The sequence below is a fragment of the Podarcis cretensis genome (assembly GCF_951804945.1).
Source record: "Podarcis cretensis genome assembly, chromosome: 10".
NCBI lineage: Eukaryota > Metazoa > Chordata > Lepidosauria > Squamata > Lacertidae > Podarcis > Podarcis cretensis.
Window position 1 is genome coordinate 12,962,906 of NC_137179.1, and position 1,043,657 is coordinate 14,006,562.

The 1,043,657-nt window shown below is 44.6% G+C and overlaps 1 protein-coding gene and 3 long non-coding RNA genes across 16 annotated transcripts; 2 read left to right on the forward strand and 2 right to left on the reverse strand.

Moving 5' to 3' along the window:
* Positions 1-20,570: 20,570 nt before the first annotated feature.
* On the reverse strand, positions 20,571-602,717 carry LOC307225418. The gene is made up of 2 exons (XR_013842991.1): positions 602,622-602,717; positions 20,571-20,755 (listed from the first exon to the last, which is right to left on the reverse strand). It is a non-coding gene; the product is annotated as an uncharacterized lncRNA (long non-coding RNA).
* Positions 174,839-597,729, forward strand: LOC307225335. 2 transcript variants are annotated; one of them, XR_013842901.1, is made up of 3 exons: positions 174,839-175,711; positions 175,947-183,005; positions 597,564-597,729. It is a non-coding gene; the product is annotated as an uncharacterized lncRNA (long non-coding RNA). The 2 variants fall into 2 exon arrangements; XR_013842902.1 differs by lacking the exon at positions 597,564-597,729 and adding an exon at positions 247,668-247,838.
* On the reverse strand, positions 186,021-961,049 carry SOX5 (SRY-box transcription factor 5). 12 transcript variants are annotated; one of them, XM_079992440.1, is made up of 17 exons: positions 960,790-961,049; positions 805,575-805,754; positions 760,828-760,901; positions 516,188-516,419; positions 476,530-476,740; positions 401,946-402,032; positions 379,942-380,114; positions 376,480-376,548; positions 310,554-310,677; positions 300,635-300,720; positions 266,256-266,402; positions 240,640-240,814; positions 230,776-230,948; positions 203,504-203,612; positions 202,009-202,182; positions 194,642-194,858; positions 186,021-186,790 (listed from the first exon to the last, which is right to left on the reverse strand). In XM_079992440.1, the coding sequence occupies exons 4-17, from the start codon at positions 516,416-516,418 to the stop codon at positions 186,484-186,486; spliced, it is 2,283 nt and encodes a 760-aa protein (XP_079848566.1). In that variant the 5' UTR covers position 516,419; positions 760,828-760,901; positions 805,575-805,754; positions 960,790-961,049; the 3' UTR covers positions 186,021-186,483. The 12 variants fall into 12 exon arrangements, with proteins under 12 accessions (XP_079848566.1, XP_079848564.1, XP_079848565.1 ...); XM_079992438.1 differs by having other exon boundaries at positions 760,828-760,907; XM_079992439.1 differs by lacking the exon at positions 960,790-961,049 and adding an exon at positions 936,876-936,892 and having other exon boundaries at positions 760,828-760,907.
* On the forward strand, positions 779,626-781,169 carry LOC307225430. The gene is made up of 2 exons (XR_013843003.1): positions 779,626-779,708; positions 780,987-781,169. It is a non-coding gene; the product is annotated as an uncharacterized lncRNA (long non-coding RNA).
* Positions 961,050-1,043,657: the final 82,608 nt, after the last annotated feature.

A 1,043,657-nucleotide genomic window follows, 5' to 3' on the forward strand; every position in this document is an offset into this window, starting at 1 on the left:
ATTTAAGTTCGTTAGATCACCATGCTTCCTGAAATAAAGAGATTAGTTCTTAGACAATGGTCTTTTTCTGTTTGTTAAAACAACAGCAAAAAGGTGCTCCTAGAGTCTCCCCCACACCCTCTCCTGCTCTTGATGGCTTTTTCATTTTTTCAGAAAATATATATATATTGGCAGGTGTTTTGGGGCATCTCTAGACCATTAATATTTTGAAGGAGAGATTCATGCATCTGCCAGGAAATTTAGGGTTGCACAATTAAAGTGGATTAAAATGTTCTGTTATCCTAGTACAACAAACACACTTTTAAAAAGTTTTTTTTTTTTTAGCAGAATATTTGCTGTTAGGAAAGTGACAGGGCAATTTGTTGAGAAGTGTGGAATGAATGAATGATTGACAGGAAGACAAATAAGCCCCACTCAAGCAAATCAGGATGCATTCCTTATCATACACCCAGGAAACAAATCAGCATGAATCCTCAGAAATGACTGGATGGAATCTAAGCTCCACGTGAACTTTGCTTAAGCAAATCAGGATAAATAACAGTGCAACAACAGCAGCAAGGATACTCGTTGCTAAGTATTGGAAAACTCAAGATTTGCCCACGCTGGAAGAATGGCAGATGCAACTGATGGACTACATGGAGCTTGCAGAAATGACCGGCAGAATCCGAGACCTGGGAGAGGAAGCCGTGGAGGAGGAGTGGAAGAAATTCAAGGACTATCTACAAAAATGTTGTAAACTGTATGAGTGCTAAGAAGGATGAGAGATTTGAAAACAACAGGGCCCATAAAGTTGGTAGATAAGATTATGAGAATGAGTGAATTTTATGAGAAAAACAAATTTTGAATGAACATTGTGTTAAAGTTGGGTATGTAAGACCTAGATAAAAGTATTCAAAGTTAGGGACAAAACATTGGAAATGTGCACAATAAGAATTGAAACAAGGTGATAAGTTGCTTGTTAAAGTTTTATAATTTGGAACGCAAGAGTGGGAGATGTGAGGAAGTCTAAAGGATGAAGAAAAGATGGGTATTATAAGATGTTAAATTTTATGTTTGTTCCTTTTTCTGTCTATTATCTGTTTATTCTGTCTTTTCTCTATTGTATTAACAAAACTTTTAATAAAAAAATTTATAAAAAAAAAATAACAGGTTGATAAATAGGTCAAGTAGAGGAGGATCGTTATCTGTATCTATCTGTCTATACACGTTGCTGTTATTACAACTTATTACCTGCCTTTCACTCCCACGTTCCAGGGCAAATTACATCAATTAAAGCACAACATTAAAAACTGTTTAAAACAATGGCCATCTGCCAGGGAGACTTTAGCTGTGACTCCTGCACTGCCGGGGGTTGGACTAGATGACCCCTGGGGTGCCTCCAAACTCTACAATTCTATGATCCTAACTTAAAATTACAGAAATAAGTTTGGAAGGATGAGGAGAACAATAAATTCTTTGCCTGGGGCTAGAAAAGATTTGGAGTCCATGGTGGTAGGTGAGGGTCTCTAGGAAAAGTGTGCGGAATGGTGGATCAGGAAAGGGCCTTCTCTGTGGCAGCCCCTAAATTGTGCTGTTCCCTCCTTACAGAATTGCCTCTAGCATCTTCCTCCCACAGCGCTCACCTTGTTACCTTGGCCTGTGACCGTTGAGGTACTACTGTATTTCGTTTTGTAGGACTTGCCTCCTTCGTTGAATTCATACTGTGCTTTCCCATTTGGAACAGTGTCGTGTGTTTTGTAATAGTTTTATTTGTTTCTGTAGTTGTATATTCTGTTGTTGCAACCTGCACTGGTGCCTTATGGTGAAGGGCGGGTAAGAAATCTTATGAATAATCGTTTTGCTACTCATAGTCCAGATCTGCCCTCAACTTTATAGCTTTAGGCAGTTGGTCAAGGCACATCTTTTTCAGAGGGTATTGGGAGGAAGAAATACCTTATTTCAGCTGTTGCTCATAGCAACTGTCATTTAGTGAACTGTTGTTGTTGTTTGTGTGTTGTTGTTTTTAATGAACTTTTTTTTAGTACTTAATTCTTTTTTTTATATTTTTAAATTTTTTTATTCAAAATTAAAACATATTATCCAGAAACATATCATCCTTATTCCCCCCCCCCATTTTTCCTCCCTCCCCTCCCTCCCCCCACAGAAACCCCCCCCCCGACTTCCCTCAGTTCCAGTCTTTGGTTTCTCTAAGAATGCTGTTTTCTGCATGTTACAAAGTTGTATAGATCCTCAAACTATTTAGCTGATTATTATCAATAAAAAGTTTGTGAATGTTTATTCAAAACCTGCCAAGGAGTCCAGTTCACTTTGTTGCGTCTTCAGATACTTTGTAAAGGGTTCCCATTCATTCTTAAATTAACAGTTATCCTTGTCCTGTAGCTTATATGTCAGTTTGGCCAGTTCTGCATAGTCCATCAATTTTTCTTCCCATGATTCTTTAGTTGGGGTTTCTTCAGTCTTCCATCCTTGTCCTACCAGAACTCTCGCAGCCGTTGTCGCATACATGAAGATGTTTTTCAATTTTTTGGGCAGGTCTTTCCCTACAATCCCCAACAAAAATGCCTCGGGTTTTTTTTAACAAATGTTAAATGGAACATTTTCTTCAACGTTTTTAATGAACTTTATGTACTGTCATTTACTTGTTTTTATTATTCTTAAAAACCACCCTTTGCAAAGGATGGCATATAAACCATCTAAATAAAATATTTGGATTTTGCAACAGGATTCTTGTGCATTTCAGAAGGTGAGGGGCCAGACTGGGATTTTAAGTGTGTATGAAATTAAGATGCTAGAGAGGAGACCCCCCCCGCCACACTCATGTGCTGTAAGATACTTTCTGTTTGTTAATTTACTTTGTGGTTTTTCATATGGAATCTGGCACAGCCTGACTGTGCAGATGCTATCGGTGGTTTAGATAAACAGCATCACCTCAGACACCAGATGTTCCGATCCATTCGAGATTCTTGCCAGGCGGTAATCCACATTCCATTAGGACTTGCAGCCTTCTATTGCCATTTAGGCCAATTGCATGTTTAATTTTCAAGTTCCTGCCCTCCCCAGGAACCATCCATTTCCAACTGCGTTCCTTCCTCCTAACTCACTGTGAGCCAGAATTCCCAAAGAATGCACCTCAGATCTTCAAAGTGTATTACCTTAATATTTACAGATCACATCCAGCTCATCTTCCTGGTTAAGGCGTGATGGGGAGGAGGCAGCAAGCACTGGCCAAGGAAACCCTCCAAGGTTTATGCTTACAGAAGCCAGGCAGCAGATGCGCTGGCCAAACATCAGCAAGCAATTAGTGGAGCCCATATCCAAAAGAAGCCAGCAGGTAGCTGTTGCTCTCTACAAATCCTCTGTCAGAACAGATACATTGCATAGCCTTCCCAGTCTGGTTGCCCTCCCGATGTCTTGGACTACCAACCAGTATTGGTTTGAGAGTGCTGATGTTCTTGTGTCCTGCTCCTGGGCTTCCTTAAGGATCTGACTGGCCCCTGTAGGAATCAGAATTCCAGAATATACCAGCCTCTGGTTTCACCCAACAGGGCTCTATGGATCTTCTTTTGCTCTTCTCTCCCCCCAATATTATTCTTTCTCTTTAGGTGTGATGGCCTTGGCGTGGAGCATTGTTGTTCTTTTCTTTATATCCCGGAAGCCCCTGCAAGCCTATTCATGCGGCGTACAAACTCAGACTTCGCAACGTAAATGTTGTGCGCTTATAACGGAGGCTTTTATTCAGAGGAGCCCCGGCGCTTCTTGCATACTGTGTTTTCATTACAGCCTTCTGATTGTCTTAAAGTGCATTTTTTTGAAATAAAGGAAAACGGGTACAATTGTGCATATCCCGCCTCCCTCTTGCGAGGACCGGCGACAAGTACAACTCCAAGGTCAGATGATTAAGAGAGAGAGAGAGAGTGTGCTGAGCAATCAGAACAATACAAATAGCACTAACAGTGAAGAATAACTCAAGAACTATGAAATGTTCAGCACTAACATCCCTACATAAGGGATGTAATGTGGTTTATTTTATTTGGATGTTTTCAATTTCGTAAGCCGCCCCAAATACCAAATTTTAAACATATCTTTAATAAATGAGGAAACAAGGATCTTTTGGAAAGCAATGGCAAAAATAGCTGCCTATGCTGTATGCTGAAGATTGCTGTAATTTTCTGAAACACCCTCGTAGCTTGACTTCTTTTTCCTTAATGGTATAGAATCTGTACTATATTATAGATTGTTTGGCTCTTTTACATAGAACACCCTCCAAAACTAACTTAGGAGTATGTGAATGCAAAAGACTACCATGGTTTGCAGTCTTTTCCTTCCCTGCCTGGTATGGAACCTGTGTGTTTCTCTTGAAGTTGCACAATATGGTTGTGGGTAACAGCCAGACTTTGTGTTGTTAAAAATGGGTGTCGGTTGTTGCTACTTTTCCTCAGAATTCTAGATATGTAACCTGACCATTACGAAGGGACGCGGGTGGCACTGTGGATTAAACCACAGAACCTAGGACTTCCCAGTCAGAAGGTCAGCAGTTCGAATCCCAGTGACGGGGTGAGCTCCCATTGTTCGGTCCCTGCTCCTGCCAACCTAGCAGTTCGAAAGCATGTCAAAGTGCAAGTAGATAAATAGGTACTGCTCTGGCAGGAAGGTAAACGGCATTTCTGTGTGCTGCTCTGGTTCGCCAGACCTGGAAGCTGTACGCCGGCTCCCTCGGCCAATAAAGTGAGATGAGCGCCGTAACCCCAGAGTCAGCCACGACTGGCCCCAATGGTCAGGGGTCCCTTTACCTTTAACCTGACCACTGCAGTATACAACAGAGACTAATTCAGTCTGCAGTCTTAGAACTGAGTCTAAAGGCTGACCTCATGGCTACAACAACATCCAGCCTAAAGAGGTGGGTCTTCAGCATATGTCGCAAACTATATAATGATGCGAAGAAGTACTTTATCTGCTTGCCCTAAATCTCCCAACATTCAGCTTCTGTATATGATCCCGGGTTCAAGTTTCATGGGAAAGGGAGAAAAAAACTTTTCCGTATTCACTCTTTAAAAATGTGGCATACTTTTACGAATAGTCCCAAAGCCTGGCTGCTGAGAGCAATTTGGGTGTGAAACACAAACACAAGGATATTGCATCTAGCTAACTGCCAGAGCTAATTGGCATTTTTCTGCTGGGCTCTTGACCATTTTGTTTATACTTTGTGTGATTTGTGTTTGTTGAGTTTCATGCAGGGAGAAGCAAGTCCGCGGAAGTATTTATGCACTGTAAAAAGTTGTTGCAGCCAAAGAGATGGGGGGGGGGTTACACTGCCTTCACAATGCTCTTTATATTTTATGCCAGTTGTCATCTAATGGAAAGAATGTCCTCAGGGAACCTGCTTCTTAAGGTTTTAGCTCACTTAAAGAGATGTGCAGCCGTTAGCAGTTCCTAAGGCCAAAGCCGCATCTAATGGACCAAAGTTGGAATAAAGGCAAACTGGCCTCCTTGTGGTCATTATCACTTCATTGTTGTTCTCAGATGCAAAAGAAAATAGATGTTCTACCTTATTTGCATTGGGTCTTTTACTATACATTCCTCAATCGGGGATTGAGAGTCTTTGGAGGTGCTAGAGAGAGAGAGAGAGAGAGAGAGAGAGAGTACATTAAACTGAATTAATACTCAGTGATGCAAATCTTTATGAGAATTCTGAGAGCAGGTTCAAGCAGAGATTTTGTAAAGTGCATTTGATGGGGTGTAGGGTTCGGATCGGAAGGTTGGTGGTTCGAATCGCCATGACGGGGTGAGCTCCTGTTGCTCGGTCCCAGCTCCTGCCAACCTAGCAGTTCAAAAGCACACGAGAAAAATGCAAGTAGATAAATAGGTACTGCTCCAGCGGGAAGGTAAACGGCGTTTCCGTGCGCTGCTCTGGTTTGCCAGAAGCGGCTTAGTCATGCTGGCCACATAACCCGGAAAAACTGTCTGCGGATAAACGCTGGCTCCCTCGGCCAGTAAAGCGAGATGAGCGCAGCAACCCCAGAGCTGTTCACGACTGGACTTAACTGTCAGGGGTCCCTTTACGTTTACCTTTAGGGTTCAGAAGCTGCATGGCCTGAACAAATTATTAACCCTCCTCAACTTCCCAACAACTGCAAATTCCACCCAAACGTTCTAAAATGTTGAATACTTCATTACAGTTTGCTGGCATTTCCCCATTTTTTTGCCACCCTTTTAGGGACTAGAAATGTGCTATTTCAAATGGAATGGGAACATATTGCATGGTTCTCTAGAATGCATTAGATCCTGGCCCCAAGAAGCCTTACTTTGGGATACTTTTATATTTGCTATAATGAAAATTAATAAAAATATTATTAAAAAAGAACTGTTCTACTTCCCTGTCATAGTGAATTTTCTTCCAGGAACTTTCTTTGCTTTTATTTAATCAAAAGCATACAATGACCAGTTTTAAGAAAGAAATAGATAATAACTCAATTGCATGAAAATGAAAACGAAATGCACACAAACAAACAAACAACGAAAGTATACACATTTTGGTTTTTACATACACAATCCCTGGGAATTATTATTATTTTTGTTGATCTTGTCAGGTAGTAACATATCCTGCTTCAATATATGTTTACAAAGACATAAGACATTTCCCCCCTGAAATATAAAAACTTATAATTTTTTTTTTTAAAAAAAAACAGCACAATGACATAAAGGATCTGGAAACCAAGCCTTATGAGGAACGGTTGAAGGAGCTGAGTGTGTTTAGCCAGGAGAAGACTGCTAAACCCAAACGTTCTAAAATGTTGAATACTTCATTACAGTTTGCTGGCATTTCCCCATTTTTTTGCCACCCTTTTAGGGACTAGAAATGTGCTATTTCAAATGGAATGGGAACATATTGCATGGTTCTCTAGAATGCATTAGATCCTGGCCCCAAGAAGCCTTACTTTGGGATACTTTTATATTTGCTATAATGAAAATTAATAAAAATATTATTAAAAAAGAACTGTTCTACTTCCCTGTCATAGTGAATTTTCTTCCAGGAACTTTCTTTGCTTTTATTTAATCAAAAGCATACAATGACCAGTTTTAAGAAAGAAATAGATAATAACTCAATTGCATGAAAATGAAAACGAAATGCACACAAACAAACAAACAACGAAAGTATACACATTTTGGTTTTTACATACACAATCCCTGGGAATTATTATTATTTTTGTTGATCTTGTCAGGTAGTAACATATCCTGCTTCAATATATGTTTACAAAGACATAAGACATTTCCCCCCTGAAATATAAAAACTTATAATTTTTTTTTTTAAAAAAAAACAGCACAATGACATAAAGGATCTGGAAACCAAGCCTTATGAGGAACGGTTGAAGGAGCTGAGTGTGTTTAGCCAGGAGAAGACTGCTATGCTGCCCTTCTGTTTGTTACAGTGAAAAAAGGTATTGAGGCATGCCTCCTTTTAGCCACAAAATGCTGCACATATATTTTATTAGTGGCCTCGTGGGAAGGCCTTTTATTCAAGAGAGTCACTTTCAACGTGTGCTTGAAAGCACAAAAGTCACTTAGAGCGGGGAGGTGTGCTATCAAGTGGCACCCGAATGCTTGTTTTGTCATGTGGGCGCACCACACACACTGCAAGCGCCAGTCTTCAGGCGCCTTTGAGCACAGGTGGGAGGTTATTAGCATTGCCATCCTCTTCAAGGATGGTGACAGCTGGGCTGCTCACTGGGCTGTGTACGGCTCCTTGAGCAGTCCCCTCGGCGCCACTTACGGCTGCACAGGAACTGGAGTCTCCGGCATCTAGTGAAGGAGAAAAGGCTCAAGACATAGTCAGAAGCATTTGAAGGGAGAAATGCTTTAGAAGCACATTCTGCTGTCCTGGATGAAGCTGCAGAGTTAGGGCTCAAGGAAATTGTGGATTTGGGCATTTCAGGCTGGAAGAATACAATCCAGTGCTGTTCACTGGGTGGTAGTGATCAGGTTGATGTGCAGGTGATTCTGCTGGTGGAGAAGAGTGCTGGCAATGGAAGTGCAATAATGGCTGCACCAGAAAGTTGGTACTTCCAGGTGGCTGGGGAAGAGACTTGCCATAGAATCATAGAATTGTAGGGTTGGAAGGGGCCCCGAAGGACATCTAGTCCAACCCCCTGCAGTGCTGGAGTCACAGTCCGGTTTACAGGTGGTCGAAGTCCTGGCGGACGTCAGGACTGGGGGCAAGATGGCGGGGTGGGAGCAGGAACGGGAGTGGAAACCATGAGTCTGGAAGCCAAGGGTCTGAGGGTCAGGAAACCAGGAGTCAAGAAGCCAAACACAGCAAGGCAAGAAGTGTGTTGCTGTGGCAAAGAGCCAAAGGGAAATGCTGACCTTATATCCCTTCCCGGCTCTTGCCACCAGGTGCTGTGAATTACCAACTGGCCTCACCTGTGCGGCCGCGCCTTGCCTCTTCAGAGCAAACTTGGGAAAGCCCCAGTCCTGCGAAACCCTACCAGTCACAGGGCCTGGCTCCTGCACACACTCCTGACAGCTGGGATCTCAGCTAAAGAACCCATGGCCATCCAAGCTCTGCTTAAAAAGCTCCCAAGGCAAGAGAGAGAGAGAGAGAGAGAGAGAGAGAGAGAGAGAGAGAGAGAGAGAGAGACTCTAGAAAATGTGCACAATTCCCTTTTCATGGACAGGCAATGTGCACATTATCCCGGCTTCCTCAACCTCAGCCCTCCAGATGTTTTGAGACTACAGTTCCCATCATCCCTGACCACTGGTCCTGCTAGCTAGGGATCATGGGGGTTGTAGGCCAAGAACACCTGGAGGGCCGAGATTGAGGAAGCCTGACATGATAAATGGTGAATGTTGCACAGTGTCTAGCTGTTATGCACATTAACTGCTCAACTTACATTACCCATAGCGAATCTATGGTGACATTATAAACCAGACTCTTGAGTACGGTATGTTGGCAAGGGCAGATCCAGCCTCTTGGGTTGCAGAAAGTAGACTGCATGGAAGAATGAAAGACTAAAGAAACAGCTTAACCTTTTAAATGCTGGCCCTTTTAATACCCAGTGTTTTATTATTATTATTTTTATTCCAATCCTGCTACAGAGACACCTTGGAATAGAAGAACAGACATGGCAGCTGCAGTAAATGAGGAACAGAGAAAATGTCAGCCAGACTGCTTTTATGAGGGACTGAAAATCCTCATTCTGGAGGGAGGAGGGGAATGATTGGAGTGGGATAAGAAAATGGCATGAGATTTGAATCTTGAGATAAGGCTGTGAGCAGGGAAATTTAAGTATAATGAAATGTCAGTAGTGGCAATGAATTAGTACAACACACATCTTGATTTCGGCCCAGGACAATTGGTTTTGGTGTTGGGTGAAAGGCCAGTGACTGGTCCAAGGTCACCCAGTGGGGAATCTGAACCCAGGTCTCCCAGGTCCCAGTCTGCCACTCTAACCACTGCACCACACTATAGTGTCTCAGCATTATATTTCTGTCGTGGCGACAGCCTTACAATCTTATAATATAAGACACACTTCATATGTTGTCTATGCTTTTATTTTGAAAGGTGCTTTGAGACCCAGTTGTGGTGATATAGATATGTACTATAAATAACTGAATGTATATAACTATATATAAATCCATATATACTTTTTTTTTAAAGCAACCCTACGTATAATACGAGACAATAATAAACTACAATGCAAAATAAAACAATAAAATCCCCACGGAAGCAAGAACACAGCAGCACGTAGCTTTATGGATTGAAACTAGCAATTTAGGTAGGAAGGAATATTTCTTCTGGAAACCGCTTTGACTCTGCAAATATCCACTTCTTTCAGTTATATTTGGCACCATGGTTCCCCTTGGCTGCTGTTGTTTTGGCGCCATTTTTTTCCCTGGGCTCCTGATTCTTCCTCTTTCCAGGATGAGTCACATGGATGATCCTGCCCAGTGGGAGGATGCCAATAGGATTTGGCTACTCATGCTTATGTTACTGAAGGCAGGAGAGGGTAATTTAGACTTAGGGCTGGGCCTTTAGTGTTCTGAGGGCAACAGCTTAATACCAAGAACTAGTCCCTGCCTACCCACCCAAGTCTAAGGGATTAACCATATTATCCACTGAGGAGGTAGTGCTGAATTAATTGAAATATTGGCAGGCTGGTTGTACAGTTCTCCGTCCAACCTCTGTGCTCCTCTCACCAAGTTAAAATATAATAATAATAATAATAATAATAATAATAATAATAATAATAGTTTATTATTTATACCCCGCCCATCTGGCTGAGTTTCCCTAGTCAGTCTGGGCGGCTTCCAATCAAGTGTTAAAAACAATACAGCATTAAATATTAAAAACTTCCCTAAACAGGGCTGTCTTCAGATGTCTTTTAAAGATAAGATAGCTGCTTATTTCCTTCACATCTGAAGGGAGGGCGTTCCACAGGGCGGGCACCACTACCAAGAAGGCTCTCTGTCTGGTTCCCTGTAACCTCACTTATTGCAGGGAGGGAACCGCCAGAAGGCCCTTGGTGCTGGATCTCAGTGTCCGGGCTGAACAATGGGGGTGGAGACGCTCCTTCAGGTATACAGGGACCGAGGCCATTTAGGGCTTTAAAGGTCAGCACCAACACTTTGAATTGTGCTCGGAAATCTCTCAGGACCAGTGTTATGTGGTCTCGGTGGCTGCTCCCAGTCACCAGTCTAGCTGCCGCATTCTGGATTAATTGCAGTTTCTGGGTCACCTTCAAAGGTAGCCCCACATAGAGCGCATTGCAGTAGTCCAAGCGGGAGATAACTAGAGCATGCACCACTTTGGCAAGACAGCAATATCATTTAAATTCTTGACTTAAAAGGAGGATCAGTATTGTATCTAACCCGGAACTCTTCCCATCCCCTGCAAATTGCATTTGAAATTTCCTAAATGCAGATTGCAAGATGGGACAATCAAACTTTCATAGCAACTTTTCCCAGCCAAAGCCATTTTTGTATTAAGCTTCGGTGCAGCATGCTAATAAAACTAGCTGTTTTGAGGAGGTGCCGAAATATTTCTCAGGTCAAATAATTCACATCATGCATAGATATCAGGAGGCACACACCCCCCCACTGGATGTAAAAACAATTCTCAGATTGAACAAGCTTGAATTTGATCTTGAAGTTTCAGTATTTTTATAGTCCAAATTTCATGGGTTGTTGTTGTTTAGTTGTTTAGTCGTGTCCGACTCTTCATGACCCCATGAGCACACCAGGCACTCCTGTCTTCCACTGCCTCCCGCAGTTGGGTCAAACTCATCCTTCGAGAACACTGTCCAACCATCTCGTCCTCTGTCGTCCCCTTCTCCTTGTGCCCTCCATCTTTCCCAGCACCAGGGTCTTTTCCAGGGAGTCTTCTCTTCTCATGAGGTGGCCAAAGTATTGGAGTCTCAGCTTCACAATCTGTCCTTCCAGTGAGCACTCAGGGCTGATTTCTTTAAGAATTGATAGGTTTGATAGGTTTTATGGGTTACCTGTGAGTTTTAGTCTTAATGAAACTTGTAACAAGGCTTTGCTAGAGATTTTAGGGCTGCATATTTCCTTCCTTTTCTATTGGGAGTTGCTGGAGAAGTGGACACAATAAACATGACCTCTCCCAAGCTGGCCAGGCCAGACTCTCTCTAAGCAGGACCTTGGACAGCTCATGGTGAGTGCTTCTGGCTGAGCTGTAAAGGATGTTGTTTCAGCAGAGTATTGGGGACCATGGAGCTGGATGTGCTGACAATGGGAGGAAAAATTCTCCAACCATTTATTGGGGAGACATCTTTTTCTTTCTCCACACACCCCTTCCCCCTCATGTCTTCTTCAAATGGCAGCAGCAACTATGGCGGCTGCCAGTTTGCATTCTCCACAATCCCCTTCAATTTTGCGTTCTCCAAATTGACCTGGACAAGGTGTGTGTGCAGGGAATTTCAGCTCACCTTAAATTCCAAGGGCTTCACATTTACCTCACTAATCTTTATTCCAGCCATAGAGACAGGCTGTGATGGCCTGGGAATCTGATTCAGAGGCTGAACCTGAGGAATCCCAGCCTGCACAGGAGTCCCCACCTCCAGGGCCGGCTGAGCCGGGGCAGGGGCTTGAATCTGAAGGGCCTGCACTTGTGCCGGATCCTCAGGAGCAGACACCAGCTGAATCCGCTCTGGCTCTGGAGGTGATCAAGGACCCATTGCCTGCAGGTCCTCCTCTCCCAGCCCTTTCAGGGGAAGGTGAGGTTGCCTCTGGGTCCTGTAACCCTCCAGCATCTCCTGAGCTGCAGAGGCTCAGGGGAGAGAGGCTGAGGGAACTAAGTTCTCTCAGGAGGAGTGCTCGCCTCCAGGCCAGGGGAGGTGAGGCACCTGTGGACCGGGGCCACCCTATGCCTCGGAGGAGATAAAGGCCAGCCCGCCCAGTCCCAGGTTGCGGGAGGAACATCGTTGGTAACCTGTTCCTGCCGGCACCCTGACCTGCTCTCCTGAGTTCCTGACCACGCCCAACTCCTCGCTTTGGACCTCGCTTCGCCCCTGACGGACAGCCTCCTTACCTTCGACCTAGGGCCGGACTTAGACCATGCCGCACGGTAACCCCCCCCAGGGGGGTTATCTTCTCCTTCTTGTGGATGGAGAGCTTGGGTTGAGCACAGTGGCTAGCCTGAGGCCACCTGGGGAGTTAATGGCTGAGGTACCTTTTCAACCGGGCTTTCCTCAGCTTACACTTTTAGCTACCAGACTACACCCTGTCTGCAGAAGAGCTTCTTTCTCCCATCTCACCTCTGTCATGGAGAAACTGAAGAAAAGTGTTTTTTAACTTTGGCTCCCCATTTCACACTGCGTAAAATATTTCACAGATGGCGCTGGGCCTTCAGCCAAGCTGGCTGTAGCTCGATTCCCTTTGGCGTTTGCTGGCAGGGTATTTCCAAGATGGCGTTCGCCTTCCCCCTTACGTTCTGTTCCTTTGCTCTCCACCTCAGATGTTTTTCTGGCTTAAGATGCCCAACATAATTAGCTGTGTTTGTTTCCTTCCGAAACCCGTACTTTCTCCTCCTCCTCCTCTCTCTCCCCCCCACCCCTTTCATAAGAACGCCTTCATTTTCACGTCTGTTTTGCCTCAGTCTTTTCTTCTGGCTAGTTCCATAGCCAAAAGAAAAACTGTACATCGCTGGATAATTAATGAGACATTTATTATCTTTGTAAGAGTATAAAGAAATCTTCAGCTGTCAGAAATGGGATATGTGTGTGCAAGTATATGTGTTATATACTGCTGGGAAATGCATGAGGGGAAAAAAATCCAGCAGAGTAGAAAGTCTGGTTTTACTAGCCGGATAAATAATTCTATGTGCTTTAGCTTTCAAGTTAAGTTCAGCCCTATAGATCTACTGCCGGTCAGTGTTGACAATATTGAGTTGGATGGATTGGTGATCTGGATTGGTGGTCTGTACAGCAGTTTCCAAGGGACGCGGGTGGCGCTGTGGGTTAAACCACAGAACCTAGGACTTGCCGATCAGAAGGTCAGCAGTTCAATCCCTGCAATGGGGTGAACTCCCGTTGCTCAGTCCCTGCTTCTGCCAACCTAGCAATTTGAAAGCACGTCAAAGTGCAAGTAGATAAATAGGTACCGCTCCGGTGGGAAGGTAAACGGCGTTTCCATGTGCTGTTCTGGTTCGCCAGAAGCGGCTTAGTCATGCTGGCCATATGACCCGGAAGCTGTACGTCTGCTCCCTCGGCCAATAAAGCGAGATGAGCGCTGCAACCCCAGAGTCGGTCATGACTGGACCTAATGGTCAGGGGTCCCTTTACCTTTGCCTTTTTACAGCAGTTTCCTATGCTGCAATGTTAGCAGGCAAGCAGCAGTCACAAACCCGACTTCTGCCTTCAAATATCTGTCATGTGCAAATCTGGGAGCAGCCTTGATTTCTGTTGATCCAGAGAGCTGGGTTAGAACTAATAGGTGGAACTTGTAAGGCAGCAGAGTTCAGCTGCCAATATTTCTAATGGGAAGGGCGGTTTGACTGTGGACTAGCCTGCCTTGGGAGGTGGTGGGATCTTTTATGCTGACAGCATTTAAGCAGAAACTGTGCAGAGAGCTGTCAGGAAAGCTGGAGTTGTAGATTCTGTGTTGTAGGTCCTGAGTGGAGCAGGGGTTGGGCTAGATGGTCTCCAGTGTACCCTGCAATGTGAAAATTCTGCGATTGCATTCCAGTTTTCCTAGTGTTTCATTGGAAAGGTTCTATGGCTGAATTGGCCAATAATGGCGACTTGTTCTTTAATTTAATTTAGGCTTGTTTGGTTTTCTGGTAACCAGCGTGGGAAATTTAGTGGTCGCAACTTGGGGGAAACAATCTGTTACTTAGGATATAAAATTAGGCACCATCTGCACCATGCATTTAAAGCAGGACCATACCACTTTAAACACTCATAGTTTCCCCAAAAGAATCCTGGGAAGTGTAGTTTGTTAAGGGGTCTGAGTGTCTTTGGAAGACACCTATTTCCTGGGCAGAACTGCAATTTCCTGAGTGGTTTAACAGTCAACCCTTCTTCCAAGGGAACTCTGGGAATTGTAGTTCTGTGAAGGTAATGGGATCTCCCTAACAACTCTCAGCACCCTTAGCAAACTACAGTTCCCATGCTTCTTTTGGGGAAGCCATGACTATTTAAAGCGGTATAATACTGCTTTATAGTGCAGGTGGGGCCTTAATTTGCTATTGAGCTCATGCGGCAATCAACAGCTCCTTAGTTTACCAGGCCCACTTATGCACACTGCACTTATTGCACAAAGTATTTTAAACCAGCATGAACAATCAGTGCCGCATCTAAACTTACCTGTGCTTTTCTTAAAGTCTGCATTCAAATCTTTCTAAATAAGACCTTATTTACCTGTTGATTATTTAGTTGAGTTAAGAGTTTTGGAAATCTGGCATGAGTTGATGGGTGCAGCTAATTTTCCTGCTGTGAATGCAATTAAAATAGTTTGCATATTCTGGTGTAGCATAGTAAGAAAGAGAGTAAACTGTAATCCAAAAAGCTGCCGTTTTAAATAGCTTTATTTTGTCAAGTGGTCACCAGGTAAGTCGGTTTCGCCATGCCTCCAATCCGCAGTGCGGAGGTAATAATAAAGGGCTGCCTTCTAGGGATGTTGTAATGATTGCAGAAAACAAACCTTGTGACTAGCAAGGAGAAAGCTTAAAGCAATAGTCCCAGTTCAAATGAGCCACTAAACCAGGAATCCCCAACCTGCGGCCCTCCAGATGTTTTGGCCTACAATTTCCATGATCCCTAGCTAACAGGACCAGTGGTTAGGGATGATGGGAATTGTTGGGAAACTGTGTACGTGCAGCTACTCACACAGAGTCAATGTGGTTTGGCAGACAGCCAGAATGCAATCTGAAGGAGTAAGTCTGCCTGATGATAACAGAGACATGGAGGCAGCTCCCTGATTGGTCAAGCTCTCTTAAGGGAGTGATAATTAATGGCCTACTAACTGGAATGTGTTAGTTCGTGAGTTCAGTGTTCAGGAGTTTGTTGTTCAGAGTTCTGTGTCAGTGTAGGAGTTGTGAGTTGTGTCAGAGAGAGCTAGCAAAAGATCCGTGTTCTGTTCCTGTAAATAATCCACTGTATATAATAAACACCTAACACAAGTTCCTGGTTCCTGCTTTGTCTAGCCTGTCTGCAGCCAAGTTGCCAATAGCTTCCGTGGATTCTGCGTTTACTCTGCTAGGTCTGGCTAAGGTCCTGCAACTAGTCGGAAAGTTGTGAAACACCAACAGGTTTTGCCAATAGGAATTGTAGTCCAAAACATCTTGGGGGCCGAAGGTTGGGAATGCCTGCACTAAACCAAGGTTTGAATTAGCTTAGTGCAGTGTGAAAAAGGCCCCTTCCACAACACCTTGAAGGATAAAGCAATTATGAATTGCATAAGTTGAAAATCCAAATGAAACTGAGTTGCACTTCCCTGGTTTCCTTGCTTCCAATCTTCCACCATTGTCTGTGCTCACTTTTTGAAGTTTGAATCTGCAGTCATGAGTCCTAGAAACTTGTAACCGCCTCAACTCTTCCGATTGCAACAGTGCCTGGATCCAACTTTTAGAATGACTTGTTTAATTGTTTTGTTTTCAGCACAGACAAGAGGAAACCTAGGCAGTAAAGCAAGCTGGCTTGAAGGTAAGGACAAATTATTTTAATTGAATTTACTTCTGAGTAATTGCTCTTTGGGAGGGGGAGAAAAAGGCAGGTATGCTAATATGCATTAGTGTACACATTAGTGTATGTATAGTCATCTGTCTTGTTTTGTTTTAATAAAAGGGGATGTTGTTGTTTTTTTAAAAAATACGAGGTATAATTTTGGTAATGTTCAGTAAACACCTGTGTTTGTCAGTAGAGAGAATTCCTAATAAGAACAGGCAAGGATATTTTTGGTTGTTGTGATCATGTTCCTGGATTTTAATTGCACTTTGTCTGAATGGCTGGCTATTTTAATGTGATCCTTTATGACTTTTGTGTCATATGCATTAAGTAAAAAAATAAATAAATGAGAAGGGGTTTCCTATCAGTGATAAGCTCAGTGGTATATGGAGGGAGATATTTCACCTGAAATCGTAGTATCGTGTATATGCCGCACCTTGATAAATATAGTTTAGGCTGGTACAGTGGAACCTTGGTTCCTAAGCTTAATCAGTTCTGGGAGTCTGTTTGATTCCTGAAATAGTTTGGGAACCAAGGCAAGGCTTCTGATTGGCTGCAGCAGCTTCCTGCAGCCAATCAGAAGCTGCGGAAGCTGCGCCGGGTGGTTGGCTTCCGAAGAACGTTTGAAAACCGGAACAATTCCTTCTGGTTTTCATTTTTTCGGGAGCCGGAATGTTTGGCTCCCAAGGCTTACAGGAGTCGAGGTTCCACTGTACAATGTTTCATGGGGCAGGAACAGATAAACTGGTTCAGTGAGAAAAGTTCTATCAAAGAGTAAAGTGAGTTTATTGCCTATAGGTGGCATCCAAGCTGGAAAATAAGTATATATACTAATAATGAGCTCAGGTTTCCCAAGTATAGATCCTTAAGTTACCAAAACTGCACCACCGGCACATAAGAGGCTGTTTCAGGTTTGCAGAAGTACAAAAGATCCCTGGAATCATGGTCCAATATGGCTGGGTGACTGGCTGGGATTCTGGACAGGAACATTCCCAACATGCTGCTTTTTGTTGCAGATCCCATCTACCGTATTTTTCGCTCCAGAAGACACACTTTTTTCCTCTTAAAATCTAAGGGGAAATGTCTGTGTGTCTTATGGAGTGAATGTGTGGTCCCTGGGGCTGGGGGGGGGGAACCTGGGCTTCCCCCGCCAGCCCCACAAGCTCCTGAGCAGCTCTGGGGTAGCCCGAGAAGCCTCCGCAGGGCAGCGGGGAGCCTTCATCCCGCTGACCTGAGGAGGCTTCGCGCGGCTATCCCTGGCTTTTGCGGGAGGTGGGGGAATGGACAGAGCAGGGCTCTCTCTCTTCCCCCACCTCCCGCAAAAGCCCCCAAGAGCCACATATTTTTTTCTTGAACCCCCCCCCCCAAAGTAGGTGTGCCTTATGGTCAGGTGCGCCTTATGGTGCGAAAAATACGGTAATCTCCTAAAATGACAGTGTTGTGAAGCCAGACACCTTCATACAGCCAGGCTGGATTTGATGATTACACCCACAAACACTGCTTGTATGTTTGTGGGTGGGTGGGTGTGTAATGATCATTGTGCAAAGTCATTGTGATGCCCGTCCTTCCCTTCTCTCAGCTTGTGTGTTTGTGTGTGCAGCCTCTTGATATTCCCCTGCTTAAGCAAATGGAACCACAATGCTTAGTGGGTTGAGCAGGGGAATTTTAAGAGAATCTGCCGCCTGAGGTGGCTACATCATGTTGCCTAATGGTAGGGCCGGTCCTGATCCAGCAGGACAGAAACACAAAGTTGCGAGCTGAGCAATAAAAGCAATGAACGTGGTGTGAACAACTTCCAACACAACTTTTCTTAAACACAATTTTTGTTTGTTGTTATGCACTGACTTCAAATACCCCGACTCCCCTTATATCTCCAGCCCCTCCTGCTGCCACAAAAAGGTCTGGCTGCATGCCCATGGCTGTTCTTCAAAAGTCTTGGATTCTCTGGACTGTTTTCTAGCCTAAGGATTGCCAGTTTGGTGTCCTCCAGATGTGGCTGGACTCCAACTCCCATCAGCCCCAAACAACATGGTGAGGAATGATGGGAGTTGTAGTCTAACAGCAGCTGGAGGACACCACATTTACTACCCCAGCTAAATTCTCTGGTTAGCAAGGTTGCCATATTTTGAAGAGCAAAAAAAGAGGACACATTTGCCGACTTCTACTTTTAACTATGGATCACTATGACGACTCTACTCGTGAAAAAGAGTACGTGTCCTGGAAAAGGAGGCCATATGGCAACCATGGATGGCTCCCGTGCTCCACTAATCCATTTGCCGAACTGGGAAAGCTCTGTTTTTAGTTTTAGTCAAAAAGATGAGAGCCGTACGGCAAAACTTTTTGGTTCTTAATTCACAGGCGTCAATAGAGCCAGAGAGAGACTGGAATGAAGGCTCCATTTAAGGAGTACCGACTTTAATTTCCACGTCAAACAACTCTTTTAATGATGTTCAGAGAGCTTTTGAAGCTATTTTCTTTTCCTTACAGGTCAACCGTTCAGTTTGCCCGGTGGTCAGCTTTCTGAACTGTTAACGATTCGCATTTCAATGCGAACATAAAGATCATTATGTTAAAATTGGCACACATCAGGGTTCTCCTGGTATTCTACCACCAGTTGAGATTTTAGGGGCTGGAGACATTCAGGGGGTTGAGAAGAAACCCAAAGAAATCATTATATTCTGCTGAAGGTAACTGATTTTCCTCCGCCACAGGAACTGTAAATGAAACGTATATATTTTGCATAATGAAACAGATGACAAACTGGGCCAACCTATCTATTAATGAGACTCCTGTAATGCTAGAATGCATGGACGTGGGGAGTGCGTGAAGAGCAGAGGAAATTATTGCTCTGATCATAATTTTTTTTATATAAAAAAACCTCCAATTTTAATCAAACCCTCCTCTGGGATCCTTGAATTCTCTGGTGCCTTCTAATGCCCAGTGTAATTTGAATTAAGAAAAAAGAAAGAGGGGGGAAAAGAGAGAGAGGACGGTGGGAATGGAAAGACATTCTAGGTTAAGATATAAAGGCTTGTTTTAAATCAACTCATTCAGACACGAAACATATTATTAAGTAGGGGGGAAACTTACCGGTAAGGTGTTGAAACAGGGTTTGACTTATGTATATTAACTTCCCACCCCCTGGGAGATGGCGCAGAGTGGAGTGTCCTGCCAGCTGGACTGATTGCACAGAACAGTTCTCAGGCTGCAATCCTATTCCCTTTTACCTGGGAGTAAGTCCCACTGAACTTGGAAGGGTTTTCTGCTGAGTAGATATGCATAGAACTGAGCTGTAAAACTCCCCATTTAGGTGTGAAGGGAGTTTGGCTGCATTCAGGTCAGTGGTCTGTTCTGCCTTACTACAGAAATGAAAATATGTCACCCACCACAATGTTGAAAATGATAGGAGGGGCAGTCAATTAAATTGGTACTAAACCTTTTAAGTGGCACAACAGCATGCGACAGCGACCGCACCTCGGGAACGGCTTCGACTGGCCGGCTAAACCAGGGGAGGGTAGACGATGGGTCTCAAATCCTTGGTGAGTTAGGGACTCTGGCAGATTGAGCAGATGGGACTAGAAGTGGGTCCAATAGTCAATAAGGCAGTTTCTGCGCATTCTGTGGGCAGACAGGGCTCATCTTCCTGGGACAGGAGCCCATCTAGGAAAAGGAAAACTGTAATACTAAACCTCCTCTGCCTCGTGGGAGATATTTAGGAGGAGACAAGGCTCAGGAGAAAACCCTACACAAATCCAGCGTGTGGTCCCTTAAGACAGTTGGATGGCACTTTGTCCGCCTCCTTCCAGCAACTCCTGTAGCCAAAAGGTAAAGGTAAATGTACCCCTGACCATTAGGTCCAGTCGAGGATGACTTTGGGGTTGTGGCGCTCATTTTGCTCTATAGGCCGAGGGAGCCGGCATTTGTCCATAGACAGCTTCCGGGTCATGTGGCCAGCATGACTAAGCCGCTTCTGGCGAAACCAGAGCAGCGCATGGAAACGCCATATACCTTCCCACTGGAGAGGTACCTATTTATCTACTTGCACTCTGACGTGATTTTGAACTGCTAGGTTGGCAGGAGCAGGGACTGAACAACAGGCGCTCACCCCGTCATGGGGATTTGAACCGCCGACCTTCTGATTGGCAAGCCCTAGGCTCCGTGGTTTAGATCACAGAGCCACCTGTGTCCCTACTCCTGCAGCCAAGCTGGTGCCAAATAGATTGCAGTACTTCCTTTGGATCACATCAGCGAGACTGAGATGGGGAGGTGTCTTGTTGTCTGGGCAGTCCAGAACCTCCATGCGCACTGCCCTGGCTTGCTTTTCTTTCCAGTTTTTGTGTTTGTGTGTCAGGTTTAAGGTGCTAGTTTTGACCTTTAAATCCCTATGCGGCCTAGGACCCACGTACCTACGGGACTGCCTCTCCTGGTATGCCCCACAGAGGACCTTAAGGTCCACAAATGACAACATTTTGGAGGTCCCAGGTCGCAAGGTGGTTAGATTGGTCTCAACTAGGGCCAGGGCCTTTTCAGTACTGGCCCCGACTTGGTGGAAGGCTCTGTCACAAGAGACTAGGGCCCTGCGGGACTTGACATCTTTCCGCAGGGCCCGCAAGACAGAGCTGTTCTGCCTGGCCTTTGGTATGGACTCAGTCTGACCCTTATGTTTCCCTCCCCTTATGGTTTTGATCTATGGGCTACTTTTAAAATGAGGCTGCATTTTAAATTGCATTTTAACCTGTATTTTAAATTGTCCCCCCCCCTTTATTATGTTTTTACTGTAATTTTACTGGTGTTAGCCGCCCTGAGCCCAGCTCTGGCCGGGGAGGTTTGGGTATAAATAAAGTTTATTATTATTATTATTATTATTATTATTATTATTATTATTATTATTACAAGCAAACACACACACAAACCTGTTGATACACATACATACACACACATACATGAAGCTCTAGTCCTCATCTGCCTGTCCCTCACAACTCCACATTTAATACTCCTTCTGGGCAATGCACCAACAGCAAATCCAGTTTTAACCGAGGTCATTTTGAGAATCCCTGCCAGTAAAGACCCATCCACTCTTCACGAAAGGAAAACGAAATAAAAAATCCCGTGCAAAGCAAAGACCATTGTGTTGTGCTTCCTGCCTCCCCTGTAGTGAATCTTATGTATGTAAACATTCAAACAGCCTAATTAGAGCCTTATTATTTTGAGAATGATTATGCAAGCAGGATCCCAAATCGGTCGGAGCCTCCAGCCTAGCTGCATTTTGAACGAAGCGCTTTCCCTCCCCTTCCTGGTGTGATAGTTGAATATATGACTTGCTTACTGTGCTCTGAACTTGAAGACCTCTTAGCCTCGCCTCAGAAAGGGTTTGCAGAGCTGGAAAAGGGCAACCAAAATTATCAAGGGGCGGAGCGACTCCCCTGTGAGAGAAGCTTGCAACATTCGGGGCTGTTAAGTTTAGAGAAAAGGTGACTAAAGGTGGGGAGACATGACAGGGGTAATCACTTCTCAGTACAAGGGTGTATCCAACATTTGTCAGAGTAGACCCACTGAAAAATAATGGACATGGCCTTTTCATGCATCTTCTCTGAGTAAAACCTAACTGGACACAACCCAAAGGACATAGTTGAACTGCAGATTCGCTCCCACACGCTGTAGTGATGACCACCATCTGGGGTGACTTTAAAAGATTGCAAATCCAGGTTAAGGCTGTCAGCTCATCATGATGGTTATCATGGTTATGATCTCAGAAGCACAATCCCTTGGAAGGGAAGTGGTGTTGCACTCGGGTCTTATAATTAGCTGGGTCCAGAAGTTGAGACATTTCTGTTGTGTGCCACCCCACATGGGAAGACTCTGTTGTAAACAAAAATTTCCCCTTTCCCCCTTATGGGGTATCCAAGAGCCCATATAGAGTCCTTACATAGGTTCCCTATTGGTAGGAGAAAATAGCAGAGGTCAACCAGAGAATATTGAGAAGCAAAGCAGCTAGTAAGCTTGATCTTTATTGATCTGTTGCAACAGGGTGCTCCCCTCACACACAGGAAAGGAGGAGGAACCCAGAACAAAGGTGTGTCCACCCTTATATAGACATTTTAAATTCCCTCCCTGGAGTCCAAGACCACCCCCAGAAACATCATACCTACATCACAGAACGGGCTGTCTACAGCAGAAATCTGAGTGCGTTGTTTACCTCCTGTCTGCCAGGTTACCTGTTTAATGGTCACTTGATTGGATTGCCTGGGGAGCCTGGCCAGTCTTTTGTAATGATAAATACTTAGTTCCTGAGCCAGGTCACAGGCTCACACCTTATTCATATCTTAAATGTGCCCTTAAGACAGGATTTGTGAGGAAAGAGACAATTGGGAGGCGTTTCCATTTTCCTTTGACCTTGCAGAGAAAACATTTGCTCAGTTTGGGAATCAAAAATGGTTTGAGGTCGGTCTTTCTGTGCTGATCTATGTACATGCTTGGTTGGTACATTTATGAACATTTATTATACATCTAAGACTTTAAAATTCTTATAACAACACCTTCCTGTTAAATTGAGGCAGGCATCTTCCCTGATCTTCACTTCATCTTTCAGTACCTCCCTAAGACTTACTTTTGCACCCAGAGCTTTGCTGGTGCTCCCTTCCAATATCTGATCTATTCATTTCCTTCTTGTTCTCTGCTTATTTTATTACATTCTGTTTTTTTATTAATGCATTACATGTTTAATTTTGCATACCACCTCAAGCCTGTTGTGAGTTAAGGTTGGGTAGATAGATAGTTGGCGGAATTCTTCGTGTGTAAACAGCCTCAGCCTTGTGCTCTCACAAAGGCAGAAGTCCTTCTCTTTGTCCAAAATATACTTACCGGCTCTTTCACCCCATGCATGCTAGACGGCACGTGTATGCAAGGACTAGAGGCAACGTTGTTGTTGTTGTTATTGTTGAGTTGTGCACAAATGAATGAATAAACCAGCAAGATGAAGCAGGAGGGGCATGACACAAGGTCTCCAAAGCCCTTGGACCTCAGAGCTAGCAATGCCTTTGAAGACTTTCTTCCATGTCTCTTTCATGATTCATTGCTCATGTGCTTGGTAGTTTTATTCCATGACCGGTGGTGGGTCCCTTGGGGATTGTGGAGATCTGAAAGTTATTGTTGTAAATATGGATATTGTCAGTATGGAGGAGTGGGGTGGTGGAGAGGAAGAGTTCTAAATAAAATACAGTGCCACGGCCCTTCAAGTTGTTGTTGTTTCTGTTGTTTGGAGAGACGCAAAACAAGAGCTGCTCATCCTTTTGTGTTGTGTTGTTTTACATTTTCTTTATTGTTTAGCCCTGTGAAATGAGATATCCCAGGGACATGAAACCATGTCATCAAAGAGCTCAGAAATCCATGTGTTGATAGAAACAAGTCCGCATATCAAAGGCATTTCATCCTGAGAGATAAGAGGCTTTGTCCTCCTCCTACCCAACTTGGCTTCAAAAGTCCCTCTGCCTCCTTCAATCAGAGGAAAGTCCAAAATTGAATTAAAATGTTTCTCACACAATGGCTAGCGTAGTTGAGCCATGCCAATTTCATGGACTGTCTTGCAAGAAAGAGCTGTAGGACATGTTGCATCCAAACACTTTTGATTTTTGCAGTCTAATGAGCCAGGTTGATTAAATGCTGTTATTTGGTGTTGTAGAGCCAGGACTCATCATCCTCCAGGAATAGAGGTAGGAGCCTCAATCACTTGGCCACCATATCCTCTATAAGAGAAAGGAGCAATTTTGTTAAATGGGGCTCTTGCAATAAAAACCTTTTAAATCTACTTTGTAAAATTAAATATTATTTAATCCACATATGGATATACATGCAACTTGCCTTCTTAGTAGAGTTGACACTGGGCACTGAATGTCCAAAGAACTGGGGTAGAATTGGAGCAGAATGCAAAAACTGAGCAACGTGATGATGTCAGGTTACAGAATAAGTTGCATGGGCTGTTTCACAGCAAGGAATGTGACAGAGAGCTGCTATTTTGTGCAACAGGCCTTTCTTTCTTATAATGTGTAATTTTACCTTGGGTGCTGGTGAAATTTATTGAGATTGCTGGTTACATGGAGCATGGAGCTCCAAAGTATGGTTGATTGGTTGTTGTTTTTTGGGGTAGGAGTAGAGCACGTGATTTCTATGCAGAAGGTCTAGAGTTCAATCTCCACCACCCCAAATCAAAAGATTCAGGTTGTGATATGGGCCCCTAGTTGATACCCAAGAAAAACACTACCAGCCAGACAATATCAACCTAGTTTTTGGGAAGTTAGGCATTTGCTGAATTGTTGCTCTCTGTGATATGTACCCTGCCCCAAGATCAATTGAGATCAATGGTTGTTCTGACATCTGTAGTCCAAAACATCTGTAGTGAAGCCTGCCCTATAGATTGAAAGTAAAGAGCTGCCATGATGTTGTCCGTGTAGAGCATTGTATGCTAAATTGTTCCTACGCAGGGGCAGTGATATCTGCCCCTCCTGCCATTCTGATCTCCACCACTTTTTTGACCCCAATTATCCATCGTAAACAAATGAAGAGGAAGTATGTGGATTCGGTATGATTCATTCAAAACAGAAGGCGACGAGCGCACTCGTATCAATGCATTCCAGGACTTGCTAGCGTAGCACAACTAAATTCAGCAGCGCTGTGATATTGATTTGATTAAAAATGGTTTAAGACTTGTAAATGTCACTGGAACTTAGCAAAATGAACGTTATTAAATCCTTCTGGTGATGGGGAAAACTAACAAAGGGATTTGCAGCGGTTTCTGTAATTAATTGCTCTGTCATGATTTATATTAACTTACAGTATGACTCCATTAGCGCGGACCTGTCATCTCTACTCAAGGAACCACCAAGTAATCACTACCACATTAAAGAATAAATTAGTTTTTGGCTGGGAGCCTAGTTGTGGAATGTTTCATTTGTGTCTGCCTTAGACATATGTACCTAATAAAAGTTGGGAAGAATGAGTTAAGGCACATATACATCAACGTCCTTCGACCATATTTTAGAGACAATATGATCGGCATTGTTCATTAGAGCTAATGAATCACTTTATGCCAATTGCATTGCCTCATTTTCTTCTTTTTCTCCTTTTTTTTGGTGAATGCCTTTAGGTGATCCATGAAGCAAAAGACGGATGAAACAATGAGTCTTCCCCTCCCCACCCGAGAGATTTCTTTCTCCTCCCATTTGTGTTTTGTGGCCTGTGGTTGTAATAATAACTTCATCTGGTTTTGGTTAACACTTCATTACCCTGGGCTTGGATAAATTATCCTCTTGGTCCTTTTCCACTTGCAGACACGTGGGGGAAGCCAAGGTCTTAGCTGCTACTTATTGCCGATTACGAGATTTGTAAGGTTCTATCAAGACATCAATGGCTTTGATAGTTGGGATATATTTTAAATGGTTTGCCCTGGGTTCTTCTTATTCTCTCCTCCCCCCTTTCTTTTGGTGCTCTGCCTATGCTAACAATTGTTTCCATACCCACACAGGCTCCTACGATCTTGAGAGTTCAGGTGTTAAAGCTTTAACTGCCTTTCATTTTCTGCTTGGGCGAGGGTAAATCGTTGGCCAAGGATATAAGGCAGCCTTCCCTAACTTGGACTGAAACTCCAATGGATGGGGCTGATCACAGTGACAGTCGAAAAAATATGGAGAGCACCAGGTTGGCAAATGAAGATATAAGGAGTTTCCTTGTCTAGAAGGAACTGTAAGAACTAGAAGGGGTACAGGTTGAAAAGATTCCAAATTGCATTTCTCTACCTTTCTTTATGGGACACAGGTGGCACTATGGGTTAAACCACAGAGCCTAGGACTTGCCGATCAGAAGGTCAGTGGTTCAAATCCCCGCAACGGGGTGAGCTCCCGTTGCTCGGTCCCAGCTCCTGCCAACCTAGCAGTCTGAAAGCAAGCTAGTGCAAGTAGATAAATAGGTACCGCTCTGGCGGGAAGGTAAACAGCTTTTCCATGCGCTGCTGTGGTTCGCCAGAAGCGGCTTAGTCATGCTGGCCACATGACCCGGAAGCTGTACGCTGGCTCCCTCGGCTAATAAAGTGAGATGAGTGCTGCAACCCCAGAGTCGGCCACAACTGGACCTAATGGTCAGGGGTCCCTTTACCTTTACCTTTCTTTATAATGTATAATTTGAAGAACAAGCACCTGTCCACTCCTCCTTCACATTAATGGGCATTGCAAGGGGGGGGGGAGAGGAGAAATGAACAACCCTTGAACAGTGGTGGACCCACATTTTGGGGGCCCTGAAGCTTGAACTGTTATGGGGGCCTCTTCACAGCCAGCAATGAAGACTGGGTAAGCTCCGTTATCTTCCTCAATGGGGTTGTTCCATAACAGAGCACCACAAATTTTCCACGAGTTTGCGTTTTTGGGTACTGCTTTTGTGATCTCATGGCTATTCCTCTAGGGCAGGCATGGCCAAACTCGGCCCTCCAGCTGTTTTGGGACTACAACTCCCATCACCCCTAGCTAACAGGACAAGTGGACAGGGGAATTGTAGACCCAAAACAGCTGGAGGGCCAAGTTTGCCTATGCCTGGTCTAGGGTCTTGGTCTCTGTTAGAAAGGGGAAAGAAATTACATTAGCCATAGCAGCAGAGCAGCCAACTTAATGCAACGCTCCACCTTCACAACATCTGTGCCACTGACTCTCAAACTTTGGGATTGTTGAAATATACACAACAAAAAAAACAATCAATTTGAGTCTTGCAACTCACATGGGGTCTATGAGACCCATTTTTTTTTAAAGCAATGTGGATTCAAGTTACCTCTGGGGTCCCTCTGAGATGAGGGACCCTGAAGCTTAAGCTTCATTCATTTCATAGTAGATTCACCCCTGCACTTGAATAAGGAAAGGCACATCTGGGAGTAGGAATGAGCAACACTGCTAATTTCAGTTTCTCTCGTTTTCTCATTTTTCCAGTCTAATCCACATTTTCCATATTTCTGCATTAGTTTGCAATCTTTATGGGCAGAGTTACAGTGATAGTGGTACCCACACAAATTCTATGTGAGAGAGTTTGGGCCACACAGCCAGGGATTACTTGCATGCAGGTGAAATTTAGGAAAAGCAGTGCCTCCTTATTAGAGATGGGCAAATTTGTCGAGCTTGGCACCTGGTTTTTCTAATCTTAAAGTCAGTTCTCCACATTTCTGCATCAGTTTGCTGGTTTTGTTTCTAAAGTTCTCATGAAAACCCATCAGCATTGCAGCACAAATTTCTTCTAATGCACACATTTTTGTATGAAGTTTTCTTTAAGACACTTTTTTTTTGCACAACAATTTCCCCTAATACAATGCATCTTTGTATGTTAGTTTTTGCTAATATATGCATTTATATGCACACTTTGGCCTAGCATACGCGTTTTGGTAGACATTGCTTGGCTGGAGAAATGTATTGCAAAATTCGAAGGAGTGTGAATTTTGGAGGGCGGCTGTATTTTCGCTTGCGAATTGTTTCGGAAAATGTGAATCGGGTAGGTTTGACTTTACATGCAAACTGAATCAAAACACCCCCCCCCCCCGGTCTGGGAGATTGTATTTACTATGTGCTTAGTTGAAGACAGAAAAGGTGGCACTTTAGGTGGCAAGTTGGTGGTACTGGCCAATGTATCAACCACTTGGTTTACCTTTGCAGCACCACTTCCCATTGCAAGCGACTTAACATACAAATGTAGTGCCAGTTTATAAAACCAGTTAGTCTGCGTCAGTCAGATCTTGAGTGCAGGCATCCAATTGCTCATTGCACTGTAAACTGATAATTGCCGACATAAATATGCCATCCTGCTTAACAGAAGTCTCCAGGAGCATATGTAAATATTCAGGTGAACAGAAAGAGATGATTTAAAAAGACGCTGCCCAACCCATTCACAGCCCATTGAGTTTGATTGGATTCTTCTGTATGCTTAGGGTTTCAGTTACACATTTCTGTATTTGCTTTTTTTTTTTTAAGAAAAAAGAAAAGCAAGGAAGTTCTAAACCATGGGTAGGCAAACTAAGGCCCGGGGGCCAGATCCAGCCCAATCACCTTCTAAATCTGGCCTGTGGACAGTCTGGGAATCAGCGTGTTTTTACATGAGTAGAATGTGTCCTTATATTTAAAATGCATCTCTGGGTTATTTGTGGGGCTTGCCAGGTGTTTTTACATGAGTAGAATGTGTGCTTTTATTTAAAATGCATCTCTGGGTTATTTGTGGGGCATAGGAATTCGTTCATTATTTTTTTTCAAAATATAGTCCAGCCATCCACAAGGTCTGAGGGACATTGGACTGGCCCCCTGCTGAAAAAGTTTGCTGACCCCTGTTCTGAACACTAGTCACTTTTGTCACAAAAAGCAGAGGGTAATGTTTTCTCACTGGAAACAACCCCCCTCACCAAGCCTTCATTTCCCCCCAAAGTAGGACAAAGAACAGCTCAAGGAGAGGGGGTTGAAAATGGGTGGGAAAATGGTCTGGAAAAGTGGCCATTCTTCTTGTTGCTGTAAGGCTTCAGTCAGTTGCAAGGTGGAAGGAAAGGGAAGATTTATTCTGCTTGTTGCTTGCAGTCAAAGTGCCATTTTCTGCAGCTATCCATGACTCCCCGATAGTGAGAACAGCCTCAGCTATACAGTGGTACCTCGGGTTAAGTACTTAATTTGTTCCAGAGGTCCGTTCTTAACCTGAAACTGTTCTTAACCTGAAGCACCACTTTAGCTAATGGGGCCTCCTGCTGCCGCTGCACGATTTCTGTTCTCATCCTGAAGCAAAGTTCTGAACCCAGGTACTATTTCTGGGTTAGTGGAGTCTGTAACCTGAAGCATATGTAACCCGAGGTACCACTGTACATACTGCAATTTGATGAGGGGTGTTTCATTTAGGGATGGATGGATCAGGCTATTTCTGATTCATTTCAGTTTCACATGTGCTCAGTCCTAAGTCTGTTACATTCCATTTCTTAAAAAAAAAATATACCAAAGATTTGCATTTAATTTGTACACATTCCACCGTAAAGCAAGCATTGCCGTATGCTTTTCGGTGCATCTCCCCAAATGTGCATTTTTAACACGAAATTTTGGAGCATTTGGGGGACAGAATTGCAACATGAAAGTCAGAGGGATGTGCACTCGCAATTTATCGCTGTGTTCTAGTCCACATGTAAGTGCAGAGTGGTGAACTTGTTCAGCCCACTGCAAAAAAAATGGGCTGAATTTGTCCTCTCCACAGCAACATGGGTGAGGAACCCTTTTTCAGCCTGGTGGCTGAATTTCTCTTCTGGGCTAATTTCTGGGGATTTACATGCCACTAGTGGGCCTAGCCAGAGGCAAAATTTTGTGGGTGGAGGAATGAAGGGGCTTTGAATCTGGCAGATGCAAAGCTTCCGTAGATCCATCCCAGAATGTCCTCCTTTTTGGCCTTAGCTCCTTTGGGAAACTGAGGTTGGATAAGCACAGTAGAGTGTTTGGAAGTCAGAGTGTGTTAAAATGTTTTACTGAATTACCCACTGTCAGGGTACTGCCATCGGAACAGGGCAAGGAAGCAGAGCGGCAGTTGGGTTACAGGGAACCTCTGAAAATCTTGCGAAGCACTTCCTCTTCCTGTGGTGAGGAAAGCTGCACCTCCAGTGGGGAAGGGGGGAAAGGACCAGAGGATGCTGCTGGGAGCCTCAGCACTGCTCCTGGCCAAGTCGGCCAGGAGGGAAGCACGTCCCTTCCATCGCCCACCCTGCGCAGAGGTTTAAAACGCAAAGATGGAAGGAAAAGGCTGGGGGTGATGAAACTCATATGTTGGGGGAGGAAAGAACCACTCCCGGATTCTGCTAGCGATTGAGGCAGACATGAAGTTGTGGCTCTGCACTGTAAATAGTTTTGCACCAAAGTAAAACCTGTAAAAGACAGGTCGGAGTCCTGACTGCTTACTCACAAACAACCACCATTGCCATCTGACACTCACTCATGTTGGGAGGAAGGTGGTTAAGGGCCGGTGTTTCTTGCAGCACGCAAAACGCTGAAGTGCCTTGCTCCAAACCATTTGGCAGGGATTAGTTATCCCGTTAACTCTATTCAACCATTCTACTGGACTCATGGGGGAAATTATACAGAGGGTAGATTACCCCCCTGCTCCCCTTGTGGAATTCATGTTTACGAACAGGTTAAGCACGGGACTGGGGAGTGGTACTCATTCCGAACCAAATTATTGCAGGTTGTGAGCTTGCGTATGTTTTGGAAACACAGAAAGACGCCTGTTTCAGCTCAGACGCCTTGTCTGCCTATCGTATTCTGTATGCTGACTGGCAACGGCTCTCCTGGGTCTATCAGGGGAAAAAGGAGGGTGTTTTCCATCACCTGCTGCGTGGTACTTTTTTCAAACTGGAGATGACAGGGATTGGATTGGGGCCTCCTGTAATGCAAAGCATCTGCTTTACCACTGCGCTATGGTCCTTCTCTGGGGTAAAAAGACTTTTAAGTAGCCCACAAGTTATATCGTGTAAGAGAATGATTTCCTTAGTAATCTGTAGCTTGTGATGGAGTCACTGCAGATAGAGATTGAGGTTATTCTATTTCCCACTGTGTATTGGCAATCTGGTTGGCTGTTTTGTGTGTGTGTGTGTGTGTGTGTGTATATATATATATATTCCCACATGTCTAGTGTTAGGGACATGGAAGCGTTGCAGAAAAAAATGAATCAGGCTGTGAGGGAACCTGGCACAGGACGCAATATGCAAATCTGCTGTATGCCATGCTATATAAAAGTATCTTGTCAGGAAACTTGGAGCAAGTCGTAGGGGGAATCTGGCACCCAGTCCTAGAATGGAAAGTATTCACAGGCTGCGAAAGAGAGTCTGGTTTGTTCTGCTCCAGGGGGAGCGACGGCTGGCAAGGGTACAGACGGCACACAAGGGAACTCCTGAGCTCTCCATTCGAGCGCTGTGCCATTGTGCTCGGAGAGGAGGAAGGAGAGGGCTGCCCAAGAAGAATGGCCAGCTTTCTTGCGGGGAGCGGAGGGTCACGAGAGCGAACCAGAGCCAAGTTAAGGAAAGTGCGCTATGGCAACAGGCTATCTGGTCCAAGGAATGTCCTGCAAAGTAGGAGGCGGGGAAGGGGAGATGGGATGTGGCGGTGAAGGGGAGAACTCGGTTCGAATGGGAACAATTCACCCTCCCAAAGGAGCTCTAAACAAGGAAGCAGCCATGTTAGGAAACAAACAGCCGTTCATAGGGAAACGGAGGGTAGGGTGGAATGAGTCGGCCTTCTTCACACTGGTGGGCGACGTGAAAAGTGGCCTTTGACAGAGTGCCCAGCATTGTCCCAGTGCCACCCCTTATACAAGATGGATGGGCAGCCTTTGTTCTGAAGTGTTTCCTCTTTTTCCAGAGCATCGCCAGAGCTAAGCCTGCATTGGCGCAGGGCAGCCTTCGCAAACCTGGTGCCCTCCAGATGTTGTTGTTGTTTAGTCGTTTAGTCGTGTCTGACTCTTCGTGACCCCCTGGACCAGAGCACGCCAGGCACTCCTGTCTTCCACTGCCTCCCGCAGTTTGGTCAAACTCATGCTGGTAGCTTCGAGAACACTATCCAGCCATCTCATCCTCTGTCATCCCCTTCTCCTTGTGCCCTCCATCTTTCCCAACATCAGGGTCTTTTCCAGGGAGTCTTCTCTTCGCATGAGGTGGCCAAAGTATTGGAGCCTCAGCTTCAGGATCTGTCCTTCCAGATGAAGCGGACTGCAACTCCCGTGACCCCCAGCCAACATGGGTGGCTCACGTGTCCAAGGCCAGGGTTCACAGGGGTGTCTTCAGCATTCGGCAGAAATGAAGGTGCCAGGCGGACCTCTGTGGGCAGAGAATTCTACACACCTAAACAGGTGTCTGTTCTGCGTTTGCTAAATTGCAGGTTTTTCTCCTTTACTGAATTTACTCACATGGTCTGTATATTGTGCAGTTGTATTTTCAGTGCTTTGCTTTTTGATGTTTTGAATGTGAGTTGCTTTGGGCACAGTTCTTTGTGGAAAAGCGGCATGCAAGTAAACCGAATTAGTCAATCAATCAATCAATCAATCAATCAATCAATCAATCAATGCTACTGTTCTGTGAGCCAGCCAGCCAGCCATACCTGCTTTCAAGACACTCCCTTTCCCAAGTTTTTTTTCCATACTCAACCCCCCAGAATGGACTCTCAACTGGAAATAAAACATAAAAATACCGTATTTGTCGCCCCATAGGACGCACTTTTCCCCCTCCAAAAATGAAGAGCGCCCCTCGCGCTGGGCAGACATCGGCCAGCCCCACAAGCTCTGGGGACAGCGGGGAGGCGCAGCGCCACCATCCCGCTGTTCCCCGACCTGGTTTTGGGGGAGAAATAAAGGAAAACATTTTTCCTTTATTTCCCCCCCAAAAAACTAGGTGCATCCTATGGGATGGAGCATCCTATGGGACAAAAAAAATTAAAACTGTTAAAAACATCCAAACAACACCTCCTACAAAACATTTTTAAAAATACCAGATATAAACAAATCATGTGTCTGGATAAGCAGAAAAGTTTTCAGCAGGCATCTAAAAGTGTCCAGTAATGGTTCCTTTCTAATGTCAGTAGATGGCAATTGTGTGGGTTATGGGAACTGTAGTCCCTCGGAATGGATGATGGGAATTGTAGTCCAACAATATACGGCGGTCACCACATTATCAACCTGTGTTAACATCATTTTGAAGGCTTATTTACAGCAGGGTGTGGGGACAAGTTGGGGTTAGGAGAAAAGCTTCATGGGGTATGTGGGTTTTAAGGAGGAAATCGAAGGAAGAGAGACAAAAATGAACCATGGAAAAGGTAGGCCGCATTAAAATGGTTTCACTTCACACTTCAGGTCTGACCAAATGTATGTGATTTCAAATAAACAAACAAACAAACTACACCTTAAAAAAGAAAAGAAAAAGAAGAGGCAAATTGGTGGCCGCAAACTCAGAACACCCAACTTTGTTACCCCATTGTGTTAACCATGCCCTCGCTTTAATTGCAAGACAGAGATTCAAATTCAATCCGTTTTTCCCATTTAGAGGTGGGGAAAAGTTCTCACCCCCCCCCCCATTTGTGAAAGAAATAGTTTTAAGTATGTGGTTTTGATTTATTTACATTTTTTTAATTAAAAGAAAATTAGAAATAAAAAAAAGATGCTGTAGCAACTGCCGTCCTACAAAAGCAAAGCATTGCTATGTAATTAAAAGGGCTCCTTGAATTATAATTAGATTTGAAATTTAATTATGACTGCAACACTTCATCTTTACATGTAACTGACACCTTGCTGCTACATAGCCCTTATTGTAATTTCCGTATATGTTTAACTCCAAGATCTTAAACAGCAGACTAAGTATCAGGGTATCTGCGGAAAATAAAGGCTTAGAAGGTGGGAGATGAAAGCAAACGTGGTCTTTGCCCCCTCTTAGCATGTTGGCTGCCTCACGCACACACTTGAATGGCTGTTCTCAGGAGAGACGTTGCTGTGTGTCGCAGATAACAATGTTCTTGCAAGAGGAAAAGGAACTGCATTGCTGTATAGCGGTTGCCTCGCCACCAGGTATCCTTCAGCAGTTGTCTAAGGCAGCGATGGGGAAGCTGTGGAGCTCCAGGGGGTGTTGGACTCCAATTCCCATCGGCCCCAGGCAGCATGGCCAGGGATGCTGGGAGTTGTAGTTCTCCAAATATCTGGACGGCCACAGATTCTTCTTGCCCTGGTAATAATAATGATTTATTATTTATACCCCCCCCATCTGGCTGGGTTTCCCCAGTCACTCTGGGTGGCTCCCAACAGAATATTAAAAACACGATAAAAGATCAAATATTACAAACTTCCCTAAACAGGGCTGCCTTCAGGTGTCTTCTAAAAGTTTATTTCCTTGACGTCTGATGGGAGGACGTTCCACAGGGCGGGTGCCACTACTGAGAAGGCCCTCTGCCTGGTTCCCTGTAACCTCACTTCTCACAGGGAGGGAACCGCCAGAAGGCCCTCAGAGCTGGACCTCAGTGTCCGGGCTGAACGATGGGGGTGGAGATGCTCTTTCAGGTATACTGAGCCGACGCCATTTAGGGCTTTAAAGATCAGCACCAACACATTGAATTGTGCTCGGAAACATACTGGGAGCCAATGTAGGTCTTTCAGGACCAGTGTTATATGGTCTTGGCGGCCGCTCCCAGTCACCAGTCTAGCTGCCGCATTCTGGATTAGTTGTAGTTTTTGGGTCACTTTCAAAGGTAGCCCCAAGTAGAATGCATTGTCAAGGAAATAAACAGCTATCGAACTGAAGGCAGTCCTGTTTAGGGAAGCTTTTAATATTTGACGAATTATTGTATTTTAATATTTTGCTGGAAGCCGCCCAGAGTGGCTGGGGAAACCCAGTCAGATGGGCGGGGTATAAATAATAAATAATTATTATTATTATTATTATTATTATTATTATTATTATTATTATTGGAAGGTTCAGAGCCTAGGGATTGGTGGTGGGACACTGAGGAGAGGTCAGAGGAAGAAGAGTGGGTTGGATTGGATTGCCCTTGTGGGTCACTTTCAACTCTACTATTCTATGAGTCTATGATTCCATGACATTGCCCAAATCTTGCCCCAAACATTCTGTTTGAGAACGAAAAAAATACTTGCCATTTAAAGGTAAAGGTAAAGGACCCCTGACAGTTAAGTTCAGTCACACATGACTCTGGGGTTGTGGCGCTCATCTCGCTTTCAGGCCAAGGGAGCCGGCATTTGTCTGCAGTTTCCCCGGATCATGTGGCCAGCATGAATAAGCCGCTTCTGACGCAATGGAAGACCAAAACTAGAGCAGGGCACAGAAATGCCGTTTACCTTCCCACCAGAGCAGTACCTATTTATCTACTTGCACTTTTTTGGCATGCTTTCGAACTGCTAGGCTGGCAGGAGCAGGGACTGAGCAACAGGAGCTCACCCCATTGCGGGGATTCGAACCACCAACCTTCCGATCAGCAAGCCCAAGAGGCTCAATAGTTTAGACCACAGCGTCACCCAAGTCCCCACGTGCCATTTAGAGAATGCTTATAACACTTGATGTTGCTGTTGCTTAGTCGTGTCCGACTCTTCGTGACCCCATGGGCCAGAGCACGCCAGGCACTCCTGTCTTCCACTGCCTCCCACAGTTTGGTCAAACTCATGTTCGTAGCTTCGAGAACACTGTCCAACCATCTCGTCCTCTGTCGTCCCCTTCTCCTTGTGCCCTCCATCTTTCCCAACATCAGGGTCTTTTCCAGGGAGTCTTCTCTTCTCATGAGGTGGCCAAAGTATTGGAGCCTTAGCTTCAGGATGTGTCCTTCTAGTGCGCACTCAGGGCTGATTTCCTTAAGAATGGAGAGGTTTGATCTTCTTGCAGTCCATGGGACTCTCAAGAGTCTCCTCCAGCACCATAATTCAAAAGCATCCATTCTTCAGCGATCAGCCTTCTTTATGGTCCAGCTCTCACTTCCATACATCACTACTGGGAAAACCATAGCTTTAACTATATATAATTCTCTAAACAGCCCTCTGTTAAGTTAATATCATTATGCCCATTTTGCAGATGTAGGTAGGTGACATTGAGGCCGAGAAGTAGAATGGCTTAGCAAATGCTTCCCAAGTAAGTTCACCAATAAATAGAGCTTAGAAAACAAAGACGCCCCAGTTCTTATTTTTAGCCACTATGCTACACCGGAATAGTTTTGCCCCATTTTTCTCACAGTAGGTGTCAGAGAATGCATAGTAATGTTTTTTTAAAAACACAAAAACATGCTGTAAATTAATATCTAGTCGCAACAGCAATTACATCAGAGTTTCCAAACAGGATTTGTTCATGCTGTTTTCTAGTTCTTTCTTTTCTTTTTCCTGAGCTCAGTGGTTATGTGTTGAGGGAACAAAGTTTAGTTCAGAGACTAAAAATGTTGGCTTGGCAGCAGAGCTGGTTGAAAAAGAGCAATGCCATTTTTATGACAATTTTGAGACTTTGTTTTGACACGGCCATCACTTCCGCGTCAATAGCGCTGAAACAAAACGTCAAATGTTGTAAGGGAGGAAAATCGAAATTTTGATATTTTCCATATTTTTGGATACTTTTGGCGAGGTTGCTGAAATGGCAAAGAAGTTTGTTGGGAGACGGGGGAGGGCAAATGTGTGTGTTCTCCAAGCAAAATCTTTCATCCAAAAAAACAAAAAAAGAAAGAAAGAGAAAGCACATTTAAAAGAGGAGTGCGGGAGAAAAAGAAATAAGATTGGTTTGTTGAGTTTAGTGACTTTTGCAGTTAAGTTCGTGGGTGCTTTTTTTACAGGTTTTGACTTGAAGAAATAAAAGAAAAAGATACCCAGGAGAGATATTATACCATTTAACTGAAATACTTTCTTTTGTTTTCAAAGCATGCCTTTTCATTGTTTATGTGCTCTTAAAATATGTACACTTTGAAAGTATTCTATTAATAATCACACATTTGGAGTGTGCATTGTATTTCACACACATTATCTCAGTAGCTTTCAAGTTAGGAAATTTTAAAATATGAAAAGTGCTATTAGTTATAAATGAAATGTTGAATATGTATAATCCCCGAAATCTGCCGTCATACTTCATTACAGTATATTTACAAATATTGTACATATGTGACTTTTATTAATGTAGCATTTTATTTTAAATAGCTAGCAGTTGAGATTAGTAACAGGTACATTCTTAACAGTAAATTGATATTAATTATTTAATCATTTGATTAATGATTTGATAACATCACAGTCTTTTTAAAATACATTTTAAAGGGCATAGGATTTCAATCAGCCATAGGCCTGGTTGAAGAGGAATGTTTTTGCCTGGAGCCTAAAGATATGTAATGGAGGCACCTTGGGGAGACCATTCCACAAACAGGGAGCCACTGCAGAAAAGGCCCCGTTCTCTTGTAGCCCCCATCCAGACCGCTCATGAAGGAGGCACATGAAGAAGGGCCTCAGAGGATGATCTCAGGGTCCAGGTAGGTTCATATGAAGAAAAGCAGTCCTGAGATGTTTAAGGTCCTGAACTTGCACCTTCTGTATTCAAAACAGATGATCCGCTACTGAGCTATGGACTCCCTTCTTTGCCAAGCCAGGCTGCTGTGTATTTGTAAACTGAACCCTCTTTAGGTTTGTAGAATCCTCTGCCCGCAGAAGTGAGTCATTTCTGTCGTATGCTGACGATGTCCCCCTTTACCCTGGCCTTTGACACGTGAGAGAGATGTTTCCCGGACTCGCCCTATTCCTGTGATTGTAATTTGTTATAACCTGTTTTTAATATTGAATCTTAACTCCTTGCAACCTGCCCTAGGACCTGATTGTGAAGGATGGGTAATAAATTGAAGAAGAGTTTGGATTTGATATCCCGCTTTATCACTACCCGAAGGAGTCTCAAAGCGGCTAACATTCTCCTTTCCCTTCCTCCCCCACAACAAACACTCTGTGAGGTGAGTGGGGCTGAGAGACTTCAAAGAAGTGTGACTGGCCCAAGGTCACCCAGCAGCTGCATGTGGAGGAGCGGAGAGACGCGAACCTGGTTCCCCAGATTACGAGACTACCACTCTTAACCACTACACCACACTGGCTCTGAAATAATAATAATAATTAATCCTTTTCATCTGCTGAGCATTTATTTTATTTTATTTTTGCAGAATCCATTTATATTGCTCGGCTTTGGAATTGTTGTTCACTATTACTTGTGTTATTTTGATGGTTGCAAGGTGGGGGGGAGAGAGAAAGTTAAGTCCAGGTGCTTTAAAGAAAATTTATTTCAGGCCTGGCACATTTCAGAACAATCCTTCCTTAGGGGCATGTCATGAACTGCTGTTTCCATCAAGCACATAGGCCACTGGCTGCAGTAACCCCTGTGGGCCTCTGAGAGCACTGCAAATGAATTAGAAAAGTAGGAATCCATAAATGGATTGAAGTATCTATAAAAAAATACTCAAATAAATGTATAATACCTCCAGACCCACACATTGCCTATTTGTGAGCTGCTGCAGGGGTTTTTTGTCCATCCAAATCTCTCAGGAACATAACAAGCTTTCCCTTCAGAAATAACGCACTGACCCTGTTTGCAGGGGTCTCTCCTGCATTTTTTCAAGGTAACCTTGGTGATAATAATGTCATCTCCATTCACTACAATGCTTTTAAAAAATAATAATTTCAGGAAGTGTTCATATTGATTTGACTCTGGCCTTTGATCCAACAATTCACACTGCGCACTATCTTTGTTTCTTTCTGTTTGGTGAGGTTTATCCATGGGAGAATGGTTCTTCAGCTACGTTAGCAAGGAAACAACAAGTGATTTTGCTTAATGGTGTTGAATCGGAGATGAAAATGTTCCCCGGGCGAGTTACCCCGGAAGCTAATTAGAGGGCTTTTACTTCTCCAGTTTTTATTAACGACTTGTTGGTGTTGTGGCTTCCGCGAAACAGTTCTATGTGTCCACATGCTGACGGTGTGACCCCATATGCAGTAAGAGCACTGTAAGGTTATCAGACCACGACTGTTTAGATGGGAGATTTATGGAGCCATATTCAGTATTTAAAGATATGGGCAACCACCTCCCCAACACCACCAGAAACAAATTGGTTTGCAGGCCAAGCTGAGGCTCAATAGGGCTGAGCAATATATCAATACATCGTCCAAAACTGGTTTGAAGTCCATATGATATTGGTTTCATAATTTTTGATCCAGCGATATATTGCGAATCAGGATGTATGTTAGAGCTGGGTAATATATCACCCAAAACTGGTTTGATATTGGTTCCATAGTCATGAATATCACACTTGTGATATTGGTTTCATAATTTTTGACCTGCCAATATGTCGTGAATCATGATGTGTGTGTGTTTTGCAAAAAAAAGCCACAATGTGGGAAAAATCATGAAGCCAGCCAGTGCTTCTCTTGATTCCTGCAGCCTCTGTTAACTCTGCCATCTCAGCAGTCTTGCAGGGAGCAGAGAAACTGTCAAAAATCACAATGCAGGAAAAGCCACAAAGCTGGCCAATGCCTCTACCTAGCCCCCAAATGCAGTGTGGGTATTTAAAGAGGATACCCAGGTAAAAAAGAGGCTTTGTGCTGGTTGAATTTTCAGGCATGGCCAAACTTGGCGCTCTAGCTGTTTTGGGACTACAACTCCCATCATCCCTAGCTAACAGGACCAGTGGTCAGGGATGATGGGAACTGTAGTCCCAAAACAGCTGGAGGGCCAAGTTTGGCCATGTCTTAGCTAGTAGGACGGTGTTGTCTTATTGTGGTTGGTTTTTCAGTGACAATCACACTACAATTTGCATGTATGAAGTGGACCGGACTGAATAAATGATAACAGAATAAATGATGTAAGGAGGGAAGTGCAGCCCAAGGTACAAAAATAGGTAGTAAGGGAACACCTAGCTACTTTAAATGAATTTAAATCTCCAGGGCCTGATGAGCTGCATCTAAGGGTACTAAAGGAGCTTGCGGATGTAATTTCAGAATCTTTGTCTATGATCTTTGAGAATTCTTGGAGAACAGGTGAATTCCCTACAGACTGGAGGCAGGCAAATGTTGTCCCTGGCTTCAAAAAAGGGGAAAAAGAAATACCCAAGGAACTACCAACCGGTGAACTTGACATCAGTACTAGGGGAGGTCCTAGTACTGATGTCAAGTTCACCGGTTGGTAGTTCCTTGGGTATTTCTTTTTCCCAACAGTTGGTCTGTGAGCATTTAGAAAAGGCTGCTGTGATTACCAAGACCCACCACGGGTTTCTCAAAAATAAGTCATGCCAGATCAATCTGATTTCCTACAGCCAAGAGGCAGAGATGAGCCAGGCTTGAAGAATTCTGGGAGTTTTTCCCCTCTTGCTGTGAGCAGCTCTTGTCTCTCCCCCCCCCCCCCGGTCTCCCAGAACATGCAGAGAAATGAAGAGGGCAGAGCGATGAGAGACAAGACGATGGAGCCTTAGGCTGCTTGGGAAGGATACAGCAGCAGAGGGGGCCAAGAGAATGGCCGGAAGGACCTTCTCACAACTGCATTATTGGGACAAGACCTATTGGGAAGGGTTGCAGTGACAAATCAGGACCTCCTTTAAAGAGGGCACGTATTGCGGTGAGACCTGGGTACGATTGGTCAGCCACAACACCCGATTGGTAGGTCCTTTGTAGCTGGGAGCAATTTGGCCAATGGGACGTGGTCCAAACGGTTCGAGGGACCTATTTATGCCCATGCACATGACCCAGAGCTTCCTCTTTCGGCGCGTGCATTCGGAACACCTGCCCACCTCTCCCTACTTTTAAGGCTTTGCGCTTGACCTTGCTATGCCATCATGTGTCGTCTGTCATTGGGACAGGGGCACGGCAGGAATTTTCCCCAATTGGCTGATTGGCTGTTGCCATTTGGGTTTCGCTTGCCACGTAGCAAATCGTCACAACTTGTAAGGTTGCGGATAGGCTCTGGTTCAGGTGATAGGATGGGAAAACGCTCTTGCCATCCCTATGTGAAGGGTATTCTGTTAAAGGAATCCAGGGACTCGATGGTTTGGTCAACCCCTGAGAGGGGGTTGTGCCAATGCCTGAGTCCAGGGGGGCATTTGGGTGGCGGAGATAGCCTGTTCTCAGCTTTCCGCTTATCCAGGTGTTCACCCTTGGCTGACCTATGCTGGAGCCCTGGGTCAGTGCTACCTGCATGGAAGGGAGCTAGTCGAACCTATTCTTCTGTAAACTTTCTGTAATCAATAAAGTTGTGGCCTAAATTCTGCCAAAAACCAAAACCAAAATTTGAGTCAAGTGCGAATTTACTTAGGGGGGAGGTTTCTGGGTCTGAATACGCAACTAGGAATGAGCTGTTTTGTTTCTTTGAATCAAGAGTTAACTTCACTGACATGTGCTTTATTGTTTCATTGCTGACTTACACTGACTCCAGCTCCTGATATTGTGCTTTTTGTGGGTTTCCACTTTAGATTCTGCCTCTCCCAAAAAATGTTTGTATCATTACAAACCTTGGGTTCCCCCAGCCTGCTGAGCCCTGTCTCTTGTCCATGGATGATGGTGTTTTGACCACTCACAGCCTAAGGATTGGAAATTCAGGAAATAATGGTGCTGGACTAAGGTTAGTCTGAGGCTAGTGCTTCCTGAACACATGCTTGCTTGCTTCCTACCCACTCAACCTGCATCTCTGAAAAATAAATAGTTGACCATAACAGGCGCCATAAATCTTCTGCTCTCTCTTTTTCAGATGCGGAGCCAATCGTATGCAGCTGCACTTGGAACGTGTGGAAACGGGAGAGTGTGGAAACAAAACTTGAAAGGCAGAATGTGACTTTTTTCAAGTACAGTTGAGAACAGTACTGATGGAGCAAATAAAGGGTCCGTGCACACAAAATAATCACCTCAGACCAGAAGAGCCCGGCACATTTTTATAAGTTACAGCAAACCCTTATAAGACTCCGCAGCCAATTAAATTGTTTTATACTCTTGCAGTACAAGGGTGGCCGAAGAGATTTCACGGGAAATGTATTGCGAAACTAAACCAAAAACCTCCTAATGCACCGAATAGTTTAGACGTGGGAGCAGACTTTAATGGCTGGATGATGGAGCGTTGCAAGCTTTCATAAAGGGGGTTCATAAAGAAAACAAAGCAGAGGAAAACGTCTGCCCATTTTCTTCATTTCTGACTTTCTCAAGGCAAAATTAACGCTTTTAGACCCAACTTCAACTTAACCATGGGCAGATCCACACTAAACATTTAAGGCACACCCACATGAAAAGCAAATGGCTTCCCTCAAAGAAACTTGGGAGCTGTAGTTTCTCCTCATGGCAATAAAATGCCCAGCATGCTTTAAAAAGCTGCTGTTCTCAGGAAAGTCATGTGCTTTAAATGGATAGGGTTGCCACCTTTGGTCTGGCAAAGTAAGGGACAGGTCAGGCAAAAAATGGGACAAGTTGATTAATATCCTACAGCCTTTGTGTCTGTGGGAAGGGGGTTATTGTTTTACTGTTTTGTTTTAATTATTTACTTGAGTTTCTCCTGTTTCTTATTCTGTGAATCACCATGATGAAGGGCGGTATATAAATCTTAATAACAAAACAACAACAACAGCAACAATTTGATTAGGCTGCAATAAAACTGCAGCTCGGTCCAGCAGAAGGACAGAACTTTCTTTATGTATGCAACAACAGCAGCAAGAATACTCATCGCGAAGTATTGGAAGACACAAGATCTACCCACCCGGGAAGAATGGCAGATGAAGGTGATGGAGTACATGGAACTGGCGGAAATGACTGGCAGAATCCGAGACCAGGGAGAAGAGTCGGTAGAAGAAGACTGGAAGAAATTTAAAGACTATCTAGAGAAACATTGTAAAATTAAGGAATGTTAGAAGGATGCTGGAATGAAGCTATGTGGTTTTAGCAGTAATGTTATAAAGGATTAAGTAAAAATGGATTGTTAACAGGTCAGAATGTAAAGTTACAATATATTAAGATAAATTAGTAAGAATAAAAACAAAGAAGGAAAGGATTTGCTGAAACTGTTAATTGAATTAGAATACAAAAAAGGGAGGTGTGAGGAGGTCAGGGAAACAAGTAAATGAAAGACAAGACATAGAAAGATTGAAATGCTTTTAATTGCTTTTATTTTTCTGTATCTTGTATTTTTCTTATTTTCTTTTTCTTTTTCATTTTTGTAATATTTATGAAACTTTAATAAATATTATTAAAAAATAAAAAAATAAAACTGCAGTTCACAGGAAAAACACCACCACCAAACCATGCTGATACCAATCAAAATGTTTCTCTGATATCCCTTTTAAAGAAAGTATCAATGAATCAAATGCTATTATGCAATCACAGAGCTGTTAACTTTAAAGAAAACAAAGGTTGCGTGCGTTGTTTTTTTAAATTGTCAGCACACGATAACTCTGCATGTGGGGGGGGGGGGGAATGGGTGAGGAAATCGTACATCAGTCATTGCCTGTGTTTAGCTACCTCGATGCAAGCTAGTTATTTTTTAACTAGATGAGAGGCTAGCTAAAAGCATATTCCTTCCTCTCTGCCTGTTTGCAGACCTCTTTGCTTTTTTCTTTGCTGGCAATAATGAAATATGCCTCTACGCTTCCCCCCACCCCATCCAACCTCGTCTATTCGGTTATCAGTAAGCCATTGTGCGGCTAACAATGGCCCCTCTTTTTTTGTCCCCCAGCAACGCTTTGTAGAATAATGCTATTCATCCCCACGGAATCCCTGGTTCATAAAAAGGTATTGATGAAAGGTGGGGTAGATTTGCTCAAGTTTTCAGCATAATAATCCTATTGTTCACCGCTCGGGCTTGCCTAGCGAATGGCCCTTAAATGTAAACAGCCAAGGCAGTATGCTTTGTGATTATATGTGGAGGGGTCTGTTTGAGGTGGGCATTCCTGCTTCCTTTGATATGACTCATTAAAGCCAAACCGGTGTGGGTAAGTTGTCGCTGCATTAGTTGGTGGCTGGCATCTGAATTCTTGTGTGTATACTCGGAGAGGTATTTTGTCTACACTTGAAAGAAAGGCCCACAGTGCAAAAGGCAGGCTTATGCTTTTCATTAGGTCCCACCTGTCAGGTAAGGGGTGCTTGTCGCAACAAGACAAAGGACCTTTGCTCTTTTCGGCCAGCTTTGCAGAAAGCAGAATGCAGAAAGCAAATGCTGAGATCCTTCTCCTTTCACGCCCTTTGCTTTCTATAGGGCTGCCTTGAAAATGGCCCCCAACCCCACCCCTGCCTACAGGGAGACAAACTCAGCACGATAAAATATCACACACACACACACACACATTATTGTATTAAAATTATACAATGGTACCTCAGGTTACAAACGCTTCGGGTTACAGACGCTTCAGTTTACAGACTCCGCTACCTGGAAGTAGTACCTTGGGTTAAGAACTTTACTTCAGGATAAGAACAGAAATCGTGCCGCAGCGGCATGGCAGCAGTGGGAGGCCCATTAGCTAAAGTGGTACCTCAGGTTAAGAACAGTTTCAGGTTAAGAACGGACCTCCAGAACGAATGAAGTTCTTAACCCGAGGTACCACTGTATCCTGCCCATGGGCATAGCTAGGGGGAGCGGGAGGCAGCTGCCTTGCCCCCCAAATCACCTAAATAAATAAAAATACTTAGCTAAAAGTATAAATTGTAGAAAGATTTGGACAGGTTTTTCTGAGCGCTTGGGGTCACAAGAAAGGAATTTATTTATTTATTTATTTATTTATTTTAATTTCATATTTATTAAGATTTTTGAATACAAATGCATAAATAAAAATTACTTATATCATAACATAATTTCGTCTCTTCTTTGGACTCCCTCTCATCTCCCGCTCCCACTTACATCGTTGCAAAAGATTTTTTCCAAGCAAATTACCCACTTGTTTACAATATTTATCACCGCTCATTTAGGTAAAATCTAACAATTCTCCAAAATAAATTTATATTTTCCTTATTTCTCACTTATCATCAAAATCAAATCTAATTCAATGGTAGGCAATTATTTATGATCTAGCATCCTTCTTAGCATTCAACCAAATTGCAGTATTTCTGTAAATAAGTCTTAAATTTCCCCCAGTCCTCCTCAACCCTCTCTTCTCCCAGGTCTCGAATCCTGCCAGTCATCTTGGCCAGTTGCATATAGTCCATTAGCTGCATCTGCCACTCTTCCAGTGTGGGTAGATCTTGAGTTTTCCAATTCTTAGCGATGAGTATCCTTGCTGCCGTTGTTGCATACAAGAAAGGAATTTAAAGCAATGGTTGTTGAGACATTTCATTCTGAATCTGCTAGACAGAAGATGGTGACGGGTGGGTGTCCTGCCTCCCCCAATATAAATCCTGGCTACGCCCAGGATCCTGCCCCACATCAAGTGTATTTGAATGCTTTAGGACGGGCTTCTCCAACCTGGTGCCCCCAGATGTTGTTGGAAGCCTGTTTCCACCAACCAAAGGCAACATGACCAATAGTCAGGAGTGATGGATGCAACAACATCTGGAGGACACCAAGTTGGAAATGGCTTATTTAGGAAGATGGGAGAGCAGGGTCTCTCCAGGGTCTTGGATGGGAGTCTTTCTCAGTTCTACCTGGAGCCGCTGGGACTGAACCCGGGTCCTTCGGCATGGAGAGCCTTTGGTCTTTTTCCTCCAATTCCATAAATCGAATTCCAAATACTTGGGGGAAACGTCACTCATTACACAGTGTCAAGCCTTGACTGGCCATCTCTGGCGTCTGTTCAGCAGGGAACTGCACCAATCACAGCTTCCTGGCCTGGCAAATATGTTCACTTTATTTATTTATTTCACAATACCTACACATCGTTTGATTGTAAAAAGAAACCCTCAGAGCATGTCTATGCATTTCACATTTTTCAGGTGTCTCCTTAAAGCAATCTGCATATTGCCTCTGTTCGGCTCTCGGGGATGGTTGTACGTTGGCTTGGGTTGCCTTGGGCAAGATGATAATAATAATAATAATAATAATAATAATAATAATAATAATAATAATATTTATATCCCGCTCTCCCCAGCCGAAGCCGGGCTCAGAGCGGCTAACATCAAATGTATAACACATTAACATAAAATCAGACAATCAATTAAAATACATCCTCAAATCAGATCAGGATCAGAATAAAATCCAATCAGATGGCAACCCGCAGATTAGGGTTGGGGACCTTCAATGCTCACCAGGCCCAACTATTTGTGCTGAACTTATATGGGCCTGTGAGAAAAACTGGGAGGCCACTTTCATGCAAGTTCTTATGAAAGGGGAGAGGGAGTCAGACTGAACCCCGACCAAAGGCCTGGCAGAACAGAAGATGAAGTGACTAACAAATTTAATAAGTAATAAGTAATAAGAAATAAGGGTGCTATCCTTAACCCTCCCCCATCCACCTCGATGGGCCTTTGCTACAGCTGAGCATGAAGTTAAATTGGGCAGCCCTTCCTCTACCTTCCCTGTAGTCTCTTGGTATTCTGAACTGGCTTTGGGGGAAATGAAATTGTCAATAGTTTATTGCATTGGAGACAGCTGCGATACATCGAACGCTCCAGCCTGTTCATAATTATCAGTGCCATTTCTCCTGGTTTCCTCCGTTCTGAACCTAATTGGATTCAGAAATCAAGGGGGGAGGCTCAGTAATTTCCCGCTCTCCCACTACAGTGCTGCGTGGAGCAGAGAAGTGTGCCACACCTATGTTTATTTAAATTATGTCTTGCCTCTGTATCTTGCCCCCCTTTTTTCCTTGGAGGTCAGGGTGGGCCTCCTCTGTGTCCATCTGCCCTCAGAAGTTAAGTGGGCCAGCTTAGAGTTTTTCAGGAACGTATGTAGGAACATACATTTTTTGGATGAAAAAAACCCTGCCTTGTGCAGAGTTGGAGCCCAAGAATTTCTCTTGGCTATCAGAACTGAATGGAACGCATAGGTCTTCTGCACGAAAACCCACTTCAGTCTACTCTTTTTAATCTGCAATTATTAAGTTTGCAGATGGCACCACTATAATGGGTGTTTAATAACAGGTGGAGACGAATCAGCATATAGAGGGGAGGTCCAAAAAGTATCTACATGGTGCCTAGGGAACAACTTGCACCTTAATATCAGCAAGACAAAGGAGATGGTGTTGGACTTTCAGAGGAAGAGAGGAGAACTAGCCCCGCTGTACATCGGGGAGGGCTGTGTGGAAAGAGTCTCTTCCTTTAAATTCCTAGGAGTTTATCTTAGTGAAGACCTTACTTGGAAAATCAATGCAACCCAGGTGGTTAAGAAAGCCCAACAGAGACTCCATCGCCTCAGAGTATTGCGGAAGAACGATGTCAATCAACATTTGATGATCTCCTTCTACCAGTCAACAATAGAAAGTGTCCTTTCATACTGCATCACAGTGTGGTACGCTGGTGTGACATCAACTGATAGGAAGTGCCTACAGAGGGTGGTGAATACAGCACAAGATATTATGGGCTGTCCCGTGAATTCGCTGGATGAAATAGCGGAAGAACGTTGCCTCAGGAGAGTGAGGAAAATTCTTAGGGATGATTCACACCCTGGCCGGCACTTTCTTGATCTCCTGCCCTCAGACAGAAGATATAGAAGCATGATTAGTCGCACCAACAGGGTAAAGAACAGCTTCTATCTGTGGGCTGTTAGGCTGCTGAATGAAAAGATAACAACAGGGAAACTGACTTTTGGGTTTGGTGGGTGTGCGTCAGTAAACGAGGGAAATTAAGACTAAGAGAGCTGAGTGGGGGGTGCTTGTGTAATCTCACTGTATACAAGTTGTACAAGTGACAGTAAAGTATTTCAATATTGTTGTTGTTGTATATTTCAATTTCTAAGCATTCTGAGTTTCAGAATTTAGAAAAGCACCAGAAGCTGCCTCCTGCCAGCTCAGATCATTGGTTCATCTTGCTCAGTTTTGTCTACACCGACTGCCAGGGTTTCAGGCAAGGAGCTTCCCAGCCCTACCTGGCGATGCTGAGCATTCGACCTGCGTGCAAATCATGCTCTGCCACTGAGCCTTTCCCCATTGATTGCACCCAGATTTTGGAATTCCCTTTCCTGAGGGGGGTCCATTTCCCACCAAGAAAGGAGTTGCTTCTCTGAGCAACTCCTGGCCTTCTGGCGTCATGTCAAAACTCTTCTGTTTCAAAGGACATTTCAGGCAGAGAGTTATTTTCTGACTGCTTTGTTATCAACCGGCTTTTATGTTTTCCTATTTTTATTGCAACTGTTGTTGGGCGGGACTTTGTTCCGCTTTTGGGTGGTTCTGGTCAGTTGAATGTTTTTATGGCATTTTACTATTTGATTTCATCTGCATTTTAATATTTTTGTGAGCCTCTATGCACATAGAGGGGACGCAGGTGGCGCTGTGGGTTAAAGCCTCAGCGCCTAGGACTTGCTGATCGAAAGGTCGGCGGTTCGAATCCCTGCGGCGGGGTGCGCTCCCGCTGCTCGGTCCCAGCGCCTGCCAACCTAGCAGTTCGAAAGCACCTCCGGGTGCAAGTAGATAAATAGGGACCGCTTACCAGCGGGAAGGTAAACGGCGTTTCCGTGTGCGGCTCTGGCTCGCCAGATGCAGCTTTGTCACGCTGGCCACGTGACCCGGAAGTGTCTCCGAACAGCGCTGGCCCCTGGCCTCTTAAGTGAGATGGGCGCACAACCCCAGAGTCTGTCAAGACTGGCCCGTACGGGCAGGGGTACCTTTACCTTTACCTTTATGCACATTTCCTTCTTTATTTTTTAAAATGGAAGAGCAAGATATAAGCATTTTAAAATAAACATGTTGTATCCTGGCGCTGTGATGTAAACCACAGAGCCTAGGGCTTGCCGATCAGAAGGTCAGCGGTTCGAATCCCCGAGACGGGGTGAGCTCCCGTTGCTCGGTCCCTGCTCCTGCTAACCTAGCAGTTTGAAAGCACATCAAAGTACAAGTAGATAAATAGGTACTGCTCCGGCGGGAAGGTAAACGGCATTTCTGTGTGCTGCTCTGGTTTTGCCCAAAGTGGCTTAGTCCTGCTGGCCATATGACCCGGAAAAACTGTTTGCAGACAAATGTTGGCTCCCTTGGCCAGTAAAGCGAGATGAGTGCCGCAACCCCAGAGTCATTCGTGACTGGACTTAACTGTCAGGGGTCCTTTACCTTTATCCTCATGAGAACTTTGCAAGGCAGATGAAGGCTGGAAAATACCAAGTGTCCCCAAAACACCTAGTTGACATTCTTGATGGATGAGATAATCCACACTTACTTTTCATCCTCTCTTTCCAGGCACGGTCTGTACTTTAAAGCTCTGCGTTCAAGCACACTGCCTCCTCCTCCTTTTTTGCTCCAGAGCATTCCCTGCAAAAACCTGCTTTTTAAACCTGAATCGGAGCAAATGAGAAACCTGAATATCCATTTGCTCCAATTCAGGTTTAAAGAGCGGGTTTTTGCGAGGAAAGCTCTGGAGCAATAAAAAATAAAAAAATAAAAAATAGGGTGCTTAGACACCTTTAGAGCACTGACCTGTGCCTAGAAAGAGCAAGGCAAAAGCAGGATACCCCCGGGTGGTTTATTTTTGTCCCGACACTTTGCCCAGGAAAGCCCACATTTTACTGCTGCATTGGAGCAATCTGCAGAAAACCCAATTGCCATTTGCACGAATTCAGTGGTTAAAAAAGTTTGAGAACCACTGGACTAGCTTGTACTGTGCCTTGGGAATGAGCATTTATGGGGGCAGGTAATTAGCACTGATGAAGGCTGGGCTTCTCCTTTCTAATCAATCAATAAAACAGGAAATGTGTTTTGTTATTTTCTGGGTAACTTTTAGCTATTGTATAAAACAGGTGTTGCTGACCTCCAAACTCCTGTCAACTCCAGCAAGCACGGCCAATGGCCGGGGGGTGATGACAGTTGCAGTTCAGCATCTGGAGGGCCAAAAAAACAATCTCCACAACTAGTGTCCCTCTGGCACATTGTTGTTGTTTAGTCGTTTAGTTGTGTCCAACTCTTCATGACTGCATGGACCAGAGCATGCCAGGCACTCCTGTCTTCCACTGCCTCCCGCAGTTTGGTCAAACTCATGTTAGTAGCTGCGAGAATACTGTCCAACCATTTCGTCCTCTGTCGTCCCCTTCTCCTTGTGCCCTCCATCTTTCCCAACATCAGGATCTTTTCCAGGGGGTCTTCTCTTCTCATGAGGTGGCCAAAGTATTGGAGCCTCAGCTTCAGGATCTGTCCTTTCAGTGAGCACTCAGGGCTGATTTCCTTCAGAATGGATAGGTTTGATCTTCTTGCAGTCTATGGGACTCTCAAGAGTCTCCTCCAGCACCAGAATTCAAAAGCATCAATTCTTTGATGATCAGCCTTCTTTATGGTCCAGCTCTCACTTCACTACTGGGAAAACCATAGCTTTTACTATACGGACCTTTGTTGGCAAGGTGATGTCTCTGCTTTTTAAGATGCTGTCTAAGTTTGTCATTGCTTTTCTCCCAAGAAGCAGGCGTCTTTTAATTTTGTGACTGCTGTCACCATCTGCAGTGATCATGGAGCCCAAGAAAGTAAAATCTCTCACTGCCTCCATTTCTTCCCCTTCTATTTGCCAGGAGGTGATGGGACCAGTGGCCATGATCTTACACTTTCCCAAACTAAATGAAAAATTGCCTCCCTATCCATTCTGAAACAAGCAAAGTTTCGCTCACACCTCTGTGTGCAACTGCCTCACTAACTTCTTCAGCTGTTTCACGCTTTATGTTGCAAGGCTCTGTTGAAACTTGAATGCATCCCTATAGTTCTAACCCAGACGAAATCCCCCCCCCGAAAGTGATCATATACCATAGATAGATAGAGATATAGCCTGCTTGTGTTCATAGCCAATCATAACCCTTCACTGACACTAATGAGAGGTGTGCATATAGAGATGGAGGGCGGGGGGAAGAGAGTTAATGGGGCCCTTAATATGTTTTAGTGAGCCAATGCAATGTTCTAAATATCCCAAAGCCCAGAGGAGGTGGGAAGGCTCTGCTTGGCACTGATGAGGCAGATTCATCGCCTCAGAGCGGGCTGCGTTTCTCCTCCTCCATTGGAAAGGGGATGCAAATGCACCGATCATTTACACTAACGAGGAAAAAGGAAGATGGATGTAAAACCGGGGAACCGCAAACGGGGGCGAAAGGGAGTAAACCACTTGGGCTGTCAACTTCGCCATGTATAAAGCTGTCCGGTTGAGAATGTACAGTGTTACCTCAGGATAAGTACTTAATTTGTTCCGGAAGTCCGCACTTAACCTGAAACTGTTCTTAACCTGAAGCACCACTTTAGCCTCCTGCTGCTGCCATGCCGCTGGAGCACGATTTCTATTCTCATCCTGAAGCAAAGTTCTTAACCTGAAGCACTATTTCTGGGTTAGCGGAGTCTGTAATCTGAAGCGTATGTAACCTGAAGCGTATGTAACCCGAGGTTCCACTGTACAAGGATTCTGTCCATGTCTGACTTTCATTATGGCTCTAGTCCCATGCCGGATTAATACTGTGTCTTGTTCAGATGGAAATAAGAATGCGATAATCTCCCGATAAGCCATTAATAACAACAACAACAATGCAAGCAACCAAGAGCACATTCGTATCGTAAGAAATATCAGGGCCATTTCCCTCCCGTCTCCTTTCCTGCCCCTGCTATTAATATGATTATTGTTTAACCTTGGCTGGGTTATAATGCCGAACATATGTATCCTTGGCCTTAATCACCTTGTCAAGTTAAACGATATATTCAACTTAATTTACATGACACACAATCTAATGCTGGAGAACAACAATGCTATTGTGGCGCGAATACGGACGTCTGAGCCAAGCGCCAGGAGAAACCAGCGGTCTGATTGCTGAAGGTCCTGGGGATGGGGGCTATTCCCTCACCTGCGCTTGGACCATAACGCCAACATTGTTACCAACATCTGGCTCTAATCAGCCAGAGGCCCTGATATGTTACTCCTGTGGCACATAAATTTAGCATTATATTCCTTTTTTTCTTTCTCGAGACTCTCCCCCGCCCCCACCTGCCCCCGTGACAGCCTGTTCGATCCCCTTTTCAGGTTTTTAAAGACAAGATAGATTCATGGCTCCACAGAGTCTAACAAAATGGGAGGAAAAAATCTCAAACAGGGTAAGTTACTGCCCGAGTTTCTAGCTGGTGCGTACCACTTAAATAATTTTACGATCAGCTCCGGGCTTTCAAAAGTCAGGTTGCTAGAGGTACCCCCCCCCCCCCAGTGAGACAGGGATGTCGACTCTTTATATAAAGTAAAGAAAGCAAAAACACTTGTAACAGGCGAATTTGAATATTGGCTTGCTGGCTATTTGTATATATGCTCTGCCAATTAGATGTATAGCGGAGTCAAAGATGGATCGGCTGCACGAAACAATGCACACACTTTTCTGTTTAAGAAATGCTTTTATTAGTTGTTTTAAAATGCCATTGGCAAGTCCTTGAGGAAGACCTTTGATAAAAAGATGAAGAAATATGTAATTACATAGTTATTGCTTTAGTGTAAAGGACTTGCCGATCGAAAGGTCGGCGGTTCGAATCCCTGCGGCGGGGTGCGCTCCCGCTGCTCGGTCCCAGCGCCTGCCAACCTAGCAGTTCGAAAGCACCTCCGGGTGCAAGTAGATAAATAGGGACCGATTACCAGCGGGAAGGTAAATGGCGTTTCCGTGTGCGGCTCTGGCTCGCCAGAGCAGCGATGTCACGCTGGCCACGTGACCCGGAAGTGTCTCCGGACAGCGCTGGCCCCTGGCCTCTTAAGTGAGATGGGCGCACAACCCCAGAGTCTGTCAAGACTGGCCCGTACGGGCAGGGGTACCTTTACCTTTACCTTTAAAGGTTCAGACAAATGCAAACAGGTATGAATGAGAGGTCACATTTTACTAAGTGCAGAAGTGGTGAGGTTTGACAATAAGGACATTGTGTAAAACAATTACGTTGTTATATCTAAGAAACAAACAGTATTTGGGGTTGATGGTGTGAATCTACTGCTTCTGAATCCAGAAATTCGGGGGGGGGGGATTCCAGATCTGTCATACTCATCATCTGATGAGTCAAGTATCATCATGAGAGGATTATCGTGTGTGTGAAAGAATTGCAAATATTTGTACAAAATCAGTCATGAATTGCAACAGTGGGTGAAATCAATTTGTGAAAGCCCTACCTTTTGAACACTCATAACATTTTAAACTTGTCGTCCTTGGTATATAATTCTTGCACATTAAAGTGCAATAATTGCATATATAGGAATGGCAAATGATTTATACAGCTGTAAGAATACAAAATCCATGTTGTGGTGCAACCGTAAGTGAAAGCCCAACTTGGTGTTCCTGTAATACTGCAGTTTTTTTCTATGCCAAATAATGTTCATTAGTGTAATGGTACACACATCTGCGGCAATGCCACACTGTTTCGGGGTCCTTTTAAAAAAAAAGCAAAGCACAAGTGAAACAACACCAGAAGCTTTCAAAATGAAACGAACAATTGGCACTCTCAAGGGGAGGGCAGTCCCAGTCGAACCAGTGGCGTAGCGTGGGGGGTGCAGGGGGGGCCGGCCGCACCGGGCGCAACATCTGGGGGTTATGGTTAGGGGGCGCAAATCCACGGGTTAGGGGGCGCAAATCCACGGGTTAGGGGGCGCAAATCCACGGGTTAGGGGCGCAAATTACTTGCCTTGCCCCGGATGCTGACAACCCACGCTACGCCACTGAGTCGAACTAGACCAAATCTGAACAGGTAGATGTAGTTTCTATACAAATCTGGTGCCTGGGGACTGGAAAGCATAAGTGAAATTTCCACCTGGAGCTCTGTACACGACTACTTAGCTCTCTATCCACTGTGCAATATGTAAACTACAGTGATTTTGATAAAGCACATGGTGATCCTCACGCTAACGCTATCTGTCAGTGTAGCTGGTATTTCTTTGCTTTTGTGGATTTCAGTTGAGGGGTGGGGAGAGGGAAATAATCTGGATAATCTCCACGATTTGTATCACCTTTACAACATGGGGTTTTGAGATGCAATCTACCTCCCATTGAAGCCAGTGACAAAACTCCCATTGGTTTTAATGGGCCTGGATTGCACCCTTTTGTCAGTTAATAAATGCTAAGTACTGTGATTGTTCCCTGCGACTTTTATTCCCGCACTACCATTTTGCAGAGATATTGTTATCTGAGTGGGAGATTGCTGGGACCCCAAATGATAATTTCTCTTTGTGGATTGCAGCCTTGGCTTGTGGCATTATGGAATCTCCCGCACAAATTACATGTTTTCAAACAGGAAGGTCGATTAAATGCGAAAAAAGGCCATTATGAAATTGAACCTACTGCCTATTGCCTTTTGCATTCATACCTAAATATAGACTTGCATTATGTATAAATAATGGCAAATCTATTCTATTGATAGAAAGAGAATAAAGCAAATGCTTCCTTATGATAATCATTTTTAAACATCTAGCCTGGCACACTTATGAGCTGGGGCTTTCTTTGTGATGGGTTTTTCAGCAAACATTGAATACCAGTACAGCGCTGCACAATGCTGACAATTTAACTTGTATCATCACTTTAATTACTACATTAAACAATGGAATACACTTATTCCAAAACCCGTGCGAAATCTCTCCCCAATTTTTGCAGCTTTCAATTGTATTTGAAAGCTGCAAAAAACAACAACAACAAATACCAAAAACAAAAACACACCCACTAACAAATGTTTGAGGAAATCCCTCTTTCGATTGGTAGCCTCTCATCTGAGCGCATTCTTACTTTGATTATCACAGGCAATTATCACTTTTTCTGAATTAGTGTCCCTAAGGGAGCCTCTTGTAGAAGGATACACTTATTTATACAGGGCTATCAATGCACAGCTGCCTTCAGCAACCTGGTTTCCACCAGATGTTTTGGACCACAACTCCCATCGGCACATGCTGCCTGGGGCTGATGGGAGTTGGAGTCCCAAACATCTGGAGGTTACCAGGTTGGCAAAAGCTGATGTACAGCATAACATCCACACAAACAAAGAGCAGCTGTCTGCCCCACAGATTTCACCACTGAAAGTTAGATGATGGAAAAGGCACTGGAAGTTGCATCACACCAGGTCAGATCTAGCGCATTATTGTCTACTCCAGCAGTAGTGAACATTGTGAAATCCAGATGTTACTGGCTACAACTCATTGGCCCCAGCCGTCATGGCCAATGGCAGGGGATGGAGTTCTGGAGGGTACCCTCTGGAGGGTACCATGTTGGTCACATCTGCACCATACATTTAAAACATGTTCGTTGAACATTTAAAAGCACTCTTACTTCCCTCTAAAGATTCCTGGGAGCTGCAGTTTACATCTCGCAGAGATCCAGTTGCCAGGACCCTTAACAAACCACAGCTCCCAGCAGTCTATACCCACAGTTTTCTCCAGGGATCCCTTTCCTTCCCCTTCTGTTAGTGCTGGATTTCTTGGCTGTGAGTCCTGGAAGACCTGTTTCCTGCCTTGCAGGCCATTTCCCACCAGACCTAGGACTGACTCCAGCTACAAAAGCTGAGGCTGTTGAACAGACTCTTGGGCTGGGGCATTGTTTAGTGGGGGTTGTTGCTGTTATTGATGTTGTATTTTTGTACCTTTCTAGTTAGCTCTTACTACGATTTATGATTTATGTGGAAATTTTTCAGTTTGGGCCTGTTTTGATGTGTTTTATTTATTGCAAATGACTACTTTTGTTATAAGCAGGGACGCAGGTGGCGCTGTGGGTTAAAGCTTCAGCGCCTAGGGCTTGCCGATCGAAAGGTTGGCGGTTCGAATCCCTGCGGCGGGGTGCGCTCCCGCTGCTCGGTCCCAGCGCCTGCCAACCTAGCAGTTCGAAAGCACCTCCGGGTGCAAGTAGATAAATAGGGACCGCTTACCAGCGGGAAGGTAAACGGCGTTTCCGTGTGCGGCTCTGGCTCTGGCTCTGGCCAGAGCAGCGATGTCACGCTGGCCATTTACCTTCCCGCCAGAGCGGTACCTATTTATCTACTTGCACTTCGTGCTTTTGAACTGCTAGGTAGGCAGGAGCAGGGACGAAGCAACGGGATCTCACCCCGTTGCGGGGATTCGAACCGCCGACCTTCTGATCAGCAAGTCCTAGGCTCTGTGGTTTAACCCACAGTGCCACCCGCATCCCTACTATGGCATGTTAGATAGGGCTTTATTTCATCTCCATTTTGTATTATTTGTTTGCGCTGGTTGTTTTGGTACTTAGCTCTTCTTGTCAGGGGCAGAGGAAGGGGGGTGCGGTAGGGGTGGTTCACCCTGGGTGTCACCACTGCGGGTGTGTGTGTGTGTGACAAAATGCCGGGCGGCACTCACCACGGGGCCTGCAGTGCCCAAGCCACGCGTCTCTCCTGGGAGAGACGTGGTGGCTTGGTCGCGAGCAAGCTCCCCGCTGCCCAAGCGGTTTGCCCGCCGCCGCCCCCCCCCCAGCTGTAGGGCGGCTGAGTTGGAGGAGGCAGGCAGACTCCTCGGAGGCCCTACAGAGCGTCCTGCCCTGGTTGGCCCCGCCCTCCCACAGGTCCTGTGCCCAATCGGCTTGCTCCGTCGATGCTTCTTGTCGTTGCTTACTCTGTGTTGGCTACTGTGGCGATCACACAGGGTCCCTGGACGTTTAACGGTCTATTGATCCCTGTGCCACCACTGTGCTTGCTTCCCCACTGCCACCAACCAGTTACTCTCTGGTAAAACACTGAGTCCAGTCAGTTATTAAAAGTGAACCCAAAAAACAAGTTTATTTTACAAACATTAACGAGTTTATGGTTTCTCAGATAATATTCCTGCCAGTATCTTAACTTTAGTTTCTTTACTGGCCTTTACCTTCCTAATACCTTCTGACTGATTATCTGAACTGTTTGACTGACCCCCTAACAATTCTCTCACTCTCTCCCACCAGACTAGCCCAATCCACAGACTTTTCTTATCTGTCTCTTCTAACTCCAGACTGTCTTCTCCACAACTCTAAAAAAGGTAAAGGTACCCCTGCCCGTACGGGCCAGTCTTGACAGACTCTGGGGTTGTGCGCCCATCTCACTTAAGAGGCCAGAGGCCAGCGCTGTCCGGAGACACTTCCGGGTCACGTGGCCAGCATGACATCGCTGCTCTGGCAAGCCAGAGCCGCACACGGAAACGCCGTTTACCTTCCCGCTGGTAAGCGGTCCCTATTTATCTACTTGCACCCGGAGGTGCTTTCGAACTGCTAGGTTGGCAGGTGCTGGGACCGAGCAGCGGGAGCGCACCCCGTCACAGGGATTCGAACCGCCGACCTTTCGATCGGCAAGTCCTAGGCGCTGAGGCTTTAACCCACAGCGCCACCTGCGTCCCACTCTCCACAACTCTAACGCTCTCCAAAAACCTCTGTGCTTCAACCTTTGTACACAGTTAACTCTGCCCCCTGGGTTCCCATTGGTTAGTCATTTAGTTAACCCTTTCCCTATGAACCCAGTACGATGTCACACACATATGAGGACAAACGCCGCAGTTACGTTGTCTGCAACGCTTTTGCTTAATTACTGAGCGCACTGAGCTCAAGTTGGACCTGTTGCTGTCTCTCAGCCTAACCTACCTCACAGGGCTGTTGTGGGGAGGGGTGGGGAAGCACATATGCCAAAACATTTGTCAGGGACTCAGCGGGAGCGCAGGGAGGAGAGGAGATGGAGAGCAAGGGGGAGCAATCCGAGGGCAGCGTAGGAGAATATGATAGCAGCCCGATAGATTCCATGAGCCTCTCCAGCGAATCGGAAGATTCACAGAAGGGGGCGCCGATGGGCAGGGCAAGGGGCGACCCAAGGGGGACACCCCAGAAGCAAGGGGCCAGCGGGGACTCCCAGAGCAGCAGTTGGAAATCAGGACCAGCTTCCCCACCAGAGCGCAGTGGGGGGGAGGAGTCCCAGGTGTCAGAGCCCACATATGCACCACCAGCGAGAGAAGATGAGTCAGGGTTGACCACGCCTCCATCAGAGAGCGAGTTAACGGTCAAGAGGAAAGTTGCAGGCTGGGCGTGCGCGCCAAGTTCAAAGGTACAGGCGAGCGGCACAGAAGGTAGCCCGGATAGGGAACCAGGTCCTAAAGCCCGCCGGAAGGAGGGGCAAGAATCGTCAGGGTCAGCGTCAGAGGAGTCCAGGAAGGATGAGACCCTAGCGGGCAGGAGGGCCCAGAGGAGAAAGGAACTTAGGAAGAGGTGGAGCAAGGCGAGAGTCTTAAACTGGTGTGGAAGGGGAGGAGACTCAGACGGGACTTCGCCGGTCTAAGGTCGAGACGTAGAGCTGCACGCTGCGGCTTTAAAATGGAAACTGAATCTCAATAAAGACTTTTGTATATAACTACAGCCTAGCGTTGGTCCTCTGTGAGCTGGGACCTGGAGGCAGCTCTGACAACATTCAACATAAATGTGGTAATACTACTAGTACTAATGATAATATAAGCAAAACATTGAAAAATTTAGCAGACAGAAATTTTCCTTGCCACCTCACCAACTGGAGTCCTGGCTGTTTTTGCCAGTAGATTCTGACTTTTGTAAGAGACCTTATATCACAACGAGAGCACAGAATAAAAAGTTTTCTGACATCTTCTTACAGGTAAAGATGGTGAGAGGAACTTTCACTACATTACAACGTATTTTTGGCTCGTCCTTTGGGGGAAGGAATGGGCTTTTCTGTTAGTTTTGTTTTCCTTTGCGTTATATGAATTACGCTGTGGATTTGCATGCTTGTGGCAGCAGGGGGCGGCTAATGAAGCTACTGAATGAAGGGGGGGGACTGGCATCTGTTTCCAATTTATTTGAGAGTCAGTTGGACAGATAATTAAATAAACATGTAGATGATCGGGACAAGGACAAGCCCTCCTATTATTCTTGCGACGGTCTTAATTCAATCACCAAGTCAGCAGGCAGCTGAAATCAGGACCCAGAGTTCCATTAATTGTTCATCTACCATCTCACTCACACGACACATGCTCATTTCATTGTTTTAATCCCCCCCACTCATTAGAACTAAAAACAAGGAGCAATTAAACACAGATGAAACATTTTTGCTCCTTTGTTCTTGTTGCTGCTGTTCGTTTTTGCAGAGCGGGAAAAGGGCATTAATTGAAAGGATGGATTTGAAGAGCACTGCTCTTCCACCTCTGTTCCATTCTTCGGAAGGAAGGACAAGGAAGAGTGAGGATAGGCCTTCTGCAGCCTGACCAATGGGGGAAGAGCAACACTGCCCCTTTAAAAGGTGTTCCCGCCTCCTCCTCCTCCTTCTGCAGTTGCCTACAGCTGTGACATCCTGTCAACCTTCCTTTGTAAGTGACAGTGCAGGCTTCGCACTGGTTGCCATTCAGAAATTGAGTAGGGATATGGTTACCCACCCCATTCTCAAGCAGAGAACTGGCTTTTCCTGTGGAGTCACAATCAGAGCAGGCTGCTGACTTAACAGGACACACATGGGAGAAAGAATGAGATTTTCTGCTCTCTATAGAAAATGGAGCCATAATGGGCTGAATCCTTGTGTTCAGGGGCTGAATGTGTGGGATAGCCAGCCTTATATAAACAGCATGCTTAAGTCCAGTTAACACATGAAAGGGTTAATACCATAGAGTAAGCTGACCTGCCAGGCTAAGCGAGGATACTTTGCCTTACCTTGGGCAGAAATGGGTTGTCAAGTCTATTGTTCAACCTCCAGCGTCCTTGAGAAGCTCAACATGTGAGGAGGTCTGAGCTAAGCGGGACTTTGAATCCAGGTCTTCATAGTCCTACTCTGACGCTCTAACCATTGCGCAGCACAGCCTCTCAGTAGATGCAGACTACCCTATATAAGGAAACCTCCTGTGCAGTGGGCCTGCCTATCCATTCCATCCTCAAGCAGAAAACAGATTTTTCTCATGAAGTCATAATCGTAGTGGGATGCTGACTTAACAGGACACATATGCATGCGTACTGGGAGCAAGAAAAAGGGCTGAAGTTCCCTGATCTATTTATATGCTTGAGTTCACTGCTAGATTTTGTAATGGGTGTAACGCTAACCGAGTTTCACTGTGGGGGAGAGAAGCCATGTTCCTTTTCCTCTGCCCAGCTGGTAATAGCCACAAGACGTCTGTAGTTATGTCTATGACTTTGGCAGGCGGTGCATTTGCGAGGGAATTAAATTTGTTCTTCAACTGTTCATTATTTTAACAACCTCCCTGGCTTTGTTTTTGTGGCTTCAGCACTAGTAAAAAAGTACTGTACGTTCCTTCTGCTGAACAGAAAACCGTAGACACCCTGTTAAAGGGATTACATCACTTGCGCCTGCCTCTTTGGCTGGCGAAGTGAGAAAACAATTGTCAAGTGTATAGCTACGATGTGAGGGGATTTTTCACATTTCTCATGTTAAATAATTAGGAAGTGAACATTTTCTTCCAAATGTTGTTCCTTTGGCAGGATGGTGCCAGAAATTGCGCGCGCGCGCGCGCGCGCGCGCGCACACACACACACACACACTTCATTTAGGATACTGAAACAAGAGAGGTTTCACCGTATTGACTGAGAAGTTAGAGGGAGCTCTTGACTTAATGGGACTGTGTGAAGTATTAAAATGGTGCCCCCATCAACAGCCTTCAGAGCTCCTGGTCATCTATTCTGCTCTGGATTCACTAAGTTGTGCTAGTTGAACCAGATCAATTAGTCCTGTTAATGTAGTGGGATTTCCCTCCCTCTTCTTCCTGTGCCCCCCACTTTCCCTACCCAAATCTGCTCTGGTCAGGGAGAGGAGAAGGGAGATTGTTCCATCTGGCAAGCAGAAAATTTCATGCTGATAGAACAACCGCCTTACCAAACAGTTGAATTCCGCTTTTTGTGTGGGTGCAGTTTATAGTCAGCTAGGTTTTAGTCAGAGTAGACCTACTGACATGATAGACCTAACTTAGTGACGTTCATTAATTTCAGTGACTTTGCTCCGAGGAAAGCTTAGTTGAATACTATCCAGTGTCTTTGGAATGTTAACTCTACCCCATTCAAAAACTGCACTCCATTTTGAGCCAGGCTGAAGGGGCTAGAGAGACCCTCTTGCCCTATGTGTGTCCATAACGATGGCTTCTCCCCCAGTTAGTTTGTGTGATGCATGACCCATTTAGTTGCCTGCAAGGTGCTTTTAGAAGAAAAGTCAAGCGGTCCACTTTCGACAGACCTTGTGGTTGGAAGTTGGAAGGTTGGAAGTTTCCTGGTGGTTGTAGAGTGGCTTTATGGTTGTGGAGTTCCTGGCATTGTTGAAAAGGCATTGTCCAGGAGAGAGTAGGTAGTGACAGAGAGTGACCACTGAACCTGCTAAATCTTGCTTTTTGAGGAACTAAGCCCCTCAAACCCTGAAGACTGACTACAAGGTTGGTGGCGGGGCGAGCCCCCCCCAAGGGGTGCCTTCTTGTCACCACCTCAAAGATGGCACCCGGGGCGATCTGCCCCCCACTTCCTCCACCACTGTACAAGGTGTTTCCTGTGAGGTCCATGTCTATGCTTAGTGTTGATTAGCAACTAGGTATTACCTGCTTAACGTTAGCATAGAATATCTATGATCATGTGTTCTTCACATGTAACGATGTATGGGGATTGTATAAATATGTGTCTTGCGTTCCACAGTTTCTTTGGGTGTTAACCTAATCTGTGCCTTCTGCCATGGCCGTATAAATTGTTTGACTTTCCACCCTGGTGTGTTCATTGGCTACACACACACCCTGGCTCAATGGGACATTTGTCCACAATAGGGCTCAATACTCTTCAATTCTGAGTCTGGCTCAAAACAGAATTTCTTCCTGGCCTCTCCAGCTTGCTCTTACTGCCAGTATCTTTGCCAACCCAAGCAAAAAGACCACCCTTTATTTTTGCGAGGGGGAAGGAGGTGAGGGCTACGTCGAGATAGGTGAGGACTAACCACAAAATGGCCTGTACTCTTTTCAAGGCTCTAGTAATGACCCAATGGTAACACTGTGCAAACTGACCCTAGGACCATGTTTCTCACATTTGGGTCTCCAGGGACTACAAGTCCCACCATCCCTAACCGATGGTGTTACGAGGTAGGAATGATGGGAGTTGAAGTCCAAAAACAGCTGGAGACCCACGTTTGAGAAACACTGCCTTACGACGTGGCCCAGAATCTTCTGCAACACATTGTGGTTCCTTAGCAAATCCAGAAAGGAATAGTTTCCTTAAATAAATCAAGCCTGAAAAGCCATATTTAAATTTTAATGATACCCAAGTCCTGTTTGTAAAAAATATATTATGATATTGGCTTTCTCCCCCCCACTTTTTTTCTGTTTCCTTCAGTCAGTCAGTCAGTCAGTCAGTCAGTCAGTCAGTCAGTCACCTGTGTTAATCACATCTATCCCTCAGCCCCAACCCTTGCTGAAATTCTCCTATGTAGGTCACTTGCATCTCTTCTAATTCCCAACCAACACCAACACCAAAGGCTTGAAGTTGGAAGGCACAATCTCTGTGATGCAGCGTGAATTGCTAATTTATTTATTTTTCTCCCCGCTGAAATCTATATGCAGCAACAAACTTGTAAGGAAGAAAGAGGGGAAAAAACACACAGACGCTTCTCTCTGCACTCCGACAAATTTGCTCACGCATGCAAAGAGCCGCAAAGCCTTCCGTCGTTAATAGAGCCCTGGGCATTTCTTAAGCCTTAGCCTTGAAAAACTAATTTGTTTTATTCTCTGACTCTCTCTTTCTGTTGTCATTTGGTAAACGCCAGAGTTTAGTTTCAGTGAAGTTCCTTGTGATCATTCGCCATGAAGGGCACCGCAGAAGTCTAACAAGCTAATGGAGTCAACTGATCGCATACAGGCCTCCGTGCTGGATTGCTGCGTTTGCTGGTGTTTGAAAAGGATGCTGGCGCGTGGCTCTACATAAAGCGTATTTAGATCTTCCTTTGCAGCTGCCGACGTTTCTCCCAAAGGGAAATATTTTGAGCAGATTAATAGGCAGTTCGGTCTTTGGGCCTTTTTCATACTTTTTATTCTGTTCCACAATAATTTCCTTCTGTTCTGTGATTAATTATCATAGAAGAGTGGGGAGTTATTATGGGAAAGAATAGAAGTAAGAGAAAAGGCCCGAAGACTCCAGTTGTCCTTTAACTATGGGATTAACAATGGGACTATGGCATTCCAGCCCGCAGGAGGTATTGGTGGTGAATTGCAAGTGAACCCCAAAATGGAGAGAAGGGGGTGGGTGGAGCGATGTGATTCATGACAGTTGGGAAGGAGGGGGCTTGCTAATTTACTGCATTTCTGTTCAAAATATGATAACAATTTTAAAAGCAGTTGATGTGGATGAAAAAACAGTGCTCTCTCTCTCTCACACACAGAATGTCACTGGAATGTAGTCTCTGTAGGAGTATATTGTATTTAATTGTGGGGTATCAGAGTTTTTAGGGGGTTAACCAGGCTGGGATAGCTGGGATAGCAGACTTGTTGGTTTTTGAATGTCTGATGTAGATTTTTTCAATTTCGTTGTTCTGTATGGGACAATGACAATAAAGATTATCGCATTGTAATGGAAACTATTGTATCGTATTGTAATGGACGCGGGTGGCGCTGTGGGTTAAACCACAGAGCCTAGGACTTGCCGATCAGAAGGTCGGCGGTTCGAATCCCCACGACGGGGTGAGCTCCTGTTGTTCGGTCCCTGCTCCTGCCAACCTAGCAGTTCGAAAGCACAACGTGCAAGTAGATAAATAGGTACTGCTCCGGCGGGAAGGTAAACAGCGTCTCCATGCCTTGCTCTGGTTCGCCAGAAGTGGCTTAGTCATGCTGGCCACATGACCCAGAAGCTATACGCCGGCTCCCTCGGAGTGTCGCAACCCCAGAGTCAGTCACGACTGGACCTAATGGTCAGGGGTCTCTTTACCTTTACCTTTAATGGAAACTAGAATAGCCACATCAACCTCCATTGGCAAAAGTATGTGCTGATGAGTGTAGTGAGTGGGCAGGCACACTAGGGAGAAGGCTTTTCTTCAAATACCGTCTTTAAAATCATTTAATGTAGGTGGGGGCAACTAACCTTAAGTCCTGCAGACGGGGTTGGACCTCAACTCCCAACACCCTGACTATTGGCCCTGTTGGCTGGGGCTGGAATCCAACAACATCTGGAAGGCCACAGGTTAGTCTGATTTAAGGTTATAAAGGAGATCACCTTCACGTTGATTTGTGTTTGGGAAGAGACTGGAAACCAACAAAGAATGATCAGCATTGGAATTGCATCCTTTGAAAAACAACAACACTGTCCTGCTTTCACCTGGTATTTCTTCCCTACACATTCTTTTCTGCATTTACATCAGTTGGCAAGTGTTGCTGGCCATCCCCTGCCTGATGTGTTTTTGGAAATATATGTATCATAGAGATTCAGCTCACCAGTGAACCAGGAATGGTTGCCACTCCCTATCAAGCGTACACACAGTGCCAAACCTGGGCTTGCTACCATGGCATGTGTGGAAAGGCTTCCAAAGGCAAACGTACGGAATTAGTGGAGAAAATTAGCAATGGCACCAGATGTTTCAATGTCAGAACTGTCATTATACCAGACTGACAGATTTAACTGGCAGATCAGCTTCCAGGAGCTTTGTCCATTGGGTGTGTCAAGAGTTACAGCCAATGTATTCTGACATTGCAAAGGCATGAGTCTTTGGCCATTATCTTCCTGCTTCTCTACATCATGTGACGGAAAAGATGTGACTGGGGGAAAGAGGAACTGGGTATCAGTATAACTCCAAGAAGGCATGGAGGGTATGATGAAGCCACTGTACGTTTGTCTCTCTTTAGGGAAAGGGTGGATGACATTTGTGGGGCTTTTGATGACTTCAGCCTGCCAGCTCTTAGAACATTAAAAAAACAACAACCCTTCTTTCCCTCTGGGCGATTGGAATCAGCAGTTGCTAGATGCCTTGCTGCTAAAAATATTAGGCTATTGTAATCTCATAGGCTGTGTTCAGATGTAAAATTAATTTTCCCTTGCTTTGTTCATGGGGCGTGGGTGTGTTCTGCCAGCCAGGAAGGGCGAGGCAAGTTCCTAGTTTGGCTGATTTCATTGCATCTGTGTATCGATTTTGCATGGCTCTTAAGTCTGGAAGGCTGCAATTCTACACCCTTTTCAGCCTTTCTTCGGTTTGCTGCTCCATAGTTGGTAAAGTGTTGTCTTTCGGATGTGCATGTGATTCCACCATATTTAGGATTGTTTAACAAACTTGAGTATATTCTGACCATGCAGATAGTCATCATCTTTGATGGGAGCATCAACAGATCAAAAACTATTGGCTAAAAGTGAATGGGAAGATTGAAATACTTTATTGTCACTTGTATAACTTGTATACAGTGAGATTACACAAGCACCCCCCACTCAGCTCTCTTAGTCTTAATTCCCCTCGTTTACTGACACACACACACCAAACACAAAAGTCAGTTGCCCTGTTGTTATCTTTTTATTCAGCAGCCTAACAGCCCACAGATAGAAGCTGTTCTTTACCCTGTTGGTGCGACTAATCATGCTTCTATATCTTCTGCCCGAGGGCAGGAGATCAAGAAAGTGCCAGCCAGGGTGTGAATCATCCCTGATAATTTTCCTCACTCTCCTGAGGCAACGTTCTTCCGCTAATTCATCCAGCGAATTCACGGGACAGCCCATAATATCTTGTGCTGTATTCACCACCGTCTGTAGGCACTTCCTATCAGTTGATGTCACACCAGCGTACCACACTGTGATGCAGTATGAAAGGACACTTTCTATTGTGGTAGAAGGAGATCATCAAATGTTGATTGACATCGTTCTTCCGCAATACTCCGAGGAGATGGAGTCTCTGTTGGGCTTTCTTAACCACCTGGGTTGTATTGATTTTCCAAGTAAGGTCTTCACTGAGATAAACTCCTAGGAATTTAAAGGAAGAGACGGGGCTAGTTCTCCTCTCTTCCTCCGAAAGTCCAACACATTCTCCTTTGTCTTGCTGATATTAAGGTGCAAGTTGTTCCCTAGGCACCATGTAGATATTTTTTTGGACCTCATGACAGGATTCAGGATGATATAATATTATTGAACTACTTATTTTTGATAGCAGCAAAAAAGTCATGTAGCCAGCCAATGAATAGCAACAGATGCTAAGTCAGGGTACAATCCAAATCCTGGCAACTTCAGGAAGAAGTTGCTCCTCATGGAGAATCTTAGGCAGAAGGGGTTGTAACAAACTTATTTCCCATAACCTTATTTCCCTGGGAGTGAAAACACAATAATAAATTAAATAAAATAACTCACAATTTGCTGCCCTTTCATGAAATGTCTAACAGTAGGGCTGGCCCTGTGGGAGACATTGGTGTAATATACAATCATGACTGATTTGTAATTTCTCTCTCTCTTAATATTACTAACAGAGAAAACAAAAAAGGCACAGTCGTTTTAATTTACCTCATGGTTATAAACTCTAATTTTCCACTACTTCTGCCAGAAATGCTTTATAGAAAAGGGCAATTTTTCAAACGAAGAAGTTACATATGGGTGGAGAAAGAAAAGAAAAGAAAATTTCCCACATTGGCAAGACACCAGTCATATGGCACATTTGAGTACAGCCAAATATGTACATGGATTTTACTGAAATGCCCAGAAGCTGAACAATGTAGGTGACAAAACTTGCACATCTTTAAAGGTGCAAATTGATCATTGGACATCCAGCCAATGAAGTTATTAATTGTACTCTGGAGGTGAAAATTGGCAGACTAACTACAGTTATCCTTAAGTTGTAACAGTAGAGAAACGCAGACTGAGACTAGGAACCAGCGAGTGACACTGAGTGATTTTCAATAGTTGATTTGAAGCCCTCATGGAAAAAAGTTTAGCATCTGTACAAAAATGCAGCTGCAAAATGGTGGCCACAAGATACCATCTTACAGCTTGGCTTTATGAGCCAACTAAACTGGAATTAGTCTGAGAGATCACAAGCAATGATATATTAGGAATGGGCAGTATCCAGCAAATGGGCTCCGTCAGCGCAAGGACGGATTTCTGCTTCTCCTCCCACTGTACACGCCCCATGCCTATCAAAATCTGCTCTGAAGGGTTGGGCGAATACCAATAACAGATTTAGGGGACATTGGGTGAGGGTTGTGTGTTCCTGTTGTACAATGATAAATCCTTGTGCTTATGGGATGCCATGCTTTGGAAGCATGTTGCAGGGATAGCGAGTATGTCTTGCCCTGTAGAGCAAATGGAATCTGGCTAGTCATATCACAACCTGATTATTACTGCCTTGTGGTGATGTGGAGGTAGGCTTTTTCACTGGTGTTGTGGGATACACTCCCTTTTGAAATACAATAAGGCTCCATTTGCCCTGGCCTTCCACTGGCTTTTGAAAGCACACTTGTTCATGCTGTAATTTCCTTGATCTTTTGACCAGAGTCTCCTGTTTTAATTGCTGTGCTCTTTTGATGGGATTGTTGTGTTCTAAATACACACACACACACACACACACACACACATATATACATATATATACACACACCAGACAGCGCCCGCGGGGTATCGAACTGCTGTTAAGCAATTGGTGAATCTGCAAAGATTGTTCCGAAGTAACCACTAGGCTAAGCTGGCCTGGTTGTGTTGTATATTTAAACAGGTGAGCTCCTGTTGCTCTGTCCCAGCTCCTGCCAACCTAGCAGTTCGAAAGCACCCCAGTGCAAGTCGATGAATAGTACGGCTGTGGCAGGAAGGTAAACAGCATTTCCGTGCGCTCTGGCTTCTGTCACGGTGTCCCATTGCACCAGAAGTGGTTTAGTCACACTGGCCACATAACCCAGAAAACTGTCTGTGGACAAACAGCAGCTCCCTTGGTCTGAAAGCGAGAGGAGCATGACAACCCCATAGTCGCCTTTGACTGGACTTAACCACCCAGGGGTCCTATACCTCTTTTTTTACCTTTATATTTAAATCACAAATGTTCATATTTTAATGTTTTAATGGGGTGGCTTTATTGTGTATTTAAACTATGGTGTTTTTTTTAAAAAAAATATTCAGCGTTTATCAGCTTGTCCACACATAGCTTCCCTTTGCTTTTTCCAGGCGTGATCCATGCTTAAAAGCTCTGTTTCTGAGCACCTTTCTTTTAAGCTGCAGAGCTTTCCCTGGGGAAAAAACCCATCCTTTAAAGCTCAGTCAGGGCAAATGCCAATCCATGGAAAACTTGAGTTGACATTTGCTCCGATTGAGCTTTAAAGAGCAGCTTTTCACAGGGAAAGCTCAGGACAAGCAAGCAAACAAGCAAACAAATAAAAAGGCACAGAAACGAAACTTTTACAGTAAGTGCAGACCTCTGCTTGGAAAGAGTGAGGCAAAATGTACAGTAAGAGTGGATAAGCCCAGGGCTTTTTTTCCAGGGGGAACTCACAGTAACTCAGTTCTGGCACCTCTCTGGTGGGTGCCATTGCCATTCTAAGAGAATGAGGGTGGTGTTCGTAGTGAGTTCCGGCACCTCTTTTTCTAGAAAAATAGCCCTGGATAAGCCCTGGGCTGTGCAGTTGGCTTTTATGTTTTGTAAACTGCTTGGAAGCCTTGTGGGCATTATGCAGCATATTAATTAATGAAATACAGTCATACCTCGGGATGAATATGTTTCAGGTTAAGCATTTTTGGGTTGCACTCCACGGTGACCCGGACGTAATGGAACGCGTTACTTCTGGGTTTTGCCGTTCGCGCTTGCGCAGACGCTCAAAATGATGTTCACACTCATGTGCGGAAGTGGTGAAACGTGACCCGCGCATGCGCAGTCATGCAGTCACGTGTTACGTTCGCTTCAGGGTGCGAACGGGGCTCCGGAACAGATCCCGTTCGCATCCAGAGGTACCACTGTAGTAGTAGCCATAGCAGAGTCACGCCTGGAATTTTCTCCTAAAGGCAGCAAGAGGAGCAAATCTGTGTAAGCACAGTACATAACCCCACCAGCACAATGCACTGCTGGAAATACGTCAGTTCTTGAAAACAGCAAACTACAGTGGTACCTCGGGTTACATACGCTTCAGGTTACAGACTCGGCTAACCCAGAAATAGTACCTCGAGTTAAGAACTTTGCTTCAGGATGAGAACAGAAATTGTGCTCCAGTGGCGCGGAAGCAGCAGGAGGCCCCATTAGCTAAAGTGGTGCTTCAGGTTAAGAACAGTTTCAGGTTAAGAACGGACCTCTGGAACAAATTAAGTACTTAACCCGAGGTACCACTGTATACATAATATAAAGATAGCTGCTTCTACTTAGGATGTTGGTGGCTGTCATATGTAAGGCAAGGATGGGTAGAATTCAGGCTTTCAGGATCTACCTTGTTTTTTAAATAGAACCTCAAGATCCCCTACCCCAGATGTCTCTTGCTTGTTTGGAGGGAGGATGGGGAGGGGGGCTTTGAAACGAGGTTACTGAACACAGGAAAAATCACATTCCACCAGCTTTTGCATGTAGCCCTCAGAATGTGACCTTCTGGCTCAAAAGGGTTCCCACTCTTCTGCGAACTGTATATATACATGCTCCATAAATCATGTTCCCCATCTCTAAGATCAATTTCAGTGAGTTAGCTCATGTAATCAGGCCATAAGATGGCATCTTGTGACCACCATTCTACCTGTCTGCATTTTTGCACATGTGCTAAATGCTTTATACGAATACAGTACTACAAGGCACCTAGTGAAAGCAACTCGGTGTCATTCAACGAAGCAGTTGGATAAAACTCAATAGTAATTGCTAGCTTAAGGAAAATCCAATACAGGTGCCAGAGAGTATTATTACAATATCATCACTTCCACCTCCTGTGAATATAGTCAACTGTGTGCTATTGACAACTATAACTTAAATTGCCATAGAGTTTCCAGCACAATCCCCGCGGCTCGGCACCTTAAAGCGTTTCTCGTTTCTTCAGTGAGAAAGAAGAATGGCTCTGCAGAAGTGATTCCTCTCCCCACCCTGAACATGATTATTTAAGGTGAACTACCTAGTGTATGGAAAGCTGTAGTGCTGTTTCCGTTCTGATGGTGTTGCTTTATGGGAGGAGCAGGGCGGCAGTAGGACAAAATATTGAGAAGGGCTGTAGCTCAGTGGTACAGCATCTGCCTTGGGTACAGAAGGTTCCACGTTTGATCCCTGGCATCTCCAGGTAGCACAGAGAGAGAGAGAGAGAGAGAGAGAGAGAGAGAGAGAGAGAGAGAGAGACTTCTGCCTGAAATCCTGGACAGCCTTTGCCAGTCAGTGTAGAGAATGGTTCCAGATGGAACCAATGGTCTAACAATTGTGTACGACTGCTTCCTGGGTTCCTGTGCTTCCCTTCCATTATGTACTGAGTTCAATAGGATTCAGAATGCAGCAGTCTGATTGGTCTGCAGGAGCCACCCAATCCAGCTCCGCAACCTGAAGCTAGGAATTAGCCAATCACGTGCAGCCCATTGTGTAAATAATGTATATAAAGCAGATATCTTGGGGGAACTTTCATTCCTCACTACTATGAGCTGAATAAAGAGCATGAAATCCACACTCAACTTCGAGTATATTTCACCTTCCTTTCCCCTTACCCAGGGTCTCAGACCACAAGTTACTCTTCTTTGCTGTCCCGTGGCACAAGCCCTGCTAAGGATGGAAGATGGAACCACTCCGTCTTGCATCAATCCCTTATGTTGATTCCACTGCACGGCTCTGTGTGTGTGTGTGTGGCTTGTGCCCTCAGTATCAGTAAATAAAACAGTTTGGCTTGATGCAAGCCTTGCTTCACAATAGATGCTCTGGTTTAAGAACTAAATTATGCATGTTGTGTTTCCTCAGAAGTTGAAACACATCTGAGGTAGTGAAGGGTGCAGCATCTTTTAAAGTTTAATCCCCCTTGTGTAATATTTCACAGAGGTAATAAATCTGTGTGTGTTATGTGCATTTTCAAAATGCTAAAACATTTAGCATTGTAGTAACAGTTAAGAAACACTGGTTTTTCTACCTACTTCAAACTCATATTGCCATCTGATTTTTTTTTTTAATGCAACAGTTTGATTGATTCCTTATTTGTTGAGGCATCCGGACTGAGACAACAAGGGTTGTAGACTTAGCACAGAGCCATTAAAATCAATAAATCTAGGTTGGTCATGGTTATTAACTTCATTGTGTCTATTCTGAACAGGACTAGCGTTGGCTAACATCCTATATTTTTACTGGGAGTCCAAAATTACATGGGTTGGGAGAAACTGCAGATTGGGGTGGGGAAGGAATCGGAAGTACACAACTGGCAACCTTGAAACACAGTATTAGAAAAAGAATAACAACATCAAACATGGCTTTGATCCTGTTCGTGAGCATTCAGTTATTGGTGCTCATTTTTCATACTGAAATCCTCACAACGAACTCAGCTAAAACTTCTTTGAGTCGACATGTAGCCTCTTAGAAGCCATTTTGGCATGTCTATGGTAAATACGTAAATAAATGATGGTGGTGTATTATTATTCTTTATTTAATTTATATACCGTCCTATACCCGGAGGTCTCAGGGCGGTTCACAGAACAAAATCAAAATATAAAACCACAAAATATATAATCAAAATAAATACAACAACCCAATAACCCCCCATCCCCCCAAAACCCACATTTTAAAAGGGCATAGGATGTCAATCAAATCAGCCCAAGGCCTGGTTAAAAAGGAACATTTTTGCCTGGCGCCTAAAGGTGTATAATGAAGGCATCAGGTGAACTTCCCTGGGGAGAGCATTCCACAGACAGGGAGCCACTGCAGGGAAGGCCCTGCTATTGTGTTACCACCTTCTGGACCTCTCATAGAGGAGGCCCATAAAGAAGGGCATCAGAAGATGATCTCAGGGGCCACGTAGGTTCATATGGAAAGAGGTGATCCTTGAGGTATTGCAGTCTTGGGCCATTTAAGGCTTTATATGTCAAAACCCTTCTTCATGGATCACTGCCTTGTTGTGGCAAAGGGGCTTGAATAACTCAGAGAAGCTATGAGCTATGCTGTGCAGGGCCACCCAAGATGGACAGGTCATAGTGGAGAGTTTTGACTAAACGTGATCCACCTGGAGCAGGAACTGGCAAGCCACTCCAGTATCCCTGCCAAGAAAACTCCGTGGACAAAGAAAATAGGCATATAGAAGTTATGACGCTGAAAGATGAGCCCCTCAGGTCAGAAGGCGTACAACCTGCTCCTGAGGAAGAGTGGAGGACAAGTACAAGTAGATTCAGAGCTGATGAAGCGGCTGGCCTAAAGCCGAAAGGTCACTCAGTTGCGGATATGCCTGGAAGCGAAAGTGTGCTGGTCCAGGGGGGAGGTTACCGTGGGGCGAGGTCCAGGACCTCAGTCGAGGGTCGGCAGACAGTCCTCCACGGGCGAAGTGGGGTCCACAGCGAGGAGCCGGGCAAGGACAGGAACTCTGGGGGAACCGGACTGGGTGCTGGCCGAAACAGCTCTTCAACGACGTTGCTCCCGCAACCTGGGACCGGGCTGACTGGCCTTTATCTTCTCTGAGGCCAGGGGCGGTCCCGGCCCCCAGGAGACCTGCCCCTCCTGGCCCCTCCTCCTGGGAGAAACCAGTTCCCTCCGCCTCTCTGCCCTGAGCCTCTGCAGTTCAGGAGAGGCTGAAGGGTTACGGGACCCAGGGGGAGACTCACCTGTAGGCACTGAGTCCTCAACCACCTCCGGAGCCAGAGTGGATTCACCTGGTGCCTGCTCCTGAGGATCTGGCACAGGTGTAGGCGCTTCAGAATCAAGGCCCTGCCCCAGTTCAGCTGGCCCTGGAGGCGGGGACTCCTGTGCAGGCTGGGATTCCTCCGGTTCAGCCTCTGAATCGGATTCCCAGGCCATCACAGAAAGGAAAGTCCAATGCTGTAAAGAAAAATATTGCATAGGAACCTGGAATGTAAGAACCATGAACCTTGGTTAGCTGGATGTGGTCAAAAATGAGATGGCAAGAATAAATACTGACATCCTGGGCATCAGTGAACTAAAATGGACGGGAATGGGCAAATTCAGTTTGGATGGCCATCCTATCTACTACTGTGGGCAAGAATCCCATAAAAGAAACGGAGTGGCCCTCATAGTCAACAAAAGAGTGGCGAGAGCTGTACTGGGATGCAATCTCAAAAATGATAGAATGATCTCGAATACGAATCCAAGGCAGACTTTTAACATCACAGTAATCCAAGTTTATGCACCAACTACTGGTGCTGAAGAAACTGAAATCGACCAAATCTATGAAGACTTACAACACCTTCTAGAAATGACACCAAAGAAGGATGTTCTTCTCATTATAGGGAGTTTGACCAAACTGCGGGAGGCAATGGAAGACAGGAGTGCCTGGTGTGCTCTGGTTCATTGGGTCACGAAGAGTTGGACACGACTAAACGACTAAACAACAGCAACAAGGTCAAAACCAGCACTTTGAATTGGGCCCAGAAACTAATTGGTAGCCAGTGCAGTCAGACCAGGATTGCTTTAATATGCTGAAGCCGTCTTGGGGGGGGAAGCAACAATGCTTCTGAACACAAGTTGCTGGAAACCAGGGAAGGGAAGAGGAGAAGAAGAAGAAGAAGAAGAAGAAGAAGAAGAAGAAGAAGAAGAAGAAGAAGAAGAAGAGTAGTAGTAGTAGTAGTAGTAGTAGTAGTTTGGATCTGATATCCTGCTTTATCACTACCCGAAGGAGTCTCAAAGCGGCTAACATTCACCTTTCCCTTCCTCCCCCACAACAAACACTGTGAGGTGAGTGAGGCTGAGAGACTTCAAAGAAGTGTGACTAGCCCAAGGTCACCCAGCAGCTGCATGTGGAAGAGCGGAGATGCGAACCCGGTTCACCAGATTACGAGTCCACCGCTCTTAACCACTACACCACACTGGCTCCCAGTCTCTTGGGCTCTGCTCTTCAGACATCTGAGAACAGGATGCTGGACTAGATGGGCCACTGGCCTGATCCAGTAGGCTCTTCTTAAGTTCTAATGCTTCTAGAGTATTTGTGCTATTTGAATTTGTACTGTTCCCTTCCCAGATCTCAAGCACTACAAAACTAATATATACCATTAGAACGGAGACTTATATACAGTGCTGTTTTGTACGAAAAGTGGAAAGCTGCTAAATGCACACTCATTATGTAACTGCGAAGTCCAATGGTTTGTTTGTTTTTAGGAACCCCTGCATACATAGCTAAACTGCTTTAAGAATGGTACAGTTACTTTCATATAGTTGAACATAGACTGAGAAAAAGCAAAAGGAAAAATAAAGGTCATAGAAATACTTGATTAAATTTGTGCCAATTGGCTGGTCTTAGATTTGGTTCTGATACTGTGGTTTCTCAGTTCAGTTAGAATTTTCTCTCTCTCTCTCTCCCAGCAACAGCTGTGGTGTAAAATATTCTGAGATAGAATTTTTTATCGTAATCAATAATAGATGAAAATTTCTGCGTTTTTGAAGTTCTAAACTCCATGCTGTTTGATTTATGGTGTCTTTATAGTTGCTTTTCTGGTAATTCCATGCTTCCCCCACCCAGCCCTACTGGGATACAGCCAGATGGGTGTTTTTTAAAAAATAAAGATTATATATATCACAGCAGAACCGGCACAGTGCTCTTTCCTTTCCTTCGGTGTGGCCTTTTCAGTTTTTGTAAATAAAGGGTGGTACCCAACCAAGTCATACTCATGGTAGACCCAATGAGATCAGTGGACTTTAGCTATCATGGTGAACTTTGTTGTTGTTTAGTCGTTTAGTCGCGTCTGACTCTTCGTGACCCTATGGACCAGAGCATTCCAGGCACTCCTGTCTTCCACTGCCTCCCGCAGTTTGGTCAAACTCATGCTGGTAGCTTCGAGAGCACTATCCAACCATCTCGTCCTTTGTTGTCCCCTTCTCCTTCTTGTGCCCTCCATCTTTCCCAACATCAGGGTCTTTTCCAGGGAGTCTTCTCTTCTCATGAGGTGGCCAAAGTCTTGGAGCCTCAGCTTCAGGATCTGTCCTTACAAGGAGCACTCAGGCCTGATTTCCTTCAGAATGGATAGGTTTGATCTTCTTGCAGTCCATGGGACTCTCAAGAATCTCCTCCAGCACCATAATTTATTAACTATTATATTGATCTCTTGCTGTTTTCCCAGGCAGGGACTCATGTTTCTCCCAGCCTTAATGCAACATACAGGGGATTGAACCAGGACCTTCTATACGCAAAGCAGATGTTCTACTACTAAGCTTCCTTCCTTCCTTCCTTCCTTCCTTCCTTCCTTCCTTCCTTCCTTCTGAAAAACTGGACCACGAAGAAGAAGAAGAAGAAGAAGAAGAAGAAGAAGAAGAAGAAGAGGAAGAGGAAGAGGAAGAGGAGGAGGAGTTTGGATTTGATATCCCACTTTATCACTACCCTAAGGAGTCTCAAAGTGGCTAACAATCTCCTTTTCCCTTTCTCCCCCACAGCAAACACTCTGTGAGGTGAGTGAGGCTGAGAGACTTCAAAGAAGTGTGACTGGCCCAAGGTCACCCAGCAGCTGCATGTGGAGGAGCGGGGAAACGAACCTGGTTCACCAGATTACGAGTCCACTGCTCTTAACCACTACACCACACTGGCTCTTGGCATGCCAATGTTGTTGTTGTTGTTTAGTCGTTTAGTCGTGTCCGACTCTTCGTGACCCCATGGACCAGAGAACGCCAGGCACTCCTGTCCTCCACTGCCCCCCGCAGCTTGGTCAGACTCATGCTGGTAACCTCGAAAACACTATCCAACCATCTCGTCCTCTGTCGCCCCCTTCTCCTTGTGCCCTCCATCTTTCCCAACATCAGGGTCTTCTCCAGGGAGTCTTCTCTTCTCATGAGGTGGCCAAAGTACTGGAGCCTCAGCTTCACAATCTGTCCTTCCAGTGAGCACTCAGGGCTGATTTCCTTCAGAATGGAGAGGTTTGATCTTCTTGCAGTCCATGGGACTCTCAAGAGTCTCCTCCAGCACCATAATTCAAAAGCATCAATTCTTCAGCGATCAGCCTTCTTTATGGTCCAGCTCTCACTTCCATACATCACTACTGGGAAAACCATAGTTTTAACTATACGGACCTTTGTTGGCAAGGTGATGTCTCTACTTCTCAAGATGCTGTCTAGGCCTGTCAGAAGAGGCAGAGGAACCAGAGACCAAATTGCAAACATGCGCTGGATTATGGAGAAAGCTAGAGAGTTCCAGAAAGACATTTACTTCTGCTTCATTGACTATGCAAAAGCCTTTGACTGTGTCGACCATGGCAAACTATGGCAAGTTCTTAAAGAAATGGGAGTGCCTGATCACCTCATCTGTCTCCTGAGAAATCTCTATGTGGGACAAGAAGCTACAGTTAGAACTGGATATGGAACAACTGACTGGTTCAAAATTGGGAAAGGAGTACGACAAGGCTGCATTTTGTCTCCCTGCTTATTTAACTTATATGCAGAATTCATCATGCGAAAGGCAGGGCTGGATGAATCCCTAGCCGGAATTAAGATTGCCGGAAGAAATATCAACAACCTCAGATATGCAGATGACACAACCTTGATGGCATGCCAATAAAGGCATGCAAATGAGGCCCTATCTTTCTTTGAGGGGCTACATTATGGCGTTAAGAAAAGCTGAGATGATAAATATTCCGCTTTGTGTGTGCACAGAGAGACACAAACCATCCTTTCCTCTCAGCTGCTATCCTTTGTTGGCTTTATGGAGCCTTTGTATATCTGCCTTTCTTTAATCTTCCCCAGTGTAATTGCTGGATATTTCGGGCAGGCCTTGTAGTTTACTCAGGGTTAATTTGCTTGAGCAACTTGGCATGCGTGTTAAAGTATCCACTTACCATTACTATGGCAAAACTCCGGAGAAGCAATGCTGTGAAGGAAAGGAAGAAGTTTGAGGCTAAATTGACTCACATCGTGTCTTCTGAGGTGCAGTTCTTTTGATCTGTGAAATGCTAATAGGCTTGTTTAACAATACTGTTCCTGATTCAGGAATATCTGCTCAGTTGTCTGTTCCGTTACACACACACACACACACCTTTGTTGTTCTGGAAGCTCTTTGAAGTTTGCTAACTTTGTAGCCTGTTTCATGCTCTGGGCCTATTTACCCTTTCCCTCTTCAATGTTTCCCCCAGTGTTTTGTGGGTTTTGTGCCTCTTCCTTGGGGCTATTTGGTGGCAATCCTTGTTTCTTACTGTGGATTTAGCTCTCCATATCACAAAGGCAGACCTTTCAAGTGTCCCTGTCTTCCAAGGACGGTCCTGGATTTATGGAAGCCATCCTGGTTTCTGATTTGATCCCAGAATGTTCCGCTTTTCCTTAGGACGTCTCTATTTTCATCAGGGAACTGTTGGATGGTATGGAGTAGGACGTCCCCAGGGCTTTTTTTCAGCCGGAACTCACTAGTACTCAATTCCAGCACCTCTCAGGTGGGCACCAAAGAGAATGAGGGAGGTGTTCATAGTGAGTTCCAGTACCTCTTTTTCTAGAAAAATATCACTGGATGCCCATATTTTCATTGGTGAAATGTTGTACAGTCATACCTCTTGTTATGTTTGCTTCATGTTATGTTTTTTCAGGTTGCGTCCCGCGGCGACCCAGAAATACCGGAAAGGGTTACTTCCAGGTTTCGACGCTTGCGCATGCGCAGACACACAAAATGATGTCATGTGCATGTGCAGAAGTGGCGAATAGCGACCTGCGCATGCACAGATGCGCAGGCGCGGGTTGAGTTCCTTTCATGTTGCGAACGGGGCTCCGGAACAGATCCCGTTCCCAACCAGAGATACCACTGTATCGCTGTTCTGTGCTACCCCGTAATATAAACTTCTCTGCGCAGTTTGCAATAAGCATGTAAACAGCAACAAAAACCAAAAGCCCCAAAGCATTTTCAATTAAAAAATAAATAAAATCAAAAATAAATATGACAGAAACAAAGATAATGCAAGTTATGGAGTCCTGAGCAAGATCACCAACAGAACAGATTCGGACATAATGCAATATGGCTAATGAAATCACATTGAGAAGAGCTAACATATCAATAAATTATTATTGGTCATCTTTTAGGTTTGCCATATTTCAAGCCAAGACTTTAAAGTTGTTGAGCTTCCCTCCCCCCTCAAAAAATGCCAAAAAAGCATGAGTTTTCGATTTGCTTTCCTAAGATCCAGGACAAAGCACCACCTTTCGGAAATTTCCCCCTTACGCTAATTCCGCCTTTGAAATCCCAGTAATGTCCAAGGAAATCCGGACGTATGGCAGCCCTGTTATATTTACATTTCTCTTAAGTCTTTTCCAAGTCATTCATCCAGCAAATTTGTCACAGTAGGGCTAAACTAAGGGAAATATCCCCCCCAATACTGCCATTTTATTCCTTTTGAAAGCAACATTTCTTCCTCTATCTTTTGGTCACTATTGTGGCCATCCTTATTCTTTTAAGCCCTTTTCTTCAGTCTACTGAAGAGACTTCAGTTGTGTCAGATGTCTTAATTTCTGCTGATTTAAATATATTTGCCGATTCCAACACTTGTTAATTATGAATGCAATTAAGCTTAGGGGGTCTAACAAGCAATAAAGAAAGTCTTCCTTTTCCTTCAGACAAAGGGGAGAAATGCTTTTTTTATTATTAGAAAGGAAGAGTGAATAATTGAGGGTGAGCTTTTCAAAACACGAGGAGACTGTTCTGAATGTGATTAAATTGTACTGTAACTGAGCTCACTCCAAAGGAGGAAGAAACATACGGAGCGGTGTGGCAGTATTTTTCATTTCCAGTGGAAGGGACAAATGGAAAGACTAGATGCTGAAATGTTAAAAAGTTGACTCAAAGTTAAGAACTTAAGAAGAGTCCTGCTAGATCAGGCGGTGGTCTAAAATGGCATTTTACCACTGTACTGTTGAGAGTGTATTAACTTATGGTCTCTGTGTGTGGTTTGGGAGCTGCACAGTCGGAGGGAAAACAATGTTGTCCAGGGTTGTAAAGACTGTGGAAAGAATAATTGGGTGCACTCTTCCCACCTTGGATCAAATCTATGCTTCCAGGTGCCATAAGAAAGCTGCAGAGATAGAGTAGGATAGTGCGCACCCCGGAAATGATCTCTTTCAGCTTCTGCCTTCTGGAAGAAGGTACAGGGTTATGAAGACTAGGGCAAGCTGCCTGAGAAACAGTTTTTATCCAAATGCGAATTTGGTTTTAAACGCAGTGTAAGGTAGTCTCTGTGGGAGTATATTGTATTTAATTATGGACGCAGGTGGCGCTGTGGGTTAAAGCCTCAGCGCCTAGGACTTGCCGATCGAAAGGTCGGCGGTTCGAATCCCTGCGTCGGGGTGCGCTCCCGCTGCTCGGTCCCAGCGCCTGCCAACCTAGCAGTTCGAAAGCACCTCCGGGTGCAAGTAGATAAAAAGGGACCGCTTACCAGCGGGAAGGTAAACGGCGTTTCCGTGTGCGGCTCTGGCTCGCCAGAGCAGCGATGTCATGCTGGCCACGTGACCCGGAAGTGTCTCCGGACAGCGCTGGCCCCTGGCCTCTTAAGTGAGATGGGCGCACAACCCCAGAGTCTGTCAAGACTGGCCCGTACGGGCAGGGGTACCTTTACCTTTACCTTTATCAGAGTTTTTAGGGGGTTAACCAGGCTGGGATAGCTGGGATAGCAGGCTTGTTGGTTTTTGAATGTCTGATGTAGATTTTTTCAGTTTCTTTGTTCTGTATGGGACAATGACAATAAAGATTATTTTATCGTATTGTATCATATTGGTCCATTTATCCCAGCACCCTGGTCTCAAGAGTGGCCAACCAGATGCCTATGGGAAACATGCAAGCTGGACTTGAGCACAAGAACAGCTCTCTCCTCCTGTGGTTTCCAGCGACTGCAATTCAGAAGAAGCATGGCTGACTCCAACCATGGAGGTAGACCTTTCTTTTTCTTTGGCGATCACTCATAGCCAAGTAAGATTATCTTCCATAACCATAACCATAACCATAAGTGACTGTGGAGGCTAATTCTGGAACCACACGTCCTTCCACAGTGGGGACATTGGTTTCTGGGTGGGAGTTGATCACGGTGTGGATTTGCCAAGCGTGTCTTCCTCCTAGCACGTATCTCCCTTGCGTCCTGAGTTGGAGTGTCTTCAAAGCCCATGACACCTTTGGTAAAGGCTGTTCCCCAACTGGAGCGCTCGCAGGCAATTGTTGGTGTTTATAGTACATTTTTTTAAAATTTGCCTTGAGACAGTCTTTAAACTTCTTTTGTTGTCCACCAGCATTACACTTTCCATTTTTAAGTTCAGAATAGAGTAGTTGCTTTGGAAGACAATAATCAGGTATCCGCACAACATGACCAGTCCAACAAAGCTGATGTTGAAGAATTGTTGCTTCAACACTGATGATTTTTGCTTCTTCCAGTACACTGGTATTAGTTCACCTGTCTTCCCAAGTGATGTGTAAAATCTTTCGGAGATACCATTGATGGAATCTTTTGAGAAGTTGGAGATGGCATTTATAAGTGGTTCATGTTTCACAAGCATACAGTAAGGTGGGTAGTATAATGGTTTTCTAAACAAGCATTTTGGTTTCCCTGCGAAAGTCCCGGTCCTCAAGTCTAACCATGGAGGTAGACCATAGCCATCATGGCTAGTGATCATTGATTGCTTTATCCTTCATGAATTTGTTCAATTCTCTTTTAAAACCATCCACGTTGGGTGTCATCACAGCCTCTTGTGGAAGCAAATTCCATAGTACAGCTATGCACTGTGTGAAGAAATATTATTTTCCCCCTGTCTCTCTTGAATCCTTGAACACTCAGCTTCATTGGACGTCTATGGATGTGTTATGACGGTGGTGAAAAAGGATGCCTAACAAGTGAGAAAATTGGCAAACATTTCAGCGGAGGGCTTTCTGATGGATGACCTCTTGAAGGCAGTGCTGCATAGCAGCTGCTATTCCTCCCCCCGAATGTATCTGATGTCCTGTCACTCCTGGATGTTGTTTCGGGAAAGGGCAGTCATAAGAGCTGGGACTGCCACCTCCCTCCCAAAATTCGCTGGATTGGTACTTCTTCCAGGAATTATGGAGAAGAATATGGGAGCCCCTGGCCATTAGGAGCAAATAGGACCTCTGAAAGTTGCACAAGCACACCCACCACCAAATACTTGACACTGTGGTCACCAGGAGTAGCCTGGATTGGTAAACATCTGCAATGGCCAAGTGGATGGCAACAGCAATGTACTGGCATATGGGAAGTGGTCACAACTGATTTCAGGCTCTGCACCTGTCATGGTGGACATTGCAAGACGGAATCTGGCTTGACATTGTGCAGATTTCTAGCTGCTGATTCGCCAGGTGCACCCCACCTGGGAGAAGGACACTGAAGACAGCAGCACCACTGGATATGGCTAAGCAGACAGAAAATGCACACCTGCATGGTGCTGCCCCAGTCAATTCTCTGCCAGCCCCTTACCGTAACATCCTGTACAGGAATAAATTTATTGCTGCTTAGCAGCAGTGACCTCTTTCTAGATCAAGAATGGAAAAGCTGTGATGCTTCAGATGTTCAGATGTTGTTGGTTTTCAACTTCCACCAGCGCCAGCTGGTGTAGCCAATGGTTGGGGGTTTATGGGAGCTGTCGTTCAACACTATCTGGAGGACTGCAAGTTTCCAGTTCCTGCTCTAGATGCGAGCCACAGCTGGCTACACAGGCTGGGAAGTTGCACATCACTCCAGCTGCTGATGTAATATATTGTCTGCATCCAATGTACAAACACGTACCTGGAGAGAGAAAAACAATGCAGGAGGAAGCCAGACTTCCAGAAGAAGTGACCTTGAAGAAGACATGGCGCTTCCGCAGAAGGTTATATGAATGTGTTGCACCATATGATTTGCAAAGAGAAAAGGAGGCCTCGAGGTCTCTCGCCTGTCTTCAAAGAAGGGGTAATGCATTTTCATCTTGCGGCATTAAAAAATTCTTTTGGCAGTCGGCAAAAGAGAGCAAATTGTCTCAGGAATCTGCTGCCGTGGGAGGTCAGGGAAGTCGAAGGAGAGGTCAGAGAGTCAAACGCTGCAGTGGGGCTTTAACAAAAGAAAAAGAATAATTCAATCACCATTAATTACATTTGTAGATATACAGATGCTTAAGCAGCAATAACGGCACTCCCCAAAAGACACAGGAAGGAGCTACAGATTAACCAGTGTTTTGCCTCGCACAGTCGGTCAGGTAGGCAGAGATGGGTAGGGTGGGTCTGAAGACCCATTCGCACAAACATTGTATAGTAGCAGCCCAAAATTCCTCTGCCACAGATCACACTGCCTGTGATAGTCAGGGGCAGCCACCTCCATGCTTGAGAGCCAGTGTGGTGTAGTGGTTAAGAGCGGTAGTCTCGTAATCTGGGGAACCGGGTTCGCGTCTCCGCTCCTCCACATGCAGCTGCTGGGTGACCTTGGGCCAGTCACACTTCTTTGAAGTCTCTCAGCCCCACTCACCCCACAGAGTGTTTGTTGTGGGGGAGGAAGGGAAAGGAGCATGTTAGCCCCTTTGAGACTCCTTAAAGGGAGTGAAAGGCGGGATATCAAATCCAAACTCTTCTTCTTCTTGAGGAGTTTGATTTCTGGGGATTCTGATATGAACCAACCTAGTCTCTGTCAGTGTTTGTAAAAAGCAAAAAAAAAAAAAAAAGCAAAAAAAAAAGAAGAAGAAGAAGAAGAAGGAAAGGGTTCTGACCTCCCTTTTGTCTCCTCACACCCTTGTTGGCACAAAAGAGTCCACGAGAATATCCTTTCAGAGTTTTATTCTTAAAAGTCTTTGAGCAAAAGTGACTGAACAACTATACACACCCACACCAACACCAACCAACCAACCAACCAACCAACCAACCAACCAACCAAACACCCCAAACACCAGCCTCAGCCAAACTAACATTTCTCACTCTATATATACAACTTGGTGCAGGCCGCTGAGTCATGCTGACCCAGCTTTATTCGCATTAAAGAAACAGCGGCCATTTTAGCCGTGACAGTCTCCAGCTCCCAGACTAACATGTCAACCAGAACACAGATTTTTCATGTTTCCAAATTTTGCAGTACAGAAATCACGGAAGAAACCATGTAAAAACGTGTATTTCAGGATAATGCATTTACAAATTTGTATGTTGAGAGAAAAAAATACATTTGGAAATGCAGGTTGTTGGTTTTTTTTGAGAAAAATATGTTTAACTATTTAAAGGCATATTTAAATACAAATGTTCATGCATATTTTATTTAAAGTTCAGATTGATGTGGGAATGGGACAAAGTGGACTTGTGAATGAATGCATGCAAAACTGAGATAAAACTAGAAATAGACCAGTCTGCTTTAGTCTACTACACACACTGTAGTGCAAACTCAGGGCATCAGGCCAAAGTTAAGCATATTTACATTCCAATGGAATCAGTGGCACATAATCAATGCACCTGTTTATGTAGGCATTCTGTTGCTTTCTTGACCTAGGTCACATCCACATCATGTATTTAAAGTACATCTAACATACCTAACGTACATCTAAAGTACATCTAACGTGCCTTAGTTCTCAAACGCCTTGGTACTCAAATGCGTTGGTTCCCAAATGCCAAAAACCCAGAACTGTCCTGGTTTTCAAACGTTTTTTGGAAGCAGAATGTCCAATGCGACTGCCAGCTATTGTTTCCGGGGCACCTGCACCAATCAGAAGCTGCGCCTTGGTTTTTGAACATTTCGGAAGACAAATGGACTTTCGGAACGGATTAAGTTTGGTGCTTTTGTTTTTGCTATGTATTTTGCGTTTTTGTTTTTGAGGCTTCTTTGGTTAATTTTTTTTTTTGGTGACTGTGTGGAACCCAGTTCAGCTACTGATTGATTGATTGTGTGACTGCGGAAATGGATAAAAGCCCCCAACCATCCAAACAATAACTATCATTAGTGCAGGTAAGAAAAGAAAATATTTTATATTTTTATCATCTGCGATACTGTCTTATTTATTTTATAATACAGTACATTGATTATTGCTTTCATTTTATGGATCAATGGTCTCAATGGATAGTAAAATTCATGTTAAATTGCTGTTTTAGGGGTTGTTTTTAAAAGTCTGAAAAGGATTAATCCTTTTTGCGTTACTTTCTATGGGAAGGTGTGCCTTGGTTTTGGAACGCTTTGGTTTTGGAACGGACTTCAGGAACGGATTAAGTTTGAGGACCAAGGTACCACTGTACATTTAAACCACATGGTTTTCCTCAAATAATGCCAGGAACTGTCGTTTACCCCTTACACGTCCCAGCACCTTGAGCAAACTACAGTTCTTTGTGGGGAGCCATGTGCTTTAAAAGGGACGTGGGTGGCGCTGTGGGTTAAACCACAGAGTCTAGGACCTGCCGATCAGAAGGTCGGCGGTTCAAATCCCCACGATGGGGTGAGCTCCCGTTGCTCGGTCCCTGCTCCTGCCAACCTAGCAGTTCGAAAGCACGTCAAAGTGCAAGTAGATAAATAGGTACTGCTAACCCTTGTGGGACGCAGGTGGCGCTGTGGGTTAAAGCCTCAGCGCCTAGGGCTTGCCGATCGAAAGGTCGGCGGTTCGAATCCCTGCGGCGGGGTGCGCTCCCGCTGCTCAGTCCCAGCGCCTGCCAACCTAGCAGTTCGAAAGCACCTCTGGGTGCAAGTAGATAAATAGGGACCGCTTACCAGCGGGAAGGTAAACGGCGTTTCCGTGTGCGGCTCTGGCTCGCCAGAGCAGCGATGTCACGCTGGCCACGTGACCCGGAAGTGTCTCCGGACAGCGCTGGCCCCTGGCCTCTTAAGTGAGATGGGCGCACAACCCCAGAGTCTGTCAAGACTGGCCCGTACGGGCAGGGGTACCTTTACCTTTACCTTTTATGTGCTTTAAATGTATGGTGTGAATGTGAACTCCTGTTTGAACTGCAATGTTGTCTCAATGGGGTTGTTCTATTGTGCATTTCAATTACGGGTGTTTATGCTTTAATGTTTGTGTATGGTTTTTATACTGTCCAGAAGCTTATTTTGGCATGAAGCAGCATATAGATTACTGTTACTGATACTAACAATGATAACAACTTGGACTGGATCGTGCCCGTGCTTTTCTTGCATGCAAAATGCTTCATCCTACTCACACCTGGCTGACTGAAGCCAGTTTTCCCAAAATGGAGGGACAGCTAAGTCAGCCCTGGAGTATTGTCCTCAGTTGGAAGCAATGAGAGGGAAATAGTAAAAAAGGAAAAGACAAAACCCAGAATGGGTGAGGGAAATGCTACTCTGCTCTCTGCAGTTCTCTGCTTGAGCAAAGTTTTGGGAAAGACACGTTTGTTCACCTATGGTATTCTATTCCTCCTGTTTTTTGGATTTCACCATTAAAGACTCAAAACACTTACAGTGCAGTATTCCAGTAATCTGTTCAATCCCAGCACCTTCTGGAAGGTTTAGGGAAAACATCCTGGATGCAAGGAGGGTGAGCTAGATGTACCAAGATTCTGTTATAAGGCAGCTAGCTTCTTATGTTTCTATTTAAACAGAGGATCTTCCTCTCCTCCTCCTCCTCCTCCTCCTCCTTCTTCTTCCCACACATAGCCGAGTAAGATTGTCTTCCATGAACACGGTTTTAACAGTGAGTCCGTAAGTGACTGTGGAGGCCAATTCTGGATCCACATGTCCTTCCACAGTGGGGACATAGGTTTCCGGGTGGGAGTTGATCATGGTGAGGGTTTGTCAAACATGCCTTCCTCTTAGCTCGGTTTTCTTTTCACCCAGAGTTTGTGACCAAATTATCCAGTTCGAGCACTTGCAGGCCAGTTATTAGTGCTTATACTACATTTTTAAAGATTTGCCTTGAGAAGCTCTTTAAACATCTTTTGTCGTCCACTGGTATTTCGCTTTCCATTCTTGAGTTGGGAGTAGAGTAGTTGCTTTGGAAGATGATAATCAGGCATCTGGACAACATGACCAGTCCAATGAAGTTGTTGTTAAACCATAGCTCGGTGACAGAGCATCAGTTTTGCATGTAGAAAGTCCACAGGCTCCATCCCTGGAATCACCGGGTAGATCTGGAAGAGGCTCTTGCTTAGAGTCCTGAAGAGCTGCTACCTTTCAGTGTAGACAACACTGGGCTGGAGAGCCTAATGGTCTGACTCAGTATATAGTGGATTCCTATGTTTCCATGTTCTTAGGTATTTGAGGGGAATAAAGGAGATGTATGGAAGTGAGAGCTGGACCATAAAGAAGGCTGATCACGGAAGAATTGATGCTTTTGAATTATGGTGCTGGAGGAGACTCTTGAGAGTCCCATGGACTGCAAGAAGATCAAAACTATCCATTCTGAAGGAAATCAGCCTTGAGTGTTCACTGGAAGGACAGATCATGAAGCTGAGGCTCCAATACTTTGGCCACCTCATGAGAAGAGAAGACTCCCTGGAAAAGACCCTGATGTTGGGAAAGATGGAGGGCACAAGGAGAAGGGGACGTCAGAGGACGAGATGGTTGGATAGTGTCTTCGAAGCTACGAACATGAGTTTGACCAAACTGTGGGAGGCAGTGGAGGACAGGAGTGCCTGGCGTGCTCTGGTCCATGGGGTCACGAAGAGTCGGACACGCCTAAACGACTAAACAACAACAAAGGAGATTAAGAGAATAATGGCTGCCTTGAGGTACCATGCTACCAAGACGGTTTCCCTGCCTCATCCTGCATAACTTTGGCATATTGCAATCCCTTTCTTTTTTTTAAAAAAACTCCACGTTTTCTTGGAAAGGTGCCTCCAGGAGCCAAAAGCGCTCTGTAATTGTTCAGCACACCTGTTTCCAAATACCTCTGGAAAAAAAAGTATAACTATTTGGCTTTCTCCTGCTAGAAGACTATAGTATGAGTTCTGTTAAGCCTTTGACACCCAGCCAAATAAAACATCATTTATATAAGCCTGAGCTCTATGGACTCTATTCACACACACACACACACAAATACACACACACAAAAGGGACAGGCATTTCTCACTTCTCTAGATGAATTTTAAATGGGAACTGGAGTATGTTAAAGACCATCCAGTTTGGCGATAACCATTGTGGCTTTGTTAAGGGGCCATTGGAGAAGAGAAGCACAGGCGAGTGGTTTCCAGTGAGCAAACAGAACATACAAAAATTCATTCAAAGGATAAGAGAAACTCCTCCTTAAAAAAATAAAGCAAATTTCCAATTATGATAATGGCTGGCTGTGTAGGGGCCAAGAGGAGAGCAAGGAGTTGTTTCTGATACCTGGTACCAAGGGAATTGGACCTGCAGGAGGTGCTCTTTCCCCAGAAATATTGCAACTTGAGGAATGTGTTGCATGGATGCAGGTAAGCCAGGCCTTAATCTGTGAACCTTGGGTGGAAAAGGTCTGGGGGACTTAGAACTTGTTTGAAATCAAAGGCTCAACAGCCAGTGAAATGCCCCACAGGCTTCTGGGGCCTGTGAACCTTCAAGAATATTGCGTGCATTGATAAAAGGTGTGTGTGTGTGTGTGTGTGTGTGTGTGTGTACTGGATCATATTGTCTGGAGAGAAATCACTTTGGTAAAGACCAGCATTTCTCCTTTGTTTCCAATGTGCAGCTCTCACTTCTACTCTAGGAGAGGAGAAAAAGCAGAACTAAACAATGGAGCTTTTCCGTTAGGGGCGATTAGTTACTTTCGCACCAGCTTCCATTGGCCCTCAATTGCCTGTCTTCTTGCTTGCATCCAGCCGAAGGAATGGTATCAGAGGCGGGTTTTAAGGAGTGCAACAGGGTGCCAACACTAGAGGGAGCTGCAGAGCTTCACAACTATAATTTAGTGAATTGAGCAGAACGGAAGGCGGAAGGCGGGTTGGGGGCAAATTTTGGCCCCACACAGGGTGCCACCAAAATGTTAAAGACCAAAGTCTGCCATTGGCGGCACTGGCTGTCACCTCCCTCAGTCCCAGGGCTGTCCCTGTAGCTCTCATCAGCAGGGAGGAGGAGGGCAAAACTAGAATTAGTGGCCCTGCCTGGCTCTGGCGCCCCCTACTGCTGGCCTCCATGTTTTCTGCCCTATCAGTCCCAATGGGCACCAACCACCAAAGGACCTAAAGCAAGCTTCCTCAGATTTGGCCCTCCAGATGTTTTGAGACTACAATTCCCATCATCCCTGACCACTGGTCCTGCTAGCTAGGGATCATGGGACTTGTAGGCCAAAAGCATCTGGAGGGCCGAGTTTGAGGAAGCCTGACCTAAAGGAACCAGGATGTTATTTAAGGCTTTAGCGGTGAGAACCAGCACTTTCAACTGGGCCCGGAAAACACCAGCAACCAGTGATCTAATAGAGGAGTTACAAGTGCTGACTGCCTTGCCCTCTGGTAGCCTCACTGCAGGTCAGGCGAACCCCCGCTGCCCCACCACACTGCTCACATATTAAGGGGAAGAGTAAAGAATAAGGATTCCATCTGCTATAAGCTTTGCTAGGACTCAGCCCTGGAATCTGCTTAGCATGTCAGCATTCAAGCCTGGAGCATGTGAAAGAAACCCTTCGTTGCGAGTAATCAGAATCCATGCCTGCGCTTCTGAGAGCATGCACAAGGCATTTCAGGTTGTGGGGTGACTTTGGCAGTATACCTTCTGGGCAAGAATGAACCCTAAACCTCACGTTTCGTTAATTAGCCACCGGTGAGAGGCAACAGCTCTAGGCCGTCCCGACGCAGCAAGAAGGATGTCAGCCAGAAGAATGCTCCAGCAGTGTAACCTGCTAACCAATTATACTGTTCGAGCTTTTCTGGTTTTATGCTTTGTTTTTAGTAAACAGCATACAAAGTAGTAATATTATTTCATTTTGGAAACTCCTCGTGTGATACGGAAAAAGAAACCAAACAACATCCAAGGAGTTTACTTTGGCAACTTCTCTGATTTTCGATGAGCTGAGTGCCCAGGGGTATTGTAGGGGTTAAGTACCAGTCTGCAGCTACCCCCTTCATCATCAGTTGGAGCGCTAGCTAATTAGCTACCCACATTGTTTAATTGCAGGAGTTATTAGTGGAGAATAAGCAGAGTCAGGTTCGCACCACGCGAAGAATGCGCTTCTTAGAAGACATGTATTTTCTTTTTGGCTGAATTGCTGGGCGTATGTGTTGCATATCTTACTGTTCCCCACAAGCTCATCTTCTTTCTTGCCCTTTGAACACCTGACATCACCCTAGGGTTTCCTCACCCACTTCTTTTCTCTCTGCAGCAATACTATTGATATCAAAATCTTTCTCCCGAAGGCACAAAAAGATATGTGAGAGATGGAATGGCTTAAGGCATGCCTTGTTGAACACCCAACGGCTCTCCTATGCTGTCCAGTTCACCCAAAATTTCAAGCATTTAGTGATGGAGTGAGCGTTTTAAACAGGGGTGTGAGCCCCCAGTGGCTGTTTGATGTGACCCAGGCTACTGGGAATGCTAAGGGGGGAAGCTCTAATATTTTGGGGGCTAGTCAGGGTCGGGGTGGGGAAATCTGTCAACTTTAGTTTCTCTCAGTATCTCATTTTGCAATCAGTTCTCCAAATGACCACATCTATTTCAAATTTTTTTAAATAAGAAATGTCCTCATAGAAATCCAGCCACAGTTTAGAGTGAATTTTTCCTAATCCATGGACGTTTGTATGCAAGTTTGCAGAACAGTTTACCCCAGTATATGCATTTTTGTATAAATTACTTGGAGGAACTGTTGCAAACTGTTCTGGAAATTGTAAACTGGGTAGGTTTGGCTTTAAATTGGATATATATATATATATATATATATATATATATATATGGGACGCGGGTGGCGCTGTGGGCAAAACCTCAGTGCCTAGGACTTACCGATCGTCAGGTCGGCGGTTCGAATCCCCGCGGCGGGGTGCGCTCCCGCTGCTCGGTCCCAGCGCCTGCCAACCTAGCAGTTCGAAAGCACCCCCAGGTGCAAGTAGATAAATAGGGACCGCTTACTAGTGGGAAGGTAAACGGCGTTTCCGTGTGCTGCGCTGGCTCGCCAGATGCAGCTTGTCACGCTGGCCACGTGACCCGGAAGTGACTTCAGACAGCGCTGGCCCCCGGCCTCTTAAGTGAGATGGGTGCACAACCCTAGAGTCTGACACGACTGGCCCGTACGGGCAGGGGTACCTTTACATACATATATATATATATATATATATATATATATATATATATATATAAAATTACATCCCATTTTTGCATACTTACCTGCATACCCTTTACCTCTTTGTTCATTTGGTTTATGACTCATTTTATTTATTTACGTTATGTCCAGTATTGCTCCGTAGAAGAGGAACAGCGGTTTACAAATCGATCAACAAAACAATTCATTAATCCAATAATATGGTGTTTCAAACAATTAAGAAAAACAACAACAGGTGGAACATAAAATAGGCACAATACAACTTAATTAAAATGCCTGCTGGGATAGAAAGGCCTTCACCAAGCACCTTAAGAGAGGTGAATATTGAATACTGAATGGAAAGATCCTGGTGGATTATGAGTCGTGCATCTGAACCACGGTAGACCACCAACAGAGATCTCAGTGATCATCCTAGAACATTTGTTTTGTTTTTCTTCCAGTTCTGGGCAAACCAACTTTCTCTTCGCTTTCTCTGAGCATCACATATATTCATTCTGATTGTTTCATTTATAATCCACCTTTTCTACAAGGAGAACCAAGACAGCAAAGACGTTTCTCCACAGCCCTATTTCATACTCGTAACAACTGTGTTTGCAAGGTTAGGTTGAGAGGCTGTGACTGGCCCAAGGTCACCCAGCACTCTTCCTAGCTGAGTAGGGATTTTACTTAAAAGCAAGAAACAAATATATTAGGAGCAACAGTGGAAAACATTGGGAGACGCAGCACTTCAAAAGGACTCATGGAAATTTTGGCATCTGGTTGCCCAAGGTACAAATGGGCTGGGCTACTCATTAGAAGCATCTGTCCAAGGAAAGGATTGGGTGACATATTTTACAGGAATATATGGCCCCCGTCCTGACTCACCCTCACAAGTTTACTATACTCAGTTATCAGAACTGCCAGAATGGCCAGACGTCATGCCCAATCAGATTAAGAGGCTAATCGTAAGCCAACTAGCCAGTAAAGCTCCAGGAGAAGACATGATCCCAATGGAGATTTATAAGATAAGACCTGATTTCGGCTCACCCATTTTTGCAAAACTGTTTTCATACATTAACAGCTCAGGTCGCATACCGGAAGGGTGGGAGCTGAGTATAATTGCCCCAATATCTAAAAAGGGTGATAAGAAAAACCCTGCCAATTATAGACCCATTAGTTTGTTAGATGTAGCCTCTAAACTATATGCCAGGCTCCTTCTTGGGAGACTGGAAGAATGGGCAGATAGAAATAAGGTGATATCTGAAGTCCAGGCAGGTTTCCAAAGAGGAAAATCCACATTGGACCAGTGCTTTGTGATGTGAGTAGGGATTTGAATCCTGGTCTCCCACGTCCTAGTCCGACACTCTAAACAGAACACCGCACATGTTCACAGCATAATCTCCCATTATGGTGGAGCCAGAAGCTTGCATTGCTGAGATTAGGTAAAGGTAAAGGAACCCCTGACCATTAGGTCCAATCATGACCGACTCTGGGGTTGTGGCGCTCATCTCGCTTTATTGGCTGAGGGAGCCAGCGTACAGCTTCTGGGTCATGTGGCCAGCATGACTAAGCCGCTTCTGGTGAACCAGAGCAGCACACGGAAACACCATTTACCTTCCTGCCAGTATTGTTCTACTTGCACTTTGACATGCTTTCAAACTGCTAGGTTGGCAGGAGCAGGGACCGAGCAATGGGAGCTCACCCCATTACGGGGATTCGAACTGCCGACCTTCTTATCGGCAAATCCTAGGCTCTGTGGTTTAACCCACAGCGCCACCTGCATCCCTCATGGCTGAGATTACCCCACCCAAATTGGAATCAAGTCTTAGGATGCCATTTCTCGTTACCAATGCTTAAAAGTTAACTTGTCGAGTTGTACTTGTTCCCATAATGCCAAGCTGAAATGCTTCTTCTTCCTTGATTCATGAACTGTGGTGTGTGCAGGTAGCCAGACAGAGCAACTTTCAGGCAGGGCAGCCACAGGAATGAATGGAGGAGTTTGTGCTGTTGTATATAGATGCAGAGGTTAAACCCAAACACATTGGGGGTGGGGGGGTAGAGGAGGGGGGGAAGTGACGCTGGAAGCACTTGGGAACAGCTGGGCCTGATGAATAACTCAATTGGATGCCATGAGGAACAAATTAAACAAGTGACTGGAGAGCGGGCTGCTCCTGTGACAGACACTTTAATCAGGAAGTCAAAGGCTGATTGACAAGATGAAAAGCTGGACGACATGAAAAATGGAAACAGAAGGAACAACACAAGAAAAGGGCACCCTGGGTCAGCATGCTGACAAAAATAATCAAGTACGACAGGCCATAATCCAATCTTTGAACGTTTGGCATGGGGCTAGTTATGAGAGTTTGCAGCCAAGAGGAAAAGAACTGTTATGAAGCACAAGGAAGGAGCTGCCGGTGTTGGACTTGCACGGACGCAAGCCAATCAGGCTCTCTCCTCCTTTCTGGAAGGGAAGGACCAGCAGCGCTAAAGGAGGCAAGCGAAACCAAATCTACGGTTGCATTTCAGAGGGTGAAGAATCACTTGCAAATGCAGGGTTCCTTTTTTGGGGGAATCATAACATTTTAAAAAATCCAGTTAATCAGATGACCATGTTGAAAAGGCATAAAAGTGTACATGGTTCAAGTGATATATTATTATTATTAAAAAATAAAATAAAAAATCTGACAGTTCTGCCTTCCAAGTTCTTGAATTCCCAATTCATTACAACAGAGTTATCATGCTGCAATTCACATCCTGTCTACCAAAGAGCTACCCTATAGACTTCAGTAAAACTGCACCACAGGAAAACTTAGAGATATGTGTGACTTAAGCATGGGGTCAAGATCTGGACTCCCTGTCAGGGAGGCTATTGATCCAACTGAACAGGCAAAAACAAAATTGAGGGACTTAACCCAGTGATACCAGCTTTTCAAAGCCTGGTAGTCATTTGCACTTCCAGTGCCCCTCCTGCTGCCACCCCTTGCCTCTCAGTGCCCCCCACCCCACTCCCTGGGGCCCTACCACTCACTTTGGGAACCATTGATACAACATTTCCCAGTCAATCTCCATACTTACCGTTATGATAACGCATTCTCATATTTATTTATCTCTGGGGCGACGCGATGAGATACAACGATGGTAGAGAAGAGAAATTATGAAGGTCCATCTAGTCTATGTATCCCTAAGTCAGGCATAGGCAAACTTGGCTCTCCAGATGTTTTGGGACTACAATTCCCATCATCCTGTTAGCTAGGGATGATGGGAGTTGTAGTCCAGAAACATATGGAGGGCGGACTTTGCCTATGCCTGCCCTAAAATGATAGCTCTGAAATGGCTGACAAATCACAGTCCTGCCTGCAGCTCTCTTAACCTGAAGAAACTTGGGATTATGCTGGTTTAGTTCTGTAGAATCTGCCTGTTGATATCACAGCCCATAGAGACAAAGCAAGAATGACTGGGTATAACTGTTGGCACAAGGCACCAACCGATGATGTGCATGCCTTCCTTGTTTAGATAAGTGCCAGCTTCCCCACAGCGCCCTACCAAAGTTCCTACCCATTGATGTGGAAGCATGCCATTCTCTAATCGAAGGAGTTTAGTCTCCATATGCGTTCATCGTTGTTCTTTTGATTGAGACTACCATCAAGAATGACAGTTGGTTTTTACGCCAACTGTGATGCAGACAATAGTTACTGAACTTTGAGAGGCAATTAATTTTTTAAAAAATAACAATAATTCACCAATGATTCATCAGATGGTTGTGAGGTTTTAAGCCAGTTCCATTAACCAGTGAACTACAGGTGCCGATCCAGGCAGCAGAAGATAAATCTGGGAGAGATGCCAAATGTGGCAATCTGGCAAAAACTGACCTTACTTCCTCCAGGCAACGGAAAATCTCAACATGGGCAACACCAGATGGAATTGTGGCCTTATGTGCCAGAATTGTGGTCCTTGACTCTCTCTCTCTCTCTTTCTTTCCCCCCAGAATTCAAAATATAGGGTCGGCCGACAGTAAAGAAACACAACATTACAACAGATTCATTTCGTTGCACAAGCTGCTTCCAGCTTCCCACCGGCGAATATGCAACTTTCTCTTGATATGGTGAATCCCAGTAATGGTAAGTCAAGATCAGTGGCTGTGTGTGCAAATTAGGGCACAGAACCAGATAAATATTGGCCTGGGATCCGGACATTTCTGAGTAAGAATGCCAGCTTTCAAAGCAGAAGCATTGTACGGATGGGAAATGCACGCTGCACGTCTTGCTCGTCCTTTTTCAGTTCCTTCTCCATAACCATCAGGGCCTTCTCCTTGATTTTGTTCCCATTATACCTGCACATCTAGAGACGCTCTTGAGCTGGTGTAATCCCCTCCCCACATTTTAACGGTAGCAAACTCAGTCGCGAAGCATGCTCGTGTTTCAGAATCAAATGCCTCAGTTTTGCTTCGTTTTAAGTGTGTGGGTGTGACATATTTGTATGTGCCATTAAATCTAATCTGTTGGAAGATACGAATTACAAGACGAACGCCTCGTAAGACGGAAAACCCGCTAGACGAAAGGGTTTTCCATTTTGGAGGCGCTTCGCAAAACGAATTTCCCTATGGGCTTGCTTCGCAAGACGAAAATGTCTTGCGAGTTCCTGCGGGTTTCCCCCCCTCCCCCCCTTTTCCTAAGCTGCTAAGCCGCTTATCAGCTGATCCGCTGATCCGCTGCTTATCAGCTGATCTGCTAAAAGCCGCTAAACCGCTAATAGCGCTAATCCGCTAAGCTGTCAATGGGCTTGCTTCGCAAGACGAAAAAACCGCTATACAAAGAGCCTCATGGAACGGATTAATTTCGTCTTGCGAGGCACCACTGTACTAGAAAATACATGAATGGTGGCAGAAGAAATGAAACTGAAAGTACTTGCTTGGATGCAGCCATGTTTACATATTTATGAACCTAAAATGTTATATCACCATACCCAATCGACCACTGCACTCTACAAGAGAGGGCCTCCTGCAAATGCCATCTTCTCAACAGATCTGTTCTGTACAATTTAAGAATCAGGCCTTTAATGCAAGAGTCGGCAAGGCTTACTGGGCATGGGCTGGATCACTCTCATGGAGATCCTCCGCAGGCCAGTGCAGCACGACGCAGGAAATTGTGTCTGCGCATGTCCGTGGCACCAGAAATCGCGCCTGTGCATGCCCAGATGCCGAAAATCACGCCTGTGCAGAAGCAATTTTTGGTGCCTGGGCATGCGCAGAAATGATTTCCGGCACTACAGACATGCGCAGATGCAATTTCTGGCATTTGGAAGAGTTTGGATTTGATATCCCACCTTTCACTGCCTTTAAGGAGTTTCAAAGTGGCTAACATTCTCCTTTCCCTTCCTCCCCCGCAACAAACACTCTGTGAGGTGAGTGGGGCTGAGAGTCTTCAAAGAAGTGTGACTGGCCCAAGGTGACCCAGCAGCTGCATGTGGAGGAGCGGGGATGCAAACCCAGTTCCCCAGATTATGAGACTACTGCTCTTAACCACTACACCACACTGGCTCTCGCAGGAGCAATTTCTGGACCTGCGGAAGAGAGACCCTGCGCTGCACTGTGCCGGTTTAGCGCAGTGCGCAGGGACTCGCTGAACGGGCAGCTCGGTTTGGGGGTGGCTCGTGTGCCAGTTAAACAGTCTTTGTGGGCCACAGGTTGGGGACCCCTGCTTTAATGTCATGGCTCCTCCTCTTTGGAACCCCTCCCATTATTAGATAGACACTTCCTGTGTTGTTTTCTCAGCACCTACTGAACGCCTTCTTTTTTCAACAAGCCACAGACTGCCTGCATCTCCTTTTCCCCTTCTCCTTGCCACTCAAACACCACCCCCTTATGACATAGCCTCCAACTTTCCTCAGATGAAAATAGGGACATTTCTCATTCCCCCACAACTGACGCTCCTCAACACCCCATTTTTCGTCCCCGCCCCCTCGCATTTCATGTCATAAAGATGAGTGCCGCCACCACGGCACCAATGGGACACAGCACACACGCCCTTCACCGTCCTGAGAAACCCCCTTAATTCTGATTTTAGTTTATTCTTGGGTAGATTTACAAAAAGAAAAACACACACCAATAAATATTTTTTTTTTACAAAGGGACAAGATTAGATGCAAATGCACAAAGCACTTTTTTAATTATAAAAAAATCAAGACTCCTGTTGGTGTGTCACACTCGGTGGCAGCAGCCTGCCTCCCCTCCTCTTTGCCCATTCTCCAACAGCTGCAATTAGCTGCCCAAAGGAGGAGGAGGTTGGCAGTTGCAGCCATGGAGAGGCAAAAGGATGCTGTCTTGCAGCTGCCACTGCCACAGCACCACCGTCATTGCTTGGGACAAACCTTTAGAGACTGAGCACGCTCTTATCAGCAGAGTGAATAAATCATCACAACAGAAGTAGCGGACAGAGGCAGATGTAAGTATATTTACAGGCGTTTATTCAGTATCAGGAACAAAGGAAAAACATGTCTGCTTCCCTTCGTGTCCAAGCAAAAAGCAGCATAACAAAAGCAATATACAAACGGAAGTTCCCAGCAAGCTGTGCTGGAATGTAAACAGGCATGTGACACACAACAGTCACGCCTGTTCCTTTTAAGGTGGAATGGAACTATATCCTAACAATGGGAGCCCCAGAACTCTCCGTGTAGAACTGACATGAGGCGATGCCTCAACCCACTCCAGCCAAATTCCAGGTTGACTTGAATCAACCCAAATCAAATTGGGACCCAGGATTCACCCTGAGCCCTCATAAATGGGTTGTGTCCAATGCTAGTCCTACTCAGAGTAGACCTGTTGAAGTTGCTGACCATGATTAACTTAAGTACGTTGATTTCGGTGGGTATGCTCTGAGCGTAATTTAGTGGGATATAACCCAACGAATGAACAAGCAAGCTAGCTGATAGCGTTTGCAGTCCGCTCCTTTGAATCAGATCCAGTCTTTTTGTGTGGTCATGTGAGAAGGAAAAGGCCTTCCGACCAGGTACAAGTCCACGGAACTTGAACTACAAGTTTTGCACCAAAGGGTTTCTTCCTTCCTTCTGAAATTCTGTTAGCCTCTTTCCTGCAAACACCTTCTTCTCCCCTGTCTTGCGGTGACATGGAATAACATCAAGAACAGACAGAACGGAACTCCTTTGTATGGCTCTTAATGGAAGCCTCCCTTGGGGAATCATCATCAGAGACATGTATTTGAAGCTTGCTGCTAATAGAATACTTCATCTTTAGGCATGGCCAAGTTCATTTCTTGCCGCCCCCCAGGAAATGGCCCTCCGTGTTGTCTGAGGGCACCTTATTCCCAAAGTGCCGTCATTCCAGCTTGAGAGAAGAGAGTTAGCCACACAGCGGGTTGAAAAAATAGGTATTATGTACAAACAATGGAGAAAAGCTCACATCTCTGCAGGCCCTTTCTCTATTCAAATATTTCAGATCTCAAATTAAAAAGTTATTTTTTCATGAGGTGGGGAAAAATTCCCATTCTCTTATTCCTCTCTCTCCCCCTCCCTCCCTCTCTCTTTCTAAAAGAGTGCCTCCTAGGTGGGTGTTAAATACTTTAAAAAGACCTCCTACAAAGTCAGGACAAAAGAATGATTTTATGAGATTGTCAGAGACAATCTCCTTAACAGAAGAGAAACACCATCGCACTGTTTGGGACGAACAAGGACCTGGTGAGTGTCAGTTTAACAAAGCTTGAGGCCTCCTGAGGGATGAAGGCCTGAGCCTCTCAATAGATCAGTCAACAACTTTCATCAATTCACACTCCTCGCTTCCCCTCGGATATCTTAAAATGGGTTCGACATAAATGGGGCCGAGGATCAAATATTCCTATGAGTTAAATTTGTCTTGTTGTTAAGCGTACATCAATGCCGTACAATATAATCACGTTTGAACTAAGGCCCCTTTCAGGTTTCACATTGACTGAAGAGAAAAGAAACAGATGTTTCTGCAGCGGGAAATCACAGTGGTGAGATAAATACGCCGAAGCCTGTGACATTTGATAGAAAGCCTCCCAAACAAAATCAGTGCTTTCGTTTAATATTGTGGGTGTTGAACATGTGAAATATAATTGCCCAGGTCGAAACGGGACTGTAACCCAGAGAGCTGGCTGGCTGTGCTTGCGCGACGACTTGCTCTGCCAAGATTTTTGAACCCCTCTGCAAAGTGCCATAAGACAAGTTGATGCTACCAGACCTCTCGATCAGTCTGCATCAGGGATAGGCAAGGAGGTGCCCCTCAGATGTTGTAGGACTGCAAATCCCATGAGTCCCAGCCAGCATGGTCGATAGTCAGGGATGATAGGTGGTGTGGTCAATGACACCTGGAGCCCCTCATGTTAGCTATCCTGGTCTAGCACAAGAATGCCAGGTGCCAATGACATACCCTCCAACATTTCTCTGATGAAAATAAAGGTAAAGGTAAAGGTACCCCTGCCCGTACGGGCCAGTCTTGACAGACTCTGGGGTTGTGTGCCCATCTCACTTAAGAGGCCAGGGGCCAGCGCTGTCCGGAGACACTTCCGGGTCACGTGGCCAGCGTGACATCGCTGCTCTGGCAAGCCAGAGCCACACACGGAAACGCCGTTTACCTTCCCGCTGGTAAGTGGTCCCTATTTATCTACTTGCACCCGGAGGTGCTTTCGAACTGCTAGGTTGGCAGGCGCTGGGACCGAGCAGCGGGAGCGCACCCCGCCGCAGGGATTTGAACCGCCGACCTTTCGATTGGCAAGTCCTAGGCGCTGAGGCTTTAACCCACAGTGCCACCTGCGTCCCCCTGATGAAAATAGGGATGTCCTATTCTACTGCTACTACTACTGCTACTACACTTCCCATCTGACTGGGTTGCCACAGCCACTCAGGGTGGCTTCCAACATATACTGTATATACACTGGTACCTCGGGTTACAAATGCTTCGGGTTACAAATGTTTCAGGTTACAGACTCTGCTAAGCCGAAAGTAGTACATCGGGTTAAGAAACTTACCTCAGGATGAGAACAGAAATTGCGTGGCGGCAGTGCAGCGGTAGCAGGAGGCCCCATTAGCTAAAGTGGTACCTCAGGTTAAGAACAGTTTCAGGTTAAGAACGGACCTCTGAAACGAATTAAGTTCTTAACCAGAGGTACCACTGTAATAGAACATTAAACATTTACAGGGCTGCCTTCAGATGTCTTCTAAAGGTTGTAACTTATCCCCTTGGCCTGGTTGGTCACATAACTCCATACCCTCCAACATTTCTCCATTGAAAACAGGGACATCCTAAGGAAAAGCAGGACATTCCAGAATCAAATCAGAAACCGGGATGGCTTCTGTAAATCCAGGACTGTCTCTGGGAAATAGGGAAACTTGGAGTGTCTTTATAGTATTGTGCCATTAGACTGATATTCTCTCTCTCTCTCTCTCTCTCTCTCTCTCTCTCTCACACACACACACACACACAGAGAGAGAGAGAGAGAGAGAGAGAGAGAGAGAGAGAGAGACTATCTCACACAATAACTCTCAGGCAACATATTTCAGAACTGTAGGACTGGCCTTCAAATAAGTTGTCATCAGATTACTAGGGTGACTCCTGAAATACTTCATTGGGAGAGCAAAGGGGTGGGAAATACCATCGCTAGGGAAGCAAGGGTTGAATATAGAGGTAAAGAACCTGTGACAGTCCAGATGTTGAATTTCAGGTCTCAGCAGTTCCAGCCAGAATAGCTAATGGTCTGGGAACATGGGAGTTGCAGTCCAGCAATGCCTGGAGGGACTTGGGTTCCTCAGCTCTGATTTAAGCCATACTATGTACTGGGGTAAAGTTTAACAAAATAAACCCGTTAGTGAAAATAATGTGCAAAATGTGTGATATTTTGGAAATCGCTTTGTACAAATGTGAATGTTAAGGGAAATGGCATACAGAAAAGTGTGTGTTGGGAGAAGTTCACACAAATATGCTGATGACTTTTCATGAGGGTTTTAAAACAAAAGAAAATGGCAAGCTGATATGGAAATGTGGAGAAATGAATTGTAAGATTCAAGAAACTGAAATCGACAGACTCACTCATCCCTTCAGCGCAGGTATTAATGTTGGCAACCTTACTCTCTCCAGAAGGCCGATCTTTTACAATTACTTGGAAATTAGTGTTTGCTTGTATAAAAAGCATAAATAAATCTAATGGGAGCAAAATGCAGCTTTAAAGAATAACGAGCTGTTTGATTCCTCTTTAAGCTTTAACAAATTAAACAGAGAATCTCGCTAAGCTGGGTGAAAAAAGAATGGGAAGAAAATAGAACTATTAAAACATTCCCTCTGGTATTTTTTCCTTTGTTTACTCATGAGACCAGACTTCAGTCCCTTTGAACCACGTTGAAACTATATTTGGAGAACTCTGTATTAGGTTTTGGGTATTTGCACTCAAACAAATTTTTGGATTCTAATTCATGCAGTTGGAACATGTTGCTTCCACTGAAACACGCGAAGTCAGAGGTGCACCCTATGTTGCAACATGTTTTCAAAAGTTTGGCCAACAAGGGCAGTACATGACATCTTCACAAACTGTGTTGAAATGACTTGAAACTTTGCAAGAAAGACTGCGCCTGCTGCGGTCTGAGACTCGCACTCATCTCAGTCGGTCGAGAACAAATATGGTTTTCAAAAATTGCACCTTTGGCCAATGGTTTGCATCCTGTGTTGGTTTTTATGGAGGTGCAGATGACAAGATCAGGGATGTCAAGCAGCAGTGGTAGAATCTGAGCTGATCCATCCGTGAAATGAAGCAGGGTGAGGCCATTGATTCAGGGCAGCAGGCTCTGGAGAACTGCGAAGGTCAGAAGATCCACCCCCCTGCCCAAATTTCGATCAGGTTGCAACTCACCTCACTCCATCCCACCCCAAGTGAAGAAGAAGAAGAAGAGGAGGAGGAGGAGGAAGAGGAGGAGGAGGAGGAGGAGGAGGAAGAAGAGGAGGAGTTTGGATTTGATATCCCGCTTTATCACTACCCTAAGGAGTCTCAAAGCGGCTAACATTCTCCTTTCCCTTCCTCCCCCACAACAAACACTCTGTGAGGTGAGTGGGGCTGAGAGACTTCAAGAAGTGTGACTGGCCCAAGGTCACCCAGCAGCTGCATGTGGAGTAGCGGGGACGCGAACCCGGTTCACCAGATTACAAGTCTACCGCTCTTAACCACTGCACCATAAAAGACTGGCTCCCTGTTTGCAACCAGTCAGAGAACCCTCAGAAGCCCCAATAAGCCCTTCACAATGACTTCTGGGTATTGTAGTCTCCTTGGGCAGGAGCCAGAAGGAGAAGTAACAGTAGCCTATGGAGCTGAGAACAACAGCTCCCACAATGCAGGGCAGCTGCCAGGACCCCATTTACTTGCCCAGGCAACTTTGGTGGTGCTCGCCATGACTTGGAGAAGCTGCTACAGGCTAGGAGTCCTGGGGGAGTGAGGCATCGGGGGGGGGGGGGAGTGAGGCAACTGGCAAGTTCCCTTCTTCTTCCCTCCATAGGAGCCCAATTATCTGCTCCAAAGAGGAAACAGTGGAGGTGATCTCCATAGATGATAGATAGATAGATAGATAGATAGATATAGATAGATGATAGATAGATAGATAGATAGATAGATAGATAGATAGATAGATAGATAGATGATAGATAGATAGATGATAGATAGATAGATAGATCCTTTAAGAAACTCTGATTCTTGGGTGGGCTCCCTTCAGGTGCCAGAATGTCTTGGGCTTGTCCTGGATAGAATCTATCTTCCTCCTTTGTCAAGATGTGTGTCTTTAACCCCTGAGAATCCCTGTCTTATTATGAGCCTTTGTATTCCAAGGTGTAGTTCTCACTGACAGCATAAACTGGCAGACCCTCCAAGTGTCCCTATTTTCCAGGTTACAGAAGCCGTTTCGGTTTCTGATTTGATCCCGGAATCTCCTACTTTTCCATAGGCTGTCCAAGAGAAATGTTGGAGGGTATGGTAGGATGTCCCTATATCTACTTGAGTCATCCAGAATTCCACCAGTAGATCCTTTTGCCCCCACCTCCCACCCTGTCTTAGACCTTTCCATGCGTCAGATGCTTTGTCCCAAGTGGAAAGCGTTCTCCATACTCTTCCAAGTACTAAATGACTACCCAATAATTTGCAGGGGGTTGTTACTCATAACGTTTTCCAAAACAGCCTTTTACTTAGGGATTGAAATAATTTTGAAAATAATAAGACTTGGCATTGGCATTATGCAAAATATTACTACTCATTTCCTAAGCAGCCCAAGAACTGATAGAAACATAAAGTGGGATAATTCTTCTGTTAATGTTATGGCATATTATAAATATTAATTTGATGGCATTAGTCATTAGTTCCATTATTGCTGAGCCACTGTTTTCTCCTCTTTAAATTGCTTGATGATTGCTTATGTTAATGAAAGAGCATATTAATGGGTAACATCAAGCAGACAATGCAACCCAGAATATATCTGGCGCTAAATTTGATTCTTATAGAAGCCAGTTAAGCAAAGTCTCGTATCCTGGTTACAGTTTGTGGCACAGTATTTCCCATGGTGAGAAAATGGGTATCTTTTAAAACCAAAGATCCACTACCTGCCATCTCTAACCTGGTGCCCTCCTGATGATGTTGGACCACAAATCCCATTATCCACTGCCAGGATGGTCAATCATCAAGTATGATGGGAGTTGTAGTCCTAAACATCTGAAGGACACCAAGCTGGGAAATACTGGGGGAACACGGGAAGCTGCCTTATTTATACTGAGTTAGACCCACCAGTCCATCTAGCTGAGTACAGTGGTACCTCGGGTTACATACGCTTCAGGTTACAGACCCCTCTAACCCAGAAATTGTGCTTCAAGTTAAGAACTTTGCTTCAGGATGAGAACAGAAATCATGCTCCGGTGGCGTGGCAGCAGCAGGAGGCCCCATTAGCTAAAGTGGTGCTTCAAGTTAAGAACAGTTTCAGGTTAAGTACAGACCTCCGGAACGAATTAAGTACTTAACCCGAGGTACCACTGTACTGTCTGCACTGACTGGCAGAGGGTTTCACTCCCAGCTGAGTGTTGAACCTTCTGCATGCAGAGCTGATTCTGTCCCACTGAGCTATGGCCTGCTCTGTAGGACTAGCTTCTGCAGTTTTCATAAGGCCAAGTTGATGGTGTTGTTTTAATAAATCTTTCTTTCTGTCAATTCCAGTCTTTTCAGATGAGCCATGCCAAGACAGGCTGGCACCGTTCCTGAGAGAGCTTGACATGGCATGGCTTGTGAAATGTTCCCCTCTTTTTTCCCTGAGACGATTTTGGTGGGAATGACGTTCAGCAAAAAATCCCAAGACCTGATGCCATAACGTAGCCTTTTAAAGCACAGAGCTGGGCCATGTGCTTTTTCTTCACTGCGGTTCTCAGACACAGACATTGGACTGATATCTGCAGATGGTGCCAATGTCATAAAGAACATGCCATCTATGTGCAAAAACATATTTTCCTTTGCATAGATGGTTATTTTCTTCCCACTGCTAGTGGGGGACTACATACACACAGAAATCTTAGCCCGGGTCTTCCGCATTCAGATATCCACTGAGCTATAGTTATCCCCTGGGGTTCTCTAGGGAGTAACTTGAATGCTACCCAGGACATCTTTGCTTGTTGGTTGGTGCTGAAGCAGACAGACTGCCACTGATGCTTTTCTGTAGCTATATTATTATTATTATTATTATTATTATTATTATTATTATTATTATTAATTTATTACAGTCATATCTCGGGTTGAGGTAGCTTCGGGTTGAGCATTTTCGGGTTGTGCTCTGCAGTGACCCGGAAGTAATGGAATGCGTTACTTCCGGGTTTCACCGCTCGCGCATGCGCAGACACTCAAAATTATGTCATGTGCATGCACAGAAGCGGTGAATCGCGACCCGCGCACGCACTGATGCGGGTTGCATTTGCTTCAGGATGCGAACAGGGCTCTGGAACGGATCCTGTTTGCATCCAGAGGTACGACTGTATTTATACCCCGCCCATCTGGCTGGGCTTCCCCAGCCACCCTGGGCCGCTTTCAACAAAATATTAAAATACATTAAAAGCTTCCCTAAACAGGGCTGCTTTCAGATGCCTTCAGATGTTAGAGGTAAAAGGAAAGAGAGAGAGAGAGAGAAGACACATCACTTCCAACATTTACTGCAGAAAACAGAGTGATGGGAGTTGAAGTAATAAAAACAACAACTGTAGAGTTGGAAGGGGCCCCCCAAAGGTCATCCAGTCCAGCCCCCCTGCAATGCAGGAATCTCAGTTGAAGAATTCCAGGCAGGTGGCCATCCAACCTCTGCTTAAAAACCAGTGAAGGCGAGTCTACCCCACTTGCTGAGGCAGTTTGTTCCATGGTTTCTTACCACAAACAGCTCTTACCACCAAACAACAGTACCTGGACATCACAGGCCTGCGCTTTGGGCACCGTTATTTATTTTGGGTGCCTGGTTAATTTATCGCATGTGTAGTCCCATGTGAACTTTTCTGAGCAACTTATAGCTGATGGCAGCAACAGAAGGAAAAGGCATTGGTGGGGCAATGCAGTGGCGTAGCATGGGTTGTCAGCAAGGCAAGTAATTTGCACCCCCTAGCCCATGGATTTGTGCCCCCTAACCCGTGGATTTGCGCCCCCTAACCCTACTCCTAACCCTAACTCCCAGATGTTGCGCCCGGTGCGGCCGGCCCCCCCTGCACCCCCCACGCTACGCCACTGGGGCAATGGCACAAAGCTGCTCCAAATAAGGCTGGCTTTGCCAGTGATTTGAACCCTTGCAGAAACAAACAATGCTTCCTTCCCCCCACCCCCAGGAAGAAATAGAACATCATGAAAATCTGGCGCAGCTTTCTGCGAAGGCCACTTTTGAATCACATTTGTTCTGCTTTCCTTCAGATGATTAAATCTCCTGGTGCATATTCCTTTAAAAGAAAAGACCACAGAAACATGTTTAGAATGTTTAAAAAGCACACAGGAATAAACCACTTAAGGGAAACAGTTTCTGGGTGATGCATGGGAAGTTACACCCAAGTCATTCATTAAAGTTAATAGGAGCAGTATGACCAACTCTGCCTTATGCAACGCCCTGAAAATCTGTCTCTTTGTCTCCCAGAATAAAAGAAATGAATGCTGTTGGTTCATGGATCCTTGCTGTGTGATCCTTTCCAAGTGGTGTAAACAAGTCACCCAAAGGGCTCATAGATATGCTTCCCTTATGGAGATTTCCTTTCCATCTTTTTTTTTTTTTTGCCAGCTATGTATGCAGTATTTGTATTATTTCCCCACAACCATCCTTCTGGTTTGCAGTAGACAGGAAGAGACTATGTCTCAATCAAAACTATTTTCAATGGGTTTTTTTGTGCATTTTCAGCTGCCCCTTTTCAATGGGTTTTTTTGTGCATTTTCAGCTGCCCCTTTTCGTGGCAGTTTTTGCAACTGTTTTGCCTTCCTTGGTACTCAACTCACAACTGCCTTTTCTTGCCTTCAGTGATGTCATCATGTAGTCAGTTCTGATTGGCTGCAAAGCAATGAGAGTATCTGGTGCAAATGTGTAGGAGGCAACCAGCATGGCTCTTCATATTATCTGTGTGGAGGTGGAGAAGATATATCAGTAGTGGGACAAAGCTCTGTGGCAAAGAAACCCTACTGTGCGTTCTGCACATGGCTAAATGACTCACCGGGACGCGGGTGGTGCTGTGGGTTAAACCACAGAGCCTAGGACTTTCCAATCAGAAGGTCGGCGGTTTGAATCCCAACGACGGGGTGAGCTCCCGTTGCTCGGACCCTGCTCCTGCCAACCTAGCAGTTCGAAAGCACATCAAAGTGCAAGTAGATAAATAGGTACTGCTCTGGTGGGAAGGTAAATGGCATTTCCGTGCGCTGCTCTGGTTCACCAGAAGCGGCTTAGTCCTGCTGGCCACATGACCCGGAAGCTGTATGCTGGCTCCCTCGGCCAATAAAGTAAGATGAGCGCCGCAACCCCAGAGTCGGCCACGACTAGACCTAATGGTCAGGGGTCCCTTTACCTTTTTAAATGACTCACAGTATGCATGAGTCCACAGAATGGAAGATGGCAGGATCCCCAAGAGAGCTGACTTCAGCCACCAGGCCTATTAGCAGGCCAGCTCTGCGTTACAAAGATGTCTTCAAACATTACATAAAGGTTGGCAACATTAACCTTGCCATGTGAAAATCCCTTGCAGATGATCCCAGCATCTGGAGACAACTGGATCATGTCAGACCACTGGTCCTGCTTGCGAGTGATGATGGGAATTGTAGACCAGCAACGGCTGGAGACCCAAGTTTGAGAAACCATGTTCTGAACTGACTGGCTGCAGTTTCTGCTCTTTTCACATTCGTAAAAGGGTGCCGTAGAGCAGACTTTCTGCTTGTAAGCTGTTCTGGCACCTCAGAGAGCAAGATACCTGGTTAACTGCTGAATTCCTTGGTTTGATCCCTGCTGGCACCTTACACGTGACTTTTAATTACCTTTGCAGTTATGGGTGTACATCTGCAAAGCATAATGTATGAAGAGACTCGGAGCCATAAGGGTAGAGGCAGGAGCGGCTGGCCCATGCCTGATTTAACCCACCAAGCCATTCTTGGTGGCTTGCCAGCTTTGACCTCAATTCCCAGTGGTGGTTTTGCAGGGGCTCCAGTGGCATCAGCTGTGAGGGCTGCAGAGTAAAAGCCAGAGGAAGAAGAAGAAGAAGAAGAAGAGTTTGGATTTGATATCCCGCTTTATCACTACCCTAAGGAGTCTCAAAGCGGCTAACAATCTCCTTTCCCTTCCTCCCCCACAACAAACACTCTGTTAGGTGAGTGAGGCTGAGAGACTTCAGAGAAGTGTGACTAGCCCAAGGTCACCCAGCAGCTGCATGTGGAGGAGTGGAGACGCAAACCCGGTGCACCAGATTACGAGACTACCGTTCTTAACCACTACACCACACTGGCTCCCCATCCCTGGCCAAGAGGATTGAAGAAACACATGACTGTGTTTCATCTAGCTATTGACTGGCAGTGGCTGTTCTGGGTTTCAGGCAAGAGTTTCTCCCAGCCCTACCTGGAGATGCTGGGGATTGAACCTGGGACCATGTAAGGCAGTTGCTCTACCACTCAGCTACTGCCCTTGCTTGTCAGAAGTCCTGGTCTAGGAACAGATCAACATGTACTTAGTGAACAAGGGCAGAATCCCGGGGTTTTCCTTAGAATCACAGAGTTGGAGGAGGGATCTCTGGTGGATGGCCACCCAATCTTTTGAGGTAGTCCATTCCACAGTCAAATGGCTCTTACTGCCAGAAAGTTCCTCCTCGTGTTTTGTTGTCATCTCCTTTCTTGTGATTTGAATCCATTGGTTTGGGTCCTATCCTGTGCAGCAGCAGAAAACAAGCTTGCTCCATCTTCCATGCGACAGGACTTTAGATATTTGTAGATGGCTGTCATATCACCTCTCTTCTCTAAGCTAAACATATCCAATTCCCTCAGCTATTCTGCTCTGTTCATTACCTTGCTTGCTTGAGCAAAGCATGATGTTTTAGACAATGGTAATTTGGATGGATGGGACGCAGGTGGCGCTGTGGGTTAAAGCCTCAGCACCTAGGGCTTGCCGATCGAAAGGTCGGCGGTTCGAATCCCTGCGGCGGGGTGCGCTCCTGCTGCTCGGTCCCAGCGCCTGCCAACCTAGCAGTTCGAAAGCACCTCCGGGTGCAAGTAGATAAATAGGGACCGCTTACCAGCGGGAAGGTAAACGGCGTTTCCGTGTGTGGCTCTGGCTCGCCAGAGCAGCGATGTCACGCTGGCCACGTGACCCGGAAGTGTCTCCGGACAGCGCTGGCCCCTGGCCTCTTAAGTGAGATGGGCGCACAACCCCAGAGTCTGTCAAGACTGGCCCGTACGGGCAGGGGTACCTTTACCTTTACCTTTAATTTGGATGGAGTTAGGTGAGAATCATATTGTGTGTGTGTGTGTGTGTGTGTGTGTGTGTACGTGTACACACACTTTCTCTACCACAAGAGTGTGCTGAAATGTCTAATTGCTGCGCTAAGCTGAATACACAATGACTAGCCATTATTTGGCCAAACCAAATAGTGAAATAAAGCGATGAATGGCAAATTAAGTCATGTTGGGGGGTGGAGGTAGGGGAAGAAGTGGGTAATTTATCACCCCAGGGTGTTAGTAATAAAAACCATGACCCAAAAGTTAGTCAGCCACATAACTTCACAAAACAAAACATATTAGCTAGCATTTCAATTTTCCTTTCATATTTTTTGTCCATAAATTTACTGGGTCCACCATAGAAACCTAGGAAGGAAATGACACAAACACACTGAGCGAGCACCTCTCCCTCCCTTCTCCCCTGCCCCCACCCAGTCAATGTGTTCATAGCCCACATGGCCAAGGAACAAAACCAACACCCCAGGCCTAAGTAAATAAGTCACAGTGATGGCATACAGAGTGGCATGCACTGGTGTTAAAAAATCTGCAATGCATTGTGGGTAGAGCAGCTGGGATAGAACTGTCCTGCAAGGTAACGTGTTGGGATTTACTAGCATACACTGGATGTGAAAGGAATTCTCCCCACCACCCCATTGTGTCCTTTGAAATAAGCAGATGTTGCCTGTCTCTGCGACACTGTGCTGCCCTCCCCATGTGAAATTTAGTAGGGCTTTCAGAAGGCCCACAGCTCAGTGGTTGAACATCTGCTTTGCATGCAGAAGGACACTGCGATGGATATGGCTGCCATGATGTTGAAATGCTACCTTCAGGATCACAAGGGCTGTAGCTCAGTGGCAGGGCATCAGTCTTTAATGCAGAAGGTCCCCTGTTGTCCCCTGCAATGTCTCAAGGAAGGACTCACTGTCCGAACCCTGGAGTGCTACTGCTAGTCAGTGTAGACAATCATCAACTAGATGGACCAATGGTCTGAAGAAGAAGAAGAAGAAGAAGAAGAAGAAGAAGAAGAAGAAGAAGAAGAGGAGTTTGGATCTGACATCCTGCTTTATCACTACCCTAAGGAGTCTCAAAGCGGCTCACAATCTCCTTTCCCTTCCTCTCCCACGACAGACACCCTGTGAGGTGAGTGAGGCTGAGAGACTTCAGAGAAATGTGACTAGCCCAAGGTCACCCAGCAGCTGCATGTGGAGGAGCAGGGAACCAAACCCAGTTCACCAGATTACAAGTCCACTGCTCTTCACCACTACACCACACTGACTCAGTAGGAGGCAGCTTCCTGTTTTTCTGTGCTCATGATCCTAAATACCAGTAGCTGCCGAACAGCTGTGGGAGAGCACAATTGCTCTCATGTCCTGCTTTAGCACTTCCTGTAGGCATGTGGTTGGAAACACAATCCTGGACTCAGTGGGCCTTCGGTCTGTTGCACCAGGGCTCTGCTTCTGTTCTTGCCTTTATAAGGATCATAGGAGCAAATGAGAGAGATGTATGCCTGCAAGCCCAGAGAGCTGAAGCCAGAGAATAAGATACCTGGACTGGATGGGCAGATGCAAAACTGATTTTTTTTTTTTTTTTATCTTCCAAAGAAATAATCTGAACTCTAAACCAGATCACCGCTGCACATTGGAACCCAGAAGCAGCAGGTTTTGCTTCAGTGGCTCCTGGGAGCCTTCTGCCTACTTTCCCAAACAAGGGGAAACAGCAGGAAAAGCACCCATGGGTGCTACTATCACCATGGCTCCTTGCATCCCTGGATGATGCAGCAAGCATCTTTAGCCATGTTCAAGAAGGTGGACTCAGCTAGATTGGGAAAGAAAAAGCATTTTATATATGTTGTATATGCAACATAAAACTGTGAGACCAGATGGCGATGTGGAGTCCCATCTTCCCCTACCGGATTTCTCTGTATGAGTTTACAATGTGTTTAACTGAATCGCTTCTTTGATGTGTCTAGATCCAGCCTGCCCTTCATGGGAGCGATCCCCACATCTTGAAGGAAGGAGGCAGCAAGGAGGACTCATTTGAGTGAAAATTACACCATTTTGAACCGGGCCTGGGCCCCAGAGGGATAAGGATCCGAACAAAAATGGATCCAGGAGTTGCAGGCGCTATCAGCTTCGCCCTGCCACCATTTCCAAGCAATGGAGTTTAAAATACAGTCGCCAAGAATCTAGGCTTGCCATAAGTCAGGGAAATTCCTGACATGTCCTGTTTTCGGGGTGTAAAAATGGCGTCAGGGGGGAATTTTGCTAAATCGGCAAAATGTCAGGGGAAACCCGGATGTACGGCAATGCTCAAAAAAGCTTAAAATCACTATTTTTGGGGTGGTTTCCTAAAATTTTGCAGGTATCAAGATTTCTACTTTTTGAAATACGGTGGTACCTCTATTTACAGACTCGAACCATTCTGGGGTGCTGGTTACACCCCAAAAAGTCTGCACCTAGAGCGCCGCTTATGTGCACACACACGGCTTCTGTGCAGCGTGCGTGGCAAAACCCGGAAGTATACACTTCCGGGTGTGCCACGTTCGTACCCTGAAAAAACACAACCGGAGACTGACGTAACTAGCGGTATGACTGTATGACAGCCCTACAAGAACCAGCGTTCCAGAGCCCTCTCTGTCCTTGCGCCACCACTTTTGTTGCTGCAGGTAGACCGGAGGATGCGCATTATTCATCCCAACTCCAGCCCTCCTTCCACATCTGGTAAAGTGTGCAGCTATTCATTCTGATCGATGTGTGGCCACGGCAGAAAGCACGGCACACACCTATCGCCGCTAACGATGCCCTTGATAAATGCGGCGGGAGTACAGTGTCACCGGTGCCTTCCCTTTCTTTATTTCCATTATCCATCAGAGCGGGCCATTCGGGAATGCCTGGGAACTCTGCAATAAGCCACGACGCTAATGAGGCATAACAAATTTAGGAAGTATCATGTATAATCCTGATCCCTCATTGACACTATTATTGGTAGAGGTTTCAATTCCTCATTTGTTATGTGCTTAACACAGATGGAAGCGGGCGGGTGGAGCAGGGTTATTCCTGCCTGGCCGTTAACATTTTTCAGGGACTTGTCATCCTCCAAAACAATAAAAAACTCTGTGGCAATGGGCTTTGTTTTGCCACTGCTGTTTCTCAGCGGGACTTTGCTGCTTGTTCTCCGAGGAGGTCAGCCAGATTTTCTTTCTCACAGTTTCAGCTTCTTGGGGATTTAGACTCGTACATTTTTTGAGTGTCGGGCATCAGCTGGGCCCAAGATAAACAAGTGTACCACTCCGTGTGCCCCTCTGCAACCCCTCTCATGCCCTTCAGAAAGGAAAGGGGAGAAGCTGGAGAAACATTTGACGGAGTTGGATCTGGATGCTTGGATAATTGGAGAAAGCCTCTTCTGGAATGAACTGAGGATTCTCCATGGCATCTCTCTGGCTTGGGCTGTGAGCCATTTATGCGGGGAAAGAATATACCTCTGCAGCATGTCTCGCAATTCCAGTTGCTGGGAACCACAAGCAGAGAGATTGCACTGAATGCTTTAGGATAATGTTGTGGCTGGAAGCTGGAGGAGAGGGCAGAATGGAATAGGATGAAATATTTTGAGGTTTTGTAATGCAGATTATGAGGAGTTATTTGGCTTCCAGGAAGGACAGACATAACTTTATATGACAGGAACTCAAACCATTTATTTTAGGATATAACTACAGTTCCTCCCAAAGCCGCCTCCGCCTCCTCCTCCTCCTCCTCCTCCTCCTCCTCCTCCTCCTCCTCCTCCTCCTCCTCCTTCTCCTCGTTCCTTTCCTCATAGGGGAGTCACTCCATCTTTTCTTTGCTCTCAGAAGGAGAAGGAGAAGTTCAATTACAGAGCTGTAGAGTTGGAAGGGGCCATGAAGGTCATCTAGTTCAATCCCCTGCAATGCAAGAATCTCAACTAAAGCACCCAAGACTGGTGGCCACCCAACCTCTGCTTAAAAACCTCCCAGGAGAAGGAGAGTCCACCACTTCCCTGTTTGGGGAAGTTTTTAATGTTTGAAGTTTTATTCTGTTTTTAGTCCCCTGTTGGGTGCTGCCCAGAGTGGCTGGGGAAACCCAGCCAGATGGGTGGGGTAATAATAATAATAATAATAATAATAATAATAATAATAATAATAATTTTCCAAGGGAGTCTGTTCCACTGTCAAGCAGCTCTTACAATTAAAAAGTTCTTCCTGATGTTTAGCCAGAATCTCCTTTCTTATAACTCAGATTCATTGGTTTGGACCCTACCATCTGGAGCAGGAGAAAACAAGCATGCTCCATCTTCCATGCAATATTTGAAGATGATTATCATATCTCCTCTCAGTCTTCTCTTCTCCAGGCTAAACATACCCAACTCCTCACAAGGCTTGGTTTCCAGACCTTAATCATCTTGGTCACTCTCCAGCTTGTCAATAGCCTTCTTAAATTGTGGTGCCCAGAACTAGACACAGTACTCCAAGTGTGGCCTGACCAAAGCAGAATAGAGTGGTACTATTACTTCCCTTGATCTGGACACTATACTTCTGTTGATGCAGCCTAGAATAGCATTAGCTTTCCCCCGCTGCTGCTGCATTACACTGTTGACTCATGTTCATCTTGTGGTCTACTAAGACCACTACAGGCAAGCCAGGTTTTCCCCATCTTGTATTTGTGCAGCTGGTTATTCCTGCCTAAGTGTAGAACTTTACATTTGTCCCTATTGAAATTCATTTTGTTAGTTTTCGCTTGGTTCTCCGATCTGTTAAGGCCATCACCATGTAAGGCTGGGAAATACCTCTGTTTAAAACCCAGGCAATCAGTGTGTACAATACTGAGCTAGATGGAGTAAGGGTTTGACTCAATATAAGGTTGTTTCCTATGTTCCTACCAGACTCAACAAAGGGACTGCATCCGCAAAGTCCATAAAAAGGCCCCACCTACACCCTCAAGACAGCCCAGAATTTATGTATGCATTTCAGTTATGAATGAGCAAAAAACTCTTCATTTCTCCCTCTCCCACCCCCAGAGATCATCAAATGAATCCTTTGAAGAAGAAGAAGAAAAGGTACAAATAATTAAATACATATCTATATGCACTTTTAACCCCTATATGTGCAGCGAGAGAATGACGTGGCTCAGTTCGCCTTTCATATTAAGGATAAAAACACTCCTCACAGATAGCATCAATCATCAGAATAACAATGAGATGCCCTGACATGCTGGATTTTATTCCTGAAATCACACAAAAATGAAGATAAGGGAGAAGATAACGCAGCTTAATCTCCATCTTAAAGGTTTGAGATGTGCCTTCAAGGCTAAAACTGCTGTAATCTGAACATTTTGGCCATTTTTGACAATCGTTGCAGATGAATTTAATTCCTTTGATAGTGCCAATGGCTCAATCAACAAGAACATCTTGGGCTAATGTTACTCAGCTGTCACCAAGTTGGTGCCCTCCAAATAATAATAAAATAATAATAATAATAATAATAATAATAATAATAATTATACTACGCTTATCTGACTGGGTTGCCCCAGACACTCTGCGTGGCTGTCACCAAGTTGGTGCCCTCCAAATAATAATAATAATAATAATAATAATAATAATAATAATAATTATACTACGCTTATCTGACTGGGTTGCCCCAGACACTCTGCGTGGCTTCCAACATAATATAAAAATTCAGGAAAAGATCATACATTAAAAGCAGGGCTGCCTTCAGGTGTCTTTGGAAAGATGTTCAATTGTTTATCTCTTTGCCATCTGATGGGAAGGCATTCCGCAGGGCAGACGCCACTACTGAGAGGGCCTCTTCTTGGTTCACTGTAACTTCACTTCTCGTAGTAAGGGAACAGCCAGGAGGCTCTCGGAACTGGACCTCAGTGTCTGGGTTGAACCATGGGGGTGGAAACCACAACTGTTCTAGACCAGAACTTCCATCTACCTGAGTTAGCTGGGAGTCGTACTCTAGAACATCTTGAGGACACAAGGATTATGAAGGCCATGCTAGTTCTAAGTGAAACAACACCACCCATTTCTCTTTGCTGCCATTTAGGGCTGCGTCTATCTGCATGATCTCTTGATGTGGTACTACCTCTGTCCCACTTTACAGATCCTTCATCATCTTATATTTGTTAGCAGAGGTGCTTAGGTTCCAAGCCATTTATTTGCTAGTTCTGACATTTTTACTTATGCCTGGTACCTCTCTGACAGCCACTGCAGTCATTCCATTGCAGCTATTATGTAATTGCTTACATTAAATGTAATTTCAATGCAGCTATTATATTGTGAGAAGAGCAGAAACAGCAGTGAACACTCCTGTGTTTAGGCAGGAACTATTTATTGCTTTATGTATTACTCCCTGGAAGATCCAGGGCCCAAATACCCTTTACACTGGTGCAGTCCAAACAACTACCACATACAGTTCCAGATGGTAGAATATATCAATTTTGGTTTCATTCCATTTCTCATTTTTCCACTTTTAGCTTCAGTTCCCCACATTTCAACATCAGTTTGCAATTTTTTAAGTACTTGTGACAATTCGCCAGCATTTCATTACAAATTGCTCCCAATATACATACCTTTGCATGCAATGTTGTCTTATATACACATCTTTGCAAAGCAATGTTCCCCTACTATAATACATGTTTCTATGTAATTTCCACTCGTGCATGCATCTTTACTCCAGGATAAGGAGTTTCTTTCACTTTACTTGGCAGGTGAACTGGCAAACTGCATTGCAAAATTCAGAGAAACACAAATTTCAAAGGATGGCTGTATGCCGGTTCTCATATTGTTTTGGAAAGTGTGAATTAGGTAAATTTGCCTTTGAATGCAAGCTGGATCAAATTCCTTCCCCGTTCCTCCTTAAAGCACAACCCTGTGCATGTCTTCTCAGAAGTATGTCTCATTCAGTTTGATCAACTTGCAGCCAGGGATTCATGAACAGGACAGCAGCGTTAGCTTGTCTTGTGGCCAATCCCATCCCTGTGAGATGCCATCACAGTAGCTAACTGTTGCCTGAAAACTGTTGCCTGAGCACACACATCAGGGATGACTATGTTTTGGTGCTCCAGATGTTGCTGGACTTCCATCATCCCTGACTACCGGCCATTCTGGCTGGGGCCAATGGGAGTTGGAGTCTAATGACATCTGAAAAGGCACAGGTTAGCCACCTGATGTAAACTAGCTGAATCCAAGAGCTGGAATACTGCTTGAACTCTGAACTGCAAGCAGAATACATTCCGCCACAAAGCACAACTAATGAAAAATTCAGGGGGACCATTTCCTTTGTAACCTACTAGCCATGAAAGCTATGTTCTGCCTCTGCGGTAGGAAGCAGTTCATGGACCATTGGCCTGATCCAGCACACCTCTTCTTCTCTTCCTATCTTCCAGCAGATGGTCATTCTGTTGGGAATCAGGGAACGCTAGCTGAAGAATAGAATAGAGTAGAATTTATTATTTATACCCCCCGCCCATCTTGCTGGGTTTCCCCAGCCACTCTGGGCTGCTTCCAACAGAGTATTAAAATACAGTGGTCTGTTAAACATTAAAAGCTTCCCTAAAGAGGGCTGCCTTCAGAGGTCTTCTAAAAGTCTGGTAGTTGTTTTTCTCTTTGACATCTGGTGGGAGGGCGTTCCACAGGGCGGGTGCCACTACCGAGAAGGCTCTCTGCCTGGTTCCCTGTAACTTGGCTTCTCGCAGTAAGGGAACCGCCAGAAGGCCCTTGGCACTGGACCTCAGTGTCCAGGCAAAATGATGGGGATGGAGACGCTCCTTCAGGTATGCTGGGCCGAGACCATTTAGGGTTTTAAAGGTCAGCACCAACACTTTGAATTGTGCTCGGAAACGTACTGGGAGCCAATGTAGGTCTTTCAAGACCGGTGTTATATGGTTTTGGTGGCCGCTCCCAGTCACCAGTCTAGCTGCCGCATTCTGGATTAGCTGTAGTTTCCAGGTCACCTTCAAAGGTAGCCCCACATAGAGCACATTGCAGTAGTCCAATCGGGAGACAACTAGATCATGCACCACTCTGGCAAGACAGTCTGTGGGCAGGTAGGGTCTCAGCCTGCATACCAGATGGAGCTGGTAAACAGCTGCCCTGCCCTGAAGGGAGGAGCAGCCTTTCCACTTTGCATGTTAGAAAGCTGAGAAGATTGGGAATGAAAATAAAGGTTGGAGTTGGGGTGTTGCGAGGATGGCGGGCACACCTAGCGGGAAGAAAAGAGACTCCGTGACAGACATCACATCTAGCCATTCTGATAGATCTCGTTCCACACTTCCTCCGGGCCTCTATTATTTTCACAAAGCTCCTCAAGCTAATTACACCTTTTTGTCAAAGACAAAAAGATAACACCGTACAGCGAAATCACGGTTTTTATCTTTTTTGTCTTTGGAGTGCTCTATTGTCCCTGTGAAATGCAGAAGCCCTTGTTGATTCCGGGAGCTTGGGAAGTGGAGAAAGGAAAAATTAAACGAGGTCACAGAACCAATGTTTCACAACCTGACTGGGAGCTAACGCACACTTCTTATGTTTTAAGCACTCAGAATTCACACAGACTAATTAGTTTCTTTAATCTGGCAAGCAGAAATACCTCCTCTTGACTCTGCGACTCTCTTGCGGTCGCAACACCTTGAAGATCAGAAAATCTTCATCGGGGGATTGTTCTGTAATATAATAGGCAATAGAAATAGGTATCTCTTTGCTGAAAACAGAGCCGCGTTGTTAAATATTCTCTACTACGAACAACAGGAATTGTTAGAAGGATGGAAGAGCCACAGAAAGTGCTATTGGCGGTTTTCTGAAAACCCCAGCTTTCATATTGCTATTTATTTATTTTTAAAAAATTATTGTCATTGTGGCCACAACGATATTCTTAAAATCATGTGATTAAAAGCAGTGAAGGCTAAGAGGGCTTGCTGAATATGGTTTTCTGTAGAGGGCGGGGCTTCATTGCCTCACGTAGCTCCATCACATTTGACTGGCAGGAGAACAAATTCTGCAAATATAGAAGAAGAAGAAGAAGAAGAAGAAGAAGAAGAAGAAGAGGAGGAGGAGGAGGAGGAGGAGTTTGGATTTGATATCCCGCCTTTCACTCCCTTTAAGGAGTCTCAAAGCGGCTAACATTCTCCTTTTCCTTCCTCCTCCACAACAAACACCCTGTGAGGTGAGTGGGGCTGAGAGACTTCAAAGAAGTGTGACTAGCCCAAGGTCACCCAGCAGCTGCATGTGGAGGAGCGGAGACGCGAACCCAGTTCCCCAGATTACGAGACTACCGCTCTTAACCACTACGCCACACTGGCTGAGTGACGCAAAACAAGGTCAACCATGCAACTTTGCTTGACTGCATAAAATGAATGACCACCACGGCTACCTATGCCTTCTGTAATTTGTGAAGAATTTAACCTCCCAATGGTGGGATCATAAAACTGGGGGATCTTCTGCCACCTGGAGCAGAGACGTAATTCTTTCAGGTTATGTATCCTCTGACCAATGGTGGGATCATAAAACTGGGGGATCTTCTGCCACCTGGAGCAGAGACGTAATTCTTTCAGGTTATGTATCCTCTGACCACTAAGTAATACTACCAATTCAGCTTCTATTGATTCATGAGAACATAAGAAGAACCAATGACACACCTACTATGGCATCATTGTTGTCACCAGATGCCTGCAGGAAACCTGCAAGCAGGACATGAGCGCAAGAACCCATGTCTCTTCTATGGTTTCCATCAACTGGTACTCAGAAACATTGTGCTGGTTCTGAGGGTTAACTGTGCGGTGAGGTCCGAGTCCAGTCCGAGATCGAGGGTGCGGTATGGAGGCTGTCCATCAAAGCTGAAGCGGGGTCCAAGGCAGGGAGTCGGGTGAGGTCAGGAACTCTGGCAGAAGAGCAGGACAGGTTGCAGGCAGGAACAGGCTACCAACAATGTTGCTCCCGCAACCTGGGACTGGGGCTGACTGGCTTTTATCTGCCCTGAGGCATAGGGCGGCCCCGGTCCACAGGTGACTCGCCTCTCCTGGCCTGGAGGTGAGCACTCCTCCCGCAGGAACTTAGTTCCCTCCGCCTCTCTGCCCTGAGCCTCTGCAGCTCAGGAGAGGCTGGAGGGTTACTGGACCCAGAGGCAACCTCAGCTTCCCCTGACGGGGCAAAGAGTGGAGTACCTGCAGGCAATGGGTCCTCCATCACCTCAGGAGCCAGAGCAGACTCAGCTGGTGCCTGCACCTGAGGATCCAGCACAGGTGAGGACCCTTCAGGCTCAAGCCCCAGCCCCAGCTCAGCTGGTTCTGGAGGTGGGGACTCCTGTGCAGGCTGAGGTTCCTCAGGTTCAGCCTCCGAGTCCGAATCCCAGGCCATCACAAGCATACAATGGAGACAGAACAAAGTGATTGTGGCTATTACCCAACGAGGGACTTATCCTCTACGAATTTGTCTAATCCTCTTTCAAAGCCATCCAATTTGGGAAGAAGTGCTTTTCCTATCCTGCATCTTCCAACATTCAGCTTCATCACATGTCCCCATGTTCTAGATTTATGACATCCATAAAGAATCATGCCATGAGTCTGCCTACAGGCTCTTACCAACACACCATCTCATAGTTCTAATGAACTGCACACTTTAAGGCTCCAGCATCATGCCCAGCTTGTTCTCCTCGCACCCACGCCAACCTATGTCCTTTCAAAATGTGTTGGGGCTCGGTATTGGGTTGTTGTTGTTGTTATTATTTTGGTTATATATTTTGTGGTTTTATATTCTTGTTTTTATTCTGTGAACTGCCCTGAGACCTGCGGGTATAGGGCGGTATATAAATTCAATAAATAATAAAAATTACTTTTTAAAAATTTATTTATTTATTTAAATAATACAGAAAAAACAAAACACCAACAAAAAAGGGAAATAAATGAAATTGAAAAAATGAAATTGAAAAAACACAATTCAAAAACATTGAAAACAAACATTACATACCTACATACCCACCTACCCACCCGCAACTTCCCTCCGCCACAATTCGACTTCTTTAAATCTCTATCTCCACAGTTATCCTTGCATTCTCCAAATGTATCGTTATTTGTACTTCTTTTATCTCTTTTCCAATTCATACATATACTTTACATTTTTATTCTAGGCATATTAGCATATTTTTCTTAGAACAATACTTTAACACATAATCATTGAAACATTTCCATTCGTTTTTTAATTTTTGATTTGATTGATATCTTATAATTGATGTTAGCTTTGCCAGTTCTAAATATCCATTTAATTTGCAAATCCATTCCTCTTTTGAGGGCAAGATTTGAGCTTTCCATTTAGAAACAACAACAACAACAACAACAACAACAACAACAATAATTACTTAACGTCCAGCCTGGAAAAGAGCTCTGGGAAACTCAAATGTTTGCTCAGTGGATCCTAATAATATTTTTCCTACTGCGGCTTTTAGTTTGTAGGGAAAGGTTGCAAAGAACTTTTTGTACCATGCAGAGTTTTATTCCAGAGGTTAGCAATGACACCGCTTAGGTTTTTGCTCAATCCAGATAAGGAAACAACTTGCATATTTCAACCTGACCTGTGGTGCAACATTTCTGTCAGCATTTTCTTCAAATATCCCTTTTATTTTGGGCTGTAACAACTATTCTAGCTTTCATTTCATTCCCCCTCCACCCTTAAACACACACACATCCTGTTATCGAGTCATTTCCTATTTAGATCATTAAGACTGCAATTGTACACACACGTACCTGGGAGTGCGTCCAATGGAAATCTGTGGGACTTGCTTTTGAATTGACATGCATAGGATTCTGCACCCAATGCATCTTTTTGTTTGAGCTGCAACAGGTTATAAAATGATCCACGGCCCTCCTGTGGTGCAGTGGGTTAGTGTGTCTGGCTGTTAACCAGAAGGTTGGTGGTTCGAGCCCACCCAGGGAAGGCTATGGGCAGGATTTCTGCATTGCAGGGAATTGGAATTAGATGTGCTTTAATTGTACAGTGTCCATCTGCACCAAGACATCTAGTAAGTAGTTGTTGGGCAACTAAGAACTCTAGTAAGTTAAGTACGTGTAGTGGATGCTTCTTGGGAGCAGTTTGGGCTACATGGAGCAAGCAACACAGATTATATTGCCATAAGTGGACCCTCCCAAGGTGCAGTAAATAAAAGAAGTGGCACTTGACTCTTTTCCCTCTTTCCCTTCCTCTTCTGAATCTCAAGCCACAGGGTGACACTGTTGGCTTCCCTGAGTCTTCGATAGCTGCCGGTGTCAACTGCAGTATCAGCTTTCAGGTAGGAGCCCCAGATTGTAATTAACGGGAGTGAGCAAGGCCAAAATCACATAAAAATTTAATGGCTGGCAATAAATTATATTTTAAAATACAAATTTGCTTTTGGACAACTTGCTGCTGAGTCTGTGGTTGGTGGGAGTTCAAAGTGCTGGCTGAGCACGGTGGAAAAAGAAGAGCTGAATTGTCTCTTCGTATGGGGAAGATTATGGGGGGCCTTTCTCCAGGCCAACCTAAAAAGCTGAAGAGCCAAACGAGACACAGGCCCAACTCTACCATTAGGTAGAGACAGTGCCGGATTTACGTATAAGCCAAGAAAGCTGGAAAGCTGTTAAACCACAGAGCCTAGGACTTGCCGATCGGAAGGTTGGCGGTTCGAATCCCTGTGACGGGGTGAGCTCCCGTTGCTTGGTCCCAGCTCCTGCCAACCTAGCAGTTCGAAAGCACGTCAAAGTGCAAGTAGATAAATAGGTACCGCTCCGGCGGGAAGGTAAACGGCGTTTCCGTGTGCTGCTCTGGTTCGCCAGAAGTGGCTTAGTCATGCTGGCCACATGACCCAGAAGCTGTGCACCGGCTCCCTCGGCAGTAAAGCGAGACGAGCGCCGCTACCCCAGAGTCGGTCACGACTGGACCTAATGGTCAGGGGTCCCTTTACCCTTAAGCAAGCTGTAGTTTGGACCCCACTCTCTTGGGCTCCCCCCAAAAATAAAGAGAAAAAACTGGATGTACATTTCCAAAATATAAGATAAAAAACAAATAAAATAAAACCGACATGCAGAAACAGTATTTTGTGTTGTGTAGGCTCCAGTGATGTAAGTAATGGGCCCCGCCTGCTAGCCTGCTCCCTAAAATATCACTGGTTCGTTCATTTCCATATAGCATATATTCAACACAAAGAAAACAGCGACAATTTGTTGTTGACAAAGGGCAGCGGGACATATAAAGGACCCCATTACCTTCAGTAGCGGAGGGCCTCATCAAACCTAAATCCGGCCCTGGGTAGAGGGATGAGGCTGCCTCAAGCAGCTAGTTTAGGATCTAACAAAAGGAAAGCAATTTAATTTAATTTATTATTATTGGGCTGGGCTCTTTTTTTTTTTTTGGTGGGAGGTGAGGGTATAGATGTTTGAGAAATTCAGTTCAGTTGGCATTCAAAGGCAAACCTACCTAATGCTCGATTTCTGAATTTTGCAGTGCAGTCCCCCAACCTAGTAATGTGTACAGCAGCACACATATGACTTACTTATTTTCATTTTGGCAAAGTATATGCCACTTAACCATAGTCATTTCTAAGCAGTGTGCTGGAGACTGTGCAGTAGAACTAAAAAAAAGCAATAAAATCAGAAATCAGTTAGAAAGCCTACTGGAACCAAAAGCATTCGGTAAAGGTAAATGGACCCCTGACCGTTAGGTCCAGTCGCGGACGACTCTGGGGTTGCGGTGCTCATCTCGCTTTATTGGCCAAGGGAGCCAGTGTACAGCTTCTGGGTCATGTGGCCAGCATGACTAAGTCACTTCTGGCGAACCAGAGCAGTGCATAGAAACGCCGTTTACCTTCCCGCTGGAGCGGTACCTATTTATCTACTTGCACATCATGCTTTCGAACTGCTAGGTTGGCAGGAGCAGGGACTGAGCAACGGGAGCTCACCCCGCCACGGGGATTCAAACCGCCAACCTTCTGATCATCAAGCCCTAGGCTCTGCGGTTTAACCCACAGCACCACCCACGCCAAAGCATTCAGTAGGCACTGGAAATTCAACAGGGACCTCACCTGGAATGGAGTTCAACAACATAGGACCCACAATGCCACACATACCAGGGGAATCTTTCCTGGGACCCCCTGAAATCTGGAGAAATTGTAGGGTAGGTCTATTTTTTTATACAAAAATAAATAAATCCATGGGTGAGGAGGGGACAGCCTGACCCTTACCTCCTGCTTACTTTGTTAGTCATAATCAGTGGTATACGAAATGTTTATACAGTGGTACCTCAGGTTACATACGCTTCAGGTTACATACGCTTCAGGTTACAGACTCCGCTAACCCAGAAATAGTGCTTCAGGTTAAGAACTTTGCTTCAGGATGAGAACAGAAATCGTGCTGCGGCAGCGGGAGGCCCCATTAGCTAAAGTGGTGCTTCAGGTTAAGAACAGTTTCAGGTTAAGAACGGACCTCCAGAACGAATTAAGTACTTAACCTGAGGTACCACTGTATCTTCTCTTTTGTCTGCTTTTGGAGTGATGCATTTCCTCTTTTTTAGCGCTGCGTTAGTGGCCACCCCAAAATTGGGGCACCCGGCTCCCTCTTTCCTCTGACTGGTTGTGACTTGCAAGTACTGGAGAGGCTGCTTATATCTGCCATGAAGCAAAGAAATAAATTTAGCTGCTTAACCATCCTCGGTATGCTTGGTAGCACCGAAACGGTTAAAAGGTTGGAGGTGCAAAAGACGCTTGGTAAAAAAAATCGACTTCATTTCCTAATGGACATATGTTGGTTTCAGAGAGCAGGGCAAGGGGGGTTCCTTTCCCCCTTTTTAAAAAGAGAGAGATAATGCAGAGAGGAGACAAAAGTGAGGTTGCATTGGCTCATCTGCTCGGATTATGGAGATTAAAAAGGCATTTGAATGGTTCTGTATATTACACTAATACATAAGGTCAGCAAGTACAGGGCTGAATGTTCTGTCCTTGAATGCTTATGATGACAGCGGGGAAGCAGAACACATTCGGGGGGGGGGGGCTAATTGACAGTTAATGGGTTAATATTACGGAGGGAACAATGGCAGGGGATTACGGGCAAAACTCCCTACAAACTCACAATGGTACTTTATGCATAATATTGAAATACTGTGTTTTGGGAAGCAGAGACAGAGGCACAGGAGGTTCGGTTGGGGGCCCGAGCCCTGCAGGGATTTTCAATGCTTCCTTCCTGACTTTTCAGCTTTTATTAAAAGCAAGAAGATGAAGAAACCTCTGAGTTGTGGAGGCAGGAAAAAGAAAAAAAAGCAGGCAGGCAGCATTCAGCCCAATGGTTTGTTACAAGTTTGTTGCTCCAGTTTGTTGCTCCAGTGTTCTTCTGACCATTGAGTGCCAAGGTGTGTGTGTGTGTGGAAAATTGGCAAGTGCAATTCAGGCACAGGCAAAGCCATCAGAGCAGTTACAAACTGAGGACTAAAACGGCAGCCAGGGCTTACTATGTAAGGTCCTCTGCTAGCAAGGCCAGAGCTCAGTCATGATGGAAGTTGTAGTCCAACAACATTGGGGGACCCACAATTTGAGAGCAACGAGGTGCTAGGTCAGCGGTTCTCAACCTGTGGGTCCCCCGATGTTGTTGGACTACAACTCCCATCATCCCTGAGCTCTGGCCTTGCTAGCTAGAGATGATGGGAGTTGTAGTCCAACAAACATCTGGGGACCCACAGGTTAAGAACTGCTGTGCTAGGTGGATCTCTCTGGAGGCGGAACACTCTATAAACGAAGTGCCAGCACTGAGAAAGCTATCTTCCTAGAAGCCACTGAATTCCAGATATAGAGAACAGACACAGGTATTTCTCGCACATGTGGCCAATGAATTGTAGAGTTGGAAGGGTCCCCGTGGGTCATTTAGTCCAATACATTGCAATGCAGGAATCTCAGCTAAAGCATCCATGATAGATAGCCATCCAACATTGGCTTAACAGCCTCTCCTGGGAGTCTGTTCCACCGTCAAGCTGCTCTTACTGCTAGAAGGTTCTTCCTGATGTTTAGTGGGAATCTCCTTTCTTGTAACTCGAAGCCCTTGGTCCGAGTCCTGCCCCCCTGAGCAGGAGGAAACAAGGTTGCTCCATCTTCCATGTGACATCCCTTGATATATTTAAAGATCTCTATCGTATCTCTCACTCTCCTCTTTACCAGGCTAAACATGCCCAGCTAGAGGGCCACAGGTTCCCCATCTTTGCTCTAAAGCTGTGGTATGGTTTTCCATCTAACTCAAAATTAATGTCTCAACACTTCCCCCCCCCCCAGCTGTGCTGGCGGGAGTTGGCGACAGTTGTAGTACAATACATCTGAAGGGCATCAGTTTAAGGACAGCTGCCCTGTGCATGCCTGGTATAGTAAAGATGAAAATAAATGTTGAGGGTAAAGACCAACAATGCACGCTTGGTGTTTTCAGCAGTAGAAGGGTCTCTGTTTACATTACACTCATTTCAAGGCTCTCAGACTGCTTTGTCTTGCTTCTCATCCGCCAAACGCCCTTCTCAGTGTTATTGTACGGCTTTCATCTCTGATAAATATTGCTTTTAACATATGATGTGCACTTGCGATGAAGAATTCATTTGTGCCCCAGACCTGAGCTGATCCAGCAGAGCTTTCTGTCTCCTCTGTTCACACTCAGATCTAGGAACTATGAGTTACATTATGCAGGCCAAGAATTAGGGGGACCTTTCGTCATGGGTAGTCCCCCATTTGGGGGGGGGGTGAGGAAGGACCCTGCTGCCACACCAATCTCTTTGCTAATTTGCTCGGATGGATTAGAAACCTGAGACACAAACATGGGTGCCCCTGTTTGTCCTTCTGATGGACTCTCCATAAGATAAAAGGGAACCTGCATCTTTCCCCAAAATGAAAGCAGAGGATAAGCAGGTTTGGCCAACTCCTGATGGGTCACACACACGTCTTACAGAGTCATACCAGCCTCCTATTACTAGCCTCCAGCTGATGGGTTGCTGTCAGATGGTGCATCTATAGTGGCTTAGGGCCCTCATATTTATGGGACTGCCTCTCCTGGTATGCCCCACAGAAGACCTTAAGGTCCATGAATAATCATAGTTTAGAGGTGTTGGGCCCTAAGAAAGTCAGATTATCCTCCACCAGGCCCAGGGCCTTCTCAGTGATGGCTCCGACCTGGTGGAATGCTCTGTCCCATGAGACCAGGGCCCTGCAGGATTTAACCTCCTTCCGCTGGGCCTGTGAATTTAGCCTGATCTTTTATTCCCCTTCCTTCCCTCCCCCTCCCCTTTTTAAGAAGATTACCCGCTCTGGGTTCCCACAGCTAATTCTCCCCTGGCCTCCTCGCTGGCCCAAACAGGACTAATTTATCTAGCTAGCCCTGGTGATCATCTAATGTTTATTGGATGGATTTTCCCCTTAAATTGATTTTAGAATTTATTGCTATTCACGCTTTTATGCTGTTTTTTCTTTGTTGTATCACAAGTGTTTTAAATTTGTTGTTAGCTGCCCTGAGCCTGGTTTTCTGAACCGGGAAGGGCAGGGTATAAATAAAAATTTATTATTATTATTATAGCTAACATAAGAGTGCAGATTTCTGCAGAGAGACTTTAGCAGAGTGGCACAACACCCGCCTCCCATGCAGAAGGTCCCGGGTTCAATCCCTGCCTTCTCCAGGTAGGGATGGGAGAGAAGCCTTGTCTGAAATTCTGGAGAGCCACTGGCGGCCACTGATCAAGACAGACAAATGGTCTGACGCAGTACAGTGTTACCTCGGGTTACATACGCTTCAGGTTACAGACTCAGCTAACCCAGAAATAGTACCTCAAGTTAAGAACTTTGCTTCAGGATGAGAACAGAAATTGTGCTCCGGCGGCGTGGCGGCAGCAGGAGGCCCCATTAGCTAAAGTGGTGCTTCAGGTTAAGACATAGCTGTCAACTTACAGATTTGAAAATAAGGGACCAGCAGCCTTGAAAATAAGGGACCAGCAGCCAAAATAAGGGATTTTGGCTTAGCTTATACAGAAATCCGCCACTGATGGAGCCATGCTGCTTTTGCTTCCACTGACTGTGTTTTGCAGGGGGTTGGACTAGATGATCCTAAGGGTCTACAACTCCAACCAAAGAAAAGTGGCAGACAAAACTGATGAACAACGTCGAGATGGCAAAGCTTACAGGCAGAATTAGAAACCAGGAAGAGGACCTCTGTAATAAAGAATGGGGAAAGTTTATAATTTAGTTGAAAAGCTATTGTAAAGAGTTACATACATTGATAGGATTGACAGAAAACTTGTAGTAAAAATTTGAACTATGGATGGACAAATGATTTATAAAAATAGAGTTATGAAAGGGATGCAGAGGGGGGAATCACTACATTTAGATGCTGCACTGGTTGGAGGGTATGCTAAGCAGCACGTTGGGGCTGCCGTCGTCCTGGCGCAAGGAGTTCCATCGGCCCTTTCCCACCTGAGAGAGACTCTCGCCTACGCCGCCCGCGAGCCCGGCATGAGGTGGCTGCGGCACCGCAGCAGCCGCTGAATCGCCGCCCTTCTGCGTCCCTCCCCATTTCCTCCTCTTCCTCCTCCCTCAGGCTGCCTCCTCAGCCGCCACTGCTGCCTCTGGATTCCCCTGGCAGCACGGCGGAAGTCTTGCAAGAGAGGGGCTGCCTGCCCGCCCGCCGCCACCCGTCTCCTCACAATGCACCCCTGAGGGGAAAAGGGAGAGACGGAGACGCAGCAGCTCGTGTGCACGCTCTCTCGCATGGCAGAGGACCCCGAGCTGCTGCTTCCCTCCCTAGCCGGGCGAGCATGAAACCCGGGAAATTTAAGGGACATCATCAATAAGGGACAGCAGCGGGACACGGCGCTGGGATAAGGGAGTTTCCCACCAAATAAGGGATGGTTGACAGCTATGTTCCAGTGTCCCTAGAATGGGATCACTTTCTGGTTGTTGCAGGTAGAAAAATGGCAGTAAGAACTTGATACCCACCACCTGCAATCTGCTTCATCAATTGTGCTGCCGACTGAGAAGTGACGGGTGGAAGACAGAGACAACAAAGAGGGGAAAAGAAAAGTTTTCCGAACACACAAGAGACAAAGAGAAAACTTTCAAGCAATTTTTTTTAAGGAGGGGAATAATCAATTGGCAGGAAAACTTCTTAAGAGATATAAATCAAACGGTGGCAGACATATGAAAAGAAAACATTGTGTGTGTGTGAAATCTGACAGGGACATGAGAAATGAAAAGCATCTATCAAGGCTGATGGGCTTGGGTTGGATTTTTTTTCTTTTCTTTTTAAGGCCTTGGAAAGACAGGCATGTAAAATGCATTTTTTGTTTTCTCCCGTTTCAAAAACGGAGAAGCAGGGGCAATATTCTGAACGGCCTTCTTGATTGAGCACTGAGTTGAGTCAAGAATTCTTGGGCTGGAATCCCAAACTGCTTGAGGAAGTCTCAGCTGTCTAGGGCTGGCAGGAGCTGCCAGTTTCAGGGCCTGAAAGCTGCTTCTGTGGCACTGTCTGGTTTTAAACCTTTCCAGACCCAGGATCTGCCTCTAGCTCAAACATACACTTTGGGACCAACTTCAAAATTTGTTACCATATATATATAGGTATGTCAGCAGTGCTGCAATTGTGAGTAATCCTAGGTCCAATAATCCGGCCTTACACCCTTTTGCAGGGTTGTTTAATTCCTGAAAAGTTAAACAATCTTGCATTTTGTGTGTAAATTCTATCACTTTGCAATTTCTGATGGGGTCGGGACAATTACAGTTTCTCTCAGTTTCTTATCCCCCTCAATCTTCAGTTAAAATTGTCCTATATCTCCATCAGCTTGTGATTATATATATGTGTGTATATATATATATATATATATATATATATATATATATAGTCCTCAAAAAAATTCAGCAGCTTTTTAGTGCTAATAAACACATTTTAGCAAGCAATTTCCCCACATATGTGCTTTTGCATGTTTATTTTCACTAATATACGCATTATATACATATATACATTAAAAACTTCCCTATACAGGGCTGTCTTCATATGTCTTTTATAAATTGTATAGTTATTTATTTTATTGACATCTGATGGGAGGGTGCCACGACTGAAAAGGCCCTCTGCCTGTTTCCCTGTAACCTCACTTCTCACAGTGAGGGAACCGTCAGAAGGCCTCAGAGCTGGAGCTCAGTGTCTGGGCTGAACGATGGGGGTGGAACAGCTCCTTCAGGTATACAGAGCTGAGGCCATTTAGGACATTCTGTATATAATACCCACATATGTAATCCCAGACATGCAATGCCAGGTTGATCTACTACCCTGTTTCTTTAAAAGATAAAAAAGACACAAAACTGTTTTATGAGAAATGGCATGTGAAGAAACATGTGTCCATTAACTTGTTCCCATATGCTATATCCATAATGGGTGTTGCCTTCTCAGTTATATAACAGAGACATAATGGGATGGCCTGCTTGGATGATTAAGATACCATGGAACTATCACATGAGATCATAGCTCTTATTGTTAAGTAAAAAAAAAAGTTTCTGTTCTGAGAAGATTCAATCCATTTAGCAGTATATGATTCTGAAAAGATTGCAGCGTTTGGAACTTTTTAGTTTAGAGCAAAGGCGAGTGAGACGTGACATGATAGAATTTTATAAAAATTATGCCTGGCATGGAGAAAGAAGAGTTTTTTCTCCTCCCTCTCTCACGACATTAGAACATACGTCCGTCCGTTGAATGTTGGAAGTTTCAGTACAGATGAATGAAAGTACCATTTCGTGCAGCACATGAACTTCCACAGAAGGCAGTGGTGGTCAGCAATGTGGATGCCTTTGAAAGAGGACCAGGTTGATTTATGCACTATTGATGGCTACTATTTGTGCTTTGCTTTGCCTCCACAACTGGTATGCTTCTGAATACCAGTTGCTGGAGTCCACAGGAGGGGAGAGCTGTTCTTATGCTCAGATCTTGCCGGTGGGTTCCCCACATGCCTCTGTTTGTCCACTGTGACAACAGCAGGCTGGACTAGATGGACCATTGGCCCAATCCAGCAGGCCTTTCTTATGTTCTTACTCTGAGTAAAACTATGACGAATTCTACCCTTGATTTATATCTTCAGTTTACAGTGGACGCTTGGGTTGTGAATGTGATCTCTGCGGGATGCACGTTCGCAACCTGCAGCAGTGGGTCTGCGCACGCAATTTAGTGCTTCTGCGCATGCGCGACCGCCAAAACCCGAAAGTAACGCATTCTGGTACTTCCGGGTTTCGGCGGGTCCGTAACCCGAAGAAAACACAACCTGAAGCATCTGTAACCTGAGGTATGACCGTTTTTGCCACTCTTCATGCAATATCACAGAATGGTTTGCAGATAAAAGCAGGAAACATGCAGCAACAATGAGCAAGTAGAATAAAACAACACAAGACAAAACAATCACAAGACAAAGTCCCTTGGAGGGCTATCAGTGGAACTACGCAGAAGTAGGCATTCTTCCCCAATCTCCCCCTTCATGCTTCTTGAACTAGAAGCTTTCAAAGCAGTTCTCTTGCTTTTCATGTCTTCACCCTTTTCTACCTTCATCAGTTTGCACTGACTCCTCCTGTCTCTTCTGATGAAAGCCAGTGGAAGGGCTTGAGAAGTAAACTCTGGCATCTCATCTCAGAACAGAGGCTTCCACCTTCCATGCAAATGAGGACTGTTGACATTTCTAGTATCGCTTGCCACTGTTATTTGTATCACTTGATGTCTTCATTGACATCTCGTCCCTCTCCTTCATTTGGTGATGCAACCACACAGCCAAATCTGAGTGGTTATATAGCATAGCACCATGATCCTGTTCACCGTTTAATCTCTGATTCGCTTGGAACACTGATGTGACTAATTCAGGAAGCCCTACCTTCGCTTGCAATTGATTTCTCTTGCCCAAATCCAGTTGGCTATGTTGCAGCATGCTATCAACCCCTTCATTCTCCATGTGATCCCTGAGTGGCTGGAACCACATTACAAACCCAGGAAGGAGAAAGAAACAGAAACTAGAGGCAGAATTGGCACTGAGATAGTCAGCTAGGAAAATCAATGGCACAGAACAATATTTTGAAAAGTTAAATATTAGCAGACATTGTTTCTCAGAAAATACAACTAGCTCCTTCCTTCCAAGTTGCCATTTTGGGCCCAAAATTCAAAACTGGAGACAATTTTGCATGGTTCTTATATAAACTTTTGAAGGTTCCATCTATTTAGCTAAAGTTTGTTTTTTTCTAATATACTTGTATATCACTCAGAAGCTGCATTATATCTCTCCCCAAGTAACTGCCCATATTTCTACATCCCTTGGGGAAAGTCAGCATTCAAATCCATACTCCTTTGACCGATTACAACTGAAACACACGGATAGCAGCCCTTTTTGTGGCAACCTCTGTAAATGGAAAAGTGCCACATTCATTTATTATAATGTAAGCAATTCAGTGCAAAAGTTAAACATACCTAGAGAGTGACAAGGTCAGGAAAAAAAATACTGAATCTCCTCTTATGAAAAAAAAGGAAAAAGGGCACGTTTGCTAAGGGTTTGCATTAAAACCAAAGAACCTGCATTTTAATGATATATATTCAGAAGCCTTAACTTTGTGGAAAGAAGACTGAACTTCTTCCAAGAGCCACTTTGAGTTTGTGCAGTCCCATACCACATCCCAACAGCTGCCCACAGGGTTAACAAAATATTTGATCTGTAGGTAGGGACTGGGAACCAGAATCATAGTGGGTGTGTTGGAAATGCCCTAGAACAATGCATCTTGACCTTGAGTAGGCCACTCTCCCATATTTCCGACTGGTGTGCATCTGAATATAGGTGCACATTCAGGAATATCTTGAATTATGTGCTTGTGTTCCAACAAAATCTTCGTAGTAAGAGGAGTGGATTTCAAAGAGCACGTGAGCCTTCCTGTGCCTTATGGACACCACTTTTCTCCAGTTATTGACCTAATTTCAAATCAATATATAGATACTAGTAAATTTTGCTTGCATCGAGAATGCAGAGATACCTGCTCCTTGCCTGCTGGTGAAAATGTGCCTCTTTTTAAGTGTATGAAGAGGAAACAGAAATCTCCAAGCCTAATCTTCCAACCCATGAATTTTGAACATGCTCTTTGCTGAAGTACTCGCCCCTCTTAGAAGGGTGCAAGTGGGACCTGCAACAAAATGTTGCAGTCAGAATTATCATGCAGTGTATATAGGGTGGTGACCCCAAAATGGACATCTTCTGCTGTCGCCATTGTACTCTGGAATGAATGGGCTTCCTTCTGGTGTACATGAAGCAGTTGCTCCAGAAATCTTGTGAAGACTCATCTTTTTGCCCAGGCCTTTAATATTGGGGCTTTTAAAAGATGTCTAAGTCCTCTGAATTCCTGTTTTATTTGCCTTTATGTGTTTCTGTACTGCTGTTTTACTCGTTTTTGTTTCATTGTTTTAAGGATACATTGTTTGTTGCTTTAGACTATACACCGCTTAGATATTTTTTAAGTACAGTCAAGCCTCAGCTCCTAAACGCCTCCATTACTGTATGTTTTGGCTCCCAGATGCCTGAAACCCGGAAGTGTGTGTTTTGGTTTTTGAATGTTTTTTGGAAGCCAAACATCCGACGGGGCTTCCGCTTGAGTGCAGGAAGCTTCTGCAGCCAATCAGAAGCTGCACCTTGGTTGTCGAACATTTCGGAAGCCAAATGGGCTTCCTGAATGGATTAAGTTCGACAACCAAGGTTTGACTGTATTAGGTAGTTCACGAATGCTTTTAAATTACACACACACACACACACACACACACACACACACACACACACTATATAACCATACTGACAATGCTTACGACTCCCACCAGCCCCAGCCAGCATCGCTGATGTCCAGGGATGATGGAACTTCTGCAACATCTGGAGAGCGCTGGGTTGGGGTAGCCCAAATTATATGTTATAGAGTCTTGTTGCTCTCCTTTTGTCCTATGCACTCCTAGCAGTTTCCAAACATCTTCGCCGCCACATGCTTCTCAGAACCTTCCGCCTCGCAGAGAAGCGAGCCAGATTAGAGCAGCCGAGAGGGTGGAGAGGAGCGTTTTGTCTCCCAAATATTGTAGTTGATTTAGCAGCAGTTTAAAAACAATGTTGAGCATTGTCAAGGATGCTCCTCTGTGGCATTAAATCAAGTTCCTCGAGATGGATTAGACGCTATCCACATGCTATCTGAAAAATCTCAAGGGCTGTTTCTCGCTCGGCAATTTACGATTGCCTTGTTAGAGAATTGCATATTGGGCCTCTCTGGAGTCCAAGGAGGAGCAGAGATGAATAGCATGCAAACCCCATTGAACAATTTCTTACTTTCTAGTGCAGAATCCCAAGCATCTTGTGGATGGGCCCTTTTAAAAAAATGCATGCTGCCTTATAGGACAATAATCATTTTGTAATATTCCCGATATTTAAATCATATTTATAATAACACAGCTTTAATGTAACATCCCCTCATAAAGTTCTTGGGGCATTTTACAAGATGCATAAAGCATAGGGAGGAAAATAGGAAATCCTAACTTAACAGAATCACCTACGGCAGGGTCTTGGAAGCAACCTAATGAGGCCGATATACCAAATCCTAAATTGACAGTTTAAGTGTTTTAAGTAGTATCTATAATAATTCAGAGATGCTTAAAGATATCTCTCGCTATAAAACCCCTCCTTTAACTAAACAGTTGGTTGAGCTGGTAGCTTATTTTCAGTTTATGGGTTCGTTGAGAGAGTGGAACATTTCGAGGTTCGTAATTTACAACGGTTCCCTTTAAAATGTTTAAAGGGGTCAACCTAAGGATAAATTTCTCACTGTGGTCTCTCTCTCTCCTGTTGCTATCCTGTAGAGCAGTCATCCCCAATAAGAAAGGACCAATAACCCAGTTCCCAAGCCAAGGAATACTGAAAGGATTGGCATCCTAATCCGCGTTGTACCTTGCTTCTAAAAATTAACTCTGAGTAGACCAAGCAGGCACCCAAGGTGGATCTAGGGGAGCAGGACTGGTTTGGGCACAAACTTTCTGGGGCACCATAGCAGGCACTGCAACTATGAAGTCCAGGAAAAGGCAAGAGGTGGGAACATTGTATTTTGGCATCGCCCAGGTTGCCACTGAAATTTGAGATGCCAAGATCTGCCAGTGCAGGTACAGCTTGCTACCTGCCAGGCCGAACACAGTCTACCACTATATATTTTTTCTGCACTCCCAGTCAGGCAGTGGAACAGAAGGTTTAATGTTGTCATGCATGACTTCTGGGTTGCCAACTGACCTGAAAAAAACAAAAAAAGCCTGGCCTGCTCACAGGGTTGGTGCCACTCAAGAGATAGGAGAGAATTTTGATTCTGTTTGCAATTAAAACCAAACCTGTTTATTTCACACTTTCTGAAACAATACCATAACTGAGACACCACCATCATTCAATTTTTAAATACTCTGAATTTTGCAATGCAGCTTTCCGCCCAAGTCATGTATACACAGTTGCTACACTAGGGTAAACTTTGCATTAAAATGTGTGCATTGGTGTAAACCACACAAAACACAGTATATCAGTTGCATATCCAAAAATGATGATTAGGTGAAATTTGCACTAAACTGCTGATGAATGTTCATGAAGACTTTCTTTTTAAAAGATAAAAATGCAAACTTGCAAAAAATGTGGAGAACCTAGAGTGGGGAAAATGAGAAACTGAGAGACCACAGGCTCAAAATGGCGGGGAAGGGCTGAGCCATTCAGGTGTACTTATTGTCTGAGTTTGCAACCAGGGGATACATCAATAGCTGCCGGTTGGATAATTAGGCAGACAGATGGGAGGCAGAACCAAATTGGGAATTAGGGAGCAGGCAAAAGCTGATGGTGGAGAAACAGTTGTTTTTTTGACCAATAAATATATGCAGATCCAAGCCGGTTCTGGCTAGTCCTTTATTGCAATCATTTTTCATTGCGGCAAACCAGTTTTTCTCTTGAGAGATAGCCAAGACAATGACGATACCTTTGGGTTCCAAGTCCTGCTCTTTTGGAAAAGCGCCCTCCGGTGGCCTCTTCATCATGTGTTGGGTCATTAAATAGGGCTACCGGGGGACTCCTATTTCAAGGGAATGTTGCTAACTTCAGAGTCCCTATTTCCCATGTAGTATAGGGTTAGCACACAACTCTGCTAACAGTAACCATTTTGACTGCGTCAGACCAACACGGCTACCTACCTGAATCTAGTAACAGTCATATGGACTTGGCTTCACCTACATCGAGCACTCAAGGGGTCTAAGCAGTCCTTCAGATCAAGAAGTCCATGTCCGGTTTGCAATCATAGAATCACAGAAACATAGAATTGTAGAGTTGGAAGGGACCACAAGAGTCATCTATGCCAACCCCCTTGTGATGCAGGAATCTTTTGCCCAATGTTGGTCTCAAACCCCAGACTCATGCTTTAGCAACTGAGCTATCTCACCATCCAATATCATAACTAATCATCATTTATCCTTTCGGGCAGTGTCTCAAATTTCAGAGGCGCCCTGTGCGATGCCATAATCCAGCATCTCCCCGCCTCTCGCCTTCTATTGGTCTTCATAGTTGCAGTACCCCAAAGGTTCTGCACCCAGAGTGACTGAACTGGTCATGCTCCCCTAGATGTGCATTTGCTTTCAGGCCAGTGCCTCATCATTGCACTCTGTCTTTCAGAACTGATGCTGGACAGTCCACACACGAGGCTCCGTATGGATGAGCAGATGTTTTCTCTGGAACCATTTTTTTTAAATAAAAAAACTGGGTGAATTGTCTAATGCCCACTAGATGTTGGGAGTGGAGTGCAAATCAAAACACTGAATGGGGTCCAGAGCAAGGCCCCAGGACCTGGTATGTGGTGATTATTATTTCTTATTTATAGCATTCATTACCCACACTTTGCCACAAGGTCCCAGGGTACTGGGCACCAGTACTTAACAGTGAACTGGTGGCACCACTATTTTGGACTATTTTGTTACTGAAATCAGGCAAGCACCTGCAATTCTGATCTTTTACCGGCTGCTTACAATGCCTCCCTTTCTCTGTTAATTAATTTGATTCAATGTTGGTCATATGCCTCCAGTTTATGATTTTATGATATTTTAATGATTCTCTTGTATACCACCTTGATATTTTTTTATGAGTTGGCAGTTTATAAATGCTCTAATAAATAAGTAAGTGCTGCTAGCTCCCTGCTGCGGGGACTATGCATGAAGAAGTTTCCTAAAAACTTTAAAGGGGAAATAGCACTCTGGATAGCTCAGTTGGTTAGAGCGTGGTGCTGATAAGGCCAAGGTTACAGGTTCGATTCCCGTAAGGGACAGCTGCATATTCCTGCATTGCAAGGGGTTGGACTAGATGATCCTCAGGGTCCCTTTGAATTCTATGATTCTATGTAAATGCCATCCATGTAAAAAAAACAACCACCACCACTCAGGCAAATTTGCACATTGTTGCTGTTTTATATACCGCTTAATTGACAAAGTAGCTTCTAAGCAGTTTACAAATATAAAAGCAAGTACCAAAAATAGCATTAATTCAACGAGGCAAATGCACCCCCCACCCTAGTTCTTTGATGTTCCTCTGCAGGAAAAGAAATGCATTTTTCAAGGAAAGCAAAGAAGTCCATGGAAACTGGAGGCAGTTTTAGCAGAGCACGAGTTTGGAGCAGCTCAGTCTGTATTGAGCAATGACTGGCTCAGATTGTGAAGTGAGGCTAACGATAGCTAATATATATACAGTCCTACCTCATGTTACGTTTGCTTCATGTTATGTTTTTTTCAGGTTGTGTCCCGCGGCGACCTGGAAGTACCGGAAAGGGTTACTTCCGGGTTTTGCTGCTTCGCGCATGCGCACAAGCGCCAAATCATGCTGCGCACCTGCGCAGATACGGCGCTTCAGGTTGTGGGCTTTTCATGTTGTGAACGGGCCTCCAGAACAGATCCCGTTCACAACCAGACGTACCACTGTATGGCCGTTGGCTCCCAACATCACCTGGTCCTGCTTGGTTAAGAAGCTTCAATTCAGCTTCAGGCCATCTGCAATGGTGCTGCTGCCCAGGAGTAAAGGTTAGGCCAGCAGTTCTCTAGCAACACTGGAAGCTGCCTTATTCTGAGTCAGATCATCTAGCTCAGCATTGTCTACACAGGGTTCCAAACTTGGGTCTTCAGGTGTTTTTGGACTACAACTCCCATCATCCCTAGCTAGCAGGATCAGTGGTCAGGGACAATGGGAATTGTTGTACACAAGCAGCTGGAGACCCAAGTTTGGGAAACACTGGTTTATACTGACTGGCTGTGGCTCACCAAGTTTTCAGACAGGTGGGCATTCCCACCTGGAGATGCTGGGGAGAGAGAGTGAGAAAAATTCTCAGGGATGACTCACACCCTGGCCATCACCTCTTTAATCTTCTACCCTCAGAGAAGAGATATAGAAGTATAATCAGTCATACCAACAGGCTAAAAAATAGCTTCTATTCCGTGGGCTGTTGGGCTGTTGAACGGAAAATAACAGCACAACTGACTTGCGAGGTGGTGTGTTGTGCGATAAGCACACAGAGTGCAATGAGACTGAGTGTTTGGGTGGGGGGTGGCTCATTTAATTTCATTGTACACATGTTGTACATTGATAATAAAGGTATAATAATAAAGATATTATTATAAATAATAAAGGTATTATTATTATTATTATTATTATTATTATTATTATTATTATTATTATTAAATCTGCGACCCTTTGCATGAGCCATGGCCCTCATCCACAGGGTAGTGCTGAAGGAAACCAAACCAATGCTCATGGGGCAAGGCCCAGTGTCCCCATCTTGCTGAGCGGCCGCTGACAAAGATTACTGTTGCTCATTCCCAAATGAGAGGAGCAAACATGCATTTCTGCCAAAACCTCAAGGTCATTACACCCAACCCAGCAGAGTGTCTCTCATTTTGTTATCACAGACAATGTGTTCCAGATATTATGCTCCATCCCGTATGCGCACATCCAGGGTGAAGTTCTCGCAAGTTATGCTGCTGGACCTCTTGTCTTATCGACTCATATCTGTTGTCACCAGGAGGCTCGGTTCCACAGGATTGTCTCCAGCGCTTTTGTGACATGAGCATGTTCCTGTCAGTTGACGAGGAAGCAAATGTGACACAACGGATGTCTCTTTATCTGAGGTGGCTTATGCACAACATCCGTTTCTCCACCTAAGGGGTGGAATATCTTTTCTGCTTGACATGGTCTTCACTTCAACAAACTCCAAGAAGGTAGAAATCATAACTTTGGGAGGCCTCTAGCTATAAAGGCAGAGGTTTTGAGAACAGGCCCTTCACTTCCTCTCTGTGTTCCAGCCTTTCTGGGACTCTTGTCATCCAAGGTCCTCCTTCCCACCGGATTTTCCTCCACTCCTAGCACCTTCATTTTTTGATAGATTGCTTAGCACTGTGCCTGGATTGCCATGCTGCTTCTGGCTTCATACCTCTTTGAATGTTTGATGCATAGATGCTAAGGACTGGTTCACAAAGGCCTCTTCCATCGCTTGACCAATTCAGTGTCAAGTAGGTAGTCATGTGAGTGAATGTGGTATTTGAGATCATGAGAACCTAGGAAGACCCTGCTAGATTCAACCAGTAGCCCTCCTAGCCCAGCATCCTGTTCTCACAGTAGCCAACCTCATGAAGGACCCAAGCAGAAGAACACTCCCCTGTGGTTTCCAGCAACTAATATTCAGAAGCATTACTGCCTCTGACTGTAGCAGCAGAGCATAGCCACCATGGCTAGTAGCCATTGATGGTCTTATCCTTATCCTTGTCCAATCCTGGTGCAGCAATAAAATTGCCAGAGTATTTGCTAAGCTAAGCAGGGTCCGGTATGGTTTCAGCTGGATGGGGGACGGTCCCTTCCAACCCTACAGTTCTATGATTCTTAGTTGGTAGCCATCATTTCCTCCTGTGAATCCCAGAGTTTACCTACGATCAAACAACAATAGCATTCATATTGCTTAACATGACCAAAGACACAATGGGATTCAAAAGAGTCAAGTTCACACATTTGACTGTGCACCAGCCGTTTTGTGTAAACCGGGGATGTTGAAGCTGTGACCTCCCAGATGTTAGAGGATTTCCAACTCTTCTCAGTCTCTTCCAGCACAGCCAATGATGAAGGAAGATGGGAGCTGCAGTCTAACAACATCTGGAGAGCTGCAGGCTCTCCATCCCTGGTCCAGACCTTTGAGTGGAACCTCATCTACTTGCTTCCATTTCCAGAACAAGGTAAAATTGGATGACAACACAAAGGGTAAACATGTCAAGAACATTCTAGAAATTAGAAAAAAAAAATAGAGAGTGGTGGGAAAGCTCTTCTTAAGGAACAGCAGCAAATGCAGGAGGGCCTTCTTTGTATAAGGTAGCCTTAGTATAAGGTAGCCTTAGTATAAGGTAGCCTTCTTTCTTCCTGAGTCAAAGCATTGGTCCATCTCAGCATTGTCTATACAGTAGTACCTCTGGTTGCGAACAGGATCCATTCTGGAGGCCCGTTCGCAACATGAAAGGAATGCAACCTGCAGCGGCGTGGCTGTGCATGCGTGGGTTGTGATTTGCTGCATCTGAGCATGCGTGTCATGTCATTTTGCGCGTCTGCTCATGTGCAAGTGGCGAAACCTGGAAGTAACCCTTTCCAGTACTTCCAGGTCGCTGCAGGATGCAACCTGAACGTAACATGAATGTAACATGAAGCAAACGTAACAAGAGGTATGACTGCACTAGAGTTTCCCAAACTTGGGTCTCCAGCTTTTGGGGGGCTATAATTCCCATCATCCCTGACCGTTGGTCCAGCTAGTTAGGGATGATGGCAGTTGTGGACCAAAGACAGCTTGAGATCCAGGTTTGGGAAACCCTGGTCTACACTGATTGTCAGTATGTCTCCAAGATTTCAAATTGGAGGCATTACCAGCCTTACTGGGAGATGCTGGGGATTGAACCTGCATGCAAAGCAGATGCTCTACCACTGAGCTTCAATCCTTTCCCAGCAATGGCTTATTAATAGGTGGAGGCAAAGGGTGTGATAAGCGCAGCAGATGCTGTGTGCCAGTTTGAACAGGTGCCATATTGAACCTATAACATTTTAGCATTTTGGAGAGGGGCATATAATTATGCGTAAAAATGTGAAAGCATTGGAGTTGATGTGCAGAGCAGAGGCTGGCTATGAGCAATATATATCAAGGATTCCTGGCTGTTCTGCGCCTCTCATTGCCGCCAGTGCTAAAAAACCCATGTGTCATTAAAGTAGCATCCTTTATTTGTGTTCGTTTGCGCCAATTCGGCATAAATAAAGCAATTGGATGGCCATCAGCAGAGCTGTTTGATAGAATTCAGAAGCAGATAAACAACAAATAGGAAAGCAATTGGGTCATTAGAATTATATATGTATATACTGTATCTAAAATCCAAACAAAAAATCCCCCTCTCTCCATTATGCGTTTTTAAATTTTTTAATTGAGCTGGCCTCCTGCCTCCATTTTCGCTGGCAGAAGTGGAACATTTAGTACGTAACCCTTAATGTGCCCTGCACTGAACCAAAGGGCTAGTGAAAAAAGCAGATCATTATTGTTACCTAGGGGAAAAGCAAGTTTGGTGCAAAGACACTAGCTCAGCCTTCCTCACTTGTCTACACTGACACAGTGGCTTTCCAGGGTTTCAGACCACGGGGACAATGTTGAGCAGAAAAACAGCTAGCTAGCAGGGAGAGGGTTAAGTGGTCATCCCGCCAGCATTCCTGCAGCCAAAATTCTGTCGCCAAGAGCCTGTTGTTGTTGACAGTGGAGGAGTGTGCCTTTGGGGGTGAAGAGTTGGAGAGTTATAACACATGTAGAGACTGATATGGGAGAGACATGTTTTGATGCAGCTGGGGCAGATGAAGATGTCTGGTTGTGCTGCTGCAGATGCCACCCCACGGATTTCTAGAAAGGGCCCCCTGGGATTCATCATGTCAGGCCATCCAAGTGCCCCTATTTTCCAGGGACAGTCTTGGTTTCTGATTTGATCCTGGAATGCCCCGCTTTTCCTTAGGACCTCCCTATTTTCATTGGAGAAATGTTGGAGGGCATGGAATAGGACGTCCCTATTTTCATCGTATAGTCCATATAATTCTGTATAGTTCCATATAGGTCTGTATAGTGAAAGCTATGGTTTTCCCAGTAGTGATGTATGGAAGTGAGAGCTAGGCCATAAAGAAGGCTGATCACCGAAGAATGGATGCTTTTGAATTCTGGTGCTGGAGGAGACTCTTGAGAGTCCCATGGACTGCAAGAAGATCAAACCTATCCATTCTGTAGGAAATCAGCCCTGAGTGCTCACTGGAAGGACAGATCCTGAAGCTGAGGCTCCAATACTTTGGCCACCTCATGAGAAGAGAAGACTCCCTGGAAAAGACCCTGATGTTGAGAAAGATGGGGGGCACAAGGAGAAGGGGACGACAGAGGACAAGATGGTTGGACAGTGTTCTTGAAGCTACCAGCATGAGTTTGACCAAACTGCGGGAGGCAGTGGAAGACAGGAGTGCCTGGCGTGCTCTGGTCCATGAGGTAACGAAGAGTCGGACATGACTAAACGACTAAATGACAACAACAATTTTCATCGGAAATTTTTTGGAGGGGACATATCTATTTTCACTGGAGAAATGTTGGAAGGATTGTCATGTGCATCCACATGATATAAGTTTCTCTTTAAGTCTGGTTTGTTGTAATTTTAGCATTTGGCAAGCTCCTCTGAGAACATATTGCAGGGCAAGGTGTGAATCTCCTGGGCTGCACCCCGAGAGGTGTTGAACCTCCAGGCTAGTGGACAGCAGAGAGCCCTCTAGAGCTCTCCACGTGGCCCTTGGAACTCTTATTAGGCCACACCTCCCTCTCTCCTAGCCATGCCCCTTACTGGCCCTGAGGGTTGCATCCAGCCTACATTTCCTCAGAGCAGACCCACTCAAATGAATGGCCATGACTCTTTTTCATTTCATTTATATCCTGCCTTTCTCCCAGGAGCACAAATTAAAACAAATAGAGGTAAAAAACACTCAGAATCAGTATAAATATTAGAAAACAAATAAGTATCCCTATTAAAAACAGAAAGGAATATACAGCAACTCACCATCTGCCAAGACCCTGCCACAGCAGCCAGTTAGTGGCCAAAGGGCTGCCTGAACAAAGCAAATCTTTGCCTGACAAGGGAAAGGATAGCAGAGAGGGGACCAGCTTAGTCTCCCACAGAACAGAGCTCCACAATCTGGAAGCAGCTGCCTAGAAGGTCTCAGTGGATTAAGTTAGGCCCATTCCTTTCAGGGGCCCTACTCTGAGTAAGAGTCAGCTGAATCACACCCCAGGGTGTTTTGGGCTGAATGGAATGTGCCCTTAAACTCTGATACTGACTCTTGCCCTTGAGAGGTTTGCACCCATGTCTTGTGTAGAAGCTTCGCTACTGTAAAAGGTAAAATGGCATACCTGACAACTGCCCCGGGGGGAAAACTGAACCTCCCATTTTTTTCTTGCTAGAGGACAGCAGCCAAAATGGCCGCCACAATCTCGCATGATTTCAGACTGCACTTTGGGGAGGGGCACGGTGCCCCTAAATGTGCATTTTGGGGTGCCACACAAGATCGCTTCCCCCGAAAGTGCTTTTTCAAGGGCAGCAATCTTGCACCGTGCCCCAAAATATACGTTTGGGGTGTTGTGCCCTAATTTTTTGGGTGGGTGGGTGGGCTGCAATCTCACTTGGGTCGCAAAACTTGTGTGGGAGTATGGACCTGGAAAATAGTGTTCCAGATTTGGGCTGTGTCATGTTGGAAGATATGAAATGAACATTTGCTGTTTTGTCCCACTTTTACCTCTAGCCTCAGCTATCACATCCCCCCCCCCCGGAAGGCTGCACAGAAAGGAATTGTGGTCCTTAGGCTGAAAAATGTCCCACACTGCTATTACACACACTACCCTTCTGGGTAGACATGCCTGGGATTCCATCATATATAAAACAAATTAAACACACATGAGATTTACCCCACCCCCAACGGCTTCCTTGCATGATGAACTTTCTGAGGTTCATCTATGGGAACATTTGCCTTTAAAAAAATTGTTAGATTTCTAGCAATATTTCAATAACAACAGAGAACGAGAGAGAGAGAGAGAGAGAGAATGAGAGAGACATAACATTGCAAAATGACAACCTGTCACTGTGTAGAATGGCAGGCTTTCTATTCAGGCTGTATATACGCCATCCACAGCCTTTTGTGTGCATTGCCTTGACATCGTTTTGCCTTTATGAACAAACTGTGGAAATGCCATTCACAGCACATAGACTCCCATCGACAGCTTCTTGCCTTTCCTCCAATCACGGCGCCGTCGAGACAGACATCCGTTGACATTGTTTGGCTGTTGTTTCCCCCAGATTTGCAGAAATCTCATTTGGTTTTTTGTTGCATTCTGCAAAGTTCAGGGTGGATTGTTTCCAGGGAGAGAATTCATAAAGATACTGGGTTGTATTCAAGAGAAGTCATATTCAGAGAAAACCCTTTGGAATTATTGGATCTTAGTCATCATGCCCATTAACTGCAGTGGGTCTACACTGAGTAGGACTAGCGTTGAACACAACCCACTGCAAAGTTATAAAATAGTAATTAAAAAAAAATGGAAAGGAAGGCTCTAGTTTCTTGATATTTCCATCAGACACATCCTCACATGAAATTTGTGTATGGGAGAATTATGGAGCTGAACACAAATGAATTTTCTCAAGCGCAGGGATGGGGAACCTCAGGTGCAGGGACAGGATGTGGCCATTTGTGCTTCTCCCACCTTCCCCACAAGTGCTTTTGCTTGGCTGGGATGTGTTTTCAGCCGCTACATCAACATACATTTAAAGTACTTTTATGCCACTTTAACCGTCATAGTCCCTCACCCCTGAATCCTGGGAAATACACTTTGCTAAGGGTGCTGGGAACTGTAGCCTCCTGGGGACCCCAAAACTGTAACTGTGGCTCCCAGGATTCTTTGGGGGAAGCCATGACTGCTGAAGCATTATAAATGTGCTTTACATACTGTATATGGTGCAGACGTGATAGTTGCACAGTGATAACAGGAACATGATCACTGCAGATGGTGACAGCAGCCACGAAATTAAAAGACGCCTGCTTCTTGGGAGAAAAGCAATGACAAACCTAGACAGCATCTTAAAATGCAGAGACATCACCTTGATGACAAAGGTCTGTATAGTAAAAGCTATGGTTTTCCCAGTAGTGATGTATGGAAGTGAGAGCTGGACCATAAAGAAGGCTGATCGCCAAAGAATTGATGCTTTTGAATTATGGTGCTGGAGGAGACTCTTGAGAGTCCCATGGACTGCAAGAAGATCAAACCTATCCATTCTTAAGGAAATCAGCCCTGAGTGCTCACTGGAAGGACAGATCTTGAAGCTGAGGCTCCAATACTTTGGCCACCTCATGAGAAGAGAAGACTCCCTGGAAAAGACCCTGATGTTGGGAAAGATGGAGGGCACAAGGAGAAGGGGACGACAGAGGACGAGATGGTTGGACAGTGTTCTCGAAGCTACCAGCATGAGTTTGACCAAACTGCGGGAGGCAGTGGAAGACAGGAGTGCCTGGCGTGCTCTGGTCCATGGGGTCATGAAGAGTCGGACACGACTAAAGGACTAAACAACAACAACAACAGGAACATATGAAATCTGTCTTATCCAGACTCCTGGTCCCATCTAGCTCTGCATTGTCTACGTAGACTGGTAGCAGCTCTCCAAGATTTTGAGCAGGATCCTCTCCCAGCCCAACCTGGAGATGGTGGGGCTTTGAACCTGGGACCTTCTGCATGCAAGGCTCTGCCACTGAGCTATGCCTGTTCCCCAATGCATCTTGCTTATCTGGTCGGAGACTAGAGAAGGATGTGTGTCCATGAAGTCCTCAGGCTGAAAACGGTTCTCCAACCCTACTTAAGCATGTTGTGCTTGTGGTTGCTTCTATTTCAAGAGCACAACCGTGCTCCTTACACTGTAAAGCATCATTGCCTGTCTCTAATTTGGAATGTCTTTCCTTCCAGTTTGGCTTTCCGCAACTGAAGCTCTCTAACTAGACTTACCTGCCATTATCCAACAGGCTGAGTTACATTCCTAGCAGGCATCAGACCACAGCTCTTTCAAAGTCTATATGCATGTATTGTTACATACCAGTCAAAAGTTGGAGCCATTTCCACCACCCCCTTCTCCGTACACAAACTTATTGTATTCAGTACGCAAAATTGTTCAAAGTTATTCTTATGGAAAAAGGAACGCGGGTGGCGCTGTGGGTTAAACCACAGAGCCTAGGGCTTGCCGATCAGAAGGTCAGTGGTTTGAATCCCCGCAACAGGGTGAGCTCCCATTGCTTGGTCCCTGCTCAAGCCAACCTAGCAGTTCGAAAGCAAGTCAAAGTGCAAGTAGATAAATAGGTACCGCTCCGGCGGGAAGGTAAAAGACATTTCCATGTGCTGCTCTGGTTCACCAGAAGCAGCTTAGTCATGCTGGCCACATGACCCGGAAGCTGTACCCTGGCTCCCTTGGCCAGTGAAGCGAGATGAGCGCCGCAGCCCCAGAGTCGTCCTCGACTGGACCTAACGGTCAGGGGTCCCTTTACCTTCAATGGGAGTGAAAGGCGGGATATCAAGTCCAAACTCCTCCTCCTCCTCTTCTTCATCTTCCACCTCTCTCTCTCCTGCTAAACTGTGGCAATGCCAGCGACTGGAGGTCAAGGAAACTGCCACCCAACCCCACCACCCAATACTGTATTAAAACATATCCAAACAAACAAGCAATACCATTATTATTATTATTTTTAAATCACCACTTAATTTGGATCTAGGGTGCTTGGGTATGTGCTTTTTGCTTTAAAAACAAAACAAAAAACCCTTCCAGCAAAAACTTTATGGGTCTCTGCTTTGTGTTTGAAATTAAAATTTCTGTATTTAAATTTTCTAAAGCCTGGGCAAACAGACACTATCTCTTTCCAACTGCAGGCTGAGCTTAAATGTAGTTAAAGCGTGATTCAATTACACCCAGAAACCCATTTCATTAAAAATATCCCGTTTGCATTTTTTCCCTTCCTAGTTAAATTCCTGCTTTTATGGCTTTTCCCTACTCTAATAGAGTAGCAAATCCTCATATTTTTGTACACTACATATTCGAACTTGGCATTAGACAGCACACACACTGTAAAAATATATGGTATCATTAATAAAGTATAATGCAATACCCATTAGTCCAATAAGGAAGTAACATTCTGTGACTTTATTAGCTCATATTAGTAAACACAGCTTGCATTAAAAGCCATTCCAGTTTTACTCCCAACATTTTTAATACAGGCAAGGAAGGTCCTGTGATTATTTTTTAAAACCGCCGGTGCATTTCTGACACTTACTTAAGAGGCACTGTCAATGTTATTATGAGAGTCTGACAATTCTATGAGGAAGTCAGTTTGTGGGGCAAAATACACCTCGGAGCCCCTAGAACAGGATGGGGAATTTTGGACCCTTCAGATGTCCTCAATGGCCAGGGATGATGGGAGTTGTAGTCCAACAACAGCAGAATTCCCTAGAAACACTGAAATTTCCTCTGGAAATATGGAAATTTGCAAGCCCATAAATTTGCCTGAAAAAGGCTGAGAAGATCAAAACATTTTCTGTTGCCAAAAGGACAACAATATAGATGTTAAGTAAGCTTCCTTAGGAAAAGTATTCTATACCCAGGAGTGGCCACCACTGAGAAATTGCCCCCCGGGCATTCTTTCCATAATAATAGTTTTGAATAATTTTGTGTACTGAGTACAATATGTTTGTGTACGGAGATGGGAACTGCTGCAGCCTGATGAAATGCCTGCTGCTAATGATGGGGGAGGGGGGAGAAGTCTAATAATAATTTTTATAATAATAATTTGTTATTTATACCCTGCCCATCTGGCTGAGTTTCCCCAGCCACTCTGGGCGGCTCCCAATCAAGTGTTCAAAACAATACAGCATTAAACATTAAAAGCTTTCCTAAACAGGGCTGCCTTCAGATGTCTTCTAAAAGCCTGGTAGTTCTTCTTCTCTTTGACATCTGATGGGAGGGCGTTCCACAGGGCGGGCGCCACTACCAAGAAGGCCCTCTGCCTGGTTCCCTGTAACTTGGCTTCTCGCAGTGAGGGAACCGCCAGAAGGCCCTCGGCATTGGACCTCAGTGTCCGGGCTCCTTCAGGTATACAGGACCGAGGCCATTTAGGGCTTTAAAGGTCAGCCCCAACACTTTGAATTGTGCTCACAAACGTACTAATAGAGCCAGCTTCTCAGCGGAGCTGATGGAGTGGCTCTGCTTTCCTTTCCTCCATCTTTTCTGCAGCCTGATAGAATCGATTTACTCAGTAAATACAAAAAGTTATTTGTGTCTGACTTTTTGTGCACGACGCCGGGACGCAGGTGGCGCTGTGGGTTAAAGCCTTAGCGCCTAGGACTTGCCGATCGAAAGGCCGGCGGTTCGAATCCCTGCGGCGGGGTGCGCTCCCGCTGCTCGGTCCCAGCGCCTGCCAACCTAGCAGTTTGAAAGCACCTCCGGGTGCAAGTAGATAAATAGGGACCGCTTACCAGCGGGAAGGTAAACGGCGTTTCCGTGTGCGGCTCTGGCTCGCCAGAGCAGCGATGTCACGCTGGCCACGTGACCCGGAAGTGTCTCCGGACAGCGCTGGCCCCTGGCCTCTTGAGTGAGATGGGCGCACAACCCCAGAGTCTGTCAAGACTGGCCCGTACGGGCAGGGGTACCTTTACCTTTACCTTTTGTGCACGACAGAATGAAGATGGGAGAACCTTAAATCCCACTGAAAGCAAGAATGTACAGAGAGGATGGAGTGGAGAAATCCATGATGGATACGACTTTCAGTGGTTACTGGCCATGATAACTAGGTTCACTGCTGGAGGCAACGGGACTCAGAATTGTTGATAATCACCTGGAAAGAATGATGTTGGATTCAGGTCCTGCTTCCACGCTTCCCACAGGCATTTGGTTGGCCAATGAGAGAACATAATGCTGGACTAGACGGGCCTTTGGTCTGATCCAGACGTAAGGCTATTTTTATGTGTTCACGGGAGGTGGCGTCCCTAGATACGCATTCTGATGCAGATCTGAACGGATATTCGAACAGGTGTGCATCAGATCCTTTCTCACAGCTGTCATATGGATATAACATCTGGGCAGAGTCTGACATCTTCTTTCGTGAACTGATCTCCAACCCCAAATCTGATCATAATTTAAAAGCACATATGTAAGCACACACAATATATTTTCCCATTGCATCCCACTTCTGTTGATATAGGACCATTGTGTAATCTTCTCCAGACCCTTTGAGACAAGGTAACCCATAAAGGGTTAAATTTGCTGGAGAAATATTATTCTATGCATTGTATTATTCTATGCATTGCAGGGGGTTGGACTAGATGACCCTTGGGTCCCTTCCAACTCTACAATTCTATGATTTTTTTAATTTTTAATTATTTTTTTTGCAGAGCCACACAGAAACCTGTAAAAGAGAGAGAGGGTCATTATCAGCTGATCTGCTCAAATGAACCATTGATGAAACGAAACAAGTAAGTCAGACACTTTTAAGAGCAATATTGTTAAAGCAATCATGTGCTTTGCTTCTTCAAAAAACTTAAAGGGCATTTATTCTCTGCATCTGCTGTAAATACAATGCTGCCATGTTGGCTACCTATAAGCAAAATTGTGATGTGGGTGTGTATCTACCATCTTTTAATAAATAATAATAATAATAATAATAATAATAATAATAATAATTATACCCCACACTCCCCGGCCAAAGCCAGGCTCAGGGCAGCTAACAGCAGTAAAATTACAGTAAAAACATAATAGGAAAAAAAACCCCAATTTAAAATACAGGTTAAAATGCGATTTAAAATGCAGCCTCATTTTAAAAGTAACCCACAGATCAAAAACATAAGGGTCAGATTGAGTCCAAACCAAAGGCCAGGCAGAACAGCTCTGTCTTGCAGGCCCTGTGGAAAGATGTCAAGTCCTGCAGGGCCTAGTCTCTTGTGACAGAGCGTTCCACCAATTCGGGGCCAGAGCTGAAAAGGCCCTGGCCCTAGTTGAGACCAAACTAACCACCTTGCGACCTGGGGCCTCCAAAATGTTGTCATTTGTGGACCTTACGGTCCTCTGTGGGGCATATCAGGAGAGGCGGCCCCGTAGTTACATGGGTCCTAGGCCGCATAGGGCTTTAAAGGTCAAAAGGTAAAAGGTAAAGGTACCCCTGCCCGTACGGGCCAGTCTTGACAGACTCTGGGGTTGTGCGCCCATCTCACTTAAGAGGCCAGGGGCCAGCGCTGTCCGGAGACACTTCCGGGTCACGTGGCCAGCGTGACATCGCTGCTCTGGCCAGAGCCAGAGCCAGAGCCGCACACGGAAACGCCGTTTACCTTCCCGCTGGTAAGCGGTCCCTATTTATCTACTTGCACCCGGAGGTGCTTTCGAACTGCTAGGTTGGCAGGCGCTGGGGCCGAGCAGCGGGAGCGCACCCCGCCGCAGGGATTCGAACCGCCGACCTTTCGATCGGCAAGCCCTAGGCGCTGAGGCTTTAACCCACAGCGCCACCTGCGTCCCTTTTAAAGGTCAAAACCAGCACCTTAAACCTGAGCCTGTACTCTACCGGGAGCCAGTGCAGTTGGTAAAGCACTGGATGAATGTGAAGCAGATGGGTCTTGCCAGGTGAGCCACCTTTGCTTACTGGAAGAGAGAGGAAGAGGCGCAAGGGGGCAGGGAAGTTGGTGCAGTGCAAAAACACTGGCAGGTACACCAGACTGGCCCCCGCTGCTGCAGTTGCACTGCACCAGCCTCCCCACCCTTCCTCCTAGTGATCTGCCAGGAAGCAAGCACAGCAGCTCTGTCCCCCCAGATGAGCTGCTCCTGCTTTTAAGTACCGTACTTGGAGCAGTTAAAAAGATGGTTAGAAGCACCTTCATGTGTCTTTTGCTATGTCTGGTTTTGCAACTGAAGAGGCTGGACCTGGGGATTTGGGAAGCTTCTGCATGCAATGCGTCTGCTCTTTCCCCGAGTTGTCCTCCAGCACCATATGTGCAAACCAACTCTTCATCCACACGTTGGAAAGACGAGGCATTTTTGTAGCCCTCGCTGTTTCAAAAAGAAAAAGGAAATCAAATTAAGATGCACTTTGTTCAACATTCTTTACAAAAAATATTAGTTCTTAAAACAGTCTTTCTTTCTCTTTCTCTTTCTCTTTCTCTTTCTTTCTTTCTTTCTTTCTTTCAAAAAAGAAGACTAGAGATTTTCAGTTTTGGCTTCTGACCAATGAGACAGAGAGAGCTAAATTAATTTGAGAAGCAAATTGTGTTAAGGGGGGAGCTGATAGATAAGCAGTCATGGGAAATCCATCTCAATGGAGGACAAATGAGCAGAACTTGACTTTCCTCTAACCCTTAATCTATTTATAGGAGGGAGAATTGGGGAATGAAGTACCTCTCAACAGAAGTTTAAGTCAACAACTAAAATTAATTGCCTCCACTTTCAAACTGTAGTATATGTATGCACTGGCAACATAATGAACTAGCTGATAGCGCAGTGCTAAATTTTCAGCTAAAAAAAAAAAAAGTCAACAGAGCAAACTTTGCTTGAAAACAACAAGGCAGTCACCTCTGAGCTTTATATATCCCTCGCTTCAAGTCACAAGCCAGTTACAAATTCACTTTATGAAACCAGAGGGGAAAACCATAGTTCAGCGGTAGAGCATCTGCTTTGCATGCAAAAGGTCCCGGGTTCAAATCTCGCCATCTCTAGAATCCCACCTGAAACCCTGGAGGTAAATGATCTGAAAAACAACGGATGCTCTTTTTGTGTGTGAACCAGTCACACACACACACACACACACACACACACACACACACCCCTTGTCAAAATTCAATGTCACCTTGTCAAAATTCAATGATTTTCACTGACGTTCCCATTCTACACCTACATTTTCAGTGTTCAGGTAACGAGATAATTTTCACGGTGTTCCTGTCAAAGGATCTTTTTTGTGGCGTGTGGGACAGGGAAGATTGAGAGCCTGCATTTCTACTTCCTCTTGGCTGCTGGCAAATGTGAGGGTTGTGCAGGTACTTTCCCCTCTGACTGACTTCCAGAGCTCATTGCTGCAGCAACACAATGACTCAACCTAATCAGACTGATTCTAGGCTCGGGGCTACTTCATTGCACAAGCTTAAACTGTGTGATCTCTGCTATGTGGTGGCTTAGCCTGTGTTCCCTCTCTGCTCACATATAAGGCAGAAGGCAATGCTCTTTTTAGGGTAATAATAATAATAATAATAATAATAATAATAATAATAATAATAAATTATTATTATTATTATTATTATTATTATTATTATTATTATTAATAATAATATAACAACAACAACAACAACAACAATTTATTATTTGTAACCGGCCCATCTGGCTGGGTTTCCCCAGCCACTCTGGGCGGCTTCCAACAAAGATTAAAAATACACTAAAATGTCACATATTAAAAGCTTCCCTGAACAGGGCTGCCTTCAGATGTCTTCTGAATGTCAGGTAGTTGTTTATCGCTTTGACATCTGGTGGGAGGGCGTTCCACAGGGCGGGCGCCACTACCGAGAAGGCCCTCTGCCTGGTTCCCTGTAACTTGGCCTCTCGCAGTGAGAGAACCTCAGAGTCCGGGCAGAACGATGGTGGAGGAGACGCTCCTTCAGATATACTGGACCGAGGCCATTTAGGGCTTTAAAGGTCAGCACCAACACTTTGAATTGTGCTTGGAAATGTACTGGGAGCCAATGTAGGTCTTTCAAGACCGGTTTAGCACCACAAAACGTCCTGAACCTCTGTGTAAGTCCTGATGGTGCACGCAGACCCAACACCAACACTAGAGAGCAGTCAGACACTCCAAATGCTCAAACACCAGTCCAGGTCCAATACAACAAGCAAGGTCTGAAATCAATCTGTAAGGTCAGGTTCCTGACTCTGCAGAAGATCCAGGGCTGGACCACCTGGGGTGAGTCCCAAAGTCACAATCTAGTGGAGTCCCCAAAGCAGCCAAGCTGTGGTCCATCAACAGAAGAAGTTGAGCAGAAAACAGAGTCTCCGCTCTGCTTTCTTTTTACCCTCCCCAGTCTTGATTGATGCACCTGAGCTTGCTCCAGCTGGGCCTCTCCAGTTGACGAAGCATGTGATCTTCACCTGCTCCAGCTGAGTGACCACAGCTTCCTTCCAGACCTGACGAGTCCTATGATCTGCACCTGGTCCACTAGTGAGCTGGGCTGTGTTCCCTTCCCTGCCTCAGTCTCCTGCTGTTCCTGATGGGCCTGCTGTGTCCACAGAGATGGGGACACTTCTGCTGATGTGTCCAGCTCCCCATAACTGTCAGCTGCCCCTGCAAATATCCTCTGATGTCCTGTGAGTACTTCTGAATTCCCCAACCTCTTCGTTCCCATCTTGCCCTGGTGTGTAGCCATCTTGGCTATAGCCTTCACTGGGATCCTCTTTCCCCTTCCTGAGTGTCTTGCCAGCTCATGATGCCCATCTAGCCCAGCACAGTAGCCATCCAGATACCTGTGGGAAACTTGCAAGCAGAACTTGAGCATGAAAGCTCTCTTGCCTTCTGTGGTTTGATGGCATTTTACCATTGTACTGTTGAGAGTGTATTAACTTATGGTCTCTGTGTGTGATTTGGGAGCTGCACGGTCAGGGAATAAACAATGCTGTCCAGGGTTGTAAAGACTGCGGAGAGAATAATTGGGTGCACTCTTCCCACCTTGGATCAAATCTATGCTTCCAGGTGCCATAAGTAAACTGCAGAGATAGTGCAGGATAGTGCACACCCCGGAGATGATCCCTTTCAGCTTCTGCCTTCTGGAAGAAGGTCCAGGGTTATAAAGACCAGGACTAGCCGCCTGAGAAACAGTTTCTACCCAAATGCGATTTTGGTTTTAAATGCAGTGTAAGGTAGTCTCTATGGGAGTATATTGTATTTAATTATGGGGTATCAGAGTTTTTAGGGGGGGGGGACCAGGCTGGGATACCTGGGATAGCAGGCTTGTTGGTTTTTAATGTCTGATGTAGTTTTTTTTCAATTTTGTTGTTCTGTATGGGACAATGACAATAAAGATTATCTCATTATATCGTATCGTTTCCAGCAACTGGTATTCAGAAGTGTTGCTGCCTCTTAACTGTGGAAGCAGAGCCGAGCCACCTTGACTAACAGCCACCAATAGCTTTCTCCTCCGTAAATTTGTCTAATCCTCTTTTGACGCCATTCAAGTTGGTGGTTATCTGTGGCTCCTGTGGGAGCTAGTTCCACAGTCCAACTAGCTGCTGTCATTTTCCCCAAACTTAAATTCAGCTCTCCGTTTTCCTGCAGGTATTCATCATCCTATTTTTAACCCTCATGAAAATCCAGTGTGAATTTATCCTAACAGGCCCCCCCTTTTTTTGCATGTGTTTTGATTAATGCACCATTTTTTGCAAGCAATTCATCCAGATACAATGCATTTTTGTATGCATTGGTTGGGGAACTGCGTTGCAAAATTCAGAGAAGTGCAAATTTTGAGGGATTTGGTGTTTAGGTGTTTTTATTGGCCCAAGAAGTATGAATTGTGCAGTTTCTCATGAAAATGCAGCCCAAATTGTATTCTTCCCTCATTAAGTGAAAGATGTTCTAGTACCCTTTACCACTTTCCTTGTGCACCCCAAGCCTCACCACCACACAGGCTGCCACTGATGTTGTGATGGTGTCATGTAGTGCCAATGATGTCATAACTGCAAAAATCCCATACATGAGTAACGCCCATCTGGAGACACCCCCTGTCTCAATAAACACTTTCAGCTGTTTAGAGCCAGGCAAAGAGGTAGCAATGGATATGAAAAAGTTCTACCAGGTGGTGATTCTTCAGAACTGCAAATGTTCTCGATGGCAGCTGTAGGGATGTAAACGGAGTTAATTGTTATTGTTTTCTTAGTTGTGCTTATGTTAAGTATGTACTTGTTTATCTCCACTGTGTTTATCTGAAGCCTCGAATTCCCCTCCCATTGTTTGTAAATATTCCTCACAATTTGTCTGCTTTTATGTATTAATGCGTATCTGCTCATTTATTTTGGGTAGCAACCTGTTTTGTAGCAGTATTTTAATAAAATAAAATTTAAAAAAATCTGTGAAGCAGGCGGGAAAAGCAAAGCACAAAACAAACAAACATGAGCTGTGCTAATGAAAGCTGAGGAGGTGCACTTGGAGAAGGGGGAGACCATAGACTAGGATGGAGGCTTTTTCATTCGCAAGTGGGCTTGCTAATCAGTGCCAACAGCAGGCCCGGCTGGGATCAGTTGCAATAGGGAGTTCCCCATTGGAAACGCTTTCTAGTGCGGTGGAAGAGGCACAGCACTTTGCAAATGCTGGCAACCTGCTGCTTCTGCCTTTGCAAATGCACTTGGCCATGCAAGAGCAACCAACAGATTGTCGGTGTGACGTTAACATATGAGAGTGCTGGAGGTGAAATAGTTAAACAGGTTACCCAATTAGAACCCAGGGAGTGGAGTCAGAGGGACTATAAAACCAGCTCTGGGAGGGGCAAAAGGGGAGTTTGTTGAAGGAGTTCATTGGGAGTTGAGTGGTTGGTTGGAGTGGGAGTGAATTGGGATCGAGTCTGTGGGTAGGTTGAGTGAGTGTAGTGAAATAAGCTGAGTCAGGAACAGTTTGGGGCTAGGAAGACAAGTAAATATCTGAGAGGTGGTTTAGTGAGTGAGAGCAGGTAGCGGAAGTTATAGGTCTGGATAGGCACCCCATGATTGTAATTGACCGATACCCTTTATGAAACCACACGCTTGTTAAACTGCAATAAATAAACAGAAGTTTATGTTCCAATTTAACCCAGACTGAACTCAGTATTGTACCAGGTAGGGCCTGGGTGGTGGCAGCGAGAAATAAAGTGGTGGCACAGGGATCCATAGATGGTGAAACATCTGGGGACCTTGTGTGATCACCACAGTCGGTTCCTGCAAAGCCCCGCATTTTGCAAGTTCCCACAACCAGCCGATCCTTGGCATTTGCTGCCTTTCGCACAGTGGTTTGATTCCAATGTCAAACAGGTTGCCTGGTGTCTTTGTGACATCAGGTCATTGACGGTTGGGTTAGGTGCATCCTGTCACAGGAGCTAGCCCACTCGCCGGATCCAGTTAGCTACACCTGCGTCAGGGACTGGCAGAAAATGGACGATTGTGCACCAGGGTGTGTGTGCCTGGAGACTGACTTGGGATGGGGAAGGGAGTGTTTTTTGGGGACCTGCACCCGCAAGAATCAGAGGCAGGGGGAGCTTCAGAGCTGGAGGAAGAGGCAAGCCAAGCAGGTCAAGGCCTGGGTGTTGAAAACAGCCCCCTCTCCAGATAGAGCCAATACTGACATACATTGACTCAGTGTAAGGCACTACAGTGGTGCCCCGCAAGACGAATGCCTCGCAAGACGAAAAACCCACTAGACGAAAGGGTTTTCCGTTTTTCGAGGCGCTTCGCAAGACGAATTTCCCTACGGACTTGCTTCACAAGATGAAAACGTCTTGCGAGTCTTGCGATTTTTTTCGCTTCCCCCCCCTTTTTCTAAGCCGCTAATAGCCGCTTAGCCGCTAAGCCGCTAATAGGGTTGCTTCACAAGACGAAAAAACCGCAAGATGAAGAGACTCGTGGAATGGATTCTTTTCGTCTTGCGAGGCGCCACGGTATTTGCTATTCCCTTTCAAGGCTTGCCTTAGGTGGAGACTCTAGAAAGCTTGGATATGGTTTAAAATCCAAGGCATAAGATCTTAACATAAGAAAGGCCAAAATAGGTAAAATAAGAAGTATTTGCAATAACTTGCAGACAGGAGAGTCCTACTCCTGTTTAATCCTATTAAACCTACACTTGTGAGAAACATTTCCATTTTCTCCTCCTCTTCCGTTGTTCGTTTCACTTGCTTGTTGTGCCTTTCCGTTGTTTTTAATTGGTTTTTAAGCTCTCCAAGGCAGGGAGAATCTTTTCTCTACCGGTATGGGCAAGCGTTTAGTTCTGCAGGGGAGAGACGGGGGCTCGCTGTGATTCCTGCATTGGAAACTTTTGATTTAGTGGGGATTCCTGCAGGTTGGACTAGATCTCCCTTTTGGTCCCTTCCAGCTTTATGATTCTGTGATCTCATACAGAAGTAATAAAATGGGATAAGGACTGGTAAGGGGGCAATTTGCAATAAACCCGGTGAGGGGGAACCCTGCCCCCATGTATTTTCTGATCAAGTTGAAAATTGAGTCCATTCTGGATCAGTGATGTCAAGGAATGTGTTTTCACAGCTGATAGTCTATTTCAGAATGAATTTAAAATGTTAACATGTCCAGATGATCAAAATGAGTTATTGAGTTGGATTTTCATATTATGCTTTGAAATGGATTGGCATCAGAATGCTATTGTAACGAGATGCGTTTTTGCAGTTGTGTTGTGGGGTGCTTTGCATGCATCACTGTGGGAACTGGAATAATAAATAAAAAATTTCCTGGTCACTTAGTGACCAATTGATCACCAGTTGGGCAGTTTATGTAAGACCAATAAAGCACTCAAAAGACAGTTCAGCAAAACAATCCCAGTACAGTGGTACCTCAGGTTACAGACGCTTCAGGTTACATACACTTCAGGTTACAGACTCCGCTAACCCAGAAATAGTACCTTGGGTTAAGAACTTTGCTTCAGGATGAGAACAGAAATCATGCGGCGGCAGCAGGAGGCCCCATTAGCTAAACTGGTGCTTCAGGTTAAGAACAGTTTCAGGGCTGCAGAAGGGACAAGGGCGGAAGGGGAGAGAAGGCTAGGCTGTCAAATGCAACACATTTGCATTTGCATATGACCATGAAACTGGTATAAAGCCGATATAGAAGTGTGCAGTATAAACCTGCTCATAGCATACCCTCCAACCTCTCTCTGATGAAAATAAGGATGTCCTGTTCCATCATCATCATTTTATGATTTATACCCCACTGACTGGTTTGCCCCAGGCACTCTTCCCTATACAGGGCTGCCTTCAGGTGTCTTCTAAAGGTTCTATAGTTACTTACCGTATCTCCTTGGTTGGGGGGGGGGGTCGCATAACTCCATACCCTCCAACATTTTTCCAATGAAAACAGGGACGTCCTAAGGAAAAGCAGGACATTCCTGGCTGAAATCAGAAACTGGGACGGCTTCTGTAAATCCAGGACTTTCTCTACACACACACACACACACACACACACACACACACACACACACACACGAGTCTCTCTAACACAGTAACACTCTCTCTAAAAATCTCTCTCTCAATACAACCGGAATAGAAAAGGTTTGGTGCCAATTTCTACACTAAGCGCTCTTGGCCTAGCTTGCTTGAACCATCGCTGATGTGAGTTATACTCAGCAGAACAAGGTAGTCCCTCCCATCTGCTTCCACGCCGGAATAACACGAAGGAGCCTTTTCTGCAAAGGCTGTCTGCCTAGCTGAGCTTAATCATGCTTCCCAATAAGGTCCCATTTATAAATTCTTCGTTATTAATAAAGCAGAGCAATTTGCGGCAAGCCTAAAAGTTGATTTATACTCACGTGCTAAGGAAGCCTATCAATTTAATAATATCGGAGACTTATAACATGCCTTGTAACAGCTTGTCGCACCATCATCTGTTAAGCATTTCCTCTTAATGCATTTCATACTGGGCCTTGTAATAATTTGCTAGAGGATGCAGCTGCGTCTATTAAGCTCCCCCCCCCACTCCCTGAATCAATATGAATAGCACATTTTCTAAAATGGCAGGAGAAATTAAATGATTTCTGGATAGTCTAACGAGAGACAGAGTTTTTCTCTCTCTGGCTTCTCGGCTGGAGGAGAAATGCAGCTTTAAAACATCGCTTTGGATTTGACAACGCTTGAAAGAAGCAGGACAAGCCCAGCCCTACCATTAGGCAGACTGAGGTAGCAGGCTCAGGTGACTGATTTGGGGTGTCATGAAAAGGTAGAAAGCAAATTTTCAGGAGTTTAGTGTACTGTTATTGGATTTTTAATGCCAGAGAGGGAAAGAGAAGCTTGTGGGACTTTTTCCTTTAGGCACCAAAATCATTTAGTTGGTGTTGGGTACTGTGCCCACCCTTGGGCAAAGGTCACATTTGCCGCATTGTTTCATGTGGCAAAATACCTTGGGGTCTGGTGCTACAGTCCAGGCAATATTTGACACCTCCAATGGCTACAAGTACAAGAAAAGAAAAGGAAAGGAAAAAGAAAAGTGAGCAAGGCATTTTCAAATTTTTTACCATGTAATAATAATAATAATAATTTATTATTTATACCCCACCCATCTGGCTGGGTTTCTCCAGCCACTCTGGGCGCCTTCCAACGGAATATTAAAATACAATAACCTATTAAACATTAAAAGCTTCCCTAAACAGGGCTGCCTTCAGATCTCTTCAAAAAATCTGGTAGTTGTTTTTCTCTTTGACATCTGGTGGGAGGGCGTTCCACAGGGCGGGCGCCACTACCGAGAAGGCCCTCTGCCTGGTTCCCTGTAACTTGGCTTCTTGCAGCGAGGGAACTGCCAGAAGGCCCTCGGAGCTGGACCTCAGTGTCTGGGCAGAACGTTGGGGGTGGAGATGCTCCTTCAGGTCTACTGGACCGAGGCCGTTTAGCGCTTTAAAGGTCAGCACCAATACTTTGAATTGTGCTCGGAAACGTACTGGGAGCCAGTGTAGGTCAACCATATTGTTGAGGGTTGCTTGCTGGTCACACACTCCAGCTCTAATGGGGTTTAGATGCAGTGGATGGAACTTGGAATTAGCAATGAAGGAGGACTCCCTGCATGGATTCCAAAATGAATTCACCTGGTCCAGGCATCGCTTGTCCCAGATCAGATCAATGGTTTACTGCATAATCCACAGTCTGGCAGATTCCATTACGAGGTCGTCCAAGGGCTGTGTGTTGTTGCCAATGCTCTCCCCTCTTGTCCTCTCCTTTGAGCCTTTTGAAATGGTACATCCAGCCATTGTGCAGTGTGTCATAGAATCATAGAATCATAGAGTTGGAAGAGACCACAAGGGCCATCGAGTCCAACCCCCTGCCAAGCAGGAAACACCATCAGAGCACTCTTGACATATGGTTGTCAAGCCTCTGCTTAAAGACCTCCAAAGAAGGAGACTCCACCACACTCCTTGGCAGCAAATTCCACTGTCGAACAGCTCTTACTGTCAGGAAGTTCTTCCTAATGTTTAGGTGGAATCTTTTTTCTTGTAGTTTGGAACCATTGCTCCGTGTCCGCTTCTCTGGAGCAGCAGAAAACAACCTTTCTCCCTCCTCTATGTGACATCCTTTTATATATTTGAACATGGCTATCATATCACCCCTTAACCTCCTCTTCTCCAGGCTAAACATGCCCAGCTCCCTTAGCCGTTCCTCATAAGGCATCGTTTCCAGGCCTTTGACCATTTTGGTTGCCCTCCTCTGGACACGTTCCAGTTTGTCAGTGTCCTTCTTGAACTGTGGTGCCCAGAACTGGACACAGTACTCCAGGTGAGGTCTGACTAGAGCAGAATACAGTGGCACTATTACTTCCCTTGATCTAGATGCTATACTCCTATTGATGCAGGAGCTCAGCCTACACTTGAGTAGGAGCCTGGCAAAGACACATGCCCAACTGGCATGTTCTCTCCCTCCTAGTCGATCGGGAGCTTCAAAAGTTTCTTCAGCCTGAACATCACAGCGACTGATGCCAACAGACACCGGCACACTGAGGGATCTGCAGCGTCTGCGCAACTTGCGTAACAGACCTCAGCAACTCAGCATTTTGGCTAATCTACTTTATTTACATATACACACACACAGAGCACTGCAACATAGCTCCCTCACTCTAGCATCAGACAGCAAAGAGAAAGAACAATGGACAATAGTCCCACTTCACGGAACACAGTAACACAAACATCCTGTCTCCGTCACTTCCCACTCTGTGGAGTCGAAATGTGAAAGACAACAATTCCATGACTGCAATCAAGGAGCAGGAATTCTAACACAGGGCACACAGTGCCTCACACACCTCGAATGAACGCAGAGTGAATTGCCCAGGCATCTGTTTGGCCCTTGTGAGAGCAGGATGCCTTGGGCCTGATCCAGCAAGACTCTTCTGATGCTTTTATGTTCTTATTTTGTATCTTACTTTACAGCAGTTACATCTGATTAGAAATGGGATCCTAATGAGTAAGAGTGAAATGCACATAAACGAATAATTGCAAACCACAGAGAAGTTTGCTTTTGTAGATGGAGTTACCAAGATGCCCACTCTCCGAAGCATGGAAGCTACATCTGATGCAGTTTGTTCTGTTCAGCTCCCAGTCGCTTTTATGAGTTACCCGCCCTTCAAGCTAAGGTCCTAGGGCGGGTTACAACATTAAAACTCAACCCTAAAAACCAATTTTAAACAACTTTGCAATCACAAAAGTAAAGTGGGTCCTATAAATGTACACCTCACGTGCCAAAAGCCAGGGGGAAATTTAGTTGTTACAATGAAACACATTTGACCAGATATGATTAATATTGTGGACTCCATGCTAAATACAAAATTCAATTCCACATTCAACACCATCCAAATTCTGCACTAGGAAAATGATGCAAATTGAGCATATTTTCTGTATGTGTGTGTGTGTGTGTGTGTGTGTGTATAATATAACTTTATTCTGCTACCCTCCTAAATTTTAACATTTCAGCAGACATTGCCCTAGTACATCTTCACAGCCACAAATCCTAGAAATTTGATCTATGGTTTTAAAATGTAAACTGTTCTTTGAAGTTTATTTCAGTGTTCCTCCAAAGCCACGCCTCAAAATAGCGATGTTTCAGCAGGCACGGCTCATATATTTTCCTTGCACGTTGTCATGCTCATAAGAACTAGAAACTTTATTTATTTGTGTGTTTTTTAATGGGAACTGGGATTCTCAGGAGGCTGGATCTTGGACTCCTGCAGAGCTGCAGCATGCACCCAGTTTTCATTATGACTATACTGAGATCGCAATAAACCTCAGGATATCTTGCTCATTTTGCCCCACAGATGCAGTGGATGGCTCAGCTGATGTTCTTTGCATCTTGCAGAATATGAAGGAGTTACCTCTTTAACATCTACTTTTCTCCCTTTCTCCCGCTTCTTCTTCTTCTTTTTACAATCCTCCTACATCTATGATTTAATCTCCCCCCACCCCCCAAAAGTGGCACCCTGCAATGTTTTTGGAGATTAAATTCTTAATTATAAATTTCCTTGCTTTTGTGAGTTTGCCTCAGATCCTTAACATTTTTAATGTCATTTTTATGTGAATTTCCATGCTATTTTAATTCATTAGTCACGGGCTATCATTTTTCGATGTAATTACTGTAATTTCATCAAGTGACATAATTACAGTAAATACTTGAAGTAATTGCCATTCGTATGGAAGAAAAAAGAGAGGGATCTGGAGGTGTAATAATGTCATCTAATAAACTATTTATGATGTGGGAAGATAAATTACGATGACATGTTTACGGCACGTAATGACATAACTGAGTCCTGCCGGCCTGCCGAGGGAGGCTGGAAATGACATAAATGAAACAAGCAATGACATCATGTGCCAGTAATAATGAAAGAGAGTTGGACAGACGTCTGTGTGCCCCTTGACTGCATTTCAAGGTTTCAAGGTAAAGGGACCCCTGACCGACTCTGGGGTTGCGGCGCTCATCTCACTTTATTGGCCGAGGGAGCCAGCGTACAGCTTCCAGGTCATGTGGCCAGCATGACTAAGCCACTTCTGGCAAACCAGAGCAGCGCACGGAAAAGCCGTTTACCTTCCCGCCGGAGCAGTACCTATTTATCTACTTGCACTTTGACGTGCTTTCAAACTGCTAGGTTGGCAGGAGCAGGGACAGAGCAACGGGAGCTCACCCTGTTGTGGGGATTCGAACCGCTGACCTTCTGATCAGCAAGTCCTAGGCTCTGTTTAACCCACAGCGCCACCCGCATCCCATATATATATATATATATATATATATGGGAGGGGAGGGTGTTCTCGTTCTTGGGTCCTGCTCGAGCATTTGTGTGTCAAGGCCCCTAAGCCACTCCCAGAAGAAATAAAACACAAGGACACAGAATTTTAGGTTAATGTTAATGGGCAAATTTAGGCCACAACTTTATTGGTTACAAACTGTGAGCAGTATTGGCTTAGGCATTGACTACATCTGACTTCTGCCCATCTTGCAGGAAGTCTGTAAGGGTAAACCACTCGAGCTTTCCCTGGGTTCCCGAAGGGGTTGTGGCATGGCTTCAGCATCGCTCCATGTTTTAAATCGCCCCTGGCCACGCCCCCAAGCAAGCTGATTGGCTGCAAGGCCCCACGGCATGACCAGTGTGATGTGTGACACTGTCCCATGCCCACACTGTGACTGGGAGGCTGAGCGGCCCAACCTCAAAGCATCCCCACGTGGAGGTGGAACCAATTTTCCATGTTGGTGGGAAGGAGAAAATATGGCAATGAAGAGATTTCATTGGATGCCAAGATCCAGGTTTGGGGCAAGAAGTCTTGGGTGAAAATGGCCTCGGCCTAGTATACCTGAAGGAGTGTCTCCACCCCCATTGTTCTGCCCAGACGCTGAGGTCCAACACTGAGGGCCTTCTAGCGGTTCCCTCACTGCGAGAAGTGAGGTTACAGGGAACCAGACAGAGGGCCTTCTTGGTAGTGGCGCCCGCCCTGTGAAACGCCCTCCCATCAGATGTCAAAGAGAAAAACAAACTATCTGACATTCAGAAGACATCTGAAGGCAGCCGTGTTCAGGGAAGTTTTTAATGTGTGACATTTTAGTGTATTTTTGGTCTTTGTTGGAAGCCACCAAGAGTGGCTGGGGAAACCCAGCCATATGGGCGGGGTACAAATAATAAATTATTATTATTATTATTATTATTATTATTATTATTATTTATTATTATGTGAGAGAACCCTAGCAGAGATTTAAAATAACAAAGTATGCAGGAAGGTAAGGCATAGAAATGTAGGCTGTTAGACCTTAAAAATGCGCCCTTCTAAATGCCATGCAAAGTTTCCCAGCATAGAAAAGACCACACGTTTGGTAAGTTAGAAATGGTTTACTTACAAACTTTCCAAAGGTCAGATTCATGTGTTTTTCCATACAGCATTCAGGGAATGTCACAGTCAAAGTCGGATTAGTTACAGTGGGGAAAGTTCCTAAATCATTGGTGTGGGATAGCTCAGTTGGTTAGAGTGTGGTGCTGATAACGCCTAGGTTGCAGGTTCGATCCCCATATGAGACAGCTGCATATTCCTGAATTGCAGGGGGTTGAATTAGATGATCCTCAGGGTCCCTTCCAGCTCTACAACTCTATGCTTCTATAAAGGCTTGTTAGAGCCATGTGGTCAGTGCTTGGAGGAACCAGCTCAGGTCTCACACATTGGGCTTCTCTGATAAACTGAAGGAGAACAACAGGTTTGATTCCCTTCTTCCCAAGGTGAGGGGGAGTGGCTTAGCTAAGTCTGGCAGGACAGCTTACTCTATGGTGTTAACCCCTTCATGCATTAATTAGACTTAAACATTTTGGTTATATGAAGCTGGTTGCCCCATATCCTACAGCTGGCCATTGGCCATATTATGTTTTTATGGAAACAGAGAACATTGCAGCTGCTAGTCATGATGACTATGTTATCCCTTCTACTATTGGAAGTAGTATGCTTCTGGTTATTTGTTTCTGGAAACCTTGTGAGGGGCGAATGCTTGAGTGCTTGAATCTTGCTTGAGGATTTGCCAAAGGCATCTGGGTTGCCACTGCGATAACAGGTTGCCAGGCTAGATGCGCATTTGGCTTGATCCAGTAGAATCTTAATATATTCTTACCCTGATTCAGTGGTGGTTTGTGGGTTTTTGAGCTCTACTGTTGATGCTGTGCTCTTCCACTCAGTGGAGGGGCAGCTTGCTCTGTGCATGATAGAAATATGCATACATGCATCTTGATCCTTTATTATAGATAAGGGAGGGATTTTATTCAGTTCACATTTAAAGGTGAACCTGACTAATTTCCCCATCTGAAGCTCCAAGATCACCTGAACACAGCTATCTTTCAAAACCCACACATTCTTATATTTTTCAAAGTAATGTACAAAACATGGGTATGCTTGGTTCCACAAAAACAAAGCCACTAGAATGCCTATTTTACGCAAATTCAATTGAAAAAACACGTCAACGTAATAGGCTGTATAGTGACGATTGTAAAGTTATTTACTAGAAACTACTTCTCAAAATGGGACGTGGGTGGCGCTGTGGGTTAAACCACAGAGCCTAGAACTTGCCGATCAGAAGGTCAGTGGTTCAAATCCCCGCGACCGGGTGAGCTCCCGTTGCTTGGTCCCTGCTCCTGCCAACCTAGCAGTTTGAAAGCACATCAAAGTGCAAGTAGATAAACAGGTACCGCTCTGGCGGGAAGGTAAACGGCGTTTCCGTATGCTGCTCTGGTTCACCAGAAGCAGCTTAGTCATGCTGGCCACATGACCCGGAAGCTGTACGTCGGCTCCCTCGGCCAATAAAGCGAGATGAGTGCTGCAACCCCAGAGTCGGTCACGACTGGACCAAATGGTCAGGGGTCCCTTTACTTTACCTACTTCTCAAAATTAAATACAGTTTCTCATAATGTCAAAATCAACATCGTGACATAACATATTAAAATTTTAAAATGTAACTTATTCAGTTAATCGCAAAGTCCAGTATGTACAAAATGCAATTCCTATTTTGTCAGTCCGGTGTACATTCATTTTAAATTTCTTCATCTTCTCTTGTATATTTCTATCTGACAGAGAGTAGCATGGAATAGTTTTCTAAGTGTCTAATGATGATGATAAGTTGGTAGATATAAGAAACTGGCACTGGTCAATGCACATGTTAGGGAACGTAAGATACAAAAATGCATTACTTCAGAGAATAGCTGCTTTGGCAAAATGTGTACATTAGGCAAACTTTGTGTATATTAGGAGAAAGTCATATTAAAATGTTGAAGAACGTTACCAAAGTCAATTTTTAAATAAACAAATCGCAAACTGATGTGGAAATGTGGGGAACTGAATTTAGGATTGAAAAAATGAGAAACTGAGATTGACAGCTTCATCTGTCCCTATCCTCCATTGATGTGAATGGGAACAAATGCTTCTGATTAATGGCATTAGCAATAGATTTAAATCCACTGCCCTGAATACTGGTAGAAAGATTCCTTCAAAGTCTTCCACAGTCCAAACAGCAACTGCATGGCAATATGGTTTTTCTGTCCATCATAGGTCTTGATGAGCAGAAATGCATCACATTCCATATGCTTTTCACCTGGCACCTGTAGCTCCCTGTGTATTCCGCCAAGTTGGCTTGCATCAGTGTGTGACATCACACCCTAATGGCTCAAGTCCGTTGAAACTAGTGTGCTTCAGCTGACTGAACTTTTTCCAGGATATTCCAGGATAAATATTGCTGGTATTTGACCTCCCATATCGCTTTACAAATCATGTATCCTAATGTCAACAGGATATGCTGGGGATGTGGGGAAAGTGAGGCAGATTTTATGCACACTTAGTGTGCACATGTGAAAAGATGCTTTTGCAGGAAAAAAATTATGCAGGCAGGGCATGGTCAGATACAGTGCAGTGTTCAGTCTGCTACTTTTTGGATTATTTTGGCTGATCTTTAAAAAGATTGTGAGCAGGACATTGTAATTTAGTGGGAAATTTGACGATCACAGATAAAACGTTCATAGTTGCTAAATGATGTACTCCTATAATTGCAACTGAACATGAGTTGATAATCGATTTGACATCCTTCTGCAGGGCCTGCAAGACGAAGCTGTTCCGCCTGGCCTTTGGTCTGGGCCCAGTCTGACCCCCCCTTTTTATGGAACCCCCTTCTATGGGACCCTGTATGTTTTTCCAGGATCAAGTAGGAAGCACCAGCTCCAACGGCGTTGTCTCTTGCTGGCATGGACTTTTCCTGGCTCTGGGGCAAAGTGTCCAAGCAGCTGAGCACAAATTCTCACAGCCCAGCGATGGTTGAAACATCATTGAAATTAACTGGTGCCTTAGTCACATATGTTGAATCCCATGCAGCTTTTGCAAGGCTGCCCATGAAACAATATGGAGCAAAAACGGGCTCTCTACCTCTGATTTAGAGGGACGCGGGTGGTGCTGTGGGTTAAACCACAGAGCCTAGGACTTGCTGATCAGAAGGTCAGTGGTTCAAATCCCCGCGACGGGGTGAGCTCCCATTGCTCGGTCCCTGCTCCTGCCCACCTAGCAGTTCGAAAGCACGTCAAAGTGCAAGTAGATAAATAGGTACCGCTCCGGCAGGAAGGTAAACAGCGTTTCCGTGCGCTGCTCTGGTTCACCAGAAGCGGCTGGCCACATGAACCGGAAGCTGTACGCTGGCTCCCTCGGCCAATAAAGTGAGATGAGCGCCACAACCCCAGAGTCGGCCACGACTGGACCTAATGGTCAGGGGTCCCTTTACCTTTACCTCTGATTTAAGTGAAGCAGCAGTCTTCCATTGGGCTTGCATTACATTTGCAATCCCGCATTTATAGTGCACCACTGCACTGGCTTCCATTTGGTTTCTGGACTCAGTTAAAAGTCCTGCTTTTGACCTAAAAGCTTTATGCCACTCAGGACCCCAATAGCTCAAGGAATGCCTCTCTCCACACGAACCAACCCAGACCCTATGTTCATCATCCAAGGCCTTCTTCCAAGGGAGGTGTGTGGATGGTTGGGAGGGGTCCAGCTACTTTTCAACACTTTCTCTTTCCAGTGTGGACCTCAGGGTCTCAAACTTCAGCAGCACCCTGTGCGGAGCCAAAATTCACCCCCCAGCCTCTCGCCTGCCATTCTGTATCATAGTTCTAGCACTCCCTGTGGCTCTGCACCTAGTGCAACCAAATCAGGTGTGCTTCCCTAAATCCCCTTCTGCTCTTTCTCCTGTATATAGTCTGAATTTTCAATTCAAAAAGTTGCAAGCCGGGATGCATTTATTTTTTTTAAATAAACTGCAAAATAGAGGATGCTAAAAGATTTGCCAGCGTGACAGGCTAAATCAGCCTCCCACAGCTAAACAAAGCTATGGGAAGCCACATCGCCATCCAAAGAGGGTGATTGTATCGCTCAGATGGTCAGGGAAGGGACACATGCCAAAGGAATGACAGAGAGTTACGCTAATTCGAAATGATTAAATCAAGAGAGATGAGGCTATTGCCGGCTAGTTTTTGGTGCCCTAAACCTGATTGACAGATCATACCATTAGGCTGAATGATGAGATTTTGCACATATTTCTCCCCCATAAAGAGCGAGTGCTAGGGGTGACTCTGTTTAGCTGTGGCGGAGATGCATGCCAGGGTCTTTAGAATCCGATGGGGTTGCCAGCCATCTTGCGCCTGAAGGGCTGTCGAACGGCGGGCAGGCAATTCAACAGCCCAGACATAAAATTGAAAGCTTTGGAGGAATGGCAAAAAGGCCCCATCTCTCATCTCAATTTACGACAACAACACAAAAAGAGAGATAGGGGGAGGGAGCATTTCTGTAGCCATTGCTGGGCTCACTCTGAGGCATGGACACCTCCCAAGTGTGTGTTGTTTGTTTGCCTGTCTTCCACAAGAAACTTTTTTCCCCCCAATTTGTGATCCTTGCCAAAGCAGAGATTGGGATAGCATGGAATGTTGAAAAGCCATCATCGTCATCATCTGAAATGTGTAGGTTCAAGAACCAGGCCCATTCGGTAGATGGATGAACAGATGGATAGATAGTGAGATAGAAAGATTGATGAAGATAAATAGATGGATAGAAGGAAGGAAGGAAGGAAGGAAGACAGATGCAAATGGGGAAAACTGGTTTTGGTCTAGGGTGGCCACTTACACGTTGCCAAAAAGGAGGACAAAAAGAGATTTGCATAATATTTACATATGCTAATTTATACGTATAGATGCACATTTAGAAATAATTAGTCTAAATTGAATAGAATTGCATCTCAGCACAGTCAGCTTCTTCAGTATCTCTGCTTGCCCTCCTCACCCTCCTCACCGCAATTCACCACAATATTTGCCCCTGACACAAAGCAGTTGAATGCCCCTACTGAAACAGGGGCAAATAATCAAGCAAGGGGAGCAGTGGGAATGAGCACGCTAACACCACCCTTTCCATTATTCTTCTCCTCTCCCTCAGACGGTGCTGGACTCTCCTGCCTTGGAGATTTCTAAGCAGAGGTCCGATGACTACCTGCCGTGATGCTTTAGCTGAGATTCCTGCATGGCGGGGGGTTGGATTAAATGACCCTCATGGTCCCTTCCAACTCTACAATTCTATGATTCTGTTATTCTAAACAGATGTGAAGAAGACTCCCTGTGCATTTCAGAACCCTGATTTTCCAGAGCAGCAAGTCTCCACGAGTACAGAAGGCTGCACAATGCCTCACAAGGCATTGGAGGGAGATGATTATGGTGATGTTGTGGGGGTGGAGAGCTAGTTCCTGTTGCTCTCCCCCATGTGATAACTTATGGCTCATGAAGCTTGGCCTTTGCTGCCTTATAAATGGGGCTGCAGCTTAAATGATTCACAAACATTCGGAGTGTGTGTGTGTGTGTGTCTTCTCCACAAAAGCACCTGGCTTGAAGAACTTTGCTTTTCATCTTAACATACTTAGCAGCAAGCAACCAGGTACAGTGGTACCTCGGGTTACAGACTCTTCAGGTTACAAACCCCGCTAACCCAGAAATAGTACCTCGGGTTAAGAACTTTACCTCAGGATGAGAACAGAAATTGCTCGCCGGCAGCGGGTGGCCCCATTAGCTAAAGTGGTACCTCAGGTTAAGAACAGCTTCAGGTTAAGAATGGACCTCCAGAACAAATTGAGTTCTTAACCCGAGGTACCATTGTACATCCCAAAACTGCTGCCAACCAATTTAGGAAGGATGAAGGTGTAAAAAGCCAAAAGTGTAAACTAAAGAGTGCGACAAAAACAACAACAACAAGTTCTTCAGTTTCAACAAGAGCTTTGGAAGCTGCTGCGAATTTCAGTATTCTATTTCCCAGCGATGATCATCTTAACAAAATAAAGCCTTTGAAAAGGAACTTGTATTCACAGCCTGATCGCTCTGTCTGTCTTATTGACAAGCAGAGTTGTCATTTGACCAAATTGAATACAGGCAACATTTGCATTGCCCCTCCTCCACCCCCCAAGAAGCAGGCACCTGGAGAAGAATGCAAGAAGTCCATCATCAGCTCCCATCAGCTGTCACTTAAACATTGATACGCCTGGCAGAAAAGAGAAGTTTGACATCTGTTTTGATTCTGCTGTCAGGATTGTCTTTTATTGTCTGCCGGGGAGTTGCCTGTATAATTTGCTCCTCCCTGATATGATAATATAGATTGCCCTCTCGCATTCACTGGGAAGAATGGGAGTTACCTGTTAAAAGCACCACCTACGTACAATGTCTCCGGTGAACAGGAGAGGAACAAAGCTTTGACGGGAATATAGATCCCTCAGGCTGCATGCCTCTGCTCACTGCTTTTCAATCAAACTCCGAAACAAGATGAAGTCGAGCTTCTTCCCAAAGTTAGAAACTTCACGTGTCTGTCCTTGGAAGCTGCTTTGTTTTTCCTTGCTCACGAAGGCTTCTTCAATACTTTCCATTTAAAAAGAAGTTTAAAAGAGGTTTATTTGTGGGGTTTTTTTTGGTGTATGTGGCTAGATCTATATTAGGGATGTGGGTGGCGGTGTGGGTTAAACTACAGAGCCTAGGACTTGCCGATCAGAAGGTCGGTGGTTCGAATCCCTGCGACGGGGTGAGCTCCCGTTGCTCAGTCCCAGCTCCTGCCAACCTAACAGTTCGAAAGCACGTCAAAGTGCAAGTACATAAATAGGTACCGCTCTGGCGGGAAGGTAAACGGCGTTTCCGTGCGCTGCTCTGGTTCGCCAGAAGCGGCTTAGTCATGCTGGCCACATGACCTGGAAGCTGTACGCCGACTCCCTCGGCCAGTAAAGCGAGATGAGCGCCGCAACCCCAGAGTCGGCCACAACTGGACCTAATGGTCAGGGGTCCCTTTACCTTTACTTAGACATATATTCTTTGACTAAGCCTGATTACAAAGCGGTAATGTGAGGGACTGGCTAGGCACTGAGGACTGATGGCTGGATTCTGATGTGTGGTCACTGGGAGGAAGGAGGGTTGGAGACTGACTTGGAAGAAGGGGCCAGAGATCTGGGGGAGCCTCTAACAGCAAGGAAATGAAAGGCAGAGGTAGGAAGCTGCAGGGTTGGAGAGTGAGGAACAGGTGCAGGAGGAGGAAGGGAAAGAGGTCAGGCTGGTGTGGAGTCAATGGCTTCCACACCTCCTCCTCCTCCTACTGCCCCCACCTCTCCTGCTCCACTATCTCCCAGGACCAAGAGAGGGTTGAAGAGGGAGGAGCAGAGGCAGGCTGCATGCAGGCGCAGTCTTCACCTGCTTGTGCGCAGCTCAGGTGGGAGAGATACATGAGCTGAGGTTAGAGACAGGGCGCCTCTGTTGCGGTAACTTCCTCATTGGATGCACATCTAGGAATAACAGAGAGACGGAGGACAGATGGAACATGCCTTTTCCTAACTTGTAAGTGTCCTCTTGACAATAAAGAGTGAATTCCTCCCTCTGGGCATTCTTGTGAGCTGACCAGACCACTACTTGCTACTTGATTTGCAAGTTGGAAGATAGGAGACAGATCATATTGTGCTGAACCTCACATTTCAGTCCTTTGCCTGGCTTTTAAATTGTGGGAAAGGAAGATAATTTATGTGGTTAATACAATGACTGGTGGGAGCTCTCCCGGATTTCAGACAGGGGATCTCTCCTAGCCCTACAGGGATCAAAACATAGATCTTCTGTGTCTAAAGCACATGCTCTATCACCGAGCAGTGGTCCTTCCTTGGACGACACCATATATTTCCAAACCCAACGCAGAACCAACACTCTTGGAGTCTAAGCAGTGTCCCCTGCTAAGCCCAAATCCTTGCTTCAGCAAACTCCTGATTTCATCTATCCACCCCTCACGGTGCCATCTGAATAAGCAAGATTGGCACTGTAGCAGGTGCAGCTAACATTTCATGAATCTGATTAAGCGTGCTCTAGTCCAGGAGTGTGAAACCTAAATGTGGCCCTCAGGCCTTTATATGGCCCTTGGGACTTTTATTAGGCCACACCCATCTCCCCAGACTGCACACCTCACCAGCGCTGTTCTGTACTTCCTCCAGGGCTTTTTTCCTGCCTCAGGTGTATCCATGAATTGTGAAGGTGCCTCTGGCTTGATGGAGAGATGTCCAGGTGTAGAAACCTCTGTTTTCTTTGGCTTGCCTCTGGCCTATGGTATAGTGGTAAGAACCACATATCTTGTCCCACCTATTTTTGTCTCTTGCTTGTTCTATGTTCACAGTGATTTATGTCACCGCCTGTCCCTCTTAAAGGTACCACAGACCCCCCCCCTATTTTCTACTCATCACTCTTCATTGCAGATGCTTCTGAAAAATCCCACCCTTAGAATTTCTCCCCAGATTTTGGAGTTCCAAATTATATAGTCCCATTTCTTAAGGGGAGCCAGCAATTAAACCTCTTATACCCAGAACAAACTTAGTTGGTCTCTAAGGTGCTGCTGAACATTTTTTTTAAAATTTATTTCAACTGCGTCAAACCAACATGGCTACCTATCTAAATTAAACCTCTTGTTTTTGTTATCTTCAAAAATCAAGTTCTGATTTTTTGCAGCGTGTTGCAGATGTGGAGCTTGCCACAGACTTCAAGGTCCTCCTGGTTGTCCGTCTCTTTTGCCCCAATGTGCAGGGTTGCAGGGTTAAACTGCTGCCAATGAGCCAATGGATGAGATCCAGCATGATGTGACCACAAGTTGCTTGAGAGCTGATGTTGCACAAGCTGAACCATCACTAAGTAGAATAATTGTGATGTTTGCACAAGGGCGGTTCGAATCCCTGCGGCGGGGTGCGCTCCCGCTGCTCGGTCCCAGCGCCTGCCAACCTAGCAGTTCGAAAGCACCTCCGGGTGCAAGTAGATAAATAGGGACCGCTTACCAGCGGGAAGGTAAACGGCGTTTCCGTGTGCGGCTCTGGCTCGCCAGAGCAGCGATGTCACGCTGGCCACGTGACCCGGAAGTGTCTCCGGACAGCGCTGGCCCCTGGCCTCTTAAGTGAGATGGGCGCACAACCCCAGAGTCTGTCAAGACTGGCTCGTACGGGCAGGGGTACATTTACCTTTACCTTTTGCACAAGGGCAAAGGTTCCCAAATTGTGGTCCGTGGACTTCATTCAGGTGGTCTGGGTGATTTGTGGTTGAAGATGGGAGACAGCCAAACCGCCACATTAAATACACATATTGATTGATTTTTTAAATTGCATTTTTATCGATTCTTTCATTTCTTATACTGTTTCTCATTGCATTAGGATTTGAGTTCCGCGGACTTCCGATTGTAATACAATAAAAGACAATATCTAAAAATAAAATAAAAGAAGCAATAAAAAATACAATTATTGGGGTGTGTGGGTGGAAACAATGGAAGTAAACAACCAATTAAATGAAATTTTATATTGCTGGTATTTGACCTCCCATATCACTTTACAATTATTGGGGTGTGTGGGTGGAAACAATGGAAGTAAACAACCAATTAAATGAAATTTTATATTGCTGGTATTTGACCTCCCATATCGCTTTACAATGAGTGCTCACTGGAAGGACAGATTGTGAAGCTGAGGCTCCAGTACTTTGGCCACCTCATGAGAAGAGAAGACTCCCTGGAGAAGACCCTGATGTTGGGAAAGATGGAGGGCACAAGGAGAAGGGGGCGACAGAGGACGAGATGGTTGGATAGTGTTTTCGAGGTTACCAGCATGAGTCTGACCAAGCTGCGGGGGGCAGTGGAGGACAGGAGTGCCTGGCGTTCTCTGGTCCATGGGGTCACGAAGAGTCGGACACGACTAAACGACTAAACAACAACATCGCTTTACAAATCATGTATCCTAATGTCAACAGGTTATGCTGGGGATGTGGGGAATGTGAGGCAGATTTTATGCACACCTAGTCTGCACATGTGAGAAGATGCTTTTGCAGGAAAAAAATTATGCAGGCAAGGCATGGTCAAATACAGTGCAGTGTTCAGTCTGCTACTTTTGGATTATTTTGGCTGATCTTTAAAAAGATTGTGAGCAGGACATTGTAATTTAGTGGGAAATTTCACAATCACAGCCAAAACGTTCATAGTTGCTAAATGGTGTACTCCTATAATTCCAACTGAACATGAGTTGGTCATCGATTTGACATCCTTCCACAGGACCTGCAAGACGGAGCTGTTCCGCCTGGCCTTTGGTCCGGGCCAAGTCTGACCCCCCTCTTTTTTATGGGACCCCCTTCTATGGGACCTTGTATGTAAGTTACCTCCTTGGCTCTTTTTATCGGCTCCTGTGGGACCAGCATGGATAGCTGGCCCTGGCGAATACTTGATGTTCCCTAACCCTATGGTCCAGCTCTCACTTCTATACATGGAAGTGAGAGCTGGACCATAAAGAAGGCTGATCACCGAAGGATTGATGCTTTTGAATTATGGTGCTGGAGGAGACTCTTGAGAGTCCCATGGACTGCAAGAAGATCAAACCTCTCCATTCTGTAGGAAATCAGCCCTGAGTGCTCACTGGAAGGACAGATCCTGAAGCTGAGGCTCCAGTACTTTGGCCATCTCATGAGAAGAGAAGATTCCCTGGAGAAGACCCTGATATTGGGAAAGATGGAGGGCACAAGGAGAAGGGGGCGACAGAGGATGAGATGGTTGGATAGTGTTTTCGAGGTTACTAGCATGAGTTTGATCAAACTGCGGGAGGCAGTGGAGGACAGAGGTGCCTGGCGTGCTCTGGTCCATGGGGTCACGAAGAGTCGGACACGACTAAATGACTAAACAACAACCCTATGGTTGTGATTCATGGGCTGCCATTTAATTTCATCCTGATTTTAATTTTAAGCTGTATTTCAATCAATTCTTTGATTGTGTTTTTAATGTATCACATATTTGTTGTTAGCTGCCCTGAGCCTGGTCCTGGCCGGGGAGTGCGGGGTATAAATAAATTCATCATCATCATCATCATTATTATTATTATCGAAACATGCTATTTTGCCATGATGTCAAAACTCACCAAAATGGTATGAGAAAGAAGATGAAGTCAACAAGGACTTGAGCGAATTTCTTTTATTATACTTTATTATACTTTTAAGTAATTCAAAATTATATGAAACGGAGGTGTAATTTGTGTAGGATTTCCATTATTATGTGAGTTATATTTCTTTTTCATATGGTTTGGAATTATTTAAAGTGTTCACACTGCTGATATCAAGATTATTCTCTAAGATTATAGCAAAGGATTTAGTTTGACAATGTGTGGTGTGGTGGAACGAGGTAGAAAGCCGTGGGGATTTTTTATTGACATCAAAACTGTAAACATGTAAATATGTTTTATGTGACGGTGGTTGCAGTGGGGGTGCAGTGACTGTGACATTAGCTGCATTTCGTGATGGAGATCTAGATGCCTGCAAGCCAAAGGAAATGAAAGCTGCAGCAAATGCAGCTTCAGTTAGTTCACCAGCGAAACCCGTTCCTGGAATGGAGTAACTTGGACTCAGTAAATCATGTGCTGCTAACATCCCAGATAGATTACTGTAATGTGCTCTACGTGGGGCTGCCCTTGAGGACGGTCTGGAAATGACAGCTTGTGCATAATGCTGTGGCCCAGCTGTTGGTGGGAGAAGTGAGAGAGTTTCACAGGCTCTGCAATGGATGCCAATGTGGCTGAACAGATCTGTAAATTTCAGCTTCACACTTTTCCAGTCTTAAATTCAGTTCTGCACATTTCCAAAGCTATTTGCAATTATTATTATTTTTTAATGCCCATGAAACTTTGTCAGCAACTTCTCCCAATTTGGAAAGCTGTATGGGCTAGCGTACACCTTTTCAGCAATCCCTTTTCCCTAACATAATTCTATTTTTTATTCTCGACACCTGCATTTTCACGCACACTTTCCCCTAATATAGATGTACTCATTGGTTGGAAAACTGCATTGTGAAATTTGGAGATGTGTGGGTTCTAAAGTGTAGCTGTGTTTCACTTCATGTAATGGACTGAGATGCACAGTTTTTGGTAGGGGAATAAAACACAGTGCGGAATGAAATTCTGAGTCAGTAAAGTAAGGAATGTGGGCAATGGGCTCAGGGCAGGATTTAGGTTTGATGAGACCCTCAGCTACTGAAGGTAATGGGGCCCTTTATATGTCCAGCTGTCCTTTGTCAACAACAAATTGTCGCTGTTTTTGTGTTGAATATATGCTATTTATGGACCTAATAGGTATCTAAAGGGACACGGGTGGCACTGTGGGTTAAATCACAGAGCCTAGGGCTTGTCAATCAGAAGGTCGGTGGTTCGAATCCCTGCGACAGGGTGAGCTCCCGTTGCTTGGTCCCTGCTCCTGCCAACCTAGCAGTTTGAAAGCACGAAGTGCTAGTAGATAAATAGGTACCGCTCCGGCGGAAAGGTAAACGGCATTTCTGTGCGCTGCTCTGGTTCGCCAGAAGCGGCTTAGTCATGCTGGCCACATGCCCTGGAAGCTGTACGCTGGCTCCCTCGGCTAATAAAGTGAGATGAGCGCCGCAACCCCAGAGTTGGCCATGACTGGACCTAATGGTCAGGGCTCCCTTTACCTTTACCTTTACCTAGGTATCTAAAGCCATCTACACATGTTGCCATGCAAGCCATCCATGCAGAATGTAGAAATGAGCAAATCAGTGATATTTTAGGGAGCAGGCTAGCAGGCGGGGCCCATTACTTACATCATAGGAGCCTACGCAACACAAAACACTGTTGTTGTATGTAGGTTTTATTTTATTTGTTTCTTATCTTATATTTTGGAAATGTACACCCAGTTTTTCCCCCTTTAGTTTTTTTTGTGGCCCCCCAAGAGAGTGGGGCCCTAAGCTACAGCTTGTTTAGTATATATCTAAATCCGGCACTAAATGGGCTTCTCTTCCCCAAACCCTGAGTTTAGAGGTGTGTTGCTCTCGGCATAAAGGAATGTCACGCTTTAATGGCATTAAGAATTTGGAAACAGAAACACAGTATAGGTAAAGAACACATTTGCTGTTTTTTATTGGTGCCCTGCAGGGCAAATAATACTGAAAAAAGGGCAATGAAAAAAAGAAAGAAGAAAAACCATCCCCTCACCCACCCCCACCCCTCAAACCAGGATCCTGGCAAACCCACATCATCTTCTTTTTTGTAAAGAGTACATAAACTCCTTTTTTTTTTTTAATCATGGCGTGAATGTTAACATAAAACCAAAACATGAAAATATACAACTTATATTACACTATGTGTTATGAACAAAATATAAATCTATAACTCTATGTTATATTTACATAATTATTTTCTTTTATTATTATTATTATTAAATTTCAAGTGAGATGGTAGGTTGCACACATACTTTGTTTTAAGCTCCAAGCGTTTGATTGTCTCTTTTTTTTCCTTTTATTTTTTTTCCCTCCTGCGTTCCCCCCGCCCCCCGGCCCTCACTTTCCCAGATACAGGAGAGGAATAAGCACTTTAGAACAAAACAGAGCTATAAAAATGTGCACCGCCCCGATCCATAAGCAGAGATAGGGCTGTGTGTTGATACAACTGCGCCCCGCTTGCAGTGCCTAACAGGTGGGTGGTGCTTTCAGTGATGATTAAGGGTTGCAGAAGAGGGAAAGGATGCCAGATTAGGTCCAGGGTCCCCCATTCCTGTCTCCTGCACATAGCCCAAGAGTTGATGAGTAGAATCATAGAATCATAGAGTTGGAAGAGACCACAAGGGCCATCGAGTCCAACCCCCTGCCAAGCAGGAAACACCATCAGAGCACTCCTGACATATGGTTGTCAAGCCTCTGCTTAAAGACCTCCAAAGAAGGAGACTCCACCACACTCCTTGGCAGCAAATTCCACTGTCGAACAGCTCTTACTGTCAGGAAGTTCTTCCTAATGTTTAGGTGGAATCTTTTAGGTGGAGTATTGTGGGTTGACAGTGCTGGTCACCTAGTTGGTGGAGGGAGAGGGGGGGGATGGTTCCTCGAGTGTCGCATCTGGCAGGAGCTCCACTCTTGGCTCCTTGGACCAGGCTGGTGATTATTTCTAACACCACATGCCATACATTTTGCAAGAGGAGGAGGAGATGTATTCATGATGTATCTTTTGAGTCAGCTGCCTGGATCAGGCTGTATGAGCCTTGCACACAACATGCAATGAAATGCATAAAAGTAACGGTGCCTGATGTGGCCCCTGTGTCAGAAATCTATTATATTATAGAAGGGAGAATCGCTGGCACAGAGCAGGGTGGAGGCAGAAACTGAGCCGTAAGCAAAACAAACATGCTTTGTTAGTGAAAATAAAGCCAAGAGGAAAATCAGCACACATGGAAATGAAGCTGAATGTGTGCGCACACACACACACACACACACCAGTCTCTCAATGGTTATGTGTGGTGTTAGGGCTGGAACATAGCCCGAGCCCTGTGGTGCGAGTCTTCACTGCAGTGGGCAGGAGTGTGGCTGTATATTTTCCCTTTCAAAGAAGTCCCTTGAAATGACCCACAGCTCTGAACATGGCAGCTGCTAAAGAACTCCAGCCATCTTTGTAAGGGGAAGGCAGGGAGCACTCCGCCTAGTTTGCTTAGTGCGAACACACACAAATGACTAAAGTCTGGTTCCCATACTACACCTGTCCCAGGCACAAAAGTCCTGAACACCCCCAGGTATACCGACTATAGTGTGAAACAAATGGCTGGTGGGAAACCTGGGCTGGTGGGGCTGGGCAAGGCAGGAGAATGCAGAACTATCAAGGAAATTGCTTCCATCCATAGCTGGGATTTGCCTCATCAACCAGTTCACATTTCTCCTTAAGGGTGAGTCAGGGTTGTAGACAGTGGCTCACTTCTAGCTAAAATTAAATGTGATCAAGTTCCATTGAACTTAGGGAGATCTAACGTTTCCCTTCTCTCTTGCATTGCAGCAGTCCTCCAGAAAACTACATTTCCCAAGGGACACTGGGGCCTTTCAATGAGGGTTCCCACAAAGGGATAGAAAGGATCAAGTCTTCCATCTCTCTGTGGCGGGAGTCCCACAGAGACTACCCTGCTCAGGTAAGTCTTGTTTGAATAGAATTTGATGGGTTTTGAAGGTATATGAGCCAGGATTTCTTCTGCAGTTTAGATTTTACTCTGAGCTGCATGATGGTGCAGAGCTCTGGTAATGTTCACCACTTCTTTGAGATGAGGGTTTTAAACCTCAAAACTTGTTATCCACACCAAGTTCTCAAGCCTGGAGAATTTGACTGAATGGGAGAAGTTAATTGCAATGAACTGAAGCAGGACTTTAGCATGCACCCCTTTAGTTAGAAATAGGACTGAACAAATAACTGTGCTATTTGGCACTGAGTTTTGAATATTTTACTGGATCGTTACCAGAAAATTAATCAGCAAAGTGGAGAGGGCGACTATCACTGAGTTTGCATGGTGGCTTTTCTGTGGTTCCCTCTGAGATGACGAGCGTGATCTCGGGGAAGTTTTGTGAGTGAATGTGGTGGACGTTCGCAATATGACCATGCTTTAAAGCTGAAATGAACTGGCGGTTTAGGGGTGGAGAATTCAAAAGCATGTGTTTTTTGTGCCCCAAATAACTTTGTTCCAATCTATCTTTACCACCACCACCCCAAAAGAAAGAAAGAAATAGCAGTGCGTAAAACACTTGAATATGGCAAGACTACTTGAAGGACAGTCATTATTAACCAGATTTAAAATTTTAAAGCTCAGTCAATCCAATGTTAAGTCTTTAAAAATCCTAATTAGTTTCAATAGGGTATTTTTAAGCACAAATTTAATGATTCCCCACTCAATAAATTTCATTGAAAAATGATTAATTCTGGTTGGGTCACCCCCATAGTTCAAAAAGCAGAACTTTGGGGCTGGGGTTGGGTGGGATTTGAATTTCAGAAAGTGAGATTTGAGTTGCAAAATATTGCACAATTATCATCTTTTAGGGGGGGGGGAGTTAATTTTTTAAATAAAAAAAACCAATAACATTCAAACCAGTTTCCAAAATGTGCCCAGTGTGAAACTCAGGTTCTGAGCATGTGGTAAATCATGCAATGTACTGCACAGTCATAAAGGCAGGGATGGTGGAATGTCAAAACACATTCACACAAACCATATCTCACCACCTAAAAATGGCCATGTGAATCAATCTGCATATGACTCTTATAAATGCTGAGGTCAGGGTTGCTTTCTTCGTTGACCTGCAACATGGGTTCCATCAAGCCACATTTTGTCATGCTAAAAAAAGATGCTTGCAATCTAGTGAAAGCTAGTTGAAATCTCTGGGTGTCTAGAGTCTACAGGGGTGGAATATTCCTTAGCTGTTTTTGTTGAGTTCAGTATTTAATTTGGAGACGCTTTTGTTGTTATTGATATTACGGTATTATCTTTATTGTTGGAACTTACCAATTATGCTTAATTTTATTGCATACTTACTGAGAAGTTTTCATTTGCTGTTTATGACTACTTAAAACTTTGATATAGTTTTGTAACTATTAAGAATGAATCAAGATATTCTTGAGTGTTGAAAGTTGCCTTGAGCGTGGCTAAATTATGGAGAAACAGCATGCAAATAAATGATGATGAACTCAATGGGACTAAAATGCAGCTCTCATTCTCTGGATGGAGGCCCCAATTGTGTGGCTCACAATGTGAATAGGGATAGATGAGAGAGGGAGATCACAGAAGAGTTAGAAGGGACCCGAGGGTAATCTAGTCCAACCCCCTGAAACGAAGGAATCTCAGCTAAAGAATCTATGACAGATGGCCACCCAACCTCTGCCTGAAAACCTCTGAGGATCAGAGAGAGACAGAAGGCAAGAAAACGAAATATAGCAGTGGGCCCTTCTGTACTTTAAGCTAGCATGATAACCACCCTGTTCCTTATGAGCAAAGCATACATTTGAATCCAGGCTTAGTGAACTGACTCAACCAGAAAGTGGAAACTAAACATTTCACCCTTATTAAAGCATGTCTTTAAATAGATGCTATTGTGTGGTTGCCATTAATTCTAGGGGATAAGTTTTTGCTAAGAGAAGCTTATGTTTGTACTGAGTATAATTATTTTCAACTTTAGAAGAAACGTGATGTCAGATACTTCTTCAGGAACAATGAGCGTTCATCTTGTTTGGATTATGTTACAAAAAAAAAAAGGACTTTGAAAATGTGTTGTAAGGAGGTTAAAGACAATTTCTTTTGTTAAAAAAAAATTAACTGAAGGAAGTCTACTACCAAAACCCAATCTCTGAAACATTGTCACCGAAGAAAGACTTGCTCCCCCCCCCCATCCATTCATTAATAAGAGGATTTGGTTACTCAACTAATTAAATACTGTAATAATAGTTACGAGTCCCATTTGGGATTAATACAGTAGGACAGTTAAATAAATATGTTAAATGCACTTGGCAATCCTATTTTGCCAATATAAAGCATGAACAATTTATGGGGAGGGATAGCAAGAACATGAAACTATTCCCATTTCACTGGAAACTGGTGGTATTGAATATTTTCTTTCCCACCTTTGCCAGTGATAGTATTATTTCTGCCAAAAATGATTTAAAAATAAAACAAAATAGCATGAATCATATGACATTAGGAAGTAGAAGTGATGGCCCCGATCCAGCTAAAGTTAGTAGGGACTAATCCTAAACGCACTTACCTTGGATGTATGTGTCATGGGTGCTTCTTCTGAGTAGAGATGTTCAGGGTTGTCCTGCAAGCCCCACTAAAAGCAGTGGGAGATCAGTACAGTGCAAACTTACACATGCCTGCTCAGTGAAGCCTTGTGTGTTTACTCAGAAGGAAGTCCTACTATGTTCAGTAGGGATTCCTTCCAAGTAAAGCGTGCATAAAATTGCCGTCACAAGTAACTCTAGCTAAATCGGGGCTGCTGGGATGAAGATACAAAAGTTCAGTGCAAACAAGACAATCATTTACAAGATTCTCAACTGGACAAGAAGAGGTAGGCTTGGCAATAATTGGGGGGGGGCAGGAGAGGGGAATGCTGTGTGGTTCAGAATCAGAGGGCCTTAATGTTCAGTGATCGGACACATCCTAATCAAAGTTAAGCTATTTTTTTACTTCTGTTAACTCCCCACTGAAGCCAACCTGAATCTCAATACTCAGCATGTTGATCTCAGAGACAGACTATTGGGCTCAAACCAAGGCTTTTTGGTTTTTTCCAGCCGAAACTCAGATGTGTTCCGGCACCTCTCCATTGCCATTCTAAGAGAATGAGGGAGGTGTTTATGGTGAATTCTGGCACCTCTTTTTCCTAGGAAAATAGCGCTGGCTCAAACCATTCCACGCTTGGATAAAATATCCATACCTGACCAAGTCTACTGCTTTGGATTCAACCTTCACGTTTCTAGATGTGGGCTGTCCTCTAAGTGACCCTAGGGTGTTGTTGTTCAGTAGTGCCTGGGATACGTTCTGTAAATAAGGTCATGCTTAACAAGGGCTTGACATCAGTTTAGCTTCTTATGGCTATCACATCAGGGACATATCCAAACCTTGAATAGGTCCCATGGCATACAGTGAAGAAGATAAATGCAGAAAGACTCCCCTCTCCCAATCAACAAAAGAAATAAAGCTCTGTCCCCTTAACTCAGTAGGAATGGAGAGCAGGTATGTTCCCCCCAGTTACTCACAGATGAGGTCCTTGTACCTGCAGTAATTTTGAAGTATTTTGGGTCCAGTACAGTAAGCACTTGCAAGCACAGGCCCACTGGACTCAACCTAGGACAGTCAACTGAATAATTGAATACATTTATCTGTTTCTGGGGCGATCAGACATACATTATGGAGTATCACTTATTTCTGAAGTTTCCCTCAACACAGTTGGGACCACAATGAATCTGTGTGGATTTGCACGTGCTTCCATCACAGGCTCATCCCAGATTATATATTCTCATAACTAGTGTGTTGATGACTTGCTCCAACCTGGGTTGGAACTAACCTGGAGCTAAAACAAAGTATTGATGTTGACCAAAGTCACATAATTAACCCAGACTGTCTTCATAAAATGGTGGAAATCAAGTATCCAACACATGTGAGGTTGAACCCACAAGAGTCAGAAATATTTGTTCACAAAGACAGGGAACAATCTGGTTTAGTTGTTTTGTGTGTTTTTTTCCTTTTAGAAAAAGAGAGCAAAATGTTCAGTTTTCACATTGTACATTTGTCATAATATTTATATTTATATTTATATATATATATAAAAAAATTTGCTTTAGTTTTTAACCAGAGTGCTTTGAATGGCTCTAGAGTGTCATTAAATAATCCAAACTGAGTGAAGTTAATTAAGATTGAACTCAACACTCCCATAATTCACCCCGTCTTAAGAAATGTCCATACCTGATGGGACAGTGGGCTCAAAATTTTCTAAAAGATTCCCCACACACACACCAAAAAAAGGGGGGATGGGTGAGCAATAGTGAAATTGCAGCTTTTTAACCCAAAAGGAGGAAAGGACACTTTTTTATATATAAAAAAACACCTTAACAGCTGTCGTTGTTTGTGGTAATTGCCAAATTAAAAAACACACCAACATAATGTAAAAAAAGAGAGGAAAATAAATTATGCATAATTTACTATCTGGGAACAGCTGACCATTATTATTCTTAACGTCATTATAAGTACCATTACAACACTAGCATGAAGAGGCAGTTCAACTGAAGAAAGAAAAAAACCCTCACGCAAAATCAAATACAACCATTAACCAATACAAAACAAGACATCTCCAACATAGAGAATATGATGTACTACTCTGAATACCAACCCAGACAAATATTGAGAGGAAGAAAGAGAGAGAGAGAGAGAGAGAGAGAGAGAGGATTGTTGAGGGAGAGGTGGATAACGTGAAAGAGCAGTGGGGGTGGAAATTGCATCCAAGCACCCATTTAACTATTGCCAGAACTATTCAATCACAATGGGATACTGTTTGCTTTGCCAGAGGGAAGTCTATTTTTTAAGTAGCATTCTGTCATACGAAAAATGAGGGCATGAATCTTCAAAGAGTTAATAAGAATGAATAGGGATTGATGATCAATTCTTAAATTTATTTTTTTATTTTCACCCTTTTGAGTCTTCTCCCACCTACTTCCTTCAAGATCCTCCTCAATGATCTTGGAATAACCTCAGCATTGCCAATAAAATATTCCCCATTGTTCCCAGTAGCTGGAATTTTGTTAATGCCACTATCTTGTACATTTCAGGGCAAGTGTGGCAGTCACACTATCCAATAATGCCCAAGATGGCAGTAATGATTTCCAATGCAAATACTGCCATCTTGAAAAACTATGTTGTGTGCTTGAACATATTTGATGGGACCACCCCTTCCCAAGAAAGCTACAATGTTGAATAAGGCTTGCCACCATTTTGGACATACCCAGGCAAACACATGATAGCCACAGAATATGGGCAGATATTTTTTAGACTTCAATAACCATGAAACTTCCATTTTGCTCTGGCACCATCCACCCCACTGATCTGTACACAATGCTTTTTTTGGAGAAGTCAATTCACACATTGAAATGACAGTCAGCAAAATCAACAGATGTATCAACTCTATGCATGTTTACTCAGAAATAGGTCAACGGGACATACAGCCTAATACGTGTGGCAGCCTCAATCTGGTCCTGCTGTCATACAGCCTTTCCCTATCAAAAGTATTATTTAGCTACCACTCTAAGCTTTTGAGATTCAGCCAGATGTTGTCCTAAGTTTCCGGAAAATCTTTGCAATAATGAGGACTAGAGATCTGCTCTTTTAAAAATGAATGGCTGCTGACTTCAGTTTGTATTCTGCACTGTACCAGTTTGTATATAATGATAAGCCGTTGTTTGTTTTAACCATGGATGGATCAGCTCTGCAGACCAGTAGAGCAACTATAATTTGTTGTGCCTAATGTTGTTTTTTTAGGGGACATGGGTGGCGTTGTGGGTTAAACCACAGAGCCTAGGGCTTGCCGATTAGGTCGGCGGTTCGAATCCCCGCGATGGGGTGAGCTCCCGTTGCTCAGTTCCTGCTCCTGCCAACCTAGCAGTTCGAAAGCACGTCAAAGTACAAGTAGATAAATAGGTACCACTCCAGCGGGAAGGTAAACCGCGTTTCCGTGCACTGCTCTGGTTCGCCAGAAGTGGCATAGTCATGCTGGCCACATGACTTGGAAGCCGGCTCCCTCAGCCAATAAAGCGAGATGAGCGCCGCAACCCCAGAGTCGGTCATGACTGGAACTAATGGTCAGGGGTCCCTTTACCTTTAATGTTGGTTTCATTTTCAAAATGTTCATCTTGCACTTTTGCAGCTGAGCAAGCATCGAGGGTAGGGTGCTGAAACAAACTGGGGTTAAGCCAAGATAGTGGGTTCAGACCTATTGAGAAACCACAAGTCAAAATTTGCAAGCCCCTTTCAAACCATGGTTCCATATATACTGGTTTGTTGGCCACAACAAAACCATAGTTGGCTAGGATGGACTTGGATGTACAAACAAACCACCGCTAAGCTACACAAACCATGGCTTAGCATTGCATGCAAACAGTGTATGTGCAGGTCTATCTCTGTAGCTCTCTGCTGCAGTAAACCACTTAGATTGGAATTAATAGTGGCACACAGAATGGCAGAATAAACCTTTCCCATTTGGGTCACCGATGAGCCCGAGGCATCTGTATTAGCAAGCAAGACATTGTGAGAACTGCTGGAATATGGAGCCACTTGCTTATCATCAAACCTAGTACGCTACCTGGCAGCCTGAACTATAAGCTGCTTATGGTAAAGTTCTTCCATTTAGCGAGCATAGTTCCATTGATTTCAGCGAGGTCAAAAGCCTAATTTTCCCTTGTCCAATCATCATGACTTCCTCACCATGGCAGGAAGCCAAAGACTGAATGGGCCCAAGGTACACCACAAAAGCAGGACTCTGTCTCATTCCCTCTAACCTGGGAAAATGCCAGATGGAATTGGGGTGATATATACCAAGCGCTCTCTGGCATTGAAATGAATAGGGCAGTTGCTAGGCCCTGGAAGCCTAGAGTGTGTCGCCAGAGCCCTCAATCGGGATTGTTCCAACTGTTGGAATCTCCCTGCAGTACCAAAGCAATGTCCCAGTGACACTACAGCAACGTTGCAGCACCATGACTGGAACAGCTATTGATACACAAAGGCCCACTGCAGACATTAGTGCCCATGGTAGTGTAGTAGTGCACTTTCCATCACGAGGGATGGGACTATGTGGAATGACAAACTGTGAGGAATACCTTGCCCAATCTGAGTCCAAATCTGGGTGCACGGGCATGGGAAGATGGGTCACACATTTTGGGTCAATCATTCATATATCACGGGAATTATTTTCATAGCTCACTCAAGATTTCATCCCCAAGCAAGATTTCATCTCAGCCTCCACCTCATGGTTGATGCGGATCTGGAGCTGAAAGTCTCTGAACACATGACATTGGACATCCTCACCCTTTCCTCCCCAATACTTGACTTAGGAAATTAATGCTTCACATTCTTCAGTGCCACACTTCATATGCAAACAATGGAAATCTATTACATGTAGCACCAACATTAAGTGTAAATTCAGGGTGTCATACAGACTCAGTCATTTGGGAAATCATCCATTGATTTACTTTTGCTCCAACAATTCTCTGAAGGTTATTCTTATTAGTACCATAAACACCCACATCCACCTAAACACACAAGTCCACGATTCATAAAATATTTTCCCCCTCTAAATCTCTTGTTTCTCTCTCTCTCTCTCTCTCTTTCTCTCTTTTTCACCTGAGAACAGCACCTACAGTTACCTTTAACTTGTGTTTTTTTTTTTTAATAGAAAATTAATTAAAGAAAGAAAAATCTAACCTCACCAGCTGCTGGTAATCAGGTTCTTCAACGGATTGTCTAAGACACAACACTGTCCTAACTTTAGACTGAAGACGAGATGAAAGAAATAAAGAAAAGATGACCAACTGGGAAAGAAAACATGAAATGGAAGTTGTTCAGCATGTGAGTACAAATTTGGCACTTGCTCAGAGACTACGTCTGGTGTGCAATTGGTGGAAGGAGGCCCTGTCTAGAAAGGAAGGGGGTGATTGGCTGGGGTGGTGGTAGCAGAAATAAAGAGTATTCCCACTGCAGCCCATGTGGCAACATGCTCTCGCGCACATCCATCAAGGTCAAGCAGATATTGGATTGGGACAAGGGCACATGCGTCTCCCAGATGCTCAGGTGCTCAGGCTGACTGGCAATTGGTGACTGGCATGACCTATTTAAGGATGTGTGTAGATTAATAAGGAAGTTGTCAAACCAAGATATAACAAGTGCTTGCATTTTTAAGGGACTGGGTTAATGTATTTTGGTGGAAGGGAAGGACGTAAGTCAGTGGGAGAGCATTGTTGTTTTAAAGGATTTTAATATTGTATTTTTATATGGGTGTAACCTGTCCTGGGACCTGGGCAGGTAAGACATCCAATAAATAATGATGATGATATGTTGATGAAAGGTCCCATATTGGGCATCTCTTGAGCTCAATTCATGGTCTACAAATTTCTCAGACCACCCAAAGGTTTATTGCAGCCTGCACAGAAAACATTCTGCACTGCAGCAAACCACAACGGCCCTAAAGCAAACTCCTACAGGTCCAACTGCAAGTAGCAATTGCTGTGAATCAGGATGTGCAATGCCACATGGGCTAAAAAAACCAGGTCCGTTCCAGCCAGATGCATAAATGCCTTAATAACCCTGACTCTGGAGAGGAAGGGTGAAAAAGAAAAAGGCGGGAAAGTTGGAGGGGGAAGTATAAAGAATTGTTTTTAAAAATCATCTATTCTGCCCCCCGCCCCATCCTGGTCAGGTGCGTCACCCCCCCCCAACCTCCCCCCACCCCACCCCAAATCTTATTTTTTTTCCTTTAACCTGTAGCACAAAAACAACAGAACACATTCACAAGCCACTTGTTGGCACTGTGTACCTGAGTGAGAATTTTCTAGAACATTGTAGAACAAACAGCCATAAAGTTTATTTTGAAAAAAATAATAATAATAAAAGGTTGAACGGGTAAGACTTCAGTGCTCGGGTATAGCAGCTGAATTACTGGCATTATATTACCCATAGCTTATTTCCGTCCGTTTTATATATATATTTATATATATATATATATTTGTTGTCTTCGTGAGTTGTCTTCCTTGTCACGGTTCCTTCCTCTGAACCTTTTTGTCTCTTTAAATTTTTTGTTTCGCTTTCCTTTTTAAAAGTTTATTCCCCCCCCCCCCCAGATGCGGGCTGATGCCTATTGATCAGCTGATGTCCCCCCAACTAGTTAAGACTAAGAGTTTTTAAGTAACAGTCAGTGTGTGAGGATTTAAGTCTGTGTGCTTGGCCACTGGGCTAAGGAACCAGCTGGGGCTTCCCACCGAAGTCCTCCAAGGTCAACGCCAAGAATCGGGACCCCCTCCTATCAGTTGGCTTGCCCCGCGATGTGGTTTTCGCTGTCGCTGCCGTAGTCCACGTCGGGGTCATCGTCCTCTTCATCGTACTCGTCGTATATTTCGCCGTTGATGTCGTCAGTCTGCATCTCCTCCTTGACGTGGGAGGTGTCCTCGCTTTTGATGCCATAAGTGCTCTGGATAACGGGCATCCCGGGCTCTGGACTGCTAGAAACGCTCGAGTGCTCCGAGGGCAGGTGCGGGGAGGGCATTCCTGCCATGGCAATGGCCCCTGGGTAGACTACGCCGGCCGTCGCAATGGGAATCTGTGCTTGCTGTCTGTTGGCAATGAAGGAGGGGGGAAACAATATGGGGAAACGTTAGACACAAGGGGAGGATGCATCCTCATAAGCCATTCTTTTAGAAATAAACAAAGGAAGCTACCTTATACAGTCATATCTCATGTTACGTTTGCTTCACGTTACCTTTTTTCAGGTTGTGACCTGGAAGTACCGGAAAGGGTTACTTCCAGGTTTTGCCGCTTGCGCATGCGCAGAAGTGCTAAATCGCGCTTTGCGCAGAAGCGCCGAATCGCACTGCGCACCTGCGCAGAGACGGTGCTTCAGGTTGCGGGCTTTTCATGTTGCGAACGGGCCTCCGGAACGGATCCCATTCGCAACTAGAGATACCACTGTACTGAGTTAATTAGTCCTTCTGGTTCAGTATTATCTACCCTGATTGTCAGTGGCTGTGTGGAGAAACATAGTCAACTGTTGTCCTATACTGAATAGGACCATTGGTCCATTCAGCTGAGTATTGTCTACACTGTCCAGCAGCAACCCTCCAGGGTTTTAGAGAGCCAGTGTGGTGTAGTGGTTAAGAGTGGTAGTCTCGTAATCTGGGGAACCGGGTTCGCATCTCCGCTCCTCCACATGCAGCTGCTGGGTGACCTTGGGCCAGTCACACTTTGAAGTCTCTCAGCTCCACCCACCTCACAGAGTGTTTGTTGTGGGGGAGGAAGGGAAAGGAGAATGTTAGCCACTTTGAGACTCCTGAAGGGGAGTGAAAGGCGGGATATCAAATCCAAACTCTCTCTTCTAGGCACAGGACATTACCAAGCCTACCTGGAGATGCTTTAGTTTGAACCTGGGACCTTCTGCATGCAAAACCGATGCTCTGCCACCAAGCTATTACCCTTCTTTCTCCCTCTCTCTCTTGCAGGCCCCCTTAAAGCCATGTTTCCAAGGACATAAAACATGTTCAGCATCTCCCCACTAATTAGTATCATTTTAGACTTCAAGAAAGTCAAACTGGAAGAAAATAAAACATTTCACTTTCAAGTTATTAGACCTCAGTATGGTGACAACTCTGATTTAACAACGCAGCAGTGAAACTGCACAAATGCAGCAGTTAAGGTAAGGAACATTAACTATTTAGTACTGTTGTTGAATGCATACTTCCAAGAAGTTTTGACTGAATGAAAGCGTCCATGTGTAAGGCATTAGGGGTAGGACAACCCCACACGGGGTGCAATTACAGACCCCAGATGCCATATCTTAATAATTGTACCCATGTATTATAAATCTTAATGCATTTTTTTTTTTACATTACATTATATTGGAGCCATTGCTTCATATGTTTGATATGCCTTAGATGTCAAATATAACTCATTATTTCTCTGTTTCACTCTGACTTCACTGGCATTTCCTTCAGTTCTAATGGGCATGCTGTTTCCCCATGTGGGCCCAGTAAAGAAGATTCCCTATAGGGCATAAGAGCGCTTGTTTTCCCACTTCCTTCCTTAGGACCAACATTAATTTCTCTAGTGTAATTAATGCATAAATGTAAACGGCAGCAATGGGGAAGTCTGAGCAGCCTCTGGAAAGGGGTGGTGGTGGAGGGGAAGTTTAACCCTCTCTTCATCCCTGCCATGGTGCTGACAAAACCACCTCTGAACCTGCTGCTTGCATTTCAATACCAATACCAATACCAATACCAATACCAATACCAATAACAATAATTTATTTATCCCCCACCCATCTGTCTGGGTCTCCCCAGCCACTCTGGGTGGCTTCCACCGAATATTAAAAACAATACAACATCAGAAATTAAAAACTTCCCTAAACAGGGCTGCTTTCAGCTGTCTTTTAAAAGTAAAATAGTTGTTTATTGCCTTGACATCTGTTGGGAGGGTGTTCCACAGGGCAGGTGCCACTACCGAGAAGGCCCTCTGCCTGGTTCCCTGTAACCTCACGCCTCGCAGTGAGGGAACCACCAGAAGGCCCTCAGCGCTGCACCTCAGGGTCCGGGCTGGATGATGGGGGTGGAGACGCTCCTTCAGGTATACAGGACCGAGGCCGTTTCAAGGGATGTATCCATTGATGCATGGTGTGTTGGCATCAGGAAACAGTAGTGCTTCCCCCAGCACAATGCCCAGGATGCAGATTTGCATCCCTGAATTGTGAGGGATGGGGATGGATTGCACTGGAAGGCCCCTTAAGAAACAGCGCTGGTGCAAGACTTTCCCATGCGATTGACTGATCACACTTATTTCTGGTTCTGCAACCTTTGCCAGAAAAGAAGGTCAAATCCCAGGGGGAGGACCCACACACTCAGTGGTAGAGCACACACTTCCATGGGGGCAGGGAGAAGGCACCCAGATTCATTATGCAGGACCTCCAGCTAGATAAGAGCTCAGGCTGCAGGGCTGGGAATAACTTAATCACAAGACATTGCAGACCTGCTGCCAGGAATGGGGAACCTGCAGGAGTTAGAGTCCAACAGCATCTATGGAGCCACAGTATGGATGGGCAAAGTTGTTGGTTTCACTTTCTCTCATTTTCCCAGCCTTCAGTTCCTCACATTTCCACATGCATTTGTGACTTTTCTGCTTTTACTTTAAAACAGTCCCCATGGAAATCCATCAGCATTTTATACCAAATTTCTCCCCAAGCACACTTTTTTTTTTGTATGCAGCTTATCCCAATATACATCCTTGTATATCACTTTCACAAATATAGTATCATCATCATCAATGATGGGTTGCCCCAGCAACTCTGGCCAGCTTCTAACAATTTATAAAACCGCCAACATTAAAAACTTCCCTATAAGAATTTTCATCCATACACTACTCTAGTATATGCATTTTTGTACATGTTACTTGCCTGGAAAATTGCTTTGAAAGATTTGGAGATATGCAAATTTTAAAGGAAGTGTTTTGGTTTGCATATCTTTTTTTTGGGGGGGGGGAGTGCAAATGCGAACTTAATAAAAATTCTTCTCCCATCCCTAGGCCAGAAGTTCCCCAGCCCCTGGCATAGACAATATAAAGGTAGACAAATCCACTTGTCTGACTCAGTTTAAAAAGACAGCTTCATAAAATCAGACCTTAAGTCAATTCTTAAAAACTGTGGCTGGGCTCTGAGCATCCAAAAGAGGCATACTAGGCCGCCATCTTGTAACTTTTCTGTGAAATCATAAAGCTACCATGCCAAGCATCTGCTTAAAACCTTCCTTTTCAGATTCCGAAAGCTTGGAAATACATGCAAATGTCATAAAAGAGCTGGGTTATTTTAGGCCTGCTAAATTCCTTCCTCAAATCTTGGAATGCTGGCTGTGTTTATCTCCCTAAGAAGCTCAGGGGGATCCTTGCAAACCTACAGATTTAACACTGATGCTCCTTTTGTTGCCTTGCAGCATGGGCTAATTCAATTGCGATAATATTGTGCAGAACATGCTCCGCATTGTAATGTCATCAAAGGTGTGTCCGTCTGCAACGGAAAGCCTTGCCACGGGAGACAGGAGAGGAATCTCTGGAGGAGAGCAGGCTTAAATGAGAGTGAAACCTTGCCCTGGCCATTTATGCCAAGCATACAATAAGCCTCAGAACAGTCCTGGAAGGCCATGGGGCAGGGTTGGCAGAGTTCTCCAATCCTTGCCACATTTCTAAATCTCTCACTTCTTTCCTTCAAGGAGAAGGTGGCTGTTCAAGCATTATAGCAACATACAGAGGCCTATCTGGGGCAGAGGATACAGGAGTGGGGAACCTATTTCAGCCCGAGGGCCACAGGCCAGCAGCAGACAGGGTGATGACCATACCAACCTTGTGAGATAGGGGAAGAGGGAGCCTTGCTAAGGGGAGATAAGACCTGTTATTTTAATTTCTAACAGTGGCTACTGTGTTTGCCCTTGTTTTTGCTGAGGTGGTAAACCTGAGTCCAGGTTCAACCACTTCATAGACTGCAATGCTCCTCAGTGCAATTAAATTGAACTAATTCCAGCATATAGAGTGCTAGAATCCCTAAGAGAATATTAGATTGCTGTGAGGAGACTGATTTTGTAGAGATGAACATGCAGTCATGAGAACCTCAACCTACTAGTTAAAACAGCTTCACCTTCCAGGTCATTTTGGACTACAACTCCAATCAGCCTCAACCAGAAGTGATGAAGAGAAGAAGAGGAGTTTGGATTTGATACCCCGCTTTATCACTACCCGAAGGAGTCTTAAAGTGGCTAACAATCTCCTTTCGCTTCCTCCCCCACAACAAACACTCTGTGAGGTGAGTGAGGCTGAGAGACTTCAGAGAAGTGTGACTAGCCCAAGGTCACCCAGCAGCTGCATGTGGAGGAGCGGAGGCGCGAACCCGGTGCACCAGATTATGAGTCCACCGCTCTTAACCACTACACCACACTGGCTCCACACCAGCAATGGGAGTTGCAGTTGTTGAAGGCTGATCTAAAGTGAGATAGCCCAGTCACAGGTTTAGAATCTCTGAGACCTAGGCCCTTAGTATCAATGAATTCAAAGGTGATGTGAAAATGACTAGACCAGCAGCTCTAGTCTAGACAATTTCAATCCATACAGAATACTCCCCCACCAAACCCCAGTTTTGTAGGGCTCCAAGAGCATGCAGATGTCTGGACTGGTAAAAATAATTTTCACTTAGCATGGGTTAAATAAGGGAAGTTTGGATTACATAGGATGGATTTTACCAAACAGGCATCCACAACAGCAAAACCAACACCAACATGTAGCTAGATCTGTTACAGCTGGCCGTGGTTAGGAAGCTAATTTCTGAGTATAGGGTTGGAACACTTTGAAAACCTGCAGCATCAGAGTTCACTGTGTGCCACAAACCATGGCAGCTCTATGGAGTTGCCTCTATATTTCTGAAGAGCTGCCACCTGTAATCTCACCAAGTTTACTCAGAAGCAAGTCCCAGTCTCCCCTGATCGGGATTCAAGCCCTACAGCCTGGCGCTGTGCCGATTTAGGCGTGAGACAGCCTACTGAAAGCAATCAGTTCTAAGCACACCAAATTTAGCATGAGGTTGCAGTAGCCTCGTTTGCACATTCCGACAAACGTTATGCCCTTTAGAGAACCCAAAATCAGTTGCCTTTAAGATGTCACCTTGTTGCAAAGACCTCATTTGGGGCACACCTATTGGTAACCCCAAAGTATCTGCGCCACTCCCAGCAGAGAGAGAATTTGGCTAGCTCAGTAAGGAAGTTGAATACCATTTCAACTATTGGCGGATTAATCCCCTCCCCCTCCCTAACATTGTCAAGCATCAGTGTTGGCGAGATAAGTGGAATTCTGGAGGCTTTGTCGCTGCCTATTCTTTCTCCAAAAGGTCCTCCCCTCCCTCTCTTTTTAATCTCCTGATGCCAAGGTTTGGCTGACATCCCTCTGTTTGTTTCCGCGCTTACCAGTGGGATCACCGGACTTGCCAACACCACAGGGTTAAGCGGCTCAGATTTCTGGGCTGAGCTGCTTAGTATTACAATGCACACTGTAGCTGTTTAAAATACTGCCTGGTGACACTTAGCAGTAGCTGGACAGATTCATCTCTGTTCATCATTACTGTCATCCATTAACCAGGCTCAAACAGCCAGCTCTCGTTCCAAAAACGTTGGGCGCAGTCCAGCCCTGGTTAAGCAGTTTTAAGTCTCCTTGATTTCAACAGGAGAGATTTAAACCTGTACTTAACTCTTACGCTGAAAAAAAAAAAATCAATAGGACTCAAAAGTGCGTAGCTTTGGATCGGCTAGGCGTTTGTTCTCTATCAACTCAGAAAGATGCTGCACTATGTAAGTAGATAGAAGGATATATCAATTTTGTTTCTCATTCCCCCCCAGTCTTAAATTCAGTTCACATTTTCTAGCGATGAGGATTTAAAAAAAAAAAATCCTCATGAAAAATTATAAATGTTTTAGTGTGAATTTCTCCTATTAAATAATTTTTATATTTTGACTAATGTGCACTCATTTGCAAGCAATTACCCCATATTTCCCAATTCTTCTCACTTATATCTTCATTTTTAATGCACACTTCTCCCAATAAATGCGTTTTTGCAAACACTGTTTTGTTGAAGAACTGCATCACAAAATTTAGATAAGTGAAGATTTCAAAGGATATTTTTGTTTCGGTTTGCAAATTGTTTTTGACAGTGAAGATTTGATTGGTCCAGCTGTCAATGCATACAGAATCAAATTTCCCCTCCATCCTCTATCAGTAGCCATAAAAAAATCTTGTGGCGGTGAATTCCATATATTAATTGTGCATTAAGTGATGAAGCGCCTGCTCTTTCTCCCCAGAACATTCAAGACAAGAAAGAGTGTATATTTATTTATAAGGCACACCCTTTCCTCTATATAACATGCTATATACGGTAGCTAGCATGTGGAGTAAGCAGTAAGGTGACTTTTGGAGGGCAAAATGGAAAACATTTGTCTCTCGTCCTCATAGAAGCTCCTTGAATGATTTAGAACCCTGCATAGTCAGGGGCGTAAATGCCACGGGGTGGTCCCCTGCTTCTGAGCATCGCCTTCAAACTTAGCGAAAGCTCTAAACTGAGTATAAATGGTATGCCAGAGCGGGCAGGGCTTTGTAGTGTTCGTTTACCTGTGAGGAAACTGAACATTTGCATAGAGTTGAAAAGGGAATGGGAACAGAATGGTGGAGCTTGAAAGCAGGCCTGTTTGGCTAGCTGGCTGGCACCCTGAACTGGAAGGCACCACACTGCAACATTTTGTAGCAGGCCCGACTTGCAATTAACTAAAGGAGTTCACTGCCACGAAGATGGGATGATGAGCACTGGCTTAGACGGCTTTGAGAGGGGACCAGTAAAATTCGCAAAGGGTGACAGGTCTGTATCGGTGACTACTAACAATCACAACAGCTAAATGGAATCTCCGTGCTCAGAAGCAGCAGTATGCCAGTGGACAATATTTGCTGAGAAAGAAGAGCAGGAGGGGGGTCATTGATTACAGGGCCTGCTTCTCATCCCACAGAATGTAAGGGCAGCCTCTGAGAACCAAGCGTGCAAACCACTTGCAAATACTGAGTCCTGAATGTAAGAGGAGCCCTGCTGAATCAGGCCAAAAAGGCTTATCTCACCCAGAATTCCTGTTCTCACAATGGTCAGCCCATGAGTAGCCCAGGTCCCGAGTGCGACAGAGCTCTCTCCCCACTTGCGATTCCCAGTCCTGGTGACTGGCATTCAGAGGCATATTGTGGGGTCAGAATGTAGCCATTGTGCCTAGTAGCCCCTTTCAGCCTCAGCCTCCAGGAATTTGCCCAATCCTTTTAAAGCCATCCACACTGGTGCCCATCACTGTATGTGATACACTGAAAATCGTGTTACAAGGATGAGCGTGGGTGTACACAACTGACTTCCCTCCAGCTGAAGTGGCTAAAGCTCTCATGTGCTAGTGGTTGGGCAAGCAGACCTTAAAATATTAGAACTGTAGAATTGGAAGGGATCCCAAGGCTCATCTAATCCAAACTCCTGCAATCTTTTGCCCAACGTTGGGCTCGAACCCACAGCTCTGAGATTCAAAGACTCATGCTCTACTGACTGAGCCACCCCTCAACCTTGGAAGTCAGGAGAAAAGAAATGCAAACTTGTGGGCCCCTTTTCTCAATCATCCCACACTGGGAAAACTCCAGGTTCCCACTATATGCCTAATAACACCTGCAAGGCTAAAATGCACATAGACTCATAGAACGGTAGAGTCGGAAGGGAACTACGAGGGCCACCTAGTCCAACCCCTCCAATGCAGGACTTCTTTGCCCAGCATGGGACTCAAACCCATGATCCTGAGGTTAAGAGTCTCATGCTCTATCGACTGAGCTACCCCAGACCCTTTCCACCTAAGTATATGAAATCCGCCACAAAGGGCCCATACCCAACATTGAAATACTGCCTCATCTCTTGACGCCGATTGCGCATGATTGCCTTGTATTCGCCGATCCGCAGCTTCTTCCCGTCCACTAAGCACGTGCGCTTCGGCCTGGGCTTGTACTTGTAATCCGGGTACTTTTCCAGGTGCTGCTTGCTGAGGCGCGCCTGCTCCTCATAGTACGGCTGCTTCTCAAGGTTCGTCATAGCCTTCCAGCGAGAGCCTGTCGGGGGAAGAAGGAAAAAGGAGATCTGTCCATCTCTGAGCCTTTTCAAAGGAACTGCCAGCCCTGGAGTGCTCTAGCGGCAACCCGAGGGCCAGATCCAGTCCATGTAAAACTTGGATCTAGTACAAGGTTTTCCAAACTTGGGTCTCCAGGGTTCATGGGAATTGTAGTCAAAAAACAACTGGAGACCCAAGTTTGGGAAAAGCTGATCTGGTGGTACCTTGATGGGCCTCCCAAATTTGGTAGCTCCAAAAGAGTCACTGGTGGCCTTCCTTTGCCCAAGGAGGATGCTGGATTGCTCCCTTGCTGGAGTTACCTGGAGTGTTAATTTGGCAGTTTCTCATGAAAATGCAAACAAAATCAAATTTCTCCTCCATTCCTAGAAAGTGGGGCAGGGCCTGGCCAAGGTTGGTGAAGCATTACCCCGTTTGCCCTAACGGACCAGCCACTACTGGCTTCTCTCATCCATGTCTTGTAGCTCCTTGAGATAGGACCTGTTTTGCTTACGTTGTGCTGCAAAAAGCCATTCATTCATCCAGCCTCACTAATGACTCCATTCCTGCCCCCACTGCCATTCTTGTCTCTCTTTTGCCAAATGTGTTTATTAATAATGCCGTCCAGCTTATTAGTAATGTGACCTGAGTTCCTTACTGTTGTTTAAAATCACTTGTGTGTTGTGTACGTGTGTGTACACAATGTGCATGTATGCATGTGTATTCATACACACAAACACACACACACACACACAAACACACACACACTGGTACCTCGGGTTACATATGCTTCAGGTTACATACGCTTCAGGTTACAGACTCCGCTAACCCAGAAACAGTGCTTCAGGTTAAGAACTTTGCTTCAGGATAAGAACAAAAATCGTGCTCCAGCGGCGCGGCGGCAGCAGGAGGCCCCATTAGCTAAAGTGGTGCTTCAGGTTAAGAACTTTGCTTCAGGATAAGAACAAAAATCGTGCTCCAGCGGCGCGGCGGCAGCAGGAGGCCCCATTAGCTAAAGTGGTGCTTCAGGTTAAGAACAGTTTCAGGTTAAGAACAGAACTCCGGAACGAATTAAGTACTTAACCCGAGGTACCACTGTGTGTGTGTGTGTGTGTGTGTGTGTGTATATATATATATATATATATATATATATATATATATATATATATCAAACACCCACATGCATAATTGCATCGGCCCCAGAGGATGAATGACACAAGTGATTAAAGTTATGTCTCTTAAGGGAAAAACAACAACAACCCTTTTCTGGCTGTGTAAGCGAACAAGTCCTAGGCAATGCTTTGCTAACATTTGAGAAAAGAAAAATATTACAAATGGAGGAACAATGTTCATTTGCTCTCCGGGTTGCTTTTTCTAATGGAGCTGGGTGGAGAGATTTTTGTTCTTACAAAATACTCATGATGCTCATAAATCTGGGCTGGGAGAATTTTTTTTTTTTGGGGGGGGGGGAGAGAAAAGAAATGACCCAATGGGATATTACTCAGGCTAGCCTTCTAGTGCTCAGCCTCTTTGGGGAAACAGAGATGAGCCCCTGGCTATGAAAACAACCCCTGGGTGGAAATGTGGCAAGGACATTGTGGGGGCTGATCAACTTGGGAGACAGCCGTGGCCTTCCTCCTCGCCGCAGTTAGCTCACATTATAACTTCCACCATGCCTAGATCATCACAAACACCCCACGCACCATTTATGATCTACAGAAAGCTTACATTCTCTCCCTTTGCAAAACATTTGTCCCTTGCTCCAACAAAAACACCAGCAAACCATATAGCTTCTATTAGGAAAGTCTCAGTTTTTTAATATTATTAACTGCCAGTTTTCCATTTGCCTTGCTAGGTGGGTGCGAGTATGCCTTTCTCTTCTGATGAGCGTCAAATGCACGCTGGGCAGGAAATGTGTCTACGCAGGCTTCCCTCTGGCAGGCTTGGACAAAGGCGGCCCTCCAAGCCTTTGTCTGGCCCTCGGAACTCTCTGCACAACTCATTCCCTCCCTAGCTACACCCACTATCCCCAAGCTTTGCACTCTCCTTGAGGGTTTTTGCCTGTCTGGAATGTGCCATTCCACTATCCCCAAGCTTTGCACTCTCCTTGAGAGTTTTTGCCTGTCTGGAATGTGCCATTCAACTGCAATGGTGCCATTTGCTACCTTTGAAGGTGACCCGGAAACTACATCCAGAATGCGGCAGCTAGACTGGTGACTGGGAGTGGCCACCAAGACCACATAACTCCAGTCCTGAAAGACCTACATTGGCTCCCAGTACGTTTCCGGGCACAATTCAAAGTGTTGGTGCTGACCTTTAAAGCCCTAAATGGCCTCGGTCCAGTATACCTGAAGGAGCGTCTCCACCCCCATCGTTCTACCTGGACACTGAAGTCCAGCACTGAGGGCCTTCTGGTGGTTCTCTCCCTGCAAGAAGCAAAGTTACAGGGAACCAGGCAGAGGGCCTTCTCGGTGGTGGCGCCCGCCCTGTGGAATGCCCTCCCACCAGATGTCAAAGAAATAAACAACTACCAGTCTTTTAGAAGACATCTGAAGGCAGCCCTGTTTAGGGAAGCTTTTAATGTTTGATGAATTATTGTATTTTAATATTTTGCTGGGAGCCGTGGCTGGGGAAACCCAACCCGATGGGCAGGGTATAAATAAATTATTATTATTATTATTATTATTATTATTATTATTATTATTATTATTTGCTTGCATGGGTGGAGTGTGTGCGTGCAAATGTGCATAGAAACCAGCCTACCGCATGAAGTTAAAAGCTTGCATTTGTTATTTCGCCCCCTTTTGCCTCTCACGGCCCTTGGAAGCTTTCCCAGAAGGTGATGTGGCCCTCAGGTTCAAAAAGCTTCCCTTCCTCTTGGTTAGGGTGCAGAGGAAGGCCAATAGCATCACAAGGAAGCTTAATCAGACAGACGGGCAGCTGCAGGTTCGGTCCCTGTATTAAGGAATGCGGGAGAACACTGTTCCTTGACTGGTGGCCCAGACAGCCTCCATATGCTTTCCCCGCAAAAGCTCCCTGTGCCATAGCAATTAATGGCCACCCAGAAGCTGAGTGAGCAAATACATAGGCTAAGGCACAGCAGAGGTTTGAAACCTGCCTCATCGTATCTCTCTTCCACTTTTCCCATGAAGCATTTCATAGAATCATAGAATCATAGAGTTGGAAGAGACCACAAGGGCCATTGAGTCCAACCCCCTGCCAAGCAGGAAACACCATCAGAGCACTCCTGACATATGGTTGTCAAGCCTCTGCTTAAAGACCTCCAAAGAAGGAGACTCCACCACACTCCTTGGCAGCAAATTCCACTGTCGAACAGCTCTTACTGTCAGGAAGTTCTTCCTAATGTTTAGGTGGAATCTTTTTTCTTGTAGCTTGGAACTATTGCTCCGTGTCCGCTTCTCTGGAGCAGCAGAAAACAACCTTTCTCCCTCCTCTATGTGACATCCTTTTATATATTTGAACATGGCTATCATATCACCCTTAACCTCCTCTTCTCCAGGCTAAACATGCCCAGCTCCCTTAGCCGTTCCTCATAAGGCATCGTTTCCAGGCCTTTGACCATTTTGGTTGCCCTCCTCTGGACACGTTCCAGTTTGTCAGTGTCCTTCTTGAACTGTGGTGCCCAGAACTGGACACAGTACTCCAGGTGAGGTCTGACCAGAGCAGAATACAGTGGCACTATTACTTCCCTTGATCTAGATGCTATACTCCTATTGATGCAGCCCAGAATTGCATTGGCTTTTTTAGCTGCCGCGTCACACTGTTGGCTCATGTCAAGTTTGACATTAATTTAACCAATTAATGCCAGTCTAGCAAAGCTGGTCTAAGGATACAGAGGTCCACCAGCGCCTGTTGATCCCTTGTTTACCTCTGGCTCTCTCCCTTCATTGACATTTAGATTGTAAGTTTCTTGAGGCAAGGACCTTTTTTTTCTTTTGTAAAGTGCTGCTTCCACATCCATTGCTCCCAGTAGTGGCCTCCCCCAAGGGCCAGCACAGGGGCTTCCGAAGGGCCCTACTATGAGTGGGGAGGGGGCAGAAGAACCAGTTACGGCTTCCTTGAAACAAACACACCAGTCTTTCTGTTTCATTGCAACTGTTTTGTTTTTTAATTAATGCTTATTGTTGCAATATAACTTTTGGTGAACTGCTTTGGTGAGATCTGCCTGAATGGCTGCATGCAAATAAGGCAAGTATGCTGTTATCAGCATAGTGTACTTCCCAAATAGGAGAAATAGCTTAACATTCAGAGATCCCGGCTATCATATCACCGGCCTCCTATTTCACACTCCTATAAAAATGGCTGAATACAGAAAATTGTGTTTTAGTTTTTTTCCAATTAACTGCAACACACACACACACACACACACACACACACACACAGAGAGAGAGAGAGAGAGAGAGAGACAGACAGACAGACAGACAGACACACATTCACACAAGAGAGAGAGATAGAGAATCTTAAAGACTAAGAGTGGGAACACTGAGAGACTGAAACACTTCTTAAAAATGACAACAAGGTTCCTTAACAAGCCGTCTCTCTTCCTTTTTGCAAAAAGTGAAATAAAAATCGGATACACCAGTTTACGTACCAATGAACAGATGGATGACAAACATGTGCGCAGATGACTTTGCTAACAAATCCATGCATTGGTACTCCCCCCCCCATTTTTTTAAAATGTTCAGAGCGTAATATCAAAAGTGTCAAAATTTAATCCCAGGATAGAATAGCACTGTAGTACAGGAGCCATATATAGAGAGCACACACACACACACACACACACACACACACACACACACACACACAGAGCCTGGTTGAGCAACAGTCTCACATAACCCACAGTCAGTGTGAAACTTCAGACACCTGACCCCAGTGCCAGAAAGAAGGAAGAATGATGACGATGGTGAGTTAGAACAACTGTGCCATTCTTGCAAAAAGACCCGAGTACCTGGTTGATCTGCGAGCGTCCAACTCCCTCTCCTTCCCCAAGTTAATAGAGAACTCCCTGCTGAGTTCAAAAAGTGGCCTTTGGCAGCCCAGAAGGGACCTTTCCAACATTTCCATCAGGGGAAGAGGAGAGCGCCTCGCCCCCTCTTTATTGCGGAGGAGGAAGAGATTCCCCCCTTTATCCTCTGATGTTTCAAAGGAAAGCAATCTCTCACTTTCGCTTGCTTTCAGACCTCACCACTCACTTGCAGTGAGTGCAAGAAGTTTTGAGAGCTAAGCAGGGCTGCCATCTCTATGAGAATCTGGAATGGATTTGCATGTTACACTCCATGTACTGTATATTTAATCGGAAAAAGATGCTCACGATACGCTCGCCGCATTTCCCTCCTTCCCCGCACTGGCCTGGCCTAGTACTAAACAGTAAAAGGTGATTCCTTATGTTAAATTTCTTAGCCGAAATGGTTTATTAAAACCAGATTTGGAGGGTATTATAAAATGCTTAGAAGCCCTTTAAAATGTCAACGCGGATCCCCCAGAGACTGAGTAAAATGTCAGCCCGGCTCAAGGGCCTATTTTAAGTGGAATGAATTAGCAGCGTGCTGTTGGAGGTTGTTATCCCAAACAATCAGTTAAGATGGGGAGAAAACATCCAAGTTCCCTTTGTACTTTCTGTATGGAAAGTGGAGGAGATGATGTTTGCGGTGATCTGACCAATTCCTGAAGACGATTGCTTAAAGGTAAGTTTAATCAGGACAGCTCTTAAATGCAAAGACCCAGCCAAACTGTTTTTCCTCCTGACTCATAGGCTTAATCTCACAGCCACTAACTGCCTTTAAATCCCTTCTGCTAGCATATGCAAGTGTTATCTTCCCGGGAACAAATGTAGACTCCTTATCTCACTTTCTTCCGACTAATCTAGTCAATTCAGGCGCCCTATTAAAGCCACCCTACCTGCCATCTATAACCGACAGCTAGTATATAGGCCTCTGTGAATCTGTAGAATGAAGAATCCAACGGCAGTCACACAAATCCTGCTCCCAGCAGAATTTCTCCAGCGGCCAACTTGCCCGTGTGAAATTGAGTCAACCTACACATTTGCTTAGAATGAAAAGCCAGACTTGTGAACTGCACCGCTACAGATTATGGGAAGGATGTTGCCCCCTCATGTAAAAACTGACAGGCACACACAACAGATCAAACACAACTCCCTGAAAACTGCAAAGTCACATTCTAGAGAGAAATGTGTAGCCAAGTCCTCTTTCTGATGTTCATTACTAAAAAGAGCTTTTCACACAGAAGAATTGAAGTGTTTCAATTACTAATAACAATATCTTGTATTTTGGTCCCAAGGCGGGTTGGGAAACCCCCCCAATAATAATACAAACATCAAAATGTTGTGTAAAATCCACATAAAATTCTACAATGGGGGTCACCAATGTGCCTTCTGCAGCACTCATGAAAGAACACATTAGTTGTCTCCTCAAAAAACCTCAGCACAATAGAGAATTTTTGCTGTTTCTCCTCAGGTTCTGTTTGCACTGGCTCAGCCTCTCCTACACTGAATATGCCCCCTTAAACATGCCCACATTTCATTAGATGCCAGGAGCGGACATCCATTCACCCATCATTTAAATAAAATAAAACTCTTTGTGAGTGAGCTCAGGAGTGGCTGATGGGAGCACCTTCCCTCCCCTATTGATGGGGTGGCTGATACATGGCACCCATTTTGTGTCATGCCATGCCCCATGGCAGCCATTTTGTGGCTGGTGCCCACAACACCACCTCAAAATTCCAGATGTGCCTACTGACCCAAATGTTGGGTGACCATTGAACTACAAAGATTAACAAGACAAAAACACAACCCCAAAGAAGCCATACCCCATATCCAACACCCAAAATGGCCCACCTTCACTCCTGAAAGTGGAAGAAGCCTCAGATACTGATCTGAGTGCAAAGTCATGGCCGTTCTGCAAGCTACATTTGGACAAGATGGTCTCTTGGCCATCTTGGCCATAGTTCATTTAGGAAACACCTCGCTGCACTACGAAATGGTGCAGTCCAGAATTCTGCCACCTCGTTCTGAGTTAAGCACAGAATGGCTTTTGCGGAACCAGATGGGTGTCCAGTTGATATTACGCCCACTCCAAACCACAGAGCCCTGCTACTCCTGTTTTTCATTGCCTTACCCAGTATTTTGCTGATGTTGGAGTTGTGCATATCCGGGAAAGCCTGCAGGATCTTCCTCCGCTCGTCTTTTGCCCATACCATGAAGGCATTCATTGGGCGCTTGATGTGGGGTTCGTTGCTGCCACGCCCTCTGGACTCCCGATAAATCCGAGATTCTGAGACACCTGCGCTTCCTAAAATGATGGGGTGGGAGGGCAGAAAAGGCAGGGAACAAAGGATATTTCCTTGTTATAAGCTGCCTCCTCAAGCATAGCTTTAAATCGTACTCAGGAGTACTTGTCACTTCAGCATGAAGTCCTGCATCTCCCATTTTCTCAGTTATGACATGTATTTGTTGTACAGCTTTATGGCATGGTGGATAAGGGCACTTGCGTGCTTTCCCTCCACCATATAATCACCTAAACATAGTTGTTGATGGTAGTCAATGCTGAGGTCCAAACGTACACACCTTCGGTTTGCACAGTCTTCCCTTCCTGTCTTTTTCCACAGGGAAAGAACTGCCCAACTTGGGTATCCATAGGGAATGCTTCCTTAGTGAATGGTGGAAGGAGGTTCCACACATTCCCATTCTTCTGCTCCTCCCAAAGAATCACCAGCCAGTTGAGTAAAAGAGGTGGGGCATGGGAATGTTACCCGCGGTTACACTGCCTCCGCATAATGCAGGATAGTGCTATAGGCTTTTATCTTGGGATGAGGGTGGGGAGGGTATCCGTTCTGAAACGCCATCTAAATTTATTTATTTTTGCTGAAGATTTTGTGATTCCACCAAAGGACTAGGCAGTGCTAGTTGCTTCCTAACAGTGAAGGGTCTTTTTTTTTGGCAGCATCACAAAGATATATCCCGGCTTTCCTGCTAAGGAGCTCATGGCAGTGTACATGGCCCCTCTATTTTATCCTCACAATTCCCCTGTGAGGTAGGTTAGGCTGACAGGCCAAAAGTCACCCAGTGAGCTCAATGGCTGAATAGCAATGGAGGTTCAATCAGGTTCAACACTTTAACCACTTTATCACCCTGGTGAACATCTAACCCCCTGCCCTGTCATGTATGAATCGGATGTAACAAGCCAACAAATGCTTGTTCATGGCCGCCTGTCTTTTCATGCGCAGACACTTCTGCAGTGGTACAGACAATGCGAAAGGTCCGTGCAACTCAAAACAGCTTCTACAGTCCCAGAGTGTGCCTGTCCTGTGGCCAATCGGTTCTGCTAACTGATCACTTCTGCAACTGATCTCATTCTTCCAAAACCTATTTCTGTTTGCATCTTTCATCTCATCTTCACAGAGCCAGAGACGTGGTCTTAACCTTGGCAATGGCGTTTACTATGACAGCATGAAAAATTCACCCACAGACTTTCAGCATCGCACATCGCCAGCTTTGTTTAGTGGGTGTCTCCTCGCCATGCGCTAAGTACCAAGGAGATCAATGTTCTCTCTCCACCGGGCAGTGGATGTACAGGCACAGCTGGGAATAAGGCAAAGTGCTATGCTACTGACCATCAGAGTCTCCGCTCATGTTGAAATCCATCATAGCGTGGCTAAACTTCCCGTCTTCATTCTGTTTGACTGCCAACTGTTGAGTCAGGTTCTCCAGTGTCGTTTTGTCCTGGGTGGGGAGAGAAGAGAGGGCACAAAGGAGTCTTTTTATTAACACGCAATGGAACCACAAAGTTCATAGGTAATTTGCAAGATTCCCCAGAGAAGGGGGGTTTAGAAAATAAGGAAGAAGATGGTTGAGTTGGAAAAGTAAATGAAAGTGGGGTGAATGCCCAAAGGGATGGGGGGGGGGAGAATAACACAATTATTTTTGGGAGGTTTTATGAGTTGGAAGTATCATGGCTTGAACATTCACTCCTCCCATTTAAAAATACAGCTTTATTAGCTGAGGATGAGTAAGCTTGTGAAATTCAGATTAGTTTGACACACATTGCAAGCGCTCAGCTAGCATGTTCCACAAGCGGTTCAAATGTTTCTGGTGGAATTCAGTGCACTGAAAAGTGGGTTTAGCTTAGCAACCCACAGGGCAATTTAAGATGCTAATTTTTCTGATGGGCCCAATGGATACTTGCCTCTGAAAAACCTTGTAAAACCTAACATTGATAGGAAGTTAAAAGTATGCCAGGGCTGTTCCTGATGTTAATTTTTATCCCTATCCTTGTCTGAGACGCAAGTAAGGCAACTGAGAAAATAGTCAAAGGAAATAACTCTGAGTCAGAAATGACTACCTTGTTCACAGGATGTAAATGGCAACAATCCCTTCTGATGATTTTTCAGGAGTACCTTTACAAATGGGTGAAATTTTCACCCCACTCATCACTGTGACAATCACTTTCTCATCCATTTTCCTTAAAACTGTTTCGCCCACAACATTCCAAGGTGAGGTCAAGAAACATTTTCCTCACTCTTGTTTCATAGAATTGTAGGGTTGGAAGGAATCTAATGCAACACCTTACAATGCAGGAATTACAGTTAAACAATCCTCGACAGATGGCTATCCAACCTCTGCTTAAAAACCCTTCAGTGAAGGAGGGTCCAACACCTTCTGAGGAAGTCCCTTCCACTGTTGGACAGCTCGCACCACCAGAAAGTTCTTCCTGATCTGCAGCCAGAATCTCCTTTATTTGGTGCAAGGAAGCCAACAAGATTTGGCTATTTGATGGTGTCTGAACAACACCTCGGGTGTTGTAGGGGTGGGTTGGGGAACTGAGGGGGGAAATATACCCAATAGCAGTGGAGAAAGACTATCATCCTCAAGACAACAAACAGAGGGCAAAAGGTGATGGGAAATAGATGAGAGCGGTGTCACTTGCTACACAAAGAAAGATCCTGTGTGAGAGTCCAGGAAGGGAACTATATATGACAGTAAGGATAGGTAAAAATGCATATTAAAGAAACACACAGAATCCATAATACAGCACAGCAACTAAACAGGCAGAGTGGGATTCAAAGAGAACAGGTTGGGAAAACTTGCAAATTTGTATACAGCATGCCAGTGATTTATGCAACCCCTGGGCGGCTGCTCTCCATGGCTGTGACATGCTTTGTGGTTCGCACGTTGTGCAGGCCTGCTTTGTGCATAACCACTCCCCACCCCACCCCACAACCACCACTCCTCACCTATGCCAGAGACCATGCTCAGAGTCTAGTTCTGGGAATGGGTTATGCGTAGCAAGACCAAGGAGGAGCCTCACAAACCCCACAGCATGCTCAGAGCTCGGGAATGCGCCTGCAGTGTGTTTACAAACATGGCTTTCCTGCAAATCCTATAGCCGAAAGCATTGTGTGGCCAGGATTAGTGCCGCGCACTTGGCTTGGAAGACAACGATGCCTCCACTGTGGGGCCTTGGAAGAGGCTAGCCTTTCTCTGAGTGCAATACCTGCATTCATCATTGCTGGAAAATGTTCCTTTCCTCCCCCTCCACACACAGTTATGGGAGTGCTGCGGTGCTCCAGAACTGAAATGTGCAAAGCAAAGGCAGCCCTCCTTTTCGCAAGCCGCACACAGTTCAACTTGCCTGGCTTTCGGTTGCCTCTCTCCGCAGAACGCAGGAGCGATAAGGGGGAGGGGGAGGAACCGGAGACTCTGTTTCAGCGACAAGGCGACCCCTAACCCCCCACTACTAAAACATGCAGTATAATAAAATAATTCAATTAGTCGCCATCAAAGGGAAAGTTGAGATAATTCTCAGAGGCTGTCACTCTGAAGCCGAGCGATGTCAAAACAGTCAGCTATGCTTTCGTTATGCCCCTTTGAGCCATGACTTAAGTGAACCTTCAGTCAATCTCGGTGCTGAGCAAAGGGAGAGGGATGGCATGCGAGAGTTGGCAGCGGGGCAGAGGAGGTGAAAAGTGAGTTGCAAAAAGCTTTAATTATAAAACAACAGAGCGGCCTCCAAGGCTGAGGAGGCCCAGCCGTTGCACTTAACCAATCTCTGCTGCGGCTGATGCACTGAATGAAATTAACGCAGCTAAAGGAAGAAAAAAGAAGAAGAAGAAGAGAGAGGGGGAAAAAAACCCCAAAGCAAAACAAAAGCAAGAGCACCCTCGTGAGCAAAACAAGTTATTTGGTTTTTAAAGCAGAGGACACGGTAATCCATAAATTAAAAAGGGGTTTTAAATCAAAGAGGGGAGCGAAAGCTCAGCCGGGACGTAGCAGGGTGTTTGAGTGAAAGGAACAGGAAAGTTTTCAAGAGACATAATTAATGAGCAATACTTTTGGCTTTGCGGCGATTGCCAAAGTATTTCCGGGTTGTTGAATTCAGTTCGGCACTGTAGTTCATATGGGCATTAGTCAACGAGACGGATGGTGGTGGGGGAACATAGGAAGCCAGCTTATATCGAGTCAGATCACAGCTCCATCTAGCTCAGTATTTCCTGTTCTGATTGGCAGCTGCTCTCTAAGGCTCCCTGATAGGAACCTTTCTCAGCCCTGCCTGAGGGACTGAACCTGGGACCTGATGCCACTGCACCTTTCTCAAGTAGGAACACAGGAAGCTGTCTTAGACAGAATCAGGCATTTGGCTCCTACAGCTCAGCAATATTGATTCTGACTGGTAGCAGCTTGCTATGATTTAAGGCAGAGGTCTCTCCCAGCCCCACTTGGAGGGACTGAACCTGGGATCTTCTGCATGCAGATACTCTGTGAAGGAACAATTGTCTTTTCCAGGATGCAGAGTTAGAGTGACAACCCAATAAAACGAAAAGGCCCCTTGCTATGTAATAAACTTCACTCATATGTAACAAACTAGGCTTAATGTCTCATCTGCTTTGGCCCTCAAATTTATGTTGTTTGGATTGTATTGTAATATTTTCTTTTAGGGTTTAGTGGCTGGTGCCTAATTTGTGGGTTTTTGAAGCAAGGTATAAATATTTTTGGAACGTTTTAGGAAGCTGCCTTGTACTGGTTATTTATATTGCTATCTCTGTCCCAGAATTGTCTACTCTAACAGAATAGGACCTTTCTTTCCTGTCACCTGTTACCGTTAGAGAAATCAGTATGAATTTAATTATTTTTAAGGTAAAAGAGTGGCCACCCTGATGCTTCTGCTCTCAGCAGAGAAGCCAGATGAGACCACACTCTCCACCTTAACAACACAGAAATGTAATAATAATAATAATAATAATAATAATAATAATAATAATTACAACAACAACAACAACAACAATAGTACCCCGCCCATCTGACTGGGTTACACCAGCTACTCTGGGAAGCTTCCAGTACGGTTGCCATATGTCCAGAATTTCATGGACATACCCGGAATACAGTTGTCAGAAGCAGTGTCCAGGTGTAAATCAGCAAAATGTCCAGAAAAATCTGGACGTATGGCAACCCATGTTGGCAGTGCCATTTTTGGCGATGTTACTTTTGGCCAAAACAACAACAAAAAAGCCCAACAACTTTGTCCCTGCAAAAAAGCTCAGCAACTTCCAGCATATACAAAAACACAAATGAAACTTTAAACATTTAAAACTTCCTGATACAGGGCTGCCTTCAGATGTCTTCTAAAGGTTGTATAGATACTTATCTCCTTGACATCTGATGGGAGGACGTTTCACAAGGCACGCACGACTACCGAGAAGGCCCTCTGCCTGGTTCCCTGTAGCTTCACATCTCGCAGTGAGGGAACCACCAGAAGGCCCTCAGAGCTGGACCTCAGTGTCCAAGCTGAATGGTGGGAGTGGAGATGCTCCTTCAGGTATACAGGACCGAGGCCATTTAGGGCTTTAAAGGTCAGCACCAATACTTTGAATTTCTGGAAACGTATCAGGAGCAAATGTAGGTAAGAAGAGCTCTGGTGGATGCCAGTGCCCATCTAGCCCAGCATCCAATCCCACCAGTGGTCAACCAGATGCCCATGGGAAGCCCAAAAGCAGGACTTGAGTGCAACAGAGCTCTCCAAACTTGTGATTCCCATCAAATGGCAAACGCAACCAGAGAGTGACAAGTCTCAGGTGCTTGGTCCCCAGGTCTCCATTACAACTCAGGTGAGGCCATCAGGAAGTAGCTCCTCAGATGGGGCTTTGTCAAGTCAGGTATTGCATGCACCTGGGGAGGCTGCAGAGCACTGGAGAGAACATTAATGCAGGGTTTCCCAAACTTGGGTCTCCAGCTCTTTTTGGACTACAACTCCCATCATCCCTAGCTAGTAGGACCAGTGGTCAGGGATGATGGGAACTGTAGTCCAAAAGCCCAAACACTGGGAAACACTGCATTAATGGAAAGAAACACACCCAACAACCAGGCTCAGGCACCACACACCCTCATAAATTCTAAGTACCCTGTGAAAGAGGACGGAACAAGGAAGTGTGGTGGGAAACTTTTGGAAAACTGGAGGGCAGGTGCTAATCAAAAAGGCCATATAATGAATGGCGCCAGGGCAAAATTAAGCACAAAAGCAGCAGCTAACCTGTTTTGCTTTAGAAGAAAAAAGAGGTGGGTGGCAATCTCGTATCTGCTGGGCTACGCACTTTCCAGGAGGATATTTCAATTTATGTTCATGGCATCACTCTGTCAACAAAGGAAGAGGATCTTCTTTCCTGTCCCTGCCCACTCACAAATTAACTGCAGCTCGCTGACAGAGGGGCATCCCACCTTCATCTTGCGAAACCCATTTAGCGGTTCCAAAGGGGGAAGCACAATGGTTTCAGGTTTGCACATCAAAATGCACCCATTAATCATAGCTGGCTGGCTGGAACATGGCCATTTCCGAAACTCTTAGAAACTCTTAACTGTTTGCGATGTGGATCAGGCCTTGACACTATTTGTAGCCTCTATTTGCAGCTCTCTATTTGTAAGGAGATGGTTTAGGTCACACTAGGTCACACTGGCTTTCCCCATTGAAAACATCTTTGGCTTCCCTCATAACTCCTGAGGTGTTCCTCTTTGCCAAATTTATATTGAAATTTCCATTTTGGAAAAGCCCTAGTTCCAGGCCTTATCCGGCGATGCTCAAAAGGAAGATGGCAGCAGCTGTGGGAAAGCATGTACTACCTAGGTAAAGGTAAAGGGACCCCTGACCGTTAGGTCCAGTCGTGGATGACTCTGGGGTTGCAGCGCTCATCTCGCTTTACTGGCCGAGGGAGTCAGCGTACAGTTTCCGGGTCATGTGGCCAGCATGACTAAGCCGCTTCTGGCGAACCAGAGCAGCGCACGGAAACGCCATTTACCTTCCTGCCAGAGCGGTACCTATTTATCTACTTGTACTTTGTGCTTTCGAAATGCTAGGTTGGCAGGAGCAGGGACTGAGCAACAGGAGCTCACCCCATCGCAGGGATTCGAATCGCTGACATTCTGTGTGCCCTAGGTGTGAAAGATTTGCTTGATTTCTGCAATCCTGTCCCCAGGATGAAAAGATTGTGGAAACCGAGGGAATTGCATTTGTAGCTGAGATAACTTGCAATTTCATTACTTTTTTTTGGGGGGGGGGTGGCATGTTCCCACCACACTGGAGCTCATAGCTGGGATGAATATGTGAGCAAGACCTTCCACTCCTTTTGACAGCTGCGAAGCATGTGGCTTGACCTCCCCACTGGGAGATTCCCCACAGCAGCACTGCATACTCCTGGTGGCCTCCAGGAATGGAGAGCAGAGCCTCCAAACGATTAGCTTGAACCATATGGAAAGTGTCTTCCAAACGAAACGGCTGCCATGTGGAACCCTGCCTCACAGGAGCGACTGCCGGCAGCTTCTGCATGGACGCCATAGCGCTGAATTGGCCTTTCGTTCTCTAGTTCTTCCAGGAGAATTAGTTGGATGCACACACAAGTACTTCAGCCTAACTGGGTGATGGCTCAAGATTCAAGTGCCTAGTTCCCCACACCCCTTACCCCACACCCCCAGCGCGGTAATACTCTACAGCTGGGTTTGGCCAAGTGAGTGCAAGCCTGACAGTGGCATTCCTCCGCCGAAATGTTCTCTTGGCCAGGGTAGCGCTGGCAAAATCCTAGAGAGCTGTGAACTCCGTTTGCCAAAAAGCTCTTCTCTAACTGCGTAATTCAAGGTTAAAATTTCATTTCAGCTCTCCATCCACAGTACTCGGCTCCTTCCCCTGCCATCTCCACTCCCCTCTTCCAAAGGCAGGCATACATTTCATTCACATTTGCTGCCTTGCAGATAATACACACACACACACACACACACACACACACACACACTTGTGGGGCTGCAAGCCAGCCCAGAGAGTGCCAAAAAGTGCCGGCTCAGACACAGCTCCCCAACCTCATGTTCTTCTCTGCCTTTTGCCAAATGCAGTGTGTGTGTGTGTGTGTGTGTGTGTGTGTGTGTGTGAGAGAGAGAGAGAGAGAGAGAGAGAGAGAGAGAGAGAGACCAAGCTGAGATGACTGTGGGGAGAGGGTTGGTGAGGTGGGAATCCTTGAAGTCTGGCGAAGCCTGACTTCCAGTCTGCACAAAGGAGGCTGCATTGCAACTGGGGGTAGCGGGGAAATTCGAATCTGCTTGCACTCTAAAGGCAAGCCTACTAAATTTAGGCTGTGGACACATTCCTGTTTATTCTGCATCCAATATGCTGGGGAAGGGGTTTACACATGATGTTATCCACAATCCATATCTAGCCTGTCGTTTCTCATGAAATGCTGCCTTTTGATGGGTTTTCTCTCAAGCCAGCTTTGATCCAATTTTTTTATAAAAGAATGACCCAGCTGTGTTTTAAGCTAAGAATTTGTACACAGCCTTGCACTTTCTGGAGGAAAAATATGTGCAAACTGAAACACAGCCATCCTTCAAAATTCACACTTCTCTGAATTTTGCAATGCAGTTGTCCAGCCAAATAGTGCGTACAATAATTTTCATTCTTAGGTAAACTGCGTGTAAGAATGCATATACTAGTGAAAATGGCATACTGAATTGCATTGCATTAGAGGAAACTGCATACAAAAATGTGTGTATTGGTACGATGATTGCTTAATGGAAGCATGGAAGCCTTTCTTTGGACTATTTAAAGAAATATTATAGTATGATGAATTCGTGAGCAGGAAGGCATGAGAGATTGTTGTATTACTGTTATGATCCAAGACAGGGAAGACAGAGAGCAACAAGGGGGACAAATAACAAACACCATGGAAACATCATGGAAAATTGGATGGGATGTTGACAAAAGAAAAGAAAAATCTATTGTGTACTGGAATCTTTATGTGGGATTTTTTGGGGGGGAAATTTAATACAATATATCTTTAAAAAAACCCCAGAAAACCAAAATGTGTGTACTGGGAGAAATTCACACTAAAGTGCTGGTGCACTTTTGTGAGGACTATGAGTGAGTTCCCATTGGGGTGCTGGCATTCTGGGCCAGGCTGAAATTCTGGAGAACTTCTGTCAGTCAGCATACACAACACTGAACTAGACAGACCAATGATCTGGCTCACTATAAGGCAGCTTCCTATGTTCCTAGTTTTCCTCTCTTTTTTGGACATCATAACCAAGCTGTGGATGGGACCACTCAATCTGTCTCACCAGGTCAACATTGGCCATCTGTCATGGATGCTTTAGTTGAGAGTCCTGTCTTGCTGGTGGCTGGACTAGATTACTCTCAGGGATCCCTTCCAACTCTGTGATCCTATGACACTATGGACTGTGCCACCTCTTATCTCTGGCCATTGCCTTGACAATGACTGTTGTGCAGAAAAACATGCCATAAAACAGAAACAGGATCAGTTGTTGCAACAGGCTGAGCTCTGATGTGCTTAAATGTAGTTTACAGAGCTATAAAAACCATGCGTGAAATGATAAAATAGAGTGAGACTTTCAAATGTTGACTCGGTTATTGTTAGCCCTCGTTCTGGTGGCCCCGCTTTATTGTTTTCGACTGTTCTAATGAACAGGGAAATAGCAACAAAGAAGGGCTTTAACCTTCCAATTATATAAACTCCCCGGACCACCAAAGTAGACAAAAGATTATTTATAATGCAACTAAGATTTATCAGTCAGGAGGTTTCTGCCCCCATCCCAGACCCGCTTTTCTTGTTTGTATTGAAGTTAAAATTGAAAAAAACCCCACAAACCAGTGCCTTCTTCAGCCGCTTAAACTCTCCCTTGCTTATCCAAAAAAGAAAGAAAAGAAAAAGGCACCCATAGGAGCTAAAAGTAGACTTAAGAGAAGCGAGTGGGGAGGGGGAGAGGGAAACAAATTCCGACCTTATTTTCAGACATCTTTTGGGGTGGAATTGTATGACAGCTTAGTTTTAAAGTGTTCTCTCTGGTCCCTGCTCTTGGCTGGAAAATGGGTGGCTTGAAAGCCTGGCTGCAAAGCTTTTAGCAGATCGGTTCGAAAAAGAAGATCCATTCGGTGTTCAATAAATAACGCTTTCTTCAGACTGCAACTGGCCCCCAAGCACAGTTGACACTGACTTATTGAATCTGGTTCTTATTCATACCTGGTCGTGAGTTTATCTCCTTTTGTTATTTACACAAGGGTTTTAACACATCGAGTGCTTTGCACACATCAATGAGTTCCACCGTAACAACAACCCTATAAGGTAGATTATCGCCCTCATTTTGCAGTAGGGAGAGTGCTGCATTCGGAGACACCACAGCACTAAAGGGCGAAACTCACCCCTCAGCCCTAAAACGGGCTTCTCTCTCGTTCCAGTGTTCATAGAATCCTAGAATTGTAGAGTTGGAAGAGACCCCCCGGGGTCATCTAGACCAACCCCCTGCAGTGCAGGAATCTCAGCTATCCATACGGATGCAGGGAATCACATCCATGACAGATGGCCAGCAAACCTCTGATTAAAAACCTCCAATGAAGAAGAGTCCATGCAACGATATGCAAATCCTCCCTCCACACAAACCTGGTATTTTATAAATGACAGCTATGCTGAAAAAACAGAATTGGCACAAGTCACGTACACAGTACTACTCACTGAAGCCCCATATCAATGGGGAGCTGAATGCACTTAACTGTTTTGCATTGCAAGCAAAGGATGTCACCCCCCCCCCAATTGTTTTTTTAAAACCTAAGCTGTGTAAAAGTGTTTATCTGGCTGTCTTCATTTTCTCCTGAACCAGAGAGGTCCTTGCAATCAAGGGGTTAACGTTTAGATGGGAGGGGTGGCATTAAAAAAAATAAAAAATGGAGAGGGATGAAAATTGCAGCCCACACAGGATAGGGAGTAGCTGCTTTCATATAAACAGAAATTCAGGACGCAGACTGTGCTTTGCTGGTAATTGTTTACTAAACAATAGGGTGACTCAGTCACTCAGCAGTGCCGCACATGTCTAAAATGGCTCAACATCCATTCCATCAACCGCAACTTCCCTGGGAATGTATTAAAGAAGCTGAAAATGCCACTAATGCTTTTTGTTGTAATTATTTCCTCTGCCCAGAAGCCCTATCACTTGTCCTCTAGGCCTGGAATGTACAGAGAGCACTGGCTCTGTGAGTTTATGGGGTGGGTGGGTTATTTTTGGTGTGTCTGTCCAATGAAAGAACATAAGAGGCTGCAGCTTTTGTGGATGAAGCCAAACTCCTTCTACAAAGGGTCTGGGGCTTGGGCACACGGAGTCCTGGGCGATTTGCTCAGCTAGCTCCTAGCCTCAAACCATGAAGTTCCCAGTTCAAGCTGCAGCTGACAATGGTTTGCTGCTTCCCTTGTGAAAACATGTGCCGATGTGCTCCCCTGTTAAAGGTAGACGCTTTGAGAACATTTTCATCGGGAAGTAAATCAAATTGTACAAAAGGGGGTGGGGGAAATCAAAATGGAATCCACTAACCCACAGGTTTTCAACCAGTGTGCTGTGGCACCCTGGGGTGCCTTGAACGATGGTCAGGGGTGCCACGGGCAACACTGGTCTCTGTCCCTCTTTCCTTCCCTCCCTCTTTTGATGCCCTTTCATGTCTTGCACAGTTGTTTGTTGCAGCAGCCCTGGCTACAAGCTCCGCAGGTGAATGGTGCCTCTGGGGCTGGCCAGGGGGTGCTGGTTGCCAGGAGCTGAGGCAATTGAGAGACCAGGGGTGGCTACAGCAGCTCCCTGGAGGACTCCCAAGGAGAGGAGGCTGGGGGAACACTCTACAAGGGAGGGTGTTTGAAAAAGGGTGAGGGGCTGCCAGCCTGGCAAGCGAGGGGTGGCACACCTGGGTTCCTGAGCCCCACAGGGGTGCCCTAGAAAGGGTGTAGTTGGTCAAGGGAGCTGTGGACTCAAAAAGGTTGAAAATCTCTGCACTAACCCTATCTCCTTATCTCTCTACACCCCTTCCCTAATATCACCTAAAAAGGTAAAGGGACCCCTGACCATTAGGTCCAGTCGTGACCGACTCTGGGGTTGCTGCGCTCATCTCGCTTTATTGGCTGAGGGAGCCGGCGTACAGCTTCTGGGTCATGTGGCCAGCATGACTAAGCCGCTTCTGGCGAACCAGAGCAGCGCATAGAAACACCATTTACTTTCCCGCCGGAGCGGTACCTATTTATCTAGTTGCACTTTGACATGCTTTCAAACTGCAAGGTTGGCAGGAGCAGGGACAGAGCAATGGGAGCTCACCCCGTCACGGGGATTCGAACCGCCGACCTTCTGATTGGCAAGCCCCAGGCTCTGTGGTTTAACCCACAGCGCCACCTGTGTCCCTAATATCACCTAGCTGCGTAGTAATCTGAAAAATTTGAACACTGCAATAATCAGATCTCCAAACAGAATGTTTTGAAAGTTAACGCACAGCTAAGTCAACATCAGATATCACGGGCATGCTGTCGCACATGATTTCCAGGGACGTGTGGCATTCCTTCAAATATGTATTGAGAAAATTCTGTATCTTGTTTGCAAATGTGTGTTCCGAGTGTGCAACTCGATTTACGATTATTACTTGTGCTGCAGCAAAATTGGTTGCATGGTTCCCCAGAAATGTTAAATAGTGCAAAGGGCCATTTATGTACATAATTCAAAAACAGAACAATAACAAATAAACAAGCGTGCAGGAAGGCAGAGAGATTTGTGGAAATAAAAGGATGGGTTTTAATCATATTCTTAGGCCTGGCAAGTTTCCTTATGAAGATGCTAGATCTCACCTGCCATTCAGCTGCATCCAAGTGATGGCAGAAGGTGTCAGACTGACAGCTTGAGACACAGGGGAAGCCTAATCCCTCTCTTACTGTGGTTCGTACCAGTTTCAAATCTATTGGCCTGGATATGGCATCACAATACGTTGGGGGGAAGCAGGCCAAGCTCCTAAAATTTAGCAACATGTAACACTGTGCTGCAGGAAAGAAGGGAGGAAGATACCCAGAGATGGGAAAGTCTACATAGCTATCTTCTTTGGCGATCACTTGTAGCCAAGTAAGATTGTCTTCCATAAACACGGTTTTAACAATGAGTCCGTAAGTGACTGTGGAGGCCAATTCTGGAACCACACGTCCTTCCACAGTGGGGACATAGGTTTTCCGGCGGGAGTTGATCACGGTGTGGATTTGCCAAGCATGCCTTCCTCTTAGCACGTTTTTCCCTTGCGTCTTGAGTTTGAGTGTCTTCAAAACCCATGACACCTTTGGTAAAGACTATTCTCTAATTGAAGTGCTTGCAGGTCAGTGATAGCTATAAGCTTTCAGCCACAGCCCAGCAATATACTCTAAGACTAGGGCCACATACTCACATACTTTAACCAAGTTAAAGCACTCATACCTGAGCAGGCTGAAAGCAAAGAGTAAGGTTACCGTAACTTCCGTCATAGAGCTTCAGTATGCTGATGACAACGTAGTGTGTGCGCGCTCAGAGGATGACCTCCAAACCATCCTAAATATATTTGCAGAAGCTTATGAAAAGCTTGACCTGTCACTCAATATCCAAAAAACCAAAGTGCTGCACCAACAAGTACAAAATAACCCCTCGGCAGTGCCACAAATTCAACTCAATGGTGTGAAGTTGGAAAACGTCGATCACTTCTCCTACCTAGGCGGTTATCTTTCCACAAGGGCCAACATTGATGCCAAAATCCAGCACTGCCTGAGCTCCGCGAGTGTGGCTTTCTCCCGATTGAAGTGCATAGTGTTTGAGGACTGGGACATTCACAGGGAAACTAAAATGCTTGTTTACAAAGCTATTTTACTGCCAACCTTACTATATGCTTGTGAAACATGGACCACTTATAAATGCCATCTCCAACTCCTCAAAAGATTCCATCAATGGTGTCTCCGAAAAAATTTACGCATCACTTGGGAAGACAGGCAAACTAATATTAGTGTATTGGAAGAAGCAAAGATCACCAGTGTTGAAGCAATGATTCTTCAACATCATCTTCACTGGTCATGTTGTGCGGATGTCTGATGATCGTCTTCCAAAGCAACTACTCTATTCTGAACTTAAAAATGGAAAGCACAATGCTGGTGGTCAACAAAAGAGGTTTAAAGACTGTCTCAATCTAAAAAAATGTAGTATAAACACCAACAATTGGGAAACACTTGCCTGCGAGTGCTCCAGTTGGAGAACAGCCTTTACCAAAGGTGTCATGGGCTTTGAAGACACTCGAACTCAGGATGCAAGGGAGAAATGTGCTAAGAGGAAGGCACGCTTGGCAAATCCACACCATGATCAACTCCCGCCCGGAAACCAATGTCCCCACTGTGGAAGGACGTGGGGATCCAGAATTGGCCTCCACAGTCACTTACGGACTCACTGTTAAAACCATGTTTATGGAAGACAATCTTACTCAGCTACAAGTGATCGCAAATGAAGAAGAAGAAGAAGATATAGTTATTTAATAGCAATTTCTTCCACTAAAGCAGAGGTTCTCAATCTTATTTGGCCTAATGCCCCCTTTTCAGAAAAACAACAACAATGACTCAGCACTCACTGTCTCTCAGCCTAACCTACCTCACTAGGTTGTTCGGAGGATGGAATCAGGGGACAGGGAAATAGGTTTTGAGCTCCTTAGAGGGAAAGGTGATAAATAAAAGTGAGAAATAACATCAAAATAAAAATGGCTGGTAGGTACACAGGACAGAGCCTTCTCTGCTTTGGCACCCACACTATGGTATAAATTAGGAGTGGTGAACTTGCAGCCCTCCAGCTGTTGTTGGAATCCATTTCCCATCATTCCTGGCCATATGATAATGGATAGTGTGAGATTTGAGTCCAGGCCCAGCAGTATCTGGAGGGCCTCAGTGCAAGAAGTTTTGCTTTATCTCTTCATTTTGTGTATCCTTTAGAATTTTTTTTTTTAAAGATTTTGATTGTGTTCAATTATTGTTGGACATTTTGCTTTTAAGATTTCCTCTTCTTCTTTTAAGTTTTATTCATATATATATATATATATATATATATATGCTGCCCTTCCTCCCCCATGTTTTATTCATTTGCATATTTTAATACCACTTTGTCACAGGGCCAAAGCAAAGCCTGTCTAAGCAGTCGACAAATGAAATCATCATTAAAACAGGTTAGAAGCCGAATGCAACGTTCGCACTAAATTTTTTTTTGCAGCAATGGTGAAAGACACAACCGAAAGGCATAAAAGAGCAGCCCCTTTCTCAGTTAAAAGTGGACGTATATAGCCAGGTCTTTAGAGAGCCTGCTTAAAACCAGCCAACGAGGGGAGCCAATAAACAAGAAGTGTGCATTATTGCTTTAAAATTGTGAGCCACCCTGAGTTTCTTGGTGATACGATGTTTTAAACAAGCAAGCAAACAAATAAATAAATAAATCCATGTGTTGGCAAAAGCCAATGGGGTAGAATACCCCCACTTTAATATTATTATTATTATTTTAAAAAATGCTTTATATATAAAGAATCGAAGCCATCTATGCAAAAACTGAGAGGAGAGGAAAGTACATATACCCAAATCCATCTGATAATCAATCTCTACCATGCGTGGGCACTCGCTAGCTGTGAGCAGTGGCAGTGTGACAAATATAGCAAAACCGAAAAATCAGGCTACAATAGAAGGGAGAGGGGAGGGGGGATCTTTCATTGACCATCTGTGAAAACAAGGCATGTGGCCATTATATGCAGAGGCCATAAATAAGCACAAATGCTAAGAACCAAATGGCAAAAAAGGGAGTGAGAGCTAAGCTCAAAACAAATCAAAATGTTTAAGGCTGAAGAAAAAACAAGTCCGATCTTGGTACTATATCAACTTGACATCTATTTTCATATTTCTCTCTCTCTCTTTATTTAAGGGAAGAAGCTACGATGCAATGATGGGAGGGGAAGAGCAAAATTCTTTCCATACAGTAGCACTTCGGATAAACTGCCCCTTTTGATGTGAACGATCCAGTGAAGGCTGTTGACGGAAGGTACAGGATAGGTTTGACATCTGGCATGATGGATGGGCGATGACATAAGACCCACACACCCCTGCTGACGCGTTGTTGCAAAGATGTCTGGTAAGTGTGGGCAGCATTAATGTAAAGCAGATTGCACACTTCACCACAACCCGTCTACCCAGATACAAATCCCACTGTCTGTTCGGACATCAGTTGCAGAAGGCAAAACCTCTCACTGAATGTCACCAAACTTTGTCTGAAGCGGGTTGGTTGTTTTTTTTTAAAGGCAAACTTTGGTGCTCCCACTCAGGCACATCTGGAGATAATGGTTGGTATTCTTCTAATGAGTCCCAGCAGTTATTGTGTGATGGGAATTTCCCCTCTCTCATGTGCCTTCCCCAGATCTGCTCCAGAAGGTTGGTGGAACCCATAGAGCCTATTCATGGAGGGGGAGAAGCAGAGGACTTCCTGTTGTGCCACAGAAATCTTTGCACTGCTGGAACATTTGCTCTAGCGCTAGGATGAATCCAACCCAATGGAATAGAACCTCATGCATGTAAAGGATGCGCTCTACAACTGAGTGACAGCCTGCCCCCAACATTTTTCAGTAGAGTTTTGCACACTCTTGGCTTTGGGCTCTTGCCCACTGTGGGAGAAAAAGCAATACCCAATGCATGTTGTACTATGGATATTTGGATAAGACTACCCCCGATGTGAGTACGACAAGGCTGCATTTTGTCTCCCTGCTTATTTAACTTATATGCAGAATTCATCATGCGAAAGGCTGGGCTGGATGAATCCCTAGCCGGAATTAAGATTGCCGGAAGAAATATCAACAACCTCAGATATGCAGATGACACAACCTTGATGGCAGAAAGTGAGGAGGAATTAAAGAACCTTTTATTGAGGGTGAAAGAGGAGAGTGCAAAATATGGTCTGAAGCTCAACATCAAAAAAACGAAGATCATGGCTACTGGTCCCATCACCTCCTGGCAAATAGAAGGGGAAGAAATGGAGGCAGTGAGAGATTTTACTTTCTTGGGCTCCATGATCACTGCAGATGGTGACAGCAGCCACGAAATTAAAAGACGCCTGGTCCATGGGGTCACGAAGAGTCGGACACGACTAAACGACTAAACAACAACAACCCCCGACGTGGGTGGCACTGTGGTCTAAACCACTGAGCCTAGGGCTTGCCAATCAGAAGGTCAGCAGTTCGAATCCCAGCGACGGGGTGAGCTCCCGTTGCTCAGTCCCAGCTCCTGCCAACCTAGCAGTTCGAAAGCACGTTAAAGTGCAAGTAGATAAATAGGTACCGCTCCGGAGGGAAGGTAAGCGGTGTTTCCGTGCACTGCTCTGGTTTCACCAGAAGCAGCTTAGTCATACTGGCCACATAACCTGGAAAAACTGTCTGTGGACAAACGCCGGCTCCCCCGGCCAGTAAAGCGAGATGAGTGCCACGACCTCAGAGTCGTTTGCGACTGGACTTAACTGTCAGGGGTCCTTTACCTTTACAAAAAGCTCCGCACCAAAAATTAACCCCCAAACTGCATTACAGTGGAACCTCGGGTTACGTACCATCCTCCTTACAAACGCTTTGGGTAACGAGCTCCGCAAACCTGGGAGCAGATGGTCCTGTTTGCGAACTTTGACCACGGATGCGAGCGGAAGTCGCGTGCCAGTGGCGCAGCAGCAGCGTGAGGCCCCATTAGCGAAAACGCGCCTCGTGTTAAGAATGGTTTCAGGTTAAAAACAGACCTCTGGGCTTCTTGCGAGAGAATATTATGAAAATGATATACAGGTGGTACATGACCCCAGTCAAGCTTGCAAAAATCTATCATTTGCCCGATAATAAATGCTGGAAATGTAAAGAGACTGAAGGTACATTTTTTCACCTTTGGTGGACGTGCCCAAGGATTAAGGCTTTCTGGGAGATGATATATAATGAAATGAAAAAGGTATTTAAATATACCTTCTCGAAGAAACCAGAGGCCTTTCTCCTGGGCATGGTCGGCCAATTGGTGCCAAAGAAGGATAGAACTTTCTTTATGTATGCTACAGCAGCAGCAAGAATACTCATTGCAAAGCATTGGAAGACACAAGACCTACCCACCTTGGAAGAATGGCAGATGCAAGTAATGGACTACATGGAATTGGCGGAAATGACCGGCAGAATCCGAGACCAGGGAGAAGAGTCGGTGGAAGAAGATTGGAAGAAATTTAAAATCTATATACAGAAATACTGTAAAATTATTGAATGCTAACGACGTTGGAATGAAATGAAGTGGTTCTAGCAATAAGGAAAAATAAGAATATGTATGAAGGGATCGATATAAGATGAAAATTTGAAATTAGAATATGTGAAGATAAATAATTAAGGTTAAATTAAGAGGGTATGAATTTGCTGAACAAATTTTTAAATGGAATACAAAAAAAGGGAGGTGTGAGGAAGTCAGGAAAATAAGTAAATGATTGGAAGATATCAGAAAGAGGGATTTTTCTTTTTTTCTTTTTATTCTTTTAAATCTTGTTTTTTGTATTGTATCTGGATTTTCTGTATGCGATTTTTGTTAATTGTTTATTCTTTTTCTTCTTTTTGTTAAAAAACTTAATAAATATTATTTTAAAAAAACAAAAAAAAAAACAGACCTCCGGAATGAATTAAGTTAATGACTGGAGGTACCACTGTGTTTTATTCTGCTTCTAGCAAGTCATGGGGAGGAACATGGCCTCACTCCAGAATATCCCATGAGAAAAGGCCTTGGGAAACGGGAGGCTTAATGCTCTTTTACTCCCTTCCCAAAGACTGAAGCACTTTTTCTGCTCAAGAAGATGCTGCCCCGGCGTTTACTCTGCTCATCCCCATCCATCAGGCAGCCGGAGAGGCATCAGGAGAGCATGATGGATGCAAAATTATCACAGGGCTGCCACTTGATACACTTCCTGCCATTTGTAACTAGCGTTGGAGCTGACATGCTTTTTTCCATTATTAAACATCCACATTAAGTCAACATTGGTCACTGTCATTTCAAGTCTGGTACACTGTTTAAGGGGGAAGCGGAAGATGATGGAGTCTGAGGAGGATGAAGTGAGGAGTGGGAATTGAGAGGAGGGTGGAGGGAGAGGGGAAAAAATAAGCAATCTGGACCCTGTTCTCTTTAAACTCGCAGAAATAAAATCTGCCTTTGCTGTCGCAAAGAGATCTTTTTATCACAGCTCTCCAGCCAACAAGCATGGGCACAAGCCCTTTGAGAAAAAGCAATGCTGCAAAGGGAATAGGAATAAAGGCCTGGGTTGAATAGTCAAGAAAATTATGAAATGCACATTTCTTGGGGGTGCATTCACTCCTGTGACTTCATTCTTTGAGGGGGGGATTCCACTTACATGCTCCTGCTGCAAGCCCTCCCTCCAACAGCATCCCTTTGGTCAGCTCCCCCCCCCCCCCGTAACATTAAGCATAACTTGTTCTCTGGAATGTTGCCATCTCATGATGTTTCCATGTTCTGTACCACTTCCTTGGATACTATGGCTGAATATTTAGACATATACAATGTGGTTACATTGCTACATGGTGCTAGTTGTACAACCAGGGGCAGCCTGTCCTGTTTCGCCGCCTGAGGCTCAGGACCAAAATACTTCCAAGGACTGCCTCTCTCCATACAAATCAACACAAACCCTGCACTCAGCATCTGAGGTCCTTGTCTATGCTACACACACACCCCACAGAAGAAGTCCAGAGGGTGGCAACACAAGACAGGGCCTTTTCTGTGGTGGCTCCCCAACTGTGGAATGCTCTTCCCAAGGTGTCTCACCTGGCACCATCATTATATATCTTTAGGAGCCAGGCAAAAACTTTCCTCTCTATATAAAACCAGGCCTTTAAGTATCTGTAGCCTTTTAGAAGTGGGCAGGGAGTTTTTAATGTATCTCTCGCCCACTTAGTTTTATTATATCTATGTGAGTTTTGTTTGTTTGTTTGTTTGTAAGTAAATAAGTCATTTTGGGTTGCCCTGGGCAAGATAAAATGCCCCCAAAATGTAATAAATAATAATATTTTTTATTCATGTTTTCCTGTAAAATTTGCATTTGTGTACATCATTTTTGGTTGATGAACTATGGAACAGGATTCAAAGAAGTACAGATTTAAAAGCATAAGTTGTATTTTGGGATTTGGGCATCAGGGAGGTACTGTACTGAGGTTCTGCCCCAGCTTTGGAATGCACAGTCTTGGCCATATATAGCCTATTTGAATTTCACTCTACTCCAGGCCACGTGGAGAAGCAGATAATTCTTAACTTTACAGAGGTCAAGGTGATATATTTTTAATGGCTCCTAAGCATCTCTCTCTCTGGATTTTAAACTGCACTATTGGAACAAAGCTTTTTCAAAAAGTTATTTTTGTTTAGATACAGAAAGTATCAAGCTATAATTAACTGTAGGTGACAATTATAAATACAACTGTGTCCCCAGGTTTCCAAGAAACCAGAAAAATACACAAGTCGGGCACATGTTCATTCTCTCTCTCTCTCTCTGGTTGAAACTCTTCCAAGAAAAGTAAAGATATTTTAAAAATACACTTTATTGCCTTCTCAATTAAAATCTGAGCTGCATTCATTATATGCGTGCACATAAAATGAAATTTATTTCTCCTACCCGGGTAGGACTACTGATCACGGGAAGACACATTAGTCAAGACTTATTTACAGATCTCTTCTTGGGGGGGGTATATACATATTTCTAGGTTGTTCATTTATCGTGGGTGGCATTCCAGAAACAATTGCCTGGTGGAATATCATGGCCACATGGCTTTTCTTGATAATGTGTTGACGATTGTGATGGTAGCATTTGCAGCGGTGATTCATACAGTGACATCAGCATAGCTGGATATTTTGTAGAGTTTCAGAAGCAAACATGTCCATGTTCCCTGCCTGCATGGTGCTAATAACAACTATAATAGTAATAAGGCCCATAGTTGCTGGCCAAGTCACGTGAAAAGGGGTCTATAGTTCATCTTGTCCCTGCCACCGGCAATAATTTAGTTGAGGCTTGAACTGGTGGGACCATCTGCATGTGAACACTCCTCCATACACAGTTCCCCCTTTAGCCTCTGAGATTTCCCCTGCCCTGAAAGTTTGCCTCAAAATTCTCTCTGGAAAACTTTTGATCTGCCCTTACATCTCACCCCACAGCCTAAAAGATCACAGACTGAGTAAAGGCCACAAAGCCAGTGGTGTAGCGTGGGGGGTGCAGGGGGGCCAGCCGCACAGGGTGCAACATTTTTTTGGGGGGACGCTCGCACTCGCAGCTCTCTGCCCCTACCTGGCTCACTCACTCTCTCTCACTGCAGTGCTGGCTGTGCGAATCCGATCAGAGCTGCCGGGTCGCCGGCCACTGTGGAGTGGGAGGGTGCCAGGCGTGCGTTGCGGTGCGGAGCGGAGAGAGAGCGAGGGAGGGACTATCTGGGGGAGGGACAGTGCAGCAGCCGCCCAGCGCAGCGCTGAGCGCGGGAGAGAACCACACCCGACCAGCCCAGGCAGCAGCAAGAAGAAGCTGGCAGCGGCGGCAGGTTAGGGGTTAAGGGCGCAAATTACTTGCCTTGCCCTGGGTTAGGGGGCACAAATTACTTGCCTTGCCCCGGGTTAGGGGGCGCAAATTACTTGCCTTGCCCCGGGTGCTGACAACCCACGCTACGCCGCTGCACAAAGCTCAGCCCTACTCCCCTGAAGTAGAGGGCCTGCTGCCCGGCAGAAGTCACCAAGGGAAGACTTGCCTCCATCATGGACCAAAAAAGATTTCCAGTTACTTAGCCCCACCCTGCTTCCTTAAGAAGACGTAGGTGGAGACTCTGCCTAACATGATGCCTGGGAAGAGCAAGGATGAGGATAGGAAATACTGCCTGAATAATCCTGGTTCCAAATGGACACAGAATGGCCAAGTACCAGGCAAGATGGCAGGAACATTGGCACAGTGTGGGCACACCAGCAGAGTCAATCTGGCATTCCTGGTGGTGTATCCACACACAGGCAATGCTCACGCTGCATTGCACCTCTCCATCTTGATAAGTGGCCATGGCTCTGTTGCTGGGAGGTCAGCATGTATGGTGCCTGTATGAATACCATGGAGCTTTCGCTTCTCTACTAGATCTGAGTGTGATTTCATTTTGAGAATCTTCTCTGAGGTGCTCTGAGAGCCTCTTGGGGCTATGGCCACACTCACACTAAACATTAGAAGCACTATGATGTTACTTTAACATGCATGGATCAAGGGTCGAGAAACCAAGCCATATGAAGAACGGTTGAAGGAGCTGGGAATTTTACCCTGGAAAAGAGGAGGCTGAGAGGAGATATGATATCTAAAGGGCTGTCACATGGAAGAGGGGACATGCTTGCTTCCTCCTGCTCCGGAGGCTAGACTTGAACCAATGGCTTCAAGTTACAAGAAACGAGATTCCATCTAAACATCAGGAAGAACGTTCTGATGGTAAGAGCTGTTCAACAGTGGAAGAGACTCCTTGGTAGGTGGTGGACTCTCCTTCCTTTTTTTAAGGTTTTTAAGCAGAGCTAAAACCTTGGATAGCTATCTCTCATGGTTGCCTTAGATTCCCACATTGCAGGGGGTTGGACTAGATGACCCTCATGGCCCCTTCCAACTCTACAATTCTATGATTTCCCCAGAGAGTCCTGGGGACTGTAGATTGTCAAGAGTGCTGAGAGTTGTTAGGAGACCCCTATCCCCCTCGCTGAGTTGCAATCCCCAGAGTTCCCTGGGAAAGGGGACTGACTGTTAAACCACTCTGCAGTTTGGGGACCCTAACAACTCTCAACAAACTACAGTCCCCAGGATTCTTTGTGGTGTAAGCCATGGCTGTTAAAGCCAACATGACAGTGTTTAAAATGGATGGATATGGTCTTAACGAACAAGCAAGCAACAAGCTGGACTCATGTTTTTTGTGTGGGTTCCTTGGGAGTCCATGGAAACACCTCACCCATCCTTGCAAAGCTTTGCCGGTCTTACTGAAAGGCTGTTCGCTTCCCTCAGAATTCCTCAGATGTTCCTCAGAGCATTAGCCACCAAGTTTACCTCAGAGGTTTGCTGGGGTCGGGGATTTGGGGGGAGGGGAGGAATCTGGTGGCTGCTTGCCTCCTTTCAGCGCATAACACTGAAAGGGGATCGCTCTTCCCCACTCGGAGACGAAGGCATGCAAACGAGCAAAGGAGACGAGTTTGAGATGGAGCTTGACAACCGAAAAGTGGCAGACGAAAAGTGGACACAGATGAGGGCTGTAGCTCCTGTTACTTAATCAAAAAAGCTGAAGTGGAGTCACCAGGGCCGTCGCAAAGTCATGTGTTAGAACAACAGCTGATCTGTATTAAAGAAGATTAACTCACAGTGCCACGGCGGAGGGCCCTGGATTATTTTATGTACTTCCCTTGCCATACAAGCCGTCAGCACAATTACTGCCCTCCGAAGTGAATGACTGATCTGTAACCACAGCTAAACAGCAGGCTGCTCAGGGGCCTGGCCTGCTTCATGAAGATGGATTTCCATACCATCAAAGCGCTTTTAATGGGCTCCCTGATCCCAACCACAAGGCCCCGCTTTGCAAGTATATAGGAGTTGGGATGAAGGCTCCCTGTCCAAAAGGATTTGGTCGGTTGTCACTTGACAATTCCCAGCTAGCGCAAGGGAGGAGAGGGAGAGGGGGCCAGCGGAGGAGGAGGAGATAGGTAGACTTGTCTCTGCTTTGGAGGATTAAGAAGAAGAAGGAGAAGAGAGAGGGGAGTACAGATGCTTTCTAAATGCAACCAACTGCTGTATCCACAGCTGAATTCAATGTGCTTAACAAATAACGGCAATTTAGCTATGCTTGCGAGGAATAGCTTGAGTCACTTTGCATTAGCATCTGGCTGAGTGTTAAAGTCATTTCTACATGGGGAGCAGAGAAAAGGAATTTCTGCTCCGAGCATCCTTTCAAGAATGCTTAAATATTTGAATATAAATTCCTTTGTGCTTGCGATCACTTCGTCTTATATCTGACACTCCATTTTCTCCCCGCGCAGCACCACTCTCCCCACCTCACTTGCTGGGGCTCTTCTATCTGTAGCACCATCAACACTCACTCTTCATTTGCAGCCCCCCCACCTCACACCGCCCATGCTCTTGCCTCCCCCCCCCAACCAAAGCTGTCCTTTATTCCTCTAAAGTAGATCTTAGGTGGTGAGAGACGCCTATTATGCCAAGCACTTTTTGTCCTCCAGAGTTCCTCTCTGGAAAATGCCCGAAATTGCAGCAATTTCCCCATATTTTACACTTGGGGGGGGGGCCTTGCATACAGAGTACGTTCCACTTGTGGGGCTGCTGCACGGGGAGGTCATTGCTGAGCTCGCTGGGAGCATCAAAAAAGGGGAAGAGAGTTGGTTATTGGAGAATGAGGCACTTTCCCCTCTGAAATCAAGAGGGGATTCTTCTCTCTCACCCACCACAAAAAGCGGGCCACACTACATTCATTGCTCAATTTGTGTAATAAGAGAGGCCAGGAAATTTGTCCTGAAGTTACCCTCACAATGTGGTTTCCCCTCTAATCCTGTAAGTGTCTGGGATGGCAGTTAAATAAAGCCAAGGGCCAAAAATGAGCTGCAGGGTACTGTAGTTATAATGACCTGGAGGCTCATATGGACTTTTCATGGGGATATATTTCCAGGACCACAGTAGAGGAGCAACAGGTTAAGTCACATGCTATGGTCTCAATCAAGACCAGTGATAGTTATTTAATGTCCAAGAATCAGGTTATTTCAATAAGTTGCTCTAAGGAGGCATAGGCAGGGCTGGGTTTTGATGTGAACTTTCAGAATCTGTGACATCACACAGGATCTGACATGCTGAGAAGGATCAGCTTCTGTTAAAAACAAACAGCTTCTTCCCTGTGATTGTTTAGAATGGATCAAATAAAACTCAAAAAGAGTGTGCTGAAGACCTGTGGTGCATTTTGTTTTACTGGATGTTACTGGGTGAGAGAGGAATGGGAGGTCTGCTGTTTTCAGAAGAAGTGGCTTAATGCTCCAGTAATATTTAATTCTGGTCTTAAGCTACCAGTTTCACAATGCTGTGCTGTGAATATAACTCTGTGCACTGATAACTGGAGAACAGTGATCACAATAAAGCCTCTGCAATCTAAATAGCTAAGGTTTGGGTAAACATCAACATCAACAACAACAGTTTTATATCAGCCTTCCTCTGAGGATCACAGGGCAGTTTACAATAAAAATAATCTCCCACAAAGCTACCATTGATCAGGGATCTTTGCTTTCCAAAGCTTATCACAATCTACCAAGAGGTGTACAACAACTATGCATGGTGTAGAGAAAGCAGACAGAACAGTTTTTCTCCTTCTTTCATAATACTACAACTTGGGAACTTCCAAGAAAGCAGAAATGTTGAGAGATTCAGGAAAGACAAAATGAAACACTTCTTCACACAGTGCATAGCTTTAACTATGGAAATAGCTCCCAGAAGAGGAACTGAAGGCTACTAGACATGATGGCTTTATGGTCTTCCTCCACGGTCAAAGGTGTTGCGCCTCTGAAGACCAGTTGATGGGAATCACAAATGGGGAGAAAACGCTGTTGTGATTAGGTCCTTCTCATTAGGCGTCTAATGCTGGACTAGATGGACCATTGACCTGAGCAAGGAGCACTCTTCTTCTATCCCCAGGCTAATACTTTTGGTCATCTTGAACTCTCCTGGCCTTCCAAGTCAAACCTGTTTCCTCCACCTTCCCCTTCTTTGCCCCCCCTGTTCATGAGACGAAACAGTATGTTGTGAGAGGGCCCTGGACTTCAGTAAGCTTGATAGTTTATGCACGGAACAGATGACGGAATAGAGAACTCTTCCCCAACTGGGGGCCCTCCAGATGTGTTGGGCCGCAACTCGCGTCAGATCCAGACCACACGGGAAATGGTCAGGTGTGATGGGAATTGGAGAGCACCCTATTGAAGAAGTCTGTCATGGAGGCTGAGGCCTGCTGCCATCATCTTCCTCCCTCTTTCCTTCTATATATTCTGTATCCTGTCCGGCTGCATCAACAGGGCTTTTGATATGCAAATCTGGAACAGTGAAGCTGAACCAACAATGCATGTCTGAACCCCAAGTTCTATGTTTTCCTCAGCTGCAAATAAAGGAGACTTTAACACAGCTGCACTTCTTTCCCCTTACAGATGTGACATTTTCTTGAAAGAGTGTTTTCAGGGTTTTCGCTCTGCGCTCCCCCCTCACGCCCCTTGTCCTGGCCAACAGCTCTCAATTTCCAGTGTTGTGAAAGTGGCAGGGAAAGGCAGCAGCGAGTCCATTCACACACTCAGCAAGGGGCAGAAAAAAAGCCTGCACTGTGAAAATTCACAGGGGAGCCGGGGGCGAGGATGAAATACAAGGAAACCAAGGAATGAGAAAGGCAGTAGAAGCATGGCTATTTTTTTAAAGGTGTGTGTGTGTGTGTGTGTGTGTGTGTGTGTGTGTGTGTGTTTCCTATTGCTCTAGCCCAGGGTTCAAATCCTTTCTCAACTAGGAGGTTCACAAGATGAACAATTTCCTACCCAACCTCCAATGCGGTGATACCCTGTTTTCCATAGCTGTCATCTTTCCCTTTTTTTGCAGGAAATTCGCTTATTCCAGCACCGTTTCCCACTGCTATCCCAGATTGTTAGATATCCCGTAGACTGTCCCCGGGACTGGTGAGGCTGCTGATCCCTTATTTTCGAGGCTGCTGATCCCTTATTTTCAAATCTGAAATTTGACAGCTATGGTATTTTCTCTAAATGAGGACTATATTAAGTCAGAGCTGCATAATCTCCATTTTTGTTTATGGCGGGGCTGGGGAACCTCCAGGTGCTGTTAGGCCTATTGGACTCCCATCATCCCTGACTGTGGACCATGCTGGCTGGCGCCACATCTAGGTTCCACAAAAGATCCATGTCAACTTCTACATGAACCAGTAAAGATAAGCAGCCAGCTATAGTAGCAGACACTAAGTTTTATTAAATTTATTACGCCTTTCCTCCAAGGACCTCATTGTCATCTCGCTCTCTCCTCTCCATCACAACAACTCTTTGTGGTAGGTTGGGCTGAGTGGAATTGGCTGGACAGAAGCTTCATGGCTGGGTGGAGATATGGTCTTAGGCACCTCGTTCCTAGCCAGAAACTCTAGCCACTACACCAGTCAAGAGCCCCAGTTGAAGAGTACAGGAGCCTGGCATTTCTGGGGTTGTGTTTGGTTTTTTATGCTGTGTCATCTAACATGACTCATAAGAAAAACTCACAAAACATGCATGACAGCCTGACGTCACCAGCAGCTTAGCCTCCGTGTCAGCAAAAGCTTTTGCTCCCAGAGAAGCTTGAATAACATTATTTTCAAATCCAGCTCATCTCCCAAACACATGTATTTCCAAAAAAAAAGCATGCCCCCCCCCACTTGGACCAAATGGATCACCCAGGCATAATACGTATTGACAGCATGGAATAGTGCTTTTTTAAAAAAATCCACACCAAAACACTCATCTTGTTACATTCAAACACATACACCCTTGCAAAAGGGCTTATTAGAGCTTTCTTCTTTCCCTTCTTTGAGTCAGTGTGTGGATTACATAAATAAAGAAACTGGCAGAGTCTGAACATTGCAGAAGAAAGATAAATTGGAGAAGCCCAAATATAATTTCTTAAGCCCCATATCATACCATATTGCGGGTGGCGCTGTGGTCTAAACCACTGAGCCGATTGGGCTTGCTGATCGGAAGGTCGGTGGTTTGAATCCCAGCAACGGGGTGAGCTCCCGTTGCTCAGTCCCAGCTCCTGCCAGCCTAGCAGTTCGAAAGCATGTCAAAGTGCAAGTAGATAAATAGGTACCAGGTAAACGGCGTTTCTATGCGCTGCTGTGGTTCGCCAGAAGCCGCTTAGTCATGCTGGCTTCTGAGCTGTCTGAGGACAAACGCCGGCTCCCTTGGCCTATAGAGTGAGATGAACGCCGCGACTGGGCCTAATGGTCAGGGGTACCTTTCCCTTACCTTTAAGCCCCTATCAGTGGCTCAAGATGCCCCTCCTATTATTTATTATGCCATCCTCACCCCAGTCTTCCTCCCAATCTCATCTCAAGGTACTCAGGGCGGTCTGAATGGTTGCCTCAAAACAACCCTGTGAGGTAGACAATGGTGAGAGGCAGTGACTGGACCAAGGCCCTCCTCAGAACGAGAGGTGGAGACGTACCCCTACAGTCACCAAAGCTCAGTTCAAAACATATCCAAGCATAGAACTAGAGGGGATGTTAATTACATGATCTTTGATAATGCTTCCTGCTCTCTTGGGTAGAGGATACAGCTTGGTGTGTGTGTGTGGAAAGGTTGTGTGGCAGAGGTAGAATTTAAATTCATTGCCCTATCCATTTTTATTTTTTTTGCCTCTAGCATGTGGCCCCCAAAAGAGAATGCAGCCCTCTAAGCAGAAAAGCCCCACCGAACCCCTGTTCCAAACAGAAAAGCTGGTACAGAGAGCAGCCAGGTGCAACACTTGGGAGACTGACCTTGTCTGTCCTGCAGTTATTCAGACCCAAGTTGTTTGTCACAGCAACCTTCCCGTCGAGCACCTGTTGCTCCCGCCGTAGCTGCTCCTTCATCTGCCGAGCCTCCTGGATCGCCTTGGTAACAGCATCATGGTCATTTAAGTACCCTGACGATGTGATAGAGGAAAGGATATCTAGGCACGGGGTGGAGGGGAGAGAAGGGACACAAACAGAAGCAAGGTTACCAGGAAACATTGCGAGCGATTATCTTCAAAACACTCAGGTGGCCTTTTTTTAATGGACGCTGGGCAATGAGCAAACTCATCAGTTGCTAGTGCCTCGAATTAGGGATGGAAACACCCTGTGGTATAAATGGACGTGTATTTGATTCATTCTTCAGTCAATATATGGAAATAAAAGACCATCAGTGGTATCAGGAGGCTTTAAAAACAAGTTTTGAGGATGCTAAATAGCTACTTTTCCTCGCTTGGCCAGATAGCATAAGGAAATTGTTTATTGTGTACAAGATCAATCAATCAGTCAAGCAAGCAAGCAAGCAAGCAAGCAAGCAAACAAAATGAATTTTACTCTGATTTGGCAGCATGCTACTATTATTCCTGTTTTATAGACAAGCTAGGAAAGAGACCTCCAAGAACACCTTAAGACTACAGAGCCATAACAAAAGCCCTGGAGATAAAGATTATGGGTCGGTCCAATGCTTGCCATACTCCAAGTAGGCCCATTGAAATTAACTGGCATGGCCATACTCCAAGAAAACCTGAGGACTGCATTCCTAGAGAGTAATCTGTTGTGGGCTGTTGCGATGGGTTGGGGGGGGAAAGAAGGAGAAGGAGAAGGAGAAGGAGAAGGAGAAGGAGAAGAAGAAGAAGAAGAAGAAGAAGAAGAAGAAGAAAAGAAAAGAAAAGATGGACCAGCCACTTTTCTCTCCCTTTGACGCCCCCTTCCCCTCTATCTCCCTTTTTTGTGGAATGCTCTCCCTAGAGAAGCTCACCTGGTGCCTTCATTACATAACTTTAGGCACTAGCTGAAAATGTTTTTCTATGACCAGGCCTTTCCTTTGGCTGATTAACATTCTGTGGACTTTTACTTTATTTATAACTTTCATTTTACAACAAACAAAAAGCAAAAAACAAACAAACTTAAAAATCAAGTTATTACATATATCACATTTCGACTCCCCTCTCCCTCTTTCTGCAGCTCCTTATACTTATAATATTTTTACTGCATTTCCAAATTAAACCTAGTCATTATTTATCACATATAATCCATAATTGTTTAATATCGCTGCAGGCCTTTACCTTAATCCTGCTAATGTCTTAATCTGTTTGCAAACCATTCTACGGCCTTCTAAATGTGTTTGTGGGGTGTGTTACTGGTTTGTTTCTATTTTTGTTTTGTTAGGTGTTTTGAGTTCAAATTCTGTATTTTTAATATCGTGAACAAACAACAACTCCACCCCACTTCAGCCACCTGGTTTCTCTCCATCTCTCGCTCTGCCCTCCAGGAAGCCCCCAAGAACAGATTTCGGGGGCACACAGGGTGAAGGAGAGGAAGTTCCATTTCACAAGTGGAACTCTGTCCTGGGCACAACCCTTAGTTCTGAGCCAAACACTCATTAAACTGGGCACCAAGCGAGCAGTCCAAAGGAGCCCATTCCAGCCTTTGGGTGCCAGTGGCGTAGCGTGGGTTGTCAGCACCCGGGGCAAGGCAAATAATTTACGCCCCCTAACCCGTGGATTTGCGCCCCCTAACCCCCAGATGTTGCGCCCGGTGCGGCCGGGCCCCCTGCACCCCCCACGCTACGCCACTGTTGGGTAGCACTCCCCCAAAGGCCCTTTCCTAACCTCTGACCATGGGCAGCAGCCCTTTGCAGACTGCTCATCTTGCCTTGCCAATGCTACTTATAATCTAAGTCCGCTGGGATAGGAACTAGGTCAAGTTCTGTACAGCGCCTAGCACGCCTCATTGCTGCAGCAAACAAAATCCCATGCAGCAAAAAAACTGGAGCTATAATTGCCTTCCTCTGAGCCGAGCTTATTTAATTGCAGCCTGTGTGGCAGGAAGAGAAAATCAAAATATCTTACACCCGTTTCCTTAAACTCGCAAATCCCTTAATAAACCACAGGTGATGATGCTTTTGCTGTAAGATACGGCGGCTGAGCGGATAAATCTCAGCTACGGAACGTCACTCGCAGCTACACAAACGCGCACACACACCTCCCTACGCCACCTGTCACTCAGAAACACATAAGGCACCATAGTGCCATGGAATTTAGATTCCCGCTCTGCTAATTCTGGGTCAGATGTTTATTCCTTGGCTGCAGTTCACACACACACACACACACACACACACACACACACACACACAAACACACTGTTGGGGAATAAAGACCTCCAGACCCCAATCTATTCAAACAGATGGGGAGGGGAAACCAATCCTAATATCGGCCATTTCTCTACCTGTCTCTCCGTTCCTCTTAACCTGGTCACTTTCTCTATATCTTTTAAAGCTAGGGCATCAAAGTTGCATATTTATTTATTTATTGCATTTTATATTTTTTCTCCCCCTTCTGAGAGCAGCCTTGAAAACTGCAATATGAAATTGCCCGGAAAGGGGGCTTCTGTTTGTGACATGAGGCTAAATCTAACCAGATCCATTGGTGAATTGTAACAGATGGAGGGGCTGTTAGACAGAAGGCTGGCACTAATCACACGCAAAATGACCGGCTTGCCTCAACATGTTCCATGGATTCCAGCAAACTTTACACCCTAATCCATTTTTAGAACAAAAAACATCTGGGCCATAAATCCTCTAATCTGCCAAAACACGCTATTAAATCCCATGATTTGTTGAAAAACACTAAGATTAAAGAAAGGAAATATAAAATGGCTAACTGCCGTGTTAGGAAAGTGTTATTAATACTCTTTTCTTTTGTCTCAATTATGAATGTTCTGTTCCTAAAGAGCCTTGTCTAATCATGTCACATTACACATCCTTGCCATATTGCTTGCGCCTTCTATCTGATCTGCCGATTGCCAAAGAATGTACAACATTGTCTCCTCGCGCTCCGCTTTGAAATGTTACGGGGAGAGAAGCTGGTGTCAGGTTCGTCTGCGGCGGCACTGCTGAGAGCTTGTTGGGTTGTTGCTGGTGTGTGTGTGTGTGCTTTTAAACGCTTCGGAAAAAAAATAAAATTGTTTTGAAAGCAACAGAGTTTGGCAATTCCCACTTGCTTGGGAATTCAAAACCTAGGCGCTTGGGAAGCCTCCCAGTTTGAGTGGGCAGGGGAAGCCTTGGTTAGCGTTGATCTCCGCATTGAAGGTAGTGAGGGGGTAGCAAAATTACAGCAATATTAGGTGGCACAATGTGCTGTATCAGATGGCGCAGGCATTCCTTGAATGCTTTAGGTTTGCTTAAAAAAACAAAACACCTAACCGCAAGTACAGTAGAAGGCTAAGATATCGCAGAAGCCTGTTCCTTTGTGAGCTAGCTTTCTACAAGCACTTGCATTCGCTCTTTACATCTGAAAAGAAGACCCCACGCTTCCCCCGGCACTTTAAAGTGATGTTGTCCTTTCTATTGCATGTGTAGAACAGGCTCAAGCTATTTATTTTCGGGACTTTCTCAGCCCAAGACTGAAGGTGGGTCGATTATTTTTAAATTCTCTCCAACATGAAAAAACAAAACAAACCCCCAACTGCTTGCATGTAATAAACTAGCACATCAGGGAGAGGCTGAACAAAACCCTAAAACTAAATCTGAGCCCAGGACAAATTAAAAAGGGACACCTTTTTGAGTTTGTGAAAGATTGTTATATTGTTGTTAGAGTATGATGTTTATAATAATTATTATAATTTTGTTATTAGCTTTGGTGAAATATGCTAGTAACTGGAACGCCTGAGTTTCTTCCTTTTCTTGATTCTTAATGAATTTTCCCCTAAGTAAATTTAAAAACTGGGGTAGGAATCCACCTTTAGTAGTCAACAGAATGTACTATCCTAAAAAATCTCCATGTTTGCCTCCTTATTTATTTTTCTTAAGAATGAATATCGATAGATTTATGGGAAAGTAGATATCTATAATATGCTGGGATGCAAATGTTAAGAAAATATCATTTCCCCCCTCTCTTCTCTTCCTTCTGTTATAACTTTTTTTTTGCTCTTTAATAAAACAAATTACAAAACAAACAAAAACCTACTTTTCTACTTCATTATTTTCTTTAAATGTGGGACAATATTCATTCCCCACACTCCTTAATTCCAAAGCACCATTTGCCTAAAACCTCTAGATATTTTGCTGGCTGGAATTAATGGAAGTTGTCGCCCAAGATATCTCAAGGATACCAGGTTGGCAAAAGGTGGTCTAAAGTCCAGGTGTTGAGTCTCTCGGTCCACTTTGCCATGTTATGCTTGCGAGGTGGAAGTCTCTACAGTGTGCTACTTTCACACACTGTGCATGGAATGTCGGGGTGCGGCTGCTCGCCGCTGCAGCATTGCATCTGGTGGAAAGTGGGACAATGCTGACCTAAGAAGGCACACACTTTCCCCACATGGCCTGGAGCTTCTGAGCAGGGCTGAGGGAAAGGTAACCTACCCAAGGGGGCCCTCAATCCACCATCACAATCTGCATAATGCACAGAACAACTCTTAAAAGCTGTCAACAGAAGAGACAGGTTGCAGGGAATTAACTGGATCGCGGAACTCATATTTCAGGAAGGCTGCGGCTCCAGTCAACATTTCGGAAATCATGTTCTCCCCCCAGAGAGCACGCGTTGCAGTGAGATCATCAAGATTGACCTCACTGCTGTTGTGGGTGGGAGCAATTGGATAGCCACAACAACTCGATTGGTAGTCCCTCGGTTGCTGGCGTAAATCTGGGCATTGGGATAGTTTCATGCATTAACCGAGGGACCCATATATACCGCTGCACATTGCATTGAGCTTCCTCTTTTTTGCCTTCTGCTCCGGATCACCTGCCCACCCTATATTTAGGGTTCATTACGTGGGTGGCGCTGTGGGTTAAACCACAGAGCCTAGGGCTTGCCGATAAGAAGGTCGGCGGTTCAAATCCCTGCAACGGGGTGAGGTCCCGTTGCTCAGTCCCTGCTCCTGCCAACCTAGCAGTTCGAAAGCACATCAAAGTGCAAGTAGATAAATAGGTACCGCTCCGGTGGGAAGGTAAATGGCATTTCCATGCGCTGCTCTGGTTTTGCCAGAAGCAGCTTAGTCATGCTGGCCACATGACCCGGAAGCTGTATGCCGGCTCCCTCGGCCAGTAAAGCGAGATGAGCGCCGCAACCCCATACCTTTACCTTTATGACCTTGCTATGCCGTTGTGGGTCGTCTGCTTTTGGGACAGGGGCCCAGTAGGAATTTTCCCATTTGGCTGATTGGCTGGTGCCACTTGGGTTTCACCTGCCGCGTAGCAAATCATCACAACTTTGTAAGGTTTGGTGGTTAGGCATTGGTTCAAGGTGGAGTGAAGGGGAGGTTGTCACACCTGCCCCTCCCATGTGCAAATGGTATTCTGTTAAAGGAATCCAGGGGCTCGCCTTGCTTTTGTCTGATCCCATTCCAGGAGTTAGGGCCACGCCAGAACCCCTGGGAGCATTTGGGGTGAGTGTGAGTCTGACCCTGGTCCAATGCTCCTCCAGGATGTTTTCCCTTACTGACAGAGTCCAGGCATCAGTGCTGCCCTGCTGAGGTCAGGTGCAGCTAGTCGGGAACCAATGCCTAAGCAAACCACTCACGATCTGTAATCAATGAAGTTTGGCCAAAATTATGCCAATAACCTTAAACTAAATTCTGTGTCAACTGTGTCTTGATTTATTGGGGAGGTCTTGGGATCTGAACACGCAGCACCTCAAAATCCCCTCAGGATGTGCAGAGGAGTTCTGCTTTACAGAACAATCACAAATTGATCTTTCAGACCATCATAGGATACTTCAGGAGGAGCAGGAGGAGCCATTTAAAGCTATTAGTTGTACCAAATACAGCGTCTTGATAGGAATGCTCTAAATTCCACCAAGATGGAGCTGCTGTTGGCAGGCGGTTCGCCAATTTTTGGAGACAGTGCTGCATCTATTTCTGATGGGGTTTCACTTCTGAAACTTTGCTTTAGGGTGCATGTGTAGGAAGCCCAAGCGGGCTACCAAAACATAACCTAAGGCTGGTGTGACAGATATGGCCTCGGCTGGCCTGGCCAGTTTATGAATCACTATTTTGGCTATTTAGATCACGATGGTGAACTGTATGCGAGGGTGCTGTTCACAAACTTCAGGTAAAACAAAATATGGCAGCTAAGTCACAAACTGAGCTTAGGCACATGCAGGAAATTGTGGCAATCTTGAAAATGCTACTAAGGTGTTCCTCAAAGACTCTTCTCCAGATTCTGTGTTTGGAAGTGAAGCCAGTGATGATCAGTGGCAGGAATGTGCCGACTCTCAAATGCTGTAACTAGAGAGGCTCAAGTCTGATTATTTTTGGCACCAGGTGAGAAGATATTTCTCTTTGCCCAGGCATTTTTGTTTCTGAGCTTTGACAGATTTGACTTTAAAGGAGAACTGAATCAACTTTCTGCCTCATTCTGCTTCTAACCATCTCTTCCTGACATAACTCAAACAGCAACCTGGCAGCAGCCAGAGATTTCCCAAACTTAAAGGAAAGAAGAAGAAGAAGAAGAAGAAGAAGAAGAAGAAGAAGAAGAAGAAGAAGAAGAAGAAGACCAGGCTCCATTATCCTAGCCGGCATGCACCACGATCCCCTTCAGTAACCTCAAAAAGTCCCTTTCTATATCTGTCTCACAAAGATATACGGTGGCGAAGCCCATGTCATTAACAATAACTTAAATATGTTATCTTTTGGTCCACAGTTTCCCATGGTTTATTAATGGTATAACACATTAATTCTCCTTACAAGAGTGACCTTTACAACTCCAGTCATCCTCACAGCTTTTATCCAATTACATTATCACTCATTACAGGTACAGCCTTTCAAAATCTACATTTCACTGAAAGGGAGGGAGGGAAATGGCAAGGATTCCAAATGCAGGGAAGAGAGCAGAAAGTGGGAAGGAAAAGATTTTATCTGGAAAATTAAGAAGTGCGTGCAGCTACTCCGAGGCTCATTGAACAAGCTTAAAAGTGCCTTTGAACGTTGGATGGGGGGGAGTATGTCTGGACTGCAGTTGTGGGTGGCATCCCAAAAGCTCTCCTGGTACCCTCACCCAATGGCACCAGTGTGCACCCAGTGCCCCAGTGCCCCATGCGCCCAATGTTCAAAACTGTTCTAGGTGCATTCTGCCACAGGGAATTTCATTAGCACGAGCAGTTTCTGAGCTCTGGGTGCAGTACTGCGCCTAAGATTTCAGATTAAAACTGCAGACTAGAAGGAAAGGAGGACCGTTTTCTGCCTCCCCACTTCCAGCTACTCTGTAAAGAGTGGAGAAGAATCCCTCTTAAGAATATTAGGGGGCTGGGGAAGGGGTAGGACTACTAGACCATGTGAAAAATGAACATAATATTTTAGCTGCAGTCCATTCATTTTCAGCTTTGTATTCTTGTTATATTAAAAAAGTGTGCCTTTACATTCCATGCTTGTCTTTGTCCATGGAGTTTTCTTGGCAGGGATACTGGAGTGGCTTGCCGGTTCCTGCTCCAGGTGGATCATGTTTGGTCAAAACTCTCCACTGTGACCTGTCCATCTTGGGTGGCCCTGCACGGCATAGCTCATAGCTTCTCTGAGTTATATAAGCCCCTTTGCCATGGCAAGGCAGTGATCCATGAAGGGCATCTTAAAAAGCAGAGACATCACCTTGTCAACAAAGGTCCGTATAGTTAAAGCTATGGTTTTCCCAGTAGTGATGTATGGAAGTGAGAGCTGGACCATAAAGAAGGCTGATCGCCGAAGAATTGATGCTTTTGAATTATGGTGCTGGAGGAGACTCTTGAGAGTCCCATGGACTGCAAGAAGATCAAACCTCTCCATTCTGAAGGAAATCAGCCCTGAGTGCTCACTGGAAGGACAGACTGTGAAGCTGAGGCTCCAATACTTTGGCCACCTCATGAGAAGAGAAGACTCCCTGGAAAAGACCCTGATGTTGGGAAAGATGGAGGGCACAAGGAGAAGGGGACGACAGAGGACGAGATGGTTGGACAGTGTTCTCGAAGCTACCAGCATGAGTTTGACCAAACTGCGGGAGGCAGTGGAAGACAGGAGTGCCTGGCGTGCTCTGGTCCATGGGGTCACGAAGAGTCGGACACGACTAAACAACTAAACAACAACAACAGACATTCAATTGTTGCGCCCATATCTAAGGTTTAAGGTGCTAGCTCCTAGCTTTCATATCTCAGTTTCTAACACTGCATGCACCAGAGTAAACATTTCCCTTGATGCACACGAGGGGGGAGATGTCGAGAGCTAGCATTATATCAAAACCAGGGACGCTTTTTTATTATTAGGGGAAATGTGCTGCGACTATGGTGGGACTGCCTTTGAAGACACTCAGAAGCTTCAACTGGTTCAAAATGTAGCAGCCAGACCTTTGTCCTGTGAGAGGTGTTCTATTACTCTCTGTACCTAGCTAGATCCATTGCTATTTCAATGCCCAGCCTTTACCACCCTGCAGAGTCTGGAAATAGTATACGTTAGGGAAGCTCCTACTGCCAGAATTGGTGTGAAATTTTAAAAACAACAATAATAAAGAGAATAGATAACGGAGGGGCTGAAAACATTGTTGAATGTCACTGTCCCCCACAAGCACTCAGTTGGGCTGAAAACATTGGCCCCCTTGGCCCCCTTCCCCTGCAAATTTTGAAGCCAAATTTTTTCAAAGGAGAACTTTCAGCCCAGTCATAGAAACTCGCTTCCTTTTTCTAAACAAGAGCTTAAAATTAAGGACCCACATTAATCCTTGAGGAGGTTAGGTTCTCCGAGGTTTCTTTGGCAGAGGTTATTCCTCTGATCTCACGAGAGTCCTGCATTAAAATAGCTGCACTGGTTGCCAATTCTTTCCCACACTGAATTCAAGGTGCTCTTGGTTAGTGTTTAAAGCCCTAAATGACTCAGGCCCCCCAAAGCTGAAAGACAGCCCCCTCTTTCCCCGGAGATAAGACTAGATGACCCACAGAACCCCTTCCAATTCTACAACTCTATGAGTCATGACCCTCTAGGGTGTTAAGATCAGCACTGGCCCTCTTTGTTGCTCCACCACACTCATAAACTCTGGGTGGCAGCAGCCTGGAAGAGGGCATTCTCTTGGACAGCCCCTAAGTTGTGGAACTTCCCCCACTTAATAATAAACAAACAAACAAATGACATCTTCATTATACAGCTTTCAACAAATGCTGAAGATGTACCTCTTTACCCTGGCTTTTGATACTTGAAATGTATTTATTTTTTAGGATCCCCTCTCCCTCCATATCTGTGACTGTAAATTGTTTTGAAATGTTTTCAGAGTGGTGCTTTAATGGTTGTAACCCACCCTGGGACATTAGGGTGAAGGATGAGATCTTCATCATCATCACCATCAGATCTATTTTTCCAGAAGAAGAGGTGCCGGAACTCACCATGAACACCATTATTATTATTAATAATAATAATAATAATAATAATAATAATAATAATTTTATTATTCATACCCCGCCCATCTGGCTGGGTTTCCCCAACCACTCTGGGTGGCTCCCAACAGAGGACTAAAAACAGAATAAAACTTCAAAGATTAAAATAAAACTTCCCTTCTCTTATAATGGCAATAGCGCCCACCTGAGTGGTGCCAGAACTAAGTTCTAGTGGGGGAAAAAAAGTCTTGATAGTCATCATCACCACCTGTGCTCCTCTCTGAAAAGTAAAAGGAAGAGAACTTACCTATTGTGTTGACTCTGGCCGAAGGACTGGCTAACGTTGCTGGTATAGATTTGAGCGAGCTGCTCCCGCTGTTTATTCTCAAGGGCGGCATGTGAGGAGAGGTGGGTGATGTGGGAGACTTGCTGTCTGCTGTCTTGGGTTTTGCCGAGAGGTTCAATGGCTGGGCCACGTCGTCCTAAAATGGGCATAAGAAAACCAAGCAGGTGAGACAGGCCATACTGCTGCAACATATAATAATTAAGACTCCAGGCAAACCTCCCTGGGGAGAGAATTACACAAATGGGAAGCCACAGCAGGAAAGTCCCGTTCTCATGTTGCCGCCCTCCAGACCTCTTATAGGGGAGGCACATGAAGAAGCGAACATCAGATGATGTTCACAGGGTTGCGGTCAGTTCCTTATGTGGAACAGTTGAAGGAGCTGGCTATGTTTGGCCTGGAAAAGAGGAGACTGAGTATAGACATCTTCAAATATCTCAAGGGTTGTCACATAGAAGATGGAGCAAGATTGTTTTCTCCTGCTATGGAGGGTAGGACTCAAACCAAAGGAGACTCCAACTAAACATCACAAAGGACTTTCTGACAGCAAAAACAGTCAGAAAGCTGTTCGACAGTGGAATAGACTCCCTGCCTTGGAGGTTTTCAAGCCAAGGTTGGATGGTTATCTGTCATTGACGCTTTAGCTGAGAGTCCTGCACTGCATGCCAAGCTCCTCATAAGGCTTGATTTCCAGACTCTGGGTCATCTTGGTGGACCTCCTTTGCACATGTTCCACTTGTCAACATCCTTCTTAAATTGTGGTGCCCAGAATTGGAAACAGTATTCCAAGCGTGGTCTGACCAAGGCAGAACAGAGTGGGACTATTTTACTTCCCTTGATATGGGCACCACACTTCTGTTAATGCAATCTGGAATAGCATTGGCCTTTTTTGCTGCTGCATCACACTGTTAACTCATGTTAAGCTTGTAATCCCCTAGATCCCTTTTGCAGGTGTTCTCTGCCTTATATTTTTGCATCTGGTTCTTCCTGCCTAAGTGCAGAACCTTACAATTGTCCCTATTGAACTTCATTTTATTAGCATGGGACCAGTTCTCCAATCTCTTAGATCAGACGATGTTATTTATACCCCCCCCCCTTTAAAAAATAAATAATACAAACATTGCTGTGACGGAAACAAAATGTGATCATGAATGACGACGGTTCCGGATTGCTAACCAAATATGCCATTCTTCGTAGAAAGCAAAGAACACCCCCTGAACACACAAATTATAATAATTTGTACATTAAGCGGAAAGATTGCCAGCAAGGCCTCTTAAGCAAACATTTATTTGCTGCTAGAGTAGATTTGGCCGAGCTTAGAAATGTAATTGAGATTTTGGCCTTGCCCACTGTTACCCTCTTATTGCATACTCTGTCACTTTTGTGAAGTTGGTGAGACTCAAGGCACACCAGAAACTTGAGTCAGGGATCTGGCCGGCACATCCGGCAGAATGACATGGCAAAGTTCTAAGGAAGCAGCCTGGACTATGCCATTTCAGACGACAGATAGGAAAAGCCACAACTCTGAAGAAACAACTCCCCTTCCCTGCAAATAGAAAAATAGCTCCATAATAGGGAATGCTTGGGGCTACAGCCTTTGTGACTAATGCACAATACAGTGGTACCTCTGGTTACAAACTTTATTCGTTCCGGAGGTCCATTCTTAACCTGAAACCATTCTTAACCTGAGGTACTACTTTAGCAAATGAGGCCTCCTGTTGCTGCCACACGATTTCTGTTCCCATCCTGAGGTAAAGTTCTTAACCCGAGGTACCGAGGTACTACTTCCAGGTTAGCGGAGTCTGTAAGCCAAAGTGTTTGTAACCCAAGGTACCACTGTATATTAGCTTTAGGATTTTGAGGTGGGTGGGTAGGTGGGTGGAGCAATAAAAATGAGCACCCCTTGCCCTCGATTTAAGGGTCACCGTCTACTTGGCCACCTAAGGGTTCTACCACCTTGTGTTGGGGTCTGAAACACCACTGTGAGGAATGAAAACCAGAGCAATGAACCCAGATCTCATTGGAATTTCAGGGTTTCGAAGCAAGGCAGTCTGTCCATCTCCACTGCCAACGTGGCTAAAAAGAGCTTGCAAAGCGGTGGTGATTGCTGCAAGTGGAAAGTGCAACTTAAGAGGACTTTGCATTGTGCACCATCTGACTGGGTGGGGGCGGGGGCTGGGGGCAGCAAAGCCGGAATGACCTGGCAGAAGCAGAGGAGAGGCTGCTCTGCTAAAGAGGCTTTTCCTGACCTCTGGGAACACATCCATTGCGTATTGCAGCCTATTTAAATGACCTTGATGGCAAGAAATTACAGCCAAAGCGTGAGAGATGCAAGGAGCCACAGAGGGAGGTTTTTTTAAAACAACAACAACAACAACAAAAGAAGAAGAAGAAATAATAATAAAAATAATGCACCCTTACTGCTTTGGAAACAAAGCCCCAGACCTACTCCCTCCCCATCCCCAGCCAGTTTCCCCCCTCCCTTTATTTTCTTTCCCCTTTCATAGAGATCTTCATTTCATCATAAATGCACAATACGGTGAATTTCCTGGCACATCTGGGCCCATAGACAATCGTGCCATTGTCGTTTACTGAACAATACCGCCAGTCACTGGCTTATCTACTGAGTCGCTAGCTTATCCCAAAAACGTCTGACCAGTAAATATATCCATAATGGACGTCCAGCGGTAACTGGCACATACAAAAGTCAGACCTTCCCCATCACTGCCTCCAGAGACGGCAGTTGTACAGACAGAGAGAGAGAGAGAGACAAAGAGACAGACAGACAGACAGAGATCGACAGTTTTCTTCCTCCTGTTCCCTTCCTCTTATCCCATAAGCAGTTCTGAAACTACCAGCCGCGGTTATAGAAGTGGAGAGGTAAAGGCAGTTGTGAAATACGTTGTGTAAATGAATTATGCTGCTGATATTATCCTCCCTGATGAAATAATTGTATTAAATTAAGCAGGGATGCTCACATGACAGGATGGCGGAATTAGATAATTCTCCTCCGCAACACCAGCACACACACACACACACACACGTGTGCACAGACACACTGGTACTTCCTCCCTGCTCCCCCCACCCCAGCCTGCCTTTCTCAAATTCTGATTAAGAATAATGCTTCTCTTTCTCTCAAGGAGGGAATTTATGCATCTGCAGAGACACATAGAAATGCAAGAAAGTGGGGGGGGGGAGACACACAGGGGATGGACAGACACCAAAGTCGTAAATTTTAGCTAAGACAGTGAAAAATGTGAGTGATCTCCCCCCTGCTTCCTCCTACCCACCCAAAAACCCAGGAACAGAATCATCCTGAAACTACTATTGTTTCTGTAACTTGTTGCTGGGCAAAACACTTTTCTGATGCTGGTCGTCCACCAGGCCACTCAGTGAAGAATACTTTTTCCAGCTCCTACGTGGCAGCTGAGAATTAAAACATAAAAGTTGACTTGCTGGATCAGGCGAACCAGATGCTTCTGGAAAGGTTTGCAAGCGAAGTGGAACGGCACTCGTATACAGCAACCAGAGGTATTCTGAACCTGAACACAGAAGCTGCAACCCACTGTCATGGCTAAAATAGCCAGTGACCCTCTGTGTGTTTGTCCGCTCCTTTTGAAAAGCAACCTAAGCCAGTGACAATCAGCATACAGTCGTGGCAGAGGGGACTCTTCCCCACTGTTTATGCTGAGTGGAAGTGTACTAGTTAAGCGTGCCAGACTAGGACTGGGGTGACCATGAAACTTACTGGGTGACCTTGGACTAGTCACAACCGCTCATTCCTGCATTCCAGGGTCCTGGAGTAGATGACCCCCGGGGTCCCTTCCAGCTCTACAACTCTATGAACCTGCTTCACCAAACTGTTGTGAGGATAAAACTGGGAGGAGGAGGAGGAGGAGATGAAGAAGAGTTTGCATTTGATACACCGCTTTATCACTACCCAAAGGAGTCTCAAAGTGGCTAACATTCTTTTTTCCCTTCCTCCCCCACAACAAACTCTGAGAGACTTCAGAGACGTGTGACTAGCCCAAGGTCACCCAGCAGCTGCATGTGGAGGAGTGGGGAAGCGAACCCGGTTCACCAGATTACGAGTCCACCGCTCTTAACCACTACACCACACTGACTCTCACAGTCCCGAGTCCCTTAGATGAAAAGCATCTTATAAATGTAAAAAAATAAAATGAAGTTTACCATATTGTTTGGTTTGGCTTGGAGCAGGTGTTCAAACAGTACACCCCAAACCAATCTACTACCTGGCAAAGTTTCTTTTAGTCCTGACAGCCTGGTTGGCCTTAATAAAGGTACGGATTTTCATTATTTTTCACCAGCATGCCCATCTTTACTCTTTAAATATACCCCCGAGCCACCCTGACTGCATTTCTCGGTGCTTTTGCTTCTCACTTATTTAGCGTCCTCGCCTTTCCATTCTGCAATTTCCACAACTTTACTTCGCACAGCACTGGAGAATGGGAGTTCCTGGGCATATTGAGCTGTTTGCCATTATGCCAGCTCTGGAGATATGACTTAATCATCCTGCTTTTTGCACAGAGTTCACCCCCTCCCCTTTTATAGTCTGCAGCTGGCTGTCGGACAAACAACAAATGCTACTTTTAATTCTCTGTTTCAGGTCACCTCCCGCTCCCCTGCTCCCCTCCTTCCTCATCCTCTTTTGTCTTCTTTACCATGATGCCTTGCTGCTTCAATGAAAATATGGCATCCGGTTACAATGACCTGCTTGCCTGCCCAGAAACCCTCGGCTTTTATGCCTGTCTATTCCATATGCTGTTTTGCTGAGATAGCGAGCCGGTGTGCTGTTTCCCCAATGCATCTGGCACTGTGGTTTGTCTGTGTTTTGCACACAATTCATCAAGAGGAGGGGAAGAGGGAAGAGGGATTGCAGAACAAAATCTTCCAGTGCATTTCCTCAGCACGGCAGCCGAGCAATCTCGAAATCCGGAAAGGCAGAGCCCTCCCTGCACTTACACACACAGGGGTAACAGTGACCCACCATGACCCTGAGGCATGCCACCTGTTCCACTGTTCCGTATTAGCATTTAGCATTTTTTTACTTAGCAAGATTTATATACTGCTTAATTGAGCAAATATATGGGTGTAGAATATTTATTTAAAACAGCAATAAAAACAAACCGTGAGAATACAGTAGAAATAAAACCAACACCTGTTCAAAAAAACACAAGATGAATATAATAAAATTAAATATCTGTGTAGGCTTGCCTAAACAAAATACAGTGGTACCTCGGATTACATACGCTTCAGGTTACAGACTCCGCTAACCCAGAAATATTTCCTCGGGTTAAGAACTTTGCTTCAGGATGAGAACAGAAATCGTGCTCCGGCAGCGCGGCAGCAGCAGGAGGCCCCATTAGCTAAAGTGGTGCTTCAGGTTAAGAACAGTTTCAGGTTAAGAACGGACCTCCAGAATGAATTAAGTACTTAACCCAAGGTACCACTGTACTTATAGACTTGTAGAGTTGGAAGGGACCCTGAGGGTCATCTAGTCCAACTCCCTCCAATGCAGGAATGTCAACACGCGGTCCCTCATCCAATTTCAAACCATACCAGACCCTGCTTAGCTTTGCAAATGTGCTAGCCGTTTTATTGCTGCACCGCTCAGAGGACCTTTCGAAAGCATTCCCACTAAGCTAAACACAGTCTACCAGGGACTAGGTAAGCTTCCTGTTTTTGGTATCAATTGAGAAATAAATCCCTGGCAGGATATAGTACATAGCAACAGTGGCCGGAGTGATGGGGCAGTGGCAGAGTCAGTGCAGCGCAAACGCACCGGCAGAGCCAATCTGCTGTTCTAGTCCCTGCAAACGCACCAGGCTGACCTCGCTGCTGCCTATCCTCTCCTCTTCACCCCTCTCTCTCCAATAAGCAGCAGTGACTCACCTGTCAGGCCAGGTAAATGCCACCCCCCGCATCGCACATGATGGAGGGCTAGCAAGCATGGGGGGTTCATGCATCTGGCAAGTGTTTCGAGGTACCAAAAATACCCCCCAATGGGAAGTTCTTTTCAGCCTCAGTGGAAAAATTTAAAACATGTATGAAGCTTTGGCTCTATGGTAGGCCAAAGAGACCATCAACTCCTCTCCTTTTGCAAACTGGTCACCACTGCTTTTGTGGTTTATTATATGGCTCCTCCAGATAACTGGCAACCCCTAATAACTAGAGCATTGTTCAGCTAGATTTCCCACACCACGGTTGTTTGGTTTCAATGCTAGCCCCCACTCCTAGTTCTCCATAAATAGGTTCAGGCTAGCTGCTAAACAGGAAATGAGTGTCTTAGCTACAGATCAGCAGGGATCAACACAGCATCTGCAAATCCCTCAGGGAGGCCAGGAGCCAATTTCTTACTTTGCCTCGAACAATACACAGTGTTTCATGAGAGGCAAGAGAAAGGCTGAGAAATCGTGTTGGAACTAGAGGGAGATTCCCCCTTCATCAAAAGCAGCACTTCTTCTCAATAACCCTCCCCGTTGAATAGGCGGCATTTGGGATGAATAACAGTAATTGACAAAGCTCTTTATCAACACTCATTAAATTAACTCTCAGTGAAACATCCTTATCCCTACATTGCAAATAAAGGCAACCCCAGGTGTCTGGCTCACTGAGTGACTTTCTCCCTTACCACAATGGAAATAAATTGCCACGTCAGAGAACATGAGATACTATCGGGAGGGTCAGATGGAACAAGACAGGTGCAGCTAAAGAATATACAGAATGCAATGAACGCTGGGAAGATTTTCTCATGGGATGTTTCAGCAAAGGGCTGGATAAGTTGGCCTCTGGAGGCTTTCTCCTCAATACATGTCTTTAGGAGGCAGTGGCCAAAGGCAGAGATCATATGAATATACATATGAATATAACAAATAAAGGCTTTGCTACTGGGTTTTAGAGTTAATCTAACCCTGACCAGGATGTGGGCGTTGCTGTGGGTTAAACCACAGAGCCTAGGACTTGCCGATCAGAAGGTCGGCGGTTCAAATCCCCGCAACGGGGTGAGCTCCCATTGCTTGGTCCCTGCTCCTGCTAACCTAGCAGTTCGAAAGCACGTCAAAGTGCAAGTAGATAAATAGGTACCGCTCCGGCGGGAAGGTAAACGGTGTTTCCGTGCGCTGCTCTGGTTCACCAGAAGCAGCTTAGTCATGCTGGCCACATGACCGGGAAGCTGTACACTGGCTCCCCCGGCCAATAACGCGAGATGAGTGCCGCAACCCCAGAGTTGGCCACGACTGGACCTAATGGTCAGGAGTACCTTTACCTTTACCTTTACCTTTAACCCTCACCAGGACCACACCTGTAATATACAGCAGAGCACTGAAGCTAATTTCCACGGTGGTTTATTTTCAACTGCCTTTTTAGGGTATTTCAATAGGCATTACTTTATTATTTCATCCGAGATAACTCGACTTATGGTACTGCACCCTACACAGTGGTGGCCCCCAAACAGGGCATTTTCTGTTATAGCCCCTGATGCCCCAACCTCTAACATACTAGGCCAAGTTCTAGCTGTTGCTATTACTACATACAGCCCATAACAGCTTGGGGCCAACTTGTCTGTGGGATCGCTTCACCCAATATACGCCCACTCAACACCTTCAACCTGTGGAACTGACACTGTGGCAGATGTCACCTAATATTTTTCCTGCCTTACTGATATCAAGGAGGAACTTTCATGATATACTCTCTTTGTTGCCTGTTTAAAACATTTTTATTTAGGCAAACTCATCCAGGCATGTAGAAGTTACATGGCTCTTAATTTTTTCTTTTGAGCTACTGTTGATTCTAATAATCTTCTGAATATTTTAAATACCTGCCTTAAAAAAAATAAATCAGTGATTTCAAAGTTTTGTTTTATATCTTCGTAAACTTCCTAGAAGTCTTCTTAGGCAGTATAGTAATTTTTGTTAAACAAATATGTGAACCACCAGCTGCTTCAGGCATCCTGTAAAGACTTATCTTTTTGCCTAGACTTTCCCTGATCCAGAAAATCAGAACCTTGTTTTATGCATTTGAATTCCAAGAATTTCTATTTCTATATGCTTTTACACAACGGCTTCATTGTTTTTATGCTGTCTTTTTTTAAAACGGTCTTGCTTTTCTGTTGCACACCGCTTAAGAGACTTGTAAAATATTAAGCAGCTTATAAATACTTCCAGATAAAAAGGAACAAATAAATCATTCCTTCCAGAAGATGTAGTGGTGCCTTCAAAAGAGATTTAGTCAGGTTCGTGATGGATAAAGCTATCAATGACTACTCCGTGTGGAGGAGTGCTGTTGTATTCACATCCAGACAAAAGACTTCCTACAGACATCTGGTTGGCCACTGTGAGAACAGAATGCTGAACTATGGTGGGCTATTGGTCTAAGGCTGCAGGATTCTTTTTATATACTGTATTTTTCCATGTATAAGACAATGTTTTTTTGATTTTAAAAAATAGTCAAAAATTGGGGGTTGTCTTGTACATGGATGGTGAATGCACAGGGTTTTGGACACTGGCTCTGGCGGCCTGGGCTCGGGTTCAGGCTCTTGAAATATGGCAACCCTAACTTTGGGTGACCTCTGCCCAAGGTCTGATGTTTAAAATATGGGTTTCTTAATTTTGGGTTCAAAAAAACAGGGGTCGTCTTATATATGGGGGCATCTTATACATGGAAAAATGTGGTATTTAAAGGAAAGAGTGCCCCATTAATACGGGGATACTTCCTGAAATAATAGCTTATTTTCCAGTTAGTACTGAGCTGGGAAAGGGCTAGAGTGCAGAAAGAATAAGAAACAAATGTCCTCGAAATAGGAAGTAGCCTTCTGCTGACTCAGCCCATTGGTCCACCTGGCTCAATACTGTGTCTACACTGATTGGCTCTGGCTCTCCTGGATTTCAACAAGAGTCTCTCCCAGCCCTACCCTGGAGATGCCAGGGGTTTAACTTTGGACCTTCTGCTTTCAGGGCAGTTCCTCTGCCACTGAGCCCTTCACAATGCTAGGCATGAGAACTCGGGAGGGGTGGGGGAATGAGCAAGGGCCCCCAATGATGCTCAGTGGCACACTATTAAATGAAACAGAATCAAGGAAACAGAAGCCATGCTGATCAAAGTCTACCACCTCTCTCCGCTGCAGATGACGCCTACGCTGAAAGCATCCCACCAAAACACATTGATATGAAAACAAATTAGGCACAGACCCCTTGTCCTGCTGTGGCCGTATGAAAGAGAGGAAATAAAATAAAATAAAATAAAATAAAGGGAGGGGGAACCTGCAACTGAGTCAAAAGAGCTTTAAAGAAACAAAAAATCAAACAACTTGGACACCCCACAGAGGAGAGATTCCTCTTCAAAACCCACCTGGATTTCTTCTGACATTCTTTCTCTTTCTCTTTCTCTTTCTCTCTCTCTCTGTCTCTCTGTTGCCTACATAGACTTACGTACCAATGCACATATGCCCTGCAGAACATACATAGTTGAAGGCATTTGTGGGTCTTGGATGAAACAAGTCCGCTTTTTATTCCTTCCCCACCCACTCTAGTTAAAGCTGACTATGTCAGTCTCATCCTAGGCTCCTTTGCTCAGAAGTTAACTCCTGCTGAGTTCAGCGGGTCTCAGTGGGGTGTTAGGGAACGGGTGGTACCTCTGGTGGGGGGCATCCCACCTGTGGCTCCTAGAAGCCATTGGCATGTGAAAGGTGCCACACCCAGGAAACGGCTTTGACTGGCCAGGTGAGGATAGCTGATGGGTCTCGAACCCTCGGTGAGCCAGTGGTGTTCCCTGCAAGTAAAGACAGGCTTCTGTGGGTTGAGTAGATGAGACCAACTGTGGGTCCAATGGTCAAGGTGGTCAGATGGGGCTCCTCAACCTGGAGAGGTAGCTCATCTAGTAGAAGAAAAACCTCCACTGCCTTGCAGCTATTTGTGAGAGAAAGGCTTCAGGAGTAAACCCTGAGGAAGAATCTGTACCTGCTGCCTTGTGGGACATCTTCAGAAGAAAAGGCTCAGGAGTGAACCCTTAAAATTATGCAGACGTTTCACTATCTATTTCCAATTTCATGTTAGGAAAAATATTGCTGTCAACTCTGTTTGGCTTAAATGAGATTGCCTGCTCTCGCATATCAGTTCCGTGGTTTGGTAGCACCTCTTTCTCAGCACTGTTAAATGTTTACCCACCTAGTCCTTACTGTTAACGAGTGGAAACATGGATACTTGAGGAAGCATTAAGAAGTCCTTTGCCCATAACCCCCTGATCCAAAAGTGTCTCTCTGTAGAACACAGTTCCTGGTAAATCATTGTTAGCCAACGTAGCACTACTCTAGATCTTATGGACTCCAGCTCCCATCTGCTCCAACCAATTTGGTCAATGGTCAGGGATAAGGAGAGTTGTTGTCTATAACATCTGCACAGACTTTCCCTGTAAAAAATGAATAAGGAATCTGTTATTCTAGGTTTCTTGAATAACTTATAAGAGCTCACACTGAAAATCCATTTTGGCTGTGTCACCCAAAGTTTTGATGTACAGATGAAGTCCCATATACCATTTGGTACTGGGGAATGCCACACCTCTGCATTGCAATGGCAAGTTCCATTCAATTACACATCTGTTTTTCATTGTTTCATGCCCGTTCATTTCCACATCAGGGTGTTGTTGTTAATAAACAGAAAAGTGCATGAAGAAAATTGCACCCGTATATGCTATTAAACATTAAATTTGACCGTATTTTGCATATTTCTTGACCTTTCAAACATATTTGTGGATGTATTTTCTTGAAGCATGGACATTTTGGGCATTTTAAACACTTCTGTTTGTGTTTTCTGAGGTGAGAACTGCACCGCAAAACTCAGAGAAGTGTGATAGCTGACAGATTGTCTGCAATGCATTTTGTACTTTAGTTTAGGCGATGTGGAAAGTTTGGTTTGCTATGAAATGCGAAAGGAACAAAATCCTCGAGCATCCCTAGCTGCAGCAGAGAATTTCTGAACACTGAAAAGAACAGCCAAGTGAGCAGATCGCACCACCAAATACATATTTTATATCAGCAATCAAGAGCCCTTTCTCTTTCTTCTCTCTCAGGAGCTTCCCAATTCCTTTCTTTGAGTATGAGCATGTTTGAACTCACGACATTCAGAAGAAAGAAAAGCATGCTTTAAAAAGGAGTAGAGTGACATATTGAGTCATCACATCACTCTTCTGTGTTTCAGAGGGCCTAGGTGCATGGTACTCAGACCCAACAGACAGAATTCAACCCATGCTCTACTTCAAGTTCACTGTTGTCAGCATGGATGGAGTACTTATCATGCCTCTGCAAGCGCCTGATGCTATCTGGTTGTGGTCCTGTTCTGAAAGCCAATCAGTCTGCATCAACAGTAGTCAAATGACCACATTTCCACATCCAGTGCCATAGAGGAAGCTCAACCAACATGGTCTTAGTGCTTTTCAACCATCACATCAGCGCTCTGCTGCATTGTGTGGGGCATCCCAGAAAGACTTGCGTAACATGCCTCTCGTGATACTGCAGAATACATAAGACAGTGTTTCTTTGTCTAAAATTTAAAAACAAAGTCCCCCCAAAAGAGCAACCATCTATAAAAACCACAACAACATATGCCTACGGTTCATCTATGATTTTCAGGACTCGAGAAAATCTTGACTTAAGTACACTTCCAAATGCATTTCCATCACTCAAGACGGAAGGCATTCACCTCCCAGAAACTTTAAAGAAGCGAAATATGGAAAGCAGGAGGAAGACGCAAGAGACCTCGAGGAGGAGAGACCTTTAATCCTCCTCCTAGCTTGGCCAAAGGGCTCCCTGGCCCACTCCAAGACGGCTGAATTGTGTCAGAAGCTAGCTGCCAGCTATTTTTTGATGATTTTATGGCTGACGTCTTCAGATCGCCTTTTATTTTAATGATAACCCCAATGCAAACATTAAGATTGTCATTGTCTTACTGGCAATGTCCTAAGGGTGCCTGCTGTCTTTTGAGAGACAGACACACACATACACACACACACACACACACTCAGAGAGAGAGATAACCCATAAAGCTCTCCAACACTTAATATACCGTGCCACTTAAGGGCAGTTATATGCCAGATGGAGTAACCTAGGTTTTCACCTTTCAGCGATTCAAGGCTTTGTGATTTCAGGATTGCCACCTTTTAACCTTGCATATTATGGAAGGCATGTTTAATAGTAATTTCTTCTGCTCAGGAAAGTCTGGGCATGCTTGTTCTGCAAGGAAGCCAAAAGTTCCTGTCACCTTCACCAAACTACACTTTCTTAAGATTCTTTGACGGAGGGAACCACGACAGTTAATACTGGGTAAAACCAAAATTATGGTTCTAGCATTATAAGAGGAGAAATCCATATCTCTCTCCACTATCTCCCCATCATGCAAAATATTATATACTTTTGTCTTGACCCTCCTTACTTGTCTTTTCATTCTAGATGAAAAACCACAACCATTGCAACCTTCTCTCATATGGTTGTGGTTCCACTTCTTTTGTCATTTTGGTCATCCAAAATGCGGTTTGACAGCGGTCAGTGGGATTTGTAAGACAAGAAGAGGACTGATAAAAAATTGGGAGAGAGTGATTATGCACAGGCTTATGTACAATGAACAAGCAATTTCTTTTTTTTTTAAAAAAAAGCCATGGCTCTGTGGTTTCCATTTATCTCTTATGTGGAAGCTCCAAGCTGCTTATCATAATTCAATCAAATATAGCTGGCAATTGGCTCTATAGCCAATATTTTGATTATTTGGCTATATAACTTACAGAGCAGAAACTTCTTACTCATTTAGGAGCTTGTCCTTCAGCTGTTTTACTTAACTGTTGCTCAATATTAGAGTGAACCAAGTACCCCTGATATTCTAAAGTTTGTAATCTTCGTGAGTCTTCATTTCCCCTGAATTTGTCATTTTGTATCATTCTGTTGGTTCCTCCTTTTCACTGTCTGCATTTTGAACTTTATTTCAAAATAGGATTGCATTTAAACTGTAAAAAGAAAACAAACTGGCCACAGGTACACAATTAATGGATAAAAGGTGATGTTTACTAGAACGTTAAAAAAAACGTTTCTGCACACTGCTTTCCTACATCTGGAATAATGTGCTTACGACGGCACTTTCCTCCATCCATCCATCCATCCCACTTTTGACATGTGCCCCCCCCCCTCTGTAAAATATTTGTAAGTAGCATGGGGTAGGAAGGGGAGGGGAAGAATCTTCAAATATACTTTAGGGAGTCTTTTGTGCCAGTTTTCCCATGGATATGTCATGTTGAGTCTCATCTGTCACTACCACTCCAGTGGTGTCATATTTGCACAAAATCACGTAATGCAACAGGACTGACAGATGCGTGATGCGGCTTGTCGTTTTGCTGCATGTCAGCTGGAAGGCTGCGCGAACCTATTTGTTATCTATCTGTTCCCCCCTCGCCTCCATCCAGAACTCTGCTGCCAAAACCGTTTGCCTGACTTACTGTCCCTGCAATGCCCTTCCTTCCTATCCCCTGTGCTGACTTCCCATCTCCTTTGGTACGCAGGGGAAGCTCTTTCTTCCTTACCTTTCACGGATTCATAGAATTGTAGAGTTGGAAGGGACCCTTAGGGTCATCCAGTCCAACCCGCTGCAAGGCAATGGCCTTGCCTTCTCATCTTTCTCTTTGCACATTCACTTACTTACTTACTTACTTACTTACTCAACTGATCGATAGGCCACTTAATATAAAAAGAAGCTGGAAGTGGTTTACAAAAGGAGGAATTCCAAGGAGTCTTTAAGCAGATTGCTCCATCTGTCCTTAACTCCCCAAGTGCACTGTTCCAGAGGTAAAATGTAAATGCATATAAACACACATATTAGTGGAAATGACGTACATAAATGCATTACATCTGTGGCAAATGCTTTTCAAAAAATGGGTACATTAGGCAAAATGGCACACATACACACATGTGTGTGTATCGGAACAAATCTGCTCTAAAATGCTGGTGATTTTTAGGATTTTTTAAAATTAAAAAACCACAAAGTTGTGGAAATGAACTTAAGAGTGAAAAAATGAGAAACTGAAATCAGCAGGTTCATCTGTCCCTAAGAGTTACACAATAATTTTTCAATACTCTCCCTCTCTTGCCTCCAATAAGGTAAGCTGGGAAAAAGCTGGCTGTCCAGTCAATTTTAAATTTGGTAGGTTTTGGGGGACCATCAAAAGGCAACATGTTCTGAATTATTTAAATATATAGCTCTAGAACACTTTAGGTCATCTCCAGCTAGTGATTCGGTAGATGCCAAGGAGTTTGAGCTGAAGTGAAATTTCACATCGATCTGAAATTAGGAGAGATTTCAGAATCTGAATTCAACCTTTGAAATTTTCAGAGAGGTTCAAGTTCCACTTTCGGATTCAGCTTTGATGAATGCTTTAAAGTTGCTTAAATCCCAATGCTTGACTGATTAATTTTAAGCTAAATATCTGCATGTGAAATTCAACAGTTTTACAACTGCTATTATCCCCTCGCCCCACAAAACACTTGCTGCATCTAACTACATTCACACTTGACCTATGTTTCAGAAATGCTGGAGAAAATTACAAAACTAGAAACACTTACATTTGTATCCTTGCATGCAAAGTTGAGGTGGGGGAAATTGCACTGGGGGCTTTCTTTTTCTTTTTACCCCAGACTCATTTCTGCTCTGCAAAGAGTTAAGATTGCTGGGAAAGGACAAACAACAACCTGCCCATCCATTTTGTTTCAGATTTCATTTGGCCCCTACAGTTACAATTTTATGACCCAGTTAGGAATTTCTGGCCAGCTGGATGCAACAACACTATTTGCTATCCTAATGGCTATAAACATTGTGAGGGTTTGGCTTGTTGTCCAATATATAAGCTATAAAATGATATTCTTCCTCTGTTTGCTTTATACATAAAATTGTGCTTCAATGCCCAATATTTCTCTCTCTCTCTCTCTCTGAAGACCGTACCTCAAACTAAACTCTGGCTTCCAGTAACAGGGAAGCATGTAGAAACATAGAATCTGGATTGGAACAAGGGGCTTTACATGCCACAGGGGCAGCAACCTCATGCCCATAGGTTGCTTGTAGCCCTTCAGACCTCTTTATCTGGCCCTTGGGATCCTTCCCAGACCACACCCTTGTCTGGCCTTGCTCCATGTCCTCCTTGAATGCTTTTGCCAGAATGGAATTTGCTCTTGAATTGTGATGACACCTCTTCCTTGACTGACTGGAAGATGGTGAGATGTGTGTGCATGACTTGGGTCACTTCCCATGCCTCTGGAGACATGATCTGCACCTCTTTTGGACCCCACCATTTGCCCTGGACCCCACAGAGCCCTGATACTCCCATACAAAAAAGAATTCCCCAAAGCCATCACTTCAGAATCTTTGAAGTACTATTTTGCTAACAAGATCCTCTCTGTGCAATGAACACTGGGAGTGAGGATAGCTTAGTCATTGGAGCATGAGACTCTTAATCTCAGGGTTGTGGGTCTGAACCCCTCACTGGGCAAAAGATTCCTGCATTGCAGGGGATTGGACGAGATGACTTTAGGGGTCCCTTCCAACTCTACAATTCTATGGTTCTAAGCATTCTCCACTACGAAGCTCTCCTGTCTGTTTGTCTGTCTCCTGTTCACAGCTTCCAAAGCATGCAATCCTTTCCAGGCTGTTTCTGCTCAAGTCAAAAGCCTGATGCATCTTTTACCATTCACAGCTCTGTCTGGTGAACAGATAAATTGAGATAATGAGGGATTAAACCACCCCACCCTCTTTGCTTAAAGATCCAATCCAATGTTTGAGAGGGTTTTGCACCCAAAGGAGAGAAAAACTTCGCATGCCCTGGTGGTTTGCATTGTTTACAGCTTGCCTAAACCACCATTTATTCTCCCTGTTGCAATTCCTGGGTGCTACTGCTGAGCAAATAGTAGCGTTGCTACCCAGGAGTAACTGAAAAGAACAGCAGCAGCAAAAATTGATCTGAACAATCTGTGTGCTGTAGACATTTGATGGGGATGCAACTGTGACTTGGGCAAAAGTCTGGGGTCGTAATGAGGTTAAAAGGAAAGCCGACGGGAATTGGTGGCTCTTGCTACATTTCACAATGAACTGGCCTTGGATTTTTCAATGGCTTCAGACAATGCACAGTGCCTTGTTGAGCAGCAAGAGATGTTTAGTGAACATCCTAAGGAGCTGTGGAAACTCACAGGAGACCAGAGCCATACTGAGAGAAGGAGCCATAAAAGGCTTGATTTTGATGTACAACAGGTAGATAAATGCCACCTGCATTTATGTAAGGTTAAAATATACAGAAGGATAATTTCACACAATACAGGGAAACAAGAAAGCGGCCTTTTTCCTGTACTCTGTGCAACTAAACATGGCCCCAAGTTTATTGATGTCAATGGGAGGTAGTGCACGCAGCTATTAAAAAAACAACCAACCGCCACTCCCCCATCCTACGGATACATCTATCACTGCTTCAAAGTAAACAATTTAGGCTGTGAACACAAGGCCTGCATTTTCTGCCTTGTTATCAGTGTGTGTGGTTTTTCAGGCACAATTCACAATGTTGTTTAGGATTGGGGTGAGCATGCTTGAAGAACTGCTTTATCTCGTAGGAAATAAGAGTGATATTGAAGACCTGCTTTTGAAGGCCCTCTGTCGGGAGCCCCTGCTGCCTGATATTAGACAGGTGGTGATGGAGAAAGAGGCCCGGAGGGACTTTGCAGTGGTAGCAAGCTGTTGATGGAACCCTGTCCCCAGAAAAGTTTGTGCTGAAGCTGAATGGAGATGCCCACCACCAATGCTGTGAGTCCATAGGCCTTGAAGGTCTAGACATCCACATTCACTCTGGTATACTGTGATTCAAGAAGACTATCTGCTATGCAGTAATACATGAAAGGGCCTTCTTGATACTGGTGCCCAGATTATGGAATGCTGTCCTCTGTCTGGTTCAACTGACCCTGACCCTGATGGGTTTTACAATAAAAAAGTCCCTTCTGGTTAAACTGGTTTTTGGTGGAGATGGGCATGGGCCCCTGCATGGGTGAGCCTACATAATTTGCTGTTTCTGAAACAATAAGTGAACTGAAACACACTTGTCTTTTGAAATTTGCATTTCCCTGAATTTTGCAACGTGGTTCCCCAGCCACATAATATTAACAAATTTGCATATACTGGGTGAAAAAGCATATACTAATGAAAAATATCAAATGGAAATGCATTATAGTGTGGGAAATTTGTTTTGCAAAAAAGAAAAAAAGGCACAGATACATACAAAAATGTGCGCATCAGGAGAAATTCGCACTAAGACACTGGCTAATTTTCATGAGGACTTTTATAAAAAGAATTCCAAAGAGATGTGGAAATGTGGCATCTGTACTTAAGATTGAAAAAAGGTGAGAAACTAAGAAGAACCAGACTTGTCTGGTCTAACCCGTCCCTAATTGCACCCCACGGTGCGATTAATGAAGAGCAAGCTAGAGATTTCTTAAATAAAATAAAAATGAGGGCAAGTGGAGTTGAATGTTGAAGTTCATATCTGCAGGGAAATAAGTAGTGGAAGCACAGAAGGTGCCAAGCAATTCTGCTCAGTCCAACATCAAACAACTGGTGAGGACCACTGATAAACAGTTTGCCAAGATGGTGGCTGCCAAGGTCTTAAGAGGTTCCAGTGATGTGCTCAAGTCTTACGTAGATTTAAAGGATGATCCTTGGCAGCTTCCCACCAATCATTCTCAGCACTTTTAGGGCCAACAGTTGCTCCATCTGCTGCTGAGGCTGACTTTGAACAATCCTTGCTGAAAAGCAGTGGAGCAATAACTCTTGAAGTTATCCTCTACGGAATAAAAACACCTCTCTCTCTCTCCTCCAAGAACCCAACCCTTGTCGTAGCTTCAGGTGAAGCTACTACCCTCTCCAAGAAAACTTGAACAATTCCTGCCTCTCCCCACACATTGTGCCAGCACAAATAAGGGCCTGCAGATGGGTTTTCAGCAAAACAACAGCTTCTTGAAGGTCATTTGAAGGGGGAGGGGATGGGAAGGAACCTTGAACAGTTCCTGGGTGGAAAAATTTGGTTTACTGCGATTTTAATGAAATTTCCTCCGTCACAAAGGAACACAAAGATTCTCCAACAAATTTATGACAGGGCGAAGAAAGAACTTTAAAATTCCAGATTGGTCTTTGCAGGAGAACAGCTGAAACAGATCAGTGACCTGAAGTGTACTGTAATTCTGTAAAATCCTATATCAATCACATTACATTTCACACACGTTATTATCTTCCCTGGGTTTGCAGAGAAGGGAATCCCTTTGCACATCTACATTCAAAGTGTGTGTGTGTGTGTGTGTGTGTGTGTGTGTGTGAGAGAGAGAGAGAGAGAGAGAGAGAGAGAGAGAGATTTGTTATGTTAAAATGGTAAGATCCATTTTAATTTGTTTTTATTGTATTGCATTTTTCATACTATCGGGCAACACAATTTATTGTCATAGCTGTCAACTTTTCCTTTTTCTTGCGAGGAATCCTATTCGGAATAAGGGAATTTCCCTTAAAAAAAAAGGAAAATGTTGACAGCTATGTTTATTGTATCAAAATCCCCATGTCTCCTCTAGGACCCCATTTAGGGTAACCAAAATGACCAAAGAGTTGGAGAAACATATATACTAGGAAAGGTTAAATCAATTGGAGGGACATGATAGAGGTATATAGGATTATGCACAATATAGAGAAGGTTTATAGGGAGTACCTTTTCTCCCACTTTCAGGGGTTATCCAATGATGCTGAACGTTGGGAGATTCAGGAAGCACTTCTTGACACTGCATGTAGTCAAACTGTGCAATTTGCTACTATGGAACATGGTAACGGCCATCAACTTGGATGACTTTAAAAGGGGATTAGACAAATTCATGGAAGGTGAGGACCTCACCATGCCTATTTTACTTCCAGTTTCAGTGGCACTATGACTCTGAATACCAGTTGCTGAACAACATGAGCAGAAGCATGGAATTCAACATGTGTCCTATTGGTGGACTTCCCATAGACATCTGGTTGGTCACTGCAGGGGTGGGATGCTGGAATAGTGATGGACCTTTGGTCCAATCCAGCAGGGTCCATCTTACTCTCCTCTCTCAGAGGTTTTTAAGCAGAAGCTGGATGGTCACCTGTCATGGATGCTTCAGCTGAGATTCCTGCGTTGCAGTGGATTAGATGACCCTCGGGGCCCTTCCAACTCCACAATTCTATAATTCTGGCCTCATCACTGTAAAGGCGTAAGTGGCTATGCCCAAATCTAGCTCTTCCACCTCATAGTCCTGAGGTCACTGACGCATTAGTTTTCTATCTGCAGGAAATTCTTCCGTATGGAAGAGGAGTCAACCACATGACCCCCCCCCCCCAGTCTGAGGGGGTAGAGCCAAAACGCAGACTTCCTACCGTGGTGGGAACTAGAGCTGAGTGGCTGGTAATAACAACAACAACAACAACAACAACAACAACAACAACAACAACAACATTTTATTTATATCCCAACCTCCCCAGCCGAAGCCAGGCTCAGAGCGGCTAACAACAGTAAAAGTAACACAGTTTACATAAAATCACAATCCATTAATTGAAATTCTAAAAACAGTTCGTTCTAAAATCAATTCTGAATCAAATTAATGGCAACCATTGGGCTAGAGTTCTATGAGGATTACCAGAGGAGGGGGTCAGACTGTGCCTTGGCCAAAGGCCTGGTGGAACAGCTCTGTCTTGCAGGCCCTGCAGAAAGATGTCAAGTCCCGGAGGGCCCTAGTCTCTTGTGACAGAGCATTCCACCAGATCGAGGCCACGGCCGAAAAAACCCTGGCTCTGGTTGAGGCCAGCCTAACCTCCCTGTGGCCCAGGCTCTCCAAGATGTTTTTATTTGAAGACCGTAAGGTCCTCCAAGGGACATACCAGGAGAGGCAGTCCAGTAGGTACGAGGGTGATATTTTCCTGGTAAGGATAACTCCCTCCTTCACGTTATTTACCCACACAACTTCATATACACGTACTGACAACCATTCCAGTGAATTGATTTGACTGGCCTTCCATCTGCAGGCAGGAAGAACGGTTGCATGCAAAAAGGTCCCATGTTCAATCTCTCTCTGGCATCTCCAGGTAGGAATGTGAGAGACCCCTGCCTGAGACCCCTGGAGAACTACTGCTGCTGCTGGTCACTACTGAGCTAAATGGACCCCCAAAGGCCTGGATTGGTAGAAGGGAGCTTCTTCTGCTCCTGCCCCCTCTCCCCTGCTCCCATCACCTCTTTCTTCTGGGCGTCTGATAACTGCCACCAGAAAACACTCCTTTCAGATCACTTTGTATTATAAATAATTGTGCTGCCATGTTTCAGTTCCGAGCTCAGAACTGCACTCACCCAAACTCCACAGGCAGATCAGGTGACCCTTCTCCAATTCAACTCTCTCTCTCTCTCTCTCTCTCTCTCTCTCTCTCTCTCTCTCTCTCCCCCCTTTCCATCTCTCTGTGTTGTGGAGGACAGACAAAGTGATATGTCTGTCATACGCCATTACCATTAGAACAGAATCTTGTTCTTTTATTACAACTGAACTCTGCCGGATTTCTCAGCAGGAATGCTAAGTGAAATCAATGTCTTGGATTTCCAGCTTGAGCTTGGAGGTCACAGCCACTCTATCATGTCTCAGCATTATCCTTTCCTTTCACCCCCCCTCCTCTCTCTCTCTGAGCCTCCAACTGGCACACAGCAGATTGAAAACAGCAGGCTTCAGAGGGATCATGCTGCACAATTTTACAGCCTTTTGGAGGGCCCCTTCTCATATATATATATATATATATATATATATATATATATATATATATATATTCCTCTGGGGACCAGTCCCCCACCCCCTTTCAATTTGCGGATAAATTCTGTTTGTGTCCTTTGAAAGAACTGCAAGCCAAAGGCACAGAAACACCTAGAAAAAGTATTTTTATTTTTTTTAAAAAAAAGAAAATTGGGAAGGAAAGAATAGCATAACAGAATTCTGGTAGCTGCCACTAGATTTTCTTTTCTTTTTAACAGGTATCCTTTTGAGTCACTGCAGTGGTGGCTGATGCCATTTGAGACAGGAGGGACGGGACGACAAAGGCAGAGAGGACAACAGCAGGTGAAGCCAGAGCCAAGTACAGAAAGAGTCAACTTATTCTGGTTTTGCCCCCTGTCCTCCGCCCTGCAGAGTTGTACAAGGGCAACACTGAGGCAGCAGAAGGATATGGTACTCAGTGCTGGTTGTGAGTAAGAAGGGGAGGGCGGGCTATGGCTGAGGTTGGCAGGGCACAGCCCCATGCTCCCTAATAAACCCCAAGCGACCCACCTCCACTGAGGGCAGATGCCCTGCAACCTAACACATCCTTCGGCAACTCTGTGCCCTTTCAAGGTTTTTGTCAGGGAACTGCCATCAGCTCAGAGGTGAAAGATGGAAAGGCAGTTGTGTTATAGGGAGCCTCCAAAAATCTTGCAAAGCAGTTCCTCTTCCGGCGAGGAGGAAAGCCCCACCTCCAGTGGAGAAGAGGTGCAGGGACCAGGGGATGCTAGGGAGAGCCTCAACACCAAGCCTGAGCAAACCGGAGAGGCGGGAAGTACGCCCCTGCCAGTGCCCGTTCTGCGCAGTAGGCTTCGGCGCAGGGAGGGAAGGAAAAGGCTGGGGGTGATGCGACTTTTATGCTGGGGGAGGTACAAAAACCGACCACTCCCAGATTCTGCTAGCGACTGAGCCAGACATGAACTTACGACGCTCTTCGCTGTAGTTTGCACCAAGAATAAAGCCTGGAAAAGACAGGTTGGAGTCTTGCCTGTTTACTCTCGAGCAACCACACCAGCAAAGGGACGCGGGTGGCACTGTGGGTTAAACCACTGAGCCTAGGGCTTGCTGATCAGAAGGTCGGCAGTTCGAATCCCCGCGATGGGGTGAGCTCCCGTTGCTCGCTCCCTGCTCCTGCCAACCTAGTGGTTCAAAAGCACATCAAAGTGCAAGTAGATAAATAGGTACCACTCCGGCAGGAAGGTAAACAGCGTTTCCGTGCGCTGCTCTGGTTCACCAGAAGCGGCTTAGTCATGCTGGCCACATGACCCGGAAGCTGTACGCTGGCTCCCTCGGCCAATAAAGCGAGATGACCGCCGCAACCCCAGAGTCGGCCATGACTGGACCTAATGGTCAGGGGTCCCTTTAACTTTACCTTTAACCACACCAGCATCTGACAGATTTGGAGTACAACTTCCATCAGCTCAAATCAGGATAGCTGATGATACACAGCTCGACTTTGTCATGACATCTGAATCAGGAGAAGCTGTGAAAGCTCTGGATCAGTGTCTGAATGCAATGGTGGATGGGGTGGAGGCGAATAAATCCTGGGTAGAAAGAACCTCTCTGAACGGGTGGTTCCCGTGTCTGGGAATTTGGCAAGTTACCTGTTTGGGATGGAGTTGCACTCCCTCTGAAGCAGCAAGTGCGTAGTTTGGAGGTACTCCTACATACATCTATGTCACTAGAGGCCCAAATGTCCTCTGTGGATAGGAGTGCCTTTTAGCAGCTTCACCTGGTTCACTAGCTACGGTCGTTCTTGCACAGGGATAGCCTGACCACTGCACACTACACGTTGGTAACCTCAAGGCTGGATTGCTGTAATGCGCTCTATGGCTGCTGGTGGGGGCACCTAGTCGAGAACAGCTGACACCATTGTTAGAACAGCTGTTTCGGTTGCCCATCTACTACAAAGCCAGGTTCAAAGTTATTGTATTAATTTGTATTTGAACAACTTAGGCCCAGTGTACCTCAGGGGTCATTTGAACCCTTATATTCCAGCTTGATCATTGAGATCATCTGCAGGAACATCACTGGTCATTCCCTGGGTTGGCAAGGCTCATTGGACAGCAACGGGGAACTGATCATTTAGTGCCATTGGCCCAATCTTGTGAAATACTCTGCCAACAGAGATTCAGCAGGCACCTTCTGTGCCAACTTTTAAATTCCTGCTCAAAACTTTTCTATTCCACCAGGGCTACGTAGGCAATTGCTAACACATCTTCCCACAATGGTTAATTGATGGCTGCTTTTAACTTTTTATATATGGTTTTTATTGGGTGTTTTATGTATTGTTGCTGCAAACTGCTCTGATACGTTTCTTCTTCCGATAGAGCGGAATAATAATAATAATAATAATAATAATAATAATAATAATAATTTATTATACCCTGCCCATCGGGCTGAGTTTCCCCAGCCACTCTGGGCGGCTCCCAATCAAATGTTAAAAACAGTACAGCATTAAATATTAAAAACTTCCCTGAACAGGGCTGCCTTCAGATGTCTTTTGAAGATAGGATAGCTGCTTATTTCCTTCACATCTGAAGGGAGGGTGTTCCACAGGGTGGTTGCCACTACCGAGAAGGCCCTCTGTCTGGTTCCCTGTAACCTCACTTCTCGCAATGAGGGAACCGCGAGAAGGCCCTTGGCGCTGGATCTCAGTGTCCGGGCTGAATGATGGGGGTGGAGACGCTCCTTCAGGTATACAGGACCGAGGCCATTTAGGGCTTTAAAGGTCAGCACCAACACTTTGAGTATAGAACTATTTTATATATAAATAAGTAAATTCAATGGTAGTATTTATTTCCCTGGCTATCTTTAATCTGGGCCTTTTTACTGCTCGGTTAAAGGCACTGAGACACTACTGTCAGTTCAAGGAATCCACTGTGACGTGATTAAAGAAATGTGGTCAGCAGACTGGAGGACAGTGAGCAAAGGGAAGATCATATCTTTCATCAAACATTTTCTCGTGAGCGAACCAAGAGTGTTTCATGCTTCACCCCTAAGCACATTTGGCTTGAAAGCCAGTCTCAGTACTTTGAATGGAGTGTACTCTTGAGCAGAGGTACAGCAAAAGGCAAGAAGGCAATGGTCCCTTCCTAAAATGAGAGGTGCTGAGGCTTGGACTGGCACTGACATTCATTCTGATTTGTTTGCAGGGCGGATAGACGACATTGCATTAAAGCAAGTGTTATTCCACATTTTCCAGTGCATTTCCCATCATTTTCCTCATCACAAAAATTCCAGCATTTGGAGACAGTGGTCTAGTTGTGCAAGATCTCCCAATCAACTGTGGTGATTGCTCAAACCAAATTTGCTGGTCTGTGACTGAATCCCACCCCAAAACAGCAACAGTCTGGAAGCGCCCAAAGATACAGTTGCATCTCTGACAGTTTCTGAAAGCTGCAGAGACGTGCGTAAGAAAGCATCCTCGCCCACTCCCCAATCTGAAATTCTAACAGATGGCATTTGATAAGGTGTACAATGCCCATGAAATCGTTTCCCCATCCTTAAGCAATGCACTGCTGAAAGAAAACCCGCTACCCTTCTGAACTGCAGCTGAATCTGTTAGATGCACCATAATTTTGATATTATCAATTGCATGTTTCAGTCACAGGCCCCAGATGTTTTCAAACAGCTCGTGGATAGGTGGAAGGAACTTGCTATGTTTAGCTGGAGAAGAGACAATGATAGCGCTCTTCAAATATCTCAATGGCTGTCACAAAAAAGACAATGAAGACCTCTTCTCTGCAATTCCAGAAGGCAGGACTAATTGAATCGAAGTTACAGGAGGACAGATTTTATTGGGATGTTAGGAGAAGCTTCTTGGTGGTAATATTAGGGCTGGATACACACCACATTTTAAACACGCATCCCCACCCCCTGCCTACCAAAGAATCCTGGGAACTGTAGTTCTGGGGGGGGGGGGTTGGGGGGTTAAACAGGGAACTGAATTCTTTGTTGGATTCTGGGCTTTAAATGTATGCAGCCCAGGTTCTTGTTGGTAAGACCAGTTTGACAATGAAATCTATTACTCAGACGAGCTCCTCCATTGTTGGAGGTCTTCAAACACTTTCAGCACTATTTCCATGCAATCTCCATGCAGTCAGTAATTTCCTCCCCCCCAAAAATAGGATTAGGTGTGCGGGTGGCACTGTGGTCTAAACCACTGAGCCTCTTGGGCTTGCCAATCGAAAGGTTGGCGATTCAAATCCCTGCAATGGAGTGAGCATCTGTTGCTGTGTCCCAGCTCCTGCCAACCTAGCAGTTCAAAAGCATGTCAGTGCAAGTAGATAAATAGGTACTGCTGTGGCAGGAAGGTAAATGGTCTTTCCATGCATTCTGGTTTGTGTCACGGTGTTCCGTTGTGCCAGAAGCGGTTTAGTCATGCTGGCCACATGACCCGGAAAGCTGTCTATGGACAAACACCGGCTCCTTTGGCCTGAAAGCGAGATGAGCGCCACACCCCATAGTTGCCCTTTGACTGGACTTAACCGTCCAGGAGTCCTTTACCTTTTTAAAACACATAATAGTTGCTGTTATACCAATAAGCACCACAGAAATGTCCCATCCCATGCTCAGACTGCTTACAATAACCCGATATAAATTTCAGAAAGGTCTAAGCCACAATTGCATATACATCATGCTGAAAGAGAGTCACAGAAAGAGACACAAAGTATGCAAGAAAAGCCAGGCAGAGAAATCTGCGCAATAATACCTTGCTTTTGGGTGGAGGGCTGGTTGTGCTCTTGTCGGTATGGATGCTGGTAGGCGATACTGCCGCACCAATGTTGCTTTGGGGGATGCCGGGTATTTTCCCACCTGGGGATACTTGCATCGCCGCAAGCTGGGCAGCATACAACTGCTATGGAAAGAGGAAAAGCGGGGAGTCAGAAAGTGGGGGCAAAGAAGAACACATTTCTCCAAGTGAAGCCCCCCTGGACCGACAATAACCACTCAAAAGATGCATTTTCAGAGAGACCCGTGTGAAAGAAGATAAATGCATCCTTCCAAACATCCCCAATGTGGTGACTTACAACTGTTTCGGGTAGCTGTGCTGCTGTAGTTGTTGGGAGTTGTGGGCTGAAACATGTGGAGGGCAATGAGTTGTGGGAAGGTGTGCACCATTCAAAAGCAAATAAGGGCATGATCTCACAGTTAATTCACGAGTTGGTTTTTGTTTACAACACAGTAAGCCCACAACTTATGCACATTTAACTTGTGCACATTCAGCTTACATGAATGGCATTATTATTATTATTATTATTATTATTATTTAATAAGGAGGTGGAGCTCTGAGAAAAACGACTTTGGCAATTTCACCTGCCATTGAACCCAATATGTCACTGTATTTTATTTCCTGATGCTTAGAGGATATCTTGTTTAGTTGTTTACCATGTTTTGCAATGTGGAATTTTCCTTGTTTTTCATGGCTGATTTCTGTGTGTATAATGCTTATATTCATGCCAAAGGGGACGCTCTTTCTGTTGTTGTAATTTATAAAATGTAGAAAATTCCTAGGCTTTTTTTATGTTATTTATTCAACCTACGTTGCAAACCACTTAAAATTATCTCTTGTGTAAATCGCCCCAAGACAGTGGCTTAGTAGGAGAAGAATAAATCAGTGATTATCTATATCTATATATCTATATCTATATCTATAACTATATCTATATCATCTATATCTATATCTATATTTATCCATCATCTACCTATCAATAACATGGCTTCCCTCCAAGAACCTTAGGAATAGGGCTTGTGATATCTGGTTAGCTTAGCATCGTGATATACTGAGTCATTGGCTGGCTTCACAGTTTCCCCCACATTCTGATTTTTGCAAAACTAACACACACACACAACATGATTCAAAGTATATCGCCAGGTAAAAAATTATGAAACCAGTATCATGATATGGACTTGAAACCGGTTGGTTTTGGACGGTATCTTGCACAGCCCTAACACACGTCATGGTTCACGATATATTGCCAGGTCAAGAACTATGAAACCGATATCACAATATGGATTTCAAACTGGTTTTGGACGATTTATCGCCCAGCCCTACTTAAGGAACCATTGTTTATGCCTCACAAAGCCTCAACTCTTAACAAACTACAGTTCCTGGGATTCTTGGGGGGGGGGCATGTGCTTTAAAAATGTGTTTTAAATGTATGGATGCAACCACAGTAGAAAATGCACATGCTAAGCCACTGCCGCCTGTAGTACAAATAGGTCAAAACGATAAGGGGTTAGGGGGAGTACAAAAGCTAGCAAAGAAAGTAGAGAAATGGGGTAAGTTTCAGCAATATTCGTTTGTTCATCATTCCAAGGACAAGGAGGGGAACAAATTATGCACCTCTTCTGAAGACGCTTTCTATTGTCAATGCAAAGTGTAACCAAGTCGGATATGATCACAAACAGAGCAAGGACAAACATGAGACAACACCGTGACCAGTGCTATGATCAGCCATTGTTGTTATTGGGTGTTCTTCTTTTATCATTGACTGTTTACTTTAGCGGAGCCATGAAGGTTGGAGGTCACCAGGCTGCAGAATGCTAAACAAAGCAAGTGAGCTTTGAAGACGAGTTTGGAGTAGCGCTTCAAGGTAATCAGGCAGGGTTGCAGATTCCACAGCAGCTTTCAAAGATGTGAGGAAATACGGCACGACTTCGTTCGTCTGCTTCTCACCCTCTGACTAATTCAAGGAGTTTGAGAGTGGCAAAACACAGCCATGTCTTTGTCTCCGAAGACACTAGGCTCACTTGACAGCGCAAGCTAAATTCCACACGATATGAAGGCTAACACTGCAATGGGCACAATCCGCATAGCTAGAACGTCCAACTATAAAAATGGGGCAGGGGAATAAGTCACCGCCGGTAGACAATTTTGATAGTATCCACATAGAAAGTATTTCACTCATTCCATTCTATTTGCTTACTACACAAACCTTGCTATACCTTTCAAGAGCTTGTAACAACTTACATATATGCCAAGATGGCCTCCCTGTGACCTGGATGGGCCAGATTTGTGCAGCTTAAAAATTAGAACAGTATCACTAGTCCTGGGACTCAGCCTTAAGACCCCAGCAGCATGCCTCAACATTTTGGGTTCAAAAATGTTAAGCCTTAAGGTGTATCATGCCTCAGATAGAAGTAACTTGGACTACAAGTTAGGGGTAGACAACACTATCAATGTCAGTTTCTCTCAATTTCTCACTTTTCCCATTTATCCCAATTCCCCATCAGCCTGCCTTAAAAAAAAATGCACGAAATTTGTTTTTAATTTATTGCAATTTCTCCTGAATATATGTGTTTTCGAATGCAATTGTGCTTTATATATTTTAGGAAGGAAGTTTCCCTAAAATAATGCATTTTAAAATGAATATTTCAGGAGCCCTTTATGTTGTATCTACAGAAACAATGTAAATAAATGGACTCACTAGCAGGATTTGAGTAAACACTTACAATTAACAACACGAATGCAGAATTTACAAAGATGGTGTTAAAATAAGAACACAACAATACTGAATTTAAAGAATTTTATATTAAGATATAATAAAGCAAGCAGGAGAAGTTAATATTGAAAAACCAGAAGAGGAAGTTGAGGGAAGTTGCAGGGAGAAGGGAGAAATTTGCGGATCATTTTTTCTTTTGATATGATGTTATTACGATAAAAATGTAAAACTTAATAAAAAGTATTTTTTAAAAAAATTAAATGAATATTTTACTAATATGAACATTAATGAGTGCCCTTTCCCCTAACTTATGCCTCCCTCCCCCCTTGTATTGTTTGGCTAGAGAACTGCATCACAAAATTCAGGGACGTGTGAATTTCAAAAGAGAGCTCCTTGCACATTGGTTCAAGAAGTATGAATCAGGTAGATGCAAATTGAAATGTGAACTGGACAAATTTGTCCCCTATCATTACCAATAACTGCCACCACCACTTCAACAACAGATCCCAGGGTGGTTACAACAATTTAAAATTATGTATTAAGAACAGTTAAAACAAATTGCAGCCACAAGAATAGGGTGGGTCCTGAAAACACACGTCTCTGGTGTCAAAGAGTAAAGAATACCAAACCAGTCATTAGAACATCTATAAGGATGTATCCCTACCACAACATTGCAATAATGCAACTCTCTCTCAGCAACCTATTCCTTAAATCGGTGGTTCTCGAAGGGATGCCACACTGGTTGTGGCAGGAAAGAATGGCAAGTGTGGCAGGAAGATTCAAGGACAATCAAAGAAACATTTAAACATTTCAGTGCAGTGTGGACATATAACCAGAAACAATATCCATGGCTCTCTTCAACAACATTGGCTATTCTTTTACAGTTCCCCATGACATGTTGTTGTGAACAGGGATTTTCAACGCTGGCAAATATGAAAGATCAGAAAAGATAAAGGCTTCTTTGTGTTGATGAGGATATGAGAGTTTGTTTGCCTCAAATTAGACCTAACATAAATGAGATTACCCGGCAAAAGCAAGAGCACACCTCTCATTGAGTTTGTATACATACTTTACATGTGTAAGAGGCTCGTTTATATTTTAGGAATTATTCATGTTCTTATGATGTCCTGTGATCATATTAAACAATAGTTGTGTTCTATCTTACACATCAAACACTGCTGGAAGCTGTTTCTTTTTGTTTTCCAATGTATTTCTCATCAATTAAAAAACTCTTATGGTGTGAGGAATTTTTTATTCTGAAAGCATGGTCCAGAGAAAAAAAGCCTGAGAACCACTGCCTTAAACCCTTATTATGACTTCAAGAAGTCAAAAGAGGAGAGAAAGAAGCCACATTAATAAGGTTTATGCTGAATGAAAGCCACTGAAATTCCAGCCATCCTCTTTAAAATAAACTTTAGGACATGCCCATGAAGAAGTCTTCCTACTGGATGCCCAAGAAATTGGGTGCCCCTTGAATACCTGTTATTTCGACACAGTGTTGCCTGTCACTGTTATGATTAAGTTAGGTCTGATAATTGCAGTAGATTTGCTCTGGGTAAATCTTAGTTGAATACCACCCCAGGTTTCTGGCTTCATGGCTACCTACCTCCTACAACCCACTTCCTGACCATCGGTCTCCAGCCTGCCTTCCACTCTCCCCCCCCCCAGGGTACCTGACTGTCCTTGGCTGAAGTCTCTTATACCACCAACTCTGCCTCCCTCTAATCCACACAGCCTATAGGGTATGTCTTACAGAAGAACTGCACATACAGAACCTGCAATCTCACCTGCAGCAGCATGTACTGTGGTGAGCCGAGGCTGAGCTCAACAACATGGTGCCCAAGTGCACAAACATTGCCTACACAGCCCAAGCATGCACATTAGATGAAGATGGTTCTGCTGACTTTTAATTCAAATACTTTGGCAACCAAGCCAATGTCTGGATTTTACATGCACACATGCACAAATCTGGCAACTGGCCCAGAGCTCACAAAAATTGGTTGTTGTTGTCATTTGTGGCCAGTTGGCCATCCAATCTCCATGGCCTGTGGCTACCCTTGGTTACAATGGCCCCATGGTGTGACACTACAGAGAGAGAATTGCCTGGGTTTGTTTCCTCCTTGCTTTGTCAATGAGATTCTTCTTTCAGACCTGCCATGCCTTGTAACAGAGAATGAAATGTACAATATGCGGGATGGGGCGCAGCATGCTAATATTTTTAGACAAGATTGAACTTTGACATTATTGAATCTGTCTGTTCAGATTTAATCATTCCAGGGCAGGACAACGTCTGGCTCAAGACCAGGGAAAAGGACACTGGAATGACCGCATGCTGTGCATCAAGATGGTTAACTGACAACATTTTAGAGAATGAGAAGTTATGGCACCCTCAAGCAATCAAACAAAGGACCGTGTCTACTCAAAGGTCTATAATTGAGAGCTCCAAAATTTGGATTTATTTTATGCTCTAGGGATGCTGCCAACAGTCTCTGTGGCAGAGCAGTGCAATGAAACACAATCTGTATTTTGCCATCTTCCCATAAGTGTACATTCCCCATGTCTTGTGTGTCTCTCCTAATGGCGAAGGCAGAACGTGGAGGAGCTAAATAAGTGGATCTGGAGCCAATTTAATTTGTGTGTTTTGTTTCACATGACTGCTGGGAGGGAAAATTAGAAAGAAAGAGCACGACTATTTCATAACATTGAGGGATGTTCTGCTAAAATAGATTGCGATTTGGTTTACACATTAATTGAAGAGGTGTGATTGTCTTCTTCTCTGTGGCTGCTCCCATTCTGGATGAGATGCATAGCTCCTGTAAATACAGTAAGTGTGGATTGTGCTGTGACATCAGACCTTGATGATGCCTGCCCTGTTATGTGTCCACAGATGCATGACATCAGCACTCATCACAGCTGTGGAACTGCATCTAAACTATAACTCATGCCCAATATGTTGCTGTAGGCTGTTGGTGCCTTTGGGGTAAGGCAAATATGCAGTAGACTGGTGGTCCATTGCCCAATTGATGTTGGAGCATCTAGTGCAAGAATAACTAATGTGCTGCCTCCATATGCTATTGGACTCCAACTCCCATTAGCCTCAACCAGCATGGTCAGGAATGATAGAAGTTGCAGTCCAACATCTGGAGGCTGTGGAAGTCCTTAATCTAGCGCTTGCTAGTCTCCGGGATTATTTGTCCAACATTACTGGAGAATATCCACCTGGGTCTGACCCAGAAAAGCACTTTTTATACTTTTAGAGTTCAGGCACAGGATCACTTTGCATAGATTAGTTTTAGTTTAACTCTTAAGAGATCCTCAGCATATGCTTTGTCTTGCAAATTTAATGCACACCAGGGGATTACGGAATTTCTAGTGCAGTAAGGCTGAACAGTTCTGCCCAGTGCAATGCCAACACACTTACTTACATCCTCATAAGCTGCAAAAGGTCTGGGGGAAAGAACTGAGGGTTTGGGAATGGTTTAATAGGGGATTTTGACTTGTTTTAGTAGGGTACAAGATTTTCCCAGAGGCAGCTCTGGTATGGTCCACTTTGTTCACTCCTGGACTCTTGACAACTTGAATGATATGGGCTAGGTACTGGGATTCAAAGATCCTTCCTCCTTCCTTCCTTCCTTCCTTCCTTCCTTCCTTCCTTCCTGGAGTTGAACAAAGTGTCTTCCATGTGCACTCATAAGAAGAGCCAATGACCCATCATTTCCAGGATCCTGTTCTCATAGCGGCCAACCAGATGGCTTTGGGAAGCCCATAAGCAAAACCTGAGTGCAACAATACTTTATTCACTTATGATTCCCAAAAGTTGACCTTCAAAAACACACAGCTTCTGATGGTGGAGGAAGAACACAACCATCAAGGCTAGTAGCCACTGGTATCCTCATCTTTTATTAATCTGTCAAATAATAATAATAATAATTAAGGCATCCAAGTTGGTGGCCATCACTACCTCCTGTTGGAGTGAATAATAAAGTCTAACTATGCTCTGTCTGAAGCACTACAGTGGTGCCCGGCAAGACGAATGCCTCGCAAGATGAAAAACTCGCTAGACGAAAGGGTTTTCCATTTTTCGAGGTGCTTCGCAAGATGAATTTCCCTATGGGCTTGCTTCGCAAGACGAAAACGTCTTGCGGATTTGCTTTCTTTTTCGTAAAACCGTTAATACCCTGGCAATCTGCGCTCCGCAAGACGAAAAAATCGCAAGACGAAGCGACTCGCGGAATGAATTAATTTCGTCTTGCGAGGCACCACTGTACTTCCTTTCTCGTGTTACAATTTTAGAATTCTCATTAGCATGTTGACCTTGGGTTCTGAGGTTTTTAAGGAAATGTTGTCAGTCCTGAGCCAACACCTTAAACCCTCTATAATCCTCACCTGCATATTAAACAGTAATATTCTGCTACGCTCTCTGAAAGATTGCGAAACATCTCTTGGCTCGATGGCTCTGTGGTACATCAGAAGTTCAGCCATGAGGTTAGACTGCCTTTGAAATCTTTCCCCTGGGGCATTGTTATTATATGTTAACAATGTTCATTACAGCTTCGAGGCCACACTAAAAATGAATTCTTGTTCTATGAATAAAGAAAACGAGAATGTGGCATAATGGGTATTTTTAAAATTATTTTGGGGAAACCAATATTAGCTGTTTTACCATTAAGTAGATGCATGTGCTTCGAATCACAGCCATATTATTAAAATCACTTGAAGAGGTGGGGGGGGGGGCTTTGCATTTGCAGTTGGGGACAAAGAGTAAAATAAAATAAATTTTAAACAACAACAACAACAAAAAACCATCCATGGAAACAGGATTATCTGATGGGTTCAACTTCACCCTGAATGTAAAAGCATCTACTCCCAAAGGATGTTCCATATAGAACCAGGCATGAACTAGACTCAGTGCATTTAAATAATCTGAATCTATGAATTGTGCCAATATTCACATTCTATATCATTTGTAGACCTATCATTAAAAATATACACACGAGCAGGTCTTCTTCTGATTTGCCAGTATGAATCTCCACACTGCATAGCTTTGATTTGTTTATGTAATTGTGTAGATATTTTATGGAGCTGGACTCTCCCCCTGTGTCGAATGCATCAATGGGATCTTTCTCCAATTTGGATGGTTTTGTAAAGAAACCTATCTGGCAAATTGCAAACAAGCATGCCGCATGCATCCTTTTCTTAGGGCAGAAGTAGGTCTTCCAAGACAGTGACTCTGCATTCCCCCACTATAAATTTAGTAAAGAAAAAAAACGCATGGTGTCCATACAATCCCACTTTGAGCATCTCTCAATTCCCAGTATCAGGAGCCAGTGAATGGGAGCAGGGGCTCAGCAACTCTCAATGTGATGATGTCATGCCATACCCTTTCATTCAATAGATTTCGCAGCAGGCTTCCTCAACCTCGGCCCTCCAGATATTTTGAGACTACAATTCTCATCATCCCTGATCATTAGTCCTGCTAGCTAGGGGTCATGGGAGTTGTAGGCCAAAAACATCTGGAGGGCTGAGCTTGCGGAAGCCTGTTTTACAGAGAAGAAAGCAAGAACAGCTGCTGTTTTCATCGGCCACATACATGTCTCTTAAAAAGTTTTGTTGTTCTCCAACAGCTGGTTCCAGCTACATATTCTTCCACACGGAGAACAATAAGCTTGGAAAAACATTGAGTTACAAAAATGTGAAAATCTCTCCATGAACATATCCCTCCTTCCCTTAATGCTTACTTGGTTCCTTCCTTCCCTTTCAGACATTTTGCTCATGCATTGTAATCAATGTCTGTGCAGAGAGTTTGGTCGTGCCAGTCATCCTCATCTTTAGTGATGTTGTCCTGCTGGCCATGGGCAATAGTTTTACTCAAAGTAGACCCACTGAAATTAATGAACATGGGCAAGTTAATGGGTCTACCTTGAGTAAGACTTAGGGCTCATCCACACTTATGTTTTGCCAGGGCTTTTTCCCCCAGTTCCGGCACCTCTCAGGTATGCGCCATTGCCATTATAAGAGAACAAGGGAGGTGTTCATGGTGAGTTCTGCTACTTCCTTTTCTGTAAAAAAATAGCACTGTGTTTTTCCCTAGGACTTCGCAATCAGAAGATCGGCGGTTTGAATCCCTGCGATGGGTGAGCTCTCATTGCTCGGTCCCTGCTCCTGCCAACCTAGCAGTTCGAAAGAACATCAAAGTGCAAGTAGATAAATAGGTACCACTCCAGCGGGAAGGTAAATGGCATTTCCGTGCACTGCTCTGGTTCACCAAAAGTGGCTTAGTTATGCTGGCCACATGACCCGGAAGCTGTGCACCGTCTCCCTCGGCCAATAAAGCAAGATGAGCACTGCAACCCCAGAGTCGGCCACGACTGGACCTAATGGTCAGCGGTCCCTTTACCTTTACCTATGTAGGCACATGTCCACTCTTTAAAGCTGCATGTCGAAGCACTTTTTTTTGTCCTTCCTCTTTCCCCAGGAAAACTCCCCATTTAACACTGAATTGGGACAAATGACAATTTGGGTTTTCTGTGGGTTGGCTTTTGCTTCCATTCAGCGGTACAGAGCAGGTATTTGTGGGGAAACTGCCTGGACAAAGAAAAGAAAAGAAAACCCTTGGACACAGAACTTTAAACAGCAGGCCTGTGTCTAGAAATGCAACACAAAGGAAGTATGGATGAGCCTTTAATTGAAGACCACCCTCTGCTGTTGATGTCCATACAATGAGCACAGGAATTTGAAGAAGGGAAGCCTATATATGTAGATCTCTAAGACTTCCATGAGATTTAGAACCCCAATCATGAAGGGTTCCAGATGACATGGAGGCCTATGCTCCTTGCTCATGCACTGATTGCCACACGTGAAGAAAATGTATGAAAGGGGACTTTGTGGTGATTGGTTGTATCAAGAACCAACTTGGAAACTGAATCTAAAGTGCAGACCACAAGGCTCCATCTCTCTCTCTCTCTTCTTCTGATTGCAAGATCTCCTTCGATGTTGTTCACATGCAGGAACTTATCACGAGGCACTTCCTATCACCAGCTTATAAAAAATTGTTACTCAGCTTCTGCGATAATAATGCAATCGCTGTGAAGTTCGCGTACCAGATTGCTTCTCCCTTCGCAAATTAAGAATAGCTGAACTGGAAGGCTGCCCAACTAAGTCACATATTTGTACATAACAATGTTCACGGCATGTGACAGCAACTGAAATGGAGTGAAAAGACTTGAATGCTGGCCAGAAAGGAAATGTGATAGGGTCATCCGGGTAAACACTCTTGGCTGATACATTCCATATGAATCTGTTGTCCGATGTGAGCAATGTAAGTGCTCAAGATGAACAAAGGGATCTACCATCAACTTATCCATAAACCTTATCTGGTGACTTGGAGCTGCAGTGCAGCCGAGCCCTGCCGCATTTCTTAGGGGGAACAGCTAAAAAGGGGGAAGGCACACATAAACATGAATTGTTCCGATTTATTTCTTTTTTAAAAAAAGAAAACCTGAATGGGAAGCAGCTGTTCCGCACAACAAAAAGTTACAGGAAGGCCCAATGAAATGGAAACATAAAAGGGAAATCCTTTTCTATCGAGGTATTAAAAGGTCCCAGCTAAGATGACAGAAGCACAAGGCACCCCCAAAATTGCTAGTATTGAAAGGCGGGGCCCATCTGTACCTTACAATCAAACCACCTTAACAATCCTGGGAACTGTAATTTGTTAAGGGTACTGAGAGCCATAGAGAGGCACAGAGCTGCAATTCCTAGAGTGGCTTAGCAACCCTTCCCCCTTTCTCAGGAAACTGTGCATACATTAAATGGTGTATATTAAGTAAAATTGCACACAAGTGTTATACTATGAGAAATTTGCACTAAAATGCTGATGAATTTTCATGGGTACTTCTTTCTTTAAAAAGTCGCCAACTGATGTGAAAAATGTTGAGAACAAAATATTGGGAAAATGAGAGACTGAAATAACTTGAATTTGACAAGGTTTGCACATTGCTACTCCCACACCAAATCCCTGTTCCAGTTTCCATTTCCTCCTTTGCCACTATTTTATTAAAGTGTGTGTGTGGGGGGGGGAGATGAACCACAAAGTAAATTGTGTAAGAAACATCACATCTAGCCTGCCCTATAGCAGGGGACAGTGCCAGATCACAGTAGCATAAAAGGAGGCAAAAGTTTGGCTGACCTGTATTTCCTCCCTCTTCCCCTAAACACACATTCCCATTCCAAGGTTCTGAAAACATGCTGTATTGGCTGCGAGAGTCATTGAGGAAAAAGCACCCCCACCAGAACAGTGGGTTTTCACTCCCAGGTAGTGCTTACAGAATCGGAGGTTACTCGCTAATCCCGAGTTACAAAAAAGTGGAAATGAAGCAGAAACGAAGACAAGACTCCAGTCAGCCTGGGATTTCTGCCATCCTTTGAAATGACACACTTGCCACTTCCCCAACCACCCCCCTCCCCGATTAACTAAAATAAACTTCTTGTTCACCAGAAAGAAGCTGTGATATCCTAGCTGTCGTGTTCCATTAAGCCTGCAAAACGGAGCACAACAAAACCATCCCTGGGAATCAGGGCAGCCTACAGTCTAACTTTGAGGGACGATGTACATATTTTCCTCCCATAATTTGAATGTCCTCCGCTCGCTCCCCACCACACTAACTTCACTCCCTCCTACGGAGCCTTTTCCCATACTCCCCACCCCGGGCCTCGTGTGTGGCTGCGAGAGCTGACTCCCAGCTAACCCACGAGCCACGCTTGTCAAATTCTTTCATCTCCGCCTCAATCGGAAGAGGGGTAACTGCTTTTCCAGGCCGCGCTCCAACGCCGCGCACCGAGGAGTGACTGTCTGTCATTGTCACCGTCACTGTCGCTCGTGCCTTTATCCTGGTTGGTTGACTGACAGTAATGGAGAACCGATAATGGAACAGAGTAGTTTTGCAGAGCATATTAAGCTTTTTTTTTTTCCTGGACCAGCCCGGCTGATGCCAACAAGTTCTCGGCTGACCACAGAGTGGGTTAATTTACATCTCTGAGGGGTGATCAGCTTTACTTTAGGAGCGGTCTTAATTTTCATAAGAAAAGAAATACCGCACACACACCCTTTAAAATGAAGACGAGACCCAGCTTCCTATATGTCATTTACAATTAGCACTGGAATACCAATTTGCGGCTACAAACTGCACGCTTAATTCCCACAAATGACAAAGCTGGGTTGGTTACTACAGAGGAAATTTGCATTTGATTTTTCTCACTCCACACCCTCTCCTTGCCTGCGATATATCTGCGTGCACTATGGTCTTATGAAGAGAAATACGTTGCAGAGGGCACCCATCTCTTGCCTCCAGTATCGGATTAAATGACATTTGGGAGGAAAGGAGATTGGAGACAACAATGTTAAGCGATACCTCGTTTTCATGAGCCAGGCGGCGCAAACTCTTCTCTACCTGCTCTCACCCTGAGCAGCGTCACAGAAATGCACACAGTGAGAACGGCCACATGAACGTTTTCCCGGTCAAAGCACATCACCCAAATGTGATGCAACAACTTGCAAAGCACAGCAGTTTACCCTATACAGCAGCCAGTTCTCTGCCTAGTTATGAATGTTTTGCAAAACGCTTGTGACACAGGAACAGCAGGAACTACAGTGGTACCTCAGGTTAAGAACTTAATTTGTTCTGGAGGTCCGTTCTAAACCTGAAACTGTTCTTAACCTGAAGCACCACTTTAGCTAATGGGGCCTCCCGCTGCTGCCGCTGCATGATTTCTGTTCTCATCCTGAGGTAAAGTTTTTAACCCAAGGTACTATTTCTGGGTTAGCAGATTCTGTAAACTGAAGCGTCTGTAACCTGAAGCGTCTGTAACCCGAGGTACCACTGTACAAGCATATAAGAGATTGTGATGCACAATGTCCCCATGCCTCTTGTTCTCACAGCGACCAACAAGATACCCGTGGGAAACTCGCAAGCAGGATTCAAGCGCAAGAGCTCTCTCTCGCCCTGTGGTTTCCAGAAACTGGTATTCAGAAACACTGCTGCTGCCATCTGTGGAGGAAGAGCACAGCCATTATACCTAGTAGCCACTGATGGCAATCTCCTCCATGAATCTGTCTAATCCTCTTTTAAAGCCATCTAAGTTGGTGGCCATTGATGCCTGCAGTGGGAGGGAGTTCCACAGTTTAACTATGCACCGCGTGAATAAGTATTTTCACATTCGATGAAGATGGGATCCATCCTTCAGTGAGGCACCTGAATTTCAAAGGAAGTCTGTATTTCAGTTTGCATTTTGTTGCAGAAAATGTGAATTAAGAAAGCTTGCCTTTAAATGCCCATTGAATTCAATTTCTCCTTCATCCCTACTCTGGAGCAATTGGACAACTCTGAGAACATTGGGTGTCTGTCCTTAGGCTCAGCTCTCGCACAACTTCCCAGATGCAGTTCCCACAATATCCACACTGATACCAGTAAGCATCAGACGACAAAGTAAAATAATAATAATAATAATAATAATAATAATAATAATAATAATATGTTAAATGACTTCATACATATTTGAATTTATGTAAAAGTGCCATCCAAATTAGCCCAGAGATTCCCTTCCCCGAGACAGCCTGTGATGCATTCAAGTTTGTCAGGCAAAAAAACTCAGCTACTCAATATCTAATTAAGCCAACCAGAGCATTTAAAAAAAAAAAGGAAGGAAAAATGTTTTGTATTTCCTTAGTTATTACAAATCCATCCCAAATCATCATAAACTGAAATTACTGTCCATATATATGAGAGTTTTCAATTGCCAACAATGAGATTAATTAAGAGAGGCCCTAATCCACATGTTAAGAAATTAATCACCTGCAAATCTGCATTTAACAGGAGGGGAGGAAGTACAATTTTTAGTCTGTTTTCCCCCACCCTCATTTTCATATCTTCCCTGCTCGGAAAGCAGCTCTAAAACACACATTCAGCAAAAACACAGAGACACACATTCTCTTACACATATACTCTCTCTCTCTCTCTCACACACACACACATACACACTACACACCCAACACAAATCTAAGCTTCTGGTTGAGTACGTGACTAAAAAGGAAAGACGGTTTTTTTCCTGGGAGATAACATTTTGAAAACTCATTTACAGTTACATCACCACGAGCTGCTCGTATTTTCCCCATCAGCTTCTTAAGTCTGATAAGAGGGTTAACGAGGAAGGGACGTGTTAAAGACGATGTAAATGAAGACCGTCAAGGAAAGGGAAGTTGGTGCAACTGACTAAAGTTGAATCCAAAGTAACCAAATATAATTTAAGATGCAAATATTTTTTGCTGGTTGACCACCAGCCTTTGAATCAATTAAATAATGGGTTGCATAGGCATAAATCGGTATCTTGAGCAAGCTACATATCTATAATAGAGCTGCCTTTTTATAATGGAATACACTGCTTAGAGAGTTGTTTGATCAAATCCAGGGAGATATAGGTTCAAATCTGCACTCAACTATGATGTTCACTGGGTGACCTTGGGCCAGTAACCTTATTGCAGCCTAACCTACTTCAACGGATTATTATGAGGAGAAATTGGGGGCTGGCTAGACCTTGTTATGCATGTGTGCGTGTCCATATGTAACTATTGCTCCCTCAGATGGTGGAGCGCCAACAGAATTCAAGACAAATTGAGGCGCTTCTCAAACAGGCTATTTCCAGCTAGATGAACTAAGGTCTCTGTCCACTGTCCATTGTTTTCAAACCTATCTTCATTAATTTTTTGTATGGTTTTAAACACTATTTTGGCTGTTTTTATGATGTTTGTATATCGCCTTGATTAATTAAATTATTATTCATCATCATAATCACCACAGCCATAATATCAAAACAGATAAACCCTGCAATCTGCAGATGATTAAAAAAAAAACTCTTAAAAAAATCTATGGGGGCAAAAATAATAATAAACAAACTTTAACTGGAACTGAGTTAGGAAATGCTGGATGTCATTTTTAAAAAAAACGGAAAAGAAAAATTGGGAAATGGCATTTGCACTGAATGTCCTGCTTATAGGGAATGGCTAAACTCTGAACAGGAGCATTTTGCTGTGTGCCTCACTTCTTAGAGAGAGATGAAACTGCCGCTATCCAAGGAACCACTTTCTTTGGCAACTACCATGCACAATGCAGCAGATCATAGCTCAACATATTATGGGGGTGAATTGAAAGTCTCATCTGTCTCCAATTCCTTGCAGAAGACAAAGCCGAGGCTGATAACAGGGATGGGGGAGAGAGAGGAAGTGCCACTGCTTTCCTTGTTCGCCGTAAGCCATATTCAATTGCCACACAACATCCCAATGCAATATGTTCAAACAGCTGACTCTCCATATGACATGCGGTCTATTCTATACGTGCTGCTCCAGACAGCCTCAACAGATATACATTTCTCATTGTTTTTCAGGTTCTGGGTCAATAAATGACTTCACTGAGGGGAAACAGAAGAGCCACTGTGACTGGTAACCTAGCCTTCTCCTAACATTCCGGGTTTCTATGTGCAAGGCTTTGGGGAGATTGCTTGTTTGCAGGATCCTTCTGCCATGGGAACCCATGGCTGCACTATGAACTAGTCCAGCCAGAAAGAGCTTTATCACCTGGGTGAAAACTAGGCCTGCGTCACTTTCTGCAGCTACCTGTCCTGTGATTTCTGCCACTGATTAACTTGTCTTTGGCATCCATGTTTCTCCACCTGTAAAATGGGTAAGCGATTTCAATAATGTCTCCAAAAATTATAATTGAAGGAATGCTCCTGCATAGCCCTCTCACACAGAAAACTAGCATTCTAGGGATAAAAACATACTTAGAATCCTTCTCCCTCATTGGAAAGCTCAATCGGTCAGAGCATGGTGCTGATAACGCCACGGTTGCAGGTTCGATCCCCTATGGGACAGCTGCATATTCCTACATTGCAGTGGGTTGCACTAGATTGCCCCAAGGTCCCTTCCATCTCTACAATTTCACGATTCTCTGATATCCAGTTTTCTCTGAAGGAGTACTGAGTCCTCAGAGCCCCCTGCTTGTAATCTATCTTGGACGTATGAGTCCATTTCTGTTGCATCTGGGATACGAAGAAGTGAATTCACAAAGAAAGACAGAGAGAGAGAAAGAAAACAAGAAATAGATAATCTTGTGCCAAAACTGACAGGGTTAGAAGCATAGAATTCTATGGGTGATCTAGTCCAACTCCCAACAATGCAGGAATCTCAACACACAGCCCTCCATCCAATTTGAAACCGTACGGGACCTTGCTTAGCTTTGCAGTTTCTATGGCTGCACCCTACTAAAATGACCGATGTGAAACACTGCAAACTCTTTACATAAATGGCATTTGTATAAAGCCATAATCTTGCTACAAACTCTAAGTACCACCACCATCAGAAGTAAAGTAGGTGGTAAAAAGGGAGGGATCAGACATGGCACCCTGACTGTGGAAAGCATAATGCTAGTAGTCAGCAAAAGAGATTTAAAGACTCTCTCAAGGCAAATCTTTAAAAATGTAGTATAAACATTGAGAACTGGGAAACACTGGCCTGCGAGCGCTCCAATTGGAGAACAGCCTTTACCAAAGGTGTCATGTGCTTTGAAGATGCTCAAACTAAGGATGGAAGGGAGCAAACCTTCAACTCCCACCCAGAAACCTATGTCCCCACTGTGGAAAGATGTGTGGATCCAGAATTGGTCTCCACAGTCACTTACAGACTCACTGTTGAAACCATGTTCATGGAAGACAATCTTACTCGGTTACGAGTGGGGGGAAGAAGAAGAAGAAGAAGAAGAAGAAGAAGAAGAAGAAGAAGAAGAAGAAGAAGAAGAAGGAGGAAGAACTCCCCAAAGAGGCTGGATTGTCACCCACTTTGTGATAATTTTGGTGTCAGGTGAGTACCTTTTTATTTCCGCAGACATTTAAACATTGCTAAGTTTTAAAATTTCAGTGCATTTAAGATGATCTATGTTTTAACTGATTGGAGTTTTATACTGTGTTTACACTGGGCTATGATGCTGTTTTAACTTTTCTCCAGTATTTATTTGTGTGTTTTAAACTCTTTTATAAAATGCCCTGGGAATGCTTACTGGCCTATGAAAGCTGAGGAATAAAGTACAGAAATAAATAAATAAATGCATAAGTAGTAGTAGTGGTAGTAGTAGTAGTAGTAATAGAAATTAGTCCCAAAATATCTGAAGGACCACCTCCTTCCCCACATACATTTTAGGTGTTAAAAGCAACAGAGGGCCCTTGGTAGTTCCACTACCCTAAGAATTGGGGGGGGGGGGCTGGAGAGGCCCAGGAAAGAGCATTTCCTGTGTCAGCCCCAATGTTCCTTCCCCATAGAGGTCTGCCTGGCTCCTTCATTATGTAGTTTCAATCACATGCCAAGGATACACTTCTTTGTTACCTGAGATACATACTTTTGGGACCCACCCATATTCATTTGATTGCATTTGTTTTCAGCTGATTCAAAAATTGCATTCTTAAATTGCTAATACGAATGGGCACTATCCAACTAAATCATACTCAAAGCCATGGGTAGGCAAACTAAGGCCCAGGGGCCAGATCTGGCCCAATCGCCTCTAAATCTGGCCCGTGGGCGGTCCAGGAATCAGTGTGTTTTTACATGAGTAGAATGTGTCCTTTTATTTAAAATACATCTCTGGGTTATTTGTGGGGCATAGGAATTCATTTATTTTTTCCCCTTCAAAATTTTTTAACAGGCCTACTCTGAGTATGACTTAGTTGGATATCACCCAATACAGTGGTACCTTGGGTTAAGTACTTAATTCGTTCTGAAGGTCCGTACTTAACCTGAAACTGTTCTTGACCTGAAGCACCACTTTAGCTAATGGGGCCTCCCACTGCTGCTGTGCCGCCAGAGCACGATTTCTGTTCTCATCCTGAAGCAAAGTTCTTAACCTGAAGCACTATTTCTGGGTTAGCGGAGTCTGTAACCTGAAGCGTATGTAACCTGAGGTACCACTGTATACTGAAACCAAGTTTTAATGTGATGGAACCCTCATCAAAATTTCTTTAATGACTACGGTCCAAGCCAGAAAAAGTTCAGCACATTGATTCTGAGTGGGGAGAGTTAATCATGTGCTTAAATCTCTTCCTTTGAAACCCACAGAACTGCAAAAGTGCTTAATTTGGGCAGAATCTGGCCCTTAGCTGGAAACAATCACAATAGAGAGACTACCTTTCCAAGTACCTAAATGAAAGGGTCTTTAGGAATAGGAAAGCAGCCTGATACGTAGTCAGATCATTGGTCCATCTAGCTTGGAAATGTCTCCATTGATTGATAGTGTTTCTATAGGGTTTCGTGCAGGAGATATTCCCTGTCCTTTCTGGAGATGCCACGGATTGAACCTGAGACCTAGCTGAGCTATGGCCCTTCCCCACATAAATTATGTAAAATAAGCCTGCAAGGATATTATCTGTTATCATTAGCCTACAGCAAATCAAGGGCCTTGCCAGTTGCCTTCTACCAACAAGTCTCCATCCATACTAGATTCTCTTCCAAATTCTGATGGCTGCATGTGAGCACAGCTGTCACTCTTCTCCACTGGGGAAAGATCGATGGGACACACCAACCCCAACCTTGGTGACCTTTGAATGTGACAAGATTTTTTTGGTCAGGCCTACTAAATGGAAGCCATGGTGTATTGAGGACTGCCTCGGGGTGAAACTTCCAGTGAATTTATTATCTCCCAATGCCCTTTGGACTCCTTCCCACCATCAAACACCATGGCAGCCCTCGGAACAGGAAGAAATACATTAACTGGAATCTGATCGTTTTAAAAGGTTACAGATGCCCAAATATAATTTAATTTCATACTTGCCCTTTGAGGGTTTGGTGTATATTTTCATTTTATGACTGCAAATGATAAAGCTCTTAAGATTCCAGGCAATAAAAAGGGGAGGAGGGTGGAAGTATTTTAAGGGCTGGAACTGTACTCTCTGTGTGAATGAAGTGATGAATCAGCTATTGCTTCCCTCTCTTTCTCTCTTGCTCTCTTCTATGACATGTCCACAAACTTTAGAATGACTGGAACCTCAAGGGCCACTTCACGTGTTTCCAAAGTCTTGGATAGATCCAGAGGAATGCTGGCTTTCCTTTATCAGAGCAGTAGACTCTCTGCACACTCCTATCATATGACAAACGGCTCTTGAAAGACTCTCATTTTCAAGTGTGGCACACCATGCAACATGAGGATTGCTTAGTCAACAGAAGCAAAAGTGGGGCAGAATCCTTGAGGTTGCAAAGTGAGAATGGTTCTTTGGAAGATGGCCAAATAAATTGTTCATAGCACGACATCTTGAGACGTTGGTTGCATTCCCAAATCACACTAAGCCAAACTATGGCTTAGTAAAGGTAAAGGACCCCTGACAGTTAAGTCCATTCGTGAACAACTCAGGTTGCTGCTCAAATGTGCTGAAGATGGAGATGACAGTGAGTTTGCTCTTCCTGGGGCTTTGTAGGCCAGCACAGCATGGCAATTAAGCCAAGGTTTGGATTATCTGGACCTAGGGTTATGGTTAAGGTCTTTCCTCTTTAACCACATTCTTCAATCAAGGTTTGTCCTATGGGTTAAGACATACCCATTCCAGGTTTGAATGACAAGTTGAGCTAGGGATGGTGAACCTTTGTGGCTCCAGGGCCCAGATCTTTCTCTGCCCCCACCCCATTTCTCTGCCCCCACCTTTGACTAGTGGATGGGCCAAGCCGCCTGCCAATCACATGATGCCTTTTTGACATCACATGATTGACAAGTGGGTTATCCCTCCTACCTGTCAAAATCCTTGGCATGGAAACCAAGCTTGGGAACCACAACACAAGGGGCACTGCCGACCCTATGCTTTGCAAGACACCCTGTGCTGCTCCTTTCAACATCCAATTTCAGAGGCTGAAGGCAGCGGCATGCAAAGAGGATTGCAAAGTGCTTTGTAGGCTGCTTCACACTGCCCCTTTCAACTTCTGGAATCAAAGAATGAAAGGAGTAGCCTGGGTTGGGAGGAAGGAGCAATTTTCATGGAATGGAAAAACAAGGTGTGCTCCCACTGCCAATCCATTGCTGGGCAGTTGGGCATGCAATTGTGAGCCTACTTTAAGCTTTGTCCCTTTGAAACCCCAGTCTTACCCCACATGGACCTAATGGAGAGGTCAGCCCAGAAAAGAGGAAAAAAAGGGTTGTGAGGACCTTGTTAGGTGCCTGCAAGTTCCCGCAGTCATGGTAAGCCATACTCTGCCTTCTTGCAACATGTGAACCAAACCACTGTTGCCTTCCATAACCTGATGCCCTTCGAGTGCTGCTGGATGACAACTTCCATCATTCTTAACCATTGGCCATGCTGGGAGGTGCTGTTCAACCGCATCAGGAAGATGCTAAGCTGGGGAAGGTTGGCTTAGAACACTGAAACAACTAATGACTGGAATTGATTCACTGAGGGGCTAGGGGTGCTTCTTAAGGTTTTGATGTTCCACATGACCTGATCTTCTTTAAAGAATGGGACAGGTGCATAGAGACTCCTTTCACTGTTCCATATATATATATATATATATGTATATATATATATATATATATATATATATATATATATATATATATGAATTTTGAAATACCCTGTATATTCTATGTCAATAGGAGAGATAAGTGAAGATAGATGAGAAAATGCTTTTTTATCCTCCACTGTGTCTAAAATTAAAACTTGGAGATGGTTGGCTTTCAATGCACAAGGCCAGATGCTCAACTCCCTGAGCAGGTGTGTTGGGGGGGGTAGAATGGAGGGGACTCCTTGCATTACAGAGCACCTGTGTAGCAGGAATGTCAAATTCTCCGTGTTTAATCTCAAGAAGGTGCAGAGAAAATGTACAGTGTAATCCTATGCATGCCAAACTCAGAAATATTTCCCACTGAGTTCTATGGGATAATCCTAGGTAAGACTGTGGCCTTAGTGTTGTTGTTGTTGTTGTTGTTGTTGTTGTTGTTGTTGTTGTTGTTGTTATCATATATCCCACAGAGAACTGGTGTGAGCTTCCTGTCATATATTATACAAACTGATCACACTAGAACTAGTGAATGTCCACACATAACACATGGTATAAAAGCTAGCAAACCCACAGCACCTATTTCTCTCTGAGCACATTTACGTACTCCACAAACTAAAGCAGTTTTAATAGCCTTGATGATAGTGGAGCATGGGGCCAGCCAACAAAACTGAACGTTGGAAGATTCAGGACACACAAAACGACACATTTCTTCAAACAGAGCAAAGCTGAAATGTGGAATTCGCTCATGCAAGATGCCATGAGGGCTACCAATTCAGATGGCTTCAAAAGAGGATTGGATGAGCAGTGCGCCTCTTGAGTACCAATTGCTTGTGGGCTTCCCATAAGCATCTGGTTGGCCACATTGAGACCACAATGCTAGACATAGATGGACTTTTGGACTGACCCACCAGAGCTCTTCTTACGTTCCCTCTCTCCAAGGACTTTGTAGAATGCCTTCATACATATGTGAACACTCTCACAGTCACAGGCATAGAACTATAGCTGATGAATAGCATACCAGTACATGCTAAGTGCATCAATAAAACTCCTTTTATTTTTTAAAAAATAAAAGCCTCCAGTGAGCCCAATGAACTAACAGAAGAGGTTGCTCATTCTCTCTCTGGAAGATGCACTGCTGTGGCATCCCCCTCTGCCTCATTTCTTCATCAAATATAACTGGAATAATATCTGGGTCTTTTAGGCTAGAGAAGCAGGAGACAGTTGTGATGGCTTCCGCTCATGAGATTGAAAAAAGCAGGACTATGTTCACCCTCCTCCCTTCAATCCTGCTCACAAGCATTCAAACAAGGATGCTCGCTTTTTCAAGTGCCCCTATCTGAATGCCCACAACATCCCTCACCTCAACCATTCGAGATTTGGGGATATCACTAGACCAGAAGCTCCAGAGTCGGCAGAGAAAACCCTGTATTAGTATTTCTTAGGATTCTGAAGGGAGGAAAAAGTTAAAAACTAAATTCTCCACGATACCATATTTCGGTTTGTCTGTCAAAACAGAAGCAGTCTTAAGAAGTTCCCCTATGCTATAGTTGATTACCAAAACAGATGTGGGAAATCTGTGCCATATAACAATCTATTCCTCTATCTCTGGTTTAAGATTTGTTAGATCAAACCTGTAACTCCACACTGGTTGTAAGCGATTATCTGTCATGGTAATCTTCACCACTTACAATTGCAGAGATATCTGGTCTCCAATATAGAATTGAAAAAGCAGCTAAATAAACTTCTGTATAACTAGACTCAGATGCCATAAACAAAAATAAACTAAAATAAAAGTCTCTCCTCAACTCTCCTCCAATAATGAGAGCATTCAGCCCTTCAACAGGACATCCGAACAAAGCAGACATGGGCACAAACCCGTCGGCAAATGGAGTCGTCTGCCAGTTGCCACAAGGACTGACGATGTCAGCCACTTAAGCAATATTCATCTAAAATTAATGTCTTATAAATAATCAAGGAGTGTTCTGTCTGCTTAACCTCAAAAGGAAAAGAAAAGATTTTTTTTTGCAACTGCTCTCCACCCCTCCTCTCCTTCCTTTCTTGCAAGAGGAAAGAAATTAAGGATGGCTTGACCTCTCCATCGATGCTTGCCAGGCAGTTACATGCTCTTGGTTGCATAACCGCTTTTGCCTTCTCGTCTTCCAGAGATGTTCCAAATGGGTGCTGACTCAGAGCTGGCGTGAGGGCCAGGCGGGGGCTGTGGGCGGCTGTGCTCAAATGCAAACCCAGGATGGAAGCTTTTCAGCCCAGGGTCTCTACCTTTTGGTTGCTGGGACGGGGAACACAGAGTGGGATCTGAAGCAGGCAAAAGGTTCTGCTCCGTTGACCAAGCAGGGGCAGAAAAACGCATTCCTAACATTTATACGAGGCCTGGCTAATCCAGAGGTTCCATACTGCCTGCCAACGATAGGGGCCAAGGCTGCATATCTCTGTTTCCTTCTGAGCCTAAAGAGGGTTCTGAACCCATGGCTTTCTGCTTCCAGCCTCACCACTCCATTGGTAGGAACGAACCAAAATCTCCCTCTTTTGCCACTGGGTGGTGAGGAGGAGCAAGTTTGGGTGATTTGCAGTGGAGGCTGCTGAATTGGGGTGAATGGGCCCTGTCTCACCAATCTCAGTCTTCACCTGCTTGCCTCCTTACGAACAACAGGGAGATGATGGGTTCTGCCAGTCATCGGATCTGGATCCACCTACGGTCGATCTCCCTGTCTTCTGCCCTACCAGTTCCAGTGGGCATCAGTCACCACTGGTGATCTGTCATTAGGACGAGTAGGATTTCATGGGTGGGGTAAATTTATTCCCAAGTGCTTTGTGCACATATCAGCAGAATGTCACCACCATTCTCGCTCCCCACAATGTCCATACAAACAGAAATTGTGGAGCATTCTGAGTAAGGTGCCCTGTCCTCACTGTTAGCTGCCATTCCCCCCCCCCAAAGGCATTGAGTGGAGATTGTCTGAACCTCACTACTGAGCAAGACCATTAGTCCATCTACCCCAATACTGGTCTACTCTGGCTGGCAGCAGCTCTCCAACTACTCAGATAGGAATTGTTCCCAGTCCCTGATATCTTTTTAGAGTGAAGATTCAGGAAACTGAATCTGGGAACATCATGAAGACCATGCAAAGCATGCATTCTACCACATTCCTTGTAGGCTCCACTCCTGACCTCCTCTAGACTCCACCCACAAGTCCTGCCTGAGACCCAAATCTTGAAAATCTAAGCTGGCAACCTGTTGGAATCAGACAGGGAAAGAAAGAAAGAAAGAAAGAAGAGAGGAAGTTGTTGAAAAACCAAGGGAAATGGGATAAATACAGAAATGGAAAGAGCTTCCCCAGAAGATGGGGATGGCTATGTTCTGAGGCTATTTTAGCATGGAATGAGAGGCATCCCAATCAGGCTGAAGGCTTGCCGATATGAAAAGAGCACAGAAGAAAGGCTTTGCTTGGGCTGCTCCTATTGTCCAAATGTCAAAGAGCTCCTGGGAAGCCTAGGGGTGGTAATAGCTGTGTAAGCAGCTCCTCACCAGCAGTGGCGGAGTGGGGTGGGGAGTGATGAGAAGATGAAACGACTGGGTCCTAGGGTTCCTGCCTGCCAGGATTTGGTAAAGGCAGAGTGGGGGGGGGGGAGGAACAGACCTATTTGCATACGTGCTTTAGTATTCCAAATGTCTCTTGATGTAATTGAATTGTTGTTTCTGCCTCTATTAATACATATGCAAATGAGCCAGTGTGCTGCAGCTGTGCTGTATTAATCATATGTGTGCTTCTGTCTGTCTGCCCCGCAGGCTCAGGGTCGGAGAGAGGAGGGGGAAGAGAGGGAACACAAGCTCTCTTTAACCTACAAGGAGGTTCACTCATGCAGACAGAGGTCTGCTTGCACACACAGCAGGCCAGAGCCAAGGCAGGGATGGAGCTGCTATGTTTTCCCCACCACCACCCCACGCTTCCCCACACAAGTACACACTGATGAAGTCGGCGAGTTATGCGGGGAGAGCCATTAGCCTCATAGCTGCTTCTCAGTCTCTGCTTTGTTGCTGGATGCAGACAGACGAGTGCAAAATACGTTGGCCTCTCGTCATGTTCGAAGTGAGCCCACGTGTACAAGGTGATCAGGGAAGAAGAGGAGAGAAGCCGTGTTGTATCAATCAAGCTTTCCAGCGGTGTTGAGCCAGACAACTCACAAGCAGGGGAAGAAGGGAACGGCCTTCTCTTGTTGTTTGTATCCAGCATTTGGTATTCAAAGGCATGAGAAGACAAGGCCACGCTTGCTAGATCAGACCACAAAGTATGCCTAGTCCAACCATCCAGGCTTTCCATAGCAGCCAACCAGCCCACAAGCAGGACAAGAAGGAGACAACCTGTTCATCTCCATGGCATAAAAACATAAGGCGGCTCTTGCTGGACCAGACCAAAGATCCAACAAGTTCATAATCCTGCTTCTCACAGTAGCTTCTTGGGAATGCATAATCACCCCATGTCCCTCTTCTACTGCTGCTCCCCAGCAGCTGGTATTCAATGACACAGTGTCTTCAGACATGTAGTTCACATTTACCTGTTATATCCATGTCTACCCATGTCCTAGCCCAATCCCCCTTTTAAAAGTCTTTTAAACTGCCAGCTATCACCACATCTCCTGGCAACAGATGTAGCACAATGCTTTGCATGTTAAGTTGGAAGTTAACTCTGTTCCGTGGAGTTTCTTCCCAGATGCACAGGACCACCAGACTTAAGCGCGCATAGTGTGCACTATCTTTGGTCTTGTCCTGAGTGCACTGCCCACCTGGCGTGACATCCCATTCATCTGCAAATTATGCACAGCAGCACTGGTGCTGTCGTGGTTATCACACTGTACCATTTCCTACACTGATGGCATTTCTGTGTAAGAAAATGGCGTGCCATGAAATGCGCTGAGTGTGCATGTTTCCACTTCATCACCTGGTCCTGCTGTCATGTACACATGGCACATTTTTTGCACATGAGGTGTGAACATTGGATTTTTTTAATTAAAAAACAAAACAAAAACATATACGGATTTGCCCATGGTGGCTGAAAGATGTTTACCTTTCCTCACAACCCTACTTCCTTCCTGTTTTTGAAGACTACACTGGGTTTGCCTGTAAAACTGCAGTGCATCATGCTCTATCAAAGGCAGACTAGGGGTTTCTTTGCTGGCACATTTACACACCATGGAAAGTAGAAGGGCAAAGGATTTATTGCAGCTGATATATGTTTAGTGGATCAATCAGTCACCATCTCAATCTTCTGGCTAGTGTTTTTCATCGTAAGAACTAGCAACATCCCTGGGTGAGAACATACTCTTCTTAGATGGGGTAAATCTAGTGGTTCTCTGTATTTATTTTACCTCCTCTTTGCAAATGGCAGCTGACTAGAATCTGGGTGCTCACAGAGCTGTATTTATGATTATGATACTCTATGGCATATTCATTCTGTCTGGTTCTGAAGGGCAGGTCACTGGTGAGTCATGAGAAGGCAGCCAAGTGGGTGGGAAAGAGCAAACAGGTTGATCTTCTCCATTCATGGCTGGAGAAGAGAAGATTGGAAGGCACTGGAGAGGGGTAAAGACCCATCCAGAACACTTCCCCATTGCCACACACCCATCAGGTTGCCAGACATCCAGTTTCATGGTTGTCATTCCCCCTCTTGAGTCAGTGAAGTGGCATAAGCTCCATCACACATGATGCTAATCCCTGGTGAGCATTGCATCTGCACATGTGGTTTGAGATGACTAACTTAGTACATTCTGTTCCTCCAATGAGCTGGAGGTATATGATCTTCCCCACCACACCCCATTTTATCCTCACCACAAACTTGGGAAGTGGGTTAGGCTGAGAACTAGGGACTGGTCTTAGAACATCTCTCCCACGTCACACATATACAACCATGCCTCAGCACTTTAGAATGATCGTGGCTGGCCAATGGCCACTGACCCATGAGTATATATATGTATCCTTTTCAAAGATGTGTTATTGCATCTATTTGTACGACAGGGATGCTATGAGCAAGGGCAGGACCTCATGCTTGCAGCTGCTGTGATGAGGAGGAGGTGGGGGAAATCAAATTTTAGCATTAATAATGCATTATTTGAAAACACCTAAAAGTGGAGCACGCCAGTAGGTTTTTTAATATCTCTCTCTCTCTCTCTTTTTTTTATTACCATTGCTAGGTCTAAATCCTCAGCTGCTGTTTATGGGCATTGATCCATTAGCACCAATGGAAGTGCATCTATTCCCTTACAGCTGGCAAACTGGCCCTTGATCTCCACCAATCCCTTATTTTGGCTACCCCTTGGGCAGAACAGGTGGTGAGCATCTTTCAGCCAATACACCTAAATATAGCATCAGCAGTAAATGGGGAGTGCAATGCCCAATCTAGGTTAATATTATACATTTGAGACCAATTTCAGGAGCCAGCCAATAGGAAATATTCATACTATGCTGCCTTGTTAGCTCACTGTCATTATCATCTTCAGCATTTGTGATGTCCATCAAGGAATGTGCATATTAATATTAAAGGAATCTAGTGAGCTAATGGCGGATGGATGCCTGCCATCTTCTGGCAATGCTAATCTGAAACACAGCAGTATGATTATTTATCTGTTATTTTCAGTTTGTTTTGCCCAGATGTTTGCTCGCAGAGTGGAAACCCAGTTTTATTTTGGTTTTCCCCAAGCAGAAGTGGACTGTGGTGGTTGTCTCATACAGCAATTAAAGCATGAATCGCCTGTCCTCCTGCAAATTAAGACATTTAGAGGGAGCAGGTGAAGCAGCAGAAAAGAAATCGGAGAAAATGGAGAGAGCCCCAGTGACCGAAAAGTCAAGGCTTAATTGGCTTTTGAAGTTGTGCCCTGGCTATTGAATACAAAAAGCAATGCAACATGTGGATTTATTTTTTATCTTGTATTTATTACTGTCCAAGAAAAGCCAAAGTATCTACCCATATATTTTTACATGATGGCTGCATGAGTGCAACTCCCTTTGGATATTCTTTGGCCTGATGTTGGAACCACACTTAGGAACATGGAATACTGCGAGGCCATTGGTAGCTCAGTTGTGACGGTGGCTCTCCTGGGCATCAGATAGAAGACTTCCCCAGCATTAATCAGAGATTCAAGGCACTCTATCATTGAGTTATAGCCCTTCACTGACACCTAATCATGGTCAGCACAAGCCATGGTTTGTTGCCTTATTCCCAGCTGTGAACAGTAAGTGAAAAGGTTGTAGCTCAGTGGTACAGTAGCTGCTTTGCATGCAAAAGGTCCCAGTTTCAATCCCCACCAACTCCAGGTAGGACCTGGAGAGATTCTTGCCTGAAATCCTGGAGAGTCACTGCTAAGACGATGATAGGGAACCTGAGACCCCACCCCAGATGTTGCTGAACTACAAGTTTCATAATTCCTGAGCATTGTTGACATTGACTAGGTTTGATGGGAGTTGGGGGTAGAGGTCCAACAAAATTTGGAGGGCCACAAATTCCCAATCCTTGCAGTAAAATGATACACATGCTGCACTGCTCCAGAACCCATCCCATCAACAGCCATGGGTGTCCACTCAGATACAGTCAGTGCCATGGTCAGGCATTCCATACTGAGACCTGAGACATTAGAGAAAATAGCTGGGTAAGTTAGACTATCACAGCGGGAGATGTGCAAAGATGGAGACCAGATAACTGGGTTGGAGTGGATCAAGATTCAAAATTAGGGATGGATTGTGCTTAAATTTGAGAAATGGGGTAATCCAGTGCTAGCAACATTTCCAAAATGTTAGCTCAGCATGAAAGCTCCCACGTCTTCCCACATCTTCCATGTAGGTCAAGTTGGTTGGCCACCTAGCCAGTGTTAAGAATGGAAAGAACCTGCATGGGGAATTTTGCTGGCTGTAGGCAGAACCACACATTTGCGCTGCAACAAATGCATTGTGTAGAAGATCATGTACATTGCTTCTCCAAAGTAATGTGTCTGCAGGAAAGGCCAATTGGTTAGGAAGTAACAGCAAGCAGGAAAAGGGTTCCTTAATTTTTCTGCCATCAGCCACTTTCTCCCTGAAACTCCCCTATCCCAAGTTGCAAAAATGCAGGGTTTGGAACTGCTGCTAAAAAAAACAGAAGCAGCTGGAGAAGAGAGGAGAAGGGAGGGGAGGGGTGCAGTTGGTGGATTAACCTTAGGCATTCAAAGCAGAGGGCCTACCCTGAGTCATGTCCCTTCCCTATAAACGTGTAGAAACTCTTCTTAGTTTCTTAGAACTCTCTCAGATGCTTGGCTCCAGCAGGAACCTCCAGATCTTGCTTTGGAAGAAAACTCAGAAGCAACTTTCACCCCACGTCTTATCAGTTTTGCTCAAGGCACAGAGAGTTTTCCACCAACCTTATACACTCAACCAGACAGTGGGCATCCATCATACACCTTAGCTAGCAATCTGCACTCATGTGTCTGCTGTGTCCCTCATGGAGGGGCTGTACAGACCCACCCACCTTCCAGCAGATCACTCCTCTCAAACTTCCTTGGGCATTTTGCTCAAGCAGGAACCTCTAAATTCACTTCCCTTATTTTTTGCTTTGGGCAGAACTGTGATGGCAATTCTGCACAAGACACAGCCTCCCTGGCAATGTGAGTTAGGGCAATCAGCACCCTTGGAAGCACCATGGGAGACAGTGACAATGAGACCTATTAGCTCCGTAGCTGCAACAAAAGACAGCAAAGTCCCCGCTTTATTCTTGTCAAAAGAAGTTAAAACGTAGATGGTATGAATGCCAACCCTGCTAGCAAAGCAAGTTACATTCAGTGTACAGTATGCACCGCTACAAACAGGGAGGGCAGTTTAATGTACCTGCTCATCCAGTCATTAGCCTCTCGGCAGGCGGTGCCAATGAGGGCAACCAATTAGTGCTAACTGTGACAGGTAGGACATCGCAGTGGGGGACTCCTGGAGAGAAGAAGGAGAGGAAGGGCTTCAAAACACATGTCCTCTCAAAGCAGGGGTTGGCAGGGGTCTTTCAACACAGAGAGCATGTGTACGGAAGCGACAATGTTGGCAATACTCCTTTTCATCCCCTTCCTACAAAAACCTGACTCGCTACTGCTGTCACTGCACAAAGACTGGGGGTGGGGTGGGGTGGATTAAAGAGCATCACTGGGGGCAGGGGAGTAATAAGAGAGAAAGAGAAATAGATCAGGTACAAAGCCTTCTTCTGAAAGTTCCAAGAGATGTAATTGAAATCTATGAAGCCATGCGCCGGCTGCGTACAGTGAACAGAGCAGTTGTTTTGCAGTCCAACTCAGGGACAGGCAACACGGACTAGAAGCCCCTGAGTTGAGTGAATGGCCTCATCCTGACTCTTTTTGTGCTGTGTTTCTAGACACAGGTCTGGGCTTTAAAGCATCCTGGGTTGTTGTTTTTTTGCCCTGGCACTTTCCCCAAGAAAAACTCACTGTTTACCGCTGACTGCAAACGGCAATATCCAGAAAACCCAAATTGCCGTTTGTTCCAATTTAGCATTAGAGAGCGGGTTTTCCTGGGGAAAGCAGGGGTGGGATGGGGGAAGTGCTCTGACACAGACCTGTGCCTGGAAAGGGCAGGGCAAAATGTAAGTGTGGATGAGCCAATGTCTCTTGTAGGACGTCCGAAGTGAAGAAATGCAGTCAGCTGCAACACTTGCCTCTCAACTTGGTTTAATATCTTGGCAAGCTCTGAACTTATTGACCATATTTCAATTACAATTATATTGTAAATTGCTTTGGGACGCTCCATGGGAAGTGATTCCTAAATGAAATAAACATAACAACAATAGGTAAAGGGGTAGAGGGGACTCCTGACCATTAGGTCCAGTTGCGGACGACTCTGGGGTTGCGGCGCTCATCTCGCTTTACTGGGCACGGGAGCCGGCGTACAGCTTCTGGGTCATGTGGCTAGCATGACTAAGCCACTTCTGGTGAACCAGAGCAGCGCACAGAAATGCCGTTTACTTTCCCAACGGAGCGGTACCTATTTATCTACTTGCACTTTGGCATGCTTTCGAACTGCTAGGTTGGTAGGAGTTGGGAGCGAGCAACGGGAGCTCACCCCATTATGGGGATTTGAACCGCCGACCTTCCAATCGGCAAGCCCTAGGCTCTGTGGTTTAGACAACAACAATACTGCTCTTCAAATAAACTTTTCCACACGACTTCGCCTATTGAGGAAACTTTGCACACATGCCATAGATGGAACATATACACATGGTATCTATTATTAATTAAAAATGTGTATATACCACCTCTTGTTGATTCCAGGGTGGTTTAGAACTTCTTAAAGTGCTCAAATGTAACAAATAATTCTAAAAACCAAACATTGTCATAACCCCTTGGTTAAAACAGCAGTTAGCACAGCAGCAGAAAATGTCACAACACCGCACTTAAAGCAACACAATTAAAAGCCATGGAATACCATATATATATATTTTTAAAAAATAAAAAACTCCTTCTCTGGTGCCTAAGAGAGAAAGTGGAATAGTTTCTCCACAACATTACCTAACATATCGGACACCCTGTGTTAAAGTGACTAATAGTTGCATTGTTTTATTTCATTTATTTCTCTCCCTCCTTGCTCTCCTCCCACCCCCTGACTTGCTGGGTTCCACCCACTGCCCGCCACTGCCCACCAGTTCATACCCCTGGATCCACCCCAAGTAAACATTCACTGGGGCTGCCCCTATTTCCATGTGGGAGAGATTTCTGCTCCCAATCGTCATTTTGCATTGTTGCTTGCCATGAAACCAATAACCTTGGCAGAATGCCCCCATTTCCCATTAACTGCTATTATAGGTTCCTTTCTTTTTCTTATCAGAGTTCATAGGCCCTTGAATGACTAAGCCAGGTTCTGAAAAACAGATGCTTACTGTCCACTCCTTCTATCACTGACAGCTTCCCCCCCCCCCTTGCAAAAAAGGAAAAAAAGACAGTGGAAACAAAGCCCTTTTAGATCACAAAACTTTGACTTCATTGCTAGTAATCTAGCCCTGGCTGGAGTCCTCCTGACGCTTCCTTTCCAACCTTTGTGTGACTATTCGCAGCACTTTACGAGGATTGAAGTGTTCCCCCAGAAATCACTCCAGGATGAAGGCCGGCACCCGCAGCATTGCTTGTTATGGCCCCCACGATTCTCATGCTGCCCAGAGTATTTGTATCAGAGGCTAAACCACAGTGTTGCTTTTCATATGAAGGCACAATAAGAGGCGAATATATTAACCTCTGCAAGCTTACACACACTGACAGTGCTTTATCTGGCACTCAGCTGACTCAACTGCAGAAGAGATCCATCTCAATTGTCTCCCAGCCTCTCGCCTGCTCATTAAGAGTGACTTATTATGCTGATATTATGTCACACGCTCAGCTCACAGGGATTCTCAGGCTCTCTCACCATGCCAGACCTATTCCATCTATTGCACAGAAAGGCCTCCTTCCCCAGGTCCCAGGACAGCAAGCAAAATCCAGCAATGAGCCAATGGAAGGCAGATCCAATTAACTCCGTAGGTCTCTCAGTAGGTCTTTTTGAAACTACTGGAACTGTGATTTAGCTGGCTATTTTTGGGGGAGGGTGTCTTCTAGGTTTGCCAAGGTGTGGTTTTGGAAGGTGTATCCAGATCACAAGGTTGGTTAGCTATACAAGCATTTTCCAAAAATGTCACTTTGTTATGATTCTGAATAACCGTTGAACTAGTTTGCATGGCAAAGGAGGAGGACTGAGGATGGAGGAATGCCATGTGATATGCTCTACAATGGCACCAAGGATTTGTGAATTGGCACCATCATGCGCTGGCGGTAGCATTAATCACAGACTAAAAGAAGCAACAGTCACCTGTCTGGGGCCAACGGCTTTCAAAAAGGCCCTGAAACTGCCTGAGTGACGTGTACCAGAAAGGTACCTTTAGCAAGAAGGAGACTATTAATTTAACAACTGTTGATCAGTGGTATTCCAGAATGGAGGTCCACAAAACCCATTAATAATTTGGTTACTTAAACTTAGGTTGCCCTGCCTCCCTATGACATCATAGCAGTTAAGCCAGGGGTGGGGAACCTCTGGTGTGTGAGGCAATCTTGGCCCGCAGGGGGTTCCAGTTTGGCCTGCGATGCCCTTTCCTCAAAGCCACACCACTTTTCCATCCATTGACATCACTCTGTAATGTCAGCTGATGGGCAGGCGTGTAGGGTTCAACTCGACCGTGGCTGTGCAGTTCCCCAAAGCACGCTGGCACAGGCAGCCAATACACCAGGATCTAACCCCTGCTGTTGAGTTGGGCTTAAATCTAGCACAGTTTGGCGGGATTTGATGCAAACCCCTGCTAAAATGAAGGAAGAACCTTTGTTTCAGTAACTTCTTGCTGCCTGCGAGGTGCTCCAAAGTCCCAACTTTGGGACTTCAAAATGTGAAATCAATTGTGATGTCAGGTGATTGACATTGTGACATTAGGTGGGGGGAGGGGAATTGATTTGCTTTTTGTTTAGGGAAGCTTTTAATGTTTGATGCATTACTGTATTTTAATATTTTGTTGGAAGCCCAGCCAGATGGGTGGGGTATAAATATATTATTATTATTATTATTATTATTATTATTATTATTATTATTATTATTATCTTTTGCCTTTGTTCTATTATGTATTTGGTTTTCTCATTTTTTATTTCTCTGTTGTGAACTGCCCTGGGATCTTTGGATGAAGGGCAGTATACAAATTTAATTATAATAATAATGGGAACTGTGTGCCTGAAATTTTATTTATTATTTACTCATTATCATCATCTAGACTTATATCCCACCATTCTTCCAAGTAGCTTTAAAGGCAGCAAAGGCTCTCCGACTCCATTTTATTTTCACAACAGCCCTATGAGGTATGATAGGCTCAAGGATGGTGATTGGCCCAAGGTCATGTGGGGGATTTGAATTCTCCCTGGTCCTAGTCTGATGCTCTAACCACTACAAATATATGTTTATATTTGTATAAAGTCTTCAGGTAGTTGGTTAGCACAATGCATTCTGGACTTCTCCTGCTAAACGTGGCATTTTGTTGTAACCCATCCCTTAATCGGGATGATGAAGGGCAGTTTTATAAACCAAAAGAAGGAACGGGGAAAATAAGTAAATAAGTAGCTAGTTTATCTAATTCAGCCCCAGCATCTAGTAGTCAAAAGCGCATGGCCTCTAAGACAGATGCCTCATCCGCAGCTCTCGTGGCCTTTTCTGGGTCCTAGGCCATGGTCTGAAGTCGTATGATGTAGCCCCCTTGCTGAAGGTAAGTGGGTTTGTGCTTGGTCCGCGTATGGCTGGAAGATCCAGTGTGTCTATGGAAGACTGCCTTGGAATCCTGCACATGCAAACTTGAGTCCCGTCAGTGAAGCAAAGGAGACTCTAAATGTATTGTGGCAAACAGCCATCAACAGATCTATCCTCCTTAATGTACAGCTGCATGCTCGCCACATTTATACCATAGGACTTTCCCCCAAAAAATCTCAGGAACCCACAAACAGAACTACAATTCCGAGCACTGCTAACTCCAGTTCCCAGGATTGCTTAGGGAAAGGTCGCATGCTTTATAAACGCATGGAGTGAGCCCGAGCTCCTTAGAAAACAACGGCCTTCACCTCACTTTGCAGCAGCGAATCCTGTAAATCAGCGACTCACGTGTGAAGCACTGCTTCCTTCCGCCCCTCCTAAGCAAACTACCACGAAAGGCTCTGAGGGCTAGTGTTCTGAGTGGGTGCTAAGCATCCCTCTCTGTCCCCTCTACTTTACCAGCAAGTCACAGTTCCTTTAAACCAGGGGAATGGGTGCGGGAACGGCACCTTTGAAGCCCGCCCTCTCCCAGGTGAAAAGAAAGCCACTTCCAGATGTAGATTTGTAAATGAAAAGGGTGTGTGGGGGTGTGTGCCAGACAAAAAAAGGCGGGGCGCAAAAGAGAAAGAAGGGAAAACCACATTGTGTGTGTTTTGCAGGGTTGGAACGGGAGAGAAAACTGCTTTCCATATTTATTTAACCTTTGCCTCCTCCGTCATTGTAGCTGGACTTACCTGCAGTTGGAGAGGACCTAAGCCGGGGGTTGCCGCGGCAGCAGCTGCCATGGTTGTTGGGATCAGCTGAACAGGGTAAGGGTCACCTAAGTAAGAGAATAATAGAGGCGTCAGCACCTTTTATCCACTCTCCACCTGCAAATTAAACTCCTGCATTCACTCTTTCCAAAAGCCTCCTTTTGTGTGCCTCGCAGAGGCCTAATGAAAAGCTCCATTGTGAGGCCTTTTACTAACACTCTTCACAATTCTGGCTGAGAGAGGAATGTGAATAAAAGGCGCAGGCAATTAAGGCGGAAACCTCATCCTTTTTCATGATGTATTTAGGGAAATGGGGAGGGGGGGGAGGGGAGTGCACACTGATCAGAGGGCTGAGCTTCCAGAGAGAGAGAGAGAGAGAGAGAGAGAGAGAGAGAGAGAGAAAATATATCTACAAAGGAGAGAAAAGGAGAAAAAGAAAACAGCGCAACCTTGATAAGATCGTCATGCCGGATTGGGGGGCGAACCTACAGACTGAGCCGAAGTAGGAACTTAACCAAACAGAGGGAAGCTAGTAGCACCGGCACTTAACACACACATTGCCAGTGTTTGGGAGATGCAAACAGAGCCCCACTTGCGTAACTGGAACACTATGCTCGCACCAAAGATCGTTACCTAAGTCCACCCCTTATATCTGTGTCTCAAACCCCGTTTTCATTTAATACTGTCCTGCGCTGGCTGTTGGAAAAAAATGTGATGGGGAAGCCCTTGTACTGTGGTCACCAGGTTTTTTTCAATGAATCCGGGGACACTTTTTTTTTTTGAAGCTGAGTAGCAAGGGAGTCAGTAGTGGGGATGGTGAGGCAAAAGACCCTGGGCCCAAGCACACATGCATATTGTATAAAGGTGCAAAGACCTTCTTTCGCACTCTGTGAAACATAAATGCACAGAGTTTTTTTAAAAACTGGGCAACGGCCGCCCACCTGTGACTCCCGAGCCTCCCCCATCAGTCAAAACAAAGGGGAAAGGGGGCAGGAGATCTGTACCACCGGACATCCCAGGTTCCCCTTTGGCAGTGGCGGCGGCAGCAGCAGCAGTCAGCAGCCCGGAGCCAGCCTGGTAGTGCAGTTGGCTCTGGCTGGCTTCAGGGGCTGCTCACTGCCCACTGCCGTGGTGCCCACCATTTTTCCTCTCCGGAAGTCCCCATATGATGTGTTGCGCATAAGACACATCCTATGGGGACTTCCAGCAAAGAAAAATGGTGGCTGCCATGGCAGCAAGCAGTGAGCAGCTCCTGAAGCCAGCCAGAGCCCTCAGAAACAGTTATCACAGACCAGAGGCTGTGAACTTCCTTTTGACAAGGCTTTTGAGCTTTATTTTGATAACAACTCTTATACCACTTCAACAGCTGGGAACTGTAGTTTGCTAAGGGTGATGAGACTCCCCTCACAGAGCTACAATTCCCAGGGTTCCCTGGGACGAGGGGCTTTTGTTAAAGCACAGGAAATATTCACAACAAATGCTCTTCTGTTTCTGCAATCTAAGTTTGAATATATCTACAAAAGCAGGCCTTCATAAGAAACGACTGCCTTGATAACCCTTTCCATTTTTGTGCAGAAAACAAAGGGCCGAATTGTTAACATCTAGCCTTTGCAGTTAACACAGATGTGCTCTGCCTTATATATTCCTGGCCTTTCTAAATGACAAAATGTTTAAAAAGCTTTCCACTCCATTAATAAAGATCATTGGAGCATTTGTGCATGGCCCAATGATGTGCTAACAGAAATTATTAGCCCAGGAAAGTCTTTGGAAACAAGACTTACAACGGTACACATTCATTAGGAAAGCACAATGCAAAGTCATGGTACATTTGATTCAACGGGCACAATAAGCTTTCCTTTCTGAACGCTGTTTCTTTTCTAGCTAATAGAAGGGAAGTACATTTAAGATAAATTGCAAAGGGCCACATCGCAACAACACACTTCATTGTTGCTAGTTATCAGTGTAAGACGCAATCTGCACTTTATTTTTAAAGCAGTACAAACCATTTTAAAAACTCTTGGCTTTCCCCAAAGAATCCCGAGGACTGTAGTTTGTTAAGGGTACTGAAAATTGTCAAGATACCCCTATGCCCCTCACAAAAGTACAGGATCTGCATTAACAGATGTCTAGTGTCCAGATCAAAGGAAGTAATGGTACCACTCTATTCTGCCTTGGTCAGACCACACCTGAAATACTGTGTCCAGTTCTGGGCACCACAATTTAGGAAAGGTGTTGAGAAGCTGGAAGGTGTGAAGAGGAGGGCATCCAAGATGATCAAGGGTCTGGAAACTAAGACTTATGAAGGGAACTGTTGAGGGAACTGTGTATGCTTAGCTTGGAAAAGAAGAGACTGAGAGGAGATACAATAGCTATCTCCAAATAGCTAAAGGGCTGTCACATGGAGGATGGAGCAAGCTTGTTTTTTTTCTTTTCTTCCAATGGCTTCAAGAAAGGAGATTCCAACGAAACATCAGGAAGAACTTTTTGACAATAAGAGCTGTTCTGACCGTGGAATGGACTCCCTCTGAAGGTGGTGGACTCTCCTTCCTTGGAGGTTTGCAAGCAGAGGTTGGACGGCCATGTGTCATGGATGCTTTATTTGAGATTTGCAGGGGTTGGACTAGATGACCCTCAGGGTCCCTTCCTACAATTCTACAATTCTACAATTCATTGCTCTGCCTACTTTTGACCTGTCTGCCATGAGCATGTGTCCCTCAGAAGGCCACCTAGAAAAGAATGTGGTCCCTTGGGATGAAAAAGGTTCCCTTCCTCTGACCTAAACCCACCATATCTTACTTAGCTGCGATACTTTTGTCAGCTGCGCACACACCAAAGTCTAAATCTATCTTTTTGTCTTCATCTTCTCCCCCTTAGGGTTTGGCAATTGTTAACAACCTGGACATCATCTGACAGCACTTAAATGAGAAATTAGCCAGCAGCCTTTTCCAAGCCATGCCTGCGGACCTTGTGTACATGAGACATAATTATACGGCCCACATGATACCCCATTAAACAATGAAACATGTGATGAACTAAAAAACAGAGATACATCAGCAAATCTGCCTGGGGAAGTTTATGGTATTTAAATCCTAAACATTAATTTTATTGTCCTGTATGAGAAACCAATTAACTATGAGTTTCATTATTTTTTTTTATTGGATGTAGGGGATATTGTTCAGAAAACCATCAAATGGTGAATTCAGCATATTTTAATTTTATTAGGCTTGGCTTGTCCACTCTCGTACCCAGTTGCGCCAAGTTGAAATAGTAATTAGATATTTCATCAATAACCGTGTTTGGGCTTTTCTGCAAATTAGATTTTTTTGTTTTTTAAGTTTCCATTCAAAGGGAGCTGATATCTAAGAAATACACAATGCATCTATTGTCTAGCCATTCCCCGCCCAAAACAAGGATGAAAGAGGGATGAAAGCACATCAACCCCAAAGTCCAGGCAGATGACATATGACTCAACAGCTAATGGGCAGCAAATGTATGATTCTCCCATTGAAAAAAAAAAGGGGGAGGGACTTAAAAATGCTTTACTTCTGCTGCATCATACTCAAACCCCCACAAGGATTAAAAGAAGCAGCAAATATTCTCCAAAAGGGAGGGAGATGGAAATTCCAGCAGATTCTAACCTGAGAAGATTTCCATTCATCTATATTCTGCAAGTATAGGTATAATTAATCTAGGGTTCAGACTTGAATGTGCCGTCTGTGCTCAAATTTCAGCAAAGTCAAGAACAGTGGCATTTGGGGTTTTGGCTAACACCCAGCAGAGGAGGGCTCAGAAATGAATCTCTCCCATTCTGAGAAAAACAAGGCACTCCTAGATGAGCCCAAACTCTCCTGGAGTCCAGCTCTTGGTGCTTAGGCTTTGCCTAAAAGAGTGAACGTATCGCCCAAAAAGGATTCTTATTTGCATGAAAGTTGCATATGCTAATTTGTATGTAAAGAGTAGCCATTCCAAACAAGTATTTTGGACTGCAGTTCCCATCAAGTAGGACTAAGCGTCAAAATTCTACTGCAGTAGTGTAGGCATTGAACATAAAACTGTGTAACTCTTCTGAAACTCATTCCTTACTTCCAAATAGATCACCAAGGCCTGGTTGGCATCCGTCTTGAGAGACAATGGAGAGCACCTCTGGGGGTGAAGTCAAACCACTGCGTTAGCAGCACTGAAGGGGAAACCTGGGCAGTGTGTCCTGGGCTGCCCTGACAACAAGATCCCCCTGCTCAGCCTTGTTGATGTGGTCCAAAAGAAAGCAGAGCAATATGTTTGGCACCAGCTTGGCTGCAAGAATTGATATAAGGAGGTGTACAAGGCACCATTCAGCTGCCTTAGGGACTCCACTCTTGATTTATGTAGGGTTTACTCCTTAGCCTTTTCTTCTCCCGAAGATGTCCTGCAAGGCAGGCAGCAGAGGTTAAGGACCAGAGTTTTCCTTCTCCTAGATGGGCTACCCTCCCAGGTTGATGAGACCCATCTGCCCCTCATCAAAGCCTAGATCCTCAGGAATGATGTAGGGCTACATGCATGGGACAGAACTCCCAAAACTCCCTTAGATTGCCCCATGTCATGGATAAATTTGGCAAATGTGACTTTATTGATGAAAAAGGTCTTTCAAGCCTGGATAGCTCAGTTGGTTAGACCATGGTGCTGATAACGCCAAGGTTGCAGGTTCGATCCCTGTATGGACCAGCTGGATATTCCTGCATTGCGGGGAGTTGGACTAGATGATCCTCAGGGTCCCTTCCAACTCTACAGTGCTATGATTCTGCTAAGAACATCTCCCTGGCAGGCAGCTATTACAGGCATCCCTCAGGCCTAGGCAAAAACCTGGTTCAGTTTTCTTTTTCATTTCCATGGCGACCAAAATGTGTGATGTCATGTCAGTCTCATGGATGTGATGTGCTACACAGCTGCCATGCTGTTAATATACTAGCAGTTGAAAAGCAAACACACATACACAGTGCCACACTGTGCTAAACATGGAATTAATTGAATCTGCCAGATATGTTTAATGGGATGCAGTCTTGACCTTTTGCAGGCCTACAAATATAAATAGCAATATTCAACATTCAACAGCTTTAAGTTACATGTTCGGCAACGTGAATCACTGCATCTGCCATATGAGGAAGAACAGCTATAGGGACACTCGGTATCCATGCTATGGGGCAGGGCAGCTCTTGGATGAGCTTAATAGCCCTGATTTTCCAGTGTGGAGAAAGGGAGAACTCTTCACTGTGGTCCATATGTGTCCGTGAATAGCCACAGCCAAGATAAGTGATTCGGTAGGCTGGGGTCAAACTGACCCAAACTACACTGACAGTGTTGTTGCATATGGAGAATGCAAAAGTTGGTTTACTTTTACTCAATTGTAACTTACTCTGGAACTTCACTGCAGATGGTGACAGCAGTCACGAAATTAAAAGATGCCTGCTTCTTGGGAGAAAAGCAACGACAAACCTAGACAGCATCTTAAAAAGCAGAGATATCACCTTGCCAACAAAGGTCTGTATAGTTAAAGCTATGGTTTTCCCAGTAGTGATGTATGGAAGTGAGAGCTGGACCATAAAGAAGGCTGACCGCCGAATAATCGAAGAATTGTGTTGCCGGAGGAGACTCTTGAGAGTACCATGGACTGCAAGAAGATCAAACCTATCCATTCTGAAGGAAATCAGACCTGAGTGCTCACTGGAAGATCAGATCCTGAAGCTGAGGCTCCAATACTTTGGCCACCTCATGAGAAGAGAAGACTCCCTGGAAAAGGCCCTGATGTTGGGAAAGATTGAGGGCACAAGGAGAAGGGGACGAGAGAACGAGAGTCTTGGACAGTGTGCTCAAAGCTACCAGCATGAGTTTGACCAAACTGCGGGAGGCAGTGGAAGCGAGGAGTGCCTGGCGTGCTCTGGTCCATGGGGTCACGAAGAGTCGGACATGACTAAACGACTAAACAACAACAACAACTTACTCTGGTGTCCTTGCAGATACGTTGTAAGCTAGTGGTCTGCGTAGAGAATTTCTCCACTCCCCGGTTCTCTCAGATTTCTAATCAACTCTGAAAACGTGGTAGAATTCTCCTCAACACTTGACAAGGAAATATGTACGGCTGGCTTATCAAATGGTTACATATCCTTCATGGAAAATTACCACTTGCTAAACAGCTGCCTGAGTGCATTCTCAGTAAACACTGTGGGAGCTGTTTATGAATTGCTGGCTGATGAACTGCATCAAAACTCAGTGCTGCACCAGGAACCAGCCTGAATGAAATGTTTTGCACATTTGGCAATGCTGGAAAAAAGGCCTCACCTTCTCATCCCTCCTTGCATAACCGCTCACTTATTCCTGTACATTGCCCTCACTTGCTTGCTTAACTACGTAGCATTGTGATGTCATTCTGTTAACTGCGCGATCCCTGATTGGGTGTGATTGGCTGCGTAACTAATCCAGCAAGCAGGGAGCAACAGCCAAGAGGGAAATTAGCAACAGCCAGGGAATACAGTACAGTGGAATTGAACAGGGTATGGTTTGAAGTGATGTATGGAAGTGAGAGCTGGACCATAAAGAAGGCTGATCGCCGAAGAATTGATGCTTTTGAATTATGGCGCTGGAGGAGACTCTTGAGAGTCCCATGGACTGCAAGAAGATCAAACCGATCCATTCTGAAGGAAATCAGCCCTGAGTGCTCACTGGAAGGACAGATCCTGAAGCTGAGGCTCCAATACTTTGGCCACCTCATGAGAAGAGAAGACTCCCTGGAAAAGACCCTGATGTTGGGAAAGATGGAGGGCACAAGGAGAAGGGGACGACAGAGGACGAGATGGTTGGACAGTGTTCTCGAAGCTACCAGCATGAGTTTGTGGGAGGTGCCTGGCATGCTCTGGTCCATGGGGTCACGAAGAGTCGGACACGACTAAATGACTAAACAACAACAACAACATGGTTTGAAGGCAGCTGACATGCATTCCACCCTGGGTGCCATGAAGGAAGGAAGATGGGATATAAATGTAAGAAAATAAATAAGCAAAACACTCTTCACACAGTGTTTTGTTTAAAAGCTCAATCCCCATTTCACTGACAAAGTGTGAGTTTGTCAGTGACACCCCCCCCCCCAAGGATAAATAACCCAAGCTGGAGAATATTCACTGCAAATTCATGTTGTTTTAATTTGTCCCTAGGTGAAGGCTCCAGTTCTACCTATTTATATTTTGGAAGTTCGGGAGGATGGGGGATTCAACCTTGAAGATTAACACTTTGGAAAAGACTTATCACCGGCACAGTCCTTTTTTTTGTTTTGTTTTTTTGCCTTGGAAATGAATTTCAACTGCTCCTTTAGCGAATACTGTGCTAACAAAAAGAAAACAATTGATGGATTCATGAGTTAGTCAATGATACACTGATGCGGACATAAGAAAGCCAAACAGAAGGGCCAAAGACAGAAGCTCCCAGAACAAGAGGGCTTCAGATAGCTAGATAGGAAACTGATGTCAGAAGAGTTAGATAAGCGGAAATGAATGAAACCAGTTTTTATGAAATCCACGATGAAGATAAATCTCTTTGCTGAAATGAAGACTTTTCAGAGCTCTCCCCTTTCCCCCTCGTTCTAAAAAAAAAATATAAAACAGCCAGTGCCATGATGACAGGAGCGCACAAGTTTCTATATAAAATTGTCCAAATGCGTGCATATGCACACACAAACACACTCCACTGAAAGCAAAAGCCTTCAAGGATTAATCTGCTGCATTTTTTTCAACCTTAGACTGTTATAAAGATACTCATGCTTTGTGTTAGCCCATAAATTGAGAGGCATATGCTACCCTTGATCTATGCACAGAACTCCTGTTGAGATTAATGGGACTTGCATGTTGTTTGGAAGTTGCTTGCAAAAAGGGCAAATTAAACCTCTTCATTAAATAGGGAACAGGCTGTTTTAGAAGGAAATCTTATTTCCCCTACAACAGTGTTAAGTCTCTCTCTCTCTCTTCTCCCACCCCTCAATCCCTCTTCTTCCTTCGGGGGGTTGGAGTGGAAAAGAGGCACTGCAAACAACGGCAGCTTTAGGCAATAAGAGACGTATGTTTCAAAGGTATCTGATCTGTTTGTTTGGGTTTTATGCTCTCAAATGTCACTATCAAGAAAATTCCAGATGATTTTTAAAAATTATATATATATGTATGGGGAAGGTGTTTCGTTTTTTAAAAAGCTGTATCTGCAAATCCTTCTTCCTACCTGCAGTGAAGGTGAAGAGAGTTTTATTTGTAGGAGCCAAGTACAGGGCTGGGGTAGGAATGCAGTTTGGTTCTCCTTTAAAGACAAATTAGGACTCTCCACAACAATATGTGAACTGTAACCAAAGCTGCCCCTTGTACGTACTTTTGTGATGCAGTTCTCCAACCAAAATGTTTCTACAAAGATGTACATATCAGGGCAAAGTGTGCATAAAAGTGCGTTGATCAGTGACCACATCTAATCAATAATAGTTTTTTTATTGCATTGTGACATATAATTTATTTTTGTGTATAATTCTTACGTATATTTCATGGCCATGCGTTTATGCTTGACTACAACATCTATTTGGTTTATTATTAATAGATTTGAATCTGTTCATGAAAATAAGATAAAAATGCACTAAATTAGGGGAAATTGTATTATCAGATCAGGGGAGGCTCCAAACCAGCTTAATTGATTATCTCTAAAGATGCAGAGCAGATGCTGATTCTTGGGAAGACAGAGCTTCTCTAGCGTACCAGGTACTGTGAACCAGGAAATCCCTGGATCAAATCTCACTATCACACAAGTCGGTGGCCTCAGGCAAACCACTCACTCACCTTCAGTGATCCCAGCTCATGAGACAATCTCAGGGCTGTGGGTTCAAGCACCATATTGGGGCAAAAGATTCCTGCACTGCAGGGGGTTGGATTAGATGACCCTCGTGGTCCCCTCCAACTTTATGATTCCATCCCCACTTACTCCCTTTAATAGCAAACCAAGCTCAGGAGAACCTGAAATTTTGCAGAAATACGGAGGTGCCTTTAGGGAGGAAAATGATGAGGCCAAAAAAAATAAAGGCAGGTGGATGAGAAGTAACCGTGCATGGTGGCCAATGGTATGTTGAGTTTGTGGGACAGGGACCTGTGTGTTAAAAAGCAATGGAGTATCCTGGAAAGGGGCATAACTTGGCATGAATTTGGAATGTTTCGCACTGAACCGGGGACCTGTACAACAGTCCTGTAATATAGGCTGCTATTCATACTGAATACAGTGGTACCTCTGGTTACATACTTAATTCGTTCCGGAGGTCCGTTCTTAACCTGAAACTGTTCTTAACCTGAAGCACCACTTTAGCTAATGGGGCCTCCTGCTGCTGCTGCACGATCTCTGTTCTCATCCTGAGAGATTCGTTCTTAACTCGAGGTACTATTTCTGGGTTAGCAGAGTCTGTAACCTGAAGCATATGTAACCCGAGGTACCACTGTACAGCTTTGTCTTGCACCAATGCTCATTTAAGGCAGGTCTGCATCTTCTGGCCCCGCCCACAACCTCATTTGTGGTCCCATTCGCAAAGAAGCTTTGTACACATGGGCTCATCTCAACATGCATAGCCTCTGAGCACACACCTGGGGAAAAAATGGAGGGTACAGATCATGTACCAGGGGAGTCTGCGTTTGTTTGGGTGTCTCCACGCAGAGCCCTGTGAAGACAGGATCTAGAATACATGGAGGCTGAGGTGAAGTCCCTGAGTGAAATTCTGAACTGGCAATTGAGCCAGAAGCTTCCTGGTTGGGAAGACACATTTTTGGCCATCATGCTACAACATCTCTTGCTCAGCCTCGTTAAAACATTAATATTCTGATTGCACCCCAGCGAGCGGGGGGGGGGGGGAGTTGACTAGACTTACTGCAGCCTGCCTTGTAGCTGAAACCAGGAGGAAGGAGGAATCCCTGCTGTGCTGCTGCTGCTAGAGTCCGCTGGTCTGGAGGGAATACTGGAATCATTAATGGCGGCAGCTGACCTTGGACCTGCTGAACAGGAGAAGGAAAATCAAACCAGAAATCGGGGCTTCTCCTTAATGGTAAATTTGCAACAGGATAGTGGTGGCATTTGCAACTGAAAAGATTGGCCTACAGTGAATCCAGTCCAGAAGAGAACAGTCTATGCACTGAATATTTACTATATTTCACAAAATTTGTATACCACTTTATAATAATAATAAAAAACCTCTAAGTGGTTTATGAAGGACAACCTAATGCATACCTTCAAAATGCAGACAAAAACAAACGTTAGAAACACATTAACACTGCATTTTAAAAGAGAAATAAAATCAGCCATCTTAATACATGTTGAAATTGCACGCTTAGGATTGTTGATTTATAATTTTTTTAGCTGCTGGCAAAACCAATGCAGTTGTGGTACCTGACTAATATTATTGGGCAGGGAGTTCCAATGAGTAGCCACTGCCACAATGAAGTACTGAGTCCTTGCAAATGTGGAACGAACACTTGTAAATAATAATAATAATAATAATAAGGTAAATTTTTATTGCTCTGTATGTGCTAATTGGCTTACCAATACCAGGATGACTGTGTAATAGACAACTTTCTGCATGTGAATTGGAACTATAAGGAAGGCAGGTAGCAGGGCCTGTTCTTTTCTGCATTCCAGACCTCACAGATTACAATTCACTGCCCACTCCCTTCCATTAGATGAAATTTGAAGCTCTCAAACAGTCACAAGATCTGGTTCAGAGGTTCATTTGCAGAGCTACAGGGTCCTATGAAATGATGACCCACCACAAATGCAGACTACCCGCCACTTATGACACTGTCCCACTCCAACTTGGATGACCCAGCTGGCAAAAAGTCTAGAGGTGGGGAAGATCTGCTGTCTGGTTGCCTCTGAAATAAGACGTTGCTTCCCCACATTTCCGTGTCGCTTGGAAATAAGCCACTGCCCCCATGAGCCATCAGACACTCCCCCACATCTCTGGCCATGGCAATACTCAAGAAGAAAACCACTGCATGGAATTGAGGTCTCTCTCTCTGTTTCTTTCCCTTCTCCAGTGTCTGGTGTATTGCTATGAAGAAGACAGGACCTCCACTGGCCTCTAGGAAATGTAGCTGGTTGCGCAGAATATCAATGACCAGGAGATCATGGGACTTATATCCCCAAATTAGTCTGAGGCATGTCTTTCAATTGGCGTTAATGAAGGTCCACATTCAGGTGGAACTTATTTATTAGGAAATAAATAAGAAATACATTCTCCGGAGGGGCAAACAATGTTTGTCTGTTGCAGAGAACGTCTTAAGGGCTATCACATTTATTATGGCATGATAAACCCTTTTGGAGTACTGTTCAGTTCTTCAGATGCATGAAATTTTATCCTGAGTTAGAAGTATGCAACACCAGCATCACAAAGATCTGTATGCTTTGCCTTCCTGAAACAAAATCTCTCTCTCTCTCTCTCTCTCTCTCTCTCTCTCTCTCTCTCACACACACACACACACACACACACACAAATGTATGATTGGGCAAATCTGACAATAACAGTTTCTATTAGTTTTACATTTCCCCCATCTTAAATGTAGTTCTCCAGATTCCCAAATTACCGTATTTTTTGCCCTATAGGACGCACCGTCCCATAAGGCGCACCTAGTTTTTTGGGGGGGAAATAAAGGGGGAAAATTTTATTTCCCCCCCCAGGCGGGGGAAGCCCGAGCTCTGGCTCCCACTGCTTGCGGAGAGGTCTGCGAAGCCTGTGTGCACCGACCCCTCTCGCTGTCCAGGCTTCAGCGAAAGGCTGCATTCATCCCATAGGATGCACACACATTTCCCCTTCATTTTTGGAGGGGAAAAAGTGCGTCCTATAGGGTGAAAAATACAGTACTTTGCGATTAAAAAAAAGTCTTCATGAAAATTCTCCTGCCTCTTAGTGCCAATTTCAGCTAATATAGACATTTTGTTGCCTAACATACACATTTTGGAAATGCAGTTTCCTCTAATATAATGCATTTTGCACGTTATTTCCACTAACTTATGCTTTTTACACCACTAGAATGTTCATTGTTGGTAGTATTATGAGGCTGAAGAACAGTCTTGCAAAATTTGGAGAAGGGCAAATTTTGAACCACAACTGCATTTTCATGTTCCAGAACATGCTATTGTTCCAGAAAGTACAAACTAGGCCCACCTTTAAATGTGAACTGAACCAAATTTCTCCCCCATCCCTAATCTTACATTATCTAAGTAAAAAAAAGGTTAAGTCCAGTCACAGACAACTCTGGGGTTGCAGCGCTCATCTTGCTTTACAGGCCGAGGGAGCCGCGTTTGTCCGCAGAAAGTTTTTCCGGGTCATATGGCCAGCATGACTACACTGCTTCTGGTGCAACCGAAACCAGAGCAGCACACGGAAACACTGTTTACCTTCCCACCAGAGTGGTACCTATTAATCTACTTGCACTTTGGGGCGTGCTTTCGAACTGCTAGATTGGCAGGAGCTGGAACTGAGTAATGGGAGCTCACCCCGTTGCGGGGACTCGAATCGCTGACCTTCTGATCGGCAAGCCCAAGTCTCAGTGGTTTAGACCACAGCACCACCCGCGTCCCTATTATCTAAGTATTTATTAATAGGGACATTTATTAACGAGTTCAGCTGAGCATGCAAGTTCCCCCCACCTGCCTTGAGAATGGCTGAAGGCTCACTTGCCCAAAAGGTTTTGGCATCTGGGGGCAGCAGTAAACAATTCAAGCAGACCAATGAATCAGTGGCTTCTGGACCACCAAGGCACAATCTTACTACGATCACATGTGGAGTGATGCCACTGAAGCCCAAAGTCCCTCACTCACCTGCCACAGCACTGCACAATTATAAACACAACACTGAAATGAAAGCAGTAGATGCTGGTGGGGTGGCACAGACAGGGATGAAATCCTGAGCTGGCTCCCAACACTGGGCATTACTGTCAGTTCTCAAGAGGGTAAAGAGGAACTCAGTGCAGTGCAGATTCCTTCTCCTGCTGCTGCTGCATCAACAACACCCTGCTGCCTTGCATCCCTCTCCTCTGCAACTAACAGTGACATTTTGCACTGGAAAGCCAGGTCAGCAATGCCACCCCCCACCTCTATGCTGGCTGCTGGCTCCTCACCACACAAGAAGATAGGGGATACCTTAGTTGGTAGAGCATAAGACTCTTATTAATCTCAAGGTTGTGGGTTCACGCCCCCACCTTCGGCCAAAGATTCCTACTTTGCAGGGGGTTGAAACAGATGACTCTGGTGGTCCCTTCCAGCTCCACAATTCTGATTCAATCACCATTTACTTCCTTTTGATAGTGAACCGAGAGGGTGAGCACAGGGGAACCCAAAAAGTTTGCAGAAATACAGAAGTGCTTTTAGGGAAGAAAATGAAGGGGGGGGGAATGGAGTTGGAAGAGGCCTAACTGTGCTTAGTGGTCCAGTGGTATGTTGAGTTTGTGGGACTGGGACCTGTGTGTTGGAAAGTAATGGAGTACCCTGGGAAAGGGCATGGCTGCCTGGTTGACTGGCAACATTACAATGCTACATGGAAGCACTGTTTGGTGCATAGGGCACACTTTGGGAAGCTGAAGGAAGCATCATCCTCAGGAGTTTGGGGCAGCGACAATGTGCAACTACCACAGAACACTTGCTGGTCACAGACTGCACTGCACTGCACTGCGTCTCACACAGAGAAGCACCCTGTTCTGTTTCCCATGCACCAAGAAAGGAAGATTCCACCACTAATTCCTAACTCAAGCGACTTCTTCTTTTCCACTGGTGCCCCTGTTGTTATTCTAATTCAGCTAACAAACAACGCACACGCCCCACAATTTATTATTATTTTTAACACCCTGGAATAATCCCATCCTTGCCTTGAATCGATATTTCGTTTTTCTTTTTAAAAATCACAAAGAAACTCCATTCTCCTTTTAGAAACAAAAATGAACAGCCGAGTGGAATTTTCGCATTGCATTCTTCGGCAGAGAGCCATGGAACTTAAAAAAAAAAAAAAAAAGGTTCCAAGGATGAAAGTGACTTTGCCAGCAAAGAAGCTTCAAAACAGAACTCAAAACACTAATAGAGAGACAGATGGTTCCACTGAAGGCTTTGCTGCCAAAAAAAAAAAAATATCTACAAAAAAAGAAGAAAAAAACCCAGAGTGATGTTATTGAAGCCGACTGGAAAGTTCTCTGATGACTGCAAATACTCTTGTCCCATTTCAAGTGTTAACTCTGCCTCCAGGGCTAATATAAACTAAAGCAACACACACACACACACACACACACACACACACAATCTCATGCACAGCCTCTGCCAAGCCCACAAGGTAGTACAAGTCTGCACTCGATTTCAAGTGACTTCTGGATACGCTAACAAACGCATTGTACTCATGTGTCCCTGTTTGGGAAGGAAGCCATTAGAAAAACAAGGTTTTTTATTTTATAAAAATCTCATACAACATTTCCACCTCCTGGTACAAATGCAAAAAAAAAAAAAAAAAAGGGGGGGGAGGGTTTGAAAAAAAATTAATAAATTAAAAGCCTCCTGGCTTCAGATGACAAAACTTAGCTGAGTAATGGAGGTAAGGAAAGCAGAAAGGTGAGGATGGGTTGCGTAGAGACCGAAATAACTCAGTCAAAACAATGTAATTTTCGTTCCAATCTGGAATCTAGGGCGAGGGAGAAAGAGAGTTTTAATACCTGTGCTCCATTTCCTTTCTAAAGTAAATAAGTGCCCAGGTAATTTTATTTTTATCAAAATATTACAGGAGGATGAAATGTGAACTGAATGCAGAAGCCGGCTGATTTTGTCCTAAATGCTGTATTTATTTTTTTCACAGGGGAGGAGGTAGGGCTTTCAGCAAGGTTTGTTTACTTGTTGCTAGGTTACAGATGTGGAAAACGACAAACGCAAAAAACCTAGATCCCCCCTTTTTAGCTAAAACAACATATTTTTCAGATATGTTTATACAGAATTATGTATACACCCAATTCCTTTTCTCCTCCCCCCCCCCTCACCTCTCAAACAGCTCTACTGACTTGTGGACTGACTTGTGGATCCTAGATTTAAGAGTTTCTTTAGGACCACTAAGAACTTCCAATCAGAGCTAGATGCAAATCTTGGCATATATGTGGCCACTCCTTGAAAAGCCCAGCTTGGACCCAATGGAGAATTGCCAATACCCTATTTTGGGGGAAGGGGATGGCAAAGGTGGAGGAGAGGGTGGCTAATCTGAATGAAACAGATTAGCTGGATCCACCTCAGTCGGGGTTGAGACCTGGCTAGTGAATCAGCCTTGGTCACCCTGAAGGATGACCAGTATTGAGTAGGAGTGTGACCCTCTTACAATTACGCAAACTCTTAGTGGCTCCTGGATCAACTGTGGGATGGGTACTGAAGGCAAAAACTACACTTTCATTCCTACCTACATGGTTCAGTCCAAAGAGCAGAACTGGTAAATAGTTAAAGGTAAAGGGATCCCTGACCATTTGGTCCAGTCGTGGCCAACTCTGGGGTTGCGGCGCTCATCTCGCTTTACTGGCCGAGGGAGCCAGCATACAGCTTCCAGGTCATGTGGCCAGCATGACTAAGCCGCTTCTGGCGAACCAGAGCAGCGCACGGAAACGCTGTTTACTTTCCCACCGGAGCGGTACCTATTTATCTACTTGCACTTTGACGTGCTTTCGAACTGCTAGGTGGGCAGGAGCTGGGACTGAGCAATGCATTGCAGGGGGTTAGATTAGATGGCCCTTGGAGATACCTTCCAGCTCTACACTTCTGTGATTCTATGACACACACAATACAGCTAGAGTTGCAACCAGAATTAGTATATCCTGCTTGTTGGTGAACGCATGCAAAAACCATTGACCTAGACCAGGCACATCCAACAGGTAGATCGTGATCTACTGGTAGATTACTGGACATTTGCAGTAAATCATGAGTAGATCACTGCCCCCCAAAGAAGCTCCCTTAAAAAAGCTCAACATTTTTGCCCTTCACCACCCAAAAAAGGGGCTTTCCTCCTCCCGAAAAAAGCTCTTCAACTTTGACCCGAACTCCCCCAAAACAGGCCCTCTTCCTTCTTAAAAAAAGCTCCACGACTTTTACCTGAATCCCCCCAAAAGGGGTAGATCACTGCCAGTTTTTAACTGTGAGTAGATCGCAGTCTCTTGGGAGTTGGTCACCCCTGACCTAGACCTATTTGTCTCTCCCTAGTGGTTAAAAGTTGCAGAAGATACAGGTGGACTCTTGGTGGTGCCCCCCATCCCCCAGATGGAGAACAGGCCTCAGCAAATTCCCAATCATTCTAAACCCTAATGATGGAAAAGGTCTAGTGGTGGATGGTGCCCCTTGGGACAGGAAGAGTAGAAGGCTGATAGACCAACCTTGGGTGGAGCTAATGGAGCAGGAGTCAATGACCGGTGGAGCCCACTATTTCTAGCTAAGTTCCCATCTTCCACTCTACTGAGTTCTGCAAGGGCAACACTGAGACTAAGGAGGAGGCAGCTGACACCCCCGGATGGGTTGCAAATAAGAAGGCAGACAAGCAAGGGCTGGCTGAGAGCAGTGGGAGGACAATGACCCACTTGCCCTAATGGAGAAGTCTACTGAAAGGGTCTTTTGCTCTAAAAGATGAACACGGCTCTGCCGCGCAGTTTAATATAACACAGAGACGGATAGGAGGAATTTGCTCCCAAATGTGTAGCTATTAATACTACGGAAGAATTCCTCCGAAACGTTTCTTCGGAAGTGGAGGTGGGAGAAAAATCTGTGATCGTTTCATTAATAACTGATGTTCCCGCACAGCGTATGATGGAACATACAGCTTCCAGATGCTTGTTTAATGCAGCGACTGATAAGCTGCGGGCTTTGCGGAGCACCGCGGTGGTAAGAGAGTCAATGAAACATTTGTCAGGGAAAGGAAAACAGGTGTGAGATTGCTCGATGGTGGGCGCTTTCTGCTTTTCAACGGAGAATGTGCCGGATAATTTCCTGAGCTGGAAAGGCCGCCTAATGCTCTGTGGAACATTGTTTCGGTTCTTAAAGATGCCGGGAAGATTTTGGCATTGATGTGATAAATACATTATTTACAACGGGGGGCTGCTGAAAGATCAGGATGCTCATCCACATCTCTGGGGAGAAATAAAAATAATGCTTTTTTATGTTTAAAGCAGCACGCTGCCTTCTATTGCATCCCCAAATATGGGAATCCCTACTGGAATTGAAGGTTGGTTTAACCTCTTCCTATATAAGCAAGTGGCTTCCATTGAGTTCTATGGGGGGCTGTCTCTAAAAGCTTCTTGGAAACTTTAATACAAAAGGCAGCTGCCAAGTTCCTCCACTTGACCAGCTACATCAGTGATGGCCAAGCTTGGCCCTCCAGCTGTTTTGGGACTACTATTCCCATCATCCCTGACCACTGGTCTTGTTAGCTAGGGGTGATGGGAGTTGTAGTCCCAAAACAGCTGGAGGGCCAAGTTTGGCCGTCACTGAGCTACATGGATTACTTCCCACAGTTCTTAAAACAAGTAAACTGACTGCCAACCCTTTATAGGAAAGGTCCATAGCTCAGTGGTAGAAGATCGCAGGCTCAACTCCTGGCATTAGGGCATGTCATTTTAGAGGGTGAAACTTGGTTTTTGCATATTTCTTACGTGAGGGGTTTTAAAAATATGTCTTTGGGTGTGAGGAATTCAAACCTAGATTTATTTTAGTGATTAGACAACTCTTAGCTTGGCAAGTCTACTTTCGATGGAGAAGCACATGAACTGCTTTCGGAAAACCAAAGAATTTTCATTCTACCTTCTAGAAACGCCAGGTAATGCTAAATAAACAAATAATATACAGTGTAACAGCAAGTACTTGGCAATCATTTTTTAGTGATTTCTATGACTACAAGGCATCTGTTTTTGAAAACTGAAGTTAGCAAGTTTGTGTGTGTGTGTGTGTGTGTGTGTGTGTGTGTGTGTGTGTGTGCATGCAAGTGGTTAGCCTTGCCTAGGGCACAAAATAGCCGGGCACCAACACTGGCTCTATGAAGGAAGTAGGGGTCTTGCAGCAGCTCTTACCATCCTTAACAGACTACCCTTCCAAGGATTCCTTGGGAGAAGCAATGACTATTTCAGGTGGCATCATGTAGGTGGGGTCTAACCAATTAAATAGGCACTCCTTGCGAAACCTAAATCTGGATCAAATGTATTTGTGTGCTAAAGCCCCATGACCCGCAGTTCCCTAGTGATTAATAAACACATGGACACGAGTATTTTGGTTTATGGGTTCAAATAGGCCACAGCTTTATTGGTTACAGATGTGAGCGGTTTGGCTTAGGCACTGGGTGAAGCCAGGCTATATCTGAACTCCTGCCCATCTGCAGGGAGTCCATAAGGATAAGCCACCAATAGGGGGAGCCCTATGATTTATTATATCCCATTGGGGTCATGGCATGGCCCTAGCCCATGTCCTAGGCTCCACACCCCCGCATCCCTTTAACAGGATACCCTTAATGAGATCCGGCAAAAGGGCAAGAGAGGAGAGCCCCTCCAGTTGTGCCATGGTTACATTTCCCACAGCCACGCTCCCTACCCGTGCTGATTGGCCAGCAGGGCCTCACTGGGCATAGCCCCACTCAGTGCTGGTGACCGGCCGGGATGGGTCAAGGGGGGCATCTACACCCCGCCCCCACGCCAGATCACTGCAGGAGCCCGGATGCCTGGCCACAACACCACCCACCGAAAAAGGTGAGCGGACTTCTTTTCTACAGAAAAAAAAAAACAACCCCTCAAATTTAACCCACAAGTTTTGCATGGCAGTTCTTTTCCCCACCTGCACATCGGCTCATCAGACTGATTTCATTGATACTGACAGCAGAGTCAACTTAGTGATTCAAACTTTACCCTGCAAATTATCATTTCATGTTCAAAGCTTTTTGCCTATCATTTATCTTTCAGCCGATTCCACCCTCCCCCTGCGTTGTTTTAAGTAACAAGTCTTATTCTTTATTTCCAGTCTATAACATTATAAGTTCCTTTGGAAAGAATCCTAATATTGTCGTTCTGTTGTTGTTGGTGCATTATCATTATTATTATTTTAAAATGTTTTCCTTTTCTTCCAGTATCTTTTCTCTCTCTCTCTCTCTCCCCAATTTTCTTGACAAGTAGTTATAGCAGTGTTTGCTTTAATTAACATGTAGGCGGGTAGGCAAGAACGAGAGGTTATCTAATAGTACGCAGTGGGCAGCAATTCAAAGTTAGTACTGTTTTTGCATGATGTATTGGCACAAACACAAAGAAAAGTCCAAGTCGAGTCATTTCACTTTAAGTGATATCCATCCATCTATCAAGAAAAACACACTCAACTAACTTTATCTTGGAGGCAGAGCAGATTTTAATCTTTTATGAAACATCAACGCTTGGGTTCTGTAGCTGGGTTAGGAGCCAAAGAACCAGCTCTGTGTTTCCAAGTGGGGTTTAGGTTTCTCAAAGAGCATACACCAGCATCACCAGTGCAGCAAAGCAAACTAATTTCAAAGTCCAGGGTCTCTGGAAAGCTGGTTTGGGTATGGCACAGAAAGTTGACGTTCAAAGGAAGACATGCCAAAAACACATGCACCATGCACACTCACACAAATAAATCCTTTGCTGTGCTGAGTGTAGTTCACGAGATTCCTGCCTTGATCTCTCGTTGGGCTTCAAGGTTGGCACACACAGAAGATCTGCCACCCAAGGGCTGTTTCAACAAATATCTGTGGTGGCTGCCTCCGTATTGGAAAGCTCTTCTCAGTTTCTGACTATGCTGGCTGTTTAAACATCCTCAGACCTAGGATCTGCTTTTAATTCCAACCCACAACTTAGGATCATTTGCCTGAGAAGGTCCCAGACAGATCAATCTGAAAGTCTATCTCTTCCAGCAACCCATTTCTCATGGCAGGCAACCAAAGTTTGAGAACCATTGGTGGACCATAGGCCACCTTTTAGAAACCCCTGCTCTGCACTGAGCTTTTTCACCCTGAAGGCCACATTCATGCATGAGCAACCTTCCAAGGGCCACATGGCAGTGGTCAGTGGGGCCAGATGCAAAAGTTGGATTGTATTTACGTAACCTAAGGCTTAGTAGTGTTTTGCATGTGCAAAAGTTGGTGGAGCAATGGAAGTGATGCTCACCTTGGTACAGTAGGCTGTGTTTCAGCCAGGCTGTATTTCATGTCAGATAATAGCATGGTAAACCACGTTTTGCATAGCCTGTCGCTCAAAGGGAAAGAAAATGTTGAAAACTTATCCCCTTTAAGACTAATGCCTTAAATCTAGCAATAGGGCCATCTAATTTAATTCCAACAAGACTGAATGCATGATTGGCATGCAACAACATCATTTTTCACAACTTTAGTTGTTACAGCAGTTTCATACCATCCTTATCTCAGGATGACACATTTTGTAATTATTTTTATATTGAGCATTATTGCTTCCATACGATTTTTCTTTTAATTCACTGTTAACTAGAGTGGACAAACAGAAAGGAAAAGCAGAAGCAGTGGCAATAACATCCTCTACTCTCTCTCTCTCTCTCTCTCTGTGTGTGTGTGTGTGTGTAATGCATTAATTACTCCTGGTACTAGAAAGCCTCTAATTGCTACCCAGGGACTTCGTTCAGCTGTTCAGGCTTGCATCCGATAGCCACCTCTGCTAGGTTGACTGCTCTTTAAGAGCGCTTTGTTTCTATAAGAGCACTTAGTTTTATGGTCAACTGCTCGGTTTTAGAAAGCAAAAGAGAACAGTCAGAAGAGGAGGAAGGCTGCTGTCGCAATGTTCACTCTCTGCCTCATGCTATCTGCGGCTTTACTCCGAAGGACCGGTTAAACATGTGGTCAGGAAGGGAGGAAGGAGGAGGAAATTCAAGGAGGGTACCTGTGCATCTCCTTCTCCCCACTCTCTTCACCATCAGGCTGCCCTCTTTTGACAGGCCCAGATCGGAGGTGCAAACTTGCTCCACAGCTTAAGGTGGGGCAGTTGCGTGCAGTGTGTGAGTGCCGTCATGTGCACAACACACACAACACATGTGTGATGTTGTGTCACCACATCGGAAGCCAGCCATGGAAGCTGCGCTGCACTCAACTCCATGGTTGGCTCTGTGCTCAGCCTCTTCCACCCTCTGATTTTCTGGAACATTGGGGGCCCGGCTCCCCCAAAATTATTGGGGTGGGCAATGTAGCTTGGTCCCCACAAGATGGTGCCCCTGCCCTAAATTGTTCTAGGTTGACCTATTCTGAGCAAGGGCATTCCAGGACAGTCTCAACTGGATCTGACCAAATATGGCATTGGCCCAGTTCAGCCCATTTTGGTTCCGTATCTGGCATTTGGCAAGACCTGGGGCAATACCTTACCAGGTACTGCTCCGGGTGAGAGGCTCTGCTAAGTTTATGAAGCTAAATGATCCAGCATCTGTATGAAACCAATTGAGAGGACTTTGCCCTGAAAGGCTGCATGTAAGTACTAGGAACGAATGGACTCCCTACTGTAGCCTGAGTCAATTGACTGTCTCTCAGCTTCATTGTCCTGCATGTGGAATGTGCAGATAATAACACTGACCCATGGGTGGCACTGTGGGTTAAACCACAGAGCCTAGGACTTGCCGATCAGAAGGTCGGTGGTTCGAATTCCCGCGACAGGGTGAGCTCCCGTTGCTCGGTCCCTGCTCCTGCCAACCTAGCAGTTTGAAAGCACATCAAAGTGCAAGTAGATAAATAGGTACCACTCCGGCAGGAAATAAACGGCATTTTCGTGTGCTGCTCTGGTTCGCCATGACCCGGAAGCTGTACGCCGGCTCCCTCGGCCAATAAAGCGAGATGAGCGTCGCAACCCCAGAGTCGGCCATGACTGGACCTAATGGTCAGAGGTCCCTTACAAAGCTGTTGTAAGGAATACAACTAGAACATTGTTGAGAGGGGGCTGCATACAAAAAAAACAACAACCCCACATTTATATCTGCTCCATATTTGCAGACTCAGGATTAAACAAGGAAAATGTTCTGTGGAACCACTGTCCCATCAGATATATATAGGTAACTGGATCTCTTTTTAAAACAGAACACAGTCTTTTATAGTAGCAGAAAACTTCAAATGCAATTCATAACCTTTATGCCTTTAATTGCAAGCTCAAAAATTAGGGACTGCCTTGAACCCTGTTTGGCCTATTATTCCGGGTGCTTCTTTTCTCCTCCTCCTCCTCCTCCTCCTCGTCCTCCTCCTTTAGTCCCTGCTGGCAATAGCAGCAGAACAAAAGCACGAAGGAAACAATTGACAAAGAGTTTGTTTGCTAGCCTTTTCCAAGCAGTGCTGGTGAAGGAAATCATCTTTGTTACAAGGAACATTATTATCCTTCTTAAAACAAAACAAAACAAAAAAAAGCCTTATTACCGGATGGTTTTTATTTTATTTTGGCAATCTTTTCGAACGCTTGTATCCTGCATCTTCTTTCCAGTAGTTCGCTCTGAATTTGGCTCAGCCCAGAAATCGGAAGTGAATTCTCCTTTAGAACTCTGAGACAATATCTGATTGGTATGCAATGGAAGGGGTCTCTCTCTTTTTCAAAAACCTGTAGCAGCATAGGCAAAAGCTCAGAAAACGCAGCATAATTAAAGTTAAGTCTCTTTTGATATTGATATTTTCTTCCGGAAACTGAAATAGTTCTTGGAATATACAGCCATTTTTCTTCTTCTTCCTCCTCCTCCAGATTGCCAGTCTTTAAATACATAGCTATTTCACTTCTAGCTCCATTTCTAAGCCGCTATAGGTATTAGAGGATAATTTACATGCAATTTGCATTTATTTTATTTTTTTGTGCCTGTGGTTTTGGTAAGTCTTCCAAACCTAATGACTGTTCCTTTTGGCCAGCAACATAAATGCTGTAATCACACAATTATTGTGCTGGGAACAGTTTAATTCAGCATTTTGTTCTCAACCACAGAACAATTACTCAACAATTTTGGTTAACCGTATGAGCTTGCAGCCTGGAGAGGAAGCCACTTATTCACAAGATCTATTGTCCTACACAAAGGTGCAGTTACCCTTGATTCTTATCTGCTCCAACTTCCAGCGTCACTTAGCTCTTTAGGGGGAGTTCCACGTTCTCTCTGGCTAATGAAAATGAATGACTGCAAAGCCTGCTTTATTAGCTTATTCATCTCTATCTGCTGAGCACTTTTAATTACTCATTTGCTTATCAAGAGAAAGGTTTTCTGTGCACGTGTCTGGGGAAAAAAGTTAAAATGTCCAAAATTATTTTAACCCTCTGTTTCCAGCCTACATCAAGGAAACATATAAGAAAGTCAACCCCTGCCTTCCTTCAAGGAAAGCAAAGGGGAACTGGATTTTTTTCCCCTTCCACTTTAAGCCTTTGGCGCTGGAGATGTTGCTGAACTAAAACTCCCATCAGCCCTTGCAAGCATGGCCGATGGGCAGGGATATGGGAGTCATAGTTTAGCAATGGATGGCCAATGGTTCACCTACACCTGTGTTGAACACTAGAGGTGTTAGATTCCAGTGTAGATACTGGTCTCTCTACCTAGATGTTGAACCCTAGCAGAAGAAGTCCTCAATCAATGTCATAGGGTTACCCCCGTAAGTACACTCAATATTTTATTTTAAGGGGGGGGTGTTATTTTCTGCCACCCATACAATCATAATCTTGCTTATTTTTCAAAATACTTATATCCTATACTTCTACCTTTCCACCATGTCTTGCAATAAGAAACACTAAAGGCAATAAAAATAAAGCCAATCCAATAACCTCAGGATTCATACACATGCTGGAAAAGTCAGCAAGAGAATAACTATTAATTAGGCAAACAGACAAGCCAACCAAATGAAAGAATGCAAAAAACAAAGATGTTTTAAAACGGTTTTTCCAATATCTAAATGTCTTCCAAGAAGGCACCAGAAGGCCAAGTGAAGGAAGTCTGCTGTGCAGACACAACAGCAGCATTCGATATAACTACATGTCCTGGCCAACTTCCCTTCGACTACTGACTTGCCTCTGGACCGTCATATTTGACCTACTGTTAAGCCCACAAAGACATCCCCTTCTTGCACAAGGAGAGCGATACAAGTTGTGCAGTAGACTATGGATCCTAATAGAATTGTGGGCTTGGAAAGGACCCCAAGTCCTTTCCAAGTCCAGTCCCGAAGCAACAGGGCAAATTAAGAGCTCATTTTTCTTGACCCCTGACCTTCTTAACCAGAGATGAAAAAACTCTGGCCCTCCAGACACTGCAGGAATACAACTGCCATCATCCCTGACCATTTGCCATGATAGCTAGGGACAATGGGAATTGAAGTCCAACAGTATCTGGATAGCATCTTAAAAAGTAGCATCTTAAAAAGCAGAGACATCACCTTGCCAACAAAGGTCCATATAGTAAAAGCTATGGTTTTCCCAGTAGTGATGTATGGAAGTGAGAGCTGGACCATAAAGAAGGCTGATCGCCGAAGAATTGATGCTTTTGAATTATGGTGCTGGAGGAGACTCTTGAGAGTCCATTCTTAAGGAAATCAGCCCTGAGTGCTCACTGGAAGGACAGATCCTGAAGCTGAGGCTCCAATACTTTGGCCACCTCATGAGAAGAGAAGACTCCCTGGAAAAGACCCTGATGTTGGGAAAGATGGAGGGCACAAGGAGAAGGGGACGACAGGACAAGATGATTGGACAGTGTTCTCGAAGCTACGAACATGAATTTGACCAAGCTGCGGGAGGCAGTGGAAGACAGGAGTGCCTGGCGTGCTCTGGTCCATGGGGTCACGAAAAGTCGGACATGACTAAACGACTAAACAACAACAACAACAAAGTATCTGGATGACCATAGATTCCACACTAATGTCCTTAAGTCTCTTTATAGAAGAACTGCATTTGGTAGGCAAATGGTCCCAGCTACATGACCTCTGCCTGAAACTGTGGCGAGACACTGCCAGTCAGGGCAGACAATATTGGACTATATGCACTACTAGAAGTCAGCTTCCTCTTGCAAAAGAGGTTCAGTTTGGTTTGCATTTTAATGCAAACCTACCAAACTGGCACTATTTAAATCAATATGCAAATTGGTTCACCACTATATAATTTGAACTGTATTTTATGATGGGAGTTCCCCAGTATGTTCAGGGAAAGCATGCATGAATTATGATGCACATATTAGCAAATCAAAACATAATGCATTACACGAGGCAAAAGTATGTACAAAAATGTGTATACAGTGGTACCTTGGGTTACATATGCTTCAGGTTACATACGCTTCAGGTTACAGACTCCACTAACCCAGAAATAGTGCTTCAGGTTAAGAACTTTGCTTCAGCATGAGAACAGAAATCGCTCTCCGGCGGCGTGGCAGCAGCAGGAGGCCCCATTAGCTAAAGGGGTGCTTCAGGTTAAGAACAGTTTCAGGTTAAGAACAGACCTCCAGAACGAATTAAGTACTTAACCTGAGGTACCACTGTATTGGGAGAAATGTGTACTAAGTTGCTGGCGATAAACAACTACCTGACATTCAGAAGACATCTGAAGGCAGCCCTGTTCAGGGAAGTTTTTAATATGTGACATTTTAGTGTATTTTTCATCTTTGTTGGAAGCTGCCCAGAGTGGCTGGGGAAACCCAGCCAGATGGGCGGGGTACAAATAATAAATTATTATTATTATTATTATTATGGTGAGTTTTCATGAGGGCTTTTTTTAAAAAAAATGCAAACTGATGTGGAAATGCGGGGAACTCGGAAAACGAGGGAGAAATCTAAGTTGAGATCACCACCCAACCTCAAGCTGTAACCTGAACATTGTTGCTGCCCTGGACACAGAAGCTTCTGTGTCCTGTGGGACCTAAGGCGGGGAAGATGGCAAAGAAATCCTCTGTGGACCACAGCAGAAGACACAGCAGACCAGTAATGATCCCCTGTCACCTGGTCCCACCTCCGCCCCCAACCCACAAAAAAGAGACTGGAAAGCCGCAGGTAACCCACAGCCATAAGCTGTCCACCCCCGCATTGAGAGTTATTACGTAAGGTTTTCGCTGAAGACAACTGCATGGAGCCTGAGTGCAGCTGCTTTAAAGACATCCTCACTGCCCCATTTGCCGCCGCCCCACATGCCCTGCAAGCCAGAATGCAGGAAAAAGCAAACTTGCAGCAATGTTACCTAGCCGCAAGTCGTGCCTGTGTGTGGCCAGAGTTAATGAAAAACAGCTGCGCCACAGGCACACGATTTTGACTAAAACAATTAAAGGGGTCTTTGGTTGCCGGGCTTGGGGTGGGTGGGTGGGGAGGAAGCTATATTTACCTAATTGACTTACTTCCTTAGAAGCGCTGCTACTACTTAGGCGTGCAAGAATGTAGCAGTCGAAAGCTATAAAAACTTGACAGTTAGGACAAAGGACTTTTTTTAAAAAGATAGTTTTAAAAATCCCTCGCTTTTGACAGACTGCCCTTGGAAAGATAAACATTTTAGTAAAAAGTCAAACCAGTTTTCACAACTGAATCTGCCTGTATGGTGAGCAACATATCCAATAAAACAAAAGGATTTTCCCCCCTCTCTTTTGCATCGGTTCCCCCACCCCTTACATTAATCACTTTACATTTAAAGTACTTTCATACCACTAAAAGGCACTATTTCTCCTAAGGTTCCTGAGAACTGTAGTTTGTTATGGGTGCTTTCCTACTAAGCCCTGAACAAACTGCAATTCCCAAGATCCTTCATGACAGCCAAAGTGGTACAGAGTGCTTTAAATATATGCTGTGGTTGTGACCATTGTTCCAGAGTTCTTGCTTCCACATGCAACAACAAGTTCCAGGGTCAATCTACTTGTGAGGATGCACTAGAGAGCAACTGCGTACACATGTACTGGCTGAGCAGAGGGAAAGTTGCCTTTTTAAATGACAGCTCCAAGTTAATTCATTCCTTTTCTTCCATAATGCTTAGTCCAGAAGCTGAAATCATTGAGATGCACTATTTTAATATGTAAGAAAATAATAACAGTTTTGTTATATTAGGCAGAAGAGTCATCCAGTCTAGCGGTGGCTCACCTGGCTGAGACCCTCCAAATGTTCTCTGACTCCTGTTTCCATCAGTCCAGCTAGCATGGGCAGGTATGACAGATGGGAAGCCCAAAAGCATATGGAAGACCAACAACAGATGGAGGATCCCCTTTCCTAATCTAGTCCATCTTCCTGATCCTCACAGTGACCAACTAGATGCCTCTGGGAAGCCCGTAGACAGGTTTTGGAGGCAACAGCAATAACAGATGCTCAGTGGTGTTCCATTTAGCCACCAGAAATACAACCACCAGTAGTACTGTCCTCAATTAATTTGTTTGACCCACCTTTCAAAGCCTTCTAAACCCGTGGCCAAAACATATGGCAGCAAATTCCAAACAACAATAGGTTGTATGAAACAGTACTTTTGATGTCTGTCCTGAATCTACTGCTAATCACTTCCAATGGATAACCCCAAGTTATGGTTTTATGGGCAAGAGGGGTGGACTTCTACCTATACCAGCCTTCCAGAACCTGGTGACCTCCAAATGTTGCTGGGACTCCAACATCCATCAAACCCAGTCAGTATGACTATTAGTCATGGATTATGGAAGTTGTAGCCCAACATCATCTGGAAAGTAAAAAATGCCTTATCCCTGCTTTAGATCCCTGATTCACCCACACCATGCAAAATTTTCTATACAACCTCTATCAAGCTCCCCTTTAATCACCTTTGACCCCAGAACTAAAAAGGCCCAAATGCTTAGTCTTTCCTTGTAGGGAGGATATATAAACTCCCTTTAACATTTTAGTTTCTCCAACTGGGGTCACCTTTGGTCTATACTAGGGATGGAATATCTCTCAATTTTGGTTCCCCCATTTCTCTTTTTTCCATTCTGAAATCCAGTTCTCCACATTTCCACAGTAATTTGCTATTCTTTTCCCTTAATCCTCATGACATTTCTTCAGCACCATAGTGCAAATTTCTCCTGACACACACATATTTGCAAGTAATTTTTGTAATAAATGCATTTTTAATATGGGGTTTTTTATACTAATATAGCCATTTTAATGCACACTTGCCCCTAATATGTGCATTTTTGTAAACATTGGTTGGTTGGATAACTGCATCACAAAATTCAGAGAAGCGCAAATTTTGAAACAAGGCTGTGTTTGTATTCTCATGCTGTTTTGGAATGTACAGTTTTGATAGATTTAGCTTTAAATATGAACTGGACTGAATTTCTCTTCCATCTCCACTCGCTACTGATGGAGGCTTGCAGCATGGAATGTTTCACCTCTGCAAAAAAATTCATTGCATGGAGAAAACTAGATACTTTCCTTCCTAACATGCACATTTTCTAAGTGGATAGTCGTATTTGCTATCACAAGATGTTCTGGCCACTAACTCAGATAGCTTTAAATTCGCAGAGGGTAAGCATCATGCCTCTGAATATTAGTTGCAGGGGAATGCGAGTGGGAAAGTGCTGTTGTTGTTGTGCTAAACTGCTGCTTGGGGCTTTCCACTGCATCTGGTTGCCATGATGGAGAATGCAATGTAGGACTAGATAGAAAATAAAGTGAGCAGGGCCTCACTTGCTATCTCTAATGGTGCAGCCCAGACACAGGATTTCTACTTAACTGGAAACCAGGAAGAAACTTGAAAACAGCTGCAGACACTGCACATGATCCGTGACATCTCCGAAATGCCTATTGACCATGAGAAAGCTTTAGGGAAATGATTTCCTCTGCCCAGTCACCACTGCAGAGGGTCTCCCCCCCCCCCCCCCTCGTTCCTTCTCCCCTCCATCCTATCCTTTTGGGAGAGGGTAGAACAAGAGGATTGTTTTCTCCCTGTCCTCCTCTCCTTTTCTCTTTCCAATCAGCGCTCTGCCGATCATCCTTCACATTTTAGCCTCTGCCCTAGAATACTCTCTGGACAATACTATTGGTTCCATCTGTGCTCTCCATTAAACCCTGGTAATCCTTCTAGGAACAGCTGGACATTGTGGATTCTCTATACAGAGAAAAGTCTTTTTGTGGAAAAACCGTTGGCTACAATTACGCTGAGGCTGCATTCCCCCACTTCATGCCTGCGGAAGTCTTTTGTTGGAATTGGGGGGGGGGGGGACGTAGAATGTTGTGCTAATAAATGAACTGAACAATGCACTAGAACTTAAAAGAGATGTAGGCAACCTGCTCAGTGCAGAGAGAGAGAAAGAGCCACACTAGAATTGCTTTGATCATTGCATATTCAAGCTTCTCTTTGCAACACTAAGGCCTATATAGACCCAGGGTCAGCACCAGAGGGTGGTAAAGTTGGGCACTGACCAGGGCCCCGAAGTCCAGCAGGGGGCCCACTGCCCTAGCCTTCCACTTGGCACAAAGTATCAAAGAAGCTCAGATGCTGCCTAAGAGAGATCTCAGTTGGCATGAAGGGCCCCTTGCAGGTTGTGTGTGTGTGTGTGTCCCACTGGGAGATCAATCCCTGAGGGGGCCTCCAAATCATAGAGCCAGCAGTGGCTGGCCAAGATCTGAACAGGGTTAGCATTATAGAGAAATGCCTGATGGATCTCACTTGTGTACATGAAGAGAGAGACAGACAGGCAGGCAGGCAGAAGGAGGGAGGGAGGGAATGAGAGATGATCCAATCTCAGGAATTGTTTGAGAGGAAGAAGAGATGGACACGGAAATGTCAGAATGAGGGAGAAATGTTTCTTGATCAGATATATATATATATACATATACATACATATATATATATATATATATATATATATATATATATATATATATATATATCTCCAGAAAGCATCTCTGTTTTCATCATTTAGGGTGGCTATAGTGTTAGACTAGGCTTGGGTTCAAATCTCCACTCAACCATGAAGCTTGCTGGGTAATCTTAGGCCAGCCATTCTCTTTCAGCCTAGCCTATTTGACAGTGCTATCAGGAGGTTAAAATAGGGGGAGAGCACATACTCCAGTTATGGTAGGAGAAAAGTTTAAAGTTTGTTTAACTTGAGTACAGTGGTACCTCGGGTTAAGAATGTAATTCGTTCTGGAGGTCCGTTCTTAACCTGAAACTGTTCTTAACCTGAGGTACCACTTTAGCTAATGGGGCCTCCTGCTGCCGCTGCACGATTTCTGTTCTCATCCTGAAGCAAAGTTCTTAACCCGAGGTACTATTTCTGGGTTAGCGGAGTCTGTAACCTGAAGCGTCTGTAACCTGAGGTATCACTGTATAAACAAACGGATAAAGGATTGAGAATCTTTGGGCATCCTTCCTATGGGGCAGAGTATGAGCAAAAACGCTGGTTCGCATTTGCACTTCCATCATTTGATGACCTCAGCATCCAGTTGGAAGCAGTCCACTCATGAAGCTGCTAGTCATCTCAGCTACAGTTCCACTACTCTTCCTCACAGGGTTGTTGTGTGAGGTTGGTTAAAGACAACCTAAAACATGACATTATAATATATGAAGATGTAGTGAAGGAGGGAAGCCATTTACACTGAAACCAGGTGTGAAGAGCAAGATTGCATTTATTTTTCTGTATTTAGGGAATACACTGCCAACTGATGCTTCTCAAAGCATGTTCATGCGGTGAGGTTGCACTCCTAATTCCACTTACCTGAGAGTAAGCCCTGGTGAATTCAACAGGACTTACCTCTGAGTATATATGGTTAGGATTGCACTGGAAAATAGAAAACAAGTGCTGTTTTCATTCCTGAGATTAGGCATATTTCGGAATCTCTGTTTTACCACAATATCAGATGCTGCGTCTGAATTTTCATGTCAAAGTTTGCTTTAAGCAGAACTCAGTGGCAATAGAAGGATTTAGAATAAAAATAAAAATCTCTGAGGAATTTTGCAATATAGAAAAAACCCTTTTAGGTACCAGTGACTTTCCTGAGATGCTCTTGCCTAAATGTTCCCCCTGCATGCCCAAATGCACCCATTTAAATAAAAGTTATCATTTATAGAGCTGGCACCAAATGTTGCTTATTGTTCATTTCTTTGTTATATTTACATATCAGTCTCCCTCCCAACAGGGCCCAGAGCAAAACAAATATTACAACATGCATCATAAGACAATCACATTCAAAACATTTTTAAAAACCTTGCATCAAACCCAAGCTAAAATAACACCACAGTCCACCACTTCAGTTACTGAATCCCAGCACCATTTCACATAAGAAGCACTTGGATTTTTATTTTTATGATTTAAGCAGCCTATAAATTTCATTAAGCAAAATAAAATCCAAGTCCCCAAGGTGAAGACATATGCTTTTCATTGCTGTCTAAAGACTATCAAAGTGAAATATGAGGGGAATGAGGGGTGTCTTGCTCAGATGTAACATATGTTTGGATTCTGAGGTAAAGGTAAGAAAAGGATCGATTTCAGAGAAAGCAAGAAATAGTTCCAAATTTGAAAATCCCCAAAAGTCAACCTTTGGATTAAATGGGGCAGGTGACTCTGAAATTGGGGACAGGGGTTTTTTTCTAAAGGAGTGAGAAGGCTTCCTATTGCTAGGAGTAGGGGTGAATGAAAGCAGTGAAAGGGTTTTAAATCTTTTTTAAAAACTTGAAGGGAGGAGGAGAAGAAGCTCCTTGGTGGCCATTTCCCCTCAACTTGCCCTGGACTCAGAATGCCCTGATCATCATTCCAGAACATTCTTGGAGCAAAAGAAGGGTGGTCTAACCTCTCCTAGCTAGAAGGACCAGTGCTCAGAAATGAGGCCAAAATGGCAGCTGCCATTTTGAAGAAGAGTACCTTGTTGTCATCATCATACCCTCCAACATTTCTCTGATGAAAATAGGGACATCCTAAGGAAAAGTGGGACAAATCAGAAACCGGGATGGCTTCTGTAAACCTGGGACCGTCCCTGGAAAATAGGCTCTTGTGGAGGGTCTGTGTCATTAAACCTGCTGCTGCTGACCCATTTTATTTATTTCAAAGCCACTTTCAGCCCATGACATGTTGCTACTGAGGACAAAATGGCGCCTCCCACAGTCTATGTACAACAACCAAAGAGATGGGCAGTTGAATCTTACTTTGATGCAAGTGCTGGGGCAGAGTCCTCCATTCCTCTTGAGGAAAGCAGACTAGAGCAGGCCGCATGGCACACACAGCTCTGTCCACTCTTTGCCTCTCAGAATTTGCTGTATGAGGCATTTGTCACACTCTTCCTAATGGCAGGGCTAGAATTGACTATGGCCTCCTCAGGGAGTTAATAATAATAATAATAATAATAATAATAATAATAATAATACTTTATTTATACCCGACTCATCTGACTGGGTCTCCCCAGCCACTCTATGCAGCTTCCAAGCAAATATCAAAAACAATACTGTGATAAGCCCTTCACAAATCCTTTCAGTGGGGGAATTAGCCCTCTCCAACAAAACCAAAATGGACCGTTCAAATCCCAAGGGCTGTCACGTGGAAGAGGGAACAAGCTTGTTTTCTCCTGCTCCTGAGGGCAGGACTCGAACCAATGGCTTCAAGTTACAAGAAAGGAGATTCTGACTAAACATACAGGGGAAAAAATTCTGACTGTAAGAGCTGTTTGACGGTGGAACAGCTTCCCTCGGGAAGTTGTGGACTCTCCTTCTTTGGAGGTTTTTAAGCAGAGGCTGGATGTCCATCTATCATGGATGCTTTAACCGAGATTCCTGCATTGCGGGGGGTTGGGCTAGATGACCCCTGGGCCCCTTCCACCTCTACGATTCTATGAAATTCTCTTGTCTGCACAGAGCTGGCAAATTTGTGGGGGCCAGTTTTGTTCAAGACTAGCGGAAAGTATCGCCACAAGATTCGTTGGAGGAGGGGAGGCAATGCCCTCCATCTCTGCCGCGCAGATGGCATAGCCCTAAGATAAGGATAGTGGGGGCACATTAAAAGTTCGTCTAAAATTGTTAGGCAAACGTGATTATGAAAACAAGATGCATCTTGTTACAGATATGCCCTTGCTAGGAGAAGCTAACTGAACATGCAGTCAGCTTCTCTAAAACCAAATCTTGTTAAAATAATAAGATGATCCTGTAGTAAAAGTTTTAATGACTTTAGTTTGGGGGGGGGAGGGGGAGAAGGGTAGAAAAAAAGGTGGAACTTTGCAGCCAGCTGGTTCTATACTGAAAGCCAGGCTGCACAGCTTGAACTTAAAGCTATCTTAACATAATGAATAAGTGCCAATAATTAGCATATGTAGTGTGAACAGGTTTGCTGGCACAAGCAAGTGAAAAACTCCAAGGTAAAGTTATTATTAGGGAGTAATTAGCTCTGTGAAGTAAATGAGTGAAACAATAGCTGCCAGCACTGACAATATGGCTAACATCTGACTATCTGGAAGATAACATTGTAAAGTATTGCTCCCTGAGCTAGAATCTGTTAATAACCATATGTTAGTTTAATTAATGCAGAGTCTTCCTGACCTGTTGTCACAGAAGAACAATACTTTCTTGGAAACATTCAAACAGGCATCCCTGCACGGGAAGGAGTAATTTGAAACTTTAAGTGCAAATACCTGTACCTGCCTTTTAATAAAGCAGAGCGAAGAAGAGGCGGTCTTTGGGATGCCGGGAATAGGAAGTTAATTGAACAATAAAAGACCCCAACTGCACTACGCATTAAAAGCACTCTTATACCACTTTTTAACAAGCATGGCATCACCCAAAGAATCATGGGAACTGTAGTTTATTAAGGGTGCTGAGCTGTTAGCAGACTCAGCACAAAGACACAGTTTCCAGAGCTGCCTGGGAAGGATGGACTGATCTCTGGGAATTGTAGCTCTGTGAGGGAAATAGGGGCGGCCTAACAACTCTCACCACCCTTTAGAACTACAGTTCCCAGGTTTCTTGTGCCATGAGTGTTCAAAGTGATGCAACACAGCTTTAAATGCACAGTGCAAATGGTGCTGGACATTTGAGTTGGGACCAGCTGCTTTTAAAAAAATGATTAATTCTTTACTACTGCTGCCACAGTGATGATAGTACAGTCAGCAGAGCATGAGACTCTTCATCTCAGGGCTGTGGGTTTGAGATCCACGTTGCGCAAAAAGATTCCTGCATTGGAGGGGGGTTGGACTAGATGACCCTCGTGGTCCTTTACAACTCCACAACTCTATTACTCTTTGACTGTAAGCGACGATGCAGGCTCAAGTGTCCACACAGTTTTATTTCAGAAAACCAAAATAGCCACTGAGGTGGTTAAAAAACAACAACCAATCCATGTTTACATTGGTGAGCATAGAAATATATAGGTCTCACTGCTTTTTCAAGAGAAAAAACAAATATGAGGAAGTAGACCTAAGCACCCTTCTTTTGACATAACACACATGGCTTTGTTTTAGGACACTGAGAATTAGGTTTTTTGTAAAAACTAAAAATCTCCCAAACCCACTTGTGCTATGCCACAAGAGGCAATGGCAGAGACAACCAGCCTAGACAGCTTTAAACAAATGAATGGTCAATAAGCCTATCTTACCTCTACTGTTCAAAGCAATATGCTTCCGAAAACCAGCTGATATTCTTTTCAGGACTCTGGGTGACTATTACACATGACTTTCTGCAAAGTGACTCTAAGGCAAATCAGTAAGACGTGGACTTGGATAGGATAAGAAGCAGGACCTTATTTGGTGGTGGCACCCATGCTTTCCAGAGAGGCTAGCTGGACCACCCTTTTAGGCACACAGTGAGCTTATTTCTGTGGGGGGTTTTTCCTTCAATGGATTTGGACATTTGAAATACCTGTTATGGCCCTGGTTTTAGATTTCATTGCACTGTCGTTTGCATTTTCATACCATGGTAGCATTTCATTCCCATATGCTATGAGCTGCCTTGTGGGCCTGATTCCAGGCCAAAAGGTAAGATATAACTTTAGTAAATAACTAGTTAGGAGAGAATGGTGAGGATCTGGGAGGTTAATTGGAAGCAGAAAGCACTAAATCTCAAGGCCATCGTTGTCGAGGAAATACTTAGCCGAAGTGGTTTAAAGGCTGAGCCAAAACTGGCTTGATGGACTTTGAAGGTGGGGCTGTTCCAAGCTAACTTAGTGACAGGGCAAAAGCCATGCAGGAAGAAGCCTTATGTAGCCAATTAGTTGATTAATTAGCCAATTAAAATAAATACAGCCAGATCGTTCTGAGAGGGTGTTTAATAATAACAAAAAAAAAAGTTTCTCTGGAAAATAAAGACCAAGAATATCATCTTGCTTTTTTTCTTTTTCAAATCTTCAATTTAAAACAAACTGCCCGAATTAAAGCACAAAAATCTCTTGCTTGTACAGCCATTGACTACAATAATGCTACACTTTCTGAAAGGTGCAGAGTATGACCGGAATCCAATTTAAAATCCACATTCTTGCCATTTATTAATGAACACATTAATTGCAGGGAGCAATTAATGCTTTCGAGCCTAGTTTGAGTGCCATAAATGGATGGCAGCAAGGCCAGCCTTCCTTCTATATAGGCTGCAAATGAACACATACAAAATTAAAAGGAGGCAAATGAAAATCTCATAAAGGTTATGAGAAGATGGGGAAAGTTCCTATTTCAGAATGGCTTCAGCTTCTGCTACTGTGGTCAAACTGGAGTATGTGGAAGAAGGGATTAGGACAGGGGTAGGCAACCTAAGGCCAGTGGACCAGATGCGTGGGCCCAATCGCCTTCTCAATCCGGCCCACGGACGGTCCAGGAATCAGCGTGTTCTTACATGAGTAGAATGTGTCCTTTTATTTAAAATGCATCTCTGGGTTATTTGTGGGGGCTGCCTGGTGTTTTTACATGAGTAGAATGTGTGCTTTTATTTAAACTGCATCTCTGGGTTATTTGTGGGGCATTGGAATTTGTTCATTTTTTCCTTCAAAATATAGTTCGGCCCACCACATGGTCTGAGGGACGGTGGACCGGCCCACGGCTGAAAAAGGTTGCTGACCCCTGGATTAGGAGGACACTTTACCCTAATGAAAGGTCTTTCGTTCTGCCACATTTCACGGTGTGTTCCCCCCCAGAAAGCAATTCTTTCCTTAACAAAGCTTTCAGTTGGCGATCACCTCTGTATCTAACATTGACCGAGCAAGCCAGCAGTTTAAACATTTGGGAGATGAGGAGCAGAAAGATTTGGAGTTCTTGGGGGTTTGTGTTGAATTAATATTCTCATTAGTATTAATTTCCCTACCTGATTTCCCTAATGCCCAAACGAGATGTTCACTTAATACATAGCAAGCAGCTATTTATCTTGTTTTGCCACAAATAATTACAGCCACGAAGGAACCCAATTCCTTCTGGAAAGACTGCACACGGGCAGGAGAGGGTTATTTCTTTGCTCGCCCTCCACAGCTGGAAAGGAGATCAAACCTGCACACCAACAGGGACTAAAAGCTCTGGCTGTATGTGTGTGTGTGTTCATTCTCCATTCTGATTCTGATCATAAGGTGAGAGGATAAACCTCCACTCTCTGTGGGCTCCTTTCCTAAGTAAGAATCTCCCAAATTTGTTTATACATGTAGTGCTTTTTTTCTAGAAAAGTAGGTGCCGGTACTCACAATGAGGTTGTTACAGTAAGTGTCAAACTTTTTAACAACAAAAAGAGGTGCCGTACCCTTGAGTACCCCCTGGGAAAAAAAGCATTGCATACATGTTTTGGAAAAACATCTTCATTTCCTGAAGGCCCCCAAAATTCCTAATCCCTCCCCCATCTAAAAGTTGCATACACATCGGTCATGTTTGGTTAAATGCTTTAGTAAACATTTTCCATCCCACTATTGTCATGTACAGTGGTACCTCGGGTTAAGAACTTAATTCGTTCTGGAGGAAACTTAACCTGAAACTGTTCTTAACCTGAAGTACCACTTTAGCTAAAGGAGCCTCCTGCTGCCGCCATGCGATTTCTGTTCTCATCCTGAAGCAAAGTTCTTAACCCGAGGTACTATTTCTGGGTTAGCGGAGTCTGTAACCTGAAGCATATGTAACCCGAGGTACCACTGTAATACTACTACTACTACTACTTATGCATTTATTTATTTCTGTACTTTATCCCTCAGCTTTCAAAGCCCAGTAAGCATTCCCAGGACATCTTATAAAAGAGTTTAAAACAAACAAATAAATGTTGGAGAAAATTTAAAACAGCAGCATAGCCCAGTGTAAACACAGTATGAAACTCCAATCAGTTAAAACATAGATCATCTTAAATGCACTGAAATTTTAAAACTTAGCAATGTTTAAACGTCTAGGGAAATAAAAAGGTGGACATAGGTTTCCAGGCGGGAGTTGATCATGGTGAGGGTTTGCCAAGTCTGTAACCTGAGTCTGTAACCTGAAGCGTCTGTAACCCGAGGTACCACTGTACTTTTCTTTACCTTATCTTTACTTTGGATGGCTTTAAAAGAGGATTAGACAAATGCATAGAGGGGAAGGCTGCCAACGGCTGCTAGCCACGGTGCCTGTCCTCTGCCTTCGCAGCTGGAAACAGTAATGCTTCTGAACTCTAGTTGCTAGAAAGCACAGGAGGGGAGAATGCTCTCGAACTCAGGTCCTGCTTGCAGGTTCCCCACCGGCATCTGACAGGCCACTGTGAGAACATGATGCTGGACTAGATGGGCCATTGGCCTGATCCAACAGAGCTCTTATGTTCTTAGGTTGGGCAAGTTGTTCTTATCTATCTAACCCTATCTAGGTGTACCGCTTGTGGCCTACCAAACCTATCTACTATGTTGTTGTTGTTGTTTAGTCGTTTATTTGTGTCCGACTCTTCGTGACCCCATGGACCAGAGTACGCCAGGCACTCCTGTCTTCCACTGCCTCCCGCAGTTTAGTCAAACTCATGCTCGTAGCTTCGAGAACACTGTCCAACCATCTCGTCCTCTGTCGTCCCCTTCTCCTTGTGCCCTCCATCTTTCCCAACATCAGGGTCTTTTCCAGGGAGTCTTCTCTTCTCATGAGGTGGCCAAAATATTGGAGTCTCAGCTTCAGGATCTGTCCTTCCAGTGAGCACTCAGGGCTGATTTCCTTCAGAATGGATCGGTTTGATCTTCTTGCAGTCCATGGGACTCTCAAGAGTCTCTTCCAGCACCATAATTCAAAAGCACCAATTCTTCGGCGATCAGCCTTCTTTATCAGCCTCGTACCTATGGGACCGCCTCTCCCGGTATGCCCCACGGAGAGCCTCAAGGTCCATAAATAGCAACACCTTAGTGGTCCCGGGCCCTAAGGAAGTTAGATTGGCTTCAACCAGAGCCAGGGCCTTTTCAACTCTGGCTCCGGCCTGGTGGAACGCTCTGCCTCATGAGACCAGGGCCCTGCAGGATCTGATTTCTTTCCGCAGGGCCTGTAAGACAGAGTTGTTCCGCCTGGCCTTTGGCTTAGAGCCAATTTGATTCCCTCCCTCCCTCCCTCCCTCCCTCCCTCTCTCTCTCTCTTTTCTTTCTTTTCCTTCTCCTCCTGCGATTAGGCTACATTTTAATATTTTAATGTTCCATTATTTTAATGTTGTATTTTATTTTTGTTTTTAAGTTGTAATCATTCTTCTTGTTTTTATTATTGTTTGTAAGCCGCTCTGAGCCCGGCCTTGGCTGGGGAGTGCGGGGTATAAATTAAAAATATTATTATTATTATTATTATTATTATTATTATTATTATTATTATTATTATGGTCCAGCTCTCACTTCCATACATCACTACTGGGAAAACCATACTATGTGTACTATGTACTATTTCCATACTATGGAAAACCATCTACTATGTAGTGCGACCTAACAGATGCCTTGTTTTTTGCAGTGCAGAAGAAGAGGCTTTGCACAGCACCAAACATGACCCTCTTCTTTTCCTCTTCCCTTTCTCTCTTCAAAAGATGGCCATGATGTTGTTGGCATAACCCCACGATAAGCACAATCACAGCCCTATTGTAGATCACAGCCCGCCAGACGAAGAATAAAGCTTTGCAACAGGGATGGGGACCAGATTGGGGTACCATATCCCAAGTGTTGCACCAGTAAGGTAGGAAACGTCTTGTATTTTTTCCTCTGTTTTTACAAGGTGGTTTGTTTAAAGTTTGCATTGATCATTTTTTGCAGCAGCTGCACGAGTGAGGCAAAAGAAGCCTACCTGTTTTGAGAAAGAGCTCAGCCATTCATCTTCTGGCTAAACATCCATTTAAAGTGTTGTGTGATCTACCTCTCGGCTCCAATGATCCAGAAAACATCTGAACCTCCTGCCACACAATCCACTGTGAATGTTTGATCAGAGCCTCTGTGCACAGTAATCACCCCTTTCCCTTTTTATCTTGTCTAATGTTAAGGGAAGAAGAGAGGGGAAGGCACAGCACCTCCAATTAATCTTCCCACAGAGGAACCTACAGGAAGAATATAGTGTCTTTCGTTGGTACAAAGTGATGTTTTCCTACTTGGCATCATTACACTTCACAAAGGGCCTTATCAATAGCCCTAGTAGCAGAAAAGCAACCTTTCAGCTTATTTCATGAATGGAATTGTTGGTAAGCTTGCTTAACATAAAAGGAACCTATCAACAGGAGTCTTAGAAGAGGGCTTTGAGAAAAACGACTATCTGTTTAATTGCACATGGAGCAATGAGAACCTATTTTATGTTGTGTCCCCCCCCCCCCCGCTTCTTTCTTCTCAAAGGGACCCACGGCTACCTTGCTCTCTCCTTTGCTAGCTCATAAATGTATCAGAAGTGACAGAGGCTCCCAGCAAAGGGAGTGGACCACTGCAGAGAATGGCCTCCCCACAAGGACACATAAACATGCCACTATTTAATTTACATCACTTTCATGCACTTCTCCACTTGCCACTACTTGCCTCCTGAGTTTTGACGCCTTTGGGGAAAATGAATGGCATAGATTTAGACCATGCATGCCACTTCACTTCAAACCCACTCAAAGTAATGAATGGAGGCTCTGAGCCAGGCATAGGCAAAGTCGGCCCTCCAGATGTTTTGGGACTACAACTCCCATCACCCCTAGCTAACAGGACCAGTGGTCAGGGATGATGGGAATTGTAGTCTCAAAACATCTGGAGGGCCGAGTTTGCCTGTGCCTGTGAGCCTTACAGTCAAACACCTGAATTACTGCTGAAGGCCAATAGCTCGCTGGTGGAGATTCTGCTTTGAATGAAGGCCGCAGTTCCATCTTCAGTTAGGGCTGGGAAGGCCACTGCAGGTCAGTGTCTACCATAATGAACTACATGGACCAATTGGTCTGATTTAGTATAAAGTAGCTGCCATTGTTCCAAGTGGTTCAAAATCCCCGGCCTGTTTCCTACTGACATCTTGAAGGTTTGAATAACTGTTAAGTTTGGGGACTGCAAAGAAGTCTGCCTACCAGGGCATAGGGATTTACAGACATGGTTGTCTTATCTACCAGCAAGATAGCTTAAGACATCTGGGGCTTTTTGTCCCACAAGCACCTTTTGGGCAGTGCAACCTGTTTGTGGCAGCCTGAGTTTTGCATAAGTAAGGATAGGTTTGACCTTATTTTATTAACAAATCTGTGTTCCATGCTTATTTTCTGGGGTGGCTTACACATTAAAATGACTGACAATATAAAATAAGCTATAACAGCAGCCAATTTCAATTTCAAGGCAGTAGCTATAAGAAACATACAACCAGTAATGCGTAATTTAAAAGTTATTTAACAACACATTGGAAATTAAAAAGGTCCGCACCTGACACCAAAAAAATAACCTGGGTACCAGGAGAGCCTCTGAAAGGGAACCTTCAACAAGTTGGGTGCCACCACCAAGAAGGCTCCTTTCCTTATCAGCAGCCATTGCACCTTACTTGGTGTGGGCACTGGGAGAAAGTCCTCCATCCATAACCTTAAGAGCACAAGCAAAATGATGTTGCAGCAGGTGGTCCTTCAGGTATCCCCATCCCAAGCTATGAAGGGCTTTAAATGTCTACACCAGCCTTCTGAACTGCGTCCTGAAATGGAACAGGAGTTACTGCAGCTCTTCAGGGAATGGCAAGATACAGTGGTGCCTCGCAAGACGAAATTAATCCGTTCCGCGAGTCTCTTCATCTTGCGGTTTTCTCGCCTTGCGAAGCACGGCTATTAGCGGCTTAGTGGCTTAGCGGCTATTAGCGGCTTAGCGGCTATTAACGGCTTAGCGGCTTAGCGGCTATTAATGGCTTAGCGGCTTTAAGAAAAAGGAAACAAACTCGCAAGAACTCGCAAGATGTTTCATCTTGTGAAGCAAGCCCATAGGGAAATTTGTCTTGCGGAACGACTCAAAAAACGGAAAACTCTTTCGTCTAGCGAGTTTTTCGTCTTGCGAGGCATTCGTCTTGCGGGGCACTACTGTACTCCTAATGCCTGCTCAGCAATCTAAGAACAACATGGAAGCAAGGCTTCAATGGCACCCTGGACAGCTCCATGCAGGCTCAGGTTGAAGACACCATAACAGTGGGGCAGGAGAGCTGGAAAAAACCCAAAAAAACATCTGGCAACCAATGAGCCCCTTTGCCTAAGCCTCAGTTTGGTCAGAATTGTGTATGCACTTCCAGATTTAACACTAAATACATTACTTACATTGTTAGGAAAAATATTGGTGATTAAAATGAATGTATTGCAAAAAATGCTATTTCTTTTTCAATCAATACTAGTCATCCTGAAAGATGAATGTTTTAAAAAATGGCAGAAAGAGATTTCAAAATTTAGCTGGGGGGGGGGGGGGGAGGCCAAGGATAAAACATAAAATACTTACAGACGTAAAAGACAGAGGCAGGTTTGCCCTCCCAGACCTTAAATTGTATTATGAATCTGCTTGTTTGGTATGGATCAGGGACTGGATGAGACTGGATAAGCAAGAGGCATTAGAACTAGAAGGACATGACAACAGATTCGGCTGGCACACATACTTATGGTACGGGAAAGGGAAGGTTCATAGAAGTTTTTACAACCATATAATCAGGAAATCATTAATGAGAGTATGGGAGAGACATAAAGACTTATTGGAACAAAAGACCCCGTGGTGAGGGCTTCTTAGACTCATCTACCCATGTACTATCTGAAATCAAAGGGGCGCGTTGGTTGCCAGATGTGAAATATGTTAGCATTATTTTCAGTTCTCCCACCCCACTATAAGAGCAGAGGGCTCTTGGAGAGAGCTGTGGAGTTCAGAATTAGGTCACATAGCTTTAAAGAGCAAACATCAACATAAGTCTCTTGTATAGAGAAACTGTTGGTCCATAGATGGGGAATCTGTGGCCCTCCACAAGTTGCTGGACTACAGCTTCAATCATCCTTGACTATGGTGGCCAGGGAACAGGTTCCCCACCTCTCATTGACTGAATGAATACTGGCTACTCCAAGTTGCACCAGCTTTCCAAGCTCTGGGAGGAAGACCTTTCATTGCCTACAGACAGCCACCCAATCTTAAACAACTCCTAACCCACAATAATACTACAACCAGACTTAACACGGACACTGGCACCAGAGCCTGCAATAAACCCAGATGCCAACTTTGCTGCCACATACACCCGGACAACACCATTACTGGCCCCAACAACATCACACATACCATCTCGGGACTATTTAATTGCTCATCGTCTAACATTGTGTATGCTATCAAATGCCAACAGTGTCCTTCAGCTCTCTATATTGGACAAACAGGCCAAACCTTATGCCAAAGAATAAACGGACATAAATCCGACATCAGGAACCACAAGACAGAGAAACCAATAGGAGAACACTTCAATCTCCCAGGACATTCTATACAAGATCTCAAAGTAGCTGTTCTATTACAAAGGAATTTCAGAAATAGACTGGAAAGAGAAGCTGCTGAATTGCAACTTAAACTTAAACCAAACTTAAAACCATGGAGAGACCTGGTCTGAACAAAGACATTGGATTCTTATCTCATTATACATGACAAAACCATTTTTCACCTTCTCACCCCTTGCTTTTTCCTGTAAGACCTATTGCAATCGTTAAGAGTCGTCAACAGGCTCATCACAGCTATCTGCCAATCACCCAATCCCACCACCCTTCTGAGTAATACCCCTCCCCACCTTCTCACTATATAGAAGGGTCTGGTGACTTCTGTTTCAGTGTATCTGAAGAATTGTGCATGCACACGAAAGCTCATACCAAGAACTAACTTAGTTGGTCTTTCAGGTGCTACTGGAAGGAATTTTTTTTTTGTTTGTTTTGACTATGGCAGACCAACACGGCTACCTATCTGTAACTGCAGCTTTCCAAGGTTAGTATCAGTATTTATTCATTTTGGTCAAGTTTGGTTGAGTTTTTAATAACCAGTTAGGGCTTTCCAAGGTCTTAGTCAGAAGTTTTATCCAGCCTATCTGCTTGAAATACTGGACATACCAGTGATTTAACCTGGGATCATCTGCAAGTGAGCTCTGTGATCTGCCAATGAAGTATACCCTATAATATTTCAGGGCTATGAAAAACTCATTTGAAAAACTTTCAGCAAGTACCTGCCATCTGTTTTCGGTTTCTTTCTTCCCTTCCCTTACATTGTTCATTGAATGTAGGTTATGATCTCAAGAAGTCATTCAGTAAAAATGATGACAGTGCTGTGGTGTCTTAGCAATCAAGATTAAAATTGTTACCTAGCTTCAAATGCATCTCCCTCACTGAAGGAGGAGGAGGCCTAAGGCTGGGCCCAATGAATTTCTTGCGAACATTTTAATAAGCAGTTGTAGAACTATGGCACCATGATGAAAAATTCTCTGAAGATTAAAATATGTGAAAACAGGATGTCCCGTATACATCTCCTGGTAGTTGACTGATGAGATGGGTGACATGTCACACTGAACCATTGTTAAAAACAAGCTACGGTTTAATGTGAATGAGTAGCAGGTTGCTCAGAAGTTCTCACCCCACTCCTTTCCTGCTCATAATGGTGCTACATTGCCATACAAACAAACAAACAAACAAACAAACAAACACAATGGCATATGGCATTTGGAGGAACCAAACCACAAACCCTGGTTCAGAAATGAAAATCCAGGCTTTGGCTTCCTTCCCTTTGGTGTAGGAGGAGCAAAGCAACAACTTATTTCATGGCAGCACATGAGGAATGAAGGAGGAGCTTTAAAGCTGCGTGCAGTAGTTGTTGTGTATGCACATCGAAACTGTGGTTTGTTTTTAACTACGGTTTAATGTGATGTGTAAACCAGGCCACCGTGTGAGTTCATTTGAGGCCTTAGGTGTCGTATGAAACGCTTGTTGCCATAGAAATGAAGATTGCAGGAAATGGTGAAGGGTTTGTGGGGAAAGATAATGAGTTCATCTAAGGTTGGCGCCTTTCCTTAAGAGTCATTTTAGCCAGAGATTAAGACGCACAAATCACCACTATCTAATCATTGTGGGTTTTTCTTAATTATTGATTTAGGTCAAGGGGTTACACACATGTAGCTCCATATTTCTACGTTCAGTGAAGAGGCTGCCATCAAATTGTCACTCAAAGGCATTTGTTCTTTTCAACAAGTAAGGTCTTCACATCAAGACCCAGATAAACTCTCACCTATATAAATTTTATACTGTGAAGCCTTGCTTTGATCACACAACAGGGAGGACAGGGCTAAACTGTTATCTCATCCCATTTGGTTTAAATCTAAATCTCATTGAGTAATTAAGGATCCAGAGGGGCCTGAGAGCCTGTCGGGAGACGTAGCTTGCTATAAATACTACCCTGAGACACAGGGAGAATTAAAATTAAAGAGTTTGGTTGTTTGTTTTGCAAGCCACCAACAAATCTCAAATCAGCTTAAGATAAAGGGTGGAACTAAATGTGGCTGTGAATTGCTTTAACTGCTGATCTCTGCTAAACAACATTTCCTCTTTGTTTTCAACAGTGTTTGCATTTGTGGGCTGGAAAGAACTTGCAGGATCAGAGCCTTGCTACAGATAACAGTAGCTTCGCTTCACAGGAAGAGACTTGCTGGATCAGGTCCAACACCCATCGAGTCCAGCATCCTGGATGTCGGCAGGAAGCCCCCCCCCCAAGGCCTGGGTTTAACAACACTCTCCCCACCTGTGATTCAGAAGCTTTACTGCCTCTCACAACAGAGGGAAAATGCAGCCATTGTGGCTAGTAGTCATTGACATCTTTCTCCTCCATGAATTTGCCTAACCCTATTTTAAAGCCATCCAGGTTGGTAGTCATCACTACATCCTGTTCTCCCTGATAGTGTTCCTCACCTGAAAATCACTGAGCATCTTGGTCATATCTTTGTAAGGTTTGGCGGTTAAAGATAAAAGTAAAGGGACCCCTGACCATTAGGTCCAGTCGTGGCCGACTCTGGGGTTGCGGCGTTCATCTTGCTTTATTGGCCGAGGGAGCCGGCGTACAGCTTCCGGGTCATGTGGCCAGCATGACTAAGCCACTTCTGGCGAACCAGAGCAGCGCACGGAAACGCCGTTTACCTTCTCGCCGGAGCGGTACCTATTTATTTACTTGCACTTTGACATGCTTTCGAACTGCTAGGTTGGCAGGAGCTGGGACTGAGCAATGGGAGCTCACCCCGTCGCGGGGATTCGAACCACCGACCTTCTGATTGGCAAGTTCTAGGCTCTGTGGTTTAATTCACAGGACCATATTCGGTTGGAGGGGAGGGGAAGTAGTGGCCATCACCTACCCCTCCTAACTCAAGGGTATTCCGTTAAAGGAATCTGAGGGGCGTGGTCTCTGCCCGAAGCCCAGACAGGTGCTAGGACCATGGCATGATTCCTAGTGGTGACCCTGGGGGAGTTCCTGGTTGATGTGGATCAGCAGGGCTCCCCCTATTGGTGGTTAACCCTTCTGAGACTTCCTACAGATGGGCAGAAGTCAGATACAGTTGGTTCATTTCCAATGCCTAAGCCAATACCACTCACATTCTGTAACCAATAAAGTTGTGGCCTTTTTTAGCCCATTAACCTAAAATACTGGTCTCATGTGTCTTTATTTCAACATCTCGGGAGGGTTTGGGGCCTTGCCACGCAACCTGGATAAATATGCAGATTAGGAGCTTTCATTATCCACTGACTTTTAGTCTTCCATATATAAATGCATTTTAGAAAACGTGTATTTGAAACAAAATACTGTTTTGAGAGAAAATGTGTATTTATATAACATTGTTGTGCAGGCCTATTTTGAAACCCAAATGCAGAAAATACATCTTCGGCATACTGCAGGATACTTTGCTTTCACCTGAGACTCAAGTAGCCTCAGTGGTGTGGAGCGCCTTTCATCAACTTCAGCTGGTGACCCAGCTGCACCCCATCTGGACAAGGATAGCCTAATTTCTGTTGTTTATGCTCTGGTAATCTCTAGGTTAGAAGACTGCAACGTGCTACATCTAAGGCTGCCTCTGAAGACAGTTCAGAAACTTCAGCTGGTGCAGAGTTTGGCAGCCAGATTACTCACTGGGACAAGATGCCTTGAGCCCATTACACCAATCCTGGCCTGACTGCACTGTCTGCCAATTAGTTTCTGGATCCAGTTCAAAGTGCTGGTTTTGAAATGGCTCAGGATGGCAATACCTCAAGGACTGCCCTTCTCCATATGAACCCACCCAGACTCTGCAATCATCATTTGAAGCCCTTCTTTGTGTGCCTCCTCCATGAGTGGTCTGGAGGGTGGCAACACGAGAATGGGGCCTTTTCTGCAGTGGCTCCCCGTTTCTGGAATGTTCTCCCCCGGGAGGTTTGCCTGGCACCTTCATTATACACCTTTACGTGCCAGGTGAAAACATTCCTCTTCAACCAGGCCTTTGGCTGATTAACATCCAATACCCTTTCAAATGTGTTGTGGGAGGGGTGAGGTTATTGGTGTATTTTTATGTTGTGAACTACCCTGAGATTTATGGGTGAAGGGTAATATATTAAATAATTATTAATCAAACTCATAATAGTAATAATAATGTGGAAACAGGATGTGGACTTATGAGTGAAAACATCCAAAAATAGAACCAATTGAAATTGACTGATTTGTCCATCCCTAATCAAACAGTATTGTCCATCAAGTTTCCTTCTCCATAAGGAATGTATCCAGTAATGGACCCAATTTCCCCCCTCTTTGTGATGAAGGACCCATCCTTTGCTAGTTACTGGATGTTTCACATCAATCACATATTAGGCAACACAGGTTGTGAAGGGCAGGTGAACCTTGCAAGCAGAAATCTGATCCTGTTTGTAGATCAGCCTTGCTGGATTATGGGAAGAAACTGCATATATGGTCACATTGTAATATTCTTGGCTTGCCTCAACAGAGCCTCCCCTGTTTCTGAGAAACATGACATGCATTTTATTTTATTGCCTTTCAACAGCTTATCTTCAGATAGGTGTTTAATTAACTCACGGTGGCAGTTTCAATGTTTAGCCTGAAGGAGGGCGAGAAGGAAAAGTATCCGAACAGTGTTGAACTTTTAGATTTAAAGCGTATGGTATGTATATATGTGCATCACATGCATATATATATATATGGCACACACCTATGTATAAATAGCACATCCAGTCCTACTAAATTATAAGTGTATAGATTCCCCAAGGAACTATTTCACAAGTGGCAGAGGGGAATTGGAAAAATCCACAGATACAAAGACACATACCTTCAGAGTTAAAGGAGCCAGCTCAGAGTTGAAGCTCAATGACAGAGCAGGGCTTCCCAAACCTGAGTCCAGCACACTGAGTATGGGGGGGGGGGCTGCCACCCACCACCACTGCCGGGCACCCTTTGCGCCCCAGCCTATTCCCAGTAGCCTAGGAGCCAGGCAGCAGCTGGAATGAGTGAGGACAAGCCTGGCAGCTCAGGAGTTGGGCGGTGGCTGGGAGGACCAAAATCTTTGCTTTGCTTGTCCCAGCATCCACCTAGCAGCCCAGGAGCTGGGCAACGGCTGGACTGAGCAAGCGCAAAGAACCCCCTCCATGTGTCCTGTGCATGCCAGGTGGCATCACGTGATGTGTCACATGACTGTGCCCCCTCAATGTGGAGGACAAGTTGGCGTCCCTGCTTGAGTCTCCAGGCGTTGTGGGACTACAACTCCCATCATCCCTGACCACTGGTGCTGCTAGCTAGGGATTATAGGAATTGTAGTCCAACAACAACAGCTGGAGACCCAGATTTGGGAAACCCTGACAGAGCATCTGCGTGGCATGTAGAATACCCCCATGTTGAATCCTCTGCATTCCCAGGTAGGGTTGGGAATGTTCCCCATCTAAAGTCCTGGAGAGCCTCCACTGGTCAGTGTGGACAAGGAGCATCCAATGTGGTGCCCTACAGAATCTGCTGAGCTCCCAGTCCCATCACTCCCAGCCAGCATGGCTGCTGGCATGTGCATTTGCAGGATTCCCCCCCCCCCCAATAGATAAGAAAAGAGAGCAAAACACTGAAACGAGGGAGCAGGATAATTCCTCACAAAAACAGAAGAACTATATTTTGTCTCATATCTTAGGTTCTACAAATGCTAGAAACTCCCTGTTTTGTTTTTTCACAAAAGCTGAGAAACTGGGGGTTACAGATCAACTGGGGAGACCACTGTCCCCCACTTTCCTTCTCTCCCCCCCCACCTGGATGTCCATGACCAGTGGTTGAGGATGATGGGAACTGTAGTGCAACAACACACAACAAAGGCTGCGTCTCCACTAAGATATATTGCACCGAAACTCTAAAACAAACAAAGTGTCCAGTTCCCTTCTGAGCTATCATCTACAGATTCTACCTTACAAAAAAACAAACAAACCCCCAAATGGTTCATTCTCTAGGTGAGCTTTTGCTGCCATCTTTGCTCTCCCCTTATTATCACACCGTTATTTTTTTCTTTTAAAAATGGAGAAAGTTAAAGGGAGAAGGGGGAAATGGACACGAGTGAGACGCATCTGCTTACATTTGTTAAGAACATGCTGAGCTTACATAAGTGGAATATTGAGTTTCATTCTTCTCTCTCTCTCTCTCTCTCTCTCTCTCTCTCTCTCTCTCTTTTCCACCCTCCTTTGGCTTTTCATGAAAGCAGGTAAGTCAGTTTCCAGAACGCAATAGAAAGCGACTCAGTGAATGAGGCGCTCTCCCCCGCCCTCTCCCTCTCCCTGCGTTGGAGCAGATCAATCTGGATCAACAATGTGGGTAGGTCCCCCGCTGACATTTAGCAGGGCTTAACGCGGCCAGCACTGAATGAAAGCAGAACAATGGTCAAGGTGAACTGAGGGCAGAAGATAATGAATCAGACAGCCTGGGCACTCCACAAACATGTTTCTCAGACGAAAGAAAGGAGACATGCATGGTGAACTAAATTAAAAAAGGGAGAGTGGAAGAAAAGACCTCCTCTTCACCAAGAAAGGAACTTGGGTTTCAGCACTGAAGGTGCAGGGGACAAAATATTTTGGTACTTAAGCTTTCTTGGGAGTACAAACCAGTACAAACCACAAACCAGTACAATGGATCTGTTGCTAACTGGAAAGTATTTGGGAATGTTTTGTTATTTTTTAATGTGATCTTTAATGTGCCTTTAAATATTTGTTACTTGCCTTGCACCTAAGTGCTCTTGCCACATCCCTGAAATAATAAAATTGCCAAAGAAAGGAAGAAAAAGCATTGTTTACAAATGGTTAATGAACAGGGGGAAAACAGGAGGTAAAATGTCCTCTTAAGATTTCGTTAATAGAAATGTTTTTTTGGCTCCCCTGAAAATCCTGCAGACGTTTCTCCTGAGGAGAAACCACATTTGCTCCTCGTTTCTCCTTGAGATGAAATTTTGTCGGCGTTGGAATGGGCAATTTGGTCCTTCCTGAAAATATAGAGGCAGCAAAAGGAACATAACATGGTTCTAAATGACAAACATGTGATGTACAATGGTTGAGATTCTGTTGAAAGCACACTTATCCACGCTGAAAGAAGCAAGCAGTATGCTGTGCAAGAATACTGCTACTTTTCGGGGGGGGGCCCACTAGGGGGCGCATTGGAAGATGGCCGACAATACCATCTCTCCGACCCACACGGGGTAATTAAGAGGCTGTTATGGGAGTAGGCAGCCTCCCTTGTTGCCCCAAGGAAATGGGGAACACTGCCCTTGCCTGCTGTGCCCATAAATCACCCCCTAACTCGAAAGAAGGGGGTGAGGGCCCTAGGCAGAATGCCCCCGTGTGGACCTCGGCTCTCCTGGACGCTGTCTCTGATCACGCACTAGTTGCAGCAATTTGGAATAATTAATTACAAAAGAAGCAAATGCACATATTTCAAGTGAAGAAGAGGAGTGAAGTCTGCTAATTTAAGTGACCTCTGCAAAAGAAGACGATGGGCTAGAAAAACAGGAATATTTTACGATGAAGATACACCAAAGGCGGGGTATGTTGACAACGGGGCTGAATGGGGGGGGGGCTTTTTTACTTTCCTTCTATGTGATTTACAAGAACCCCTCCTCATTAGAACCGTCAGTTGAACTGACCCAAGCAGGATGATTAAGGTCTGTGTGGAGATAAAATTTAACCAAAAGTATGCTTTATGGAGAACGAGAAGCAATAAGAGCTTTTGGGAATGGCGCAGCAATTAATTCGGAGTCGCCATCTTGCCAAAGGATTTATAGCCGGGAGGAAGAACGGATTTGTTTTCAGACTGCATTCCTAGTGAATCTCCTCAGAGGTTTTGAGAAAGGAGGCAGATTGGTGAAGATTAATGACGCTAAGACTGTTTTGATGTATGGAAGTGATGTTATATGGAAAACGTCTGGATATGGCTACTGGATAAAAAAAATAATATCCATGCAGGATTACAAACTGTTCTAACCAGCTTGTGGAGACTATCAGAGGTCACAAAGAGAAAGGAAAAATATATGAAAATAACAAGAGATGTGGAAAAATAATAAGAAAGGACTGGATAGTACTGTGATCATCATAAGGTTAGATTTGTGGTCATTAAAACAGCAGTAAGAAGCAAGAAGTTGATTGGATCCCATCGGAACTTGAAATATGGGTACCCCCAACAAAAATTTAAAATTCGGCTGTGTAATTTGGAATTTATGTAATTTGGTTTGATTTGATGTGATTGGTCGGTTAATAAAAAAATATTCTTAAAAAAAAAGAATACTGCTACTTTTTTCTAAGTGTGTAGTGTGTTTCTTTATTATTATCAGTGCTATTTTCCTAGAAAAAGAGGTGCCGGAACTCACCATGAATGCCTCCCTTGTTCTCTTACAATAGTAATGGCACCCACCTGAGAAGTTCCAGAATTGAGTTCCGGTGAGCTCGGACTGAAAAAAAAGCCACGATTATTATGGCTATTGATAACTTGGAACTACATTTTAACAACAGTAATACACTGGATTCATCTTTATATCTGACTTTGTTGAGGTCGTATCCTGTCTTGAAATTCTACCTGTGATGAATAGCAATTCAATTCTGTGCACACTGTCCTGAAAGTAGCCTCCTCAGCAGGATTTACTTCAGAGCAAACATGCAAAGGATATACACCCTGACATGCATTTTAAACCAATACAACATAAAAAAATAGATTAGTGCAGGAAGCATGGACTGCAATTCCCATTTTCCTGACCGCTGGAAATGCTAGTTGGGGCTGATGCCGGCTGTGGTCCTTCACATTGGGAGGTTTTAACTCTTTGCCATTCCCACCTAGAAAAGCAATGACAAACCTAGACAGCATCTTAAAAAGCAGAGACATCACCTTGCCAACAAAGGTCCGTATAGTTAAAGCTATGGTTTTCCCAGTAGTGATATATGGAAGTGACAGCTGGACCATAAAGAAGGCTGATCGCCGAAGAATTGATGCTTTTGAATTATGGTGCTGGAGGAGACCCTTGAGAGTCCCATGGACTGCAAGAAGATCAAACCGATCCATTCTGAAGGAAATCAGCCCTGAGTGCTCACTGGAAAGACAGATCCTGAAGCTGAGGCTCCAATACTTTGGCCACCTCATGAGAAGAGAAGACTCCCTGGAAAAGACCCTGATGTTGGGAAAGATGGAGGGCACAAGGAGAAGGGGATGACAGAGGACGAGATGGTTGGACAGTGTTCTCGAAGCTACCAGCATGAGTTTGACCAAACTGCGGGAGGCAGTGGAAGACAGGAGTGCCTGGCGTGCTCTGGTCCATGGGGTCACGAAGAGTTGGACACAACTAAACGACTAAACTACAACAACAAAAATTCCCACCTGCAGTTCCAATACGGATTGAGGCCTCTGTGCCTGCTACTTGCATCGAAAATTGCTCCAGTGGGAACTTTCTCCTCAACGTAAAGACTAGGTTGGGTGGGTGGGAGCAGCAGTTTCAATCTGGATTGAGACTGCCATGGAGGGGAAAACATCTAATCCAGATCAGCGCTCCCTGCACCCTTTTAAAAAGCTATCCACACAATTGCTAATTGCGGGACTGATATGGTATCTGGTTTGATGTTAAGGTGCAGCTCCCCCTTTTCACAGCCTCTTTAAGTTCATGTGAATTGGATGTAGTCATACTCAGAGTAGATCCACTGAAACCAATGGTTCTAATCTGAGCATGCCTTAGTTGAGTCTCATCCTGTAGCTTCATACTTGAAGACAGCGGGGCTTGCTTCTGGGTAAGCACATATAAAGCAGGCCTGTAGAAATAGTTTAAATCAATATGTTTAAGGCAGAGAAGTAATTAAAAAAAAATACAACAGGAAATTGTATGCATGTAATATTTTACACGTGCAAAACTTGTAAACATAAATAATATGAAATAAGCAAAATGAATTTATCTTCTTCTTTATCCTTGTCTTTTATGTAACATCAGCTTGCAGATTTTTTCCTTTGGGGAAAAAAAGCCCCCCCCCCCACTTGTTTCCTTTCTGTTCCTGTCAAACAGATTAAGCCACATAATCTGATGATGTAATTCCACTGTCTGCAAATTATTTTAATGCCAACACTCCTGTTCCATATTGCCAACCTTTAGTTTCTATTATCTGCATTTAGTGAAACTGTCTTGAAAGTTAATGCAGATATTATAAGACTACATGTATATTGCCACTTAATGTAAAAATCTTTAGGCGTTTCACACAGATAACCACCATAACATCACAAGTTTAAAAAACCAAACGGATATATGATATCACAGCACATTAAAAAATGCCGTAACATATTATAACTATGGGTTGTATGCAGCTAAGTTTTGTATGCAGCTAGCCCTAAAAGAAGGGTTGAAATTATTACACCAATCCTGGCCTGACTGCCAATTAGTTTCTGGGCTCAATTCAAAGTGCTGGCTTTGACCTATAAAACTTTAAATGGCTTATGACCTCAAGACCTCAAGAACTGCCTCTTCCCAAATGAATGGACTCAGACCCTGCAATCATTGTCTGAGATCCTCCTTCAGGTGCCTTCTCTATGAGAAGTCTGGAGGGTGAATGGGCCTTTTCCGTGGTGGTTCCCCTTTTGTGGAATGGTCTCCCCAAGAAGGCTGGCCTGGCACCTTCATTATACATCTTTAGGTTCTCTATAACCAGGTCTTTGGATGAGTAACATTCTATGGGCATTTTAAATGTGGGGTGTGTGTGTGTTTTTTTTTGGGGGGGGGGGCCTTATTGGTTTGCTTTTCTTTTTGTTTTATTATGTATTTTGTCTTCTCATTTTTTATTTTTACACTGATCTTTGGATGAAGAACTGTATGTAAATGCAATAAATTAAAAATAAATAAAGACGTGTCCTTTAAATTTAAGGTTTTATTAAATAAAATAAATAAATTTTACTGAATAAAATGAACAAACCCAAAGCATTGCTATGGAAAGATCAGAGGATCGCTGCTACAGTCAACCTGCGACATTTGTATTACGCTTTTGTAAGTGGATTTCTAGGGGGGAACAAAACTTTTAAAAGGAGTTGTACCCTTTATTCATCCCCTGATTTTTCCATAACAGCATTAGAAGAAAACTGTGAGTATCCTGAACAGCATGAGGAAGACATTCCGGAGGACACACACACACACATACACACACCTCGAAATCTAGACAAATGTGCCTATTTTTCTTTAACTTAGATCTTTGTTCCCAATGCACTTCAAAACATAATCTGGTAATCACTTCTACTCCCACCCCACCTGACAACAATGGAAAGGAGAAAGTTATACTTCACGAAGTGATTTTCATTATTTCAGCAGCAGGAGATTATAAGAATAATAGCACATTAGCGGAAGATTTGCATGCGAGATCGTCAGAAAATCATGAGTGTTGGCAGCCAACAGACTGGCGAGGTTCCATGCCAACTATGTACAAGTTATTGTCACTTCTGGTTCTTCCTTCTTTGAAGCGTTATAATACACGCCCTTTCCATGAAATATGTGTGTGTGGCAGTGGGAAGGAATCATACAGCACTAACACAATCACATTCCTGTAAGATTTGATAATCCAAATCTTACAAACCTTTTTTGTGAAAAAAAAGAATAATGAATGAGGGTAAAAATAATCTTTAAGGGGGATAGGGGGAGAAAAATGATAGGACCCCAAGAGTCATCTAGCCCAATCCCTTGCATTTCAGGAATCACAGCTGAAAAGATATGAAGTAGAGATGATCTCTGATGGCTATAGATTTGGAGTATCCTGAATACAAGAAAGCCAGCGAATCTGAAAGAAAGCATTCAGAACATACAGACTTCTAGGAGGGTGGCATATATTGGGTCAGACTAGCTATTGGTCTTGATGCTTTTGAATTCTGGTGCTGGAGGAGACTCTTGAGAGCCCCATGGACTGCAAGAAGATCAATCCTATCCATTCTTAAGGAAATCAGCCCTGAGTGCTCACTGGAAGGACAGATCGTGAAGCTGAGGCTCCAATACTTTGGCCACCTCATGAGAAGAGAAGACTCCCTGGAAAAGACCCTGATGTTGGGAAAGATGGAGGGCACAAGAAGAAGGGGACGACAGAGGATGAGATGGTTGGACAGTGTTCTCAAAGCTACCAACATGAGTCTGACCAAACTGCGGGAGGCAGTGGAAGACAGGAGTGCCTGGCATGCTCTGGTCCATGGGGTCACAAAGAGTCAGACACAACTAAACGACTAAACAACAACAAAAAGCTATTGGTCTAGCTATTGGTGCTGTCAGCTCTGAGTGGCAGCTGAATTTTGCAGGATTCATGACAGACAAAAGATGGGGAGGATTCCACTGAACTGTTGCACTACTGGGAGCCAATGCAGTAAGACCCACAAATGCAATGGGACTTTAATAATATAGTAATAATAAAATTTTATTTATATCCCACTCTCCCCAGCTGAAGCCGGGCTCAGAGCAGCTAACAACAGTAAAAGTAACACAGTTTACATAAAATCACAATCAATTAATTGAAATACATTCTAAAATCAGTTCATTCTAAAATCAATTCTGAATCAAATTAATGGTAACCATTGGGCTAGAGTTCTGTGAGGATTGCCAAAGGAGGGGGTCAGGCTGTGCCCTGGCCAAAGGCCTGGTGGAACAGCTCTGTCTTGCAGGCCCTGTGGAAAGATGTCAAGTCCCGCAGGGCCCTAGTCTCTTGTGACAGAGCATTCCACCAGATCGGGGCCACGGCCGAAAAAGCCCTGGCTTTGGTTGAGGCCAGCCTAAACTCCCTGTGGCCTGGGACCTCCAAGATGTTTTTATTTGAAGACCGTAAGGTCCTCCGTGGGACATACCAGGAGAGGCGGTCCCATAGGTATGAGGGTCCTAGGCCTTTGCCTCCTCTTCCTCCCCATGTGCCCCTCGTCTCCTCAAAGCTGCTTGTGAGGGTGAGCAGAAACCCCAGAATTGGGGGGGGGGGCAGGAGAGGTGAGATGGTTCCGTCCGACAAGTGAAATTGCAAGCACTGAAGGAACGGCTGCCTTAGCACAATGTTGAATTCCACCCGGGGTGGTCTATCCCAAACCTACGCTAAGGATTGAACCTACAACCTCCTGCATGCAAAGCAGAGGCTCTGTCACTGAGCCACACCACTCCCCTGTTTGCTTTCCTTCCAAGAGTCGCCACGATGCAGAAGCCATGCAGGACACAGGGAGAGAAGGGACATGGAGGCAGGGTAGAAAAGAGACCTCCAGAGTCTAGTACATCAGGCATAGGGACCTCAAGCCCAATAACCACCTTGTGACTATTTTATAACAGACTTCCTCAACCTCAGCCCTTCAGAAGTTTTGAGACTACAGTTCCCATCATCCCTGACCACTGGTCCTGCTAGCTAGGGATCATGGGAGTTGTAGGCCCAAAGCATCTGGAGGGCTGAGGTTGAGGAAGCCTGTTTTATAGGATGAGAAAGTCTGCCTAAGGCTACAGGAAGAAGAAGAAAGCCAGGGCAATTGAATGCAAGAGCATGCATTTGAGTTGACAGCCAAATCATAAATCCGTAAGAGCAGGATGGAGGGGAGAGAGATTGAGTTTCCTACAACTTAATTGACAGTTTAGGGGAATAAAGAGATTATATTTCTTGAGCCACACTGAGATATGCAAAAATGAAGAGGCTGGTGCGTTGTGGGAAATCTATACAGTTGACGCGCTCTTCCATAATCTAAGTGAAGACCAGGAAGGAGTTCAAGGAAGTGTCCTTCTCCCTCTAAGCGTTTCACTTGCCTTCTGAAACTGTAAGAACCTTAGCGATAAGGACCAAATTCCCTACCCTAATCTGCAATTCTACAGAGGGGCCGGGGGGGGGAGAGAGGATTTGGACAAATAAGCTCAGGATCTTAAGGTCCACTTTTCACAAGGACTGGAGAGAATTAGATCTGAGTAGGTTTATCTCAGTCAAACTTGGGTAAATGCAGTTGGCTTTTTTTAAAAAAAAATTATTATATATATATATATATATATATATATATATATATATATATATATAATATAAATCCACATTTTAACCAGGAAAGTTAAATCCCCTCTTTTCCTGTGAAAAACTCAGATAAGTTTGTCCCTCTTCGCTGTCTCCCTTTTCCAGGTATTATGTCACTGCACATTAGTACGTGTCAACACACCGTGACTTTGTCCCCCTGCTAATGCAGCAGCTCAGAAAACATGGAGCCTGACAGATGATTTCAGAGCGTTTTCTTTTCTCGCTTTTCTGTAACCAGGCATTTTTATCCTTCCTCGGTTCTGACATTTTCATTGAGAGACAGTCCCAACAGGAAGGAAATCAGCCTTTCAAATGCAAAAGGAACTCCTCAAAGTGGCACACAGCCCTGACGCTCATTCTGGGGGCAGGTGGGATTTGGGTGTCACTCACGCAGCTCCCCTGCCTAGCTGCATCCATGCACCGCCTTGATAAGTTCCTTGGTCTCCTCCTTGGTCTCCACCAACACCGGCTTCTCCTTCTCCCCAAGAGAAGGCTAATCCCAACACCACATGAGGTGCCAATAATATGACTGCAGGGGGCACAGCAACAAGACGGAAGTTGAGAGGAAGCAAGTCCGAGTCACAAAAGCATGTGGAATCTGCCGGCTTCTCAGCCAGCTTGGGAGCATACCTCCCGCTGTTGACAGGGTGATGTACAGGGCTGGGTATCCATCCTTCACATTGCAGAGGATCACTTGAAGTAATCAAGGCTGGATTACTGCAATGTGTTCTACATGGGCTTGGTCTAGAAGCTCCAGTTGGTGCAGCCTACATATTGGCCGACAACATGAGACACAGTTGTTACATGGCTACACCATTGTTTGGAGGCTCTAGCAGGGGAGCGCAGCTATCGTATACCCTTGACCGAAGAACGGTACACTCCTTCTGTCTGGGATGGTCGTCCTCTTCCACCAAGCACGCAGCTTCAGGAGGGACGCACATGGAGCGGAGAGGGAGGAAGGGGACACCCGCCTAGCCAGCCAGATCAGCCGAATCAATCCTGGTGATCAATGGGGTGACACATGTCGCAGCCAGATCGCCCTCACACCTTACACCATTGTTTAGCAATAGATGCCTACTACTACTCCTCATATTGATTCACAAAGCCCTGAACAACTTAGGTCCATGGAACTTTAGGGAGTCCCCAAACCCTTTTATTTCAGCTCCATCACTGAGAACTTCTGTGCGAACATCACTGGTCATCCCCAGAATTGGTGAGACATGAAGCTGACCCCTTTGCACCATCGGCCCAGTCCTGTAGAAGACTCTTCCAACAGTTTCAGCAGGCACTTTCTATTTCCACTTTGAAACATTTTGCTGAATTTGCAGATATGTAAGCATTTTTTTAAAAAAATAAATGAATAAATGACCTTGAGCTGTGTGTAAGTACTTCTGTGATCGCGGGGCCAGACCAATACATTTTGCTGCCTGAGGCGGAGGACAAGATGGCGCCCTCCCATATGAAATCCAACTGGGCTAGCAATCTTCCTTCAACACTGGTGATGGGGCGGCACCCTTTGTTCAGTTTCTGTTAATTGATTCTCATGAAAACTTACAGATTCTGGCTTCACACAATTAACTCAAGGCAGTGTCAATTTACTCTTGGCAGAAAGCCAAGGTCTGCTTGACCTAGAAACTACTTACTCCGATTGGTTAACGACCAGCACTCAACTCTGTTATCTAGGAATGCTAGCACAGTTTGGGGTTAGGTGTGTTAGGAGTAGGAGTGCTGTGTATGGTTAAGAGAGAGAGAGAGAGAAAGAAAGGATTTATTTTACTTTGTTTTTGTATGTGGAAACTCTGCTGGTTTCTTTTCCTTTTAATAAATCCTGTAAATAGTTATTCTGAGTCTAGCTGACTAGTCATTTCCACCTCAACTAGCTTCTTCGCTGTGCAGGAAAACTCTTCTACGTTTGGGCTAAAGCCATTAGAGCTATGCCTGACACTTCAAAGTTCCATGACCCTTTGCCCCACCTGGGAACAGCAAGCTAATTGAGGGAGTGCAGGGTGGGCATATTTAAGGGGCTCTGAAAGAATGGTGGGGAGCTTTCCCCTGCCTCTCCAGCATCTCCTGCATGAGGTGGATTCCCCAATCTACCTAGGGTTGGCACTGCCTGGAGATCTCCCTCTGGTAGACTCTATCCTGATTTTTTAAGAAGATTAGTCAAATCATCATCATCATCATCATCATCATCATCATCATCATTCAGAAGGGTCTTCAGTGATCTGATTGATGCTCTTATTCATTCTCATGTGCTTATAATACAGTTGCCACAGCGTTTTTTTCATTTATTTGTGTAATGTCCTGCATTTTTTTTTATCGGATTGTGAAAACCTGCAAGTTAGGTGGCAGGTTATTTGGAAACGTAGCCTAACATTTATTTGGGAGGTGTATGTGTGTGCATTTGTGGCCTGATTTCCGCCCCTGATATTAGGTTTGGTGAAGCTCCATTGAAGAACAATGGTTCAGAACCAGAGGGGGTACAGCAATTTGAATTCAACACCAACATTTGTAGCGTGTCTTGTGCTTTTACCCATTACTACCTGTAAACAAGCTAATGGCAGCATACTAAGCCATCCCAGCTTGTATGAGGATAAAATGTAGGTCTCTCTCTCTCTGTGTGTCCCCCTCCACTCTCCTCAGCGATATCAACATATTTTCCTGCACTGATTTTCAAGATGCTGAAGTATTTACTCCCAATTCCCTGAAATGTGCCAAAGTCCCCCCTCAAACCTGTTTGACCCCCCCACTCTGCTGTTGTTTCAATGCCACTTTTCCAGAGGGGGTCCATTTCTCCTTACCAGTAACCTCAGGTAATCAGGAATTGCATGGTTAGTTAGCTGGCACCATAGGCACAGCTTTTTTGCTCCATAACAAAAAATAAAATCAGGGGATGGAGGAGGCCAAGCACAGAGCCAAGTGTGGCATGGCTTTAGTGGTCAGTGGCTACTCTTGCAGTGTAAGGGAAAGATGGCAGCAGGAGAAAGAGGTCAAGTGCGAGAGAGGAGGATCTACCAGCCATTGAAGCTGTGCTGCTGCCGAGTTTGGCTCCTCCCCCTGGCTCCTCCCAATGTCCTGACATTGCATGGGCGACATCATGCGCACATCATTGCCCCTTCGATCTCCCTCGCAAGTTGGCGCCTCTGTCGGGCACCTGCTATGCAGGTGTCACTACATGCTAATGACACCAAGGGGGAATGGAGCCAAGTTAAAATGGGAGCCATGTTTCCTGGACTGGATCAGACGGTGAACTGATGACATTGCTAAGAGCAGAGATATGCTTCCTAAATAGGTGAACGCTCTTATCTTCACACCACAAGTGGGGTATCTTTAAACGCCGATAAGGTTTTTGTGTGTGCAAAAATTGCCTCCCCTTTTGGTTTAGCCCTAAACGTTATGTTAATCAGTAACGTTTTGTTGTCATCTTGGATCTAAGATTTTAGAGATTTTAAACAGAACTGATAGGGGCAATAGAAGCTCCACACCAAGTGAAACCAAGTCAGACCATCTGGCTCAGTACTGTCTGCAGCAAATATCTACCACCTTTTCAGACCCAGTACTCACTTTTCACATGCATTGGGGGATCCATTTCTTAATCTTTCACCATATATTTTCATGGTGGTAGTGCTCCTGTTGCAACCCAGCTTGAAGACCAGTGGTCTACAGCAACTGGGTCCCCAGCCCTTCCTGCAGATGCTCAGGATTGAACCTGGGTCCTTCTCCATGCAATTCATGTACTCTATCAGTGAGCTCTTGAGAGGAGACTCTTGAGAGTCCCATGGACTGCAAGAAGATCAAACCTCTCCATTCTTATGGAAATCAGCCCTGAGTGCTCACTGGAAGGACAGATCGTGAAGCTGAGGCTCCAATACTTTGGCCACCTCATGAGAAGAGAAGACTCCCTGGGAAGGATCCTGATGTTGGGAAAGATGGAGGGCACAAGGAGAAGGGGATGACAGAGGACAAGATGGTTGGATAGTGTTCTCGAAGCTACCAGCATGAGTTTGACCAAACTGCAGGAGGCAGTGGAAGACAGGAGGGCCTGGCATGCTCTGGTCCATGGGATCACGAAGAGTCGGACACGACTAAACGACTAAACAACAACATCAGTGAGCTAGGACCCTTCCCCATAATAGATATTGGGGGGGAGGGAATGGACGTGTGGGCGGGATAAAGTCTGCAGACCATTTGTTCTGTTTTTAGATTTAGCTAGGGTGAGGCACAAGGATAATCGAGGGAAGAGCAAGAGGCCGACAAAGACTTAAGCAGCGAGCATGAAAGAAGAAATCGAAGGCATTTGTGTACACACAAATTCCATGTGCAATTTGGCATCGTTGCCACAAAGAAGAGTTTAATCAAAAGTCTCCAAGGAGCCACCACAAAGGAAACCGTTGTGTTGCCAGCTCTGGGGTAGTGAAAGAAACACCTGCTATGTACAACAAAGGGAAAGGCAGACAATAGTCAGAGAAGAAAAACCTGCAGCAAACAATGAAGATTGAGGCGGCCACTTTCTCTCTCCCTATTAAGGTGCAGTCCACAGCCTGCTTACTCTGGAGTATTCCCAGTGAGCTGAATAGAATTACTTAGAAGTAAACCATTCTTGGCTTCAGCAGAGAAGTCCAATATTTGAGATTAGCTTAGCAATAATGCAAATGTGTTGGATATCAACAGCAAAAGCTCCAGAAACCAGGAATCTTAAATCCAACGGCAGATAATATTTTCACTCAGAGCCACCCAAAAAACCTCTAACTTCAGAGCAGATAGTACTCTACTATTTCTCTGCTCACTTCTCTTGTTGTTTTTTGCATAGGTCCCCAAATGTGCTTCTCAGGTTCTGATTGGCTCCCAACCTTACACCTTTGGTCAGACCCACATTGTTTCTGCTGCCACTTTTTCAAATATGGTTGGAGGGATTTTGAAAATGCAGGTTGTAGTCTTAAGGATCAGAAGCATTTTTTCTTTCAAACAAACAAATGCACATTTAAGCAGAAAATCTCAGGATCGCATGCCGTTGCCACCAAAAGCAACCAGAACTGCAAGTTCTACTCAGCTATAGCACTGGTGGGGAAAGTCAGGCCCAATTGCAGCCCTCCAGATCTCTCTATCTGGACTTAGAACTGTCCCGGGTATTAATCCCTCTCTCCAGGCCACATCTGCCACTGGCCTTGCCTCTCATCCCGAGTATTTTTGATAGAATCAGAGAGTTGGAAGGGACCCCATAGATCATATAGTCCAACTCACTCCAATACAGGAATATGCAACCATCAAACCTGTGACCTTGTTGTTATCAGCACCACGCTCTAACCAGTTGAGCTGATGGGGCTTTGGTCTCCATGAACTACTGTACAAAGGTAACATTTGCATCAATTACTCTGCCCACTTTTGCTTCTGGCCCAGCCCAGCCCAGATGGCGTCTATGGAAGATTGCCTAGAATAGAATGCCTCCCTTGGCTTAAAAGATTTCCACCCCTAGGCTATAGGTTGCCACCCCTAGGCTTAGGCTTGCAATCTAGGGCTCTGGCTCAAAGGCTTGGCTCTCCAGACCGTTGTAAGAGGGATTATGGCACAAGGATGTATGTGCAGCCACTGCCATGCGTGCAGTTTTCTTCTGACCTGCAGAGCTTGTGGAAATCTTAGAATTTGCGCCCCATGGATGTAAACTTTGGTTCTTAGGAAGGCTCCATGTGATCGAGCAAAATCCAGTTGGTGGCTTTGCTCCATCCCGCAGGTGTTGACTCCCTTAGGTTGACTTGGTTGTTTTGAAAAGAACAGAAAGCTAATCCTTCCAGGCAACAATGAGATCATCACTATTTCAAGCCGCTTCTCCCTTTCCAGATCCAAGCATGATCCTCCTGTGTCCCTGGATAATGCAGGATCAAATCATTACAACTGATTTGGCAACTTCGTTGTACAGCTTTCATCATACGCACCTCTTGTGATGACAGAGATGAATTATTTTTGGAACCACCTTATTTCTATAGTTTTATGTTCATAAAGGTAAAGGGACCCCTGACCGTTAGGTCCAGTCATGGACGACTCTGGGGTTGCGGTGCTCATCTCGCTTTATTGGCCAAGGAGCCGGCGTACAGCATTCCAGGTCATGTGGCCAGCATGACTAAGCCACTTCTGGCGAACCAGAGCAGCACACGGAAATGCCGTTTACCTTCCCCTCTGGAGCGGTACCTATTTATCTACTTGCACTTTGTGGTTTCGAACTGCTAGGTTGGCAGGAGCAGAGAATGAGCAACGGGAGCTCACCCCATCGTGCGTATTCAAACCGCTGACCTTCCGACTGGCAAGCCCTAGCTCTGTGGTTTAGACCACAGTGCCACCCATATCCCTTTTATGTTCATAGAATCAAACAATTGTGGAGTTGGAGGGATCCTGAGGATCATCTAGTCCAAACCCTTGTAATGCAGGAATATGCAGCTGTCCCCATACAATGATCGATCCTGCAACCTCAGCATTATCAACACCATATTCTAACCAACTGAGCTGTTCTAAGTAGTTTTTAAATGTGATCTAATATTGCATTTTAATGGTAATAGTGTGTTTTAATGATGTAACCTGCCCTGGGACTTTAGGGTGAAAGGCAGTAATAAATGGTGGTAATAATAATAATAATAATAATAATAATAATAATAATAATAATCTTTATTTGCTATCACTGCAAAGTTTAAAGAATGGCCAGACACATCTGCCACATTGCAAAATAAAATCCAACACAACTAACAGAAAAACCCCCGAAACAAAATCTCACTTCTGTCAAAATTGTTTGGATGGTGCCTCCCCAACTGGTAATTCAATTACATCTCATAAAAAGAGTAGCAATGGGCACAACCCATCTCAAGAAGGGTGATGCGCCAGGGGAAACCCACAATGCTACAGTCAACAGTGCTGATGACTCAGTAGGTGGTACCAATACATTTCCAGTGAATCACTCTGGAGAACTTCTCCTAGGCATTTGGTAAGCAATGAGGCTGGAGTGAGATGTCAAAACAGACTGCCCAAGCCAAGAGATGGAATTCAAGAGAATACCCAGCATTGTTTCTAAGAGGGATGGGCAATTTCTCAACTTTTGCAGGCCATTTTATTCACCAGGTGCCAGTCTGCTGACCAGCAGTATATTTTGTAACATGAACCGACTTTCACACAGACACTATTAAGAAAGCAAGCAAAAAGCCATGGTCTTCATTTTGGGCTTCCCAAAACAAACAAAATCATAGCATAACATTGTGTGTACATGTGTAGGAGTGTGTGGTGGTGACACCATGGCTAGGGAACAGTCCAGACACGGCATGCAAAGGAAAAATCTGATTCCACCCTACTGGGAATGGGGGGAGTGGACCAAGCATGTGATGCACCTCTGCCGTGCACCCAAAAATCATAGTTAGTCAGAATTTCAACAGTGCAGTCCTAAATACCACAACTCCTAAACATCTGTGGCAGTGGAGGCCATTTCCATACGTCCAGACTGTAGGTAGTTCCATTCCAGGCTGCAATGTAGGGGTCAGTGACCACATGTGAGAGCAAAATTTGGAGGGTCACAGGTTCCCCACCCCTGTATACCTGAAGGAGCGTCTCCACCCCCATTGTTCAGCCTGGACACTGAGGTCCACCTCCGAGGGTCTACTGGTGGTTCCCTCACTGCGAGAAGTGAAGTGCTTTATTATGTTTTTGTTTTTGTTGGAAGCCACCCAGCCCATTAGGCGGGGACAAATAATAAAATTATTGATGATGATGATGATGAGAAGACTAAAGTGTTGGACTGAGACCAGGAAGACCAAGGTTCAAATATCACCTTAGCAAAAAAGCTTAATGTGACGTTGAACCATTGCCTGTCTTGGTTTCATCTACCTCATAGGTTTTCAAGTGAGGATAAAATAGAAGGAGAACATGTACAACACTCTGAGTACAGTGGTACCTCGGGTTAAGTACTTAATTCATTCCAGAGGTCCGTACTAAACTTGAAACTATTCTTAACCTGAAGCACCACTTTAGCTAATGGGGCCTCTTGCTGCTGCCACACCGCCAGAGCACGATTTCTGTTCTCATCCTGAAGCAAAGTTCTTAATCTGAAGCACTATTTCTGGGTTAGCAGAGTCTGTAACCTGAAGACTATGTAAACCTGAAGCGTATGTAACCCGAAGTACCACTGTAATTTGGTGGAAGTGTGTGGTAATAACAATAACATTTATTTATTTAAAGCAAGTGTGGGGAAACCTGTGGCCCTCCAGAGGTTATTGTTGGACTCCAGTTCCATCAGCCCCGACGAGCATGGCCCAATGTTCAGGCATGATGGGAACTGTAATCCAGCAACATTTGGAGGGCCACAGGTTCGCCACCCCTGATCTAGAGTGATGAATGTGGGTGGGGGTGGGTTGCCCTGACAAAGACCCACAAATGCTATCGAACCCCAGTAAATCGTGCATAAACCCATGACCGTTATAATGATGTTCTCCTTTCCGGAAAACACTGCAATGTTGTGCGGCGATTTGTCTGTTAAATTGAATCGTTGCCTCCAGATAGCGAGATAGATGGATACAAAGTTTATTTTGAAACGTCTCCCGGTGCCTTGCGAGCCTGACTGATGTGAGATGTTATTTTGAGCATGCAACGCATCTGAATGGCTCAGAGTCCTTTTCTTTTTCGGCGCGCATTCCTTGATAAGTGGCAAAGCTCCCCCTTATCAGTCACTCAAAGTGACTGCGGCTGTCAGTTGTGTACAAAGCGCAATCAGTTTCGAAGCAGAGACACCGGCATTTTTCTTCTCAGCTTGAAGCAAACACGTTTTGACTGCTAGTCATTCATTTTAAAGCATCGTCAATTAGGGGCGGACGGAGATATAAAGAAAACACATCCTAAACACCTCCACCAGCCAGCAGGAAAAAAATTTATTGTTATCTTGCCTGAATCATCTCTTTTTTCCCTCCCTTTCTTCTTCTCCTTTTTTTTTTTTTTTTTACCTCCCCTCAGCAGAAGCTGCCTTTTTTGGCTTCCGAACAAAAGGGCTCATGACTCCACACTCTCCACATGGATGAGACGCTGATCATATGGCGAACTAATGTTCCCCTTAGTAGGTCAGCTCAATGGACAAGGATGCTTTTCTTTCGCTCGTTGGCACCCGTGGCTTCGCGCTGCGCCTTTCCATATGTGCAGGCACACAATGGCAAGAAATAATAAAAGGGATTCTGAAAAAAACAAAACCACACAAATACCCCAACCCCCCTCTTTCACAAACACTCACTCACTCGCTGGAATAGAAACATAAGAGACGTCTCCTCTTGCTAATCTACAGCCCATCACCTTATTGCAAAATAAAGGACAGGGTGCAAATGTAAACAACACACTTTCATGATATTACAGAGCTGGAATTCAAGGGCCATCTGGTTTAACCCTTGTGCCCGAAAGGGAGAACCCTACCATCACCCTATGCACACATACAAAGAGTGATGTGCTGGAACTTGTCCTGAAATTTCTTGAAAGCTGTCTTCCCCTGTGAAAAGGGCTCCCATTTCCCTACCTTGTTCTCATGGCGTTTCATTAGAATTTCTATGGGTGTGGGGTTCTGAGCTTACCTTATCTTTGCATGATGGTGCTCTGTGTCTTGCCTGTAAACATTCCTTCAGCCTCCCTGGCTGCTTGCACTTCCTGATCTGAAAACGCCCCATGGGAGGAGTCACCTCCCCTGAGCTTTCATTGAAGCGTGGGCACCCATGGAGGCTACAGAGTACAGACTATTGGTCAAACCATTTACAGAACGAAAAGTACACTCACAAAGGCTCATTGTCTGCTTCAGAATGAAGGCACGCGCAACATGACACCTGCATCCCCACCCATGAAGAAGAAGAGTTTGGATTTGATATCCTGCCTTATCACTATCCGAAGGAGTCTCAAAGCGGCTAACATTCTCCTTTCCCTTCCTCCCCCACAACAAACACTCTGTGAGGTGAGTGGGGCTGAGAGACTTCAGAGAAGTGTGACTGGCCCAAGGTCACCCAGCAGCTGCATGTGGAGGAGCGGGGAAGCGAACCCGGTTCACCAGATTACGAGTTCACTGCTCTTAACCACTACACCACACTGGCTCTCAGTGAGAATTTATCTCTCCTTTAATAATTTTTAAATGCAATTTCCTTTCTTGTTAATTAATGCAGAGAGAGAGAAAATGTGGGAGAGTCTTTTTTGGGACAACAATGCTGGCAAACACAACGAAATTCGTTGGAACTGGGACCAAAAAAGGATATGCCCTCCCTGTAAAAGGAGAATAGAGAAGTCCATGAGCAACTTACAGAATGAACTGGTGGTAGATGATTGTAGTGGTGGCAGACCACAGAGAGGACAAACTAAGTTGAGACATCAGTTTACTTCCCCCTGCACCACCAGGGTTCCTTGTTGGAAGGCAAAACTGTAGGGAATTAGGTGGCCTCAGAGAACCAGTCTTGGGCCATGTCTTTCTAGTAAGTTGGATACAGAGTTATATCCAACAAAGTTGTCCTGTTAGTGCAAGGACTTTGGTATGCCAAGAAGGACTTCCTCTCCTCCTCCTCTATCTGCACATCTGGAGAGTTGGGGAAAGCCCAGAATAATTTTGGGGTGGGTGCGGGGTGCACTGTGCAAACATGCATGGGGAGAAGAAGTCCTGTTGCGCAGGCAGAAATACTTGTGCTAACAGGCCAACTTTGTTAGATACCCAAGTCTTCTACCCTGTCTCAAGTTGGGCAACTAATCACTCAAGGGAGCCACCAGATTTCACGTGCAGAATCCAATTGGATTGACAGTTGAATCTTATTTCAGTACTGATGGTGAGACAGAATTCTCCACCAGACCTTTAGCCAGCTGGCCAGATCAGCTGGCCCAGGAATGGCTGAAGAGTTCAAGAGGAGCAACTGCTGCCTGATGTTGTTGCCTCAGCTTGCCTAATGGCAGGGCAGGCCCTGCCTCTCTTCTTCTGGCATGCTTGACAACCAAGCCTGCCACTTGCCCCTCGCTTGCTAGGAGGGGACTGTGAAGAGCAGACAGCATTCAGAACCAGTGGAACAACAGATGATGGTAAGGATAGATTCCTGAAGCGTAGTCATCTCTTTGGGTATCACACCTGTTTATTGGATGCACAATATTCAGAGCAGCTGACATGTGGTTCCCAACAGACTCCTTGCCGGACAATTCTCAGGGCCAAACCCATTTCATCTCAACCCTGAGAAAACTAAAATTCTAAGTGGTGTCTGAGTGAGTTTTGCAACCAATCTCCACCCTGACACTCACTATCCCCTAAATGCAAAAGAAAGGATCACGATAAAAATCAGGAAGAATTTTTGAAAACTTTTAAAGTTTGGTCCAGTTTTGAACTAATAATAGAGTCCTCTGCCACTAACAGAGAGGAAATGAACTACTGAGTCCTCTTGGGGAAGGGGAGAGAGAGAATAATTTAGAGGTTTTGTTTTTAGACGGCAGTCCCTCGCTGTTGTTTGCAAAAGAAAAAAGAAAAGAAGGTTGCAAAGTCGTGGGAAAAGCATTTGATGCAGCTCCTTTTGGGGCCTTTCTGAGTGCATCTGGTATGCTGCCGATTCCAAGTCACATGGAAACAGGCAGCTGCTCCTGACACAGGGCAGGAAACTATCCTGAGTATATCAAAAACCCTGGAATGGTGGACATCACCTCTGACAAATCCACGAGATTTGCAGCAGGTGAGTGGCCCAGCTAAGGGCAGTTTTTGCTGATGAAACAGCAAAGGCGCCACTGCAGTGTATAGCTTGTGGCTTTCCAGCAACCGTGGCTCAGTGGTTTGCATGTGCAAGTACCCAGGTTCAGTACCCAGGAACTCCTGGTAGGACTAGAAATATTCCTTGCCTTGGAAGCTTAGAGAGCCATAGCTAGTCAACGTGAACTAGATGGTTGCAGGTTCGATTCCCATATGGGACGGTTGCATGTTCCTGCCTTTCAGGGGGTTGGACCACATGATCCTCAGGGATTCCAACTCTATGATTCTATGACCATTGAGTCTGACTCAGTGGAAGGCAATTTCCTAAGGAATCACATGCCACGTGAGAGAATTAAATGAATTCTCAGCTAGCGCCACTCCTGAGAAGGGCAATGCCAGATTGAGAACTGCTGCACAAATTCAGTTAATAATGTTGCCTTTTGATACTGTATCTTGATATATTCTGAAGCTTTGTTTATGATTTGCTTTTGCGGCTCTTATGCATTTTACTTGAGCGCATTTATTTTGCTTACATACACCGTTTTCATAGAAGCAGAGGATTGTAGAATTGGAAGGGACCCCAACCCCCTGCAAAGCGGGAATCACAGCTAAAGAATCCCTGACAGATGGCTGTCCAACCTCTGTTTAAAAACCTCCAGCAGCGAAGGAGAGCTATTTAGAGAGAAGTTTCGAGATATTTATTGCTGTATGATTATTTTACTCGAAAGGTGGAATTGTGATTAGTAGTAGTGTTAGTAGTAGAAGCAGTAGAATTCTTGTTGTTGATTTGTTTAGCACCTTCTATAGAATGCTAAAGACAATGAAAAACAGTTAAAAACACAAAATTGCACCTTATTCTTTTAAGAAAGCTAAACCTATAAAAGGTAGATACTCCTGGTAAAGGCACATTTATCCAACTCAGAGAGCCTGCGGGTACAAAGATGTCTTCAACTGCTTCTGGAAAGTGCAGCTAAAGAACACCTGTCATATCTCAGCAGGAACGCTATTCCACAGAACAGTGGCAGCGACACTAAAAGGCCTTTTCTGAACTACTGTGGAGAGAGCTTCTGAGATTTTTTGAACTTTCAGGAGAAACTCTCCCACAGGCTGCAGTGATCTGCTGCATGTATAAAAGTGTAGAGGGGTTTACTTATTTCAGCAGAATGTGAAATTTGTATTGTGTTTCTTTGTTGGGGGGGGGGGAGAGAAAAGACGTTGATTTTCTCGTGGTTCACATATGCCAGCCGCTTAAGTGATTTCTGTTGAAATATGAAGCAGTACTCAATTTAAATAAATAATCCACTTGCATTTTTATACTAGTTCAGGACCAAAATTTCTCAGCTGGGAACTTTCAGCCTGAACTGATTGTGTGTGTCATGAAAAACAAGGGGTGAAACTGGTACCTTAGAAGCTGCCGTAGAACTGTAGAGTTGGAAGGGACCACGAGGGTCATCTAGTCCAGCCCCCCTGCAATGTAGGATTCTTTGGGCCCAACATGGGCCCTTGAACCCATGACTCTGAGATTAAGAGTCTCATGCTCTACCAACTGAGCCATGTCAGAAGTCTCTCTTGCACATTTTGAGGACAGGGAGCAAAGCTTACTGGTATTCTTCCTCACTCTCCCTGACCTGAGGGCCACATTTATTTCCCCAGCTGCTACATTTAACGATACCACATTGTTACAAAGTTCGGGGGGGGGGGGAAGAATAGTGTCACCCCTCTGGCAGTCAGTCGCTGTCACCACTGCTATCTTCCAGAATGCTCCTTAGAATAATGCTGCGTTAAGTTATAGCAGGGACGCAGGTGGCGCTGTGGGTTAAAGCCTCAGCGCCTAGGGCTTGCCGATCGAAAGGTCGGCGGTTCGAATCCCTGCGGCGGGGTGCGCTCCCGCTGCTCGGTCCCAGCGCCTGCCAACCTAGCAGTTCGAAAGCACCTCCGGGTGCAAGTAGATAAATAGGGACCGCTTACCAGCGGGAAGGTAAACGGCGTTTCCGTGTGCGGCTCTGGCTTGCCAGAGCAGCGATGTCACGCTGGCCACGTGACCCGGAAGTGTCTCTGGACAGCGCTGGCCCCCGGCCTCTTAAGTGAGATGGGCGCACATGGAGTCTGTCAAGACTGGCCCGTACGGGCAGGGGTACCTTTACCTTTTACCTTTAAGTTATAGCATCATTCCAGGCATTCTGAAGAATTAAATACACAGGTTGCTGGCACAGGTGAGATTTGGTCATCATTTGAAAAATTCACCTTTGCACCCTAAAATAGTCAATATTTCACATCCTGCGCTTGGGGTTTCCTGTGCTTTGAAGTGGGGCACAGTCACTCCCACAAGACACATTATTATTATTATTATTTTAAAAATGTACTTTTATTAAACAATTTCAACAGAACAAATTATCAATCCAATTAATCAATTACATTTCCCCCCTTTTTATTCCCCCATCCCTCCCCCCCCAAAATACTTCCCTCAGCTCCCCTCTCTGATTTATTTGCACATATTATTCTCTGCATGTTAAACATGGTACATATCATTACCTTATCTGTCATGTATTCTATTAATAAATTTGTGGATGTTTATTCAAAACCTGCCAGGGAGTCCAAGTCATTTTGTTGTTTTTTAAAGTAATTTGTAGAAAGTTCCCAATCTTCCTTGAAGTCACGACTGTCCTTCTCATGTAGTTTATGAGTCACTTTTAACCCAATTTTTAATGGGGTTACTTGCCACATAACTCATTCATTTTTAACGTTCCCACCTTTCCCCAGAAAAAAGATCACAGCCAGTTTACCGTTTCACAGGAAAATGTCTGAACTGGGAGATGAAGCCTAAGAGCCGAACTGTGGGTGACTGCACCCACCATATACCGAAATTGTATTTGAGGTGTATGGCTTTCTCTGAAGAATCCTGGGAACTAGAGTTTGGGGTGCTGGGAAGAAGAGTTTGAATTTGATATCCCACTTTATCACTACCCAAAGGAGTCTCAAAGCGGCTAACATTCTCCTTTCCCTTCCTCCCCCACAACAAACACTCTGTGAGGTGAGTGGGGCTGAGAGACTTCAAAGAAGTGTGACTGGCCCAAGGTCACCCAGCAGCTGCATGTGGAGGAGCGGAGACGCGAACCCGGTTCCCCAGATTACGAGACTACCGCTCTTAACCACTACACCACACTGGCACTGTAGCTCTGTGGGGGTAAACTACTATTCCCAGGATTCTTTGGGGAAAGCCATGTATTTTAAATCCATGGTGAAAATTAAGCCTTCATTGGGAACAGTGGATTTTGGGGAACAAATGTGTTGTGTGTTTTGGCATATTGTTTAGAAAGCCTAAGATAACAGGGTGGCTTTTTTTCAAGTATAAATCCTCATCAGTCCATGTGAGATTATTTTTTTTTTTAATGGTATATCTAGTAAAATATTATCAAAGGAATTTTTCTCTCCTTGCAGAATAATTTATCCAAAATTACTATGACTTTAACAGACCTTACAGAAAATTGGCTCGGGTAAATGGAATTCCTTTTTTTCACTGGAAAAATAAGACACATTTGTTCCAGAATCTTAATCATTCAAATGCATGATAATTAAGCAGCAAACCTAATCTTACAGAGTTGTTTCCTCACTTCTGGTCAACTTTCTGGGCTTGGAAGCAGAAGTAATGGACAAGAAATGGACCCCCCCCCCTCATGGGACCCTGTAAGTTACCTCTTTAGCCCTTCTATCGGCTCATGTGGGACCAACATGGATAGCTGGCCCTGATGAATACTTGAGGTTCCCAACCCTTATGGTTGTAATTTCACGGGCAGTCATTTAATTTTATCCTGATTCTAATTTTTAAGCTGTATTTTAATCAATCTTATGATTGTGTTTTAATATATTTGACATCTGATGTTAGCCGCCCTGAGCCCGGTCTTGGCTGCGGACGGCGGGGTATAAATAAAAATTTACTTAATTTACTTACTAAGAATGGAGAATCTGAGGTTCAAAGAACAAAAGCAACTAAATCTTCAGAGGTACCAGAGCACCACCTGTTTCAACTATTAGGTGTAAATTAGTGCTTTTACCACATAACACTGGTCTTGAAAGACCTACATTGGCTCCCAGTACGTTTCCGAGCACAAAGTGTTGGTGTTGACCTTTAAAGCCCTAAACGGCCTTGGTCCAATATATCTGAAGGAGCGTCTCCACCCCCATTGTTCAGCCCAGACACTGAGGTCCAGCGCCGAGGGCCTTCTGGCGGTTCCGTCATTGTGAGAAGCAAAGTTACAGGGAACTAGGCAGAGGGCCTTCTCAGTAGTGGTGCCCGCCCTGTGGAACGCCCTCCCATCAGATGTCAAAGAGATAAACAACTACCTAACATTTAGAAGACATTTAAAAATAAATTAATCCATTGTGCATACCCAAGCCTTCAGGCATGTTTCATCTCACTCTGTGGATCTCAATCTTTATTTACCCTCATTGCAGAATTTAGGACACTGTTCCTATTGCAAGGAATTCCAAGCAAATCGATTGACACTGAAGGCTGTAAATCACTGCAGCGCCCTGCCCTCCCATGATTCAGCAGGTTGAAAAATAATACTTTTTTATGTCCAACAGATGCAGGCTCCACAGTGAAGAGTAAGATAATGAAGATTGCTTTGAGAGCCCTTTGCCTGGGTAGTTGTGTGGGCCTTTGACAACATGTGTGGGGTTACATCTTAAAGACTCTTCTCACCATCTCTGGCTTCTTGCGCATTTTATGAAAGCATGCTACAATTCTCAGGATGCCATTTCCAGCATAGATACTTGCAGTGAACTCAGACTTGAATTACAGTATCTGTGGACAGGCATCCCAGTGCAGAAAGCTACAAGTCCTTTCAACCCATCAGAGAACACAGAGGCTGCTAGGAAGCAGCCCCTCTGATTCTAGATTTCCTAGAAAGCAAGAGTTTGTGTGGGTGGTTCTGCTCTGCTAGTGAGCCAGAGCATCAGGCTCCAGCTTCACCAGTTCAAGCAGGAAAGCTGACAATGGAGATGCCCAAGAGGTCTGGACTCCGCACATTTCTATGGGAAATGGCCTGATCCATGTCTTTCAGACTAATGTGTGGTTCTGGAATTTAACAGGTCAACAGATTTCACACTTCTCTGAAACATGATTCCCAACAGTTGAAATGTATCCAAGTATGAATTTAAATACATATTCAGAGAAAACAAACCTTTTAAGAGAAACCTTTTAAAAAATCATCTGCAGATTAATGTGGAAATGTAATGGAAATTTGAAAAGTAAAAATAGGTGAAGTTGACATGAACCAGAATCAGATAGATTACCCTATGCCTAGTTAAACCAATAAACAAGATGATGTAAACTCCCTCTCTCTCTATATATATATATGGTCAGGAATGGTTTTATTTCAGAAACACAAAAATGAACATTAGTGTGGAACATAAGATAAAGGTAAAGGGACCCCTGACCATTAGGTCCAGTCGTGGCCGACTCTGGGGTTGTGGCACTCATCTCGCTTTATTGGCCGAGGGAGCCGGCATACAGCTTCTGGGTCCTGTGGCCAGCATGGCTAAGCAGCTTCTGGCGAACCAGAGCAGTGCACGGAAACACCGTTTAGCTTCCTGCCGGAGCAGTACCTATTAATCTACTTGCACTTTGACATGCTTTCAAACTGCTAGGTTGGCAGGAGCAGGGAGCGAGCAACGGGAGCTCACCCCATCGCGGGGATTCGAACCGCCGACCTTCTGATCGGCAAGTCCTAGGCTCTGTGGTTTAACCCATAGTGCCACCTGCATCCCAGTGTGGAACATATTTATCAATAAACTCATAACCAGAAATACGCAAAATACTCACTGATAGGGTGAAATAAAGTTTTAGGTAGATTGGGAAGTTGATAGGGAAGATACACTTAAAGGGAAATGCTACTTCTCTAAGTTCTGTTTGAACCCTGTTCTGTTCTGAAATACAATGCCAGCTTTGGCCACAGATGATAGATTATGGACTGATTATGGTCACAGAAGCATTTGCTCTATGTAACAATTAATGAACATACCAATCTCTTACTTTAAAAATAACTAGATTTTTTTTAGAAAGAAAAGTTCCACTTTTACAGAACACGATCAGAAAGATTAAGATGAAAACAACCTTGATAACATCTATTACAGATTCAGTCCAAATCTAAATCAGATCTCAGAGCCTTCAGTCCAATCCAGTTAGGAGCATGTGATAACTGGAAGAGGAATTGTGCAAACAAGACTGAACTGCTGCTGTTAGAAAAGGAAAGCTGGGAGCTGGTTTTAATCCCCACTGCTCTCCAGTTCTCAGTGAAGAGGGTTATTGCTTATGGCATGGCTGGGACTATGCGCATCGAGTCCGCTGGAGCCTGCACATGTTGTTAGATCACACCGTTTTTATATCTAGTAATCATCCATCAATGTCATCTCACACCTTTCCTGGAGCATACTACATTCTAACATATGAATCTCCACATGAACAAACCAACTTCCACTCCTGTGTGAAATTGGGTGCTTAAAAGCAATGAACTTGTTTACAGAGACACAGCCCCAGCCCAAGATGTTTTGCTGTCTGAGATGATGGACAAAATGGCACTTCCACTCCCACCTTCCGACTGGGCTGGCTGTTGACCCTTACTTCAACATTCGAAACGCGGCAGCATGCAACACAGCTCTGAACTCTTAACACCTTGCCACCACCTCCACCACTCCCCAGCACCTGTTGCCTGAAACAGTTGTCTCATTGCACCTAATGGGAGGACCGGCACTGCAAATAGCCATTTTCTAGTTACATCTGTAAGAAGTCGTGCAGCTCCTTTAAATAATAGTAATAAGAAAGCCACCATGCTTTCATAAACGGCTAACTTTCCAAGCCCATTTCCCATGCTTTCTTTGTACTAACACACATGCACGCACACACACACACACACACACACACACACACACAAACAAACAAACAAACAAACAAAATAGCAAGATAACAACAGGACTTTCGTAACAGAAAAAAGCTGGGGTGGTTTCATGTCCATCATCTGGAAAGAACAGAAAGACGAGCTTGCAGCTCACCGCAGCTGGTTTCATGAGGACTAGGGACACATTTTAGGACAGCAAGCTATGGTTCTCAGGGTGCCGTTTCTGCACAGACACTTGCAATCAGTTCAGACTCGCGTTATGGAGTATAAGGGCAGGCATACCAATATACACACAGCAACATCCATAGATTTGGAACCAGCATCAATCTACTTAAACTCAGATATGGTTGCCTATTTATTGATGGCAATAAATTATTGAATTGGGGGTAGTAGAAAAAGGCACAAAGAGAGACAGAGAGAATAAAAACAATGGGTAGACTCAGAATCTCTGACCTGGATCTGTTGCTGGAGAAGGTTGATTTTGTGTTGCTGCTGCAGGAGCTGCTGTTGTTGCCTTGCAATCTGTAGGGTCAACACACAACAGTACTTAACAGGAGTCTAATTTGCAGTCTGAAAAGGCACATTTGCCCTCCTCCATTTAGACCTTTGCCCACAGCTGGTCCTATCCAAATAAAGACAATGAACACTTCCACTCTGTCACCAAATGTATTAAAAAACAACAACATGTTTAATGGCACTGTCTCCTATGCATAATGGTTAGAGTATAAACGTGGCTCTTTTGCACTCAATAATAGTGAATACTTCAAAACAGAAGCAAAAATAAATTGTGCCTAAATGCCACCTGTCCCTTTAAGGTGGTGCTCATTTTTATTTATTTATTTATTTATTTATTCATTCATTCATTCATTCATTCATTCAATTTATACCCGAAGGTCTCATAGTGGGCAGAGGGTTGGCTTTGTGTATTTGCAAGTATTTTTGTGTGTGAATGTGTTTGCTTATCATGTGTTTTCATTTAAACACATGGCCTCGGTCCTAAACGGCCTCGGTCCACCCCCATTGTTCAGCCCAGACACTGAGATCCAACACCGAGGGCCTTCTGGCGGTTCCCTGATTGCGAGAAGTGAGGCTACAGGGAACCAGACAGAGGGCCTTCTCGGTAGTGGCACCCGCCCTGTGGAACACCCTCCCAACAGATGTGAAGGAAATAAGCAGCTATCTTCTTTTTAAAAGACATCTGAAGGCAGCCCTGTTTAGGGAAGTTTTTAATATTTAATGCTGTATTGTTTTTAACACTTGATTGGAAGCCGCCCAGAGTGGCTGGGGAAACTCAGCCAGATGGGCGGGGTATAAATAATAAATTATTATTGTTATTATTATTTAGGCTCATGCTCCTAAACATATCATAAGTCACTTGGAGCTCTTTTTTGTGTAATGAGCGAGTAACGTGTAATAATCATAAATCACAAATCTGACAAAGACAGTAGGGCAGAGTCGTGGAGTGAGCTTTGTGGCTTCCGACTCTGCTGTCAGAGACAGTATGCGCCTGAAGACCAATTGTTGGGATTCACAGTGTGAGAGGAGTGCCTTGTGCTTGGCTCCTGGGTGCCAATTTACCACAGGCATCTGGTTGGCCACTGTGAGAACAGGACGCTGGACTAGGTGGGCCATCTTCTTATGTTTATGTTGTGGACTCTCCTTCCTTGGGAGGTTCTCAAGCAGAGTTTGAATGGCCGACTGTCCTGGATGCTTCAGCTGAGATTCCCACATTGCACTGGATCGGTCTAGATTGAATAAATGACTCTTGGGATCCCGTCCAACTGTACAATTCTATGTTATGTGCTAATACATTTCCCCTAATATATGCATTTTGGGGTTGTTGTTTTTAAGGTAGCTGGATTTTTGTTCTTACCTTCATTAGGCATGTCTGCAGTAAAATACGAACTACAGTGGTGCCTCGCAAGACAAAATTAATCCGTTCCGCGAGTCTCTTCGTCTAGCGGTTTTTTCTTCTTGCGAAGCAAGCCCATTGACGGCTTAGCGGATTAGCGCTATTAGCGCTATTAGCGGCTTTTAGCGGCTTATCGGCTTATCGGATAAGCAGATAAGCGGCTCAGCGGCTTAGAAAGGGGGGGGGGAGGGGAAAAAACCTGCAGGAACTCGCAAGACATTTTCGTCTTGCTAAGCAAGCCCATAGGAAATTTGTTTTGCGAAGCACCTCCAAAACGGAAAACCCTTTCATCTAGCGGGTTTTCCGTCTTGCGAGGCATTCGTCTTGCGGGGCACCACTGTACATCCCTTCTCCTACATCCCTTCTCCAGTGTGCTTATTTCTAAGAAATCACAGGTGCCAACTCCTAGGAGCTGAGGTTGCTTTGCACACCCCCCCCAATAAAATATTTGAGAGGGAATAATAGAAGAAAAGGAAGATGGAATAAAAGGAAACATCTTGGCAGAATCAGACTGATCCCTGTATTGTATAAATATAAGTACGTAGGGAGGTAAAAAGGAATTATATAAGAAATACGTAACTGTGCGGTATAAAGTAATTTATAGATAAAGTACAGTGAGATTAATTGGAAGTCAGTTTTAAATCTCTTCTCTATAAGTTTTATAATTGTGTTCAGTATCAGGAGTATGTATTATGGTAATTATATTAATCTGCTTGTATCTTATACTGAGGTGGTTTGCTTGATTTTTCTGTCACTTGTTTGTTTGATTGTATGTTTGTTTATTTGTATGTATGTCTGTTTTCTCATAAATGCATTTATTTTAAATTAATAAAGATATATTTTAAAATAAATAAATAAAGTATTTGAGGGGGCGTCCCCCTAAGTTGATGGGCATTGCCATTCAAATGGTGTGGGTGGGCGTGCCACGTCACATGATCAATTATACAGGGTTGGGTTTACCTGCCTCGCCCCAATATTTTGTTCAAGTTGGCACCTCTGTCATATATACTGTATTCATACAGGCTACTAATCCTGATGGCTGTGCTCCATTTCCACTGCCGGAAGTGCTATTCTTCTGAATACCAGTAACTGGAAACCATAGAAGGGGATAAGGCTCTTGCAGTCAGATCTTACTTGCAGGCTCCCCATTGGCTTCTGGGTTGACAACTGTAACCAGCATTCCTGAAATGTACTCTGAGCCGAGTGTGATTTTCATGCTCTTTATTCAGCGCATAGTAGTGAGGAATGCAAGTTGCCCCAAAATGTCTGCTTTATATGCATTATTTACACAATGGGCACCACGTGATTGGCTAATTCTGGGATTCTCCTATAGGCCAATCAGGTTGCGGATTAACTTCCACCAGGAGTTGGATTGGGTGGCTCCTGCAGACCAATCAGACTGCTGCATTCTGGATCCTATTGTTCTAGGACCAATCAGACTAATGCATTCTGAATCCTATTGTTCTAGGACCAATCAGACTGCTGCATTCTGGATCCTATTGTTCTAGGTCTAGGACCAATCAGACTAATGCATTCTGAATCCTATTGTTCTAGGACCAATCAGACTGCTCCATTCTGGATCCTATTGTTCTAGGACCAATCAGACTAATGCATTCTGAAACCTATTGTTCTAGGACCAATCAGACTGCTGCATTCTGAATCCTATTATTCTAGGACCAATCAGTCTGCTGCATTTTGAATCCTATTCAACTCAGTACATAACAATTCCATAATGTGAAATGCTTAAAGTTGCTAATTTGCACACACACACTCTAAGTTAATGGATACCTTTTCATGCATTTTAGCCAACTTTTCATTCATTCCCTGCCCCCCCCCCATCCTCCCAATAAATAACTAAACTAATTCCTGGGCTCGGATCCTGCAATATTTCACACCTCCTTAAAATAAGGATATGTTAATGGAGTGTTACTATTCCGTCCCCCCCTCTCCCACACTAAAGAGGGGGAGTAGATTAAAAGTCCCTTTTAATAATAATCACTCACCTGTTCCTGTTGCTGCTTGGCCAGCTCCATTTGCTGGCGCTGCTTCTCAATTTGTGAGGCCGCCAGCTTCTTCTGCTCATCGTGAGCCGCCAACAGCTGCTCCCGCAAACTGGTCAGCTGATTGATCATGCCCATGAGCTGCCTCTCTTTCTCAGCTAGGCTCTCTGGAGTCCCTGAGCATCATATGGTGACAAAAGGTAAGGGGAGGAGGGGGGAGAGAGAGGTTGGGGGGGGGGAGGAGAGAGAAGAGAGAATGAGAAGCAAGAACTGGGTACCGTTCCAAGAGGACAGCTCCTGTAAGGCACAGCAGAAAATGCATCTTGCCACACAGACATATGTTCGGGAGACTAACCCATTATTTACTTACTTACTCAAAATATTCTGTCCCTGTCTTTGCTGTTAATCCAAGTGTCCTGATCTAGAAATACTTGGGCAATAACAGTGGCCTCCCTGTATGACGGTGCTGTGCCAAAATCTGCCTCCCAATTTCTCATTAAGTTTTCCTCCCTGGAAAAAGCAGCTTTCATTTTCTTCTGTCTCATTTTCAGGACACTTTAGGATTTTCGTGGGTACATGGTTTGGACTTATTTTATCATGTTGAAGTAGGTGTATGTGTTTCTCTCTCTCTCTCTCTCTCTCTTCATGAATCATTTCTTCAGCACCCTGTAGCCTCCCTGGTTGCCTGCACTTTCTGATCTGAAGAAGAAGAGGAGTTTGGATTTGATATCCCGCTTTATCACTACCTGAAGGAGCCTCAAAGCGGCTAACATTCTCCCTTTCCCTTCCACAACAAACACTCTGTGAGGTGAGTGCAGCTGAAAGACTTCAAAGAAGTGTGACTAGCTCAAGTCACCCAGCAGCTGCATGTGGAGGAGCGGGGAATCGAACCTGGTTCACCAGATTATGAGACTACCGCTCTTAACCACTACACCACAGTGGCTCTCCCCAAGGGCTTTATATCTCACAGTGGCTTCCTCTTGGCTGTAGCTGAAGGGTGGGCACCTGGGGAGGCTGCAGTGTAGAGAGACAAAGATGCTCACAGACACCCAGAGACATTAACTTCCAAGGAAGAATGGATGGGCTGACGTTGCCCGTGTGACATCAAGACGTCAGGCAGAGCCAGGCACAGAACCAAAAGCAGCGGTAGTACAGTTTCAATGGCTGGCTGCTACTCCTGCCGCCACCACCACTAAAAGGTAAAGGTAAAGGTACCCCTGCCCGTACGGGCCAGTCTTGACAGACTCTGGGGTTGTGCGCCCATCTCACTTAAGAGGCCAGGGGCCAGCGCTGTCCGGAGACACTTCCGGGTCACGTGGCCAGCGTGACATCGCTGCTCTGGCGAGCCAGAGCCGCACATGGAAACGCCGTTTACCTTCCCGCTGGTAAGCGGTCCCTATTTATCTACTTGCACCCGGAGGTGCTTTCGAACTGCTAGGTTGGCAGGCGCTGGGACCGAGCAGCGGGAGCGCACCCCGCCGCAGGGATTCAAACCACCGACCTTTCGATCGGCAAGTCCTAGGCGCTGAGGCTTTAACCCACAGCGCCACCATTCCCTGTTCCTTCCCCTCTGTGGCAGGAGGTGGAGGAGGAGAAGGAGCCAGCCACTGAAGCCACACAGCGCTCAGCTCCACACTTGGCCTCCTCTGCCACCTTTGAGCACTAGGGACCCCCAGCACCCTCCTTTTGTTGAGGGCCAAAAGGGCTCGGTCCTAGGAGATGATGTCCCTGCACACAGTTTTGTGTGACCTTGAGAAAGTTATTGCCAGGGAAAAACTAAGCTGATTCTCAAAGACAGTCAGCAACACAAAATCAGCAATGAAAACAAGCTTAAAACTAAAACCACAAACCAAGACACAGAAATAGCACATATAATTGCCAATAGTTCATCAGTCAAAAAACCCAATTGTTTCAAATTATCCAAAATTACCCCTGAAGGCTTATTGGAAGAAACCAATCTGTTCTGCCTGACCAAAACCAAGAGGTCTTCCAACAGAGAGCATCCCATTGTTTATATGTCACATGGGGTCTAGATGAATCTGTCAATTTCAGTTTCTTTCAGTTTCTCATTTTCCCAATCTTAAATTCTCCACATTTCCTCATGAAAATCCTCACGAAAGCCAAGGCCTTCTGAACTACATTGTCAAGTGTTAGAGGTGGAAAGACCTGTCCATTTTAGTTTCTTCCACTTTGAAAATCTGTCAGCAATTTAGCGTGAATAAACACATTTTGGTATGCTGTTTTTCTTAATGTCCACAATTTTGCAATTTCACTAATATAATGCATTTTTATGTTATTTTCACTAATGTGTACATCTGAAGCACACTGCCCCCCAATACAGGCATTTTTTATAAGTCATGGTAGGAAAACTAAATTGCAAAGTTCAGTTAATTTTTGTAGGATGGTTGTGTTGTGGTTCTAATATTGTTTCAGAAAGTTCAAATTTTATAGATATGGATTTAATGCGAGAGCCGGATCCAGAGGAAAATTGGGCCTGATCCGGCCCGCGGACCTTAGTTTGCCGACCCCTGTGTTAGGGCATTACTGCCTAAAAAGTGGTTGCTGGATACGATGATTGTCACCACATAGGAGTCATGGAATTTCGTTTCTGTGTCAGAAATTCATCTCTCCTCGTACTACGCAGTCCTGATGACGTCTGCTAGAAATGCAAATCAGTGGGATGAAACTATAACACTTTATTTACAGTTTCCCCAAGCTTTGTGTGAGAGAAAGGGAACAGCGCCGCATGGTAAAATATTAAGAGAAAGGGAGGGAACCCTTCTAATTTGCAGTTTTCACTTCAAACGCCATCGGAGACCAAGGCGTTGTTGCCGCAATGTGTTTGCCACCTGGACATGCAATTAGACTGAAGTGTCTGTTACAAGTCTTTGCATCCAAAGATTTGTTATGCAAAAGGAATTAGCAGCTCCCCCACCAAATGCTACAGCTGGAATTCTCCTAAAAGGGCAATTCCTCAATTTCAAGATCAGCTATACAGAAGCAGTTACACCATTGGCCTTCATGTCGTAAAACATGTTTGATGTTATATAAATGCTTCGGCAGTGAGATAAGTAATAGCATGTAGAACAGAGAAGTGGAAATCTGAAGAGAGAGAAAATGCAGAATTTCTTCTGTCAAGACAGCAATTGCCAGCAGACCCAAGGCAATTCACCTCCCACTTCTGCAGAAGAGACTTTTCCACACACACACAAAATCCATGTCTTAGCATGCAATAATAGCTGTGTTCCTGCACGCACCACAGATTCCAATGGTGTGATCTGCGGTCAACTTTGACCTTCTGAAAAATATATGTAGCCCCCTTAATCTACCTGGGATGAGTATGAGAAAAGATAAGACAGTCTGTGGAAAAACCTGAAATCACGAAAGTCGGAGTGGAGTTAATATGGACCCACCGCCACCCCGCCTCTAGTAGCAAATTGGCTGGTCGTGTGCTGATTATTCTGAAGTTGAAGTAGGGACACACACACAAAAATAAGATAGTGGTTTCTACAGGAGATTACCAAGGAATTAAGTTTGGATTTTTTTTAAAAAAAAAATGTTAAGAAAGTGCTTGTTTTTGTGTGAAGCTGGTCCTAATTTGAGCCCTTTAATGCTAAGGGGAGATTTCACTGGGATGGGAAAGAAAGGTGTATTTTCCCATTCTTTCAGCATCCCCCAACCCTGTGAGACCCCAAAACTGTTAGAAGGCTTCTGCATGGGATGGTCACTTATACGTCAGCCCCAAAGGGAAGATGCATTACCAGAAGAGATGTTGGGAGACCAATATTCTCCCCTTACAGAGCTACTGTTATTAGAGATCCCCAAGAAGAGGGGTTCATTGTTAAACCACTCTGGAAACTGTAGTTCTGTGAGGGAGAATACTGGTCTCCCCACAACTCTCAGCACCTATAACAAACTACATTTCCCAGAATTCTCTGCAGAGGAAGCCATGACTGTTTGATGTGGCATGATACGGCTTTAAATATAGAAGTGCAGATGGGGCCCATCCGCTTTTCCACACTGATGCAGTTCCATCTAAAGTCAAAACAAACTTAAAGAGTCCCATTGCCTTCAATAGGACTTAGTTATGGCTACATGTAGTTGGATCAAGTCTGGTTTATTTGTTTATATATTTATTAAATGCTTTATTTATTTATTTATTTATTTATTTATTTATTTATTGTTGATAGCCTTAGAATCAAGGGCTTGGATGATGAGGGACATTCAGCTTTTATTTTTTAATTTGAAAATATCTGTACTGAAATTCTGTTTTCATCAATATGTTAGGCATATCTTCCTGGATTCAAACATACAGTCAATAACAGCCATCTACATTTAATTTTAAAAAGTGTACCATTTCAAACAACAGTAATTAATTTCCTGCATCATTGCAGGAAAACGGGGATATAAATTAGTAGCAGCAGTAGCTGTATTTATTCACTTTATATACCACGCTTTACAAAACAGCAATGATAAAAACATCATAAAAACCATACTGACGGACAGCCTAGTAGCAAAATAGTGACAATAATAACAGCCCTCCCCACCCTACACACTTTCATGGGCCATAGATTATTTAATGGCCAAAGGCCTGGGTTAAAGAGGAATGTGTTTGCCTGCCTTCTAAAGACATGTAGTGACGGCACCAGGCGAGCCTCTCTGGGGAGAGCATTCCACAACTGGGGAACCACCACAATAAAGGCCTGTTCTCTTGTTGCCACCCTCCAAACCTTTCTGGGAAGAATGACACAGAGAAGAGACTCAGAGGACAAGTGCAGGGGCTGGGTCAATTTGTATGGGGGAGAGCCAAAGTAAATAAAGAAATATATAAATACAAAGTAAATAAATAATACATAAATAAACAAAGAAGCCGAAGATGCAGATCAACTTAAGAAAGAATAAAAATGACAGGTTGAAATTGAGGCTATTTCTTTTTTTAGTTACCCAAGCTGGCTGGTAAAATGCCAAGTTGCACACACATGCGCCTCTATGCCAACACAGGCACACAGCCCTCCAGTGCGAACAACTCAACTATCAAAATGAGACTTTATTTTTTAACTGAAATGGGGAAGGCGCACCAAGGCTTAATGTATTTGCAGCCAACCTATTGATTGGCAGGTTGTCACAGTATGACGTGCCTCTGCCTGCTCACATCGCCAGCAGAGGAAAACGGGAGAGCACTCCCGCTTTCCCTTCCCTCTTGTCTCAAGGCTGAAGACGACGACAGAGACAAGCTTGATGAGCTCAAATATAATACCTCCGAACATACCCCTCAAGTTACTCTAATTGACAGGGACGTCCCTGCTTTGAACCTAAGCTTTTAAGCTGTCCCTCCATCCTTTATTATCCTTGCAATACCCCCTGATTTTTCACCACGGGTTCCTGTGCTTCTGCATTTGCTGGCAACGTCTCTTCAGGACTCCAAGGAATGATGGTTGCAGGAGGCGGGGAAGAAAGACCCAGTTCAAACCAGAACAGGGGCAGGAGACAGCTCTTGTATTCATGCCCTGCTAGTGGGATTCTCAGAAGTATCAGAATGTCCACCATGAGAGGAGGATACTGAACGAGAGGAGTCTTTGGTCTGTGGTTCTCAGCCTCATTCCCTCCTTTCGATTCTGCAGAATGGGGGTAACAGTAGCCCTGCCAAACTTACAGAGCTGTTGTAAGCACTGATGAAATGATAAACGCGTGAAGTGCCTTGAAGGAGTATATAAATCCTACTGATTTCTGAAAAAAACATTTCTATATTGCCAGCTCATACAGAACATCAATGTAGTGTCCAACAGCATAGTCAATTAACATAAAGTGTCATAAAACCATACAAAATAACCACTGGAATGGCTGGCTAATCAAGAAAATATAAACAGCTGCATAGGACTGTTGGCACAAAAAAAGTTCTCAAGAACCAATGGATTCAAGTTACAAGAAAGGGGATTCTGACAAAACATCAGGAGGAACTTCCTGATAGTAAGAGCTGTTTGACAGAGGAATGGACTCCCTTGGAAGGTTGTGGTTTCTTCTTCCATGGAGATTTTTAAGCAGAGGTTAGATGGCCATCTGTCAGGGATGTTTCGAACTTAAAAATGGAAAGTGTAATGCTGGTGGTCAACAAAAGAGGTTTAAAGACTGTATCAAGGCAAATCTTAAAAAATGTAGTATAAACACCGACAACTGGGAAACACTGGCCTGCAAGCGCTCCAATTGGAGAACAGCCTTTACCAAAGGTGTCATAGGCTTTGAAGACACTCGAACTCAAAACGCAAGGGAGAAACGTGCTAAGAGGAAGGCACGCTTGGCAAATCCACACCGTCATCAGCTCCTGCCCGGGAACCAATGTCCCTACTGTGGAAGGACGTGTGGGTCCAGAATTGGCCTCCACAGTCACTTATGGACTCATTGATAAAACCGTGTTTATGGAAGACAATCTTACTTGGCTATGAGTGATCGCCAAAGAAGAAGTAGTTGAGATTGGGTTGGACTAGATGACCCTTCCAACGCTACAATTCTACGACTCCATGAATATTGTTCCTATTGCAGAGACCTCAGCTATGCCCTCCATATTCCTTATAACTCTGCATGCTGTCCATTCAGAAGCCACCAGACATGGCTGGCACTTCCATAAGGAAAAGAGAGGTGGTGAATTGGTGCTCCCTCAGTTCACTGCTTGTCTCTGCTGGCCAGCCCTGTTGCCACCCACCCAGTGAGCCAACATACCCCGTGCAAGGACCCAAGGAATCCTTCTCTCAAAGTTTGACATTCTGGGCAGAGTGGCCATGAGAGCACCCCTAAGCATTGACACAGTGGCTAACAATGCCTAAAATTTAAACTATGCCACCCCGACAAGAACTCCCAAGGAAAATAAAGAATTTATTTATGTATGCTACAACAACGGCAAGAGTCTTGATTGCACAAGGATGGAAGAATGAGGAAACCCCGACAAAAGAACAGTGGCAAGAGAAATTGATGAACTATGCAGAACTGGCGAAATTGACATGCAAATTGCGAGACAAGGACAACTGTGACTTTAAAGAAGACTGGGAGCCTTTTACAAATTATTTAAAAAGACAACAAAATGAACTGGACTCCTTGGCAGGTTTTGAATAAACATACACAAATTTATTGAGGGTTAACATAGCATAGCTGTCAACTTTTCCCTTTTCTTGCGAGGAATCCTATTCGGAATAAGGGAATTTCCCTTTAAAAAAGGGAAATGCTGACAGCTATGCATAGTAGACAGATAAGGATGTGTACAATTTTACAAGCTACCAGCATGAATTTGACCAAACTGCGGGAGGCAGTGGAAGACAGGAGTGCCTGGCGTGCTCTGGTCCAGGGGGTCATGAAGAGTTGGACACAAGAAGAAGAAGAAGAAGAGTTTGGATTTGATATCCCGCCTTTCACTCCCTTTAAGGAGTCTCAAAGCGGCTAACATTCTCCTTTCCCTTCCTCCCCCACAACAAACACTCTGTGAGGTGAGTGGGGCTGAGAGACTTCAAAGAAGTGTGACTGGCCCAAGGTCACCCAGCAGCTGCATGTGGAGGAGCGGAGACGCGAACCCGGTTCCCCAGATTACAAGACTACCGCTCTTAACCACTACACCACACTGGCTCTCAACTAACCGACTAAACAACAACAACAATTTTACAATATGCAGAAGTTAATATAGGTTGAGAAATCAGAGAGAGGAGCTGAGGGAGGTCACAGGGGGGAGGGAGGGAGGGTTTGTGGGGGAGGTGGGAAAATGGAGGGAAATAATGAAGATGATTTACTTTGATAATTTGTTATGTTGAAATTGTTAATAAATTTTAAAAACTATGCCACCCCTGATATTAGGCAATGTTAGCTACTGCAGGAATTCATGTCAGCAGCACAGGCACTTTCATAGCCACCCCACCAAGAATGCCTAGCTCTGAGGGAAGGCTCCGCCAAATCACTCCTTTAGCATGGGGGTGAGAGAGCATCCTAAGGGGTGCTTCCACCACTGCCAAACTAGCTGGACAAGAAACCAACAAAAATAAGCTGAGATGAGGGGCTGCCTCTGCCACAATGAAGAGGGTGAGGGGTGGCAAAGGTGTTGCCGGCTCAGATGGCACAACTTCTTGCACTGGCCCTGCTGTCAGAAATATGTCCCATTTCACTACGTAGCAGGAAACGTATGAAGCTATATTATGCTGAGTCACCCCACCGATCCATCTCAGCCAGCACTTAATACTCTGAGTCAGCTTTCTAAGATTTGAGGCAGGGATACTTCTAATTCCCACACCTGAGCCCCCCCCCACCCCCCATCAATAGCTGGAGATGCCAGTCACTGAACTAAGAGCCTATTTATACAAAGATGTGTTCTGTCACTAGCCTAGAGCATAGTGAAACCCACCAGCTATATATAATGGAGAACTCCCTTCCCACTGGTTTCAGCTCCAGACAGGCAGTAAGAAAAGGAGAAGTTGAGAAGATTATGGGTTGCCCCCAAGTGGCTGGTGGACCACAAGTTCTGCATGCCTGATCATCTGGCTTAACCCAGGTTCAGTCTTAACTAACAGGTCTCCATGCCTCTCTGATCAGGACATTCCTCATAGAGATATTGCTTGTTAGTACAATCATGTTTGGGGTGTGGGGAATTGATGCTAAGAATAAAACAACGAAAATCTGTATTTGCCTATTCACTGCTCTTTCAACCCCCTATTGCTAAATTTCATGTTGCTTTGCATTTATTTTTAGTTGTTAAAAAATGGGTTTATGAGAGAAGACACTCATTTCACAATCCCTGAGGATTTTACAATGTCTTCCCATCACCGCACCATCCTTCTGAATTAAAAGTGGCTGAACACCCCAATCCTAAGCGTTCTTAGGATTCCCTTCCCCCAATGGAATTTGCTTCTCAATAAAAATAAATGTTCATGCACCATTAGCTGTACCAGCTGAGGGTGGGGATGTGCATGAGAAAGCATCTTCCACAGCGAAGACAGCAGTGGTGATGTCTATGCAGAAGAAAATTTCATTGAGTTTACCTGGGAGTAAGTATGTATCACAGGAATGGGAGACCTGCACCTCTCTTCCTTAAATGTTGCTGGAGTACAACTCCTGTCACCTTTTACCATGATGGCTGGGGCTGTTGGGAGTTGGAGCCAAACACATCTGGAGCGCCATAGATTCCCCATCACTGGTGCTTCAGATTATGGCCTTGGATGCAAACGCAGTCTCCGATCTTCCCCTCTCTGCGTAGCCTGAACAACAGGCTGCACATCTAGCTGCTAATTATTACAGATGCCAATGCCAAGTAGAATTTGGTTTATAAGGAAGGTTTGAGATAATTGTCTGCTCCACCAGAACAACAAGGTGCACTTTTGAAAGCAAACCTAATGGATTTCTGCAGCGTCCCTAACATGAACCCGTGCCAAAAATTAAGAGAGAGCATTATTGGGGAGAGGACTGACAGCATGGGACAAATCTGACAGAAGTAGCTGCAGGTTTTAGGGATACCTCTGGGAGGCCTATTGCTCGTCTTGTGGATTGAGCTATTGAACACCACAATGGGTTCTCATTATCTCTGTAATACTGCCAGGTTTAACAGCAAGGGCCGGTATCCGACCAAAATTAAACGCTATTAAGTCTGACTGATTTCCAGAAGTGAATTAAATGCATCCCTCATTCTCTCCTATTGAATTTACAGGGGAGTGGGGTGGGGAAGAAAAGGCGCGCACCCCGCTCTGATATGGATCCCCCAGTTGTTTCCCTTTCAAGGGTCTGATCAGGTCAACCCCTCTTTAGCGATACTGTGGCATCAGTATTCACCAACCATGCCCTGCACCCTCAAGTCACTGGGATTTGAAAAGTGCTTAGCATTGGGCTCAATTGTGTCTTTGCCCAGAAACAATATCCATCAGCTGTTCAAAATATACACAGAAAAACAGTTAAATCTACCTCTGAGTCATTTCACTGTCAGAGTAATGAAGTAAATGGCTTTTGAATTGTTATTGTCTATCTTTCAAAGAAGCATCAGAAAGTACAGTGTGCTATTATTAAACCTAGACAGATGCAATAACATTGTATTAAAGTCGTGGCATAAAATATGACATTTCTTTTTTTGTCCCCCCCCCCTCAAAAAAGACAAGTATGCTAAGGATTGTTTGTGCCCACCTCCACAAAGTTATCCTTATTGAAACACTCTTTTGAAAAACAACACACAAGTGGGATAGATTTGTGTGTTTATTTAAAAAAAAGTATGCTGTTAATAGTTTCATCTGATTTCCCTTCAGCACTCCACCAAGGCCCATGCAAACTATTCTCTAATTTTGATATTCATTTTTAAAGCCGTATATCTGACATAGCCAATCAACATACATCAATATAGGTTAAAAAATGTTTTTAAAAAATCCAAGGCAAAAACATACGGTGAACATGAACTGGCAAGTAGCTGTTAGAAAGCAATGTGATCTGGGACCACATTAACAGAAGCTGAGTGCCAAGATCATAAGTAAGAATGGGAGAATCAGACAGTTTCAGTTTCTCCCAGTTTCTCATTTTCCCTAATCATGAATTCAGTTCTCCACATTTCCAAATCAGCATGCTATTTTTAAAAAAGCAAAGAAGTCCTCATAAATATTGGCTTACAGTAGGCTTCCCAAAGGTATAGGTTTTGGCCCCTGTGGAAACAGTATGTTGAATTAGATAGGCTTGTGGTCTCATTCACCTGTTCTTATCTTCTCAGCCTTTGTTTCCCCACAATGTCATTAGATCCAACTAGTGGTTTCATTTACAGGTAAATCCATCATCACATCAGGCGCAGGGCCATGACATCATCACCATCAAATTCTAAATTGCCTCGGCCAATCAGATTAAAATGGCAATGTGGGCAAATGAGGCTAAGGGCTGTGAGGGCAAAAAGGACAAGGAGAAGGAGGACATCCAAACAACAAGAAGGTGTTTGCAGCGAGTGCCAGAAACAGCTGAAAACAAGAGGCTTCTGGAAAGGCATGAAAGGAAACACAAAATAAAGTGAGTCATTTTGGCTCAGCACTGCTCTGTTAGGACAGCTAACAGGAGCTGTCTCTTTTGAAGATTTTAGAGACAGTGAGAATTTGTTAGGCTTATTGTGATGGATGTTTCAGTACAGCACAGGGCAATTCGCCTGCTTAAGTAAAGAAGAATGGATTTCACACTCTTCCTAATAGATCCACACACATTTCTGGTACTGGATGTTTCCAACTGTGTTTTCCTTTAATGGATGTTCCTCATTCTAATCTATACACACTGAATACTTATGCGATGGTTCTATGCAAATGTAAGTACTTCAGCAAAGCAGTATTTGCCAACCTGCTGCTGTCCAGATGTTATGGGCTACTGCAGATTCCCCTAGTCAGGATACCTGTTATATTAGACAGGTTTCGATGGTGTTTCCTTCATTTTTGCTTCTCCACCATACCTCACCCAAGTGCCTGAAACTCAACATCTTCAAAACCACTTGAACACAGACCTCATTCCCAGGCAGACTATTCGTCTACCAGCATAGTATGATAGGAATTTTGAGGTCTTAGATATATGTTAAATGTTCATAAGTGTACCAACCAAGCACATACATAGATCAGCACAGGAAGACCAACCTGGAACCATTTTGATTCCCAAACTGACCAAATGTTTTCTCTGCAAGGTCAAAGGAAAATGGAAAAGCCTCCCCATTGTCTTTTCCTTCACAAATCCTCTCTTAAGGGTATGTCTGTGTTTGAATAGGGTGTGAGCCTGTGACCTGGCCCAGGAACTAAGTATTTATCATTACAAAAGACTGGCCAGGCTCCCCAGGCAATCCAATCAAGTAACCTGCCAGACAGGAGATCAACAATGACAGGAGAAAAACAACATTCAAATTTCTGTTTTAAGACCGCCTTTTCTGTGATGTAGGTATGGTGTATCTGAGGGGTGGTCTTAGGTTACACCCCTTCTGTGATGTATGTATGACGTTTCTGGGGGTGGCCTTGATCTACAGGGTGGCAATTTCAAAAGTCTTTATAAGGCCTTGTGCGCCATTTTTTCTGGGTTCCTCCTCTCTCCTGTGGGTGAGGGGAGTACCCTGTTGCAAGAGTTCAATAAAGATCAAGCTTACTAGCTGCTTTGCTTCTCAATATTCTCTGGTTGGCCTCTGTTATCTTCTCCTACCAATAGGGAACCTATGTAAGGACTCTATATGGGCTCTTGGATATCCCATAAGGGAAAAGGGCAATTTTTGTTTACAACAGTAGTCAACCCTGACTGGTAGCAGCTCTCCAGAGTTTGGGACAGGGAATCCCTCCCAGCTTCACCTGGAGATGATGGGGACCTGCTGCCTGCAAAACTGGTGCTGAGCTATGACCCTTCTCCAAATTCAGCCGAGGCCTGGGGCTGGTGACTCTGCCAAACAGATGCAAGGTAGTGAGGGCAAGGTTTAGGTTGAAGCAGTAGGTGGGGAACTGTATGCTTGAGCTTTATTCTTCCCAGAACTTTTCACCTCAGGGAAATATGGCTGGGGAGAGGCTTAGTGCAGATTCCCAGGCCTCTAACTACGGGGCTACAACCACATCCTCCAGGCTCTGCAGAGCCCCTCCTTAAAGCAGAGGCTCCCATTTGTGCTCTTGGAGGTGTCCCCCTTCTCACACCCTCTCCCCCTCTGGAATTATTTCTCAGGCGAGAGCCTTCCCAAGGCAGATGCCTTCCATTACCAACTCCAAATACATTAAAGAGAAGCCAAGGGAGAAGAAACAGCATGGGCTGCAGTAAACACTGAATGTATCATAAGGAGTGACAAATAATTACATGCATCCTACCTCATTTGATTAAGAATCTCTCTGCCCCTCCTCTCTCTCTCTCTCTCTCTCTCTCTCTCCTGTCCCCCATTTGAAAAAAAACAACAGCCACAAAGCTATCATTAAAAGAGAACCCAGTAGTTCTGACAAATCTGGCAAAAAAGAGAGAGATGCATTAAAAATTCCTCAAGAACAAATAAATTACATTCACATAGCTACTCTGGGGCCATGCTGCTTTACAGCATCTCCCAGGGAATCTGTGCTAGTATTAACTAAAGGGTTTAAACCAACATTTGTCCTCTTGAATAATCTCCTTATCATGGCTCTCTCCTCTTCCTCCTCTTCCGAAGGGAAATGTGGTGAACCCTTGTAGCAATCTTGTCTTCAGTTTCCTGATTACAAGATCCCAAGTGTCACGCAGTGGATTACCCTTCATAACCGGAGCGCTGCCCCCCCCCAACACCTTGCTTGTCTTTCAACTTGTCCAGTCTTACTTAAATGGAATTATCTGTCGCAATCCGTATACAGAATCTGCCTAGCCCACTTATCTCAAGTTTCTGTATGTCACCTAACAGATTATCCTTTTTAATCCATACATCGAATCTACATAACATAGGCTCTGATGAGCTATAGTATCACTGAATGGATTATTTCTCTTAATCCATTATTGGCAGTTGTAAGAGCGTTCTCCAAAGAGAACCCACTGCCCCATCTTGGTGACACTAGCATACAAGGGTTTAGTTTTCAGCAGACGAGAGGCCTGTCATATGTTAGACACAGCTTGACATAAGTACCTGTTACTGATGTCCTCTACGCTCCACGATACAGAGCTATACTGTTCAAATAAACGTCTATTTCAGGCCAAATGGGATTTAATGAACTAAGATTAGGCGTGTTGAGGCCACAATTCCGGTGGTGTTCCTTTTAAATCTGGAGTTACCGCAGTGACATTTTCCAAGTCAAAACCAATTGTAAGCAGGTGAGACTGAGGGTCAATTTCGTCCCAGTAATACGAAACTTTCTAGTTTGGTGAAACCTATGACTTGGAGGCAAAGGTACCCTTTGAGCCAAACTACACATTACATGAGGGACGCAGGTGGTGCTGTGGGTAAAACCTCAGTGCCTAGGACTTGCCGATCGCATGGTCGGCGGTTCGAATCCCCGCGGCGGGGTGAGCTCCCGTCTTCGGTCCCAGCTCCTGCCCACCTAGCAGTTCGAAAGCACAATTAAGTGTAAGTAGATAAATAGGGACCGCTTTATAGCGGGAAGGTAAACAGCGTTCCATGTGCTGCGCCGGTGCCGGCTCGCCAGAGCAGCTTCGTCACGCTGGCCACGTGATCCGGAAGTGTCTGCGGACAGCGCTGGCTCCCGGCCTCTAGAGTGAGATGAGCGCACAACCCTAGAGTCTGTCAAGACTGGCCCGTACGGGCAGGGGTACCTTTACCTTTACCTTTACCTTTACACATTACATGGGAGATCTGCAATGGAATCTCCCAAACCTACTTAATTCATACTTTCTGAAACAAAATGTGAACCGAAGCACCAAAATCCTTTGAATTTCGCACTGCTGTAAATTTTGTGAATAAGTTTTCCATCTAAGCAATGTATAGAAAAACACATATACTATGGTAAAGTGTGTATAAAAATGCACATGTGTGTGTGTGAGCGCACGCGCGCACGCGCGCACACACACACACACACACACACACACACACACACACAGTGGTACCTTGGTTCCTGAAGGGCTTAGCTGATGAACATTTCAGCTCCTGAATGCCACAAATCCAGAAGTAAGTGTTCTGGTTTGAAAACATTTTTCAGAAGCCAAATGTCTGTTTCGGCTGTCGGCATTGTTTCCGGGGCCAATCAGCCAATCAGAAGCCATGTGTTGGTTTTCAAATGTTTTGGAAGTTGAACGGACTTCCAAAACGGATTGAGTTTGAGAACCAAGGTACTACCTGTGTGTGTGCTTGTGTATTCATGAAAACAGCATACAGAAGTGCATTATGCATATTAAGATAAATTGTACTAAAATGTTGATGCAATTTCATTAGGACTTTATTAAAAAAAAATAGCAGGCTGTTTTGGAAATATGGAGAACTGAACTCAAAATTACTATTTTTAATGAGATATTGAAATTGACAGATCTTTCCACCACAATTAAGAACAGCTATAGTGCATGTGTTGAATTGGACTGGGGACAGCAGAATAAAGAGGAGAGGGCAACTGTTCTGGCTGCAATATTTCCCTGATGAAGATTATCCCTCCCAAGAGCTGCTATTTGTCCACCTGAGAGAGAACAGACATTTGCTTTGTGCCTCCCCACATTGCAACTTTAATGTGAGGTTTTGATCAAGATAATTATTCACTTGGGGGGGGCTGTTCCATCACCTCAGTCTCTCTCCCCCCCCCCCCCGCTATGTGGGAAGTTCCCTTTCTTTGCTTCTAAGTTGTTGTTTGTAGAAAACACACAGGTGTGACTGGGGATGTTTAGCTACTGGGCTCATTCTAGAGCAGGGATGGCTAACCTATTGCCCTCTCTATGTTGTCAGATTCCAACTTCCATCAGACCCACCCACAACGGTCAGGAATGTTTGTGACACCACCATCAAAAATGAGCTCAATCTTGAATATTGCAAAATAGGATATTAATGCATTTGGTGCTACGTTAATATAATTGCTAAATTCTGGTATGATTTCACCCTGTGGGTAGAATTGCCTGTGTTCTACAGAAATGTAGAAAGTTGGCAGTTTTCCAACCTGGCAAAGGGGGACAAACAACAGAGCAGTCTTATGCCCATTATTTATATGCTCATTATTACTGGCAAAGTTCAAACTAAGACCAGCGTCATTGATTTTCAAGTGATTGGCGGGGGGGGGGGGGATGAAAGCAGTCTAGTGATGGCTAGATGAGCCTCAGATATGTAGACTGGAGAGCAAACTATACACACCAAGTAGGTTTTCACACCTACCAGATCTGAAATATCAAGGCTTCACTAATAAATATGGAAAACATTGCCGAACATGAATTGTCACTGTGAAATTAATCACATATGATGTTTACAGTGATTTTTCCATTTGTCTCTTTCACACACAAATCCAGAACTGAAACAAGAAGTTCCTGATAGACTCTCTCATTCGCTTTCACTGCTGTAAGCATTTCCTTCCTTTTGTAAACTATTAAAATTGCAAAGCTGTGCATGGACAGCAGTGATCACATTTTTGGGTAAACATGCATAGGACTGAGCTATATGATGCCTAGTGTGGTGGCAACCAAATTGTGGGGAGAAAGAAAACAGCCTTCACCTACAATGCACGTCGATCTGTGTTTATGACTAATGTATAATTCAGTGATAAAGACAAAAAAATCCAGGCAGCACCATCCAAAATCGTTCTCAAGTAACTCTGTACAGGTGAAAAAAACATTCTCACAACATGTTTTCCCCCATTCCTGCTTTGGAAATTTCCCTTGAAGATCTCCTGGTGCCAGCATGCCTACTGCATGCCAATAACCTCGAGAGCAGAAACAAATTCCGAATTTCTTTTCCAGGAATAATTGGCAGCATCCACACAACTTGTTTTCACAGGAATCCCATCACAGGAATCATAACTGAAACATGAAAACACACCACACTCCTCCAAAGGATGAAATCTCAATATGGAGGGTAGTTATCAAATGGATTGACAGGAGGGATACTCCTGCCCTGGGATATATATATTTTCAGGAAGCAACCTATATTTTGTGATTGTATTTTTCCTCCTATTGCAAATATTTATACTGTATCTAATATTGCATTTTATATTGTTGTAACCTACCCTGTAACCATAGCATGAAAGGGCTGGTAATTAATGATGGTGGTGATGTAATAAATAATAATAATAATAATAATAATAATAATAATAATAATAATAATACAGTGGTGCCCCGCAAGACGAACGCCTCACAAGACGGAAAACCCGCTAGACGAAAGGGTTTTCCGTTTTGGAGGCGCTTCGCTAAACAAATTTCTCTATGGGGTTGCTTCGCAAGACGAAAAAATCTTGCGAGTTCCCGCGGTTTTCCCCCCGCTTCCCCCCCTTTTCCTAAGCCGCTAAGCTGCTTATCAGCTGTTCCGCTGATAAGCCACTTAACAGCTGATCGCTAAAAGCCGCTAGACCACTAATAGCGCTAATCAGCTAAGCTGTCAATGGGCTTGCTTCGCAAGACGAAAAAACAGCTAGACGAAGAGATTCGCGGAACGGATTCTTTTCGTCTTGCGAGGCACCACTGTAATAATAATAATATGATGTCTGGCTCCAACCCATTATTTCCAATGCAGGTTTTCTTGGCTGTATCCACACAGAGATTGGTCCACTTTCTGGGTTTCTCATGCTCTCTTGCCCCATTGGGATTCAGCACAGAATGCAATAGTTCAGGTGAGCAAGAAATCACTGCTATTTCATCTACAGGAATGACAATAGTGAGAAGACCTTGCTCTGGCGCCTCTCTGATCTTGCTCTTTTCATGACAGCATTGCAACCACTGAAGAAAACGTTCTCAAGGCACAGTTTAACCCCCCACTAAGCTTGTCTGGTGTAGCTTAACCTCCACTAACAAGCTCTTGAGGTCAAGCGGTTTCTCCCCACAGTAATTCACAGGCCTTTTCTCACCTATCATAGGAATATTTGGAAGGTAGGGAAATAGCTTGGTGACATGGGGTTGTTTTCCAAAAATGTGGCTCTCCAAATACTTGAGTGGAGGTGACAACTAACGAAGGTGAGTGGATTCTAGAGTTGTGCATCAACACCGTGTGTGGTCCAAATTATGAAGGGAACAGGGATGATGCAGGTGAGGTTTTTCCAATCCCCAAATCAAAAGGTGAAGTCAACAAGGCTTGTTGAATCAGGTCAGAGACTCCCCAATGTCCTGAATCACTCTGTGGACAGAGGCATCCCCCAAATCTGCATTTTGCTATTAAAATAAAGGACTGCAGTGTGTGTTTTTTAAGGCAAAACCAATTTGATTAAGGAAACACCCTGATCTCAAGTAAGGGAGGCAGGAAAGGTGGGGGAATATTTCATTTTGATGGACAGGTCTAGGTTTTAAACACATGCAAATTATTTTCCCAGGGCACCCCAATCAAAGCAATTTGAAGAAGCAATGTTTGATGTAACTCATTTGTTCCTTTTTATTCTAACCCCTTTCTGTTTTCCAGCAAACAGCAATTTTAAATTACTTGCTTTCCCTTCCATTTCTTTACATTTCTTTACGTTTGTGTAAACTTCTCTTAAAGTCCCCTGTCCCCAGGTGATGTGACTGTGTGTTCATTTCTTGCCTTATTATTATTAATTTCCAGCTGGTTTTTCTCCTGGTCTTGTTCAAAGTTTCCTCCTCCTCTTTTTCTCTTTTGAGTGTTCCTGTGATTTCAATACGCTGAATTCTTTTCGGCCAGTATTATTAATATTTGTAATATAGATTTCTCTCATTCCCCACTCAAGGTCTAGTACGTTCCCTCCTCATTCAGCAAACCCTCCTTGCCTCTTAAAAGAAGACAAAAAGTTATGGCTATTTTTAGATTCTCCATTATAGTCAATGGAGAGAGGGGTGGGCAGAGCTTCGGATTTGACGTATATGATATGAATGCAACTAACAAATTGAACTGGAAACCACACAGAGTGGAACTGAAACTGACCAGGTTGATTCTTAATGCTACAGATACAAGATGAAACTTGTGGTCCAGTGTACACCTCTAGTGGACTCCCCTCTTAAGTTACCGAGGAGGAGGAGGAGGAGGAGGAGGAGGAGATGTCAATGAGACCCCCGTAGGCTAGCAGAGCCTTCTTTTCTCAGTCTCCCATTCCGCCCCCCCCCCCTTTGGCTCATTCTTCTAACTTATTTGGAAGTAGATGAGGAAGGAGTTTGGGGTGGGAGTCAGTGTGGGGTTGTTGGTTTTTTTTTGAGGGGTGAGTGGGTAAGGTATACACACCCATCCCTACAAAAGGCTTTAGAACTCCAGCACTGCACACATTCCAGGGCAAAGAAATCTCAATGCCCAAGGTGTCTGGTGGCTGTTTTTCCAAAACGGCGACTGCCAAGACAAATATATCAAAGAATTAATTAAAACTTTGGAGCTGGCGAGCTTGTAATAAATAACCTCGTATTCATGGAGAAAGAATGAAGAAAGACTTCTTTCCAATACACGTGTGATGGCTGCACACACCGTTGTGTTGTTTCAAGAAATACAGCTGCAATGTGGCTCAGCTCAGGCTCATTTTCTTGTTCCTGTGCTCCTGGTGGTGGCATGAGCGCCCCATGCCAGGGACCTGAAGGGTCAGCCTGGCTACCTCCTTCCTTCTCCCTCAAAATGAAAGTAAAGACCAAAGCAATCTACCTACCTACCTACCTACCTACCTACCTACCGTTTTAAGAATTTATAAACTGCTTAATATAGAAAATCAAAGTGGCATGAATGTATGAATTTGCCAATGATGTGCCAGAGTTGTTGCTGTTGCTGCGACCAGAGTAACTACCTAAGGTTTGGGAGCTTCCTGGGCAAAGCACTTTCTGTTGTGCCCCCCTCATAGGAACAGAGGAAGCTGTGTAACACGAAGCAAACTTTTTTGGCCACATTCCTTTACAGGCATATTTCAAGGGGCCACATTACAGTGGTGGGTGGGGCCAGAGGCAAAAGTGGGAAAAGCAACACATGCAAATTTGGCCTTTGTCCCAGAGACTAGTTCTACACATACACACACGCCCCTCACTATTCTACAACCAGGCAAGCTAGAAGCATTATCAAGGATGTCTTCAAGCTAGGCAACTGCCCTCAAGGAAAGTGCAGTAAAGGGTCAGGATGAGAGGCCTGGGCTGGGGTGAGGGGGTTTGCAGCTGGGGAAATGGGTGTTGTTTGGGAAGTCCAGATAGAGGAACTTGGAGGGCTGCATTTGACCCCCAAGGCCTGTGGCTTCCCCATCCTTTATGGTAACACAGCAACGTGATGTACATCAAAACAAAAGCATGCTCGAGTCAGCAGCATTCCCGACTTGAAGCAGTCCTAACTCTGCAGGTATGACTGAACTCTTGCCTTTTCTATAATGGCCTCAGATAAAGATGTAAAATGATGGGCTGCTTCACAAATGCAAGTTCATGCTCCCTGGATATAGCAGAATTAAGTGATGGCTTGCCTGTGCAAATGATTAAATGATCAAATCCTACGAATAGAACAGTCACACCTCACCCAGGGTCAAACAATATTTTGCCACAGTAGCAGATGACAGGCAAGCATGAAATTATGTACGGTGTGCAGGTTTCTTTCAAAATACTAGAAGCACATCCAGTGAAGATGAACGTTGGAAGATGGAGGAGAAACTAAAGTACTTCACCATTACGGGATTTGCTCCCACAACATGTAGCAATGGCTTCCATCTTGAATGTTTCAGAACGAAGGCTGGACAAATTCAGGCAAGAGAACGCTGTCGACAGCTACTAATTGCTCTGTATAAAGGTAAAGGTAAAGGTACCCCTGCCCGTACGGGCCAGTCTTGCCAGACTCTAGGGTTGTGCGCTCATCTCACTCTATATGCTGGGAGCCAGCGCTGTCCACAGACACTTCCGGGTCACGTGGCCAGCGTGACAAGCTGCATCTGGCGAGCCAGTGCAGCACACGGAACGCCGTTTACCTTCCCGCTGGTAAGCGGTCCCTATTTATCTACTTGCACCCGGGGGTGCTTTCGAACTGCTAGGTTGGCAGGCGCTGGGATCGAAAGATGGGAGCACACCCCGCCACGGGGATTCGAACCGCCGACCATGCGATCGGCAAGTCCTAGGTGCTGAGGTTTTACCCACAGCGCCACCCGCGTCCCACATTGCTCTGTATAAATTGCTCCAAATATCGAGAGTCAGTATGACTCTGAATACTAACAGCTGGGAATCACAAATGGGGATAGTGGTTTTGTGCTCATGTCTTCCTCATGTGCTTCCTATGAACATCTGGCCGGCCACTGTGAGAACAGGATTCTGGGCTAGATGGGCCCTTGGCCTGATCCAGAAGGGCTCTTGTTATGAGAGTCAACTGGGGTCAGTTTGCATGCACTTCCTGCATATGGAAGCAGTGCATAAAAAACATTCTTCCACCTGTAACCTCTCCTACCACAGTGCACACAGAATGGTGACCTGCAAGAACTCCAGTTATTTATTTATTTGTGGCAGCAGGTGGCAGCGGAGCATCAAATCCACTTTAACCAGATGCCGAACATCTGCCAGGCTAAGTTCAAAGTGTTAGTTTTTGGCGCGTAAAACCCTACATAGCTTGGGACGGGGATAACAGGAAGATCATCTTACACCTTATGTACCCCATTGATCACTGCGCTCTGGCATGTGAAGGCCTCATGCAAGATACCACCTTTATTTGGACGTCCATTCCACACAATGTAGGAATTTGGTCTTCAAGTGCTGTGGCAGCTATCCCTTTGGAATTCCTTCCTGCTAAATATTAGGCAGGCACCTGATCTGTTAGTCTTTCTGGCACCCACTGAAGACCTTCCACAGCCTGTACCTGTATGTTTTTTGAGATATTTTAAGTATTTGCTTTTTAATTGTCTTACTGCTTGTCGCCTGCCACCCTGGGCATGGTAGATAATCAATCAATCAATCAAACTGCACAATCTGCATCTGACACTATGTGACTGAAACCGACGCACCCACAAAAGACTAACAGCATGGAAATGGGCTCCATAGCTTTGCTCATGGGATTTTTCATCACAGTAGAAGATGCAGCACTGTCTTCCAGATGAGAGCAGCCTAAAGGGTGCAATCTTGGGCTCACTACAGCTCCCATTATAACCACCAACTAGACACTTTTCCAAGCATGTTGCAAGTGGGTCATTTAAATGCAGCCTAGACCCTCCTGCATCTCACCATGCTCTTGAGAGGTCTTCTCCAGACTCTCCACTCTCCTGCTTCTACTGAGAGCAGCCTGTACTCCCAGACCCCACACCAGGACAAGATGCTGTGGACTGATAGAGAGTCTCAGCTGCAAAAAGAAGGCCCTGCCAAGTTTTGGCATGCTCAGAAGAGCAGGATTGGCCCTGAAGACATTGCTCCAGCGAAAAAGTGCAGAAATGGAAAAGAGCAAATGACGGCATGCTTCGTTTACGCTAATTGAACTCACATATATTGCAATGCATTTTCAATCTCCCCCCCCCCCCGACACACACACACACTGCAGCCCTTCAGGTGATAGAAACGAGGTTTACCTTTTATTTCTCCAAAGTTCCCTGATCCCATGGCAAGAAGCTTGTCTTTCCAATCTTTTGATAGTAGCTTTTCAATACTGGGGGTTTCTGAATGAAGAAGAGAGAGAGGGGGGAAAAATGTAAGTGAATCAACATGACTGACGGCACAATGGAACTCATTAAAAGTCTATCTGCTAAAAATAAGAGCTACCCTATCCTGGACCCCAGTTCATAATGACTTCATCAACAAACTGATAAGAGGGGAGAGAATGAAAAAAAAAAAGAATGTGCTTTGTCACCTGCTGTTTCAAAATCATTAGCTTTTTCCTCTTACTGAACAAAGCCATTCCATATGACAATGGGCACACAGAAAACTGACGCTCATTGTTTTTCAATTTAGAGAACAAGTTTCTGCCTATAATGGATGCTTGTCAATTTAAGGATGTCTGTATGCAGGCACCATATATATATGGTGGGGGGAGGGAAAATATAAATGCAGAGTGGTGAGGGGAGGGAAAATAAATAAAAGGCAAAGAATTAGCGTCTAAATCTGCTACATGTAATTATATCCCTCGGTGTGTTTACAATTACATCCACTTTACAACGTGTTTAAACACAGTGTGGTGGTAAGCATGCTGTGGGTAAGACACTCCCCGCCCCCAGTAACACACACAAAAACACACAGCAAACAAATAATAACAATGGGGCATAGTTCAGGATGGTAAACGCTTTGCGACAATTGAAAAATCTGGGAAGAAGACTGAAAGGAGTCCGACGAGGAATTAAAAACAGCAGAAGAGTTCTGCTCTATCAGATCCAACTAGTCCTCCAGAATCCTCTCCCACAACAGCCAGCAACTGTGGACCTACGTTGTTTTGTGGGGAGCTTGTACCTTAAACTGTCATGGCACAACCAGCAATGAGGGTCTAGGTAACACACTGTTATCTTCTTCAACGGGGTTGTTCCATGACAGATCACCACACCTCTATAACATCTTTGCTACCGACTCTCACACTCTGGGACTGTTGAAATATATACAACAAAATATTGGTCAAATTGAGTCATGAGACTCTAATTATTGGGTCTACCAGACCCAAAAAGGTTAAGCCACATGGGCTAAAGTCTCTTCCAGGGTCCCTCCAGGACTAGGGGCCCTGAAGCTTAAGCTTCCCTAGTTCCATAGTAGATCTTCCCCTGGGGTCCAGTCAAGTGCCTCCAGAGATCCCCTAAGCAAGGGCTGGAGGAAGCAGCCCTCTTCTGCTGTAGCTTCCCAGCGACTGGCATTCAGTGGCAGGTTCTTCCTTTGAACCTGGAGGTTTCCATGCAGCTGTCATAACTAATAGCCACTGGCAGATCTATCCTCCAAAACTTACCTAATCCTACTTTTAAAAGCCTTCTGAGCTACTGTTTTTAATGATTGGTGTTTTAATGTATTTTTAATCTCTGTTGGAAGCCACCCAGAGTGGCTGGGGAAACCCAGCCAGATGAGCGGGGTACAAAATATTAATATTATTATCATCATCATTACTGTCAATCACTCTTTTCACAGAATCATAGAACTGTAGAGCTGGAAGAGACCCAAGAGTCATCTACCTGTAGTCCAACCCCCCGAAATGAAGGAATCTCACTTGAAGCACCCATGACAAATGGCCATCTATATTTTTTGTATTATTATTATTATTATTATTATTATTATTATTATTATTATCATCATCATCATCATCATCATCATCATCTTTTAAAAATGCTTCTTATAACGTTGCATTTTAAATTCACTCTGGGACCCCAGGATGAAGGGCAGATGATAAATTATTATTATAAAAATGCATCTTGCGGCAGTGACTCCTGTTTAAAAAAGAAAGTGTAGAAGAATTATAGAATCGTAGAGTTGGAAGGGACCCTGAGGGTCATCCATTCCAACTCCCTGCAATGCCGGAACATGCAGGTGGCCCATCTGAGGATTGAACCCACGACCCTGACGTTATCAACACCATGCTCTAACCAGTGTAACTATACACAGAAGAGCCCCACTGGATCAAACCAAGGGTCTATCTACTTCTCACAGGGGCCAACGAGATGCTTCAAGGATACCCAGAAGCAGCACAAGAAAACCAATTTATTTGTTAATTTCATATCTACGTATATCACTTGCTTTAAATATATACTTTCAGAATTTTCAGACAAGAGTGGATATCTATCTGTGCGTGTATGTGTGTGGGGGGTTTAATATTTATAACTCTTGCTTTCTGCCTTTGCTTTTTTTGTGCAGATTTTTAATGCATAAGTAAATACAAATGCTAATACAACCCAGAGGATGTTAAACTCTGTTCCAAACAATGTAATTGTATATTCTTGTCAGCATTTAGAAGGGTGCACAATTACAATAGCTTTCAATCCCGCGATTAGCGCTGCATTCAGTTCGAAAATGGAGTGTACTAAAAGATAAGTGCTCCAGTATGTTCCATCTAAATAACAGTAGCCACCCTTACTATCTCGATCTAAGACATATAACTGCTATTCTCCACATTTGTGCTTATGTGTATTTTGGTGCTGCCATTTGTTTACCCCCTACTAGGAACGGAAAGAGAGTACATGTTAACTTTTCAAAGGGACCGTCTGGCCTAGAGACCATGCAATTATTAGCAACTGGTTAATTTCCCCCACTGAAATAAAAAGGCATTACAAGGATCCTTCATTATCTTGGTTGGCTAATTTTGCTGAAGTTTTTCTGCCTGCTCCCTCCCATGCCAGCAACATACTCTCAGGAGTTAGTGACACAACTCAAGTCTCAGGGCAGGACTGATGTGGGCAATGTGTGGACATTTGCACACTGCCATGCCCATATTAGTCCTAACACAGAAAGCTCCCAAGCTGGTAACACAGAGTTGCGATCATGTGAAGCTGTCTCATCCTAGGTCTGACTGCTGGCTCGTCCAGCCCATGAGTTGTCTGCTCTGACTGATAGCAGTAGTCAGCCCCAGGGTTTGAGGCCCCTCACCCCTAGCCTATGGGTTTTCCATTCATGCTGCCTACCCAGTAGGGTGGGAGATAGGGAACCTATATCCCTCCAGTTGGTGTTGGGCTACAACTCCATCCACCAAGGCCAGTGATGACAGGATGATGGTGAGTTATAGTCCAACAACATCTGAAGGTCCTCAGGTTCCTCATTCCTGTACTAGATTATGGGTCTGGTCAGGTTTTCATTTGGTTGTTTTGCTCCAAGAGGCTACATTGGTCACACAGCTCAGTAGTAGAGATGAATATGTGGTTTGAAGGCACTTAACACAGACAGCTTCTGCTTCAGCTTTCTAGACACTAGGAGTGGAGACCCGTTTATTGCGGTGCACTGAGTTATTTACTATAGATGGGAAAGACCCAGATTTAAACGCCCAGCATGAAACTGACTGGGTAGACTTGGTCAGCCAAACCACACCTAACTGACTGTAGGACTGTTGTCATAATTACATCCTTGTCTTAAATGCAGTAAGTGGTCAGTGAAGCAGGGAAACTTATCTGACCTCCTGTCAGTGGCATTTATGTGGTTTACTGGAAGGGAGAGCAGAGAAGTAGAAGCGAGGTTGTCACAGTACAAACTTGCCGGTGGGAGCACCAGGTGGGAGGTCAGATAAGCACCACCACCCTGCCCCATCCACTGTTACTGGTAAATGGCTACCTGGGCTGTGAGGGGAGAGACTCCATCAGGCAAGGCCTCCTTCCACCTGCCTTGCTCTACCCTCTGTATTGTTTTATGTACTGTGGCTTGCCGTTTTATTGATTATAGTTTAGATATTATTGTAACTGTTGAGTGGATTTCTGTTTAACTTTTATATGTTGATATTATTTTATACTATTCTAATGATTGTTGAATGTTACTTTTTGATGTAGGTTGCCTATTTTAAAGTTATGTTTTATTATCACATTTTTGTATTGCATTAGATTGTTATAAGATGTACAGTTTTTGGTTCTTCAGCTTGTAAACCGCCTTGAGTATGTATTGTAAGATAGAAAGGCGGTATACAAATTAAAAATGATGATGACGGGCATAAGTGGTATAATAGGGCTAGCTTTGGGGCTTGACTTTTGGGCACAGCAGTCCAAATTATAGGAAGGCAGTGTTACGCTGGGATAAATTATACCTAACTTACTCCTATTCCAAACTCCATTTAGGAGTGGGAGTCCTGGCCCCCTTCTGGTCTCCCAGAACACTCCTTTTTTGGGACTTACTCCAACCAGCTGAGCCCTGGCTGAAGACCTACACGGGTGTAATCTCTGGCTGGGCAGAGGCGAGGGACTTCAGCCAACTGAGCAGAAGAAAGATCTATCCCAAACAACACTCATCCTGGTGGATCTTGGGTTTGGATCACTCCCTAAATGTCTGCTTAGCAGCAGACATACTGTAAGTGTTATACATGAAATGTGTAACATTTTGTACCTTGAAAATTACTACAGAAATTATTAATAGCCACATAAGAGCACTTTGCTTTAAGTAGACTTGAGTCCGCCTGTTAAGTTATTTACCCCAAGTTAAGAAGTCAACAGCAACTTGTAAATGCTAAGTCGACTGCATTTTAAAAGATGTAATTTAAATGAAGATGGCTGTAGCTCAGAAATAGAACACAAATGCTTTGAATGGAGAAAGTCTCAGATATGCTCCCTGGTGTGTCTAGGTGGGACTAGGGAAGACCATTGAAAATCACTGCCAGCCATTGTAGTGGTCTGATTCAGTATAAGGCAATTTCCTAGGTTCTTGTATGTCATTAGTGTGCAGGACACTGTACAGAACAAGCTGGAGCCTCTACGTATTTCTTATTAAAATGCTGTTCCCCTGAAAGATGGTGCATAAACGATGCAATAAAAACGAACAAATGCCTACTTTGCCCCTAAAAACAAAGGCCTACACAGCTAACCATATGCTTAAAATAAACAACAAGCATTAAATAAAACACAGGATGGGGTGAACGAAAAGCACCATAAGCCAGCAGAATTCAAAACTTTTGCAAAAGGCACTTTCAAATATTACACTTTCCCACAAAAACAATGGAAGGCCAGGGATGAGGAAACCAGGTGGGCTTTCTTTGGAATGGTATTCCACAAGTGTGCTGCCATGCCTGAGAAAGATGTAGCCTGTGTTTGCCAACCTTCTATATCTAAGGCAGTGGTGATTCGGAGAGGGGCCTCCGAGGCTGATCCAAGCATTCAGAAAGTCTATATAAGATTGATTATTCCCCCTGTGCCTCACTAACAAATAGACTGTACTTTGCTAGTGAATACTTCATCAAGAGTTAAAAAGAAAACCCAACAATCCTGAATAGGTTATCTAAAACATTGCTATTTTCTCCCCCCCCCCCTTTTTTTCTGCTGTTCCTTGAAAAAAACAAAACCTTGAGTAGTAAGTAAACAGGCCAGAATACCATGGTATTTGCAGTAGAAGACTGTCAGTCATTAAAAGCTAACAAACCTTTGCAAAGCAGGAATGCAGCAATAGAAATCCATTGTGAACTAACAATAGACCACAGAACCTCCAGGCACCAAAAGCAGACCATTTTACTTCTAAGTCTATTGTCAGCAAAGTCGTGACAAAGCTTTCCCCCTGCAGCTAGACAAAATATTCACCCTAGTGTGCTCATAAAGAAACTGAAGACTTCTGTGTAACTTGCAGAGTTAAAGCAACAGTAGCCCAGTTTGGGATGTCAATAGAAGCCGTTCACCTGCTGCCACCATACAGATATGTTGGTTACAGATTCGTATTTGCTTTAAAATAAAAAGTGCCCTCAAAACAAGCAGTTCATTCAAGCTAATGTTGGAATAGGCATAGGAAAAATCATTCGAAACCAGGTTTCAGCGTTCTCAGAATGTCCTAGACATTATTCATTCGTTAGGTTAGTATTTGTTTGTGCTTATTTTGACATAATTCATATACCACCCAGTCAACAAAAAAGTAACCTCAAAGCAGTTTGTGGAAGACAATGTAAAATACCGGTACTCACTAAGAATACTGACAGAAACAGACACTGAAAAACAAATTCACATAAAATGTATCAAAATATAAATGAAATTGGTTGTTTTAAAACAAATATGCATAATAAAATTTCATGTTAAAATTGCATGCCTCAGGAAAAAAAAGTTTTTAGCAGGTGTCAAATATGGTACAGCAAAGGGTTTTGCCTAACATCAATGGGCAGGGAGTTCCAGGGAGTACGTGGTCCCATGGTGAAGGATTGATTAATCACAAATGCCCTTCTTTCAGGGCACAGTAATTCCCCAGCCCCTCCCCACTTTACCACTGAGTCTCATTTCTGCTTTTCTTTGACATTCAACTCCTGCTTTGCTGTTTTCTCCTTTCTACACCTGACAAGGAAGATCTCCTTTCATGCACCTGGCAAAGTGAGCTTGAGTTGCAGAATGTTATGCCATCCTAAACTGCTTGGTCTTTAAGGGCCCACAAGACTCATTCTGCTGTTTTCCCTTTGAAGTATGTTAGGCCTGGCGAGAAAGACCAACCCTGCGGCTCCAAAACTTATTTCCCCACAGATCCTTGGCAGATCACTTAATGTTGTCGTTATTTTGGTCCATTGCAGATTGTGATGTGCTGCGCTAGACACCGCATGACTTTCAATTGCATTTTTATTTCTCATAATATTGCATTTCATTATATTGCAATTTCAATCCCGCAGGATTCAATTTGCAAATTTTCTTCAAAGGGAGCATCTGCGGAGCATCTGAACAAAGATTGGGGGCTGCTGGGCCACAAAGATTGGGTTAGCCAAAGGTTGCCCAGAGAGCTTCATGGTGCACCTGGGTCTTCTGCTCCAACCACTAGGCAATATTGCCTCCTTTCAGCCCTCTCTAGTGAAGGCCCCTATTTCTTGGAAGGAAAAGGAAGGCTTTGGAGGTGAGGAACATACAGAGACAGAGAAGTTACACCTTCTTTAGCATCTGATGTGAACTCTCCAATTGCTCTTGTATCAGGACATATATTATTTTGACTAATGGGGGGCCAATTCCTCCTTGGCATCCCCCCTGCTTCCACTCATCATTTTTTCCCTTTCTCTCTCCCTCCCTCTCCTTGACAGCTGTCTCCTCATCATCCCAACAGGTGCTATTAGGCCCCGAACAAAGGCTAAGGCTTTTAAGCCACTGGCTGTTGACAAGTGAAAAGGAAACAACAAATGGCCCAGCACTGCTACTCTCCCCGGGTCACTCAGCCAACGGTAATCGCTATTATTTTTATTTATTAGTTCTGCGGCACTGTCCTCTAACCTGCCTTCGCCCGCCCACCTCCCCTCCCTTCATTCCATGACAGCCAGGAGCATTTTAACTTTTAATAAAAAGGGGGAGAGCTGCGAGTGGCTCCTGAGCGAGCTCTTTCGTTAAAGTGCCTGGCTAATGAATGTTGTCCATTTAGATCTGGATAATTTATGATGTCAGCAAAGTGTGGGTGGGGAGGGGAGTTGGAATCAGAGCCCAGGCATTAGTTGGCAAGCTGAGCTGAGAGAACAAAAGGGGGGAGGAGGAGGAGGAAGAGGAGAGAGAGAGAGGCAATCTGAAAGATAATTCAAGAATTCATCATGAATATAGCCTATCCGCCACTGTTAAACTTCCTACCTATCCACATCAGTATGCTAGTCAAGGAATCCCTATGCACTTCACAGAAAGAAAGATACCTCCAGTCATAGAACTGTAGAGCTGGAAGGGACCACGAGGGTCATCTAGTCCAACCCCTGCAATGCAGGAATCAGTCCAATGTGGGACTCGAACTCACGACCTGAGATTAAGATGCTCATGCTATTCCAACAGTACCTCTGAGGTCTATGGCAAGCTTTGGGGAACTTCAGCTTTGGGGGCCAAATGTGCCCCGCCCCCCTCTATCAGGCGCTCAGGACTATCTCAAACCATACCGGCCCTTCGCCACACCTTCCTTGAAATGTTTTTGCCTGGCTGGAATATGTCCTTGATTTCTGATTGCACCTGGATGGAGGACAGAGAGGGGTAATGTGAGCGCATGTAGAAACTAGCCTACTGTGTTGTTGTTGTTTAGTTGTTTAGTCATGTCCGACTCTTCGTGACCCCATGGACCAGAGCACCCCAGGCACTCCTGTCTTCCACTGCCTCCTGCAGTTTGGTCAAACTCATGCTGGTAGCTTCAAGAACACTATCCAACCATCTTGTCCTCTGTCGTCCCCTTCTCCTTGTGCCCTCCATCTCTCCCAACATCAGGGTCTTTTCCAGGGAGTCTTCTCTTCGCATGAGGTGGCCAAAGTATTGGAGTCTCAGCTTCAGGATCTATCCTTCCAGTGAGCACTCAGGGCTGATTTCCTTAAGAATGGAGAGGTTTGATCTTCTTGCAGTCCATGGGACTCTCAAGAGTCTCCTCCAGCACCATAATTCAAAAGCATCCATTCTTCAGCGATCAGCCTTCTTTATGGTCCAGCTCTCACTTCCATACTGGGAAAACCATAGCTTTTACTATATGGACCTTTGTTTGCAAGGTGATGTCTCTACTTTACAAAGGCTCAATTTGCACCCATTGTTCCTTCTACTCTTGCCTGTGTCCCCGCACCCCTTTGGGCCTAAAATGTCTCCCCACTTCTGGGCTATGAGCAATGTTGCAATCTAGGGTACATGCTTAACTCAGGGATAGTTCACATGGTGCAGCCTCCAATTCCCATTATCCCTAACCATTGGGTATGCTGGCTGGGATTATAATGACTAGTGGGGGCATAGCAGGGTCTGCACCCTTATCCTGGATAGTGCAGATATTGGAACTGGGACCTTCTGTATGTAAAGAATGTGCTTTGCCACTGAGCCATGTTTTCCCTGCTTAAAGGAGGCCAGCCTATTAGGTGCAAATATTCTCTACTTGCTTTTCTTGGGATACACAGATCCATAAAATGGTAGAATTTGACCCCGCAGAACTCAGCAATTAAGAGATGGCTACTCCATTGTGTATTGCTGTGTTTGTTGGCAATCAAATGTAACACAATTATTGAAATGGTGTGGGGGTTGTTGTTGTTTTAGTGGATCACTTAATAAAATTGATTTTTAAAAAAAACGCAGAGGGTTTTTGTGTTGTTGTTTTGTTGTTTTTTAAAAAGCTTAGAACAGAAGGTTAAAATCACAATCAAGGAATACATATCAGAATGAAATGCTTTCTAGCCTTCTTGAAAATATGACAGAATGTTTTGCTATTGGAAGTGAGAATTAAACCACACACGCCTGATGCTAAAACAACTCCACATCCTGATCTCCTCTTGCATAACATATGTGAAAACAAAATCGCAATCTTTATTGTGCCAGATGCCGGAAGAGATGAACAATTAAAAAAAAACCCAACAACATCCGCCATAAATCATATCTAGTAAAGAGCAAGGTAGTTTCACAGTAAATCAGGATGTGGGTTTTGTTTTGTTGTTTTTTTTAACAGAAAAATTAGATGGTATTTGCATGAAATCGTAATGTCAAATTAAGTAGAAATTATTAAAGCAAATGTCAGCTTTGAATTTGCTTCAGCAGGGAGGGGGGAAAAAAACCTTGCAAGATTCGCTCTGAGCTTCTCCACCAAAGTACAGCCCTCCATCTGCTTTGGCAACTTGTTCCATTTGTTTGCACTTGTCACCATCCATGGATTATTAGAATGCATTGTTTTGTTTTCTGGCCTGTGTTATTTCCGGTGCAGATAAGGAGTGAAAAAGCAGTGACTTGCTCTGTTGGGAAGAGCACGAGGAGTTCGAAAGGGAAAACAGAGGCAGCCCCCGAAACATTTCCAACAGGTTACAACATATGCACACAACACCGAGGTTCAGGAGACTCCGGCACAGGCTCTGAAACTCTCCCCAGGCCACAAACACTGCTCTGCATTGCTTCACAGCCTCCTTATGTGTTTCTGCCTGGCTGGAATGTGCCCTAGAGCTCTGGCAATGACTCTTGCCTGCCCGGGTAGAGGACAAAGAGGGCTATGTGTAGAAACTAGCCTATTGTACAAAGCTGAAATTAATATTTGTTGCTCCACCCACTTTCGCCTCTGGACCCACCTGCCACTAGAACATGACCCCTGAACATTGTCCAGAAGCGAATGCAGCCCTTGGGATGTCTGCCATACGTTAACTGGGGGTTTTCTGTTACAAGGAGAGGAATTCTGCCTCTAGAGTGAGGTAGAAGATTAAGCAGAAGAAGGGGGGGACATTATGATTGATTTTTTTGCTGCATTTTTATGAAAAGGTTTGCAACCAGCAAGCACACAGGCAGCCTCCCAAAGAGGCATTTCTAGCTCTTTTAGGCTTCTATTCCTCTGAAGTTTCCTCTTAAAACAAAGCCTCAAATTAGTTTTTAATTTCACCTGATGAGAAATTTCACAGGCAATTTTTCACACTCATATGACTGAAAATACCACCCCCAGAAATTGGGAGGTATTTTGGCTAGTTGGAACGCTTTACACTTGCATTCTACTTTTTTTAAAAAAAAAAAAAAAAACTTTAGGTAAATTTAAGAGGTGATTGGGTTTCGCAATGACATAACAGCTACCCCAGAGCGCCCGCTGAGTTTTTCATCTTTATTCCCGCATCAAGAATCACAGAGCCCAGGTAACTAGTTCTGCCATTCATAGCACAACATCTGTACAATGATTAGAGTTTGGAAAGAACATTAGTTTGGTCTGCATTTTAGCTCAATCCTACCTAATTCACACTTTCCCATTCGACCCAGGAACTGAAACACAGCTATTGTTTGAATTTTGCAATGCAGTCCTCCAACCAAATAGTAAGTATAGAAATGCATATATTGGTGAATATTGTGCATTAAAAAGTAAATATTAGTGATTTTTTAAATGCATTCTAACAGAAATTGCTTGCAAAAAAGGCAAAATTGCATACAAAAATGTGTACTTTGGGAGGAATGCACACTAGAACGCCAACAGATTTTCATTACGGAAAAATATTCACGCCAGCTGATGAAGAAATGTGGTGAACTGACCTATATATTGGGAAGGAGGAAGAGAAACTGGAATTGACAGTTATACTGGCTTCAGTTATATGGGCTCTGCTGCTGCAGGATTTGTTTCAGCGGCTCCAGCCTCCCTGCCTTAGGTTCAGAGTTCTCTTGGTCAGCATCAGTAGCATGGAACCCAATCTGGCTCCCAAACCAGGTGGGCATTGCAGCCTCTAACTTGGTGTCTTGGTCACTGCTAGACTCTAGGGCAGGCACCCCCAAACTCAGCCCTCCAGATGTTTTGGGACTACAATTCCCATCGTCCCTGACCACTGGTCCTGTTAGCTAGGGATGATGGGAGTTGTAGTCCCAAAACATCTGGCGGGCCGAGTTTGGGGATGCCTGCTCATGACACCCAAGTACCAACATCATGACTTATCACAAACAGACCCCTGAATTGAAACACCTGAACTGCATGTCCTGAGATCCAGCATTCCCTGGGCAACTGAACTACACCAGGTCTACCCATTCACGTGCCTGTATATCTCTGCACACAACCCATCGGGAGGTAATAAGTCTGAATGGGCCAATATGTTTGTTACTTCAAAACTTTGTGAGGAATGCTTAGATCAGGGGTGAGCAAACCTTTTCAGCAGTTCACTGTCCCTCAGACCCAGTGGCGTAGCGTGGGGGGTGCAGGGGGTGCCGGCCGCACCGGGCGCAACATCTTGGGGTTAGGGTTAGGGATAGGGTTAGGGGGCGCAAATCCAGGGTTAGGGGGCGCAAATTACTTGCCTTGCCCCGGGTGCTGACAACCCACGCTACGCCACTGCTCAGACCTTGTGGGGGGGGGGGGGGGCTGGACTATACTTTGGAAAAAAAAGTTAACAAATTCCTATGCCCTGCAAATAACCCAGAGATGCATTTTAAATAAAAGAACACATTCTACTCATGTTAAAACACGCTGATTCCCAGACCACCTGCAGACCAGATTTAGAAGGCAATTGGGCCGGATCCGGCCCCCGGTCTTAGTTTGCCTACCCATGGTTTAGATAATACTTTAATTCTAAGAAGGCTGCAAAGGCATATGAGAAAGCAGACCTTTGCAGGGGACTTGGGTTTGAGTTATGGGAGGGGATGAGCTATCTGAAGGTATTATTTTGTGGTGTTATCCTAACAATTACGTTTCAAAAAGCTTAACGTTTGCATAGATAAATATCAATGGCTGCAACGCAGTAGCATGTGCTTCTACCTCTCATAAACTGCAGCTGCTACAACAATAACCTTTCAATTCCTGGACTGCGCTAGCAAGGAACACTCGTTTGAATTGTTTTTTCTTGCAGTCCAAGCATCTTAGCAAAGAAGTCACATTGACCGGCATTTCACATATACACAAGTGAGCAGTTTTCAGCCTTTTGGAATAACAACAGCCAAGCAGAAACTAGATGCTATTTAACAACAACAGAATTATAGAATTGGAAGGGAGCAGAAGGGTAATCTAGTCCAACCCCCGGCAATGCAAGAATTGCCTTTACAAGAATATTTAAATTAAGTTACTACATTTTTATGTATCCATTGAATTAAAACAGCAACCAGCTGCCCAAGCATTAAATTCATGAAGCATATACACAAGGTACCCTTAAAGGTAAAGGTAAAGGGACCCCTGACCATTAGGTCCAGTCATGGACAACTCTGGGGTTGTGGCACTCATCTCGCTTTACTGGCCAAGGAAGCCGGTGTACAGCTTCTGGGTGGCCAGCATGACTAAGCTGCTTCTGGGTGGCCAGCATGACTAAGCTGCTTCTGGCAAACCAGAACAGCGCACAGAAATTCAGTTTACCTTCCCACCTATTTATCTACTTGCACTTTGACGTGCTTTCGAGCTGCTAGGTTGGCAGAAGCAGGGACTGAGCAATGGGCGCTCACCCCGCCACGGGGATTCGAACCGCCGACCTTCTGATCAGCAAACCCAAGAGGCTGAGTGGTTTAACCCACAGCGCCACCCACGTCCCTTACCACCACCACCCATTTTTTTTTAACCACAAATAAAAACAAGTGGAAATCGATAGGCAGTAGAAATTTACTCAGTCAGACCTTGGTGTTTCATGGGATAATTTGCACCACAAAGTTTGGGTACAGATAATCTCTGGGTATGAGGAAGCCACACAGTGTCGCAAGCTACCTCCAAAAGGCAAAACCTCAAAGCTTGACCCAACCAGCAGGGGGAGGGCCAAGGAAATCCTTATTAAAAAAAAAAAAAAAACAAGTACAGAAAAGTCATTAGGTCCTAAGGACTTCGTAAAGAGCCAGATTGCAGCCTAGTTCCTCAAGACCAGAAAATTGGGAGCTGAGAGTGTATCTGCACAGGGCACCACTGAAATTTGAGATCTCAAGGTCCACCACTGTAAGGCAGTAAAGGATTTGGTGATAGCAGTGGCAGTCAAGTCTCTTGCACTGACTATCCAAGCTTTTCCAAAATCACCAAGATGGCAGAGCCGGCTCTTGGTGTCATTGTTTGCATCAGCCAAAGGCCACTGCAAGTTCCTTCACAGGACCTTCCACCATAAGTAACAAATGCCACTATATCGCAACACCATTTCCTCTGACACCCTCCAGCACCAAGAACAGCAGCATCTGCCAAAAGGTTCAATCTGAGTTCCTCCAGTGGTATGCTGTGTTTTTATTTTTTCATATATATCTATCCAACTTCCTTGCTTCTAAGGAATTTGTGTGGAGCAAGTCCAGTCTACATCCTCAGCATTCTACTGGTACATTATGTTGTGTGTGCAGATGAGGAGAACATTGCAAGTCCATGGAATGGAGGTCGGAGGTCGGCACCAAAGCTGACCACTTACCAGAGGTCTCTGGCTGAACAAAATGAACTTGTTTGGAAGAACAACCTTGCCCTTTGATTTCCTGGCAACTGGTCAGAAATTGAAAGAAACAACCTGGCAGAGCCTTGTTTAGGAATGGATAGATATGTCAATTTCAAGTTCATATTACTTCAACTTTAAGTTTAGTAGGGAACCTAAGTTTGCTTGTGTGTGTGTGTTTCTAAAGGAAGAAGTCACCAGGAAAATTTGTCAGTGTTTTAGTGTTCTCCTATGATATACCTTTTTAAACAGTGTATAGAAGTAGTAGTAGTAGTAGTAATTATTATTATTATTCTGTAGTCTTATACAACAATGCAAATATGAATCTGTGCAAAAGGGACCCCCACAAAAGTAAAGGATTATTTCATGTCAGGTTTTGCTATATCCAACGTGGAGTCTCCCGCTAGCTTCAGCCAAAATACTCGAGTGCCTGTTTGCTCTCAACTCTTTCCTTGGTAAAGAAATCGCAATGTTTAAAGAGAAGGCTTCTTGTTTAGTAGCGGAGTTTCTTCTTAAAATTTATGTATCGTAACTTGTCTTTGGAAGGAAATGTGCCCCACACTCAACACTGCCTCATTTGTTTGGGTGCTTCGTGAAACTGAAGGTTTCAGTTTGGAGACCTGGGGTGGTGTGTGTGTTTGGTGGAGAGTGGCGGGCGAACCAACATCTCTGAAAGTAAATGGAAGTTGGCTTGCAGTCATTCTACAGTGGTACCTCGGGTTAAGTACTTAATTCATTCTGGAGGTCCATTCTTAACCTGAAACTGTTCTTAACCTGAATCACCACTTTAGCTAATGGGGCCTCCCGCTGCCGCCAGAGCACGATTTCTGTTCTCATCCTGAAGCAAAGTTCTTAACCCAAGGTACTATTTCTGGGTTAGTGGAGTGTGTAACCTGAAGCGTATGTAATCCGAGGTACCACTCTAATTGGATGAGCCAGATTCAGAAAAAGGAAACAATCCGTAAAAATAATATCAAGAGACTTTCAGGTAGAATGCGACCTTGGACACGCATCTTCTGATTTTTATTTTTTTTTATTGCAACTGCCCAGAACACATAGGCTAGCTATGTTTCATCTCCCTTCACCCAGCTATGGGAATTGTTTTTAACTATTGGCCATGCTGGCTGGACCTGATGGGAGCTGTAGTCCAATCTTGACTATCCCCAGGTGGGGAAAGGTGCCTCAGAGACTACAACTGCCATTTGGGCCTTCTGTCATCTTCTGTATCTTCCTTTTGAAAAGCAAAACAATACACTCTAATGGAGGATCTACACACACACACACACACACACACACACACACACACACATTGTAAAAGTTCACTAGACTTTCCACATTTGTTTCATCATGACTAGTACATTGCTAAGTGATTAATTTTCTTTTCTAAAGCCATGTGATTTTACACCATTTCCAACTCCTACTTCCCTGAACCCCCAGACAGTTATTTTCATTTTGTAAGCAGGGCGATGGAACAAGAAGGAATTTCTTTATTATCGTTTATTTTTATTTTTTGCTGTGATGTGACATCATGGCAAAACGTTCCCACCTTGCTTTATAGCAGGATCTATGCAGATTGCTTTGAGAAGTTGCCCTCGTAAATAACAACAAAGCAGTGCTGAATTATCAAGGCTGTAACTCAGGCAAAAGGTGCTATCTCCATTTATATTATATGACCCCAGTGCAACATTCTTAATTGAATTGCAGACATTCATCTAATCAGCTGGTCGGCAATATTTTCAGCACTAGGATGGCAAAAAGATTGCTCCTGTCTAGTTGCCACCCCTTGTAAGCCGAATCGCTACAGATCTGTACACAGAGAGGAGTCACTAGTAAACTACTAAAAAGCAGTCAAATATGTATAAAACAACAAATGTAGACTTTAGCTATAAAATCTGGATTCAGGAGAGAGCTGTGCATCTCTAAACATGCAAATCCATCCCCTCCTCCTGAACCACTTAAGCCAGGAAAGAGATGGGAAGTTTGCCTAACAGATCGCTGGAGTATATACTGACTTTCTAATAAGAAGGCTTCTGATCAGGGTTCCAAAAATTTCTGCCTCGAACAAAGGCTGATATAAATATCATGCCATTGCCTTGGCACAGAAACTTAAAGCCTAATCTTCCACATTTCCTTCTCATCAGTTCCCTTTGGGCCACGGCTCACAGTCTGCAGCAAAATGCCTGGGTTCAACCAGCAAGTTCTTGCTTGAGCTTTGGCCAATTCCACCTCTCAGACAAGTGTGGAAGCGTGATGCATGCGCTTTCAAATACCAGTTTGCCACATTCACAATTCACAGTGGGAAAAGTCTCAAGCATATACCTGAAAGCATAACAACTCTTCGCTATTTTTTCCAAATGTTTGGTTGTAGAGCTGTGTCAGAAAGTTAGCCTGTTTTATTATTACTATTATTAATTGCATTTACTGTATATCCCACCTTTTTGTCCAATGAGCTTAAGGTGGGATAGGTTAGACTAAGAGGCAATGGTCACCCAGTGAGCTTCTTGGCCATGTGGGAATTTGAACCCTGGTCTTCAAGGTCCTAGGCTGACACTATTCACTACACCCCATTGGCTGCCATTATCTGTCGTGGGAAAAGAAATTGCATTCAAAAATCATGAAAGGGTAAGGGGAAAGTCTGGTGAAATTCTTACTTTTGAGGTGGCTGGGGGATCTTTGCAAGGGTCTTTTCTTGGATTCCACAAATGATCTGACCAGTGGTCTGTACTTTGCAGCCTTCCCGGGTGCCTGTGCTTTCTGAAAACTGCAGAACACCTTAGCTACTGAACACAAGCAGAGTGGGAGGCTGCCTTCCATGTGCCTAACAGCTACTAATTGTTATTTTTAAGAGAAATATTTTCATTTTATAAAATCAATTGGAAATATATAGGTAAAAGGAAAAACTTCCCTTAAAAATAAAACCAGTGGGGCACACTGATCTGAAGCCCTCAAAAGTCAGCCTCCCCAGCTTCTATCCTTCCATGAGGCTTTTTCAGATCAGGAAATGTGGATAGTTGAGGAAGCTACAGAGCACAGGAGAATGGGATAACACACCCACCCACACTCACAAACACACCCACATCGCTTGTGGCCATATTGCTGTGATAAGGTGAGCTCAAAACTCTACACCCAGCATAATGGTGGCAGAATGTTAAAAGACCTTCTGACCAAGACAGGTTTATATCTAAAAAATGTAAGCCTATTTAATAGGTGAAGAAAACTTTTCAGAAATTGGACTGCAGGTTTTTGGCACAGCACTAATTAGTTATGCGAGTTGGCCTCCAAAATTGTGTATTACAGTTTTGCATGCTAGGTATGTGTACTAGACTCTGGAAAAAGTCCTGTATAAATCAATATTTGAAGGATCTGGCCAAAGTGAATCATATGGAGGACTTTTTGAGGGGATTAGCCAAAATGCTCAGCATTTCCGGAGCTGTCACTGAACTTCACATGGGCAAATGGGGGTGTGGGGGTGTGGGTCCTGCTGAGGCGACAAGTTGTTTGACCACAAAATTCATCATCCCCAGCCAGAACAGCCAACCATCAAGGATAATGGAGCTGGCATCTAACGTATCTTGGGAGAAGGGGGACACCAAGTTTGAGAAGGCTGGTCTATACTAGGGATGGGTGAATCTGTCCATTTTGCTTTCTCATAGATTCAGTTCTCCTCTTCAGTTTGCAGTATTTATTTATTTATTGAAAAATCTATCTTGCCAAGAATTCCCCAGCATGTTAGTGTGCATCTCTCCCCGATATACACATTTTGCAAACACTTTTTCATCATATGATGTACCGCCAAATCTTCTTTTCACCAATGCATGCATTTTTTTCAATGCATCGCCTCTTCCAATAAGACAATTTTTTTTGCACACATTATTTGGTTGGCGAACTGCATCACCGAAGTGTGGTTTTTCTGGTGGATAGCTATATTGTTTTGGAAACTGCAAACTGAGGAGTTTCCCACTGAAGGGCAAACTAAGCCGAAGTTCTTCCCCCATCTGTAATACATCCCATTAAAAACCCAATAATGTTATCGTTTAAAGTCTATTAATAACCCGCCAACCAAAAAACAAAACAATAACAAACCCTCATCATCATCAAGTTTGGGAATGCCAAACGCCTCTGGTCCTCTGTCTGTCAAAATAAAGAAGACAAACACGTAACTTTGGGGTTGGCCCTGAGAGACAACCTCCGCCAGAAGCATAAATTAGAAGCCATTCATGGCTCTCTCTCTCTCTCTCTCTCTCTCTCTCTCTCTCTCTCTCCAGAAGCCTTTCACTATGCTGGGGTTTGAGAAAGAGGAAGTGCTAAAACAATGGCTTTAGTCTGGGAGAACAATTTCTGTTTTTCAAGAGAGAACTCGCCCCCCCCCCCTTGCCGCTTCCACCATACCCTGGGACACCAGGGCGCTTTCCCTTATCGAGAACTGCAACTTTTCATATCACGCCCAGCTCTGCCTTCTCCTTGGACCACCTTCTCCTTTTCAATACCTCCACAGTGAGGAGAAAAGCTACACTAAGCCTCTCTCTCTTCCCCTCCCCTCTCCCCCACACCTCCTATTTTCTTATATTTGTGTAGCTGTTAGACATTTTGCAAAGGAGGGGAGTACCAGCCAGCCTTTCACAACAAAAGAGCTACTGTCACTCCGCCAGTCCCAGACATGGTGGAAACCAGCCCACAGGAAAAGGCCTGGCTCCAGCGTTAGGCCCCGGCCGAGCACAGTCACCGCATTCACTCAAATTGGCAACAGGTCTCAGTGTTCCTGGCTTTGAGCTGTGAACAAGGGTCGGGATTGAATAACCAATTATACAACCGCTGACTGAGTTTATCCAAGGTTTGCAAACTGCTATAATAGCCCAGTATTCAACTGGCTGTTTTATCCTTTTCCAGATATAGTGTCATATCTCCCCTTGTGCTCCATTTACATGTCATTTTATTACATACATCCATTAAAAAAGGTTAATACAATGTCACAGTCAGTGCCTAAATGATGCTATTCAGCATCCATACCCCTGGCTGCTGCAATTCGTACAGGCACCTCTCTCTCTCTGTTTCTTACACAAACACACACACACACACACACACACACACACACACTACTGAGTACATCTGTGCACATACTTTCCTGTAGCAACACAAAGTCTGTTGCTAGCAAGAAGTGCAATGTGCTATATGGACTCCACCAGCTATAAAATGAAATTTGGAAGGCTAAGAAGAAGTTATCAAATCAGACTTGCAAACATGCATAGGGAGGAAGCTCTCAAAAGCCAGATGCTTGGAAGTCGGTCCACTTTTTAAAAGACTTCCACTCTGAAGGCAGGCTAGTGGATAAAGGCAGGTAGATTTCAGCTTTGGCAAGGGTGTTGGACATCAGTCGCCAAAAATCTGGTGCTGACCATTCTGGCCTCAAGGGAGATTAAAAAACAAAACAAAACACTCAGCAACATCATAGTTGCAAAAGTAGAGAATTACCTAGTTTTAAAAATCCAAATAGCAGCCGAATGTGCATAGTACATTGATGAAGACCATGACTGATAGAGAGGACAGCTTAACCCTTTCCTCTCATACCCCATAGTCCTGAAGAAAACCACCGCCTGAGGGAGCCCAAACTGAAAGGAAGCCTCAGATTTAGACACTTGTTAATTTTTGGCATTTGATCCATTTTGCAACTTGCTTTCAATGGGCATCAGAACAAAAGGTGACACACACTCTCAGCTCAGCTGCAAATTGGAGATTTGGGTTGACAAAAAAAGGGCCATAGACATTACTAGACCCATTGAAATTAATGGGCATGACTAGTCTAGGCCCATCCATTTCAGTGGGTTTGTTCTGAGTAGGACCTAGATGGAGACAACCCATAAGATTTTCCTCACTAAATGTTGCATTTATATAGAAGAATGAAAAGGTATACTTTCTGTGCTTTATTTTGTTTTCATCTGTCGTTATAAAAATGTCTGTGGTGGAAAAGCTTCAGAAGTTGGAAATGGCCTGGACCTCTCTGAAATTAAGTGAGGGCCAAAGGAAGGATTGATGTCCTTTGCCCAAAGACATTCTAACAGACACTGAAGCAACCTCAGACTAGAAAGAGTGCAACTGATTAAAAAAAGTTGCAGAAACTGGTTTGGGGAAATCTGATTGTAGATGTGCCAGTTTTCTCTTTGTCCACACCAATGCCCAACATGCAAGCATGATGTCTGACAAACTTCAAGCTGTGAGATCTGGTAAGTTTTGGCATTTGTGCTCAACTTTATGCAACCATAGCTTGGTCTAAGCAAATTCAGCACTGCCACCATTCTCCCCAACCAACACAGCGAATGTTTACATGAGGGATACATAAGGCTTCACATTCCAGTGTCGTCGTCCCCTCATTCCTCCTTAGATCATTAAGCTCCCTCGTTCTTTCTGCACAAACAAAAGATGAGCTAATAAAAGTTCATCGCTTTCTTCTTTGGCTAAGGGGGGATTAATGGGGTATCTTCAATATGTGAGGAAGCTGACATTTCAGCTATAATTTTGGCAGCAGGCAGATCCCATTTACCTTCTGTCATGCCCTTACCAGACTACAAAGAGGAGAAAGGCAGAAAAACGAGGAGAGAAAGTTGAAAGAACGTGAGAAATATTTAGGATGCTCACGCTGAAGTGCAAAGAGAACCAAGTCCCAAGGAAAGGAATGCTGTTTAGTGCAAGCTCCTGTTTTTATGAATCATGTACCAAGTATAGCCCTATTTGGGCATTCATTACTCATGCAGGGGATGCGGGTGGCGCTGTGGGTTAAACCACAGAGCCTAAGGCTTGCCGATCAGAAGGTCAGTGGTTCGAATCCCCGCAACGGGGTGAGCTCCTGTTGTTCGGTCCCAGCTCCTGCCAACCTAGCAGTTCGAAAGCACGTCAAAGTGCAAGTAGATAAATGGGTACCACTCCGGCGGGAAGGTAAATGGCGTTTCCGTGCGCTGCTCTGGTTTCACCAGAAGTGGCTTAGTTATGCTGGCCACATGACCAGGAAGCTGTCTGTGGACAAAGGCCGGCTCCCTCGGCCTATAGAGCGAGATGAGCGCCGCAACCCCAGAGTTGTCCGCGACTGGACCTAATGGTCAGGGGTCCCTTTACCTTTACCTTTACTCATGCAGAGCCAATTGGGTGAGGGGTAGAGTGGGGTCACACCATTAAGTCCTTATCACTCCCATCTACATGTAGAGGTGGAAGATGCAGAATTTTGGGTGATGTTGTTTTATTCGTCCAATGGGGTTATCAGGCATAATCCTTAGCCAATGTCACTAGAGAGGGAATTATGGTTTAGGGCAGGGGTGGTTAACCTGTGGCCTGCAGAGGATGTTGGAATCCAGCTCCCATCAGTCCTAGCCAACATAGTCAAAGATCAGGAATTATGGGAACTGCCTGGGATGAGGTTGCCGAGAAAGCATCTAATCCCCAGCACATCCAACCAATGAACACATCCTGCAGACACCATGCTGTCAGGAGAGCCATTCCACCTGACGCCAGAAGCAGGCCTTTTGTGTGGCATCCCAGACAACCACCTCAATGGGACAGGAGAAATATGCTACCCTTGATGGTGTCCGCTTTGAACCCAACCCATGAAAAACAGAAATGAGGAAAGCTGATAGTTAGAACCACAAATGAGTTTGAGTGCTGAGTTGATGTTTGGTGCCAGAGGATAGCTGCCCATATAAGGACACCCACCTCTTGGCTTAACCGGTAAGCAACCTGTGTCAAGAGTTGTTAGGAGGTACCCATTCCCCTCCCAGAGCTACAGTTCCCAAAGTGTTTGGGAACTCAGAGGCAACTCTGGGAATTGTAGCTGTGTGGGGGGAACAGGGGTCTCCTCAAAACTCCAAGCACCCTTAACAAACTAGGGTTCCCGTAATTCTTTGGGAGAAGCCACGACTGTGTCAAAGTGTCATCGTGATGCTGTCAATGTATGGTGTGAACGTGGCTTAAATGGCTGACATCTGGGTGCCAATGATGTCAAGTGGAAGCTGTGAAGAACTTGCCTGCAATGCATTGAACACCCCATCGCACAACAAGAACGGTTCTGGAAGCACCCTCCTATTCACAATATGCCTCAAGTTGGCCTGCAAATCCAGCAGTCACAACAGTCAAGGTTACAGCACCTCTTTCAATTCTTGCTCTTCTCAGCAATGCAGAAGCACGCTTTTCTCTTTTCCTCTCTGGACACTTTTCTTTTTGCTGAGGAAACTGTTTTAATCTTCCTCAATTCAAGGTGTTAAGTGATCGGCAGCCCCGCAGTTCCACAAGCAGCCCAGGCCGTCCGCCTGGCCTTCTGCTCAAGGCTCTAATGATTTAATGTCCTTATTTATTTACTCCCCCCCTGTTGGCGGCCATACTTCTTTCCTTCTCCACTCCTGGGCAAGGTGCTATAAACCTGAAAGGATTTTGGTGAAGCCGTTGCCTGGAGGTGGCCCATACGGAGCGTGAGCCAATCACGCTCAGAAGGGAAGCTACCGTACCTAAACAAACCATTATCGGCTCATCTTCTGTCTTTGTACTTCATCTCCTTTCCTTTTCCTTTTTTTTGCTATTACCTCACGGGATTAACTTTTATCTCTAATCTCTGCTCTGGCCAACTGTCAGGGAGCCTAAAAGCCTCCCGGCTTTTAATCTGTGTGTAATAATACTGCTGTTACTAACAGATAACTGTGAAACAACATGGAAGGAAGGGCGATCCGCACACCCACAGAAGGGGCTGGCTTGTCAGAAACAGCTGCACCGGCTTCTCACCTGAGAGGAGAAAGGGAGGAAGCCACAGCAAGCTTTCCATGGTTCAATAGTGTATCACACCACCCTTTTGTATATGCTAATGGTGAACTCGATTCTCTGAGGGCTCATCTTCATGCAGGCAGAGAGAGAGAGAGAGAGAATAGGGAGCTCCAGCAGGAAGATTTATTGCAAGCCGACCACATGAGAGCAAGTGTGGTGTAGTGGTTAGGATATTGGACTGAGACCTGGGAGAACGGAGTTCTGGTCCCCACTCAACTATGAGGCTTACTGGGTGACCTTGGGGCAGTTACTATCCCTCAGCCTAACCTACCCCACAGGGCTGTTGTGAGGACGAAACAGAGAGACAGAGAACCATCTGTGCCACCTTGAACTCCTTGTAGGAAGGGTGGGATATACAGGCAATAAATAAACAAAATTCTTTCTGGCGGGGAAAACATTTTTAAGAGCAACTCAGTTCAAATGCATGGGGCACTATTGAAACACATACCTGACATTTAGAAGACATCTGAAGGCAGCCCTGTTCAGGGAAGTTTTTAATATGTGACATTTTAATGTATTTTTAATCTTTGTTGGAAGCCGCCCAGAGTGGCTGGGGAAACCCAGCCAGATGGGCGGGATACAAATAAATTAATTATTATTATTATTATTATTATTATTATTATTATTATTATTATTATTATTATTATTATTATTTAGGGGTAGGGGCAGGGGAGAGATTTGATTCCAAAGCACAAAACGTGAACTGGTTGTAAGTGACTGTCAGTCCCAATATCAGAGTTGTCCAGGGCTCTCACCTATGTTGAATATTCAGGCAAATTAGGAATGAGGACCAAACCTCCAAGGAATTCATAAGGGAGCAGAATATGCTAGCAAAGGGAACCATGAGGTCTAGAGAACTGCTCTGGATTTTGTTTTAGACCACTGAACATAAACCAATGGAAGCAGCGGTTACCATGAAGGCAAACTTCTACAGGTTCTAGATTGGTGTTTTCCAAAGTGGTCGATACTACCTCCTGGGAGGCACTGGAATGATCCGGGGGGTGTGTGGTGGAGACGGTAGTAGCCTCTGGTGCAATTGGGGGGCATTGAATAAAAGTAAGGGGTTGCTGGAAGCATAAAGAAAAAAGAGAATAAAATGTTGGAAAAACCGTCCGTCCGTGTTCCATCTGTTGTGTAATGACACTTGCTGCCAGGTTGGGTGCCGTTATGGGATGGCGACAATTCCTCCCCTGGATCTGGGTTTTCCTAGACTTGGGTGAACCCTTTTCAGCTTCACCCAGTCCTGGAAAGTGGATCACAGCTTGCCTGCCTATTTGGCCAATGGCAGGCTGGCTGTGGCACGTTTGTTTGTTTGCTTGCTTTAAGAAGGTATGATTTCCAGAGGGTGCTGAGTTTTTTTGGGGGGGGGGTTCTGAAAAGGGGGTGATAGGTCAAATAAGTTTGGGAACCTCTGTTCTAGATCTTAGCCAGTGAAGCACGTATAAAATATTTATAATAGACATTTCTTTACATACACCCTCTCTCTTTTTCTTTGTTGGGCTCAGCATGCGTTAAATGGTGAGTGTGCATGTCAGTGATTGCACACATTCATCTGTGTTGGAAGGCCATTTATTTTTTTTACCCATTTTCCAGTCAATATGGAGAATGACCAATGGATGACAGAGAATGCAAGCTGGTCATATGGAGATGTTTCATACATTGCTTGGTTAAATTTGTGTATCTTGCCAAGCAGAGATCCTTCAGATTGTCCCTTAGCTGAGAGACTTGTTGATTTGGTTTGTTTCTTCCCCAATAGTTACTCCAAGATGCTCTGCATCTTTGAGCATGTTCAGGCTAAGGGTGAAGGTTATTATATTTCAGCACACATATTTATTTGTTTGATGCTGTGCTATTCTTTATTTAACATGTCAAATAAAAAACTCAGCAAACCTCAAGTCAAAATATCCACATTTAAACTATTTATAAATATGTAGTGGGTTGCTACTTGTTTAATCTCTGCTATGATTGAATTGATTTTTAAAAACTATTTAACTTCACTTTAGTATTTCATTATATTTTATTGTAAGCTACTCTAGGGACCGTGTTGTGCTGAATATGCAAGCTATAAATATACTGAATATATATGCATATTCTCTACATCAGTATTTATCACGCTTAGGTTGAAGATGACGTTGGACTACAATTCCCCTCATCCCCAGCCAGCGTAGTCAATGGTCAGGGATGATGGGAGTTGTAGTTCCAACACCAAATAGGGACCCAAGCATGAAATATACTCCTTCAATCTCATACGCTACCTAGGTAATCTGCATAGACCTGCAAGCAGAGGATGTGGGAACAGAAATAGACTGGGAAATATCAACAAAGTAAACAATTAACACATTGTGCACATTGTCCAATGTTGTTTGCAATGTATGCATGTTGACCTGGCAATGGGATGCATTCAATTCTTGCAGCCACACTCTACACACTCGCTTTCAATGTAAATGTGCACAATTATCAGAGTTTATGCACATTCTTCATTCATCTCAGTTTAACCGCAACATACGTGTGTGTGTAAATACACACACACACACACAACACTCACATCTATGACTGTTTTTGTTCAAAGCCAACAAAAAAATAAAATAAGGTGATCTAAAAGCCAAACAAATAAACAAACACATTTAGTTTCTCTGAAACCCATATGCATTTTTAATCTGGCTGTCTTTTCAGTCAGCATCTGGCCCCTTTATCAACAGTTCTTTCTATCCGTATGCTGGTATATGTCTCATTCAGTGAAGGACAATTAGCATCTAGAAAGATTAGTAAGGAATAATACAATGGAATAATCATTCACCTGGTGCTCCGAAGTACGCTTGCATTGATCCCATACTATGAATATATTTCCCCCGCCCGGAGCTGAAAATCATAGGTTAATTTAGCTATAGAGACCATCAACTTTCCAAAGACCCAAGAAAGAAAATCATATTTACAAATATGCCAGCTTCAATTTCAAGGTCTACAAGAAGATTACAGGGGTGGCAGAGGAAATATAATAGAACAAGAAATCGCTTTTTCCTCCCCTCCTTTGAACACATCCAACAAATCAAATCTCTCAGATCCAAACAGCGCCATAGATATGTATGAGAATGAAAATAAGGAAGATAAAACTACATACACATAAGGCCAGATAAAAACCATCTAATGTGTTACTATAGCTTGGAGTGATGTTAATAATAGTAATAAAAAAAACCCTGCTTAGACGAGGCATTACCCTCTATCCCCATCACACACAACCTATATGTCATTGCCAAAAGGAAATATATATATGGCATTATACCTCAGTCATCTGCACTGCAAGAGGAGGTTTGTTCTGCCCAGCAAAGGCCATAGACCGATTTTGTACATGATGAGGAAATAAGGGCAGGCTTTCTGGTGCCTCCATCGTTCCGTTGGCTGCTGGAAGTCCGTACCAGACAATGAACGGAGAAGACAAGTAGGTGCCCTGCTGTTTAAATATTGTTTTGTACTGTGCTGTTGCTTGTTATGTTTCCACGAGACTGCTGTAAACCACTTGAAGTTTTCTGATTGGCGGGTGGCATGGAAATAGTTTTAATATTTCAAAAGGGAAGATAGAAACCATCTCGGTGCTGGAACTTCATCTCTGGACATCCCCTCCTGCATGGAGATTTACCAACAACTGTGGGAAGGATCTTGGTAACTTTCAACTCTGTTTTTGCCTGACAACATTGACTTCAGGAAAAACTTTCTTACTGTAAGAGCTGTTTGACAGTGGAATGGACTCCCTCAGAAGTTGGTCGACTCTTCTTCCTTGGAAGTTTTGAAGCAAAGGTTCAATACCCATCTGTCATAGATGCTTTAGTTGAGTTTCCTGCATTGCAGGGGGTTGGAGGAGATAACCCATGGGATCATTTCCAACTCTACAGCTCTATCATTCTTCAAGACATAAGAACTCTGTTTAAACTGTGAGCATCTTGGACTCACACAGAACTGTCGTGTTCCATGCATGCTGTAACAAGAGCCAATTGCATGTTTGTGGAATGGCGGGGTAGAGCTCCCTAGATGTACACTAAGGAGATGGCCTTAGTGTACATCTGGGGATGACTGGCCCTGTGAAAGAAGCATCAACTAGCTGTCCAAGCAGAGAAAAACATCAACTGAGTGATGCATGCTTGTAGCCCACTGTGGCTAGGGAATAAAATGCTTCTCTTTCAGGAAGGTTTATGGAAAGCTTCTCTGTGAGCATGAATTTCTGGGTCACCCTAGCAATTGCCACTTAGACCCATCTCCCTACATCCATGGACAAGACTGGAAAATGTAATGTAGGACAAAGTTAGAAGGGAGAAGTGTTTTGTGAGGGGGAAGAGTTTGCTTTCTCTAAATAATAAGCATGTCAAGATTTCTCACTTTTCCTATTTATGATATTTTCAGCAAAGATAAAAATACCAGAACATAGTTGGAATGGTGGTTCTCTGCCCCCCCTCCTCTCTTCTTTTGTCACCTCTCATGAAAACTTGGTTAATTAGTATCGCATTGAGTGATGGCCTTAGTGTACATGTGACAATATTCGCCCACACAACAGCTCACTGTGCCACATTAGAACTTAATTAGAAATGGGCCTGTGAATGCCAAGTCTTAACACTGATCTAGGCTTCTTTAAGAATTGCTGGATGATTTCTCATTTGGGGAGGCTGGGTAAGATCGAATAAGAGAGGATTTAGTGGTAAATGCTATCAGCTGGGTTTCAGGTACTTCGTCAGGGGCCTTGTTTAGGTAATTAAAAGGCACGGGGTGCAGGCCCATGGTGCAAATTTGCATACGTTTTCCGTACGTTGACTTACATAAATCAATGCGAATTCAGGTCAGCTTTCAGATGGAGGGAAATCCAACTCTAGCTCTTGCTGTCAGAGCATACTCTGAGCTATGCAGAACCAGTAGGATTTCCTGGACCCAATGCACTGTGTGTGAAAAGAAATCCTTCACAAATTAAGATGGTGGCTGAGTTGTCACTAGCACTGCACTTTGAAGAGTGCCAAGTTACTCTATAAGTTGTTGTTGTTGTTGTTGTTGTTAAGGAGGAAGAGAGATGGGGCATGTTGCAGGTTCCCCCTACCCCGATCACCCCTTTCATAGCGATAGGGAAAAGGCCTGGGGGCTAAATGCAGATCTCCAGACTTCTCTAATTGATCCTTGAGGTCACACTCACAGATACACCCCTTCTCCTCATGACACACTTCTCACCAGCCCTGCTTTCTACCCTCATTGGATGTGTTGACTGATGGAATGTGTCCCTGAACTCTGATAATGCCTCTTGCCTTCCTGGATAGAGAATCATAGAATTGTAGAGTTGGAAGTCCAACCCCCTGCAGTGAAGGAATCTCAGCTAAGGAAGGCATACTTTGCCTTCTCTCTTGCATCCTCTGCTATTCAGCAGAGCTTTTCTGGGTAGGCCTTTTAAATGTGATTGTTGGTGGGGTTGTATTGGCTTGTTTTTGCTTTTATTGTGCGTTTTGTGTTCTCATTTTGAATTTTTATATTGTGAACTGTCCTGTGATCTTTGGATAAAGGGTTGTATACTTATATTCATCAACATCTGACTAGTGGAAGTTCTGAAACCCAACGCTCCTGAACAGAGCTCCTTCCTATTTCTACCTAATATCTCTTAACTGAGGAAACTGGGGATCTTGTATCGCCACTATAAACAGCTGCAGTTCCAACAGAAGTCAACACCTCTACATTAGGAATATCTTCACACTGATTTCTGCCTGTTATACAGACAGCAGAGGCTGGTCATTAAGGACAAATGGGGCACCACCCACCAATCTTAATCATTCCCCTCAGCCTCTCTCTTTTACTTGCAACCAGTCCAGGGCAAGGCAATGCCTATCGGTTGACTCCTCCTCAGTGCCATTGTTGCCCTAGTAGAGCTCAGCAGGGAGGAGGATGGGAAAGAACTAATATGAATTGATACTATATGACTGAATGTCCAGCCAAGTAGTTGTGTCATTGGGCACATTAAAGCAGTTGTTGGTGTTGTTTAGTCATTTAGTCATGTCCGACTCTTTGTGACCCCATGGACCAGAGCACGCCAGGCACTCCTGTCTTCCACTGCCTCCCGCAGTTTGGTCAAACTCATGCGGGTAGCTTCGAGAACACTGTCCAACCATCTCGTCCTCTCTTGTCCCCTTCTCCTTGTGCCCTCCATCTTTCCCAACATCAGGGTCTTTTCCAAGGAGTCTTCTCTTCTCATGAGGTGGCCAAAGTATTGGAGTCTCAGCTTTAGGATCTGTCCTTCCAGTGAGCACTCAGGGCTGATTTCCTTCAGAATGGATAGGTTTGATCTTCTTGCAGTCCATGGGACTCTCAAGAGTCTCCTCCAGCACCATAATTCAAAAGCATCAATTCTTCAGCGATCAGCCTTCTTTATGGTCCATTAAAGCAGTAGGTACTTCCTAAATAATCTTTGGTATCAGCAAACACAGTATTTTCTAAGTATGGTGAATCTCTACACATAGCTGTTGACAATATTCCCAGAAACTCTCAAAACTACTGCCATTGATCAAGTGCCATTGATCAGATGATGCCTGCCCCTTCTAAAACCCAAAATGGAGAAACAGGGCGTGAACCATCATGGAATTAATTGTGCTTAAGCTTTATAATGTTCTGCATTGTCACAACAATGTATAAGAAATGGAAAATACTACCACGGAGTCATGGCAGGACAGAATGGGTGGGAGGATGTAATTTAATAGTCTGTAGCAGTCTTGCGAGCACCCACATGAAAGGATAGCTTGGAAACCCCAAAGTGTTACCTAGCAGATTCCAAAGGTCCACCAAATCCTTTTAACTACTGCTCATTTCAGCAAAAATCATTTGAAAACCACAATTAATCCATGCTGTTTACAAGTTCCTCAAATTGCATACCATACCACCACTTTACCTTAATAATTTGCGTTCGCTCTTTCCTGGTTACAGATAGGTATTTATTTAAGGCGTATACAAATTAAATGATTTCAAAACCCACAGGAATTATGATAGCCAAAACTATTGTCAATCATGTTGCCCTTCAATTCAGCATCCATTTATCCACCATCGGACCCAACGATGCCAATGGGCTTTAGTAGTTATAACTAAGTGTGGGACTTCAGTCTTTCATACTCTCCAGTCTTCTGATGCAGGGATGCTATGTTTTCCTTGGACAACAATTGTGTCTCTAGAAAAAAATGTATTCCCCATCACCACCTAGCACTTTAATTGCTACTGGGGCTATTCTGTGGAATGTGACCATATCATGTATTAATTATTTTACTGAATGATGCCAGTGGCATCAATAGTACTGGGTGACAACTCCCTCCACCCCCAGTTTCAGAATGTCTGTTAATGTTCTTGAGATATTGTCATTTAAGAGTTGCTGGTAGTTGCCTAGGGTGGGGGAAGATTCATTGGCATTATGTGAAACTAGAGTGCAGGCCAGAAATATAAGCATCCCTAACATGCAGTTACACATTGTCTGAAGGATAGGGTGGGATACCACACCTCTGCCTTTCCTAGATATAATTACAGCTGTACCTCAGGTTAAGTACTTAATTCGTTCTGGAGGTCCGTTCTTAACCTGAAACTGTTCTTAACCTGAAGCACCACTTTAGCTAACGGGGCCTCCTGCTGCCGCCACGCTGCCAGAGCACAATTTCTGTTCTCATCCTGAAGCAAAGTTCTTAACCCAAGGTACTATTTCTGCGTTAGTGGAGTCTGTAACCTGAAGCGTATGTAACCCGAGGCACCACTGTATGCATATGGAAAAACCCCTTGAGAAAGATTGTTAGCCTTATCAAAAGCACACGAGGAGAAACTTCCAAACTTGATTCAGCATTCAGTCCAGGAGAAATCCAATGACATAAGGATGCAAGTTTGCAAATCTTATTGAAACTTATTCGTTGCCATCAAAATCCTTTACATTTTTGCCTGAAATCTCCCCCTTCCCCAATTTGCTTGAATTTCTCTCTTAATTTTTTTTCCCAAAAGACACAAGTTGACATTAAAATTTGCATATTCTAATTTATATGTATTATGTGAAAATTCAGAAATAAATAGTGTAATGTAAATAAAAGCAAAATCCATTTCACCATAGTGGAAAAGATCAAGGCAAGGTGACCTGTGTGCTTCCTTAGTTGGCTGTCCTGGTACTAATTGTTGGTGGGCAGCTTCAAGGCTCCTGAACTAACTTCTGATGGTTCTTAATCTTTAAACTGGACTTGGACCAAACAGCCCTGCAAATGAATAGAGCACTTGCCCATTGCTAGAAGAGGGAAGAATATAACATTGCACTACATTTATCATTCCACCTGGGCAAACTTGCGAGAAGGAATTATTCATCTTCTTCTCCACCATGCAATATTCTGGGAGTTCTCCTGACCCCCCCCCAGGCAATTTTGAGGGGCACGTGGGGAGATGAGAGGGAGGAAAGTGGAAGTCCTTGCACAGGCCATCCACTGATGGGACTCATCAGCAGAATCCTGAGCTTCTTATTTTTTAAAAAAATCAAAATTTGCCACACCAAATTATGCCTGCAGCAGCGGTTTGTACAGTAGTGCACAACGTTGCAACTTTTCCTGCCTTGCAGTCTCTTGAACCCAACTGGTAACTAATGCCTGCCTCTCTAACAAAGGAAATTAGCTTCATGTGAGAGCTAACCTAATAAGATTTAACAGGGCATTCTCGTCAGATTTAAGAGGTCTATAAAGGAAAAGCAATGAATCAAATTACCATTTTAAAAGAGTAATTTCATCACTCCCAACTGGTTAAAGCTATGAGCCTAAGCAAACTTACCTAGACGAATGTTCCACTCAAATCCATGGAACTCACTTCATAAAAGGACAAGGCAAGTATTAAGGACAGAGATGCCCATTGGCCAGCATTTTAACCTCAAAGGCAAGGAGGGTTGGGTGCCTCAGGACCAGGGGACAAATGCAACCTTCAAGGGAGCCTATCTGATTCCAGCTGGGCAGGAGTTCCACAGAATCGGGCCCACAATACCAAATGCACAGCTCCTGGTGGATATGAGCCATGAATCTGAGCCATGAAGGAGCGCTAACTGCGACTCCTCCAAAGACCTCATTGATGGGGAAGGCAAATGAGGAATCAGGGAGTTGTTAAGGACCAATAAATTACAGTGGTACCTCGGGCTACATACGCTTCAGGTTACATACGCTTCAGGTTACAGCCTCCGCTAACCCAGAAATAGTACCTTGGGTTAAGAACTTTGCTTCAGGATGAGAGCAGAAATCGTGCTCCGGCGGCGCAGCAGCAGCAGAAGGCCCCATTAGCTAAAGTGCTGCTTCAGGTTAAGAACAGTTTCAGGTTAAGAACGGACCTCCGGAACGAATTAAGTACTTAACCCGAGGTACCACTGTAATACAAGAACTTTGAACCCTTCCATACCTCCAGTTTACCTACTGCATACTTCATAATGTGTGTGTGGTTAATGAAAATTTGAGAGTTATCTCAAGCTCTACAGCAATCCTGTACAGAACTACTAATTTTATTCGGGATGTATGTAAATAGTCATTGGTATAGTTCCTCTGGCCCAGGTCCAGGTCACTTGGCAGTGAGGTTAACAAAAACTGGAAGAAAATAGCAGCACCCACAGTCACTTAAGGAGCAACTGGAGAAATCAACGAGCAGGAGACACATGCAGGGGTAGACTTGCCTTGCCTTTAAATTTCAGGGACGCCATGTGCAAGGCCAAAATTTGGCGCCCACCACACCTCTCACCTTCCATTCCACTCAATGCACTACGTCAAAGTTGCAGTGACCTGGGGTGCCCCCTAGCCTTGGCGCCCAGTACGGCGGAGCCAGTTGCGCAGCCCTAAATCCGCCTCTGACACATGCCAGAAGCATCTACAGGACAATGTTCCACCACCTATGCCATCTTTAGTTATGTTTGCTTCTACAGAACAAGGTACGTAAATGTGGGGGGAAGAAGAGGGAGACTAGTAGTCTGTCTTAAAGAAGTTAGAAGTATGGCAGTGTGGAGAGAACAGAGGAAGGAGTAGGAACAGACTACTAACACAGGGTGGATGATGCTAAATAGTTCTAGTCAAAGTGGTACAGCGGTGTGGGTACAGTGAGCCAACATGGTGCCACCTAGACGCTTCTGGACTACAACTCCCATCAGCCCCAGCTAGCAAGGCCGATAGAGTGATGGGAGTTGTAGTCAAACATAATCTGGAGGGCACCTGGATTAGAGTGCTGGGGAAATGCTAGTTCAAATCCCCACTCAGGCACAAAGCTCGCTGGGTGGATGGGAAGAATGAACCTGTCAATTTTGGTTTCTCTGTTTCTCATTTTGCCAGCTAAAAAATAGTTCTCCATATTTCCACATCCGTTTTGATTTTCTTTTTTAAAATTTTTGAAAATTCACCAGCATTTTAGTGTGAACTTCTAATATGAAAATTCATATGCAATTTTGCGTAGCAGGGACATTTTTGCAAAGCAAATTCCCCTAAAATAATGCAACTGTGAATGCTATTTTCATTTATTTATGCATTTTAATCAACACTTTGCACCAGTATTTGCATTTTTTTTTTTTACACTACTTGACTGGAGAACTGCCTTGCAAAATGTGAACAAGTGCAATTTTCGCAGGATGGCTGTGTTTTGGTTCTCATATTGCTTTTGGCAATGTGAATTTGGTGGGTTCAAAGCGCAAACTGAATCAAATTTCTCTTCCAGTCTTAACTCGACAACCTTGGGTTAGCCATTCTGAGGGTTGCCATATTTTGAAGAGGACACAATTGCCGATTTCTACTTTTAATTATGGATTGCTATGACGACTTTACCCATGAAAAAGAGGATGTGTCCTGGAAAAAGAGGACATATGGCAAACCTACGAGGGCTGTTGCAACTATGAAATGGGGAGGGGGTGCTGAGCTCTGGGGAGAAAATGTGGGCTGCAATAAACAAACGAGTAACCTACAGATCCTAATTTTAGTAGGAGAAAATGGAAGAAAAATAGAAGACAAAGGCAGTATTACAGACAACCTTCCCCTCCCCATGAAAGAATATCAAAAACTTGTCTCCTACCTTGTAAGCTCTCTGTTGGACTAATTTCATTCACATGAAAAAATATGTACTGAAACATAACATTAAATTTTTAAAAAAGACTGACTTACAGAAGACTGAACTCTAGTCCTCTACTTCAAGCTCTGACCTGAAGATGCTGGCTTGATTATGTCCAAGGCACAATAACTGGAAATTGTTTTAAAAATAGTTTTGAACACACATTCCCCTTAAAAACACAACAACAATTGTGAACATACACAGTCTCCCTCTCTTACTCTAATGCTTAGAGAGAGAGAGATCCACAATGCAGCCTCCAAAAACTTGGCAACCTGTAAAAGTGCCCAGTCGAAAATTACTAACAGCTGGAGATGACAGTTGTTTTAACAGCTGAGCTGACAGGATTAATTTAAATGCACTGAAATCAAAAGTAGATAACACCTGTTTAGTCTTCCAGGGCCATTCGGCAAGGTAGGCCAAAGGGGGGGGGGGAGGGGGAAGAGAGAGAGTAACGAAGCCAGAATATTGTGCAATTGTGTGCATTTTCGAAGGACAGAGGGACTTCAGAAAAGAATGCCATAGTTTCCTGAAGAGGAAAAGGGCCAGGGAGGGGGGACGAAGGGGAACCAGAGAGCCACCTTCTTCCATCGACTTTGAACATCTGGTTCCCATTCTGCTCCTCCCCTTCCCACCCCCCTCCACCTTGTCCAAGGTCTTTGACCCAAACCCAAGAAATGGCTGGAGATCAATGAATTTCAAAGCCACGCTTTCTCACTCTCGCATTGCAGCAATCCTCCTGGGTTAATTAATGTATTCTCTTTGAGCTTTTCAGTGCTCATGCCCTCCTCTGTTCCAGGCTTGCTGACTTCATTCACCATTCTCTCCCCCCACCCCCGGAACCAAAAGAAAACAAAATAATAAGAGGCCCACAATCTTTAGTATATATGTTTTATATATATATATATGTTTTATATATATATAAAACGATAAGTGCCGTGCATTGTTTACACCATAATAAAAATGATCCCATCATGAATTAGAATATAAGGCTCTCTTTCAGGACAGATTTCTGTCATTGACAATGTTGAATTGATCTTAACTCCTTCATTAAAATAAATAAACCCAAACTTTCATTTGATGTATCTTTTTAGGAACAGAAGACGGGGATATAAATTTTAGTAATAATAATTAACTAACAACCTATGATCTGTAGCTGGGTAGTAGGAACCAATATAGCTTATTAGTTTTCCATCAATTAATAAGGGAAGTCAAATTTTATTGAGTTAATTCTATTCCAGATAGCCGTGCGAGTAATCTCCTGCACCAGAAGCACTATTTCAAATTCAGGGGAAGAGGAGAGATCCTGGGAATATTTACGGCCAGATCTTTCTAAAAAAAATCATTCAATACATTTCAGTCTTTTGTTTTAATATATCTGATGGGGAAGGGCATGTAAAACTACTAAACCACCAAATCTAGACAACAAGCCTCTTGTGACTCACAGAATTTAAATGGGCTTCTTTGGTTAGAGTTTTGTTTATGCTTCAATACAATTGGTCAATTTAGGTGGACTTTAGTTAAATATATTCTAGGGTAGGTGTATGGGGTGCCCTCCAGAAGATGAGGGACTACATCTCTCATCTTTGCTGAACGCTGTTGAGGCCATCGTAGTCTGATAGGAGTTTTGAGTCTATTATCATCATCATCAAATGAGTAAGTCATTTTACTCATGGAAGTGACTCAAAGCAACTTACTGGGGGCAGGGGACAAATCTATTACCATGAACACAATCAATAAAAACTTAAAACACACAAACAATCCCATCTGTACAAAAAATGACAGATCTTGTAGATCCTACACCACAAGAGGCCACAAATGCTTAAAAACCATTCCAATTAAGCATCAAAATGCCAGGTTTGGCCTGGCACTTAAAACTAGATAACGGTGCCAGGCGGGCCTTCCTGGGAAGAGCATGTCACAAGTGGAGAGCCACCACTAAAAAGGCCCATTTTCATGTTGCCACTCTCTGCACCTCCTTTATAGGGGGATCGTGGAGAAGGGCCCCAGATTATGATCACAGATTCTGGGTCGGTTCACGTGTGGAGAGGCAATCCTTGAGGTAAAGGTAAAGGTACCCCTGCCCGTACGGGCCAGTCTTGACAGACTCTGGGGTTGTGCGCCCATCTCACTTAAGAGGCCAGGGGCCAGCGCTGTCCGGAGACACTTCCGGGTCACGTGGCCAGCGTGACATCGCTGCTCTGGCCAGAGCCAGAGCCGCACACGGAAACGCTGTTTACCTTCCCGCTGGTAAGCGGTCCCTATTTATCTACTTGCACCCGGAGGTGCTTTCGAACTGCTAGGTTGGCAGGCGCTGGGACCGAGCAGCGGGAGCGCACCCCGCCGCAGGGATTCGAACCGCCGACCTTTCGATCGGCAAGCCCTAGGCGCTGAGGCTTTAACCCACAGCGCCACCTGCGCCCCAAGCCTTGAGGTATTGCTGTATAATATACCACACTGGCTACTCATGTTCTTGGTGAACAGGAAGCTGACACAGAAGATCACACTATGTATCCATCTACCCTACCACTGTCCAATCTGACTGGCAGCTACCTGCCCCCCCTTGCTATAATGTTTTACCATTAAGCTACACTCCCTCCCCTAATTTCCCTATTCCATAAACCAAAATAAGCATTAGCACAGCAGCAGCAACAACAACGTGACCAAGCTTATTCAAGCTGTATGAACAACAATGACTATTCAACAAAATGGAGGGTTTTAATCTTCTTAATGCCTCTTTCCTATTGGGGCAGAAAAATAACAATAAAGTAGCATTTGGAATAGGCATCACTGGAAGATTTAAGCAGTGAGAAGGCAGGAGGGAGAGGCTGGAAAACTGAACTGTTTGGGTCAAGCCCTGACATCTGGCACATCTACTTTGGAGATCAGAGGTCAAAGGCCAATGCAGGTCACTTCAAGCAAAGCATAAGGTGAGTAACTCACCCCATATGACCAATAAACGCAGCAGCGTGTACTGCCGTAGCTGAAACAGCATCCTGTCCCATTTCTGGAGCTTCGTTATATTGAATCAGCCATTAGTCCAGCCTTCCTCAACCTGGTGTCCTCCAGATGTTGTTGGAATCCTATCGGTCCCAGCCAGCATGGCCAATGGTCAGGGATGGTGGGAGTTCTAGTCCAATGATACCTGGAGGGAACTTGGTTAGGGAAGGCTGCATCACCTCATCTACAAAGATCCTTCAGGAGGAGGAGGAGGAGGAGGAGAAAGAAGAAGAAGAAGAAGAAGAAGAAGAAGAAGAAGAAGAAGGGAGGAGGAGGAGGAGTTTGGATTTGATATCCTGCTTTATCACTACCCGAAGGAGTCTCAAAGCTGCTCACAATCTCCTTTCCCTTCCTCCTCCACAACAAACACTCTGTGAGGTGAGTGAGGCTGAGAGACTTCAGAGAAGTGTAACTAGCCCAAGGTCATCCAGCAGCTGCATGTGGAGGAACGGGGAAGCGAACCCGGTTCACCAGATTACGAGTCCACCACTCTTAACCACTACACCACACTGGAGTGTGGATGGATGGATATTGGACTTATGCTCCAACGCTGAGGACTGGCCATTGCCCTGACATTGGAAGCAGTGCAGGCATTGTACCTGTTGACATGAGCAATGAGACATAAGAGATGTATGCTTTAGCAGTATTTATTGGGGGGTCATTGTTGGGCAAGAAATCCCGAGTGGGATCCCCTCCCTTGCTTCCACCACCCGTTTGCTTATCCTGTCCCTGTGGGCTGAAGTGCAATGCAATGTTGGCAGGTGAAAGCAAAGGCCGGTTGCTGTTTCTTCTCCTAACTTTTGGCACCAATCATGGAGTTGGAGAAGGCACGGGAACAGGCAAAGAACGAAGCCTGGAGGTCAGCTGCTGGTGGTGGGCGCTTGGCAGATGCCCTGGGGTGTCAACCCTGATAAAAGCCCTCCAGGATGCGTTTTGGTGGAGTGGTTAGAGTGCTAGACTAGGATGTGGGAGACTTGAATTCAAATCCTCACTCACTTGATGTCCTTGTACTGCTCACTGTCTTTCAGTTTCAGAACTAAGAATGATCACATCAATGTTTAGGTGTGTGGAGGGGTACCTAAACTGAGATAAAACTGGAAGAGGGAGATATGTGTGTACTGCCTTGAGCTCCTTGGAGGAAAAGTGGGATGCAAATATAATAGGAAACAAATAAGAGTCCAAAGGTCTCACTCATGGCAGCTCTGAGAAGTTGCTGTGTCCGAGATCCATGTGCTCCCAATTTTACACATAATATGACTTGCGGATGTCTCTAGTGAGTGAATAATATGGCTGAGATCAGCATATAAGTGGGACAGCTATCACTGCAAAGGTTTTACATATCCAGGTACAGGCAAGGTTGTGCCACAATGTGGGCTGGGATAGTCCCTCTAATGTTTTCAAGCTGGAGCCCTGACACCTGTCAGTTTGCATCAGAACTTAAGAGTGATCCCACAAACATTTAGGGTTTTTTTTTTGGAAGGGTACCTAGGCATAAACAGCTCTGAGATTTCTGAAGAACAAACAGTCTGTAAGTACAGTACAATTCAGCAATGCGTTTTAAAAGGTGGGCTTCTGCAACATTCAATCATCTGGTGAATCCCCAGACTCACCTAGCAAGATTACCAATGCTGTCTCTGCTACATCACAACAATGACTAAACCATGAAACCACTGGATTAAAAAACAACAACACTGAATCAAATTCTGCTGCCATTGACTTTGGTGATAGCTTGTTGATTTTGTCAGACACACTGCATTCTGATTTTTCCATATAATTTGCAGGGCAGAAGAAGGCAACCAAAAACTGATCCAGTTTTCAACAGCAATTTAATCACACCTGAAATTGGATTAATTTTTGAGTTCAAATGATAAAGCTTCTTCTAGCAACCATAGTCCATATTTCCTCTCTCTCTAAACGTCCCTATAAGGCATGAACAGATGGAAACTGTACGCTAGAAGAAGAAAAAAACATCCCCTATACTGCACAAAAGGTGACTTGGTATTTGCACACAGAGAAAATGACGGGGCTCAGAATTTGCTTAACCAAGGCCAAATGTACCGTTGACTTCTGCGGGTTAATTAAGCATACTATACTTATACTTCTCTATACTTCTATAGAGAAATCATGAATGACCATAGCTCAAAGATGGAGCACTTGTTTTGAATGCAGAAGGTGCCTGGTTAATCCTTGACATCTCCAGGTAGGACCAGGAATATTCATAGAGTCAACTAGGGTCAACTAGTCCAATATATTCCCTGTCTGAAAACCAGGAGAGTCACTGTCAGTCAGCATAGCCAAACTGAACTAGTGAGACCAATGGTCTGGACTCAGTATATGGCAGCTTCTTAGGTTCATATGTTCTTCACTTTGGCTGGATTGTGTCCTACGGCTACAGCATTGTGTAGTCTGTTTAAAATCCCATTTATTTCAGATTTAAGTAGCCTAACTATCTGTAGGACTACAGGATCGTATTTTAAGCCCAAGCTACCTAGCTCACTTTATTGGCTGTTATGTGCTTGTTTTGAGATGCCACACAAGAGAGATGAAGATTATTGGCTGCTGGAGAGGTGTTTTCCTTTTCCCTGCTTTTTATTTTACTGCGGGGATAGTATTATTTACTGTGATTTTATGTCACTGTCAGTACCTGGCTACTAAAAACAAACATGTAGCAGGATCAATGCCTTGCCACGCGTCTCTCCTGACAAATGTTTTAGATCTTTTACAGATATTAAACATTGCAGGCAGGCCCGAGCGACTAAAGTAGCGATCTGCAACCCTCTTAAAGTAGCTTCTAGTTCCAATTTCTAAATGCAATAGGTGGTATCCAATTGGCTTTATTTGCACAGCCGTGCTGCTGTTGGCTAGATCATCCAGAGCTGAATAAATCCTTACACTAAAGACATGCATTTTTCTCCTCCTCGTATAGTACCGTTTGAGGCATACTCAGAAGTCAGACCTATTGATCTGCTCATCACATGTAGCAGAATGAAGTGGTAGATAACCGAGGTAGCAGAAAGACCTTTACTGCATTGGACTTTAAGTGAGGATGCCATTTTTAAATGAAACCCTCTGGTATAAAAACACACACACCCCAGACCAAAACATCATTGCCTGCAGAAAACTAGCACATCAAGCATAATAAATGTTCTAACCCAGCCTCCACCCTTCCTTTCTCACTTTTTATTTGCTACGTCAATAGCCTCCAGTAGTGATGGGTATCATTCCCTGAACCTGCTGCAGACATGTGCTTACAGATGTTTGAGTTGGGAGTGGCCAGCCAGGACGAGACCAAAGGACAACTGACAATCATGAGTGTGGGGTGGTGAATCAACATTTCTTTTGTTTTGACATGTTGAACCCAGTGTTGTGAACACTCCAACACATGATCTGATGATGATTCACCCAGCTCCTGACATGCTTTCCAAAATTAGGTTGAACCATGCACAACACAATCAGCTCCGTATGTTCGAGAAGGCCACAAGACGGACTCGACACGTACAAATCTACGGAGGAGGTCATTTTGCTCTTGTAAGAAAATGCTGTGTGGGTCAGATGGAAGCTACTCTTCAACTTACAACGCCAAGAGGTATTGATCTGTGGGTGAGGGAGGTAAACAGCCATGCAAACCCCATTGCTATCAGTACACCCGAACTCTCATAACTGTATTCCACCCATTTTCTCAACGTAAGTTCTAAAAGGCTGCAATGCCATCTGTAGCTGAGTACACATTAAAGCACATTCAAAGCATGTACCCTCCCCCCGCAAAATGCAGTTTAGCCCCCACAGAGCTACAATTCCCAGCACCCTTAAGAAACTACAGTTTCCAGGATCCTTGGGGTCGGGTTGCACTGAATGTATGGTGTGCACACACAGCCTAAGTGCCTTGTCAGAAGACCTCTTTCTTTGAAAAGTTACCTTTTCTTTATTTAACCCCTTTTAAAATAAGAAAGGGAGCTGCTTTTTCAGTGTTCTTGATCAATCCACTCCACGACAGTGACTGCGGTGCTGTTTTTCCTAACGATAAGATTCCTTTCCTTGGATAAAATAAGAGGCAGTTTGTTCCCCTTTTTTTAAAAAAGAATCTTTACACAACTCAGAGGCTCAAAGAAGATAATTACAAACAATGCCTGGAGAATGGATCAGTTAATGTTAATTTATACAACAAACTAATTACTACCAAATGGTATTAAAAAAAAAATCACATGTGGAAGTTACTCTCTCCCACGCACACATCTAAACTTGCAGCCATCTGTCTCGGCTTCGAATCTCACAGTGACAACGAAGGGTAGAACTGGATGCTGGAGCCTTCCCCCTTCCGACATAAATTCTTATGTACTTAAAAACCCGTTTCCGTACAGCCAGTGTGGGCACTAGAGGAAGATTTTGTATGTGTGTTTAAAGCTGCTAACACCTGGTAATGTCTAAATCTCTCTCGTTCTTAAGAGAGTTGCAAGCATCTCTTTGCCATCAATTTTAATTCTTCCCTCCGGCCATTTCGAGACAATGCTCCTTTCTCTTGTCTTTTCTTGATACAGTGAAAAAACGCCTTTCATCGGATCATTCTCTCTCTCCATTTTTGAAATACAGTACTATCTATCTGTAAGGGGGATTTATTAATTTATTAATTTTTTTTCACTCCAGTATTATAACCCGATTAAATGCTGTGGAGAACCTGAGGGTAAGATCTTAGCCACGTCTCTCACCAAGGTGAAGACCCACGTGGAACTCAAGCAAAAGTTTCCTGCCTCTCAAATAGAAAGATACCTCATCCTGTGAAGGATTCCACATACCTTAATAATAATAATAATAAATAATAATAATAATAATAATAATAATAATAATAATAACAAACTGATGGATGCCCCTTGACTGAAAGAATGCATTAGTTTTTGCGAAATACACTAAGCAGAGATGAGGACCCTGTTGCCTTGCAGTTGGCAACAACTCCCATCATCCTTGACCTTTGACTATACTGATGGGAGTTGTAGTCCAGGAAAATCTGAAACAGGGCTGTGCCCAATCTGCCCTCCAGTTTCTTTAAAGTTGTCTTCCCCCATAAAAAAGACTTTTTTTCTTGCCTTATTCTGGGGACACATGAGGATATTTTGTGTTTTGGTGAGCACAGAGCTTTGAGTTTAGCTTGCTGTTACAAGGTGTATGTGCCCCCCCCCACAAGCATTTCTTCAGCACCCTGCAGCATTTCTTCAGCACCCTGCAGCCTCCCCAGCTGCCCACACTTCCTGATATGAAAAAACCCCCATGGGAGGAGGCTTTATTGGAGCACAAGCATCTGGGAAGGCTGCAGAGAGCAGACCACTCCAGATGGTCAGCATTTTGCAGGAGGGCTCCAAGCACAAAACAGAACTTCAGGCTTCTGGAATTAAAGTGGCTCAAAGTGCCCTATCACCTTAACACAACAAATCTGCTCTTTTTCATTTCTCTTTAACGGGCTGCTTGTGGTTTGGAAAGTGATAGGGAAATGCAGTGAAAAGTGTGGGATGAACAGAAGAAGCGTAAAATACCCTGCAAGTAAAAGCAGGATGAGTGGTCATTGTCATTGACTGCTCCATGAACAAATCAGAACAAATGGTTAATTAAGGCAGAGCATGGTCTAACCACTGCACAAGCTTCGGGACAAGCAAATCAGGTTGGATGCTGAATAAACAGGTCATATGGCTGAAAGAAAGGAATGGAGAATTGGTACATCGCAGGAGGGTACTATTGAGCCTAATCTATTTGCGTTGCAGAATGAGGTGGTGGTAACACTTCAGCCTGCAGATGGGGAATGCCATTTTATTGAATGGCAGCCCATATAAAATCCTCCCTGAAAGTTTGAATTTAAAAAAGCACATCAGATAGGTCCTAGCCCACCAAGATGACCTTGTATATGAGTATATATGATTCTTTTAAACAACCACCAGCATGCATTTTGGGAGAGCCAACATGTCAGAGCTTAGAGAGTCCCTGTTCCACCACAAGACACCTTGTTAACAGCACAATCAGACTTAGAAATGTGACACACCCTCCCTGGATCAACTCAATTTGCCTTACAGTTCACATAGAGCTGATGTACAGCCTTGATTCATAGAATCATAGAACTGTAGAGTTGGAGACCTGAGGATCATCTAGTACAGGCATGGCCAAACTTGGCCCTCCAGCTGTTTTGGGACTACAATTCCCATCACCCCTGACCACTGGTACTGTTAGCTAGGGATGATGGGAGTTGTAGTCCCAAAACAGCTGGAGGGCCAAGTTTGGCCATGCGTGATCTAATACAACACCCTGGAATGCAGAAATCCTGCCCTGGATGGGCTTGGATCACAAAACCAGACACATCGACCCCATTGTGCCACATAAAAATTCTGGGGGCATCTAGGTTGCAAAGTGGCAGCCCTGCTCCCCATTACCAGGAAACTGGATTTTCCATCTTTCTTTTCTTTTCCTTGCCCTTTTCTGACTCTAGCAGAAGCCTGAGAAACTGAAATTACCCCACTGAATCTTCCGATCACCTGCTTCCATGTCAATGAAAAGCTGGACCTGTTCATGTTGTGGTTAAAGGCACAGGAACACCGCCAGAAAAAAAGAGGTCAACCTTACGAACGACTGTGATTCTTGCCCCTTCCCTCTGCTTTTTACTGACCCCTCAGTGAGAGGCTAGCAGATTTACAGTCTCAGACAAATTCATTTATTATATTTGTCCAAGCAGAGACTTGACTTTCAAAGTGGAACCTGGAAAGCAGAACCTTGGTATTTTGACTGTTAATTATTCTCTGATGAGCTTTCAGGCTCAGAAACTGAAGGCAAGCATCTTCTCTCTGCTCAACATTCTTCACTTCCAACATTCTCCTCTCTTTGAGCTCGGGACTCCTACGGTCATCAAAGACAGCTCAGCGCAAAGTAGGGGGGCCGACAGTCAGAGTTTAGATCCACTGTGCAGCTTAAAGAGGCGAATTTAGCCTTAAGATCAAACATCTACAGCCCCTTTGTATATCCTGAGGCTGGCTAGAGATATTTTCCTAAGTCTACGTGGCATTATATTCTGCTCCAGGGAAGGAAATCCTCATATCAGAAGATTATCCCATGTAAATTGGCGCTTCCCTGCATCATATTTATGGAGAGAGAAATGGTCACATTGCTTGTATCAGAATTAAATCTGCACAAATGCCACCGTCAGCCTGTCTAATGAGAAATCTGGCTAAACTGTCTTGGATTCTCTCTGTTAGGTGCCACAACCAGAATCCTTAGCTCTGTGTGTGACTGTCCCATGTGGTGTTGGGTGTCCAGGAAGTTTCTCATTTGTCGAGTTCTTCACATTTTGCAGCAATTTACAGTTTAAAAAAATAATAAAATCCTCATTAAAATTCATCAGCATTTTAGTGAGAATTTATCCTACTAGAAACATTCTTAAATACAGTTTTGACTCGTGCAGATTTTTGCAAACCACTCCCCCTAATATAACACATTTTTGTTTGTTATTTTCATTAATATAATCATTTTTATGTGTTTTTGTAAACTCTGCTTAGCTGGAGAACTACACTGCAAATTTTGGATTCCTGCAAATGTGAAAAGATAGCTGTGTTTCAGTTTGCTTCTTTTTTCGGAGAGTGTGGATGTAATAGTTTTGGCTTTATATGTGTATTGAATCAATTTCTCCTCCATCCCTAGTTATCAAGAACTGCAGTTGGAACATCTACCCAGGCAATTAATTTCTGGAGCACCTACCTGGTTCTCAGGCTCTGAAATGGGCCAGTCTAATTGAGTCCTCCTAGACAGGAAAAGCTGTAAAATGCTTCCTGTTTGAACTGGGACTTTGCCACCGTAACAATGGCCTTCCTGGTTCGGGTATGTTTTGGTTTGTTCTCTGCCTGTGACACCTGGCTTGACCTTCCAGCTTGACTGACCATGATTCCTGGCTCTGTCCTGACATGCGCCTATAACTTGCTGAGACATCCTCAAAACTCCTGTAATGTTTTGACCGAGAAGGAACGTTGCACAAATTTGCTACAGTGGGCCCAGTAACCCTGGGTTATATGGACCCCCCATTAGAGGTTTTGCAAGAGCAATCAAATCTCTTTTTGGGGGCGGCTCACATTACACCGTGGTGAATTTTGGGTGGCAATTAGCGATAGGCAAAGATCACCCATCCCCACCCCAGGACCCTAATAAGGGCTTCCCCAACATCCCATATCCAATATGGTGGCAAAGGCTCTTACTGGAGTCCAAGAAGAACCTCCGTTGGGCTCTGGGTACTGCTTCAGGAGTACAGAAGGTGATAACTAAATGAGAAAAACATTCCTCACAACTCTCAGCATTGCAACTATCTCGCCAAGAAGGGCTCATATCGAGAGCTGAAGCAGAGGTGAGATTCAGTACAAGGGACAATGGCACATCTAGCATTTCACTAGCCGTGGTTATAAGCACGAAGGTGGGGAACTAGAAGAGGGCAAAATGAGGTTGGTGGAGGGGTGCTCCATTAGCCTCAGTGATCTTTGGATGAAGGGTGGTATACAAATAATTAAATAATAATAATAATAATAATAATAATAAATACTGACTAGGGTGGTTGTGTGATTTCCATCTGTAGATATAAATCAGCACATGCACATCCTACATGCTCTCATTTACATTTTTTTCTGGCAATGGATTTATTCTTTTGGGGGGTGGGGTGGGACAATGTCTAAGTGGCCCCCTAGTGTCTGACCCGGATACACCCCATTGAGTATTCTACTCAGTCACTATAGATATCTCTTATCTCAGTGAATATCTCTGGGTTTGTGGAGAGGCAGCTACAGAAATAAGTGGGGAACAGGGCAGGGGGAATATATTGCTCTGAGTTATCCTACATTAGGAAAAAAGCTTTCCTTTTTTAGCCCAATTGCTAAAGATCTTATCCTGCTGTGTGGGCAGATGAAAGGTAAAAATAAAAGGAACGGAGTCATAAAAAATAAATAAATGTTTGCCTGCTAAATTCCAGCACTGCTTAGAAAGAAAGGGTGAATAGATATTCGCCCCATCATAAGGTTCTGCACTTAGGCAGGAATAACCAGCTGCACAGATATAAGATAGGGGGTACCTACCCGTGAAAAGGATCTAGGGATCTTAGTGGACCACAAGCTTAACGTGAGTCAAAAGTGTGATGCAGCAGCAAAAATAGGCTAATGCTATCCTAGGCTGCATCCACAGAAGTCTAGTGTCCAGATCAAGGGAAATAATAGTACTACTTTATTCGGATATGGTCAGATCACACCTGGAATACTGTGTCCAGTTCTGGGCACCACAATTTAAGAAGGATATTGCCAAGCTGGAATGTGTGCGGAGGAGGGCAATCAGGATCATCAAGGGTCTGGAAACCAAGCCTTATGAGGAACAGTTGAGGGAGTTGGGTATATTTAGCCTGCAAAAGCGAAGACCGAGTGGAAATATGATAGCCACCTTCAAATATCTAAAGGGCTGCCAATGAAAGATGGAGCAAGCTTGTTTTCTCCTGTTCCAGAGGATAGGACCCAAACCAATGGCTTCAAGTCACAAGACAGGAGATTCCAGCTAAACATCAGGAAGAACTTACTGACAGTAAGAGCTGTTTGACAGAGGAACAGACTCCCTCAGAAATTGGTTGACTCTCCTTCCTTGGAGGTTTTTAAGCAGGCCTTGGATGGCCATCTGCCATGGATGCTTTAGCTGAGTTTCGTGCATTGCAGTGGGCTGGGCTAGATGACCCTCAGGTTCCCTTCCAACTCTACAATTCTGTGAAACTGAAATGGAGGGAGTGTGAACTCTAGCCCTAGGCAGACGTTACCTGTATCCCTTTATGGTGGAGCTACGGGAATCATGGCATCTAGCATGGAAGTAGATGTCAGGGCTCTCTAAACCAAGGGTAGCCAAGGTGGCACATTCCAGATATTGTGGACTACAAATCCTATCATTCCTGACCATTTGCCATGCTGGTTGGGGCTGAAGGGAGTTGCAGCCCAGAATATCTGCAGGATGACATGTTGGCTATCCCTGCCTAAACTGACACATCTGTTTTTTTTTTAACCCAACTATGCTGATGACCTTTAAACAATAGGTGTTTTCTCTTTCAGTAATAATCTAACTTGGGTCAATGCACAACTTGCCTGTACCTAACCTACCCCCTTGTGTCCTGCCTTCCACAATCATGAGTAACACATGAATTCCAACTTCTTGCCATAACCCGCTTTTAAAGTATTTGAACGGGTATTGTCTTGTTCACCAATCTCTTCTCGAGTCTGATTAATGCTAACTAAAATGGAACTTGCACTCGGTGTCAAACACATTTGTATTTTTAGAAATGCGGCTTTCTCCACCTCCTCCTATCTCTTACATGACTACTGGGCTTTAACCCTCCCTGACACTGTACATTCACGGCTGCTTCTCTGCCCTTCCCTGGCCTCCTAGAGGGAGCTCCTGGGATGCCAGCCCCTTGGATACGGTGGTACTCTTTGCAAACATACCACCAGCACCCTCTGGTTTTGCAGTAACTCTTTACATATTGCATAAATCAAAATGTTTGCATAAGTCAGTAGTTGTCTGAGCAAAACAGGTATCGTTCAATGCAATTTTACCTTTCATACATGACAGCCTTCACACACTTGGTGTCCTCTAGATATTCTGGACTATCTAAAGCATGGATAGCTCAGTTGGTTAGACCGTGGTGCTGAAAATGCTACGGTTGCAGGTTTGATTCCCATATGGTACAGCTGCATATTCCCGCATTGCAGGGGGTGGACTAGATGATCCCTAGAAACCCTTACAACTCTATAATTCAGTGATTGCAAAGCAGGGGTTGGGATCCTGTTGGCTCACCAATGCAGTGGACTGCAACTCCTATCAGCCCTGGTGAGCATGACCAATGGCCAGCAGTTATGGGAGCCGGGGTGCAGTAACACCTGGGTTAGGTTGCCAAGGGGTGGTATATGATGTTCAAAGTGTGAAACCATAAACAGACTTCTAATGCAGGAGACAATCACATGGTCAAGAGAACTGCCATATACTGGGCCTATCTAACTCAGAACTCTGTAATGTGATTGCTGATAGATCTCTGAGGTCTCAGGTAGGAGGGCAGCCCAATATCTATCTGTCTGTCTTACTTACTGGAGATGCTGGCTTGAATCCCACCACCCAAAACAAAGAAGGACAATCGGATTGTTCACAAGTTATCTCCAACACAGCCACAGTCTGTCTCTGCACATATACAGGTTTTTGTGTGAAAGAATATACACTCTTTGATTTGTAGAGCTTAGCTGCCATGCACAGAAGGGTATACCAACTATATGCTCCCTGAATGTAATGTGTGATCACCACTCACCTAAAAAGGAGCAAGGAGTATGTAAACAGCTTGACGCAAATATCACAAAAACATTCATAGAACTGTAGAGCCGGAAGAGACCCCAAAGGTCATCCATTCCGGGAATCCCAGCTAAAGCATCCATGACAGATGGCCACCCAGCCTCTGCTGAAACACTGACCATTTCATTTTATGTGAGCCTTCTCCTTCGAGAAGCAGGAGTCAAACGAAGAGCCGACTCGCCATTTATGCAGCGTTGGGAGCTGGGAAACACTAAAAGTGTGAAGGGCGGCAAATGCTTGTGTTTCCAATGTATACTTAGAGGTGAGTGCCTCCCCTTCCCCACAGCAAGCACCAGTGCAATGTGCAAAGTGGCTCTTAGAAGATGACACCATGCTTATTACATAAGGAACTTTTATCTGATGGCTTTGCAGAGTCAGACCCTGCTGCTTCAGCAAGTGGAGCAGTCCAGTATTTTAAGCAAGGGTCATAATGTATCCCAGGCACCAAAAATTCCCAGCTTGCAGGGACCGTTTCCCCCATCCAGCAGCCTGTGAGCTTGTAACTGACAACCCCGTTCCTCCCCCTCACTTGCCCTGTGTAGCCTGAAGCAGATCTCACAGCCAAAAGTCTGCCTCTAATTTTAGTTCCTACTCCTGGCATATGTCATGTCCTAGATCACCATGAGCCTCGAATTAATTCACTAAGACTCAGTATTAAGCTAGAGAACTGGCAGCTTTATTGGATGCAACCGGCTTGGCAGAGAACTCTACCTGGAATTGCTTAAAGATCCCTCTTGCCCGATCTTGTTTAAAAATAATATATGGGGGAAATCACTCAGTCTAACTGTGCTTAGGCTCGGGACAATCAGGCATGCAAACAGCCAGAGCTTTCCAGACCTCGCTGCTGCATTTGTTGCTGCTGCATACAATACTATAATTTAATCATGTTCCAGTGAAAAGTCTGTTTATGACAGGGCCAGCGGTACATGGCAATGGCAAAGGTATCTGTATTTAGCGCTGGCTGACCCCTAAAGCTTTCTTAAGCATTGGGGAGCATCACCTGATCTGTTCTGACGTATTGTTGTAAGGAAGCTTCTTTGGCTAGATTCCTTGCAGAACCTTGCCTTGTGAAGACCTGGCTGGTACTGCAGCAGTAGAGACCCTGCCTGACTTCCCTCAGTTCCAGACAAAAGAGGTTTAAAGACTGTCTCAAGGCAAATCTTTAAAAATGTAGTAGAACCACCAGCAATTGGGAAACACTTGCCTGCGAGCGCTCCAATTGGAGAACAGCTTTTACCAAAGGTGTCAAGGGCTTTGAAGACACTTGAACTCAGGACGCAAGGGAGAAACATGCTAAGAAGAAGAGTTTGGATTTGATATCCCACTTTATCACTACCCGAAGGAGTCTCAAAGCGGCTAACATTCTCCTTTCCCTTCCTCCCCCACAACAAACACTCTGTGAGGTGAGCAAGGCTGAGAGACTTCAAAGAAGTGTGACTAGCCCAAGGTCACCCAGCAGCTGCAGGTGGAGGAGCGGAGAATCGAACCCGGTTCACCAGATTACGAGTCTACCACTCTTAACCATTACACCACACTGGCTCTCTTGCTAAGAGGAAGGCATGCTTGGCAAATCCACACCGTGATCAACTCCCACCCGGAAATCTATGTCCCCACTGTGGAATGACGTGTGGATCCAGAACTGGCCTCCACAGTCACTTACAGACTCGTCGTTAAAACCGTGTTTATGGAAGACAATCTTACTCGGCTACAAGTAATCGCCAAAGAAGAAGAAGAAGAATACTGTAGAAATTAATTGCAAGGCTGCATAAGGAGCTTACAGATGAGCTGAGATGTAAGAAGGGAATTTATAAGTTATGGGAGGAACGAGGAAACACAAAGGATGTGTATGTACAAGTAGCCAACAATTGCAGGCAAGCCAAACCTCCAAAAGAGCTCAGGTTTGCAAAAGAGGTTAAAAACAAAACAAAAAGCAGAGGTTTATTTGGCTATGTTTGAAGCAAAGGGGGAGAATAAGCAAGTAGTAGGTCCTCTGCGTGAAGAAGACGGAGAAACACTATTGGTGTTTTGTTTGAAAAGGAAAAGAAGCAAATTTCAGATTGATGCACAAATCTGGCAAACTGAGTTTAAGAAATAAATGGTGTGTGTGTGTGTGTGTGTGTGTGTGTGTGTGTGTGTGTGTGAGAGAGAGAGAGAGAGAGAGAGAGAGAGAAATTGACTTGCCCATTCATCCCTAGGCATGATGAGAACTCCTCTCCCCTCTCTTGGATCATATGCATACACCCCATGGCAAGAAATCGAAAGGGCTTCTACAGAAATACTTACGAAAACCCTTTATGCCTCAAATGCCTTATTTTTTCCAGCAGAGGGGTAGGCGATGGGACTTGTGAATGCAACCTTCCTGACTGAAACTGGCCCCTCCTACCCCTTGCCAGTTTGCTCAGACTCCTCCCTGACAAGCAGATATTGTAGAGAAATGTGTGCTCCATTTTGCATTGATAAATACCGCCGCTCCTCCTTCAAAAGGGGCAGCTGCATATTCGCCACACCTGCTAACAACGCAAAGAATTTCTCTTTGCCAACATCTGCTCTAGGAATCCACTAAGCTTTTCCCTTAATGCTTTAATTCTTTTTTGTAGGATGAGTGGTTGTGCAGTTTGTTTGTTTGTTTTTCATTATTTCATAACTGTCTATATTTGGGGACGTTCTCATAATAGAACTCCTCTGACATCTGGCTCCTTGTTAGGAAAGTAGAAAGCTGCCTTACTGCAAGTCTGACAATTAGCCCATCTAGCTCAGCATTGCCAATGCTGACAAGGGTTCAGACAAAGGGGTTGGACTAGATGACCCTCAGGGTCCCTTCTAATGCCACAATTCTATGACATTCCCAGGCCTACCTGGAGATGCAGGAGGTTGGAGCCTGGGTCCTGCAAGAGCTAATGCTCTTGGGCAAGAAAATGGTTTTCATGGGCTCCAATTACATATTTCCCTATGTCAGGCCTAATTTAGACCATAGTGCAGCTTTAGAGCTGAGAAAACATCAGTAAACATGATGACCTCTCAGCACCAGCCACAAGACAGCAGCAAGAGCTGTTACAACAAAGCCATCCAAGATAACTCCTTTCCAGGGAGCAACTGAAAGGCATTGTAAGGAAGGGGAGTAGTTTGCTTTCTCCAGCCCACTAGCAACCCGATCAGCTACTGCTCAAAGGGCCACATGCCAGCATGGTCCATTGTAGCTGTGCAACCAACACATACTTAAAGGTGAAGGGACCCCTGACAGTTAAGTCCAGTCGCGAACGACTCTGGGGTTGCGGCGCTCATCTCGCTTTACGGGCCAAGGAAGCCAGCGTTTGTCCGCTTTGCATACATATTTTCCGGGTCATGTGGCCAGCATGACTAAGCCGCTTCTGGCACAACGGAACACCGACACCAGAGCAGCGCCATTTACCTTCCCGCCGGAGTGGTACCTATTTATCTACTTGCACTGGCATGCTTTCGAACTGCCAGGTTGGCATACATTTACCACCAGAGAGACCGTGCACATACCCACATACACATAAACGTGCCAGAGAGACATGCACACAATTGAACACACAAAATAAGATAGGCACATGCACTGCAAATTTGCTATTCTGCAGGCAAACACAGCTGGGAAGACAGGTCCCTCTTCTTCTATCTCTGTGCTGCTATCTGTGCTGCATTTAATTCCTCCCATTCCAGCACTGTGATGGGAGGAGATGCTGCTTTCCCCTTCTCCTGGCACCATGCTGTGACAGGAAAGAAAGCCTCAAAGTCTCATTTGCTTACCTTTCAGGGGTGCCTCTTCTCCATCTGCCATGGTACCAATGCTAGGAGGTCTTAGCACTAAGGCTAAGATAGTGGGATAGTTCTTCCCGTTTCTTAAGATCTCCTAGCAATGGAGATGGGAGAAGATGCATCTTTGCAAAACGAGCAGAGGTGCCTGGTTTTTCCATGGACTTCCGAGTCATCTGTAGTGACTTGACAGGCCAGATCCAAACTGCAATTTCACCTTCCCTACCCCAATCCATTCTACCATGAATTGTTCCACTAAACAATGCACTGGACAGGATCAGCAGTGTGTGTCTCTGAAAGACCCTAGAGAAGATGCTTAGTCTGGTTCTCCACTAACAATATGCACAACAGCATGTAGCTGGGTGGATTCAAACAAAATATCTGTTGCAGTCAAGAACCACGTGAAGAGGAGCTGAAATAAGGTCCAGGTGTATTGCTTCTGAAAGTGCAAATAATGAATAGTAAATCTGAATTTCTTCCCATCTCTAAATGTAAGGTAAAGGTAAAGGTACCCCTGCCCGTACGGGCCAGTCTTGACAGACTCCGGGGTTGTGCGCCCATCTCACTTAAGAGGCCAGGGGCCAGCGCTGTCCGAAGACACTTCCGGGTCACGTGGCCAGCGTGACATCGCTGCTCTGGCGAGCCAGAGTCGCACACGGAAACGCCGTTTACCTTCCCGCTGGTAAGCGGTCCCTATTTATCTACTTGCACCCGGAGGTGCTTTCGAACTGCTAGGTTGGCAGGCGCTGGGACCGAGCAGCGGGAGCGCACCCCGCCGCAGGGATTCGAACCACCGACCTTTCGATCGGCAAGTCCTAGGCACTGAGGCTTTAACCCACAGTGCCACCTGCGTCCCATATCTCTAAATGTAGCACATTGCAATTTAGAAAATGCTGTTTGCAGATGTTGCCACGCTCCTTAACCCATCCAAACTCAAAAAAACATACAAACTAGCCTTTCAGAAGTGAGCTCCCTCATGATGTTCTCCAACATGGTCAGCAATATGATAACCACAGATGACACAAAAGCTTGTGATCATCCTACCCAACACTCTTCTGGAGGTGACCATAATCTGCTGCCTTGGAACTACAATGACAGATAACCTGTAATCTGAGAAGAAACCAAACACTTGCATTGGGAAAGCAGCCACCAATTTTGACAGACTTCACATAGCGCTCTCTCTCTCTCTCTCTCTCTCTATATATATATATATGAATGAAAGAATGAATGAAAATGGCCAGCACTGGATACAAAAAAGAAGTTGGTAAAAAGTGCTAGGAAATTATGGATAGCCACAACTCTCAGTGTGCTTTAGGTATCTGAATCTACAAGAGAAGCTCAATGTCTGCACCTTCGTAACATAAGAGGAACCGGTTGGATCAAGTCAATAGCCCACCTGACCCAGCATCCTGTTCTCACAGTGGCCAACCAGACGCCTGTAGAAAACTAGCAAGCACGACCCAAGCACAAGTGTGCAGTGGTACCTCGGGTTAAGTACTTAATTCGTTCGGAGGTCCGTACTTAACCTGAAACTGTTCTTAACCTGAAGCACCACTTTAGCTAATGGGGCCTCCTGCTCCTGCCGCGCCGCCGGAGCACGATTTCCGTTCTCATCCTGAAGCAAAGTTCTTAACCTGAAGCACTATTTCTGGGTTAGCGGAGTCTGTAACCTGAAGCATATGTAACCTGTAGTGTATGTAACCTGAAGCGTATGTAACCCGAGGTACCACTGTAGTCTTGTCTCCTGTGGCTTTCAGCAACTGAAATTCGGAAGCAGTGAATAGCTATGATGGCAAGTAGTGATTTACAGCTTTCTGTGTCCTGAACCCCTGGCCTACCTGGCAGCAAGGAAGCATGTAAAGTCCCCAGTCCAGGGTTGACCCACGTGTCCAAAGTCTGAACCAAAGCACAGTCCCACAGATATCTTGAAGCATCCAAACTGAGGTCCATCAACATGGGCAGTTGAGCAGAAACAGTACCTCAGCTCTGCTTTTCTGTTGCACTTTGCCTGCTGATTGCAGTATCTGGGCTTGATGAGGCAGACGACCCTCACCTGTTCCAAGCCTACTCCAACTGAGGAATCAAACCCCTCCTCCCAGAGCTAGCGAGCTCCACCTGGCCAGCTAGGGAGCTGGGCTGTGGGGCCCTTGCCTGCCTCAGCCTCTTGGAGCACCCCTTCTTCTGCTCTCTATGCCTTAGAGCCTGCTGTGTTCATGGGGATAGGGACCCCTCTGGCTTTGGTGATGGGTCCTGCTGCTCTGGGTACTGTGCACTGACCCCCATCCCCTCGTCATCCTCCGTCACCCTGTGAGTACTTCCTACAAGAACCTCTCTTTCCCCATCCTCAGCTTGCTCCAGTGTGCCCCAGTCCCGGCTACGCCCCCCACTGGGATCCTCTTCCTCTTCCCTTCATGACATTATCCTGCATTAATTTGTTGGATCCTCCTTTGAAGATCTTTTAAACTTAAAAGATACAGACTCCTTGTGCCTACAAAAATATCAAACCAAGAGCTGCCTATCAAAATGGAGACGGGCAACTTTGCTCTCTTTTCAGTATGGGGAGGATGGAATTTGAATCAGTTTGCATTTAAAGGCGAAAGTATCTAATTCACACTTTCATGACCAATGCAAGAACTGAAACGCAGCCATCCTTTAAAATTCACACCTCTCTGAATTTTGCAATGCGGTTCTCCAGTAAAATAGTATTAACAGAAAATGCACATGAATGAGTGAAAACAGCATACAAAAGCGCATTGTTGCAGGGAACATGGGGAAAGGGAATGTGGAAGATGCCTCATACTGAGTCAGACCTTTGGTCTATCTAGCTCAGTGCTGGCTACACTGACAGGCAGTAGCACTCCGGGATTTCAGGCAAGTTCTCTCGCAGCCCTACCTGGAGACGGAAACTGGGAGCTTCTGCATGCAAACCAGATCCTCTGCTACTGAGCCACTTCTGTGCTAGCATGTTGTGTACAAGGCAAATTTATGTACAGAAATGTGTATGTTTTGAGAAATTTGCACCGCAATGCCAATTCGTATGCACATGTTTGTAAACAAGTCCCATAAATCTATTCCTTTCTTGAGATAGAAGGAATGCAGGGATCATGTCTAGGAGAGCATCAAGACAGACGTATACTGATGGCTGCTTCTATGTCCTGGGTCTCTCTCTCTCTCTCTCTCACACACACACACACGTATCTAAATACTGAATATTCTTTAGTACCTACAGAATCTCCAGAGTGCTGCACATACAATCTCTCAGGGTCTGGTCTACACATGAGGCAGAATTTATCTATTTGTTTGCACCCTGCCTCTTCAGCTCAAGTGGCTGAATTGGTTAAAACAAGACAGTCCCTGCCTGCAGGCTTACAATATAAAAGGCATGGCACAAAAAGGGACTTGGAGGGAAGGGGAGGGGAGGAGACACAGCCACGGATTCTTGAAGTTAAATATTAGGTATTGTAACAGCCAACTTGAATGGAAACAGTGTTTGGACCTGATCTTTCAGCAGAGCTGATGGAATGAGTCTTGCTTCCTTCCCATCTCTCTGACTGAAGGGAGCTGCTGGAGTGGTTGCTTCCAGGTGACTGTTGAGGGAGAGGAGACCAAATGAGGCTGGACTTTCAACAGAACTGATGATGGAGTAAGTCCTGTTTCTCATCTCCACTTTTTCTCCTCAGCATCATTTCAGGTGCAGGAGGGGAACAATGTGCATTCAAAGATACTACAAAAGAAGAAACGGAGCGCATCGGAGAGAAAAGTTTTTGTCCATCCTGTCCCTGCTCTGGTAGTTTTCTGCTAGCAAGGAGTTGGATAGGCAGGGGGGAATTTCATAAAGTTGACTTGCCCCCATCAGTCTGAAACGGCACAGCCTATTTTGCCCCCCCCCCTCTCTGAATCCCCACCATCTTATTCTGATGGCTTTGCGAGGTAGGTATCTACGGCCTACCACAAATAAAGGATTGTGGGCTTTGCGTACGCACTGGTATTAAGGATAATCTCCCATGGGCCGTTCCTGAAGCAATATTAGCTTGCGCACAGGATACCAGACGGCCATTGCTCTCAATAGCTAAATCGAACTTCCATGTTTAGAAGCAACATGCCTCTGAATATCATATACCAGAGATCAAGAGAGGAAAGTGATCACACCCTTCCTGTGAGCTTCCCAGAGGCATCTAGCTGACCTAAATGGACAATTGGTCTGATCTCACAGGGCTATTCTTGTGATGTCAAGAACGGCAAAAGGTTCTGTCTTGACGGCTCCGAGGCATGCATTGGAAGAACACACACGGCTTTGTTTTTCTTTAGAATTAATCATCTTGTTCTCCCCACCCCCAAAAATGTGGAATAAGGCTGGGTTTTATCCCCTCCCCCAAACCTGATTTCTTGTACAGACTTTGGCATGGCCACTCCTGTTTACACTGTGCTGCACCCAACCTTGAGGCTTGTCACTCAAAGTTCCATTCCTGAGTTAGGAAAGACAGAAGGTGGGGGAAAGATAGAGAAGAGAAGGAGGGAAGGAGGGAGGAAGAAAGAATTGTTGCCCTGATGTGTGTGTGTCTTTTTAATGGAGAAAGAGAGAGAGAGAGAGAGAGAGAGAGAGAGAGAGAGAGAAAGAAAGAAAGAAAGGAAGGAAGGAAGGAAGGAAGGAAGGAAGGAAGGAAGGAAGGAAGGAGAGAGAGAGGCATGAGATTAGAGGGTAACAAAACTAGAGAGGAAGATAAATAGAAACGCAAAGAAAAATCTCTTTTGTTCGCGTAAAAGGCTTTCCGCACTCAAACCCTCCACATGACTAATGCCACAGTGTGGTGGATAAAACCTCTCGGGCACATTATACAAACAAAGCATAACTCGGCCACAGCAAACAAAGGCCTAAGTAACAGTGATTGAATTCATCTTAAAACAACAAATCAATTCTTCCCTATTAATGCCCTAAATACCAGCGTAGGAGCACTGTCCTGTTGTAATAAACAGCCATGTGTTCAATTACCGTCTGTTTTCCCCCAACTACTGCTCTCTTCAGTAATTACGGCGCGCAATGCATTCTACACTGACATTATATTAATGCGCTGGGAGGGGAGACCTTAAATACGAATTAAATCAAGGCTAAACATTTCAGAAAGCCGTGCGCTGTGTCGCACAAGCGCTAACAGCACATTATTTAGAAAGAGTCACAGAGGGGGTTTTCTGTTCTAGCGGCTACTGCTTCCCCTCTCCGATTAAACAAAACAAACTGGGGAGCTGGCGAAGGGAGAGAAATTTCTGCAAGGGGGGGGCAGAGAGGGAAAGAAAAAGCCAGAAAGAAAAGTAGAAAGAAAATGAAGCAAAATCTCAGCAGTGGGACAGGGGTACCACCCCCCAAGAAGCAGAGTGCAGTTAACCTTGCCCATTAGATCCCTCAGTACCGTTTTATCCGACAAAAAGGGACCCTTGTCAATAGCCTTTCATGAAATATGTGCCCATGTCAAATCAGCTCCAAGGAATGGTAATAATAATCGTAATGCTAAAGGAAGAAGAGAAAGTGTGTGTGTGTGGGGGGGGAGAGACCTTCAGTAGGAGTCAGGTAGCAACGAATGCATAACAGGGAAGGGGGGGAGGAACTTTTGTTGCCATTGTTGTTTCTGATCCATGACAAAAGCAGAAGGATGGAAGTTCAAGAAAAGGTTTCTCTCCCTCTGTGGAACTTGCAAAGCTTTTCGCCCTCCCCCGCCTCCCCCCACCCCGAACCGAACATTGAATAGCACCTAGTAAACAAACGGAACAATAGGTGCGATGAAAGCTGTGTTGATTCGCAAAGGGTTTCCCTGTGCACACGCCCCCCCAACCCCCGGTCCTTGTTCTATCCCTCCTGCTCTCTGCCCTTTCTTTTTTTCATTCTACAGGCGCTCCTGCTGCACAGTTTGTATTCCGATTTCAGAACAACAAACAGCAACCTGGGCAGAACACAGGAACCCGAGGAAGCGGCTTCGTACCTAGCCCGGGACTGTCGGCACTGGCTGTCAGCAGGGCCTCAGGCAGGAGTCTTTGCCAGCTTTGCCCGCAGATGCCAGGGAATGAAGCCGAGGCCTTTTGCATGCAAGGCTAAGCCCCCCACTGGTGTCTGTCTGAGGGTCCCAAGAGCTGGCTCTCCACCTTGTAGGGCCAGACACTTTCTGGAAGAGGCATAAGATTGTTTTGATTGTGAAGCATCTCTTTCCTTCCGTGTTAAATTGCTTAGAAATATAACATGGAGAAAGTAGTCAAAACAAAAAAAATTCCTTCCAGTAGCACCTTAAAGACCAACTAAGTTAGTTCTTGGTATGAGCTTTCGTGTGCATGCACACTTCTTCAGATACACAGTGTATCTGAAGAAGTGTGCATGCACACGAAAGCTCATACCAAGAACTAACTTAAAAGGTAAAGGTAAAGGTACCCCTGCCCGTACGGGCCAGTCTTGACAGACTCTGGGGTTGTGCGCCCATCTCACTTAAGAGGCCAGGGGCCAGCGCTGTGCGGAGACACTTCCGGGTCACGTGGCCAGCGTGACATCGCTGCTCTGGCCAGAGCCAGAGCCAGAGCCAGAGCCGCACACGGAAACGCCGTTTACCTTCCCGCTGGTAAGCGGTCCCTATTTATCTACTTGCACCCGGAGGTGCTTTCGAACTGCTAGGTTGGCAGGCGCTGGGACCGAGCAGCGGGAGCGCATCCCGCCGCAGGGATTCGAACCGCCGACCTTTCGATCGGCAAGCCCTAGGCGCTGAGGCTTTAACCCACAGCGCCACCTGCGTCCCCTTAAGAACTAACTTAGTTGGTCTTTAAGGTGCTACTGGAAGGAATTTTTTTTGTTTTGACTATGGCAGACCAACACGGCTACCTATCTGTAAATGGAGAAAGTAATCATACAGACGTGCAGCCTTTAAAATGGAACATACGAAGCTGCCTTGAGCCAATTCAGAGTACTGCTCCATTTAGCTCAGTATTGTCTAAACTGACCGGCAGCAGCTCCCCAGGTTGTCTAGTAGGGAACCTGGGAATGCTAGGGATTTTATCTGGGATTTTCTGAATGCAACGTAATAGTTTCTCTGTGAGTGTGTGTGTGTCACACACACACACACACACACACACTACTTTATTACACCAAGCTGTCAGTGTATCATTATTTTATGTGCTCTACCACTGAGCTATCGCCTTCCCCCAAATGGGGTTCAGCAGTTCCCTTTTATTCTTCCCACATGACAATTCTTCCTGTCCAGGTCCCAAATGTATTCATTTACTGCCTCGTCCCAGCACACTTGCACTGACTGGTCCACAGCTGAGATCGGCTGCTAGTCTAGTGCAGTGACTGGAAGAAGGCTGAGAACCAACACTGTGTAATTTGTCAGAGTGTTGGAATGGCTGTAGGGAGACACTGGTTCAAAACCCCACTCAGCCATTAAGGTGAAACCTTGGGGCTGTTATTAGCCTTCTTTCCCAGCCTAGTAAAGGTAAAGGGACCCCTGACCATTAGGTCCAGTCGTGGCCAACTCTGGGGTTGCAGAGCTCATCTCAATTTATTGGCCGAGGGAGCCAGCGTACAGCTTCCGGGTCATGTGGGCAGCATGACTAAACCACTTCTGGCAAACCAGAGCAGCACACGGAAACGCCATTTACCTTCCCACCGGAGTGGTACCTATTTATCTACTTGCACTTTGACGTGCTTTCGAACTGCTAGGTTGGCAGTAACGGGAGCTCACCCCGTCGTGGGGATTCGAACCGCCGACCTTCTGATCGGCAAGTCCTAGGCTCTGTGGTTTAACCCACAGCGCCACCTTCTCCCAGCCTAACCCAGGACAAAAAGAAGGGGAGAAACATTTGTGCTTCACTGAGCTCCTTCAGGGAGAGCAAGGGTAGAAATGAAATAATTAAATGAACCCTGTACTGGTCAGTCAGCAATGAAGAGGGAGCCTACATGATAAGAGTCTCCTGGATCAGACCAAAGATCCACCTAGCTCAGTGGTAGAGCATTCACTCCCATCTGAAATCCTGGAAAGCTGGTTCCAAAGGGCAGAATCTGGACCCAGAGGAAACCCATTTAGAAGGGTGGAAGAAGCTAGAGCAAAATTTCCAAGAGTGGCCCCAGACTAGACATTTGCTCATGACAGGGTAAGAGTGGCAAACTATGCACCTAACTTGAAAGGACGCAGTATTTTTTTCCAATGTGTACAGTTTGCATTGTGAGCTACTCCCCACCCCAAAATCTCACACCAATCCTATTCAGCCATAAGGATGGATGTATATCAGTTTTCCAATCTTAAATTTGGCTTGTTCCATTCCCACATACGTTTGCCAATTTAGCCATTCCCATGAAAAGTTGCACACATTCTTCTGTACATTTATCCAAAGATGCATTGTTAAGAAAAATTGCTTGCAGGAATGCAAAATTGCACCTAACAGAACAAATTTTTGTACATTGGTTTCTCTAGCATATCTATTTGTGCCCATGCTTTTCACTGACATACACTTTGTTGCACACATTATTTGGGCAGAGATGAGCACCGCAAAGTTCAGAGAAGTGTGAATTTCGAAGTAGAGCTATGCTTTGGTTTCTGCACTGGCTTAAAAAGTGTGAATTACGTAGGCTGTTGATGTCAAACGGGCCCTGAATAGGTTTCTCTCCCATTCACAGCCCTTCAGGCCCAAAGGCACTAACTTTCAACTGATAAGAAATCTCTGTCTGTGTCTACCAACATGGTGTTCATAAAATAAGCATGTGGTGAGCAGAGTCCCAGTCGTGTGTTTGGAACAGACTTGGCTCCAAAGACAGATGCACCGAACTTTCAGGGCATCTTAATCACCTTAAAACAAGCCAGCTCGGATGCTCAGCCTAGCCTCTCAGCCTCCACTCATCGTCTCCTCTCACTTACTTGGCTATAATTTCCTGCCGCTCATTCCCTCCTCCTCAAACAGGGCAGTTAGGGGAGGATCCGGGGAGCTCTCCAGCCCTCGGCGCAGTGGGCACAGGTGGCACCAAAAACTTTCAAGTGAGCCCTCTGGCACCGTGGAGCTGTCCGTGCCTCCTCCGCAAGCATCTCCTATTAGGGAGGAAAGAGACCAAGCATCCACTAGAGCTAAGCCAAGCAGGCCTCTTTAATTAGGGCAAGCGCTTGATAGCCACTTCTTCATGTTGAAAAACACACAGCCACACAGGCCTAGGAGGTCTGATTAATTTTAATATGCACGGTCATGACAATTGCCTCGGGTGGGAGAGAGAGGGAAAAGAAGAGTCTCTCTCTCTCTCTGTGTGTGTGTGTTTTGGGAAGTGGTGGAGAGGAACCCTTTTGCTTGCCGACAGATAGGCCCCGGATAAACGCAGGGCAGATTAGGAGGTTACTATTCACTGAGGGCCTCGCAGACTTTCCAAAGAGGCACAACGAGAGGCCTAGGAAACAGGTGGCTGCCTCTTTACTCCTGCATAAATTGCATCCCCTAAAAGGCCGTGGAGTGGGCAAAGAAGACTGGCACCATCTGCGGTGAATATTTGCACATTAACATGCCGGGTCAGAGGCGCCTCAGAAGACAACCTGGAAAGCAAGGCTCACGGCTTCTGTCAAAAGACACTCAGCGTGAAATCAACCTCAGGCCGGGTCGCTGCTGGGTACTTGGGAAGATGCTCAGTTGGCGTGAGCATCTGGGAAGAAAGAGCCAATACTAAATTGTATAATCAAGGCTACTGGATGCTATAATCGAGGGGTGAGGAAGCTCCTGCAGCCCTCTGGGTCTCCTTATGTGGCCCCTGAGACTCTGCCCAGGCCATGCCTTCTCTACGACCTGCTCTGTGTCCTCCTCAAGTGCTTTCGCCCACCTAGAATGTGCCAACGAAGTGTCATAGTGCTTCTTGCGTGCTCAGGTGGCTGGATGGTTGGATGGAGAGAGGTGTGGATGGAAACATCTAGCTGGTGTGCAATCTATGCTCATTGCTCCTCACACTTTTTCCCCCTGTCCCAACCCACCACTGGCCCCCAGAAGGTTCCCCATGCTGGTGTCCGGCCCTCAGGCTGATTAAGGTTCCCAGCCCTGCCACGAACCAAAGGTAAGGGGTAAAAATAAGATCTTCCTCAATGAAGGCACCTCCAGGGTCATTAGCAGTGGGGGTGGGGGGAATTGGACAAACGAAACAACCAAATAATAACTCAATTATAATTATTGGTATGTTTTAAACAGATTTTATATGTGTATATTAAACTGTGCTCACTGTCCCTCCAGTGTTCAAACAAAATCTAGCACCCTGTAACTCAAGCCTGTCAGATGTCTGGAGCTGCAAAAAACAAGCCTTTGCTTGGACTTTGCTGGTGAGGGGATACGTATGTAGGGACCTGCAAGTAATTAATATCTGTGTTAATAAAATGGGATGTCATATCCTCCAACATGTTGATGACCAAAAGTGAGACACACGTATTCCCGGTGACACTCCTGGGTTGTCCAGACTTAATCGGGGCAGTTGATGGGTATGAGAGGGTGTTCAAGACCTCTCTCCAACTTTCTGTTGACTTACTTTCTTTCCTTACCCAATAATGTTAAGAAATCCATGGAAACTCCACAAAGAGTGCTGGGTACCCAATGGTTTTAGAAGCTGTAATATAAATCAAACGCAGCTCCTGTCGATTGCTTTCAGTGGGAATGCCAATTTAGCTGGCCTCCTCCATTCTTAATCCTGGCTCTACCACACCCATCCACATGCCTAGCTTGTGCTAAGAGTTTGCACACAGATCATTTCTGAGCTTCCAGACAGAGTGCAAATTGGATAGGAGTTGGGACTGGAGCCACTGTTTGCAGTGGCAGAATTAAAAACATCTGCATTAGAAATGGAACCGGCCGGACTACGCTAGCATCTCTCATTTGTATTATAATTAAGAAGGATGCAGCATTTGTTAATTCATATGCTAGATCAATTAATGTAACTTTTAATCAAAGAAAAAATTTGCCCTGATCAATGGCTACTAGCCATGGTGGCTATATGCTATATCTCTGAATTGCTCGGAAATTAGCTTTTGTGTCCTTAATACAGGCTTCCTGGAGACACCTGTGATGTCCATGATAGACCTTCCAAGGCTCTTCTTGTGGTCTTATAAAAACTGTGGCCACCAATCACCATTTTTAGTGACCCAGCACTGTAGAGTGTTGGACTAGGACCTGGGAGACTATGGTTCAAATTCCCACACGAGCATTAAGCTTACCACGTGACCTTGGGTCAATCCCACTCTCTCTCAGCCTAACCTACCTCACTGGGTTGTTGTGAGGATAACATGGAGGGGGGGGGGGAAGAACAATGATGTACACCACCTTGAAGGGAATGGAATATAAATTTAACAGGATTATTAGTACAGTCATACCTCGGGTTACAGACGCTTCAGGTTGTGTTTTTTCGGGTTGCGGACTGACGAAACCTGGAAGTACCAGGATGGGTTACTTCTGGGTTTTAGCGGTCGCGCATGCGCAGAAGCGCCAAATGACAACCCGCATGTGCACAGATGTGCTGCTGTGGGTTACGGATGCTGCAGGTTGCAAACATGCATCCCACCCGGATCACGTTCGCAACCTGAGCGTCCACTGTATTACTTTAAGGAGAGACACTCTCCCTTGGATCACACACAGAAATTCAGCGCTGCTTACTCCTTATGAAGGGAAGTTAGGATTGAAATTCTAGCCTATTGCTGGGGCTCAGAAATAAACCTATTTTCCTGCTCCTCCAGAGGGTAAGTCCCAAAGCAATGGATGTGAATGATAAGGAAGGAGATTCCAACTAAACATTGGGAAGAGTTCCTGATGGCAAGATAGTGGGGCAGCCTAATGCAGAAGGTCCTTGACTCTCCTCCTTTAGAGGTTTTTAAACAGAAGTTGGATGGTCGTATATCAGGGTTTCTGTAGCTTTGATTCACACATGGTAGAGGGTTGGGCTGGATGGCACTTCCAACTCTATGATTTTAATAATGTAACAGCCTGAACTCATATGCCCAGTCAATCTAAGAGTTCTTTAACTGGGCAAAGCAGCCCTAGTCATTAATTGCTGAACTATAAGAAGCCACTTTCGTTCCATCACACAGAGGAAAAGAGGCAGACAAAAACAGCCTTTCAGCCAAAAGCAAAGTTTTACTACAAACTCTCTCACTTGACCCCCTTTAGTTTCTTTTGCATTTGAAGATGCCTTATCAACATCTTAGCTGTCTTTTATCAGCCCAGAAAACCAAAACCTACAGACGCTCCAAACCTTTTGAGGATGTAAAGCAAGAGAGGCTTGGAAAGCATTCTAAGCAAGACCGAAGAGGTAAGGGGAGCAGCAGCAGCAGCAACAACAACAACAACAAAAAAGAACCATCGACTGGAATCAACTTTTCACTCTCAGTATTCAATTATTAGTAGATGGGGGGGGGGGGGGAGAACTCTTGAAGGTGACAAATGGGCCAACCGCTTTGAAGCAGGAAGAATTGGCAAGGCTTCAAACTGCACACATTCTATCATAACGTCAGAACCCTCAATAACACCACCGCAGCATTTAAGGGCTTCCTTTTTTGCACAGGCATGGCTCCTGTTCTCGTACGTCTTCCTTTCTCTTAACTCCCCACCCCCCACCCCTTCCTCTTTAATCATCAGTTGTGTGTTTGTGCATCTCCATATGGTGGTGCTTTTGAGAGAGAAAAAGGTTCTCCAGGGTTACGTGCTGGCTTGCTCTACAAGATGAGACACAGGTTGGTGTTGTTGGTTTTTTTTCCACTGTAGCTCCCCCCCCCCCCCCCGGATAAAGCTGCGCTGAGGAGAAATGTGGCCATGGTGCAGCACCCTTCCCAGCAGCGGAAGAGTGTGGGGAACCAAACTTGAAAGCCCTCAGTTGCAAAGTACCCTTGTTTCTCCTTCAGTGGAAAAAGCATTTACAAAGTCTCTTTAGTGCAGGCTTCGTCAAAGGCGAAGGTGAGGATGAACCAAACAAACGAGACTCAAACCTCAGCCAATTAGAGTATCCCGAGGCTTTTCCCCAGGTTCTGATTGCTTTATTTCACCCCTCCCCTCTTTTTTCCTTCTTCACCTCATCAGATCTCTCCCCCGCCAAAAAAAGAACCTGTTATTTCAAAGGGCCTTCTCTTGTTGTGTCCATTAATGATCTCCTTTGGAATACCGGTGGCTCATGAAAGAGGTAAACCTCTTGATTCCCTAACAAGAGATGGTGATTAAAAAGTTTGATAGTATTAGGGGATATGGGCAGTTCTCATTTCAACTAAGGTTGTCAGAATCTAATACGGACCTTCTCTTCCTCTACACTCCATCACAGAGATATCAGAAATTCTGCAAAACAAATCCTATAGGTGTTCTGATTTGTAATGTGAATGTAAATGGGAATACTCCTGGGCGATAGGCCTAAGAACTAAGATATGGGTAGGCAAACTAAGGCCCGGGGGCCGGATCCGGCCCAATCACCTTCTAAATCTGGCCCGTGGACGGTCCGGAAATCAGTGTTTTTTTACATGAGTAGAATGTGTCCTTTTATTTAAAATGCATCTCTGGGTTATTTGTGGGGCATAGGAATTCGTTCATTTTCCCCCCTCCAAAATATAGTCCGGCCCCCCACAAGGTCTGAGGGACAGTGGACTGGCCCCCTGCTGAAAAAGTTTGCTGACCCCTGAGGTGTTTCTGGCTAAGACCCTAATCATTACTCTCACCATAAGCTTGGTATAATAAAGGATGGTGTTTGCAGCGCTTATGAAGGAAATATAAGCTCCTGTTCAAATGAGTACGAGAGGAAGAGCCATAGCTCAATGGCAGAGAGCACATGCTTTGAATGCAGAAGGCCGCAAGATCAATCCCCAACAGAATCGCCAGCTAGGGTTGAGAAAAGACTCCTGCCTGCAACTCCAGCCAGTGTAGGGAGTTGAACACCACAACTTAATCCTACAACGTTAGGAAGTTGAACTAATGATGAGCATGACAAATTAGTTTGTAAAAATAAAAGCTTTCTATATTTTATAACATTTTGCAAAAGTTAATATGGTGAATTACATCATCCATGCTGGACATTTCAGCCTATCTGGAAAGAGATAAAGGGCTACATAGTAAAAAAACAAAACCCTACAATTCAACCAAACTAGGGAAAAGCCAAGTGGTTGTTTTTTGTTGTTGTTTTTTGCTCTTATGAACAGGAGCAGACTTTGGTCATTCAAATTTGGTCATTCAAATTGTGCGAGGCCAAATTCCGGATTGCCCCTGCCTCTCACCTTCCATTCTGCTCAATTCACTATGTCATAGTTGCAACGCCCTGCAGCGCCCCCTAGGCTTGGTGCCCAGTGCAGCGGAGCCGGTTGTGCTGCCCTTAATCTGCCTCTGTTATGAACTTGTGCCGTGCCCCATGTTTTCATCTGCCTTCTGGGCCTGAGGAGAACACAGAAGGCTGTCCTCCTGGAGCAAGGGAACAGGAGGAGGGGAAAACATGCTTGTATCTCTTCCCACTAATGATTTTAGCTGGAAGAGAAATGCCATGGTCAACAGGCAACCCACAGTGTAAGGGCTGGAGGTCTGTCACAACCTATAAGCCTTCTCCGAACCCACTCCCATTATCTTCATTATTGTACACCAGAAATAGAAGGGGACTGACTCTTCTCCCGAAACCCAAGTTAGAGAGAGGAGGATGCTTCCTTTACAATAACACTGGGTGACTTCAGTAATAGATTTATGCCTTTGGGGAGAATGGATGCTAAAGTAGCACTGATGTAGAGTGCGTCAGTGGGAAATCAAACTCCCCAGATTCTATGTCCACAAAAACACTTGGCTGAAATGGCTCAGATTTGCACTATCTGCTCACATTAAGCAGTAGCCAAACAATGACAGAGAAAAATAAGAGAAGGAGGCAGGGGCAGGGAAGCTACAGCAGACTACATCTCACCAGATATCATGGAGAGAGAGAAACAAGGGAGAGACACTGGAGAAAGTGGCATGAAATAGAGCATATTTTTAAAGTCTGCAAGGAATTGTATGAGGCTTTCCAAGTGGAAATGGTTTTCCAAGTGGAGAATTTCATTCTATTGGGAGGTTTAGAAATGTCAGAGGATTTGAAATGGAAGGGGCGTATCTGTCCCATGTTGTTGCTGCTTTCAACCCACAAATGATACACAACTGAATACACACACTACACATTTGCATTGCATTTCCTTTGCACTAAAATGTATGGGGTGGAACAACGTAATGATGCAATTTTGCCACCGTGGACAGAGAGATGAATAATGTCGTTTTTGGCGGCCAACAACCCACAGCAGAATGGAAATAGTACTGAAGAGGACAAATCCAGGGCAGAATGGAAAATGTTGCCTACTTAGATCCCTCCCAGTGTGAAGCTTGATTCTCAAGTTATGCTTGACATTGAGAAAACAAATGGGCTTCATTCAGAAGAGCCTATAAAAAATTATTGTGTCCAAGACTTGCGTGTGTTCCAACCTGCTATCACACACGAGACTTAATTTATTACTTCTTGTCTTATTCAAACCATAGCTTCCCATAGCTTGAGCAACACCCCTGAACCAATGTAGGCAACCCCAAGTCATAAGAAAACATCACAAACTCCAGCTTGATCAATTTTCTCACCCTGTGCAAGTGTATGCATTAGTGCTTTGCCCTTATTTTGTAACTTATTCTGAAGCATATCCTCTTAACATACCTCTTTGGTTGATAAAATACTACTTTCTTGATTGGGTACAACTTTGCTGGCATATTCTGAGAGGTGCAATACTGAAAATTATAGTGCTTGGTCATCAGACGCATTGAAAAATATATCTCAATGTGCAGTGGCTAAATGTACAAATATAAGGTTATTGGAATGGCAGACAAATTTATGTTTTAATGTACGGGTTTAGGATGCAATTAGATGCAATGAAGATCATAGGTCTGCCACAGAAAACGGCAGACCCATATCTCATTTTCCCTCCTTTATTCATAATATCTAGTTAGGAAAACCTATGATGCAGGTAATGATATTGCGCTTCTGAATGCCAGTTGCTAGGAAATGCTGGTGTGGAGAATGCAGCTACACTCAGGTTCTGCATCTAGCTGAGACCATAGGAAGCTGAGTCAGAAAATTTGTCCAGTTAGGTCAGTATTGTGGGCACTGACTGGCAGGCTGTCAAGGGTTTCAGGGATGGCACATTGTCAGCCCTACCTGGAGATGACAGGGACAGAACCTAGGGCCTCCTGTATGCGACACAGATTCCTTAACACTCAACTATGGGCCTCTACAACAGGATTCAATGGTACTTTGGCCGGATCCAGCAGGGCTCTTCTCGTGTTCTTCACCAGCGCTCCATATCTTTGGCTTTTCTGAGAAGAGACAACTTGATGAGGCCACATCTAGAGATGGGCAAAACAGCCTATGTCTGGTCTGTGCCACTTTCTCCTGTGTCCATTCCACTTCTACATTAATAAGTGCTCGATACAACATACCATTTACTTTACTGGGTGGGTGGAGCAAAGTTACGGCATGGACAATATCCAGTAAATTAACGCAGTGTAGCAGAGTCCTAAAGAGAGTGAAGCCGGTTGGTGGATTTGATGGAATCTGTGCAGCTTCCATTGTGTATGGAGCAAGACAGAGAGGGTCTTTGGTGCCCCCCAAACCACAGAGATTGCTTTGGGTAGACTTACTACACCACAATTTGTGGCACTAAAATATTGAAGTGGGGGTCATAGCCTGTTAAGTCTGCAAAACTAACTTTCTCCTCTTTGTGACTGTCTCCTTTTTTTGTAAACAAAAAGTGCACCTAGTTTGCTGTTTTATTCAACTTACGTTCTATGTCTGTCATTTGTAACTGTGCTTTAAGTCATTAAATCATATATATAATATGATTTCTTCACAAAACTCAGCCAGATGGGCAGGATATAAATAAATTATTATTATTATTATTATTATTATTATTATTATTATTATTATTATTATTAAATATCACATTTAAATATGTTTTAAAATGTGTGTCCTTAAAAGTATTTCCTTTTATTTCCTTTCAGCACACACATTTCTAACATTTATTTCAAAATGCCTATTTTTATGTATTTTTATTTATTTCACAAAACTTATATATCACTTGACTATTGAAAAAACTGCCTCAAAGTGGTTTACAAAAACGAATGCAACAATAAAATTAACAGTAAAATCAGTTAAAAACAGCTATTTCAAAACTTCCATCAAATAATGATGAAAATCAGTGGTAAGTTAGAAACAGATCAAAACACTTGTAAATATTATGCATATATGAGTAGGCTTGTCTATACAAAAAGTATTCTTAGAAGGCACCGAAAAGAGTACAGTGAAGGTGCTTGCCTAATGCCAGGAAGTTCCACACAAATGCAGAATGAGAATTATGTACCTCCTGTCACTGTGCCCATTCTGCAATCTCTCAGGTAAACTGGCTTTACATACTAACAGAAACTTATTGAACTTGGCCGGGTAGCAAATCAGCAACCAGCGCAGATCTCTGTTCTGTGTTGATAAGTTCTCACTTCTGTCAGCAATCGTGCTGCAGCATTCTGCACTAACTGCGGATTCTGATTCACACAAGTTTGAGATGGCATGGATCTGACCCAAATTCTTGGGAGTTTCTCAACTGGAAGAGATTGCCATTTTCAGCCGCAACCCAGTTATCTAGTGCTACATGCAATGGAAATGCTTTGGTTTCAATCGTTTTCCGTTGTCATTTAATGTCTGTTTTTTGGTTGGTGTAGGTGTATTGCTTTGGGTGATGTTTGTCTTTTTTTTATGGTATGTGTGGGTTATCTTTTATGTTTATTTTTCTTTTTTGTTGTTGTTTGATTATAGAAAATGAATAAAAATTAATCAGAAAAAAAGAAGAAGAAAAAGAAATGCTTTGGTTTCATGGATTATGAAGTGAAGAAGTACTCTTCCACGTAGCTTGAATTTGGACTTCCTAAGTTCAGTTGACACATCTTAGCGGCTATAATGGAACACCACTGCATCGCTGCTGCATTCTTCCAGTGTTTTGTCTTTCCTTCAGTGTGCATGGACATTTCAGCATCTGATCGCCGTTATCAACTCATGAAAGCCTTGAAGTGTACAAAGTATAATGTCAGCAGACGCTGAACATTTGGAAGTTGAGTGTGCAGTCAAGCAGCCATGCACATGCTGCGCAGGATCGCCCAAGTCAGCAACTGTTCAATCAACCTGCATTTCAGACACTTTGCGGTCAGTCAATCCTATCCATGTTCACTCAAGAAATAATTTCAATGGTTTTCAGTGGAGCTTGTTCACCAATACATGTGTTTGGCATTGCTGCAAAAGGGTTGTAGATTTGCTGAAATCGATATTGGCTGACTTAAGTCAGTTGATTTCAGCTGGTCTGCTCTAAGTACGCCTTACTTGGATGGCAACCAGGAATCAATAGGATGGATCCAGACTTAGTCCTCCTTAGTATACAGTCGTCCCCCCATTTACGTGGGGGTTGTGTTCCCTGCATGCATAAGTGAATCCACGTAAAATGGGGAGCGCCCTCTAAAAAGCCTCTACAAAGCTTCTAAATGCCAATTTCCCCCTGCTCTCCATCTCTCTCCTTCTCTCTATCTCCACACAACTCTCTTTTCAACTAGTGTTGAAGCTCTGGGGCCAGCTGGTGGCTGTCGGACACTCAGGAAGCGGCTGCAGCTGCTGTGCTACCCCATGCCTCAGCTGTTAGACGGGGTGGCTGGGCAGTGCAAACAAAGCTCTGCTGCACCTCTGGTCTTTTGGGGGCTTTCTCCACCCTACCTAACTGACGTTTTGGGGTTCCAGGGAGGGTCTCACCACAAGCCACAAGGACTCTCCAGCTCTCTCCCACAATTGACTGGTATGATGCTATTTCTTTCTTTCCCGACCCCACGCATATGTGCGGACACGTGTGAGTAGAACACGCATGAGTGGGGGATGCCTAATTGAAATCAATGTAACTTCAGTTGGTCATGATTTCAATGGGTCTGCTCTGAGCTTGAGTGAGTCTATAACCCGTTCAGTGAAGCACCATGTTTAGCACCCATGATTTCAGTGAGACATAGTTGGCACGGTTTAATGTTGTAGTATGTATTTTAGAAAAGTTAAAGAAAAACGAAGAAATGTGGAGCCAAGGAAGATGCCTTTTAAAAAACATCTCCTGAAAGAACAGGAGGATCTGTGACTATTTATGATGGACTGTAGTGGGTACAGAAATAATAGTATTGATGATGATGATGATGATGATGATGACGATATAATAATAATAATAATAATAATAATAATAATAATAATAATAATGTATTATGTAATGATAGTATTATATATGATAACTAATGATAATTTATTAACCACATTCTACTCAATTGTCTCGAGGGAGGGGAGAAAAAAAGGCATTTCACCATGCATAATACTACATATCCAAACCAGATTTATTATAAGATTTATCCTTACCACTTTGCAAGATGACACAGACATCTAAGCTACTCCAGGGTGCTAGTGCTCACTCCAGCATCATTTGGTTGTCTATGTGGGTTTACATTTATAGTAACAGGCTGATATAACTGAGAATCCAATAATATATTATGTGCTGATCTGTACACTGAGAAGTACTATCTTTCCCAAAATGAAATCTTTCCCCTTTGGTGAGATTTCCCTTTTATTTTCTATTTAACTAGACAATCTAAACCTCCAACGCCATTGCAAATAAATTATTGCAGATAACAAGAGTCCTCCTTTTTGAGACCCACCACGCTTCCACCTCACATAAGGATGAATGGTTAATTAGCCATTTTCTAAACTGGGTGGGTGGGTGGTATCAGTCTGAGAAAAGGCGAGGGTGTCTTAAAATGCAAATATCACCCCCTGCCATTTTAATACTTTTACATTTTTCCTCACTCACTACCCCTTACTTCTAAGAAGATGCACCAGTGTTACATCCTTTCGCAGCATCCCCATTCAACCTTCCTCTTCCTCTTCCAACTTCCCGACTTGCATTATTATTATTATTATTATTATTATTAGTGAGGGGAGTTGAAGTTGAGATAAAACCCACCACATTTTCTAATTCAGGTTTTTGTGTGTGTCTCCTTGATGGAGGAAAAAGCCGAGGCATGAATATGGCACCCTCATAATGATTTAACTAGAGCTTAATGAAATTTTCATCAGAACCTGCTGTTCATTTTAATGGCCTTTGAAAGACAATAGAACAATGGCTGGAGGGAAGAAAAGGTTTTTCTGTTGCATACATTTGTTTAAAAGCCCCAGTGTTCTGTGGTTCTCTCTCACTCTGCGCCACCCCCACCTCTTCCCTCATCTCTTCACAAAGCTGTAAGTCTTTTGTTTGTGCTATACATTTTCATTTTAGTAGAGCTCAGATAATGCATAAGCTCTGTTACTATTCTTATGTCTAAGCGTAACCTTTGCTTAATGGAGCCTCTGGAGCCTTGCATGGCTTCCCACTCAACATGGTATTCTCTCAACCTGCTCCCTTCTTTCCAATCTCTCTTTCTCCCCCAACCCAGCCACCCACCCCATCGTGAATACAGCTGGAACAGAACCACTTGAACCAGGCAGGTTAAGCTAAACTAAGCTGGGGGTACAAGCTGCGGAACAGGTAAGCAAAAGGTAGAAGAAGAAGAAGAAGAAGAAGAAGAAGAAGAAGAAGAAGAAGAAGAAGAAGATGATTTTGGATTTGATATCCCGCTTTATCACTACCCTAAGGAGTCTCAAAGCAGCTAACATTCTCCTTTCCCTTCCTCCCCCACAACAAACACTCTGTGAGGTGAGTGAGGCTGAGAGACTTCAGAGAAGTGTGACTAGCCCAAGGTCACCCAGCAGCTGCATGTGGAGGAGCGGAGACGCGAACCCAGTTCACCAGATTACAAGTCCACTGCTCTTCACCATTACACCACACTGGGGGGAGTAAGTTTCCAAAGGGGACTTAAGAGCAACCTTTGCCAGTACGGGATTCTCCAAATGGTTTGGACCACAGTGCCCATCATCAGCCCCAGTCAGTACAGGGGCTGATGGGAACTAAGTCCACAACTAGTAGAATACACCATGTTGGGGAAGGCTGACATGGAGAGAACATGAGTTGTGTGACGCTTTCAATAGTGTGTAAAATGGAAGGCTTAACCAGATAACAGGGTGTACAGAAAAGTACTGAGGAGCAGGCAAGTTAGGAAGATTTTGAAATCTCTCCTGGAAACCTTCTATTGTCCCCAGGCAGGCCTGTCTCCAGTGAGGAATAGGGACAAGCAAAGGAAGAACAAGACACTAATTACATCAAAGCCTAGAAAACTCAGTGCTGGATGCCACACACAGGTGATATTTGGAAGCAAATTGTTGCAGTGCTGCCACAGTGAGCCAATGTGAAGAATGCCTGGGCACAGAGCACAGAAGTTGAACACCCCTCTTATTTTGTCCGCAGGTTGGGAGCACCACTGGACACAATGCAGGCACATATGGCTCAGTGCCTGTGGGTTTCTGTGGATATTGTGCTGCAGTTTCCAACTTGGGTGCTGAAGAAGTGCTATTCAGCATTTATTAATTAAATCACGGTACTTGTAAGCTGCGTTGGAGGCATCCGCGATGATGGACAGTGTGAAGAACTTTACAATACAATACAAATCAATTCAAACTGAAATTACTCAGAAAACTCCAACAGAACTGATTGTCACAGCCAAGAACATCAGGAGTATGATTTGGCTCAACCTTCTTAAGCTATGCAAACAGTCTATTGAAATGGAAGGGGCAAAAAATCAATAGACGTATGTCTTACAATCCAAAGTTAGTGTTATGGGGAAAGGAGAGAGATAGAACAAGGAATGCAAATACGTTTGCTTCTGTATTTGGAACACAGAAACGGTGGTCTTATTTTCACAGAACATTAAACCAGGATTGGGGAACTGTGGCCCTCTAGTTGTTATTGCTTCATTGCAAGAAGTGAAGTTACAGGAAAACAGGCAAAGGGCCTTCTCGGTAGTCACGCCCGCCCTGTGGAACACCCTCCCGCCAGATGCTGAAAAGATAAATAATTACACCACCTTCCATAGACATCTGAAGGCAGCCCTGTGTCGGGATGCTTTTCATGTGTGATGTTCTGCTGTGTTGTGCTTTTGTATATTATATTGGAAGCCACCCAGAGTGGCTGGGGTAACCCAAAAGGATGGGGTACAAAAAACAAATTAGCGTTACAGTGGTACCTCAGGTTACAAACAGTCCTGCTTACGAATGCTTCGGGTTACGAACTCCAAAAACCTGGAAGTATAGTAGGTGTCCTGGGTTGCAAACTTTGCCCCAGGATACGAATGCAATCCACTTCCAGGGCCGTGGGAGGCCTATGTAGGGAATGCACACCTCAGGTTAAGAACGGACTTCCGGAACAAATTAAGTTCGTAACCCGAGGTACCACTATATTATTATTTATTATTATTTATTACTGGACTGCATCTCACATCATTCCAGGTCACTGGCCGTGCTGGCTGGGGTTGGTGGGAGTGCAAGAGCATCTAGAGATCCACAGGTTCCCCAGCCCTTCACTTACACCAGAGTTTGGCAATATGAAGACCAGGGCTACTCAGGTTCCAATGCTCCAATGCAGAGTGGCAAGAGGGATTTGGACCCTTTGTTTCCATTTCAGATCCAGCTAAGCTTGTTATGATGATTTAGTGGTACTTGGAAGAACAGCTGCTTTGTGGTGGGATGGTGGTAATGAGGAGGTGGCCTCTTCAATGTTCAGCACTGCCTTGTGTGTTTTTAACTTGGGGAGTCTCAGCTGATTCGTGTGGGGCGGTGGGAAAGGGCAGCAAACTTCCATGTGTTTCTAAGACCTTACCTTCTGGTTCGTTCTTGATGAGCTCCTCCATTTTCCTCTGTTTTAGAGTGTCCACAACGTCCGCTAGGCTGCCTTTGCGCCTTTCTGGAGTTCCCAGAGCTGTGCTGGAGAAAGACTCTCCGCTCTGACGCCCACCTTCTTCTGCCTTCAAGGGTGAGGTAGATGAGTTGTGCGGGGCAAATGAAGACATCACTTTATTGCCATCAACTTCCTGAAAGAGAAACGAGACCAGATGAAACACCTCTTTTTAAAAAGGAAAAATAAAAAGAGAGAAAATCACCACAAGCATGTGAAAACATGAAGGAAAGAAGAAGGGGGAGATGACAACAACAACCCTTTGTTCTTCCGAGTTCATTGCTGTTTGTTCCTCTGTCAAAACCTTTATTTAAATTGGGGAGAGAAGAAGGGGAAATATAGGTTCAAAAGTACGGAGAACAAAGACTTTCCATCAAGGATAAACTAAGATTACAGGATGGAGTGAGAAAAGATTAGCGTTCAGGAGAGAAACATTACACACACACACACACACACACACACACACACACACAGATATCCTCCAAATGAGAACAGTTAACATTCACAGGTTTTCCAATAACAACAGTATGGATTACCTTTAATTGTTTGCTCCTTTACAGCTTTTTATGCTCAACCTGTCGGGTCTTTTTATTTCCCCCCTAAGAACCATTAATTTCCTGTTATTCCACCCACCCACCCCAAGTTCTTAATATCAGGATGGTTAGATGTTCTGACGAATGAAAGAAATAGTCAGTGGCCCATACCACAATTGGGCCTTCCTTCCCCCGCCCCCCGCTCGCACACTCCAAAACCACATTTCAAGCAACTATCTTTTATTCATGGATCAGATCATTTAGATCTTTCTAAATTATTCTTTCCCCACACACTTCAATCTTTCTTTTTTAAAACACACACACACACACACACACAAACTCTTTTAAAGACACAAAGGTGGCCCTAATGATGCTTGCAAATATAAAGTCCAATGACATAAGCACACACTTTCCGCCAGGAAAGGTGAGATCTGGCTCTCATTAAAGTTGCCAAGAATATTCTCACCTATTTTAATGGATTTGACTTTTAATAGCCACATTCTGGTCTGTCCTGATGAGATCAGCCTTCTTCCAACCTTCTGATACTTCAAACAGTTTCCCCTTCCCTCTTTTACCTTTTGGCTCTGATTTGCTTTTTGTTCTCCCCTCCTTTGGAAATTCTCTTTCAGTTTCTTGATGTTTGTGTACCTTAAACTGCCTCTTTTGCAACTGGTCTGTAATTGTGTTGACAGTCCTCACATGGATCTGAGAAGCTAAGCACTGGCCTACAAAACCTATGCCACAATGTATTTTTAAAAGGGTTGAAGCCAATACTGTGCATGCATGAGTGGAACGGACACCACCACCCTCCCCTGCCCTCCAGATATGCTCCAAAGGGTTAGGCGACACGCACCCCAACAAATTTTAGAGGTGCACTGGAAGACAGCAAAGTCCCGTTGCAGAAGTGGAAGTCTACTTGCACGCTGTTGGGTTCCTCCTTAAGTTCTCTTATTCTCCACTAGTTCAACTCAGTTAAGGCCCATTAAAATTGTAGGAGGAGCTGGTGGAAGTCAAAAACTTGTAAATTGTTGAATATGGTTGTGTTTGAACGATTTGTAAAAGAAAAATCTTTAAAAAATTAATAATAAAAATAAAATTAATGGGCCTGCCCATTAATTTCAATGGGTCTACTCTAATTTAGGATGATCGCCGAAGAATTTATGCTTTTGAATTATGGTGCTGGAGGAGACTCTTGAGAGTCCCATGGACTGCAAGAAGATCAAACCTCTCCATTCTTAAGGAAATCACTGGAAGGACAGATCCTGAAGCTGAGGCTCCAATACTTTGGCCACCTCATGAGAAGAGAAGACTCCCTGGAAAAGACCCTGATGTTGGAAAAGATGGAGGGCACAAGGAGAAGGGGACAAGAGAGGACGAGAAGGTTGGACAGTGTTCTCGAAGCTACCAGTGTGAGTTTGACCAAACTGCAGGAGGCAGTAGAAGACAGGAGTGCCTGGCGTGCTCTGGTCCATGGGGTCATGAAGTGTTGGACGCAACTAAACAACAATAACAACTCTAATTTAAATGGAAGAACAGTTGCTTCATGGCAGAGCATCCACCTGCATGCAGGAAGTCCCAGTCCAATCCGTAGCATCTCAAAGACGGGCCGGTCAGAATCTCGGAGAGCCATTCAGTTGCAGGCAGTGCTGAGCAGTGGTCTAAGTCAGCGTAAAGCGGCTTCCAGTAGAAACAGCCCAATGTCTTTTTAGCTGCTGCAGGAATAATTTATGCATGTGTAAATTCGCAATAGGTTCAACTGCCTATGAGCACCCACTTGCCAATCTGAACATGGTTTGTAGCGATGAAGGCATGTTATTTCAGATATTTGAAGCACATGTTTTGGTGTTGAGTTGTTCGAAGTCAATAACTTAAGAAGCTGTTGCTCCTTTGGTTCCCAGAGGACAGGTAGTCTGGTTATTTCATCGGTTTAATGGTATGGAAGCTTCCAAGCTGCACAGCTTCTTAAGGTGAGCAGAAAACCAGTCAACACTTATGGTGGCAGAGAGCATATGTCACAGCCCTTATGGGACTAGAGGTTTTCAGAATGCATGTGAAGGTTCATGTGTTTGAATGCCCCTGCAGTGTAAACAAACAAACAAAAACCTGCAGCTTGCAGGCCAGGGAGCATCCTAAAGGCAAGGAGGGCTTTTTGACATGAGGAAGAATTCTGCCTGATGATTTTATGTAAACTGAAAAATAAATCCATGTTCTCCAATCAACCTCCCCTAGATGTTTGCATTTCTTAAACAAGTGATGGGAATGCTCAAAAAGATGTTTACAGGAGAATGTCTGAAGCAGTGGGAAGAGCATAGGGGTGCATCCACTGCTAATACTACTCAGAAATTAATAGCAATGGCTAACTTTGGTTCGTTCATAAAATCATAGAATTGTAGAGTTGGAACGGACCCCAAAGGCCATCTAGTCCAATCCCCTGAAATGCAAGAATCTCAGCTGAAGCACCCAATCTACTAATTTCAATGTGTTCATTAATTTCAGTGGGCCTACTCTGAGTAAAACCTAGACGAATACAACCCAGTGACTTTTGCATTCCTGTCTTTGAACATGTATTGGGATTATTTAGCAGATTAATCTCCCCTTGACTTTCAACATTTCACCAATCTTGGACTTGCATTCAGGGTACAGAAATCACACAAAAAACCCCCCTTTCCTTAACCCTTTCCCTGTCTGCTTATCAGTCTGGTAGAGGTTCTAAATCTGGTCTGCAGCTGCTGCTTGAGAAAACTTTTGGTGGGTTTGTTAGAGCAACCATCACACCAAAACATTATTCCAAAGCTTTTTGACATTTATTGAAAGATACATCTCAATCTAAGCAAGTGTTTCATGTAAGCATTTGGGAAAGACACAAAGGCACCATGAACTGGCTTACGTTTATTAAAAGGAAAAAGCACACCAGGCATTGGTGAAGCGTCCCCAAATTGCAAGTAGGGGTGAGTCAATTTCTCCATTTCAGTTTTTTTGTTGCTCATTCCCAATATCAATTTCAGTTTTCCAAATTTCACATGTCTGCAATTTTTTTAAAAAGTCCTTATGAAAATTCATCAACATTCTGATGCAAATTCCTCCTAATATGCACGTATTATACATAATCCCCTCCAATTTAAAAAGTTTCGCAAATCCATTTCCTCCAACATAATGCAAGTTTGCATGTTAATGTCAGTAAAAATATGCATTACATGCACACTGTATGCCACAGTATATGCATTTTTGTATACATTACTTGGCTGGGGAACTGCACTGCAAAATTCAGAGAAGTGTGAATTCAGAGAAGTGTGAATTTTGAAGGGCAGCTGTGCTTGGGTTCCCGTATTGTTTTGAAAACTGCAAATCAGATAAATGCATCTTTAAACACATATGGAATAGTATTCCTTCCCCATCCCTAGCTTGCAAGTAACTTGCATAGAAACATCAACGCAAAATTGGCATGAATGAGAACGGGGGAGGGGGAGGAGCTCCTCTCCAACTTTCAATAGACTGGTGAAATCTGGGGAACATTGGTCATCAGCCCCAATGGCAAATGATTGCAGATATTGTTGTCTCCCTGCCCACTCTCCATTTTCAGGAATATTTTCTCTACTAGGGATCCATTCACCTGCTTAAGTTTGATTACATTTCAGCCCCTGGCTGTGTTAATCCTTCTAACAGTTTTATGAGGTTAGCAGCTGTCTCCACACAGGGAGACTCAGGGTTCCTACTTGGCATCATGAATCTCATGCTAATGGGCGATACAACAACGTTCAGCTCAAACAACAAAATGATTTCTTAAGGGTGTGTGTGTGTAACGCAGCACCAGAAAAACAACAACAACAACAACCCAGCAGCCTCCTCCTCTCTTGCAAATTACTTACCAGAATACCCGATACAGTTTTTTTCTTTCCTCACTTCTAAGTGCAGCAGAGAAATTCAATTAGATCCTGTAGCGGGGTAACAATACTTCCCCCTTTCTTTGCCTTCTACCCCCCCTCCCCATGAGATTAGGAATAAAAGAGATTGACCCAAGAATTGTGTGTTCTCAGTCCATCCGGAGCTAATCACGGCGGAAGTTGCTATGCTATTCTAATTGCCAAAGAGGTTTCCCCACCAGTGACGGAACATCCCTCTTCCAAGGTTTAATGATAAAACAGGCTTCTGCCCTTTCACGATGAGGTCAATAATCTTCCTTTGTTAATCTTGATGAAGCTTTGCTTAATCTAGCCCCCTTGTCACCTTTGTGACTGACAAGTAAAGTCATGTCACTGGACAATGGACTTTATCCTCGCACTGGATATTCTCTCTCTCTCTCTCTCTCTTGCAATATTAACTAGCCTTCCCATTCCTTTCCTAAAAGAGGAATAATTTTGTGAGACTTCCAGAACACATATTTCAACTATATGCGTATGCATGTGTTTAAAAAGGTCTATCGTATTTGGGGTTTATTGGAAGCAATTCTGAAACATCAGCTCTCAAATTCATGTTGGATATGACTCAGAAAGATTCTATAGTATTTTTTTTTAATCTGTCACTGTTTCAGCTAGAACTTCATATTGTGCTTTGACTCATATTGACTCATATCCCTCAGCCACTTTCTATAAGCCCAATAGTAAATCCAGCCAGTTGGAAATAATGTGCAAAAATTAAACCTTTTAAAATAAAATGGGTTTGGGGTTTTTTTTTTGCTAATGTCTTTATTGGAGGCAAATATGTACCCTATTTTTGCTTGAGAAGACGAGCATGAACAGCCAGTCATGATGTTCCACAGGCGCCACTCAGTTCATTCCAGAACTATATGTGATGAATTGTATCCTACAGGAACTTATGGTGAGGATTTCCCATAGGAACTGCCTGTGTCAATGTGACAATTTAAGAACGTAAGGATCAGACCAAAGGTCTACCAACTCCAGCACCTTGTTCTCAAAGTGGCCAACCAGCTACCAAATGGATGTCCACAGTCTACCCCACCTGAGATTCCCAGCAGTTGGTTTTTTGAGCCATACAGCCTCCACTTCAAATGACCCCACAGGTCCTTCCCCCAAACTGGCAACAGCTAAACCGAAAGGCCAATACACACAAGTAAGTCCTTCTCAAGGGAAAGAGCACACCAGAGAAGGCAAACACATACCAACCCAACAGACAATCAGGAACAGCCTAAAAAAATGCCTTCCAGAACTCATAAAGAACAATCAACCAAAGCCCATTGTGGTCCTTTGCCCATTTGATTGGGTTGTGTCTGCTTGTTGCCCTGACAGACATTTTCAGCTCTTGTTCCAAGCTACGCAAGAGCTGGGTCTCACAAGGCATTAAGTGACTCACTTAAGTGAAGCCTTACTTGTAGCAGGGCAAACTTGTGCCTCTGCTCCACTCCATTCATTTTTTCTTCAGGTGGTGGCTTTTCTCAGTGTTCATTCATATTTGTTTCCTTACATTTATACCTTGCCATTCATCCATCATGGAACCCAATGTGATTTATACATGGTTCCAAGCCACCTATGCAGGCATTGACCAGACTTAGACCTGTTTAGCTTCAGCAAGATGGTGGCTTTGTGTGTCTTCAGACCATGTCAGGGGTCTTTGTTTGGAATAAGAGAGGATAAAGGAAGAGCAGCAGGACTGAATTTAACAGAAATAAAAAAAGGGGAAGGTTTCATTGATACTGTAGCTGCAGTAGGTGAGCAGTGTAGCAGGCTGATAACAGATGGGGATAATGGGCCTTTCCATGGAAACATCTGCCCATCTATCACAGTGGTGTGTATACATGCAACCCCTGTGAACAGGTTGGGGTAGAATCACTCAGTGAAGGAGGAAGAAACCTGTTTTGCTGGTGGCGCTGTGGGTTAAAGCCTCAGCGCCTAGGACTTGCCGATCGAAAGGTCGGCAGTTCGAATCCCTGCGGCGGGGTGCGCTCCCGCTGCTCGGTCCCAGCGCCTGCCAACCTAGCAGTTCGAAAGCACCTCCAGGTGCAAGTAGATAAATAGGGACCGCTTACCAGCGGGAAGGTAAACGGCGTTTCCGTGTGCGGCTCTGGCTCGCCAGAGCAGCGATGTCACGCTGGCCACGTGACCCGGAAGTGTCTCCGGACAGCGCTGGCCCTTGGCCTCTTAAGTGAGATGGGCGCACAACCCCAGAGTCTGTCAAGACTGGCCCGTACGGGCAGGGGTACCTTTACCTTTACCTTTTATCCTCTTGAATTTGGAGGCATTTACAATAAGCAAGGGACACGGGTGGTGCTGTGGGTTAAACCACAGAGCCTAGGACTTGCTGATCAGAAGGTCGGCAGTTCGAATCCCTGCAACGGGGTGAGCTCCCGTTGCTCAGTCCCTGCTCCTGCCAAACTAGCAGTTCGAAAGCACGTCAAAGTGCAAGTAGATAAATAGGTACTGCTCCGGCAAAAAGGTAAACAGTGTTTCTGTGTGCTGCTCTGGTTTGCCAGAAGCAGCTTAGTCATGCTGGCCACATGACCCGGAAGCTGTATGCCGGCTCCCTCGGCCAATAAAGCGAGATGAGCACCACAACCCCAGAGTTGGTCACGACTGGACCTAATGGTCAGAGGTCCCTTTACCTTTACAATTAGCAAACGGAGAATGGGTGGAGACCCCAAATCCAAGGCCTGGCAGGGGTTCCACTTGCCCCACACCTAACATCATATGTGACTTAGCCCTGGGGCAGGTAAAAAAGTGGCTGTAAAGGAACAATGGTGAGCTTAAGGAGTACTCCCAGTTGTTCCTTGACATCCAAAGCTTGCTGTCAGTGACATTCAGCTGAACAGCACTGACAATAAGTCCCTTTTACGTTGTCACGTGACATTACAGTGATGCTCCTCCCATCTGTTAAGAGGTCCTTGAGAGATGGGGAAGGTCAAGATCTATCCTGCTGGCTGGATCCCAGTATTTACCCTTGGGATAGGGAATCATTCTTTTCTATTACTGGTATTTTGTTGTGTAATTGTCCTTCAAGATGCAGTTTGTAAGCTTTCCATCTGCTGTCTCTTTGGGACCAAACCTGTTTGCAAGGAAGAAACTCTGAAGTGTCTGGTACCTTGGTGGATTAGAAGAACACTGGCTGACAACCAAGTTTGCAAGAAATAATATTCTAATTTTCTCTTCTGGACTCAGAGGGGCTATTGGTTTTATTCTTCATGTTTCACAAATGTCTTATGCATTTTGCTCTATTCAGTGATATTCAACTCAGAGCAAACCCGCTGAAATTAATGGACCTAATTTAGTCACGCTGGTCAATTTCAATAGGCCTACTCTGAGTAAAGTCTAGTTGACTACTACCCATTGTGAGCAATTGCTGCCTTCTTCTGTACAATTATGTTTCCAGCTAAAGAAATTGGTTCACCTTAAGTATTTGCAAGTTTTATTCTAGCTATGACCTGTAGGACGCGTGGACAGAGGGTAACATACACTCATTGCCCCACTCCCTGCCTTTGTCACTAGTGTCTTCACTAATCAAACAAGTTTTGCAGGTTTTGTGACATTTCAGAAACCTACAAACCTGATAGATCAGAGAAAGCAACAGGAAGAAGTAAGGAGGGTGTAGACCTTGGTTAGCAGTGATTGTGATACCACCTTCAATTCTCTAAATTGCCCAGCAGAAGCTTTACTAAATTTCCCAGTCTGCATAGTTGTATGCCATGCTGTACAGCTTTTTTAAAAATCCCAAAAAATGGAAGAAACTCAAACCTGACATCACCCCACACCATCAAACATTGTGTCTTTTGATGCAAGCTGGAAGCAACATGTAAATTCTTAACTTCTTCTTGCAAGACCACCAGCAAACACTTTACAGACCACAAATGATAGGTGGAAAACCACCACAAACTTTAATATAAGCTTTCTCCTCCCTTTGCTGTCCCCCCATCACCCTCCCACAAACAGACTGAGCACTGAATTGTTCATTGACCTGAGCTAATCCAGCCGCCTGTATTTGGGTAATTACAAGCCAGAAAGCTATGAACATAACTGCCCATCTGAGGACAGTAATGAATGGATAAGCAGTTTTTGCGGATGCAGTCTAGGAGGTCTTCCCCTGGAAAATATATATATCTTAGAACGGGTTTTCTAGTTATGATGACCAGTGGAGTTGAGTTTAATGATCTGTTTTGTTTTTCAAACCTGAATTATTTCATTCATTGTTTAGCTAGCTTTCATTGGGCCAGTTCATATAACCCAGAAGTGGTGGGGTGGGCACTCCAAATTCCAGTGTGGATGCACAGAGATGGATGAACCCAGCAGGGCATCCCCTGTGAGCCTCCACCACAATGTTCACCATGTTAAAACATAGCGGAAAAGGAGTGTAGGAACCACATGGACAAACAGAAGGAATGGAAAGCTGCAGCGAACTGCCTATTTGTCCACTCTAAAATGAATTATACAAATTCTCCATAAAAAACTATTGCTATGCCAAAATTGCATCACACTTTCTGCTAACCATACTCCAACAATTAATCAGGGGGTAATGCAGCACAAAATTATTGAAAAGGTGGGGATTTGGTTGGTGGAATTATCATGGATGAGATGAGGTCTTCTGGTTGTTGTCATTTAAAACAACAACAACAACAACAACCCTTACCTTGGAGGTATCTGTATCTTTTCCACCTTTCTACAAATAATCTCTCTGCTGCTACTCTGCAGCAAACCCAGTCAAGCCCAGTCAAGGATGCCATGGGGACACCATCAAGAAATGATTCTGCACTTATTCTCTCACAGATGTCTCGGCCACCTCATAAGAAAGGTAAGTACAAACCCTGCTTAAAATGAAAATCTAAAAGAATTTCTCAAGCATTGTTGTTGTTTAGTCGTTTAGTCGTGTCCGACTCTTCATGACCCCGTGGACCAGAGCACGCCAGGCACTCCTGTCTTCCACTGCCTCCCGCAGTCTGGTCAAACTCATGCTGGTAACCTCGAAAACACTATCCAACCATCTCGTCCTCTGTCATCCCCTTCTCCTTGTGCCCTCCATCTTTCCCAACATCAGGGTCTTTTCCAGGGAGTCTTCTCTTCTCATGAGGTGGCCAAAGTACTGGAGCCTCAGCTTCAGGATCTGTCCTTCCAGTGAGCACTCAGGGCTGATTTCCTTCAGAATAGAGAGGTTTGATCTTCTTGCAGTCCATGGGACCCTCAAGAGTCTCCTCCAGCATCATAATTCAAAAGCATCAATTCTTCAGCGATCAGCCTTCTTTATGGTCCAGCTCTCACTTCCATACATCACTACTGGGTTCTCAAGCATTAGAAGAACATAAAGAAGACTGCTCCCTTCCAAGAGCCTAAGGAGGCCAAACGTTCCATCTAGAACAGCATCCAGCTCTCACAGTGGTCAACTAGATGCCCACAGGAACCCTGAGTGCAGTAGCAGTCTCCCAACTTGTGATATCCAGCAACTGATATTCATTTCCCCCCCCCCAAAAAAAAAAAGTGCCAGGGGAAAAGAAAACAGCCTCTTTCTCAAGAGGAGAAGGTTATCTGGAAATCCGAGGGCAGGATCTGGCACAACACTCATAAATACTCAGAAGACAGGTGGAGTAGAATACCAGGCACAGTCAACTCACAAAAGATTTATGGAACAGAATGGGAGACATCTGCAACATTTAATTCATTAATTACTAGATCAATGAAGTGAAACTAAAAATAAGCAGGTAGCAGATTTTTTTTTTTTAAAAAAAGTATTATAACAAGAGCTTATTAAACAACGCAGATAGAAAGCACCCATCATTAAAGAGGTATTCTCTCTCAAACACATGGGGAAAGCCTCTTCTAAGATGATGTCTGTTGTGACACCAGAGCACACCAGCTAAAAAACAAGGAAATAATTATTCTTCCTTGCTCTAGAAACTATACGAACAAAAATTTAGATAAACAGCACAATCCTTAGCATGTTCTACATGAAACTGCTAAATGGGATTATCTGGAGTTTGGGAGTTTGTTGTCAGTAATATGCTGATGATATGCAGCTCTACTTCTCCTTTACATCTGCAAGCATGGCTCAGGATCACAAATACTTCAAGGACTGCCTTTCCCCACAAGGACTGACCTGGATCCTGTGATCATCACCTGAGGCCCTTTATCAGGTGCCTCCCTCAAGAGAGGTCTGGAGGATGGCAAGAGCCTTTTTAGTGTTGGCTCCTCATTTGTGGAATGCTCTCCCCAGGGAGGCTTGCCTGGCACCTTCAATACATATCTTTAGATATTTCTCTTCAATCAGGCCTTTGGCTGATTAAACATTAAAATAGACTTTCAAATGTTTCTGTGGGAGGAGTGATATTGGTTTGTTTTTGTTTTATTACGTATTTAGTGCATTCATTTTATAATTTTATGTTGTGAACTGCCCTGTGATCTTCTGATGAACAGCAGTATACAAATTTAAGGAATAATAGTAATACTGGGTTCAATGGGACTCACTGCCTAGTAAACATGTTTAGGAGTGCAGGGTCTTCTCTGTTGTGGTGCCCACCTTGTGGTATGCCCTCTCCTCTAAGATCTGCCTTGCACCAACCTTGCTTCCATTTCAGAGTTGGGTTAAAACTTGGCTCTTAACTTGAGCCTTCAGTAGATAAGCTCGCTGCTTAATTCATGATGACCATTGCTTTTGTTTTAAAATTATTTATTGTTTTAATATTTATCTACTCCTGGTCTACAGTTGGGTTTGTTGCTGTAATTATTGGTGTACTCTGCCCTGAATTCCTTGGTCAGAAGACAGGTAACACATATTTATTCAAGTAAATGAAGCGAAAGATGAACCATTCCGCCCCCTGTTTGGGTTACCACCTTACTGAAAAAATAACTGAAATAGAGGAGGACAGGTCAAGGCTGAGGCAGATTAGGTTATCACCACCGACGTGTTTATTGCAGTGTATTAAACACACACACACACACACACACCAAAATTTATGCTGGTTGATATAATATTTAAAAGGAAAAAGCACAAATTAAACTGTGAATTTATAACGATGTTCAAAACACTTGAGGTAAAAGCCAGCAACTTCTTCCACCCAAACACTGCACAACTTGTTTCCTGCTTATCGCTATCTCCCACTTCAAACCCTCCTCCTTAACTCACAAGTAGTAGTACAAGTTGTCTTTCACGAAGGGCAGCCAATATGGTGCCTTCCAGATATTGTCAGACTACAGCTCCCATTTTCCCCACCCATTCGCCATGCTGGCTGGACTTGACGGGAGCTGGAATACAATAGCATCTGGAACAGGGATCAGCAAACTAAGGTGAGATGTGGCCCGCCGGGCTTGTTAATCCGGCCCGCAAACCTTGCAGACCCTGCTGCCCGCTCGGTCAGTCCCCACGCTAAACAGGCATTGAATGAAGGACTCGCCGTGCAGGGACTGACTGAAGCGGTGGGGCTTCCGATTGGCTGCAGAAAGCTGGATGCCTCTGGGTGGATGGCAACTCTGGTATGGCCTCCGTGTCACCACAGCTTCCTCCTGCTCGGCTGCCTCAGTGGGAAGGGAAGGGTGGTGCCCAGAGGCGGCCAAGCGAGAGGAAGTGGCTGAGCAGGAAGAGCTGAGTGGGAGGAAGCGGTGGCAGCACGGAGGCTGCCTCCTCCGCCCAGGCCAGCGGTGTGGGCTCTGCGCCCCACTGAAACAGAGGAAGAGGACGACACTGCTGAAGACGAGGCGGCATCAGTGGCGGCGGCATCAGTGGTGGCGGCAGGGGTCCTTTCAGGAGGGGGGTGCTTTTGGGAGAGGGTGGGTTTGACCCCCTACAAGCTCTGAGGGACAGTGGACCGGCCCCCTCCTGAAAAAGTTTGCTGACCCCTGATCTGGAATGTACGTAACACTCTAACTGCAACCGACAGTCCTGAGCAATACTTCCTGCACCCCTCTAACCCTGCTGCATGCTCAACCCCAAGACATTAGAAAGATCTTTTCCTATAAGAAAAAAGTGGGTACAAATAAATGAGGACTTCACCCAGTTCTTTAACTTTGGAAGCTGGGGCACTCGTGCCTGGGCCGAAGGAGTAAGGGAAAGGTATCACATCCAGCGCTATTGTTCTAGAAAAAGAGGTTCCGGAACTCACCATGAACACCTCCCTGGAGAACAGTGGTGTAGTGTGGGGGTGCAGGGGGACCGGCTGCACCGGGCACAACATCTGGGGGGGCACGCTCACCGCCTCCGGAGTCGCTGAAGAGCCTCGGGTGCAGGCTGTAGCAGAGCCCCATGTATTGCGGAACCGACAAGCTGTGCGCACGTCCGGGCTGAAGGCGTCCGGCAGGCAGCGGCTCTCAGCTCTCGCCGCGGTCCCCGCGCGTCAGGGCTGCAGAGGGCGCGCCAGGCAGCCACTAATCACAGCCCTGCTGCCGCCGCTGCTGCTGCAGCTGCTGGGCCATGTTGCATTTTCCTCGCCTCTCTGCCCTCCTTCTCCTCCAGGCAAGCGGCGTCGTTTGGGCGGCAGCGCCAGCAGAAACTTGCCTCAGATCACCTGACATGGACCCGCTGCCGCCGTGGCTACCTTACCGTAAATACCCCATCCCAGGCAGCAGCAAGAAGAAGCTGGCAGCGGCGGCAGGTTAGGGGTTAGGGGCGCAAATTACTTGCCTTGCCTCGGGTTAGGGGGCGCAAATTACTTGCCTTGCCCCGGGTGCTGACAACCCACGCTACGCCGCTGCTGGAGAAGTGCCTGAACTGAGTTCTAGTGAGTTCTAGTTGGAAAAAGCCCAGGTCACATCCAATACCACCAAGGCCAGTGCAACACAGACTGGACCAAAAAAAAAACATTCCTCTCTTTCCTTCATGCTGATTTTTCCTTGGGTTAAATCTGATGCCGTTGCTTCTCTCAGTGTTCCCTCTCAGCACCCGAAGTCACCCTCTTCCCCCCTCCTGCGTGCCTGTGCGAGTTGACATCCTTTCAGGCAGTTCTCCTGCCACATTTAGCCCTTCTGTATACATATTTAGCTCTTTCAATCTTTCTCCACAAATGAGTTCCTACAGCCCTTTCATCATTTCTCCTGCTCGCGTCTGAAATCCCTCCAATTTGTTGACATCTTTTGAGGTGCCTGGGATTGAACACAATATTTTACATGTAATCTGACCAGAAGCTATGAAGAGCAGGACAATTACCTCGTCGTTACCTCCCTTTCCCCTTTCCTGTGCCTCAGAGGAAGCTCACATCTAATTTGGTCTGTCACACCTAAATCTTTTTTTCACCATTACTCCTTTTCCAAGTACATTCCTCCCCTTGATTATCTGTGTTTTGCATTTATTTTCCTCCTATCTGCATTAAATTGTAATTTTAAAAGCACAGCCTCATTTCATAATTCCCACTGATAACATATTTTTAACCCTTCTTCCTATTATTTCTCTCTTCTGACAGGAGCTGAATTCAAAATGTAACTAATCCTCTCTTTTTCACTACTTATTTCCTTTTTAAAAAGAGAAAGAAATGAGGAAGCCTGTAGACTCCAATACAAAGGCCAGAGTATATATTCTAAACCATTTTTCAAAGCCCCACTCATTCCCTATAGAAAATTCAGCTCAGAATGCCTAGTCCAGTGTTGAACAGGAGGTGTTCATTTTTAAAATGTGAATCAACCTCGTTCACACTTCCCAAGCTAATATATTAAGTGACACTCAGATGTTCTTCTAAATTTGCACACCCAAAAAGTGTGTGCAAAAAAGCTTATGTTGGGGGGATGAGGAAAAATGCAGATATGCCCAAAGGAGTGAAAAAGATGCATTATATTTAAGGAAAATGTTTGCAAAAATGTCTACATTAGGTGACATGCACACAGAAATGTATATTTTTACACACAGAGAGACACAGACACACACAGAGATAGAGACAGAGATATACGAGATGTCATGTGTATGTTGGGTTTTTTGTTTTTAAATCACAAACTGATGATTTAATGGGGAGAACTGAACATAGGTCTTGGGGTGGGTGGGGATGAATTAAGACTGCATCCTAAATTCTGATCTACATATCAGTCTGAGAGATGCGAGTCAAGCCAGTTAACTATTTCGGGCTGTAGGTGGGAGACAAAATTATTTGAATGCTTCCCCACAAGACGTATTCCCTATGTATTCCAAACTAGCATGCAGAGAGGAAGTCTCACCTAGAGGCATCTTCATGCATGATTGTTACATAAGAACATAAGAAGAGCCCTGCTGGATCAAGTCAACAGCCCATTTAGTCCAGCTCTTCTGTCATACTCTGTCATGAAACCTGCCCCTGTATCTAGGGGACTCCTTCTACTAGCAAACTGGTGAGTGCCAACAGGACTGCAGCCCAAATGGGGCTGTTGAGTAATAACAGGGAGCTTTTAGGAGCCCGCTCAGGAGAGGTGGAAATGGTGCATTATTTTAAAAGACACCAGTAGGTTGGCTGGAACGCTGAACAGGAGCACTTAGCACTGCAACATTCGGTTGCAGGTCTCAGTTATTTATTATTAGTTACACCAATGTGTTGGAATTAGCCCCGCAAAAGCCAAATTGCTAAAGGTGTTCTGAGTTTCCTCAGCTCCTGTTGCCCCCAAGAACGAAGGAAAGCACATATCTGTGACAGGGACGTATTTCCTTGACTAATAGAGCCTGGCTTTAAACAATCTGGTGTTTCTGGCCTTCAGATCTACAAAGAGCAAATCTCAGGGTATGATCCAGCCAGGTATTGCTGTGCCTAACGGCACTGAACTGATACGCATCGAGGGTTCTACAAAAACCCCTCTGAAATCCATTCATTATACTTAGCAACATCAAACAGAGAAAAATAATTAAAAGGCTCCCATTGAGCACCTAGAGACCTTGAGCACAGATAGGGGGCGAACACAAAGGCAGGGTATTTGGTTACAGGAGTCATACTTCAGCTTTTTAATTATTATTTTTTATGGCAGATTTGGTGGCCTGTCAGGGATTTACACGCCTCCCATCTTTCATTTTTAATGGCTCTGCACTGAACATGCATGATCCGTGCACAACATGTGAATGGTTAGTTGTAGGTGGATTTAAAGAAAAATAAGTGTTTTTAAGATGTGTTGAAGCGTGGGTTTCTCATTCTTAAAATATAATTGCCTGAATAAATTAAATTATCCAGAGGAGCAGTAGAAATAAGATGCAAATGACATTATAACCAGGGTCTGCTCTTGTCCAAGTTATGTGCAGACTAACAATATTATTATCCCTTTCCAGAGGAGTCCTAATCCCTTCTCAAATCACAGCAAACCACCCAATAAAGGTGGACTCTGCAGGCATACGGTTGTGTTCACCGGGGAGAGTGGGGGGGGGGAGGACTTATGCATTGCAGAAGCAACTTCACCTTTGTACTGGAGTAACAATGAGATTCTCTGATCTGCTTGGGATTGGCAGTTCCAACCACTGGTCTCCTGGAACATTGGTGAAGGGGGTTAGGAGGAAGTGAACCAGGAAAACAAATAGATAAAGACAAGACAAGCATGGATTTGCATTGCAATAACCTCTTAAAATTGCATCAGGTGACTGCACCAGGGTAAACCTGCTTTGAATGGTGCTTGACTCCATCATGCTCCCTCCATACAACCCAGGCTTGGCGTGATCCTGAGTCAGCAAATATGGATGGTCAAGTCTGTCACGTCCTACAGAAAAGAGGTCAAATCATGCTGAGCATACTGAGCAAATCATACTGAGCAAGTGAGCAAATATGGATGGTCAAGTCTGTCACGTCCTACAGAAAAGAGGTCAAATCATACTGAGCAAGTGGACAGCTTTTGGATGATGACACTGCATCACCACATGGCGTGCATGGAGGTGGGTGCCATTTTCAAGCGTACAGTTTCTGCACACAAGTTCTGGACTCCCCAAGTCTTTGCCTGGACCATACCCAAGCTGAGCTCACTAGGTTTTGGGCCAACCGATGAGAAGCAGAGTCCAAGACATAGGTCTACCTGCTCACGGTCACCTTCTGTGATTGGCTACCTCATCATCCATAAGCCTGCCAAGCAGGCCAGAGTGAAAAGTCTTCTCATGCCTGCACACATTCTACTTCCTGGAGTCTGTCTTGTTGTAGCAGAATGATGATGAAACACACTCCAAGGTGAAATGATGCAAATCAAGGGAGGGGCTATGGAGATAAGAAGAGCTTAGTTCACATTAGATGCCAGAGCTCACGACTCCTTTCAACCCACCTTTCAGTGTCCTGTAGATTGTGTGTCTGACCTTTGATTACTTCCACCAACATATTTTTTTATTCCTGGCACTTAAAGTGTAGAAAGGTGGCAGGAGTGAGTGAGAGGCACAGCTTAATTTTCAGATCCTGGATTAAGTCCGCAAACGGAGGTGATTATACATGTGTTTGTGTGATCCTTCTTTGATGTGAGCATATTTCGCCCGACTCCGTCCACATGACCCTATAATGGCATATTTGCCATAATTGTTCTGACAATATCCACCCGCTAAGTGTTGAGGTCAATTGGTCATGAAGAATGAGCTGCACGCTTCTGACATGAGAGTAAATAAAGAGACTGACACTCCATTAACCTTCATGACAACAGTTATTTATCAAAAAATAAAAATGGATTTCCCAAAAAGGAATGGAGGATTCTTCAATGGGGAAAGGTTAAGTGCTATAAAACAAAGTCATTCTTATTAGCAAGTGGGTGGTATCACATTAAACTTCTGAAACAATGTTCCAGGTCCATTAAATGTCCTTAAAGCCTGCCACAAACTGCCCAAGGCCTAACATGTGCAGTCTCAATAATAATAATAATAATAATAATAATAATAATAATAATAATATTTTTTTATTTCTATCCCGCCCTCCCCAGCCGAAGCCGGGCTCAGGGCGGCTAACAACAATAAAACAGTACAAAAGTACAGCACAAACAACACTCTAAAATCATTCATTATAAAATTAATTAAATTCAAGCCACTGGCCACCATTGGGCTAGAGCTCCGCGAAGATTGCTGAAGGAGGGAGTCAGGCTGTGCCCTGGCCAAAGGCCTGGTGGAACAGCTCTGTCTTGCAGGCCCTGCGGAAAGATGTCAAGTCCCGCAGGGCCCTAGTCTCTTGTGACAGAGTGTTCCACCAGGTCGGAGCCACAGCCGAAAAAGCCCTGGCTCTAGTTGAGGCCAGCCTAACTTCTCTGTGGCCAGGGACCTCCAAGATGTTTTTATTTGAAGACCGTAAGTTTCTCTGTGGGGCATACCAGGAGAGGCGGTCCCGTAGGTACGAGGGTCCTAGGCTGTATAGGGCTTTAAAGGTTAAAACCAGCACCTTAAACCTGATCCTGTACTCCACCGGCAGCCAGTGCAGCTGGTATAGCACCGGGTGAATGCGATCTCACAGCGAAGACCCTGTAAGGAGTCTCGCTGCAGCATTCTGCACCCGCTGGAGTTTCTGGGTCAGTCTCAAGGGCAGCCCCACGTAGAGCGAGTTACAATAATCCAGTCTGGAGGTGACCGTCGCGTGGATCACAGTGGCTAGGTCAGGGTGAGAGAGGTAAGGAGCCAACTGCTTAGCTTGGCGGAGATGGAAAAATGCCACCTTTGTTATAGCTGCAATCTGCGCCTCCATGGAAAGGGAGGTGTCGAAGATTACACCCAAACTCTTAACGGACGGTGCTGGCACTAATCGCGCCCCCTCAAGAGATGGGAGTTGCCCCCCAATCCCATATCGTCCCGTCCCAGCCACAGGACCTCTGTCTTCAAAGGATTTAGCTTCAACCGGCTCCCACGTAACCATCCAGCCACAGCTTCCAAACATCTGGTCAGTGTGTCTGGGGCCGAGTCATGATGGCTATCCATCAACAGATAGAGTTGGGTGTCATCGGCATACTGATGGCAACCCAGCCCAAAACTCCGGACCAGCTGGGCGAGGGGGCGCATAAAGATGTTGAAAAGCATCAGGGAGAGTATCGCACCCTGAGGTACTCCACACACCAAGTAGTGGCGCAATGACAATTCCCCCCCAAGCGCCACCCTCTGTCCCTGACCAGAGAGAAACGAGCGCAGCCATTGAAGGACTGTGCCCTGGATCCCCATGTCGGCAAGGCGGTGGTCCAGAAGTTCGTGATCGACCATGTCAAAAGCTGCTGACAGATCTAGAAGAATCAGTAGCCCCGACCCGCCTCGATCCAGCTGTCTACGAAGATCATTATCCTACTTTCCTGAACATATACACTCCAACATTTCTAGGATTAAAATAGGGACATCCTATTCCGCAATAATAATAACAACTCTGGGCAGCTTCCAACATATATAAAAACATAATTAAACATTTTAAAACTTCCCTATCCAGGGCTGCCTTCAGATGTCTTCTAAACGCTCTATAGTTACTTATCTCCTTGGCTTGGTGGTCACATAACTCTATACCCTCCAAATCTTTCTGATGGAAATAGGGACATTCTAAGGAAAAGCGAGACATTCTAGGACCAAATCAGAAATCAGGATGGCGTCTGTAAATTTGGGACTGTCCCTGGAAAACAGAGACACTTGGAGTGTTTGTAAACTATAGTGTAGTTCCTCAGGAAAAGTTACCACTAGCGATGTAAGAGGAGTTGTACCAAAACAGAAATTGGAGTTGAAAATGCTAATGTTCACTTATGTGTCCTGTGTCTGGAATGGAACTCTATCTGGCAAATGCTACTGATATTTGTTGCTGCTGTTGCTTTCAACCCACAAATGACACACAACTGAATGCATATTTTCCTCATCCACAGTGCAAAAATAGGGTGACCTGCTGAACTGCAAGGCTCACCAAGGCTGCAAATTCAAGCAACAGGACTACTCTCAAATTAACCTGGAAGGTAATTAATGCAGGTACACATTTTGGAATAAAGCCATCTCATCAATCAGTAATAAATACCTGCAAGTTCTAATGCAGGGTGACTAAATCTGTGTGTCCCGTCCCCGTCCCCCCCAAGATTTTGTTGGGCTCCCAAGTTTGATAGCTCAGTGGGTAGAGCACAAGACTGTGAATCTCAAGGCCATGGGTTTGAGCCCCATGTTGGGCAAAAGATTCCTGCATTGGAGGGGGTTGGGCTAAACGACCCTTCCAAATCTGCAATTATATATCTGGACTCCCATTAGCCCTAGTTTGTATGTTTGAGGCTGATGGGACTTGGAGTCCAGCAACTTCTGAGCAGCATAGGCTGCCCACCACAGATTCTAAAGGGCCATTCTGGAAGAAGACACCTAGAAAGGCAAGCTGTTCAGTTGCTGAGAGAGAACCCTAAAAGGGCAACTGCCTCAATTAAGCTTATTCCTGTGCAACATCCAAACTGAATTAGATGGTTTTAGCCTCCGCCTTAATTAAAAACCAAATCAGGGAGTTGGAAGTCTACTAAGGTTTTGATAGGGGAAGAAATATATATCCTTTCTTTTCCATTTTTGGTGTGATGATGTTAATTTAGTCCTTTTGAAGAGATGCTTTAGGGGATCCAGATCGTACTTTACTTAATTTCAAGCAAGATAGCTCAACACTGTAGGAGGTGGTTAAAAAAAAAAAAGAATTTCCTTTTCCTCTCTCACAGATTCCTTCTTTTTTTTGTATTTTAAAAAGAAACGTTCTTGTTTGCTTAAAAAAAGAAAAACCCAAACCTTCAAAACCATCTGGAAGTCCTCTGCCAAAAGTTTGGTATTTTAAATATCACCTCCCCCTCTTTTCTTAAAAAGTGTGTCTATATGTGTGTCTTTGGGTGACGAACAATTAAAAAGCACAAAAATTGCCTGACACCCCTAGGAACAAAACGACACCATCAAGAAAGAGAATAGTTAAAATGCTAGGGCAAATCTTCCTGCAATTCTGGGCCTATGGCTCTTTTTTCTGTAACTGGCTTCTAATAATAAGATTCGTTTACTTTCAAATTTATATCCCACCCTCCAGCACAGAAACAGATCATCAAGTTAGCTTACCAAAAGAAAAATTAAAATACACACAATTTATAAAACCACCTAAACACAGATCCGCATACAGCAGTTCATTAGGAGTAATCCACAGCACCAACAAATCCAGCATCAGTCAAAGGCTGCAAAATTCTGTTCTGTAGGGTTGCCAACCCTGGAAATAAATAAATAAAAATCCTGCTAACTGCCAATATTTCTTGGCAGGGGGCAGAGGCCAAGAGAACTCCAAGTGTGTCTGTCTGTCTGTCTGTCTGTCTGTCTGTCTGTTGTGTGTGTGTGACAGGGAGGGGGGCTGTTTCAGAAATGAGTTTCATATGCATAAAATGCAGATGTTTGTATTCATTTAAGTTTTTTAAAAACCTCATATGAATGTATTTGCAGAGAAGCTTTTGCATTAGGCAGGAGGTTTCACTCTGGCAAATGCAGCAAAAAAAGTGGGTGTTTCTGTTTCAGGTTAATTGATGGCTCATCCCAGAAACCCAAGCTGCATATCTCTCATAGCAAGAAGGTGATACCAGTAGCAGTAACAGCCGGAAGCTCATCAGTGAAGATGATACAAACAAGTTGCTTAGGATCTCTCTCTGGGGCAAGAGAGAGGAAAGTTAACTGAACTGTTTTAAGGACCACATTGTTTGCTCTCTTGTTTAAGAGCAATATGTTACTTTGTAACTCTGTAATGTATATTTGTAACTATTTTGAGACTGATCTGCGTTGAAACTCATTGGCAAATTCTTTTCTCCATGACACAGATTGCCATCAAACTACTGAACCATTCTCTCTCTCTCTCTCTCTCTCTCTCTCTCTTTCATACACATGCACATCATACTATAATTACACAACGTCCGGATCAGGGATTCCACTTGCAGCAAGTGTAACAGGCACTTCCTTCTCCCACATTTGAGGAATGCTGCCTGGGTTCAGTGGAATCTGCCATTTCTTCCACGAATGCATTAAGACACGAGTCTCATAGTGTCTCACACAACCAAGGTTTCCAAACTTGATGCAGCTGCTAGTCCAACCCCCAACTTCCACATCTCTGATGCACAAGAGCAGGGCCAACGTGCACAGGGCCTACACAAGTTTATCTGGAACCATGGCAGGGTTCCAGATCACGCACACACTTGTATGCGCATAGGAACCATTCTTACATTCTGTTTCCTTTAGGAAAGTTGGAGCCAGTGGATAGGGATGGGGGAGGAACTCAATTCAGTTTGCAATGAAAACGTTGGCCTACCGAAACTTGACTTTCAGAAACAATTTGCAAACTATAACACAGTTTCGCAGTGCAGTTCTGCAGCCCAAAATGTGCACAGGAATACATAGACTAGGGCAAAGTGTGCATTGAAAATGCATACATTAGTGTAAGGAGCATACAAAAACACATTGTATTAGGGAAAGCTGATTTGCAAAAATGAGCAATTTAGGGATAATTGCATACAAAAATGTGTAGATTAGGAGAGAGAAAATGTAAAACTAGGAGATGGTTGGGAAAGCAGGGTCAGCTAGGATAATCATTTTCCTATCCATGCATGTGTACATAATGGATTGCTCCTACAGGTAAAACTTGGAGAAGGGGCTGAACTTAATGTTCAGCCAGATTGGTATGGGGTATGTTGAATGGCCTCCAGCCATTCTTTAGAGATAAGTGCTAGCATCAATGAATTGGGCTCATAAACAATTGGGCAGCCATTATCATACAGTCATACCTCGGGTTGCGAACGTGATCCGTGCTGGAGGCACATTCGCAACCCGCCGCGCCGTGTCTGCACACGCGTGCGATGCGGTTTGGCACTTCTGCACATGCGCGTGACGTCATTATGTGTGTCTGTGCATGCGCAAGTGCCGAAACCCGGATGTAACCTGTTCCGGTACTTCCAGGTTCGACGCGGTCCACAACCCAAAAACGCGCAACCCACAGGGTTCATAACCCGAGGTATGACTGTACCTTCAGAATCAGCATAATATGGCTCTATCTAGATAAACCAGTCACAATTCTTGCAGCAAGTGTCAGCACCTATGCCTTCAAGGCAGCTCTGTATACAAGGCAGCTGCATAATCCAGCCTATGATACTACCCAGGTCAATCTGAACACATTAAATATATACTGCAGTCCTCAGTCTTTTTGCTACAGAACAGTTTTATTTCAGCAAGAAAGGGGGAGAGTGCTTTATTATTATAGCCTCGTCCACTACCGTTTCCCCTTTCTTTTTTTTAGTCGGAGACTCCATCTATCAGATTTTTGTATGCCAAAACTATTGAAAAAAAAGTTCATGAATGAATAAGGCTTTCCATCGTAGGAAGCTTAAAACACACACGGAACAAACGTGAATAGGAAAATAAAACAATAAAGAGACAGCAAAAGCAGAATAGGAGAGCTACAAGTGATTAGCATATTTTAATTACATATAATTGATCTGCCCACCAACATATTGTGCTTATTCTGACATGCCCCCAATTCCCTGAAGGTGGCCTCACAATAGAGCCGTCCATGTGTGAAATGTAAATGAGATTTCTCAGGGACTATTCTCAAGCCAGGTCAGCCTTCTGAGTCGTGGGGTCGTATGCACGGAAAGGGAATCTTTCAAACAGAGCAGGGCAGGCTGTCCGTGACAGGGCGCTCGTGAGTGGGGGAAGACATAGGGACAGCCATAGCTCAGCGACAAAAGAGTTTACCTCTTGTTCCTTCAGTTAAAAGATGGTTTGGGAATCTGAGTCCTGGAGGTCAAATGCAGCCCTTCAGTACTCCTTATCTGGCCCTCGGGGATCTCCCTGGCCCATGCCCCTTCCCCAAACCATGCTTCTCAGTTGCCCTCCTCTGGGTGCTTTTGCCTGGTTGGAAGGTGCCTTTGAACTGTGATAGCGCTTGTTTGGATGGAAAGAGACATTGGAATAGCTCAGTCATTAGAGCATGAAGAAGAGTTTGGATTTGATATCCCGCTTTATCACTATCCAAAGGAGTCTCAAAGAGGCTAACATTCTCCTTTCCCTTCTTCCCCCACAACAAAAACTCTGTGAGGTGAGTGAGGCTGAGAGACTTCAGAGAATTGTGACTGGCCCAAGGTCACCCAGTAGCTGCATGTGGAGGAGCGGGGAAGCGAACCCGGTTCACCAGATTACGAGTCTACCACTCTTAACAACTACACCACACTGGCTTCCTTAATCTCAGGGTTGTGGGTTCAAAAGTTTCCTGCATTGCAGGGGTTGGACCAAATGACTCTCGGGGTCTCTTGCAACTCTACAATTCTATGATTCTGTGTGTAGTCAGAGTCCCAGACATTGCTCCACACACTTTTGCCTCTGGCCCCATCCACCTCTGACATGAAGCCATCAGAAGGTTCCCCATGACAGAATGTGGTCCCTGAGCTTCAGATGGCTCCCAATCACTGAGCTAAAGGGATATCAGGTGGCAGGGTTGGGAAACAAGGTTGTATCTAATGCTGGTCATACATTGGGTTGTATCCGATGTAGCGCTAAGTGAAAACCACTTAATTTGTTCTGGCATTCTTGTTCCGTTGGTCAAATGCGTTGTGCCAGCAGAACATTGTTATGCAAGAGAATGCATAAGCAGGTTGTTGGTGCACATCTTTGGTGCACAACAAGTTTCTGCTAGTTCCACGGTTGCGTTGGATTGATGGGGTGAATTACAACTCAACCATCTGCCCCAGAAAGCGCCTTTGCACTAGCAAAGGAAAATTGGATACAGGCCAGAACCAGGGTGGAGTCTTGTGACTCATGTGCAGGGCCAAGGCAGCCCTTTGGTGGCTCTCAGGTAGAGTTCGTGAGTTTACTGGCTTTTAGACCTTATCTGATAGCACAAATACGTACTGGTTGGATCAGTAACATTATGGCTGGTTCAAATCAAATCAAATCAAATCCCTTTATTGGCATCACAATATAAAATGTTTCAAATCACTGGGATAATTAAAAGGAGAAGGGTGAAGCTGTCAAGGGTTATAGGGTTACACTGTGGCCATGTGCACTTAGATGTTCTGCTACGCCTAGTCTATTTCCCAAAGGGATGGTTCATTGGGAACCCTTTCGGGTAAAATTGTGGCTAAAAAGGAAGCTACTAGAGCTTCCTAAACTTCCTTGTAGATCAGAATGTAATTCCCAGACTGGTTGCTCACTTCTCCAAATTGTGTGATGAAGTTTTAAGGTGCAAAATGTGTAAACACAAATAAATAAACAAACATTTTACATGAAATTTGCAGGCAAAATGCACATTTTGTCGATGAATGCATTTTAAGTTTGCATTTTGCATTTTAAAAAGTGTGTGCTTCCTTTAAAAACTAGGTGCAAAATGTGGACAGTTTAAATGAAGACTTTTTGTGCATTATTTCACAAAACGAAACCCCACACAAATGGGCTGGGGAAGGCCTATGACTGAGCTGCCAGCAAAACTGAAACAGGATGGAAATACGCTGTTCAGCCATCCCTATTCTGCTTGGATATAGCAGGGAAAAGGCTTATACACAATGGCTTGGGATTACGGAAGGGAGAAAAATGCGATTCAGTTTTGATTGTAAGGCGAACCTACATAGTTCCTGTTTTTTCAAAACAATACACAAACCAAAACACAGCAATTTTACAATGCATTTCTCCTGTCAAGTAATGTGGAAAAAAATATGCATGCACAAAAATTGTGCACATAATTGCATATGTTAGTGACTAACATATATCAAGGTAAATATTATATATTATATTGGGACGCGGGTGGTGCTATGGTCTAAACCACTGAGCCTCTTGGGCTTGCCGATCAGAAGGTCGTGGTTCGAATCCCCGCAACAGAGTGAGCTCCCGTTGCTGTGTCCCAGCTCCTGCCAACCTAGCAGTTCGAAAGCATGCCAGTGCAAGTAGATAAATAGGTACTGCCGTGGCAGGAAGGTAAACGGTGTTTCTGTGAGCTCTGGTTTCCATCACGGTGTTCCGCTGCACCAGAAGCGGTTTAGTCATGCTGGCCACATGACCCAGAAAAGCTGTCTATGGACAAACACTGGCTCTCTTGGCCTGAAAGTGAGATGAGCGCTGCAACCCCATAGTCTGGACTTTTGACTGGACTTAACTGTCCAGGGGTCCTTTACCTTTACCTTATTATATATTAGTCAGTAGCTGCTAACCATGATATGTTCTACCTCCACTATTGGAGCTCATATGCTTCTGAATACCAGTTGTTGGAAACGCAGGAGGGAAGAATGCAGTTGTGCTCATGGCCTGCTCTCATACTTCCCATGGGAATCTGGTTGGTCACCCTGAGAGCAAAATGCTAGATGGGCCATTGGTCTGATCCAGCAGGCTCTTCTTATGTTCTTATGGAAACAACACAAAAACACATTATAATAGGGGGAAACTGGTTTGCAAAAATGTGCATGTTAAGCAAAACTGGGCACAACACACACACACACACATATATAATTAGAAGATATTCACACTGAAATGCTTGTGAATTTTCATGAGGGCTTTTTGCCAACTAGAACCACAAACTGATATGAAAACGTGGAGAGCTGCACGAGATTGGAAAAACGAGAAACAGAGAGAATTCGCAATTGGCAATATTCACCCATTCCTACTCAGGACAAAGATAGTTATACGGAAGGTAAATACAGCCCCTGGTCATGTAAGGTGCTGCACTAGGGGGTGACCACCCTCCTGTTCCCACCTTCCCGCTGGGCTGAAAAAAAGAACACGGCCAAGCACAAAGAGCTCCCCATTCATCTCAATGGCAGGAACACCGTTGCATGGACATCCTTTGGCAAGTGGAGAGCTGCCTTCTCCATCAAAATTAACAGGAAAGCCCCATTCCTGCAGGGTCTGCATGAACACATGCATTTTGGACTGAAATCCAGCCTTTTCTAGATACGCAAACTTTGAAACAAGGTAGGAAACAGCAACTATGTCTCTCCTGCTTCTAAACACACGTAAAATGATGGTACTTTGAACTGCCTCAAGTCTATCCATTGGACTGGCCATTATATTTAGCAATTGGGGTGAAACTTAGATGAGATGGTGGAGATCTGGAATTGGAACATCAATTTCTTTAAATTTTTCTAAAAAGGGGGGGGGGATTGGATTGGGGCGGAGGCCCTGGAGGGAAGGATTTTTTTCACCCTCCTCCCCACTATAGTTTTCCCAGTATAAATAATCCCTGAAACAGCAATTTGCTCTGTTGGGGGAAACAGAGAGAGAGAGAGAGAGAGAGAGAGAGAGAGAGAGAGAGGATAGATATAGATAGATAGATAGATAGATAGATAGATAGATAGATAGATGATAGATAGATAGATAGATGATAGATAGATAGATGATAGATAGATAGATAGATAGATAGATAGATAGATGATAGATAGATAGATGATAGATAGATAGATAGATAGATAGATAGATATAGATAAAGATATATAGATGATAGATAGATATAGATAGATATAGATATATAGATGATAGATAGATATAGATAGATAGATAGATATAGATAGATGATGATAGATGATAGATAGATAGATAGATAGATAGATAGATAGATATAGATAGATAGATAGATAGATAGATAGATAGATGATAGATAATAGATAGATATAGATAGATTCCAATCAGATTGCCAACTGATTGGTGTTTATGAGTCAGAGCAAATAATATAATAAAGGTAAAAATAAAATCATACATATACGAAGAACCAGTGCTATATATATTCTTTTTTCTCTCCCCCCCCCCTTCTTCTTGTTAGGCAGGGCACATCATCTCCATAAAAATTGACCAAACAAAAGCTTAATATCCTGCTCCAGCACAGTTATTAATTAAACAAAGGCCCAATTAGCACCTACTTCTTTTCACCTCAATGTTAAAAGCATCCACTTCGCCCTCTCTTGTTTGTCTTCATCCCCTTTCCTCCCCATAGAAAGCTAAAACCCTACCCCCAAAACCCTTTGGGCCACACGGGGAAGAAAGGAAGCTAAGAAGGCAGAAACACACACACACACACACACAGAGAGAGACTCTTAAATACTATCTTTCCTCTAGGCAGCAATTTCCACAGATGAAGAGGTCACCACTGTTTAACAGTGTGCCCGCCACGTTAATTTAGTATGACAAGATAAAGCAGTAATCTCTGCTCGGAGAGGCTGTAAACCGCCTGCTATCCAGGGACATGCTCGAGTCGATTTGTACTGTATATCACTTTATACAATTGCCGTGACAAAGCCCCCAGAGTTCTCTCATGTAAATCTCTCCCGCTCTCTCCCTCTCAACTTCGCTGCCAGTCAGACAGAAGCGGATCGGCGTTATAAGCTATGCAAACTTAGTGTCTTATGCATGCCAACGGGCTCCCAATCCCTCCTCCCTCCCCCAGCTCTCCCTGCCTCCCTCCCTCCCTCCCTCTCTCTCTCTCACACCCCTCCAGAGAAGATGTTTAGGACTTTGATAATCCATTGATCCCACTTCCATATCGGCTTGTATTTTTCAATCTGTCATGTTAAGTTGTCAGAAGGGGCGATTATACCGATGTTTCATGTTTCGAGATTTGCGTTCCCGGGAACGATAGTTTTCAAAAGCCTTTCTTGCGAGGGTTCTGCGGAAAGATTATCCCTAAGAAAGCTGATGCAAATATTATTACTGGCATAAACCTGGTAATAAAAACCGTAAAGTGTTTTAGGTAAAGACATTTTAGAGATATTCCGGGGTTATAAACATAAGAGTTTAAAGCTGGATAGAATTCTCTCTCTGTGTGTCTGTGTGTGTGTGTGTGTGTTTTAAAGCTGTCAGCTGTTTGGTCTTTTCAGCATGAAGAAGGAACAAAAAAACATGTAGAAGAGAGAAAATGTTTCTGTCTATATATATATATATATATATATATATATATATATAATTGCAGAAGAATATGCACCAAGCATCAATAAAGAAAGGTTACATTTCCAGCAAGGCAGCAAAACTCTTTGTTGCATAAAGAGGGCAGTGCTAAACATGTTTACTCAAAAGTAAGTCTCGCTAAGCTCAATGGGGCACATAGGATTGCAACCGTAGCAATCATAGTGTGCTTAAGGACACAATGCATCTTAAGTGTGGAATTACTATTCAAAGAACGAAGGCGAATGTTGGAAGGACCAGGGTAGACAAAAGAAAGGACTTATTCACACAACACAGCCAAACTGGGATTCGCTCCCGCAAGGCACCAACTTGCATGGCTTTTAAAGAGGATTAGATAAATTCATGGAGGGTAAGGCTATCCATGGCTACTAACTCCAGTGACTATGTTGTGGGCAGTATGCTTCTTAATTCCAGCTGCTGGAAGCCACAGGAGGGGAGAGTGTGGCTGTACTCAGTTCCTCCTTGCAGAGGTCCTATAGGCATCTCTGTGGCCATTGTGAGAACAAGATGCTGGACTAGATGGGCCAGGGGCCTAATCCAGCAGGGTCTTCTGACATTCTTAATGAACTGTTGTTTTGTTAGTTCATTCATTAGGTAAGTTCACATTTAGATGTGAACAGAACAAAACTATCCCTATCTCCATTACATGTTACAAAGAAGAAATGTGGTTCTTGGCTAGAGATAGAGGAGGGATTTTATTCGGTCAACATTTAAAGCTGTACCTACCTAATCTGCACTTTCCAAACCAATACAAGAACAGGAACACAGACACCTTCAAAATTCGCAACTCTCCAAATTTTGCAATGTATATACAAATGCATCTATCTACCAGGCCAACGAGTGCATAGAAATGACTACATTACTGAAAATGACATACAAAACTGCATTGTATTAGGGTAAAGGGATTTGTAAAAAAAAATATGTCTGTTAGGCAAAATTGCATACCAAAAAGTCTATGTTAAGAGAAATTTGCACTAATGTGCATTTGAATTCCCATTAGAAATTGTATATGTAAAAAGAAATTAAGTTGGAAACGGAGGCAGAAATATGGAGAACTGAATTTAAGTTTGGGAAAATGAGAAATGGAGAGAATCTGAAACTGAGAGATTTACCCATCCTTATTCTTGACGTAGAGCTGTCACTTTCAATGACAGTCCTAAAATTCTCTCAAACATGAAAAGCTGCCTTGTGCCAAGTCAGATTCCTTATCCATCTAGACCAGGGCTGCCTACTCTGGCCGGCAGCTGCTCTGCAGAGTCTCATCATATCTCCCCCATCATCTGATGCTTACAACTGGAGATGACAGGGATTGGATATAGGAACCTGTGATTTCACAGAATGTGCAGTTTCAACCTCAGTAAAATACAGTAAAAGGTAAAGGTAAAGGTACCCCTGCCCGAAGGCCAATCGTGACCGACTCTAGGGTTGCGTGCTCATCTCGCTCAAGAGGCCGGAAGCCGGTGCTGTCCGAAGACACTTCCGGGTCACGTGGCCAGTGTGATGAAGCTGCGTCTGGCAAGCCAGCACCAGCGCCGCACATGGAACGCCGTTACCTTCCCGCTATAAAGCGGTCCCTATTTATCTACTTGCACTTAGGGGTGCTTTCGAACTGCTAGATTGGCAGGAGCCGGGACCAAACGATAGGAGCTTACCCCGCCGCGGTGATTCGAACCACCGACCTTACGATTAGCAAGTCCTAGGCACTGAGGTTTTACCCACAGCGCCACCCGTGTCCCTTAAAATACAGTACAGCAGGTCAATGTTGTTATTCCCCATATTGCAAATGAGGGCACACAGAGAGTAACCCGAGGAGGAGATATGAAACAAGGACATCACAGATGCATCCATCCTTTTTCCCCATGGAAGGGCCACAGTCAGAAGTCAGCTCTCAGTGCATCAGGTGAAAATTAGGATACGGTGCAGTGCATTTGTTCTTCATCTCAACCTCTTATTTACATCTCTTCAAATCCTTAGCGGATGGCTGAGGATAAAACACATACACCGCAACCTACCGAAAGGTAAACAATTGAAACGACATGCACTGGGCCAACGCTAGATTTGCACACAGACAGGCTGCACGTTTGGATTAAACACAGATCAGGAAGTAAGCTGGAATTAAAGCAAGAGTGCTGACGGAGTGATTTAAGTATGACAGCTTCATTTAGAGTCCAACTCTTTCTGCCTAGATATCTATATGTACGCAGACATGAAGGCATATTGGATACTGACGAAGACATATCTGATGTTGGAGCTTCCCAATGAATGTTGGGAAGGCAACCTAGGGAGTTGCCTTAGTCAGACCACTGGGTACACCTAGCTCATTTGGTTGAGTGGCAGCAGCTCTCCAGGATTTTGGACAGGGGACATTCCCACTCCCACCAGAAGATGCTGGGAACAGAAAATGGGACCTTCTATGTGCAAAATGGACACTGTACCATTAGATCTAGCTTCAAGGGCCTTCTGATGAGTCCCTCGCTGCAAGAAATGAGGTTACAGGGAACCAGGCAGAGGGCCTTCTCGATAGTGGCGCCCTCCCTGTGGAACGCCCTCTCATTGGATGTCAAGGAGATAAGTAACTATACAACCTTTAGAAGACACCTGAAGACAGCCCTGTATAGGGAAGTTTTTAAATGCCTGTTGTTTTGTTTTGTTTCTGTATATGTATATGCTGGAAGCCACCCAGAGTGGCTGGGGCGACCCAGTCAGGTGGGCGGGGTAATTATAATAATATCATTAAGCTAGGGCCGAATCACTAAACCCCCAAGAGATATCGAAAGAAACCAACAAAACGATTAAAGAGGAAGTGATTGATTTAAAGGCACAGGAGCCCTGAAAATAATGGACAGCTCTTTTCTTCACAGTGATGGACATACAACTGCATTTCATCATCGGAGGTGGGGAGGAGTTCAGGCCAAACCTGGCTGGGTTACTCAGGAAATGGTGGGACGCAACAAGCTAGCAACAATGGAGGAGAAGGTTGTCAATGGCTGCTTGCCATGATGGCAGCAGTGGAAAGTGTTCTTCTGCTTGAATCCAGCTTCCTGGTTCCCCACATGTTCAGCCACTGTTGGCTTGATGGACTTGATCCAACAGGCTCTGGTGTTCTTAAGTTCTTAGCAAAGCACCCTGGACGTTCTATAAAAAGTGTGTGGACAAAGGATGGCCATTGCAAGGGAACAGGTCTAATGTGGAAGTGCCTCTAAGCAACTTCATCATCCCAAGAATTCCGATGTACCTGGATTGTAGATCTGGATGTCCCCACCTTTTTTGCGCGCAATGCGCCATCATTATATTTCAAAAGGTGTGATTAATAATTAAGAGGATTATGATGTTGAATAATCAAAAGGATATCATGTCGCCGAAGCAAAAGAAACAATTACCGGATGCAAAGCTTTTTTAAAAAATTGGTCCTTGTTCCAAATCATCAGCAAGCGTTCGCTGTGACTTGCGCCTCTATCCTATCTGCAGCTTGCAAACAGATAATCCTGTTTCCAGAGTCTCCCCCCGCTTCTCCTTCTCCCCATAGGGCTGGTTTGAGTTTTTCAAAGCGCCGGGAAGGGACGCTGTAGAAAACACCCTCCCTCCCACATATAATGATAGCATTGTTTGGGGATCTGTGGCAAAGTCATCCCCAGTTAATTTAGACACAAACTCGAGTCAATTGCTTTATCTTGTGATGTGAGCTTCACAGGGTTCCTGGAGGTTGCTGGCCTTACTTAACATGAGGGGACGCCTCAGCTTCTCACATGTAAGCTGAGCTTTATTGGCAACTGGGAACACAGCGCCAAACTTCCGCAGCTCTGTTGATGCGGGAGGAGTTTTTTTTTGGGGGGGGGAGAGAGAAAAGAGTTCCAAAGGTCTTGTCATTAGCATCAGAAAGCAGTGGCCAATTTAGTGTCTAAAACACTGCAATGGCAACATAAGTGCTGGCGAACGGGGTGCATCTGTGTGTGCAGAACCGGCATGTAGAAAACATGCCAAGACTTTCAAATCTCTATTTATAATTCCAGGTGGGGGGGGGGAATAAACCTTGATATGTGAGCTTGCAATCGCACGTGCTAGTTTCAAAAGGGGACCCTGGGAAGGCAGATAAGCCCATAAGGAATTTCCTAGTGGGCCTGGTCAGTATCACATGGGCTTGCTGAAGAAGGTCACAGCACTGCTACTTTAACAATGAAAGACTACAAATCAAGGTCCTGCCCCAGCGGCCAAATCCTGCAGAATGTGAACTGGAACTTAAGGTGCAGTGTAAGTATTGGGGGGAGGAGCAGAGCCCCTTTCAGGGATATTCCAGGCCCCTCCCTGAACGTTCATCTTCCATCTATTTTTTCTTACATGGGTTTCCATAACTTTTATTATAAAACAGAAAAGTGAAAGTGCTGGATGCAATTGCTCACTAAGAAGTGATACAATTCCATACGGTGGTAAGAGAAGACCCCATATCCCCTCACAGAGCTACAGTTCCCAGAGTTCCCTGGGAAAAGGGATTGATTGTTGAACCACTCTGAGAATCGTAGCTCTGGGAGGACAACAGGAAGTCTTCTAACACCTACCACTATCCTTAACAAACTACTTCCCATGGGGAAGCCATGGCTTGTTTGTGTGTTACACTGGACACAGGAACAAACTGTCTCTACTCACGTTTGTGTGACGCTGTATACTTGTTTATTTGTACAGCCCTGCTACCCTGTACACAGATTGTACACTCATCCATGGTTACATGTGAATAGGGGTGTTTCATTCAACAACCTCATTTCATTCAACAACCTCACAGAGTTGTTGCTGGGAGTTAAACCTCGAGCTCCTTGTACAAAAAATGGGACATAAATGTAATCAATAAAACTAAATAAAAACAATTTCAATTATTTTTGCCACCTGCTTCGTTGGACATTTGGAATATGGGATTCTTCTCAAAATTTTAGGAGCACTATTATTTATGTGGTGTTTGTTGGTGCCCTTGACAAATAAATACAAAAGCTTCACGATATGCTTACGACCTCTTCTCTTTTTGTTATATTGCTGTATTTTGTATTTTACTTCTGGGGATTTTTGTTGCTGTTCTAAACCTTTCCTTATCTGAAAAATCAACAAAAAATATTTTAAAAAGTAGCTGAACTCCATAAACCAGTGAGCATGCACGCTTTCACACAAACATTTGCACATGTGTAAAGACAGTTTATATAAATGTGTTCAGTGCAACATGTAAACAAGCCTTATAAGTATTTAGCTCAGCTATCTGCATGCACAGATACACAGATTGCACATTTGTTCTTTGCAATGTATGAAGGCACCTAACAAGGGCAGTCAAGTACACAAAATGGGGTTGAGGAAACACCCAATGTGATACAATGACATAGGGAAATCTATGCTACAGAGGAGGAGTGAGAACCATAGCTGTCAACTTTTCCCTTTTTCTAAGGGAAATTCACTTCTTCTGAATAGGATTCCTTGCAAGAAAAGGGAAAAGTTGACAGCTATGGTGAGAACTTGACAAAGGACTTCCATTTTCAGTGACCACCTAGCCTTCACCATAATATCCAGATTCACCCATCAACAAATTGTCTCAGCAGCCTCCTCTCACTTCTGTGAAGAGGGTCAGAGCAGTCTCTCTCTTGGCTCCGTGGCCCATTCAAAATATTTATTGCTGACTTTCACCAGTCTGGAAAAATAAAAGCCACCAGAACGGACTATCTGAATACTCTGGCGGCCTTCAAGGCACAGGTTTCCACCTCGTTGGGTTTGTACACAATGTTTCAGCTGCCCCGAGTGAACCGGGCGTTTGCTCGTATTGACACAAGAGGCTCAAGCACAAATATTTTCTGGTATGAAGTCATTCAATTGTTCCCCCCGCTTAGGTGTGTGCCTGTATGACTGGAAACAATGGGAAACCTACGGTTCCCAGCACATTTATAAAACAATGTGTTTGCTTTTCAGGTGATTATTTTCTGCTTAACTGATTCCAAATGACTCTCTTAAAAAGACGCCAGGGCTTCGCACTGAGTTGCTCCTAAACAAGAGGTTGCCAACCAGCCCCACCCTGGCTCACCAATGCAGTCGCCCCCCCCCCCCACCCAGCCCGTGGACTCTGAACTTCTCAGTCACCCCTAATATGACACCACAGGGTAGCCTAAGGCAACTACATTGTCTTAAGTTCACTGTCATTTGTGTGCCCTGCCCCCTGCTTTTTGTTTTGATATTTAAAAAATGTCAGCACCAAAGGCCAATGTAAACAACTTGCATCATAATAATCGCCTGCCTTTGTTTTCATTTTTGATTGCAAACTCGCAACTGCGAACTCACAAATGTGCCCAAAGGTCATTTAGTCCAACCCCCAACCATGCAGGCATCTCAACTAAAGCATCCATGACATAAAAACCTCCAAGGAAGGAAAAGGCCTTGGGAGACGCCCAGTGATGTAGATTGTTGACTCCAGTCCTGATCTCCACTCCGAGTTTTCCTCTCTCAGCTTAACCCACCTCACAGGGTTGTCGCATGGATAAAATGAGGAAAGGGGGGATATAAATGCAATAAACCGATGTACGGGAAGCCTTGCCTAAAACTGAAATGCTAGCTCTGAAGGTGTATTACATTATTTCTGCTGCTGCCACTGCTTGATGCAACATGGACTGCTTTGTTTATTCCGCCCCGGGGGTTATTTTGTAAGACAATGTTCGTGTATACACTGAAAGGCAGAAATATCAAACGTCAGTTTGCAAGCCTGGAAATTATATGTATGGAAACAGCTTTCAAGTGCTACTTTGGTGATGACATTTAGTGCAACAGTGTTTTCAACAATATAATTCCATCATAAGATAAATATCAATTTAGCATGAAAAAAAGACATTGAAGGAAGACAATTGCAAACTTTCATCGCCATTATTTGCTTCATTTTAACTGAACTGGCCTTGTTCGGGGAAGCTGGCCCGCCTCTTACGGAAACAACAGCGTGGAGTTTAAACTGCAAAATTGTGCGTGTATTGTGTGTCTGCAGAAGTGCATAATTATGCTACGTACTAACTATGCCTTATTGCCATGCTGCACATATGGCATCTAAGCAAGCTCTATCTGAATCTTTGCAAATCTATTCGCCATGCGATTTGAGCGGAGCACATTCCACATCGTTCAAAAGTAATTACACTTTTGTCTCCAGTGTAGGAGACGGCTTCCCCCCAAACAATGAAAATTCTCATTATTGGAGCTGGCACAATAACTACACTGGTGTTCACAACACTCTGCATTGTCCCATCACAATTAAAAGGGGGGAACCTATCCGAAGCTAGATGCACAAAAGGTACGCTTGCAAAACTACATTCCTTCCTCCAGAACTGTTCTCTATTTCTTTTTTTATTAAAAAAAAAAAAAAAAGCAAAGCTCTGTGGAGCACGCAGATTACTAATAGAACAGAGAAGAGGCTGACACACTGAACTGAGAACCAGGACATCACCATTGCCACCAACAGCACACAGACCCATTGGGATCTTTCCGCTGCCATTTGCTTGCAAAACAGGTTTCATCCCTCTCTTAGCATTATCTGCAATATGGGGATAAAAATCCCCAAGGTTGTGGAAAGGAATGGGGGGAGGGAGAGGAGACTTCTTAAAATCTAGATTCATGGCACTCCTCCGAGGAGCTCAAGGTGGTATACATGGAGTGCCCTCTGCACATTTTATCTCCGCAATAACGGAGAGGATGGGTCTTCTAGTGCAGAGCTTTGTGGTTCACAGGAAATTTGAACCTCAGCCTCCCAAACCCTGGTCTGACATTGTAACCACTGTGGAACCATTCAGGCAGTTTATCAGCCATTAATACTATTTTAGAGGGTTGGGCTAGATGACCCTCGGGTACCTTCCCACTCTACAGTTATATGCTTCTACCCCATACAAATGAGTAATTTGAGGATTGAACAGAGAGGAGTCACCAGAAAGGGAGGAAAGCACACACACACACACACACACACACACACACACACACCTTGGACAAGTTGTTTCTGTCTAGTCCCCCTATCTTTGCTTCCTTCTTTCAAAAAAGCTTAACCAAAGCTTATTTTTTTTATGATTGTGAGTTGTTTTAAACTGCTTTTCATATTGTGTTTTAATGTTGTAACCCACCCTGAGAACTTAGGGCGAAGGGTGGGCAATAAATAAAGAGGACAAATCTAAATCCCACTTTACCCATTCTGTACTCCCCACCTTCCCACTTTTTTTCTTCTTCTGGTGTTACCACTACGTGTGTGTGTGTGTGTGTGTGTGTGTGTGTGTGTGTGTGTTTTCCAGGAACAGTCACCGACATGTATCTTGACTCTCAAAATGTAAGCTAGTAATGTACATACAGTGGTACCTCGGGTTAAGAACTTAATTCGTTCCGGAGGTCCATTCTTAACCTGAAACGCTTCTTAACCTGAGGTACCACTTTAGATAATGGGCCTCCCGCTGCCGCCATGCTGCCGAGCATGATTTCCGTTCTCATCCTGAAGCAAAGTTCTTAACCCGAAGTACTAGTTCTGGGTTAGCGGAGTCTGGAACCTGAAGCATCTGTAACCAGAGGTACCACTGTACAAGGATATTGCATCTAGGTTTTCTCTTTTGTTCTCTTTGCTTCTATGTGTCCTCTCTCATTTTAAGATAAACACACACACACACACACACACACACACACAACACACACACAACACACACACACACACACACCTACCAGGTTATTCTTTGCAAAAGGCACTTCATCCAAGAAATAAAATTATCAACCCTCCATGTTTGCTCTGAAATGGCAAGCAGCAGGATTTAACCCTTTGCTTTAGATGCAGAAAACAGGGGTGGCAGGGAAAGGAGGAGGCCACATACTGAAAAAATGATGAATTTTCTCCCTCACGTGACAAATTTATTTTGAAAAATAAAATAAGCAACAGAGTTTTCTGCTTTTTGAAAAGCTAAAGAAAGATGGCACATCAGTGACCCTGCATGAGTTTGGGAAGGCTCGAAAAAGAAGAGATGAAAGGGGTTAATACCAGGGGCCATGCATAACCCCCTGGTCCAATTCAGTGCCCAATACCATGCTTTGGCATGGCCCTGATCCAACCTGGAATGATCCAGGACTGATTCAACCAGGATCTGGGTCTGAAACTGAATTGGGGGCCTTGCACTGTATTAATTAGGGTTTCGTTGATGTTCTTAGCTATGGCTTTATGGACTTTTTTGTTGAATTTATCCTTACATATTGCACTCTGCCTTGCTGTATTTTTTTTTAATGAAAGAGTGGATTATAAATTTGAAAAAACAGATGAAATGCAATAAAATAAAACCCTGATTGAACATGGTGCCTATAGTTTAAATGTCAATGGATGGAACCAATGGATTAAATTTACAAGAAAGGAGATTACGACTAAACACTAGGAAGAACTTCCTGACACCCCCAGGATGTTGTGATGGCCACTTGAGAAGAGGAGTAGTCAAATTCAGAAGAGTAGTCAAATTTAGAAGAGGAGTAGTCAAAGGGATGCAGGTGGTGCTGTGGGTTAAACCACAGAGCCTAGGACTTGCAGATCAGAAGGTCGGTGGTTTGAATCCCCATGACGGGGTGAGCTCCCATTGCTTAGTCCCTGCTCCTGGCAACCTAGCAGTTTGAAAGCACGTCAAAGTGCAAGTAGATAAATAGGTACCACTCCGGCGGGAAGGTAAACGGCGTTTCCGTGCGCTGCTCTGGTTCGCCAGAAGCGGCTTAGTCATGCTGGCCACATGACCCGGAAGTTGTATGCCGGCTCCCTCGGCCAGTAAAGCGAGATGAGCGCTGCAATCCCAGAGTCAGCCACGACTGGACCTATTGGTCAGGGGTCCCTTTACCTTTATAGTGTTCATGGAGCGTTAGCAGAATGGCTATGTTCTGCCTCTGATGTCAGAGGCAGTATCACTGAATACCAGTTGCTGCTAATCACAAGTGCAGAGAGTGTTGCTGTATCAGGCTTCCCATTGACTACTGTTGAGAATCTGCACTCCAGCATGGAAAGACGTCTGTCCCCATAAGAAACTGCTGTACACCAAATCAGATCATTTGCCCATCTAGCCCACTATTGTTGACACTGAGGCAGATGTCCGTGGTTTCAGGCAGGGTTCTCTCCCAGATCTACCTAGCGATGTCACAGACTAAACCAGGGAACATTCCACATGCAAGGTTGACCAAGCCATGGTCAATCTGGGCACTGCTTCTTTGAAGCTAGAAGAGGAACCGGCAACAGAATGTTGGCCTGTTCAGGATTCCAGCCAGCCATGCCCTTTCACAGGATACTCCGTTCCAGTTCCCTTCCCTACTCCATTTCTCTCCTCCTTGCCCAACAGCCAGCCAGCCAGCACTGCTTGCTGAATGACTGTTCTGCCTTTACTGAGATTTTTGTCCCACCTCCCCATAAGGCTGTCACTCTGAAAATCATGTGGAGTTCTGAAAGCTATGAGGTTCCTCTGAAAGACCACTGGAAACTCCCCACTTTTGTGTGGATGCTGACATTTTGGCTACATCACGATCCACATTCGGACAATGAGCTTGCTATGAGAAGCGCAAGAATCAGCAGCACTTCTACATGCTTGCAGAGAAATCTCATGCTAATGCGCAAATTGTGTCCATATCTGGATGCTCCCAGGTGCCTCTGGTCAGTGTGCTCCGGATTCACACATCACTTCTATTTTGGCGAGCATTCCAACCTCAAGATTCCAGCATTGCAGAGGGTTGGACTAGATGACTCTCAGGGTCCCTTCCAACTCTGCGATTCTGTGATTCTATGTGGATTGTGAACCTCTTTGTGCCTCCTGTAATTCCCCCTCATCCCTGCGAAGTTACCCTCCAACCACTCCTGTCCCACAAAATACCCTCCCTAAATCCACAGATTCCCTATGCAGTCGGTGTAGCTCTCTTATCTCTGCCCTACTAGGAAATCTGAAGATGTAGGGAGCAGGAAGTGTGGGGCAGCCACGAGGAGAATGACACATGCATGAGGGAGAATGAAAGGGGTTCACAATGCACATTAAGCCGAGCTATGGGTGGCTCCTTCATTCCGCAACCCCACTGGGGAGAAGGGAGGTGATTTCTTTTTCACTATATCATTTGACTGATCTGAGGATTTCAACAACTGCTTCCCAACTTGCCGAGGACCTCAGCAGAGAGCTGGAGGCTAGAGGGAGGTGGTGTTTTTGGTCCTTGATGAAACAACGCTCTGTTGGAAGAAGGGGGCGCCAGGAAGAAAAGTGGTCCGGCTAGGTCAAAGTTTTCCCATTATTGTGATGTGTTCCGTACATGTGATGGCAAAGCCGCGCACCATACAAAAGGAGAGGTCTTTAGATGCCAAGCTATTGTGGAGGCAAAAGCGAAAGCACAATAGGAGCCTGGAGGAGACCTACCATTGTGTTTTGCTGAGAGGTGGGAGTTCTGTGGCCGCAAGGCTCCTGCGTCAGCAGAGAAACCGGCTGAAATTCCTCAGAATGAGGTTTGTTGGGATAACTCACATGCAAAGGAAGGTGAAAGGCTTGGAGCCCGTCACTCTCCTCTTCTTCCACTTTCTGTCTGCCTGTCACCATGGCTACCTCTCCATCTGTTTCCCCATACGGAGAGGCTGGTCGCTTGGAAGACATCCTACAAGGAACAAAAGAGGGGGAAATAATGAAACCTCCACATAAATCCTTAATGCCGTCATTGTGTGGTGAGGGGCCATTGTAACAGAAATGCCTTTTTTGTGCTGGCGGAGAGCAGGAAACCATCCAAATACCACTGCAAAGCACACACAATCGGGAACAACGGCCAAGCAGGTAGCAGCAGAATAGCGCCTGTTTGTTGTGAGAATAATACGCTAATATAGCACTCTCTTGTATGCTGGGTTCTTAAACACAGTCACAAGGGGAGGGGGAAATTACCTAAGAGCACAACATAATGAAATGCAATTCCACTTTATTTTATTTTTATATAGTCAGAGGGGGACTTGATTCTCTCTCTCTCTCTCTCTCTTAAAAAAACACCACATTTTGGAAGAGTTTGCAAAAGGCAGAACATCTGTCCAGTGTACATGGCTGTTGACTTGCTCCACTCACTCACTCACCCACTCACTCACTCTCTCTCACACACACACACACCATATTTTCTGTATTGAAAGGGGGGGGGACCATAATGTTGTGAAGCTCAAACTTTTGTGCTGCTGAAAGTTAGCAGTTGTGTTAGCGGCCATTGTGTGCATCTGTATTTGCGTGTTTAAGCCACCAACTGGCACAGTAAAGGCTGGTCCACACATGGATAAGAGTAGAATCAAGAGAGAGTAAGATCAAGTGATGACTTCCTTGTGAGTATCTGCAAGTCATCATTCAGTGTCAACTTTTAATGGATGAGTTTGAGATGCCCAAAGCGTTGAGTGATCAAATGGACATCACCCTATTCAAACGCATGTACAAAGCCCTGTACAACTTGGGATCGGGATCCCTTTTAAAAAAACGCACCTCAGCCCTTATATACCCAATTGATCACTATGTTGCACATGAGAGGGCTTCCTGCAGATACCATCCTATCTAGAGGTCTGTTCTGCAGGATGTTGAAATAAAGTCTTTTGTGTGGTGGCCCCTAATAATTTCGAATACAGATCAGATGAACACCATTTCTACTGAGTTATCAGCATCTGTTGGATACTTTCTTCTTTCAACAAGCCTTCTAAGTGGAGAATTTTTTTAAAAAAACAGATGGCATGTTTTTGGATTTCAAATTGTTTTTATATATGCAGTTCTTTGAATTGCTCTTATGTGTATAATGGTTTTTTTTGTTTTTTGTTTTTTTAAAAAATGCAGGTTGTTTTGACTGCTTTTATATATGCACTTGTTTTGTATACGGTATATTAAATAAATAAATATGGTGATGATGTCAGCCTGATCAAGGGTGCTGCTTGTGTCAGTGCAAAGCTGAAACACCACTAACCAATTTGGTAAGAGTGCTGTGACTCAGGACCCTCGGTCCAAAGGGACCATAGGTGACAAGGTATGTTAAAATGGTTGGTTATATGGATTCTGGCTAAGCAGAGTAAACTTAAGACCTAAAATTATTTCCTGCTGTCTCACCATTAAGATCCTCAAACATGAATTACAAGGACAATTTAGCTTCAGGACTTCATAGGGCAAAATAAGGGCTCATCCACACTTAATTCAGACCCTCTAAGTGTCCCTATTTTCCAGGGACAGTTTTGAATTTACAGACTCCATCCTGATTTCTGATTTGATCCAGGAATGTCCCACTTTTCCTTAGAATGTCCTTATTTCCATTAGAAAGACGTTGGAGGGTATAGAGCTATGTCACCCCCAAGCCAAGTAACTATAAGATAAGTAACTATAGAAGCTTTAGAAGACATCTGAAGGCAGCCCTCTAGAGGGAAGTTTTTAATTGTTTAATGTTCTCTTACGTTTCTGTATATGTTGGAAGCCACCCAGACAGGCTGAGGCAACCCAGTCAGATGGGTGGTGTAAAAATAATAAAAGTAGTAGTAGTAGTTGTAGTAACACCCCTATTTTCATCAGAAAAATGTTGGAGGGTGTGTAAACTTTTGCCAGACTTTCCCAGTCCATGTCTGAGTTCTCTCCCCCCCCCCCCCCCGCTGCTTTCCTCAGGGACACCTATAAAGCTAAATGGGAACAAATAGCAATTCAGGTTTTCCATGGAATCCCATTTGCACCAATTCAGTGGTAAAAAATAGGTTTTCCTAGGGAAAGTGCTGGAGCAAAAAAGAACTAGCTTGGACATGGACCTAGAAAGCCCAGATCTTTAAGCCCCTTGAAGGGAAATGAGGCAGATGGGATAGACAGACAGACATATATAGATAGATAGCTAAATGGGCAGGCCTGAAGGTTAAAATCCTTGCTGCTTAAAACTGGGCTAAATTAGCTGGTTTAAGTGAAGCAACTTTGGAGCAAGTGGCCTGAAGGATATATATGCACAGGTGCTCCTGAATGCATAATGTCCAGGCACCATTTCTTGGGCAAGTAAGAAAAACAAAAGAAAACCCAGCATTCACAGCATTCCAGTAACAGCATTGCTGATTTTCTTTTTCACAGTTGGAAAAGGTCCGTTTCAAAAGCCTAGTACCCACTTGAACCACAGAGGGTGTTGTGGGGACAGAAGGGTGCTGTGATCTTGAGAATGTCCATAGAATTTGGCACAGTGAACATGAAATAGCACTCAACTGGGCCAGGCAGCAAGCAGCACCTTTAAACAGCCTTTAATAAGGGCTTATTTCACTCCTAATGACCTGATTTGAAAAGCCATTCTCCCCCTCAAAACTGTGAGACTTATTAATAATAATAAAAAAACATTTTATGACTGATCCCTTCTCTCAGGAATACCTGAGAAGTTTGGTTTCTGTGAATTTCAGTGAAAACTGACTGGATCGGCAGATCAGCACCAAATATCTTTGGGATTTTGCACTTCCCTGAATTTTGTGATACGGTTCTTGGTTCAAAAAGATACCCAAAATGTAAATGGTTGTTTTAGCAAAAAATATGTTCTAAATTGCATATGTCGAGGGCCAAAAAGACAAACTTAAATTCTATTTTGTGATAAAATATGTGTTTAAATATGAATGTTCCTATAGCATTTTTTAAAAAGTAAAAAATTGTTAAGGGCTAGAAGCAGACAGATCCATCCATCCCTATCTTTAACTATGCATGCTCATTATCTGTTGCTTAAAACAGGAAGGGGAACTTGCTGCTACCCATCCATTTCTAGACTCCAGCTCCCATCAGTCTAAGCCTGCATGGCCAATGGTCACAGATGACAGGAGCTGGAAGGACACAAGTTGCCCATCTTTGGTCTACAAGGAGAAAACAGTTTGGAGATCTGCTAAGTTTGTGGCAAACCTTGTCTTTTCAGGAGGAACAGAGGATAAAAGCATATTCTAGTCATTTTAACATGGTGCCATGAGTTTGGATTTGATATCCCGCTTTATCACTACCCGAAGGAGTCTCAAAACAGCTAAAATTCTCCTTTCCCTTCCTCCCCCACAACAAATACTCTGTGAGGTGAGTGGGGCTGAGAGACTTCAGAGAAGTGTGACTGGCCCAAGGTCACCCAGCAGCTGCATGTGGAGGAGCGGGGAAGCGAACCCGGTTCCCCAGATTACAAGACTACCGCTCTTAACCACTACACCACACTGGCTCTCATTCAATGCCATGAATATACAATGCATTTTATGGAGTAATTTTTAAAAATATCTATTTGTACAAATGCCCCAGCACCAGAGAGCTACTGCCCAATGCCCAAACATTTAACAAAATTTAGGAAAAAGCAGAATTCACCGTGAATCCAACCAGTTACTTTCTAATTCTCCAGTAAATAAATAGACCTGGCATCTACTTCGAAGTCAAATCCTATCAGCAAATGCCTTCAGCACAATTTATGTTTACGTGAAGAAGCCTATCAATGCTGACACTAGCTTTATTCTTGTGCTATTGTCACACCTTTGTTCACCACTGTTCTGCTTAAATAATATGTTTTTCAACTAAAGCTTTAGTGGGAATTCTTCTAGGACCACCACACAGACATCTTAAAGGTAAAGATAAAGGGACCTCTGACCGTTAGGTCCAGTCGCGGACAACTCTGGGGTTGCGACACTCATCTTGCTTTATTGGCTGAGGGAGCCGGCATACAGCTTCCAGGTCATGTGGCCAGCATGACTAAGCTGCTTCTGGTGAACCAGAGCAGCACACGGAAATGCCGTTTATTTTCCCACTGGAGCAGTACCTATTTATCTACTTGCACTTGATGTGCTTTCGAACTGCTAGGTTGGCAGGAGCAGGGACCAAGCAACCTATCGCGGGGATTCGAACCACCAACCTTCTGATCAGCAAGCCCTAGGCTCTGTGATTTAGACCACAGCGCCACCCACATCCCATCTTGCTATGGGACAAATACAAGTTTCCTCAGAGGTTTATGCCTCCAAGGCAACTACATGCATGTGCCTTTCAAGGAATGGCTATGCACACCCTGTTCTAATGAAACAAAGGAGGGGAAATGGAAAACCAGGGCAGGGATGGGATCAGGTGTTTGGAACCATGAGCAGGAGCCCTCCAAACTGGCAGCATTTTGTTGCAGTTCTACCTTTACATTAACAAGATAATAATGTGCTTAATTTGTAACCCACTAAGCTGAATGCCCCCCTTCATGGATCACTGCCTTGTTGTGACGAAGGTGCTTGAATAACTCCAGGAAGCTATGAGCTATGCCGTGTAGGGCCACCCAAGACAGACAGGTCATAGCCAAGACTTTAGACTAAATGTGATCCACCTGGAGAAGGAACTGGCAAACCACTCCAGTATTTTGCCAAGAAAACTCCATGGACATGAAAAAAGGAGAAACTTTGAGAAGAAAGTGAGAGTTTCCAAGGCATGCTCTGATTCATGGGGTCACGGAGAGTCGAAGACGACGAAGACGACTAAACAACAAAGCTGAACCCAGGTTGGCCACTAGAACTCTAATAAGCCTCAATGCTTTGCCCAGAGGAACACAGGAAGCTTGCCTTATACTGAGTCAAATTCATTGGCCCATGTACCTCAGTATTGTCTACACTGGCTGGCAGGGGCTCTCCAAAGTTTCAGATGAGGAATCTCCCCCAGTCCTGCCTGGAGATCCCGGGGACTGAAGCTGAGATCCTCAACATGCAAGCATGTTCTACCCCTGAGCAACGCCATTCCTACTTGCAAAAGCAGGGATGCTGTCAAGTATCTGGTTGACCCACACAATCTGTTGAGCTGATTTTATATTGTTGGATCACAAGTTGCCCAAGCCTGAAAGATAATGGACACAATATACCTCAAAGCATTCCTCAGAAAGACCCATGAAGGGAAACCGCTAATGTTCTCCCGTTCATTGCAGTGGATTGTGCCCTTTTGCAAATGCTTTCTAACCGATTTTGATAACCTCCCACTGCTTTGACTTGGCTCGTTCAATGAGGGATGATTCCTTCAGAGGCATCTCAACCCAAAGCAGATGCACAAAGCGTCCCATATTCAGAAGGGTGTTGTCATCTTGCACACAGCCTTCTTCAATTCCAACTCAACTGCTTATACCATAAAATTATGAAAGTCTAATCTTGTTACATTCAGCAAAATGCTCCAGAAATACTTCAAGAAATCCACAAAGGCACTTGAGGTGGGGGGGGGGGGGAGAGAGAACTGGCTTAGCCATGTCTTTAAAAGTGACAAACACCGAAGTGTCAGGAGAAAAAGATATGGGGCTATAAATCGTAACTTGTTGGGGAATTAATTAAAGGATTCATCAATCATTACACGGCTAACACCACATCTATATGTATATACAGCTGAAATCCCATCAGCTGCCACAACCTTACAGCAATCCACAGGTTCACAACTCCCGAAGTCCTTCTCTTCTGACTATTTATAAATGACTTTGTATAATCTAGCATTAAGACCTGTAATTATAAAACAGCATTAAAAACAGGCCTGCATAGTTATGGATAATTACAGTTGGTACACTTTGGAGCAGAAAATTCCCAACAGAAAAAGAAGGCATTTCCATTCAAACACAGGCTTTGCCTTTTTTGACAGTTCCAAGTCCACAGGATATAACAAGATGCTTTAAACTGCATGTCTCCCCAACCACACACACTTCTTTTTAATGTAACAGACATCCCCCCACTCTATTTCTCCATAAGAGCAAAGTTGGTTTCTCATTAAGCCCCATGATGCATGGATGGAGTCAATCAGCCAGCTTTGAGATCAAGGTGAAAACTGGTTGGCTCCAACTTTTCTTTTATGTGATTTAAGCTCAGTCAGTACTCTATTTATACAAAGGTCTTGCCTTCCTAATACATTTTCATAATATTAGAACTCAAGATTCATCCAATACAGCAAACCAGTCAAAGGTCCTTGGGTACAAGAACAAAGGTATCTGCCTTATGTCCAGTCTACCTAGCTCAATATTGCCTACACAGAACACCAGTTGCTTGAAACCACAGGAGGGGAGAATATGTGCAGGTCCTCAGATATCTGGTTGGCTGCTGTGGGAACAGGATGCTGGACTAGATGGACCATTAGCCTGATCCAGCAGTTTCTTCCTATGTTCTTAACACTGACTTACAGTAGCTTTCTAGGGTTTCAGACAATGTCATAACCAACCCTTCTAAGAAATGCTGGAGATTGAAACTAGGACCTTTCTGCAAGCAAAACAGGCACTCTACCAATGAGATATGTCTTCAATTGATTTGACCAACCTCCTTTAATGTCCTCTGGCAGCGAGTTCCACAATTCCATTTTGGAACCTTCTGCATGCAAAACAGATGCTCTACTAATGAACCACAGCTGTTTCCTGAGATTCGTCTTAAGGCACATGAGGTCACTGTCTTGCTGGAAGTAAGCAAGTCTGGGACTGGTCAGTGTCACATGTACAGTGTCTGGGGTTCCATCAAGGAAACTATGGGAAGGAGGAGCACTTGGGTGGAAAAGACATGCTCTCTGTCTCTACAGTCAGGCACAGGAAGTTGATGCATGTTGGCACTAGATCACTCGATCACTCAACACCGGATGACTTTGAAGACTTAATGAACTTTACTAGCATCTACATAAAGGTAAAGGTGAAGGGACGGGACCCCTGACTATTAGGTCCAGTCGTGACCGACTCTGGGGTTGCGGCACTCATCTTGTTTAATGACCGAGGGAGCCGGCGTACAGCTTCCGGGTCATGTGGCCAGCATGACTAAGCCGCTTCTGGTGAATCAGAGCAGCACACGGAAATGCCGTTTACCCTCCCACCGGAGCAGTACCTATTTATCTGCTTGCACTTTGACATGCTCTCGAACTGCTAGGTTGGCAGGAGCAGGGACCGAGCAATGGGAGCTTACCCCGTTGCGGAGATTTGAACCACCGACCTTCTGATCGGCAAGTCCTAGGCTCTGTGGTTTAACCCACAGCGCCACCCGCGTCCCAGCATCTACATAGGCAATAGCAAAAAACTGAAAGACTTTTGACTGCTCAACCTTGGTGCACTAGCATCAGGAATTACGGCAAGCAGGATCTGTACATCCAAGAGTTCTTGCACTCTGTGTCAGGACTTCATAATCTACACAAACCAAAAAGAAAGATGACCAGCACCTTTCTAAACCCTTCTTTAGACTGTGGAAGGCAGGCTAAATTATGGATAGCCATGGTCATCAGTCTCGAAGAGTAATGGCCTATCTGTACATTGCAGACATGAGCTGTACAGAACTGAGTTGCCCAAAGTCTGGGATATGGGGAAGAAAAACCAATATTACTATAGACTTTAAAACTGCTGCTAAACATTACTGGATAAGCCTCTCAGCAATGGCTTGCTCACTGTTGCTCTTATGGGTTTGTTTTATGTTCATTGTTTATGTAGTGTTTCCTTATGCTATTTATTTATTAATGTGATTTCTTATTAACCTGTCCTGGGGTGGGTTGCAACAGCAGAGTGTGCAATAATAAAAAGAGATAAAGCTGTTACAGAACAGCACACATTCAGCAAAAGAGGTAGATCCCTCAAAACAAAATACCTCAACGGTCAAGACCCAGGGGAAAGTAGACTTTGACATACATCACAAGCTATATAATGAAGATTCTAGAGACACCTCTGTGGGGATGGAGTTTCAAAATTTAGGGACTGCCCCAGAGAAAACTCTAGCTAGGGATATCACACTTCTGAGGGTGGCAGAACTACCAAGAGGACCCCTTCAAATGATCTTAATGTCTGAGAAAGTTGGCAGAAGTTTTAACAACAACAGTGGGGGGGGGGGGGGAATGGACCAAGGCCTGAGTCACATTGGACTCTTGAAGCTGAACTAAAATAAAATAAAAATTGAGACATCAGAGCAGCCTTACCCAATCTTGAGTTCCTAGATGTTGTTGGGCTGCACCTTCCATCATCCCTTGTCAGCAGGACCAAAGGCCAGGGATGATGGGAGCTGTAGTCCAATAGGACCCACAGCTGGGAAAGGCTCATCTAGAGAACAAGCTTCAGGGAAGTCACTAACTCCCCAATGAAAACTTTCCCCCCACTCATACACCTCTTCCACTATGTGTTTCTTTACTGAAAAAGAAACAACTCTAACTTGTTGATCATAAAATTAAAAAAAAAAAAATGCCACAAGATGAAATAAATAAAAATGTGTCTCTGCTGTCAATCATCCTGGGACATAATAATCTGTTAATTATTAGTTTCTATGAACACATCAATCACTCATCATTTTTTATATGCATGCATGCTATTTTTCCTCCCCTTTTTTCCCTTTCATGGACAAAGGGAAACAATAGATTGGTTAACACATTCCAAGTGAGCAAACTCCGAGCCAACAAGCTCCCTGACAGCAGACACCCTCGACACACCTCTGTGCAACTTAATTACATGTAAATGCGATCCGGACTCAAGGCTTGGCAAATGAAAACCAGCATAGACTGTGCTGAGATCTCTTTTGCATATTGGCAAAGGTTGCCAAAACATTGCATGGAAGTCAAGATACGCGCCCAAAGCTCACCAACGTGAAATGGTGAGAAGCTGCTTTAAATTGGAGCATCATGCCCAGGACTGTCTACACTGAGTGAAAGCATCTCTCAAGGGTTTCAGAGAAGAGCCCTTCCCAGTCCGGCCGGCCAATGGTGGGGATTGAAATTGGAACCTTGAGCACGCAAAGCAGGTTATCTGCCACTAAGCTACAGCCCTTGCCAATGTGAAGAGATTGTAAAAACATACAACCTTGAAATCTCACTGCTATATGGGCTGATGGATTGTGTGAAGACCAGATATGGAAATCTGAGCATGAACCAAGCCAGGCAAAAACTTTCCCTCTGTTATCCAGGCAAAACTAGAAATTATACTAGCCCTGGCCAATCCAGAGTCTTTGTTTTGTTTATTAACTGCCCCGCCTGATGCTGAACATCGCCTTTGCACCTCTGGGTTTACCCACACACAACCTTTGCCCCAGACTTTTTAGGCACAGGGTCCGCACTTTAAGGCACCATGTAAAAACACTTATTTGTATTTTAAAGAATTCTGCCCTGGTGCTTTCCCCTGAAAACCCGCTCTTTAATGCTGAATTGAAACGATCGGCAATTCGGATTTTCTGCAGATTTCCTATTTTCTCCAATTTGGCGGTAAATGGTGGATTTTCATGGGAAAAGTGCCATGTTGTTGTTTTTTAAAAGCACTCGGATACAACACTTGAAAGTGCTGACCTGTGCCTAGAAACGGGGTACAAAAGGAAGTCTGGATGAGGCCTCAATCACAAACAGCTGCATTTGGCCAAGGAAGAAGCCAGAAAAGATACTTTTTTTTTTTTCTTGCAGTGTTTCAACTAAGAGAGTGGGAGTTTGTGATAGAGATGTATGGTTGTTCTGAGTTGGTTAGAGCGAAAATGCCAAGGTTGCAGGTTTGATCCCCATATGACAGCTGCACATTCTGGGGGGTTGGACTAGATGATTCTCAGGGTCCCTTCCAAATCTATGGTATTGCCCTGGAAGAAGGTACACTTTTGCCTAAATACATTGATACAATACTTTTTTGTGGTGGGGGGGGTCTCTCTTCTTTGAGATCTCTCTTCTCTTTCGTTTTGTTGCTTCCATTGGCCGGATGTTCAACACTGAGGATGGAAGGGCTCCCAGACACTCTATATGAATCCCAGCCAATCAGGAGACACTGGGAGCCAAATAGAGCAAATCCCATTATTTGCTGGGATCACTTATTGTCTAGGCCTCCAGACAGAAAGAGCCTTTGGATAAGCCCAATAGAGATTCCATACCTTGCTTTACTGTACAGAAAAAGGAAATGCTCACATAATAGAATAAAATTGCAATTTTCAAAGTCAAACTAGTGCTAGCTAAATAGCCAAAAGTGGCTGTCAAGAAAGCAGTCATTAGACGTTTGTTAGCCAAAAAGAAGTCAGTTTCCCCTGAAAACGGGAGGTAATTAGAAAAATAATTCCTTAAAGGATGAACGATCCATTTCCTCCTTAAAGTAATCTATAAAATTAACAGTCAGACGGTGGGGCAGTGTTGAAACAAATTTGCCTCTCAAAAGTCTACTAGAAATTCTCCATAATGAAGTTTGATTCTGAATATCCTCCAGATATTCTCATCATATTCAAACATTTGCCAAATATTAATTGCATATTTGACATCCAATGATATTTAATGTCAGCACTTGATATGTGACACTTCATGTTTGACAGTATTTGAAAGTTGACAAGAAATACCATTTAATATTTGACAGATGTTGGTAGCCAACATGCCAACATGCTATTTGGCATGGTTTAAAGGCACATTATGCAGTAACTACCTGGAAATCCTACATAAGCTGCCTTGATTGAAATAAAGAGAAATAAATGTAATTAAGAAATAATGGGTGGTGTCCAATGTTACTGTTCCACTAGCACAAGAGATTCTTCTTCCTTACAACCTCTCACATATGCCCCCAAATCAGTTCTGGAGGGTTGGGGACCCCAGAGAAGATTTTGGGGGTATGCAGGGGGAAGAGAGGAGACAAATGTGCTGCTGCAGCAGTGGAAGTCTGCTAGTCCTGCTTTGGATACAACCCAATGAACTGCATGTTTGATGACTGACATGCAACAGCATTTGATAGTTTATTTAAAAGATATATAGCCCACACTTCATCAGTATATAGGTGGCAGGGTGAGGTTAAGCATAAAATAGACAGCCAACATATTGATAAATAATGATAAAACAACTGCATCCAAAACAGAACAGATACTAGTATTTTGAATGCAACACCATGTGACAGATGACATGCAATGGTACTAAGTATTTAGTATACCGACAGTTTATGAGGCGTACTGTTTAATGACTAGAAAAACAAGAGTGGTCAAATTAATCCAAAACAACCACTGAAGTAAATCTTCCCATTTAAGATGCAATTATTATTATTGTCGTTGCTGTTATTACAGTGGTACCTCTGGTTACAAACTTAATTCGTTCTGGAGGTCCGTTCTTAACCTGAAACCATTCTTAACCTGAGGTACCACTTTAGCTAATGGGGCCTCCCCCTGCCGCCATGCCACCGCTGCACGATTTCTGTTTACCTCATCCCGAGGTAAAGTTCTTAACCCGAGGTACTACTTCTGGGCTAGCGGAGTCTGTAACCTGAAGTGTTTGTAACCTGAGGTGTTTGTAACCCGAGGTAGCACTGTATTCTTATCATTATCATTGACATTTGAGTGGCGAATTTAGACATGTTAGCACGGGACAATTTTTCTTCGCACTCCCTCACAGTTGAGCCATCTAGCAACCATTTCAACGGGCAAAAGTTCAAGGAAAGAGCTTTGGCCAGTGCACCAACAGAAACTGGGCACCTGCTTACCTCCATTGGGGCAAGCATTTTGATGCCAGGGACAGGCAAGGGGTTTCAGCTCCCAACGTATTTCCAGCATGGCCCTGCACACTGACAACAGCTACCCCTAATCCAGCTCCCACCTGCCCATGTCAAGACCTAACAGGCAGAGGAGTGGAGACCAAGGCATGGGACTGTGGCCCCAGCCCCAGGGAACATTCCAGCATGAGGCTGCCATGTCAAACACAATGGGCTTCTATCAGAACAAATTTGAAAACGGCAGGACGTGGCCATTGTTTACGTTCAGAGAAGGCCCAGCCTGATCAGTGACTTCTCTCATGCAGAAAGCCTCTGCTTGGTTGGGCTTGAATTAAACCTGCAAGCTCATTTATTTGCCAAAAAACTCCTCCGAAGTTAGTGCCTGTCCCTTTTTTTTTTTTTAAAGCTGACTGAATTTATTCTGCTAGAGCTACTCAGAGGAATTTACTTCACGTTTTTTAGCTACAAGGGAACTCTTCACAGGTAGTGTTTGGTATCATCATCATCATCATCAATTTCCCCTTGAAAGAGAAGGAAAATGTTTGGCACTGACAGAGGGCGAATATATATATTTACATTATTGAAAACTAGCTTATGATATATTACACACCTCCTCAGTGACACAATGGGTCAGTGAATCTGGTTATTAACTGGAAGGTTAGGGGTTGGAGCCCACCCAGGGATGGCTGTGAGCAGGATTCCTGCATTGCAGTGGGTTGAACTACATGACCCTCGGGGTCCCTTCCAACTCTACAGTTCTATGATTCTGCTAGAGCACTAAAGATAAAAGGTAGTTAGCCCATAAGGAAAGAGATAGAATCCATATTAGGACAACACCTCTAACTGGGCGAATCTCAATGTCACAAAACAGTGGGAAAGTTTTGATTGCACTGCAACTTATACCTAAATAAAGAGGAATAATTATTTTCCCTCGCCCTCTTTCTCTGTTCTCATACATATATTTCCTAGAGATCTTCCATTAGGAGGAGAGCCATAGTTCCATGACAGAGCATGTGATTTGCATGCAGGCCTTTGGTTCAATTCCCACTGCCAATCAGCATAGACAATACTGAGTGAGATTGACCAATGGTCTGACTCAGTATAAAAGCAGCTTCCTACTTCACCACCACCACCCCTTTTCTTTCTCATGTCTCAAGATGGGGAACCTTTTGGGCTCCACTCCACAAGCCAATTTTGACAGGTGGGCAGGACAATCACATGATGTCATGATGTCACCACAGGATTGGCAGCTGGGTTGGTTGCCCCACCCACTTGCCAAAATCACGTTTCTCAAGTGCCTGACAGCCAGCTGAACAAAAACGCAGGCAAGGCGGGGTTAAATCCTTGTTGTTGTTGTTGTTTAGTCGTTTAGTCGTGTCCGACTCTTCGTGACCCCATGGACCAGAGCACGCCAGGCACTCCTGTCCTCCACTGCCCCCCGCAGCTTGGTCAGACTCATGCTGGTAACCTCGAAAACACTATCCAACCATCTCGTCCTCTGTCGCCCCCTTCTCCTTGTGCCCTCCATCTTTCCCAACATCAGGGTCTTCTCCAGGGAGTCTTCTCTTCTCATGAGGTGGCCAAAGTACTGGAGCCTCAGCTTCACAATCTGTCCTTCCAGTGAGCACTCAGGGCTGATTTCCTTCAGAATGGAGAGGTTTGATCTTCTTGCAGTCCATGGGACTCTCAAGAGTCTCCTCCAGCACCATAATTCAAAAGCATCAATTCTTCGGCGATCAGCCTTCTTAAATCCTATCCACCTGCAAATCAGCTAACATCATGAGTGACATCAACAGACATATCTCGTTCTTTCTCATGCATTGCAGATATACTTCATACAGCAGTAGTCAGAGTCATTCTTAGCTTTCGGCCATGTTGACTGCTATTGATGGACCTGAGTCCCAGGCAAGAGGGTACCATGTTGACTAACAAAATGAATTTCAGTAAGGACAAATATAAGGCTCTGGATAGCTCAGGCTCTTAGTCTCGGGGTTGTGAGTTTGTGTCCCATGTTGGGCAAAATATTCCTGCATTGCAGGGGGTTGGACTAGATGACCCTCATGGTCCCTTCCAACTGTAAGATCCCATGATCTGTGATCTACATTTAAGCAGGAAGAACCATCTGCAAAATATAAGATGGAGGGCATCTGACTTGCCGGTAGTACATGTGAAAAGGATCTAGGAGTCTTGGTGGACCACAAGCTTAGCATGAGTCAATAGTGTGATGCAGCAGCAAAAAAGGCTAATGCTATTCGCCCCAGCTCCTCCCAATGTTGTGACATCTCACGCGTGTGACGCCAAAGGTGATTTTTTAAAACACCCCTTCACAAATGCATATGAGGGCTATGAAAGCAAAAAATTCAAAACCAATATTCATAGTAGACATGAAGACTTGGGAAATATTGGGCAGCCATTAGATCCTAAATGGCTGCCATATTGCGCAAGAGAGGGCAATCCTTTAGCAGAAGAAACACCTGGAAATTCATCCAGCAGTTGTGTTGCTTTGAAATAGAACAGGCTCAATGTTGGCACTGGGTGCAAAAATGGTGGGAGGGGCAGTGGGCCCCCTGCCATATATTGCCCTGTAGAAACAAGGTGCATTTCAGATTTCTCATTTCTGTGTTAATTTGCAGAAATATTTTTACATTTCAGCAGGCAACCATTTTCTAAATGAAAAAATTAAACCTTATTCTTGCAAAATGTGTTACAACTGAATCACCATGTATGTGTCTTATTTAAGGGGAGAAAATTGAGTGCTGGGGAAGGGAGGGAGGGGGGGAGCCAACTTCTGACTGAGCCTGACTTTTGAGAAAATAAATCAACTCCTAAATACAACAATTTATTCCGCCTCTCCCTGCTAACGTTCCAGCTACTACGGGCTGCAAATCCCTCTCCCCATATTAACAATAACACCCATAAATGTTTATAGCTGTAAATTGCAGCAAGAACGGATCGTGTCTAAATTGCAGCAAAAAAAAGAAAAAAGGGGGGAAAAACTTTTCACCACAGAGAGATGTTCGTGGGTTTTTCTTTTCTTTCCCCCCCACAACTTACTCCCATGCCTTATTGCGTATACAGCCTTCTCCTCTGTAAATAAAGTGTTTAGGAGAGCAGTGATTTCAGCTCCCGTTAACAATATCGCAGCAATAATTCCTTCCAAACAGAAGCTCTGATTCTGGCGCAACAAGCCATTTGGCGTCTACCCCTGGTGCCAACCAGCTACAATGCACAGCTCCCTTAGTGCTCTCTGTTTTTAAGCCCCACAAAATCAATAACATAATGCACTCACTTTCGTCAAAAAACAGTTCCTCGCCTTTCATTTCACTCCCTTCCTACATCCACAGCCCCCCCCCTCCAAAAAAACAACAACAGTACAGGCACATAACTTTTTTGCTATTATTTTGAAAGTGATGCCTCTTCTTTCCTCTGTAAGCTGGGTGTCGATGGGAAAGAACCCAATTTAAATATCTTGAAACGGTTCTGAAATCTGAATCTCCCTCGCTACATTCCCCCCCCCATGAAATTTCACGACATTCAAGTTCAGAATAAACATTTCAACTGAAGCGTGTGTGTGTGTGTGTGTTTAATATATGTATAATCATCATCAACATGAACATCTAAAACAACATACACACAAATCCCACCCCGAAATCTAATTCTGCGTTACACAACACTGTTTAACATTTAGGCACTTCCTAAAGGTGTCGACATGCTTATTTTAGAGAAATAGAGCAGAGTGACATATTTTAGCGCATATTTTAGTAATGTGTGCGTCTCTGCATATGCCTTGAGGACAACATTTGTGTATGCATTTCTATGCGTCTATTTTGGAGAATTTAATATATAGACAGAGAAACATCAACACCAAAAAAAAAAAAAAAATCAATATTCAAAAACAAGACAGAATATTTAATTCAGTCTCAATACCCTTATACTCCCTTTGGAGGATGTTTCGATAGGTAATACAGGCTGCAACCCTGACCTTACTTATCTGGGACTTAGCTCCACTGAATTCGACAGGAATTACTTCTGAGTAGACATGGTCAGGATTGGGCTGCAACTGTATGAATCTTACAGAGAAGCCGTCTGCTCAGAAGTAAGCCTAGTTAGTTTAACAGGGCTTGCTGTTGGGTAAGCATGGAGTATATTTAATTCTTAATCGATCAATCACATTTATATGTGAATTAAAACATTTTTTTTCTGAAGCAAAAATATGTTATTTCTAGAGGATGCATATATGTGTTGTGGTAGATATGACCTCCAAAAGAAACGGAAATATTTCTTTTAAGATGACACTTGATTGAAGTTTTCATGGCAACTTGTATATTTTTTAAAAAAGCAAACTGCCTCTTGATTAAATGGGTCAATATTTTAGTTGATTAAAAGTTCATTTTTAATAAAATCAATTCATTAATAGTTGTAGCCCTAGTACTGGCATTACCCCCCCCCACAAAAAAACCCCTCTATACAAACCATTATGCCCTTTTCTAAATCTAATGAAAGCATCATAAGGTGTAATGAATAGTCTGAAACGTTCGGAACCATTTTTCTTTTAAAAAAAATACTGCTGCCACCCTCCCTCCTTTTAAGACTTCACCTACTGTAGTGTTATGTCAAAAAGTATGAGCTGTGAGCCAGGAAATTCCCCATTCAAATATCACCTCACCCATTTATCAAATGGCCTCTTGCAAGAAGCAATTTTCTGAGCCTCTAGTTTCTCTACCACCTACAACTTGGGGCTACAGCTTACCTTACAGGGCTGTTGTACAAATTAGTGAGATAATATATGAAGCACGTTAAACAATCAGAAAACGCTGTGTGCATATTATTATTATTATTATTATTACTCAAAGTCAACAGAAAGGAAATAAAAACAGGACATCAGTGACTTTCCTTTTTCTCTTAATTGCTGTTCTTGCCATCTTGCATGCTCTCCCTTGTTTGTTCCACGCATTTTAAATGTTATTTTAAAATAGAATCCCGAAAGAAAATGAATGGGGGGAAATTGAACGGAAAGCTAGCCTCCCCCCACCCCCAACGCCTGACTAAACCCCGCAAAGAATTAGGCTTTGTGCATCTCACAAGCGCATTGCTGAAGACAGGGGAAGAATCAGAACCACCACCATCAAAAAAACTGTTAAGTAGTTTAATAGGTGTCCAAAACTATTTTCACATATGCACATTCTGGAATGCAAAATAGTAACAGATTCTCTCCACTGGTCTTGCCGGGGGTTAAGATTATTTACGCAGGGCTGCCCCTGCTTTCTAACAACAGATGTATTATGTGTAAAAGGAGTCAGACAGACCACCTTCATATTCATTCATACACATACACAAAGTCGGAATTTTTGAAATGCTGAAAGATTTAATCTTCAGAATGAGCCGCTATCCAACTAAACCTGGGATACACAGACTGATCGCATGCGTCTCTTTTAAAAGAAAATCCCGCTGAGCCAGGCAAAACTTTTTTTCTGTTGGTAAACACACACAGAGTCTTCTTGTTAAGCTGATTTCTGGCCCAATGGCAAAGCCAGCGTCATTAGCAAATACAATCAGGTATCCTGCCTTAAAGTTGATGCAGGTACTGGCCAACGAAAAGCCTAGAGAGGCGCTGCCTGCCTGTGTTGGCAATGATGGCAATTCCTATCTTGTTAATTTCTGGGGAAGAGGCATAGATCTGTGGGACGGCATCTTGAATGTGTACAAAAGCTCGCAGGTTCAATCTCCGGGATCTCCAGGTAAGATGAAAACCCTCAGGAAGACCCAGAGATGAAAATCAAGAGAGCTGCTGCCAGTCGGTTTGGATTTGATATCCCGCTTTATCACTACCCTAAGGAGTCTCAAAGCGGCTAACATTCTCCTTTCCCCCACAACAAACACTCTGTGAGGTGAGTGGGGTTGAGAGACTTCAGAGAAGAGTGACTAGCTCAAGGTCACCCAGCAGCTGCATGTGGAGGAGCGGGGAAGCGAACCCGGTTCACCAGATTACGAGTCCACCGCTCTTAACCACTACACCACACTGGCTCTCAGTGTAGATAATACAGAGCTAGGTGGACCCATGGGCTGATTCAGTATAAGGCAGCTCCCAATGTCTCTACATTCCTAAAGTGTCAGAAGGCTCCCGGCCCCCCAGATTTCCTCTGTTTTGTTTCGCTGAGACAGAATAACACAGCTATTCCCTCTGGGATAATCAGCAAAGGAGCCATGCCAGGAGAATGCAAACTCCAAAGTAAATAAATTAAATAAAATATATTTGGGATGTGGTGCGTTTGCCACATCCACAAAATAAAAATAAAATAAATAAATAAATAAAAATCCACCTGCTCGCTTATTTATTTATTTATTTATTTATTTATTTATTTCAAAATATTTCTTATCCTGCCCTCCAACTTAACAACATCCAGGGCAGCTCAAAAGCATTTGCAAAACCAACACTACACAACACATAAATCAATACAACAGCTCTTCCTAACAACAGCAATCATCGTTATTATGACTGGATTGGTATGTCACCTAGGTTGGAGGCTCCAGGGGACGTGAAAAACAAGCAGAATCGCAAATTCACAAATTTAAAAAGACATAATTGCCCCTCAAAAAAGAAAACAACCAAACTGTAACAAAATTAAGAGAGTTTAAAAAAACACACATTAAGAATAATAATCAGGAATACACACATACTCCCTCTGTGCAGGATAAAATAAAACTTAAGAATGCAATTCAAAGGCCCAGGTAAATAATAAGGGTTTAATCTGATGGCAGAAAGGAATGGGGTCAGTTTTCAGGTGCGTCTCACTGAGAAGAACAATCCACAAGTGAACAGCAGAGAAAGACCCTACTCTGGTCAACAGCCTCCCTAGCCTCTGACACAGAAATATGTCAGTTTCTATTTTTCATTTTTCCAGTGCTAAGTTCAGTATGCCTCATTTCCACTCTTGTTTGTGTGACCGTTATTTTAACTCTGCATGGAAACATATGCATATTTTAATGACCATTCGTTTTCGTTTGCAATTTTGCATTATTTTTTTTAAAACGATTTCTTTTAAACTAATGCAATTTTGAAAACACTTTCACGAATATGCACTTTCTCTTAAACAACACATGGTGGGGGGGGGAGCAGAACAGTGGCGGTTGAAGAATCGCATTGCAAAAATCAGAAAAGTGCAAATTTCAAAGCTAGCTGCATTTTGGCTCAAGAAGTGTGAGCTGGGTAGGCTTATACTAAAATATGGAAACACCCCCATCCCAAAAATAACCTCCCCATCCCTGTTCTGACGGCTGGGACACCTGGAGATGATAACCTTAACATTTAGATAGTTAGCATTACAGAGGTTGTACAACTCTGTTGTAGTAGACAGGTTGACCTATTGCTGCTAAGGTAGGCAAGTTGGAACTATCAGTAATTATAATGTGTCCCTCAGCAGACATCATTTCCCCCTCTACTTCCATGTTTCTTCCCCACTATCACTCACTGCTCCTCTCTGATTTATTTATTTGTAGACATATTCATCCCATTCTGAAAAAAAGTATTTTTTTCCCCTAAGGCAGCACACAGAAAAGAGAAAGCCGAACAGCTGTTTAGAATGACACACTCTCAAACAATATGTGTGGTATCAAACTGATTAAACACAGCAGCCAAAATCTAACCAAGAAGAATAAAGCAAATCGTAAACAGGCTGATGGAATAATAATAATTATATTAAAAAACGGTTTTCAAAACCAGCCTTAAAAGACACAGAGGGTTTGCTGATTTCTCCTAGGAGCAAGATCCTCAATCGCGGTGCCACTGCAAAGAAGACCACACTCATGTCTACCAGCTATTTTGATTTCAAGTAATGACTGGCTCCTCCTACCTATTTTCCATCGCTCCTTTTCCAATAGCATTCCCCCCCCCCCAAGCTCAAGCACAGCTACCTATTCGTCCATCTCCGCCACAATCCAACCCATAACATACGGGATCCTCTAGTAAGGCTGGTGCCAGATTTCTGGGGAGCTTTGGCATGGTGCTGAAAATGATTGCCACATCCCACCCTAATTAGACATGGAGACCTAGCTACCTCCAAGGAGACATATATCAAAATTGGATGAAAACCAGTGGTTTTGAATGGCAGCTAAGCTCAGACCCCAGATGATGGGCCTTAAAAGCTGCTACAGATCTATGAAAGCAGTTGATAGGCAGTCTGAGATTTATACAGTGGTACCTCGCAAGACGAATGCCTCGCTAGACGAAAAACGCGCAAGACGAAAGGGTTTTTCGTTTCTTGAGTTGCTTCGCAAGATGATTTTCCCTATGGGCTTGCTTCGCAAGACGAAAACGTCTTGCGGGTTTGCTTCCTTTTTCTTAAAGCCGTTAATACCCAGGGAATCCGCGCTCCGCAAGACGAAAAAATCGCAAGACGAAGCAACTCCTGAAATGAATTAATTTCGTCTTGCGAGGCACCACTGTATATGTATTTTTACAAAACACTCTTCAAGGCCAACTTAAAAGTCATTACTGAAGAGACCTTATATACCAATCTTGGGAGAGAGTTCCACAGGCATGGGGCCGTTACTGAAAAGGCCCTGTCTCTTGTGCCTGCCCATCTAATACTTCTTAGGCAAATACATGAAACAATGCATATTACAGATAAATGGTGCTAACAAGCCCGCTGAGAAACAGATTCTTGCTTTCGTGCACCAAAATGTTCCAGTTTTGCACAAGGAAGAGAGGAGCTGCTTTATCTTTGTGACTGCTATTGTGCAAGATGATGGGGAATAAATAGTCCAGAGGATGGTGGTGATGTCCTACCTTACATGAATAGCTTTGGAAACTTAAAAGTGCAATGTAAATTATAAACATTGTCATCTTCGTTATTGGTCCCATAAGGCACCACAGCTCTAGTAGCTGCTGCTTTAATTTACAGTGGTACCTTTGTTTGCATACGTCTTGGTTTGCATATGTTTTGGATTACAAACATGTCAAACCCGGAAGTGCGTGTCCCGGTTTGCAAACTTTTTTTAGATTACAACCCATTTTTCTGGGATTACGAACAAATTTTTTTGGAGGCCCCATTGGCGAAAGCGCGCCTTGGGTTACAACCTGTTTTGGTTTACAAATGGACCTCTAGAATGGATTATGGTTGTAAACCAAGGTACCACAGTATATTCATTTCCCTGAAGCAAGAGCATCCCGTCAGCTCCTCAAGAGTCCCAAGTATCTCACCAATCAGAGATTGCACTACTGGGCATTTGTGGGATATGACCCTTCAGCCACTGTTGGGACTGAATGATGGGAATTGGAGTTCATTGACATCTGGAGGGCCACAGGCTGCTCACCCTTGATTTGAAATGGATAAGGCTTTCTCACTAGGCCTGCCCCCGCCCCCGTTGTGGAATTTTCCCACCAAAAGGGATTTGCTTGACACCGATGTTACGTAGTATGAGGTACTAGGCAAATAAACACATTTTAATTTACCCCGTCTCTCATCCAGAATTCATCATGTCTGAACATCAAGTCTGAACATCTTCCCAGTCATGAAGGAAAGTGTATCAAACACAAATCACAAAATTGTAATTAAAAATTGCATTCTAATGGGAGGGTGTGACCCAGTCAAAATAAAATGCAGTCATTAAAATGGGGAGATTTAAATGTTTGCCTTACTCTCCCCAGTGGGGCTAATGGAATTTGAAGGGGCTTGACGCTGGCTAACTAATTTCACTTGCTTTCTTGCAACTGAACACATAGACGCTCACAACCACCACCACTATTATCACTGAGTGAGGACTGCATCAGGTGTTGGGGCAGAAGTCAAGTTTATCCATCTAACTGCAACCCTTAGACATCTCCACTGGAACATGGATTGTCTACACTGACTGGCAGTGATTCTCCAGGGGTTCAACCACAAGTCTTTTGCAGCCCTACCATGAGATGACAGATTGATCCTGGTACCTTCTGTATTCAAAGCAGGTGGTCTACCATTGAGCTATGGCCCAACTAATGCACGCAGAGGTATATATATTTATCTTTGAGGAACAAATTCTCATGAAACACGAATGTTCACGAATGTGTGTGTGTGTGCACGCACATGTGCACATAAGCGTGCCAGCAATTGAAACTGATGGAGACAGAAGAAAAGGAAGAAAAGTCTTGGAGAACTTTAAATCTCAGAGGGAAAGGAGCCGTTAACCCTGTTGAAATAAAACAAGCAAGTTGCCTATCATGAAAGCATCACAGAAATCACACACACACACACACACACACACACACACACACACACAAATATAAGTCACACTCCCTGCCACTTACCTCAAGCCGTCAGTGAAATTCTCTCTCTCTCTCTTGCAGAAAAACATTGAGTGGTACACATTGTAAGAACCCCCGTCGCTTGTTAGGTCATGGGGCTCAGAGGAAAGTGTGTGTTTGTGTGTGGTGACCACATCTATTTCTCACTCCAGGGAAACATGGGGAAAGTCTGCCAGTCCTCACTGCATAGGTACTTTGTCTACCTTCACGTCTGTTGTTCTACAGCAATTCCCATAAAGCTTCACAAAGACCCAGCTGTATAAACCAAGTCTGTCAAAGGAGGAATGGATAAACCAGGGAGGGGCGTCTAACATGTTGACCACTGACTGAGCCTACTAGAATAAAGGAGCCTTGATGGAGAGAAATAATCACCCATTGCTGTTTGTTTATTTTAACTCTTCTACCACAGCCTGGAAACTAACCCCCTCTTTTTCCCCCCCTTGCTTGCCTGCTTCTCCCCACCCATTTAGCATCTCCCCACTGAGAGACCTTTGTGATCTAAAAAGCAGCTGCACCCCCTCCCTGTTTCTTAACACTGGCAATTTTATAGAGAGAGAGAGCGATCCATAACATGTCTTAAAATAACCACTTGGCACCTTTCACAGCATCACACTGTCCATCATTTGAAATCCAAAACACTTTTCTTGTTAGGTCCAGCAGGCAGAAGACAAATAATGAGTTGCCAGGTCCATATCAGACCACCGGGTGCTTTGCCCACTGAGAGAAGACCCCTGCAGTGACTGATCTCTGGTTCACATATGCACATAAAATTGCTACACTGGACTATTAAAATAGATTTCTCATCACACACTCAAAAAAATCCCAGTATAACTGGCTGATCAATTTATTATCGGAGTCCGTTAATAAGCATTGTGTTAGAGGGGATACAGAAGTTTTACCTGTGGTGTTAGGTCTGCGGTGGTCTATTCACACAGGGAAATCACCACTTGATGATTTCCAAATGGAGGGGATGAAATTTAAAGGGTTTTTTTCCTGACTGGATCCATTGTAGGCATTTCTTAAGACCGACCCACAACACATAGACTCTACATCTTGACTCTACACCTCCTGCCACCTGTGGCCCTCCAAATGTTGCTGGAGTAAATCTCCCATCAGCCCAAGTCAGCATACCCAATGATCATGGATGATAGGAGTTACAGTTCAACATCAAGAAGAAGAAGAAGAGTTTGGATTTGATATCCTGCTTTATCACTACCCTAAGGAGTCTCAAAGGAGCTAACAATCTCCTTTCCCTTTCCTCCCCCACAACAAACACTCTGTGAGGTGAGTGGGGCTGAGAAGCTTCAGAGAGAAGTGTGAGTAGCCCAAGGTCACCCAGCAGCTGCATGTGGAGGAGCAGGGAATCGAACCCGGTTCACCAGATTACGAGTCCACTGCTCTTAACCTCCTACACCACACTACATCAAGAGGGCCACAGGTTCCCCACCCCACATGTGACCTGGCACACTGCGCACTGTATCACACATTACATTCTATATGTAGTGGGGATGAGAGCCTGTGTGAACTAGCTCACACATACAGCATCCTTGAGTATCACAGCTTGTCCAAAGCATGGTGGCTCTGAAGCCCATTGCTCACTCTAATTGGTTTCACTGTACTAGACAGCATGCACTTCGACTGGCAATTTTATTTCCCATTCATCCAAATCATCACGATTCCACTGCATCAGATCAAACGATGCCTAGTCCACCACTCCCTTTGCAACAAATGGACAGCTGCCAGATGGACCTGGGAAGGTGAGGAAAGAAACAGAGGCATCTTGCATCTCTAGATATGGAGATTTTAGTTATCATAGGCACAAGTGATTCGCAGACTTCTCCCCTATGAATCTGTCTAATGCTTCCCTTTATCTTATGGCTTTATCTCACGTCAATTAATTTCATAGGTTGATGACGCACTGAGCGAAGAGATACTTCCTTTTGTTTGTTCCTGAACAGATTGTTCTACCAATGGCCCAAACCCAATTTAGTGCTCCAGAACATTATTATTTTTTTAAAGCATTTGCTGGCAGCTAAGTCAGGATCCGGACTTCTCTTAATTTGGACTAACTAAATAAAAGTCGCTGCAGATGGAAAGTATGTCGCTGTAAATAAATCTTCAAACTTGAATGAAAAATTACATGAAGTTTTGATTGGCAGAATATAAGCTGAACCTGGGCACCCAACCATTATTACTGTTAACTGGTTTTGTGTCCCACACTGAGGCTACTTGCGTGCGCAGAAATCGTCAACTTTTAGCACATTACTGCCAGGGTGAAGATGTCGCCAGGGTGGGTAGGAGAGATGTCTCCTGACCCAAACCCTAAATGATCAGATAAGCCAGTACTAAGATGTGTTTTGCTGTTAACCTGCCATTTATATCTGAGAGCAAGTGGGCAGGTGAGCCATGAAGGAGGTAGGACCAAAACGCCTATTGAAGGACCCAATACTCTCAGGAAAGGATGAAAGACAGCTGGGGAAAGTGAGAACAAGTAGGCTCTGCAACAAAATGTTGCAGTGCATCATCACCTCCCAAAAGTAGGACTCATGTTCAAGGTCCTGTTTCAGCCATGTCTTCCTTCAGCAGGCCATTCCAACCATTTTCCACTCCCCTCAAACCCACAGCAAATCTGCATCCCTTATTTACTGAGTCCACACAGTCTACAAATGGGCAAAACTCACAGTTTCGGTTTCTCTCACTGTCTCATGTTTTCCAGTATTAAGTCCTGTTCACCACATTTTTGCATTTTCTTTTAAAGTGTTCAAAAAAAAATCCATCTGCATTTCAGCGCATACACATATACCGGTACATTTTTTGGCATGCAATTTTGCTCAAGATAATGCGTTTTTTATGTTATATTTTGCTAATATACACATATTTAAGCATGCTTTCTCCACTAATACAAGCGATTTTTTTGGTGCACATCATACGGCATATTTGCATTGCAAAATTCAGACAAATGTGAATTTCAAAGGATAGCTCTCCATTATCTCTCAAAACAGACAATACACAGAGTCACTAAGGAGTCTGCATGTGTGTGAGAGAGAGAGAGAGAGAGAGTGCGCACATGCGTGTGCACACATGTTTATTGTTGTAAGTTGCTTTGACTTACTTTTTGTAAATAAAATAGTCATAACTTTAATAAATAATAATAATTGTAATACTAACGTCTGTTCAGATAAGCAAATCAAAGATTGAAAAGTACTGTGCCACTTAATGTCACTATTTAACTGATTAGCAATAACCAGAAAACATTGCAATTAATTTTTAAACCACATGTGGCCTCACAAATATAGGAGCCTATAACTGGAGAACATCATAAGGAGGTGTTAATACTTCTTTTTTTTTTTTAGATGTCCATCTGTCATTGTGAAACCAAATGCACACATGGCAGGGCAGATTTTCACTTTCTCTCTATTATGTCCAGTAGCAGTGTTGCTAGTTGCAATAGGCTTTCCTTGGATAATGGCGAAGCGACTTCAGAATGATCACATCACTCCTGCCCCAATGATGAACTGACAAACAAGTACATGTGGGAAGAAGAGGCTTCTGGCCTATCCAGGAGCTGTGCACATTCTAAGATTCTGTGAACATGTACAGTGGTACCTCGGGTTACAGGTGCTTCAGGTTATAGACTCCGCTAACCCAGAAATAGTACCTCAAGTTTGCTTCAGGATGAGAACAGAAATCGTGTGGTGGCAGCAGGAGGCCCCATTAGCTAAAGTGGTACCTCAAGTTAAGAACAGTTTCAGGTTAAGAACGGACCTCTGGAACGAATTAAGTTCTTAACCCGAGGTACCACTGTACCATGCAAGAGCAAAATTTGGTATCGGCTGCAAGTCACAAGAGTCACAGCAAGAATCACTCCCTCCCTCGCTCCCTCCCTCGCTTCATGCCCATCTCTGTCACTGAGCCAGGCTTCTTACGCATTCATAGTTTGGATGCTCCAATTAGATTTCCAGGTTGGATGATAAATTGGCTCATCAGGACCACTGTTTTTTTTTTTAAAAAAAATGGGCAAGCATGGCTTGTTGGAATATCAGAAACCGGAGAGGTTGGATGTCACCAAGTACCATCATGCATGTAACATCAACCTTCTTCTTGCTGACCAACCTGAGTTGGACCCAACCTGGACATGTGCCAGTTCTGACGCACGCAGGCTGTTTTTTCTCTTTAAGCAAGCAATTGTGATCTGCTGTCCAAATTTTGTCGGAAGGAAAACTCAAGCGTCAAATTACAGGTTGCTCCTCACACAAAACCTGGGAAATCAAAATCGTTTTGATAAAGCTAGCAAAAAAAATTTAAATTCCTGGGGTAGGGTGGGATCTGTACAAGCCCACAGTCATAAAACCCAGCCTAATTTTCAAGAATATCTGATACTCAAAAAGAAGAAGAAATAGCACAGGGATGGAACCCTTTAGCTGCCACTAGGGATGCGTGAATCAGTCTATTTCTGGTCCATGTCCGTTCTGGATGTGTTTATTCATAAGGCCATAAGGAATATTAAAAAAAAACCATGGACAGCAAGAAGATCAAACCTATCCATTCTTAAGGAAATCAGCCCTGAGTGCTCACTGGAAGGACAGATCCTGAAGCTGAGGCTCCAATACTTTGGCCACCTCATGAGAAGAGAAGACTCCCTGGAAAAGACCCTGAGGTTGGGAAAGATGGAGGGCACAAGGAGAAGGGGATGACAGAGGATGAGATGGTTGGACAGTGGTCTCGAAGCTACCAGCATGAGTTTGACCAAACTGCAGGAGGCAGTGGAAGACAGGACTGCCTGGCGTGCTCTGGTCCATGGGGTCATGAAGAGTCGGACACAACTAAACGACTAAACAACAAAAATACTGAGTCAGGCCATTGTCCCATCAATGGCCCATTAAACTAACTGGCAGCAGCTATTCAGGGTTTCAGACAGTGATCTTTCCCTGCTGTCCCTGAAGATATTGGGGAATGAAGCCATGTTCTACTGCATGCTAAGCAAATGGTGTATCACCAAGCTTCAGCATTTCCAATTTGCAGAAGGGTGACATTTGAAGAATAATTGCATTCACATCTGTACAGGAGGGGCAAATTAGAGCCAGTTTGCTTTGAAATGTAGCCCAAATTAAATTTTGCTCCACCTCTCTTTGCCACCATATCCCTGAAAGCACGCTATTGGCACCATCAAGGTGAAAGGTCTGTAGGTGGTCAAGAGAACACCAATGAATAGAATTGTAGTAGCACATAAAGACTGAATCCTCACATTCTGCTGCTTGTGTCATGATGGCTGCCGTAATCCTCATAATCTGCATGGGTGAAAATTCCACTCTCCATCATGACGTATGGTGAGGTGTGAAAGATCACTGCCTCATGTCACAATTATTCATAAAATCAGAGCTATGCTAGACGATGATGTGCCTATCACAGGTTGACTGTCATCCATGATAGAATGGATGTCACTTAAACTGAACATTTATGAATAGATCCAGAGATAATCTAGCTTTGGTCTTTAACATAAGAGTTGGTTCTGATTGTGTCCTAGGGCTGTCTGTGCTTTAAAGCACCTCACGTCAAAAAGCTGACACATGTAGGAGCCACGATGCATGGTGTGAATTAGGTTTTCCCTCCTTCCCTCACAATACTTGGACTCAGGTTGATTCAATGAAACTTGACTGGCAGGAGATATTCGTCACAGTGCTTCTTCATACAATGAGGAATTTATTTATGGAATGTGTTGCCATGTGATCATGTAGGTTAGTAGACTGTATAAGGGATGAGGCAACTTCATGGAGGGTAGATCAATGAATGACAGCCAGGCATGTTGGCTACATGGATCTTTGAGGTTTATAGGCAGAGAGGCACTGTGTCTCTCACCTTGCCAAGGGCGTCTTCTTGACAACCTCAGACAGAACAATGAAGGGCTAGGACGTCTGATCTAGCAGAGTTCTGTTCATGAAAGATTTTAGCCTGGCTTTCAGGAAAACAAGAACACAGCAGGGAAAATATCTTCTGTGAGCTAGTGGTTACCATCTTACACCAACCAAACAAGAAGACAAGTGAAATCAATTCTTAGCCAGCAAGACACTAGATTGGGGATGAGGAGCCTGGGCTACAATTTGCATAATCCCTGACCATTGAGCATGCTGGCTGCGACTAATGGAAGCTGGAGTCAACCATCACTAGAGGACCACAGGTAGTAGAGGAAAACACAAATCAACCAACTTTTCCTGTGCTTCATGTCCTGTATCAGGAGGACAAGAAAGCTGTTGTCATTACTGTGCTATCATTGCTTTGTGATTCTATATTGGGACTATTTGTATCCTAACCATGGTTGAAGAAACTGAACTTCTCTGGTTTATGATTTAATAAAACAGAAATGAGGTCTTCATGGTCAGACCAGTAAACTAAAGGGTGGGTGATAATCCATCCCAGGGCCAAGCTAAAAGAAGTGTTTTGTGTGCATTTCAGGCAAAAAGTTGCAGTAATCACTTCATCACATTAAACAGAAGTTTCATTATGGAGAAAGTTCAGTTAATGGGGACAACACAGTGAACTTAGTCATTGGTTGGAGTAGTATTACATGGGTAATGAGGACACACTTGGGCTGGAATTGTAGCATATAGACTTGAAAATAAAGCTAACTTTTCACTAAAATAGCAAATGTTGTGGTGAGTAGTGACTTAGATTCAAGAAGCCTTGTGCAAAGATTTTGAGGTAACCTTACATAAATTCTACTTTCCTGGAGGTCTTTTGTTGAGGCTTTGCCATGGCTCTTTTAAACACAGCACATATCCTGACCCATGGAAGAAGATGATGGATTCTTCGCTCAGGTAAAAGATTTTGGCCCCCCAGTAGGGAGTTGTGCCACTGTGCCGCAGAGTTAGACCAGGTGGCGTAACCACTCTCTAAGTCTGGCGTTTGAGAATTACACTTCTAAGAACTGACAGCGTAAACCCAGGTGAAAGTTACGGAAAGGAGAAAGAAGCAAGCGGTGGGAGGGGACATTCCGCCCTCCGCTTTCTGTTCCACCTCTGTTTAAATCCCCTCTTTGTTCAGCATGCCGTACAGCCTTACCTACCGGCTCGAGAAATGCCCGAGCCAGCAAAATGCGGTATTGAAAAAAAAGTGATGGAAAGTTGGATTGGAAAACTGCTCCACGCCAAACCTTTCTTTGGGAAACTAATCTGACAGTGTGAAAGACGGCTATTATGCACCAATCTCAAGCCTTACCTCAGTTGCCGACGGCTTTGCTGGATTGTTAAAAGCACTGGCCTCTGGGTTGGTTTAAGACACGTTTCACTGAAAAGGGTTCACAATCACTTATTCCTGAGTGTATAAGTGTACCAGTGCATATAAACCACTTTTTCATCCCCCCAAAATCTTGATTACCTTCCCCTCCCACAAACAATGTTTCAATTCTAGCATTCCTAAATGGTAAGGATCCCCCCCCCAAAAAAAAATTAAACCATAATCTAAAGTCTTAAATATTTAGGAGGATTCCCTAGCGGAGTGCTTTCAGTATTGCAGAGTGACTTGGGTTGTGTAAATCTATCTGCAAGGCAGACAGAAATATGGAGATTTATAGCTGGGGGTCTCTGCAGACCACTTTAGGATGACAGCTTCAAGATTATAGGAATCCTTCTATTAAAGAGACTCCGGGGGGGGGGGGGAATGAAGGTGTGTGCATGTCTAAAGAGAGTAGAGTTGGAAAGCCGTCCAACACACAGTTTACCACAATGTGCTCTCTCCTTCCTCACCACAGACTTTGGCTTAGGTGCAGAATTATGCTTTCCTGATAGCTTCATGTTATGTACATTATTCCTCTCAATACATGTACACATTGCTCTGAGCCCTCCCCAAAGCTCTTCCCACCCCCTTTCTCCTCCTGAAAAGTAAATGCATTTTGCAGATGGACAAGCGGCAGGAAGATACATTTCAGGCGCACTTCCAACGAATGAGAAAGCACCGCGATTGGGCTCTCCAGATGACATTTTAAGAGTTGATTTTCACAACACCTTTCTTTGCTCTCATGGGATTGTCAGCCTCACCCTTCTAGGGCATCAGACTTTGACTTCAGGATGTGGTGCTCATGAAAGCGCAGGCCATCCCCTTCTAGGAAACCTCACCATCAACCTCCAACACATTGCTTGCAAAGGCACATCTTTACACCGGGGTAGCTAATGTTGTGCCCTCTGTGGGACTACAGAGGCCATCATCCCTGACCATTGCCCTCACTGCTTGGGGCTGATGGGAGTTGAAGTCCAAGAACATCTGAAGGATACCATATTGGCTGTCCCTGCCTTAAACCCTTCCACTTAGTGCCAGCTCAAGTTTTTGGAGAAAGACACCTCCTGTGGGTAGCACAGTCTCAATCCAGGTTCACCTTCCTCTTCTTGCCACTGCTGCTCCATTGCCATACTACAGCATACCCACTGGCAAGGGAGAAAGCTTGCAGACAGGGCTATTGTTAGGGGGTGGCTCAGTGGCAGTGGTAGCCCCAGATCTTTCCCACTGGGTCCCAGATCTTATGGCTCTTCCCCTATTTATTTTACCTGGATTACAGGGCTTCTGGATATACCTGAATGCTCAGTGCTGGTAACAGCATAGCCATTCACCTCCTTGATTTGCTCACAGACCTAAAAGGTAAAGGTAAAGGTACCCCTGCCCGTACGGGCCAGTCTTGACAGACTCTGGGGTTGTGCGCCCATCTCACTTAAGAGGCCAGGGGCCAGCGCTGTCCGGAGACACTTCCGGGTCACGTGGCCAGCGTGACATCGCTGCTCTGGCGAGCCAGAGCCGCACACGGAAACGCCGTTTACCTTCCCGCTGGTAAGCGGTCCCTATTTATCTACTTGCACCCGGAGGTGCTTTCGAACTGCTAGGTTGGCAGGCGCTGGGACCGAGCAGCGGGAGCGCACCCCGCCGCAGGGATTCGAACCGCCGACCTTTCGATCGGCAAGCCCTAGGCGCTGAGGCTTTAACCCACAGCGCCACCTGCGTCCCGCTCACAGACCTACATATGTATAAATTAGCAAGCACAATGTTGTGTTATGGGCCTGAGCCCTGAGTCCTTTAAGCACTAGCATGAGAAGTGGCTCGCTGGGTCGTGTGGAGCCACTATGCTAGCTTCACAGCAGATGAGTTGCTGCCATTTACCAGGAGGTAAACAGGGAAAGGTGAAGCGGCAGGGAGGTCAGCGCGGTGCAAATGTACCAGTAGAGCCAATCTGGTGCTCCCACCAGTAGGGATGTTGGAGAATTCTGATAAAAATAGAAATGGGAGCAGGTGGCTGATCTTCACTTATTTGTCCCATGTTGGGAGTGGAACATAAGCCAGTGAATATGATCAGCGTTCACTGCTGTTCTTGCTTTTAGTCAGCAAATGATACACAATTGATTACATCCCCCCCATCCCAATTTAAATTTATTTTGCATTGGAATGAGTGGGGTAGAAAAAGGTAATGCCAATGTAATTTATGTAAGTTACTGAATTAATTACAAAACTTACGCATGTTACCGGATTTCATCACAGTGAGCAGAGGGAAATAACACAGTTTTGGGCAGGTGAACTGAAGCACAATGGAAGCAGTGCTCCATGTGACAGATACAAGGCAGAAGGGAAAACAATGCCTTCCTACCTGCCACTGCACTTGCACCGTGCCAACCTCCCAACTCTCCCACTCTCCACCCCAGTAAACAACAGAGACCCACCAGCAGGGAAGCTAGTGCAATAGGACTACCCCACCCAGTGAGTTGCTTCTGCCTAACAATGCCCCTACTAGTGGGCAAGCGAGCAGGTGGGCTGTGGCAGATGATCCTCTCCCACTCACTGCTGTCGTTTGCCTTAGCTAGGCGAGAAGTAAAATGCAGGTGGCAAAAGTGAGGAGGCTTGGCAGTGAGCCCATTGCAGAGGTGTGGGCATCAACAGGCAAGCTCCGCCTGATGAAATCCCCTCTCCCACACCACTAGTTAACGCAGCAGTCATGGGTCCCACTTTACTGTGTCCTCTGAAAGGCTGTGTGGTCCAGGTTTGGTTTAAAGATATAGAACCAGAAAAGGAGAGAGCAGGAATCTTGGATGTCGCAGATAGACAGCAGACTGAGCAGGCATGCAGCTCACCTGGTCACAATTTCCCCCTACCTCCCTGTGCCCCCCCCTCCTGTGAGATGTATTGTAATTCACAGTAGTTATTTCTAAATTTGCATCTCTACATATTGATTAGCACAGTGTTTCCCAACCTTTGGTCTCCAGCTGTTTTTGGACTACAACTCCCATCATCCCTAGCTAGCAAGACCAAAGGTTAGGGATGATGGGAATTGTAGTCCAAAAAGAACTGGAGACCAAAGGTTGGGAAACACTGGATTAGCACACATGCAGTGGAATGCAAATTGGTGTCCACTTTCTTGGTGGTGCATTGCTTCTGTTTTGGCAATGCAGAATAGGTCACCCTGCTATTAAAGGAACAGGACCATTGCCCTCTTTCACATCTGGCAGCACCTTGGACTTTAAAAAATCCAACTCAGGGAAATCATTTGCAGGACAGTCTGAAAAACTCACCTCAGATTTCAGCAAGCACTTTGTCTCCTTGTTTTCTTTGGTTAGTACCAGCTGAAAACTAAAGCCCAGGGAACGGCTTCTGAAACATCTGAATTATCCAAAGCAATTTCCACCAGACAACCTTAGTAAAGTGCTTTGAAAAATTGTTCCTGTGATACGCTCCCGAATGCAGTAACTATAAGTTCTTTTTAAAGCGCTTCTTCCATGCATACTCAGCCATATTAACTGAATCAAAAAAAAACAGTCGCGCAAGCACCTTAAAAGACTGGCAGATTTACTGAGGTGTGAGCTTCAGGAGGCCAGGTGCATCTGAGGAAGTGGGCTATGGCCCTCTTTAAGGTGCCACAAGACTTTCTGATGTCCTTGAGAGCAGAACGAGTTTAAATTTATGGGTCCACAGAATGTCAACAAGGGTTAGCGTTGCAATCCTGCAAATCAGCTGGGATGATGATACGGATTCTGTGCTACGGATTTACACCTGTCTCTTCCAGTAGCTGGAGTTGACTCTACAATTAAGTCAAGTGTTTCTCCTCCTCTTTACTACACGCTTTCCTGCTTTCAGTATGGACCAAACTAATGCCTTTCCTCTCTTCATTATCTCTAGGCTGGGTAAGAAAATCACTGTCCTATAATCCCTTGCATAAAGTGAGGGAGGATGGAAGCGCCGGCCTTTGAAAAAAAAGTCTGCTACCTCTGGTCCAAAGGGGACATATCAATATGACACACGTATCAATTTTATGTCATTTTATGTGGCATAAGCTGTGAGGATGGGCCATAACTCAGTGGCAGAACACAGGCATTACTTACTGAACCTGTGTGCTTGCTTATTTATTTATTTATTTATTTGTTTATTTAAAAGCCTTTCTAACCTGCTGGGCAGTTATGCACAAAAACACAACATCGACACCACAAAGTAGTATCATTAAAAATGGGGATGCAATAAAACACAGTATAAAACAGTATTGACATGGTCCAATCTTGCGGGTCACAGAAAGCTTAAGAAGAAGAAGTCTTTGCAAGGCATCCAAAGCTAACCCTGAGCATTCCTGCAGATATATTTACATGTTTACCAGTGAGTGCCTGAAGGAGACTGATAAATGCAGATATAGTCCAAAGACAAATGTGGCTGAGGCCAGTCCAAAATGGGCGAGTATTTTAAGCAAGAAGCATAGTTCAAAACCAATACTTTGAACTTTGCTCAGAAACTAATAGGCAGCAATTGCATTCAGATAAAAGAAAGAGGGGAGGTAGTAAGAAGACTATTATCCCAACATCTTAAGATGCCCGGCAGCATCCCTCTGAAGCAGCTAAAGTTCCTTGACTGTCTTCAATGGCAGCCCCAGGTGGAGCGCATTGCAAAACTCAAGAGAGACGCAACTGAGGCATGGATCACTGTAGCTAGATGAGGATTAGTGATTTTAGGTGCCCCCTGCTCAGAGTGACCTGCCTGGCTGCTGTGCAATGCTGGACTGGAAGGATCTCCTCATCTTCTTATGTGCTAGGTTGAAACTCTCAGATTGCATGACCACATTAGCAGCTGCAGTCTGTCATCTAAAAGGAACATAGGACACTGTCTTGCACAGTCAGAACCGCAGACCATCTAGCTCGTCTACACTAGCTGGAAGCAGCTCTCCCAGGACTGAAGCTGGGGCCTTCTGTTCAGACCTTCTGATGTGAATGGAATTCTAGCCCCGTTCTGAATAAAGAGCAGATCCACATCACCAGCTTCCATGCCCCCCCCCCCGCCTTTCCCCTGAGCTGACCGAGCTCGTCAGAAGGTACTGTAATGCGCTGCATCAGAAATTGTATTTGAAGACAAGAAAATCAGTGGTTAGGAAAAGCTGGCATTTACGGCAGCCCTCCCAACAAGTCCAATAAACCTCCCTGATCTCTGGGTGAAGCACATCTTCAGCGTTGCCTGTGGGGTAAAAGCTCAATATGAGTAGTAGCAGTTACATATAACGAGGTCTGGCGTCATTTCAGGTAGAAGCCTATATTTCTTGAAGTAGAGCACTTGGCTATAAAGACGTGTTTTCAAGCCTCATTTCATTACACCCAAGTATCCCCCTCTTTATGCAGAGGTAGATGTTTTTTTCAACAACAACAAAAAAAGAAAAAACCTCAAGAGGAAAACGCAGGGCCCCTGACAATATTGTTTTCAGCCAACATTCAGTTGACAGCCAGTGTGATGGAGTGGTTAAGAGAGTTGGACTAGGACCTGGGAGACCAGGGTTCACATGCCCATTCAGCCATGAAGCTCACTTTGGGCCAGTCACTGCCTCTCAGCCTAACCTACCTCACAGGGTAAAAGGTAAAGGTAAAGGGACCCCTGACCATTAGGTCCAGTCGCGGCTGACTCTGGGGTTGTGGCGCTCATCTCGCTTTATTGGCTGAGGGAGCCAGTGTACAGCTTCCGGGTCATGTGGCCAGAGCAACACATGGAAACGCCGTTTACCTTCCCGCCGGAGCAGTACTTATTTATCTACTTGCACTTTGACGTGCTTTCGAACTGCTAGGTTGGCAGGAGCAGGGACCAAGCAATGGGAGCTCACTCCATCGTGGGGATTCGAACCACCAACCTTCCGATGGGCAAGCCCTAGGCTCTGTGGTTTAACCCACAGCGTCACCCGCATCCCTCACAGGGTAGTTGTGAGGATTAAATGAGAAGGGGAAATGAATCACATGGATGACCGTGAGCTCATTGGAGAAAAGGTGGGATATATATGCAATAATCAATCTTCAGTTATGGCATGGTGAGCTGGACTGCATCACTTCAAGCTGCAGGTGTAGGGTGGATTTTTTAATGCTCCTTCGCACACAAAAGAACAAAAACACCACTTTCCTGAACTTTGTAAACGACACCAAATCAGAGTAAAATGTCTCCCTTTTCCTGGGTATGCTCAGGGAGCTTCTGTTTTCTACACGGAAGAACATTCAAAAACGTGACCTCCCTAAGCCAACATCTGAAATGGTGCAACCCAGAGTTCTGCTGCCTATTGCTGAATTCTGTGTGGAATAGCTCAGTAAGCACCTTATCTGTGAAATGTTAATTGTAATTACTGGGGTCCCAAGCTCGCCATGAGAAGTAACAAGATAAAGTGTGTAAGGTGCCTTGGGATTATTGATATTATAAGAGGATAAGAGGAACCAGGTGAAATCGCCACCAAGCCTGCTATTATCATGGTTCTACCTCCATGAAGGAACTCAGTACATTTCCATTATGTTCTTCAGCTCTTTTGTCTGCCTGTCTGTCTCTTGTTGGATTTTTTTTTTACTTTCCTAAAAATGTGATGTAGGGGTTGGGCGGAGAGGTCCTTCCTTGTGTGCTTGCTTGCTTCAAACTCCTTTAGTTCTCCCTTAGGGCTGTCATACATCCAGAATTTCCCAGACATAGCTGGGATTTGCCCACTAGAAATAGCATCCGGAGGTAATTTCTGAAAAGCAGCCAAAATGTCCTGGAAAACTCAGGCCTACAGCAACCCATGATGGAAGTGTATATTTTGTTCGTGAATTTCCTTTAAAAAAATGGCTAATTTTTTTGGGTGGGGGGGTTGTTGAGATGCCAAAAATGCTCAACAACTTTGCCGCCAAAAAATCTCAACAAATTTTCTGTCCGGATTTTCACTTTATGAAATATGGCAACCCTACTCTCCTATAAATATGCATTTTTGCTGTTTGGTATTTTTGAAGGTGAAATATAGAACCACAGAATTTTAGGGTTGGGGGACCCCAAGGGCCATCTATCTACCTGCAATGTAGCTAAAGAATCCCTGACAGATAGCCAACCAACTTCTGCTTAAAAATCTCCAGTGAAGGAGAGTCCACCATCTTCTGAGGTAGTCTATTCTACTGTCGAACAGCTCTTACCGTCAGAAAGTTCCTTCTAAAGTTTAGGTTTTTGAAGCATCATATTTGTTTCCAGTGTTTTCACCTCTATCGTTCCTCTCATACTCCTAATTAAAAATATATTTATGTGGTGTGTGTTTTTCCTTCATTAATACATGCAGCCATCCTATACAGGTGCCATTTTTTTTTTGTCTTTTGAAGCTTGTGTGAAAGATGAATTGAAGTCTGCTTATTTCTCCTTCTGTCTGTTATCTCCCTTGTCTATAAAAAACCAAACCTTGCCCACTTTCATTATCGAAAGTGTGGCTTCCATGGTATGAAATAATACCAATATATAGGGTGCAAAAATAAAAATGAAATGTATAAACAAATTAGCATGGCAAGGATACTGCATTAATGACCACTGAACCACTGGAACCTATAAGAACTTGAGAAGAGGTACTCAAAAGAAATAAAAGTAAGACAGACTTTTAGGTATCTGCTACAGAAACAGTAGTCTGCAAAGAACAGACCACCAGAGATTATTTGTTGAATAAATGAAGTACAGTCAAAAATACTCCACGGCCACCAGAAAAATTAACTAAACACGAGAACCTTGCACTTCACGCACAAGAATTTCTCCAAAATTTTCCATCCCCTTTGACAATTTTCAAATGCAATTTCTGTACTCAAGAGTCTCTTCCAGGTAACCTCCGGGCATTAATCCTGATTTACTTATACAAAGCTTACATAGCAGTTAGACTATGTAAGCTTTTACTGAGCAGTTGTTCTGATTGGTCTGCAGTGCAGTTGTACGACAGTGAGAATTCATTCTGATTTGGGAGAGGGGTGTTTATATGATTTTCTATTAGTAATTCATCCATCCCATGCTTTTGAGTGCATTTTCCTGTTGATTTCCAAACCACAAAAAAACCTGTTTCTTTTTAAATGGGAACTGGTGCAGCAGAACCTATAATTCCAGTGTGTGCTTCGATCTCCACTGCAAAATAGTGGCTGTCTGGAGGCGCCCTTAATAACAAATGGAGAATGGCTGAAATAAATGCAGGAGTAATTTTTCAGCACAACGCTATTTCAGGCTACAAATTCCCATCTCCCCTAACCATTAGCTGTGCTGGCTCTAGCTGATGGGTGCTGTAGTCTAAAGCATATAGAAGGCACCTGATTGGCTGAGATTTTGTGTCAGCCTGTGGCTCTTTTACTGTTTTTTGGAGTACGTTTCCCAGCATGGCCAACAGTCAGGGATTCTGGGAGCTGTGGTCTAACAACATCGGAAGGACCACTGGTTCCCCATCGTAGTTATAAGTAAGCATATTCTTAACAGGAATCTGTAGCAAAAGAAAATGCAATAAATACATCTCCTCCCCCTCCCTAAAACCACCTCCTCTTAATCCTGAATTCTTTAGGCTGATTTTGTCCTTCTTCATAGGAAGGTAATGGATTAAGCAGAACATTACTTACTGTTACAACCACTCATAGTAAGAAGGGATTAATTAGGACATTCCTGCTCTTGCCATTTCTCAAAATGTTAAGTTCATCCAGAAAAATAAACTTGACTTCAGCCAAATCGACAGCCTCAAAATGTCATGGCTTAGAAAATCACTCTCCCCCCTCTTGCCCCACATACTAGAGCTGTTTCCTTCAACACCTTTGGCTCTTGTAGGAGAAAAACCTAACTGCTGATGAGTGGATTTTAAAAAGTGAAATGCTCTGAACTTTCCCCCTCTGTGACACAATATGAAGGTGGGGCCATGCTAAGAATAATATACAATCAGTCTTGCCCAGTTTCTCAGTAGCATAAGGCAAAAACTACCCCCTTTTCCTCGGACGTTACATGGCACAGGATGGAGAACCTGCAGCTCTTCAAAAGCTGTTGCCCTGCAGATGTTGTTGCATCCTCAAAAAAGCCTCATGATCCTCTGCAGCAGGAATGAGGAACCTGTGATCTTCTATGTATTGTGTGATTCCAGCTGCCCTCGGCCTCAGCCACCACGGCCGGTGCTCACTGATGATGAGAGTTGTAGCTAACATCTAAATGGGCACAGGTCTCTCAACCCTAAGCTTGCACAACAAGTGGTGCAGTAAAGCTAGCATGCTGGTCTTGGACATGGGAAATCCAGGCTCAAATCCCTGTTCAGACATGACATTGAATGGGTGGCATCAGGCCCATCGCTAACTCTCTCCGCCTAACTTGTGACGTTAGGCAAAGACCATTTGGGGAAGGTCTGTAGCTTAGTGGCACAGCGATTACTTGACATGCAAAACATCCCAGATCCAGTCCCAAGCAAGTCTGGAAAAGACTCCAGACTGAGAAGCTGCTGCCAGTCACACGTGGGGTACTACCATCAATCAACCTTCATTGTTAGGGACCCAGTAGAGAAGATCTGGGGCTACCCCACCACCACTGTCACCGAACTACCCCCTAACAATAGCCCTGTCTGCAAGCTTCAATATAATTATGGGTAAATGGAGGACCTGAATCACATTTGCAACCTGGAGAAGGAAAGATCAGGACATGAAGATCTTCTTTGAACATCTGAAGGTCTGCTCCATGGAAGGGGATAAAGTCTTGTTCTCTGCTTCCCCTAGATGGAAAAGGAGCCAAAGACCAAGAGGGGTGGTAGGTTCTCCCTCACTGGATATCTTCAAGCCAAGGCTGGACAAATATCTGTTGGGGACATTCCAAGCTCTGGTTTGTGTGCATCAAGCAGAAGGCTGAGCTAGATGTCTTAAAACAGAAGCATAGAAGCTTTCTCCAGCCCTAGGGCCACAACCCATTGCAAGCAACCTTTTGAGAGCCACATGGTGATGGAGGATGGGACCAGAGGCAAAAATGAGGGGAGAAGTAGATGCAAGTTTTACCTTTGTGCAGAAGCTAGTTTCTACATGCACACACATACACCTTTCATTTTCATCCACGCAAGCAAGATTCATGATCAGAGGTCAAGGACGCCCTCCAGCCATATAAAAATAGCCAGAGTGCGAAATAGGGCCAGTGAGAGGTGATTCTCTATAATGTCAGATTTCCTAGCTAATTCTAAATGTGTTAATTTAGTCCCTGGGAATCAGCTGCACCATGGTGTCTTTTCCATGTTTTAGACTAATAAATATCACAGATACATAACTAAGTAGTTGGGTTGCTGTTTTTCAGCAACCAACATAGCAAGACAATGTTTTCCTAACACCATCACTGACCGCAGTTATTACCTCATACACTGTTCTGGCATTGCAGCCTAAACAGTGTAAACAGCTCTCTGCACAATTTACAAATGAAGTTTTGAGGATGTGTTTCTCCACTGCCACTAAACAGAATTGGATTTTTGTTTTTTTAAAATGAATGTGTTTTCCTTCTCTTCTGTTAAATCTGACCCAACTAAAATGCTAACAGCAATCACAATAGGGCTGAAACCTGAAGGGAGAAAAACTTTGATCATAATCAATGAATTGTTTTAATCTAAGAGCGTTACGTCCATCTATCCCATTAAAGTTGCACGTTGGTAAGGGATCTCTGAAGCAAGAATGCCTTGATTGCAAGAAGCCTCATAGGACGCTGCCTTAGAGCAGGTAGAGGCTCTGGAGGGCTTCAGACAAGGTGCTTACCAGTCCTACCTGGAAATGCCAGGGATTGGATCTGGCACCCTGTAATGAAAAGCAGCTGCTGTGCCCTCAAGTTCTGAGCACTTTCTTTGTCAAAATAGGAATCATCTTAGAAAGGACCCTCCTCCTATGTTTCAGCAAAGGGAGAGTGCCTCTTTTAAGATATTGCTTGCCACCTGCACTTCCATAAACACTTACATTAAAATCTGTGTGTGTGTGTGTGTGTGTGCGCGCGCGCATCTTTTGCCTGGTTAATCAGGGCACCTTTTAAGTTGATTAAATGTTTTTTTCCTTAAATCAATTATATGATTTGAATCAACCAATCATTAGGGGTGAACAGAGTTGGAGGCCAGCAACATATAGGGGAGATCACAGGTTTCTCTGCCCCTGGTATACTGTAAGACCTGGACATAGACTTCGGAAACACAGATTAAAATTTCCCACCTCTCTCTCTTCTCTCCCTTCTCCCTCCTCTCTCTCTTTCTCTCTCTCTCTGTTTAAGGTACCTCACATAGCTGTTGTGATGGTCCACTCTGACCTCCACAGAGAAAGGAAGAACAGGATGAAATACTATATTTTTTGCTCTATAAGACTCACTTTTTCCCTCCTAAAAAGTAAGGGGAAATGTGTGTGCGTCTTATGGAGTGAATGCAGGCTGCACAGCTATCCCAGAAGCCAGAACATCGCTGTGCAGTGAAAGCAGCGATCCCTCTTGCTGTTCTGGCTTCTGGGATTCAGATTTTTTTTCTTCTTGTTTTCCTCCTCCAAAAACTAGGTGCGTCTTATGGTCTGGTATGTCTTATAGAACGAAAAATACAGTATAATATAACAATAACATTTTTACTTTCTTTTTTAAAAAAACCTTTTATTTCACAAACATGATGATAATTTTACAGAGCCATGAAAGACTATCAAACCCATCATTGACAACATTTTAGTGTTTCCGGAAAAATACATGCAGGCAACCCCTGATTTGTGTGTGGGTTGCATTCCAGGTCATTGAATGCTTGTGTGAAATCACGTGAAATCAAAACATCCCGTTCCTCCTTGCCCCCACCCTGCCCTTTTAGTGACGTCTTTTATGACGTTTATGGGTCACTTCTGGGTTCAGCACGGTACATGTGTCCGTGATTTGCACACTCCTAAAATGGAGGTTGAGTGTATAGGTAAGCATTTTCATGCAGTTTATTACATCAACATGTGTAATGGTTATAAGGGGTTGCTCGTGCGTAAGTTACCGCCACTACTGGCTAGGTTGCCTGGTTAAACCTGCCTTGGCTGACAGCCCCTTCACTCCGTGGCTGTTCAGTCGCTGGCAGAATCCGTCAGTGGGCATTTCTTAAACTTCTTCTAGCACAGAAGCTCTTTGACGCCAAGTCTACACCTACTTTCCCTGCGCGGAAGTCTTCTGCGCAGGGTGGGTGTGGGCAGAGGAGGACCTGTGCTCTCCCCGCTGGTCTCCAGCGAAGAGTCCTGGAGACCCCTCTCTGATTCCCCCAACCGCCCACCTTTATCCCTGGTGTTACGCTGATTTCCTTCCCCAGCCGATGAGTTCCCTCTCTCCCTGCTTGGCCCTTCTCCGGCATCACTTGGGAGCCCTGCCTCCACTCCTGGCTCCGATGTCAGTTCCCTGACAACATGTAACCAAATAAGGCTCTATTATCCAATGCAGAGGCTGCTAGTCTACCTTCTCTGACTCTAGCTACAAGATTCCCGCTACATCTGACAAAAGGTCTGCATTGCCCAGTATCCTGTTCTCAGCGTAGCCAAGCAGATGCCCATGGGAAGGTAGCACATGCATGTGACAGCACTTTTCCCACTTGTGATTCCCAGGAACTGGTATTCAGAAGCATGCTGCCTCCAACAGAGAAGGAAGAACATACAATAGCCATGATGGATAACAGCCACTGAGAGTCTTATCCTCTGTAAATTCAGCACACACGTTTATGTATTGCAAGAGCAAGGAAAATTCCTTCTTCTGCTGCTCTTTATCCCTGCTGCTCTTTATCTGAGTATGTTAAGATGGTTTCTTATTCTATACGAGACATCAGCCCGGTTGCAGTTAGGAAAAGCATCGCCAGATACCCATTTTACCTGTGATTCACAGATTCTGGAATATGCTATATATCTTCAGTTGTCCATTGGCCAACACCCGCATGGGGTATTCTAAGCCACAAGAGACACGGTCTGCGTTTTGCAACTAAAGCTGCTCTCCAAGAAAAGAAAAAGGAAAAGAAAAACCGAGTCTCACAAGTTCACACTTCCAGTCCTCCATATGTCTAGTTTGGATAACTTCTGCTTTTTTAAAAATACCACTTTTTAACAACTGCAGGCTTGCCAGTGCTCACAAGTTTAACGCAAACTTTCATCCTTCTAGGTTGGCCTCCGACAGCACAGCCCAAAACACACACAGGTCTCCCAACACTCTAATCCCTGAACCTTCACCAGTTGTCAATAACAACAACAACAACAACAACAACAACAACCTGAGAGGTACAATCAAACTTGTATTTTAAAATGGCTGTGGGAGAAGAGATATGCAAAACTCACTCAGAAGCAAACACAAATGTGTTTCTTATGTTCTCCCTGAACTTCTAAATTATTTGCTATAGCCAGGGTGGGAAACCTTTTTGGGGGAGCGAGGGCCACATTACTGTGGTTGAAAGCTGCCAGGGGTCACATTCCAAGAGTGGGCAGGGTTGCACACACTAGTGTGGGTGACATAATACGCAATCCAAACACAGGCATACACTAAACACACCCACGTATCTGAGTTCAAATCCAAGCCAGACTCAGATGAACTCTCGTGCCATCCCTACCGAAAGCCTTGTGAACCAAAGAATGAGTGGGTGTCCCCTGTTCCATTTCATTATCATTCCATGGGTTGTCACTGCCTCATTCTCTGCTCCATCTGCTTTAACTAGGGGAGATTTCTAAAATCAAAATAAGAATTGGCATACCCACAGATTATTCCACCCCCATCCCCCATACAGGTTACTGATGCACATTCGCACATGCATGCACTGCTTAAACACAGAACAACAAGGAATGTTGATGCAGTCATACGACCACATCAGAATTCCTTTTTTTTGCATTGTAGTCAAATCACGTGTGTGCTGGTAACTTCAGGTGTGGTGGGAGTGGAACGAAACTGAAAACAGTGGCAAATGGACACAAATCTCTCGACAAATCCCAGAAATGAAATAAAGGGGAGAATTGCGGACCATTAACTCATACATACATCTTCTGCACGCAGGAAAGTAGATTCTAAACATCAGGAAGAACTTTCTGATACAGTGGTACCTCGGGTTAAGAACTTAATTCGTTCCGGAGGTCCGTTCTTAACCTGAAACTGTTCTTAACCTGAGGTACCACTTTAGCTAATGGGGCCTCCCGCTGCCGCCACGCGATTTCTGTTCTCATCCTGAAGCAAAGTTCTTAACCCGAGGTACTATTTCTGGGTTAGCGGAGACTGTAACCTGAAGCATCTGTAACCCGAGGTACCACTGTAGTAAGATTTGTTCAACAGTGGAACAGGCTCCCTTGGGAGGTTGGGGACTCTCCTTCACTGAAGGTTTTTAAGCAGAGGTGGGAAGGCCATCTGTCATGGATGCTTTGGCTGAGATTTCTGCATAGCAGGAGGTTGCATTAGATGACCCTTCCAGCTCTATGAATCTATGATTCTTTGAAGTAGTTGCATGCCCTTCCCCTCTCACCCCACCCAGCTCTCAGAATGGTTACTCTCAAAAGCCAGCTTTTAACTGAGTTTGCACAGCACAATGCGGGTGCCTGTTTCAAGAGACTGATGCATTGAGACGTTTTGTGGTCTGTGTACGGCATGAGGGAGAGATGGCTGTTTGTTCCCCCTTCATCAATGGTGTTAGGCAACTGAGAATTAGCGCTGTTAATCAAATCAAATAACCCAAGGATCTCGTTAGAACCTTTAAGCCTAATAATAATAATAATAGGGAAGACAATCGGCAAGTTGTTTCGACTCTGAAACTCCCTCGCCTCACGTTTCCATGCTCCCCTTCATCCCACCCACCCCCCTCCCCACATTGACGCCACCAGCACCCTTCTCAAATTTAACCTGTCCTATGGAAGCTTTGAAATCCCACTCAAACCACAGCGGCCTGGAGCCCTCTACAAAGGAAGCATATAAATAGTATTACCTATAATGCATGCAGCACATGGAGAGAGAAGTTTTGAAAGAAAATGTTGACACTGATCAAGTACACCTTCCTCTCTGGAAGTTTACAAGAACATTATGGTTGAAACTGATTTCGATCGGGCTTTCCTTTAAAAGAAAAAAAGGCAGATTCCCGCCTCCTCATCTCACCCATCCTCTTACACAGAAGCTGATCCCTATGCATTCATTTCTCTGCCAGCCAGATAAGCTGTTATTTCCTGCTCGTGAAGAAAACTCTGTTCATCGTATGGATCATGAAGAATTGTTCTGCCAATAAGCTGGTTAAATAATGTCAGCACAGTTGCTATGGGGAGGCATGGTGAAGTGTCGGATTAATAAACTAACACTCTGTGGCTCGGCCCCTCCACACCCACCCAAACACCCCCATTACAATCACGGTTTATCTGGCCTCAGAACGGTCATAATTCAGGTCACTAAATCCAATATTTAGCCGAAGAATTGATGCTTTTGAATTATGGTGCTGGAGGAGAGTCTTGAGAGTCCCATGGACTGCAAGAAGATCAAACCTCTCTATTCTGAAGGAAATCAGCCCTGAGTGCTCACTGGAAGGACAGATCGTGAAGCTGAGGCTCCAATACTCATGAGAAGAGAAGACTCCCTGGAAAAGACCCTCATGTTGGGAAAGATGGAGGGCACAAGGAAAAGGGGATGCTAGAGGACGAGATGGTTGGACAGTGTTCTCGAAGCTACAAACATGAGTCTGACCAAACTGCTGGAGGCAGTGGAAGACAGGAGTGCCTGGTGTGCTCTGGTCCATGGGGTCATGAAGAGTCGGACATGACTAAATGACTAAACAAACCCAATATGGCTGCCTCTGGCCGTTCAGACTGAGTCGGAAATAAATTTCACCCGGTTTTTGTAGGAACAAGTACCATCATAAGGAGCAGCTGGAGGGAAGGAGTTAAGTTAGCTATAGAGATATAACCAGCGTCCATTGATTGTCCTGGGAACACCTAATGCTGAGGAAAAGATAACGCTTCAATGTGGTTCCCTGATCAGGGACCGAATAAGGAGGCTACAATTTTATGTAGTCTGAGCTTTCTCAAAGGAAGAACAGGATATAAGCAAAATAAAAAGCAAATAGACCGGGGCAGAGCCCCAAGAACAACAGCATTTTTCTTCCAGCACAGCATCCAGCTGAACCTTTATTTTATGAAAAACAAGTCTCTAGTTTTCACGATCTCTACTTAATGCACCTTGTCTCCAAAATTTCAGGTCTCCAAGACTACGGGCCCAAACAGCAGGAGATCTGCGATCGGATCTCCCGACTTAAAAAATAACAACAAAACTTTAAAGTAGCCACTGGTGGGGGGCGGGCGATGAGTGCTTAACTCTTTCTCCTACTCCATTCCCCTCCTTTAAATCTTCCAGCCTCTACTTTTAAGATTCTAATCCTTCTCCCCACCCAAATCCACCCTGCTGTTCTCAGCAGAGAATAGCAGCAGAGAATTTAAGCCAATAGCATGGCTTTAAAAGGTGGGGAGCAATTTATATCAGAAAAATGGCATGGGGAAAAGGATTCAATATAAGTTCCATCAGTGCTACTCAGACCTGCTCAGAGTTGTGGATCCACTTTTGCAGGTGACATTAAAAATTTGGCTATATGCCACCGTAGCTTAACGTGACCACATTACCTACTTTACAGCAGAGGTTCAGTCCTTTGTTTCAAGGAGTTTCTCTATTTGATGGGCTGCCCAGTCCAAGTCTGGTTTACTGATTCAAAGCCTCAGAAAGGGACACCAGGAGCCTTCGATTTCCCAATCCACGATTAGCATCCAAGCAGCAGACCGAGAAGGCAAACAGCTCATCTGGTCAAAGTCTTCATCACTACGCTGAAGCATACTATTTCCTATATAGTCTTCATGTATTCATGGACATGTGCACCACCCCAGGGGTGCCAACTTGAATAAAATATTTTTTGAGGGGGGGGGAGGTAAGCCCTGCCCCACAGAATCAATCACAGGACACAGTGCACACAAACCATTTGAATGGCAATACCCATCAACTTTTTAGGGGAGCCAGTCCCCTCAAATATTTTATTGGAGGGGCAAAAGGGACCTTTGCCCCTAGGAGTTGGCTCCTATACACCACCCTGAGTCTTACTGTATTAGGCAGTGTTTGTGTGTGTGTGTGTGTGTGTGTGTGTGTACAAATACACACACACACGGTAGACCCAAGAATGAACATGAGTAAGTTGGGTCCATTAATTTCTGTTCTGAGTAAAGCTTAGCTGAATACCATACAAATGATTTTATTTGTGGACTTCAACATTGCGCTGATATGATTGTTCCATCAACACAAGAATTTCTGCTTGCCTCCCCCTGTACACTGTTCTGCGACTTATCCCAACCCTCCCTAGAGGATTTGGGGGAGACATGAGGGCACACAAGGGAAGAGAGTGCGAAAGCCCTATGGGGCTAGTGTGAATCCTTGCGTTGGCTCCTGCTAATGGACCAGGTTAGTTGAATCTGGCCCTAAATATTTAAGGGACAGTAATTTCTCAATTTGCATGGATCCATATCAGCGAGTAAATGCTAACTCAATATAAATCTGCACCCACTTTTGTACTTTTTTAATAATGATGATGATGATGGTGATGATGCAGAAATGGCCACCCAGCTGCAACCCCGAAATCTGTATTCGGCAGACAAAGATTGAAGCAGCTCTGGGTTAAAACAATGGCAGTTTTGCGCTGTGTGTATAAACCGTCAATACTTTGTTTCTCCTTGTTGTGTCATTAAAGGAAGACAGTCCATCCTGATTTAAAGCTGTATATTCAGCTCAAATAGAAAAGTGTTAAAATCTCAGCATGTCCTTGGTCCATTAACTTCTATCCCGATTTAACACGCTCCACAGTGCTTGGGCAACAGACACCGCCATACAACCTATTCCTAAGCAAACAGCATTTTGTTTCCATAAACCATCTGGGGTGGTAAGGGCCACTTGCCTGGAGTAGCTTAATACACTTGGCTGTTTTAAAACAGAGAACTAAGAAACTTTTCTTCAGTCCAGGGGGGAAAAAATGACTGTTTTTGGCGGGAGGGGGGGAGGAGACCGCCATCGAAGGAGGAAGAGAATTTTGGCCAAGGTAGCTGTTTTCATTATTCAGCTGAAGAAAAGTCATTGGCTACCCAGGGTTTTATTAAAACACACACGGACGCACACACCTATAGCCCCCCCCCCCAAGATACCAACAAAAGTGATCCCATTCATAAACTTGGACAGTGGTTTCTTTCATATACTTAAAGCCTCTATCAGCCACTCAAGCCGAGCACCAAGAAAATGGTTGGAATCTAGTTTGTATAAATTGTGAGACTATGCATGCACATTGCAAAACAGGCTTCTTATATTCATAGAAGGTGCCTGAATCTTAGCCTTCAAGTACAAGCATTGAGCATTGAGCATTTGAAGCTGAATGATGAAGCTAGTCACAACTCTCCGAAAATATTCCACTAGTTTTCCCCAGATGTATAATTAAGGTGGGTGGAGAGGACCAACAATCACAAATAGTGAACTGTGCCTTATAAAAGAGCTAGTTCACACATTACATAGTCACAAGTCTAGGTTTGCCAGAGAGCGCATGTCACAGGGAGCCACAACCAAGGCCAGCTTAATGGGAAGCCTATGTACACTGCATGCGTTTTCAACCACCTACGTGTCACATTTGCACAATACGGTTTTAGCTGTACACTAGAAATACTGTAGGTGCACCTGTAAGATGTGCAATGTGCAGATGAGAAACATCCTTATTTTGTATTTGTGTGTATTTCTTTAATGCCAATTCTCCTTTGAGCATAAAAAATAATAATCTCATTCAGTCACATCACCATCAGAAAGTGAGAATTTCCTGAGTTACAGGCAATGTTGTTCTTGTCAGTTTTAGGTTTTTGTTGTTTTATTTTTAAAAATACAATGCAATAGACAGAGCAGGGCTATCATACAAGGTTAGTCCTCCAGAAGTTGTTGAACTGCAATTATCCTGAGCCATCATGGTGCCTATGAATGCAACACGTAATTGTTTTTTTGCTTTGTTTTTTTCCTGTATAGGATGGTACCAAGGCTAGGGCTTGGGTACCCATGGGCATCCAGATGTAATTGGACTACAGCTCCCATCACCCTTGTCCATTGTCCATGCTGGCTGGCGCTGATGGGAACTGGAGTCCAACATATTGGAACGACCACAGGTTCCTCATCCCTGACCTAGACAGAGGCCAATTTGAGGAAATATTTCTACCTCTATCTTCAAAAGTCTCTCAAACTTGTGGGATCTGTGAGCTCAGTCCTTGCTATTTGTCTGGAGTGGTTCTACCAGAGGCCAAGACAGCCCTATCCACCTCAACCACACCGTCTTGCCACCCAACCAGCAACCCTCTCCCTACGAGAAGAGAATGCAGAATGAAACCCTCCCACGTCACACACTTAAGTGTTCAGCAACCCATTGCTCTCTAACGGCTGGTGGAAGTTGTAATCCAAAACATCTGGAGGGCACCAGAGAGAGTTGAAGAAAACTGTTTTAAAAAGCTTTCCAAGCCACCACCTAAGATACTATTCCTAGAAAGGGAGGGTATAGTAAATGTTTTAAATCAATACAGCTATTGTTGACTTACACCCCACTGATTTGCTATGGAGGAAGCACAGCTGTGTCCCTAAGGGGCTTATTCACAGGACTGTATCCTAAAAAGATACCAGCAGTCAAATTATGTACAACTGGGAGCAGAGAGAAGCTGCCCACTTTCCACCTTCTGTTCTGCCTCATTTAGTCCCTGTGTTTAGAAGGCTCCATAGGGGACCATGAGTTAGTTAGTTAAAATGGTGGGTTGGATGGCTTATGCATTTCATAAGGAACTCCTCCTCACTAAACTTTTGATTTTAAATTTGATTTTCCTTGACTTCCAGAATTGGAGGTCAGTTTTTCATGTAATCCATTAGGAGATACCGTCATACCTCGGCTCCCGAATGCCTTGGGAGTCGAATGTTCCAGTTCCCAAATGATCAAAAACCAGAAGTGAGTGTTCCAGTTTTCGAATGTTCTTTTGGAAGCCGAATGTCCAATGGGGCTTCCGTAGCTTCCCATTGGCTGCAGGAAGCTCCTGCAGAAGCTGTGCTTTGGAAGTCGGACGTTTCGGAAGTCGAACGGACTTCCGGAATGGATTCTGTTTGACTTCTGAGGTATGACTGTACTTCCTTTGAACATGGGTGGGACACAGCTCACAGCCCACCAGAAGTTATTGGACTCCAATTCCACTAGCCATAGCCAATGTGGCCAATAGTCCAGCAAATCCAGAGGGCCACAGGTTTCCTACCCGTGGCTTAATACTAGCTACTCAGCTGCCTGAGGTCCAAATGAGCTTCTTATATAGAATTGGAAGCACAAGGGTCATCTAGTCCAACCTCCTACAATGCAGATTTTTTTTTGCCCAATATGGGGCTCGAACCCACGGCCCTGAAATTGAGAGTCTCATGCTCTACCAACTGACCTATCTCTCTTTCTCATACTCAGATCATTGGCAGCAGTGGAGGTTATACGTTCACCTCCATCAAGGCAGCAGCAATGGTGGGCAGGGGGAGTATCAGAAGCTGTAAATATCCACGAACCTATCATTATTAATGATATTCCAAAGCCCCCTACTTTACATATTTAAGTAATTTAAGTATTATATTTCATCTTGCCAGAGCGAGACCTTTAGAGATTGTAATTGGACTACTGTAAGAAATCTGTAATTTGCAGTTCTTGGAAACTTAAAATGGGGAATATGGCAAAGGGCAGTCTAGAAGATAAAAGACATGGAACGGGATGCCCGGAGATGTGATTTTCATCATCAACTGTTCAACCTTTGAACAGTTTATTCCTCAGTTTCCCTTATGTAAACGTCCCTGCCTGTCTACCCTTTTTTTTAAGGACTCAGACAAGTAACTTGAGACTCCAAAACATTCTGGGTCTTCTGACTGGGGAGACATTTCTTGATAAGTACAGTTTTCAGCTTGGTAGCCTCTTTAAAGAAAAATGGGGGGGGGGGGCGAGTAAAAGAGTTTGAGCATTCAGAAATATTTAATTAACCCAGCATTTAACAGCAGACTGCCCACTTCCGATACCACTCATTTAGGCCAAATAATAATTAAAAGAACCTTAAATATCAGAGCCTCAACCCTAAAGTTTCTCAATAATGATAATCACTTGCACAATAAATGAAAGCCCAATTATGCAAGTAAGAGCCATAATAAAACATATAAGAAACTGAGCTATGCCCTCTTTCTGGGAAATGCCACCGTCGGCCCGAACGCATTTTAATGCTGTACAAAATTATGTAATATGCTTGCAATTACATAATGCAAAAAAGCAGAAAAAGAAAGGCGTAGAAACACTTGGGGCCAAATTGGAGTCATCTCTGTAGCTATATATAAACTCCTCCCCCCTCCCCATTATGTGAAGAACAGAGATATAGAGAGAGACCCTGGCAAGATTCTGATCAAGGGCATGTGTGCAAGAGAGAGATCCGTATAGCCGCACAAATATACACGTATATGCGCAAACATGAATATATTATGTCTTCTAAGTTCACCTCAGTGCTACGGCTAGGGAAAGAAAATGGTAATATTTTAAAACTTAAATAGGTGTGAAGTGCCTCATATCGTCAAACAGGCTATCAACTGAGTGGGAAACAAATTAAATAAATAGTCATCGTGTTTAAAACATTTGCATCTCTCTCTCTCTTGCTTTGTGGCTATCTTTCTATTTTAATGCTTTTCTAAAATAAGCCAATTCACAGGCACATTGCAAGTTCAACGATCGAACAGACAAAACCAGGACCTAGTTGAAAGCATAAAAGTGGTATTACTCCCCAAGTCCAGCCCCAAAAAGGGGTCTGGGAGGGAGTGTGTTTGTGGGAGGGAATGGAAGCCTGGCAGGAAACTGTGTCCAGTTCAGTTCCTGGATGGGCACCAGTGCTGTGTAGGAACAGCAAACCCTCCTCAACCCCACTTCTCTGAAGATGAGCAACTTGGCCCATCTTCCTGGGATGCAGATAAGGTGCTCATCACAGTAGGGACCCAGGTGGAATTCTTGTCCTCTCCTATGATCGACTGGGGAAGGTGGAGGTTTTCTTTCACCTACTCCATCCTGCAGTGCTAGGCAGGTGCAGTTAACGGTGGAAGTGGGATAATTATGCTGATTGGTCTCATTTGTTGACTTAGGGGTGTGCAAGAAAGGGAAGAAGTCGGCAGAAATGGTGAGTATTTGCACACGGACCTCTGGGCTCCATGTAGTAGGCCATGGGTCACTTTTGAGTTTAACCCAGGCATAGGCAAACTCGACCCTCCAGATGTTTTGGGACTACAACTCCCACGATCCCTAGCTAACAGGACCAGTGGTCAGGGATGATGGGAGTTGTAGTCCCGAAACATCAGGAGGGCTGAGTTTGCCTATGCCTGGCTTAACCCTTGCAATTGCAGCACTCAATAGGAGTGTGAATCAGGAAGACCTCACTCCCCACCTGAAGAGGTGTGGCAGGTGAGAAGAGGTGGAATTACTGCCAACTTTCATTCCTGCCTGGTAGGCTTACCCTACCACAACGAGCTCAGGAGCCTGATAGAGGATTTGAATATTTCCCTTGGTCTTTTCCTTGCGCGGCTCATAAGTTCCTAGAGTTACAGTTAATAAAGTGGGCTTAAATAGATCCCATACCTTGCGTCTTGCCTCTTACATTCCGGCCTCCTTATGCAATTTACTCCTATCCACGGAAACAGCTAGAGTCTGGCAAAGGATCTAAGGATCAGAAAGCACTTGTTGAATTTACTGGTGGGTCAGAAATCAAGTTGGAATCTTCTGGCTGTGGACAGAAGGCTTCTCTTGAAAAAGGAACTGGGAACTCTCTATTCTAATTCCATCCCACCCTATTTTTTTAAGATCACAAAGCAACTGGGAAACATTAAATTTTTTACTGACCACAAATGAAAGTAGGAAGATAGGTAGATTTGTGAAGAACCATTACAGCCTTTCTTTCAAAGAGTGTCCAAACATTCTGAGCCCGTTCATCCCCATGCCCCTATTTTATAATCAAAGATCTGGAGATGATTCCGCCATCTAATCCACACACACCCTTGCGGAATATTCTGCACATTAACGCTTCTGGAGATTAACCTGTATTATCCACATTAAAACGTGCCACAAGCAGACAGCGGAAGCCGGCAAAGACAGTTCTTGCTCTGATTCAGGTATTATTCATGCACGGCTTGGGGTGAATATTATTCTTTAATTACTAAAGTACCCCTTCAATGCAACTAAAATCCACCATTATTCTACTCATTTTATAGTGGGGAAATTCTGACTGCAAGGATCACAACAGCCCTGCAGAGTAGACCAGTATTGTTATGCCCATATTGCTGGGTTAGGGGAGGTTGTCCTGAGAAAGAGTTTTATTTATTTATTTATTTATTTATTTATTTATTGTACTGCCCTTCACTCGAAGAACACAGGGTGGATGACAACATAGAAACACAAAAACATATGATCAATGTCCATTGATTGTTGAATTAGCCAAAGTCCTGGGAGAAGAGGAATGTTTTTGCCTGGTGAGTAGTGTATAACAGCTCATGCAGTGCTATCTGGAGTTTTGTATTATTATTATTATTATTAGTGCAGTTGAGTAAGTTCAGTGGTAGAACATTGGCTTTGCATGCAGAATGTTGCACTTCAGTCTTCAGGATCTCCAAGAAATGCAGGGAATGTCCCCTGCCAGAAACCCTAGAGAACTGCTTCCAGCCAGTGTAAACGATGCTTTTCCTGAGCTAGAAAGACCAATGGTCTGATTCTGTATAAGGTAGCTCCTTATGTTTCAAATTTGGTTGTAGCAGTGGATTGACAGTGCAGAGGAAAGTCTTCTTGGGGGTAGGGGTAAGATTGCAACAGCAGACTGAAGTGGAAGTGTTAATCACCCCTTCCCCAAGTGACATTTCTATAACTAACTTTGCAAAATTTGCAATTAACGCTTGCATTTCCTTTTTTGTTTTTAAGCCACCCTGTGTATATCTTGAACCTCCATGCTGTACCCACATCTAGTCACTTTCTCTCGATGGCAGATTTGGTTTTTCACCCACAAAGCACACCTCAGAGCTCAACGGGGGTCAGACTCTTTCCTACCCACAAATCAAGTACTCAGTTGCATGCAGAAGCCCCATGTGCCATCAACTTGCATGCAGCCGCACAAACAGTGTGTTTTTCATTCGCTCCAGCAAAGCATCACCAAGCCAGACCAAACCAACTCTCCAACTAAGCAGACTTGCTATGGTGAAGGTCAGCTTTCGTTCTGCCAGAGAGATTTAGGCACGCAGCAGTCTTCAACTATAGAGGCTGCGTATCGTGTGAATGCCTATTTTGAACTTTTGCTATTAACAACTGTATACCTTCAGGTATACAGGGCTAAGGCTGTTCAGGGCTTTAAAAGTCAGCAACCAACACTTTGAATTGCGCTCGGAAATGTACTGAGAGCCAATGTACGTCTTTCAGGACCGGTGTTATATGGTCCTTTGAAATTCGCACTTCTCCGAATTTTGCAGTGCAGTTCTCCAGCTAAGCAATGAGTACAAAAAAATGCATATATTAAAGTGTGCATGGAAATGCATATATTGGTGAAAATATTATAGACACACTTTATAAGATGTAATGTCCACAGTGAGGCTTACTTTCAGGGAAAAAGGGCATAGGGCTGCCACCTTTAACATCTACAATTGCCTTAATTTCTATTTAGCCATTGAAGGTTCAAATACATGTTACAAGTAGCATTATCTTAGAAAACTCAACCGTCTGTTTCCAGCCCTGAAAGGAGTAACTTCGAGTGGGAAATCGGAATGCGTGTTGGGGGAGTGGGAGATTGCTTAACCTTATCCCAGCCCATCATACGACTTTCAAAATTAACAAATAGTTCGCATAATATGCAAACTAAGCTGAGAAAGTTTAGTAAAACCCATACCTAGTTGTAGGTAGCTTGTTGTTCGTTTGTTTTTGCAGTTGGAACAAAGAATTATGCAGAATCAGCCAGGAGTCTTCCCTGACCCTACCTGGAAATCTGGGGATGCCAGGGATTGAACTTACAACCTTTCGCATGCAAAGCATGTCCTCTACCAATGAACCATAGCCCTTTCCCAGTGCTGTCATGGTGTGAACTGGGCTGTGCTGGTGCCCTCATATTCCCAAGCAGCTTGCATGGAGGATGCTATTACAGCCTTCTTACCCAAAACCTGAGCCTGAACACCTCCTCAAAGTACCATAATAGTTTTTCGAACAGATGTGGTACAATCTTAAGATTAAGGTTGTTGATGTGTTTAATTCAGTATGTTGTTTTTATTTTCTTCTTAAATCACTGCCTTGGGAAGAGCTGGGGGATGGAAAAGCACACTTGGTAGATCCCCGCTCATGAAACCCTAGCAAAGAATAGTTTTATTTTACTATTCCCGTTGTTTCAGTCTAAGGAGCTAACCTACATACAAGAGGCAGAGGGGAGATATAAAATCTCTCTCTCTCAGAGAAAGAGAGTGAGAGAGGGGGGGGGGAAGGAAAGGTGGAGGCAGGGTTGTTAGTCAACTAGACAAAGGTGCAGCTTCAGATGAGGATATTCCTTGATCCCAAAATATGATAGTCATTCAAACCTCAGGCAGACCACCAAACATTCTCACTATATTTCCGAGCACAATTCAAAGTTGCTGATCTTTAAAGCCATAAACAGCTTCTACCCTGTATACCTGAAAGAGCATCTCTCCACCCATATTGTTCAGCCTGGACACTGGGATGCAGCTCCAAGGGTCTTCTGACGGTTCCATCACTGCAAGAAGTGAAGTTACAGGGAACCAGGCAGAGGGCCTTCTCGGTGGTGGCGCCCGCCCTGTGGAACACCCTCCCACCAGATGTCAAGGAAATAAACGACTATCTGACTTTTAGAAGACATCCAAATGCAGCTCTGTATAGGGAAGTTTTTAATGTTTACTGTGGCTTTGTAATTTATTAGAAGGCACCCAGAGTGGCTGGGGCAACCCAGTCAGATGAGCGGCATAACAACAACAACAACAACAACAACAACAACAACAACAACAACAATTCTTCCTTGACCTTGAACATAAATCCAGATTACCCAACCTTTCACATCAAACTTTGAAGCTATAGCTTAAATCTTGTGCAGATATTTTGTATGCAGAAGGTCCCAGATTTGGTCCCTCAACATCCTCAGTTTAAAGAAGAGTAGGTCATGGAAGAGATCTCTGCCAGAGACTCAGGAGAGATGCTGTTAGTCAGAGTAGACCATACTGGGCTACAAGGACAAATAGTCTGACACTGGGGTGCTTGAGGAAATCAGTCTTGGGGATTCTGATATGTCCACACCTCTCAGACCAGTGGGCTGATTGGAACCCATCTATCCTTTGGAGGAAGGACTTTGGGGGCACTGCAGTGGCACCTGGTGCCCATTGAAGCTAATTCTACTTTTGTCCCCTCCCTGCTCAGTTCTACAAAGGGGTGGCATTGCGACTTAGGGAGGAGGAAGCTAATAGGCAGAACCATCTCATGGATTGTCGCCCCCCCCCCCACCATTTATATATTATTAAATTATTTTTTAAAAAATCACATATACACTTCAATACATAATGAATTGTTCTTTTGTTTTATCGACTTCATACCTCATTTTCCATGGTGGATTTTTAAAAAATTATTTCTCCCCCTTGCTGCACCTTATCTTCTCTCTGATATCATAACAACAGCACAATACAATAATCTTTCATTCCTTCTGTTGCTCGTAGTTCAAATCCTGCTCGCGAATTCATCATACTACAATAGCTCTTTTAATAATCCGAAAAAATCCACAGGCCCTGGCTTTTAAGTGGGAAAGTAGGTAGGGAGCTGGCTGAGAGCAGGCTGAGTTGGGTGGGTAGTGCCCCATTCATTCAAATGGAGCAGCCTCCGATGGGACATTGATTTCACATGAAGGCTCTGAGTTCAATCGCCAGCAAATCTGGTAAGGCTGGAGGGGCTCCTGCCCAAAACCTTGGAGAGCCCCTGCCAGTCAGTGCAGGCAGTATTGAGCTATATGGACCAGTACTCTGACTTAGTATAAGGCAGCTTCTTTTGTCCGCGTTCCAACAGATTTTGTACTTCTCTGAATGAAACTTATCCATCCATTGCAGGGAGTTGGACTTGACGACCCTTGTTGTCTCTTACCAGCTCTACAATTTTATGATTCAGTGAAACTCTGGCTATCTTTGACGTCTCAGAGTAGAAAGGATGAAACTATTATGAAACAGTTAAATAAGCAACGCACTTCAGCTTAACACTATTAGGGACTGACACGGAAACACGCAAGCCATTTATTGTACACCAGATCGCCGGCATGAAGTTAGCAACTTTCGGAAAGCAGCGCTTCTACTTGCCACTGACAATTAGCCCCAATTTGCCAGTGGCCACATTATCGTTGCCCTATGGGGCGCGAGACCCTTTTTGCCGCTCGTAACAGCAGGACGTTACACAGCCTCTTTATCTTTTCCCTATCGACCAAGAAATTGACATTTGCAACTACACTAGGTGCTAGATTGGTTACCGGGAGAAAAGAACAATATCGCATATTCTACTTTACAAGTGGAAATTTAACACTTTGCCGAGGATACAAAATGTTCAACAAGTATATTTAGGTGGAGGAAAGGCTGGGGAAAATTTGGTTCGGTTCACGTTTTAACACAAACCTGCCTAATTAGCACTTCTTAATATAAAATATGAAACACAGCCGTCCTTCACAATTTGCCCTTCCCGGATTTAAATAAAATAAAATGCATGTGTTTGAGGAAAGTGCATGTAAAAAAAGAATATACTAGTTAAGTAACATAAAATGCATTATATTGGGGGGGGGGAATTGCTTGCAAAAAATGCATTTATTAGGACTAAAAAAAATGCACGAAAATGGTGGTGAATTTTCCTGAGTTCTTTAAATTTTAAAAAATTACAGACTGATGAACCAGTAGGATAAACTGAGTTGAAGATTGGGGCAGCGGGAAATGAAACTGAGAGAAAACAAAAATGACAGAGTTGCCCTTACCTAAGCAGAGATAATGATCCTGGGGCCTAGAAAATCCTATTAAAGCCAAGTTATGTCAAACAGCTTGGACAAAATCCCATTGAAATCAACAGCTTGAAATTGTCATCAGCTCACATCTTACGGCGAGAATATCTTGCTTTTTTTATTATCTTGCACTATTAATGTGCAAAATGGTTTGCAATAAGAACATAAGAGCCCTGCTGGATCAGGCCCCAGGTTGATTTAGTCCAGCATTTCTGTTGCCAGAGGTGGCTATCCAGATCTTCTGCAATGCCCACAGAGCATGAGGCCAGCAGGCATTCCCTGTCATGTTAACCTAGAATCTGATAGTCAAAGATCCCGTTAAGCAGTCATGGCGGGGAGGGGGGACCCTTATTCATAGATGTATATATATCATCGATGAATCTTGCCTGGTCTCTTTTTAAAGCAATCTAAGCTAATGGTCATCACAGAGTCTGATGAAAACATTATGCAAGTATCTTCCTTGTTTCCTACATGAAATGGTTTGATTTGCATCTCTTGGAGTTTCACGTTCTGGTGGTTGTTTTTTCCAGTTCTCCAAATGCTGAGAAGCAGTTCTTGACAGGAGTACACATTTAAATATATATATTTAAAGCAAACACGCATCTAAATATGTTTGAGGGGAAACGCAAATGCAGAGATGTTTTAAGAGGATTTTTATATATGCAAACAACAACAACAACCCACAAATTAATATGGAAACAAGAACAGAATTATGGGCAAAAAGCTGTGAAACTGAAATGTATTGGATATATCCTGATTCACTTACCCATCCTTAGCAATGTGCCTTCTTCACTTGAGAATGTGATAGGGCATTTTGGTCAAAGGCCAACGAATGAGTCTTTGGACTTGAACCAATCTCCCCACTCTAGTCAAACATTCTGCTCACTGTACTAAAATGGTTCTGAAGTACACCCACTCATTAAAACTATGGATCAAGCTGTCACCTAAATGCACACAGAAGCTTTACTACCCCAGACAAACGAAACAGCCCCATAGCTATTATTATCATTATTAGTAATATTTATTAAAATCGCATACCACCCTATACCCATATATCTCAGGTTGGTTCACAACATAAAATCACAATATAAAAAAGAGAAAATAGAAAATGAAACCGAAACAACAACAACCCAAAAATCCCCCCTTAAGTGTCCTGAGAAACATCATCAAGGCCTATTTAGTGCCGCATCCTGTTTTCCATAGCGACCAATGAGATGTATATGAAAAACCCAGAAGTGGGACATGAATTATGGTCCTACTCAATATGAGGCAAGCATCATTCTGTTAAGGACTGTGCAAGATCTCAGAATTAGAAGATTTCTGTCAAAGAAAGGATGGATCTTTTAGTGTGTTCGAGTCAACACAATCTAGGTTAAAAGAAGGGATGTAATACAGATCCTCAACAAAACTTAAATGTAAAGCAATGTAGCATTTCACAACACCACGAAGAGTGAAAATCACTTTTTTAAAAAACAACAACACAAGGACATCAACGACAAATTGATGTATCTCGTGAAATTTAATATAAAGTATCCCTTTAACAGAAGAGTGGTGGTTGTATAAAGATTTGATGCTTGTGGTGGAGGGGGGGGGGGAAACAGGATTAAAAAAAGCAAGGAGTATTTCGTCAAGTTTGTTATAATTATCAACAGTATCAACACCTGTCATCTTTAGTTCTGTGAAAACGAACCTGATCCTCTGAAAGAATAATTTCACCAAATGGCTCGGACAAAATGATGAGCAGAACACATGGGTGTTGAGAGCCAAACTAAGACTACAACATTTGTGGAAATATGCTGCTATTATTCTGGCAAAAGGACTATTACCTCTAGACATCCTGTGCATGCAGTTGCTTCATGGCATATAACCAGGGTGCAATATGGCTGGAATTGGGGGATGATTCAACAACGATGTATTCTAAATACATTTTTTTGGCCGCTACAGAGGCATGTGCCCTGCTCCACATCTCGGTATACTGGGTCGCAACAATTTTTTCCCTAATGGGATTTCATAAATTCGAGGTAGCACTTTAAGGTATGTGTGTCAGTATAATTGAGGAAATCCTGGGTCCAAGGCTGTCGCTTAATCCTTTCACCTTCTTCTTAAGATACGTCATCCTTTAAGCAAAACATATCCTAAGGTACAGCATTTATTGTGACAGGAACGGCAAAGATAGTGCCTGTCAGACTACGGATATCAGAAAGTTTCCTAGTTACAGAAGAGCGGTCCTGGAACAACGTGAAATGTTTTTTTAAAAAAAGATGATATAACATTTATTTGTATTTGAGATGCCAGTTTATTTTTTTAAAAGGTCAGTGGAGACCTTTAACAAACTACAAACCTCCAAGAGCAATGCAGACCTTTGCTACACAGTTTATCCCAAGTGAAAAACAAATCTAGATATATTTCTCAACATGGTTTAAACGGAGATTATTAATGTGACTCGCGCTGATGTGATTTGCTAGCACCCAGGGAATGATCCAGCCAAGTCTCATCGATTTCAACTTGAGGGAAGAGGGATTTTTTAAAAAGAGAGAGAATGTGCTTAATTCACCCACTGAAATCAACTGGGCTTTGAAGTGTTTCGTTTTGACTGCATTCTGCCCCTAATATCAGGCATCACAAGTGTTTTATAAAATACGTTTTCCGTGATATTTTTGGAGCTGGCCTTTGATACGTAATAATTTGTGATGATCATGTTGGAACACATTTTTAAAATAGAACGGGGTCGAAGCAAACAAGATGGTCTTCTTCCACGCAGCTTTTGCACCCGCGGCCTGCTTCTGTGGCCCTGCCGGCACAGACCACTCAGGGCACTACTGCAGCTACACAGACCTATCGGGACCGGGATGCCAGCAATTTCTCTCCCCCCCCCCTCTTGAGCAGGTGCAATGCCGATTTCCAAGGTGTAAAATTACCAGCCTCTGCTAACGCGGCAATGCCTTGCGTGTTTATAATTATTATACCCACTCCAATAAATGAGTTAACAAGAACGGTGGCCAAAGGACATGGTAGCCAGAAATGTCAAGCACACTAGAAAAACAAACAAACAGACAAAAACTGTCAACAAGTTTCACGACCAAATCCCAACAGATTAAGCTCTGATGTTTGTGGCAGTTGTGGGAGCTTGGTTCACTTCTTCACGTCTTAATTCTCTCCTCCCCCCCCCCCACCCACTGGAGAAACACACTCCCATATAATTTCCCTGTTTTAACACCACAATTCCTCGCTTTATGGACTTTCAGCAAGTCCTTTGCAAAAGAAAAACTCGGCCGTTGACATCTAGGAAACTGGGTCTTCCCTCCTGTCGGCTCCTCTGCGAACAGGTCTATTGTGAAATAAAGACGCTGGTTTGTGCAAAACTTTTCAGCTGCAAAAGCTTATCCACCTACCAAAGGTCAGGCGTAAGAGTGCTGCCGAGGAGAGATGGCTATTCTCAGGAAGGGAAGGTACGGTATCTGCTCACAAATAACCCCCTAGTGGTTGTCTTGGATTAGACAGTGCACGATATCCAGAGTAGAAGGGAGCCAGACAAAACGGATTTTGGAAAAGGCAGTTTCGAAGGAGGTATAATAAATAATAATAATAAAAATAATAAAGTGAGAGAGAGCCAAAAATTGAATTCAACCCTGAACTGATCTCCTGCCTTTAGGAAGCAAATATCTCACTAGAAGCACTCAGAAGGACTGATACCCAGTATCAGGCATTATTTTTAAAATATCTAGCAGAAGTTCACAAAAACAAAAAGCACACCGTTCAGTCTATTCCTTTGTTGCAGCTTGGTCCACAACCCACTTTAGTTGGAGTGTTAGCAAAGCAGCTAATTTAGCCCATGTTAATTAAAGAGTACATTTGCAGACAGAAGGAAGGGGGGGGGGGAGAGAGAGAGAGAGGATGAGTTTAACCAAGCTCCTCATCCCAATAATTGCTCCAAGCTGATTTCATTTACCATCGCTCTAAGATTATTATTATTTAAATACATGCCAATTCATCCCTACTCTGAGTGTCGGAAATACAGAAGCATTTCCAAATGATATAAAACATTTTTGGGGTGTTTCAAGTATGTTTTCCCTGCCCCAAGATTCTGCTTTCCCCCTCTAAACAAAATTGTTGGCAAGAGCAGAGAAACAGTGCAAACTGTTTGAGAAGATTCTCCTAAAATTATCGCGTTATCAAAGTGTACAGTGTGTCAAGTGTTACCTGGATTTGGAGTATGGATTCCTTCTGAGATTTACAGTTATGATGACATTATTGCCCAAGAAATCGTAGTGTGTTTGTGTGTGTCAGTAACACTGACGCTACTTAACTAAATGGTAGGTGAAGATATTTGCTTTGCAATAAGATTTAAAACAACTAGTGTGATGAATTGCCCAAAGTGATACATTTATTCACTTTATCATCTGTTTGAGATATACACACACCCCTATGCACACTTGCCAGCTAAATAAATGCAGTCTGATCCAAAGCAAAATATAGATTTCCGAAGGAGCCAAGAGAAACTTATTCAATCCCTATCAAAAAGCACCATGGCTAAAACAACAAGACAGGTTGTCACATTTTTAATAAGGCTCCGACACAGATATTGCTGCTACTTAGAAGGTCTCTAAGACGCTGTAAATACCTCTTGCATTCATTATGCTTAATGTCTCTGGACAAGAGGGAAAAGAAGAAACAAGGTTTTTTTTTGGGGGGGGGCTCTTCAAATAATAATAATAATAATAATAATAATAATAATAAATTTTATTTATATCCCGCCCTCCCCAGCCGAAGCCAGGCTCAGGGCGGCTAACAACAATAAAGTAGCAGGCACACACACACACACACACACACACACACACACACACTGTCCTCACAAGCAAATATTTTAAAGTCGCATGGCTTGATTGCAGGACAGCAGGAGGGGGCAGCAGACTGGCCACCCACCCCTCTCCCTGTCACTTCTCAGATTAACCCCTCCAGTGCCAACGGCAAACCAGCCGGCCCGAAATCTAGCCAACTTAAATCCTGCGTTTGGCTCGAGCCAGAAGCTCAAGGCTCCTTCCGTGGAATTAGTCACTTCTCCGCTCCCTCAGAAAATAGCGTCCAGCCCTGCCTCACCATTCTAGCAGCAGAGAGAGGTACAAATCTATTGAACTGTTCATTGAAATCTACAGGCTACAAACTAAAGGCAGCAGCAGCAGCAGCAGCAACAACAACAACCCTCAGATAAGTTATAGCCAGCATGTTTCCTAGAGATCTAAAGAAAAAAAAGAAGAGGAGAAACCACCCAAGTGTGCAAAATCACTTCGAAAATAAGTGCCAAATGAACACACTGAAAACACATTATTCCTTCTGCTTTCATGCAGAGAGACGTCAGCGGGCCAGATTTTGTTTGGACAAAATGGATGTTTGTGGTTATTCCCAGGCCATGGGTACAAATCAGAGAAATACAAGGAGAGGTGGGAACATGGAGTTGAAATGACACCACGTGCCGAGTACCAGTACCACCACACAGTCTGGCTGCTAAAGGGGAGCAAGGCGAGGGGGGGGGGGGCTGTAGTACATTCACTCTGGAAGGGCATTGTGGAATACCATTCTGACCCATCCCAGTGATGGAAGGCTGTCAGTTTTTCCACTTTCGGAAAAAAACAAAACCAAAACAGGAGGCAAGCGTGGGGCAGTGCATCCCTTCTGGGAAACTTTAGCCAAGACAAAAACTGCCATTTAGGCAGGGAAAGGATTTGTCATTTAGTGGCACCAAAGGAACACTAAAACAAATTCAGCAAGGGACAAAAATGACAAGAAAAACACAATTCACAAATATATTACTGCCCCATAGACTAGTTAAAAAAACTACCAATTTGAACTTTCCTTGTCAGCTGCTGATTTAAGATCCCCCCATTATTATTATTATTTTTTAGAGCAAGTGAGCCAATAAATATTTTGCATGAAACATCCCTTCCTTTCCTCCCTCCCCTGTTGTTTATCAAGAGCACAACCCATCCTTCACTTTGAAGACTCGTGGGTCCATGTGCCCATCTTCATCTTCCGATGCCTATTCTTTGGGTCTACAGAAAAATCATGACAACATACGCCAGTTACTTTAGCTTTGCAAAAAGCATCCCACACACCACGAACGTTGTCAAGCAGCCCCTTTTGTTTTTCCACTGACAAGGTTTTTATGAAGACATTCAGCGTTTATGCCAGGCGTTTCTGAGCTCTTAATTGTTCTTGTAAAATTTCACAGCCACGTCCCTAATGCTGAAGTTACAGGTCCCTCCCCATCAATTGCTTGAGTAAGTCAGAACTTCACCTTGACTTGCCTTTTTGTATCTAACATAGGCTGGGTCTCTATTTTGAAAAAAGCAAGAAAATTAAATCTCGGTGGTGTATATTTTATTTATTTAACGCGCACCCTAGAATAAAATTGGGCAGTCACATAGTACCTCATCAAAACCCACCACTCAATAATTCCAGAGAAACAGAAAGCTTGTTCTAGCTGGAACCTCTCAGTACCTTTTGCACTCGACATTTCAGCTGTCTGGAGTGCCTTTCAAAGTTTTGGTAGAACCCCTTTTCGATTTAAAAACAACATGAACAACAGAAGGGACGAACAATCTCTCTGTGTGCATGCTAAACCTGCCCTGAGTTTGGATCAGCAAACAGCTAATTCACCAATGAGGATAATATGGTCAAAGATTCATCCCAGTCTTTCTCAAGGATGCAATAGACACTTTTCTTTCTAGGCTTCTATGTTACCAAAGTTAAGGGCAAGGGGAGGGGGAGGAAGCAAGCAAAGCAAAAGAGAAACTGGATCATCTCCCTTTCCATGAGAGACAACTGCCTCCCCACAAGATGTAAAGTGAACTTATGGAAGTTTCAGAATAAATCAATGTGCTAGAAAGGCGGGTGTGTGTGTGTGTGTGCGGAATATCTCTTCCTTAGAAAAACTTGGCGACTGAGAAACTGGACTATCACCCAAAATGCCTGGATCATAAAATCAATGTCTCCTTGTAGCCCACCCCACGGCCTGTGCAGAACGGGCCTTGTAAGCATTAATAACAATGTAGTTTGGGTCTGACAGGTGAGAACACTGATTTCAGCAAAATGCACAAACAACATTAGGCTCCGAGAGGGCCGGGGTGTTTGTGTGTGGAGGATGGAGAGATTGCAAGAACATCCTCTATCTACGCAACCCGAGTCTTCATGTGAATTGTGCATGTTGTGTTGTGAATAACTTCCACAACCTGTACAGATCTCCATGTGTGTGTAACTACAGTCAAACACAGAGAATGTAAACAAATGGTAATGATTAACAGAGATATTGGTTTGTATTACCAGCTAAAACCACAGATGGAAAATGGTAAATAAAAAGAATTGTATGGCAAGGTTTCATTCTCGTCCTCCCCCCCCCCCTCCATTTAACTATTTCTGTCTATATACATTGATAGCTACATGTCTGTTAAGGCTAATAACATATGGATTATTTAACCAGTACTTCTCCTGCCTTCAAACAAGCAAACAAACAAAAATAAGAGTAAAACTCTGAACACACACCTCATCAGGGAGATGAAAAAGAAAGAGGGCAATCAACTCAAAAGTTGAGTTTCAAAATGAAAATGAAAGCGAGCTCTTTAAAGCAGGACATAGGAAGAGAGAACACACCGTTTATATCCCTGCCTTCTGCACCTATTCAGCTCAAAGGAAAAGTTACACAGAGATAGCAAAACAAAACAAAAACACTTTATATATTTGTAAGCATGTTGCTATGGACATGCCATGCAGAACAGCTTCAAACCTCTTGAGTTCTTCCCCTCCCCGGAAAAAAAAAAGAAACCGGTTTTTGCCAAGTTAACCTAGGATTTTTACTAAGATAAACAGTTAAGTTCTCGCAGGTATGTCCGTATCACAATATTATGAAATGGGGGAGGGGGAAATGTCAGCGATTTTAAACAAAGGAGAGAAATTAATTGGATCAAATAAAACCTTGGAAGGCATTCAGAAGTGCCAGCCCAAAGTGTTTTCTGTCAAGGGTTAGAGTTACGAAATACAGTAGTTCTCAGAACAACCACCACCCCCCTTACTGATTTCAGTTGCTTTATACTGGTATATAAAGCTATATAGGTGCACACACATCGGTGTACACACAGATATGCATACGTGTATCTGTACACATACACCCCTAGCTAGTTTGTTCTCTGGCAATCTAGTATTCTTTGCACTCTATACTTGCAACTTCTCTGCCCTCTTAAGATGTTTGACGGATATTTTCCTCCCTGTGCCTTTTACTATCAAATTCAGCAATCTGAAAGCTGAACAGCTTGGCTTACCATATTTTTTTACCAGCTGGTCTATCACCTAGCTTGCATTACATAGTCAGATGCAACCAAATGTTTATGCAGAATGTAGCTTTCATGAACCGTGGGGAGGGGAAGCTGGGAAATGTGCGCTCTGACAATTTAAAGCCTTTTCATTTTTCTTTATAAAGACCCACTTAGAAATGCAAAGGCTTTGAGTCCCTTCTCATAGCCAAACATGGGCTATTTACAAGCTTAAAATACGGGGGGGGGGAGTGGGATGGGGATGCAGTCAGAGTGGGGGGGGGGTCTTGGTTCTTCCCGAAGTACAGTGTACAAGTGGTTGAGAGTAATCTTCAAACATAGTTAGCAAAAGTCAAGATTTATGTGAGCTGAGCAATCTATGGGAGGAGAAAGAGACTTGGGATCTAGACCTCATGAACAGCTAGGATCTGAAGGACTTCTAAACTTTGGCAAGTGGGTGGTAGAAGTACAGGGCAAGAGGATGGCAAGGCAAACAGGTCATAAATCAAAAGAGCAGGTTTTGACACGCAGTCAAAAAGAGGTACTGATAAATTCAGAATGAACTGTTCCACTCCACTCTCTCTGCTTCCCAAACCCACTTTCTGTGTTTTAGTTTATTATTTTGCTTGCTCAAGCTTGGGATGAGGTTAACTTGCCTCCAAATAGTCACTTCTGTTAGATCAACCACCACTACCAACCGGAGCGGGAGGGGAGTCATGTGCTTCCTAGAAACTTTTTTTTTTTAATGGAAGGATCAAATTGAAAGTTTAAAGCCTCGCCAGTCCTTCCATTCATTCCAGGAAGCGCTCTCTCCAAAAAGGCAAGGAAGATTTAATTTCCCTCCCTTCCCTTTTAAATAAAGACCAAAAAAAAATGTCTTCTAAGACATTGTTGCTTCTCATTATCTAGTAGATTAATTCAGAAGAAGGAGCCGGGAGCGGCGGGGTTGAGGGGGGGAGAACAGAAAGAGGGGCGGCGGCGGAGCAAAAGACAGATATACAGTCATGATGATGTTCATTCAAATCTCTAGCAGGGAGCTAAACAAAATCCGAAAGGCATCGCTGTCGAAGTAGGTTACATGACTTTGGGTGATCCCTTTCAATCTAGTTCAGGAGATGGAAATGGTGCGCGGTTGGAGAAGAGAGAGAGAGAGGAAAAAAATAGCAAACAGCAAACATAGATCAGGAGTAATCTGACATTACTGCATGCTGGGAGGGAGATAAAGTGCATGGTTGTTTGTTTGTTTTACTACTCCGGATTTTTCTTTTTAAATATATATAGATATACATATATATTATTGACGCGCATACAGGGAAAGTTGCACTTTAACAACATTGGAAAGATCTCAAATCATCATCATAATATTTAAACGCGCGCACGCACACACACACACCCCAGTAGCGAATGCATGCAAAGCAGATATATTATAAATATATACAGACACACACACTGATCTCCTGGACTCACCTTTCAAACTCCTGGGGTAAATCGGGGTCAGTGAGCATGCTGAAGGGGGAAATAAAAAAAGCACAATTTTTTTCCCCTTTGTCACAGTAGCCAGCTATGATCGCCTCCAACTGAACCTGTCAAGTGAATCCAAACCTCCTAAACCGATTGATTTTTCTCTCTCGCTCTCTCTCGCTCTCTCTCTCGCTCTCTCTCTCTCGCTCTCCCTCTGTGAGCTAGGGACTCCTTGACCAGTCTCTTAAAGGGGTAGCGCACTTTAGCTGAAGGAGACAGCGTCGAGCAAGCTCCCCCCACCGCCGCGCCACATGGCTGGGGTCTGACAAGCAGGCAGCAGCCTCCGCCAACCTCAGGGGTGCCTGTCCGCTTTTGCCTTTATTGCCCCTCTCTTTGTCACAGCCCCCCGCCCCCCACCCCTCGCAAAGTCAGCTCCTTTCATCCTCTCCTCTTCTCCAATAGCCACACACACACGCAACCACTACTTGTCTGTGACACACACACACACACGCACGCACATCTGAAAGCTTCGTGCAGGATCCTGCCAATTTCAAAACCAAAAATTTGTGCTCGCAAAATAAAATAGCAATCGCCACCTCCAGCCTCGATTTCCCCAATGTGCTCAGGACGGGGAAGGGGGGGGCGTTACTGGGAATGGGGAGGTGTGGAATATGCACATTTGCAACACTTATTCCAGCAGAAATGCAGTTATAAATAGAAACGCACGTGTTACACACACACACACACACACACACACACACACACACACACAAAACCTAAGCAATTTCCCCGTCTAGGATCTTCCCCTAGTGTGGCCAAATTATGTTTTCCCTATCTTGATATGGACGGACACACACTTTGGATATCCCAATATCTAATTCTGCCACTAAAGATCATTTCCCCCTCCCCATTCGCTTAATCTTTTAAGAGGGGAGAAATCAGTTGCAAAAGTCCCTCTCCCTGTTTCTCTTTCTCTGTGAGCATCTCTGTTGCACAACAACAACACACGCACAACACAACCACATACTGAATGAGTCCTTGGCAAATTTCTGCTAGTCAAGCCTGGGCTCCACAAATATGAAGTCGGAGGGAGAGCATCAATACCTGAATAGCATGTGGAAATTTGTTATATTCAATATGTGTCTTAATTTATAGGTCTACATAGCTGTTAGTTAGCACAGGCAGGCAGTGAACATGTGAGTGTGTGTTTGCACCATTTATTATTATTATTATTATTATTATTATTATTATTATTATTATAAAAAATCTCTGCCAGATTCTGTTGACCAGAATTATCTAATAGGCAAGCCTGACACCCATCACTCTACCCTTTGTAGAGAGAAAGATCTGCCAAGGGGAGGGAGGCAAGCTAGGGGGGAGATCAGTGGCCAAAAAGAAACTTAAACAAGGGCTGCTGGCTTAATACAGAAAAGCACTTAGCAACTCATTGAGAGGAGTTAGAAGAAAGGGAGGGAGGGAAGGAGAAAGAGAGGGAGAAAGGGGAAGAAAAAAAACTCTGAACACCTAAGGACAATCTTCAATATTCCCAAAGGGTTTCTGTACATGGTGTGTGTGTGATATCCTATATATATATATATAATTTTCTCACCTCTTCTTCATTTTGTAAAAAATAAAAAGTCTCTGTGCAAGGGGAAGGGGAAGGGGAAGAAAGAAAAAAAAACACCCTACACAACAATCAAGCATTGTTCTGGAGAAAGAAAAGCAACTTTGACAGATTGAAATATACCAGAGGCCCCTTCAAGGAAACCTGTAAACAACTTGTCATTCACTCTGTCGGTTTCACTGCCTTGCCCACAAAGTGCGAGGAAGCAGCCTGGCAACACCACCGCCATCACCACAAACTATGGGGTTGGGGGGTGGGGGTAAGAGGATAATCCATAGTGCCCCCCCTCCCCAGATCACTAAAAAAAAAAAAGGTTTAACTCAGTTCAAAAAACACAAACAATAAAACCCTTGGCTTTATCGAATAGGAGGAGAGACTGCGCCACAAGGGACCGAAAGCCACATATGGTGCAATGTTTGTGTGTGTGAATCCTGATCGAGCCAGCCACACAACCACAAACACACGCAACCACCATTTTCCAGGTCTACGCAGTTTTCCTGGCTTGCCCTCTCTTTTGCTTGTGGATCTTTCCCCCGCATTTCCTTCTGCTTCCAACCCTGGCTAAGGCAGTCTTGGCACAACCTGAGCTACAACTCCTATCATGCTGGCTGGGGCTGATGGGAGTTGTAGTCCAGCCCCACCCCACCCCAACTAAAGAAGTGGTTCCCAAAATAAGTGATACCGCACCCTGGAGGGCAGTGGGATTACCTGGAGTAGGGTGAGAAGAGGGGGTACTGGAAGTGTAAATAGCTACCAGGCTTTGAAAAGCTGGTATCACTGGCTCAAGTTCACCAATTTCGTTTAATTAGATTAAATAGTTTTTTAACTGGATTTTGAATAAATGTGAAATCAGCTGTTACTGTTCTAAATTTTATTGCGTCACTTTCTTCCTTAGTGGGTCATGCAAACCACTATTCTGAGCAATGCTTTTCATAGGGTAATGATAATAATAATGTATCACTTGTATCCCACCCATCTGTCTGGGTTGTCCCAACCACTCTGGGTGGCTTCCAACAAAAATACAAACAAAACAAAGAAGCATCATACATTAAAAGCTTCCTAAAATGGGGCTGCCTTCAGAGGTCTACGGAAGGTTGTATAATTGGTTTTCTCCTTGACATCTGATGGGAGGGTGCCACTACCGAGGAGGCCCTCTGCCTGGTTCCCTGTGACTTAACTTCTCACAGTAGGGGAACCGCCAGAAGACCCTCAGAGCTGGATCTCAATATCCGGGCTGATTGATGGGGGGTATAAATGCTCCTTTAGGTAGGGGGCACGAGGGATGAGTTTATGCAACCAAGGCAGGGGTGGCCCAGAAAAGTTTGGCAGGCTACCAGGCTGAGGAATGCTGGGTTAAAAGAATGCCATATCCTCCAACATTTCTCTGGTGAAAAATGCCCTAAGGAAAAGACATGCCCTAAGGAAAAGCAGGACAGTTCAGGATTAAATCAGAAACTGGGATGGCTTCTGTAAATCCGGGACTGTTCCTGAAAAATAGGGATGCTTGGAGGGTCTTTTAATATAGACGTTGTAATGGTACTACTTAGAACCTTCTGGCTTCTGCAGGTACTTTCAATTATTCCATAACAATCAGGCAGGCTAGGAAGGGGTGGGGGAATTTTTCAGCCTGAAAAATTTACTCGCAGTTCTCTTTCTATCTCATACCCTCCAACTATCCCTATTTGCCTGGGGCATTCTTGGAATTGCAGAAACCACCCTGGCTTCCGATTTGATCCCAGAATGTCCCAGGGGTGAGCAGGATGCTTGCAGTGCTGCCATTCTCTCTCACGATTCAGCTGGCTCCCTCCAGAGCTGGGTGGTACACAAAGCTCTGTCCTTCACCACTTCACCACCTGCACGCCAGCGTCGGCCACCTGAGGGAGTTGCTTCACTCTGTCTAAGGGTAGGGCTGCCCCCGAATGCAACACGTTTATGTGCACCGTTTGTGTGACACACACCAGTCCGTGCCACAGTGAGTTTTAGCACATCAGCGACAAACAACCACAACCAGGTGAGACACAGGGAGAGAATGAAGATGCCTGCAGCCACTGGGATGGTCCAACACAAGAAACTACATTGTGTTGCTCACCTTCAGCAGCAAGAGGAAGAGAGGAGTGAAGTGTGTGCAGGGAAGCCTTCAACTGCCAGCCAAGCAGATGTGATTGGCTAGATTTTCTGGGGAGGCTTCCATTAGGAAATCCCTGTTTAGTATGGAGACTATTCTGCAAATTGCCCAGACAACAGATATGTACCATAGCAAGAACAACACTTAGAATCATAGAACTGTAGAATTGAGGATCAGTTCCTAGTCCAATGCAAGAATATGCAGCTATCCCATACGGGAATCGAACCTACAACCTTGGCATTATCAGCACCATGCTCTAACCAACCAAGCTATCCGGACTATCATTTAAGGCTATCCTTTGCCTTAAAAAAAGGAAAAACAGTTCTGGATTCTTTATATCACTATCCTCTATTTCTTTTCCACAACAACTCACTTCCTTCCTCCTCCTTTTCCCCAGTTTCCTGCAGTTGGGCCCTAGACATAATAGGATCTCAGTCTCTTGACCCTATCACCACTTGATCATGTCCGTTCCTGTACAAACACCCTCTCTCTGACACTCACAGGCAGGCAGTATGCTTACATTACATATACATGTTAAAAACCACAGGCGTTTGTAGGGTGGATATGCACCCCACTTTACAGAGAACAGTCCTCTGCTTGAAGGCACTCTCTAAGAACATAAGAAGGCCCTGCAGGATCAGGCCAATGGGCCCATCCAGCCCAGCAACCTGTTCTCAAAGTGGTCAACCAGATACCTCTGGGAAGACTGCAAGCGAGACCTGACTGCAACAGCTTTCTCCCCCACTTGTGATTCCCAACGACTGGTATCCGGAAGCACACTGCTTTCAACAGTGCAGATAGAACACTGCCATCGAGACCTGTGGCTATTGCTGTTTGAAGGGCTGTGAAGTCAAGATAAAGAACCCTAAGAAGGGGAAAGCATCAGGGAACTTGGAAATGCCCATCAACAGGGAACAAGCTCACCTGGGGCAGCCTTTCCTTACTAGGCAAAGGTGAACTTAACACATAGGAGATATTTCTAAATTTGCATCTAGGTCTATAAATGAAAATATGCAAGTTTAATGAAGTTCTGTGCCATTCTTCATTGGAAAAGCATTCCCTTGTCAACATTTTTATGCTTACTGAATTTAAGCAGATTTTTTAAAAACAATAACTTGGGCTAATGGTTATTTTGAACATCACTGTTCTTAGCTGAACACCATGCAGTGGAGAGGTTCGATTATAAATTTAACCAGCAAATAGCAACAAAGCAACAACAACACTATTTGGTATTATTTCATGCGTTCAGAGTTGATTATTGTAAAAATATATATTGTAAAAATATATTGTAAATATAGGCAATTCCAAAAGTCCAATCCCAATTTCTATTTGTTTTATTTTAGTGATTTTTCTATATTGCCCTATCATAAAATATCAGGGTGTGTTTAGCATCAAAAGACAAAATGTGTTTAAAAATAAAATAAATATGAGAATACATGTGGAGGAAGATGTAATGCAAGGATGCAAACACTCACTCAAACATAGCAGGAAAAACCTGCAATGATCAGAGATGGATGTGGAGACTTGCACACTTAACCAGAGCCTTGTTCAAATATCTGGAGCATGGAGAAAAGCAGATAATCATGTCCATAACCCATAGTCGTAACCTTGTCTATAAAGGTAAAGGTACCCCTGACCATTAGGTCCAGTCGTGAATGACTCTGGGGTTGCTCGCTCATCTCGCTCTATGGGCTGAGGGAGCCGGCATTTGTCCGCAGACAGCTTCCAGGTCATGTGGCCAAAATGACTAAGCCGCTTCTGGCGAACCAGAGCAGCGCATGGAAACACCCTTTACCTTCCTGCCGGAGCAGTACCTACTGATATTTATCTTTGGCCACCTCATGAGAAGAGAAGACTCCCTGGAAAAGACCCTGATGTTGGGAAAGATGGAGGGCACAAGGAGAAGGGGATGACAGAGGATGAGATGGTTGGACAGTGTTCTTGAAGCTACCAGCAGGAGTTTGACCAAACTGCGGGAGGCAGTGGAAGACAGGAGTGCCTGGCGTGCTCTGGTCCATGGGGTCACGAAGAGTCGGACACAACTAAATGACTAAACAACAACAACAACAACAAGTTTAGGAAGGAAAGTGAGAAAGGGGAGACATGATAGAGGTGTATCAAATTTTGCATTCTGGGGTAAAAGTAAGTAGGGAAAGGCCTTTGGGGTCGTGAAGTGAAGTTTAATAGTGAAGGAAGGCAAAGCATAGCCATCATGGCTAGTATCTTTATTGCTAAATCCTCTTTTGAAGTTGGGGCCACCACTGTATCCAGTGGGAGTGAGTTACACAGTTTTACTATGCACTGCATGAAGATGTGGGTTTTTTTTTTAAAAAAAAAATCTGTCCTGAATCTTCCAATGTTCAGCCAACCAGCCAAAGCAGACAAGAAACAACATATAAGAGCCAAAGAAAAAGAATTTCAGCGAGCATTTAACTGTGTAATCCTTTGTATTGCTAAAGAGAATGAAGTCTCACCCTCTTCACTGACATTTACTCCTAGGTAAAGGTACATAGGATGACAGCCTAAAATTCCCAGGGTGGAGAAGGAGAAGCTGGTTTGATCTTTTATACTATAGCAGAGGGTGCAATTCTATGAACATTTACCTGGGATTAAAGACTACAAAACTCAATATTACTATGCATGAAGATCTGTCTGCAAACATAAAGAGATAAACGTAATGTTAGTATTAGCAAAAGTTTTCATTTCAAATAGCTGTGGGGGCAGCGGCAAGAGAGAATAGACATGCACCAAGAAGGAATGAGCTACTGAATCAGTTATGGGTGAGAACTGATGTATCCTTGATTCAGATACTTACACAGAAAGTATATGAAGTTGCCTTATGCCGTCAGATCATTGCCCATCCAACTCAGTATTTTGGGTGTGGAGCTGAATGCCTTCGTGATCTACCTTCTAAGAAGCCACATGCTGGTGGTGCACAGGGCGGAGCAATGGCCATGTACGTTAGGCTAAATGCCAGTCAGAGGTTTCCACCATGCACCCATACACACAAACCCGTACATCCAGGCAAGCAAGGACACCTACCAGCCAGGCAAGAACACACAAGGTATAGAGTGTTTGCCTGGGGATAGAGGGTGTGAATGGAGAGCATGATGTGTAGCTGGGGAGAGTCTAGAGAACCAGACAGAGAGGTTGGGGTGTGTGTTTGGCCCTAGCTCCCTCACTTAAGAGTCATAGAACTGCAAAGCTAGAAAAGATACCCAAGCCCTGCAAAGCAGGAATCACAACTAAAGAATCCTTGAGAGATAGCTGTCCAAACACTGTTTAAAATTTCCACCACCTTCCAATCTACTTCTCCACGCTGGTCTACACTTGACTTTCCAGGATGAGATCCTTCTAATGCAGGAATGTCAACTAAAGCATCCATACAACCTCTGCTTAGAAACCTCCAGCGGACTCTCCTTCCTTGGAGGTTTTTAAGCAGAGGTTGGATGGCCATCTGTCAGGGTTGGGCTAAATGACTCTCGGAGCCCCTTCCAACTCTACGATCCTGTGATTCCATAGATGACGAGAATGGACCCTGGAGCCCTCCAAATGCTAAGCATGTAGCCTACCTTTGAGACACAGCCCTTCACCGTCGCTGCCCTTGACTCCCTCACCCCAACAGAGAGGAAGTCTACGTTGACAACTCTGGTGAACTCTTAAACAGGTGGGGAGCCTCTATCTTACTCCACCCTCCCTCCTTTCCACTACTACTACTACTACTACTAATAATAATAATAATAATTTATACCCCACCCTCCCCAGCCAGAGCCGGGCTCAGGGCAGCTAACACTAATAAAATAAAATCACAGTAAAAACATAATAGGGGAAAAAGAGGGGGGGGGGACCCAATTTAAAATACAGGTTAAAATGCAATTTAAAATGCAGCCTCATTTTAAAATAGCTGATAAATCAAGACCATAAGGGGAGGGAAACATAAGGGTCAGACCGAGTCCAAACCAAAGGCCAGGCGGAACAGCTCTGTCTTGCAGGCCCTGTGGAAAGATGTCAAGTCCCGCAGGGCCCTAGTCTCTTGTGACAGAGCGTTCCACCAAGTTGGGGCCAGTGCTGAAAAGGCCCTGGCCCTAGTTGAGACCATTATAATCTTCTTGAGGCTCGGGAATTCCAAAGTGTTGTTATTTGTGGACCTTAAGGTCCTCCGCGGGGCATACCAGGAGAGGCGGTCCTGTAGGTATGTGGGTCCTAGGCCGCAGGTGAACCATACTGCATGCAGTCCCCTGTTTTATTCAGCAGCAGCAACACTGTGTGGTGATCTGCCTCAGCCTCCTGGACTCTAACTAACCCACTCCTGTAGCTGCACCCTCCAGCAAAACCCTGTTGCTTCTGCTTGCATCTGTTTCTCCCCAGATCAAGGCAAACACACTGGCAGTGACTTATGATGTTATTTTAAGAGAAGTGAGGGTGCAGTAACTTTGGTAATCAGTGGCCCTTATTTGTATTCTTTTGGAATGCTAAATATAAACACTCTAATCCAGCATGGGGGCATATTTCCGCAGGCGATTCCCTAGCCCAGCCGAAAGAGGAATTGTGTGTGAAAATGGGTGCTATACATGGGGAGGGTGCTCACCTAATCCAGCTGAGTACGGCCGCATCCACACAGCTCTCTTAAGAAAAGCCTGTGATAGCACCATGCATCTGTCCTAGAGACTTGATAGCGTGGGCCTGGGTTCCCCCAAATTCCCCATCGAAACAACTAACCTCTGAAACAGCTGGTTCTTCAGCCAGGCTTACAGCTCCAGCCGCTGTTCATGGAGGGAACACAGGGGTTAAAGAGTCTGTTTCTGTTGGTTTATCTATTTTCTGAACTGTGATATTGGTATCTTATGTGGAGAGGGTTAATTGGCTCAAGGCAGCAGTGAGGCACACACCCCTATCAGGAGTGGCTCACCTGTGCTCCCCAGATGTGGCTGAACTCTAACTCCCATCAGTCCCAGCCAGCATGGCCAGTGGTCAGGAATTATGGCAACAGTCACCCAGAAACACCTGGAGGGCCACAGGTTAGCAACTCCTGTTTTTCACGATCCTTGCACTTTATTTATTTTAAATATTTTTATGGAATTTTTTTTTACATAAAATACAATGAGAATCAGACTAACCTACAAGAGTGATTTTTAAAAATCCCCCAAAAATATGAAGGTAGAGGGAAAGAGAGAGAGAGAGAAAGATAGAGAGAAATAACTGAAAGGCCCTTTATCGTTTTTACAGTTGTCAAAAAGTGGGATTTCCCCCACTCCCATGGCTACACAGTGACAGTTTCACATCATCAAATCAGCTCTTGAGAACCTGTTAAGTTCTTCTGAACCCGGTTTGCTTGTGAACATCTTAAAAGCGATCAGTTGCTGCTGATTTTTTTTTCTGGCTATTTTATTTCTGCACCTGAAGAAGTTTGCAAACTATGAAGCTTGTTGTTTTTTTTAAGTGTTTTTTAATTTAAAAAACCCCAAAAATAAATAGCTTGCAAACATTTTAATAAGAATCATATGAATGTCCTCAATATATTTATTTCAATTTACAATCAGTTATGATCTGCTTGTCAAACCTAAAGAGAGCAGAGTGATGAGCAATTAAAAGAGTAAAAGGGGGGAAAAATAAGATAGCAAATAGGAACTCAGGAAGCTGCCCTCTACTGAGTCAGCTCACTGGCCTGTCTAGCTTGGTTCATTTCCAGGACCAATTCAAAGTACTCACAAAGCTCTAATTGACTTGGGTCTCAAAAATCTGAAAGACTGCCTTCTTCCCTACAGACCCTCTCAGGTGCTGGGACCAGCAGAGGGGATCCTCTTGGAATAATCAAACAGAGATTTCCCTCCTTCCTTTTTTTGGGGGGGGGGGGAAAGAGATTTACAGCACTAGAAAGAACAGCATTCCTAACTGATGATGATCAATAGTATTGCTATGAAGGTCCCATGAAACGCTCTGTTGGGAAACAAGCGTTCTGCAAGTGGGACCTGTAACATAAGGCTGCGGTGCAGAGTGTTTCTGGGGCTTCTGCCAGCCTGCCCAATTCCAGAACACTCTATTACATTACCCCTTCCCACCCTGTTTTTTCCATCCTTTCCCCTAGAATAAATACTCAGGATTCTGTGCCCTCTAAGCATGCTCAGTCCTCACTGTGGTGTTATTGCAGGGGAGGGGTGTCCAACTGTGGCATCATCCACACACAAGGAGGAGGGAGGTTTTGGCTATATAAAGGATTTGTATGTGAGCCCAGTTAGGGATGCGGGTGGCAGTGTGGTCTAAACCACAGAGCCTAGGGCTTGCCGATCAGAAGGTTGGTGGTTCGAATCCCCGCAACGGGGTAAGCTCCCATTGTTTGGTCCTGCCCACCTGCTCCTGCCCACCTAGCAGTTAGAAAGCATATCAAAGTGCAAGTAGAGAAGAAGAAGAAGAGTTTGGATTTGATATCACGCTTTATCACTACCCGAAGGAGTCTCAAAGCGGCGAACATTCTCCTTTCCCTTCCTCCCCCACAACAAACACTCTGTGAGGTGAGTGAGGCTGAGAGACTTCAGAGAAGTGGGACTAGCCCAAGGTCACCCAGCAGCTGCATGTGGAGGAGTGGAGATGTGAACCCGGTTCACCAGATTATGAGTCTACCGCTCTTAACCACTACACCACACTGGCTCAGTAGATAAATAGAGATAAGTAGGTACCGCTCCGGCAGAAAGGTAAACGGCGTTTCTGTGCACTGCTCTGGTTTCACCAGAAGCGGCTTAGTCATGCTGGCCACATGACCCAGAAAAACTGTCAGCAGACAAACGCCAGCTCCCTCGGCCTATAGAACAAGATGAGTGCCGCAACCCCAGAATCGTCCGCAACTGGACCTAATGGTCAGGGGTACTTTTACCTCTTTATAAGCCCAGTTAACATTTTACACAGGTTTCATTTACGTCTTTTAAACTCAGCTACAGATATGCAACCCCCACCATCATGCCAAGTTTGTATCCTTTACAGGACTACAAGTAGGAAAAGTGAGAATGGGCTACATCTGATATATTTTCTCATTGGGATTTGTTGTGAGTAGCAAGGGCTCACTTTGGAAGCCTTGATACAGTTGGCTACAATACAGTTTAGATGGTATATTTAGGAACCTATTTTTTGTTCCAGGAAGTGGCATGCTGAGCTGTCATTTTCATTAATGGGAATTTAGTGCGTGTGTCAAGTTGAGATTTATTTTTTAAAAAAGTAATACAACTGATTTATACTTTGAAATATATAAATGCGAGGTGTTTATGCGGTGGGGAAGAAGCTGAATTGCAAAGAAACAAAACAAAAAAAAACAACAACCCAAAAAAACCCAGAAGTGGTAAAGAAAAGCATTATGCAATGTGTTGACTCTTAACAAAAAAATAGACTCAGTCATTTTTAAATCCCAGTCTTCACTGTAATTGGTAACTTAAACAATGCCAGTATATATATGTATACTAATTAGGGCTAAGCAGAAATTGCACACTGTTTCCCGGGAATGTTTTCAGCACTGCTAAACACACACACACACACACACACACACACACACACACACACCAGCAAAAATATCTCATTCAATCGTATTGTCCTTTCCTGCTTCATTTGCCATCCGTGATCCCACCCTGAAATCAATTCTGATTGTGTGCACAGGGTAGCACAGGGCTAGCCAAGGAGGTGCCCACCAGATGATAAAGGTAAAGGTAAAGGACCCCTGACAGTTAAGTCCAGTCGCGAACGACTCTGGGGTTGCAGCGCTCATCTTGCTTTACTGGCCAAGGGAGCCGGCGTTTGTCTGCAGACAGTTTTTCCGGGTCATGTGGCCAGCATGACTAAGCCACTTCTGGCGAAACCAGAGCAGCGCACGGAAATGCCGTTTACCTTCCCACCGGAGCAGTACCTACTTATCTACTTGCACTGGCATGCTTTCGAACTGCTAGGTTGGCAGGAGCTGGGACTGAGCAACAGGAGCCCCATCACGGGGTTTCAAACCGCCAACCTTCCAACCGGCAAGCCCTAGGCTCAGTGGTTTAGACCACAGTGCCACCAGATGGTTTTGGACTACAATTCTCATCAGCCCCAGCCAGTGTGATTAGCAGTCATGGACGATAGGAGTTGTAGTCCAACAACATCAGGAGCGCACCACACTAGATACCCCTTGCTGCAGCAATATCATCCAATTCACTGAGTGAGGGCTGGGAGGAATTATGCACATGTCTAACTTAGAAAGCATTGCTTGCCCATGCTCACTCAACTGACTGTTTGTCCTCAGTGATACCATCACACAGCCCAGTCAGATTGCCAGTGTGACGTGTTGTGACATCATTGAGTTCACCGTGTGCTTACAGATTAGTTGAGATGATTCATGTGACCAATTCAACAGGAAGAAAAAAAATGGCACCAAACCGTCATCAGGTGGGGGAGAAACAGCACAGAATAGAACTGAGAGGGGAAAGGTGAACGCTCCCACAATCAAAGTGTTCTTCAGGAAAATTTTCCACCTACTTTGAAACCGCTGTTTTTGGCCTGAAAGCTGAAACAAGTCTATTCAGTGCAACAGGAGATGCTATTTTGCAGATGATGAGCTTCTCTGAAAGTCCAAGAGTTGTACGATCCAGCCAAGCTTAGCACTTTCAGTAAATTCCATCCATTTCAGTTGGAGAGCATGGCAGGTGGTCCTTAAATTTTCCACTGAAATGAACAGTGGATTTAAATCTGCTAAACTTTGGTTGGATCCCACGTTTCGCAACTTGATCCTGAGTAGTAGCAGTAACACCGGTGCTCATATGGCTTGTTTAGGTATTGATGGGGAACAACTGCTCCCTCGAAATTAGAATCATTGTTTAACTGTCATTTTTTGCTCACTCTCCATGAAATCTAAAATGGCAGCAAAATGCTGACCCTTTGATAAATGGGAGCCAGTGTACACAGAGCGAGCACATAATTGTGCATTGTGTGGCAGAAAGAGAATGCCTGCTCTGGAAAGATTTGATTCATGGCACCTACATTCATAAAATTCTGTTAAGAGGAAGAGAGAAACCAATTGTTCTCCATGGAGACTGATGGTAAACCAGGAGGGAATGGGATCTTATTGCAGGAAGAAAGAAGAAGGTGAAAATACCAAGAGTTTTCACCAGCAGTTAGAATAACCACACAATGGTGAAAACAGAACCCAGGGAGGCTATACAGTGGTACCTCAGGTTAAGAACTTAATTTGTTCTGGAGGTCCATTCTTAACCTGAAACTGTTCTTAACCACTTTAGCTAATGGGGCCTCCTGCTGCCGCCACCGCGCCACTGCTGCGCGATTTTTGTTCTCATCCTGAAGCAAAGTTCTTAACCCGAGGTATTATTTCTGGGTTAGCGGAGGCTGTAACCTGAAGCATCTGTAACACGAGGTACTGGTGCCACTTTTTCCTGAACAAGGGGGGGGGGAGAGAGGCAGGTAAGGATGGATTGAATGTGACTGGTCCTACTTCTAAAGAGGGTCAATGTAGCCAATAGGATGTCCTCTGGATATTGCTGGAGTAGAATTCCCTTCATCCCTGATCATTAGCTATATGGGAGTTGAACAACACCTGTAAGGCACCAAATTGACTATCCCTGTAATCAGAGTATGGAACTTGGACCTAAGTTAACTCGGGTTCAAATCCCAGCTCAGCCACAAAGCAAACTTCCACCAGTCACTATCTCTGCCTTACCCAGTTCAGAAGGGTATGGTGAGGATAGTATGGATTCAAGTGACAAGAAAGGAGATTCCAACAAAACATCAGGAAGAACTTTCTGAAAGAGCTGGTTGACAGTGGAATGGACTCCCTCAGAAGGTGTTGGGGCTCTCCTTCCCTGGAGGTTTTAAAGCAGAGGTTGGATGGCCATCTGTCATGGGTGCTTTTGCTGAGATTCCTGCACTGAATTAGCATCTAACTTAGGGGTGAGGAAGCTGTTATACCCCCCAGGTGTTGCTGAACTACAGTTTCCATCATCCCTGACCTTTGGCCATGCTGTTTGGGGCTGATGGGAGCTGGAGTCAAACAATATCCAGAGTGCTACTAGTTCTGTGGGGGTGTTAGGGGTTTTGGGGTGGGCGGTACCTCTGGTCATGCTCCTTCAAGGGTAGTGTGTTCACACCTTTATTCCTCACCCTGCACTCAGCTCTCACCTGTGGCTCCTAGAAGCTGTCAGCATGAGACAGGGGTTGAACCACCCTGAGATCTCTGGATGAAGGGTTGTATGCAAACTTAAGAAATTAATCAACAAAATTCTGTGATTTTTCAGACTGACCCCATGTACACCACCATTAGAGGGACGCGGGTGGCATTGTGGGTTAAACCACAGAGCCTAGGACTTGCCGATCAGAAGGTCAGCGGTTCGAATCCCCACGACGAGGTGAGCTCCCGTTGCTCGGTCCCTGCTCCTGCCAACCTAGCAGTTCGAAAGCACATCAAAGTGCAAGTAGATAAATAGGTACCGCTACGGCGGGAAGGTAAACGGCGTTTCCGTGCGCTGCTCTGGTTCACCAGAAGCGGCTTAGCCATGCTGGGGACATGACACGGAAGCTGTACACCAGCTCCCTCGGCCAATAAAGCGAGATGAGTGCCGCAACCCCAGAGTCGGCCACAACTGGACCTGATGGTCAGGGGTCCCTTACACCACCATTAGCTCATTCATGTTTGCATTCCAGCATGCCTTGACGATGAATAATATATACTAATAGTAATCTCAGTACTCCAGGCATTGACCCCTATGTAGGCAAAGCAACACCACGCATATGCATGATATATCAGTGTGCTTAGGGAAATCCTAAGGTTTAAAGAAGGACAGAAATTAACCACCACCCAGAAGCTCGGTAAAGGCTATGTGTGCCCAATAACAATGGAACTGACCACACGTGGGAAGGGAAAAGGTGTGGAATGGTTTGTGCTGTTTTGAATTCATTCATTCATTGTGTTTTTTCTTATTATTATTTTATGCCATTTTATTTCTCATTTTTAAAGAATGCTTTAAGCCTCCCTGAGTGTTGCAAATGCATTGGAAGGTGGTAGTATATAGGTTCTCCAAATGAATCAGTAAATCCTACCCACTGCATAGCACTGGCTCTGATAAAAAGGAGGCTTGCCTGTTGCTTTTTTTAGTGCAGCTTGCCCAATTCACTGCAGAACAGAGTTCCTCTTCCCTGTTGCACCTGCTGCAAAGGGAGATGCCACTTTTGGCAAAATCCTTCCTCTGGGAAGAATTAAAAGCAAAGGATCCTTGTCCACAGAAATCTCTTTGCCAATAACCCCCTGCGGAAATCTAAATGGCACCCCTGCTAATTGTGCTACTGAACATTTCCTGTGTACAAACTAGTTTTTTCCCCCCACCTTCCCCTGCAAACTACCACACAGATTAAAGAAGCAAGAGAAAATGAAAAAGAAAATTGGGAAATAAACAAATGTTCTTTGTGTTCAGTGTTTTTGGACTCCACTGATTTTTATAAATAATAACAATAAAAATCAACACATATCCCTACAAAATCAGGTTCTCCAAGTTCTTGACACACCCTAGCATCAAGCACATTGGAATGGTGGGAGGCAGAGCCAGGATAGGTCGCTGCAAATGAAGGGGTAGCCTTATGTAAACAAAGGAATGGGAATACGCAAATATAAGCATGCTTTATTCACGGTGCCTCTCATTAAACTATGTGGGGCAAAACAAACAGGTTGCAATCTGGGACACAGCTGAGAAAAAACTAAATTCCCTCTTCTCCTCAAATGCCAATACAGAGGGTTTAGCCTTCACTGTTTTGGTGTTCTTAACCCAGGATCACAGAATAATGAAATTGTAGAGTTGGAAGACACCATGAGGATCATCTAGACCAGCGGTTCTCAACCTGTGAGTCCCCAGATGTTGTTGGACTACAACTCCCATCATCCCTGAGCTCTGGCCTTGCTAGCTAGGGATGATGGGAGCTGTAGTCCAACAACATCTGGGGACCCACGGGTTGAGAACCGCTGATCTAGACCAATCCCCTGCAATACAGGAATCTTTTGCCCAGTGTGGGGCTCAAATGCAAGACCCTGAGATTAAGAGTCTTATGCTCTACCAACTGAGCTATCCCTCATGAAATGAGTGGCTGCCATTAGGTCCTATGGGGAAAGCAAAGCACTGCATTTGGGAACCACCACAAGAGTGCTCCTCACCCAATAGGGCAGGGGTAGAGAACCAGGTGTTGGAGGACTACAATTCCCATGCTAGCTGAGGTTGAAGGAATTAAGACTCCAACATACAGGGACAAAGAAATTCAGGCCTATGGGCGAGATGTAGCTTTTTAGCCTTATTTACCTGACCCTTGGGACACTCTTTGGGGCACACCCTCTCTTCACATAACCTTCTTACCAGCTTGGCTGTAGACCCTCCTTGAATGCTTTGGCCTGGCTGTTGTTCAATTGGGATAATGCCTCTTACCTGATTGTATGAAGAAGGATGTGTCTCTGTATGCAGAACCCTGTGATCTTTACATGGCTGAAATGCAACCTACCATACAAAGGAAAGAGTCACATCCATTGCCCTACCCACTTCTTTTTCCCTTTGGCCCTGCCCGCCACTCACACATGCCCCGCAGGAAATCAGCAATGAAGGAATGTGGCTGAAAAAACATTTCCCACAACTGCCATGGGGTGTAAAAACAGTGTCTCCAGAGGGAGGGTTAGGGAAGTGCAGCCGGTTCGGGTGCAACTGGGTGCAGAGCCTCGGGGTGCTGTGGAGGGTGTCACAACTATGAAATAGACTGGAAGCCAAGAGTTGTTGGGACACCAAATGTTGGTGTCACACGGGACACCGCTGAAATTTGGGACCTCAAGGTCTGTCACTGGAGTCTCTGTGTGCTCACTGCACAGATATGCTCAATGTACACATCAAAGAGTTCTGACACGATAAATGCCCTCCTGTTGTCGTTCCCCGCCTCATCCATTTTAATTATGGACACTGCATTATGCCTTGTATAATTGAAAACATATGAGCTCTGCTGGGTCAGGCAAAGCTCTCCCTAATCCAGAATCCTGTTTCTAGCAGCGGCTAACAGATCCTTCCAGGAAACCCACATTTAGAACATTACAACGACAGCATCTCCCAGTGTTGCCCTTCCCTCCAGTGACGCATGGAGGTTCCATTTAGATACCCTATATACAAGGCCTGGGGAACGTTGTTTTGCAGCCTGGGGACTGCATTCCCTTCAGGCACCCTTCCAAAGGCCAGATGCCAGGTTCAAGGCTCCTGCCTTGAGCTACGAAACCTTGAACAACTCGGGACCAGGATACCTTACAGCAGCGGTTCTCAAACTTTTTTCTTCAGGGCCACACTTTCAGAATAAAAAAAATGCTTGTGCCACACCAAATTTTTTATTGATAAGAAATGCATTGCTGTTGTTGTTGTTTAGTCGTTTAGTCGTGTCCGACTCTTCATGACCCCATGGACCAGAGCATGCCAGGCACTCCTGTCTTCCACTGCCTCCCACAGTTTGGTCAGACTCATGTTGGTAGCTTCAAGAACACTGTCCAACCATCTCATCCTCTCTCGTCCCCTTCTCCTTGTGCCCTCCATCTTTCCCAACATCAGGGTCTTTTCCAGGGAGTCTTCTCTTCTCATGAGGTGGCCAAAGTATTGGAGCCTCAACTTCAGGATGTGTCATTCCAGTGAGCACTCAGTGCTGATTTCCTTCACAATGGATAGGTTTGATCTTCTTGCAGTCCATGGGACTCTCAAGAGTCTCCTCCAGCACCATAATTCAAAAGCAAAGAAATGCATTGGAAAACAAAAAAACTCCTAGCAGTGCTTGATTTATAACAGAGAACACAACCATTTTATAATTTGATCATGGGACATCCAGAAAGTATAAAACAATACAGGCATCCTTGCTACTGACTTCAAGGCATCTCTTGGAATCTTTTTCATGCCAACGGGTCTTTGCAGATGTTCAAATTGATTAACACATTACTGTAATGATTACTTCCGTTGTTTTCAGTGGCATTCTATATTTTATAGTTGTACACCTCTATTTTATGATGTGGCGATATTGAACTACTTTCACAAAGTTAATTAATGTTGAAGGTAGGTGGGGCTAGAGGTGGGCAGAGCAACAAATATAATTTTTCAAAAAAATATGTACAGTAAGCTATTTTCTACATGCACTCACACATCCCTCCTTATCTTCCAGGCATTGGCAGAGTTCAATGAGAGCTGTGGCCTAGGAAGAGTTCTGAGGGCCAGGTGGAGGATGAATGTGGCCCTCCAAATCACTCTAAGGCTGAGGCTCCCTACCCCAGTGATTATGTTAATAGCAACACTCAATTTCACGAGTGTAACTTGTTACGTGGACAAACAGAATCATCCACACCCACACCTCAGCAGGCTGGGAGGTGCACCAAGGTTTGCAGAACGACACAAAAATCTGTAGGGGGGACACACTTGGAGAGGGGAACCCCCAAAGAGCTGGACAGGATAGGATGGAGTGACTTGAAATCTGAACAGGAGCACTCTGCACTGCAGCATTTTGTTGCAGTCCCCCCTTTGCTATATCTAATAACTGTTGAAAGACCTTACAAGGAAGGATAATTGATCAGAAGGCTAATTTACCCCTTGAGAACTCCTGGCTGAAGTTGCCTGGATGTTCTCAATGAATTTGGGCCCATTCATGCTGAAGTCCTCCAACTTCACTGACTGACTGAGGACTGACTTTGGTGTAAGTGGATTGAAGACTGCGAGCTTTGTCATGTTAAATTTATGTTGTGTGTCTTTAAGCAGTAAATTACTTGGGCAGATGGAAAACCTGGAGGAACTCACTCAGTTTTGACAACTCCTCCTCTTAGTCTTTTGGCTTTTGTTTTTTTGGCTCTTTTTAGTTACACGGAGAATATTTATATCGGTGCCTGTATTCTGCCTCAGGGGGAGAACTCTTCGGAGCATGTGAAATGTAAGAAAAATAAAAATGGTGTTTGGATGCTGGATATTTATGAAGGTAATCCACAGCTTTACCAAAGTGTTGCTCCTTCAAAAGATGACCTCGCTCACAGAATCTGGCTAGAGGAAAGAGAACGGGGCTGCTTCTTAAGACATGGCAAGGTGTCATGTCATATTTCAGTAAGGGGCAACTCACAGGGCAAGGGGGCAGAGATCTCCAGCAATGTTTAAAGGTACATTCTGAGATAGATTCAAAACTAAATTGAGTGTGCGCACACACACAAAAGCCATGCTATGATCGTTTGTTATGGCAGTGCATGGTTTAACTAGGGCACTTGCTCCCACAGTAGAGAGTGAAGGCCATTGACTTGGGTGGCTTTAAAAGAAGATTGGACAAACTCAACTAGGGCCAGGGCCTTTTCAGTACTGGCCCTGACTTGGTGGAAGGCTCTGTCACAAGAGACTAGGGCCCTGCAGGACTTGACATCTTTCCGCAGGGCCTGCAAGACAGAGCTGTTCTGCCTGGCCTTTGGTTTGGACTCAGTCTGACCCTTATGTTTCCCTCCCCTTATGGTCTTGATTCATCGGCTATTTTTAAAATGAGGCTGCATTTTAAATTGCATTTAAACCTGTATTTTAAATTGGTTCCCCCCCCCCCTCTTTTTGAGGCATCTAATCATAAGCCTGCATTTTTATTGAGGCTTGATCAGGGCCTGTATTTTAAAATGAGCTTAAAGATTTTCAAATGTTCATGCCAGGCAGAAGACCAGCTGCCTAAGAACCTTGGCAAGATGTTTATTCTCCTGGATAAGGGGGCCCCCTGATTTATAGCAGAAAACAATTCTCAAAGTCGTAAAAAGGGAATTACAGGCTGACAGCCAAGGTTACACTGACCCTACATATTACAGAAGATAAAAAAAGAGATAAACATAATTAAGAGTGGGTAAATAGTAAAATAAAACCATGTGCCTCCCATTAAACTTGAGCCATATTTTCCTAAGGTTCAAAGGTCAAGAGCAATGGAAAAGCATCTAGCTGGCAGAAAGGAAGAGAGTATTTTGGGAAGTCTTTTTCTAAAGTTGTTTCTTTCTTAAACTGAGATCCTTTTAAGATTTCTTTTCCTTTTAAAAGGTTATTTATGTTATGTATTAAATATATTGGCTTAAATGTAATTATGCAAAGGAATTAGAAGCTAAGAAATGTTAAATCCTTATGCATATAGTTGGAAGAGATCACAGGGGCCATCAGCCACCAGCCCAGCCCCCCTGCCAAGCAGGAAACATCATTAGAGCATTTGTCAAGCTTTTGTTTAGAGACCTCCAAAGGAAGGAGATCTTTCAATGATGATCCTTGACATCTGTTTAAGATAAAAATTTAAGATTAACCATCTGTTTTGGAGGGCAATAGGGCGAGGTGAGCTGGTAATTAAGGTTCCTTGTTGAGACACATGTAAGATATATTACTACTTATTTGTCATTTATAGATAGAAGAATATATAGCTTTTTGTTTCCCATAAAAGGGCATGAGGAAATGGGTGTATCTTTTGTGATTGGTTCTAGCAAACAGCCAATAGGAATTTCAACCAGGCTGATTGGACAGAGGCAGCCACAGGAGGAGCAAGGGGGCTGGATTAAGGAAATATAAGTGCTGGCCAGAATGGCAAGAGGCCAGGCCAGAGCTTGGTAACCATATACCACTGTGCCTCATATTTATTTGTCTGACAAATAAATTATTATTTTAATTTCTCTATTGCTGCATTGAATATTTCATTCCAGCTAAGCGTTAACCACAAGCAGGGTGCTACATTTTCCCCCTATTATATTTTTACTGTGATTTTATTGGTGTTAGCCGCCCTGAGCCCGGCTCTGGCCAGGGAGGGCAGAGTATAAATAACATTTATTATTATTATTATTATTATTATTATTGAGAGGACTATCGATGGCTACTGGCCAAGATGACTGTGCTTTGCCTCCATAGTCAGAGGCTTCTGAATACCATTATGGGAAACCAGAGATGGGGAGAGCGCTCTTGGGCTCAGATCTCGCTTGTGCGTTTCCCGTAGACATCTGGTTAACCACAGTGAGAACAGGATTCTAGACTGGATGGGCCATTGGCCTGAGCCGGCAGAGTCTTCTTAAGTTTTTGTGGTTACTTAAAAAAAAAAACACTTCCCAATAATCCTCAGATTTTCAGGGGCTTTCACTCACGTTTGCTTGAACATGAGTAGAATCCTCGTTCAAGGATAAAGCATAGTCTCTGGACATGGGAAGGTTTCCGTGCAAGTAAACTCCCCCATGAAAAGTTTCACCATTCAAGGCAGGAAAGGTTGGGGGCTGGGTGATGCAGAAAGAAAAAACTGGTGGAGGAGGCAGGGCTAAGCATGCTCCTAACCCCAATCCCCAGTTTTACATCTCCCACATTCAGGAGAATGCTGACTTTCACTGGCCAGTCATACATATGTTCCTGACAGTTAATAAGAACATTTGTCGTTGTTTAGTCATTTAGTCGTGTCCGACTCTTCATGACCCCATGGACCAGATCACGGCAGGCACTTCTGTCTTCCACTGCCTTCCGCAGTTTGGTCAAACTCATGCTGGTAGCTTCGAGAACACTATCCAACCATCTCATCTTCTGTCGTCCCCTTCTCCTTGTGCCCTCCATCTTTCCCAACATCAGGGTCTTTTCCAGGGAGTCTTCTCTTCTCATGAGGTGGCCAAAGCATTGGAGCCTCAGCTTCAGGATCTGTCCTTCCAGTGAGCACTCAGGGCTGATTTCCTTCAGAATGGAGAGGTTTGATCTTCTTGCAGTCCATGGGACTCTCAAGAGTCTCCTCCAGCACCATAATTCAAAAGCATCAAGTCTTCGGCGATCAGCCTTCTTAATAAGAACATAGGAAGAGCTAGTTGGATCATGTCAATGGCTCATCTAAGCAAAGCATCCTGTACTCACAGGGACCAGTCTGTGGGAAACTCGCAAGCAGGACCTCAAGCAGAAGAACACCTTGTGTGGTTTCCAGCAACTGCTATTCAGAAACATTACTGCCTCTTACCATGGAGCATAGTGATCATGGCTTGTAGCCATTGATAGCCTTATCCAACCTGAATTTGTCCCATCCTCTTTTAAAGCTATCCACACTGGTGTCTCCTGTCTCAGTGAGTTCCACAGTTTACAGCTATGTGCTGCGTGAGGCAGAAATCTGAGGCCCTGTAAGCGTGTAGCCTGTCCCCATTGTCTTGCAAGCGAGGATCAGTTTCAATTATCCCTGGATCCACATGGTTAATGTGTCTAGATTTTGTAAACATGTTTTATATCTGTGCAATTTCTCTTTAAACTCTCCAGGCTCAAGGAGCAGTAAAAGCGCTTTTCAGAAGGAAAATCTCCATGACCTTTTGGAATCAAAAGCTCTTCCTCCATATTCCCAGAGAATGTCAAGCACATAACCACCTCTGTGGATGGGCACCATGTATTGGCAATGTGGATTGGCTGCCTGGTGTTGGATTGATAAGGTTCAGGACCACCACCACCCCATCCTTAGGTAAAGGTAAAGGGACCCTTGACCATTAGGTCCAGTTGTGGGCAACTCTGGGGTTGTGGCACTCATCTCGCTTTATTGGCCAAGGGAGCCGGCGTACAGCTTCTGGGTCATGTGGCCAGCATGACTAAGCCGCTTCTGGCGAACCAGAGCAGCGCACGAAAACGCCATTTACCTTCCCGCTGGAGTGGTACCTATTTATCTACTTGCACTTTGATGTGCTTTCGAACTGCTAGGTTGGCAGGAGCAGGGACTGAGCAACGGGAGCTCACCCCATTGCGGGGATTCGAACCGCTGACCTTCTGATCGGCAAGTCCTAGGCTCAGTGGTTTAACCCACAGCGCCACCCGCGTCCCTCCCCCCATCCTTACATGGGTCTATAATGTAGAAATCATAAATGTGAAAAGGCAGCAAGCGTATAACATGCCCAAATCTTCAAAGCAACATTGTTTCACTCTTACGTCCCACTATGACTGATCCGAAACATTTTGCTTGCGATGGATTGTAGTTAATCCAACATAGAACCGCATATCATTATTTTTGTTCCAGTTCTTCTCTCCGTTTTCCTTCCTCTGTGACACACCATGCCTATTTCTGATTCTTTCAAAAGTTCAGTTTCTTTCTCACTCTTTGTTGATGTGTTCTCCTTTTGTTATTATTTCAGAGCTGTGGAGAAGTCATTAGTGACATCATGCCAAAAAAAGGGTGAGTCTCCTGAGGAAGCGAAGGGTTTTGATTCACTGGAAACAGAGTCAATAATTTATCTTAGCTTTCCTCAACCTGGTGTCCTGCAGATATTTTCGACTACAACTCCCATCATCCCCAGCCTGTGGCTGATGGGAGTTGTAGTCCAAAACATCTGCAGGACACCAGGTTGGGGAAGGCTGGATTACCTTGCCTTGTACAAAATAAACCTACACCTTTAGAACACTATGGCAGGCGCCGGGTTGCAAACTTGCCACCTGCCAGTCAACTTCATAGGGGACGGAGCAACACCCCCATAAGGAAAGGTTGGAGGGTTTGAGACATTTTAGCTTAGAGAGAAGTAGAGTAAGAGGCAGCACGGCAGAAGTTTGTAAATTCATGCATGACATGGAGAAACTGGATAGAGAAAAGTTTTTCTCCCTCTCTCGTAATTCATGGAAAGCCAGTGAAGCTGAATGTTGGAAGAATAAGGGCAGAGAAAAGGATTTCTTTATGCAGCACATAGTTAAATTTTGGAACTCTCTCCCGTAGGAGGCAGTGATGGTCATCAACACACTCTCTCTCTCTCTCTCTCTCTATATATATATAAATTAGTTTTTTAACATATCATTTCCAACATTCATATAACATAACTTCTTATCTTACACAATATTTTTGACTTCCGTCAACACCTCCATTCTTTATCACTTATTCTGCATTTCTTAATTTCTCTATTGCTCTTAATTATCATTAACTAATAATTCTCCTCATAGTCTTTCTTGCAATATTTCAAATAGTCCTCCTTAGAAAAGTTATTGCAATCCTACTAGCGTGATCTGTTCATTACTATTACTTTTCAAATAGTTCATATATTTACTCCAGTCTTCTAAGAATCTCTGGTCCTGCAGGTTTCGAATCCTTCCTGTTAATTTATCTAATTCTGCACAGTCCATCAATTTCATCCTCCATTCGTTGGTAGTTCTTCTCTCCCCCAGGAGGCAGTGATGGTAACCAACTTGGATGGCTTTAGAAGAAGACTGAACAACTTCATGCAGGAGAGAGCTATCAATGGCCACTTTGCCATGGTGCCCATGCTCTGCCTTTGCAACTTCTGAATGCCAGTTGCCGGAAACCACAGGAGAGTAGAGAAGAGAGCTCTTGAGCTTGAATCCTGCTTCTCGGTTTCCACCAGGCATCTGTACACTGTGAGAACAGGATGCTGGACTTGGTGGGCCATTGGCCTGATCCAGCAGGCTCTTCTTACGTTTTTAACTTATTAATTAAAGCAACAACAACAACGCATTATAATGAAGGGATGGTTTAAATAGTTGTTCTTACTATTACCTCAGTGATTTATAAGGGATGCGGGTGGCGCTATGGGTTAAACCACAGAGCCTAGGACTTGCCGATCAGAAGGTCAGTGGTTCGAATCCCCGCGATGGGGTGAGCTCCCGTTGCTCGGTCCCTGCTCCTGCCAACCTAGCAGTTCGAAAGCACGTCAAAATGCAAGTAGATAAATAGGTACCACTCTGGCGGGAAGGTAAATGGCGTTTCCGTGCGATGCTCTGGTTCGCCAGAAGCGGCTTAGTCATGCTGGCCACATGACCTGGAAGCTGTACGCTGGTTCCCTCGGCCAATAAAGTGAGATGAGCGCCGCAACCCCAGAGTCGGCCATGACTGGACCTAATGGTCAGGGGTCGTCCCCCCCTTTACCTTTACCTTTACAGTGATTTATATACTGCTGAAAACTGTAGCCTTTAAGCGGTGTACAAAAAGTTACAAAAGTGATAAAACAAATTGAAATCAACCATAAAAACAAGAATAAACCTTGCCTAATAATAATAATAATAATAATAATAATAATAAATATATCATTTATATGCCACCCATCTGAATGGGTTGCCCTCCAGTCACTCTAGGCAGCTTCCAGAGGTTCAACAGGAGGGGAAAGGATCTGTCTGATCTGAGTCAGAAGGAAGTCCCACAGAGTTCACAATACCGAATGCCTAGCTCCTGGTGGAGCATCTCCCCTCTCTTTGTGCTTCCTTTAAATGGGGTCTCTACCCTCCACTGCTTCTATGCAATGCTCCTTCAATCCACTGCACCCTATGAAGCATCTGTGGAAGGGGATGTACATGGGGAGAGGTCACTCTCACCCCAGGAAAGTGATGGCGGGGGAAAAAACTGTTTAAAACAAGCAAGGAGGGGTGAATAGCTTTTAACTGGTGCTTGTGGTTCCCTCACTGCAAGAAGTGAGGTTATGGGGAACCAGGCAGAGGGCCTTCTCGGTAGTGGTGCCTGCCCTGTGGAACACCCTCCCATCAGATGTCGAGGCAATAAGCAACTATCTTTTAAAATGCATCTGCAGGCAGCCCTGTTTAGGGAAGTTTTTAATGTTTATTGCTGTATTGTGTTTTTAATATTTGGTTGGGAGCTGCCCAGAGTGGCTGGGGAAACCCTGTCAGATGGGCGGGGTACAGATATATTATTATTATTATTATTATTATTATTATTATTATTATTATTATTGCATTTTAAAAGCCTCTGACTGGATACCCGATGGAGGAAAATCACTGCTGTCACAGGAAAACATTGACAGGCGCTGTTTTCAGTGGGAAGCAAGTAGGAATGCAATACTACCTAATGAATTTCTCCAGCCCATCCACAAACACAGAGAAACCGATTCCATATCTCTGCAGTTTAAGAAAGGGGCTGCGAAGGTGTGGGGACACTTTCTGATAGGGTGCACAGACACAGGGAGGGTTCAGGCACGTTCCAGTTTCCCTCCTATGTGTATTCACTACAAACAAGACACACTAAGTCCTCAAGTCTAGTTTCAGGCTAAGAGGACTCACTTACATGGTCCTTTGGCTCTCGGGCTAATCTCTGCTAAATCACTGCATGTGGAAAGGGACCTAGCAAGATGTCAAACCATGGTTCCATCCAGCTCCAAAGAATATAAGATGGATTAAGCCAATGACCTATGTAGTCCATCATCCTGTTCTTGCAGTGGCTGACTGGTTGCCTGTGTGGGTGAAGCTTGTTAGCTGGACATGTGTGCACTCTGTCCACATCCTGATTCAGAGGTAGTCGGAGGCATGATACCTCTGATGGTGGAGGCAGAACATCATCTTAACGTTGTCTACATTGCCTGACAATTGCTCTCCAGGGTATCAGACATATATATGCAGAGCAGTTGCTCTACCATTGAGTTGCAGCCTCCCTCCCGCCCCCCATTAAGTTCATATCATTCAAACTATGCCTACACAATTCATAGGGTGGCAGTTTTAGGGGGAAGTTATCTTGCACACTTGAGGGACGCGGGTGGCGCTGTGGGTTAAACCACAGAGCCTAGGACTTGCTCATCAGAAGGTCGGCGGTTCAAATCCCCACAATGGGGTGAGCTCCCGTTGCTCAGTCCCTGCTCCTGCCAACCTAGCAGTTCGAAAGCACGTCAAAGTGCAAGCAGATAAATAGATACCGCTCCGGCGGGAAGGTAAACGGCATTTCCGTGCACTGCTCTGGTTCGCCAGAAGTGGCTTAGTCATGCTGGCCACATGACCCGGAAGCTGTACGCGGCTCCCTCGGCTGATAAAGCGAGATGAGTACCACAACCCCAGAGTCGGTCACGACTGGACCTAATGGTCAGGGGTCCCTTTACCTTTATCTTGCACACTTGCTATTATTAGCACCGAACCTCAGCACCTCCTATAGACTCAACAGTATCAACGGGTTTTTATCTACAGAGCTTCTTTTAAGAGTTTGGATTATAGTATGAGAGACACGGCACAGCTATTTGAAACTGTTGTTTGAGAACAGCACTTGTTAATCCTTGAAAGCAGATAAACCTTTGGGTGTGTTTTTTTTTTTTTTTTTGGAAGAAAAACAAATCTATAGCACTACTGTTGTGAGCTGCTACACTTTCGATGCATGTTGCATGCCTGTTTTGGGAAGGATGCAAAGAACACACTAGAGATAGGTTTCCAAGGGGAACTAAAGCATTTTGCTATTTTTTATAAGGTTTTTATAAAGATAATGTATCAGGGAAATAGAGTGCCCACTTACGCATGGCTGAAAAGGAGGGGGGCATGGATTTGCAAAGAGTTTGCATATTCTAATGTGTATGCAGTTGTAGAAAGACTTGCTCTAATTTGAACATAATTTCAGTACTTCTCACCATAGAGGGGAAGGCTGTGAGTAGCTGATCTGTGGGCCTGTTGTGTCTGCTGCCTAAGTTCTCAGTATGGATAGCAACTTCAAGGTCCCTACTGCTCTCTCTCTCTCTCTATAAATTGCAAGTGGACAGTGTGGTCTTTAAAGGGCTACCCCTCCATTCACACAGTATATGTGCCTTGGAATTGGTGGGTGGGTGGGTGGGTGCAATTCAGTTCGCATTTAAAGGCAAATCTACCTAACCTGGGCTTCCCACAACAACATACAAACCAAAATACACAACTTCTTCAAAATTCAAACTTCTACAAATTTTGCAACGGGGTTATCTCACCAAGTAATAAAAACGCAGACATTAGGGGAGAGTATGCATATGTTGATGAAGATCACATAAAAATGCATTATATTAGGGGTAACTGCTTAGCAAAAAAAAGCATTAGGGAAAACTGTTACACAAAAGTGCGTATCTGAGGAGAGATTCGCAATAAAATGCTGGTGAATTTTCAGAGGACTTTTTAAAAAATCCAAACTGATGTAGAATTATGCAGAACTGAATTTTAAGGTTGGGAAAATGAGAAACGGAGAGAAATAAAAAACAAAATTATACACTGCGTGATCTACAAGCTGAAGCTAAGTTCACATTCCCCCCCCCCCATTCCTTCTTCCTTTTCTCTATTTATTTAATTATAGAAATATTTCTGCAGCATATATGTATGCAAAGAGACAATAGCTGCAGAAATTTGCTAAGGATCTGTATTTGTGTGTGTGCGTGTGTGTGTGTGTGTGTGTGTGTGACACACACACATTCACATTTATACATTTAGGTAAAGGTAAAGGTACCCCTGCCCGTACGGGCCAGTCTTGACAGACTCTGGGGTTGTGCGCCCATCTCACTTAAGAGGCCAGGGGCCAGCGCTGTCCGGAGACACTTCCGGGTCACGTGGCCAGCGTGACATCACTGCTCTGGCCAGAGCCAGAGCCGCACACGGAAACGCCGTTTACCTTCCCGCTGGTAAGCGGTCCCTATTTATCTACTTGCACCCGGAGGTGCTTTCGAACTGCTAGGTTGGCAGGCGCTGGGACCGAGCAGCGGGAGCGCACCCCGCCGCAGGGATTCGAACTGCCGACCTTTCGATCAGCAAGCCCTAGGCGCTGAGGCTTTAACCCACAGCGCCACCTGCGTCCCATACATTTACTAAGGATATAAATATATTCACATAGTTATAAAAGCATGAAACAGCACTTCACATAAGGTTGCTCCAGCCCTTTTAAATAATTTGGCTAATCACTAGAATAAAATATCTGTTAGCAACGCAGAGTATTTTTTATCTATGTGGCAAAACAGTTTGGTTTCTGCCTTCATCAGCTGTTTTGTGAAAAAAAAATTGTGTGTGTGACTTCCCTTAGCTAATGCAAGCCGTCTTTAACAAGCTATTGCAAATATCTTATGAAAAGAAACAGGAATATCAGTTACAGTACTGTTGGTCCCATCCGTATCTAGAAATAATAATAATTTAAAAGTTTCAGTGCTACTGCCTGTCATTGTAATCTGACAATCCACTAACAAAGGGCCTTGGAGTCCAAGTTCAATAACGCTTTTTGAGTAAGCACTGGGCAGCCATTCCCTCCCATCCCTGTACAGCTTGGGAAGCGGGGTGGTTTTGTGCAGAAAACAGCTGTCGGGGAACGGGTCAAGCACTCTCACCCTCTTCCATTATCACAGCCTCTTGGGGTTGCTTTTCATGTTGATATGAGTTAGGAGAAGGTCATCTGTAGCAAGCAGACTCTCCTGGGTCCTTGGGTCACCTGCAGGAGCAGGAGGGCTGGCGCAGTTGTGCTTACCTGACCTCTTATCATTGGTGTCACTGAAGCTGGCCAGAATGGACAGCAGGAGGGGCAAGGGGGCAGCAAGATCAGCTTGGTGCAAACACAGAAGCAAAGTCCATCTGAGACTCCTGCCGGTATGTTTGCACTATGTCAACCTTGCCACCAGCTTCCCCTTTGCCCTGCTGGTAAGCCAGAGCAATGCCAGTTGCAAGCGACATGACGTCAGTCTAGGGCTGCTGCCCCAAACCACTGACCACTACCTTGCCTATACCAGGTTGAGAGCTATAGGACCCCACCTTGGCCTCTGCTTACAAGCTGCCTGGGTGCCATAGGACATCCCTAGTTCAAGACTCCTTTAAAGTTTAAACCAAAACTTTTTAGTTTAGAGAAAATATGATTAAGAGGCGACATGATAGAATTTCAAAAGATTATGCATGGCATGGAGAAAAGTTCTTCTCCCTCTCTCATAACTCTAGAACTCATGGACATCCAATAAAGCTTAATATTGTAAGATTTGGGACAAATAAAAGAAAGTACTTCTTCACGCAGTGTATAGTTAAACTATGAAACTCACTCCCAAAGCAGGAAGTGATGGCCACCAACCTAGATAGCTTTGAAAGAGGACCAGACAACTTAATGAGCTGAGAAGAGAGCTATTGAGAAGAGAACTAATGGTGGCTACTAGCTATCATGTCAATGGGACGCGGTTGGCACTGTCGGTTAAACCACAGAGCCTAGGACTTGCTGATCAGAAGGTCGGTGGTTCGAATCCCCGCAACGGGTTGAGCTCCCGTTGCTTGGTCCCAGCTCCTGCCAACCTAGCAGTTCGAAAGCACGTCAAAGTCCAAGTAGATAAATAGGTACCGCTCTTGCGGGAAGGTAAACGGCATTGCTGCTCTGGTTCACCAGAAACGGCTTAGTCATGCTGGCCACATGACCCGGAAGCTGTATGCCGGCTCCCTCAGCCAGTAAAGCGAGATGAGCGCCGCAACCCTAGTCATCCGCGTCTGGACCTAATGGTCAAGGGTCCCTTTACCTTTTTAGCCATCATGTTTATTCTCTTATCTGCACAGTTGGAGGCAGTATTGCTTCTGAATACCAGTTGCTGGAAACCACAGAAGGGGATAATTTTAATCCTGCTTTTGGGTTTCCCACAGGCATCTGGTTGGCCCCTGCGAGAACAGGATGCTCAACCAGATGGACCATTGGCCTGGTCCAGCAGGCTCTCCTTGTGTTCTTAAATTTGCAGGGTGGTGTTGATCAGACACCTAGGTCTGAGATTGGAAAAAGTTATCAATCTATGGCTAAGAGCTGCAAAATCTGTTCGATATATACAGCTGTGCCCTTTAAGTACTTCAGCAGCAGTGCCTCACAGCATTTGCTTCCACAATACACTATGAAAAGAGAGAAAGCAAATTAGTAAGATACTGAATGGAAGGGAGGGGGAGGCGGGGGGAAGAGGAGATTAAATTCCACTTACTGTGCATAAGTGTTGTGAACACTCTTCCCTACAAGTGTAGGGCATGTTCCACATGCTCGAGACATCTAATACTTCAAGGTGGATTTTCTCCACACCGAAAAGGCAAGGCAAGTTCACCCGGTAACCCTAGATGACAATTTAAGTGCAGGCCAGGCGAGCTTACAGTGCCACAAATTCTTGTGGCAGCATAAATGAAGCTCTTGTTGCAGGTTGCTAATCTCAGGATTCTTATTAAAAATGGATGATTACATGCACTCGCAAATAGCCGAGGCTTTGGGTATTGATTTACTCAGCGTGCAAGTGCCGCTGCCGACGTTATTCTTACAAGGTCTTTATCAAGAGGAAGGGGCGAAAACGTAAGTGAGGGCAAAGATGGGTCAATTGATCCGCTCTCATTTCTCTCCCTCCCCTCCCACCTATCCAAAAGCCAGGTCAACAGTCCAAGCAGAGTGACCAAAAAGCTGGTCTCCTTCCTTGCGACCAGCTAATTTCTAGAGGGGTGTTAAGGTCACACCATTTGTTTACTTACTTATAAATAAGTGTTTAGATGCTGCCCTAACACAAAACTTCAGAATGGTATACAGGAACATTAATTCCCCACCCCCCAAAAAACCCCAATGGAGTGATCATTAAAATGAATGCCTGCTCACGAACATTTTGCACAATTTCCAAGGCAGGTGAGTATAAAAAAGGTCCTCGGGAGTCAACAGTAAGGGTGCCAGCTGAAAATCTGCTGGTAGAGTGTTACTATTAATTAAATTTGTATACTGCCCTATACCCATAGATCTCAGGGTAATTCACAGCATAAAACTTCAAAACGCATAATAAAAATAAGAAGTGTAAATCACAACCATAGGGGATGCCCTATGACTTACATAAAATAGGGGCACCCTTCCCTCCACAGAGTCCCTGTTGGAAGTGTAGTATGGCCTTAGCCCCTGCTTGGGCGTTGGACAGAAGCTACTTTTCCCAGATTCTTTTAACAGGATATCTTTTTCCCATGGAGAGGCAAGCAGAGGCTACAACCTTCCTCTCCAGTCAAGATCTAGGCTCACCCAATGCCTAACTTCCTTACAAAGTTGTGATGATTGTACAAGGTAGGCGAAAACTTGACAGCCGGTACCAATTTGCCAAATGGAAAAATTCCCGCCTGGCCCCAAATATGGTGGCCAACTTGGTCCATAGCAAGGTCATAGTGCAAGAAAGCAACAAGTAAAGGGAAGGTGGGCAGGAGATCAACGAAAAGCAGGGTGGAGCGCCTGGCAAGCCACGTTTTAATGACCCCTAGGAGCAGGCCTAAGTGTCCTGATTGGTTGAGTCTGCTTCAGGGGAACACCCTGCCCAAAGTCTGTCAGCATTGGCCAATTAGCCGGCAGCCAGTCGATCTGGCCTGCCATTTGCTGGATCACTCATGTGGCTCGGGGCATGGCTGCAAGACTACCCACTGAGGAAGGTGAGTGGACTTCTTGAAGCAATGGTTTGCCTGTCCACCGCCTGCACTGCAGTACAAGATACTACCACTGCACATAATCAATGAAGGGAGGAACACACATCTAATTGGCAGCCACTGGGTTTGGTCATCCCCTATGTAATATGACCTCAGATGTGTCCAAGATGTTCATCCCCATCCTAAGAGGGCCTTGGTAGAGGTTATTTGAACCTTAATGGGATCCAGCAAGATAGGCTAAGACAGGCATAGGCAAACTCGGTCCGCCAGATGTTTTGGGACTACAACTCCCATCATCCCTAGTTAACAGGACCAGTGATCAGGGATGATGGGAGTTGTAGTCCTGAAACATCTGGAGGGCTGAGTTTGCCTATGCCTGGGCTAGGAATCTGGATGGCAAAGAAGGCTGATTCAGAGAAGATCAGCACCATAAGATTATTGTCAATGGAGCTGCAAATATCCCTAATTTTATATTCATCAGATGTTTTTCCTAGATCCAAATTTTCCCCAGTATCTTTACCCAGAGATATCAGGAGGAACCTGTTAATGATGAAAAAGGATGGACTGAAGAGCGTCCAAGATTTGTGAATACATCCGAGACAGGATAAAATTGTCAACCGTTTTCAGACATAGCAAGTGGATGTGATTTGCCGCACGGCCAGAGCTGAGAACTCCCAAGAGGAAATGATCTGGAATCAGTGAAGAACTTGTTTTCTTTTATGACAGCCTCAGCCATTTCTATATCCTTGTTGGAAATAACCCATTTGTTTTAAGTGCACCGGGCCCTAGCTAAAAGTAGTAGATTTACTCCCTTGATACAGTGCTCCTTCTTTCTTTTTCTCAAGCGAAACTGCCGGGAAGGTAAATACTGTCAGATCAGACGGGGGTTCCAAACTGCCACAATGACAGCTTCATCTCAGTGTGTCAATACACCAAGTATTTTCTCCTAGCTACCTCTGAGGGTCAGATTCAATGCTTCTCCCACTCCACACTACAGCTCCCCCACCCTCAGTAAGTAGCCAGAAACTATTTTGTCGCCCTAAGCGACAGCTTTAGGTTTGCTAAATTAACACGAGCGCAAACACCTATATTTAACTACTCTCTCTCTCTCTCTCTCTCTCTCTCACACACACACACACACAGAATTGCTATTCAGAGAAAAAGGGGGAGCAAAAGAAAGAAGAGGAAACAGAACAGAATGAGGACATTAAGCACAGAGGAAAGAGTTGGTTAGAGTCAACTGTGACATTAGCGAAGGGGAGCTTTGTAGTATGTAGATGTGCTGGGGGTAGCAGAGCTCACTTGGGTTGCTGGGGCAGCTGGGGGTTGGGAGTTCAAGGATGGCTCACTCGGTGCTGCAACCTTGAATCGGCAACCCCTCCTTACAACTTGACCTTTAAAGCCCTAAACGGTCTCAGCCCTGTATATCTGAAGGAGCGTCTCCTCCCCCATCGTTCTGCCCGGACACTGAGGGCCAGCTCTGAGGGCCTTCTGGCGGATCCCTCACTGCGAGAAGTGAGGTTACAGGAAACCAGGCAGAGGGCCTTCTCGGTAGTGGCGCCCACCCTGTGGAACGCCCTCCCATCAGGATCCTCTATTCCCCGATCCTCTATTCCCTTTCCCCTTTCCTCTTCTATGAAGAAACCCTTTCTGGGACCCCCCATTTTAATTCTTCCCTGGTCTCCTTGCTGGCCCTAGTAGGACCAACTGGTGATCATTTGATGTCTACTGACTGGGGTTTGTTCCCCCCCCCAAAAAAAAATGACCCCTGAATTTTAGAATTTTATTGATATTGATGCTGCATTTTATGTTGTATTTTATGCTGTTTTATGCTGTTTTTAAGTCGTATTTTAATCAGTGTTTTATATTTGCTGTTAGCCGCCCTGAGCCCGGTTTTTAAACCAGGAAGGGGGGTATAAATAATAATAATAATAATAATAATAATAATAATAATAATAATAATTCCCATGTCTTGGCCAGATAACACATGTACACCACACATTTAAAGAAGGATGATACCCCTTTAACAGTCATAGCTTCCCCCAAAGAAACATGGGAAATGTAGTTTGTTAAGGGTGCTGAGAGTCGTTAGGGAGATCTCTGTTTCCCTCACACAGCTACAATTCCCAGAATTCCCTGAGAAGCAAGAGTGATTGTTAAATCAATTCATTGTTAGTCTGAGAGGTGCAGAATAGATCAGTTTGTTTAAAAAACATGGCCCAAACAAACTTTTCTTCCTATTCTCAAACTCCTCAAAGTTTACTTTTAGGAGTGCCTCTTCCTGCAGGAACCATGAGGTGTTGTTTTTTAAAGAAAATACAAAGACATTAAAATATTTAAAATATGCTATTTTTTATGATTTCGTTGAATTCTCTCTCTCTCTCTCTCTCTCTCTCACACACACACACACACACACACACACCGGTTACACTGAAAGGAAAAAGGAGGAACATATTTTAAATATTTACTGCTTTTCTTTAAGTGAAGCCAAAGCAGTTCAAGACATTAAAACATTTATATAACATCAGTTTAAGCGATGATAGAAGCCCACGGTGACTAAAACAACCAAATGCTTTCCTAAAGAAAATAGGTTTTTAACCGTCTCTGAAAGGTCCCCAGCGGCCTGAGCACCTGAGCTTCTGGGGACCAGGAATTCCACAGGGCCTGACTCATGATAAAGAAAGAGAAATTAGAAGAGAAGAGAATAGGAAAGGAAAGGAAAGCTATGTTTTAATCCAATAGAAACTCCTGTGACAACCTTGACATCTGCTGAAGCAGGTTAAGGTTCTTGTAAGTCTCCCGTTTGAAATATTTACCTCAGTCACTCAAGGAACCTGCTTCTCGCATGACTTTTCCTGGCGTGCATTCCTTGAAAAGTGACCAGGCGATGCGCTGCTTTCCCCTTTGTGAATTGCCAAGTGTGTGCTAGATAGAAAAAACGGCACCTCTCACAAAAACCCTGCCCATTCTTACTGTCGCGGCATTATATCATGCCCAGAGATGTCTAAGACAAACAGTGAAGTCGCCCACTCTGGAACTTTCCAGATGGAGAGTACTCATGCCAAGGCCTGAAATGATCAACCAAGGGATTGAGTGGTGGCCCATATTGGAAGTAACCCACCATGAGTCCTGAGGTGTCTCGGGCCTGGAGTAGCAGGCTGAGGCGGACAAGGAGCAGGGAGATGAGATCGGGGAATAGAGGCTGGAGGGAGCAGATAATTCCCATCTCAGCTGCTGAGGATGGCGAAGCAGGGCTTCCACCTCCTCTCTTCCCTCCTAGAGAGAGGGGCAGCTGTGAGGGATGGAGGAATCAGAGTCATAAAGGGAGAGCACAGCCTGGTTGTCCAGGACCCAGTGGCACTCCTGTCACTTGGAAACAGACCCATCCCCACAACGCAGTACACACAACTGATATAGTTAAACCACGGAACTCACTTCCACAGGAGGCAGGGTTGGCCACCAACTTGGAAAGGCTTTAGGATTAGAGAAATTCCTGGTGGAAAAGGCTGCCAATGGCTCCTAGCTACAACGGCTATTTTCTAGCTCCGCTGCAAGAAGCGTCATGCCTCTAAATATCAACGGGACACTGTGATGGAAGCCTGATCGCACAGAAATGCTGTTTACCTTCCTGCCACAGCGGTACCTATTTGTCTACTCACACTGGCATGCTTTCAAGCTGCTAGGTTGGCAGGAGCAAGAACAGAACAATGCGAGCTCACCCCAAACCAGGTCACCTTTGAACTATGAAATCCCATCTCCACAGGAGGTAGCAACAGTCACCAACGCAGATGGCTTTCTTTTTTATATATATATAAATATTTTATTAAATTTTCAAAATACATAATAAAAAGAGAAAAATATAACCAACCATTCAATATAACTTTTCTTATATAACTAACTGGACTTCCTCGCGTCTCCTTACCCTGCGTTATTTATAATCAGCATGTCAGCAAATTATTACCTTATTTCATACCTTATTTTGTACTTTCCAGATCTTATACTTCTAAATTTAAACTAATTTTTATCAATTGCTCATACCTTAAAATTAAACCAAATATTGCCTTAAATTTTGACTTTTTCTTACTTATAACTTAATTTTCTATTTTACAAAGCCTATTTGCTGGAGCTGGTATTTTCTAAATCGTGCAAATACTTAACATTCATACAACTTATAATATTTTTGTAGATAGTCCTTAAACTTCTTCCAGTCCTCTTCCACTGTTTCTTCTCCCAAGTCTCGGATTCTGCCAGTCATTTCAGCCAGTTCCATATAGTCTATCAATTGCGTCTGCCACTCTTCCAGTGTGGGCAAGTCTTGTGTCTTCCAGTACTTTGCAATGAGTATTCTTGCTGCTGTTGTCGCATACATAAAAAAGCTTCTATCCTTCTTTAACACTTTCTGGCCGACAATGCCCAATAGGAAAGCCTCCGGTTTCTTAACAAAGGTATATTTAAATACCTTTTTTAGTTCATTATAGATCATTTCCCAGAAGGCTTTCACTTTAGGGCATGTCCACCAGAGGTGAAAGAATGTCCCCTCAGCCTCTCTACATTTCCAACATTTATTGTCAGACAGGTGATATATTTTTGCAAGCTTGACTGGGGTCATGTACCACCTATATATCATTTTCATAATATTCTTCAAAGCATTACATGCCGTGAATTTTATTCTGGTGGTCCATAACCTTTCCCAGTCCTCAAACATAATATTATACCCTATATCCTGAGCCCATTTTATCATGGCTGATTTAACAGTCTCATCCTGTGTGTTCCATTTAAGCAGCAAGTTATACATTCTCGAAAGTACCTTAGTCTTTGGTTCCAACAGTTCTGTCTCTAATTTCGACTTCTCCACCTGGAATCCTATCTTTATGTCCAATTTAAAAACCTCTTGGATTTGGGCGTAATGTAACCAATCTTGCACCTTATTCTTTAATTTCTCCAAGCTCTGCAACCTCCATTTGTCTCCAATTTTTTCTATTAATTCCCAATATTTCGGCCAGCCGGCCTCCATATTGAGTCTCTTCCGGGCCTTAGCCTCCATTGGTGATAACCATCTCGGGGTCTTACTTTCTAATAAGTCTTTATATTTTGTCCAAACAATAAATATTGCTTTTCTGACAATATGGTTTTTGAACATTTTGTGAATCTTTACCTTGTCGTACCACAAGTATGCATGCCAACCAAAAGCATTGTTAAACCCTTCCAGATCTAGGACATCAGTGTTCTCAAGAAGTAACCAATCTTTCATCCAGCAGAAAGCTGCAGCTTCATAATATAACTTTAAATCTGGCAGGGCAAACCCCCCTCTCTCTTTTGCATCCGTTAATATTTTAAATTTTATTCGGGGCTTTTTGCCCTGCCAGACAAACCTAGAGATATCTTTCTGCCATTTTCCAAAACATTCCACTCTGTCCACAATCTGTAGAGCTTGAAACAAAAACAACATCTTTGGCAATACATTCATCTTTATAGCTGCAATTCGACCCAGCAGATGGCTTTCATATCCTTCACAATTTCTCTGATGAATATAGGGATATCCTTTTCAATTATTATTTTTATTATTATTTTTATTATTTTTTTATTATATTATTATTATTATTATTATTATTATTATTATTATTATTTATGGGAATCACAGGGTGCTGTTGTGCCCAAGGAACATAGGAAGCTGCCTTATACTGAGTGAAACCCATTGGTCCATCCAACTCAGTATTGTCTACATTGACTGGTGGTAAGTCTTCAGGTTTTCAGACAGGGAGCCTCTCTTGATTGTACCTGAAGATGTTGTGGATTGAACCTGGGTGGAAAGGTTGTGCTATATATTTCCTGCCTGTCATACACTAAGAACTGCTAAAGAATACCTCCCCAGCTGTTGCTTAAATGGGTCCCCCAACTTTACGAGTGGGTCATTTTTGGTTTTCAAGCACCTCATGGCTCAGAGTTGCCTCCCTTCCCTGTCCTCAGTGCAAAATAAATGGCCACCCAATTTCTTCCTTCAGCCTGCACTATGCAACCGCAGGTTTACCCTAAAAAATTTCCTTCAGATTCCTAGCCGGGCTTTGGGTTGGCAGGGAGGGCTGGGAGGCGAAACTGGAATCTGCCAGCCGTCCGTTCTGTGGGACAGCTGACGTGAGGCTGCTGGGCCCTAAAGGTGTAATTTCCACTCACAGTTTCAGATTGAGCCCTAAATGTCAGCTCGCTGGGATCCCTGCGCTGCTCTTGCTAATGTTGGCATCTGCAAACATGGAGCCTTAAGACATGCCTGTTGTTCCTTTTCTTTATTTTGAAAATCCTCCTCTACGGGGTGAGGGAGAAAGTGCTGTCAATCAATTGGATTGTCCCCTAAAGGAAACACTGCACAAAGCCTGATGCTCTCTCCATGGCCATCATTTGCTACAAGCTCTGGGCTCTTTTCAAAAAGCTCTGGCTCAAACCTCTGCCTTTTGGGCTTTGCCTTTTCATTCAATCCATAGCCTCCAACAGTCATTCCTTGTTAACTCACCAATCCACCCCAGGAGTGTGCAAGCTTGGAGGAACAAAGGGAGAAAAAGAATCTTAATACTTACACCTGTACCAAGAGGGGAGGTTTTGTGGGGTTTTTTTTTTTTTTTTGGTAAAGGTACAGTGAGATGGAGAGGGATACCTCTATTCATTTTTGGTCGAGAGCATACACAAATCCACTGAGTTTAGTCAATAATAAAAGAAGCTCAAGCTTTCAAAAGTATTTGAGGGATGAAGGATCAAAAGCCATTTGGGTCTGTTTGTTTGAGATCCAAGGGGACACGCTGTTATTCCATCGCTCTGCGTACAGACTCCTAGTTTGATGGACAAAATGTCTAGAACAATTCGACCACAAAGTGATATATATCCCTAAAGAACAAAACACATGCAAGCAACCTACAGTATGCTCACAGTAGCGACTTGCGATATTTCAGAGTGTTTTCCTATGATAAGTCCTAAGCCATTTTAGATGTAGCCCTGCAAATGTGTGTTGTGGAGCTTGGATGTCAGAATTCTCATATGCAAGTACAAACTGAGTATGAAAAATCTATTCTGCTGTGCGTGTTTTTCTTGTCACAATAAAGGCCCATTAGTGGTTCTTTCTTATAACATTTAATGTGTGTTTGTGGGGGGGGGGGTGCATAGGGGCAAAAGTACTATAAGAAAAAGAGTTGTTATCTGGCAGTTTCTTAGATGTAAGCGGGACTACTCTGGAAAGAAAAAGGGGCTTAGAGCATCAGCTTCTAATTTTTCTTTAAATAAAAATATTGTGGCAGCAAGTTGATATGAATGTCAGCTCTATACCACAAGCTCTCTGTCCTCCTTCTCCCAAAACTGCAAAATGGCTTGATCATATCTGAGCTCAATTCCAATTCCAGACCAAGTCATGCATGCTTCTTAAATGGTGGTGTCCAGACCTGAACACAGTCCTCCAGGTGAATCTGACCAAAGCCAAGTAGAGTGAGACTGTTACTTCTGGCAAAAATATCCGAAAGCAGCTTGTTTGGCTGAATCAAAAGAACGCAAGCAAGGAGTTAATTTGCAGGCCCTTCCTGCTTCCAAGCACCCAGTCCTAAAACTGCCTCTTCACCACAATCAATTGGGTTTTCAGTGCCTCTACGTTCTGCAGGAAAAACGGTAGGGATATGCCACTCCGAACTGATGCTACATGTTGGAAGTACAGCTGACACAACAGTAATTCAAGCCACACTGATGGGTACAAATTCTCTTGTTTTGGGGCTTTAACTGCAAAGCACCTGTTATTAGCACAGGTTTTCGTGGCTCAAGTCGCTGCCGTCAGAAAAGCATGGCTTTGCTTTATCTCCTTCATCCCATCCACAGTCTGCGCTGACAGCTTTATCGTCACGAGGAGCATTATGTCAGCCTGTCCGATGCTTCTTGAAGCTGTCAACAACACTTAGAGTCAAGCCCTCCAAACTTTTAAAAACTTAATCATTTTTATTCTGGGCGCATAAAAGCTGAATGCGAGAGACCCACACACAGGCTTTGCACCGGGCATTTTATTGACTCGGCTGGCCATAGGCATATTCAGGCTGCTGAAACATTTACGGAGTACAAAGCACTTTTCTGCACAGAAAGCTTGCTCTTAAAGCCAGGAGTACACCTGAGGTGGCAAAACGTTAGGGCTTTTTGTGCAGGCAGAGCAGGGGGTGGGAGTGGAGAGAATTACATGCAATGACCCACAATGGGCTGCAAAGATAGGTGCCATTCAATATGCAAGAGCATCATCTGTGGGCAACTTTACACTGCGAGATGACAAACATCAAGAGTGGCTGGTGCAGCAGTTCCTTGCTCATGCCGCCAGCCTGACTGTCAGCTGCAGAGCAGAGTGAAACAGACCAGGACAGGGTGACCCTGCTGGAGTAGGAGAGAGGCTTGGCCAGCTAGAGGATAAAGGTGTGCAGAGAGGCACGTTTAGTGGAAGTTCCAAGCAGGGTGTCAGGTCTTGAGTCAGGCCAGTGAAACCAACAAAAGCTCAAGACTAGGTGGTCACAGCAACCCTTCCTAGGAGGCCTTGCCCTGATACCACAGTTGTGAGGACTGAAGGTTCCTCCTTTCCCACCCCTCTCTAAGGCTCCTCCTCTCCTGGGTTTTCCCCAAGCAGTCTCAATCTGTTTCTGCACACCACAAATCTCTGTTCTGCTCTTTTAATTTCTCTGTGCATTCTTGGAGACTGGGTGGTGGCGGCGGCGCAGAGCTGGTTACAGCAGGAGGGGAAGACTCACTAGATTCATCAGCAGCCTCTTGACTCCTCTAGCCTCTGCTTCAGCCTCAGAGTCTGAACTGCACTCTGCCACAGACTCCTCCTGCTCACTAAACCCTGTTGACCCTTCAGTTTCTGACACTTGCTTCTACCAGGCTTCTCCCTCTGACCACTCATCATCATCCCACCACCAACCCCCTGGCTCTGAGCCTTCTTCCCCTGGGGGGGTCCCTAGGGCTTTCCCCGGCTGGTGCCTTGCTCCACTCCAGTGCCTCCAGCCTGTCCAAGACACAGGAAGGGAGCAAAACTCACCAGGTCCACCCATTCCTCCAAGCTCCTCCATTCCTCATCCTTCTCAGTAATTGTCCCACTGTGAATTGGGAAACTATAACACGAAGACTTGACTCACACGCAGGTGGATTGGGAAGCAGGTGGCGCTGTGGTCTAAACCACTGAATCTTGGACTTCCGGTCGGCGCCAGCGCTTAATGGCGGTCCGAGCCTCGAGCTCCGAGGCAGGACTGCTCCGTTAGTTCGGGTCTTACCCGCTACGGCAAGCGGGGGACCCCTAAAATCACAGGCGCGGAGCCTGTGAACAAAGGAGATTCGGTGGGCACCCTTTGCGCCCCCCGGTACTGTGAGGGAGCCTTTTTAAAGGCTTCTGAGCGGCATCGGGGTAAGCGCGGTGCTGAGAGTCGTCACCCAGCTAGCGGAGTGAAGCCGCGTCGCCATGAGCGGAGAGCGCCGATTCCTTCCTGCAATTGGAATTTGACCACAACACCCGTGAGTAAGATTGGAAAAGTAACGGGACTTTAAAAAAAAAAAAAAAAAATTGGCTGAAAACGGGAAAGGCAAAAATTAAGGAAGTCTGCCTCCCCGGAACTGCAGAAGGAATAAAGCAACGAAAATCAAGCTTCACTTAAAGGGAACCTTTCTAATTTTTTTAAGCTGTCAAACTGACATCGGACTTAAAACCTCCCCCCAGATTGGCAGGAGAAGGGGGGAAGGGATTGGAACGTTGTTAATCTGCTGGAAAATTAATGGAAAATTAAGACCTTCCATTGCCAAATCCCCTGGGGTCGGGCTGCCCAAACAAGACACCGGGACGTGGACTGTCAAACTTTGAGAAGTGGGGACTTGTTTGCAAAAAAGTTATCGGACCTTAGATGTACTTTGCTGCATTTTGGCCACATAGAAAAATAGAGACATTGCAATTTGGACATTGGAAACTTTTGGCTACTGTTATACTTCCTTGCTTCTTTGTTTTCTTCTATCTCTGCCATTTGGATACAATTGAATGCTCCCTCTAGAGGGCTCTATCTGAAACTGTTGCACTTGAAAAAGTAACAGTGGGATTTTCCACTTGGGAATCAACTCTGTGAAAACGACCTTGAGGATATGAGTGCCCCTACAGAAGAGATAGTAACAAGGCAGAAAGCAAAACAATCTCATAAGAAAAGGGCCTCTATATCAGGAACTGCAGCTGTGCAGGAAAAAACACCAGCTTCTATGGATCCTATGACTCAGGCTCTACTTAAAATAAATCAATCCCTGGAAGCATTGACAAAACTTTCGACAGAGAATTCTAAAAAATTAACAGAGTTGACAACAAGGTTGGATGTGAATACGGCTAGTGTTGCATCGAACACAGATTCTATAAATAGATTAATTCAGGAAAGTTCAGAAACACGAAAGATTGCAGAAAGTGCAAAAATAACGGCTGAAGAGACAAGGGAAAAATTTGGGCCTATTATTAAAAAAGTGAATGAGCATGATGCAGCCCTCTCCTTACTGGAACTTCAACGTAAAGAGAAGAATTTAAAATTTAGATTGGTGCCTGAAGGGGAAGGGGACAACCTTGTGAAATTTCTCACAGAGAACATCATAACTTTTTGGCAGGAGGAATGGGAGGAAGATGAGGAACTTGAGATAATATCAGCCTTTCGACTGGGTAGAAGGCAGGACAAAAAACCAAGGGACTGCTTAATTACATTGAGATCAAAAGAAGAAAGAGATAGAATATTGAATTTGCATTATCAAAAGGCATTGGTGATCCAAAATTGTCAGATACAGATTTTTAAGGACATTCCTAAATACATTTTAGAGGTGAGAACATATTACAAGAGTTTAGTAGACCTGCTGAAGAAAAACACTATACCATTCAGATGGGAGTTTCCACAAGGATTGTCCTTTAACTTCAATGGAAGGAAGATTAAAATAAAAACAATTCAGGACAAAGAACTATTTCTAGAGAAGTATCTGGAGGATCTGCAGAAAGGAACCGTGGAGGAGAGGGAACCACCCGATATAGCAAATTTGTCATTTGGACTTTCACTACCACCATCGGAGGAAGAGCAGAAGCTTGGAGCAGTTGGAGGAACAGCTACCTAAATACAAAATGTCTCTGCAACTCCTTAGTTGGAACTGTAATGGTTTGAACCTTCCTCGGAAAAGAAGACAGGTTTTTCACATTTTGAAGAAAGAACAATTAGACATAATATGTTTGCAAGAAACCCATATTGCCAGGATACACAGGAAATTATTAATAAATAAGAGACTCGGTCAAGAATTCATCTCATCAGACAAAGTAAAGAAAAGAGGTGTGGTGATCTATGCAAAGGAAAAGTTGGCTCCAAAATTAATATTTAAAGATGAACAAGGAAGATACCTGGCAATTGAAATACAAATTCAAGGAGAAAAGATATTAATTGTGGGAGTTTATGCCCCAAATGAAGGGAAGGCTGAATTTTTTAGGAAGTTGCATGAGACATTAGTTGACTTTTTAGATTATAAAATCCTAATGATGGGAGATATGAATGGAGTTGTCTCAACAAACATGGACAAAGCACAGAGACAAGTGATTTCGAAAGAAGGGAGACTACCAAGGATCTTTTTTGAAATGACTGAAACAATGGACTTGATTGACATTTGGAGAACAAAGAATCCTTTAGAGAGAGAGGGAACTTTCTTCTCAGAAGCAAAAATGACATGGACAAGAATAGACCAAATTTGGATTTCTAGTAGTCTGGCGTCAAGAACAAAAAAAGTAGAAATCTGCCCAAAAACGTGCTCCGACCATAATGGGGTCAAGATGGAGATGAAACTAACAACAACTGGTTCCTTTAGATGGAGAATGAATGACACCCTATTCAAGGACGAAGAGATCCATAAAAAGGCCCTTAAAACATTAAAAGATTACTTTGAGATCAACAGGAAAACAGATGTGGAAAAAAGAATAATTTGGGACGCAAGCAAAGCCGTGATGCGAGGTTTCCTAATTCAACAAAATTCTATTAAGAGGAAGCAACAAAATGAAAAGAAGGAAAAAATTTTAGAAAAAATAAAAGAAGGAGAGAAGAAGTTGAGGTCCAAACCAAAGTCTCATGAGATTTTGAGAGAAATAAAGTTTCATCAGATGCAATACATGGAACTCATGAACCAACAAATAGAATGGAAGATAAAGCAAATGAGACAAAAAACTTTTGAATCAGCGGATAAATGTGGGAAACTTCTGTCATGGCAATTGAAAAAAAGGCAGAAAATGAATACGGTAACAAGTTTAGAAATGGATGGAAAGATTATCCACAAACCCAACGAGATCAACAATTGTTTTCAAAGCTTTTTTAAGAAATTGTATGCACAAGGGCCAACCAACGAGCAAGAAATAGAAGAATTCATCAGAAAATACGGTTTACCAAAAATCTCAGAACAAAGTAAAAGGATCTTAAACGAGGAAATAACAGAACAAGAAATAGAGGGTGCCATTCAAAATATGAAATTGGGAAAATCACCAGGACCAGATGGCCTGACGGCCAAATACTACAAAATGCTGAAAGAATGGCTGATACAACCATTGAAGGAAGTTTGCAATGAAATTTTGAAGGGGAAAAAGGCACCTGAATCGTGGAAAGAGGCTTTCATCTCACTTATACCGAAAACAGAGACTGAGAAGAACCAGGTTAAAAACTACCGCCCTATATCTTTACTCAATGTGGATTACAAAATTTTTGCAGACATTTTGGCAAAAAGATTGAAAAGAGTGTTGGCAGAAGAGATTCATAAGGACCAAACAGGCTTTCTCCCAGGTAGACATATGTCAGACAATGTGAGGAACATTATAGACATTTTGGAGCTGCTGGACGTTGACATTAATAGGAAAGCAGTTTTGATTTTTGTGGACGCGGAGAAAGCCTTTGACAACATTTGTTGGACTTTTATGAAAAAGAATCTCCAAGGGATGGGGGTAGGACAAGGTTTTGAAAACGGTATAGGTGCAATATACTCTCAACAAAAGGCCAAATTAATTGTAAACAACGTGGTAACAGAAGAAATACCTATAGAAAAAGGTACACGACAGGGCTGCCCAATATCCCCTTTGCTTTTTATATCGGTCCTGGAGGTTTTGTTAAACATGATTAGAAAGGACCAGTTGGTTAAAGGAGTCCAGGTCGGAGTTAGACATTATAAATTAAGAGCATTTGCAGATGACCTAGTATTGACTTTGCAACAGCCAGACACTAGTATTAAAAGAGTATTAGAACTAATTGAAACATTTGGTCGAGTAGCAGGTTTTAAATTGAATAGACAAAAAACGAAAGTGTTGGAAAAAAATTTAACAATGGAAGAAAGAGAGAGTTTTCAGAATGAAACAGGTTTGGAAATTACAAAAAGGGTAAAATACCTGGGGGTAAACTTAACATCCAAGAATGTGAACTTATTTAAGGATAATTATGAAAAATGTTGGTCAGAAGTTAAAAAGGATCTGGAAATATGGTCAAGGCTGAAACTTTCCTTGTTAGGCCGAATCGCTACTATTAAGATGAATGTATTGCCTAGAATGCTGTTTTTATTCCAGACGTTGCAGATTGTGGACAAGATGGACTGTTTCAAGAAGTGGCAGAAAGACATATCAAAATTTGTCTGGCAGGGCAAAAAGCCCAGAATTAAATTTAAGATTTTAACTGATGCAAAGGATAGAGGGGGGTTTGCCCTGCCGGACTTAAGACTTTATTATGAATCAGCAGCTTTCTGCTGGTTGAAACACTGGCTACTTCTTGAGAATACTGACATTTTGGATCTGGAAGGGTATGACAATAGTTTTGGTTGGCATGCATATTTATGGTATGACAAGGTAAAGGTGTATAAAAGTTTTAAAAACCATATTGTAAGGAAAGCATTGTACAACGTTTGGATTAGATACAAAGATTTGTTGGAAAGTAAAACCCCTAGGTGGGTGTCACCAATGGAAGCTAGGGAAGTAAAAAAGCTTAATATGGATTCTAAATGGCCAAAATATCATGAGATCATAGAATACGATGGTGAAAGGGTGAAACTTCAGAGTTATGAGAAACTAAAACCTAAGGTTCGAGATTGGTTGCATTACTATCAGATAAATGAGACGTTTAAACAGGACAGGAAAATAGGATTTCAGAAAGAGAAGTCAAAATTAGAAACAGAATTGTTGGAACCCAATACTAAGAATTTATCAAGAATGTATAACTTGCTGTTAAAATGGAATACACAGGATGAAACGGTGAAATCAGCTATGATCAAATGGGCACAAGATATAGGTCATGATATCATGTTTGCTGACTGGGAACAATTATGGACCACCGGTATTAAATTTACTGCATGTAATGCTTTAAAAGAAAATATTATGAAAATGATCTACCGGTGGTACATGACCCCAGTCAAGCTAGCAAAGATTTATCATTTGCCTAATAATAAGTGTTGGAAATGTAATGAGACTGAAGGCACTTTCTACCACCTTTGGTGGACCTGCCCAAAGGTTAAAGCTTTCTGGGAAATGATCTATAATGAAATTAAGAAGGTCCTTAAGTGGACTTTTCCTAAGAAACCAGAGGCTTTCCTTTTGGGTATGGTGGGCCAAGTGGTGTTAAGAAAGGATAGGACTTTCTTTATGTATGCCACTACAGCAGCAAGAATTCTACTGGCAAAGTATTGGAAGACGCAAGAATTACCTACTCTGGAAGAATGGCAAACAAAGGTGATTGATTTTATGGGACTGGCCGAGATGACGGGCAGAATCCGGGACCAGGGGAAAGAGACAGTGGAAGAGGACTGGAAGAATTTCAAAATATATCTTAAAAATAATTGTAAAATTGAGGAATGTTAAGATGTCAGGGGGTAAGAAGTAAAGAATTGCAGCAGTAAACAAAAAAAACTTAAGAAATATTTACGAAAAGGAATTAAGACAATGGACTTAAGGGTTGCTAAAGAATTATTAAACAAGGATGCAGGGATGGGGAGGTATGGGGAAGTCAAAGAAAAAAGGTTATGAACCGATGAGTATGAAGTTATATTGTGTTATATTGCTGTTTATTATCTGTGTGGAAAATTAATAAAAATTATTATAAAAAAAAAAAAAAAAAGGTAAACCACTGAATCTTTTGGGCTTGCCAATCAGAAGGTCAGCAGTTCGAAGCCCCAGAACGGGGTGAGCTCCCGTTGCTCAATCCCAGCTCCTGCCAACCTAGCAGTTCAAAAGCACATCAAAGTGCAAGTAGATAAATAGGTACCGCTCCGGCGGGAAGGTAAAAGGGGTTTCCGTGCACTGCTCTGGTTTCGCCAGAAGTGGCTTAGTTCTGCTGGCCACATGACCTGGAAAAACTGTCTTCAGACAAACGCTGGCGAGATGAGCGCCGCAACCCCAGAGTCGTTTGTGACTGGACTTAACTGTCAGGGGTCCTTTACCTTTTTAAGCTTTGAGAAGCTCAACGTGGGAATTTGGCTTCCAGCGATAGAAAGCAGCACAGAGAAGCTACAGGGGCTGAAGCATCAACCCAAAGCATGCTCATCTCACATGAGGCTCCCATGCACATGGATGCATTTAGAAATGCACATGAGGATGCAAAGATCAAAGACAAATTGGTAAACATGCCTCAAAAAGCAGTGGGGAACAATGGACAGAAATGGAGGAGACATGAAGGGGAACAAATAAATAAATTGTGCTTTGTAGGTTTAACTAGATTCTTCCGTTTGCCAATCCGCTGACATGTGTTTCGGTCTAGTGGGGGATTAGAACACACAGCTGGTGCGTATTTGGCACACAGGTGTCTCCCTCTCTGCCTTTGCTAGCTAGCTCACAACAGATGGCTTCGTGCATACGTGTATGTGTGCAAGTGAGCACGTAAAGGGGGGAATCCTTCTGAGTGGTGTTAAAGGGAGAGCTCAATATATTAACTACACTCTTCTTCACACACATACCCCGGCGCAGTTAGCATAAAATTAAAACGACGCTAGATATCTGCCTCATCGGGTTGTCATCAGCTGTTTGAAAACACAGCAAATCTAGAATGAAACATCAAAAGGACCCACATGGTAACTCTGCCAACCAGAGCATGATAACACATCAGTAATCCACACACAAGAGTTCTGATGTGATGATTTAGAACACCCTATCATGTTAATCTGCCAGAGTGCTGAGGAGGATCTGTGCCATGTTGAGGCTACACAGAAGTCCAGGAGAATCATGAGTTAAAGAGACTGGTAAAATCTCTCGGGCTGGCTATAGGAAGGCAACCTGATCCAGATCTGGAGTTACTGAAATAAAGGATCCTCAAGGTCAGTTGCTGGAGTCGGAGTTGTTTGAACTGTAGCTAGAGACTGAAGTGCTTCAGAAACAGGGCCGGCCCTAGCATGTGGCAGAGTGGAGCAGCTGCCTCAGAGGATAAATGCCAAGGGTCAGTGAGTGGAGAGAACTCTACATATGCTTTGTAGTCTGCCTTGCACCCACTAAACTAGGCCATTGCCCATCAGGGTGCAATGGAGGATGCTGAAATAAGATTCAATGGTCTGTTGAGCTTCCGTGCATTAAATGGGCCTGAGAGGAGGCAATACTTGACCAGGCAACAGCAAGTTCCTTTTATCTATACCCATCCAGACACTACACACCAAATGCAAGACACAAGGATGAATATCATATAATCCTGTTTGGGGAAGGAACATAGCTCACTGATAGGGCACCTCCTTTGCATGAATCTCCTAGGTATCATTCTAATTTACCGTAATTAAATTTATTAGCCAGTTTTTCTTACTACTTCAGATACCTTCTTCAGATCTGAAGAAGTGTGCATGCACACAAAAGCTCATAGCAATAACAAACTTAGTTGGTCTTCAAGGTGCTACTGGAAGGATTTTTTTGTTTTTGTTTCAATATTATTGTTATTATCAACTAAGTGAGGCATGATTAAGTCCTTTTGAGGACTTCTCTCTTATTCACCTTTTTTCTCTAAATTAAAACAGCCCATATTTTGCGACCTTTCCTCAGAGGGTAGTTGCGGTATCCTCTTGATCATTTTGGCTGCCCTTTGCTGAGACTTATTCAGTTTTATAATATCCCTTTTGAGGTTATGTGACCAAAACTGCGCACAGTATTCCAAATGCAGCTGCACCATAGATTTGTATAATGGAATTATGCTGCTGGGAGTTTAATTTTCCATTGCTTTCCAAATGATCCCTAGCACAGGATTATCCTATTTCACATGGTCATACACTGGGTCCACATCTCCATCGAGATCATCTCCCCTATGATCTGACGTTCTTACTCCTAAGTAGACATGGTTTGGATTGCATTGCAACTTATTTTTTAAAGCACACACACACTAATTTGTTAGTAATGTTCTGAAGATTTCAAAGCACCCAACAAAGAGCAAAGAGTATATGTAATTATTTAAGAAAATGATGAACACTGGAACCAAAATTCTGAAATTCAATATACAGTGGTACCTCGGGTTAAGAACTTAATTCATTCTGGAGGTCTGTTCTTAACCGGAAACTGTTCTTAACCTGAAGCACCACTTTAGCTAATGGGGCCTCCTGCTGCTGCTGCGCCGCCGCTGCACAATTTCTGTTCTCATCCTGAAACAAAGTTATTAACCCGAGGTAATATTTCTGGGTTGGTGGAGTCTGTAACCTGAAGCGTATGTAACCCGAGATACCACTGTATAAATAATAATAGAGAAGTTACCTGTATGGTAAGTTAAATTTACAATCACCTATTGTTTTAGCACATGAATTGACATATACCGTACTTCTTTTTAAAATGGGGGGGGGGCAGTATGGAGTTGGGGCTGCACATCTTGCTTAATCACTGTTCCCATGTTACAACACAAGGATGCATTTGTAGGATTGTCAATTGCTTCCATGAGCTGAGACCTTCTTGGTGTTCTTGAGAGACCACAAGGTCCCCCTGTGACAGTTCTCTAGAACGTTTGAAAAATTGTTTGGCAGCATCCCCAGAAAAAAACAGCAGGGTGTAGAAATGCCCTTATATTCATATTTAATGGAAGACTTGCCCATGCCTTTTTGCCAACCATCCTGAACTTCTCAGTTAAGTTGCACACTCCCAAATGTGTGTGCTTTACAAATGCTAACAATGTTTGCTCTTTGTTATTTTCCACTCCATGCTCTGCCATGAAGACAGTGCTTACAAATATGGGGAAATTGGAGAGAGAGAGAGAGAGAGAGAGAGAGAGAGAGAGAGAAATACATAATCCGCAGTCTTGATGCGACGGAAAGCAAAAAAGTTGCATAGACCTTTAACCCAATACTTCTGGTTTGATCAGCGCATTCCTTGCTGGGGAAGCTCAGATAAGCGAACCACAGCAACTGCTATATTTTTTGTGACTTTACATCACCATTCATAGTGCTATCAGATGGGAAGCTGTTATCCAGGATGGCATAACACCTGGAGAAACCATTATGCTTATCAGGAAAACGTGGGCTTAGTCAATTCCTTTGGTGAACTCGCAAGCCCTTCTGAGCCTTTTAGCTAGGCCTGGTCAGCTTCCATTACGACCTCAAGCCTTTTTCTCTGAGAGTAAATAAGGAGGGCATTAACAGACACCGCATTCTGGCCGGTGCAGCCTTTGGAAACTTTTTCTCTATTAAAATAAAGAGAAAATATGGTGATTGGAGGCTGGAAAGGGGGTTGAAAACAACTCGTGTCCACATGTTCCCAACAGACGTCCTCACCTTTATGTGTGAAACCTGCCCAAATGCAGGAAAGGGGCCTTCGCTGCTTATAGGACACAGGGGTGGGGAGTTGCATCCACTGTTACTGGGTGGTGGGTACCACTACTACCTGCCCAAGCCTCATCTGTGAACGCTCATGTCAGAAGTTTTAAATGACTCTTTAAATTCACTATCTTGGGGGCCTTGCTACTTAATAAAGACTACAGGGTGTTGAGAAGCACAGTATATTATTTCATTAAGTGCTTTTCGGGAGAAGGGGATTTAGAAGTAAAACTGCTGGCTTTGTGTGGCAAGGTCACAACCTTTGACAACTTCGGAGCTTATCTCTTTCATCTTTCCACTCCCTTGAGACCCCAAACTTGCAGAGGAATCGAAGCCAGTAAGCTGGGGCGAGACAGAATTCAGCATTGTTACGGGCTAGGTTCCCCTTCTCTCTCTCTCTCTCTCTCTCTCTCCCCCCCCTCCCCTAAACAAAACAGATCTGAACGGAGCCAAGGAAACAAAAATGTATTGTTCCTTGCAGATGGAAGCGAGAGTCGCCTAGGTAACCAGATTAATCTCCTTTTTCTCTCCCTTCCTCTCTTGTAGTGCGGTAATCGGTGGGTTCTCTGTTCACAAAAAGCCAGCCTCAAAGCTGGGGCTCTAACTAGGTTCCTAATTAGCTGCAATTTACAATGAAGACAACATGATGAGATAATAGAAATTTGCAAAATAATGACATACCTCAGCAAAATATTCCTCCTCCTAAGAGCCATTTTTATACAAAAACAATAAAGAGGGCCCTTCTACAGCAAAGCTGGAAAATGGTGGTGTATTATGTGACACAGAACATTATTGTTCGCCTCTTGTTCTCCCAATCAACAGCTTATTGTTTGGCATCTTAAATAAAAATGACTCAAATACAGGCCACATAATGATCTCCATTGCGCTAATACACTGTATATACAGAGTAGTAAAAAAAAAAAGGGGGGAAAGGGGAAAAAAATGTATTCGAGCCAAAGTGGAGCTTATACAGAAGCAGACCCCAGAAAGGTTACTTACAATGCAATGCAATGAAAGTGGGGGTTGCTGGGAAGTATTATTACTGGGTCTTAATCACACGTATCTTTGTGATTCCTGTCAGTATGCTGCATGGGCATCAAAAAAAAAGGGCAGCTGTACAGGACAGCAGTTAGTTAATGAAATATGATGGATTGCATTTCTTGTCCTCTGTTGGTTAGCTCCAACGAAGCAACCTTCCAGATTGTTAGCCAACAGAATTCTCTGGTGCGACATCAAAGGGTGCCATTCAAGTAAGGAGGAGGGAGGAGGAGGTGGTAAGGTGAAATGGGGAGGGGTGGAATCATTGGGAGATAATGCAATGTGGAGGAGCTATGGAGAGAGAGAGGGGGGAGGGAGGCTTGGTAAAGATATAGTAAAAGTAAAGGGACCCCTGACCATTAGGTCCAGTTGTGGCCGACTCTGGGGTTGCGGCGCTCATCTCGCTTTATTGGCTGAGGGAGCCGGCGTACAGCTTCCGGGTCATGTGGCCAGCATGACTAAGCCGCTTCTGGCAAACCAGAGCAGCGCACGGAAACGCCATTTACCTTCCCGCCGTAGCGGTACCTATTTATCTACTTGCACTTTGACGTGCTTTCGAACTGCTAGGTTGGCAGCAGCAGGGACCGAGCAACGGGAGCTCACCCTGTCGCAGGAATTTGAACCGCCGACCTTCTGGTTGGCAAGCCCTAGGCTCTGTGGTTTAACCCACAGTGCCACCCACGTCCCTTTGGTAAAGATATACATGCATGTATGTCACTTGCTCCTTCTACACTTGATGAAGACCAGGCTATAAAGGAGCTCTACGTGGGGCTACCTTTAAAGGACACCTGGAAACTACAACTAATCCAGAATGTGGCAGCTATACTGGTGACTGGGAGTGGCCGTTGAGACCACATAACACCAGTCCTAAAAGAGATATATGGGCTCCCAGTACGTTTCTGGGCACAGTTACAGTGGTACCTCTGGTTACGTACTTAATTCGTTCCGGAGGTCCGTTCTTAACCTGAAACTGTTCTTAACCTCCCCATTAAAGCAAAGTTCTTAACCCGAGGTACTATTTCCGGGTTAGCGGAGTCTGTAACCTGAAGTGTATGTAACCTGAAGCATATGTAACCTGAGGTACCACTGTATAAGTATTGGTGCTGAACTTTAAAGCCCAGTATACCTGAAGGAGCGTCTCCACCCACATCGTTCTGCCCGGACACTGAGGTCCAGGGCCGAGGGCCTTCTGGCAGTTCCCTCACTGCGAGAAGTGAAGTTATAGGGAACCGGGCAGAGGGTCTTATCGGTAGTGGCGGAACGCCCTCCCACCATATGTCAAAGAAATAACTGTCAGAAGACATCTGAAGGCAGCCCTGTTTAGAGAAACTTTTATTTTCTGATGAATTTTTGTATTTTAATTTTTTGCTGGAAGCCGCCCATAGTGGCTGGGGAAACCCAGCCGGATGGGTGGGGTAATATATTATTATTATTATTATTATTATTATTATTATTATTATTATTACAGTTGTACCTTGGGTGAAGAACTTAATTCGTTCTGCAGGTCTGTTCTTAACCTGAAACTGTTCTTAACCTGAAGCACCACTTTAGCTAATGGAGCCTCCTGCTGCCGCTGCACCGCCAGAGCACGATTTCTGTTCTCATCCTGAAGCAAAGTTCTTAACCCGAGGTACTATTTCTGGGTTAGCGGAGTCTGTAACCAGAAGCGTATGTAACCTGAAGCGTATGTAACCCGAGGTACCACTGTATTATTACTCTGCTTGCAATACTGTATGTTGTGATGGCCTGCTCCAGGTGTGTGAAACCTCTGGCCCTGCAGATGTTGCTAAATGACAGGTCTCATCATCTCTGGCCATTGGCCATGCTTTCTGGGGCTGATGGAAGTCGTTCAGCATCGTCTGGAAGGTCAAAGGTTCTACACACCTGATCCACACATACCTGAAACTCAACACTCAACCCTGCAGGGAAGAATATGCATGTGGGGACTGGACCAAGATACCTAAATTAGTATCCCGAAAAGCTAAAATCAGTAGCCACATGAATGTATCTTTTGCCACCAAGGCCTCTATCCTACCTCTGCATCTAAGGGTTCTACCTGGGCTGATGCGTAGCAGGAAGGAAGTCCTCAACATAAGAACTGCTTGCACTGGGAGGACTGTTGCTTAGCTACATTTAACAATGCCTTATTGACTGGACTGGGAGAAAAATGCATTAAATGGCTGGCTGAGTATTATTATTATTTAAGCTTTTATTTCATGGGTTGGGGTGGGTGTTGCAAATTGGTGGTTTTAGGTTTTTGTCGGGGGCTGTTTATTGGAATTTATAGTTAATTGTTAATTGGCAGCTCATTATTATTTATATTTATATTATTTTGATGTTTGATTGAATTGAACATTGGAGCACTGGGGAAATGTGCAAGCTGTTTGATAACTAAGTTCAAACTTGTACATTAGTCTGGGACCTGTAGATCAGGCCAGCTCATACTAGAATACATATAGATCACTGGAGACAGAAATTGCCCCACCACCTTAAGCTTGTTTTCAGCTAGCCCACATCTGCCTGCCTTCTTACATACAAACAGTTCAGTTCCTATCAGTTTCCTTCTCCTTAGTGTTAGTGTTAGTGTTAGTGTTAGTGTTAGTGTTGTCTCTGTACAATTTAGCAAGGAGAATGGGAACAAAACTGGAATTAGTTAGCCCCATTTCTCACTGGCTTTGACTCTGGCTGACATTGCCTCTAGCGCCATCTACTGTTCGTCTCCCTGCTTTCCACCCTACCAGTGACCAAGATCAAATTCCTCATGAACCCATAACTCCCACTGCCTAACTTCAGAACTGAACTCATTCCACCAAGGCCAAGTCTCAAGAGGAGCTTTATATGTTTCATTTCTTGCTTTTCCTATTCTGAGGTACAATTGCTTTCTTAGATAACTCTCCATGAAATGAACTAATGCCATGCCAATAATGCTTGTCCCTTTTCCCCCCCTGAGTCACAGAACCATAGAAGAGTTGGAAGGTATCATGAGGATCATCTAGTCCAACCGCTGCAATGCAGGAATCTTTTGCCCAACATGGGGCTCAAACCCACAACCCTGAGATTAAGGGACGGGTGCCCTACCAACTGAGCTAAGTCTGGAGGTGCACAAAGAGGCATGTGTTAAATGCCCAATACATCCCTGCACTTCAAAGCCCAATTGGAGCACATGAGAGTGGTACAATTATAATTATTTTTATTTAAAAACCTAAAAGAGAAGTCCTTTCAACTTTTTTCCAGTTGCTCCACTTTCACGTACCCCAAATGCAACCTCCACAGCAGCCTATGATGGAAAGGCCATGAGAGACGGTGTCAGGACTAGGAAAGAACAATTTTGCCCATTTTGGTTTTTCTCGGTTTCTCGTTTTTCCAATCAAAAGTTCATTTTTTCCACATTTATACATTGATAAGTATGTTGTTCCTATTCTTAAAAAAAAAAAAAAACCCTCTTGAAAATTTATCACCATTTTAGTGCACATTTCTCTGAATAGGCACATTTTTGCAAAACAATTTCCCCTATTATAATTTATCCATGTGTTGCATATATATGACCAGGACTTTGGCTGATTGACATCCAATGCCCTTTTAAATGTATTGTGGAAGAGGGGGTTATTGGGTTGTCTTTGTTTATATTTTTTTTGTTATGCATTTTGTGTTTTTTATATTGACATTTTATATTGTGAACCACCCTGAGAACTATGGATATAGGGTACAATACGAATTTTATTGACCAACTGACTGATTGTAATATCATCCCACCCTTCCTTCTAAAGAAACCCATATAATACTTTTTCGGTATGTTATTTTTATTAACGTGTTTATATTTATCCATGCTTTACCACAGTATATGTGTTTTGCGACCCATTACTTTAGTGGAGTATAGAATTGCAAAATTCAGAGAAGGGTGAATTTTGAAGGGCAGTTTTGCATCAGTTCACACATTCTTTCAGAAAGCGTGAATTTGGTAGGGTCACCTTTGAACGCAAACTGGATAAAATCTGACCTCCATCCTTAGGAGGATGTAACAATCATCCCATACACTGGCAGGAGGTGTGGGCAGCTGGGGAGGCTGCAGAATACTTGAAGGGGAACACAGATTGTCAAAAAGGAAGACACAGCCACTCCTTGGATGCCACATATCGATCCAGTAAGAACCAAAGCACTCACACCCTTGAGAATTTCACCTAAATTCTCACATGCACTTCAGAAAAAAATAAAAACAAAGCCCCTTTTTTTGCAAGGGGGCAAAGATTTATTCCAAATTGATGGGCAGGGTTTTGAGCACCTGCCAAACGAACACCGTACGTTTGGGGGGAAATTACTATTCCATTCAGATAATAGGTCTAAGTCTCTAGTCATGCATCTCTGCAATCAACTCTGGCATGCGTCCCTCTCCCACTTTTTAAAAACACAATAATATTAACTATCTCTTACAAAAATCATTCCACCTCCTCTGGATCTTTGTTCACGAAAGACATTATTCAGTTCTTTGCCACAACGGAGCTCTACGCTTGTAGCCTTTGTATAAGAATAACTCCATCTAGGTTGCAATCAATGGGGGCGATGCCTACACATGAAAAGCCTTTTTCGCCACATTGCAGAACCTACAATTAGTTACCCTGTTGTGAGGGCTCAAAACCACAGAAAATGTTCAGCTAGTGTCCTGAGGTTTGCCTAGCTGAGATTCAACAAGGGGTGCATCAGAAATTGCTTTCATCTGGATTTCTCCCTGGATTTCGGAGTTATTCCCAAAATGGAACTGGTGCATTGGAAATCCCACCACTGTTCCATTTTTCTTAAAGTTCTGAATTTTATTCAGAATGCTATATATGTGCAGTTTGTACGAAAGGGCCATAGCTCAGTGACAGAGCCTCTGTCTTGTGTGCGAAACGCTCCAGGTTCAATCCCCAAGTAGGGATGGAGAGACCCCTGCCAGAAACCCCAAGGAGCTGCTGCCAGCCAGTGTAGACAATACTGAGGTATATGGGCCAATGGCCTGACTCAGTATAAGGTAGCTTTCCAGTTCCTTCCGTAATTAATTCACGCCTTGCCTCTCTTCCATATTATGCTTACGTGCTCATTGATTAAACCACTGCAAAAAGAGCAAACTTTATCGATCATAGATATGATTGCATCAATAGACTTTTTGTTTTAGGTTTTACTAATGCATGTATGCACCAGGATGCACTGATTCAGAAACACCACAAAAACATTGCAGTGTTGGTGCAATTGTACATATGATTGCAGGTGCATAGGATTGCATGCAGATTATTTTCCCATGGTGTTTTTTTTACCCATGCCTGCAATTTCACGTGTGCACTGGAAAAACACCACACAAAAATAATCTTGATGTGATTATATTTACGGTCACCTCACTCTTTTTTGCAATGTGGTAGCACTGCACATATTTGTATGGTTAAAGAGAGAAAGAAAGCAGCGAATAAACAGAAGGAACTTAAATACTGTGCATGCTTCTATTCAGAAAACAATTCTAGAAATTCTCTTAGGCTGGATGCACACCATACATATAAAATAAATTTTAAGCACTTCCCTTTCCCCAAGAATTCTGGGAATTGTAGTTTATCCCTTGCAGAGGTGCAATTCCTGGTGAGCTACATTTCCCAGGATTATTGGCAAGGGATATAGCAAGTGTGTTTTGAATGAACGATGGGTACACAGCCGTAGTTAAACTGGGAATGTGGGGAGCTGCACACAGGACAGAGTGAACCTATGTAAAAAACCAAATAGAAGTCAGAAAAGAGGTTCCTCATTAGATCCAGCTGCATTCAGCTTGAAGAGTAAAAGTCATGACTTATATGCGCAAGAGGAGCCATGGAAACTAGGGCTAAGTGGGAATTTTGATATTTCATTATCTTGTACTTAGATGGAGATGGAATATACAAAAGAAGATGACCATACTCATAACTGTTACCAACCATAATACTAGTGCTATTTTTCTAGAAAAAGAGGTGCCAGAAATATTCATGAATGCCTCCCTTGTTTTCTTAGAATGGCATTGGCATCCACCTGAGAGTTCTGGGGAGTTTTGGTTTCAAAGAAGCCCTGCATACTACTAGTACAAAACAAAAAACAAAGCAAACTTATATAACACTTTTGACTTTCCAGAGTGTTGTAACAATCATTACAGCAGCCCTAGATGATCCCCATATTGCAGGTGTGAGTGTGGAGGACTGAGGATAAGAGATGGCGACTTACCCAACACTATTTAGGAGTTCATAGCTGAAGGGATTTTTGAACCAGCAGCTCCCCCTCCTAACAGGTAGGGTCTCTACCTGTTCTTAGGCCCAGCTAGAGAAGACAACTACTCCATAAATCCTCACTTATTAACTGCTCTGATCTGCAGAATTGGAACTGTTGTTCTGCATTTGTAAGAAATCGGCCGTTTACCATGGCATCACCAAACCTTTATGGTGTTGACCTTTAAAGCCCTAAATGGCCTCGGTCCAGTATACCTGAAGGAGAGTCTCCACCCCCATCGTTCTACCCGGACACCGAGGTCCAGCGCCGAGGGCCTTCTGGCGGTTCCCTCACTGCGAGAAGCTAAGCTACAGGGAACCAGGCAGAGGGCCTTCTCGGTGGTGGCGCCTGCCCTCCCATCAGATGACAAAGAGATAAACAACTACCTCACATTTAGAAGACATCTGAAGGCTGCCCTGTTCAGGGAAGTTTTTAATGTGTGACATTTTAATGTATTTTTAATCTTTGTTGGAAGCCGCCCAGGGTGGCTGGGGAAACCCAGCCAGATGGGCGGGGTACAAATAATAAATTACTATTACTGTTACTATTTGCTGCCTATTGACATCCAGCATGTGCCCTTGCTGTACTCTTTTTGGCTACTGCATACCCTCCAACATTTCTTCGATGAAAATAGTGACGTCTCATTCCATAAAGATAATTTTACTATTTATACCCCACACATCTTATTGGGTTGCCTCAGCACTCTGGGCAGCTTCCAACATATATAAAACATAATGAAACATTAAATATTAAACAAACTTCCCTATACAGGTTTGCCTTCAGACAGCTTGCAGGGTTGGATAACTCCATACCAGCCAATATTTCTCCAATGAAAATAGGGACATCCTAAGGAAAAGTGGGACATTCCGGGATCAAATCAGAAACTGGGACGGCTTCTCTAAATAAGGGACGTCCGTGGAAAATAGGGACACTTGGAGGGTCTGCTACTGCTAAAAAGATTTATGCTTAGGCAAGTATTTCCATACACATACAATGTTGATATGGGTTTCCATCTGGTTTTTAGCTAATTGTTTATTTTATTTTATTTTAAAAAGGTTCTAAAGTGTTGCAATGATTTCACTCTTTTATTTTTTTTTGTAAACCACACTGAGGTTCAGGGCTTTTGTTGTGTTTTTGCACTCAAGCAGAGTATAAATTTTATGAAATAAATTAAATGAACTGCAGACCCAAATGTTTGAACGTGGTTCTGCCCCAATCATATAGGAAACCAGGGAGAGGAGTTATTAAAAGAGAGAATGGGTGAGGAGCATAGGACAAACATATACAAAGAGCATGGCAGAAGAGTGCAGATCACCACTGCCCCTGCTGGCCACTTACTACCCATAGCTCTTCTCTGCAGGCAAGGGAAGGAGGCAGCTCATTGGTAGAACATCTGTTCTGCATGCAAAGGCTTGCATTCAACTATTCAGAGTGGACCCATTAATGGACCTGTTAGCATTGCTTTCAGCAGATGTACTCTGAGTATTATTATTATTATTTCATAAAATTTATAAACCGCTTGATTGTAAAAAAACAACAACATCAAAGCAGTTTACAAAAATGATAAAACAATAACATTATCACTAATTAAAAAATACCAACAATAATTTAGGAATACAAAATATAATTTAAGAATATTGAAATTCGTTTTGTTAGTTTTGGCCCAATTCTCCAATCTGTTAAGGCAGGCTTTCTCAAACTCGGCCCTCCAGATGTTTTGAGACTACAGTTCCCATCATCCCTGACCACTGGTCCTGCTAGCTAGGGATCATGGGAGTTCTAGGCCAAAAACATATGGAGGGCCGCGTTTGAGGAAGCCTGTGTTAAGGCTGTGTTAAGGTCATGTTGAATCCCGATTCTGTCTTCTGTGGTGTTAGCTACCCCTTCCAGCTGAGTGTCATCTGCAAATTTGATGAGCACCCCCTCCAGCTCTTCATGCAAGTCATTTATAAAGATGCTGAACAACAATGGGCCCAGGACAGAACCCAGTGGCACAACACTAACAGGACTATTGGTAGCACATGGGTGAATATGAGCTTTAGCACACACAGAGTGTCCTTCTTCATTGTGCTTGCACATGGAGAACCGCAGCCTGATAAGGAGCCAGAAGGTTCAGCCAGCTAGATCTACTTGCAGACCGCAACAGTAAGAACGTCACCACACCTGTAGCTATTTCCAAGGAGAAGTCTAGGCTGCCATGGGCAGAAGGCAACTATTGGTGGACCAGCCCCAGTGGGGTGGCCCTGATGGACCAACTCCAAGGGATCCCTTTGAGGTGTAATAAGAGGAGGGCACGCGGGTGGCGCTGTGTTCTCAACCACTAGGGCTTGCCGATCGGAAGGTAAGCAGTTCGAATCCCCACGACGGGGTGAGCTCCCGTTGCTCGGTCCCTGCTCCTGCCAACCTAGCAGTTTGAAAGCACGTCAAAGTGCAAGTAGATAAATAGGTACCACTCCAGCAGGAAGGTAAACGGCATTTCTGTGCACTGCTCTGGTTCACCAGAAGCGGCTTAGTCCTGCTGGCCACATGACCCGTAAAAACTGTCTGCGGACAAACGTTGGCTCCCTCGGCCAGTAAAGCGAGATGAGTGCCGCAACCCCAGAGTCATTCGCAACTGGACTTAACTGTCAGGGGTCCTTTACCTGAGTGAGGGCATTCCCCTTGGGCCACTGGGTGCTGATGGGCTTGCTCCTAGGTAAGAGACTACAACAGCCTGAGGGGCGCAGGGGCAGGTGAGTCATCCTGGCTTCAAGGTGGGAGGTCGGTGAGCTTTGCTTGTGGCGAGAGCATGAAAGCAGCTCACAAAATGTATACAGATTGTGTCGGGATTTTGCTGTTTCTATTTTTATTGACTTGCTGTATTTCTGGATTTGCATTTACTGCAGTTTTATGTATTAATCTGCTCACAAACTTGGTGGGCCCTTTGGGGCAAAAAGGCAGAATGTATAAATAAACCAACGAACACGTGAATGGTTATATTCCATTACATGCTGTCGTTTGCTTTGTAAACTGCCTTGGTGTTTCTAAGAAATGAAAGGTGACGTACGTGTAATTTTAATAAATAAATGACGGGAGCTGCAGTCCCATCGTTGCCTGCTTCACAGGTTCCCAACTCTGTGCTATGCAAAGTCAGAACCCAAGGAGAAGGAAAACTCACTCAATCTTCCCAAGGGAAATCTAACGGGCCACAGGCCCAGCCACCCCCAGGGGTGGTGGTTCAAGGGAGTGCAGAACCACTGGTTCATCTTGCTCAGTATTCTCCACAATGACCACCAGCAGCTCTCCAGGATTTCAGACTGGGAACTCTCTCTCTCTCTCTCTCTCCACCCGCTCATCTCACTTGTATTGTTATGTACTGAAGTTCTCACCCTCAGCCAGCAGGGAGATATTGCAGATAGTTTTCACTCAGGTCCGCATATGCAAATAAGGAATTGAAAGTGACGTTCAGTGATTGGATAGTTACAGAAAGTTGTTGCTGTTGCTTTGTAGTCGAGCTCTATATAAGCAGGTTGGCTGAACCCTTCAGTACAGTTCTGTTCTGGACTGTGAATAAACAAGAGCTGTCTGAAGAATTGCTGTGTCGTCTGATATGTTCACCCACAACTTAACATGTATCTACCACTGCTTAAACTTGGGGACCTTTGCATAAAAAGCATATGCTCCTCCACTGAGTTACGGCCCTTCCCAAGGCTCCTTAGTGTGCATGTGAAAGCAATGAAATAGCATAAGGAGAGGCCTGCTGGGTCTGGCCCATCTAGCCCAGCGTTGTGTTCTCACAGAGGCCGACCAGATGTCTGTGAGAAACTCTCACACAGGACCTGGGCTCAAAAGCTCTCTCCCTGCCTGTGGTTTCCATCAACTGGGATTCACAAGTACTGTTGTCTTCAACTGAAGAGGCAGAGCACAGCCATCAACAGCCCATGAATTTATATAAGCAGGATTGCTTCATTTTGCTTTGGCACCACACAGCAAGGGGAACTCGCCTCACACTTTCTGAGCATTTGCAATATGGGACCTCCAGCACGTGGCCGGGCATGCACAGGACTGAGTGGCCACAGGATGGGAGTCAGCGCATGAAACATTTCCCTCCAGAGGCCAAGTTCTGTGAGGGCTTCCATTGAGCAGGCCCCAAACCACCAGTTCCCCGTCAAGATATGGCCTCCTGTTATTTTATGTTCTTCCGGAAAGAGAGCAAAGAGGGGCCACGTGTGTGTCAGTGCTACCGCAAACAAACCCATGTAGCTGAGCAAAGTTTAAATGTCCAACCATTTGTTTTCTTCCCCTTTGCATCCTGTTTCGCTCTGGCCGCACTTCTGTGATGGAGCAGGGGTGATTTAAATCGCTGACTTGAAGCCATCAATTTTGCAAACCCTTAAGCCATTAGGGCTCAGAATTCCACATTGTAACCGCCCTAACCTCCCCTCCCGCCCCAATTTGAGACAAAGACAAACACACACACACACACACCCCACAATAAAGGAAATACTCCCCTGGTCCTGGGATTCACCATGCTCTTGTTCAATGCGCTCTCTCTCTATCTCTCTTTAACTTAAAAGGAAGAAGAAAACAATTAAACAGAGCCTCAGAGTAATCTCATACTGCTTATTTAGCCTCTTCATCCCTCAATGTGTGGTTGGTAAGTGCTGCAATCAGGGGGCTACGGCCTGCTATCGTTCGGCCTTAATTAAAAAAGACACAGGCAGTGGAGCTGTGAATTAGAAGAAAGAAAGACAGACGAGAGAGAGAGAGAGAGAGAGAGAGAGAGAGAGAGAGAGAGAAGGGGGGAGCGGAATGCAACAACACACTACCCCTGATTAATTCGAGGCTCATGTTGGATTAATAACGCCAAACAAAGAACAAAAGGAAATTGTTATGCGAATTGCAGCCCTCCCAGGCCAGACAAAGGTCAAATCACAGGATTTCAATTTCATCCGGACTCGCTTAATCAACTCCCTTGGAAGGAAGAGCATATGCGTTTCTCAAAGCTGCCCATTGTAGCTGCATTGTCGCTGGACCTGGGAGACGGAACAGTGATAATCCCAACTATTCCCCATCTTCTGCCTTTCTCCCACAACTCTCAACAACCCCTGCACCCCTCTTTTATCTTCTTTCCCCCTCCCCTTCTTAAGGACACCCTCCCCTGCTAATTATGGGCTAATGGCGAAGGGATAAGACTGCCGCACAAGAGAAATCTGTCTTTGTGGTCGCTGGTCCATGGAATCGCAATGCTTTCCCCCTCTCCTGATGCAGCTGCATGGACTCTGCCCCTTATTTTGCTGGGGAGCTTCTCTCTCTCTCTCTCTCTCTCTCTCTCTCTCAACAGAGGCCAAGTGCTGTCAGGATGAAGGTATTGTACGGCTGCCCAGGGGCATTGCACTGCAGGGAGACAAAGTGTGGAGGACAGGTTCAGCGGAGGCCCTGCATTGCCTGACTTCTAATGCTAGGCCCTGGTGTTCAGCCTGATGTTAGTAGAAGTTTTAACAGGACCCAAATGCCACAGGGAGTTTCTTCTTTAGCTGATAGGCAGCAGGAAGGTGGGGGCGGCAACAACTCTTTCCTCCACAATAAACTGCTGTAGCAAAATCACACATGCACACCCAAGCGACAGTGACCAGGAAAATCAAATTTGCAGCAGTATCTATTTCGGCCAGGTTACACGTGAAAATTGTAGGGTTGCGTCCAATGTTAGTCATACTCAAAGCAGACCCACGGAAATTAGGCGAACAGAGAGTCCATTAATTTCACAGCATCACCCATGATATTCTTGAGGAGAAGTTAGCGAAATGTGGGCTGGGCGAGGTAAATGTTAGATGGGGATTTGTAGCTGGTTGACTGACCAAACCCATGGTTCTTCACCATGCAGGGGAAAAAAGCGACAAGTAGGGTGTTGCAGGGTTCTGTCCTGGGCCCATTGTTGTTCAATGTCTTTATGACTTGGATGAAGGAATTGAGGGGATGTTCATTAAATCAGCAGATGATACCAAGCTGGGAGGGATGGCTTCTTAATTTGAAGACTTCCAGGGCTGATATGAAGTCTCCAGGTTTGCCTTGCCCCCTCTAGGTGAGCAAGAGTTTCTTTCATTCTTTATTTATTTATTTATTTATATTAATATTAATAAATACTATTATGTGTTAGATTGCTAATGTTCAACCACTGAAGAAGACCTAAAGTTGAAACACGTCTGGACAATTCATCTAAGGAACACTCACTTTTCATGGGCAAATATATTAAAAAATAAAAAAAATTGTCCAGTAGCACCTTAGAGACCAACTAAGTTTGTTCTTGGTATAAGCCTTCATGTGCATGCACACTTCTTCAGATACCAACTACAGATATTCGTAAAACCTAGTTGATCTCTAAGGTGCTACTGGACTCTATATATATATATATATATATATATATATATATATATATATATCGACTGCGTCAGACCAAAACGGCTACCTACCTGAATCTTTTCATGGGCATTTTGCCTCTAAGCAGAATACAGGAGTGCCACATTTCTCTGAATTTTGTGATGTAACCCTCCAACTCAAAAAGTACAAAAATGCACTACATATGAGGAAATTGTTTGCAAAAATAAATAAGTAAATAAGTAAATAAGTAAATAAGTAAATAAGTAAATAAGTAAATAAGTAAATAAGTAAATAAGTAAATAAGTAAATAAGTAAATAAGTAAATAAGTAAATAAAGTGTTTATTGGGCAAAAAAAAAGACTGCAAAAAATGTGTATATTAGGATAAATGTACAAGACTATGCCTGCAAATTTTCCTGCAGATTTATTTATTTATTTATTTATTTATTTATTTTAATACCCACAAACTGGTGTGGAAAAGAGGAGACTGAGCTTACGGCTGGAAAAAACAATTAGAAGAAAACAAAACTGATAGATTTGTCCATTCCTAAATGAGAACAGGGATTGCCTAGAACCCACTTGAGAAATTATGTTAACCTTATTGAAATCCTCTAGACTTCCCTGAACATTCCATAGCACTTTAGCCTGAGAAAGAACCCTCAAATCTGCTATTAATGTCACGTTAAATAATATTTCATTAGCAACTCTAATCAGAATATAGCAGCTGCGGCAGAGGAAGATGGAATGGTGGGGAGGTGCTGAGCTTACTTAAAGCTCACATTCCCCTTTTCGGCTCCTGTGCAACTTCCTGCTGGGGACCTTTCCCCTGGATAGGTCATCCCAACATGTAGTTGGCATCTGTTGCGAACATCCATCTCTCTCACACACATTCTCTCTGTGGAAATATGTTGTTTTAGATCAGACTCCAAACAATTGCACTCATAGGGTCAACTTAGAAGTTAAAAGTTCCAGTCTGGAAAATGATTCTGGTGTGTTTATGCCCAGGGATGTGTGTGTGTGTTTAATGTAGGGATAAAAAAAAAAAAAAGGTAAAGGACCCCTGGACGGTTAAGTCCAGTCAAAGGCAACTATGGGGTTGCGGCGTTCATCTCGCTTTCAGGCTGAGGGAGCCGGCGTTTTTCCACAGGCAGCTTTCCGGGTCATGTGGCCAGCATGATTAAACCGCTTCTGGCACAATGGGACACTGTGAACGAAGCCAGAGGACATGGAAACGTTGTTTACCTTCGCACCACAGCGGTACCTATTTATCTACTTGTGCTGGCGTGCTTTCAAACTGTTAGGTTGGCAGGAGCTGGGACAGAACAACGGGAGCTCACTCCATTGCAGGGATTCGAACCGCCGACCTTCCAACTGGCAAGGCAAGCCCAAGAGGCTCAGTGGTTTAGACCACAGCACCACCCACGTCCCCTCAATGTAGGGATATGTTGTATTAGAGGCATAAAAAGGCAGCAGTTTCCATTACAGTATGTTTTTGCAGTCACTAGCGCTGCTTCTGTTCCACTGACATTCGGTTTCTGCCGGTTACGCTGTTATTCATCTTGCTGCCCACCATTTAACGTTAATTGGGTTAAACCACGGAGCCTAGGACTTGCCGATCAGAAGGTCAGGGGTTCGAATCCCCGCAATGGGTGAGCTCCCGTTTCTCAGTCCCTGCTGATGCCACCCTAGCAGTTTGAAAGCACATCAAAGTGCAAGTAGATAAATAGGTACCACCCCAGCGGGAAGGTAAACGGCGTTTTCGTGCGCTGCTCTGGTTCACCAGAAGCGGCTTAGTCATGATGGCCACATGACCCAGAAGCTGTACGCCGGCTCCCTCAGCCAAAAAAGCGAGATGAGCGCCGCAACCCCAGAGTCGGTCACGACTGGACCTAATGGTCAGAGGTCCCTTTACCCTTTACCTTTATGTAGCTTTTTACATGACTTGGTAATTTACATCCGCTTCAATGTAAGTAAACATCAAACCAATGTAAAAAGAAGTCATGAATTCCATATCATTCGTAGACCTAAAACTTTCCCAGCAATGGAGTGAAGGAATATAGATAATTTCTGCTTGGCTGATTTCTGTTCCTGACCACAGATGAACACGCAAACTGCAGCAATTTATGCTTTCTTTTCTGCTTTTTCTCGGAATTCTCTGACGTTCCTAGTTGTAATGTAAGAACATGGTAGTGAAATCAGCACAAATGCAGGATCTGCATTGCAGAAGGTTGGGCTAGATGCCCTTCGAACCTTACACTGTTCCTTCAGGATACACCAGTTTTGCTAGATGAGTGCTGAAGGATAATACAGAGGGGGGTATCCCACTGAACTGCAATGTAGGGGGATTACAGTGGTACTTTGGGTTACAGACACTTCAGGTTACAGACGCTTCAGGTTACAGAGATAGTACCTTGGGTTAAGAACTTTGCTTCAGGATCAGAACAGAAATCGTGCGGCGGCAGCACGACGGTGGCAGGAGGCCCCATTACCTAAAGTGGTACCTCAGGTTAAGAACAATTTCAGGTTAAGAACGGACCTCCGGAACGAATTAAGTTCTTAACCTGAGGTACCACTGTACTTCTAAAAATGTGTAAGCCATGGGAGGACTTCTTCAAAAGCGGAGTTTTACAGTAAAGGATCTGTCTGTGTCAGCGGCGGAGCAAGCCAATCGAGCGCCTAGGGTGGCATGAGTGCCCTGCACCCAGCGGCAGGGGCAGCCACCCGTAGGGCAGGGCAAGCTGGGCAGGATGCTCCGCAGGGCCTCCGAGGAGTCTGCCTGCCTCCTTCCACTCAGCCGCCCTACAACTGAGGGGGAGTTGGTGGGCGGATCATTTGGGGCAGTGGAAAGCCTGCGGGCACCCAAGCTACCATGTCACTCCCAGGAGAGATGCGTGGCTCAGGCACGCTGAAGAAGAAGAAGAAGAGTTTGGATTTGATATCCCGCTTTATAACTACCCTAAGGAGTCTCAAAGCGGCTAACATTCTCCTTCCCCCCCCCCACAACATACACTCTGTGAGGTGAGTGAGAGACTTCAGAGAAGTGTGAGTAGCCCAAGGTCACCCAGCAGCTGCGTGTGGAGGAGCGGGGAAGCGAACCCAGTTCACCAGATTACTAGTCTACCGCTCTTAACCACTGCACCACACTGGCTCTTGTGGTGCTGCAGGCCCTGCGGTGAGTGCCACCCAGCAATTTGTCACTCCCTCAGTGGTGACACCCGGGGCAGGCCGCCCCACCGCACCCCCCTTCCTCCGCTCCTGGTCTGTGTCAGTTTGACCTAGACTTCTCCCATGAAAGACCCTCTGAAGAGCAGATCTGGGTGATATATTGATATATCGTCCAAAACCAGTTTGAAGTCCATATTGTGATATCGGTTTCATAGTTTTTGACCGGGCAACATATCGCAAATCAAGATGTGTATTAGGGTTGGCCAATATATTGTCCAAAACTAGTTTAATCTCCATATCATGATATTGGTTTCATAATTTTTGACCTGGCAATATATTGCGAATCATGACGTGTGTGTGTGCTGTGCAGAAATCACAATGTGGGGAAAACTGTGAAGCCAGCCAATGCCTCTACATAGCTCCATCCTTTTTTCAGACAATGTGATATATCAGAATATTGCAATGTTTAGCTGGTGGTATATCACAAAGCTGAAAACCAGATATCACCCAGCCCTACTGTTCACAAGTACATAGTTACATCCTTATTTCAGACACCATGATATATTGGTATATCATGATAGTTAGCTGGTGATACATCACAGTGTTGAAAGCTGGATGCTACCCAGCCCTGCTGAAGAGTAGTATATTTGAAGAGTAAGAAAGCAGAGAGACTGGATCAAGCTCAACTTTATGGCTCACCTGGACTTGAACCCAGGTCTCCCTGATCCAAACACAGTGGAAGAGAGCATAGAAATGGTGTCACCTGGGGAGAGTCTTAGAGGCTCACATTTGGTTCCTTGCCTCAGCATTGAACTTTTAGCTCTGCCCCGATTGTAGCTACTTTAGTGGCACAATACAGTAATTAAGGGATATTAGTCTTTAAATAATTCTAAGGAGAACAAAAAATAAAAATAAAAAACCTTTCCCCTTTTCTGGATTACCTTTAGAACTGAAATCAGAGAGCACTAAACGAATGATAATTTGCACGCCTCCTGTGAGTGATTGAAGATTGAATCAAATTTTAACTAGATTCTATTTTGTAAATCCCTCAGGATGACATAATTACAATTCCACACATACATTAATTAGCAGTACACATCTATTTCATAGAGTTTAGCAAGTTTAAAATGGCTTTCATTGTCTGCAGAGCGTCTGTTCCTCCACGGCTAAAAAGGAAATAAGCCTGATATTTGAAATAGCGGGAATTAAATTGACTTCATTAGAGTGACAATTTTCCTTTAAAGTTAATATCTGCTTAGTCTGGAGCCCCAAGGTCAAACCCACGCAAGGATGCTCCCAGTTAAGGATTTGAGGAACTTCAAAATCAATGGAAAGTATACAGCGGCTTGAGGGAAGCAGCGCTGAGGAGACTGTCCTCCCAACTCTGCCTTCCTTTGACTGGCAACTGATTCAGAGACTCATTCTGAAGCAGAGAAGAAGGAGAAGGAGTTCACAAGGGGGAAATCTGGGAAGGACTCGGCCTAGCGGCCCAAGACATTTGGTTGCCTGAGGCAAGAAGCAAGAGACGATGTCCTCCCGTTCCTCTAAGCCTTATATAGCTTGGGACCTCTTTGGGAGGGAGCAATCTGTCAATTATAGTTTCTGTCAGTTGCTCTCTCTCCACCATATTTAAATTCAATCCTAGCCCAAATGGATCAGGACTCTGACTGAGCGTAAGGGAGCTTTTCCCTTCCAAAAAAAGTTTGAGGACCTTCAATTAACATAGCAGCCCTGCATGAAGAACAGGGGTGAATTGGTTCATTTCAGGTTCTCTCCATTTCTATGTTTGCCAATCTTAGGTTCAATTATCTGTATCAGATTTTGTTAAAACTCACTAAAATGCACCTGTGCTCTTGCCTAGTCAGGTAACTATTCCACAGTGTCAGCAGAGGGCGCTGTTTGGAAAGATCCTTTTACACATGGACACATACCTATTTGGGTGGGTCTAATCAAGAAATGGAGGGACGCAGGTGGCGCTGTGGGTTAAAGCCTCAGCGCCTAGGGCTTGCCGATCGAAAGGTCGGCGGTTCGAATCCCTGCGGCGGGGTGCGCTCCCGCTGCTCGGTCCCAGCGCCTGCCAACCTAGCAGTTCGAAAGCACCTCCGGGTGCAAGTAGATAAATAGGGACCACTTACTGGTGGGAAGGTAAACGGCGTTTCCATGTTCGGCTCTGGCTCGCCAGAGCAGCGATGTCACGCTGGCCACGTGACCCGGAAGTGTCTCCGGACAGCGCTGGCCCCTGGCCTCTTAAGTGAGATGGGCGCACAACCCCAGAGTCTGTCAAGACTGGCCCGTATGGGCAGGGGTACCTTTACCTTTACCTTTAATCAAGAAATGGAGGCAGTGAGAGATTTTACTTTCTTGGGCTCCATGATCACTGCAGATGGTGACAGCTGCCACAAAATTAAAAGACGCCTGCTTCTTGGGAGAAAAGCAATGACAAACCTTGACAGCATCTTAAAAAGCAGAGACATCACCTTGCCGACAAAAGTCCATATAGTTAAAGCTATGGTTTTCCCAGTAGTGATGTATGGAAGTGAGAGCTGGACCATAAAGAAGGCTGGTTGCCGAAGAATTGATGCTTTTGAATTCTGGTGCTGGAGGAGACTCTTGAGAGTCCCATGGACTGCAAGAAGAACAAACCTATCCATTCTTAAGGAAATCAGCCCTGAGTGCTCACTGGAAGGACAGATCCTGAAGCTGAGGCTCCAAGACTTTGGCCACCTCATGAGAAGAGAAGACTCCCTGGAAAAGACCCTGATGTTGGGAAAGATGGAGGGCACAAGGAGAAGGGGACGACAGAGGACGAGATGGTTGGACAATGTTCTCAAAGCTACCAGCATGAGTTTGACCAAAGTGTGGGAGGCAGTGGAAGACAGGAGTGCCTGGCGTGCTCTGGTCCATGGGGTCACAAAGAGTCGGACACGACTAAACGACTAAATAACAACAATCATGACCTCAAGGCACCTGTGGAATGGGCATCCTTCACGAACCAAGATCCCAAACCATGAAGTGATTTAATGCTAAAAACCAGCACTTTGAACTTAGCTTGGAAACAAGCCATGGCCTTTGCCTGGTCTTCTGCAAAGATGGCCAAATTCCTACCCTTCTATCTAGACATAAAAATGGAAGAATGGGAATGCAACCTACAAGTTAAGAGACTGCTGGCTGTGTTTCTGCAACTTAATATAATGATGATGATGATATGTGTTCCCTTGCCCTGTGTTAGATCAAGTGAAACTTCTGAAGAATTTCAAAAGCAGTCTGAAGAATTTCGCTTTGACCACCAAAACAAAGAGGTCAGAGGCTTTGGTGTGGCAGATTCACAAAACGGAATTGGACTTTGAAATGAGACTCTTGCTGGGAAACAAACCTAGAGGAGTTTGAAGCACCTATTGCAGTTTCAGTAAGGTTGGCAAAATTTCTCACACTTATCTAATCAGCAGATATTTTATGTCCATGACCATGTCCACATGTCACAGTAAACCACAAACCATGGTTTAATGTGAATGAACAGTACTTTTGCATGCTGCCGAATCACTCCTTCCTTGAGGCGAGAGCAAGATACCATTACCAAATCAGCTCTCGTGGTTTATTTCTCTCCAAACAAACCCTTATTATTAAATTCATTCTTTGCTTGACAAGAAATAAACCATGGACACAGATTCACATGCCATATTAAGCCATGGTTTATGATTTATATGCAAACAGAGCCTACATACTGTACTTGTATATTGCTTTAAACCCAACTTCTTTCCAATAAAGAAAGGTGGAATTTTGCCTTTCATGGATACACACACACACTCTCTTTCATCTTCTTGGGTTTTCATTTGGTTTATATAGTGGAAATGTTTCTCTGTTTCATTGGGCTGACATCTTCAGAGCCTAAACAATATCTTGAGAGTCCACAGCAGGGATGGAGAACCTCAGGTCCTGGAGCTGAATACAGCTCCCAAAGCATCTTCTTATCTGGCCCTGAAAACTCTCCCCTGGCCACATGTCTTAACTGGCTCTGTTTCTGCCTGCCTGCCTGCCTGCCTGGCATGTGTCCTTTATGCCAATCCCTGTTGCCTGCCTGAATGGAGGACAGAGGTATGTGTGTGCGTGCGTGTGTGTGTGTGTGTGTGTGTGTGTGTAGAAAGCAGCCTACTGTACAAAGGTGAAATTTGCATTTGTTGCAACACCCCCTTTTTACTTCTGACCCCACCCACCGTTCATATGTGGCCCCTCAAAAGTCACCCAGAAGGTAATGCGGCCCTCAAACAGAAAAATGTTCCCCTGCCCCTGGCCTGCAAGTCTCCCAAAACCAAATTCACCGCCTTGAAATGACCAGCAGGGGCAGCATATCGCCAGCGTCCCTGTCCCAAATAATTTCCCCCTTGTTCAGCAGAAGAATGGGTCACTGATAGCTATAAAAATATCCTTTCACTGGGACTTGGGGGGGGGGTGCATGTGTTTCCCTAGGAAGGAACAGAAGACAAGGCATTCCATTCAGCCAACAGGGGACTGAGTGCATCAAAAAAGCAGCCAGGGTTCCTCCCCCCCCTTCCCCATTCCTGCCCTCCCCAACACAATAGCTCAGAAAACAAAAGGCAGATTATTAGGTTTAAGTATGTTAGCTTGTTCTTCACATGCCCCCCCCCCCCGCCCGTCCAGCACATCTGGCGACCATGTGTGGCAAACGCTAATTAAGACTTTCCTAAGTGAGCTACAATTAGTTACGACTGCTGTTTAGTTCTCCCGGGCCCGTAGCGAGGAAATAAAACAAAACCTTCCCTTTACTGTTATACGGAAATCTCCCGGCCCTCCCCCCTGACCCAAGCCCAGGGGATTCTCCCTCATCATCACGCTGCTGAAATTAAAACAGAAAAGTGTAAGCAGATACTTTAAGGCTCTCTTCCGCCTGATTTTCTCCCCTCCCCCTCTTTTTTTTTGAAAAAAAGAAAAGAAAAAAAGAAACCCAGCATTTTATTCATTTTGATTGAGTGCAACAGGCAGGCAACAGTGTGCCTATGATCCTTCCAACAAAAGGGAATTGTTAAACAGATGTCCATATTCTACTCTTCACCCCACCCCACCTCCCCTCGACTGATAATATTAGAGACACAGCAGTTTTATCTACTCCTTCGCCATGTGTGCGTGTCATATATATAAAAGAAGGGGGGTTGTCAAAATTATCGGAATAAACTGTACAGAGAAAGGATGCAGACTGTACACAATTATGACTCTCTCAAGGACCACACATTTTTATTTACCTTTGGCCATTTCTTCCCTCCACAGATCAAGCTCTTTCCAGAGTTGTTTGAAAAATTTAACAACAAGAGGCATTTATTTTACTGCTTATCTGAACTTTCAACAAGCTCCGTCCCCAAAAAGCTCTGCATCGGGGAGGTAAACCGACGAGAACAACAAAATATTTAAGGCGCAATCCGCCTGAAAACTCCACGCATTTCAGTCTCGTTTAATTTCAGCCAGAGATTTATGCATGTGCTTAAATCTTTCCTAGGCAGTAGGACTTCCAAAAAAGTTTTGAACCAAAGCCAGATGATGGATTGTATCCTGTACTAACTTTACTCAGAGAAGACCCACTGAAAATGATAGCAATGGCTAACTTAGGGATTTTTATTTCAATCTGTCTTCTCTGAGTACTACTTAGTTGGCTAAAACCTCATATTTTGCTGCAAAGGGTCATCCACAAATGGCCAAAGTGAAATTTATGTGGCCAAGTCAATGTCTTTGTTTTTTTTCCCAGTGGAGATATGGCAGTCTGAATTTTGAACTCTTCTACTCTCCACTGCTTTCCCCATCATCTACCAGGGGCTTTAAAAATATAGTTGCAATCAAACCAGAACTGTACACAGTACACCAAGCTATTGCACCATAGATTTGTATAATGACATTATGATATTGGCAGTATCGTTTTCAGTTCCTTTCTTAATGACCTCTAGCATGGAATTCACCTTTCATTCACAGCTATTGCACTCTGGGTCAACATCTTCATCGAGGTATCCACACACACCCAACAACTCCAAGATCTTGTTCCTAAACAGCAGGGCTGGCCCAAGGCATCTCAGCACCTGAGGCAAACCCCAAAACGGGGCATGCACCGGCTCCCCGCCAGGGAAGAAGGGGTGAGTGAAGATTGTTATCAGGAACAAGGCATGAGGAGGAAGATTGACATTGGAATATGCTGTCCCTGGGGACCCTGCCACCTGAGGCGGTCAACTCAGCTGGCCTCATGGTTGGGCCGGCCCTGATAAACAGACATGTTTAAGATTGCATTCTATCATACATGTATGCTGGCTAGGAATGATGGGAGTTTTAGTCCAAGATATCTTGAGGGCAACAGGTTGGCAAGGGCTATTGGCAAGTATGAAGTGAGGACAAAATTCATTGTTAAATTCTGGATCTCCTCAGGAAGAAGCTAAACACACCAGGCCCCTGAAGATCTCACACACACTCTGTCTTCCATTTCCCCCTGATATCACTCGCGCCCCCCCCCCCAGCTTAAAAAACCATAGTATTGCCCCTGGTACATATTCTCAGCTCAACTTCAATTTTCACAGTAAGAGACTTGACATATTTTCTTCCTTTTTATAACTCTTAGTTATACCACAATGTGACTGCAACAGCTCAGCCCCCACTAGAAAGGATATTTCCACTAAGCAAATACTCAGAGTAATTAGTGAAGAAGTGATAATATCTGAATGCATCATGGTTTGCACAAATTACGGCTTATTTATATCAAAAGAAAGAGGCACAGCCCTCCTAGTAGCTTGAGAGTACAACCAAAGCAGGGGGAAAGGATCTCAGTTCTAAACATGCCACAAGAGATTATGTTTGCTGATTAAAAAATAACAATGCAGATTTCTAAACATACAAGCGCAAAAGCATCTGCGAGATACGGAGTAACAGGCAGAAAGAGGAACAAAAAAGCATTTTAGGATTTTTCTGGGGGAGTCTACCTGGTGCCCTCTAGTTGTCCATTTATTATTTTTATTATTTATTACAATCATATACTGCCTTTTTCTTTCAAGGAACTCAAGGTCCCATTCTCACTTAATCTCCACAACAACCCTGGGAAGTAGGTTAGGCTGAGAGGCAATCACTGGCCCAAAGTCGCCCAGTGAGTTTCATGGCTGAGTAGGGATTCGAACCCTGGTCTCTAACACTCTAACCATTACACCACACTGCCTCTCTAAGTAGGGATAAGAGAATCGGGTAATGTCTGTTCCCTTCAGCATTTAATTTTTCCAATCTTCAGTTCTTCACATTTCCACTTCAGCTAGCAAATTTTATTTTTTGGGAGGGGAATAAAACCCTCCTGAAAATTCATCTGTGTTTTAGTGTGAATTTTCCTAAACCGATTATATTTAATGCAATTTTGCCTAATATACACACATTGCTAAGCAATTTCCCCTAATATGATGCATAAATATATCTTTAGTGAGAAACATGCATTTCCATTTACACTGCACCCCAGCAGCTCCAATTCTTTGTACACATTTCTTGGCCGACGAACTGAATTGGAAAATTTGGAGAGGCGTGAATTCTGAAGGGTGGCTGCATTTTGGTTTGGGTGTTTTTGGGGGAAAGTGCAATTTTAGGTAGGTTTGCCTTTAAATGTGAAATGAACTGCGTTTCTTCCCCAGTTCCCTACTTCAGAGCACATTTATACACATTAATTTTCTATTTAAAAAAATTGTATCAGTGTGAAATAATATAGGTATATGCACAATCACACACTGTAAAAGCGACATAAATGCAACCAGAATCCTGTTCAGCTGAAATGCACCTAGTTCCTACCTTCCTTCAGACTTTTTAACTCAACACAGGAGGGGAAGGGGGTTACATCTGGCATGCCCTGTACTCACACAGCCACTCTCCCTAAACACTTTACACCCACACATTGTTTTGAACATATGAAGAGGCTTTCTATATTTTGGGATTGCTGTGGGAAAGTGCATGTTAAGGCCATGTGCACATCCGCACTCTGAAATATGGAGGATCCAGACAAAGATAGCTGCGTTTTGTACCCAGCGAAATCAACGGGGCTTAAGTCGCCACAAACTTTTCACACTGATTTCAGTGGTAAAGGGACCCCTGACCATTAGGTCCAGTCATGAGCGACTCTGGGGTTGCGGCGCTCATCTCGCTTTATTGGCCAAGGGAGCCGGTGTACAGCTTCCGGGTCGTGTGGCCAGCATGACTAAGCTGCTTCTGGCGAACCAGAGCAGTGCACGGAAACACCGTTTACCTTCCCGCCAGAGCGGTACCTATTTATCTACTTGCCCTTTGACGTGCTTTCGAACTGCTAGGTTGGCAGGAGCAGGGACCGAGCAACGGGAGCTCACCCCGCCGCGGGGATTCGAACTGCCGACCTTCTGATCAGCAAGTCCTAGGCTCTGTGGTTTAACCCACAGCACCACCCGCATCCCAGATTTCAGTGGTATCTAAGTGCAACTAACTCAGTCTGCAGCCAGCCCAGGAGCAAACTGAGCTGCGATATTATAGGCTGCCCTTCTGCACTGTCTTCCCTGCCAGTTCAGTGAGGATTAAATCAAGTGGGCCATGCAGATGATAGAGAACTGAATGTCGACCCAGATTTCTCCAAATGTCAACTCAGTGTGCAGCAGCTGCGATAAAGACAAATTCCATGTTAGAGATCATTAGGAAAGGGGATGGAGAATCAAAACTGCCAGTGTCATAATGCCGTTGTACAAGTCTGGGATGCCAGCACACTTGTTGGAATATATCGTGCATCGTTTTGGTCTCCCTCAACTCGCAAAGGATATTGTAGAGCTGGGAAAAGGTGCAGAAGAGGGCGACCAAAATTACTAAGGGGCTGGAGCAACTCCCCCTATGAGGAAAGGTGACAGAGTTTTGGGCTTTTTAGGTTAGGGGGAAAGGCAAGTAAGGGTGGCGGTGAAAGAGGTGTATAAAAACTCTATGCAACTTAGAGAAAGGGAGTAAGGATATGCTTACCTGGGGTCAGCCAAAGAAAGTGAACAGTGGAATTCCTGTGGAATTCAGGGTCGCAAGCTGCAGTGGTGACCACTGCCAGCTTGGATGGCTTCAAAAGGAGATTAAACAAATTCATGGAGTGATCAATGCTGTCAGTGGCTACCAGCCACCACGGCTATACATTAACTCCAGTAATGGAAACCTTATGCCTCTGAATACCAGACCCTGCAAGTGTCCTTATTTTCCAGGGACAATTTCAGATTTGAAGAAGTCTCCCAGTTTCTGATTTGGTCCTGGAATGTCCTGCTTTTCCTTAGGACGTCCCTATTTTCATCAGAGAAATGTTGGAGGGTATGGAGTTTTGCAACTCCTGAGCTAAGGAGATACAACCTTTAGAAGACATCTGGAGGCAGCCCTGTATAGGGAAGTTTTTAATGTTTAAAGTTTTATTATGCTTTTATATAGGGGGACGTGGGTGGCACTGTGGTCTAAACCACTGAGCCTCTTGGGCTTGCCGATCAGAAGGTCGGTGGTTCGAATCCCCACGACGAGGTGAGCTCTCGTTGCTTGGTCCCAGCTCCTGCCAACCTAGCAGTTCAAAAGCATGTCAAAGTGCTAGTAGATAAATAGGTACTGCTCCGGTGGGAAGGTAAACAGCATTTCCATGCACTGCTCTGGTTTCGGTGTTTTGTTGCACCAGAAGCGGCTTAGTTATGCTTGGCCATATGACCCGGAAAAACTGTCTGCAGAAATGGACAAACGGCGGCTCCCTCGGCCTGCAAAGTGAGATGAGCGCCGCAACCCCAGAGTCGTCTACGACTGTCAGGAGTCCTTTACCTTTACCTTTTATGCTTTTAGATATATTGGAAGGCACCCAGAGTGGCTGGGGCAACCCAGTCAGATGGGTGGGGTATTATTCTTATTCTGGAATAGGACATCCCTATTTTCATTGGAGAAATGTCAGATGGTACAGAATACAAGTTGTTGGGGAGAGAGCACTGTTGTGCAGATGCCTTGAATTTAGGCTTCCCACAGGTATCTGGTTGGCCGTTGTGAGAATGGGATGCTAAACAAGTTGGCCTTGAGTCTGATCCAGCAAAGCTATTTTTTATGTTTCTGTGCACTAAAATGCTTCTGCTGGAAAACCTGGCTACAAATGCACCCACGGAAAGGCACACTAGGAAAGTGTTTTCCAAAGTAATTATTCTTTACCACATTATTGCTAATATTATATGATTTCGCAAATTGATCTGCATTCTGCATGAATGTGCCCTTCTATTAGAAACAAACACATGCATGCATATCCCAATTTACTTCCCTACACTCAACACATTTTTCAGTTAACAGATTTCAGAAGCGGACAAGCTACTTACACAGCTGAGGATTTAATTTCAACAACCCCCCCCCTTTTTCTTCCTGTCACATACAAACTTTGCCCAAAGCTAATTTTATTTATGATGAATATGATCAACTTACTTTCACGAATCATTGCTGTACAAACCTGAAGGAAGAGATGGTGCTAATGTGTGAATAATTGTTGACACAATTAAGCACCCAGCTCTATGCCTGTTAAACAGCTTCCAGCAGTAAAATTCTCCAGTAGTTTAAAGGGATAGTCAATTCATTTCGGAGTGCAGAGAGAAAGGGGGAGTTCTTTTACTGACTTGGTGTTTTGAGGGGGTTCTGAATGGGCCCATATATGGCACCTCAACTCTGCATCGCTGAGAAATGGGGGTCTCGCCGTGGAGAATGGCTACATATTGAGTCAGACGCTTACCGTTTAGAGACTCAGTAAACAGAAGGCTCACCCCTTGACCTTCCTTTGCACAGACTGTCTGGTTCATAACCTGCCAGGGACTTCCGCCTACCTAATGACCTCTTTGTGAATTGGTGGGATTGCTCTAAATTAGCCTTCCTTCCGACAGCCTTGCAAAAGGAAGGAATCAGCAGCCTAGTCTGGATTGCAACACGAAGCTGGCGGGCGAGCGGACGGGGGGGTTAGGTGGGTGCTGTTGTGATGCTGAAATGAACTCTCTTAGTTTGAAGCAGATCAAAAGTTGTGGAAAAATAAAAACTCTCATTTCTGCTCCAGAAAAAAAAGAAGAAGTCTCGTTTCTGCTCCAGTCTCTGTTGGGCAAGGTTTCAGAAGTTGATGAACTTCTCATGCTGGTGACAGGGAGAACAGTTAGTCCAGCCCAGCTCTCTCCACACATTGCATGCTTGTTGACCGACAGCCTCAGCCAAATTGCTAGGTGAATGATATGAACAACGTCCATGCAAAGACCACTGAATTCCATGTTTTGGGCAAATAACCTGCTATGTAATATGAGAGAGGAGAGGTAATGCAGAACCCAGGGCCATGAAAAATCCTGTATGAAATAGCCAGTTATCTACATTCTCTCTCTCTCTCTCTCTCTCTCTCTCTCTCTCTCTCTCTGCCATGCCCTTAAATGCACTGGATTCTGTCATAGTCTAGCCTGGGAGTGGGGAACTTGAGCTGGTCAATGGATCAGATGGTTATCTGCCCCACCCCTCATGAATCAAATTTGATAGCTGGGTGGAGTCACTCACTTGTCCATCACCTGCCATCACGATGACACCAGAAGCCCTCTTTTTGCCTTCAAGTGTCTTGTAGAGCATTTTGAAAGGGGCTTCTCCTGACCTGACAATCAGATCTACACACAAAAACACAGAGCCCAAGAAGTTCATGGTACCCTTATAGGTAATGAGAAAACCCTGGCCAAGTTCAGAGTGTTGCACTAGGGCCCAGACATGAAGTCTTATGCCCTGCTGGCAGAGGATAGTGTTCTGCTTCAAGGATGAAGAATCCATGGCCCTCCAGATGATGCTGGACTCTATCAACTCTCGCCAGCCTTGACCATTGGCCATACTGGCTGTGGCTGATGAGAGTTGGAGTCGCACAAGACCCAGAAGTCCACAGCTTCCCCATCTCTCATCCACTTGGAGGGTTGCCTGATTTAAAGATAAAAACTATAAGGAGAGACAGCTGGAGCTCTGAATTTTTTTGTATTTATTGGCGGAGGATTATACCGCTTAAAAAAAAAATCTCAAAGCAGTTTCTGTAGAAACATATACGAATACAACAACAACAACAATGTTGCTCATCAATGGTTTGCAGCTAAACAGCACATTGGTCCCATTCTTCCCCCATACAGTGAGATGTATGGGGTTTCTATTTGAGCTGTAATCACTCTCACAATGCACTTACATCAGAGGGTTATTGCAACAGTGAAATAAGGGGCTGGGAACAATGAACACCACCCTGATGTCCTTGGAGGAACAGTAAGATAATAATCGAATAAATAAAAACCTCAAAGACCACCTCTCGCTACAAGAACCTACCTGGAGGTCCTTCTCTGTGTGCCTCCTTCACAGGGCTTCCAAATAATCCTGGGTACTGTAGTTCACTCCCTACAGGAGAAGGATTCCCAGCTCCTTTAACAACTACAGTTCCCAGGATTCTTTGGGGGAAGCCATGTGTGGATGTGCCCATTGTCACAGCTTCTTTATGCACCAGGCGAAGACATTCCTATTTTCCTGGGTTTGGGAGTCTTAACACTGATTGTACTGCAATATCATTTATGTTCAATTTTTGGTGCTCATTTTTTTTAGTGTGGTGGGATAGAAAGGATCCTTTTCAGGGTTGTTGTTGTACGAACACCTTTAGAAACCTTTTGCTTCATTTTAGGCTTATTCAGTGTATCTGCTGTTGTTTTTTTAAAGTTGCCAAGTTGATTGGAAGCTTAAAATATTTTGCAAGTCGCTTTGAGACAATTCTGTAGCAAGTGACAAATAAATATGGGGAAAGGCTGTATGTAGCTCAGTGGCAGAGTTTTCCATGAAGAAGTCCCCGGGTTCAGTCCCTGAAATCTTCAGGTAGAGCTGAGAATGTCCACCTGCCTGATGCCCTCAGAGGCTCCTACCATTCAGAATAGAGAGAACTAAGCTAGATGGAACAAGGATCTAACTTAGGACCGTCTCCCATGTTCCTAATAAAGAAAAAGAAGGCAGCATACCAACTCCTATGAAGCAAGGCTGTGCCACTTCAGCTCACCGAACCTTTAGCCTCAGAAAATGTGACGTCCCAACTTTCCTGTGAAACTTGCAGCCTTCTGGAGAATAAGATGACAAGACTCAGTGACATGGTCCAAGGCCACATCTGTGTCACAGCCTGCATCTGAAAATTCCCATTAGAAGCAGAGTTGCCGTGTCAGTTCTGGAATCAGATGCCAATGCTGGAATTACGACCCATGTGCCACTGTGCCAATTTGAGACCCAGCTCCTGGTTCCTACAGGGGCCGTGTTTTGCTGCCAGCTCAAAGGGCCATTGGATCCAGCAAGTCTGTATTTTGCTCATCATAATTAACTCATTAGAAGTGTCCTCAAAGTAGACAGAGCATCTTTGTTTGCAATCCAAAACTGATGGGAGCATAAGTATTAAGCTAAGAGTGTACTAGATCATTGGGAAGAAATATACCACCAACCTGCCAATAGTAGGGATTATATATATATATATATATATATATATATATATATTATACCCTGTGCAATTTTTCTAGAAAAAGAGGTGCCAGAACACACCATGAACACCTCCGTCTTTCTCTTAGAATGCTGATGCTGCCCACCTGAGAGGTGCCAGAACTGAGTTCCGGCTGGGGAAAAACAAAACCTTGTTTACACCTGATATGAGGCAAATGTAGACCTTTGAACTTGCTGTTGTTTGCATGTGACCTGCTGGCATGCCGGCTTTCTCAATTGTTCTGCCAAAAGTCCTGTGCATAGCAATCAAGTCTTCAGCATCCAGTTCAAAATCAGCAAAACTCTCCTCGCCATTTGTCAGGTTATTCATACATACTCCATACAGACCACTCTCTATGAAGCATCAGAAGCATACAGATCATCCCACAAGGATAATTTTTAATCAGTTATTAGGGAGTTTTCTTTTCTTTTAAGTCACTGATAATGCTCACTGCTTGCTGAATGGTCAGCAGTATTCACAAAGAAAGGTGATGCAGTCTATAAGCTAAGAGATTGGGATATGAATCAGTAAGGCTCAGGTTCAAAACTTTCCTGTTCTAGGAACCATGGTATGAACTTATGGTACCATGAGGCCACCACCTTGCTTGAGCTAAGCAGGTCTGGGTCTGGTCCATGCTTGGATGGGAGGCCACCTAGGAAGAGCCACGTGTATGTTACTTAGACCTACACTGGCTCCAGCACTTTTCTGAGTACAATTGAAAGTGTTGGTGCTGGCTTTTAAAGCCCTAAACAGCCTCAGTCCTGTATAACTGAAGGAGCGTCTCCACTCCCATCATTCAGCCTGGACGCTGATATCTAGCTCTGAGGGTCTTCTGGTGGTTCCCTCACTGTGAAAAGTGAGGTTATAAGGAACCAGCTGGAGGGCCTTCTCGGTAGTGGCGCCATCCCTGTGGAACGTCCTCCCATCAGATGTCAAGGAGCTAAGTAACTATACAACCTTTAGAAGACATCTGAAGGAAGCCCTGTATAGGGAATATTTTTTATGTTTAATGTTTTATTATGTTTTTATATCTGTTGGAAGCCGCACAGAGTAGCTGGTGCAACCCAGTCAGATGGGCGGGGTAAAATAGTAATAATAATAATGTTTCCAGGAAAGAAGAAAGGTAAGATAAGAACACAAGCATAGCCTGTTGCAAGTCTCTCATCTAGTCCAGCATCATATTCTCACAGCAGCCAACTAGACACCTATGGGAAGCCTGTAACCAGAACCTGAGTGCCACATTACTCTCCCTTTCAGTGGTTTACAGTAACTGGTATTCAGAGGTATACTGGCTCCAACTGTGAAGTGAGAACACAACCATCAGGGTTAGTAGCCTCTGATGTATAGGTAAGAAAATAATTTAAAAAGAAATAAAAAGAAACTTGCTTAAGCAGCCATTCTTTCTAGGTCTCAGTTCCCCCACTCCCCCAATCTTCGAGAAGGGGACTATAGCAGTTCGAAAGCACGTCAAAGTGCAAGTAGATAAATAGGTACCACTCTGGCGGGAAGGTAAATGGCATTTCCATGCGCTGCTCTGGTTTCGCCAGAAGCGGCTTAGTCATGCTAGCCACATGACCCGGAAGCTGCTCCCTCGGCCAATAAAGCAAGATGAGCGCCGCAACCCCAGAGTTGGTCACGACTGGACCTAATGGTCAGGGGTCCCTTTACCTTTACCTTACCTTAAATAGTTGTTGTGAAGATGCTAACAATATAATGTACCTGAAGTGCTTTGAACAACCGAAAGCACTGTTTAAATGTTAAGTATTATCAACACTGGCCCACTGTGTCTTCCAGAGCAGACAGCAGACTTTTCACACTTTCTGCCTGAGAATGGAGGGAAGCAACAAGTGTTGCATGCATTATGCAAGGGCAGAAACACAGGGAAGACTTCGTCTCCATTATATCACCCACATCTTAGAAACCCTCCCAGCAACACTTTTGCCAAGACAATATTACCTGGGTGCTTCTTTTTCTTCTTCACCTGTGATAATGCGATGAACTACTGAGCAGCGTCACTTGCCCCAGACTCTCTTCTTCTCGCCGCTTTGTTTTTCCCGATCTGTCACAGGGGACAGCGGCAGCGGCATGAGGAGCCCAGGGAAAGCGAGAAAGACGGATGGAAATCCCACACAGAATGCGCTTTCTCTCCCCAGACAGGCAATCGCAGACTCTCTTGTCAAGCCAAGGCCTCACTAACCCCAGGGCCCATCCTTTTCTTCTCTGTAACAAATCAAATTTTGCAACCCAACCTTGCCACATCATTTGAGCGTATTGACACAATTGGGACTTCAACCCCAATTTTGCTTTGTGTTTTTCAAGTGGGGTTTACATAAGTAGAGAACAAGATAAAGCACGCACAATACATCGGGGGCCCAGCTGAGCGAACAGTGAACTCCACGGTCTGCGTATCTGGAAAGCAAATCCATGGCCATCTCCAACCTGCTAGCAATGTTTAAGGGGCCTTTCACCACCACCCACAGTTTTTTTTTTTGTTTTTTTTTTGAGGTTGCTATCTAGAATAATAATAAAGGTAAAGGGACCCCTGACCATTAGGTCCAGTCGTGACCGACTCTGGGGGTTGCGGCGCTCATCTCATTTTATTGGCCGAGGGAGTCAGCGTACAGCTTCCGGGTCATGTGGACAGCATGACTAAGCCGCTTCTGGTGAACCAGAGCAGCGCACGGAAACACTGTTTACCTTCCCACCAGAGTGGTACCTATTTATCTACTTGTACTTTGACGTGCTTTCAATCTGCTAGGTTGGCAGGAGCAGGGACTGAGCAATGGGAACTCACCCTGTCGCGGTGATTCGAACTGCTGACCTTCTGATCAGCAAATCCTAGGCTCTGTGGTTTAACCCACAGCGCCACCCGTGTCCCTAGAATAATAATATTACCTTGGAATTTTGTGGAGCTTCCTATACCAGGATACCAAAGATTAATGGGGCTGTGCTTTCCTTGGCATCCACTTTTAATTTATTATTATTATTATTTTGCCTTCTTGCCTCACTTGCAAATTCTCAACATAGGGAACTGCTTTGCATCCGTAAGTCCCACCTTGTGAATTTTGAACTCACAGGAAACACTGTGGTCACATCTGCACCATAGGTTTACAGACCCTCCAAGTGTCCCTATTTTCCCAGGACAGTCCTAGATTTACAGAAGTCACCCTGGTTAACTCAAGCACACCATTGTCACGCTGTTCCCAAATCACACCACATTTTATATATCTTCCAATGGTGAAACGATTTCACCATTTACACAGACCTCACTTGACACTTCACTGCAAAAGAGGTGTCCTATTTAGCATCAAGAAACAGCATTATAAAGGTCACACACATATTTCCTTTGGATGAGGTAGCTTCTAATGACAAATGCAAATGTCAGAAGATCCTAGCAAAACTGCATTGTTCTTGTGTGGAAATTCCGAGATTCCTGAGTTAGACTCCATGAGTCACTGGCATCCAAAAGGTAAAAATGGAAATTCCTGGAAAATGTAGCTGATGGGGAATATTTTGCTCTTTAATACATGTGATCTGTTAGAGCTGAATTAATAAGCTATCACTAAACAAAGATCGTTTGGATCTCACGAACTGGATTGCCATTCTTGTTAAGTTAAATAAACCCAAAGTGGTTAACTAGGAAGGAAGGAAGGAAGGAAGGAAGGAAGGAAGGTAGATCCTGGGGCTCAAGCTTCTGTAGATATCATGTTTTCTAGACAAGTAGGTTGACCCAACCAGTTGATGACATGAAAGGTCAACCAAGTCAAGTGGTTTCCTGAGGTCCAGAAGCAATCAAAGAACCACTAAGTCAGTCTTGCAAACTTGACTTTCACTGGGTGTGAGTTCCAGCCCACTGAAGGCCAATATTCATTACTTCCCATGAGACCACGACTTGCACCAAATGGGTGTACGGCCCAAAATCTCATGGCAAACTTTCCAAGTGTCCCTATTTTCCAGGGACAGTCCTGGATTTACAGGAGCCATCCCAGTTTCTGATTTGATCCCAGAATGTCCTGCTTTTCCTTAAAAAGGTAAAGGGACCACTGACCATTAGGTCCAGTCATGACCGACTCTGGGGTTGAGGCACTCATCTCGCTTTATTGGTCGAGGGAGCTGGCATACAGCTTCCGGATCATGTGGCCAGCACGACTAAGCCGCTTCTGGCGAACCAGAGCAGCGCACAGAAACGCCATTTACCTTCCCGCTGGAGCGGTACCTATTTATCTACTTGCACTCTATTTTCATTGGAGAAATGTTGGACAGTTGCAAAAAATGTGTATACCAGGCAAAAGTTCATATTTATATTTGGTGAAATTTGCACTTAACCTCTGATGAATTTTCATGAGGTTTTTAACAAAAGAAAAGAATTCACAGACCAATGTGAGGAACCGAACTGGAAAAACGAGAAGCTGGGAGCAACAGAAATTGATGCACCCCCCAGTCACAACCTGATCAGACTATCTGAACCACCAGTGATTTGGCTAACCTTTCACTCTCCCCAAACATCACCTAAACGTGCCTCTCAAAATTGTCTCCAGCAAGAATGTCAAGTCATCTCTTCCGCAGTCCAGCAAAAGTTTCACCACTTGATTCCACTGGTTGTATAAACTGATCTTTGCTTTCATGCATGTGTTTGAACCTTGGAGTCTGCAGCACATTCTACCTGCCAGCTCACCTTGCACTCCATTGTCATCTCTTGGCCAGTTTTCAAATCACAAGAAGACTCTCTCTGGCACTCTGGGGTTACCAGGTTTCCTAAACAACTTCCTGAGAAAGGACTTACTAAAAAGCATTTTCGACATCTGAATAATTCACAGCCAGAGCTCGTCTTCATCCTACTATTTTGCTATGTCTTTAGAAGACGAAGGGGAAGGGGGGGGGAACACACACACAATTCTAATTAGTTGGTGTTTGTACAGCACTTTGAAGATGAAACGAACTACTGTGCTTGAGTATTATTATTGCAATGCCTGGGGCACCATCTCCAATTTGCTTCTCAGAAAACTGAACATGATCCAAGAGCAGTTTGCACAGGAGCCAAGGCAAGGAATCCCAATTACTACCTCTGTGTTGTCAGGAAGCTACATGGGTAAGCCAGCCCTTCCAATAAACAAGCGTCACTCCCCACCCCAAGGGCAACACAAGACATTTGGCTGTCTGTGGTGAGGAATAACATGGCTCAGCCTCCTAATCCTTCTACAGAAGGTGACCAGATTGGCAGCTCAATTATACTTCAGCATGGGCAACAGGCTAGCTTACGGTTTGCTCAGAAGGCCACATGGAACGCTCTATCATCATAGAATTGTAGAATTGGTAAGGACCCCAAGGGTCATCAAGGCCAACCCCCAGCAAAGCAGGAATCTCAGCTAAAGCATCCATAGCTGATGGCCATCCAACCTCTGCTTAAAATATGGTTACCAGATTTTTTCCAATGAATCTGGGGAAACTTTTCTTTTTCTTTCCTTTTTTGAAGCTGAGTAGCAACAGGGAGTCAGTAGTGGGGATGGTGAGTCAAAAGACCCTGGGCCCAAGCACACATGCATATTGTATAAATGTGCAAAGCCCTTCTTTTGCACCCTGTGAAACATAAATGCGCAGAGTTTTTTAAAAACTGGGCGATGGTGCACCGCCCACTCATGACTCCCGAGCCTTCCCTGATCTCCTGCCCACTTCCCCCTTTGTTTTGACAGATCGGGGGAGGCTCAGGAGTCATGGGTGGCCGGCCGTTGCCCAGGAGGGGTGCAAGGCATGCGGTTTCTCTGCCAGGCAAGGTGTAAACCCCTTCTTTTGTACCCTGTGAAACATAAATGCGCAGAGTTTTTTTAAAAAACTGGGCAACGGCCGCCCACCCGCAACTCCCGAGCCTCCCCCATCAGTCAAAACAAAGGGGAAAGGGGGCAGGAGATCTGTACCGCCAGACATTCCCGGTTCCGCTCTGGCAGTGGCGGCGGCAGTCAGCAGCCCGGAGCCAGCCTGGTAGCGCAGTTGGCTCTGGCTTGCTTCAGGAGCTGCTCGCTGCCATGGCGCCCGCCATTTTTCCTCCCCAGAAGTCCCCATATGATGGGTTGCGCACAAGACACATCATATGGGGACTTCCGGTGAGGAAAAATGGTGGGGACCATGGCAGCGAGCAGCTCCTGAAGCCAGCCAGAGCCAACTGCACTACCAGGCTAGCTCTGGGCTGCTGAGGCTGCCGCTGCCACGTCTCCCGGGGACAGATTTGCAAATCTGGGGACAGAATTTGTTCGGGAACAGATTTGCAAAGCTGGGGACTGTCCCCAGAAACCATGGACATCTGGTAACCCTAGCTTAAAAACCTCTAAGCAAGGAGAGTCCACAACCTACCGGGGGAGACTGTTCCATTGTCAAACATTCATAGCACCTCTGTAGCATTTCCACACACAAAAATAAAAGGAAGGGCCATAGCCTGGTGGTAGAGCATCTACTTTGCAAGCAGAAGGTCCTAGGTTCAATCCCCAGCATCTCCAGATAAGGCTGAGGGAAAATCCCTGTCTGAAACCTCGGCAAGCCACTGCCAGTCAGTGTCAACCATATGAAGCTAGATGGATCACTGAACCTGACTCAGTTTATGGCAGCCTGCTGTAGTTCCTAAGCATCTCCCCATTACCTTATTTTGTAGACAAGCTTACAAACAGCAGCACTCTTTGACGGGAGGAAAGCCAGGATTTATTTATTTGTGTGTGTGTGGCACATGCTACGTTCTGAGTTTCAAGCCTGGCAAAGCTCCCTGTGTTATGAATTTTTTGGTTCCTCCTCCTGACTTCTTCCCTGTCACTACAGCGAGTTTGTTTTCGTTTGGTGTTTTCAAGCACGGGTTGCGGTCATGTCTGTCCCGTGTGCGCCACTTGCTCAATCGCTCGCTCGCTCTGTTTTGAAGCGCAAGTGGCTCATTCCCCGAGTCTCATCGTTGCTTTTTGGCCCAGTCTCCTAACAGGAAATGCGAGATTTATTTTATCTGGCTTGAACGACATTGTTCCTTCCTGGCTACTGGTGTTACTTCGCTCTGAATAACATGGCTTGGTGCTCACAGCTACCTAAGGTCAAAGCCAGAGGGTAATAGGCACATTTAAGAGCAGCAGGAAGCAAAGGAAGAGAAAGCAATGGGGAGCGTCAGGACGTGGGGGTGGCAGTAAGAGGGGAGTAGCAAAGACGCAATGAAAGAGCCTTCTCTCGCAGCTGTAAAGTTGCCACGGTTAGGAAAAAGCAATGTGTGGTGTAGTAGCTCTGACAGCAAGATCCTATATATGTTTTCTCAGTAGTTTCCCATTGAATTCAATGGGTTTTGCTTTCAGGTAAGGGGGGGGGGGAGAGGTGAAGCCAAGTAAGGGAGGGGGGATGATGTAAACCCACCAAGTGTCTCTATTTTCCAGGGACAGTCCCGGATTTACAGAAGCCGTCCCGGTTTCTGCTTTTCCTTAGGATGTCCCTATTTTCACCAGAGAAATGTTGGAGGGCACGGAATTATGTAAAGGTCAAGTCAATGAGATAAATAACTATACAACTTTTAGAAGACATCTGAAAGCAGCCCTGTACAGTAGTACCTCTGGATGCGAACGGGATCCGTTCCGGAGCCCCGTTCACATCCTGAAGTGAACGTAACACGCAACTGCACGACTGCGCGTGCACAGGTCACGTTTTGCCGCTTCCACGCATGCACATGATGTCATTTTGAGTGCCTGCACATGCGCAAATGGCAAAACCCAGAAGTAACGCACTCCGTTGCTTCCGGGTCGCCGCGGAGCGCAACCTGAAAATATTCATCACGAAGCTACTTCAGCCCGAGGTATGACTTAGTTTTAAATGTTTTATTATGTTTTTATATATGTTGAAAGCTGCTCAGAGTGGATGGGGTAATCCAGTTAGTGGGGCAGATGATGACGATGATGATGATGATGATGAAATAGGCTGTCCCTATTTTCATCGGAGAAATGTTGGAGGGTATACAGATGTTGCAAAGCATTTTGTTGAAATTAATCCAGCTTGTTTTAAGCATATATAAAAATATTTTTTCAAGAACAACTATCCTTTAGGTTTTTCGCACCCCCACAGACCCCCCTGGAGATAGTCAAGAAAGATTTGTTGTTGTTGTGATACACACACACACACACACACACACACACATGGCTGCCCCCTCTGCTTGCATTGCTTGCCAACTCCAGCTGCCCCACCTCGCCAAACAACCTCCCTTTACCCCCCCCCCATCTTTCCCTCTCTCCCTGCCTTAATTTCATGTAAATCCAGAAGTTTGTGATGTGGCACTACAAATTCTCCAGTGGGGGCTAACTGTTGACAGCCTGACTTTTTTATGTATAGAGGAATATCTAGCTAGCTAGCTAGCTCTACACACTCACACACAGGCACAGGTTGAATTTAGTGTGAGACAAGACTGAGCTATGTGGACCAATATAATCTGACTCAATATAAGGCAGCTTCCTGTGTTCCTATGTGCACTTTCTGCACTGGACACCACCTTTGGGAGATTCAGGTGTTCACCCTACTTTTAAGTCATTTTGCTTCGCTGAATGCCATTCTCCGCATCCCCGAGTCTAAGGAAGACAAACAGCTTGACTGTGGCATATCCTCGTGCATCTGTTGCGATACATCTGATGGAAACTGCACTGGTGCAGTTTGCTCATGCTCTACGGAGAGCCATGTGGCCGCATGCAAACCTGCCCAGGACCCTTGATTTTCTTCCTCTTTTTCTTTTTTCAAAATAAAACTGCATGCTGGAGTGCTAAAGAGATCACCAGGCTGCTGGGATGGTTGCCAGATGGTAGTTCAGGTATGTTTATGAGATGAAGTTTCTTATTTTTTATATGTCTGCGTGTTTTGACACTGTTCGCCTAGAGGCAAGGAACATGAAAAGAGCTACTAAGGGCCTCTCAACCACAGAAGGTTCCCGTCAAGCCCCAATTTATCTCATGAGAACAAGGCTGGGGCCTTTCTTCAGCCCAAGGCAATCCCCGCAGGAGTCCCATCCTAGAGGCAAAAGTGGGTGGGGCAATAAATGTATGTCGTCGCTCTTTTCAAAACTTTGATCAACTCGGCTAGTTTCTATGGACACTGGCTTAAAGCTATGCCAGATCTATACCCTGTTCAGAACTGAGGGTGCTGCCGCCGCTCTTCCTAAGGTTGGCAGAGGAAAAGCAAGCCTTTAAATTTATGTTCTCTGCCAGGTTGCCAGCAGGGCTTATCCACACATTTTGCCACATGGAGGTCAATGCTTTGACGCTCCACATCCAAATGTTTATTATTTCTTTGCCCCGAGCTTTCCCCACAAAAAAAACTGCTCTTTAAAGCTGAACAGGAGCAAATGTCAATTCTGGATTTTTCCACAGATTGATGTTTGCTCTGTTGGGGCAAATGGAGCAGGTTTAGATGGAGAAAGCTCCAGAGCAGGGAAGGAAAAGGGTGCTCAGACATGGAGCTTTAAATTGTGGAGGAAAGAGAAGTGTGAATAAGCCCCAAGTTGAACAGGTGTTGGATCCAACCTAAGTCCCTGGCCCCCAGTCCTACCCTTGCTCTTCTCTAGAAAAGAGGAGCCAGAGATTGAGGTGTTTGTGTGTGTGTGTGTGTGTGTGTGTGTAATGCCTGAGAGATTATAACTGGTCCAGAATAACAAACTCTACAGGCTTGGATGCAATTTCAGAGCCTGAATCATGTTATGAAATCATGCTTTTTAATTGTAACTGTTTATAGGATGTTTTTGACTGAAACTGCTTCTAGATGTTTGCTTCAGTTTTGAACTGAAGCTGTTTTTAGAATGCCTTAACTGTGTTCGCTCAGTTGGCTAGAGTGCGGTGCTGATAATGCCAAGGTTGTAGGTTTGATGGCCGTGTGGGACAACTGCATATTCCTGTATTGCCGGGGGTGGCACTAGATCATAGAATCATAGAATTATAGAGTTGGCAGGGACTATGAGGGGTCATCTAGCCCAACCCCCGGCAATACAGGAATTTTTTGCCCTACATGGGATTCAAACCCACAACCCTGAGATTGCGAGTCTCCTGCTCTACTGACTGAGCTCTCCCAGGCCTGTCTGGGCCCCTTCCAACTCTACAATACTATGATTCTGTGAGTGCTTTTCTGTTTATTAAAAAAACGTGGATATGTTTGCTGCCCTGGGCTCCTTCAGGAAGGCAGGCAGGATATAAACCCAACAAACAAATATGTATCTGCTCTGGAGGGAACATGTTATTTAATTATTTAACACATGGGTGGTGCTGTGGGTTAAACCACAGAGCCTAGGACTTGCCGATCAGAAGGTCAGTGGTTCAAATCCCCACAATGGGGTAAGCTCCCGTTGCTCGGTCCCTGCTTCTGCCAACCTAGCAGTTTGAAAGCACATCAAAGTGCAAGTAGGTAAATAGGTACTGCTCCGGCAGGAAGGTAAACAGCGTTTCCGTGCGCTGCTCTGGTTCGCCAGAAGTGGCTTAGTCATGCTGGGCACATGACCCGGAAGCTGTACGCCGGCTCCCTCGGCCAATAAAGCGAGATGAGCACCGCAACCCCAGAGTCAGTCACGACTGGACCTAATGGTCAGGGGTCCTTTTTATTATTCGTTGAGGGAAGGGCACTCAAAAGGTCCCAGGTACAATTCCTAGCACCTTCAGAGACGGCTGAGAAAAGACTTGAGCTTGAAACCCCGGAAAGCTGTTGCCAGTCAGTGTGGACAACACTCAGCTTGATGGACCAACAGTCTGACTTGGTATAAGGTCCCCCACCTAGCCTTAAGTTTCACCATGTTCCTTCATTTTACGTATATTTCTATTTTATTAGTTTGTTTTCTTTGCACCAAGTGAGCAAAGCTAAAAACTTGCCGAATATTGTACTTATTATTGGCACCCACTCATTGTTCTTTAAGAAATGGAAGATTTTCAAGGGGAAAATAAGGCACTGGACTGAAACATCACTGATTGAAGCAGGTAGTCATACCCTGCCTCACTTTTCTGCTTCACTTTCAGAGAACCCAAATTAAGACGAAATCCAATTGACCTCAGCTCAGTCTGCACGAGACTCTTAATCTCAGGGTTGTGAGTTTGAGCCCCATGTTGGGGAAAAGATTCCTGTGTTGCCAGGGGTTGGACCCTCATGGTCCCTTCTAACTCTTTGATTCTAAGGCAGCTTCCTAGGTTCGTATGTTGCTGTTGTTTTCAGAACATTTCTGTCCCACAGGATGCTTCTCTTTAGCCCGATAAAGCCTCATGAAGCAGGCTCTCTCACTGCTCTGGACACTTCTCAAGGACAACCCAATGACGGGACCCTCCTCAATGTATTTTCCTTTCCTTTCCTTTCCCGCCTCCTGTTTCTTTCCAGGAGTCCTCCATAGGCCAGAGCTTTATTACAACGAGGTCAAGACAGCAGAGGTTTGGAAGAAAACTGCCTCGTCAGTTTTGCGAGCAAAACCCAACGCACAAACACAAGGCTACTTCTAGTCCTGATTGCTACTGGAAATCAGCATATGATTATGACTGGGGAGGGCAGGGGAAGGAAGAGTGTTGTTAGCATGTCTCATTTAAATACACGCGCAGGGATTTTGCTCTGTTTCCCCCTTCACTTTAGGTAAGGTAATTATTATGGAAACTGTCAGCTGGGTTATTAATTAGGCAGCCATGAAGATAACACACACCATCTCCCCCAATAAGCTTTGGCACGAGGGCAAACAGAGGCTGTTGGCAGGAAGGCGTAGAGAGAGAGAGAGTGTGTGTGGCATGGGCTGTAGAGCCTTGCCATGGCCAAGCCCTCTTGACACAGAAGGGTTTCCCTTCCCTCTGCCAGTGCCTCGCTCAACGCCAGCTCGGCTGCCTTCCCCACTTCCAACAATGGCTCTCCTCCATGTTGGCAACCGGAGAGCCTCACAGAAGAAATTGCTCTTGGAAAAAAAGAGTGTGAGTGGAAGGAAGAGGAGCGAGCCAAGAGAGAGGGATCCAAATGGAAGCTCCCACACTCTTAAATGTCACTCGAAAATATCACACACACGTGTGTGTGCCTGCACACACACAGACACACACACACACAGACACACACACACACACACACACACACACACACACAGAGAGAGAGAGAGAGAGAGGCAGCTCTGTCCACAATGAGACACAAGAGATGGCAACTGCACTGGTGGGTGATGTGAAATACCTAGAGGGATGTGGTACAACTGAAGCAAAACGCCCGTCAACTCACTTCAACAGCAGATTTCTTTACCTGCTTCAAGAACAGAACTAAAGCTTCTGGATAATGATTCCTGGCTTTAAAACAAAAAAGTGATAAGGATGCTAATGATAGATTTATCGTGAGCACTTTAATCATTTCTGTTTTGTCCTCCTCATAGGTTTCTTTAGAAAAGAACAGGACACATATTCGTAAACATTTTAAACATGGAGGGGGAAGGATCAGTCACGGGATGTTGGAAACCAGAGCGGGAATGGTGGAAGTGGAAGGTGTGTTTGAGGAATTTTAAAGAAAAATCTCACATGGATTTGTGGATATTGTGTGGTTGGATGTTGCAAAAGGCTATTGGGGGGGGGGCGAATGGAAGGGTGGAGTAAAGACGGAGCAGGAAGACAGGGGGGAATGCCACATTTATTCCATTTATATCCCAGCTTTTTCTCCAGGGAGCTCAAAGTGGCACACATGGTTCTCTCGCTACTCATTTAATCACCACAAAAAAAACCCTGTGAGATAAGGTAGGCTGAGAGGACATGACTGGCCCAAGGTCACCACAGTGTGGAGGATTTGAACTCTGGACTCCCAGGCCCTAGTCCAACACTCTAAACACTTACACTGCACCGGCTCCTCCATGATCTTGGAATAGGAAGGGTGCACATTGGACACAGGAAACAAAAGACAGCTGAATTTCACGTGCAAATATTGGTCTGTCATTTGTTTAAATCTCAGAGCGAGTCTCACATTTTCTCCTTACAAACCACTGTAAAACCGAGGTCTAGTGAAAGAATACAGAAACCTACAAAGTCCATTCACAGCTGATTAAAAGAAAGGGTATTGTGATACCTCAGGTTAAGAACTTAATTCGTTCTGGAGGTCTGTTCTTAACCTGAAACTGTTCTTAACCTGAGGTACCACTTTAGCTAATGGGCATAGTTGTCAACGTTTCTCTTTTTTGAAGGAAAATTCCCTTATTCCAAATAGGATTCCTCGCAAGAAAAGGGAAGAGTTGACAGCTATGCTAATGGAGCCTCCCGCTGTTGCCACGCTGCCGCCATGCGATTTCTGTTCTCATCCTGAAGCAAAGTTCTTAACCTGAGGTACTATTTCTGGGTTAGCGGAGTCTGTAACCTGAAGCGTCTGTAACCTGAAGCGTCAGTAACCCGAGGTACCACTGTATTCCCAGATAAACATGCCATGAGACTCCAAGGGGTTTCATCCATTTACTCAAAGTAGACCTGTGAAAGTTGCGGGCTCTGAGTAACTTAGGTTTTTGGGTCTACTATGTGTAGGACTTAGCTGGGGGAAAAACAAACAAACCCAGATGTCGTGGGGTTCAAGATCAAGATTTAGCACAGTCAGCACTTAAGACTCATGTCTTAAACATTGCCCACCTCTATTCTGGTTTATTCTACATGCTTCCAGCTTATACTTAAAGAAAACCACTCCTTGGTTGTGATCTTTCCAGTTGAGGGAAAAATCCACAAATCGCGATGGGATGCATGACGCAGAACCCCCGCCCTTCCCATGTAAGGAAGCTGTACACAGTTCCTCTTATACATTCTCGGGGAAAGCCTCGGAAAATAGTCTAGCAGCCCTGGGATTTCCATTAGCTCTCTCTCTCTGAGTGTGCACATCTGTCCCAGCTCTCCCCTGCACCACCACATGGGCACACCCATGTCATGGTAGAATACCAAGTCACCCAGAAGGCCTAAAAAGCTGTAACAAGCAGCCTTTAAGTCATCCACGTTCTCAGGACTGGTCTCCCTCCCCACCCCTGGCAAAGAGACTCAAACCATGGAAGGGAGAAGGGGGTGGGGAGCCATGTGTTTTTCTCCTTGATCTATGCAGCCTTCGGTGCTCCAGAGTAAACGCTGGCAGAACAGGAGAAGTGCATTATGCTAACTATTCTGCCGCGGCTCCGCGGTGCTAAAGGTAAGATGTAACGCAGCGCAGCTTTTATTCGCCAGGATTCCCCTCAGGCAGCCTCTGTTAAAAGGGTTAATGACAGATGTTTCCATTAAACCTGACCTACCTCTTAATTTCGCAGCCGCCTGACAATATCCCTGCCTCTGTGCTTATTTGCATGGGCAAACAGAGTCGCTCCATGACATGCCACACACACACATACACACACACACACACGTGCGCCCAAATGTCAACCCATTCTTTTTTATAAAAATAACAACAATGTTGATCTGCACCCATGTGTGCATTTTCCCCTTAATAAAATAAAAATAAAAATAACAAGAGACTTAAAAAAAAAATGTTCCTATACACAAGGAATTCAGAAGCACACAAAGCATTTAAATGAATGTAGTTATGCCCTTCAGAAGTATTCGGACTACCTGTTGCCTACCCCTTGAATACTTCTGATGGCCCTTTTCACATCTGCACATCATCACTTTGGGGGGGGGGGGAGATTATTTAGCCCTGATTCCTGCATCACAGGGGGTTGGACTAGATCAGGCTTCCTCAAATTCTGCCCTCCAGATGTTTTTGGATTACTGCAACGTGCTCTATGTGGGGCTACCTTTGACCTACAACTAATCCAGAATGCGGCAGCTAGACTGGTGACTGGGAGCGGCCGCCAAGACCATATAACACCGGTCTTGAAAGACCTACCCTGGCTCCCAGTACATTTCCGAGCACAATTCAAAGTGTTGGTGCTGAGCTTTAATGCCCTAAACAGTCTCGGTCTTGTATACCTGAAGGAGCATCTTCACCCCCATCGTTCTGCCCGGACACTGAGGTCCAGCGCCGAGGGCCTTCTGGCAGTTCCCTCACTGCGAGAAGCCAAGTTAGAGGGAACCAGGCAGAGGGCCTTCTTGGTAGTGGCACCTGCCCTGTGGAACGCTCTCCCACCAGACGTCAAAGAGAAGAACAATTACCAGACTTTTAGAAGACATCTGAAGGCAGCCCTGTTTAGGGAAGCTTTTAATGTTTAACAGACCACTCATTTTAATACTTTGTTGGAAGCCGCCCAGTGTGGCTGGGGAAACCCAGCCAGATGGGTGGGGTATAAATAAATTATTATTATTGTTATTGTTGTTATTGTTGTTATTACTACTACTACTACTATTATTATTATTATTATTATTTTGGCCTACAACTGCCATGATCCCTAGCTGGCAGGACCAGTGGTCAGGGATAATGGGAACTGTAGTCTCAAAACATCTGGAGGGCTGAGTTTGAGGAAGCCTGGACTAGATGGTGACTCCTTGGGTCCCTCCCAGCTTTACAGAGCCAGGAGTCTAAAATACCGTATTTTTCGCTCTATAACACGCACCAGACCATAACACGCACATAGTTTTTAGAGGAGGAAAACAAGGAAAAAAAATATTCTAAACAAAATAGTAGATATATGATTTTTGTGGTTCATGCTGTGGCCACAGACATGTGATCTGACAGTGAGTTTGGAGTAGCCCAATGCAAAAATCCTGAGGATCCATGTGGATCCATGCTTTGTAACCATGGAGGAGGGAAGGAAGAGGAACCATGGATCCTCTGCTCACGACTGCAGCAGATCCCCCCCGCCACCCGCAGGCATTCGCTCCATAACACGCACAGACATTTCCCCTAACTTTCTAGGAGGAAAAAAGTGAGTGTTATGGTGCAAAAAATACGGTACTTCTGCTCAAGAGCCTAGCTGCAAACATGCCCCTTTAAAGGCAAACTGAGACTCACATCAAAACCAGCCAGCATGGCCCATCATCAGGGTGGTAGGAGTTGTGGTCCAAGACATCTGGAGTTTACCAGGTTGTGGGAGGCAACCAGAAGACCTCAGGTTCTCCATCCCAGACCTACAGTTTAAAGTAGCACAGCCCAGACTCTCACCAGCTTCGTTTTCTGTAAGGTGTAAGAATGGTTTTAAGACCTCTGTTGGAATAGCCTCCCACAATTGCAAATTGCACCATCCCTTTGGGAGAAGACACTATTAAACTCTCTGAAATTAGAGTTGCTTTTGTAGCGCAGAGCTAGCCTAAAGCAAAAACTACCCTTCCGAGATCCTAACTAACAAGAAGATGAACAACAGCAAAAGCCAAACTAACTTTTTCCCACCCTGGTATTGGTATACCATTTGGAAAAAAAATATATTGGGAGAAGTGTCTAAGTGTGTGTGTGTGTGCGTGTACCTTTTCCTTGTATGGAAATGTAAAGGACTGCATACACAACACACAAATCTTACCTGTCCAGGTGACTAAAATTGCTACACAGAATCCTGAAGGTATAGATGGATCGTCCAAAGGGTCTTCTAAACATTACTGACCCCTAGAGGCACTGGAATGAACTGATTCACCATCCACACTAGGTTGAAAAGATGAATTGTGCTTGAGAGAGAAATCTCTGCTGAGCACAGACACATGGAATGGCCTCTCAGAGAAACAGCCACACAGAACGCACACTTCTAAACCTGGCCTGAGCAATCGAGGCAAACATGCCCACCCATCCATGTAAGGTCACCTGCAGAGAATTTAGGCAACCTCTAGCACATGCCAATTGCCTAGGACTTAAAAATGGGGGAGAAGGTCAAGAACGTGGTTGACCATGGAAACATACTGTAGCTGGCAGGCTGAATTCAACGTGATGGGCTGCATGCCATGCAGGTTATCTTCTAAAATGAGCCCTGGCCCTTTAAACTACCAGCCTAGGGAAGATTCATAAGCCTGTAGAATACAAAGCACAACAGAGCCCTCTCATGCATTATTCATGTGTTGTTGGTCATCGTTCATTCATTCATTCATGCATTCATTCATGAACATAGGAAGCTGCTGTATACTGAGTCAAGACACTGGAACATCTAAGTCAGCCTTTCTCAACCTGTGGGTCCCCAGATGTTGTTGGACTACAACTCCCATCACTCCTAGCTAGCAAGGCCAGAGCTCAGGGATGATGGGAGTTGTAGTCCAACAACATCTGGGGACCCACAGGTTGAGAACCACTGATCTAAGTCTATACTGCCAGCACTGGCTGGCAACAGCTCTCCTCGTGCAGGGACATTCCCAGTCCTGACTGGAGCTGCCTGAAGCTGGAGCCCGGTATCCAAAGCAGATATTTTCCCATTGATCTGCAGCTGCTTCTTAGTTTACTTATAGGTAGGCTACAATAATTTAGCTCAATATTAAAATCAGTCAAAGCAGTTTATGCGGGAAGAATGGGGTGGGTCCTAAATATGTATCCCAGTTGTCAGAGGCCAGCATAGCGAGGTATGTACTCAGTAAATGACAAAAGCCACAAAATGAAGGTGCCAGCTGCACTCTGCGAGGAGGGAATTGAACAGTTTAGAGGCTGCCACACAGAACGGCCTCTCTTGGGCTGCCACCACTCAAATTACTTAGGGTGGCAGAACTACCAACTACGCTTCTGCCACTCTTAAGACCTGAAAGGTCTGTAGGGAAGGAGGTAGTCTTTCGGGATATGTGAACATGCATCACTTAGGGATTTAAACACAGTATGTTTCTGGTCACAATTCAAAATGTTGATGTTGAGCTTCAAAGCCCTCAACGACTTTGGCCTTGTATACCTGAAAGAGCGTCTCCACCCCCCGTCGTTCAGACAGGACACTGAGGTCCAGCTCTGAGGGCCTTCTGGCGGTTTGCTCACAGTGACACGTGAAGATACAAGGAACCAGACAGAGGGCCTTTTCGGTAGTGGCGCCCTCCCATCAGATGTCAAGGACATAAACAGCTATATGACATTCAGAAGACATCTGAAGACAGCCCTGTACAGGGAAGTCTTTAATATTTGATGCTTTAATGTGTTTTCATATTCTGTTGGAAGCTGCCCAGAAAAGCTGGGACAACTCAGTCAGATGGGTGGGGTACAAATAATAAAAATTATTATTATTATTATTATTATTATTATTATTAGGCCACTGGGACAGCTCAGTTGGTAGAGTATGAGACTCTTGATTTCAGGGTAGTGGGTTTGAGCGCCATGTTGGGCCAAAGTTTCCTGCACTGCAGGGGGTTGGAGTAGATGACCATTGTGGTCCCTTCCAACTGTACAATTTTAGGATTCTATACTTCATGGGCTCCATGATCACTGCAGATGGTGACAGCAGCCACGAAATTAAAAGACGCCTGCTTCTTGGGAGAAGGGCAATGACAGGCCTAGACAGCATCTTAAAAAGCAGAGACATCACCTTGCCAACAAAGGTTCGTATAGTTAAAGCCATGGTTTTCCCAGTAGTGATGTATGGAAGTGAGAGCTGGACCATCAAGAAGGCTGATCGCCAAAGAATTGATGCTTTTGAATTATGGTGCTGGAGGAGACTCTTGAGAGTCCCATCGACTGCAAGAAGATCAAACGCATCCATTCTTAAGGAAATCAGCCCTGAGTGCTCACTGGAAGGACAGATCCTGAAGCTGAGGCTCCAATACTTTGGCCACCTCATGAGAAGAGAAGACTCCCCGGAAAAGACCCTGACGTTGGGTAAGATTGAGGGCACAAGGAGAAGGGCACGACAGAGGACAAGATGGTGGGACAGTGTTCTTGAAGCTACCAGCATGAGTTTGACCAAACTGCAGGAGGCAGTGGAAGACAGGAGTGCCTGGCGTGCTCTGGTCCACAGGGTCACGAAGAGTCAGACATGACTAAACGACTAAACAACAACAACAATACTTGTATTACTAAAGTGAGCACCTTTGGTTGGGCCCGGAAACAGACTGGCAACCTGTGTGGTGTATAAGACTAGGGATTAGGTGCATTCAGAATAGAACCTTGGCCAGTAATCTGGCTGCTGCATGACCAGCTGAGGTTTACAGGGGAGACCACTGGTAAGAAAATAAGAAGAGCTCTGCTGGATCCGGCCAATGACCTATCTAGTCCAGCATCCTGTTCTCACAGTGGCTGACCAGAAGCCCGTGGAAAACCTGCAAGCAGCACTCAAGCACATGAGCACCCTCCCCGTGTGGTTTCCAACAACTGGTATTCAGAACCGTTACTGCCTGGTCCGAGTTAGACACCAGCCCATCAAGCTCAATGCTGCTTACACAGACTGGCAGCATATCTCCGGGATTTCAGACAGAATTCCCCCCCCCCGCCCTACCTGGAGATGCCAGGGACTGAATCCACGACCTTCTTCGTGAAAAGCAGCCGCTCTGCCAGAGATCTGGGACTCCCCCTGCCCAGCCCGCCAAGTGCCATTACGATCCCATCAAAGTGCAAATTACTGGAGAAAGTATTCCGTTAGCATCGCAAGCTGTGACTTGGCATAGAAAGGAGCGTCGCTGAGCGGAGATATCGGCAAGTATACCGTTTCAGATTAACGTGTGCGCGGAGGGAAAAGCCCCGATTTAGACAGCTCAGCAGGAGCTCGCCCGTCATGTTACATGTTAATTCGGCAAAACTGATACTCCTTGACAACTCCTCGGCGGTTAAGGAGGAGGTAAGCATCCTAATGCTTTGACAGAGCTAACATCTCTCGCGCACTTCTCTCCTGACCCCTCTCTTTCTCTCACACCCTCTTTCCCCATGTCAAGATTTCATAATACCAGCACAGACACAGAATTCAAACGGCCCGAGACGTCCCCTAGGATTTGCCTACCAACACTGGGAATAGGAAGAGAAAGCTTCCTTGAAATCTGTCTGAAGTTACTTCCAGCCTAAGTGTAGGTAACGTGAGGAACAGGCACACGTGACGTTCGATGAGCGTACAGTCTGTGTACAGTGGTAGCTTGGTTCTCGAATGGCTTAGTTGACGAACAAAGCATCCCCCAAACACCAAAAACCTAGAAGTAAGTGTTCCGGTTTTCAAACGTTTTTCGGAAGCTGAACGTCCAACTCAGCTTCTGCTTGAGTGCAGGAAGCTCCTGCAGCCAATCGGAAGCCGCACCTTGGTTTTTGAATGGTTTCAGGAGTCGAACGGATTAAGTTCGAGAAACTAGGTTCTGCTGTACCTGCATGGACAGGTAGTCGAGTTGCACATCTGGTTAATTATTCACATGTAATGTTCAACAAGTATACATTCTATGTATCTGTGTAGCTGAGCCATGTACAGTTATTAAGTGTAGAATCCGAGTGCAGTGGTACCTCGGGTTAAGTACATAATTCATTCCGGAGGTCCGTTCTTAACCTGAAACTGTTCTTAACCTGAAGCGCCACTTTAGCCTCCTGCTGCCGCTGTGCCGCCGGAGCACGATTTCTGTTTTCATTCTGAAGCAAAGTTCTTAACCTGAAGCACTATTTCTGGGTTAGTGGAGTCTGTAATCCGAAGCGTATGTAACCCGAGGTACCACTGTACCTGCATAAGGGTTGCAGAATAAATCTGATCCAGTGCACATCTAAAGACACCTAATTTCACCATATTGTTATCCAGTCAAGCTATGTGTACAATAATGCATATATTAGGGTACAGTGTGCATACAAATGCAGTTTAGGTTCTAGGCTAGGGGTAGGCAACCTAAGGCCTGGGGGCTGGATGCGGCCCAATCGCCTTCTCAATCTGCCTCGCGGAGGGTCTGGGAATCAGCGTGGTTTTACAGGAGTAGAATGTGTCCTTTTATTTAAAATGCATCTCTGGGTTATTTGTGGGGCCTGTCTGGTGTTTTTACATGAGTAGAATGTGTGCTTTTATTTAAAATGCATCTCTGAGTTATTTGTGGGGCATAGGAATTCTTTCAATATTTTTTTTCAAAATATAGTCCGGCCCCCCCACAAGGTCTGAGGGATAGTGGACCGGCCTCCTGCTGAAAAAGTTTGCTGACCTCTGTTCTAGGTGAAAACATTGCTCTTCTCCCAGGCCTTTGGCTAAGCAAACAATATACGGGTTACAGATGCTTCCGGTTACAGACTCTGCTAACCCAGAAATAGTACCTTGGGTTAAGAACTTTGCCTCAGGATGAGAACAGAAATCGTGTGGCGGCGGCGCGGCGGCAGCAGGAGGCCCCATTAGCTAAAGTGGTACCTCAGGTTAAGAACAGTTTCAGGTTAAGAATGGACCTCCAGAACGAATTAAGTTCTTAACCCAAGGCACCACTGTATTTTTTTGTGTTTTTATGCCCCCATGATCCTTGGATGAAGGACAGTATATAAAGATGAATCCGTTCTGCATTCCACCAAAACTTCTCAGAATAGTACTAATCATCCCTACCTGTTTTGAATGTATAATATCCCCATCATGCTTTGCTGTTTTGCATGTTGTCCCTAATCTGCAGCAGGTGGTAGGGTTGCCATATTTTGAAGAGCATAAAAGATTTTCCGACTTCTACTTATAATTATGGATCGCTATGATGATTCTCATTTTACATACCCATGAAAAAGAGGATGTGTCCTGGAAAAAGAGGATATATGTCAACCCTACTGGGTAACTGTTACCCAGAACAAAATAGAAGGACACTTAAAAAATATTTCTGCTAGCTTGAATTATTTTGCAAAACTTCCGAATGATATGTTTCTTGTTTGACATATTTCTGCATTTCCCTTAACGTGAATGCAGAGATTTCCCTCTTGAATTTTGACCATTAATTAAATGATGATTCTTAATGTTATTGCTGTAAAACATTTTGATTTTAGCTTTTAAAACAATCCTCAAAGCAAAGAAAGAAAGAAAGAAAGAACTTTGAAATGCTGAATCACAGTTCAAATTCTGAAATTTCAAAAATAAAAAATAACACTTGTGCAAAATTCCCTTGAAATCGGTCATTTTCATTTTTAGTGACCTGTGTTAAATATTTGGCGATTGGAATGTTATGAATCATAACGACTTGACCACAGGCCTGAAGCAAACTAGCTTCTTATCCCCAACTGATTTTGTAAGTGTGTGTCAGCCTTTGCTGAGATATCCTGGAAAATGTTCTTCATCAATTTACAATGTCATTTAACACATGACGCCTGCCAAGTTTTCATGTTGTTATGTCAAGAAAATCTCCCTTGAGGACAAACAGAGGGAAAGAGGTCATCTTTCATCTATGGAAGACTGAGCAACACTTTCTTGGCGACCAAGTAGGTCTTAATTTAAATGACCACATTCTTCCTCCTGTCAGTATATTGATACTTATTTGAAAATCCTTAAAGACTAGGCCAGGATATTTTGAAAGTAAACTGAAGGGGAAAGCTCACATTTAAGGAATAGTATATTTATTTCTAAAACCTTGGTGTTGGAGAGACAGAGAGAGGCAAGGAGAGTAATATTTCACTTCCCACAATATGTATCTATTTTTACATTACGTGCTCAGTCTTAAATGTGCACATTAGCAGCCAAAGTTGTGTGGATAGGTAAATCGAATCTGAGAGCACATTTGAGGTTGACTTGAGCAATAAATTACTTAGACCAGTGTTTCCTAAACTTGGGTCTCCAACTGTTTTTGGACTACAACTCCCATCATCCCTAGCTAGCAGGACCAGTGGTCAGGGATGAAGGCAATTGTAGTTCAAAAACAGATGGAGACCTAAGTCTGGGAAACACTGATTTAGATTAAGAAGCCAAGCCGAGCTCTGAGGCTATATAAGGTTCAGATGGCCATTTGCATTGCCTGAGAACTGTTAACCTGGTAGCTGCAGTACCACCTTTTCTCCTGCAGTGTTGGTGGCACCAAATCACAGCAGAGTCCTGGACAGCAGCCCCCTCTTGTGGTCAAGCTGCCAAGAGAATTTTGCAGGTGGTATGGTTGGTGGAATCTCTGAGTCATGTCCCCTGGATCCCTTCAACATGTCACAAGCATCACACAGAGACCGCAATGGAAATACTCCATGGACAGAGTGTGCTGTACTGCCTGTCATTCTTGCACCTGCCATAGAGGACAATCAAATGGCCTCCTTCAGGAGCTGGTGGACTCTCCTTCCTTGGAAGCTATTAAGCAGAGCTCGGAGGACCATCTGCCATGGATGCCTAAGTTGAGATTCCTGCATTGCAGAGGTTTGGACAAGATGACACTTGGGGTCCCTTCCAACTCGACAAGTCTAGGATTCCAGAATTTCCGCACCTATTCTTCCACTTTCAAGAGGAAGAAGAAACACTCTGCACAAACTGTCAGGAGGCGGTTTTCGGTAGCCTCCTGCACCAACCTGCGCTATAGCTCAAACCTAGCAATTTCTCTGAACAAATGTTGGATGTCTTGTGACGCTTTGCTCATCCACATGAGCAAAACTGTTCCTTCGACAGCTGCTAATTTACAGAAACAGAAGTTGCTGTTGTTGTGTGAGAGAGAGAATGCAAATCCTAGAATGAAACAGGAACACAGGGAGTTGTCTTCAATAGGGTTAGATTCTTAATCCATCTCATAGCACCAGTAACGGCCCCCAGTTTGAATGGCTTTAAGAGATGGTTCAACAAAAGGGGAAAAGAGAGGACCCAAATAATTACCGCCCAGTCAGTCTGACATCAATACCAGGGAAGATTCTGGAGCAGATCATTAAGCAAACAGTTTGTGAGCACCTAGAAAGGAATACTGTGATCACCAATCAGAATTACAAGCCTGGTAGATGAAGGGAACGCAGTGGATGTAGCCTACCTTGATTTCAGCAAGGCATTTGACAAGGTGCCCCATGATATTCTTGTAAAGAAGCTGGTAAAATGCGGTCTTGACTATGCTACCACTCAGTGGATTTGTAACTGGCTGACTGACCGAACCCAAAGGGTGCTCATCAATGGTTCCTCTTCATCCTGGAGAAGAGTGACTAGTGGGGTGCCACAGGGTTCTGTCTTGGGCCCGGTCTTATTCAACATCTTTATCAACGACTTGGATGATGGACTCAAGGGCATCCTGATCAAATTTGCAGATGACACCAAACTGGGAGGGGTGGCTAACACCCCAGAGGACAGGATCACACTTCAAAATGACCTTGACAGATTAGAGAACTGGGCCAAAACAAAGAAGATGAATTTTAATAGGGAGAAATGTAAAGTATTGCACTTGGGCAAAAAAAAATGAGAGGCACAAATACAAGATGGGTGACACCTGGCTTGAGAGCAGTACATGTGAAAAGGATCTAGGAGTCTTGGTTGACCACAAACTTGACATGAGCCAACAGTGTGACGCGGCAGCTAAAAAAGCCAATGCAATTCTGGGCTGCATCAATAGGAGTATAGCATCTAGATCAAGGGAAGTAATAGTGCCACTGTATTCTGCTCTGGTCAGACCTCACCTGGAGTACTGTGTCCAGTTTTGGGCACCACAGTTCAAGAAGGACACTGACAAACTGGAACGTGTCCAGAGGAGGGCAACCAAAATGGTCAAAGGCCTGGAAACGATGCCTTATGAAGAACGGCTAAGGGAGCTGGGCATGTTTAGCCTGGAGAAGAGGAGGTTAAAGGGTGATATGATAGCCATGTTCAAATATATAAAAGGATGTCACATAGAGGAGGGAGAAAGGTTGTTTTCTGCTGCTCCAGAGAAGCGGACACGGAGCAATGGATCCAAACTACAAGAAAGAAGATTCCACCTAAACATTAGGAAGAACTTCCTGACAGTAAGAGCTGTTCGACAGTGGAATTTGCTGCCAAGGTGTGTGGTGGAGTCTCCTTCTTTGGAGGTCTTTAAGCAGAGGCTTGACAACCATATGTCAGGAGTGCTCTGATGGTGTTTCCTGCTTGGCAGGGGGTTGGACTCGATGGCCCTTGTGGACTCTTCCAACTCTATGATTCTATGATTCTAACAGATTCAGGAAGCATAAGGAGATGCTGGACTTTGACCCAATCCAGCAGACCTTTTTTACGCTGTGAGTCTTATCTGCTCTGACAGGCAACAGCTCTCCATCGGAGGTCTTGTTCTATGTACCTAAAGTTTCCAGGCAATGCTACTTGATCCTTCTAACTAAAGGCACCAAGGATTGATCTTGAGACCTTCTGGAGGAAGACAGTAACTATCATTAGCATATGCTCTGGCTACCTAAATGGCCTCTGTTGAAGTCAGGTGTTTCATATGGAGGTTCAGGCCCCATGTGATTTGGGCCGTGCACTTGTGTGGAAGTTCGAATGGAGACACAGGTAATCTCTCTGACTTCTCAGATCTGATGGGCATTTCACAATTGCCTTCATCATCATAATCATCATCATTGTTTTATTATTTATATGCCGCGATCTGACTGGGTTGCCCCAGACACTCTGGGCAGCTCCCAACAAAATATTAAAAACACAATAAAACTTCATCCATGAAAAACTTCCCTGAACAGGGCTGCCTTCAGATGTCTTCTAAAAGTCAAATAGTTGTTTATCTCCTTGACATCTGATGGGAGGGTGTTCCACAGGGTGGGTCCCACTACTGAGAAGGCCCTCTGACTGGTTCCCTGTAGCTTTCCAGTCTCATAGTGAGGGAACCATCAGAAGGCCCTCAGACCTGGACCTCAGCGTCTGGGCTGGACAATTTCATGGGGGGGATCAAGACAACCAGTGTTTGTTGCATTGCTTCCAGCACTGACATTACAGTCTTCCACAACCTGTGATAAAAAACCAGCCTTGTTGCAGCAATGTAACATGTGAATAAACCTTTGGTCTGCCCACCCACTTTCTGGCCATATTTTAAGAAGACCTGCCATTCTGGAACCACTTAGATAAAGATGGCAAGAAGCAAAAAATATAAAGGACCATGACAAATAACTACCCAAAACCCAACAGGCAGTCTTGATATCCCTGCTATTTGCAAGCTGTTACAAGCACAGTCCATTAAAAGAAATAATAATTCTGGCACATGCAGAATGCTCTCATGTTCGCACTTGGTATTAGCTATCCTCCTAATGATTTCTAAATAAAAAAAATAAAAAAATCCAATCAGATAATTATCACAAAATCCAAACAGGCCTCTGTACACAGTGATAATACCATCTGCTTTTATTCATAGTTTTGCTTCCTTGCCACATGACAATACAGCACATTGTTTTGGTCTCGTTGCAGCCATCTCTCCAAATTGCTAGGGTGGGAGGGTGACACAACTTTGGGAAAGAGCTCGGGAGCTGCAGGTGGAAGCAACCCAGGAAAAACTCTGTAGGACAAGTGGACACATGCTAACAGTGGGTGGAGACAGAGGCAACAGAGATGATGCTTACCATTGCACAGTAGGCTACTTTCCACCCTGCAACTGGCAGAAATTTACACATGGGCACACACTTCAAGGGACAGCATCACAGATCAAGGACACATTCTAGTCAGGCAAAAGCATTCAAGGAAGGTCCAGGGCAGGGTCCTAGCATGGAAAGCCTCCCAAGGGCCAGATAGAAAGGCTTGGAGGGCCACATTTCCCCCCACCCCCATCTCTGCCCTCAAGCTATAGAGCTGGGAATAGAGTTGTCCATTCTCAGGGTTGGACCCAACGTTTTGAAGTTCTACCTACCTTCCAGTACCAGAGGACTCCAGGGGATGGCTTAAAGCTCATGAGGTGGAGTCAGAAGCAAAGGTGAGCTCTACCTCCTACAAACTACATACCCAGACTTCTCTTTTACCTTCTGAAGTTTAAATCACACCCATTCCTCTCTTGACCTCCATGTTTTAGTGGTTCTTTTAGTAGGGCAGAATAGCTGATAGATGGGTGTCAATGTGGTGATTGTCATTATATTCCAAAAAAGCATGGAAAGAAGGAAGCAATATTAATGGTGGCTTGTAGATCTCTCTGATGATTACATCTTGCTAGGCCTTGTCCCCGGAGACAACAGGCACTACCTGAGTGAAACTAGCTCCTACCACCTCAGACTCTTGAATGCCAAGGAAATGGACACCCTAACGATAAACCTTTTTTTGAAAAAAAAAATGGATTAATGTGTCTTAAATTTTGAGAAATGGGAAGTTTCCCTCCAGTGAAGGCGGTGAAGGTCCTGTTTGAGTGTCTGGAGGCGGTTGGAGGATGGATGGCGGCTAACAGATTGAGGTTGAATCCTGACAAGACAGAAGTACTGTTTTGGGGGGACAGGAGGCGGGCAGGTGTGGAGGATTCCCTGGTCCTGAATGGGGTAACTGTGCCCCTGAAGGACCAGGTGCGCAGCCTGGGAGTCATTTTGGACTCACAGCTGTCCATGGAGGCACAGGTCAAATCTGTATCCAGGGCAGCTGTTTACCAGCTCCATCTGGTACGTAGGCTGAGACCCTATCTGCCTGCAGACTGTCTCGCCAGAGTGGTGCATGCTCTGGTTATCTCCCGCTTGGACTACTGCAATGCGCTCTACATGGGGCTACCTTTGAAGGTGACCCGGAAACTACAACTAATCCAGAATGCGGCAGCTAGACTGGTGACTGGGAGCGGCCGCCGAGACCATATAACACCAGTCTTGAAAGACCTACATTGGCTCCCAGTACGTTTCCGAGCACAATTCAAAGTGTTGGTGCTGACCTTTAAAGCCCTAAACGGCCTCGGTCCAGTATATCTGAAGGAGCGTCTCCTCCCCCATCGTTCTGCCCGGACACTGAGGTCCAGCACCGAGGGCCTTCTGGTGGTTCCCTCACTGCGAGAGGCCAAGTTACAGGGAACCAGGCAGAGGGCCTTCTCGGTAGTGGCGCCCGCCCTCTGGAACGCCCTCCCATCAGATGTCAAAGCGATAAACAACTACCTGACATTCAGAAGACATCTGAAGGCAGCCCTGTTCAGGGAAGTTTTTAATATGTGACATTTTAGTGTATTTTTCATCTTTGTTGGAAGCCGCCCAGAGTGGCTGGGGAAACCCAGCCAGATGGGCGGGGTACAAATAATAAATTATTATTATTATTATTATTATTATTATTATTATTATTATTAATTTACTGTGCATAGGCTAACTGTGTCTACTCAGAAGTAAGTTTGGTATGATTCAATAAGGTTTGGTCCCAATTAAGTAGTATCCTAACCCCATTTAACCTGAGAGTAAACCCCACTGAATTCAAATGAGCTTACTTCTATGCAGAAATAGTTATGGTTGCATTAGGAATTGGTTGCATTTAGTCTACACTGAACTCAATGGGACTTTTATGTCAGAATTAACTTGTCCAGTTGATTTCAGTAGGACCCAATGCAATTAACTGAATCTGAGACCCAACCTGGATAATATAAAAAGAATTCAGATGTCCTGAACAAGGAGCCAGAACAGATGAGAAACTTCTTTATTTTTTATTGGTCTGGGTGGCTTCCCTGAAGTTTTCTCAATGGGCTGTGGCTTGACAGTGGTTCACAGAAAGGATGGGGTTTTGGTTCGTATTTTAATGAAAATCTGCTTAATTTCCACTTCCTGGAACAATGCATGAACCAAATGCAGGTATTCTTTGAAATTTGCACTTTTCCAAATTGTAGTTGTTATCCAACTCACGACACCTTCAAAATGCTCATATTGGGGGAAGTGTGTGTAAAAAATTCTTATAACACAAAAATGCATTATATTATGGGAAAGTGCTTGCAAAAAATGTGGATATTAGGCAAAATTGCATAGGAAAACATGGATATTAGAGAAAGGTAAACTAAAATACTGATGATTTTTTGCTAGCTTTTAAAAAAAAAACAACCCACTAAACTGGTGTGGAAATGTGGAGAACTGAAGAACAGAAAAGCAAGAAACCAAAATTGACACATTTGGAAAATGGGACTCTTCTGTATCTCCACTGCCAATTTCTGGCTAACTGGAGAATGTGATGTTTGGCCCCTTGAGGTTGGGCAAGTGGGATTCTTTCCTCCATCCTTTTGCAAACTTAAGCCTTTAACCTTATTGGAACAATCGCAACAGCAGGCAGATATAGATATAACAAAACATAACTTGTCCAAAACAACCGAGCTGCTGCTCCAGACTACAGTTCCAGATCTGAACTCTGCAGCTCTGCTAATAAAGAGCATATTGATTCACATCAGTGTTTACAACAAATTTTCAGCGGCACCACTGAAAATCCTAATTACAGAATCAACAAAAAATTACCGCACAATAGTTTCCACCGGGAACGCCGAGCCAATTAATTAACCACTTCTCTCCAATAATCTCATCAGCTCTCCCCGAACTCTTTCAGACTCGACCACCATAGATTTGAGGATCATGGGGGTTAAAGCCATGGTGTCACTTCTCCCTGTTTGATATATATATATATATATATATATATATATATATATATATATATACACACACACACACACACACACACACACACACACACACACATACAAAATGCCATGCGTCTGCTAAAAACCTGACTTCATTTGATTTACTTTCCAGTGCTGTTTTTTCCCCTCTCCCCCTTTTCTTTTATTAAATATGTTTGACTGCTATTTCTAATTAAATGTCGAATTAATTTTGGCAAACGAACTGCAGATCCAGTTTATGCTCAGTTTTATCAGACAGATTTATTTATAAGCTGTCAGCTTCTTGAAAAGACTTCATTTTGGAGCAGTCTTAAATTGCTAACAGTAGCTGTAAATGGGGCTACTGTTCTCCCAGAGACCAAAGAAAGTGTGCTATAAACGTCCACTCCATCTGCGAGGAATCATAAAACAATCACATTCCTTTATTCCCCCTCCCCCCTCCATCCTCAGGCCCCTTTATTAAATTAGTTCGACTCAATTAAAAATAACTTCAAAAACATTTCAGGGTCCCTTTGTTTCGTGGAATACTTGGAACTCTCTGCACGAAACGTCACCCCTTTTAACTAATCCCTAGTGCTAAATGGAAAAGAATAGTGGTATTGTGACTTCAGACAGTGCTTTCAAGGGTCTCTACTGTACCGAATTGAGGTCACTCCAAGACAATGCCCGACACCGAATAGCTATTCAAACATTCTTCACAACTCTATCAAGCTCGCCTTTCTTTCCTGCTTCTCGCTCTTCTCTTGTGGCAAAGTCATCGGACAATGGGGTAGGGTGGGGGCTGTGGGGGGAGAAGAAGCCTCCAGCATCATTTATGGGCACCCATACTTGCACATGACAAAGACCATTCTTTCTGGTTTTGCCAATTCTCTCTGTTTTACTTATTTATTTATTTTTGGGCAAAGGAGGAGGAGAAGAAGAATGAGCCCTGGGTAAATTTTCCCACCACGACAACGGGAACTGAAAGCGCAGCTTTGGGCTTCCAACAAAGTGGCCTTTGAGCGTGTGTTTCCTGCGATTAGTTACCTCGGGGGGGGGGGAGGCTCAGAGCACACACATGCACACACACACACACACACACACAAAACCAAAAACCATATGGAGCGCGAGATTATATGTGCCATATTACAAAGCAACATGTGCGTGACGAACCGTACAACTCCGAGTGATACTGAGAGAAACAATCAAAGGAGGGCTGTTATCCCTCATCTGGTGTTAACAAAGTTATTAAACTTATTGTTTTCCTGTACAGTAATCTGTGAAGCTCCATGCCAAAATGCAAGCTTTGGGCTTGCTTGGAAGCTATTAGCAGCATCAGCTAGCAATAAGAAAGGAGTGGGGGGAATCAATTTAGTACATATTTGTGTTTGCTGGTCTTTCAAAAGGAGTTTCTATCACCCTCCCCTTTCTATGTGTTCACTTGCAGGGAAGGGAGAAGCGTTGAAAACTCAGGGGAACTAAAGAGTGTCTTGTTTTAATATTCCTAATATTTGGCACAGTCGTATGAACTCATTTACGTCAGGGGTGGAGACCCAATGTTAGAAACTCAGATATATAAGCTGGGCACCAAATGGCTCCTTAAACCAGGGTTACAGTCACCAAAATGGACTGTCTCATTGCCAGAAAGTAGTGTTTTTCAATACGACTTTTTGGTTCCTGAAATTCGTTCTGATTGTGCAGATAAAAAAAGAATGGATATAATTCTAGGTTGTGTGGAGATGCCAGGCACCCTTCATAAACTTACCAGGTAAAGCAATGCCTGGCAGCAGTAGGTCAAGGTATCAATAGAGAGGAGTGATGGGGGAAGCGGCTGCAGCAGCAGCCCCCAGCTTCAACATCCCAGAATACCTCCAGATTCCAGGATACACAAGATCGAGCCTCAGAGGCATCTAGATGTGTAAGAAGCCAGCTGCTGCAGCTACTTCCTCAAAACTGCTCAGCTGAATACCAGGCCAAGAAAATAATGGGAAGGGGAATGATGGCATTAGCCCTAGGTGGCTCTCCGGGGCACATGGACACACCCCCCCCCGGCATTTGCCCCACCTTGCAAAATGGTGATACCACCAGGCAGTTTTAGAACTTTAATGGGAACAGAACAGTACTCATGCCCACTAATAATGGCTAATATTTAATGTGTTACACAAATAGCACATTGTTCATGGAGATAAACCTTTTTTTTCCTTTTTTTTTTGCAATGGCTGTGTCTGGGAGAGATTGCTAGTTCCATGACCACTGCAAAAGTACCCAAAATCCTTTGGGCTAAGGCACTGTGGAAAGAGGGCAGAGCTTGCTTCAAATCTCTGTAGAGGGTTTTGCCAGCATCACGACGACTTGTTGTTGCTTGGCCCTGAGGAATAGAGCATAGGGAAAACGTAGCTCTCCACCCAGGATGAGAGAAATAAGTCTGATTCATATGCTACATGAGCGGTGTGGTAATAATTTGCAAATGGAAGAGAGACAGAGAGAGCTGCACAGGTCATCTTTTCCAGATATTTCTATTTATTAATGTGCAACATTTCATCTTTCTAGTAATGGTGGAAGTACCTTAAGCATTTGGTGGGGTGGCCAGGTCCATTGCTTGGTGGGACACATGTATTAGGTGGCGCTGTGGGTTAAAGCCTCAGCGCCTAGGGCTTGCCGATCGAAAGGTCGGCGGTTCGAATCCCTGCGGCGGGGTGCGCTCCCGCTGCTCGGTCCCAGCGCCTGCCAACCTAGCAGTTCGAAAGCACCTCCGGGTGCAAGTAGATAAATAGGGACTGCTTACCAGCGGGAAGGTAAACGGCGTTTCCGTGTGCGGCTCTGGCTCGCCAGAGCAGCGATGTCACGCTGGCCACGTGACCCGGAAGTGTCTCCGGACAGCGCTGGCCCCTGGCCTCTTAAGTGAGATGGGCGCACAACCCCAGAGTCTGTCAAGACTGGCCCGTACGGGCAGGGGTACCTTTACCTTTACCTTTAACTATTGCACTAGCAGAAACACTCACATGTGGACCCACAGACTGTGGCTTTCTAGAAGCTGTGGGCAGTCACATCCCAGCAATGTCACCACCCACTTGACCCTTCGACATCTCAATCTCTCCTAGTATCAGGTGGGTTGGAAAGGGTTTCAGAAGTGCCCACCTAATATTCTCCCTCTCTTCACCAGTGAGATGCATATACAAGTAGCAGACTTCAAATTGGCCAAGATTCTTTAATAATGGGAACCCACAATTCTCAGGTTTGCCCCAGGAGGAAACACAACATATGGAGAAAATGGACCGGCAGCCTCCACATTGAATTCATCCATCATCGGAAGGGTTGCCATTAGGGTAAGAGTTTTCCTTATATTCACATTTTAGTACCAACTGAGGACTTTTTGGAGAACTTTTTACATTTCCAAGAATTATGTCTCCAGGGGTTTCACGTTTGAACAAAAATAAATTTATGTGATTCTTCCCTAGAGAGAATCCAAGAAATAGTCCATTTATGAATGCAAATGGGACATAAATATAAAAATGCTCATATGCATTTGCAATATTTGGGGATTTTATGGGAAGCATTTAGGTTTTCGGTCCCTCTGGTTGATTTCCTCCTTTCCAGCCAAGGAGAGTCCACATGATACAGAAAAGGAAAGGGAGGGAAAGTGTCATATGCTTTCAGAGCAGCTGATGTTTTGCTTTAGGCATTATATCTGATAGCAAATCATCAGAAGTTAGGAAACTGACATTTAGAGAGAGAATAAATTACACAATGTTAGAAAATCCAGTCCAGAAACCTTCGGAGCTGGCCAGAAATATAAAGTGTACTGCTATGAAGCAGTGAAGCAAGTTTGAAGATGGGGACTCTGTGGTTCTCCAGATGTTGTTCTATAATCAGTGTCCTCATCCCTGACAACTGTCCTTGCTGACTGATGCTGGTGAGGCTTGAAGTCCAGCAACATCTGGAGGGCCACAGGTCCCCCAACCTAGTTCTAAATCTAGATATATTTTGTTGCTGCTAACAGAACCGACTTGAAGAATCATAGCCCATAGGTCTATAGGTCCATAGTCCATGGATACCCACAGATCTTAGCAAACTCCAGAGGTGCCATCTTAATAAATTACACACTATGCCCTGACATTACATGTGCAACACCAGGGGGGCAAAGCCAAACACTTCCTGAATATTGAGGGGGCTTGGCCCCTCAAAAATTACTTGGGGGGGGGGTCAAACTGCTTCGGCCTCTAGGAGTTGAAATGCCTGGTGGACTCCACAGAGCCACAGTCCGTCAATACAAGGCAATTTCCTTTGTTCATGGTTGAGTGGAGTTTTTAACCCACATCTTCCATGTCCATCTTCAACACTCTTTTCCCTACTCAGATACAAGAACCTTCTGTCTTCTTCACCAATTTTTATGGGAGATGATGACCTTTGTCCATCCTTTGCAACTGGTAGAGTGAGTAGTTTCAAATTCCTCAGGGTCTCTTTTCCCACTTAAACGGTACTGTACTGCCCTTGCCATGCCTTGCTTATGAATGTATGTGACTTTGCTGCATGACCTTGACTGCATAAAAGCCTCATCCCACCTGCATTCACACTATGGTCAGTTTGAGGGTGCTATTTATCTCCCACTAATCCATTTATCTGGCCTGTTTAACTCATTTTATCTCCATGAAGATGTGCCTTCCAAAATTAGAGAGGCCTTGTTTCTGCATTTGAGTCCTTCATTGGAGTAGGACTTATGGGGCAGAGGTCCCAACTCAGCAGAACGGACAGGAATTTCTCAAAACACAGCATGGTCCTTTGGGAAGGGCTGTAGCTCAGTGGTTAGAGCATTTGTTTTGCTCTACCTCAGGCTTTCCCAAGCTGTTGTTGGACTATGACTCCCATCATCCCTAGCTAGCAGGACCAGTGACCAGGAATGATGAGAACTGTAGTCCAAAAACAGGTGGCTACCCAAGTTTAGGAAACCCTGCTCTATCTGGTACAATCACTGGCACCTCCAGGTAGGGTAGGAGTGTCCCCCCGCTTGAAAACCAGGGAATACAATTAATTAAAAAAAAACAAGAGCAAGAAGAGATGAAAAAGTCAAAGGAAGCAGTTAGGATGTTGGAAAATCAGTGATAAAGATAAAATAAGTTCTGCACAATTACATGCAAAAAGGAAGGCGTTAGAAAATAAAGATATGGAAAAAGTGCAAAGAGATTTCAAATTCTTGAAAAGAGAATTCTTTGAACATAGTAATAAAAATTCCAAATTGTTGGCTAGAGCTGTACAGTCAAAAAAAATAAAACATTCAAATAGCCTAATCAAAGATAAAATGGGTCATATTCACAATTTGATGAAAGATAAGTTGACAGTATTTCAGGAGTTTTACCAAGAGTTATATTCAGCAGGTAACAATTCTATGGGGATGATGAAAGAATATATTGAGACACACTAGAACATAAAGCCAGAAAGTAGGGATAGAGAGGTTATGGAACAACCAATTTGAGAAAAAGAAATAGAGGAAGTTATAGGGAAACAAAAAGGGGGGGGGAGCCCCAGGCGCAGACGGATTGGGAACAGAATATTATAAAGTATTAACAAATATCTTAGTTCATAAATTAAAAGTATTATGTAATTCAGTAATAGAGGGTGAGAAGATCTCTCCATCGTGGGAACAATCAATAATTATCTTAATTCCAAAACCAGGAAAAGAATTGAAGGACCCAGGATCGTATAGGCCGATTTCTCTAATAAATCAAGATGCTAAAATATTGACCGTAATAATGGCAAAAAGGATGAATAATTTTTATGTATAAATATATAAATAAAAACCAGTGTGGCTTTGTAGCAGGAAGACAGATGTCTAGTTTAATAGGAAGGGTGTTGAATAAAATAGATATAAGAAGAAGAAATAAAATGAAAGCTGGTATTTTTAAGGCTTTTGACTGTATAGAATGGCCGGTGTTAAAAATGGTTATAGAAAGTTTAGGATTTGGAGAACGATTTAAGGGATTAATCAATTACACTTGAGGAGCAAGGCATATGTCGTAGGGAATGATGGTAAGTAAAGGTAAAGGTAAAGGTACCCCTGCCCGTACGGGCCAGTCTTGACAGACTCTGGGGTTGTGCGCCCATCTCACTTAAGAGGCCAGGGGCCAGCGCTGTCCGGAGACACTTCCGGGTCACGTGGCCAGCGTGACATCGCTGCTCTGGCGAGCCAGAGCCGCACACGGAAATGCCGTTTACCTTCCCGCTGGTAAGCGGTCCCTATTTATCTACTTGCACCTGGAGGTGCTTTCGAGCTGCTAGGTTGGCAGGCGCTGGGACCGAGCAGCGGGAGCGCACCCGCCGCAGGGATTCGAACCGCCGACCTTTCGATCGGCAAGCCCTAGGCGCTGAGGCTTTAACCCACAGCGCCACCTGCGTCCCATAGGGAATGATGGTATAACAGAACAAATAACAGTAGCCCAGGGTACAAGACAAGGATGCCCCCTTTCCCCAATTTTATTTGTATTTGTCATTGAAACTCTGGCCAATGTAATTAGAGAAGATGGAAATATAAAAGGAATAAGCAATAATGGAAAAGAGAAAATAAGCTTATTTGCAGGTGACACCTTGCTAATAGTCGAAAATCCGTTGGAAAATATGTAGGTAGTAGATGCACATTTGGAGAAAAATATTGGAGAAATAACAGGGTTGCGAATTAATTGGTCCAAATCAGAGTTGAGGATATTTAACTACAATGAAGATAAAAAACAAAACAAAAATAATTGAAGGAAATTAAAATTAAGAAATGTAATAAAGTACTTGGAAATAAATATAACAAGCAATTTAGAAAATTTAGAACAAGACAGTCTTAACAAATGAATGGGAAATGAAGGAAAAGCTGGAGGAAAATAAGAAAATTAAGTTTTCATGGTTTGGAAGACTAGTGATAATTAAAATTGTTACCAATTAAGATATTGGAGACAGATATAAAGGGTTGACAAAGTATGATTAATAAACTTTGTAATGGGGATAAGAAACCTAGAATTAATAAAAGAAGGTGGTATATACCCCAGAAAACAGGTGGACTGGGTCTCCATAACATAAGTGTTATTATATTGCAAACCAGTTAAGATATGTCATAGACAGGATAACAGAACATGGAGATTTAGAATGGTCAGAAAGTAGTACACAGGAAATGAGGGAGAAGTTAGTGAATATATATTTTTATCAAACCAAATAGGCAATGGTGCCAGAATATTGAAAATATATTATATAAATATAAAGGAAAATTGATACCAGTAAATTCCCCACTAACTCCAGTGGTGATGATAGAAGACTTCCCAGTAAATTTTTAAAAAGGAAATTGAAAGAGAAGAAAATACTTAAAATAAAGGATACAATTGGACAAATGTGGACAAAGAAGTGGTTAAAGGAAAGCAAGAAATGCAAAGAATATACAAAATTCAATTCAAAATACAAATGATTATAAAAGGGGGAGATAAAGAAGAAAATGTAGCAAAATTTATAAAATGTTAGTAGAAATATTAATTAAAAGAGGTGTGGGGAAATGAGACAACAGAAGACATCTGAAGGAAGCTCTGTATAGGGTGGTGTTTTTTTAATGTTTGATGTTTTATTATGTTTTTACGTATGTTGGAAACTACCCAGACTGGCTAGGGTATAAATAATAAATTTGTTGTTGTTGTTGTTGTTAAGGAATAGGATGTCCCTATTTTCATCAGAGAAATGTTGGAGGGTATGAATTTGTGCCACCAATTTTTCCTTGAAACTGTAGGAACTGTAGCAATAAACACAAGCTCTGCTTCCCTTTCGGAGCCTCTCCACTTCTGGGTCTCCTCCTTCACACAAATCTTGGCAAAGCGAAAAAACTGTTCGTGGAAAATGTCGCAAAAATGCCTACCATGTGTAGTGCTCTAGAGATCCTGTGAATCAAAAAGATCTCAGACCAGGAATAGCGACCAACAACTATCTTCCCTCCCCCTGCCCCTCCTTGCACTTCTCTCCTCCCTTTTCATTATGCAAAGGACTTTAAATGAGGTTTGTTCCAGGCTATTAACCTAAGCCGGGTGACTACCAAGATAAGATTTCATCGTCAAAGAGAACAAAGAAATCGCATGGGTGTGGAAATTGCAATGACAAGGTTGTCTGCAGAGATTGTGATGTAATCAAATGAAGTCTCTGACGAATGTGTCCAGAAAACGTAGGATGGCCGATAAGAACCAAGCACTTGGTTGAGCTAATATTAACTGCATTCAGAAGGTGTTTGAAGGGCCTTGTTCCGCTGCTCCGTGGCTAAGGGTGACTTCACACATTCTGTTGAAATGGTGCTCATGATGTGGTAGGTGATGGCCTGCTTGTGAAGTACTTATCACCCCTATTGTTGGGTAATTGCCTGTTGCTTCCATCCCAGCTTGCTAGCATCTGGCTGGCTAACCCTGCAAATGGAACAGGGGACCAGATGAATCTTTGGGGCAAACCAGATGGTTTCTTATTAAGATCCGGTGATAACAGGCCATGATTCTAATGATCAACTGTGTGATCATGAAAGACGAACTTTCGGGCATCATCTGAATAAGCAGCTGATTGATACATATGGACTCAGATTGGTAACAGGAGGTGGGATGACATCACACCAGTTTTTGAAACAACTTTCAGTGGTTCCCTGTTTGCTTTGAGGCTCAGATTCAAAATGCTGGTGCTTCTCTTTAAGATCTTGCATCCCTATGGACTCTGGTTATCTCCCGGTCCACCCTCATCCATATCAATCCACCTGTATATTGAGATTTACATCTGAGGCTCCTCTCCAGTTGCCCCTGCCATCAGAAGTATGGCAGGTGGCAACCAAGGACATTGATGGTGGATCTCCACCTATACAATGTCCTCCCCAGAGAGGCTTACTGGATTTGTACAATGCTTTTATTTTGGTAGCAGGCCAAGACTTTCCCTCATCCATCCCAACTTTTAAACACTGCTTCTGCTTCTGGAGTGCTCTCTGCTGCAGACTTTCCCTGCTCACTAAACCCTGTTAAACTCATCAGCTTCAGACACCTCCCAATTCTCTCCCTCTTCTCCCCTGGGCTACTCACCATCGTCCCACCACCCATCCCCCAGCCCTGAGCCTTCTTTCATTGGGGGTTCCCCAGTTTGTGCCTCCCACCATTCCTCTGTATCCAGCCGGTCAGTGACAACCTTACACAACTCAGCAGAGAGGAGGCTGTGGACAAAGCTGGAATTAGTTGGCTGCCCTTACCCTTGACTCCAACATACTGTTGGTCTCCCCAGAGTTCTGCCCCACGATTCCCAATGGGAACCAGCCATCGCCACTCCACATTCAGCTACTTAGGGTTGAAAAGAGACAGTTTAGTGACTTAATGGCATTGCCCTCTGGGCTTAGCCATGCTCCATCTTCTCATTAAATCCCTATCACACTGTGACGTAAAACATCCTGGATCAAAGTATTTGCCAGAGAGGGGGTTGGAAAGTCCTAGCGAACAGCCGGGGAAAACCACCGCTGGCAGCGGAGCAGGGAAGCATGCCTTTTCAGATACGAATCCTCTGAAGAAGCTTAGCCTGGATGAATTCCGATTAAGTCAGTGCATACAGGCCTATCTTGAATACCAAGCCCCAACCCAGCGGTTGGGTCTTACGCTCCTCACTTGAATGCGACGCACAAAGCATTTCACTGTGAGAGCTTGTTCATGCCATAAATTAAGTCACACACTCTATTGTTTTAACAGATTTAATCCCATTAAGGCATGACTGCATTATTATAATTATTAGAGATAAAAGAACATTAAAAAAGATTATCTGCAATGTTTTTAGGAGGCCTAAACTGGAATCCACAATCTGGATATAAAAAAGGAGGGTGGGAGGAGAATAGGAAGTTGCCTACAGATGACATTTCAGTGTTTTCTGAAGTGTGCCCATTCTTATTTTATTTGCTGCCCAGTACCAAAGGCTTGAATTTCTGTATTCGGAGTACTGAAATTAAGTATGGTAAAAACCATTCTGAAATATGAGGCTACGAAAATCCACAGCCAGTGGAGCCAGTGCACACTCTCACCTGCAAATCAACATGTTTAACAGACTACTGTATTTTAATACTTTGTTGGAAGCTGCCCAGAGTGGCTGGGGAAACCCAAGCAGATGGGCAGGGTATAAATAATAAATAATAATATTATTATTATTAACACGCATTCAGGAATAAGGAAAAATAATTCAGCCAGTGATTGTGGATATTTGAACCAGTTTTTGCTGACTGGCCTCTTCTCCTACTGGACAGACTAGAAAGGCACCTTTCGACTAGACACCACAACCTATTAGGAAAGATATGGGGAATCTCCAGTCTCTGGGTCTACTGCTGAGGCATGGGTCTCAATGTCATCTGCAAGGCCTCTTTCCCCCCACTTTCCCCACACAGATATTCTAACTAAACATTGTGTGTGGGGGGGGGGGGATTCTGATGACAAGAGTCATTTGGCATTAGAATGGGCTCCTTTGGAAGGTGGTAGATTCTCTTTCCTTGGGGGTTTTCAAACAGAGGTTGGAGGGACAGGAATTCTTTAGCTATGATTCCTGTATTGCAGCAGAAGAACTAGATAGCCATTGGTGTACCTTCCAACTCTACAGTTCTATGATTCTTTGGGGAAAATAATGGCTATTTAAAGTTGTATCACAGTGCTTTAAATGTATGCTGCTAATGCAGCCTTCATAGTATCTAGATTCCCCCCCCCCCCGCTATTTAGTTTTGCATTTTAGGGGGACAGGACTGAGGGTGTTCTTAGAAGTAGCCCCATCTCACACAAAAAAAGAAGCGTTGATAGGATTCGCCGCCTCTTTAATCTGAAATGGACCAAGATAGGATAGAAAGACAAAAAGCTATGGCTGCTGAGGAGAGAAAAGAATGGGGAACAATTAGTGCGTTGATGTTGGCTTAAAGGAGGTCACAGCAAGATCAACCTTTTTTCCAGCATCTGTTCTTTAATTTGGAGAAGGGATGAGCTGCGTCCACTACCCATCACTATGGCAACATTTAAATGTTGTGCAGCCCAAAGAAGCTGCCCCTCAGGTGCCAGGGCAGAGCTACAGAGCTGGCAAGAAAGTTCAAAAGTAGGTTGCCAAAGCTCATCAAACAGCAAGGGGAGCAAGAGATGAAGGTCACCCGACTTTATAAACTGCAACCAGTGGGATGCAAACCACTTTGAGTGTTTCTGAGGAAGAGGTATCTCAGCATGGCCCAGTGCCTCAACTCTTAACCCTGGCTTTTGCCACATGAGATGGGTGGTTTTGGGGACCTACCTTGCTTCTGTGATTGTGAGTTGAGTTGTTTAAAACTATGTTTATAGTGTTGCGTTTCTATAGTTGTGTTGAATGAAGAAGAAGAAGAAGAAGAAGAAGAAGAAGAAAAAGAAGAAGAAGAAGTTGTTGTTGTTAGAGAGCTGGCCTTGAACTGGGTCCCAACTCCCCACTCAGCCAGAGTGCTCACTGGATAATCTTCGGCCATGCACAATGGACAGAATGCAGAATGGGCAGGTACAGTAGATATTCAGATTCTGCTAAGCTTTATTATTAGTAGTATTATTACATTTATATCCCACCTTTCCTCTAAGCAGGTGTGCATGATTCTCCCCCCTTCCTCATTTTACCCTGCGCAGTAGGGGACACCAAGCGACAGTGACTGGCCCAAGAGCTTCACAACTGAACTGGGAACTTCCCAGTCCAACGCTGTATCCACTAATACCACATTGTGTTTCTTGGGCATACCTGTGCCCTGCTCTCCCTCTTAATGTATATTAATGATCCATCTTAATGATCTATCTATGGAAATTCCAGGAACTGGAACAAAATAAGTGTCCTGTCAAGAGGAAGGTAGAAGGAGGAGATGAGATTAAACAATATTTTGGGGCGGATTTCCATTGTGCTTTGTTGGCTGGCTTTGATCATCAGAACTCTTCGAGCTGTGCCTGCAGTGACGACTTGATAAGCTATTCTATATATGCATGTGTACACACACACACATACACACACACACACACACACACACATACACACACACGTATTGGCTTCCCCCTCTCTACTAAATCATTTTCCACTTGTGCTAATAATAGTCATGCTATTTATTCCCTTAGTTAATTGCAGCTTTTCCTGTTCCTCTCCTCTCCTGCTTCCTGCTTCCCTTCAAATTACTTATTTCATTTTATTTTTTGCACCGTCAGCATAATCATCCAATTCTACCCATGGAAAGAGGTAGGTCCCTTTGTTGTTGGTCCCTCTCCCTCCACCCCCTTGTCCCTCAGTAATTATTTATTCATTTTTGGTGTGCCGCAACTCCCCCCCCTCCAACACACCATTGTACCTGCAATGCACCCAATATTTGAGTGTGATTCATTTGCAGTTAGTGCCACCGCCTACTCCCAAAGAGACAGTGGCTTGCATATCCCAAGATGCCCCATGCCGGGGACATCAGCAAGACAGCACAAATTGGAAATATAAATAATTACCACTAAATGGCCTCTCTGGCAGGTGAGCCCATCTGCTTGGGGGATGATGGATGCCTCCAACAGCATCATCCATTTGGCAAAAAGGGGGGGAAAAGTTTCAAAGGGTATTGTTGTGCTCTCACAGGCAGCAGATAAGGAGGCGAACCTGTTCCTCCCTGAACCTGCAAGGTTTCAGACTGCAGGTGACTCTCAGAAAAGGATGGTGGAGAATTTTGTTTTGTCCACTTTTTTTTTAAGTGAACACACCTGATTCGCAGATCCCAGATTAAAACATAGAGCATGAATTATCCTTCATATTTCTCCTATCTCTGGATTTTATGAGACAGTTCTCAGCTTTAAAAAGTACTAAAGTGAAAAATAATAATCGACAGATGTGTATTTCAGGGTAAGATATGGTTTGAGATACGAACAGTGAAGAATGTATCCTACAAAGTCACACACACACCTATTGAAATGAATGGGCTTTTAACATGTCCATAGCTTCCAGTGGATCTACTCTGAGTACGACTCCATTGGATACAATCCTCTGCAATTAGGGACATTAGTGCAATTTGTCCAAATAATCAAACCCTCAAATTTATCCTGTATAATAAATGTTTCTAACTGCCCAACGGTATGAATGTTCCATTATGGTCATCCAATGCATTCCTGGGTGACCCTCATAATTGACCCTGGTTTTTTGGTGGGGTTTTTTTGCTAATTGTCTACTACTGCTGCTTGTTTTTTGATGCCTAGAGCCTGTGAAAGAGGTGCCTGACCAGCCCAATCAATAAGTCTGCTCTTCCATCTAATTAACCTATATTGGTGTATTCTGACCCACCACTGAACACCAGGTTCCACTTTGGCTCTGCTCCTGGCCCAAAGCTTTCTCCCTGTCTCCAACACTGAACAGGCAGGTACCATCTACTCACTGGCCACATTCACCCAGGATCTTTCTTCAGACCCCATTAAGTCAATTTAGTGCTTCATATTCAACAGTCCTTTCAGACTCTACAACCTGTTATCAATTAGCTTGACTTGGCTTCTTTTACATAGTTATGCATTCCATACATTAAAGGTAAAGGTACCCCTGCCCGTACGGGCCAGTCTTGACAGACTCTGGGGTTGTGCGCCCATCTCACTTAAGAGGCCAGGGGCCAGCGCTGTCCGGAGACACTTCCGGGTCACGTGGCCAGCGTGACATCGCTGCTCTGGCCAGAGCCAGAGCCAGAGCCGCACACGGACACGCCGTTTACCTTCCCGCTGGTAAGCGGTCCCTATTTATCTACTTGCACCCAGAGGTGCTTTCGAACTGCTAGGTTGGCAGGCGCTGGGACCGAGCAGCGGGAGCGCACCCCGCCGCAGGGATTCGAACCGCCGACCTTTCGATCGGCAAGCCCTAGGTGCTGAGGCTTTAACCCACAGCGCCACCTGCGTCCCTGCGTTCCATACATTACTAGAGGACTATGGATGATTCGCACTTCCATAAGATTAGCACAATGTGAGCTACCATTGGCCAACACACACACACCATATACCAGCCTGGTACTGGAGAAGATGTGCTTATCTGACCTCATGGAAGTAGAAGTCCCTCTGTTCTTCTGACCTCCTTTCTATGGACTCCATGCCTCAAATGCCATTTCATTTGATGTCCAAGGGGACATGCAGGCAAGCAATTATATCTTCTGCTCATATCCATGTTTTAATAGTCTACTTTTTAACTTGCACCTGACCTTTCCCCACTTAAATATCCCTCCGGTCTCTTGCCCATTCATCTCTGCAACCTCTAAATCCGACGATTAAGTCACATTTCTCAGTTGCTGGAATTATAACACTTCCAAGCCATCGGGATACATCTTTTATCGTGCAGGCGGCATATGCCACATTGTGTTTGAGGTCCCCTTGCTCACAAAGGGGATGTCCGTTGCATGGTAATAGGGAACATAATTCCACGTTATATATTGCACCCCACATAATATATTACAGCCGAAGTCCTGATAATTCGCATGAACTGTATGGATTGCTTTATGGAATAGCAACACAGCCAGTAACAAGGAAAGCTGGGGATTTTTGTGAGGGTCCCCCCCCCCCCCCCCCGTTGCATGCTCTTAAAAAAAATCAAACTGTAATTCCTCCTGAAACCCCAAAGGATTTGTGCCTTTAATTCCACATGCTATATTTGAATTTTGCAAATATGCAATGACAAATGTAGAAGGAAATACAGTGGAACCTCGGAAGTTGAACGTAATCCATTCCAGAAGGACATGTGATGTCTGAAATGTTCAAATTCTGAGGCGCAGCTTCCGATTGGCTGACAGCTAGGCTTTTTGCAGATCAGAAGCAGCGTCGGATGTTCAGGTTCTGAGGAACGTTCAAAAACCAGAACACTTACTTCCGGGTTTTCAACTTTTGGGAGCCAAAATGTTCGGGTACGGAGCAGTTCGAGAACCAAGGTTCCACTGTGTGTCTGCGTGTATGTATGTCTTTAGTCAGTAAGCAAACTGCAAGCCTCATTTAAGAAGCATCCCTTCCTTGTGCAATCACATAGAAGGAAATGTCTCTTCTTTGATGTTTGCTATGATACATACATATATTGTGTATGCATCCCTTTGCAAAGATAGCAAGGGTTTGCTGGCAAAGTGGGGAAATGACTAGCTGTCAATGGGCAAGGGCGATGGACAAATGTTTAAACCTCTACATCGCTTGGAATCAGGTTACTTGAAGGATTTTCCCCTGCCATCTACAACTGCTCAGGCCTTGGGATCTTCATGGGAAACTCTTCTCAAGGTTCCCCTGCATGAAGACGTGAGGCCGGTGGCTGCTCAATACAGGGTCTTTTCTGTGGTGGCACACAGATTATGGAAAAACCTCACCATGAGGTTTGCCAGGCCCCTACTTCAGGACCTTTTTGACACCAGATGAAGCCCTTTTGATTCTCCCTTGGAACAGGTCATGCCTACAGGATTCGAAAGCTGCCATATTGCTTGCACTTCTTTGTATGCAGGGAACTGAAACAGATTTTTTAAACGTTTTAGTATTTGCATAGTTTCTGACCTCTGTGTGAACTGCCCAGAGAACTTTGTTGACAGGCCCCACCCCCAACTAAATAAGGAATAAATAAACATTTAGTCAGCCTCTGACTCAAAGGTTCAGGAGTTCTGCGTCTTTTTTCAGAGGAGGGGGTTTGCATTTTAACCCTCCACAAGATGTTGCTCAGCAGCATCACAACTCATGATGCTCCACAAGCGTTTCACCTGGCAGGTAATCAGAAAACCGCCCCCCTCCATATGGGTAGAGTAATTCACTCTTCACTCTCACTGTATTGAATGACTGAATTACAACAGTGGCACTGTAGCCCCTTTTAATTTAAGAGAAGGCTGCCGTTACATATGAACACTATTTCTTCAGTCATTAGTCTCCAATGGAGACCAGAGGATGATGAAGACCAGTGAAACAACACTTCCTCAGTATGCCTATTAAGGAAGGAATTTCAGGCTCATTTTATATAATTTGGCAGCCTTGGCTGTCCCTGAAGGCGTTTTATACTTCCCAAGTGCTTTTCATGAGCAAAGGTGTTCTATGTAACAGGGAAGATTACCAGCTGCTCTTGGTAAGTTTTTGCAGGAAACACTGAAGAGGTAACCAGCAATATAATGTATATCCATCTTACTTGTCTTTGTACGTCTTCTGTTTTCCAGCTGATGGTTTATTGCTTTAGATGTTTTTGCTACTGAACTTTTCCCTTTCCCCAGTGCCCATCACAGAAGTCTGCCTGTGCATCTATGCCCTGCCCCCAGAGGGCACCGCCACCTTTGATAGAGACAAATCACCAGCTGAGGGAAGGGCCTAGATTAGGCCCCATCTCTGTGCCCCACAAATACATCCCGCCTTATTGCAAACACTCACAGTGACTATAGTATGATCCCAACTCTTAAAACAAGAAGCTAACAAGAGATGTCTCAGAATTTTAAGTTTCAGTTTCTTTAAGGCGGAACCTGGAAGTTAGGCAAAAGCAGTGTATGCTGCTCAATTTAACCCAGGAGCCTGCTAAACAACTTGCCTGCAATACCATATCTGTTGAGGGTGCTGAAACATCTGATGGCCTCCTTTTCTCCAGACTGTAGTTCCCCATCTTCAACTATACACTTAGCCTTTACCTGCTTAGTGATTGTTCCTACCATCATCTTCAAACCTCTCCTTGGATCTGCTTCCTTCTAATCCTACCATACATTAGGCCTCACAAGAATACATAGATGGGGGAAGAGAATCCCATGGATCATTCCCAACTAAACCATGCTGATTCACGAGAAAGGTTGATTATCAGATGGAAAAGATGCACGCGACTGGATCCATCCTTGTCAACCCAGTGTTCACATACATACTTGGACCATGAGGAAGTGGTTCGCACAGTGCTGTAGATGCATAAGAAGAGGGGGAAATGTCACTGAAATTGTTGGGGGTTGGTACTTACCTGGCTGACTCAGTTGGTTAGAGCTTGGTGCTGATAACGCCAAGGTTGCAGGTTTGATCCCCATATGGGATAGCTGCATATTCTTGCATTGTAGGGGGTTAGAATAGATGGTACTCTTGGCCCCTTCCAACCCTACAATTCTATGATTCATGTAATGAGGCAGCCAAGGGATGCTTTTCCTTGTAACTTTTTTTTTTTAATCCTCACATTGCTCTTTGGTGCACCACATCTCCCTCTGTTGGTGCACTTTTTGAAATGCTCGTGGGAAGATTCTGTGAGATAACCCCCTCCCAAGAGCATTCCAGGGAGTGTGGCATCCAAAGGGTCTGGCTGCAGAGTGCCAGACAATGGGACCCTGTAATGTTTGTTAATTACAAGGAAGAACACTTATTGATTGCTTCATAATTCTTCCCCTGAGACAGGCAGGGAAATGACTGTCTCTTTCATGGGGTTGGGAAAGAGTTCCTTAAAATTGATGGTCCACGGTTAGCAACAACGCTAGCTGATGCAGAGCAATTCGGCTCACGTGAAGTTGTGTTGCATTGGATCAAGCCATTGGTCCATCATGCAGAAGTCTCTACTCTGACGGACAGTGGTTACCCAGTGCCTCAGAAAGACACATTTTTAAAACCAGAAATCCCTTTAAGGGATTCCCCCAACCCCAATAATAAAGAACATTCACCATTTAATAAGGGGAAATGCTTGGTTCTGGATGATAGGCTCCACCAAGTGAACACATTATCCTTTGGTACATAGGCAGCCAAGATACCCACTTTTTGTTGAACTCCATCTCCCAACAACCCCAGCTAGTTGGGATTGTGGGAATTGTACTCCCACAACCTCTAGAGCTGAACACGTTGGTTGTCCAAGCTTTAGTGTGTAGAAATCTCAATTCAAACGGGAAAACGTGAATCTCATCATTCATGGATTGGGATGGAAGTGGTTTTTGCTCAAACTCATTCCAAGAACAAGCGTCACATAATGCCCGCCCCCATTTCACTGTAAAATAAACATGCTACTGGATTTTGTCAAGTTTCAACTTGAGTCTTTTTTTTAACATTTGACCATTACGGACTGAAATCTGAGCTGCAAGATGGGACATTACTGCTAGGCCTCTTGACAGAGCATCTGGGCTCTAGGGCACTTTTCTGAGGTCCTACCTGAGGTCTTCCCCACTGTGTTTCTTTTGAACCAAGAGGATTTCCTGTATTCTCAACTAATATAGCTCAACCAACCAACCAGAATTTAGAAGCAGCTCCAGAAAATGGCTGCTTGTGTTTGAGGTTCTCCATTCTTCCTTGTCCTTCTGCTGTTCCAGAGCAAAATAACTATATGCCCCAGGGGTATCCAGCATGATACCCTCCAAAGGTTGTTGTATGCAAATGCTCAGCCATTGGCCAAGCTGGCTGGGGACAATGGGATCTGTAGTCCAATAACCTTTGGGAGCACCATGTTGGGTATCTCTGATTTACACTGAAGCAGCTCCGAGGAAAAAGCAGACCCAACCATCTGCTGCACACAAACTGGGATGTCCCATTTTTGTTGCTGCATGTTCTTGCTACTGCAAAGTAACCTTCACCTTTGAAGTGCATGCATCAAATGGCCTCTCACACTGGCCAGATCCACACACCACATTCATCTTTCAGCTGCCCTCAGCTAATCCCAGGCTCTCTAGATCTAGAGGAATTCTACAGGATTTCTCCAGTATGTCCTGTGCCCTTGCCCTGGTCTGATTTTGGGATCTTAGCCGGTATCTGTACAGTGCAGGATGGCTATTCTGATGGAGATTGTTCATCTCATGCCAGACTTCCCATGGAAATTGGACCACTAGATGGAGACAGTTTAATGTGAACACTCCAAAAGGAATATGAATGAACAAGAGATGGCTGAGTCCTCCTGGGCACTAGGTTAACATTATGAAAGGCAGGTTGAGAGGCAAAGCTGCAAGGCAGATCAAAGCACATGTATTAATATATACCATTCTCTCATTCTCTCTCTCTCTCTCTCTCTCTCTCTCTCTCTCTCTCAGACAGGGATCCAAATTTTAAGAATGTGCCATCAGCTGAAAGTCTATAGTAGTAATGAGTGAATTTGATCTCACTGTACACGTAAACACATACAGCTAAACTCATCAACTCATGTTATATGTTTTTTAGACATGTGGAATGTGATGGAGCCCATAAAAAAGGAAGCAGAAACATGAACAGCCAGGGTACCTTGGGCTCAACTCTATATTCTATCCAAGTTTGTCTATGCGAATTGCCATGGCGGCATTACAACACAAAACCCAGGACTACATGATCTTTTCAGAAAGCCTCCTGAAAGGGGGGAAAGTGGTTGTTGTTTTAAAAAACTGAAAGTCAGAACTGTGTCACAGACACAGTCTCCTCTGTAACCACCTGGACATTTGTGATTTTTGAGGGTTGATGCAGGCAGGTTCCGGATGTGCAGTGATTTAAGCAAAAGGAATGTCAGCCTGGGTGAGTGTCCAGCTGCCTGGCAGGACGGGGAGCTTCCTCAAAAAAGGAGGTGGTATTGACACCTCCATGAACTGTACTTCCACTGACTGTGGTCAAAGAACATAGCCATACTGGCTTGGAGTCACTATTAGGCTTATTCCCCATGATACAATGCTGAGCGCTAATTCCCATGTTGATATATAAAAATAAGACACAGAGTAAAGGGTTAAAGAGGGACGCGGGTGGAACTGGGGGTTAAACCACAGAGCCTAGGGCTTGCGATCAGAAGGTCAGTGGTTCGAATCCCCAAGACGGGGTGAGCTCCCGTTGCTCAGTCCCAGCTCCTGCCAACCTAGCAGTTCGAAAGCACGTCAAAGTGCAAGTAGATAAATAGGTACCGCTCCGGCAGGAAGGTAAACGGCGTTTCCATGTTCTGCACTGATTTTCCAGAAGCGGCTTAGTCATGCTGGCCACATGACCCGGAAGCTGTACGCAGGCTCCCTCGGCTAATAAAGAGAGATGAGTGCCGCAACCCCAGAGTTGTCTGCAACTGGACCTAATGATCAGGGGTCCCTTTACCTTTTAAAGGCTTAAACGTTTAGCCTTCCCTTCCGTCAAATATCAAGTTTGGAACTGTTGCAAGACAGGGAGAAAGAGCTTAACTTTGTGGGGGTTGGGATTCAGGGTTGTATTCCTTAGAAGAAGCCAACTATGGAAAGCTGAACCATTGCATGGAGAGAGAAGCTACAGCGAAAAAGACCTGCGATGCATTCTTCCCTTTCCTTTGACTTGCTCAACGCACTCAATGAGAAGACGAGCCGTGAGAAATGACCCCTTTGGAAACGTCTCAGGCGCGCCTGACCTCTCCTGGCGCATCTCCCTGCTGGTAAGTCAGCCACAAAGGCCCTGTGCAGGCAGAGTGCAAGCATATGCCTATACACATCAGGGCACGTGAGTTTCTGTATATCAAGGAGGTTTTTAAAATCAGATTAATTTCCACACAATTAACGAGGCTGTTGAAAGATCTGTTTTACAGCTGCTGCCACTGCCGGGAGATGATGACAAGAAAGGAAATGAAAAATCAAAGGAGGAAACAATTACAACAATACACACTGCAACTATTTACTTATTTTAATAAGACTCAGGGAAAGAGGGGTTGGGGAGGGGGGAGGGAAACCCATCCGTAATTGAGAGAGTACATTTTGTTGCTGATTAAGATAATATTTAATTTAGGTTTTCTCTTAAAGATCCATTAAATCGTCAATTAAAAGCTTTTCATTTCCAGCGGGAGCAGAGAATTCTGTGTGTTCTGTTGGCAATCACAGGGAACGGGAGCTCTCCAAATGGATGGAAAAGCTTCTCCTTCCAGTTTAAACATTTCGTTTTCAAGGCGGTTATAAAGGAAAGCAGAGACTGCAACAGAATGTTGCAGTGTGCCTACTGCCTGCAATGGCTATGCTCTTTCTTCACTGTTGCAGGCATATGCCTCTGGATACCAGTTTCTGTGAAGCACAAATGGGGACATTACTACTCTTGGGCTCATGTCCTGCTTGCAGACATCCCATAAACATCTGGTTGGCCAGTGTGAGAAGAGGATGCTGGACTAGGTGGGCCTTTGACCTGATACATCAGAGCTCTTCTTATGGGTTGTCTCCAGCTAAGTTCTACTCAGAGTAAGCCCACTGAAATTAATGAAACTAAGTTATGTCTATTCATTTCAGTGTACCTGCTCTAGCATTGGCTATAACCCCATGTTCTCATTCTGAGTTTCAGAACAGGGGCTGGTCCATCTTGCAACATTTGCCCACATTTGATCTTTGGGAGCATTCCCTCTCCTCACCCCACCCCAATTGTCAGCATTCGGCTGGGCTGAACATTCAGAAACAACTATTTTCAAAAGCTACATGTGCAGTAGCAGAATTACATCCTATACAACTGATGAGACGCCCACAAATAATTTAGTGAGCTGAGTCTCTGATTCATACCAGTGCTTTGGGGGAGTAAAAGAAAATAAATAAATTGTATTTATTTATTTTTAAAGGTGTGTGCTCAAAGCGAGGTAGGAACCCATATTTGATTTAAAAGATTATAAGGGGAGGAAGCTTAAAAAGCATTGTTTTCATGCTAAAAGACAGTAAGATAGCAGGAACAGCCCTGCCAAGGAGTAAGGTGAAATAGCACAAATGAGGTTGGAAGGAGGCAAGAATTGGTGTCTGAATGGTTCAGCAAGACTTTTAAAAAACTTGTACTGGGTATCATTTGGGATCTGCTTCGGGCTGTAAAGTATCTTGAGCTGGCACTGATTGCAAACAAATGCTTTCTTGAACATTAATCATTACAGCGTGCACACTGCATAGTGAAATATTTCCCTTGGCTTTAACAGAGGCACACTGAATAAAATAGATGGTCTGATTAACACCACCGAGTTCAAGCATGACTCCTGTGCTAGAAAGGGTACACTTCCTGTAGAAGCATGGAGACTGATGATGTCATCAGTAAGGGACAGCCTTGTGATTGTATGGAGTTAAATTGAAATAAGACATTTAAAAGAGTCAGATGTAGCTCTGTTAGTAACAGGGGATAATTTCCACATTAAAAGAGCCAACTCTCTGGATTTTTAAAATTATCTGAACTATATATTATTAATAAAGAATAACAACAATACTGCTCCAATACTACAAATAATAAAAGCAGCGGTAGTATTGAGAATCACAGAGTTGCTGTGGATTTAAGTCAATTTATTATATCATTGTTATTAATATTAATACTTGTATACTTCCCCTTTATCTGATGATCACAGGACAGTTCACAACATAAAAAAATAAGACTCTTAAGTGATCGGCCTTGGAAAACAGCCAGTTATTTGAAGCTAATACACGCAAGCAACACTTACCCGCTTTCTTGGATCCAACCCACTTACAAGATGCAAAGAACGTCAATTCTTTTTCTTCCCCAAACAGGCGTGCATTTCTACTCGGAAGTAATCTCCACTAAGTTTAAGTGGGGATCACTGCTAGGTAAGTGTGTGGAAAGCGCTGAAGATTCAGCATATTTGCAGTTGCGCATAAGCGGACTGCACAGAGCAACAGGTTTTGCAACTGATCCAGCAGGCCAGCGAGCACAAAGAAAGCTGTCAGGGGTTTTGTTTCACAGCCCTGCACAACACTCAACACATTGAGAACCTTGCGCAGTTACGAACGAAGGTTGGAACTCACCATTCAGAGTAACCAGTCCTTTAAAAATGGCAAACAGCTGGCTCTTGCGGCTAATATCCCAAGCCTTGTGCTGTCCACAGGCATAAATATTTGCAGAAATCACGGGGACGTTTTTGCACGTATCAGAGAATTTGGACCTAGGATCCTGGTATCACAGCTGTGCTACGGGGACATGGAAATCAGGCAGATTAACTACTGTTGCAGAAGGGATGTAAGTATGCAAGAGAGCACTTGCTTTGCATGCAAATGGTGCTAGGCTCAATCCCTGCTACCTTTGAGTAGGGCTAAGAAAAAAACCCTGTCTGAAAATCCAACTGCTGCAAGCCAGCTTAGATTGTATTGAGCTCGGCTGGTCTGTGTTGCTTCAAGGCAGCCCGCTTTGTTCCTATGGATTTGGGTAGGTTGGGGGCAGTGTTCGGAAATCCCCCAGGATTTTGCAGGTCCAGTTGCAACCACATGGAGATCTCTGGATGCAAAGTTGGCAACTGACATCTCCATCTGGCTGGCCCCTCCAGCTTTCTTAAGCGGATAAGCATTTATACCCCACCTTTTTATCCAAGAAGCATATGGTTCTCACTCCACTCCACAACAATCCTGCGAGGTAGGTTAGGATGTTGAAACTGACTTGTCCTGACTGGACATTAGAACCCTTATCTAACCACTGCACTGCCCTGGCTTCCTAGATTACTTCTGCCTTGGGGCAGTTATATAAATTAGGTAAATAAACAGGTGGAAAGCAAAATGCCATTTAGAGAAGATTCTGAAATATTTCCCTTGGAGCTTGAATTTGTTTTATTCTGGATCGTTTTACGTATGTGATGTTTTAATGGGTTGTAAGCCACTTTGATATTTTTATTCCTTTAAAATATAAAGAGGTATAGAAACAACAACAACAACAAAAGAATCCATTGGGGGAAAATGGTGCCTAGGCATTCCATTGTGGCAACCGGAACCTAGGTTTAAGGTGCCATTTGGTGGGTTACAGATGCTTCAGGTTACAGACACTTCAGGTTACAGACTCCGCTAACCCAGAAATAGGACCTCGGGTTAAGAACTTAGCTTCAGGATGAGAACAGAAATCGTGTAGCGGCGGTGCAACGGCAGCAGGAGGCCCCATTAGCTAAAGTGGTGCTTCAGGTTAAGAACAAACCTCCAGAACGAATTAAGTTCTTAACCCGAGGTACCACTGTATATCTGAGTTTCTAGCACTGGTTTGCGGGAGGCTGCCCTTGGTCAAAAGGCTCTCAGAGAATAGCTCCTAGTTGCGGTGGCCATATTACACCTGCAATATCAGACGTAGAATGCCTCTTGGAATCACAGGTGTGGACTGTACTGCTATTGTGCTTGTAGACATACCAGAGGCACCTATTTGGTTGGGCACTGTGAGAATAGGATGCTGGACTAGATAGGACTTCGGTGCTTCATGTTCTTAAAAGCCCTTTTGCTCAGATTCATGCACATACATGGTTGGATTCCTACATTTTTAACTGAAAACATACAAAAAGGAAATAATTATTTCACTTCCTGTTCTTTATTATTTAGTTATTTTGAATGTGTGTGTATTAAAAAACAAACAAACTCTATGCGACAACAGCGGCAAGAGTCTTTATAGCACATGGATGGAAGAACAAAGAAATCCCAACCAAAGAACAGTAGCAAGGGAAACTGATGGACTACGCGGAACTGGCGAAATTGACATACAAACTGCGAAACAAGGACAGCTGAGCTTTAAAGAAGAATGGGAACTTTTTACAAATTACTTAAAAAAACAAACAAAATGATTTGGACCCCTTGGCAGGTTTTGAATAAGCATACACAGATTTATTATTGTTAACATAATAGCTAGACAATTTAAGGATTTTTACAATTTCATAATATGCAGAGAATAATATGTGTTGAAAAACTGGAGAGAGAACCTGAGGGAAGTCTGGGGGGGGTGTTTCTTGGGGAGGGGGGAGGGGGAAATGGGGGGGAATGAAGATGATATGTTTTTGATAATTCATGATGTTGAAATTCGTAATAAAAACTATTTAAAAAAATAAAATAAAAAACAAACAAACTCCAGTGATCTCCCACCTTTATTTCAAAGAGTGAAATCAAGCTTTGCCTTACTTCCCTCCCCTCCGCACACAACACAACCGCTCCCCAAATCCAGGGAGGCCTCCCGTAACACAACTCCTGTGCGGCCGCCGTCCTTATCTCGAAGCGGCCCGGAGAACAGAGAACAAACTGGAACTTTCATCTCGTTGCAGCCACAGGACGCGTTGCTCTCGGAAAAGGAACTGAACACCAGGGAACATGCTCAAATGCGCAGATGCTTTTGTTGGGTCAGGACAATCGTGTGAAGTAATTAGCACTCCGGCGCTGGGCCTTGCTGCTCCCGAGGAAACGGATCACTCTTTCCTCCCCTCCCTAGGGAGACTCTAAAACCATCAAATAAAACAGGAGGGAGGGGGAAGAAAGAGAGCGAAAACCCCACCTTGCAACTCACATTTGTGGATGGTAGCGAGGGCCGTTGCTTGACTCCTCCATGTCTCGTTTTTAGCAGAGCACAATAGTTGCATTTAGTGGGAGAAAGGAGGGAGCAGGTAAGATCAATGTTATCTAGTGGATGACACCTCCCTCCGCCCCCCCCCAGGCAAGTAGATTGAGGTTGTGTTGTCGTCGTCCCCCCCCCCCACCTTCTGCCCTCGCTCTGTGGAAGGAGGCAGCGGTGATGGTGTCAAATCAAGAGGAATAAGGAACTGGTCCCCCTCCCTTTTAAAGAACAGCATCAATTAAACCCAAGGGGGGTGGGTGCAGTTTACTAGTTAATTAGTCCGGGGATGTGCTCCTTTCATGTCTAATTCAGAACAGGAACACCTGGAGTGAGGCACTTCAAAGCGCGAGGGAGGAATTGAGGAGGGTGGGGGGAGGAAGGGGGAGCCACACAATGCAAGATGCGGTCACAAAAGAAACCAGAGGCACAAGAACAGAAGGGGGTGAGAAACTTTTATATATCTATCTCTCTGACCTTGTAAAGAATGCAAAGCAACAGAGCCCCCTCGTCTGGCCTTCCAGGAGAACAAACAGACTGGGCTCGCTGGGGATCCCGAGGCAACCCCCGCCATACACACAGGGGTAACTAATTGTTTGGCTACCCAATTAAACAGAAAAACAGAGAGGAGGTTGGGGATAAGGGTGGGACAAGTCAATCAGAGTTTCCGTGCTCTAGTGGAAGAGGAAGAGAGAGGGCTCTGAGTCATTGCAAGTGGGTTTGCCGACAATGGGGCAACTTTTGATTTTGAATGTAGCTGTCCAAGCAGCCAGACTTGGTGGCCACCCTAGAACATCCTGCCAAAACCGGCAGGGCCGAGGAAGTGGAACCAAGCAGGCAAAGCTGCAGCTGAACCAGGTGGCAGTTCAGGGGTGGGACCCAGAAGAGTCCCGAAGATCGGGGACAGAATCAGAGCGCAATCCAATGTGGTCTGCTTGCCCTCGAAGGCTCCACTTCCATCGTTCTGCCTGGACACTGAGGTCCAGTGCCAAGGGCCTTCTGACGGATCCCTTGCTACAAGAAGCCAAGTTACAGGGAACCAGGCAGAGGGCCTTCTCGGTAGTGGCACCCGCCCTATGGAATACCCTCCCACCAGATGTCAAAGACAAAAATAACTACCAAACTTTTAGAAGACATCTGAAGGCAGCCCTGTTTAGGGAAGCTTTTAATGTTTAATAGGTTATTGTATTTTAGTGTTCTGTTGGAAGCCACCAGAGTGACTGGGGAAACCCAGCCAGATAGGCAGGGTATAAAGAATAAATTATTATTATTATTATTATTATTATTATTATTATTATTATTATGCATGTAGAACAGCAGAATCTGAGTTGACTAGCTTTTCAGGCTCTTGTTGGTGAGGTAGGGCTCTTCCCCGTATAAAGATTCAAGGAGAATACTAGGTCGCAACTGTTCTTGTTGCATTGGAGGTTCTGTGGGTGGATTGCTCCTCTGCAGTCTGAAATGGTACAGGCTGCAAAGGACTTCAAGTTTGAATCAACATGAAGGTTTGGATCAGGGGAAAGAGCTGAGTCGAAATCATGAGTAAACTCAGCGACGGCTTGGGACCAGAGTTGTTACGCAAAGCCAGATATAGCGTGTAAGCCAGATAGAGATGAAAAGATAACTTGAACTTGCAATAGCATTCATATTTGTGTGTGTGTGTGTGTGTGTGTGTGTGTGTCTTGCTTTCTGATTTTAAGCCATGGCCCCAATCCAGTAAGAGATCCCTATACATGCAACCCGGGACTTAGCCACTGCCAGCAATGGGAACGAGAAGAGAACCATGCAGTCATTGAACTCCATCTGCCATCCTGGCAATGGGAGACTTGTGTTCAGAAAGGATCTGGATCACGGCCCTTTGTCTTTTGGTAAATGGCCATGGAAAGTCACTTGTGGAGTTCACAAAAATCAGAGTATTGTTGTGATGGGATTTGGGCTATCCAAGTAAGCTGTGTTTCATTTACATGAACTTGGCTGTGGATATTTATAGGCCCAGCAACGGTTCACCGCACAGGAAGAACTTTCTGACGGTAAGAGGTGTTCGGCGGTGGAACAAACTCCCACGAGAGGTGGTGGACTCTCCTTCCTTGTAGGCTTTTAAGCAGAGGCTGGATGTCCATCTATCATGGATGCTTTAACCGAGATTCCTGCATTGCGGGGGGTTGGACTAGATGACTGTAGGGTTCCTTCCAAATCTACAATACTATGATTCTAAGTAGCCCAAGGGTGTCCCAGGAAGTTCCTACTGGTTTTATGTGAATGAAGAGGAGGGATGGTAGGTAGGTGCCTTGACTATCTGCTGGTTCCTTGTCTGGCCCATTTCCTGGTCACATTTCATTTATCATTATTGGGTACAGTCCAGTAATGAAATGACTCAGAGCTGGGGTCTTTGAAAGTTTATGACAACAACAACAACAACAACAACAACAACAACAACAACAACTTATTTATACCCTGCCCATCTGGCTAGGTTTCCCCAGCAACTCTGGGTGGCTTCCAACAAAATTATTTAAAATTCAATAAAACAACAAACAATTAAAACTTCCCTAAACAGGGCTGCCTTCAGATGTCTTCTAAAAGTCAGATACAGTGGTACCTCGGGTTAAGTACTTAATTCGTTCCGGAGGTCTGTTCTTAACCTGAAACTGTTCTTAACCTGAAGCACCACTTTGGCTAATGGGGCCTCCCGCTGCTGCCGGAGCACGATTTCTGTTCTCATCCTGAAGCAAAGTTCTTAACCCGAGGTACTATTTCTGGGTTAGCGGAGTCTGTAACCTGAAGCGAATGTAACCTGAAGCGTCTGTAACCCGAGGTGCCACTGTAGTTGTTTATTTCATTACTTGCACATAATGCTATGCTAAACCATGGTTTAGCACAAATGAGCAAATATACAGGCTTCCAGAGAAATGATTGCAGTTGTGTTGCTCCTCCTGCTGCACTGCTATCAGCTAAGCCATGGTTTGGCTTAAACTTACATCTGACCCCAGAGCCATGGTTTGTCTCTCTTAGACAAACTATGAGTGGCAAGCCATAGGGGAAAAACAAACAAACATTGGATACATCTCATGGTTTGTTTGGAGTGAAATAAACCATTGGCCTGGGTTTGGATGCAATGTATAGCCAAATCACGGCTTAGCTCACAGCAACAGGACTACAGGAGGAGCAAAGTGTCTGCGATCTTTTCTCCAGGAGTCTGAACTTTTGCTCACTCATTCTAAGTCATGGTTTGGCTTCGTGTTATCTGCAAACTGTGTCCAGCATCCCTGTTTCAGTGAACTATGCTCTGCAAGGAACTTCCATGCAGGCTATAGTTTAATATAAGTTTATTTTGTAAAGTGATTGATGTGTGGCAGGAATGTGGCTTCATGCCAGAAGCAAGCTGGCAGTAAACCACACTGTGTAAGCTGGAGTTAACTCTTTATTGGCAAAAACACAATCTGCACATGAGTGTTAGGCCTAATGAGCAACTCATTCCTGGCAGGTCTTGTACCCCTGAAGCAGTTGCCGAGGCTAAAGGTCCCCACCTCCCCACAGCCATCTATGTATTCTCCTTCCCAGGGCTTTCCCCAAGCAAACAGAGACTACGCCTGCATGCCTATCTTTGCTCCTCCTGTTTCCTGCCTCTTCTGGTTCTGGGAGAACAGAGGGGAGGGGAGGGGAGCTTGTGGCAGCAGGAGGGGGAGATCAGGCTTCACCAGCCTGATTCATCTCAGCTTCTTGGCCTTCCTCCTCTCCTGCTTCAGCTTCTGCCTATAATTCTGAACTTCTCTCTGCCACGGACTCTCCCAGCTCACAAAACCCTGTTACAACCTCAGCTTTTGACACCTCTTCTTCTCTGTCTCCCCCATCACATTCCTCTGACCTCTCATCATTGTCCCACCAGTCCATGAAACTTCATTTCTGCAAGGCCCTAACAACTTAAAATACACTTTTATTCCACTCTTGGATCTCTCATTTAATTTTTTTTTCTCATGGAAGCTCAGAACAGGTGTGAACCGCTGAAAGGTTAATCATACAAGGCAAGTAGGAAATAATAAATGAAAATGTTATTATTAGTAACACTTTATTCTTTCATGACTATAACCCTAAACAGGATCACACCTGTTCAGATTATTAAGTTATTTTATTTTGCATTTTGGGTGCAAGCCCTCACAAAGCATTATATAAACTAAGAAATAAGGATAAATACATTAAAATAAAATAATGAAACAAACTCACAATACAGCATCAGCGAACAGACAATAAAACTAGTGGAAGTACTGTTAGACTGTTTAAAAAAAAAAAATAGTTTGCACGATCCATTTAGAAATCACAGCAAGAATTTCAAGGGTCTAGAAACCAAGCCTTATGAGGAACAGTTGAAGGAGCTGGTATGTTTAGCCTGGATAAGAGGAGACTGAGAGGAAATATGATAGCCATCTTCAAATATCTCAAGGGCTGTCACATGGAAGATGGAGTAAGTTTGTTTCCTCCTGCTTCGGAGGGCAGGACCCGAACCACTTCATGTTACAAGAAAGGAGATTCCGACTAAACATCAGGAAGAACTTTCTGACAGTAAGAGCTGTTGGGCTCCCTTGGAGGTTTTTAAGCAGAGGTTGGATGGTCACCTGTCATGTATAATCTAACTGAGATTCCTGAATTGCAAGGGAATGGATTAGATGACCCTCAGTTTCCTTCCAACTCTACAATTTTACCATTATATGATTCCAAGAAGAAGCTGGGGGTTCAAAAGCAATGGCAGGCCAGATGTTTCCAGAGTAAGGGGGCGGGGCTGAGTGAGAGAAATTTGGTTCAATGCAACCTATGTAATATATGCTTCCTGATCCGAAATGCAGCCACCCTCCGAAACCTACCCTTCTCCAAATTTTGCGATACATCTTTCTAATCAAACAACGTGCCCCAAAATGCATATGCCGGAAGAAATTGTGTAAGGGGGAAAAATGGCTATGTTAGTGAAAATAACAGAAAGCAATGCATTCTATTAAAGGAAGCAATTTTAGCAAGGTTGTCACTGAGGAAAAAATGCATTCGAAAAGAGGAGAAATGTGCACTTAAAAGGCTGAGAAATTTTCATGAGAATTTGCTTTGCTCTTTTTTAAAAACAATAAATAAATCTCAAACTCACATGGAAACATGGCAAACTGAACTTAAGAATGAGTGGGCGGAATGAGAACCTGAAACCAACAGATTCACCCATTCCTAGTCAGGATCAAAGAGCACATCAGGGACAAAAAGACTGGGCAGAAAACACACAGGAATAGACAAGAGCTCAGGTATAGTTGGTCAGACATAGCCTAATTCAGTCAAGGAGTCTTTTTATATACCTCCCTGTTGACTGGCAAACTTGGATGGGTGGAGGCACTACATCGCCTGTGAGGCTGCAGCCACAACAGCAGCAGGTGAGGCCCCAGATCCATGGTAGCATTGCTGGGACATTTTGCCTACAGTGGCAAAATTCCAGGGGCCAGCCCTGTGTGGGTCGCTTTTGTGAGTGATATATAGGGTTGCCATGTTGTTGTTGTGTTGTTTAGTCATTTAGTCGTGTCCGACTCTTTGTGACCCCATGGACCAGAGCACACCAGGCACTCCTGTCTTCCACTGCCTCCCAGTTTGGTCAAACTCATGCTAGTAGCTTCAAGGACACCGTCCAACCATCTCGTCCTCTGTTGTCCCCTTCTCCTTGTGCCCTCCATCTTTCCCAACATCAGGGTCTTTTCCAGGGAGTCTTCTCTTCTCATGAGGTGGCCAAAGTATTGGAGCCTCAGCTTCACAATCTGTCCTTCCAGTGAGCACTCAGGGCTCATTTCCTTCAGAATGGATAGGTTTGATCTTCTTGCAGTCCATGGGACTCTCAAGAGTCTCCTCCAGCACCATAATTCAAAAGCATCAATTCTTCAGCGATCAGCCTTCTTTATGGTCCAGCTCTCACTTCCATACATCACTACTGGGAAAACCTTGGCTTTAACTATACGGACCTTTGTCGGCAAGGTGATGTCTCTGCTTTTTAAGATGCTGTCTAGGTTGGTCATTGCTTTTCTCCCAAGAAAAGCTTTTTTCTCCCCTTCCTGGATCACTGCCTTGCCATGGCGAAGGGGCTTGAATAACTCAGAGAAGCTATGAACTATGCTGAGCAGGGTTGTCATAGATCCAGGAAAACCAGACAAGTCCTCTTGGGGCGGGGGCAACATGTCCACCCAGGCAGATTTTTACATTTTAAAGGAAATGTTTGGGGTTTTTTGGGTTGGGGGGGGGCCTTGGGCTTGGGCACATAATCCACAAATAGAGGATCGCCCTCTGTAAAGTGGGCAGTGTGGGCCCCCCTTGCTATGCATACGCCTTTAACAGCTATTAGAGGCAATCAAAGCCTCCACAAGAGGTGTCATGCTACTTTTAAACTCATATTAATTTCTAAGAAGATCTCAACAAGCGAGCTTCAGATGGATGGGAAGGAATAATCCTCTTCCCTCGTGAAGCTCCCATCAACAGTTTGTGGCGTGTTCCACGGAGCAGAAGACCCCCCCCCTCCCCACAATCCCTTTCAAGAACACCCTGATAATATGCAAGGCTAAAATGTCAGAAGCTATTAGAAGCTCCCCGGCACACAATATATGTCCATCCTGGTCCTTCTCTTCTCTTCTCCACAGCCCCACCCGCCGCTTTTCAGCTCCTCTCCCTTCACACCACGCGAGCAACAAGACAACAGGCGTGTGAACTGCTCAGCTGCAACTGCTCCAAGTCGAATAATTACAACTTGTCAGAAAGAATTAATTTTCCCATTTCTCATAAAGATGTGTAAAAATTACCATGTTATTATACACTGACACTCTCTGGAGGCAGACACAAAATTTAATTTTGAATTCTTTCCGCATATTAAATTAAATCCATAAATAAGAGTTTAGGCATTCACTCGGAAGCATATGTTCATTGGGAGCGAAAGCCAACACGAGCCCGGCTGTAATGGCTGTTGTAATGTTTTAATAGCTCGCTTCTTCTAAGCACCAATAAATTTACATGATCATAACAGTCGTAGGCATACGAGCAGCCCATTACTGGCTGGGCAAAGGCAGAAGCGTTAACAGGATGGAAAAATGGAAAAACCAGGGCTGTGGGAAGCCGGGTGGGGAGAAAAACTCTTAAATAAAATTAGGCAGCCGCACTTGTCAGCTGCTCCATGATTGAATTTTTAATATTGTGGTCAATTGGTCAAAACAAATAATGGGATAAAATATTTTAATGTATTTAGAACCTGCTCCTCTGGTTAACAAACACAGTCAAGAAACCACACGCTGGTTTATGCAGAGGAGGCATTGATGCTGTAGATACAGAGGGACATGGAAAGCTTGGTTTGGAATTGGCTGGAGGAGAAGAGAAAAAGATGTGCTAATTTGGCCCAACAGGATGGTGTTTCAAGGAGAAAGAGTTGCAGACAGCTGCCCATGGAATGCAGGGGGATCTTCCGGGGTCCATGTGTCAGTGGGGCACATGTGAATTTTACCTTTGTATAGTTGGGTAGGTTCCACACACCCCTGTCTCTCCTCCATCCATCCATCTAAGCGAGAAGCATTATCAGAGTTCAATGAGTTTCAGCCAGACTAAATTAAGTTGTGAAGCAGGGCAGTAAGTGATGTGATGTGAGGAGATGGGGTGTGGCTTTGGGAGAGTCCCAAAGGCCAGACAAAGAGTTATGGAGGGCTGTATTTGGTAGGTTTGTGCACTAGCACCAGGATTCAGCCAGAATGAGTCAAGGCAGTCCTGGATCACCATGGATCAGGTCCACTGCCTGTGCCTTGTCTGAACTGAGCTTCAGGTTGTTAGTCATCTTCCCAATCCACTACTCACTTCCTCACCTGGTTTAGATGAAAAAGAGAAGCAGGGGTGCATGTCATCCACACACTGATGACATCACACTCCAAAGCCCTGGATGACCTCACCAGATATGAGCAGAAGCGTTGTAGCACAGTACAACCCACATCCAACTTGGGCAGGAAGATGCTGTGGTGAAAGTTTCTGAGAGTTTGAGGAGAGGAAACAGGGTTTCACTCTTCCTACCTCTCTCAATGTAGATAATCCTAACAGACCAGTGAGGCCCTTTTCAAGTCTAAACCTCAACTGAAATAGATAGAGAAAGCCAGCCTTATCCAAGCATCTGTAGACCTGGTTGGCCATCACTCATTTATTTAGTGTATTTAGTTACTGCATTCATAACTAAACTTTTCTTGCTCAAGATGATGTACCCTCTTTATATTCTCACAGTGGCCCTATAGTCTAAGGATGGTGATCTGAACCCATCTGAAATTCCTAGTCTGGCATTCTAACCACCAAACTATGTGAGCTCACAACAGTGCTATGCCAAGAGGTTGAGACTTGAATCCTTCTGACAGCCTTGCCAGTTAGCTCAATTTGTTAAGAGCATGGTGTTGGTAACATCAAGGTCATGGCTTTGATCCACGGGGTCCCTTCCAACTCTAGCATTCTAGCATTCCATCCCTAGCTTGACACTCTACATGGAGATATCTTGTCTTGTGCATGATAATCCCTACAGGAATACCAGGGGAGAACTCCACGGATGGGGAACTTGGGGCCTTCAAGATTTTGTTGAACTGCAACTCTCATAATCCTTGAACATTGACCTTATTGGCTCAGGCTAGGGCTGCTGTGAGCAGGAATCCAGCAACAACTGAAGGACCACAAATTCTCCATCCTCTGGATTTAAGAGCATAGTACATCTTTAGCTCTTAAAACCAACAGTAGCTCAAATCAAGAATGAGGAATGTGTGGCACTCCAGATGTTAGACTCCAGATCACATCCATCTCAGTCAGTATGGCTAATGGCCAGGGATGATGGTAGCTGCAGTCCAACATTATCTTGGAGGACCACAGGTTTTTTACTCCCATAGAAGGTTATAGCTGTGTGGTAGAGCACATGCTTTCAATTTCAGCCATCTTAAGATAGAGCTGAAAATGTCCCCTGTCCCCTGTCAGCCACTGTGGAGTGCGGCAACCAAATCAATGTTGATGATGCTGAGCTAAATAGACCATTTATGTTGGTTGATATAAGACACCTTCCTAATAAAGAAAAGTTTGTGGAACCAATTGCATCCAGTGTTATAGTTCAGCACAATGGTCCCTATTACCGTATTTTTCACTCTATAGGACACACTTTTTCCCCTCCAAAAATGAAGGGGAAACTTGTGTGCGTCCTATGGAGCGCAGAGGGAGAGCTCTCCCCACGCTTTGGAGGCTTCGCGTTGCTTTCGCTGAAGCCGCCTGAAGCCCCCGGAACGCAGGGAACTCCTGCTGCGCTCTGGGGGCTTCAGGCGGTTATCCGCAAGCCTTCAGAGTGCAGCAAGAGTTCCCGCTGCGCTCCAAAGGCTTGCAGATAGCCGCCTGAAGCCTGGAGAGCGAGAGGGGTCGGTGCACACCAATCCCTCTTGCTCTCCAGGCTTCACTTCGCTGGAGAGGCGCTGCACAGTTTTCCCTCTCTGCGCAGCGCCCCTTCAGCAAAACGGGAGGAGAAATGGAAGGGGCTCCGTTTCTCCTGCCGCTTCACTGAAGGGGCGCTGAGCAGAGAGGGGGAGAATTTTTTTCCTCCTGTTCTCCCCCTCCTATGGTCCGGTGCATCCTATAGAGCGAAAAATACTTTCGAAACACCCAGTTGCCACCAGCTTTAGAAGAAAAAAACCTCTCTCTCTGAGATTAGAGTGTTTCCTCTCAACAATGGTGTCTTGCTTTGTGAGCGACCAATTGCTACTTTTTACTTTTGTACTGCTGATTTATGCATATAATTATGTACTTCCAGTATCCAGCAAAAACCCCAATGAAAAATATATACATATGCTAGGTATGGCTCCTAATGCATAGAATTCACAGGAGCTGTGCTGAAGTGTGCATCATTTGCCAAAGTGTGGCAGCAGCTTTTTAAATATGTCAGTGAGCCGCAGAAGAAAGCTAGCAAACTGAACAGGATGATTTAAAGGGGGGGGTGGCATTTGAGGCATAGAATGACACTTTCATCAGCTTTAGATTTGCTGCAGCGCTTTGCCAGGAACCCAACCCTTTCACTCTATAGAAACTCTTTAAAAGGGGATTTCCCCCTCCCCATGTGTCCCTAAGGAAAGCCTTTGCCGATCTGGTACCCTGGTGCTGTTGGACTCCAAACTCCCATTAGCCCCAGACAGCAGTGCCAACAGCCAGGGATCATGGGAATTGTCATTCAAGATATCTGAAGTGCACTGGGTTGGGGAAAGGTGTCCTAGGCTCCATTTTCACTGTACATTTAAAGCAGTTTTCTAAGGCTACAAACAGTCCTGGCTTTCACACAGAGAATCATGGGAACTGCAGTTTCTTAAGGGTGCTGAGAGCTGTTAGGAGACCCTGATTCCACTCACTAAGCTAAAATTCCCAGAGAATTAAGCAATCCCTCTTCCCAGAGAACTCTAAAGGGGTAAAGGGACCCCTGGCCATTAGGTCCAGTCATGGCCGACTCAGGGGTTGTGGCTCTCATCTCACTTTATTGGCCGAGGGAGCCAGCATACAGCTTCCGGGTCATGTGGCCAGCATGACTAAGCTGTTTCTGGCGAACCAGAGCAGTGCACGGAAACGCCGTTTACCTTCCCGCCGGAGCGGTACCTATTTATCTACTTGCACTTTCGAACTGCTAGGTTGGCAGGGACAGAGCAACGGGGATTTGAACTGCCGATCTTCTGATCGGCAAGCCCTAAGCTCTGTGGTTTAACCCACAGCGCCACCCTCATCCCTCAGAGAACTCTAGGAACTACTGATTTGCAAAAGCAAAACTGGTTTATTTGTAGCTGCACTAGATCATTTCTCAATTGTGGCTGCTGCCCATTGTCACTGGTAAAGTAGAAGACAAGGAGTCCAAGCTTAGGTTAACCAATGACAGGCAGAGCCAGCTCAGGCTGTATTATTATTATTATTATTATTATTATTATTATTATTATTATTTTATTATTATTATTATTACACCCCACCCATTTGACTCGGTTGTCCCAACCACTCTGGGAGTTTATTCCGTTTCTCCAACATTTCCCTGTTTATTTCCACATTATATGTCACATAAAAGTCACTTCCTGAAACCTAGAGGAATAGAGTGGAAGCCTAGTGCTAATTTCCGGGTTAATCGCTTCCAGAAGAAAAAGATCCATTGACCCAGAAAACTGCAGGAGTGAAGAGGCGAGATTTGGGGTGATATACCAGCATACAGTTCTTTCCTGGCATTTTGGTGCAGGGATCAAGGGGTGAACAGAGGCTTGCATGTGCAGAAAATGTGGAAAGCGGTGATATTGTTCAGTGATGTTCACTGTTGTGTTACGCCGCACCCACTGGTGTGAATGAAATTGAGCGCAACACCAGTCATTGCTGCAGGTGCTAAAGTGTGAAAGGAATGCTAGAACAGGACAGAGCCACTAGCATTATATTCAGGAACACTATCACAGCATTCCCCGTGGCTGAATGCACCCCTTAAATCTTTTTTTTCCCCCATCATCACATCAATCCCCAAGCGCTTATTTCAAAAGGTATTTACATGTGCATTTTCTCTCTCAAAATACTTCTTTTGGTGCATATTTTGAAATGCTTAAACTGCCAATAGCTGCAAGGCAGTGTTCAGGACAGGGCAAAATTCGGTGGGTAGCTAAGTTTATGAGCAGCACAGTAGCCCAAGAAGTGTGGATCTGGTATAGGAATGTACACAGATCAAATTCCTTTCCTTCCCAAACCTAAAAGCAGTAATCTTGTGGAGCTTCTGTAAGCTTTCAACATCAGGAGGGATGCCCAGGGAGGGCTACAGCTCAGTGGTACAGCATCTCCGTCGCATGCAGAAAGTCCTAGGAACTGGCACTTTTAGAATCATAGATTCATATAATTGTAAAGTTGGAAGGGACACCAAAGGTCATCTAGTCCAACCCGCTGCAAAAAGTGTGGAACTGAACATTAAACTGATCCTTCAGTGTGACAGTACCTACTCTCTTGAACTCCCTGGCTATTAATATTAGGCAGCTGCCTTCCTTTGCTCTGTTGGTTTTGACGCCAGCATAAAGCTGTTTCGTTTTTTTGTTTAGGCTAACTTACCCAGGCATGCAACTATAACTTGGATTTTTAATATGGAGTTTTATTATGTATGCTTGGCAGATTTTATTTATGTTCGATCAATTTCATGTCAATTTCTTTTTAACATTTGATTTTGTCCATATTTCAACGAATTATATATACTTAAAGCTTAGAGGCTTTTGCTGATTGAGCAGTATATAAATCTTGTCAAAGAAAGAATAACAAAATATTCATTTAGTTTTATAGGCATTTATAAATAGGCTCACTTCCTGGTATCCTCAGGTTGGCAACGTCCCCTGCCTAAAACCATGAGGGGTTGCTGCCAACCAGTGTAGACAATATGCAGCTGGATGGACCAATGGTCTGGCTCAGTTGAAGGCAGAACAATCGGACCTGAGGCATGCAAAGTAGAGGGTCGACTCCTGAGCTCATAGAGGAGAAAACACTTTTGATGCACTATTTCTGAAGGATGTTGAAGAAATAGTTATTGTTTTCGCTCCCTGATCATTTTCTGGCATATATAACACAGGGAGCATGTAGGAAGGAAACAAGCCTTGATGTGACAGCGAAGTCCTGAGGCATCTGAATAGTCATTTTCTTCTTCTTTAAAGACAGCTTCTAACAAACTACTCAAACAACAAAATGAACATAATGTACTCTCCAGGAGAACAATGCCCTTCAGCTTGAGTTGGAACATCACATTGAAGGCTTCTTAAATTAGAACTGCAAATAACCAGTTCAAATGATAAGTTTCTCGTTATTTTAACCTTCCCTTCCATATGCACAAACACACAAACACACACACACACTCAAGCATCCATTAGTCATTACATTAGGTATGCTATTCCCCCCCCCCAAAAAAAAATGGTCACATTTTTCATCCTGCCTTCCATCTCAAGAAACTTTGTTGTTGTTTAGTCATTTAGTCGTGTCCGACTCTTGGTGACCCCATGGACCAGAGCACGCCAGGCACTCCTGTCTTCCACTGCCTCCCGCAGTTTGGTCAAACTCATGTTGGTAGCTTCAAGACCACTGTCCAACCATCTCAACCTCTGTTGTCCCCTTCTCCTTGTGCCCTCAATCTTTCCCAACATCAGCGTCTTTTCCATGGAGTTTTCTCTTCTCATGAGGTGGCCAAAGTATTGGAGCCCCATTTTATCTGCACGATAGCCTTTTGAGATAAGATAGGCTGTTTGCTCATCAGAGGCCACCCTCTGATCAGCTTGAGACCTGATCTGGACCCAGATCTCCCCAGTCCTACTCCAGCACTGCACCACACCACAACAAGCATATGTTTTCACATTGCCAACGGATCATACACAGTTCCCTTAGAGGGCAAGAGGTCCCATTAAACTCAATTGGCCTTACTTCTGAGAAGACATGTACAGGATGCCACTGCAGGTGACTTTTTGAGGATACTGGAAGTCAATCCACAGAAACTGCCCTCTTAATATTTCCAGTCAACTAGCCCATTCACATGGTAAAGGTAAGCCAAGATATCGCCTCCAAGGAATGCACCACCCACTGGAGCTGTTGCAGCGATGGGTGTGGCTTGCTCCTTGGAGGCTGGATCTGCTGCTGTCGCCTTGGCAGCCCCCCTCCCACAATGCCACCTGCACAGAGTCCTCTTGGCCAATAGGAGGCGCTGTTGGTCTCCTCCCACCCTTGTTTCCAATGGAGGTCTTTATTCCTCCCTCGTTCCTGATGGAGATCATCCCTCACCCCCTGCCGTAGGGGGGAGCCATTCTGTGGTTCACCTCAGGGGCCAAAATGTCTTTGGCCAGCCCAACTCAGCTACACAGGGTCATCTGGGTTGCACAAAGGCACAGACCGACACCTGCTAGTCCAGCTCCAAGAGAGCCCCTGGGCACGGGTCGATGGAGGCCTCCCATAAGATCATAGAGTTGTAGAGTTGGAACCCCCTGCAATGCAGGAACCTCAGCTTAGGTATCCATGACAGATGGCCCCCCCAACCTCTGCTAAGAAACCTCCATTGAATGAAATATCTCACATTTTCAAGGCATACTTCAGGTCCACCTCCTTACCCTCCTAACACATCCCTTTTGAATCGTTGACCTAAGTGAATAATCTCAATGGGAAGGTTTGGTACTCCCAACACTCAACTCCCTTCCTGCCAGTTTTATTATTTGTTTCCTATACGATCTCCATTCATTATGCCTCATTCCAGCAATACAGCTTCCGCTGCGTTCCTAGAGGGAAACAGTGAACATCTGTGATTCCAATAAATTAGATATTTGATTAAGGATCTCCTTAACAGCACCTTCAGTTTATTTACAGGATAAGGACAAAACGAAAAAGATTTTTTTTTGAGCAGGGGGGAGAGGATCTATTATTAACTCAGAGAAAGCACAAACACTTTGAAACAATTTCATCAGAGAAACCAATCAGGGAAGCCTTTTCTCTTTCCTTTTTTTCTCCCCTGCGCAATTTCACGCAGCCATAAGGAAGAACCGTAATCATATCTAATTAGAGTTAAAATAATGTTTCCCTTTGAAATCCTTAATTAGCTGTGCTTTATTACATAAACATTTTTGACACAGAGCACCAGCCTGCGCGAGGATTCAGGGATTGGCTCCACAGTGTGTGCTAAAGTTCCCGGGCGCCCAGTGTGTGGCTGCAAACCTGACAAGGGGTAGCTGTTCTTACCAGATGCCCGAGAAGACTATCAACGGATCCGTGACGCTTGCCGCAGAAACAGCAGGCCGGCGTTTCAACCTTTGTCGCTACTGGTGAAGCCTCCCATTGAGCTTTCAATTTAACAGCATCACAAGGAGACAAAAGAAGTTTCCTTTACAATATGCCTCAGAGTTCGGAGACAAATCTCATTTAAACTTGCTCAGCCTTTCATAACGTATTAACTATTGTTGCCAGACCGCATGTCCCCTGGCAAGACACATTACTTGCTTGGGAAGGAGGGGAAGGGCAGGGGGGGGGGGGAGAGAGAGAAGGCTTGTCTTTACCACCCGCCTCTCTCTCTTTTGTTATTATTATTCCACTTTCTTCTTCTTCCTTTTTTTTTTTTTTTTTTGCACTTAAGTTTGATAAAACAAGAGACCAGATTTACTGGCAAACCTACAGCCGGCTTGTCAGAAGCTCGCAGCACCATTTAATTAACCTTATTACAAATATGGTTTTCTTGAAGATTACATCACAATCTGCTTTCTTCTCCCCCTCCCCAACCCCCCAGCCATGTCGCCTGCTGCTGATTCAACATATTCAGAGCTTCGGAGAACATGTTCGTTTCTTTAAAAAAAGAAAGGTCAAGGTGTTAAAATATCTAAAAGTTTGTGTGGAGGCGTTGCCTTGATGGATTCCATGACTCTTTTCACACATCTCTCCCCCCCCCCCCCCGTTTTCTTCAGTACATTAGTATTTCTTTATCTCCAGTACCGACTGTTCTCTCGCTTCGGTCCAACTCTGGTGGCATGTAGGATGAGGGGTGAGATGGAAGAGCTCCGTAGATTGGTCACCTTGCCCTTAAGGGCACATAGTTAAGCTATGGAACGTGGCTTCCACGAGTTGGTGATAGCCACCAACTGGGGTGGCTTGAAAAGGTAATCAGACAAATTCAGGAAAGGTAAGGATCTCAATGGCTACCAGTAGCCACAATGGGTATGTTCAACCTTCCCCATTGGAAGTAGCGTGCCTCTGAATGGAGGTCACTGGTGATCACAAGTTGGGAGAGAGTTGTTTCAAGTGGGGAGAGATGCTTGTGAGCATCCTGTAGGCACCTGGTCAGCAACTGTGAGAACAGGATGCTGGGCTGAACAAGCCATTGGTCTGATCCATACGCATAACACCCGCCAGTGTGGTGTAATGATTAAGAGCGGTGGACTCGTAATCTGGTGAACCGGGTTCGCTTCCCCACTCCTCCACATGCAGCTGCTGGGTGACCTTGGGCTAGTCACACTTCTCTGAAGTCTCTCAGCCCCACTCAGCCCACAGAGTGTTTGTTGTGGGGGAGGGAGGGAAAGGAAAATGTTAGCCGCTTTGAGACTCCTTCGGGTAGTGATAAAGTGGGATATGAAATCCAAACTCTTCTTCTCCTTCTCCAACATCTCAGTCTACACGAAGATGGTCAAGTCCAACACAAGGGACTCACTCTACATCAGTACCCATTTCAATTTTGAGAAGGACACCCCCCCCCCGGGCTGAACTTCACCCATGGTGAGGTCTTCCACATGGTGGACACCATGTACTGGGGAAAGTGGGCAGCCCATGAGGATGGTGAAGGAGCTTCAGGAACTAGGCAAGGGCATCATCCCAAACCAAAACAGGTATATTGGGGTGTCTGCGTGAAATAGGGCCAGGGGAAAATGGACTGTATCTGAGGGTCCCTTTGGATGTCCTCTTTGTTGTGTGTTCATGATGTCCATATATCATGGATGCTTTCATTGAGATTCCTGCACTGGACTAGATGACCCTACAATTCTATGAATGTATGAACATCACTCTGATGAAAATTGGGACCCGTGTCTTTTGGTGTGGTGGTGCTGCTGCACAAGTCAGCTGGCTCGCGCAAGAGCACAACAACAAATGACAGCTACAAGCAGTGGCTCATCCTCCTCCCCCAACCCGGCAGTGGTGCTGGAGGGGGAAGTGGGATATTCCAGGATCAAATCAGAAGCCAGGATGTCTTCTGTAATTTCAGGGTGCCCTGGGAAAATTGGGATACTTGCAGGGTAGACATATGTTCTTATGCTTTTAGAAGGGTGTGCCCAAGGCCTTGGAGAATCAGTATGTGCCACCCACAATTGGGGGGGGGGGAGTTTCGTAAGATGACCCAACACCCTTCACAGTGCATTTTTCAGCTCCACAGTACCCATTTTGAAGTGGGGAACCCGAGCAGTACATGGTGTTCTGCATTTGGCCACAGCAGAGACATAAACAATACTTTCGTCAACATTCTCAATCCCTTCCAAACACCGAGTCTGCCTTTTTTACACTACTGCAAGTGAATTGAACCAATGTATTCACTGACACACCCACCCATATCACTTTCCTGAAAGTCAGAGCTGGTGCTGACCCAACCAGCATTGGGTCTTTCGAAGCTGAAGGTGAAAAGGCCAATTGGGGATGGCTGAATTATTATTTTTTTAAAAAAGGAAAAGGAAAAGAACATTTCTACCAGAGGTCAAGATTAATATGTGGTTTTCCCCTCCCATTCTTCTGTAAGTGAGAAGCAAAAGCCACAACATTTAGATGGCTGAATTGCTTAAAATCTTTTGTTTCTGTTTTTTTGCTAAAACTAATGAATGTGGAGGTCATTCTAACTTTGTCACATAAGGAGGCTGTGGGTGCTCTCTATGGCGACTAACACGATCAAACGGTGAAATCATCGCAAGGCTGAGCAAAAGGCCTTGATCTGCTGGAAATCCAGACAAAATTACTCATCTGTCTTTTTAGGGTTGCAGGGAGGAGGGAATAAGAAAATGCTTTGCATATCACTGAAGGTATTTCCTTAGACGCAGTGCGAACAAACTCAATATATGTTTATAATTGGAGCTGCCTTATATGGACCCAGGCCCTTCGTCCATCTAGCTCAGTATCATCAACACCAGGGGTAGGGAGAGCCTATGGCACTACAAATACTGCTGGACTACAACTCCCATCAGCCCATCTGTTATGAACTGGTTGGGGGGAGAGGAATGGTGGGAGGAACCAGCTGGGTAACCCCCAAGGGAAGAAGGCTCAGAGCCTGGGGAGTGGTCATGGGATAATAATGCGCAATCACAGGGAGAAGAGGGAGAAGACTGGGAAGAGGATGTGTCAGAAGCTGGAGAGGCAATGGGGCTTAGTGAGCTGGGAGAGTCTGTGGCAGAGAGAAGTCCAGAATCGGAGGCGGAAGCTGATGCAGGAGAGGAGGGAGGCCAAGAGGCAGAGATGAATCAGGCTGGCGAAGAGTAATGGGTGTCAACCCCTGCTGCTGCAGCAAGCTCCTCTCAGAACCAGAAAGGGCATGAAAAGGGCAGAGGAGAGGTTGGCTGCATGCAGGAACAGTCTCTGATTGCTTGGAAAAAAGCTCTTGTGAAAAAACAGGGATTTTCAGTCTCAGCAATTGATTTTTATGGGGGAAGACCACTGGGAATGAGCTGCTCTGCTGATTAGGCCTGACGCTCAACCAATTATGTTAACTCTAACACCATATTTGAACTGTGTGATTATGGACCAGCATGCTCTTGTGACAATATCCAACAAGAGATGATGAGTATTATAGTTCAGCGACAACTGGGGGACATCAGGCTCTGGCTCTACATTGACTGGCTGTGTTTTTGACTGACTAATTTAAAATCCTCATGAAAATTCACCAGCATTTTAGTAAGGATTTAACCTAATGTGCACATTTTTGCCTAATATACTTATTTTTGTGAAGTAGTTTCCCTATATATAATGCATTTTTGTATACTATTTCCACTAATATCTGCATTCACGTGCACCTTTTACCCTAGTATATGCATTTTTGTTTGCATAACATGGCTGGAAAACGGAATTGCAACATTTAGAGAACTGCAAATTCCAAAAGCTGGCTGTGCTCCAATTTACAGAAAGTCCAAATTATTCTTTCAGAAAGTTGCAAACTGAAACTAATTTGTCTCCCCCCCCCCCATGATTCATGATCAAAACGACCAAGCCTTATGAGGAGCAGTTGAAGGAGCTGGGTATGTTTAACCTGGCAAAGAAGAGACTAAGAGGAAATATGATGGCTATCTTCAAATATCACAAGGGCAGTCCTATGGAAGCGGGAACAAACTTGTTTTCTCTTGCTCTGGGGGGTAGGACTCGAACCAATGGCTTCAAGTTACGAGAAAGGATATCCCGACTGAACATACAGAAAAATATTCTGACAGTGAGAGCAGTTCAACAGTGGAACGGACTCCCCCTCGGAAGTCGTGGACTCCCCTTCCTTGGGGGTTTTTAAGCAGAGGCTGGATGGCTATCTGTCATGGATGCTTTAGCTGAGATTCCTGCATTGCAGGGGTTGGACTAGATGACCTTGGGGGGTCCCTCGCAACTCTACGATTCTATGAAAGCAACAAGCAATTCTGCAACAATAGCTATTCAATCTGCTCTTCTGCAAGCCGCACACCCCTCCAGCTCTCCACATGCAATCCACTCCGCAGCATGTGGCAGAGCGGATCCTCTCCATAAGTGATGTGGCTCGATTGTAATGAAGACCTTCTGGTTGACAATGTGTGAGATTTCGTGCAAACAAACGGGGGGGGGGGAGAGACAGAACCATGTAATTATAATTAACAGAATTCACATATAACGGAGGGCTTCTAAATTTTCGTTAAGGGGCAGTAGAGAGAAACTCTACAGTCAGCTTGCTTATTTCTTCCCCCCTTAGGGATTGGACAAAATGTTGCTACTGCTCAAAATCTAAAACAGCAGGAGCCGAAGGCTTTGCAGCGTCCAGCTCTCTTATCAGAACCCTCCATGGACAAAACACCTGTTTGTGCTGGCACAGAAGAAAGAACATATGAGCCAGGGGTTTGGGCATCTTGTCGGGCCCAGCCTGCCACACAATACAGCAGCAAATTAGAGACCTAAGATCAGAGGTGCTTTCTATCGCCATCTTCCTCCTCATAACCATATTATTAAAATATATGTCTTATTGCAAGCAATCTCTTTCAGACCCCTACTGGGGGGTAAATTCCAGTCTGAAACATGCTGGTGTTTGAGCATGAGCTGTGATGTAAATCACCTTGGACTTTATTTAACATCTGAAATTGAGTGCTTTTCATTTTAAGATGTTTTTTGGCAATCGTTTGACCAGCCTGTTGCAGAAGCCACCTTTCTGCCAGGAGAGAGGAAGGGGAAGACTGCAAAATGCACTTTTCTCAACCCAGTTAGAATTCCTCTCTGAGGGAAACTGGTGACGAGTTCCACCATCATCATTCAAACACCTGTCCAGGCTGGCTTTGGGATATAAGATGAGAGAGTTTCTGGCCAGCCAGATTCCTCCCTTGGTTGGTAAAATGTAATGAACTGTCATGTGGGAGGACAGCAGTTCACAAGCGATGCAAAACATTGGCAAAAACTATCTGGGGGAATCCCCCGGCCCGAAGGATATTTCAGGTGTGAATGGAAAGCTGCATGGAAATATCTGCTCATTTATTTACAGTGTGTGTGCTCTGAGCCAGCTGTTATATCCATGGGAAATATGCATTTCAAGGTGGCTATCATACCTCATCATCCACTCATTTTCTAGGGTGGCCTGTCGTAATCTCTAACATTGCCTGAGTGATGTGGGATCAGCATTTCCACACTCCAGTTCCATATCACTTCAGTAAAAGCTAAAGTGAGGAATCAGGTAAATCAAATAAATAATACAGGTACTTTTGACACTGGAATCACCCATTAGAATTCCTGCTCCATGATTGCAGTCATGGGATTGTTGTCTTTCACATGACAGTATATGTTTTGACTCCACAAAGTGGGAAGTGACAGAGACAAGATGTTTGTGTTACTGTGTTCTGTGAAGTGGGACTATTATTGTCCTTTGTTCTTTTTTTCTCTGCTGTCTGATGCTAGAGAGAGGGAGCCATGTTGCAGTGCTCCTTGTGTGTTTATATGTAAATAAAGTAGATTAGCCAAAATGCTGAGTTGCTGAGTTCTGTTACGCAACTGAGAAGACTCTGCGGATCTCTAAGTGTGCCGATGTCTGTTGGCATCATTCGCTGTGATGTTCGGGCAGAAGAAAGCTTTTGAAGCTTCCGAGCGATTGACCAGGAGGGAGAGAACATGCCAGTCGGGCATGTGTCTCTGCCAGGGTCCTACTCGAGTGTAGGACGAGCTCCTGACACTTTCGACACTGGAATCACCTGTTTCAGGAGCAGCAACATAGGTGCAGGAAGGACACAGGTAAGAAGAGGCCTGCTGGATTAGGCCAAAGGCCCACCTAAACCAACCTTCACTGGCCTTTTTGGGGAATCCTGGGGATTTATTGCCATTTATTGCTAACCACTCATCTTCAAATGACTACCAACACGAATAATCTCTTCTTCATTGTTTCATTTCTCCCACCCCCTGCTTTCAAACTCAAAATCCTCTACCAGTCCTATTTTTCTTCAATATGGGGGTGCTTTGATCATCTCCACCAAAATAAGTTGTTTTCCTGGAAATGAGAAGGCGGGGGGAGGGGAGAGACTGCTGGTCGCTAACTTCTCCAAGGACTGACTAACCCAGATAATGGGAATCATTGCCCTCGACTTCCTATGGCTCCAGAAGCATTTTTTTCCAGGGTTTTGTAGCCCACCTCCCTTTCTAATGTAAGCAAATGAGCTTTGGAAATATTCACCAGTGTCAGGCATGCTGTGAACATCCTCTTAATGAGACCATAAGGATGCAAGCAGGAAGAGCTATTTCAGTGGGTCTAAGAAGGTAATAGCCAACATCCAGGGTTCTTAATTTCACCTAAGTGTGAGTTGGAGAAAAGCTAACAGCTGAAAGTCGATTTGGATGGAGGCGAGTGTGTCCCCCCCCCCTCCAGCCGTTTGAGCAAACAAGGCAGCTTTCAAAAGTAGCCCAAACCAAGAGGGGGGAAGTATTCTCAAACTGAACATTCGGCATTCCAGAACCATGTCATTTGCAAGCACTTTGTCTTTAAAATATTTATCGCTGCTAAACAAACGTCATTATTTATCCCAATTCCAGCTGCTAGGATCTATGTTGAAAGGTTAAGTGATATAAAAGAAATCAAACGTGAATGAACTTCGAGATCTTGCATTCGTTCACAAAGACACTGAAACTTGCATTAAGCCGTCCTAATTCATGAAATTCTGGAGCACAAAAGAGAATCAGGGTTTGGGATTGCTCTCAGTCCCTTTTGAGTGCAAATTCTGCCTGCCCCATAAAGTAGGAAGTCTCAAGAGTATTACTTAGAGTAGACCCACTTAAATTAGTGGACCTAAGCTAGTCCTGTCCATTGACTTCAGTGGATGCCATAATTCCTATGATCCGACATAGGTTTCTCAACAACAAGTCATGCCAGACAAATCTCATTTCATTTTTAAATAGAGCTACAGGCTTCATGGATCAGGCAAATGCTGCAGACATAGCGTACCTTGTTTTTAATAAGGCTTTTGACAAAGTCCCCCATTAAATTCTTGCCAAGAAGCTGATAAAATGTGGGCTGGACAACAATTTGGGAGAGATAAAGTAAATAAGAAGGCAAGGCTGGCTGGCTGGCTGGAACCCTGAACAGCACATTCCTTACTGCAAAGTTTTATTGCAGCCCCTCTCCATTGTGACATATTATATAACGAGATGCCATATCGATGTACCGAAGGACTTAAGATTCACATGTTAGTGAACTGAACTCTCAAAAAAGTTTTATTAAAAGTTCTATGTGTGTGTTATTCGTAACTCAACTCCGAAAAAGCAAATCCTCAAATTTCATGGTCAGCTCCACAAACTCCATCCTTGGAGGCCCTTTGTATTTCAAATATGCCTTTTAGGAAACTTTCAGGCAAACTTTCATTCCCCCTAGCCCTTGCTTTTAGCTACATCTTCAAGGCTGTCTTCACATGGAAGCAGGAGAAGCAGCAAAATCTGTCATCCTAACGTTTTCACTTTCCCCCAGAGAAGAGACTCCATTGCTCAACCAGTAGCTCAGCTGGGCAGTCAACGGTGGAACATGGTAGACGGTGGGTTCTTCCTTTTTTAACAAGAAAACAAGAGTAACAATGCTTCCCCCCCCCCAAAAAAAAGCAAAGAATAAAGAAGAGCCATGGTGCCATTACACTTCTCACAATTCACAACTGGTACACTTGATGCTATTTTTTAAATAATGTAAACAGCGGGTTGTTTAGGAAACAAGGGGTTGCAGATAGATCTGTCATAAATCTTGAGCAAAGCTACAGAGTGACTTCTGATGCCAATGAAAGCGTATTACACATTCCCTTGTGCTCACATGCAGTGGTGTGTTTTCATTGTGAGGCTGGACTCTGCCACAGGACAGTCTGAAACCTTCATTGTCTATTTATATGGCAAGATCCTCCAATCACTTTACACATGGTGCCTCTTTAGGCTTTGGCATGGAAAAGGTCTGTCCTAGGCACCTCTGTCATGTTTAAATGCAACCCACCACAAACAAAATTTGCAAACACCGAGTCTCTTGTGCCTCTCGCAAATAAGGTACATTTTGAGCTGATTCTTTTGCACCCAAACAATCTGCATGCCTCAGGAAGCTGCTGGTGGCCGATGCTGTGAAGTTGAGAAGGTTAGCCCCTTGCGTAACCTTGACGAACAGCCATACAGCTCATCTGCAGGAGCTTCACTGGTCATTCCTTGAGCTGGAGAGGCTTATTGGAAGACAGCGAAAAACTGAGCCCAGTATTGTGGAATGTTCTACCAACAAAGATTCAGCAGGCACCTTCTGTACCTACTTTTAAAAGCTTGCTGAAAACTCTTCTATTCAATCAGGCTTGTACAGGCAATTAGGGACCGCTCTTTCCGCAACAGCTAGCTGATTTCTGATTTTATTCATTTTTTAATAGCTTGCATTATAGGGCTTTATGTGCAATGGTTGTAAACGGCTTCAATTTTTTATGACCAGCAGCATATAAATATATCTGCACTTCAGTCCATTCTTAGTTTGCACATTGTTGGGGGTTGGTGATGGGTTCCCAAAATTAATTCTTAAATCAGCATCCTGCTGCCCCCCCCCCCATGATTCCCACTCCTGGCAGGAGGCTCTGCTCCACATCAGGCTCTGCTCCACAAAGAGAAGGAGACTGGAGCAGAGCAGAGTGGATTGGGGGATGTTAGCTGCTGCAACAGTCTCCCACAAAGGGCTTCTGCTCAGAATGCCACCACAGCTGCTGACAGTGTTAGTGTTAGGGTCGTCCTACTCTCGTGTAGGAGCCTGGTAGAGACACATGCCCGACTGGCAGGTTCTCTCCCTCGGTCATTCGGGAGTTTCTAAAGCTTTCTTAATCACAGTGATCAGCACACTTACGATCCTGCAGAGTATTTGCAGTTTGCGTAACAGAACTCAGTAGCACAGCATTTTGGCTAATCAACTTTATTTACATATAATACACTTGGAGCATTCTGCTTTAGCTCCTTCCTCTTTCTCATCAGACAGCAAAGAGAAAGAACAAAGGACAATAGTCCCACTTCCTGAAACACAGTAATATAAACATCCTGTCTCCATCACTTCCCACACTGTGGAATAAAAACATACACCATCATGTGATACCAAAACAATCTCATGACTGCAAACACGGAGCAAGAATCCTAACAGTTAGTCTGCCTCCCCTCACAGCAAGTGTCATTGTGGGAATGCACACCCTTCAATATATTAAGAACAACAACAAAAAAAGTTTGACAGCAAATGTTCATGCAAGAAGCTTGTAATTACTGAACTCAAAACATGAGCAGATCAGGGCTTGCACTCAATCACCATGTGGGCAGGGCTGATCACATTAGGTCTCTTACTGAGTGATGAACTTATATGGAGGAACTTCAAAAAGCAGGTCCCAGGCTGCTGCTCTAAGATCTAAAAGTTGCCAATGTCTCATGAAAGTTTTGGGCTTGCCTGGAGAATTACTGTCAGATCCATTAAAATAAGTGGGTTAGATCTGCTGATCGGTATTTAACATTTATAAAGTAAACACTAATAAATTTAGCATTTATTCAGATAATGGCTACATCATTTCAACAATCCTCTTATCATAGGGAAGGGAAACCTATAGCACACCAGAATTTTCTGGACCACAGCTCCCATCATCCTTGACCCAATGGCCAAGCTGCCCAGGCTTGATGAGAATCCGAGTCCCAATAAGATCTGGGGTGCCACAAGTTACCCACCCCTGCTCTACAGAAAGCTGCAAAGCAATCTTCGTCACCTTGATGCTTCCCCATGAGCCCCAACCAGTATGGCCAATGTTCACACATGATGGGATTGGTAGTCCAATATCAAAACACTGCAGAAGTTTGCTATAAGGCAGGACAAACTAGTCAGGAGTTTCTTTATGTGGGTTTGATCAGTGTGGGAAAATATGGTCATGCATTCAAGATAGTTCCTATTTTGCTCCCACAACCCAAAACTTAAACCAGGTGAGTGGTTCTGGGAAAGAGGAGCCTCAAATATGGTCATGCGTTCAAGATAGTTCCTATTTTGCTCCCACTACCCAAAACTTAAACCAGGTGAGTGGTTCTGGGAAAGAGGAGCCTCAAAGGCTGGAACAAGGAATTCAGAGGTGGCTTGACTGACCTGGTCTAGATTCCCAGTCCAAGCATCAGAACTTAAGTTACCCAACCAGTTTTGCACTTCCTGGTGTTCAGCACAGTTCTTGGTTCAAAAACAAAAATTGATTTTTAAGCCTATGTTTGTGAGAAAAAAGTATTTTGAGGTAAAATACATTTAGAGAAGCAGATTTTGAGAGAACATAGAAAAAAAGATGTTGTTAAATACAGACTTTCATGCTTAAAAAAAATAAATCTACCCAGAGCAGATCCACTGTAACGAATGAACCCAAATTAGTCATGTGCATTAATTTGAATCAGTCTGCTCTGGCTATGACTCACATTGGCAACAACCCAGGATGGAATAGATTTGGGGATGAATGTATGCAAAACTGACATGAGCCAGAGAGAGAATGATTTGTCCATCCCTTGGTGGACCTTGTAAGCTACCAATGATTGAGGGTGTTAACCTCTCCCCCAGCTTCAGTTTCAGTGATGGACAACAAGGATATTTGGTTTGAAAAGCACCTATCCTGGGTTTAGATTCAGGTATGGTCAGAGCACCCACAGCCCAGAAAACTCATATCAGGTTGTGCTTCATAGTGGCTAACCCAGCCTCCCCAACCTGTGGCCCTCCAGGTGTTTTGGACTTACATCAGCAGCAGCCAGTATGGACAATGGAAAGGAACAATGGGAGTTGTAGTCCAACAACATCTGGAGGCCACGAGGTCGGGGAAGACTGAGCTAGCCTCTTGCCTATGCACATTAAGAATATTAGAGATGCTATGTTGAAAGAAGGGGCTACGTTAATGAGAAAGTACATCAAGGCAAAGGAAAAATGATGCAAAAATAGGAGAGGACCAAAAAACTGCAGTTCTCTAGACAAAATGGCAGGGTTGGCTAAAACACGTACACCAAGTATAGCTTGCCGGGAAGACCATTTTTCAAATGGCCTCAGACTGGGATGGCCTATTTGAAGCTTTGAACTTATTTAATAACATTAAGCAAGAACACTTAACTATCTAAAAGAAGGATCAGCAGCATAAATCAGACATCATTTCACATATTTCAGGATCAAAGCTGTAAAGCAAAATGATTTGTGAAGACATCTGAACAGCTCCAATATATCACAGTTCCTTTCGGAGGATACTTAGGAATATTAGTTGCCCAAATGATGATTTCTTTGGATGGCAATAGCCAAAAGAAAGGAAAATCGAAACTTTTTTTTAGTTCATTTCACAAGTTGGCTTCTCCATAATCATGATTTATCTTGAATATAAAAGGAAACAGATGTAGAGTTCCATGAATTTGAATTAACAATAATAATAATTTTAAAAAAACAGGAGAGGAAATTACCAAATCCCAGCCCTGCTTCTTCCCAGGAACTTCCTGTGTGCATCTCTTTCTGATGCTGCCAGGCCAGAGCAGACGCATGGAAAAGGTACATCAAGAAGAGGTTCTGATGCAGAAGGTCTACATGCAGTTTAAAAAGGAGGGCAAAATATGGCGTTTGGCACACAGCCCAGCTTCCTTTCCCTTTCCCCCCAAAATAAGTTCCCTTTCCCCAAAAAATAAGTTTCTAGCACTTGTGGAGGCAAATGTTATGCTTTGAAAGGGATGTGAGCTGTGCTTGTCATCAATTTATTTATTAAAAAAAAAAAACCCAGTGAATATAATGAGAAAAAGGAAACATTGTTTTTTTTAAAAAAAAATTGTCAGCTGACATGAATATGAATATTCCATCAATCATAATTAAAAGGTGCAGATTGTCCAAATAATGTATCTATATGAAACTGACAATTATAAGCCACTGTAAAAAAGGGTAGTGAGATCTTCAAACCACTGCGTGGTTGATGGTGGATGTCCTTCCAACATTGCAGTATAAAGCCACATTCACACCACACATATAGAGCACTGGTATGATACTTCTTTTTAGCGGGACGCAGGTGGCGCTGTGGGTTAAAGCCTCAGCGCCTAGGGCTTGCCGATCGAAAGGTCGGCGGTTCGAATCCCTGCGGCGGGGTGCGCTCCCGCTGCTCGGTCCCAGCGCCTGCCAACCTAGCAGTTCGAAAGCACCTCCGGGTGCAAGTAGATAAATAGGGACCGCTTACCAGCGGGAAGGTAAACGGCGTTTCCGTGTGCGGCTCTGGCTCACCAGAGCAGCGATGTCACGCTGGCCACGTGACCTGGAAGTGTCTCCGGACAGCGCTGGCCCCTGGCCTCTTAAGTGAGATGGGCGCACAACCCCAGAGTCTGTCAAGACTGGCCCGTACGGGCAGGGGTACCTTTACCTTTATGATACTTCTTTACTTTCTTTCACTTTTCTTGGGCTCCATGATCACTGCAGATGGTGACAGCAGTCACGAAATTAAAAGACGCCTGCTTCTTGGGAGAAAAGTAATGATAAACCTAGACAGCATCTTAAAAAGCAGAAACATCACCTTGCCAACAAAGGTCCGTATAGTTAAAGCCGTGGTTTTCCCAGTAGTGATGAATAGAAGTGAGAGCTGGACCATAAAGAAGGCTGATTGTTGAAGAATTGATACTTTTGAATTATGGTGCTGGAGGAGACCCTTGAGAGTCCCATGGACTGCAAGAAGATCAAACCTCTCCATTCTTAAGGAAATCAGCCCTGAGTGCTCCCTGGAAGGAAAGATCCTGAAGCTGAGGCTCCAATACTTTGGCCACCTCATGAGATGAGAAGACTCCCTGGAAAAGTCCCTGATGTTGGGAAAAATGTAGGGCACAAGGAGAAGGGAACAGCAGAGGACGAGATGGTTGGACAGAATTATAAAAGCTACCAACGTGAGTTTGATGACAAAACTGCGGGAGGCAGTGGAAGACAGGAGTGCCTGGCGTGCTCTGGTCCATGGGGTCATGAAGAGTTGGACACAACTAAACTACTAAACAACAACATGATACTTCTTAGAACAGTCACAGCTCCCACCCAAAGACTTCTAGGAAGTGTCAATTTTTTTAGCGTGCCAAGAGTCGCTGGAATACTTCTGTTCCTCTCATGGAGCTCCAATTCCCAATGATCAACCCCTCTTCACAGGAGACTCTGGTGTGATGCTGCTTAAAGGTATAATGCAGGCAGGGATACGGGTGGCGCTGTGGGTTAAACCACAGAGCCTAGGGCTTGCCGATCAGAAGGCTGGCGGTTCAAATCCCCACAAGGGGGTGAGCTCCCGTTGCTTGGTCCCAGCTCCTGCCGTTTGAAAGCACGTCAAAGTGCAAGTAGATAAATAGGTACCTCTCTGGAGGGAAGGTAAATGGTGTTTCCATGCATTGCTCTGGTTCGTCAGAAGTGGCTTAGTCCTGCTGGCCACATGACCCGGAAGCTGTACGCCGGCTTCCTCGGCCAATAAAGCAAGATGAGCACTGCAACCCCAGAGTCGTCCGCAACTGGACCTAATGGTCAGGGGTCCCTTTATCTTTACCTGTATCTGTAGTCACTGAAATCAAAGGGTCCAGCTTATAGCTGCATCTTATATAGATGGACTCATTGCAAATAAGCCTTCTCTCTCCCTACGAGCAACCTCACTCAGTGGGACTGTTGATAACATTAGGACTCCATTGAAGAAAACATCCCAATTCAATACGTTAATGGGCTTCTGTGGCATTAAAGACACATAGAGTTTGAGTGCATTTGGCTCATTATCCTCAATAATGCTTAGCAGCAAGATTTAATGTAAAATCTTTTAGGGGGAGAAATCTTTACCAGGAAAAAAGAAAGAGAGAAGAAATATGTAAGTTGGGTTCTTTCTGTGGTCCTTAATTGATTTTTAATCTGCTGATGGTAGACTATAAATAAATGCTTAAAGCACACACAAGTGCAAGTCAATAGGAACTTTTATTAGCTTGCTTTCAGAGAATTATAGCAAAGATCGAAGAACTCAGAAGGACTTGCCAGCCTGGTGGCTGAATGACTTCTCTACTCTGCATGAGTTGCTTGAACAGGGCTTCTGCAAAAACCCTGGTTCAGACAGAACAAGCGGAACCTGCAAAAATAAACATGTTATGGTGTGCAGCATTCCTGTTCTGGGTTCCAGCCAGCCATGCTTCCTTCCAGAATACTCCATTCCATTTCCTCTCCCCCAAGGTTTTCCGTTACCCCCAGTTCTAACTGCACCCCAACTTGCTGTGCCCTCTGAGCATCCTAAGTCCCCACTAGGATGTTTTTGGCCTCCCACAAGCTTGCTGACACTTCCATCTTGTGTATGCTTTGGGTACATAAAAATCCACACTCAGGGGATGAATTTGCTCTTTGGCTACAGCAGGGATGGGGAAACCATTGCCAGCCAGATCTTGTGGGACTACAACTCCCATCATCTCTGGCCACTGGTTACCTGGTATATAGGCTAGGCTGATGGGAATTGGAGTCCTATAACATCTGGACAGCAACAGGTTCCCCATCTCAGTATACAGAAATGTAGATTTCTACATTTTGGAAACCAAATTATCAGAGCACCTGCTTTTAAACAGCTGTGCTGGGGAAGAAGGCCTGGAGCCACTGCATGTGCAGAGTATTTTTCTAAAGCCCCCTGACCCATACACACAACATGTTGAGGTCCCTGTAAGACAACTGCCCCTCTGTTTCCCGCCCCTGTTCTTATGGCAGTTCCCTGACAGGAGCGAAATGTTGGAAGCCTCAAGAAAGATAAAAGAAAGTACTTTTTTTCACGCAGCGCCTGGCTAAACAATGGAACTCACTTCAACAGGAGGCAATGATGGCCAGCAATTTCATGTCTTTAAAAGAAAACTGGACAAATTCATGGAGGAGAGAGATGTCCTTGAAGGCTCTACACTACTGGCCATGAAGGCTCTGGACTGGCTTCCATAGTAAGAGTAAGTAGCGCGTCTGAATACCAGTTGCTGGAAGTCACAAGATGGGAGAGCATGTTTATATAGAACAGGATTATAGGCTAGATGGGCCATTGGCCTAATCCAGCAGGATCTTCTCATGTTCTTATGATGTGGGATTCATGGGCCCCCTACAAACTCATTCCTAGCATCTATGGCTCATCCATATCGGGGAAAGCCATTGCTTTTGTTTTTACTACAAAATAAAATGGATGCAACCCCCAGCCACTGACTTTTAAAGCAAACGGTTGAAATAATTAATCCAAATGTATTAATAGGATACGGGGGTCTCACCATTAATTGTTTAATCCTTAGCTACATAATACTGTACCAAATTATTCCCCCCTCCTTTCCCCCCCGCTAAGAACCGAGACAAGTACAATAATTAAAATAAATTTCAACACTGCCATTGGGAAAATTGCCAACATTTTTCAAGAACTTATAATTTCCTTTTCTTTTCATGCACACACACACAAAAATATAGAGTTTTGACATCTTGGCATAAAACAGTGACTAACTGTTACGTTAAACTGAAGGCAAATCACTGTTTTAATCATGACCTTTCATCTGCCCTTGATCGGGGCTGGGGGGAGGGTTGGGGGTCGGGTAGAAATTGGCCACTTACAGACACAATTGCTGAGCGACGGCCCCATGTGGCTAAACATATTCAGAGTTGCAAATAAGAACGGTTCCTACACACACACACACACAAAAAAAAAATAACAATAACAATCCAAAATGCCAGGAGCTTTCTCCACCATCAAAACATGTGCTTGTAGCTAATATGGACTGGAGTAGACACAGAAAACTGTGACCTTAGAAAAGGATGTTAAAACACAAGCCTTTTCACATTGTCTGTTACGGGTCACATTCCTACTTGTCCATGATTACGCCAAAGGTGTTTGTCAGAAAAGCTATGCTTTTTATTTATCTATTCCCGAAGTATCGCTCGGTGCTAAACTGTACTAAACTCGCCATTGGTATTCTTCTGCCGCGGTCATTGCAAACCATGAATCATCCTAATACAAATTAAATTTAAGTAACAGTGTAAACTGTAATGTATGCTGCAGGATTATATTAAATTTAATACAATGTGTATTGGCAATATCTCCCACAGGGCCAGCTAGGCTATTAGTCGCAAAGAGGTTCTAAGCAGGGTATATATGTGATATGTAATTGAGTGTTCAGCATCGTTGTCGTAAAAAAAAGGGGGGGGAAGGATGTCAAATTTGTATTCATTGGCCTTGTTACAAGAACAATAAAAATTATGTAAAATAAGTTGCATGTCGAGGGCTCCAGGCAAAGTCCTCTTCCATCAGTACACAAACAACAATTGAACCGGTGAGTGCATCATTATTTACTAGCAAGACGCCCTCAGTTTGTAGAACACATGCTTGGTCTGCAAGTTCTGAATTCAATCCCCAGCATCTCCAGCTAAGTCTGGGGAACTTCTTGTCTGAAACCTGGGACTTGAAGAGCTGCTGCTATTCACTGGAGACAATACTGAACTAGATCAGGCATAGGCAAACTCGACCCTCCAGATGTTTGGGGACTACAACTCCCATCATCACTACCTAACAGGACCAGTGGTCGGGGATGATGGGAATTGTAGTCTCAAAACATCTGGAGAGCCGAGTTTGCCTATGCCTGGACTAGATGGACCAAAGGTTTGATTTGGTACAATGAAGCTTCCCATAGGAGCCAACTCCTAGGGGCTGAGGTCTCTTCAGCCCCCAGTAAAAATTTTAATGGGGCCTCCTCCCCAGTTGATGGATAAAAGGTAAAGGTAAAGGTACCCCTGCCCGTACGGGCCAGTCTTGACAAGACTCTAGGGTTGTGCACCCATCTCACTTAAGAGGCCGAGGGCCAGCGCTGTCCGGAGACACTTCCGGGTCACGTGGCCAGCGTGACAAAGCTGCATCTGGTGAGCCAGCGCAGCACACGGAAACGCCGTTTACCTTCCCGCCAGTAAGCGGTCCCTATTTATCTACTTGCACCCGGGGGTGCTTTCGAACTGCTAGGTTCCCCCCCCTCCCCTTGATCCTGAATCCAGGAGCAGAAAGACAGTATAGATTTGGAACAGTGGTTTCCAGAGGGGCATAGTTTAGAAGGCAGAAGCTGGGAAATACTGAGTAGGAGAGAGCTAGGAGAAGAAACACTGGAAGAGAGAGGATTCACAGTCTCTGGAAAGCATTCCTCCACCGCCCTCCCCAAAGTCACGAAGAGCTCAGAAAGTCTGGGAACAGAAAGCGCAGAGGGTACAAGCTCAGATTACAAGACGTAGGAATGACGTAGATTAATAGGGACGGAGGGGGTGTGAACCTTAACTGGGAGCACCGTCATTTCTAGGAGACGGGTTCTTTGTTCTCTTGCTGTGATTATTAAATATTCTAACTGGTAAGATGTTCCTTTCGTTTGATCTCCTTTTCTACTGCCACGGGGGGAGGAAGCTGATTCCACAAAGCTTGACACGACGCTCCCCTGCCCATTGTGTCCTCACAACAACCCTGTGAAGTAGTTTAGGCTGAGAGACAGTGACTGGCCCAAGAATTTGAACCCTGGTCTCCCAGGTCCTAACCCAACACTCCCCCCCCATAAGAGGGAGTTCCACAATTTGGGAGCAGCCACCAAGAAGGCCCTCTCCCATGTCTTCACCAAAAGTCATTGAGAAGGTGGCAGGACTGAGAGAAAGGCCTCCCCAGAAGTTCAAAGCCCAGCCATGTGGCCTCCCAAAAAAGTAGCCTGGAAGGAAATGGGGCCTTCAGCTGCAAAAGTTTGTCAGCCCCTGCAGGGCATGTGGATAGAGTGGGGAACATAAAGCCACGTCTTCACCTGACTTTGGAAAGAAATATTTGTTTCTTTAGAGGAGAGGAACGCAATCAAGAGAAATGATTGTTTCTGTGGCTTCCCAGTATATAAACCAACTCTTTAAAGTACCCCCGTGACTGGACTTTACTACAAGATAAAATTCTTTAATGATATTTTTATTAAACCTGAAGGTGTTATGCCTGTGCGATGTGGGGGGGGGGGGCAAAGCTGCTCTTTTGGCCAACACTTCTCCCCTGGCCTCATAAATCAACTCAAAGGCTTGTGAAACAACCATCATTGCATTACCATAAAAAGGATCAGGTAAACAGAACCGTCCACCCCAGAATTTAACAAACAAATGATGTTTAAATGTGTGTTCAGGCCCTATTTAGCCTCCCATTTGACAGAAATGGAAACAAAACAGCCATTTTAAGCTCCCTGAAATGACAATATCGTGTTATCTAGATAAGCAACACGCGCACACACAAAAACATTATTGAAATTCTGATAGCATTTTGCTTTACTGGTGGAGGGAAATTACCTGTAATACATAGTTTAAATAATTACTTTTAAACAAAAGCTTCTTTTCCGCATTGCTTATTTATCTTCCGAGGCCAACTCGGCAGGCCTATGTATTTTATTAAAATTGCCTTCAGACTGCTAATGGCAGGGCGTATGTTAGCACAGGAGAAGTGACGGCAGCCGGAGCCCCGTTCCTAATATTGGGAGCTAGTCCAGACGCTGAAAGAGCCAGGAGTCTGCTGTGCGTTTGACTAGTGTTATCAACACTTTACTTGCTAATGATACTGGTGGCAGCACGTCTTTCTGATGGGTCAGATTTAAGCAGGAAAGCTTATAATTGTGTTCACAATAGATGTGTTCTTTACAAAAAGAAAAAAGAAAGGAAGGAAAAGAAAGAATACTGAAATCTCTTCAGTTTGTGCAAAGCCTCGGGAATTATGCTGCCAGCTCTTTCTTGTTAGTATGAAGACAATCTCTCTCTCTCTCTCTCTCTCTCTCTCTCTCTCTCTCTGGCTTCCCTGCGGTCCAAAAAGAAATGGAACCACAGACCAAGAAGGAGAACATAGAATGGAGGGAGACTACATGGTCCAGCTCAGAGGTCAGCAAACTTTTTCAGCAGGGGGCCGGTCCACTGTCCCTCAGACCTTGTGGGGGGCCGGACTATATTTTGAAGAAAAATGAACAAATTCCTATGCCCCACCCAGAGATGAATTTTAAATAAAAGCACACATTCTACTCATGTAAAAACACCAGGCAGGCCCCACCAATAACCCAGAGATGCATTTAAAATAAAAGGACACATTCTACTCATGTAAAAACACGCTGATTCCCGGACCGTCCGTGGGCTGGATTGAGAAGGTGATTTGGCCAGATCCGCCCCCCGGGCTTTAGTTTGCCTACCCATGGTCCAACTCTTACCATGGGCAGACTCTCTGGTGCTGAGGGCAACCCCGTGTAGGGAAAGAGGAATCTGGCAATTTCAATTTCTCTCAACTTCTCCTTTTCCCAATCCTGGATTCAGTATTCCGCATCAGTTTGCAATGAAAAAGAAGCAAGTCTTTGTGAAAACTCACCAGTGTTCTTGTGCAAATTTCTTTCCCTAAAGCAATTCCCCCTAAAATAAGCCATTGCATTGGGAAGATTTTGGGCATCACGTGGCAGGACAGAGTCTCAACCAAGTTGTGCTCTCCCAAGACCATATTCCCAGCGTGTTCACAATCCTGTCTCAGCGATGTCTATGCTGGCTTGGTCGTGTCAATAGAATAGAAGGTGGCAGGATCCCCAAGGACGCGCTCTATGGGAGCTGGCTCCAGGCTCCAGGCTCATTGGCAGACCAACTCTGCATTACAAAGTAAGGAGCAAGCCTGATGTTACCATGTTTGGGGGTTTTAATTTTAGAGAACGAATGGTGAGTAAGGGAAGTGGAATCATGATAGATGGAGGGGATATGGATGCAATGCAGCTGCAAAGTGCTAGCTTGAAAAGTAAACATAATGGGAATGTTGGGACTGCCCGTGGGAATCAGAGGGACAGTCAATTCACAGTGCGAAGCACCAGAATTAGCTCAGAGTGTAATATGAGCTCTTCCGTTTATTCCTATCCAGGAAGTGTTTGTAACTAGACTGCTGGAGTTTGAAGAGAGCAGTCATGTTTTTTGTAACGCTGCAAAGACAGAAATAAAGGCATGTAAATACGTTTCTGTCTATCTCTTTCCCCTGCCCAGGGGGGGCAGGAAAGAGGGGTGTGTTCTTCTCACGTTTGAGAAGAATCGCCAATCGAGACCTTGCCTGTGCCTGCTGGGTAATGCAGCCAGGGAGGTCAACAGGGAATCAAGCCGGGTGCCTAGGATTGTTGCCAGTTCCTCCTGATAAAGGGCTTGATATCCCGACAATTCTCTCCCCTGCACTCATAGCACTAGAATCCAAGGAGTCTTGGCATTTATTTATTTATTTTTAAAAATTACATTTCTGTTCCAATCTCCCCCACCCCCCAATGACTTACAAATGACCCCCCAATGACTTACAAAGCAAAACTGTAAGATTCACACTTCATTCTTTGGATTTCAGATGGGGGGGCGGGGGGAACTGGTCCTTTTAACAATGTGGATAACCACATTTGAGAGACGTGGAATAAGAAATAGAGGAGGATTTTTTTCCCATGGCCAAAGAGTAAGCTGATCTCTTGAGTTGCCATTATTTATATATATATCAGAAGTTATTAAAAATATGAAGGATCATCCTCTAAGCAGGCAAAGATTTGCCAGAGGCAGGGGGAAAAGGACAGAAACAGCCTGACCTTAACTTCAAAGGAAATAACAGCGTAACATATTATATATATATATAGGCTCTCCAGTTATTTGAATGGAAAGTGAGATTATGACCAATGAGACTATAATATTCAAGTTAAGGGAGAAGTTATTCTAAGTTTATATATATCTATATATATATATCTATATCTATCTCTCTCTCTCTCTTTATATATACACACACACACACACACACACACGGAGGATATTCTTCCAAACCACTTCTAATTTACTTCATTTCACTCCAGCACAAGAAACTGCCGTATACTGTCATATCATTGTCCATCTAACTCAATAATGTCAACACTGAATGGCAGCAGGAGCTCTCCGGGATTGCAGATAAGGAATCTTTCCCAGCACTGCCTGGATTGAACCTGTGAGCTTCTGTATGCAAAACTCCATGGGGCCAACTTGGATAGCTTTGAAAGAGGACTGAACACATTCATGGAGGCCAAGGTTCTCAATGGCTACTAGCAATGATGGTTATGCTCTTTCTTCATGGTTGGAATTAGTCTGGTCAGCTTCTGTCCACAGCATTGGAGGGGGTGTAATCAGTAGCAGTCATCAGGCCAGCAGTGGCTATCTGACCTCCTGGCACCAGCATCCGTGTGGCTTCAGAAGAGGTAGAGGTCACAGACCCTCCAAGTGTCCCTATTTTCGAGGGAAATTCCCAGATTTACAGAAGCCATCCTGGTTTCTGATTTGATTCTGGAATGTCCCGCTTTCCCTTAGGATGTCCCTATTTTTATTAGAGGAACGTTGGAGGGTTATGGAGTTATGCGACCCCTGAGCCAAGGAGATACAACCTTTAGAAGACTTCTCACGGCAGCCCTGTATAGGGAAGCTATAGTACTACCAACCTTACTGTATGCTTGTGAAACATTTATAAACGCCATCTTATAAACCACTTATAAACGCCATCTCCAACTCCTCAAAAGCTTCCATCAACGGTGTCTCCAGAAAATTTTACACATCACTTGGGAAGACAGGCAAACTAATATCAGTGTACTGGAAGAAGCAAAGATCACAAGTTTTGAAGCAATGATTCTTCAACATCAACTTCGTTGGACTGCTCATGTTGTGTGGATGCCTGATGATTGTCTTCCAAAGCAACTACTCTATCCCAAACTTAAAAATGGAAAGCATAATGCTGGTGGTCAACAAAAGAGTTTTAAAGACTGTCTCAAGGCAAATCTAAAAAAATGTAGTAGAAACACTGACAACTGGGAAACATTGGCCTGTGAGCGCTCCAATTGGAGAGCAGGTGTCATGTGCTTTGAAGACACTCACACTCAGGACACAAGGGAGAAACGTGCTAAGAGGAAGGCCCGTTTGGCAAATCCACACCATGATCAACTCCCACCCAGAAACCAATGTCCCCACTGTGGAAGGGCGTGGGGATCCAGAATTGGCCTCCACAGTCACTTACGGACTCACTATTAAAAACGTGTTTATGGAAGACAATCTTATTCAGCTACGAGTGATCGCCAAAGAAGAAGAAGATATCCTACCCAGCACTGACACAGTCATTAAGTGTGATGACACATTTTGCGTGCATACGGCCTGTGAATTCCTTCCTCTCTGGAAATACAACACAACTATCAATGGCTACTAAGCCTGGTAGCCACGCCTGCCTCCATGGTTGGAGGCAGTGATGCTTCTGAATACTAGTTGTTGGAGAGCACACTAGGGAAGAGGGCTCTTGTTGTTGGCTGGGCCCTGCATGAGGGTTTACCAGGGCATCTGGTTGGCCACTGTGATAACAGGATGCCAGGCTAGATGGTGACAGTGTTTGAAAAAGAAAAGGTTCTGACCTCCTTTTTACTCCTTTGCCTAGTCCTCACACCTTAGTTGGCACAAAAGAGCCTTTGAGAAAGAGTATTCTTGCAGACTATTGCTGCTTTTATCCTTAAGAAGTCTTCTTCTCCAACCACGACCGACAGCTTTTACACACACCAAACGCAACCAGCTTTCTACCATCCAACCAACCTACACCCAACACTAACATTGACCACTCTATATATACAGGTACAATTTGGTGAAAGGTTGCATGAGTCATTGTAGGCCGCTGACTCATGCTGACTTAGTTCTTTTAGCATAAGAGAAAAAGCGGCCAATTTTTAGCCGTGACAGATGGATCATTGGACTGAACTAGCAAGGCTGCTCTCATGTTAAAGAGAAGTGGAGGGATCATCCTCCCTTTCAAAAATCAAGGAGGAAGAGGAGCGCAAGCCTGTTTCCTCCTGCTCTGGAGGGTACGACTCAAACCAATGGCTTCAAGAGATTCTGACCAAACATACAGAAAAACTTTCTGACAGTAAGAACTGTTCGGCAGTGGAACAGTCTCCCTTGGGAGGTTGTAGACTCTCCTTCCTTGGAGGTTTTTAAGTGGAGGTTGGATGGTCATCTGTCATGGATGCTATAGCTGAGATTTCTGGATTGCAGGGGGTTGGACTAGATGACCCCTGGATCCCTTCCTACGTGGAGTAGAATGTGAAGTTTAAGAGTTAAAGAAGGAGGAGAAATTTAGGCTGGTCTACTTCAGAGATAAAGGAGCAATGTATTTCTTGCTGCAAAAAAGGGCAGGGGGCAGAAGGAAAGGTTGGATTAACCATTATGCAAAGTATGCTATAGCATAGGCCTAGCCATATGGTAAACCCTTGGTAGGGCTTAAAGTGGATAAAACTATCATCCGCTAGGCACCAGCTGCTTCTGATCCTCACAACTGCATCTTGACACAGAGTGTTCAGCAGTGGTAATCCTCTACTTTTGATGCAACAAGCATTGATATGGCTCCACTACAAAAATTTCTAGAGCTGAAGCCGGTGAAAAAATAAAATGAAAGATAACTCACTGATGCGAATACGTTGTCCAAGAGATTCGGAATGCTACAACAAGTAAGCATGATGCAGAACAAAAACAAAAAAACAAAAATGCAAGCAAATGTTTCCTTGCCTGTTGCCATGATCCCATGAGACGGGCAAGAGAAAGATGAGCGATAGGGCAATCTCTTCTGAGATGAGGCTCCGTCTGAACATAAGAACTAGTCACGAGCCACTGAAACTGTATCTTATGTTGCTAGCAAGGAAATGTTGGTGGATGCCAATGCTGGAGGGATGTTAACAACAGATGGGTGGATAGTTAGAGGGTTTTTATATTATATTGCCAAGGCCCCATGTGTGTCTGTGCATCCACATCTGAACATGTGCAACAGCTGTACCATCCGCCCCCTTGATATCAACTATGGAAGGCAGGTGGTCCCCTCATTACTAAAGTATCTCTTCCAAAAATGCTTTAGTTTGGTCCATGGATGGTTAAGGGTGCAGTATCTGCTCCATGACCTTGATGACTCCAGCTTAGGACAAAGAACTTGTGGCCCTTCAGATCTTGCTGGACTTGCAACTCCCATCAGCTCCAGGAGGCCAGCCCTACCATTAGACAACAAGGCAACCACATCAGGTGGCAAATGCTGCTGCTCCCAAGTCCCAGCTGTATCCCTCAGTTAGAGCAGTGTGTGCCACATTGCCTGATTTGCCTAACTAGTCTGGAGCCCTTGGTGGTAGTGGAGGACACAATGCTGTTGCCAGGGCTGAAGTAAGATCTAACTGCCACTCTAGTTGGCTTCTGTATATTAATATTTTATTAGAAAAGGGGGGGGGAGAAAGAGAAAAAGTGAGTGAGGACAAATAATAAATATATGATTATTTATTATTTATACCCCACCCATCTGACTGGGTTTCCCCTGCCACTCTGGGCGGCTTCCAACAAAATATCAAAATACAATAGTCCTTCAGATATTAAAAGCTTCCCTAAACAGGGCTGCCTTCAGATGTCTTCTAAAAATCTGGTAGTTGTTTTTCTCTTTGACATCTGGTGGGAGGGCGTTTCACAGGGCGGGTGCTACTACTGATAAGGCCCTCTGCCTGGTTCCCTGTAACTTCACTTCTCGCAGTGAGGGAACCGCCAGAAGGCCCTCGGTGCTGGATCTCAGATGTGTATATTCTTATTCTTATTAAGTCAATAACCTAATAAACTCATTCCAAATATCATTGTATTTATCCAAAGAAAGTCTGTGTCCATAAGCTGCCCATTCATACGTGTTGCCAATAGTGTCATTTTGTCAAGACATTGTTTAAGAAGAATCAAATCTCTATTCTTCCCATTCATCAGTATCAGGCTCTTGGCCACCATTAGGGTGTGTAGAATCCATTTTCGCTGTGCTGCTGTCAATTTCCATATAATGGGTATATAGTTCAAGAGCATATTCACCTCTGAAAATCTTAAGTTTCCCATAGTGTCTTGTTTCTATAGTCCATCACTTTCTCCCAAAACTTAGCAAGTGTGGAACACAGTAGAAGCATATGTTTCAAAGAAGCATTGCCCATATCACATCTCCAGCAAAGAGCTACATTAGATAGTCATTTCTTATACAAACATAAGGCCTCTGTATGAGAAACGGATGAACCAGGAGGACACATACTATATTGTCCTTCACCTCATTCAGCAAAATATTTTCAGTTGGCCCAAAGCCTGAACCAGCATGGTCAATGGTCAGGAATGATGGGAGTTGTAGCCAACAACATCTGGAAGGCTACAGTTTCTCCATCCCAGCTGATGGCATAACACAAATGTGGGGAATCCTGTCTGCAAGATAAGTTTCTGCAAACCTCCTGTATTCCTGTCTTAGATTTTGCTCTCTTTCTGAGTTCCTGAGTCTTTATATGGCAAGCAGAATAATATGACTAATTCTATGTGTCCTGATCCTGATCTCAATATGTTACTCCTATATTTATAACCACAGTGGTAAGCATCCTAAAATGGAGGCATCCACACGGGGGATGGGGTGGGAGGACAAAGAGAAATGACATACAGATGAGAGAAAGAAAACAAGGAAGAAGAAAAAACAAAGAATGTATCTTATCTCAGGGGAAACATTCTTCTCTTTAATCACTTCATATTTTTTTTTAACAAAAAGAAAGAATTCAGTCTTTGTCTTGATGATGAAAAAGAAACACAAGCTCTTTCTGCCACACGGGTCAAAACCCCTGGAGAGAAAACCTTTTTTTATGTCATTAAAAAATAAACCACTGTCTCTGCTTAATACTACAAAGAAACAAATTAGAAGCTAAATTGCAGATGTACAGGATTATATGAAAATTATATACGTTTGAGAGCGTTCTCCACAATTTGCACGCACAGGCACAGACAGTGAAACAAACAGAATTGATGGGCAAATCATTCTGAAATGGCTAAGATTTCAATTATCATTGGGAAATGGCTTTCATGGGCATTCGCACCATTGTCCAATGCATTTTGAAAAGGGTGCCTGCTAGACTGGATTGCCTGCCTCCTTGTGTGCCACCAGCCACACAAAACAGCTCACTCCCTTCCCTCCGCTGTAAAAACAAGGAGAACAAAGAGTCTTGTGGCACCTCAGTCTCAAGAAACTATCAAATCTAATGCGGCACAAGCTTTCATGAACCAGAGTCCCCTAAATACTGCACACTGTCAACTCCTGAGGGAACCATCCATGGTCTGAGAAAATGCTTGGGTACTCTCTACCCCATCTCCCCTGCAGCTGCTTAAGAAGGACCCATGTGCCCTGGACAGAAGGCAGAAATGAGGAAGGACCCTGAGCCTGAGAGGACCCTGTTTCTCTATATTTCCTGGGTACCTCAGCTCTAGGAGACAAATCAGGCATCTCTTGCTGCATCTGAAGACCAGACTTGGTAGATTATGTTCCATATTTCAGGAACCATGAGCTAAGCAAAAGTAGTATACATACTCATGACAACTAAAAACAAGACTGATGTGTGGAAATCTGAATGAGGTAGAACAGGTGCAATAGAGGTCATTTCCCTTCCACATTATAGCCAACTGAGTTGGCTGTTTTTACATCCAGCCAACACATGAAGGAAGAAGCTGATCCAAAAGCATGCTAAAGTCTTGAACTGAAAGTCAATGAAGTCAAAGCATACATTTTCAGCCTTTAATAAACATCCTTTTTTGTGTGTGCTTATAAGAAGTTCAGAGGAAATCTGTACCATGGAAGGAAAGAAAAACGTTCCCATGAGCCACACAACCAAACACGGACAACAAGATCTAAACAAAGGATCACACAAGATCAAGCCCCAAACCTTTGTGACTTCCTTGTGTAACAGCTTACATTCAAAACATGCAGAATGGAACCTAATCTTACATCTATAATTTCCACTTGCCTGGTTCATTCTTGTTCCATTCACCATCTACCCCCACATTCTCATTTTCACTGTTAAGCAATGGACAATTTTCAATAAGGCACATGGAATTTAAAATGGCTGGATTTTTCTTCTTGAAGAGATAGGTGCTCCAATATTTGGGGTTTTCCCACTAGGCCCAAGCCTAGTTTTAATCTAAAGTACATTTCTGAAAGCAGAAAATCCAAGTCTTACCTGTTGAGCTTCCCAGCTTGACCACTGTCTCTTAACCACTCCACCACTCCTGTCTTTTATATCCTCATTTGCTTCTGAAACTGAAGAAGAAAGGGGAGAGAGAGAGAGACACCATGTTACCAGTTAAATCAGAGGTCAGCAAACTTTTTCAGCAGGGGGCCAGTCCACTGTCCCTCAGACCTTGTGGGGGATTGAACTATATTTTTTTTCTATGCCCCACAAATAACCCAGAGATGCATTTTAAACATTCTACTCATGTAAAAACACCAGATAGGCCCCACAAATAACCCAGCGATGCATTTTAAATAAAAGGACACATTCTACTTATGTAAAAGCACGCTGATTCCTGAACCATCTGTGGGCCGGATTGAGAAGGTAATTGGGCCAGATCCGGCCCCCGGGCCTTAGTTTGCCTACCCATGAGTTAAATGGTCAATTGTTCTATGGAAACAAAATGAATGAACTCCAAATGCCTTACAAAGGCACACACTAAAGACTTATTAAGGACTGTTGATCTATGGAGGCACAAAGTGGAAAGGGAGGCAGAATATTTGATGCAAGTTTCTCCATCCCTCTGTTCTCATGCACATCAGCTTCATCAAGAATGGCCAGATGCAAGAGTGGACAGGGCTCTTGTGCCTCTCCAGAGTTATTATTGTTGTCTCCATTTATGAATCACTTCCTGTAGAAGCACCTCAAAGCAATTTCACAATAGTAGTATTATATGCAAAGGATGTGTAGGCTTGTGAAGACATCCATGACCTGGAGCATGGAAGGCAGATTGAGAGCATATGGGTAAAAAATTTAGGAGAGGGAAATGACAGAGACCTTACTGTGGATGTCGGCTATAGACCTCCAAGCTAGACTGAAGAATTGGATGACAACAACAACAACAACAACTTATTATTTATACCCTGCCCATCTTGCTGGGTTTCCCCAGCTACTCTTGGTGGCTTCCAACAAAATACTAAAAACACAATACAGCATTAAACATTAAAAACTTTCCTAAACAGGGCTGCCTTCAGATGTCTTCTAAAAGTCAGATAGTTGTTTATTTCCTTGACATCTGATGGGAGGGCGTTCCACAGGGTGGGCGCCACTACTCTGCCTTCCTACAGCAGCTTTCCAAACATTCAAAAAGGGGAGCTACAGTAACCATGGGAGACATCAATTACCCAGTATCTGTTGGAACTCAAAACTCTGCCAAGAATGTAAGGTCCGACAAATTCTTCCATTGCCTTGCTGACAAGTTTCATTCCTGATGCTGGAATCCAGCTGGGAAGAAAGGGAGGCAACAGACCACAGGAAGATAAGCTACAGATGCAGGACAATTTAGCATCTCCCAACTGCATGTTTCTCTACCGTGTGGCTGATAGGGCAGAAAAGCCAATGACAGGCAGTCTCAGCTCAGTCTAGTTTTGTCCCCATCTTCCTGCCTGTTGAATTCTACAAGGGGCAACCCTGAGGCAAAGGAAGAGGAAGCAGACATACAGATGCACCCCCTGGAGAGCCAGTGTGGTGTAGTGGTTAAGAGCGGTAGTCTTGTAATCTGGGGAACCGGGTTCGCGTCTCCGCTCCTCCACATGCAGCTGCTGGGTGACCTTGGGCCAGCCACACTTCTTTGAAGTCTCTCAGCCCCACTCACCTCACAGAGTGTTTGTTGTAGGGGAGGAAGGGAAAGGAGAACGTTAGCCGCTTTGAGACTCCTTAAAGGGAGTGAAAGGCGGGATATCAAATCCAAACTCTTCTTCTTCTTCTTCTTCTGGACTGGCTGTTAAAAAAAGGCTGCCAGATGGCAGCTGGCTGAGCACAGAGAATGTTTGATGGGGCACCCTGAAAGCACCCTGACTCATGGATTCCCAGTTAAGAAACTGGCAACATTGGCATAAAATGGCTCTGCCAGCTGATTAAAGTGGGGCTGACCAGAAGCAAGCCTGAAAGCTGAAAGATCTTTCAGCAGGCACACAAATCAGTGGCTGATAGTACAGCATAATGCTAAACTGCCTCAAACTCTTTATGGGAAGGCGAAACGAAAAATAAGCAGAGAGGACATGCATCCTATCTGACTGTATTATCCACGCTGGTGGGTTTCTTCGTTCTCGCCTCTAGAGATTGCAAGGATGGGAACAAAACTACCAAAGAGTTAAACCCAAAGCCGTTTATACACCACAGACCATGCACTACTCCCCCCCCCCCTTGGGCGAACAAATGAGACATTCTTTGCACTTTGCTTGTAGGCACATCATGAGTTTTGCGGATGACAGTGTGAAACTAGCAGCTTCTTTTCAACAGTGTCACACTTTCGTAAACAAAGAAGAGATAGAGCCTCTTTCTTTTCCTGAAATGCTGCTTTTTCCTAATGCATTGTCACCGTTACTGTCATTGGATATATTTCCCCTTTGCTTTATAAAATAAAATCGGTTTTCATTTTTTTAAAATGAAAGCACAGTAGTAGATTCCATGTGTTATGTTGAATGAGTGGAAGGTGACTGGACTGTGGGTTCCTCCACACATTTAGGTTAATAAGTGCAACTCTGGACTTGTTCTCAGTGAAAAGAGATCCATGCTGCTGAACTCCATCTTCTCCGGCGATTTAAGGTGCTCGTGGTCTTGTTTGATACTACATCTATAGGAATGGACCTGTTTTATCAGTCTTTGGCGTTGATGAACACATATTGCAGTAATCCAGTCTTGGGGGGTACTAAGACCACAGTGGCCAAGTTATCATGGTCCAGGAATACCTGTAACTGCCTGATCTCCTGAAGCTGGTAAAAGGGACTCCTTGTCCTTGCAACCACCGAGTGACAAAGATGAATCCCAAAGCAGCCTCAGGCCATGAACCCACTCCTGGGTGCAACCCCATCTAGAACAGACAACTGATCCATTTCTCTGGCGCAGGAACCACTCACCCCCAGGACCTCTCTCTTGCCAGGGTTTAACATCCAGAATTAAAAGCAGTTAAACAAACCATAGTCGTGGGAATAGGGTGAATTCTAAAAACACACAGTGTCAAAGGCCGGAGCTAAGAGGCACATCTTCAGCATTTGCTGAAAGCTAGGTCCGTATAGTTAAAGCTATGGTTTTCCCAGTAGTGATGTATGGAAGTGATAGCTGGACCATAAAGAAGGCTGATCGCTGAAGAATTGATGCTTTTGGATTATGGTGCTAGAGGAGACTCTTGAGAGTTCCATGGACTGCAAGAAGATCAAACCTATCCATTCTGAAGGAAATCAGCTCTGAGTGCTCCCTGGAAGGACAGATCCTGAAGCTGAGGCTCCAATACTTTGGCCACCTCATGAGAAGAGAAGACTCCCTGGAAAAGACCCTGATGTTGGGAAAGATGGAGGGCACAAGGAGAAGGGGACGACAGAGGACGAGATGGTTGGACAGTGTTCTCGAAGCTACGAGCATGAGTTTGACCAAGCTGCGGGAGGCAGTGGAAGACAGGAGTGCATGGCGTGCTCTGGTCCATGGGGTCATGAAGAGTCGGGCACGACTAAACGACTAAACAACAACAACAGTTGGTAAAGGTGCCAAATGTACCTCTGTAGGAAAAGAACTACACAACTGAGGAGTTGCCTCAGAGAATGCCCTCTCCTGGGCCACCTCCAAATTTCTGAGTTTGCAGAACTATCCAGAGTGCCCCTTCTGCTGATCTTAACACCTGAGGGGAGGGCCTATAGGGATGCAGTCTCTCAGATACTTGGGGATAAAGTACAGTGGTACCTCAGGTTACAGACGCTTCAGGTTACAGACTCCGCCAACCCGGAAATAGTACCTTGGGTTAAGAACTTTGCTTCAGGATGAGAACAGAAATTGTGTGGTGGTGGCATGGTGGCAGTGGGAGGCCCCATTAGCTAAAGTGGTACCTCAGGTTAAGAACAGTTTCAGGTTAAGAATGGACCTCCAGAACGAATAAAGTTCTTAATCCGAGGTACCACTGTAGTTTAGGGTTTAAGCACTATTCTGGGCCCAGAAATGAACTGCAGCCAATTTAGAACAAAGAACTTGCAAAAACATAAATAAGAGGATTGCTTTTAGGGATTACTGATGACTCGTTGCATCCTAAATTGCACACTTGAAACGAACGGGACAAGTTAGTCCTGATTTAATTGAAGTTCCATGTGTTTCAACGGGAACAAATTCAATTAACGTAATCTGGATTCAACTATCATTTTAAGGGGCAATCTCCCTGGTATACTGTTACAAATTCTCCACACACAATCTATTGCTTCCTCCTCCCTCTCAGATCAGCGAATAGTCCTTCTCCTCACTGCCTTGTGAAGTAATTCAGGACTCTGGGAGTCGACAAACTCACTTACATCTGATATGCAATTACGGAGATCTGGCTCTGTTCAGGAAATTCACTTGCTACCTTATATGCCTATCTTATATTTGCCTGCCCTCTAGAGACAGGCTTGAATCACAGTCCCATCTGCGAAGAAGCGCCACCTTTTCTTTCTGAATGTGTTTTACTTGCTATGAAATAATGCACAGTGGTCTGGAGCGAAACTTCCAGAACCATGGCACTTGATTTCATAATTCATGTCAGATCTGATCTAACATGTAGATAGCTCTGATCCACAACCCATGTCGTCTGATTTCAGACTGCTGTTCTGAAAAGCACTTATGCAGTCTTAAAACAAAGACTCCTACATGTGAAATCAGGCCCCTTCCAGAGAGCGGCTTAAGTTTTAAGCAAGTTGTTGAGATATCACACCGGCATCAGTCTTTTTGGTTTTGGTTTTTTACTTACAAACAGGTTTCCCCCAGACAAGGTCAGTCTGGATTAAATGGCAAGGTGCATGCAGCCTCATATCCAAATTTATGGTTAAATTATTTGGCCTGCTTGAAAAACAACACCCCTCATTACCTTCTTAGGGTACTGATTTTGCTGGGTTTATTTATTTATTTATTTATTTATTTATTTATTTATTTATCTGAACAGGGTGGATATGAAAATGTTTGACATCTATGAAGAGATTTGAAAATGTTTGACATCTATGAAGAGATGCTGCCAACACTTTGCTTGGGATTCATGGGTTGAAATTGACGGCTGGGGTTCCATACTGGCTTGGTTTGGGGGTGAATAGTGTGGAACATGAAGCAACACAATCTGAGAATTAATGAAGGCTCAGTTGACAACAACAACAACAACAACAACAACAACAACAACAACAACAACATGCCGCCCATCTGATTGGTTTACCCCACTCTGGGCAACTCCCAACAAAATATTAACAACACAATAAAACATCAACCATTAAAATCTTCCCTGAACAGGGCTGCCTTCAAATGCCTTCTAAGAGTCAAATAGTTGTTTATCTGTTTAACATCTGACGGGAGGGCGTTCCACAAGGAGGGCGCCACTACTGAGAAGGCCCTTTGCCTGGTTCCCTTAAGCTTCACATCTCACATTCATTTTTCACTAGTGATGGGTGAAGCTGTCAATTTCAGTTTCTCTCAGTTTCTCAAGCTTTCCCAATCTTAAACTGATTTCTACATCCATCTGCAGTATTTCGGAAGTCCTCGTAAAAATTCACAAATTCAGTACAAATTCCTCCTGATATACGCCTCCTGTTTTTGTGCAATTTGGTCTAATACACGCATTTTCGCAAAGCCTTTCCCCCTAAAATAAAGCATTACTGTATGCTGTTTTCACTGATGTATGCATTTTGTGCAGACTTTACCAGAGTATATGCCTTTTTGTACACATTACTTGGCTGGTGAACTGCGTTGCAAAATTTGAGGAAGTACGAATTTTGCAGGATGGCAATATTTTTGTTTCTCTTACTGTTTTGGAAAGTTAGGCAGCTTGGCTTTTGAATGCAAACTAAATTTCTTTCCCCCATTCTTAGTTTTTGAGGCACAAGACAGTCTGATGCCTAACATGCAGGACAAACAAATGTGTCCACTTCCACACACAGAAGTTGCTGCCTCAGTCAAACCTCAGTTGTCAAACATAATCCATTCTGGAAGTCCGTTCGAATTCTGAAGCGTTCAGCAACTGAGGTACAGCTTCCAATTGGTTGAAGGAACTTCCTGCACTCAAGTGGAAGTCACGTCGAATGTTTGGCTTCCAAAAAAAGTTTGAAAACCGGAGCATTTACTTCCAGGTTTTCAGTATTCAGGAGCTGAAACGTCCCAAAATGGAGCTGTTCGGGAACCAAGGTTTGACTGTGTGGCGATCACACAGGGTCCCCGGACGTTTCACCATCTATTGATCCCTGTACCACCACTTTATTTCTCGCTGCCACCACCCAGGCCCTACCTGGGACAATACTAAGTTCAGTCAGGGTTAAATCGGAACAAAAAAATTCTGTTTATTTATTGCAGTTTAAAAAGCGTCTGGTTTCATAAATGGTATCGGTCAATTACAATCCTGGGGTGCCTATCCAGACCTATAACATACGCTACCTGCTCTAACTCACTAAACCACCTCTCAGATATTTACTTGTCTTCCTAGCTCCTAACTGTTCCTGACTCAGCTTCTTTCGCTACACTAACTCAACCTACGCACAGACTCTATCCCAATTCACTCCCACTCCAACCAACCACCCAACTCCCAACAAACTCCTCCCTTCGCCCCTTCCAGAGCTAGTTTTATAGTCCCTCTGACTCCACCCCCTGGGTTCTGATTGGGTAACTTGTTTAACTATTTCATCTCCAGCACTCTCATATGTTAACGTCACAGGCTGAACTTTGCCTGAGGACAGCATGGGAACTTAGTGGCTGCAGCATAAACCATGCAGTGCACACAGCTCTGCCTTTCCTCATCTTGTCTCTGCCATCAGCCTATGGCGTTCTGTTGCCTGGGGCAGCCACCCCGCTCTGCCTAATGGTAGGGCCAGCCCGGTCAATTTGCAAGACCAGGCATTCCAGTTCTAGTCATGCCTTTTTGAAAAATAACAGGGCTGGGCCAAAGCCAGTGGTGGTGGTGAGAAACATTTAATGGGAAAACATTGGTGCCTGTGAAATGTGTATCCCCACTTCAGAGCTACTGGAGGTTACTTCCATGGGACTCACTACAATCTGAATCAAGTGAAAACGGTGATGATAACAGCAGCTAGGATAGCTGGGTTGGTAGAGCAGGAGATTTTTAATCTCAGGGTCGTGGCTCCAAGCCCCACGTTGGGGAAAAGTTTCCTGCAGGGGATTGGAATAGACGACCCCCCCATAGGGGGTCCAGACTATGGGGAGCCCCGAAAAATCAATAATTACAATCTGGATTATAATTTGGTCTTTTTTTATTTTAGTTTTTTGTTTTAATTGGATTGTGATTGGATATGTTGATTGGATGTTTTTTATTGGAAAATCAATAAAAATGATTTATTTTTTAAAAAAGGAAGAGATGACCCCAATTGCCCCTTCCAGTTCTATGTTTCTCTGATTCTAACAACTGCAAAACACTATACAGTGCTACCTCTGGTTGTGAATGGGATCCGTTCCGTAGGCCCATTCGCAACATGAGCAGAACGCAACCCGTGTCTGCACGTGCGCAGATCGCGATTCGCTGCTTCTGCACATGCGCGTGATGTCATTTTGCATGTCTGCGCATGCGCGAGCGGTGAAACCCAGAAGTAACCCTTTCCGGTACTTCCGGGTCGCCGCGTGACACAACCTGAAAACGCTCAACTTGAAGCAAACTTAGCATAAGGTATGACAGTAATATAATTAAAATATTATGAGAAGAAGGAGAAGAGAAATATTTCTTACCCAGGGCTGATTACAGCATATTAAAACACAACACAATTAAAATAAGCAACCACCCCCACCCCCCAAACAATAATTCCATACATCATGTTACAAAGAGGGCACCTACTTCATGTTTCACCCAAGATCCCTCATTGCATTTGAGTTCTACCTGCAGAAATCTTTACATGATCAGGGCCCCTTTAAAAATAAAAGGATAGTAAATAAACAAACAGCTTCCCAGGACCAAGAGAATACATCAGTGTGTGGTGGCAGGCGAGGCAAAGCTTGCTATGTATGTGCTCTGCCTCTCACCACCATCATGATTTGCCCAGGAATCGGTGAAAAACCTTTTATAACTGGGGCGGAGAAACCTGTGGCCCTCTGAATGTCATTGGACTCCATCTCCCATCACCCCTGACTATCGGCCATGCTGGCTGCGGCTGATGGGAGCTGTAGTCCAACAATACTACCTGGAGGGTCACAGGTTCCTCACTATACATTGGGCGATGCTGAAATGGTCCAGGACTTGAGCTATCACCAAAGTTAACCTATGGCAAAATGTTGATGTAAAATGTGAGGTTCTTCCTCACAAAGAACACATTAGAGAAGCAAAATGGGGTGGGGGATGTTGGGGGTTTCTGTATACCCCTCCAAACTAGGTAAAATTGCATCAGCCCAGCTCTCCTGTCATTAAATTCAGTGGCATCCCTTTGAATATAAACAGCAGCAGCAGCAGGAACAGGCCCCAGCTTACTTAGATTGTGTTAATTATAATCAGTGTTTTACTTTTTACGTCTTTGATTGTTAAGTTGGCAAAGTGCTGTGGAGATCCCTTTGGGGATGTGAGGCTCTATAGGAACGCAAGCTATTATTATTAAATAAAAATCACCTGGAGTTTAAATTATACAATAGCCACCTGATTACACTTAGCACTCCAGCTGTAATAAAAAAATAATTGCATGCAATATAAATTAAAGATGTGTTTACCCAAGTTCAGCAAAGTTCAGGTGCTCTGAAATAATCACAGAGGTGTCGGGAGAGAGTTGTGATACCTTCATCAGTCAGGCTGTCTCGGTATAAAGGGAGTTTAGAGCGGAGGCGCCTGGGAGGAGCAAAGGCCAACCGCCAGGTGAACGTTAGCAGAACCAAGTCAAACATAGAATAATAGAACCACAAATTGTAGAGTCGGAAGGGATCCTGGGGGGTCATCTAGTCCAACCCCACTGCAATGCAGGAATCTCAACTAAAGCAATAATTGCAAATCAGGGCAAAGGCAACACCATATCAGGGGTTAAATGATGGCACACAGAGTTCCAATGGAGACAGGAACCAAAGATTGATAGAATGGTAGGTGTTATGTACTGAAGTTCTAACCCTGGGCCAGGAGGGGGATACTGTAGATAGTTTTCACTCAAGTCCACATATGCAAATAAGGAATTGAAAGTGACGTTCAGTGATTGGATAGTTACAGAAAGTGGTTACTGCTGCGTTCTAGTGGAGCTCTATATAAGCAGGTTGACTGAACCCTTCAGCCCAGTTCTGTTCTGGGCCTGTGAATAAACAAGAGTTGCTTGAAGAATCGCTGTGTCGTCTGATATGTTCACCCACAACCTAACAGTAGGGCTCATGGTAGAGCACTTAACATAGATAAGAACATAGTGGCTAAAAGATTGAGCTGTGAATCGTGAAGCCCCTGATTCAAATACTGCCTCTGCCATGAACTCATTGGGCAAAGCATTCAGTTTGCATTCAACCCTAACCTTTTTCAACTCATTATATATCATTTCCCAAAAGGCCTTCACTCTCGGGCAAGTCCACCAGAGGTGAAAGAATCTTCCATCATTTTCTTTACATTTCCAACATTTGTTATCAGACAAATGGTATATTTTGGCAAGTTTAACTGGGGTCATGTACCATCTATATATCATTTTCATTACATTTTCCTTCAAAGCATTACATGCAGTGAAGTTCAGCCCGTTGGTCCACAACCTTTCCCAGTCCTCAAACATGATATCATGCCCTATATCCTGTGCCCACTTTATCATGGCCGATTTAACCATTTCATCTTGTGTATTCCATTTTAACAGCAAGTTGAAAGTATCTTAGTCTTAGGTTCTAACAGTTCTGTTTCCAATTTCGATTTCTCCACCTGGAACCCTAACTTTTTGTCATTTTTAAAAACTTCATTAATCTGAGCGTAATGTAACCAGTCTCGCACTTTGTCCTTAATTTTCTCCAAACTCTGCAATTTCCAATTGTCTCCATCTTTTTCTAATATTTCCCAATATTTTGGCCATTTGGCCTCCATATTGGGTCTTTTTCGGGCCTTAGCTTCCAGCGGTGAAAGCCACCTTGGAGTTTTATTTTCCAATAAGTCTTTATATTTTGTCCAGACATTAAACACTGCTTTTCTGACAATATGGTTCTTAAAGGCCTTATTGATCTTAACCTTGTCATACCATAAATATGCATGCCAACCAAAAGCATTGTTAAAACCTTCCAGATCCAATACATCAGTGTCTTCGAGAAGTAGCCAAACTTTTAGCCAGCAGAAAGCTGCGGCCTCATAGTACAACTTTAGGTCTGGCAGGGCAAAGCCCCCTCTTTCTTTCGCATCAGTTAATATCTTAAACTTATTTCTGGGCTTTTTGCCCTGCCAGACAAACTTAGAAATATCTCTCTGCCACTTCCGGAAGCACTCCGTCTTGTCCACAATCTGTAATGTTTGGAACAAAAACAACATTTTTGGCAATACATTCATCTTGATAGCAGCAATTCGGCCTAGCAAAGAAAGTTTCAATTTTGTCCAACTATCTAAGTCTCTCTTAATTTCTGACCAACATTTTTCATAATTATCCTTAAAAAGACTCAGATTTTTTGCTGTTATGTTTACCCCTAGGTACTTTACTTTTTTAACCACATTTAGTTCTGTCTCTTTCTGAAACCGTTCTGACTCTGTATCTGTCCAGTTTTTCCCCAATACCTTAGTTTTCTGTTTGTTTAATTTAAATCCCGCCACCCGACCAAAATCTTGAATCAATTGTAATACTCTTTTCGTACTAGATTCTGGCTCCTGCAGGGTCAAAACTAGGTCATCTGCGAAAGCTTTAAGTTTATATTGTTTCTCTCCGACCTGAATTCCTTCCACCAACCGGTCCCCTCTAATCATATTCAAGAGCACCTCCAGAACCGAAATAAATAGCAAAGGGGAAATAGGGCAGCCTTGTCGTGTTCCTTTTTCGATTTTAAACTCTTCTGTAACCACATTGTTGACTATCAATTTAGCCTTTTGCTCTGAATATATTGCATCAATCCCATTCTCAAAACCCCGTCCCACTCTCATTTCTTTTAAATTTCCCTTCATAAATTTCCAGGAAATATTGTCAAAGGCCTTCTCCGCATCTATAAAAATTAACACTGCTTTTGTATTTATATCTGTTTGCAAAAGTTCCAAGATGTCAATAATGTTCCTTGTATTAGCAAACAAGTGTCTACCTGGGAGAAAGCCTGCCTGGTCCTTGTGAATTACTTCATTTAAAACTTTTTTAAGTCTACTTGCCAAAATGTCTGCAAATATTTTGTAATCCACATTTAAAAGAGAGATGGGACGATAGTTCTTAAGTTGTGTCTTTTCAGCTTCCGATTTTGGTATCAATGTGATAAAGGCTTCCTTCCACGATTCCGGCGCCCTCTTCCCCTCCATAATTTCATTGCTAACCTCCATCAGTGGTTGTATCAAATAGTCTTTTAATGTCTTATAATACTTGGAGGCCAGCCCATCTGGCCCTGGAGATTTGCCCATTTGCATATTCTGAATGGCTTGTTCAATCTCTTGTCGTGTTATTTTGCAGTTCAGGATTGATCTATTTTCTTGTGACAATTTTGGTAGCCCATTTTTTTCCAGAAATTGTTTAATCTCGACCTCATCTTGCGGCCCTTGAGTGTATAATTTTTTGAAGTATCTCTGGAAGCACTTTCTAATGTCCACAGGGTTCTGAATATTTCTTCCTTCAATCTCTAAATTTGTAACTGTATTTTGTCTCCTCTTCAACTGCCAAGCTAGCAGTTTCCCACATTTATTTGCCGATTCAAAAGTTTTTTGTTTCATTAATTTAATCTTCCACTCTATTTCCTGATTTATCAATTTAGAATATTGGGCTTGATGAAGTTTAATTTCTTTCAGAGTCGGCTGTGACTTCGGATTTGATCTTAACTTCTTCTCTAATTCTTTAATTTTCTCCAAGATTTTGTCTTTCCTCTCATTTTGTATCCTTTTCTTTACAGCATTCTGTTGAATCAGGAACCCCCTCATCACAGCCTTACTTGCATCCCAGATGATTCTTTTTTCCACCGTAGTGTTCAAATTTATCTCAAAATAATCTTTCAAAACTTTTTGGGCCTTCTTAATAATCTCCTGATCTCTAAACAAATTGTCATTCATCTTCCATCTAAAGGAGCCGGTTGGTAGTAGTGTCATGTCCATCTTTAATGCATTATGGTCGGAGCAGGTCTTTGGGCAGATTTCCACCTTTTTAACTTTAGGTGCCAGACCTCTAGATATCCATATTTGGTCGATTCTTGTCCAAGTCAGCTGGGCTTCAGAGAAGAATGTTCCCTCTCTTCCCAAGGGGTTCTTCATTCTCCAAATGTCAATCAAGTCCATATTGTCAGTCATTTCAAAAAAAGTCTTTGGTAGTCTGCCATCTTTTGTAACATTTTGGCTTTGTGACTTATCCATGTTAGTTGATACGACCCCATTCATATCTCCCATCATAATGATGTTATCATAGTCCAGATAATCCAGCATAGTCTCATGCAGCTTCTTGTAAAATTCCGATTTCCCCTCATTTGGTGCATAAATTCCTAATATCAAGATCTTCTCTCCTTGATGTTGTATCTCAATTGCTAAAATTCTTCCATATTCATCTTTAAATAAAAGTTTAGGTGACAGGCTCTCTTTTGCATATATCACCACCCCTCTCTTCTTTACTCTGTCCGAAGATATAAATTCCTGGCCAAGTCTTTTATTTATTAACACTTTTCTGTGGAGCCTAATCACGTGAGTTTCTTGTAGGCAAATAATATCCAATTGTTCCTTTTTTAATATGTGGAAAATTTTCCTCCTTTTTTCCGGAATATTACAGCCATTTATATTCCAACTCAAAAGTTGCAGAGACATCCTGAATAAATCTGGTTATTTTCCTGGGGGTGGTGTCTTATTCGCTGGATCTTCCGGTTCCAAGGGTGCAGGTACCGCTGGTGCTCCAGGCCCAGAGGGTGATTCAATTCCTTTTTGAAGGTCCTCTCCGTATGCAGTCAAAAATTTATCTCTATCTTCCAATGTTCTGATTTTGACCTTCTTCCCTCTAAAAGTGAAAGATAATCCTTGGGGGAACTCCCACCTGAAGATAATTGAATTGCTCCTCAACAATCTAACCAATTCGAGGTAGCCAGATCTAAGGTCCAGCAGTTGTTTAGGAATATCCTTGTAAATTTCAATTCTTTTGTCCGAAATGTCCAGTGACTTTCCGTAGTGTAGGCCCAAAATCTTATCCCTTTCCTCCTTTGATCTCAATATTATCAAACAGTCTCTGGGTTTCTCTTTCTTTATAAGTCTTCCAAGCCTAAAAGCTGATACGATTTTAAAGTCCTTTTCCTCTAAGTTCCAAAACTTGGAAAGTTCTTTAGTCAAAAACTCAGCTAAGTTGCCTTCTTCCACTTCTGGTATCGACCTTATCCTTAAATTACTCTCCTGATTCCGCAGTTCTGTCATAGAAAGATAAGTCTGATGTTCATCTACTTGTTTACGGAGTGATCTTACCTCTCGTTCCAAAATTCCAAGTCTTTGACTAGTATCTTCAGCCAATTTCCGATTTTCTGCTATGGCCCCCGTCAATTCTCCAATTGCTTGTGCGTTCTGTGATACTTGTCCAGTTAGTCTATTTAAACATTCTGTGTTTTGATCAATTTTAGCTGTTTGCTCATCAGCTTTCTTATCCAAAGATTCCACTCTCTTATCCAGAGATTCCAATTTTTCATAAATTTTCTCTAAAATAGAAGCAGTTGCTCCTGAGGCCATATCTTCCAATTGTAATTGCTCAATTTCTTCCTCCCCTGCTTTTGGCAGAGAAGCAACTTTTTCCTCTGAAGGCAAAGTAGGTACAGATGATCTACGTGCCTGGGAAGCTGCGGTTAAAGTTGTTAAAGTTGTTTGTCTGGTTCTTGGTCCCTTTTTTCTAGCACCACTCATTCCAGAGTTATCTAAGAGTCAAGGTCAAGCTGAGTTGTTCCCATGAGAAAACAACAGCCCAGATGGTAACAGTCAAGCAGGAGGCCGGGAAAAGGAAAGTAAAGTAATGTCACTGCTGTAAATCCAAAATCCTCTAGGGGGAGCTTAAAATGTCTTTAGGGAAGAGATCAATTCTAGTAAAATTGTTAAAATCAAGTTTTAAGTCCAGGAACCTTCAATAACAGGCTTTAAGCAGAGTTAGTATTAGCGCCACATTGTTTCAAACAGAGTATACTGGTATTTCAGATGATGCTTCAAAGTAGCAAGTCCAAACTCCCTCAGATTGTTGCAATTTTTGATTCAAAGTGACCAAATCTGCAAACTGACAGCTCAGTTGCTCAGGCAGCTCCAGCACCTGGGTTTCTTACTCAAATTATATTTCCAAATAGAAGAAAGGTATCACGATGCAAGTATAGAACATAAGATCAAATGCTTAGAATCCTTATTCGCTTACAGAAAAGGTTCAGTGGTTGCTCAGATCAATTAGGTTAAAAGTTCTTTCTTTACCTCCACTCCTCCAGCTCTTTGCTTTGAAGTTCAATGACAGCGGAAGACGGACTTCCTGTTTTTCGTCGCTCCGCTTTCAGCCAAATTCAATAGATTTTAGTCTCCAATTTAATAAAGTCCTTCTTTACTCACGGGTTGTTGCTTTTCCACATCAGAAAGTTTCAGGAAAAAAGGTCAGCGCTCACCGGCAGCAGCGCGGCTTCACTCCGTAGCTTGCGGAACGACCCACAGCGCCGCTACCCCCTCCCCGTTCCGGAGCCCCTTACGGGGTTCCTTCAACGTTTCAGGGGTTGCTTCCAGCACCCGCTGGGTCCCGAGACCACAGGCTTTTACTGCCTGTGGGTTTCCGAAGTGGGTCTCCGCTTCGCCGTAGCGGACGACCCGTTTCCCACGGAGCTTCCCCTTCACCGAATGAAGAGGACCGCCATTGCCGTTCGCGCCGCCTCCGGAAGTGGCATTAGGTCCAGTTGTGACCGACTCTGGGGTTGCGGCGCTCATCTCGCTTTATTGGCCAAGGGAGCCGGCGTACAGCTTCTGGGTCATGTGGCCAGCATGACTAAGCCACTTCTGGCAAACCAGAGCAGCGCACGGAAACACCGTTTACCTTCCCACTGGAGCGGTACCTATTTATCTACTTGCACTTTGTGCTTTCGAACTGCTAGGTTGGCAGGAGCTTGGACCGAGCAATGGGAGCTCACTCCGTTGCGGAGATTCGAACTGCCGACCTTCTGATCAGCAAGTCCTAGGCTCTGTGGTTTAACCCACAGCGCCACCTGGGCCCCTTACTGGCTTACCTTACTGCAAAGGTGGAGAGCACTCCCTCCGGATACTTAAAAGTAAGATACAGATGTTATTATTATAGACAATCTAGGCTAAGGAAAGTGGCTATTAAGAAGCGGCAATCCAGAACTATTTTTTGCAGAGGGGGGAAAAAAGGTGGCCTTGTACTTAAAAGACAGTCTTCACTGTGCAAACATTTTTACATAATTGAAGTATCATTTGAATTTCAGGCAATAATGTGTTATGCTTTAAGCCTTATTGTGGGGATCATCATAGCTTGTTTTTGTTTTATTTTGTGCTACAGAATTAACAGTATTAAATATATTCTTAGAACACAAAAAAATAAATAAAAATAAAAATAAAATAAAATATGGACTGCCAAGGAGAGATGTTGGAGGAATTCGTTATTCGTCCATTCCAATACGAGCAGGCCAGAGCTATACCTCCCAGAATAATTTGTGGATCGGTACATAGCTATTGTTGGATTTCATACTTCTCCAAATACTGTGACAGTTATTCACTCAAAAAGCCCCAGGAGAGGTCTTTTAAAAGTGTGTATTTGGAGAAAATGTATGCTTTAAAACATGTATTTAACAGCATTTGTGTGTTTGTGTGTAATTTATGGAGGGGGAGAGAGAGAGAAAGAGAAAGAGAGAGAAAAAGAAAGAGAGAAAGAGACAGAGAAAGAGAGAGAGAAAAAGAGAGAGAGTTTAATGATGAAACAAGATGAAACAGACTTATGGGTGAAAATATGGAAAAGAGACACCGACAAGAACTAGTGATCCATCCAGTTCTACTGCCAAGTCTGCAAATTACAAACATTTATGCAAATGTACTTAATTTACACAATGTATTCTGGAAGCGCAGTTCCTTGGACCCAGCCCCCATGGTTATGACAATAGCTATTCTAGTAACCCCACACCCACCCAAATAGCTGCAATGTGATGCCATAGTAGCTGTGCTTTGCTCTGCGTTGGCTCGAGGCCATCAATGTATGGAACCGTCCTGCAATTAAAATGTATGGGATTCTCTCCAGATGCATCAACAGAAGCCCTCTGCATGCATATGGACCACCATGATCTACAAATACTAGGTGAGTTCTGGAAACCTGTCAGGTGATGGCAATTGCAAGGCAGATATGGAAACTGTGCACAAATGCCCACATCTGTACCTGTGTATCTCTATCTGTATTTGGTGCTTTTTTTCCCTAGACAAAAAGGTCCCAGAATTCACCTCCCTCACAACACCCACCCCAGAGGTTCTCGTCAGGCTGGGGGGGGGGTGTCTCTTCACCAGCCAGAGACTTGTTGATGCTGCTCAGCTGAGGTATGGGGAGCCTTCCTCCCCATATCTGAGCAGCTTAACAAGCCCACCACCACCTCACCTCTCCAGCTCATGTGAGCTGGAGCATCACTGGGACTTGCTCAGCTGAGGTGCGGCTTTGCCTGTGAGGTTGAAGAGCCTCAACATAGCCCTGGCTCATGATGAGACCCTCACTCTCCAGAGCCTGTAGAGCAGTGGTGGCCAAACTTGGCCCTCCAGCTGTTTTGGGACTACAATTCCCATCACCCCTGACCACTGGTCCTGTTAGCTAGGGATGATGGGAGTTGTAGTCCCAAAACAGCTGGAGGGCCAAGTTTGGCCACCACTGCCATAGAGGATGTCCTCTTCCGGCTCTGGGGAGGGTCTCCTCATGAGCCGGAGGCACAGCAGGACTTTCCAGAGGCTGGTCAGGTCTCTCCCCCCACTTCGGGGGCCCAGCTGAGAGGTACCAGAACACCGTTCCAGCTGGGGGGAAAGCCCCTATATCTATATTAGAAATAGCAACTAGGTGCTTGGAAAAGACTAGCCCTGGAGCTAGCTACACATCCCTTTAGAACGTGTCAGTGGAAGTGCACTGGGTAGTCTCTGTCAGTCAAGCTATAACATATCCTGACACCCCTTTTAGCAGAGAGCAGCTTGAAGGCTAAGTCAGGATGATGTCTTCAGCAGTGGGCGAGATCCAGGGTGGGGAGAGATGGAGGGAGCTGGCAAGGAGCTATGAGAGGAGCGGTATTAGTTCCATATTGTTGTTCCACTCGAAGGACACAGTGTGTCATAACAAATTACCATTAATTTGCACCAGCAGTACTGTTAGATTAAGACGGGCAAGCAATGATGACAAATAGAACTCGCGAGTTCGCCTAACGAGAGGGCAAGGCTGCATCGCCGGAGCCGCTTCTCTCAATTAGTGGACAAGGCTTTTAATGCCTCCGCGCCCAACCAAAGCAATTTTGATTACTCAGAGCTAAGCCTTCGCTTAGAAGAATCCAGAAGCTGAAATGCATCTCCCACTCCCCCCCCCCGCCCCGAACTCCACAGCTACTTCCCCCACCCCTTTTAAGCATAATTTTTTTACGGAGCACTAATATAGAGAGAACCTGTATGGTTGCAAAAGAGCAGGATACTGGGTCCTCCAGCCCCCTGGTCTTGAACCGCTGGGTCCCATGACCCACAAGGGGGGCATGACTTGCCCCACCAAAAGATGAATCACGCAAACAGCACTGCAACCATCTTTCAGGAAGAGGTGAAAAACAAAAGATGGGAGGAGGGAGGGAGGAAGAGCACAGATGTACAAACTGGTAGGAACATAAAATGTACAAGGAGGAGCTAGAGGTATATCTTGGGTCTAGAAGGGTTAAGGGTAGTAGAGCTTTATCCCAACCTGGGAAAATCCAGGCATTTTAAACTGCAGCTGCCATCATTCCCAATCAGCATGGATCAGGGATATGGGTTTCTGGGTTCTTAGAAGGACAAAATTGATGCCTCATTCCAGCAGCACTGGAGGACAACCAAGGCCCCACCATCATAGTTAGGCCGAAGCCACAGCCTGGACCCAGCGGACCAGAGATTCTTGAGAAGTGATGGAGGAATCAGTCCCTTTCTTGCATTATTTAGATATCCTGGCTCAGCAACAACAGGCTTATGAAACACATATTTAACTTTCTTATGAAGGTCCTCCCACAATTGCCCTACGACCAGTTTTTAAATGTCAGCCTATTGGCTTTGTAATAACCAAAAGCTATTTGAACATACAGAATTATGGACTAATCGCTGCTCGGCCAATTTTGCCGCCAGTTTTCACAGGCGGCGGCAGAAGGATGAGAGAATGCAATTTAGCTACAACTTCAAAGTCGTGTTCTTCGTTATCATTGGAGCTGAGGCTCCTTTGTGTTCTTCCATCCCAATTTGGCTTTTCAAGTGAATGGGAACTAGTTGTTTACATTTGCTCACGCCATGTCATCTGGCAATGGAGTTCTGGATAATAAATTGGTCAGCGGCGGAATGGTTGTGTCAGAATGTGCATAAGCATTTTCAGTGGTGGCTGGTCTCCATTGTGACAGGTTGGGCAGAAGGCAGGGAGGCCAATAGGAGGCAGAGGCAGAGCCAACGATAGGTGAAGCCACAGCCAATAGCAGGTGGAGCCACCCCCGATTGGCAGACTGAGCTTGGTGGGGCAGAACCCTCTTTGCCCTTGCGGACCATTTCCCATTGTCTTTTCTCATGATCTCACAGTCCATGAATGATCCCCAAACCATGCTTTTCCAGAAACACAGTTTCCCACCTTTGTGTATGTTACAGTGATTTCAGTGGGAGTGTTAAATATTCCTTCTCCTCAAGCAGGACCTGAGCACAACAGTGCTCTCCCTGCTTTTGATTCCCAGCAACCAGCACAGGTGGCGCTGTGGGTTAAACCACTGAGCCTAGGGCTTGCCGATCAGAAGGTTGGCAGTTTGAATCCCCGCGACGAGGTGAGCTCCCGTTGCTCGGTCCCTGCTCCTGCCAACCTAACAGTTCAAAAGCACATCAAAGTGCAAATAGGTACCGCTCCAGCGGGAAGGTAAATGGCGTTTCCGTGCACTGCTCTGGTTCGCCAGAAGCAGCTTAGTCATGCTGGCCACCTGACCCGGAAGCTGTACGCTGGCTCCCTCAGCCAATAAAGCAAGATGAGCACCACAACCCCAGAGTCATCCACGACTGGACCTAATGGTCAAGGGTCCCTTTACCTTTACCTTTAACCAGCATTCAAAGCCAAATTGCCTCCAACAGTGAAGACAGAACATTGCTATTGTGGCTAATAACCAGTGACCCCTTATTTCTCTAAATCACTTTTCAAGCCATCTATGTTGGCAGCCATCGCTGCCTCTTATCAAACCCTATTTTCCAGGGACAGTCCCAGATTTACAGAAGACGTCACAGTTTCTGATTTAATCCTGGAATGTCTCACTTTTCCGTGGGACTTCCCTACTTTCATTAGAGAAATGTTGGAGGGAGTTGTGCGACCCCCAAACAAGGAGGTTAAATAACTATGCCACCTTCAGAAGACATTTGAAGCCAGCCCTGTATAGGGAAGTTTTTTAATGTTTAAAGTTTTATTTTTTTTATATATGTTGGAAGCTGGGGCTGGGGCAACCCAGTCAAATGGGCGGGATCAATAAATTATTATTATTATTATTATTATTATTAAATAGGACATCCTTATTTTCAATGGAGAATGTTGGAGGGCAGGTCTTATGGGAGTGAATTCCATATGATGTGTGAAGATTAACTTTCTTTTATCTGTCCCAAATCTTCCATGAATTCTAGTGTTATGAGAAACTGAGTATATACAATTTTTGTTGTCTGTCTATATTCATTTACAAATATTGTTCAGCAATAGTCCTAATATACATTTTTAATTCATTTTGATATTATTATCCAATAATTTTTTTGTGTTTTCCCATTAGGAGGTTGATTTTAGTTCTATTGGTTTCCCTATTTCACATCGTCTTCTCTCTATATACTGTAACATAAATTCTCCCTATTCTTTTTTATATGTTTCATCACCCTGAGATTTATTTGTTTACAGACATTTTATGGAAAAAATTGAAGAAGAACAATTATATATATAATGGACAAAGACAATGCGAAAAGTTAAAGACGACATAAAAAAGCCGGAAGAAGGAAGTCAGCTCGGGAGAGCAAGAACAAATGTGAAACATAATGTATGTGTATGTATAGTATGTAACTAAAAATTCAATAAATATCATCTTTAGAGAGAGAGAGAGAGAGAGAGAGAGAGAAACTGAGTAAAGCTTTTTTTTCTGTCCACTTCCTCCGCGTCGTGTATAATTTTATAAACTTCTATCATGTTGCCACTCACTTGCCTTTTCTCCAAATTGAAAAGTCCCAAATGATGTAACCTTTCCTCATAGGCCCTTGATAATTTCCGCTGGCCTTTTGAAGGAAGAATGAACACACATTTGGGTTGGAGAATTCTATCAAGTGTGTCAGCTGACCAGGGAAGAAGTGGGCCAGGAATGTCATGTGCAACGTGTGAGCTCCATCTTGTTCACCTCTTGATAGGAAGACCACGCACCCCAATTACCCCCCTGGTTCAACTAAAAAGTTGGGCTCTTAAGTTGCTCTACTCCCAAAAGGAGGGTGCCACATGGCGGTCTCACCTGCACGCCCCACCGCTGGCATAAATGCCACAGATAGCAAGCTCTCCCACAACGCTAAGAAGGGCAGCGAGACGCCACCTAACAAATGCAACTTTAACAACAGTAAAACAACCTAATAGCTCAGCGTGCCAGGGGGTTAATGTGGCGGACCATTTAACGCTGAGCTAAATAGCCCTGGTTTGCTTCTCAATGCCAAGTGTCGAACTGAGGATTGCAATTGCAGGAGCGGTTCCTAATTCATTAGTTAAAGGGGGTCATTGCTCGTGGGGTGGGGGAGAAGGAGGGAAAGAGGGAAGAACTGGAGGGGTCGGAAATAGCAGGGGAAACTCGGAGAGACTCAAAGTCAGTGCAAGGTTGGGCTCCTGCCGTTTGCCATATTTAGCTGTGCAGCCCCACAGGTGGCAGTGAAATTTGCACACACAGAGGTGGGTTCTTCTGCAGCCCACATAAAGGAGCTGTATGAGAAAATGGGAGGATTTGAGGATCTTTTTGAAAATGTGCTGCATTCTCCTTTTTCCCCTACTTATTTTAGAATGGTTTCCAGGGAAGGAGGAACATTTTGACCCCAGTTAGAAGAAATCCCACCCTAATTTGCAGGACTCGACCTTCTTTCCAGCTCGCCACTACAAAATATTTTGAAATACAAACACGAAAACATTAAATATTTTAAAATGTGTACATAAGAACAGAGGAAGAGCTGTGTTGCATCAGGGCAATGGTCCATCACATTCAGCATCCTGGCCAGTCAGATGCCTGTGGGAAGCTTGCAAGTGGGACCTGGGTGCGAATCTCCACACTTGAGATTTCTAGCAAGGGGCATTCAGAGGCATACTGCCTCCAACAGTGGAGGGAGAAGATAGCTATTGTGGCTATCAGCCTAAACCAGAAGAAACACGCTGATGGAAACATACCCATTAAAGCAAGAAAAAGTGAAGGGATAAGCAAGCAAGGCAATCCTATATACACTTTTCTGGGTTTACTTCTGAACATAAATGTATAGGATTGTGCTGTTAGGCTGAACCATATATGCATGTTGGTCTAAACCACAGAGCCTAGGGCTTGCCGATCAGAAGGTCGGCGGTTCGAATCCCCATGACGGGATGAGCTCCCGTTGTTCGGTCCCTGCTCCTGCCAACCTAGCAGTTTGAAAGCACGTCAAAGTGCAAGTAGATAAATAGGTACCATTCCGGCGGGAAGGTAAACGGCGTTTCCGTGCACTGCTCTGGTTCGCCAGAAGCAGCTTAGTCCTGCTAGCCACATGACCCAGAAGCTGTCTGTGGACAAATGCCAACTCCCTCGGCCAATAGAGCAAGATGAGCGCCGCAACCCCAGAGTCGTCCGCAACTGGACCTAATGATCAGGGTACCAGTACCTATACCTTTACTTACTGCTGATACATATAAAGGTAAAGGTAAAGGTACCCCTGCCCGTACGGGCCAGTCTTGACAGACTCTGGGGTTGTGCGCCCATCTCACTTAAGAGGCCAGGGGCCAGCGCTGTCCGGAGACACTTCCGGGTCACGTGGCCAGCGTGACATCGCTGCTCTGGCCAGAGCCAGAGCCGCACACGGAAACGCCGTTTACCTTCCCGCTGGTAAGCGGTCCCTATTTATCTACTTGCACCCGGAGGTGCTTTCGAACTGCTAGGTTGGCAGGCGCTGGGACCGAGCAGCGGGAGCGCACCCCGCCGCAGGGATTCGAACCGCCGACCTTTCGATCGGCAAGCCCTAGGTGCTGAGGCTTTAACCCACAGCGCCACCTGCGTCCCGTCTGCTGATACATATAGTGATCAGCAATAGCTGTGTCGCAACATTAAGTTGTAAGTATGAGGAAACCATATTTTTAGAAGCAGCTGGATAGCTCACTTGGTTAGAGAGTGGTGCTGGTAATGCCAAGGTTGCAGGTTCGATCCTCGAATGGAACAGCTGCATATTCCTGCATTGCAGGGGGTTGAATTTGATGACCTTCGGGTGCATTCCAGCTCTGTGATTCTATTATGCCTGATTCTATTTTTTAATTTTTAATTTATTCATCAACACTTAACCATGACTCTTATTTCTAACCTGGCCATAAATGTCAACTATGCTCACCACTGGCTTGGCTGCACGTCCTCACAAAAAAAATCAATACATATGTGCAGAGAGAGAGAGAGAGAGAGAGAGAGAATCTCACTGTCTTCTGAGTACCACCTTTCCAGTTGTCACAAAGGGCAGCAAGAAAGTGAGGGGGGGAGGAGGGAAAATAATAGACCCCAAATGGGTTACAGCAGAATACAACATTTCAATTAGACCTCGGCAAAGGGGAAGGCTTTCTTCCTGAACATTAACCCCCCCGAAACAAGCGATTTCTCTAATTCCTGCCATCATTCAGACTGGCCTTGAATTACCTCCTGATAGGCCTCCCATGCGCTTGCAGATGAGAGAGTGTAATGGGGATCTGTTAATTAACTAGAAGCAAAGTTGCACGGTGGGGATCAAACACTGGATGCGTCCTAAAACTCCCACAGAGAAGATGAAATGCAGCGCAAACTTTAAAGACTTCCCGTCATTAGCCAAGACCTTGGCTGCTCCTGGCCCAGACCCCTCCTGTTCCAGAGAACAATGAGGACAATGATGGCAGAAATGAAATGGTGCAGCAAGGAACAAAGGAATTAGCTATTTACCCACAGAGAATGAAAGGAAAGCTGGGGACAAAGATTGGCGGGGAGGGAGGGAAAAGACGCTTGCTTTTCCCGACGACGGTTCCTCTCTACTTTTAATTAATTTATGGCTGCCAGGGACCTGCACACAGAGCATGCCCAAAAGCATTGTGTGCTTGGAGGGCAGCTTTAAGACCCTCGCGTAACATCTACTGTTTACTCTTCGGTGGAATAACAAAGTGGCCGGGAGGAGGTGGAGGAAGGAGGTCAGGAGCTGAGAAGGGGAGATGTTTTGCTTTCGGAAGAAATGGAAGTAGGGGACCAAAAGGTCACAGTGACCCCCTACTCTGCCTCCTAGGGGCCAATTTCCCTATGAAAAAAGTGCACGGCTTCTCCAAGGATTTTCTTGGACGCAAACAGTGGTGTTCGGTAAAATGCAGCTGTGGACCACATCTGACTCATGACATTACTCAGCTGCTGTTTACACTAAGTATTTCGCATAGGACCTGGCTCAGTACTGTCTACACCAAGGGTCAGCAACCTATTTCAGCTGTGGGCTGGTCCACCGTCCCTCAGACCATGTGGTGGGCTAGACTATTTTTTTTTGGGGGGGTGAACGAATTCCTATGCCCCACAAATAACCCAGAGATACATTTTAAATAAAAGCACACATTCTACTCATGTAAAAACACCAGGCAGGCCCCACAAATAACCCAGAGATGCATTTTAAATAAAAGGACACATTCTATCCATGTAAAAACATGCTGATTCCTGGACCGTCCGAGGGCCGGATTGAGAAGGCGATTGGGCTGGATCTGGCCCCTGGGCCTTAGGTTGCCTACCCCTGGTCTACACCGACGGGCAGCAGCCCTCTGGGATTTCAGACTGGGGGTCATACCCTGCCCTACCTGGCGATACCAGGGTTGAACCTAGGACCTTCTGCATGTAAATCAGAGGCTCTTCCACTGAGCTACAGTCCTTCCTCCGACCAAATTTGGGGACCTGAGCAAAATATGGAGATAACCAAGCAGCCTCTGCAGTTGTTCTATGGCACACACCAGGTTTCACTCAGGAAGTGACTGAGACCCAATTTCGGTTGTCCGTGATAAAGCGAATTAACTTTGAGAGCATGAAATTCTTCACATGTGTCCCCTTACCATTTATATGACTGGCAATGGATGTGCCCCCACCCCCAAAAAAAATTTCTCTCAAACTTATTTTTCATGTGGGGCAAGTTGCACAAGTGAGCCCTACCCATGGAGGCAACTATGACTGCACTGGCCCCAGATCAGTGAGAACCAACATGGTGCCTATTATTATTATTATTATTATTATTATTATTATTAAAATTTATATACCGCCCTATACCCAGGGGGGTCTCAGGGAGGTTCACAGAATAAAATCAAGATATAAAACAAAATACATAATAAAAACAAAAACAGCAACCCAATAACCCCTGTTGTAGTCCAATAACATCTGGAAGTCAACTCACTGACTGCCCCCATGACCCTAGAACACATGGAGAATACACAGACAGAGGAATCTATATGAGTCTATTAGGCATGGTGGCTCTTGTAGACCAGAAGCCATATGGGAAACCTTTCCAAGCCTTGGGGCTGCTGATGTTGTGGGATGACAATTCTCATGGGGCATGCTGACTGAGGATAATGGTGTTCGTAGTCCTGGAATGCCTGGAGGCCAAAGGCTGGGGAAAGCTGCAATGGGGTCTCCTACAAGTACATTGACAAGGGTAACTCCAGATGCATAACACTGGTTGGGTCATTTGGGCTAGCACCAATCCAGTGTCCCTAGAAGGATGTCCAGCTTCATTCAGTAAATGAATCTTTGCTGTAGGGGTCCTGATGTGGAGAACAGCATTTGTCCACGTCTTATTCTTTTAAATATGTAGAGAAGCAGGCTCCAACAGTAGAGACAGGGCATCACACAGAACTACATGGCCAAGTGGGGATTTGAACCCTAGTCTCCCAGGCCTGGCACTCTAACCACTGCACCACACTGTCTCTCAATTATCTTGTGGCTCAGCTTGATGCTTCAGTTTCATGACAGCCTGTTGCTGAACTGTGCCCAGCTCCGAGAAGGAGCAACATTTTAACAGTGCTATGATATTCATGAAGCTTTGGGTCAATGCCAATGAGGCATAAATTAGGCTGATTTAGATTCCGCCCTCTTCCTGCCATTGCCAGCTGCTGCCCCCTGCTGCCTCCCTGAATGAGGCTCCAGTTGACAATGGTGGCACGAAGGAGAAAAGAGCAATGGCCGGCAACACTTGAGAGCCAAGGCTCCCTAGGGAGTCGGCAAGGGGGTGTTCGTGGCCCCAGAGCTGGCACAATCGAGGGGGTGACTGACACCAGCATATGGTGCTACTCAAAACACTGCCCATATCTGCCCCAAAGTGCAGCCAAGGATTCCTTCTCTACATTTCCAGCAAAAGCTGCAGTAATGCGGGTCAAATTGCTGTGACCATCAAGGGGCCGTTTATTTGCTTCCTAGCTGGAGATGGAGGCAAAGTTTGGTTTTGTTCGCATTTTAATGAGAAACCACCTCATTCGCGCTTCTTGAACTGTATGCCAATCAAAAGACAGTTATCCTTTGAAAGGCGCACTTTTCTGAATTTTTCAATATAAATTTCAGTGTGTATTTTTGGGGGAGGAATGCCTATATTGTGGACTAAGTGTGACTGAAATGCATAGATTAGTGAAAATAGCATATAATAATGCTTTATATTAGGGGAAACAGACTGCAAAATCTGAATGCTAGTCTAAACTACACAGAAAAAAATGTTTTATTAGGAGAAACTCACGCAAAACTTTCCAGAGGATTTTTTTTTTTAATCCACAAAATTCTGCAGAAATGTGGATAACTATTTAAGATCGGAAAAATGAGAAACTGAAAGAAACCAAAATTCACAGACCCATCTACTCTTATTCCTAATAGATCATTCTCATTGTACCAATTTGCCCTAGGTAACCCACATTGTTCCCATGTCAATTTGAAGCAGCAAACCGTTTTCCTCTACTACTCTCGAACCTCCAGGCTGCAGCCCAGCTAAAGGCTATGGGAGTTTTCTTAGGGACCTAGGCAAGAATGTTTGACCCTAATTTTGGAAGCAAACTGCATTGCTTTCTGCAGAAAACCCCTTTTCAAGCACAAACGACCATCAATTATTGGATAGGGCTACCAATGCCAGAAGACGCACGTGGGCATGGGGGCACCTTGGCAGGAACAGGAGGGGATGCTATTAAAACAGAAATGTCTCGTGCAAATACATCATATGATCGGATAATATTTTCTCGGATTAGCACTTTTGCAATCTAGTCAAGCCCCTCAGCCACAATTATTAAAGCACAAAACTGGCTGCATTAAATTGAAATCACCTGTGAAAGATACTTTCAAAGACTAATCTGCCAGTTCTCACATGCAAGCAAAATGGAGGGGGGGAGGAGATGATTTGTTAGCACAAGATAGTTTAGCCTTCTTCAAGCATTCTGTGTTAGGGTTAAGTAAGGTAAAGGTAAAGGACCCCTGGATGGTTAAGTCCAGCCAAAGGTGACTATGGGGTTGCGGCGCTCATCTCGATTTCAGGCTGAGGGAGCCGGCATTTGTCCATAGACAGCTTTCTGGGTCATGTGGCTAGCATGAATAAACCACTTCTGACGCAACAGGACACCGTGATGGAAACCAGAGTGCACGGAAACACCATTTACCTTCCCAGCACAGTGGTACCTATTTATCTACTTGCACTGGCGTGTGTTCGAACTCCTAGCTTGGCAGGAGCTGGGACAGAGCAACGGGAGCTCACCCCCTCATGGGGATTCGAACTGCCAACCTCCCGATCAGCAAGCCCAAGAGGCTCAGTGGTTTAGACCACAGCACTATGCACGTCCCTTTGGGTTAAGTAAGCGCATGAGCTGGCAAGCATACGCTGTCACTGTCCCCTTTCCACTATTTCGGTCACTCTCCGTGGAAAACCAGGGTTCCTGAATGTGCAGTGATTTCAGTTAAATGCAGCCAGTTTAAACCTAACACAGAAACGTCAAAAGAGCTCTACTTCTGCAACTATTTGTCCATTCCCAAACCCTCTTACTGAATGAAACCAAGTGGGAGAAAAAAAATTCTGATTGCAAGAAATAAAGTGTGTCTCCTGATGGTCAGTATTTTGCAGGAGGGATTCAAGCATATATTGGGAAATGTAGGTATCGTAGAACTGTAGTGTCAGGAGGGACCCCAAGGGCTATCAAGTTCAAACCCCTGCAATGCAGGGATCGCCGCTAAAGAAACCCTGACAGGTGGCATTGCAATCTCTGCTTAAATACCTCTGGTGAAGGGCAGTCGACCACCCTTTGTAGTTTATGCAATTAAAATGGGTCAAAGCACTCTGCCACCCAAGCAGAACAAATCCACTTTTGGGAATCATAGAATAGAATGGTAGAGTTGGAAGGGACCAAAGGGGTCATCTAGTCCAACCCCCTGCCAAGCAGGAAGAAACTGACTTTTCCCAGTTATGAAAGTAATGGGGAAATGCACTGAAAAGTGTGGCATGAATGAATCATTAGCAGGAAGAGGTGTAAATGCTATACAAGCAAATCAGGATGAATACAGGACAGGTTCATCTCGTTGACGAATAACCTCCCCGCAAACAAAACAGAACAAATATGCAGTAAAGACTAGGTGCTTTCTAACTTCTATATATTTTGTGGAAGCAAATCAAGACAGCTGCTCAATGAACAGGTGGTCTGGAGGAGCCCAGAGAGTGCAAGAGAAAGTGCAAGGAATAGCTGGCCTGATTTTATAAAGCCCTTCCTTGGCAAAATAAATCACTAACGAAAGGCAGAGTCTGTAAACACCTTGGCATTGCTTCTGTATCACTTTGTGTCCAATGGCAAGTGCCAGCGCCAAAGGTACCATAGGCGTTTGGCTTCCACTTCACCAGTAACAGACCTTATACAGTGGTACCTCAGGTTACATACGCTTCAGGTTACAGACGCTTCAGGTTACAGACTCTGCTAACCCAGAAATAGTGCTTCAGGTTAAGAAATTTGCTTCAGGATGAGAACAGAAATAGTGCTCTGGCGGCGCGGCGGCAGCAGGAGGCCCCATTAGCTAAAGTGGTGCTTCAGGTTAAGGACAGTTTCAGGTTAAGTATGGACCTCCGGAACGAATTAAGTACTTAACCCGAGGTACCACTGTATAATAATCCTGCTTCATAGCATCTTGGGATGGCTGTGATTCAAAGCAAACCATCATGCTCAATGGTCCGTTAAGTGTAATTCATGGTGACATGACATGGAGAATCAGCCACTGAAGGGTATTTTTTAATTAATTAATTAATTAATTAATTAATCACTTTATTTTGCTCAGACCAACCCAAAAGGATTTATAACCAGCCAAACAAAGAGACAGACAATCCCGCAGCCCATAAGATACCTTGAAATCCAGAGGGGAAAGACATACATTTAAAACACCCCACCCACTTTGAGAAAGCCACAGATAGCTAAAGGCCAAAGGCTTGGTTATAGAAGAAAGATTTTGCCTGGCGCCTAAATATATGCAATGAAAGCACGAGAAGAGCGTCTCTGGAGAGAGCATTCCACAAACAGGTAGCCACCGCAGAAAAGTCCTGTTCTCTTGTTACCACCCTAGACCTCTTGGGGCGGAGGCACATGAAGAAAAGTCCCAGACGACGATTGCAGGGTCCTGGTCGGTTCATATGGGGAGAGGCGGTCCTTGAGGTATTGCAGTCCTCAGCCATTTAAGGCTTTATAGGTCAAAACCTGCACTTTGAATTGAGGCTGGCAACTAATTGGCAGCCAGTGTAGTTGGGCCAGGATATCAGGTCAGAACTGTGCACAAGCTTCACCCTCAATCCAAACAACCACATTTTAATGTGTGGCACGTATAAAATTATTAACCCCACTCCACGCTGCAGTTTTGGAAAAAAACAACAAAAGCCTTTCATTTTGCAGGTAATTGTAGCCTTAGGCAAATGTAACTTACAATCACTGGTGAAGAAGATTCGCTTTGGTGAATTAAAAATCGTAAGGGTTATTTCACTAGAAAAAAGGGAAGATATAAAGAAGCTCAAATGATTAATAAGAGTGCATTTTGCCTTTCTCTCTCTCTTTTTTTTAAAGAAAAAATTAATTCGATGACATGAAAGCCCAAATCCTTGTATGTTATAGACTTCTGTGATCCTGCTTTTGTTCCAGAAATTTTGATGGCGGGGTGAGGAGAGGGAGAGGAAGTAAAACTAGTTCATTTGTCTGTGTAAAAAGCAGGATGGGGGGGGGGAGTGCAAGACAGAAAAAGTTGGACATAACCGAAGGGCCTTGGCTCCAGCTGAGTGGCTGTTATTATGACAGCGAAGGTGCACCACACGATCAAATCATAGCACTAAACCTTGTTACAAGGCCTTTTACAGCTCCAATATCTGGGTTACATGGAAACCCGCCGTAGAGCCTCCCTCTACGATGAAGTAAATGTCATTCCGACTGGCATCTTCTCTTCTAGCGAGTAATTTCTCTCAGCTGATAAATCGATACCGGGGGTGGGGGGTGGGGGTGGGGAGAGACAAATGAGGCAAGCACAATGGCCACATTGAGGATCACAGTTTTATTCGTTTCAGAGCCCCCATAGCAAAGTATTATTATTTTTTAAACACACACATCCAGGTATAAATTGATGTATTTGAGCTTTAGAGAGACAGAGAGACTTAAAGAGAGGGGGGAAGTCTGGAAGATGAAAAGAGAAGAGATTCTGCAAGTCTGCGCATCTTGTAGGCAAGGGGCGAGGTGGTCAATCCCTGATATTGATCTAAATTAATCTCCAAACCAAATGCAAAATACAACTTGGATGGAGGTGGGAAATGTTCCAGGAAGCCGAAATTATATCAAATGCTTTTAAACAATGACACGATGGACATCATTCGTAGATGGTCAGGCACATGAAAATGCTATGGCAATTTATCTTCCATTTTCCCCGCTTGATACAGTCACTGCATGCCCAAATTAAGAACATAAGGTGTCCCATAAGCAAGGCAGCCCTACCATTAGGTAGAGTGAGGCAGCCCCCCTCAGGCAGCTGATCTGGAGTGTCATGAATGAGCAACAAGCAGTTTTGCTTCCAGGGAAAGGCGATTGTGGGCTTTGCTGCCTCAGGTGACAAAATAACTAGACCAACCTTGGGTACTATGTATCTTGACTTTGGTGAGGGCTGTTACTCAGGCAGCACCTCAGGCAGCAAAATGTCATGGACCACCCCTGCCTGTGACAACTTACCCAAAGAGAGCCCTGCTGGTTCAGGCTAATAACACCATTTCTGGCATGACTGTGCTGGCTGCCAGTGAAGTTTCTAAGCTCAGTACAAAGTACTAGTTTTGACCTATAAAGCCTCATGGGGCTCAGGACCCCAGTTCTTCAAAGACCACCTCTCCCCACATGAACCAACCCAGACCCTGCGATCAGCATCCCTGGCCCACCAGATCCTATTTGATCTAGCCAGCTTCCTGATTGCAGTTTTGTTTATTAAAAAGGGGTGGGCCAAAACCCTTATGGTTGACTGCCAATATGAATGTGGGAGGAAAGGAGGAGGGGGAAAAGTTGGGTGCTAAGTTTGAAGTACTAAGTTAAAAGTACCAAGCTAAATTACAAATACTGTATATGCAGCATTTCACTTCTTTTGTAATAAGCGAACCAGACCAATAGCGGGTCCAACAGTCAAGCGGTTTCTGCACATGCTGTATAGGGAAGTGAAGGACAGATGGGGCTTCTCAACCTGGGAAGGTAACCCACCTAGGAGAAGGAAAACTCTGATCCTAAACCTCTGCTGCCTGTCTTTTGGAGGAAAAAGGCTAAGGCTTTCTCAACCTCGGCCCTCCAGATGTTTTGAGACTACAGTTCCCATCATCCCTGACCACTGGTCCTGCTAGCTGGGGATCATGGGAGTTGTAGGCCAAAAACATCTGGAGGGCTGAGATTGAGGAAGCCTGGAGTAAACCCTACACAATCTGGACTGGAGTCCCTAAGACAGTTGAATGATGCCTTTTATACCTCCTTCTGGCAACTCCTGGAGCCTTGCTGGTGCCAAATGTCTTGCTCTGCTTTCCTTTGGACCACATTCCTTTGGATCAGTGAAGCTGATGGTGGGTGGTTTTGTCACCTGGGCAGCCCAGGACTTCCATACATACTGCCCAGGCTTGTGCCCCGGGGAGGTCACTTTGGTGCTGCTAACAAAGCAGTTTGACTTGTTCACATCGGAGACAGTGATGGCCACCAGCCTAGATGGTTTTCAAAGAGGACCAGATTAATTCATGGCAGAGACGGCTATCAATGCCAACTAACCAAATGGCTAAGCTCTGACTCCACTGTCCGAGGTAGCAAGGCTTCTGAATACCAGCTAGTGGCAGCTGCCAGAAGGGAGTTTCTTGCCCAGGTCACCATCAACTCTGCTCCCATGGCCCTGGGGGAGATGAGGGGGTTTGAAAGCAGGTCAAAAACCTATGCACTGGTGTGGAGGACGTCCAGTCTGATGGCTCCTCCACATCACTGGCAACATGAAACCCCCGGGTATAGGGTGGTATATAAATTCAGTAAAGAATAAAAATAATAATATGGAGATCAGCTGGAGAGTCCAGCTCCCTTCATTCCACATCTGAGAGAGCCAGTGTTCAAGGTCTGAGCAGGAATAAACTCTAACCTGGGCCTGGGTCTCTTCCATGGAGCCAGTATGGTGTAGTGGTTAAGAGCGGTGGACTTGTAATCTGGTGAACTGGGTTCAATTCCCTGCTCGTCCACATGCAGCTGCTGGGTGACCTTGGGCCAGTCACACTTCTTTGAAGTCTCTCAGCCCCACTCACCCCACAGAGTGTTTGTTGTGGGGGAGGAAGGGAAAGGAGATTGTTAGCCGCTTTGAGACTCCTTAGGGTAGTGATAAAGCGGGATATCAAATCCAAACTCCTCCTCTTCTTCCAACTTTTTAATTCTATGATCTCAGAGATCAACATGAGAAGTTGTAGGTGCGTACCTGAACAAACAGTATTCCTCTGTGTGAAATTAACATATCAATAAATGCATTCAAGGGGGGGGATACATACACATACATACCATTAGACTTCAAAACTGAAGAGGTAGGTTACCTTTTAGCCCAACTTTCATTTAATGCTCTGCTCGCAATATTGGAGACTAAAGGGAAGGAGAATTTTTTTTGGGGGGGGGGGGAACTCTCTAATTTCTCTCTGCATCCGCCCTCCCCATCTCCTCTTTCATGAGCTGACCAAGGAGATGAAATCTGGGTACTTTAATTACCATTCCCAGCCAACCGCCTGGCCTTTGATATGGAAATACCACTTCAACTCTGGCTCTGCTGCTGCTGCCTTTGCCTGTCCCCTTCCTCCTTCCAGCCTTCCCAGATGAATTTTAAGCAGCCTTGGAAAACACACACACACACACACACACACACACACACACACAAAAACACCTGATAGCAAGAACGAGTGAGAACATGTACAAAGGGTGACTTCCTGGCCAGTGTGATGGGGGCCGTCATCTCTGGGGAGGGAGGGACTGGGGACTTTGGGGGTGGCTGGCTTACATCTTCTGCATGCCCCACACCCTGCTGTCAGCATTTCTTCTGGACCTCAATTCACATTAAAGGGGAGAAAAGGGAGGGAGAGGAGAAAGGAGGGGAAGAGAGAAGAGAGGCATTTGAAGAGCTGTCATGTACGGTTACCCTGTTATTGTCATCTGCCTGCTGCATGACTCGCGGCTCTGCTATAATTATTAATTGCACTTGTCAACTGTCATTAATTCCTCTTTAGCATCCCTGTCTTGGAGTAATTAGACAGAACAGCCTCACTGCACTCATTGTTTGGAGAGGCCCCTGAAAAGAGCCCGGTGGGCTTTGATGGGAGAGACAACCATGGCTAATAGAACAGAGATACCTTGAATGTAATCCTGTCTAAGGGAAGTGATGGGGGGAGGATGTGACTGCTAGGGAGTGGCTTTGGATTGGGACCATCCTTTGGGCAAGCGATTGAGGAGTCAATGTTTTCCTACTCAAAGCACCAGTCCAAGGAACCTATGGAGGTGATGAAGGTAACTCCGCAGTGAGGTCTACTTGCATCACCCTGAGCAGAGGATGAGGCAATGGAAGCCTCTGGTGAGAGGATGGGTGGTACCACTCCATGCTGCGGGTGGGAGGAGTCTCGTTTGAATGCACTCCTGCATTGGCCTGGATGGTTAGAGCGTGGTGCTGATAACGCCAAAGTTGCACTCCTGCATTGGCCTGGATGGTTAGAGCGTGGTGCTGATAACGCCAAAGTTGCAGGTTCGATCCCCATAAGAGACTTGGGGGCAAATTGAAAAATTAGCACAGTGGGGAGTGGCCTGGGCTCCAACATTTCTTCCTGATGTGTTGGAATTTATTTTTTATGGGTTTTTATTTATTTATATACAAAAAGTAGGGTAATGAAAACACTGCACCTGCAATCCAAAGTGGTCCAACCCACTCTTCTACCTTCGAAAAAAAATCATAGAAGACACTACTAATGGGGAAAGGAGAGGTGGATTCTCAAAGATGCACAACATTGGGTTACAGACCATGGCCGAGGCCCAGAGCTGTCCATTTAAATGCCTTTAAGGAAGATCTTTTCAAAATGTAGCGTAACAGCTCTATCCCACTGCAGAGTGCAGCTTCTGCCCAAGCCATGAAAGCCTTTGAAAGTCCAGACCTGCTCATCATCAACAACACCATCATTTTCTACTTCCAACTCTCTGCAATGAAGGGTGCTTAAGTTTAAGTGAGGATTTATAGTTCTGCTATATTTTTAGTTCGGTAGGGATGATTTTTGCCCAAGGCAGGTTAAAGAAGAGGATTTTTTTTTTCCCCAAGGAAGAAAGCTTTCCTCAAAGGGATTAAAAAGCTAGTTAAATGACCATCACGAAGGTCATTATAGCAATAAGATATATTTTTTTCAAAAAATTTTTTAACTCTGGCAGTCTCTCACTCTCTTGGATTACTTTGATATTTTACTTTTCTGACTTAAGAGAATAAGAACATTCGTGATTTTTCCAAGTAAGCAGCTATAGCTTAACTTAGTGGTTATCCCCCAGCCAATCAGGATGTTAAAGGGCTCCCCTCCCATCGTATAGTAATATGGGCCAAAGTATATATATATATAAATATTTCTCAAAAACCCTTTTAGGTCATTATGCCAGGGAGTTATTAGGTTGGAAAAGAGCTTCTAGGCAAATGATGCAATTCACGAACCTTTTACACCAGAAATAATGGTTGGATTATTTCTGCCTCACAAGCAGTCTTGAGGTCTTGATTTCTTTTTTATTTTTGGAGTTCCTACACAAAAGGCAATGTTCCTTTGCTGTTGAGTAATAACACAGAGCAGTTTAAAAGGTGAAAGGAACCTCAACACTGAATAGGGAGATTGTAATTAAAGTTACAAACGTGGTAATGAGAGCAGGTTGTTTTGAATTGGGGAGAGAAGATCTTAATTTTCTCCTTAGGATTCTTTCTTCCCCTGACCACCCCTCCCTTCTTTGCTCACATTGTTATTTTCCGCTGCCAAGGATGCCCGATTCTTCTAAGTCCCCTTTATGCTTAATTATGTGTAGGTAAGGATGCAGGTTAGATTTGGTTTGGGTCATGCTTTAACACAGGAGTAGGCAATCTAAGGCCCGGGGGCCAGATGCGGCCCAATCGCCTTCTCAATCCGGCCCACGGACGGTCCAGGAATCAGAGTGTTTTTACATGAGTAGAATGTGTCCTTTTATTTAAAATGCACCTCTGGGTTGTTTGTGGGGCATAGGAATTCATTCATTTTTATTCCAAAATATAGTCCGGCCCACCACATGGTCTGAGGGATGGTGGACCAGCCCACGGCTGGAAAAGGTTGCTGACCCCTGCTTTAACACAAACCTACCCGATTTGCACTTCCCACAACAATTTGCAAACCAAAACCCAACTACCCTTCAAAATCCATGCTTCTTTCATCATTCTGGTCTCAAGAAATATCTGAAATAATTAAATCAGTTCTTTAGGCCTTCCCATAACTGTCATTGCTAAATATGTGGACAGATCACATGAAAAGCTTGTCACTCTAAAGAATTTTTGTCCTGGATGTTGGCTGCAGCTAGGGCTTCAGTAGCCCAGCAATGGAAAACCTTGAAAAAGATACATGTGTCTTCATGGCATAAGAACTTAGGGACTTTAGCTGTTGCAGAAAATAATAATAATAATAATAATAATAATAATAATAATAATAATAATAATAAATAATAAATAATAATAATAGAAATAAATAATAAATAAATAAATAAATAAATAAATAAATAAATAAAGTGCATGTTTCCAGAGAGATGGAGGTTCAGAATGTTATCTATTGGGAGTTTATTACTTATGTTTCGGACTTCGGTGCCCAACATTCACCATGGCAGTTCAGGATATATGGAAGCCTTGGTGTGTTACCATTTCTTCCTCTTATTTTTTTGCTTGCTTTCCTGTTACATTGTACGGTGCCCTGCAACTGCCCCATTGGGGTGATTTTTTGTTTCAGTACTTCCTTTTTCATTGTAACATAATGACCATTACTATGTTACAATAAAAAGAAGAAGAACTAAAACAAAAATACACATTTGCCCAAATTTTTCAAGATCGTTCTCTAGCCAAATATATATATGTATATATTAGGGGAAAGTTTGCATAGAAATGTGAAAGCATGTTAGTGGATTCAGGTAGGTAGCCGTGTTGGTCTGACGCAGTCGAAATAAAAATAAAAAAAATATGTCTTACAGACCAACTAAGTTTGTTCTGGTATAAGCTTTCGTGTGCATGCACACTTCTTCAGATATTAGTGGAAACTGCTTGCAAGAAGGTGTTGATTTGGCAATATTGCAAACAAAGATGTGTTTATTAAGAGGAAAAGCAAAAATGTGGAGAGCTGGAAAAAATGAGAAACATAGGGAAATTATAACTGACAGACTCGGCCAATTTCCTCAATCCAATGTCTGGCTAGTGGGGTCCGTGCTGATGGGGGAAAGTTGTGCAGCTTCGCTGGCCTTGCCCCCCATACCTAGAGGGAAAACTATAGGTCCGTGCCCTCCTGCATTGCCCTGTGGTTCTGCAGAACCCCCTGTGAATAGGACTTTGCTATCTTTGAGATCTTGAACAGAAAAGGTTGGTCCATTAGCGCATCTGGGCACTGCCTTACCAGTCTCAGTCTGCAAATCTTAGCCATGGAAGGAAAGGGGCACAGAGAGAGAGAGAAAGTGGTGATTTTGCACACACACACGGGGAATGAAGCAATCACATACAGAGAAAGGGGCGATTACATACACATGCACATTCACAGAGCTTGCCATCTGTGCAGACTGGTGCAGACAGATTTGCAGACTGGTGCAGGTCAGCAATAAAACTGGTGTCAGTGAAATTAACTCTTTATTCAAAGAAACCAAACAATGCAGACCTAGTGATCACAACAACTCTGACCCATAGGTCTTGCCACAATGAGGCAGTCGCAAGGATTGAAGGATCCTCCCTTCCCACCGCTCTGTAAGGCTCCTTCCCCAGCAGCCTAAGGCTCTGCTTTCTTGTTATTCATTGCCCTGCCCTTCTCATTTCTCTGTGTTCTGGGAGACCAAGGATGAGGGGAGCTGGTTGCAGCAGGAGGGGGAGACTACCTGGCTTCTTCAGCAACCTGCCTCATCTCTGTCTCCTGGCCCTCTTCCTCTCCTGCCACTGAATCTGTACTGCTCTCTGCCACAGCCTCTTCCTGCTCACTAAACCCTGTTGCCCCTTCAGCCTCCAACACCTCCTCCTCCCAGTCTTCTCCCTCTGACCTCTCATTGTCACCCCACCACCAACCCCCTGGCTCTGAACCTTCTTCCCCTGGGGATTCCCCAGATGGTGTCTCCTACCACTCCTCTGAATCCAGCCAGTGCTTTTTTCCGAGGGGACGCATACTCCTAAACATTTTGTGAATCTAAATTTGGCTTCATTGAGGGGCAGTATTTCAATATGAGTAGGAAAATGAGAGTATCCCCAAACATTTTTTTTAGAAGAAAAGCACTGCATCCAGTCAGTCCTCGGCACTTACATGCATTTCTGATGTGGTCCTTCACTTTAGTTCAGTGTTATCAGTATAATAATAATAATTTATTATTTGTACCCCACCCATCTGGCTGGGTTTCCCCAGCCACTCTGGGTGGCTTCCACAGAGACCAAAAATACACTAAAATGTCACACATTAAAAACTTCCCTGAACAGGGCTGCCTTAAGATGTCTTCTGAATGTCAGGTAGTTGTTTATTGCTTTGACATCTGATGGGAAGGCATTCCACAGGGCGGGCGCCACTACCGAGAAGGCCCTCTGCCTGGTTCCCTGTAGCTTTGCTTCTTGCAATGAGGGAACCGCCAGAAGGCCCTCGGCGCAGGACCTCAGCATCCAGGCTGGACGATGGGGGTGGAGACGCTCCTTCAGGTATTATATAATTCAGTAAGGAGGACAAGTGTAGGGCAAAACTAGAATTAGTTGACTCTACCCTGTGACTGGCTCTGGCGCCACCTACTGGTGGCCTCCCTGTCCTCTACCCTACTAGTTCCAGTGTGCACCAGCCATCACAGCTCTTAAAACACCTTGGCCTTTTCCTCTATCTTCTTCCCATGCCAGACGCAGTATGTCTTTTTGAGTTGCCACGTCCATTTCTCTTAGCCTCATTGACTTCCACCTAATCACAACTGAGCTTCTTGGAAGCCTTTTTAACGGGGTCAATCGAGAAATTATGGGCAATTCGCATTTAAATAGATATTCCCAAAATTTGGGGGCGGGTGTCTGTTTTTGTCCCAGAGATCACATAAAATATTACATTGGGGGTGGGGGGCTGTGGTACAAAGAAGAAAACAAAGGGAACGGTAACAATGTGGCCAAGCAGCTCGAATCTTCTAATTTATGTAGAATGGATTATTACTTCGACAACTTGACCCCGGGCAAAAGTTCCTCAGCTGAGAAGATTTACAATCTAATTATGCAGCAAGTTCTGCTGTGGCAGTTTGGGTCTTCTATTACATTACATTACATTAGCTAAAATAGCTGCTTCCTCACTCTCTTGGTGTTCCATGCACTCCAATCATCTGCATCTTTCTACTGCTTTCTACTGTGGCTGCTTTTAGTTAAAATATACATATTTATGCTGATGCCTTCCTACTCCCAAAAGCAGCCGCGGGATTAAGCAGTTGATGCTTTACATGTTCTGCAATTTGGGAACTCCCTCTCAGCTGAGTGACTTTAAAGGACCATCAAAGTATTTTTCATAATTTTTCCAATGACCATTTTTCCTCCCCCTACCCCAACTTGTCCACAAATAACTCCATGAAAAAGCCTGGAGCTAAGATCTGTTTTGTTTTCCCATGATTCTTCCCTGCAAGCACATCTAGTTCACTATAGGGCATAGCAACACTGGGAATTTTTTTTTTTGCTCCTAAATATATTGCACAGTATGGGACTTCCAGCATACAAAGACACCTGAATATTGTTTTAGACCTCTCGGCCATCAAACCTGGCATTGGTTATTCTAGCTGGTGGTGGCTAGGGGTGAACGAGGGTCATCTAAGTCCAGCATCCTGAAATGCAGGAATGTCAATTTTGCACATATTCACTCATCAATCTGTTTCATCCCATATCCACATTAACCCAATGTGCAGCAGAATTCATATTTAACTATGCACGTACAGGGGTGCCCCGCAAGACGAATGCCTCGCAAGACGAAAAACCTGCTAGACGAAAGGGTTTTCCGTTTTGGAGGCGCTTCGCAAAACGAATTTCCCTATGGGCTTGCTTCGCAAGATGAAATGTCTTGCGAGTTTTCCCGACTCCCCCCCCTTTCCCCCCCTTTTTCTAAGCCGCTAAGCCGCTTATCTGCTTATCCGCTAAGCTGATAAGCCGCTAAAAGCTGCTAAAAGCCGCTAAGCCGCTAATAGCGCTAATCCGCTAAGCCGTCAATGGGCTTGCTTCGCAAGACGAAAAAACCGCTAGACGAAGAGAATCGCGGAACGGATTCTTTTCGTCTTGTGAGGCACCACTGTATTTTAGCTTATCATGTGCATTTTAAGACACTTTAGTAGGCTTTTTGAACTAAGCACTATATCACAAAATTTGGAGAAGTGTGAAATCTAAAGGATAATTATGTTTGATCCATATATTCATCCTAGGAGGTGCTCTGGAATACACGGAAAATATCCATCACTCAAAATCGCCAATCAATGGTATGTATACAAATATGTATACATATTTGATTGCATGCAGAAAATTCATTTCTACTCCACAGGTCTCATGTGGAATGCTTACTCCTTTCTCCAAGGGTATCCAATCATCTGGGAGTACATTTGGAAATCTAAGAGACTGCAGCAGGCTCCACAAAATGCCCAGACAGAATTACTAATAGCAATGCACAGCACTGCCAGCACCCCATAGCAGGCAAAACACCTACATGCCTACAAAAATAATAGACCACAATGCAAGCAAGCTTCCCAGAAACAGGAAATCTACCCTAAATCAGACAGTAGTGCCCCCACACTTGATAGCATCATATCCTGCCTCCGCTTTATCCTTGAATTGTGACAATCCCAGACAAATGTTCAAAATGTCCAAAACCTCGCAGACGCACCTGCAAATGCTGACTAACTGCTAAATGTATTTATCAGCATTTATTTCTGCATTTCCCTATTTTTCAGACATATACCAAGGAGTCAAATTTAAGTGAATTTTAACATTCACCAATACTATTCTGAATCTTCAGATAATTACAAAAAAATCATAAAATCATCTTGTTAGCTTTCACATTGTGAAGGTTGTTGCTCAACAAATTTCAGAAAACTTCCTTCTTCCCTCTCCCTTTCTTACGGTAAATGTCATCAATTTAGCAAATGTTGACATTTTCCATCATTTATGATGCCTACCCCTCCCAACACGGGAATTGTGCCAGCAGGGAGTGTGATCATCAGAGAGCCCAATGTAGTTCTGATGCTCCATTTCCTATAATGCCTTGGCTTTTTTCATGCACTACGAAGCATCCTCCTCCAAGCATTTAAGAGCTCAAGGGGAGAAATTATGATGCTATTAGGTGCTTTTAATAAGGATGCAATCTATGACATGCCTAGGATTGCATTGTAAATCTTGTCCTCATCCACAGCTAACAGATATGTTCCATGTCACAGATGTACTGTAAATGTTAAAGGCAAACCTCACAATATGAAGCATTTCTAACATTTACCGCTGGCCTCCTAAAATAAATCTTAAGAATAACTGGTAAAAGTCAACATTCACCAGTTCATTTGTAAATAGATCATAGAATCATAGAATCATAGAATCATAGAGTTGGAAGAGACCACAAGGGCCATCGAGTCCAACCCCCTGCCAAGCAGGAAACACCATCAGAGCACTCCTGACATATGGTTGTCAAGCCTCTGCTTAAAGACCTCCAAAGAAGGAGACTCCACCACACTCCTTGGCAGCAAATTCCACTGTCGAACAGCTCTTACTGTCAGGAAGTTCTTCCTAATGTTTAGGTGGAATCTTCTTTCTTGTAGTTTGGAACCATTGCTCCGTGTCCGCTTCTCTGGAGCAGCAGAAAACAACCTTTCTCCTTCCTCTATGTGACATCCTTTTATATATTTGAACATGGCTATCAGATCACCCCTTAACCTCCTCTTCTCCAGGCTAAACATGCCCAGCTCCCTTAGCCATTCCTCATAAGGCATCGTTTCCAGGCCTTTGACCATTTTGGTTGCCCTCCTCTGGACACGTTCCAGTTTGTCAGTGTCCTTCTTGAACTGTGGCACCCAGAACTGGACACAGTACTCCAGGCTATATAGATATTGGCTATAATCCCCACTCACCCATAGAAAGCAAGGAGTTGGAAGTTCCAAGTTCTAAGGAACAACATTTGGTTTTTAGGCAGTCAAAATACCGAAAAGAAAGAAGTGGTTCTTTCCCAACGGCTGGCAACCTCTGTCGCACCAAAGGCCTTAAAGTCAAACTCAAAGTGAGCCATTACTCTGTGACCCTTAATTATTCAGAAATAGTTTAGCAACTGGCAGAAATACTTTATCCTCCCTATAAAGTATGCATTTTGCTGTCTAGATACGTGACCCCCGCTGATGGGTGAAAAGTGATTTCTTGTTTGATAAACTCACTTAGAAGTGAAGGCTGATTAATTGCAGTTAGGAGTCAAAGGTGAATCAGAGAGCTGCTGGAAATAAAAAGAAACCTTTTATATAAGATGATATATTCAAATATATACTGATGTAAAATACCACTCTGTGATTGTCAATAAAATGGGGGCACAGTGTCCTTCAGACCACAAAGCTGAATACTTTGGATTATATAATTTTAAAAAATGGGAGTTTTCCTTTATGAGCTGTGCACAAGGCTTGGTCTGTAATGCAGCAGAATGAAGTGGTAGAGTCCTGAGGTGGAGCGGACTTCAGATTGCATTTACAAAAGGTTCTCCCAACTAAAGCAAACCAACCCCATACTGGAAGAAAAATACCTTACAAAGAAAATGGTTCTAAGTCAGGCCTAAGTCTGCTCTGGTTCAGTGCAAGGTTTCTACTTGCAGGGAGACTGCTCAGCATTCAAAAATGATCTTACCTACCACCCATCTGAAGTAGAACAATCCATTGCACCACCTCATCTTGTTCCATGCACATGCTAAGTCTAAGGTCTAACCCTCACTGGGTGGTAAACCTGTCTTGACTGTACCACCTTGGACTCATGAGGACTCATGATCAAATGTTCCTTTATTTTATTTTATTTTTAAAAAAACAACCTTACCTACAGAAAACTAGCCCGTCAGGGTGAAGGCTAAACTAGAAACCTACTCAAAGAGATGCTAGATTTCTATATGAAGGCAATTCTTGTGTGGAATAGCAGTTTGTCAGATGAGGCCCCCACTTGCTGCCTGAGGTGGTACAGATCAGGTACAGGGTTATCTGAGAAGAATTAGGCCTCAGGTAGACTGCCAGTGTATACAAAGAGACAGAGAATAGTTGGTAGTGGTCATAAAAAGCCAAAAGCACTTCAGACCCAAAATAGCTGAGAAGAATGCTTCTCACTTTTGAATTATAGTGCTGGAGGAGACTCTTGAGAGTCCCATGGACTGCAAGAAGATCAAACCTATCCATTCTGAAGGAAATGAGCCCTGAGTGCTCACTGGGAGGACAGATCCCGAAGCTGAGACTCCAGTACTTTGGCCACCTCATGAGAAGAGAAGACTCCCTAGAAAAGACCCTGATGTTGGGAAAGATTGAGGGCACAAGGAGAAGGAGACGGCAGAGGACGAACTGGTTGGACAGTGTTCTTGAAGCTACCAGCATGAGTTTGACCAAACTGCGGGAGGCAGTGAAAGACAGGAGTGCCTGGTGTGCTCTGGTCCGTGGGATCACGAAGAGTCCGACACGACTAAATGACTAAACAACAACAACAAATGCTTCTCACATCAGCAAAGAGACATTTCCTATCTGGGTACCAAACTGGCAACACACGAAGCTTGCATGGAAAGGTGTTCTTCGTTGCTGCCCCCCAGCTGTGGAGGAATATTCTTTCTCTGGAAGACAATGGGTAGGCCAAATGCAAATTATCGGTCTATAAAGCCCTCAGTCAGCCCTCTTTACTTGAAGGATCACCTTACTGCAGAACAGGAACTTTAACAAAAGTGCCACATATTGTCTGTTCTGCACTTGTAAGCAACCAATCCTTCAGTGTGGCAACACCTACTCTCTGAAATTCCCCGCCTATTCACACAACACAGTTCTCTTCATTGCACTGTATCTTTATAGCAAAGTATAATGAGGAACACTGAGACACTGATGTGACTTCAAGGCTGGATTACTGCAATGCACTCTGTGTGGCCTTCCCTTGTGGTTGTTTTCGAAACAGCAGTTAGTGTTGAATGCTTTAGCATGATTGATGTCAGGAGTGAGATCCCAGCACTGTATCACACCTCTGCTCAAAGATCTGCCCTGGTTGCTGAGCCAACTTCAAATCTTACTAGGAGTACATAAAGCCCTTAACAGTATGGAACCAGTAAACGTCTCTCAAGCCTTGTCCCTTATGTGTCTGCTTTACCACCTAGATCTGCACAACTTGCACTCTTCCACAATACAATGTTCACTCCACATCTGTTAGGAGTTTTAGCATTCAGTGTACCAACAGCAGACACATCCGTTTTGTTGTTTCAGACTCCTGGTAAAAACAATTCCTTTTTGGGAAGCCTACCTGAGCATGTGGGTTAGAAGCGGGTGGCGCTGTGGTCTAAACCACAGAGCCTAGGGCTTGCCGATTGGAAGGTCGGTGGTTCGAATCCCTGTGACAAGGAGCTCCTGTTGCTCGGTCCCAGCTCCTGCCCACCTAGCAGTTCGAAAGCACGTCAAAGTGCAAGTAGATAAATAGGTACCACTCCAGTGGGAAGGTAAACAGCATTTCCATGCGCTACTCTGGTTCGCCAGAAGCAGTTTAGTCATGCTGGCCACATGACCCAGAAAAACTGTCTGCGGACAAATGTCGGCTTCCTCGGCCAGGAAAGCAAGATGAGCACCGCAACCCCAGAGTCGTCCGCGACTGGACCTAACTGTCAGGGGTACCTTTACCTTTACCTGAGCATGTAAACAAGTTTGGCATACTTGTTTTTATTTTTTTCCTGAACTTATTTGCATATTGCTAATTGCTATAAACTGTTTCACATACACTGCTTAGAGGTTCTTTGCTTATGTGGTTGATGAGTTCCTCAAATAAACAAAAACTGGGTTTCAAGAGTCCATCTCAGTTACAAAGCCCACTGAGAGGCCTTGGCAAAACCTCTTGGGTAGGGTGCCATACATCTGGAGTTTCCTGGACCCAGCCAGTATTCGGGCCTCGTAAACAGTATCCGGGCAGAAATCACTGAAATGTCTGCGAAAATCTGGACGTATGGCAGCCCATTATGGAAGTGTAGATTTTGGCAAATTTCATCAAAAATAGCTCAAAAACTCTTTTTTTCTTTTGAGATTTTTGCCATATGGCAACCCTATCTCAGTGAATGTACGTTGCAAGGGTGTTGCAGATATGTAACACTGCTGGGAGGACAAGATCCAAAGGCAAGTTATCACCATCAGTCTTGTTCCATAATCTTTTACACCTTCTGCCCTTCAAATGTCATGTGTGACAGAAAACAAGAGGTTTGTTCCATACCACCAACCCAATAAAACGGAGGATCGTGCCTCAAAGCAGAATGTATCATTATATCAGAGTGGAAAACACAAATCATGGTCATATAGGAATTATTCAAGCGGAATCACCTTATCCAGTTTCTGCTTTTGCATTTTCATATCGAACACCTCTGCGATATGCGCCCTTCACAATATATGCAATGGGTTTGTTTGCGATGTCCTACCCAATAGCACCGAGCTGTAGGTTTTCCTATTCTTCAGAGTCTTCAAAGCACGGTAATGGGAACGGAGTCATTAGCAGGAAAAGGGCTAAAAAACAAAAAACAACAACATATCTGTGAGCATTTTGTATACATTTTGCCATCCCAAATCTTAGCCAAATAATCATATCAGTTCAGTCAGTTGCAGCGCCATTCTAACTATGTCTACTCAGAAGTAAGTCCTGCTAAATGACTCCCAGTTAAGCAGGATAAAGATTGATGCTTTAATTGATACAACCTGCATAAACACTGGATCTGAAGGAAAGAGCCTTTGCTTCGGAGATGATGTATTTGTGCGTCAGAACAATCATCAACTTACAGAGATTTTTTGAGTCTTTTATGATGGGGTTCGTCTGTATTTGGCAGGATTAGGGTGGATGTTTCAGTCCACCATCATTCCAAGTCTTCCTCTGGGAAGGAAACTTAGCAGCAGCCACAATTCCACCCCTGCTACTGTGCCACTAAAATGGCAGTCCCCCCCACCCCCGGTTTGCCAACTGAAAATGGGGTGTGAGTGTCAGGAACCTCCACACAACTGGGGATCTTGGCCAGTCAGGATCCTTGCTGATGTGGTGGAACTCTGGACTCATGGGGCCAGTAGTGTTAGAAACTCAGACATATAAGCTAGGCACCAAATGTCTCCTTAAACCAAGGTTGTGGTCACCAAAATGGAATGTCTAGTTGCCATTTTGGGGGCAAGTTGGCTCTAAAGCAGTGTTTCTCAACCTGTGGGTCCCCAGATGTTGTTGGACTGCAACTCCCATCATCCCTGACCACTGGTTATGCTGGCTAGGGATGATGGGAGTTGTAGTCCAACAACATCTGGGGACCCACAGGTTGAGAACCGCTGCTCTAAAGTCTTATCCCCCCCCCCAAATGATAGACTGGCTGTGATTGATTCTCAGTTAAACATCTGGTTAGTTCAGAACACAAACCTTGCGCTAGTTAAGAGCTTTGAGAACTGAAACAGGAAAAGTCACTTGATCCAGGCACAGTCAACATACCGTATTTTTTGCTCTATAAGACTCACTTTGTCCCTCCTAAAAAGTAAGGGGAAATGTGTGTGCGTCTTATGGAGCGAATGCAGGCTGTGCAGCTATCCCAGAAGCCAGAACAACAAGAGGGATTGCTGCTTTCACTGCACAGTGATCCCTCTTGCTGTTCTGGCTTCTGAGATTCAGAATATTTTTTTTTTCTTGTTTTCCTCATCCCAAAACTAGGTGTGTCTTGTGGTCTGGTGCATCTTACAGAACGAAAAACACGGTATATATTGGCCTATTTCGACCTCTTTTTCTTAAGGGTGACACGGAAGCATTCATAAAATAAGAACATTCTGCACAACTGTGAGCACGGCAGTGGGGTGGGGTAAGTGAAGACAAGCGACAACAATTAACAATAACGTTCACCGCTCCTGCTCAGGCTGCACGGAAAAGCATTTGGGTTTCTGAAATTCATTCCAACTGTGCAGATAAAATATTAAGGATAGAATTCTACAGGATGTGGCATTAATGTGTTAAAACAGTTAATTGGCGGAAATGACTGGCAGAATCCGAGACCAGGGAGAAGAGCTGGTGGAAGAAGACTGGAAGAAATTTAAAGACTATTTACAGAAACACTGTAAAATTATTGAATGTTAATGACGTTGGAATGAAATGAAGTGGTCTTAGCAATAAGATAAAATAGGGATATGTAAAAACGGATTGATATTAGATGAAAATTTGAAGTTATAAGATGTGAAGATAAAGACTTAAGAGTAAACAAAGAGGGTATGGATTTGCTGAACCAATTTGGAATTGGAATACAAAAAAGGGAGGTGTGAGGAAGCCATGAAAATAAGTAAAAGAGCGGTAAGATAATAGAAAGAGGGATTTATTTTTAACTGTTTTTATTTTTTCTTTTCTTTTCTGGTTTTGCATCTGTTTGTATTTTCTTTTTATTATTTTTGTAACTTTTTCCGTGTTGAAAAGCTAATAAATATTATTAAAAAAAATAAAAATAAAAAATAAAACAGTTAAGATCCAATGGTCCCCAGGCATGCACCTCCAGATGGTGGAGACGTCAGGCAGCATCCTGGCACCCTGGCATCTTCACTTGGTTGCAAGTGGCTGATAGCCAGGCGCTAAATGCGCCCGGTGCCTGGCTAATTTCAAACACTGCATGGGGCTTAAAGACCCCTTGCTCACCAACAAAGTATGGTATGCCTCTCGTCCATTTGCCAAGGAAAGACACAGGTCTCTTGGGACCAGATTTTGTGTGTTGTTTCCCCCATTAGTCTACATTGTGTGTCTAAGTTAAATAAAAGTTTGCGGTCATCTAAATGGCAGCCATCCTCTGAATTGCCAAAAATGTGTAGCAGCAAGTTTTGCTGCTGTTCAGTGCAGAGGAGGGAGAGGGGAGATTGCAATCTATTTCCCAACCTGAGTCATTTATCCCCTATTAGATAAAAGTATAATAGACTATACCAAAAGGGTCACTGGCCTTCCATTTAATGATATTGCCAGCACCAATCTACATTTTTTCTTTCTCCCGGCTGCATCCCACAACACAGAATAAATGGCTGATCTCTTCACAATAACAGCTGATTTCTATTTATTAAGCTAAAAAGGTCACCATTTTTTACGGCTAGGCCGCCCCGCACTATTGATAATTTTATGCATAAACAAATGGCAAATTTGTGCCACATAAATATGCATTAGCAATTACTTTTTCTCCGGGCAACGCTCACCGCATGCAAATGCGTCCCCCTGGTAGGGCTGGGTGGCTTTTGTTTTAGCTCTTGAATGGCCAAACAAAAGAGCACAATAATAATAATAATAATACACCGATTTTTTTTTAAAAAAAAATAAAAAATAAATGCCAATCAATAGGAAATGCTAATGCAAAGGTAAATGGCAAGAAACTTGCTTGAAAGGAAGAGAAGAAAGAAAAAGAGAAAAAGCAACAAACAAACGTAATGAAAGGCTGGGGGGGGGGAGTATTGCATATGGGTGGCTCTCAATTTTACACCTATTTCAACAATTAAAAAAGAAAGAAAGAGAGGGAAAAAAAGAAAATCCTGAAATGGCTAAATTGCTCTTGAAATGGTAACAGACAGACTGGCATTAAACCAGACACCAGATGGAGGAAGGAGAAAAATACATACAAGTTGAATAAACACCAAAGAGGACACAAGCGCACATAGGGGGGGTGAGGGAGAAAAAGGGAAAGGAAAAGGTTGGGGATGCATACGCAGAGTTTTGAAGGTAATTTATGCAGTTCTGGAGTTGTCACAGATCCATTCCTGTTTCTGGGTGTTTCATTTTTTTAAAAAAGTGGAAAATATAGCCAAGCATCAAGAAGTTGCTGTCTGAAAGGCAATTGACTTTATTGCAATTGATTGAGATGATTATCTGCATGCACTTGTTTAAAAGTTGTTTGTTTTTTAAAATCGATCAGCATCACACAAAAATAAAGTAAAAATGCAGTGGGACAGATTGGAAACAGTAAATCCATAATAACAGGGTCCAATGCGATGGCTCTGGGAAAAGCCAGGGCAAAATGATATATTCACAAGATGTCTGAAGCAACATCCTATTGGGGCCTTAGCTCTTGACACCTTGCCATGATATTTTAGGCAAACCAGCCCAAGTTGTAGGCAAGTGTGATGATGCTTCACTTGAAAGTAGAGGAGCTCCAGCTTCATTAATCTGTATGATGGGTGGAAAACCTCAAGTCTGAGGGCCAAAAAAGACCCCAGGGCCTCAGGACTCGCCTTCGCTCTATTTCCCTCCCTCACTAGATCCAGCAGGACTCCTCTTATTCTGGAACACGACCTGTCCCAGATTTCTAGGAGGACTTATTGGAATCTGCCATGGGTCCCACCAAGTTCTGGAAAGTCTTAGACCATGTAGGTTAAATCACAGAGCCTAGGACTTGCCGATCAGAAGGTCGGCAGTTCGAATCCCTGAGACGGGGTGAGCTCCCATTGTTCGGCCCCTGCTCCTGCCAACCTAGCAGTTCGAAAGCACGTCAAAGTGCAAGTAGATAAATAGGTACCGCTCCGGCGGGAAGGTAAACGCCGTTTCCGTGCGCTGCTCTGGTTTGCCAGAAGCGGCTTAGTCATGCTGGCCACATGACCCGGAAGCTGTACGCCGGCTCCCTCGGCCAGTAAAGCAAAATGAGTGCCGCAACCCCAGAGTCGGTCACGACTGCACCTAATGGTCAGGGTTCCCTTTACCTTTAATAAGGTACCCTAATTGACTGATTGTGATTTTATGTAAACTGTGTTACTTTCATTGTTGTTAGCCGCTCTGAGCCCGGCTTCGGCTGGGGAGGACAGGATATAAATAATTTTTTATTATTTTATTATTATTATTACCCAAGCACTGAGAGAGCATTGCAAATTCCAAAAGGATAGTCATTTAGCTTCTTGCAGCTAAATGAACAATGCATGCTGCGCCACTTAAACAACCATAGATAACATTGCATGACATACGAGCCAGTTCTTAGGGGCCAAGGCAGTTCCTGCCCCCATGCTTTGTTTTTTAGGGGACTGGGTCCCCCTCAGTCCTCAGAGGGTGTTCGGCTCTGCCCCAGGCTCCTCACAACTACACACATGATGTTGTGCACATGACATCAGGACAATGTGGGGGTTGCCTCCATCCACATGAGAAGATGGCGCCTCTGTTGCATGATAATAGCTTTTATAGATCACACCACCTCAAAACATCTTCCACTATGAAATTAGTTAACTGTTATTAATGTGTTCTTCCATTAAGGTGTTAAGGGCTCTTAGCTCACTCTCTAGATCTCAGTGAAGCCTATAGTTTTGTGCCAGACTCCAGATGCAGTTTGGGAAGTTGTCCAGAAATCCACTCCCAAAATTCAGAAGGCTGGGCTTCTCTCCCAGCCTTCACCAAATGCGACAATTAATGGAGGGTATCTGAAAAATAACACTGGCAAAGTGCTCACAAGACACTGTTTTAATCCCATATCCCTCTCTTTGAGTAGAAGAGATTGCTACTGAAGTCACATTATCTTCACCGCCAGCTCTAAATAGATCTGTCTTAAATAAATCTCAATATATTATGTAATTCTTCCATAAAGCTATAGACATGAGAACCAAGAATGCTGAGCCTCTCCACTCTCCTAGCCCAATATTCTCTCTATTGAAATATATAGACACCCGGAGGAGCCACAGATTCTGCTACCAAAACCTTTCAAAAAGGAAACAATCTCCCTATTGGCTGTAGCTTTCTGGTGGGGAATAATTAGAAGGAAAAAACAATGTGCCAAACTGATGCACAGCATTCACACAAATGTTAAATGCTGTTGAAAAATGCCTGTTTCTCAGAGCTTTGGGTACTTTTTTGCAAAAATATTGCCTTCATTCACTCTCGTGCTCAACTCCCTTCACTTGTTCTTTGTGATATCACTGCAGTGCCTACAGAGCATTGAGATGATATGCCATTCACTGCGTGGTCCCTGACTGGTTATGTGGAGTCATGACATCATTCTCTTAACTGTTTGAACCCTGATTGGCTGATCCATGAAAAAGAAGGCTGTAGCAACAAGGTGGGGCCCAGTGCCACAGTAGCAGCAGCAGCCAGCAAAGCAATGGGACAGGATGGAGTAGAAAGACAAAACCCGTCTAATCATTATTTTCCAGGAACACTTTCTACAACACTTGCTATTGTCTGTCCAAAGATCAAAACTAGAGAACATTTGGCACAGACCTGGAGACCTAACGGGAATGGAATCCGAGTCCACTATGTTTTAAAATTCTATTCTAATTTTTCCAGTTCAAAGTGACTAAAAGCAGAAGAAAACAAAAATAACTCAACACAACTTGTAAGTCCTCAGAGCATCGACGTATCGGCTGCTTCTCTGCTAACTGTCCGGCAGAGCGATGGCACTTAACAAATACTAATGGCTAACCATGGAGTCTAAAGCAACTGTGTGTCTTTCTATTGAAGCTTGTGAGAATAGCAAAGTGATGAATATGGGCTGTAGCTCAGTGGTTAGAGCATCTGCACTGCATGCAGAAAGTCCCAAGTTCAACCCCGCAAGGAAACGTAGGAGTGTCCCCTCTCTGAAAGCCTGGAGAGCTCCTGTCAGTCGGTGCAGACAACACTGTGCTACATGGCCCAGTGGGTCTGACTCAGAGCAAGGCAGCTTTCTGGGTTAGGTAAAGGTAAAGGGACCTCTGACCATTAGGTCCAGTCGTGGTCGACTCTGGGGTTGCGGTGCTCATCTCGCTTTATTGGCCAAGGGAGCCAGGGTACAGCTTCCGGGTCATGTGGCCAGCATGACTAAGCCACTTCTGGCGAACCAGAGCAGCGCATGGAAACGCCGTTTACCTTCCTGCTGGAGCGGTACCTATTTATCTACTTGCACTTTTGATGTGTTTTCGAACTGCTAGGTTGGCAGGAGCAGGGAATGAGCAACGGGAGCTCACCCCGTCACGGGGATTCGAACCGCCAACCTTCTGATCGGCAAGTCCTAGGCTCTGTGGTTTAACCCACAGCACCACCCACCTCCCTGCTTCCTTGGTTACTCATCTATAAAGAGGCTAAAGCTGTTGTCTGTTTTCTATGGCAGCATCTGAAGCATTCCAGAGGGTTAATACATCTCTTGGCACATTTAGCATGGTGTATTGTTAAATATGTCTTTGATCCCCAACAAAAAGAAAAGAAAAAAGAATGAATGCATAGGTCTCCCGAGGTCAATCAGAACAAGGAAAAAGAAAGGAAAAGGCATGGACAGGTACGCTAAAGAGAAATAATGTCAAATTGTTTGATTGTCACATTTCGCACGTATGTTCCCACAGCTGATCTGACTTCATTTAGCAGGGTTAGGCTCCCTGTAACAGGAGGGCAATTATGACTGCATGGTCCGCAACACAGGGAGGGCACTTAAACCAAGAGAAAGGCAAATCCATTGGCCAATGGATTATCTTGTTCACACCCAACTGAATGCAGTATTTAATTTTTCAACATTATTTTATTTTCTACGGCAATCGTGATGATTTAATAAATGCATTGCTTCGGAATGAAGAGCAGCAACAGGTGAAAGTGTTAGAGCAGGTTGAGAAACAGATCTTCCCCTGCATGCAATTAGATCTTACCACAGCATGTATTTTGTTATCTTGCGGATAGAAGCAGTCAAGGTTTTTGCCTTCAAGCTAAAGATCTGAAAAGGGGGAAGGGGGGGGGAGTGGCGGGAGGGATTTTATTTTTTATTTTTTTTGTTTTTGACATTGACAGCTTGTACGGAAGCAGTTTGGGGGCATAGCTGAATGTAAATCAGAAGGCAGGCTAGGAACACAATGATCGGCATTGTTATAGTTTGTCTCTGAACCTCCAGCTTCAATGCTACCCTGCATGTGTGGGTAAGAGTTCAAAAGAAATCAGTCTTTAGAAGTTGCCGAACCACTCTGCATTTCATTGCAGAATGGATTTCAACGTGCAGAATGGATTTCAACGTCCCCCCACTCCACCTCCTTACTTCAAAACTACAAGCCGTCCTAAGAGTTAAAAAAGTATTTTTTCTTATTCCCCATTCCAGCCTCTGGAGCTATTATTATTTGAAACAGTAATCCTACAGCAGACTGACAGAGCTGTCATTGATAGAGAGTCTAAATACAGTGTTTAGGTAGTCTTATATGCCACACATAAGCAGAGTGGGGGGAAACCCCAGACAAATAATTGATAATACAAATGCTGGCACATCTGCATGATTGACTCCCAAGACAATCACATTGTTCCCCAGATGGCTTCTGCAACAGGATAACTATGGCATGTTGCAAAAAGTTTCGACTCTCAGAACTGAAACAAATGGTACCCTTCCTTCCCCCACCATTTGTTAACAATAATCATCACATGTCAAAAACCCTTAACATAAGAAGAGCCCTATTGGATCAGGCCAATGTCCAATCCTGTTCTCACAGTGGCTGGCCAGAAACCTATGAAAGGCCACAAGCAGAACCTGAGTGCAGCAGCACTCTCCTCACTCGAAGTTCCCAGCAACTGATATTCAGAGTCATATTTCCTCCAGCTTCCTTTCCCTGCGGAAATCGCCATTCTCTGCCTCTTGGCCCACCACCAGATATTCAGAAGTGTGTCACTCTTAAATAAGGGAATTCACTTGGCACTCTAAATAGGGCGTTGGCTCAGTTGTAGAGCATGAACATCCCAGATCCAGTCCATGGGATCTCCTCGTAGGACTAGGAATGTTCCCAATCTGAATTCCTGGAGAACCCCTGCCAGGCAACGTAGGCCCACTGAGATGGAAAGTCCAAAGTTGGCGTTATATGTACACTTACTTGGGATCAAGCTTTATGGGACACGGTAGGACTTCCTTTGGAGTGCAGGGAATTGCACTGTGCGGGAAACGAGGTGAGAACCAAGCAGTTGAATTAAAGGTGAAATGCAAAAAAAGCAAAGTTGGCCTTTTCCCAGGGACCCCAGCACAGACTGCGTCCGATGAATGTGGACAACAGGAACACATGTCTCAGTCTTTGTACTAGAGCAAGTGTGTTTTTCTTTAAGCTAGGGATGGGGAGAAGATGGCCCCGCATCTTCTAGTAGCTCAGCAGGTCACCAAGAATCTCTTACTCCTAATTTTTCAACACTTACCTATGGCCCTTCCCCTGTAGCAGTGTTTCCCAAACTTTGGTCTCCAGCTGTTTTTTGACTACAAACCCCATCATCCCTAGCTAGCAAGACCCGTAGTCAGGGATGATGGGAACTGTAGTCTGAAAACAGCTGGAGATCCAAGTTTGGGAATGACCACTCCCCACATAAAACGGGGGGCGACCTTTGCGTGGACGCGCGCAGCCCCTGGATCTAGAGCGGCTCCATCAGCATAGGCTTGGCTTTGCCTTCCCTCAGGTGGGATACCTGGAGGTCTCCGCCTACCCCAGTCAGTTGTCCAATCCCACCTGGGGGAAGCGTTGCCAAGGAGATCAGGCCAGGTAGGGGAGGGATTACCTGCCCACACAATAGAGGGAGGATCTTACCTGGGAATCCTCACTTGGCTCCAGAGCTTCTCCCACCCTACCCACCCTCAGTTAATGCCTTATTTTGCAGGTTAACTTTTCTTCACAGCTATGCGGGCGCTGCTACATTAAGATTGCTGTCAAAGGGCCGGAAAGGAATTTCCCTGCATTGGCAGGTTTCGCCTTTCCCGTAGCAAAACGTCACAACTTTGGCGGTATCAGGCCTTGGGCGGAATCCTTTTGTCCATCTTCCTCTTTGCGGCGGCGATACCAGGGTTCCCCGTTAAAGGGGTTTCTGAAGGGAGGCTTTGACCATATGCCAAAAGGTCGTCATTGCTCTCCCCTGCGGCGGCGGCGTAACGGGGGCGGCTATCTCTGCTTGAACATATGCTCTCCAGAGCCAGCCCATCCCCCCCCCACACACACACTGGATAACCCTGGTGCTCCCTAGGTCCCCGGCTGGGGACTGGGGAGGGAGAACGCCTAATGCCTGAGCCAAGGTCTACCCACATTTGAAATTTAATAAAGTTGTGGCCAATTTAATCCCATAGCATGTTGTCTTGAGTTGTTATTCCACATGACGGGGGGGGGAGGCCGCTCGGGATCTGGGGACTCCGCCTGTCCATGCAAAGACTGCCCTATAGGCTTATAGACATTTTCAGCAGTCAAGAAGCAAAACCACGCTTGAAATTTGCTGAGGATACTTGGCTTGTGCAATACCTTACCAAAGAAATCTGTTTGCATGCATCAACAATGTTGCTTATTATGGAAAGTTCTGCTTTCATCAGCAAGGAATATACCCCCACTCTGCTTTGTTGTAAAAGCCTCAAAATAGCATCCCACGGAAGGCGGGGCGGGGGGACTCAGAAAATTACCAGTTCTACATTTCTGTCTTTCCCCCTTGCTGATGACTTTTGCCCGAATCCTTAACATTAATATCAAATGTTATGCTCGAAGCCGGGAAATGGGGAAAGCACTTTTCTTCTTCTCCTTCTTCCTGAGAAAGCTTTTAAATGCCTCATTTCCATCTCCTTAGCTGGTACGAGACTATTTCATAAGGAAATCAGAACACCTCCAAGCAACAGCTGATGAAAGTGTCCAGCGTTGAATTAGCTCACCAGCCTCAATCAGAAATGGCATAGAAGCAAACTCCATTTCTGGAAGGTAGCCCATAATAGCAGGCATAGGGCAGGTTTGACTGAAACTCCTCTTTACTAAACTTTGCTGCACCTAATGTTTCCAGGATCAGTGGCTATGTTTTTTCCCATTTTTTTTTATTGGCAGATTCTTCTCACGGGGACAGAATGATGTTCATCTCAGAGTTGTGCTTACGTGCTGATTTCAGGGGCCTTTGGCGGGTCAGCAAGAGTCAAGCTGGACTTGTTTTCAGGCTGACGACTGCCTCTTCGATGAGAGAGACTCCCAGCCCTCCCAGCAGATGTCAAGGCAATAATAATAATAATAATAATAATAATAATAATAAATTTTATTTATATCCCCCCTTCCCCAGCCGAAGCCGGGCTCAGAGCGGCTAACAACAGTAAAAGGATAAAGCATTCTAAAATCATTTCATTTTAAAATTAATAATAATAATAAATTTTATTTATATCAATAAACAACTATTTTACTTTTAACAGACAACCGAAGGCAGCCCTGTTTAGGGAAGTTTTTAATGTCTGATGCTGTATTGTTTTTAATGTTCAGTTGGGAGCCACCCAGAGTGGGTGGGGTATAAATAATTTATTATTATTATTATTATTATTATTATTATTATTATTATTATTACTATTATTATTATTATCTACAGTATTGTTTTCCTCAAATTGGGTCTAAAGGTACAGTGGTACCTCGCAAGACGAATGCCTCGAAAGACGAAAAACTCGCAAAATGAAAGAGTTTTTCGTTTTTTGAGTTGCTTCGCAAGGCGGATTTCCCTATGGGCTTGCTTCGCAAGACGAAAACGTCTTGCAAGTTTGTTTCCTTTGTCTTGCAAGTTTGTTTCCTTTTTCTTAAAACCGTGCATTCACTTCGAGGAGCAACTCATAGCACGCGATGTGGTAGCCTTTTTTGAGGTTTTTGAAGACTTTGGTGATTTTTGAAGCTTTTCCAAAGTCCGTGCTTCGCAAGACGAAAAAATCGCAAGACGAAAAAACTCGCGGAACGAATTAATTTCGTCTTGCGAGCCACCACTGTAAAGGTAAAGGGACCCCTGACCATTAGGTCCAGTCACAGACGACTCTGGGGTTGTGGCGCTCATCTCGCTTTACTGACCGAGGGAGCCGGTGTTTGTCCGCAGACAGCTTCCAGGTCATGTGGTCAGCATGACTAAGCCACTTCTGGCGAACCAGAGCAGTGCACGGAAACGCCGTTTACCTTCCCGCCAGAGTGGTACCTATTGATCTACTTGCACTTTGACGTGCTTTCGAACTGCTAGGTTGGCAGGAGCTGGGACTGAGCAACGGGAGCTCACCCCATCGCAGGGATTCCAACCGCTGACCTTCTCAGCAAGCCCTAGGCTCTGTGGTTTAACCCACAACGCCAACCGCGTCCCCAAATTGGATCTACGAGACTCATTTTTAAAAAAGGAATGTGGACTGAACTTGCTTCTTGGGCCCCTCCAGGATTAGGGGCCCCAAAGCTCAAACTTCTATTAGTTTCATAATAGATCTGCCCCTGCAGGAGCCTATGAGTCAGTATAAATTCTTCATGCCGGGGGCTGCTTGAAGTTTGCAGGGAAAGGCAGTTGGAAGAAAGAAGCCTCTGATTTGCTGAGAACTGCGAGTGAGGAGAGTGCTGTTGCACTCAGGTTGTGCTTGTGTTTGGCCACAATGAGAAAAGAATGCTGGACTCCATGGCGGATTTGGGGAGTGTGACTGGTTTGCCTGCACAGGGCGCTGAGCTGAGAGGGTGTCACAGGGGGGCACTGCAACAAGTACAAACAATGGAAAATGAAAGGCAGAGGGGCGCAGAATTGTGGTGTTGCATATTCTCCCCCACCCTGTCCCACCAAACCACCTCAAACCTCATATTTACAAGACTGCCTCTCCTGGTATGTCCCGCAGAGGACATTAAGGTCCATCAATAATTATAGTTTAGAGGTCCCGGGCCCTAAGGAAGTCAGATTATCCTCCACCAGGGCCAGGGCCTTCTCAGTGATGGCTCCGACCTGGTGGAATGCTCTGTCCCATGAGACCAGGGCCCTGCAGGATTTAACCTCCTTCTGCAGGGCCTGTAGAGCTATTCCACCTGGCTTTCAATTTGAACTTAGCCTGATCTTTTATTCCCCTTCCTTCCCTCCCCCTCCCCTTTTTATGAAGATTACCCACTCTGGGATCCCACAGCTAATTCTCCCCTGGCCTCCTCACTAGCCCAAACAGGACTAATTTGGCCAGCTAGCCCTGGGGATCATCTAATATTTATTAGATGGATTTCCCCCCTAAATTGATTTTTGAATTCTGAATTTATTGTTATTCACGCTTTATACTGTATTTTATGCTGTTTTTTGTTGCATCAATTAAGTGTTTTAAATTTGTTTTTAGCTGTCCTGAGCCCGGTTTTCTGAACTGGGAAGAGCGTGGTATAAAAAAATTCTTATTCTTATTCTTATTCTTATTCTTATTCTTATATTCTTATTCTTATTCTTATTCTTATTCTTATTCTTATTCTTATTCTTATTATTATAACATACTAATTAAAACTTTAGCCATGTGCTAAAACCAAAAGATGATCTAATCAAGGAGAATTCTAGGGAAGCTCAAAAACGGAGGAAGACAATGAAACCATTCCCATTCTTTGTTCCAGGTTTCCGTGAATTAGAGAGCTGTACTGCTCCAGTTGATAGGGGTTCTATCCTTACTACAGCTTTAGTATAGATCCAAGGTCACGAGAGCATTAAGTGCCACTTTTGAGTTGTCAAATCATTTTGTGTTGATACTCCCAGGCATTTTAAACTGCTACGGCTAATATCCATTGATCAACCTACCTCCCATGTATTACTTGTGTATTACTTATTCAAAAGCCATTTAAGTTAGTGGCTCCCTGTAATGTTTGGCAGTGTTGGAAAAAAAGGAAATTTTAACTAATTACACACTAGAATAGAGTGATATTGTTTGGGGTTTGTAACTCAATAAACATTGAGCCAAATCAGGATTTAATGTCCTATTTTCATAATGTTGGCCTATTTGTTCTCATTACAGTTAAGCACTAGATTTTTTTTGGCTTCGTCTGCTAAAGCATCAATGGATCTTTGTGGATTACAATTGGATTTACTGAACATCCCAAACTGTAAACAAGCAGCCTGGATTATAAACGAGAGAGCAAGGTAGCAAATATGTTTTATCATTCCCTCCCTCATATACCGTTACGTTATTACGCTCATCTAGTTTATTTATGTGGCCGCATGAGGCTGAAGTACTCCATTAAATGTACAGAGTCATTCCAAAGGTATTAAATCAGGATCAGTGCTTTATGCCGCTAAAGTTAAGTGTCTCCGTGTCGAGAGCCCTGGTGTGACGGTGCCAGGCATAAGTCGCTCACAACTAGTATGGAGTCAAAATGGGGTGCCAGTTTCGTTAAAAACTTTGTAAGCGCCTTTTGTCCATTTGGGGAGAGTCATTATAAAAGGGCTGAGAAATCTTGATACTTAAAGTGATCCCTGTAAACAGTACATGAGGCATTGTCCACATTCTAATGCCATTCATTTATTATCTGTGGTGTCTGAATTATTAAATAATAATGACAATGGCAATGACAGTACAGTGGTACCTCTGGTTGCGAACAGGATCCGTTCCGGAGGCCCGTTCGCAACATGAATTAATGCAACCCATGGTGGCACATCTGCGCACTCACAGGTTGCGATTTGCCACTTTGGCGTATGCACGAGACGTCATTTTGCATGTCTGCGCATGCGCGAGTGGCGAAACCCAGAAGTAACCCTTTCCGGTACTTCCAGATCGCCGCAGGATGCAACCTGAAAAAACGTATCATGAAGCAAACATAACATGAGGTATTACTGTTATAATATACCACCCATCTGGCTGGGTGGCTTCCAAGACATATAAAAACATAATATAACATCAAACATTAAAAAATTTCCCGATACAGGGCTGCCTTCTGATGTCTTCTAAAATTTGCATAGTTCTTTATCTCTTCGACATTTGATGGGAGGGCATTCTACAGGGTGGGCGTCACTGTCTTATTCCCTGTAATCTCACTTCTCATAGTGAGGGAACTGCTGGAAGGCCCTCAGAGCTTGGTCTCAGTGTCTGGTCTGAACAATGGGCATGAAGACACTCCTTCAAGTATACAGTGCTAGATCTGACAGGCTATAAAGCACCTGGATGTCATCACAACCATTATGTGTTTCCTGACTTTCCAGTCTCACTCAAGGAAGAGTGAAAAAATGACCAGAAGGTTTGTGTGTGTTTCAGAGCATGGATTACCACATTTCTTGGATTTCTCTACTTTTCAGGCAAATGCGAAATCTGAGAAATGTTCGGCTCAGCACTAGTGAAAACCCTTTGATTCTCAGTCCTTCACATCTGTTGACCATGCAAAGCACATGCACAACCCCACAAGTGACAGAACTCCTGGGATATTGCATTGATTCAGTATGCAGTTGGTTACATAGCAAACTCAAGTATAAGCAATCCAACCAGTCACTTGTGATACAATGCAACACTTTTCGAAATTCCAATATAGTGGCATGTAATCCACGAAATAGCCTTTATAACAGCACCAAAGGTGGACAATGTATTTATTAAGGGTGATATCTAGTGTTGGTCATACTCAGAGAAGGTCCATTGGAATAAAGAGGTTGAAGTAACTTCATTTATTTCCATGGGACTACTCAGATGCTATCTTAATTGGAGATCACCGACGTTTTACATGCCCCTTGATATAAAAATACACCTCAAAGTGGCTTACATAAAATATAATTTGTTACAAAGCAACAAAAATTGGCATAAGAATTTGTTTTCCAAAGCTACATGAAAACAAGAGAAATCATGGAGCTTGATAGCTTAGTTGGTTAAAGCATGGTGCTGACCGTTAAAGCCCTAAACGGCCTCAGCCCAGTATACCTGAAGGAGCGTCTCCACCGCCATCGTCCAGCCTGGACACTGAGGTCCAGCTCTGAGGGCCTTCTGGCGGTTCCCTCACTGCGAGAAGTGAAGCTACAGGGAACCAGGCAGAGGGCCTTCTCAGTAGTGGCGCCCGCCCTGTGGAATGCCCTCCCATCAGATGTCAAAGAAATAAACAACTATTTGACTTTTAGAAGACATCTGAAGGCAGCCCTTGAAGTTTTATTCTGTTTTTAATGTGCTGTTGAAAGCCGCCCAGAGTGGCTGGGGTATAAATAATTTATTATTATTATTATTATTATTATTATTATTATTACTACTACTACTACTACTACTACTATTATTATCACCAACACTGCAGGTCTGATCCCCTTAAGGGACAGCTGTATATTCCTGCAATGCAGGAGGCTGGACTAGATGTTCCTCAGGGACACTTCCAATTCTACAATTCTATAAAACATAGATATAACTGAGCAGTATAAGAGGTGATAGGGATGCGGGTGGCGCTGTGGGTTAAACCACAGAGCCTAGGGCTTGCCGATCGAAAGATTGGCGGTTCAAATCCCCACGATGGGGTGAGCTCCTGTTGCTCGGTCCTAGCTCCTGCCAACCTAGCAGTTCGAAAGCACATCAAAGTGCAAGTAGATAAATAGGTACCGCTCCAGCCGGAAGGTAAACGGTGTTTCTGTGCGCTGCTCTGGTTTGCCAGAAGCGGCTTAGTCATGCTGGCCACATGACCCGGAAGCTGTACCCTGGCTCCCTTGGCCAATAAAGCGAGATGAGCGCTGCAACCCCAGAGTTGGTCACGACTGGACTTAATGGTCAGGGGTCCTTTATAAGAGGTGATACATCCCTGAATACTAGCTGCTGGAAGTGGGGAGGATGCGGCTTCATTCATATCCTACTTCGTAGCTTCCCAGAAGCACCCAGAAGCTGCAAACTGAGAGGATGGACCTAGGCTGACTCAGTAGGGCACATCCTACATTCTTATGCTATCAAAATCATACAGATTAATATACTGGTCTGCAAATTCCAGTTGTATTTTCTCTGTGTACACAAATTGCTTCCATTCTGATTATAACCAGGCCATGCCAGAAATAGGGTAGTTTCCCAGCAATGTTGGAAGGCTGACTTAATGTCCCAGGCATAAAAAGATCCTTCTCCAATAGATATTTAACTTGGAACCCTGAAGGAGAGAATTAGCTGAACCCTAAAACCTCTCTCCAGAAATTAACAATAAACAAGATATAGGAGCCAACATTTGACGTCAGGGCATATCTAAAGCCATTATACATCAAAACACCCAGGATGGGAACTGCTCAGAGTAGGGAAATAAAAATGCTGATTCTACATGTTATATTCCATGGGAGGTCAGGGGGAGGGTATATGATTACTGATGGATTGGGGGGATTTGATTGGAAGGTGCTCCGAGATTTATTGGAAACCACAGGGAGTAAATGAATGAAGGGAAATGAGCAAGCAGAGCAGCAAACAAGAAAGAGTGTTAGAAAGTAGGTAACCTGACCAAGAAAATACATAATCGGCAAACTTCAAGGTGTCAGATATGAAGCTGAAAACGACTTCTCGTATACTGGGTTTATTTTGTCAGGGTGAGCCCAGAGACATTGTAGGTTATCGCTGAATCCAGGTATGGTGTGAAAAGGGGGTTCAGGTGAACCCCATCAGACTTTCAAAAAATGCGTTAGTACAACAGTGGAATGCCTCTAGCACATTTTGCCCACAGCACAGCCACCTGTTTGGGTCCTGTACTGGGAGAAAGTCAGAATATAAATAAAAAAGGGCGAACAAATTAACAACAAACAGGGGTCCAAGTGGAATAAAATATTGCGATAGTGGTATTGTAGCCTTCTCTAAGTCTTGATGCCAAGCAAGCACTTTCCTGAGAAGTCAAGCAGTCCAGAGGTCATAGAATCCAGATGATCACAGAACCAAGGGTACGAATGGGGAGCAGAGAGCAGCAAGCTGGAGCCAGGAATCACAGCCCTTGTTTCCAGCACCTGACTGCTGCTGAGATCCAATTAATCCAGAATGCTGCAGCTAGACTGGTGACTGGGAGTGGCCGCCAAGCCAAGCACAATTCATTCAAAGTGTTGGTGCTGACCTTTAAAGCCCTAAACGGCCTCGGTTCAGTGTACCTGAAGGAGCGTTTCCACCCCCATCGTTCAGCCCGGACACTGAGGTCCAGTGCCGAGGGCCTTCTGGTGGTTCCCTCACTGCAAGAAGTGAGGTTACAGGGAAGCAGGCAGAGGGCCTTCTTGGTAGTGGCGCCTGCCCTGTAGAACGCCCTCCCAACAGATGTCAAGGCAATAAGCAACTATCTGACTTTAAAAGACATCTGAAGGCAGCCTGTTTAGGGAAGTTTTTAATGTTTAATGCTGTATTGTGTTTTTAATATTCGGTTGGAAGCCGCCCAGAGTGGCTGGGGAAACCCAGCCAGATGGGCGGGGTATAAATAATAAATTGTTGTTGTTGTTGTTGTTGTTGTTGTTGTTGTTGTTGTTAGAGCTCTAGAAGGCTGAAGCCAGCTGGTTCTCATCAGTGCTTCTCCCACTTCAGGCTTCTGTTCAGCAGGTGACGCTGATTCTGGCCCATGACAGGGGGCAGGTAAGCCCCGCCCCACATAATCAATCACAAGGCACAGCAGACACTCAACATTTGTATGGCAATGCCCATCAACTTTGGGAGGAAGGCCCCCTCTAATATTTTATTGTGGCCCCTAGGAGTTGGCACCTATGGCAAAGAACAACCTCCTCCTGTACATAGGGACTGATATGTTAGTGCCAACACCTTGTCCCTGTCAAACTGTCTCGCTCCCCATCTCAAACGCACCCAGTGCTTTTCAATTGTTCCGTTCAAACACTTGTGTGGTTGCCTCCTCTGCTTCCCCTTAGCCAACTCTCCCTTACCTTGGGGGAAAGGACTATAGCTCGGGGGTAGAGAATCTGCTTTGCTCAATCTTTGGCGTCATCAAGTAAGCCTAGAAGAGGCCACCACCTGAAACCCTGGAGAGCTTCTTCCAGTCAACGTAGACCCTTCTGAGCTGGATGGAGCAATGGTCTGACTCTGTAGAAGGCAACTTCCTAACTTACTAAAAGGGGAAGACTGCTATAGAGGCAGCAACAGTGGGTTCTCCTATGGATGATTCATGGAGCATCTTTTCCTGCAAGGAACTAAAAGTCTGATTCCCCATTGAAAAAAGATGATTTCTGCATTTATAGGAGAGCTCGCCTTTCCTGTTGCTTTCTCAAGATGTCCCCCTCCTTTCATGAACAGAAGGTGCAAGGAAGCTTGAGATAGTGGTCCTGTTCAGAGCAAGCTATGCCAACCCTGACACACCTCTGCCAGCATAGTGCCATGGTTAGAGTGGTGGACACAGAGACCTGAATTCAAATCCTCACCCAGCCATGAAGTTCTCTTGGTGACCTGGGGCACACTCCCTTAGCTTAACCTACCAAAATGGGGAGAAGGAGAACTATGACACCACCTTGCATTCCTTGGAGGAAGTGAGGGATATATCAATGCAATCAATCTATTGCTCCAGTGCTACAGCCCTATGAACCATCCAAGGATGGTTGCAAAGAGCTCACCTTTCACATACAGAAGAAGCCCATGGAAAGTGGATTAGCTGCTAGCTTCAAGATGCTGGGTTTTAGTCAAACCACCACCACCCCAATGTCTTTCTCAGATATCTCCTTCTCCCCTGCCCACTGCCTTTTCCCTTTCCTTCATTCCTTTCTTTGGGAATCTTCATCTCAAACTCAAATCTAACCAGGACCTACCGGTTTTTCACTGAGGCCTGATTATCAATTTGCACCTCTGTGTAGGAAGGCTGGAGGATTCTATTGTTTTGTTAATTGTCAATTTACATCTTTGAAAGGTGTTGTAATTTCCCCCCCTACTGCTTGGCAGGTTAAGACTAATTCCGCCTGTACATGAACGAACACACACGGCTCCTCTGAGATATAGTTTACTAAAAGTACATTATTTCTAATTTTTAGCTCATTGTTCATTTTTTTCTTTTAGGAGTGGGGAAAAACCCAACTGGAACTTGTCAAAGCAAGTAGAAATTACACTCATTAAATAGTACTGCTCTAGGTACAGTAATTGGTTCCTACCCACCTGCCCACCAGTAAAGTTGTAGATTAACCAGTAGCAAAATTATTTGCCAAATACAGCACAAATGGGTGGTAACTGTAAGAATAAAATCAGTTATGGGGAGGGCTATGGCTCAGTAAGCCCCAGGGTTTAGCCCTATGACATATCCAGGTAGCGGCAGAAACATCCCTTTTCTAAAATCCAGGTGAGTCACTGCCAGTCTGGGTAGCCAATCAGATTTCAAAGTAAAATCAATCAAAAATAAAGTCTGTTCTACTGGACGCTCCCAATGGGTTTTCCTTACTCTCCTTCTTCTTGAAAGAATCTTTGTCCCAACAACTGATGGTGATGTTGCATACCCTGCAACTGTCCCGGGAAAAGAGGGACATTCCATTTTTTCACACAAGAGCACAGAGGCCATTTTGGGTGCTGCAATCTCACGTCATGATCACACAAACACCCCAAAAGTGCTTTTTCTGAGGCTGCGATCTCACACAGGTCACATGACTCACCCGGGAGCACGGCCTGGAAGACATGTGTCCTGGTTTGGGGTCTGGACATGTTTGAGGGTATGATGTTGGTGTGTGAGTGTGGGTTTATTACATGCGGTGGCCATGATTGGCACCAACTTGGATGGCTTCGAAAGAGGATTAGACAAATTCATACCCAGCTCTACCTCTCTTTTAAATCGGAACCAGTGAAGGAGGTGAAGGTCCTATGTGAGTGTCTGGAGGCGGTTGGAGGATGGATGTCGGCTAACAGATTGAGGTGGAATCCTGACAAGACAGAAGTACTGTTTTGGGGGGACAGGGAGCAGGTGGGTATGGAGGACTCCCTGGTCCTGAATGGGCTAACTTGTGCCTCTGAAGGACCAGGTGCACAGCCTGGGAGTCATTTTGGACTCACAGCTGTCCATGGAGGCGCAGGTGAATTCTGTGTCCAGGGCAGCTGTCTATCAGCTCCATCTGGTACACAGACTATTACCCTACCAGCCCATGGACTGTCTTGCCAGAGTGGTGCATGCTCTGGTTATCTCCTGCTTGGACTATCACAATGTGCTCTACATGGGGTTACCTTTGAAGGTGACCCGGAAACTACAACTAATCCAGAATGCGGCAGCTAGACTGGTGACTGGGAGCGCCCACCGAGACCACATAACTCCGGTCCTGAAAGACCAACATTGGCTCCCAGTACGTTTCCAGGCACAATTCAAAGTGTTGGTGCTGACCTTTAAAGCCCTAAACGGCCTCGGCCCAGTATACCTGAAGGAACTAGAGGCAACAATGCTTTTGAACACCAGTTGTTGCTGAAAACGACAGGAGGGGAGAATGTTCTTGTACTTGAATCCTGCTTGTGGGATGCCTGCAGGCATCTGGTTGGCTGCTGTGAGAACAGGATGCTGGACTAGATGGGCCATTGACCCTGATCTCATACCATTTATTAAAATTAGGGTTGCTATGTATACAGTACAGTCATACCTTGGGTTACAGATGCTTCAGGTTGTGTTTTCTCAGGTTACAAACACTCTGAAACCCAGAAGTACCAGAACTGGTTTCGGAGGTCACGCATGTGCAGAAGTGCTAAATTGCGCATTGTGCATGCACAGAAACGTTGAATTGCAACCTGCACATGCGCAGGCACGCCGCTGTGGGTTGTGAACGTGCACCCCGCACGGGTGTGCCCACTGTACAGAGCGCCCACTGTAATACCTTGGGTTAAGAACTTAATTTGTTCTGGAGGTCCGTTCTTAACCTGAAACTGTTCTTAACCTGAGGTACCACTTTAGCTCATGGGGCCTCCTGCTGCCGCTGCGCCGCTGCCACACAATTTCTGTTCTCATCCTGAAACAAAGTTCTTAACCCGAGGTCCTATTTCTGGGTTAGCGGAGTCTGTAACCTGAAGCGTCTGTAACCTGAAGTGTCTGAAACCTGAGGTACTACTGTATAGTGCTTTGCAGGGTTTGCACCAGATTTGGAGGGGGGCTTGGCCTCCAACACATACATGCACACATTCACTCCCTCTTCAAGTGTGAAGCATTGTTTAATTCTCCCACCAAAGTCATGGCAGCAGTACTATTCCCCACTGGGCCCCATGACAGCTGCTTTAGCACTGGGCATGCAGTGATGCAGCTTTTGTATGGGAGCCAATCTCAGCACTCGTTCATTCTTAATAAACCCAAAACACAATGTCCCAGCCTACCGATCTAACGAATCTATTCCAGTCTGTCGATTTCATACATCTATGGATCACTCACCCACTGACAAAATGGCCATTCAGAAGCATAGCAGCACACCCATGTCAGGCTCATGAGGGGGCCTTCTGAGTCATTGAGGACATCAGGCAGTGCCCTGCAAAGCTGTCCAGCATCTTCAGGCCTGATGCTTCACCCACAAGTTTGAGAGAGGAGCACAGATTGACAAAAGTGCCTCTTTTTGTTTCTGCTCCTGACCTAAATTACTCATCTAGTTACATTCTAAAACAGTTTAAGCTGGTGTTTTAGCAAGCTAACACCTCTTGTAGACTGCGTGCAGAATTGTTGCATAAACGCTCTCAGTGTTATACTTTTGTAGCGCAAAACCCGCTCGCGGCCATTGGCACCACATTCATCATCGCCCTCTTGTAAAATCTCCTCCAGGGGCCTTTGCAGGAATTCTGGGTGTTCTGAGCTAGAATTTGCTGGTTCGCTGCTCCAGGGTGGGATTTTATATTAAATCCTGCACCCATTTGGGAAAATTTCAGGGTGCATGTAATGAGGCTGGTGTCCATTTCATGTGTCCGCCACCATTTTGCGCATAGAGCCTCACAATTTAAGAGGGCTCACGATGCAACCATGTCACCTGGCGACTGGATGGGAGACCACATGAAAACCCTGAGCAAGTTGCTTTTGAGGCTACCAAAGGCAGGGAAATAAAGATAACGCGAATAAATATTATAATAAAAATCCGGTGCATAATTCAGTTTTCATTGGCAAAGTCCACACCAGGGGCATTCAGAAGATTTCTCCAAGGTGCTACTTTCTCCACAGCTACAACCATATTGCCCTGCTTGAAACCTCCTTGAGTATTTTTGTGTGGCTGGAATGTGTCCTTCAACTCCAGACCCGTATTTCCCAAACTTGGTTCTCCAGCTGCTCTTGGACTACAATTCCCATCATCCCTGACCACTGGTCCCGCTAGCTAGGGATGATGGGAGTTGTGGTCCAAAAACCGTTGGAGATCTACGTTTGAAGAACACTGCTCTAGACAATGCCTCTTGCTTTGCCTGGGTGGAAAACAGAGAGAGGTGTGTTTGTGTGTAAGCTAGACTACTGTACAATGGTAAAACCGACTTTTTCTGCCCTCATTAGCTCCACCCACCACAATGTGTGGCCCTCAGGAGGTCACCCAGAAGGGAATGTGGTCCCTGGGTGGAAAACAGTTCACCGCTCCTGATATAAAGTTAAAATGTGGGGGCAAAGACAAGATTTGAAAAAGGAAATCCTATTTTAAAATAAAGAATAAAGGTATTTATTCTTGGAACCCATTTGCCATGCCTTATGCATTTCCAAAGCTGTGCTTGACAAGAATGTGTTCCAAGAAACAATCATCTCTAGCAGTTGTTTTAAAGCGGTATTAATGTTTTCAGATCTACTTCCTATTTTTTTCCTGCTGGAGACCTAGCCAAGCACACTGAAATAATGTGGATAGCCGATCTGCTGTCCAAAATTTTCAGTGGAAAATTGCCAGGACTTACATCTGTGACAAAGTAGGCAGGGTTTTTATTCTTGTTGTTGCTGCTGCTGCTGCCATTATTATTATTATTATTATTATTATTATTATTATTATCTGCAGAGAGCATAGACTCTGTCCAATATTTTCTTTATCTCCATGCTCCTCTTTCTAGAGAAGCTGCTCCGCTGCTTGACTTGAGCAAACCAGATGTCAGATGCGACTTAACCCCTTCACCGCTGCCAGGCTCTGTGCTTGGGCAGATGGTTCCCTAGCCACAAAGGAACTTCCAGGGAGTGATTTGTGACGATAAGTCAAACCACCTCGGATTCACACATGCACCTTGTCTCATTCAGCGCAAAGGATGTTTAATATTCTGACCTACTAAGAATGTATGCACAGGCTTGGATGCAAAGATTCCTTTTCTCCAACAGAAGAAGATTTCCTTCAGTGAAATCCCTTCTCCTCTTGACAGTGGGAGACTTCATGTCATAAGAAACTTAGCAAACTTAAGATTTGTTTGAAGAGACTATTCCTGTTGCATGTTGAATGATTTTTTTCTTCTTAGAATAATTGAGAGTTGGTACCGACATTCGGTCCCCCAGTTTATTTCCGCTAAGCAGTAAACTTGATAGCAGTAGTGTAAAATGTGGTTTGAGAGCTGGACCTGAGAGACCTGGGTTCAAATCTCGACTCAGCCATGAAATGTCCTTGGAACTTTGGGGCACGATGCACCTCAAAGGAGCATATGAATTGGCTTGGACAACACCCAAGAAAGAATAATAGAGGTGTGTGATAACGCTGTGTCTTTGATAAGAAAAACAATTGTACACATTATGTTCTTTGAATAGTTCTCTAGGCTAATGTCCTTTGATCTCTCTGTGCATGTGTGTCTTTTTTATTTTACTTTTTAAGTTCTTACTGTTCTATGCCCAGGAAATTACTTGGCAAAACTTCTGTGAGAAATAAAACTGAATGGCAAAACCACAGATTCCATCCTAAAAATAAATGAAGAGAATCAGTGGTGGCTGGTGTTTGTTGAGACTGGCAGTACAGGAGCCAGTGAGCCCAAGCAGCAGGTGGAAACAGAGCCAATGAAAGAAAGAGCCAGCTAATTCCCTATTTTAGGCCATATACCTCCTCCCTGCTGGATTCTACAAGGCAACACTGAGACACAAGAGGAAGAAGCTAGCAGGTGACGTCGGTTTCTGGGGTGCCACCTTTGTCCCAATGGACCAGCCAGCACTGAATTCTCATACTTCCCAACATACAGCTGTCTGAAAGGTTGACTTCAAAACTTATTCATCTGCTATATCTGTCCTTCATCTGTTGTAGGAGGGAATTGTAAGACGTACTAATTGAACCCTTTCCCATCACAACTCTTTCCATCTTTCAATTTTCAATTTACAATTTACAAAAACTTCCTGACAGTAAGAGCTGTGGAATTTGCTGCCAAGGAGTGTGGTGGAGTCTCCTTCTTTGGAGGTCTTTAAGCAGAGGCTTGACAACCATATGTCAGGAGTGCTCTGATGGTGTTTCCTGCTTGGCAGGGGGTTGGACTCGATGGCCCTTGTGGTCTTTTCCAACTCTATGATTCTATGATTCTATACCACAGTCCCCCAAGACAATAAAATTCAGATTGGGCAGCCTCACACACACACACACACACCAGTGTGTGGGGGGGGGAGGTAAAGGTAAAGGACCCCTGGACGGTTAAGTCCAGTCAAAGGCGACTATGAGGTTGCAGCGCTCATCTCACTTTCAGGCCAAGGGAGCTGGCGTTTGTCCACAGACAGCTTTCTGGGTCACGTGGCCATCATGACTAAACCGCTTCTGGCACAACAGAACACTGTGATGCCGTTTACCTTCCCGCCACAGCAGTGCCTATTTATCTACTTGCGCTGGTGTGCTTTTGAACTGCTAGGTTGACAGGAGCTGGGACAGAGCAACGGGAGCTCACTCCGTTGCGGGGATTCAAACCACCGACCTTCCGATCAGTGTGTGTGTGTGTGTGTGTGTGTGTGTGTGTGTGTAGATATAGATGATATAGATAATACAGAGACAGAGACAGAGACAGAGACAGAGACAGAGACAGAGATAGAGATAGAGATAGAGATAGAGATATATAAAATGTTACCAATTCTAAACTGATGACCTTCAACACTGAAAGCAAAGTGTAATTGGGTACTTTTCCAGATAGGTCAAGTTTCCATCTGGCGTTTAAGGCTCCACCTCTCCCTCTGCAGCTGACTTCCCCCTGGGTGCAGACAGACCTTCCTTGGCCTTATTGCAGGATCCTGACTCCTCGCCCCAAGGTGGAGCCTGACCCAGGACTTGGTGATGAGGAATCCCACAGTTGAGGCATGGCACGTAGTCAACATGGCACTACAACTCCCATCCTTCCTGACTGCTCTCCACGCTGGCTGGGGCTGATGGGAGTTGGAGTCTCATTCTTCCAGACAGCTCTGGGGTGACTGACCTAATACTGAGCTTGGTGGGCCAATAGTCTGAGTAGAAGGCCGCATCCTATGTTCCTAAATAACCATTCGGATTTGATGCCCCACAAATATTTTATTTTCTTCTGCCTCTCTCCAACCCCCACTCCCCTTTTTGGTTCTTTCCCCCTTTCTTTTCCTTTTTTTTTAAAAAAAAATCTGCACCTTTGTTTCCTTTCGCTTTATTTTCCCTCCCCCTCATTCCTCCCTCTCTCTTGGTGGCCATTAACTACGCTGACAGGTTGTCAGGCTGAAATAAGGAAATAAAACACTTAAACATTGTTTCCTGATGTATGCATTCATCTCTTCTGCCAAATACAGATATTGAGGAGATGCTTCACTCCTGTCAGCTTGCAAAATTATACCCCAAGCTCACATAGCAACGCAACACTCGAGTCTTTCATGTTTGGCTGATCGGTCTTCCCGATTTGACGCTCATTCAGGGAAGCCTCATAGACTTAGCGTTCGAACGTACAACTTTCGCATGGTTTCTGCTTTGGTGTTGTGCATTATTTTGTTTTTTTATTGCTTTGCTTCTGAAAACACAGCTAATACAGCCTTACACTTCAGCTTATTAGATCTAGTTATGCCTGTTGGGGAAAGAGTTTTTGCCTTTTGGGCCCTACATTTTAAACAGTATTGTACCACTTTAAGCCAGTGATAGAAACTCAAATCTGTAAAATATTCACCAAATAACACCTTTCACCTAGGTTACAGCTGCCACAACGGAATGTCTTAGTGCCTTTCTTTTTTAACAATGAAGTTTATTATGATTATTAATTTCATTTGTATGCCGCTTGGTATTTTAAAGAAAAAAATTGCAAAGAGGTTTACAACTCATTAAAACATCAAATAAAACAACACAGAATAAAACAAATCCAAGCTTCAAGGAAAATATTCCAGTTCCTTCTCTAAGTAACCTTTTGCTTCCCCCATATTTATTCACCTACTTAATTTATATAGCTGCCCCATAGCAGAAGTGCTCTAGGAAGCCAGTGTGGAGCAGTGGTTAGTGTGTCGGACTAGGACATGGTTTCCCAAATTAGGGTCTCCAGCTGTTGTTGGACTACAACTCCCATAATCCCTAGCTAGCAGGACCAGTGGTCAGGGATGAAGGGAACTGTAGTCCAAAAACAGCTGGAGACCTAAGTTTGGGAAACCCTGAGTTATCTGGGAACAGGGAACAGGGATTGATTGTTAAAGCGCTCTGAGAATTGTAACTCTGCAAAGGGAATAGGGGGTCTCCTAACAGCTCTCGCACCTTTAACAGACTACAGGTCCCAGGCTTCTCTTGAGGAAGCCATGACTGTTTTAAGTGGTACGATACTGCTTTAAATGTATAGTGCAGATGGAACCATAGAGAAGTATGTCTACATCAGTGATTGGAAACCTGCGACCCTCCAGTTGTTTACATTGTTGTTGTTGTAGTAGTAGTAGTTGTTATCTACAGCTAGGAATGGATTTGGGGGGTTCCATTCAGTTTGTCTTTTAATGCAAACAGCCCAAATTTGCATTTCCTGAAACAATATACACCACAAAAAATGCCGCTGTCCAAAATCTGTACTCCCCCTCATTTTGCAATGCAGTTCTTCAACCAAATGTAAGTACAAAAATACATACGTTGTGGGAAAATGTGCATAAAATGTACGTGTTAGCAGATCTAACACAAAAGAAAAATGCATTAGGGAACACTGATGTGCCGATACGTGTATAAGAGGCATACAAAAATGTGTAGGTTAGGTGAAATGCACACTAAATGCTGATTATTGTGAAGACTTTTCTTTTAAGCAAACTGATACACATACATTAAAAGTGGAAAAAATGAGAAACTGAGTGAAACCGAAGTGATAGACCCACCCATTGCTATCCACAGGCCTGTCCTAGATTGAGCCCTAAACAGCTAAAAACAGAGAAACATATTTTTTTTTGCATCAAAAAAAAATCTTGCTTTAATTCAGTTAACAAATCAGTTCAAGCTGACAAAGTTTAGGTGTTTTTGCTTTTAAGTAATCTCAAGCAATGCAGTCAGACAACGAAGACAAACCCTGAACCTAATGTTACAGACATCTGTGCCAGGTCCTCTGTGGCTAACAGCACTGTATCATTGTGCCGTATCCCATCCATGGGGGGGAAAACTGCAGCGATAACAGCGACTGCTTGTTGCCTCCAGTGGGTGCTGCTGTGAACAAGCTTACCAGCGAGGAGAGATGAATGCAGGGACTGTTCTAATAAGTTTTGCAGTGTGGAAATTTGCTTTATCGAAGCAATTAAGAAATCACCACAGTCAGGCTTGAAAGCAATAATTATCTTTCATCTTGTCGCTTTGTCTCTCTCTCCCCACCCCTCTCCCCCTCACTTATCTGTTCACTATAAACTACAACAGAGCTACGTTGGGTTATGACGGTTCTCGGTCCTTTGTCTCGGATGGGCTTGTAACACAGGTTATGTCAACAGAACACGGGGACCCGCTAGGGTCAACCAAGCTCAGCCATTGGAGAATGCCCTCCATGCTCTAAGAGGAAAGTGTCTGCCAGGGATGGCTAACCTATGGCCTTCAAGATGCTGCTGGACCCCTTGCCATTGGTCATGGTGACTGTGGTTGATAGGTGTTGATATGATCAGTTGGATAGCTCAGTTGGTTAGAGCATGGTGCTGATAACGCCAAGGTTGCAGGTTCAATCCTCGTGAGGGACAGCTGCATATTTGTGGAGCATAGGAATTTGTTCATTTCTCCCCAGAAAATATAGTCCAGCCCCCCACAAGGTCTGAGGGACAATGGACTGGCCCCCTGCTGAAAAAGTTTGCTGACCCCTGTCCTAGCCTCAATGCTCAACCAGTCATATTGCATTAACCTTTACCCTAGGCACTTTAAGACTGACTCATAGGAAAGCAAAACATATTTTCCCTTTAATACTCTAATAATCTATTTGTGCAGAACAACTAAGGGGGTGTGTCTGTCACTGCCTCTCCACTCATCAAATGATTTGGTGACTATTTGCACCTGTGTTGGCAGGCTGAACTCCACACACACATGCCCCATACATTGTGTCAACACCTTTCTTGCCACTTCCACTAAAATAATCAGAAACTTTGGGAGAGGGGAAGAAAATTTCCTTGGGACACCAGATCTGGTTTCCAAACTGGGGATCTGCTACCCCTAGTGTATTTTTTTCAGAAAATGCAAATTAGGTAGGTGCACATTAAGATGTGAACCAAAACCAACTTTCTTTTGGGTAGCACCATATAGCTAGCTCTGGTATTTAAGGACACACGTGAATACCATCCCTTGTTAAAATCATATCTGTACATGCTCCACACTGATTTCTTCTTTCTTTCTCCTAGTTCAAAGTCCCAGACATCTTTCTTAAACCTTCATTGCTTACAACCATAGGTCATCTCCATATCATTGGCGGTTCTTGTTTTTTTTTCTTCAACCAAAATCAAAACATCCAGACAAGGAACAAATCATCTAGCATTACAAGACACAGATATCACCGAATATCTAGCTCTGCAGGCTGGGGTGATATGGGATAGCTTTTGCTAGGTGTGCTCTGAGTAGATCCAGCCCAGCAAAACCTGCTGTAAAAACACGTGCAAATGGCGTGCTGCAATGTATCTGCGTTACTTAAGGTTCTCCAGCAGCTTTTGGGCATTCCAATTTATTGGCTTAACCACTTAGCTTGCTTAGTTAGTGAGCAGTGCAACATACTCCATTCCAAAGGCTTGAAGCAGATGTCAAGGGACCCCTGACCGTTAGGTCCAGTTGTGACCGACTCTGGGGTTGCAGCGCTCATCTCGCTTTATTGGCCAAGGGAGCCAGCGTACAGCTTCCGGGTCATGTGGCCAGCATGACTAAGCCGCTTCTGGCGAACCAGAGCAGCGCACGGAAATGCCGTTTACCTTCCCACCGGAGTGGTACCTATTTATCTACTTGCACTTTGAGGTTCTTTTGAACTGCTAGGTTGGCAGGAGCAGGGACCGAGCAACGGGTGCTCACCCCATCACAGGGATTCAAACCACTGACCTTCTGATCGGCAAGTCCTGGGCTCTGTGGTTTAACCCACAGTGCCACCCACGTCCCCTAGATGTCAAGAGGTTGTGTTAAAAATACAAAATCCTCAGGAAGAGCCAGAGTTACTCCAGAGGCTGCAGAGGCCAGCTTTGGTTTAGTGTTATACTTGCTCAACACTCCTTGGGGATATGCATCCCAATTAGCTAAACATGAGTAGGTTGAATGCGTGCCGGCAGGAGGGTAAACTTTCATTCTACCAATCCGGGTAACACTGCCTGACCTGTGCTACATCAGCCTAGCAGTGATATGTGATTCAAAGTTTCCCAGCTGCCCAAGAAGGAGAGCCATGGGTTTTTGTGATATGACAGGTGGGGCACTCACCAAGTCCCCAGGAGCACTCGACCCCACAGCTTCCCATGCTGGTCGGTCGTGGAAGGAGATTGGAGAAGGGGCCCCATGCCCAAGTGTGCCTCGGGGGTGCTTATCGATGACCAAATCCACTTCCTGCCAAATTCACAAGCCCAAACCCAATGGAAAACAATCACAAGATTACGCAGGATGCTGCACCAAAGGCCAACTGAGAAACATCCAACAGATTCCTACTGGTTAATCCCAACACTGCCCAAGGATGGGACAGAGGAAACAGAGGAGGAGTTTGGGTTCTCAAATTTCAGCAGTACCCTGTGTGACGTTAAAATTTCACACACACACACACACACCTATTTGTGCTCCGTTCTGCATCATTGTTGCAGCACCCCCTGAGGCACTGGTGCCTAGCGCCGCTGAACCTGTCACACCACCCTAAAACCACCACTGGAGGAAGCTGCGGCAATGAGAAGGAAGTGGTTGTGTGGGTGGAGTCTCCTTTCAAAGAAGGTTGCTCACCCAGAAATGGAAGCAAGAAGAAATACCGACGAAAGAAGAATGGCAGATAAAATTAATGGACTATGCAGAATTGGATAAAATGACAGGAAGGATTCGAAACCTGTGGGACCAGAGATTTGCAGAAGATTGGAAGAAATATACGAACTATTTGAAGAGCAACTGTAATCAACAAATTACGCTAGTAGGACTACAAGAAGTTTTGTAAGGAGGAATATATGAAATATTGCAAAGAAGAAAAAGAAGAGAGATACAGTGGTGCCTCATAAGACGAGATTAATTCGTTCCGCGAGTTGCTTCGTCTTGCGATTTTTTCGTCTTGCAGAGCGCAGATTCCCCGGGTATTAACGGCTTTAAGAAAAAGGAAGCAAACCCGCAAGACGTTTTCGTCTTGCGAAGCAACTCAAGAAACAAAAAACCCTTTCGTCTTGCGCGTTTTTCGTCTAGTGAGGCATTCGTCTTGCAGGGCACCACTGTATTAGATATGATATTTAAATGTAATAGTGAAAGTAAGAAATATATATTAAGTGATTAGACTGAAAATTTTCAGATGTGATTGATGGAAGTAAAAAAAATTGTTTAAGATGTAAAAGTATGTTTAATTACTTGAAAATGATATGTTAAAAAATTAATAAAATTTTATATTAAAAAAACAAAGAAGGTTGCTCACTCTGCTCTGATCAGTCGCAAAAGGAAGTAGGTGATCTTCCCTCCCATTTGGATGAAAGCCCCTCAAGACTTCCTCCCAATGGGGAAGCACATTCACCCCCAGCGGCGGAGCAAGCCGATCGGGGGCGGGGGCAGGGCCAGCTGTCCGCGGAGGCGCCACAGGGCCTCCAAGGAGTCTGCCTGCCTCCTCCCACTCAGCCACCCTACAGCTGAGGGGGAGGCAAGGGGTGGACTGTTTGGGGCAGCACGGAGCCTGCGGGCGCTCAAGCCACTGCGCCACTCCCAGGAGAGATGCGTGGCTCGGGCGCGCTGCAGGCATAGCTGTCAACTTTCAGATTTGAAAATAAGGGATCAGCAGCCTCGAAAATAAGGGATCAGCAGCCTCACCTGTCCCGGGGACAGTCTACAGGATGTCTAACAATCCGGGATAGCAGCGGGAAGCAGCGGGAAACGACGCTGGAATAAGGGAATTTCCCGCAAAAAAAGGGAAGGTTGACAGCTATGGCTGCAGGCCCTGCAGTGAGTGCCGCCCACCATTTTGTTACTCCCCTCAGTGGGGACACATGGGGTGTGCCGCACCTACTGCACCCCCCTTGTTACACACACACACACACACACACACACCATGCTAGCAATATCAGGAGCAACTCCAGAATAAGGTTGAAAAGAGTCAAACTGGAGGCAGAGGTGCCAACTTGAATAAAATATTGGGGGCGGGGGTTGCAGGTAAGCTCCACACCACATAATCGATCACATGGTGCGGCACACGCACACCATTTGAATGGCAATGCCCCCTCAAATATTTTATTGGTAGGGCTGAAGACCCTTTGGCCCCTCGGTGTTTCCTCCTGTGGGTGGAGGGGTGGCTTATCCAGTGTCCAGTGAGAAAGAGTCCGCTTTGAGACAAGCAGACTGAATGGCCAGTGCTTGCCTATGCACATCTGCTCAGCAGTAGCCCCATTGTGTTTGGTGGGACTTACGGCCAGGGAAATGTGGAGACGATTGGAAGCTTATCAAATGAAGGTACTCCTCTGTCAAAGTTTAATGGTGGGGAGGTTCTGCAGTATCTCTTAAGATGATATATTCAAAAGCAGAGAAAGGGAGTCAAAGGGATCCTACTGGATCAAAGGGGAATTCCTTTCTAAGCATGATACTGACTTTTTCAAAGTTTGCAGATCATAAACAGACATCCAGCAAGAACTCATGGTAACTTCCTCCACTCTCAGGAATGCAGCATAGCAGGGAGAGCAGCTCCATTCGATTGCCAAGAGAATGTGCGTCAGATTGTATTGACCCATTAGGGCAGCCACTTCTGCATTGCCAGAACTTTTACATCGCCAATATTGCATTGCATTGCCAGATGCATCACACACCCAAAAAAGAAGACAGGGATTTGCATACAATTTGCATTCGCCTTGAAAGCTGCCTTGAGCAAGTTTTACTCTTAATGGCAGCCTATAAATATTTTAAATAAATTAAATAAATATGCTAATTTTTCTGTATAGGTGCAAATTTAGAAATAATTACCTCCTTTCAAGCACAAATATAGCATGTCTCACCATAGTGGGGAAGACTGTGACCAAGCGCAGGCCTGGCACCATCAGTCAGCCCTGACTGAAGGCCCCAGGGTTCAGAAGAGACCCTCAGGAGCCTAACTGGGCACTCACTCATTGCCAAGCGTGGGAAAAGAACCAAACAGGACCTTCTCCTCAGGGCCAGGCATTCTGACAGGTGGCCAGGAAAATGCCTGTGTTCCTGCCATAGCTGTCAACTTACACATTTGAAAATAAGAGACCAGCAGCCTCGAAAATAAGGGATCAGCAGCCAAAATAAGGGATTTTCCAAGCACAGGTATGTTCAACTTCTGAGCCCCTCCAAGCCAAAGGCAGAAAGCCCAGCCAGCAGCCAAACGAAGCCTCAAGCGGTGGCTCCCACAGCACAGCAACCCAGCAAAGGGGATGCAGAAAGGAAAACCACTGTCACCTCTCCACTGGGAAGCGCTGAGCAAAGGCGAGTCCCCAGGCAATGCGGCCAATTTGATCGGCACAAGGCATGCAAGCTCCACCCCCCAGTCGTTCTTAGACTCCTTATTGGGTGAGCAATGCAGCCAAGCAACACAGTTGGAGCCTCCCTCCTCCCTGGCCAGCAGGGAAGGAGGGAGAGGAGCTGCTTCTTTTGAAACCCAGGAAATTTAAGGGACATCATCAATAAGGGACAGCAGCGGGACACAGCGTTGGGATAAGGGACTTTCCCGCCAAATAAGGGACACTTGACAGCTACGGTTCCTGCTGTGACTTCTCTCTCTCTCTCTCTCTCTTTTACTTTAGCTTTTTAAAAGACAACAACACTAAGCTTAAAAAAAGTATTTCTAGCTGCCACAGCTAACAGGGACAATGCTCCATCATCTTCCTGGCCACCTTGCTGAGAATTCCTGGCCATTTCTTCAGGGCATGGAACAGTTTGCAGCAGCGACATAACACACAGGCAGGGAACTTGAATCTCTCCAGGTGTTGCTGGACTACAACTCCCATCATCCCTGGGGCAGAAGGGATTTGGAGTCCAACAACATCTGCTATGCCGCAGGTTCCCAACTCCAGAACGAATGCAATTTAGTTCGTTGAGTGTTGATGCAATGTGGTGATTTAAAACAGGGTGCAGAAAACCAATACAAGCTGTCAGTTCACCGACACGAAAAGCTCCCAGGTGATCTCTGCCAACCATCCCTGGCTTACAAGGGTACATTGTCTAAAACTAAGGCTAGTGTTCAGCCAAGGCAGCTATATGACGTAAAATATATTGCCAAGTGCCAAATTCCTAACAATAACATTTACATATCGCATTACTCCAAGGACAATATACACTTAAAAAGTTCCCGCGGTGTATACAGAAAAGAATAACCATTTGTCTTTAACATTAAACAATGTCAATGGGCGCAATATAACCTTGCCGCTGGATTCTGCATGTGAGCTTAATGAGCTTTTAAGGGCAACGATGGCTGAGATGAAAGTTCCTCTGTACCTCGAGGTGTGCCTAGCTAAGCCACATGCCATTGAATGGCCACAGGTGTCTGTGACAAAGCTCCGTAAACAGAACACCTTTGCCTCAGAGTGAAAATGGACACCCTGGAAATGATTTGGAAGCAGGGCAAGTTAGCAGCCGCAGCAATGCTGCCATTTTTCTGTTTTCTGCTTACCAAGCTCTGCCTTCAACAAAGCTGTCCAGACTGATGGTTGCCAGCTCCACGTTTTGTTCTAATGCCAGTAATGGGTTGTCAGCTAATGGAGCTACAAACCAGGCCTTCCTTGCTGGGATGTTGAACATAGAGCCAATTGACACTTTGAGAAGAAGCATACAGTGTGGCTCTCCTGGGACCGTGCTGACGTTTGAAATTTGAATTCAAAACCTGAGTGGCAAAAGTGGAAATCAGCAAATTTGGAAGGTGTGCAAGCACGTACTTTGGGTTGAATCCACACTTCAAGACTTCATAGAATCATAGAATTGTAGAGTTGGAAGGGACCACAAGTATCCTCCAACCCCCTGAAATGCAGGGATCTTTTACCCAATGGGGCTCGAACCCACAACCCTAAGATTAAGAGTTTCATGCTCTTCTGGCCAAGCTATGGAGCTTGATCTTAGGTCACACTGAAAACAGGGCAAGTTAATCGCAATGTAAGAAACCTCACTGAGTCCAATGGGATATAAGGCATCATGCACACCGTACACATAAAGCACATGACTTCTCCCAAAAAAACCTGGGGTGCTTTGTTAAGGGTGCTGGGAGTTGTGACTCTGTGATGGGTGAACTACATTTCCCATGATGCTTTGAGGGAAGCAAGATGGAGCAAGATGTAGACATCCCCTTTTATAAGATCCTGGGGGGGGGGACCTCAGCTACCTCCCCTCTACCCCATAAGGAATGCTTCATGTACATATGCATTCTAAGTTTAAGTAAGATGCAGCTGAGCTCTTGCACATCTTATCTTGCTTAGCTCAAATACGACCTCCATTTCGGTGATACTTTACAATATATATATATATATATATATATATATATATATTAATTGCAAACATGACAAGCCATGCTTACTTATTTTTGCTGGCCTGTCCTTTTACAGAAAATTGATCAGAGCTGCATTAGCAGTCATTTTGATGTGTAGTCTAGACAACATTAAGACTGTTGCTAAATATATCTAAACAGATGCTATTAAGTCAGCAAAGCATCAGTGTCAGCCAACTGGCATTAGGAAAACCTCTGGTTAAATGTAACTGATAGCAAATGGCCTGTTCTGCTTTTATTGTCTAGGGTTGCCTAAACGCTGAAACACAGCAAACCTCGGGAAGCCTTCGGGGTTTGCGTAAATATTAATCTTGAGTGGATTTACTGGATTACCTGTGTTTCACTCTTATTATTTAAAGGCGTCCAGCTGCAGAATATTTCGTTTGAATGGATGTGGCTCAGCCGTCATTTAGCAAACTTTAATTCGAAACGCCTATACAGCAGAAACTGGTTATATCCTCTTGATGTTTCTGGAGCTGATTGTTTGCTACAGAAGATAATAAAATTGACTTCCCTTTCCATTAATTCTTTGCAGAATTTCATAGCATTTCATTAACTTCCACTTCCACATTCTATTAGAGCAGTGGTTCTCAACCAGCATGCCATGGCACCCTGGGGTGCCTTGAATGATGGTCAGGGGTGCCGCAGGCAACACTGACCACTGTCCTTTTCCTTCCCTCTCTCCTCTGATGCCTTCTCATGTCTTTGCCTCCCAAAGGTTTGTTGCAGCAGCCCTGGCTACAAGCTCCCCAGGCAAATGGGCTGGCTAGGAGGGGAGACCAGGGGCAGCAGCTGTGGCTGCCCAGAGGACTCCCAAGGAGAGGGGAGAAGAGAGGAGGCTGAGGGAACACTTAGGAACAAGGGAGGGTGTTTGAAAAAGGATGAGAGGGTGCCAGCTCTGCAGGAAAGGGGTGACATCACTGGGTTCCTGAGTCCCACAGGGGTGCTGCAGAAAGAATGTAGTTGGTCAAAGGAGCCGTGGACTCAAATCAACTGAAAACCTCTGTATGAGAGGGCAATGGAATCAGCACTTGATAGAACCTCCCTCCTCAAATCTCAGTAAATTCCAGCAGGTAGGTTTGCAGTTAATTTATTTACCATATTTTTTGCTCCATAAGAGGCACCTGACCATAAGAAGCACCTAATGTTTAGAGGGGGAATGCAAGGAAAAAAATATTCTTTAAAGGGAGTGCTGAGCAGAGCCTGTATGCATCCCATGTTCTGCTCAGCACTCCCTTTCACAAGCTGCATGGGGATTGCGGTGCTTGCAGGCTTTTCTCCGAGGAGGAAAAGCCCCCAAGAGCTGCACACATGCTCCGTGCAGCTCTTGGGGGCTTTTCTGGGAGTTGGGGAAAGAGACAGAGCCGTGTGCTGCGTATGTGCTACTTCAGAGGAAGCGCAACCTCATCCAGAGTAGGCAACTGACCAGTTTCCCTGACACAAGTACCACTCACCCACAGAGCCTCTGTCTCGTCAGGATTCGTGCTTACCTAACTTTTCCTCATCCAGCACATCACTGCTTTCAGACAGCAGCCTAAGCCCTACACACCCTCTGCTGACTCAGATGTTGTGGAGAAATCAAACAGGGTGTTGTCAGCATATTGGGGGCACCTTGCCCCAAACCCCTACTGCTCACTCCCAATGGCCTGGGGCACCACATAGCATAACTGTCAACGTTCTCCCAATACTACTCTCTGCTTCATCAGTAGGCCTGAAGCCTGAAGCCATCAGTGGCCTGAAGCCACTGGAAGATGGTGTATCCAATCCCCACAGAGCATATGATATCAAAAGCTGCAGAAAGGTTGAGAAGGAGCAATATTGCCTTGCCCTCAATAAAAGGCAACTCTCTCCGCCATCGTCCTCCAAAAGAAGGCACTTGCCCAAACTAACAAGTTTTAAGAAAGGTTGTTTTCTGCTGCTCCAGAGAAGCGGACACGGAGCAATGGTTCCAAACTACAAGAAAGAAGATTCCACCTAAACATTAGGAAGAACTTCCTGACAGTAAGAGCTGTTTGACAGTGGAATTTGTTGCCAAGGAGTGTGGTGGAGTCTCCTTCTTTGGAGGTCTTTAAGCAGAGGCTTGACAACCATATATCAGGAGTGCTCTGATGGTGTTTCCTGCTTGGCAGGGGGTTGGACTCAATGGCCCTTGTGGTCTCTTTCAACTCTATGATTCTATGATTCTAAGCTGCCTTCTTTAGAAATGGCCACACTGCTTTCTCTTTCAAGGGATAGGGGACCACTTCTTCACACACTGAAGTGTCAACCACACTCCGGAACAATTGGGACTTGTTGCTTTCAGCAGAAACCAGGATCTGCTAACTTAGTCTGGATCTGGTACATAGGTGTCCTATTTAAAAACTCATTTTCAAAAATGCTACCCTGAGCTTTTCTGCTTCTACAAGGGGAAACCCCAAAAAACGATGAATGAGTCTTTTTTAAAAAATAGCAAAACCCACCAAGACCCTTGTTATTTGCATAATACATCACCCGCTCCAAGGAAGTCTCAGATCTGCAAAACCTTCCCCATTCCATACACTAAAACCCACCCAAAAGGAGAGTGGTATGACTGTAAGCCAACATCATTACCCTATTTACATTTTTTGGTACATTAAAAATAATAATAGGGCTATGATGAATATCCTTCCTCTTGACTCCTATTTTGAGCTGTGATATTTTAATCTTTGCCGTTCTTGCTGGAGCTGAGGAGATGAATGTGCTGGGTGACAGAGCTCAGAGGAAACAGTATAAATAAAGCAAAGTGGCGCTCTGACATCTCAAATTTTATAGCTTTTTTTATTGTAGCCTAAGCATAAACAGAGTGCAGCTGTGTTATACTTAATGTTCAGAGTGTTCCCTCTGCTCCAGCCCCCTACTGCTTTTAGAGAAATTGCTCTGGTAGGGGATACCCTCCCCTACACACACAAACATACAGACACACACACACACAACTTCCAGTACACAAAAGTGCAATTGCATAAATGTCTTCTCAGAGTAAGACCCATTGTTTCCAATGAAGCTTGCCCCCGGTATATAGGAGTATAGTATCACAGCCTAAGCACAGAACTCCCCTTGAAATAAATGAGGTTTCCTTCCTACTGAGAAAAAAATTGTGATATTGCTGTCTCAGTCTGCTTCCCCATGTTCGACACGCAACCACTAGTGGTCTACTTGTCATCCCTTTATTAATATACAGTAACCATAAAACAAAAATGTGAAATGTGAAATGAATCAGCAAATGCAACCGTAAAAAAACACACCTTACAGCTACAGCAAGTTAAAAATCCCTATCAACTGTACTTTTCACACAATTTTATTTTTTCATCAAGTCTGGCAAAACGTTTTATGTGTTTCTATGTTTCGCTGAGGGTTGTGAAACTGCAAGTATATGTCACCCATTGTACATTGGTCTGGAAACCAAGTCAAATGAGGAACGATTGAAGGAGCTGGGTATGTTTAGACTGGAAAAGAGGAGACTGAGAGGAGATACAATAGCCATCTTCAAATATCTGAAGGGTTGTTGCATGGAAGATGGAGCAAGCTTGTTTTCTCCTGCTCTGGAGGGCAGGGCTTGAGGCAACGGCTTTCGGTTCCAAGAAAGGAGATTCTGGCTGAACATCAGGAAGAACTTTCTGACAGCAAGAGCTGTTGGATAGTGGAACAGGTCTACCTCCAGATGTTGTGGACTCTCCTTCATTGGATGGTCATCTGTAATGAATGCTTAGCTGAGATCCCTGAATTGCAGGGTTTTGGATTAGATGGCCCTCAGAGTCCCTCCCAACTCTACAGCTATATGATTCTATGTCTTCAGGAGTGGGGATGCTGTGTGGAGTCTGAAGATGTCTCCCCAGTGTCTGGGTCAGGCTGGGATTCTGACACTTAGCAATCAAGGCTTCACACTGTGGAGATGCCATGGTGTGTTGTGCTGTGTGACTGGATCCTTCCTGCTCCCCACCCACCCACCAGGGCAGACTTTTGTGCTGTATGCACAGACACCACAGAGGGTTGGTGTGGAACAGACCTCAGGGTACAGCTGTTTTACATGCCCCTCCTTGCATGCCGCCTTTACAGTGGTACCTCGGGTTACAGACGCTTCAGGTTACAGACTCCGCTAACCCAGAAATAGTACCTCGGGTTGAGAACTTTGCTTCAGGATGAGAACGAACAGAAATCATGCAGCGGCAGCACGGTGGCAGCAGGAGGCCCCATTAGCTAAAGTGGTGCTTCAGGTTAAGAACAGTTTCAGGTTAAGAACGGACCTCCAGAATGAATTAAGTTCTTAACCCAAGGTACCACAGTGGTGCCTCGCAAGACGAAATTAATCCATTCCGTGAGGCTCTTTGTATAGCGGTTTTTTCGTCTTGCGAAGCAAGCCCATTGACAGCTTAGCGGATTAGCGCTATTAGCGGTTTAGCGGCTTTTAGCCGAGGGCCTTCTGGCAGTTCCCTCATTGCGAGAAGCAAAGCTACAGGGAACCAGGCAGAGGACCTTCTCGGTAGTGGCGCCTGCCCTGTGGAACACCCTCCCATCAGATGTCAAAGCGATAAATAACTACCTGACATTCAGAAGACATTTTAAGGCAGCCCTGTTCAGGGAAGTTTTTAATCTGTGATATTTTAGTGTATTTTTGGTTTTTATGGAAGCCGCCCAGAGTGGCTGGGGAAACCCAGCCAGATGGGCGGGGTACAAATAATAAATTATTATTATTATTATTATTATTATTATTATTATTATTATCAGCTGATAAGCGGCTTAGCGGTTTAGGAAAAGGGGGGGGAAGGGGGGGAACCCACAGGAACTCGCAAGACATTTTCGTCTTGCGAAGCAAGCCCATAGGGAAATTCGTTTTGCGAAGCGCCTCCAAAACGGAAAACCCTTTCGTCTAGCGGGTTTTCCATCTTGCGAGGCATTCGTCTTGCGGGGCACCACTGCACTGTACTCTGAACTAGAAGGATTGAGTAGGGCTTATGTTTCACAGGATGCTGCAGTGTACTAGTCAGACAAATGGTCCATCAGACAAATGACCAGCAGAGGCTCTCTAGGGTTTCAGACAGAAGCCTCTCCCTCACTTAAATGCAGATGCCAGGGATTAAACCTTGGACCTTCTGCATTCAACACTCTACCATTGCGCTACAGCCCTCAACTGAGCTGCTGGCTTGACACTGTCGGTAGACTGAACAGCGGCAAGAATATTGCTAGCCCAAAAATGGAAGCAAGAAGAAATTCCGATGAAAGAAGAATGGCAGACAAAATTAATGGGCTATGCAGAACTGGACAAAATGACAGGAAGGATCCGAAGCCTGCGGGACCAGAGATTTGCAGAAGATTGGAAGAAGTGTACGAACTATCTGAAGAGCAATTGTAATCAACAAATTACGCTAGTAGGACTACGATAAGTTTTGTAAGGAGAAATATACGGCGTTACAAAGTAGAAAAAGAATAGAGATATTAGTTGTGAGATTTAAGTGTAATAGGGAAAGTAAGAAATGTATACAAAGAGATTAGATTGGAAAATTTTCAGATGAGATTGATGGAAGTCAAAACAATTGTATAAGATGTAAAAGTATGTTTAATTACTGTTGAAAATGATATGTTAAAAAACTAATAAAAAATTATGTGTGTGTGTGTCTGTGTGTGTGTGTGTATTATAATAAAAAAATTATATATATATATGACACTGTCGGTAGATCAACTGTGGTCCCTTTCACTTCAACTCTTTCTGTGTTCAGCTGCCTAGGGCCTCTCTCTGTCTCTGTCTCTGTCTCTCTTTCCTCCTCCTCCTCTCCACCCTCCCTTCTCTCTCTCTCCCTCTCTCACCCACACATTACTCACTGTCAGAAGCAAGGATCTCTACAGCCGTTGCGTGCGTGCAAGTCTATTAATGGAATTCCTTGGTTGCGATATCGGATTAACAAACTGCATCCTTCAGGAGGTGTGTGACCTCATCGAGATTCGTGGAGTTTGCTCCCCTGTGATTGACTTGAATTCAGCTCCATTTGTGCAATCTATAATTTCATAGAGACGCTTCTGTCAAAACATACCACTACTCAGGAACGGATGGGTTTAAGGAAACACATCTGTAATGTAAATAACCTCTGAAGTCTCTTAAAATACACTAACAGGCTGGGGAGGTTATTTACATTGCACGTGTAAACATGTCCAGCGGGAAGACAGGAGGGGTAGACACGGTGAGGGCTTGACCCCCTTCAAAACTGAGATGAGCGAACTACCCTTTCTCTAAAACAGACTTCCCCAACCTGGTGCCCTCCAGAGGAGGACTACAGAGAATTTGGACTACAACTCCCAATAAGCATGCCCATTGGCCAAGGGTGATGAGAGTTGTGGTCTTAAAACATATAGAGAGCATCAGGTTGGGAAAGGCCTGTGCAGAGCTTGTCTTGGGCCCAGGGTAGGAGTCCCCAGTCAGCTGGGAGGCACGGGGCTCTATTGGCATGGCAGAATAAGTCCAGCAGGCACAGATAGCAGACATTTGCATTTGCATTGGCTGCCCATCTGCTACCTGGTCAGGTTCAAAGTTCTTGAATTAATTTTCAAAGTCCTGAACAATTGGAGCCCAAGGAACTTTAGGTAAAGGTAAAGGGACCCCTGACCATTAGGTCCAGTCGTGGTTGACTCTGGGGTTACGGCGCTCATCTCGCTTTATTGGCCGAGAGAGCCGGCGTACAGCTTCCGGGTCATGTGGCCAGCTCCTATAATAGACTAATGCATCAGATGCCAGTGGAAGTTCCCAGTTCTTCCTTTCTCCAGAAATTCTGGTCCTCTACAAGGGGAGTAGCAAAGGGCAGAATGAAACATTTTCTTCCTCTTCGCTTTTCAGAGACTAGGGGAGGGAGAACAGCCATTCTCACCCAGATCACACCCTGACCATGACAAGCTGCTAACAGAACATCTACATATGACTTAGGAGTGTTAAATCGACTTGATTATTCCGCCACAGATCTCCTGAAATGCCATCAAAATCATACAGCTGGTAGAAGCGAAATAGGCGTTACATTCCATCCATTCCACAACCTTTTGTCCACAGGTGATATAATTTTTTTAATTAAAAAAATCAATCCAGAACAGAAGTTGGGTCTGGAAGAATGGCAGATGAAGATGATGGACTATATGGGGCTGGCAGAAATGACCGGCAGAATCCGAAACCAGGGAAAAGAGTCGGCGGAAGAAGACTGGAAGAAATTTAAAGACTATTTACAGAAATATTGTAAAATTAATGAATGTTAGAATGATGTTGGACAGAAATTAAGTGGTTTCCAGCTGTAATGCTCAAGAGATATGAAAAAAAAAGGTTTAGAAATAAGTAAAAACTAATGGTGAGGATTTGCTGAACTAACAATTTGAATTGGAATACAAGAAAGGGAGGTATGAGGAGGTCTGGAAAATAAGTTAAAAGAAAATAAGTAATGGAAATTCTATGTGTTTTTAATTATTTTTGTATTTTTTGTATCTCTGTTATTTTCTTTTTTTTTCTTTTTAATTTTACATTGTATTATTTTTTGAAAACTTTAATAAATATGCTAAAAAAAAAAAGAAGAAGAAGTTGGGAAGCTTTTTTAACCCCAAGAGGCCCACATTCCCTTCTGGATAAGTTTTTTGGGGGGCCACATGTCAGTGGTGGGCGGGGCCAGAGGCAAATGTGGGTGGAGCCACAAATGCAAATAATAATAATAAAATCCTTTGTGCATTAGGCTGGTTTCTACACCCACCCACAGCCACCTCTTTATTTCCTGTATGGTAGGTAACAGGAAAGCACTTAGATCTACATGGCTTCCCTCCCCCCCCCCCCCCCCGTTATCATCTTTCTGCTTCTGTATCATGAGACTACTCCCTTTGGCATTTAATCATCCATAGAAGTCTTTTATTGCTTCCCATACAACACCACAATGAACATAATCCCTTCGTTAAGTGCCAATTAATTATTTAAAAAGCACTCATTGGGGATTAACAATCATGAAATAGATACTGTTCTATTAGTTGTTAATCCTCAATAAATCTACTTGTAGTAGGCATTCGTATTTCAAGTATGAGTGAGCTGGTCTAAGTTAATCTAATTTCTAGTTTTTGTATGTTGGTGAGATGATGGTTATTACGTGAAAGATGTGTTCTTCTCAGTGTTTTGATCTGTTTGGCCACTAGTAACTCTTTAACACAGACATCGGACACCTTTGGCGTACAGGCACACCTTTACATTCATAGCTGCTTGCTTCAAGGGTGGGGAACCTGTGTCCCTCAAGATGGCTTGGACTTCAACTCCATTCCTCCTTGACTATTGGGGGTGATAGGAGTTGTTGTACAAAATCTATGGAGGGCACCAGATGTTTTAGCCGCTACACTGCATAGCCTTCCAGAAATGCTATACCACAAGGACTGCCTCTCCCCATATAAACCAGTCTGGACCCTGAGATCATCATCATCATCATCACAATTTATTTATACCCCGCCCATCTGGCTGGGCTTCCCCAGTCACTCTGGGCAGCTTCCAGAAAAATATTAAAATACTGTAATACATCAAACATTAAAAGCTTCCCTAAACAGGGCTGCCTTCAGATGTCTTCTAAAAGTCTGGTAGTTGTTGTTCTCTTTGACATCTGATGGGAGGGCGTTCCACAGGGAGGGCACCACTACCAAGAAGGCCCTCTGCCTGGTTCCCTGTAACTTGGCAGCAACATGAAAATGGGCCTTTTCTTCAGTGGCTCCCCATCTGTGGAATGATCTCCCAGGGCGGTTTGTCTAGTGGCCTTTAGGCGCCAGGCAAAAACGTTCTTCTTTAACAAGGCCTTTGACTGATTAATATTCTACAGCCTTTTAAATGTGTTTGTGGGAGGGGGCAGAGGCAGAGCATATGCCCGCGCTGGCCAGGGCGGGTGCACTCCCGAGCAAGCCTCCCACGGGGGCAGAGCAAGCCACTGATGGTGGACATTTGGTGTGCTGCCCACCCGCAACTCCCAAGCCTCCTCCGAGCATTCAAAATGAAGGGGGAAGGGGGAATCCCGCTAGCAAAGCAGCGCAGCTCCCCCCTTCCCCCGACGGCTCAGGGTAGAATCATAGAATCATAGAGTTGGAAGAGACCACAAGGGCCATCAAGTCCAACCCCCTGCCAAGCAGGAAACACCATCAGAGCACTCCTGACATATGGTTGTCAAGCCTCTGCTTAAAGACCTCCAAAGAAGGAGACTCCACCACACTCCTTGGCAGCAAATTCCACTGTCGAACAGCTCTTACTGTCAGGAAGCTCTTCCTAATGTTTAGGTGGAATCTTCTTTCTTGTAGTTTGGAACCATTGCTCTGTGTCCGCTTCTCTGGAGCAGCAGAAAACAAACTTTCTCCCTCCTCTATGTGACATCCTTTTATATATTTGAACATGGCTATCATATCACCCCTTAACCTCCTCTTCTCCAGGCTAAACATGCCCAGCTCCCTTAGCCGTTCCTCATAAGGCATCGTTTCCAGGCCTTTGACCATTTTGGTTGCCCTCCTCTGGACACGTTCCAGTTTGTCAGTGTCCTTCTTGAACTGTGGTGCCCAGAACTGGACACAGTACTCCAGGTGAGGTCTGACCAGAGCAGAATACAGTGGCACTATTACTTCCCTTGATCTAGATGCTATACTCCTATTGATGCAGCCCAGAATTGCATTGGTAGGCTTGGGAGTTGCGGGCTGGCGTTGCACCAAATGTCACACCCCTCAGCGAAGACACTAGGGTGGTCTGCCCGCACAGCACCCCCCTTCCTCCGCCCCTGGGAGGGGGGTTTGTTGTTTTGTTGTTTTTGTTTTAACGATTTATTTGTGCTTTTACCTTGAATGTTTAGCTAGTAGATGAAGGACAGGTATGTAAGTCTAATAAATAAAATAAAATAACTTTTTTCTCGGGTTATCTCCAACTGAACACTACAGTCATACCTCGAGTTACAGATGATTCAGGTTGTGTGTTTTCAGGCTACTCACCACACCAAACCCAGAAGTACCGGAACGGGTTATTTCTGGGTTTCGGCGCTCGCACATGCACAGAAGCACTAAATCATGCTTTGCGCATGCACAGAAGCACTGAATCGCAACCCACGCGTGCGCAGACGTGGTGCTGAGGTTTGCGAACATGCCTCCTGCACGGATCATGTTTGCAGCCCAAGCATCCACTGTATTTCCTTTTTAGCCACCCTTCACGAATCCCTGCTAAAAAACAGCTTTGCTTATGTTGCAGTCCTATATCCACATACCTGGGAGCAAGCCCTATTGTCCTGGGTGGGGCCTACTTCAGTGTAGACACATATAGGATTGCTCTATTAGTTGTGTATCAGAAGCTGTGCCTGTAGTACTGGTTAAGATTGTACCCATCCCTGGATGGCTTTTCTGGATGGCTTATATTTAGGCAGCTTTGCCCATAATGGACAGAGTTCCTGTCCCCCTCAGCCATATTTCTCTTTACGAGTTGTTTCTCAAGAGGAAGAAAATCCCAGTAGGTAACAAGGAGTTTTGCAGGAATTACAAATCAGAGATGATGCTTGCCACTTTGATCAATGGAACTGATAAATATAACTAGATACTTGTGCTCATATTGAAGTTTTAAGAGCCCCCTTGATGGCCAACTCTGACTTGCAGAGGTAAATGTTGGCAAAAAGACTCATAATTCATGGGAGGTGAGACCTTACTGCTATAAATAGATGTAAATGTGTGTATCGCGGCCCGTTAAAATTTAGCAAAAGGTTCACATGTGTGGCAGTGGATGCATGCAGATGTTAAGGGTGCTGCAAATATCTGTGCTCAGAAAAGCATCTAGAATGTGCAGTAGCCTCAAGAGGATCACTGGATCCATACTTCCAAAAACTAAGATTGAATGAGTAATACAATACCTAATTAAATCAACTTCACATGTGATGCTCAAACGGATTCAGATCTACATTGCTTTCATAGAGAAATGCATGTGTTTTTGAGTGGAGAGCATCATCATCGCTGCCACCCTCACAGCGAAAGAATAAACGGATAAAATATTGTGCAGGCAATACACAACAGTGATTTGAATATGCGTCATGAAAACAGCTTTTTTTTGCAGATAACTGTCCTGAACACACAATGCCGGGCCAGAATGCTGGAAGACTGAAACATTTACAGGAATTAGCGGGGTGTCGGGAGGAAACAGTGAGTACTGTCGCATCAGAATTGGCCTGCATGGAATTGTCTCTTCACATAACGAAAGCAAAAACTGAGACGAGCTTCAACAAATCACTTAATGTGGAATGCAAATGTCTCAACATGAAGGCCATGCCACTGAGATCTCTGTATTTTCTAAAGAGAACCTTCTCTCGTAATTTCTGCTTTCCTGGGGGGCTTATAGTGTTGTGACTAGGCAAAGTGAGATGACATTCCTATAGTTCTTTTTCCTCTGGTGGGACAAGCATATTAAAACATATTTAATGCTTAGGAGATGCTTGCTTAAATTATTACTAAAACCGTTTTTTAGGGTTGGTGCTGCTAGATACTTAAAGGACTTGGGACACAGGCCCAAAACACTAGTTTACATATGCTAATTTTTATGTATCCATGCCTCTGGGCGTGGATGAAGGTGGCAGGAGACCAGCTTTGCATTTCATAGTGTGCCTAGTCTATATGAAAATATTTTAACAGGAAGTTTTAAAAAGGAAGGAAAGGCAGGAAGAGACGCAGGGCTCTGCAAAAAGAACCCAGGGCTCAGCACTCTTTAGACCATCCTATAAAAGACCCCTGGCTGGAATGCTTCTCAAGCACACCTACCCAAATGGATGGGTTGATCAATTGTTGAGTAGTTTGAAATGGAGCTTGCACATTATAAAGAAGCCTGACTTCTGTGAATTGGGTGTCCTTCTCTGTAGTTAGGCCTGGCTTTCAATAGGGCTTGGGCTGACTATAAACAGATAGAGATGGTCTCACTCAGCAGAGCTTTCCAAACTGTGTGTCACGACACCTTAGTGCGTTGGCTGCAGTGTGTAGATGTGTCGTGCAAACGCTCCCCACAATTCCTCCTGGAGCTGGAAAGGAGCTAGTTTAACCTCTGTTTTGCTAGTAAAACTGAATTAAAAAGGTAAAGGGACCCCTGACCGTTAGGTCAAGTCGTGGCCGTCTCTGGGATTGCAGTGCTCATCTCGCTTTATTGGCCAAGGGAGCTGGCGTACAACTTCCGGGTCATGTGGCCAGCATGACTAAGCCACTTCTGGCAAACCAGAGCAGCGCACGGAAACACTGTTTACCTTTCCGCTGGAGTGGTACCTATTTATCTACTTGCACTTGGACGTGCTTTCAAACTGCTGGGTGGGCAGGAGCAGGGACCGAGCAACGGGAGCTCACCCCGTCACGGGGATTTGAACTGCCAACCTTCTGATCGGCAAGTCCTAGGCTCTGTGGTTTAACCCACAGCGCCACCCACGTCCTGTGTCGCAAACTGATGCATGTCTAAAAAGTGTGTCACCAACATGAAAAGTTTGGAAAGCTCAGCTAGGGCTTCTGTAATGGATGCCTCCAATCAGAGCAGAGACAGGTTTAGGGTGGCATGAATAGTGCAGCGGAACTGGGTGTCATGCTACAGGGGCACCACAACGATGCTGTAGAATGGAACACGAGAGGTGAATTTTAGTGCTGCACAGGATGCCACTGCAATTTGAGAGCCCAAAGTCAGAGGATGACAGTGGGGCATCCTTGGGGGACACAGACATCAAAGGCTTCTCTTTCTGAAGTGTTCCAAGTTCCCCCAGCTGAAGCTGAAGCTGGGGGAACTGGGTAAAATTCTGCAAGGGCAATGCCCAGGGTGTTGAAGAAGGTGGTCCATCAATTACAGCTGTTTGAAAATAGCAATATGCTAATCTGTCCATTGCAGTTTCTCCCAGCTTCTCCAGTCTTAAATGCAGTTCACAATTCTGCATAAATTTGCAATTAAGAGGGGGGGGGGAGTTGCCATGGAACTTCATCGGCATTTTAGTGTGAATTCCTCCTAATATACACATCTTTGCATGCAATTTTGCCCAATACGCACATTTTTGCAAAGCAATTCCCCCCCCCCCATATAAAGCAATTTTGTATACTATTTTCCACAATTATATATACATTTTTATGCATGCTCTATGCTAGTCTATGCATGGTTTTGGACACATTGCCTGGCTGGAGGACTGCATTGCAAAATTCAGAAAAGAGCAATAATAATAATAATAATAATAATAATAATAATAATAATAATAATAATTTATTTATACCCCGCCCATCTGGCTGGGTTTCCCCAGCCACTCTGGGCAGCTTCCAACAAAACACTAAAATACAATAACCTATTAAACATTAAAAGCTTCCCTAAACATGACAAAGAATGGCTGTGTTTTGGCTCAGGTAATGTTTAGGAAAGTGTGAATGATGCAGGTTCGCCTGCAAATGTGAACCGAACTGAATTCCTTCCTCTTCATCCCAATCAGCAACCCAACATCCTCCTTATAAGGAAAGTTGAAATGTGAAAAGCTACCTCAGCTGAAAGTGCCCATTGCTCAGGGATGCGGAGGAAATGAACGGAAGACAATTAATGGAGGAACAAGAGCAAGGGTCAGCGAGTTGGGTGTTTGAGAATATCCCACATAACCTTCTTCTTAGATCATGCAAAGTAGGATTCAGCTAAGTGTCAAAAATGGGGGGGAAAGGTCCTATTATTTTTTTTGTTCCTTTGAAAGGACACAGTCATTACAGGAAGCCAGGTTAGCCGTGCAGAGTCCGTCCCCCCTTGCTCTCAGACGTGTCAGGGATGTGCCCTTTGAGGGTCAGGCTTTCATTTGCCTCTGCTAATTCTCCGTTGCTTGTTAGCTCTCCTTCATTGTAAACCTTGCTCCTTGGACGGGCACGCTCCCAGTTCCCTGCTCTAGCCAGACTCTCCATGTAAATAGTGTTTATGTTAAGGAAGTCATGTTCTGTGTGACTGGTGCACATTGAAACTGATGTTGTTGTCACTTTAGATTAAGATCTCGGCCTAGCAAAGGAGGCAATTGGAGCAGGCAGCTGAGTGGCCGAATGAAATATTCATTTCATTTCATTTAAAGCTGCCCTTGTCTCCATTGTGCCACTGCTGGCACAGCTGGTTAACCCTTGTTGGTGTCTGTCTCTCACTTGCCTCTTCCACCAAAATTCTACTGAGCAGTCAAACCGCATTCCTCCCTTTTTAAACAATATTATTATTATTATTATTATTATTATTATTATTGACCATAGAACATTATAAATGCACAGTGGTACCTCGGGTTACATACGCTTCAGGTTACATACGCTTCAGGTTACAGACTCCGCAAACCCAGAAATATTACCTCAGCTTAAGAACTTTGCTTCAGGATGAGAACAGAAATTGTGCTCCGGTGGCACGGCGGCAGCAGGAGGCCCCATTAGCTAAAGTGGTGCTTCAGGTTAAGAACAGTTTCAGGTTAAGAACGGACCTCCAGAACGAATTAAGTGCTTAATCCGAGGTACCACTGTATATTGTTTAGAGATGTATTCTCTCTGTTACTTAAAGTGTGGAATTTTAGGAGCAGCTGTACTGAAATCGGAAGTCACAGTTTTATGTAATAAAGATTGATTTTCGCTGAGATGCCAAACACTCCGAGATTTCTTGAAATGTAAAGTGGCATGCAAGTTAAGTACGTACCAATTAAGTTGCATTTAAATTAACTTCCCTATACAGTATAAATATATCAATCGATACTCATGTAATCAAAACCGCATGATTTCATTCCTATGACTACATCAAGAGTGTTTCTCCCGCACTGTTTCGTTTATTTATTAAAATGCCTGCATACTACCATCTCATAAAAATATCACAGCTGTTTATAACAAATTATACCTGTACCATACAATAAACCCACATAAAATCCCAGGTCATCGGTTAACTATTAGAAGATGTTTTCTTAACCATCTTTGCAAGCCTGACAGCATACAGAAGTTTTCAAAAAGTATTTAAATATTAAAATAGAAGGTGCCTGTTGAATCTCTGTTGGAAGATCCTTCCACAGGACTGTGTTGATGACATCAGGGGCTCTACTTTGTGCTGATGTCAAATAAGCATCACCAACTCAGGGGATGACCAACAATGCTTCTGCAGATTATCTCTTTGATCAAGCTGGGATATAAGAGTTCAGGCAGTCTCTAAGGCAGCCTTTCTCAACCTGTGGGTCCCCAGATGTTGTTGGACTACAACTCCCATCACCCCTAGCTAGCAAGGCCAGAGCTCAGGGATGATGGGAGTTGTAGTCCAACATCTGGGGACCCACAGGTAGAGAACCACTGCTCTAAGGTACCTTGGACATAATGTAAGCTGTTCAAGACTTTGTAAATTGATACAAGGACCTTGAACATGGATTGGTAGTAAGTGGGCAGCCAATGTAGATGTTTTAACAGTGGTGTCACATGTTGTCAGCAATATGGCGGTCACATTTTCCACCAGCTGGAGCTTCCAGACCAAGACCAAGGGTGGCCCCACAGAGAGCCTGGTGCAGTAGTCCAGCCCTAAGGCTACCTACACATGAACTACAGTTGTCAGTATTCCCTCCTGAATGCACAGATTGGGGAGGATGTGAACAAACTCTATGCCTGAGTTGCCCTACAACAACTGCATGGGGAGAGGGCTCAGCGTAAGATTTCCGATTAATCATTTCCACATCAAAAACAAGCCTGCAATATTTGGAATTCTGAAATCCCAGTAGAAATTCCGGTAGGGAAGAAGATCAGAAGTGTCCCTGTTTGCTAAGCCCTTGACCACAAAAAGAAAGAGCTACATGGGCAGAGAGCAATTCGTAGTTTCTTCGCCCACAGACCCCTGCAGAAGCAGAAATTGGTTTCTCCTCGTGTCGAGTCAAAAACCTTCAAAGTCCATTCAGATCAAAGGAATCCTACCTAAAATCCCCTGAATTTTGAAGAGGCTCAGATTAGAAGTTCCAGCTTGGACTCTTAATACTCTCTTCTGCTGAATTATTGCCAAAGGAAAATGTCATGAATTCCTTAATAGTAATGGCTGGAGACTGAAATAAACCAGATGAGACAAAATAAAAGAAATAAGAAGATACCTGGGAGTTCATAAATACTGATACTCCTACGGCTTGGAACAATTCATACTTTTGCAGATACATTTTGCCAGGATTTTCTTCTTCTTCTTCTTCAAAGAGAAATACACTGCTCACTGATTTGCATTTAATAGTAATTAAATTTTTTTGGAGGGGAGAGACTTTAAAAAATCTGCTACAAGACCGAGTTTTCTTGTTATGACCTTTTAAAAACTGTGTACCAGCCTTCAGGATTTCATGTAGGTGGGTATTATCTAAAGACGCTGAGTTGCCGCAGAGCATTCCATTGTTATGCATGAAAAAGCACCAGATAGGGAGGCCCGCATGCCCACATCTCACTAAGCCACTGAGCTCAAACTAAGATTATATCTTCAAAAGCTTCCCTCAACATGTTGCAAGATAGGGTCCAATAATTATACAATGCACCATATAAATATATACACGGAAAGAGGAGGAGGAGGAGGAGAGGGAGGGAGGGGGGGAAACACATGCAATCTCAGCAAGGCACAATTTAGCCTGGGGTAAATTACTCACTATTTGTCTCATACATTTCAAGTGGTCGAAACGCTCCTTACTACAGTGAACCTTGCAACGGTCATGTAAGGTACTGGAGGCTGGTCCATTAGGGTGAAGATGTTGCACTGTCCCCCGTCCCAGCCTCAGACTCAGCCTGGCAACCCCCAGCTGTTTGTCTTCTCACTTCCAACAGTCTTCCTCATGTGTTGCCCTTGTAGAACTCAACAGGGTGTGGGAGGAAGAGGACAAAATTAGAATTAACTGGCTCCACCTGTCTCTGGCTCCACCCACTGTGAGTCTCCCTGCCAACTGCCCTACTGGTCCCAAAAGGCACCAGACACCAGCATTGTAAGGTAGGATAGTGTGATCACTCTCTCTGTTTTCAAAGTTGGTCCAATGCATGGATAAAATGTGATGTTCCTGGAAATGATCTGCCCAGGGGGAGTTCCTTGCATAATGGAGAATAGCTCCCCTTGCACCACCCATAAACAAAAAGCAGAAAACCTGTGGGGATCGAGGGTTGTCCATGGTTTGCCTGGGACAAAGTTGCCTTAAGGCTCATCTGTATCGATATACATGTACCCAAAACTTAAGAATGAAATCAAGGTTTAGAGGCTTGGATGTGCACATAGACTGAATGTTCCTGCGGCGAGGGATGGTCCGGGGGTGGAAAGTATGCAAAATAGCCTGGTTTCTGAAAGTTTTGCTTTGAGTGTTTTGTCTGCTTATATTCTGAATTCAGAGAAAAAAATCACCAGCCATGAAACCACATGACACAGAAAGGGAAACGGGCTTATACCAGCAATGAGCAAAGAGTCAAAAAGGCCTATCCTGTCCAGCGCCCCATTTCTAATTAGGTGTCTATGGGATGCCTACGGGCAAGACATGGGGGCAAAATAGCCCTCTGATGCTTTTGTCCCTAGAAACTGGTACGTGAGCTACAACCCTTCCCCATATTGATGCTTGAGAAGATGCTGGTCTCCTCTATTACATTAAAGCAGCTTCATGCTTACCACGGAATCCTAGAAGGCTTCCTTATACCAAATCAGACCAAGGGTTCCACTGCAAATGTAATAACTCTGCTAGATCAGACCAATGTGGGGTGCTGCAGGGTTCTGTCCTGGGCCCGTTGTTGTTCAGTGTATTTATAAATGACTTGGGATGAAGGAATTGAGGAGATGCACATCAGATTTGCAATGACACCAAGGTCACCTCATTGAGCGTTATTGCTGAAGGTCTCTGGTCCTTGTCCAAAGACTCTAGCCACTTCTCCACACCGGTTCCAGAGCAGCCCACCTATAGCCTGGCGCACGTGCTCATTCATTTGCACCCAAAAACATCTAGCTTCTTCTAAGAACAGAGGTGAATGAGGAAGTTGCAGTAGAGAGAAGTCCACAGTGAGGCAGCTGCTGAGAAATGGAGAGTGAGAGCAAGGTGTTGGAAGACAGAGCTACAGTGCCACACAGCCTGCCCAGAAGGACTTAATCTAACTTCCTGACTTCAGGTGCAGCGAAGGAGACAGACTCATCTCCAGGGTTGAAGAAAGTTTCAGTGGAAGTTGTGGTTGGCTTCTGTATGGGGAATGGTGGGGCCAGGGCGCCATTTTGTCTTTGGCAAAATGCCCTTGGTCCAGATTCTTCACATACAGAGCCATGCGCGTCCCAGATAGGCACTGACTGTCATCCTTTTCCACTTCAATTTCCCCCACCCTCAAAATCAGCCCAAGCCCTCCTGTGTCTTTAAAAGGCACCCAAATAAACAGACCGAAACCTGGGATTTTTGCGCCCCATGACTGCATTCACAGCCAGCCACCATAATTAAACAACAGAGTTTCATTTACACAGGCTTAAATTCTTCCAAATCTCTACCTTTGCAGATCTCTTTTCCCTTTGAAATGTATCCGAGTATTATTATCCTTGAATACACATGAAAACACAGTGCGGTGAATCTATAATAAGAGCTTCGCCTGGTTCTGCGGCACTGAATTGTGTGTGAGCACGTTTGATTAAATGTCCAAATTACTCCCACTTAAAACAGCATCTGCATCCGGGCAAAGATACGGAGCTACTTAAAAATCAGTTTTTAACAGCTGACCCCAGCCTCTCGGCAAGTGTATTGCAGTCTCTACCCAGGGGAAATGCAGGGTCGTGAGCTAATAACCACGTCCTTTGACCTCATGCCAGCAAAGGCTGAGCGCCTGAGTGTTTTCCAGGTGGCAAGTTCACCCGCCCTCCCACCGCAATGCTTTTCGGTTTCCAAGTGACCGGGGAGCAATCAACGTCATGCGCTGCGCAATCCATCTGCTTGCCAGCTTCCTGGCCAAAGGGTGGAGGTCAGCAGGGAGAGACAATTGGGCAGCAAGGGTGGATATATAGCTCAGAAAGAAACTGAAAGCGGGGGGGGGGGAATGGCATAGTTGACGGAAGTTATTTTTAGCACTTGGGGCATTCAGAACCCCCCATGATTTGCCAATGGATTGGCTGCCACGCGGCTGTTTCCAGCGGAGTACAATGTGGGAGGCAGCACTTACAGAACATCGTGGAGAGCTTGTTGAATGCATGTCGCCACCAAGCCATTTTACAGTGCTCTCCACCCTACTGTTTTGCTTTCGCCCTCAAGCCCACCTTGGTTTTAAAAGAAGAAAAGCTTCTGTTTCCAAAGCCTTGTGTTGTTTCAAAAGCCCTTTTGCTGTGCTATCTAGTCTCGTAACAACAAAAACATTTCCCGTTTCCCAAAACTAGTTGCTGCCCTTCTAATCTAATTTGCAATCTAATTTCTTAATTTCGGCGAATCCCCCTCCCCTAATGAGTCAGAAATTAAGGACTTAAGCTGTGGATTTAAGGCTGTGTGGAGATAAACTTTTGATCCAAAGCAATGTTTCAAGATGAAGCTGGAAAGCTAAGAGTTTTGGAGTGTCGCACTCAGAAAAAAAATGCCGTCGCCATTTTGTGAGCCATTGTGGGAGCTCTTGGGTCTGGGAGGAGAAAGAGAGAAATAGAGTTGTTTAACATATCGTGAATCAACTTCTCGGTGGGACTTAAGAGCGACAAATGCCAAAATTTACGATGGAAAAAGTGATGTTATCTACGAAGGAGATATATGGAAACCATCTGGACTTAGTGGAGGAACGGGAAATCCACACAGGATTATTACACTTGCTATCGGCTTAAGGAGACTAACAGAAGAGATCGTAAAGGAAAAAGAGAAATTATACGAACAAGATATGATGTGGCAACACCAAGATAAGACTGGATAGAATTATGAACTTTGTTTGGACTGATTGGGACTGATTTGGACATTAACGCAGTAATAAGAAGATGATCTGAATCCCCCTTTGGATCTTGAAGTATGGGTTCCCCCAACAAAATTTAAAAATTTGGATTTGTAATTCAGAATTTATATGATGTGATTTAATTTGATGTGATTGGCCAGTTAATAAAAATTATTTTTTTAAAAAAAAAAATCTTAATTTCAGCTGCTTTCCCTATTTCAGCAAGCCAGTTCTACTTGTGCTCTCTCTCTTTCTCATATGCAAAATGTATTGATGCATCAATGCTTGCAGCAAAAGATGTGTTTGGGACTTAATGCAATGCAAAGTGGATAGGTGGTGCCCATACTTCTTACCAAACTCTACGTGGAAAAAGCACATCACTTTTTAACTGCCCATCAGGTTCGGGACCAACGTGTCGGGGGAGGGACTTTTAGCACTTTCTTCCTGCATCATGTTCCAGATCAACCTTCCCACCCCCTGGAGCTGCTATTTGCTATAGAAAACAACTGCCCAATGAAACCGAGGGAACCTTCCCCTCCATGACAAAGAGCAGCTTGGCGGCGGTGGGAAATGGCTGGTACTGTGGCAATTCCACTCGGCGAATTGGCAGGGACACTTGGAGGGTCTGCACCCTTAATCTGGCCCTGCCTTCTTGTGGGCTTCCCTGAGGCAATTGGTAGCCACCATGGGAAACAGAAGTCGCCAATGTTTCTGGCTCAGCAGCACGTATTGAGGACGTGCTTTGGGTTCCAGCTACAAAATGGCTGTGGTGGGCCCGTTGCATAACACAAAATGGCCGCTGCATTTAAAAGAGTAGAGAAAAAGAGAAGGCCGCAAAATGGCGTTGACATTTGACCATGTTATGTATTGAAGTTCTCACCCTGGCCACCAGGGGGGTATTGTGTATATAGTTTTCACTCAGGTCCACATTAATTTAGGCAGGAAACCCTGGGCTGTTGTTGTTACAATGTTGACAGCCGGCTGCCTATAAAAGCAGGCTGGCTGAGCTGTTTGCTGTTCAGTTCAGTTCCAGCTTACAGTCATACCTTGTGTTGCGTTTGCTTCATGATACATTTTTTCAGGTTGCGTCCTGTGGCGACACAGAAGTACCAGAAAGGGTTACTTCCGTGTTTCGCCACTCACGCATGGGCAGACGTGCAAAATGACGTCACACACATGTGCAGACGTGGTGAATCGCGACCCGCACAGACGCGGGTCGTGTTCTGCTCATGTTGAGAATGGGACTCCGGAATGGATCCCGTTTGCAACCAGAGGTACCACTATACTTATAAAGAATTACTTGGAGAAATTTCTGTCTCGTCTGCTATGTCCACCCACTACTTAATAGACCACACCCTCTGACAGAAGAATAAAAGCTTTTCTTACCCCTCCTCTGTTCGGAATAGCAGGGATGGTGGGCGTCCAATCCTGAGATCTAGTGAAACATGGGCATGTCTGAGGGGTATGTTCAATGTAGGAGAGGCTGAGCCAGTGCAAACAGCAACTGAACAGTCTCTCATGCAGTGTGTATTTTGGGTGGAATGCACATATTCTGAGACCTTTCCTGGGTGCCACAGGAGGCCGAGGCGCCATCTTCTCAAGCTGATTGAGGGGGCACAACATGATGTCCTGACGTTGTGCATGTGATGTCACAGGAGCCAAGGGCCCAACACACTCTGAACATTGAGGGCACCCCCCCCCCAAAAAAAATGGGGGGGCCCAAAACTTCCTCAGCCTCTAGGAGCTGGTGCATATGATAGGAAACCCAGCCACATGGGTGGGCTATAAATAATTTATTATTATTATTATTATTATTATTATTATTATTATTTGCACAACTTGTGCTCATGGGCACAGCAATGGCGACAGAGGTAAGTCTCTGATGTGATCCAATGGGTGTGGTGATGAAGATCACAAGGTTAGGTGTTGGGTCAATTATCCCTAAAAGATTCCGGAAGAGCCTACTAATATATATAACAAACTAATGATGATGATGAACTATATATTGCCACATTGTTTTTAAAAGGGATCTTCAACCTAAAGACAAGTGGCAGCGTAGCTTTAAGGATAGAGAGATAAATGGCTGTCTCTAGCCTCTCCTTTACCTTCTTTTTTAAAGGTAATACCTTAATTTGCATAGTAATAACCCAATTATCGTAAGATTAGGCAACGGGAATCTCATTATTCCTATTCCTACCAAACAGTCGATATTCCATTCAATATCTTTTAATCTTACCTACCTTAAAACACAATTATTCCAAATAAATGCTCATTCATCTTTAATGCAATTTCTTTAATAAGGTTGAAAAAAAAACAAGAAAAAAGAAAATCTCCTGGTAATTGTTAGCTTTCCCAGCACTAATATATCAGTGGTTAAACACTTCTCCCCCCCCCGCCCCCCCCCCCCCGTCTCACACACCTCATTTGGGCTGCTATAGAAACAGTTCAAAAGTGGTCAATTGCTAAAACAGGGGTGGGAAGGTTTTTTTACAGTGTTTTCTGAGAGAAAACCCAGCATCGAGTCCCAAAACATGCATGACGGATGGGATGTGTGCCCCCTGGCATGTGTGTGCTGCCAAGTGGAATAGGGGAGGGGGGCAACCCCTTCATTTAAAATTTGTGGGTACCCGGGCACCCTGCATAGTTGGCACCTATGATTCACATCATGTCTGAAAGGCGTTAAAAGTTTTGGGTTTCATGAGCAAGGCTTCAGCCTAACATTGGCGGTGGAGACGTTTCTGCAAAAATGCTCATCTATTTCTGCAAATAAAGGGGGGGGGGGGCTGGCTGGCTTTGCAGCCATAGAACAGCTTCAGTCACAGAGTGACAACTTCACAAGGGCATCAGCAGGGAAAAAAAATCATTTAGCAGCTTTTCAACAACAACAAAAATGCAAGTCGCTGCGATGTATTTGTGGTCTCTTCAAACGCGTCTTCTTTGTGTGTATGACATGATTAAAAAAGAAAGGAAGGAGGAAGGAAAACTGCTTGTGCATTAAAAGGTCTTGGTAAAACTGAATATTTAATAGCTGAACATTAACTCCGACTAGTCTGAACATCCAGGATATTTCGAAGACACATTTTAAATATTAAACTCTCTTTAGTTTGAACTAGACGCACACGGCTTGAACATCAGAAGCATGTTTCTTTTGCATGCATAGGCCAGATGTGGGTGGCTGAGATGAAGTGCATGGCCGATGCTGAAATTTTTGATGTTCCAAATATTTGGCATGTAACTGGGTTCTCCAGTACTCTCCAATACTTGATGGGACACCTGTGCGCATCCCTTACGTCAGCATCTGAGGGGCTGCTCCAGATACCTCCTCTAAGGGAGTTTTGAAGAGTGGTGACAAAGGACAGGGTCTTTTCAATAGTGTCCCCCTGGTCTGTGGAATACTCTCCACAGTGAGCCTTATTTGACACCAACTTTGTCATCTTTTCAACCCCAGTTTAAGTCCTCCCTCTCCTCCCAGGCATTTGACGAGATGGGATGGTTGATTTGAGGTCTTGTTCCAACTGATTATCTATCCCTGGTATTCCTTTCCTGCATGGGTGGTGTGGATATTTATTTTATGTACTTAACAGGGTTTACATCCTTACATCTCTAGAAGGATAGCATAAAGCAATACAGTAGTACCTCGGGTTAAGTACTTAATTCATGGTACCTCGGGTTAAGTACTTAATTCGTTCCAGAGGTCCGTTCTTAACCTGAAACTGTTCTTAACCTTAGCTAATGGGGGCCTCCTGCTGCCGCCACGCCACCGGAGCACAATTTCTGTTCTTATCCTGAAGCAAAGTTCTTAACCTGAAGCACTATTTCTGGGTTAGCGGAGTGTGTAACCTGAAGCGTATGTAACCCGAGGTACCACTGTATAAAAAAAAACATTTATTTTTAAATACTGATAAAATGAAATATAAGATTAAAAGATCAAGCTAAATTTAACAAATTTAAAATAGAATTAAAATCAGCAGTCTCAAAAAGTATGCATATTATTGTAAAATTGTGCATTAAAATTACTTAATAAAAAAATTCCTTCCAGTAGCACCTTAAAGACCAACTAAGTTAGTTCTTGGTATGAGCTTTCGTGTGCATGCACACTTCTTCAGATAGGTATCTGAAGGTATCTGAAGAAGTGTGCATGCACACGAAAGCTCATACCAAGAACTAACTTAGTTGGTCTTTAAGGTGCTACTGGAAGGAATTTTTTTATTTTGTTTTGACTATGGCAGACCAACACGGCTACCTATCTGTAATTAAAATTACTTGTCAGGATTGCATGTCACATCTGGATAAGTTATTATCTTTATTATATTTATTTATACTTCGCCTTTTCCCCTGATGGGACTCAAGGCAGCTTACAGATAAAAACATGTTTGTGACATTATAATGCTGACTGCACCATTTTGTATTAATGTCTTGTTTTAACCCTTGTATGTTTATAGATAGCTGTTCTAACAAATATAATAAAAATACTATCTGTATTTTTACTGTATCTTACCTAAATATAGCGGTGGCTGAAATTACTGGAAACATTTTGTCAAATTATTTTGCATCTAAATGGCACCAAAAGGGGTGTGGAGATGCACCTCAAAATGTTGGGGAGCAGCTGTTTCTTTCTTCACATAAAAGTTTTCAAAGCGCTCTCTCCCTCTCTTATGGAGAGACAAAGCTTTGCTGGAGAGCTTGCAGCCTTTATTCTCCTCCCACAGGGAGGAGAAAACTTGCAGGTGGAGAATAATATTGGCCATCCAAGAGATATATCATTTTCAAAACCTGGAGGTTCAGGGTATTTCCACCTCTGCCCTAATAAATAGCCCAGATTGTCACCTCCAATATCAAATAGTGGGTGCACACACACACACACATGGTTACATTCAATGCTAGTCATATCCCAGAACTTAATGGGCATGTCTGTCAGAACATAGACAACAGAAGTCAGGCTATCCCTGACCAGACAGGAATGCAGCTGAGCAACCAGCCAAATCTGATGGAAGCCACTTTTCCCTAAGGCGGCAAAAAACCCCACAAAGTTTTAAAGTAGTCAAATGGACAGGCTATAGGTTATATATGTTTTGACCTTGCAGACCCTGGTCTCCTTCACCCTCTTAGGGGAAACTTTCTCTTACCATGACTAAGCTATTTGCTTACTATAAATAACACTATTTAATTATGTCCTAGGAGTCTCAGCAGAGCATCTCATCCTTAAGAGAACGTGCGTTCTTGTCAGGTTAATGTACCTGCATTTTATCTGTGTGAAGTATTTGGTATCTCTCTCTCTCTCTCTCTTGCTATTAAATTTTCTGTTTTATAATTCTCTCTCTTGCTGTCTCTCTCTCTCTCTCTTTCTCTCTCTCTCTCTCTCTCTCTCTCTCTCACACACACACACACATTTATTTTATATCTATAAAATTGTTATACAATTTTAAATACTCATTTTGCATCCTTAAGATATCAATGACTTCCCTTCTTCTCTCTCCAGTGTTCATTTTATGTATCATAAATCCCTGCATATTTTACAAAAACTATACCATCCAATATTCCATGATTGCATCCGTCAAAACTTATTTACACTGTCAAATTTATCTTAATGCTGCCAGCGTTTTCAGCTGTACACAATTATCTCCCATATATTCAATAAATGTTTTCCAATCTTCTTTAAACGTATGTCTTTCTTGTTCTCTTATTCTGTGTGTTAAGTCTGTAAGTTGGCAGGGGGTTGGACTCAATGGCCCTTGTGGTCTCTTCCAACTCTATGATTCTATAATTCTATGATTCTAAGTTGTGCATATTCTGTCAACTTAAGTTGCCATTCTTCTTTGGTTGGGACCTCGCTCGTTTTCCATTTTGGGGCTAACAAAACACAGGACACAGCAGTGGCATACATAACCTTTTTTGACACCTGGGAATTTCAATCTGAATTGTCCCCGACAGAAAGGACTCTGGGTTGTTTTTTTTGTTTGTTTGTTTTTTGGGGGGGAGTTCTTTTAAACATTTTTTTTTTCAATTCATTATGGATCATTTCCCAATACTCTTTTACCCTTTTACAAGTCCATCGTCATCTCTTGCTGATATGTACATGTGATGGTTGATACCTTTTTTAAAGAGAGACATACTGGAGATTGGGGGTGGGATTTTGGGGTCTAAATTAAGATTAGTTTGTTTAAATTCTGTTGAAAGGAGCCTAACTAGCCTCCTATTCCTTATAGTCCTTTCTTAGCCCAATACTTCCTTCATGCATCAGCATAAGCCCCAGATAATTGTTATGTACTGAAGTTCTCACCCTGGGCCAGCAGGGGGATACTGTAGATAGTTATGCAAATAAGGGATCGAAAGTGACGTTCAGTGATTGGATAGTTTTAGAAAATTGTTACAGTTACATTGTACTGGAGCTCTATATAAGCAGGCTGGCTGAACCCTTCAGTTCAGTTCTGTTCTGGCCTGTGAATAAACAAGAGCTGTTTGAAGAATCGCTGTGTCGTCTGATATGTTCACCCACAACTTAACAATATTATTTTAATGTGCAAATTTATGCAGAAATGTGATAGAATGGACTTACAGATTGAAAAAATGTCACAAGCCCAAAATGGACAGATGTACCCAATTCTGCTCTGCCTGTACCAAGGATTTCTGTGCTGCATTTCCGCAGACTAAAGGGCCTTCAGAGGAGATCCACAAGCTACAATCTCACATGTGGCTCTTTTAATGCATTCATTTTTGTTTTGTTCTTTCCCCAAGGTTGGTTAGGTCAATGATAGTTTGAAAACGGCCTCCCTTGCCATGTGAAGAAATCTCAGCGCATCATTAATTCCCATGCCACATGATCACAGGAGGGAGCTGCTGAACTGCTCACCACAATCAATTTTGCATTGGAGCAAGTTGATCTTTTAGGGAATGGGGTCTGCAGGGCAGGCGGGATGTCAGACATCATGTCCAAAATGATTTTTCAAAATCCGTTGATAATGAGTTAAATGATATTCTCGGAAGGCGCTCTTCAGGCCACTGTAAGCGATTTAGAAACTAAATGCCTCCTCCCCACACACACACTTTTTATCACACTTAACAGTAATAACAACCAATATGTTATTTTCCCTCCTGACACAAGAGTTGAGGAGTCTGCAACCTCTAATTTGACAGCCACTGTATTATTGCTCTCTGGGAAAATTAGACAAGATGGAAAATTAAGCCATCCAAAAATTGACACAAACAGAAAACTAGGACTCTCACTTGGTCTCTGTCGCTTGTGCAACGAGCGCTGATTATATGGTGTTTGACATTTCATTTCCAGGTCAGCCACAGCAACACAGAAGTCATACTTCATTTATACTCCATCTGACACCACTGAAGGACCGCGTTAGTCTTTGAAGATGCCGTGCACTCAGAAAGAGGAAGACTAGAATTAACCTTGCCTTCTTGATGGTCTTGTTTGTGGATTTTTGTCTCCGGTCGGCAAACGCAGAAGGCAGCCCAAATTTCAGAATGCCTTTGTATCGAGATTGCCATAATCACAAAAGGCCAGAACTTGCTGTCACAGGAGTCGCATGGCTGCAGCTGAAAGCAGCACCGCAATATGTCTCCTCTTCCTCTGGTAATGTGTTGGAAGTATAACAGCAGAGATCATTCAGTTAGTAACCTAGGGGTTAATTCTGTTCTCTGTGCTAGCCAATTGCCCAAGAGGGGGTTGGAGGAGTTGCTTAGCAACCAGTCAGATTGGCATGATACTTCCTGGAATTACTTAAATTCTGATTGGCTGTGTAGTTCTAAGGGAGTTTAATAATAATAATAATAATAATAATAATAATAATAATAATAATTTATTATTTATACCCCGCCCATCCGGCTGGGTTTCCCCAGCCATTCTGGGCAGCTTCCAACAGCATATTAAAATACAATAGTCTATTAAACATTAAAAGCTTCCCTAAACAGGGCTGCCTTAGGATGTCTTCTAAAAGTCTGGTCGTTGTTTTTCTCTTTGGCATCTGGTGGGAGGGCGGGTGCCACTACCCAGAAGGTCCTCTGCCTGGTTCCCTGTAACTTGGCTTCTCACAACGAGGGAACTGCCAAAGGCCCTCAGCAATGGACCTCAGTGTCCGGGCAGAATGATGGGGGTGGAGACGCTCCTTCAGGTATACTGGACCAAGGCCATTTAGGGCTTTAAAGCTCAGCACCAACACTTTGAATTGTGCTTGGAAACATACTGGGAGCCAGTGTAAGTCTTTCAAGACCGGTGTTATGTGGTCTCGGCGGCCGCTCCCAGTCACCAATCTAGCTGCTGCATTCTGGATTAGTTGTAGTTTCTGGGTCACCTTCAAAGGTAGCCCCACATAGAGCGCATTGCAGTAGTCCAAGCGAGAGATAACTAGAGCATGCACCACTTTGGAGAGATAGTCTGTGGGCAGGTGGGGTCTCAGCCTGCGTGCCAGATGGAGCTGATAAACAGCTGCCCTGCATATTTAGCGGTTGAATAGCCTCCTCCTATGAACAAGGCCTGAATGAAGAAAAACAGGGCTCCTTTGCTCCTTCTTCCTTACCTAATACTTTGTTTTGTTCACATTCCCTCAGTAAAGTACAGTGGTACCTCAGGTTAAGTACTTAATTCGTTCTGGAGGTCCGTTCTTAACCTGAAACTGTTCTTAACCTGAAGCACCACTTTAGCTAATGGGGCCTCCTGCTGCCGCCATGCCGACAGATCACAATTTTTGTTCTCATCCTGAAGCAAAGTTCTTAACCTGAGGTACTATTTTTGGGTTAGCGGAGTCTGTAACCTGAAGCGTATGTAACCTCAAGCCTATGTAACCCAAGGTACCACTGTATTTTCAGCTTGCTTCTCTCTCTCTCTCTCTCTCTCTCTTTCTCTCTCTCTCAGAACTCCATCTATGTTAGTCAAGATATTCTGGCTAACGCAACACACAAAATGTGTGAAATTGTCATCCATCAAAATGCTTCAAAAATTTGGAGAGTTTGCAGAGATTACCCTCCAAAACTGGTCCATCACAGCCCACCAGCGCTGGGATATACAAAGCCACTTCCCGCTTGCAGAAGAGGACAATGTAATTGTCTACTGAGAATCATGTTAATCACTTTAAAGTGTCTCAAGCTAATATCAGGTTTCTCAATTGGCAGTTCTCCACACCGCAGTTTCAAACCACTAAAGATATAATTGTTAGCTATTAATAAGATAATGTTTGTAAAGTGATTTGAACATAAAAGCATTTTATGGGCCTACAAGGTATTATTATAACCGCATTCAACAATAAAACATGAACTGCGTCTAAGAGTGCTCAGGTCCACGATGCCCAAATGTTTGACATTTGCCTCTGTAAAGTGTAGCTTTTTTTAAAAAAAAAAAAACACATTTAAAAAGAGGACAGTGACGGAAAAAGCAAAGAGTAGGAAAAATAAAGAAGAGGTAAAGGTTTGGCTAGCAAATTGGCAGAATCCTCTCCAGTCTAAGGAATTACACTACTTTTGTTGACAGTCTTTTTAACTACCCCCATCATTACTTTGCTCCTTGGGAGAAACCCACAAATTTACTATGAATTTCACTTTATTACTATTTTATTTACTATTATTTTTGTCATTTTTCACTGAAGAGAAATCTAAGTGCAGCTCACCGAGAGAAGATATACATGAAAACAATTTTAAACAGAAAAAAACTGAAAGCGGATCACTAAAGCAGGGATCCCCAACCCAGTGCACATGGGCACCAGTATTACCACTGAAACATCCCTACTTTAAACATGCCTGCATTTCATTGGATGCCAGAATTAGACACCCAACATCCCATGTGTTCTGAAATGCTGAAATGCTGTGATCTAGGTGCCATTCCCCCACTGATTGGGCAGCTGATGGAGGGAGGGTGGACTTCTATAAAATAGTAATTAAAAAACTGTGGTGGTGGTGTTTTTTAAAAAAGTAATAGCAGCAGTCACGAAATTAAAAGATCCCTGCTTCTTGGGAGAAAAGCAATGACAAACCTAGACAGCATCTTAAAAAGCAGAGACATCACCTTGCCAACAAAGGTCCGTATAGTTAAAGCCAAGGTTTTCCCAGTAGTGATGTATGGAAGTGAGAGCTGGAGCATCAAGAAGGCTGATCGCCGAAGAATTGATGCTTTTGAATTATGGTGCTGGAGAAGACTCTTGAGAGTCCCATGGACTGCAAGAAGATCAAACCTATCCATTCTGAAGGAAATCAACCCTGAGCGCTCACTGGAAGGACAGATCCTGAAGCTGAGGCTCCAATACTTTGGCCACCTCACGAGAAGAGAAGACTCCCTGGAAAAGACCCTGATGTTGGGAAAGATGGAGGGCACAAGGAGAAGGGGATGACAGAGGACGAGATGGTTGGACAGTGTTCTCGAAGCTACCAGCATGAGTTTGACCAAACTGTGGGAGGCAGTGGAAGACAGGAGTGCCTGGCGTGCTCTTGTCCATGGGGTCACGAAGAGTCGGAAACGACTAAACGACTAAACAACAACAAATAGCACAAAAATGGGGAAAATATACAATTAAGCCAGGTTCTAGAATAATAGGATTTGAGAGTTGGAGGGAACCTTTGAAGTCATCCACTCTCACCCTTCTCAAGGCTGGATCTTTCATCTACAGACACAGGCCTCTGCATCTTTGAATGGGGAGCCATGCACAATTATTCTAGGTGTTATGTACTGAAGTTCTCACCCTGGGCCAGCAGGGAGATACTGTAGATAGTTATGCAAATAAGGGATCGAAAGTGACGTTCAGTGATTGGATAGTTTTAGAAAATTGTTACAGTTACATTGTACTGGAGCTCTATATAAGCAGGGTGACTGAACCCTTCAGTTCAGTTCTGTCCTGGCCTGTGAATAAACAAGAGCTGTTTGAAGAATCGCTGTGTCGTCTGATATGTTCAACCACAACTTAACACTAGGCATCGAAAGAAGTGTTTGGAAAACCCTACATTTGTGGCAAGGTCACATATCTACAGAAATAACCAGGAAGGTTTCCGATCCCGCTACTATCGCTGGCTACTTCTCTCTGTTTCCTAAGGACTGTCAAGATAAATTTGTTGTTGCCTGGTACTGCATCTAAGGGTAAATGTTTTGCAAGAGTCTCAAAGGCAAAAGCGGCTCCAATATTACAAACCTACAAATAGCTTCACAGGCAAAATGGAAGGTGGGTGGGTAGAAATAAAGTGAAGCCATTCCTCTCTGGCCTAACCCGATTAATGCTCTGCTTAAAGTGATGAAGCTGTCTTTCTCTCTTGCACAAATATATGGAACAATACATCTTATCTATTTACTGCGGCATTGCGTAGTGTCTCCAGGGCTCGCTATCAGCCAGTTTAATTGCAAGACAGTTTTATGTGAAGCCTGGGATGATGGGAATTCAGTGGGCAAGGCAGAGTCAAAATAAGGAGTGGAGAAAGTAGCCAGATAGCTTATAAACATACTAGAAAGACAGGCTAATCATTTTAGTTCCTCTTCTCCGGCAGAATTAATGCTAGGCTGGCAGCATGTTATCTGGTACATCTATCTAGTGTATTAAACAAGGAAAGCAACAAATGTCTGGCTGAGAACCATATGGTGATCATATGTTTGTGATGTAGGGATCTGCCGATTAAATGCATTTTAAATTTAATTTTCCTTGCATGCCGTTTCCTTACTCGGTAAACCCTTTCGTGAATCAGCAACAACCAAAGTGACTACAGAGCCTGCTTCTTCATTATTTATCTGAGTGGCAGATATGAAGGAACACCACTGCAGCGTTAGATCATGAGTGTATTAGAAGGGAATGCGATGTATTCTGCCAGCAGGTATAGCACATATCTACATTGCAAGAGCATGTAGTATTCTATGGGTTGTAGAGGGCAAAGGTCTTGCTGATTCAGTCATTGAACAATATTGCTAGGGTTGCTACCTCAGAACCTGGATTCGGTCCTGTCCTATCAACCACCACACCATTAACAGCTGTGGATCACATATGGTCAAGACATAAGACAATCTTGTGGGATCAGGCCATTGGCCCACCTAGTCCAGCATCCTGTTTCACAATCACAAACCTGGTGGCTGTCTGCAAGCAGGACTCAAGTGCAATGGCATTCTCCACAACTTCTCACACTACGCAAAATTTTATACAATACGATAATCTTTATTTTCATTGTCCCATACAGTACAACAAAATTGAAAAAATCTACATCAGACATTCAAAAGCCAACAAGCCTGCTATCCCAACTATCCCAGCCTGGTTAGCCCCTAAAAACTCTGATACCCCATAATTGAATACAATATACTCCCACAGAGACTACCTTACACTGTGTTTAAAACCAAAATCACATTTGGATAGAAACCTGCTTCTCAGGCAGCTAGTCCTAGTCTTTATAATCCTGTACCTTCTTCCAGAAGGCAGAAGCTGAAAGAGATCATTTCCGGGGTGCGCACTATCCTGCACTATCTCTGCAGCTTTCTTATGGCACCTGGAAGCATAGATTTGATCCAAGGTGGGAAGAGTGCACCCAATTATTCTCTCCACAGTCTTTACAACCCTGGACAGCATTGTTTTTTTCCCCTGACCACACTCCCAAACCACACACAGAGACCATAAGTTAATACACTCTCAACAATACAATGGTAAAATGCCATCAACAGGTCCTCTATCCTGTGAAGAACCTTTAGATAGATTTGTGACAGGGAACAACTCCATACTGGCATACCCTCCAACATTTCTCTGATGAAAATAGGGGCCACCTATTCAATCATCATTGTCATTTTATTATTTATACCCCACCCATCTGATTGGGTTACCCTAGCAACTCTGGGCAGCTTCTAACCTACAGTGGAACCTCGTGTTACGGATGGGATCCATTCCAGAGGCCCATCCATAACATGGAACAGATGCAAGCCAAAGTGCCGCATCTGTGCGCAGCGTGATTTAGCGCTTCTGCACATGCGTAAGTGGCAAAACCCGGAAATAACCCATTCCGGTATTTCCGGGTTGCCGCAGGACGCAACACAAAAACACGTAACCTGAAGCGAACGCAACATGAAGTATGACTGTATATAAAAGCATAATATAACATCAAACATTAAATAATTTCCCTACACAGGGCTGCCTTTAGATGTCGTCTTAAGGTTGCATAGTTATAGAGTTACTTATCTCCTTGGTTCGGGAGTCAAACAACTCCAACATTTCTCTGTTGAAAATAGGGATGTCCTAAGGAAAAGCGGGACATTTCTGGATCAAATCGTAAACTGGGGCGTCTTCTGTAAATCTAGGGACACTTGGAGGGTCTGAACTGGCGGGCTGGGGAGTTTGCCCAGGCTTACCTCAAATTGTTTCCAACATTATAATGGGTTAATTCACACCTGAGTCAAGTTGAGCTCAAATTACCGTATTTTTTGCTCTATAAGACTCACTTTTTCCCTCCTAAAAAGTAAGGGGAAATGTGTGTGCGTCTTATGGACTGAATGCAGGCTGCACAGCTATCCTAGAAGCCAGAACAGCAAGAGGGATCGCTTCCTCTTTTGCTCTATAAGACACACCTAGTTTTTGGAGAAGGAAAACAAGAAAAAAATATTCTGAATCTCAGAAGCCAGAACAGCAAGAGGGATCGCTACGCAGTGAAAGCAGCAATCCCTCTTGTTGTTCTGGCTTCTGGGATAGCTGCACAGCCTGCATTCGCTCCATAAGACGCACACACATTTCCCCTTACTTTTTAGGAGGGAAAAAGTGAGTCTTATAGAGCAAAAAATATGGTAAGTTGAGTCGAGCCCACTACAAGTCACGCTGAGGAGGAGCTCATGCATTGCCAAATGCGTTTGGTGCATGAAGTCAAAGCGGCATGAAATCTTCCTTGTTTTTTGTCACTTAGGCAAAGAAAAGGAGAGAGAGAAAATTAAAATGTTTGCCTTGTTCTAAACAACTGGCATGTTATTCTAATACGAGCGTTTGTGCACACTCTCCTAGCGATGCAGTTATCTTGTCTTCTTCACAGATGGAAGCTATTAAATATGGCACTAAAACACACACCTTATTTAAAAATTAAATAGGGCACTAAGAGATTAAATAGGGCACAAATGAAGCACTTTGCTGGAGAAAAGCACAAGGTAGGGTTCTTCTTTCCTATGTGCAACTGCATATCTAGGATATTGTTGTCAAACTTCCCCCACAGTTTCCCTATGAGAAAAGGTTACAGCATTTGGGGTTTTTTAGTGTAGCAAAAAGGTGAGCAAGAGGCGACCAGACAGAAGCTTATGGAATTAGGCATGGCATGGAGAAAGTGGAGAGAGATATGTTTTTTTCTCCCTCTCTCATAACACCAGAATTTATCCATGGTGGAGGCAGAGCAAACTCAGCCTCCTGACATACCCCCAAACTTGGGGAGGGGGTTATATGGCAACTCAGCCGCTGGTGCAAATCCATTCCAGCTCTTTGCAAGTACCTAAGACATTTTCCAGTACTGACCTACTCATTTATTAAGATCTTCTGGAGGTGCCTTGCTTGTTACACTCACTTTAGCTTCCGCTGGGTGGCAATGTGTGACAGGGCATTCTCGGTGGCAGCCCCCTCCCAAATTTTGTTTGGTTGCGCCTCACGTCAGCCTCTTAGAAGCACGAGGCAAAAAGCTTTTGGTGCACCCAAGCCTTGGAATGTAACAAACCCTTCTTTGCTGACACACTGCCACTTTGTATATGCTGTCAACTGTGTCGCTGTGTGTTTTTAAGTGTTGTTGTGCCACGAAGTGCTAGTTGTTCTATATTCCCACTGGGAGGAACGATGGGATTCGAGTATGAAGGGAATTGCGAGTAAATAACCAGGCTGCAGGACGCAAAAATGTAATGCTTTGTTTTAAAAAGTGCTGCTGAAGTTGTTTGACCCATTTAGACCTCAATCTCTCCCTCAGTCTCCCATTTCAGTTCTTTCCTGCCCAATTACTGAGAATACTGTGCCCCTTTGATTATATAACAGGCAAACAGGAAATGCCCAAAGAAGTAGAAAACAGACTGTTTAGAAACGGAATTCCTATCACTGAGTCTGCACTATCAATCTTAGTAAATGTTGGCGGCCGGTCATTATACTCCCTGTGGATGAACTGTGATAAAGAGCTGACTGTCCTGTTTTTGTTTTTTTAAAAATGAAATGAATGATCAGCTTCTGGATATAAGGGCTGAGATGTGGGTCCCATTGTTATTTTGACTTTTGCAAGGTGATAATAGTGGGGGAAGCTAGGCGAGCATGTACATACACAACACAGATACTGAAAGTGTAGGACTGCCATGCTTCCTGTTGTTCCGGGATTCCCGGGATTTCAAAAGCGGAAGTGATGTCCAGGGGGTGGGATCGATTTCCAGAAGGCAGCAAATTTTTTTGGCATTGTCTAGAAAGTTCAACAATTTTTGAGGTGTCCTGGCAACCCTATCAGCATGAGAAACTCTGAAAGAACTGTCACTTACAACAGATACTTGCTTTGTTCCATCAAGCTTTTGGCTTAAATCAGTCTCTCCAGGCTGCTCCCCAAGCCACGCCCCTCTCCCCAAGCCACGCCCCTCCATAGCTCTACTTCCCACCCAGCAGCCAAGGGGGGCTTCAGCCTCCCCCAATAAGATATTTGAGGGGGTTGGGCTCCCAGAAAGTTGATGGGCATTGCCATTCAAATGTGATTATGTGGGGTGAGGTGGGCCTTAAAGGTAAAGGGACCCCTGACCATTAGGTCCAGTCATGACCGACTCTGGGGTTGCGGTGCTCATCTCGCTTTATTGGCCGAGGGAGCCAGCGTACAGCTTCCGGGTCATGTGGCCAGCAGAACTAAGCCGCTTCTGGCAAACCAGAGCAGCGCACGGAAACACCGTTTACCTTCCCGCCAGAGTGGTACCTATTTATCTACTTGCACTTTGACGTGCTTTCAAACTGCTAGGTTGGCAGGAGCAGGGACCAAGCAACGGGAGCTTTCCCCGTTGCGAGGATTCGAACTACCAACCTTCTGATCGGCAAGTCCTATGCTCTGTGGTTTAATCCACAGCGCCACCCGCATCCCTGAGGTGGGGCTTAGCTGCCTCACTATTTTATTCAAGTTAGCCCCCCTGTACTCACTGCTGTTTGCTGCCACTGTTCAACAATATTCCCTTACGCAGACTCCCTCTGTATGGTCCAAGGCATCCCCTGTTAACTGTCTTGCATCCATACTGTGGACTTGCAGGAAAGCACTGGCTAGGCTTAAAAAATAATAATACAGGTAATTATTCACATCTTCCTCTCGCCATCCGCAACTCTCATCTGTATTGATGTCAGAAATGAAGGGCGGGGGGAGACGGTGGGCACACCAACAGCTTCCAATTTGCCCTTTGACCTTCGTAACTGGGCTGGTGGCAGAGCTGAAGCTTAATCAATGCAATGGAAGTGACATTTTGCAGTCAAATCAAATTAAATGGAAATAAAAGGAAAATCTGTGGTCCAACCTAAAGGCTGTTCCCTCTTGCCACCGAGGTCATCGCCATGGCAACTAAACGCTACAAATGTGTCGGGCAAATCCTTAACAAATCTGCCGAAAGCATGTCCAATTGAATACGATCAGGGGTTTTTTTTCTTCTTCCTTCTTCGTCACTGTACTTCGCAGCTTTCAAAATACGTTGCGCCCCCATAAACAAAAGCTTGAAACAGTGTCTTCGTGTAGAAAGTGACAAAAAAGAAAATAAAGCAGTTGACACAGAAAGGGGGGAGGGGGAAGGTCCAGGTTAAATCTTCCACTGTTACAAGATGCCCATGATAATACAGCCAGCTAGAGGTGCATGGGTAGCTCAAAGAAGAAGCCCGTGGTAAAAGAGGATTAGGCTGCAGAACGATTTGTTTCCAACCTTGCCTTGACTTTAAGCTTGCTTCTTTCAAACTGCTCTTTCTATTGCTTGAGGTAAAGGTAAAGGGACCCCTGACCATTAGGTCCAGTCGTGGCCGACTCTGGGGTTGCGGCACTCATCTCGCTTTATTGGCCGAGGGAGCCGGCATACAGCTTCCGGGTCATGTGGCCAGCATGACTAAGCCGCTTCAGGTGAACCAGAGCAGCGCGCGGAAACGCCGTTTACCTTCCCGCTGGAGCGGTACCTATTTATCTACTTGCACTTTGAGGTGCTTTCAAACTGCTAGGTTGGCAGGAGCAGGGACCGAGCAACGGAAGCTCACCCTGTTGCAGGGATTCGAACCGCCGACCTTCTGATCAGCAAGTCCTAGGTTCTGTGGTTTAACCCACAGCGCCACTCGCGTCCCTATTGCTTGAGGTACCCAGGAACAATTCTGCTCACCTTGCTAAAGACTCCGTTATTTCAGAACTAAGTTGCCCCATCCCATAGCCCACTGGGACATTCCTCCCCGATGTTATCCCCCCGGGCTGAGAACAATTCTGCTCATCTTCCAAAGGAACGACGGCTACATCACTTGGTGCCTGGTTGATGGCCACCAACTTGGATGGATTTAAAAGAGGATTGGACAGGTTCAGGAAAGAGCAAGCTATCAATGGCTTCTGGATATGATGACTCTGCTCTGCCTCCATGGTCTGAGACAGTAATGATTCTGGAGAGCATTTGCTGGAAACCATGGGAGAGGAGAATGCTCTTGCGCTCAGATTCTGCTTGAGGGTTTTCCATGGGCATCTAGCTGGCCATTGTGCAAAAAGGATGCTGGACTACATGGACCACTGGCCTGATTGAGCAGCCAGGATTAGGCAGGAGCCTGCATTGCTGATCTGGCATTAAGAGTGACTGAACTAGACTTCCGGGTTGGCGCCTCCGGCAAATGGCGGAATTCCACTGATCGGGAGGAATTAGCCCCGTGGAAATCAGGGTCTGGCCGCCACGGCGAAGGCGGAGACCCACTAAAAATCACAAGCGGGAGAAGCCTGTGAATGTGGGATTCGGCTGGCACCTTTTGCGCCTCCCCTACTCGTGGGGAGACCCGGTTTCGGGGATCCGGAGCGATGTGGGGTGAGTGGCGCAGTGCTTCAAATTGACTGCTTCTTTCACGGAGTGAAGCCGCATTGCTGTTGTCGGAGAGCACTGACTTTTTCCTGTGGACAATTTGATTTTAAACAACTACCCGTAGTAGAACGGAAAATTGGATTTTTAAACGTCTTAATTTGGCACCAAAACGGGGAGGTTTCAAACAGGAAGTCCGCCTTCCCCTTTTGTAAATAGATTGAAGCAAAGAGCTTGTAAGCTAAAGTCTTGGAAAGTCCTCTGTAAAGGATTAAACTTCCATCGGCTAAAATCATTAAACCCCCCTTGGAAGCAGGAGAAGAGGGGAGAAATTTTGGATCGCGTAAGCCTGCAGGAGAGAGTGAAGAAAGTTAAATTACCACTGCTCTGAACCTGGAAACGGGCTGCTAGTAAGACTGACGTTTTGGGAAAGTTCCTTGACTGTGAATAAAACATTTGTTGACAGCTAAGTTAAATAAGAGAAATACATTGCTTCCATTTTCTCCTTCTGCGTTTAAAAAGGAGTAAAAGTAACTGAAAATTGAAACTAATTTTATTGCTTTAACTGTGCTTAAAAGGATTGATACAAATAGAAATTGTTTCCCTCTAGAGGGAGCCTTTGAAACTGTTACAAGAGTTGAGCTGGGGGATTCTCCAGCTGCAAGATAAAAAACATGAGAACCAGGGACTGACCTTGGATCGGTTAAGAATGTCGACAGAAGAAGCCTTAGTGATTGCACTATGTAAGATAAGTGATTCATTGGAACAGCTCCACAAGAAGACGGAAGTGATGACTATTAAAATTGATAACTTGGGACAAAAAGTGACTAATTTGGGACAAAAAGTGAACATCTATACAGAAATTATTCAGGAATCGGTTCAGGAACCTACTTTGACATGGCAAACTGTGGAGAAGGCGAGGGAGAAAGTTGTTGTCGTTGAACCTAAAGTAATACAAGTGGAGAGGGAGAGAGCCCCAGCCTTGCAGAGGCAATTTGATGACTATAAGTTGTTGCCTTCTACGATTGAATTTAGAGAAAGTCAGATTTTGAGGATTGCTTGGACTGGAGAAGGAAAGTTGGACAGATCACCTCATGCAGGGACTTACTGACCTTTGGGACATGGACCTGGGTCAGGAGGAGATTGGAGTTGTGGGGACCTTCAGATTTGGAGGGATTTTGAAACACGTCCTGAAATATCTTTTGGATTTTAGTTTTAACTACAGAGATTTGGCTGACCTGTCGAGAAGGAATAAAAACATTGCTAGGTTGGAGCTTCCCCGAAGTATCAAAGGAAGGAAATTAAGAACAAGATCAGCAGAAGACAAAGTAAACTGCATGTATAAATATGAAGAAGACCTGCAGAAGGGACTTGGAAAAGAGTTAAGAGCCTCGGACAGAAGAGCACCAGGTTGATGGACTACATGGAATTGACAGAAATGACTGGCAGAATCCGAGACCAGGGAAAAGAGATGGTGGAAGAAGATTGGAAAAAGTTTAAAGTCTATTTATAGAAATACTGTAAAATTAATGAGTGTCAGAAAAATGTTAGAATGAAATTATATGGCTTTAGTAGAAATGTTATAAGGAGTTAAGCATAAATAAGTATTATAGTATTAATGGAAAATAAGGTTAAAATAAGTTAAGATAATTATATGACAGAAAATAGAGAAAGATGGAAAGGAATTGCTGAAACAATTAATAGAAGTGGAACACAAAAAGGGAGGTGAGAGGAGGTCGATGAAACAAGGGAATGAAAGATAAGGCATTGAAATGGTATGGTGTATATTTTTAAATTGTTTTTGCTTTGTTTTGTTTAGTCCAATGTGTTAATGTTGCGTTGTGTATTGTTTATATATGGTATTGTATTGTTTTTTCTTTCTTTTGCTTCTTCTTCTTTTTCTTCTTTTTTTTTTTGTAAGGTTTAAAAGTAATAAATATTATTTTTTTAAAAAAGAGTGACTGAACTAAATGACCCCTAATGTGCAAAGATCCCCTTCCGTTTCTGCGATATCCAAACAGCAATAAAAAACAGTTCAAACAACTCACACTACAGCGGTACCTTGGAAGTTGAATGGAATCTGTTATGGAAATCTGCTCGACTTCCAAAACATTCAGAAACCAAGGCACAGCTTCCAATTGGATGCAGGAAGCTCCTGCAGCCAATCGGAAGCCATGTTGGACGTTCAGGTTCCAAAGAATGTTCGCAAACCAGAACACTCACTTCCGCGTTTGCGGCCGGGAGCCAAAACTTTTGATTCTCAAGGCATTCAGGATTCAAGGTACGACTGTACTTATATTAAGAAACCGAGAGCAGAGCAAAAGAAAAATGGGAATTTAAATGAGGAGACAGAAATTCAACCCACACAAAGAGCTCAGCAAAATGAAAAGGTCTTAGCATCTTAAGGTAAAGGGACCCCTGACCATTAGGTCCAGTAGTGGCCGACTCTGGGGTTGCGGGACTCATCTCACTTTATTGGCTGAGGGAGCCGGCGTACAGCTTCTGGGTCATGTGTCCAGCATGACTAAGCCACTTCTGGCGAACCAGAGCAGTGCACGGAAATGCCGTTTACCTTCCCGCTGAAGTGGTACCTATTTATCTACTTGCACTTTGATGTGCTTTCAAGCTGCTGGGATGGCAGGAGCTGGGACCGAGCAACGGGAGCTCACCCCGTCGCAGGGATTCGAACCGCCAACCTTCTGATCGGCAAGTCCTAGGCTCTGTGGTTTAACCCACAGCGCTACCTACGTCCCTCTCAGCATCTGACCTGAAGCTTAAAAGAGAGGGGCAATCAACGCCCATTAAAGGAGACAGGTCTCATATTAAGTCATGGTGGCCACATATGAATGAACTTTCACAGACAGAATACCATAGACTGAGCTGTCCCTTCATATCATGTCCAACTACCAACATTATCACTGGAGAAAGTTCATCTGTACGTTTGGTGGCCATGAGCCGCCAAGTGTTTCTTGTGGTGGACAGGACTATAGCACGCCACACTCTGCTGTAGGCTTCCCTCATCTTCTGCAGGTGAAACCTTGCTAGACTGCAACTCCCAGCATTCCTGATCACTGGCCAGGCTGGATGGGGCTGGTGGGATTGGAAGTCCAAGGACCTTCCAGGGTTAGTCACATTTCCTTTACAGTAATAGACAGCAGGGACCATCCATAAAATGTTGCACATTTGGGGAAAACAAAGATGCAATGGATTTAATAATGGTTAAAACAGGAGCACAGTGTGGCAAGGGCAATAAAGCAAGAGTTTTAAAAGGAGACTTTGAAAACCTGACACGCTTATTTAAACAATCTGCATCACTTGACGTATCCCAGCCTCTTCAGCCCCATAACTCACTCGGTCCCACCGCCATCTCCCTGAGTATACAACTGTTGTCAAGCTGGCGGAAGGATTGGCAGTTTAAGGGTTAAGGGCCCCATTTATTTATAAAATATGTCTGCGAGGCCGCCTAGAAAAAAGAGCATGGAAAATTGATTGTTTCATAACTTCTGTCGTGGCCTCTCAAAGGCTTCCCTGATGCAAAGAAAGCAGGCCCAGGGTTTATTGAATCAGCATCTACGTGGGCTGGCCCAGAAATTAACCTGGCATTGCAACAGTCTGAGGAGTGAGCAGCCTAATTTGCTAACATCTGAACACTGGAATCCAATCGATGCAGCGTTGCTTCATGTGTTAAATTTTCTGGCTGTCGTGCCCTACTTAAAATCAACAAAGTGACTGTCAAAAGAGAGAGAGAGAGAAAGGTGGCATTTCTCAAATCTATCTCAATAGCAATAATGACACCTTCCAAAGAGATACTCTAGAAGATCTAAAATAAGTAATTTTTAAGGGACAGAGTATAAAGATCCATATTCCTGCCAGATTAAGTGCTTTGAGACATCATAAGGACCCCTCAAATTTGTCATAACTGAACTCCCAGAGTTGCTTTGAGCTGATTTCACAAAGCCTAGAACTAGTTGCTCCCATCATGCAAATAATTCCCAAGGTCAATTTATTTTTATTTTATTTATTTATTTATTTATTTATTTATTTATTTATTTATTTATTTATTATTATCTGTAGATCTGTAGATCTCAATATGGTTCACAACATAAAAATGCAAGATAAAAAACTGAAATATATAACAAGAACAAATCACTAAATAATAATAATAATTTATTATTTATACCCTGCCCATCTGGCTGGGTTTCCCCAAACACTCTGAGCAGCTTCCAACAGAATATTAAAATACAATATTCAGTTAAACATTAAAAGCTTCCCTAAACAGGGCTGCCTTCAGATGTCTTCAAAAAGTCTGGTAGTTGTTTTTCTCTTTGACATTTGGTGGGAGGGCGTTCCATAGGGTGGGCACCACTACTGAGAAGGCCCTTTGCCTGGTTCCCTGTAACTTGGCTTCTCGCAGCAAGGGAACCACCAGAAGGTCCTCGACACTGGACTTCAGTGTGCAGGCAGAACGAATGGGGTGGAGACGTTCCTTTGAGTAAACTGGACCGAGGCTGTTTAGGGCTTTAAAGCTCAGCACCAACACTTTGAATTGTGCCTGGAAACGTATGGGGAGCCAGTGTAGATCTTTCAAGACCAGTGTTATGTGGTCTTGGCGGCTGCTCCCATTCACCAGCCTAGCTGCCACATTCTGGATTAGTTGTAGTTTCTGGGTCACCTTCAAAGGTAGCCCCACGTAGAGCGCATTGCAGTAGTCCAAGCGGGAGATAACTAGTGCATGGACCACTCTGGCAAGACAGTCCGCGGGCAGGTAGGGTCTTAGCCTGCGTACCAGATGGAGCTGATAAACAGCTGCCTGGACAGCTGTGAGTCCAGAATGACTCACCCTGTGAGTTTGTTTGTTTGAGGCATATAAAAGCCTCCCTAGAATCAGTTTCATTCACAACAACAACAAAAATTTAAATGCATACAATAAAACTGCGTAAAAGCAACATCAAAACAGTTTGCAGTTCTAAACCCTGATGAGAAAGAATTCCCCTTTGGACAAGAAAGACAGTCTTTCCTTAATATCAGATGTTCTTATTCAAAAATGATGACCAGCTAGAGTCATCATTTATGGAGAAAAATATTATGCAAAGGTTTCCAAGTGCTTTAACGAACTACATTGAAAGCTGGCCTTAACGGAAGCAGTTTGCTCACCAGAGATGCTTGACTAGTGCTAGTTATATTTTCGCTGATATATATTTTAAAAATATCTATTTCTCTTTTCTTTTTGCTAGAGTTACTGCTTCTCAGGTCCTAAGCATGATTTTGCAACTGAAGCTGCCCTTGCATTTGGTTGCCAACTTTCCAATTAGCTGCTGCAGCTGCGCTCTTACCAGAAGCTTGGTGAGCTGACGTCAGCAGGTGATGTTTATCTCTGCGCTACAGAAAAAGATTTGCCAGAAGAGAAAAGAGAACTGGAGACCTGCTAAGAAGAACCTTAAATTGACCAAGGTGAAAGTTGGACTAGTTGGGACATATAGATTTTGGAAACAGTGTTGGAGCACCACCTGTAAACAAGTAGGTCTCATTGGAAGAATCACGGTCAGCACCGACAAAATACATCTTCGACCCTGGGTGTTAAGTAAGAGAGACTTTCGAAGAAACCGGCTGAATGGGACTGAGAGAGACTTGCGTGCCTCGGACGTAAGATTACCAGGCTAAAAAGATGGACCAAATGGCTTTTGCGCTAGGGATGGAAACCGGGGAGGGAAGGGTGGGACCTAACAGTCCGAAGGGGGTCTGTTTTTTTTTTCGCTTCAGGAGTATAAAATTTTTTTATTATTACAAAAATGGGGAATCGGTGGAGGGGAAATAGTGGCAACCTTAGGAAGGGTACATATTTTTTCTCTTTTTTATTATTCTTTTTCTCTATATATAGGGCTAAGGTATATATTTTAATAAATGGCTAAGGTATATTAATGAATTAAAGCTTAATTCTATTATAAAAAATTATCTTAATTAAACTAGGGTTAAGTGATTTTAAATAAATTATGTTTTAGGATATTAAGTGGAAAACTTGCTTGATTAAACAATTGAAGATGGAATACAATAAGGGGAGATGTGGGGAAGTCTTGAAAAGAAGTTAAGGAAAATGAGCTTAAAAGGTGGAAACCTTTTTTGTTGCTTTTTGGTTTTTTTCTCGAGACTTTTTACTTTTTTCTTACCTCTTTTTTTCTTTTTCTGTTCTGTTATTTGTAATCTTTTGAAAATTTAATAAAGATCATTTAAAAAAAAAAAGAAAAAGATTTGCCAGTAGATTTCTGCATTGCAAGCCGCTGCTAAAAGCACAGGAACAAGGCAGGCCATTTCCCTCCCACCCCAGGTCACTTGGTGACTGTGCAGTAACAGATCAATGATACTTGTCAAGTCCAGCCCCCCTGTGGATACATTGATTGCTACACATGACCCAAGGAACAAGAAGAACCTTTATTTATGCAGGATACATGAGAACATCCTTTCCCCTGCTGGCACAGTCCTTTAGAAGCTCTGTCTGTCTGCCTTATCTATCCTATATTTCTTAGGGTTTTAGGAAAATTTTGATTCAGTTTCTGTTTGGAGGCAAATCTATCCAATTCTCTCTATGAGAACCAAAACACAGCCTTCCTTTGAAATTCCAGCAGACCCAAATTTTATACTGCAGTTCTCCAACCAACCAGTGTTTACAAAAATGCACATAAGGTGAAATGGCGCATTAAAACGAATATATTAGTGACAACAGCGTACATATTGGGAGAATTTTGTTTGCAAACAACCCAATGCTATTACAAATCACCTCGTAATAATAGGAGTCATCCAGTCTAGAGGGGAAAGCAACCATTAAAAGGCTGTTTAAATGAGTCATTCTTTACAAGGCATTGCTGAACAGGGAGGGTGGGGTCATATGGGTGCCTCTTGAGCAGGGGTCAACAATTTTTTGTGGCTTGGGCCAGTTCATGGTCCTGAGAAGGCCACGGTGGGCTGGAGTGTGAGCGTATGCATGCGCAAACGCTATTTCCGGAGCGCCTTCCTGCAGCCAATGGGAAGCCGACCAGTTTCGCAGAAGGCGGTCCCCGTTCTGCTCCATGCCGGTTTAGTGTGGCGCACAGGAGCTGACCAAGTGGGCAGCAAGGGCCAGTTAAACGAACCCCCTGGGCCGCTTGTGGCCCATGGGCCTTAAGCTGCTGACCCCTGCTCTTGAGTGACAGAATCTGGGTACCACCATTAACAAGGCCCTGTCCAATGTAACCACTGGTCCATCCTGAGAAACAGGGCAGAGTCACCTCCAAAGATCTTAATGGGAGGGGGCAGGTTCAAATGGAAGCAATTGTTCCTTCAAAGACCTTGGTGCAAACCAGTTAAATCTGATTACCATAACAGGCACATGGTATGTACGTGGGGTTGTAACTGGACCAGAAAAGAAAACAGCTTTCCCCTGTAAGTTGATGTACATTTTGGGATAACACTGGTTTGGCAGGATGAGCCTAGTGCTTCCATCCAGCGGCGTAGCGTGGGTTGTCAGCACCCGGGGCAAGGCAAGTAATTTGCGCCCCCTAACCCGGGGCAAGGCAAGTAATTTGCGCCCCCTAACCCGGGGCAAGGCAAGTAATTTGCACCCCTAACCCCTAACCTGCCTCTGCTGCCAGCTTCTTCTTGCTGCTGCCTGGGCTGGTCGGGTGTGGTTCTCTCCCGCGCTCAGCGCTGCGCTGGGCGGCTGCTGCACTGTCCCTCCCCCAGATAGTCCCTCCCTCGCTCGCTCTCCGCTCCGCACTGCAACGCACGCCTGGCACCCTCCCCCTCCACAGTGGGCGGCAACCCGGCAGCTTGGATCGGATTCCCACAGCCAGCACTGCAGTGAGAGAGAGTGAGTGAGCCAGGTAGGGGCAGAGAGCTGTGAGTGCGAGCGCACCCCCCCCCAAAAAAAATGTTGCGCCCGGTGCAGCTGGCCCCCCCCTGCACCCCCCACGCTACGCCACTGCTTCCATCACAGATTGATTCTGGTTTCTGCAAAAGCATAGTTTCCTGGGTTTCAGCAAACCAGTAAACTGTGGCTTGCCATTAAACCAGGACCAGAAAATTCTAATCACCACATGCAAGGATGGAAGGTTGAGGAAGGGAAGGATGTTTTGGTATCGCATCTGAATAGGGTTGTAATAATCTGCTAATGTCCAAACACACTCAGCTGACATAGAAGGCACAGCCATGAGTGCCAACTTGAATAAAGGGGAGGTGTGAAGGGACCTTGGCCCCTAGGAGTTGGCTTCTATGGGCGCAGCACAGTGGTCAGCTGAACAGGTGGCAGCTTTATACCGAAATCAAATAATGGAAAGATGACTTTTTAGTGGTTGATTCAATTAAGTGATCAAAATAAAAGAGAAGCCATGCAAGGAAAAGAAAGACGAGGCACTTCTTCAGCAAGTTAAATCACTCTTGATAAGTAAAAACATGACATTAGTCATTAAGAAACAATAACCCAGAACCCTAAATAATGCATTCAGAACCTACAGATCTGAAACGGAACATAACAAAGCCCCATAAATCTGTTTGTTCATTAAGTAAGGGGGGGTGGGGAGACCAGACTTTGTGTTGCTATCATGTCAGGCGGCACCAAACCGTACGCAATTTAGTGAGACTACAAAGCGAAGCCCATAGTGTACAATGGCAGAGTTTTTGATCACGCTAATTAACAGCCATTTTGTTTAAAATAAACAGATACGGCTCTAATTGCCTTTTTTACATAAGAAAGGGAAGATCTTAAAAGTGAATGCATGCCAAAAAATATATAAAAGGGGGAGGGGGTGTGGAGGGATATGATCAGACAGACGTCTTTTCAGGCTGATAAGCAAGCTCTATGCTAACGGGAAGCCAAATGAAGTTTGAGATGCTCTTTGGATTTATGGCACGGTGGAAGGAAAGAAAGGAGACCTCACTCCAAAAGGACAGTCTTTCTGGATTGGAGTAATGAGAGGCAAAATCCTTCTGGGAAGCCCATAACTAGGAAATAAAGTCAGAAGCTCCAGCCCACCCCAGTGATGTGGGTTTTCTGGGAATTTTTCTTAGGCAAATTAGTCTCAAGAGAGACTCTTCAGCCCCAGCTCCAGTTCTCTGGTTTCCTTTACATGGCTCCTGCAAACCACTTGGAATTATTTGTATTTGCATTTCTGTATCAGTACTTATTGGGGCTTCACCTGGGTGTATTTCTCAGAGGCCCCATTTGGGTTCTAATCATAGGAGTCAACTCCTAGGAGCTGAGGTCTCTTCACCCTCACCCTCCCAATAAAATAATTGACGGGGCGCACCCCTCAAAGTTGAAGGACATTGCTATTCAAATGGTGTATATGTGCCGTACCTTGTGATCAACTATATGGGGTGGGACTTATCTCCTCCCAATATTTTATCCAAGTTGGCACCCTGGGTTCTGATCCTGGTTCTCAGTCAACCACTTGAGTACTCTGTTTTAGGGGAAATGATTTGGTGCAGCACCAACAAATAAACCAAAAGAAAATGGATTCATTTCCAAGATTATATGCAGGTCTCTGTTGTCTTTGTCCATGGAGTTTTCTTGGCAGGGATACTGGAGTGGCTTGCCGGTTCCTGTTCCAGGTGGATCATGTTTGGTCAAAACTCTCCACTATGACCTGTCCATCTTGGGTGGACCTGCACGGCATAGCTCATAGCTTCTCTGAGTTATTCAAGCTCCTTCGCCACGTCAGCATCTTAAAAAGCTAGACAGCATCTTAAAAAGCAAAGACATCACCTTGCCAACAAAGGTCCGTATAGTTAAAGCTATGGTTTTCCCAGTAGTGATGTATGGAAGTGAGAGCTGGACCATCAAGAAGGCGAAGAATTGATGCTTTTGAATTATGGTACTGGAGGAGACTCTTGAGAGTCCCATGGACTGCAAGAAGATCAAACCTATCCATTCTGAAGAAAATCAGCCCTGAGTGCACCTTTTATCATATGTGGTGGTCATGGTAAGGTGATAAAATATTTCTGGGAAATGATATATAATGAATTGGGGGGGGGGGGATGCTGAAAGTAACTTTTCCAAAGAAACCAGAAGCTTTTCTTTTAGGAATTCTAGGTGTGGAGATCCCAAAGGATCAGATGAAACTATTTATGTATGCGACCACAGCTGCCCAGATTCTGCGAGCCCAGAGATGGAAAGAAGGCACAGTTCCGACCAAGGAAGAATGGCAGATAAAATTGATGAACTATGCTGAAACGGCAAAACTTACAGGAAGAATTAGAAACCAGGAAGAGGCAGGTTTTAATAAAGAATGGGGAAAGTTGATAATTTATTTGAAAAATTATTGTAAATAATTACATTCATTGGTAGGCTTGGCAGAAAACTTGTAGTAAAAATTTGAACCATGAATTGCAAAGGATTTATAACAGTAGAGTTACGGAAGAGATGTACAGGGGAAATCATTTATATGAGGATCCAAAAAGGGGGGGAAGGAGTCAAAGATGATTTAAAGCCCTAAACGGCCTCGGTCCAGTGTATCTGAAAGAGCGTCTCCACCCCCATCGTTCTACCTGGACACTGAGGTCCAGCACCAAGGGCCTTCTGGCAGTTCCCTCACTGCGAGAAGCCAAGTTATAGGGAACCAGACAGAAGGCCTTCTCGGTAGTGGCACCCACCCTGTGGAACGCCCTCCACCAGATGTCAAAGAGAACAACAACTACCAGACTTTTAGAAGACATCTGAAGGCAGCCCTGTTTAGGGAAGCTTTTAATGTTTGATGCATTACTGTATTTTAATATTTTGTTGGAAGCCGCCCAGAGTGGCTGGGGAAGCCAGATGGGTGGGGTATAAATAATAAATTATTATTATATTATTATTATTTCATGTTTTATTGTGTTTATTTATTTTTCTTTTGCTGATTATATGTAAAATTGAAAATGCAAAAATAAATTATAGTAAATAAATACAAGAAGAAAAAATGAGATTAAAAACCCAAAAAGAGTGGGGTAGAAATTGAAAATAGGTGGACCCACCTGGCCTTACAGACTTACTAAGAAAATGCCTGTGAAACATTTTAAATGCTCTACAACTGCCCATGCAAGATGTCTGGTTTAATGGATTTTGATGCAACCCATTTATGCACTGTCTGAACTGCTGATAATCCGAACAGAGAATGTTGATGTAACCAAATGTTAACAGGAAGCAGATTTCAGAGCGACAGACTCTTTTATTAGGGAGATGTGCTCTCACAACTGGCAGAACTGGAACATGATGATGGGAGGAGCTGGAATAACCCCCAGAATGTGTAACATCTCTCCCTCATTTGTCTAGCAGCTTTTGTCTTTGAAGAACTGAGAGTTTAAACACAAGAGCCATCTATGGGGTGGAATGTAGCTGTTAATGTAGCACAGTAGCAGAACCGCACAGCAAGAAGTTTTATATTTGTTTAGTCACTGCCAAAGGTATCCTGTTCTTCCATGAGAAAACTCAGGGATGGTTTACAAGGAGCTCTGGAGTGGGGCGGGGGGGTGAGACTCTCACTGGCTGGCTTGAAGCCTGCTTAGTTTTAAGACTATAACAACAGCATCACAATCCCTCAAGAATGCTCTTTGGTTGTAAGTCTACAGAGTTGCCATTAAACTCAGCCAAAATCAGAGCTGGAGGTGAATACGGAACTGAGTTGGTTAGAGCATGGTGCTGCTAATACAAAGGTCGTAGGTTCAATGCCCATATGGGACAGCTGTATATTCCTGTACAGAGGTACCTCTGGTTAAGAACTTAATTCATTCCGGAGGTCCATTCTTAACCTGAAACTGTTCTTAACCTGAAGCACCACTTTAGCTAATGGGGCCTCCTGCTGCTGCCACACCCCCGGAGCACAATTTTTGTTCTCATCCTGAAGCAAAGTTCTTAACCCGAGGTACTATTTCTAGGTTAGTGGAGTCTGTAACCTGAAGCGTATGTAACCCAAGGTTCCACTGTATTGGGTCCTCAGGGTCTCTTCCATCTCTACAATTCTATGATTCACTCAGCAAACTATGGCATTCTCCCCAGAAGAGGTGGCCAGCAACTTGGATGGCTTTAAAAGACAATTAGACTAAAGGTAAAGGACCCCTGGACGCTTAAGTCCAGTCAAAGGTGACTATGGGGTGCAGCACTCATCTCACTTCAGGCCGAGGGAGCCAGTGTTTGTCCACAGACAGCTTTCCATGTCCATGTGGCGAGCATGACTAAACTGCTTCTGGCGCAACAGAACACTGTGATGGAAACCAGAGCACACGGAAATGCCATTTACCTTCCCACCGCAGCATTGCCTATTTATCTACTTGCACTGGTGTGCTTTCAAACTATTAGGTTGGCAGGAGCTGGGACAGAGCAATGGGAGCTCACCCCATCATGGGGATTCGAACCGCTGTGCTTCTGATCAGCAAGTCCAAGAGGCTCAGTGGTTTAGACCACAGTGCCACCCGCATCCCTAAAAATAGACTAATTCATGTAGGATAAGGGTACCAATGACTGGTAGCCCTTACAGGTATATTCTACCTTCACTGCAGAGGTAGAGTATTTATTGTGAATATCAGTGGCTAGGAATCACAAGTGGGGCGAGTGCTGTTGACCTCAGGTAATTCTTTGTGGGCTTTCCATGGATATAACTCCTCATTGTCCACTGTGAGAAGAGAATGCTGAATTAAATGGGTATTTGGCCAGATCCACCAGGGCTATTCTTGAAACACATAGCAATTCCATCTGTCAAGCTTTCCCCAAATGCACTGTGCATTTCACTAAAGGTGCTCCTTGTTCATCTGCAATTGTCCCCCCTGCAATACCTTTCCCTCATTTAAAGCCTTGCCTTGAACTCGAAGACATCAGCACATTTCTGAACCGTATGCTTTCATATTGTGGTTGAATAAATGCATCTTGATGGCAAAGCCAGCATAATATAACTTCAAACAGGGGAGTAAAAATAAATTAGTGCATTGGCTTGCGTCGTGAGGAACAGCCTATTTTCATATCAAAAGTATAGATGAATCGTTATTGAGCCATGATGACCTATAATATGCAAATCAATAGCACAGACCAGAATATATGAGGAGATGCTTAACTAAACCATCTATCTTACTCATTCTCAGTAATCTGTAATCGTTATGAAGAAAGAAATGCCTTAGTTAGGAGTACGGCTCAGCAGATGCAGAGAACAGAGTCAATAGAAGGATATTGTGCATCTGTGTTAACACCCTAAACTTGACTTCCATATCGCAAAAACCACGCTGTGTAAACTGAAAGGAGGGAGGTTCTTCTCACAAAAACTTACAGCAGTCATTAAAAGCACACTCTGTCTTTGTAATTGTGTCACCAGTCCTGAAATTTAAGTTGTATGGAATATGTGTGTGCACATATATATGGGCTGTGAACAGGATTTGACCAGGGACTGAATCCTAAGCCAACTCAGGCCTATTTGAAGGCGGTAGTTTGAGTCAGCTTGAGGGAGCCCCAGATCTCTACAGGTCGGGCTGAGCAACCTGGAGTCATCTGGCACTCATAGGGCATCAGGCAGGAAGAAGAGGCAGGTGTGAGACAGGACAAACCATGAAAAAGAGAGACCTATAGGGTGGCTGCATCTTTTTGGGAGTTGTGGGGTGCCTTTCACCCCAGATGTCTTCTTTCTGTGTTCTCCCTGACGCAGCACCACACAACATTCAAATTACAAGGAAGGAGCTTCCAACTAAACTTTAGGAGCAATTTGCTCATGATAAGAACCATACAATAAACTATCTTGGAAGCTAGAAGGTGGTGGGCTCTCCTTCATTGGGTCAGACAGCCATCTATCAGGGATTCTTTAGCTGTAGACTAGGATGATCCTATGGAAGTGAGAGTTGGACCATAAAGAAGGCTGATCACCGAAGAATTGATGCTTTTGAATTATGGGGCTGGAGGAGACTCTTGAGAGTCCCATGGACTGCAAGAAGATCAAACCTATCCATTCTGAAGGAAACCAGCCCTGAGTGCTCACTGGAAGGACAGATCCTGAAGCTGAGGCTCCAGTACTTTGACCACCTCATGAGAAGAGAAGACTCCCTGGAAAAGACCCTCATGTTGGGAAAGATGGAGAGCACAAGAAGAAGGGGACAACAGAGGACGAGATGGTTGGACAATGTTCTCAAAGCTACCAGCATGAGTTTGACCAAACTGCGGGAGGCAGTGGAAGACAGGAGTGCCTGGTGTGTTCTGGTCCATGGGGTCACGAAGAGTCAGACACAACTAAACAACTAAACAACAACAAGGATGATCCTTGGGTTCAACTCCAACTCTACAATCCTACGTTTCTTTATCTTCGCAAGACTCACTTCCTCTGCACCTCTCACTTCCCGGACACTGATTTATTAACAACGAGCCTCGGTTCCCCCTCTTCCCCCAACCTGGTAGTGACTGGAAGTTTTGGTTACCCTCCTTCTGCTTTTCCCCTCCACCTCCCTTCTCCCCGACCAATCTTCTTCTTCTTCTCTCTTTGTGAGCCCTCACACACTTCCAGTCAAGACAAAGGCCTCGCATGGGGGTGAACTCATTCTTTTCGCCATTCTGCGACTCTCTCGAGCTTCCTGTTTGAGTGCCGCAGCTGTTTCTGGGGCTGCTGCCGCTGCAGCAGCAGAGAGTAAAAAATAAGAAAGGAAAGAAAGAAAGCCCAACATTTGTGGGGAATCCCCTGCTGTCACTTCTGTTCCTCTTGCTTGCAGAGTGGGGTTGACGTGTCTAACCAGGGGGGAAAGCCAGGCTGCAGGGTGTATGCAGTATTTTAAGCCAGAAAAGGAAATGAGTAAGACTTCTCTTCCACTCATGCTGAGGTGGAGACTGGAGAAGAAGAAGCACACCAAGTCATTGCAGCACCTCACCAGGATCCTTTGAGAGCTCATTTGCAGGGCCTGTTTGTTTTCCTGAATAGTCAGTTACCCCCCACTTTCAGGATGGGAAAATCTTATCAATTTCGGCTCCTCTCAGGTTCCTCATTTCCCCCACCTGAAGTTCATTTGTCTACATTTTAAACATCAGTTTGCTTTTAAAAAATTAAAAAAGGCCACGTGAATATTCAGCAGCGTTTGGGTGTGACTTTCTCCTAATATGTCTGTATGCAATTTTGATGTGCACCTTTTTGCAAAGCAACTTTACACCGAATGTAATGCATGCTGGTATGTTTGTTTAATAATAATAATAATAATAATAATAATAATAATAATAATAATAATGTTTAGTCGTTTAGTCATGTCCGACTCTTCATAACTCCATGGACCAGAGCACACCATTATAATAATAATACATTTTATTTATACCCTGCCCACCCTGGCCAGAGTCGGGCTCAGGGTGGATAACACCAGTAAAATTACAGTAAAACATAATGGGGGGGACCAATTTAAAATACAGGTTAAAATGCAATTTAAAATGCAGCCTCATTTTAAAAGTAGCCCATGGATCAAAACCATAAGGGGAGGGAAAACATAAGGGTCAGACTGAGTCCAAACCAAAGGCCAGGCGGAACAGTTCTGTCTTGCAGACCTGATATCAAGTCCCGCAGGGCCCTGGTCTCTTGTGGCAGAGCATTCTACAAAGTCGGGGCCAGTACTGAAAAGGCCCTGGCCCTACTTGAGTCCAAGCTAACCACCTTGCGACCTGGGACCTCCAAGGTGTTGTCATTTGTGGACCTTAAGGTCCTCCGTGGGGTATACCAGGAGAGGCAGTCCACGTGGGTCCTAGGCCGCATAGGGTTTCATTCATATATGTTTGTTTCACGCTTATATATACATCAGGAAGAACTTTCTGACAGTAAGAGCTGTTTGAGAATGGTCTCCCTCGGGAGGTTGTAGACTCCCCTTCCTTGGAGGTTTTTAAGCAGAGGTTGGATGCCATGGGTGCTTTAGTCCCTTCCAACTCTTCAATTCTATTTTTCTATGATTCTATGCAGCTTTACACACAATATAGGCATTTTTGTAGATGTAAATTGGCTTGAGAACTTCACTGCAAAATTCAGAGAAGTCTTCTTTTGCATATTGCTTCAAAAAGTGTGAAGTAGACCCAACCCTTTGAATCCAAACTGTGTTGATTTCTCCCCACATCTCTGCTCTTAATACGTGTCATTGATTCCTTGTGAAGTGAGGGCTGACCCTAGGCATGTCATCCCTTTTTCTCTCTCCTAGCAAGCCTCTGGGGCTTTATTTTATTTAAGAAATGTGTAGACCACTCTTCATTTATACATACACATATAGCACACATGCACACAGACTGTCCTTTTAAAACTAAGACTGTAACAAGCACTACAAGGAAAAATAGTTTTTCAAATGCAGACACTTTTTACTAGAAACTTATCTTCCCTTTGATAATTGTGCCCTCGTTTTTGATGGCTGCCGCGTGGAACCTGGCTATATTTCCCGCAATCTTAGTGTTGTAGTCTGCCATTAAAATTGGCAGTTTACAACACGGTAACATAATGAACAACATGATTCCTGCACGTAACGCAATACCTATAAAACAGAAACAATTTAAACGGTCCTCTAATGGTTATATAAATAATTGTACAAATAAAATGCATGATAATAAGCAATACATAATTATGTAATAATACATAATAAGCAGCGCTGTGTCACACTATACACAATGCCAACCCAGCAATAAATCCCACAACTTTTCCTCTACCAAGAAACAAACAAACCCTGAATTGCAGAAACAATGTATGAAATGCATATATTTCTCTCTGTGCAGAACTAGCTGTTTGCCAACCACAGCACGACTATGTTGGTGAACCCCTGATGACATTGTTGTGATTTAACGGTGCTGCTACGAACCAGCTTTCCCTACTATTATTGTACTTTAGTATGTCATCCACTGCAAAGCATGCTGTCTGTCCCGACTGACAACCAGCAAAAGCTTCAAAATCACCATAAAAGCACATCACTCGTCTACTTCCTGTTTCTCCACACACAGAGATTTACATCTGTCATTACCGGGCTAGATTATGTTTCAAAGTGATCTTACACAAAGGGTCACTAGATTCAGCAACAGATGGGGACTCTCATACTGTGCAACATCTCATGGATGCAAATAATAAAGTTGAACCCCTCTGATTTTCATGTTGAGACTGAGTCCCTCCAAATACACCAATGCAAGGCCAAAGGCTCGTCTTTCTCTGTCTTATGAAACACTCGTTTACTGTACACATTCATATTCATTTACTGCCAAATTCATTGATGACAGGATGAGGGGACCCTCCAGATGCTATAAGACTACAACTCCCATCACACCTGACCATTTGTCATGTTGGCCAGGGCTGCTGGAAGATGGAGTCCAACTTGCATCATTAAGTGGCTTGAGATAGTGCTTCATTCCTACAAGAACTACTCTCATTAATGTAATTTCCAATTGTTTCCTTTGGAGAGAGTATATAATAGAGTGGAAGACCATTTGGAACACCACTAGCAGCTTCTACAAATGAAATTACACCTCCTGAATTGCCAAGATATTTTTCTGGGGATTTTGAAAGGCTGTGTCCTGGCTGGATCTTGCTGAGAATCTTTTTGGCTGCTTCAGAAGTGACATTAGGCAGAATACATTATTTCCCCCACCCACCCCATTCCCAATAGGCACAGAAAATGAGAGTTCAAACTTGGAGCCTCCTCGTGAACTGGGCTCCATGCAACCCAGCACCAACCGCACAGAACATGAAGAGATCTGTGCACAACATTGTGCTCTGTGCCTATCCCAAGCAGAGGTGCCAGCTTGTGATGGTGACTGGGAGCGCCAACAGCACATGTGTGATGTCAGCACATCATGGTAAGCTGGGGGCAGAGCTGAATGCAATAGCTGCATGGCTTCAATGGCCAGAGGCTCTCCTCCGCATCCTCCTGGCACTGCCACCAGTGAGAGGCTGTTTGACCCTCCTTCCCTTCCACTGAAAGAGAAGGCGCCAGCCACTGGAACAACGCTTGGCTTTGCACTTTTCACCTCTGTGATTTTTGAATGTTGGGGGCAGCCTCCACCCCCCCCCCCAAATATTTGGAGGACCTAAAAGGGTTTGGCCTCCAGGAACCGGCACTCCTGATCCCCAGGAACAGCTCTTTGGACATGCTAAAATTAGTATACTGTGGTACCTCAAGGTTAAGAACTTAATTTGTTCTGGAGGTCCGTTCTTAACCTGAAACTGTTAACAACCTGAGGTACCACTTTAGCTAATGGAGCCTCCTGCTGCCGCCATGCGATTTCTGTTCTCATCCTGAAGCAAAATTCTTAACCTGAGGTACTATTTCTGGGTTAGCAGAGTCTGTAACCTGAAGCGTATGTAACCTGAAGCGTCTGTAATCCAAGGTACCACTGTATTAGCAGTTTTCATCCATGTTTTCTATTGTTCCTTAAAATGCAAATGTAGGAGAAGTATGTAATACACGCTATTGAGTTGTCATTTCTTACCATATTTGCAAGTATTCCTATAATAATTACTTCCGAATAACAGCTCTGAACTGGTTTGACTATCATTTTTGCATTATGTGAAATTCAGTGTATTTCCCTGGCTTTTGTTCCCTGCACAAGGTATTTCAGTTCAACTACCGTATTGGCACTGAATATAAGCCACACTCCCCACCCCCCAATTCCGACCATGAAAAGTTAAAGTGCAGCTTAAATTCGCGACCTTACAAAAATTGGCTTTTAGGATATCTGAAATAGACATACAGTAAAACAGAATGGGTGTGAGTGCCTGCGGAATTTTAAGGGAGCGGCTTATATTCGGGTATTGTCTTCCCCCCCCCCAATTTTAAAGGTGCGGCTTATTTGCGGGTGCAGCTTATATTCCAGCCAATGTGGTATTTTTGCCCAATCCCCCAAACATCAACCTAATAAAACCTTAATATTCAGCCTCACGCCTATTTAACCTTCTGCTGCAGCTTAAAAAAGGGAATGGGAGGATGGAACACTTCCCCAAAAATTATTTAACAGCCCTTTCTCTCTCTCTCTCTCTCTCTCTCTCTCTCTCTCTCTCTCTCTGTGTGTGTGTGTGGAGCAGACGGGCACTATAATGCCTTAACAATTCTCTTACCTCTCTTTCTGCCTCCTCCTACAGTTCAGCCAGCCTCCTTTGAGCAGATGAGAACAAGACACATTGTCCCTGAACACAAGGAAATTGACTGTACGCTGGGTAATTATCAGTGGATATTACTAATCCCAACAGAAGACGAATTATGTACACACAGATAGACACACACACTTACAGTCATGCCAAAGTATGAGAATACACTATTAGTGAACAGAGTGGGGAAAGCAAGAAAATCCTAATTACGAAATAAAGCGGAAGCCCTGACTCCAGTACAGTATATTTATCGTGTTAATGTACCATTTGTCTCCTGGGCAAGTTACTAAAGGTCATTTGTTCTTCACGGCAAGTGTTGAAAATAGTTTATGTTGAGGGTCTAACTTAAAGGAACAATGTCAGAACCCTGGGGCCCAAACTGACCTTTCAGCATCGAGGGAGAGCTCTAAATCTCTTACTGAGTGAAGTGGTGATGTTTGGAGATTTCCCTCCTCCCTGGTCTCCCTCCATCCCCATTTCAAGCTCCCCATTCAGTATGCAATGCTTTATGACAAGGAAATGGACTGCAGAGTTAATGCACTTCTTCCATACTCCAAAATCCTTCCAGTACCATAGTACCATAGTGCAAGAGACCCAGTCACCAAATCCAGCTGTGCAGCTGAAAAACACACACACACACACACGGCTCTAAGCCAGCGTTTCTCAATCTGTGGGTCCCCAGATAGTGTTGGACTACAACTCCCATCATTCCTAGCCAGCATGACCAGTGGTCAGGGATAATGGGAGTTGTAGTCCAACACCATCTGGGGACCCACAGGTTGAGAACCACTGCTCTAAGCCCAGTGACAGAACATCTGCTTTCAGGGTGGGAGGTTCCAACTAGGGCTGGGGGAGAGCTCTATCTGGAATCCCAAAGTGTTGCTGCCAGTCCATGTAGTCTTCAATACTGGGCTAGATGCACCAGTGGTCTAACTCAGTATAAGCCACACTCCTATGTTCCTATAGCATTTCCCATTTATGGGGCTCCAAACATCTCCTACAAAAAGACCAAACAAAGAAGGAAGGTGCTTGAGCCTGAAAATGCAAAAGTATGTCCCTCTGTGTTTCATGGTGCTTTTTCCTTCGTTTGAGTGTTTTAGGATTGCAGTCTTGAAGTACAAAAACAAATTATACACAAGTACTGCAAAACCAGGCTAGCAGCTTAAAGCATATTTATGCAGGAAGAAGGACCGCTGATATTTGACCAATATTCCTTATTCATTAAGGAGGACCACTGTCAGAGTGGTTCTGTGGCTGTAAATGGTTGGTCACTGTGGCAACAGGATGCAAGACCAGACGGGCCTTTAGCCTGATCTAGATGCATAATGCGGCTGCACCTGTTGAACTTCCTTCTTGGGTTTGTTTATTGTGTATTGGTTGGTGATTTTGTTTTATGCCTTAAAAAAAAATGGTTCTAAGCTGCTGCAAGGTTCTGGGAGGGAGGTGTGTGCACAGTGCAACACTGTATGTGTGAACTCAGAAGTGAGTCCCATTGGATTGAATAGGCCTTACTCCCAGGTAAGTAGGTATAGCAGGGCTGATGAAACCTCTAGCCCAGAAACTGAATGCAGCCATCTAGGATTCTCTATCTGTCCCTTGGGGCTCTCTCTCCAAGGCCACGCCCCTTCTTCCCAGGCCACTCCCCTCGCCAGCTCTCCTTCTTGAGTACTGTTGCTGGCTGGAAGGTGTCTTTGAACTGAGATAATGTCTCCTGCTTGTCAGGGTGAAGGATGGAGAGTTGTGTGTGCATCTGGGTGTGGGAAGTGGAGAAGGCTGGAATATAGTCTACTGGTCAACAGCAAGAGTCACATCAGTTTCATCTGTATGTCTGGCTATGCCCACAGCCAGCATGCAATTCCAGTGAGGGACCATGGCCTTCAAGCCATCACTGCAGTACAGGGTTGCAGCCTTCTAAATAGGTAAAGGTAAAGGTACCCCTGCCCGTACGGGCCAGTCTTGCCAGACTCTGGGGTTGGTGCGCCCATCTCACTCAAGAGGCCGTGGGCCAGCGCTGTCCGGAGACACTTCCGGGTCACGTGGCCAGCGTGACATCGCTGCTCTGGCGAGCCAGAGCTGCACACGGAAATGCCGTTTACCTTCCCGCTAGTAAGCGGTCCCTATTTATCTACTTGCACCCGGGGGTGCTTTCGAACTGCTAGGTTGGCAGGCGCTGGGACCGAACGACGGGAGCGCACCCCGCCACAGGGATTCGAACCGCCGACCTTTCGATCGGCAAGCCCTAGGCACTGAGGCTTTTACCCACAGCGCCACCTGCGTCCCAAATTGCTGGTGACTAATATGAACAGAAAGGGTGGTGCTGTGGGTTAAACCACAGAGCCTAGGATTTGCCAATCAGAAGGTCGGTGGTTCGAATCCCCGTGATGGGGTGAGCTCCCGTTGCTCAGTCCCTGCTCCTACCAACCTAGCAGTTCAAAAGCACGTCAAAGTGCAAGTAGATAAATAGGTACCGCTCCAGCGGGAAGGTAAACAACATTTCTGTGCGCTGCTCTGGTTCGCCAGAAGTGGCTTAATCATGCTGGCCACATGACCCGGAAGCTGTACGTCGGCTCCCTCGGCCAATAAAGCGAGATGAGTGCCGCAACCCCAGAGTCGGCCACGACTGGACCTAATGGTCAGGGGTCCCTTTACCCTTTACCCTTTAATATGAACAGATATATACGCAAGTAATTTTTTCCAATGTGTTGGGCGCAAAAAGGCTGCTCTCTCAAACACCTTGAAAAGGCAAACGTCGCTCCCTTGCATTAATGGCTCCTGTTGTCAATTTCCAACACTAAGCTCATTTGGCGTGACACTCTCCGGGTGTCAGGAGAGAAAAATAGCAATGTGACGGAAAAGAGTTGCTGAAGTTGTTCGGGGTTCTGCAGCTCCAAATGTTCCCTGATTTTATTCCTTCCACACACATCCCAGCCTTCCTCCAAAAAGCTTAGAGCAAAATATAGAGTGTGGGTGAGGGAACTTTGCTCCTTGGGATGTGTTTGGACTCCAACTCCCAACAGCCCCAAGCCAAGGGTGGATGATGGGAGTTGGAGTCCGGCAACATCTGGAGGGCCGCAGATTCCCCATCCCTGATCTAAAAATAACCATTTTGTTTTCAGCCCAAAGGGATCATTTCTATCCTTTTCTGTTTGAAGCAAAACACACATAAATAGCCAAGAGGCAAACTTTAGACGCGTTTGTTTTCTTTGCAATCAGTAGCAGAATAAAACTGTGAAGCAAAATGGCTCAAAAAGCTGGAAGCATTTGAAAGGTTTCCTTTTCCTTTTTCGAATGGCCTGGTCTTATAAACTTCTACACCGACATGGCATTGCAACTTGGGTGGGTGTCAGAGTGATAAATCGAGCCAGGACATTTGCGCTGACACAGCAAACATGGGCAGATGTTACTGCCACAGCCTTCATTTAACTGGAGTGGTAGCAAGAAGCAGCACTGGAACAAGGCCATGTTATGGGCAGAGACAATCTAAGCACCCGGGTTAGAATGAAGACATCTTGCCCATACATTGTTCCAAGGGCCTTTCAGCAATTGCAAAGTTTGTAAAAATTTTCACAGCATGGAGAAAGTGGAAATAGAGCAGTTTTTCTCCCTCTCTCGTAACACTCAAACATGTGGAAGCTGATTAAGGATAGGCACATCTTCACACAAAGCATAGTTCATCTATGGAACTCACTGCCACAAGAGGCAGTGATGGTCATCAGCTTGGACGGCTTTAAAAGAGGAATAGACTAATTCATGGAAAAGGCTATTGACAGCCAGTAGCCACAATGGCTATGCTCTATTTCCACAGTAAAAGGCAAAGGTAAAGGGATCCCTGACCATTAGGTCCAGTCGTGGCTGACTCTGGGGTTGCGGCGCTCACCTTGCTATATTGGCTGAGGGAGCCGGTGTACAGCTTCTAGGTCATGTGGCCAGCATGACTAAGCCGCTTCTGGCGAACCAGAACAGTGCACGGAAATGGCGTTTACCTTCCCACCAGAGTGGTACCTATTTATCTACTTGCACTTTGATGCGCTTTTGAACTGCTAGGTTGGCAGGAGCAGGGACCGAGCAACAGGAGCTCACCCCGTCGCGGGGATTTGAACCACTGACCTTCTGATTGGCAAGTCCTAGGCTCTGTGGTTTAACCCACAGCGCCACTCACATCCCTATTTCCACAGTAGGAGGCATCAACACTCCCGCATCCCAGTTGCTGGAAGAGTCCCAGGTTCAGTCCTCACCATCTCCACACATCTCCTGGGATTCTCTCCAGTATGAAACTCTGGAGAGATGCTACCAGTCAGTGTTGGGAATAATGAACTAGATGGACAAATGATCTGACTCAGGCAGCTTCTTGTGTTCATATGAATGATGGGAAAGACATTTGCCCTGAGCTACTCCCAGTCAGATTACAGATTAGAGAATTCGGCCACTCCCACCATATCTGACCATTGCAGGCTGGCTGACTGGGGCTGATGGGATCTGGTGGACACCAGTGGTCAGTGACAGGTGCTGCAGCAGCAGGTGACTGGAAAGATCTCTGCCTCTAAGAACCTGGGGAACTGCAGACAATACTGGGCTTGATGAACAAATAATCTGACCCAGTAAAAAAGGCAGTTTCCTGTGTTCCAGCTTTTGCTCCAGATCAGAAGACGAGGATGTACAGCTGTGTGTGTGGCTCCCACTATTTTCTTTCTTTTTTTATGAAGAAGGTTATGTGATCTGAAAGGCCTGTTTACTACTAGCCATGTAGGTCAGATTAAAAATATGTGACCACAATTAAAGCTACTGAAATCAAATGACGTGAAATCTTTGCTTGCATGAACAAAACGACAAAGTTCCAAGTCTTGACAAAAAAAAAAAAAAAAAAAAAGATTTCTTCCTCTATCTTTTATAATGGGCTACCCCCCCCCCTTTTTTGTCTTTTTCTTTTTCTTTTTGGTCTATTGAGCTTCATCCTGACCTTTCCCAACACTGAGGAATATTGCCTTTCAGCAACTTTCATGTCTCTGCTATTGGCGACTCTTTCGGCTCCCATTGTTAACAGTCGTTCGCCTTAGTTGTTCTAAATGTGCACCGTGGTTCCTTCTCTCCAAGCAGCATGTGGAAGAACAAAAGCAAGCATTTACTGTACCCTTTGCAGTCTCTTTTCCCCTCTGCAAATCAACACCAAGAAACAGCTTGCTATAAACCACAATGGATGTCAACAAACATACCAAGAATCAAACTTAAGAAATATCTGTGCAGAGCCTCAGTTCCGCAGAGCCTTTTACTCATGTGGCAAATTTGGGAGCTATATTCTGCGATCTTCCTAGGGGCCACTTGATAACTTTTTCAAGGTGTTTGTGTGTGTGTGTGTGTGTGTTCACTGTATTTTTCCCCCTCTGAGGGCACAGAGGTCTTCACTGCTTCTTAGCCCCCTGAAACCCACCTGCGCTCGTGATGTTACACAGTTAACATGGCCTGAGCACGTAGCTGATTTGTAGAAATATCTGTGCTGTTGCAAGGATCCAGGAGGATTTTAGGAAAGTTTTAAGCTTGCATGCCTTCTTTCCTGGAACATCTGCATATCTATGCAACATCCCATGGTTACAAGATGTCCCAGGAACTGTTGCCAGGCTAGAAGCCAGCTTGCAAAGATCTCCATCCTACTTTAAAGACACTCAAGGTTTAAAGGTGCTAAGGGCAAGAGAAACCGCCCCCCAACACAGACACACACACTTGGCCACCTGTCCAGTTAAATGTGGCAAATGCAGCCCACATACCCCCTGGAAGCATTTCTCCAAACTTGACTCTCTTCCCATCCTCTTCACGGGCATCTTTGCTTCGCATCACCTGACCTCTTGAACGGTTCAAAATAGCAGCACACCAAGGTTTGGACCATGGCTTTGAAATAGTAGGTGATATAACTTAATGAAGGCTGGATTCTTTTCTTGCAATGTGCTCTGCAGGGGGCTGCTTTTGAAAAAGTCTCGGAAACTTCAGCTGATGTGAAATGCCGCCGCTGAAGAGATTTCTAGGATGTGCTTTTCAAAGAATGTTCCTCTGGCCTCGCACCTTTGGGGCTGCCTTCCAGCATGTTTCTGAATGAACTCAAAATGCTGCTTGCTTCCCCTTGAAAGGCATAAATGGTTTGCGGCCATTATTTCTGGAGGGTCATATATTACCACGTGAACCTACCCACCCATTGCTCTCAGCATCTAAGGTCTTGCACTGCAACCCCCTGTTGCCATAAAGCAAGGGAAACCAACATGGTGCACCCCAAAACACAATTCCCATAATGCCTGACTGGGGTTGATGGGAGTTGAAGTCCAACAACACTGGACCTTCTCAGTAGTGGTGCCCACCCTGTGGAATACCCTCCCATCAGATGTTAAGGAGATGAGTAATTATATACATTTAGGAAACATCTGAAGGCAGCCCTCTATGTTGTTGTTGTTTAGTCGTTTAGTTGTGTCTGACTCTTCATGACCCCATGGACCAGAGCACACCAGGCACTCCTGTCTTCCACTGCCTCCCGCAGTTTGGGCAAACTCATGCTGGTAGCTTCGAGAACACTGTCCAGCCATCTCGTCTTCTGTCATCCCCTTCTCCTTGTACCCTCCATCTTGTACCCAACATCAGGGTCTTTTCCAGGAAGTCTTCTCTTCTCATGAGGTGGCCAAAGTATTGGAGCCTCAGCTTCAGGATCTGTCCTTCCAGTGAGCACTCAGGGCTGATTTCCTTAAGAATGGAGAGGTTTGATCTTCTTGCAGTCCACGGGACTCTCAAGAGTCTCCTCCAGCACCATAATTCAAAAGCATCAATTCTTCGGCAATCAGCCTTCTTTATAGTCCAGCTCTCACTTCCATACCTCACTACTGGGAAAACCATAGCTTTAACTATACAGACCTTTGTTGGCAAGGTGATGTCTCCGCTTTTTAAGATGCTGTCTAGGTTTGTCATTGCTTTTCTCCCAAGAAGCAGGCGTCTTTTAATTTCGTGATTGCTGTCACTATCTGCAGTGATCATGGAGCCCAAGAAAGTAAAATCTCTCACTGCCTCCATTTCTTCCCCTTCTATTTGCCAGGAGGTGGTGAGCCCTCTATAGGGAAGCTTTTTAAGGTTTAAGGTTTTACTGTGTTTTCATACATGCTGGAAGCCACCCAGAGTGGCTGGGGCAACCAAGCCAGATGGGTGGGGTACAAATAAATTATTATTATTATTATTATTATTATTATTATTATTATTATTATTATAGCATCACAATGGCCTCCCCTGCCACAACACAATAATATAAGTGCAATGCACACATGGGGGTTGATTTCACATCCTCCAGAAGAACATACGGAGCCGCCTTCTTTATTTGCATTATTTTTTAAAATTTGAAACGTTTCTTAACTACCCTTCACCCGAAGATCCCAGAGCAGCGCATAAAAGTGTGAAAACAATTTGCGCAACAATATACTTCAGCAAACAAACTTCAGCAAATAAGAAAAATAAAGGAAAGGCTGAAAGCAAAACCGGTACGGAAGAAAGCAGCCCTGATTAAAACTCCATCTAAAAAAAAAGCAATGCCTAGGCAAAAAGGAGGAAGCAGGCTCAAATCTTCTGCCAAAATGATTAAGAACATTAAAAAAAAGAGCCCTACTGGATCATCTAACTTAGCACCCTCATCTTCCTTTAATTTATTATTTATCTATTTTAACAAACATTATCAACTGCTTAATACTGTGTGTGTGTGTCTGTGTGTGTATGCAGTGTACAGGGGTATTCTTCTTAATTCTCAGGCAGTAGAGATGGGCAGATCAGTCCACTTCCAGCATATGTCAGTTTCACATTAGGTATTGAAGAAGTGTGCATGCACATGAAAGCTTATACCCAGAACAAACTTAGTTGGTCTCTAAGGTGCTACTGGACAGTATTTTATTTTTTATTTCGACTGCGTCAGACCAGCACGGCTACCTACCTGAATCTATTTTCACACTGGGTTATCCATAAATGTGTAACGTCCTGTTTCTGCCATCAATATGCGAATTGGAGAGGAGAACAATCAGATCAAATCTTTAACTATTTTGCCACAAAATACATTTACGTTCGTATTTTGTGTGTGCATTTCTAAATATGTTTCATAAAAAGTACACATTTCAAGTGCATTTTGTTATTTTTTAAAGTGCATTTTGTTACTCTCTTTTGTTTTAGCCAACATCTGTATCACAAAATTCAAAGAAGTGTGAATTACATTCTGACCTGTGTAATAGACCGAGAGGTGCAAATTGCTTAAAATGCAGATTGGACAAAATTTCTCCTCCATTCCCTACTACAATTTTCATGTTGTGCAATGAGTCTGACAAAATTCTTCACAGAAATCAGGTCTACGGCTCTGGACAAACAAAAAAACTAGCAACTGAATTTCTGGGGAGGCTGTGTGGGTTTGAGCATCTGAAACATCTGGCTCCATCTGCACTATTCATTTAAAAGCGTATCATGCCACATTAAGCAGTCTTTGCTTCCCCCAAAGAATTCTGGGAACTGTAGTTTCTTAAGGGTTCTGAGAGTTTTTAGGAGACTACCTATTGCCCTCCCAGAGCTAAAGTTCCCAATGTGGTTTAACAATCAATCCATCTTCCCAGGGAACTGTAGGGGAATTGTAGTTCTGTGAGGAAAATAGGGCTCTCCTAGCAACTCCCAGCACCCTTAACAAACTACAGCTCCCAGGATTCTTTGCTGGAAGCCATGACTGTTTAAAGTGGCATGGTGGTGCTTTAAATCAGTGTTTCCTAAACTTGGGTCTCCAACTGCTTTTGGACAACAATTCCCATCATCCATGACCACTGGTTCTGCTAGCTAGGGATGATGGGAGTTGTAGTCCAAAAACAGCTGAAGACCCAAGTTTGGGAAACACTTCTTTAAATGTATAAAGCAGATGAAGTCTCTATCTTGATTAACGGATTATGGGGGGAATGGTGCAAAACAGAGCCCCAAGCAACTCAAACACAACACAAAGAATCTATTTCAAGCTGCTTCTCTCACCTTAATTCCCAACTGCATTGCATAGAGGGTGAAGTGCAGGTGAGAAGCAGGGGTGGCTGAGAACTGCTTCTCAAATGCTCCCGAGCAAAAACTTCCAACAAGAAAGTCTGGGAAATGGCTAGATGCCTCCTGGTTAGTGGGTATGTTGCTAGTGTTTGGATCTGGCTGGATTCAAGAATGTTGCTGCTCACTTGCTCCTTGATGAGGCAAAGGTCCTCCCTTTCTCTTGGGTGGGTTTAGGACTGACTCCAGTTGTGGCTCCTGGAAAAGTTTCCTGCGACAATACGCAGCACATAGCTAAACTACCAACCTCGGTCCCAGAGGAGACAGCTTGTTTGGCTTTCAAAGAGGAGGAGACAGATGCATGGAGGACAAGGCTATGTTCTACCTCCACTATCTGAGGCCGAATACCAGTTGATAGGAATCACAGGTGGACAGAGTGGACAGGTAGACAGGTAAACAGGTGGACAGGCTGTTGTGCTCAGGTCCTGCTTGTGGGCCTGCATCTAGATCACCACTGTTTACACAGCAGGCTGGACTAGATGGGCCATTGGCCTGATCCAGTCGGCTTGTGTTCATGTTCCTAATAGGGCTGCTCCCACCCCAGTGGGCTAGCTTGCAGTTGCCTGGGGCATTGTGGGCAATCTAAAATGGTGGCTTTCCAGCTGGCATGCTACTGCAGAACGAGGAAAAGTGTGGTCCTCGAGAACTTGCTAAACTCTGATGTCCATCAGTCCCAATCTGCATGGGTAAGGATTATTGGACTTTGACATTAGCATCTGGGAGTGAGGGAGAGCACAGGTTCTCTTTAGAGATTGGGCATGAGGGTGGGCCCAGGGCTGAAAAGCTATTTTAATTTCCTAGGAGACACTGGGGACATGGGTGGTGCTATGGGTTAAACCACAGAGCCTAGGACTTGCTGATCAGAAGGTTGGCAGTTCGAATCCCCGCAATAGGGTGAGCTCCCGTTGCTCGGTCCCTGCTCCTGCCAACCTAGCAGTTCAAAAGCACGTCAAAGTGCAAGTAGATAAATAGGTACCGCTCCGGCAGGAAGGTAAACGGCATTTCCGTGCGCTGCTCTTGTTTGCCAGAAGTGGCTTAGTCATGCTGGCCATATGACCCAGAAGCTGTACGCTGGCTCCCTCGGCCAATAAAGCGAGATGAGCACCGTAACCCCAAAGTTGGCCACAACTGGACCTAATGGTCAGGGGTCCCTTTACCTTTTACTTAGGAGACACTATCAAATGCCTCATGATCATTTCTAGCTTTAAAGCCACTGGTTCCCAGCTGGTGGCCAAAGGGCCAAATCTTTTTGGGGTAGTCCCTGCCCCATTAAATATTTCTCAGTGTTATAATGCAATGGTTACCTGACCTTTTCATTCACAAAGAAAAGGGAGGCGTGTTTTCCAATTGTGAGAAAGAAAGGCTCCACATTTTAGGGGCTGCTTTCCTCTTTGAGATTTTGTTTGCAACATATAAACATATGCACTTGGATGCAATGCTGTGGCTGAGCAGCACTGCAAAATGCATGCTAGGTGGTCACAATATTATATTAGGGTGGTATTCAGTGCTAGTAGTAGACCCATTGACGTTAATGGGCACAGCTAACTTAGGTTCATTAATTTTGATGAGTCTACTCTTTATAGAACTTAGTGGAACACATCCCATAATCTTTAGCAGTTGTATGCAACTTCATATATACATTATCCTTCCAACAACATGAGAGGTAGGACCACGTTATTATTGTTCCCATATTATAGCTGGAGGGGTTGTGAGACAGTGTGACCTGCCTAAGGCCTTCTAATGAGTTCTTGGTCCTGTTTTGAGCAATGGGCTCAAGTGGTACAGAGAAAAGGCTACAATGGTACCCCTGGACAGCTCCATGGAAGGCTAATGCTTGAGACTCCATATAACAGCCGAGAGCTCAGATGTTGTTTCAGCAGCGGTCATCCTCAGATTCGGTCTGTCTCAGTAGCTAACTCCCCCACCTGTGAGAGGACCCTCTTCGTTTAAAGGCCCCCAGCCTACTTTAGCAGGCATTGACACCAACAGTGCAGGGGAGGCTGTGATTCTAACTAAGGGCTCCAAAGTGGATTGAGAAGAGGGAAACACCAACCTCCTCAAGGCTGAAAAGAAGAGGCACAATGAGTTCCTCTCACACCAGTGACTGTGGTTCAGTATGCACATCTGGGGCAAGAGCACATCTGTGCACAATGAGCCTCCCTCCCAAGCAACTGAGATTTAATAATGAGGTTCCACTAAAGATCACCTAGGGAGATTAGATCATCCTCTGCAAAGAACAGGGGCCTTCTCTGATTTGCCCAAGGTTTGTATAGCTGCATTTTTGCTGTCTTTCTAAAGACAGGTCAAAAGGGAGGGCGTGTATTTCCTTCCTATGCTTGTCCTCTCCATCTGTGCCTTACTTCCAAAGAAGCTCTGCATTACCAGATTAAAAACCGCTACTCCTTGGAAGAAGGTTACTCCAGCTCCTCTAATACTATCCAGTTGTTTATCCCAGAGAAAAGTGGCTTTTTGGTCAGGAATCATATTGACTGTTTCACTTTTGCTGACCTATCATCTCTGTAAGGAAGCAGCATTTCTAGAGTCAAAGCCTCTGTTTCTGGAGGGGACGTTCCTACAGCTCATCTTACTCCATCCAATTATTTATGCTAAAGCAAAGCATGGGACCAAGTGCAGCGCCTGACCTATGGTTAGATTTGTCTTCTGCTCAAACATCCTGTAGGTAGCTGTGCACTGCCGCTTTCAAAACCAGTGATGCAGAGATCCTGTATTGCAGCTGCACCATGCATCAGCATGAACATATCAACAAAACGAGAGCAACGCTCTGCACACTATCTGAGTTGCTAAATAGACTGGCAAAGCTGGTGTAGGTTTGCCAGGTGACACAGCCCACAGAACAGTCTAGACAGCTCTGCAGCTGTGGCCAACCCCAGCCCACGTCTCCCTTCCTCTCTTCACCTATCTTCTCCTGCCTGCGATGGGACAATACTCTGACCTGCTTCAGCCCATACCTGTAGACTTTGTAGTCCACCGAGCCCAACATTGCCCACCAGCCATGTATGGCCACTAATCATGGCCTTAGTCAAATTCTTGCCTGTGCCGCCTGCCCACGATTATGAAAACAGGCAAGTTGTCAAATGGACAGAAGGACAGAAGAAGAGCCAGCTGCTTCAGGCCAATGCCCATCTAGTCCAGCATCATGTTCTCACTGTGACCGATGAGATGTCTGTTGGAAACCGCAAGTAGGACATAGCACAAGAGCCCTCCCTCTCCCCTCCTATGGTTTCCAGCAACTGATATTCAGAAGATACTGCCTCCGGCTGTGAAGGCAGAGCATAGCCAACATGGCTAGAGGCCATTGGTAGCCTTCTCCTCCATGCATTGGTCAAATCATCTTTTAAAGCCATCTCAGAGTTGATGGCCATCAGCACCCCTTTGGGGACAGCTTAGCTTAGCTTACGAGCTGTGCTTTCTTTTATCTGTCTTGGGTCTTTCAACATTCTGCTGCATTAGATGCTCACAAGATCCAGGGTTATTGAGAGAGGGAGAAAGGCCTTTCTCTATCCACTTTCTCCAAACACTGCCAAGTACCAGGCAGGGCACAATACATACATCAATACAGAATCCCACTAGGGATTCTGCTCCTCAATTCCCATGCATGTGATACTTACAATTAGTACACTTGACGATCCACATTCTCTGGTTTACAGAGGCCACAGACAACACATTGGTGGGCTATGCTAAGCTTGAATTTGCTCAGAAGTAGCACAGACCTATTTCTTGATTTACTTGGCTGCAATCCTATACACACTTTACCTGGGAATTCAGTGGTGTGGACTTCTGAATAGACATGCATATAAGTGTACTGCAATTTATTTTAAATAAATATTTTATTTGTAATTTTATTTAAAAGACTCCTTAGGGGTGCTCACATGTTACATTTAACAAGTATATAATCTATGTACCTGTGTTCACAAACACCAGGGCTCAATCTTATTGTTAATTTTAATTATCTTTATATGTTTTTTAACTGTTTTCTTGATAGTTTTAATATTTCCTGCAAGTTCTATTACAATCAAATTTTGTTAAATAAAAATAAATACAGTGGTACCTCGGGTTAAGTACTTAATTCGTTCCAGAGGTCCGTTCTTAACCTAAAACTGTTCTTAACCTGAAGCACCACTTTAGCTAATGGGGCCTCCTGCTGCCGCCGCGCCGCCGGAGCACGATTTCTGTTCTCATCCTGAACAAGGTTCTTAACCCAAGGTACTATTTCTGGGTTAGCAGAGTCTGTAACCTAAAGCATATGTAACCTGAAGCGTATGTAACCTGAGGTACCACTGTAAATAAATGCTTGAGCTGTACAAATCAACAAGTTCAAATATCTTTGAATATCTGAAGCGCTGTCACATGGAAGATGGCACAAGCTTCCTTTCTGCTGCTCTACAGGGTAGGACCCAAACCAGTGGCTTCAAGAAAGGAGATTCTGACTAAGCATTAAGAAGAACTTAATGAAGGGACACAGCTACACAGCTGCAAATAAAACATTTTAAGTGTGTTGCAAAGTGCAATGCACAAATGTGATGCGAGGTGGTGACAGTGAGCTATGGTAAATTCAATATATATTTTTTCAAAACTTTTTTTCCCAAAAAGCATTTTCACAGCATTTTTCAAATGTGTGTAGATTCCACCAAGGTAAGAGCTGTTTGACAGTGGAACAGAGTATCTTAGAAAGTAGTGGATTCTATTTCATTTGAAGTTTCTATAAAGAGGTTGGATGGTCATCTTTAGCTGTGATTCCTGCACTGAGGGGGGTGGACTAGCTAACACTTGGGGTCCAGTGTTTGAAATTCACCAGGTGCCAAGTGCCTGATGTCTCCACCATCTGGAGGTGCATGCCTGGGGATCCTTGGATTGTGACTGCTTTCACACACTAGCAACACATCCTGTAGAATTCTACCTGTTATATTTTATCTGCACAATCAGAATGAATTTCAAGAACCAAAAAGTCATAATGAAAATTAAAATCAACAAGTGGCTTTCACGCAAGCAACTGTACATGTGTAGAGGCAGCTTGTGTGTAACGTGTGAACAATCCTCTTATTTTAAACCAGTTACTCAATTTATCAACGGAAGCCAAACCAACAAAATGCACTCAGAACCAATCAATCTTGCAAACACTGTGTTTTCAACAGTTTGAGGAAGCAGAATTCTCCACAGGCCCTGGTCTCAATCACAGTTATGTAATACCTGAACTGGGCCAAGATGTATCATGTATAAGGGGGAGGGGGGAGGGAGGAGGGAGGAAAAAGCAACAGCGACCCACCACCAACGTGGAAAACCTTCAGAGGACAAGGAGGAGGCACCATAGTAACAGAGAAAACACTGGGGGGAAAGGAGCCAGCAAGATGAAAGAGATCAATACAGAATGGCTGATATGATGAAAACTCAACAAGATTCAAGTGGAAGTTTTGTAAGCACCAACTCTTCCCACAGCAGACAAAAGGCTGTGTGCTAAGAGCTGCAGGAACCCACACGCTTTGCTCTTTCTGACTGGATCTCTTTGCGATTGTTTTCCCCTCCTTTTTATATACTGACCAGGGAGGCAGATTATCTGACAGGAAATCAGGAAGATGATCTCTCCTCGTTGCTACACCACATCCTTCCTCCCCTCACTCCTTTCCCACCCTCACAAAATCGCAATCATACCCTGAAATACAGTGGGCGCCTCACAACCCTCAGCACCCTTTACCAAACTACAGTTCCTAGGAGGCATTTGGGAAGCCATGATATGACACTAGTTTAAAAGGATAGTCCAGACAGGGTGAGGTGTTTCTGCTGGTCCAGTGCAGTTTTTACCTGTACCACAATCCATCTGTTTTTGCTGTATTTTTTATGTAACAATTGTGTATTTTGCACAGACATCAAGGAATCCCCCTCCCATTTAGATTTCTTAAGGCAGTACTGGCACAATGGTCTTTGAAGATGAGTACTTTTTGATTCTAAAAGGGACGCGAGTGGCGCTGTGGGTTAAACCACAGAGCCTAGGACTTGCAGATCAGAAGGTCAGCGGTTCGAATCCCCGCAACGGGGTGAGCTCCCGTTGTTCGGTCCCTGCTCCTGCCAACCTAGCAGTTCAAAAGCACGTCAAAGTGCAAGTAGATAAATAGGTACCACACTGGCGGGAAGGCAAATGGGGTTTCCGTGTGCTGCTCTGGTTCGCCAGAAGTCATGCTGGCCACATGACCCGGAAGCTGTCTGAGGACAAACGCTGGCTCCCTCGGCCTATAGAGCGAGATGAGCGCACAACCCCAGAGTCATTCACGACTGGACCTAATGGTCAGGAGTCCCTTTCCCTTTCCCTTTACTTGTTGATTCTAACCTTTAGAGCAGGGGTAGAACATCTGCTTGGCATGAAGAATATCTCAGGTTCAATCCCCTCCCCAACATCTCCAGGTTGGATGCAAAGGACCAGTGGAAGTCACCAGCTGGGGAACCCCCAAGGGATGAAGGTTTAGAGTTCAGAGACTGTTGGTGGGATGACGCTGAGTGGTCAGAGGGAGAAGACTGGGAAGAAGATGTGTCGAAAGCTGAAGAGGTAACAGGGCTTAGTGAGCAGGGAGAATCTGTGGCAGAGAGAAGTCCAGAATCAGAAGGTGAAGCAGGAGAAGAGGACCGCCAGGAGGCAGAGATGAGTTAGGCTGGTGAAGAAGCCAGGGTGTCTCCCCTCCTGCTGCAATGAGCTCCCCTTACCCCTTGTCTCCCAGAACCAGAAGAGGTATGAAGAGGGAGGATCAGAGACAGACACGTCAGCAGAGTCTCAGATTGCCTGGGAAGGACCTGGGAGAGGAAGACTTTTAGGCAGCTGTGGGAAGGCAGGGGACCTCAGCCTCCACATCTGCCTCAAAGGGGCAAGACCTACCAAGAAGAGTTACTGTGTTCATTAGGCCTTGGCTCCCGTGAGTAGGCCTTGTTTCTTCTCATAAAGATTTAAACTTCATGTACTCTGCATGATTTATTGCTGGCTTGCTCCCTGGTAGTAGGGCCAGGAATGTCCCCAGAAAGCTGCTGCCACACACTGTAGACATTGGATTGTCCAATGGTCTGATTTGGTATAGGAAAGCTACCTTTGTTCCTTTGACAAGGATTTATTTGGGATATCCTGGCACTCCATTAATTCCTAGCTTGCGAGTTACACTCATCTGAGGGGAGCCCACAAATATGTGACTACTGCTTTCATGCGAATCAGCTGTTTCTAACCTCTATAAATCTGCAGATGGGGAAAAACATATTTCTTTGAAGACTTCCTTTTGCAGGTTGAGGAGATTCAACCCAACTTTTCAGTCAATGGCTCATTAAAGTGTCATGAAGTACACCTACATGATAATGAACGTCTCTTCATCCATAATAATGTAACCACACTGGTGTTAAATATTTTAACTTAATTGTCAATGCACTGTTTTAAAAAATGAGTTTAGCCATTATTTATTCCTACATCAGGTATTATGCAGATTGACTTTTGTTAAAAAAAAAGCAGCCCTAAGAGGATGTCTTAGAGAAAGGGAGAGACAAAACACATCTCTCCTATAATAAATAAATAGCCATTTAATTTTTACAGAAAACTATTGCATCAAAACTGGAATTTCCATTCTGTTTTCTTCAATTTAGAAGTCAAAGGTATCTTTTTGTTACTTTCTGCTTTTAGCAGCTACAAGACTCTAATATTATTCATTATTTACATAGGGCAACTGGTGTACTTTGGAGATGGATATAATCTGACAAAAGTGTGAGGAGCTTACAAGCCTTATAAAGGCTGCATTCCCAGGGCTGGGGAATGTGTGGCCCTCTGAATCTGGCTGGACTCCACATCCCATCAGCCAGCAGCATCATGGCCAATGACCTGGGATGATGGGATTGGAGTCGCATTTCTGTAGGCCACCAGGTTAGAAAAGCCTAGGTTAGATTAACAGATTTAAAAACAGACTTCCCCTGCCTATAGCTTTCAGATGAACTTCATGGAATCATAGAACTCTGCAATACACCTAGGACTTGTTCCTAGCTGGGAGATTGGAATAGATAGCACTGGCAGAGAAGTAGTGAGCTCACCTGGTTTCTAAGTGTGAGGTGGGATTCTGGAGAGCTTTGAAAGCATGAATGCAGCTCATGAACACTATTGCTGAATATTTGGGGATTTTGCTGTTCTACATTTTTTTAACTGTTTTGTTGTATTTATTGAGCTTTTATTGCATCTTTCTTTGTCATTTTAAATTTGTTGCTTGCCAGTATATAAAGAAGCATTGGCCGCCACCAGGGATCCATAGACCGTCAAACATCCGGGGACCCTGTGTGATCGCCACACCAAGGTTCCAGGATAGGTCACAACAATTTGAAATGCAACACTGAAGTCAGATCAAAACAAATTACAATCACAGGACTAAGGTAGAGCCTCTGTGGACCAGAACTTCCACTCCTGGGCAGGTCCAACCTCAAAGAGTGAGACCCAGAATGGGATGCCAGCTCCCGGCTACCATAGAAACCACTGTGGACCTTGTCCTACAGACAAAGAATCATAGAATTGTAGAGTGGGAACCACAAGAGTCATCTAGAACCCCACCCCCACCCGCAATGCAGAAATATTTTTGCCCAACGTGGGGTTTGAACCCAAGACCCTGAGATAAAGAGTCTCATGCTCTACCAACTGAGCTATCCCAGCTGCACATGAGAGCTCTGACGCCGGTGCAGCTGAAAAGGGGGCATGGCAGTACTTGCTGGAGATGTACCAGAACAGATTAGGATGTCGGCACCTCCATACGACCAAGCTGTAATGGCTACTCCTCCGGCCGTATCTTCGGAACCCCATCCACGCTCTCCTCCGACGGTGATTAACAACCTAAGCCTTTGAATGAGACTTCAGGCACGCTCTCCATTGTGCAGAGTACCCAGACAGCAGCAGAAGGAGCCAGAAATATGTGCTAGATTGCTACTTTATTTCTAACGACGCAAGACAGAAAAGAATATGCGTCTGCTCTCTGTGAGATACAGAAAACAACAGAACAAAGAAACAGGAAACCAGTAAGATCAGCATCCGTCTCCCGTCAGACTTCCAACAGTCTGGAATGTCAACAGAGTCTTGTGACTCCAAGAACTGCACAGTGACATAACAGAAACCTGACACAGGAAAGGGTCACAGGAGAGGGTTCATAACCTTCGGCACACTCCCAAACAAAGGAGGAAAATATGTCAGTCTTTGAGTCGGCACAGTGACTTTTCTTCCCATTGTTTGCTCTGAGAGGGAACCTGATAAATAATTTTAAAAGACCTCTCCTCCTCCCAGAGGGGTTGTGAGCGGAAACTGGTTCCTGCGTCAGCAGGGGGTTGTTTCTGGCCCGATGCCTCAGCCATTCCGGCTGCCACACCCGCCCCCACTGCCAGCCAATCGGCCTGGCTCGGGGGCGGGGTTTAGCCACACTTAAACGGCCACAGCAGCGCTGCCCCCTCACTTTGCTTCAGATTTCATCAGATCACCTGCCGACCACTCCCTTTAGGTCATATCTTTATGGTTGACATTGCTATGGACCTGTGGTTGGTCACCTTGGTTGTCCAAGGAGCCTGGTAGGAATTTTCATCCATTTGGCTAATTGGCTCCTGCCTCTTGGTTTTCCACCTACCTCGTGGCAAACCGTCACAACTTTTTGGGTATTGGCGGTTAGGCATTGGAATATGTGTGGTGTGTCGGCAGGCAGGTTGTGGCCATCATCTACCCCTCACATTTTAGGTATCCCTTTAAAGGGATCCAGTGGTCGTGTATCCTGTTTGATGCCCTGCTGGTGGCTAGGGCCATGGCACGACCCCCGGTGACATCAGAGAGAAGCTTCCAGTTGTATTTGCATCAACAGGCTCCTCCCACTGGTCGTTAACCCTAAAAATGACTTCCCGCTGGATAGGATTGAGTCATGTACAGATTGTTTGATCCATTGCCTAAGCCAATACCACTCACGTGCTGTAACCAATAAAGTTGTGTCCTTATTTAGACCATTAACCTTAAATACTGTATTTTTTGCTCTGTAAGACACATCAGACCATAATACGCACCTAGTTTTTGGAGGAGGAAAACAAGAAAAAAAATATTCTGAATCCCAGAAGCCAGAACAGCAAGAGGGATCTGGCTTCTGGGATAGCCTCTTGCTGTCCTGGCTTATGGGATAGCCGCACGCAGCTTCTCCCGGGCAGGGGGAGGAAGGCTCCCCCAAGAGCCACACTCCCATTAAAGAGTGCACGGAGTTTGTGTGCAGCTCTTGGGGGCTTTTCCTCCTCGGGGAAAAGCTCCCAAGAGCCGCACACACTCTCCACACAGCTCTTTAAAGGGAGCGCTGAGCAGAGCCTCCCACCTGCATTCGCTCCATAAGATGCACACACATTTCCCCATACTTTTTAGGAAGGAAAAAGTGTGTCTTATAGAGCAAAAAATACGGTACATGTGTCCTTGTGTCTTACTTATCCCTAAGCGGGTGGCGGGTTCTCGACTCACAAACCAATAGCAAAGGACAACAGATTGCAAAGGGGGTAGCTCCACCACAGCATCTGCCGTGCTGGTGAGAGATTGCAGGGCACCAGATGTGGAAGTTCAACCACTTTTGGTTCACACACGCTCCCTCTCTGCCGTTCGGTTGGCACTGTAAATGATTTTTGTCCCTCTGTTGTCAGGGTGGACAGACCCGTATAGTACAGCTCCCAGATTAGTGCAGACTAAAACACCCTTCAGGCCAAAGAATGAAAAACTACCCTTCCCTGCTTCTCGGCCTCAAATCTCTTCTAAGGAGGAACGAAGCCAGCACGGAGACATTGCAGGTTATTTACACGCAGTGGCATTGTATGGGATTTTGCAAGGTGTAAATTTTTTAAGAGCTTTAATGAACGTTAATCATCTGGCATTTCCACTGGCAATCTTGCTGCTCAGCCATATGCTTCGCCTTTTTACACCTGTGCATTCCCCCCCCCCACTCCCCAAGCTGGTTCTCTCCTTAAACTGTTTTACCTTTCTAAAGTGGTACAAGTATTAATATTTGGGAAACAAGGCTGCCGCAGCCTAGACAGTATTTCTCCACAGCTTATTTACTGTATGTATTCCCCAGGCTCTGTGAACAAGTGTGAATGAATGCTGTGCAGTTGCGATGAGTTGCCGCACCAGCAGACATCTCCGTTGCCTTTGGAGCATGTTCCAAGGTAGGTTTGAATGTGGAGCGGTGGGTAGACCTCTGAGTGTTCAAAAGAGGCTGCGCTGGGGTCACCTCCAAGAGAACTGGACCTTGTGCAGAAGTAACTCAACCTAAGTGCCTAAGCGACTCTTGAGTCTTCTCTCAAGAGCCCTGAGTGCTCACTGGAAGGACAGATCCTGAAGCTGAGGCTCCAATACTTTGGCCACCTCATGAGAAGAGAAGACTCCCTGGAAAAGACCCTGGTGTTGGGAAAGATGGAGGGCACAAGGAGAAGGGGACGACAGAGGACGAGATGGTTGGATAGTGTTTTCGAAGCTACCAGCATGAGTTTGACCAAACTGTGGGAGGCAGTGGAAGACAGGAGTGCCTGGCATGCTCTGGTCCATGGGGTCACGAAGAGTCGGACATGACTAAACGACTAAACAATAACAAGTGCCTAAGCACTAGCTCAGTTACACCCGTAAATCCAAATATAGGTACGTTGGGAGCTACCTTGTACTGAGTTCCATCTAGGTCTATTGTGCCTACACTGGCTGGCAGGGGTGCGGGTGCCGCTGTGGTCTAAACCACTGAGCCTCTTGGCTTTGCCGATCAGAAGGTCGGCGGTTCAAATCCTCGTGACAGGGTGAGCTCCCGTTGCTCTATCCCAGCTCCTGCCAACCTAGCAGTTCAAACTGAACTGAAGGAGTGTCTCCACCCCCATCATTCTGCCCGGTCACTGAGATCCAGCGCAGAGGGCCTTCTGCGAGAAGCTAAGCTACAGGGAACCAGGCAAAGGGCCTTCTTGGTAGTGCTGCCCATGCCCACCCTGTGGAACGCCCTCCCATCAGATGTCAAAGAAATAAGCAACTATCAGACTTTTAGAAAACATCTGAAGGCAGTCCTGTTTAGGGAAGCTTTTAATACTGGATGAATCATTGTATTTTAATATTCTGCTGGAAGCCGACCAGAGTGGCTGGGGAAACCCAGCCAGATGGGCAGGATATTAATTATTATTATTATTAAAAGCACGCCAGTGCAAGTAGATAAATAGGTACTGCTGCAGCGGGATGGTAAACACCATTTCCATGTGCTCTGGTTTCCATCACGGTGTTCCAGAAGCAGTTTAGTCATGCTGGCCACATGACCCAGAAAGCTGTCTGTGGACAAACGCTGGCTCCCTCGGCCTGAAAGCAAGATGAGCGCCACAACCCCACGGTCGCCTTTGACTGGACTTAACCGTCCAGGTGTCCTTTACCTTTACTTCTTTTTTTTACACTGTCTGGCAGTGACTCTTCAGACAGGCATCTTTCCCAAGTCTAAATTGATGATCTCCTTCTACCAGCCCCAGTAGAAAGTGTCCTTTCATACTGTATTACAGTGTGGTACGCTGGTTTGACAGCCACAGACAGGAAGTCCCTACTGAGGGTGGTGAATACAGCACATGATATCATGGGCTGTCCCTGGAGTTTGTTAGATGATGTCATGGGAGACCACTGCCTCAGGAGAGCGAGGAAAATTATTAGGGACGACTCACACCCTGGCCAGCACCTCTTTAATCTCCTACCTTCAGGCAGGAGATACAGAAGTATAGTCAGCCACACTAACAGGTTAAAGAACAGTTTTTATCCATGGGCTGCCAAATGGAAAAAAATAGCGGTGCAACTGACTTCCGACAAGCACACCGAGCGCGAACAAGACGGAGTGTATGGAGGGGGCTCATTTAATTTCACTGCACACAGGTGGTGTAGTGACAATGTTGTTGTTTTTGTTTAGTCATGTCGTGACCCCATGGACCAGAGCACGCCAGGCACTCCTGTCTTCCACTGCCTCCCGCAGTTTGGTCAAACTCATGCTGGTAGCTTCAAGAACATTGTCCAACCATCTCGCCCTCTGTCACCCCCTTCTCCTTGTGCCCTCCATCTTTCCCAACATCAGGGTCTTTTCCAGGGAGTCTTCTCTTCTCATGAGGTGGCCAAAGTCTTGCAGCCTCAGCTTCAGGATCTGTCCTTCCAGTGGGCACTCAGGGCTGATTTCCTTAAGAATGGATCAGTTTGATCTTCTTGCAATCCATGGGACTCTCAGGAGTCTCCTCCAGCACCAGAATTCAAAAGCATTCATTCTTCGGTGATCAGCCTTCTTTATAGTCCAGCTCTCACTTCCATACATCACTACTGGGAAAACCATAGCTTTAACCATACGGACCTTTGTCGGCAAGGTGATGGCTCTGCTTTTTAAGATGCCGTCTAGGTTTGTCATTGCTTTTCTCCCAAGAAGCAGGTGTCTTTTAATTTCGTGACTGCTGTCACCATCTGCAGTGATCATGGAGCCCAAGAAAGTAAAATCTCTCACTGCCTCCATTTCTTACCCTTCCATTTGCCAGGAGGTGATGGGACCAGTGGCCATGATCTTAGTTTTTTTGATGTTGAGCTTCAGACCATATTTTGTACTCTCCTAAAGGTTGTTTTTATTAATTATTATTATCATCATCATCATCATTATCATCATCATCATCATCATCATCATCTACCTGGAGATGACGGGGACTGAACCTGGAACCTTCAGCATCCAAAAGCAAGTTCTCCTCTACTGAGCAGTCATCCAGGTACCTGGTGAAATGACTACTAGATTCTGATAAATTGCCCACTCAGTTTTCAAACAATTTTGCCAAGGGGAGATTAAAGATCAAAGGCCAAAGAATGGTGCATTTTTCGTGTACTTTTCTTCATCAATTATTCCTGAGAATCCAAGCGACATTCATTTGAAACAGCTGCATTCCCGTAGCGCCCCTATTGCCACCCATAAGTTGCTCGAGTACTTACTGAGCTTGAATTTTTTTTTTAAGGTGGCGGATCTGCCACATTTGCAGTGCAGCCTTTTGAGGTGCGAATTCACTGTATAATTTATCTCTCCCCCCCTTTAAAACATTTCTTTATCATTGTTCATTAAAAAAAAATCAAAGCAGTTCGCAATGCCAATAAAGAATTCATTCAAATATGAGACAATGAATGTAACCATTGTACAGAGCCTGTGCAAATCACACTAAGTTGGTTTACAGGAACAGCAAATGCCACTGTTTTGAGCAGGGAAACAGCAATTGTAATTCTATTGTCCCATCTGAGATGGAAAGGTAGTTATGACTGGGGATGGACAAATTGGTCGATTTCAGTTTCTCTCAGTTTTCATGAGCATTCATCAACATTCTAGGGCAAATTTCTCCTAAATACACACTTTTACAAAACAATTATCTGTGATATTTTTGTATTCCCCCTCACCTAATAAAATAATAATAATAATACTTTATTTATTTATTTATTTATTTATTTATTTATTTATTTATTTATGCATGCCCTGCCCATCTGGCTGGGTTTTCCCAGCCACTCTGGGCGGCTTCCAACAAAATTTTAAAAATACAATAAAAGCACCAAACATTAAAAACTTCCCTAAACAGGGCTGCCTTCAGATGTCTTCTAAAAGTCAGAAAGTTCTTTATTTCCTTGATGGGAGGGTGTTCCACAGGGCGGGTGCCACTACCGTGAAGGCCCTCTGCCTGGTACAAATGCATTTATGAGAACATTTTATCCAACTATGCATTTTGGTGCCCTTTTTTGTTGGAGAACTGCACTTCAGATTTGTGAGCAATGTGGATTTCAAAGGAAATTCTGTGTTTTGGTTTGCCTAGTGGTTCAGGAAGCAGGATTAGCTACGTTTGCATTCAAATGTGAACAAGTTAACTCAACAAATGTCTCCTCCATCCTCAGTTCCGTTTGAACAGGACTAATGCTAGCATAGCATGAGTTTGAAAAGTTGCTTTTGAGTGTCACTTGGAAGTGTTCTAATTGGGTTTCAAACTGACAAAAATGCTCATCTTTTTACCTGCACAATTCCTCGCAGGACTCTCTAATTCCTGCCTTGCAGGGAGTTGGACTAGATGACCCTCGGGTCCCTTCCCACTCTACAATTCTATAAATTTGCAATGCTTATTTTCTGAGCATTTTGCTTCTGCTTAAGCAGCTGCTCTACTGTATACATTGACGCAAAACGATTAAGAACAAGAAAAACCCCCAAAACCCTGAAGCTACCTATTATTAACATTAAATAAAACTGCTGTGGGTTCCCTAGGAATAATCACAAACAGCAGGAAACGAGTTATTTTTATTTTTCAACATCATAAAGCGAATGGCACCAAAAAAAAAAAAAAAGTGTATCCAATGCCCTGCTGCAAACTTAAACTATCACAATTTACATTACTTAAAGTGTATGTGTTGCGGCCAAAAGACAAACAGTTGGAAGAGCAGCGAAGTCTGAGAGAGGTAGACTTGCACCACAAAAGCTCTCGGCAGTCTGGACGAAGACAGACAAAAGGAGCGGCTGTGCGTGGATGGTGCTAATTGCTCCCAAAATATCGAGCCCAATGCCAGCATTGCATATCCATAATAAATGGCGTTCATAAAAGCCACAGCACAATACAGGGGGAAACTTACCAAAAAAAGAGAGAAAACTCACATTAAGCATCTTTGTGGGCTTTCTCAGCAGGTTGCCAGATATTGAACAGTTGGAGAACTGAGATTATTCTAGTGCAGCGGCTTTCAAATGGTGTCCCAGGGAACCTCGGAGCTCCTCAGAAGCTTGCCAGGGGTTCCTCAAGGAGAAAATGAGGAATGGGAGACAGGTTTTCCATTAGACAGTTTGCTCACAATCACTGCTGATATTCCCTGCAATGGGGAGTTGGGGGTGTGCTTTATTATTATATTCTTATTTATTCCTTTTTGCATCCCACCATTTTCTCCAAGGAGCTGATGGAGGTGTAGATGGTTCTTCCCCTCCTCATTTAATCCCCACAACAACCATGTAAGGCTGGTTAGGCTGAGAGGTAGCGACTGACTCAGGGTCACCCAGTGAGCTCCATGGCCGAGGAGGGAATTTGTACCCAGGTCTCTCCCGGGTCCTAGTCCAGCACTCTAACCATTATGCCTCACTTGCTCCTAAGGCGTGCTCCCCATTCACTCTGAAGAAGAAGAAGAAGAAGAAGAAGAAGAGTTTGGATTTTATATCCCGCCTTTCACTCCCTTTAAGGAGTCTCAAAGCGGCTAACATTCTCCTTTCCCTTCCTCCCCCACAACAAACACTCTGTGGGGTGAGTGGGGCTGAGAGACTTCAAAGAAGTGTGACTGGCCCAAGGTCACCCAGCAGCTGCATGTGGAGGAGCGGAGACGCGAACCCAGTTCCCCAGATTACGAGACTACCACTCTTAACCACTACACCACACTGGCACACCACTCTGGACAACTAGAAGGTGAAGCCAATTCCCCATTGGAACAAACTGTGTCCCTGAGTCTTCTGCAGTATCCAGGGATGACGCTGAAGACATGAAGAGGTCCCTCAGCCACAGAGGGGTCCTCACAGGGACCGGTGGGCCATCTCAGCAGTGACACCTTTCCGGTGGAACAGCGTCCTGGCAGATGTCAAGGAGAGAAATGACTATAGAACTTTTAGAAGACATCTGAAGGGAGCCCTCTACCAGGGAGTTCTTTTTAAGGTTTGATGTTTTCTTATGTTTTCATGTGTGTTGGAAGCAGTGAAGGGTGGCTGGGGTATAAATAATAAAATTTTGATTAATGATTATGGTGGGGCAGAGAGTAGGGTGGAGCAAGCTGCAATGACAGGCAGAGACACACCCTGATTGGCAAGACGGAAGGCCGGTAGGCAGGTAGGCAGGTGTGGCCCATCCCATTTTGCTGGTGCTCTCGCAAGATTTCACAGGACTCCCATGAAATCTTGCAAAAACCCCAGTGAGTACCAATGGAATACACAGGTAAAACTGACAACTAAGTAGGTGATTTGAATTCACTACTGAATTCGCTTAATTTCCTTCGCACTAGACCAGCAGCTTAATGTATTTTTAAATTATTTTCCCCCCCCTTCCTTTATCTTCCCCTTTCTCCACACCCCACACCCCAGAGATCACTCAGGCCTTTAAATTCCATGAAGAGATTATAAGCATAAATCATATGTACACCATATATATATATATATATATATATATATATATATATCCCCAAGACCAGTTGGTTCTTTATGACTGCAGACAATAGGATGTAGGAAGCCAACGGGTATCTTCTAAAGGAAATGGTTTGAGAACTCTGTCCAACATGTTTTCACGCATATTCCCCACTGACGCAGTGGGGTAGATGTTCACTGACGTTTCGCTAATGAACTCACACCTAACACCAGCAATCGACTCCGAGGTGCTAATTGAGCAAACGAACGTGTTGGGGAATGAGTGAAAATTTGTCACGAAAAAATTTATCAAGATTTCAAATCCCCCCCCCCCAAGAAACTTCAAACAGACAAATCAAAAAGCAAAAGCCCAGGACCTCTGGCTTTCACTCAAAGGCATCAGTAGCCAACGTGATATTCTCCAGATATCACTGGACTCGAGGCACCATCATCCCTGACTATTGGCCATGGTTTCTGGGGCTCATGCGAGTTGGGAATTCAACAACAACTAGAGACAAGCATGGTGGCTACCACCGATCTAAGATGAGAACAGCACCATAAGGCCACATAGATTATTGACCACCGTGGTAGAAATTAAGAGTTTTTAAAAATTATATTCCATGTGGAGATCACAATCCACTTAAAATTTCTCTACAACTTCTGCCCAAGAATGAGAATAGAGTCCAATTCAAGTGGGACCCAAATGGTATGGGAATCCCCGGGGTTGTTTCTGGTTTTCTTCACTGTGGTTCCACTAAGTTACTGGACATGACTAACCTGGGTTCGTTCATTCCAATGGGTTTACTCCGAGTACAGCTTAGTTGGGCACAGCCCACTGTAACAAGGCTGGCCTCAGGTTCAAGGAGTTAGGGACAGGGAAGTGAGACCCAGTGTGTTTTCTTGATGTATACACTGCATTCATCTATAACATATGGCTTGGATCTGCCATTTTGATTTTGCATACTGCTGTGGAGTGCATTGTGGGAAATTAAAATGGCAGCCTCAAGTCACCTGGCACAGGAGACCCAAGCCCTACTGAAGTGCAGGGACCCTGTCACTGCCCAAGGATGCCACCTACCAGTGCCAGTTAGTGCTTCAACATGGCCGCTTCTCAAACAGCTCAAGAATTGTTTCAAAGAAAGCTATTCCTTGGGGAAATAAATGGGCACAATCGCGTTCCATGCCAGTTGGTCATGACTAACCAGACTGAGGCCAGCATCACAGGTTGCCCCCCACTCCACAAAACTGAGGACACAATGTTCTGTTAGCGCCATCTACTGGGTATTGGCAACATCAGGAGGTTACCATTTCTGTGACAAACTTTGGAACAAGGGTCCAAGCAGGAGGGAGACAGGCCTTGCCTCATACCTCAAAATGAAGATAAAAATTTAGCCATGAGATTTGTTAAGCATCTTAAAAAGCAGAGACATCACCTTGAAAACAAAGACCCATATAGTTAAAGCTATGGTTTTCCCAGTAGTGATGTATGGAAGTGAGAGCTGGACCATAAAGAAGGCTGATCACCAAAGAATTGATGCTTTTGAATTCTGGTGCTGGAGGAGACTCTTGAGAGTCCCATGGACTGTAAGAAGATCAAACCTCTCCATTCTGAAGGAAATCAGCCCTGAGTGCTCACTGGAAGGACAGATCCTGAAGCTGAGGCTCCAATTCTTTGCCCACCTCATGAGAAGAGAAGACCCTGATGTTGGGAAAGATTGAGGGCACAAGGAGAAGGGGACGACAGAGGACGAGATGGTTGGACAGTGTTCTTGAAGCTACCAGCATGAGTTTGACCAAACTGCAGGAGGCAGTGGAAGACAGGAGTGCCTGGCATGCTCTGGTTCATGGGGTCACGAAGAGTCGAACATGACTAAACAACTAAACAACAACAACAGGTCATAATCACATTATGAAGGCAAGTCTTTGGGGGAAATGTTTGGGGGTCTCTTTCTAGTCTAGCATCCTGTTCTCCCAGTGACTGAACAATTGCCCATGGGAAGCCCGCAAGCAGGATTTGAGTACAAGAGTCCTCTCCTCTGCTGTGATTTTCAGACACTGATATTCAGAATCATTGTTGCCTCCAGTAGTGGGGGAAGAGCAGAGCTCTCATGGTTAGTGGCCATCAATAGCTTTCTCCTCCATGACTTAAAGTGAAACAATGCACATGACTATCTAAAGAAGGGAAGACCCTGGAAGGCCACTCAGTCCAGACTCTACCAATGCCTAGCTGTCCATTGCCGTGTCTCCCGTGACTGCTGTGGCTGCCATTGCCTCTGGCTTGTGACAGTCCACAGACAACACTCAAATTCCCTTCCCCCTTCTTGCAAGGATTCTGTACTGCAAGTAACAGCTCTGAGAGCAAGCAGTAAGAAAAACCCAACATATCCATTCAGCTTTCCATAGGGAAGACCATCTTTTTTCCACTGCTATTAAAAAAATATATACAGGCAGTACTGTATCTACACCCAGCCACCCCCCATAATCTATGATTGTGCATTATTGTTGAAAAGCAGTTTCCTTCTGCCCAGGATCATAGCATATTGGAAAATACGCCTGGAAGATAATGCTCCAAAAATGCACAAAACACACTTTATAGATCCACAATACAGCATGCAAATAATTCTGACTAAGCATTCGCAAGAGACAGGCCCATGCTGTGAATGTATATTATGAATAATGCATACAATTTGGCTAAATCTTAATGAGTCCGTTGACATTCCACAGAGTCCAAGGAAGCCCCCTGATTCCTTAGCAGCCCCCTGATTCCATAGCAGCCCCACAGAATCCTCCGATCCTTTTCTCTGCTGAATGAGCACAAATGTCTACACGCAAATAAGGACCTAATTCGTTCCAGAGGTCCACTCTTAACCTGAAACTGTTCTTAACCTGAAGCACCACTTTAGCTAATGGGGCCTCCTGCTGCCGCTGCACCGCTGCTGCACGATTTCTGTTCTTATCCTGAAGCAAAGTTCTTAATCCGAGGGTTAGCGGAGTCTGTAACCTGAAGCGTCTTAACCTGAAGTGTATGTAACCCGAGGTACCACTGTACATGCATGCACCTTGAAAACAGACAGGATGTTCTCCTGCAGATCAGCAAATGTGCATATTCATCGGGGCTGAGCAGTATTGTGGCCAAAGGGTACTTATGCAGTAAAAAAAGGCAAAGGACCGCTGGACGGTTAAATCAAGCCAAAGGTGACTATGGGGTTGTGGCACTCATCTCGCTTACAGGCCGAGGGAGCTGGCTTTTGTCCACAGATTTCCATGTCAAGTCGCCAGCATGACTAAACCGCTTCTGGTGCAATAGAACACCGTGACGGAAGCGAGAGCTCATGGAAATGCTGTTTACCTTCCCGCCGCAGTGGTACCTATTTATCTATTTGCACTATTCAGTATGTTTTCAAACTGCTAGGTTGGCAGGAGCTGGGACAGAGCAACGGGAGCTCACCCCAAAGCAGGTCACCTTTCAACTATGAAATCCCATCTCCACAGGAGGTAGCAACAGCCACTAACGCAGATGGCTTCACAATTTCTCTGATGAATATAGAGATATCCTTTTCAATTTTAATAATGATAATTTTATTATCCATACCCCACCCATCTAACTGGGTTGCTCCAGCCACTCTGGGCGGCTTCCAACATATATAAAAATGTGATAAAACATTTAAAAAACCTTCCCTATACAGGGCTGCCTTCAGGTGTCTTCTGAAGGTTGTATAGTTACTTATCTCCTTGACGCAGGGGTCACATAACTCCATAACCTCTAACATTTCTCCAATGAAAATAGGGATGTCCTAAGGAAAAGCAGGACATTCCAAGATTAAATCATAAACCGGGATGGCTTCTGTAAATTTGGGACAATCTCTGAAAAATAGGGACACTTGGAGGGTCTGGGTTTTAAAAGAGGGCTGTTGATGGCTACTAGCCAAGACAGCTATGCTTCGCTATTGCAATTGGTCCTACAATGAACCAAGAGCCTGACTTGGTACAAGGCAACTTCTTGTGTTGTCTCCAACCATGTGGTCCTCTGAAAAATTCACAGAGGCCATATGGCACATGTGCAACAAACCTAGCCGCTTGCTAAGGAAGGCTCCTCGTAGCCTCGCTGTATTGTCTCTCGGTTGTGCCTTTTCCGATGTTCGTGGCTGCTAAAACTGCACAGATTCTGTGACCTTCGCAAATTACACCCCTTGCCAGTCCCTCACTGTCTCCGTGCTTGACATGAGATGCTGCCCTTGGAATTCAGTACAAGGGAGCAAAAGGTCAGGTGTGCAGATAACAATCCTGAAAAACTGCTTTGCCCGTGATTTGGGCCTACCCGCTTCGCCGTCTCCACAATTGCTCCCTAGATTCCTGCCTCCTCGCTCTCTCCTCCTTCCTCTGCTCCCAATGAGAGAGAGAGAGAGAGAGAGAGAGAGAGAGAGAGAGAGAGAGAGGGAGAGAGAGGTGTCTTTTGGTAACACTTTCCATCTCAGCGGGAGGCAAGAGTGTTTGTGATATCCATTTTGATACAAAACCGAAATTAGGCCTCTGGAAATAGCTAATGCATAAAAAGAGGAAGCATTTTTGTTTGGCGGGAGCATCGTGCGTGTGGCAAAAATTATTATTATAGGTTACCGTTAACCCTTGGAAGATGGAAGTCAGTTCTGCAGCTCCCCGCTGGGACGAGGAAATCGCAGGCGCTCCCTCAGCAGATCTTTCAGGAGTGCTCTCTTTGGAAAAGAGGAAGATTCTGTTGACCTCTGCTTTTCCGAGTGCTAATTTAAGTGAATTTAAGTGAAACAGAGCCAAATGTACCAGCAGTTAAACAAGGTAGGTGTGTGAGTTCTGAAATGTCCCATCACATAACCTGCCTAAGAGTAGAAAGCTTTTCTTAGCTGTTATGTGAACACAGGCCCTTGGTTGCACAGAATTTACACCAAGTGGGGTCTTTCAGCCTTGCATGATCCACCTGTTTCTTTTTAAACTAGGATTCCTGTGATAAATCCGTGGATTTTGAAATTTACACATGTGCAGGGGTGCCTATCCAGGAATGATTAAAGTAGTGCATGTGCTTCTTCCCATGCAAAAGATCCTGGGTTCAGTCACCAGCATATCCAGATAGGGTTGAGAAGGACCCCTTTCTGAAAACCCTGCAGAGCCACTGCCATCAGTGTAGACAACACTAAGGAACATGGAGCAATGGACTCCACATGGCAGCTTACTATGTTCCAAGTCATGAATTTATTACTTTTTAAAAATGAATATGCTGCCCATCTGACTGGGTTGCCCCAGCCACTCTGGGCAGCTCCCAACAAAATATTTATTGAAACATCAACCATTAAAAACTCCCCTGTACAGGGCTGACTTCAGGAAGTACATCCTCGGAGAACATTTCTTTATTTATTATTACAATTATATCTTGCCTTTCCTCCAGGGAGCTCAAGGTGGCATAAATGGCTCCTGCCTCTGAGGTTCAGTTTGGCTGAGAGGCAGGGACTGGCCCAAGTAAGTATTTGAAGCCAGGCCTCTCAGGCCCTAGTCCAGGACTCTACTCAGTAACCCCACACCAGCTTGGTGGTAAAACACCACTATAAACCCTTAAGCTTCTTGAGAATTTGGCCCCACCACATGGCAGTAAACAGAAACAGAGCTAAGTCAGCCCACCATGTGAAAATGTGAGCAATGAGTCTAATTCAGTCTTCATCAAGGGGGTCCCTTCAGATGTTGTTGGACTGCAACTTCCATCAGCAAAGCTGGCTGGCTGGGAGTGAGGGAAGTTTCACTTCAACATCTGGAGAGCACTGGGTTGGTGGGTGCTGGTCAAATTCAGTAATAATAATAATAATTTATTATTTGTACCCTGCCCATCTGGCTGGGTCTCCCCAGCCACTCTGGGCGGCTTCCAACAAAGATTATAAATACATTAAAATGTCACACATTAAAAACTTCCCTGAACAGGGCTGCCTTCAGATGTCTTCTAAATGTCAGGTAGTTGTTTATCTCGTTGACATCTGATCGGAGGGCGTTCCACAGGGTGGGTGCCACTACCAAGAAGGCCCTCTGCCTGGTTCCCTGTAGCTTTACTTCTCGCAGTGAGGGAATCACCAGAAGGCCCTTGGCGTGGGACCTCAGCATCCAGGCAGAATGATTGGGGTGGAGACACTCCTTCAACTCCTTGCTCCCAAGTATTCTTCACTGCAAGCCTATATCCAATTCTGGATGGGGTGGGGAAATCAATTACTTTCATATTTACAGGTAAACCTACCAAATTTGCACTTTCTGAAGCAATATGCAAACCAAAACACAGTTGCCTTTTGGAACATGAACCTTTCTGAATTTTGCAGAGCACTTCTCCAGTCAAAAAATATGTACAAATGTGTGTGTAGTTTGAATAAGCAATGGATAAAAAGGCAGATATTAGAAAATTACCTGAAAATATCTATGATAGAAAGCAGTCAATCTATTTGCTATGCATTAATAAGCAGCTCCTCGTTAGTATAGTGGTAAGTATCCCCGCCTGTCACGCGGGAGACCAGGGTTCGATTCCCCGACGGGGAGAGGCACCAATATTTTGTAGGGACGCAGGTGGCGCTGTGGGTTAAAGCCTCAGCGCCTAGGGCTTGCCGATCGAAAGGTCGGCGGCTCGAATCCCTGCGGCGGGGTGCGCTCCCGCTGCTCGGTCCCAGCGCCTGCCAACCTAGCAGTTCGAAAGCACCTCCGGGTGCAAGTAGATAAATAGGGACCGCTTACCAGCGGGAAGGTAAATGGCGTTTCCGTGTGCAGCTCTGGCTCTGGCTCTGGCTCTGGCCAGAGCAGCGATGTCACGCTGGCCACGTGACCCGGAAGTGTCTCCGGACAGCGCTGGCCCCTGGCCTCTTAAGTGAGATGGGCGCACAACCCCAGAGTCTGTCAAAACTGGCCCGTACGGGCAGGGGTACCTTTACCTTTAATATGAGATGGTTGGATAGTGTTTTCGAGGTTACCAGCATGAGTCTGACCAAGCTGCGGGGGGCAGTGGAGGACAGGAGTGCCTGGCGTTCTCTGGTCCATGGGGTCACAAAGAGTCGGACACGACTAAACGACTAAACAACAACAACAATGTAATGATTTTTTTCATGACAGCTTCTGAGGTCAGGGAGCAGGTTTTCAGCTATTTTTGCATACCATTTTGAATCCGGGTGGTAGGCTGAACCTTTCAAAACTTCACTGATATTAACCTCCGATTTCAAAACTGCACCAATTTTTTTTTTTTTGGGGGGGGGATTAGTTCTGAAGACTTCCTGAGCAACACTGGTGGATAAGGGTGATTGTGCATTTTATTCAGGGGGAAATGATTTGCAAATTAGGCATTACTGCACACAAAAATTAATATATCAAGAAAAAAATGCACTAAAAAGCTGATGAATTTTCACAGTGACTTAAAAAAAATCTTCACTAACTGATGTGGAAATGTGGAGAACGGAATTGGGGGGAGACTGAAAACGACAGAGTCTCCCCTTTACCTCTAATATATAAACCATGCCAGTAAAGACTAGAATCAAAGATTCCCCCCGCCCACCCCCTTTAAAATGACAAACTTGTTAACAGCTATAAATAAGCTAGTAATTTGCAAGTTATGAATCACTGCGACTGAGGATTTCACTGGCGTTATCACAGCTTTCATGCCTCAGCATCACAGACTTAGAACAATCTTCGCTTTCAGAGCTGTCATTCCAGAAGTTGTGGGGTTTTGTGCGTGTGCTTTAATGTACGTTCCTCATTAAGAAGAGAAGGCACCGGAAGATCTCAGATGAAACCCATCCCTTGCTCTCGCTGCTAGAGCAAGCAAGCAAGTTCACAAGCAGTTGCTCCCGAGTAAGGATGGGTGAATCTGTTCATTTCAGTTTCTCATTTTTCTGGTCTCTAGTTCACCTTTCCACTGCCCTTTGTGTTTAATAAACTTGCTGGCATCCGTCTGGGTCAGGAGACAATGGAAGATTGCACCATTATGGGTAAAGTCAAACTGTCAGAGCTATAGTGCCTCCTGTGGCTGTAGAGACTGACATGGGAGAGACATGTTTTACTGCAGCTGGGGCAGGTGAAGGCGCCCAGATTTGCTAGTTTGTTTTTTTTTCTTTCTTTGCTCCTCCCAGCGGTCATTTCACCTCTGGTCATTGCTGTGAATACATGACCTGACTGTCTGTCTCCCGGCACTATGGTTGTCTGCAAAGGATTCCCACACATTGCAGTTCTTGTTTGCAGACAACTTTATAACACGGAGTTGGTCTGCCAACAGGCCTGGTGCCTGAAGCCAGCATTCCATAATGCACATCCTTGGATATCCTGCCATCTTCCATTCTATGTTCATGCAGGTCTCTCCTAACATCCATGTTTTGATATGAGGTTTTGCCCAAAGCACACATTTTTTGCAAAACATTTCCCCTAAAATTTTTGCATGCTATTTCCACTAATATAGGAACCTCCATGCATACATAGCCCTTGGCTGGAGAAACGAATTGCAAAATTCGGAGAACTGCAAATGTCAACGGCTGTGTTTGGGGGTTGCACGTTCGTTCAAAAAGTGCAAGTTGGGTATCTTTGCCTTTAAATGTGAACTGACTCAAACCCCCCTCCCCAAATTCCTACTCCAGACTGGACTTTCAGCCATTAGCAGAGGAAGCAGATTTTTCGTTCGTTTCTGTTATCTGCCTCCCTGCGTCTCACTTCTCCTAAGCACCTCTCTCGCACTCCTTCAAATGCACAGACTTCAAAGGGATGTGAACTGTGATCTGAAGTCCAACAGTTCCATTTCCCTAGGATTTAAATTGAACTATATCACCTTTTTTTATTAAAAAGAAAAAGTCCCCGCTCCCATTTAAGTCAATCATAGCTCCAGTTGTGCAAACGCTTGATAAGAACAGCTCTGCAGCCTGCCAAGACATGGAGGTGGTCTCTTGATTTTCAGCTTCAACAAGCACCAGTTGCTTAAGCTCACTTTCCGTGGCACAGAAGCAACTCTGGGTACCACGACAGTGGCATGTGGCCCACACAGCAGTAGAAATGTGGGGGTTTTTTGGAGGCAGGAAGGAAGACGACTGCTTCTCTCTCCTCCTCTCACTCCAGGAAATGAATTACTGTATTTTTCGCTCCATAAGATGCACTTTTCCCCTCCTAAAAAGTAAGGGGAAATGTGTGTGCGTCTTATGGAGTGAATGCAGGGGGGAGGCAGGCAGGAAAAGCCCCCAAGAGCCACACACAAGCTCCACATGGCTCTTGCGGGCTTTTCCCCAGGAGGGAGAAGGGACTGATGGGGCCAGTCAGTCCCTTCTCCCTCCTCGTAGAAAAGCCCACATGAGCCGAGCGCTCCTTAAAGGGTGTGTGGCTCCCGTGGGCTTTTGCGGGAGGTGGGGGTATTGCCATAGCCGTGCGCAGCCTCTCCCGGCCGGAGAGGTTGCGTGCGGCTAAAGAGGAAGCCAAGACAGCGAGCGAGATCCATCCCGCTCGCTGTCTTGGCTTCTTTGCTCTTTGGGGCTGGGGGGGAGGGACCCGGGCTTCCCCCGGCAGCCCCGAGAAGCTCTGGGAGAAGCGGACAGGCTGCTCTGGGAGAAGCAGACAGAGGCTCCCCCTCTAAAAACTAGGTGCACCTTATGGTCCGGTGCACCTTAAGGAGCGAAAAATACGGTACATGATGTAACCATGAGAAAGAAAGGGGAAGGGCTGAAATTCAGTGGTGGAGCATCTGCTTTCTGCACAGAAGGTCCCATGTTCAATTCCTGGCATCGCCAGGTAGACCTGCAAAAGACACCTGGTCAGAAATTCTTGAGATATCATTGCTGCCAAGCAACACTACTGAGCTAGAAGGAACCAATGGTCCAACTCAGTGTTGGACAGCCTCCCATCCATAGAATAACCCTTTGTCAAGGAGTGAGCTGGTAGAAAACCACACTATTCCAAGTTGGAGATAACTCTCTGTTAGCAAAAACACAATATTCATAGACTTGGCTGTGTGTCAGGCATAATGAGCAGAGCACTCATCCATGGTAAGTCTTGCCAGTCTCGGATTTGCCACTACAGTGGTACCTCGGGTTACAGGCGCTTCAGGTTACAGAATCCACTAACCCAGAAATAGTACCTCAGGTTAAGAACTTTGCTTCAGGATGAGAACAGAAATTGTGGGGTGGCGGCAGTGGGAGGCCCCATTAGCTAAAGTGGGACCTCAGGTTAAGAACAGTTTCAGGTTAAGAACGAATCTCCGGAACAAATTAAGTTCTTAACATGAGGCACCACTGTAATCTAAACAAGTTATAGCTTAGGGCCCCACTCTCTTGGAGGCCCCAAAAAAATTCAAAGGAAAAAAACCTGGATGTACCTTTCCAAAATATAAGATAAAAAACAAATAAAATAAAACCTACATACAGCAACAGTGTTTTGTGTTGCGTAGGCTCCTATGATGGAAGTCATGGGCCCCGCCTGCTAGCCTGCTCCCTAAAATATCACTGGTTTGCTCATTTCTATATACAGGGTGCCTACATTCTGCATGGACTGGTTGTAACAATTGCTTTGATGAAATACATATTTTGTTTTGTGCAAATGGCTTTAGATACCTATTAGGTCCATAAATTACCACATAGCATATATTCAACACAAAAAACAGCGACAATTTATTGTTGACAAAGGACAGGTGGTCATATAAAGGGCCTCATTAACTTCAGTAGCTTAGAGGCTCCTCAAACCTAAATCCGGCCCCTTTGAATCAGTTTGCCAAGACTGAAAGACCCCACCTACCCCCACTTGTCTAAATTCCCCTCCTTCCAGGGCTTTTTCCAAGCAATTGGAGATTACGCCTGCATTGCTCTGCCCATTTCAGCTCTCTTCTCTTGCCCAACGTGGGGCTTGAACCCACAACCCTGAAATCAAGAATCCCACACTCTACCGACTGAGCTATCTCAACATACACGGAGATAGGGCAGAAAAGAGACTTCACAGGGTGGTGGCTAAGAATAGGCTGCAATTCTATGGGTTTATATTTGGGATTGTATTTGAAATCAGTGGGACATAGTTCTGAAGAAGCCGGGTTGGGATGTGCTTGATAGAATTGCTCTTTTTAAAAAAAGCAGTACACAGCTTGGGAAAAGAAGGCTTCCACTCTGTGGTGATTAATTGCAATTAACATTTTTTAAAAAACACTTTGTACGAGCCTTTTGCCTTGCTTTCCCCTATCTCTCCCATCTTACAGCCTGCTCTAGTTTGGATCCTACGAACTGTTTGCAAGAGCTGCTGAATATGGAACAGGAAGATAGACTCAACCAGAAAACCTTTGCTCCTTGAACCCAACTGAACGATGGCATACACCAGGGTTGAGGAACCATTTTCTTACAGTGGGGTGCATTTCCTTTTGAGCAGCCTTCCAGGAGCTACAAAGCAATGGTGGGGTGGGGTCAGAGGCAAAAATGGACGTGTGTACATCTTGCAGAAGGCCAGTTTCCATGGACACCGACACAACCTTCTCTCCACTCAGGCAAGCCCTATCAGAGTTCAGAGACACATTGCAGCCAGTTAAAACAACTCAAGTAAGTATGTTGCAGGGATCATGAGCTGTGTGGCCTGGGGAAGGTGGGTGTGTCTGGGGAGAGCTCCAGTTGGTGAACAGAGAGGCTTCGGGGGCCACATTTGGCCCCTGGATGTTCCCCACCCTTCTTGGGTTCCCATATGTCCTCTTTTTCCAGGACACGTCCTCTTTTTCAGGGGTAGAGTCATCATAGCAATCCATAGCTAAAAGTAGAAGTTGGCAAATGTGTCTTCTTCAAAATAATGGCAACCCCACAACTCCCCATTTGTCCCTATTTCCCATCTCTTCTTAGGGTGGACAATATGCCAAGGGAGGCAGGGCTCCTATATTTTCCATAAAGGTAAAGTAAAGGTAAAGGGACCCCTGACCATTAGGTCCAGTCGTGACCGACTCTGGGGTTGCGACACACATCTTGCTTTATTGGCCGAGGGAGCTGGTATACAGCTTCCAGGTCATGTGACCAGCATGACTAAGCCACTTCTGGCGAACCAGAGCAGCGCACGGAAACGCTGTTTACCTTCCCGCCGGAGTGGTACCTGTTTATCTACTTGAACTTTGACGTGCTTTCAAGCTGCTAGGTTGGCAGGAGCAGGGACCGAGCAACGGGAGCTCACCCCGTCGCGGGGATTCGAACCGCCAACCTTCTGATCGGCAAGTCCTAGGCAAGTCCACAGTGCCACCCATGTCCTTTCAATATTTTCCATAGGTTGTGTCTAAATATTTATATTCCTCCTTGGTTCCCTCAAGGCAGATTTTCAAAATAGCATTGAGACAAATAGATTATATAACACATTTTATATAATATTATATACTATATTAATTTATGATAACGATGGTGCATTGTATGGTGGTAAGTGGCCGGGACTGACAAAGTTAAAGAGCTTCAGAGGATTAGATATGCACACTAATTTATACCTAATATATTTCTATGTTAAATATGAAAGGATATCTTGTTTGCAAAATAACAGTGTATACAATATATATATATATATATTTTAAAAATCAAAGCCAGTACAACACAACATCTAATAATGCAAAAGAACTTTGGGTGAAACATGATGAGCCAACATTAAATCAATCAAGAAAAGGGCTTGACAAGATTTTAGAAGAAACATTCTCGGGGAAGGGAATTCAAAAGGGGTCACTGTACAAAAGAGGGGTTGTTTATTGGTGCAACTTGGGGTGTGAGTGAGTGAGAGAAGGGGCGCAGGACCCAGCATATCTTTTTCAACACACAAAAATAAAAGTGAAGCAGCTTTGTCCTCCTTTGCTTCTGATTCCCCTTCTCTCTCTCTCTCCCTTTCCTGCTCTTAAAAAAATAATAAAAAAAATATCCAAAGACAGAAAGTAATTGGTCAACACATGACCCTTCATATAGGTCCAAATATCCCATATGAACTCTTGCAGACTCGATATTCTTAAGACACATTTCAGCATTAGGGTCCAGTAAAGAACACGACACAAAATAGTTCTCGCCAACATCCCCATCACCTTGGACCTACGCCATCATTTGCCACCATGCCACATCCCACAGCAATCTGGTAGAAAGTTGGTGAAGGAGGGAAGGGGAATGTGAAAAGTGCATACTCACTCGTTTCTCTTCCTTCTAAGCACCTTTGCCGCCAGACTGTCCTCTTTCCCATTACCTGCGCCACGTCTAGCACTCAATCGGAGTCGGATCCGGCCATTCCTTCCGTCCCCCTGACTGATGCTTCCTTTTATTTATTCCGAAGCTCTCCGATGTAAAACAAGAATGCCACCTTTCTAAAATTGCTCCCATCCACCGAAGTAACATTTACAGGAGGCAATATTCTCCAAAGCTATGAAGCATGTCTTGCCCTAAATTACATTGCGGCGCCTGCTCGGAGCTTGCACATTTTTGAATACGAAAGCGCCCAAGGAATCCTTTCCCCTCGTTTCCATACAGAGAGTGCATTTACTGCTTGAAAACATTTCTTAACCTAGACACTGAAGTGCCAGCCTCGTAGACCTCATGCTAATCCTAGCCCGGGTGGCTGTTCTTGAGGGAAAGCATGCAAAAAATTGTAGCAGAGCATCAACTTTGACCCTTTTCGCTTAACACACGAGACTCCTAAATTCCAGAGGGAACGGCTGAACTCTGACCTGCTTAAAATTAGCTTTGTTTAGTGCCTTGTGTGGTGGTGACTCAACGGGCCAGATTTTCTTTTTTTCTTCCAGGAGAAGAAAAGACTTTTCGTTGGCCCTGAAGATTTGGTGCAAAACGTCCAACGCGAATGGCAATGCAAGGATTACTTTCCTCAATCCAAGGCAGTCTGGTTCAGCACTCTGTTGCTGACTGCATAACTTTAGGACAAGGGTAGCCCTCCAGATATTAATGGATTGTGGCAGGCATCACCCCTGGCCATGGGCTGTGCTGGCTGGGGGAGCTGGAAGTCCTGCAACTTCTGAAGAGGGATGCATTGGCTTTTCCTGCTCTAAGGACTCTGCAAATTAAAAAGTCAGTCTTTTTGTGGTTCCTCTCCAGCAGCTGCTATTCAGAGGTAGACTGCCACAGGACATGTAGGCTTCATTTAGCAAGTGCAATTTGTTGCTTGTTTGATTAAACTTTAATGACGATGATCGATCAAGGAATTGTGAGTAAAAAGAAAAAAAAAGCCAAGGCAGACTGAAAAGCCTGGAGAAATAACAAGGCCTTCAAAAGGTTGAAGGAGTTGGGTATGCTTAGCCTGGAAAAGAGAAGAACAAGAGGAGATACGATCGCCATCTTCAAATATCTCAAGGGCTGTCACATGGAAGATGAAGCAAGCTTGTTTTCTCCTGCTTTGGAAGGTAGGACCTGAACCAATGACTTCCAGTTACAAGAAAGAGACTCCGATTAAATATCAGGAAGAACTTTCTGATAGTAAGAGCTGCTTGACTGTGGAACAAACTCCCACAAGAGGTGGTCGACTCTCCTTCCTTGGAGGTTTATAAGCAGAGTTTGGGTGGCCAGATCTGTCTTATATGCCAAAGTTGAGATACCTGCATTGCAGGGGGTTAAACTAGATGACCTTTGGTGTCCCTTCCTTCTCTACAATTCTATGATTCACCTGGCACCAATTGGCAGACAAACCTCTCTAGGGAGGATATTCTACAACTTGGGAGGGATGTGCCTCTGAGAAGGTTCTCTTTTCTGTTCCCACCCATTGCACCTCGCCCAGGGGGGTCTAGTTGGAGAATGCCCTGAACCCCTGGCCTACCTGGCGGCAAGTCAGAATATCAAGTCTGAAGTTCAGGGGTCAATCCACACAAGCAAAGTCCTCAAGTCAGGAAACACAGTCCAAGGTCAGACCAAGTAAGCCAAGTCCAGCAGTCAGGATACAAGTCCAGAGTCAAACCCAAAGCACGGTCTCATAGAGATCATGGAGCCTCCAAACTGAGGTCCATCAACATGGGCAGTTGAGCAGAAACAGTATCTCTGCTCTGCTTCCCTGTTGCACTTTGCCTGCTGATTGCAGCATCTGGGCTTGATGAGGCAGACGACCCTCACCTGTTCCAAGCCTACCTTAGCTGAGGAAGCACAGCCCTCCTCCCAGAGCTAGCGAGCCCCACATGGCCAACTAGGGAGCTGGGCTGTAGGCCCTTGACTGCCTCTGCCTCCAGGAGACCCCTTCTACTGCTCCCTACACCTCAGAGCCCACCGTTTTCAGGGAGACGGGGGCCCCTCTGGCTCTGGTGATGGGTCCTGAGACTCTGATTCCTGTGCAGTGACCCCCCTCCCTTCGCCATCCTCCGTCACCCTATGAGTATTTCCTTCCCCATCCTCTGCTTGCCCCAGTGTGTTCCAGTCCTGGCTCCACCCCTCGCCAGGATCCTCTTCCTCCTCTTTGTCATCCTGACAATTCATGAGAGAGAAGGGCTATCAAAGAATATCTTGGGATCAAGGTACGAAGAGAGATGGTCCTTCAGGAACCTGGTCCCAAGCCATGAAGCATGATCATTTGAACTCATCAGATGAATTGGATGCCCCATGGGGACTTAAGCCTAAAGTGTTACCTCGAGTTAAGAACTTAATTCGTTCTGGAGGTCCGTTCTTAACCTGAAACTGTTCTTAACCTGAGGTACCACTTTAGCTAATGGGGCCTCCTGCTGCCGCCGTGCGATTTCTGTTCTCATCCTGAAGCAAAGTTCTTAACCTGAGGTACTATTTCTGGATTAGTGGAGTCTGTAACCTGAAGCGCCTGTAACCTGAAGCGTCTGTAACCCAAGGTACCACTGTACTAGTATTATAACATCATCATCATCAATTACTATTATTACAATTGTATAATCAGCATCACCATTTCAAAAAGCCAGTTAACCACCTGTTTCCATTGTATTTTCACTAACACACTATGCCATGGCAGATCTTTGGGGAAATGTTGAGTCAGGGAAACTCAAGAGGGAACTAAGCTAGAGGGCCTGTCTTGAAAGTTCCCCTTTAATTGAGGGAACCATTCACATCCTTTAGGGTGGCCTGGTGAAAAACAGGTCAGAGCTCTTGTACCTTTAGCTGTGCTGCTAAGGGAATTTCAGCAGGTAGAGCTTGTCCTGCAAGTTACACCTGCTGAAACTTCCTCTTCTTCATGGCTATTAGAAGTCCAAGAAGCCCTTCCCTCTTTTGCAGGTGGCTAGCCCTCCGAAACTGCTCTCCTTGAAGGAAATGGCATGGCCATCCTGTCAGTGTTTACTCAGCGGGAAATTCCACTGTACAGTGGAACCTTGGTTCTCAAACTTAATCTGTTCCAGCAGTCCGTTCCAAAACCAAAGTGTTCCAAAACCAAGGTGTGCTTTCCCATAGAAAGTAATGCAAAACGGATTAATCCATTCTTAAAGACATCTTAAAACAACCCCTAATACAGCAATTTAACATGAATTTTACTATCTAACAAGACCATTGATCCATAAAATGAAAGCAACAATCAATGTACTGTGCTATAAAATAAATAAGACAGTATTGTGTGTGATAAAAATTAAAATTATTATTTTTTTCTTACCTGCACTAATGATAGTCATTGTTTGGATGGAGGGCTTTTATCCATTTCCACGGTCACACAATCAATCAATCAGTAGCTAAATTGGGTTCCACACAGTGACAAAAACAAGTTAGCAGAAAAAGCTTCAAAAACAAAAATGCAAAATAAATAGCGAAAACAAAAGTGCTAAACTTAATAGGTTTCGGAAGTCCATTTGACTTCCGAAATGTTCAAAAACCAAGGCGCAGCTTCTGATTGGTGCAGGCGCCCCAGAAACAATAGTCGACAGCTGCATTGGACATTTGGCTTCCGAAAAACATTCGGAAACTGGAACACTTACTTCCGGGTTTTCGGCATTTGGGAACCAAGGCGTTTGATTACCAAGGCATTTGAGAACCAACGTACCACTACACTCCATGGAGTCAGCCCTTCACAAGGATGTTTCAAGAACTACTTTGCTTGGATCACTTCCTAACCATGTGACTGCATGCTGGTCTGCTCAGAAGTAATTCTCATCGAGTTCTGGAGGGGGGCCTTACTCCCAGGGAAGTTGGCATCGGACTACAATCTAGATAGCAGTTTATTCCATTTTCCCTCTTTGCCAGCTGTTAATTTCTGCATTATATTCCCACTTTCACACAACGTAAAAGCTGCTTCTGGAAATTTAGTGGGACGCAGTGCAAGTCCAGTACTCATTTCTGCACCATTTGCTTCCAAAGAAAATCTACTTGCAAGCCTGGAAGCCCAGAAAATAATGGGAGTTTTGTATAGGGCTGTGCACCTAAATGGAGCATCAACAAACACACACACACACACACACACCAGGATCATCCCCATTAACAGCTATTGAGCAGAGGCCCAAGTGAGGCTAGTGGAGCATCACACACACACACGTTTTGCCCCCAACATCCTACTGGTGTAAGTGAAATTTAGCACTGCATGGTGGTATACAGGTATTACAGTTTGAAAGGAACCATATAAACAGGGGCAGAAGTGCTGCCATTACAATCAGTAAAATTAACACAATCAGTGCCATGTCTGAACTCAGCCCAAGGCCGCGCTGCTAACCCTATCTATTTAGAAACACATCTCACTGAATTTAAGGGGGCTTACTCCCAGTTAAGTAGGGTGAGGACTGCAGCCTATGTTACAAGTCCCTTCCTGTATGGAGATAAAATGAAAAATGGCCGCTATTATTCTACCCAATTGCTCAGTAGAAAGCAGATGTTCTACTCAATGCAAGCACTGGGGTGATTGACAACTGCTAAATTCCCTTTTAAAATTCCCTTTTGTTTCACAAACCCAGGGCTTTGGGGGGTGTACCCAAGTGTACACAGTACTGTCACCTTTACTCCTAGAAGAAAAGCACCAGTTAAAAGTGTGGCACTCACTAACAACTTCATGGTGAGGCACCTGTTTTTCTAGAAGAAATACACTGCACAAACCTATTAGAAAACTTGCATTTACAGGTTCTTGTTGGGTATTTCCTTCCACCTTGTCTCAGGCCTCACCTTTAAACAGCTATGTCATTCCCCAGAGAATCATGGAAACTATAGTTTGTTAAGGGTGCTGAGATTTGCTAGGAGACCTTTATTCCCCTTGCAGAACTACAATGCCCAGAGTTCCCTAGAAAGAGGGACTGGCTGTTAAACCGCTGAGGGGAATTAGGCAAAGTCTAATACAGTGGTTCCTCGGGTTACATACGCTTCAGGTTACATACGCTTCAGGTTACAGACTCCGCTAACCCAGAAATAGTGCTTCAGGTTAAGAATTTTGCTTCAGGATGAGAACAAAAATCGTGGTCCGGCGGCACAGCAGCAGCAGGAGGCCCCATTAGCTAAAGATCCATCCAGGGGTGTCTTCGTAAAACCAACCAATGATACCATTTTAAATGCATAATGCAGATGGGCATCATTGTGCTCCCAGGATACCCTGAGGGTATTTTAGCCATGTTGCTTTTATGAAGACAAACCTGGATGGATCTTGTTATGGTTGACAGCATTTGGCTGCTCCCTCAGACAGAAAGAAATGCAAAGCCTGCCCAGAAAGGGTTTAGCATTGCAATGCGCTTATTGCGAAATCCAGCAGTTAAGAAAGGCTTGTACATCTGAGATAAACATTTCATGATAAGCAGCATTCTTGGAGAGTGAACTATGTCATTGACTGTTCCACAGATAGTTCTCAAGCCAAGACTGGCCTGAACATATCTATCATATCAGGAGAAAGTAGCACATACTTGTGTGTGTTGCTTCCTTGGCGTTGGAGAGAGAGAGAGAGAGAGAGAGAAATATCGAAGGTGTCGACACACACACACACACACACACACACACACACACACTTTAATCTGCTCTAGGATTGCAAAACGAATCTGCAGAGTTGTTGTTTAAGTAATCCCCCAACCACCATGATGTATGATTTGCAAGCCATCAGAACTAGAAAGGCGGAGTCTGGTATATTTTCTAAAGAGAATGCAAATAAGATGGTTTGGATTTCCGGCCCCCAAGCCCCAGAGGAGCAAGACTGGCTCTAGCCCTGCCCACATTGCTGCATACCATAACTATATCCTCTTGTTGTTGTTGTTTAGTTTAGTTGTGTCCGACTCTTCGTGACCCCATGGACCAGAGCACGCCAGGCACTCCTGTCTTCCACTGCCTCCCGCAGTTTGGTCAAACTGATGCTGGTAGCTTCGAGAACACTGTCCAACCATCTCGTCCTCTGTCGTCCCCTTCTCCTTGTGCCCTCCATCTTTCCCAACATCAGGGTCTTTTCCAGCACAGCTCAGCCCTAATACCTACCTACATATCTCTAGATACCGGTGTGGCGTTCGCATAGGGGCCCCCGGTCGTTCCACAATTGACCCTGCACCACCATGTCTTATCTCTTCCACTGCTGCCAACCAGGTTTCCCCGGTAATATATTCAGACTCAGTCAGGCTGTAACGTATTAACAAAGATTCCAGTTTATTGTGAACACAAGCAAATTTTAAATACTTTGAAACGCTGTAATCCGATTCACTCTCCTCTGTCTCCCCTCTGTCTCTAACTCACTCTGACTCCTATGCCTCCCACCCACAAGAAACCCACCAAACTAACTGCCCAAACCCCTGTTTTGAGCCTTAAACACAGTTAGGCTCCGCCCCTGGGCTTTCTTATTGGTCAGCTTATTAACCCTTTCTTTCTCTCCCCCAGTACGACATCTCCATAATGAGTGGGCAAATGCCACAACCGGTTTGGAATGTTTTCTTTGGGGCAAGCTGTGGTTTATTGCTATGTCTCCATTTTGCAGACAGGAAACTGAGGCTGAGAGGAGCTCGCTCTGTAAAGCCTTGGGCTAGAGAGAGACTGGACCCCAGGCTTCCAGCCCTGGTCTCTTGCAACTTAGATAGGGATGGGCGCAATCTGTTTGCCTACACACAAAATCTTCCAAATTCTTTTGACCACTGGCTCGCAAAACTGTGTCGCGGCCAAGACGGATTAATTAAGCTGGGCTCCATCTGCACACCGAGCACACCTGAACTCCTCATGCAGATGGCAAAGAGCCAGAGAAGATGGATAAAGGCATCTGTCATTTTTGGCTTGATATCCACAACAGCATTTAACAACTTACTTGTTATTATTCCAGGTATAAAAGTCTTTGTATTTATGAGATTCCCCAAACATGGTTTATTTCCCCCATGTAACTCTGTGGTGTGTGTGTGTGTGTGTGTGTGTATCTATGTAAATAAGTGATGAGGAATTTGTGACCCTCCAGGTGTTACTGAACTACAGCTCCCATCATCCCTGACCATTGGTTATGCTGGCTGGGGCTAATGGGATTTGTAGTCCAACTGCATCTGGAGGGCCACATGTTCCCCAGGCCTGGTGTAAATGAAAGGGATATTGCTGTTCAAGTTGCAGACCTGTGTGTACATACAGTGGTACCTCGGTTTTCGAATGTAATCCATTCCGGAAGACCGTTCGACTTCCGAAACATTCAAAAACTGAGGTGCAAAGGGCGGTCTGTCAATTCAATAGAGAAAATTGTGAAATACAGCAGATACACACAGCAGAAGCCGTTTGACTTCTGAGGCACGTTCGAAAATGGAAGCATTTACCTCCAGGTTTTGGGCGTTCGATAACCGAAACGTTCGACTTCCGAGATGCTAGAAAAGCGAGGTACCACTGAATCATGATTCTGTGGGACCACAGGGGGAAATTGAGGATGTGTTCCTGTGTTCTGCTTCCAAATAATTCTAACCTTTTTCTTTTTAAAGCAAATGTTTAGACCTTATAACTGCAAAGAGAATATCAGAAGCTGGAAGAATGACTCAATAATTATAATATATTAATTATACCTTGCCTTCTTCCCTGACAGAGACCCAAGGCAAGTTTACAGACAAAACAAGAACAGTTAAAAACATAGAAAAAAATCTTATATATGTATATTCCATTAAAAACATACAAACAGCATAACACAAGCCGCCTCATTAAAAGCAGTAGTTCCCAAAAGCCTTTTGGAATAAAGTTTTCAACTATCAACTGAAGGACAAGGAGAAAGTCACTTCTCCAATCTTCTCCTGCCAAGTAATGTGTACATAAATGCATATACCAGGGCAATGTGTGCATAAAAGGCACATGCTGGTGAAAACAGCACAGAAAAAGGTGTTACATTTGTGGAAATCGCTTTGCAAAAATGTGTATATTAGGCAAAATTGCATACAAACCTGTGTATATTAGAATGAATTCACACTAAAACGCTGGTGAATTTTTACAAGCAGCTTAAAAAATAATAATCCACAAACAGAGAAATACCCATCCCATATTTTACATAAAGGTTGTGTCTTCCATGTGGAAAATGCATAGAGTTGGACAGGACATTGTGCAACAGAATGAGATGCTATGCAATGGGATGGAAGAAAACCTATGATCAATTGCCAGGAAGACCAAAACCGGATGAAATCAGCTGCTCAGGCCATCCCTCAGCTTTTTATGGCTTGGAACTAATAACCATTATCATCTGCTAATTTCTGCCAGCCAAACAACTGTCCAAGGGGATATCTCAGGGCTGATTCAGATTTGGCAAGCTTACAGGCCTGCACACACACACACACACACACACACACACACACACACACACCAGGGTATTTCGTGATGTATGCCCCCTCTTCACCCTTTATGACTCCTACCTGCAGGAATGTGGCAACACCTTTGCCACTACAAAGCACAAAGCAGCTCTTAAGACGTGGCAACTTTACATAGGAAAACTCCTTCAAACAAAAGAAATTAATAAAAAGAATTAAAAAAAACAAAAGAAAAAACAAAAGAAATCCTGGCCGATAAGAGAGAGAGGCAGGGAGAGGGAGAAAAAGTCCTAATAAATCACAGACATTTGTAGTACTGCACAAGTGCATTCTCACTCAGTTCAAGAGAAAACAAATCGTTTCATATGCTGGCATCATATGTAACATTACCGCCGTGAAAGGAGAGGTGTTTATTGCTCCAGTCTATCTGAACAGCATTGTCACAGAAGGCTCTTTCCTAACAGGCACAGATGGTCATTGCCTTCTACAGCCTCAAAGTTGGTGTCTGAGACCAACTGGTGGGGGGTGGGAAACCTTTGCAGGTCAAGGGCCACTTTCCATTCTGGAAAACCTTCTGGGGGGCCACATGTAACTGGTGGTCAGAGCCAGAAAGAAGGGGGAGATAGTTGGCTAGATTCTACACAAACTTCCACACCCCTCTCTTTCCTCCATCCTGGGCAAGTTCTGTTCTATATTAATATATATCATTTTATTTCATTGCCTGCCTTTCACCCTAAGGTCCCAGAGCAGGTTACAACAATTCAAAACACAACATCAAAACCAGTTTTGAAATAACATCCAATACAAAGTTTCGACGATTGCTTGCATTACACTTCGCTTTCAAATCTTTCTGCATTATCCCTCTTAAAGGCCGTTTTCTAAAAATATATCATTTCTCTGCTCATATCCAAAGGTATCGTTCAGTTAAAACAGTAAGGATTCCATCAGCAGAACAGGAAGGTTGCAAATTTTTGGTGTTAAAGGGACAGGTGAGTCCCAAGCTGCCATGCACAGACACTCAGCTGATCAGCAATCCAAATCTGCAAAGAAAACGTCTTTGCAAAATGCCATGGAGTTAGCAGTTGACAATGGACCAGAAACCCAGCACGCATCCTGTCTTCCTCCTGCCCCTTTAAGAGGGAAGTGCTCTGCAGAAACCGGCAAGTGAAGCTGTTTAGGGCATGGAACTAAGCTAAACCACCTCTTCCTTGCGGCAGATCAAACTGCTGGTAAGAGGACAGCTACCCAGCCGGTTCGAAAACTGTGAACCCTAACCCTAAAGCCACGTGAAGATTTCCTTCGTTCAGAAAGTAGCACAGTGTTCTTCCCCTAAAAACATTTGCACCACAAGGTAATGCGCAATTGCCTTTTCCATCAATAATTTAGAAGCAACTTTAACAAAAGTAGGCCAACAAGGAAAAGGTGTTAACTTTCAAATTTGAACACGTATAAATATATACAGTTCTGGGCTGTGTCGATAAAGTGATTGCTCTGCATTTGATTTGTCCTCTTCCAGGGTGCATTTTCCCAGAGATGGTTTTCCTTCATCTGCCCAGCAAAGCCTAGAAGGGCGGGTCTTCTTTCTAGAAATATGCAGACTCTTCCCCCAAAATATATATTGGTGGAATTTAAATGGCATCCCTGTAGCTTCCCTTGATATTTTTTCCCAGCTCATTTTCACTTGAACAAAACCTTCCATATCCCCCCTCCAAGTTAGCTTCAGATAAGGACGTAAAAAGAGCCCTGAAGTGGGATCAGGTCCATCTAATCCAAGATCTGCTTCTCACAGTGATCAACCAGATACATATGGGGATCCACAGGCAGGACCCAAGTGCAAAAGTTTTGATTCCTGGCAGCTGATATTGAAACTGATACTATGCGTACTATGTGGCTAGCATGACTCGTAGCAAAGTCATCCTCCACGAATTTGTCTGGTTGTTGATTAAAATCAATGTAACAAATAGAAACAAACCACTGGCAGACCCAGAATCTAGCAGCCTTTCTCAACCTGTGAGTCCCAAGATGTTGTTGAACTACAACTCCCATCACCCCTAGCTAGCAAGGCCAGAGCTCAGGGATGATGGGAGCTGTCGTCCAACAACATCTGGGGACCCACAAGTTGAAAACCGCTGAGGGATCTGGAACAAGATGCCTCCAGTGGCAACCACATCACAGGCCGATTTAATTGTGACTGTCACTGTGGATCATTTTGTAACCATTTCCCTCTGGCCCAATCCACACAACTGCCTTGAGGGAAAGGAGGAAGGCTGTTGTTCATCATTCTTGAACACCGACAACCACAGGTCTAAGAGTCCCCCAAACCTGGACTGGAGTTCAAATTCCACCTCCTGATCTATGTCAGTAATTGGTGAATTAATGGCTGCCAGATTCTTCTTTTAACTGTCTCCTGTGTCCTTAGCAACATGCAGAAAAATAGCTGGCAAAGCTTGTTTTGGCATGCAAATAAGAAATAAGGGAAGTTTCTCCCTTCTATTTTTCTATGCATCACAGACTACTTCAAAAGATGCAAAAGCAAGACCAGTTATGAAAATAAAACAAGGGTAATCCTAGATATGTTTTCTATTTTAGTATATAATATTTCAACCATGGAAGATGTGGTGATGACGTCCAATTTATTTATTTAATTTTACTTACTTACTTACTTACTTACTTACTTACTTACTTACAGGTAGGTAGCCGTGTTGGTTTGAAGCAGCCGAAATAATTTTTTTAAAAAAATAGTCCAGTAGCACCTCAGAGACCAACTAAGTTTGTTCTAGGTCTCTGTAGGTATACAGAACAAACTTAGGTATACCTAGAACAAACTTTGTTTATCTCTGAGATGCTACTGGACTATTTTTAATTAGTTATTTAGTTAGTTAGTTTTTACACGAAAGTGCCTCAAAGTGGCTTAAGAACCAAAAAAAGTTGAAATGGAATATAAGGAGAAGAATATAATAGGAACCTAAAATGCTCATCCATAAAATATATATTAAAAGGAGAGCTCCAGCCCACTCCAAGGTGAGCATAAAAAGAGGTCACAGACATAGTCAATCACCTTCCAAATTAAGGGCCAAATGGTGTGTTTTAAAGCAACAGCAAAGTTTTAGGACATCCCCTTTGAAAGTGCAGAAGGATAAAGCGATCAGTGGTTACTTGTGCAGTGAGCCAGTGTGGTTTGGTGTTTAGAGTATCGGACAAGGACCAACTCAGCAATAGAGTTCACTGGATGACCTTGGGCCACTAATAACAGCAAGAGGGGGATATTGCCCTTGTGGCCTGCTTATAGGTTGTATTATTTTTTTTTTAATGGGTGCTGAGAGTTGCTAGGGGAGGTTAAGCCATACTTTTTAACCCACAATAAAACTAGCATGGCCATTCTTGCAGGGAAAACCACTGTAACTATCCTTCCAAAATTTGGCTGGGTTCGTGCCTTCCAAAAGAGCAACTGTGCTAGCAAATTTCATCAAATTCTGTCCAAAAATAAAAAGTTAAAGTTACCAACCACTTTGTCTGGAATTTTGCAGGCTTTATTTAGTGTGTGTGTGTGTTTGTTTGTGTGTGTTTTCTATCCACTTCTGCCAAAGGGGGGGAGAGAGATGTTACAGTGGTACCTCAGGTTACATACGCTTCAGGTTACAGACTCTGCTAACCCAGAAATAGTGCTTCAGGTTAAGAACTTTGATTCAGGATGAGAACAGAAATCATGCTCCGTTGGTGTGGCGGCACCGGGAAGCCCCATTAGCTAAATAATAATAATAACAATAATAATAATAATAATAATAATAATAATAATAATAATAATAATAATAATTTATTATTTGTACCTCGCCCATCTGGCTGGGTTTCCCCAGCCACTCTGGGTGGCTTCCATAAAAACCAAAAATACACTAAAATATCACAGATTAAAAACTTCCCTGAACAGGGCTGCCTTAAGATGTCTTCTGAATGTCAGGTAGTTATTTATCGCTTTGACATCTGATGGGAGGGCGTTCCACAGGACAGGCCCAACGACCGAGAAGGCCCTCTGCCTGGTTCCCTGTAGCTTTGCTTCTCGCAATGAGGGAACCGCCAGAAGGCCCTTGGCGCTGGACCTCAGCGTCCGGGCAGAACGATGGGGGTGGAGACGCTCCTTCAGGTATACTGGGCCGAGGCCGTTTAGGGCTTTAAAGGTCAACACCAGCTTCAGGTTAAGAACAGTTTCAGGTTAAGAACGGACCTCCAGAACGAATTAAGTACTTAACCCGAGGTACCACTGTATTTTATTTTCCAATTGTTTGTGTGTGGATTTAAATGGACCCAGAGCTAAATCAGGCAGTCCACAAGGTGTCTGAGGCAGAATGTTTCCTGAAGCATCAAATTGGGGTCCACATTGAATCCTGTGGTTTGTGCAGACCCCTCCCACAAACCCTTTCCTCCTTTCCGCTGCCTTCCTTCCTTCTTCCTGTTAAGGGTAAAAATGGTCACCTTTTTTATTACTTAGTTATCAATGGCCATTTGACTTTTGAATTGACCTCTACAGCTGTCTCTATTAGAGCGGTTTTTGTGTGTGTGCAATGATTAGAAAATGATCATGTTTAGATCAAAACATAGATGTTTGGGTGGGGGACTAGGAAGTGGGAAACCTGAATCAATCTGCACATCCTTGAAGCAGACTTCAAATCTCAACAGTCGTGATAACATCTCTATGAAGGCATGCATCAGAAACCTTCATTCTCCTTTTACACAGAGTCAACAACAACACGAAAAGGAAAAAGGAACCTGGCAAGATCTCACTGTCAGATTATGCATAAATATGCAGTTTCCCTAAGGTGTGATCTTATACTTTTCACACATTATTGTTTCATGCTGAGCCAAAACACTAATCTTTCCACAGTTCCAAAATAGCTTGCCCCCCTCCTATTATAGCACAGCCATAGAAGCAATACAGTTAAGTTGGCATGCAGGGCTTATTGGAAACAACCTTGAATAAGCAACTGGTAAGGGAGAGGCAAGGGACGCGGGTGGCGCTGTGGTCTAAACCACAGAGCCTAAGGCTTGCCGGTCGGAAGGTTGGCGGTTCGAATCCCCGCGAAGGGGTGAGCTCCTGTTGCTCAGTCCCCAGCTCCTGCCCACCTAGCAGTCTGAAAACACGTCAAAGTGCAAGTAGATAAATAGGTACCGCTCCGGTGTGAAGGTAAACGGTGTTTCCGTGTGCTGCTCTGGTTTGCCAGAAGTGGCTTAGTCACGTTGGCCACATGACCCGGAAGCTGTATGTCGGCTCCCACAGCCAATAAAGCAAGATGAGTGCCGTAACCCCAGAGTCGGTCATGACTGGACCTAATGGTCAGGGGTCCCTTTACCTTTACTTTACTGTATATACCACTTAATCGACAACAATGAAAACTCCTCAAAGTGGTTCACATCAAATGACAACAAGGACTGATTCAGGAAGAATGCCCTCAGGAAGAGCCTGACAACAGGATCCGGACAGCACCCTCATGTACTGTTCCACAAAGATGAGGAACAACTGCTAGATCATGGGTAGGCAAACTAAGGCCCATGGGCCAGATCCAGCCCAATCGCCTTCTAAATCCGGCCTGTAGATGGTCCAGGAATCAGCATGTTCATACATGAGTAGAATGTGTCCTTTTATTTAAATTGCATCTCTGGGTTATTTGTGGGGCCTGCCTGATGTTTTTACATGAGTAGGATGTTTGCTTTTATTTAAAATGCATCTCTGGGTTATTTGTGGGGCATAGGAATTCATTCATTTATTTATTTTTTCAAAATATAGTCCGGCCCCCCACAAGGTCTGAGGGACCAGCCCCCTGCTGAAAATGTTTGCTGACCCCTGTGCTAGATCATTAAATCAAGTGGCAGGGATCAGTCACTGCCCTGCTCCCAACCCCAAACCTTTGAAATTAGCCTAAAGCTATGAAACTTTGGCTCTATGTGTTGGTAACTTGGAACATCTCAGCAGCAGAGTGTTCTGAGCTTCCACATCCTGTGGGTTGCTTCGGTAATACGTGGTACCTGAAGGCTGATTTGGTTCCCGGAGTAGATTCAGAGGAAATTACTCACACTTATAGCCCCACTGAAATGGAATTTGTCATGACTAATTTGCCCCCAATTAATTCATAGAACCGTAGAGCTGGAAGGGAACTTGGATGCGTCATATAGCCCAACCCCTACTCAGTGAAGGACCAGCAACAGATGAGGTGACTACAGCATCCCTGATGGACAATTCTCCACCCTCTGCCCTCATACACCCAGAGGAGAGCCCATGACTAGGGCTGGGTGATATCTGGTTTTCAACACTGTGATATATCACCATCTAAACATCGTGATACACCAATATTTCACAATGTCTAAAATAAGGATGGAGCTATATAGAGACTTTGGGTGGCTTCATGGTTTTTCCCCTCATTGTGATTTTTGCATAGCACACACACATCATGATTTTTTATATATTGCCAGGTCAAAAATTATGAAACCGATATCACAATATGGATTTCAAACCGGTTTGGGACAATACAGTGGTACCTCTGGATGCGAACGGGATCTGTTCCGGAGCCCCGTTCGCATCCTGAGCAAAATGCAAACTGCATCTGCGCGTGTGCAATTCGCCACTTCTGCGCATGCACATGACATCATTTTGAGCGTCTGTGCATGTGTGAGTGGTGAAACCTAGAAGTAACCCATTGAGTTACTTCCAGGTCACCGCAGAACGCAACCTGAAAATGTTCAACCTGAAGCGTATTTAACCCGAGGTATGATGATATATTGACCCAGCCCTACGTATGACTTCCATGAGGCAGCCCAGTCCCCTGCCAAACTACCATTAGGAAGTTTCTCCTAACATTTAGCCTCAATACAGTCCTCTGTAATTTCCACTTATTGCTTCCAGGCCCACCTTCGGAAGCCTCAAAGAACAAGTCTACTTCACTACAACATCAGTGGGAATTGAAGTATAACTAAATTCCTCTGGATTCAGCAGCTTACATTTACCTGTTGACAAACCCACATGGGTATCTTCCACTCCTGTCGCCCATCCTAACTCAGCCTCTTGGAAGAAACTGTGCAGGCTCCAACAGATGGGATAATGGGAGCAACACAGGTGAGCATGCATGGATCTAGATATGTAGCAAACCTGCGGCCCTCCAGGTATTTTTGGACTCCAACTCTCATGAGCCCCAGTCAGTATAGCCCAGGAGAAATGAGAGCTGAAGTCCAGTGTCATGCACTGGCTAGATGCAGAGGAGCAGTGGGAAGCACCAGATAAGGAACAACCAAGGGAAGAAGGCTCAGAGCCAGGGATTGGTGGTGGGATGATGATGAGGGGTCAGAGGAAGAAGAAGGAGCAGAAGGTGGTGTTGGAAGCTGAAGAGGCAACAGGGTTTCGTGAGCAGGAAGAGGCTGTGGCAGAGAAAAGTACAGAAGCGGAGGCAGAAGCAGAGGGGAGCCAAGAGGCATAGGTGAGTCAGGCTGCTGAAGAATCCAGGATGTCTCCCCCTCCTGCTGTGACCAGCTCCCCACCCCCCGGTCTCCCAGAACCAGAAGAGGTATGAAAAAGGCAGAGCAAAGACAGACAAGGCATCAGAATCTCAGATTGCTTGGGATGGTCCCAAGGGAGGAGGAGATTTAAGAAGCTGTGGGAAAGTGGGAACATTAAGTCCACAGAAGTGCATCATAGGGGCAAGATCTACCAGGAAAAGTTGCTGTGCTCTCTAGGCCTCAGCTGCCTTGTTTCTTTGAATGAAGGGTTAACTTCACTGACGCCATGTGAGTTATTGTTGACACATGCCCTGACATCCATCTGGAGGGCTACAGGTTCATTCTCTCTGATAGATATAGATAAAGATATAGATATAGACATAGACAAATGAATCCACTGGCCATGATTTATTTTTTTCAGATTGAAGCTTGTTATTTTCCATCTGAAAGTACAATAGGAAAGAATGGCTTCATCTATATCTCCTATTAGGAGATGGCTTGCTGATGGGGTCAGTTAGCCGACAATTGTCAGGACCAGTGGGTGCATCAAATAAAACTCTAAAAGGGACTGCTGCGTCTGTGACGCATCCCAGTAGGCAGCAGTGCTCTGGGGCACTCAAGTTCGATTTCCCAGCCTCACTGGAGGTAGGTTTAGGAGCAATAAGAGAGTTCTGTATTTGATACACGGAGCCAAAGTGGCATTCTTACAGTCTCAGGCCTCCTGCACAGATGGAAAAAGCAGCGGGGGATTAGTAAGGAAGAAAGTAATTGTCCTTGAGTTCCTGAAAATCGCCAATATTAATGGATTCCATTGTAGATTACTTGTGGGCTTCCATCTACAGTTTGAGACCAATATAAAAATAGAAGGAAACGGGGAGAGGCAGAAGGGGAAATGCTGTCATAAATGTTAGAGAAGGACCTCTTCAGACTGTCAAAAGGCATATGCTGTCGGCAGGCTGAGAGAAATCTAAGTGCATCTGTGCTCTTGGAGAGAGGAATTTCAGATCAAGGACATGGGAAGGCTTTCGACCAGCAGAGAACAGAGAGGCAGTGGGGTCAGTGGGGGGAATAAAGTGCTGGCCTCAGACAAAAGAGCTGGGGTTCTGGACCTGATGAGGATGCATCGCAACCCAGGGTGTCTGGTGCTGAGTTGCCATCCTTTCCTGGAGCAGTGAATTCTCCCTTTTCCATATCCTGACACCTCCACCAGTAGCCAAGGATTAACCTGTGGGAACCTTCCAGTTCAGCTTGACCTCCTGTCTAGACATTGTTGTGATGTGTGTATACCTGCCCCACAGCAAAGTTTGTCTTGGTGGGAAGCAAGGCAAGTTGGAATAGGATGGGCAACCTGTGGCTCAGGGCACTAGAAATGAATGTTTTTATTAGGGCCAAACAGTTTTATTATGGCCAAACAGTTTTATTACGGTTATTACAGCCAAACAGCCAGCGTACTGGGGTACAGTGGTACCTCAGGTTACATATGCTTCAGGTTACATACGCTTCAGATTACAGACTCCTCTAACCCAGAAATAGTGCTTCAGGTTAAGAACTTTGCTTCAGGATGAGAACAGAAATCGTGCTCTGGCGGTGCGGCAGCAGCGGGAGACCCCATTAGCCAAAGTGGTGCTTCAGGTTAAGAACAGTTTCAGGTTAAGAACGGACCTCCGGAACGAATTAAGTACTTAACCTGAGGTACCACTGTACTAGGCTTACTTACTTTCAAATATATAGCAGAGAGGAGTAAAATGAAAAATAGAGGAAAGATGGCACAGACAGACAGAGAAAGGGTCTCCTTTTGTCTCCAGCCCCACAGCCTCTTGGTCCCAGTTTGCCAACTGGCACCCAGCAGATTATTCCTTCCCAAACCATGAGACCCTTAGTAGAAGGTTCCTGACTCCTGAACTAGATGTCACAGAAAGGATCTTCATAAATGCCCCTCTGTTTGCTCACTGACTGCACCTGATGCTCCATGTTGGTGTGCACCCTGCTTCTGCCTCCTGACTGCCACACTTGGGTTTGCTGATCGGAAGGTCGGTGGTTCGAATCCCCACGACGGAGTGAGCTCCCATTGCTCTGTCCCAGCTCCTGCCAACCTAGCAGTTCAAAAGCACGCCAGTGCAAGTAGATAAATAAGTACCACTGTGGCGGGAAGGTAAACGGCATTTCCATAAGTTCTGGCTTCTGTCATGGAGTGCTGTTGCACCAGAAGCGGTTTAGTCCTGCTGGCCACATGACCCAGAAAGCTGTCTGTGGACAAACGCCGGCTCCCTCAGCATGAAAGCGAGATGAGCACTGCAACCCCATAGTCGCCTTTGAGTAGACTTCACTGTCCAGAGGACCTTTATCTTTACTTTTTACCTTTGCCTCCTGACTGCCACACTGCCCTTGAAAGATCTGGATGGGGAGCCTAAGGACTCGCAGCTGAAATATCTGGAGGCTCAAAGGTCCCCACCTATATATATAGGCTAATGAACTTACATTTTGTTGAAAACAATAAGAAAGGAAAATCTTATTGTAGCAGCATGAGGCCTGGCTACTCAGTTCTTGCTCAGGCAAAAAAATTCCCCAGAAATTTTAAAATGGCTATTTTCTTCAAGAGACCCGAGAGAAGTAGGATTTGATGCAATTGTTCATATGATAAAAGTAAAAGACTGTCACAAAGATTATGCACATAATCTAAAAAATAAAATAAAAAATCTAATCTACCAACCCTTAAGAGCGTTGCAACATTCCACAACAAAAGAAGGGTAGCTGAAGCCAGTGTTTTCAGCATAATGCTGAAATTGCTATTTTCCCCCCATTGCTTCTAAGTGTTGTGACTTTTCACTGGTAGATCTTAAAACTCCAGAGCACATCAGCAGCGAAGAGTGAAAATTATGTTCACAGTACGTGGTGGTATCATTATTAGTACTCCTAACATTCTGTCACACTCTGGCATGATGGAACCAGAGTGGGGCTGTGCAGATATGAGCTGGCAGTAATTTGAGTTGTAATTTGAGAAGCAGTTTGGAGGAAGGGAGGGGATTTCCTCCAGACACCGGAGTCATGAATGATGGGGAGGGACTGTAGCTCAGTGGTAGAGCATCTGCTTTGCATGTAGAAGGTGCCAAGTTCAATCCCCGGCCTCTCCAGGTAAGGAGACTCAAGCACCTGCCTAAAACCCCAGAAGGTTGCTGCTAGTTCATGTAGGCCAGTGGTTCTTAAGCTTTTTTCTCTGGGCCACCGTTTCAGAATAAAAATTTGCTTATGGCAGTTTTTTATTAATATGAAGTACACTGGAAAACATCAAAAACAACTAAGATCATGGCCACTGGTCCCATCACCTCCTGGCAAATAGAAGGGGAAGAAATGGAGGCAGTGAGAGATTTTACTTTCTTGGGCTCCATGATCACTGCAGATGGTGACAGCAGTCACAAAATTAAAAAAAATGCCTACTTCTTGGGAGAAAAGCAATGACAAACCTAGACAGAATCTTAAAAAGCAGAGACATCGCCTTGCCAACAAAGGCCTGTATAGTTAAGCTATGGTTTTTCCAGTAGTGATGTATGGAAGTGAGAGCTGGACCATAAAGAAGGCTGATCGCCGAAGAATTGATGCTTTTGAATTATGATGCTGGAGGAGACTCTTGAGAGTCCCATGGACTGTAAGAAGATCAAACCGATCCATTCTGAAGGAAATCAGCCCTGAGTGCTCACTGGAAGGACAGATCCTGAAGCTGATGCTCCAATACTTTGGCCACCTCATGAGAAGAGAAAAGACCCTGATGTTGGGAAAGATGGAGGGGACAAGGAGAAGGGGACGACAGAGGACGAGATAGTTGGACAGTGTTCTTGAAGCTACCAGCATGAGTTTGACCAAACAGCGGGAGGCAGTGGAAGACAGGAGTGCCTGGCGTGTTCTGGTCCATGGGGTCACGAAGAGTCGGACACAACTAAACGACTAAACAACAACAACAACAACAACACTGGAAAACAAAAAGAAACAACTCCTAGTAGATGTGATGATACACTGGGCTAAAGTTTTTGGATATAATGTTCAATTAGAATCATGGGAAAGGTTATGGAAGGATGGTATTAATTTTACTGCATGCAGTGCACTTAGAGAAAATGTTATGAAAATGATCTATAGATGGTATTTAACACCAGCTGAACTTGCTCAGAGCGGCTAACATCAAATATATAACATATTACCATAAAATCAAGTAATCAGTTAAAATACATCCTAAAATCAAATCAGAATCAAAGTGAAATCTAATCAGATGGCAACCCGCAAATTAGGGATGGGGACCTTAAATGCTCACCAGGCCTAACTGCTTATACTGATCTTATATGAGCCTGTGAGAAAAGTGGGGGGGAGCTACTTTCATGCAAGTTCTTATAAGGAGAGAGTGGGAGTCAGACTGTGCCTTGGCCAAAGGCCTGGAGGAACAGCTCCATCTTGCAGGCCCTGCGGAAAGATGTCAAGTCCCACAGGGCCCTAGTCTCTTGTGATAAGCGTCCCACCAGATCAGGGCCATGGCAGAAAAAACCCTGGCTCTGGTCAAGGCCAGCCTAACCTCCCTGTGGCCCAGGATCTCCAAGATGTTTTTATTTGAAGACCGTAAGGTCCTCCATGGGGCATACCAGGAGAGGCAGTCCCGTAGGTACGAGGGTCCTAGGCCGTATAGGGCTTTAAAGGTTAAAACCAGCACCTTAAACCTGATCCTGTACTCCACCGGGAGCCAGTGCAGCTGGTATAGCACTAGACAAATGTGATCCCGTGGCAAGGAAGTAAGTGGTGAGTACAGCACAATAAAGTACAGCACAACTCTTTAACCCCGTTGGGATCCTCGCAGTATGCTACAAGCCATTTTGCGCAAACGTAATATAAATAACTGCACTTTATAAGTGCAGCAAAGGATCTCCTAGACCACACTGGGCAAGTTGAGAAACCACACAGAGCCCTGAAGTGAGTGAACTTGAAACTGTCAACGTCTCTTCACTACTCTAACCTCCAGTCCACAAAAGAAGTCAGCCGATTGTCAAGTCCTGCTCTGCAAACTTTGCAGCAGGCATTTGAGGCAGCTTACGTTTTGACCAAAAGTGCTAACGAAGGATGCCAATGCAGTGTTCATTTTCAGATCACGTAGGATTATCGAAACACAGCCAATTAATGATTGCTCTTCTTAACAAACCACTTAGCTGAGATCTTGCCGAATATTACCCTATCGGGGAAAAATACCACGAGCATCTTTTTCTTTCCCTGCAACTGCTGCCAAAATAGTTGCAAACTTCTTTTGCAGAATAAGGCATCCCTTCTGCTTTCTTTTTAAAGTGCTTCATCTACCTTTGCAACGTCTAATTGAATTTCCTAGAGAAGAATCTCAGACACAACCTTGTGATCTTTCTCAGGGAAAGATACGAAAGGGATGAGCATGTCACGCTTGCACAGAATCTGGAGAGAAGCCTAGAGAATTGGTTTAAAATACTTCTCGTTGGCTTTAGTGGGGCTTCAGGCAGAAGCTAAATTTAAATCAGCTGGGGCAAGGAACCTGCGAAACTTTTGCTCTACGGATATTCAAATGTGACAGAGATGCTTTCTGGAGCTGAGCTGAGCTTCAGCATCCTGCTGGATCTCTCCACGTCCATTTATTTCAGCTGTTTTCAGATCTGTAAAGTTGCCTTTGGGGTGCCTGTCAGCAGAGCACAAAGGCAGTCTTCCTCGTGGCCAATATTCACGGATACAGTGCCTCTGGAACTGGAGTCTCCATTAGGCTGAGATTTACCATCTCTCCGTGAGGATTGCATTCCAGTTCTTTGAAGCTGCATGTAGCAAACAGTAGCACTTGGGACCCATTTAAAAAGTCAGAAAAAGCAAGCAAACTCTCTTGCGTTCAGACTTGCTACTTTGTCTTTGGACTTTGTCTAAAGTGCTGTGCTACTGTTGCTGTTTTGGATTCCTCTTGCCTTCCTCCCCCCCCCCCCAACTCCTCCTCTAATGACAAACACAGCTGCCTATATCTTAATATCTATGCAAAACTCTTCTCAGTTTGGAAAGGGGAGGGAGGGGAGAGATTCTAACTTATCTTCGGAAAGGTGCAGAAATCTGCTAGCGTACAAGTCACACCCTTACAGTTCACAGTTCATAGGAGACATTTTGCAAAATTCGTTTGCTTCCACGTTTCAAAAAAATAAATAAATTGAAATTGAATTGCAGCATTATATGCCTGCAAATCTCCCCGGTTGGCTGATAGAAGCTTGTTATTAGGAAGCAATGGCAAATAAATAAATAAATAATCCTGGGAGCGTCTTGGGATGTGGCACTTATTTATGAGCTAGGAGGAGAAAACAGCCCCTCCGTCTTCTGCAGATTCCCACAGTCTTCTTATCCGAAAATCCCAGAGATTGCTATTGGGTCTGCCCTTGGCCAGAGCACAGAGTTGAACAGAAATCCCAGGGGGGGAATCTGTTCATGTTGTTCTTGACAAAACAACCTCGGTTATTCTAGGATCCCAGCCGTGTTTGTTAGAATAAAGTCCCTGTTGTGAGTGCGCTTCACTCTCTCGAAAGGCAAAGTTCACTGCTGTTGTGTGTCCCCCATGCAAAGCTTAGCTTTGAGAGTTTAAATACTCATTGCATCCATTGATTTAGGATTACTTTTTCTTTCCTTTCGGACTTTTCTCTCTCCCTTCCTTTTATTGGGGGGGGGGAGAGAGAGAGCAAGAGTAACAGCTGCAAAAAGACAGCGTCTCCGAGTCCTTTCTCAGCGAGCCAAAGCGTTTTAAGGAGGAATGAATTTTTTTTTTAAGTGAAAAAAAGAGCAAAACTTGGAAAGAAGAGCATTCCTAGCTGGAAAGTATGTCAACAATGCCTTTCTACTACTGCTGAGGCTACTACTCTCCGAATGGTAGATCAATAATACTCTGCAAAGTGCAAGCAGACAAACGCATTGATACGACAATGAAATTTCCCCCCCAAAATAAAACAAACCCCACTCCTCATTTTTTCCCCTTAACAGGCTGGTGTGGATGCATAGGGAGGTGGGGGGGACAAGCAAAATACCATCTCCCTCCGAAGGGATGCTTTTCCATTCTCCCTCCCCACACAGGCGTACACAAACAAAGCCGAGGCAATTAAAATAATTTAATGCTTCCTGTCTGAGGGATCCCGGGGGACCAGGAGCCCAGTCCAAGATTCAAGAGCGAGAAAGAGAGATTTTCTCCCCTTCTCACACAGCCGTTCAGCTTTCTAGCAACATGCACAGAGACACCCCAACCCCAAACTCTCCACGCGCTGCAGGGAGATCAATAAAGAGGAGGAGCCTTTTTGGACCAGACCAAAAAAACCATCTCTCTTTCTCTCTCTCTAACCCAGTATTCTGCTTCCAGAGGAGGACAGCTAGGTTTAGCTCCGAGCAGGAGCTGGGCGCTAAAGCAACAGCTTCTGCCACGCTTCCTTCTCTGTACCCCCACGAGGATCTGGGTTTGCAGAGAGGCCGGGGAGGCGGGCCAAACAGAGCCGCAAAGTTTTTGAAAGCGCCTCGCCAAGGGTCCCATTGGCGAGGCGCGCATGGCCTCGCTGGTGCATGCATGCATACCTCTCTCTCTCTCTCTCTCTCTCTCTCTCTCTCTCCAGCACCGTGGCCAGAGGAGGAGGAGGTGGCATGATCCCGGTGCGTGTCTGCCAGGGTGGGGGAGAAAGGGGGCAGCAACTGAGATCTACACACACGCCAAAAAGAGAGAGAATAAAACGCAGGGCAATACTGGGCTCGAATCTTGCGCGCCACTCCTTCGCTCTCCATCCGCCTCCCTTATCTCCTTGCAGCCAGTTGTAAACACTGAGCACCGTTTGATCCGGAGCGATCCTGGGAAAGTGTTGCGGGGTGGAGGGAGGGAACCCTGCCAAAGTGCAGATCCCACCAGCACGGCTGTTTCCCCAGCAGATCCCACCCACCCACCCTTCACACGCTCGCGCGGAGAAAGTTCTCCGTGGCTCCGTCTTTTTTCAAAAACCTACCCGGTTTTCCTCTCTCGGGCCTGGGGAGATTCGGCCGTCAGACGCGGAGATGGCGAAGAGCGGCAGAGAGATATACTGGAGGGAAGGAAGGAGGGAGGGAGAGAGATACCGTCTCTCTCTCTCTCTCTCTCTCTCTCTCTCTTTTTCTGTCTGTGCCTTGATCTGCTGGCTTCCCTTTTTCTCAAGGACGAGGTGAAATCCCTTAGCTGGTCATGAGGCGGTTGGAGAGACAAACACCACCACAAGGCGAGCGCAAATGACAAAAGCGGGTGGGGTGGGGGAAGAGATCAAAGAAGTGGCAGGGGAGGGGGGACGCCCGTGCAAAGAGGGAACCCTCCCGGAGATGCGTGCAGGTTAATTGCGTGCGTAGAGAAGATGCACAGACACGCATGGGCGTTCGCTTGCAAAAAAAAATAATAATCTCGCAATAGATGCTCGAAGTTACTTCCAGCCTCCCTTCCCCTCCACGTGATGTGATGTTTTGTTGGGGGGAGGGTGGCCGGGACTGGTGCCCCCTAAAGATGGATGGGGGGGGAGAGAGAGATGAGTCGCCTTTTTGCACCCCCGGTTGCTGTCTTCCTCTGGTCTTTTTCGCTCTTCCCCCCTCCGCCCAACTTCCAATAGGATCACCTCCACCTTCCAGACCTCCCAGCTGGGGCGAAAGGCAGGCCGATGCCGGGGCTGGGGCTGGGGGGGGGGCGGAGCTGGGGTCTCTCCCCCCTCCGCTCCGCCCCCCGCCCCGCCCTTCCTGCCAACGTGCTGCGGGGGCGGATTGTAAACAACGGAGCTGGTAATTGACGCGGGGCGAAGCGGCGCGCGGCGTGGACGCGGGGGAGGAGAGGGGGCGCAATTGCTTCAAAGTGTATTCCCCCCTCCCCCTCTTCAATGCAAAAAAGGACCGAGGAAGGAAAAGGACAGTAAATGGTATTCCTCTTTCTATTCCTTCCCCCTTCTGTGAGCGTGGAGGGGGTCCCAGAAGGAACACACACACACCCCGGCTCTCAGATTTCCAGCTTTCCTTTATTATTTCATATATATTGTCATGTGGATAATCTGAGACACGTTGCAAAGTGCATCTTCAAATATATATATATTTCGTAAGAAATTAGCCTGCATCGTTTTACTACAAAAATAAATCAATGCCCCTTTTTTGTCGATTTAAAGGATCATCGACAGCATGATGTTCACGCGCGCGCCGTGCAGCAGGATCCTAAACTTGTCTGTTCAGGCGCAAGTGCCGCTGGGAACAGGGGGGCTTACTCCGAAGCAAGTGTACATGGGATCGCAGCAGCCTCAGAGCGCAACCTGCAGCGCGTCTGCTGAGAAAGAAGTGCCGTTGAATTCAGAGGGGCTTACTCCTAAGGCACTGGATCTATACTGGGATCCAGTGCTTATCGGCGAGTCCATCGGGGCTTACTCCCGAGTAAACATGTGTAGAGTCCGGCTGAACGTAGAGATGCGCCTGCTTTCGTCAACTCATTGCCTGTTGCTCTCTTCCTCCACCCCCCCCCCAGTTAGATTGTAAGCACCTCGGGGCAGAGACCTGTCTATTTTGCCTCTCGGTCCGTCTGCAAGGCTCCTTGTAAGCTGATGATCTGGGAGCTATCCCCATCGGATCGTTTCCCCTGATTGCGCGCTTACTTGGGAGCAAACCTCCACTCAGTTCAGCGAGGCTTACTCGCGAGTAAGGGGTTGGTAGGGATTGCACTGAGCAAGCAGCTGTCAAATCTCTGAAAAGAAAAGAAAAACAAAACGATTGCTTTTCGGTTCCCTTCACTTTAATGTCCGATGACTTCTAGTTGCGATTTAAGAGCACAGATTCTGTGCTCGCAAAGCATCGCAAAAGTTGCTCAGGGATTCTTGGATTAACCCTTTGCGGGGTGGGTGCAAAGGCAAAGCGAAGACGGAGAGAGAACCAGCGACATCTCCCAGGAGGAGGAGGAGGCGGTTCAGTGACGCGGCTGCTTTAAAACGAAGCGCGGAGGGGGGCGTCGGAGAAAGGGAAAGTGAGAGAAAGCTGCGTGGTGGGGGGTGTGAGGAAAGACATCCGTTTCACAGGCTGTTCCCAAGAAATCGACGCCCTGTCATATCCCTCTGGCTGTCCCAAGGCTGACGGTGGAGAGGAAGGGGCGGGGCCTGCAAGAGGCTCCTCCCCTCGCCCAGCCTGGGAAGAAGGAAAGTTGCATCATCAGCCACAGAAAGACCTTCGATAATTCACAGAGCAGAAATGAACTAATCAGAGTGCGCTGGCCTTGAAATGCAAACCGGCAGTTGCCGCTGTCACTTTTTGCAGTGCTTGATTCTTCTGTATATGTGTGTGTGCATTAGTATTAATAATGGGTTAGTGCATCTCGTGGTTCCAGCCCACCTGGCTTGGGGCAGGATTTCTGCATTGGAACGGGTTGGACTAGATGACCCGTGGGGTCCATTCCTGATGATGGATCAGTGGGACTCTTTGAGAAAGGCAGGTTTGCAAAGAGAAGGGTATTTATTCTCTTCTCTAGGTGGTTTGTGGAGAGAAGGGGATATTCTGAAAGTTGTTCTTATACCCCGCCCATCTGGCTGAGTTTCCCCAGCCACTCTGGGCGGCTTCCAATCAAGTGTTAAAAACAATCCAGCATTAAATATTAAAAACTTCCCTAAACAGGGCTGCCTTCAGATGTCTTTTAAAAAGAAGATAGCTGCTTATTTCCTTCACATATGAAGGGAGGGCGTTCCACAGGGCAGGTGCCACTACCAAGAAGGCCCTCTGCTTGGTTCCCTGTAACCTCACTTCTTGCAGTGAGAGAACCGCCAGAAGGCTCTCGGTGCTGGATCTCAGTGTCCGGGCTGAACGATGGGGGTGGAGACACTCCTTCAGGTATAAATGTATATGAGGTTTTGCAAAAAAAGGGGGGGAAATGCACTGGAAAGTGTGTGTGAAAATGAGACAGTGTAGTATAACCTCTGCACAAAGCGATCAACATGACTGCTTAGAATCATAGAATTTTATCGTGTTTTTAATATTCTGTTGGGAGCTGCCCAGAGTGGCTGGGGAAACCCAGCCAGATAGGCGGGGTATAAATAATAATAATAATAATAATAATAATAATAAGTCACGAGTTTCATCTAGTTCAACCCCCTGCAATGCAGGAGTCTTTTGCCCAATGAGGGGCTTGAACCCACAACCCTGAGATTAAGAATCTCATGCTCTGCTTAGATCTATATCATCTAAGCTCCCCTAAAGCTTTGTGCAAACAAATCTGGATGGCTGCTCTGTAAACTGGTAGTCTAGAAAGGACCCTAGCATGGAATTTGCCTTTTTCACAGCTGCCACACCCTGGGTCAACATATTCCTCGAGGTATCTACCAGAACCCCAAGGTCTTCCTCCTGGCTGGTCACTGCCAGTTTTGGCCCCATCAGCGTATATGGGGAGCAAGGTAAAGTATTGTGGGGCACTGTAAAAGTGTTGTTGCTGTTGTTGGGGAAATCAGGTAGTGGAAGAATCCTGTTTCATAAGAACATATAAAGAGCCCGGCCAGATCAGGCCAATGGTCTATCTAGACTTGCGTTGTCCAGCGGTTTTGGACTACAGTTCCCATCATCACTGACCATTGGTACTGTTAGCTAGGGATGATGGTTGTTGTAAGTTTGGGACACAAGTTTGGGAAATCCTGATCAGTGCCAGATTTATGTATAAGCTAAACAAGCTATAGTTTAGGGCCCCACTCTCTTGGGGGGCCCCAAAAAAATTAAAGGGGAAAAAACTGGATGTGCATATCCAAAATATAAGATAAACAAATAAAATAAAACCTACATACAGCAACAGTGTTTTGCGTTGTGTAGGCTCCTATGATGTAAGTAATGGGCCCCGCCTGCTAGCCTGCTCCCTAAAATATTGATCAAAAAACAGTGACAATTTGTTGTTGACAAAGGACAGCTGGACATATAAAGGGCCCCATTACCCCCAGTACCTTAAAGGTAAATGTAAAGGGACCCCTGACCATTAGGTCCAGTCATGACCGACTCTGTGGTTGCGGCGCTCATCTCGCTTCACTGGCCAAGGGAGCCAGGGTACAGCTTCCGGGTCATGTGGCCAGCATGACTAAGCCACTTCTGGCGAACCAGAGCAGTGCACAGAAACGCCGTTTACATTACCGCCAGAGTGGTACCTATTTATCTACTTGCACTTTGACGTGCTTTCGAACTGCTATGTTGGCAGGAGCAGGGACCGATCAACGGGAGCTCACCCCGTCACAGGGATTCGAACCGCCGACCTTCTGATCGCCAAGTCCTAGGCTCTGTGGTTTAACCCACAGCACCATCAGTACCTTAGGGCCTCATCAAACCTAAATCCAGTCCTGATCCTGATCCAGAGCATTACATTTTCACAGTGGCCATCTAGATGTCTCTAGGAAGGCCACCAGCCTGAAGATGTCATCACACATCCGTCTCCTGCTAATGATCCATGGCAACTGATATTCAGGGACACACAGCCTCTGATGCTGGAGCCATCATGGTTAGCAGCTATACATCACATTATCCTTTTAAAGCTGTCCACACTGGTGGCTGTTATGCATTGTGGTAGCCAGTTCCAGAGGTCACCTATACATCTCTCTGGGGAAGAAATCTTAACAGAGGGGTGTGTGCAGAGCCCTTAAAGCACATTGCGCTTCCCTCCCTGAAAATATAGATCCTTCTTCTGCACTACAGCTGGGGAACCTGTGGCCCTCCAGATGTTGTTGGACTCCAACTCCCATCCGTCACTCCCAGCATGGCCAATGATCTGGGATAATGGGAGCTGGAGTCCTGCAGCAGCATTTGGGCACTTGGCTAGTTTTACTGATGCCCCAAAAGGAGGGGAGAGGAATTGTGCCAAGGGGACAAGTACACAATCTTAAGAGAGAAATAAGATGTCTTGTTTTTCATTGATTGTTTTGCTCCTGACCTGGAGAAGTGAAAGGGAAAGTGAGTGCCTGGTCAGGCAGGCTAGGGACAATTTTGGCTGAATTGCTAAGGAAGGTAAAGAAACAATTCTAGCACTAGAGTCAGATTGATCAGAGAGAGAGAGAGAGAAAGTTGGGTTATTATTCTATTTTTTAAAAAAATAATATTTATTGCTTTTAAACCTTACAAACAAGAAGAAAAAGAAAAGGGGAAAGAAAAAAAGAAAGAAAAAACAATGCAATACAATATATAAACAATACACCACACAACATTAACGCATTAAACTAAACAAAACAGAACAAAAACAATTTAAAAACATACATCATACCATTTCAATGCCTTATCTTTCATTCCCTTGTTTCATCGACTTCCTCTCACCTCCCTTTTTGTATTCCACTTCTATTAATTGTTTCAGCAATTCCTTTCCATCTTTCACTATTTTCTGTCATATAAATATCTTAACTTATTTTAACCTTATTTTCTATTAATACTATAATACTTATTTATGCTTAACTCCTTATAACACTAATACTAAAGCCATATAATTTCATTCCAACATTTTTCTAACACTCATTAATTTTACCGTATTTCTATAAATAAACTTTAAACTTTTTCCAATCTTCTTCCACCCTCTCTTCTCCCTGGTCTCGGATTCTGCCAGTCATTTCCGTCAAATCCATATAGTCCATCAACCTGGTGATCTTCTATCCGAGGCTCTTAAATCTTTTCCAGGTCCCTTCTGCAAGTCTTCTTCGTATACTTTGTCTTCTGCTGATCTTGTTGTTAATTTCCTTCCTTTGATGCTGAAGAGTAGGTCTCGGGAGAGCTCCAACCTAGCAATGTTTTTATTCCTTCTCGACATGTCATCCACATCTCCGTGGTTAAAACTAAAATCCAAAAGATATTTCAGGACGTGTTTCAAAATCCCTCCAAATCTGAAGGTCCCCACAACTCCAATTTCCTCCTGACCCAAGTCCAGATCCCAAAGGTCAGTAAATCCCTGCATGAGATGATCTATCCAACTTTCCTTCTCCAGTCCAAGCAGGGCTCCAATCTGACTTTCTCTGAATTCAATCATAGAGGGCAACAACTTGTAGTCATCAAATTGCCTCTGTAAGGCTGGGGCTCTCTCCCTCTCCATTTGTATTACTTTAGGTTCAACAACCACAACTTTCTCCCTCACTTTCTCCACCATTTGGCATGTCAAAGTAGATTTCTGTATCAGTTCCTGAATAGTTTCTGTGTAGAAGTTCACTTTTTGTCCCAAATTAGTTGCTTTTTGTCCCAAAATATCAATTTTAATATTCATCACATCCGTCTTCTTGTGGAGCTGTTCCAATGACTCACTTATCTTGCCTAGTGCAATCACTAAGGCTTCTTCTGTCGACATTCTCAAGCGATCCAAGGTCAATCTCACGGTTTTCTCTTGCAGCTGGAGATTCCACCAGCCCAACTCTTATAACAATTTCAAAGGCTCCCTCTAGAGGAAACAATTTCTGTTTGTATCAATCCTTTTAAGCACAGTTCAAGCAGTAAGATTAGTTTCAATTTTCAACTACTTTTACTCCTTTTTAAGCGCAGAAGGAGACAATGGAAACAATGTATTTCTCTTATTTAACTAACTGTCACAGTCAATGAACTTTCCCAAAAACGTCAGTCTTACTAGCAGTCCGTTTCCAGGTTCAGAGCGGTGGTGATCCAACTTTCTTCACTCTCTCCTGCAGGCTTACACGATCCAAAAATTCCCCCCTCTTCTCCTGCCTCCAAGGGGGGTTTAATGATTTTAGCCGATGGAAGTTTAATCCTTTACATAGGACTTTCCAGGACTTTAGCTTGCAAATTCTTTGCTTCAATCTATTTACAAAAGGGGAATGCAGACTTCCTGTTTGAAACCTCCCCGTTTCGGTGCCAAATTAAGATGTTTAAAAATCCAATTTTCCGTTCTACTCACGGGTAGTTGTTTAGAACCAAATTGTCCACAGGAAAAAGTCAGCACTCTCTGGCAACAGCAATGCGGCTACACTCCGTGAAAGAAGCAGTCAATTTGAAGCACCGCGCCGCTCACCCCACATTGCTCCGGGTCTCCCCGTGAGTGGGGGAGGCGCAAAAGGTGCCGGCCGAATCCCACGTTCACAGGCTTCTCCCGCCTGCGATTTTTAATGGGTCTCCGCCTTCGCCGTGGCGGCCAGACCCTGAATTCTATGGAGCAAATTCCTCCTGATCAGAGGAATTCCGCCATTGCCGGAGGCGCTAACCCGGCAGTGGGGTTATTATTATTCTATGCAAGGAAAATCTTATTTTCTACAAATAGCTGAGACTCAGCTAGACTGGCAAAGAAAAAGTGATTTATATGCATTGTATGTGCGATATAGGGACACGGGTGGCGCTGTGGGTTAAACCACAGAGCCTAGGACTTGCCGATCAGAAGGTTGGCGGTTCGAATCCCCACGACGGGGTGAGCTCCCGTTGCTCGGTCCCTGCTCCTGCCAACCTAGCAGTTCAAAAGCACATCAAGTGCAAGTAGATAAATAGGTACCGCTCCAGTGGGAAGGTAAACGGCGTTTCCATGTGCTGCTCTGGTTTCTCCAGAAGCAGCTTAGTTATGCTGTATGCCGGCTCCCTCGGCCAATAAAGCGAGATGAGCGCCACAACCCCAGAGTCGGCCACGACTGGACCTAATGGTCAGGGGTTCCTTTACCTTTTTATGTGCAATATAACATTGTGCCACCAGATGGCGATGTGGAGTTCTGTTTTTCTCTACCAGTTTTCCTTGTTTAAATGTACAACGCTTTAAACTGAAACGCTTCTTTGATGTGTCTAGATGCAGTCTTGATAGTGACTGAGACCAATAATTAACAGAAGGATCAAACACTCTCCCCGATTTCTTTGGGACTTTCAAGACATCAGCTGGAAGGATTCGTGAGCATTCTGCACTCTGTTTCTGCTTTGGCAGCTCTGTTGCATAGGACAGCCTTTCCTAGCCTGCAGCTCCCATCAGCCCCAGCCAGCACTCCTGTTGGTAGGAAAGGTTGGGGAGCTTAGGAATGCTTAACTTGAGGAAGAGCCAATTAAGAGGCAATCATCAGTGTTTCCCAAACTTGGGTCTCCAGCTGCTTTTGGACTACAATTCCCATCATCCCTGATCACTGGTCCTGCTAGCTAGGGGTGATGGGAGTTGTAGTGCTGGTTTTCAGTGAGATCTTGCCCCAAATTGTGTGAGATTCTGCGCAAGACATCACATGATTTTGACATCTCGCCCCAAATCAGTGCCAATGACAGTGGGGATTCTCTGCCGCTGGGCAGCTTCAGCAACCTGAGGCAGTGAACTCCCCCTGCCTAATGGCTGGGCCGGCTCTGTCAGAAGCCCTGCAAAAGCCAGGGTCCCCAAATTGTGCATACAAAGCCCACTCTTTCCATGGATTCAGAGTCTGTACATTTGGTCACGACTTTCACGGACAACATTCACGGCACAAGCACAATAGATCACATCCATCCTTCACATTTATGCACATTGAACAGTCATGGTTCCATTCCAAGAATCCTGGGAGCTGAAGTTCACAACCCCTAGTACCCTTAACAAACTACAGTTCCCAGCATTCTTTGGGGGGTGAGCCATGTATGCTAAAGTGGTACAAGAGTGCTTTAAATATATGGTACAGATGGGCCCATAGACCGATATGCCAGCATGCAAATACCCTTTTAAGAACACATTAGTTATTTATATGGCTCTGCACAGTCTGCTGGGAGAGCTTGTTTGCAAATATTTATTCTTGTCTTTAGTGAAGATGTTTTTTTATTATTATTTTGCCATGATGTTCCAAACCTTTTTTGTCAAGCCTTTGTTAGTCGTGCTTGGAAGAACTCCAGGCAGCATAAAAGAGAAAACAATGGAGTACTTTACAAAGCAGCCCTGAATTATGGGGTTCACAACCCACACGCAGGTACAATAAGATCATCTCACCCCTGTTTGCATGCAGGAAGCTTTTTATTTCAAAAGCTACCCTGCGGCACCCTCCTCCCGTTTTCTTATTCCTCAAGCCGGTGCTTGTCATTGAGAAAACCGTCACCCATGCTGATGCCCCCAGATGCATTACTAGTTCTTTTTAGTTCAATAACAAAGAGTGAGAGGAGCCAAAGGAGACGTATGCCCATCTCAACATATGCACACCCCAGAATGGATATTCTGTACCTAAACGGGGAGTGACAAAAGTGAGAAACAGGAGGAAATCAAAAACCACTCTGTGCTGTAATCAAAATGCCCATTATGATGATGGATGGATAGAAGTATGGTGCATTTGAATGGAGGGTGGGGTTGAGGGAATGTCAAGCAATACAACCGTGGGGTTTTAAAGCTGGCAGGGATTCCTGGAGGTCGTCTATTATAACCCGCCTGTTCAATGCAGGAATTTTGCAACCACAGCAGCGATGGGGAACACAAACCTGAGGGCCAGGTGTGGCCCTCCAGCCCTCTCTATCTAATGCAGGGGTAGGCAACCTAAGGCCTGGGGGCCAGATGCGGCCCAATCGCCTTCTCAATCTGGCTCGCGGATGGTTCAGGAATCAGCGTGTTTTTACATGAGTAGAATGTGTCCTTTTATTTAAAACGCATATCTGGGTTATTTGTGGGGCACAGGAATTTGTTCATTTTCACCCTCAAAATATAGTCCGCCCCCCCCCCCCAAGGTCTGAGGGACGGTGGACCGGCCCATGTCTGGAAAAGGTTGCTGACCCCTGATCTAATGCTTCGGGGCACTGCCCACGCCACATCCCCAGTGGCCTAGCAAGGTCAGGTGGTACCCGGTGTGGAAAATTTCTTGTTACCCCCCCCCACACACAGATTGATTATTTTATTTTTTATTTTTTTGCCTGCAAAAATGGTTTGACTTTATTTATTTTTTTGGGGGGGGGGAGCCAGAGTTGTTGACCTTCTTTTGAGGAGTCAGAGTTGTTGAGTTTTTTCTGCGGATATCATGTGTCTGGAGGAGTTTGCCTGCCACCCGACAGCTGAGGGGAAGCCTGCATGCACCAAAGCCACAGCGTCTCTCACAGACATTCAGTGACGCACAGCATTTTGTCACACCCCTCGGAGGTGACACCTGGAGCAAAATGCACCCAGCGCACTCATTCGCTTTGCACCCTGTGACTGCTAGGTCATATTTAACTAGAGAGTTTCTGTTTCTAATGCCATGTTTCGTTGTGGTGTGTGATATGCATATATCCGTCTTATATTTTGTCCATTGTAGAGCGCCTTGGGTTTCATTTGGCAAAACATTGGCCTACTATATATATATATATATATATATATATATATATATACACACTGCAAAATGAAATTTGGAAAAAAAAACCATAAACAAGTCTCATTAAAATATTTCAAGACTGGATTGCAACAAATGAACTCTACGTGGGGCTTCCCTTACTCTTGGTCCAGATGCTGCAATTAGTGCAGAATGAAGCTGCATGGTTGCTGGCAGGAACAAGACCCTGGCAGGACAGAGCACTTTTGCTCAGAGACCTGTACTGGTTGTTGATTTGCTGCTGGGCCACGTTCAAGGTGTTCCTATTAGTGTATAAAGTCCTTAACCTCTTGGGACCAGTTTACCAGCAGGATCAGCTTACGCCATATATATATATATACCCGCTCCACTGCTTAAATCTGCAGAACTGTTACAGGTGCCCAAACAATGCACGTTCTGCAGTTGTGAGCCATCAATCTTTTAGCATGTCAGCACCTGAACATTGGAACACTCTGCCTATTGACATCAGGCCTATTGTTTTATATATATATATATATATATATATATATATATATATATAAAATTTTATTGAAGATTTTTTTAAAAAAACAAAAACAAAACAGAAAGAAAAACAAAAAAGACAATTAACATCTTGTAATAACCATATTTTCTTCACTTTTTGGACTTCCTCACATCTCTCGCTCCTGCGTTCCAAAATTATACAATTTTAATCAGCAATTTATCACCTTGTTTAAATACCTTTAGCTAAATCTTAATTACCCAATTTAAACATAGTAATTGTTCAAAATTTATTTTTCTCTTTAAGTTCACTTATTCTCATATTCTTTTCAACTAACTTAATGGGGCCATGTTATTTTCAATCTCGCATCCTTCTTAGCACTCATGTAATTTACAATGTTTTTGTAGATAGTCCTTAAATTTCTTCCAATCCTCTTCCACTGCTTCCTCTCCCAGGTCTCGGAATCTGCCAGTCATTTCTGCTATCTCCATATAGTCCATCAGTTGCATCTGCCATTCTTCCAGCGTGGGCAAATCTTGAGTTTTCCAATGTTTGGCGACAAGTATCCTTGCTGCTGTTGTTTGACATCAGGCCTATTGACATCGGGTTGCAAACGTGATCTGTGGGGGATACACATTCGCAACCCACAGCATTCACAACCCACGTCTGTGTGTGTGTGGGTTGCGATTCAGTGCTTCTGCGCATGCGCAAAGCACAATTTAGCGCTTCTGAGCATGTGCGACCGCCGAAACCTGGAAGTAACCCGTTCCGGTACTTTCGGGTTTTGGCAGTCCGTAACCTGAAAAAACACAACCTGAAACGTCTGTAACCTGAGGTATGACTACTCTTTTCAAACATTTTTGTTTAGGCAAACCTGCCAATATATGTAACATATTGACCTGTGTTTTAGTCTGGTTTTTGGCTCATTGTTAATTTGAATTGTTTAATGTTTAAAATAATTGCTTTTACAATTGATGACTTCATTGCTCCTTTGGTAAAACCACTTTGAGCTTTCATTTTTTACAACCAAGCACTATGCTGTGGGATGTTCCTTCCGGTTTGGCTGAAATTTAAAGCAGCTGGGAGATGAAAGCCACACTGGTTCCGCTGAATGTTCTTAAGTTTGGCAGGATCGTGTCCTGTCATTGGTCGCTGCTCCTGATTGCTCACTGGTCTTGTTGAAATGCACTCATTTAGCCAAGATATGTTCACATAGCTGCAGACCCTCCAAGTGTCTCTATTTTCCAGGGACAGAAGCCGTCCTGGTTTCTGATTTGATCCTGGAATGTCTCTGTTTTCATTAGGGACATTTCGAACCTAGCAGTTCGAAAGCACGTCAAGGTGCAAGTAATTAAATAGGTACCGCTCCAGTGGGAAGGTAAACAGCGTTTCCGTGCGCTGCTCTGGTTCGCCAGAAGCGGCTTAGTCATGCTGGCCACATGACCCGGAAGCTGTACGCCGGCTCCCTCAGCCAGTAAAGCAAGATGAGCGCTGCAACCCCAGAGTCGGCCACGACTGGACCTAATGGTCAGGGGTCCCTTTATCTTTACTATTTTCATTGGAGAAACACTGAAGGATATGGAGCTATGCAACTCCAGAACCAAGGAGATAAATAGCTATATAACCTTTAGAAGACATCTGAAGGCAGCCCTGTACAGTGGTATCTTGGTTCTCAAACTTTATCCGTTCCAGGAGATCATTTGACTCCTGAAACCATTCAAAAACCAAGGTGCGGCTTCCAATTGGCTGCAGGAGCTTCCCGAACTCAAGCAGAAGTTGGACATTTGGCTTCCGAAAAACATGCACAAACTGGAGCACTTATGTCTGGGTTTGCGGCGTCCGGGAGCCAATTTGTTCGGCAACTAAGCCATTCGGGAACCAAAGTATGACTCTATAGGGAAGTTTGTTTATGTTTAATGTTTTATTATGTTTGTATATATATTGAAAGCTGCCCAGAGTGGCTGGGGCAACCCGGGCAGGGAATATTAATGATGATGATTATAAATGGAATAGGACATCTCTGTGGATTATACCACAGAGCCTGGGACTTGCCGATCAGAAGGTCGGCGGTTCGAATCCCCGTGACGAGGTGAGCTCCTGTTGCTCAGTCCCTGCTCCTGCCAACCTAGCTGTTCAAAAACATGTCAAAGTGCAAGTAGATAAATAGGTACCGCTCCGGCGGGAAGGTAAACGGTGTTTCCGTGCGCTGCGCTGGTTTGCCAGAAACAGCTTAGTCATGCTGGCCACATGACCCAGAAGCTGTACGCTGGCTCCCTTGGCCAATAAAGCGAGATGAGCACTGCAACCCCAGAGTTGGCCATGACTGGACCTAATGTTCAGGGGCCCCTTTACCTATTTTCATTGGAGAAATGTTGGAGGATATGTCGTCGTTCATGCCTGAAGTCATGAAGGAGTCGCAAGAGTTTTTTATTGTGAAGCACTTATATTTTCACCTAACTGAGCCTCTTCAATCACACTGGTTGGCTTAAACTCTGCAGGATTGCCCTTGTTGGTGCATTCTTCTAGTTGGCTGCATTAAGTCATCATTCCTCACAGGAAAAGGGCGACTATCGCTCCCTCTTTAAATTATGGTTTCTGGTGACTTGAGCAAAGGAAGCGTTTGCAACCCCCCTCTAGTGGAGAAAGCCTGCCATTGCAGAGGTTGCTTTCCCGATAGATGTTAGGCCTCTCGCCTGCCTGCATAATCTTCAAGTGGTTGATAAATTAAATCCCTTCACTCATCCATCATTTCAAACACAGCATGTCAGAAGTAGGTGCAGCACCACTCGTAATTCTCGTTTCGGGGTGCAGGGAAGTGTCTGCAGCTGAACACAGTGCACTCCAATCCAAGCCTCTCACTGAAGCACACTTAAAACTGAGGGATCCTCAGAACTTTCCTTTTAATTAATTGCTGGTTTAAAATAAAAATAGCACTCTGGAACCATGGATACCAGCACAATGATTTTGTCTTAGGGAGGGATGAAAATTCCTGGAGAGAAAGGTGTGTGTGTGTGTGTGTGTGTGTGTGAATAATATGACCTTAATGGATTTACTGTGGGGTAGGGCTGGTGTGTGTTTGTGTGTATGGGCAACAGTGCAGCTGAGACAGGTTTTGTGAACATTTGTATCGGGTTACCTCCACCAGTTTTTCAAGCATTGCCTCCTGGGGTACAAAACTATCTTCCATGTTCAGGAAGCTTTGCCCTCACTCTGAATGGGCTTTGTTTACTTATTGTGATATTTGCCAGCAGCTAAAGCCAAATGGCCGGGACGCAGGTGGCGCTGTGGGTTAAAGCCTCAGCGCCTAGGGCTTGCCGATCGAAAGGTCGGCGGTTCGAATCCCTGCGGCGGGGTGCGCTCCCGCTGCTCGGTCCCAGCGCCTGCCAACCTAGCAGTTTGAAAGCACCTCCGGGTGCAAGTAGATAAATAGGGACCACTTACTAGTGGGAAGGTAAACTGCGTTTCCGTGTGCGGCTCTGGCTCGCCAGAGCAGCGATGTCACGCTGGCCACGTGACCCGGAAGTGTCTCCGGACAGCGCTGGCCCCCGGCCTCTTAAGTGAGATGGGCGCACAACCCCAGAGTCTGTCAAGACTGGCCCGTACGGGCAGGGGTACCTTTATCTTTACCTAAAGCCAAATGGCTGCATAACTTTAGGATACCCTGCCCACTCTATGAACTCTGACTGATCAGTATCACACATGTAGGTGAATCAAGAAGACTTGTCCTCTGTCTGAATGGACTTTGTGGTCCATGGCATCAGCGCATAGCCAATTCTGATTGGGTATGAGGAACTATGACAAAATTGTGCACCCTACATGTTTTTGACTTCACTGGGAATGAGAAAGAAACATTTTCTCAGAAAGAAAGGGTACAGAAGCAGCAGAATGAGGCAGTGGGGGCTAATGGAAAATAGGTTGGGAAAATTGAACATTGTATCAGTTATATTCCTGGGGGCATGGGGACAGCTGCATTAGCCACCCACCCATCAACCTAAGGTTTCCCATACCTAGAATAATTGAAAACCATTTGAAACAATTACAACCAGCAGGACTTTTTAGTGGTGGCCCCACTTGTATGTGGAACTCCCTCCCAAGTGGTATGAGAAAGGACATACACTTCAAAAACATATGGAAAGGAAGGAAAGAAGATAATACAACTGATTTAAAATACACACAACATACAAATGTTGGTTGTTGCAATCACAGCCCATGGAAAGAATTATTCTTGGTACTGGGAGTAAGAGTAGTAACTCCCCCCCCCCTTTCCTAAATTTTATTTTATGTTATTATATATAACAATATAAACGTTTGAGAGATACAGAAATGAATAATGTTTGGCATCATACGGTCCACAACTTTAAAAAGAGAATGATGCTGAGGGGATAAATGGTTTCGATTTGTGTTTGTGTTATTCTTTTCAATAATAATAAAGTTTTTTTAAAAAAATTCTTGTTTTATTAAAAACAAACAAACCACCCCTTAAGATGGACAGTGCATTCACCAGCCCCATTCTGGCTAAGTACAACGCCAGTCCCTACCCAACAGAGACCTGCTGGTTTTCAGCAGTTGCGAGCCAGGGACTTGAATACAGGGTGAACCATTTTCTACCTGGGTGAGCCTCGTTTTGTACATTTGCCATGCAAGGAGGGGAGAAAATTGAGATCAGCGCTCACAGTGTGCAACACACGGCCTTCTCGACTCTTTCCCCCATGAGCTACTTTCCCTAGCTATCACTCAGCGCATGCCGGCATCATCCGAAGAGCGGGTGAAAGAGCTTCAGAGCGGGACAATTTACAACAGCAGGTGAAGATTGTAACGTCTCTGATCAAAGCAAGGTAGTCACTGCCTATCCCAGCAGCCTCTGCAGGTAGCTATCTATATTTATTAGGTCGTCAGGTGTTTGACACTGTGGGGAATGTTACGAGAATTACCTGCCTTGCTTATGCATGCTTGTCTTACAAAAGCCACATACGTACTTCGTAAGTTCTCTTGCTGAATTTTCAACGCGCCGCGACTGCATTTCTAAGTGCTGGTACCTTGGGCTGCCTTCAAAGGCAATTTGTTTCCTGCCTGATTCTTCGCATGGCCCCTTTTGCTGCCTCCCACTGAAGGTTGGTTCATTTGGGCAAAGGGGGCACTGTCCTGCCGACTTTAGTCTGCCCTCAACCAATGCCCACCTGCTTGCCTTCTTATCTATAGGCAGTCCAAGGGGTAGAATTGTCTACCAGCTTCCTCCTCTATGTTGCTGTTCAAGAATGCAGCAACAAGAAGGATGGGGGCCAAAGTAGACTTAGTTGGCACTGCCTGTCATTGGCTCTGGCGCCACCTACTGTTGGCTCCCAGCACTCCGCCCAACCAGCGACAACGGGCATCTGCCACCACTGCCTTTTCCCCCTGCTTATATCTTATAGCTTAATTACAGGCAACTCTCCATTTACACACACTGTATTTGTGTGTGCAATTCTAGTTTTTATCTGTAAGCTGTCCTGAGCCCTGCCAGGGAAAAAGACTGAGTGTAAATAAATAAAATAACAACAGCAGCAGCAGCAACAATGCACATTTTTGCAAAGCAATTTCCCCGTATTTATTTAAGGATTTCATATACAGTGGTACCTCGGGTTAAGTAGTTAATTCATTCCGGAGGTCCGTTCTTAACCTGAAACTGTTCTTAATCTGAAGCACCACTTTAGCTAATGGGGCCTCTTGCTGCCGCCGCGCCGCCGGAGCACGATTTCTGTTCTCATCCTGAAGCAAAGTTCTTAACCTGAAGCACTATTTCTGGGTTAGCGGAGTCTGTAACCTGAAGCGTATGTAACCTGAAGTTTCTGTAACCCGAGGTACCACTGTACCACCTAATACTAAAACAGTCTCTAAGCTGTTTACCAAGTATTGCACTTTGTATGGTATTTTGCACTAATACGGGCATTTCTGTCCGTACTTTACCCTAGTATATGTGCTATTATATACATTTCTTGGTTGGAGAGCTGCACTGAAAAATGAGTGGCAATTTCAAAGGCTGGCTGTGTTTGGCTCACTTATTGTTTCAAAAGGTGCTTATAAGTGCTACCTGGGTTGAATTTCTCCCCCATCCATAGATACGACCCTTTGCATTGCTTTTTTATTTTATTTTTAAATCTGTTTGTGCATTGCCCTGTAATTAAAAGAATATGAAAGAAAAATATAAATACATTCTGTAAACAAAGCCAGCTTAGGCAAAAGATTCCTGCGTTGCTAGGCATTGGACTAGATGACCCTCGTTGTCCCATCCAACTCTACAATTCAATTATTCTAAATATTAATGGGATTCAGTCTGGATTCTTACATAATGGTGTGTGTTTTTAACCTGCTTGTTAGTTACTCACTTGACTCCAGTGGCAAGCAAAAGGGATGAAACTGTAGTCCATTTTCTTAATACAACAAAGGTTATTTCAATTGAATTAGTTCCAACGGTCACATGACATTTCTAGGTTCAATATCACTGCGAATATTCTGAAGGTTCTCCGACCGTTTCATCAATGAAACAAAGTGAATCGCATGAGAACTGGGTCACTGGGTCAGAGAAAAGTGGAACTCTTACCTTTGCTAGCTCTGTTTTGTTCTGCCTTTGGAAAACACATGTGCACAGCACACCTTGGCTCAATATACATTCTAAATTTAAACAATATCTTCTCCAGGAAAGATAGCAGACCCAACAGAACACCTGGGAGCTTTTGAACTGGTTTAATTCTTCAGTGATTATACACTGGAGTCTCATCAGATTTTATCTCTGTCAGAGTACCTGGCTTCAGAATGGGATTTCCTCCCCCAACTCTACATCGCTCACTCATTTCATCCGCCCCATAGCAATTACGGGTGGCACCATTTTTCTCCCCTTATCACCGCCTAGAGGCAAAAGATGCCATTACCCCTTGTGGAGAACCGTACTTAAAAAGAGGCAGTGACACAAATCAGTCGAAAGCAGCCAGGGTGCTGAGAAAGACACAAATGAAAGTTGGTTAGCAGGAAAAAAATATCCAAATTGGTGCCATGGCATTAAACTCTCTTTCACAGGTCCTCAGATTCGCATAGGACCCCTGCAGATATCATTTTTTGTCTATGTGCATTCATGATGATTTGTGGTCATGAAAGTATCCAGGCACAATCCCATTTTTCCTACCGTTTGTGCCTACAAATGTTCTGGGGTGGACATACTGCTTTATTTCTAATCAGTGTATGTCCTTTGGCTTCCTGCTGAAATCCTGCCTCTTTTCATGCCAGAAATGTTCCCTTGTTGTCCTGCTTTTGTTGTGCTGCAAGAGTGCCCTTCAGAACAGCCATAACTTTGAGGAAACATCTCAGAACAACTAGGAGTGGCATGCTATGTGGATGCTCTGGGATAAACCCACCACTACTTAACTTTTCAAATAGAAGGAGAAGAAATGGAGGCAGTGAGAGATTTTACTTTCTTGGGCTCCATGATCACTGCAGATGGTGACAGCAGTCATGAAATTAAAAGACGCCTGCTTCTTGGGAGAAAAGCAATGACAAACCTAGACAGCATCTTAAAAAGCAGAGACATCACCTTGCCAACAAAGGTCCGTATAGTTAAAGCTATGGTTTTCCCAGTAGTGATGTATGGAAGTGAGAGCTGGACCATAAAGAAGGCTGATCGCCGAGTAACTGGTGCTTTTGAATTATGATGCTGGAGGAGATTCTTGAGAGTCCCATGGACTGCAAGAAGATCAAACCTATCCATTCTGAAAGAAATCAGCCCTGAGTGCTCAATGGAAGGACAGATCCTGAAGCTGAGGCTCCAATACTTTGGCCACCTCATGGGAAGAGAAGACTCCCTGGAAAAGACCCTGATGTTGAGAAAGATGGAGGGCACAAGGAGAAGGGGGAACAGAGGACGAGATGGTTGGATAGTGTTCTCGAAGCTACCAGCATGAGTTTGACCAAACTGCGGGAGGCAGTGGAAGACAGAAGTGTCTGGCGTGCTCTGGTCCATGGGGTCACGAAGAGTCGGACATGACTAAACGACTAAACAACAACAACAACTTAACTTTTATTGCACCAATGGCAGGCATCAGAGACATGGAACAGAATCCAACCCAATTCCTCAGAGCAAGTAGGTACCAAGCATAAAAAAGGGAAAAGGTAAAGGACCCCTGGGCGGTTAAGTCCAGTCAAAGGCACCTATGGAGTTGCGGCACTCATCTCGCTTTCAGGCCATGGGAGCCGCTGTTTGTCCACAGGCCAAATGGGTCATGTGACCAGCATGACTAAACTGCTTCTGGCGCAACAGAACACCGTGGCAGAAGCCAGAGCGCACGGAAACACCATTTACCTTCCCGCCACAGTGGTACCTATTTATCTACTTGCACTGGTGTGCTTTTGAACTGCTAGGTTGGCAGGAGCTGGGACAGAGCAACGGGAGCTCACTCCGCCGCAGGGATTCAAACTGCTGACCTTCTGATTAGCAAGCTCAAGAGGCTCAGAGGTTTAGACCACAGCACCCTCCACATCCCAGGTACCAAGTATGGCAGGGCTAGGGCTGGGCAATGGGATGGAGCTGACTGATGACCAACTGCACATTTATGATAGGGGAATTCTGAGTGCCCCACATCTCCCAAATTCCCTCACCACCTGTATCCATAGCAAACCCTCCGGTGCCCACTGTCCTGATACGCAAGAAGCTTTTCCTCGAAAGAAGCTTGAGGAACTGCTACCATCCAGCTCCCATAATGGCCTCTGATTCCCCCAACCATCACCACTGGGTCCTATGAAGGGCCCTCTTGCCCTGAGGAGAGAGAAGGAGGAGCTTTTCTTAAAGAAACAAGTTGGCTTTTCCATTCTATTGTAACTTTCTTTTTTAAAAAAAAAAAAAAAAGCCAATACTTGTTGTAGTGATCTTACATGAACTGCTTTGTAAGGTCCACCTGAAAAGTGGTAGAATGATTCCGTAAGTAAGCAGATTCGGGAGGTTGCATCCCAAATTCCGTGGAATTTATATTTCCCTCAAATAGTTCAGCTGGCAGAACATGAGCCTCTTAATCTCAGGGTCGCGGATGACATGAAGGCTGGCAACATCAACCCCACCATGCGGGAATCCCTTGCAGATGACTGCAGTGCCTGGAGACAGACAGTCAGGTCGTGTATCTGCAGCAGTGATCAGAGGAGGAATGGCCGCTGGGAGGAGTGCAGAGAGAGTGCACCTGCAGCAGCACAACTGGACACCTTCATCTGCCCCAGCTGCAACAAAACATGTCTCTCCCGTATCTGTCTCTACAGCCACAGCAGGCGCTGCAAATCTCCAACAGTTTGTCTTCACCCCCAAAGGTGCATTCCTCTATTGTTTCCCAAAACAGACAGATACCAACACCTACCTCCATTGCCCAAAGCAGCATGCCTCTGAATATCGGTTGTTGGCAATCGCAGATGATCAGAGTGCTGTTTCTCTCAGGTTCCTGTTTGCAGGCTTCGCAGAGGCATCTCTCTGCAAGAACAGGATGTTGGACTAGGTGGGTGATTGGCCTGATCCAACAGCTTCCTCTTATGTTCTTATTTTTATTTTCTTTCCTGAAAGAGACATATCACCATTAGCAGCTGCACACGAACCAGCATGCTGGCCTTGCATTGGGTTTGGGAGTGGGGAAGAACAGAATTTGGGGGAGGCAGCGTGCAGGAACAATCAGACGTACCCCACTGTCAATTCAGTCTCCCCATTGGCCTCTGCACACTGAGACTGTCATGAGGCTAGACACAAATTAGTCCCATTGACGTGAATCCGATTGGTTGTGGATCAGGCAGTTTTACGGGCCATGAAACGAAATCTGAACTTTTGATGTGCCTATTATATTATGTCACACTTATCCCTCTTCACAACCCATTATCCATTAATAAATTCTGTAGCATGGTTAGTTTCGCTCCTGACATCAAACTGAAAGTGTCAACTATTTTAACAAGTCCCTTTTATCTATTTGAACATCAAAAACATGCACATATTTTTCCTGATGTCTGAGCTGACAAGTAAATCTGTATCTTCAAGGAAAAATAGCATCTGACATAACATCTAGGGATTCCAACAGCAGTTTTTAACTTGATCCAAGCATGTGTCCAGAGTAGCACACATCACTGCTCTGCTGTCTCTCACTGTTCTGCTACTAATTTCGATGCATTCTCTATTCATATGCAACAGCTTCCCCCTGGAACTGGAAGCTTGGCTTTTGTTACCCTCTAAAATAACACTACATTCCCGCAATTGCACACAAGGGTCTGTATTACCGTAGTGAAATAGAATCAGAGATTTGTAGAGTTGGAAGGGACCCCAAGTCCAAACTCTGCAATGCAGGAATCTTTTGCCCAGTGTGGGGCTTGAACCCACGATCCTGAGGTTGAGTCTCTCATGTTCTACCAACTGAGCTATGCCAGACTTGAACTTCTTAAAAGCTCATAATGGCCTTCTTTTCCTGGGAAATCCATCCCCACAGCACCATCCAAGACCACTCTTCCATTAGGCAGTGAAGACTGGTCCGGTAAGGCAAATAGTTTCCTTGTCCCACTAACCTCAGTTTGCTCTCAGTCTCTCACTGCCTGCCTGCCTGCCTGCCTGCCTGCCTTGTTACTTACAAGCACTCCAGGGGGCGGTCCTCTCTGTCAGCTTCTTCCTCCTCCTTGATCCAAGTCATAGCTGTCAACTTTTCCCTTTGCTTGCGAGGAATCCTATTCAGAATAAGGGAATTTCCCTTTTAAAAAGGGAAACGTTGACAGCTATGATCCAAGTTGCCTTTTGTAGAACTCTGCAGGGAGGACAAAACTAGAATTCGTTGACTCTGCCTCTCATTGGCTCTGGCGCCACCTACTGTTGGCCTCCTTACCATCCACCCTACCCATCCCAAGCTCTTGGCTTGGGTCCTATCCTCTGGAAGAGGAGAAAACAAGCTTGCCTTATCTTCCATGGAGCTCCATCATATCATCTCAGTCTCCTCTTTTCCAAGCTAAACATACCCAACTCCCTCAACCATTCATCAAAAGGCTTGGTTTCTGGACCAGATCATCTTAGTTGCCCTCCTCTGCACGTGTTCCAACTTGTCAACAATCTTCTTAAACTGTGCTGCCCAGAATTGGACACAGTGCTCCAGGTGTGGTCTGACCAAGGCAGCATAAAGGTAAAGGTAAAGGTACCCCTGCCCGTACGGGCCAGTCTTGACAGACTCTGGGGTTGTGCACCCATCTCACTCAAGAGGCCGGGGGCCAGCGCTGTCCGGAGACACTTCCGGGTCACGTGGCCAGCGTGACATTGCTGCTCTGGCGAGCCAGAGCCGCACACGGAAACGCCGTTTACCTTCCCGCTGGTAAGCGGTCCCTATTTATCTACTTACACCCGGAGGTGCTTTCGAACTGCTAGGTTGGCAGGCGCTGGGACCGAGCAGCGGGAGCGCACCCCGCCGCAGGGATTCGAACCGCCGACCTTTCGATCGGCAAGCCCTAGGCGCTGAGGCTTTAACCCACAGCGCCACCTGCGTCCCCACAAGGCAGCATAGAGCAGTACTATTACTTCCCTTGATCTGGACATTATACTTCTGTTGATGTAGCTTAGAATAGCATTAGCTTGCTTTTCTTTCTGCTACTACAGTACGTCACACTGTTGTTAAGCTTTTGGTCCCCCAAGACCCCCTAGATCCTTTGGGTGTCTCCCATTTTATATTAGTGCAGCTGGTTCCTTTTGCCTAAGTGTCGAGCCTGACATTTGTCCCTATTGAAATTCATTCTGTTTGTTGGAACCTAGTTCTCCAATCTGTTAAGGTGACAAGAGTGAGACACTGTCAGTATAGAAGTCCTCTGCTCAGAGATTTGTTGTTGTTGTTGTTTAGTCGTTTAGTCATGTCCAACTCTTCATGACCCCATGGACCACAGCACGCCTGGCACTTCTGTCTTCCACTGCCTCCCGCAGTTTGGTCAAACTCATGCTGGTAGCTTTGAGAACACTGTCCAACCATCTCATCCTCTGTTGCCCCCTTCTCCTTGTGCCCTCCATCTTTCCCAACATCAGGGTCTTTTCCAGGGAGTCTTCTCTTCTCATGAGGTGACAAAAGTCTTGGAGCCTCAGCTTCAGGATCTGTCCTTCCAGTGAGCACTCAGGGCTGATTTTCTTAAGAATGGAGAGGTTTAATAATAATAATAATAATAAATAATAATAATAAATTTTATTTATATCCCGCCCGCCCCAACCGAAGCTGGGCTCAGGGCGGCTAACAACAATCAAAATAATCCAACGATTCTAAAAACATTTCATTATAAAAATTAATTAAAATCAAATTGATGGCAACCATTAAGCAAAATTCTGTGCAGATTGCCAGAGGAGGGGGGTCAGGCTGCTCCCTGACCAAAGGCCTGGTGGAACAGCTCTGTCTTGCAGGCCCTGCGGAAAGATGTCAAGTCCTGCAGGGCCCTAGTCTCTTGTGACAGAGCATTCCACCAGATTGGAGCCGCGGCCGAGAAGGCCCTGGCTCTAGTTGAGGCCAGCCTAACCTCTCTGTGGCCTGGGATCTTCAAGATGTTTTTATTTGCAGACCGTAAGTTCCTCTGTGGGACATACCAGGAGAGGCGGTCCCGTAGGTTTGATCTTCTTGCAGTCCATGGGACTCTCAAGAGTCTCCTCCAGCACCAGAATTCAAAAGCATCAATTCTTCGGCGATCAGCCTTCTTTACAGTCCAGCTCTCACTTCCATACATCACTACTGGGAAAACCATGGCTTTAACTATACGGACCTTTGTTGGCAAGGTGATGTCTCTGCTTTTTAAGATGCTGTCTAGGTTTGTCATTGCTTTTCTCCCAAGAAGCAGGCGTCTTTTAATTTCATGCCTACTGTCACCATCTGCAGTGACAGAGATTTGTAGTGGTTGCTGATTTGTTACCGGATCAAGTATTGTTATATATAGCCCTTAACCAGTCCCCTTGTGGGATCGCCTTGTCTTATCTGTGACACCCAATTACTTCAGTCTGCAGAACTGGTACTGTTACAGGTGCTACTAAAAGATATTGGGCTTTTAGCATGGCAGCACCTACACTTCGGAACTCCCTGCCCATTGATATCAGGTAGATGCCTTCACCGTTCACCTTTCAATGCCTACTGAAAACATTTTTGTTTTGACAAACCTATCCAAACACCTAGGTGTTGGTCTGCTTTAATCTATTTTTAGTCTACCATTAGTTTTAATTACCCTTTAAATGTTTTCACTGCTTGTTTTTAACTGGTTTTTACTGACGATTTTAATATTTCTTGTAAACCACTTGGAGGTTTTATTGCAGTCAACCGTTGCATAAATTTCGATTAGATAAAACGAATAAATACCTAAGACCATCCTCCCCACCCTCACCTGCAACTCGAACACTCAAAAACATCCTTGGCGCCTTCAAGGAAAGAAGGAAGGCATATTATCCCTCCCCAGGATAAGATGAAACAAACCAGTCTTGCATTCAGATGTTCTTTGCTGGAATTAAAAGAGTTGCAAATAGTAATTTTCTATGAAAATATCAAGGGAGGTCTGGCCATTTGTCATGTGAGCTAAATTCCTTGATCCAAGAGGAAACAGAAAACGGTCTTGTCTGAGTCGGGTCGATTGTGTTCATTTTACAATATACAAAGGTAACTCGATACAGAGGATGACCTTTCCTAACAGCGTGGGTGGGGAGTCTTCAATACCTGACATTCATTAACAGCAGGTAGCCTGGTGCTGTTTCTTAAGGCCGGCAGCAGTCCTATTGATGCACCTGCTTGCTTAAAATGCTGAATTTTCACTCTCGAGCTTCTGGGCTTAATGCTGCCCAGTGAAAAGGTAGCCGCTTCCCAAGCAACATTTAGCTTCATCTCTTGCACCAATGCCCTGCAAAGTTCCTTTTACAGGATTGTGCCCATGCTCTGGCATGGAGCTGCCCCCTTCACACAGGGGTTGCTGCAGCTTACCTGGGCAGGGTGGTGGCAAAGTCTGGGCCGTGTGGGAGCAACGGAAGCATGAAATTGGCTTCACCGGTGTGGCCAACAGCTCTGACTGCACTGCTCGGGACCCATTGGAGTTGTAGTCCAAAATATCTGGAGAGAGCACCAGGTTGAGGAAAGTGTCTATGCAGCACTCTTGTGCCCATTTGATTGCAACAGACTTAAGCCAGTGTTTTTCAAAGGGTTTGTAAACTTGATTCTCCTTCTACACTTATTGTGTAGTCCAAGATCTTAGGCAAGATGAGACCTTCTGATGCTGCTGAACTACAATTCATCAGCCCTAGTGGTCTTAGCCAGGGGTCGGCAGACTAAGGTCCGCAGGCTGGATCAGGCCCAATTGCCTTCAGGATCTGGCCCGTGGACTGTCCGGGGATCGGCGTGAAGATTCTGTTCATTCGGGCTGCGCCATATTTTCCCCTGCACCATTCCAATTTCCCCTCCCTCCTCCTGGCTTCTCCCCACCCCGCCTAGAGGAGGAAGGGGGCTGGGCTGAGCTGGCTGAGCGCCATTTTAAGCAGCCCCTCTCTGGAGCCCTTTTGTGCCGCTCATCTTCCCTCCGCCGCCGCTGCCCTGATGCTCCTGTGAGCCAGTGAGCAGAGTGGGTGAGCTTGCTCTGCCTACGCACGAGAAGCAGTAGCGGTGGTGGCAGCCCCTGGGAAGGTAAGCACAGCGACTGGGGATGTGGGGTGTGGAGGAGGACTACTTGCCCCCCTCACCTCTTCTTCCAGCTCCCCTCCCCCAGTGCCACTTCTCTGGCTCGCCACAAGGTCTGAGGGGCAGTGGACCAGCCCGCAGCTAAAACTTTTTGCCAACCCCTGGTCATAGCCAATGGTGATGGGTGGGTGGTGATGGTGGCATTTATTAACCCACGCTTCCCCACCAGGGTTACAATCTAAAATGCAGAACTGAAAACATTAGGAGTGTGTTGTGGCACTGTGGGTTAAACCACAGAGCCTAGGAGAGCCAGTGTGGTGTAGTGGTTAAGAGTGATGGACTTGTAATCTGGTGAACCAGGTTCGCGTCTCCGCTCCTCCACCTGCAGCTGCTGGGTGACCTTGGGCTACTCACACTTCTCTGAAGTCTCTCAGCCTCACTCACCTCACAGAGTGTTTGTTGTGGGGGAGGAAGGGACAAGGAGAATGTTAGCCGCTTTGAGACTCCTTCGGGTAGTGATAAAGCAGGATATCAAATCCAAACTCTTCTTCTTATTCTTCTTCTTCTAGGACTTGCCGATCGGAAGGTCGGTGGTTCGAATCCCCACGAGGGGGTGAGCTCCCGTTGCTCAGTCCCAGCTCCTGCCAACCCAGCAATTCGAAAGCACATGAAAATGCAAGTACAGTGCTACCTCTAGATATGAACGGGATCCATTCCGGAGCCCCGTTTGTATCTAGAAGTAAACGTAAGTAGCAACGGTGCATCTGCATGCACGCGTCACTTTTCACCGCTTCTGCACATGCGCAAGCAGTGAAACCCGGAAGTAACGCGTTACTTCCGGGTTGCCGAGGAGTGCAACTTGAACACGCTCAACTTGAAGCATCTTCAGCCCGATGTATGACTGTAGATAAATAGGTACCACTCCGGTGGGAAGGTAAACGACATTTCTGTGTGCTGCTCTGGTTTGCCAGAAGCGGATTAGTCATGCTGGCTGCAAGACCCGGAAGCTATACGCCGGCTCCCTCGGCCAATAAGGCGAGATGAGCGTCACAACCCCAGAGTCGGCCACAACTGGACCTAATGGTCAGTGGTCCCTTTACCTTTACATTCAGAAGAGTAGGGAGTTGTATTTCAGCAACAGCCGGAGGACCCAAGATTCTTCACACCTGTCTTCTGCCATTGCTCCATCTTCACCAGCACTGGGCAAGAATGGCCTGCAGGGCAGAGAAAAGCAACCAGTAGCTCAGCCGTAAATTTATGTAGGTTGCAGGATGTTTGTGTGTTGGGAAGAGAGATCAGGGGGGAAAAGGATAGCAGGGAGAGTTTGAGGAAGAGTAAAGAGAGAGAAGGAAAAGGGGTGCCATGCCTATTCTTGCTCTGGCCATGCCAACCACTCCACCCTATGCCAGCATGCGGCCCCTGATAGATTGTTACTAGGGGAATGTGGCCCTCAGAAGAAAGAAAGTTCCACACCCATGATATACAGGTATCTTTGCTGGAGAAAAATGCTCAGAATAAAGTCAAAGGACCATTTCTTTGATCACTTTTCAAAGCTCAATTTTGACAGCTATCTATGAAAAGGTCCTTTACTTTGTATGTCTTCAATTACACACACACACACACACACACACACACAAACATCGTTTGAACCTTACTGAAGAATGGAGGATCAATACTTGGGAGTGAGGTCTGGAGTTTTCCCAGTTTATGATTTAAACCTTAATGCTACCGTAGCCTGTTGATTGCAACTCTCTTTAAACGATCCCATTTTACAAGATTGCAAATCCATTTCTTTCCTCTACTTGTTCCTTTAAGGTTAACTGTGTGCTTTGTTTGAGGACAGTCGCCACAAGTTTCCCGTCGGAGTGGATTTCCAATTCATATTCTCCAGACAGACTTCCCCTTCCTCCCCCTGAAGCTTTTAAAAACAACCCCATATTGATCCAATTCTTCCTTTGTTAAGAGACATTCGGCTGGGACTGTCAATATCAATGTGGGTTATATTGTCTGCCTCTCGCAAAAGCCCGATGCTTCCTTTGATTTTTGGCTAATGGCCAAGGTGCTTGTTCAGTGTCAATTATGTTAAAGTTAAATTTGTGAAGTCTGTCCTTGCCAGAATTGTCAATGTGCATTTTCCCCCTGAGGGGTGAGAACCGTCTATGTGACATTGTAGGATTTTAGCCTGGAGTTATTCCATGGTAGTTTGTCTGATTTAGTCTGTGCAGCCTTGTAGTAATCATCTGCAGGTAGAGCCACAATGAATATGTGAAGCAAAGGGTCAAAGCAACTGGGTCACCATGGCAGGGAAAACTGGGAGTGATCTCCAGAACTAGCGTCTTCATCCCATCCGAATGCCAGCTCTGCAAACTAGTGTCATGAGTTTGGAGGTGCCAGACTCCCCTAAATTCCTGGATCCCTTAAGTGTTAGAAACACGCTCTACATGAGGCTACCTTTGAAGGTGACTCGGAAACTACAATTAATCCAGAATGCAGCAGATAGACTGGTGACTGGGAGCGGCCGCCGAGACCACATAACACCGGTCTTGAAAGACCTACATTAGCTCCCAGTACGTTTCCGAGCACAATTCATAGTGTTGGTGCTGACCTTTAAAGCCCTAAATGGCCTTGGCCCAGTATACTTGAAGGAGCGTCTCCACCCCCATCGTCCAGCCCGGATGCTGAGATGCAGCACCAAGGGCCTTCTGGCAGTTTCCTCACTGCGAGAAGCAAAGTTACAGGAAAGAAGGCAGAGGGCCTTCTCCGTAGTGGCTCCCGCCCTGTGGAATGCCCTTCCATCAGATGTCAAAGGAATTGTCAGGGGCTCAGGAGCAGAAGCACAGGGAAGAGGGGAGATGGAGAGCGAAGGGGAAGAATCTGAGGGCAGCGTAGGAGAAGATGACAGTGGCCCGAGAGATTCCATGAGCCTCTCCAGCGAATCGGAAGATTCACAGAAGGGGGCGCCGGTGGCCAGGGCAAGGGGGGTCCCAAGGGGGACACTCCAGAAGCAAGGGGCCAGCGGGGACTCCCAGAGCAGCAGTTGGAGATCAGGACCAGCTTCCCCACCTGAGCATAGTGGGGGGGAAGAGTCCCAGGTATCGGGGGTAGCGTCTCCCCCAGCAGGGAGAGAAGAGGAATCAGGGCTGACCACGCCTCCATCGGAGAGTCAGGCAACGGAGGGGAGGTCAGGTCCAGCTAGCATCCCGGAAGAGGGAAGCAGTGACAGAAGCAGTGTAACGGTCAGGAGGAAGGTCACTGGGTTGGCGCGAGAGCCAAGTTCAAAAGTACAGGCGCGCAGGGCAGCAGAGAACGAGGATTGGGAACCGGGTCCTAAAGCCCGCCAGAGACAGGGGGAGGAGTCAGGGGACTCAGCGTCAGAAGAGTCCAGAAAGGGGAATTCCCCAGCGGACAGGAGGACCCAGAGGAGAAGAGAGCAGAGGAAGAGGTGGAGCAGGGCTAGAATCTTAAACTGGTGTCAGGGGGGAGGAGATTCAGACGGAACTTCGGCGGTCTAGGGTTTAAGACGTAGAGCTGCGCGCTACGGCTTTGGAATGGAAACTGAACTTCAATAAAGACTTTTGTATATAACGACGACCTGGCGTTGGTCCTCTGTGAGCTGGGACCTTGGGCAGCTCTGACAGGAATAAACAACTATCTGATGTTTAGAAGACATCTGAAGGAAGCCCTGTTTAGGGAAGTTTTTAAATGACTGCTGTTTTAATGTATTTTTAATCTCCTGTTGGAAGCCGCCCAGAGTGGCTGGGGAGACCCAGCCAGATGGGCAGGGTTCAAGTAATAAATTGTTGTTGTTGTTTAGTCGTTTAGTCATGTCCGACTCTTCGTGACCCCGTGGACCAGAGCACGCCAGGCACTCCTGTCTTCCACTGCCTCCTGAAGTTTGGTCAAACTCATGCTTCAAGAACTATTATTATTATTATTATTATTATTATTATTATTATTAAAGCCTCCTGAACCCCTGGATCCAGCAAGGGTTAAAAGCTAAGCCAGGCTAGCTTCCTCAGAAGGTAATCACTTGGGAGATGAGCCATTAAGAAAACAAAGAAGGACAAGAAGGACACTGACAAACTGGAACGTGTCCAGAGGAGGACAACCAAAATGGTCAAAGGCCTGGAAACGATGCCTTATGAGGAACGGCTAAGGGAGCTGGGCATGTTTAGCCTGGAGAAGAGGAGGTTAAGGGGTGATATGATAGCCATGTTCAAATATATAAAAGGATGTCACATAGAGGAGGGAGAAAGGTTGTTTTCTGCTGCTCCAGAGAAGCGGACACGGAGCAATGGTTCCAAACTACAAGAAAGAAGATTCCACCTAAACATTAGGAAGAACTTCCTGACAGTAAGAGCTGTTCGACAGTGGAATTTGCTGCCAAGGAGTGTGGTGGAGTCTCCTTCTTTGGAGGTCTTTAAGCAGAGGCTTGACAACCATATGTCAGGAGTGCTCTGATGGTGTTTCCTGCTTGGCAGGGGGTTGGACTCGATGGCCCTTGTGGTCTCTTCCAACTCTATGATTCTATGATTCTATGAAAGGAAAGGTAATAAGCCAAGGAGAGGGGACTCTGTGCCAGACAACAGATGAATGGGGCCCCTCCTCTAGCTCTGAGATTGTTAGAAGAACAAAAGCCAGAGTTTAGAGTTTTACAATTTGCTCTAATGTGACTTGGGGATAAAAGGTTGCAGGTTGTTAAAGGCAGCAAGCTGGGAAGAGGGTCAGAGCATGATATTTGAATCCAAGGCTGCAGCAATGAGAGAAACACGACCCTCTCAAGTTGTTGATGCTGTGAATCCCTCCATCATAGGCTGAAGTTGTATATATAATTCTTTGTTGTTGTTGTTGTTGTTGTTTAGTCGTTTAGTCGTGTCCGACTCTTCGTGACCCCATGGACCAGAGCACACCAGGCACTCCTGCCTTCCACTGCTTCCCGCATTTTGGTCAAACTCATGCTGGTAGCTTCGAGAACACTGACCAGCCATCTTGTCCTCTGTCGTTCCCTTCTTCTTGTGCCCTCCATCTTTCCCAACATCAAGGTCTTTTCCAGGGAGTCTTCTCTTCTCATGAGGTGGCCAAAGTATTGGAGCCTCAGCTTCAGATCTGTCCTTCAGTTTGATCTTCTTGCAGTCCACGGGACTCTCAAGATTCTCCCTCCAGCACCATAATTCAAAAGCATCAATTCTTTGGCAATCAGCCTTCTTTATGGTCCAGCTATAATTTCAACCTGCATAATTTCAGCCTTACATGAAGGCAGCCCAGTTGAAATTGTGCAAGTTAAATCCAAGCAAGGTAGAGAGCTTAAAGGTGCTTTAGGCGCTGGGCTCTCTTGGGTTACCCAGCATGTAAAGAGCTTTAAAGCCCTCTGCCTTGATAGGGTGGGGGCAGGTTTGCTCAGAGCGCCATCTAGAGATGGAAGGAAGAGACAGCCTCGACCAGAGAAGAATGGCAGACCAAGTTGATGGACCATGCTGAAATGGCAAAACTAACTGGGAAGCTCAGAAATCAAGAAGACAAGAAATTTAAAAAAGAATGGGAAATGTTTACAATGTATATACAAAATCATTGTAAACAGGTCAAAACATTAGCAGGATTTTAAATACACAGAAAGTATTAATAACTTAGGAAGATGGAAAATTGGAGAAGTACTGACATGCAGTTGAAAAATTGAATCAAATGGGGGGAAGTCAGGTGATACAGAGTAATCTCAATATTTGGATTTTGTGTTGTTTTATGTTGTATGTTTATATTTTTGAAAATAAAAAAAAGATTCTTTAAAAACAAAACAAAAGCAGAGTGCCAGCTCTGGGATGCTCGAGCAAGATCTCACGTGGCTATCCAAGTTCCCATAAGATCTCACGTGAGCATTCCTAGCCTCCCAGAGCTCATGTGTCAAGTGGGCCTTGCAATCAAGACACAAAGCTGTAAAGTGTTTTTCGTGCCAGGTCTCCTTTGTTTACCCAGCACAAAAATAGCTTTTAAGCTCTCCGTCTCGGAGTGCAGGGGGTTCTCTCTCTTTCCCCACCTCACCAACTAGCCATAGAGTGGCTCCGAGGGTTTGAGTATACATGGTTTTTGTGTATGCAGGGAATCCTTCAAACTGAACCCCCATGTAAGATGATAGAGTTGGAAGGCACCACAAGGGAGAGGACGTTACAAAACAAATCGACCAACGCCTGTTAACAGGAAATAGTATTTCTCCGAGGTCAATGAACTACTCCCTAAACAGCAGAATGAAAATGGGAAGATTATATTTTGGCCCACACAGTTGCTATGTCAACAACTGACGCCCTACCACACAAACAAAGCTTTAAATAAATTTATTTTCTGGTGCTACACTCAGTGCCAGTTGAACGTGTCTCCATAGCCTCAGTTTTGACATTGTAGAACTCAGCAGGGAGGAGAAGGGGGAAAGCCATCGCTCGGTGGTAGCGCTGAAAAAGAACCTTGCCTAAAACCCTGGAGAGCCGCTCAGACAATACTAAGTTAGATGGGCCAATGACCTGACTCAGTAGAAGGCAGATTCCTATGTTCCTAGAATGGAACCTAGAATTAGCTGGCTCTGCCTGTCATTGGCTCTAGCGCCACCTACTGTTGGTCCTCCTGCCTTCTGCCCAGGCAGCCCCAATAGGCACCATCTGCTATGGCACACATACACTTATCAAGAAAGCTCTGTCTGTGAAAAGCTGTTTCAAACAAGCAGCTACATGATAACTGCAGCCCTTACAATGATAAACTTGCCTACGTGAGTCCATTCTTCCCCCACTGCTGTCCTAATACTCTTCAATGGGAGACAAATTGTTTAAATCCAAATGTTTATTATTATCCAGTATATGGATAGGGATGCTTGTAATGTTATTTGTTCAAGAAGTTTTATTGCACAGCATTTCGACTGCACCTGTCAGTGCAATTTTTATTTTATTTTATTTTTTTGCAAGCACTTCCCACTAACAACAACATCAGCTTTTATTGGCTTAAATGAGTAATTTTTCAGCTGTTGAGTTAAAATCAAGAGGAGAATCAATATGGGCATCTCTGTAATTGAAAACCAGTGGGTGATAATTCGGTGCTGAAAACAAGATAATAAGAACAGAGATGAAACACCATCAGCGGAAAGGGAGAAAAGATTATGGATACAATCTCAATTAAATATCAATTATTAGCAATGCTTGATAAAGAAACATGCATGTTTCATTTTTCCAGTCGCATGTATTTCCTCTCTTTCCAGTTCTGTTCTGCCAGATGTTACCCGATGAAAAAAAACACTGATGTCACTGATGTAACAGATGGATGCAAAATCAAATCTGGATTGCTACTAGTGCTGAAAGGCTGAAGTAGGAATTCCCTGTTCCTTGGCTTTTTAGGGTATATTTGCCTTCCTTTCCCTCAGCGGAGAACATAATAGTTGGGTTTTTACTGTGAAAACAGTGCAGATGATAGGGTTAACCCCATACACCAGGGGTACCTCTAGACTACAACTCCTATAATACCTAACCATCAGCCATGCTTGCTGGGGCTGATGAGAGTTGGAGTCCAACAACATCTGGATTGCATCCCTGATAAACACACACACACACACAGAGAGAGAGAGAGAGAGAGAGAGAGAGAGAGAGAGAGAGAGAGAGAGAGAGAGATGCCCGACAGGACTATGAGGATCAGTCCAAGACATTTTGTAGCCTGAGGCAAAGGATAGCATGACAAACACAAACATTCCATGAACATTGAATGGCATTTAGGGACATAGGAAGCTGCCTTACACTGAATCAGACCATTGGTCCATCTGACCCTGTTCCTGATGTGCATCTTCACTCACCCCTTCTTCCCTGGTGGAGAGGAGGGTGCTATTTTGTGGTTCACCTCAGGTGCCCAAATGTATTGTGCTGGCCCTGCCACTACCGACACCACAACTCATTCACCACCTGAAGCACCTGCTTCACTTTGCCTCATGGTAGGGCTGTCCCTGGAGACTTTTAAACTCATTTTTAAAAAAGCAGGAATTCTGAACATGAGATCCCCAATGTTAGTTGGGGGGCCCTTACAGAGGCAGACCACAGCCAGTTTAAGGCCACAGACTGCATCATTTGATTTTGTGTTCTATTACATAATGGGAAAGAGCTTAACACCTGGCATTTGACTCCTAACATGCAGATAAGAAAGCACCTTGTGGGGGGGCCACTAGGTGGCGCATCGGAAGATGGCTGACAATAACATCTCTCCAACCCACACAAGGTAATTTGGAGGCTATGATGGGAGTAATTAGCCTCCCTACCCCCCACCCCCCAGGATGGTGGGGGGGACTGCCCTTGCCTGCTGTGCCCTATACCACCCCTGAATTTGTGGGGATGGGGGGCACTAGGCACAAAGCCCTCCTGTGGGATTCCGGCACTCCTGGACGCTGTCCCTGATCCGCGCCACTACCTGCAAGAACTTCAAAAGAAACAATTTGGATGAAGGAATGCACATATCTCAAAGAAGGAGGGGGAGTAAAGACTGCTAACAGAAGAGATCTCTGATAAAACAAGACAATAATAAAACATGAGAAGATACGCCAAGATACGGTATGGCAAATGACTGATGGGAGAGGGGGGGAAACTTTCCTTTCTTTCCTTATGTGATTAAACAAGAATCCCCTCCCCTCACGAGTCAGAATTGTCGTTTTAAGGGCCTAAGCTGTGGATTTAAGGCTGTGTGGAGATAAACTTTCAAACCAAAGCATGTTTTAAGAAGAGTGTGGAATGTATAAGAGCTTTGGAATGACACAGTTAAAAATGCCGTCGCCATATTGGGAAGTTCTGTCGGAGGACTTAAGTCTGAGAGGAGAAATAGAGAAATAGAGCTGTTTTTATATTGTGGGTGAAACTCCGCAGTGGGACTTAAGAATGACAGTTATGTAATTAATGATGGAAAGAGCGCTGTTATCTATGAAGGTGATGATATATGGAAACCGTCTCGATTTGAGGATTGGAAGAACGGAAAATTCACACAGGATTATTATTGGTGTTTATCGGCTTAAGGAGACTATCAGAAGAGATCATAAAGAAAAAAGAGAAAATATATGAACAAGATGTGATGTGGAAACAGCAAGATAAGACTGGATAGAATTATGAACTCTGTTTGGACTGATTTGGATTGATTTGGACATTAACGCAGTAGCAAGAAGATGATCAGAATCCCCCTTTGGATCTTGAAATATGGGTCCCCCCCAACAAAATTTAAAATTCGGCTTTGTAATTCGGAATTTATGTGATGTGATTTAATTCAATTTGATTGGCCGGTTAATAAAAATTATTTTTTTAAAAAAGATAAGAAAGCACCTTGTTTTTCCTCTGGGGACCAGCTTGCCATGCTCTCTGCTGTTGCCACAGAAGTCACAGGTCATACAGGCACTTCAGGAAAACATCTGTGCAGCTCAGTTAGGGAGTGAGGTGTTAGAATTCCTACTCCATGATTGCAGTCATGGGATTTTTGTCTTTCACATGACGGTATGTGTTTTGACTCCGCAGAGTGGGAAGTAATGGAGACAGAATGTTTGTGTTACTGTCTTCCATGAAGTGGGACTATTGTCCTTTGTTCTTTTTCTCTTTGCTGTTTGCTGCTAGAGAGAGAGGGAGCCATGTTGCAGTGCTCCGTGTGTGTTTATATGTAAACAAAGTAGATTAGCCAAAATGCTGAGTTGCTGAGGTCTGTTACGCAGTTGCGCAAACTCTGCGGATCCCTAAGTGTGCCGGTGTCAGTTGGCATCGGTCGCTGTGATGTTCGGGCAGAAGAAAGCTTATGAAGCTCCTGAACGATTGACCAGGAGGGAGAGAACATGCCAGTCGGGCATGTGTCTCTGCAAGAGTCCTACTAGTCCAAATCTAGTACCCATCACCGGTGCAGTTTTTTATCAGCAGTGCCTCCTATACATTGAGAGACCACTGTAGAGGCAGCGGTGGAGCAAGCCAATCGGGCGCCTGGTGCGGTGCACATGTCCTGCACCCAGGGGCGGGCCCAGCCACCCATGAGGAGGGGCCAGCTGGGGCAGGACGCTCCATGGGGCCTCCAAGGAGTCTGCCTGCCTCCTCCCGCTCAGCTGCCCTACAGTTGAAGGGGAGGCTGTGGGCGGACCGTTTGGGGCAGCATGGAGCCTGCGGGTGCCCACGCCACCGCGTCACTCCCAGGAGAGATGCATGGCTCAGGCGTGCTGCAGGCCTTGCAGTGAGTGCCGCCAGGCATTTTGTCACCCCCCTCAGTGGTGACACCCGAGGCGCACTGCCTATGCAGAGGCAGAACTGGATGGGCTGCTGAGGAAGAGGCAATTCCAGACTCCAAGGAATTATGCTATTGAAAACAGTATCAAAGCATCACTGATTTGGGTGGAGGCAAAATCCTGCCCCCTTCCAGAGCCCAACCCCATCTGCTGCCCTAACATGCATTCTGTTGCTGGATGGGTTTAGCAATCCAGGTCTCTGCAATAAACAAAAAAAAATTCTGGGAAATGTGGCATTGATAAAATAATAAAAAAGGACCATTAACGCTTACTTTAAGCCCCACTTCTTAATTGGCAGGTTTTAAAACCAATTTTGCTGTTATTTAAATACTCAATTTTCATTGTTCTGTCTGTGTGGTTCTTAATAAGCCTACACTATTTATTTATTTATTTCACATGATGACTTGCAAAGTCCCCATAAAGTGACTTTATGAAGCTCATTCTGAAGTGTTCTATTCTTTCAGAGGATATTTACATAGATGTTTATCATTGGGCTACTTTAAAAAAAAAGTCTGTCTAATTATAAGCAGACAAAAGTTTTTATTACGGGTTTAATTCTGAAATGAAAATGGACCATTGTGAAAGTGCATGTTGAAATTTTAATTTGCGCTTTTTATTTGTGTCGGTGGATTAGCAAACTGTCCTGCGTCGAAATTAATTATAGGGAGAGAGACATAAAACTGGCTGCAAGATAACAGTGCTTTAAGCATGCCCGCATGCTGGAATTGCTCAGAGGTCTCCACCGAAAGTTTACATTTGACCTACACATCGCAGTGGTTGTAAATAAATGCTTCCCTACTAGATAGATTCTTTATTGTCATTACACAAGTGCAACATTGCACAAGTGCAACGAAATTGGATGCCATCCCTTAAAAACAACAAAAGCAAAACAACAACAACAACCAAACAAACCACATTCCAGCCACACCCACACCCACACCCATCAAACTCCCAGGTCACACTATCGAGTTACAGCATTTAAAAAGGCCACAGCTCTTGGATAGAAACTATTTTTCAGTCTATTTGTCCTTGACTTGATGTTTCTATATCTCCTGCCAGAAGGCAGTAGTGCAAACAGACTGTATCCCGGGTGAGATGCATCCTGCAGGATGTTGTTTGCTTTCCTAAGACAACGGGAACCGTACAGTTCTTCCAAAGATGGGAGAGGATGACCAATAATCCTTTGGGCTGTGGTTATGACCTTCTGGAGCACCTTCCTCTTCCTAGCTGTACAACTGGAGAACCAGGCACAAATACAGTATGTGAGAATGCTCTCTATGGAGCCTCGGTAGAAGGACACCAGCAGTCTCTCACTCAGATTGTTCTTCTTTAAAAGTCTGAGGAAATAAATTCTCTGCTGGGCCTTCTTCACCAGAGCAGTGGTATTTGCGCTCCAAGTCATGCCCTGATCGATAGTCACTCCCAAAAACCTGAATTCCGCCACCCTCTCCACCCGTTCCCCTTTGATATACAAGGGCTGAATGTCCGCCTTTTTTTTCCTGTAATCCACCACCAATTCCTTGGTCTTAGCCGTATTAAGAGCCAGATTGTTCTCTCCACACCAAACACAAAGCCGCTCCACCTCGTCCCGATAGGCGGACTCATCCCCTCCTGAAATGAGCCCCACCACCGTAGTGTCATCAGCAAACTTGATGATTTTGTTGCTGGGATAGATGGCTGTACAGTCATACGTATAGAGAGTATAGAGCAGGGGACTCAACACACAACCCTGTGGTGAGCCGGTGTTAAGGCTAAGGGCTGTGGACATATGTGACCCCACTCTAACCCTCTGAGAACGTTCTGACAAAAAATCCAAAACCCAGAGACAGGTGGAGTTGGAGAGTCCAATCGCCTCTAGCTTGGACACCAGTCTATGGGGGAGGATAGTGTTAAAAGCAGAGCTAAAATCCACAAACAGCAGCCTCACATAACTCCCCGGCTGCTCCAGATGGGACAGAGCAGCATGGAGAGTGATAGTGATAGCGTCTTCCGTGGATCTATTTGCCCTGTATGCAAACTGGTAGTTGTCAAAAGTTGATGGAAGACAGGAAATTATATGACGGCGCACCAGTTTCTCAAAACACTTCATGATGATTGGAGTCAGTGCAACTGGTCTGTAGTCGTTCAAACTACTGATTGTAGATTTTTTAGGCAGAGGAACAATAGTTGACGACTTCAGGCAGGGTGGGACAATAGACTGGTGTAAGGACTTGTTGAAGATCTTAGTAAAGACCTTCGCCAGCTGATCCGCACAGCCCTTCAACACCTTTCCCGTGATGCCATCAGGTCCAGCAGCCTTCCTCGGATTCACCATCCTCAATACCTGTCTCACCTCATGCTCCTCTACAGTGAATGAGGGGCCCCTATGGGCTGGTGGCTGTAATACCGGCGTCTCAGGTGGCTCCTTCTCGAAGCGAGCAAAGAAAAAGTTAAGCTCCTCCGCCAGCAAAGGGTCACCATCGACAGCACCAAGGTTAGGTTTGTAGTTGGTAATATGCTGAATCCCCTGCCACATCTGTCTTGTGTTGTTACTCCTTAAATTATCCTCAATCCTCTGCCTATAGACCAGTTTTGCCCGTCGAATACCCCTCTTCAAGTTTGCTCTTGCCACACTGTAAAGCTGCACCTCGCCCGACCTGAAAGCCCTATTCCTTTCCCGCAACAGGCACTGGACCTCTCTATTCATCCAGGGTTTCTGATTGGGATAAAACCGGATGGATTTATTTACTGTGACAGTATCTGTGCAGTGATTGATATAGCACAGAACTGCCGCCGTGTGCTCCTCCAGGTCTGAACGATCGAAAATATCCCAATTGGTTCTCTCAAAACAGTCCTGCAGCTGGTGGATAGCGCCTTCAGGCCAGATTTTAACAGTCCTTGATATTGTGGGAGCCCGTTTCCTGAGTGGGATATATGCTGGTACCAGGAACAGAGACATATGGTCGGACTGGCCCAAATGTGGCAGCTGTAAGGCCCTATAGCCGTGATTTACATTCGAATAAACTTTATCCAGTGTCTTGTCCCCCCTTGTGGGACATTTCACATGCTGATAGAGCGTTGGGAGCACTGTTTTAAGTTCAACATGATTGAAGTCTCCCGCAATGATGTGCACAGCTTCAGGATGCTTGTCTTGCTGGCTGCTGATAAGGCTCTGCAGGCATCCCAGAGCCAAGTTGGCATTGGCATCTGGTGGCACGTACACACCAGTTAGCATAACAGCTGTAAACTCCCTAGGGAGATAGGCTGGTCTGCATTTAACAGCCACATATTCCAAATCCGGTGAACAGTAACTGCCCACGGTCTTAGAATTATTGGACCAGCATTTGTTCACATATACACACAGCCCCCCTCCTTTGGTTTTTCCGAAGTCCATGCCTCGGTCATGACGATGTACCACACAGCCTTCCAACTGAATAGCCGTGTCTGGTATGGACGGTTGAAGCCATGTCTCAATGACAAATAAGACGCAGCAATCTTTTACGAGACTGTTCTTTGCTGCCAGCAGCCTCAATTCATCCATCTTGTTGGCAAGAGATCTCACATTAGCAAGAAATATGCTAGGGAGTGGTGGTTTAGATGGACTCCTCTGCAATCTTACCAGGACGCCGGCCCGACAACCCCGCCTTTGCCTCCTGTCTCTACGCCGCCTTCGCCTCCTCCCTGGAGGCATAGTAATCCATGGAGAGCCCGGTGGCCTGGCTACTCCCACAGGAGCGTTATCTGGGCGAAAATAATCAGCTCTCACAGCTTGTTCACACTGTAACCCGACCTTCAGAAGTTCCTGCCTGCTATAAATCTTTCTTGCCCGGCCAAACATACTCAGAACAAGTAAAAATAATGAAAACAAAACACTGAAAACAAAACAAAACGCTGAAAACAAAAGGAGAGCACTAAGCCGCAGCGTCTCTGCGCGCCGCCATTACAGAAAAGGTACTGCATCGAGATCTACAACGAATGTCTTCTGCAGATGATACATATCCTATTTAATGTTGCCTACTGTTACCAGGGCTGTGATAGCCTTAATATTGTATGCTCACAGCAAGGTGGCAATTAGTGTTTGGATTTAGAGGAAGGAGGGGATAATACGATTTCATGCAGGAACATCTCTTCTTTAATACTGTTGCTGGGCATAAAACAACAGGCAGTTCTCCATCCAACAAGATATATGAACCATCACATTTTGTGGTTTCAAAATCAGAATCCCACCAGGACCAAGGGGTCTCCCAAAGGTCTACGGTTTTTGTGCCGAATTCTGTAAAAAAAAAAAAAAAACCAAAAAAGAGAGATGTTCAGAGACTTCATTATATCATATCTCCATATATATATTCCAAGTCCGGCTTAGGGCTTGCCAATCAGAAGGTCGGCGGTTTGAATCCCCGCAACGGGGTGAGCTCCCGTTGCTCGGTCCCTGCTCCTGCCAACCTAGCAGTTTGAAAGCATGTCAAAGTGCAAGTAGATAAATAGGAACCGCTATGGCAGGAAAGTAAACGGTGTTTCCATGCACTGCTCTGGTTCGCCAGAAGCGGCTTAGTCATGCTGGCCACATGACCCGGAAGCTGTACGCGGGCTCCCTTGGCCAGTAAAGCGAGATGAGCGCCGCAACCCCAGAGTTGTCCGCAACTGGACCTAATGGTCAGGGGTCCCTTTACCTTTACCTACTCCTGAATTATGGGGTGATTTGGGTGAGACTTTCACATTCTCAGTTTGGCTTGTGCTTTTAACAAAGCCCCCCGCTGCCGCCCAATCAGTGCCAGATTTACGTATAAGCTAATCAAGCTATAGCTTAGGACCCCACTCTCTTGGGGGGGGGGGCAAAAAAATTAAAAGGAAAAAAACCTGGATGTACAGTTCCAAAATATAAGATAAAAAACAAATAAAATAAAACCTACATACAGCAACAGTGTTTTGTGTTGTGTAGGCTCCTATGATGTAAGCAATGGGCACTGCCTGTTAGCCTGCTCCCTAAAATATCACCAGTTTGCTCATTTCTATGTATAGGGTGCCTACATTCTGCATGGACTGGTTGCATGGCAACATAAGCAAATGGCTTTAGATACCTATAAATTACCATATACAGTAGCATATATTCAACACAAAAAACAGCGACCATTTGTTGTTGACAGCTAGACATATAAAGGGCCCCATTACCTTCAGTAGCTCACGGCATCATCAAACCTAAATCCGGCCCTGCCCCCAAGGAACGTGCTGGATTCAGGCACCAGGCCCGTTGGCAGACCAACTCTGTGTTACAAAGATGTCTGCAAACGTGACACGAAGGCCGGCAACATCAAGGAATCCCCTGCAGATGACCGCAGCGCCTGGAAGCGGACAGGTTGTGTATTTATAGCAGTGACTAGTGGCAGAAGGACCACTGGGAGGAGTGTTGAGTGAGGAAACACCATCGTACACCTGCAGCAGCACAACCAGAGACTTTCGGCTGGGGAAAACCCAATGGATTTTTGCTCTGATTCAGGGCAGAAGAGTGGGTTTCTCCTGGGGAAACCGCAGGACAAGCAGAAGTGTGGATGAGCCCTTCACTGCATAGCAGTGGAGCATGGCTATTAGGACTCAAAATGGAGGCTCACGCTCAGGAGAAATTCAGCAAAGCTATGCTGGGACCCACTGGTCCCATCACCTCCTGGCAAATAGAAGGGGAAGAAATGGAGGCAGTGAGAGATTTTACTTTCTTGGGCTCCATGATCACTGCAGATGGTGACAGAGCCACGAAATTAAAAGATGCCTGCTTCTTGGGAGAAAAGCAATGACAAACCTAGACAGCATCTTTAAAAGTAGAGATATCACATTGCCAACAAAGGTCCGTATAGTAAAAGCTATGGTTTTCCCAGTAGTGATGTATGGAAGTGAGAGCTGGACCATAAAGAAGGCTGATCGCTGAAGAATTGATGCTTTTGAATTATGGTGCTGGAGGAGACTCCCATGGACTGCAAGAAGATCAAACCTATCCATTCTGAAGGAAATCAGCCCTGAGTGCTCGCTGGAAAGACAGATCCTGAAGCTGAGGCTCCAAGACTTTGGCCACCTCATGAGAAGAGAAGACTCCCTGGAAAAGGCCCTGATGTTGGGAAAGATGGAGGGCACAGGGAGAAGGGGACGACAGAGGACAAGATGGTTGGATAGTGTTCTCAAAGCTACCAGCATGAGTTTGACCAAACTGCAGGAGGCAGTGGAAGACAGGAGTGCCTGGCATGCTCTGGTCCATGGGGTCACGAAGAGTCGGACACAACTAAATGACTAAACAACAACAACAACAATAATGCTGGGACGCCAGCGGGAAACCTAGGAATATGAACAGAGGAAGTGAGAACCGCTTGGAGGTTTTACCTACAATCAAGCAGTGTACAAACTCTGCTGGATAAATAAAATAAAAATGTCCCGTGGGCTTTCTCTTGAGGCATTTGGGTGGCTTTTGTGAGAATTAGATACTGGACTATGATGGGCCTTCTGATCTTCTTGCGTTCTCAACAAATATATTTTATTTTCTCGCTAATAGCTGCAGGCTGTCACTTAGGGAAAGCAATTCATAGTACCAGTTTGTCATTTATCATCATCATCATCATCATATTTTATGTATAAAGCGTCTGGAATTACTAGGTGATGCACAATACATTTGAAAAAGACAATTCCCCCTACCCAGAGGCCACAGTCTAAAATCAACATGTACTAGGTAGGATATGGGGGAAAGGTGGGGAAGAATAGGGGAACGAGAGGGACCATTTCCCACCTTTGTTGGTGTTGAATTAACTGCTGCCTTTTGATAAAACAGAAGAGAGTGCATGTGCCATTTCCCATTGTTTTCTTGAATGCCTTTTCTACATCTCCTGTTATTTGTGCTCCTCTGAATAGATCCATGTCCTTTCATTTCACTCGTCATTCACTTCATTCTTTCTCGAAATATTTTCAGCCGCTTTTGTCTGGCCCCTTCCTTAGTTGTCCTTGAGATGGCATCATCTAAACCTCAAAATAATGTTTCACTGGTGAGCCATTACCCATAGAATCACAAAATCAACTGCAGAGTTGAAGGGACTCCAGAGGATATCTAGCTCAACCCCCCCCCAACAATGCGGGAATCACAGTTAAAGAATCCCCAGCAGATGGCCATCCAGATTCAGATATTTGAAGATGCCAACAAAGGCCCGTATAGTTAAAGCTATGGTTTTCCCAGTAGTGATGTATGGAAATGAGAGCTGGACCATAAAGAAGGCTGATCGCTGAAGAATTGATGCTTTTGAATTATGGTGCTAGAGGAGACTCTTGAGAGTGAAGACTGGAGTGCCTGGCGTGCACTGGTCCATGGGGTCACGAAGAGCCAGACATGACTAAACGACTAAACAACACCAAATCATATCACCTCTCAGTTTCCTCTTCTCCAGGTTAAACTCACCCAGCTCCCTCAACCATTCCTCATAAGGCTTGGTTTCCAGACCCTTTTTATCACGTTGATCACCCTCCTCTGCATACGTACAATTGAACTAATAAACTTAAAGTTAAATAGAAAGAAATATCCACAGAAGGAGGGAGTAAGATACCGTAGGTTTTGAACTCTTAAGGAGTAAATATGTATTGCATTAAGAGTCATCCGGCTGGCATGACCATCACATGATGGCTTTGATGAGGACAGGATCAGAATCTGTTGGATTGAAAAGGGACCCTTTGATCTTGCATCTAAACAAAAGGAGGTGCTTGCCTTGCTCGGGGCAAAAAATGAGGAATGAACACCCTGAGTTTCATGGTCTTGTTAATGGATTTAAGGCAAAACATTTCAGTTGCTGTAGAGAGGAAGCCAGCTTTTGGAGAGAGATACATACATGGCAACCAGCTAAGCTTTCAGCAAAGCATGTGTGCTTTGTTTAGCTTTGGTGTTGCTATGAATTCACACAAATTCCAAACCTTCCTTTTAGAGGGGGACAAAGATGTTTTCTCAATACTTAGTACCTGTATTTGACATTGAATGACAGTCACACAAAGCAAAGGTAGCCATGCTGACTCCTAAAAGCAAACATTTGGCCATTTGTGATGGTTGACAAGTAATGGTATTTAGCATTCAACAGTGTTTGAGGGATGACATGCAATGGCAATTAGCATGCAACAGCTGGAGGGGTGCTTTTTTAAAAAAGCAAAAATTTCATCAATTGGTTATTCAGGATGGGAGCAGGCAGCTTCATTCAATATCCCCACTCCTTCTCTGCCAGGCAGCTGATATGGGATTTCAGCTTTTTAAAAAAGAGCTCTGTTGGATCAGAGCCCAGAGCTTCATGTTGCAAAACAGAAATAACAGATTTTTAAAGATGCACACTTGTTTAAAATGAAAGGGGAAAAGCAATCCATAAGCTGAATTGGACACTGATTGATCATATTCCCAGATTTCTGCCAGAAAGTGTCCTAAACTAATCTACTCCTTAAGTCCCTTATCATAGCATCATAGCAAAATGTCCCTCCAGCTTCATATCTAAGCCAGAAAATCTGGACCTAATGCTAAACTCAACAAAACTTGATATTTTAACTGTGCTATTTTAACTCACACAAAAACATAGACTGGGAATAAATAGAGATCTCCTATTTGGGACTTGGGATTTTATCACAATAGTGAATATTTATCAAGAAAGATCTATGATTTCCAAAAGAAACATTATTTCCCCCCCTTGACCCCTAGAGCATCTCTGTTACATGCATATAAAATATCAAGTCTACAAAAATGAGAGGCAAAAGTACCATTTGGAATGCCTGCTGAGAAAGATTTGCTTTTTACCACAGTTGACATATGAAAAGTTGCTGAATGGGATTTTGTCTGCTTGGTAATGTCAGACCTTAAGGAAGCTATCAAAAGTTGCATATATAGGATTTTTTCAAAAGGATGGAAAAATGCTGAAGCACATAAGCTCATGCAGAGGACCTTTTTGTTGGGAGTAGTTGAAGACACAAAGGAAGCCCCTCTCGTTCTCTGGGTGCGCCTGTCTTATCTAGGGCAATCTTATCATAGGGACACGGGTGACACTGTGGGTTAAACCACAGAGCCTAGGATTTGCCACTCAGAAGGTCGGCGGTTTGAATCCCTGCGACGGGGTGAGCTCCCCTTGCTCGGTCCCTGCTCCTGCCAACCTAGCAGTTCAAAAGCACGTCAAAGTACAAATGGATAAATAGTTACCATTCCGGCGGTAAGGTAAACGGCGTTTCCGTGCACTGCTCTGGTTCGCCAGAAGCGGCTTAGTCATGCTGGCCACATGACCCGGAAGCTGTACACCAGCTCCCTCGGCCAATAAAGCAAGATGAGTGCCGCAACCCCAGAGTCGGTCATGACTGGACCTAATGGTCAGGGGTCCCTTTAACTTTACCTATCATAGGAAGTGCATGGCCAGTTTTCCGGTTTTTAATTTACGGTGCAAAATGGACAAGGATTGCAACACTTTCAGAAGACAGCCTTTTAAAAAAGGGAGTGAAAGCAAAGTGATCTCAGTGAATAAGTGAACCAGTGATAAGATTGCCTGCATAAATATTCCTTAGTGGGGCCAATACTCATGGAACGGGTGGCTTTCATTTGGAAGTGTACAGGGAAATAGTTTGAGTGTGACAATCTTCACTAGGCTGACTCTTTCCCGGCTCTTGGTGCCCCTCCTCTCCAGCTTCTACTTCTGCCCCCGATTCTGGACTGCTCTCTGCCACAGCCTCTTCCTGCTCACCAAACCCTGTTGCCTCTTCATCTTCTGGCAGCTCCTCCTCCCAGTCTTCTCCCTCTGACCACACATCATTGCCCCACCACCAATCCTCTGTCTCTAAACCTTCTTCCCTTGAGGGTTCCCCAGCTGATGCCTTGCCCTACCCCTCTGCATCCAGCCAGTCCATGACATCTGGTTTGAAACAGCCTGAAACTCTGCTAAGTCAGCCCTTCCTTATACCAGTACATCATCGGCTTACACAGATGTCAATGTCTCTCACCTCACTAGTAATTTATTGTTAAGGAATGTCTTTTGGTGAGCATAGGGTTGCCATATTTCAAGAGGTAAAAGCCCGGACACAAAAAGTTTTTGAGCTTCTACCACAGCCCATACCAGAGCCCAGGCCACCCAGGCTGAAATATACTCGGAGTCGAGTGTGGATTTCATGCTCTTTATTCAGCTCGTAGTAGCAATGAATGGAACTTTCCCCAAAACGTCTAGCTATATATACATTATTTACACAATGGGCCTTGTGTGATTGGCTAATTCCGGGCTGCTCCTGTAGGCCAATCAGGTTGCGGATTCACTTCCTCCAGAAGCCTGATTGGCTGCTCCTGCAGGCCAATCAGGTTGCTGATTCACTTCCATCTGGAGCTGGATTGGGTGGCTCCTGCGGACCAATCAGACTGCTGCATTCTGGAACCTATTGTTCTAGGATTTAGCTCAGTACAAAGCACAGGTCAAAGCCAGAATCAGAGTCATCCGCACACAAAAAGTAAAAACACAAAAACAAAACCCAAATCTGCTTTAAAATGTGAAATCTGCCCCCCCCATGGGCATGTAGGACCCTCAAAATTCCTGGACATATAGCAACCCTAGGTGAGCAACAAATTCAGGATTATCTCTTTATTTCCTTGGGGGGGGGGTCTTTTGTTTTGTTTTCATTTGGACCATGTTTCAAAAACATTCCACTCAGTGGGCCGCTATTGCTATGGGGAACGAGTAAAAGGTTGCCCCTTCACAGTATCAGAAGGAGCGCTTTGTGTTCCTCCTCTACTGCTGCCTGTTCAAAAGGGGACGGTAATGAACGCAACGCACAGAAAGAGACACAAAAACAAGTTCGTCCGGTTTGATCTCCTCGTCGACAACGGTGGTCAGCGGCAGACATGTTGGAAGAGATGGGAATGATACGCTTAATTGTCTTCTGCTTTTGAGAGAGAAAACTTTCCCTCCTGACCCTTCTCAATGAGGATGCCCTGCCCTCAAGCGCGATGGCAGCTTCTGCGCTTTATACTGTCGGTGTCCTTGGCGATTGTCACCGCAGGTGGAGCTTTGTTCTTTTGTTTTTGCAGGTTTGTCCCCACCTCACAGAAACGTTTAATCCTTTTATTTTCAACTTGCCAAACAATTTGCCTCCGCGGTGTCTCGCAGCAGCATGGCAAGTTCTCGGCTATGTTAATTGTTCCCGTTCCCTGCAATCTGAGCAGAGCGGGGGAGACTGAAGCGAACAAAAAATATTGAAAGGGGAGGGGGGGTTGTGAAAGAAAGAAAACTTAATGGCTGGCACAAAATTGGGGGGCGTAGCATCCAGTCAAGAGAAGCATTTACGTGTATTGCTTATGATAGGAAAGAAGGCCCATAGCTCAGTGGAAGAACATTCGCTTTGCCTGCAAAAGTTTCCAGGTTCAATTCCCTAGGTAGGGCTGGGAATTGAATTGAATTTTATTATTACGGTCACAGACCAGTTCCAGATCACTTACAATACCAGGAAAATCATAAAACACAACAGGAATACATTGGTAGGGGTGGGAAATGTCTGTGTCTCAAATCTTGGAGACAGTGCTGAGCTAGACAGACCAATGGAATGACTCCATAAAAGGAACCTTCCTATGTTCCTGGAGTAAGGATAGAATCAGAGAATGCAGGAGGGGAACCCAAGGAACATGTAGTCCACCCCCTGCAGTGCAGGGAGCACAGCTCAGGTATGGATGAGGCATGACTACAGCCACGGAACTATTTCTCAGTTCCATTAGTGTGAAAAGGAAAACCCTGCACTTTGCTCTCTAATAACAGTAAGGTAAAGGTAAAGGGACCCCTGACCATTAGGTCCAGTCAGGGCTGACTCTGGGGTTGCGGCGCTCATCTCACTTTATTGACTGAGGGAGCCGGCATACAGCTTCTGGGTCATGTGGCCAACATGACTAAGCCACTTCTGGCAAACCAGAGCAGCTCACGGAAACGCCATTTACCTTCTTGCCAGAGCGGTACCTATTTATCTACTTGCACTCTGACGTGCTTTCGAACTGCTAGGTTGGCAGGAGCTGGGACCGAGCAACGGGAGCTCACCCCATCGCGGGGATTCGAACCGCCGACCTTCTGATCGGCAAGCCTTAGGCTCTGTGGTTTAACCCACAGCGCCACCCGCGTCCCCTCTAATTACAGTAAAGGTAAAGGTAAAGGTAAAGGTACCCCTGCCCATACGGGCCAGTCTTGACAGACTCTGGGGTTGTGCGCCCATCTCACTTAAGAGGCCAGGGGCCAGCGCTGTCCGGAGACACTTCCGGGTCACGTGGCCAGCGTGACATCGCTGCTCTGGCGAGCCAGAGCCGCACACGGAAACGCCGTTTACCTTCCCGCTGGTAAGCGGTCCCTATTTATCTACTTGCACCCGGAGGTGCTTTCGAACTGCTAGGTTGGCAGGCGCTGGGACCGAGCAGCGGGAGCGCACCCCGCCGCAGGGATTCGAACCGCCAACCTTTCGATCGGCAAGTCCTAGGCGCTGAGGCTTTAACCCACAGCGCCACCTGCGTCCCTTCTAATAACAGTAGTAAAGGTAAAAAAGGTAAAGGACCCCTGGACGGTTAAGTCCAGTCAAAGGTGACTATGGGGTGCGGTGCTCATCTCTTTTTTCAGGCCGAGGGAGCTGGCGTTTGTCCACAGCGACATGTGACCAAAGGTGCAGGCAATAATCTTAAACCAACTGCACTTTAAAAAAGTTTTTTAAAAGAAACAAATGCTCTGCGACGAACACAAAAACGTGATCTACCAACTTGCTTTAACTAGATTCCTGCATTTCAGTGGGTTGCGCTAGATGACCCTAGGGACCCCTTCCATTGGGCCTGGGAAAGTAGATTGAATCTTCCTGGCCTCTGTGTAAATTAGCTGTGGCTATTTATTTCCCCTTTAATTTGCCATCTTTAAAATTTAAACCCTGTTTCCTCCCCCAGCTGCACGCACACTTCACTCCTCCAACCCCATCCCACCCACCCCCCCTTTTTTTTTTTGCTGTTAAAGAATAATATCAATCTTTTAGGGGCAACTTAAGAAACTGCACATCTTTCAAATGGTCTTTGAAAGGGAACATCTAAGACATTCCAAAGGGAAAGGGTTAATGAGTATCTGACACCTCCATTTTTCTACTCTGCTTTCAAAAGCCTTGTCATCACCAGACTCTCTCTGTCTCTCTCTGTCTCTCTCTCTCTCTCTCTCTCTCTCTCTCTCACACACACACACACACACACACTCCTGAGTAGTGGCTGAGGGTTTCTTGAGCATACAAGACCAAACAATCCTGTGGAACCTATTAAAAAAAAGAGCATTGCAACATAACCAGGAAAGCTGCTTTAAGGTTCTTTCCATTGAATTAGGAATAATATCTACGTAATTTTTTTTTTTTTTTAAGTTTTAGCACAGATTCCCATTATTCAAAGAGCCTCTTGCTCTAAATCCCAGAGGTTATCTTCTTTTGGCATGCGAACAACTCACAAGCACATTAAAGCCAGCAGTTTAGAAGTGACATAAACAGGGCTCCCTTCCCTCCGAAACACCCCACGCAAGATAAAAGGCTAAGCTTTAAAGAACTTTATAGATAAATGTTTCCACAGAAATCATTACAGTGGAAGTTGCTGGCGTCAGCAATCCTTTTGGATCTGGGGAAGAAAAGAAGAGAAAGAGGCTTATATTCAAATGAGCAGGAATCAGAGATTCAGCCATCTACCTGCAAAGGGAAGAAGGGAAAGATCTGTGTCTCAAGAATCATTGAATTGTAGTAGAGTTGGAAGGGACCCTCAGATTCATCCAGTCCAACCCCCTGCGATGCATAAATCTTTGGCCCAATCTGGGGCTCAGACCTACAACCCTGAGATTAAGAGTCTCAAAACTGACTCTCAAAACGAGAGGGAGACATGGTACATGGTTCATGGTCACCCTGTCACTTACCTATAACGTCCCCCACCTACAACTTTTCTCCATCAATTCACCAAGGGAGAATAAAGGGGTCTCCCCCAAAGTGCATTCATGTATGAAGCCCACCTGCTGATTTGTGGTGCATTCATTTTGTACTTGTTTTACGAATCCAAATTTATCAGCAGGGCCTGTAAGACAGAGCTATTCCGCCTGGCTTTCAATTTGAACTTAGCCTGATCTTTTATTCCCCTTCCTTCCCTCCCCTTTTTATGAAGATTACCCGCTCTGGGATCCCACAGCTAATTCTCCCCTGGTCTCATCGCTGGCCCAAATAAGACTAATTTAGCCAGGTGATCGTCTAATGTTTATTGGATGGATTTCCCCCCTAAATTGATTTTAGAATTCTGAAGTTATTGTTACGCATGATTTATACTGTATTTTATGCTGTTTTTTGTTGCATCAATGAAGTGTTTTAAATTTGTTGTTAGCCGCCCTGAGCCCGGTTTTCTGAACCGGGAAGGGCGGGGTATAAATAAAAAAATATTATTATTATTATTATTGTTATTTATTGTTGTGGACTTTCTGCTGTTCTCCACCATGACCTTTCCTTTTCTATTTTTCAAATCTCCGAAGAGTCGTCACACAGAGGAAGCTTGTTTTCTGCCTTTTCCAGAGGGTATAGAATCATAGAATTGGAAGAGACCACAAGGGCCATTGAGTCCAACCCCCTGCCAAGCAGGAAACACCATCAGAGCACTCCTGATGTAGGATGCAAACCAACAGGTCCAAATGGCAAGAAAAGAGATTCTGGCTAAACTTTAGTGAGAGCTTTCTGGCGGTAAGAGCTTTTCCACAGTGGAGCTACCAGAAGCTTCTATGTTAACACCACAAATAACTTTGTGATGCATCACAAATGACTCCATCGTCTGAAACAGTATCCCTCTGAATGGCAGTTGCTGGGAATCGCAAGCGGAAAGACTGCTGTTGCACTCAGCTCCTGGTGTGAGGACAAGATGTTACTCTAGATACAACAGGGCCTTTTCTGTGGCAGCCCCTAAGCTGTGGAAGTACCACCCCAAGGACATGGTCTAGCAGCTTCATCATACAGCTTCTGGCGAATGCTGAAGCTGGGATCTTTTCACCCTGACTTTTTACACTTCAGTTGTATATATTTAGAACCCACCTTATTTCTGTAACTGTAAGTTGCTTAAAGCTTATTTTAATACAGTATGCCCAAAACTTACGGGGGGGGGCAGTTATGATTTGGGAATCTCACCTAAAACCAAAATTGCTAACAGTCAAAACACATAGGGTTCAATTAGGGCTTTTTTTTCAACCAGAACTCAGTTCTGTCACCTCTCAGGTGGGCACCATCACCATTCTAAGAGAAAGAGGGAAGTGTTCATGGTGAGTTCCAGCCCCTCTGTTTCTAGAAAAATAGCACTGGGTTCAATGGCATATGGGATTGCCAAAGTCATTTTCCCCAGAAGCCTGTCCCTTTTCCTCCCTCTTTTTATTTTTATTTTTTTGCCAAGTGCCTAAAGCCGAATGCACACAAGTTAAATGCCTGTAAGTTGTGGGCTTGCTGTTGTTATATGAAAACAAAGAATGGCCCAGACTGGTAAGGATAATGCAGTCAGCAAGCATTATAAGGTATCTTGGCAAACAGGAGACAAGCCACTCTCTCAAATTTCTGTTGTAGACCGCCTCTTTCTGTGATGCATGTTTGATGCTTTTGGGCGGTCTTTGGTTAAGGGGTCGGGCAATTCCTAAAGACTTTAAAAGCTGTTGCACACCTTTGTTCTGGGCCCCCACCACCTTGCAGCAGAAAAATAAAGGTCTGCCTTACTTTCCTACTACTGGTTCCTGTCTCCACTCCATTCTTCTCTGACCAATACTCTGACACCGAATCCCTTGATGGGGAATTGGACTGTAAAAGTCAACCCCAAATTTTCATTTAACACTGTATTGCATTGTAATGTTGTGTTTTTATTATGTACGGAAGTTCTCACCCTGGGCCAGCAGGGGATACTGTGGATAGTTTTCACTCAGGTCCACATATGCAAATAAGGTATTGAAAGTGACGTTCACTGATTGGATAGTTACAGAAAGTGGTTACTCTTGCGTTCTAGTGGAGCTCTATATAAGCAGGCTGGCTGAACCCTTCAGTTCAGTTCAGTTCTGTGAATAAACAAGAGCTGTTTGAAGAATCGCTGTGTCATCTGATATGTTCACCCACAGCTTAACAGTTTTAATGTTTCAACTTGCCCTGGGACCTTAGGGTGAAAGGAATGTAATCAACTAAATCATCTTCCTTAGAAACTCCCCTCAGTTTCAAAAGCCAAGATTGCAGGTTCAATCCCTGAATGGGACATCTGAATATTCCTGCATTGCGGGGGGTTGGACTAGATGATCCTCAGGGCTATGAAAATCAGTCTGCCATGTGGTGTAAGCAAGTGGTCTGTGAACCCAAGGCCAAAGCCCCCACCAGGCTTGGAGAGTTTAATGTGATGCTGTTTTGCTTCCTAGCTGAGATGCTCTTCAAAAGCAAGGGAGGTGGGGAGGAGATGGCAGGCCGTGTGCTATTATAGTCCTGGCCTAAGGAAGCCATGACAAATAGCTACGTACGATGAATATTCACATCTCAGCAGTAATTTCTCTTTCCCTTATAAAAACAAAAGCCTTTTTTTCTGAAGCGAAATGGGCCACGTTTCCACCGATATACAAATGTTTCCATTATAACCAGTCACTGTCATCACCTCTTTTCAAAAGAGAAAGCCTCACTTGTTTCTTTTGGCACGGGGCATTTTTACACTCGCAAAAGACGGCTCTGAGGGGAAGCTGAATAGCCAATTTAACACTCTCTCTCTCTCTCTCTCTCTCTCTCTGTGTGTGTGTGTGTGTGTGTGTGTGTGTGTGTGTGTATTTTTAAACAAGCGCCTTGGAAAGGCATCGCCAGTTGTCTGGCCGCTACACAAGCTACTGAAGTCTGACACTTTCGCTGGAAGGAGCAGAGGCTCCAATAAATAATGAAACTCCCCCCTTTTTGGCATGGGGAGATGTTTGCGTTAACACCTAGCCGAGCAGAGGGGAACTGGATGGGCAAAGGTGGTGTTTTGGACTTCAAAGAGATCACCCCTGGCAGGGTCTGAACACTGGGAGAGGGCTTGGCAGGCACTTTTGGAACAATGGAGGCCATTGGCTGCATCCCGGCTCCCTGGAATGTTGTTAGGAGTGCGTGGGATTTGCTGCGGTTCAGAGGTGTTGCCATGGCACGTTAACGGCTATGTTAAACAGTCAGGGATGCAAAGGAACACAGAGGCCATTCTGATTCGCTTGTCCATTCATACAGGTGAGGACAGTGCTGTTAACATCGCTGCTGAGTTGGGTGAGGAGAAAAAGTCTCTGTGCAGAGTGTTCTTTGCCATGGGGGGGGGGCGGGACACACGTCTGAAATTCCACAGCGTCAGAAGGGTCAGTTTCCAAAGAAAGCAGGCGGCTCAACAGAACAGAGGAAACTGCCGTATACCAAGGCAGCCCATTCGTGCATCCAGCTCAGTATTGTCCAGTCTGACTGTTGCAGGAGTGTTCCGGCCAGCAATCACATGATTCAAAGATGGAGTTAAGACTATTAGCAAAAGCATGACCTCCACAGACTCCACAAATGGCCTCGGCCCAGTATACCTGAAGGAGCGTCTCCACCATCATTCTGCCCGAACACTGAGGTCCAGGTCTGAGGGCCTTCTGGCGGTTCGCTCCCTGCAAGAAGTGAGGTTACAGGGAACCAAGCAGAGGGCCTTCTCGGTGGTAGCGCCCACCCTGTGGAATGCCCTCCCGTCAGGTGTCAAGGAAATAAACAACTATCTGACTTTTAGAAGACATCTGAAGGCAGCCCTGTTGAGGGAAGCTTTTAATGTTTGATGTTTTATCGTGTTTTTAATATTCTGTTGGGAACCACCCAGAGTGGCTGGGGAAACCCAGCTAGATGGGCAGGGTAATGATAATAATAATATTGTGCTGACCTTTAAAGCCCTAAACAGCCCCGGCCCAGTATACCTGAAGGAGCATCTCCACCCCCATCCTTCTGTCCAGACACTGAGGTCCAGCGCCGAGGGTTTTCTTTTGGTTCCCTCACTGCGAGAAGTGAAGTTACAGGGAACCAGGCAGAGGGCCTTCTCGGTGGTGGCGCCCATCCTGTAGATTGCCCTCCCATCAGAATTATTATTATTATTAGTTGAATGTCAGGCCTAATGAGCAGAGCACCTCATTCCCGGTGGTCTTCCTCCAGGAAAATCAGTTGCTGAGACAGAAGTCCCTGTCTCCTCACCAGGGATTTTTCCTAGCAATCAGAGATAGCACAGGTGTGCCAGCCAACCTCTCCTCCATCCCTTTAATGCCACTTCTGGTTCTGGGAGACAAGCAGGGAGAGGATTTTGTCGCAGCAGGAGGGGGCAACACCTGTGACTCTTCATCTGCCTGACTCATCTCTTCCTCTTGAACTCCCACTTCAGCTTCTGCCTCTGATCTGCATTTCTCTCTGCCACAGACTCTTGTAGCTCACTGAGCCCTGTTACCTACTGAAATGTCCCTATAGATCCACCATTTGCTTTGTAAAAGAGTTTTCAATGAAGATGGGGAAGAAATTTGTTTGTTTGCATTTAAAGGCGAGCATACCAAATTCACATTTTCCAAAACAATACGTAAACCGAACGTCAGCCTCCCTCGAAATTTTCACTGCTCTGACTTTTGCAATGCAGTTCTATAGTCAAGTGATGGACACAAGCATGGATATACTGGAGCCAAATGTCCAGAAAAATGCATATATTTCCAAAAATAGTATACAAAATGCATTATATTGGGGAAGATTGCTTTCCAGAAATGTGAATATTAGTCAAAAATTGTTCCAAAATGCTGGTGAATTTTCACTTTTTTAATTTTTAAAAATTGTCTAATTGTTGTGGAAACGCGGAGATCTGAATAAAAGACTGGGGTGTGAAATGAAGAGAACCAAAATTTACATATTCCCTTCCTTAAAGCAGAGTTCACTTTCTCTGGATTGTGCCTCCCAAAAAACCTTTTCAAGTATTTTTATTTTACAAAAGCAGCTAATGTTCATCAAAATAAAGTTAAGTGAAAATGCACACACACATTTATGGAAGGCGTAAAGTGGACTGTGTCACCTACCCCAAAATTTACCCACATGTGTAAATATCAAGAGCCAGCTAATTCCTTCCTTTCCCTCTGGCACCTCTTTCTCCCACACAGTTTAATCTGAGTCAGCTGCAATGACCAGTGCCAGCTTGTCAACTCACTGGCACTGTTTCCCTTCTGGCACTCCCAGGCAAGCGAAGCAGATGCATTGTTTATCATCGGTGTGCTGTCCATTCCAGGAGAGGCTGCCCAGAGGCCTCCTCTCTTTCTGCAAACAGGAGTTGTCACTGAAAAAGTCACACAGACACACACACACCTCTGTTGCATTGAGGCAAGTCCTGGAGGCTTTAATAGACTTTGTCATCTCAATTCCCTCCCCTACGCACACATCAGTGCATTGTTTTCGAGAGTTTCGTAATTAGGAATGACACTCCATACAGTGTGAAATCCGCATGCCCTTCTCTCCATCATATTCCTTGGACACAGCGGCAATGTGACCATCCGCGTGCGGTTAGGAGCAGTGTTGCAAGGTATTGGCATTTATCCATGAAAGTAGGAAAGGAAGAGGGGATGCCTGAAGGTGCTAAGGAACAATTGGTGCCCGCGATGAAAAAATAGGCGCTCTAATTGAAAAATAGATGCACGAGGATCTTGCAACGCTGTTGAGCAAAGGCGCCCGTGATCACGAAAACCACAGCAAAGAGAAATCCATTTCACATTTAGGGATTTTTCTACTCCTCTCACAAACAAACCTGCTGTGCAATGAGATGCCTATCTAATGCCAGTTTCAGCATTATGCTTATTTATGACACTGGAGTTGATAAGTAGCAGATCTCAGCCATGAAAATAGATGGGGCTAAACTGAGAATGGTTTCATGTGGCGATCTTCCAGCATGTGATCAGGGTTGAGGAATCAGGAAAAACAAATGGGAAGACACCAGTCCCAGGGAAGAGATCTCAGGTACATAGGAAAAAGTTTTACTCCTCTTCAAAGGCACTTTTGAATGACATTTCTCACTAGGGAAATGCATGGTGTTTTACTATGTTTTATATATTCTGTAAGATGCCAAGAGTGCCTGGGGAAACCCAGCCAGATGCGTAGAGTATAAATAATAAAATTAGCATTATTATTATAGGGATGAGAGAGAAATCCAACAGCGTTCACAGCAGAGTTCTATCTGAAATATCCCTAGATTCACTGATTTCCTTGTATATGGGTTTTCAATGGGATGGGAACGAAATTTGATTCAGTTTGCATTTAAAGATGAGCCCACCTAATTTGAAATTTCCAAAACAACGCAGGAACCGAAATATAGCCGTCCTACAAATTTTCCACTTCTCTGAATTTTGCGATGCAGTTCTCTAGCTAACTAATGCGTCCATAAATGTATATGCATTGTCGTTACATGTGCATGAAAATGCCTGTATTAGTGAAGATAATATACAAAACTGTTATAGTACGAGAAATTGCATTGCAAAACTGTACGTTGGGCAAAATTGCATGCAAAAAAAAGAAAGCATTGAAAGGCAAACGAAAGCAAACATGAGGGCGTTGTTGTTTTTTATCAGAAGGAGATTCTGGATTCTGGAGCTCTACAGAGCTCTACAGAGCTAACACATAGTTTACTAAGTTAGCCAATATACATAGCACATAGTTAAACTATTTGCTTCCACAAGAGGCAGCGATAGCCATCGACTTGGGTGGTTTTAAAAGAGAACTAAACAAATACAGTGGTACCTCGGATTACATACGCTTCAGGTTACAGACTCCACTAACCCAGAAATATTATCTCGGGTTAAGAACTTTGCTTCAGGATGAGAACAGAAATTGTGTGGTGGCGGCGCGGCAGCAGCAGGAGGCCCCATTAGCTAAAGTGGTGCTTCAGGTTAAGAACGCTTTCAGGTTAAGAACGGACCTCCAGAACGAATTGAGTTCTTAACCCGAGGTACCACTGTACATGGAGGAGGAGACTATTAATGGCTACTGATGCTGTCTTCTACTGTACTGACCCTGATGGCTCTGTTCTCCTGTGTTTTACCTCCATTGTCATAGGTAGTAAATGCTTCCCATTTGCTGGAAACCGAGAGAGGGAGCAGAGTTCAGGTCCTGCTTGTGGGTATTCCACAGGCATCTAGTTGGCCACTCTGAGAACAAAATGGTGGACTAGATAGACCACTGGCCTGATCCAGTAGGCTGTTCTTATGATCTAACTTTGGGGTTCGACTAACAACAAAGTAGTTTTGAAAAGCCTGGAAACGGCCAATCCCTGCATCATTTTCACATCCCACAACTGTCCCCCCAAAAAACAGGACATCCGGTTTTCCCCTGAAAGAACACAGTGGCCCTTTTGGGAACTGTGCTCTCAGGCAATTTCCAGATGTGATCTCGCCCTGACAAAAGTGCTTTTTCAGGGCTACGACCATGCCTCCGAAAGGGCCTTTTTCAGGGCTGCAATCTCACACTTGTCACATGAGTTGTGCAGGGGGATTGGCTCCAGAAGATGACATCCTGGTTTTCCCTCGTGTCACATTGGAGGTTATGCGTTTTATATAACTTCTTCTAAGTCCCCCCACCTCAAGAGTCCTCCTTATTAAAGAGGCCCAAATGCTTTAGTCATCCTCACAGGAAAAGTATGGTCATACCTTGGTTTTTGAACGGCTTAGTTCCTGAATGTTTTGGCTCCCGAACATCGCAAACCTGGAAGTGACTGTTCCGGTTTGCGAACTATTTTTGGAAGCTGAACGTCCGACAGGGCTTCCGCGGCTTCTGATTGGCTGCAGGAGCTTCCTGCAGCCAATCAGAAGCTGCAATTTGGTTTTCGAACGTTTTGGAAGTTGAACGGACTTCCGGAATGGATTCCGTTCGACTTCCAAGGTACGATTGTATACCATCGGACGATCTGCCCAATATTCTTCCCTTTGAAGGAAGAATATCTGAACCACCTAGAACATCAGTTTATTCCTTTTCTTTTTCCTCCACGGAGCCTTAAAACTACCCCCATTGTCAAAACTAAATTGGTTGATTTCTGATGGAATGTAGTTGTTCCATAAGCTGTATATGCTTTAATATTCTGGACGTGATGTGTACATTTGAAGAAAGCTCACTGAGCTTGTCCCTCACTCCTCCCCACCCCCCTTTTAAAAGTGCTTTGGGATACAAAGAGCTACAGAGAACAGCCCAGTAGCTCTGAAAGGGTCCATTGTCTCCCATCTTGTTTGGATAGGAAATGGTTGCTTTTTAGGTCTCCAAGTGGGAATACAAAACTATGCTCACCTCATCAAAGGTGCCCATTCGCATGAAAAGATTCAGATTCCATAATTCACATGGGAGAGCTGGGGGAGAGAATTCTCCAACAAATGAATCATTTTAAAGACTCCATAAATATTGTACCTTAGGCCAGTGTTCCCCAAACTTCAGACGGCTAAGGTATGCTTTTCCCCTCCAACCCTTTCCAGAGTTAAAACTAGAGACATGCTTCACCATTGTGTCCAAAAAAGGGGTTTACTTGTAGAGCACGTAAGAATATGTGTTGTACACCTTCGAGAGAGGGCATCATCGAATGCACTTCGAGAGAGTGCATTCCTGTATGAATCCCTGATCTGCAAGGAGGCAAGGCCGGAATGGAGAGAAGCAGCAAGCTGCCTCTTCTGAATGGAGATGCTATAACTTGTATGATTTGTATGCTGTTTTGTGTTTATTTAATAAATTTTATTGAGGTTTATAGAAAAAAAATCAAAACTTAATATCTCCCCCCTTTTTTTAATCCCAACTAAGACTTTGTTCTAAATACAATAAAAACATAAAAAGCGGTGACGGGTAGGAGGAATAGAAAAAGAAAATAACAACAACAACAACAACAACAACAACAATAATAATAATAATAATAATAATAATAATTTATTATTTATACCCCACCCATTTGGCGGGTTTTCCCCAGCCACTCTGGGTGGCTTCCAACAAAATATTAAAATAGAATAGTCCTTCAGATATTAAAAGCTTCCCTAAACAGGGCTGCCTTTAGGAGAACAGATGTCTCCTAAAAGTCTGGTAGTTGTTTTTTCCTTTGACATCTGGTGGGACGGTGTTACACGGGGTGTAGAAAAGAGGTTAAAAGAGAAAGATAGAAAAATAAAATTCAGAAAGTAAAGAACTTCAGATTCTTCACCTGTCCACTATGTAAAAACAATACTGACTTCATCCAATCCGATATAACACCCAAAACCCCATTTTCCATAAACAAACATTCCCAAAGTCTTCCCAACGTTATCTGGTTGACCACTGTGAATAACAGGACACTAGGCTAGATATAGACCGTTGAGCTTATTAAACAGCTCCTATGATCTTTTTAAAAAAATTGTTAGTGCTAACCCAAACATACCCTCTTCCTTTTATCCACCTCTTTCTATATTTGTCTCCTGTCCTTGTATCTTAGGGTTGCCATACGCCCAGATTTTTCTGGACATGTCCTCTTTTTCAAAGGTAAAATCACCATCTGGACAGATTTTAAATATTTTGCAAAATATCCAGGTTTATATTTTTATTTTTTGTACCACTCTAGGAATCATAGCAGTGAGGCCTTGTGCGGCCTTCCGGGGGCCGCCCTAAGCCTTGTGATGAATCTGGGGGCCGCCAGGCCTGGCACAGCCTCCTGGGGGACGCTCTAGGCTTTCTGCTGTCTCCGGCGGCTGCCTGGCCTTCCCATCATCTGGAGATGCAGCACCTTGTGAGTAGGAGGCCAAAGAAAGCAAAGGTAAGAGAGGGGAGGGAAGGAGGAGGCAAGCAGGTGAGGAAGGGGTCAGCAGTGGGGAGGTGGCGAGCGACAGATGCAGGATGCTGGGGGGGATGCCCCGAATCTTTCTCACAAAATGTTGGAGGGTGTGTCATGTTCATTTTTAATTACCATTATTAATTATTTCAATACACCTTTTTATCTTTTACTGTACACACACTATTACTACTATTTTTCTCTTCCTCCCGGCCCACCTACAAATGTGTCCTCTCTTTTGCTCCTCGGAATATGGCAACCCCATGTCTATCTCCCCTGTATTATCTTTGTTAATAGCCTGGGTGATGAGCCATTAAAGGGGATTAAGGGGCTGGGTGTGAGATGGCAAATGGGTGGCGGCCCCTCTCCCAACAGTTAAGGTCAGAATTTAGAGTAGAATGTTTTGGGGGCAGTGATGTGACTGAGAAGCAAAGCAGCAATCAGAGAATAAATAAATAATTATTATTATTAATAATATTAATACCCCGCCCATCTGGCTGGGTTTCCCCAGCCACTCTGGGCAGCTCCCAACAGAATATTAAAAATACGTTAAAACATCAAATATTAAAAGATTCCGAAAACAGGACTGCCTTCAGATTTCTTTTAGAATTTAGTCGGATACGGTCATACCTCGGGTTACAGATACTTCAGGTTGTGTTTTTTCAGGTTACGGCCCCACTGAAACCCAGAAGTACTGGAATGGGTTGCTTCCGGGTTTCGCGCATGCGTAGAACCACTAAATTGCACTTTGTGCATGCGCAGAAGCGCCGAATCGCAACCCGCGTGTGCACAGACGCGCTGCTGCGGGTTGTGAACGCTGCAGGTTGCGAACGTGCATCCTGCATGGATCACGTTCGCAACCCGAGCGTCCATTGTAGTTGTTTATTTCCTTGACATCTGATGGGAGGGAGTTCCACAGGGTGGGTGCCACTACCGAGAAGGCCCTCTGCCTGGTTCCCTGTAACCACGCTTCTCGCAGTGAGAAAGACAGAGAGCGCCATGTGATATTTCTGCTTGAATCCAAGGCTGTGGCTATGGGAAAAATGAGACCCTTTCGGGGTGTTAATGTTATGAACCCCTCTACCGTAGGCTCAGGTTCCATATAACTGTAAATAAACCATATATCCTAAAGACACCACAGTCTCCTCTGTGCCCCAATCCCGAAAAGAAACTCAAAGCTTGGGCACATGCCTAGAACCCCTGGAATTTCACACCACTTGGAGACTGGAGTGGCGTCCAACAATGCCTTAGTCAAGTTACCTTGAAAAAGTTCAACCACCACTTGAGAACAAAAGAGCACGAAATGAGTACAGTGAAAAAGTAGAAATGCCTCCACTTGCCCCTTGAAAACGCGTCACAATCCTTCAGAAGAAGGAGCAAAAGGAAACCTTTCTCCGTTTGACAACAATGGAAACAGAAGATAAATGTGGTTAGATTTATGCTTCCTGCTGGCTAGAACAATGAGCGTCTTTGCAACAGAACCAATTAGCAGAGTCACTTTCTTGAAGTGAGAGCCATCCAAGATAACAACTGGAGCAATATTATCATCATCATTATTATAATTCCTTAGACTGGCTCTATATCTGCAAGTCTCTGAACGGTTCACAACATAAAAGCAAAAAAAAAAAACCCCCACAAAATACATAATAAAAACAAAAATAAAAACAAGAACCACCCATTTTAAAAGGGCACAGCATGTCAGTCAGCCCAAGGCCTGGTTAAAGAGGAATCTTTTTGCCTGGTGCCTAAAGGTGTATAATGAAGGAGCCAGCCAAACCTCCCTGGGGAGAGCATTTCACAAATGGGGAGCCACTACAGAGAAGGCCCCGTTCTCGTGTTGCCACCCTCCAGACCTCTCATGGAGGAGGCTCACAAAGAAGGGCATCAGAAGATGATCTCAAGGTCTGGGTAGGCTCATGTGAGGTATTGAGGTCCTGAGTCGTTTAAGGCTTTATAGATCAAAACCAACACTTTGAGCAAGCAACAAACTGTCTCTACATACTTGTTGTTGTCACGGTCCGGTTCACGGGCGATTGAAGTCCCGGCTGGGGACATCAGGACCGGGGTGGGAGCAGCAACAGGAGTCCAGAAGCCAGGAGTTAGAAAGCCAAGAGTCCAAGGGTCAGAGAGCTGGGAGTCCAGAAGTCAAGGGTCCGAGGATCAAGAAGCTAGGAGTCATGAAGTCAGGGGTCCAAGGATCAAGAGTCAAGGAGTCAAATGCAGCATGGCAGGGAACGTGTTGCTGTGGCAAAGAGCCAAAGGGAAAATGCTGAGCTTATATCCCTTCCCGGCTCTTGCCACCAGGTGCTGTGAGTTACCAATCAGCCTCACCTGTGTGGGCCTTGCCTCTTCAGAACAAACTTAGGAAGGCCCCAATCCTGCAGAGTCCTATTGGTCACAGGGCCTGGCTCCTGCACGCACACCTGACAGTTTTGTTGTTGTCATCACCACAGCCAATGATGTCTGCCCACTTGCACAACAAAAATTATCCCGTTTGATGGGGCCATTTCCCTTCTCTTCCTCCCAGTAGCTCCCCACATGTCCTACATAACTGCTCAGGAAGGTTTTCCAATCCTCAGGAGGAGATCCAAGAAGGTTCCGGGGGGGCGAGAAGACAGAGAAGCTCTATTACATCAGCAGGTGCCTGTTTGCACTCTGATGGATCTGACCCACTAATCAGTATTGATATTCATAAGGTGCCCTGTAGCATCAAGCCCTCCAAAGCCTGCTTCCAGTGCCATGCCAAAAATACATAATCCACAAGAATAATAAAAAGAACCAGAAAAGTGCAATAATAAAATTTGGTTAATAATAAAATTTGGTGAACTGCTTGATTAAGCCGAGCTTGATGTGCAGCGGTGGGAAGAGTATTCTGTCTCTGTCCACCAGAGGGTCGTTGATGACGTTCCTTTCTTTGCAAGGCACCAATTCCTCCCGCACAGGCCAGTCCTTCTTCGTGTAATGCTGAGCACGGTCCCTACTATCCCACATGCACAGAAAACATGGGTTCTTGGTGAAGCCAGACTGTTGTCCCAACAAAAAGTTCACCATCTTTAGGTCAACACAAATAAACTACTTATGCTGATCATAACCAATTTTCTCCAGCACATACTTCATCGCTTCATAGTTCTCCTTCAGTGTACTCGAGTGAGCCAGGGGTATAGAGGCAAACTGGTTGCCGTTGTGCAGCAGAACACATTTCAGTGATCGCTTGCTGCTGTCAGTGAACAGTCTCCAATCTTTGGGTTCGTACTGTGGCACTCCAAGCTTGAGCAGAAGCTGCGCAATATCTGCACAGTACACCAAGTCCTTCTCTTCTGAGAAAAAACGGAGGTACTCTTGATGCCTGTTGCGCAAGAAGCTGATGCGAGCACTGTCAGAAAGGAGGTTTTTTTCCTTCAATCTGGAAGCCAACAGTTCGGCAGAGTCCTTTGACAAGCTGAGATCGCGAACTAGATCATTCAACTCCTTTTGGGAAAATGGATGTGGAGCACCATCTTCAAGAACCACTTCTTCTTCTTCATGTCCTTCAACACTGGAGGCATCTTCGTCACTAATGTCAGGAAGTTCTCCGAAGATAGGCACTGGAATTTCATCACAATGAGCTACAGGACGACGTGCTGATTGAAGATCAGGGATACTTTGTGGCGCGGCTGCCCCATTAACTTAGTTTTGATCCCCCAACTTTATGCTTTCCTGGACCAATTTATGGAAGATTCCGAGGTTTTATGACTTCAAACTGATCCCTTTTCGACATAATCACCCAGAACTATCGGACCTGAATACTTCTTGTCATTAAAATAACCATTTCCAATCAAAACAATTATTTAACAAGGCATTTTACCCCCACCAACTTCTTCTAAAATGCTCCACACAAGCGTACATGTGAACAAAAACGTAAAAAAGACATGTGGCCATAACTCAAAAACTTGACCTGATTGAGCAAAACCAATGTGATTTTTGGATTCAGCACATCAGATTCATCCTAAATCAGCTGAAAAAACGCAGGCAACAAATTTGTTGTTCACCAGTGTAATAATACCCCGCCCATCTGGCTGGCTTTCTCCAGCCACCCTGGCGGTTCCCAACAGAATATTAAAAACATGATAAAACTATCAAACATTAAAAACTTCCCTAAACAGGGTTGCTTTCAGATGTCTTCTAAAAGTCAAATAGTTGTTTATTGCCTTGACATCTGATGGGAGGGCATTCCACAGGGCAGGTGCCACCACCGAGAAGGCCCTCTCTGCCTGGTTCTCTGTAACCTCGCTTCCCACAGGGAGGGAACCATCAGAAGGCCCTCAGCGCTGGACCTCAGTATCCAGGCTGAATGATGGGGGTGAAAACGCTCCTTCAGATATACTGGGCCGAGGCCGTTTAGGGCTTTAAAAGTCAGCACCAACACTTTGAATTGTGCACAAACCATTTAGTGTGTCAGATGTCAAGGGGATAAATAACTATACAACTTTCAGAAGACATCTGAAGGCAGCCCTGTATAGGGAAGTTTGATGTTTTATTATGTTTTTATAATTTGTTGGAAGCCGCCCAGAGTGCCTGGCTGGGCAGCCCAGTCAGATGGGTAGGGTACAAATAATGAAATTATTATTGTTATTATTTAAAACTTACGGGATTCCATTACACTTGTTTATGAAAGGACTGTCTAAGTCTCTACAACATCTAGCTGCTGCAGATGTAACAGGGACAAGGCTTCTTTAAAATATATGTTCATACAATGTCTTACACTGGTAAATTTTTGGCAGAGGGTAATAGAGATGATCAATGTAAGTGTACGGAAAAATCATAAATTTGCAGAGGAAAATATCCTTTTGAATTATATACCCAATAAATGGAACCTAACAAAGGGACAATATGAATGGACTCTCTGCACCCGAACTACACCAAAAGATAGGTATTGATGAACTGGAAAAATAAAAATGCAGTTCCCTTCAACGAGTGGATAAAAGAAATGTATAAACTCACAAAACATAGACTTGCAATGGACAAATTTAACAATATTTGGAATTAATTTTTTTAAACACTGAATTGGGTTAAGTTTAGATTAACTACAATAACTTGGAATGCTTATAAGGTGGTTTTTTTTAAAAAAAATGCGTGCTTTCTCTCCGCCCCCATCTTATTTTATCTTGTGCATCAATACTTTTCATTTTTAAACATAGGAAAAAAGTAGTAGTAGTAGTAGTACTAGTAGTAGTAGTAGTTAGTAGCCAGCAATAACACTGAAATAGCACAGTACTGTTGCTCTGCACTACTATGGAACCTGCTACACATTTAAGCTAGCATGAAATTTCAAGGTGAGCGTGGATGTCTTTGCTTAGATATAACATTTGAGGGGTCTTGAATAAAGTTTCCTATAACTGTGACATTTCTTAGCAGGGCAGTGAGAGGGTATGCAATGTTACCTTTAATGTTCTGCAGCAGCTTAACTCATCCTAGAACAGCTCGGTGACATTGGAAGTCTGAGGCCATGGCTGTGGGGAGATCTCAAGCACTCCAACTCCCATCAGCCCTAGCCAGAATGGCCAATGGTCAGGGATGATGGGAGTTGTAGTCCAGCAGCATCGTCCTACTCTGAAGAATAAACCAGTGAGGGGCTGCAAAACGTTCACCCACAGAGAGTGACCATCTTGATCAGGCAATGGCTTTTAGGGGAGGGGAAACGTATTAGTATCCTGCTCGAATGCTTCAAGGTTAAACCTTGGCTTTGAAAACAAATTCCACAGCAGAATCTTGGCTCAAATTAAAGCCCTGAAAATGGCCCAAGGCCTCTCTCCAAACTGCATGATGCTTTAAAAAATAAAATACAGTCTAGGCCGTAGATGAAGCTTCTTTAATGGCTCCACTGTATACAATTATCTAGTCTCCAGCAGCATCCCTAAAGCAGATGTAATTAGGGATCTTCGGAGCCAAGCTGTGCATGGTCTTAATTACAGAACCAACATGGGATACTTATTTGTTCCAACAATTTAAAAGAGAAGAGAAGAGAAGAGAAAATAATCTTTGGGGACACATCTAATTGAACAGAAAAGTTATTTTTACACGCGGCTTGACTCGAGAAGCACACAGCTGGTGGGGCTGCCTCGAAACGCAATGTTGGGCCTGCCGTTTGGGTGGCAGCTTCAGGGTTTGTTTCCCAAAACAAAGAGGGAGGTCTGACGCGAACCAACCTGAGGGACGTGTAGGGACTTCTGGCAAAGAGTTGCATCATCGAGTGCTCCTGCTCACAGGGCCAGTTCTGGGCTCCACCTTTTAAGAAGGATGTTGACAAGGTGGAACGTTGGCAGAGGAGGGCAACCAAGATGATCAAGGGTCTGGAAACTAAGCTTTATGAGGAACAGTTGAAGGAGCTGGTACGTTTAGCCTAGAGAAAAGGAGACTGAGAGGAGATATGATAGCCATCTTCAAATATCTTCAGGGCTGTCACACGGAAGATGGAGCAAGCTTGTTTTTTCTCCTGTTCTGGAGGGTAGGACACAAACCAATGGCTTCAAGTCACAAGAAACTTATTGGCACTTACTGTTTGACTGTGGAACAGTCTCCCTCGGGAGGTTGTGGACTCTCCTTCCTTGGGGGGGCGGGTTGTGCTGGGCCCGGGGGTAACCCTTGAAACCCAGGCCAGGACCAGTCCAGAATTTGGAGGTTCTGCTAAGAGTCAGTCCGACAGGGCCAAGGTAGGAAACCAGACAAGGCAAGAACAGGTGCAGGATCTAGCATACAGCAATATTGCTCCCGCAACCTGGGGTGGGGTCTGTCAGCCTTTTATCTTTGTCAGGGGTAACAGCCAGTCCTGATCCCCCGGCGACTCACCTCCCCATTTCGCCCAAAGGCAAGCACTCCTCCTGCGAGTACTCAGGTCTCTCCTCCTCTCAGACCTTAGGTTCTGCAGCTTGGGAGATGTCGGTGGGTTACTAGACCCAGGGGCCGCCTCAGCCTCCCATGATCCAACTGGTAGTGGAGCAGATGTAAGTGATGGCCCAGCTGAAGGCAACGAGGTAATCCCCGCATCTGGAGCCAGGGCAGGCTCAGGCCCCCAACTCGGCCCAGCTGGTGTTTGCAAGGGCACCTGTGCAGACCGGGAATCTTCAGGATCAAGCCCCAGACTTGGTTCAGATGATGCCTGAGGCAAAGGATCCGGTGCAGATTGAGACACCTCTGGTTCTGAGTCTGAACCTAAGTCCCAGGCCATCACATTTTTAAGCAGAGGTTGGATGGCCATCTGTCATGGATGCTTTAGTTGAAATTCCTGCTTTGCAAGGACTAGATGTCCTTTGAAGTCCCTTCCAACTCTACGATACTACGGTTCTAATTTAACCAAAATACCTTTTGAATTCCCAAGTCATGTTATAATTTTTAAAGCACTCCCCATTTGGGGAATTTGAAAGTTGAAAAGTTCAACGCAATGCTACAAGCAGTAATGCTTCTGAATATCAGTTCCTCAAGAGGGGAGAATGGTCTTGAGCTTAAATCCAGCTTACAGGCTTCCCCTAGGCATCTGGTTGGCCAAGGTGGGAACGGAACACTGGACTAGATGGGCCATTGGCCTGATCCAGCAAAACTCTTCTAATGTTCTTATATTCTTGACATGGTCATTTTGTATATCCGTCACAATAGTCATTGAGAGGTCCCTTCCCTCCATGAATTTGACGTGGAGCATAAATTAATAATGCAGAGTTTTTAAGTGAAAGAATAAGAGCTTTGCTGAGTTAAAATAAACTTCTTCATAAACAACATGGTTCCAAACAGTTTGACTGAGATTACATACTGACTCTGCTCACAACTGAGGCAGACTGACTCTGACTGAAAGCTTACAGAGAACACAGAGAAAATGGCTGCTACTTATAAGGAGAATGAGTCACATGTCAGAGTGACTCAACAGTTAGCAGTTAGGCTTGAAGAACTTTAGTAGGCCCAAATGATTGTGCAGTCCCAGCATTTGCTTTGCTGCTTCTGCTCTCATGTGTCTTTGTCACATGACAGAATTAAGGGGGCAGTTCACAGTTCATTCACTGTGCCCATATTCAGTCTGAGATACTGGGGGCTGACATAGAGCTTGAAAGACCTTTGTGTGTGCACAGACCGCAACCCTTGAAACTTAATTTGGTCCATTGGTTCCCTTGCTCCAGAAATTAAATAAAGGGCAGGATCCAAAGATTTGGGCATCCAAGCTCTCTTTGCACTCACAGGGGTATTGGGCTAGTTCTCAAATAGCACGACAACCTGCTTTTGAAACCCAGGATGCTTGCCAAACCATTTTGTGATATGGCATGGTGGAATATATAGTGTTACCCAAGTTGTGTGCCACCCCAACTCTCTGCAAGATCCCAGGAGGTTCCAGGCACTCACCCAGGGTCTGTGTTCCTTTGGAGAATTGAAACACACACAGAGACTGTCGTAGCCTTAAGAAAAATGGTTTATTCACCTATTTACACTTTCAGTCTGCATGGAGGGAGTCCAGATCTTACAGCCTGGTCATTTCAAGAGGAGCTTGTACCCCACAGCAGTGCAGCCCGCCTTCAGCCAACCTGCCTAAAATGGATCCCAGACTTCTTCTCACCTCTTCTTCTTCCCAGAACCCCTTGCTAAAAAAAAATATATCTTTATTTTCCTGCCAGTTCAAACACACACCCCCATCACCTTGGCAACATCTGTCTCAGGCCAAAGGATTCCTCTCAGGTGGACCATCAACACCTTTTGTCATGTTAACAGATCTGCTCTTCACTAAGGTAGCCAGAGGGACGCAGGTGGCGCTGTGGGTTAAAGCCTCAGCGCCTAGGACTTGCCGATCGAAAGGTCGGCAGTTCGAATCCCTGCGGCGGGGTGCGCTCCCGCTGCTCGGTCCCAGCGCCTGCCAACCTAGCAGTTCGAAAGCACCTCCGGGTGCAAGTAGATAAATAGGGACCGCTTACCAGCGGGAAGGTAAACGGCGTTTCCGTGTGCGGCTCTGGCTCGCCAGAGCAGCGATGTCACGCTGGCCACGTGACCCGGAAGTGTCTCCGGACAGCGCTGGCCCCTGGCCTCTTAAGTGAGATGGGCGCACAACCCCAGAGTCTGTCAAGACTGGCCCGTATGGGCAGGGGTACCTTTACCTTTAAGGTAGCCAGGCTGGTTTGCATAAGCCAGCCCTGGGATTCCTTGTTTGGCACAGTTCTGCAACTTGTACTTTCATTCATATCCCAGTTAATCAAAAGACTACCATTTATTAATTTCTAGGGTTCAGGGGGTCCTACCAATCTACAACGACCACAACAAAACTTATTTGAGGGGAAATTGCCCATAGTTGTTGAGCTTTTTTTTGGGGGGGGGGGGGAGATTGCCCAGTTATTGAGCTTCTATCTTTTTTTGGGGGGGGGGTCACCAGCGCCAATAACTGTACAGCCTGCAGGCCAATGCAAATCACACGCAAAGTCGCAGCCACCAATCATCTGCAGGTTCGCCGCATAGACCACACCTGGACACTCGACGCAAGCACAGCTGATTGCACACACACCTTGCCACTGCCATAAATAGACAGCCCAATTGCCGTAGCTGCAGCCAATAGTCAGCAGGCCTGGCCACAGCAACCAATCACACGCCCAGTCGCCGCTGCCAATCTCCTGCTGGCTGCTGCCAACAATCGCCCATCCCCCTTCTGCTATCCATGTATAAGACGGCCCACAATTTCCCCCTATTACTTCTAAGGAAAAAATATCGTCTTATATAGGGGGAAATATGGTATATGTATGGAAGACGCTGTTGAGACATGGTGAAAGGATCCGCCTACATACCAGCTTCTATATATCAATTTTTGTTCCCTGTCCCATAATAATATTTATGTGTAATTAACTGAGATGATATTTGCAAAGTGCTTTGAATGCTTTCGAGTACTCCAGAAATGCTAAACAGCATCGTTATTTAGTGGCTTGGGTGTGATGGACCTGCTGCACGAAATTCAATATTTCTTCTTGTTTGCTTGGAAGTGCAGATGTTTTAAGTCTTCCCCGAGTACAGAGATGGCTAGTTAGGCTGCCCAAGCCAAGAGGCCTTCGGTCAATTTGCAGCGTACATTATGGGAAATCTATTTACCGGTGCGATCGTCTTCTGCGGACCTTTCCAAACGCACCCAGAGAAACGAGCCTCGTCGCAGTGCAATGCAGCCTCCGTCACCATTCCAGGAGTTCCCTTGGATCCCATCACACTCCGAAGTTAAATAACAACAGCAATTACATAGCACTTTCCGTTCTCAAAGTCCTGTACAAACAGTAATTAAGCGCTGCAGCTGCATTTTAACAAGGCCTGGATAATTTCGTGACAGATAGCGGGAATTGGAAAGGCTGCGACGTGGGAGTTTCCTCACGCTGCTGGGTGAACCGCTGCAATGAGCTATTGAATCCGACTCCTCTTTCCCTTCAGAGAAACGGGGGCTTTTCCAGCAATAGGCCAGATCAGAAGCCACGGGGAAGTGGAGGAACAATTTTCAACAGGAACCGAGAGCATTTAGCTATGTGCCCAGATTGTTGTTGCTCCCTTGCCCGGCTGTTTTGTACATGCCTATGTGCCCTCCCCTACTTCCCCAAGATGCAAGGATTCTTCAGTTCAGTTCTCCACATTTCTGCACCCCAATATATATTTTTTAACTCCTTGTGAAAATTCACCTGCATTCTAGTGGACATTTCCCCTAGCAGATGTACATTTCCTACATGGTTTAGCAGAGAAATTTCCCCATCTCTGATGTGTAAGAAGAACCTATTGGATCATTCTGACGGCCCATCTAATCCAGCAGTCTGTTCATAGAAGTCTAACTTGGTCACATTCATAGAATTGTAGAGTCGGAAGGGACCGCAAGGGTCATCTAGTCCAACCTTCCTTTTGCCCAACATGGGTCTCGAACCCAGGACCTTGAGATTAAGAGTCTCAACTACCGACTGAGCTAGCCTGAGTTCTCACAGATGTCTCTGGGCCTGAGCACAAGAGAACTCTCATCTCCTATGGATTCTAGCAGCTGGTACCAAGAAGCATTACTGACTTCTGCTATGGAGGCAGAACATAATATCCATGGCTGGTAGGCATCGATAGCCCTCTCCTCCATGAATTTGTCTAATCGTCTTTTGGAGCCGTCCAAGCTGGTGGTCATCATTGCCTCCCATGAGAGCAAGTTCCCTAGTTTAAACTATGCACTGAATGAAGAAGTCCTTTTAGAAATCTGAACCAAAGCTTCCAAACCGATGCACAAAGCAATGTAGATGCACAAAGTTTTGCTCCCGGGTAAAATGTCGGCTTTGCTCTGCTCTCCTAGGCAGCACTCAGAGCTGGAGGATCTGCTCTGAATTTCTGACAAAGAGTTCTTTATTGACAAGGAATCCTCACTGGCCTACTGTGTATGAGGCTCTGAAGATTGCTGGTGGAAATATTTTGTGTTTACCTTTCGACAGCCTATATATGGAGCAAAAGGGCTTGACTAAAGGCCCTCTCTTCTCCCCCGTATAATGGCATTTTTTGTGCCTGCTGTTCTGAATGCCTAGTGTGTGTGAGATTTCATAGAGAGCTTATGCCCTACCATATTCTCAGAGCATAAGCACGGCTGTCTTAGAGCAACACCTTCTGGAGTTGGAATGGTACTAAAAACAGCTGTACCGAGGTACTTAGCAGGCTCTGTCTCAGATAAAAGGAGGGGGGAACCTGGGGCCAAATTTACCCCACATTCCAGACTGCAACATTATGTTGCAGATCCCATTTCGTCAGATAGGTTCTGCAAAATGGGTCCTTCGCTTCCAGCATCACTTCCCATTTCTCTCTGGTGTGCGTGTCTAAATAACATTTGCATTTAAAGAGGTGCAAAGATCTGGAGTTTGATCCATCAGGAAGGCCACTTGAGGCGTTCCGAAAGCCACAGAAGGGCTCCTGACAGCTGCTCAGTTCAACGCTCAGGCACTTAACCACCCAGAGAAGGTGGTGGAAGGCCAGGCAACAGCAGCTGTGCCCTGCTCCCTGCACGCGTGTCATTTCTAGAGGAAACAAATTGTGGTTGAAAAGTTCATTTCCACGGCGTGAGCTTAAATCATGTAGCGATAAGCTTTACATAGTGACATCCCTTTTCACAGTGCCAAGAGGTATGGAGAGGGTATCTCTGCACATCTTTAGCCATAGCTATGGACTTCCATAGGGACACGGGTGGCGCTGTGGGTTAAACCACAGAGCCTAGGACTTGCCAATCAGAAGGTCGGCAGTTTGAATCCCCGCGATGGGGTGAGCTCCCATTGCTCAGTCCCTGCTCCTGCCAACCTAGCAGTTTGAAAGCATGTCAAAGTGCAAGTAGATAAATAGGTACCGCTCCGACGGGAAGGTAAACGGCATTTCCGTGTGCTGCACTGGTTCACCAGAAGCGGCTTAGTCAAGCTGGCCACACGACCCAGAAGCTGTACGCCGGCTCCCTCGGCCAATAAAGCAAGATGAGCGCCGCACCCCCAGAGTCGGCCACGACTGGACCTAATGGTCAGGGGTCCCTTTACCTTTATGGTCTTCCATAAACATATATGTGCATATGAAATTGCCACGTATATTGGAACAACTCCCATCTGAGGAAAGGTTAGAACATTTGGGACTTCTTAGTGCCTAGAAACGGTTGTTCAGGGAGGGGTGGCATGACAGGCATGAATTGTACCTAGTGTGGCGAAAGCAGATCAAGAAAAACTCCCCCCCCCCATAATACTCGAACCGGGGTCACCTGGTGAAGTTGAGGGATGTAGCAGACAAAACGAAGCACTTAGGCACACAGCGCACAGCTGAACTTTGGGATTCATTCTCCTGTGAGGTGTAAAACCCTAATTAAATGTTAGCTCTGCCCCCCGCAATTGCTTTGGGGCTGGATTTGGGGCTGTGCATAGCTCTACCTATTACTGTCTCCAAGCAGTGGGTCTCTATCTCGGTAGCGTTACAGCCCTAATAAATTTAAGATTAGCAACCGGGAGAGGGCACTCTTTGTGGTACCCCAAGATACACAATTCCCTCCCCAGAAAGGTGTGCCTGGCACCTTCATTTCACAGCTTTTGACACATGCCAAAGGCGTGCCAATTTGCCATGTCATATGACACCTGACGTGTAGGACTCCCAATTCTTAGAGTAGCTTAACCATCAGTCGTAGACAGTTTTAGGGTAGTGTGACCAGTTTGGCTTCACTGGGTGCCATGCTGTGGCGGACACAAATGGCGAGAGACACCAAAGTTTAGTACAGTGCTACCTTGGTGTACAAACAAAATCCATTCCAGAGGTCCGTTTGTAAATCAAAACAGGTTGTAACCCAAGGCGGCTTTGGCCAATGGGGCCTCCAAAAAAAATTTGTTCATAATAATAAAAAGGGTTGTAATCCAAAAAAAGGTTGCAAACCAGGACACACACTTTGACGTGTTTGTAATGCAAAACATATGCAAGCCAAGACGTATGCAAACCAAGGTACCACTGTATTGGGTTCTTGCTTTTTTCCTTCTCTTTTTGCTTGCCCAGAGACCATCTAAAGTTGCCACTGCAGCTGTTTTTGAACAACAGTTTGTAATACCCAGACTCCGTTTTCCAGGGCTGGCTTTTGCTTTTAAAAGACTCACCGTGTGTTTGTACAGCAAACTCCTCCAGCTGGTTGAAATGACTTACTTTTACTGAGGCTCGCCCTTGATCTGCCCTCCTCTATTGCTGGACCATCAAGAAACCCGTATTTATTGGCCCCCACATAATAATAATAATAATCCCAATGACCTGCTAGCATTGGAAACGTGGGAGCTAAGCGCCATCTACTGTTTCGTTACTGAAACAGCTGCCAGTGGTTTGTGATCGTAACAGGGAGCTATTCACCCTCCCAGGCTAAGACTAGCCACGCAGGTTGGGGCTGATGGGAGTTGTAGTTCAATACGCCTCACTAACTTAATGGGACTTACTTCTGGATATATGTGCATTTGTATGCTGAAAGGAAAAGACAGTGTCAGTGGAAATCAAGTGAGGTTTGCCTTGTGTTGACGGGAGACTAGGATTTGTTGTCATTGCAGTGCAGTTAGTATCTAAGACTCTCAACAACTTGGGATCGGTTTACCCATGATGAGCGAAAGATCCCTGCATTGCAGGGGATTGGATGAGATGATCCTTGTGGTCCTTTGCAACTCCATGATTCTATGATTCTACCTAAGAGATCGCCTTCCCCCGTACACACCAACCCGACTCCTTCAAACTGCAGAACTGGTACTGTTACAGGTGCCACACAATAGCTGTTCCACCTCAATCTTTCAGTATGGCAGCACTATGGAACTCCCTGCCTACTGCTATCAGGCAGGCTCATTCACTGAACTCTTTTTGGCACCTGTTGTAAGCATCTTTGTTTAGACAAGCCTGCTCAGAAGTTTAGAATGCAAGTTGTCATCTTCGTTTAGGTTCTTTGGAGTGGAATGAGGGCATGGGCCAGCCCCCCTATGCTAAAACTATTGTTTTAACAGGGGGTTGAGTTTTAACTTGGGTGGGTGTTGTTTCTGAGGGGTGAGGTTGTTTAAAATTGTTTTTCAATGTTATATGTTAATTTGGATTTTTGTATTTGTGGGCTGCAGGATTGGTTATGCGCTTTTGTTGGAGAGTGCATTTTTTCTTAGTTCGTATACCCTGGTATTGTTAATTGTTTTAGCTATTTTTGTTATGTATTTTGTGCTTTCATTTGTGTTGTGAACTGTCCTGAGACTTATGGATATAGGACGGTGTGCAAATTATTTAATTAATAATACTAATACCGTATTGTTGATTTTGATTTATTTATTTTTTGAACATTTTAAATTACCATGGGGCAGGTAAGGGTAGGGACTTGAAAGAAGGGATCAGAAGCTTAAAGCTCCCATTCTTCCTTTCATCGAGCAAGGTACCTCTTCCCAGGGATATCTGGGAATTATAGTTCCATGAGGGGAATAGGGCTGTCATGGGTCCCAAAGCATAAATCAAATATTTGACCTTAGCACTGTGGAACCAGCAAAAGACTCATGGGCAAGCAGTGCAGCTAAGAGCTCTTTTCTGGGAGCCCACATCCAATGGTACCTCGGAAGTCGAACGTAATTCGTCCTGGAAGGACGTTTGACTTCCAAAACTTTCGATTTCCAAGGCACGGCTTCTGATTGGCTCTTGCAATTGGAAAAGCCAATCAGAAGCCACTTGTCTGTAGCGCCGGACGTTCGGCTTCTGAAAAGCTTTTGAAAACCGGAACACTTCCGGGTTTTCAACGTTTGGGAGCTGAAACCTTCAGCAATGGAGATCATCGAAAACTGAAGTTTGACTGTATTCACACATTTGCAGTGTCCAAGTTTGGATTTGTGTAATATGAGAATCTGGCCAATATGTCACTTGAAAGGGAAAGGGAAAATTTGCCAGGGTGAGTTTAAATTTGTGGTAAACAGCCACAAGTCATTGTGCCCACGGATATCTGTGTGGCTGCCATCCGATTCCTGTGGACAAGGCAGGCTTACAGTATGAGATCAGGAACTTTGGTATTTCTTCTGCAGCGCAAGTACAGGAAGTCAGATTAACCTACAGAAACTGGAGCAAGCACAGGCTACAAAGCTGAGTATAATGTGCCCTGATTGGACAAAGTTTATGGGAGAAATCCCTTAGGAAGTGGGATTACAAAATGGGAACGAATTCTTCAAGTCCCTCTTTGACTCCTTTTCCCCCATCAGTTAAACTATTTTTCTTTCTCAGTGTTTTTAGTTCTTAATTTGATTGTGTCTCGTTTCTGTTGCTGTTCTTAGTTTAGCTATTGCAATGTTTTCAACGTGTTTTTTTTGCAGCAGTTTTTTATTTTAAAAAAAACTTCATGGGGCGGGGGAAAACAATCTCACATTACAGCTCTTAATTCTGCTTTAATGGACACAACCCAGCAAATAGTTGCAACTAGAGGTGAGACGGAATGCAACGTGAAACTCCATGATTTGCTAACAGGAACTGAGAGGATTTAAGTCAGGGAAACAGAAAGGTGGATAGAGTTAAGCCCAGATTTTAAACAAAGAAAAAGATAGCACTTTGGCCTCATCCAGCTGAAATCAATGGAATGGGTCTTAATTCCATCATTTTCAACAGCATGATCAGCCCGTTCCTATACATTTTTACCCATAAGAAAATCCTGCTGTGTTCAGTGGTGCTTACTACCAAGCAGGTGAGCATAATCCTTGACTCTGACTTTTTTTTAAAAAGCCGGCTTACAATGAGACCCCCCCATTTCCTATCAATTTACCCTTCCTCCAATTCAAAGATAAAGAGAAGTCCAAGTGGAACCCTATTTAAAGGTAAAGGGACCCCTGACCATTAGGTCTAGTCGTGACCAGAGCAGTGCACAGAAATGCCGTTAAATGCCGTTTACCTTCCCGCTGGAGTGGTACCTATTTATCTACTTGCACTTTGACGTGCTTTTGAACTGCTAGGTTGGCAGGAGCAGGGACAGAGCAACAAGAGCTCACCCCATCGCGGGGATTTGAACCGCGACCTTCTGATCAGCAAGTCCTAGGCTCCTTGGTTTAATCCACAGCACCACCCGCTTCCCGACAGGAACCCTATTTAGCTAAGTACAATAAGTTTACAATATGTTGTTGGCACTACAGCTCCCATCATCCTTGAGTCCAGCAACATCTGGATTGTCACAGGCTCCCCATCACTGATATAAGATAGCGGTCCACACCTTTTTAGGCAAGCTGTCAGTTCCCTGGGACCTGTCCAAGGTACTGAAGGGTCTCTCCAAACTTGGATACTTGCAAGAAACTATGAAGAATCCTGCTGATTCAGAGCAAAGGCCCGCCTAGTTAAGCATCCTGTTCTCACAGTGGCCGACCAGATGATTATGAGAAACCCACAAGGACACCCTTCCTTCTATGGTGGAGGTAGAACATAACCATTGTTGCTGTCAACCATTGATAGCCTTCTTGGTCCGTGAATGTATCTAATCCTTTTTTAAAGCTATTCAGGTTGGAGGCCATCACTACCTTTTGTGGAATTCGATACCTTGATTTGTGTGAAGACATCCTTTCCTTTCTCCATCCTGAACCTTCCAACATTCAGCTTCAGTAGATGGACTTTTCTCTAGCCACCCACCACAATGCAACTTCTTCATTTTTTCTCTGAACTACTGCTTGGAAGTATTGAAGTAAGTGTTGTTCTGAGGCCACGTGGGGAATTAACACGGCAGCTCCAATGGGATGTTTGGGAAGCTTTTAAATGGTGACTTGATAATTTAATAATAATTATTATATTATTTATACATCACCCATCTGGCTGGGCTGCCCCAGCCACTTGGGGCAGCTTCCATATAACACTGGTCCCGAAACACCTACACTGGCTCCCAGTACGTTTCCGAGCACAATTCAAAGTGTTGGTGCTGACCTTTAAAGCCCTAAATGGCCTTGGTCCAGTATACCTGAAGGAGCGCCTCCCCCCCCCCATTAGCCTGGACACTGAGGTCCAGCTCCAAGGGACTTCTGGCGGTTCTCTCACTGTGAGATGTGAGGTTACAGGGAACCAGGCAGAGGGCCTTCTCGGTGGTGGCGCCCGCCCTGTGGGACGCCCTCCCATCAGATGTCAAGGAAATAAACAACTATCAGACATCTGAAGGCAGCCCTGTTTACGGAAGTTTTTAATGTTTGATGTTTTATTGTGTTTTTAATATTCTGTTGGGAGCCACCCAGGGTATGTATGTATGTATAAATAAATAAATAAATATTATTCCAACACAAAAGTGCCTGCTACTGGTGCTCATGGGAGAGGGGGCACATATAGGACTGGCTCACTGGACATCCCATTGCTGAGGGCTCCCTCAACCCTGGAGCCACCTCTGCTAGCACTTAATTCTCTTGCATAATTTGGGAACATAGGAAGCTGCCTTACATCACTGATCCATCTAGCTCTGTATTATCTCTCCAGGGTCCCAGACAGGAGACATTCCCAGTTCTATCTGGAGATGTTGGGAATGGAATTTGGGATCTTCTGTACAGTATATACCTTCTGTATATGCAAAGCAGCTGATCTGCGGCCTTCCCCTTGCTGGGCCTTGGTGTAGGGTTTCATATGCTGAAAAGTCCTTTTAGAAGTATTAATATACTACAATAATACACCGTAAATAACAAGCACATATTCTGCAATATTAAGGTCACGCCAAGCCACAAAACAGGTGTCCGTTAAACTGCTTTATTGGAGAGAGAATAACGCTGCATAATTACAGATATTATTTGGAAAGTGCAAGCAGCACTGTGTGTTTCTGTTGCCAGCGAAACACAATTATTAAAGCTCTTTTAGACGTACAAATATAAAAGGGTTTCTCTCTGTGCCAGATGGTTTGTGCGCAACGACCCTGTTAGGAATATTTAATTGTACTTCTCCAAAACTTTTAAAAAGAAGAATGAGGTAGAGTTTTCTTTCCTTTACCCAACCATTTCTCTCAACCATCTGCTTCTTTATGGTTCTTATAGGTTTCGTTTCTTTGTAAAAACCCTCTGTTAACTTAAACATTTATAAAAGCAGGGACCTTTCGAAAGAGCTGGGTTCCTCTGTCGGCTTTTCTTCTTCGGGATGCCAAGAATGTCTGTGCTGTACTGGCAAGCGGAAGGAACGAAATGAACACTTCTCAAAAACTTTGGGGATTTGTGGCATTGGTAGTCCATTGTTTCATCTCTGATGCAGCAGGAAATAAGGGCTGTGTGGTACCCAAATCACTCTAGATGAAGGTGGACAACCTGTGGCCTGAAGGGAAGGGCTGTATCTCAGTGGTAGGGCATCAATTCCTGGCATCTTCAGGTAGGTTCAATCCCTGGCATCTACAGGTAGGGCTGGAAGAGACCATTGTCTGAAATCCTGGATGGCTACTTCCCATCAGTGTAGGCAATATTGACCCAGATGGATCAATGGCAAGTTCTGATCTTCCTAAGTTGACACAGGTGGCAAGGGAAGGAGGTAACAGAGAGAAGGAGAGAGTTGGAAGGTCCTTTACCACTCTAGGTTCTGACCACTAACTCTGGCCTTCACCCATCCCTGGCTGCAGCTGTGTACCACCAGCATGCGACCCTCAACAGAAACACCCTTTTCCACTTTAAAACTAAATAGAATTCCTCATTATGTCCAAACTTGAGGGAACTATGGTTAGTTCAAGCAAGCCAATCAGAAAACAAACCCTGGTTTGTTCACTATCCAGCTTTTAAGATGAACCAGAATTTCCTCCACGTGGATGGAAGAAGGAACTCTGGTTATTTTAAAGCAGAAGTAGATGCTTCTGATCACAACCACCCAGAGGAGATAGCAGGGGTCGTCCTAAGCCTGGGGCTTCTGAATGTGGAATTAAAACCATGGTTTACAGCTTAGCTGCTAGGTGGAGATCACATGTATATGATCCCAGGTTGGATCCCTGGCATCTCTGAGTAGGGCTGGCCAAGACCACACCTGAAACCTTGGAGATCGCAGGATTCAGGGCAGACAATATCAAGTCAACGTCCTACATTATATCTGGACGGGGCTAATGTGAACCAGCTATGTGCAGCTGCTGCCCTCCAGCATAATCTTAAGGTAGGGATAGCCAACATGATGCCATCCAGATGCTGTGGACTACAACTCCCATCAGCCCCCGTCAACATGGCCAATGGTCAGAGTTGATGGGCATTGGTGGTCCACAACGTCTGGAAAGCACCACATTGGGATACTCCTGTCTTCCTGGTGCTGTTTTGTACTAATTTGTTGGACCTAAACCTGAAGAGGAAGAGGAAGAGGAAGAGGAAGAGGAAGAGGAAGAAGAAGGAGGAGGAGGAGGAGGAGGAGGAGGAGGAGGAAGAACAGAGCAGGGAGAAAGGACACACACAAACAAAACTGGAATTGATCATCATTGTTTAAATTCCCACCACTTGCAAATCACGCACACACGTGAGAGGGCTGAATCACATTTGATCAACCCAATTAAACATTAAATAATTGCAGCCAATTATGCAAATATCACACAACAATATTAATTTGTTGATTCCTTCTTTGAACAGCCCCAAACGTTTCTAATGTTAGCCTATCTTATGTGTTAAACGACCAATTAGCACAACCATAACTAAGCGATGAAGAATGGGTAATTGCCTAGTTATGATGTACCATCCCCCTTGCTATGTTAATCCACCACAATTAAACAAATAGTGCACAAGGGAAGAAAAGACGCACAGATGTTCTTTTACAATCCATTATTAGCTTGGGGAATTGTGTAGCTTCTGCCTAAGCAGGAAGACGGAGTAGGAATGCGGGACAATGGGGCCTAGTATCTCAGTGTTGTCATTTATGTGTAAATAGATTTATTTGAGGAATTAGTATCTGAAAACTCAATGCACTTCAAGCTATAGAAGAGTGCTGAGAAGAAGAAATGGGAGGGACGGCATTGGCTCAGTTAGTGGTGCCTCTACTTTTCCTGCAGAAGTCCCAGGTTTAATCCCCATTATCGCCAGGTAGGACTAGGAGAGAACCCCTTTCCTTAAACCCTGGATAGCTTCTGCCCATCTGTGTAGACAATCTTGAGCTAGATAGAGCTGCCTGACATGCTACAAGGCCACTTCTATGTTTCTAGTGGTCTCCAGAAATTCACCAGGTTACTTGTGGAGTATAATAATAATAATAATAATAATAATAATAATAATACAAATAATTTATAATCTGCTCATCTGGCTGGGTTTCCCCAGTCACCATCTGATGGGAGGGCGTTCCACAGGGTGGGTGCCACTACCAAGAAGGCCCTCTGCTTGGTTCCCTGTAACCTCACTTCTCGCAGTGAGGGAACTCCAAGAAGGCCCTCAGAGCTGGACCTCAGTGTCTGAACGATGGGCGTGGAGATGCTCCTTCAGATATACTGGGCCAATGCCGTTTAGGGCTTTAAAGGTCAGCACCAACACTTTAATTGTACTCGGAAACGTACTGGGAGCCAATGTACTCGGAAACGTACTGGGAGCCAATGTATGAAAACTGGGGGAAGGGGGCATTTTGCTGAATGCTCTCCACATGAGGAATAGCATTTTCAAGAGTTCAGAAGAAGCTCAGAGATCAAAATACTGTCAGAGAATCGTTTGCTGAGAAATGTCAGTCCACTTAAGGGTGAATGAAACCCTCCTCTCAGTTCATATTGGTGGATGAACGAAACCATGGAGGAAGACTAGGAGGAGGAGTGCAAGCCCACTGTTTCCTTCAGCAATATTAAAAGAATACTAAACTTGCTTAGTATTGCATCTTCAGCTGCCACCTCCTCCCCCCAAAAAATTATATATGGTGATGTATTGCCAAATATCCACTAGCAAAGGAAGGCTTGAAATTCTCCGAACAGTTTGGGGAAAACTCAAAAGGAGAAAACTGGCAAAAATGTGTCAGAAAATTATTTCCTGAGAAATTTCAAATCAGCCCTGCTAATGCATTTCCTCCCCATGAAAGACCCATACCAGTGTGGTAGTGCTCACCTGACTTTCTGACAACTCAGTCACGGCTGCTGACTGGGAGGCAGAGGGCAGAAGGTTGGTGCAGTGCGAAGGCAATCCAGCTCTCCTGCTGATGCGTTTGCACCATGCAGCCTTACCTGCCATTGGGTTTCCATCTCCTTGCCAGTGAAAACAGTGACTCACCTGTGTCAGGAGGTCACACGAGCACCATTGGCCCAATACACCATCCACTACTGACCATAACTCAGCAATAGAGCATACTTTCCATGCAGAATGCGTCCTGTCCAATCCTTGGCCATTCCAATGAAGAGGAGTACAAGTTGCAAGATTGTGTGAGACCTCTGGTTAAGACGTTGCAGAGCTGCTTCCAATCTGGGGAGACAGCACTCAGCTGGTCTGCCTGGACCCTTCTCAGCTTGCACAAAGGGACAACTTGGATACCCAAAAGAATTACAGGACCCTGCATTGATCCCTACACAAGTTGCAATACTGGAAGATCAGAGTTCTAAACCCCAAAGCATAGCTGCCAACGTTTCCCTTTTTTTAAGGGAAATTCCCTTATTCTGAATAGGATTCCTCGCAAGAAAAGGTAAAAGTTGACAGCTATGCCCCAAAGTGATCTGACACATATAGGTTCCCTGCTTTATATGTTACTAGTGGAGAGTGAGTGGTGCTACCTGGGGATTTTTAGAAAGCAAAAAGATGCCATTTTTAAATGGATAGTATAATTGCTAAGTTTGGACCTGTCACACCAAAAACCAGGTGAAGTCACACAAAAGCCACATTTTGGTCCATTATCTTGATTCAAAATGGCACCCGGCACCCAATAATCAGTGAAGGCTGCCACCCAATCTTGGGAACCCTTGTACTGAGTTTGGCGGGAATATGTTAACAGGTGACCCAACCTATGCTGAAAAATGGGCAAAGTTATGTGACAGTCATATTCTGGTCCAGTATCTTGAATCAAAACGGCACCCGGTGTGCAAAGATGGACAAAGACTGCCGCCTCCACCTTGGGAAACCTCATGATGAGTTTGGCAACAATATCCTGAGAAGTGAACAAACTTATGGCAAAAAAAATGGGAGTAGTGCCAGACTAGGACCCAAAATAGGTAAAGGTAAAGGGACACCTGACCATTAGGTCCAGTCGTGACCGACTCTGGGGTTGCGGCGCTCACCTTGCTGTATAGGCCATGGGAGCCGGCGTTTGTCCGCAGACAGCTTCTGGGTCATGTGGCCAACATGACTAGGCCGCTTCTGGCGAACCAGAGCAGCACACGGAAACGCCGTTTACCTTCCCGCCAGAGTGGTACCTATTTATCTACTTGCACTTTTATGTGCTTTCAAACTGCTAGGTTGGCAGGAGCTGGGACCGAGGAACGGGAGCTCACCCCGTTGCAGGGATTTGAACCGCCAACCTTCTGATCAGCAAGTCCTAGGCTCTGTGTTTTAACCCACAGCGCCACCCGCGTCCCAAAATACCAGGGTTCAAATCCCACTAAGTAAAGAAGCTTGCAGAATGACATTGGGCCAGTCACACACATTCAGTCTACCTTGAAGGGTTGATGAGAGGATAAACTGGAGGGATAGAACCAAGTATGAGACTCTGAGCTCCTCAGAAGAAAGGTATGGAATGAATGCATTATTATCCCTGGAAAATAGTTTGATATAATTCAAGACAATGGGATTCCAGTTATACTAATCTCCTGCCTTACAAAGATCTTGTGCATCTTTCTGCTGTGACTCATGTGACAGATTTGTTTTCTTTTATTGTTCATGCTTTCGTGGAAACACTGAAAATACAGACAAGAGAAGGTATAGCTTTTGTTTTATTTTTTTTATAGGATTGTCACGCAATATCAAAATACTCTGCTGGTTTGAGTGTGATCTGATAAACCTCTTTTACATTGAAGAAAAGACCATTTAAAAACCAGGACCCTTCATCAATCACAGTCTAGAAAAACAACAACGGAAAACCTCGTACAGATTTTTTTAAAAACCGATTAACACAGATGATTCCAAGATATTCTAAACACTCCTGTAACTGCAAGGCTAAGACACAGCAGTGCACTCTGGTTAGACGCTGTGGGCAGAG

Coding starts and splice junctions, on each gene's coding strand:
- SOX5 (XM_079992433.1), bottom strand. CDS start 583,518: ATGCTCACTGACCCCGATTTACCCCAGGAGTTTGAAAG. Junction 402,033..476,529: donor CATCAAGAACGAACCAGAAG/GTAAGGTCTTAG, acceptor TTCTTCATTCAG/AAACCCCCAGTATTGAAAAG. Junction 300,721..310,553: donor CAGCTACAAGGCAGGCTGCA/GTAAGTCTAGTC, acceptor TCTCTTACTTAG/GTGACCCTTACCCTGTTCAG.